Source organism: Cardiocondyla obscurior, linkage group LG11, assembly GCF_019399895.1.
Source record: "Cardiocondyla obscurior isolate alpha-2009 linkage group LG11, Cobs3.1, whole genome shotgun sequence".
NCBI classification, from domain to species: domain Eukaryota; kingdom Metazoa; phylum Arthropoda; class Insecta; order Hymenoptera; family Formicidae; genus Cardiocondyla; species Cardiocondyla obscurior.
The window spans coordinates 2,125,063-3,265,707 of NC_091874.1; the positions used below are offsets into that span (position 1 = coordinate 2,125,063).

The following is a 1,140,645-nucleotide window of genomic DNA, read 5'->3' on the forward strand; positions in this document are numbered from 1 at the left end:
CCGCGCGGCGAGCCCGAATCCGCGCAACGCGCGTCCCATTATTCGCGGCGTGACGTCGTATTAATTTTCACCCGTATAAATCTACTGATAAAAATTTCCCCGTTTGATATTTATGAATTACAACGTGGCCGCCAGTCATCCGCTCGCGCGCTTGTTTTTATTACAGGCTCGTTCGCGCGCGAACATTTGTCTCGCGACGTAACGTTACTCCGTCCGTCACGAACGGCGTCGGGCGGCGATCGAAATTTATTTATACGCCGGCATTATTCGCGGAACTAACGCGGGCGGAGGACGGATGCGTTTCCGTGCCGGCGCGAATTTAATTTATTTTCATACAGAAGAAATAAATACGCGGTCGTCTCTCCTTCGACAGAAAGCCCTCCGGGCACTTACGCCGTCCACCCTTCCCTCCCCGAGGACAATTAGCGAGATGGCGGAAGACGTTGAGTAATCTCGCGATATCATGCAGATAATAAAAGTAGCGCGAAGTACTATAAAAACTCCATCACTGTCCGCGGTAACGATGTTCAAGCCTTATACTTTGTCGGGGCGAATTATGATTTATGGACGGCGCGGCGGGGGTGACCGTGCCGGTACCTCGCCGCGCGTCAAACAAATCCCCTTCGGGATTCTCCATTTATTATTCCGCGTTATACGCCCGACCGCCGGGCTTGCCCCCGTTCTACACGTGTACTCGCGTTACCGTACGCAAAAAATCATGAGGACGCGTCGCGTCGCATGAATATATACGGCGGCATCTCCGCGCGCGGGCGAGAATCGCGGGGGGTAACCGAGACCGGTGGTACCGGCGGTCGCCTATTTGCGGCCCCGCTTTTCGCACGCAACCGGGATTATCGGCCTACGCGAGCGAGCCCTTAAAGGAACCTCCATCTTATTAAATTAGCCCTGACAAATAAATACCGGTAGTGACTTGTCTCGAGTGACAAAAGCCTCATTGCTTTCGATACTTGGAATAAACGTCGGTATTTTTTTTTCTCTTTTTCTTTTTTTGGCAGAGTTAATTTGGAAACTTTTCCCAAGCATCTGTATCGCGAAATGATTATATTTCGTGGGCGAAAGCGGCGTTTAATAGGCCCGACTGATCTTCGTCGAGAATACGGCACACGCGATAGATTTATTCCGCGCCGTTCCGAATCCGTGGATTTTACGTGAAATATTCAGGTGAATGTATGTGCGCTCGCGGACGGTCGACGTTAAATTCTTCCGCATCTGATCAAATAACACGAGCGATGTGTAAATAATTGTCGCTTCCGATGTGGCGGCTTCGAAACTATTTAAAAATTCCGGAGCTTAATGGTATCCGGCGGGACGGACGCCGAAATAATGTTGCGATGCGCGTTTTGCTTATCGTAACGCAGCGTTAATAAAACGCGAGCGTTTTGCATATTGCATACCCGCGTCAAAACGTCGCGTGCTTTTTACCGAAACGACTCGCGCTAACATCGAGAAATAACGTCGCGGTAATTTATAAGTGATAGATGTAATCGGAAGTGCGCGAGCAAGCTTCTATTTTCGCGCTAAATCATACTTTCCCGTATTTTTCTGTCCGTTTATTGGAAAATTCTCTTGAGGTGGCTTCATCTATTTTCCTGTCACCGATAAATTCAACCGGTTGTCCGTACTTCGGACGAAAGAGTGGAAACCGCCAAATGTGTTGGATCAAAGGACAGGGTTTCTTATCGATAACCCGGTGAATGTACTCCGAAAAGTGCAGTTTGAGGGAAGATATGCGAAGATTCGTCATTAGATTAACAAAAAAAAATAATAATAATAAAACGACCTAACGTCAAACCTTTCTTTTTTTATACTATCGCTGGGAGATTCGAACAAATCAGTTTTGAATAGAAAATATTTAACGCAAAACGAAAACTCCAGTAATAATTAAGGTAATTGAAAAATTAAAGAGACAGGTAAACGTAAAATACATTATATCTAACTGATCGCGATGAATCCTATCCTGACTTTGAGCAACCCGACATCGTGATTTAAGAATCAAATAACCAAAGACTCTCGCGGCGCAAGGGTGACAAAAATTCAAGGTGTGGCGTATCGCAGATCAAAGACCGCGTCTGCTACTCGGGCGCATAAGTCCGAATGAAAATCTTATTTAAAAATAACAGTTGTTGGCCGGAGCAGCGCCCACGCGAAGCTTCAAAGTCGGTCGTCGTGTATACACGTTGCTCTTTAGCCATTAAAGGGGAGGGAGGAAAAGAAGGAAAAAAAAAAAGGAAAGGGAATGCTTTTAAACCGACTCTTTGAAGGAGCGAAATGAGAATCTGGGCTTCGCGTTGCAAACCGCTTTTAGTATGCCGTTTATTTAGAACCTCTGCTTGCGTGTGTGGAAAATTCAATTCTCCGTCTATCATTCTTTCTCCACATCGCTCGGTCTCTCGTTCTGCCGCTTTGTCACTTTGTCCCGGTCGCGCGCGGAAAAAGACGTCTGATACGGACATTATCTCCCGGAAAATAAATTGCATTCGATGCTGTGGGTTTCGCCCGGTCCGTTTGAAAAGAGAGACGCTGGCGAGGGTCGCTTTCGCGCGACCTAAACAGTAACGAGCCGCGGAAAATCAGAAAAATGCCGCGTCTATACGAGCAACGCGTATCGCGCAGGGACGGAGAGGAAAAGCGAAAAATAACAATAAACCGGAGATACGAGAAATAATTCGAACAAACAATAAAAACGATATAAAAAAATAATAACGGAGAACTGTGGTTGTATTTTTTTTTCTTTTTTTTTCTTTTTAATGGAGCGAACATAATTTTGCTAATGAAATCATACCGCGCAAGTCGGCCGGATCATGTAATATGCTGTTAGACAATTCCGCACATATATACGAGTAGAAAGTTTTTTTATTGAGTTACTATGGTATCGCAATAGTTATGAACTAACGGGGAATTATAAGATCAAGTCATTACGCCAGCCATTGTCTGCCACAGAATTTAAACTTGTAATTTTAAGAAGCTCCAGAGCCACTGCGAATTCTCAGTCTAAAGCTTTCTTCATATAAATTAAAGAAAAAGAAAAAAAAAAAAAGAAAAAACAGTATAATTACTTTTGAACCCGCCCATAATTTCGCGATATTTCGAACGATAAATGCGATTGACTCGATTAGATTTGTATTTGACTAAATCATTTATTACTTAGAAGTATGAAGTTACGTCTAGGTATAAAAGTAAATTGTATTTCCTCACGGCGTAAGATCGTTCAAAGACGGTCGCGTAAAAAAGGGAAGTGAGAACAGCGAGATGTAAAACGCACCGGCATCGCCAGCTCGAACGATTTAATCGCATTATCATTAAATCGCGGATCATTAAATTCGCACGCCGACAATATTCGACGTAGCCGCAGCATCTTTCCGTAACACTTGTATCCCGCTCCGCTCCATTTAGACAATAAACTTCCGTAAGGGCGGATGAAGCTGGAAGTTTTACCCGCTCGAAAATTCTCTCATTAATCGAGAAGTGTGTTTATCGGGAAATTGGGAACTAATGCAGTTATCATCGCAACTATCTCGACGGGAATAAAACCTGGAACGGTTTTATTCCGAATAAATAAGTACCGTTTAAAACCGACGGGTTCTGATACGTCGCTTTATAAATGGACAAGACGGAATTCACAAGCAAGAATAGTGAAAGAAGTTTAACTGAATTCGTCAAAATCCAGAGGCGATCTCTCGTTTGACGAACGTTAAGAATAGCCCACGTATATTGGCAGCATCTGCAGCTGCTGTTAATTGATTGCGGCGCTTCGATGATTATTTTTATTCAAGTGTACATTCTTAATCGCGCTTATCTTTGCCCAACGTCTGTCCCGAACGTGCCAAGTTTGCGCCAAAAGTGCTCAACGTTTTCTAATCGTGCAAAAAAAAAAGAAAAAGAAAGAAAAAAAAATGTACGCAAAAGTGATGCCGCACGATTATCGATCTTGCATGTAATGCGAGATTTAACGGGTATACGTATAGGCCAGTTGACGAGCCCGTTGATTTTCGTACGCGAGATTCCTGCGCTCGATTCGAGAATGGAGCCCGCGTTGTTTGCCCGAAGCAACGACGTTTTGATCGAAGGGGAGTCGCGAGCGGAGAGAAACGCGATGCACTTATCACGCTGGCTGCTCGAACGTGTCCGCAATAACGCGCATAGTAACGCGCCCGCGTCTTCCTCTGTTTCTCGGCGATCGAGTTTGCCGGGGCAGGAAAACTCGTTCGGTGGAGTATTGGCAGGAAATTTTCGCCCGTTCCCTCTCGATCCCGTCTGAATATCGCGGACTAGGATGCACGCACGCGCGCAGATCGAATCTTTTCTCCGCGAGACACAGAGATTCGCGGAGAGCCGCCCGGGTCGAACTCAATCTCCATCATCGCGTCCCGCGACGAGAATGAAGAACCCCCGGGAAATTTTTTCGCAGATTATCATCAACGGTATCTGCGCTGAGAACTTTTTCCCGCCGCTTCGCGGCAAAACTTCGCCGGGAAGCGGGGCAAAAGTGCAGTCTGTTATATCTCAATAGAATAGCAATTCGAACGAAAAGGCTCTTCGAAAATTGAACACCAAACCTTTTCCCGATTGCGACCGAAAAGAGAGGAAAGAAAGAAAGAAAGAAAGAAAAAAAAGAAAAAAAGCCCGCCCGCGACTTATTTCCAGTTTATTGACTTTTTATTAATTAATTTCCCTGTATATCCGACGATTAATGTAACCTACGTTATTCATTGCTCGAATAATATGGTGTACACGTGAAACGGTCTGAATTCTTCGCGAAATATCGATTCGCATTTATAAATAAACGCGCGTTACACTTGGAAGAAAAAATCATTGAGAAGTCGATGTCTTAATGTTTAATGTTTCGAAATTAATTCCGAGCGTCGCGTATATTATATTCTCACATTCGCAGACTTTTATTATCCACCACGTCATAATGTAGTAATCCACGCAAATATATCGGGCATATGCATATATGTAAATGCATTACAACGTGCTTTCAATTCCGAGAACTTATTCATGACGGTTACCGCTGATATTTTATTGAGAGTGAATAATAAATATTGATGCAAGTGCTATTTCTAAAATGCAGCGCAATCTTGTTAATTTTAAAATAAAACATCCGAATATTTCGTAAAATCGTACACGGCGCGATAAGAAAGAAAACCAGTCGCTGTTTCATTTTTGACTTACCGCGGGATGTCTGCGACCTCTTTTTTAACTAATTACTTTGGATATTATCGAAATAAATATTACGTCTTGTAAAAATTAACACACTAGCGGGGAAAAAAAGAAAAAAAAAAATCCCGCGACGTACGTATTTCTAGCTTTACCGAAAAATACTTAAGTTTAAGAGTTAAGTAAAAAAAAAAATAAACAAAAAAAATAATGGCAAATTACAAACGTCCGCGGCGATATATTAATTATATATTAACAGACTACGAATTTATGTACTTCGAAACGTATATTTTTGCGATCATCTCGCGGCGCACTCCTCGTCCTCGTGCAAATTTTATCTCGCAGAAAAGAATTCATGTGGCACACGGAGGATTAATTTTGTAGAAAATTCGCATTCGCTGTTTACCTTGCGTATTTGTGCGTAAGCCAACTCCCGATATTTACCGGAATAAATTTCGAATCATTGGACGTGGTGGTTGGAATTTATTATTCACGAGCCCTGCTACCAAAAATTAACGTGCGCATTATTAAAATGCTATTTTGGAAAATGTTGATTTATCCGGAACTATTAGCAACAAATTTGTTTGCCATTAACATGTATATCGATTATTGTATCGCACGTACCTGATCGTCTCAATCTTTCTAATTCTTACATGGGACACTGTCTTAGTCTTTCTACTTTTTTTTATATTTTTTTTCTTTTTTTTTTATTTGAATTAAAAGTGCAAATTAAAAAGATCTTTTAAATTAATAAGCTACGAATTAAAAGAATATGTGTTAGAAATATTATTTTAAAGCGAATATAATTTTCTTAATATTAAACATTTACAAAATGTTATGAGTGACTGTAGTTCAGTGTTCCATATTATTAAGTATGAAAATATTTCATAAATATTAAATAGCAATAACTGTCTGAGATTCTTAAATATATTTTAATCTTTAAAGTGCGGTTTTCAAAATTATTCTTCTCCTTTTCAGCTTACCACTTTAAATAGTTTCAATTCTCGTTTATTTAATTAATTAAATACAAATTGGAAAGCGTTAAATAATCCCCAAATGTTAAAAGATGTAATATCCTTTTCTTTTTTTTTTCTTTTTTTACAAATACGTTTTATATGTTATGACCAAAATAAAATGCAGGAAACTAGTAATTTTCAAAAATAATTAAATCAAAAGTGTAAAATGAATCCCTAGCGATCGGTGGGCGATCGCGATTGTTCGAGATAAACTTCAGCGAGACGTGTTTTTCGCGATATAATTCAACCGAGTACACAGCCCAGCGATAACGATATCCAGCCAATTACTGCGCTGTCAATATTATCCGTCGAAAACGCCGATTTCATTAGCGGAATCAATGTAGTCGGCGGTGGCTCATTGAGCCGCGCTTAAATCCCGTAAATCACAGCGGACAAAATAACAGCGCGGCGGCCATTTTAGGAACGGTGCCTTTCGTTCCTCTCGCGAACGTGCCTGGATAAGCGCGGATCGAGTACCGATTTCGGGGGGAAGGGGGGGAGGGACCCGTAGTCTCCGACTATCATTCGCGCTTTTGTTTTCGACGTCTACTTCTTTTTGCCTCGTCATCGATCTCGCGAAACTTCGTGGGTTACGCGGCGAAAGGCGTCTCTACCGTGACTCATCGCGAAGACGCGCCGGATCTTGTATCGAAAAAATAGGGATCCACGTCAGAGTGGAGATGAGTGGAAAGCGTGGATCGCGCGGGCGAGCGCGAAAACAGCGACGGGAAATGAAAGGAAAACAGTTTACCTGAGAGCCGGTGAGAGTCCGCGGTGCCGAGTTGATACCCCACACACGAAACGCCGTACGCCAGCCTTCCGGGTCCGCAAATCAGTCTGCCCTCCGATCCCTCTGATTTTCGGCGCGGGACGTTCGATCGATGCGGTTTTTAATCCACCCAGATTAAAAGGATTGTCATCTCGTCGACGGCGACTCGAGGAGCAGTTCCAACTTCCAACCGACACGACGCCGCGTTCAAAAAGTACTGACCACTGTACTGCGCAAGCGTGCGACGCGCAATATGCACTCACTCACGTAAAACCGGCAACTAATGCCATCTCGCGCTTTCACCCGCGGTAATGGCTCGTCACCGTGACGCGTCACCGTACAGTAACGCCATTTCGCGCCGGAGCGGTGGAACTAACAGCGACCCAACCGCGCCAAAATTGACGGGCAATGTCCATTCCTGCCGTTTGTGCAAGTGCCGACTGTAAACATGCCGCTACGCGTGTAATTTAGCGTTCCTGGTCGACCGGTTTGTTCGCAACGACGTATTTTGCTGATTAAAACACAGTAACATAAATTGTATTTAACGAAGCCTGATGACTCGCTAACGCGATTCTATTTGCAGTTCTATATTGATATCCAAGTGCTGTGTGATACTAAATAATGGCGTCGGGGTTAGAAAGCTACGTGAATCGTATCCTTTTCGCATAATTCATCTTTCGATCTACTTGCAACGAGTACATTTCTGAATATATTAACCTTAATCACCGCTCAGATACAGTTTCTATTATCACGTCGGACGGGAGGAACTTTATTGTAAGTACGCAAGTTTCGCACAGTCACGAAAGCTTCGCTTTACATTCTCGTGCAATTTACAATTGAAGTCGTTTTGTACTTTATTCGCAGATATAACTGGAGTAAACGCAATAGAACATAACGCTGTATTTACTCTGTGACTTGAAATAATTAAATTTTAGTATCTTTTAAATTCAGAGTACCCAATTTTTTATACAGTTTGCTGATAAAAAGTCACTTAACAGTTTTTAGAATGTGGAAGTTATGAAAGATTAAATCAGATGTAAATTATGCAACGTATTCGATTGCTCTGGAGTTCTGTGATGCTTTACAAATTTTTTTTTTTTTAATTTAGCTCTATAAGCATTTCACAAACTGAACTAATGCTTCTAAAATATTTAAAACTATAGCTAGACATTTTGTTAACAAATCAAAATTTTATATCAATAGCTGCATCTTCTATGTCTATTGCATAATTTCGATCGTCATTTAACAAAATTTTATTTTTAGGGTACCCTGAAAGGGTTTGATCAAACCATCAATATAATTCTGGATGAATCACATGAACGAGTGTATAGCACAACGCAGGGAGTGGAACAGGTTGTCTTGGGGTTGCACATCATCAGAGGGGATAATGTGTCAGTACAATTTTCTAAGACAAAGCTCATACAAAGTAGTTTCAGTAATAATATTACAATATGATTCCTTTTATTATTACATCAGTATTTTGTATTTCTTTCACTAGAAAAATATAGAAAAATAATATTTACCTTGATCTAATATTATATGGAAATAAATATCTAACGTAAGTGTATTCGTGATGAAATACAGACATTACTTAATTATGGTATGTTTCCTTTTTAGAGCGATAGTGGGAGAACTGGATGACGAGATGGACGCGAGATTAGATCTGTCGACAATACGAGCTGACCCCTTAACTTCTATCTTACATTGATGAACATATGTAAATGTTGTAATTGGAATGGCCGCGTGTCCTCGTTCAAAGAAAAGCTATCGCCAACATTAGAAAAGAATAATACAATTTTTTATACAGGTTGTATATTGTACAAAAACCTTTCATTCCTCATATATATATACATATGTATATGTATATATATATTTATATAGACATTTACTATATAATTGTATTTTAAAAAGTGCACAGAGTTAATACAGCGGTATTTACATCATTGAAACAAACTAAAAACTTATGTTTGAATCAATAATTCTCATCTGTACAAAATTCTTGTTATATATATATATATGATATTAAACTTTACGTATGTAATTTCGCTCTAAATCTATATAATGTAGCAATAATAATAAACAAAATATATAGATTAACGTCAAGTAAAGTCTAATTCAGCAAAAATCTTATAATTCTTTATTTCTAAATTTAGCTTAACGATACGTAGAATTAGAAATTTCTGTTCTGTCGCAGAACGTTACTATTTCAATATAGACGATGGTTTAATTGTCGAAAAAATTGAGAGTGAAATAAACGAATAATTAACTTGGGATCGGAGATGTGCGAAAATACACAGTACTATATATTACCTCACATAATTTTCACGATATTATGAAAATCAAAAGGACACCGAAATCGACATACTCGCGTACTTTTCTTTCTTTTAAAGTGTAGAAAAGTACTTCGTTACATATTAATTTGCAAAATTGACGTATATCAATTTCTTTACAAATATTGCAGTTATCTTAGAATCCTACATCTCCGCGATACGTAAATGTTGCGCATGTCGATTTACGAATCGCAGATTTCAACATGTGTCTTATAAACTGTAGACAATTAGCATGTCACTTTCGTGGAAGACAACAAAATTATAAATTTATAATTATATTAATCGTCTCTATCATCTACAGCATCTTACATGCTTGATCGTTTCTGATTGATTACTTCGGCGAGACTTGCGTGTGCTAAGTGTCTTCGTAGAATCTATTATGAACGAATAAATATACATTTATTCTTTCCTGTGTATAAATACTTCTTATATTACAGACTTATATTACGAGTCTAGTTAATCTAATATCCTTGAAAATTACGTGATAAATTATAATCAATGTGATGGATCGGTACGTTCCAAATACTGGAACACGTTGGATTGTGATATTTCGAAAGAAAATTGCACGCATTATAAAGATTATTAAGTGATGTAGTTTTTTCATTATGCTTATTACAACTTAAGAGTTACGTACAATGGAGCTGCTCAGTAATTCTTACTTTTGTTGACTCCTGACGTATAATCAATCATCATCATTAAACGTGTTTAGTATTATATTATCAAATCTCTCAATTTAATCCTATATAACAAAATCCGCAATTCTAGATTTAATTTCATATAAACCAAATGTATACACATACATATGTAGATAGTTTTATAAAGAATATATATAAATATTTACATAGATACTTTTTATATAGTTAGTAAGGAAAAAAATCTACGTAAGAAAGTCTCATTATTATACCAAATAAACTGGAAAGACTTTAAAATATGCTTTTGTGAGTGCATTGCATCCATGCGTAAACGCACGCGCGAACTCCATCGCTCGTGAGAATTATCATCAGGTGCTCACCGTTTATTTTCTTTATACACATTTTAATTATTGGTCACCATATTGGTCCTGTTACGATTTCTCCGACGGATCCGGCCACCGCGCTGTCTACTACCCCAATCGTCACTTCCCATCGGACCGAAGTTAGGTCCGTTTGACCCGTTCGGACCGAATGGGTCACCTCCACTATTACCATGTCCAAAATTATTAAAATTACCACCGCAGGGATAAGGTGGTCCTCCTTCATAATTATCTGGACCGAAATTATTTGGACCAGGGCCTAATAATCCGGCTCCATTGTTACGCTGCGCGTTAAAACGCGGATCGAAGTTCATTTGATTCTGAGGTGGCATCGGAACGGGTCCGTTCATACCCATCGCTGGACCATGCGGCATTCCCATAGGTGGCATATTCTGCGGCGGTATCGGTCCAGGGCTCATCATAGGCCTCATCGGACCCATGCCGCCCATGCTCATCGGATGACTTGGACCCATCGGGCCCATCATACCTTGAGGCGGACCTGGCATGCCGCTAGGCATTGGCCCACCAGGCATACCAGGTCTTACCGGCATACCAGCAGGACCGAGACCCATGTTAGGACCCATTGCTTCCATCGGTGGCATGCCTTTGACCATCATTTGAGTGCCACTTTGCGAGGATTGTTGACTGGAAGCTGCCGCCTCGAGAGTTTTCCGTCGTGGGTCTGAGCGAACACAGTGCGGCGGTGATTTTGGTGTGTCTTGCTTGATTTGTGGTGGCGGTGACAATGGTGAGTCGGCCAGTTCAGGGCTGGATAAACGGAAGATTTTACGAAGACGTGGATCGTGCTTGACTTGTGGATCATTTTTCGTTAATTTTAAACCAGTGTAATCCGGTCTAGGTAGATCGACCACGTAAACCTTGTATGGCATTGGCGGATGTGACGCGATACTTGCATCGATTTCGGTGCACGGTATATGAGAAGGGGCCGGTTTAAACGGCAAGCTTAGTATCTGCCGCAAATCCACATCGGATTTTACGCGCAGATCCGTGTCACCAAAGTCACCGGATTGAAAACGCTGTCGGAAGTCCATGTCTCGTCTGAGATCTTGATCTGCTCTCGTACGAAGATCGGTATCCATGTTTGCGTCCACCGCGGTGATACCGGAACTATAGATGCTCGTTTCCAATCTGAGAGGTTTTTGTTCTCTCTTTATATCGGAAGATATACTAGGACTACTCGGCTTCTGCTCAATTTCTCGACGTTGCCTAGGATCTCGAGACATTCGTGGATCTCTGGATACAGATGAAGTTGCCGAAGTCGAACCCGGTGATCTTCTCGGACTCGATGATGTCTCGCTATCTGTCTTCGTATCATGTATCGATTTAACTTTCGACACATCTTGATTTGAATTTGTAGCTTGCTGTGTCTTATTGGTAGTAGAACTCTGAGCTTTCAAAGTGGAAAGCAACTTAGACACCTCAGCGCTGATGTCAATCTTGCTGAGGTCACCTAATTTGTCCACAATTGCAGCTGGTTGAGGTACCTGAGATGTGGACGTCGCGGACTGGAATTCTTCTTTGATAACGATGTTTTGAGCCTTCTCGACAGGCTCAACTTCGTCTTTTGAACTATCCACAATAGTAAGATTACCTTCCTCGTCGTCGTCATCATCATCTTCATCATCCGAATACCAATCTTCGATAATCTGATCAGTATTAGGTGCGTCGGAGTCATTATTCATGTTTTTCAAACTGTCTTGAGCTGCACGTTGTTGCTGTTGTATCCGCATAAACAATTCTTGCGCCTTTTTCGGTAAATGATGAGGCACTGTCTCATGATCCTCTATAGAAATATCTTGAGATTGTTCGCCTGTTAAACACAAATAATTATATGTTAATGATAAAAATATATAACAGGTTAAATAAACATTATTAATCATATTAAATACAGTTTAAGAAAGAAAATAGCAATAAAATTAATAGTTTTATTTTATTAATTACCATAAAGTTTTCCTTTTTCTTTATCTTCGTCTTCAGTTGGCACTTCGATAACGAGTTCTGATTCCTCATCATGATCACTCTCTTCATCAAGTTTATTTTTTGTGGCACCAGTTGTTCTGTCAGATGTACTACTGTAAAGAGGTGGCGATCTTTTTGAGTTCAATAATTGCCTTAAGTCAATATCCCTTCGCTTTTTCTGTAATCATAAATAATAATATAATTTTTATAATAATTGTACTGTTACATTTTTAAAATTCCATTTATAAGTTTGCTTTAATAATTACAATTATAATTTATTACAATAAATTTACGTAATATTATACCTCTTCTAAATCCTCTTCTTTTTCTACATTTTTCGTGAGATCTTCTTTCGTCGTGTCAGTTTTATTTGATTCTGTACTTCTTTCGCTGTAAAAATCTGCAGGCGGTGTAATTTGTGTTTGTTGCGTAGCTAAACCTAACGCAGCGTTTGGAAGTTGAAGACCAAGCTCGTTAGCCGATTGCAGTAACATAATTTGTTCGTAAGGAACTCTATCCTCGTCTGAACCCCATCGTGTCTTTTTTCCAGAAGGTTTTCTTTCCCTCATATTGGCTTTTTGTTGATTTGTTTGTTCTTCTATTAAAGTAATTATAATTTTAATTATCGCAATGTTTTATGGAAATATTAATTTCGATTTATTATTCAAAAAGAAAATTACCTTTCTCTTCTTTCTCATCGGTCTTTTCGCCAGGTACTGATAAATTTAATTCGAAAAGACTAGGAATCTTTTGATTCGATGCATCTTGACCTTGTGCAAGAGTACGTGCTGTATTATTTATCATTAACATAGCACCCTCTCTGCTCAATCTCGGAAAATCACCAAGAATTTCTTTCGGTGCAGTCTCCAAATGTTTCAAAAGAATTCCTTTTATCTGAAATATAAAGAATTATTATGGTAAGATTTTTTAAATAATAAATTTAGTTATTTTTTTATTATCTCCACATTTTTCTTTAGAATTTATATAATACTTTATTTTCAACTAGTATAAATTATAAAACTATGAAATTACAACGTACCTGTTCATTCAAAGGTTGATGAGAAAATTTACAATTGTCACCCTGATTGCACTTTAAACCTGTGTGGAAGAATTTGCAAGGGAAATCATGATGCATATAGAGGCACTTGTCTCGTTTCGCACAACAATCCATAAGATAAAACTTGCACAACTCCATTTTTCTAGGTGGCAATGCGTTGTGCGAGAATGGACAATCATCCCCTCTATGACACTTTCCTTGCATGTAATATACACAAATTGTGTCCACGTCTTGTCCATGGTCGTTGTTCTGAGGACGACGACCATTCCGGTCATTTCGAATTTGACCACGGGTCTTATTCTTACCACGCTCATTCTTGCCTCCACGACGTCCTATTAATATAAAAGAAAAAGCATTAGAAACAATTCAACAGTTATAATAGAGATAAACAATTACATCTTAATAATAATTAAAAAAAAAATTAAATCTCTGTACCTCCGCTTCCACCTCCTCCACCCCGTCCAGTATTGCGTTTGTTATCATTTTCTCTATGCCGAGTTACGGTAGGCGGCTTTTCCTCATAATCTGAGTTGTCAAAATTTTCGTGCTCGTTTGTACGCTTGGGAGAATTAGTCTCTAGAGAATCCTTCCTGACAGGTGAGGCTCCTCGTACAAACAGCATTTCATCTTCATCCTCATTCGCATTCTCGTCGTCGCTTAATTTTCGTTTCTGCAAAATATCACAAAAATTCAATTAGAAACACAGTGTAACTACAAATTAAAATTATCAACTATCATGCGTTTGCAATACCTTCTGATCTTTGGTACGATCCTCTTCTCTCTCTTCGCGTACTCTCTTCCGAGCTTTGTTTCTGTTGTTCTTGTTCTTTGCTTTTGATTCCTGGGTCTTCCCGCCATCTTCTTCCATTGCAGCTTTGATAGCCTTCTCCACATCTCCAGCCCAGTCCTCAGTTGGACCCTTGTACTTCAAGAATCGATCATGCTTGCTAGCCGTTGACAAAGTCTGCGGCTTTTTGTTCTTATTAAACTTTGCATCAAAATTTTTATTTTTCGCAGTGTCTGGCTTTGGTGCTGGCTTGGCAACCTCTGGTGCATCGTTTGCTGCTTGGGCGACTGGCTCGTCATCCTCGTCAGATGGAATTTCTCCATCTTCCAAATCGTTATCATTATCGTTGCTGCTGCACAATCAGAAAAAAATATTATGGTGAATATGAAGATAAGAATTTAAATTGCATCGTAGACATCTCAATTACTTTTGATACACAAGTTATTCTTCAAGTATTAATTTACAGCTTGAAAAGTAACTCTATATTTTTTACATATCTAGCTTGCTTTCAGATAAATATTTGTATACAATAATTGTCAGTTTAATACATGAAAAGTAACAAATGTATAGTTATATAATTATAAATCCCTTCAGCAAAGTGGCAAGATGCTGCAACTCATTATTGCAACGACGACTACCGTTCGGAGAAGTTCCTACTCGTAAAGTTTCTAAGCTTTACTCTTAATTTCACATTAGATAACGTGACATATATGTATATATACACAATCGTCTCTCCTTCGTGTGCGACAAGTAATAATTGAACAAACGTATGCGTAAAATCTAGCGACATAAAAGAAGTACGTTTTCATTTCGATTCGTCGGGAGTATCAATTCGCATTATTGCTCTACGAGATGATGATGATCAAGACCACGTTGTCTTTCGCAATACGTCTCGACGATGATGCATCGGACACAATGGCGAGACGCGTCTTGCCGGATATGTACAAAGTTCCTCCCCCCCCCCTCTCTCCGGCCGGTCTCGCCGGCCCATCGAATTTCTACGTGAAAAGAAAAAACGCATCTTTCGGTTTTACGTTATCACCTCATCGTTACTCATAATAGCCTCCGTCTCGCATTATATCACAAGTGTGTGGTGGTTGGTGGTGGTGGTGGGTGATGGTGATGGTGGACGTGTGCGTGCGTTTCGTGCATGCGGTGCGTGCCCGGCGGCGGGCTAAAAGTAACGCCGAGGCGAATTCACGAGGACGGACTCGCGATCGTCGCCAAGGCCAAATTGATAGCGCAAGCAGTCATTGAACAGCTGGGCGGACTATATACGTCGCGCGGAGGAGACACTCTTCCCCTGTCCCGCTTCCTCTCGCTCAGTCTCTTGTCCGTGGAGGCAGGCACGTTCGCATGGGTCTGTAAACGCTGTAACGTGGCGCCGTGGCTACTGGCCGTGCCAAAAACATCCGTTAGAGCGGTAGGAAAGCGGGACGCCGGGGAGCGGGGGCGAGAGGGGGGGAGGGAAGGGGAGGAGGCAGACGACGGCGTCACGACGCCGAAACGGGCACATACGACGTTGAGAACCGATCGATAGGCGCGAGATCCGGCGGGAAAACGAGCAGGTGCGCGTGTCTGAGAATCACGGCTTCGCGTCCACGCACCGGCGTAAACGGTGTTCCTCCGGCGGTCATAGCTCGCCGTCGCGTCGAGGAACAGCATTTCTGCTGGCGTATATACGTACACACACGCACACGTAGACACTCCGGCGTATGGGTGCCCTGCGAAAAGAAAACCGCAGCATGTTGTGTACGACACTTGGCACGAGAGTCAAGATACCCCGATGCGAAATAGCGATTCCCGATTTGCGGCGATACGCTGACGAGCATGAGGCGTGGATGGCGAACAGTAAAATATATGTTCTTTTTTTTTTTTTTCTTCTCCCACGTAATAATCGCGATAAAAGGTTGAATACCTTAGGTCTCAAGCTTTAAGAATCTACGAGAAAAGTATTCGAAATTAGCATGGACATAAATACGTTTACGGACTCTGTCAGAACAATTGTTTTCCCGTTTATCGTTACGCTGATATCCACCCGCTCATCCCCGCTCGCGATATAATTTTTTTTTTTTTTGCTTCCGGATTTAATACAATATTTATAACAATCGATCGTCGATATACATACGGGCGGGGTGGCTTCACGTACGAACATAAAAGATTGGAGTTGCCTTACCGCTCACATCGGGTTATCATCAATTCGCACTACATTATCATCATTATCATTGTCATCAGGTCATGATCATCATTCATCATCATTATGACGAGTCGTCATAATCATCATTATGGTAGCATAGCATCGTAGGAACCACCAAAAATGTCGTCGTCGTTGCAATGTCGTCGATTTAAGGCAGCGTTAAAGCCGATGACGCCGAAGGAGATATTACGCCCAAAAGCTCTTCGCGTGTCGATTCCCGTTCATTGAAGAGTTTCCCCGTCACCGCTGAACGTTGCGTGCGTGCGTATGTGCGTGTATGTCTTATGTGTAAGAGGGTAAAGACTAGGGAGTCTTCAATTGGATGCCCCAACGTGGAAAAGCATGTACGCTAAGTGGCTCGGATCGATCTATTTATTTATCCATCGTCTTTCGTTTCTGAATTCCGTAATCCTTCCCGCGACATAATTTTCCTTTCCTAATTTTACACAATTCTTCTAATCAAGCTTGGTTCTTCGCGACGCAAATTAAACGATCCCCCGACTGCGATCATGGCTCGTTTTCCTCGCCAATTAAGATTGGCTTTTAAAGAATCGATCAGAGCCGAAGAATGATGTGACTTTAATCAATTGTAGTCAAATTATTTTTCATTTGCATACGCGAAAGCAGCCCGAGACTCAAATTGAAATTTTCAACGTCTTCGATGATTGACGAATAAAATGTATAAAAATTATCTTTATAAAGATTCTACTTGTTAATTGATGTATTATTTAAAGAAAATATAAATCCTGCTATTTTAAATGGTCTTGGTGGTTTATATCGAAATTATCGACGCCGGTGTTCTCGTTAAAATAAAAATGAAAAAAGAAAGAAAAAAGATGATTTACTTTAAGTAGAAAAATTCGACGAAGACAGCAAAATGCGATACATCCGAGACACCTAGTACATGCGCGCAAAGGAGGAAGAATTAACGGATCTCTCTACTCGCATCGTCCTACTTACACACGCGTTGTACACGTGAATCAATTTTTCATAAGGAGGGGAAAAAAAAAAAGAAAAAAAAAAGACGGAGGGACTGTTAACCGGAAACGACCCGGAAGCGATCGATTCAAGATTGAACCTTATGGGTTCAAACTCGCTCAGAAAATCGAAAGAGTAAACGTTTTAACTCCCGAGTTTTTTGCGTCTCCATCGGCGATCTATTTTAAGATATTTATCTTATTTTTCCGCTGATAAAGTTGCCGCGCACGCGTTCGCGGACGAAAGACACTCCACCCTGATTCTACAATCGCACGTTCTATAAACAGAAAGAAGCCGCAGGCGACACAATTCTCTCCCCTTTTCCTGGTGTTTCTCTCTCGCGGCCCGATTCCAAAAATAATCCGCGGGATCGCGATCCGTCGCGTAGGCCAATTCTCGCTGCCCGTATTGGCAAGGATTGCGAGAACGGCCTTGACCCTTTACCTCGCTTTCCTGCATCGATTCGTCGTTCCGAGGAAGAATATAGAGCGCCTTTTTTTTTTTTTTTCTTTCTCCTTCGTAGGAAACGTTACGAGACAGGCATGTTAGAACGGGAGGCACAAGACGGGATCGCTCTTCTCCGTCGCTCTGCGGTGGAACTTGTCCAAGTGGAAGGAAGCGGCGGGGAGGAAGAAGCGAGAGGTGCGTCGGAAACGGGAGGGTGACGGAAAGACGGAGAAACTACGAAGGGATATGTGTGTGTGGCACGCCGGCATGTCCGTCGTGTGCTGTAAGTATATATGCGTGTACCAAGTGTACGTGAGCGGCGACGGTTGCACGGTCACTCGCGAAAATCGTTTTTTTCCCTCGTTGCCATTTCAGTACCCCACATTCTCGGCATTAGGACGAGAAAAAAATAGAAAAAAAAAAAAGAGAAAAAAAAACCGAGAGAATATCTAGCCGGATGAGTATATGGTAGTATATAGTTAGGAGGCAAACCTTTGGATCAGAGTCTCAGCCGCGGAAACACTCTCTACTGCCATTTTCGCTTTCGGGCCTCCGCAGATCGAGATCTGCGCGTACCGCGCCCGCTCGGTTGGGTGCCCCTTCGGCGAGGTGCCGGGACTTTCCTATATCAGCACTGCGGCCGGTCCGATCGGCCGGATCATACGATCGATTCGCCCGACCACACTCGACAGGTCTTTGCTCTGGCGGAATAATCGCGCCGGCCGAAGGCTGGCATTTGCGAGGGCTCAACAAGCTCTCCACGTACGGAGCGAACTCTGGAAAAGATTATTTACGTCTTTCTCTTTTTTCTCCCTGTGTCTCTATCTGTTCCTCTGCGTCGCGTCTCTACCTCTGTCGCTCTCTTTTTCCCTTGTTTTCCGAAAACCGACTACCCGAGAACGACTTTTCCCTCGAAAACTTACAGGTTCTCCTTTCTTTCTCTACGGGGGGATTCGCTACGATCTTTTCTCCTTCACGAGGACCTTTTCGCGGGCTACTGGCAGGCTCGGGATCCGCGCGTTTAGCCCAGAACTTTGTCCTGCGAACTGAATGAACGCGTTATACCGCGCACTTTTCTCGGCTGGCTTTTTTTACCCCGGTCTCTCTCTCTCTCTCTATCTATCTCTTTCTCGCGCGCGCGGTCTCGCCCAACGGGCAGGTCGACAGGTTCCCTGATTTTTCCTCTATTTTTCACTGGGGCGAACGTCGCCCTTTCGCGCCCAGCAGTGAACCGCGTGTGGAAAAGCCGGTCAAGTCGCGCGGTCCTCCTTTTCTCGCGAGAACGACGTCATTCTGGCTGACGTGGCATGACGGCCCCAGCGACAAACGCTCGCTTCGTGGGCGTCTCTCTCTTTCTTTCGATTATCTCTTTACCTACCCACCCTGTCTGCCTGGCCTGCTCGCTTGCTCGTGTTTGCCTGCCTTTGCCTGCCCCCCGCCGGTCGTCCGTTTACGTGTCTGTGAGTGTGACGTCGAAGTGACCTCGCGTGCGCGCGCGAAACGGAAGTGCGATGCGTTTTGGAAATGGGAATGCGCCCGCGCGCGTGCGCGCTTGTCGCCCGAAAAACCGTCGGAAAACGATGACCGAAAATAGGGGCGGGGGCAGAGGGAAGGGACGTAGACGTGAGCGCGCGCGCGCGCGATAAAAAGAGACGGAAAGAGAGATAGAGAGAAAAGTGGCTCCTTCTCTTTAGGCGAATCCTTACCCCCTTCCCCGCGGCCGAATACGACGATGCTTTCACTCCTGCGATTTTTACGGTGACACGATACGGATTTTTCGACAATGGCGCCGTTTCGTTCGTTCTTTCTTTCCTTTGCCCGAGATACGGCGAATGTTCGGTGCCCCCCGAGAACGACAGAGATAGGGAGGTGACGAGTTTTGCAATGCGCGCGACTCTTGCCGAGAGAACGTCGAGCGTCGGCGAGCGAACGAGTTCTTTGATGCGATATCGAAGCTGGACGGCCGAAGTCGGTCCGAGGTGTCACGGGCTCGCGTGGCTCCGACGTGCCGTCAGGATCGGCGGAGCGACGTTCGCCGTGACCAACGGCAAATGTCTTTTGTCTTTGTCTCCCGTTCGTTCGCGTCTCCGCGTCGCTCGGAGATCCCGATCTCTCGGCAAGGGCGTTAGAACAGCATGTGGATGCAGCGAGATAAACGAGCCGCAAAGCAAAGACGAAGAGTACGAAATCGGTCGGACAGATGCGTATTATTTACTCTCTCAGCAGACAGTATAAAAATGTAGCGGTTTATATGACGATGAGCGAGAACTTCGGAGATCGAAACTAAACATGGCCACATCTGGAACTATTCTGAGCCTCCCAGTCAGACGCCCGTCGCGGAAACCGTCGTCGCCGCACGGGGGCCGGGCGGGCTGGCGGTGGCGGAAACGAGCGAGCAGGAGCGGGTCAGGAGGGAAAGCACGGAGGCACGAGTTCTGCCAATCGCGTACCTCGGACACCGGTCACGTGACCGCGCCGCCGCTACCGCCCGCGTCCCCAAACCCACTCGAGGCCGCGCGTCTCGCGTCGCGCCCCGCATTCTCACGGTTCCGTGGCCCAAGGGGAATGGGAGAGAGGTGAAACCGATTTCTCGGCCGCTCGCGTGAGACGGGATTCCTGAATATCGCGCGCCGTTGCGTTGCCCCGCATACGGACTTATGCCGAGAGGCGCGACACGGCGCTACTACACGACCTGAAAATATCCGCTTTTCCATCGTGAACCCAGACGCGTGACTCGGCGCATCTTTCGTGCATGCGATCACGGGCCGACCAAGCGCGAGACACTGAAAATGACGATAAAGAATTGTATAATCCACATGCCCCGCTCGATATATTCTTTATTACACGCACGTTTGATTGCGCGCTCACGCTCGTTTTGCCATTAAACGAACACTGATTTCGCTTTTGTAAACATCCGTAAATTCGTTTGTTAGTAAACGATTATTTACTTTTTATATATTTTTTTAATTTGATAAGACGTCACATATGCTAAAAAGATAATAATATAGAACAAGCTGATAAGGAGGAGAAAGAAAATACGTAATCGTTAACTTTGTAGAAATAAAAACTGAAACATATAAATTGTAAATTCTTCCACTATCTTTCTGGTGGATCACATTTTAAAACTTAAATAGCGATAAATTAATTAACACGTCTTAAAAGTTATTTGTTTGTTTTACAAATAAGTTAAAATATTTTTATCAAATTTAGAAGAAAATTTATGTAATATATTTACTGTTGAAAAAGAAGGCACTATCAGATCACAAAGTTTTTCAACAGAGATAATTTTATACATTTTCTTATCAATATTCTAGCTTCTAAAGATTTTGAAATAAAATACTAATAAAGCGTCTTAAGAATTATTTTACTTGTTCGTGCGAACGATGATGGAAAACGAACGAAATACCGCTAGGCCAGCATTGTCGTAACGGTATGTCTGGTAAATTCCGTGGGTTATGCGAGTGTCGCCAATCCGATAGATCAGAATTGCAATCAGATTGCTCCGATGGTCCCTTTACCTCGATACCATTAACACAGCGTTTGCATTTAAACCTAAACAAAAAAAATGTAACATTATTTTTCATTTCTAACATATAAATAATTTTAAAATGTTACAACACAGTCTCGAAATAATTGCAACGTTTTCAACAATTACTTTGCATGCGTATCAGAAACTGTATTCTCCTCCAATTTGAATAAATCGCGCAGATCGTTTACAGTGAAATGTCTTGCTACATCGTCCTCCTGATCGACCACTGTAGAACTCAATGCTTTTTTATGAGCTTGTCTTTGAAATATTTTTTCTTCTATTGTTCCAGTCTGGAAATATACATTTGTTTCATATATGTGCTGTGTATGTATTTATATAAATATATTAATTTTTATATGAGAAATATTTTATATTAATAAAAAAAAAATTTCTTATTATTCAATAGAAATAGTGTTATTCTGATACTAACAGAAAGAAAACGATATACGAAACACGGCTTCTTTTGACCGTCTCTCCATACTCTGGCCATCGCCTGATCGTCGTTTGCAGGATTCCAATCTGGATCGAACATAACGAGACGATTTGCACCAATGAGATTCAAGCCGCATCCTCCGGCTTTTGAGCTGAGCATGAAAATAAAATCGCTGCTGTTCTCATTATTGAAATTATCGACCACTTTCGATCTCTTCTTAATCGTCATCGTGCCGTCAAGCCTCACGTAATTGTAGGAACGTTTGTGGCAGAGTTTCTCAAACAAATCAAGAGTCTGCGTATAATTAGATACTAATACTATCTTATCGTTTGTTGTGGTTTTAATAGACGCCAGTAAGCAATCCAAAACCATCAGTTTGCCTGATAATTCTGGTAACAGTTGTCTGAAACAAAAGTATTTCGTTTAGCAGGTGACATTTTATCACATAATATATTAATCTTACTTTGTTGAATAATTCGATGGTAACAATGATGCAGCTCTCTCAAATCCTTCTGTCTTTTCTATAATCTTGTCATATATTAAGTCGGGATGATTGCAAAGCTTTTTTAAGAGAGTTATGGCAGCTAAGGCGGAGAGAGTGCCTCCTTTTTTTGAATTATCCTTTTCTGTACGATATAAAAAAATTTTATGTATTATTCCTGTATTTTATTGTTAAATAAAATATTAATTTTTACTTTAAAAATTGTTTAAAAAATTATAATCATACCTTCCATAGATTTTTTAATACTATCACTCTGTATAAAGTTTTTATAAAGACGCGTTTGCAGCTCTCCCATTTTTATACATACTACAAGTTCGTGCTTTATTGGCAAATATTTCGAAAGCAGAGCGTTTGTACGTCTAATGAGACATTTATTAACAATAGATACTAAGTCAGTTAAACGTTCCTGAGCAACTTCACGTTCTGCGTCTGTCGCAGCAGCGTCTTGACCACGTAATATAGGTATCTCGTACTTTTTTCGAAATTCCTAGAAAATAATTTAAACAACATAAGTTGCAATATATAAATTACAATGAGTGATTTATTAGCATATATTTACCTGTGCAGTTCCTAATAATCCTTGATTAACAAAGTGCACAAGAGAAAAATATTCTAACAGATCGTTTTGAATGGGCGTTCCACTAAGCAATACTCTTCTTTTAGCTTTCAAACCCATTAAAGATTGATATGTTTGATTTTCAGAATTTTTTAAGCGGTGACCTTCGTCGCACAACACAAGGCCGACTTCGTCTTGTAAGGCGTGTGCGTGTAAGCGGAATGTTTCGTAACTTATAATAAGAATAGGAGTTACACATCTGCCATAAGTCTTCATGAAACGAGTGAGTTTCATATCGATGTCAGCTTTTTTTCCTCCGTCAATAGCAAGAATATTAACCATGTTATTTAACCATTTATTAATCTCATTGAACCAATTTTTTACCAAAGAACTGGGTGCAACTATAATTGCTTTCTCTATTATTGGCTTGGCTTCTGGTCCTACACATAAATACCTTTCCATTATAATCATTCTATTTTTTTTTTTTTTTTTTTTTTTTTTTAATAATAACTGTAGACATTTTACCTTGCTTTAACAATGTCCATAACAGAGTTATGCATTGTAATGTTTTACCAAGACCCATTTCATCTGCCATAATACAACCGTATGCATTTTCTATACGTTTGCCTGTTACACATTCATACATAAATTTTACACCTTCACGTTGATGTGGTCGTAATACATTGCATAATATGGGGTCTACAACCACATGTACTAGCTGCTTTGTTCTGTAAAAATTAAGTATATATCACATATCCATTGCTTGATTATAAAATATATTTTATGTATAAAAATATATTTAAAAACTACTATACATACGAATCAACTTTTATTCTATCATGTTCTGACAATTCTGGAGGTATGTAGACAATTAATGCATTTGGATCATTAGGATCATGTAATGGCCTACGTGGTCCTGGAAGACGTAAGCCAAGTACTCGCCCAGATAGTTGATATCCAGGTATTGGTATTTGAAAGGGTTTACTAAGAAGTCTTCTTACTCTTTCTTCCTATTTAACATAAATAAATCTCATACCAATTATATAGTAATAAAATTAATAAATAAAAAAAAGGTGATTTAAAAATAAACTTACATGTTCTGATACTATCTTCTGCATAACACAGACACTGTCATCAGAAAGAGGTACAGCTCTGCGTTCTGGTATCTGTATATCCATGATACTCTTGCAAGTTCGTTTTTTTGGCTTTTGTGTACATTTTTCAAACTGGCCTCTTTGGCTTAATTCCACAATATCCTGAGGTATATCCAGAAGCAAGGGACGCTTTCCCCGTTGACTAGGTGCAAATGATCGAATCTTACAAAAAAACAAAAAAAAAAACACATTATAGAAATATAAAACGCAAGTAAATCTACTTCATCCACTGTCATTCAATGATTCCTTTATAACATAAAAACAGACAAATTCAGTCAAATAAAGGGTAATGCAAACTACTGCAGTGGACGAAGCTTTATCCTTTTCCCTCATTCTACATTTAATATTTTATCAAAAACAAGATGTAAATATAACGATACCTAACCCTATTGCTAATACGCTGAATAAAAGTTTTCATAACACGTTAATAAGCAAAGAAGTTGAAAATATTCTGTGAATTATTACCATTTCAAGCGTTTTTAAGCACTCATTCTATTTAAAAACTGGCTTCGTTGTTTTGCAGTCCACTATTGTTAACAAAAGTAGCGCTAACCGGTAACCAAGACTCCTTTCAAATTTAATCAAACCTAAAAAGATAGGACGATTATTGGCCGCGCTAAAGCGAATATTGGGCACAAGGAACAATAGCGCTCCTTGCGGGAAAATAAACACCATCGTACAAATGTAATTTTTAAATGTTTAAAAATTATTAAAAACAGCGTAAAAGAAAATAAAATAAATGAGAAAAATAAAATATACAAATGCGTTTGAGTTTTACTTTCTTTTTTCTCTGTCGAGATAACGTTTCCTTTTTCTTTCTTTGTTTTAACCCGAGTATTCTATTATAACAATTCAATTAGGCATATTTATATTTTCTCAACTATAAGATTATTAATAATTTTAAAATGCGATGCTTTACTGCGTAAAATAATAATTACAAGAATTAAAATTCGAAATAGGAAACACTTGAAAATGTGAAATATACAAATGCTTTAAATCAACATATATATTTATCAAAATTAACAAAAAATATTGCATAGAATCAACAGAAAATAATTTCTAGTATAAATAACGTTTCATATCAATTCAACAACATTTTCAATAATAAAGAGATTGCCAATTAATAAATAAATACTTCGGAAAATCTAACGTTGCAGTATACTTGCAAAATATATATAAAGAAAAAAAAAATTATATATCTTGTACAAACAAGATATATTTTGTAAATATCCCAACAATTTCAAAATGAATGTTATTCTATTAATTTGGCAAATTTTTCATCCGTTTTTTGTCTTAACAAAAATTCATTATAAGTCATATGTTCAGCTCCCTTAACACCAGTTTTAAACTGTTCGTAATTCTGTTTCCGTGTGCATTTCTTCGTATCATTTTTCTTATTCTTTTTTCGACTTTTATTACCTTCAAATTCCTCCGGAGGACCCTCTACTGCATACAATTTATTTTTTGATGGATCTTTAAAGTTTAGTGTTCCGAAGATCATTGACATCCCCGGAGGAATTTCAAAGATCTTTTTAGGAATTTGGGGAAGAGTCTTGTAAAATTCTTTAACACTTTTTAAGTGTTTCAACGAATCGCAAGGGTTTTTCTTGTAATATTCATTTGGATGGTGCTCCTGACGAACATGAAGCAATTTTGGAGACTCTACAGAAATGTCCAAGTTTTGTTGTGAATTTTTTTCTTCCAAGGTGTCTGAAACAAGTAATGAAAAATTAAATTACTAGTAAAAATTTTATTTTAAGTAAAATACTTACCAAGAACTATAGCATTTTCAGCTGTCTTTACACTTGGCACTTCTCTTTGCAATTTCAAGTCAAATTTGTTTCTTTTATAGCTGGTATGAATCGGTGATACAATTCCATAAAGTGGAGATCTGACGCTCGGTATGTCTCTAGATATTTCTGGTGATTGTAAATGTACCTGGTGTGATGTACCTGGAACTGGTGATTCAAACAATATCATCTGATTATCGTTGTAAGAAACAGATGTTGGCAGACAGCTTGCTCTTATTAACTCCTCAAATTCAGTACTCCAAGAGTTGTCGATATTCTGATTAGGTGACGCCTTCTTTTTTTTAGCTGCATATTCCTCTTGAAATTGATACTTTCGTTTTTCTGTAACATAAACAGTATTAATTCTGTGCTTTATATCCTCTTTAGTATATGATACTTTAATATTTGAAAATTTAAAAGTACAAATATAAAAGATCATATACTTTCTTAATTATTAAACATTTTTTAATGTTACAAACTGCTTAAATTATCATCCACATGTTTTAGTTTAGCATTCTCTTCACTTTTCGAATCATTAGTGCTTCTTTTTGGGTCTTTATCTTTCGTCTTCTTTTCTTGCGTAGTTTTCTTTTTGTACTCTATTGGTAAATTTAAAACGAGTTATAAATTAATAAAATATACATATATTTTTTACAATTTAAATTAAGAGAAGTTGCTATTAAATATATAATAAATTCTTTACCTTTGTTACTTCGGTTCCCAGACGATTCTGAAGTAATATCGGACATCAATAAACTAAATTCATGATATTTAGATTTATTTGGCGTGCTTGATAAAATACGTGATTTCTTAACATTTTTATAAGTGTTCGTTCTCTTCATTTTAAATTAGATATAATCATTGAGTGGACGTAATTAATAAAGTATTTAATTTTTAGCAATAACTTCGACACCGAATTGAACTATTGCGTTCCGTCAGATTCGGCGTTCACTTAGCGAGTGAGCTGATGTACGAGAGAAATAAAAAAAAAATCTTCAGCTTGTTTACAAACCTTCTTACACTGGTATTCATAGTTAGTCTTATTTAATTTTGAACCAATCACAGAGCCTTATTATCGTTTTGAAACATTGCTTAAAATGACTTCGAAATAAAAACTGACTATGAATAGCAGCCTTATCACTTTCATTCTATTACGAAGTAAACTTATACATATAATACTGTGCGTAGCTGTTAATTAATTCGGATAGTTTTGTTTAATTAGAATAGAACTATAAAATTTGTAAAGAAAAAAAAAAATATATATATATATATATAAAGAAATAATCTAAATAGATATTTCATTGGTCGTAAAAATGTGAGTTTAATAATAATATAAAATAAATTAATAATATTCCAGGATAAATGGACCAAGCAGCATCAGTTAATGAAACGAAGCGCTTCAAAGACAACAATTCTCTTTTAATTCTCTATTTCTAACATATACAATTTGTCTTTCACAAGACGATATACGATGATGTTTTGCTCGGAACATTCTCTAGAGGTAACTGTACATATCGTATTCAAACGGTTCGTTCTCAAATTGGCTCAAACGCATAAAGAATCTTATATATGTGAATTTCGCAGTGGAATGTCGGGAATGCAGAAATACAATGGTTGTGGATTCTTCTATGCTTTTCATCTACGTTAATACTGAATGATATATTACACTTTACAATGATTGCTTGGCGTGTGTGAGCGCTGTCGCTCCAAAGCACGAAAGACACATGTTTCAAATATTGAAACAATATGTATATATATATATGTATATATATATGTATATATATTTAGCATTTATTATTTTCCATGATAGAGATAACATATAGAATAGGGGTTGCAGCTTGCACCCTTCGTAAAATTTCTCGGAATAAAATGTTTCTGATTTTTCAGTTTGCTTTACATATCAATATCGTTGTTACCCATTTTACACTTTCATTGCACAACATCAAGAAACGATATATGATTTTGTAAGCTTAACGTTAACATTTTTCAATAGCTTGCAACAAAAACGCGTAATTCCTTCGTCTTTCTATTTTTTCTTATTATTCGCAAGTGTATATACCGTTTAATTATTCTCTTTAATTGTTTTCTCGTCACGTTACATCGATCTTTCTTGCAAGTATGCAAAAACCGGCGTGTTTTATTTCAATTAATGCCAAAGGGAAAGTAAATCGCGCGAACATATGCGCGCAATTTCATTGAAATAAACTTACGCATGAGATGAGAAATAAAAGAGGGATTAATGACGAGAATCTCTCGGATAGAATTCCGCAAGGGTGCTGGCTGGGATTCGCTTAAGCATCTCTTTGGGAAAGATTCGCAGAAGCTGCCAGCCGATATCCAGTGATTCAAAGACGGTGCGGTTTTCGTAGCTGCCTTGTGAGATAAAGTTCTTCTCAAACTTCGACAAAAATTCCAAATACAGCAAATCGTCCGGCGTCAACGCCTCTTCTCCTACGACGGCCTTCATCGCCTGGACGTCTTTTCCAATGGCGTAACACGCATACTAAAAGATTAAATAAATATTGTAAAGCATAAATAGACTAATATATATTTTAAATAACTAAAAAAAAAAAGAACTGTGCAACGAAACGTTCTAATTGTAGTTCACAAAAACTTACCAACTGATTAGACACGTCGGAGTGATCCTTTCGCGTCATACCTTCGCCGATGGCGGACTTCATAAGACGCGACAAAGATGGCAATACATTTACAGGTGGGTAAATCTGCCTGTTATGCAGCTGACGGTCGACGTAAATCTGACCCTCGGTGATATATCCGGTAAGATCTGGAATCGGATGAGTAATGTCATCGTTTGGCATAGTGAGAATTGGGATCTGCGTGATAGAGCCGTTGCGTCCTTCTACACGGCCGGCGCGTTCGTAAATCGTGGCGAGATCGGTGTACATGTAACCGGGGAAACCACGTCTACCCGGTACTTCTTCACGAGCGGCTGACACCTCACGCAACGCCTCGGCATACGAGGACATGTCCGTAAGAATAACCAGCACGTGTTTCTCGCATTGATATGCCAGGAACTCAGCCGCCGTTAGAGCAAGACGAGGCGTGATGATTCTCTCAATCGTCGGATCATTGGCCAGATTCAGAAACAGGCACACATTTTCCATGGAGCCGTTCTCCTCAAAGTCCTGTTTGAAGAAACGCGCTGTCTCCATGTTAACACCCATAGCCGCGAACACGATGGCAAAGTTGTCTTCGTGAGAGTCGAGAACCGACTTGCCAGGCACTTTAACGAGACCAGCTTGACGACAGATCTGCGCGGCAATCTATAGAAAAAGAATAAAAAATTAGAATCTTGATTTAAAAAATATCAAAGATATAAAAATGCCGGCAGACTAAATTTAATTTTAAAAAATGTATACATTCCGTGTACTATTTAGCGGCGATAAAAAAAAGTTTACCTCATTATGCGGCAAACCAGCAGCAGAGAAAATGGGAATTTTTTGACCACGAGCAATAGAGTTCATAACGTCGATAGCTGATATTCCAGTTTGGATCATTTCTTCTGGATAGATACGAGACCAGGGATTGATAGGTTGTCCCTGAATGTCTAGATAATCCTCAGCGAGAATCGGAGGTCCCTTATCAATCGGTTTTCCCGAGCCGTTGAAGACACGGCCCAACATATCCTCAGACACCGGGGTCCGCAGAATGTCGCCGGTGAACTCGCAATGAGTGTTCTTTGCATCAATGCCAGATGTGCCTTCGAAAACCTGGACCACCGCCTTAGAGCCAGAAACCTCCAGAACCTGGCCAGAGCGCAGGGAACCATCGGCGAGTTTCAGCTGTACAATTTCGGCATACTTCGGAAATTTCACTTCATCCAATATTACCAATGGACCGTTCACTCCTGATACCGTCTTATAAGCTGGAAAAATACAACAGCACATTATTACCTAAACTTAATTATTTCTCTTTATTGCTCATTAAAACAAAATATAAAATTTACAATTAAAAATAAAAAAAATATTAAAAAATTAGATCGTATACAATTCATAGGAACAATCTAAAAAGGGAGGGGGGGGGAAAAACATCTGAATATATCAATCACTTTCAGTATGTCAAATTAAAACCTAGTATGCTTTAAAAACAATTTTCATATTAAAAGTTTCATTATCAATCATAACTTCGAAAATTAATATTACGTAATATTAATTTGGCATTTGTTAAACGCTTACATTCCTTTGTTGTATTATATCACAATTTTCTGAATACAATGTGGGTTACGCCCAGAGGCAAAGATAATATCTCGGGGTACAACGTTCGTGGACTAAGGAGGGCGATATTTCGAAGGAGTATCCTCGCAGGTGTCCACGATCGAAAAGGGCCGCTTCCAGATTTCACAGAAATCCGGAAAGGACCGGACAGAAGGCGGCGGCGGCGCGGCCACGAAGGCCACGCGAGTTGCCAGCTGCAGTCACATGACGTTGGGCAGCTCGCGTGAGCCGCGAGACAGCACGATTATCTCCGCGTTTCCCCGGGCAGATTTGTAGCACCCAGGAAGTGGCTCTTGTTCATCGGAACCGCCGAATTTTAGAAAATCGACGGCGGGGAATACTAAATACGGGATGCTCTGCGGGATCAGCTGACCCGCCGAGGGGATCGATCAGACGCGTTACGCCCAAACGGAGCGTCGTCTCCGGGTAAACTTACTGAGACGGGGCTGCGCGATGAAGTCTCGGGAGACGGCGAGCACGTGCTCCTTGTTCGCCTGGTGGTTGCCGATCGTCTTCGAATACATCTCGGAGAGGCGCCGTGAGATTACGTTCACCAGAGACACGTCTAGGTTCGCGCGTTATCCGTCACTACCCGCACTCGACAAACAGCAGAAGATACTATACCGTGGCGTTGACGGGGCGAGAGAGGGAGAGAGAAAGAGAGAACAAGAATCGACGAAAGAGAGGGGGAGAAAGGCTGAAAGATATGATGATGACGAGAGGAGGACTTGGAAGCGACCTCCTTGGGTCTCGAAATTAATCGCGTTCTTCAAAATAAAATTAAAAAGAAAAAAGAGAGACACCGAGAACGTGCGTTTTGAGAGAGAAGGAATAGTGGCAGCGGGGCTGCGGGGGACAAAAAAAAGATGGAAGATCAGGCACGTGCAATCACGTGGCTGGGACTAAGTAAATCGTTCCGCTGTCCTTTTGAAGATAATTTAATAAAAAGAACAGCGTTTGTTGGAGAATAATGCGTGTAAAATAAAGAAAAATATTGACGATATTATTCCTGATATTTAAAGACGAAAAGAGATGCGCTTAATTTTTGAACGATTTGTATCGTCGCGTGACTACAAATGGCGGTTCTTTTAACTCACGAGTAACAAATTATCTTTAACATTTTTTGAAAGAAATCTGTAATTTGACGATTTTGTATTTTTACGAATTATTTTGATAGATTTGCGTAATAATTCTCGAGACGCAATCGTTTATTACGAGAAATACGTGGTCTATTACGTAATTCTCGATTTAATATTCTAACATTTATTTGCATTATTCTTGCAATAATTGCACAAATAAGAGATTTATGATTGCAGTTGCGCTTCCTTTCTTTCCTCCATTCCATCGTCGTCGCGTCGACCCAAAAAGGTTCGCGAGACGCAATCGCTGCAAGTTGCAGCCTGCAACACACTCGAGAGTGTCGCGTGAGCGCACGTGACGCTGCGTTCACGTCGTCGACGATTTGGCGCTACATGCACGCATTTCCCCGGCGTGGATGTTTCACCGAGCCGCCAAGGTGCGCGTGGTAGCGGAGTAGTGGTCGTCACGTTTCCCACGGACGTGTGCGGGTAGAAGGGGCTTCTCTCGCCAGCTCGGAGGAGTCGGAGTACTCGGTCTCAGAGTCGTTATTCAGTCGAGTTCAGTGCGTCTGCGGGTACAGTGTGCTGTAAACGGTCGAACGGAGCGATGGCGGCTCTCAAGCGAATCACCAACTTGGCCCGGGCGCTCGCAACGACGACACCTGCATCGCGGGCCTGCCTCCAGCGGAAGACCTTCTTTACGTATGTGAACGAGCCGTCGATGCCGATTCCCGGCAAACAGCCTTGCTGGGTGAAGACCGCCGACGAGGCCATCGAACAGGCCGAACTTGATTCAGGTAACCGACGACGGTACTTTTTACTCTTTTCCGCCCTGGAAAACACGCTGTTGCAATGACCTCCTGCTCGGTCAATCGGGTATCATCACCGGGTTATTCCCCCCACCAGCCCTAAGCTGATTCCTTAATATTGACTTTCTTTGACGTTATCTATATAGGCGAGACTAGTAGAAAAGGAGACAACGATTGAATTTTATGCATGAAATGCTGGCGCAGCTCGGTATTAAAAATGTGACTGTCGATGACGTACAGCTTGATGGATTTGCATTAGTCATCTGCTTGCAGAGGGTTTAGAAATACCTAGATCTGAAGCTTATATCCGCAGATTGGTTCCTTAGGACTTTTGCTGTAAAATATTTACATTTAAATATTTATACCATAATACAGTAACAAAGTAACAAAGTACTTTGCCTTTACATTTTGACAGAATTATTTCTAGAATGTCAAATTTCTTGTTGCCTGCCTCGTATTATCTTCTCAAATATTCGCAAGCGAAATACAGCTTCGTACTTCTAGGTTGACAAGACGATCTAGGACTATCGAAATGCATACGCAGTTGATTGTCAATTTGCAAGAGTGGCCTATTGCGTATATTGGACTTCCTTCCTAACAAGCCTCCCGCGCGATTGGATTAAACTCTGGGATCGTATGCGTCAAGATAGGCGGAAAATCGACTGATAACATTGCTTTGTGCTTCACTTATCCATCAAGCAAACATTAGAATATGCAAAACTACTTTTAGGCAAACACACGGACAGATTATCTACGTGAATTTTTAAAACTTTCAATTGTTTCGCGTTTTTTTTTTTAACCGTACATCTAGGTATTTAAATACGACGGATGGATAAGCGAATGAGTAATGACTTTTGTTTCGTAATATTTGCGTGAGTGTGTTGAACGTACATTTGTTATTTTCTTGTAGAACTTGGCCGCTCGATACGTATTTGCGTTCGATCGAATTTTGCACCGCGTCAAGTTCCTACTTGTGAGATAATCGATTGCCAGTACTGACTCGAGATATATGCTCGGTATGTCGCCTTGGATTCACGGCATTATTTTCGGTACGACCTTCGCCTAGACAGTAATTTCGTGGATAACAAGCTCAAGCGCGAGCGTTCAAAATTAGCCAATCAAATTATTTACTTATTTTTTATTATTATCATCTTTTTTTATTCGTAATATATACTTTTATTCGCGTGCTTGTACTGCTTTCTAATTTTTTTCATTTTGTACATTGCATAAATTAAGATTAATATTTAAAATATGAATATGTTTATCTCGTATGCAAATTCTCATTTGATAACAGTTAAAAAAGGTTATTTTTTAAGCACTTGTGTTAATGATAATACTTCAGAATCACGTTATTTATTTATTTTTTTGGAAGATATTTGTTTAGATGAACGATAAGATATAGATTTAGATTGATAATTTAAATGAATAAATTTATGCAGAGAATTTAAAGTACTTAAGCAAGCGTTCGATAAAATCGATTCGATAAATGATCAACGGACATTTCTGTAATTTATGTTTGTCGATTATTCTGCTGATAAAGGAGACTCACGGCCACTTGAAGTTACACAGCTGTAAAAATTCCACATTAGCGTTGCTCACAATTCGGTTCAGGACACACTCGCGTACAATATTACGAAATTAATCTTTAATTTTTTTTTCCTTTTTTTTTTTTTTATAAATCGTAAATTATTTATATATCGTCTAACGTATGTACGTGAAACAGACTCACGCAAATATTGCGCAAATAATGTAAATATAAGTCACGCCGTGTTTTAAGACGTATATTTACGGCATACTAATTTTGTTTAATGTAATTCACGATTACTAAAGTGATGTCATTTTATAGTGATGTCCTTGGCATTCTCAGTGCCGTTTAACTTATCCTTGTTCAAGGTATAATGTTTATCAAATCATATTTTTTTTAATTGTTGATTTAATTGGCTCTTATCGATTTTGCTCGTTTGTCAGTTTTAAATGGAAAGAGTTCAATTCACCGACAGCTGTGCTATGACATTAGTTTTATTAGTCTATTGCACTCCAAGTAGTAAGCTGTATTAGTGGTGTGGGTACAATTGACGTTAGGAGTGCAAAGGGCTAGGAGATTGGATCTCTATCGCTAACATTGACCTCGACACGCATATGCAGATGTGCGTATATATGTACGTGAGTGAATATCAAAGTCTAACTCTCGCTTAAATATAGCCACCACCAACCAAGTTTTGCTGACCAAGCGTTTTGTAAATCAAGTTATTTCAAGTGGATGCACCCCGGTGTAAATATTCAACCCGCTTTTCTCCTAACGCTCGTTTTACAACACTGCGCTTATTTACAGTCTTAAATCTACTTTATAAATCTTTGAAATTATCAGCGGTGGGTTTTAATAAAAAAAAAAATTTTTTTTCCGGTAATTGAACCACTCCATGGCACATATATAAAATCTCTGATTCTCTAGCATATTGCTGGCGTGTATCTCTTTTGATAAGATCGAAGATAAAAGTACAATTTATAGAAAAATATAAAAACGTCCATCTGGAATAATCCTTACGTCAATTGACACTCCCAAATATGTCAAATAAAATGTTGATGCATAAATGATGCAGGAATTAAATTACTCTTAATGATAAATTAAAATTCCGATAAGATCGATGCGATAAGTACAAATATTCGCCTGTTATCAATATCATTTTCTTGCAGATAATAGCTGCTTTTTATTTACATGAAAGTTCAGACAAGTCTTATTTATGACGTCATTCTATCTCTCTCCAACATTTATTAAACAACAAAGACGGAACGACGTCATAAGTGGGAATTATCATGAGTGTAAATGAAAAGCAAATAATAACATTTTGCAAAAAGGAATTACGCATTGAATTGTCAGTTGTTTTCGTTGGACAAACAATTACAAAAATCGCTGCTAATGTATTTCACAGATTGTACTTTGATATGACAGTTACACAAGAGAACAAAATACAGTTTATTACTTAAAACTCCATTGACGGTGTTTGTGGTATTAATAGATGTGATACTCGCACTATAATCATATAAACATTAGGCCACATTTGTGATACAATCTGCGGCGCTTGGACGTGAGATTCCAAAGTACAAAAGTCCTCGAACGCTAGCATTCTATCAGCGCAGTGTGAAATCATCTCTGCATTAATCTTTGTAATTGAATGCGATTACACATAGCAATAACATTCGGTACATAATATACATATATATGATAATAACGCTGAGGAAGACTCTCGTTTATTATTTGATTCACAAAAAATCTCACCGATAAACTCTACAAATTACGATCAAAACCACGTACAAGAAAAAATTAGCTGCGTAGATGCAACCCGTTATCTGTCTGTAAATATTTTATTTTTATCGGCGTCTCAGATAACGTTAAAGTATAAGAAAAATGTCGAGAGACCGTCGTCACGGTAATGTAATATTTATTTTAAGACGGAAAAAGGTGTAAATCTTTTGGCGCGGAGATAAATTGGAAAATCTCGCTGTTTGAATTTAATAGCGATTTAAATCATGAGCATATTTTTTCTTCTTTTTTTTTATGGAGTTTAGAGATTTTTATTAATGGATGTGCCTTTAATTTTTTTTTTTTTTTTTATTTGCAGATCAATTGGTGTACGTTCAAGGTGCGGCCGCAACACCCGTCGAATTATTAAGAGCGATGACTGATTACGGAGTTCGCTGTGATGTGAGAAACGTCCGTTTGTATCACATGCATCTCGAGGGATCAGCACCGTTCGCTAAACCAGAGAACGCAAGTATGTAACTTCTTGCTTTTTTTTAAATAAGTATCTATATAACAACGCGGCGTATTATTTTGTTCTTACTTTACATACTTTGTAACATACTTAGCGCATTGTTTTGTTCTTCCTACTTCTTTATACTGCACATCTGGTTTCACACATTCAGCTTTTGTCTACTTTAACTGCGTTTTACATCATTTTCCACTCAGAAGAGCTTAAAGCGCCTAAAGCTTACTTGTTTAAAAATTGCTTTTGAAAATTGGAGACAAATACTTTTCTTATTCTTTTAAATAATTGTTATATTTTTTTAGAGCACTTTAGATCTGTCAGCTTGTTCATTGGTGGCAACGTGCGACCCGCGGTGAACGCGGGCACCGCTGACTGCATTCCCATTTTCCTGCACGAAATCCCGCGTCTCTTCAAGGAAGGTTATCTGAAGCCTGATATCGCGCTCGTTCACGTTTCCCCACCGGACGATAAGGGTTACTGTTCCTTTGGTACCAGCGTGGATTGCGCCCGTTCTGCCGTTAGTCATTCCAAACGTGTCGTAGGTAAATCTCGAAAATCTCGCACTTTATCTCTTTTTATTAATGAATAAAATTATAAAAGAAATTTATGTTTGCAGCCTTAGTCAATAAACACATGCCTAGAACCTTCGGTGACGCTCTCATTCACGAAAGCCATTTAGATTTCGCCGTGGAACATCATAAACCTCTTCCAGTTCATCCGGTGAAGGCACCCTCCAAGGCTGAGCAACAGATCGGCAAGCATATTGCCGAAAATCTCGTGGTGGATGGCGCTACGTTGCAGCTGGGCATCGGCAGTATACCCGACGCTGTGCTGTCACAGCTAGTTAATCACAAGGATCTGGGAATCCACAGTGAGATGTTCAGTGACGGTGTGGTGGATCTAGTAAATAAGGGCTGCATTACGAATAATCAGAAAACGATGCACCGGGGCCGAATCGTCGGTTCGTTTTGCGTGGGATCGGAAAAGCTCTACGATTTTATGGATAACAATCCCTTTATAGGTAAGCGCGTCTTTCATTTGAGACTTTTTATTAATTAGACAAGGCTCGATTCTTATTTAACAATTTTTTTATCTCGTGCAGAAATGCTGGTAGTGGATTACGTCAATGATCCTAGAATAGTTGCTAAACAGCCGAAGATGACTGCCATTAATTCATGTATCGAGGTGGACATCACTGGTCAGATCTGTTCGGATAGTATTGGCACAAGAATGTATTCTGGCTTCGGTGGACAACTAGATTTTATTACGGGCGCTGCAATGAGCGAGGATCTGCAAGGAAAGCCGATCATAGCACTTCAATCAGTCACCGCTAAGGGTCAAAGCAAAATACAGCCGGTTTTAACATCGGGTAAATAAGCAAATTACTTAAATAATCTTTATTTTTTTACAAGACAAATTTACAAAAAAAAAAAAAAATAAAATAAAATTGTATATTTTAAAATTTTTTAAATAAAATACTATTTAGGCTTTTAAATTTAAAATCCTAGAAAATATTAGAGAGGGAGAATTTTTTTATTTTTACTTAAAAAATTATACCATATTGATTTTAATATATTTCATCACATTTTCGTTGTGCTAATAGGTGCCGGAGTGGTTACCAATAGAGCGGTGGTGCGATACGTCGTGACGGAACAGGGAATTGCCAGTTTATTTGGCAAAAGTCTTCAGCAACGTGCGTACGCGTTAATCCAAGTGGCTCATCCTGATCATCGAGAAGCGCTCGAGAAATCAGCGTTTGAACGCCTAAAAATGATGCCTGCCCCGTAAACCGAAACCACATTCAACAGCATTTTACAACCGGTCATCCTTGTGTTTTAGCCACGCACAATGATCAGTCATCAACGTGTTGCGAAGTGTCTCCTTTCTGTACGACATTGTACACGCTCTCTTATTGGAAGATACTTCGTTAACCTCGAAAAATAAAAATGAGAAAAAGAGAGACAAAGAGAGAGAGAGATAGAAAGAATGTGTATGTGTACGTGTGAGAATAAAAGTGCAAAAAAAGAAGAACCATGCACTAAACTAAAAATTTAATGCGTTAAATTATATCATTATGTATGTAAGAATCTGTAATGTGAAATTGCACTCGTTTCCAATACATAAATATTAATTTAAGTCACATGTATTTTATATCGCAAGGAGAAATCGTATTGACGCCTTAGAATATGATTAAATGACATAAATCTTTGTCGATTTTTAGATGTAAACATTTTTTATATTAAATCTGTCAACGTTCCTTTATATAATTCATCGTGTTACCATTGTAATAACAACGTTAAAATAGTACTGTAAAGAAGAAATATATTAGTTGAGAACGCTGAAATTTTATTGCACTAGAAATTATAAATCGCGTGATTCGCACGTGTCCTTTCATAAAGAAAATTGTTTTACAATTAATAATTTTTGGCATCAAACTACGGATTTATATATCTTAAACTACGTAGAGGTATAATTTATGACTCCGACAATTCAATCTATCGTCGATTTGTACCATTATGTCTATAATTTGAAGGTAAAGTAAATTTTGTTAAAGTTAAAAAAATTATACGCAAAGAACATAAGCGTAATTAAAATGCACGAAATTCACACTAATAATTTGAAAATTGTCGCTGTTGAAAAATCGATTGTTGTCAAGTCAGATGTTTAAATAGCAATTTATAGAGATGACAAATTTGCTTTGCTAGACTGTTATGGCCAACGAAATCTTTTAGGATTATGTATTGTGTAAATTCTCATATGAACGTTGTATTGCCGCGTTATCAACGACAGTTGCTTGTGAATTTGGTTTCATCGGTTTTAAAGTAATAAAAAAAATGTTTCGAAACTTGAAACTGGCATTCGAAAAAATTAGACACGTAAAATCGTTTCAATTATGTGACCGACGATATTTGCAAAAGTTAAGAGAACCCTTTCAACCTTTAAAACGGTGTCCAAAATGGGTTTGCGTGGAAGATGCTGTAAAGCTCATAAATTCAGGTATTTAATTACGTTATAATTAATTAGATTATATTTTTTGCGAAAATAATTGTTCTTTCCCAAAAATATTTGTTAATAGAGTAAAATTAATAACAATTTCAAGAGTTATCTAATACTTATTTTGAATTACGTACATTATAATTGTTAATATAGATAAAAATAAAATTATTATATTTTTTAGAGCATTTAGTTTATATACAAGGTGGAGCCGGGACGCCAATGGAATTAGTACGTGCAATGACTGAACACGGAGTATGCAATAATTTACGTGGAGTCAGATTAGTGCACATGAATCTCGAAGGAGACACTCCGTTTAGCAATCCGGAGTATGAAAGTACGGTATTTGCGATTATTGATTCGTGTAGTGTTTTGATAATTAGAAAATAAATAATATTTGCAACAATGTTTAAGAGCACTTCAGATCCATCAGTCTATATGTGGGTGCCAATCTCAGAGAGGCAGTGAACGAAGGACGGGCGGATTACATTCCGGTGTTCTTGCATGAAACGCCGAAATTATTTTTTCAAAAAAAGATTATGCCGGACATTGCGTTGATTCATGTAAGCATGCCAGACGCACGTGGATTCTGCTCGCTCGGCGTAAACGCGGATTGCACCAGAGCCGTAATTTGTACTGCCAAAGTCCTTATTGGTTCGTGTAAAATTAATAACATTAATTAAAATAATCGCAATAGTTACAACAAGACAGAACTACATATGTAACTATAAATCTATTTAGAATTTAGATTTATATATTAACTGTATGATACTTTTAAAAAGTACTATTAAAAAGATCTTTTTAGCGCAAGTAAATGAGCACATGCCGAGATCATTCGGCGATACGTTAATCCATTCGAGTCATTTCGATTGGGCCGTGAGGTACGACTGCCCGTTGCCCTGTATCTCTTGTCCGCCATCCAACGACGTTGAGCAAGAGATCGGCAAGATCATCGCGCAGCGGCTGGTCGCAGACGGAGCAACATTGCAGCTCGGCATCGGTTGCATCCCCAATGCGGTGCTCTGCGCCTTAATCAATCATAAAAACCTGGGTGTACATTCTGAAATCATTTCCGATGTAATGGTGGATTTAGTTCAGAATGGCAATATTACAAATAAATGCAAGACGAGGCACAGAGGTCGCTTAGTGGGCTCTTTCGCCATCGGCACGAAAAAATTATATGACTTCTTGCATAATAATCCGGTCGTTGGTAATTATTAATTTACCTATGTTGAGCGGTTTAGAGAAAGCAGCTCTTGCCTTATCTTAAAATCATAATTATCGTGGCAGAGATGTTGGCGGTTAATTATGTAAACGATCCTCGAATAATTTCGATGCAACCGAAGATGACTTCCATTAATTCTTGCATCGAGATGGACCTCACTGGCCAAGTGTGCTCCGACAGCTTAGGCTGTAAAATATATTCCGGTTTCGGCGGTCAACTAGATTTCCTTCGAGGCGCAGCGATTAGTCAGGATGGTTTTGGAAAGGCCATCATTGCGTTCCCCTCAGTCACCAGTCAAGGAGAGAGTAAAATACAGCCGGTGCTGAAACTCGGTATGAAGTAAAAATTAAATTCGACGATCGAATGCCGCGAAAAGCAAATCTTTTTATTAATTCTTGTCATTTAATTATTTAATAAGTCTATAGCTGTGATGTGTTTTCCGCAGGAGCCGGAGTGGTCGCAACAAAAGCTCACGCACATTATATAGTCACAGAACATGGAGTAGCGGATCTTTTCGGTAAAACTTTACGACAAAGAGCGAATGCACTGATACAAATCGCACACCCCGATCACAGAGAATGCCTCGAAAAGGCCGCATTCGAACGTTTGAAGTCTAACCCGACGAAATACTTATAATATTTAATATATTTATATGTACAAATTGTGAGATAGTCCCATGCAAATAAATTTTAATAACAAGAATATAGCAATACGTATAATATATAAATATATATATATTGCTACATTCTTGCCGTATGCGTTATAAATTGATAAAATACAATCTCAAGGTCTAAAATATATGTGCTGCAGTAGTAGGAACGTTCACACTTGTTAAGCCGCCACATACTGATCTCCGCATATCACTTGTAAATGAAAAATAGTTTACACATAAAATAATAACAGAGTGTTAGAAGTCTATTCCTTCAGGTAAAGTTCCTTCATTTCTTCTCTTTTCCACATTTTCGTAATACTCCGAAAAATCTACGTAAGGCTTGATTCGAGCATTTCGCTCCGCCATTCTAGCGCCGGGCGGATACAAGTCCGATGTCGTTGATGTCTCGGTCGTCGACGTATCGACGTTGTCATCTGTGACGCCTGTGTTAATGCTCGACAGATCGTCGTCGTCCGGTATACTGATCGGCGCAGTTTGTACCACGGGATTGAATCTAACCGACTGGCTCGTCGGGCTCTTTAATGCATGCGGCAGCGGGAAATTAAAGTTTCGTACCAGGAGAGTTATGTCGTCACGTTTACCGGTAATCACAGTGTTTTGTGTGTTGCTCATATTCACGTCATGATGAATTCGCACGATCTTATCGACCACCGCTTGGGCGACTCCAGTTAAAGTCGATTGTACACGAAACTGCCACAGACATTTAAAAATAAATTTACAGAAATCGTTAAATAAAAGTTTGATCAAAATCTATTAAAATCAATTACCTGTTCGACTGCTATCAAAGCCAGCTCTTTATTGACTTGATCAGTGCCGGTTGCTTCCTCTAACGATTTATAGAGACCGCGAGACATAAGTAGTAGAAATCTACACGATTCATCCAGCTCTATACTTCCATGGATTTCGGGTTCGGCGATAATCGGCTCTGCCAAGGAAGCTGTTAGCTCCTCGAACTCTCTATATCCGCCTTTAACGAGGTAATTACCAAGGCAACGTGTGTTTTCCTGATTTCCAAGATGAGATCCTGTAACGTGTATTTTAATTAGTTAAAATTGTTATTTATCAAAATAATAATGATGTAAATAAAATTTATCAAACTTACCTTGTCTGATGGATTCAACTTCCAAGCCCAATTGAGATAATCGCAAGAGCTCATCCTCGTTTCGTAAATCATGATCTACACTTAATTGTACAACTCGTAAAACTTGATTACTATCGGTTTTGCATAGTAATGCTCTGCTATCTCCGACATTCGCAACGTACAGCCTCCCTCTGTAGACCAAGGCCACTACAGCACTAGTCCCAGCTGACAACTCACAATTTAGTGCATTTAACTTGTCAACCTGTAAAAAAAAAAAAAAATAAATTGCAATAATGCATTTAAAGAAGTAACTACAGAATTGTTTTAATATGTAACCTACCAAGTCTGGAAACTTTTGGTAGGTCTCATAAGAGGTCAGTCCATCAGGTATGTCAAACTGCAGACTAGCACGTTCTGCTAATAAATCACCAATTGATTCCAAATATCCTTTTTCAACTGCTATAAATGCTTGCCTAGAAAGCAAATATAAATATAATTTTTGCTTGTAACTATAATATACAAGTTTGTTCATCAATATGTTAAAATTATATGCAAATTTTGTTATTTAAATGTAAATTAAACATATCTATGAAATTCTTACCTGAGAACTTCTTTCACTTCTTCATCAGTTGACTTGCCATTTAATTGACCAAGTAAGATTTCTGCAGCCATCCTTTGCATAGCAAAGTTGGCTGCTTTGGTACCCTCATGACCATCAAATACAGCATACAGAAATGTAGAGTCATCATATCTACAGTGAAAGCTGCGATCCTCAAATGGATGCTCCTCTTGTCTATATCCATCTTCCCGATAAATTTGATTAGTAGAAAACCCCACTCCTATGGAATATTGTATAATATTTCTCTTTACATGTTAATAATCCTGTTAAAATATTTATCAAATAATATATTACTTCTTAATTAAATAACTTTTAATATAAGATATCAAAATATAAATCATAATAAAAAAAAACAAAAATATCGAGACTCATTTTGTTGATGATTAGTAGCATAATTGAATCATCATTATTATTCAGCAATTCTTTATATGTTAAAACTACTTGTTAAGAAATTATAATTTATTAAACTGAAAGATAAAAATGTTTTCTCGTAATTTCCTGCAGAAAATATAAAAGTTAACATTAAATATTCAATTAAAGTTAAAGTTAAACGAACCGGATTGTTTGCAAACTGGCAGGTCGTCCGTCCAATTGTACTGGCTGTCCTGAAAGGGCATCGAGGCCGGACGTTCCGCACCAGAAGACATTTCGATTTTCTCTGTCAGCTCATAATAATCCAAATGCGGTAAGAAATTATTTTACGAGCTTACACAAGAAAAACTGAGCCAAAGTAATAATTAACACGCATGACTTTAGCTGCCAAGTCTCGTCACTTGAGTTTTGTAAACTTTCTAGAATTACTCGTTCCACATTGCTTTTGTCCTCTGTGTTGCATTATCATATTCTAAAAATAATAGACAATTATACAAGTGGATGTCGAAAAGAAAAAAAAGAGAGGAGTTGTGAAGTTAAAAAGTTCAATTACGGAGAACAAATTTGAACGTAACCTCGCAAATATTCCAGTTTTGGGTGCAGAAATTGCAATAATCAGCAGTTATGTGGCATATAACAATACTGACACCACACACAGACGATACAGTACTTTATTTTCCCGCAAGTAACGCTACTGTTTCTTTGAGAACAGACCCATACTCTAAATTAGTGCAGGTAGTTCAGCTATAGAAAATAAACCGACGCTGGCCGAGGCTAACGAACGCACACGGACATGGCATTTTATTTCGTGTGCGTATGTTGATCAGTGTTAATTATTACTTTGGCTCAGTTTTTGCTGTGTAAATTTGCAAAATAATTTCTTGCCTCATCTGGATCATTATAGATATAATAATTATTATACATTTTTACAATGAATCAAAACAATCAGGACAACGAATTACCGAGAAAGGTTAGTTGAAAATTTATTTCCGTACATTTTTTATATCAAATGCATTAAATTATTTTTATTACAGAGATATAGAAAGGATGAAGAGGAAGAGGAGAACAGCTCTCTGGATACAGACGATGGTTATGAGCCATATACGTCTGTCAAGTACCGTAAAAAGCAGCTGCTTACAAAACTGGGTAAACTTGGACAGTTGAAGGAAGAAGCCAGCGGTGGTGTTGGGAGAAGCAGCAGTGAGAATGAGAAAGATGATGCCGATAACGATGACGGTCAAGTCTGGGGAAGAAAATCTAATATTTCTCTCCTTGATCAACATACAGAGTTGAAGAAATTAGCTGAAGGTATAGAATACTTTGAGGATAGAGATTTATTGAGAATTAATAATAAAATATTATAGATAAATTCATAAAACTTTTCTTGCAACAGCTAAGAAGGAGAGTGCTATGGAGAAACAATTGAAGGAGGAAGAAAAAATTCTAGAAAGTGTAGCTGAGAATAAAGCTTTGATGGGTGTAGCTGAATTAGCCAAGGGTATTCAATACAAGGATCCTATTAAGACCAGCTGGCAACCACCAAGGGTAATACTCAATTTGGGCGAAATACGTCATGAAAAAGTGCGTAGAAAGCTGAGAATTCTTGTGGAAGGTGACAAGGTACCACCACCTTTAAAAAGGTTCAATGAAATGAAATTTCATAAAGGAATTTTGTATGGATTGGAACAAAAGGGTATTATCAAGCCAACTCCAATTCAAGTTCAAGGAATACCTACCGTGTGAGTTGTCAATTACAGAGATATTGGCATTATGTCAATTAATGACTACATTGTAAAATATTACAAATTTTTTATATTTTCAGATTGTCTGGTCGTGATATGATCGGTATAGCTTCCACAGGCAGTGGTAAAACGTTAGTGTTCGTTTTACCTATCATTCAATTCTGTTTGGAACAAGAAATGGGTATGCCATTCATTAAAAAAGAGGGTCCTTATGGTAAATACATTTACAATAATGATTAATATTTAATTAATAAATACGTACGTTTATATTAATTATTTTTAATTTGTAGGTTTAATAATATGTCCTTCAAGGGAATTGGCTAAGCAAACTTATGACATAATCAGACATTACACCAACAGCTTGAGGCAAGTGGACTGTCCAGAAATACGTTGCTGTTTGGCGATTGGCGGTGTGCCGGTTTCAGAATCATTAGCTGTAATTAACAAGTTAGTATTTATTTTTATTAATATTATTAATGTTTTTTTATTTAACATATTAATTTAAATTAATTTCATGCATTATTTTAGAGGTGTACATATAATGGTAGCGACACCGGGACGATTGATGGATATGTTACATAAAAAAATGGTAACTTTGAGTGTGTGTCGTTATCTTTGCATGGACGAGGCAGATCGCATGATTGACATGGGATTTGAGGAAGATGTGAGAACAATATTCTCATTTTTTAGGGTAATTATTATTCTGCCTTTTTTCATGCGTCTAGCATAATGTATAAAAATTAAACATTTATTAGAAGGTTAGAAATCATAACTGTTGTGTGTTACAGGGTCAGAGACAAACATTATTGTTCTCTGCTACTATGCCGAAGAGAATTCAAAACTTTGCGCGTTCAGCACTGGTAAAACCCGTGACGATAAACGTTGGCCGTGCTGGTGCAGCATCGATGAATGTAATACAGGAAGTGGAGTACGTCAAACAAGAAGCCAAGATTGTTTATCTCTTGGAATGTTTGCAAAAGACTGCGCCGCCAGTCTTAATATTTGCAGAGAAAAAGCGTGACGTGGACGCCATCCACGAGTATCTACTCATAAAGGGTGTAGAAGCTGTTGCGATACATGGAGGAATAGGTATGCATTTTAAACAAATTATATTAATTTTTTAAAATTAAAATATGATTAAAATAAATTAAATATATTGATACACTTCGTTATACACTTTCAGATCAGGAGGAAAGATCACGTTCGGTAGAAGCGTTTCGCGGAGGTCGAAAAGATGTTCTCGTTGCAACAGATGTTGCATCGAAAGGTCTTGATTTTGCCGACGTACAACATGTTATTAATTATGACATGCCGGATGATGTAGAAAATTATGGTAACATATAGATATAATATATTAAGTGCAAAATGGTAATTTTGAAATAAATTGTTTAATTTATGTTTTTAATTTTTAGTGCACAGGATAGGACGTACTGGCCGTTCCGGACGTACCGGTATAGCGACGACTTTTATTAATAAGGCAAACGACGAATCAGTACTGCTTGATCTTAAACATTTACTAATGGAAGCGAAACAAAAAGTGCCACCGTTCTTGCTGGAACTTTGCTCGGAGAATGAAAAATATCTTAATCTGGGAGGTAAGAGAAATAATTTATACTTCTATAGTCTCCGTTACTTATAAAGAAATTTTGTTAATATTTTTCTTATTTTATTATAGATGAACGCGGCTGTAGTTACTGTGGTGGACTCGGACACAGGATTACAGAGTGTCCAAAGTTGGAGGCTGTGCAGAATAAACAAGCGTCCAATATTGGGCGTCGTGATTATTTGGCCAGCAATGCTGCCGATTATTAATTAACGTATTTTAAAAACGTTATATTTATTGTAAATATGCACATACAAAAATTTATTTGTATATAATAATTAAAAAACCTGCACAGTTTCCGCATTTCTACCAACTTCAGGGATAAGATTATTTCACAAAAGCGAAACAAAAGCTGTCGAATCTGTCATCAATAATTTTTTTTTTACACACTGAATCACAAACCTTTAGGCTTTTCATGCAAAATTCTTGCGTACAATGGCATATCAACCCTTAATTAAGCACTGGTTGTACTTACCCGGATGAACTGTTAACAAATTGCAAGCCGTCGCATCATGAAAAAGTACTGGTCATTATTTGAGCGCCAAGATAAATCGCCGCGCTAACTGAAAAAGTTCATTCATTGGAAGCTTCTAAAAATATAATTTTACAAGGTATTTTCTATTTTTTTTTAGTAATTATCTGGCCTAAGTCATGTATTTAAATTATTATTTGTTTTTATCAACGTTAAAGTATAAAGTGTCATAAAACGTTATAATATATTTTCTTTCAGAAATTACACCTGTATCAATTTAGTATAGAAAAGAATTATTATTAATATTCATTTAAAAAAATTAATAAAATAGTTCGGCTGAGAAATTTTTTGATAGCTAAATACATAGACATAGATAAGACACTTTTATATTGCTGTTATAATAAAATGTTATATTAAAATTGTATTATATATTAATCTGAATATCAAGAGTAAGTTAACATCGACAATAATCGACAATGGGGAGCCGAAAGCCACGATTTCAAGTTGGTCTCACGAAGACACAGGCATTACGACAGGCGAGGAGTTCTACTATAGTAAAAGAGTTTGAGGAGAAGCAGGAAACAACACGGCAACAAAAGCCAGTCTTGGCAGAACACGGTCGAAGACGGCCATATATTCCAGCCGAGCCAAAGAAAGTTGACTTTGCTAGACCGGGTATGACGAAGGCGATGGTAGCCCGAATGAAGCAAGCGCAAAAAAAAATTAGGCAGTACGAGGATAAACAGGAAGAATTCAAACCACAAAGAATGCCGAAAAGAACACCCGCGCCGGTCGGCGGTGATCCTAGGTGAAACTTAAAACAATATGTAAAGTAAAACACAGTTGTGTTTTACGCATTGCTTATTGAACCAATTATAATAAGATTTTTTTTTTCTTAATGAGCATTTTAAATATGTCCTACAATTTTTTATATTTCTAGATTCGGTAGAGAGAGACCTACTAGACGCATACCGTCTCCGTCAGCTTCACCTCCTAGACGAGCGAGAAGACCGGAGAGAAGGGCACCGGAACCGTTTCCTGTCATCCCGGAAAGAACTAAAGAATTGGCAAGGTCTATGAACGCCCAATTGATCCAGGCCGAGCCAGTCGGCGAGGGTCCGATTGACAGTATCGTGATACCACCAAGATCAGTAAACGGAAATCGCACCACTATCGTTAGCATCCCTCAGCCACCTACGGCTGGTGAGGCGATATCCGAAGTGGCGAACCGGTCGATTAGAGTGATCAGGTGACTTGATATCACAATAGGAAATGTATGTCTTTGAGGTGGAGGTTCAACAAAGATTACTTGGACTAAAAATACAATATGTCAATGATCTTTTAATTATTATTGAACAGCGAGACTCTAGATGAACAAGACGCTGCGGAAGCTACCACGGTACAGAATAAGTTGGAGGACTTGCAACAAGCAAGACGGGATTTTGTGATGGCTGTGGCGAATGTCGGCGGTAATGCTGTACAATTAGCGGAGGACGAGAGACGCAGATATATTTATAGGTAAAAAAAAGTTAAAGTTAAAAAATTGGTAAATTAAAACATCTAATAAATATTTGCGATCGAATTTTTATCGAATTTTGCGACAACCAATGTTTTAAAGACAGAAATAACTGATCTAGCCGCGTAAATAAAACTGAGAAGTAAAAGAAAATTTTTTATGATAAAGATCTCCGTCAAATTAATTGTCTATATTTAATACAGAGTTCCTGACATCGAGAGCGAGATGTTCCAAGTCGAATACGGCCGAGACCATCCAAGTGTCGTGGCAGCTCGTGAATTTGCTCAAAGAAGCATGGCCGGAATTAGGGCGCGCGAGACAGCACGTCTACAAGAGCGAGAATTCGAGAGAATAGCTCAAGAGCCGTTGCCGGAGGACTTGCAATTCGACATACCGTTCGAAGAGGAGTTTCTACGCGAGGGCGACTTATCTTGGGAAGAGAGGGAGGATCTGCCGATTCCGTCCAGAATAAAAACTACTATGCGCGACATACCAAGACGTCAGATGCACCACGAATACCCTCCCTTCGACCCAGAGGAGCTCGAGAGGTTCTTCGACGTAGAACAATACCCGCAGAGTCCGCAGCGTGGACCGCCACCAGGTCGTGAGCACCTGCCACCGGATCTCTGGGAGTTAGAAGACCCCTGGGCAGCGTGCGGCGTTTGTCCGAAGCAAGAAATATCCGATCTCATTCGCTTTGACAGTCCTTAATCTTTTGTCTACTGTACTAGAGTCTGATAGATTAATTTTTGTCTCCGAAACTTCGAGATATCCCGAAGGAAAGGTATGTTTCGACTTAAATCTCTGATTTCTATTTATTTTTTGTCGGCTTATTTTATTGTGTTAAAATAATTTGTAGAAGTATAACAAAAAAAAATCTAAAAGAAAAAAAAATTAAATTGACGGAGTACTGAACGCGAAGGAAATACGAGGAATCGTTACCCGTTAGTAACATGTTCTATATTTATCCAAGAAACTGTCTTGTACGACCTTAAAATTTCTCTCGTGTTTAAAACTAACAGCAAAATATTCTAGTGAGAGGACGTCACATAAATAAGGTATAAAAGAAACTCTAACACACATATCATTACTATTATAATCACCACTTGGTGTATCACGCAATCGTATGCTATTTGGAATTGAAAGTACTTGGTAAATTATACTTCATATAAAAAAAAGTGACGGTTTAGTCGAATACTTTAATGTGAACGAAATTACGAACTGACAATTCTAGACAATCTATAATTTCGTGTTATTCGTTCCACGACTTCCAACTGGGGAACGAATAATATAGTCTGCGTTTCGTGTGGCCTGTAGAGCTGCATGTAGTAAGTAGAGATACCCGCGCGAATAATCATGTTAGAGAATTTTTTACGCGAGTACAATAACAACCGGATATTGTTGTTGACCACAGGTCTCTGGCCGTACCAAAATAAACTTGTGAGAAGTTTATTATGGACGTTTTGCTTTTTACTCGAATTAAGTTACTATCCCTTCGAGGTACATCGGCGCATTTCCTCAAAATAAAAAAAAAAATATTTTTAGTCGAAATACATTTTTTTACAATTTTATTTTAAACTGCATATGATATAAATATTATATATTTTTAGATATTATTGTTATACGATCATTCGGATGATGCGCAATTGATTTTCGAAGGATGCTATCAGATTTTAATCTTAACTATTTTTCTCGTAAGACATTTGAAAGATTGTTTAAACCGTGGCAAGGTAAGCTTTGAACATTTTTATTTTAAAAATATAAATATAGTAAATTAAAAGTTATTCTTTGATTTTTTAATCAGATGCGCTGGATATATGAAGCTATTGATAGGCACTGGAGTATATTTACAGATGATATAGAAGTACGGATCATGGAAGAATACTCTATTCTGTCACGAAAACTTGTGACATATTACACGAGTAAGTATATTTTTACATTAAAAATTGTATGTAATTTTTTATTACGAAGAGAAAATAAAATTCAACAGAATTTTTCACGAATTTTTTTTTTATATATTCGCTTAAACAAATCAAACAGCGGCTTTAACTTTTTTATAAATTAATATTATTAAAAAAAAAAAATAAATAAAACAGCAATCATTATGTTGTAGTAATTATTTGTGGTACATTATTGGTGATTATAATATTACCATTAACACCGATATTCTTAGATATAATAGTGCCACTTAACGAATCACGCCCGCGTCTCTTTGCGGTTGAAATCGAGTTCAGGGTAAATAAAACCGACTACTATTTCCCAATTTACTGTTACATCTCCGCTGTAATCATAGTGGGATCAATTATTACGTTAGGCACCGACACAATGCATATTATATGTGCTTCTCATGCGTGCAGCTTGTTTGCGGCTGTTAGGTAAGCAAACCGTAAAATATGCAATTATATTAATAAGTCATATACTTTTTTGTTTAATTACCACCACATTTATTTTGCAGTAAGCAGATCGAAAATGTGACGTTGAAAGTAAACGATGATAATGGTGATATTAAAGAAAATAAGCATGGTATAAATAAGAATGTTGATTTGTGTGTGTCCCAAGAAGAGATGATATACCAGAAATACATAATATGCTTAAAGAAACATCAACTTGCTATAGAGTACAGATTTTTTTAACCATTTTTCGCTGTTTTTGTAATATTAATATAACATTTTTATTTGTACGATATCGATATTCTACAGATTTGTGGACATGCTAAATTCATCATACAAGGAGTGTTCTTTGGCCATATTAATAATATTGCTGGGAGTTTTAACTTTGTCTGGACTTCGAGTATGTATTATAACTGTGCATATAAAATACGCAAGTATACATATATTGAAAATTTTAATAACTCGATGAGAATTATATTTATTTCTACACATTATAAAATTAATGTTAATTGTTTTACTTAAAAAAAAAGTAAATGTATATTACTAATGTCACATAATATAACTATTAATTAATTTTCTTAATTTATTATAGATTATTTATGTATTAAATCAATTTAGAATATTGATAAAATTTTTGCTCGTACTTATAACAACATTATTTGCTCTGATAGTCGTGTGTTACTCTGGTCAGAGAATAATGGATGAAAGCCAGAAGATATTTTACGAAGCGTAATAATTATTTAATATTTTAATGTATTACTTTTTACAAAATTCCCTCTTAAACAGTTATAAAATAATTTTTCCATAAATATGCATAAAGTCTTTTGAGTTTCAAATATGTTTTTGAAAAAAATATTTTAATTTTGCACCAATTTTTCTTTAAATATTACCGCTAATTATTGCTAATTTTTATTGATTGCAGATACACCGCGGAATGGTACAGATTCTCACCTCGATTAAAATCATTATTGAGAATAATTCTTTACAGAAGTAGTGTACCGTGCAAACTGAGAGCGGGAAATATAATTCCATTGTCCATTGCCACCTATGCTACGGTAACAAAGTTATTTTCTTTTTATTGCTGTGCATAATTAATTAATAAATAAATAATTTATAATAAAACTGTCCTATTTACTTCAAGGTAATACGAATGTCCATGTCTTACTACACAACGTTATTATCAATACAAGACTGATTACTGTTCCGACTGATTACTGAATGTCCAATGAGTGTTTCATTGTATGCATCTTATGTCAATAAATTGTACTGAAGTTTAAGCTACCAGTTTCCTGGAAAATATGCAAACGGGAGATAAAGAAGCTAGTGCGCCCGTTCATTGTTACACCCACCCCTCAATTTCTTCCTGTACTACATAATAACGGAACACTATGCACGTCACGTTATACATGCGAAAGGGTCTAATAAATGATATCTTAAATAGAAAGGACAGTTACAGTGTCAGAAATACCCTGACATCGGCAAGCAGATAGTGACAACCGTGGACACCCTGCAATTTTATGTTATTCGCCCTACGACTTGTGCCCCGGAAAATCGATAATCGTGCGTGGCACGTGTTATTCTGCTACAACCATTCAAAGGGAAACTAAGACGAATAATCATGTTAGAGAACTTTTTGCGAGAGTACAATGCTAACCGGGTATTCCTGTCGATCACCGGCCTCTGGCCGTTTCAAAATAGATACTTGAGAAATATCTTAAAAACTTTCTTCTTTCTACTTGAAATAAGTTACTGCCCATTCGAGGTAATATACACTCGAGCTAACATATTCTTTCGAATTTACTTTGGTAGTTTCAAAAATTTTTTTTTTTTATTTTATTTTACCTAATTTAATTTTATTAATTTTTTTTATTTTTTAATTATGTAACACACGGATTAATATCTAATTAAACACAAAAGAACAGTAGGTTCTATTTAATTAATCGCGTATAACTATTTTCCTATATTTACAACATATTTTACGAACGATTATTCAATGTTAAACTCAGTTAATGTTGCTGTACTATCACTGGGATAATCCGCAGATGGTTTTTGAGGGTAGCTATCAGCTTGCCATGTCAATGTCTTTTATTGGGAGGCAAATAAACATGTTCTGGAATGACACTAAGGTGAGCCTTCGACAAGTACGACGCGTTGTACTCGGTGATTCGTTCTACATTGTTTATTGCGGAACAACTACTTTCAGACCTAACATGTTAAATCGTTTCCATGTCTATGGCGATCAGTTGCAACGACTGTACCAAACTATTGACGAGCATTGGAACATATTCACGAACGACACAGAAGTGGAGGTCATGAAGAATTATTCCACGCTTTCACGAAAGTTTACAAAGTATTACTCGAGTATGTATATCATGTTGTAATCTAAAACAGGTCCAGATTATCAGTAGTAATATCTTTTGAAACTGGCAACAACCATAAAAGAAAACAAAAATTTTTTTCTAAAGCCCTACACTTTTAAATATTTTATAATAATTTAATATTTATTAAATATATTACAATAATTTTATTTTATTATTTTTTTTTATGTTACAGTGCTGATGTTTAGCACAATGTTAATATTCATGATAATACCGCTAACACCGATTCTGTTAGACATTGTAGTGCCTCTTAACGAATCGCGTCCGCGATTCTTTGCGGTCGAACTTGAATTAAAAGTGAATAAAGATGATTATTTTATTCCAATTTTATGTTACACCACCATTGTGGTTCTGGTGGGTGCAACCGTTGTGATGAGTGTTGATGCGATGCACATTGCGTGCACCGCTCATGCATGCAGTTTATTTGCCGCTATCAGGTATATTCATTTATAATAAAATGATAACTTGAATACGTATAAGATATATGTACGTTTTGTATATTTTTATAGACACGTATTTTATGTAATTTTTAATACATTTATAGTAAGCAGCTTGAAAATATAAATTTAAAAGCTAATAACGAACTCAAGGAACCTGGAGATTACATGAAATTTAATCGATTAAATGAGGAAATAATATACCGGGAATACATAATATGTTTAAAGAAACATCAACTTGCAATAAAGTAATTAGTTCTTGTCAAAGTGTTTCTCTTCTCTTCTTTAGTTTAATGTGGTATGCACACATTATTAATGCAATATTAATTTTATGTAACTTTACCTAATTTCTATTTCAGATTTGTTAATACATTAGACTCAACGTATCAAGGGCTTTCATTACTTTTGTTAGTTTTACTTGTTGGAACAATAAGTTTGATTTCAGTTCGAGTAAGCTTTAAAAACTATTCACATAAAATTTTATATAAAATGTTCGTAAAAAAACAATTTAAAATAAAATTATAAAACACTTGTGCATTGTAAAGCTTTCCTATGTTTTCCTAAAAATTTTGTTTTCGTGAATTAAAAAAAGAAAGAAAAAAATTTATTTAAAAATAATATTTAACAATATACGATATTTGGAAAAATAACGCAATATTATTAATTTGTTAGATCATTTACGTACTAAACGAAGTGCGGCAAGTAATAAAGTACACATTTGCATTGACAGCATGTCTGGTGACTCTGATGATTGTATGCTATTCTAGTCAGAGATTAATGGATGAAAGTCAGAGTATATTCTACCGAGCGTAATAGTTATTTCTTATCTTAACGTTTATTAATAGTTACAACGACTCTTTCATATAACATTAAAAATAATTTAACTGTCAATATTGTTAAGATTTAATTAAAAAATGTAATTAAAACCTGTTACTAATTTGTGCTTGCAGATATGCTGCAGAGTGGTATAAATTTTCGTCTAGACTAAAGTCTTTATTGATAATAACTCTTTACAGAAGTAATGTACCGTCCGGATTGAAGGCGGGTAATATGATTCCATTATCTATCGCGACCTATGCGGCAGTAAGTAAAATGCGTAGAATTGTTAAACATTTTATATAATATTACGTACACGAAAAATAAATTACGCCTTTTCTATGTTTTATTTAAGGTAGTACGAATCGCCATGTCATACTTTACAGCGTTTACATCAATAAAAGAGTGATTACTGAAGTTTTAATTAACTCTTCATCGACATGTTTTCATATGTTTGGTATACTGTGATATCTGCCACAAACTATCAATCAATAAATTGTATTTCGATGATATATTTATCTTCGATAATTTTTAAACTCAATATTATCTATTGTTTTTTCTTTTTTTTCTTCATAATTTTCTCTATTTAAAAAAAAATTATTACGTCTATTGTATTTATATTTTAAACTTACTCGACTTCACTTTGTTTCATTGTTCTTAATTTTGAAGTTACTCGACTCTATTGAAGTAGCTAGAAACGACTAAAAGACGTTCCGTCAAAGAAGAATTTTTAATGCAATCAAAAGTCAAAAGTTAATACTGCCGTAAACTATTATTTTCATCTTCAATTATCTTGTCACGTTATGTGCTGCGCTACTATATACTTATGCCTATACCTATACCTCGGTTATTACGTGTCACATCGGAAAGAATATCCAATAAAAGAACATTTTCGAACAGTGAAAGACAGGTGTGCCTTGTTATTGGAGAAATAAAATAGTCAATTATAAACATGGTGCAATATGTGTGACGTTTCTTGCGTTAGTTCAGAAATCGATAGCGTACGCTTGGCACGTATTACTTTGTCCTAGCACGTTGGAGAGTGTATATTAGACATGCTATCGAATTTTGTACGCGAGTACAATATAAACCGAGTATTTTTATCGTTTTCAGGCCTCTGGCCCTTTCAAGATAGACTCGTAAAAAATGTATTACGAACTTTCTGCGTGCTATTGGAAATAAGTTCTTATGCGCCTGAGGTAACGCACATCAATTACAATACATTCAGCTCGGCAAAGTACATACCGTAGCTTTTACAATGCCCAGAAATATATTAAAGTTTACCACAAAGTATATGCAAAAATAAATTAACGCGCACGAACATTTATTTAATTACTAAACAGATTATTTTAATTATTCCTAATTGTTGCACATAGATATTACTGCTGTGCGATCACTGGGACAATTCGCAGATGATTTTTGATGCTGGCTATCAATTCATATTCACGACTTCTTTTGTTGGGAGGGGTTTGCATAACATTTGGAATCAAGACAGAGTAAATTCACACAGCTATATTGCAATGCCGTGCGTGTAATAATGTGTCTATTTACTTATGTGTTAAATTGTTTCTATGTTTGTTACAATCAGTTACAACAGTTATGCATAGCCATTGACAATCATTGGGACATATTTACGGACGACTTAGAAGTTCAAGTGATGAAAAATTACTCTTCACTATCACGAAAATTTACGAAACTTTTCGCAGGTTAGTACGTTATTATAATATTTGCTACATTAAAATCTGCATATTGTGAAAGAGCGTTATTAAATAAAATTTTCAATTAAAAAAATTTTTCTTTTAAGTATTTCTCAATTTTAAATTAATTTTATGATATAAATATATTTTTCTTTCTAACATTGCAGGATTATTGATCGTTATGTTATTAACATTTGTAGCAATACCTTTAGCGCCAGTATTGCTAGACGTGATAATGCCTATTAACGAATCACGCCCGCGGATTTTTGCAGTTGAAGTGGAATTCAGATTGAATAAAGAAGATTATTTTATATTCATTTTTGGTTACACCACCGCTATAATTCTAGTGGGTATAAACATCGTAATGGGAGTTGATGCGATGCATATCATGTGCACAGCTCATGCTTGTAGTTTATTCGCGGCCGTCAGGTAACGTTAAAAATTATTAAAATAATTGGACTGCTTATCGTTGAAAATATTACAAGATACAATTTTCGCATACGAGATATAATTTCCACGTACCGTTTAATATAACTAGAAGTCATGTGCGCGCACTATTTTTTAAGCGACTTCAATTACTAACAACGAAAAAAAAATCATGCGACTTACCGATCTGCATGAGCTTCGGCGGAGTTGAAAGTTCTGCCGGTGACTGTAACATAAAAAAGAAAATAATATAAACATGTTAGTTAAATAATAAGATTAATAAAAAAAAGATTTGTTTTTTTTTTTTTAATTTATACTTACTTAAAAGTTGCTCCGCCGATGCAGGATACCCGTCCCGGGCCTGCTCCTCCTCTCAGATGGGACGTGTCGAGTCATCCTTCCGCGCACAAGTCACTCGCGAACACCCCGACCGTGATTTTATAATCGCGTAAATTATCGACGCGTTCCTGTCGGCACTCGCGTTTAGAATAAAGCCCTACTAAAAAAACTACGCCCGAATACTCAGCGGAAATCGCGGAACGACCGACGAACCGGCTGCGGTTCGTATAATTATTAATCGGCGGTGACGACACTTTTGTAGACGACGGTGGATGCAACTGCGTCGATCTGTAACAAAAAGAAATATAAAATTTAATCGTAGAGATGCAAATTAATAATTAAAAATAACATTTTTCTTACCTCTGGCGTTGCTGCGTTGATGCACGTGTCTTTCCGAGGCCTCCTCCTCCTCTCATAATATATTAGACTTCCTCTAGAGTCCTCCAGCTTCCTCTTAGATCATTTGAACCTCGTCCCTCGCACTAGTTACCTGCAAACAAGCCCGGATAATTAATTAACATTACGCGAGTCTGTACAATACTTCTAAAATAGATAGGTCACCTCAGAGAGATGAGCACATAAGTAAGGACGTAGCTTACGTTAAAGAAAGAAAACGTGGCCACAAGCGCTCCTCACACGGAGAATGGGGAGAAGATTGTTATCGCGCCGGCAGGGTTTCGTTCAACGCAATTACGTATTACGTTCGGCACGAGCACGCGGTTGCTGTGAGTGCGTAGTACGTAACATGTGCTTCGCGCGACCGCTGGAGAAGGACAAAGCGAGAGTGGGAGTAGTGGGGGAACATACCTAGCTCGCGGCACGTAGGCTCGCGCTCGCTCTCACCCCGTCCCACCCCGCCTCCCCCCGACCCCCCCGCGCTTATCTATTCGTTACTCTCGTTCGATTTAATTGTAATATTTAATTAGTATGTCCAGACAAAGACGGTACTTTCACCAGATCGTCCTCGATCTCGAAGACCGTCTTTGCCTAGATATATTAATTAAATATTAAAATTAAACCGAACCACAAAATCGCCGACGTTGACTCTCGCTTGGCGTTAAGCAAGCCAAGCGAGAGAGAATTAATCAACGTCGGTTTAAAACGGTAGTAATTAACGCGTCACACGAATTTTTTAAGATATGATAAGACTTACGTTCGTAATTTTTATAAGACAAGTTCACGTTTGCAGCAAACAAATTGAGAATATTATTTCAAAGGCGAATAATAATAAACTTAACAAATGTGGATATTTGATCCTTGATTCGGTGAACGAGGAAATAATATATCAAGAATATATAATATGTTTAAAAAAGCATCAGCTGGCAATAGAGTAAGCAGCTTAATTTTATTATAATTGTATCTTAAATATCGAGGCACCTATTTAGCTCAGTGAGTATGCACGCCTCTGTCTTTTTACAAAATAACACTGCTTATAAATTAATATATTACTGCTTATACAATTTGCTAATGTGACTTCAGGTTTGTTAATATATTAGAATCATCTTTTCAAGGACTCTCATTACTTTTATTACTATTACTTCTTGCAAATATAAGTCTAATTGGAGTTCGAGTAAGTTTTAATGATTTATTCTTAAAAAATATTCCATGTAAGTACAATATAAATTTTTTTTTTCAATATACGTAATACTTTTAATTTGTTGTAGATCCTTTATGTATTACAAATCGAGGAGCTAATAAAATTTGGACTTATGTTCATATTACTGCTCAGTGACTTGCTGATCGTATGTTACTCTGGTCAGAGATTAATAGACGAAAGCCAGAACGTATTTTATAGAGCGTAATAATTATTGCATACCTCATTAATAATTTGTATATAAGTATTTGTGAAGACGCATTGAGCAAAGTTATAATAAATTTTAAAGTGTAACTTGTATACTTTTAATACAATACAATTAAAATTTTTAATTAATGTACAAAATATTTGTATTTTAATTAACTTTCTAGTTATTTTGAATTAATTTTTAATAAAGTCTCTTACAAAGATATAATTAAAAGCAGCTACTGATTATGTTTACAGTTATGCTGCGGAATGGTACAACTTCTCGCCTAGATTGAAATCTTTATTGATAATGACTCTTTACAGAAGTAATATACCGTGCGGATTAAAAGCCGGAAATATGATTCCTTTATGTATCGCAACTTATGCAGCGGTAAGTAAAATAAAAAAAAATGTAAAGATGCTTTTTCAACAATAATATTACACACAAATGTGTGACACACTTCATATTCTTTCAATTTAAGGTTGTACGAATCGCCATGTCTTATTTTACAGCGTTTAAATCGTTCAAAGATTAATTACTGAATTTTTGTATCGTACGTATATAATATTCTTTTATTTTAACGGTAATAAATTGTATTTCGATGATTTCAAAACTTCTCAAATTTAATTTTACATCTTCCTTTTCTTTTTTTTATTACATTATTTTAGGGGACTATATTTGGATTTTAAACTCATTCGATTTTATTTTCTGCTTTTAAAAATGCTAAAAATAAATAAAAAAAAAAGTCTAGACTGTCCAGACAAGAATATTTAAAATTAACAAAAAATGTTTAACTTAAAATTCAAGTTGGAACTCAAGAAACAATTCAGTCTGTTATTATTGTCACTCAATTATCTAGCTTGTGCTGTACACTCTATTCTTAATTACAATGGAGCTTGGACTTGTGTTACAGTGAAAGTGATGGTTTGCAGCCCTATTTTAACTATAATATTAATGACTGTCAGTATTGCGTGCGTTACATTGTCATTGCAAAGATGTGATGTATTATTAAAGTATATAATAACAATGTGGCTATAACGACACCGTTAAACAGAAGCCTATAGACATACAAACATGCTCTACCATCAAAAAAAGGACTTTGACACTGACAGATATTGATGTACCGAGATATGTAAATATTTCTTGTGCCCTAATTAGTATATTCAGAAATCGATGGCACAGCTGACAAGTATCATTTCCTCTTACATTAGCTCGTCGGTGAGCGAATATTAATCATGCTAAAGAATTTTTTACGGTAGTACAACTTGAATTGAGTGCTTTTATCAGCTACAGGTCTCTGGCCTTTTCAAAGTAAGCTTGTGAGGTATTTTCTCTTTACGAAGCTACTCAAATTTATTATATTTCAAAACAGTACTCACCGAAACAGCAGCCTGGTCGTTTCAGTTTACTTTCCATCCTTCCACACTAAGCTTTTTTCTCACGCGACGTGGAGGCTGGAGACCAAACACGCGTACGTACACTTCTCAGTTGTATTCGGAGAAGAAAAAGGAATTAAGAGGAATGAAACCGTGGAGAAGAGCATCGAAGAGAATGAGACCGTGAAGAGCCGAGAACGTCGAAGTCAACGGAAGCGCGATGAACCAAGAGAAGCCCGCCTAAGAGCTCTAACTGGAGGGAAGGGAGGGAAAAGTGCAGCGAGTGGCCGCACTGGCGGCAAAGCGAATCACGTGTTACTCGTCCGTGTTATCCGCGCATGCGTGCGTATTGTTAATGGCGGCTGCGAGTCGCGGAGTCGTGGGTCGTGGGTCCGTTCGTGCGTGCACGAGCTGACAGCAGCAGCGATTTCCTTCTGGCCGATCCCCCCGGAGTCCAGGTCGCCGCGTCCATCCGCGTGCGAGTAGGCACGACAGCCGCGACGGCAGCGAAGGTCTTTCGTCGAGAACGTGCGACAATCAACCGGCAAGACGAAGCTCAAAATGCCACTGGTGAGTGTTTCTGTGCGTGTTTCCTCTCTCTCTCTCTCTTGCTCTCTCTCGCTCTAGAGCGTCCGACTGTCATCGCTTGGTCACTCAGCCTCGCGATCTTCCCTTCGCGGAAAACAGTTCTTTTTGTGCCTGTCGAACGATGAGAGGATCGCACCTGTGAAACGAACAATAAATAAACGATGACGATCCTGTAGCTCCTCGCGAGTCTTCGGGATTGGGTGCGGTTTTTTTTTCTTTTTTTTTTTGGTTATCTCCGAGCACGAGAAGGGTTACGTGAGCTCTTAGGATAAATCCAGGCAATTTGAAAAAAAATAATTTATTTATTTGCAAATATGTAATACGAACCGATCAGTGTTCTTATGCATGTGCTCGTGCATATTTACAAACTTGTTTGGATAGATCCTTAAAGGCAAGTTATTTGAACTTATGGACAACTTAATCTGTCAGATAAATGTGCATCTGTTTTTATTTTTCTTTCTCAGTGAATAAAAGCATATAATGTATTACTTGTAATGGTAAGGATACCAAGAGGTTGAAACAATTAACTCTAAAAGAGAAGTCAAGACTGCAAGCATTAGTGTCAAATTTTTATTTGTTTGTGATAAAGTTTCAAGTGTTTATCTGAAATATATTTTAAAGGGAACAGTAATGAAAGATGAATGTGTCAAAAATATGTCAATGTACCATAATTTTCTGTTATTGCTATACAACTGTTTCCAGTAGTAAATAGTGTACTTGGTTGTAATGTTTGTTCATTGCTGCAAGTAATATTAAAATGTATATGTTCTATTTGCAAAAAGAGTGGGCAGAAATAACAGAATCTTTTTAACAAGTCTATAAATGATTGTATAATGTTACATTTTATTTTGCAGAGCTCAAAGTTGAAGAAATTGTTATATGTACTATTTGAAATAATTTTAGACGAAAGAAAAGTATGTTATGGTACACAAGTTTGATATTTGTGTTGTTATTAGCATAAACAATAATATGCCACATTGAAACAAAAATTTACTGTTAATGTGTGCAGAAGTGTTTTATGTTATAATAGAAAAGATGTAATTGTGTAATCACATATAGGTATTAAAAAGAAATAAAGATTTAATAGTAATAATGATATTGTGTATTTTTAGGGCAATCATGCTGCCCTCACGCCGTTGGAAGACATGTCAGCGGGAGGGCAGGCAGGTGGGGGGCCTCCTCAAAATTGTCAGAAAGTTTTTATACAACGTGACTACAGCGAAGGTACTATGGTCAAGTTCCAAACGCGGTTCCCTACAGAACTGGAAAGTAGAGTGAGTATCGAGAGAAAGAATCTCTAATCTGTGCAATACACAGTTTGAAGCAGATTAATATGTTTGCTAAATGTATTTAGGAAGTATATTTATTATAAAATGTTTCCTTTTTTTTTATTTAGTTGGACAGACAATTGTTCGAATATACGATCAATCAGTTGAACAACTACTTTGCTGAGGCAGAACGTGCCAGTTGTTCTACGTATTGCGAGAGCTGCCTATACTGTCTCACAGGTTATCTGATAAGTATATGTACCGAAACTCACTACGAAAAGTGTCTGCGTAAGGTCGCCAAGTTTGTCTGCGAGCAGAACGATCGGGTGTACAAGCCACGCGGCCTCTTGTTAACAGATCCAACTACTCGCGGGCTTAGGCTAATAGAGATCTCGGTACTGGATAGACCTGCGTCGTGACTGCATATTAGCCGATCCAGGGAGTTCTTCATGTGACCCTCCGAGCAGCACTTTAGACATTATTTCGCCAGAATCATGGACACGCACGCGTTTGTGAGTGCCTATCGGCACAATTACGGAGCGTACCGGCTGGTTTGAGTCATTTTCGCAAAATGCAGAAATGCTGCAAGGCTTAAAGGAACACGAATATTCACCAACGATGTCCCGTGGGCCGCAAGTTGTTCAAATGCACTTGTACGTTTTATCTTGCCGAATATGTGTAATGAGCTGAAACTCTTTTGTCGTCTGGTCACGCCTTGCATATCATTTCAAAAGATAAATACCGATTGGATAAATTAATAGTATATGGAAAAACTCACGAGAATATGCGTTAATTAATTTAGATTTGTGAAGATTTTTCTTCTAATTTTAGACATTAATTGTGACGAAGTTTATACAAGGTTGACTCAGTCGTTGCAAGAGAGTGTCGCGTTTATTCGCATTTGTGATTTTTCGATCTTAAGTGGCAACTGCTGCGTTTTCGAGGGGAGGGAAGGGGCGTGCATCAAAGTGCGTGGATGTGTAACGAAGCCGTGGCACTTCTATAAGTTCAATTTTCTATATGCGTACATGTAACATACAACATACGAAAGTATATGGAGTATATAGGGCGAATCAGGGTGTGGTAGAGGAGTGCAAGTCGTGTTCGTACGCGCGCTGAACGATGCGAATTAGCTTACCACGAGCCGCCACGTTGATTTGTCACGTATACGACGGGGTCTACATATTTTTTTACTGTTTATTTATGACTTTTACGGTATCACTTGCATTTAATTAATGAGACGTGAATGAGATGCGTGTCTGCGTGAATTATTTTGCGAAGGGATGACATTCGACGTTGACGTTTGTAGCGCATTTCGTTCAGGTTCCTCGCTCTAATTAAGAACCACGATTGCGAACGAGTCTCGTTTACGACGGACGCTGACGAACAAATTTCCGAGTTCTTATCTTCCGCGATATATCTTCCATTCTGTTTGTGTATCTGCGTATAAAAGCGTAAAAAAATCTTCTAGCATACGTACATACATTGGATGAGGTATTCAGCTTGTCGCGTCATAAAGAAATCCGAGGATTGGCTAAGGAAAGTGATGAAAAATTGTATAAAAAGCGGAGGGGCGATGTAAAAAAAAAAATAAGTTACACCATAAAATTGATTGGCATTGTGATCAAGGTGGAACCGTTTACGATGCAACTTTCGCTTTAATCCGTTCTCGTAATCGAAGCTGGCCACTCGTTACGACGCTGAATGCTTTTCGCGTTCCGTTCTTGAACTATTGTAAATAATAATCTCAAACGATACAACGACGCAACACCATGTCTACTTTTATTTTTTTTCTTACCCGCTTGGGAGCCTAAAGTAATTGTAATACAAGTGATGCAGCGCCAAATTTTTCGGGCACGATCGCTTCAGTTAGGAGTGCATCTCGAACCGGTCTACGCTGTCGATTGACTCGATTTCTGATGCATCTTGCACGAAAAATATGACGAGTACATGTAGGAGTTTCACGGTGACGTCGGAACTCGGGGTCCGTCGAGGCCTTTCATCGGTTTGAAAATCTCAAATTAGGCGCTTGCTACAGACTGCATTGCGTACAACGGTATGACGATACCTTGTTCTTGATCACAATGCTCGCGGAGCCTGTTCGATGTTGCAACGCGATGTTGCCTGCTAAAGGATCTTGCCAAATAAGCGTGTCACTGCCTCGGCCGCCGAGGCTCGGCGCACAGGAAAATGACCGCGAAATCTCCGAGATCGTATAAGACGTCGAAAGAGAAGAAGAAGAAGAAAAGGGAATCCGGAGAAAATTTTTTGGGAAATTACGAGATGTTTCTTGTTAACCATTGTTTTCTCTTTTTTTTTTTCTTTTTTTTTTATCTTGGACGTCGCAATATCACGTGCATAAGGGCTCTGACTTCATGTGCGCGAGCGCATATGTTTGAATATAATGTATATAAAGCGGATTATAATCGTCGACAGAAGATATAGAGATATGGAAGGAAGCGAAAAGAGAAAAAAAAGGAACCGTTTGTTATACTTAATTTAATTTAGTAGGACCAATATTGGATTGAGATGATCCGTAAACTGTAAAGGACACCATCGTACGAGTGTAATTTCTAAATGTTTTAATATTAAAAACAGCATAAAAAAAAAAAGAAAATAAATGAGAAAAATAAAAAATACGAGTGCATTAAAGATTCACTTTCTTTTTTTTATTGAGATAACGTTTTCTTTTTCTTTTTTTGTTTTAATCCGAGTGTTACATTATAACAATTTAATCAAGCATATTTATATCTTCTCAATGATATATATATTTATAAAAATTAACAAAAATTATTACATAGAATCAACAGAAAATAATTTCTAGTATAAATAACAATTGTATATCGATTCAATAACATTTTAAATGATAAAGAGATTGCCAATTAATAAATTAATATTTTTGAAAATCTAACGTTGCAGTATACTTGCAAAATATGTATAAAGAAAATAAATTTATATATCTTGTACTAACAAGATATATTTTGTCAATATTTCAATAATTTCAAAATGAATGTTATTCTAACATTTTGGCAAATTCTTTAATTGTTTTTGTCTTAACACAAATTCTTTATAAGTCATTTTTCCATCGTTCTTGCCACCAGTTTCAAACTCTTTGTCAAACTCTTCACGTCTGTCATATACATCGCAATTCTGTGTACTTGTGCATCTTTCCGTACCTTTTTTTATATTTTTTACTTTACGTTTATTATCTTTAAACTCCTTTGAAGGACCTTCTGTAGTATACAATTTATTTTTTGACGGATTTTTAAAGTCAGTTTTTCTGGAGGTGTGTTTCGTTTCCCACAAACTTTTAGTGATATCCTCCTTAACTTGCTTGTAAAGATTCTTGTAATATTCTTCAACAGTTGGAATGAATTTAAACGTAGCCCGAATAATTTTGTTGAAAAATTTACCGACGTTCTGCTCTAGATTCACATGTTGTGGTCCTACAAAAATGTTCAAGTTTTGTTATAAACTTTTTTTTGTAGTTTTGTCTGAAACGAGTGATGAAATTTCCAGTAAAAATTTGATTTTAGGCAAAATACTTACTAAATTTGTTTTTTTTTTTATTCAATGTTATCGGTGGTAGATTTATACGAAAATGAAATCTGACAGATTTCTTTGGTAATTGTAAGTGTGATGTACTTGGAACAGAAGAGTCAAACAGTTTTTTCTGATTATCGTTGTTAGAAACAGATTTTGGCGAAGAGTTTGCACTTGTTAACTTCTCAAATTCAGTTCTCCAAGAGCTGTCGGTATTCTGATTAAGTAACACTTTCTTTTTTTTGGCTGCATATTCCTTTCGAAATTGATACTTTCGTTTTTCTGTAACATAAACAGTATTAATTCTGTGCTTTTTATTCTCTTTAGTATATGATACTTTAATATTTGAAAATTTAAAAGTACAAATATAAAAGATCATATACTTTTTTAATTATTAAACATTTTTTAATGTTACAAACTGTTTAAATTATTATCCACGTGTTTTAATTTGGTATTCTCTTCACTTTTCGAATCATTAGTGCTGCTTTTTAGGTCTTTATCTTTCGTCTTCTTTTTCTGCGTAGTTTTCCTTTTGTACTCTATTGGTAAATCTAAAACAAGTTATAAATTAATAAAACATACATATATTTTTTACAATTTAAATTAAGAGAAGTTGCTATTAAATATATAATAATTCTTTACCTTTGTTACTTCGGTTCTCAGACGATTCTGAAGTAAATTCGGACATCAATAAACTAGATTCATAATATTTAGATTTATTTGGCGTGCTTGATAAAATACGTGATTTCTTAACATTTTCACAGATGTTCCTTCTCTTCATTTTATATTAGATATAATCACTTAGTGGACGTAATTAGTAAAGTATTAAATTCTTAGCAATAATTTCGACACCGAATTAAACTGTCGCGTTCCTTCAGATTCGGCGTTCACTTAGCGAGTGAGCTGATGTACGAGAGAAATCGAAAAAAGAAATTCCTCAGCTTGTTTATAAACCTTTTGGTATTCATAGTCAGTCTTATTTAGTTTGGAACCAATTACAGAGCCGAATTATTGTTTTGAAACATTGCTTGAAATGACTTTGAAATAAGAACTGACTATGAATAGCAGCCTTGCCGCCTTCGTTCTATTACGAGGTAAACTTATACATATAATACTGTGCGTGACTGCTAATTAATTCGGATAGTTTTGTTTAATGAGAAGGCGCCATGAAAACTCTTTTATCCTATTCTTTAAAAAGCGTTTTATTAAAAATATAATAAAGCTGATAGTGGTTCAGACTTGTAAGGTATAGTTAAAAAGTTTATATGTATTTATTCATAAGTATGTATTTAAATTTTAAAGTAAGGGAGGGCAACCGACTGTAGTTTAATTACCGCTAGTGGATTGGCATCACTGTCGCTGGTGAGCTTCTTTACGTCAGTTCGTAACGCGAAAGACGTTAACCGTTCGAAGTGGCGAATCGTCGCGTACAAGATTCGAGAATTCGCGATCGTCTCGCGTTCGTGATCGCGAAATTAAGTCTCACCGGCATACATATGCATATCCCGCGTTTTATTAGTACGCGTGCTAATTGTCATCGCGCATCGGCGATCGGGATTTCTTGCGGGAACGAGCTCGGTTGAACGAAATCACTGTACTTTGAACTACTCTTTGGTGTCGGGATCGAGATGGTTGAGACACGATCATCGTTAGGTGCGTACTTGCCGTACAATTAACTGCGTTAATTTTGTTTCTCGCGATTAAGTATCGTCATTGAAACCGAAAAAGATGCGAAATTTCATTCGGATCGTTGCATACTTTTGTGACTTTTCTTAATCGTCTGTTGCATTATTTCAGCGTCAGGATCTGGTTTTGGAAGATCATATCGGAACTTTGGCTCGAGTTTACTTTCTCAGTCAGGACGCGGCTACAACGAAGACGCGGAGTCTGGAGGATTGTTGCTAAGTACATCATTGTAAGGCAGATATGGCATTTGCTGCGACGAGCGGCGAGAGGGAGATACAGCAGCTGGCGTACGTGACTTCCCCCTCTCTCGGCCGCCGAGTGCGGGGAGGTGTAGTAGGCCGCGTTCTCCCTCAGTCCTCTGTGACCGGTGCTCCGCAACATATCTACGCGCGTGCTTCGTGTGAGATTCGACGCACACCACGCCATCACGTACGCTAGCCGCCGTCGCAACACCACGGACACCATTCCTGACGGTGAATATAAGTGTGTAAGTAATCATTTAATTTTTATGAATCATAAGAAACGTGAAGATTAATCAACATTGAGAAGCGTGAATAATTAATTCTCTACATTTTTTTTTCTAAAATAGATTGTGCGACTTCATCATCAGCGTCTGCTTTTGAAGATCCGAGTCGGGATTTTGGCTTGATTATATTCTCTCATCCAGGATGCGGCTACAACGAAGGCGCGGAAGCTGCAGGATCGTTGCCAGGTACATATTTTTTAATTATATAATTGTCTTTAGATAAAGAGGAAGCGAGATGCCTAATCAGTATTAAGAAGTAGCACAATTAAACCTATTTGATTTTATTTTAAAGTAGTATTTATTTTACTTTAAATTATTATAAATAGCTCAATTATTATTATAATTAGCAAGCATTTTTGAGTGTTTCGTAATTCTTTCGCTAAAGTAAAACTTTTTTAATTCGTATCGAAGAATAAAATTAAATTCAAACGCTTGATTTTAATTTTATTAAGAATCTTAAACCGTACATAATTAAAAGACCGCGTAATGACTTTTCAACGATACTGATGTGAATGAGAGATCTATATGAGAGAAGATCGTAATCAGGGTGCTTGAAATAAATTCGGCACGTTCATCTGTTTGAGCACATCCAGATTTTATTTAACCATGTGCAACAATTTCTGATAGGCATAATTGATTCGCAGCTATATCAAAAGACTAGAAACCAGTCTCACTCTCGTGTTGCTTAACTCTCTCAGACTCACACTCGGAAAACGTAACGGCGTTTGGGAAAAGCTTCGCGGAAATAATAAGAGCGCTCTCCGACGCGATTGACTTACCACGAGGTCGGATTTCGCGATTTGATCGGGCGTGAAAAAAAAAAAAGGAAGATGCTAGATCACAGCGGGTCTTGAGATCCGCTCAAAAGTCGGTGTCTGCTCAGATCCGGAGTGATCGCGGAACGTAGGTGGGTTTTGCTGCGAGTAATGTAGTTAACGTGTGGCTCGCCGATCTCCCGAATGTGCTCGGTGATCCGGCAAAACTCGAGCTGCGGAAATAATCGGTGGACTCGCGATCCATGCCTGTATTCGTAGATTACGAGCGTTGCGTGCACGATTTAAGACAAGTTGCTCCAGCTTTCTGGCAAATTTATCTGTGGAACGAGCATATATCTGTCTTTATCTTTCTTTTTAAATGGATAAAGATGGACATACGTTTGTCTGAGATACATTTGTCGTAAAGCTAGAACAGCCGGCCTTTTACATATCGTTGCCTCCACTTGCGAGACTTCGATGTGACGTGAGAGGACCATCGCTCGCCATCCGCTCACTTTGCATACATGTAACTTTGCACACTTTGTAACGAGATCGAAGGATAAACACTCCTAAATCTACGCGATTGTGTCAGCGACTCTACGAGTTTAGCGTTGCGCCCCTCGAAAGTAAAATCTCACTTCGTACGGGAATAACTTCTGCCGCGTGAAGTTGCAGAAATGCGCCCCGTCTCGAAAGTATTCGTTTACAAAATTTAAACTCGCTGAAACGTTTTTATTTACAATCTCAAAACGCAATAAATTCATTTGCTTAACGTGTGCACCGCTTCGCCTCGCGGAATTCAAAATTTTACATCGTTAGGAATAAAACATTCTTCAAGTATCTACTTACAGTTCTATGCCCATAGAACCTATGAAATATATTGTGAACTTATGTAGTCACTTTATGAAAAATTTTCGGAAAGATTTAACTATTTAAAAATGAAGAAACCGACTTGAGGAGCAGCGCTTCTTCTAGCCTCGGTCGCAGGCCGCGCGTCCCTTCCTTTCCTCGGTGTCGCGGAGATCGCTCTTGAGGGGAAAAAGTCTGAGACGAGAAAACAATTAAGCCACGTGTCGTTTCCGCATCCGCGGCGCGGCGGCGTGTCCGCGCGAGTCTCCGGTTTGCACGTCTTCGATTCAGCAAAGCTTCGTCGTCGTCGGTCCCCTCTGCACGCCGAACTGTATAGCCTAGAACATCGTCGTGATGTGATACAAAAAGATTGTCAGAATTAATTCATCGTCGTCTGCCCGACACATTCACACGTAACACAGCACGCTTCTTCACGTTCTACGGGATTGCGATTGTGAGCAGGGTCGTCGCGAGACGCGACGACCAGTCGTCGAGTTCTCTAGTTACCTAGCCACTGACTAAGCATATGTTGTTAATTTACGTTATACCGTTGTTCTACGCGCTATCACTTTAAATCTACGAGCAACAGTCTTCTCGGGATCCGACGAATGCCCTCGCGCGATATACGCCTCGTGAGATCACCTACTCCCGTTTTTTTCTCTTTTTTTTTTTTTTTTTTTTTTTTTATTATTCGATCATATCCTGTTCCTCTCTTCGGGGCTGCGTGATTCATCGTCTTTGTCCTACGAAAATCCACCGTCTCGTTAATTACTTCGGTATTTTGATTCGTCGTTTTCTACGTCTGGCAATGAAGAGAGCGGAAAATGCGCCGGAATCATCTGTAACTCTTTTCTTTTTTTTTTGAGCGTATTTTCCTTTCCGATAATATTTTCCAAAAGTTACGTAAATATTCGTTTGTCTGGTTCTACAATCTTCTCGCTCGCACTAAGTGTTACACGACGCCAAATCTTGAGTACTTTGATTCGAATTCGTGTCTAATTTAATTGAACAATATCGAAACTCTTATTTCCATTTATTTTCCTTTGCTTGAAATAAAATGAGCAGTGACGAGTGTATTATAACGAACTTTTCGATAATTAATTCAGCTTCTTGAAATGTAAATTATCACATGTCCGTTTTCTTTCGTTCTTTCGCATTGGCAATTACTCTTACTCGAACGTCATTTCTTTTTGCTGTCGATATTGTCAGTTTTCTCAGATCTATAATTAAATGCGTTTTCTGAAACAAATATTTAGCTTACACAAAATTGCTAAATTTATCGTTACCTTGCATTGCTTACTCTTTTCTGTCTTTTTTTCTTATTTCGGTTAATCTTAAATCTGATAAAATGCGATCTCGATTAAAAGATCATGTGTAATTAATTTTTTTGCAAGTGTCAATAAATATTTCTCTCTTTTAAGAATTCTTCTAAAAGATTCCGTATCCCGTAAGTGTTTCGCTGCAATTAAAAGCAGCCGCGGTAGGGCTTCCTTGAGACGATCCGTTTGGTATGATTTTATCCTTCGAAAGTAATCTGATTTAGTTATTCTTCTAGGAGTGATTTCTAGGTTTTCCCTAAAGCTTTCCTTTCGACGACAGAATCCGTCAAACTTCAGCCGCCAGGCAATTTCAACGTTAAAGATTCCATCTTCCACGGCCTGCGAGCTGTAACGTGTTTCATATCGTTGCCAAGTATAGTCGTTCGTTGGCCATCACTCGGGGATGCTCTCGAGCGTTGTCGAAGTTAGCCGTCAAATGAGCAGGCAGAGCTTGTTGCGATTCTTTCTCTCCGGCAGCAATGCCTTCGACTTGCCTGCGTCCTCCGAGCTGCTTCTAGCGTAGAGAGACCTGCTGATGCGATGCCGCATCCCCTTGCCCAGCGTGCGCCCGCCTTTCCTTAGCGAGGCGAATCTACCAAGCGACGATCTGTCCGGCATTTGTTCCTTCTTGTCGGCGTGGGCGCAGTTGAGGGTCGTGACCGTAAACTCGATGTCTTTAGGCTCGTAAGAAACGAATTCTTCCACCGGTTCTTCGATCGTGTCGCGATCGATCCACGTCAGTCCCATTTCGACTTTCTCCGCCAAGTCTTGCCAGTGCTTTCGGTTCTCCGTAGTGCCCTCGTAGAGAGGCATTATCCACGGGAAGGTTTCCGAGAGGACCTTGTAGAGCGGCAGGCAGATCACGTCGATGAAGCCGACCTGCATCTGCGGCAGTTCGTCCCGCCTCTCGCGATCCATCATCGCCACTGGCTGTTGGTTCAGCTGAAGACGTTCCAGGTCGCCTTGGTCGAAGAACTCGTCGGCTACCAGCTTCGCAACGCGATGCTGCACGTCCCAGGGCTTCGCTATCGCGCTTACGTCGCACGCTGTCATCATCATACCGCATAGCACTGCGAAAAAAAAAAGAGAAAAACAAAATTAATTACTCGTTCCGTAGTTCGAGCTCGGCGTTATGAAAAATTATCGAAGAATTACATTCTTTTTTTTCCTCGCTTTGCCAGTCGAACTCGCCCTCGTCGATTACCTCCATGAAGCGGTTTCTTTTCTTGAAATACATTGCCAAGTCGGTCGACAGAATCGCGCTCTCCACAACCTTCATCACGCGCCTGTAGTCCTCCATCGATAGGTTCTGGAAAATGTTGTTGCTGTCGGAATTCAATATCATGACGCATTGATCGAAGTGATGATGTTCCATCGTGCTGGTCGAGTAAAGTATCGCCAGCGGCGATTCCGTCTTGGTCTGGAACGCGTTGTTGGTGCCGCGGTGGTCCAGATCGTGACAGAGGCAGGCTACTAAGAGCCCGAGGATCTCCAGATCGGTCATGAACTGTTCCATCTTGCCGGTCTTCAGCATCGCGAACATCGTTTGCGCGACGTTCAGCGCATGTCGCCAGTTGTGGTACTTGACTGGTCTGGGAGGAGCAATTAAATCGCGAGTTTAATATTGTTAGATTCGTCGTGGAGTAAAATTAATAAAAAATATCGTAATGTCCACCTGTAGTTCTTCTTCACGCTGAGGATCCATCTGCATAAGACGTCGTACGGTATGTGGAATTTCTGTATGAGGTCGCACTGCTTGAACATCCGGATGGTAGCGCGGCACGTGTCGTCATCGGTGAGATCGAAGTCGATGAACGTGAAGCTGTAAAGATTGTACGTTTCCGCAGACGGTATGTGGTCGGAGACGAGCCGCAAGGCATCCTCGTTGTTGGCGGTCGCGTGATAGCTCAGGCATTCGAGGGCCACTTTCTGCTTCGCCATCAGTTTGCACGCAGATTCGTACATCTGCGTGTTGTGAATGCCGAGGCCGCAGAAAATAGCGAACGCCTCGAATATCGACACGTCCGAGTCGGTAAAAGATGTGCCATTGTCCTGTAAGAAATTCGTTTTGCAATTAACAAACGTGATCTTAATAATTTCGTGCCGCGATTATAGAGAAAAAATTATTTTATTTTATATAGTTACAGGAATATATATATATATATATATTTTTTTTTTTTTATTACGACGCAGGTTAGATTATCTTTTTTTATTGTTACGCGATAAATTTTATTACAACACAGTAGCATTGCTTGGCACACAATCTATTCTCAAGCAACGTATAGTTAAAAAAATCAATAGCGTAAAAGTCGCATGGTATATTCTACACACATGCGGATTATTAACGGATTATTAGCGACTGAATGCAAGGTATATCTAAATGCAAATGCGACGTATCAATAACAGATTAGCAATAAATAATGCAGCATTCTTGCGGATTACTGCGGATTACGATTAAAAAATTGAAAATGAGATTTTATCGGTTCGAACCTTGTTGATCAATTGAGCAACTCCGATGACGGTTCTTTGCCCGTTGACGATCGGCATGCACAGGATACTTCTGATGGGCTCCCTACCGCTCTCCATCACACCTTTTTTTAGCCACGTGGCCACGTCGCCGATGTTGAGAATTTGACCCGTCGCGGCGACGTACCTCGCAATTTGACCCAGGGAACTCGACAGATTATTGTTGCTTGGTCGGTAGACCCGTGCCTCCTGCGTTTCGTTTTCCATTTCGAACACCATGGTGAACTTGCTGCCTTCGTTCGCCGCCTGAAAGACGCAGACGAGTTTGAGTATCGTTTGAAAATCGTAGAGCAAAGGGGCTAGCTAGAAAAATTTCGTAGAGTTTCAATGCGTCGATTAGTATTTACAGAAATTTTACAGTAAAGAAATGCACGTTCGCTTCGTCGAGTAGCTGAAAAATCGCATGCTTTCGTACATTTACGTATATTCGGTTTATGAAACCGGGGCCACTTACGTGCTGTTGAATAATGTCCTCCATGTCGATGTTATTGCTCTGAGCCGCCAGGAAAGAGAAAAAGATCATCAGATATACAATTTCGAGTAACACGTTGCGGTGTCACTCACCTCTCTCCTCGACAACGGCTGCCTGCTCTCTTGCACCGACTTCCCGGGCCGCTCGACGATTTTCTCGAGATGCCCCTAGAACGAGATCCGGCGTTTCGTGTCGTGTCATTAAAACGTCACTCGGGCTAATTAGTTAACGGGTCTAATTTTCAATTAATTAATTAATTTCGGTAAACCATCAGTTCGTCTCGCAGGTAATATTATAAATTCTTCGAAAATATTTTCTACATTTTCCGCGACTTTATTACGCGAAGTTCAAGTATTTGCGTTGATAATAAATCATACAAAAGTTAAAGGTCTCGCGATATGGAAGATACACTCACTGCCTCGCCGCAGTCCAGGTCCAGCAGGTAAACGGCGCATCTCTCGCACTTGAGCAGTTCCTTCGCCTCGGTCATGATCTTTGTGACGAGGCATTCGAGGTTGTTCTGCTCCTCGAATATGTTCCGCGCGAGATTGAGGAGTATCTGATTGCGCCGGTATTCTTGCACGGACAGCTCGAACAGCTGCGCGTTCTGTATCCCGATGCCGCAGAATGTGAGGTATCTGCGATAATCGATGCCGTCGTAAAATTAGACGCGCGATCGTATTAATAAACCCATCGATCGCGCGCGGCGCCGATTATAATTGCGCGTAACACGGCAATCACGCAGTCTTGTAACCGGCCTTGCGCCATTATGCAATCAATTAATGTAAGTACACCCTAACGCCCGGGCAAGCGTCACCCAACCATTACGCGCAATTACGTCGGGCTATAAATTTTCGGAACGCACCCTGCGCAATTTTCCCGTACCTCTGAAACACCTCGACGTCTCTGTCCGTGAACTCGTTGCTGCCGTTCGTCTTGTTGATTATCTGGGCGACCCCGATGACGTCGCCCTCGTAATTGCAAATCGGCATCGACAGGATCAGAGTCGTCTTGTATCCGGTCCGCATGTCGATGGCGCTGTTGAATCTCGGATCCTAAACGTTAAATACGGAAATAATTATCATTATTTTCTCGACGATTAATTACAGTTAGTTATAGAGAGTTGTAATAATTTCTTTGTCGTTGCGACGTTACTGCGAGATCGAATGGAAGTTTCAGTTAATCATATCGATTTAATTTTTGAGAAACATAAGCCGAAACCTTATAGGCGTCCTTGATATTGATGATTTCTTTAGTTTGCGCCACGTAACCGGCGATACCGACTCCGAACGGTATTCTGATTTCCTCGTTTTTAGCCCGCTGAACGGCTTCCTCCAGCTCGGTTTCCTGCGTGACGTCGAATAGCTTTGCCACCAGGTATCGATCTTCCAAGGGTCCCTTCGCCAAGAACAAGCTGCCGCGATCGGCGTGGGTGAGTAGGCCAACGTTCACCAGGATCTTGTGGCAGAGGACGTTGATGTCCAACTCGTTCGCCACGTCCCGTATCAGCTCCATAAACAGGTCGCTCTCGTCAAGTCTACCGAGCTCTTCGCGACGATCCATCAGCGTGCTATAAGTTCTGAAAGATTTAGTACTCGTGCTAGCAAAATACGAAGCAAGTTCGGCTTGACATTTAATAAGTTCGTTTTAGATTAATTAATTCGTTTTAGATTAATTAATATTAATCGATCAATTGAGATTTAATCGCGGTTGCGTTTTGACTACGTTGAGGTACGTCGCGGGGCTGCTTCGTCATCGTTATTACCTGTTAGGGCTCCTGCTGCGCTTCGCGGGCGAACTCGAGGCCAGCCAGGTCTGGAAGAGATCGGACGTGACGCTGTTGCGCTTGCTTCGGTTGAGCAGGTTCTCTTCCTGGTGCACGCCCGGCGCGCTCGGAGCTATCGTTTGTACCACACACGTGTTTTGTAATCTCTGCCGAAGCTGGAGACTCGCTTTCTCCCGCAACCACGTTTCGGCAAGGGTAGGATGAGCCTCTAGATATCTACGTAATAAAAAAATAGATTATCGGATTCTACAAATGCTCGTCATTATTCGAGAATATTAATTGAATGTTCAAATACCTGCCGACTCTGTCCATAGTGAGGCTGTCGTCCTCGTCGTATTCGTGTATAATGTCCTGGCAGCTGACTCTCTTGCCTCTGCAGAGCCTAGCGATCTCGATCTCTTTCACGTCAGTCTTTGTGCTTGTACTTAGGTGTACTTTTGATTCTGGTCGCGAGGACGTTTTCAATTTTTCGGGACTGTCGTCGGCGGAACCGACAATTTCCGATTGCTCGAGATTGGACGAGCGTACTAAGGGACAGTCGTCCTTCTCCGGTGTCATCTCGGACACCGGCTTCGCGGAGATCTTCATCGTTTCGAAGTTCTCGAGGTTGTTGTTGTGATTCGCCTGCGAAAAGTATCGCAAGTCAAAGGGATCGTATTTCGTTTCGACAGAACTCCGTCGTTTTCACTATCTCCGATACTACGTCGCTTTGAGTGGAGGAAAGGAAAACAAATTGTGAGAGCGAAAAGAAAAATAAGTCTCGGTAAACCGAATACACTTTGCCAAAAGAACAATCTTTGAAACGTATGTCATGTCAATAATATTACATTTTCTCAAATTGTCTGAATAATTATTATCGTTTCTGTGGGCGTAATTTTTAGAATACACTGCGAATTAGAATTTTTTCTTTTTATTTTTTTATTCTTTTTAGAAGTTTGCTAAAACGTAAAGAACAATCGTGGATAAATGCGCGATATTAATTTAAATCACTAGATTACTTTAATATATATAAAAACTTACGGTACTAAAATTTCTTATTTTCTTTTTACGTTAATTTTGAATAACTTTAAAATGATTAATATCCAGGTCGTGAAATGTCTTTGATTTGCTTAACTATCGCAATATATCGCAACCGTACGGTTATAACGACAAAAGCATTAATGCAAACTGTTTAATTACTTCCGTGTCGACGGCCTCCGACAACTCATCATCCACTTCGTCTTCTGCTTCCATATCACCTTGAGCTTAATGTAACGTGCATCGAGCGCAATAGAAGTGTTCAGTTATGCGACGAAAGCCATGCGAATAAGAGGAGGGCTTCATATTCCGTCGGTTTTTCGCTTCCCGGTGTTTACGCACGTCTTCGTAAGGCCCGAAAATACGAATCTGAAAAACATTTTACGGGTTCTTCGTGACGCGAAAATGCCTTGCTCTCGTCAATTTATCCTTACGCTCTATCGGCGATTGCCAAACTATTGGCCATCGGCTTACGTCTCGCCAGCTCGCAAAAATAATTCATCAAGGAAACGCTAATTAAACTTGAATAAATTAATTAAACGAGCGGGCTCGTTTAATCTCTCGTTCCGTCGGACACGTCGATAGAAGCCCGACGGAATTGTTGTTGCGGCGCCGCCTTATTTATAAATAAGCGCTCTTCAATAATTCGTATCGACTCCACCACCTGTAAATACGTACACCTGCAATATGTACAACTTTTTATTCCGCCGCCTCTCCGCAAACGCGACTCGTGCTGACGTAATTTACGACTTTCTCGGCCGTCATTCTCGGAATAATCGGGGAGGATCTCGTGTGACTTACGGGCGCGCTTTAAAATTTTATCATCCGATCTAGATGCCCGGGGCGGTTATCTGCGAATGTCAAGGCTCGGCAGCGAAGCCCATGAATTTTATATTCCGCCGATATGAGTGGCCCGCGTAACTCGCGTATGCCTACGTTTCCTCTTCAGCTAGTTCTTTTCGCGCGGGGGCCTCCCTCCCTCCCTCCCCCTGCCGCCCTTTCGTTCCCTCTCCTCGTCGAAGGGTCGAAGGCAACGACCCACCGGGGAAATCCACGTCTAATCACTGAATTATGAAATTACGCAATTCAATATTCATGAAGAAGGCCGCCCGGCCGCCGCCGGCGTCTGCAATTCTCAACGAGAATAACCCGCTTCGCATTAAGTCCCTTGTTAATACGTTTCCTGTCGATGATTATCCCCGCGCGCGCTTTCCCCCCCTCCTCCTCCTCCTCCTTCGTTCTTATAACTCTGACATTTTATCCGCTAAATTGGAATAGAGACCGCGGATAATTGGAACGTCATGATTATTGAAGCGACGCGAGCGGACGCGGGCTCGGCGATCAGCTTTTGCAAATTCTCCGTTGTACTGAAATCGCGGGGTGGATTATTTTTACCGCCGGGGCATCGTGGCGCATGTAATTTCGACCGCAAGTAAATTTATTTATAGTTTTTTTTTTTTTTATTCGCGGAAAATTATTATGCCTGAAAACATTCGAGCGAAAGTATCAGCTTACTGCGCTTTTTAACGTGGCCTTTCAGATCCGTGCATTTTCTATCGCATTCATTTGCATTTTTTAAATTTATATATAACCCCGTAAAAGTCTTTTAATATAATTCACAGACCGCGACGACGTTGCCGAGAGTAAGAAAGTTTGCGAAGGTTAATAAAGCTATGCTGCATCTTTTTTCTTTTTTTTTTCTCCTTTAATTCTTGCGTGTCATAAAGCTTCGTCGTAATATTTACTCCTACTTTTGATTTATTCGAGCTCGTTAATACAAATTACGATCGTATTTAGAGAGATTTCGAAGGAGATCTCGATGTAATTACTCTTTCGCTCAGGTTTTTTTTTTTCCGAAAGACGCGAGGATACCTGTATCTTTCGCATTACGTAATTATAGAATTCGCGACTTATAATTATCGAAGACGGGGCCTATAATTAATTACCTACGTAAGGGATCTAAAAGTCGAGAGCTCGCGAGGCTAAAGATCCTCTCGGCTGTGCCGTTTTCTCGGCGCACGAGTGCTGGCGCTTATAATAGCTGGATGCACGAAGACGTGCTCGGGTATATGCCACGGCGTATATATATATATATCTACATAAACCCGCCGTAAACATAGCCACCTGCATTGCTCACCTGCAGCGAACCATTCGCGAGGAATGTCCCGTAAGTGTAGCGTAGCCGCGTGTCCGGCCCGAAATAGCCATCACTCCAGCGAAATGTCATTCGCGATTTCCTGCGGCACGTGAACGCACGGCTTCGCGCACAATCGAGTCCTTCGTGGACGACCACGTCGAACGCGCGTCATTTCAACCGATCGCAACGTTCCCCGACGTCGTCTCCGTCGCGCGCCGTAATCGCATTCTCCCTTTCGTTTCACCCGCGACTTCCGCGCGGAAAAAAAAAAAATAAACGCCGCGTCACCCCCTACCTACCGTCGCGCCGATATCTCGTCTTCGATTCGGGCATGACAAGGATAAGCTCGATCCACCGGGTTCTCGCTGATCACCCCGAAGACGCGCCGCGAGGACTCAGCCGCGATCGGCCGGACGGTACCGATTGCTCGTCGAAAAGCGCGGCCGTTGCGCGATCACGCAGACGCATCTCGCGTATTTGTTTTTTTTTCCTTTTTTTTCTTTTGTTTTTTTTGTTTTTTTTTTTCTTTCACGTTCAAGTTCGTCGCCGTTCGATATATCCGTCGTTATCATCTGCCAGGCCGCCGCATCACTTGGCCTTTTCCGCCTCGAGGCTGGAAGTAGCTTGAGCTTCGCCTCCGTCGAAGTTGAACTCAACCACGACTTCCCCGAGGTTTCCTTCTTCAACTATTCTCCTGGTTCATAGATTCCTTTTTTTTTTGTTTTTTGTGTGTTGATTTATGTGGAGAACGCGTGTTGATGGGTGCTATTTAGCGACGGACCCGTCGCAAACAACGTGAGCTTTAGATGGCGAGATCTTCAGCCTCCTCCGAAGGCGAGATCATCGCCTTCTTCGTACGCGGTTTCGATCGTTCCTCGCGTCGTCGCCTGGAAGAAGTTCGGGCTCCTCTCGCGAGCTAGTTATTGGCAAGTTCTTCAGCCTCACGCGGGCAAGATCAGCGCGCAACCTACGGACACGCGATCTCGAAGCCGCATCGACCGGCACGTCCTCGCGAGCTCCTCTTTCTCGTCCTCATCCTTTCGCCGGCATGATCGTCGTGCTAAAGGGACGGTGCCGCTGAACCTTGCCAATCGGCGTGCGTTTAGTAGCAGCGATCTGGTTTTAGATGAAGCTGATCCGGTAGCTTGTCACTCATCTCCGCGGCGCTATCCTCCGAAGAATCACTCGGTCCCGCCAGTGTCATATCTCGTGGCCAGCTCGCTTTTCGCGGCTTTCGCTCGCACGCGGTGCCCCGGTTTTCGTTCCGGTCTCGGGGATCGACGGGGGGGAATCTCGCGTGCCCGGGACGATCGCTGGACCGGTGATCGCGTAGCACGGGCGCGTTTACGCGCCGGGACGCGGCGGCTGATAACGACGCTGACGCTACGAACCGGCCGAAAGCTCCGAGCTTACTGAAGTCTCCCCCTCGGGTCAGGCGGGCGCTCGAGGAGAGCGGCGCGGAGCGGAGCTCGGCTGGTTACGCGTCTCCGAGCCTCCCACGGCTGGCTCCTCCGCTCCGCGCGTGTCTCGTACGCGCGGCTATCGTCTCAGGGTGCCGCTATCTAAAACGCACTTTTCCGAAAGGCCGCCCGCCTCTCTTCGGTACGTACGAGTTCGACTGGCGCACGATAAGCATCGTTCTCTCGCGAGAACTATTCCGCGGGCATCGGTACCTCGCGCCTGTGTGCGCGGCGAGACTCGCGGGCGCTTATCATCTTCGTAAGGTAGCCGCGCTCGGTGTGCGCGTGTGCGCGGGCTTACACGGATGCTTATCGTCCGGGATGGTGTGGGCAAAGGGGCCGCCGTGTGAGGCGGCGTGCTGGTGTACGTGCTCTCTGCACGTATACGTGGGTGCGCACGTGCGGCAGGGATGCCGAGGAGACGTCTTCTCTCTCTCGCGCGCGCCTCTCGCCGTGCTCCGGGGAAGATCGATAGCGGCCGGCGGAGAGAGAGTGTCCCGGACCGCAGGCAGGCAGGCGGGTAGATGGGCAGGCAGGCAGGCAGGCAGGCAGGCAGGCGAACAGACAGCATCCCCTGTCCGCGAGATTTTCGGCATCGAAATTTCACGAGCGCCGGCCGGCGTCGATATCCGATGACGATGCCGCGCTCGATCGATCGACCCCCGCTCGTCGCGCCCTATTCCTTCGCACGCGTTTTGCGGCGGCTAACGAGCTCAGCGGCACCATTAATCGAACACCTGTGCCTAATGCGTTTCGAGAGATTTAACTATCGGCGTCGTTATCAGCGCGAGGCCGTCGCACGGGCGCGCGGCGCCGCGACGCCGAATTTTCGACCCTCCGATCGCGCCGCCACGACGCCGAATTTCCAACCCTTCAACCGCGACGCCACGACGCCGAACTTTCCAGCCCTTCAGGCCCTTCGCTCGCGAGATCCTCGCGAGCTCTTTAGCTTCGCGCGACATTATAAAGGGAAAGCCGCCGCGCGACGTGTCTATCGTTATCCGGGTGTCGAAATAAATGAGATTACTTTTTCCCCACGTGTGTGGCCTTTGATATTCGATATAATTGAGATATCAACTGCGTGAAAGCAGAAAGAGGAGTGGAGACAAGAGCGAATGGGGAAGAGGGAGGCTGACAGCGCTTAAGGGTTTAATCCATCGTTCTCTAACATAATGAGGAACGATCCTGCCGGTGATTCTTCTTTTTTACACGCGAAGGGCGTCAATTTTATCGCTCTCGCGCGGATAAATATCAAGCAGCGGATTTCTAATTTGTAAGCTGCCGCCGCGACTCCGGCGTTTGAAATAATTTCGCGAAATGGCCTTTCCTTTGTGATTTTAATTCATTTCGAGTATCATAATAGGGTAAGCGGTATGTTCTCTCGCAAACAAGACTCGCGCTGGCTAACGAGGGGCCACGTCTTCTTCGCTCTCGGTGCCGCTTAATCACTCGGTGTTGTGCATAAGCTCTTATCAATGCTAATTAGCGAGCGCTTTCGTGCTACCGTTCCTCGGTTTGTTATGCAACGTGCACACGTGCGCACACGCGGCTTTGACGTGCGTCCATTACGCGGAAATCGGATTACACTCGTGTCCACGCACACAATGTGACGCGCAGTTTTCTAAAATCTCCAAAATTTCAATCGTCGCTTTTCTCCCCTCCTCCGTCTCCCTTATGCTTCAATTTGAATCGAGATCAGCACGATACTTTAACTTCTGAGAAGGTACACTTTGATACTTGAACTTTAAATTAATTTTCCATGAAATCGAGGATAGATGAGACGCTTAATCTTCACGAAAATCAATAAAGTTTTCGATGTTAAATATTTATACGTTTTAAATATTGTATCTGGATAATTGTATAGTTTAACTCTTATCGAACTTTAGCCGAAGCGTTATCGATTGGGTGGGTCAAGGCACTATCGATAGATCGTAAGAAATCTGTTTATTAAGAAAAAAATTAATTAATTAATTAATTAATAAAACATGCACGTTTAGGAATTAGGAATGCTTTGTATATTCAGGTGTCACGTTTCGATCTTAAAATTCTTTGTTCTCTGTGTGTTAATATATACTGAGAACATGTGTTCTTTCTCGAAGTCGTCTTGAATATTTGAAGATTGTACGGCTGAAGTGATGCTTGTTTGGTACCGTTATTATTGCAACTAATATAATTATTATCTACTTAGTTTACAGTTTTATTTCCTCGTTCGACAGAAATATCACATTGCTTATTTTCGACAGCAGATTGATTGAACGGTAATTAGTATTTCATGGGCTTCCGCCCGTGCAATTTCGCCTGCGGATATAAATTGGGGTATTTACGTGTTAAGAAATTAGATTACGCATCTCGGGGACCTTCATTTTTGGGGGATTTGCTTTAATCGGCAATTAGCCATTCCGATTTAGAGCGGATAACAGGCGAAACGCCCGCGGTCATTTAGCCAAGTTGTCTCACGGTTCTGTTTCTTCGTTTGTGTTTTTTCTCTTCTCGTCTCGTTATCTGGCTCGAGGCTTGTCCGCTAATTCTGACGGAGATTAACGCGATGGGAGTGAATTGTGCTCCTTGCCGTGTCGCAGGAACAAATCGCGCGTTTAGTAGCGCGTTTCTTTATGAGAGACCTCCGCGAGGTCTCATCTTTATTTGCAAAGTGAGTATTTTTTTTTTTTTTTTTTTAATAGATTTGAACACTTTTGTAAAAACGTTTCGCTTTCGTTTTGGTAGATATAGAGAGCATTTTGTGTCCTTTTTACCTATCTTTTCCCCGACAATGTTGAGATATGCGGGGGATTAAGGTAATTTGAAATCCCGGGATCTGCTTCGATTTTCACGTATCGGGCAGTCGAGCTTTGCGAGGCGTACGATAAAATAAATGCGACACAGTCGATTGGACAGATTGCCAAGGACCCCGATATCGCCGCGGACGGTATCCCGTTTCGTTGGATTTCGGCCAGGGTTACGGATTTGAAAATGGGATAACGGGAGGTTGGGAAGGGCGAAGGGAAGAGAAAGTATCGAGGGAGTCATCGGGACTTGACGGGCGGGTGAGTCATTAGCGATGACGAGAGCAATCGGAATTCGCGTTGGCTGGCTTCAATCAGACCTTCTCGATAATGTTTCGTCGGGATTTTTCATGCATGCCGGCTGCCGATGTCTACCTCGCCGTGGCATGTAATAGTTAAGAATTCGGCCGGAATTGGCGTATAAAGGTGGAAAAACCGGCCAGAATTGGGGCAGTGCGAGCGACTAGTGCGGATGTTTAAAAGATGAAAAGGTTTCTTCGCTTAAGAGAAGAGTAATAAAGATATCATAAAGGTCAAACGCGCGACACGTGCTAAGAATGGAGACACTTCGAGAGGACGCATGAAAATCGCGCTTTTTAATACAACACAGTGCTTTTAATTAGACAATACGAACACGTAAATTTTGCGTTCAAAATTTACATAAATTTTAATACACACTGACACATATAAAAATTTTTTTAAATTAAAATTTTAACTTTTTATTATTTTATTTTTATTATTTTTACTTTTTTTTTATTTTAATTTTAAATTTAAGTTTTAAAAAAGCCACACAAACGCAGAAGAAACTTTTCCGCGAAAGGCAAATTATTTCATAATGGTCCCGCGATATATGCGGGCTTAAAAAATTCACAGAAGGAGCTCTCATTTCGTCGTCATCTCCGTCTCCCGTTTACCGCGATCGTTATTGCTTCGCGCATCTCATATATTTACCTTATCGCGTTATCGTTGCTCCTAAGCTTCGCGTCATCAAACCAGGCCATCAACGTCTCGCCGCGCAGTCGAAAATCACTGGACCATCTTGTTCCTCCGTGAAATATACACGCGAGCCTCTTTCGCCCATTCAGCCGTCGACTTTTTTTCTCTGCCGTCGTTTGCGTTTTATCATGACTCCCTTTGCCAGCTAACGACGCGGCCGTGGGCTTTTATGCAACAAACTTTGCGCAGCACGTTTTATTTCGTGCGGAATTAAAGTCGCGCGGGCTCCACACACATATCGATTTCCTATTTATAGGATATAATTTAACCAGCTTTAATTATTGACTCGCTGCGGAGTATTGAACAGAATTGACCTCTTCAGCTAATTAAAGACGTATGCGAAATGACGGGGAAGGAAAAACGGTCGCATGCTTCTTGGGAACTGCGGAATTAAATGAGTCGATAAATAAAATAATCGCTTTGCCAATTATTTAAAAAAAAACTTTTACCTTTTTTTTGTTTTATTAATCTTATTAACGAATATATTAATATACATGTCTACATTAATATTTTCTTTTTATGTTACAGTCACCGGCAGAACCTTACAACTCCGCTGAAGTCCATGCAAATTGGTAAGTTGCATAATTCTTTTTTGCGTAGTTTATAATCGAGTCTCTTGAACCGATAAAACGTCGTCGACCGTAGATTACTCAATAATAATCACGCGCGCGAATTAGGGGACTTTTAAAAAATAGCGCACGCTAAGCGTGAGCATGATTTATTCCAGTTTGCATATAAAATAATTCACTGCAAAAGGAAGAAAATTTTAGTCAATTTATTGTGTCGGTTTTACAATGGAATCAGTGCACTCTACAGAACGTTGAGTAGGGTAGCGGACAGATATACAATGTCGATTCGAGAGGGCAATATTAAATAGAGCGGTACAATTCCGTGATAAAACTCGGTGCGTCGGTTGATTAATCAACGGCGTTAATTCTATTATTAATTCAGCGTTAAACTGTAATAACGCACCGGCGTTGAATTGATACATAAAATCATTTTCCCCGAGAGGGGGGGAAGGGGGGAGGACGGCGTATTTTTAGAAAGCTGTCCACGCATGTCGTCCATGGGGCTGCACTCGCAATTAGCTCTCCTCTCGTGACGGCGGCGTGATTAGTTTAACACCCTTGCTAATGACGATCGGCGCTGTTCACCGAATAAACCCCGGGGTGCAAAGTCACGCCCTATTTCGCATCCACTTGCTCCGCAAATTCCTCGAGCACCGAGCGTTCTGTTTACGTTACGCCTTCGACCTCTGCGAAGGAAAATAGCCCGGCTTTATCTATGCGCTTGAATTTTCCTATGATCAATATTTGCGCCGTCCGGGACGGACAAGTCGAAATCATAGACCGCCCGGGGCCGTGCGAGGGAACAATGCGACTCGAACTTTGGCGCGTGTGTGTCGTCGAAGACGCCAGAATTCTTTTCGGAATTTTTGCCGCTTATATTTTATCGGTTGTGCAATAGTGATGTAATGAAAGCGGTAAAAATACAGAAATTAAATTAAATAAAGTGTAATATGTCTTTATTCGTATTCTAAGAATTGTAAAAATTTAGAAAAAAAAAAAATAGACGCATTTTGGAAACTCGGTGCTTGAGTTCCTCGCAGGATTTAATTTTGCACGTAAACCGATCAAAAAGCGCGATCGACCGAATGCGTTGTACGCGTAGAGCGATCTGTGGAAGCTGGTGACGAATGAATGCTGGCAGCAGATGATGGGACTGTTAATTTAACGTAAAAAAATTTCGCTGTAGACCGAGTGCATTGATAAGCCTTTGGTGCCACCGGTCCACGCCGGCCGATTAATCGCCGTCATTTTTCGCTATCAGAAGCGCGCGTTTCTTGCCTTCCGCATGCTGCCTTCGTGAGAATTCAGTGGATTCTTGCTCGCCGAGCCGAGAAACGTCGTCGTGCCACGGATGACAGCCTCGGGGATGTCGCTCGGCCAATAATTCACTTCGGTTACCAATTACGACGAAGATCCGGTTCTGCATAGCACACTTAATTGGGGACACAATGTCATTATACACTACCGGGCGTCCGAAAGCAGATTTAGTGGCATTCAGCATTGCGACATTGTTCGCTAAAACGGTAACAGTGCCTCGCAAAAAAAAAAAAAATTACGACAACTAGAAAATCTCAAAAGCGCGATGACCACGTGGCGTAATTTTTCAAAATAGAAAAATAAAAATGTATATAAAAATAAGTAGCGGCGTACAGAGTTTTTGCAGGACTAACTAGCGCGATATTTAATTCATTAAGTTGTACAGTATTGTTAAATGAATCTTTACTGTCAAAGATCCTCGTCGGAGTCGTGAAATCGTTCGTAGGACGCGGTGGGTGTTTGAAACGTGTCGTAGTCCTTCCTCTCCTCCTTCGTCGTCAGCAGCTTCCTTCGTTCCAGCGTGAGATATACCATCAACGGGCAGTACGCCATGTTTACGATGCCCACGACTCGCATGACCCACGGGAATCCAATAGCTTTGACCATTTCGCCGCCCGTGATAGGACCTTGAAAAAAAAAAAGGGAAGTTACGCGATAAATATCTTTTGCGACATCTCCAGATTTTCGGCAGTAAACTGCCCCAGTTGTTTGCCGAAGAGCTTAAGTTTTTCTTTTTTTATCGAGCATTTTTACTGTCACAGAAAATCCATTCTCTCCCGTTTCATTTATACAACCGGTTTTACTTCTTTGGTCGGCTTTACCTAAAGAGTAAGCTAAGCTGACGGCCACTTGTTGGATCGAGTAAACGGGCCCGTAGTTGCCATTCCTGTCCACTAAGCTAGCCAGCAACGGCACTAGGGCTGCATCTGCGACACCGATGCCCAGACCCATTCCCAGATGTGGGAATATCAGCTGCGTCATTGTGCTTGCCGTGGGGATTAGAATGGCGCTAACGCCGACCACGAGCATAGCCAGGATCGCCACTTTGCTGCGTCCGTAACGATACGCTATCACGCCGAAGAAGTTGGTCCCGATCAAGTAGCCTACGCTGTCCGGTATAAATACCGTACCCAGCTGCCATTTCTGCAAGGGAAGTTAATCAAAAGCGACGGCGCTTCATTACATTTTTTTTTTTTTATTAAATCGAAAGTATAATTAGCCCCCCAGGTGTTATTTAGACGACTAAACTTAGCTTCTGATTTCTCGCGTTTAGTTTTATCGACGCTAATTAATATTGAAATTAATTATTTATTAGAGCGGATTTAACGGTGAAGTTTACTGAAATCTATCATTGACGTTTCTCTATTTTGAAGTGAGAACTTTACGTACCTTAGGTTTTATGTGAGTCCGTAGCCAAATCGGTAAGCAAGGCTCTAGTATCGCCATCGGTGATGTCGAGCACCAAATCGCACCGGAGATGATGAGAATGTGTGGATTAGACAATAAGTGCAGCCAAGTAGTCTGCTGCTCGCTTGGCTGACACGCGTAAAGTAGCAAAAATTGATTGACCAATTGGATTAAATTAATTTAAATTAATAAAGATTAAAATTACGTGCTTCTATTAAAGCACGAAAAACGAATTCACTATTTCTTTAAGTATTTGAAATAATATAATCAATTACTAAAAGTCAATTTTAATTAATTAATTTAATAAATTTTAATTAATACAAGTACCTTGGTGTTTGTTTCGACGTCTAACGTCATAATTTGCAGACCTGCGAAAACAAAAGCGCGTTTTAATAACTCTGTTATTTCCACGCCGGGGAAACATATTATTTTCAACGAAAGATTAATTACAAATTACTACGACGATGAGACTGGACACTAATAAAAATGGTGCCATTTTCCCCTCGAGATCGTAAAGCACGGAGCCGATCGGGTAGCCGAGGAGGACGCCTAGGGCGATGCTGCCGAGAACAAACCCCATGATTTTCGATCTTTCGTCTTCCTCGGAGTACTGAGAGGCGACTAGCGACATGCCGGAAACTGCTATGCACGCCGAAGCTATACCTTGAACACTCCGCGCCAAGAACAGTATCTCGTACGTTTGTCCGAAGGCGAACACTGCGACAACAACGCAAGTTTGAGCTTACAAAAGGACGCTTTCCTTCCTCGGAAATTTCCATTTAAATTAACAAATGACAAATTTTTGCGAGAAATCAATTCAAACTCTTTGCGAGCAAGTGAAAGGGTTATTTTAATCGGGCTTTTAGCGTTGTACTTTTATTTTTGTTAAACAAACTTCTTGACGAAGTCGAGAGATGAATCTCGAGCGGTAGCGGATGAAGTTTCATTTATCGGAAAAGCGCGGGCGAAAACATTGTGCATAACTTACGCGAGGCGGCCAACAGGAGGCTGAGATTTCCCAGGAACAATGGTCGAGCGTAACCCAGAATGCCGGTGAGAGTGCCCACGGCAGGATTCAAAATTAATTGGACCAGAGCCTTTGAGCTCAACAGTAATCCCACTCGACCGTTTTCGTCCTCTTCGGCGCTCGCGGTCGTATTCGCGTCGAGCGTGCACAGATAATCAGGGATAATCGGCACTGCAACATTCCCGAATCAGCGAATTATTTTGCGACTAGTCCCCGACCCTCTTTTCTTTTTTTTTTTTTCGAAATCGATTATAATTACCGACTACCGTCAACAGGACATTATCCAGAAAGAGGCTGAGATAAACCACCGTGACGGTGATCATACGACCGTTCATCAGGCTGCCAAATCTCATCTTTGACCATTGATCTCGATATAAAATAAAAAGGAATTCAACGTACCGAGATTCGCCGCGTCCGCACAGAGAATTTAGACAAACTAGAAATCTCGATCTCCTTTCGACGGAAATTCTGCGCGAAGTAATCTTTTAAATCGCAGCAAATCCGCCGGCAACGATTCGATGAATGATTTTATTGAAATAACACACAAACGTAAAATAAAAATTAAATGGTTTATTAAATCTTTAATACAATTGGTCCGAAAGAAAAGGAAAGCGAGAAGTGAGCTGGTTAGGACCTCCCTTCGTTGACTTTACGAGCACTTGATAAGCAATTTAAATAGCTTCCCTCGAGTTTCTATTATTTCCCTCTTTTTTTTCTTTTTTTTTCTTTTTTTTTCTTTTTCTTTTTCTTTTTTTTGTCACTTGAAAGACTGTTCTGAACGTGACTGGAAAGCGGGCGAGTTTCCTGCGGGCTTTTATAGCCGCTGCAACTTGTCCTTGCGCAGAAGCTTTTTCATGGGGGGCAACGCGAAGGTTGGTCCAGACTTCGTACCGTTTCACGAGCCGATGCACTTTTCGATTTATCTCCATTATACCGACTTATCGGTCGTCGCCAGCCGTTCTGATTTTCGCGGTTTTCACGGTGGTCTTATGACGTGGAAATAAACCTTGACGTATGTAGTCGTAAACCGTAAATGAAAACGGTCGCTAGAACGACGAAGCGACTACGCGCGCTGAAGAGAATTTTCGGAGGGTCGGCGCGTATCTTCCTTTTTCCTGCGGTCAGTTAAAAATTTAGCAGCTAAAGAAGCTTATCAACATATTTTCCGTTATTAAATTCGGATTACTCGACATGTTTTATTTTTATTCATTTCTTTTCAATTTCGTTCTAGACAAACATTTTAAATGTTAATGCGTATTATTCATTATTTTAGTTTATTATTTTAAATAACGAACTTTAATCCCGAAGTTAAATTAATTCAAAACTGAAATAAAATATTTCTACAATTTTTTAATTTAATTAATTGTAGAATCTACACTCTCGTGTATTTTTATTATGATTTTAAGATTATTATTTCAGCGCTGTAAAAAAGAAAAAAAAAACATGTCACAAGTTCGGAAGTAATTTGTTAAAATTCCAGGTTTTAATACACATACAATTCCATAGTCGCTCAATTTTAATTAAGGTATTGCGAATTAAGCGTCAATTGAAAAAAAAAAAAAGTGGTGAAAAGCGTCGGCGCGTAAATGACGAATTGTCCTCTCATACGTCGCACTGCGGTGAGCGCAAACTTCATTTTCGCGGGTCCCTTTGTCGTGCGCCCGCTACCCTCGCTATCTCGTCATCGATATTCCTGCGGAGCGCACACCTGTGCCCTGCTTGCGAAATTACGATCGACCATAATGCAATTTCGACGCTGAGGTACATGCCAAATTGATTCTGCGCCGCGCACGGTGCAGCTTTCCGCTCGCGTCCTCCTCGGTTAATGTAGCAAGGTGGCCGCGACGCCGAACCGGTCAATGAGCTTGTCAATAATTAGGGGGAGTTCGTTGTTGCACCCGTGGAAGTTCGTAACTTCGTCCCGTGCCTGCTGCAATATATTACGGTTTACGATAATGGACAGTGAACGCGGTGTACTCGGCGATGCTTGCGCAAACCTAACTAAAGGGCTCGTAGCTTCGCGCGAAATAACACGCGAATTGTACCGGTTACTTAGTAAGAGTAATAGATTACGTTGCTTGTGTATTGATTACTACTTTATAAACCGGCAGAAACGTTTAAAATGCATTTTTATTTTTTCAGGACGCGTCAGTGCGCGCCGGTGGAGCTCGTCAATCTTTCGCGTTCGCTCACACACTGCGGGACCACCGTGATTTCATCCTCCCGGCGAGATTCGTAGTCGTCAGGTTAGCGCCTCGCGTGTAATTATTGCCGGGAGTACCGTGTAAAGCACGGGCGATAATTTTATTACGGTGATTAACGCGCGCGGTTGTAATTAATCGTGTTTTCGCGAGCGAAGTGAGTGTTGTGCGTGAACGAGGAACGACGGAGTTTACGAGGAGGATTTCTCGGCGCAGCATCGAGTGGAGCGGGAGCAGCCGTAAAGTGAGTACATTTTTATTTCTCTTATATTATTTATTATTGTAAAAGTAATTGCTTCACGCGCAGATGCTAACTATAAGGAATTCTATTTTAAATCCATTTAATGAAAAACTCCGCGAGGATAAATGGCATTGAAAATTGTACATTAGATCGATAGCGTAATTTATCAAAAACGGGTGACTCTGCTAGAACAATCGTCCTCCCGAATTTTTCCGTTTTCTTCCTCCTCCATGTCTTCGTTCGCTTCGTCTTCTTCTTCCTCGTCGAATACTCGCTTTCTCGACAGGTTATTCGGACTGGTGTATCTCATGGGATACATTTCGACATGCAGTCTGGGGCTAGGTGACGAATTATCTTTATTCCGAATGACCTGCGCACTGCTTTTTTCTCCCAGAACTACCCTTTGAGATTTATAGACCTTCGGCTGCGCGTAAATGACTTCGTTTGTCGCTAAAGACTAGAAATTAAAAAGAAAAATAATAATAATTTTTTATTAAGACACGCACGACGGATTTTTATGCGACCTCTTAGTGTCATAGAAAAATCGTGACTTTGTCGGTGTTTTTTTATGAAAAATATGCGTTTGATTTATTTATCTTAATGATAAATGTTCACCTTCGTATTTTCTATGCACAATCGCGGTGTGACATAGTCACCGTCGATCTCCCTTATATCCGCGTGGCGTTCGTAGTTGTTAAACATGGATATCTCGTATCGATTCGGACTTATATCCCTCTGATATTTCGCGTTTGGGCTCGAACTGCCATAGTAATTCGGATTGGCCGCTGGCACTTGTAATGTTTGACTGTCTCGAGCGGGATAGACGTAATTATGGGGGGAACACGACTGCAACCGAATTGTTTCATTATTAATTTTACGTTATGAACAAGAAAAACTGAACGCAGTTAATGATAATTACGTGATTGTTAAAAATTAATTATTTTGTTTACATTGCTTTTGATAATTAATCGATAACGAGTAGTGGTTGTGTTCTGACCTGCTTGACGATCGTGTTGACAATCGAACTGGTCGATGGATTAACGAAGTCAAACTTCCGATCAGGATTCTTTCTGCTGGGTGTGTGCACGACCATGAAATAAATCCTTGGTACTAAGACACTGAAAATAATTAGGTAGGCCGTGGCAATTATGCTAAAGAGAACGATCGCGTCGCGACTTTTCGGCTGCATCAGCGCGAAGCACATGATCCACATCGCCCAAATTATTGACAAACCAACGGCAGCCGCTAAGAAGCAGTTTCCCTCGTAATAATTTCGTTGCGTTCGAAAAATGAAGTAGCAGGCGACGAGTAGTCCAATTAATAAAAATATATCATATCCTGGAAATATTGAAATTTCAATTACTCTGTAGTGGCGCTGTAATTAAAATCGTGCATCGATGAAAAAGAAAAGATTTAATATCAATATCAGAATCAAACAAATTTCAAAGCAAAGCAAATAAAATTGTTCAAGATAAAAAAAAATTTATTTTAAATAATTCGAAAATTTAATATTACTTTTATGATTATCTAAATCACAAATTCGGTAAAGAACTGAATCGATATATGTACGTACCTAATAACGCGATGAAAGTGAGGCTTCTGGCGGTTATCGCCGAGCTCGTTGGATTTAGAGAAAAGTACATGGTCGACATGGCGACTTGCACGGCGAACATGAAGAACGCCATGAGGCTCTGCAGATATCCGTTGATGTGAACGATGAACACGCCGTCTCTCGATAAAACCAGGAATAGAGCTCTTGAGAGCATGATCGAAAGAGTGAGGCCGAATGCGAGTGTGGTGAGGAGGATCTTCCAAGCGTTCAGGTTATCCGCGCCGAAATAATCGTCCCCCATACAGAAAGGGATCGCCGCAAGTAGGGTGAACAGGTCGGCCAGAACGAGGCCGATCGTGAGCGCGGGATTGCCGTCGAGGATTTTCCCGTTCACCAGACAGTGAGCTATGAAAGTCACCATCGCGCAGCACGCGAGAGCACCGCACACGACAGCGGTCAGGAAAACGGTGACGTAGATATTGCCTTTCAAGAAATCCCCGTCTACGACGTCCACTGAAAAGTCAAAACATTTAACGCATCGAAAACAGGCGTTGTAATTTACATCCGCGATATTACAACCGCGGCGATTTTACCTTTCGCAACGTCGTTAGGATGATCCTGAAAATTCGTGCAGTTCTCGCAGTTCTTAACGAGGTGGTCCAAACAAAGTCGCGGCTTCTCAGGTATCGTTTCCTTCGGCAGGATACGTAGCTCGGGCATCGAGATCTCATAGAGCGCGACATTGACGAGACCATGCGGCGTCTTTAAAGCGACGACGTATCTCACCGAGGTCGATTGCGGCTGCACGCGCAGTGTCTCGTAGACATCGGAATCGCGAATCTCCCGCCGTGTTTTCGAGATCCGCGTCGCGACGTCGGTCCCATCGCTTTCGATGTCGCAGCTTCGCTCGCGAACGTCTCGGAAGACCTCCGCCAGTCCGATTACGGCTTTTCCAATATCGAGGAAATACGGAGAGCGAGACGCCGAGTCGTCGGAGTTGTTAAAAAATTCGTCCGAGAACTCGGCGTCGAACCGAGGAACTTCTGACTTAACGACGTACGATCCGGGTGGCATGAGATCTGGAAAGTTAACGGTTGTTCGCTAAATTTAGATCGTATTCATACTATAAGGCCATCGCGGAAACACAATCGACTATCGAAACTGAAGTTTTTTGAGAAAGAGATCCACAAACGGAGCGTCGCCTCGATTTTATACACGCGTTGGCATCCTCACTGTATTCCTCGCGCAAGTGAATTTATTTAATGATTCCGGCAACGCGATTAACTTTTAATTGCAGTTTAAACGTCCTGTTGTCTCGTTTTAGCTTTAATTCCGGACAGAAACAAAGGGCCGCTCAAACTGAGATTAAAGTTAAACGGCGTCGCTGAAACTGTCTCTTAACTTTCATCAACTGCCACGACTGAACTCGGATAATGTAATTGCTGTTGCAGGAACAACTTGGCGTCAATATTTAGTGTAATAGTTGGCATTAATGACAATTAACATTCCTGTATTCGCAACAAGTCGTCTGGAAATCGCGATAACATTGCACAAGTAACAATCATTTAATAATTAAAAAAAATAAAAATAAAAGAAAAAGGAAAAACATATAATTTTATAAATTAAATCAAAAATTAAAATTATAAAAACTTGTTACCGCGAAATCCCGTCGCTCGATGCTACTTAAACCTACCCGAGTGGGAATTGAGCCTGACTATGTAGCTCGCGCTGGACAGTGGCTAAACGGATACGGCGATCTAGGCAGTAATTGCAAAATCAGAATAGCTTATAGATGAATTTCCACTCGGGTACTTACCGTCGATGTCCGATTCGTCAAGCGGCAGCAGGAGCCAGGTTTCTTTAAAGGCCTTCGATTCCGCGTTCTTCAACCATCGTAGCACGTCGTCTTTCTCGCCGATTCCGACCACCACCGCGATCGTCTCCGTAAAGTTCGCGTCGCTGACGTGCTTGTCGATCTTCTTCACGCAGACACCGGCGTCCTTGGTAGAGTTCAGGAAACGGCTGAGAACGGGCTCCGCGTTGGCGTGCACCAAATCGACGACCTCGTACCTGGTGCTTATGTAATGCGCCAGAACGTCGATCGCGGGTGTCGCGAGGTCCCGCGCCTCGTAGACACCGATCGCGAAACTCCCGTGATCGCGCAGGTGATCCATCATGCGCCCGTACCGCGAAGGCAGCAGCACGCCCATCTCGTAATCCGGCGCGTAACTTTGCTCGACCAGCGCCCGCAAAACTTGCCTAAACACCGTAATCCCGTCGTGACACGTGTCGAAGATCCTTAGTCCTGTATGACGTACATGATAATTATTCACGAGGCCGCGAAACTTTTTGGGTGTATCTTGAGATTTATTATATTGATCCGAAACGTGGTAAAATAACGTACAGATGTGAAATTAAAAAATTTAAATTAATAAAATATTTTTACAACAAAAAGAAAGAAAGAAAAAAAAAATCTTTGATTAATCGTAGATTTTGTGTTACTCTTATTTCATACTTTTTGTATGACTGCGGTATTAATTAATAGACGCAAAAATAGTCTAATTACGTACCTAATTTCACGCCTGGCAGATAGTCGTGTTTGTTCATGGTTCGCACTACGTGTAATATCGTTGAGATTTGCTGGAGACCTTTGGATGACGACACGTTGCAGTATTGTCCGTAATTAGCATCCACTAAGACTGATTAAACGTCGACAATTGTCAATTGCCAGAAGATAAAATAAAAATATAATAATAATAATAAATATAAATACAAGAATTTGTTAAAATTTCCCTTGCTTGATTAAAAAATATTTATGGAGAAAAAAAAATTCTTTTATTCGTGTGATTATAAATTATTACATTATTATACGGTTACGTACACATTACATTTTTAGATTTAAAACCGATTGAGTATATTATTACTGAATGTTGCTTACCAGTTAAAATAACGTCGCCTGTAGTTTCCAATAATGTCATGTTTTCAGAACATAACATTTGTTCGCTCGCACTCAAACATAACAAAACGATACTTAGCTTAATGAGCTTATTATTTGCCATCGTTGAATTTATTATTAAGACACAAATAATTTATGCAAGCTCCAATAAATGAAATATCGAGCGTTTGTTCATTATTCTGATTATCTACTAATAGCTGTAAATTAATTTGCGAAGCTCTCAGAATTTATATCTCCCGCATTTCGTTATCATTTATTTGTTTCATGAAGTAACATTAAAACAAGCAGGGGAAAGACAAATTATGCAATAATTATATAACTGTTGACTGTTATTTTACATTATTTCATATATTATTATTATTTTTTTTTCTATTATTACGTAATAAGCGTAAAGATCAGTGTTTAACAGTTCTGATTTTAGACGACGTTATATAGGTCGAAGACTTATTTAGCACGAAAAGCGTTCTTCACGAGAGTCCCGTCCGTTCTCCCGAGCATTAATTTCGATGGCATTTATTAAATCGCGTGACGAACGCCACTTCGTCGTTAAGCGTACACACAATCGGTACGAAACACACGCCACCGGCTTTGTTGCTCCAATTTTTGCGATTGCCACGAACGTGAGGGTCTCCTTCAGGCTCAGACTTAGAGCTCGGGGACTCCAGCTTCGATATCGATCTTCTCCCCCTCCCTCTTCCCCCCCGTCTCGCGATATAGTCTTGCCGCTCGGAAAAATTCTACTTCGCGAATATCATTTCCGCCGGGATGCATCCGGCTGACTGCCCCGCATCGAGAAGTTTCCGCTCCTTGGAAAGTTTCATCACTTCGAAGCTCACTTTCCCGGCGTTTGATAAATTATTGTTGACGATTCGGCCGCGTCGAGGAATTCTTTTTCTTTTTTTTTTCCTTTTTTTTATTCAACGATCGCGGTCCCCAAGGTGTGACAATTGTCGCCAAGTGTTCCCTTTTTCGCCGCGACGTGCGAGACAAAAGTCGTCGCGATTCCTACTGCGCAACACTCGACGTTTTCCACGGAAGCCGTACAGCTCTCGGGCTGCCCCTATGATTTTTTTTAAATGAATTATGCGATCGATCACGTTGCCGTTAGAAGCGATACGTAAGTAATTGTCAGTCGACTTTTAATGCCGTTGCATAAGGAGATTAAAATGCGAATTGGATGAAGTTCGCTGTGTCATTAAGCTCGCAGCTCGCACTTCGAAAAGGCGTCGTTAAAGTTGTAAAGTTCAAATTACAGAACGACACTCGCGAGAACAATATTCCGTACAATTAAAAAAGAATTTTATTTTTACGCATTCCGGCTTAATGAAATATAAAAATACCCTTTAGAATATTCGTTCTTTAACGAACTTGCCACGATACCTTTGTGCATACATCATTCAGAACACTCGGATAATCCCAAGTTTATGAAAGAAACTTTTAGGAGTCTTCCAATAAAAAATTCAAATGTTATCTCCATTAATTTTTTTTTAATATATAAATCCGTAGTCTACGAGGCTGTTCAATTAGCGATAGTTCTTAATGAGCTCGTCGAATTTTGTAACAAGCAATGTCGTGGCACTCGGGAATAATGTGCGCACGAATGCGAGAGCATATAGTTATCCCGGTAGATACATCCGCGCGGGAACACCTGCCAGGTAGCGAGCAGCCAATGGTGGCATAGTGTTCGAGCGTGACGTAACACGCCTCTATCCTAGACCCGGCCTGGGGCGAGTTGTATCTCCGATGCGGCCGAGATAGTCATTTTCCCAGGAGCCGTAATTAACGTAGCCGAGCACGCGAGATTGGACGACCCCTCGGGAGAAGAGAGCGCTATCGTGAACGTCCGTTTCGGGCTCTTATTGAACGCGGCGACGTCTCTCGCCCATTGTTCCGCTAGGTCCCGTCTTTCCTCCGCTCCGGGATGAGACCGGCGGACGGATCTAGAGCAGTTCGACAGTCAAGGGACGTCTATAAATTCAGTCCTAGACTCCGAAACGTGAGACTCCGTACACGGCCAGCATGCCGGCCGAGGAAGTGGCAGCTTCGATCCGCACCGCTGGCTGCCGCTCGCCAGGCGCTTACAGGCCTAGATACCTACATAGCCACGCTAGTAATTACCCGGGTAGAGGGTCGCGGCGCTCTGTAATTACCCGAAAAATCGCGTGAATAAAGGCGACGGGGTTGGGAAGGCCGCTGGCGGAGACCGGCTATTTCGCGGATACGAAAGACGAGTTCTTTAAAAAGCTGTCATCACCTGCGCCCGGTATTAACCGGGGAAATAGACGAAAAAGATTGCGCGCTGTAGCGAAAATGTGGGACAAAGATTCGAGATCTTTTGGCCAGAAACAATGGAAATTAAGGCTGAGCCTCAAAAATGTTTTTTTTTTCTTTTTCTTTTTTTTTATCTCAACTTCGCGTTGAGTTTTTAATTTTATCGAAATACTCGCGAAAGTACGGAGCCAACTCCCGACTTTATTTTTTTTAATATTTATTTTCACGACTGCCACTTGAGTTTCGTGCCGCGTTTTGCGTCCGTTTCAAAGTTCTGCCCCTAAAAGTCACCCGCGGATCTCTGGATCTCGCGAGATCGCGGTACGTTGCTTCCAGCCAACGTCAACATCTCTCATCCCCGTGGACCGGCCAGAAAAATCTCGCGACCGTACAGCGTCACGGACGTCCCATCGTACAGCTGTGGACAGTCGCGAAAGTTTCCGTGTAAAGTAGAGTGCAGACCGCGGCGTTGTTATCGAACGACATCTCCCCGACTTTGAATTCGGGATTCACCGCGACCTGAAAACAAAAGGTACCTCGTAGCTGCGACATTCTCTCTCGCCCGCGAGCGCTCTTCCTGAGGATATCTCGCGCTCGATATTTACGGAGGTGGCTTTGTTACGGCCGTACCTTGAGCGTGTAATGTCCCGGCTCGAGCTCGGAAATGTCCACCCACTGGCAGTCGATATTGTGCTTGTAAATGTCACTGCAATTAACGGAAATACCCTGATCTCCGTAATTGGCGCATTTGTATCTGAAACGATAATGACGCCTCGCGTTACGAGCGTGGATTAATACGCGGATTCAATCGCGATAGTAAACACGAAGAGGAGCGAACGGTAGAATCACGTGTCTCCTATCCGCGAGGGACCCGCGGCTGTTAATACGCGTTATCGGGACTCCTTACCTAGGCTGGACCTCGGGCATGCATTGATTGTCCTCGAGGCAGAAGGACGCCTTGTGACCTTCGGCGACTTTATTGCCGGCCGAATCGATCACGTCGAAGGTGGCAAACACCTCCATCGAGTGGTAATGCCTGCGAATGGAAAGCACTCTCGGTCAAACATTGCGTTTCGAATAATTTAGTGCAGAGCGTACTCGAAGGTTCTCTATATAACTCGTCTATTTCGGACATTTATTTGTCAATGGGTGAGTGCTCGTGCACCGAGAACGCCCACGTCGACTTGTAATCGAAACGGAGGTGATTACGACTTGCCGTTGGCGCTCGGCCGCCCGATCCATTAATCGGTTAATTGACTCACATGTGGCACATGTGCCATTCCCAGAGGTGCTTCGGCACGGACGGCCGGAAATCCGCGGTGCCCGCGTTCAAGATCCGCGCGGTGAAGCGCAGCAGTCGCCTGGTCTCCAGATGCCAATCCTCGGACTCGCGCTGCGTCTTGTAGGCCTGCGAGGCCACGCAGTTCTCCTCCATCGCGCACTGCAGCCAGTAGAGCTGGCGGTCCTCCAGGTGCGCCGTGCGCATCAGCTCGATGTGGTCGAACACGAGATCGGCCATTTCTCGAAGGCACACCACCCCCGCTACGTTCTCCGCCGAGCCTACAATCACGGGAAAATCACCGCGATGCGATAAGCGCCCAAAAGTTCTGGGTTTATTTTTTAAGACAAGCTTCGTGCCTCGTCTTCTCGTCGCGTTTTATTATTTCGTTCGTTATATGAATATCGTGGCTAAATATTCTAAAAAGCGCGAGGACTACCTGGGCAATCTGCAACCGCGTCATGTAAACACTCCGCCAGATTCCCTTCGTTTCCGTCGCACTGCACCCCGCTGACTGACATGGGGATCGTTTCCCCATCGCTAAAGAAATTAGTCTGCACCGCGTCGGAGGCATAACCGAGGCCCAATTGACGGCAAACCACGGCGGCTTCGAGGATGGACCAGCCGTCACCGCAAATAACACCCCAATCTAAAACCGAGTGAGTTTCGCACGTCGGGCTCGAGTCACAATTTTTCTTCACCGACATTTAAATAATAAAAATTATAATATTTGATTAAAAATTAAACTGTTCAATTAAATATTCATAGAAATTAATCGAATATATAGATAAATTTACTTTTGGACGATTTAAATAGCGCACGGTGAGCCGCTAAGAAAATTAAAAGAATTAATTTCAACTTTTTGCACATCTAATACTTAATTATTAATTTTATCGACAATTTTCGAGATAGAAATTATTTTCCTACCTGCGCCACCCAGTTTGATTTCCACCCGGCCTTCGGTGCGCACACGTCCCCCGGACAGTCGCAAGGCCGTGCCCTGGCGATGCGTGTCCTTTATCCTGGCCCTCGGCGGTTTCTCTTGCGGCGGGGATGCTCTCGTTGTTCCATCGTGCGAGCAAATAACGCCCGCAGCTTCGTTGCCGCCGCAGTCGGAGATACCCCATCCGTCGAAGCGGCACTCCGCGAGCTCGGCCTCGGACCCATCGCAATAAACGTTATCCATCCAGTACCTTCCTTTGAGGTAGTTTTTAATATAAAACGTCGCGCGATACTTTGTATTTCAATTTTACGTGCCGAACGATAAAACAATACCCGCGCATGCTTGGACAAACCGGTGGCTTCGCGCGAAATAGAACGTGATAAAGTGACGACGTCCGCGATGTCGTTGCCGCGAATTTTTCAGGGATAAAAGTCAACGCTAAAAATATAACACGTGCCCGCCGATAAATTGGAATAAACGAACGGCTTGTTACGGACGATCTCGATCGTCTCAGAGGCATCACGCAACTCGGCCGCGAAAGCCGGGCGATTTCAGATGGAAAGGCAATAAATATCTCGTCTCTCACTTCTCGCCTGGCCGAAGTGGCCATAAGTCGTCGCTTTAATTGCACCGCTAAAGCCTAATTGCTTGCAAACCACGCTGGCCTCCAAGTCGTCCCATTCGTCGTCGCACACGCTGCCCCACTTGCCGTTGTGAAGTATTTCCACGTTTCCTGCGCATACAGCAATAAAATCTCGTGCTTACGTATTTCTTTTCCTGTCGCGGAATCGATTTGGCGCGATAAGAAGAACGCGGCCGATTTTTCAAACTCTCGGTCTCGCTCGAATGACCGTTGCTTAAAAAAAAAAAAAAAAAAAGAGAAAAAAAAAGAGCGTTGAAACATTTACCGTACACGTAAAGATTTCTTTCACGTTTATACATATATATGAGTTTCAAATCCGTGAGATAAACTTATGAAACAAAATATACTCAATTTTCAATTACGAGGAATAATCGGAGGAAAATGATTAAAATCTTCTGCCACATTTTTACGATTAAAAATTGATTTTTAAATTAAAAAGCTTGAAATCTTTAAGCTTCGTTCTTCAGCTGAGCCTGTCCTCGTTCGGTCCCCGTACAGAGGCGGAAGGAAAATCGCGTGGTCCAGTGGCCTTTTCATGCCACGAGCCGGCCGGCATCGTCACCGGGGATCGTGACCTTATAACGCGGTCCGATTTTACGACCACGCTGGCCGGCAATTCCTGGTACACACATGACGTACTGGAGGCTGCGACACGTGGCCGCTGGACCTTCCGCGAGTTGACCCCTTTTAATCGTCATCATGCGGGAAGCGGGATTTGCGACTCGCTCTTTATTCTCGCGAAACGGAGCGGGTAAACGGGAGGAAAGAAGAAACGCGAGGGAAACGAACGGCGAGGGGGAGGAGAAGATTTATAACCCGTTTATGTTGCCGGAGCCGCGCTTTATCGCGGGGAAAATATCAACCCCCGAGCGAGTCGCGCGTGTACGCGCCTTCATTCCTGCCGGTTTTACGAGGAGACGGAGCCGCGCCTCGTCGCGCGCACACGTTTCGTCAGCGTTGCACAATCGATACGCCGCCGCTCGGTCGCGGTAAGAAAATCGAGAGGATGCGTCCGTAATTGATTGCCCCGCCAATTGATCCGACTGAGCGGCGGAGTTCCTTTGTTCCGCGTACGTCACGGCGCTTCCTCGACAATTCCGCGCGGCGCGCATCATCCCGGAATAAAGCGAGATAAAACTCGCGAACAAGAGAATTCCGTTTATTACCGTTTCATTTATTATCCGTTATTCACGACAAGCCCCGAGCCCCGGCGACTTGAAAGCCATTCTTCCCTTTTGACGACGCTTTTTCCGAATGAAACTGTCGCTTCCGGTTTTTTTTTTTTTTAAATTGTCGGCGGATATTTAAAAATTAAATAATCTGCGCGAAATGTATAAAGTTTCGGCACCTTCGTGCTCGCCGTTTTCGCCTCCTATCAGCTTCACTGCTCCCTCCTGCTTCTTCAGCTTACGGAAATCTTTCCTCAGCTTCCTCGCAACGCGCGTCCTCTTGTCACTGCTGATCCAGGTAGCGTTGTTGCTCGTGCAAAATTCAAATATGGGTAATAGCGCTATCAAGGTAAACGCGACTCCCGCTCGTTGCAGCGGCAATTTCATTTTTTTTCTCTCGGGTTCGGGCAGCTTTAATGGGAATTATTATTAAAATCTAAGCACAGCTCGCGCGACTTGTATTCGGCATACCGTTGCATGCGCTTCATTCGCCGGAAAGCAAAATTCTCGTAGGAAAACTCGTCTGTGTGCGAATAATTAACCAAGGCAGATAGATAATTAGCAAGCACCGTAATACGATATATCTTTGCGCTCAATCGATCTAAGTGTCGCGTGACAGAATTTATAATTACAATTTTTTTTAATCAGTGCGCTGATAAGTACGATTATAAAATGAACTTTCGATAGATTTTACAATCACAATTAATCTCGATAGAAACGCCACGTGCGACGATCGATATTCCAAGTACGAAAATCAAGTTATATTTAATTTGAATATATTTTGCGGCACTCGGAAATTGTTTTTTTTTCTTTTTTCGCGCAATTTGTCCGCGACGTTCTCACCCGAGGGAAGTTTCGACGAGCACTCGCGATTCGATCGCGCGGATTCTTTCGCTCGGTGAACACGCAGGAAAAATCGCCGTCTCGAAATCGTGCACGCACATTTCGCACACGATTTCCGCGGGCTACTGATCACGCAACACTCACGCAACGCGTTCGCTCCCCGTATGCCGGCTTATAAAGATCATCGCACGAGATGGCGGATCGCCTCTTTTCTCGCGTCGATCTCTTCCTGAACGATTAGTCGTAGCCCCGATGACCCGTTTAAGTCAACGCCGACGCGTTTAGAATAGCTATGACTACCCCAGTCCTTGACGGACGATTTCGAGAGGAAGAGACGCCACGCTTCTCTCGATCAGGGCCTCCTCCGACAATTATTCCGTCCTTCTCGATTATCAGGGTTTCAAATGTAATCTAAAGCTCGTCATGCCGCTCTACTGCTTCAATTTAAAACGAATTACCGTCGCGTTACTTCGCAAATTGTAAAATAAATACAGTACTACAGAGGAAATACACACTTTTTCGTGCGAACAGATACCTTAAGTGATAACTGAGGAAATCTTTTTAGGCATCGGATAGAGCTCGACTGAGACTCGATGAAGGGGTTTAGTTCAAAGCGTAGAAATTATTTTCTTTTTTTTCTTGTTTTTTTTTCTTCGCGCTATGAATCAATTCTATTTTAAGATGAAAAGTCCGAACTGATGCTCGTTATCCTTCCTAGCGTCAGTCGGTTCGGCTCGACATTTGTTCGCGCGGACGGAAGCTGAGGTCCACTTCCGGCAGACCAATTTTCTCGATTTCGTTAGCGAATGCGACCTGGTGTGACGGATTCGAGTCGCGTTTATAGCGTCTCCGAGATCTTGTAGCGTCGCGGAAATGCGCGGCGCATTGCTTCGTCATGCACGTAGACGAGAGCGAACCAGTTTAACTCTCAATTACTACGGTTGAATTTCGGTAATCCTGATGAGGTCGCATTGCGACCTCAACGGCACATTACGTTAACAGCACGTGGAGAGCAATTTAGATTTTCATTACGCGCACCCGCGCGCGAAGGGAGCCGTGGCACCTTTACGCGAAAGCCTAATGGCACAAAGAAACGGATAAATAAAATAATAAGGCTCGAGCGTGCGCTTTGATAATCTACGCGAAATATCTTGAGAGGCGGGCTTGACCTCGTTACAGTATTCGAAAGCGGCACGTCTTCGTATATCTATATCGCGGCGGCTTTTCAAGATCGGATGTTTCATATACCGCAATTTATCATCGCCTCACGTTGGAGAGCATTAAATTCGAATAGACAGGGAATAAAAACGGAACAGATAAGACAGAACGGACGCAATAATCTACGAAGTGGCGGGGCGGGACTCATAATTTAGTTCTGACAATTTTGAATTTTTTTTAAAGTTTACTTCGTAAAACATATCGTTAAATCTAAGTGTCGGGAGTCATTAAATTTCGTAGTAATTATTAAATCCCGTACGTGTTCGATAGAATTGCGTGTCGTTACTATTCATTGTTTTAATGATTGATTTATTTAATAATTATTAATTCAATAATTAGTAATAATTATTTTTTATTTATTTATATTAGTAAAAAAAACAAGAAAAAACTTTTCTAGTTATATTCAAATAGCGTGTCTAATTTCATGAGTCTGAAACTGCTGCCGAGTGTCCTTATCGCGTGCAGATGCGTCACGTTCTATCTCGTGCCTTTTTTACTATCAGCGGGTTGTCTCGATAATATATGTGTCCCGAGAAAGTGAGTAAGTGCACTAGCGTGTTTTCTCCTCTCTGACAGATTGGACATGAATTCGGATGTCATCATCCACCGCCAAGAGGGGAATAGGCAGCTGAATCTAAAAGAAAAAAAAAAAAGTTTAGAAAGCCCTGAGTAAAACACGGTTTTCATCATTCAATACTCAACGTTCGTAATGATTGCGCAATCACCGTAAGAGATCACCGGCTTATGCCACGCTAAATGGGAACGTCGATGAAAGAAACGAGTATGCTATCGAACTAGTTTTTTTTAATTATTTTTTTTTAGCATTAAATATTTTGAATAATTTCTTCTGAAGTTTATTATAAATTTTGAGCGGTCGAATTAATAATTTAATATTGAATAAACCGAAGGGAGATGGAGTATTTTGGCTTTGTAAATTTACATTCTAATTATTATTTAATCTTTCGTGAATTTATGAATTTTATTATAGTCTTATATATTTTAATTTATTTATAAATAAAAGAAATACAATACCGGATGATTTAAAAGCGCGAATTAATTGGAGGGTTTTTTTTTCTTTGGCTCTGCTTTTTAATTTATTCTCTTTTTCATTATCGTTGCCTCGGTGATACCGCTATTAGAAAAAGTTCGTATAATTCGTATGACGGCCCTCACTTTCAACTCGTTTTATTCCGCCTAATCGCGCGAGTAAACGCGTGGCCAAGCAATTATTGTGTGCCGTTAGCAAAAACAGCCCACAGCTAAATCCTCGACATACTTAGATCACGAGGCGCTTCTAATATCGGGGGATGAAGGGACGAGGGGGTGATGTTTGACGCGTAAACGATTTCTGGCACGCGACTAAAAAAAGGCACTTTCCAGGTTTTTTTTTCTTTTTTTTTCTCCTCTTCCCTCACGCACGAGAGAGGCTTTCCGCGAACTGATAAACGATCCTTTCACGTCTGTTTCTTCATTCTTCATTGAAGATCGCTCGTTTGGCAGCGCTCTTTCATCCTCGCATGTGGATATTCGGAGTTTTGATGCTCGAGATATACGGCGCCGGGCGCAGAAAAACGCGCGGCAAATAAAATCAATAGGGTTTAATGACGATGGGAATAATATGAAAAATAAATTTGATCGATGAAGTTCGTGCCTCCGCTGATCGCGCGCATAATTTTCTCGTTTTTCTCACCCGCGCCGGAACACGCTCGGGTATAATTGCGACTTATCGCTCGGTGGGTCAAAGACGGTTGAAAAAGTGTCACGTCGATGAATAAATAAGAGTTTACTATCAGTGCTCTCGCCCGACTGAATTATTAATGCCCAATCGATACCGGCACGCAGCCTATTTGGAAGCTGTTGACGGTGCGCGCGCGTCCGCGTCGTATATACGAGGATGATTGCCGTGAGTAGCCGGCCACTACAAAGACATAGAGAAGCGAAAGTGGAGCGCTTTTTTTGCGCCCGTGATGACGACGGGCGTCATGAATCGTGCAGGGGGATGCTGCAGGTGCAGAGACTGACGTTCGCCGTCTGATCGCAGGCGCACGTTTCGCCCGATTAAGCACGCAACATCGCCGAGCGGCTCCAATCTCTCCGCTCGATAAGTTTGATTCGATAATCGCACTTTCGTCACGTTATACTGTCGGCGGAAGTGCAGCCTTTAAGGGAGATAAAAATTAATAAAGACAGCGTGTCAATCAAACAAGAATAAAGAAAAAAAAAAAGGGAAACAAAAAAAAAAGAAAGAAATGAAATAAATGCTTTCTGCGGTATTTGAAAATTTGTGAACGCAGCTACTATTTTCCGCTTACACTAAAATAGCTTTTAGTTAATAAAAAGCGATCTCGTGGTTACAGCAAAAATTGTTTGTGAAAAATTAACGGAGGTGGATATCTAATTTGAATAATTAATTTAATAACTTAAATAACAGCGAACGCTGTAACGTCGCATATTTTTTGCACTCAATCAGTCTAAGTGACACGGGCAGAATTTATAATTACAATTTATGCCGCTGTAAATTCTCCGTGCGACGGTCTATATTCCAGCAAATGCGAAAATCAACGATAAATTTTCGTTCGCGGCGGTTAAAAATTTCTTTGCGTGACTGATCATTTAAATTTATGTGGAAAATTTACAAGAGGAGGAAAAAAAGAGTCCCGATTATTCAAGTTTTGCGATAACTACTTGGAATTTTAAACTCTATTCGTTATATACGCGAAAGTGACCCACATGGACCTCCACGCGGGCGAATTTTAAACTGAACACGCGCAAGTTAAAGAGTTGTTTAGCAATTGGATTTCGAAATAATCGATCTCGGGCTCGGAACTTCGAGTAATTTATTTCGCTCTATGAATTTCCCTTCGCGTTCGCGTGAGGAGCGAGTGTGCGTGTAATATACAATGTTTAGTGTCCGTCGAGAGCTTTCAAGAAGAAGCGTATCATTTTTATACGTCATGTTATTTTTATTTGTCGAACGTTTACACACCAAAAAAAAAACCCCCAGTCTAGACGCTGATATAATATTTAATATGCATCTATCGAATCATCCATAATCATATGTTGAACTACACCAGTCTATCTTTTAGGAAAATTTCCTTGTATCGTCGCTCGAAATTCATTGAAAGAATCGGTTGACAGTAAGAAAAATCTTGATTTCTTCCGGACATTCCAGGCGTTCTGTTTATCTCGCAAACATTCCCGGCTCTACATTTCTTGCATATCGCTTGCGCCCGCCGACTGCTATTAGAACGGCCTGCTTCAATGCTTTCAATAAATATGTGTCGTAACATAATCGATATTTCGAAATTACTATTAGTTCGTCAAATGTCTGGCGTGAATAAACTTTGAATAATTACATTATCGATTTTAATAATAACCAACATTATCGATACGATGGAAATTAAATAAAATTTTTATTAACATTATTTAAAAATCAACATCGCTGTGTAATAATAAATAATATTACATTAAAAAATTGAAGGATTCGTTTGGAAATTTCGCGCCGACAGGGATTCGATTAAAAAACAAGTGCGCTTCACGTAGCAATAAATCTAAATTTAATGTCTCGTGTCACTTTTGTCTTCCGCGCGCGTTCAAAACTTGCGCGCTGGTCAGCGTCGAGCAATGGCGGTGGCGGTCGATACACGAGTGAGTCTAGGGACTCCACCACGCCCAATCGCGATCGTCGACGCGCGCACGCCCGAGCTTACCTCAACCTCCCGCTTCCACCATTTCGTTCCTACGTTCGCACCCTCGCCGCCCGCCGCTCGCCGCCGCCGCCGTCGCGCGGCAGTTGCGGGCGTCGCGGCACGCCAGTCAGTCGCTACTTGTCCCTTGCGTAGAACGGTGCGTGGCACGCTCGGTGCCGCGAGACGAGCGACCGGACGAGCTCTCCTTCCGCGATCGGGGCGCGCAATCGGTGACGGAAAATCGTTCGGGTTCGAGAGACAGTGGTCCTTTCGCGACGACGGCCGCCCCCGTGTCGGGCGCGCGCTGCCGAGCAATAGTGAGAAAGAGAGGAACAGAAGAAGACGACAGACAGGCCGCGTTTCTCGCTCCTTCCAAGGGGCTAAGGGGGGGAGGGGGGGAAGAAGCGCGCCTCGTGGGCCCGCGCGGCGGATCGTGACCGCGAGAGGCGCGAGACCGGAGGCGCGCGCGGTCGGCCATTGTGCTCTTTTCGTGTACGGCGCAGACGGCCGCGTTATCTGTCAGCCCGAGTGCGCTCAGTCTGTCAGTGTTGGTGTCGGCCCCGCCGCCGGGTGAACGCCGCAAGAGGGACCGTGCAAGCTGCGCCGCCGGCGACTCGGGGAGATCCACACGCGTCACCGTCATCACAACCGGCGCCTTCACCTGTGGCCAGCCAGCGCAGGAGGTAAGCGATAGGCACGCGAGGACGAGAGCCGCTCGTTCATAATCGCGAGACGCGCCGCTCTGTCGGTAACGCCGTACCTTTTCCCCGCGCGGATGATGCGCTCCGTTCTGGCCGTCGGGCCGTCGCGTCTTCGCCCGACTTCACTTCGAATCGCAGCCTCCGGGCGTCTCCTCGGCCGTCTCTCTCTTCTCTCCTTCTTCCTTTCTCCTTCGCGAGAGCTAGCGTGACAGATTCCGTGCCGGCGTCGAGGTGAGGCGAGGGGTGGAAACAAGAAGGGGGTAGGGGGGCGGGAAGGGCGAGAGGTTGACGTTTCGGTCTCACGTACGCTCCCACGTTTCCCGCACGCATTCACGCACGCACGGAGGCACGACCTCCCAAGTTCCAAGTTCACGGCTGTCGCGGGCAGGTGCTGGCCTTCAAGAAGCCGTACGCGTTTCCCTCCTCCTCCCCCCCGCGTGTTGATCCTTCGGACATCAAGGACGCGCTCGAGCGTTTGCCGTCGCCTCGAGTGCCCCGGAAGCCGCGGTAGCTTACTTGAATATCGTCCGGCGAGTATCCGGTTTCCACGTCGCAGCCCGCAGGAAGAAAAGAAAGGCGTTCTTAAATCGAGACCGAGATTCTCGCGCGCGAGTGAGACGATAATTGCAGTAGCACGAATATTTCTTTCAATCTGAAACTAATTTTTCTCGGTTTAACAAGGATTCAAGCTGAATGCTTACATTACGTTCAAATTAACGCGATGGCTGTTTTACTTTTGGTAAAGTGGCTAAGAATACGTTTTTATCGGCGCAATAATAACGTAATTAATTTATTTGAATCGCTGCGAAAATTGGAAAAACTTATCCTGGCGACTTAATTATTTTTCTCCCTCGGATCGTATCGATTTATTGAAGTTTAAATCGCCCGAGAGTTCCATTTCAAGTTTAAATCGGCGATTCGGCGTTTAAATGCGAAGGAAATTTCGTCGAATTTGTTATCTCGATCGTTTCTGGAGAAACGTTATGCGCGAAGTGCTCCACTTATTGGATATCATTCTTTTGATTTTCAGCTTTCCTCTGATAAATTTAAAATTCCATTCTTTGCCGGAGGTACAAGAGCAGTTACTTTCCTTTCTCTTTTCGTTCTCTATTTAACGTATTTAATATATTTGACGACCGATGATATAAAATTTCCGGGAAAGCAAATTCTTTTTTCTTTTTTTTTTAATTATTAAAAAGGATATTAATAAGATATTAATAAGAAGAATAATAATTTATTCGAACATTAAATAATGATGAACGTCTTGATTCGCTCGCGAAAGTTTCAGATACTTTAACCTCGTAATTGCCCTCCCTCCTCTTTTATTCCTCAAGCCAGCGAGACTTTAATAACGCAAAGAATACGAATTTTTTATACAAATATTAAATCGCTGAGTATAATTTCAGATTCGCTCGCGACAGCCTCGGATACTTTTACCCTTATAATTGCTCCCAGTTTGTTCTACCAGGCAAGCCGAATTTTTTTCCTCTCAAAGTTCGCTCGAAGTTAAACGTCAAGTTAAAAATTACTCAGCGGTTTATTTTCCCGTCCGAGGTCTTAACTCGCCCGGAAGTCTGACGGGTTTTGATCGTTAATTGCCGGTAATCCGGCGAGAAGCTGCGAGATTCCGAATCAGACGGGGGTCCAGAGACACGTGCTCGATAAATACTTGTCGAGCGACTTCGGAGCTCCTTTCGCTCCAAGGGTGAAGGAGGGGGAGGGGCTTAAAGTACGCTCGCGGGGTTTTCTTCTTCTATTTGCCGCCGACGAGGGCAAATAGGAAGATAGCATTAAACCGTCGTCGCTAGACGCGATTGCTCGAGCGTGTTTGCTCGGCAAAGAGTGAATCCCGGTCGGGCCTTTGGAACTGGGCGAAACACTCAGCCCCGCCGGTTGATAGCTTTATTATCAACCGTAAACGCGCGATTAATTCGTTTTCCACCCCGTCCAGCCTAACGCTTATCTATCCGCTACGCCGAGCGTGAACTCGCGCGCGCTAATTCGCATTGAGACGCGACGCGGAGCTGGAAACGTCACCGTCGCAAGTTTTCCGCGTTCTCGCTTAGGTTCCTGTGAGAGGATCGTCGTTTCGCCGTGACGAATGTCCGGTTCGAAGGTTTTGCGTGGCTGGAAAAATTCCCTCCGGGCCTGACGTGACGTTTCGCCGTCGCTCGCACGACGAACGTGACGCTCGTTAATGCAGGAGCACGAAGAACCGGGCAGAGAACTGTGCCGGCCGATTAGCGCGAAAGTTTGGCTTTTGTCCGGAGAAGAAAGAGAAAACGAGCCACAGGATGCGGTTTAGGCCTCGGCGGAAAAGCAGAAATTAGAATGGCAGAAACGGATCGATGGTCAACAGGTTGATATTCGTCTCCTTTTTTTTTCGTTTTTTTTTTTTAAGTATATGCTCTTCCGTCAAGGCGGTTGCGCCTCCAGGGTCGTCAGATAAAACTCCTACGGCAAAAATATACGTATATGCGTATGAGATTAAAAATTATATTGAAGTTTAACGAATCGGAACGAAGTTTCTTTACCAATTGATTAAATTCCGATTTTTTTTTTTAAATTTGAACTTTGATGCGCGCCTCGTTTGACGCGGCCGGCGCGTCAACTGAAACTCGTGATATATTCATTTGCATCCCAAAGTCTGGCCCGCCGCGAGTAACACAGGAAAAGCGTCCTTCCGCGTGCACGTGCCGGCCGGCCGGTAGTCGGCCGAAGTGCTTGCTCTTCCACTGCAAACGTTAACACGTCGTCGGAGCGCATGAATAAATATGAAGCAAATCTCGCTGTCGAGCCCTCTTCACGGCGGTAGCTCGCCGACAGGAAACCTTGATTCTCCCTGGTGTACCTGCGCGAGGTGGGAGACTCGCTCGCTAGATCGAACTCGCGCAATCTGCTCGATTTCCCTCGTTCTCGAGAAGGATATGATAATTTTAGGAGCCCAGCCACCAATTTTATTTATGCCATCTCTAACGATGAATGTGATTGACTCAATTATAAACGTAACGAAGTCAGTCATATTTATCGTTAGGAATATCAGAAAATCGTAGCTTGGTCCGAAAGCAGACGTTTCTCTCAGGATGACTTGGTAATATATTGCTGACGAGGTTGTCTTAATGATGAAGTCCACGTTGAACGGCGGATTATGAATCGCGAACCGGAATTCGAGATCGCGGTGCGGAATTCGAGACCGCCGCGTGATCGAAACTGAACGCGGATTATCGCGCGAAATTCGACACCCCTTTCTGGGTATTGCTAACTAACTAATATCGTGGGTAAAATATCGATGTCAAAGGTATCCATTACCGCACTTTAAATACAGTATCTCGACACCGACGGGGTGGTCGCCAACGTTCCCCCTCGTGGAATAAAACAGACGGCAGATTTTCGCGAACTCCTCAATAAAAAAAAAAAAAAAAGAACGATTTTATATCAAAAGAAAAATTAACGGAAATTAATGAAGAATTTTGCATGATTTTTTTGCACTTTATTTAAGCGACAGGGACAATTTAATTATAATTCATGCTGAACATTTGTGCGACAGTCAATGTTTCGATAAATAATACGAAGATTAATCAGCGGGAAATTCTTCGCGCTGCTGCGACTTTATTTTTTATGAATAGAAACGGAATAACGAGGTAGTTTTATGAATTGCGTTTAAATCGTTAAACCCCCGATTAATTTCGCACGTCGCGACGCCTTATACTTCTCGAGACGGAAGCATTCAGATTGAATTCAGGAAACAAGGGGGGGGGGAGAAAATTGCCATTTAATTACGTTCCTTTCGCACGTAACGAGAGCGAAATACAATGCGCCTCACTTGGTCCGACCGTTGTCGTTCTCGCAACTTTTGTCTGGTTTAAACTAATTTCGCATCCGCTCGCTCTCGGGAACTTGTCAGCCGAAAATAAAGCAAGCTCTGCGTCCTGCGTGCACCGGCGCATTTCAAGGTTACCTTATTATTGCACTAGACGCTCTTCTAACAATCCACACGAACTGCGACTATTATTATAACTATTCCATACGGAGGCTTTTAATTTAAATTTTTTTTACGCGGCTATTATTTGCGTTTCATTAACGCCTTGCGGACTCCTCGCGTTTTCTTTCAATTGTGAAAAATAATTGTCAATTAGAATTATATTAATTAAATGCGCGATCTGTCGAACGCGCGTATGTGTAAAGAAACGTTGGGGGGAAACAAAGGTGGGTTCAGGCTAAGCAAACGTAACTCTTTTTTTTTTTTTCTGAAAACGATGAAACCGGAGCACTTGCGCTCGAAAGTTAGACCGCTCTTTTACGCACGAGTGTGATTAATGCGGGATGCTGCAACGCAGCTTTAAGCGTCGGCAATTTTTTCCTACTCTCTCTCTCTCTCTTTCTCTCTCCTTTTTCATCTGCCTGCACACGTGTACACGATTGTAGTTTCTCCCGGATAAATTTCAAGAACCCGCGCCGACAATCTATCTTGCTGAAAGCTCCCCCCTGTCCGCGAAAAATTCCGGGGAGAGCTCGTCTCCCGTGCCGCGTCGCGAATTATCCCGCACGGCGACGACGGCGATCCATAATCCGGGACGTGGAAAAAGGGGCCGTCGGATATTGAAATATCGCGGCGGGTTAAGGGCCGGATTGTAAAAGGGAACGTTCCAATTTGGTGCTCGCCGATCGTAAACGTTTATTATTATCGTCTTCTGCGGAGAACGCGCGGCGTGCCTTCCTGTCGGCCAATAGCCATTTGCGCTGATACGACGGAATTGGCTTTTCCCATCCCTTCCCCCCTCCGCCCTCCTTTTCCCTCCGCACGTACGCGTGTGTCGTGCATCCGTGGCGCGGTATCGCGGACGCGTGGTGCATATATGGTGTCTCGGATCGACGCTGCTTTTTCGACCGCGCAATTTCGACTCCGCGGGAATCAGTTCCCGGGTTAAAAAAAAAAATTTATATCGCCGTGTCACTTCCCAAGTTTTTCAATATCCCGCGTATCGTACGAGCGAGCTCGACTCGAGCCGAGCGAAAAAAGACCGGCCCGCTTGCGGCAAGTTCGCAAATTCGTATCTGCTTTCCGCGGCGATCCCGCGAACGGAAAAAAGTTCGACTTGATGGGAAATCGTCCGCGGAGAAAAAAGAGCTCGGCGCGGGAACGCCATATGTACCGCGTCTCGCCGTCTGCAATACCGCCAGTCACGTATAAACTGCATTACTGATTGACACAATGCGAACGTCTTTAATGCATATCAACGTCAGCGGCGTGCATTGTGCCGCCGTGCCGTTATTGGCAATTTCTACCTCGCGTACATCGCGATCAGCGAGGGGAAACCGTGCACGCAACTCGCTCTCGGTTTTAGCTCTCGAGGATTTCAAAGGCGGGCGACTCGTGTCTCTTTGTTTGTTTGTTTTTTTTTTCTTTTTTTTTTTTTTTAATTTTCCACATCATTCTCCCTTTTCCTACGTTGAATTGCAGTTGAATCTCGTTCGAATCGCGCTTTATCACAGTCGCTGTGGCGTTTGAATTGATTCACGTCGATCCGCACGCGTTTCGACGGGCGAAATTGGTTCGCTCGTGTTTTCCTTTTGTTTCTCGTTCTCATTTGACAAAACGTGCGCGGTTACGCAGGATAATAAAAGAATTCGACGGCGACGAAGCTCGCGGGGGGAAACGGGATCGTGAATAGCGCGAGGGGATCTTGGAAAATGTGGGAAAGGCGGATCCCGGAGTATCCCGGCCGTTGTCTCGCTCGAAGAGCAAATATTAGAGCCGCGATGGAATTATGTTTGAAAAGGCAATTAAACGGAATTGCGACGCGAATTAAACGGCCGCGCGAGTGGGAATGCGATCGCAATTAATAGCGGGGGGATACTCTGTTAGCGTGCTCGGGAATCCAGACACGCTCGACACGTCGCGCGCCGTCGTGTCGTCAATTTACAGTCGCGTATCGCCGTATCTCGAACAATAGCACGGAAACCGCGCCGCATTCCAGAGCGCGCGCGACACGGTGCATCACAAATGGTTAACACTCTTCGCCATTCAGAAACCCGCCCGCCGCGATATCATATTTTCCCAGAGGAGAAAGAAAAAAAAATTCGTAGGACAAATGTCGAGGGAAAGCGTGAAGCACCGAGCGCATCCCGCACGGCTTTATGACGTAACGTTATTTCTACAATGCACTGCACATAAATAACATTTTTTTTTTTTTTTTTTAAGAAAATTAATAGAGACAGTTTCAAATATAAAATGGTATAATTTTTTTATTAAAAAATAAGAATACATAAAAATGAATATAAGATACGTATTTTTAATACTATAAAAATACAGGAACGTGTGGTTAGATTGTGGTTCGCGAAAAAGATATAGCTTTGTGGTCAGTCGTTGCCGTGAAAAGTCCCAGTCCCGATGCGCCGCGTCGCTTTAACGCTCGTTCGACTTCGAGCGATCCGTTACGCGGAATTAATCGAGTCGACTTCTGTCTGGTCGGGCGCGCGACATCGGGGAAATTAAAGGAAAAGAGCGTCCCGCCCGCTGGAGATAATTGGAAAAGCCGCGGCGGCGAGCCCGATTCGGGAAAATTCATCTGGCACCGCCGGCTCCCCGAGGCCGCTCGATAAATTTCTGCGTTGCTCGAAAATCTTTTGCGCCTCCTCGATATTTTCCGCGCCGTTCAAAATTGTTTCGCAGTCGCTGAAAAATTCTTTTTAACACGACCGAAACTTTTCCGCCGGTTTCACCGCGGCCGAATTTAAGTTCGTGTCGGCGCGTACGAGTCGCATTAAAAAGCCGCGTCCGGATGCGAATGCGTGGAAATAGGCGTGCATTCCGCGGCGCTTATTAGATTACCGTCGTCGTCAACACGGCGCGTTAGCCGCATCGTTATCTTTATCTGTCGACTCCACCTCTGGTCCCGCGGTTCCCCCGTTTCCTCGATGCACCTGTTCGACGCGTCGCCATTCATACGCACGCACATGTGCGCCGCGGCGAACGAGTCCGCACTTCGGCCCGCGTGGCCGAGGAATTCGTTTAGGCGCTTCTACACATTGAGGAAATATTTGCGCGGAACACGATGATCCGCGGTGCTGTTACGCGACCCCGTTGACGCGCCCAGCTCGAAAATGCTAATGAGAGTTATCAGTGATGAAATACGCGCGAAACTGGCCAACGTATCTTCCTACTCAGCATTTTAATGTATTCCCCGTTTCGCAAATATCCCCGTCGTAAATAACTTGTTTATTTTAATCGACGGTTTAACATTTCGCGAGTAGAGTAATATTTCGCAGTAACGAAACTACGTGGAGAAGGAGTTTCTTATTTCCGAGATAAAGCAGCGATACGATAATGAGGACACGAACATAATGAGCGATTAGCGCTCCGGTAACCCGTGTCGATTTAAATTCCCCGGCGCCGTCGTTCGCGTTCGATAGTCCGGAAATTCTCACGGGCGTAGTAATGCGAGCCAAAACCGTGGTTTGTGTTTCAGAATGCGCGGGAGCGAGTCTGCGAGGTGGTGCGCGCCGGTAAACGCGCGGAGAGATGAAATGCGCGAGGAGAGCCCTTAGGAATCCGCTGTTCCCGACGAATGTCATTCACCCTGCGCGTGCACCGTAAGAAGAAAAAAAAAGGGGGAGGCAGAGGGGAAAGAGAGACAGCATCGAGGAGGACCCAGGCGAGGTGAGTGAGCTCGAGATTCGGGATCGCGTCTCGGATTCTTCGCTCATCACGGAGATTGGTCGTCGCGGGCCTTTTGTCGATCCGAGATCTCTCACCGAGAAGAAAGTACAGTTACTTCTGGGTCCGGCCGTAATTTCGTGACACTTCTAATGACAAACGTGACTTAGTCAATTAGATGTATAATTTGGAATATAAAAATTAGATACGTCGTTCGAAGATATCAAAATTATGGTTGGCTCCGAAAGTAGCTTATGTTCTCCTCTCACCGCGATCCGCCGGAGCCGAGGAGAGTGAAAGGCAGCACTTGGCGAACCCGCGCGTTATTTTCGCGAGGTCACGCGCTCTTTCTTCGCCCGTTAACGCTTCGATGCTCGACGCGTGATGCGCCACTTCGCACGCGTATTCTGTACAGTGTACTTCGTACAATGCGTTGGTATTCTGAATAACGAAAGCTGGCTTTGCCGGCGCTGGCTGCTCCGCGACGCGAATTCGAGCGCGCCGTTCGAGCCCCGCATTCGGTCGAGAAGATAAATTCTACTCGGAACGAGTTGAACGTCCTCGTCGGCAAATAAATTGGTGGAGTTCTCGGTTGCGAAAGAGCCGGCGAAGTACTTCGCGGCGATCGACGAATCGTCGGCCGCGACTCAGTTGCGAAAACGATCGCGGAGAATTCGACGACTTTGATACGAGCAGCGGGGGAAGCTTCTCTTCTAATATACGCGCGCTCGGCCGTTAATTTCGCCCATTAAGATAAAAGAGGCTCCAGCCTGATGGAATTATCCCTCGATTAATAAAAGCTCTCCGTTCGCGATCTAGCTTCTTTTGATACTCGCTTCAATTAGCTTAATTGCGAACGGCTTCGAAATTGCTCAGCGCTGCTCTCTCTTTTTCTCTCTCTCTTCCAACTCTTCTAAAAGCGGACCCTGTTTTTCCTTTCAAGAAGCACCATCGAGAAGGAAAAGGAGCGATATTCGAGGCATCTCTCCTGGCAGTCGAATTGATGCGTCAAATGAGTTCAGCTCGCCCACTAATCGAACGGGGAATCGTCTGACGCAGCATCCGAGCTTCTCCGGCCGCGGCGGCTCCGGTCTCGAAACTCGCTGGGGAAGGCACGCGGAATCCCTCGGCTGATCCTCGAAGGAAAGGAGATCGATCTGGACCTCGGCGGTGCCCGTGGGGACGCAGATGGGAGTTTGCCTGATCGCAGCCCCGTCTCTCCCCTGCGACAAAAATCGCCCGCGCTTATCCACGCCGATCGACGTCGCCGACGTCGGCCACGAGGCTTCTCCCACCCGATTCGGCCGCACAAATCCGATCAAGCTGGAATTGATGGAGTTGGAGAACATCGTGGCGAACACCGTGTACCTGAAAGCAAGAGAAGGTAAGTCACTTCTTTCTAAATCCGAAACCCGGTGAGAACGATTTACGGTTTACGTCGATTTTTACGTATCGACGGATGTTTTACGTTGTCGTTAATTCAACGATTGAATTAGGAAAATATTACGTTGGCAAAATTCGACGCGCTAAGTGCGAACGATTACGTAATGAAACTTCAGCGAGTCGCGGCGAAAGAGTCCGCGCGGATTTTACAGAAATACATTCGCGAGAGTGATCGCCCGTGATGTAATGATTAACGCTGCGAGTGTCACTTTCGAGAGCAGCGGCGTGATCGCGGGAGAAAATTCGCACGGCGGGGGTTGTTGCTTCATGACGCGTAATAATTGCGCGCCGGTAGTAACACGTGTCAAGAGCAGTTATCGAGTTCGGTCGATTAGCACGCGCTGAATGTACATACAACTCCAGCATTGTGCGTCTCCGTGTATAACGGCCTTCCCGGCCAGAGCCTTCGTCACCGAGAGGAGCTCGAAAAGCGACATTTATCGTGGATTTCCAACCGCGAGATTGAACGGTTGTAGCGTGCGATATGCACGTCGCTTTCGCGTTTAACGCTTCACAATTATGCTGCATGCTGTCTGAGAGAACTAGGATCTTTGGACGCGTAGGGTCGGTTTATAGTAAAGACGGCAGGCTTGTCTAACAAAAAAAAAATCGTGTTTATTTTTTATTTTATTTTATTTTATTTTTTTTATTTTATTTTATTTTTTTTTTATTTGATTTCTCTCTCTTGATATAAAGATAGACACACGTTTTTCATGTAACGGATAAATTTATCAGGAAGGCAAAGGAATTAGTTCTAAGTAGAGTAAGCCTTAAGCCTGAAAGAAATAGACCGCAGCAAAACTTGAAGAGATTAATTAAATATAATTGGTTAATTTCCTACGTTTCAAAGTTTATTACGGTAGGATCCGGCCCAACTTCTTCAATTCGGGACGATTATTTCCACAAGCCGCGACTGTTCCTTTTCCGCGGAGATGCAGTCGTCGTTTACGACAGAAGACCGAGAGAAGGGTTCTCCTTTCAGAAATGCTCGCGAGAACTCGCGGCGGTTTTAAGGAGCTACGGAACCGTGGCGGGCGATAAAGCGGCGTGGAAAACTTAACGTTTCTCAGTTTTATCGATGCGAAATACTCGCCGGGGACGTTTATAGACAATTAAAGGGCTGCGATTCTGCGTACGTTGCCGCACACGCGTGTACCCGGCGATCAGTACTTATCGGGCGCGCGTTAAAGCGTTTACGATGGGTTGTTGTAGGTGTTCGTGTTTTAACGCGCGCGTAAAACGCTCGTGATGTCCCCGCCGACAGCTTAAGCGCTGTAACGCGAGCGATAGTTCGAGGCAAAAAGTCTTTACGGCGAGAACCTTTTTCCCCTGCCGATTCGAGGCGCGTTTTCGCGCACCTATCGCCACGGGCGCCAGCGGAACTCGAGAGTGAGACGAGCCGGCTGGTAGCCGTCGCGCCTTGGGCGCACTTCAACCAAACTTTGATTGATTTAACCGCGGATATATTTAATGGAAGAGGAGTTTCATTTTCTATTGATTTTCTATTGAATTTACCCCTCCTCCCCGATTTGCCCTGAAGCGGTCCAAGCTCTTCTACTTTATGTTTCGTTTTACTTATCTTTGGACCTAAGCAAAAATTTTAAAGCCTTTTCGTCAGTGCATCAAAAATAATAGAAAAAGAATATGTTAGGAATATTTAAAAAAGAAACAAAGAGAATGCAAACCTTCAAATAATTGTACTCGCTTCGCAGCTGCGAAACAAGTTTCCTTCACTTTGATCGCCGGTGGGACAGTCGATAAATTATAGATTTAAAATAATATTTAAAAATTACGCAATAACAAATGAGAGATTAAAAGGATTCGATGAAGCAGCGCGAGCTCCTCGGCTTCAGCTCGGTCGTTATTTAATCGCGCGATCTGCGTCCGTAATTAGCCGCTTTGCATAAAGTGTGAACCTTTCTTCGAGCGGTCAGTACGGCCGGACGGTTCTTGCGATTTCGTGAGAAACGCTACGCGCTGACGAAAATAACACCTCGCCCGCGCGTCTCGGGCTCGCCAAAAAATAGGGAACCTCGTGGGATTTTTGCAGGGACAAACGCCCGATTCAATACCGCTTTTCCCGTCCCGCCTGGCCGTCTATTTTTAGCCTCGTTACAGAGTACAATGAACCGCGCGCGCTGACAGGAAAACGTGACGTTTTACTTCTCGTTATGCTTTGCGACGCATCCCTACGAGGCGCGCAATTTTTCCACGTTTCCCCCTTCCCTTCCCCTCTTGAAAGAATTCATCGTCGATTCAAGCGTTTCAGCGAAATTTTCAAAAACGAATCTTTGATCGGAAAATAGAAAATTTGACTCCTTACGAAAAAGGAAAAAAAAAGAGGGATGGAACTTTTGTGTTAAATTATTATTTTTTCTTTTTTTTTCCGGGGATTCTAAAAAAAAAGTTTTTCTGAATTTAAAAGAGGTTTTTTTTAGTCAGTAAATATTAAGCGTTATTTTTTTTTTTTTTTCAAGATTAAAAATAAAATGTCGCTTCGATTCGCCAATGTGAGATAAATTATTTCGAGCCGGGCTTGAAAAATACATATTCAGATGTAAGCGGAATATATCGTTTCGCCGTTGCGAAGTGGACTTTAACGAAGTTTGAAAGACGGCGGGGAACCTGTTTCGGGGAGAATCGTCGCGTTGAGATTTGCATGGAAATCGCGGAGATTACGTTCCCCCGCAAGCTTCGAGGGGTCGAGTTTTGTTGATCGCTGCGAATTACGACGGTCCGCCGGCAATTGATCCAGGGGGAGGGGGGGGAGGATCACCCACCGGGCCGGCATTCAATTAGCGCATTACGAACGACGTCCTGTCGAAGAGTGCGGGCGTGTTGACGGTTGTAGAAAGTAGGTAAATGGGCTCGCGTGATAGCGGACCACGTCAATGGCCTTGTAATCGCGTCGCCTTGATAAACCTCATAAATGAAAGCCCCGTGCGCCGGAGATCTGGCCGCAAATTACGTAAGTACACAGGACACCCAGCGGTTACAGGGATAACGGGTTAATTAGCGGTCTCCCGGCGCTTGGCCGTAGCGCGGCGACGTAATTAGCGGCCGCTCGATCGGGAAATGACTGTAATCAATTTGCCGGCGCGGCGAAAAACTTTCCCACTTGCGAAATTCCAATTTATCACGACCGGTTATTTTCTGTCGCCGCGGTAGCGCGGGGAAACGCGGTCCTTAATCCCGGATTACGTCCGGATCAGCCCTGGATGCGGCTAATTTCGCGCAGTTGCAACCCCAACAGTGGGGAGCTCGATAGCTCGTAATCAATTGCAGTTTCAGTTTCCCTTCGGAGTGGATTCGGAGATTAAATCGCCGCAAAGTCATATTTGGAAGACTTCATTGAATTCCTAACTCATTTGACGTCAAATTATAATTTTTTAAAGGACGTTTGTACTTTTATTTTATTTTATTTTATTTTCTTACAAGTTCGTCTTTTTGACGAAGCTCCCAACTTATCTCTCGTTGATTTCGAAAACCGTCTCGGGGGGGACCTTTGACTCGATGAAGTCGCAGTTTACGATGTGATAGGCGCGCTTCCAGGATTTATAAAAATGTATTTATGCTGTGACGTCAAATGAAATAACGATGCAATAATACTACCGTGATGCGTTACGTCGTGGTACTGTCCTCGCGCGCCGGAGATGCATTTCGCGGGATCGACGTACGTGCACGTGTTCGCGTAATCGCGCTTTGCCGTACCGCGGGAACTTCAATTATCATAATGACGGCGATGAAGATTCGCGCGTGTGCAATTATCGTGAAACGAAGCCGCGGGAGTCGTGCTCGCCGATATAATTACGCCGATGACGAGGAGGCGTGAGAAAATTCCACGGCCGCGGGAATGCGAACCGCTGCGAATAAAGTTTCCACGCTCGAGATAACAATAATTATTTTAAATGATACACTTAACGATACAAATCGCGGAGGCTGCCGCGGCGGCTTCGCAGCGTGCGGACAAAAAGTCCGCGTCGTTTATCAAACGAAACGTGGGCTTTAAATGGACCCGCGGTTCTGCTCATTGTTGTCAATTAGGACTCAAACGGGGCAGTGGGTTATAGGAATCCAAGACAATTTCTAAATTGTGAGATTTTTAAGAACTTTTTTTTTGGTTCTTTAATTATTCCTAATTCTTTTTCAATGCTTGACGTATTAATTAAAAAAAGTAATAATAAATTTTAAATTAGTTATTTGTTTAAAGTGCATTGTATCCCGAGATACGAACTAGCGGAAATAGAGTGAAATAGTGAGAGGCTTTGACATAAAGAAGAATGGCTGTTTATGCTCGAGTTGACAAATTCGGAATAAGTCGATTGTTCGCGAGGGCCAGCTCAAATACAAATCACTTCACTCCGATTTCGAAGCTTCGAGCTTCTCCACTCTTCATTTTCGCTTGTATGATTTCAAATGCTTTTTTTTTTTTTCTTTTTTTCTCTTTTTTTTTCTCTCTTCTATTTTTTTTCCCATCACTTTCCGAGATTGAACAAGATGCGCGCGAGTGGTTGTGTGGCTCGTTTTATCTCCCGCGTGATTCACTGAGCTGAGCGCAGTTTTTCATTTCGCAGCATCACGACTGCACAGTCGATTGAAAGGGATCGGCTGCGCAGGGTAGCCCGCCGCAAGTAAAACGGCCAGAGCTCGCTCGCGAAAAAGATCCGAGGGAGAATAGCTGACTTCTGCGCGAATCCCGCGTTATTCTTCGCCCAATATGATATTTAACCCTCGAACGAAACACTATCCCGGAGCTCTTTATATTCGAAATTAAACGAAAGGAAATTTTTAGAAACTCTAACTTTCGAAAATTGTCTCGGGTTACTTTAACTCGGTGTTCTATTTGGGAGTCAAGTTCCGCTGTTTTTTTTAACATTTAAATATCCAACGAAATCAGATTTCCGTCAAGAAGGCTCTTGCTGCGATCGTTCTACCGCTGAATCGAAGTTTACTTCCGCCTTGATTACTGTACGAAACGAAAGGTAGGAAGCGGATAAATTTAATGATGAATGTATCATGCTTTCGTATTTTGGGACTGTGCGCTTTTCACCTTCGACAACCAGTCGTTAGATACGGCGAAATTTGCCGGGCTGGGATGCAGTGTGCATGGGACAGATTCTCGCTATGCAATTCATACGCAATGAGGCCTCTTTCCTCTCGTTTTCTCCTCTCTCTCCCCCCTCGTCGATGTGGGAGAAAAGGTGGAGCTTGCACGCGACCCTCGACTTCCTGTCGTTGGGGATCGAACGAGCGGACCCATGCGCACGTCGACGAGGTACAGGGTGTCCCCGAAGCGATCTCAACCTAGCACTGAACCACATTTGGGTTCCGTAGAGTCTGTCCAGATAAAACTGCAACAAACAAGTCGATCGATCCATCGGAAACCACGTAAAAAAAAAAGAAAAAAAAGTAAATTAATAAATCAATTTTGACTTCGACTTCGCTTAAAATTCAGCGTTCGACTAACATTCTTTTCTCCGAACAATCCGCTTAATTTCTGTCGATATAGACTCCGCGTCGATGAGAAAAAAATGCGATCTCGCTCCGGATTGTTTTGCGTCCGTCGACGTCTCGCGCGGACAATGAAAGTAAACCAGACCGCGCTGAACTTACTTTATTCGGCCCCCATTGTTCGAATTTTCTGGACCCGTTTGACAACTCTATTCAGCGTTCGTCAGAGTTGTCGCACCCAAACGCGCCGGCCGAGTACGGAAAGTTCTTTATCTTGATGTATGGTTCTCCATCTCGAAATCGACTTTCCGTCAGATAATCTATTACATCTCGGTACGGCCGCTTTTCTGAAGCGACCGGCACGACGAGAACACCCCGTCCACGGAGGCGGGAAACTGGGACCGTGGACCGCGCTCGTCTCGCGCGTCTCCCACTCGCTATTCCGTGCGTTTTTCCGCGCGATCGATACCCGTCGTCGCGAAGGATTCCTCGACGAGGAAAAGGCCTCTTCTGTACAACCGGAATTTGCTTAATGCGAACAAAGCGAACGAAAACTTCATTTCGCGATTCATGCCGTGAATTTTTGAAAATTTGCCTTTCAGTTTTGAATTTTTTTTTAATTTTCCTTATAATTCTTAAAATTAATATTCCGGCGAGAGTCTTTGGAATAAATTTTTGAGATCTCTCGGTCGTTTATATAAGATAAGATGTTGTGATTAGTATATTTAAATACTTCTTTGCGAGATATAAATTAGTGTCGCGGTAACAAAAAAAAAAAAAAAAAAAAGAATTCCGTGGATACGAGAAAGAGTAAAGGATTTCAAACACTCCGCGGGTCGTTGTTTCCATGATTATGTTACCGGCGATAAATCGCTAAGGCTGTTTTTCTTCTTGCCTCTATATTATTAAACAACGGGATTATTTAGTTTATTAAGAAGTCTCGTAATAACTACTAACACGCCGTAAATCATTATCGCCGTCTATCAACGCGCGTCATCGCGCGGAATGTGCATTGTAACGCGACGCGCGTTTTTTTTTTTTTTTTTTTTTCTTTGCAACGCGTTATCTAATGTTGTGACGTGCGCCTCGAAGATATTAATAAATTTCTGTTGGCGTGTACGCGATAAAACTTTTCTCTGTCGGGATTTGTTTGCCGCGGCGTGCAGCGTCTTGCATATGAAATAATTCACGTGTCGCCGAGCCCTGCGATCGAACGGGAATAAATCTTGGTAAGAGCTCGCTCGCTTAGTTTGCGGAAGGTCTCGTGATTCCTGGGCGTTGAATGCCTTCGACGTAAGACACATCGTCGCTTTAAACTGATTGGTTAAAAGTCATTTAATCAATTATTATTATTAGGATATGTATACACGAGTATAATAATTAATGATAAAAATAATTTATTAATTATTGTTTTATCAATTTGCGAGCACAATTTTTATTTTATTTTAATTGTTTCGATTCGTCGATCGTAAGATACTTTTTTTATTTCTTAATTAAAAAATGCAATTATTTATATTATTGTATTACATTATTGAGACTTGGAAGCGACCGGGTTGTTGAAGTTGACTTGGACCACCGGATTTTTATGCGGCGAAGAGGGAGCTGGGTATTTTCGGAAAAAGAGGGAATATCGAACGGCAGAATATCGCGTATATTTCCCGCGGTGAGTAACGAGCGGCAAGGGGGTGGAATAAACTCCTTTCTTCTCGTTCGGCTTCCATCGCGACGGATTTTTCGACGTCGTTCGGAGTTCCGCGAAGCGCCGGAATAAATCCCATAACGCTGATCCAATATCTACCGTTATCCCCGTTTGAGTGAATTCCGTAACTTCCGGCCGTAACTTTTCAATTTAGTATTTTATCCTGTCCGTCTGCTCTCGCTAAGACGCCCGCGACGTATCCGCGGCAAGCAGACAATACATCCACCTAAACTTTACATTGAAAAAAAAAAAAAAAATTTTTTAATAACTACTTATTTTAATATATTAATTATTTTAATCTAGTCGTTAAATGATAAAATACCTGGTCACGATAATTTAAATTATTTATTTTAATATGCGCAAGTCATTAACTGATAATTAATATTCTTCATAATTCGAGGCCACTCTTGTACAATTTTTGACGCGTGCCGCGTAAAATTCAAGAACGTTTAAACTGTTACGTTCCCTAGGCCGCATTTTGCGGCTTGTTTCCTAAACGCGCGATTTTAGCGTATATCGCTCTTTTTATTGGATATAAAAAAATATTACATCGACAGCAAATGAAATAAGTTTTATCGCATTTTTCATCTACCTTTTGACGCAGGCACTGCCGCGCGTTGAACCGCGGCACGAATTTCATTCGCTCGCTAATTAATGGTCATCAAACACAGGAAAAGCACACGTGTATTCGTTTTTAATCAACGTACACCGTCACGGTGAAAATTGGAGTATCCTGCCGTTCGTTTGCCCGGCGATAAAATTCCCAGCGATAAAAAATTTGAAACAACTCTCGCTACACCTCGGCAGCGCGAATAAAGTGAATAATAAAGTGTAACGGACGGGGGACAGGGCTCTTAAAAATCTTTTCGAACGTACAGCGAGTCTTCTCTCTTTCGTCGTTTTTATTTTCTTTTTCCTTTTTTTTTTTGTAATTTCTTTCAACAATTCCCGTCTTTTTGTTTTTCTGAACAGGTGGTGGTGACAGCAACAAAGGAAAGAGCAAAAAATGGCGGAAGATACTGCAGTTTCCACACATTTCTCAGTGCATCGGCCTAAAAGATAAACTAGGTGAGTCGGAATAACAATTCGAGATTTTTATAATTGAGATTTTACGCGAATAATAATATTTAACTACGTGCGCCGCTCGCGTAACACAGCCGCTAATAAAGAAAATTCGCGCGGCTGTTGAATCACGATTTGCAATACGCGACGCATATTGTGCAATGTTAAAAATAAAAAGAGCTGGGGGCGGAGAAACGAGACAGTGTTCACCGCGTGTCCCGTTAACCTACTCTGATAACGCTCTTCCCTCGATTTGAAGTAATCAAAAGTTGCGAATAAACGTGACTTTTTTTATACTCGCGAGCGAGCCGGTATCGTGAAACATTCGAGCAATTATTGCTTTAATGTAGTAAGTAATGTAGGATTTTAATAAGCGATAAATTACTGAATTTCTTATTTTGCTGTTAAATGATTTATTTAAGCACAAGAGTATGAAGTAGTTAATTTTTTCAATTTAGATTGTATTTGAATAAAATAAATGTAACGATATTTAAAAAAAAAGTTTAAAAAAAAAAGATTATTATTAAATTTTACACTAAAAAAGAGAATTAAATTTATATTGAAAGTATATATTTGCATGTGTGACGTGTGAACTGGAGAAATTAAAATAATAAAATGAGAATAAAAAGAAAAATTAATGTATTAATAAAAATAAAATAAACGATATAATTTGCGGTATCGGACAGACATTAGATATGGCTACGTAGTGGATCAGCAGCCGATCGGGCGGCTGCTCTTCCGGCAGTTCTGCCAAGACAAGAAGCCGGCCTACCATCGCTACAACCTTTTCCTGGACGCGATCGAGAAATACGAGATCGAGCTGGACGAGAACCGCATCGACCTCGCGAAAGAGTTGTTCGAGCAGTACCTGAAGCGAGAAGGTTCCGAGGTGGTTGACATTCTGAACGACTCCCTGATCTCACAATGCGAGGAGCGTCTCAGTACCGGCGGCAAGGAACTCTTCACCGAGGTTGCCCAGACGGTGAAGAATTTCTTGGCCGGCGAGCCGTTTTCATCTTTCCTCAGCAGCTTTTACTTCTACAGGTAATTCTAGCGTGGACGTTATGTTTACTTATTTTTTTAAATTTTATTCCTTTATAATATCGACGACGAAAGATCAATGTCGAATAACCAAGTAACTTTTGTCGATTCGTCAGGTATCTTCAATGGAAATGGTTGGAGGCACAACCGGTGACGTACAAGACCTTCCGCATGTACCGGGTGTTGGGCAAGGGCGGCTTCGGCGAGGTCTGCGCCTGCCAGGTGCGCGCCACTGGTAAGATGTACGCGTGTAAAAAGCTGGAGAAGAAGCGCATCAAGAAGCGGAAGGGCGAGTCGATGGTGCTGATCGAGAAGAACATCCTGCAAAAAATTAATTCCAAGTTCGTCGTCTCGCTGGCGTACGCGTACGAGACGAAGGACGCGCTCTGCCTCGTGTTGACGATTATGAACGGCGGCGACCTCAAGTTCCACATTTACAATATGGGCTGTGAGCCAGGTTTCGACATAAATCGCGCTCGGTTTTACGCGGCCGAAGTCGTGTGCGGTCTCGAACATCTTCACCTTCAGGGTATCGTCTACAGGGACTGCAAACCGGAGAACATATTGTTAGACGATCACGGCCACGTAAGGATATCCGATCTCGGTCTTGCGGTGGAGATCACGGAAGGCGACATGGTACGCGGTAGAGTCGGCACAGTGGGCTACATGGCGCCTGAGGTGATCGACAACGAGAAGTACACCTTCTCGCCGGACTGGTTCAGCTTCGGTTGCCTACTGTATGAGATGATCGAGGGCCAGGCACCGTTCCGCGCTCGCAAGGAAAAGGTCAAGCGCGAGGAAGTCGACAGGCGCGTTAAGGAGGATCAGGAAAGGTACTCGCCGAAGTTCAGCGAGGACGCCAAGAGCCTGTGCCAGCAGCTGTTGAAAAAGAGCCCGAAAAACAGGCTCGGTTGCAAATGCGGTCGGCACGGAGCGAGGGAGGTGAAGCTCCACGGCTTCTTTCAATGTCTGAACTGGAAGAGGGTCGAGGCCGGTATGTGGGAACCGCCGTTTGTGCCGGATGTAAGTAGGTGTCGTTTGATGATCGATCGTCTTACATCAAGACTTCGTATTTCCCTTTTTCCGCTTTATCCTCGCTTTACGTTCAGTGTTATCTATACTTGTATATTTTTGATAAATATGAGATTGACTTTACGCGCAAATTACAAGAAGTTTTAGCGTTATAATATATTTTTTTTTTAGGTTCTTATAACAATAAATTATCGTTGTTTGCATAAATTAGTATGTAAAAACTACTGGGCCAAGGATAAAAGTTTTATTAATCGTTGACACGTGTCGTTGCAGCCTCGTGCGGTTTACGCTAAAGATGTTCTGGACATTGAGCAGTTCTCCACAGTGAAAGGTGTCAATTTGGACGCCACGGACGATACCTTCTACAGCAAGTTCAATACCGGCAGTGTGTCCATTCCATGGCAAAATGAGGTAAGACACCCGTATACGTCACACATCCGTATCGTAATCACCGATTGTAAAACACGTTGCGCCTCGAAGAGAAGGCCTTTGACCCTTCCCATAAAAATAATATTGTTGCTACGTGGCAGCCAGACGATCACTTAACAAGATCTTTATAACGTGAATATAAATCGTATTCATCGACCGCCCACGCGTCTCGCGCGCTCAAATTGATTTTAATAAGACCAAAATTTACGTAATTAAAATAATGTAAAATAATACTGAAATTGAAGTCTTTTTTTAAAAAAAAAAAAAAAACAGCACGTAAAAAAACAATTTTTATTTTAATCGTAAAATCTTGCTTATGCGTTAAAATAAAATTTCAAAAAATTAAACGAGCTTTTTATAACGTTCAATTCTCCCGTATATTTTATTTCAATATTTTAACAAAATTATCAACCTAATATTAGAGGCAAGCTATTACTCGTGCAATATTCTCGCGAGATTCAGCATTAGCTGCGATAAATGTTCGAGATAAAACTCGCGAGAAAGTAAAATTCAATTTGCAGCACGGTACGAGTCAACAATAAAGTCCTGCTAATTGCACTTTAAAGGTTTTTGCTTCGTTTCGCTTTTCTAAAAAAATATTGGATTATACGTGCATCCGGTACATCTGGAGCACGGCACTTAGATTGAAAAATATGGAGCTCGCGCAAAGTGCTTTCCTACGTCAGAAGCGGCGCGAGAGGCCTCGTTATCACTGGCGTTATTCGGGCAGATGTATTTAAAGCCGCGATGCTGCGTAAGGCGCATTACGCGCGTGCCACCTTTAGCTTCTGCTTTCGATTTCGTGCGATCTTACTACGCACCTCGCGGAAATTATCGCGTTACACTCTAACGCGATGTATTTCTTCTGTTTGCAGATGATAGAGACTGAGTGTTTTAAGGAACTGAATGTGTTAGGTCCTAATAACACGCCCACCCCAGACCTATTAATAAACCATACACCACCTAACAATGACGACAGGGGTTGCTTTCCCTTTCGAAGAAAGGTAACATAGTTCATGAACCTTACGAGATTAACGAAAATATTGAAAATGTAATTTCGAACGAGGATAAGCCCGGAGAAGTTAAGAGAAAAAAAAAAGAAAAGCATCTAAAAATATCAAGAGAAATTAAATTGTATTTCAGATACTTTAAAGCATCTACGTCTTAAGAGGTTTTTGAAGAGCTTGAAAAACTATTTAAAGAATACTTAGGAGAGGTACTTAAAAAATATTTTAAAAACCAAGATGTTTTTTTTTTAAATTTGATTTGTAGAATGCTCTGTCTTTTATAAATTTATTTCGCGCTTACTGGAAGAAAGATGGTGGAGTCCATTGTATTGCAATTCCAGAGAAAGCAGAGCGATCGCACAAGGGAGATCCCACTATCGGAGTGCCATTTGCTAGAACTGTCGCAAACGCAGAGCACAGAGATGCCAGCCAGCTGATCCACGGTGAACAGGAATAACAGTCTGAACCGATTGACATCGTCGCCATTTCGACGTTTTTCTCGCCATCCTGACATCGCTGACGGCGCGCGACCGGGTGCCGCCGGCTGCGGCTTTTGCGTTAAGAGCAAGCCGATTTCGTTCTCCCTCTCGGTGGCGTCCGAGTCAGCTGTCCCCGAAAACGGCTGTGCGGTTTGCGTAGCGAAAAACCGCATCGACTGCAGGCACGAGGCATCGTCTCAGGTTCACCGGGGTGAGATTAAGGATCTGCTCCAGGATAAGACGCGGGTGCGCGCGATTTTGCGCGCCCGCGTTCAGCTGCGTATACGCAGCAAACAAACGCGGCACGTGGAAGCCAAGCACATCGTATGCCTCTGTCAAATTCGAATGACACGTTCGTTACCAAATATATTTTCCTCGAGCTCGAACGCGGGAACGCTCGACATGCACTTTTGCACGTCCATCAACGTGTACCGGCGCGTATTATCGAGCCTCGATGTGTTCCGATTCATGAGCCGTGGACGAGAGAAAATTTAGAACGATATGTAGATAGACGACTGTGTCACTCACTGCGCGATTACGTGGCACACGCAGTCCTCTGTGCACGACGGAAATTCGATTTTCAGTATGTGTAGCCCCGGCGTTGGCGGCATTTTATTTCTCGTTAACTGCGAAATGGCGCATGAGAATCTTTAATCCTCGAAATCTGGCCTCGTTTTTAAGCTTAGACAAGTAAGTACATTTACATGCAACGGATGTGCAATCATTCGCGAATACTCCGATGTACTTACGAATTGTTTCCTTTTTTTTTCTTTTTTTTTTTTTTTAAATTAACGAGTAGAAATTTCTAATTTATGTTAATTATCAGAAGGCATTTCTCTTGTGGTAGATGTTTATTTTACGTTGCGTTTATCTTAATGATCGAGGAGCTCGTAGTCACCCCATCGAATCAAAGAGAATCAATATTGGCACGCGGTCAAAAGACGTGAGAAATCGTGAGTGCCTCAACCTAATTCCGCTCAAATTGTTTCCAGTGCTTTTAAGCGCTTCCCAAGGATCTCGAAGCGATCGGCGTTCGCTCGCTTCGCCACCTTTCCGGCTACATTTATCATCGGCGGTCCCGATGTACGTGTTTGTCAGAGGCGGGCGGGCACCGGCGTGGCCAAGAACTTCGTAACCGCTGTTCGCGCTCCTCGTGATTTATGGACGCACGCGATAGGGTTCTAGGAGAGTCGCGCGAGCCGAAATAGAGTAGAGAGAGCATGTGAGCGGGCGATAACGAGCGCGCACGTGGAACGGACGGGTCGTAAAAGAGCACGTGAAGAGCACGGTGCGCCCGGTTGCCCGCTCATTCTCTCGTATCGCGATATAAAGCTGCCGGTAAACGGACACCCGATACTACCGCGGGGTAAATAAACACTCGCGTGCACTCGCGCATTTATAAACGCTAATCCGATACACATATCCGGAGGCTGCGGGGCACGTAGGTGCACGATGCGCGGCGTGTTGACGGCGCCGGGAAGACGCTGCGTCTAAGAATGCGATGAGTGAGTTAGGAGGGCAGAGTACGATCTTGCGTTACCAAACGAAGACATCAGATAAGTCCGATAAAGCGACGAATAATAGAATCGCGATTAAAATGCTCGTGGATATTTTACGACGATGCCACCGTGTGGTAACGTGTATTATTAATAGGTAAAATAATTTTCACTCGCGACGCCGTCAGCACGTTGTATAAGTCGAGTTTAATTGCGGCCTGGTGTCATGTCGTCTTGTAGCGCTTTCGACTCGAGCAAGCTTGAGCGATCTAAAGTTTTCTTTCTTTCTTTTTCTTTTTTTTTTGAGTTTTTTCTCTTGAAAAATGAAATGGCTACGTACATTCGATCGGTTCTAGAAGAAAGAAATCTCAGATTGATTAAACCCCGCGTTAGTCGAAAGCGCTATTAATATTAGGCAAGCATCCAGAAAATAAAAGAATAAAAAAAAGCAGCATGTGAGAATTTTACACCTGTCGATCGTTTATTATTTCGGGAATCCGTGCTACGCTCAAATGTTACGTTTATACATCGCATCCTTCATAACAGTGTTTTTCAAAATGTAAGTTTTATATTAGCTTTGCAAATTCCGTTCTACGATAAATTAGTTTAGCGCCGAATAAGATAACTTTGATTAAAAGAAGAAAAAGAAATCGAAAGTCTGCCAAAATGTAGATTTATTGAAAGAAAAAGGATCTATCGTTAAATTGAAGATTTTCTTTTTAGGTCTCATCTTGCTATTTGAGATCAGAGCTTCAATATTTCACTTTTATTATAAGACGTTTGAAATTTCAGCATTTTATTCCCTTGATTACGTGTCACGTTAAATCCCCGCACGTGCGTTTTGGGAAACACTGTTCTTGAAGCGAGCTTTTGCGAATCGGATTAACGAGCACGCTCAGACAGCTCGCGAGCAATTTGGCGATTCTCCAATTGCGAGTCGTGTGCCAACGATTCCGAGCTCTCGTCGCAGATCTCGGGCTCTGCCTTGGCAGACAGTTGTCGCCGTGTTGAAAACGTCACTTCCCTTCGATGCGTCTTCGTAAATCCCAAATGCGAACGTCGATGCAGCCGGGGATCTCGTGAATCTCTTGCAAAACTCGACCCCGCCGTCTAAAATAATATCTCACCGAAATCGATCGACGTCAGACAAAAATAATGAATAATGAAGGAAATTTTATTTTTATCTCAGCGCTCTCCGCGTTGTCTAGCGCGATAACGAATTTCCGTCATTTATGAAAGGATTTGTAGGGATTAATTCAACGACTGCTGTATCAAACGAGCAAGTTTGCGCGCAATTAATCTTGGAAGTTTGTTATCAGACAGTATAGTTTCTTGTCGTGGAGATACAAAGATGAGTAGACGAAATTATTCAATTAAAATAAATGTTTGAGAAGAGCCTCGTAGATTTATAAGCTCCGCTAGAAAGTGCGTAAATGATATCTCGTCTTTGTATGTCTTTTTTTTACTCGTGTAGAACCGATGTTAGAAAGAGAGACGCACAAATGATCGCAGAAACAGGTTTACGAACTTCTTTTTTTTTCTCACGATTCTGTATAACACTGTGAAAGGAATTATTTTTTATGATAATTATGCTGAAGTAATTAAGACTTTATTTACAAGGATTAAGAATCGTTAAAGAGTATCGGTCAAATGTCTTTTAAAAATAGGTGTCAGGAAGGTTTATCGCTTTTGAAATGTTTTGTACAATTTCTCTTTGATACACTAAACTCTTTTTTTTTTTTAATGAACGCTACAAATTATTAAATACGAATAAGAAATATTAGACGTTGACATATCATATTTTAAGAAAATATTTAGAAAAGTGGTTCTATTTCAGTTTTTGTACATACAGGAAACTTGATGCATAAATTAATGAACGATATTTTCAGTGGGATTTGAACATTTTCCCTTGTAACTAAGAATATCATTTCTGACACTTGACTGGCATTTGACGTTTATTGCTTAATATCCGAGTAATGTCGGACTTTCAAACAGGAAGATACGGAACGATGATTGACTGAATGATTTAAATTAACAGCTAATGAAACTTCCTCGACGTCGATGCGGCCTCAAAAACTATCGCACATTTATAGTACCTTGCGCATAATTTGTATGAACAACATTACTTTATACGCAATTGTACGAAATTAATATCGCTAAGAGGGGTGTAAAAAAAAATGTCGCTCTTGCGACGGTGAAAGAAGTTATTTTTCGCGGATAAATCGCGAGATACTGTTCGTAAATTGCGATTCTCCCGGTGCAAATGCGAAAGTATTACTATCAAAAAGGAAACCTTTAATTTCCTATAAAAAAAAATATTAAAAAAAAAATAAAAAAAAATGTAATCAACCTCGAAGACCAATATTTAATAATTAATTTACGATCCAAATAGCAAATCGTAAATTATTATTTCGCAAAGATGAATTTCTGCCAATTTATTTATCCTTGCGAAATCATTGAATGATAGATTGTTAGCGGAGTCAGCGAAGAACGTACAATTTACAATTTTTTAATGTACCATCGATTTATAGTTTAGTTAGTCTTTTTGTCGACAACGCACGAGTTCGCTCCTTGGTGTGAAGGTTCTGTCATAATCTTTTGACTGTGATTTTTGTTTTTTTTGTTTTTTGAAGTGTCCTGTTCAATCTCGCTAGTATGTCGCACTAGTTTCAGGAATATTTTTAAGGCGTTACTTCCTATTGTTTTACATTATTCTGTCGTAACGTTACATACCAATCGTTTTGCTTTATTTATACGGCGACGCGAGCAAGCGAGACACCCCGATGAGATTCGTCGCGAGGTACGTTTGTAAATAAACGACGTCCAACTACCATGTATTCGCAAGAAAACTACCAAACCGTTTAACAGGTTTTCTAAACATAAATGATCGCGCGACGCCCTCTTATTCTCGATAGAAATATACATATATTTTTCTCTGTGTATGTAGCGTAGTGAATAGATAGGTACGCATATGCGATAGACTGCTGAATACATTTTTGCAAATAGTATTCGTTTCTCTTGTACAATTTATATTTAAATTATTGGACCCGTGTAAGCATTTCATTTACGCGACTATATAAACGTATATCCAAATCCCGCGCGAGTGTCTGCGTATGCGTGAGCGAATGATGCGAGTAACACGCGTGAAGCCGGAGTTATTTAATGTGGATCCGAATACTCGAGGCGAAATCACGCGGGATATTTTTTCTTCACGGTCGAAGTCTCGTCGAAACCATTTCGGGATACATTGAATAGCTCTCGTTTCCCAGTCGCTGTGCAATTGTATCGAGTGCAAATTATCTCGCTGGTCCTCGATCTGAGGCCAGACCTAAGCGAGCGGCGGCCGTCGGCTATAAATCAATGGCTAATAATTAATAATATTAAATTAACGATTAAGGTGATGGGTACGTCCCCCGCGTTAATACTCGCCGTGTCGCGTTATTACAGTCATCGTTCGATAGTTATTCCTTCCATACACGTGTAACATTCTATCCTACCTTCCTGCCGCCTGCGAGGCGGTGGAAGACCCGAGAGAAGTAATTAGATGAAACTAAATATCCGAATAGACACGTTGCTCGTGTTCGTTAAACTCTGAGAAGGATATAGCTGCGTCTGGACCCAACGTAATTTCACGATACATCCAATGAGAAGTATGATACTTAATTAAAAATGTAATTAAGTCTATCATATTTGTTATTAAAAGTATCATAAGATTTTGGTTGGGTCCATGACCAGCTATATTTCTCTCAGTGCCAGGAAGAATTTCAAAGCGATCTCGCAAGACGCAGGTGAGCTAAATCTCGTCGTCTGACTGCGCAGCAATTGTTCCGGCGATAATTCCGAGTACCGTGCGGCCCTCAAATGTGCCAGTAATATTAGAATTGACATAAGTAGGCGAAGAAATAATGTACCGTCTCATTATCGTTTTGTATTATATTTCGCATATCCCATTCGCATATTATTTGTCTTTTCTGTTGGCGGACCGCTCGACCCGCGGTTTTGTCCGCATAGTAAACGCGACTCGTCGAACAGGAGATCGAGAACCGTCAGCGTGAAAATAACTCGCCAAGTTGACATCGCGGTCCCGGAGTCTGAGTTAGCGAACGGGTAACTTCGGCGATTTGTCGACTTCCCGTTTGTGTCATATGAGAAACTATGTAAGAGCCCGACTGCTCCAAGTAATATTAATCTTCCTGTGAACACGTCCGTAGCATTCGACCGAAGCAACATCTGTTCGTGATTCAGAACCCTTACAGATATTAATTATTATTTGATTTATTATAACATGATTAATTACAACCGACGAATACTTCGTTGATTTAAAAAAAAATATTTTAAGTACTAAATTGAGAAAAATAGCATGGGGGAAAAAATAGATCTGTGTTGAAGAGATGCCGCAAAAACGTGTTTACTGGAAAGATTAATATCAACAGGTACATATGGATCGTTTCATAAATTGAAAAGCGGTGCGTGAAGTTACACGTGCAACGAGTAAGTCGATAGAATTTACACGACGAGTAATGTTTCCATTGCAAGGTTCCACACTTGTTGCTCGTGTCATTGTACGTGCTATTTTTACAATTTACGACGGAGAAAGAGGCTGCGAAGCGCATTATCGCCGCGCGTGTCTATATATCTCGTCTGCCCGTTCATCTTTCGCTTCTCATCCTCTGCGTTCGTCGACACCTGTAATGAAAACCTCGGCGCTTCCGTTGTGATATCGTGTCCGCCGTGCCAAGACGACGCGGTAATTGATTGATATACGGCGGCGTTAACGCGCAACAGCTATAGTGTACATAATAACTTGAGAACCGTCGAAATAATTGTGACACCGCAACCGTTCGAAGACGCTGGAACTGTCGCTAGACTATTGAAAGGCGGCATTTGTTTTTAAATAATTGCTGTAAAATAATTTAAAGTTAACTTCTATTGAGTTTATTAAGATGTCAGATTTATTGTCATTCGCAGAATTTTCATTAATTTCATCCGAAGCGCTTGGGCCCTCATTAACAGGCTACCAAATCAATACGCCGCGCTGGTGCACAATTATCGCGGCGTCGTTCTAGATTACAGCGTGCGATATCTTAGCCGAGCGAGATTCGATAAACTTCTCTTTGTGCAAGGACGCGTTTGCGGGCGATCGGTTTACCACAAATCTTGCCGGAAATTCATTGCCGGAAGGGACATCCTGCGATAATCAAGACTCCAGTTTTGAATAATTAATTTAAAGCGCTTAATTAAACGAATCGACGCGCGATTGATCAATTATTATTTTTTTTTTTTTTTTTTTATATTTGCGGAAGTTTCGATTTTTCAGTAACCGATAGTGCGAACGATTAGTTATTTCCCAAGCGCTCAGTAAATTCTTAAGCGGGCGAACCTTGATTCGTTTCGTGAGTCAACACCTTGCAGAACAAACCCCGAATGTGAAGTAACGTTTAGTTCAACAGATGATGAAAAGTAAACCTTGTTCTTCCTTTTCTTTGCAATCTCGACATCTTGTGTTTCGAGATGAAGCGTTAACTCTGGGAAAACTGCTATAAATATTATATATATTATATATAATTATATATTTTATATATAATTACATATAATATATATACATATATATACATATATATACACATTATCCTATGTAAGTTATAAATACGCGGATGCCTACTGTATTTATAACTTATATGTTTATACATATGCAAATATAGACACGTATGTAATCAGATTAGAGTCGTAATCAGTATCTCTCCGCCTTTTTTCTCCTGGAAGGAAAATAATCGACGTGGGAAGATTCGCCGGCTGAACTTTTCTACGGCAAGGCCACCTTAATAAGCTGCTAATGAGGAGATTTAATCAGCACACGGAATTTTACACAATATAATATATATTGTCACATGTCGCTCTTTATACATATATATATATTTTTTCTTTTTCACTGTTTTTTTGTTTCTTTTTTTTTTTTTTTTTTTACGTGCTCAGATCCTAAGCTACAGCTCTCAATTCACATGATTGTTAATTTGTAATGCGAGAAAGTGATGCTTTGTTTTATTTATTCATCAATATATCGGTAGGTTAATCGCTCAAAACCGATTCGAACGCGCTCGCATTATCGGGCTTTAAATAAAAATTAATACAAAAGTAGTATTGATAACATTCGTTTTCATCGCTTTCTCTCTTTCGTTTTTCTTCGCACCTAATTTCGCTGTCAATTGATACACTGATGCCTTATTGTCACGATTCAGAATGCCTGCTGACGTTCTTTTACTACAAATAATATTTTATCTCGATTAAGTATTTAAGTTTCGTAAAATGCGTTCTTTCCATAAAACGTAATTTACATTTTAAATAACCAGCTAATGTCGCGCGGCAAATTTAATATTTTTTTTTTTTTTATTTTAAATAATCTCAAAACGCTACTTTATCGTCGCCGTCAGAACTTTGAGGTACTGATTCTTGTAATACATCAGGGGTATATGGGTTTACACTCGAAACTCCATCTCTTTATGTACCTTACTATACAATTTTTTTTCTAAATAAAATAATAAAATTAATAATAATTTGAGATAATAATAAGAGTCGACCACCATCGGCAAATCGAGCCGATCAAGGTAGTGATAGGAATCACTTGACATGAGTCACATTTACATGTTATACAAATTTACCAGTTTTAAATTCGTGATGATAATTGCAATTTATAAATTATAAAAATCAAGCAAATATTACTCTCGCTGTATAAAATGTGCCAAACGAAACGCAGATAGGCAGCAACAATGAAATCGGTTCAATCTAACATAGCTTTTTTAAGATAAAATAATTATAAGTTAATTAAAAAAATTTTTTAACTATCGATAACAACCACACAGAGTTTCGAATACTTCTATATTACATATATATGTATATTATAAAATTGTTAGTTTAGAATTTTGTAATGTGTAGCTTTGCATCTGCAGGCATCCTGAGGAGCTTTGATGACGATACATGATTCTCGAGACGTGTGTCGTAAAAATATAGCTAAGGTGATGAAGAACTATGAAATTATCACTGCGAGAGTGTAGCGTCGGCGATCCGCTTCTCGTTTATGATAAACTACGCCACCGGGCTTCGCGAAAAAGAAAAAAAGTTATTGTCTCACCGGTTGAATGTTATTGCGGTAAAAAAATGTCACTACGCCTGCTGGCTTAAGTATCTGTGATTTTTGAAAGGCGAAGAACGAACGGATAGCCGAGCTGCCTCTTGAATACGATACTGTGGTAACTAAAGCTATGAAATTAGGATCCTTTAATTAGGCGAGATCTCGTTTTACGTATACGCGGTAAAAAATACATCGGTTTGTCTTTCCCTTTTGGTCCTAGAACAATTCCGCTACGGATATGTGCAATGGCGCCATTAACTAAAACGCTTTTCTACCTTCCGCTTTTACGAGCGGAGCTCTTAGGAGCGCAAAGTACGCAGCGTCCGTAACATCGCTATCTTCGTTCGAATAAGAAACGATTTGTCGCCGGGATAATTAAGAGTGAGGGAGACATCGAGCGCTGTTATTCGTATACGAAAGAAAAATCTCGAGACTTAAATATAATCACATTCTGAGAGGCACAGACGCGCCCGCAGATCAAACGACATGCACACCATTTAATTCCGCCGCAAGAAATACATTTTCGCGGAAGAATATTTTTTTTTTACATCTTCCTGTCCTCGTTAGTTTCGATCAAGATTTTACAAATTAAATAGACACATTTTCTGTCAACTGTAATCGTACGTTTATAAGTTCATGCAGTCCTTAATATGGATAAGATAAAAAGATTGTACTGGAAGAGAAAGAACGAAGCGACAATTTGCCAAAGGAATGAAAAATATATACTGAATAATCGTGAAACTTTTGATGACTGAGTTGAAAAAGTAATCTTAGTCCGATACTTTAATCCTGTTTTATTATCAAAGTCCGAAGAACTTGCGCATGAACTTACAAACTCTCCTAAGCCTTATAATATTATTTTTCTTTTCAATTACGAAGCTGATATTTCATTTTTCTAAATTGCCTGTAAACATCACAATTTCTCTTTAACGAGATTCTGAAAATCGTTTTTCTTCTACTACTCCAGTCTTGGAGTCGCACATACATGCATGCAGTTTATCACCAGTGGCAGTAAAATATAAAAGTATTATGCGACGTTGACAGTCGAATGCCAGCGCGTAACAATGCACGTTTAGACCCTCGTTTCCAAGTTTCAAACGCGAGGAATAGTTAGTTAATCAAAATTAGAAGTCAATTGGTTTCACAACGTGAGTGAAAGACGGTGCGTTTGAAGGCGCTGGAACGAGGGGCTAAATCTCCGCACACACGTGCGCATAGATCTCTATTAGGGATGCAAGATATTAACGGCACGCCAAAATATTCTGTGTCCTCTCTCGAGGTACGGAGGCCACTTTGTAACGAACGTTGCGTGAAATCGTTTCGTGTAATACAAGAATGACTTTTCTTTTTTTATTTCTTTAATTCAACTACAAATCCATCGCGTTTCCAGACAAATTTCGAAGTCTGGAAATTTGCAAATTAATGTTGCCAAATAAAAATTAAAAATTACTTATCTTGAGAATTAAAAACATTATATTGTTCAGTATATGTTATAATACTCAAAGTAAACAATTCAGAGCTAGTGTTCTTCACGCGATGGATTAACCGATGAATTAAAAAACGCTCCATTTTTTTTCATAAACTACTTCAACCAGTTTTCTTTCTACACATTTCTTTTTACAGTTCTCACAAAATAGTGCTACGAAATCTCTACGGTCGCGGAGATTATGACGTTATCGGCGAAATCATAAAAATATGCGAGAGATAAAAATATACACGTTAGCGTCTATATTTAATCACAGTTTTTTTTTTTTTCGTCTTTCTTTCTTTAGTAATTTCCTAAAGTCTTTTCTCTCAAAACGAGTTTACGGCGCGCCTCGACTGCTCGGTAATGAAAACGTTAACGCAGTCTCCATGAAGAAAATGATGTACTTCTCGTAAATGCTACGGCGCGTCAAAGAGGGAATAACATTGTTTCCAGATATTTGCATCCCTAGTTTTAATCTAAAACGAAACGGATCGCGGATCGCGGGTGGAAAACGTAAAGAAGCGATACCATAAATGTGTACAAACGGAATGCTCGGCGGAGTGTATGCTGATAGAAAATGTGTAGTTACTTTTGGACCCAGCCACAATTTTATAATATTTTCAATAGTAAATATGATAGACTCCGTTATATTTATAATTGACCCGATCATATATATATATTGTTAGAAATATCATAAAACGATAGCTGGATCAAAAAGCAAGTACAAATTTCTTTCAATACACGGACGAATCTTGAGGCTCGATTACGAAAAGCATGTTTGCGTGCCGAAATCGCAAACAACGTTGAGACAACGAGGAACAAGAATACATACACAGCGAGCAATATCTATCGCACGCTACGGCTAATTAATAAGATTAACATGTTGAACTCGGCCTGATCACCTACAGCAATATTTTGATCGTCATATCAACCTTTCTGGCACGTCGACCAGATTCTATAATTAAAAATTTTTGCACTGACAAATCGTCACACAGAGAAAGATGCGGTAAAGAGAGAAATTGGGCCTCAATTGCAATTTTAAGGCATTTCTAATGATAAACATGGTCGATTTAACCGTTATGGTGATGGGAATGGTTAAGACGACTGTATTTACTCATTGAAAATATCCCAGATTCACCGTTGAGACCAAAGGTAACTGCATGTTTCTCTCAGCGTGTAATCATGACACATGTATTGCTTGTAGGCTATTTAAAGGTATACACATATGTCGAACACGCGATTTTGATTCATTTGGTATACAATGGAATCACGCAAAAATTTGTCGAGCTTTTTTCTGCACTCGGCAATTAACTCATCTCGAGGAAAGAGGCCTGTAGTTCGCACGGGTGCGTAAATTCCTCGTTTTAGGATCGATTAAACCTAGATTCTTAAGTTAATTGAAGTTTCTTACAACAACTTTTTATGACGCGTACTGCGCGTCGTTATTCTTAATCTTTATAGGCATAAATTAATCTTAATCTCGATGGAAAGAATTTTCACCGCAATGAAATGATATCTTGGTATCCGAATGCGCCAGATTTAGAAACTCGAAGTATTTGATACTTTAAACATTTTTATAGTGCTGCCAGTAAATTGTTTTTATCAGATAATTTAACTTTTAACATGTAGTTTATTTTGCAAGCATTTTTATAATTATATTTCGCATTCAAGCAAATTATTGAAGACTCACAAATACTCAGATGTTGCTTTAGAAAATACTGGCAGCACCAACATAAAATGAGAAAGGCTAATCGGAACAGTCGATCATCCTCATCCTGGCGAAATCGGAATAGCTCCGCACGCCAACTCTCAAGCGAAACTAATTCAGAAGCGCGTAGTCGTATTATCGCGTACATTTCTTCGCCGCAAAATCGAACGAGGGAGAATAGCCTCACTTCGAAATCTCGTGGTTAAGCAAGCAGGTCGCGACGAAAGTTCGCCGAGACCAAGATGCGAGTGTAGAAGACGAGCCGTTTCACTCTGATTTTTTTTCTGCGTCCCGACACGATATGGCTGCCTCTTGTTCCAGGACGCTCCTTCAATTTGGAGGGATCTGAAGAACAACGCAGTCAGATCTACTAAGCGATCGCTCTCAGTTGTACTTTCTTCTCGTTTTCATAGGAGATTGCGATCGTCAGCTGTAATTAAGATCAACGAGATTCCGCCGTGTCTTCTGATCCCGGAAAAGCCTCGTCTTCGCCACTTTGATCTCGATCCAGCTCGTCCTGAATGTTTACACCTGAGCGGGTTTTGCCTTGCCGACTACCAGCATTATCTTCTGCAGCAGCCTCGTTGTGCTTACTGCAACAGAACCGAGCTAGGTATTAGAAACGCGGTGGCGACCGGCCGAGATTATTAAATGTCTGTTAGTCGCCGATGTCAAAGTTATTAGGGCTCTTTAAAAGGATTAAATTCTGTGGGTGTTCGTGTGTCTGTAATGCCGGTGTGCATGATGTCAAAATTAAACTTCAACGATGCTGTGGTCAACTTAGGTGACTGGGGTGACTACTCGCGAGAGATTGAACTCCAAGTTCGAGAAAAATGCGTTAAACTTTTTAAATAATTGTAGAATAAATTCGAAATTGCGACGTGCGCTAAAAATACTAAAGAAATATGATGCGAGATGAACAGGCGTCGGATAAAAATTTAATTGATACTTTTTGAAAGCTTATATATATAAATATATAAAAATATGTAAAAATATAATACTGTTGTAATAAATAATGCAACATAAAATGGTTAAAAATTGATAAAAGTAGTGCGATAAATAGTAGGTGCATAAAGAAAAGAGAGATTGTGATAATGCAGTCGTGCGTGCGTAGATCGTCAACGATCTCGAAAGAGATGTTTGGTAGATGTTCAAATAAGACAAAAAAGAGGCAAAGAAAAGAGATGAGTGCTAAGCATGCGTGATATGATAAGAGTAAAATTGTTACGGTGTGTTCTGAACCTTTGACTTTTGCGGCCCCACGACTACCATCAGCTTCTGCAAAGTTTGGGTGACGGCGCCTGCGGGAATAAATCGGTTAAGCAAAATGAGAGAAACGAAAAAATCCCGCGTCCGCAAAAGTTTTCTTAAATTATAAATTAAAACTCTGGAACTATAACGGCTCGCCTTATTAAATTACTCGGCAATTTAAAATTTTTTTCTTTTTTTTTTTTTAAATAAATTTAAAAATTGCCTGAAGTATTCTTTCACTTTCCATATTCTTTTTAAACAAAACAATCAGCATAACGCTCAATGTATTAATATCCGATTAATGAATAATAATTAATATTTAACAAATAATAATTTATCTCGCGCGACGAATTAAAATTCACTCGTGAAGACTTACCGACTCCTATCTGGAAAAATTTCGGCTTGTTCTTCCACGCGATGAAAATGAGGTAGACAGGTATAGAGGAAAGTATCATCAAACAGCCGTATCCTAAAATAGAACCGTTTTCGTAAGACATTTTTTTTTATTTAATTGTGTCACGAGGCGTCGGACAGTAAGTGCTCACCAGTTTCAACGGGACTCGCGTACATCGGAACAATGGTGACGAACAGAGTGGCCAAAATGTAGAAGACCGGAAAGATGAGATTCACTTTGATCGGCCTTGACAAGTTCGGCTGGCTCCACCTGAGCCACGGCAGGCACAGCACGGATACACCTATACTGAGCTGCAATTTAAATTAAACTCGTAAATAATGCGCGGTAGATTACTTCTTATTAGAGAAGCTTTATGTACGATAATGCGATCGCCAACGGCGACCCAAAGACAATTGCGTCAAATGGTATTAGTCAATTGGAAAATTATTACTCTTTTAATCGAGCTGATTCTGAGGCAGGTACACGAGCTTCTAAGAAACAATTATCTAATTGATGACAGCCGCGTCGTAAGATCTTTACATCATTCATGTATTGATATCAGGGAGAAGACAGCTATCTCGCGTTAATTATTAAAAATATCCCAAGATATGATAATAAAACGGCTATTATCATAGAATAAAATTTAATTATTACGCGACACTCTATTCTCGTTGTAAGGAAACCCTTCTGAAAATTCCTAAATATTACAATGTTGAACAGCATTCAATATTTAAAATAAGTGAGTTTTAGTTGGCAGTGTTAATTTGAGAATTTTTTTAAAGAAAAGCGGTAATCGTACGCACCCAGGTGGCGAAGCCAACGTAGTTGATCAGCATGAAGATGTTGGAAGAGCACAGGTACAGCATAGACAGCAGGGCCTGGAGAAAAAGAAAATTGTCACATAACGTTTCCACTAGTGCCTTTAATTCCAACAAAGTATATTTGACCGCCGCGACAAGTTTAACAGCGAAAACAACCTGTCCGTTAGACATTGTGTCCCTGTGTTTGTCGACTCCGGCAGTAATCACGCTGGTAAACAAGCGGCAAGTGTCGCTCTGTACGTGAAAATTTGCGCACAATCGTCTCGCAATATTGGGACACATAAGGACAATCGAACCGACAACTTACACATCTATCAAGAATTAACCAATTAAAAAAGTTAGAAACAAATCACGCTTTAATAATTCAAATAATAATTCTTCACGAAGTGTCCGCCAACAAAATTTTATTATATTAAAACGATAAATGAGATCGGAGTCGATTAAATATTTGATCGTCAATTATATTTATCATTAGAAATATTATAAAATTATAATTGGGCTTCAAAGTAATTGTACTTTTCTTTCAGTGTACGACTTCAGTCTATGTTGCTGGCGAAGAGTTACTGCGTCATTGATCGGAGATTTGCATAATATAGTAATACGTAAAATAATCACCGATCAATATTTTATTAAGTAATTCGTATTTTCGTCGCGGTGGAAATAAACATGTAAATCGCAAAGAAGGGCGGCTCACCATGCAGATTACGGCCGGCGCAGGTGTCAGCCTGGAAATCTGGATCATCGTCAGTATCTCTGGCATCTGGCCTTCGCATGCGCCCGCATAGAAAAGCCGTGAAGACGTAAGCAGGATGCCGTTAACCGCGCCAAATGTAGACAGAGCCACGAAAACCGGTATCGTCCACGCCATCACGCCGAACAATCTATTTGCGTATGTCTGCGTACAATAAAAATGGTTTAGGAGCTCCGAAAGTGATCGTTCATCTGCGGTTTAAGAATTATTTAATTAATCACTTAAAAAAAATCAGCGATCCATTCTCGTACATGTCTTAACATAAAAAATTATTTATGCTGAGATAAAATTCAGCTTTACTTTTCTATCTTTCAATTCGAATATCTTTCAAGCTTTAAAATTACAAATCTTCTTTTTTTTTTATCTTAAAAAATTTCGCTTATATTTACCACTGCTACAGCTTCGCTGCCGAGCACTTCTACGGGGCTGAGAGTCGTGTAAAAGGCCATGTTCGTAAAAACGTAGACGACCGTAACGAGAGTGCACGAGATGCCGATGGCCCTCGGTAGGTTCCTAGATAAATGCACGGTAATGAGCGTGCGAAGGTAAGCGAAGTCCTACGACGACTATTGTCACCGAATTAACGTTCAATTGCGAACCACCTTCGAGATTCGCAATATCAATTTGTCGCACGACGGGCGTGAGTTTCTCACCTAACGGGATCCTTCAGTTCTTCGATTATGAAGTTCAAGTAGTTCCAACCGTTGTAGGCGAACAGGCCTGAGTAAAAGCTGAGGGCGATAGACGTGACTTCCGTGTTACTGTTGTCAAACGTAAAGTACTGCGTGTGTCCTGAAAAATTGAAACGCAAATGGTATTCCTGGCGTTAAAAAGTTGCCGAACGAAAATCAAAAATTGACTTTTAATCATGTTTCAAAAATATATTTCATTTATTAGAGATTTATTTTGTAAGGGGCTTATTTTCTAAGAGGGAAATATTAATTCTCGTTGCAATTGGGGTGCATATTTCAATAACAATCGATTTCGAGCGTCTCCTTCAATTTGTTTGCATTACGTAACGCGCGTGACTACGAAATGATCTTGTCAAGCCACATGTGATATCACTTGTCGCACGCGGCCTGGTAACGAGTTCCAGTTGACATTTCGATTATTTGCATTTCGATTAAGACGTTTTAATCACTCCTTTCGTGCAAAAGTGCATTTTTTAAACGAAATCGCCGGCAAAACGTGAGCGCGAAGGGCGCGAGATCGACGATAGGTTTCGTTAGAACTGAGATGATTGTCACACATCACGGTCAAGGAACTACTTGGTTCGCTGAATAGTCCAATTTAAGCGATTCCTTGCACGCACACCGACTACATCGCGTCGCCCGCGCACCTTTTTTGATTGGGCAAATTGTCTCGTCCGGCAGTTGTATTATACAGCGCTGAAAAAACTTCCAGCTTCCATTGGACATGGTCGATTCCTTCAAAATTTTTCCACAAGAAAGACAGAAGAAGTTTATTAACGCTTCGGTTTTCAATCAATGAAAAATTGATTTATTCACTTAATAATAACTTCAGTTATACGTCGGTATGCTTGCACGAATATATATTCCCAGAGCGATTATATTTGAACACTTTGTTTTATATTTATTTTATATTTTTGTACATGCTACGGAATCATTCACGTTCTTCGTCACGATAGAACGAATCGTGCCTGTCCAATCAGTTTTTTTACGTCCCTCGTGATTTTATCCTCGCCGACAATAAAAAAAAAAACGAAAGGAGCGGCGAACGATGCGATCGGCGTGACGAATAATGTCGAAACTACCGATCGATCGGACAAATCATTCGCGAGGAGAAAGTCTACCTGGTACGAGATCGTTTGAAATTGCACGAGAGCCTTGGCGTTTCGTGGAATCGTTCGCGATGAACGATAAACCAAACCGCGCGATTACGCGGCGCTGATTAGCATCACCTGAGATCGTTGCAGACCCCTGCGACCGCACGCGATCGGCGATGCCGTTGACCTTTCACGCCGTAAGGCGCACACGAAGCTTGTGCACTTTTATTAACCCTCGTATCGAAAACTACCCTGACAATTTCACTTCTTTTTTTTTTTTTTGCTATATCTCGAATTCTAATGCATCGATTTTTAAGCCTTTTTTTAACCGTTACATCAGACATAAAAAGAAAGAAAGTTGTAGAATAATTTATATAATGTTTAAGAACTGTTCTTGGTTTCCGTAACCAAGTATTTTATTTGAGAGTTAATTTATCGCGCTCATTTATTCAAAGGCGCTAGAATGATGTTCAGTTTCACCCTAGCGAGAGTAATTCACGAAGATGTTATTCTCTTACGAGTCACATCATTGTTCACGTTTTATGTAAAATACATTCACGATGATAAGCTTACCGGTGAAGAGCTGGTATGCCCCGGTGAAGATGATGACGAAGAGCGCGAGCAGCTTCGCGTACGTGAAGATGTCCTGCACCCTCGTCGCCCACTTTACGTCCCAGCAGTTTATGAACGCAAGGATACCTGAAACAATTGAGTCGAGCAGGTAATTATCGCGCAATCAAGGCGCCATTCAACTGCGATACAGCTTCTAAATATAGCAGTCTCTCCGAGAACGAGACCGAGGAGCTATCTCCGAGGACCGTGAAAGGTATCTCGGTGGTTCGCGAGTGATTAAATACCTTTTCACGCTTGATATATCACTTACGACAGGTGTGATGCATTAACCCGTTGCGACTCGCGCTCGCAATTATCAATCTAATCAACAACTATTAAATTTTAAATTAAAATCACGCTTGCGCGTGTCATTTATCCCACGTGCGTAGTTCGCGTTGAAATATCCACATTTCGCAATAATTTTGTGATGCCAAAAGTCATTACAAGCCGTGAGATAGCTTCGATTGAATTCATCGCGGGTGCAAATTCGTCGAATTAATTTTTGTGGTTTATCAACGCTAATTTCGGTCGCTTTGTCTCGTCGCGGTTTCCTCGCTCGAGCCTCTCCGCTTTATTGTTTCATTTCTGGAAGAGTAGCTTAATCAGGCGCGCCGTGAATCGTTCGATCTACATGAACGATGGCACATCAATTCGCTGATAAACTTCGTTCCTTTGTCGCGGAGCTCGTCGAGGAGATCCCATCTCTTCGTCGTCGCGACGTCACCCCGTCCTTGGCGGATTGAGAATAAAAGGAGGAAGAATGGGAACGATGGGAGACTGATGCAACATCTCGCAGAAATTTCGCGAGATCGTCACCCCTTTTGCTCTTTCCCCTTTGCGCCGTTCTTCCCCTTTTCTCCTCCCGGCCGGGGTCTCGCCTTTCCTTCCCTTCGCCTTCCTTTGCCGGGCCGTTATCCCCCCCCGCCGGCGAATTATGCTGTTGCGGCGGCCAGTTGTGACGTTATTAAATTACATTTGCCCACAATGAGGCGTGATTGCCGTCGGGCTTTTGACTCGCGAGCGGCCGCGAGCATCGACGTTTCCATTCGCCCGGCATCTTTCCATCAACGGTCCACGTGTCGTCAAGATTAACGCACGTAGTACGTTAAATCCGTCCCGTCGACAGAAATTTTTTTTTATTTCTTTTATCTTGCAGTTGAATATTAAATTTAATTAAAACAACCCGTCAAGATTTGGTGCTTAAAAGGGCGGAAACTTTGACCGAGGTCAGAGATCTCGTCATCTCGCGGAAGGCAAAAATCGCGTGGTGCTGCACGGCGGGACATTTCGTCGCCAGCTGTAGGTGTCAATTATGAATTAGAAATGGGGATTGACGGAATGGCTTGGCCGCGCGAATCATTGCACTTGGCGTGAACGAAGCGCGAGGATGCAGACGCGCGCTCGCTCTGGTCATTGATCTCTATCACTTGCTGGGGTGAAACGAAAACGGATCGCCGTTCGTTTGCGAGGAAGAAGTCGAAATTAAGTCGCTTCAAACGCGTGGAGGTAACGAGGGAACGAGCTATTTTTGTGCTGTACTTTATAATTTTTTTTTAATTACATCACTTTGTACACATTATGCAATAAGGTAGCAAGGCAAAGACATGCAAAGTAAAAAATTAAATGGCTATTTTAAAATCTAATATATTAAATGTTAATTAAAGGAATAACAGGGAAACATTTTTTTAGAAATAATTTGTGCGCATTATCACGAAGGCAGAATTCTATTATTAAGTTGTAATCTCTCTTTTAATGCTCTCATCATAAATATTGAAAATTCACTGCCATTTGTTTGCAAATGACATTCACGTCGTCCCGCGCTTCGTTTTCTATCACGGGAAAATCAATTTTCCACATTTGCCGAGCGATTTATCGGAAGAAATAAATGGAGTTCTACAAACCAAATTCATGCTTTCTTCGCGTATACGAGCGGCTCGTTTGTATCTCGCGTCGTTTCTCGCGATCAATTTTACGCGAAGTCAGTTCGATCCTGAATAACTGTAATTTCTTTTTTGCGAGAGAATCCGAGAGACGTGTATGCTTGTTCACTTGGCAATCTCCAGGCTTCACGCTCGCTCGATCGTATTCTTCAACAAGTGCAAAAGATTTCCGGCGCTCCGATTAAATACTCCGATAGAATAAATAAGAGCTGTGTTAAGTTTTTCGTTTAAAATTTTCATATTTTCCATCAAATATTTTTTTTTTACGTGAAATAAACTACGCTGTGCCTCGCACAAATATTTATAAGTTTCACTCGATCCCACTGTCTGGTAAATATTTATTGGGGGAATGCTTCGTTGACTATTTTCTGGAAGAAATGATTGAAATGCATTTGCGTCATTTGAAACGCGATCCGCGGGAGATGGGTGACACTGAGGTGGAAGAAATGCGTGGTCAAGCGGCCGCGAGGAACACGACACGCTTGCTCGAGGCTGCCCGCAGAATAAAATCGTTAAAAATGGCTTTTTTTCCCCCCCGCGCGTCGCGTATCTCGCATACATTATTCCACGGCTCGATCTCGTCTATAATTATAATTGAAACTGAAGGGAAACTGTTCGGACGCCCGGTCGCAAAGATGCGGAAAGGAGCGTGACGCGTGGAAAAAAAAATCGCGTGCGTCCTCGAATTTCCGCGAGGATATCACTTAATTCCGCCTGCAAATATTTTTTTTTTTTTCTCGTCGTTCATTCGATCGAGGTTGAAAGGGAATAAAAATCGCGCGGTCGCCTCGGTTTGCATCCGGGAGAAGGTATCATTACTCTCATCGGTGCAAAAAGCGAGAATTACAGCTCGTTTAATTTATGCGCTTAAAAATGTTAACTTGAATTTAATTACTGTTCACTCTGTCTCGTGAAGAATGCCGCTTCGCACGCGAACCGAACGAAAGCGGCGAGGAACTCGTAAATGAAAACTCCGTCATTAGATCTAAAAATCCGAGAAATTTCTATATTTGTGAAATCTAGAAATTACATTTTTTATTTTTTTTTGTTTTTTTTGTAATTTAATTTTGCCTCTTGTCTTTTCTTTATCGTCATATTACACTTCGGAAGATTCTTTCGAAGGTTGTGACGTCCTTTTTAAAGACTCTTACGTCTTGTAATTCAGCGTGTCGACGACGAATGGCGGATATCTTGTTTGCCGTACGGAAAGAATAACTGAATCCTTTCTGAGCGGAGCTCAAAAATGAGCGGAGGTAACAAAACATCAAGAGCAAAATGGGGAAACTCAAGGTTGTTAGAATATTGTAGATTCCGCTATGCCGAGGGAATTCCGCGTATACGCAGCTTCCTCGAGGTAGAGATAAGTAGTTTCGTCGGAAATTCTCAAGTAATACGATCGGCAAGTAGTCCGAGCTTGAATGCGAAGAAACTTTCGATAAATCATTTTTCCTTTCGTTGAAAACGACGTTTCTTTTTAATATTTTCTTGCGTTCGTCGCGAGAATTATTTTAACATTCGCTTTAAATTATTCTAATCAAATTAAAAACAGCTCCGCAGCTCTTTTACATTCCTATTTACTAATTAAAAAATATATCTTTGAATGGCAGTAGTACTGAATTTTGTAAATTTTTTTTGCTTATAAAAATGACGTTGATATATTTCTATTTAATTATATAGTTCGTTTTATAAATTCACCAGTTGTCATTATTTAGTAGTGTCAACTGTGCGAGCAAAAAACGACAATTTACATTTATCTATAGTAAATTATATGCATTACGTTTTGCTTTACAAACATTACGACGGGAATATAGTCATAAAATATTAAAAGTGATAAATAATGAAAAATTACATTTTGCAAACAACACTAAAAAAGTAATCACCAAATGACTAATGGTTTTCCTTATTTTGTCACTAAAAAAAGAAAAGAAAAATATCTTTATCCATAATCTATATGAATAAAAAGACACTGTAATTAAAAAGAAAAATAATAATAATAGATACCGCGAGACAGCTTTACGAGTCTAATTTGCAATCAGCGAGTCGAGCGACTTGAGCGAGATGATAAAATAAAAACTAAAATAAAAACTGTTATTTACTCGAATCAAGCTCGCTGAATATCCGCTCGCGATTTAATTTTTCAATCAAGCCGTCAGTTAAAATCAAGAGAAAGAGGAGGTAAGTTGACGTGGAAGGCGCGAAATCGAGATAAATAAATAGAAGGATGAATGATCAGGAAGGTGAATTAGAAGTAAATTAATTTAATCGGGCATTAGGTTTTGACGCGTGATAAATCACGGCATCTCGACCCGGCCTTCTCCTTCAGGACGGCGACGATACAAAGACGGGCTCTGAGAACGAGTTGAATCGAATGATGAACGCGGCGGTGCGGGAGGAAGAGCGGAGGATGGACGGGGCTCAAAGTCACCCCGGATGACGTTCCGCGCGGGCAAAGGGCACGATTGCTGTGAGAAAGACGAATTTTCTGCGGGCCCGTTGTTTGAAGTCGTTACCACTGAGGAACAAACGCGAGCCGGCAAAACCCCTATCGAAATCTCAAAATTAATACCGCCGATTAAACACTGAAAATTAATAGCTATCTCGAGTGCCAGCGCTGTCGCTCACTAATTAAATATTCAAACAAATAATTTCCAAGTGCCTTCGATACTTGAGATGAACGGCATTCGGTATTTATTTCGCGGTATTGAATTGATTTTTATAAGGGTAGCCGAGCCGCAGGTATTGCGTCGCGGTTGCTCGTCCGTTTCCGTTCTGATTACAATTGCGTGCAAAAGCCATGCGATGGCTAATTGTGACTTCACGTCGAACAAATTAATATGACAGAGTCGTTGGAGCAGAAAATCCTTCAACGCTGAGTCAATCTATTAATCTACGCTGCTTAGTTATAATTTTTATATTCACTTACATATGCAGCAGACGGCGAGTATCCTGACGGGCTCGTCGGGCGGCGTGCAGTCCGGGAAAAGCGGCTTGAGGACGTAGACGCTGAAAGTTAGAGCCACGATGGCCTGGCTGCAAGGGCGCACTATCATACATTCGACCCAGAGTCTGATGAATGCTAAGAAGGGCCCGAAGGTCTCCATAATATACGCATAGTCCGCCCCGGATTTCTTAATCATGCAGCCAAGCTCGGCGTAGCAGTAAGCCCCTATCTGTGACAAAAAAAACATAAGGATTTCATTCGCTAAATGTCCAATTAGTCGCACTAGTTAATAGTCTAGTCTAATACTAAAATTAATAAAAATTATTAATTTTGATATTAAAATACTCAACTACAATGCTTTTAAGACTCAAAGTGTTTGATATTTATTAGATAGTATTAATTTCTTAATTTTTTTTTTAAGTAACATATCGTAATTTAATCGAATAAATTCTATTTGCGAATGCAAGACGTTTGTAGCTATTGTAATTATGTTAATGTGTTCAGCGTTCAGATGGGAATTAATTAAAGAAAAATGGAGCGATAAAACAAGCTCGCTTTTCAGTAAAAAAGAGGAGAATGGATTTACCATGGAATAAATCCCAGATGCCGTCCAAACAAGAAGACTCGCATTCACACTTCCAGTGTACTTGAGCACGCCCGTAGGGCTGACAAAAATACCGGAACCGATGATGGAACCAACGATGACGGTAACACCGTTGAGAAGTGACATTTTCGCTTCCAGCTTGATCTCGTCGGTGGCCTTTTCGCTGGTAGGAACTGGATCGTAAGGTCCCTTCTCGCCATCTTTGATGCTCTCCGACTTCGACATTTTTTCTGAAACAGCAGACCGCGTTCTTTCAAACCCTCCCTTACAGAAATTTCCCAATTAACGCTGCCAAATAATTGCTAAAAATTAATTAATTTAAATATCAAAACCATCGCCTATATTTTAAAACTTAAAATAAGTGAGTTTTATTATTTGGGAGTATTAATTTGAAAATTTCTATAAAAATTATTCATCAAATGATTATGTTTAATTCTTTCATTAATATTTTTCTATTCTTATGTGTGAGTTGAGACGAGTGAACTAACCGGCGTCGCGGAAAAGTAGCAACAGTCGGGCAACAACGAAATCTCTTTTTCAAACAGGAATTCGTCCGATTCATTTTCGACCAAAATAACCCAACCATGAGGTGTAAAATTTATGATAATTTATGTTTATTGCGCGCGTTTTCGTTTCTACTCAACAGAATACAGTATCGCCGCTCGATTTTTCAGTCAGCAGTCTCTTCTTAAAGAGATCGTGCAGATAAAAATGTCGCAATTTGTTTGGGTATACATCGTATAACGTCTTACGTAACGAGTTGACAACCCCTCTGGTCCGATTATTCAACCACTGCAACAATAAATCGATGACCGCAAACGTACATCCCGTCACGCGAAACTCATAAACCACTTGTAGAATGGTTTCTTTTTCCACGAACGGGTTTTTTTTTTTTTTTTTTTTCTTTAATTCTCTACTCTCTGGAGTTCTCCACGCTCTCAAGGTTTATTTCGAAAGTGTATCGTGTCTTCTCGAAAGAAGGGATTTCCTTCTACGGCAATAGAAACTCTTTCGTTTTTCCTGTTTACAAGGCGGACCGACGGTTTCATTTCGTTACTATTTGCATTCCCCGCGGAGAAGATAACGCAACGTTATCTCTGTCATAAAAGCCAAAATAAACCGTAAAAATCCATCTTCCGCTTTTTTTCCTCATAAAAATTTCCGAATTAATACTGACAAGTAAATACTGGAAGTAACTTATTTCGAGTACTAAAAGCATTGCTGTTCAATGTTTTAATATTTAAGATAAATAATTTCCAGTGAACTTAATACTCGAAATAAATAAACTTCAATCCTTTTAGTACTCAAAATAAATAATTTTCAGCACTTTTAATACTCAAAATAAGTAATGTTTAATATTTGTTTTACCAGTATCAAATCGAGAATTTCTATTAGGGTTCTCTCATCGGCTCTAAGTAACGGAACGGAACACGAGCGCGTATATAAATCGCAATGCCGCGTTCGTTTCATGGTCGAAGTTCTCTCCCGAAGAACTTCTTCCTGAATAATGCATTCGACAATCGCGCGAAGCGAGACGACCGAGAACGTGATTTCTCGTAACGAACGGCCGTCAATTTATCTCGAGGAAAAATCAACGAAATTTCCGCGCGGTTGAAGAAGCTGGCTTTTCCTCTAGTCATTTGAAAAAAAAACCCGCGATTTCATAACACGCGACAGGCAACAGGTCCATTTCGCTCTGTGAAGTATAATAATTCGTCCTGCTACTCTTTCGTAGCGTGAACAACGAAACTTTTCAGACGTTAAATTCACATTTCGATCGCCTCAATATCGACATTAATAGAAAAAATTGTTGCACTTTGCAAGAATGAAACTTTGCGATCTTGTTTCACGCCAAGTGAGAGTCAACGTCGGCTGTTAAGTCGGCGATTTTCAGGTTTGATTTAATTTTAATATTAAATTAATATGTCCAGGCAAAGACGGTCTTCGCGATTTTCGAGATCGAGGACGATCTGGAGGAAGTACCGTCTTTGTCTGGACATACTAATTAAATATTACAATTAAATCGAACGAGAGTAAGGAATAGATAGCCGCGGGGGGGGGTCAGGGGGAGGCGGCAGGGACGGGGTGAGAGCGAGCGCGAGCATACGTACCGCGCGATAAGTATATTTCCCCACTACTCCCACTCTCGCTTTGTCCTTTTCCAGCAGTCGCGCGAAGCACACGTACATACTACGCAACGACCGCGTGTTCGGCCAAATTTGCGTTCAACGAAAACCTCGCGATACGAGAACTATCTTCTTTCCATTCTCCGTGTGAGGAGAGCACGTGTGATTACGTTTCCTTTCCTCAAAGTAAGTTATATCCTTACGCGTACATCTCTGCGAAATGATCTTTTTGTTTCAGAAGTGTTGCGTGGACTCGTGTAATTTTAATTAATTATCCAGGCTTGTTTGCAGGTAACCGGTGCGAGGACGAGGGTCAAACGGTCTAAGAGGAAGCTGGTTAACTCTGACAGGAGGTCTGAGAGGAGGAGGAGGCCTCGGAAAGGCATCGTGCATCAACGGAGCAACCCCAGATGTAAGAAAAATTTTATTTTTTATTATTAATTTGATATAACGTTTAGAAGCGCGTGCATTCTTTTGTAAAAATTAAATAGCATCTCTACAATTGAATTTTTTTTTTGTTACAGATCGACGCAGCCTGCATCCACCGTCGTCTACAAAAGTGTCGTCACCGCCGATTAATAATTATACGAACCGCAGCCGGTTCGTCGGTCGTTCCGCGAGTTCCGCTGAGTATTCGGGCGTAGTTTTTTAGTAGGGCTTTATTCTAAACGCGAGTGCCGACAGGAACGCGTCGATAATTTACGCGATTATAAAATCACGGTCGGGGTGTTCGCGAGTGACTTGTGCGCGGAAGGATGACTCGACACGTCCCATCTGAGAGGAGGAGCAGGCCCGGGACGGGCATCCTGCATCAGCGGAGCAACTTTTAAGTAAGTATAAATTAAAAAAAAAAAAACAAATCTTTTTTTTATTAATCTTATTATTTAACTAACATGTCTATATTATTTTCTTTTTTATGTTACAGTCACCGGCAGAACTTTCAACTCCGCTGAAGCTCATGCAGATTGGTAAGTCGCATGATTTTTTTTCTTTTTCGTAGTTTGCAATTGGGGTCTTTGAAAAAATAGCGCGCACGTAGCGCGCACTTGGTTTCTTCTAGTATAATTAAAAATTGTAATTGTGTCCCATAAAAAAAAAAAAAACAAAGCTGAAATATTAGTTGCTTTATTAATAAACGCGCTCGTGTTTCTTCTAGCAAACCACAATGATTTCCGTTTTGTTCTTATTATTAGTAATGTAATTTTCATCGTCACATTATGCTCTAAACACAATAAAAAAAAAGAAAATTAATATAATTAAATATTGATATATTGCATATAACAATTATTTTTTTCTAATTTTTAAACAAGAAGAAAATAAAATAATACATAAAACAATCTTTTCTTTTCGTTTTTTTTTCTTTTTTTTTATTCGTGCTGTTTGTTAATTTACTTATTATCTGCAATGCTTTTTTTTTTATTTTAATTTCAATTTTACTCACTTTCTCACGAGTTTATAAGTTTATAACCCTTCACTGCGTTAAAGAAAAAATTGGATATTATTCACGACTTTTGCACATAGTTCTGTGGTTTATTTGCGCGTTTTTCTCAACGCTACACGCTCTACTGACCGAGATCGACGTCGCGAGCGCGATCGCGATACTAGCAAGGAAAAGCGCGTTTTGGAGAACGCGTAATCGCGCGCGCGGTCGAAATTAATTAGGATTCTGCGTCGTTATCGGGCCAGATCGTGTCAACCAATCGTAGACGCGATCGTCGGCACACACCTTTGCTGTTCACCCGACAAACCTGCTTCAGCAAGGAAACCTGTTTCCTAGTGCAACATACTCACTCGCACGCTCGTTAATCGTGCTCATTAGTATGAAACGCAAACAAAACTTGCATTATTGACTATTTTAGCAATTGTCTAGTTCGCCGATAGGTGGGCGAGTCTGCAGTCTCACTGTCAATGTCGTTTCGTTACATCGACTTTATCAGTTCGTCGGTCCCCTGACTTTTTCCAGGCTTCTAAAATCGCCGCGAATGCAAAAATCCGTCAAACGTTAACTATATTTCATTAAAGATAATAAAGTAGATTTTGTTTTTTTGCAAAATAATCGTGGAAATAATTTACAAATACGAAAATAGCCTCGAAGAATAAATCTCAATTGTTATTCGAAGGTACGTTTTGTCGCGGAGCGAAAACTAGAACGACTAGAATTTTTACGACAGAAAAATAAGCGAGATTCGTTGAAGATGATAAAAACGGTCGAGAGAAGAATTGCGAGGCTTCCTTTTCCATGGATATCCAATAAAACAAATCCCAAGCGGTTCTTCACACTTTGTGTTCGCTGGAGCGTGCTTGGACTTGCTTAGAGGGTTCCCTACTTTTCAAAGAAGCGTTCACCGCGGAAAGTTGCTTTGCGACTGTTACAAAAATCGCGAATCTATTCTGTTAATTTAAGTCGAATCTGGGAGCATGTGCCAATTAAATTCGTAAGTTTCACAACAGTTGCGGAGCAGCTTCTTCTGCTAAACGCAACCGTGCCTCCTGCAAACATTTTTCTTTCCCCGTGTTTTTCTTTCCTTTTATTAATATTAATAAATTTGTAAGACAGTAATACTTCGTCGAACGATATTCGGTCGGAATGCGGAATGAATGTTAATGTCTCTCCGGCCCTAATCAGCTCCGTCGATCAGTCGTTAAAATACTTCTTTATTTCTATGCTTTTGTGTCGCCTCGCATCTCACCGTGACATGATACTCGCTGTCCCGCATCGAGTATCACGTAGCCACGTGTTGTAATCCAAACTCGTGGTGCATTCCGTGTGCTCTATATTTTTTTTCTCCGGAGAGAAAGATTTCTGCAGAAATGTAGGAAGTGAACGCGAGAACCAAGACTAGGAAACACGTCGCGATGATGAAAAACAACTATACGGACTACACGATGAAGCATTCTTCAATGCTTGCCCCTCCAAAAAAAAAAAAAAGAAAAAGAAAGACGATTCGCTGGATAGAATGCTCTCTTATAAAAATTCCCAAATAAATACTGAAAATACTTACTTTGGATATTAAAAATCTCGTTGTTTTATATTATAATAATAAAGAAAAAAAAAATATTTTTCAGTGCCTTTAATATTTCGGAATAATTTTCAGTGCTTATTTCGCGCTTTAATTTGGTAATTTTTATAAGGGCTCTCGCATGTCGTAATTTTAATACCGTGATTTGCCATGAGATTCTACCGTTGTGCCTCGCGCCTCGCAGATCCCCTTGATCCAAAGCCGTAATGTGTCAGGCCGGCACTCGTACTGCTTCAGCTGTTCGAGAAATACCCACACGCGACACGCGTGCAAAATCGCGTGTACGTACACTTGCTCGCCGGCTCTTCTTGTCCCGTTTCACGTCGGTGTGAATCTACGCGCGCGCGTGTCGCGTACGTGAAAGAACGTTCGAAAACGGCTTTGTCCAAGCCTTGGGTATTATCTAGGACCCTTGTTCCAATACCGGTTCCTCTCTCAAATGTTCGCTACTTTCGGCCAGACATCCCGCCCGTGTTCCACGAAGAAATAATTTTTTTTTCCTACGCCTTTCGTCAAGCTAACGGACTTTTGCGTGCAATTTGAGTATTATTGTTATTGCCATCTCGTAGCTACCTCTCGACCGTTTTTCCTCTGAATTTGAATGCGATCTATTTTCAATAAAATTATCAGTGAAATAAATTACCGTTGTAAAATTTAAAAGATTATTCCGAGATACATAAAAATAACGTTCGTCATTATTATACACATGATTTTTATTTAAAAAAAATCTATTTTATAATCTTGTAATTTAAATAACGGATGCGCGTAATTTTTTCAGCCAATCTAGAACGTCGGTATTGCTCTACTTTTTTGCAGTGTTTTCCTTTTATTTTATTTAAAAAAATTTGTATTATTTTTTTCTTTTTTCTCAACGCGCTATTAATAAATCGTCTCGGTTCGCGGTTTGGACATATGCTGAGTAAGGTCACGGCGTACCATAACATCCATGGGCTGAAAGTCTGAGCGAATATTGCATCATGGTTTTCTATCGATCCGAAACCGTCTACCGGCGTGCCGACCCGAACTGTAGTTAAACGTATGTGAGCAAAGAGTTGGGGTCATCGATTACTTTCCATGAAAAATAACAACGCGTCTTTTGCGACGCGAGAATGACAAATCGTTTCCTGTTAATTCATATTTTAGTTTTGCGTTAAGAGCCCAAAATAGCATAACCGGCGCGCGATCGATACGTCAACATTTAAACGCGTCTACCGCGAATAGAAGAAGCCTCCTATCATTAAATGCACTGAACTTTAACAAAAATTTTCGTAAACCGAGAAGAAAACGATTTGAAGACATTTCCACCTTTTTTAATTTAGAAAAAAAATATAAAGTCGAGCTCGTGGACTCGAAGGAAATACTTTTAGAACTTTACTTTGTTGTCGTGCGCATAAAACTTTTGTTCAAAACGATTGCAATTATTGCGAGACATTTTCACGTTATCTTCGAAAATTAATTATTATTCAAAGATACGTAAATGGATCTTTCCCATTAAGTTCTTTATAGATTATTGTCTTCCTGATGCGAGGATTTATTTCAACCTGTCTCGATACAAAAGGCAAGATTGTCATGGAAAAATATTCGGTGCTGCCTAGCATTGCGTAACATTATGCATAAAGGTGACGCAATCAGGACTTTCAAAATTAAGACTCTCGATGTCTCGTTAATAATAAATACATAAATTAACATTTTATATATATCACGAAAATTAAATTTCCATACTTAAAAAAAAAAAAAAAATTTTCTCGCGACGAAGTGCGTTATCTGCCTAAATGTATCTAAATTGCGGCATTACGGCGAACGTCGTAATTACGCGAAGAAGGAACAGTTTCCGGATGACACTCGGCGAAGATTTCGCGTCACGTGTGGCGTGGGCCGCGATCGTCATTGAGAAAATTACGCGCGCGAGGTATGGACGAGTCGCCGGTCCCGTTCGCGCGATTTAATAAGTCGTATTATGCAACGAATTTCCGACTCGTTTATCGCGCGTGCCTTCGAATGCCCTCGAGTGCCCTCGAGCCGCGCACTCTTTCGAGAGTGTCGACGTCGACCGGTGGCGAAAGGGCCGCCAGTTGATAACGACAGCAGCGGCGCTAGATATAAAAGGGATTGAGAGAGAGAAAGAGAGGAAGAGCGTCGAACGACGGGAAAATCAATAGACCACGTGGGTCGCAGACCGGGTTTTTCGAGTCCAATTTTCGCCCCTACGTCGCGAGATAATGATTTAATAGGTGAATCGACCGGATAGAAACGCGCGTTATCTACCTTCCTTTCTGGGAACGATATCGATAACAAATCTGGTAGTTGCAGGCTGATACGAGCACTCGGAAAAAAAAATAAGAACCCAAATTGTCGTAGAAGTAATTCATACTCTCGTCAAATAATATCAATGTCTTTTAGTAGAAAAAAAAAAGAAAAAAAATAACAGTTTGTGTCTATATTAATTTTATTTCAGTTCGTATTTGAATTCAATTTTGAAGTATGGCCCTTCTCGAATTTAAGATTCATTTCCTGGTGAAATTTAGCTTGCAAATTTGATTTAAAGGAGATAATTGTCTTTCACCTTCGTAATTAAATCTTTTGTTTCGTCATTTTGAATGTAATCGTTAAGAAAATCTGATTCGAGCACGGGAAAGGATCAAAAAACGATATGTAATATTTTATATCATTATTACAGCCTGTTGTTATTACTAAGTTCACTATTTATAAGACGCGATCGATATCAAGATACTGCGTATTTAGCACGTGCTCGAATCAGTTAGCAAAAGTGCATCATCTTAATCGCGAGATAACAAATTACCTTCCGAAATATATTAGCGCCAGAGCTGCAGCGTCTTTTATTATTTTATTAGTTATTATTTTCCTACTTTTTAATTTCACATTTCCCACCGCAAACAATTTTCAAGCAACATTTTCTAAAACAATCGTCAAGGTACTTCGCAATTAAAAAAAAAAAAAAAAAAAAAATAAGATTCTGTTTTAGAAAATAAAATTAAAAAATAAAAAAAAACAATAAGACGAAATTAATTCTCCTTGTAGTTCGACTTAAAATTACAAAATTGGTGACTCAATTGAAATAAATGTCCGCGACAAAAGGCGATTCCCTTTCAGGCGATTAAACAATAAGGCCGCGAGGTATCGGCGCAAATTGTGGCTCGCCTATGCCCACGGGAAGTTACAAAGGGTTCGTTCGCGTGACCCGGTGAATTTCACCCTCGGTGGCAGCCACCTTCCGAGGGGCGGCCATGCTGCGCGCAGCGCGAGGTTGCGAGGGCGCCAGAGACCGTCGCTGTGGCGCGTTCCCACGGTGTCCCGGAAGCGTCACGGGTTTACGTCGTGTGCCCCGTCGCCCGGGCGACGTCTACCCGCGTTGCCGCGGTATTCCGCGAGACTTTTCATTCAACATATCGCGGGCGAAGAGCGCGCGGCGCTCGCGACGTCCCTCTTCATTCGTCTCGCGCGGCCGTCGCCTCCTCGACGCAGCATCCCGCGGCGATCGCCCGGGCTCGGGGTTGGCCGCGAAATGAAACGAGGGGGAAAACTGGGCTTCGTAGCCATAGCGGAGATCGATCTCGGGGGGTTCGCGGACGCCGGCCATCGCGTGAATCTTACCTCCGGGTACGGTTACACTGTCCTTCTCCACCTTCTCCCTGCGCCGGCTTTCCTTCCGGGGTTCTCGTGTGGAAACTTCACCACGCGCACCGTTCGCGGTCGTCGGTACTCGACGTGCTCGTCGTCGCCCCTCGCGCGACTTCACCCGCTTCGCTACCTTCACCAGCGAGCGCGGAAACGGCGCGTGTTGCTCGCGCGCGATGTGCTGGTCGGGCTCTGAATGATCACCGCTCGGCTCCGATCTGCGGAGCCTCCGCTTCGCGCCGGGCACGCGCGCGCGCACGCGTTTCTCTAGGGACAACCGCGCCACCGTAAGCGAACCACCCCTCCCCCGCGAATACGCGGCGTATCGAGCGGTCTATCGGCGCGCCTTTCCAACTTCGAGGGGCAAATACGGGAAAACGAACGAGCGTAGGCGGCGGGATTAATCGCGCTGGTGAAATGGAAAACTGGACGACGTCCCATTACGATAATTAACCCTTAAGTGACGCACCGTCCTGACTCTGCTTCTTCCTTAGCGTCTCGCGACTTAGCGCGCCAAAATCAAATCCTCATCCTTTTCGTCGACGCGCGAAATATAAGGGGAAAAAAAATATGGAGGGATATTCGAATTGATATTTCAAAATGCGAACCAGCTGACTGTTGTCTCGGATCACTAAGTACAACTCAGTATTTTATTTGAGAATCGAATGGAGAACCGACTTGTTGTTAATATAAACGAGTATTTCTCTCTCTCTTTTTTTATTTTCTTTTTTTTTTTTAAACGCGTGCCTCGATAGAGCTGGACGCAATTTGGTTTGCATTGTTGAAAATTCGCGAAAGGAGGAACGGTCATTAGTCAAAAATGTAATTTAATAATAGCCAACGTTTAAAGAATTATATCTTTTAAAGAATTATCTTCTATGGTAATTAAAGTTATCTTCGCGGGGCGCGGGGGTGTATTTCGCCGATAGCGGCCTTGGAATCGCTTTGCCGAAGAAAAAAACGGGGGAAAGAGAAAAACGTTGTTCCGATAAACGTAATACGTATCTCGCGCGGAGGTAATGTGACATTCGCGATAGGCGTTTACTCGTAAATTATACGGCGAAAGTTTTCATACGGTACAAGAACCAACGCCCTTGACATACACGGTGCATCTATAAATCATGCTAACGCGAGGAAAAGTCGGCGCTGCCTTTAATTTAGCAGTCACAACGAGCAAAAATCGCTCGGTCGTGCAAAATTCGCCTTGATTACCTTTCCTCGTTTTTCACAAGAACAATCGTCCAAACTGCTGCTCGAAAGAGCGAAACGATACGTTTCTTTCGTTAAAAATTTTGCACCATTTGTTTAACGTGTCTGATTCGATTAGATTTGGGGAGAAATAAAAATTTTGGAAAAAGGGAGATTTTTTTTCCTTTCCTAATAAATCTTTGTTGCACCGATTTCGATTCTTTTTTCTTGATTATGTCATTGCAATTTAGTTCGTTTGAGTGATTGAATTCGATGGCGCGTTATTTCCGTCGCGACACGCCGAATGTTACCCCTCGACGTGTCTCGTATTATCGCTAAAGGAAAATAAAATGCGTAATCACCGCGTGGATTATGATAAACTTGCATTCGGCGCTCTTCCTTTCTTCTTACACTTCAAGTTGAAATATATTTGGCATTATTCGGGAACGTATTAATCGAGATCGCCCGCAGCAAAATGTAACGCGTGAAATAACAAGCGATAAACCGTATGAGAAATGCGTCTCGACTGCGGAAAAAAATGTTAGGACGGCTTTCTTATCTCGTTGAAATGAACATTTTGCTTCATTGTTTTTAATTAAGATGATTTTACTTCTGCAAAACACGCTTCCGCGACGTCGATAAGACGTATCGGCGTCGAAGCTCGTTGACCCTGTCGCGATGGAACATATTCCGAAAGAAATCGAGCCATCCTTTTGATATACTGCCTGAGTCATTGATAGGATGACTAGCTGATTGCCATTGGAAATTGTTCCTTTTTTTATCAGCTCGAACATCGGGACGGGAAGGATTAAGCGTCAGGAAGCTGGACTGAAAAGTTTCCAAAAGCTGGATAGTAAACAAAAGGGAAAACTTTGAAAGAGAAAAGTTGAAAGAAGAATTTACATAATTTTATTTCCTTCATAAGCAATCTTCTTCTATTTTTAAACCCCGATACGTTCCTTCGTTTTACGTCGTCTTTTATGAAACAATTACTTTCGCTTTTTCAAGTCTCTTAAATTCCAAATCCAGCTTCCAAAACACTTAAATCGGTGTTTATTAACATTTTTATATCCGAAATAAAATCTCCCGTTTCTTACTCTGCGAAGTCAATCGACTTAAAAACGCAGCTCAACTTCGGTTTTGTCAACGCTGTCTACGGTGCCGTTTTACGGCAATTAAATAAAATGTATTTTCGCAGAGGAACGTATTGCGGGATCGGATGATGAAATGTCATTCGGAGATCCGTAAGATGCGGAAATACGGTGAGCTACGAGATCGACAACGTCAGTAATAATAAACGTGAGAGCCGGACGTGGATCTGTTGGCACAGCGGTAAATATAATGTTTAATCGCGCGCGGCATATTATTATTGTGCTATTTTTGCCGGAGCCGAGACTGATCATCGAGCATGGAAATGCATAGGCGATGAAAGAAAAGAAATGCGATAATAAGCGGTCTTGGCACTTGTTATCGCGTAAACGTGATCTCGTCGCGTTGGCCGAGAGCATATTATTACCATGTGAATTCTTACATAGTTCAACCAATTGCGTAATGCGCGCCTTTCGGTATGGTAATATTGCGCTACTAAGCACACTGCAATTTACCGATGCCCGACCTTTAAAAGATATAAGCAAAGAACACACCGTCGAAGGATTTAAATTAAAAACATTTAAATCTAACGCGCACTAAATTCTATCAGAAACATTCAAATCTGTCGAAGGGTGTCCGAAAAAAAAAAAAAATAAAAAAAGGAAGCAGATATTTGGCTGACTGCTGTATACTTACAGAACCACGGACTCCTGTTACGTAAATGTTTCTCAATGACGTCAGAGAATCGATCCTGAAAGGCGGAGGAGAGACCCGCTTACGTCATCGTAATGATGCAGTTTCTATCTCTCGCTTTTTTCTTTTTTTCTGAATGTGAAAAAATAAAAAAAGAAAATTAGTTGAATGGAAATTGTGTTTCAAATGTAATTTCTCGAGGGATAAACAGATCTTTATCTTTCCAGAAAAGGAACGGGAGAGGTCTCCTCGTTGTTCCACACAACTTACACATTGTCTTAAAGTTACTTGCCTTTAATCGTGATGATTACTTCGTGCTTGCCAAGGATCGATGACGGAACAGATAAATACAGGCGAAACCCGCGCATTTCGTGATCCGATTTCGCAGCTGGCCGCGAAGGCAGATAAGACGAGCAGTCCATCATGCTTTATCACGACGTGAAGACATTTGCGTGGCCGTCGCTGGAATAAAAAAAAAGAAAATAAAATAAACAATCATTAAAACACATTGGAGATGAGTTGCACGGTCTAATGTTGGCACATTCATTACTTCTTAGAACGAAATTTAGACTCTTTCCAAATCTTTGAACGCTAATTTCTCTGTCGTTCTAACGCGTGTCGCGATATAGATAATGAATTCGTACAAGTTCTCTTTTTCGTTTGCTTATTAATAAAATAAGTAAGCGGCACGCTGCGAAGCAACTCGATCTCGAGCGGCACGAGCAATTTCCGCTCCTCTTCCACCGCGGGCAATCGCGGCAATTTTTCAATTCGCGGTAAAGGTTGCGCTCTCGCGAATGGATCCGGCGTCGCGATTAAGTCGTTGTCATCGAATTACAGGCGCGGCGCACGTCATCTATTCGCCGTTCGTGCAAAAGTTGAGAGAAAATAGAAAAAAAAAGTTTCTTGAAACTGTGCAAGCAATTTTTATAACTTTGCCCCTGCACCCGAAGGCGGGAAATCGAGAATCTGAATTAACGGGAAGTAATCTCGGGAGATGACGATCTTGCCTCGGCGTGATTGCCGCCCGTTCCTTTGAGAATTCATTTCCTCACGCCATTTGACGGTTACCCCAACGAAGGAATTATCGCTTGTTTGCGTGAATCTTCGCGCGCGTTATCGCCTCTGGCATAATTGAAAAATTCGGTCAGTTTATCGGCTCTGTTAGTGCGATTATTTTGTTATTGCGCCGGCGATTGCAATAGTATCGACGCTGATAAATTGTCTCGTGTGTATTCCGCTCGCGTTCGCATTACTAAAAATGTTTCCCGATTGATATTTCGCTTCTTATATTTTCTATACTATATATATACTACGTAAATATATGTTGATACCTTAAGGATGGACTTTCGACGGCTTATTAATAATTGATAAGCAAACGATGCAATCGGATCAGGTGATAATACAAGCGAAGGAACGGCCATACTAATATGCCCTAACTAATATTGCCTTTTGGTGCCATCTAACGATCGAAGTTGTACGACTTTAGTACGAACGACGTTAGATGACACTGCATGTGACTTAAGTCTCATCAGCTGATAATTCTCGCAAGAATAATCGACTTGTTGCGAATTATTTACGTTTAACAAACTCGTGGACCGGAGCTTGGTACATACATTGCGACATTCACATATCTTTACATATTACAGACAATTACAAATATATATGGTTTGATGACAAATTTAAGAAAATGGTGAAAATAATATATTAATCTATAATTATCTATTATTATAAATGTTAATTCATTTGAACAATAAAGTTAAAGAATAAAATGTAAATGGAGTAGAATAGTACAAGCCGATCTCATTTTCGTTTATATTTACGTGTAAATTAAAAGTAGAATTTTCGTCGATAATGAAATAACGTTCGTAAGTGATAAAGGAGATTATGTTTGAGGAATTTATAGGCAATTTCAAGACATATTTTTTTGTTATAATTCTCTCTTGTATACAATGTTAAACGTAGGCTAATTTATGGCTTTGTATAAGAGCAATTTGATCATAGTCGGCAGATTTTTGAACTCGATTCTTATCTTTATCCAGATACGCCTCAGATATCGAAATATAATTGTAAACGTCAAGTGAATGAGTTGGTTTTGCAATAACGGAATATTAATCATATTCAACTGTAACATTTAATCGTGCCAATAAGGAAATAATTTTAAATGTAGAATATAAAATAACGTTAAAGAGATAACAGACGAAGGTAGTAATCGCTTGAAAAAAATAATATTAATTTATGTGAAATAAAATTTCATTCAAACGGTGAACCTAATTGGCGTCGACACTTTCTTTCTTTGGTAGCATACTTTCTAGTTCGCCCGACTCGTTCATTTCTTTCACTATGTCCAGTCCACCAATTAATTCCCCGTTCAGATATAATTGCGGATACGTCGGCCAATTACTAAATTTTTTAAGTCCTTCCCTGACATCGTTGTCCTGCAGTATGTCGAACGATTTGTAATCCGTCTTGTAATTATCTAGGATGGAAACGATTGTTCTAGAGAAACCACACCGAGGATTCGCGGGACTCCCTTTCATGAACAGCATGCACGGCGCCTGGTTTACAAGCTTCTTCAGCCTGTCCTCGAGGGACTCCTTCGCCTTGGCGGCGTCGAGCAGCAGCGAGTCTTTGTTGCTCAGGTGATGCTTCACTTTCTCAGTCAACGCCGAAACGTCGGCACCGTCCACTCTGCCTATAACATTGCTGTTTCGTAACAAAAGTACGGTCGGAACAACAGCAACTCCAGATTTCAGAGACACCTCAGGAACATTTTCCGCCTCAATCTTGGCAAACTTAACCTCCTTGTTCTGCTCGAGTTTGCTCATCTCCCCGAGCACGTCGTCCACTTGGGAACATTGCTCGGCCCATGGTGCGAAGAAGTGTACGACTGAAAGTTCCTTGGACCTATAACAAAATATACTCATAAAATACATGAAACAAATCACAGAAGAATAGTAAGTATTTGTTACATAACTTACTGTATCTCTTTTGCAAAAACATACAGATAACATCTTTTCTTATCAATTTAAAAATAAAACTCATAAAATTAGGATTGCAATCAGATTTTAATTTTTTAGATTTAAATGTAATTAAAAAAAATATATCTTAGGAATAGAGTGGAGTTTCTAAGAATTTATTCGACGGTGATTCCGACGACAAATATCCAAGGGAAAAAAAGCAGAAGATCGCCGAGGACTTGCGGGAAGTGTTCAAGTATGTAAAGAGGTTATAAGGTTTTTGTTGATCGGCGGTATCACGAGTACTTACTTGACGAGGTCGTCAAACGCCTGCTCCGTTGTCAGCTCGATGACGGCCATCGCGTCATCCGCTTCTGGTTACCTGGCTCGCAAGGAGTATCGCTCGGGAGTTTTCCACTGGAACCCGATGCACAAAAATGCAAAAATCAGCTACGCGATCACCGGAGTCGCTCTCATGGCTGCGGACTTACATCTACTTACATCTCCGGCGCAATCGCGGCGAAACCAACGAAACTTCCGCCCGAAATCACCGCCGACCGATCGAACTTTTCGAGCGACAAAAGAAAGTAACAAAAGTACAGTATAATCAGCGTAACAAAAAATAAAAAGAACTTGATTTTAATATTGAAAATATTTGCAATAAAAAGGACTCTATTTAAATCGGAACTCATGAAAAATCGGATAACGTTTATTCTTAAAGATTACAAGCATTTCAAGCTTTAATTAATAATTAATAGATTTTGATATTTTATATAGTAATTAATTAATATTATTAGGAGATAGTTGTTTGTTCGTTTTCGTAGGAGTTGCATTTTAGATTAAAGTAGTACGTTTAATTTAATAGATAAGATATATAATTATAATTTGTGCAGAACGAAATTGTAAAATCGTAATGCACCGTGAAATTTTATTCATATGCGCGACGGTCATGTATAAAGATTAATTTCACGAGGACTTAATTAAAGTAAGTCGTGGTCTGATTAACTTGGTTCAAAAATCCTGAATCAAATCGCGTAGGTTTTCTCATTCGCGATCTTGTTTCCTGAGAACTGTGTTAAAAGCAACGATTGCGGAAATTTCGTTTCGCAACCGCGAAGGCGGATCACGAACTGTGTGACTCACTTTTCCTGCCTTTCTCTCTCAAAGAGGGATTTACCTCTTCGACAATTCATCGAGCAATCTTTTACTCATTTTATATCATTTATAAAAGTGTTCTTAATTTTTTTTTTTTTTTTAAAAAAGAATTCAGCAGATTAATCATTGAAGAGTCATCCGAATTGAAATCACGACAATTGTGTATCAAAAATGAACCAGGCGTGGGTCATTCATTAATTATTAATAAATATTAATACTTAATAATAATGTCGTAACAATATACATAATAATAATTAATATTTATTACAGCCAAAGACGCGGGGGAGTAGAGAGGCCTCTCGTTCGCCACGAGATGGCCCTAGCGACGCAGGTGTGCTACGGGAGTCGCGGGAAATTGACCAATCGCGCGAACGGCCACTGGCCAGAGTGGTCACGAGGTTCACTGACCATGGCCGTCGTGGAGAGAACGGGAGCGAGAGCGGTAAGGACAGTGGGAGAACTGGGAGGTAGAGAATCTGTCAGAAGTGTCAGTCAGACTGGTCAGACTGAGTCAGACGCAACCGACGCAGCCGACGCAGGTCGTGCGGCGAGCGCTAAAAGCCTGGATGCAGAGTCGCGGACGCCACCGGGCGGCGAACGTGAGCGCGGTCAACTTTTTTTTTTTTCTTTTTCCCCTCTATTCCGTTCCTCGCGCACGATGTCCGGGAAGCCGGCCGATGCCTTCGACGACATCTCCGCCTGGGACACGGAAAGGGTGCTGCGCCTGTTGCGCAAGGTGAGTGAAGTTCGCCGCGGAAGAATGAAAGAGAGAGAGAGAGAGGGAGGGAGGGAGAGAGCAAGACACGGGACACACGTGCGTGTCGGAGACACGGTAAATACGCGGGTATTTATAGCGACTCGATGGAGAGGAAAGCTCATCGAGCGCGACGCGCGGGTGGCCCGCCAGGATTCTCGGCCGATTTTCCAACAATTGGGCCGAGGTTGTCGACCCCCGTCAGTTTTCTCCTTCACTTGCGACTCTCACGACTTTTCACCTGTCTCTAGAAACGCATTATATTCGAGTCAGTAGCCACATGCCGGGAAATCTGATCCCGGTGTAAGGAAAAATAACGGATATTCGGGATCACTGCAAGAGAACTCTGTTCTCTTTAGGACGAGCGCTTTAGAAGAGAGCACTGATTTTTCGCGCATTAAGGACGCTTTTGAAGAACTCGAACCGGCGAAAAGGACGGACGCACTTAGCATTTTTTGTTTAGCGCCAGCGTGACTTTCACAGCATTCCTCACCGAAGCGTTTATTTGAGGAAATTATTGTACTCTTCTCTCGAGACTCGCTCAAAAAAATGCTACCGGACCCAGACGTCTTCCTTGCGGTCAACATACCGCATGGCAGAAAAGTACATTAACGTAAATGAATTTTTGAAAGAGAGGAGAAAGAAGAGGCGTTTAAAAAAAAATTCCAAAGAGGTCATTGAAAAGGAATAACAGCTCATGCGGCAGGAATGCAATAGAATAAATAGTCATTTTAGGAAGTGCATTATCTTATCTGTTTTAGAATTACTGTTAGCGGGGTAAAAACTTTATATTATATCTATAAGTAACTTTGATAACGTTAACTTTTTTTTATATATAATTAACATGTTACTTCCTTTCACTGCTTCCTCTGATTTTTTTTTTATCAATTTTATTTGTATTCTTTTTCTGCGTACAATTATCAATTTTTATATATCAGTGCATATATTTACATACATATTGACTCGTGCACACATAACGCATACAAATGTGTGAGTGTATAATAAATATCAATATCCTGTCAATGATTTTATCTTTTATAGAACGGGTTGGAGGAATGTTGCAAGGCTGTGATAAAACGACAGATCGACGGCGATGAGCTACTGGTAAGGAAATCATTGTACTACCAAGAGGCTATTTCGAACGCATTTCGTCTCATTCGCCGATCCACGCCTCGCCGGTGCTCCTGTCGATGACCCCCAAGTTACTCGAGTCTACAGGTTGCCTTAAAAAACGTCGCGTCTCATAATACGACTCTACGTTATTTAATAAACCGGGAAACATTATTTTCAACAGACACTGATAAATAAGTACATATCAATAATATTTAAAAAGTCTTGAGATTGCATACAATTGTTTTAACCTTGGAAACGAATAGATAGAATATAATATATTTTATAAAGACGAATTTAATTATAGTTCATAGAAAAAATTGTCCAGATTATAGCTACGCTTATCGTATCTTATCTTAATGGTTTATGTACCTTGCGGAATTTATGAACACGTACAACAGTTCTCGACGCAGGTTATCAATTTTCACCAATTTATTTTTGTTGTCTCGAAAATATTTTTTGTCGACCGAATGAATTTTTGTAATTGCTGGGTTAATGTAATTAGAGAGGCACGCGTGCCGTGCTCGTTTGCCCGTTTTCATCAATAATGCGCGAATGTGCTTTTTTTTTTTTTTCTGGTTGCGACGGAGCAACGTTTCGAGGCAGCCGACGACGGCGCGCGCGCTTTCTTAACCGGGCCTTAATTAATTGTAATTATTCCAGCACTTGACGGATGGGAAGCTGGCTCTTTGGAAGAGTGACCTCACTCGTCCACTGATAGGGTGAGAGAACGAAATCCAGCTTTACTTCTATCCGAGCAGCGTTCAATTTCGCTGCTCCTTTTTCCCTACTTCGCGGAATCGTGTCTCGCAATCTTCTTTCATAACGCGTTCTCTTTTAACGGTATCGAATTATTCAGCATGCAAACGGCTCGTCGCGTTAACATACCGTTTACAAGTGTTTGTACACTTAATATCAGAGAGTTCGGGCACAACCTGACTAGGTATTTCTTTAACGAAAAATGCCGCCTGTTTTACGGTTAATGGGTGGTTTTAATCTTGACTTGTTTTAAGATCTTTTTATTTTGCTATTTTAGGAACTATTTTTATCTTTCGTAAACTGAATTTTTGGTATCAAAAAATTGACTTACACAAAGTGGCAAGAAGTCGACTTGTTGTAAAGATAGTGTCGCGAACTGTTGGTAACGATACGTTTTGCGTGGCTGAATAATTCTTTGATGACTCCAAGTCGTGCATAAATGCATAATTTTACTGCGTGGGTTGTAGTCGATCATTTCACTCCACATTCGCGTCGATTTAATGTTTTGCACCATGTCCCCTTTTCGCTCAATTATTTTTTTTACTTTTTTTTTAAGATTTAATCTTATTGCAAAATATTAAAAGAATATCCTTTTTTCGTTAAATTTATTAGCTATTAAATAACAAAAATGATTAATATCGATTAAATTTTACACAGAAAATTATGGGAGTTTGTTCAAGAGCTGAACAAAAACCCCGAGAAATATCTGCTGGACAGAACTGTAGAAGCGCAACAAAACGATGATCACTTGAGCGACAGCGGTTCCTGGGGAACCGACTTCGAGGATGAAACGGCGGAGGAGAATAATTCTGTTGAGGATACGCAAGAAATTATAAAACCAAGTTTGGTCAAGAACAAGGTGTCTTTGCAGAATAATAGGATGTTTATTAACGAAGTATCATCGCAACCATCGTCGAAGGAAATAATAAAATCGGAGGAGGAAGAGACTTACGCTAATTGCGAACCTGCTCATAACGAGGAGCAGAATATCTATGCGAATTTTCAAGACACGAAGCCACCGCCCACAAGAAACGTTTCGAGGCTGCACAGTGAATTGGAAAAGACTCTAGCCGAAAAATTAAAGTTGGAGTTGGAGGAGTTGAAGCGGAAAAATGACACGACAAAGAAACCGGAGATCAGACCAAAACCAGAAACTCTACCATTGAGAAGAATTCCGATGACTGCTTCCGATAAAAAATCTCCACAGAAGTCTTTTCTGCACAACACTGTTAAAGCGCATGAACGCGTTTCTAATGAACAGAAGGCACAAAGTTAGTTCTCTTTAATTTAATTCTTTTGATCTTGACTTTTTTATATGGATAACTATATTAATAAATTATTGCATTATTTAATTTTTCAGAAAGAATGAGTGTGCCGCCGCCGCCAGAACCTAAGAAAAGCAAGGATTGCACATCCGTGGAAATTAAAAAAGAAGTCGACAAGGAGTTGTTGAAACCGCCGGTTATTTTAAGAAATTTTGATCTTGTTGCAAATTTGCCGACACAAACGGAAGAGAGCGACGATGACGTTAGAATGAGATACGAGCCATTAAAGTACATCATTGAGCAGGTTCAACAAAAAAACGAACTTGCGCGAGCCGATAGTAGGCAATCGTTGCACAGCGGTCGTCAAGGATCGGCTGAAAATGTATACAAGCCACCCAGCATTACGAGTAACGAGGAAGAAGACGATTGTGAGATCTACGAATGTATTACGGAAGCGGTAAGCCTTCAACGCTTCTCTCAAGATTATAAGTGCGAAATTTTATAAATTATTTATTATTTTATTGCATTAGCCAGAAGATAATGATTATCTGAGCTCTATTCAAAGGACGAATGATGCACAAGAACCGCCTCCTTTGCCGGCCAAACCATCGCCGCCTCAGCCACCTTCGACTTTTCCCAGCAGATCCAGGTTGAAGAAACAAACAGGTATGTCTACTTTTATAAAGAAATTGCGATTAAACCAGCAATTAAAAATATTACACAGAGGTATATAAAGTGTTATAAAATTTTAAGTGGATGTGCGGTATACATTTTATTGAACGAGAAAAAATAAGTACCGTAGAGTCGAGACACGAGACCAGCGCAGGTTCGCTCGTAAGAAATTCTCAGCATATGTTCGGCAAATGTTGCTTATCGTTGGTTCCCATGCAACTTGATGCACATCATCATTGCGATATTGCAGGCAGTCGTGTATCGGCCACTGCCATCAAGACCGGATCAACGTAAACCGTTCTCTCTTTGTGACAATCGCACGGCGTAGAATAGTGTGTTATTTTTGTTACAGTATGTCAACAACATTGTTGCAATTATTTGGAAGCTGCGGTACTTTTTGTATGCGAAAGTCGAGACCCTTGATCTTCAATATGAATAAAAGATTCCGGGCATCAGTCGGGACCAACGAAATAAATTACTACGGAGTGCTCAATTCGAACGTGAGGCGATAGTGCGACACATCGATTTTGTCAGTGAAATCCCGAGGCAGAGAGACTGCATTCTCACGTAGCCGGTACAACAGCAATATACGTGAAATTATTTGGAAAAGAAAGACAGCCATAACACACGGATAGAAAAATAAGATAAAATATAACGAACACTATCCTTATCACGTGCGAAGGTGTCTATTAAGAATCGCGATAAGCGTGCAGTAAAATTCGATACGAGAATCGAGAGGGTGAAACAACGGGTAATGGAATGTGTTCCTGTTTTTACTTGCGGCTGAGCAAACATCTTCTTGAAGGTCTAGGCACGCGCCTGGCTGATGAGGTTGCTGATATGATAGTGCGAATCAAGAGAGACCTGTCCACGTGTTGTTATTCACAACCACCCGAGCCGCCAGGTACACAGATCGGTTAAACAACGCATTCTTTAACGACGCAGCTCTATTTGCCGGTGTCGTATAATCACTTGTTTGCCAAATGGACTGTTTCCGTAAAAATAAAGTAAAGAAAATATGCTGAGCATTGATGTTAAGCGTCAATCAACTGCTTTGACATTAAATTAAAAAAAAAATTTTTAAAAACCCAAAAGGCGGAGTTAATTAAATTAGCTTATAAACGGCTCATATGATCGCGGTGCAATGTGAGAATGCTGCGCTAATAGAACATCTGTTCCCTCTTCATTCGCCGAAGGTCGTCGAACCTCAGCCGCCGGACGGAAATAGATTTTGATAATTAATCTTTCGCTTTCCGCATACATTATTTTTTTATATAATGTCATACATTGTTTGGCATTAAGTTTAATGTGTTTTTACAATATTGAGAAAAATTGTAATTAACATTTGCGATATCATTCATATTTGAAAGAAAAGATCAGATTTTCATTGTGATATCGATAAATAAATTTCTTAAATATGATAATCGCCAGAAATCTCGCGAGCTTTCAAAATAATGTAGATAAGCGTCATATTTATTCAGGTATATTTCGTCTCGTTTATTGAATCTGTAAAGTTCTTCAGTATAAGAATGACACGAGACCTTTTTTCTTATGTTTATTTCAACAGTCGGAATTCATTGCTGATCATTATCGCTTATATACACAGCTTTATAAAAATGTACTTGCAGATGGATACTTTGCTACTGAAAAGTCCATCTCGTTTTAAGAAAGACCACTTTTGACGGATTTTGCTTGCACTACTACTGCGTAGAATCGTTCTCCCGACTCGATTCACGGAAGATATTCTTGTACGTACTTCGGATACGTCTATGTCCCACGCTGAGAGACCAACGGAGATTGACCATCGCTTTTTTTTTGGGCGATGCTTTAAAAGGCTCGATCTCGAGTTAAATGTTAGTTTCACCGAGATTCCAGTGACGATCGTATCGCGTGTCAAGCGTGTTTCGCGGTGCATCTATAAAAGATACATCTTTAAATAATAGAAAAGCCTGCGATATTGTATTCATCACAGACATCTAAATGTAACTCGTGATTAGCTAAACGTGACGAATTTGCGACATAATGGCAACTATAATTAGCGATACGAAGCGAAATGTACCGCTCAATACGGCGTTACGCCGACAAACGAGTCTTTCGGATTGTTTGACACAGGAGACTCTTACACAAGCTCGGCTTAATTTAGCAAGTTAGTAACGTGATTGAGTTGTACTTTAGCGAGAAAGTTTAAATGTTATATATGTGAATAAGTGGCAATTATTATATTAATTTATATTTGTTTGTATATTAATGTTAATCTTCTTACATGTTTGCAGAGCGATCGCCGGATAAGAAATCAGCCACGTTACCTCTTAACTGCAGTAGCACTGCGCTGTTAACCGAGAGAGCCACGAGACCGTTACCACCGCCACCCGAAAGACAATCCATCGTGGACAAGCCATGGTTTCATAATATTACAAGGGAACAAGCAATTAATCTTATTAAAGATCGTATGTATTTAATTTTTTTTATTATATAAATTAAAATTCCGACAGCAGTAAAATATCTACATCTTTTTAAATAGGGAATATTGTTAATGGAAAATGTGTACATTAAATTATATATTTTCAGAAAACACTTATAGTAATCCGCAAGATGGATATTTTCTCTTGAGACCGTCGACGACAAATCCCGGCAATCCCTTGGCTTTAGTTCTCTGGTACAAGGATAGAGTTTACAATGTTCCGGTCAGAAAAAGAAATGATAATAGGTACAAACTTTGCTTATTAATTTTATTGGTTTGTTTTTTATTAAGATACCTTTCATCATTTAATCGGCATTATCTTTTACTCGACGTTCTAATTTTAATTCAATAACCTAATTTTTTATATGTTATGAGAAAAATTATGGTAATTGTATTAATATAATGAATAATTAAGCAAAATTTTTATACTCCACTTTACTTTATTTATTTGTTAGCAAAGGGGAGATATAAAAAATTTAATATACAACTTGCAAGCAACATCGTCAATATGTTTTTATTAATTTATTATTATAAATAAAATTTGTAATAATAATATAAAATAATTAAAAAAATTATTTAGATACGCATTGGGCTCCGCGAAAGTGAACGAGCCGTCTTTCTCGACGGTGGAAGAAATTGTGATGTTTTATATGAAAGAGGAACTGATGCTCCATAGTGGCGGCGTACCGACCGGAAGTACGAGATTGACTGATACTCCACCAAAGTGATTTTAGTTTGCTACATCCGTATCCACTTTAGGCAGAAAAAGAGGATCCTTAATGACAATCTTGTTGTATATAGAAGTTGTATACGACGAATATAGAAGACTGCCAAGCAAACATTTTTGCTAGAAATTTTGACGGTATGAAAAACAATTAAGATGATGAATAACGATTTAATTGGTGCCTTTATATATTTAGGCTAGATATGTGAATCAATGAATTGTACAATTATATTTTCAACAAAATGAATCGTGAAAATTTCAAGGACATTCACAAACAAGATTTAAACTTTACATAATTTTCATCCGTTTCAACATTTATATTTTTAAAATTTATCTCTGTAATTATGCGTGCCTTCGATAAAATGACGTAAGCGTGGTCGATTATTGAACAACAGATTTTTACAGCGGTAAATACGCACATATAATTATAATATAAATATATATTTATGACCGATATGTGTTTAAAGCAATAGATACTGTAAAGATAAATGTCATGTATTGTCTCGAGCGGGAAAGTAATATTGTATCGTTACATTTTTATCAATATTGCTTATATATTTTTATCTATGCATCGGTCACTTGTTTGATCTGTGGCTACTGCATGGTGATTGCTCACACGTGCGTACACTCTACTTTGACTCTCGAAGGGCCGAATGCAACGATGTGTACAGAGACACGATTAAATCTCTCTTAAAAAACTGTGGAGGCTTCTTCTCTATGTGTGCGCGGGATGGCCATTTGCTTATCCATGAATGAAAACGACGCAATATTACCTATCGCTCTTTCCCGAGACTGTTTACGTTTTCTCCTGCTCTTTTTCGCCCCCGTCGATCACGCGATCCAATTTTGTAAACGTGAATCATACGGGACGTGCACACACACGTTCGCAACCCCTGGCTGTGTCTCGGCGACGAGAATGCGTATGATAACGATAACGCAAGCCGTCGAGCGTATTGATAAACGATTCCGAAAGTCGTGGCCGTCAGTCGCGCGGTCAGTAGTGGAATTCCGTAGAGCAATGGGCGAATTCGATTTCCGCTCGTTGCAGAGAATAGTCTGCCGTCGTAGACTCTTGTAACGTTATCTCCTTCCCGCGTCCAGGCGGTTGTGTGCGTGTCCGTGAACTTTGAGCTAATAATAAGTTAATTGATAGAAGTAGAAGTGTCACGTTCGCCACGTTAACGCGGGTATCACGAGCCGATATATCTAACGGGATTATTTAAGGACTCTGCGACTTCGTAGACATTATAGGTAAATTAAATGGTATATTCTTTATTGAGTATGTAATAGATGATTCATGTGTCGCTAGAATTCGTAACATTCAAGCGCCTAAATGTTATCTGCTAATAATCTGTCTCCGATAATGTATGACGGGGTACACTGTCGATATTGTATCTGTTTATTCGTGCGCGAGACTCGCTTTAATTTTGATGAAAATCTTTAACATTAAAGCAACGTTTTAAGTAAACATTTAAAGTATTATCCAGAAAATTGTGCTAAAAAACTGCTGGGGCCTAAAGAACACGGTTTCATTAATTTCTTAAGCTGCTAAAAATTACCAAAATTGTCGCTTTTTGTTAGGTAAAAGGATTTTTGTAAAAAAAAAATGTTACAATTTTGCGCTTAAGACAAATTTAAAAGCAGGCGCGCGAGTGATCCGCGTCACGTGGCTGAGATCTAGTTACATTTCAGAAACGCGGCGTGGTAACCTCGGCCGCGAGAGAAGGAGCCGTAGGAAGAAGAGAGTAGAGGAGAGAGATATGGCGGGATGAAGGATGAAGAGATCAAGAAATCGTATGACGAATTCGTGCGCACCGCACCGTCTCGTTAACCGCCGACAAGTGGGAGCCATCAATTGAGCGCTTTATTTGACACGGTCACTTAAGGAGCTTTTGTAGGCGCGGATCCGAGACGCGCGCGCGCGCTCGGCGGCAGCGGGGGATGCGGTGGACGATGCCATCGTGGCGGTAAATAATCTCGACCTGGCCCCTGGACAGGCACTGCGACCACGATAAACAATGTGGACGTGAGTCAACGGCGCTCGGTGAGCGAGAGGACGGGACGCGACGAGGGCGGAAGAAGAGAAAAAAAGAGAGAGAGAGAGCGAGCGAGCGAGTGCCAGACCGGAGGAGCAATGCTGCCTGCGCGGGTGAGATAAGAAGTGCCAATCGCCAAGGAACGCCGCCCCAGGAGCAATGGACGATGAACAGCCGGCAAGGGAAGCCAATAAGATCTGCGGGGTTTGCGGCGACCGGGCGCTCGGCTACAATTTCAACGCCGTCTCCTGCGAGAGCTGCAAAGCCTTCTTCAGGAGGAACGCGTTGAAGAACAAGGTGAAGCCTCGGCCGGCCTGACGCTGCGTGGCTGGGTTAATCCGGAAGCTCGGAAGGACCTGGACCCTTGCGTCTTGCATCGGTTTTTGATATTGTTATTTTGAAAAGAAGTCAATTTCATCTGTTAGAGCTGGTCTTTGCGATGAGTTTCCTTCTCAAGCTCAAACTGAACTTCTGGATGTATTCTGTACATGTTGGATTTTTGGATTATTTAGTTACAAAGACTAATTCAGCATCTAATAGTTTTTGTGAATTTTTTGTGTTCAAAATTATAAACTAGAGTAGCTCTATTTTTTTTTTCGTTTATATCTCTTATATTGCACACGTGTTTTTTTTTTTTTTTTTTTTTTTTAATAAGATGATAAATGTGCATTGATTGAAAGTATCTTGTTTGACCTGCTGTAAGATTAGTAACAGATATATATGAAAGTTGTTAATCTTACAACATTTATACATTGAAATTTATTGACATTGGACCTGGGGACACTAGATAAGATGTATTTTCTTTCAGATTCTGATGTATCTCTGCATTTAAAACAACTTCCGTTTAGCTGCAGATTACTCTGATTATTAAAGTGAAAGATTGCTATTCATATTAGTAGGAGACTATCATGATTTATTTGTGAGATTGATTGCAAATGAATAGATGCAGATAATAGAGCTTTATGTTTGAGCTTTAATATTTTTAGAATTTATGTTTTATTATTTAATTTATAAAATAATACATTTTTTTATGCATTAGACTGAAATAAATTATTTATTGCAGGACTTTAAATGCCCCTTCACGGAAAACTGTAACATCACAACGATAACCAGACGATTTTGTCAAAAATGTCGTTTGGATAAATGCTTTAGTATTGGTATGCGCAAGGAGTACATCATGTCCGAGGAGGATAAGGTCCTGAAACGAAAAAAGATCGAGAAGAACCGTGCAAAGAAACGGACCCAGTCCGACAACGGCAAAACGTCGAAGATAAAAAAAGACTGCGTGGATGACTGTACGTTAGAAGACACGTCGATGTCAGTCACATCGGTCGCATCGGCCATGTCGGAGACGTACTTTTGGGAATCTGATAGAAAGTACACAGATCTGGACAGTAATAGGCAAAACATTGTCGAGAGTATGAGCCCAGTGACGGCGGCGAGCGTGCCGAGTCCTTCGAGCCCACCGGAAAATACAAATATCGCTGAAACGAAGACGCTGGACATGCTGAAAGAGTCTGTTCCTGGACCGAGGTCCAGCCTTGCTAGGTATGGTTTTGTCTGGTGTATAAAAAACTGCGCGGAAGTAAAATCAATAAAACTTAAATAGAAATTGTTTGTTTACAGCCGTGCGAGATTTACTGATCTCAATGTGGTGCCCCAGAGCGTAGAGACGGACAAGAGCTCTTCTACAAATTCAGGGAGATACGAGCAGAACTCGCTGCAGTTCAATTCTGAGTTTGTAGATATCAACCGCGAATCGACGAGTTATGATCCTACGTTCGAAGAGAATGCACCTAATTATTCTAAATTTGAACAAAGTTCTGAACAAGATTCTTCCGTCTATGTGAATCAGACGTCGCTTGACGAGACGAATCAATCCGACCCAAGCTCGTCATCGCAACTTACGAAAGAAGAAACTTCGATATGCCAAAAACCAAAGGAAATGTGTTCGAGCGGGAGTAACTTGGCCGCCAAATTCAAGCAGGATCCCAGCTTGCTGACAAAGTTCATCAGTAATCCAAATTTAGTTGCTAAGATATTTCAAGATCAAAGGGTTATAATGAAGATTATGGCGGATCCTGATATGGCCACTTGTTTGGCAGCGGATCCATCTATCACGCAATTTTTGGAGGAACAAGACACGATCGATACAGTGATCGCTGAACGTGACCGTGACACCAAAAAAGTTCAAGCAAAAGAGACTCCGGAAAGTAATAGCAACTCTGCTGCTTCTAGAAATACGCCCAAGCCCAAAGGGAGTCATGTGGAAAATCCGATCTTGACAGATTTAATTACAAATCGTAACACTGAGGAATGCAAGAATCAAAATGTGGAATCTAGTACAAATACAGATTGGAATAAAAATACAGCCGACGTTACTAGAGATGTTCTGCAAGATGTTCAGAGGTGACTAGATACATATAAAATATATTTTAACACGCCATAAAACTCGTTGCTAAAATTTAATATTTGTTTCAGGATACCAATTGCTGCTAATTCTATAGAGTCTATTTTATGCGAGGCCATCAAGTTAGAATATTCAGCGTTTTCTAGTTTCGGTGGTAACCAAAGTAGCAGGGAATTAAATGACGCCGAGAGAGCAAAACTGAACGAATTAATAGTTGCTAACAAAGCGTTATTAGCTCCGTTAGACGACGACATAACAAATTTGGTCGGCGATGAATGTAAATTTAAGGTGGACATATTTAAAATTTTGCTTTACTCACGCGAAATTTAAGAAAGATATACAATAAGTAAAAATATTTATTTGCAGAATAATTTTGGACAATCAGATCCAATGTTGCTAGACGTTATAAATTTAACGGCCATAGCGATTAGGCGTTTGATAAAAATGTCCAAGAAAATTAACGCCTTCAAAAATATGTGCCAAGAAGATCAGTTAGCTCTGTTGAAAGGGGGCTGTACAGAAATGATGATTCTAAGATCGGCTATTAATTACGACCCGGATAAAGACATGTGGAAGATACCTCATAGCCAAGAGAGTATGTCAAATATAAAGGTTGACGTTCTGAAAGAAGCAAAGGGAAACTTATACGCGGAGCACGCGAGATTCGTCAGAACATTTGACCCTCGTTGGCGGGATGAAAATATAATTTTGATTTTAAGTGCAATCGCCTTATTTACTCCCGATAGACCGAGAGTCGTGCACGGTGACGTTATTAAATTAGAGCAAGTAAGTCAAAACTTAAAATTTTGCAACATTTTATTATTTTAACGCTATTTTTTAAATTCTTGAAAGAAGTTCTATAGTTTAAAATAATTTACATAATGTCGGAGCAACGTAAAGTTATAGTTAGCTTACATGATTTTTTTTTATAGATTATTATTTTACTTATAATACAAAGATTTAGGAAAATTTATTGGGCAGCATTTTTATCAATTTCTTTCTTCCAGAATTCCTATTATTATCTCCTCAGACGATATCTGGAGAGTGTTTATCCTGGCTGCGAAGCTAAATCCACATTCCTCAAATTAATACAGAAGATTTCTGAGCTCCATAAACTAAATGATGAGGTTGTGGGTGTTTATTTGAACGTCAATCCATCCAGCGTAGAGCCGCTGCTTATAGAAATATTCGATTTAAAGCACTGATTATTAACTTGAAGTCATATGTTTTCACTTTATACGTGTAATGGGAAAATCGAATTAGTGAATTCAAATTCATTCGCCACGGTGTATTCCTAGTTATCTTCGAAACGGAGATATCACGCAATGGCTATCCGAATATTTATGAAAATATGAATAATGTAAGTAAAACTTCAATTCCATTGTTTTCTCGCATAAACGATATCGTCACAGCAATAGGTCTTTAAATATCTTTAAGTGATATTAAGAAGATATGTTTAAAATATTAAAATGGTTTAAGAAAAAATTAAAATGTATGGCGCGCGTAAAAATGACCACAAGTTAATTAATTTAGGATTTTGGACATTGACACAAACGGACACCATGTCTATTGCAATTTAGTAGCTCTCATTACAAATAAAATAACAAGCAATTCATGCTTTAGTTCAAAATAAATCTAATTAAATTAGGACACTAATGCTGGATGCACACCAGCGCGTTTTACGTTGCAAGCGACACGCGATATCCAATGAGAACTCTGTTTTCCTGTAGAAAGAAAAGTTTTATTGGATATCGCGTATCGCTCGCAACGTAAATTGCGCTGGTGTGCATCCAGCATAATGAGGTAAGACGCTGTAATAAACAATATTTTACTTCATAGCAAGCACATAGTGTATCATTAAATATTTCGCGAATTATCTTCTGAACTTGATATTCTTATTAAGTATCGGAGGATAAATATATGCGTACAACGACAGCATAATAATTCCTATGTGGCTGTTTCAATCATGTTTTTTTTTTGTCATAAAATAGGTATGTAATTATATATATTTTTTCGATATATAGATCGTTAAATTTTAAGCATATAAGTGTTATTTAATGCAACAAGGCCTGTGCTCACATATTATATGCACATATATAATATATGTGTATGTTATAGATTTATAATTGTATCGTTATAAAAATTGTTTTTAAGAAATGAGATTATAATGCAAATTTGATTATATAAATTGTGGTAGTTCAGCTTTAGCCAGAGTCTATATATGTAAATAAGAGAGAGGGATATTATACTTGTATATGTGTGTTGTTGCAATGTACAGGAGATAAATTGTGATATATCCTGACATAAATATATTTTTTAAACATACGTTGTCACGTAATTTTACGCCGATGATAAATTTTTTAAGACGCAAATAAAGCTTCTCTTGCGCTACGTGTTTATATTCAGTTGATAGTAATGATTATTTTGTTACATCACTTACAAGATACAACGTTTTCCGGTCCCTTAATCATCTTTGCTCGTTTGTTGGTAGGATGCCAAAAGCGTATAAAATGAGGATCACTATGGCTCCAATACAACCCGAAACGAATATAAAACTGAAGATAAACAAAATCAAATACAATAAGATTTTAATGATCAGACACAAAACCGACCATATACCGCCCCATGCCGTATTCCAAATGGCCTTCAATCCCAGCTGTCCCATGACTGCCTATGACCCATTCTTTTATCACTATGAAATTTGGTGCGTATAAAAAAAAAAAACAAAATTCATATTTCGATTGCGTTACAAAAAATGCTTCGTTAAATTATTTAATCGTATCTTTAGGAAGAACACACTGAAGTGCATCACATAACAATACATGTTCAATAAAACGTATTGTTGTCCATAAAAATTTATTTTAAATCGATATTTCTAGTTGTAATTTACAAATACAAATTTATTTTTCAGACTTGTATGTATATACATACAAATGCATACATCATGTATGCGTAGATCTATATGTGAGCTTTATAATCGTTTTAATTAAAAAATTGAATTTTTCCAGCCATTAATCATATGAGATAAAATTTTTTTTTACATATTTTTAGAATATTTCACCATAGACTTAACAAATTGTTAATATCTTTTTGAAACTATATTCGTTTATTTCTTATCGTGTACTTTTTTCGTTTGTAAACGCTGTTCAATCAAGTATATGACTATCTAATTCTAAGAATGTTCTATCTTCAGTATTTCTGGATAATGATCATGCTTGTAATGGAAAAAGACCTCGACGTTGCTATCGTACGGCTTGACAAAAAGGCAGTTAATCTTCTCTGCGGCCAGATAACAGGCGCCTAATGCCGCTGTTGCTGTCAAACGTAGTAAACTTAACTCATCTACAACATGATTGCTATGGATCTCGTTCACGAAACCATTTTTCATAAACTTCCACGATTTCCATACAGATCCAACACAGATCACCTTTAAACCACCGTAAGCCAGTTTGAGATCCTGAAAAAGAACGTAAATTTAAATTATTGATGATGTAATCGTATTGTTTTATCTTATTTATAGCTGATTAAACACTAACGTTATGAGCTTTCTTCGCAACGACATTGATATGCTTTGCCAAAAACTGTCCAGCTTCTTCGAAAACTTTTAAGCACAACGGATCACCTTTTTCGCAACCGATCGCGACTTCCTTGGCAAAACTGGCGAACGTAGTTTTGTTGAAGTTTGTGTACAAATATGGTAACAGGCCATTTCTATCAGTGATATTGAAGAAACTTCTCATCGCCGGCCAAATGTAACTTATTGATTCTGGTGCTTCCACTAAACCGTCGATGTCGTCAAATACGTATTTACAGGCACGATGAGCGATCCAATAAGCTTAAAACGTATTTATTAATTTTTGTTCTATTTTACATTTATTAATATAGTTAATTTTTAATTTAATTTTGAAATTAACTTTGTGTTACTATACAGTATAAACGTGTGTACCTCCTCCTTCGTCGCCCATCATGTGGCCCCATCCTCCGCAACTATAAGTCTTTCCGTCCGGATTAATCAGTAAAACGTTGCTACCAGTTCCGGCAATCAACACAATCCCACCGGATTGCAGACCGGTCCTGAGACTACCAAGAGTGTCTGATCCAACCACGTACTCCTTGGCAGATTGCGGATATTTATCCAATAAAGTTTTCACGAGTTGACGATTCGTAATCTCTTCTTTGCAACCGCTTAAAGTAAGTCCCTGTTAATCATAAAAAATTACTGATTTTTTTTTTTAGAATTAAAGTTAAATTTGTATAATTAAAAGTTTTGAAATTTTAAAATACCTCGATAAAATATCAAGATAAACTATTCTTTATCTTTTATCTTTTTTTTTTTATATTGTTTATCTTTTATTAATTTTTTTATGTAATAAATAATAGTAATATTAGATTTATACTTACTACGCATTCTAAGGGAACGCTTTCCGCTATGTTTAGCTGTTCTTTACCCTTCTCGATCATTGCACTGAGTCTGGCAGCCGTCTCGTCTATTCCAATTGTCTAGAAGCATATTAAATCTCTATACTTTTTTGTCTTCGGCTCGTAATGCAATTTAAATATAAGCTATTTATATATCATATCTGTTTAATTACCCAATGATTGGTTTGCGGTCCCTCAACTTTTGTTAACGTCACACCGTTTCCGTCGAGTATCACCAATGTGGATTGTGTTCCGCCTCTGAAAATTAATAGATTGATAATTAAATTTATTATATATATATTTTCACTTATTTTGTTACGTCTTTCCATTGTTTACGTTATGAATAAAGGTATATGTCACTTTGGCTACTCAGCGAGACATGCCTTGTCATAATTAAACTTGACTTAACGAATTACTGATAACTGTTATCAAGGCGGCGATACTATGTCTTTCCTTTTCTCTCATAAGAAATGTGAAAATCGTTCAATATACAATAAATTAAAATATCTGTAGGAAAAGAGAGAAAAGGAATCACATCGAATGTCATATATTAATAAAGCAATTTTTGTTTCAGACATGTGTCGGGTAATGAGATCTTTTACTGATTTTAAATCTTTCAGTTTCAGACGTACACACGAAATGTATATACTCCTACATCTTAATTTTGATTGAAATATAACTGCTTTTTTTTTTACAGCCTGCAAACTGGTGATTGCAATGAATTGTGCGCAAACCATCGCTCAGGACCTATTAAAGCCCGAAGATTTTTTACACTTATTCGCACGTAATAATATAATTTTGCGAATAACATACTTGCGTTTCTCTTTTGATCTTTCTGAAGGGAAACAAATTAGCTGTTTTAAATGTGCGTAAGCGCATCATGAGTATATATATCTTATAATATTTTGCTTGTATATAATAAATAAATGTTAATTATTTATTAAAAAAAAGTTTATTAATATAATTTACTTTGTTACAGGAGTTCAAATAATGATTTGATTAATTAGATATGTCTGAGAGAAAGACACTCACCCTTCTATACCACCGATCCTAATATCCTCGGAGTATTGTGGTTCCTGTTTGGGTTCCGTGGGCATCGTAGCTTCTACTTGCGCCAAGTCTGCAGTTTTTCTTATCTTTGTCTGCTCCCTCAAGTCCCTGCGTAACTGGTATTCGTTAACAAATTTTTTTTCCTGCTTTCTCGCTTTTTTACTCTTCTTTTTTCTGCCATTTTTCAAAATTACTCGTTCAAATTCTTGTAGCAAACTTTGAAGTTCGACATGGTCGCATTACGAAGTTTCGGCAGGATTTGGACGTGGCGGGATAGTGCAGGATAACGGGAGACAACGCAAAGTAAAAATTATTGAGACAATTGAAGTAATTAATGAATTAATCGAATCACAATTGTGTGTAACTGAAAAATTTTATGTATACAGTTATCTAAACTTGGAAAGATGGAAGATGATAACAGAAATAATTATTAATATTTTTCATCAAATCTTGCAAAATATCAATTCTCAGTTGTAACTTTACGATAATAATAGTATATTATTATTGTAAATTAATAATTGATTAATTGATAATTATTGTTTCTGTTATCTATGTTACGTTACGCCGCACTTCCTACAGTAGATCAGATAATCTTTAGTATTTTATTAACACAATATTAATAACACATTATTACTGTACGAAAACGAGAAAGACGACAGAAGCACGACCAATTTTTATAAATTTACTAGCATTTGCATTACAATGATACGTAATTAATATTGGAGAACTCGATATATGTATATTGACTTTATGCTAAAAGCAGCTTATCTCAATGGAACACAGGATTATGATGGGAGATAAGAACATATGCACGAAAACAGATTATTGTTGAAGTAACAGAGGAACATTTTATGCTGGTCCAGATGAGAGACAAAGAAGAAGCAAATCTTATACATCTTTAATACTTCGATAGTGGTGTTTATCAATTTATGCTCTTACGACCTCGTTTTTTGCGATTGTGAACGGTGTTAATTATGCTCATCATATTAGCATAGACAGTAAATTTCGGACGATACGTTTATTATTTGAATATTCTGAATTTCTTCTGTCTCTTTCTCGAGTGAAACACTGAAAACGCCTGCATTCTGATAAGCGCACTTTCCGCATACAATATACGTAATAATTAAATGCTAAAATGATAAACGGACGAAGTAAAACTTCAAAGCTAGTAAAAAATATGCATAAAACATATTATAGAACTGTTAAAAAATAATTCGTAACTTCCGTTCTAATATAATAATTTTTTTAAGAGTATATTTTAAATGTTTATAAAAAATGTGATGCCTGTATGAAAGATGATAATTAAGAACGAACTAAAGAATATGTATTAGCATAATTTCTAGTGGTTTTATTTAAATTTCAGATTTACTTCAAGAGAAACAATCGCATTGAACTGAATTCTCGTCTAAGAAAAAATTATGTATCTTTGCAATCGGTAAATCAATGACCCTGACCTCATCGATGGACATTTCAATTTTCCAAGAGCTCACGCTGACACTTACAGGATTCCCGCTCTCCTTCGACGTCAGGAACTGGAGTTGAAAAACAGGTTGATAGTGAAAGAGAGAGTTCAGTGTCTGATGTGCGTGCCAATGGTGAGAAATATTTTCTATTTTTTTTCCTCACACGAGCCTTTCAAAAATTAAATTTAAAAATATATCCGCAAGAGATCTAGCGTTTTACGAAAGATCTGACGAGGAATCGCTGTGATAGCGTGAACGAAAGTTGCCGATCGCTTTTCTCTGCCAGAGAAACGAAACACAATCGACCGCACCGCTTGATGTTACCCCTCGTTACTACCGGCTGTCGTCACTGTCGCTACGCTTTTACTTCCAATGCACTCGCCCCACCACGTGTTCCACACTTGCACAGCGCAACTGTCATCAGGCCTGATCAGGCGCATGTCTTTTACGAAAAGTAATCTCGGAGGAATTTTGATAAGGAAACTGTGCAAGCGATGTACAATGGATTTTTGGTAAGTAGATTATTAATTAAAAAAAAAAAAAACGGTCTTTAAACTTAAATTTTTTTAATTTATTAACTTCATAATTATTAATTGGTATGTTTCGAAAAATTTACAGTATTTTTTCTTATTAAATCGTGCTTTTGATACAGTAGACTTTAAATAAATAATTTTTATTATATATTCTTTGACAACTACCTGAAAATAATGCATAGCATTTAAAAATATTGGTTTTATTGGCATATACATGATATTGTTAATATATTCTATCTAATCCCTCCACTTCTTTCTTCTCGTCAATGTTCCCGTTTATATTTATGGAGTTAATTCGCAGCATTGTGTATTGTATTCTGTAAACTGAAAAATGAAGTGTGGAACACATTAATAAGGATGAAAGGAAGAGGGAAATAAGAATTTTTTTTTGTTTTTAGTAACTTACAGTTTATACGCCGATATTGCTTCCTCGGTATGAATCTAAAACGAGTTTTTGTGTGAGATAGAGTCTTCTGTATGACTATCGCATCGACTGACACTAATTCTCTGTTCACAATCGGTCTGCCTATGAGGGTAAAGTCTTTACTGCCAACTAATAACACTTTCTCCAGCTTCAGCTGATCGCCTATGTTCGGCGGCCAGTATCCCTCAATAATTATAATATCATTTTCCGTCACCTTGAATTGTTTTCCACATACTTGCACGACTGCAAACATGCGGCCAATTTTGTCGGTTGCAATCTGATTGTTGATTTCTCTTGTCACATCTGGAAATGAAATCTGTTAGAATTTTTAAAAAATAAGCAGTATTCACTTAGATTTACATGATATATATGCTGTTTCAGCAACCTGTGCATATTTTCTCCCTTTCTTCATCCCACTCCAATATTTCTGTTTGATGATTCGGAATTGTCTTCATCCATGGTAGTTTAGCTGTTCTATACTCTGCCACTGGTGTCTCCCACAATCTTAAAGCTAAAATAAAAATTTATTTTCAATATACACTTCATCTGAAATTAGATAACATATACTCCTAGAGTTTGTAATAAGTTGCTTGATAAAATTAATCTTTTGCCGTTAGTCTAGAAATCTCCTATCCATTTATTTTTTTTGATGTAGTTGAGGGATAGGATACTCCATTTTAAATGTTTAAGTATTTTATCAATGAATCTTACAAATTACCGGAATTATATTAAGTCCTCAAATTTTTATGTAACAAAATAACAGCAAGTGTCGATGTCATTTTATAAATTTTAAGAATTAAAATTCTTAAAAAAGCCGTAGAGCGCTCTAGGAGGAAAAGAGGTTACGTTTTCGCTCGAAGGAGAGGTTAAGTTTCCGCCGCACAATTTCCATGTGATTGTAACTCGAAGCTACATACCGGGATAATATTGCTTGCAAATTACGGCCGGCGTAATTCTTCTTATACAATTACTCGCCGTGCAACTAAGGAGTTTCGTGAATCCGAGTAGGGTCGCCATCACAACAAAGCGACGTGAGATCAAACTGGGTAAAAGTAAACGTGGAGTGAGACTAAAGTCAAATCAATTACTTGTTCCACGACTTCCACGCGAAATCAAAATTAATTGTAGAAATAGTTCTTTTATTATTAAACCGATCGTTTTCTTTAAATTGCATTTACGAACTATAAGACCTTTCAGCGGAAACAAGAGTTCGTTTTACAATTCTTTCCAGTGCAAAGTATAATTAATACTATCATTATTATTATATTATGTAATAATATTATTTTCAGCCGTTATTATTATTATATTATTACTTGACAAATAATAATAATAATTTTGTGTCGCGGATAAAATTAATTTCGGTGCATTTTTTAAGCATTCGCGCGATACCGGTTGGCGCGCGCGTTGCCACCGGTCCATTTCCGATTGTAGTGGACTCGTGCGGGAGCCGCGGGGAATCGAAGGGGAACGGCGAACCGGGGGACGGCGGAAGAGATCCGCGGAGCTCGCTGCGCTGGCAGAAATGTCGCGCGCGTGATACGCGACGGTTGCTTGTTATGTTCGACCGCACCGCTGTTGCTCGGAGCAATCACGGTGATAGTGCGTCGCATGGTAGTCGAGTCTTCGTCGAAGGTTTTCGTAGATCCCGCGTAAGCCCGGCCGACCCTGTCCTACAGCTCGCCTGCCTGGTGCCATCGTCGGCAGCCGCGGTTCGGTGACACGGCGTCCGTGCGACGCGCCCCCCTCCCCCGCTATGCAGTTCTACAAGGACCGGCTGCTGTCGCCCGGCCAGCTGAAGCGGCTCAGTGAGCACAAGTACAGTTGCACTAGCAACAGCCTCCTCGACGGCCTTCTACAGCCATGGTGGGACTGGCTGGTCAGCAAGGTGCCGCTCTGGCTCGCACCCAACCTCATCACCGTCCTCGGCCTCGTCGTCAATATCGCTACCACCCTGATCCTCGTCTACTACAGTCCGGACGCGAGAGCCGAGGTAAGCCCCGACTCCGGTAGCATTCAGTCCGCCTAACCTACCTCTTTAAGGAAGAGTCCATCGACGTGCTTCCTGGAAAGGTCCCCTCCTTTCTCCCAACGCTCGCGCGTTTTCGTGACGTATCTCTTCTTATCGCGAAAACAAAATTACTGCTTTTGCGCCTTCTTATTGTTTGGCACATCAATGATTATATTTAAAAATATTGCTTGCCCTGTGATAACTATGTTTTGATAATTGAGGCATCACCTAGTAATGTTGCATCATCTAAATCTTTCGTAAATAAAAATAATCTTTTGACTAGCTTGTAAAAAATAAAATCTCGCACATAAAGTTATGTAGGATTAAAATGTATATTCAGTGTTTTTCGAAACACTTCTGTTATTTCTTGCTTTTGCATTTGTCTAACTGCAGTATGTTTTTTGCAGTATTTAATAATATTAAATTGATTAGTTTGTTGAATTGTGAATCACAGATATACATTTTTTTTTTTATTCAACAGTGTTACTAGCAGGTATGCAAATTAAATGAATGTATAATGATTCATCAATTATTGGAGTAGCAGTGTTTTTCTGCTCTTATATAATTCTATTATCATTGTTATTATTATAAAACTAAAATTGGATGTTATCGATCCGTGTAATTATATTTTAATATACTTAGAATGTAAATAAATTTTTACGATAAACGATGGAATTTTTCCTTTAATAAATTAAAAATATTTTAGCTATAATAAAATTGCAAATTATTGTAGCTAAAAAAATTATTTTTTTAGGCACCGAGATGGGCATGTTTTTTGTGCGCACTTGGTTTGTTCGTGTATCAGAGTTTGGATGCTATTGACGGTAAACAAGCCAGAAGAACTGGAACATCTACACCACTAGGAGAATTGTTTGATCATGGATGCGACTCGATATCAACAGGTTAGTCGTCATATTGTCATTTATCTTATCTATTACAAATAACTTAATTAGTAATATTTATTCTACTTTCAGTGTTTGTAGCTTTATCCGCGTGTATAGCTGTACAATTAGGATACTACCCAACATGGATGTTTTTCCAGTGTTTCTGCGCAATGACGCTTTTCTACTGTGCTCATTGGCAGACCTACGTTTCAGGTACTTTTAATCACATATAAAAATAAAATAATACAACAAGAGGCGATTTATTTATCTAAAGCATTTTTTTAAATAGGTTCCTTAAGATTTGGTAAAGTGGATGTAACGGAGGCACAATTTACAATCATAGGTATTCATCTGATTTCTGCAATCTTCGGCCCAGAAATCTGGATGATGGAGGTTGTATTATTTTTAATTACGCTTACTATATTATATCATAAGAATATCTTGTGTAACACATTGATAGAACACATTTTATATAAAATTTGTTAGCTTTTTGCACGTCTGTAAAATTTAACGGAAAATGCATTTTGCTTTGCTTTTTTTTCTAAAGTATTATTGCAGAATTATTTTAAATTGATGTTAACGCAAGGTATTCGTTTAACTATACACACGCTATTATTCTGCTTTATACTACACAGTGTGATACAATTTTCTTTTACACAATTTGCTTACATAGCAATATTTTTGCCAAATTTAAAATTGAATAGCTTATCAATATTAAATTTTAAGAACTATAAAAAGTTGTAGAAATTTTGCTCACGTTACTATGAGTTTCACATTCGGCGGTAAGTAATTTAATAGCTCGGTTATATCATTTGCATTATTTATATCATAAAATTTATATTAAAAAGTAGTAAAACCTTTATATCAAAAAAATAATTTTCTCAAAGTAAATTATATTTTTTTATATACGCATATATATAACGGTTTAAACATTTCATTAAATCATTACAATAATTACTTCGCGCTGTTCAAAATTTATCTTAAAAGTTTTCTATTTTGACAGATTTAATCTCGATATAATATGACACATGTTAAAATGAATAGAACAATGTTACCGCATACAATGTCATTTAATAAAGGTATTTTTTACAGATACCATTCTTAGATGGTTTTATGTTTAAGTATTTATTAGGAGTAATGACAGTGGTGTGCGCACTGGCAAATTTGTATTCCATATTTTCGGTAATTTTCACCGGCGGAGTGGGCAAGAATGGTTCCACTGTGGCTGTAAGTCTGTTAACTAGAATCTTTTATTGAACATGCAGAGATGGGAGCAGCATGGCATGAGGAGCGGCGCTGAAATACTTTACTGCAAAATATTTACTGATTTTTAACACGTTTTACTTTCGTATACCTTACTAAATCGTATCGTACCTCCTCCATTCTTATTTGCAGTAATCCTACATCCTGCGATTCTCATAATAAGCTGTATGTACTATTATAGATATATATACATATATATATAATTGTACCTTATTTTATATATAAATTCGCATTTTTCGAATTTTCAGCAAATTTTTTTTTTTTTTTTTTTTTTAAGTACAGTAAACTGTAAAAACTTCTTTTCTGATATTAATTGATTCTTTTCAAGTGTAAAAATTAGACGTAATATTATGTGTGTCTTTTGATGTTGTATACATAATGAAAAATTTTGTGACTTGTCAGCTTTGTTACACGTAACAACATTCTTTTGAAACAATTTCAAATCGGGAAATTTTTTGAATAGTTTACAAACTCCACAAATTTAAATTACGTAGATAATTATTTAATATAATTGTACCATTCAATGACTCGAGGATGAATATACAATTAATAGAAATGTCGTTTTTGAACATAATAATTTTTTTGAAAAGGTAAAATATTTCTGTTAGATCGTTATATTTTAATTGTACATAAGAGTATTAACGTAGAAAGAATATTGGGAGATTACTTTCTTAATTATATGCAGCAAATGTACATTATACACTTTTTCACTCACATTATGCTTCTAAAAAAAATACATTAAGCTCATTTGTTTATAGATAGAACACAAAATCTGCACATTAGATATAACAAATCTAAAAAACTGGCTTTCACGTTGGTAATTAAGTTTTTGAAAAGCGAAGAAGTTTTTAACATTCGGCTCATCGGCATCATAAGCTGCTCCTTCGTGCCTTAGTCCTGCAGTTTTATTGCATTGATTAAGAGCTCTTCTTTTTATTTTTTTTTATACGCAGTAAATACGACCACAGATAGAACTAGCCCATTCAGAACGGTATTATTGCGACGTATCGGGAGACGTAATTGTAAGAGTTGTACATATATGTAGGTGTACATGCACACAAGAACGATCGTAACGAGCAATTCTCTAACGAACGAAGATCTTGTCGCTTTGTTTAGATTCCTGTGCTCGGTGTAGGCACGTTCAGTACCTACATGGCAATGGTCTTTTATGCAGGCTACATTCATGTGTTCCTTGAATTCTGTAAAGTCTTTGAATCTGGTGGGATTGGAAAAAATGGTTCCACAATTGCAGTAAGTCCCTTGAAGAACTGAGTTTCCTAATGCAAATACTCTCATATACTTTGCCACTCTGTACGGTAGAAATGTTATTTGTTTAATACAACTCTTCAGTTTTTCCTTTTTTGCTTGCTGTCTTCTCTATCGATCTCTTCTACTGGGAAACCTCGGGTGTTCGGTTGAAGTACTTAACATCTATGTATGGCCGTCTGCATATTAAACTATCAGAGTGACATATCTCGGTATCTCGCACAATTTACGTGAACGCTTCGTTGTCTAATATAGAGCCAAGCTTAATATAACACGTTCTTTGGATAATTTTTTATTAAAAAAAAAAAATTTATGCTTTTATTACTTCTGTTTACAGGGATTAAGTAATTGGTAGTTTGGAAAAAGAAAATAATTCTGTAGATTAAAAGAGATGTGTTAATAATACGTTATTAAGAGACGCGGTACTGACTCTCGTCAGATGTACGAACACCGCATATCATTTACGCGAGTGGTTCATATATATGAATTGAATGCCATGTTAAATTATGTAAAACGCGAAATCTTGGAAAAGTAGAAGTTGTTTATTTACTGTGCAGTTTTTAAACCTTTGTTTTAATAAACAGATACAAAATATCTGTTTGAAGGGATATTATTAGCACTTACGAAAACTCACTGTATGTAATTTGTTGTGGAATATGCCTGTGAGAAAAGTGATGTGTGTTATTTTATATGTGAAACAAGAAGGATTAACACATTTGTGTTATGACACATTTGTGAATGCTGCTTAGTAATAGCTTTAATTTTCTTAAGTCTCTTTTTCTCTCTCTCTCTCTCTCTCTTTTTTAGCTCAGACTTGGATGGACTCTTGCGTGCCACATATTGTGCACTTGTTTAATTACATAGTTGTGGTATTGCAGCAAGTTCTTTGTCTCGCACTTTTTAGATCAATTTATTCTTCTCCGAAAACTTTCCTTTATTTATTTATTTTTTTTAATTGCCAAGATTATGATAGCTCGCGCATAGGTTTAAAATACAAAGAAGAAGGAATTTTAAAGTTTTATTCGTGTAATTTTTTGTGCAGACTTTCCAAGTATAAGAAATAGAATAAAATCAAAAGACTCCTGTTGTAGTTGCAATACAATTAGAAACGAAATTTTGTAGAAAGAGTAAAAAATTGTTCAATGTTGCTGATTAACATGGTGTCACATGAAATTGTTTCAAAAGTAAAAGCAAGCAGGCGTGCTTTCTGACTTGTAATCTCGCGTTTATGTGACTAACATATCAGAAATACGGAGTATTAGGAAGTCTTCGACACGTGGGTGACTCCTTGATGACTAATCAAAAGATTTTTCGTGTCGCTCTTATACAGTTGCCATACACTGGCACAGAGGTGAAGGTGTTTCCGTTATGGGCTGCTGTGGGCATCGCTATTTTACTTGCACAAAGCAGCATATCCGTCATTCTTGCCGGTGGTGTCGGAAAAAATGGCTCCACCGTCGCAGTAAGTCAGCTAAAGCAAAAAAAAAAAAGAAAGAAAAAAAAAAAGTAGTGGGACCAATTGTGTAGTGCACAATATTCTGTTAAACTTTTTCTTTTAGTTCACGATTTAGGCCTATGCTTCTTGAACGCCACGTTTAAATGTAAAAAAAGAATTCCTTTGGAAGATCTTTATTGTTAAAGAATTAATGCGTTTTAATTGTTATCACTAATATATAAAATAATGTGATCCAAAAGCAAACAGTAGCAGTAACGAACTAATAGTCGAATTTTGTTGCTTTGGACACGACAGTGGGCCTAAATCTAACAGCGTCATATGAATTTATTTATCATTTTTATTGTTTTTTTTTTTTTCACTTGTGTTAATATTTCTTATATGCCACATACTTACCTCTACATAAATCCATGTATATCCCTTCACCTCTTGCTTCTTCCTCTTTATATTTTGCAGTTATAAAATATTTCTCCCTGATTTTGTTTCGAATTCCTACGAAGTCGGACTTTTGCACGCATGGTACGAGGTCGTAGAAAAATAGAAGTGTAAACTAATAGTTTAGTAATATGCAGTGTACCGCTTATATATTATAAATAACAATTTTGTACTGATCCCATGATGTTTCGAGTATTGTGAGAATTTAATTTTATATTATTTGTAGAATTGGTGCTTTTTATCTATACGTAGATATATAGCGTAGAATGTACTGCATGTATCAGACAAAATTAATACTTTATATTACGACAGTAATTGAAATTACGCTTTATAATGGCTTAATGATATTTTTTATGATGACTCAATATTTTATACATTTGGAATAATTGATTTATTGCATTGTAATTTAAATAGATATGTATAATTATTATTACGTACAATCGTGTAATGATCAGACTAGATAAAAATTGCTTAATATTTTTTTCCATTCTGTCAGTTTCTCAAATATGTAAATAACGTCGCGTTAAGTTTTTGCATTTAACATTTTTCTTCTCTTACAAATAGTGTACATCTATGTATGTAGATTTCCTGTAAGCCCTTTTTTCAGTGTCTCTGCATAAATCTGATTTTATTTCAGGGAACGTCCGTTTTATCGCCAATTATACCATTTAGCTTTGTGGTAGTGCCGGCTTTTATAATATATAGAAAAAGCGCCGAACACGTCTACGAAAACCATCCAGCTCTGTACATACTTTCGTTCGGAATGGTGGCGGCCAAAGTTACGAATAGACTAGTAGTACGTATCAACATTTAGAAATCTTTATTCGTCGTGACCACCGTTGATAGTTTCTTACAATAATTGATTTTTCAGGTTGCTCATATGACTAAAAATGAGATGCAGTATTTGGACAGTTCGCTAATTGGTCCAGCTATGCTGTTTCTCAATCAATATTTCAACTTTTTCATCAAAGAGTACTACGTTCTTTGGGTGTGCTTTGTAAGTTGCGTTTGAGTTTTTACGTTGCGATTCTCCGCGGTTTTGATAAGTAACAAAACACATATGTTTAGATCTGGGTCACTCTGGATCTCTTCCGGTATAGTGCCCAAGTGTGTCTTGAAATATGCGATCACATGAAGATCAAACTGTTCAGGATACCGTGCAACAACCACGCAGGCACTGTCCAGGCTAACGCCGCCGAGAGAAATGGTACTAATAGGTCACAACGTAACAGATTGCATAAGAAACATCATTAGGGTCGACTGGTGATAATGAATGTTCTGTATGATTCGTTTGTAAAAAAATCATGATGTAACAAAGTAAGAGCTGTTTGTAGAACAGTTTTTACTTTTTTTTTATGTACATACACGTTCGAATAGTACAGCTCATTTATTATCACGTTTATAACTTATAAACTGTCGTTTCAGGCTAAGAACTTAGAAGGTTTATAACTTGTGATTAAAGTCTTAGTTGAATTGATTAGTGATTATTACGAATTTTTAGTAAGACATACAAATACATCAAAGCAAGAGAGTGCCACTGGATAATGAAAATGGCACTGACTCCATACTTATAAGAAAACAGTGATAAATTATAATCCAAAATATTCGAGAAGAGAAACATATATATAGACACATACACATATATGTACATATACATCAAAGTTTGTATGAAGCTGTTATCAGTTTGATATTGACTGCATTAAATTTTTAAATATCTCTGCTTTCGGTAATGTCTGATTCCGATATATCTCGTTTGTTGTCATAGAACGTTTGTTATAATATAATATAAAAATAACACATCAAATGTGCAAGATCAAAAATCTCTTCATCGTAAAAAAGTAAGTTTTTCAAAATATATATAGAATTGCTTTCTAAATATTACATTAATAATTTAGATTTTTGAAACAAATTTATTTCTGCGTAATCTAGTAAAAATATGCAGGTAATAAGTATTTTTGAATAGTAATTTTAATTTTTGTTGTTTTTTTTTATAAGTTTAATTATTTCATTGAATTTGATATAGATTTATCTTGGTTAAAAGTATATAAAAGAAATTGAAGTTTAGCGACAAACTGTCTGACTTTCTCTTTAAAATTTATAAGCTTTCGATGATACGGAACTATGAACATTTTTCATTTTTGTTCTTATGCAAAAGGCCACGTGTTTAATAACAGGAAATCTTTTTAACGAGAATACAATAAGTTATTAATTTACTTAAATAAAAAAAAAATGTTAGACATGTTGGAACATAAAACGAGTTTCGGTTTTACTACATACATTTACTTACTTCTACGTCAATAGATACGACAATAGATACAATTAAGATAAACGCATCATTAAGAGAGTCTTTACATAAGTGTCACATACATTCTGTGAGAAACGTATTTTACATGAAACGTTACAAGCAAATGGCAGATACATGCTTAATTATTATTTGTATATCATATTAAATATGTAATTTTGCTAGTTTAATATTTCCTCTTAATAAATTACAAATAATTTTTATAATAATCGAATGATTTAGGTGCAAAGTTTTGATGTATGATAGGAAATGTTACTGTTTATAACTTTTCTATTGTATTACATATTTCTGAAGAATTGTTGTTTTAGAAAAATAATATATAACGGAAGGAATGTTTTCATATTGATTAGAATATCTCGACTCTTAACTGCGATAGCTTTTCTCTTAAATATGATAGATTGGAGTTTCTTTCATATTTCTATCGTATATTAACAATTCAGCAGTTAAAGAGAATTGATTACGTCACTATAAATAATATAAATGAACAAAGTAAATTAACTATATTTCTTTGAAGATAGTGGTGTACACGTAAATGTTCACACGAGGTAAAATGTAATTTTATAGAATTGTATACCTTAAATTTCATTTCAAAACTGTATTATATCTTTTGGATAATTAAGTTTATCATAGTGTTACTTTTTTAAAATTCTAACTTAACCGGTCTTGTCAGAAAAGTTTCTTTTGCTTAAAAATTAATTTTTTTCAAGTACTTTAGTAAATTTAAATATTGTGCTGTTTGTTATTTTGTAGTATCTAATAAAAATTATATTATTTAAAAGAACAGGATAAAAGATTTATGAAACAAAAATGTATTAACAATAAGAAATTTTGTATGTTGTTTATTCCATTTTCTCTTTGGAGAAAAATAGTTGATAACAATAAAAAGTTATTAAAAATATTACGCGAATGGTAATATGCATGTTTTCGCTTTGATTCGTCATGTAAAATTTGCTTGTAAAATGTAATGGGAAAGTATGATTGTGGTTACATGTAAGAGAAGGAACAGGGAATCTTTCTTGTCGAATTAATATGCTAGTACACTAATATTAATACGTACATTTATTGAAAATGCATCGTATAGTTATAAGAATATTTTTTTGTTACGTAATTGCTAATATTAATTACATTTTATGCATGTTATAAATTGTAAAACCGGCTTTTTGCATGTTCTTGGATTGTAATCTGCATGTGTGAATGAATTTGAAACAATTAATATATTTAAGTAGATCAATCCTTGTTCGGAAAAGAAAGAAAAGCTAATGAATCAAACATCAAATAATATCTGTTATATAACTTGAATAGCATTGATATTGTATGGATAATTATTATTCGCTCTTTTTCTTTATTTTTATATAATGTCATAACAAAACTATTTTGCATGTTTTTCTGCCTGCTGCTTGAATTTCGTCTTAAAATTAAAGTTTACCTTTGCGAGAAATATGAAAAATTCCGAATACATTATATATTACTTGTAATTGAATAGTAATACATGTTTATGTTTTTTTAGAGGGAATAAATGTTTAATTAGTAGAGAAGATGAAAAGACAATACGTAAGATTAATTAATTTAGATATATTAATTATGCTAAGCTAAAATTAAATAAAAATTAATAAGTTTAGCACATACAAAGAAATTAAACGATATTATATTTATCGCAGCACATATTTTTAACAGAAAACTTAGTAGGAATTTTCTATGTCTACATCATCTTCTTTCCTAATAGAAATAATAATGCATATAAAATCGAGAGAGTAAAAGTGTTTCGTTTCAGTACTTTAAAAAAATATTAATTATTTATCATTAAAAGGAACAAAAAGTATTTGGTGTAATTAAACTATTATTAAAAGTGGAAACAGAGAAGAGCGTGAGACTTCGATTTCGCTTCTACTCTCCGATTTCGTTGTGAATTTTTGTGGGTTTAAATACTCTGGGAGAAAAAAAACGGCTAAAACAATGGGAAACGCCGTCGAATGTGTCGTAGAGAGTATTAGAATATACGTGTCGTACGTTTGTATTCGTTGGTGTGCATGATAACGAGTTCTGTTCACAGTTCACATGATGCTGGAGGAAGAACCGCTATTAGACGACGAGTATCATCACGGATCTGACACCGCCGTCGACCTCTGATATATGTTAAAATTTAAGCTATTGGTATCCCGATCGGCCACGCGCTACCACAACTGGAAACGATTGCGATAACAGGATTGCGGAGTGATAAGTTACTTCGCGGGATGCCCGACGTTGTTTGGTACCTGAGAAGCTGCACAGCGCAACGATTGCCATAGGAAACAAGATTTGCGTGCGCGAGCTCACCGAGAGAGCTATCCCGCGTTTCCGTTTTGTATCGCGATGTTTTGTACGCGCGCCACATATGCATTTATATTGAATCCTTGACGGAACGAAGTTCGCTGTACAAAGAGCGAGCACCGACGATGCGGTCGAACCGAATATTGATTGTAGTCGCGGAGCGAAATCGCTTTTCTTTCTTGTTACGTGCGGGCGCATGTCAGATCGGCTACTCAAATAGCATTACTTAAGTGGATGTAGAGAGAACGAGAGGAGGCCGTTTTAATTCTTCACGGTATTCGTTCCGCGAGCTTGGACGTTTTGTAACTTAAATAGCGTAGAAAAGTCGAAGTCAACGAATCTTATTAGTCTCATTAAAAGGGATTCCGAAGGTCCCCGGTTAAACTGCTGAAACAATGTACTTTAGATGAAATTGTTAAAAGTATTACATTTCTATTGAACGTAAAAGCGTTGCTGCAAAGCTGTTGGCATTTTATAGTATAACGTAAGCGACCTAAGAAAGCCTACAAAAGATCGTTAAGTTTATAAGTTACGAACACTACAGTATTACGGATACTAATTGTAACTTACTGCGTTCTAATATGTCAATTACTTGCACGAAGTTCTTTTTATTTGCAGATTAAATCTATTCGCACAGTCGGGTCAAATGTGTTATTACGTTTCCGCGAGCACTAGTTTATCGTTTTTTATCCTGGATGATGGTGTGCTGGTCCACCTGATCTGTAGTGTTCACATAACGTAAGACAACCGCTGTAGATCTTACGTCACTCTTATCTTAAGAGAAAACCGCGTAATTTATTAATTATAAAATTCATATAGCATCTAATAAAATTTGTACAAGCGCGACGAGTTTTCTTTTCAAGATTCTCCTCAATTAGTCGAAGGTCAGTTGCCGTTTGCGGTTAAAAGAAAGATGTTTCTCATCAGCATATTAATCATCTTTCTTACGACGTCGTTACGCGCGAAAGCGTCCTTTATCGGCGGTATAGTTTTACGTTGAGAGAGCACCGAGTCTCTCCCTCGTCGCGCTTCTTACTCGACGAAACAGCGTGCTCGATTGTTAATATTGCCGTATTAGATTAATCGATGGACCATGCGTCTCCTTGTTATCGCGACGACCCGTGGTCACCACAAGCCGCCCTCCGTGCCGCCCGCGATCTTCCCGATAAATTCCCACGCGGGAATTTTGGGTGCAGCCCCCTTCTTCTCTCTTTGAGGGGGAGAGAAAAAGATGATGTCGTAGACGGCACCCTTGTCCTTCTACCAGTCGCTCGGGCGACCTAGTCGACGCCCCGCAAGGTTCTGGCCTCGTTCCCATCCTCGCGTGTGCGCGCCGCCCGTTTACCCCTCTCGCGTCCACCCCGGACATTCAGCTGAAGCTGACGAGGGCGTTATTGATCCGGTTGGTGACGACGCGCGAGTACGCCAACCGGGTCATGCAACGTGCCTCTGGACACGCAGGGCCGAGTTAAAGAGCTCTCACCTAAGTTTCTCGAAAAGGAGGGCTATCTTTTTTTTTTCTTTCTAAACAGAGGGACTTTCAAGATAAAAGTGTCATGTAACACTGATCTGCTTCTGGGTGTGCAGATATTTTGGAACGTAAAGATTACAGTTTTTTTATTTCTTTTTTTTTAAAGAGAGATAGGATTATACAATTTAAATGGATAGACTTAAAACTGGTTGGAATTAGGTTGTTGAGTGTAAATTGAATTTGATAGGAACTATCAATCTGAATATCTTAAAAATTGAATTGTCTCGTTAAATAATGAAGAAGTTAAATTATGATTCTGCAAGTTGTATTAAAAAGTTAAGTTGTCAATTAAGCTGCTGCTGCTTTTAAAATAATTAGAATAAACAGTTTGTACATTTGTTATGTAATATTGAACAGTTCAGATTAACGTAATTTTGTAATGGGTTATCCTTTAACTTTTTTAAAAATAATTAAGCAATTTTATTCGAACTTAACAAAACTGCATGCTGTTAACATAGTAAAATTGTTTCTGCTATCTGACACTGATTAACTTTATATTAAAAAAAAAAAAAAAAATTACATATTACGTGATCAATAACTACAAAATAATTATTGTTCGCGTATCTATTCTATATCACGGGTTCTGTCATGTACCAACAAAGATCAATACGTTCTACATTTCTTGCAAAGGATAACTATTCGTTTAATAAGATCACAAGTTAAAGTGGCGTATCTAAAATTATTTCACACATTAATGTGTGAGGTTAAGTGACAAATGCAGAATAAAATATATTAAAAAAAAAGATGGAAAAAAAACCTGACGAAAACTTAAGTCGAGTTAAAGTTGGAACATCTAGAGGAGGTCCTCTGCACCCGGCCCTCCCTGCGTTTGTCCTCAGGCTCGACGTTTCGCCCTAGGGCGAAACGCTACGGGAGGGAAAGGGAAAGAAAGGGCGGCCCGGTAAACGGCGGCCACGATGGGGTAATGGAAATTCACTTTTGGAGGCAGAATCGGGGCGGCTTGCGCCGTTACTGGAGGCAGTGGAGGCGCGTGCGGCGCTCGCGGACGCGCGCGCCTGCCTGGTACCGCTTCTGGCGAACGATCAGCGTCGCGGCGACGTTGGACGGCCCCTGCCAGTGCGATATTGCCGTCCGGCTGATACGGAGTACTGACGGCCTCCTGGTAGTTCGTATGGCGGCCGGGTGAGGATCGAACGCGGCCGTTCCCCGCGTCGACGCGCGTTTGTCAAACGTAAGTGCCTTTCGAGCGAGACCGGGGCTTCGGCGGCGCGGTGGGCGCGGAAGGGACCGTCTTAGGGATCGGCTTGGCGGGCTGGGGGGCTAACCTTGAGCCGCAGAGTCCCGAATCCTTGGTCTCGAGCTTAATTTTTGTCCCCCCTCCCCCTTCTTCTCTCCGTCGCGACTCGGTTAATCGAATCTCTCGCGAATCCGAGCGATGCTCCCCCGGGTGGACGTCGGGAAAGGCGATGCCGTCCTCTCCCGACGGGAGCTCGTTCGCGGGATCGATGCGGCGTAATTGCGGGAGTCCTCGCCGCTTCCGGTTCCGTCCACGCTTCTCGCGCGGCTGATAACGCCGATAAACGACGCTCGAGGATCGAGGTAACCTCGGGGTTCTTCACCGTCGCGACTCGCTCTTTCAGCTCGCCCGGAAGTTAGTTGGTTAAGTCGCGCGCGAAATCGTCGCCGTGGAAGACACGATCGAGCCAACGGTTACGACCGAAATCGCGGCGCAGAGTCGGCGAGGTCGGCTCGTTAACTGTCGCGTCTTATCAGTCGCCTAGCCGCCCGCAGGTGTGCCGCTTAATATCGCAGCTGCGGGCGCAAGCTTCACCGTACTCTTCCGGGTCTCGACGTTGCGTTCTCCCGCGTCTCAGGCGATGCCATTCGCGCCTTCGGACAAGGTGGGCCGAATAATTGATCGGCGGCGCACAAGATAAATTTGTTCCACGCGATTGTCCTCGCCGCGCGATGCGCCGCTGTATTTGATAAGGAGAGAATTGTCATCGATCCCGCGAAGCTCCGCACTCTGCGTTCGGGTCTTCTGAGAACTTTTTTGGCTGCAACCGTTCCTTAATCTCGCCACTTTATCTTTAAATTAATCAACTGGTGAAGTTGCACAGCTAGAAAATGAAGAACTTTGCGACAAATGTATGTTTAGGCTGCCACGCGTGAGAAATAATAATTCATTTTTTTACGATAATTAATTTTGTAGATAGCGTATAGAAATTTTTTTTATGGGAATAGCACATATGCAGGAGACTTCTTTAAGGTCGAAGAATTCAGTCTCATGATTCTCTTCATAAAAATTTTTTTATTAATACAGTTAAATAAATACGCAAGATTATTTATTGCCGTTTGATATTTTAATATATAAGGTAAATAATTTTTAGCGCTTTTGATAATTAAAATAAATAACTTGCGGCATTTATTTGGCAGTATTAGTTTGAGAGTTTTGTAAGAGAGTTGTGTAAGGGCTGTTCACTTGTGGGCTTGAGAGAAAATTGGTGTGCAAGTAGCTTCCTTAACTTCTAGATTGGTTCTCCCACGTTTGCCATTTAGTTCATCCATTTAAAATTAAAAGATTTGCCGTCAACAACGTCAGTGTTCTCTCGAGAACCTGAGAAATGACATTTAAATGTAATTTCCTCAGGTTTAACTTGAGCTTCAAATAGAGAAATACGGTTAAATGTCGCGCTGAACTTTTTAATCGACCTTCTCCGCTCAGAAAAGGAAAATCCATTAAAATATTATTAACCCTCAATTGGAACACTGGGTCATGATAATTCAAAAACGATTTTCAAACGTCGAAAGTTAGATCGAATCCTTTTGTTCCTTTTTTTTTTTTTTTTAATATTAATTTGACATTGCATTAGCCAAATTATAATCAATGTGCATATTAATTGATTAATGCTAAATTATTTTTGGTTACAAATTAAGCAAAGTGACGTTATTGATATTATTTTAGTTTTCTGTTCTTGATACTTCTTTTTTTTTGTCGGTTAAATCTGCTCCTTAAAGCCTTCAGAATCATTGATCTCCCGAAACCTCAGCCACCCTCCGGTTCGCGCTTATCCGCCCTTTGTGATCTCTTCGCTTTCTTTTTCATCGAGGAAATTAATTTTCCGACGCTCGCTTCTTCGTGTGATATTTATGATTTTACAGCGCAATCATTTTTTTTTTTTTTTACTCAAGTTTTTCATAACTTTGAAAAATTGAAGCTGTTAAATGTTTGACGAGTCCAACTCAAGGCAACAACGAGAAGAGGTCGACTGCAGTTTAATTAAAACTTGAGAAGAGCAGTTTTTCCTGAATATCGACCTGGCTGCGGATGATTTTAGCATAAAGGTTTAATTAAAAATGCATAATAATTGCCTGCGAAATGTGCTTTTTAGCATACTATTCTCGCGTTGGTCAAAGGGTACTCCATTAAGGATAACAAAGCACGGAGCGGAGGCTGCCACCTGTAAATTCTACCTGCCTCGCGCTTTCGAGGGCAATTACAAAGTTTAATTAATCGGCGCTGCTCGTAATGGAACAGGGAACGTTGTTAATCGTATTTTCACTTCATTTTCAGGTGGGACAAATAAGCGAGAGAATGGTACAATCATGACTCGAGCTGGAAACGATCCTGAGGAGAGTTCAGCAGCTCAGATGTCCTATATATACTGTATACAACGGTGACACAGCTGCACGCGCGTCAATCAACTATGGATATACAGAAGAAGTTCCTGTGTCCCCGACTGGTGGATTATCTCGCCATCGTGGGGTCCAGGATGCCCGCTGCCTCTCGTCAGCCCGTACAGGTACAACAATTAGGAACTCTGTAGCATATTCTTGTACAATTTTACATGGAGTTTTGCAGCAGATTTATTTAAGTCTATTTTAAAATCGGTTATTTAAGTTGCTAAGTCCGACTATAGATGAATTTTGTTTAAACAGGTACCGGAGCTGCTACGTAGATATCCGGTGGAGGATCACAAGGACTTTCCTCTGCCTTTGGATATGGTGTACTTCTGTCAGCCGGAAGGCTGCAGCAGCGTGGGACCGAAGCGTACGGCCTTACGAGAGGCGACGTCATTCACCTTCACCCTTACCGACAAGGATTCAGGTGTGTGTCCCGTCCATTTAAAATTCGCACGACACCGCCGACAGATATTAGAGTAACATTTTGCTAAACGTAGGAAAAACGCGTTATGGAATCTGCGTGAATTTCTATCGACCTACGGAGAGAGCGGGGGTCATGGCCAGCGGAAACATGTCGGTCAAAAGAGAGAAGTACAACACCACGTTTCGCAGGGAAAGCTGGAGGAAGAGCATGGAGAGAAGCACGGACTCCGCTTTTTCTAGGTGAAATGGCTTATAATTATTGGCTTTGAATTACTTGTTTGACACAGTTGTTATATTTTATACGCAAAGTAACGCAGCTTCTGTTCTTTAAACTGAACCCGCTCCCAACGGAGCGTCTCATTTATAAGACTGTATCTCTAGCCGTTCGTTATAGCGACTATAGGAGCAGTGCGGTGGGTCCGAGTGACTCTGAGAGAGATTGCTCCAGTAGCAGAAGGGACTCGGATACCCCGCAGGTACCTCACGCCCCGAGATTGGAGTTCATCGCACCGAGCGGAGACAGCGAAAGTGGCGGCAGTCATTCCCCTTCGCCACGCGCGTCTCGAAGACGTCAGGTTGATATCATTAATTAATATAATACACCTAGCACTTAAAGCAGTTTCCGTCACAACTAACTTTTCAGAATTTCTTAAGACTTAAAAACAATGCGCGCATACATTCATGAATTTATAACTCCATAATATATAGCGACATTAAAATTATATTAATTTTAACGATTTTGCAATATTCTTGCAGAGGGTTCGCAATCACACCTTAACTTCGTTATGCATCATTTCGCATCATCCGTTCTTTTCGATGTTCCGGGAGTGTCTTTTCGTTCTGAGGAAGATTATCGATGCGTGCAACGAGAGCTTTTCGCCGCAAAAGGTGGGAGCCTCTCGTCAGACCAACAGGTACGTTTGAAATTTATTAATTTTGTATATTTTGTAATTTATAAAAATAATCTGTGAAAACGTATAAAATTATTCTTTATTTATTAGTTATTTAATAAAATTCTTGGTACAGAGATACGGTATGGAGCGTGCTAACTGGTCAAGCTCTAGGCGATACACCGTCCATCGTGCTTCACGATGTTCGCGAGATCGAAACGTGGATATTGCGATTGCTCAGTAGCCCTGTGCCCGTTCCGGCGAAGACACGCGTTGAAGTTGAGATAATATCATCGAATATGCAGCCTCCACTGTGCTTTGCCCTGCCGGACCACACCAGGTTTACTCTAGTCGATTTTCCTTTGCATCTACCGCTGGAGCTCCTAGGCGTCGACATATGTCTAAAGGTCCTTACTCTCATCCTCTTAGAGAACAAGGTAAATAAGTATAAAATATTATTTAAAAAAAAAATTAAATAAAATGTATTTTTTATCGTTGTGTTTTTATTTTATTTTTAAACGTCTAAAGCTACGAGAGAAATTATTTCTTTTCAGATTGTACTTCAGTCACGCGATTACAACGCGTTGTCCATGTCGGTTATGGCGTTCGTCACGATGATTTATCCACTGGAGTACATGTTTCCGGCGATACCTTTGCTTCCCACATGCATGAGCTGCGCGGAACAGCTGTTGCTTGCCCCAACGCCCTTCGTGATCGGAATACCCGCGTCTTTCTTGCTGTACAAGAAGAACTTCAGGCTGCCCGACGATATCTGGCTGGTGGATTTGGATAGCAATAAGATTACGGCGCCTAGCGCTCTGAACGAGGATAGTTTACCGCCATTACCGGAGCCGGAGGGCACTATTCTAAAGAATCATCTAAAGCAGGTATTGCGACATAAGTCGAACGACAATGTGTATTATTATCTTATTACTGACTTTAGTTATAAATATTAAGCTAAATGATGACGAGCATTTAATAACTTCTTAACTTCATCGCAGGCAATGCAACTGATGGATCAAGTTGGCTCTAGTGTAAATATTTTACCAATTCTCAGTCCGCTTGGTGGCATACCCTTTATTTCGTAGCTAGTCGCATGCATGATTTATCACGTGTAGAGCCGTACGTGTCGAGTTCGGTCAATTATAGCCACACACGTTTATTAGGTTATAGAAATAGACGACAAATAGCAAATAGCAATAGCGTTAATGCAATTATTATTTAGACAGCATTACAAACGGATTAGTTTCTTCCTTTCCTCGAAGAGTGGGGGCTTAGTCGACGCTGAATAAAATAATTTTTTCGCAACATTTTTGCAATTTTTTATTTGTAGACTGATAATCTAGCCGAAGTAGAAGTAGCAGCGAAGTAGCAATGAGCAACGAACGTTAAGGTAAAGGATTAATAATTAATTTATTGTTTAACGAATTACAGGCGATGGCCAGTATGGCAGGCCCACCGTTGGCCCCGCAGGACGCGTCGCTGCGTATGTCCTTTCAAGCGCAGAGCAGAAGAGAAAGCACGGTCTCTCATCATTTCACCTTAAAGTATGATAATGTGATTTTGTTATATATATATTTTTTTTTTTGTTAAAGTAAAATTAAAAATTAATAAATTAATTTTGCAGCGTTGCTTCGACAAAGCACAGACCGAGCGTCGATCAGTTCACGCATTCTCACGCCCCATTAAATTCACCCGGCGCGAGCTCGTCGTCGAGCCCACCTCGTCGGCCGTCGATGTCACAGACAGTTGGACCCGGACCGGGCGGCCAGTTTTCGCCGAAGGCAACTGGACAAAACTCGACGGCGCCTTTCAACCCTTTCATCTACGGGAACGACGTGGACTCGGTGGATATCGCTACGCGGGTCGCCATGGTACGGTTCTTCAATTCGCAGAACCTGCTGGCCAACTTCACCGAGCACACGCGGACTTTGCGGCTGTACCCTCGGCCGGTGGTGGCCTTCCAGATCAACTCGTTTCTCCGCTCGCGGCCCAGGAAGAGCAGCTTCCTCAACAAGTTTGCGCGCACGCAGGCGGTCGAATTCCTGGCCGAATGGTCTTTAACACCGAGTAACGTGGCCTTCCTCCGAGTGCAAACCGGCGTGTTCGATCCCGCGCAGATCGGCGACAAGCCGCGCTGGTACGCGAGCAATCTCGAGCCGATCTACTTCCCTGTCTGGGATTCCGGTAGCTCGCTGGCGAACGCTTTGAAGGCGATGAAGGAGCACGAGACTCAGCCTACGGACGAGAGTGGGTCGGATTCCGAAGGTGCGGAGAGCACCAGTTCTTCTTATTCTTCCCTAAGCGACTTTGTCTCCGAGATGGCATCGTCTGATTTGTCACCAGGTAAGCATTTTATAAAAAATACATTTAAAAACGCAATAAATTTTTATAAAAAAAAATACATTTAAAAACGCAATAAAATATTTTTAATTTTATATAACTAGATATTATAGAGTGTTATTTACTCCTGCTAGATATACTATTATTAAATATATTGTTGATTTGTATTATTATATCTACAAGATAAATCATAATGGGTGGAAGTATATCGTTACCGACCGAGTGCTCCGTATATGTATAGTTGTATAGCATTACGCAGCGTTAACTAAAGTACAGTTGGTAACTGCTTCCATCTATTTTATGATTTTCTAACGTATTTTGTTTTCGCAGGTTACAACTGTCCGCAAGCGAGTCAGCCGCAACAAATGTCGCTTTCGGTAGACCCGAAGAACGTTTACAACCCACCGAGCTCTCTGCAATATCCGGGAGTGGAGGAGGATTCGCCAGTGCGTCCTGAGAGTCCGCCGAGCACGTCTTCTAGTCACAGCGATCTCAGCAGCCCGAGCTTGAACAGGGACTCTGAGCTCGAGTTAAATCCAAAAATTCACGAGGGCTCGCAGTCGGCTAACGTAAGTGATCGCAAACTTTCCTCGGAATCTATTTTCCCCATTTTTCTTTTCCTTTATTTCTTTATGCACTACTTTTTACATGCCAATTGATATTTTACATCTCTGTAATTATTACATCGTATGACATTAATCATGTCGCATGCACGACATCAGAATTCAAAAAAAAAAAAAAATTGAGAACGACGGAAGTCCTTGGTTTCACTTCACCGTGATAACGATGGAATTGAAAAGAAAAAAAGATTCACGGGCAACCTTGTCGGCTAAATCGGCGCGCAATAATGATTCGTGCATAAATACGATACCTGCGAAGTACTTATCTAGCGTAATGCGTAAATCTCGAAGTAGCATCTGCGGTGTGCGCTAACGAATAGCTTGATTATAGGATAAAGAGGAGGGTGGTAGCTTTGAGTCAGACTCCGCGTCGACAATAACACCGCGCACTATCCTGAGCGCACAAAGTTCGGTAGGACAGTTCACAGGGATAAGCATGGGAGCTTTAGGCACTCAGTCTTCGCTCAACGACACTGAACGTCCTGCCACACCTCACAGGACCTCGCGTATCAGTAGATATGTCACTCCTGTGAGTCATCTTCATATGTACCTATAATTCTGTCACTTTCAAATAGGAGCCATCTCGAGTGTCGTTCGGGGGTTGATGCATGAAACGAATAGAGCACCGAAGGGCACTCTCTTGGGAACGCGCGGCATGCCTTGCCTCCGTTTCTTTCTCTCATCTCTCCCTCTCATCCCTCTCCTCGTCCTCGCATCTCTCGTTGAAAATATCGTTTGAGGAGAATGTCAAGCTTCTCGTCTCTGATTTGCAATTCGTTTCGAAGGCGCGTCGATTTTTTTTTTTTTTTTTTTTTACGATTAATTCGACGGGCGTGCGTTTGAGATGCTCTAACGTTTGAACGTCCTTCGCATGCCTGACCCTCGGAACCGCATAGCCACTCCTATTCACGTCTTGTAGCTGGAATTGAATGTGATTTGCGTGAGCTCTGTATGTGATCTTCAATCTATCTCGCACCACTTCTTTTCTCTTCGCATGAAACAATGAAAACTTTTATTGCGACGCACAATACTTTGATTTTACTCTTTGAAGGTACGTTATTGCATATTGACGCTCACAATATTACGTTTCTTTTTCGTGCGATCGACATATATACACGAATCATACATACACAGACGCATCTGCAGTCTCTCCATCTTTTTGCCAACGCCACTCTACGAGTTTATGAGTTGTAACGAAAAATACGACCAGCCTTACAGTATATTACACACGTACCTGCACTATTATCGAGATGTGATGCAATACTTGAATTAAAATAAAGTTCCCGTAGTCACCACTTGTATTGTCGAGTACAACTTGTTTTATCTAGACTTATATCTATGCTACTTCAACGTGACGTCTTCTGCTGAAGCATGATTCTCTTACTTTATACTTTGAATCTTACACGGTAAAAGTATTTCGTGAGTTTTGTGTTAATTAATGTTTAATACTTTCAGAAATGGAAAACACTTTTTCTATTAAAATTATAGAGTTCCTTCTATCGTTGATCCCGCGTGTCTCGACGTTTTTGTATAGAATTCGCAACTTTTGCACTATCAGTATACTAACAGCAATCAACGTTGATACAAGCACTTGTCTAATTTCGAAAAAGAAAAAAAAAAGACTTGAGGATGCGCGGGATTAGAAACTTTTATTTCAATCGTTTTCCAATAAGACTGTCTGCGCTTCTTCGCGAAAATAAAGGACAATTGTGAACGTTCTTGTACTCTTTTTCAGGTACCGCCTACGGGACCGGGTTTGCAGCGCCAGCCGAGCGTCGGCAACGTCCTGGCGAGAGCTTCTAGTTTCAATACCGCCGGGCCACTTTTGCCGCGGCAGATAAGCGCGGTCAATACCGGCGAGCATCACCACGAGGCGACGCAGCTTCAGCGTCAGGCATCGGCTGGGCCGGTGATTATGCAGAAACAAGGCAACGACAACACGGTGCAACGACAAAACAGCGGTGGCAATGCTACCGGAAACGGTGTGCTTCGCCAGGGCTCGCAGGGTTCCTTGTTCGAGCAAATCGCCAGCCAGGCAAAGGACTTGATGCGGGAGACTACGAGACAAAGCAGCCAGGACGGGTTACTCGCGCACATGGACAAGGTAAGAAATGTGTGTTAATAAAGTATATGATTTAATTATTATTTCTTATAATTTTATTGGACGAATTTAATTATTAATTTTTTTTTTTTTTTGGACGCCGTAATAGTTATACGTTTATTGATTTTATTGTTGCAGCTGAAGCATCAGGCGAAAGAAAAAATTACGGAGGCAGGCGAGGATAGTTTATTTGCGCCACTGGAGCAAGTACGTTTATGCAAAGTGTTATATGTAAGATGTGTGTAAAGTTGCAATGTATTCTAAGTTCTGCTTTTTTTATTTTGAATTGATTAGTTGACGCAGCAGACGAAAAAGGCGATGGGCGAGGCCACAAAGTCGGTGCAGGAGGTATCAAAGACCGCGTTAGAAGCTAGTAAAACTGCAGCGGGTGTGAGTAAGAACACGTTGGATGATCTGACGTACGTCGGTAAAAGCACATTGGGAGACCTAACGAAAAGTGCCAAAGAAGTTGCCGCGAAAAAAGGATTGCTCAAGGTACGTGCACTTGAAAGTACATTGAAAAAATTACAAGCGTCGATCTTTGAAGCCGGTTTATCGAATCTGCGTTTCAGGGCCTTGGAGAGTCGCAACAATCACCGGTGCACAGTCCGCAGTCACCCGGCTCGCAGCGGAAAGATTCGATCAGCAATCAGTTGGTCGCATCTGACACGCGTGGTGGCGTCGGGCGAGACTTTTTCAGCAATATTAGCAGCGATTTAAACGGAATCGCAGCACAGACTAGTAGCATGTTTAGCGATTTATTCGGTAAGTAATCTCTCTGTAATCTCTAGTAATTATAAAATTGCGAAAACATTAATAATCTGCGAAATTTTGCATTTATGTAATTTAATTTCAGGTAGTAAAAATAATTCTAAGAGCAGCAGCTTTTTCCCACAAAATCAGAAATCGAAAGAGAAAAATCCTATTCTTGGACCATTTCCGAAAGGTATGTAATGCGTTTCTAATTTAATCAGTGCATTCAAAAATAAAATTAAGAACAAATTGATCGATAGTTGCAGCAAAAACCGGTTTGGTGGAACGGTCTTCGTTGATCAAACATTCTACACATAAAGTTAATCAAGAAGATGCGCAAAGATTACAAAACGCGGAACGCTCCAGCACAAATAGCGACAATCAAGCCTTTTTAAATGACGTAAGTACTTGTAAGCGGCTCATCTTGATTATTAAAAACGGTTAAAATAATCGAGTTTAATTTATAGGTGATAACGCAAGTGTTGGCTGGCGAAGGTGTTGGCTGGCTCAAATTAAATAGATTGAAGAAGCTAATGGAAGATGAAAATTATCGAGATTTAGTTGTGACCAAATTGAACAAAGGTCTTAATAGAAAGATTAGTCCCAATGATCATATTGACGATGTGGTAAATTTTGAATTTATTTTAATTTAGCACAAAATTATTTAAGGCCTATTAAGCTTATTTTTCTTAATATTTGGTTATACTTTACATTTGTTTTAATTTTTTACTAGGCCATATCGAAGCCCGTATATAAGGGAATGTTAAAGTGCCTTCAAGCAGTAACGCATGGTCTCGCACACACGTATAACAATTTTGGACTAGGCGGGATGGCTTCTGTCTTCCAACTGATGGAAATCGCTCACACGCATTACTGGAGCAAAGATCTGTCCGAAGGTAGTGGCTTCGACAGCTCTTTAATGTCGCAGGTATGATTCCTGACATATTTTGATGCAACACAGTTTGCAGTTCGTTTATTTTTAATATTAAATTAACATTTACGTTTTATGGAGTATACATATGTATATTTAGTGCTTGATAATTGAAGAAAGTACTTGTTTCGCAGGCGTCTAGCCCATTCGGTAGCAGGGAAAACCTGAAATCTCCGCAATCTCCGAATCAGTCAGATTTTATGGATGTTTCGCAAAGATCAGGTATGTCTTTAACCACACTGTTGTTAAAAAAATTTCCAATAATCACCCGAGAATCAATTATTATTTTGTATAAATTATATTAACGTAAAAGTAAAAATTAAATTATATATGTATATACGTAATTATAAAAAATAATTAATGATATTTTTATAAATATTAGACTTGCCGCAAGTGCATTTGGATGTGCCACAAGCACCACCGGCAGGAGATACCAGCCAGTCAACGACGGACATGTTTTTAGATATGTTCACGAAGAAGGGAAAATTTTTAAGCAAGCTCACTTCGTTCGACTCAGAGGTAAAAAGAATGTTTCTATTCAGTACTTCGATATCTTAAGCTCGAATTTCAAACTGGTTGCTGTAGTTTTATTTGCGTAATAGTCCTGCAGGTGTGATAATTGTTGAAAATGGTAAAAGTATATGTCCTCCCCCCGTCCTGAAGCAGAAAAGGCAAGAGAATTTTTTTTATTTCTTTCTCTCTCTCTCTCTCTCTTTTAATATATTCAATTTGGTTTTTTTTCTTGGCAATTTTTTAAAACTAGTTAAACGGGAAAAAAAAGAGAGACAAAACATTAAAGAAATGCTCAATTTTTTAATTATAACATGCAACGCACACGTGTTTTGTCATGTGTTTTTTAGAGTGGGCGGGGTGGTGGAACGGGGAGCAGCGAAGCTTTATCCACTGACGGAGGTAGCATTATCACTAATCCTGCTTTTCGGCAAGCGCACCAAGCTTCCTTTCGAAGCACCGTGTCTGATAGCGAGGTCGAGCAAGGCAATGTAAATTCTCTTGAATTAATATAATCTTAGTTGTTAGATACATTTTACAATTAGAGCGCAGCGCACACACGCTAGTAGCACATCGTCCATTCCCATCAAATTCCCTGACGACGCTTACTCCGTTTGTCAATAGCGCGCTAGGCAAATTTAAACGTTTAGAAGCGCGGTTTTTAGAAATGTAAAACAGCCAATTTGGACGTGTAGTTTCTATTTTTCGCGTGTCAGGAATTTTCCGTAACTTCCTGAACATTCGAGTCGCGCCGATACCTCGACGTTCATCAGACACGAATGGACGCTGACAGATTGCATAGAAAATCAAAGGGTAACGAGTTCCACAGCATTTCGAATTATTTGGTTAAATTAATTTATTGAGAAATAAATTAATTTTGTTTCCAATTAAGCTTTTTCTGTACATACGAGTTACCCTTTGATCTCAGAAACGACATCGCAGTTAGTTAGTTGGAATGCTCTTACCTCAACGGACGTAAATAGAATATGTAGTCTCAAATATTATATCGTTTCATTAAAATCTTTATTATTTCTCATCAAAGATTCTTACCCTCGAGTGCTATTAACTTTGTTCTTACGTGATTTTGTGATTTCAGTTTCCTCGGCAGGGCAAGCAGCGTTCTGGTAGCGTCTGGTCCAGTAAATCGTCCTTAAGCACCGGATTCCGATACCACGGCGGAAGTTTAATACCCACCACGGCGGTACCAAGTCCGGAGACTGCAAGAACGTATCTCTTCGAAGGTACAATAATAAGTTCTTAAATAAAGATATGATTGTTAATATTAATTATGCATTTTATACTTTTATTATTTTTAAATTTAGGTTTATTAGGAAAAGAAAGATCATCTTTGTGGGACGAAATGCAGTTCTGGGAAGATGCCTTCTTGGATGCTGTCTCGCAAGAACGCGATATGATGGGCATGGACCAAGGACCTGGAGAAATGGTGGAGAGGTAAAAGATGTTCGAAATATTTTGTGATTTAAAATAAAATCAAAATTATTAACAAAAATTATAATTTTTGTTAATATTTACGACCGTATATTTGTTGGTTTAAAATTAAAAATTGAACAATTATGTGAGATTAAATCAATCTATATAAATATAACGACAAAGTCGTTAATTGTTGCGTGCGCGATGCAGGTATAAAAGTTTAAGCGAGAGCGAAAGGCGACGGCTGGAGCACGAGGAGGACAGACTGTTGTGCACTCTGCTGCATAATCTCACCGCCGTTCTCGTGATGCTGAACGTCGACAAGAACGAACTGAAGCGCAAGGTGCGCCGGTTGTTGGGCAAGAGTCACATCGGTCTTATCTATAGTCAGGAACTGAACTTACTTCTTGACCAGATAAACAATCTCGTGAGTATCCTGGTCCGCAATCGGTTGGCAGTTACGCTAAAGACGCGGATCTTCTCTTTTTTTTTGTAGCATGGAAACGACATTGATCTGAAGCCCCTGACGTCCCGACAAATGCACCGCCAGTCGTTCACCGTGCACTCAGGAGTCGACGCCGAAGGTGATTTACGATTCCTCGAGGTTCGCCACGATGGTCTCGTGCTGAGATCGGTGAACGGTGTGATAGTCGAGCGCTGGTGGTACGAGCGGGTGGTTAACATGACCTATAGTCCGAAGAACAAGGTTCTCTGCTTGTGGAGGAGAAGCGGTGGAGATACTGAGTTACACAAATATTACACCAAAAAGGTAAAGCTGAAAAACTCAATTAAAAAAAATTAAACGTGTATGAGAGCGAGTGTTGCTCACAACAAATGCAAAAGTTTATTAAAAAGATAGAAAGTCTTAAGAATCTTACGTCGATTATTCTGCAAATGTAAATTAATTTTAATTTTATTTATTTTTTATCTCTAATTCTTAGAACTAGAACAAGGTAAAAAGTAAGTTAGTTAAAGTTAGCTTGTGAATTTTAAATATAAGATTTAAATCTTGTACGCGGAATAAAATAGTCATTTTTTTTCAGTGCAAGGACGTGTACTACTGCATTAAGGACGCCATGGAAAAGGCGGCAGCTCGCGGGCGAGGTGCGAACGCTGGCTACGAGCTCGGTGGCGAGTTTCCGGTGCAGGACATGCGAACGGGCGAAGGTGGGCTTCTACAAGTCTGCATGGAGGGCGTCGGTCTCTTATTCGCAAATAGCAAGGTATGACTTGTACTCGCGTGAAAGCCACACAATTCTACGTTGTTATCGGGAAGACTCGAGAGCTCAGCTCTCCTTCTCACTTTTTCTCTATTTCTTACTCTTTTTCTTTTTCTCTATCTCTCTCTTTCGAGGATTGCGCATATATCTATATATCTATATACCCCTCTTATATTCTACGTTAAATTGTTTGTGTCATGTTGGATCGTATATATTTATTGGGAACTTTGATTTGGAGATTATCACCTTTCGTTACGCCTTCGACCGTACTACGTTTCGGTTCTACAACGTTGCGTCTCCTTTCGCCCCCCTCTGGCTACCAATGCTGTATCGTTTTTTTAAATCTTTTTACCGATGTGTCAGTGCGTATAATAATGTCTTTATTTCAGCAATATCGAATATACGTTAAAGAATGTATTATGTCATCACGAGAACTGACTTTGTTTGCAAAAAGAAAGAAAAAAATATCCTTCGTCTCGGCTCAGTATTCGCGATCGTGGTCCGAGGTGACACTTGCAGCCTCGATACTCATTTCGTAACAACGCTCGACGCCAAATAAGCATTTAAAATTATGGGGTATAGATTAAATAAAAAGAAGGAAAAAAAAAAAAAAAGACGGCAGTGTAGAATTTGAATAGGATTGAAAATCTCGGCGTTGTTCAGTCATTGCGTTTTTTCCATTCATCTTCTTTCGATCATCGAATACTCTGTGTTTCGTTTTTTTTTCTTTTCTTTTCCCATTACTGCATTGATGCAAGGACCACTCAATATTATCTCCTACTGCTAGCCACTACGATCTGCTTAATTGATTTGTACCTTTGTGCGCGACTCATCGCGATTGCGTCCACGTGGTAGGTCAAAGTCGGAAAAGGACCCTGTGAGCCTAGATCTCTCTTACTCGTGCGTACTTATAAATTAATATTCGCGAAAACAGAACATGATAAAGAGAAATACAGTACAAATAGACCGAGGCTCTTCAAGAAAATTTACAATCCCGACGAACAAATTCTAAGAGTCGGGCAAGTACACGCACATACACACACGTATGACACGCACACATATACATGCAGTTCTTTAACGAGGAAAATAATCGTTTTGCTTATTGCCAATCGGGAGCAAACCGTTTAATCGTAATTCGTTCCGACGCGAAAACGTACTCCGGCACAGTTCTGTACGGCTCCGATATCCTCTCGGTTACTTTTACTGGATAACATTGTGTTCAGGCGTTATATTAATCAATGTTTTCTTGCATGGAAGCTCGATGTGCAGTTGCAGACTCTTTTATCTGTATTATATATAATATTATATATATATCACATATTTATATATATATCTATACATAGGAAATAAGGTATAGGGCGATATATATATATATACAGACTGTCTTTTAAACACTCTACTCCTATATCTTATCATTTGTATTGAATGTTGGATGCTATTATATTTTTTCCATAAGTCTAACTTCTTTCTCTGTCGTGGTCATGCGCGAGGAAAGTCTATTCGCGGCTCGCGGGAAGGGAGGAAATGAAAAGGACGTGGTGTAACGAGACCGCGGCACGAATCGCTGTTTACCGGTTACTCACTCTACCGCGACCGATAAACGCGCATTTCGTTAATGTATACGTTAACCAGAAGTAGTATCGCACGAATGACGAAACATGAGACCCGTGAGACCTCACGCCCGGGACGTATCTGATTCGGGTGCAGTCAGAGATGATAGACTTTTCTCAGCTTGGGGAACTTTTGAGATGGTCCTTGAACAATGAATATATATATATATATATATATATTTATATATATATACACCTTGCTGTCCACCGATTTGGCCATGGCGATTAGGTGATAAGGGCGTAGCTGTAATATCATCGTGTACAGCTGTATCTCTCTTCTATCTTTCTCTCTCTCTCTCTCCCTTTCTATATATTATATATATATATGCTATATATAATCTATAACTGAGTGGATAACTGCTGTTGAACCAAGGGTTTTAATTTTCTGTTTTTCTGTTTTCTGTTTTCTTGTCCCGTCCATCGACATTGCCCCTGCGGCTGGGCAATACAGGATTTCGAGGTATCAAATCAGAATAAGTCATTGTTTGTTATATAAATTCAGTATATGACTATATACTCAGTGTTGGCCGTGTTCCGGAGATGCTTATTTATTTTCACCATTACTTTTGGCCGTATATATTATTATTATATATACCATTATACTATATATATCTACCTACATTCTTAAATTGCATTCGAACTCACTGATCTGCTCTGTCTATCCTTACTGTTTTTTTCTACGATCGATCGGTGTTAGTTGTAATATATATATACATATGTATCTTTCCGTTACGATAATATATCGTGGAGCCGATACCTCTCCAGGTGTCCAGTAATGAACGATGAAATGCAGAACAGTGTTTGCCGCATTGATCGAAAGTCCGACACAATATACTTTATATATTGTATATCGTTTAGATGAGATATTTGTAAGTAGTGTTTAGTGCAACTTGTAGAGAGCGATGTTCGATGCACACACAATGCAACTATATATCTATATAGCCTAATCACTCGTACATAAAAGTCCGTACACTAAGCCATTTGCGTCACGATCATCATTTACAGCTTTCACGTTTTACACAACGCGTCTGTCGGTCGCGAACGACGAAGAAGCTTGTCGATATACTTGTTATATCGAAATTATCGTTATCAAATCGTTCGACGTGATTAAATTGTGGTCAAAAGAAAATTCTCAATTTTTATTTTATTTTATTTTTTTATTTTTTGTCTTCTGCTATATTTTTTTTTTTTTTTTATTTAGACTTTTAGTTGGGATTAAATGGAATGTAGCTCGTAATGCGTGGTGGTTCTTTTAATAATATGGAGATTTCTCGTGAACGTAAAGTTGGGGGTAATATTTCAAGAGAGGTATGCTTTGTAAAGGTATTAAAATTCACACAAATGAGAATTTATTGTGCAGGAAAAGGATGAGTTTGCGCAAGAAAATAATACGAAAAAAAATTAAGGGTTTAATAAATTAAGAAATATTTTTTTTTACTCAGTAATTTTTGCATAACTCTGCCCGATTACGAGCGAATCCGTTTTTTCGCAGCTCTGCAGAGAGAATAAGAACGGACAATTGTCGACGATCTGTTCGCGAAGTCGATTCTTTGAAACTTTCAGATCTTTAACTTAAATCTAATCTAATCTTTAATTAGGCTTTCTGGAAAGTCAGGCAACGAAATAAAACCCGCGAGCCACACACGTTCGCGACATACATCGCTCGGAATCCACTCATTTTACACTGGTAGTCGTGTAGTAGAGCAATAACTCCTCGTGCTGTGTCTAGTGATCGTCTAACGTGTTTATTGCGAGCAGGACTTCTCCCCCGACGAAAGAAGAAAGCGTGAAGACTTCTCGTCACGATATTACTACACTTCTCTGGCATGGCACCGCTACAACATAATGTTTCTTGTTTATGATAATGTACCGAGAGCCGATTGCTCTGACTTCTTAGTAGATCTTACCTGACAGGTATACTACGTGTCTTTATTTATCTGGGTCCGGTTGATCCAGCTCCTTGATGAATTTCCAAGTTAAGTAAACGTGTGATAATCTTTGTCTATTTAGGATTGATTGTTTCAGCTTTCTGATAAATTTGTTTATTAGATAATCATATGTCTGTCTTCTTTCTAAATAGATGAAGATGGACACTTGATTGCCTGGGGGAATTTACGTCAGGAAGTTAAAACAATCAGTCCTTAGACAGAAGAATATAGACCTGTGATTTGACCGATTTGCCAGAAAGTTGGAGCAACCTGGCCCTGGAAGAGAAAATAAAGACAGAAGGCGTTTTCACCTGACGGGTGAAGCTGCCAAGAAGCTAGAACGGTCCGACATCGCTCCGATTCATGATCCAAAAAGTGATACTTGTTACCGCCATACTCCCCTACCCCCCCATCTTTTCGATCTCTTTTTCTACCACCCCCCCGCACCCCCTCGATCGATACAGTATGTATATCATGAGCGTGCATCATTGTCGACCGTATCACGTCCGCCGGACTGTATTAGATGATACAATTGCACATTTTAGCAACTCTCTCCGGCTAAGCAATCAGTGACATTTTACAATTGAGTTTAGGCCATCTCCAGAGTTGCCTGCCGCTATTACGCTGCTATGTATCGCTGACATTGCTGCTGATGCTGCTGATGCCGCTGCCGATGTCGCCGCTGCTTGCCGCCGTCATCGTTAGATCTTGCTTTGAAAATACTGCGATTGTTGAATAGTGCATGGTAGACTTTAACCGTAGAAGTTCCTGGCGCAACCCGCTTGAGCGACGCTTCAGCTTTCAGGACTCCTCGCAGAGCTCAACAGCCAAAGAAGCGTTTCCTTATAGATGTTCTCGGTTTAATACCTCTCGAACGAATACCGATACTTATTTATATTGAGTATTGAAAGCACCGATTAGCAACGCTTTTAATATTCAAAATAAATAATTTATTACCACCTCTAAGTATTGAGTTTCTGTAAGGACTTTAAATTCTCCTTCGGGTTACTTTTACATACGGTGAAATTTATTCTTTGAAAATTAGCAGTCTTTTAAAATTTTTTTTTTTTATGTTAAGCAACGCTGCTGAGTTTACGATCGAATTTACGATGATCTTTAAGCGAGATTTGGCTTGCGAGATATTAAACGATCTGTCCTGGAAGGCCTGTGTATGCTGCATGCGGAAGTATCTGTAGATTTCACTTCTCCTGTTTATATGTCTTTGTACGCTCTTTGCACGTGTAATGGATACACTTCTATTTCAGCGCTACTTATTATATTCCGAAAGCTCGTCGCGAGATTATCTTCCGCGCTCTCTTTCTCAGTCGCTCGTAATAATGATACGCGAATGTTAAAATTATTTAAAGCTCAAATTTTTACATGGAAGATTAAGATCCGGGTCTCCGTTCGAACTGCTAGCCTCGCGCGCAGAGAGTATTATATTTTTAATAACAAAACTACAAATCTTTTAAATAGATACTTTAATTGAGCATGTACTTCTTACTACTTTCGAAAAAAAGAAAAAAAAAGAACAATTTAAAACCGAAAGAAACGTTTAATCGCAACAGTGTCAGCGTACAAGAGCATCGCTTCGCATCCGATCGAGTGTGAATTACATTTATTTATCGTGTAAACGGCATGTAACAACAACAGCGATTATTACGACTGTTAGAAACTTTATCGATGACTCTCTGCCCGATGCACGTCACGCGCGGTACCATCAACAAATTATCAATTAAAAATAACTTGCCAGTCTTACATCAAAAGTCTTAAAAACGACGCCAGCCATAAGTTGCAAAAATTATACGAGGAAACTGTATAGTTTTGCGATTAGTTGGCGTAGTTAATTTTAATTTCCTATACGGTGACGTGCATCGATTGAAACAAACAGATACACGAAATACTTTACGCAAAACTCGTCGAGCGCTTCTAGATTTTTCAATAATCGCAATGGTACCGAAAAATGTTGAATTGTAATAAGGAATTATTTCCTTTTGCATTTTGTGCGTTTGTCCGGGAATCGAAGTAATGACGATATATTGAAAATGGAATGATATAGAATTCTCAACAGAAATCTTAATGATTGAGGACAGTTAAGATGTAATTAAAAGTTGCTAATTGGTGAAAGATGCAACGGAGTTAGCGCTCGAAGGGTAGAAATAGACGCTTATCATTAGGCGAGCCTTACACTCTCACGCCTTTCTTAGAGACGCTGTTCGCACGCGTTAATCGATATACTGCTACATCGGCGTACGTGATAATGATAAGCATATAGAGAAGTCGTCGGGATCATGTGCATGACCGAGTAGATCCAGATCTACGATGCGCGATGCCGCAGACCACTAACGTAAACCGATTGTGTTATTTGCAGTTTTTTGTAAGACTCGATCATATCCGCAAGTGCTTTACTCAAAAGGATGGAATCTTTGTTTTGGAAGAATTCAGTAAGTGACCACACCGAATACTGCATCGATTACCATACGCTTCTACACGCTCGTAAAAGAAAAAAAAAAAGAAAAAAAAGAGAAAGATTAACTTATGATAATTCGACACTCTGCTTGCGCTGCAATTTAGCTTTCTTCTTGGTCTTTGAATATTGAAACGTTACCGAGCACTTTTCTGTTTCAGATCCTAAAACTAGACAAGTAATTCAACGTAAATATAAGTCTCAAATGGTAAGTAGACTTTTATTAATGTTCCTTGCTACCGGAATGAAATATGTTCGGCTGTAAGATGTGTAATATTTCTTTTGGAAGGAAGCAGTAAAATGTCTGTTTTACAGCCAAATAAAGTAGTTAATTTTAGTTAGTATCAAAGCTGCAGCTATTTTAATTTTTTTAATATATATTTCGTGTAAGGGATATATATTTTCATTAAACGGCCAGTGAATAAATGAGCAGAAGAGTGATAGACATTTTATTGCTTTCCATTTTCGTACTTATCATTTTTATAGCGACGTCTACTGTGTCACAGGCTGAAAAGGCGGTTTGCTGCTTACATAGAATATTTTCCGTCGCATTTACCCTTAATAAACTCCCGTTAGAGACTCAACGGAAACATAAACATGGAAATGATGAGGCTTACCTTTAAGTTTTTTTCTTTTCTTGTATCTGAGTAAGTTCTTTTTTGTTTTTTATACTTTTGTTTCACGTTTTCCGACATTACGTTGATTTTACGTTAATATTTATTTTAGTTTCTAATAAATATCAAAACTTTTAATAAATTAAAAAAAAAAGATTAACTTACACTTATAAATAAATATGTACTGAGTGAATAAAGTATCTCTTCGTGCGCAGGCATCTGACATCTGCTACGCTGTTCTCTGCGTATTTTCTTACGTGGCGGCTGGCACTGAAAAAGGGAAACAGCAACAACAGCCACCACAGCCTCAGCAGCACAGTTTGCAGCCGCATCATCAACGTCAGCATCAGCACCAACAACAGCAGCACCAGCACCAACAGCAGCAGCAGCAGCATCAACAGCAGCAGCACCAGCAGCAGCAGCATCAACAGCACCAGCAGCAACAGCAAAATTATCAGAGCCGACATCCTTATCAACAGCACAGACAAGAGCAATCGCAGCCGAGTAACCCGACTCCGCAAATGCATAAACCTACGCAGCTGGATCCTCATCCTCGTCAGCACTGACACAGACAACGACTTTCACTTCCCTTCGTTAGCGTCCAGGACAAGAATAGCTGCGCCCCTTACACTTGTCTACCCTGGGTATAAGCCTGCCCTCTCCTTCCCGGAAGGTAGTCCATTTCCGTTTTCAACTTTTTTTTTTCTATCTCCTTAAATTAATTGTTGTTCCTTCCCTTTCTAGCAGTAAAATTGTTGCGAAAAATTGCCTCAACTTTGAGAAAATTGATATATCTCTATCTTTAACTTAACGAATTCGTTAACGTTGGTCTTTCGCGGCGCGAGTTTTCGTTACATAGATCCGCGTCGATATGTGATAGCTGTGGTATTCTTGTATTCACCTGCGCCATTCGCGGGCACGTCACCTAAAGCAATTAAATACAATAATTACTACTCGTAATTGGCGGTGCGATTTTGTATGAGCGCGCTGCGACATGGGGAAAAAGAGATATTGTGATCGATCCGCGATTCGAAAAGATCAGTGTATTTTAGCGTGTGATTGACGAACGCCAAGCTGTGAGACCTGACCTTCAACTCCACGTCCATCTCTCACCCCTGTCGCCTCTTAATACGCTCGATCCTCTCTCGCAACATGAAGCGTAGCGGCAGATAGCTCTGTTCGTTTGCTGCTGCCTCTCTTTCCTCGGGGTCTGATTTTCACCCGTTTCGTTTATGTACAGTGTGAGATGTTAGCGAAAACTGTTGTGTAGGATGTATAGAGAAATGTACTATCTCGATGTCTCGGGCAGATACACTGACGAATCACTATTTTGTACAATTTCAAGTACGAGAGGAGAGAAAAAAGAATCTCAATAGCTCATAGAGCACTTGCTAGGGTACATGTAATGTTCCCCTTTAAAAAGAAAAAAAAAATACTTGGACACTTTACGTGTAACATAACTGTACATTATCAAGGCGCCGAAACGGCATCTCTAAAACACAAGTTTGATTTGGACGTACGTGGCGGTTGGGTTTCATTAAGCACGGAGGCAACGGAGTTACAGTGAGATCGCGGATTTAAAATGAACATCGCACTAAGTGTGAATCAATGTCTCTTGCAGAAATTGTTATTCGGTTAATTGTACTTCTCTTTGAGTAGTTCTCGATATCAGTCAACTTAAACGCGCGTAAAGTAGACGAGCAACAATAACCAGCTTGTGTAAAGCGAAGGCGGGAAAAATAGTCGCGAAATCGGCGCGCGGCGGACGTAGCGTATGTGTCTCCACACGAGAGAAGAAATAATATATTTTCTTGCGGTATAGATACTTGTAAAAAGAGAGAGGTATAGGACCTGTAAATATAATAGCCGGCGTAGCGAGCGGTATGTAAGAGGAAAGGCGCGAAGACATCCTTTTTTATTTCTCAACTTTGTACGACTATACATTTTTAGGGCTCGTTCGTTGATTAAGTTCGAGAGAGGTGTTTTTAAGAGTGAGAGGAAGCGAGGCGACACGTTTTCTTCTAAACATTTATGAAGGAGAAAGGAAACATACTGCGCGACTCTTCGTCCCAAGTTCGTCCGCCTAAATCCCGATGTTTAGAAGTTTAACACGTCGATCGGTTACTATCATTTCGAGATATATCACGCGGTAATGCGATAAAGGGAACTTTAGACCTCTAGGACAAAAATTATACCTCGCATTGTATAGTATTTCATCCATGTAGACGCCTCACGCCCAAAATATACTTGTAGCCAAGTCGAAGTTAAATAGCATTTAGATTTTTTTCCTCCACTGCGGTTTAATGTAAAATACCAAAAAGATATATATATTTTTTTTTTCAAGATCCAAGGCTATTATTGAGAATAAAGTTGTTGAATGATTCGTGAGGGACGCTTCACATTCTCTGTAAAATGTGACGCAACATTTCTGGCAAGAATATCACAAAATTCTCACTGTTCTCGGATATTTTATCGTCTTCTTTAAAAATTCTTGTGCAAATTTTTATTAACATTGTATAAAATATGCCCATTTAATTAATCTTTACTTTAATTAATAATATTTTGTTTCCGCGATAAATTAACGTCCGCAAGCACGAATCTTAACAGCAATGATACGCTTTATCTGTGAGCGAGCGTGGTGCTAGATTTTGAAGGGGAGAAGCACTTCTCTCGGCCGAAAATGCGCTGTAAACAAGTCGCAATATCGCGAGCGACGTGCAATATCCGCACGGGAATACATCATCTTCAGAAGACAACGAACTAGATGCAGATTGCGCGCGACCTCACGATCGAGGTCCAGGTCTTCAGAGCGCTATAAAAAGGTGTCAGGGATGAGGGATCCCGCAGAAGTCTCTCGTCGCAGCGAGCAACGATTTCCTTTTGTCTCGAGCTAGCGCGAAGCATTCAACATGAGTAATCTATCGAACAAAATTGCTCTAGTCACGGACGCCTGCTCCGAGCTCGGTACCGCGATCGTGGAGGAATTAGTATCGAAGGGACTCAAAATCGTCGGTCTCTCCAGTGATATAAACAAGCTCAAGGTACATTTAAGCTCGGCCGAGTTTATGAAAATTACAATTAATTTGTGTACAATTAATGAACTATTCAATAATAATTATGTGGATAAATTTTTATTTGTTAATAATCTTTTTAATTCTTGCAGGCACTCGTGGACGAGCTGAAAGGCAAACCCGGCAAGCTTTATCCCCTTCAATGCGACTTGAGCCTTCCGAACGAGATCGAGAGCGCATCGGAATGGATAGAGAAGAATCTGGGCAGCGTTGACATCCTGATAAACAATGCCAGCATTAATCTGAACTGGTCCAGCATCAACGGTGGTATACAGGAGCTCAAAAAGATTCTCGACGTCAACGTGCTCGGCTTATCGTTAATCACCAAAAAGGTTCTGCAATTATTGAAGAGCAAAGGTAGTACTTAAAGATTAAAAAAAAAAAATTAAAAAAGAGTATTTTTACGTCTAACAATGCTTGCAATTAATGTTCTAGGAATTGAGAATGGCTCCATCATTAACATTAATGACATATGCGGTCTGAAGTGGCTGCCTCTTGCTTCCGATCGGCCCATTTCCCCAGCATATGCTTGCAGCAAGTCCGCGCTAGCCGTGTTGACCGAGTGCCTTCGTCTGGAATTGGCTCAGAGTCAGTCCAGCATCAAAGTGATTGTAAGTAATTTCGCTTCGCTTCGCGTCGCAACGTTTTATCAAATAAATATATTTATCGCGTACGTTACAGCATACAATAAAGAAAGTAACATTTTTATTTAATTGTAACTACTTAGCATTCTACTTTATGGTCGCTGAAAATTTGGTTCTTCTTGAACTCTCGCGAAGTGACTTTCTTTTCGCTAACGTAATCTATTTTTTCGACAGAGCATCTCGCCGAATTTGGTGGAGGCCGAAATCACCCAGCAGTTACCGAAGGAAAATTCACGGTTGGCCCTGAAACCGAAAGACGTGGTCGACGCTCTTCTTTACTCGCTGCAGACTCCAGAGAACGTGCTCGTTAAAGATCTTGTTATTACGCCCATCCGGGAAATTATTTGAGCCAGCGTCGGACAAAGTCGTCTAGGATGAATGTTGTAGTATTTGCAACACATATTATGGCCCAAATCAAATAAAGTATTTGTAATGTCCAAGTAGCGTGCACGAGATTTTTCACATCGATCCTTTCCTCAGCAGATCGACTTAGTATACTTTCATTAACAACGTCAAATTTTAATGAACATCACTGCTTTAATATTTTTCTTTCAGATTATTCCGGCGTCTTTATTCCTATTTATTTGATACAAGTGTAATTTAAATCTTTCACATGGATGCGTGCTTAATTTTGTACCTTTGAACTACGAAAAAACGCACATTGTATGACAATAAGACGAGCGAATAATACAGAGTTTTAACAAGTATAATACTTACACGAGAAAGACGTAGTCACGATTTTCTTCATTTACAAGTCCAAGAAGACATTAATCCGTACGTGACACAACTTTAAATTTAATTTATTCGCAGGCGGTTCGAGGAGAAATTGTACAAAAAAACAATATCATGCTTGACATATTTATTTTTTTTTTTTCGTCATCCAGTGCACCAGTCCAGTAGTTCATAAGAACTTTAAGGGAAGTTTGTGTTAAGAAAAATAGTTTGCAAAAAAGCGGCACGTTAGGAGAATCCTATTTAATAAAAGTGTGAAGCAACTCGGTGTTATATTTAGTGCCTAGTTGTGGTGAAGCACATCCTGAAGTGTATGTTCTGTATAACGCAGAAAATACTTAGGTATGTACAACGCGCGGAATATTAAAATTATGCGATGATAAACTTGTATGTAATATATAACAAAATATTCGCAACAGAGGAACCGTCGCTATCAATTTTAACAATCATATTTTAAATATTTGCGGATAAAATACACATTAAGTGAGACCGTTGTAGATTCGACGCTTTTTATATTTCCTTATCGCTACACGTTTCTATAACAATTAATTGTAGAACAATATAGTTAATATGATAACACAGAAATGACACACAAAATATTAAAAACATACTTATCTGTGATGTTAATTAAATAAAAAAAAAAGCCAGAACTGTTATCAACTAGTTATTGCTGCGAGATCTGTCCCACAAGTTGCGCTCGACAAATTTCGTAGCAACAAGAATAAAGCTGAACACAGGAAGAGTCGATTATTAATGCAAGTTTTATGACTTTCGTCGAGGCAGGCTTTGTATTGTGTTACTAAGTTGCGTTTGTCTTATGGGTGACAAAAATAAATGTAAAAAAGAAAAAAAAAGAAAAAAAAAACGAATGTAAGAATATACTCGAAGAGAGCATGCAGAAATAAATACCGATAGAATTTCAGGTATAAACTGTATGCACAAATACCTTAACGGCAAGCGAGCGTCTCATCCACATTTTAGCTCATCCGTGAGAAAAATGATATCCAATTTATCTTGTCAATTGACTCCGCTAAACACAATTGATCCAAATCTCATACCTAGGAGATAAATCCGTGAACCCTATGAAGCGCGAACGATACCATGCCTCCAAATCCTTCTTCCACATCGCGTATCGTTCCCTCAATGAATCCGAGTGATCCGCTCGCACACGATCCGATGAATACGCAGCGCAGGCAATTTTTTATCCTTATCCAAAAATATCCGTCCATGCATACTAATTTTATCCCGTTTCCGAATCCTCCCAGCGTCCTAATCCAAATACATCCGAAGCGTCCTGTCCGCCGTAACGTTCGTACGGAGTTCCTCGAAAATCTATGAGGCCGGTTTCCCGTCAAGATGACAGACAGGCTTGCGTTATTCAAATGTACCATCCTCTTGTTTTATGTCAGTTAAATCCTGAAGATTTCCACTGTGGCTTACAACGTGCGCGAGAAAAAAATGCACTTTACGATCACGATCGGTCGAGAGAGCCAGCCGTAGTTATCGGAGGACACGGTTTCCCTTTACGACTGAATTTTTAAATCCCCGACGTTACCGAGTGTACGATTGTTAGGTATGCGACTGTCTTTCCGAAGAATCACTTCCACCTTTTAAGTTAACACTAAGCGTGAAACATATCGTACGTGTGACAGCTAACAAAATTGAGTGTAGTATTAATATTATCCGACAGTTGTATCAAGAAGGGAATGAACATGTCGAAAATCCGTCCTCAATGAGTGATCCGAGAAATTAATCTTCACTAAAGTTCAGGAAACTTCAGTTGCCAAACCAAATGCTTCCGACAAAATCCAGTTGTAGTTGACAATCCATTACTAGTTTGACTACATAAGAAATAAATTAATAAACGCGCGGAATGCTTTTTTTTTTACTCTCGTTTTAAATCGACACGCGAAAATAAAACTCAACTTGAAGCACTTTAATCCTGATAAGCACATAATGTAATGAAAGTGTTCCACTCTCGGATTTTTTTTTTTTTTTCTTTTTAAACAGCGACACACAAAAATCTTTAGTCTCGAACTAGGATTTTACTAGTTTCAAAAAGAAATATTATCTGTATGCATCGCCTCCTCGTAATGGACTTGCCAACGTTTCCTGATCCAGCAACAGAGAATCCTTTCTCCTGATCCTGAATTTTCCTCTTGAAATCCCGTTATCCCGTTTCGCTATTCTCATTTCTCTATGTCTTTTAATCCTCTTATAATTTATGCTCTCCATATCGCAAATCCTCCAAAACGCAATCCATCTCATTCCAACGCCAAGCGAATGTGTATTATATCCATCCAAGAAGTAAGATCGTGTTGATTTCAGTTTTTCATTCATTGTGTTACAATCCCAATATACAAAAGAAGAAAAAATACATTAGTTTCTTATGTAATGTAAAATAATATTATATATCTATTAATGCAAATGTAATACCCGTGATGTACAAAGATAGAAAATTGTGTTGTATAATACAAGACTGTACGACAGAGGATTTTAAATGCTGCATTTTTTTTTCGAAAGAAAATGCTTATACAACGAAAAACAAATTTAGATCACAGGGTTAATTTGCAAAAATAGTATAAAATACACGATATCCAATGTTTTCCTTTCAAACGTGTGTCAGTTCAAACGGGATATAATGAGAATTTATAAAAATGCATCTAATTACGTGACCGTTGCAAATATAAAAGAAAGGAAAACACATGAACAGAGAAATGCGAAAGATTAATGTCAATTAGCAGTTATTTCATTCAACGCATTTCGCTGAGTTTGTCGTGTATTAGTAAGATTTATTGTAATCTGGATATATTGCAAATGTTCAGATTATATATATATATATGTGTGTGTGTGTGTGTGTGTGTAAGAGAGAGAGAGAGAATGTGTGTGTTCGTGTGTGTGTGTGCGAGCACGTAATGCTCTATACTTTCACATCAAAAATGGTTAAAGACCTAAATAAGTTAAATACTTTATACTGAAACAACATCAAACGCAATCTGCAAAATCAGGATATGATCCGTGAAATATCGAAGGTTACCAAGGTCTATTGTCATATACAGTTGCGTGTTATTGTAAAGTGAATTAATCAGATTGTATGGAAGTGATAAAAAGAAAGTTTCTGTGCCAATATAATTATGTGTGTAGTGTATAATAAATATTACATATATTTCATTATACATATATGCGCGAAATATTGTCATCACTACTGATTCAGTTTGAAATTATTTCGATTTAATTGATAAGTTGTTTAAGTGATTCGTGTGAACAATCTTGAGGCATTTATCTTTATGTACATGTTATTCATTAAAGTTAATGTATTATCGTACTCTATACAAAAAGAAAAATATATATATATATATATATATATATACGTTTTGCAAGATGAATATACATACATAGCATGCTACTCTAAGCAGTTTATTCGATATTATCAAAGACGCATGTATACAGAATATATATTTTGGATATTGTGTATTAGTTTATAGTACTTTTCCTTAAATTACAGATTTTTTGACAAGAGTTTAGTAGTGGAAAATTGATGCTAAAAGCGTTAGGAAACTACGAACAATGCAGTAACGCATGACTTTTGACACACATGACGCACTGACAATAAATGTTCCACTTTAATTATGCAGTATATCATTTCGGGCAATGAGATATGCAGTATCTATTGTATTATAATGATAATTACTGCATGATACTTGAAAATTTATGACAAAAGCAAGGAATCTTAAGCTAAAGTAAGTATTAGTTTAAGCCTTGTTTTTTTTTATTCATTAATGTCTATAAAATGTGTATTTAAATGTGCTAGTACAAATATTCCCGTCTTTTTGTATGATAAAGTTTAATACTTTTATTAGAATATAAGATAAAATTGTCTTAAATATATAAATAATTATGAAAAAAATGTTAGTAAATTTATGTGACAATTAAGAAAGATTATCAAGAAGTAATTTTTGTTAGGCAAATTTAAAGTTTTATACTTTACTACCATGTAAAATATATTCAAATATAAATCAAGTTATAAGCATCAATATATCCAATAATGCATTGAAGTAGCCAGTACTTGTTATATAACAATACTGACAGAAATGTACATCTGTAAAAAATAATGAGTTATTGTCAATCGAACGTATTTATCGTAAGTATTGGCGAACTGGTTTGTTATTTACATTTAAGTTTAAAGCTAGAATAAATTGATAGCTAAGAATTGAAAATTTAGGTCTAATTTCTAGAAAGATTTAGCAATACTTCAAAATTGTTACACACTTCGTAAATGGTAGTGATGACAAAGGTTGGCAAATATGTAGAGGAATGTATTGTTTAAATGTAGAAAATTAGATCCAATAGTTTTGGATGAACAGTTACACATGATTTCGAGCACGATTTCATTTTTGAGGGCAAAATTCAACAAATATTATATTCCATATAACTGTCTCCATTAGTCCAATACTAGGAAACTTTTTTTTTTAGAATAACGATTAAAAATGAAATCGCTAAATTAATTTGCTTCTGGGTCGAATAATAAGATATGCTTACTTTGAAATGAAGGAACTTAAAGAATAATCGTGACATACGTACGAAATAAACCGTGCTCTAATTATAAATACATCAGAAATATACAATACAATCAATTAATCAATTATTAAATTCAAGCAAGATTAGGAAATTAATTTAAACCTTTTTATACAAATTCTGTCATTTTTTGGACTGGATTTGGAAATTTTTACCGAGTGAAATTTAAATCAGTAATAATGAAACATGGTAAAGAACAAATATTAATATAAACCTGTACTTATATTACCATGTGAAACACATACGTACATACTAGTCGTACGAACGAGATCTGGAACGAGATCTTGATCGCGAATAATTACGCCGTAACGGCGAGTAAGTGGGAGAGCCACGGCGCCGTGGACTGTAGCTTCGTGAACGGGTACGGCCCCTTTCTCGATCTTCGCTGCGTCCTCTATCACCACCACTGTGATCTTCCTTCACACGGATGTAAGCTACCTCACCCTAAATTAAACGACAATAAAATATTAAAGTGTATCGAAGCGTACTAAAGTAACAGATCCACGATGTGACTTGCAAGCACGTGAGCAACTGTATGCTCATTTACAGAACTCCATACCGAAATTAGCGCTACGTTTGCCGTCAGGACAATGAATCATACCTCGTGGGATCTAAATCTGGAATCGTCTAACTTCTTTACGGCGTATTTCATGTCGTCATGTCGCAGAAATTCCACGACGCCAGTTCCATCCTTGTAAACATCTGCAAAGCATACGTCACCAGCCTCGCGCATGTGATCCTTGAGGTCCTGCCAGCTGCCGGAGGGCGGCAGGCCGCTGACCAGCACACGATATTGCGATCGTCGTGCAGGCGGGCCGCGACCACGAGAGTTGCTCATTTCGCCACGGCCACCTCGGCCACTGTCCCCGGCTCCACGTCCACCACGAAAATTATTACTGGGCCCACCACCTCGCGGGAACTCGACTCTCAATCTGTAGCCATCGTAGTCGTAACCATCCCTCGCATGTACTGCATCTTCAGCGTCCCTGCGAAACAAAGAAGTTTATATATATGCTACTATGTTAATTTGCAATTACATTTACTTGTGAAGTATAACGACGAACCTGAAAGAATTTAAATATATTAAATACAAGTTAATAGATAATGTTGTTAAATGTTTATACAAAATGGATTCCATCTGGAATTCTGGAGAAATATATTTTACATTCAAGAAGCAACGAAAAGATTTGAAAAAAGTGTTTAATGTTATGCATTTCGGGATGCATATATATTTCCAATTTTTTTTTTAACTCTTTTTGACAAACGTTAAATGTCGGGAATTTTATAGAAAGAAAAATACTTTTATTTCTGCTTTTGTAAAAGCTGTTTTCATCATTTGTCGCAGGTAACGGTAATCGCTTCCTGCGTCGCCACTCGGATAAGATATTATTTTTTTTTTTTTTTTTAGATATCATCGCGCGCAGGGATTTGTCGTCCCCGTGCGATAAGCTAGCCCGACGTCGAGCCCAATTTCGGCGCAGCCGAGACTCGACGGCGAGCTGCGTGTGTGTATGCGTGAATGGAATAACTAAATAACGCGTGTAACGCTCGCGGTGGGTTTGGGCGAGCTCTTACCTTGGGTCGTCGAATTCAACGAAAGCGAAAGGCGGCCCCCGGCGGTTTTTCAGGTCAACGAAAGTAACTTTACCGAACTTGTAGAACAGATCTTGGATGTCCTTTGTGCGGATGTCAGGCGGCAGGTTGCCCACGTATATCCTGCACTCATTTCTACCGCCGTGTGACATGATACCTACCCGCCCTGGCTGATGCTCGCGCAGCGGAGAAGCTTAACGTACACGGCACGCGCGCGGTAACCAAACAAAAAAAAAAAAGAGGACGAGAGACGGCGACACCGGATAGCACCAGCGGACGAGCAACGGTGCGATTGGCGTGGATTGCGTGCGCGACGACTCCGAAGCAATCGAAGGATACGAAGGGTCCTCTCGGTTCACCGACGTTGCTCGAGGTCACCCGAGGTCGCCCGAGACTTTTGCAACCGGGCGGGTTTCCGTGGCGGCCTGCGTGACCTGAATTACGTCACGAGCGACGCGCGGTGTCCAATGAAACTATTGTTTCTACAGGAAAGCGAAGCTCTCATTGAACATCGCGTGTCGCTCGCGACTTGGGCTCCAATTAATTTCATTCAACCATAGGCCGAATAGAAAAGATGTTCCACGTGAAACAAGCTCCAATATTGGATTTTTTTATTGGACCTGACTTGCGCGTAAATTAATCGAAAGTTCGAAGATGCGAAAAATTAAATCGTATTCGATTGCTTGTAGAAAAATATAAAGAATTCTTATATTTTTATAGGCTATAGTAAAAGATTTTGTAATGATTGTAATTTATATTATGTTTTGTAATTAATATTATGAATAAACTGCCATATATTATATATATAAAGGTGTTTTTCACTGCCTTTGCGGGCTACACCCTATCAAAGCGTATCCCGTTCCCGACAATTCTTTGAGATTTCTCTGGCCTATAGCTCTGGCCTTTTCTTCTATCCGACGGTAGCTGAAGCGCTGGCTTCACACGGACACGGCCTCTGCATGTGTACGCGTGGAAGCCGCGATTCCAAATTGGGCTCTCTGAGTCCCGGACGACGCATCGAAACGCGCTCCAAGCTTTCGGGCGTAGACCGCTCTACAAGTGCCGCCGCCGATCGCGCGTCGGGTCCAACGGAAATAACGACGTCGGCGGGGCCGCTGGCGAGGAGGCCGGAGAGAGGCGAATCCGGCGAATGCCAACGGAGTGATACATCAAGCGCGGGTGACACAGCGCTGGCTCGGGCTTGTCGCGCTGCGTCCCGTTTGGTCCCGTTTCACGTGGCCGATCTCGCGCGAACACGCAGGTTTACTTTGGAGTAAGAACCTTGGAAACTTTTGGCAACTGTCCCCGTTGCCGTATACAGCGACCGCAGCCGCCGAGCGATCCGTTTTCGCTTCCCCGGAGCGTCGTTTTTGATACAGGTAGGCCGATGCTTCGCAACCACCTTTTTTTATCGCAGTACCTTTCCCCTTTCCCCATTTATGCGGAGGCATGCGACGTTCTCGACCGAAATGCTGCTGTCGAAGATAACGGCGAGGTTGTCGGTTAACGGATCCGTGTGCGGAAACGCGTTCTGTAACGTTGAGAGCTTCTGACGAGCTCACGAAGAGCAGCGTGGTATTTAAGCCTGACAGAACACCGCGTGACAGGAATATCTCACTAGCACGCACTCCGATAAGCTTTTTTTGTTTGCAGAGTGATCGATAGACTTACGGTTTCTGTAAAAATCAAGGAAACGTCAAGAACCCCATGGAATGTACGGAATATTGTGATTGAATGCATTTTATTCGATGCTTGTGTCGTTCTTTAATTACTTTTATTTCTATTGTTTGGAGAATGTTAAACGGGAATGCTTCTGTTAATTTAAACAACCGTTAATTGACTTCGTGATTATTTATTTAATTATTTGTATATTAATTTTTTTTTTCCTGTATATTTGATTGATAAAATAATAACGGATCGTGAACTAATTTAAAATAATAAAAAAAAAATTTTTTAATGATTTGAGTTCAGGATTAAAATGAGAGAAAGAGAGTTGATTTATAAGTTTTAAGTATAGAATTGCTTGTTAAATTTGATTGTTTTAAATTACAATGTTTCTTATTTGCACTTTTAGAATAAACACTGATAAAATCATTATGTCTGACCACTTTGGACCAATCACCTTAAAATGGGATCCCAAAAACTTAGAAATACGGACGATGTCTGTAGAAAAGACACTGGAGCCACTCGTGCTCCAGGTCACTACATTGGTGAACACAAAGGGTCCCAGCAAGAAGAAGAAGGGAAAATCAAAGAGAACAAGTGCACTTGTCGGAACTGTAGAGAAGGCAACTGCCAATTTTATTGAGAAGGGTGAAAAGATTGCTTATGAAAATCCAGATATTACGGCGGAAATGCTAAGTGCCGTAGAGGAAGTGAGGAAAACAGGAGCAGCAATGAGCATTGCAGCCAGGTACAATAATTTTTTTAATTTATGATTTAATTGTGTTACGTTGTTTCAGTCTAACGTTATACGTTAAATTATATAGAGAATTTTCTGAGGATCCATGCTCATCTTTAAAACGAGGGAACATGGTGCGTGCTGCAAGGAACTTACTGTCAGCGGTGACACGCTTGCTCATTTTGGCGGACATGGTGGATGTTCATCTGCTTTTAAAATCATTGTACGTCGTAGAGGATGATTTGAAGAAGCTAAAAAATGCTTCTTCGCAAGGGGAATTAATTCAGAATATCAAGGAGTTCGGCAGAAACGCCGCTGAATTAATTCATCAAGCGGCCAAGCGTCAGCACGAGCTGAAAGATCCTCAGCTTAGAGATGATTTAGCGGCCGCCCGGGCTGTCTTGAAGAAGCACTCCACCATGCTGCTCACCGCGTCAAAGGTGTTCGTGCAGCATCCCGATTTGGCGGCGGCCAAGGCAAATCGCGATTACGTACTGAAGCAAGTGTGCGAGGCGGTAAACACGATAAACGACGTTGCTCAAGGAAAAACACCACCCGACAGCCAGCATCCGTACGACGGTCCCGGTGAATTGGCCGCTGCATTGGACGACTTCGACGAAAGAATGGTGATGTCACCGCTCGCTTATAACGAAGTTCGTACGCGACCTAGCCTCGAGGAGAGACTCGAAAGTATCATCAGCGGTGCTGCATTAATGGCAGATTCGTCTTGCACTCGGGATGAACGTAGGGAACGCATTGTTGCTGAATGTAACGCAGTCAGACAGGCCCTTCAAGATCTCTTGAGTGAATACATGAACAACGTAAGTAGCACTGTGATTATAATATAATTATTGAAAAAAATACAACTGAATACAATAGTGTTTATATTACATCGAAAAGAAAAAAATGTAGATATCTATTTGATTTTTAATTAGATTTATATAAATCACAACGGTTTTTTCTAACATTGTTTTTTTTATCTTTAAAAATTTCGTTTTTTTACTCTACATTATACATAGAAAATTCTAGACAGCATACTATGCGATATATTCTTTTTATTACAACAATATTCATTCTATTGATTTCTTTTTATCGGTGATGGCCAGTTACAACGCGCTCGGGGTGGGAGACGGGTAAATATGCGAAGTAATTCTACATTTCCTATGGGTTGTGTTACGCATATATACGTTATCCTAGAACTTACACACACTACCAGTGCATACTTATTATTTAACGACTAGCATTAATTATTGATAGTTATATGCTTACAAATTGTTTTACTTTTTTTTTTAATTCCTTCACTTTTCTATGTAGATATTAAATAACTAATATTATAACTCACGTTGTAGATATGTAAAATAACAAAATATTTAAACGCAATAAACCTTGTAATAGACGGCTCATAGATTAGCATAATTGTAGAAAATACAAGCTATAGAATATAATTATGCACAATTTGTAGCATATAAATATATATAAAACTTGTAAATATATCGCTTTCTGCAATCGTGTTGCTAAAAATCCGAATTTAATATAAATAATATTTTATTCTTGTCTTCATATTATTAACATTACTTTGACAATTTAGTTTACATATCCCTTTTTTTCGTAATTTATACAGTACCTTATTGGAATTAATTTGGAGGTAAAGTAAATTTTCTTAAAAGTAAGAAAAAGTTCTTCGATTAAATATGATTCGAGATATACTACTGAAAAACGGGACCTCTGAATTGGCATCGATTGACTCTCGTTACTACCTCAATTTGCCGGTGGTGAGAGTAGTGGTCGAGCATACGCAATTATCGTACAAGATAATAAAAATTGAGCCGATATTCACTCTCGCGGCATAAATTAATTGATAAATATTTGTTAACAGATGGGTGTTAAGGAACAATCTGAAGGATTAGAGAGAGCGATAGATCATATGTGCAGGAAGACCCGCGATCTTCGCAGACAACTACGTAAAGCCGTAGTGGACCATGTGTCGGATAGTTTCCTCGAAACCAGCGCACCGTTACAGGCCCTGTATGAAGCCGCGGAAAAAGGTTGGGTTAAGGAAGTAGAAGAGTACGCGCTCATTTTTACAGAGCACGCAAATAAATTAGTGGAGGTAAAGAAATGTTATAAATTCTTACATAAATATAATATTTATCTGACTGCATTTATGATCACACGTTACTTGAATCGACGTTGTTTTTCAGAATAATCTCGTGTAACAAGATTAATTGTGCCTTTACTTTGAACAGGTGGCCAATTTGGTATGCAGTATGTCGAATAATGAAGATGGCGTGAAGATGGTACGCTATGCCGCATCGCAGATCGAAAGTTTATGCCCACAGGTGATTAATGCGGCGCGTGTGTGGGCCGCGCGAAACACGGACGTAGCGAAAGACAACATGAAGGTGTTTCGCCAGGCTTGGGAGAATCAAATGCGCGTTTTGACAGAGGCCGTGGACGACATTACTACGATCGATGATTTCCTGGCAGTCTCTGAAAATCATATTCTGGATGATGTTAACAAATGTGTTTTAGCATTGCAAGTGCGTCCCGGTGATGCTGATACTCTCGACCGACATGCGGGCGCGATACTTGGCCGTTCTGCCAGAGTATGCAACGTTGTGCAGGCTGAAATGGATAATTATGAGCCGTGCATCTACACCAAGCGAGTTCTCGAGGCGGTGAAGGTTCTGAGGAAACAGGTGATGCCTAATTTCGAGCAACGTGTAGAAGAAGCTGTAAATGCACTTCGCAGTAATCCAGCGCAGGAAGTGGATGAAAATGATTTTATTGACGCGTCGAGGCTTGTGTACGATGGCGTTCGTGAAATCAGGCGAGCTGTGCTCATGAATAGGGTAAGAGAATTTTATTCTGTATGTCTATCAAAATTTGTTAATTATTTTCTTTCTTATCGTATTTAATTTACTGTCATTTTTCAGGCCGACGAAGACTTGGACCCTGAAGATGTAGAATTGGACGAGCACTATACATTGGAAACGCGCAGCAAGTCCAGTGCTCAGACCGGCGAACACGGCGTGGACGAATATCCAGAGATTAGCGGCATTACAACTGCCCGCGAGGCGATGAGAAAAATGCCGGAGGAAGATAAGCAAAAAATCTTGCAGCAGGTCGAGTATTTCAGAAGCGAGAAGCTCAAGTTTGATAAAGAAGTGGCAAAGTGGGACGATGCCGGCAACGACATCATTGTTCTCGCTAAGCATATGTGCATGATCATGATGGAGATGACGGACTTTACCCGTGGCCGAGGTCCTTTAAAGACAACCATGGACGTTATAAATGCTGCAAAAAAGATTTCCGAAGCAGGCACAAAGTTGGATAAATTAACTAGACAGATCGCCGATCAATGTCCGGAAAGTTCTACGAAGAAGGATCTCCTTGCATACTTGCAACGCATAGCGCTTTATTGCCACCAGATGAATATCACGAGCAAAGTGAAGGCAGATGTGCAGAATATTAGTGGCGAGCTGATCGTTTCTGGCCTAGATAGCGCGACCTCTCTCATACAGGCTGCCAAAAATTTGATGAATGCCGTCGTGCTCACCGTCAAGGCTTCTTATGTCGCATCGACAAAGTATCCACGACAATCCACAGTAACGGTAAGTTTTATTGGCATTAATTCTGCAATAGTTAAATTTTTAATTTATTAATCAATTTGTTCTTTTTTAAAATCACCATTAAACTTTTACATTTACTGTCATTATATTAATACTAACGATAATTTATAAAATTTGAAAACTAATTATCTACCATATTTTTTATTACATTTTTTTGCCTTACATTAATATATGGATTTTTAGTATGTAAGTATGCATTAACATCGTACTCGTACGTAATATCATTAAGAATTTATTAAATATATAATATAATAATGCAAATTTATTATAATTTGATTTAGTCTCCTATCGTCATATGGAAGATGAAAGCCCCGGAGAAAAAACCGCTAGTGCGCCCCGAGAGACCCGAGGAAGTTAGAGCTAAAGTACGTAAAGGTTCGCAAAAGAAAGTACAGAATCCAATACATGCACTCTCAGAATTTCAAAGCCCCACCGAGAGCGTATAAATTCTTTAGATGTAAATAGATAATAACAAGAATAATATATTATCACATCTTTGTGTCGTGTTACATTTATTTGCAATAATGCAAGTTTAAGATTCGCTTTGTTCGAAATAAAAGGACAACATCTAAAGTCATCTGATAAATGCCAAATAGAACACGAGATGTTTGCGTGGATTTTTTATTTAGATATGATCTTTTACCTGAATTAATCTTGATGATTTTTTCGGAGCCCGTGGCTAGACTAGAGGAATTAGCAAATAAATATTGAAAGCAGAAAATATGAAGAAGTTTTAACAGTTTGCAAAATTGAGTCTTACAGCATGTTTTTTTATCTATTCAGAATTCAATTAATTCAGCTATTATTAAGATTCGATATTCGCAGCTGCTCACAATTCTGCGGGTTCTCTTATATCACTAACAGTTTTGTATATTCTGCTAATTTTTCTAGTTAAAACATGGGCTTTAATAGGTTAATCGAACACAGCGGATTACAAATGACAAGGCACAAAGATGTAATGCTGCAGAACATATTATTATAGCATCTCCTCTTTCATGGATTGTGAGGCCAAGATATTTTATTTTCGATGACATTTAAAATGTGATTATCTATTAATCATTATGAAATAAGGCGTGGTTTTACCGATGTATAATCGGTCAGTGCATCAGAATATTCTGACCCCTTCTTTTTTATCGCAAATATATTTTAGTTTTATAAGGAATTCATTAAAGAATTTAATGTTAAAAGCAAGGGGGTGCAGAGGTTGGTCTCGTTATGATTATCGTAAAAGGCTTTAAAGATTAATCTTAATGGCTACAATCACTTACGATTTACGTAGTTCGTCTTTAAGGTGAATGATAACGTTTTGGAAATCCATATTTTATTTACGTATTAATCACTTATGCTGTATTAAGCGTTCAAGTACGTGAGTTATTATTTAATTTTAACTCCAAGAACAATAATCGTAATATAAGCAGATATACATAATCCCGATAAATAATCGACGGAATTTTGAAAAATATTTCAGAGGAAGAGTACGAATTAAAAAAAAAAAAAAAAGGCTGACGCATAAATGTATTTCTCATCTTATAGAGAGACTTAAGAATTATGACTTTATGTTATAGTATAGACTATATTCGTTTATGAATTTACGCTGCATGATCGTCTTTATATTCGGGAATTTTTACTTTATAAAATTCCTAAAGGAAGATGCGCTTCTCAGGCGTTTTGTGGAATATGCGGGAACGACTCGAGAGAATATTAAAATCGATTGTTGCTTCTCTCTGTTCCAGATGTGTCTCAAAATTTTTTTTGAAACACTTACTATTAGAGAATCTCAACTGCGATTTTTTAATTTAATTTCTCGCGTGTTCCATAAAACACCTAAAACGAAGTGTCCTTTCTTGCTGTAAGGGTGATATCTTATCCAAACGGCAAATTGCGAAGCTTCTGAAATACTTCCCTTTTTTTTTTTATTAATTTTTCGAGGATAAAATGTCTTAAAAATTTTTTATATTACTTTACATTGTGTACATTAGTCATTTCTATTATATATATTTACTGAGATTTATTATTAATATTTATTCGAGCAATATGTTTTATGGTTAAAAATTCGTTTTTGTATATAAATTTTTTTTTCCGTGAGAAATCTTTTTTTTTCTTTTTTTTTTCTGTAACACAAAGCTCACAGAGTCGATGAAACTTAATCATGGATTGACACAGTATTGTATCGAAATAAAGAGACTGCAGATTATCAACTATTTAGTATATTAACTTGTATATAAGTACATACGCCTATTGTTTTTTAATTTTTATATAACTGAAACGGGGAAAAAAAATGAGGTATAAAAGGAAAGGTAACATTTCAATTTCCATTTAGTCCATATCGCAACGATAACGACCTTTTACTAACGATTTTACTAATAATCAGATGTGTATCAGAATTGACGTTATGCATTAAGTATTGTATTTCATGTAATATTTGCAATACTAGTAAGATTTCAATTATTAAAAGGCCAAATGAAACCTGGAGCAACGTTGCTTCATATATTAAGTAATAATTCTATATATACATTTCTATTTGTATTCTATACAAATATGTGCGGAATGTTCTTTCGTATTTTGTAATATACGAAGCTCTCAACTAACAGTAAGATATAGATATCGAGCATTGCGATTACATTCGAGTGGTTCCCTATCGTCTATAAATAAAGTTAATAGAGAGACAGCATCGTACACGCAAAAATTGTACGTCGTATATGTCTAAGATGCGATTTATTCGTTGTAATCTTGTTCACTGACAAGTGCAACAACTTGTAAGATTATTTCCTTTTATGCGCACGAATTATACGGTCATTTAATTCTTCAGATAAAATTGTATTGCACCAATTCGTGACGTTCGCGATTGTGAAAGATGCACACGTACAAGATTTATTAACTTCACCGATGTCAACTTATTAGCGTAAGGAATATACAATAATACCGTACTTCCGACTCATCTAGTAGGACGTATTATTTCAGTATTCCGATGCAGACGTATATTCTTATATTATTTAGACACTTTTATGTGAAATCGAATCGTCGATTGCCACACGAAGCGGATGCCAATACATTATGTAGTAAGCCAGCACCGTCGCCTTTTTTATTATAACAAAATAAGTATTACTTATACTGAAGTTACTTTTAAGATTGAGACATTGTAACCAATATGCCAAATATAGGGTGATGCATTTCTCATAATAATGATTTCTTTTTCATTTAGCACGGTACGGTCCGCTGAAAGTTTATTCATGCATGTAAACGATATTCGTACTGCGATGTGGGGATTAGAAAATAACGGAAACGGATTTTTATCTACATTTTAATACATATACCTCTATATTTCTCGCTTTACACGTATACGTTAAATGCTACCAAAAAAAGAAAAAAAAAAGAGAGAAAAAAAAAGATAAGGAGTATAGGCACGAAAAAAAAACCACAAATGCAAAAATTTACTCGAAGTGACGAAATACATTATAAGTTAAAGTAGTGTATATATAAAAGTACTTATCCTGAATTAATACATATTAATTATTTTACAATCCAATCTGCGTTGCATTGCACAAAGTATGATGCGACAAATATGTATCAACGGAGAAAGACAATTGCCATTCTTCCAGAAGTGTGACTTAAACATAAAACTTACATATTTTTTATGTCATTTTGCTTTTGTACTTTTTTTTCTTTTTGATTAACATAATCCTAAAAAGATACGGTTACTTTTTATTATTTTTTTTTTCTTTTTTTCCTTTTCTTTTCGCAAACACGCAAGTGGTCGAACTTTCTTACAACAGACTCGAGTTACAATATTAGTATTAGTTACTGCAGATACACATAATCAGTTATCACGATGATTTTACGATATTGTAGTGACTATCATTTACTGTAGTACTGCTTTCAATATTGTACTGTACGAGAAGATTATAGCTGCACATTTCTTAAGTCTATAAGAATAACCCTAATATGCTTAACGTTACATATAGAGATACCAATATATGCATGTGATTCAAAGGGGGGAGTAGTGTTGCAGTATTCGTCAAAAGTTCGAGACAATGATTGAAAAAGACGTAAGAAGTCCTAAGAAATTATGCGGCGTTTATAAGTATTACAAAAGTCTCAGTTCGCAAGTCCATTGTAACGTGATCTCTAATGTCACGCGTATAACGCATCAAGTCTTGACATCACGTAGGTGAAGTCAAATTTGTACAATGTGAACGATGATGAAGCGCTGAATACACATAATCACACTTATATATATAATATATATATAATTTTTTTTTTTTCACACATAACGGCTGTCTTATTTTACATAATTTGCAAATAAATTTTTTTTTTCTTTTTTATCTTTTTCCTCTGCGGGGTCAGTTTGTCTCGACGGTTCTAAGAGGTGAAGGTTCAAGACGCAAACGATAATCCTACATTAATTTTTTTCTAAATTAATAAAACTGATACAGACCAATAAAAAAAAAAAAAAAACCCAGCGTGTTTATCGATAATAGTACATTGATTATTGTGCAGTATAATATAATATTGCAAAATGATTTTCTCTATATTACACAGAATTTATATTGTAAATTAATAATAGGCAAACGATGGATTACGATTTAGTACGGGTATTAAAGCTGACGTAAAAATGGACGTGAAATCAGTCTCTATTTTACATTCGCATCGATTTGATTTCTTCTTTCCTTTTTGTTTTGTCTTTGAAGTATCGCGAAATTAGCAGTTTACTTGTGTTCCTTTTACAACATGAGATTGCTTCCGAAGTCGTGCGGTCGGTTTCTCACTTAATTTTTATTATGCCGACAATTTGGTTTATAACTGAGCGCGTATTATATAAGCTTAGTATCGAGACATAGGCGAAAAACAAATTTCATGTCAAATATACCGCAAGAGACTAACATACGATGTTTTACACTTGGATAATATTCAGTGAACTCAGTAACGCTGTTCCAATATAATCACAGTATCTACATCTCGTGTTAAAACCAGGTCGTGACTAACGTGCATTTTTATCATACATAAAGTATACAGAATGTCAACACAACAATATATAGATATCTCAATGTATAGGTCTTATTAAAATTCGTACTTATTTGTAATTATTAAAACGAATGGCAGATATCACCACAGGGAGAGGATTTAAGTAAGCACGAATGCGTTATAATCACCAGCAGAATCTTGGATCGCAAAAAGCTTGATTTCAATTTTATATCTAATTAAAACCGTTACTAAAGCAATTCTGGCGATAGGTCTATTTATTATGATTCTCGTGACCAGAGTGGATTTTATAAAAGAGAAATTGTAAATTTGCACCACAAAAATTATATCGCCTAATTAGTAAAGACGGACTTATCGCCAGCACCCCTTTAATAAAATAAAATTCATCATCAGGCAATGCAACTCTCAGAAATCATTTTTTGTTCAGTTTCTAATCTCTTGGACTGAAAAAAAATTGAACTGTCACCCGTGACGAATCCGTCTAAAACAACTGGAAGCTAGCTGCTGCTCGAAATTATTTCTGTACAATTTTTAATCACTTGTATTACAAAGTGATTGACCGATGCCCATGATAAGCTCCAAAATAATGGAAAGATAACAAATACCTCTCGGTTATTCCAGTCCAAGAGGTTAAATTAAAAAAAAAAGAAAAAAAATAGAAAGAGCTAAAAAAAGCAAGTTTTAAAAAGTAAACAGGTACTATCAAACATTCTATAAATATATGTGATATCTACTTTTATAAATACCGAGTATATTTTATATATAGGTATATTATGCTGCCTTAAGAGTCAAATCAACCTTCTTGCCATTCAAGCGGATTTGAAGTACATTCACCATTTACCTTACTTTCGTGTTTCTTTCGACGTGGTTACGTTCTACGATCTATGATTTTCTAAAATTTCGAAATGTCAACTTCGCGGAAGTGACGGTTTAAAAAAAAAAATATATAAAAAAAATAAGTAACCAATGTGTTCCGATTATCAGCGTCACTAGAAAAGAAAAATGAGTCGTAAAAAGAGTCCCTCACAGCCTAAGTAAGACTTTCACTTGAGATCTTAAGTTTTGTTGAATGAGCGCTGACAGGACTCTACGTCTCTCAGGTAAAATGTCCTTACGCAAATTTCTAAACAAGACGGTGCATTTGTACAAATAACATAACGCTTTAATTTTTCCCGGCAATGTATGTGCATGCGATTACGTTTCGTGCCGATTAACCTACTCGAAAGATTCGTTTAAAAAATAACGTGATGTTCTCGAGACTTTTTTTCGATCGTGTTTTACATGATCCGTGCGCAGTACTCGCATAAAGTGTGCCCTGCTAATAATTCTGTAGACATTTCATTATTCTCTACTATAAGTATTACAAAAGGAACTTTTAAGAAAAGTTTTCATTGGACAGAGGGATGTAAGCTGTAAAGCTTTCTCCCAGGCTATAAAAAGTTATCTCGTGTGCATGCGTGAAAGGCTTTACAGCTTGACAAAGAGTTAAATAGGTAAAATGGTTTACATACGCTTCAAGAATGATAAGATCTGATTGAGATATACATATATATGTATATGCATAATATATATATTATATAATATAAAATATATATTTTATATTACGGTTGACGTGTGCGTATATATATATTTTATATTACATATAAATATTATATATAATATAAAAATATATATGATTTTTACACAACGTAATATAAAATATACATTCTATATAAGATATAAACATAATTTACAGAATAATATATGCATATCTATGTTCTTGCTCATATACACATTTCATGAACTTATGAAAGTCCCTCTCTAAACCATTCAGTACACTCCCTCTATTCATCACGACGTTGAACAGCGGGTTCCTTCCGTAGATGTATAATGATATCAATTTATACAAATTATACAAAGGTTGAAAATGCTAAAAATATTTGCCTCTACGAGAAACGGTAGACTTCTCGGTGCAGATGGCAACGGACAAGAGGTACAAATTGCAAACTTGTTTTAACTAGTGATTTATAAACGCGATTGTTCGTGTTTCGGCGACAAAAAAAATCATACAAAAAAAAAGAAAAAGAAAAGAAACATGCAAGTTATCGCATAGCGATATCATGCTCGATGTTCCTTGTCTATAAAAATTTCGGGATACTGCCGTTTCCATTTCGAATCTACCCTAAGTGTAACTGATGCTTCGAACGACGCACAACTATCGCACTCTATCTCTCTCTCTTTTTTTTCTTTTTTTTTTTTTTTTTTTTTTTTTTTACTTTTGTACCTACAGTCACAGTCATTGAATATCTAACACGATGATCCGCTTAACACGACTGTCGGGTTGGAAATAGTAAACTCTAACCATTACGTATAGCCCGATTTCATACGTGACTTAAATGGAGAACGGACAGAAGGAGAAAAGATGCGCAAAAGATTTCTACGATGGCTCTGCGGTGGCTGTAGTCTCTGATGACGTACTTACGGATGGTGCCACAGTCGACTTGCACGCTGGAATAAACTCAGCTGCGTCTGGATTTAGTGTGCTCTAGAAATCCACAATCGATCGTTAACAGCGTGATTTAAACGCTTCACCTTTTGCTAAAAAAAAAAGTACACCTTTTGCTTTAACATTTTTAAATACCTGTTTGGCGAGATCATCTTGCATCCTCAGGCTGCTCAGCTGTTGACAGAGCTCAGCGGCATTGCTGTCAGGAGTGCCGGTAGCTGTGGACCAAGCGGTGGAAGTCATATTCCTCTGATGTTGCCTCTCCTCCTCCAGCATCGCCTCCAAACACTCCTCCATCAGCTCTTCTTCTTCCAGTTGTTGAAGCACCTGAAATGGAAGAAAAGGGCCGCGATTGAAGTAAAGAAAAAAAAATCATTATAAGAAAATCGATTGCGACAAAAAAAAGCACCTGTTTGTCAAACTCTTCCTCATTCTCCATCCATAGATACTCCGAGAAGTCTCCGTCGCCGATTGCTTGCACCTCGGCCTCGGTATCGCTGTTGCTATCAACGTAGGACGTAATGCCCGTCTCCTGCCCATAGTAAGTCCCGTTTCCAGGCCCGTTGTTGGGGATCTTCATTTTCATAGCCAGTGTATTGGACGGCGCGTTCGCTGATTACCTGCAAGTACCCGGTTATCAGTACCCAAAGATAAACGTCGGGACGGCGTTATCGCTGCATATTTTTTATCAAGGAGACAGGACACAACAAACAAGCAAACAGTCTAGATAGAATGTCGGAGCGGGATGTTCCAACAGACGGCGTTTGTAAACACCCTCGGGGCGGCCCTAAACAGTTCCTCCGTCGGGCTCTTCGGCGAGTAAGCGCCCAGGGCGGAAGCGCGGGGGACGTTGTGAGCTGGCGGGCCCCCTCGGCTCGTCGCGCATATGGGAACAGGGGCACCCGACCCCCAAGGACCCGCCGGGGGTTTACCTGGAATTTCGCGGTCGGGCGGTCGAGACAGTTCGGTGTCGCTTCCCGTCTCTTTTTCTATTTCGTGCGCGCGGTTCCCTTTTCTCCCTCGCTAAAGGCGCATAGCGCGAACGTTACGACGGCGAGACTCGTCCCCGTCACTTGACAGATGAGGTCGCGCAAGCGACCATCTTTGCGTATCGTGACTCGTGTATCGTATCGAAATCGGACGGCGTCTCCGTCCTCGCCCCCGCGCCCCTCACCCCGCGCTCTCCGTCTCGCTCGCTCCCTATTGTTTATCGAACGACGGTTGGCCCGGATTGCGCGGTCGGGGTCGGCGGAGCAGGAAGGGTACGTACCTCTCTCGCGGCGATAAAAGCACCCTTGGATCTCCGGCTGGACGTTCTCGTCCACCTGTCCCTCGTCGCACTCGCGGTTGGCAATTTACGCAGTTCCGCCGAAACGCGACGTGTCCGTGCCGTTCAACGCAAATTGGCCGAGGGGTCGCACAGTGCTGCCACCGGCGTTGTTGTCAAAAAGCGGCGGCGGCGGCGGCGGCGGCGACGGCGGCTGCGGGCGAAACTCCGAATTTCTGTCGGCGACCCGCCCGACATCGATCACCCGATTGCGCGCGAATTCACGTCGCGGAGAAATAGCGAAGAAACGCGGACGAGCTGAAAATGGACGAACGCGGTTCACCCACTTTTGAAACGGGTGTGTTATAAATTTGAAGCCAGTTCGGCTTCCGTTTTGAAGTATCAGCCGTATCCGAGGTACTGAAACTTTATTTGAGATATGTATCGATTTTATTTAGCTGAAATTAAATTAAATATTGGGACGTTCTTTATTTTTTATCAGATTATTCTGCTGTAAGTTGGATTAATAAGTATTCTTTTTTTTTTTTTTTTTTTTTTTATTTTTAAGTTTATTTTATATCGGTAATTAGGAAAATGCTTTACTACATTCTCTGCTTTACTTATAGCAGATAATAATTAGAATCTTTCTGGAATCTTTATAAACTTTATATCCCGCAGCCAACCGCTACGTCCGACAATGGATGCGTTCGGCAAACACAACCGCTCAGTGAGCTCTTGCGTTTGGTGGATAGTGATGGGATTCGACCGTCACCAAGTCAAACGTTCTATTTTTCACTGTATAACTCACTTCATTTAATCGACGTTTTGTTTAACTTTAATAAAATTTACTTTACCTTCAAATTATACACGTAACAATACGATAAACCAATGATAAAAGCACACCAAGATCCCTCGATGTGTCCAAACGAAGCCTTCTATTTCTGTGATTATTTTAGGTTATATTGAGAATCAAGAATATTTGTTTTACATTTAAATATTGATCTTACAATTTTGTTAAAACACAGTTATTTGATATTACAAGTAATAGGAACAAAGTTCAATCTAAATATATGCATCGTAGCATAATCGTATTAAAACATTCAGTAAAAGACAAGATTTATGAATAACGTAAAAGAGAGTGTAAGAGATTTGGATGATGCTACTTCATCAAAACAAGCTAATAGTACATCTTTTCAGAGTAAGTTATAATGTAACTCTATTAAATAAACGTTATTTGTAATTATTATTATTATTATGGAATTGTACAATTTAAATCTCTTACAAAGTAGTTTTTTTTTTAGCTGCTTTTAGTAACTTGAAGAAATCTGAGTTTTTCAAGGATATTTCAGCTTCTGAGAAGACAAAAACTGAAATTTCAGTGACATCAAACTCAGGCAGAACCCACACTGTTCTTGTTAGTCCAAAGCAGGTAATATCACTTGCAAAGTTTTTTTTTTTAATATTAAAGTACTAATAAAAGATTAAATTTATAAATTAAATAATTATAATTAATGAATTATATTTATAATATGCTTATCAATAATCTGTAGAACATTTAATAAAATAATAGTGCAGAAAATTACAACAAACCAATGTTTTCAGAAAGGTAATCCATTATTGAAATTTATAAATAATATACCATGGGAGTATTCCAACATTGTGCCAGATTATGTAATGGGAAAAACTACTTGCGCTCTTTTTTTATCAATTCGTTACCACCAATTGAATCCTGATTATATTCACGAAAGGCTGAAATTGCTGGGCAATGCTTACAACTTGAGAGTGCTCTTAGTGCAAGTATGTAACTGTGATATTTTTGTATTATTTTTATAACGTTTTTATATTCATGTTAGAATAGACATAAACATTTTTTCTTATCTTATTTCATTAGATCGACGTTGCTGATCCTCATCATGCTTTGAAACATTTAACAAGAATTTCCATTTTGGCAGATATGACAATAATGTTAGCATGGAGTCCAGAGGATGCAGGAAAAATTATTGAAATGTATAAAGTATATGAAAACAAACCCCCTGATGATATCATGGAGCGCAGTGATACAGCACCCCATCAAAAAGTGATTATATTTTTTAATGAATAAATCAGGTTTTTTTTTGTTTGTAAAAGTAGGTTATTGGCTATATAGTAATAGCTTTATTAAGACTGAACAATACATTAACGATGATTGCTTGGATAGAAAAGTTAAAAATATAATTCTAAAAAGCTGATCTATTCATTTAGATGTATTCTGTGACTAAACGATACATAAATGAATATAATTAATAAAAAAACTATGAATAATAAATTTCTTTTACAGTTAGTTAACGCTTTGACGGCAGTCAAGTCCATCAACAAAACCGATGCAACAACTCTTTTAACAACTTTTGGCACGTTATCTGATATTGTACGAGCACAACCCAATACTTTGGCCTTGTGTCCTGGATTCGGTTTGCATAAAGCTCAAAAGCTTCACAAAGTTTTGCATGAATCTTTTTTACGCTCGTCTAAATCCTCCACAAAATAAATTAAAAATCAGTTTAAAAATGAGAGTTTTGTACATATTATAAGTATTACGCCGGAATGAATTAATAATTACAAGTAAGACTTTAAAATTTACTCATGTTTAACCATCGATCTCTATTATCCGTTCTCGACATTAATAAATGAACCTAAGTGTACGGTTGTTAAGTATTTTATTATTCTGCGGTATTATTATATATTAGTTAATTATATACATACTTACATATATGCACATACGCATTTGGGTACATTAATTTGCCGTTATTTACACAATTTGTAAAAATACAACCTATATAATTACATAATTTTTATATACATACATAAAAATCGATTGTTTTATAATGTTATATACAATAAATTTCCAACTAATTATAATAAAAGTGTTATATGTTCATTCAATTCATTATTTCGTATTTGACAATACAAAATATAAGAAATATATTAAGAAAATTATTAATTTATGTTAGTATTTAAATGTAATATGTGTAGTAATCACGCTTTTATATATACATACATATATTTAGTTTAATCCTTTACTTTCTTTAGAATCTTAAACCTTAGGTATATAAAAGTACCACCAAACAGACAGTCTTACATATTTTTTAAAATTTTACGTATTAAATCCTGTCTATATATGTCGCAATATGGTAACCGCAAATTTTTTTAGGCCATTCATAAATTGTTTATAATAACTATCGTTTTACACAGAAGGTAATTTGGATAAAAAATTATCCTTCAATTTATTTCACTTTATCTTAAATTTATTTTCTCGACTGTATGAACGCGATATAAAAGTCATGTATATACATTTCTGCAGAATATAGTATTTTTGGTATTAATTACTTTATCCGTAAGATGTCAATGAAAAAGCAATGAATTGAACAAAGCCTTTGTGATTCTGCAATTATATTTTTAAATGTATAATCGAATACCCTGTGCTTTTGCAATGTTGTCTTTAAAATCATTACAGAAACAAGCAATTTACGTTTTGCATAAAAGTATATACTGTATTATAAAATGTTTTAAAAACAATTTAAAAAAAAAAAAAAAAAACGAAATAATAAATTGCAATCAGGGTTATTTATTTCTTATTTTTTTTTCCTTAAAATCATGAAGACATCAGTCGAACTTTACAGTCAGTTTAAACTTACCTATTGATTGTTTTATTAATGAAACAGAATGAAAATAGCCAGAAGTATCGGTAACAGGATAAGATTAATCGATGCACGGTCGACGAAATTGCCTGCAAATAGATTAGGATATGTATGTCCAAAAATATTTTCATGTAATAGACTTTTCATGTAATATACCACAAATGACAGATTTTTCAGGTCATGCGGGAATAAAAGTTTCGATATCAAGAGGTCCAAGCTAAAGAACTTTCAATTGAAAAATATTAAAAATTAATTACATTAAAATTTGATTAGATTGTCCAAAAATTGCCGTTCAAGAGAATATGTCGCGCAACGAAGCACACAAAATATTAATTTATTATTTAATATTTGATATTTACATGCTTTTATAATGTTGAAAATATTTCGTAGCGTTGTTTCATTCATCTGCTTTAATTAATCCATTCTGGAGACTGGTAACGTTAGAAGCAGGACAATTATTGTGAAATTAATGTCAGAATGAGACAAGCATGAAATTGTTAAAATTATTATATGACGTCCGTTGCAGATGTGCTTTTAGAATATTTGCAAATTAATGTGGATTGACTAGTGTTAATATATTAACTCTTTATCACAATTTTTAATTTTATTAAAGACATCACTGTCACTGTCACATATTTGATCGTAATATCTTAATATACTCTATCTAGTCAATTAAATATGATTATTGAGAATATTCTGTTTGGTTAGTTCAAAACGTTCTTTCTATTATAAGATTAATGCACTTTCAACATTTTCGTATTAAGATTTTAACGCGAAGTAACCTGAAAAATCTGCTAACTGCACTAACAAATTGTATTAAGTACGAATCTAAGATATTACGAATAAACGTTTTTTTTTTTTTTGTGTGAAAGTTTCACAATGTGTATAGTATATACAACTAAAAGTGTTTTTCGCGTTTAAACATTTTCGTAAAATTAATGGGGCCAATAATTGAGCGCGTTACAACGGCCGCGGGTGAGTTTCATAAATATGCATAACCATAATGAAGGCCACTTGAGCGGAATGCATATGCATTAATGCATAGACATTAGTATATGTATATGGGGGTGTTAATATTGTGAGGATAATTCTCCGCTGAAAGGTATAATACTAATGGGCTTTTGGCCGTTTTGACTTTCATTGGATAATACACGATATCCGATTATTAATATTCACGAATTCGTGAAACAAAAAGGAAGAGCGGCGTTATAATTTATTAAAGCGGCACAGCAAAGAAATAACGAAGAATGCATTCGCCGTTTTATATAGAACAGCTTACTTTGTGTTATCAGACGGAAAGTATTAACGAAGACAATTACCGATTTTCTCATTAAAATTCTCCCAAACAAAAACCGATAGAAACATTTACAATGAAAATACCTCGATCCCAATTGAATAACAAACTGATTACGAATTTTCGAAAAGAGAACGATAATAAAGAAATCTAAAAAGACAAAAGATTTGCTGGGAAATTATATAAAAATAATTTAAAAAAATTATATAAAGATTTTATATGTATGCATATGTATATTATCGATTAATTGCCGATCAATCGATAGCATACATAATTGGGTAATAAGAACTGATATAAATGTGCTTTAATGATAACAAAAAGAGCATGAAATGAATAAACAGGTTCTAATAAAATTTCGAAGGCCCTTGGTAGAAACAAAGAAATAAAATAAAATAAAATAAAATAAAATAAAATAAAATAAATAATGGTGATGGCTTTGTACACATAGCTGGCAATGATTCGACATTTACATACAGACACGATCAGTGAATTTTAAAATCTGAATGGTTTAATCTTACCACCACCATTACCGGGCTTTGAGCTGTCTAGGGCCTGGATATCCATTTTATGCTGCGGTATTGTAATAGATGAAGTAGCAGCTGTTCCTGCACAACATAAAAACCAAGCGAACATTTTTACGCATGCTCTAATATGAATACAGATGTTAATTAGGCGACTCGATAATTAAATGTTTCAGGGGTTCCAACGACTTCGGCGAAGCGACCGGGAAATGTCTCGACTGCTGAAAATGTTCTGTACTTCTGATAGAAGTAAAAAAAAAAAGAAAAAAAAAAGAAAAAAAAAATTATCGCGTCCTAAAAGTTCCCGTATTGTTTTTCCACGACAATGTAATTAGAATAATTGCGTCGCATCGTCGAAGTTGTTGCAATCGTACGAAATGAATCGACGAGTGATATAAGCAACGGGATATAAGCAAGTGTTCGAAGTTAATTAATCTACGTGAACAATATGAAATAAAAGGCAGCAGACTAACCGGAATAGTAAATGGTTTTCCGGGTCAAGCTGTGATTCGTTCTCGGGATGTCAAGATCGCATTTAAGCTCCGCAACTTCCGGTAATTCCTCATCTAGGTAGTCCACTCGTAACAAAACATTGTACAGTCCATCCTCAAGGGTAAATATCGGCTGTGAAGTTTTGTTGTCCGGTACATTTCTGGGGATATCAATTGCGATTCGTGTTATACATTCGTTAGATTAATAATAATTTTTAATAACTTCAAAAGCTGAAATTATTTAAATCAAACGCATTTACCGCCAGATATAGTCGATGAATTTATATAAAGCAATGATATTTCTATTCTAGAAGTATATTGTTAACTATTAATATAATCGTATTATATTTTAAGATAATTTCATCAGAATTCGCCATCCATGTATAATGGGATGTCTCACGCGCTGCATTATTTAATTTAAATAAAATATAAATTTTAGATAGACAGATTATAAGCAGCTGAAAATTTCGCGAGGGTGTAAAAGCTGTTCGGTTCTTCGAGGGATACTCACTTAACTGATATATTAAGAGTCGGTTTGGGATAAAGACCCTCCGCCCTACACGTCGCTTCCAGCCCATCCTTGTTGTCTATACTTTTCTTTCGGTACTCGAAGTCGAACTTTTTCTCTGTCGCTGCAACAAAGATCGCGTGTAAAACACAAGTGCAACATCGCGATGATTAATTTTGCAAAAACCTTCCGAGCTCACATTCGATCGTCATATCTTAAAATATTAATCGCATTAATGTAGAATGATTTTTTTGAAAAAAAAAAAAAAAAGAAAAAGAACTTCTTCCACGGTGCAATATTAATAATAACAATAACGTTTTCTACAAATCTGTCAAGTCTGAATTATGCAGCGCGTTTCTCCCGCAGAACGCGCGGGTGAAAAAAAAAGGGAAGAAAAATAAAAACAATTTCGGTCGTATAATTCTAATTCGAGTTATTGATTGAGTCTACCCAGAATTTTATCGGCTCTGCCGTTATTGAGATCCGATAATCTAATGGTCTCTCAATTTGTCGACGTAAATAAGAGCTACGGGCAACTTCGCCGTGGTGAACTTGGTTCAGCGCGTGAACTTGGTGCGAAACTATCGTGCTTTTTCAATATTGAGGTTTTATAATTTTTTTAAAATAACATTTTATTCGGCATTTATATATTTTTAATATGTTTCCGGAAGCCCGCACGATAGAGGGAACAAATAAAATTGTACAAGCAGTGCTCGGCACGTAATTTTTTCCATCCCACACGATCATGTAACATAATAATAATATTATTATTACAAAAATATGAATAATGATCAAAAAATAGTACATAGGGGAAAAAAGAAACCAAAAAAAAAAACAGGAATTAAACGTACGAGCGAATAAAAGTAAAGTGATCAAAAAAGATATTACTTAGGCAAAGTGAAAGGACGCGGGGTGGTGAAAAGAGCTGCGGGGGTGTTGAAGGAGAATTTAAGGATTGATGGAAAATGTAAAGAAGTGCCATAGAAGTATAGGACGCGGAGGACGCTTCTGTTTAGGACAGAGACGAATGGAGAAGAATTGTCGGTTAGGTCAACGTTCATGATAACCGAGAAGGTTATAAAAGCGATGATCCTGTATGATAACGTTAAAATATAATGACGCTAAAAGTATATTTAACATGATTTTGAATAATGTGAAAATTAAGGGCGATATTATCCTTCATTATTAATAAATTTAATCGCAATTTACTAACGACGTACTTGTCACAAAAAAATATAAAACGTACTAGTCATTATTTTCAAAAAAATTTAATAATTATTATTAATAATTATTTTATTAATAAAATTAGTAAGAATTAAATAAATTGATAAATATAAATTACACGTAATGTCCAAAATAAATGTATTTAAAATACATATTAAAAAAAAAAATACTTACAGTAAATCACCATAAAAGAGTTCGCCGCCCGTTCGTCCGCAAACGTCGATATCACACATTTATAATCACCAGTTAGATCGAATCCTGGCTTATCAAGCTTCATGGCTCGGTACTCGGTAAAAGGATCACCGCTAGCCTTATACGTTAAATCGACGTACTTCGCGGCCGGTTCATCAGCTGAGGGCCTCCTACCGTAGATCCACTGGTAGACCACTTGGGTGTCATTGAAAAACCATTTGACTACCAGCCCGCGGCTCGAAGTGTTTTCCAGAGCGTAGTCACAATCAAGGATCACGTAATCGACATCGCCAACTTTCACGGCGGAGGGGACGTTGATACTTCTGATAATGAGCTGCTGAGATTCTGCAAACGAGACATCGGAAAACGGTTACCCGACTCCGTTTCTTTTTTTTCTTTATCGTCTTGCAAATAAAACAGCGCAAAAAAAAAATACATTTACCGGTATTGGAAAAAAAAAAGAAAAAAAAACAGAGTGAATAATTTTCCATGAAAATGCAAAAAAAAAAATAATATTACGATTTTGTTATTCGTATCTAATTTGCTAGAAAAAACAATGTTACAAAATTGCGTTGGAGTTAAATTAAAATTTTTGCGCAACTCTTTCACCACCGTGTTCGTTGAAGCTTTCACTTGGTTAACAAAAAAGAAATAGGAAAAAAAAAAAAAAACCGCGCATTATCTGTGGAAAGGTTTCCACGGCTCGAATATACTTTTCGTCAGCTCCTCGGATATGGGTCAACGTCTCGTAAGGGCGCAATGACGCCCTACCGCGAGCTGTGCGCTCGTTGGTTCTGTTTCAGATAAGGAAACTGTTGATTCAGACCATTACGAATAAAAAAAAAAAAAAAGAAATCCAAGGAAGTTTCTTTGTACCTTAATAAAAAATAAAACCTAGCATTTCGAGTACAAAATTATCTCACCTAACGAATTCAAGACGCTACGTCGCGACGTATTTGTCGGCCACACGTGAATCTCTCGCGTCCGTTCTAATTTTAAAGGGAGGACAACTAGATGATCTCGCGCGGCTAATGGTGAATCCGGCGCACAGCGCGCGCACATTCTATAAAGTACAACGGATAAGTACAACGCGGCGATATCAAAACGAATCGTCGCTTCTCTATTAGTCCGTGCTAGCTCCGAACCGAGGTACCGAAACTTTCGCCATTAAACATCGCCGTAGTGTTTTCTGGTGATACTTGGACGAGCACTTACAATTCTAATAAAAGCGTCTAAAGCTGTATGACGCGATGTCATCATACTTGAAATATATGACTTCCATGTACCTCGGCGTGGTACCCTACCTCGAATTACTTCCAAACATATCCCCACGCACACGTGGACGTCACAAGTGCAATAAATGTTTGAAGGAAGCATGTCTTTTTTTTTCCCCCCAAGCGTTAAATTTCCAAAGTAAATTATTTGATTGCCGGCAAGATTGAAATGAGATTATTTCTGCGTAATCAGCATATAATTATAATTAATACCGTGCAGTGGCTGTACGATAAATGGCAATAAATGTGACATGAATGTCGTTATTACGGTAATAATACGATAATACGGTTTTGCGTTTCCTGGACAGAGTTTTGCCCGGTCAACACGGAGGGTGGACTGTGTATAACCGTGGGGTAAATCCGACCCCTGATATTACACGTGGACACGTGTATAGAGAAGTGCATACAACATCGGTAACGAGCGAATAGCGAATAAACATTGCGGGTATACAACGAGAGCGCTGTTAAATAATCACGTTAATTGTAGCGGATTCTCTGCTCCCTGTAATGCAACTGCAATAGCCTGCAATAGCCTGCAATAGTACGCCTGTTCTACTCTGTAAACGATATCGACCATGCCACTTAACGAAATTATCCAATTCTCGCATGCGATACCTAATTGATGAACTTATTTCTGAGTTATCTTAAAAATGCACTTTTCAAAAAAGATGATTAACCCCCCTGTCGCGAAGCTGACCACGAGTTTCGTAAAAAAAAAAGGAAAAGAAGAAAGAAAAATAAAGAGCAAAAAAAAAACATTGTTTCTTAACTTTAACATTTTTTGCAGTAATGACGACGAATTTATTATAAATGTTCGCGTTTGTCGAATTGGTCGGCCAGTTAACATTTAATCGCTGGTACAAGTGTACATGATACGAATATCATGCTCGTCAACTTAATTGCACATCCGCGGAATTCTCCTTTTTTTTTTCCTTTTTTTTTTATGATAGCAAGCGATATCTTCATTTGACGGGCAAGCTTTTTGTTTGGCGCCCGCGGAAATTTACGCTTTAAACTTTGACGCGAGACGCGAAAATATATACGCAGCTTTAAATACGCGTGTAAATTTCAGGAGGAAAAGGGAATAAAACGAGTGCTTTATGCGCAGAGTTTTAGAACCAAATAAGTAAGGAAAAACATGACCCAGTTTAAATCGCCTTTGTAGATTGGTTTTAAATGCAGCTTTACAACTTTCCATTTGAAGATTTTGCGACTTGTCAATTCGTCTTCCCCGGTTCAGAGTGCTCGGCAGCGCGTATTTTAATATTTAAGCTATTTATCTTTATGACGATAATTTATATGCACATATAAATATTACAAACTACGTATTTTACTATACGTGTATTAATGAAAAATTATTAATTCAACTCTCTGTATAATTATCACTTGTTCATGCATATTTTTATCGGCATAATTTCTGTTATTCCACATAGGTGTTTTTACAAGTAAGCAAATAAATCGAAATTATTTAACGTTTGAACAAAGTAATTATCAGTTACATTAATTGGCGCGATAACTTCTTTGTTCGCGTTTTGCAAAATAGCGTACAAAGTGCGCATTAATAATCACTCGGCCTATTTACAAAAGGCATTAAATCTATCGCAATTATTTAATTTTGCACGCACTTTCGCTAGTGGGAATATTTATTTTTATTAAAATCCACTCGCTACGCGCGTTTGCGCGTGCTTCCTGAAACTTATCCCTTTACAATTCAATTCTTGTTGCCTTTTATTTTATCCTTCGCGGCGGGCTAATAATTATGCCGTTCGCAATTATACCCTCGCTTCTAATGCCCGTCTTGCAGCGCGTTGAAAACAAAGTGCACTTCATTATGCAATAATATTTGAAGCCGAGCTTGTTAGCGATGTCGCAAAACAAACTCGGCAGGCAATCGGACAAAAGGAAGGCGCGGGAGAGTCGCGGGAAGGTGGAAAATCGCGAATCCCAGGCTAGATAAAGTCGCGACGCTGATAAGAACGAAAATTGGAAGGCAGAAGTAATCCTCTAAATTTAATTCGAACTTTTCAAGTTTCGATTATGAAGGGATTACGGCTGCTGCTAAGTTCAATAAACCTGTATTGCATATGAACCGCTCGGCATTCTAAAAACTTTGGCGTCATCCGTCGGATTAAAATAATGCAAAAAGGCATTATTGATAAAATTCAAAATTTTTAATCTCCTTCTCTCTCTTGCTTTTTTTTTTTTTTTAATTTTTATTATTTCTTTTAGTTACATAGAGTAGAATTATATTAAAAAAAATATTTAAAAAAAGAGGAAAAAAAAAAAGAGTACAAAACTAGAAAACTTATACAACATTACCGCATCGATTTCGACGTTGTACGCAAATCGGGATTGTTATTAAAACAAATCTCGATGTCCCGGAATTGGAATATTGCGAAAAATGTAATTTAAAGAGGATCGTCTGCGATCTATAAATGTGACTTCGCCGCGCGCATACTCCAATTTCGATCTGGTTAGCACGTGCGGCACACGTTGTAGAAAATTTTGAACGCAAAACGGGTCAGCTCTGACGAAAACCGATATTCTATTTTCAAATATGATTGGCTATTAAATAATAAAACATCCACCGAAATAAATTACTTACTTTTTCATGGGAAACACGATGAAAAAATATGTGGAAAAATTATCTTTTGCGGGCCGGCCGTTTACGAAACATATAAATAAATTACATTATAGGTATGCACGCGCGCGCGTGTGTGTGTGTGCGTTCACGAAGAGCATACGTATGATACATAAATGTACAAAACGTACAGAAAACAAAAAAAACAAAAAAAAAAAGAGAAAAAAAGACAGCAAAACATGTGCATGTAAAATACACACACGTGCAATAAGCCATTGCAAAAATTCAAATAATTATTGCCGTATTCAATATAAAATATTAATTGGATTTATTATTAACGAAGAGGCAGTTACACCATAAAGTGCGTAAGCATTATATTAAGCAAGCAAAACTACTGGGGTATAAATAGTGCAGGCATAGGCTTTCAGACATATGTATATAGCACAATTACGAACGAAACGCGAAAAGATCGAGGAATAAATGCATGCAACAAATAAGCTTTTTTTCGCTGGATTAAAGCAAGTAAAGGCTAAATGGCGAAGGACGAGAATTTCACCGGCGACAGAGATATAAATTATTTCAAAAAAAGTATCTGAAATTAACGCAGAACGTGCGAAGTAAGTTACATAAAATTCACGCCGAGACAAACCTGAAATGCATCCGAATATCAGCAATAATGACGCTAACAGCATCCAGCAATATTTCGTGGTCATCATCATCCATTCACAAAAATTAAGTTTACTCCGAAAATAGCACGGGGATCGTTTTCTGTTTTTCCAATGGTCGTTCTTTTACGAAGCGCACGAGTAATTCTTACGGCGTGAGGCTCTTCTTTTTGCAACGGAAAAATATACGGCGAAGATGAAACGGAAACTAGGCAAAGAAGGAAATTGGTGGTGGAGTATATCTCGGAAGGAGTTAATGTACATCAAGGGGATGCGAAGGGGTGACCTCGCATAAGATCGTGCACAAGCAAACTGAACCAGAAGTAACTCCCTCTCTGAGTTTCTATCAAGCTCCCCCACCAGCCGCCTTATACATAGGGTGTCCCGTTATCAGCTCAAAGATAAGCTGTTCGGTGCAGAAGAACAAATCGAAAATAAATGCAAGACTGTTTAAAAAATAATTACATTTGTCTTACATTAACTAAAAGAATCTGTAAAATATTTATATACGTAATTATGAGCGTTCGTTAGAATTGAATATCACAAAATAATAATTTAGAGTGGTTTATAAATTTATTTCAAAAGTCTAGTTGCGCTTAACTAATTTACGTGGCCTGCATATGTTGGTGCCTTTATTTTAAACTATCAATCTAAAACTTATTCTGATATGCAAATCAATTCTAGATGCAACAGTCGGTAATTAGTTTTCAATTTATAAATAATTCAATAATAAAATTTGGTTCTTAAAAATAAAATCAATAATGGAGAAACATGTAAATATCTTAAAAGTAATGAAATAATACATATTTGGAACGAAAATATAATATCACAGACGATCAATTGCATAAAATGCCAATAGAGAAAACATTTTGCAATACCATGTTTACCGTTCTTACGTACCTGTAATGTAAAAAAAAAATATATATAAATACTTTTGTTTTCCACTTCTAATATAATTGCGTCAATATTTTTTGTGTTTATTCAGTTTTCATAAAATAAACTTAGTTAAACAAAAACGAGATATACGAAATATTAAAAACTGTGCTACGCTGATATTAGTATTAAATCAAAAGTTAGAAAAATAATTTTTACAATTATTTAATTAGTGAGTGCTGAATTAAACAGAACGGAAAAGAAACAACATAAATAACGTACCTAAAACAGGTACATTTGAAAAACTGATTACAGAGTAAGATGTAACATTATAGTATTTTTCTCTGTATAGACATACATTTTATTCAGATGTATATAGGTCGGTACACAAAATATAAATCTCAAAAACTTTAACAAAAGTATTAAGTACTGTTTAAAATGCTAAATACGGCACATATACAGTTGTAATCCTGATGGAAACAATTTCGATTTATTTTATATCCATTTAATTTGCTCGTTCTTGTTAGATTTCACGGTATCCGAATTAACTTGAAACGTAAGAACGACATAAGGTTTATCGCAATATGGCGAATCTAAAGGAGGGTAATAATGTCTATAGCAGACGTATGTTATGCAGTAACCTATTACCGATCCTATTACCACGTCTGAAACAAATTCCGTATAAGATTGTAATGTAAAAGTCGTAATAGTGTGATTACTTCAGCTTGGAGATTTTTAATACAAAAAATACCTTGCCAGTGATGATGATAGTCGCACGTTCTGCTTAACGCGATAGTCAGAGCGATGCAAATCGGTAAAAAAAATGTGCACAATTTCCACGATTGTCCTTTTCCCGCCAGACTAAATGTGTGAAGTTTTCCAGCTAAGTATAAGGCGATGAAACCGAAACTCGCGAACGCAACTATAATAAAAATGACAATCTGATTACATCGTTCTCTGTAAATATATTACTTGTTACTATAACGATGAAGTTACAGTAATAATACTACTAATAAAATTTTGACACGTACACGAGGAATGTCCGCTTGGAAATGACTTTTTTCCATCCCTAACTACAACTGGATCTCCAGTACATTTAAATCCTGGATTCATTTGCCCATCTGGAAAACATCGCCAAAAAAAATCTGGCCTTGGGCGACCTAAAAGTGATAAGATGATTGATTAAAATTGCAAATTATATTAACTCATTAATTAGACACAAATTTGTTGTATAATAATGTTTCCATAATAACGTACCTACTATAAGTTTTAAAATATCTGTAATAAGACCGTTAAAACCTAGAGCTAATGTTACAGATAATACTGACTGCTGAAGATCAATTTTATCTTTGTACATCACAAAAAAGAAGCATATAACAACAATTGGCATCATAAACACAAGAGGCTGAAAAAAGAATTTTTATTAATTTATTAATTTAATATATTATTTACAAAAATTACCTCATGCTTATTTTTATCTTTTAATTTCATTACTTAATAATATTTCTTTCAACGGGTACACACCCATAATATTGTAGTCGAAACAAAAGATTCTGTTCTTGGATTCCTATATAACCATAACTCATCCTCATGAATTTTTCTTGTAAATGGTTCTGCTTTTTCCAGCTCCCTAAAAAACGTCAAATTAAACATTTTAATCTCAAATAATTATTTTAAAAAAAATTAAAAACGTAATATAAATCAATTTATAATAAAAGAAAATATATATATTATGTGTAAATTTTATTCATTAAAAAAAATTATATTAATATAGTTATTAATAAAAAAACATACAAAACTTACGTGTTTTAGAATGAGAAAATTAACACAAATTAAAGCCAGTTGTTATAAATTAATATTTAAACACGAAACTTAATAATGTACAGTTAAGCGTAACATTATTGATTGTTCAGCTGCGTAACTAAATGTCAACTTACACGAATAGCACCGCCAGAAAAACACGCAGAACAACATCAAACGCAAACGACAATGAGCGTCGGGATCCAAGTGCGCCAGACATCTCAGCACGTGGCGCAGTTAAACCGAGAGTAGATTACGCCTGGTTTTCTCGTGCAAAGAACGCGTAAAAATCGTCAATGATAAATTTAAAGAAGTCATCGTGCGAGAGACGGCGTCAACCCGCGGCTACATCGATCCGAGTAGGTTAGGGTTAGGTTAGATTTCCACTAGCGCGAGTTTCTAGGCTTCGAGAGGGCGTTTCATGCGTCGGGGGCCAAGCTGTGGCATTTAAATAAAAGCTGATAAAAGCCATTGCACGGTAGAACGTACTAAATAATTAATTAATTGCCTATAGTCTATAGCGATTCAAGTTTAGTTACCGGATTGTGGATCTATATTGTGGAGAACAGTAATATTCTGAAAGAGCAGAACAGTTTACGAATCGTCGTTTGTTAACATATGTATACAGAGCGAATCTAAAGTGAGTAAATCAACTTTTCATAATGTGAAATAAATTATCTGCCGAGATCTACCAAAAGTATATCAGTCTGCATCACGTGCACTGGAGATTTTAGATGGAAATATCCGCGGCTGCAGTCGGTGGGTCTATCTCTCATGGCAAAAGGCCGGTTCGTCACTTTGATCCACCCTGTACGTACGTATGTCTTGAAAGATATATCTCGAAAACTGGTCTTCAATTAATCGAATAAACTCAACGGTAATCTCGGACTCCGGTCTTCAATTCGCAATTTCAGATCTTCAGCGGACTGTTTGATACGGGCTTTAAGATAGCGTAGCCTTCAACGGTGAAGCGAAGCCCGAGAAGCTCAAAGATTAATGAGGCGAGCCAAAGTCACGAAGTTACGTTATCGTTGCTTCTAAACAATATTATGCAAGAACGTGCGCTTGAATCTCCCCGATGAAATCATCCCAATCTCTCTCTCTCTCTTTTTATCTCTCTCTCTCTCTCTCTCTTTCTCTTCCTCTTCCTGTTTCAGCATTCTCGAAATTGAATTACTTATGCCCCACGAAAATCAGCGAAGCGTCATAAATAATCCACGTCAATATTTCAAAAGCGCAGTAGAAACTATCGCGTGAGCGCAACCTAACCGTCTCATCCGCCTCTAAATGCCTTAGGAAGTCTCGCAAGTTCTCTATGTCATTAGCGGTTTACATGTATATACCTGGTATATAAATTCCAGATCCATCGTTCAACGATTCATTCCTCCGTGTGAAAGAACGGACAAGAAGCGTTCACCATGGTGGCGAACTTCAAGGTCTACAAGAAGAGTTCGCCCAACGGCAAGCTCGCCGTTTACTTGGGCAAGCGCGACTTCATCGACTACCTGTCGGGTACCGAGCCGATCGACGGAGTGGTCCTGGTCAGTCCGGAGTACGTGGACGACAGCAGGAAAGTCTGGTGCCAGCTGCTGTGCAGCTTCCGGTACGGCCGCGAGGAGGACGAGGTGATGGGGCTTAATTTCCAAAAGGACCTTTTCTTGGCGTCCGAGCAGATTTTCCCGCAGGTTACAAAGCCGGAGTCGAACCCGACCAAGTTGCAAGACAGGTAAGGAAGAAGTTAGTCGACATTTAACGACGTAGAAAATATTATCTGGTTTCTTTTAGTATTTCTATTTCTATTTTTACTATCGAAGAATTTTAAATGTGTATTATATGGCGATTAAAGTTACGTTTCTCACGTTTAACGAAGCTGATTTGTCGACGATGAATAGATTGTAGAATCGGTAATTTTTTTTTTTTAATAGATTGCTGAAGAAGCTGGGCACGAACGCGATACCTTTTACCTTCACGTTTCCGAAGAGCTCGCCGCCCAGCGTGACTCTACAACCCGGGCCCGAGGAAATCGGCGAGCCGTGCGGTGTGAGTTATTACGTGAAGGTGTACTGCGGCGAGACGGAAACCGACCTGACCCACAAGCGCAGCACCGTCCTGATGGGCATTCGCAAGATCCAGTACGCGCCCACGAAGGAGGGCCGCCAGCCGTGCACCGTGGTGCGCAAGGACTTCCTGATGAGCCCGGGTGAGCTCGAGCTCGAAGTCACTCTGGACAAGCAGCTGTACCAACACGGCGAGACGATCGCCGTCAACATGTCTATACGCAACAACAGCAACAAAGTCGTGAAAAAGATGAAGGCACTGGTGCAGCAGGGAATCGACGTGGTGATTTTCCAGAACGGTCAGTTTCGAACAGTCATAGACGCAATCGAGACGCAGGACGGCTGCCCGATCGACCCCGGCTCGAGCCTGCACAAGGTGCTCTACCTGAGGCCGACCTTGGAGAACAATAGGAACCGCCGCGGGGTCGCTCTCGACGGCGTAATGAAGCGAGAGGAGAGCGAGCTCGCGTCCAGCACCTTACTCACGTCGCCGGACGTGCGCGATTCCTTCAGCATCATCGTGTCCTACGCCGTTAAGGTGAAGCTCTACCTGGGCGCCCTGGGCGGCGAGCTGACGGCCGAGCTGCCGTTCATCTTGATGCGACCCAGGCCATCTGATCGAGTTAAACTGGTACCGACGGACAGTGTGCTGATCGAAGACATTCCGCACGAGAAGGCCGACGAGAAAGTCGGTTACTAGACCAACGCTACGTCCTGCGGAATTGTCGCCCTTGACTGTCGCAGCTCGACTTTCCGACTAGATTATCGAACGAGACGCTTAAAAGGCGTCTTCGCGTGCCAAATATTTTTCAGATGTTTCTCTAGATCTTGCCTAAATTACCGATATCTTTAATTGTAAACGCGTCGCAATTGTTATAATCGACACTAGTTAACGCAATGTAACTTTCTGTACCGAATCATTAAAGAAAAGTCAGGTAATTAATTTCGTTTATGCCGTTGTATACGTTTATGTAATCAGCCCTCCAGTCGCTCCTGTGTCTATAATTAAATCTTACGAATCCCTGTAATTAAATAACCCTGTCAAGACGTCCAGTTCCTTCGAAATACAAATAAACTTAATTACACCACTTCGTCGGGAAGTGCATACGTTCTAAGATTAATGAAAATGAAGAATGACGTGTTCGGGAAGAGTACGTTACTTAAATTCGCAACGCGGACTTTACTCTCGCGATTGTTAATTTTAAAAAGCCGTAGAGACCCGAAATCTCGCCGGCATCGGGCGTGTCTCCGGGCCGGAGAAGAGATCTCGGGGATCGGAGAGCGAGAAATCGCTCGCGCGCCACATACAGGGTGTCGTTCTGCCGGCGACTTTCTGCTAAGGAAGCTCGGGAGGTTCGCCCTTCGGGGCACCGGAGGAAAGGAAACCACCCGATACGTGCGACGGGCGCGTCGGCGGAGCGGCGGGGGCCAGATGAGGACGACCGAGAGAGACGCGATGACAGCGCGGCGGCGGATAAACGAGGATGGAAAGGTCGGAGGGAGAGGAGGTGAGAAAGAGAGAGAGAGAGCGAAGGGGTCGGCCGGCTGGTGCCGCGGTCCCAACTTCCCAAGCTCGCGGCCGAGTGTCAGTCAGGCTCGAGACACCCGCGCGAACGGATCGACAGACAGAGGTGGTGGTTTTCGTCCGGCTTAGCCTCCCCTACTTTGTGCGTTTCCTCGCGGATGCGACGCCCCCCCGCGGCGCCCTACACCCACTCAGGCGAGGAAGTAATCCCGCGGTCCGCGAGACCGTCGCGGAGCAGTGTCGCGCGGTGTGCCGCACGGGACAGGACCAAGGATACGCGTTTGAGGAGAGCGACCGGCGTCCACGTAGCGTAGCTCGCCTAATTTCACTTCGTAGCGTGCGCCGTATCTCCGCGTCTTCACTCTGTGAGACCGCCACGACGACGACGGGGCGGCGATTGTCGAGAACTACTCCGGAGGCCAAGTGTGTGAGTACATTCTACCTATTTAACTCTTTTAACTCTGTTTTCTTAAAAAAAAAGAAAAAAAAAAACACCCATAAAAAAAGAAACTAAATAAGAAAGAAAGAAAGAAAAAAAAAAGACGCGAGGTCGCCACGCAAGGTTCTTCGCTTGTCCGCTCCTCGCCGCCAGAAGAGGAGGCCGCGCTGAGCCGTGGAAACCTCCTCTCGTGGCCCCAGACGTCGGCATCGATTTCCTCGTGCCCCGCCATCACCGCCGCCACCGCCACCGCCGACAACAGCGAGCCCTCGCCCTTCTAGCGGCCGCTCACATGCTCTCTTTCTCTCCTCTCCCGGCTCGCTCTTAAATCCGCGATTTGTCTCGCGATCACCAGGAGTCCGCGAGACTCTGCCGTCGCCTTCAACGTCTCCCCTGACACTTTGGCGAGGGTGGCGCGGGGGTGCGAATGTTATCGACCGATCGGCGAACATCCGAGAATGGGGGTGTTGGATTTTCGAAGCAATTTGCCCAAAAGGAGGAAGGTCACGTTGGGCGCCTTCTTGGACGGAACGGGTGGACTTCCGTCACGCCCATTTGGATTCTTGTTCAGCTCGCGAATTCGATTTAATTGACAATGAAATTCATTCTCTGAACGCCGGGCGCTCTCGAGAAATGCAGATAAAAGTAACTTTCGAGAAATCGAAAACCGCGTGGTAAATGGATGTAAAAGCGTCGAGCGGTTGTTCATTGACGCGTACTTGCTGAGGAGTTAAAGGGTTAAACGCCCATGTGGGCGAAGGGGAGGAGGGTCGAACGGCCGCGTCGGGTACTTTAATGAATGATAGGTGCTCTTTAATCTCGCGGGAAGTGTTTGTCAGAGTTGTTTAAGAACATCAGCACCAGTGAGGATACGGTTCTCTTAATTCCAACTCCGAATCGGCTCCGGCTTGCCTTTCGAAACACGCACGCGTTTATTACGCGATATTGGTATCCGATATCGATTGCCGCAGCATTTTATTATAGCTGCTCTACAAAATAAAAATAAAACGGTTATTATTATATCGAAATGGGAGCGCATGAGAAAATTAATTTCGAAAATTATTAATTGCGAGATTAATCGTTCGAGGCAACGAAGAACGGTAGTGTTATTGGCATTTCGGGTCTCGTTTTCTACGCCGAGTTTCTTTTTTTTTTCCTTCTCTTTTATTTCTCGATTTCTTCGTGTCAAAGCGGCAGTAAAAGTTCGTCGGAACACCGCGATAAAATGAAAAGCCGTCGAAACTCTCGCGAGTAAACTTCCGACTGTTTCAATAAAAAGAAAAAAGAAAAGAATTACACGTAAACTGTTGGCTGCAACAAATGCAAAACTACACTCTAAAAATTCAGTAATTATTACAGAAATGATAACTGCATGAATCTCATTAACGATGGTGGATATAAAAAAAAAATGTGTATATTTACAAATTTTATACGTTTAGAATTACCCGAATTTTTTATCGGTGCAATTAATAAATTAATTCTCGCAACTGCTTATTTATGTAATATTTACTGAATTTTTGCAACGTAATTTCACGTCTATTAGTTGCCATTTTACGTACGACTTTTTTTTTATACGGCGAGTGGCAGAAGCCCGCGGGACAAAAATACCAACTATACGTTTATGCGTCGTCGAAGCGGATTCAGTTTCTTTTTTTTTTCTTCCCTGAATGATTAATAAAACACTATTTGTAAATACGGGAATGAATGAAAAACTGCGAGTAGAAACTTTCAGCGGGAGGCTCTTTCCCCGTGGCTAGGGACGGCACGTTTCTTGTTTATGGCGCTATAACGAGAGTGCTCGTACCCAACGACGCAATTCCTCGCGAAACGCAGCTCGGAAATCGGACTTCTATCTTCTAGCCCGTCGGAAGATGAAAGAGACTCCCGCGGGTCCAGATCGGCCGAGATCCCGCGCGCGAACCGAACGCTCGACTTTAAAGCGCTCGTCTCGGAGGAGCGCTCTTGAAAGTTCCCGGTGTGCCGTCACAATTTTTAATTGTTTTGTAAATGCGTTATCCCGCGCGAAGCTGCAATTAAGATAGCGATCGCGGGGCTTAAACTAACGGGCCGCCAATCGCAACGGTCTACAAATAATGGAATGTTATATGCTTCGGCGCGCACCGGAAGCGCATGCAAATCGATTTCCGTAGCAGGCGGCACGGCGATCGCCAATTTTTCCCTCGTTACCGTCCCCGCGTTTTACGGCGAGTCGTTTTCTCGCCTTGGGTACCACAGCAGCATCCGCCGTTCCAGACTCGCGAATCCGTTAATTATCTCGCCTCGGCGGATAAAATGTCTTTCCGAGTTTCGCGGCCCTTCCTGAATAAATTATATATTTCCCGTTGACGTCTTACAAATTCTGAACTTTACTTCGACGGGAATTGATCCCTATTTCAGATTCCTTCGCATCTTTTTAATTAATCTTTATGTTATTTTATGTTATTTTATTTTATTTACTTTAATTTTATTTTACTGAGACGAAGGCAGTCGAGATGCACCGGCACGCGTCGCGTTTCAAAGGAGAAATGCACCTTTCTCGGTAAAATAAAAAAAGTGAATTCAACGCCAGGAGGGGGAGGAAAGTTCGCTATGAATTCGCGACCTTTCGCATCCTTTGATCGATCGGAAACTCCCGCACGAAGCCGACCTCGTTGAAAGCGAGTCACCTTTATCGCCGCCCTAGTTACTCGCGTATGGCTTCTCGTGATACGATCGGAAATCGAGAAGTCGCCTTTCAACAACCGTGATTTACCACCCTTTCGTCTTCTTAACGTTGCTCTTCCGTCGAAACTTAGCGAGAGAACCAAGGGAGAACAGGAAACGCCATATTGACCAAATTGCGTCCAGAAACTAACGCGCGAAATTGTCATAATTTGGTCAATGACGTCTAATTGATATTACTTGGACTTTCTGTTCTCCCTGAGCTCCGCCCTTTAATCGCCCAGTTGGAGTCGATGAAATCCTTCACGTCTGCAGAAAATTTATTTCTTACTTTCTCCCTTTTTTGTTTTCTTGTTTTTTTTTTGTTTGGCTACTCGTTAATAATTAAATATCGCGAAACATCTAATTTAACGACAGGTTTAAAATTCACAAAAGAGCAGCGAGTTCTTCTTTCTAAATTATCCGAAGGGAGGGGGAAAAAATTAAATTAAAGGCAAAACGCAAAGAAAGCGACGCGTTGTACGGCCTCTCACGGCAGGAAATCCTTTTAAGCGTCTCGAGATTAAATCCGAGAAATCTGCAGGGACCGTATTGCGTCGTCGTACGTGCGCGTTATTTTATACATATATCCCGCGCATTTTATTTCCCTCGGCGTGCGTGCGCGTGAGGTGCCGGCCTTGCTTGCGACCCTTTACCTGGCGGTGAAATTTCGCCTCACGATTACTGCGCGTGCTGAAAACGTGCGGCCGATCCTCGGCGCCCTGTCCTGCGCCCTATCGCGTACGTGCACGGCGCGGTTTCGCCTCGCGCGCCTTTCCCTTTCGCGAGCCCTTCGTCCTACCGGCTCAAAGGACGCCGTCGCCAAACGTGACCGCGGAATCCTTCCTCACCACGCCAGGCTCCGGCGTCTCGAAGCCGGAACTCGCGTCAACTGCATTTTCGCTGCAAGCCGATCTCTAACTTCGCCGACTACCTCCGCGACCTTTTCCGCATCGAGCTCACCTCGATCAAACGGCAAGGGGGGCATTTTTCCGAATAGGCAAATTTATTTTCGTTAATTCAACACTCGCCGGTTTTCCCGGAGATCGATCGACAGCGGATTACTTCAGTTCCAGCGTCTTCGTATATTTATTTGGCTTCGATCACACAGACGCTGCGTGACTTTTTTGTGTAAGCGCGAATTATTATTCGGCTGTTTCCAAACAAGCGCGTTTCCCCACGTTAGACATGAAGGTACAACCCTAGCTGGTTTCCGGTTCACGTTTGACGGAAAGGAAAGTCGCGAAATGAGCTCGGGGCGAATTGGCAGGCTCTTCGGTAATTAGCAGACGAGAAGCCAGTCGTTCTCGCGAATGCACTTTCATTTTCCTCTCGGCGAGTCGCCGGAGAACCGCCGGGATCCGTCAGAGCCCCCGTCAAAGGGCTCTGCATCGACGTTCGGCATCAAGAAACGCGAAAGGGGAGGTGAGGGGGAGAAGAGATCGGGAAAGAGGAGGTGGGCAAGAATTCCCGAACAGAGATTCTTTTGTCCCGAATCAGGCCGTCGACCTGAAAAAGCGTTGAAATTCTAACGCCGGCGAGGATCTGGTCGTGATAATTAAATTATTAATGCGTCCACGATAATTCCGCGACAATACGGAACGCAATCGGACGTCGCCGTCGCGCCTGTTCCCACAATTGGTGCCGAAAGAGGTGCGAAGGGGCCAGCGTGCGGCCACGCAACCCTCCGACCGCAGACCTGCCGGTTAATTCGACGCGGTCGATTTTCTCTGGAAAGAACTGCGTGCGACGATCAGCATTTCAGAGGGTCCAAAAATCGACGATGGAGCATTCATTCGCCGCGCCTAGAAATTATTGACGCGGCAAAGTCGAACGTTCGGTGAAAGCTACGGGTATTTCGCAACTGCTTCACGTCGCGCGGGATCGCCGAAATTTGTCAACCGAAGCCTTCCGTCGACCGAATCGTCGGCTGGGCAACGACGGCAAATCGGTCGAGCGCAATATTATTTCTACGAATTAACCGCTCCCGCGTGTCGCGCCCGCGACGGCCGCGATTCCTGACGTGTCTTATTAAGCGGCCGAGGAGGAGAGGGAAAAGTTTCGCGGCGATGCCTCCTTTGTTCCACACGGCGCGACGCTGATCCGGCGTGAATCGATGCATTCGAGCGCACGGGACGGTCCCCGTCTCGGCGCATAAAAAATGCGGCGTTCCGCGGTGTAACGAACTCACCGTGAGTCATCGGCGCGAAAATAAATCGCGAGGCCTCGTGTGACCCCGGCCGATAGAAGGGCCCGGCGGGAACGAACGGCGTTGAGGAATGCGATTCGCGAAGAAATTATCGCTGCGCGGCCTCTCGGCGACTGCACAGTGTTCTAGCGACAAATTCCCGACGAAAAATACGGGGGAAAACGCGACGGAAACGAGCATTTAACGCGTAGTTTCTTTCGACAAGCCGCGGCGTGTTTCCGTCATTCCGACGACGCGATATCTGACGCGGATGTTGCGATATCTCGCCGCAGGATTATCTTTCCGAGTGCGCTCGGAGAGCTGCGTCTCGCTTCGAGAGTCGAGGAATTTACGGGAAAATTATTTACTTCGTAACATCATACATATATATAAAGAAGAGAAAAAAAAAACCGTTAGCGCAGCTAAAAAAGATTTACTCGTGAAACTTACAATTTTGTAATTAAAAGAAAAAAATGTATACAGCAGACTTTTTATTCATTAGATTGCCGGCTCAAATGAGTTTAACATCCGTGCTATCGGCGCGAAAAGAATATCTAGCACGTGGTCCTTATGCATATTCAAAGTACCGCGGGTTTCTTCGATCGCTCTTTTCTCGTAGGGAAAAGAAAGTAGAGCGCGCGATTGCCTTGTGCAATATGTCGCGCAAGTAAGGAAAAAAAAAAGAATAATAAAAAGGAAGCGATAGCAGCCGCGAGCACAATAACGCGCATTGTGATTAATCCGAGGAAGCCAAGCTATCATTATGCACGCTTGATAAGCAACTATTAAATGACGCACCTTATCGAACATTGCCTAACTAAATCCAACAGTAAAAGAAAAAGAAAAATAAATAAATAAAAAAAAAAAATTTTTTTTTAATCAAGAAAAGGAAAAACGGCAGGAAAGAGTTAATATGTTTCTTTTTTTGTTTTAATACGAGAAAGAGTTGGAATATTTTTGAAAATCGAATAACGTTTGGAAACACCTTCTTTTTACCTTCCGTTTTTATTTTTTTCCCTCCCTGTAATTCGCCGCGGTATTAATACGCCTCTTATTTGCGAGCCGCTACTTAAAACGCGAAGAAATGATTTAAGCGCGACTCATCGTAATTACCGGCGAAGCACATCTACGTTTTTCAGCGATTAAGTCGTGTCGACCGAGGTGCGTGAAAGTTCCGCGTTGAAGAGCAACCGTTTTTCCGACGAGCCGATCGGCACGGCAACGACTTTGCGCGATTTCATGTCGCGGTCGCCGTCACTTTCGAGAGCGGAATAAATTTCAAAATCGCTTTCGCAGCACGCGTATATAGATTTTCCGTGGCGCAAATAGACCTCACTCTCTCTATTTTTGGCCTGTCAACAGAAAAAGTTCGTGGTTACGCACTTAATAAACGCTCGAGACTGCCAGAAATTGTTCGCTAATAAATTCCGGCTGGAGTGAGAGGAACGAAAATATTCTCCTAAGAAACGACGCCAGGGCCTGCCTGTCACCCGCGAAAACAGACTTTGGCAATATTCTGGCGAGATTTATTCTCGTGCAGGGAGCAACAATGATCTCACGGGAGGAGGGAAATGCGGCGTATGCACAAATAGATGCCGGCGGCAGAGAAAGTGAGTGGGTGACACGCCGGGTTTTCTTCCGCGATTTTGCTATCCGTGCTATCTACGCCGATCGTTCCCGAGAGAAAAAATTAACAACTTCTTGTCAAGTAGACTTTCAGAAAAAATTATTATTACTGCATTAACACACTTAATACTTACAAAAAAAAAAGAAAAAAAAACGCAGTTGCCGCTAGGCGATTAAAGTGAAAAGGGCGACGACTCGCGGCGTCACAATGCGGGGAAAACGTTGGCAGTAAGCTTTCATCGTTCGTCAGATTGTTCACAGGAAGCAATCCGTTATCGGGAACGATTTCCAAGCCGGCTTCTCATTCCACGTCTGACTTGTGTGACTCACACGATTATGCCGCTGTTATTAGAACGCACGTATACGGGCGGCTATCAGGTTCGCGTTCCTACACGACGTTTCGAGCATCGCGAAGAATCGCGGATCGCGAACTGTAACGAGCGTGGAGCGGTAATGAGAAATTTACGCCTACCTTGCGTTCGTACCTATCAATTAACGGACTGTTAACTCGATTTTATTGGGGCCTCGGCTACGCCGAGGGAGAATCCACGTCGGCGAGGTAAACGCGCGGTAGAATTCCTCCGGAAATTTCTGCGCCCGACCCGGAGCTGGCGAAACGGCCTGATCTTTTTATACAAAGACCATCGCGGCACATGTTGGCGCCATAGCCCGGCACGTGGTCCATATCCTTTCGCAATGCAGCTCTGAATAATGTAAGAGATAAGTCGAACTTCGCTGGTGTTTATTTTTCTGAAAATAGCGCGAGCGCTGCGAGATTTCGTGAATTTTTGACATTTCGCATTATCGCCGTCAGTATCTAATTCGTTTATCATATTTGCCCACGCGCGTGAAAGTAAATCTTTCAGCTGGAGCGTAAAAAAAATTTAATTTAAATTTATAAGAATATTTTTTCAATGTATTTTTGAAATTTATAACTATATTATTTAATAATTAAAAAAAATTTTAATAATAAGTAATTTATTTTAAATATATATATAAATTAATATAAATTTTTTATTTACTTAACAATAGCAAAGGCACGTTTTTACTAAATGCTACAGAATATAAAAAGTATAAATAACTATTAGTAAGCGATACATTGAAAAAGTACGAACGTATACAAGACGTTGCGATAAAAGGACGTTGGTCATCACCATTTATCATCAATTATCTTATCTACCCGGCGTCTATTACATATTGCTACCGATAAATATTACATTACGCAGTCGCTTGCAACGGAACAGGTAGAAAAATACTTTCTGTGGGTCACAATTACGAGAAACGATCGCAGCGGAGATTACGTGTGCACTTAAATCACTCGCCGTCTGTGTTGCGCTCGGCGCGTTTCTTCGAAACGTGACTCTCGATTTCCAAATTTAATTTCCGAATAAATAAAGGCGAAGATTTTAAAAATATCCCCGTGTGTACGAATTCGAGCTGCGCTTTATAGGGCTTGCTCGCCGATGCAGGTCCGCCTGTAGTCTTCGGTTTAACTTCATTTTCGTCCCTTTTCGACGCCAGGCGTCAAAGCAGGGCGGAAAGCAGGTTAAACCAAGATTAGAGTTAATCCGCGCCGGTGGAACCGGGATAACGAGACGAACCGCGGGGTTATGTAAGGGATTTCCGAAATTCTCCGCGTACACCCGGTATATTTTCGTTGGCTTCGTCGAAGAGGGGATGCCTACGCGGAGAGTGCGCAGGGTGAATCAGCGTGCATGCATTTCGGCCGACGGAGTGGTCCTCGTCAAACGGAAGTGTTTCACGTTGACTCAACCGTGGAGACTATGGCGGTGTGACGGGCTAGCGTGCTCGCGTCGTTTTACCTCCGTCGGAACAGGTGCTTGCGAAAAACAATCGTATTACTGGCCATGCTGAGGAGTAGTGGCGTGACACGTGGTAAATATCGCAATTTCCTCTACTTTTTTTTTTCTTTTTTTCGTTTTTTATACAACGGAAATGCACGTTTCGAGAGAAACTTATCAGATATCTCGGAGTTGTGGGATTGCTTTCGATGGAGTGTCGCGTGGTGTGTGTGTGTGTGTTTTTTTTTCTTTTTTTTTAGCATTTAATAATGAGATAAAACTCGCGCGACCGACGGCCGGATTTCTAGGGACTAGGTGTTCTATTTCCGACCCGTCTCGAAACAGGGACAGGCCCGATCTCTGTCATCGCTTGACGCGGTCGCCGCTTGGTCCATTTCGCGAGCGTCGCGAAAAGTAACGGAGTCCAAAGTGTGGACCGAGAGGCTGCGGTATAAGCAACATGTTACATATTGCGCCTCGAAGTATCCGAAGTTGATAGTTTCGGTGGGAAAGGTGTTGGGTATAATTTAAGCGCGTGTCGAAATTCTTTTTTTTTTATATATATATATTTATATAAACGCGAAGATAATTCCATCGGATTAATTTAAAACATTGCACAACAAACCGGGAGCCAGATTATAATTTATTTCATAAGTTCTTTGTTGTTAAAAAATAGTTATTAAATGGTGAAACTTCCTTGGAGATATTCAAGTGCTCGAATCAGGATTTAATTTTTAGTTATGTTATCGTCGTACAAATTGGAAGCGCAGTTTAATAATGATTATAGAGCAATCTTGCCTTATTCTTGTCGTTCAATTATTGGCAAGCTAGAATCAATAGTTTAATCGCCCCAAAGACGGATTTCCTCCGCGAGATCGCTCTTTTCGCGTCGCAGGCTTCGAGGAATCACCGCAAAGGAGCTCTCGAGCCCGTTCTTCGTAGCTTATAGTTATTTTAAACGTTTGTTGCCCCGAGCGATCGCGCGGATTCGAGCTCGCGTTGCGAAAAGAAAAAACGCCGGCCGGCCGGCCGTTTTGCATGCCCGCGTAGATCGAAAGCGACTGTTCGCGCGGAAAGATTCACCGCCCAGATTAAATCATGGAAGATACAGTTCCTTGTCACGACGCTCGTTCGAATGGAAAGGCACCTCGCACGCTCGGGATTTTAGCTATTAGCTGCGAAGGACTCACGGTGGGCGATGCATTATACATGACGGCGGGCAGAGAGGAGTTTCCTGGTGTCATTTTATGTAACGGCGAAAGAGAAGACGAAACGAACGTCGGGAGCTGGTGCTCGTTGCAATTCAAACGCGAAATCAACGCTAAAGTACATCCGCCACGTAGATATTTCGCGGGCCGTGCGTCACGCAAAGAATTTCTGAATATCGTGACTGGAATTTATTAATTTTTTTTTATATTTTCTTTTTTTAGACTTTTGATTGTCGCACGTAGAAATCGTGCAGCGTGAATTATAATTACAAAATCTCCCTTCGTCACTTAATATTAGCTAATTGTCGTAATATCGAATTCTTTTAAACACTTGATCAATTTAATAGTTATTTATTAATTTTTCACTCTCAAAGAAAAATATTTGCCGAAGCTACGAGAACGTTATTTCAAAGGGTGATGACTTAGTGATGGAGAAATTAAATATATTCCAGCCTCTGGTTTTTTTTTTTTAAAGTTTGGGAGGGTTAATTATCAAGCTCTTCATTTGTTGTTTTTTCTTAAATCGACATTTTGTGCGCAACTCTCTATAAGACACCCTGTATAAATTCGGATAAATCCGTCAGAAACCCACGCGGATCTCGCGGAGTGACTCACAGCCTTCGCCGCGCTTTCGGCAGAATCTGGCCGTGACCAGATGGCAAGGCACCGCCGCGCGGAGCACCAACAAATAACGGAGCGAGAGAAGAAGCTGAGCCGCGCGACGACGACGACGTCGTTTATGGCGATCCGTTCGTTAGTCCGCGCGCGTCGCCGCAATTACATCCCATTCGAGCACCAGGCTCTTCGGGCTTCGATCGAGGCTGCCTCTCCCAACACGCTCGAGACGCCGACTAATCGCGAGAATCGCCCTGATTCACCCGCGACGACGCAATCGACGAGCATGGGCCTTAACCGACTCTTCCATTAACTTGGGGGAGAAAGAAAAGAAGAGAAGAAAAAAAAAATAGAAACGACCGACCCGTTTTAAAGAGGAAAACAAAAGAAATTACTGAAATTTATCAGAGCAGAAATGACTCGTGTCGTAGTTTCGATTTCGATTATCTTCGCGGGGAGAGAATTTCTCAGATAAACGAAATGAGTTTCTAACCGGATTGGCGAGGTAGAGAGCCGGATCCGGCGAGTTTCCACGCGCAATCGGGCGCCCGTTGTAATTCCGGCGAGCGCTTCCACGAATACGCCGGTAAACCGTTTTCCTCGCCTCCGCGGGCGTTTTCGAGAGAAACGCCGAAAACCGCCCTGGCTCACGTTCAACCTGCGTAAACGTGCCGCGCGGCACTTGTCCAGAATTCCGGATACGCGGATCTTACGGAGGCTGCGCGCGCGCCCGCTCCGCAGCCGCCGCGGGTAAATTTAGGCGCGGAATCGTAAACCTAAGCGCGCAAAATGCGTCGCTCCGCCTTCGCGTTCTTGCGAAGCGCGCGTACAAAGCCTACAAAACGATCGTTAACGAGTCGCGATCTAGCCGAGCGAAACCGCGAATCATTTTTACCAATAAATTAATGCGTTTTAAATAAGATAATCAATCCCCCATTAAAAAAAAAAAAAATTCAGGCTTCATCCTGCGATCTCGAGGCACAAGTCTCGAGAATCTAGGAAGTAAAAACAGGAACCGATGAGTTAACAAAACCGCTCGTAAAAGAAAGGCTCGCGGAGCACGGATAGGAATTTATCGGCTCGTAAACCTTTTTGTATGCGCTTTATTGGCCCGCGGGATCACGCGTCGGTCCTCTTCTGACACGCTCGTCCGTCGTTTCATCCCGACGTGTCACGATCGTCTCACGATCCTGACGGCGGCGACGAAACGCAGGGAGCCGTGCACGTTGAAGAGCCTACGTAACGGTGTATTGATTAAAGAAGTGTGTCGCAGACTGCAATTAAAAGCGACGCGTACAGGCAATCCCGCCCTCCCCCTCGACACATTCCGCGTGAATCTCCGCAGCATCGTCTTCCGCGCGTCGTCTCCGATGCGTTAAGTCGGCCTCTCTCAATTGTCGCGTCACTTTCCTCGAATTAATCGCTGAATCGATCATCCCAGCTATCCCCAATGCCGGTCAACGCCGTTTCTTTCTAGGAGATCACGTCAGATCGGCGGAAGCTTAATTAAAGCTAATTAGCCGCGCGGAATCGCAAAGCGATGTCTAACGATCAGTTCTTACCGCCTTGGAACGTCGCGTATGTTGCTTTTTTTTTTCTTTTTTTAATTTTCTATGATTCTTGCGCTATTACTTATGGCAGCGAAGTGATCGTGACTCATGTGGGCCGATAAATGTTTTATCTGACGCTTTCATGTAAACGCCGCCGAGCCGCAAAACGTTTCCACAGCCAATCTCCCGAGATCTAATCGATCATCTTAAGGTGTGCCCGCAGTAACGTGAACTCGGCACTCGAGTTAATACTGCGAACCCGCAGTTTTTAATTTTTCTTTTTTTATATTTTTTTTAAATTAATTTTCTTTAAAAAAAATTTTTTTTTCTTTTTCTTTGAATGGATGCGTTTACGAAATATCGCGCTGCTACTACTGCGTCGAAACGATTCAGTTGATTTCGTTTCAACACTTAAGGGAAATCAATCGCACGTTCCTACGTCTTTCTTTACGGTCAGCAATTATTTTCAACAGCATTAATTGTGATTATTAATGAGGATTAATTGTCTATCGTGGGCGAGTAAAGTGGGTCGATTTTAACGCGACGAAGCCGTCAATAAAACGTGGCGAAAAACGCGTCAATAACAATTACATTTTTTTTTTTCTACATGGATCGATAAAAAAATTCGCGCAAGAGTGGTCCTGCAAGCGGAGCCGCGTTTTATAAATTAGGATAACGGGGAGGGACAATAAGTGCGACACGAAGTAAAGTCCGGTGAAAGCGGTGTCTCTTTTACAACGTACTAATTGTTTCAAGGTGGGGACCCGTTTTCATCTTGCCGCGCTAATGCGAGGGTCCGAGCCGTAATCGCCGTATCAATTGCCGTTGATTTACAAAGATCTGCGTGCGCACGCTACTTTTTCGCGCCTCTGGGCCCGAGCACGAAGATCGTCGCAGCCGTTCACGGCGAAATCGCGAATTACAAGTTCGAAGACAGACCGACGTGCAACATAACTTTACGTAAACGCGAGCCGCACTATTAGCCCTTAAATATGCGCTTTTTTTTGCTTGAATTCTTTCTTCTAATTCTGCTCATCCATTTTTTTCCGTTTAAATCTTAAATCTAGATTCTTATAAAATCGTTACGCGTTGACTTATCACGACCCTCACAATTTGCGATTCTGTTGCAAAGGGCCACAATCACCGGACTCTTCGCGAAAGAAACTGCCGAAGGAGTAGCTCTCCTTCCTTGCGAGCGCAGCCGGTCGCTTTCAGGTATCGTTGATTGACTCGCGCCGGGTAATTAACCGCGTTCACGGCCGTGTAATGCCACGCCGGTGGAAAATTTATATCCATCCGGACAAAGAGGCTGCGGGAAAGACCGCGCTGCGATTGCGCAACCGCCGGGTCTTTAATTAAACTTATGTATAGCGCCGCCGTGCCAACGATCGTGCGGCTAATTTAAAACGGCGCGGCCGCGTTTGGGAGATGGGGCTAGCTCGGAAGTGTAGGTCTTTATTTAAAATTTATTTTTTTTTTGTACGGTTAAGGAAACTGTTCTTACTTTCCCGATAAGCTTTTCAACTCACAAGTACCTGCCTTCCTTTGTGCATACGAAACGAAAGATAAAAGTTTCTTAAGAAGTTCGAACAATCGGTCTCTTGAAAATTATCGGTGTACCTGAAAGATAACATTGATGTCTAGCTAGCAGTAAAATATAAAGTAAATCGATAGCGATTAGAGGAGATAAAATTTTCTTCAACTTCGGAACGCGCTGCACAAAGCTATTAAAGTTAATTACGATATTAAAAAAAAAAATATATATATATATTTATTGCATTTTATATTAAAGCATTAATTTTGTCTTACATTTTAACAATGCAAAATTATTTTATACTTAATTAACGTTGAATTTCTTTTTACTCGGAGACTCGACTTCTAACCCGATAAAGAGAAAGAAAAAGTCATCTCGATTCGTCTTGGTCGGGACCGAACCTTTCCCGCGTTATCCAATTTGCGTTTAATTAATCCAAGCGCCGAGGAAGACTGCCGAAAGATAACAATCATTGATGCGCCGGTATGCGTGTTACGTCAAGGAAGGCGGCCGTTTATTACGCGAATGTAGGCCTGCGGGAGCGCCAAGTAACGCAAAACCTGTTACGCGAATAATGTCGCGCGCAAGAATTGGCCGGGGAAAACGCCGGTTCATCCGCGAATCCGCCGCAGAAACGGAGCCGTTCTCGGCGACGACAATGCAATTCGCTGCGTTAACCTCGACGCTGGGAACGGCAACGGAGAAAAAAAAAAGGAGAATTGCCCGCGAGCACGTAGATACTGGTTCAGGAATCGAAACCGGTGCAGCCGGCGATTTCTATGTCGCCGACACGCTGCGGGAATTTTTAGTGTTTTGCCACGATTCGCACGTGGCACATATACTTTTTTATACCCTCCCCCGGTCCAGTTTCGAGATCGCTAGATCCGCGGCCGCGATGCGTGAAGCACCGGAAGCGAGAGCCGAGAAAGAATTTCAACGTCTCCGGCGGAGGCGACGCTACCTCGGCCGGCAGGTAGGAAGGATTCCGGATTACTCAGCGAATTGCTCAGCGAATCCGCGCAGCACACGCGGACCAGCAACCGCACGTCGCGTGAAATAGCGCCGAGCAAAAAGCGGAGCCGGCGAGTGGCTATTATTGTTACATAAAGACGCGGCGCACGTCACGACGGTACCTGCCTGACGAAATAATTCGTTCGAGAAGCGTATACGAATTAAACGGCGGGGCCTGTCGACGCCGGTTGCGAGACTCCGGTGGCACATCTGCGCCGCAAATGCGCGCGATTCTCGTCGCCGACGAAAGCTGGGGCTGCTTGAGGGCCGCGGTGAATTCGGCTCGCGCAAAATTTTCTCTCGCCGATACATCGCGCGCACTCCGCGCGCTCGAATGCGCGATAAACAGGTTTCTCCGGGACGCCGAGGTGTATATATCCGTCGGAGGAGAGGACCACTCGCAAGATACTCGCGAGATACTAGCCATCCTCGCGAAGGGTAGGATTTGTAGCCGCGATTAGCGCTTAGACGGCGCGGTGTATCGTAGGGAACGGATGGTCCGGCGCGCGAAACTCCAATTCGTTATTCGCGCGAGAGCGATATCGAGCTGCGCACAAGCCTCGTCGTGCTTCCGCCGTAGTTATCGCGTGTAACTATCGAAGCCAGTCGTGTTGAGCGTTCGAGAGATCACCGCGCCGACTTTCAGCTACGAGACTTTTACGCGAAATATCCCGAACAGTTAACTTCCTCGCGTACCAGAAAATCGGCCGGCTGGTCGAAAGTGCGAGTCTCGGGAACAAAGTGAGCGTTGTGCACGGGGAGGGAAACGTGGCTCGGGGAATCGTCGCGAATCGGTATCTTCGAGAATACCACACGAGCGCCCATTCCGGCGGATCGATCTTGGCCTCTACGTCGTAGTGAATGCAAGTTTTTCACGCCGCCGAGGCATTCGTCAATGCTGAATCAAGGCGCTATGTTAACCATCTGGCGGGTATTAAGTATCCCGGCATCCGGTTCATTTGCTCATCGAGAAATCGAGGACAAGCGTCTATTTATACGGGTGGGCTATTTGGCCCCGAACGCTTAAATCCACTCGGCTCTTAAGTTCGGTGGACTCGCGCGGTGGACCACTTGAACGTCGCTTCTCGTTTACGTGTCGCGTTGCGAAGGCTCCTTTGCCGATCGCATTTGTCGCTACCAAAAGTTCGTCAAAGCGAACAGTACAATTATTCGTTGTATTCACGAGAAGTTCCTCTTTCGCGTGCCTGTCTTTTTTTTCTCTCTCATTTAATTATTTATTTATTTATTTTTCGTTAATGCAAGGCGATTGACCATAATTAAGAGTGGAAAAAGCAGCGAACGTGTGAAACGCTCGCTTAAGGAAGCGACGGCGAACGGCAGCGAGGGTATTCTTTCTGGTCATAGGAAAAATGCGAGCGCCACCGACTACGAGATCGACTTTCTTTCGCGAGCGCCGCTCCTCTCGTCCGCGTTGCACGCTTCATTAACTCGCTCGTGGCATAACGATTCCGCGTCGCGCGTCACTGGGCGCTCGAGTCGTCCCCGGGTACGTTTCGCAACCTGCAGCCACCCGCATTCTTTCGCGTCGTCCGACGCTTTTTGCTGGGTTTCCTGTCACGTACGAGCGTCCGGCAAATTAGCCAGATCGCGAATAAAACGGCCGAGCCGGGTATCGATGCGTTATGCCCGTCGCACAATCGGATTTTGAGGAATCAGAGTATCGAAGGTTTTTTGCGTTTCAACGAAAAAGATTTCTGTTAATTAAAAAAAGAAAAAAAAGAAAATGTATTGGTCGCTATTAAATTTTTAATAATTCCCCAATTAATTCACAAGTTGGATCTACGATTTCTATTGAAATTTATTTAAAACAACGCGAATAATTGAATGGGAAAGGAGATGAATCTCCGCGCGGGGTGGACACTCGAAAGCATCGCCTCGTGAAACTTAATTAAATCTCGCGGAAGGTGTTGCGCCGGTGACGTGGCAGTTTTTAAATTTTGCAGCGTGCTACCCGCCTCTCGGAACGAGAACGCGTGTCGCGAGATGATGCGCGCAACGCATGCCTGCACGTCGGCCATGTGAAATGCAGCTGCGACGCGCAACACGTGGCGCGAAACCTGCGATCCTCGACGGAAACTGATATTTTTCCAAGTCATTCCCCGAGTTAATCCGCGAGTCCATTAGGCGTTCACAAACCACTCGGCAATTTAGATACGACGAGACGCAGCCTAATATTTTCCGAGACACGCGAGCGACTTTGACGAATTGAAAAATCTTCGGAGATGCAAGTTAATACGTACACTAAATATAATTGTTTTATTTTATGCTCGTAATTAAAAATATCGTGAAATTAAAATCGAGGTTGTAAGTAGCTATAACATTTCTCTCTCAGGGTGCAAATAATCGCGCGTCGATGCAGCTCGCCAAAGAAGGCCAATTAAAAAGGTCACCCAAAGCAAACTGGACCAATGTTTCCCTTCCGGTTGAACGATTCTCAGGATTCAACTCCGTTAACTGCGGCTCGCCGATTTTTCTCCCGCATTTTCCCCCCTGTTTACGGTATTGTTCGAGCCGGCCCGCGAATATCCGGTCGGGAGAGAAGCGGCGCGCGGCCCGCTTCCGGTGACCTTGGCGTCCCAGAGCGGAGAACGACGTTCTCGAGCCAGCGCACTGAGAAAGCGAGACGAGCGAGACTCTCATTCATTGTCCGCGATACGCGATCGCCGGTAATTGACGGGAGCGGGAGTGAGCGCGGCCCTCTCTCCGCTCGGTCATCTTCATTCGTTCCGCGGAATGCCGCGAATGCCGATTCCCCAAGCGGTCGTTCAACCCGCGCTCGTACCCGCTTCGGACCACTCCGCTCCGGATCGCGGAAAAGCTCGGGCGAGCGCGCGTCTCTCCAAAAAGCACCGAGAGGTCCAGCCGAAAGTTAGGGTTACCATCGAGAAACGTTTTATAATAATAATATTAATGTATGGTGATAAAATAAAAATTAACGAGTAATTGTCGTAATTTTGAATTTTTATCGAAATTAACTTTGTGTCTAATTTTCCTTTTTTTTTCTTCTTTTTTTCTTTTAAGATTTTAAAATTATACTTGGGTTTATTTACCGCCTTTGACTCTGTGAAAATCAATTGTTCGCCAATTGCCGTGACTCCGTCTAACGAATACCGTTGCGAGATCCGCTTTGCAAGTTAATTTCGAGACCCAATAAAATGCAGATGTAGCAATATTCTATTCTTCATGAAATATACATGCGAGATGTTTAAGTAGCCCGGCGAAAACAGCGTGGCGCGCGGATTGACACTGTTTGACTTCGCGCACTTCTTTTCATTAACACGTAATTGAGAAATGAGCAGCGCTTCGGTAAATCCAGCCGGAGGCCGGAGGCGTGAAACTTAACTTGCCTCGACGCGTTCGCGTTTTAAAAATCGTGGCGTCAATTGGACAACGATCCTTGTCCATCGAAACGACTTGGAAACCGTCTGCTTCGTAATTTTATTATTCTGCGCGTTACTTTTATTAATATTATATACCGCGGGATCGCCGGGTGATTGATTTGCGAGGCTTCGATCAGTGATGCTTTTCGCGGTTTCTGCACGCGACCCGTGTGATTTCGCGGTTGAACAACCGCGCAGCACTGCGACTGTCAATTTCGCGGCTATTTTCGAAACAAAGCGATTGACAGCCGCGAGAGAGAAAGAGAGAGAGAGGAGGCTCGATCTTCGCTTCAGGGCGTGCCGCTTCGTTCTCATTAATGCATATAATTAGCGCGTGTTGAGCGCGATCCCTCACAAAAGTCTCCAAATTAACGCTGCCAAATAAATCACTTATATCGAGTATTAAAAGCTGAAAATTGTTTTACGGCTGCGAATTCGTTACGACAGATAATAAAAGAGTCGCGGCCAGTTTAGCTGCGTTAATTGACGCGAAGTCGTCTCGAACGACAGAGGGCTGCGTGACTTCTTTGCAGCGGAACAGCTGCGACGACACTTCCGAGGGCCAAAAGTGTCGTCCCAGAATTTTTTCGCCGCCACTACGTTGCCGAAACGTTGCGATAATAATTTTACTGCGGTAATACTGGACAAACGCCGTCGATTGGAGCTAACGACAACGTTACTCCGCAATCGTTTTAGAGCATTGTGCGTTACTTGGGATGGGCGAGAGAATGTCGTGCACCGACACGCGAGTCCGCATACTCAGCACGTCTGCCAGCTCAATTGTCGGACGACGCTCGTTCGCGTTGAAAAGTCGCGTTTCCTGGTGCTCAACGCGCGGGCTCTCCGGCCTGGGGATCGATCGCGGCGATTTGTATGCATTATTAACTGCCGGGAATTAACGAACTACGCGACAGCCTCGTCCAAAACGCCGTTACGCGATCGTTCATCGGATTTAGAGAGAGAAAGAGAGAGAGAGAGAGAGAGAGAGAGCAACGCCGGCGAGGCGACGAGACGGCGATATCTGATTAATGCAGCTGCATTCCTGGCGCGCTGAGAATTACGGCGAGAACCGACGTGAATAATAGTGAATCGTGGCAAAAGAATAGTTGCTTTGTAAGATTTTTGCGAAATTAAAACGTTTTAATTTTATCTAAAATAGAATAGAATATATTTCATATTTTTTTTTTTTTTAAATTAATAATTTTTAGAGACTTGACCTTCGTAAGCTTGGTAAAAAAAAAAGCGAGCCCGAGGACTTGATTTGCAAAATTTGTGAAGAATATTTGTCGCGGAAGTTTTCGCAAAATGCAAAAAAGTGCATAGAGGAATACGGGTAAGGCCGGATAAGCGTACGTATAATACACACGCGCGGTAAAAGTGCGTCGGCCGTTTAATTTCGGCTTTCCTCGCGCCGAAAATATTCGCGCCCGCCACACTTTCCCGCCGCGGCATAGCTTGACGGCTAACAGGGATTCCTGCGGCTGCGGCTGCCCGGTGTCGGTTACCTAATTATAGTTGCGCATAGAAATCTGTAAGGGGACACCGCGTGCACATCCGTGACAGAAAGAGAGCGAGGAAAGAGAGGAGAAAGGAAGGAAAAAAAAAAAAACAGACCGAAACCGCACCTTATGCATTCGGCTTGTGCAATGAAAGCGAACATCGCGCGTGAGACACGCGGAAGGCCGCGCACGTCACGTTTCTGCGGGCTTATGCTTTTCGAGAATGAGATTCGAGAGCAATGGGAAACACAATGGACCGTTCCCGACAAAAGCACCTTTAAAGCCGAGATTATATTTCATTTTTTAATTTAATTTTTTTATTCCCTTATTCACCGTTTTATCGCGTTTTATCGGAGGATTTATTGCCTGCGTTGCGATGAAATCAAGTGCTCAATGTCGTATACATAAAATTTATTCAAAGAGCGAGAAGTCACCCGCTGATTGAGTCGTTGAAGCGTGAGTTTTTGATCGAACCGGAGAAATCGAAAGCGGCCGTCACGGAAAAAGCGCGCAGGTGGCTCATTCCGCGGCTCGGCGCGTTTTAATTCGGCACGGATATGCAAAACAGTACGGCGCCAAGTCTTAGGTACGACGTTATCCCGGCAAGACGTTATCGTGGATTGGAGGCCTATCGCGACGACCGGTCCGGGCGTAGGAGGGTTTGCATTATTCATTACTTTCTGGACGGAGCGCCGAGGTAAAATTTCCATTATCGATCACCGCCGAGCAGGCTTATTACATCCTCGCGGGACCACGGGGTCGTAGTCACGACACGGCGACTCCTCTGCGGAATTGCAGAGCTCGCTGTGGCGCCGTGTACTCCTTAAATCACACCTCGCAGATTGATCGCCGCTATTTTCACTTGGTACCTCGCGCGAATTCCCATTACACCGACTTAGCGAATTCAAATGGCTAACAATAAGACGAGCCCGCGACGCCTTTGAACTCTGGCCTTTCATCCGTCTCTCGTTAGCGAAATATCGAATTTGTACGTAACGACCGTTGTCCTCGCATTATCTCGAAAGATTTCGAAACTGGGTGCGTTGTGGAGTTCCCTGTTTGCCGAGTGTGCCGACTGGTACCTTACCGAAAGTAATCTCGCTCATTATCTCGATGACCGCGCTCGGTATTTGAGCGGCGGACTCGCGGTACCGTTCGAGAATTTAATTCCGCGGCAGGCGCACGAAGCATACTTGAGAATCTCTCGCGTACGTGCGGAACGCCGGGCTGCCAACGGGCCTCGCTACGCACGCCGTGCGTTGTAAAACAATTAGATGCAAATCACCGACTGTAATAGACGTAGAATTACTCTGTAAAAATAAATTTACAGAAATAATAGTTGCAAGAATGTTATTATTAATTGCTCAACGATTCTGCGACGTTATCGAAATCACGTATAAAGTTGCACGATTTTTTTTTATTCGCACAATAATAATAATGACAACCAGTAACGCAGGAAACTATATTATTTCTCAAGTTCGCTGAATATTTTTACGGTGTGGTTTTCGTAGCGGACTATTTACATGGAATTTTTTTTACAGTTCGTACAACGCGATCTGCGATATTTTTAATGGCCGTGAAAAGGGAGAACGGTATACGCGAATGCATCCTCGCGTGAGTTCGTCGGCTCGTGTCGGATCCACGAGGCCGCGATTCGAGATTCAGCTGCGTGGACCTCGCGGGCTTAACGACGTCGAGGCGCATTTTTCCTGATGGAACTTAATTGCGTAAACAAGGCTCTATTTATTACGGTAATTCGCGCCGCTGCACGGCCGCGCTCGTCGAGGAATACCCTCGTAATTCGATCGCGTGATCAATTATCTTTCATTAACGCGACGCTACACAAAGTTCTTACGATTTTTACGGACACGGGGGAAAGAGCCTAAAGTTGCACCTGAGGTGGGAGCGTGGCTTCGTACGTAGCCAATTTTTTTTTTCCATCTTCAACGTTCGACAAGCCGTTTCGAAATGATTTCGTTATCGAACGGTGACCTCGAGATTTTCCGTTCGTGGCTTACTTTAGAATGTATCACCTATCTCTGAGTGTTTTCTCTACCCTTTTAAGCCCCGTTTATTTTCACCTCACGATTCGCTCCGGCGATCTCTCTCGGCTTCACGTTTCTGCAATTGCACGAGGGTTACGGCCCGACCGTACCGCGCGGCGGGGTGCACATTGTGTACACCTGTCGCTTGATCCAACAAAGGAAAAAAAAAAAAACGCTCTTCCCTTTCTGTCTCTCTCTATCTCTCTCTTTGTCTACCACTTCCATAACGTTCACTCTCGCTTACCGCATTTGGGCAGAACATTTTCCGTGGACGAGCACGACGGCGTCCAGCGCGTGCATCTCTGAATCGCGGTAGTGTGTCATTCTAAAAATAGAAAGAGGTTGAAACGAGAGGAAAGCTAAGGCGCGCAAGAGAGGAAGAGAGAAAGAGAAGAGAAGAGAAAGAGAGCGAGCGAGCGATGGTAGGACGAGAGCGAAGCCACGAAGAAGCAGAAGAAGAGAAAGAGACGCTAAAAGAGGAGAAAGAGGAACGGAAAGGGTACCTCCGTAGTCTCGGTCGTGAACCCGAGGAACGACCTCGGTGAAACGTCGGGTGGAGAGAAACGAACGAGAGAGGAAAAAGAGAGAAAGAGAAAGCAAGAGAGAGAGAGAAAGAAAGAAAGAGCGGGTTAGACGAGAACGTGAAGAGGAGAAGAGGCGAGATGAAATCGCGAGAGGAACGACGCGGCCGAGATGAGAGATCAAATTAAACGGGAAAGGGAGCCGATCTTGTGGACGCACCGGCGACGACCTTAAAAATCACCCTCGCGATCGCGGCCACCGCCGCCGTCCCGAAAACGGGAAGAGACTCGAGAAGCGGCGAATATGCCGCGGAGATCGCTCGTCACTTTCTAATTTTGAACCCTCTCCGCGTTGGTTTACGACATCGCGCTGGTTTACGACGCGATCGGAGCCCGCCGCACCCCTCTGTTTATAAGATCTCGAAGAAAGCTGGGAGATGAGCGCACGCGGCGCTGGAATTTGTCAAATTAGCGGAGGAACCCGCGGCTTTCCCGCGGCCGCGCGATGTACAGGAATACGTTCGGCAGAAACCGAACTGCCGTAAATGAAGCGCCGTATTGCTTTCTATTTTTAGCTCGCGTAAACGCGCGGCTTGAATTAACGTAAATAATCATAATCGCAAAGCGACAGTCTGTGGATAAATGGCAGAACTGTTATATCCACGCTCGTATTTGATAAAGCCTCGCGTAAGGTCCCTAGCCTGTTTATCGAAATATTCAACGCCGGATGTAAAAGCTAAACGACGACTTTCCGCCGCTGGGTGTTCTTTAACAGTTTTGGATTTCATATTTTCAAAGTGCATTCCGCCGCAGAAACTTAAAGCGCGACGCTGCGGAATGGCTAATAATAGGAGGGCTGGCTTGCCGGCCAACAGCACCGGCCCGCAGTCACGACCGAGTTCTGCACAGGCGTAACTTCCGTTAATATAGCGACGGTCTTGGTACTCCTGGACGCGTCTCGGTGCCCGCACATCCGCGTATGAGAATATTAAGACGGCACGCCGCATTCCACGGCGGTTTCCGCGATTTCGTAAGCGACACCGAGGGACTTGCTCCGCGCGAAAGGCGCGCTAAATGTAGCAACGAAGCTCCGAAAATACGACGCTCCCGGAGAACATGATACCATTATTTAAAGAGACACTACTTATTATTTAAGAAATAAAAGTAAAAAGAAAAAAAAAAGAAAGAAATATTTTACAAATATCTATAAAAGCAAATTACAAAAATTTGACGTTTTTTTAATTTACTTCTTTAACAAAATAAATTACTTCTTTTATTTAATTAATGTAAATTGGCGCAATAAAAAAATAAAAAAAATAAAAAAATGTACGGCATTCACGCAAACACTGCTTCTCCGCTGAATAATGCATTTTCCGTGGCTCTAACGATACGTGCCGTCGCTCGAAGAATTAACAAACATTGTCTCGAGCCTCGTCGAACCAATCAGAAGTTGCTCAACAGGCATGTTACGCGTCCGATCGCTCGTGATCTTGCGCGACCACTTGCGCGGGCTACATTTTTTCATAGCCATAAACCGATGCTGTTTCGCCGAGTGGCAGATGGCCGGCTACGTGCGCACCCGTTAAGCTTTCTTTACGCGCCGATATAGAGAAAGTTAAGTACGCTGGTCGAGGAGATTACATTCGCGTGCTTACGTTACATCTCGAGTGGATTACGCTGAAATGTAAATAACGATCGATCGGAAAAATCGCAAGCGCGATAGCTTTCGCGGAGGAAAATCGCGCTTTTTAATTTAATTAATTAAATAATTAAATGTATATTACATTGTTTTTATATTATTAGAAGACACTATGCGCGCGCTATTTTTTAAGACCCCACAAACTACGAAAAAAAAATCATGCGACTCACCGATCAGCATGAGCTTCAGCGGAGTTGAAGATTTCTGCCGGTGACTGTAACATAAAATACAAAATATTAATGTAGAAATGCTGGTATATTAATTAATAAAGTTAATAAAAAAGGTACATTTTTTTGTTAATTAAAAATTTTATTAAAAAAATTTATATTCACCTAAAAGTTGCTCCGCCGATGTATGATGCCCTTCCCGAGCCTGCTCCTCCTCTCAGATGGGACGTGTCGAGTCATCCTTCCACGCACAAGTCACCCGCGAACACCCCGACCGTGATTTTATAATCGCGACAATTATAGATCACTTTCGTGTGTCTTTGTTCGGCAACTCGCGTTTCGAATAAAGCCGAAAAAACTACGCCCGAATACTCAACGAACTCCCGGAACGACCGACGAACCGGCTACGGTTCGTATGATTCTTAATATCGGCGGTAACGACACTTTCGTTGTACGACGGCGGATGCAGCTGCGTCGATCTGTAACAAAAAGAAATATAAAATTAAATTGTAGAGATGCTACAAGTATTTAGTAATCGCACGTGCTCTACTCACACGGAGAATCACCACGTGCTCTCCTCACACGGAGTATCACACGTGCTTTCCTCACACGGAGAATGGAGAGGAGAGGATTGTTCTCGTATCGCGAGGTTTTCGTTGAACGCAAATTCGGCACGAACACGCGGTCGTTGCGTAGTGCGTACGTGTGCTTCGCGCGACCGCTGGAGAAGGACAAAGCGAGAGTGGGAGTAGTGGGGGAATATACTTATCGCGCGGCACTGTAGGCTCGCGCTCGCTATCACTCCGCTCCCCCCCGCCCCCTCGCCACCCCGCGGCTATCTATTCGTTACTTTTGTTCGATTTAATTGTAATATTTAATTAGTATGTCCAGACAAAGACGATACTTCCACTAAGTCGTTCTCAATCTCGAAAATCGCGAAGACCGTCTTTGCCTGGATATTTTAATTAAATATTAAAATTAAATCAAACCTCAAAATCGCCGATGTTAACTCTCGCTTGGCGTAAAGCAAGCCAAGCGAGAGAGAACTAATCAGCGTCGGTTTTAAACGGTATCAATTAACAACTAATTTACGCGTAAGATAGGATTTTGCACATTTAATTTTTATATTATAATTATGAATTATGAAATTTATTTATATAAACATATAATTTTCTACTTTTGCGGCCTCGAAACTCGTCCTTTGGAAAACCATCCTTAACGAAGTACTTAATGTAATTTATTTTCAACGAGAAAACGATCACGCCGCACATTTCTGTGCTCTACTGTATACGGAAAACGCTGTTTCATCGAAGTAAACGTCGCTTTCATTGCGTTGATTAAAACGTTAATTTATTTTATTACGTCGCTTAAGACGTTAATTTGACACGCGGTTTCTTGCAATTTTTATTTTTATTTTTTTTCGCTCCGCAGTAGCGCCGGGATATTTTTATCTCATCCTGCACTTTCTAGCTCGAAATTACATAGGGAAACCGGTTATCCGTAAGTGTTATTTATCGATCCTACATTTCGCGTTCCCGTTGCCCAGTTTCATCTCCGTATTAATTCGTAATTGCCTATAAGCTCGCGCGAGAAAGGGAAAAGACAGAGAGATGGAGAAAGAGAGAGAAGCAGCTTATTTTTTTTTTATTATTCTAATCTGCTTCTCGCAAAAATATTAAAACGTCGAGATGTAAAAGAAAATAATAGGCGTTCTAAATCTATTCTAGGTGTCCACGGCGTGATCGCGCGAGGAACCACGATGGCAGAGGTGGCGACGAAGAAGTCGATCAATGTAGTAAGTAGCAAGAAGAGCGAGGTGTGCGGTGTTCAGTCTAACAACGGCTTGATTGATTTGGATGATCTAACCGCGAGTAACGCCCAACTAATCACGCTGTGCGACGATGACGACGAAGACGATCTCGTGCTCGCGAACAACACGCGCAACGAGCTCGAGAGTGACGACAAGAGCCTGCAAGAACTGATAGAGAGCGAACTGGCGCTCAGGATCTGCGCCGGAAAGGGCGACGACGAAGCCGAGGAGCCGGAGAGCGAAGCCGGCCAGCCGGAGACGATCAGGAGAATCGTTCTGGACCACCGGCAGGACGCCGGTGACGTAAACGCGGACCTCATTGCCGCCGAGAGCGAACATTGCGCCTTGATCGAGGAACCGTACGGCCACCGAAACGGCCATGTGTCCCCGCGCGTCGATTTGGAAGTCGGAAAACTGGATTCGGCGCATTTCCACGACGAGGAGGAGAACCAGGCGCTCGTCAGACAGCCGGAAGCCGACGTCGCCCCGATAATCGTTCAGAAGTCGAGCGAGGTTGACGACCAAGAACCGAGTCGCGACGAGGTGGACGTTAACGGTGGTGAACGCCAACCGGTCGTCAAGGAAGTCGCGCCCGCCGCGGAAGACAATCCGAACGTTACGAGCGACCTCGTGGACGGCTCCTATCCGATCCGCGCGAGCTGTCCAGTGAACAAGTACGAGCAGGAGGAAGAATTGGTACCGAAGGCGTCAGATGACGCGGATCTCCCGCGAGCCGACTTCGAGAAGAACAGAAGGAGCGCGGACGTCGACATTCCGGACACATGGATCAACCAGCCGCCACTCTTGGACGGCCAGCAGGCCGCTCGGCTGGGCGGCGACTTCGACGAGGAGCGGAATGAAGAGTCTTCCATGAACGAGCATATCGGTACACTTAATGATTCCCGCGAGGACAAATCGTCGCCCACGGAGGCCGATTCGAAGCTGGAGGACGAATGCCGATTCTCCGACGTCGGCCAGATGTCCGAGATATCCGCGGAGTCGGCTAGCACGCAGGAGTTCCTCGACATGGAGCGCCGGGTGCTGAACGAGGAGGCCAACCAAGAAACGCCGGAAATCGCGGTGTCATTGGCCGTTGAAGGCGAGTCGCCGGAGTGCCTGGTCCACATCGAGGATGTGCAGCATCCGGACGAGTCCTCGAGCGAGTTTTCGGCGTCGGACTCGACCTTCATCGAGAAGACCGAGGTGGTCGTGTCGGACGCGGGGGTGATGGTCTTTTCGGAGACGAGGCGGCTCGTCGCCGAGCGGCCCGGTGGCCCGGACTCGTGGACCACGGTCGAGGAGGCCACGAGGTCACCCGGGGAGCGGGGAGACGCACCGGTACACGACGTTAACGACACGGCGAAGGGTGATAATGAGGGAAAGCAAGATGATTGCCTCGCCCCTTCGTCCCCTCGCGCACCCCTGGCCACGCCGGACGAGACGGAGACGAGTGATGTTTCTAACGCCTGCGACGTAAGTGTGCTGTTTTTTTTTTTCTTTTTTTCTTGGCGAATTAACTCGACGTCTGCTTGAGGAAACGGCCCGAAGGAAAGACTCGCCTCGCTTCTCGCGTGAATCGAAACTCTGCACTCGCGACTGTTTTCACGGCAAAATTAATGAAATGACGTGTCACTGACATCGACTTCTTGACGATGACGTGCGGCGTTCCTCGCGAATGAGAGCGCTTTCCTTCGAGCCGCCACGCTGATCGTACGTGCAGGTAGGATTAATCAATTGTGCTTGCGATTAAGTGCTTGGTTTTGTCTGCGAGAGTGATCCTCCCGAAAGCGATCGCTTCTTGTGTGGTGTTGCTCGGAATTGCCGATTTAATCTCGCGTGTAATCGCGAATAAATTGCGTAATTTATATGCCTCGATATTCCTTACAGAAATTATTACAAAAATTATTATAGAAACTCCCGAATCGATACTGCCAAATAAATACTAAAAATTAATAATTTTTATTATTAAAAGGCATTGTTCAACATTTTCTTATATTAAAAACTATATAATAAATTAATGCTAAATAAATAATTTCTATTTATTTGACGGTATTAATTTCGAAAGTTTCTGCAAGAGACATCGATAAGGGTTGTCTTGCCAACCCTTCGCGCTGCTGCGAACGTTCGCGTCCCGGGCGCTCATAATTCCGCGGGTTGCGCAAGAGATAAATCCCGCGAGCGTATTGTGCATTTGATCCTCCCAGCAATTTCTGCAAGACTAATTGCGCCATCGCTCCGCCGCAACTCCTACGCGTGTTTTTACACGTCGGGCCGATTAATCTCGTTTATCCTTCTTTTTTCTTTTTTTTTTTTTTCTTTTTTTTCCAGCAGCTGCAGCCTCCAGGTAAGAGATCTTAGCGAACGTACGTGGACTCGCATAATCCTCTGCCTCCCTCTTCTTCCCTGCGGTGTCGATGCGCTAAGTTTAGTGAATTTATATCTCCTTTGCTATTTATAGTAGCGCGAGTCGCCGAAGGAGTACCCGCGTGCTGTCGATTTATTACTCGAATTTCTCGACCTTTCCGTCTTAAATAATCAGGGACGAGCGTGAATAAGAGTTAACGATCGATTCTCTTCTTTCCTACGATCACACGCCTATTTTCGTACGATCGTAGTTTCTCGACGTGCCCTTTTCGCAACGAGTCGTTACTCGCAGAGAGTGCGCTATTCACTTTTATCACCTCGATACCCTCGGCGGTGCACCCTTCCACGATTCAGCGGCGCGTGACGATCGCTCACGCCACAAATCTTATGCAAATGCGAGGTGCCGTGGTCACAACGGAAGCCGGCTTATCGCCGGCGAGTCTCGCGTCCGTAACGCGCCGGCTTCGGATTTCGACCGGGCCAAAAGACGGGTTACTATTATTCGAGATACATTATTTCTTTTTTTAATTCATCGAATTCTAAGAGCAAAATTGTCTAGTCACTTTGTTTCTCTTCGCTTATATCTCGGGACCTAGCGTATAAATTTTAAAACATATTTTTCAATCAACACGCTAAATATTAAATAAAAAAGAATACGTTAGGCGTATTAAAAAAACAAAAAAGAAAAATAAAGTAAAAATAAGATAAATTAATACGGGAATTTTTTTCTGAAAAATGCTAACGTTTGAAAATTAGTGGGTCATCGCGACCTACGCTGAGGAAAAAAAAAAATCTGGCTCAATGTCGAGGGTTGAGGGCTGGACGGGATAAAAAGGCCGCGTCGAAGTCGATCGCGCGGCGGCCTCTTAACGGCTCCTCTTCGGCCAGGCTTTTCCCCCTGGAACATTCCTCTCTCCTCGGCCTCTCGGTTCTGCTCGGCGAGCAGCAGCAACGCCGAGCGGCTCTCTCACCTCGGCCAACCGGCTCCACGTGTCCGGTGGAAGCGGCCAATCGTCGGCCCACCGCGTGCCACGCTTTGAAGAGCATCGAGTTTCCTGAACCCGTTACGGGACGCACGCTCACCTCAGCGGGAGGAGAAAGAGAGGACGCGGAGTCCTCAGACATCTCCGTGGTATCGCGCAGCGCGGTTCTCCGTTTTCGCGTCCCGAGGAGCGACTCCCGAGGATGATCGTCGATCAGGTACGACCTGGACCACCGCGGTGAACTTGAACGTGCGGGAGGTGCGCGCACCAGACGACACGGTCGTTGAGCAGGAACATTTGCCCTTTTTTTTTCTTTTCTTTTTTTTTTCTTTTTTTTCTCTTCGGTCTCTCCTTGGGCTCTCCTCGCTTCTTTCTCCTTAACCGCTGTCCGTCCTTCTTTCTCTCTTTCTCTCCACGTAGTTCCCACTCTCGCTTTGCTCGCCGACCGTCTCGTTCGCGCTCGCAACCTCCGGCTCTAGCCTTCTCTTTCTGCGTCGGCTTTCGTCGACCCCGTTGCCAAGGTGGACGCGCGCGTTCGTCATTCTGAGTGCGTGGCCGATGCCGGTGCTAGAAGCTGCCTCGGACCCAGCCGGATAAACTAAGAGAAGAAGGTCCAGACTGCGCAGTGCGCGCCCGGAGTGATACAAGCTGCTGGTGACGCGACCAAGATCGCTTTCACGAGAAAGTCTCCTCGACAAGACGCGTAGGAACCGTCGGCCCGCCTCTCCCGAGCTCTCGGGACGAGTGCAATCGAAGTACCCGTAGACTTGGAACTTCGTGCTTCAAACGGACAGTGCTAAAGTGCAGGTGGAGCACCGTAAATCGCCGCTTGCCGCGAGGAAGTTGTTGCGAACTTTGATCGCGCGGTAGAATCGCGAGATGACTGCCAAGTGCGCCAAGATTGCCCTGAAATTGCGATTCGCGAAGCGGGCTACGTGCGATTTCTCCCAAAATTGTTCCCTGGCTCTTCGTTATTAATTAAGAAAATTGTCCCGCCGACTCGTCGCGCTCATCTTTTTTCGCTAAACAAAAATTCATCGCAGACAATTATTTAAAAAACAAAATCTAATTACAATTTTTTTTTTTCTATATTAAAATATTTTACTTTGACATTTTTTCGCCTAATTACCGTTCGTATTTCGAAGTGACGCAGTTGCGGCTATCAGTTGCTCGAGGCTGAATAATTAATAGTCAAACGTCGCGGCCGAGATTGCGTCGGTGCGCATTATGTCGCGCCTTCCTCGCGCGGCTCTTATTCCATTCCGGAATATTGCTTTCCGCGCGGCTTATCAGAAATCTTCCTTGTCGGACGGTCGTGCCTATCGAACAATTACGCCATCGCGTATAAATCGTTGGGGCCGTGAAAACACGACGCTCTTATCAGTCGTCCGTGATACCCGCGTTCGAAACGCGCCGTTGCTTTCGCGCTCCGTGCGAACCGAGGCCGAGTTGTGACTCGAGAAAATAAAAAACTGAATTTCTTCTAATAAAAGAAAGTAAAAAAAATGAAAAAAAAATAAAATAAAAGAACTTGAGGAACATAGAAGGGAAGCGTTTTTTTGGTTTTCCGAATCTCGATTTTTTTTATGAGCTCCACGCCGTTTACGTTTTCGCACCATTCGCTCGATAATTATTCCGTTACCTCGTATCGCTTCGTCATAAACGCGGGGCATAGATTATTGCCTGCCGGACGACAATTACGAGCCTGGCCGAGAATCACGTAGGCGAACGACGTTTTAATTGCAGCGCGCGTTATCGGGCTAGTTTCGCTCGTGGATGAAGCCGTGCGATTAGGCGGGTATTCGGCTCGGAATCTCGCCGTTCGAGCGCACGGATGGTCGGCATTATGCACGCTCACGTGCGCCCCGGACAACGAGAATGAGTCCGGTCGTTGGGAACGAAACGGAGACCGAAGTGCGGGACCCGCCGGGACATTTCTCGGAGCCACAGTTCGTTTCGCAGCGCGAAAAACGCGCTCGAGTTTTACTCCACTTGCGAAATTCGTCGGCTACGCAATTAGTGAAAATTAATTTTAATTTATTCGACGCTTCTCTGTGGGCTTCCGACGTTTTCCGGGAATTTGGTTAATTGTAATATTAATAATAAGTGGCAATTGTTATCGTTAATATGATTATGAATAGAATTAAAAATACAATAATATAAAAAATTAATAAATAAAATCACGCGCTCTTGCACTCGGTGGGAATATCGCGTTGCGACATCGTGAAACCGATATTATTGCTCGCAAATCGTGTTTGTTAGGCGAACGCGAACTTCCGCGTCGACCCGCGGAGACTGCGTTTCACTTAGTCCGGTGCGCGCAATAAAGACCATTGAATCCCGACTGTACAATGCACTGAATCCAGTTTCGCCCGCGTGCCTTTCTTGCAGACCGTGCGCTCGCCCACAACTCGCGAAGGAGACACTTGGGCCCACCTCAACAAACCTCCGATTAATTTGATCAGAAGATCTGATATCTGATCAAAGAGAAATTTCATGTGAAACAAATATTCTAATTAATTAATTTTCTTTTTCTTTATCTTCGTTTAAATTAATCGAGACTCGGTCCAGGTGGCCTTCAATAAAAAAAAAACTACCCGCGCGGACGTTCGAATTCTCGACAAGGCAGTAGCTTTAAACGCCGGCGGAGGAGAATTTCTCAAATGCAACTTAATAAATGTCTTTTTTTTCTGCTTTTATCGCAGAGCGAAAGCCGCGAGGAAACGGTGACCACGAGCTCCGCCACGGTGACCTCGAAGGGTGGGACCAAAACGAAGAAGAAGAGAATCGAGGGCGTCGCCGGCAACGATGCCACCTCGCCGAGCCTCACGCCGCGTACAAAGAAGACCAAGAAGAGCAAGAAGAACGATCTCGAGAAGGAGAACATCTCCGTGGTGAGTTGTAAATCGTTTTGATAGACGCGCACGTGTGCGCGGGATGTCCCGCAGCCATCCTTTCACCGGTACGTGCTCTATAACCGTCAAGTCTCTGCCGAGACCGGCGAAGCACTGAGACCCACTTCCACCAGGCTCCGATCGGTTTAATCGGAAATCTGATACGCGGTAGAAGAAAATTTCCATGCGACACATATAGTCTTTAATATGCCTTTTTATTGAGCCTAATGTTCGGTTAACTTAATCGGAGCTCGGTCCAAATGGGACCCACGGACAGCTTCGTCGTCTCGGATCAACAAAGATCGATTGTTACTCGAGCGACTCCCAGATGCGCGTAGCTTCAAATGGACCGTAGAGCGGATTACATAAACTTCCTCGACTCTTCTTAACTGAGCGATTCAAATGGCGGTGTCCGTTTGAAACTGTGCGCGTTTGGGAGTTTTTTTTTCTTTTTTTTTCTTTAAAAAAATTTTTTTTACTTTTTTTCTTTTTGTCGAGCGACGTAATCGAGGACGATTTTTTGACGTGCGCGTGAAACCGTTATTGCTAATTATTACGACGTAAAAGCTCTCGGGGCTATTTTCGCCAGCACGGATTAACTCCAATCTCGATTTAACCTGCCATTTATCTTGTTCCAATTCTTAGGATTAGAAAGAGATAAAAAGCGAATTAAGTCGAGATTGAAGTCGATTTGCATTGGCAGAGGTGGTTCCTCGGTGAAAACCGGAAGCTCGCGCTTTCGATGCCTCGGCTGCGGACCCGTCGGTCTTTCCGGATTTCCTCGGCACAGATAGGAGCGAGTTCGCTCCTCGTGGAATCGATGTGATACGTCGATCGCGACCGATATCGGAACGGTATTAAGTGGAGCGCGGGCGATACCGATCGCAACGTTTTCTTTTCACGAGGACCGTCCCTCCGCGCGCAATTACGGTTAACGAGCCGCGGCGGAGTCTCCATTTTCCGTTCCGAGAGGTGTCCTTTACGATGCCGGCAAAAAAGTAATTAGATATTATTTTATTAAATAATATATTTAACATTCCAATTGGCCAGGCAAGAAAGAGAAAATACGTCATTACGTTATTACTATATTTCTCCGTTAACGCATTACACTTTTTTTTGTCCGTGTACCGAATTATATTAATATTCATACATAAAAAAAAAAATACAAAAAAATAAATAAAGAATAAAAAGGAAAAAGCGAAGCTTGGTACGTTCGCAAAATGTGTCGCGAGCGAAACGTGGAGCTCGGCCGTGGCGTAATTGTTTCCCCGCTTCTGATTGTCGTACGCGACTAACGGCACGGCGCAAGTTAGAGTAGACGCAGCTTATTAATCACTCGTGCGGCTGCATGCTCAGTGTGTTTGTGTTTCTTTTGTTTTCGCCCATCAGAACTGTAGCTTACGAGACGCAAGCATGCACACGGGCACACGGCGCTCGCACCCGGAGACGATCGACTTTTCCAACGAGGACGATCTGTCGAACGTCAACGTTAAATCGCTGGTAAGTCAAGCCGAATATTAGCGCTAAATACTATCGCTTTATTAAGAAATTTCAGTTACCTGCGCTGTTCAATTAAGCTCGCCGTCGAAATTGCGCTGTCGCTAAACGTTAAAATCGTAAATTTTTTTTTTAGCTAATTAAGTATATATCGTAAATTGATACGAGACACGTTTCGAGTCTTTTGCGAGACAAAATGTTTTTATTATTTTTTTTTTTTCTCTCTCTAAGTAAGTTAAATTTTGAAATGCCGAGTTACAGCGGCATTTATTCGACATTAATGTCTAATTAAATAAAATTAACGTCTGGCATTAATATTACTTTAACAATATACATAAAATTAAACAAAAATAATGTAACTAGTTTATAATTTATTTATATAATTTATCCTCGTAATAATGAAACTAAGAAATTAACGATTAATTAATTAGTCTCGTTATTACTAGGTAAAACATACGAATTAATTACAATTAATAATAATATAACTAACCGAATGGAATAAATTATAATTTCGCGCAAAGCCGCTTGAAAGCTCGCCTGCGTTGTTGCATGCGTACTGACCCGCCTGCATTTTTTGTCCTTCTTTCTGCGCATGCAGACACAGAACTACGTCTCGGAGACGAGTCGCAGCGACCAGGAGAAGCTGGCCAGGGAGCGGATCGCCACCGGCGTGTCCATCAAACAATTAGTAAGTAACAGGCGACGTACGATCACGTTCGCGGCGAGGCGAGGCGATCACGAGGACGCGAGAGCGCGCGTCCGAGTAGTGTCGTCGAATTATTCGCCAGCCGCGGTACAGCCGCGTGGAGGCTGCGCCTCGTCCCTTCTCGGTCGACGGGACCTTAACGCGCGTTTTACCGCCGGAAAAAAGAAAAAAAAATCCGCTTTCATTAACAGACACACTCGTCAGATACATGTCCTTTTTGTCCCAACTAACAGTGTCGCAGCTTCGGCGACATCTCGAACATGAGTGACGGCGATCAGGCGGCCTTCGGGAGAGCGGCCCACGCGATGGAAACCGAGGAGGTTTGTATGCCGTACCGATTCGGTCGAAGAGACATACACCCGCATCGCGAATATCTCGTCTTTATCTATCATTGCCTTGATCAATGTGTGCGTATGCGTGTGTGTAGTTAATCGTTACGTAACAATCGTGCATGTTTGGCTATCGTTTGTTCTTAATTTGAATTAAAAATCTTTTTTCTCTGCGCTATTTACGAAGGATAATAATCTTAAAAATATGTTTTAAATGATTTGATTGATTTAACGATGAGATGTTTTTTAATTTGGAAGAACAAAAGCATTTTCTCGATTAATATGCAGGAGTTAAGCTTCCATTTATTTCTCGCGATATTTTGCAAATTTTTTAATTAACATTATTACTCTTATTTTATTATTTTATTACTATTTATACTCCTTTGCAATTTCTTTCGCGGCAATGAAGTAAATGAGAAGGCCGATCGCCGTTGCCTAGGCAAAGTCTGCAGGCATGCGAATGCTTATTAACGGCGTTGCAAATTAATTTCCGGTGTACGATAGGAATGAAGAAACGCATCGTGCAACCTTTGTTACTGCATGAGCCACTTTCGATATTCGCTTTACAGCGTCGCGGCGATATTACATAAATTCCAAGGCAGATAAACGTCCATAGTGTACTAATCGCATAATCTGGAGTGCGAGCTCTGTGACATTAATTTCTAATGACAGTTCAATCATTTTCCGCGGAAAATAATTTTATTTCTCTACGAAATAAAATTCGCTTTCAACAAAGTTTCGATTATTTCGATCGCATTTCTCGCGCGATTATTTCTGCAATTTTAACGACGAGAAAGCGCGACAAGTCGCGTGAAAATTTTAACGAATCGTTCGGCGCGTATAATAATTTTCGCCGGCTACAAAAGAATTCGCGGCGAGTTCTCTCTTGATAAGAGACGGTTCCCCGTTATCGCGTGCATCACAGAGCTCGCGTCTCTCAACACGATTCAACGTTAATCTGTATTCTCGTTGACCCTCTCGCCCCGATCGCAGAAGGCGAGGTCGATGGGCGATCTGAGAGTGTGCGAGAGGGGTTACTCGCGATTCAGCAGGGACGCGCTCGTCTTCGCCAGGGTGTCGGTCAAGGCCCTCGTAAGTACCTCACTCGCGAGCAGACGGGCAACATTCGAAGCCAGCCGAGCGCGAGCGGATAAAGCGCGCCTAACGAAACCGGAGCCTTATCGGGGCTCGCGATCGACGATCCGCCACTCGGGAGTAACGATCTACGATGCCTCTCGCGGCGGGCGTGTAATTGTTCTATCCTACGGTACCTGGCGGCGGTCTATTACGCATTTACCGTGCTCGCATTAATCGCGAGCGCGAGGCGAGCGAAGGGAGCGCGCGAGCGTCGGCTCGGCACCACATGATGTCAGCTTCGATCGCTTCGCGCCGGAGGTGCCGGCTATTTTCGGACGTTCAACGGAAATCCGCGGGTACGATCCTAACAGAAGCGATCGGAGGCGTTCTCCGGAATGAGCGCTCGGGTCAAGTACACCGCCACGTCGCTTCGCGAAGCCGCATGCCGGAGCAGCTCGCCGTCACGCCGCGAATGCCGTCTCTCCATTTATGGAAGGGCCGACTTGATAATGAGAGACTACTTATTTGCCCTACTTCGGCCGAATACGAGGAAATACGGGCTCCGGATGTCGATCGCGCGATCGCGAGTTTTTCTCTCTTTTTCTCTGCCCTGTGTTTTTATCGGTCACGCGATTGTCGGGATTTCGACACAGCCTCCCGCTGGGAAAAGAAGCGGGCATCCCGGATCGCTTCGAGACGCGTGCGCTCCCGTTGGAATTTCGCGTTTTTTTTCCTTTTTTTTTGCGCTTAAACATTCGAGAGTGCAAATATGGAGAGAAAAGCGGGAAAAGCGGGTCGAGTTTCTTCGTGATTTGCGAGCGACGTCGATGCGGCACCTGCTAAATGTCGCAAGCTGCCTAAGCTTTTATTTCAAATAGAAAAAAAAAATCTGATAATGGACGATAGAAATTGACTAAAATTAATTAATTTATATTAAATGGTATTGATAACTGATAAAATATTAATTAATTGCTCCGAAATCAGTCATTCAAAATGCATGACTCCATGGCTGCTTCCAATGTTGTCTTTCGCCGTTCGTTTTGCTCCTCTTTCCCGACGCAGCAGTTGGCACAGCTTCGATTATCAAAACGCCTTTTACGTATTAAAAAAAAAAAAAAAAGAAAAAAAAAAAAAAAAAAAAAAGAACCGTCTTACTTTTATTCTCGCCGCGTTAAAGAAAAAAATTTCTTTTTTCGAAGCTTCTTTAAACAGCTGCGAATAATTCGACTTTTGCGGCGTAAAATTAAAAATAGCAACCAACGATCCTGCAAATAAAATCCTCTTTCTCTACCGCGTACTCGCGACGAGAGCATAATGCACGTGTGTCGTAGAGTGTTGCACGGTGGGACGCGAGCTGGCTTCGGAAAAAAGGGACAAATTGATACTCTCGGAAGCAAATATTAGCTCGAGGTGCCATCGCCTTCGCGAGAAACGTCTCTGCTACTGCAAATTCGAAGCTCGTTTCTGTCGAGAGTTGGCTAACTGCTGCGCGAACAATTATCTGCCCATGTGCTCGTTTTTAATTGCCAAGCCGTACTAACCTGCGACCTGTTTCTTCTCGTTGTTGCGCGACGCTACCCTCTCCCGGCATGCGACCCTTAAAACTGACACTCGTGAATGAAACCGACCCTCGGGGGGACAGAGGGCTTCCTACTGTAGTTTGGCAAGCTTAACGGACGAGGGTAAGGACAAGGATCAGGCATGCGAGAGGCCGAGGTTCGAGGTAAGACTCCGAGGTGGACCTTTGACTTGAGTCATACGAGTTTTTTTCTCGTTTTATTATTATCACTTTTTTTTTTTTTTTTTTAATCGCTTTTGCCGCTCTTAGAAAGAGATAAATTGCGCTTCGCTTTTTTTACTCTGCGACTGATTTCACCCTTTCGAATTTCTGTGTACGATCTCTCTTCGAAAAGTTATTACCGCCCCTCGTGTAAGTCGGAAAACGCAAAAGTGGAGTTTAGAACAATTTATGCATTTTGCAGCGTTTTATTTTTCCTCGACGAAAGTTTCTGAATTTGCGAGTGGAATACTTTCGATCAGACATAGTCGACAACCTTCGGTAACTTAATCATTTTGCGTTCTCCGTTCGTGCACAACGGCGACTTCGTACTCGTCTACTTCTCCCTTTTATTTCCGCCTGCATCTTATTTCGATAGTAAAGAACTGTCGAGAAATACAATTTCCTTCTCGTTCGTGGATAATGCTAGAAAAATGTTTGCCTGCGGAACGTACTCTTTCGCACCTGTCTTTCCCCCTGTCTCCCTCTTTTCTCAGCCACTCGATTCACGCCGCCCGTTATCTGACGTTCCCATCGTTTGTACTTACAGAAATCGAGCTTCAACAAGTTTGACGCTCTTACCAAGAAGACGGTTTTGCACGTTCGCTCGGTCGACGCGGGGAAGGTCCAGCAGCAACTAAACGCCGTAAGTCTCCTTCATTTCACGCAAACCTCATTAAAGTACTTATCGCGCAACATTTCTCCGACGATCGTAAATCGTAACAAAAAAAAAAAAAAATCTACAAAATATCTTTTTTATTTAAATTAAATTTTTAAATAAACCATTTTTATTTTTTATAATTTTCTTTTTCTTTCTTTTTTTTTTTTTGAACTCGCGGTTTAAGTTAAAATTTTTTGAGCAATAAATCTCTTTCTTAAATTCGAAGTCACGTAACGCGTTTAACCGGGATTGATCCGGAGTGCGTCGTCCGTTCGCTTCCCCGTCGCGAGGAGGTGAAAGTCGCGAGGGTGCCAATTAATCGGTGCACTGGTGCGTTGCAGGTGGGCCAGAATGCCGACGCGAACGCGAATTGTCGCAGCTGCGGCAAGGTCGTGTTCCAAATGGAGCAGACGAAGGCCGAGGGTCTGGTCTGGCACAAGAATTGCTTCCGGTGCGTGCAGTGCAGCAAGCAGCTCAACGTCGACAATTACGAGAGCCACGAGAGCACGCTCTACTGCAAGCCGCACTTCAAGGAGCTCTTCCAACCGAAACCGGTCGAGGAGTCCGACCAGCCCGGTAAGGCGATCGCCATTTCGCGCGGTAATCCGCTTAAAAGGATCGTCTTCGCGGATCCGCTCATTAAACCTCGCCTCGGACGCTCAAATTCACCGTCGGCTCCATCTCGCCTCTAATCTCGGTTGAGACTTTGCGCGGAGAATTATGCGAGCACCACGAGGCGCAGAAATATTAATGTTCCTCAAGGGAAAAGTTGGAAAAGATAGAACTCGCTCACGCGGTCAGCGGCAGATCAATTCCGGTCGCGTTTGTCGCGGAATGTAATGTATGTACATATTTCCGTCTGTAGCGGATCTCGTCTTGTCTTAAGAGCGCGATGCGTGTACCGGAGGACGATCGCGTCGAGTCGTGGACAATTAGAGAAGATTGATCGCCCGGTGAGAAGATAATGATAAGAAATTATAAGAAATACGACTCTATTTTCGACGTGATACAGACAATGGCGTAGAAAATTTAGATACGACGCGCTTAACGTTGTTTTAATGCGCTGGCACGATTCAGAAGGCCCGAGTGTCAACGGTGGGCGAGAGACCCAAGTTTGTTAGGCTCTTTAACGCGGTGGCTGGAATTGCGATTCTCATCTCGTTTCTTTTCCCGTGTAAATTGCGCGCGAACGAACGAGGGGTATCGTTAATGCGACAAAGAATTGTCTTGTGAACTCCGCAGTGCGACCTCGAAAGCCGGAGCTGATCATACGGGAGAACGAGCCGAAAGAGCTGCCGCCCGACGTGGTCAGAGGTAACGAACAGCAACGTCAACGTTTGACGGGGTGTGTGTGTGTGATAGTGGCGTGGAACAAAAGTTGCCAGATTGGGCTGCTTTTAAAATCGAACATTTCCAAATCCAAATTTTAATTTTATAAATTAAATTACATTTAATTAGAAAAAAAAAAAAAAAATTTCTTTTATAAAATTAAATTTTATTAATTTAAAAAAATGTAAAAGCGAATGTCCGCATTCTGAATTATTTCGAGTAGTCAAAAACCTGCTTTTGAAGAATTTATATTGTGAAAGATATTATTTTTTTTTTTAGATAATTTTAATTTACGGAAAATAGCCCAGTTTGGTAACCCTGACGCCGGTTTTGCCGAGTGGCTTTTTAACCGATGACTGGCCGCCGAATCGAAAATTTATCTGCGCGTCAAATCGCGTCCCGATTGGCGTGCCGATTAATAAAGCGAGTCGCGCCTCGTTATTGGCGCCGGGCGTTTCATTAGTCGGCATATTTTTCTCGAGACCCGCGAGCCACTGGCGCATTCCGCCGAATTACGATGTGGCTCGCACCAGCCTCGCTGTCAGTGTTAAAATTAACTTTCCGGCTGCATGGGAAAAATAATGTCGTTCGACTGGCGATGATGCTTTTAATGATCCACGCGCTGCTCGCGTGCGAAATGCTAGTCGCGTATTTTAACGCATCGCACGATTGTCAGTGTGTCCCCTTCACGTTTCTCAGCCTTGAAGAATGTCGCTAACGTGTGGAAGTCGTGCAACTAATTTGCAAACTTACCGATGAATTATTGGAGAAATAATCCTGCAACATTCCCGTTCACAATGAAACATCTCTCGGCGTCGGCTCCGCTTGGAAGCGGAACATCGCGGTATCGCGGTGTCGCACGAAGAAAGCGAGGTGCTCGCAAGAGCCTTGACCCGAGATCGATCGCATCAAGGCCCGATCCTTTCTTCCCGACTCAGGTCCTTTCAGCCAGACTCATTTTTCAGAGTTTTCGTACTCGCCTCTTCCATGAATCGTCAATCTCGAGTATCTAACCAGTTTCCTTGCCGCGGCGAAAGAGAAAGGGTGTCGAAATGTTTGAACACCGAGTGCGCTCCCCGCGGAGAAGAGGTGGAAAAAGAGGGACGTGAGTAAAAAGATCTCTTTCTGAATTTCAGCTTCCGATAAACCTGATCTCGGACTCGAGGAACTCTCGAGCCTGAACGTCAAGTCGCGCTTCCAAGTCTTCGAGAAGGCCAGCACGGAGAACGCCAATGAGATCGAACGCTCGCCGTCGCAGATCGCCGTCAAGAGATCGCCGAGTATTCTCAGCAAATTGGCCAAGTGAGTGGGTGACGTAATTTTCGGGAGGTGCTCTTTGCAGTTTCGAACACCGCGCGCGGCGAAAAGGGAGTCTTTGCGTTACGTGTAAAATTAATTTTGTGTACATTTCGTTACAATCGATTGCACCGTGCGATTTTATTACGTGAACTTTTATTATATTTAATATTAATTAAAAAAATATATATCGCTTTTAGAAATCTTGACATTTGCGATTATTATATGTATAGATGAAACTGTCGCTGAGTTCATTAAATCGTCCACGAGTGACGTGTAACCAACACGGATGACGTTTTCGCGGTATTCAATAGTCAGCGGTTTTCTTTGCGTAATTCGAAGTTTAAAAAAACACGGTGTAAATTATTACAACAAATGTATTAAATCCGTCCGCGATGACGCGAAGTACCCGTGAATACCTTTTCTCGTTCAGATTTCAGGCGAAAGGCATGGACATCGGCGTGGCGGATGAATCTCTCAATGGTATACCGTACGAAGAGTCCAGCGAAAGCGAAGACGAGGTGGAAACGGAGGAGACCGAAGGTGAGATTGATAAAAAACCTATCAAAAATCTGTAGACTCTTTAGACCTTTCGAGTACGAATTTTTCAGCCTAACTAAAGTCCTTTTAAATCGCACCGAGTAATAAAGACACTTAAACTTAACAGAATAAATCTTCATTAAGAGAAAAGAACCTAAGTATATGATTAACGCTAGATTAATAAAGCTACTATCAATAATAATAATTCTTTTTAACGTACATTACGTTTTTTAATTAATTTCTTCCGCTGGTAAAAACTTCTCGTTTTCGTTATAATTTTATAATTTTTAATTTTTTTTTAAATTTTTTTTTATTTTAGAACTGGATACCGAAATCATAAAGTCAAAACGCAGCACGCGCGAGCGACCGATCAGCTTCTCGAAGATGGACGACATTAAGAGCCGCTGGGAATCAACCAGTCAGCAGGGAAGGCGCGAGGTTCAGCGCGAAGCCAGAAAGGAGGAGATCGCGGGAATCCGATCGCGATTGTTCTTGGTAATTTCTTTCGCCCTGTAGACCCGCGTGGAAAATTATCGGGATGAATCCATAAGTATCGTCGTCATTATTTCGCGGTGAATCACATTTTACAGCGGGCGCGAATAAAAAGCCGCGCGGCTCCGTTGTAACGGTCTCAACATTTACGTAGTCGTTCTTTTTTTACGTTATTATCGCGCGCGTGACGCGTCGTAAAAGTGTAAATTGAGCCGTTGAAAGACAGCTGCGCGCATTTCTTTCGCGACTTTTATCCCAACCGGCTTCTCTTTTTTTTTTCCACGCGGAAGCCCGCTCCTCAAATGCGACAGATAATTCTGCCGTCGCGTCGCACTTCTCACCGGCAGCAAACCATTAATCTCTCTCTCTTCTTCCTCCGGTTTGCAGGGCAAACAGGGTAAAATGAAGGAGATGTATCAACAGGCGGTAGCCGGAAGCGATCGCGTCACAAAAATAAACGCAGCGGAAGAGATCCAGCATTCGACCACCCACGCTCGGTCTCTCAAAGAAAGATTCGAGCGCGGCGAGCCGATCGCGGCCTCGGACGATGAAGCCGACAGTAAACCGAAACCGGAGAAGGCCGACGAGGAGGTGATCGCCGCAGGTAGGAAAGGGGGTTTTCGACGATCGATTACCCGGGAAAATTGGAAAATTACGAAAAGCCGAAACGCCGAGGTGGTAACTTAAAATAGGTCTGAAATAGACCGGCGAAATGTTTGATCGAACATTTCTGCCGCATTATGACTGCATAGGAATAGAAGAGGAAGTATGTGATAATTCTGAAAATACGCGCGAGTGATTCAGAAGCTATAAATAAATTATCCACGATTGTCGACGAACAAAAGGATTTAATATTAACGTGAGAAAACTCTCGAGTACAAAGCCATCGTTATTTTATTTCTTTTTAATTAAAGTTTTTTTCTTTTTTTTTTTTTAATTTTCCATTGATAAAGATTTCTCGTTTGCTTAATTGTGTTGTAAACGCGTTTGCTTCCTACTTGATAATTTTAATATTAATATTCACCTTCATCTTATGCAGTCACTGTGCATCTTCAATGAAAACTCGAAAGAAAGCAGCCTAGTATCTACAAAATAGAAGATTGTGTTAAGAGGTCATATCGCTATTCAGCGGCTTTGTGCGAGAAATTAATTTTTCTTCCGAGCAAAAGTAGACCGTTATGAGTCGTCGATTCGATGCAAAGTTACCACCTGCTAATTGACAGTTTACGGGTGATTTATGGCTAATCTATGTTGGTCGTGCCGCGCAGGAATTAGCAGGAAGTCGCGGTCGCTCTTTTTGGAGCTGGATGCCACCGCGGCGAAAACAGGACGTTCGGTGACGCCAGTCCTTCCGAAAACGCCGACCGAGACCTCACGACGTGCACGAGATGTAAGTCCGATTTCCTTTATCTATTATACATGCGTATTTAATTAGCCTGAATTCGCGCGCCGTCTTTCAAGTCGTTGAAACGTCAATTCGCCTTAAAACAACCAAGTTAGAACTTCTATTTGTACTCCAACATATATTTCCTCGAATAATTAAAATATTAATTTAATATTTCAAAACGTAGTTTCTACTCGAAGTGAGATTATCGAAAATGATTTTTATTCGAAATTATTTTATTATTTATTATGTGATATTGTTCGTTGTTAAAAGTAATACAGCGTCAAGGAAAGTATTTCTTTTATTTTTTTTTTTATTTCTTTTTTCTTCTTCTTAAAATGAGAACTGCGTGAGATTTTTCACGAAACGCGCACGCAGCGTCAATGACGTTTGGTAATGATAATTTCCGAAAACGTTTGTGCGAAAAAGGCGTTTATGGCTCGTCAAGTCTCGGACGACGTGGTGCGCAGCTCAGACACGACCGAGGAGGTCCACGTGGAAACGTCGGAAATTACAAACAAGTTCAAATTCTTCGAAACCTATAAGGAACCGGAGAAACAGCGGAAGCAATTTCGCATTACGCCGCCCCGCGACGGTCAAGTCAAGGTTCGGTCTTTTGGGCCTCATTGTCGTTGATTAATTGACTCACACTTTTGTGTCGATTTTCTCTAACAATTATATGCGTGCTGACTAATAAAATCGCCGCAATTCGCTGGACTGTTCCACGGCGAATGTGACGTTTGCTTATAAATCGCGGAAGACACCGGGAGAACATTTTAAATTCTATAATTTTTCTTTTTTTTTTTTTATTATATTATAAAATTTAATTATATAATATTAAATAATATTTTAATTTAATTAACTGTTTATTTAATGACGCGAGTGTAATTAATTTAACTCTTTGTTTCTGCACCGTTATATTTCGCACGGTTGTAAATTATTCCCTTCAATTGAAATAATTATCACTGACATTGTTATCGACTTGAGCGTGAAGACTTTCAAATTATCGATGACGAAGGATGTAAAGATATCTTAAAACACGTTTAGCGTTATTATTGAGGGGGAGAGATAAATTTCGCAATGCGGCGCGTGATATCGGTTTCCTCAGAAACTGCGTGATCTCATTTTCAATTAAGATAGGAGAAATGTTTGCGCTCGTGCGCGTTTGACCATTTCAAATTGCATCACGCTTTTAATCGTCTGCATTTTCATGAGTGTTTTACTTTTTTTTTGTTTTTTTTTCTTTTTCTTTCTTGTTTGATACTAACGCGATTTTGCATTACTTTCTCCGATCATATAGCTCTTCGCGTTAAGTAACATTTATTATTGCTTGATGCTTTATTTAACAGAACGTTAGCTCTTAATTAAAAGAAAAAAGAAATTATTATTATTATTAAAATTAAAGTCGATCACGTCGATCACGTTGTACAAGTTATTAAAAGTAAACCTCGAGCTACTTTTTTTAAAATTATGAGAAAGTCCAGGCCACCCAAGATCAAGCAGCAGTCACGTTCTCCTTAACTTCCCCCTCGCAATATTTATTTCTCACACATTTTCATATCTTAAAACAGTTTCGTAAAATAATGAGAAAAGCAATTAAATTATTTTTATTTAAATATTTTCCTTCAAAGTGAAATATATATGTATATCTGTAACTCACGAGCAATAAAAAAAAGAAAAAAAAAAAAAAGAAAAGTCGTTAACTCGCGCGAACAACCCCCTCGAGTTTATTTCCACCTGTCGGAGGGTGCATCCCCGGCGCGAACCGGCGGGCTTATCAATAATTATCGAGACGCGATAAGGAATCCTGCGGCAGTTTTCGCGAAACGCGACTCGTAATAAAGGGGGGCCTCGCGCATCTCTCGGAGGACCGGCGCGAGTCGGTTCCAGCAAACCGAGCTGTCCTTGAACCCCCTCCCGGAGTGGTCAGCAGCCATACTTTTACCGTTAGTATTCCTACATCCTTCCATTCGTGAGGAGCGGGTAATACAAGCGGATCGGGCACCGGGGCCCGGGAGAGCCTCGGTCGAGGGAAGGCGCGACGGGGCCCCTCGCAGTAACTCTTTCTCACACACACATACGCACACGCACACCAGCACGCACGTGCGGATGTTCCGAGGGGAGGAGGACACACACCGGCGGTCCCCTATCCTCCTGCGAACGGCATAGCAACCGGCTGTCGCCGCACGAACTTCTCACGAGCCCGAGGGAAGGAGAGCCTCCCTCGAGAAGCGCGCCGGAGTCGAACGACGACGCTCAGTCTCGCGCCGTTCGCCAAAGAGGGTCCCAAAAATCACGGAAAGGTAACCGCCGGTCCAGGTTAAATCTCGGTTACGTCTACCGGAGAAAAGATCCGTTTTCCGTTTCTCGAGGGAAAAGTTCAGCCTTTAACTTTGGAGTATTTTAAAATATTTTTAAGGAATAAATAGAGTTCATTCAACGACGTTGGGTAAAAGTGATCGAATCGAGTGTGTTTAAGTCGGAAATATTATAAAATTGAAGTTGGGCTCGTTTTTTTTCCCCCCTCGGTGTACCTTTCGCGGCCGAGTGACGCTACGATTTAGCTAATGACCCGCGAGACGGTCGATTTGCACGCTCTTCCTCGGGGTCGGCACGAAACCGGTACTTCGTATCGATAATTTTTGGTTAATTAGAGTTTCAGTGCTCATCAGTGGTGTATTTAATTGTAAAAGAAGATTTTCTGAGAGGCGATCCGTTAATTCTCTGTGATCGAGAAACGTTTTTTCGGGATACCGTTTGAGGAGACCTCGCGGAGAAATATCGCGTTCCACTTCCCACAAAAATCGCACACCGCGTACGCACGAAGGTTTCACTCGAAGCTAACATTATCGTGCGACTCAATTCTTTCTAGCGACGCGTGTTGAACGTCCGATTTTTCCTCGCATTCTTTTTTTTGTTAATTGCATAGAAAAGTAATTAATTACATTCTCGCTCGATTTATATACCGATCCAAAGCCTAAATTACATCCTTTTTTTCTTTCCACGTCATCCGTGCGCTGAATGCAAGATCGCGATCGTAAATCGTTCTACATCGAGCGACACATCCCGACGTGATTGCAGACGCGTGGAAGTTGCGTGAGACTTTCATATGAAAGTTTCAACTACATATTTAGAGCGCGCAATTAATATGCGCGGCCGTGTTTTCATCAAATTACTGCCAATCGCTCGCAATTAATTAACAGTTCGAGATTTCCTTTCCGCGCGATCTCGAGCTGCATTTTCGTCGACGATAAAGAGTTCGGGGAGAAAGAAAAAAAAACAAACAAAAAAAAAACATAATTTTGAATCTAACCATGGTTTTATGATTTTTTTCTAACGATATAAATACGATCGACTTGATTAAACGTACAGTTGCGCATTTATTATAAGTATTTATCGTTGAAAATGTCATAAAATTATGGCTGGGTTCTATATTCTTCTCTCGGCGCGGCTTCGTTTGCCACTTGACGTGCCGAGGGATACCGTGTGATCAAATATCCTTTCTGGACTGGTGGCTTTGTGGAATTCCGCTGGAAGTACTCTCCCGTAGATCCTCCCGACTCCATTACCGCAACAGAGTCGAGATCTCTGATCAAGAATCGCGATACCAAGACATTGCCACGTTTTTTTTTTTTTCTCCCCTCCTCCTACTTTTTTTTTCTGACTCCGTCGTAATCAAAAACTGTCAAATGAGATTAGACGTATCGCTTAATTTAACTTCAGCTATTTTAATTGCGCGCTTCGAGTATAATAACGTGTCTGTACGAAGGTCTCGGGGATTTTGTTCTCGGGTCGGCGCTTTTTTTTTTGCCGGACTCGCCGACGTGAGCGAGAAACGAAGCGACCAGATCGTCGTAAGTGACGGCAATTGGCCGCCGGCGGAGTGCGTGGTACCGCTCTCTTGAACCTGTCAATTGATCGCCATTAAACGTCAACCTTGCCGCGTTACCGCAACCCCCTTTCGTCCGATCAAAAAACCGGCGTCTCGTCACAAGTCTCGGCGCGAACCGGTGCGAGGGTGGCCTTTTCGAAGTGTCGCGGCACTACGAGTCACCTTCGATCGGTGATCAGGTTCTCGATTTACCTGACCCACCTAGGCTCAGGTATAAACGTTCACGGGCCAGTCTAAGCCTCAAGAAGAGCCCGAACCCTCGTGTCTCGAGAAGAATAAGTCCTTTTTTTTTTTTTTTTTTTTTTTTTTGAATAACAGAAATTCTTGTCACGCTTTTAATGCTGCAGTTGAAATCTCGAAGCATGCAAGTGTTCATTTATTTAGTTCTGTTGCACGACTTCTCTGTTTTTAATGATTTTTTTTTTTTTTTTTAAAAGCACGTTAATTTTTAATTTTTTTTTTTTTTTATTATTAATTTCGTTTATATTATTTGAGTGTAATCGTGCTCCTTCGATATTTTATGTAAAATTTTCGGAAATATGTATATTGAGCTTAGATCTGTCTTTACGGTATATAATATTTTTTGATTAAAAAAACAAGTCTGTGTCTCTACCGAAGATTTGTGTAGTCGCGCCACCCACGTTTGAGACCCTTCGCGTTGACTCATGCCGGATACGGTTAGGTAAAAAGAAACATTTCGGTCGTCGATCTCGATTTTATCTGAATCCGCCGGCGATGCATCACGGCCGAAATATTCGGTTCAAAATTATCGAGCGGTAAACAACGCACGCGAGGTCCGTTCTTTTTCGCCCGTCTGTCCTTGCCGGCTTAGCTCTTCACGAATTTTAGATTAGCAATTACGCAGAAGATAAAATATACAGCGAAGTTACATTTAAAATAAATTCCGGATTAACGACCTCGAAACGAGGTAGATTTGTATAAATAATCCAATTGCAGTTATTAATGCTTAATAAATAAAAGTAATTATTAAAATAAGCTTGATAATACTCGATAAGTAAAGTATTATTTCATATTTTTAATTAAAAGACTGTTTTATTTAAAAACGCGTTACGCGAAAAGTTTTATTAACATTGAGATTGGGTTCACTGAAATTAGATCGAGTTATAAATTTTTACGTATTTTATTACGTATTAACGAATGTGAATTTTTTTTTCGCAGATGAACTCACCGGATCGCGAGATTTACCGCGATCCAGATGTGGTCCGAGCCGACGACAGAGTAGACGAGGTGGTACACACGGACACAGCGAGAAAGATGCTGTCTATTTTCCGGCAAATGGAGGAAAACGCGTGCAAGGAGGAGCTGCCGGAGGGCCCGAAGCCCTTGAAACGTTTCACGCCACCGCCCGAGGACAAATTCGCTAAAGCGACGGCCTCGGACTCGGACGAGGGAGAAGACGAAGACGGCGAGGAATCCGACGGTGACGAAAGCGCCGAAGACAGGGATCCCAACTACGTTCGCGCCTCCGACAAGGTTCGTATCCCGCGCGAATGACCCTTTCGTTGGTCTCTCTTTAATTCCTATTTGAAAAGTCTTCGCGCCTCAAGCGCGTAATTTCCGGCGGCCTAATTAGCGAACAAATAAGACCCGGAGTTTCGAAAGGAAACCTAAAAGCGGCGTGTCTCTCTTATAGAAATTTCCAAATTAGTACTGCCAAGTATTGTAGATACAAAAAATTTCCACGTCTAAGTATTCGAAGCATTGCTGTGAACTACTGTATTACTTCGGCAGTATTAATTTACGATTTTCAAGGGTTAATAAAAAGTCGGCGCGAATCCGCGCCGGGGTCGTTGCGCCCGCGCGCGAATTTCGGGTAAAGCGGACCCTTCAACGCGGCCCTTCAACGCGGCTACACCCGACAATTAACAGAATTCCTCCGCTCGTTATGGGGCTCAGGTGGAAGACGAGTTCCTGAAGCAGGCGCAAAACGCGGCGCGCGCCAAGACCCTGCGCGCCAAGTTCGAGCACTGGGAGGAGACCGACGGCAAGGTGAGCAGTCACCACGTTGCCGAAATGGAGATGGCCCAGGGCGAGCAGTCCAGCATAGAGTCCGCGAGCAGCCTCAGGGCCCGTTTCGAGTCCCTGGGTTCGCAGGCGAACGAGTCGCCGCGCGCGGCGAAGGTCAAAGTCAACCGATTTGTGGTAAGTACGTCTTTTCGGTTCGCACAACCGTCGTTTATCTAATTTTTACCCTTTTCTCTGCATCCAATTGGCCACCCCGTGTCACCATTTTTTTTTTAAATTTTCCATTACGCACTGATTACATATTGGAAAACACACATTTCTTTTTTTTATTTCTTTTATCGTAACAATCGCTTCTGTGATTTGACACGTTTGTTCGTATTAATCGGGAATTTGAAGGATCGCCTTTCCCGACGAATATCCCCCTTGTGTTTATGAATGATTCGCATTGTAAAGTACGTGCATGGAGTGATTTTTCATCGTTGTGTGCTTCCGTTTTAAACTTGTAAGTGTATTTTATTCGTCGGCGGCGGCGTTTGCATTGCGTCAGAAATTTCAAAACGAACGATAAACTATAATATTGTATGTAATGTTTTTCATAATATAATTAATATTTTATTTTAATTAATAAATTTCATTATTCCATTCAACGTCTCAACGCGATTCAAACGCCGCTTGAAAAAATGCACGACCGAGATTTTATTGTATTTTACTTTATTTTATACGGCTCGCTTTTAACTAGGATTTATTTTTACGAAAGCGACATTTGTTGCTTGTGTAATTTAATGCGTCAATTTTTCGTTTCGTGGATTTTACGTTTAATGAAGTCGACGAATACAAATTCATATTCAATCTATATTATGATAATTATTTACACGCCGTTCTTTTTTTTTTTTTTTTTTTAATTAATCGTTAAAAATATATTATTACAATTTTCCACGGAACTAATTAAATCCTACGTGCAAGCGCTGATACTTTTAGTTATTTTTATTCCTGATTATTATGTTATTTTATTAATTTTTACTAATACTGATTATATTATTATTATTATTATTATTATTATTATTATAAGCATGATTAATGTGATTACATACGCATATATATTCTTTTCTTATTATTATTTTTTTTTTAATTGTGGTGTCACTGTTTTAAGACATTAATTCTTTCTTTCTCCTCGTTTGAAATCTGCCTGCGACATTTTGGCCGAAGTCCCGCTTGTGTCGTGTAATAACGTAAAGTGGCAGTAACAAAAATTAAGTCTTCTTTTTGTGACGCGAAGCAGTAAAGGAGAAAGAGAAAGAGAGAGAAAAAGAGAGAGACGGAGGAGGTGCACCTGGATTAATTCGATTACGAGGACGGGAGGAGAGAAGAGGAGAAGACGGCAAAGGAAGAGCGCCATTGGGACGTCCATGATGAAAGGTTTTTCTTCGATCCCACGTGCGTTGGACAACGGCGATAAAGTAATTCGGTTATTGCGTCGATTGCTGTAACGAACTTGCGTTTTTTCTTGGGGGATAAACTCCGAACATCTCCGGCGTTTCGCGGGTACTCGACTGTATCATACGTTACGCGTTAATATATCACTGCATCGTGAGGATTCGCGCGATCGCCGGAGCCGTCGAGCGTTTCGCGCGATTGCCAATTAGAAAGGAAGACGTGTGCCGAGAGAAAGAGAGAGAGGAAAAAGAAGAAAAAAAAAAAGAAAAAAAAAAGATCAGTTCCAGACAGATGGCGAAGTCCCGTTGACCGCGACATGCTGAGTCACGAGGGAAAAAAGCCGCGCGGGGAATTTAATACACATATTGATCCGCGGATTACGAAAGCTTTGGAAAAAAAATAGAAAAAAAAAAAAAAGAAATGCTCATCTGTCAATCGTTACTTTTCACAAAGCTCCGCGTGGAGAAATAATTCGGGAAAGTTTCACTGCACGAGAGTCGTGCTTGATCGTAGAGCCGCGGTTCTGGCATTCGTCGCGCTGAAACGCTCGACTTGCTCTTATAATTGTAACGATATATTTGTAACAAAACAGAGAGAGAATTTTATTATCTGCTAATTTACTTTGTCTATAAAAGACGTCCGTCTTTGCGTCGCGCGTACGTTAGGTTTCTTGCCACGAGGGCTTCTTCGGTCATGAGAAACGAGACTCTTCCGCCAGCGTACGCGCGACGACGTTGGGATCTGTAAAACGCAAGATGGACTCGCATTCGAGCAGCGAAATTCGTAACGATGCGCATTTAATCCTTCGTAATTTAATTAGGATTAAATTGGATTGCCAGGTACACCAGCTATTTGAGTAGTTCAAGGATGCGAGACTAAATAGCCGGATGATAAAATATCTCGAGTGATCTAGGCGATAAATTATTTTGATATTCTTAGCTCCGAATTTTATGCCATTATCTATGATACATTATCATTTGTTGATTAATTAAAAATTCTAATATTGTTGAATAAGCGCGATTGGGCATTATGGTATTATAGATTTTTATCGAAGATCGTTGCGAGCGATTACTAATGACTATGTAGGGTGCTGAACTTTATTGGATTCGATTCGAACGGACCCGAGAGACTTCGCGATCGATGCAATCCCTACGTATCTTTATTTTCTTTTTTATATGTGTAAGTGATACGTTTTGTTTTGTCTTTTTTTTTCTTTTTTTAATACTCTGAATAATTATTAAAAATTAAAACAAGGATGATCACAAATCTAATATAAATTATTGAATTTTGATTGTGTATAAAAAAATGTTAAGCGAATGTGAAATTAATAGAAAATGATGAACAATTTTGTTTTATTGATATCGACGCACGCGTGTGAAGTAATAGGATAAGATTATAACTTTTATATAAATTTCAGACGAGATTAGAACTTGTGTATTAAATTAAAAAAAAAAAAGAATTTTCTTTAATAGCAGATTAATTTAGAAATTGTATAAATTTCAATAACAGATGTAATTAGAGATAAGAACTTCTGTTCGTTCGCATCGTTACGAATTTTCCTCTAGAACCTTAGAGTCTTTAAACCTCTAATTTTCGTAAGTGCCAAGCTTTTCGTTGTGAATGAGGCGAGAGACAGAATAAGAGCGCGAAAGAGAAGTAAGTGCGTGAGAGTGGTAAGTGATAAGCGAAAGGTGACTCCTCGAGTTTCACGTGAGGGATGAGGACCTGAGGAAATCATTTGAACGAAGCGAAAGGAAGCGTAGGGCACTGTCGAGGTGTCCTCGGGCCGATTAGCGGCTAGGACCACAGCTATTTCGATCGCTTTTACAAATTTCGAGTCTTTTTACAGCTTAGCGCGATGGCGCGGTAGATTTTTATACTCCCGTGAAGAAAAAGATAATTAAAAATAAAAATAAAAGCGACAGATTCGTTCTCGTGTCGTCGCGTTCGAGCTCCCGCATTTGTACTCAAACGACTAAGGCACTTCGCGAACGCGCGAATGTATCGTGTATTTGAATACCTAAGCATCTGTGCAATACGAAAAAAAAAAAAACAACTACGTATTTGTTATTTTACAATGAAAAATGAAAGTGCAAGTATAATGTTGAGCTTGATTGTATCATAAATCTCGACACACTGCGCGTTGTTTCTTGTGAGTAAAATGTTCTCTCGTCGGTGGCCTTATCGTTTTTCGTTCCGTCGCGTTTATTTCAATTTTTTTTTTCTTCAATATTTTTCGTACGAAATATCGCGTTTTTGTACGAGCAGCACGGAGACGCGAGGGACTTCGCTGAAGCGTCAGAGTCGAAGTCGAAGGGTCCACATTTGGGGAGAGAGCATCGTACGAACTTTTCGGACGCGTCCGAGTCCAAAGCCCGCGTCGGACTGGAGATTAAGATTGAAACTGGACCGGTGTTCGACGTGTCGAGGTAAAATACCGAACCGAATGTTAATTTTCTCTCCTCCGACCGGTCGGACACCAGGTCAGTTTCAGTCCCGAGCGAGATTGGGGAAAGATCGAAAATTTATATTCTCGACAGCGAACAATTCTTCCCGTCTTCCGTATTTTTTTTTCTTTTTTTTTCTTTTTTTTTTCACTTTGTGCAATAAATAGCTTCCGTTGCGAATACGAATTGCAAACTTGTTTGAGTGATTCAGCGCGATCTGTAACGCCGAGCTGATTCTAAGTTTGCGGGAGATCCGCTCCGCCGACCAGGACGTCGGCGTGATCCCGCGTGACACAAATTGCGAGTCCTCGTTAACGGCCTCTCGAGTTCTTCTGATTTGTATAGCGTAGGTAGATAATACTAGTTTTACCGCGTCCCTCGGCGCGTAATTTCTATTGGTGTATAACGATCTTGTTCTGTTTACCTTTCACGTGTAACATTTATTACGATAATACACAAGTGATGAAATGAAGCGGTGCCGAGTCTGACTCGCTTTTCTAACGAAGGGCGAAGAGACCTCCTGGTGCATGGCCGCCCTCGTGGAAGTTCTCAAATTAGTCCCGTCAAAGGAATCTCAAAAATCACTTATTTCGAACATTAAAACACACAACGCCTTTAATACTCGAAATAAGTAATTTTTCAAGCTGTACTCGGCCGTGTTAATTTGGCAACTTCAACAAGGGCTCTTTCTCAATTCACACTCCTTTCGAAGCGTCTCTCCTCACACACAGCCAGTCACACGTTCGGCAAATCGCGAGTCTTTGACGGTAATCGCGGCGCGTTTGTCATATCATTTTCTTTTCTGACGCAACAATCGTGCAGGAGATCCAGACGACCTGCGCGGAGGTCTGCGAAAGCTGCGAGAAGAAGGTCTACCCTCTGGAGAAGGTCGAGACGAATAACAAAATTTTCCACAAGCAGTGCTTCCGGTGTCTTCAGTGCAATTGTATTTTAAGGTAACGAGAAAAGATATCCGTTTACGAGCTTTTACATCAATGACTCCGCGTAAAAATAAAGATTCAAGAGTTACAGTCGCTATCTACTTTCCATGAGCTTCTTAATTTTCGTTTTACGAAAGCGGGAAAATTATTTTTTTTTTTTCTTTCTTTAATTTAGTACTCATGAAATAATTGTTTTAACAGGATGGACTCCTTCACCTTGAACAACGGCAAGCTGTACTGCATCCCGCACTTCAAGCAGCTTTTCATCACGCGGGGCAACTACGACGAGGGCTTCGGCGTCGACCCGCACAAGAACAAGTGGGCGACAACGAACTCGAGCAACTCGACGAGCCCGTCACCGATCGCGGTCGTCTCGAACGGCGATCTTTGATTCCCCAGGTCTCCCCCTTCGGTCCCTCTCTCGCTATACATCGCTGTCAAATCTTAGTTGAATTCACGGACAGATCTGGGACCGAGAACCCGAAGAGAGTCCCTCTCGCAAGTACGTCATGGGGTGGATGTCAATTACCAACAGGGCACGATATCCTTCGCGATCGCGAGCCTTACGAAAGTTCTTAAATCGATACTGCCAAGTGAACGGCGAAAAATCACTTACTCCGAGCATTGAAATAATTATCGTATGGTATTTTAATACTCAAAATAAATTTCTCAAGTACTTTTAACACTCGAAGTAAGCGATTTTCAGGATTAATTTGGCGCTTTTAATTTGGGAACTTCTGTAAGGGGATTCCCCCTCGTGAACAGCAGGTCGGAACGCGATGATTACAACAAATTGTATATTTTTATTACGTTGCTCTCGCGTAATTGTATATTTAACGGTAATTGGAATTTATCGTGTTGATCGGAGACTCGTGGAAACGGTCTCTGCACGCGGAAATAACTTCGCGTTTGTACGAATCTGCCTTTTTTCTTCTCTTTCTTATTATTATTATTTTTTTTGTTTTCTTAAATCTTGCCACGCCGAACAAATTGATTAAAATGGGCAAACGGACGCGCTGTAATTTTTTTCCCCCTGGCTGCTCGCAGATCGCGAATGCAAATACGATTTAAGTTAAATTGCGCCGAAGTACATTCCAAAATTAATAATGAAACGCTGAAGAGTCGTGGAGATTCTGACACCGCGATGTGTGCTACGGAATATCGTCTCAATTCGAAATCCCATTCGCCGATTTCCAAATTCGCTTGATATTTGTTACTATTATTATTTTATTGATTTTATTATTATTATTATATTATAATTATTATTAATATTATTTGCGTGCGCCGCACTTGGTATTATTTTATTATATATGTTGTATAATACAATATTGCATTACGCTTCATGAATCTTGTATCCGAACCTGTCCCTCAATAAATAAGAATTTTATACGTCCACATTTATTATGTAATCCTATATAAATTTCCATTAGTCGGCTAGAAACGTGACTTGCATTACTAAAGCCGGAAGCCTCGCAATAACATTTATATCAATACCAATTAAATTATTACCGACTCGACTAACTATAAATATGATAATCGCCAACTAAAAAAAAAAAAAGGAAAAAATATTTTTCACGCCTAGCTTTATTTTTAGCTACTGTAAAAAAAAATAAATAAAAAAAAAAAAAAAAAGAGTTGACAGCTAATTAGCTTTGAATTCTTTGTTTCCGTCGCAATAATGTTAAATCAGTAGATATAACGAGGCTGTTTGCAGTTATTATTATCGCAGATATCGTTATCATCGCGCGTCGCGAGAATGTGATATAGATGGCGAGACTCACGCTAAACATTCCAGAAGCATCGGGCAACCATATTTAATGCCGAGGTCGTCTCTCGGTGGAGTGTCGCGTGGGTCTGGCAAATATCTGTCGAGCGGTTGCATTTCATATGTATACTTTAATGCATATGTGTACGGAATTTTATCGTCGGGCAACCTTTAACTAGTTAAAACTAAGAATATATGAATGAGAGTAAAATAATACGCGGAGCACTGCTGGTGTGCAGCAATCTACAATACAAAGAAACCACTTCAAGATATATCGAAGCTGAATTAATTACGCTGATCAGAGGCAAGTTAATTTTTTTATTCGTTACAATTATCCGTAAAGTAAAAAAAATATTATTAGTCTATAAATAATTCCTATTTCCTTCAGTCGATAATCAGTTTGGGAAACTTTGTCATATACTGTTTTGTCAGCACACGATGTAACTTTTAAGTATAAATAATTTTCCACAAATTACGGTATTAACTTTATGGAAAATTTTATTTCAATTTTTTTTAGAGACAAAAGCATTAGTTAAAATAGAGATATTTTACTTTCTTTATTTATTTATAGATGGAAATCTGTATCGATTCTATAGAATCGGCTAGAAACGCGGTGGACGGCGGCGCCAGCAGGCTGGAAGTTTGCTCGGCGTTATCAGAGGGTGGTTTAACGCCCAGCCCCGGTCTGATTAATCAAATACAAACCTTCGCGACAATTCCGCTCTACGCCATGATCCGCGTTCGATCTGGCGACTTCGTCTACAGTACCGAGGAAATTAATGCCATGGAACTCGATTTAAAGATTCTCAAGGATCATCGCGTCGATGGGTTCGTCTTCGGCGCGTTGACGCCCGACGACGAGATCGACGTCGCTGCGTGCAAGAGAATACTTGCCGCCGCTCATCCATTACCGGTTACGTTTCATCGCGCCTTCGATCTGACGACCTACCCCCTCAAGTCAATGGACCTTCTCGACGACCTCGGCTTCGCGCGAATTCTGACGTCGGGACAAAGGAGCAGCGCCGCGGAGGGATTGGAGCTGATAAGAACCCTGGTTCTGAGAACCCGGAAGCTGACGATCATGCCTGGAGCTGGTATCACGAGGGACAACATTCGCGAGATTATTAAGTCCGGCGCTAAAGAATTCCACGCGTCGGCGAAGAAGAAGAAAATGACGGCGCGAAACGCGAACAGAATCAGGATGGGCGCTAATGAAGACGACTTTGTTAACGTAACCGACAAGGAGCTCGTGAGGGAGTTAGTTGAAATCGTTAAGAAAGAATGTGCCACCTCGTAGGCAATAAATTAGTATACGTTAGTAACTTAAAAAAAAAAAAAAAATATTTACATATTAACATATTCACAATAAAAAAAAGATATTAATTGTTTTTATTAGCAATTATTTTTTTATACTTCCATATTGCGTGAAAAAAAAACTTGATAAATTTCATAATGCAGGTATCTTTGCTGTTTTAATAAATTTATCAATCTCGCGGAGATTTCGTCGCGTGAAGATTTCGACGATGGGCAACGAAACGAGCTCCGGCCATTATGAAACAGACGCAATACACGACGATTATTCCTCAATGACGCGAAAAGTAAGGCTCTCTTACGCTTTGCACAACTGAATTCCATCGAAATATTATATAATTACGGTAACGATTTAATAAAAATAAAAAAACATAATAATAATAAAAAAAAACAACGGCAGTCGCGTTACGTCACGTCGGATCTCACGGACAATTAATCGCGAGCCTTGCTTCGTTCGAGAAGAAATGTTAAAACTGCAAATCCTTTTCTTTTCACGCAAGGGGTCTATTTTATTTTGTCAATTACGTAAGCCGCATAGTGCCGCGAGAGTTGAATCGGGACTCTCAACAATATACTTATGATAATTGCTATAATTATTTCGCCGCGGCAGGAATTACTTTGCACACTGAGATTTGCATCGCGTTTACGTAATTTCGATCTCGCTGAAATCGCGACGCGTATAGGCACGATACGTGAACCAAATCGATAAGCGGCTCGTGTGCCAGTAGTGAGACGCAGTAACGAGACGTCGAGAAGATTGCGGGCACATCACGACAGGATTTATTTAAAAGATCCACGCCGATTCCGCCGCCGCCGTTTTTCTAAACGACTTTTGCGACCAGGGATTACTTGCATTTTCGATTAACGAGCGTTTACTAACGAGCGAATTCGCTGACGAACGTGGTCTCGGGTATTTATTTCGTGGGCCATACCGAGAGAGAGAAGTGTGTCAAGTTTAACGGCATCTCGGGCATCGTCGAGGAGAAAAAAAAAAATAATTGATTGACGTTTCTGGAATTTTTCTCGTATCACCTTCTTCCTTCTTCCCACTCGAGATGCCGAAGATAAAGCGCGTCACGCATGACATTCCGTAGAGGCGTTAGCATCAAGATGCGGGGAAAGCGGCGAGTCGAGCACTTAAAGAACCATTTTGAAACGTAAGTGAATTTATACATTTTTTTTTTTGTTTTTTCTTATTTTTTTTTTTCAAGCTTAAAGTTTGCTGCTCACGTTTCTTTGTACGCGGTGCTCGCGGTGGTTCCAGCCGGTGCGGAATGGCGGCGCAAGCGGAAGATCGCGGGGCACAGGTCCGCGCCGAGTGCACTTTCGTTTACGACACACATCCTCGGAATGCGTGTGTGCGGCGTCACCGATTCGAACGAAAGCGGCCGACGTTGACGGTGCACGTGCACGTCGGGGAGCAGGTTTCACGCACACGAGCGAGGGATACCTCAGGTGCCGCGTACGAATGGAAACCGGTCGCTCTCGCGTGTGTTTAGGCCACCGTGTACGTGTGGACGACGAGATTTCCCACCGCGTTACACACGTTCGCAGTGACATACACGATTCCGTATGCAAACGTGACATTTGATTTTTCAAAGATCGTGCACATTTTTCGATCCGCCCGAACGCGTCCCTTTCGAATCGCCCGGATTCTCCCGTTTCTTTTTATAGTAATGATCCCAGATTTATGATTCTTCGACGGACTGTGTAAAAAATCCTTAAAATGCGATATTTAATTAATTATTTTTTTTTAAACCATAATAATTTGTAAAATAAAATTAAAGCATTTAATTAAAAAAAAATAAATAAAAAAAAATTTGAAAGTCCTACAATTTGAATGGAAATTTTATTTTAATGGCAGCGTTCGAGTGTTTATGATATTTCTTATTTAAAATAACCGCACAGAGTCTTTTATATAAATGCGTATCGCTGCAAGAAACGGCCGCTTGATATAAGCGGATCAAAGATCGCTCTTATTAGTTACTACGCGTCATGTGGACAGACCGCGTATATAATTAAATATACAATTTACCTAGAAATCATGAATAAATCATACATAAATGAAATGCGTGCAGTATGCGGCAATTACGATACTTGTTATTAATGCAAATAAAAGTGCTTATATAATGCAACTGCGGTTCGAGATGCACTTATCTGGGTTAAACGTTCATCCTTGGATGTGTTTCTAGCGATGCCGCGGCTAGCTCCAGCTGGATTATCTCGAAACAATGTGCAACGTGCACGCCGGCGCTTAATCGAATTTCAGCCGAGTTAATTAAGAAATTAATTTAATTAAAAAGATCCGCAGAAAACACGCGGCGACGTCCGGCGATAAGAATTTCGCAACCGCGGCCGCTGATAATTGCAAGATGTGCCAAAAACGTCGGGCGGTCCTCTACGATTATCATTACTATCATTATTCCCTCCCCCACCCCCTCGGTGGAAAAATTTTTCTCGCGTACTTCGCGACTACGGGAACCTCCTACTTCGCGCACGAAGGAGAAAGCGAGAGCGAAGGATCCAGAGATTTAAGTTTGCAGCATCCGAGATCCGAAGACGCGACTACTTCACCCGCGTGTGTCCTTATCGATGCTATTGGATGGGCGCGAAATCGAAAACGCGAGCTCGCACAGGCGAAAGCGGAAGCTAAGGGGGCCTCTTTCTGGTATGCAAAAACCTCCCTCCTCCCTCCCCCCGGTCTCCTCCGGCAAGGTCGCCTATCTCACGTCGATATCTTCCGATTACGGCGTGCCGGGCTCTCCGAGACGAATCTTTTAATGCGCGATGCACTTGCCTGAGAGCCGGTTCGCTTCATTACGTCGGGCCGAGCGGGCAGGTAGACCGATGTCGGTCTACACCTTTCCTGCGTGTACGCGTGTCTCGAGAGAGCGTGTGTTGGAGAGGGACAACGCGCGCGCCTCCAGTCCTCCGTGTCCGTTGCTCAACCGGACTCCGCGGCGGACTCAGTGTGAGAAATACGTTCAAACCGATCGGTTGTACCGCACATCCGCGTGCCGCGCGCTGAGCTCCGGAACCCAAGCTCCTCCAGAACTGTGCGAGGCCGCGCCGAAGGAATTCCCGCGCGAGCTGACGGCAAACGGAGCTCCGAAGGGCCGCCGCGTCGAAGGGAACGAGAGTGCAACACGTCCGCCGCGGAAAGGTGCGAAAATCGGGAAAATTAGTGATAGGTCACTTCTCCGATCGCGCGGAGATTCTTAACGCACGAAAAACCTGATTTGTCCGCGTATTCGCGAAGGAAATCGCGCCCCGTCTCGCCGAAAAGGTCAAAAAGTAATTGCCCACGTTTCCGGAACTAATTGCCAAAATATTAACGCCTCCACGGTGGGATTAATATTAATAATAAAGAGAGGAATTGAGCGCGAGTCGGCGAAGTGAAGCAAGATGCTCGAAAACTGGGAATACGCGGGGAACTGAAAACACGTGAAACAAACTCGGGAGAAAGTGTACGTGCAATTTGAAATCGTGTCTACATGCTCGATACCGCGTGTTTTATTTTTGTCGGTTAATGTTAATTAATAAGTTCATCGAGGAAAAACGCGCCGGCGTAAATAAAGCATTAGGCGAAATTTTGCAAACCCGAGACGCTGGTGGTTCTATTTTCTTTTTGTTTTTTTTTTTGTTAAATTTGATCGATCGGCTTACTTTGCATATGAGAAACGAAGCGCCTCCACACATGTCCGCGCATCCGCGATATGTTTTCACGCAGAAACATATGCTGGATATTAATATCTTTGATATCTGAGAGCGCTGTCTTTAGTAAGAGCTCTGATCTCAATTCGAATGCATTACACCGCACTTTCCTACTTTCATCGCTAACCGAAAGATATTAATCTTGAGAAGACGTCTCGAAGCGAAAGGGATAACGAACCTGTTCGAAAAGTTGAGCGGAGGGAACATTTCCGACGATATTAACAAATGGATGAAGCGTAATTGAGTTAAATAATTGAAACAAACATTGAGAAAAAAAAAAAAAAAAAAAATTTTTATAAATTTTATATTCCAATAATATCAAAAAATAATTTTAAAAAATATCTACGTAAAAAGATGAATAAACTAGACTCCAGAGATTATTTTCGGCATTTAGGTGCGAACAGCTCGTAAACGCATCATTGTTCAAAATCTGCTGAGTAATGTAATTAAATATTTCTTGTGGAATTTTATTTAAGTACGGTATGTTGCGACATCGTAGATTACGTGCTTACGTATAGCTATTGGATAATGTAAATAGAAGCCCTGCGGGTATCGGGCTAATGAGTCGACGACCGCCATGATATGTTTAATCATGTACTAAGGATCGGATTATGCATCGTAAGATTGTATTTTTAATTTCTTTTTTTTTTCTTTTTCTTTTTTTTCCTTTCTTAATTCTCGCTTTTCGCGAACATTTTCAAGATCGTTGATAAAATCTCTTTTTCACGACCTATGTCTTATATCCAACGTTTTTCTGAGATTCTGGTAAATTATCAGATACTAGATAAAACACGTTTATATAACGTTAATCGTTACATTATTTTAATTAGTGCATATAATTATTAATATTAATGAATAGCATATAAATGCTCGAGATCGTAATAAAAACTGATGTCTTCTGCAAACAACAAACGTTTTTAGAGAACCAAGGCGAACAAAGAGAATTAAAATAATGTCCACTTGACGTCATGTTGACCGAGAAGTGACGTAAACTTGTTTAACGTCACGTCAGTTTATACAGAAATTTAACATTCCAAGGTAATAATAAATAATTTACAGTTTGATTATTGAAAGTACTGCTGTTTGATGTTTTTAATATTCGAACAAACTAACTATCAGTATTAATTAAGAAATACTAAATTCTCTTATTTTAAACATTAAAAGCGCGCCAAATAATTAATTATAACTATTAAATTAAATTTTTTACAGAAGAAACCGACAAGCACGGCAGTTTTTTTATTGTTCTCCATGTTAGCGTTAATCAACAAACTGCATATAAAAAGACAAATAATTTTGATTTACTTGCGCGTGTATATAAAGTCTTATGCATGTTTTGAGAGAAAATATTGAATGACAACGTTCGACTGAATCGTCGAAGTTCGAAGTCGAATTTAATAACGCGTGCTTATTTTTCTTCCGCGATGATTTCCGCGCGATTTGCTTGATAATAGCGCACTAATAGATCGTCGTCTAATTGTTCGCGATGATCTTACACGCCGTGTCGCGTGAGGAGAATAATGCATTCGCTTTGGTAGCACGTGCGAGTATTTTCTCGGGTTGCACACGCTGTGTCCCCCGCTTGAGCGATAAGAACAATCGCAAAAGGAATCGCGCGTTTCCCTGTCGCTAATTGTATTTAAAAACATCATACGCAACAAGAAACATCGATAAATCAAACATTAATTATTTTGCAAAATTTTGTTTGAAATTAAATTGCTTTTTATCGCAAAAAGAAAAAGAAAGAAGAGAAAAAAAAATGTCCATTATTTTGCGGTTTAACTGACCTCAAAATCTAGAAAGTTATTTTAATTCTCATAAATTCTCTTTTATGGATAAAAATTGTGAGTCAACTGACGACGATCGTCGCATTCGCGCGCGATTAAAGTTCCCATTCGCTATAAATATCCATTGTGTTGTGTGGTTTGCGGCGAGGATTTCATATCCCGTGAAACTACTCTCCACTTAATCGTACGCAGACGTTCGCCGTGTATCCGCAGCCATTAGTAATATCGTACATTAATTAACCGAGCGATCGAGGCTCAGGAATGTCGCGCGGCCTTTTTGATCGGTGACCTAAAATTTTGCTTTCATGAAAGTAAGGTGTACGCCGTCACACGTGAACAATCGCGAAGATTAGTCTCATATAATAAACAAATATGACCATCGGCTAAATACATAATTGCAGCGTCTCATCAAAGTAATTATAACGTTAGCATTATAATGTTGTTAACTAAACGGACTTTTAAACGTTTTAAGAAACAATTTGAGTTAAATAGAATTACCACTTAAACTTTTAGTCAGAAATTTATCAGCTAATATTATAATAATTGTACGATAAAAAAAAATAATAATAATTTCATATAAGTAAAAAAATAATGACGAATAAAGTTTTCTGAATAAAAATAGAATCCGATTTTTGTAGCGAAATACCTAATGCCGTTCGCGGGTTATAGAAAATTTAGGTCAGACTTTTTGAAACTTTACGTTTAACACTGTGTCGACTCGATGGCTCTCCGCAATCTCGAAGAAAGGATTGACCGAAATCAGGCTTACACGCGCGAGAGTGTCTCTTATCTCGAGAGGTGGCCGGTATTTCCCGGCGCTTTCACAAAAACGTCTGGGACATTTTTCAAGCAGAAGTTGAGGCCCAGTAATATCTGGCTTCGTGCATACATACGATTCCGCCATTCAGGAGAAACGTCGATTTGTCAAGGTGAACGCGGTGCAAAGTCCTACAAAATTCCTGCGACGTTAAGTCTCTAACCGCGCAGCAGGGAGTCAATTCTCTTTCTCTCTCTTTCTGTTTTTATTCTTCTTTTTTATTATTTATCTTTTTCTCGCCACTCGCCCTCATATTTCTTTGCAATAACATCCGCCAGTAATATTTGCAAGCGGCTTGTTACGAGGACATGTTACTTAAAAATTCCCTACATGTTCATAGCTATTGCGCTGCATTGGGATAAGAACCCTGGATCTTTCGTCTCTCTCTCTCTCTTTCTCTTTTCTCAGGCTGGTTTTCCTTACGCGATTCCGCAGAGTGCAATAACATATAAAAACAAGCGAATACCAATGTAACCGCTAATGGCGAGTACATTAACGAATGAATCATTAGAAAAAATTGAGTCACTGAACACATGTCGGCGCGAAACGTAGCCATGTGCCACTAATGTGGGAGGAATCTTTGCTCTGCAGAGTCGAATGATCAAAGATCCAGCTTTGTAGGTTTTTTATATATAAAAAAAAAAAAAATACTTAATGTATTTAATTGTAAAAAAAAAATTTGCTGCGGTGATTACCGCTCGACCATTATTTAACGTCAACGTAAAGTTTTTCGCGTCGATATTCAGCGGTCTTCGGCGACCGGGTGTTTTCTGTACGCCGAGATTAAGTAACATCCATAAATGAACTGGATCAGCGCGCTCGCGATCTCTTACTTTCAATCGCCGTATCCTCCGTGACGCTCGCAGTCTCCTAACAAGCCGAGGAAAATGATCGCCGTTTCCAGCGACGGCCGCATTTTCTATTCCAGTGGCACCGACAGATCGTTATATATCACGCTTTCTTCCTAATGACCTCGAGCGTGCGCACTTCGCTCGGCCGCGATAAAGTTGCGTTTAAAGTTTCACTTTCCGTTATTGTCATGAATGAGCGTGCTCGTTAAAGCGATTGTAACCCCCACAACAAGAAAAAAAAACTTGAGATTTTTTTTTTCTAAAGTCATTAAAAAAAAAAAAAAAAAAAATTAAAAAATTATATTTTGAAAAAAGGAGAACGCAGAAAATTTGCAAAAGCGAGACTTTAGACGCAAATCAACTCCGTCTAGTATTAATTTATTTTTAAATACCTACGACGAAATAAGTAATATTTAAAAACAAATTGGAATAAAATTTTTGCCGGAGAAAGATAAACCCGAACTTTGTCGTGGCGAAAAACAAAAAAAAGAAAAGAAAAAAACAATGACGTTATTCCGAATGCACGGTGCGGTGCCGGGAATATATTATATTTAATTAGTCCGAGCGTCTTATCGAGATGCGCCACCAGCGAGCGATCTCTAATTATTCATTTAACTTTCAGCGTAACGCACGTGCCGGGTGATGTGATTTTTAACGTGGAAACAAAAGATGCACCGTCGCCGTTGAATAGAGTAGCTGAACTTTCGTGCGTGAGTTCTCGCGGATAATTCTCATCCCGCCTCAAGGCCGCCCGTGAAGTGAAACAATAGTGGAGACATTCGCCATGGATAATAAGGGATTTCAAGCCGACGATCAGATGCAGCGGGAGAAGATCAGGAAGATGTTCAGCTGGACCGACGGGCTTACCAGGTAAGTTACGCGGCGAGAGCTTGCGCGAACTCGAAAAGAGCGAAGAAAATAGGCTTCGCAAATATATTACGCCATTTTAGACATTAAAAAAAAAAATCATTATTTATGTAATCAAGTAATACTACTTAAATTATATCGCGTAAACAATTTTTTTATAACTTGTAGTTTATAAAAATTACAGATTTGCATAGGTGAGATTTCTGCTTACGAAATTTGAGTGCAATTTAAATGTTCATATTTCTTAAATATTAACATATTATTATGAGATATACATTTTTTAATACGAATGTTGAATTGAAAAATGACGCTACGAGTTGTACCGTTTGAATTGAATTTAACTTGTTGGCAGATATTTTTTTTTTTTTAATATACCTACAATACGCAAGACAGAGATCTCGCGCACGCAGACATTCGGAATTTCATTTCACAAGATCGGCTGATTACACATCGAAATTCATGTATACACACCGAGCATATTTTACGGTCCAGCGGAACTTTCTTCGGCGCGGATTTCTAAGAAAGCTCGCGGTGTTTGCGTACGCATAATCATCAAGAATCGCCGATCGTGCGATATTGCAATCTCAGTTAGGTTACGCGACACGCCAGGCGGTTCGCGGGACCGAAATCCGCGATTTCCGCAAAATTTCGCAATACGCTGCAGAAGGCATCGACGCCATGGAGGAAGTCGCGAATTCGCTTTGAATGCAAACGATCGGTTTATGATAAACAGGGTGGAGCACGTCGGCGAACATCGGTCGAAAATAAAAGAATTTCGATTTCGTGGACTTGGATTTTTTTTTTCTTGCAAACAATTTCCGTGACCTCACGCATTTATTTGTCAATTCACCGGCGAGATTCGATCGAATCCTGATTAATTTAATCGAAGATTTAATCGGGGATTAATTTAAACTCAACGGAATGTAAAGGAAGATTCCATAACAGTTTGTTTCGCACGAAACTTTTTTTTTCATCGAGTCTTCAATTAAATTAATCAAAACTCAATGTTTGAATCCGCCGATAAATGTCTTTCGAATGATTTGAAGGTGGAGCACGCCTCGAGAGCTCGCGATTAATCGAAGCGCGAGAACTCGGTTCCACGCGCGAGGTGCTCGCGAAATTCCTTTTCAGGATTTCTTCTTTTTTTCCTCTGTCTTTTTTTTTCCCCACTTTAGTTCTCGGTGTAGGAACTCACGACGAGTCCTGCGCTACTCGCTTCGTCGGCACCGAGCTCGCAATCGCGCGTGAAAGTGACCGGCAAGTGCAGCGAGAGACCGGGCCGCCGCGCTTTACCCGACTGCGGCATTGTAGTGAAAGGACAAACGCGGTCGAACGCATGCACGGTCATTACATGTAACGCATCCTCGACGTTTTTCTAGCAATCGAGAGGTTAACTTATAATATTTATCGTTAAAATTACACATCTAAAAAAAAATAAAAAAAAAACAATTTAAAAAAAAACGCGAGGAAAGTAACGTGGAGAAAAAAATTATAAACCCAAAGAAATCAAAACCGAGAGTGAATTAAATAAGAAAGGACATAACATTCAATTAAAATTTTAATTACTTCAAAGAAATTAAAATTACAAAGTTCTTTTTTTTTTTTTTTTTTGTTTAAGTAAGTTCTCATTTATTCGAGTTAATGATGAATAATAACTTGTAATAGTTAAAATATACCTCTTTTCCTAACAGTCACGTTTTTATATTGTTTCATACGTTACGCTGCGGAGATTGAGAGAGATATGTCCAGGAAGCTATTAGATGTGAGATCGGTGCGAGCAGTCTTTGTTTGACTCGGAGCTCGCGGAGCATTCTCGCTTATCTCGCCGCCTTTTAACGCATACCGGGGATCGGTTCTCTCTTATATCGCGACGGTAACGCGCGCGGAGATTCAGGAAGGTTTTAAGAGACAACACGTCGCCGGGCACGAAACGCGCCGTTGCGCAATCCGACAATGCGCGGATTATGTGACTAGGAAGTGTGAAACTCGAAACGCGCGATTTGTTCATTATTCGACCGCGGTCGCACGCAACAGATGCTGCCATTTCGAGTGTCATCCGAGGCATAAAATTGCCGCGCATTTTCACCGGCGATTGTTATGCGCCGAGCGTGATGCCTTGGCGTGACGGCAATTTTCAGCAATTATTCACCCGATAACGTAAGGTTAGCTATGGAAATTTCATGCCGCGTGTTTCTATATAAAAAGGAGAAAAGGAGCATTTCTTTCGCACATATCTCGAAGACTTTTTATCTATTTAAATCGACCCCTGAACATTGTAATCTATAAAGCTTCAAAGAGTCTCTATAAGTTTCTCTTTTTGCTGCGTGCGCGTTTATTTCCTTTCATTCTTATTCAGAAACGAATGGCGTCAACGAGAGAAGACTGTCTAGCTCAAACAACTCGTACTACAAATTTAAAAATAAAAAAAATAAAAAAGGGACTAAAAAATTAATGCGCAGCAATCGTCTTTAATGATCGACGTAAGTCGTGAAGGTTTATCCGCAAGTGTATCCTCAAAGATCGAGGGTATCTGCTAAGTAATTCTTCCAAGAGATGGCACCACAACTTCACCTTCTTGAAAAGATATTAAGACTTGAATTAGCATACGCAATTTTTTTTCCTTCTCGCGTTTCGCAAATCCCTTGTAACGTCACTCGCCGACCTGTTTGTCGCCGTCGTAACGAGCGTTATTTTAATAATACTTCTATTTCGCGATTTTCCTTTCCTTTGAAATCGCCGATAATTAATCGATAAGATATTTTAATAAACTCGCATAGCTTTTTTTTTTAAAGATTAAATTTTATATATTTTTAAATTTAATTTATTCATAATAATATATGTAAGCATATAAAATATTAGATCTAAATTTTATAAATGTTATGATTCTGTTAATTAACTTAAAAATATATTGTGTTAAAGTTTTTAATTTATTCGTAAATTTTACGCGAGACGCCTTTTGCGTCTTTTGAAATAGAATAAGATATTACATTCCCTTTAATCTTTCTTCATAATGATCAGATGGGTAATTTAAAATGTAAGTAATTGTCTTAATTGCACAAAGACGCGTACAGTATTTTTTTTTTTTTCTTTACGTAGATGAAAACAACTCGAAGGCCGTGATCTTTTAAATTTCATAAGTGTCTTAATTTTTTATGATACACGAATAATTACCGTGGATAATTATTTCTACGAGTGTGTGCGCGGCGTGTTTACTTATTCATCGCTCGGCACTTTCAAGGTATCTTTTTAGCAAGCATCGCTACCATTTTCAATGTAATCTACAATATTTCTTGTCACGTCTAATGTCGGCGAGGTAAAAACCTATGAAAATACGCCGATTAATTGCTTCGCGCAATTAGGATCGCATGCTCCCGTGCAAGTTAAAGCGGGTCAATTTGGCTCTGGAAAGTGTCGGAATGACTCGGAAATGTTTATTGAAATTTATTTTCGTCAAACAAGAGTCGCTAAATTTTCTTCCCCCCCTTCTTCTTGCTAACACATTTGTTGAACGTTAAACAAGACTTTTGGTGCCGTTAATGAGCACGTCCACGATAGCTGACGTTAAAAACATCACGATCGTTTCGATTTCCTTTCTAGATTTTGCATTTTGATAAGAATCGACAAAAACGCGTCGCAAAAACATCGGAATTTTTGCACTTTGGAGAATAATTTATTCATCTTGTGTGACAATGATAAATAATGGAATGTTTTAAGGGTTTGTCGCGTAACATTAAGCGTCAGCAAATGAAAAATAACAACGACATGATTAATGGGATATAATGTGTTATTCTCGTTTCATTAATCACTTGCCAATTACACATGATTATGATACACAATGCAGAAGAGAAAGAAAAAAGTAATAACGCGTTAAATCTTGGTTAATAATTATTTAAAAAAATGTTTACTAGCCGACCCAGTAATAACAAATTTACTTAGTAAGATTTATCAAACTTGGTAAAATAAATCAAAATTAATTTACATTTTAATTAATTACAAAAATATCAAAGGCATTCAATAATATTTTTAACAAAAAATCTATGATTTTGATATCAAGTTGCAAAATGTACGCAAACATATTTTCAAATGTCAAGATCAATTCATTAGCTTATTCAATTGATTAATTAGTCACAATAATATAGATACGGCGATAAAGACGCGAGGTACGCTCTGTCGATTATTATCAATGCAATTTTTCACGCTTCAATTTGTTTAACAAACATCGACACGTCATTCGCATTTTACAAGCGCGGGTCTATCGGTGAATCAGATTAGAAAGATTACCTATCACGGCTTCGCGCTCCCGTCACGTTTCCCGAAAGTTTTCGGAACACCGGCGCGTATCGCGCGTCGCTCACGATTGCGAAACGATGAGGAGGCACGTTTTCCACCTTTCCATCTTTCTCGTTGCTCGTAAAAAAAAGATGAAAGAAAAAGTTACGAGCCACTAGAAATGCAGATGCACCCAGTGCCGAGTGCAAATGGTTTTCTTCGCGCGATCGGCGATAATCGGCGATTCAGAGAGTTCGCATCTTTACGGCCGCGTTTAATGGGGAGACGCATCTCGCTCAAGGTGATCCGCCGCGGCAGTTTAGAAGGCACCTCGCGGAGTCGGGAAAAGATATTTACGATCGAAAGATCCCGGCGCGCAGCACGAACTTTTTTTTTTCGAGGAGCGCGCCGCGCCGCCTTGGGAATCGCGCGATTTTGTTTAATTACGGACGCGCCCATTAGGTAAGTTATTACGTGAGTGAGCCCGCGGTAAGTTTCTCCTGCTCCGTTATGTCACGTATCGTTAATACTTGGTCACCGAGAAGGGAAGGTGGCATGAGGTCTCCTCAGGCCGTCCCGAGCGTCGGATCCTGAAATTTCGCACGTGGGAGAAACAGAATTCACGTATGCCCGAATATCGATGTCGCGCATCGACACGCGTACCCCTCGCCAGACGTTTGATCGCTCTTCCTGGGATTTACGTAATCCGGCGGCAGCTGGACTGACCGCTTTCACATCTACACCATGTCTTCGGCGCGTTTAGCGACCCGGTTCGCTGATAATGCCCTGACATTTTCTTATTCGCGGACATCGTCCGTTTTATCAACGCTTGTCGATCATAACTGAATCAATCGCGAAGGAAGAGAGAAAAAAAAAAAGAAAAAGAAAGGGGGAACCATCGTAGAATTAAAATTTACTTTACCAACGACAGGCCGCGTAGAAAGTCACGCCAAGGTAGATGGAAACTCACGGGTAACGTGTGATAATAAATAAGTGGACGTTAATTTTGCACGTGGAATATAAAAATACGAGAAATAGACCGCTCGCGAAAATTAAGGAAACAGGTCAAGGCTGCTCGACGCAGCGCTAAGAGCGGATGGGACGTAACACGTGCGTCGTATCGGTCTTGGGAAGACCGATCCTAGGTCTCCCAAGTAATGAGGATCGCGTGCTGTCGCTTGACCCGATAGCGATCGTGCACGCGCACCGAAGCGAGGACTTTCGCTTTTGCGCGAACGTATCTGCGAAGATGTACATACGCGGACTGGCGACACGGCTACGAACACAAGTGTACTTTGCGCGAATAGATCCGGCGAATACTTTCTTGTCAAACTTGTATTAATTGAATTTAAATTAATAACTTAATAATACTCAACTAGCCGATCAAAATAAAAGAGTTATCTGAATAAATTATTTTTGATTAGATCGGCGTTTTGTGCCGCGAGGAGATTTTTAGAAACTTAGAATATATTATTTTCCGCGGATATATCACGGAGTTTGTCATCTTATAAAATATTTATAATTCCTCTTAATGTTTCATATATTAATAATCGATCGCGATACGTGACGCGCGTGTCTACGTCTGCGTACGCGAATTGTGCACGTTCACTTTCAGAACGGCCTCAAGCGTCGTTCGTCTTTTTAACTGACGGCTTTCGATTAAAAAGAAAAAAAAACAAAAAGAAACGAGAAAACTTATGATACATTTTTAGTTCGCAGCTGTCTTTGAGTGTCGAGTTCGCGAGATGCTTCATCGAAACTCCCGCGTATTAAAAAAAGGAAGAAATAAAGAAAAAATTACGCCGCCGAATTCGAACACGTTTAACTCGCGAGTCACGTACGAAATGCGACGGTGCTTGCGGTTTTACTTTCGATCGACTCTTCACGCAGCTGCAGAAAATCGTGCACCCATAGTTCGCCACGTAATAGCTTTTCTTACCGCACGTTTTATCGTTCTAGAACTTAATTCGAAATTAATTCAAACTTTCGTGAATTCAAACTTTCGTTAGTCTATTCCTTTAATTTTTTTTTTCTTTTTCTTTTTAATAAAATTTTAATTCAAATGCTAGTGCAAGCTAAATCGAGGAAGAGAACAAACTCCTCCAGGAAATGTATGCGAATTTATTTCACTTTCTAGTGAAACGTGATAAATATACATAACTCGGGAGATTCGATTTCCAAAGTTCCTCTCTCGAAAAAGCCGCGCAGGTTCAAGGTTGCCTCTCGGCGGAGACCGGACTTTCGCTCGTACCGTCTACCTCGCCGGCTGATTATCGCATCCGCGCGGTCAGCAATCGAAATCGGCCAATTATCGCGAACAGCATCGTCAGCGATCGCGTCGAGCGGCGATATAAACGGAGAAAACGACATCGGGCCGACGTTGACAAGATGGAAATCCCGCTACGGACGATCGCGATCGATAAAAAGAAAGGGTGGACGCGTTAAAATTAGCGATATCGCGGCTCGCGCACGCTCCAAGGTCGGAAGATATCGAAACAGCTTCCCGTGTGAACGCTTTCACTTTTTCGGTTCGGCGTTAAACAAAAATCCCGCCGGGCAGCATCCGCCTGCGTGTGGACTTACTTTCGGCTTCGCACAAATAGCGAGCGTACAATGTAAGAAAAAAAAAAAAAAAAAAAAAATTATGTAATATGTAGAATATGTAAATTCGATCGGTAATAATATATGTATAATTGCACCGTAAAAACTTAGTAAATTTACACAAACGACAGTTCTGAAATTAGTATTATTAATTATGCAAAGACATGTAAAATCATCGTATAATTTGAAGTGTTTTTTTTTCTTCTCTTTGTTTTCTTTTCCATTCGCGCAATTAATAATGCAAATTTTTAAATTACTATTTGCTAAATTTTTTACAAATTTTTTGCCGCGAGTCACTTTTATCAGTAAAGCGATACAGTTTTATTCGTGCGAAGCGCGAATTACGTGTGGTCCAGCAGGCGGCGATTCGGCCTTCGCAATGCTTTAAGCCGGCTCGCGCAACCGGAAGTCGCGCTTTACAAAATCTCTCGCTGCCGGCCAGCCAGCCGCGGACGATCCGTTGCGACTTCCATTCGTCGCAGTCTCCGGAGCACGTTAATCCGTGTAATTTCACGTCGAGGACCTGGAAATCCATGGCGATATCCGGAGATCGATACGTCCTTGCGCGCGCATAATCATTAATGACCGTCTTCGCGAAAAATGTTACAGGAGAACGACCCCGTCGGCGATCTTTTAACCGGCATTAGCGCGAGCTCGCGCTATCGAATCAATTTTTCATACGTTTCTCCTCTACGGTTTTTCAAAACCATAAATTAACCAAGCGTAGTTTTTGTCAAAGGAATCACCCGCGCCTCGTTACAGAATTTATTTACACGAAGTACGGAATTGCGTGAGGCAAGAAAACCGCGCTGTCGATTTCTAATATTTATGCGAGGTCAAATTCAAACTTTATATAAGGCATAACGGCAATTATGTACATTTCCCAGCGCGGCACAATGGTTATCGAAATTATTTGAGGGTAACGCCGAGCCGGCCCGATCATTTCCTCGAACCGGGCTGAATAATTACAGACGTCACGTGTGGAAGCGTCGCTCTCGAATATGGATCGTGACACGCGTAGTCCAATTTTCGACGGAAAAAGGGGAAGGATTCATAATTCCCTGTTATTTAATCAGGTTCACATTACGTCAGGTGCCGTAGCCGCGGTTGCGCAATGCTCGGGGAAAGTGCAGGCCGTCTTGACCACCGTTATGGTCGCCACTTCTTGACCTGAAATAAAACTGCCGACTGCCGCGGGAACAATTGCATTCGAGTGCCCGCAGAACGGATGGAGATATCGACGCTCGAAGAAGACGTGTCACCCACCCTCAAAAAAATCTTTTTAAGTTGATACCAACCGAATGGACACTGAAAGTTATCTACTTTGAATAACTAAAATACCGACAATTGATTGTTGCAAATATTAAAAACAGCAATGCTTTCAATACCCAAATAAGTTTACTTTCAATTAAAAATAAAACTAAACTTGGAAACTAATGCGCCGAGTCTGAATGTCTGAGTAATTTAATTATTTTGTAACGTAGTTCGCCGATTCTTTAAGAAGATTCGCCTCGCTAAAAATCGTACTTACGACTCTTCGGAGTTCAGATCTCTCCCGGCGAGAGGACGCGGAGGAATTTTTAATGCGAGATTTCCGAGCGTGATACACGTGTTGTACGTAAAATAAATATGGCGCGACGAAGAAACGCGTGTACGTAACGTTTACAAATTGGTTTCCCCGCGACATTTTCACCTTTAACGCAAAAATTAAAGAGACCCTGAATTGCGACACTAATTTTTTTTTCTTTTTCACACACCTCGTCGCGACAATCGATGAAAAGTTCACCGCGAGACGAGCGGTGGCAATTAATTTATGTCCCTCTTTTTGTTGACGCCATTTCACTCGCTGTACCTTAATATTAATTTTTCACGGCTGCCGACAGCCATATGAGAATTGAGAATCTGCACAATTTGCATACGTTAAACGTGGCCGAGAAACCACAATGACCTTTACGCGAGGCGTCGCAGTGAAAAGGAAAGGATAAAAGAGCGTTCCCCGCGCTATTTTGCACGATCGTCTCGCGCATTTCTCTAGCATTCCAGAAAGATCGCTTGAATCTTTTCACGATATTTTTCTGAACGGCTCAATTGCGACAAAAAGCCCAAAAGCGAGCGAGCAGAAACTGTCAAATACTTCGCGGGTGAGTCACGTTGATAAAAAGAAATAAAAAAAAAAAATCGCGACAAGATGACGAAGACAATAGCAAACATCGACGAAGTTGCCAGTCATCGAAAACACGCTGTAGCATCAATGCAAATAAAACGGAACAATAGTTGTTAAAATTAAATCGCGTCATTTCGCATAAACCGCCTGTCGTAAAAAAAAAATCACTGTAAGATACGAAGTGTAAAGAAAAAAAAATAAAAATCGAATGCAAAACTATTCAAGAGGTAGTTAATATGCCGCGTCTAGTCGTATCTCGCGCTGTTAATTATTAATGGTGATATTGGACGAGGCAGGTTTGACGACAATTTGCAGCTGCGTTCGATGAGCAACACGTTGTCCTTATAAAAAAGATATTTCCTCATAGAAATAAATTCTATAAACTACACGTTTTGAATTAATTAAAAGCACTGGAAATTATTTATTTGAAATATTAAAATGCTAAAAAGCAGGACAGTTTTAATACTCAAAATAAATAATGTTTAATTATTATCTAGCGGTATTAATTTGGAAATTTCTATAAAGACAACTGCCGGTGAGAAGAGTGCACTTGCACTTCGACAAAATATTTCAACGACAGATTTCACGATGCTGCTTCGTTATCCGGGCTGTAACTAAGCCAGCGGTACCCGCAAGCGAGCACAATCACAGGATTTAAGTGATTTCCACGGTCGTTAACCCGCCGTGTTTTCTCGTTCGCTGTTAAATGAACGAAGAGAGAAAGGGAAAAAGCATTTTTCGCGTCAACGGAAAGAAAATTGGACTCCGTCTATTCATTAACCTTAATTCATCTTATCGCGCGCTACATAGACCGTCTTGGATTACTTAATCCGAAGTAATTCGCGCGCGCACGAGAACGGTTCTACATTTCCTGCAAATTAAAGCTGTCATAAAAACTTCTTATAATTTAAAATATCAAACTAAATTGATTAATATTTTTTAAATATTAAATTTTATTAATGTTATATTTTTGAAGTATTAAGTTTTTTAAGTATTAATATTTTTATATAATGTAATTTTTTTTTATTTAATAAGCGCCCGGTAGAAAAAAAAAAGAGAATAGAGGCACACTTTTCTCACAACAATGCTCGTTTAGCGTGCGCTTTGTGCGCGCCGAGCATAAACGAGCCGCGACATCGGGAGAATCTTCAGTGTCTTATTATCGGTGACGACAATGGCGCGGCGAGGTACTCCACCAAATTAACTACCGGAAGCGGCCAAGTTGCGCGTGAACCGGCGCAGGAAGTCGCCGACTTGTGCCCTTGCTATTCGCAATTTGCTCGCTAATGCTACGCACTAAGCGCGAGGATCACGCGTCGATTAAATTGTCCGCTTGAGAAGGCGCCGAAATGGGAAATTGCCGGATGAGAATCGTGGCACACAAAAATTACTCAAGCAGCAGAACTTAAGACACGAGATTTCGATCGTACGGAACTTTCAGCCTGTCTACGTTAAAAAGAAAAAAAAGCCCGCCTGCTCAAGTACTCGATTGCAAAATCGGTCCCTTTTCCTGCGTCTTCAGTTCTGCTGCTTAAGCACTTTTGTGTGCCGCGGCGCGGAGAAAACCCTGGCTTCGAAAATAAACCGTAGAATAAATATGCGCATTAGCGCCGGCCAATTTACAATCGTGGCCAGAAAACCGTTGATTGGCGATCAAAGAAAAAAAAAATTGCAGGATGTATGCACATGTTTTGACGGAGGAAAATTGAGAGCGGATATTGAGCAAGCGGATAAAACGAGTTGCGAGCGCGTTGTGCGCGAATTGCGAAGAAATAATCGTCGACAAGCGGTGTTTCTCAAGCGTGATGTACGCTTCAAAGTAACGACGGGCTAAAATCGAACGAAGGGCGTCAGAAGATAAAATAAGAACCGTCGAAAGGGAAAAAGAAATTAGAGCCGCGGCATGCAAAAGTATAATACTCGAGCAGCGAAACCGAGGACTTAAAAAAAGTAATCAATCGCGACTGAGAGCTCCCGGCAGCTATTACGAAACCTAAAATTCCGTCGGCTTGAAGTCGTAAGTCCAAATTTTGCGCGCCGAGGCCCTTAGACTCGGACGTCGCGAACGCTAACGCAAAAGGAGCGGAGAAAGCGATTCCGCGATGTCAAAACGGAATTTCGAATCAGCGAGGAACGGCCTTTCGCGATGGAACATCAGGCAATGGGAAGAAGTAGCCGCGACGGCGAGATAAGCGAAAGCGTTCCTCCGCCTCGCTCGGAGGCGGAATCGGCTCTACCGCGCGATCGCGAATAACGCTAAGTGGACGAGCAAAATCGCCGCGGCGAGAAAAAGAACGTCCGCGCATTTCTTGATGATCCGAGCGTGACTGAGCACTATTCAGAACAAGCGGCACTCAGCTAATCTTTTCATTTTCATTTACGCATTAAAAAGAAAAAAAATAATAATTTCGACATTCCCAAAGTGGTGGCCCTCTCGCGAAAATAACAAACCTTCCCGATATATATTTTTTAAATTTTTATTTGATATATTCATCATGTTCGTTATCATTTGATGTAATGACGCTCACAAAACTGACCGCACGCCGACATGTTGAAACGGAGGGAGGTACGGCGATTAGTAGGGAAAGACCCGCGATCTAGTGACATGGAAATCCCGGTTCGGAGGAAGGAATTGACGTGGCGGCCGCGGAATCGGCGGCGTTGAAGGCAAGGACGGACGTGGGTCCGAGAGGAAGCAGCAGGTGGAAGGGAAGGTTGCGCTGGCCGCGGAGGGAAAGCACTTGGTTGGAAAGAGAGTGCCCCGGGCGGAAGAGAGAGGCGCGTTATCGAGTGTCGTGGGCCAAGTTGCGAGTCGATCCTCAGTCGCGCGCCAGGACTCGAAAGTCGTGGAGGAGGACAGCGATCGAACAATCGATCGGTCCCTCGGCTGTCCACTCGCGATCAGGCCGATCTGCCTGCCGCCGAACGTCTCGCGCTCGATCAGTCACGTTTCGTCGCGATGCCAGTTTCGCGGAGTTAAGCCTAGTGTGTGAGCGCGTTAACGTCACTTGGTGAACACCCCAGATGCTGCCGGTCACTTGGTACCCGATTCTTTTAACTTGCGGTCAGAATTACACGTGAGTTCGGCGAGATCTCGAGGAACGCGCTTCTGATCATTGCAGTTGCCAAAGGTAAGAATCGGCCCGCGAAGCTATGTTCTTTTTCGCGACGTGGAAAACGTAGATTCCGACGTTCCTCAAGATGAGAACGTAAGCGAGAGATTAATAAAGACACGCACTCGGGTGTCTGTTTGTTATCTTAAAAGCTGGTAATTTAATAACCGTCAGCGGTGCGATTTATTAATCTCAATTAGGATGATTAATCTTTAAGCAGGAATAATTGCTACCGGCATGCTCGTCTGACTCGTCAGGGTCTGTCGAATAATTTATCAAACAAGATTGCTATTTTAATCAAATCTGAATTCACGAGCTTGTCTCCGACAACGTAAGTTAATTAAAAAAAAATAAAATAAAAAATAAAATAAAGCCACGATAAATCGCAAATTCGTCAAACAATTTAACTTCGTGCAAGAAAGTGCAAGAAAGTTAAAATATCTCGGTTTATCACTGTTAATTAAAGATTCAAAGAATATGATTTTTCATCCGATAGCGTGTCCATTAATCACGCGACAAGGACCAGAGGAATTATTTAGAAACGAAAATATATGAGCTTTCTTACCAAATAAACAATTTGCATAGTAAAATGAAAATAAATATTCTAAGATGAAGGCTTCTCTATACAAAGCTCATAATTTCTCATAATTAATTAATTTTTGATATTATCTTAAAAATTCCTTCGAGCAACTGCGTTCACCGGTGCGTCACTTTATTTTCGATTTCAAAACTTCCGACGGATAATTCTGTTGATCCCGGCAATTTTAATATTCACGTTACAAAAGTCGGAAAGAGAGCCGTCCAATTTTTCTTACTCGTCTAATATATTTTCACTCTCGCTTTCGTGCCTTGTAAAAGTAGACTCCGCGAGTCAATGAAACTTCTTTGACTCCGTGTGACATGACGCGCGTATCCTTCCTCATTGCCATTATTATTGCGATCTAAGTGAAATTCCCCCCCGGATTGGCTCGACTTTTCAGTGCGCGATGTGAGAAAGTGGCGAATCGTGGGAAAATTCGCGTCTCGTGTCGACGTATTGATCAACGCCGCTGCGGGAATAATCGGGGAACCCAAAATCGTTCGACAGAAACGGGAGAAGACAATGATATTTTAATTGCGTTTAATATGACGAAATTGAGAATCGCGCGGGGAATACGACGCAATTCTCGGCGCATCTCTGTCGATTCTCCTGCTTTCTCACGCATTTCGCAGTCGAAGTGTCAATCTTTCGTTCTCATCTTCAAAATTCATAATATAATAATAGCGGCGTCGTTCGCCGCAAAGAATGCATTATTATTTTAACCGCTATTCCTATTCTCATGGAAACGAGATGTTAATCGCCTCGTTCAACTAACGTATTGCAATATCAGGCGTACGCACGGCGATAATTTATCGGTCTCGGTAATCACTTGTCGCGTTGTTAAAAATATATACGTGATTTTATTGACTGTTTTTTTTTTCTTTTAATTTTTTTATTTAAATTCGAGTTGTAATGTTTTTTGAATAAAAAAGAGGAGCGTTGGTACCAAGAAGTTTGTTGAGCGGGACAAGTGTTTGAGACACGTGGAGCTCTTTCGAGGATTCGCGGAATATTCGCGTCGGTCTCACGTAATACGAGACACACGAGTCGCTCTGACGATACCGGAACACACGTCGCAGTGAAATCGAACGTAATGAGGCGGACGACCGTCTTCGAGCACATCTCCGCACACGCATTAACATTTCCAATCTCTCACTTCTAGGAAGCCCGATTCGCAAGACCGACCGCCGCGCAAATTAGCCTCGATGCAATGGCACTTCCCTTCCGATCTAGAACCTTTCATTAAAAATTACTGGGCAAAGGTTAATTACTCGGCATCATCGATTTCTCGAATCTTTGTATTAATTTATGAACTATGAATAAATTATTAAATAGTATTTTTCTTTCTTTCAATATTTGTTTGGTATTTAAAAAATTAAATTTTTGAAAACTTATAGGTTTTAAAAGGATAAAAAATTATTCAAGACTTAAAAACCGAAGAGGTTAGTAACTTTAAAATTTCGAAAATCAAAAAACTTAACGATAAAATTCTCAAACGGAGCCTCAACAATAACTTTTAATAATTGACATTTTCACAACAATTCCGTGTTACATAAACGGCTCGGAGGAAAGCTCGTTGAGTACATCGTGCGTTTAAATCACCATAAAACTCTTGACGGATTAATTAATCAGTTTTATGATCCGAGAATAAACCAGCGAGAGAGCACCGTCGCGTAATAACACGTCTTAAAGAAATCCCGATATCGAGCCGATGTGAAAGACCGAGAGAAGTGTACTTTCTCGGGAAGAAGCTGCGAGTTAAATGCACCCGCGGCAGGAGCTACGAGCATTGTTTCGCCGCGGCGCATCTCGCTAAGGTCAAAGCTACATGTGCCCGCCGTGTACTTTCATCCGGCGCTTGTCCGCGCGCGGAAAACGCACGGTCGGCTTGATTTCGTTCGCGTGCCTTCGCGTAAACCGAGCCCGATCACCCGTCGTGAAAGCCCGAGGTTTATTATCGCGGCAAAAATCGAATCTATCGAATTACGCAACGTTCGACACGTAACGTCGGAGGGGCGCCGAACAAATTGCAGCGTTACATCCCGCCGGAGGGGGAGGTAAGGGCGAGACTTTCGTCAATTTCGGCGGCGATCCGGTTCCGATCGGCGCGGACAACGATCGGCGTGCCGCCCGGTTGCGCAACCGCGCGATCGGGGAAGGAAAAAAAAAAAAAAAGCGCGCTCCAATTTGCCGCGTGGGTTGCGAAACGCTCGTGAAATTAACTAGCGGGCGTTAATGTGCGCGGATGAATGCACGGCGACGTCTGACAAACGCTCGCTGACGAGAGAGAGACGAGACGGAACGGAACGCCCCGCGCTTGCTGGCGCGTCGTTCGCACGCTTTCTCGAAAAAAAAAAGAACCTCCGAGGATTACCCAAGTCCGTCGCTTCCTCGTTTTGCGATTTTCAGCGAGCACGCGCGCGCGTCTTCGCCTGTCGACGGGAAAACGCAGGGAACTTCTCTGCCGCGATGGATTTATGTACGCGAGATGAGCAAAAATTGCGTGTCGCGCGTGTAAAAAATCGTAGGCAACTTAACTTTTCTTGGTTTCGTTTCTTAGTAGTTTTACCCCCACTTTTAATAATTATTAAGCTCTTTTCATTTTGTATGGAAAATTGCGCGTTTATATTTAATTTCTTTCATTGAGAACTAACAATGGAAAACGAAAGGGTTATCGAACTAAAGACACTTGTAGCGGGAAAATCTCCGCCGAGACCACCTGAGCGTTCGAGAGAAAGCTGGTCATCTATCTCTCAAGAAAAGGAAACGTTCGATTGATGAGTAGATAGGCAAGTGTTGCGCGGGACAGAATCCTCGGAATTTAAATAGAATTATAGGTATGTCTCCTCGTTATCGAAGTAAATAAATTTTCTTAATTACGAAACGAATTATAAGGGCGTTGCATTAATTATTAAATAATAACTTAAATCGTTAAACAACATATTTTGCTGTCAGATAAAAAAAAAAACGACAATTATTCAGCATCACGAATAATATAATTGTGTCGGATAGATAAGCTTCGTTTGCATAATTACTAGCTATAAAAATTGCAAATTATTATTTATTACGTTAATAAGTGTTACACATACGTCACGGTTACGAATAAAAAATTATGCAGATTTAATAATTGATTGGATTAAATCTTAATGTATCATCAATAAACAGAATTAATCTTGAGTATTTGGTCGCCTCATTTATACGATTACGTTATATTATTATTAATACTTTTTAAACTGGTATTTACAATTACTTGTGTCAGGTTACTTAATTTCCGAAGGCAATAATTATCAATAACTTTTCGATAATTATTGTGCTTTACGATTAAAAAAAAAATAAAACTCAGAATTAATATAATTAACTAAAGTAACAAATAATATAACTGGCAGTGAGTAAAGCTTCTTCGTGTGTCGACAAGAATTTCAAATCTTCGAAAAAAAAAAAAAAAAAATAACGATAAAAAAAAACATCCGCGTCATCGAACGCAATGAACACACCGATAAATAATTCGCACGTCCATTGGTAAGGGTAAGACGCATATGTTTAAAAAAAAAAAGTGTTTTTAATCCGCTGACTTGCTTGATAAAACGACATTGGCGTAACGACTCGCTCAACGGCGTTCGGAATAATTTTCAATTCCATAGACACTCATAAATGAAGTTCCCACCATAATGACGTGTGCAATATTTTCGAGCAATAATTCTTTTTTCCTACTAATGCGCCTTTACGATATTTACGATTTTCCTAAATTCCGATCTGGCTTCTAAAAGGCAAGTCCTCACGATCTCGATAAGGCGTTACGAAATTTATCAGATTCCGAGAGTTTGTCGTCGACAATCCACAAAGCAATCAGATGACAACCGACACCTCGCAGCACCCGAGATCTCGCGTGCAGATCCGACGAGACTCGCGTGTGCCGCGGAAAAACACCGCGGTTCAAAGTACAAGACGGATAAGTTTCCCCGAGTGTTGCGGGATGTGTAATAGACGCGATCACGGGAAGGAGATTACGCGTGAATTACAATCAACGGCGACAAAAAGAGTCCGTCCGCGGCAAAAAGAAGTGAGCGCATCGTAAGAAAAATGCGCGCGTTACGCAACGAAAATCGTAAAGACTCGACGTATCGGACATTAGATGAAAACGCTTGAAATTCTTACATCAGATTGGAGATTAAGATCGAGATTAAATTGGATTAAATTAAAATTTCACCGATCGAAGAAAACCGACCGGCCGGTTTCGTAAGTTCCGCTTGAAATTCGTCAAGTTTAAATCTAATCTCAGTCTTAATCCGACGTGGGTTTAAAAAGGATTCACGTACTACTCCTCGTTTTCACACAAAATAAACCACCGAAATTTACCACCGAAAGAAAAATCGCGGTGAATAAACGCTCGCGAGACGACCGATCGCGGAAGATAATCGCGAGCGTGAACGGTGCCTTCGGTACTTTTCGATTCGCGTTACGCAAAAGAACCATCGTCGCAGTCGCCGAGAGAAGAGGCGCAACGGAATCGCGACGGGACGAAGAAATCGACCCGACGAAGGTCGCCGCGGCATCGCGATCATCTCGCTCGTCATTCGTGTCACGCTCAAAAATCCGCGCGCGCGGCCAGCGATATCGCGATCGCGCCGGGAAATGTGCCAAGGTCGGTCACGGATGTCGGATTTTATAGCGAAAGTGGTGCAACACGGCCGTCCGTTGCGCGGACGTGTTCTCCAAACTTCGCGGCGCTCTCCCTCGACTCCTTCGACCGCGCGAAATGTAACCGCTTATGTAAGAGCACAAGATCATGTGTAACGTGAGCGTATCGAAGTAAAAAAGAATCGTTAAAATGTCTATAAGCAAGGCTTCACGGATATTCGGGGGGCAAAATCGCTCGCGAAGTCATAGGAATTTCTTTCGCGCGTCTGTCACTGCCAAAAAAAAAAAAAAAGAAAAAAGTGATGCTGAACGAAAATCTTTTACGAGTGAATTCATTAACTGAGATAGATGGCAATCAGCAAGCGCCGCGATACTGCGCGTGTTACGCTTAATTAACGACATATAATTTAAAATTTAGAAGTTTAATTTAATTTATGCGCCGCGAATTTTATGCGTAACTAGAACCAACCATGCGCACGCCTCGCGTGCGCTATTTTTCGGCAGGTCCCAATTCGTGCGACGATTGTTTCGTGCTACTCATTATAATTGAGTAATCTTTGGTCGACTACGTGTTATCGGTTCAAGAGACCCGATTACAAGCTACGAAAAAAAAGCCATGCGACTTACCGATCTGCTTCAGCGGAGTTGTTGAATTCTGCCGGTGACTGTAACATAAAATTAAACAATATTAATTTAGACGTGCTGAAAATAGTTAATGTTTAAACAAAAAAAATTACGCGTATGAATTTGATTCTTTAATTAAAATAGATAAAAATAATGTTAATAAAATGACAAATTTAAAAAAAAGAATTAATTCTTACCTAAAAGTTGCTCCGCCGACGCATGATGCCCGTCCCGGGCCTCCTCCTCCTCTCAGAATATCTGTGGGACGTCGGGTTGGTCCTTTTTCACTAGTAGAGTATTATCTGAAACAAAGATTTAAGTTAATATTCTGTTCTGTTCAATGTATTATTCAGCGCGTATTGTTTATATTTTACCGCGCGCGTGTTTTGATACCGGGTGGCCGGACACACATTCCAGCGCTAGCTAGCGCGCACCGTCACCTTTACTCCCCATGCTCCCCGCGCCATAAACCGAACCTCAAATTTCTGATTAGATAGCTGACGTTAACTCTCGCTTGGCACGAAGCATAAGATAGAACAAGCGATATTCTGGCAAATGCGAAAATTCAAGATCTGGTTCTGATTATTATGACACTTTAATATTTTGACGTGCGATTATTGCACATTTGATTAAAAGAATCTTTACAAGGACGCGATTTATCGATTAATTATTTACTTAAGCGCGCGTCTCGATCTTCTTTAACGTCATAAATCAAGACCGGCGTCGGTGAATTATGTCACCCCGTGGAGTTTCATCTGAATCGAATTCAGGTCGCCGATTCATTTCCTTGTGAGGTATCTCCCTATAAAGGCGATTATGTAGCCGACGGAATGGACGACTCTCACGTTGAAAAATAAGTCATCGTTACATTATAATTATATAAGCGTCATGAATGCACATACGGTGAAGTTATAAAATCCATTTAAGCGGGGAAGGCGAGCTCGCGCAACGCGTTTTGCTCGAGCGCGAAAGAATTACGCAATATTTACCCGCGTGAACGTTATGAATTTCTCGGACGTATTAATTCCGTATGAACGGGAATTTATTAAAATCGGAAATAGAAGCGCCGCGAGTGACATTGTCTGTATTTGTCAATTCCTAAAACTCCAAAAACTCGAATAATTTCAAAACTAAAAGTTTACTTTATTTAACATAAATTTTTTTTTCTCAGCGTAGCACTTTTGCTAAACGCAGCCATCGTCTCGATGCACGCGCACGGTTCCCTATTGTCTGATAAGGTCGGGGAGCCTTAAAATTTCAGCCCGACGGAATTCCCAACGCTACTCAGGGTTCAAGAGGACTCTTTCGAATTCTCGATCGCGATCGGCCGCTTTTCCCCCAAGTCTCCCGCTTTTACTCTTCGAGCGCTTTTGTGTGCCACGGCTATTAACGTCGCTCGATTCGTGTCGTAAGAACGTTAGCGATCGCTGACGCTCGCAGAAATTTTCGGCGCGAGTTGAATACCTGTTGCAAGGCCCATCAAGGTCATCTCACGTGTGGGCGCATGATTAAAAGCACAGCACGTGTCTCTGTGCACGGGACGTAACGGATTGCTGGTGACGCACACGATCGAACGACGCGCTGTATCTTACAATTATGCCGACGTCGGTTTGCGTTGTAAATTTAAATTGACGATAATATAGAATTATCAATTTTGTTTTGCTCCCCCCTGACTCTTATCGAAATACGAGCAACGAGAAGGCAATGATAGACCGAACGAAGAGCTCTCGTCGCCGAGAGTCTCGATCCAAATAAAGTAATTAAGCAACTCCTTTCATCCCACGTAATGGATATTAAAATTGGAAACAATGAATTACAGCGTGCGACAAATAGGCGCGCCAGTGAGACGCATGACTCACGATGCATTTCCAAAGTGGCTTCACCGTCAACTGAAAATACCTCGGCGCACATCATGATTCAAACTGCGGTTATTCTTTCAAAAAAAATTTCATGTTTTGCGCAATTCTATTCGACACTACGAAATTATTATTATTTTTTTTTACAGATTTTTAATAGTTGTAAAATTTTATTATTTCTCTATCTACCATCTTCGAAGTAAATGTTTTTAAATTGATATACCTGCGACATTAATTAACTCAGAAAAAATTAATTTTCATCGCAAGTGCATTTCTGAAACTTCATTAAAAAGAAAAGGCATTCAAGATGCGACTGTGAAGAAAGCGCGCAAGGTGGAAGTGTTTCCGCTGTTCCGCCCTTCGTAAACGGGAATAAAAGCGCAGGAAAAAGCAGCGCGGGAGTGATTCTTTCTTCGCATTAATTGTCATTGGATTCGTGTTTCGACCATGGCCCACAAAACGGAGGCGTCGATCTTTCCACACGCGCGTCCTCGCGCCACGTTTTCGCGCGGAATGCCGCGTTGTGCAATGCGCCTGCACTTCGATTTTCGAATACTAAGCGTTCGTTACGCAGACGAACGGCGGTCCCATTGACATTAACAAATCCCCGGCTGCGTTTAGCGAATTACCCTTGCAACGGATCCGCGTGGGACAGCCTGACCGAGATCGCCTGACCGAATCGCGCGCCTTAACTACTTAATACAGTGACGTCAATCGATACGACGTACGGATGTGGCATTACGCACGGATGACTTGTAGATATCGTTGCGTTTTTAATTTGTCATTGTCGTAACGACTGCTGCAACGTCATAGAAATTTTTTTTTCCCCGTAGACGAATAATCAACTGAATCATCCGGGTCCTGACTTTCAAACTGTATTTAAACTAGAATTTTTTAAAACTGTTTTTCACTCTTTTAAAATATCCCTAACATAAGATTTATTTATTCCTTATTCTTTAGTATCTAATGTACCAATAAAAAAAAAAACAAAAGTCTTAAACATGATACGTTAAGTCTCTAGGAAGAAATAAAAAGAATTTGACTACTCTATTTCGTTTTACTTCTCTTCGAGAGCCGCCGGAATAACGCCCCGAGCCGTTCGAGGGCTAAAAGCGACGGACTGTTTGCCACTTTGCTAACTCGACTGAAATTATCACAATTAACTCGTCGAGCAGTCGCAACAACATCGCGATGGCCGTACGGCGCATAAATTTAATGAAAGAAGAACATTAATAAAAGAAATAATTTCAACGATTAAAAATTGATGCCCGCGTAACAACGGTAGGGGTATAACTCTGATAAACGAGGGGCCGGCTCGTGCTCGCATCCCTAATGGCCGTATTTGCGCGATCGATCGACGCCGCATTTATGACTGGCGTGTAGGCTTTAGTATCGTTTCAGTATCGCGAACGGCGGGCACACGCTCGCCTCGGTCATTCATCGCGGCCTAACGGCCGCGATCGTAATCGCGTCGATTGATTGCAACGGTAATTACGCACGCGTCACGGTGGAATAAACCGCAGCGGTGACGAGTGGTCAGGTAATCCGCGGAATCGATCGGGATTGTGGAAAGTTCGCGGACGCCACGGAATTCGCCGCGCTTAACGTGACGCTCCCCTACCGCCGTGACTAACGCGAAGATTATTTCAATTAGCAGCCGCGCGAGATGAATCTGTCGTCTCGTAACGCGTCATACGCGTCACGATGCGCCTTTGAAACTCGCGCCTTTCACGCGGTAACCCGTGAAATCGCTCTAATTGCAGTATAGTACAGAAGTATTACGGAATATTACGTATTACAATAGAAAAGTGTGTAAAAAAATTTAGTAAATTTTACACAAATGATAATAGTTGGAGAAACTACATTAAATGTGGGGAAAAAAAAGAAATACATCGTGTAATTTTATGAAACTTATGTAGAAAATGAAGTTACTGTTAATCTTTTTAAAATCGTGTGACATTTTTTTTATGCTCGTGTGATTAATAATGAAATTTTCGCAATTGTTACTTATGTAAATTTGTCGAATTTTTTTCGAACGTCTTACATCGACTATCGCGGGTAATTTACATGTAAATTCTTTTTTTCTTTTTATGCACTGAGCAATAGGACCGATCCGTTGAGCGTTTACTCACGAGGCATAATAGCCAATCAACGCAGTTCTCGATAATATAATTAACGAGAAGAGATTAATATTTACCGCGGGCACTTTTTGTCTGGAATTTATGCGCGTTTTGTACGATCGCATTTGTTCCGCTCGCGCAAATACGAAAAAGAAATGGACATAACGTGTCTTATAAATATGAAAATTATTACATAATGACATAACTGGTTAAATAAGATCGTTACGTCACGTCTTAATGACGTCTGAATAATTCAGAGTTTCGCTGTGCGTGTGCGTGCTCCAAAACGCTACTAAAAACAGGTCATTTATGTAATGATAGATTTAACGACGCGCCGCGAAGCGTTCGAAAAACGCGATGTATTAAACAATATTTGCTCGGCAACGTGTTTTCCCGGCTCGGCACATTTTCAGGAGTAAATCGAATACCAACGCCGAGCGACGCGTAAGCTATTGGCTAACAAAGAAACATTCACAGGTTGCTCTGCTCGATGGTTGCAAGCGCCCTAACAAATATTGCAAACAAACAAAAAAAAAAGAATAGCACGCAGCGAATTTAATTCACGTAAATCGTCGTAAAAAAAAAAAAAAAAAAAAAACGCGAAATACATATGTGTATATATTATTTTCGACACAAAATAATGATAATGAAAGCGTGATTCGTGTCTGGTTAAAGAAGCCACGGGATCCCTCACCGGGACGGCTCGTCGGATGAACAATTGGTCTTTATGCGACCGTGACCATATCGTCTTAGGCTCATACAGTATTAAGTGTTACCAGCTGCGACGGTGAACCCCGATATCAACCGCCGTCGCATACGCAGAAATACGCAATCGGTTGCGACACGTATAGTTTTCGCGGTCAACCTTCGATGTCACTTCGGTATGACGGTTCACACGTTCGTACGAGCCCGGGAATGCAGTTCGACGGTTGTTTGGCGAAACGTTTAAAGCGGGCCTGGGCGCTTCTTTACTCTCGTTCCCACCGTTACGTCGCGGCACACAATATTCATAATTTATTTCGATATGTTTTATCCCGCTGCGCAGCACGAAAAACATAATCATATAATTGGTTTTGGAGCCGCAAGTGTGCACGTCGTTTGTATCAACCGTCGTAGTTATAGATTTTTTTTTTTTCTTTTTTTTTGTAGATGGTAAGAAGCGCTCGTTAGTTAACGATCCTGTTTTGCGGTCTTTGTTTGCTGAATTCTATGAGCGATTTTAGCATAACGATTTAATAAGAGAAAACGCGTGGATCGATGGAGATGTATGTCTAACGGCAAATGGGAATAAAGACAACCTTGATAAATCTCAAGCAATCGATTTGTCAAGCGGGGCTTACCTCGTTCTAAAGCACGGTAGCATATTTATGAACAATCGGAAACTAATATTTTCTTCTTACTTTTCACGGTCTTTTTCAGAAGCTGAATACATTAAAAATAGTCTATGCTACTGTAAAGAAACGTACTTTTATTTTATATTAACCGTAGGTGTATATCAGAAAGATTTTTAATTGATCGTACTGAGAGACAGATGATGATGTGCATGTCAATATCAAACCTTTATAGAAATGTTTTAATTAATACTTGCCAAATAAATGCTGAAAATCACTCAATTTGAATGAGTATTAAAATATTAAATAGTAACGCTTTTAATACGCAAAATAACTTTTTTTTTATTATTATAATTAATTTTCAGTATTTATTCAGCAGTATTAATTTGAGAATTTTTATAAGCTTAATTTGAGAAATTTCATAAGGGATTAATAAAGAAATTTCTATAAAGGAATCCAATTATATCGACAGAAGTCTTGCTTCTCTTCTCGCAAACCAAACGCAACAATGGGACGTAAGCGGGACGTTAAATCGTGCCCGCCCACAACCAACGCCAGACCTAAATTCTTATCACGGACGTTCGATACCCGGTAACGATAATTGCGTCAATTGCATTAACCTTCGCATATCCCGTTAAAATATACCCAATGCGAAAAGCCGAGAAACACTCTTGAAAAAGAAAAAAATATATATATATATTTATATTGCCCGTTAAACTGTCCATGCAATAATTGCGTATCCATTATTTTTAATTGGCGCGAAGATCAGGTCGCTGCGTGCCCTCCGCGCGCTGCAGCTCGATGACAAAGCGAGCCAACGTAGCAGAAAATTAAGTTATTTGTCAATCTTATTGAGGAAATGCGAAGGTTAATCGCATTAGGATAATTGTTTGCCATAACGACGTATAACTTTCTTCTTCCGTAGACGCGAGACGCGGCGTAAACGGCGCGACAAGTTGTCCACAAAGTTGCAATTACCTGAGATCGAACTCACGCAGCGAGTGCAATACGATCGGTAAACGAATTTTGTCTTATTCGCAATTTCATAGCGATGGCTTCGGAGAAAAGTTTAATCCAATTTACGGCAGACGCGTTATTATTGCCGGCACGATCAAGTTGAGTCATTCTCGAAATTATGTGCAATGTAATAACAATCTAACTGTCTTCTTATTATTATTTTTAATTATTATATTATACATTAAATTTTTAACACCGCAAACTCGAGTTCGTTAATAAAATAGAATTTAATAAAATTGATTGGGAAATTTTTATCGCGTTTTTAATTACGTTGTTTTTTCTTTCTTTTTAAATGAATCCATCGCTAATTGTGGCGTAATGTGTGACGTAATCGTGGTGTAATAATCGTGACGTGCGTGGCCGTATATCTGACAGACGGTATTAATTTATTTCATATCTAGAGTAAGAAACGTTAGACGACATGCGGCTCGTGTCGGCGACATGCCATCCAACTCCGAGTCGGCTGCTGAAATCACGTCGCAGGAAGCCGACCACCAAAGGTTGCCTCTAATTCACATTCTCAATTGGACGTGTTCTGTTCGTTGTTTGTTACACGTGTGACTCTTCAAGGAGAACAAAAATTCAAAATGACATCGAGCTGACGTCGCGTGGACTAAATTGTGACAATTTTATTTCGCTTTCTGCATAAACAAATGGATTTGACGCTGAAATTGATATTACTTTGACATTTTTGTTCTCTTTAAAATTGAACGTCGTGATCTTCTGTCGCATTGTTAATCGACAAGCCACGGAATTTCGCGCTGATCGTTTGTGTTTCCGGAACAATGAGTGTCGCTTTGCACCGCGAAGACCCGATTTTACGGTGGTCCGTTCTATCGAGTTCGGATCGTACAGAGATTAAAATCGGGATTAAACTGAAATTTGACGAATCGAAGAAAAGCTCGCTGAAGAAGAAGTTGGCTCTTTCCCTTTTAATCGGCTTAATTTCTAATTTAGTCTTACGATCGCGCATCGCAATTGACATGCAGATGTCAGAGGATGTGCACACCGGCCCCTCGAGACGCGTCGTTCTCTCGCAATGTCGTGTTTTATGGCCGCAACCGCATTTCTTGCCAATGCACGCATGCACGCACGCACCCAATTGTGCAAATTCGCCCGCACTTGCATTGCTGGCCGCGTATACGGCTCTTTTCTTACAATTTCACGTGTGTCATGTGCCTGCCTCGAGATTTAACGTTACGCACTCTGAGCTCGCGATTATCTCATCCGTCTTACACACCGCGGAAACCTAATTGAATCACATCTTACAAGAATTCCCAAGTCGACACCGTCGAATTAATACTGAAAATTAATTTCCGAAAATAAAAGCATCGCGCAGTATTTTAATAATAAAAATTAATGAATTTCAGTATTTATATGCCAGTGCTAATTCATTCGGAGTTTTTCCAAATGAATACTGCCGAATAATTATTAAGAATAATTTTTTTTTAATTATTATTGTAAAGCATTGTTCAGCATTTTAATATACAAAATAAGTAATGTTTATCTAACAGTACTAGTTTGAAAATTTCTGTAACGGATTGCCCGTGGCAGCCCTTAATCGGACCGGGCACGATCGCCGATCGCAAGGATCGCGTGCGACCGGCAGCCGCATTATTAGCGTATCCGGAAGCGTTTTCGTCCCGGCGTTCGTTTCTACGACGTTGAATTAGCCGCAAAAGTTGCGCAATGTCGCGGCCTTTTCCTTTTCCCTCTCGTAATACGCGCGCTGCGTGTCCGGTATTGTAACCCATTCGCGGCGATGCATCGCGACCGAGTCGCGGAATTTTTGTGCGGTGTATAAAAAAAAAAGCGTTATTATTCGCCGCGACCTAGATAAATAGATTAGTCCATTCGCATATTTCCCGCGGTGCAATTTATTTATAATTATCAAACGTTGCATACACTAGTGTAAAAAGAAAAAAAAATATCTTTATAATAAGATTCAATACGCGTAACATTTTTTTTTTTTTTTTTTTTTTTTTACATTATTACATGAGCTACTTTTAGATATTATTTATCAGTTTTTATATAAAGTGTTACTATTCTCCGTTGAGTAACATATTTATGCGCGGTGTAATACACGGGGAATTACGAAACAGTGTGTTTTTCTTACGTATTATCAATAATTAATATCTTATTAGGATATATAGTTTCTATTAAAACTGAAGAAAATATACATATGAATACGCAATGCAATTCAAGGAAGCAAGCCGCTATTTATAATGTTATAGCGCACAGCGCCGATGAAATCGCAAGTTACCATACACAGTTAGCGTTAATTGCATGATGAAACGTCGAAACGTTGCGGCGTGCTTTAATTAACAAGCTCCGCACAATTGTCAGTCATCGGTTCTCTCATTTACTGTGTGATTATTGCGCGCACGAATATAGGTGTCGACAAAAGCGGTAATTAAGAAAAACATTCAGTCCTCTTTCTCTCTTTATATCTGCAAATCACGTACTTATTAGAACATGAACGGTGAGCTCGCTTCATTGAACTGTTTCTTCACTTATATGTAAAGTATTTTTTTTTTTAATTCTTTGGAATCAATTACTGTTGCTCTTAAATTAAAAAAAAAAAAAATATATATATATATACCGCATAAGCGATAGCATCGATTAAAAGATCAAAAACGGTAAATGGAATTGATTTCGATGATTATCTTTATTGATTCCAATCGCGCTCGGCGCGGAAACTCGGACAATTAATAACAAATCCGCCATGCTTTCTACAATTTAATTCAATGTTATGACGTTTCGATTTTGCAGGCGTTTAAAACGCGGTACGATTAGCGACGTAATCGACGTCAATAAAGGCGCGGAATGAGTTCTTCGCGCGATTTCCGCGACGCCGCGATACGGTTTTTTTGCCCGGGACGACATATATGCCGGCGGCTGCAACTTCGAGTAATTACGGTACGGCAAAACGTTGCTAAATCCTTCCCCTCCACCCTTCGCGTGTGCCAACGCGTGGTAATCCGGTGAATATAATATACGTGAAAACTTCAGAAAACGCGGGGAGTTTTACAACACGACGCGTCCTCGATTCTGTTACCTCCTTATTTATCGAAGGCATACGTGATTATATATGAACCGCCTACGTGTGCAAAGTGAAAAATTAATCGCTAAGTGTCCGATGAAATTTAAACAGCGGACTCATAACGCTTTATCGGTATGTCGCCGGTGATTACTAAATTTTAATGTTCCTCCCGACACAATTAATAACCTTTTTCTGCTCCTGTCGGCAACTTTAGTGTTAACGATCTCCTCTCTTTCGGGCCGATTGCAAGGCGAGTTGCGCCTAAATTTGCGCAACGAATAGTAACGGTAAAACGCAGGAAAGCCGCGCAGTTTCCAATTAAACACGAGCAAAAAGGGAAGAGGTCTGTCGACATTTCGATTCTCGGCGGAGGTAGACGCTTTCCCGAGGCGTGATTGAAGCGAGATATGGCCTTTTGTCAGCCGATAAAAGAGATACTAAAAATCAATATAGCATTGTAACGGTGTGAATCATCTTGGAATTGTAAGATTAAATGCCATAGCAGATAATGGTGAACCATTTGATTTTACAATCCCTCGATGGTCCACAATTATCGTGACACCGCAGTAATAATTTTTAACGTCAAATGTTCTCTACGCGCGCAATCGTTTTAATCTCCACGGATAAGAATCAATATTTGCGAGTCCGAGGGCCGTCGCCCTCGGAAAGGGAAATCGCTGGACTCTGCTCGCGAGAAAATTCGCGCTCGCGCGCGGGCCATCGTTACGTGTTTTGTATTTCTATACGTATAACGTCCACATGTGTGAGCGTGTCCACGTATTGCCCAATGAATCGCCACGCGTAAGCGAAAAGAAAGCCGCCGGCGGTTACGCAATCAACTCTTTCTACACGCGTGCCGCGCAATTCGCGCCGAGGATTTGCAGAATCGTTCCTCGCCGTTTCTTTCTGCAATTTCGCGCGATTTCCGTGGCTCTTTCGGGAGATCAAGGGTCGCGAGAAACATTTAGACAGCAAAAACCGAAGCGACCGAATGCAATCGAGACCTTCAGCATCTAATTTGAGAGATGTAAGCAGCGCTAAGTGTTCCGTATGGTTGAAAGTTTGAGTCTTGATTTATATTATTTAAATGTGACGGCCTGGGCCGTCAAATAAATCACTGGGTTGAGAATCAAGATTGAGATCGGAATTTGATTAATTCAAAGCGAGAAAAACTCAAAATATCTAGTTACCAAACGTTGCTTTGATTCATCAGATGTTACTTTAATTTCAATTTAATTTTAATCCAATTTCAATCTTAATTCATTATTGTCGAATTGTTTAGCACCCTAAGTTTCAAGAAAATTGTCCTTTTACCTTTATAAAAATTCGTAAGACAAGTGCTTAAAAGGAATTAACTAACTTTTAATTTACTTCATAAATGACATTTGTAATTAGAAAAAAATTGTCTACACACATTCTTACTTTTTAGTCCCGCTCTATTTTTTAATCATACTTCGGCACGGTGTTTTATTCTAAGTTACGAACGTCGCAATGAAAACGATAAACGACCGCCTGCCTCCTTATTACTCTAATAAGACGTTGGAAAAGCGCTTGTCTTCGTTTTCAACGGATTGGGAAATGAGAGAAATTTGCGCGATTCGTTTTCCAACTTAATTATATCGTTGTTACGTGTCCCCTTCCACTCGCGGAGGCGACGCTACCGTCGCTCTGTTTTTCTTAAAGCACGCTGTAATTAATGCCTTGTGTGTGACGTCGCGATATTCTGAATCGCAGTTTCGTACGACGCCGCGCGAAAGGAAGATCTATGTCGGATCGCGAATCGTACGAGGCCGCGATGCCGAAATAATCACCGGTCGTGATTACTTTCCCGTTGTAACAGTTCACGTTTCGTCATTCGCAGCGACAGTGGTGCGGACGCCGCGGACACGATGATAATGCAGACGAACAACGCGGACAGCGGAATGGACCTGACAACGGTGACCACGAGCAGCCCCGCAATGGCCACGCCGGGGATAAACAACCCCACGTGGAATCGCCAGCAGGCGGTCAGCGTCCGGCACGCGTTCAAGATCTACGGTAGCAGCAAGAATCCGAACCACGTCATACAGAATCTCAGCATGACAGTGGCAAAGGGCTCGATGTAAGTACAGCGATTATTTCCATACATTTATAAATTTCAAAATTATTCGTTGTATTTTTATATTATTTTTATTACACTTTAATTATCTTTATTTATTAAAATACGTAATATTGAAATCCGACGTGTCGAAATTTTTTAATCGATTTAACGAGCTAATTTATCAATAGAATGGCAATGATCTGAATGATGCAATTTTCCTTGCTTCCCCATTACATGCATTTACTGCTGCTATAAATTCGTTGCCGCTGCCAGATTGCTTAACTTCCCGATCTCGATCCTTCTCCCCTCACGTAATATCAATCGGAATGACGAAAAATCTGTATTTTTCCTTCTCGGCCTAAGCGCGAGAAAGCGCCGCGGGAGATTTATTTTCCGTATCAACAATCCATTTATCGTAGCGACCAATTCTACGGCGCGTAATTAATTAACGGGATCTTTCATCCGTGATAATCGTGGCTCAAATCGCCGGGAGATCCCGATAAGGATCTACCACGACGGCCGTTTCGTAATGATGCGAGAGTAACAATACGCTCGACGCGGGGCTACCAGGAAATTAAATCACTTAAAACAGTGATTTTCATCGTGTTCGCGTTCGATACGCGTTTCGTAATCGCTGTACGATCGCGATACCCCTCGCGTTAAACGCCATGAAAGTGTAACAACGATTTAGTGCAAATTGCGCGCCTCGAGCGTCTCTTCTTTCGGTTCTTTCGTACAAGATTGCGAAATCAGAATTATATACGTATTATTTAATGCGAAGCTAAAGCTAAGGACGTAATAACAGCCTTGCGTGCCTGAGAACTGGCCCGAAACGCAATGTTTATCGTGACTTAATAACGGCCGACATTAATTGTCCACAATGTGCTGACAATCGCATGTGGAACATTCGAATATTGCGCCTATGCAAAAATTCCACTCCGCGTTACCTTTTCTTAATTTTCACGATCAACATTTTACTTTCCAACTACGATCAATTTCGACTGAAAACTGACGAAGTTTAACAGAACTTTTCAAACTAGGTATGAAATTATTCATACTTATTAATATATTTAAATAATTTTTTTTTCGTTTTACAACACCGTATTACGTATCCTTAAAAAAAAAAAGAAAAAAAAAATTGAGGACCTCTCGACCTTCTCGCAGTTACAAAGATTATTTGAATGCCACTTGTAAATGAGGATATTTTTTTATGTACGATGTCGCAAGAATATAATACTTTTTTTTTCCTCTCTTACATTCTTCTATTTTACGATTGAATTCAATCATCAGTTTGTTTCATAGTTAGGAATGAATTTAATATAAATCGTAATTACGAGACAGTGCTGTTTGAAAAAGTCGGACGTTTACATAAGGTTTCAACCTGTTTTGCGCGACAATCGATAATAAACAACCGCAAATTGATTATTAATTGTGGCTTTCCATATAGTACAATAACATCGAAAATGATTACGTTGTTTTGATCTCGTAGGAAATGTTCTGATTCTCCTTGTAAGAAAAAAATATCGCACGTTATAATTAACTATTACGTAAATCAAATCCGATCTAATTTTATAAAATTTCCAGACGAACAAGAAACGTTAGAATAATCCAATCAAAGCTAGTCTAATTAATTTCATCCTCAATTAAAATAAAAACTTTAATTATGCTGAATTTTTCTTTTTTTTTTTTTATTTATTATAACAGATAAAAATGTAAAAGCCTGTTAAACTTCTGTTCGAATAATCACTTCTGTTCGTTGACTTTTATTAATTAAGAGCAAATCAAAGCCTACATTACGACATTCTGTTGCGAGCAGACAAGCAGCAAAAATATTATGTATTAAGATATAAAAAATAATCAATAACAATTTCTTCGCGACTGGACTTCGACGAAGACGACCGTGGTTTCAATGTCTTACCGCGAGTTACATCACGCGTTCGCGTCCGGCCTTCATCTCACCCCGCTGTTGTAACTCGAATTTGATTATTCGATCAATTCTGCCGTCAAGAATTTTCGTAACGTGACGTGACGTGACGTGACGAGACGTGCACGCCTCGTGGTAAAAATAAAAGAAAATAAAAAAAAAAATAAGTACATGTAAATTATCTACAATAATAGATGTAAAATTACACCGTGAAAACTTCAGTAAATTTACGCAAATAGTAGTTGTGAAAATTTCATTTTTAATAGTGTGAGTATTAAAGAAAAAAATCATGTAATTTTATAAATAATTTCCTGTGCAAAATTACATGAAATTTTTTTTATATTCGCGTGATGACTGAGAAAATTTTCGCAGCTATTATCTGTGAAAATCTACTGCAATTTTTACGGTGTAACTTTACATTTATTACAGCGGGTAATATTTTTTTTTTGCGGCGCATAGAACGTTTGTCTCGTCCGGCTCGCGAGAAACTTTCTCACTTATCAGTCATGCAAACAATTGTCCCATCCGATTTCCGGCAGGTATTACGGCTATGAATAATCTCCGAGAATTCGTATTTACCCGCGGGGCTTCAAGGACCGCGAACCTTTCAAGCCGGCCACGCTTTCGTTAGCATTCCGATGAAAATTGCAAATGTAAATGACGCTCTTCTCTACGAAGAGGTCGATTTGTCCGCGTCTCGAAGCAATCCCGAAGGCTGAAGCCTCTGAAATACATCCGCAAACACTTTTCATCCTCTAACACGTTTTATGTTCGTTTTTTATACAAGGTGCCCCGACAATGGCACTGCAACGCATGTAATTATCAAAGTTTTTAAACATCGAGGTTTCTTAAAATCTTCATTAATTAAATTCCTTTACTTCACAGCCTTTTGTTACATTGTTTAAAACCGGATAAACGAATGATTCTTGTTTCTCGCGTTTTCTCGCCGAGTTTCGTTCAAGTCGACTATATTAATTTAATAATATTAATTTACGCTAATATTAATTTACGCTTAAAAACCTTTTTTTTTCTTTAGGATTTTACGTTAATTTGAAATTAATTGCAATTTTGCGTTTAGATACGGACTGCTGGGCGCCAGCGGATGTGGTAAGACCACCCTACTGTCCTGCATCGTCGGCCGGAGGAGGCTGAACTCGGGCGAGATTTGGGTGCTGGGTGGCAAGCCCGGTACGAAGGGATCCGGCGTGCCGGGAAAAAGGGTCGGATACATGCCGCAGGAGATCGCCCTTTACGGCGAGTTCACTATCCGCGAGACTATGATGTACTTCGGATGGATATTCGGAATGTGCACCGCCGAAATCGTTGAGAGGCTGCGCTTCTTGCTGCAGTTCCTCGATCTACCTTCGCAGAACCGCTTGGTGAAGAATCTCAGGTACGCGTTTTTCGCGACTCGCGCAAGCGGAACGTTTCCTTTCGGCCCGACTTCCGGCCGATTCGCGGCAAGAACGGTAACGAGATCCTCGAGCCGCAGACGTATTTATAAAACTTGTCGCCGGGCAATCTCGTCGCGGACGAGCACCTTCGAGGAAAAAGAATCTCGCGCGAATCCGTTTCTCAAAATCGCCTTTTATCGAACGAGATGACGTCTGATTTGCATGTTCGCGCTCGCTACCTGACAACCTAGCAGCTCTCTCGGTAGAATAATCGCAAAGGTATAAATATTAACGATTTATTTCTAAAGACGCGCAACTATTCTCGTCACGCTCATAAAAGGATATAACTTTACGAAAAATACAATCTTTACACGAGGACGTAGCGCGTCTCCCGATTCCGCTAAAAAGTGGGTAATAAAGTTCTTCTCGTTATTAATTAACGTCGGATGGCTTTTTACAGTGGCGGTCAACAAAGACGAGTATCTTTCGCAGTGGCTCTAATGCACGACCCGGAATTGTTGATCTTGGACGAACCAACCGTAGGCGTCGATCCATTGTTAAGGCAAAGGTGAGTTTCTTTTACATTTTATTATACTCTTTTTTTTTTTAATTTAATTTAATTTTTATTTGTTTTATTTTATTATTAATTAAATATATTTTAATGATAAGAAATAAATTGCGTTTGTAGCTACTACGGTGTCGTTTGATGAACGTTAGCAGGCTTATAACTTTTACAAACACAATAATTTTTTTTCCACGATTTTGCTATAATTATTCTCGATCAACGCAAGAAATAAGGAAGGAAGGAGTGAAGGTTTTTTTTCAAAATATCGAGCATTCTCGCTGAAAATCTATGTCGTGATTAAGTCGCGCGTGGCGGCAAACCCGTGACTAATGCGCTCAATCTATAAGTCACGCTTTAAGCTTGACTTTAAGTGAAAGTGCTCGCTTGTGTGAACAACAAATGGCGAAAAGTAAAAAAGAAATAAAAAAAATTAAAAAATAAACAAATAAAACTTGTCAAATAAACTTGTCAAGACCTCTTGTAGGTTTTTGCGCGAGCTCACTCTAACAAGTCACTTTGGATTCGCGTGTAAAATACCAAAAGCTTGTCTAATCGTTTACGATAGATTTAAACTAAATAAAAAAAATCCTGTAAATATTCTTTTATTTGCAAAGAATCTTCATTAAAACGTCAAAACTTGTCTCTGGATATTCTAAAATAGTTCTAACCAGACTTCTAAAATAATATCGACTGAACATTTTTATAACGACTCTCACTCGCCGTGAGTTTTTATTTTTATCATTTAATCTATCTCGTTAGACAAAAATTATAATAAATAATTTCATTTAAAGGTTTTGAAATACAAGTGCATTTACATAAAAGTGAGGATTACCGAGCAATATGTCAAGCAACAGCTACGCAAGGTTGCTCATGAATAATTAAATAGTGTCAAATGTAAACACGTAACGAGTGTAAAAAAAGAATTGAAACATAAAAAAAAATGTTTTCGAAGAGAAAACCAAAAAAGGAAGAAAAGAAAAAAACACGTAAACCACGTCGAAATCTAAAACTCAAACAGATTAATTTCGAATCTTAATTGTCGTCTGAATAACACTTGTGAAATTCTATGTTAACGTTATGTTTTCAATTGTGAGAAAAAATGGGGTTCCCTGCACGTAGAAAAAAAATTATCGCTTTCGTTCGCGAAACAAATGAAGCAAATAATTAACTTGCGAGATGCTTTCCACAATAACGTCCTGCTTTTCCAGCGGAAAATCAAGTACTGTAATTACCACGTTGTTGTCATCTTTTACGTTTCGCTTCCGGCGTGGAAATCTCGCGACGCGTTTGCACGCGAACGAGATAAAATCGAAATAAATTTCGCAATGAAATACGCAAACGTTCGGGAACGCACGACAGGCATTCATAAACGTCGGATTAACAGGCGTTTTATAACGCAATATCTTTGATTTATTTTGTAGTATAAGGATCGAGTGGCCTCCGCGGATTCTGCGAAGACGGTTAAATTTCGTCCGCGAGAAAAGCGTGAAAACAATATTATTTAAATGGAATCGAAGCGCGAGCTTTAATTACTTGAGAAAGTTTGCAGCTTCCTTACGACCGTTTATATCTCAACTCGCTTTTCTCGCTCCCCGGCCGTGTGCAATTGTCTCGCGAGGCATTTATAAACCCGATTACTTTCCAGAAGAATATTGCTAAGAAAGTCGTGACTCACTTTCGACTTAATCGCATTTCGACGCTTTTGAAATGTATCGCGATTAAGTAATTATCAGCTATTTCGCTTTCCTGATCGGCTGCTCGTTATTACGTTAACCGCGTGGTGCAGTGATTATTATTTTTTTTTACAATTCGTTAACTCCCCGTCCGGTTTCGCAATATAATTTTTACAAAAATGAGAACGTTGGTGCCTATACTAATAAGTTATAACGACATATATAAAAATAAAAAAAAAACGTGTGGCAAAATTAATTAGAATTTGTCTCAAATCGTCGATAATGACGCGCGGTGATTTATATAAACGTTGTCCCTGCATTAAGTATAACGACTTTCGACTTTTACTTTGTTACGGTCTAGTTTTGCAAATCGACGACCGATCTCGTCGCGTTTATTGCCGCAAGTTAACTCGAAAAATTTGCTCGCGATAATTCGCGAAGAAGGAATCCTCGTGTTTGAATGCGATATGTTTCTTCGAGCGCGCGTCATGTTTCTCCGCGCTCTTTTGCGCGCTAACACATCCTTCGTCTCGTGAATATGAAAAAGTCCTATCGACGTCGTTTTTTTTTTAGCCCGGTGTTATAAGGTTCAAGGTGTCAGAGAAGCCGAGAAGTCCGCGGTAAGAATATCGCTGCAGCGGAGATACTGCATAAATAATACATGAGCTCTGTGTACGTACATGCACACGTGCGTACGCGACGCACACGAACGCGCGTGGCACATACCGATCGCCTTGCGAATAACGATTGCATGAATAATCAGGATCTCCAATCGTAGAAATAAAATAATCGAGAACAGCGGCTCGGAATCTGTCGCGAGAACGACTATTCTACAAAAACCCTTATTCTTGTTTCGCACATTTTATTACGCGCTTCAACTCTGCATTTTTATTTCGTTTTTAATCGAACGGTTATGTAACTTTATATATATGTTTTTTTTTATCTTAGTTAAAAAAGGAAACGCAGATATTTAATTGTTGCCGCTTTTCAATAATGTTGATGAACTCTCGCTTGGCACACTTTGTGCCGCAAGAGTAAATGTCAGATGTCTAAAAGTTACAGATTGACAGCTTTATTAATCGACAAGATTGTCGTGACGCTTCGATAATATCGAAAGTACCGCGTTATTGATATTAATCGTTAAATTATTACGCGAATTACAAAACTTTTCTTTAACTAATATTATTTTATATTATATTAGTATTGTTCCGCATGTGGAACACAATCGGCCATCATGCAGACGATATAAAAAAAAATATATGGACTCACCTATTCGATGCGCAGCAGCGGAGTTTATACGGCAACGACGATCCTGTAACACAAATAAAAAGAATAAATTGTAGAGCTGCCCAAATAATCCACCGTTAAAAAAAAAAAAGAAATAGTTTCCACACGCTTCTAATTATTTTTTTAATTCGATAATTAATAAAAAAAAAGTTATTTATAATCCAAACGAGAAATCAAAGTAATTAAACCTTTCTAAAATTTAAAACATATTATTCTATTAATTATTAAACTGTTAGTTTTAATTGATGTCAAAACGATCGCGATAGATCATTAAAAACTGTTAATTTTATATAAAATAAAATCAAACCTCACCTCTGGGTTGCTCCGCCGAAGCATATGTTGTCCAGCACCATGCGAGAAGCAATTACAGGATACAGGAACGCAACACAAAAACACACACACTCGACCAGCGTGAGTCACGTACGCCGCGCGACCCTCCGACCTCTGCTCGTCGTTCGCCCAGCAGTGCCACGTTGCAGAAAGAATTCACGCACTGCGCCGAATATTGTTCCGAGCATCACCCTGGAAACATCACAAGCTTTTAATTGTCGAATATGTCGCAGTTCTCGTTACGCAATCGACCGAGATAACTGAATATAGTTCACACGTAAATGGGGATATAACTTACGGCAAAGGAAGGAAAGGTGATGATCGTCGGTGCTCTCCGCCTGTAGAGCATGGACGGGAAAGGGTATTTCGCACCGGGGTTGCTTCTTCGTCCTTCAAACAAGCGTAGTATTCTATCACGAACGAGGCGCCTTTCGTCTCGGTGTTGCTTGATAAGCAGCCGGCGAGGTGACCTCTGCTCGTCGTTCGCCCAGCAGTGCCACGTTGCAGAAAGAATTCACGCACTGCGCCGAATATTGTACCGAGCATCACCCTGGAAACGTTACGAGCTTTTAATTGTCGAATATGGCGCAGTTTTCGTTACGTGATCGACCGACATAAATGAATATAGTTCACACGTAAATGGGGATATCACTTACGGCAAAGGAAGGAAAGGTGATGATCGTCGGTGCTCTCCGCCTGTAGAGCATGGACGGGAAAGGGTATTCCGCACCGGGGTTGCTTCTTCGTCCTTCAAATAAGCGTAGAATTCCATCACGAACGAGGCGCCTTTCGATTCGGTGTTCCTCGCTGAACGGTCGGCGGGGGAAAGGAAGAGAGAGCGCCACCGGCCGGAGACGGCGCACCGCCGAGCATGCGCCGCTCGCACCTACAAGCTCGTCCTCTCGTATTCCAACGTTCACACTCACACAGGAACCTTACCCATCTCACTCGCTACGAAGTTTAAAGCGTCTCAATGATAACGCGGTAGCGCTCGGCAGCGAAGCACTGGCAATTTTGCTATTAAAAATCGATGCTTACCTCCAGGAGTCTTTGCTGATACATAGCGCCTCGTCTCCGAGGCCTCTCCTTTTCTCGAAACGTTCAAGATGTCGGGCGGCGCGTTCTCAAAAGTCTCTCAAGCATGCCCAATTACTTGCTTGGTACTTGCGCGGCAAACCGACGAGCCGGCTGCGGCTCGTATCTTTAATACGCGACGGAAGTGAGTCGTTTCCTCCGAACTTGCGCCTGCACAGAGAAAGAATTGATGTCAATCGGTCATCTCCGTGAGCTCACCCGCCGCGACGCGATCTTACTCATGCGGAGAAATAATTTATAAAACGAAATAAAAGCAAGCGGCGTACTGAAAGAACGCAGAGGACCGGACACACGGTGAATTACAACTGCGACGACGCAAGTGATGGCGCGTACCTTGCGCGAAATATTCGTCACGCAAATACCCTACGCGTAAAGAACACCGATCCGGGAAGCTAATTCGCGTTGAATTCATAGGAATAACCATGAAACGTACTTACGTTCTCAGCCGCGAATGACGAGAGCTTCGCCGTCCACCGCTAGCGTAGGGGGAATGGTACGGTCACCGCCATCTCTGAGCAAAGCGAAGTGAAGTCGGTTCGTTCTCGTACTCGAGTGCATCCGACCGTGTTCGAACCTTGCTTCTGTATTTCATCTCTGCGGAGCTTCAGCGAGCTGGAAAAATTTTACTTTGAATATCGTACCAAATAATATTCGACATGGAGAATAATTGTTTAACGTTTTACAAACGACACGAGGGTTAAATTTATAGGAATAACCATAAAACGTACTTGCTTCTTCGGCCGCGAATGACGAGAGCTTCGTCGTCCACCGCTAGCGTAGGGACAATGACGCGGTCAGTGCGGTCACCGCCATCTCTGAGCAAAGCGAAGTGAGTCAGCTCGTTCTCGTACCCGAGTGCATCCGACCGTGTCCGAACCTTGCTTGTGTATTTCATCCCTGCGAAGCTTCAGCGAGCTGGAGGAATTTTACTTTGAATATTACCGAATAATATCGAATATTCGACATGGAGAATAATTGTTTAACGTTTCACAAACGACACGAGTTTATAACTGCTGGATGCGACCCGGTATTTTTCCGATTAAGTTTCAATTACGTTACTCATGTAGTTCACATTATTACGTAATTAAGGTTATGAGATCGTAAGTATAAGTATAAGGTCGACTTGATATGTATATTCTCAATTAAGACACGGCCTTTTCTTTTTCTTATTCCGCAGCATATGGAACCACCTGGTCCAAATTACCAAAGATGGTAACAAGACGGTCATCATAACGACCCATTACATCGAAGAAGCCCGGCAGGCGCACACGGTAATCGCCGTTCAGTTATTTAATCATAGAATTACAATTTTGACTGTGTCAATTAATATCGATTTCAGGGCAGTGACGATTCTCCGCCCCCTCCCCAGAGATTAGAAGTAAAAGTGGCAGATAAATGAGTCCCGCGATTAAAATTGGGCAACGTTAGTGAAAGTATCCGGATCCGCGGACCCGGAGGAACGAATTAATAAATAAATCAACATAACGATCTCGGCCGACACAAATCGCGGCGCATTAATAACGAATCCGGCCAGCGATTGACGTCTGTTGGCCGATTGCATGTCATTACCGCCGTCACCGGCTAGTTATTCCGCTTACGTATTACGCCAGGGACAAATTATAGTGCAAGAAGGCTAATCTCGATTTTTTGCGGGCGAACCCGCGAGATGAATAACAGCAGAACGCCACGCAGCTTTCATCGCGATGAAAAGTTTCCTCTTTCGATTTGAGTCGCCGTTTTTGCCGAAACCGGAAATTCGGAATAATGCGCGAAACATTGAAATCCCTCGGATGAATTAAATGCCCCTCGTTGAAGTTTCCGACGTGCGCATTCAGACTCGGAATTTTTCTATCTTTTTTTTTTATTGACTTAATTGCGAGATCGATCAGGAAAATAATAACGAACGGAAATTGATTTTCTAACAGATTGGCTTGATGAGGAGCGGCCGATTGTTGGCCGAGGAGGCACCCAGGACTCTTTTGCAAATATACAACTGCGCCTCCCTCGAAGAGGTATTTTTAAAACTCTCCAGGAAGCAGGGACAGTACGCTCAGCCACCAACGGAGCTCAATATTTCGAACAACATTAGTCTGGTGAGAAAAGAAATTCAAAACGAGTGCTTTTTATTGTGGCACTCGTTACATATTGTTTTTCGCGCAAATTGAAGATCAACTAGTTTGGCATGTTGCACAAAATCAAACGCAATTGAATAGAATCGAATGAAAGTAATTTAGTTGTTGTCTCTACTGTGCAATAGTACTTGTCCTTTTATATGTATGGTACAATTTTTATGTATATTTGTTATATTGCATTTTTTAAACACTATCATGTTATTTAATTGAACATTTTTACCTCGTCTAATTATGGCATGATTGACATATACACTCAGAATGTACAAAAAAACTATTTATCCATTCTACAGCCGATTTTGCATTATCTTATTTGCATAAATTAAATATCACACAATTTATCGCCACCAGCCACGCTTTTTTTTCTTTTGCGCACAGGCTTCTTTAAACTGGGGAAAAAAAGACGAGTCGGTATGTGTGACAGAAGAGTCCGGCGTTGTCGGCCTTAACTTCCACCAAAGCAAAGAGGTCCTGATAAACGAGTCCACCAACGGAATAGCGAACCATTACGACGTAAGGGATTATTACGAGTCACTACCGATGCAAATCTCGCGGCAGAGATTTTTATAGAAATGTCCAATCTAATACTACCAAATAAATACTAAGAATTACTTATTTTTATTGTATAATAATATTAATAACTATTACTTTTTTTGATAATTATTTGAGTATTAAAATACTAAATGCTTTTAATAGTAATTTTCACAATTTATTTGGCAGAATTAATTTCGGATTTTCTATAAGGGTTAAACTTTTCGAGTCAGCAATGTAGTACACGTGCATTTATTCTTTCGTTTCTTTATCTCATATACGAATATTTATGTTGCAATTTATTAAATTCAGCACTACACTCAATGATCTCTGTATTTTAATGTACAAAGTGGATTAAAAATAATCGTTTACAATTTTTTTTTTTTACTAAGGTTGATATTGTTTCTGAAGGAGATATACTCGAATGATTAAGGAGTTAATTTAAAAAATTGTGTAACTCTGAAGCAAAGCGTCAAGTCTTATTATCTTAAAATTTTGTTGTTAATCTTACTCGCATAATTATAATGACAATGACGATTTCACGATACAGATAAACGGCAAGTCGCTGTCAGGCACGAAAGCTAACTCCATCTTAGACTGCGACGACTGCGGCGACTTCACGGATTGTTACAAGATCACTAGCTGGGGCAAGATTAAAGCCCTTTTGCAGAAGAACTTCTTGCGTATGTGGAGGAACATTGGGTACGTCTTTAATGAAATGATCTACGGCGCAGCAATTAATTTAGTGGTTTTTGTGCATGTTAATAGTATCGTTTCTGAATTTATTAAAACATTTCTAAGAAATAATATTAAATTCCCATGCGATAAATAACCGTTTTATGAATAAATAAATCAGCATAGATTAATAAAAAGTTGTTCGATTGTGCCACTTAAGAAAATTATGCTAATGTCTCATATAATAATTCACATCCGTGTAGCGTGATGCTGTTCATCTTCGCTCTGCCAGTGATGCAAGTGATCCTCTTCTGCCTGGCAATCGGCAGAGATCCCACGGGACTGAAGCTGGCCATAGTGAACCACGAAATGTCCTATGAGAACATGTCCTGTCCTGTCTCGACGAACTGTAGCTTTTCGTACCTCAGCTGCCGGTACCTCAACTTCTTGGATAACGAAACAATGATAAAGGTCTTAATTGCCGCATAATGTACACGATAATTACTAATTTAATTACTAAATTAATTTTTATTTTATCATTAAAGTAATCGTTAAAAAGTTTCTATATGAAGTACACGATATTACGTGTAATAAAATATACCAGAAGTGTTAAAAAGTGATCAATGTGATTTTAAATGGGTAGGAAAATCAATTTTAAGTAAATATAAACACGACTTTCTATTGCAGACGTACTATCCGGATCCGGAATCGGCAATGGAGGCTGTACGCAGAGGTAGCGCTTGGGGTACACTGTATTTCACGGAGAACTTTACGGACGCCCTTGTAGCGAGAATGGCTCTGGGAAGAGATTCCGACGAAGAGACTCTCGACCAGAGCGAGATCAGAGTTTGGCTGGATATGTCTAGTAATTATCTACTCACTGAACAAATAGTTAATAGCTCTTGAGAAATCATTAAAGCGTCAATCTAAATTGCATCGTTTTAATTTATCTTAAACGTATTACTCGCACTTTTTCGTAGAATATTTAATCTTGCAAAATTTTATTTCTTTTCCGCACGAGTGATTTTACGAAAGCATTTACTATTCGACGCACAAGTGTAATTTACAAGTTGAATTCTGTAGTTTTTGTATCCTCCGAACATGCACCGTAAAATCTCGCGACTTTAGATCAACAGGTGGGCCTAATGCTGGCAAGAAATCTTCAGTATTCGTACCGGGACTTCGCAAAGGATCTTTTATCGGCCTGTCAACAGAACACAAAACTGGCTGACGTGCCGATTCAATTCAAGGAGCCCATTTATGGCACCAACGAACCAAGTTTCACAGACTTCGTGGCGCCGGGTGTGATTCTTACGTAAGTCCATGAGTACTTAATTTATTTCGAAAACTTTATACATTAATTATTACTATCTATTTAATCCAATTTTCGATTTAATTTTATTATCTTTCTCGCTCACACTTCCTTTATTTAAAAAGGAGATGTAGATATTTTATTGTTGCATGATTGTTGCCGCTTTTCTGCGATGTCGATTTGTTCTCTCGTTTGGCAAAGCGCGTGCGCTTTAATATTTAATAATTAAAAAAAAAAAGGATTTTGACGTAAGAGAGCAGCTTTACAAAATTTGTTTTCGTTAACAGCATCGTCTTCTTCCTGGCGGTCGCGCTGACGTCATCAGCATTGATCATCGAGAGAATGGAAGGCTTACTGGACCGCAGCTGGGTAGCCGGCGTGTCACCAGGTGAAATTTTATTCTCGCACGTGGTGACGCAATTCGTAGTGATGTGCGGTCAGACGGCCCTCGTGTTAATTTTTATGATCCTGGTGTTCGGCGTCGAGTGCAAAGGCGATATCGGCTGGGTCATTATACTGACGATCCTGCAAGGGCTGTGCGGCATGTGCTTCGGTAAGAACAGAGATCAAAGGGTTACGGCCTTTCGCTCATTGTGATGTGTCTGTTAAAAATTATACTTGCGGTTTAATGACAATTTGCAATTTTCATAAATGGAAATTGTTTTTTTCCGCAGGGTTTGTGATCTCGGCGATTTGCGAACTCGAAAGGAATGCCATTCAGCTTGCCTTAGGCAGCTTCTACCCTACGCTTCTTCTCAGCGGTGTGTATAAAATTACAATATTTAATTAAAAAGAAAAAAATTGTTTGGAATATCTAGAAATTGTCATTATACATATAATTTGCGCGAGAATTGAAACGGACCTGCCTCGAGTCGTGCACTCGCTTTTATCGATTATATTTAATTAACGTTTTTAATATCGCATTATTTTAAAATCAGTTCCGTCGGTATCCAATAAGTTTAATCGAGGCCGTCGTTTAAGCGGCTGCTGGGATTTAAATATCATACGTAGAAATTCTTACTAAAAGTGAAAGTCGGCCAATACTCATGCGCGCCGTATTCTAATCGAATTGCTGCGCAAATTGTACATTAGACCGACTCTGTAGTACGTGGTCTGAAACGTAAATTAATAAGATCCGAAATAAAATCTAATTTTCTTTTAATGACTTTTGAGGAATTAATGAGTCTTTATTCGCAGTTCTCATACTTTTAGAGTTCTTCTTTGAATTTTCTTGAATTAAAATTTTTTTAAAGACGTTATCAATTTACGTTTGCCTCATGTTCATTTAATCTTTCCATTTCTCAGGTGTAATATGGCCTGTGGAGGGCATGCCAACGTTCCTGCGTTACATCTCGCAGGGCCTGCCGCTGACGATGGCGACGACCGCTTTGCGTTCCATGTTGACCCGCGGCTGGAGCATCACTGAGCCGAATGTCTACAACGGCTACATCTCGACCATTATCTGGATCGTCGTGTTCCTCACGATAAGTTTGCTGGTGCTAAAGTTCAAGCGCGGATAAGACCGACCCGCAACCGTTCCCAAACCCCGCGTCCAGACTGTGTACTCGACGTGCAGTGAATTCGCGTTCCGTGCCGGACAGACGAGAAGACTCCTAAATGGGGAGGGATTGGATGTTCCCCGAAGAAGAAGCGAACGATCGGGCGCGACTCGGGACTCGCGTTTCCCGAGGCAATCCTTCGGGGACAATCTTTTCCCTTCGCCAGCTGCAGCTGGGGTCGATATTAACGGAGCGTTAGTTAGAAACCGTATAGAATTAGTAGAGACTGCAGTAGCAGTTAGACGTCGGTGGTCAGTGGGAATGGAATATCACCAGAGGGCACCTGCACTTCCTCCTCGAGCCGCGTCCTCCGCGAAGAAGCTCTGCAACTCGAGAAGGATTATCGTTCACGCGAAGAGGGAAAAAAAACTGACTGCCAGCCGTTGATCGATGTCCGACGGCGAATGAAATATTCTTAGATTGGTGCAGCGGCTTTGAGTCCGAGTGTCAACGATCTTGCAGTATCCTCCACGGCGAACGAACCTCTGATACATGTGATGCTCCCGCGTACGCTTGACGTGCTTGTAAAGCTCACGTATCGCGTGTGTGTGTGTGTGTTCTGTGTTGTACATGTGTGTACACGTGCGTGCGTGCCTGTGCGTGCGTATGTGTGTGTAAGTGTATGTGTGTATGTATGTGAGAACTTTGAGTAAATGCATGATAATGATGATGATGTTGCGCGCGAGACTGCCGCGTTTTCTTTCGCGTTTCCATTTACAGAGACCACATTTTTATCCAGCATCTGTAGAAATTAGTTGCCCAGAGTTCTTCTCAAGGTTCGATCTTTTCTCAGATCGAGAGGACCAGCGTTTCTCGCGGACGCGGCGTCCCGAACGTCTCAAAAGCGCGATTATTAATTTATCTTCGCGGTAATAGCATAATTTGTTAATATAAACAGAGGTGAGAGTTGGTTTACTTTTTATGTATAAAGTATTTTATAAAAACGTGCCGCAAAGCGTTTCAACGTCACTACTCGCGATCGAACAAACGAACTCCGTCCCGCTCGTGCCTGACTCTTCTGTTTTTTTTTTGTTTTTTTTATCCCCCAAGAACCGTTCAAGTAATTCGTCAGGAACGAGAATTACCTTCGATCAGCCGCGTGAACCTTCGTCCCGAAATCCCGACGTTCGCGCCTTAATTAAGCACACCGTAATTAAGTACGTAGCCTTCACTGGCGATCACGGATCCGGTGTGGTAAAGGGGATCTGGACCATCGTCCCAGGATTAAAATGGGGGATCGTAGCTAGTAAGTCGTAAGTGAATAAGTAATAACTGGTTAATCATAGCGCGACTCTACTTGCCCATGACTTTAGGTGCGTATGTTTGTTATTTAACTCGCGGCGATGTCGAGCGCTGAAAGGAACAATAGTCGGCAGTACCGCGGCGTTGAAAAGTTGCAACACTTTTTATTTTATTAGTATTTAATACACCCTTTTCGACGCGTATACATATATGTACTTATACGTATGTATATAGAACGATTTGTGCGAAATGAGAATGCGACGCCGCGCCGAAAATCCTTATCGTTAATTTATGAAGACGTCAGCTCGTGAACTATGATAACACTTATTGTGAAGGAAAAATTAGCTCGCCACGCGTGACGGATAATTTTTTTCATTTTAGTGGCGTATAAATATAAATAATGTAACCACCTCAAAGAAAAAAAAAAAAAGATACGGATTTATATACGTGTATATTGTGTAAGAAATGCTTGACGATACTGTCGGGTAATCGATGTAATTAATGAATTGTAACATTGTGATCGTCTGCGAGGCGCAATTTTTGTGCGCTATTTGTGGCGCGGTATCGTCATTGGGAAACTGCACGTGTGTTATCGGACACTTGTCGTTAATGAAACAGACAAGATGTCAACGAGAACAAAATGTGCAACACAAAAAGAAACTCGAAACTAGCAAAAATGTATATTGTATTTTACTTATATATAAAAAGGGATATAAAACTCATGCGTATGCATGTATTTTTTATAAAAACCCAATGACGTCGCAATGATACATGATTTTCTTCGCTCACTCAGCATAGCTTTGTACACCGGCCGCGATTTACGTTTGTTTCTGAAATTATTTTATTATTTATATTGTTTTTCATAATCGATTTTCTTGATTTTTATATGTCTTCCTTTTGCTCGTCATCTTTTTCTACGCAAAGCTCAGAATTTACGTTTAGAAGTCGCGAAAATGTGTACAGCAAGTAATTAATAAGATTGGCGCTACATTCTTTGAAATTTCTGTAATCTTATTATCATGTCCGCGCGATAAATTGTTAAATAATAGATTCATGTGACAGATAGTGAATTCAATGATACAATAGATAAGCAATTTGCTGTAGCAAATCTATAAATAGTCACTGCGCGTTCATTAAAAAACGTAATAAACACTCAATAGAAAAGTTCTAATTATACACCTTTTATGTTATTAGTATCATAAATAAAATACATATAAATATAAAAATAATTTTTGCACAGGATAAATTAGCTGTATTATTTTCCTAGCTGTTATAATTATACGTTGATAATACGCATAAATTAAAATGCAGGAAAATAATAAATAAATAATTAAACAGATCAACATCTATAAAAAGAATATGTGACAATTAAAGTGATTAATTTTTTGCTAGAGGTTTTTATGCATGCATCCATTCTTATTGACGAATCTACTACTTTAAAGAGTCTTTGTCGTTTTCTTCGTCCAAAAGCCAGTCACGGTTTTCATTGATTATTTTCTTCCAATACTCTGCAAAAATTAAGTACTTGCATTGTATAAGCGTTAAATACCATTTAATTATAATCGTATAGACGTTTTAATATCTCGTGATTACCTGTTAATTCACGAAGAGTCTCGCCAGTGCCACCGAGCTCGACGGGCAGAATATCGGTTGGAATGTCCTTAAAGCAATTTTGTATCGTTCTGTGCGTGTAGACGTGCACCCTGTTCTTCATTTTCTCCGTCATGAAAGACCGGAAAATTCGTAAGACAACGTCTACATAATCAGGCGCGTTGATTATATTAATCGAGTGGATCCTGATGGGGTAGCAGTTCTGCCACGTTTGGACCAGATTCATTATCAAGTGAGGTCTTAGTTGTATAGCGTGACGCATCGTCGGGTTCGACACGTCTAAAAACACCGAGCAACCATATATCGACGTTGCGATATAATTCTTCGTTGCCATTTCCGTTAACATCACTCCGATCTGAAAAAATTAGTTACTGAGGAACAACAATTGAGAATGTAAAATATAAATATGCATATATATTTTTTTAAATATCTTTTTACCTTAAAAATATCAGATATTTTGTGTCTTCTAGGATCGTGCCGAGTACCGTGTACTATAATGACCAGTCTCCCTTGACTGTCCGGTTTCCGCAAAGGTAGAAAGATTCTAAATAAAGTAGGGACTCATTAGTTAAGAGACATAAAAGTATTTTTACAAAAGTAATCTTATTAATATTTAGAAATAACGATGTTTACCCCAAGTCAAGTAATTCCCGCAGTTCCGGTTGATGTGGATCCTTGTTCATGTACCACTCTGACAAGTGGGACCGCTGGTTGTAATAGTTTTGCATCCTGGTTTTAGTTTTCTCAAGATTGAACTTGCAGACTCTCAGAAACCGCAAGATAAGAAACTCATCTATAGGATTTTTTTTAATACAAAGCTATTTAAAGCAACGATAATTGTTAAGTCTTATCAAAGAATGTAAAGCAGCATAGTTTTAGAATTTTGCTAATTCTTTTAATAGAAAATATCAAAGGCCGGTTTTATTACGCAGTATTCCGAGAAGCCTAAAAAAATTTTATTCAACTGTGAATCGCATTGCGAAATTAAGTTCTATCTGACGGGCATAATTACGATTGTAATTACGTGATCTCTGCTCATTATAGGACAATTTTATTCAATTTTTTTTTGTTTGCGGAACTGGCACAATACCTTGACATATTGCTATTTGATCTTTCGACTCTAACTTAAGTTTCAAAACATATAACTCTAATACCTTCTGCAGCAATTTTTTCTGTAACTTATCTTATTATTTATGCCACACTTATATTTTATAATAGTATATTAAAAAAAATTTTTTGCCGCGTTACGCACTTTTTAAAAATAATTTTGTCATTGTTCCGAAGTAAAGGAACGCAAGGTTCCACCGACCGGTAATTTTAACACGTCTAAGGGCAGATTGTTCCAACTTTCCAATGTAAATTGATCTATCAAATAATGATATTTCTATCTTCATCTTTCATTATAAATAAATAAAGACAAACACGTGTATACCTGATAAGTAAATTTACTCAAAAGTTAAAACAACCTGCCATAAATAAAATTCATGTATTTTTTTTTACCGATTCGCGGGATCAGGTCGCCGTTTTCGTCAACCCAGCGTCTGATCTCGGCGACGGCGTTCTCTCTGGTCTCGTCGGTCTCGTTCAAGTGTGCCGCTGCGTAAGTCTGATCCTCACTGGACAGCTGTTGCTGAACATTATGCACGTCACTTTGAGTGCTTGCCATTATAATCGTTGATGAATGGAAAGGCTGATTTAGTGAGCTTCAGTCACTGAACTCCAGTCGTCAATGGTCCAGTAATATAATCTCGTCGATCGCGAAGGCCGACCGTGGCTCTCGACGCGCGAGACTACAATGAACTGGATCGACAATGAGATGCAGCAAATGCTCTAGAATATAAATGCTCTTTGGAATCATTTTTGCAACAAAGGAATATTCAGTGGGTACGCACGCGCGTCATTCGCGCGAACGGCGTCGTATCTGATGTGATAAAGTTAATCGACACTCACGATATACGCACCGATTCGTTACCTGGCCTGATGAGAAAAAAAATCCCACGCAGCCGTCAAATGCATAATGCATTTGAAACAAGTCACCTCTGTGATGTCGAACGGCGTCGCGTCTTTATCGGGCACCAACATGGCGGGCGAGTCTGAGCTGATCTCACTGATGTGTGATAATAACTTAATAAGCCGAGAGCACTTTCAGACACTGCAGTGATGTGATGTGATTAACGATTGATAATATTGATAACGCACTGCGTGATTTACACATATTGTATAATATTTGTTTTCTTTTTAATATAATTTAGCAGCAACTGAAATAATTTAATATAATAAATTTAAACTCATTAAAAAATTTATTAATAAATAAATATAAATATAAAAGTAATAAAATCAAGCATATGAACAAAACCACAGCGCAATCAAAATTAAATTAATTAAATTAAATAGAAAACAAAAATAATTTTTTATCCTTAAAAAAAAAATTAAAATTAATATAAAATATCAATTATTTATCTAATTGTAAGTTTTAATATTTATAATTATATATGTAACGTTGAATTAAAAATTACTACGTACCCATGTATAAATGCTGCGAAATAATACTTCACTCCTAATTCTATCATTAGCAATCCTAAAAAGAAATTAATGAAACGATTTAAAAATTCGACGACGTTCTATGTAAATTATTTCTAAATTTACCTTCACCATGTTCGATAATGCTGTTCTCAAATCATACACACCAAAGCGTATGTTCATAACAAGTCTTCCACGTTTATCTGGTTTTAGCTGCATCAAACACATTCTAAAAAAAATATTTTATATGTCTTAAAAAAAATTCAGAACGTAAAAATAAATCGAAGTAAGATGAAACATTTCACGATCTGTATTAATATATATGTATATTATCTAAGTTAAATTAATTAATGTAGAATTATAAACCAAACCGTTAAAGATAATGTTCGTTACCCTAAATTAATCAGCTCCTGCAACTCTGGCAGGAATGGATCCTTATTCAAAAACCATTGTGGCAGCTTAGATCGTTGTTTATAACGGCTTCGCATTCTATTTTTAGTTTTCTCAATATCGAACTTGTAGACTCTCAAGAAACGCAAAATAAAAAAGTCATCTGTGCACAAATCAAAGATTTGCTTCAAATAAATAGTTATACATATATATAATTAAAACAATAATTGAAATTACCATAATTGAATGACGTAAGTTAAAAAAATACATGTGTCTACAATTTTAGAACAAATTTTAAATGAATTATTCTCTTCTCTGCCAGATAATATTAACGAATTTATTTCATCGTGTTATTCCAAAGTTTCTTATTTATAAATAGAAGATTAATTAATTTAAATTAAATTTCCTATCGCGTGCAATCAACGTGATAATACCAATTCGCGCGTCCAAGTCGTTCTGCTCTAACCAGCATCGAATCGTCTCAATGCAGTTTCTTTTCGCCTCGCCGGTCTCGTTTAATCATTTCGCTGCGTATCTCTTATCTTCGTCAGATAATTCTTGCAGCCAAATGTGGTCCAGCTCACAGTCGCTGCGTGTACGCGCGTTCGCCATCGTAGCACCATAAGAAACTGCTTCCACTACAGTTCTACTTCGCGAAAACTTGCCTTTGCAGTTTGCAGATGTGTACATACTAAAACGAACTGACACGCATTGCCATTCTGCTGTACCCACTCAACCCAGTGCTTTATCTCCGTGTCGGCGTGATCTCTAGTTTTGTCGGTCAAGCCGGTCTCAACTGGTCTCAATTAAATGTGTGAGTATGTATGTACACTGAAAGGCAGTTATGGCATTTGTGCGGCGATGGCGGTAGGCGTACGTGACTTCCCCCTCTCTCGGCCGCCGAGTGCGTGGGGGTGTAGGTGTAGTAGGCCGCGTTCCCCTTCAGTCCTCATTCCTCTGTGACCGATGCTTCGCGACATGTGTACGCCCGCGCTTCGTGTGAGATTCGACGCACACCACGCCAAGATCACGTACGCTGGTCGCCGTCGTTGCACCACGAACGCCATTCCTGACGGTGAGTGTACATCCATACATACGTAAACCTGGTCTTCACTAGTGAGCTGTTCCAATCACTGAATCCTAGAACGTTATTGTGTAAAGTGCACCCACGACTCTTGGCGCGCGCGAAATCACAATAAAGACGATTAGCAGACAATGCTGTGCACAAGCCCCGCGCTCTTTGGAATTCGAACACCCTGGCGAATTATTTTTGCGACAAAAAACAAGTGATTGTATTACTTCCAGCAGTTTCAGCTTGCTTTGAAACGCAAGCAAAAAAAGAAAGTTATTTTTAGTTCCGAAAAAACCCACTACGAACCGTTACCGGTCAATCGTGGCACCGCTGGCACCGGGAGCTGTTGACATTTTGTGATGTTTTGAGGTTATGAATGATTATATTAACATAGTGTAGATTATGGATAATTAAAAAAATTAATTTGAGTGCGTGAGGAAAATAAATTTTAAACTATTAGGTAAATTAATATCAAAATGTTATGTTTTATATTTCTGTCAACTAATATATATAAATATATTTTTACCGAGTTATTAAATCTAAATTATCCAGAGGTGTGTTTAATATTAATTTTTTTTTCTTTTTTTCTGTGAATTAGATGTTAGACTGCACGTCCATCGCTGTAACCTGTACATTAAATAAAAGAGAAAAATGATTTGCAATGGGCTGCAATATACGAAGAAGAGAGAATAGTTATTGGGATCTTTGGACTCCTGGTGTTGCTGAGATTATTTATATTCACGTTTATCCTGTACGTTTGTTGAGGTAAGTTATTGACAATTTGTAAAATATTTAATGTAAAGGTAGAAATTAAACTTTGTAGATTTTGGACTTATTTAAAGTAAATGCATTTAAAATAGAAATATACTGACGTACTTGAGTACCACATTGATTCTGATTAAACTTAAGTTGAAAAAGGTAAATAAAATATTACTTTTGAATAGAAAATGGTTGAGATGAAACGAAAATAACTAATAACAATTATGATATTTAAAAAATTAAAGAGATTGATAAACATAAAATATTATTGTCACATTGTAATACAAAGAAATTAATTATGTATATATTATATATATATATCTGCAAATTATATATATATCTACAAAAGATAATAAAAATATAACCCATGTAACATAACGATTTAACATCGCATGCAAAAATAACCATTTGCTAATTAATCTTACACTATAAAAATAATCGTTTGGTTATTTCTCTCCGTTCAAAATGTAGTCACGATTCTCCTCGGCCCTCCTCTTCCAAAACTCTGTGAAAAATTTGCAAAATTAAATTAACGTTTAATTAACTGTTAACATAATACGTACATCACTTTAGTCTCAAGTAAAAAAAATTAATTATTACTTTCAAGAGGGAAAAAGAATTAGATCAGTAAAAATTATTTATTTGTCAGACACGAATACGTATTAATTAAAAATTACCCGATAGTTCTTGTACCGTGCTGCCGGTACCGCCGTATTCGACGGGCAGTATTTCAGCCGGGACATCCTTCAAACCATTTTCCGTCGTAAAATCACTCCTGACGTGAAATCTGTTCCTTAACTTTTCGCTCATTAAAGATTTCAACATCGTCGCGGTTGCTTCAAATATTTTTGGAGCGTTAACAATGTTTATCGACCTCATTCTCATGGGATAATTTTGCCACACTTGGATTGAGTTTATTATCACGGAGGGCGTGTATTGAGTAATGTGACGTAGTGTTAAACCATCCATTATCAAGATTTGTATGATTCCATATACAGATGCTGCGGGATAATACTTTACCCCTAATTCCATCATTATCAAGCAAACCTAAAAAGAAATTAATGAAACGATTTAAAAATTCGATGACGTTGGACGTGAATTATTTCTATTTTTACCTTCGCAAAGTCCGCTATCGTCGTTGTTGTCGGATCATACAGACAAGGTTGTATGATCATAACGAGTCTTCCAAGTTTATCCGGTTTTAGCAGCATTAAACATATCCTAAAAAAAAGTATCTCGTCTGTTTTGAAGATTTGACACTTAAAAATAAACGAATGTAAAATGAAACGTTTTACGTTCTGTATTGATATACGTGCACGTAAATGTATGTATATTATCTAAGTTAAATTAATTAATGTAGAATTATAAACCCAACCGTTAAAGATAATGTACATTACCCTAAATCAAGTAGCTTTTGCAACTCTGGCAGGAATGGATCCTTATTCAGGAACCATTCTGGTAACTTGAATAGTTGTTTATAACGATTTTGCATCTTTTTTTTAGTTTTCTCGACGTCAAACTTGCTGACTCGTAGAAAACGCAAAATAATAAAGTCATCTGCGGACAAATAAAAGATTTGCTTCAAGTAAATAGTTATACATACAGTATATAACTAAAATAATGATTAAAATTACCGAAATTGGATGACGTAAATTTAAAAAAAAAAAAAAAACATATGTCCTACAATTTTAAAAACAAATTTTTTAATTATATTGAATTATTTATTCTCTTCTTTGCCAGAAAAATGATAACGAATTTATTTCATCGTGTTATCCCAAAGCTTCTTATTTTTAAATAGTAGATTAATTAATTTAAATTAAATTTCCTATCACGTGCTATCAGCGTGATACTACCAATTCGTGCGCCCAAGTCGTTCTGCTCTAACCAGCATCGAATCGTCTCTATGCCGTTTCTTTTCGTCTCGTCGGTTTCATTTAACCATTCCGCTGCGTATTTTTTATCTTCGTCAGATAACTCTTGCGAAATGTGGTCCTGGTCACAGTGCTCGCCGAGTGAACGCGCGTTCGCCATTGTCACGCAACAAAAAACTTTTCGAATTGGAAAACTCGCGTTTGTAGTTCAGGTATATATATATACTAATGCGCATCATCATTCTGCTCTTTGCTCTACCCACTCTACTAAACATTTTATCTCAATGATGGCTGTTTCAAAGTTTCCACTCCTCCCCTAGTCTCGGCTAGTCACTAGTCTTGATTAATCTTGTACGTTGGAACTGTTGACATTGAGACGTCTATTTTGAGGTTATGAACAATTTCGTTAACTTAGTGTGAATTGTAGATAGTTAAATATATTAATTTGAGTGCATGGAAGAAATAAATTTTAAACTATTAGGTAAATTAATATCTGTAAAATATATTAAAATGTTATGTTTTATATTTCTGTCAACTAATATAAATGAATATATTTTTACATATATTTTAATTTTTTTTTCTTTTTTTCTGTGAATTAGATGTTAGATTGCATGTCCATCGCTGTAACCTGTACATTAAATAAAAGAGAAAAATGATTTGCAACGGGCTGCAATATATGATGAAGAGAGAATAGTTATTGGGGATCTTTGAATTCCTGGTATTGCTGAGATTATTTATACTTACATTTATCCTGTATGTTTGTTGAGGTAAGTTATTGACAATTTGTAAAATATTAAATGTAAAAGTAGAAATTAAACTTGGTAGATTTTGGACTTATTTAAAGTAAATGCATTTAAAATAAAAATATATTGACATACTTAAGTGCTACATTGATTCTGATTAAACTTGAGTTGAAATAGACAAATAAAATATTACTTTTGAATAGAAAATGGTTGGAATGAAACAAAAACAACTAATAACAAATATGATATAAAAAAAATTAAAGAGATTGATAAATGTAAAACTTTATTGGCACATTGCATTACAAAGAAATTATTTTGTGCAGTAAAAAAAAGAACGAAAAAAATTCTGGATATTTCTACAAGATATAAAATAACCAAAATAGGACCCTTGTAACATAACAGTGGCATTTAATCATTCCGTAACTAATTCTAAATGTATTGTATAATATAACCATTTTATTATTTTTCTTCCTCTAAAATAACGTCACGATTTTTCTCTGCCGTCTTTTTCCAAAACTCTGCAAAAGAATTAAAAAATTAAATTAAAGTTTTGATAATTGCGCATATTATTTCAGTCTAAATTACAAAAAGTTAATTTCTTTTTTTTTTCAGGAATAAAAAAAAACTTGACTAATACTGAGTGATTATTTGCCACACGCGAATGCGTATGAATTAACAATTACTCGTTAGTTCTTGTATCGTGCCGCCGGTGCCGCCGTATTCAACGGGCAGTGTGTCAGTGGGGATATCCTTGAAATCGTCGGGCTTCATACTCGAAGACATATGAAACCTGTTCCTTAACTTCTCGCTCATGAAGGATCTCAAGATCATCGCGGTGGCCTCGAATATTGCTGGAACGTTAAATATGTTGATGGACAGGATTCTTATGGGATAATTTTGCCACATTTGAACCGCATTCATTAATAGGGAAGGCCTGTATTGAACGAGGTGACGTATTGTTATACCAGTCAAATCTACGATCATTACGTAGCCATATATAGATGCTGCGGGATAATACTTCACCGCAGTTTCCAGCAATATCAAATATAGCTAAAAGAAATTTCAAGAACTACTTAAAAATGAATTAAAAAATTCAACGACGTTTGACGTAACTCTGATATTATTTCAGCTTTACCTTCACCACGTTCGCTACGTCGGTTGTTCTCGGATCATACACCGCGGGGCGTATAATAATTACTAGTCTTCCTTGATTATCCGGTTTCAATAGCGGCAAGTATATGCTAAACGAAGTATTTTACATATTTTAAAAAAGACTGTGCTTAAAAATGGATAAAAGTGAAATGAAACTTTTCACGATCTATACCGATATCTAATTGAAATAAATTAATGCAGAATCGATGTTGTAAACCAAGCAGTTCGAGATTCGCGATTGCGTGGATAACGATAACGGTAAGGGAAAAATAATTTATCTGAATTGTAACGTTGTCTCTCTGTTTCGCTTTCTCTCTTTTAACAGTTATATAGCTGTTAAATACATATGTATGTCGGGCTAATTTGTACAAAAAAAATTAATTAACAAAATTAATAACGAAACCTTGTAAATATATTTTAGTAAATTTTCATAATTCTAATAATAATGTTCGTTACCCTAAATTAATCAGCTCCTGCAACTCTGGCAGGAATGGATCCTTATTCAAAAACCATTGTGGCAGCTTAGATCGTTGTTTATAACGGCTTCGCATTCTATTTTTAGTTTTTTTGACATCAAACTTACACACTCTCAAGAAACGCAAAATAAGGAAGTCATCTGTGCACAAATCAAAGATTCGCTTGAAACATAAGTTATTCATCTATGCAATTAAAACAACGATTGAATTGAAATCACCGAAACTGAGTGGCATAAGTTAAAAAAAAAAAATATATGTGCGGTGCAAATTAAAAAACATTTTATTTTATATGTATATATTTTTTTTTAATCCGAAAGCGTTAATGAATTTATTTTATTGTTTTATATGCCGAACTTTATTGCTTCTGAATTGAAAATTAACAAGTAAAATTGAATTTCCTATCTTAACATGCGCGTCACGTGCGATCGACGTGATTAATACCGATTCGTGCGTCCAAGCTGTTGTTCTGATCTAGCCAGCGTCGTATCATCTTAAAGCCGTTTCTTTTCCCCTCGTCAGTCTCGTTTAACCATTCCTCTGCGTATCTTTTATCTTCGTCAGATAACTTTTTCCAAACGTGGTCCTGCTCACGGTCGCTGCGTGTGTACACGTTCTCCATCGTAACGACGCAAGAAACTGTTTCGGAAAATTTGCGTTTGCAGTTTGTAAATATGTTCTTACACGCGCACGATCATCGCACAGAGTCAGCAGATAATGTAATAACAAATAACTTGCACGCGCTGTGTCATGGCTCTATTTATGTGTTATATAATCGTTACCGCGATGTTTCATTATGGCAAAGTCGCGCCACCTAGAAGTTTATACATTGCACTCATAAACTTAGGAAAAAATTATTATCTGAACAAGTAACGGTTTGAAATAAGCTAGTCTTTAAAACTTCAATTTTTTTACTTAATTTTTTTTTTATTAATATTCCAGTAACATAGAACGTAGACTGTTAATCGTTTCCTGTGAGAATTTTGTATTATACGTTGCTTCTTTTTATATTGCGAAAAGAGAAGAAAGATAACTTGCCTTGCAAAGCGCAAAAATATTTGTAAGAAAAGACGAACTCTCTAAAACAATCTCCAACGATTAAGATTAATGATTCGAAATAATAATCTGCTCGTTCTTTTCGCTTGTAAACCAGTCCCGATTTTTAACGATCAATTTCTTCCAGTGTTCTGAAAAAAGAAAAGAATATCAGTTTATGATAATATCAATTTAAATGCTTATTTAATACTTTACATATAATAACAATTCCTAGAAAGCTTTAGCTAATGTTCACGGTAGATTACAATGTAACTTTAAATTTATTAAAACACGTATTTTTCTTCGTTGAATACTTGTTTAACAAAAAAAAAAAAAAAAAAAAAAAAAACATCTGTCGATCACGTTAAACGCATTTTACATAAATTATTTTCAATTTATCGCAATTACTTGTTAATTTTCGAATCGTGCCGTCGGTGCCGCCGTATTCGACGGGCAAGATACTAGCTGGTACATCTCTGAAACATTCCTGCGTCGTTTCGCTCGACGAGTAGACGTGGAATCTAGTCTTCAGCTCCTCGGACATAAAAGACCTCAGAAGCTTCACAGTCGTTTTGAAGAACATCGGGACGTTAAATATGTTGATAGTTTGGAATATGAAAGGGAAGGAGTCCCACGAGTTGGCCATGTTCAGTAACACGTTCGGCCGATATTGAACAATGTGACGTATAGTTGCGCTACTCGAGTCTACGAACAATGAGCAACCGTACACAGATGCTGCGGGATAGTGTTTCATAGCTATCTCCAGCCCCATCAAACTGACCTGAGATGATCGTTCGTCGAAAGACATTGGATATCAAATTAATAAAAAAAAAAAGAAGAAATTTTTAAACAAGAAAATTAACAAAATAATATTATTAACATTGTTTCGTTTTTACCTTAGATACATCTGAAAATGCGTGCACGTTAGGATTGTGTTGAGCAGAGCGCATAATAACGACCAGTCTCCCTTGATCATCCGGCTTTCGAAGGGGTAAGATAACTCTAAAAGTGATCACATTTCGTTGGGTTAAATATATCGTTTAGTTCAACGGTGATATACGTCTAATGAGTTCTAAAATTGTCAAGTTAAATATACTTTTTTTTTATACAATTTAACGGTGAGAAAATATCACTTTGTTATTTACGTTTATAAGTCCTGGTTAACGTTAAAGTTTGTTAAATTCTTTGATAAAAAATTATCTCAATCTATAGGTTTTTACATACTCGACAATAATAATTACCCCAGATTGAGCAGCTCCTCCAGGCCAGGTTGAAGTGGATCCCAATTCGAGTACCACTCGGGCAATTTGATCAGCTGTTTATGATACTTTAGTATCTTGTTCTTGGTCTCCTCGAGATTGAACTTAGAGATTCTCAAAAATCTCAAGATAAGGAAGTCACCTGCGCGATTGAAAAATTTATCTTTAGAAAAAGAAAAGGAAAAGTCGCGATTGAAATCGATCTCGATGAGTTTGCCACTGTCGTTTTTACCAAAATGTTCGCACAGGTCGTCGCACTCCCCGATCCAACGTTTGATCTCGGCGACAGCATTGTCTCTAGTTTCTTCGGTCTCGTTTAAATGTGTCGCTGCGTATTTCTTCACATCACTCGACAATTCCTGCCAGCTCTTCTCTTCGGCTCCGTCGTCGCGGCCACGTGCGCTCGCCATCGTCACAGTAGGAAAAGTCCCGTCCACAACGCGAGCCGCGAGATGCTGTGACGTACTCACGATAAATCTCGTCAGCAAATGATAATGTACACAATTGGTTCTCTTTTTTTTTACATAATTTATTGCAAAAAATTTATTTCAATGACGAATCGATGATTACAAATCGCGCGTCGTGCGTAGAAGATACAGAATCCCGGCGTGACGAGAACTCGACGAGTACTTGACAACCGTTGTTTCACGGGATAAACCGTAACGAGGTATCAACTTCTAAACTGTTTGCACTGCGATCGTGTTGGAGAAAACTACTATGCGTATTTATTTTAAAACTAGCTGTGCGCGTTGCTGCGGCTCTAGGTATGACATCTATATGGATAGGTAATATAAAAACAAGCGCGTATTCGAATGCGACGTCGTGTGAAAAATTTTTAAGCAATCGGCGAAGAACTTTCGGTGACTTAAAATTTTGAACAAACGAACAATTACATTTTTAATTATATGTACCCTATTGCGTCGCCTTCTTGGTAAAGGTGCTCGCTATTCTCTTCGATGAACTTCTTCCAGTTCTCTGCTAAGCTGATGCTCGTCTCACGAACGTCGAAAATAATTGCGTCGTTTATTTATTGCGTTCGTTAGAATCCAATAAGAAACATCGTTGACACGAACGAGACTCGCGCGTAGGCCGAAATCCAGACTCGATTGAGAAAGAAAAATAATCGCTGATTACTTTCTGTATGACTCATCAATTGTTATAGCAGTTGAACACAATATGGAGGATTTACAAGACGTATTTTTATGTATATTTTCCGAATAAAGCTGAACCCAACGACGTGAAAAACTCATCAACGCCATCGCTACATACATAATATGATTATTATTATGCATATGACATACATACAATGTTACAAAATAATAGCGTGGAAAATACAAATCGAACATCATCACTGAAAATTAAATAACGCGACTTAACTAAAAATACAGAAAGAAAGGTCAGTGGATCTACATAAAATCATAGCGAGGGGTGTTATGCTATTGACCCTCGAGTAACGGAATATTTGCGATTAAATTTCTAATGTGCATTTAATTTTACCTATATGCACGAATACGGCTTATCTAACTCACTGACACAAGTAACGCGTTTTTTTAATCCGCCACATTCAATTAATGTCGATTTCTAAACTCGAAACCCAAAAGATTGCGTCGCAATTACGTTGCGATAGCGCTTGTGCATATTTCTAATAACTTAATGATTATTAGATCGTTCGATCTTCCTCCTCTCGTAAAGTACAAAATTGTGAACGTCCGTAAAACTCTCAAGCTCCTGTCGCTGAAAAAAGGTAGCACGCGTGCCACACATTCACAAAACGTTTTGCACACGGATTCGAGTTCTTTTCGAAAGCACACGCGGAGATAAAAAAAAAGTCTAATTAACGACGTAAGTAAATAAATATCAAGGTAAAAAGTTTCTATCTTATACGGTCATAGGTACAGCCAGTGATCACGAAGCGTTAAGTATTCATCGGTTTCGACCTCGAAACGTTTATAAATATGAAAAATTTAGCGAATAGTAGTCTAGCGTTTTATACAAGACTAAATTTTTTACACATATTCCTTTGGCGATGCTGGCAAAGTCAATTTTCTCGCAAACTTTTCGAAAGACTCGCTCGTTTGTTCGCTTTTACGAGATCACGCGAATACAGCCGGCAATACGTTTCTGTCCGGGCCGTTCCGAGTCGAAGATGTAAACGACGAGAAAACATTTGTTTGCGTGTGAATTCGTATGTGAATTTATTATAAGGAAATTACAAAACCGTAGATTAAGACGTCGTATAAGAAAACAAAAAAAAGCGCTGCCTCAAAGAAAAAAAGAACTCGCCGCTCGCAAACAAGTCCGTTCGCTCTTATGGTCCCCCTTCCGGCCGTAGTCGGCGTCGAGACGATGGGCATCAGCATCGGTATTTCCTTCGTAGGAACTCTACCGCCGTCTACCCGCTAAACCGCCACCGAAATGACGATCATCACAATCGCCGCGCATTATAATGAAAAATGAAACGACATCGCCTTATTATTAAATCGCATTTCAAATTTTCTGGACGCGACATGCACTTCCTTCTCGCTGCCGAATCACAATGTTCGAAATTCGCTCACTTGCAGTACAACAAGATTTCTATAACTCTCGTAAACAAGATGAGTTTACGCAACGCTCTGGGAATTGTTCTCATTGAATCTCGGTCCTCAGAAATCCTGATCCTTATCCGCCAATAAACTCTTATCTTGCTTCGCCGAAACACACGTCGATGCAACAAGTACTCTCTCTTTCTCTCTCGCTTACATTCTTTCTTTCTCTCTCTCAGGCTCACCTCTTTTCTTTCCGCCCTAACAATAAGTTTCTGATAAATACTATTCAAGCTATGCCTAAAAACTATTGCAGATAGAAACGCATTAGAAACAGTATAAAATGGACATGTTTCATTCATTTTTCCAGTTCCATTCAACAACTCTAAGTTACATGTAATAGATTCCTTTCTTCTGTTTTACTTAATCGCTTTTCTCTCTCTCTCTTTCTCTCTTAGCTTCCCTTTTTCCTAAGCATATAATGCATATCATTTATATTATCTGATATACGCAATTTCAGAGAAGTACACCGTATAGTAAAGGGTTCTTGGGGGAGAGTAAAAGTGCTAATATATAATACAAAGTGCTAATATTATAAATCGGGACAATCGAATTATGTGCTGCGTGTAACTGTTTTAGGCTCGATCGCCCACCGGCTTGATCAGTCTTTCTTGCATCTCCAGCCCACTATCCGCGCAGATTCAACCGTGACAATCCTGATGCTGACTCGGAGTCGAGCCCGTTCATTCAATGGCTACGCGGGACATCATCAAACCCCGCCTAGTCAGCAAAACGCTGCAACAAAATTAATTGATATTTATATCGTTGAATAACCAAAGAAGCACGGCAAATTTAATTGCGTCCTAGCGATCTAATGTTACAGGAGATTTAAAATTTATTGCCAATTAAAATTAATGGCAGTCCAATTAATGCCGATAATATGAAACAACGAAATGCAATGTGAAATAAAATTAATAATTTAAAATTTACATCTAAGAATTCGTTTAAAATGAAAAATTAAATTAATAATTGGTATATTACAAATGAGATCTTACCCTAGACCGGTCCCAATTAGTAGCGACAATAGATTCGTGAAGAATAGAGTATAAATGACCTCCTTGGAAAACAGTCCGTTCTTGCCGACCTTCGCAGTGCGGATGCTATACGTTTTCCTCTTGCCGCCCAGCGGGTGTTTGAACTTCCAGTCTCTGAAGTGCGATCGAACGCCGTTAGACACGTGTAAAAATATTATTCGCGAATGCTACGCCGCGGCGTGAAAGAGAGGCATTTTAAATGAACATAATGCGATAATACGTATGTATAAGAATATACATGTAGACTATTTTTCTTTTTTTTTTTTCCACGGATCAATGCACTTATCGATTTCAATTCCAACGAGAAGCAAAGATGCAGCAATTAAATTAAGTATAAAGTAATCTCATCTCGCTTCTCAGAACCGTCCTTCAATCGCTTAAGGCTAAAACGGAAAGTCTGGTTGCCGTACTTTGGAGGCGCCTGGTCCGGTCGAGAGCTCCACTCGTAGATCCAATCTGTGTTCTTTTCCAGAAACTCGCCCTCCTGCAAATCGAAACAAAGAACGTCTTTTAGAAAGCGTGGTCGGGGAGATAATTTACAATTGTGTCGCGTGGTGGAGAAACTTCGAATCAATCGCTGCGGTATGTACGCGATTATCGCGAGGGAAAAACAGATTGGCGCACCCGGGTGGGAAAGCGAGAAGGAGCTAATCGCCGCTCCCCGTATCTATGAATGGCCATCGCGCCGCGGAAAAAGTGAATGCTCAAGGATGACCTTTGGCGTGCCGCCAGCGCACACGCCTGATACACGCCGCGGTGTACCGGATCTTCGATATGCGCAGTACACCACGAATTGTACGCACAAACGTTATCAGATGTTGGACGAAGCTCGGCCGACAGCATCGTAATAATTTTCAAATCAATACCGCCGAGTTAGTTACTCAAAATTATTTGTTAAACATCAAAAGCATCGTACGGTACTTCAGCACTCGGGATAAATATAATTTTTAACGTCATCCGATATTCGAAATGGTTATCAATAGTTTATTGGAATTTTTTTTTTATGTGGTAATGGAGAAAAATAATCGCTCGCTGAATCGAGCATCAGGAAAACGGTAAGGATTCGATGTTCTTAAATAAAAGTGAGGCGTACAAAGTCGCGCTTTGTACTGTTATCTTCTTGCTCTGGAGCAAGCCAGAAGCTGTCGGTCGCGATGCAGCTTGTAGGACGCGAGACAAATGTTTGACCACCGTCCGGCAGATAGAAGCAATTTTCTTAACGACCACGCGGTCTTTATATTTAGACAAACATCAGCAATTTGCATTACGCTCGGCCAGTCGACCTGAATTACAATTCGTGTAAGAGGAAATATTCCGCTAATCGATAAATCGTCGGTACCAATTAAACGTCAGCAGATATTATATATTTTCAGCGCAAAGAAATATTATAATTTGTCGAAACTTGTTCGTCTTCTTTTTTTCTTTGATTAATTAATGCAAAACAATTTTTTTCCACAAAAAAAAAAAAAAAAAAGGATAAATAAAACATGTAAATCTTATACATACTTCGCGTTTCAAGCAGACACGATAATTGTTTTATTAATATGCTATTGCATTAACATAAACCGTAAAAAAAAAAAAAAACTGGTAAACTAACAAATAAATGAAAATAAATAAATTAATTTAATATTAATTAAAAGAAAAGAAATATTAATTAGAATTTAATTTTAATAAAAATTTTTTTTTTTTAATATTTTTATTTATTTGTGCTGATTTCGTGTAAGACTTACAATAATTATAAATTAAAGTATTCTAATAGGCGTGGTAATGTGAACAATTATCCTATTTCGCGTGTTTTGTGCTTGAAAATAACACCACTAATTTTACTTAAAACATCCACGTGTCATTGTTCGTCGCGTCGGTAGCAAAACAGTATTGTTTATGGCAAAATGCGCTTCATCACTGCCAAGATAAAGCTTAAATCCCCCGCGATGATTCACCTGACGATCTATCAACGTAAGATTGTGCGTCTAAACGCACGTTATCAGGCACGAGGTGCGCGACGCTCATAACTTCGTCGGAATCGTCGTAATTTTCCGATTATCGAGTGACGGTGATCGACTAACGGACTGGTGAAGGGCAGATTAATCTCTTATCGCCGAGAACCGCCTCTGCGAAATAATTGAATTATTGTTCTAGTTACGACCGTAGGGTATGAATGTATCGAAGAACCTATAAATTAAAGGTCCAGCATTATATCGGACGGTATCGATAAATCAGTCACTACTCCAAGGTAACATTAATAATCCGGTGAATTGTTATCGCGACTCCTCAGAGCGGCAATATTTATTTCCTCTGATTAAATTATTATTTATTAATTAAAAATATATAACAGTAAATAAATAAACTTTTCAGTAAGCGAGCGGAATCTCCGAGATTGCGAGACACGATGCAACAGAGTGTAACATTCGAATCTTGGGGCCAAGCCCTTCTTCCTACTTGTCTCGTCTCATCCGCCTTGGATGCAACATAGTTCTAGTGAACCCGCGGTTAATTTTAAATGCCCCGATTGATCCGTGCCCCCGTGCTCCGTAATTACGCCTCTGGTTTCTTTCGCGGCGCAGAACCGCGAGGAAAGTCAACCGAGGCGTCGTAGCGCGTCGACGGATCGAAAACGGCGCCCGAAAGGAGAATGGATTCACGACGACGGCGCCGACGTCGTGCATGGCGTGAGCTTGGTAACGACCGGCTATTGGCCAGCACGTACTACGACGTTACCAGAGAGTTGCCTTCGCCGCGTGTAGCGCCTTCCCCGACCCCGCGTTTTCTCGGCGACGAGTGGGGTCCACGACGTAGGAAGCGCGGCGACCGGTCTTGCGAGACGAGGCAACGCGACGCGACTTGACAGCTTAACAATCTCACAAACAAAGCAGCCCCGAAGCTGTTTTATCAGCTGCTACCTTTTCCCCCGGCTGGATCTTTTTATGCAACCAGTCCATTAAACGAACGTTCCTTGCAAGTCCCGTCACCTTTCCGCAGTCTATACATTACTTTAACGATAATTCTTGAAAAATACTTCGAGACCAAGACTGCGGGCTTTTACGTTTTGACAAATCCGATTCGTTCGATCGATCCCGAAACGTCGCGGCGCCTTTTATCTCGCGAGGTCCTCGTCGAGGCGCGCAGTTTTCCCACAATTTCCGCCAGGGAAAAAGGAAAGACAAGGGGGCTGTCCGTGAAAAGCCGGGCGCTTTCCTCTCGCGAAACGCCGATTCAATCGCGACGGGGAACGGCACGCGGCACTTCCCGCGGAATTAACTATTACATTGAACAATAGCCGAGAGCCGTTCCACTAGCGCGGGCGCTTTCGCGCATCTGCTGGCTCCTACCAGCCCGTATCGGGAGAATGTGGGAATGTGTTCCGCGGTATGTGGGCACTGTTCCGGATAGCCAGGCCACCAGATGCGTACAACGCTACGTCGGAACAGCACGAGCGCGAACGGGAATTTATTTAGAAAAGCGTTCAAAGGATGTTTCTTTGAAATTCCGATTATTTCTATCAGTCGAGATTAAACTGTAATCCCGGTTCAACCTTGCGTCCCTTTTCTATCGAGATCGGAAACCCGGACGAAGAGCTTTAAGACTCAGCCGAGATTACACCGGTAGAATAAAAATGACGGACTCGATTATATTTATTCTTAGAGAAGTCGTATTATTGGGTTTAAGAGCATCTATTTTTCTCGTTGCAGCACGCGCGCGGCGGCTATCAGCTTCCGCTGACGTTTAAAGAATGCCGTGACGATCAGCTATGACGCGATCAGCTGTCAATACCACGCACCGTTCAATGGCAACGTCGTGGCACCGTCGTATCTCGGTATACGAGAATGGAGTCTCAACAGTTTCGAGTTACGTCACGGTGCCGGTGCACCACGAAGACAATCCGTTACTCGCGATTACGCAATCGTACTTTCCTTCGGAAAGCATTTTGCAAAGACGCAGTAGAGACCAGCCAGAAGTTCTACCTCGCGACAAGGAGAAAAAAAAAAAAACTGGAATTTAATAAGCAAACCGGCGTGATAAGACTTTGAAAGAAATATCTTTATCCGGCGCTCGAATGATCATCGAGATAATTTTAAGTAAATCAAAAAGAAAGTTTCGATCGAATTAAAATTCAACCTGATACCTCGCGCCGAATAATTATATCGGAAGTATATTCCATCGAGATCGCGAGTGATTATTATTTCACTTCGGCGGAACGACCGCATCGGATGCGCTTTAATAACAACGATCTCCCACCGCGAATTCCGCATCCGCAGCATCCGCCTCGCCAGCGCAGCATCCCGCCGCATTCCGCGTAATGCGCCGCACGTTACTCCGCGGTATGGTATCCAGGGCGATCTGGACCGCGCTCTGCGCAAAATACCAGAGACTCGATTTGATGAACCGGCGAACATTGGACCGCGATAAAGTGCGCATCGACGTGGAAAAAAAATGAAAAAAAAATAAAAAATAAAAACGCGGCGTCATCTCGCAAATGGGCTTATTAATGCGCTCCGCTCGGCGATGCATTTCCGCCGCGCCGCGACGCGGTTTGGTGAATAGGATTAGCTATAAATACATGTAGATGTATACGCGCGTCAGATACAATACGGAACACGCAGCGCATTAACACGATCGCGCGAATGCGTTCCCGGCCCGAGAAGTGCGCAACAACCGGTTTGCGAGCCGATACGCCTAAAGAAGAGTAAAAGCGAGATCGCGCTGCGCTTGATTCTCCCGAACCGATTTTCCTCGTTTCGTGTCACATATTGCCGCGAACTTTCGATCAGCGGCGTTCATCGACTCCGATCCAAGAATCCCTTTAATAATTCCCGCCGTGGAGAGATTAATCTCTTCCGATTCGCTTGAGAGACCCGTTGTCTGGGATCTTCTTGTTGATCTTATTCGAAAAATAGTTGACGTAATGATGAATGAAAGTTCGGAAACGACGAGTATGAAAGTGCGGCGTTATTTATTTGTTTAATTTTTTTTTTCCCTTCTTTTGCATTTATCGCGTGGTAACTCGAGGGAAGGAAAGTGAAAGGTGTAATTAATTAAAATATTCCGAGCTGCGAAAGAGAGAGAAAGAGCGAGGAAATCTTGATTAACAGAAAAGAGTCGAGGTTCCATATCGCGCACTTGCACATGCGAACGATTCCGCTAATAAACACGTCATGTCTAAAAATGTTTCCAGATACGCAATTCTAATGAGTGCTCGTAAACAAACAACTCCTACCTCTGCAAGCGGCTTCGGCGTGAAAATCAAAATACAAAGAAAAATACGAGGTGCGGCTGAAGTCACGGTGACTAAAACGCGGTTAAAAAATATTTTCTTAGAAGCGCGAGTCTTATTTTTAATTTTAGGCGCGCAACGGCAAGCGGATCGTTAGTAGATTCGTGTAATTCGTGCAGAGATAAAATTAAAGAAAGAAAGAAAGAGGGAAAAAAAGGGAAAAAAAATAAAAATAGAAGAAAAAAGAAAGAGCATTAGGGAGGCGACGAGTTTCAGTGACAGCGGTGCCTTTCCACGCAACACAAAGGCCAACGAGGGCGAGTGACTCATGGAAGAAAAACCTTACACGACTCCTCGGCTCCGCTTGTTATCGTCATTACTCATACCCGATAGTCTTTGTCGACTATTTCCGTTCGTCCCAAAAGAACAAAAGCTCCGGCGTTATCGGGAATTCATTAGATGCGAACGAATCTCGGGCAGCTTTGCCATCCGCAAGGACATTACGTATTGCCCGGAGAAGCTCGTCAATTTCGATAACAATATTTGCACCGAAGATAAAAAGTGCGCAAACAGGAGAGATTATTGATCGTGAAAGCTGATTTAGAAACGTGAAAAGAAGAAAGAAAGAAAAAAAAGAAAGAAAAATCCGCCACGAAATACGCTAATAACTGTATTATTTGATTGCGTTTGCAAATTCATATCTTAAAAAATTGGTATGACGCGTAAATTAGCTGTTAATCGTTACCGCTTAAAACCGACGCTGATTAGTTCTCTCTCGTTTGGCTTGCCTCACGCCAAGCGAGAGTCAATGTCGGCTATCAAGTCAGCAATTTTGAGGTTTGATTTAATTTTAATATTTAATTAATATGTCCAGGCAAAGACGGCCTTCGAGATCGAGGACGACCTGGTGGAAGTACCGTCTTTGTCTGGACATACTAATTAAATATTACAATTAAATCGAACGAGAGTAACGAATAGATAAGCGCGGGGGGTCGGGGGAGGCGGGGGGACGGGGTGAGAGCGAGCGCGAGCCTACGTGCCGCGCGCTAGGTATATTCCCCCACTACTCCCACCCTCGCTTTGTCCTTCTCTAGCGGTCGCGCGAAGCACACGTACGTACAACGCACTCACAGCAACCGCGTGCTCGTGCCGAAATTAATACGTAGTTCCGTTTAACGAAATCCGCCCGGCACGTGAACTATCTTCTCCTCCTTATTTTCCGTGTGAGGAGAATACGTGCGATACTCCGTCCGAGAAGCACGTGTGATTTTCCGTGTGAGGAGAGCACGTGCGATTCTCCGTCATGAGAAGAGCACGTGTCGCAGCCGGTTCCGGGAGTTTCGTAAAATATTCGGGCGTCTTTATCACGATTATCTTTTTACGGGAGTGCGTTCGCGTGTGTTTAGTGCGCGGAAGGATGGCTCGTCACGTCCCATCTGAGAGGAGGAGCAGGCTCGGGACGGGCATCCTGCATCGGCGGAGCAACTTTTAGGTAAGCATTAATTTCTCTAATGAAATCTTTATTAAAAGAAAAGTCTTAATTTTTTTTTATTAATTTTTTAAACTAATATATGTATATGTCTACATTAATATATTTCTTTTTATGTTACAGCCACCGGCAGAAATCTACAACTCCGCTGAAGCTCATGCAGATTGGTGAGTCGCATGATTTTATTTTTGTAGTTTATAATACGAGTCTCTTAAAAAGTAGCGAGCGCGTAGCGCACGCAAGATTTCTTCTAGTATTATAAAATGCTCAAGTATGTCCCTTTTCGATTCCGCACAAGTTGATAATAAATGGCCGAATAAATAGACGTAATAATGAACTTTATGCGTGATAAGACTCGGCGAAGCACACGATCCACGCGATTTTACTTCCTTCGTGCACGAACGGAAAAATAAATAAAGCCGCGGGGGGGAAAAAGAAAAAGGGAAAAAGTCACGTCAGATTTATGGAGAAACTGAATTAATTCAGGCAACGCGGAGGGTAATTAAGAGATCGCTTAAAGATTATTGTGTTTGAGAACAAACGTACGGTCGCATGCGAAGTTATCAAGATTGCCGGACGCGAAGACGTCAGGTCTGCTAGAGTCATGAGCGATTTGGAAATGATTATCTTACAATTTCTGCAGAACGAAATTCTACTTCGATTTCATCGAAAATCCGAAGTTAATTGGAAGTCTGAGACTTTAATTTATTTGCAAGATTAAGTCTGTTAAGTTGGGAGAACGAATCTAACCGGTGCGATTGACTTCTTGAAAAATCAGCTCGTTCTTCTCGTTTTCCCGTAAAACGATTTACGACGTTCCTCGCAATTCCGCGAAAATAATGGATTCTATCGCGCGACTTTCCGACGTCTTCTGAGAGATCGCGAGAGAGGAAAAAAAAGTACGTCGACAATTATCTACCGTGACACACGTAGATGCGCAAATATGTCGTCGAGACTCTCGCCAGCTTGGCGAATGTATAGCCAACGTCGTATTTGCATGCAAATTGTCTTACTCGCAGCAATTCAAGCGTCTATACGCGACATAAAAATGTTGTGACACGCGTCGTTCTTTCGATGACTATATCTGAGCCAACGCTCGCTCTCGATTTTGAACGCGACCGAGCCGCAGGAATCGATTGAAGCGTAAGTGTCCCCGTGAATGATTAATTTATCGGCATTATTAAAATTGTTTCCGCGAGTGCACCGACCGTACGAATATAATTCAAGTAATCCGGCATAAATTCGAGCGAGCACGAAAGCCCCGAGTAAATTAAATTTTGAGAGGCCAGAACGTATACAGAAATAACGCAGCTAAATTGTGCACGCGAGATCCTCCGATTTAGATCGTACGTGCTGCGTCGAGTAGGCAACGGTCCCGACTTAGAACCGCGTTGCGCAATATCGAAGATCATCGTTCCGACCGAGGGAGCGAACGGGAATCTGTGCCGAGAGGTACGGCGTAGCTGCTGCAACGCGATTTCGTTCGTCCCCAAGTAACTGGGACACAGCGAAAGGAGGCGGCGGAGATCGCAGTGGCGGCCGTTGAGTGGCTTTGTGTCGCTTGGTGCACGTGGCAATTTCGCGACGGCTGCGAGGGAGCACGACGCTAATGGAGTCAGTGATCCGGAGACCTTGCACGCGAGAAAACGGTCCCGGTTCGATAAAACCAGTTGCGCGCAACTTCTACGGGCAAATACGGTATCGAGCGCGCCGTAAAAAGTATATCACTCTGTAATAGTAAATTGTAAAATTGCGTGGCCGTACGTTTAGTAAATTCCCACGAAACAGGTAGAAGTTGCACCGTTAACTGTGCGAATATAGAAAAAAAAAATCATGTAACTTTATAAGATTTAACTTTGTAAAATTATATGATTTTTTATTTAAAATGCTGCGAGTACTATTTATAAAAATTTACTAATTTTTGTCCACGTCGTTGAAATAGAAAAGTCTGCGAAGGAAAGATAAGTTTTTAATACCCCGGCATTGATATTTGTTTTCTCTAATGATCGTCGAGTCTTTTTTGTTCAATGGCTAGAAACCGAGTGGCTCTTTACAGAGCCAGTTATCGAAAAGAGCCAGCCCGTAAAAGGGATCGACGAATAAATATTCAACGAAAAGAAATTGAAAATACAGGCTTGTCGTCATATTTGCAATAAGTAGGTACTTCGAATCAAAGCCGAGGAATGTATAATGAATCGCCGAGCTATCGTTCCGAAAGGTTGTAATTTTCAAATTAAACTTCGCCAACTTTGCGCGACAGTTTGAAACTTCGTCCCCGTTTGTAGCGTAACGTTTGTTTGTTTTATCGAGCGCCGGAGCAGCGTATCAAAGTATATTAAAGATAAAGCGATACGTAACACGCGGCGGTGTGACGGATACTTTCCAGGAGAGAATCCGATCGCGAGCTTCTAGGACAATTCGATCGGTGCTGAGGCACTCTGTCATACACGTACAGTCGCGCGATATGCGACGCAATGAGCACGATTGTAATTTTGCCGCGCATAGAGAAACGCCGGCACAATTGCTCTCCTATAGCCAGGTCGGCGGGCATAAAAATTACGCGTCGACGAATCGATCGCATGGAACTGACCTTGTTGCAGCCGTAATTAATGTAGACCCCTTTGAGCTCGTCTTCAGTCGAAAGTTCCGTGTTCGGGCTGTTTGGCGGACTCTTGGGGCTGCAATCAACGAAACGATACGTTAAAGTTTATCGATATTACTCTTACGGTCGCGAAGTTTAAAACTCTAGACTTCTTTCCTTGCGCAAGTGGTACCTACAACGCTGACCCCATGACCAGCATTGTAAATAAATTAACTTATATTTTTACTAACTGGATCGTAAATATCGTTAATTAATTGGATCATAAATGATTAACTTATCTTGGGATTTATGTGCGCGATAAATCTGATTAAAAAGAAAAAAAAAATATATATATATATATACATATATCATATACATCCTTTATTGTGTCGTCGCGTCTGAAACGTAGAATAGACACTTCGGTTTCGCTTAGTACGAACTGATTTGCGCAATGCCGCAAAGTGTCGTCGGGCTTATCGCCGATTCGTTACGGTCGCGCGATAAGAAGCCGCGCTAAAAAGTCGTCGCGATAATGCGTGCCGTCTTGGGTATCTCGGAACTCGTCTTGAAAGATTCGCGTGACCTCCCGCGCATTGTGCGTAATCTGTCAGTGCGTCGCGACCGAACCGGGGACTATTGCGACCACAATGCGACCGATTGTAGTTATCCTTGCTCTGGCGTATCGATATCACGAGGAAAAGGCGACGCGATCATTATCGGGGGCTCGTAATCGTATCGGTACGTCTTAAAACAGGTCGCGATAAGCACGTTCATCGCGATATCGGCTCTTTCGCTTTGATTTTCCGTACAACGCTGGATGTTCAACTCTGCGACGGCTTTTAACGATAAGGTATCTGAAATAACGTAATTTATTGCCGCGAAGGTATAATAGATTGATGAAAATTAATAACAAACCGGTTCTGCGAAATTGGAGGAGAAACAAATTAATTAAATTTAATTGTAACGCGAAACTACGCGCAGAGTTTTACGGTTTGATGGAAAATAATATAGGTATGAGAATTTTTTTTTTTTTTTTTTTGCCAGGTGATGAATTTAACGTTTGTCGTGTGCTAGATAACGTACAGAAATTAAAAAAAAATATGTTATTGTTGTATTTTAAAAATGAAAACTGAAGGTGAAACATTTATCGATATTATTAAAAAATAATATCTGCCTGCAAGTAAAAAAAAAAAAAAATTAGCAGAATAAAACTTTCTGCACGTTTTTCTGGTTTTTTAAAATTAAAATTAATTAATTCATTCAGATGTCAGGCATAAAAACTATAAAATTAATTTTTCTTAGAAACGTTGCGTAACGCATGTCGGTTTGTTCTCATCAAATGTTTACTGATCGTGCACGTGTTGTTTGCCGAAGCAGTTAAACGTGCAAACCTGCAGCCACTAAAATTTTTCACCGCCCGCAAAGGCACCGAGAGGCTGATAATGCCGAATACACAGACAGATCTCTGAAAGTCGATCTTTTGACGGCAGAGATTTCGCGCGGCGCTCCGATATTTTTAATAAACCGCGGTAGTTAGCTCTAGGCATAAAGGCACTCACTTTGTTAGCGAGTCGCACAAAGACGCGTCAGTTATTCTCCGCGCCAAGATAGTCAATGGCGCTATTTTAACCGCGTTAAGAGCCACGTGTTAATTTTACTGTCCGAACACCGCGAGTACAAACATAAATACTTATTTCGTTACACGCGCGCGGCGCAGAAGTATTATCGGAACGTGATTGCGGTCGAGGATCGTCTTCATCCACCGCGAATAAAAGTTGCGCTCGAGTGGATATAGGTACAAAGTTGAATGGCCAGCTTTAATTGTCGACGGAGCCTCGGACCACCCTGAGAAAAGTACTCGCTATACGTTTGTTATAAGTAACTTTCGAAATCTCTTGGCTCGGCCGCACGTGCGAGAACTTTGATTGGAACCGTCCAAGCGTCGGCGAAACCTCAATCGAGTTCGCGCAAATCGATGAGATTTTCCAAACGTCACGACCGTTTCTAGGAGTTTCTCATCGAAAGATCGCTCCGGAAAGATAAAGAAGTTTGGGAGGGTAAAAAGAGTTTACCTGTCTCTCGGGGTGTCCCGACGTGAGGACGCCAGGGAGTGCCTCGCAGACGAGTGCGTGGAATCCTTCTGTGCCTCCCTGAGAAGTCGCAGGTACTCGCGTTCGCTGGTGATGCTGAACGGCGTCGGTGTTATTCGAGCTGCCAGCGGCGGGTCCGGTACCAGATCCACCCAGGATTCTGAACAATTAAAAATAAAAAAATAATTAAATCTATTATTTCGGGCGCTCGACTCGGTTGCGCAAAGCTGTCGCGACAAATTTTGAGTACTTTTTGCTATTTTTCTTCCCATTAATGTCTTCTCGTATTAACTAAGGTTGTTTAAACTTTAAAAATATGAATTACTAAAATTTATATTTTTCAAGTCTAGCTCTCATCTGGTAATACGATGATAACGTTATTGTTATCATAAGCGGGAACAATTTTATTTCACGAGAGAAACGAGATGGAGTCTGCAACAATTACGAGTATCAACGCAGGTGAAATAGAGATCAATTTCCCCCCCGAGCTCCTTTTAAAAATAATAGCGCTCGTTGTCGCAGGAAATATAGGTTTAAAAAGTTTTACTCTTGTAATTCCCGAGGGTGTCTTTGTTGAATTTAAAATCCACGTCTCTTGGAAATTCAGGTCATCACACGTCGCAGTCCACTTTATATTAAATTTCATTCCCGAAGTGCTTTTAAAATTTAATACGCCGATATTGTCCGGTATATCGCGACGCGTGAGGAACGAATGTCGATGAACGGCGCGCTGTAACACATCTTTAAAAATAGCTGTATCGATCATGGCAACCTCACGAGGTCAAGTTGAACGGAAATTTCATATTCTTTTCTCGACGCAATTAATTCAATTCCCGCGGTATCAGTTTTCCTCTTGCAATTTTTACAAAACAGAACCGTCAAACGTGTGGCTTCGACTAAGCCGATGAATGAAATTATGATAAGCCGCATTCGAAGAAAACTTCCTTCGCAAATGAGCCATTAATATCGCGTTCTTTGTGCTGCGTTTCACAATAATTTATATACACATTCCTATGTCTTTTTTTTTTTTCTGCCCGGTCTCGTTCGTAATGCGGCTCGCTCGCAAATAAAAATGTAGCTCGGCACATTGTGTTTGAATAACGAGTTTTCAAGGACGATCCCCGCCTTTTTCTAGCAAATAACGTGATATGCAAATAAGGCAAATTAGTAAATCGACAGATTGACGCCAAAGCGATCGTTTTAGGGGAGGCAGTTCGTTCCATCGGCTGTATTGAGTGCCAGGAAAACGCTCGTCAAGTTAATTTCGCTGCAAAATCCGATCGACGGCGGATATTTTTTTTACTCGTCGTGTATTCAACAAAAGTAAATGTTGAAATTGAATTTTAAATTAAATGTTCGAATTAAGTGTTAAAATTAAATATCCACGTTAAATAAATGAAGGAATCGATGGAGTTAACGGAACTTTGCCGGCCACGTAAACAAACACATGCGTCATCTAAAAACTGATAGGGCAGAACGGGTGATTATGGCAAGCTCACCGATCGAAGACAATCGGCTTATCACCCACGATAAATTACCGTCACGTGTGACGCACGTGCAACGTTAGCGTCGCGCTTCCGCTCCTCTAACCGCGCGAATCATCCGGTTGCCGAGGCTTACTTCGAGTTCGTTCACCTACGGCAAACCGCCGCCAGTCACGTTCGTACTTTCGCCCGATTTGACGTGTCGACATTGCAGCTAGAAAAAAAGAAAAAAAAAAGAAAAAAAAAAAGATAAGCCTTATTTTGGGATTGCTCCAGGCGGTTTCTCGGAAACAAAATATACGCTAGAATAACATTTATCGACTACTCGCGCGGGATTAGCGCTTCGTTTTTACGTAATTTTTTGTTTTATCGAACGACAAATCCTTAAAGCGCGAGCTTTCCCAAAAATCACGTACGTACGAGGGATTTGTCACGCAACGCTTGCCCGGGACGAGTTAACAATTCGACTGATTAATACCCGCAAAGATGCGAGTTGTAGAAATTGATGGCCACCGAGCTATTTATTCCGGGTTATTATTAATGTGTCAGAACTGCGAATCAAATCGCCGAGAATCACCCAAGGAGAACGCAGAAGCGACGCGACGTCGGAACGGATTAATTATCCATTGTTCCGCGTCTTGCCGATTACAATGAGCGTTGTTCCCGAAGTATTTTCAGGAGGAAAAACACAGTACACCCGCCGGTTTCCGCCGACGTCTTGTCGCTTCGATAAATACGGAACGTTGCAAACGCAATATTGACTCGTAAACGTAGCGAAACGGTTTCGCTGACAGGTCGAACACGCATTACGTCAATTCACATTGTCAGCCGCTCACCGGAGATGCGCGATAACGCCATAAAATGCGACGCCAGATCGAGCGAGGTCGGCGGAAAATGGAAAACGCGAGGAACGGTTCGACGATGAATTCCTCTGAAAACAATTACCTCGTAATTGCGGCAAAAATTGTCTGGCCGTGAAAAATTTAACGAAGGCAGATAAATAACTCGTAAATACCTCAATATTTCACATATTTTGCACTTTAATTTAAATAACGAAGGTAAAAGTATATAATTTTAATTATTGTTACTAAAAGTTCAATGTGGGATAATCGATACTTTAACGAACGCAAAAGTTCCCGACGAATTTACCTCGGAGCGCCTAGAAAAAATTTCTTTTTTTACGTAACTTCGCATTTCGCTGAATATTTACAGAATCGGAAATTTAAAACCGTGCACGTTGCTGGGCGTTTTGTTTCAATTTTACAGCCCGGAGTGAATTCGACGAGGACGAGTCGCTGCTAAAAATGAATGCGAGATGCTCCTGGCGACTTCGCCAAGGACGCGAGGATTAATTCAAGCGTGGAAAAAAAAAAAAAAGAGAAAAAAAAGGGAATTATCTTCTAATCTTAAAAAACAACACGCAACGTTATTATTGCGTTGGTTTAAAAATACGGGAGTTGTATAACACAATGCGCGGGAAGACAGAATTTGTGAATAAATTAAACATATAAATCCTGCGCTTACAAGAAAAATATACGTGGCACTGTAGCATCCACTAATTGCCGATCTGTCTCAGTTAATTTTTCGCGCAAATGTTGCTGCAGCTGCGGAATCATTTTAATCCACGATATCATGATCGTACTTCGCGCACAAAAATCCGCGCGTTAATAATTCGTTACGTTGCATCAGGTCTGGCTGCTTTAATCAGCGTTGTTGAAAAGCGCCGCGGACGATTTCCAAAGATATCCTACTACTTCGAGGCTCCGATCTCCGCTTGCATTATCCGTCAATTACCCGTCCGTGATAAATTAACTTACGATAACTGTCGCTTAACCTTTATTAACTCGACCCTGAGCTATCAATCGGCGAGGCGGACGCTTTACTTTCGATCGCGCCGTTTCGAGGCGACTCGAGCGGAAAATAGTGAAGATATTTTGCCTAGAACCGCGGAAACGGAACGGACGATAATTCCAATTGCGCTTCAGACGGCACAATTTGTGTTATCAGCCGGTTGACTGGCCGCTAAGTTAAAACGGCTGATAACGCACTTATGAAGAACTGAACTCGTTTATTTAATTTACGAAACCATCGCGATATTCCACTCGAGGCATCGGGCAAAAAAGTTTTGCGACGAAAGCTAGTTAATTAATTTAATTATTGCATTCGGTGGAATAATAATTGTCGCGCGCAGAATTTGTCGCGACGGCGAATCGAAATTACATATCCTGTCTCCGTTATTTAAGTTGGTTAAGTGATGGATAAGTAGCTATCTATCTTTTTCGCTAGAGCCGCAAAAATCGTGGATGCTTTTCCAATATTTACGAGAAACTTGAAGCGGTTGCGGGCGATAGAATCGGCAGGTGAGAAGCCAGGTGGAGAGAAAAACGATGCCGGTCGTAAGTTGTCAGTGCAAACACGTGCCCGATCAAGGCTGCACGTGTTGGCACTACGCGAGCATTATGACACCGCGGGATGCAAGCCGATCTTCGCGACGTCTTTGTTACTTCTTGCGCAAACGTGTCCCCGCAAAACAATTCCCATTGTATCGATAACAAGCCGCAAGTTTAAAGCCGCGGCCGTAACACGGAGGTTTAACGCGGCCTGTTACTTGAAATAAAAGATTTGTACAATTTGCGAGATGCAAGCGAGCATTGTTCGAGCTAGAAATCAGTTGTCCCCGACGTTCGGAGCGGCTCGTGAAAGAATAAATTTTCTTTCTTCTTTTAAAAAAAAAAAAAAAAAACAGATTATTGCCAAGTAATTTTGAGGGAACGTTTGTTAAGATGGTAATAGTTAATTATCAAACAAACGCATTCTCGCGAGGCCGCGTAATGTTCGTCGATTGGGTCTCACGAGGAATATTCCGCGGAACCGCATAGCGAGCTCTTCTGACAAGAGAGACGGAATTTACCACGTGCCGCGTCTGTGAAACCGCCACTGAATAGCTTCAATCAATCGGATTAAGGACCGACGGCGGAGCTTGTAGCTAAAAATAGACACCTTCCCCCCGTTTTTTCGACGGCCCATTTCGATTAATACGAGCCCGTGGGTGTGCACGCAACCGATAATCGCTCACGCACCGCTTATCAGCACCTTGAAATAAATATGTTCTGCAGCCGACAGTGATAAAGATGCAAACGGCGAGCCGTTTCACGCTGACGTCTCGTAAGAAGCGTGAAATTCATAATTATGTTCGGGATTGACGCTTTTATTTCAACCAACAACATTATTCCGGCCACTCTACTTGTTTTCACTCTAAATCCCTAAACTCAGTTAAATTCTTTTCTTTTTTAATTCTACTAATTTAAAAATATTCAAGTTTAAATTAAACAAAAAAAATCTAATTAATATAGCCGATATTAAAAAAAAATTATACGTTAAAAATAAAAAAAGAATTTTTATTTAATTCAAACGTGCTAGGATTACATTCGGTTATTACTCGTCTGTTTGTCGAGAGTCGGAGCGAGCGATTTACAGCGGGAATGCGATGTTCATCGGCGAGTAGACCTTCCATCGCGAGTTTGGCGAACCGAGAATCTGCGAGACGAGAGAAACGTGCCCGAGTACACACGTGAGCCGAGTCACGTAGGCTCCTGGAGCTCGTTCTCGACACGATTCCGAGTCCGAGGCTCCTGCGGACGATCACGTAGACTCCGTTAAAGCTATCGTGCGTGTGAACGATCGCGCGTGTCACGCTAACCGCGAAAGGGAACGAAACCGGCGAAGATGACTCACGGAGGTAATCTAGAACGGTCGTTTCCATCTCCTTAACACGGCCGCTAATTTCACGATGATGGATCTTCGCTCGTCGATACAACGCGCTTGACACTGAAAGATACTCTCGATAATCGTCTGGATGCAAATAATTAACTGAGGCAGATAACTAATCAGCGAACACCGTAATATCACGGTTCTCTTTTACGCTCAATCGATCTAAGATAAAAAGATTATAACTGCAACTTGTGCTACGAAGACAATCGATACTCCAGCAAATACGCGATATTATCCTCTTGGTTCGCGGAACCTCGAGATGTTTTTTGCGCGTAATTCAAGCGAAGTGGAAAGAGAAAAAGGAAGGGCGGTTCTTTTATCTCTCGAGATCGATCGGAAGTTCGATCCTTGCGAAACAATTTTCTTTTTTTTTTCTTTTTTTTTCGAATCGATTATTTTATTGCGCGGCATTAGAATTATCAATATTGACGCGATAGCTTAGGTGCTTTAGACGATAACGAGTCATCGCGACATCGTTCTTCGATCAGAAGTGACACTGGCAGTTTTTTTCCTCGTGTTCAATTGCCACATATTATTAGCTCCGTCGCGCAACGTTTAACAATGCGATTTTGATTAATGACCAGAGATTTGACACGATGACGCGAGTACTGAGAAACCCGCGGCCATGATCTTGACCGAGCGTCGTGCTCATTAGGGCTCCAATTTAAATAGAATACTCGGGCTAGACAACGAGTTTGCAGGGCACTGACCCAGTTCTACCCGCGTCGATGACCCGAACATTTGCACAGCGCGAAATAAACGGCTGTACATCGATGCCTTTTAATCTTAAAAAAAAGAACACACAAAAAAAAGAAAAAAAAATGAATAAAGTCCAGAAATAAATTCTATTCAGGACGTTTTATACATATATCACTCCTGACATTTTCATTTTTCTCAATTTCTGTTTTTGAATAACTGGCTATTTATTTCGATTTGAGAATCATTCGGCTGCCACCTAAAGTCGTATACCTTGCCGCATTAATGGATCGGCGTTCTATGCACGTGTGATTCATGACCGATTTCCGGGAACCGAGATGCACGAACATAAATCACGTTGCGAGGAACCCGTAGACGTTTACGCGAATAACTGTCGAATGCGTGCATACGTAGGAAAAAGGAAAAGTACTTATAAAAAGATAAAAAAAAAAAAAAAAAAAGCGAGAACTACAATGCATCGGAGATCCAGACGGAACTTAATATCTCGCCGTGCACGGCAAGGAAACTAGAGGCTGGTAACCCGAGCCGCGGGTAAATTTAGCGTCGCACGTTTCTCGGACGTGAAATATCGTTTTTCACCTGGCGACAAATTAGCGTCGCGGAACTAACATCGGCATTGCATTGTCTTGAAGACGTGAAGTTCGTATAAATTCAAGAGAGAGAGAGAGAGAACAAGACGCGTGGCGGCGGCGAGGAAAAAGAGCTCTGAATCGCGACGCGGCTGAGATGAAAAAACAACAGATGCACGCTCCTCTCTTTCGGGATTATCGGAAGCCACCTCGCACGAAATAAAAAAAAAAAAAACAGAGATACAGCGGCGGAATTATACACGTGTGATTCAAGTAACCTCCGCGTGTGATCAACGCGTGAAATAAAAACCGTGGGATGAGAAAATAATATATATTTAATGCAAAGTAATATAAAAAAATTAATTAATATTTAAACGGAATTAATAAATCCAAAGAAATGGACAGAAAATATTCAAAGACATTCCTTCTGCGTGGATTGATGTCTCTCGACGTAATTAAACCACAGGTGCGGATAAAATTTAATTAAGAAATGGATTTTATTACCGCGTAACGTTCTTTCGCCACGAGATTTCGTCAGCACGGCCGAACAATGGGCGCATAAATAAAAAAAAAAAACCGTTTTTGGCGCGTTGGTAACGGTAATTATTGCTGCAAAAGCGACGGAATCGCTTACGAAATTTGTCAGAACATTGCCGGCGAATGCCATGAATTATTAATGGACCGTCCGACCTCTCGTTCGCCATAAAAGGAAAACCATGGTCTTCCTCGTAGCTCAAAGCTTGGCGGGAAAATTATGACTGCATTAAGCGCTTATGAAATATTTTTTTTACGTCTCCGCTGCCTTCGGAAAATCAATAAAAGCAGAATAATTCAACACCTCGTGATCGAGCTCCTCCCTTTTCGTTTTTAATCAAATTAAGGGACTGGAAGCGTGCCGCGGAACTTTTTACGCACTCGCCTGACAGTGCTCTCCCATTATTGATAAGAGGATCGCTGATAACTCGCGGCCAAGTTTGCGATTGTCAACGGCCCCGACTCCTTGGGCGCGTGTTGACGCCGGCAATTCTTATCTCGTCTTATCGCGCACACGTGACGTATACCAGGAAACGGAAGGGGAAATAAACGGAAATAATTTCCACTTGCGCGCAGAAGTAATTCGATCGGTATTATTGACCAGCGCGGTATTTTATGGTAAAAAAAAAAAAAAAGATTGAACCGCCAACGAACGCTTTATCTGTGGCTTATCAGAGGCGAAAATATTCCTGCGCCCGTTCGTTCGAAATCGAAATCAGCCGGGCAATGCGTTTCGCTGATTCTTTCCGAAAAGAAAGTCGAGCTACTAAAATCGACGAAAATCAGGAGAAGAAAAGAAATCAAAGGGAACCAAGTTCTGACAATAACAAGACGTTTTTTCATGCGGGGCGCAAAAGAATTCGATAAAATCGCGAAAGATCGATGCATCCACGGGGAGAGATGCAACAGCATCGCTGCGCCGGAATTTGCGCGGCCCCGGCCGTGTCCCCCTCGCCGCCCTCAATACTTCGCGCGAAGAGAGGCGAAGCTCCGGGCCGGGCGAAGTTATCGATTCGCGCGCGCGACATCAAAAATTGAATCGTCGGTCGGACGCGACGCCGCGCGTTGAAACTGCCTCGAAATGGCGCCAAAACTACTGCGCCGCGGCGATTCCTCCTCGGCGGGGAACGACGCCGCTCCGATTTTCGCGGACGCGCGCATCGGACAGCCGGACGGCAAGCCGAGCATCGCGGCGAGGGGGAGGGAGGGAAGGAAGGAGCGTCGCTCTCGGGATGTCGTTGAACGAGGCGTCGCGACCCAGGGCCGAAACCCCATCGACGCCGAGAGGTGAACAAGCGAGAGAGAGAGAAAAAAAGAGAGTGGAGGTGCGTTTGTTTACGCTCACGCTAAGAGAGAGAGTGAGAGAGAAAGATGGAGGGGAAGAAGGAGGGCGGGCAGTAGACGCCATGCGAAATGGCTGTCGCGGATTTTTACGACTTTTACGTTCTTCACTTACCGCTCAGCTGCTCGTCCGATGTGCACCTCACGGTGGACGACATCGTCGCCGCGATGCGTCGTACGTGTCACTCGCGTGAGAGGGAAGAAGCTACCCTGCAGTGAGGACGAGGGTGAGCGAGAAAGACGCCGGACGAAAGACGCAGAAACGATGCACGTAAAACGAGCCGTGTGTGTGCGCGCGACGACGCTGATGACGCTTGTGAGCGACAACGGCGGCGAGCAGCGCGACAACCTGCCGCCACGAAGAATCGCGATGAAATGCTGTCCCGAGAGCAGCGCTGTCGTGCTTTGTTTTGACGTAACTCCACTCGACAAGCGCACGCGGCGCAAGTGTCGGCCAATCAACGCCCGCCGCGGTGTAAATAGACTGCACGACTCGATGCACCGACTGCACGCTAACTACGCGCCTCAATAAAGCCTTTACCGTGGAGGTAAGAATACCAGAAGACTGGTGGCGAGACTGGCGAGTGTGGCGGAACTGGTTCTGTTGCGCATTGTTTGTCCGTTATTCCCCAGACAGCAGAGCAGACGACAAGGAAAGCAAGATCTATCAGATAGAACGAGAATTGTCGTGGAGAGAGGAGATAATTACATGTATTATCACTGTTTGATTAAAACGCAGTGGATGATCAAGAATCTGTGAATTATTTAGAAATTGCTCCGATAGATATGATAGAGAACCTCGCGGCGAAATTATGCCTGCTACTGTCGGAAAACGCCAACACAGGTAATTGTCGAGGGAGACCATTAATTTATTATATGGTAAATTTGATATTAGAATAGTTTATTTGTTCGGCTTATCTGCTTGAAAATATTTTGCACATCATCTGTATGATAATAACGACAGGCGATTATGTAAGATATTTATAGTGCAGTAGATAATTATAGTGATCAATAAACTGCAATGTCAAGATATTGTTTATCAGGCAAACAGTGACAGATAATTTACTTTATTTCCCCAGCCGAGCAATGGAAGCTACTTGGACAAGAGAGAGACGGCTCAATATTGATTGGATGGGTGGAGGAGTCAGAGAAAAATTCACATACTGTAATTGGCCGTTATGGCCAGATTAACAATAAATTGCAGGTGAAAATCATTGTAGAAATTTAAGCTCTTTCTTTGTAGAGCACTCAGGTATCTTTAATGTTAATTGGACTTGTATCTTAGGTATTGCACCGCTTCTCAGATGTGTTGAACATAGTTCAAGCTACAGTCAATCAAAGTCACACATTAATGGGATATGTGACAAAACAGAAAAATCATTTACAAACATCAGATGTTGCAAGTCCTCACTGCTCAGATCACCAGCATGAGTTTCATAATGAATTCTATAGAGTATTTGTTGTAGAGTTGACAACTGATGACACCAAAGTGCATGATTTAGAGATAGAGAGATTTAAACAAGTCAGGATACAATTTCTGTACAAGGAAAAAGAGCAGCAGGGTGTGGACAAGTTTCTGGTATTGATACATCACGAATGTGAGTAGAATCTGATTATATTATTTGTAATTATTTACACATTATTATAAATTATGCGTTATTTTTAGGTATTCAGATATTTACTGCTCAATTTGACACATCTGATAGTGACTTGAGACCAGTAAAGGAACTCAAATCCGAAATACTCGTAAAAACGTTTATATGGGCACAGTGGGATATGATTAATCAAGTGCTTTACCATATACATCATCGGCGAATCCCCGCGAGCGTAGTTACTGAAGGTAACGACGAAAATAATTCCAAGTCTTCAAAGCCAACCCTTAGTGGTCTTCAATTTCATGACGAATTGCCTCATGAAACAGTGGTGAGTATTCATTGACAAGAACAACAGAAATATGTATCATTTATTTAAACAATGAATTTGTAATCGTTACTTTGACAATAAGTACTTGTGATTGTTACTAACATTCTGTAGAGCTGATTAATATGCCAAATAATATTAGTATATTTTACTCGCTTGCTAATTAAATTTTGAAGCAAAGCGCATGGTATTAGCATAAAATTTATTGTATCTTTTTAGCTGAATATTCCATTAAACTTACCGTTACTGTCGCCGTCCTCTAGTTGCGGGACTTATGAAGATGATGTGATACCCTTACGAGTCCATGATTGTTCCCTAGATCTTATAGTGGTATCGGATACTAAGGGAATGGTTTGCGTTTGTCACTACTATCTTTACCGACCCGTACAACCGCCGCAGCATGTACTTAACTCACTAAACGAATCCAACACGGTGCATTTTGCATACTCTGTGACATTACTGCATCACAGTTGCGTGATCCATTGCGTTATACCGGGTATATCGTGGTCGCGCGCTAAACTGATGAGGCCGACTTTCGCGATCTATGAGAATCATCATATGATTGTGTTCGTGCCAGGATTATTTGCTCATCTCCTCGAGATCGGCGTGAACCACGAGCCCTGCTGCCACATTTTATGCGGTCCGCCACCATCGATTCCATCACGAGTTTCTTATTTGGTGCCATTACTCGACTTAGATAATGCTAATAAAGGAACAAGAAGAAACTCGCATCACAATTTAGATAGCAAAAATGGCAGTTCAGATGGAAATAATTCTAGCACGAATATACTAACGATTGATTTGCCCACTTTGGACCTTGTACAGTTGACGATTCCCTCGGACTTTCTTATTGAGGTTTTTCGCAAAGAGACCTCGGTGGAAGTTCGCTTAGGGATACTTCATTATTTTCTCTGCCATAAAAATGATATGGAAATAATCGCGGAGCTAATGTCCATCATTGCGGAAAAGCCGCGCACGTTAGATATTCCGCGCTTTATGCAAGAAATCTTGATAGGCAATTCTTATGCTTTAGTGCAAAAGAATCTTCTCGCAGATACTGTACCTTTACTTTCTCTATTGCCCGTTACTACTATAGGAGATTATATGACATTTGATATAAAAATGAATGACTTGGATATCACGTTGAGTCACGAAAAACTTTGGAATACATCGGTAATGTTACTCTCGCCACAACAAAGGCTCGTTCCTTATCGTAGTGATTTATGGACCAGATTATGGGATCAGTTGAGTAAAAATGGTAGTGACAAACTGAGATTCAAACCTAGTCAAATCGCAGAGAAACTATTAGTTTCTTTAGCTTGTTATCAGCCAGAAGCATTATCCAGATGCAGTACTCCAATGTCTCCAAGTGGAGGGTAATAACATTTCTTATTATAATTCTGTGTAACTAAACGCATGCACTTATTAACGTAAAAGTAATTTAAGTTTGATTCGCTCCATTAGTTTTTTTGTAGTCGAAATAAAAAATGTACATATTTGTTTTCTTTGTAATATTAACACGAACGCTTTTTTTTTTATTGTTTTCTACAGAAATATTAAAATTTTTATAATAAATAATAAATTACGACATACAGATTTGTAACACTGCCGCTTGGAGACTTCATGGGCAATCGAAATATCAAGCTGGATTCAGGCTTACCGTTTAACGAGACGGAAAGTTGTACCGCCTCGAAACAAGAGCACATTGTATCTGTTAGTTTGCGAGAACTGTCGATGTATCTTCTAAAGAATGGCACGCATACATCGACTATGCACACACGAGGTTCTTGTACTCCATTGCACGTTCATGCCATGGCTACGAGATACGTGGCTGCGCAATTGGAAGCTTCACGGATATTGTGCCAAATACTTTGCAGAGCAGCCGGTGTTGATCCGAGAATTGAACAGGAACGAGGCTTTAGTCTCATGTAAGATAATCCGTATCTTAATGCAATTATATGCATGCTCTATTTATTTTTACATTAATTACAACTCGTAACTAATTAATGTAAATAATTTGTAGAGAGCATTTTAAATTATTAGATTATATTTAAAATAAAACTTTTTTAAGCATTTATTTTGTATTATATCATATATTGTAACAAAATGTTAATTTTTTTTGCAGAGATCAATTGGACGAAGCAAGACGATGGCTATTGTTCATGCTTTTACAGCGATATAGATATGCTATAGAGAGTATCGCTTATCCAGCGCCGCAAGGATTTGCATCGTTTTTTACTTATCTCGGTTATCGTACTCTCAAATACTCAATGTTTCTGCAATATGTTGAACGTTCAGTATTCGAACTTCAAGTCGACGTCACTAAAATTATTTTAGCTGGTACATATGCAACAAAAAATTATTTTATCTATACGTATACGCTATAATTTTTTAAGTGTAATTTAAGTACGAGATGTAAACAGACGTTTTAACTTTTTTTTTTAATTTCAGATATTAGCGATACAAAAGAAAATGTCGTTCAGAAATTAAAATTGTTGTCCTTATTGCCAAGGTCTCGTGCAAAAAGACTCTTAAATCAATGGCTGCATCCAGTTAGCTTAATGCTACGAGCCAGAGAACACGCTGCTAATATTCTGTGTGGTGAGGTGTCGCAGAGTCGAAGCGGTAGTCGGACTCTGCAGCATCGTAATCATCATAACAGTAAGTACAGAGTATATAATTGCAATACATATTAAGAAATACATATTAAGAATAATTGCAATACATATTATATAAGATCCTTGCTATTCTTGCTAATGTGTGCAAATCGTTTGCAGGTTTAGCGGCGTTTCCTTCAGCAGATCGTTTATCACCATTAGATACATTTTTAGATTTACTTACTGCAAAAGGTAATATTAAATTACACAATTAACATTTTTAAAGCCATCGATTACATTACTTTAAAAGCACTTACGAAGTATAACTTTTATTTTGCAGCTAGTCTTACAGAATTGGATTTTGGATTGTTGATAGAAGCGACAGTAACATCTACCGAGGATTTTCTCTAATAGAAATTAAGTTTACTGCTTGTGATAAATGAGAAATGTCTTTTAATTATTAGATGGCAAATTTATATTGGATTTCTATACATTTAAGATCCAATTTAAAACTTTTGTACATATAATTTTTAAATGTTATACCTGTATTAAAAGGTAATTATTTAAAAGAAAAGTACTTATAATTATAAATAATATTTATTTCAACAAAAATCTACAGAGTAGCAGGTGCCATTGTAATTACTATTAGCAATTACAACATTTAGTGTCTATAAATAAACGTAACAATTTAATTAGTAAACTTTATTAAATGCTGTATATTGTAGATATTTATTATATAGATAATATCTATATGTAGATATTATCACAATAGTTTTTTTGTTATTTTTAAATTATATGTATTAATTTCGAATTTATCCTTTTTATGTATCTTCAGAATCGACATGTTTAGATTTCATGAATTCTGTTTTACTAGCGCGTATGCATGCTATAGTCGCTTTTTAGTTATCCAATATTAATAGAAATATATTTTTAAAATAACTAGATACTTCAAAGCATGCGATTCGTGCGTATTATTTATTAATTTTAATAGAAACGTTATTTATATAACATTTTTTTCAAGTTGGATGACATTTTTACGATCATTAGATAATTTTTGGGGCTTGGCTATCGATTTTGGGAGCTCGGAATAGCGAAGAAACATGTTCGAGCATCGAAATCGTTTCGCTTTTATTTTAGGGGACGAGTCTCGAGCTCGACGAGTGCATAAAAACAACGTAAACAGATCAACTCGGCGTCGAGCTCGGCATTTCCAAGAACTCCGTGCGAGAAGGACAACGGTCAACAGATGATCGAGTCTATCGTCTGTCTCGCTCTTTCTTTATGGTTGTCTCTTTTTCTCCAAGGGTCAAAATCTCTAACGGTCACTTCAGTCTGGTTGCGGAGGTCGAAGCGTTAAGACGTGCCGCGAATCGCTCCGCAACTACGTGCATTTTCGACCGCGGATAGGAAGTGTTGCGTACGAAAAGTGTCGACGTCGTCGACTCGGGAGCGGACAATCATTTTTTCGTATTCCTGTGTTATTCTCTCATCATTTTGTGCTTTGAAAAAAGTGCTACGGGAAGAGATGGTTATGTCGGGGACGAAGCGCACGGAGCGTCCGGCATGAAGAGTGGCGCGTCCGGTATTTCCGACCCACTTCACTCGTCATCTCCTTCAGCGACGTTCAGCGGGTTCCGGCGGCCGCCATTGTCTCGACGTGAGATCTGCATCTCTCGCCCGTCTTCGTCGCGACCCAGACTCTCGTCCCGCTTCGAACACGTAATTTTTATTTAAGAAGATAAAGTGCGCGGGAAACATTCCGTATCGCGGCACGTCTCATTCGCCGCGTGGCATATGTTCTCGGCTTCGTTCATTTCGCCGACGCGGATTGAAAAGAAGAATGTGATCTCGCTTTACGTTCCGCAGCCAGTTCCTCGTGTCGAGATCGAGAATAATTCCAACGAAAACTCGGGGGAAGTAAGCAACGTGACGGATATCGTGAGTGGAAGTTCGTGCAACAGCTGATCGTTCGTCGCGCTTCGTAATTTTAATCGCAAAAAATCGCCGCGAAAATCCACCGTCATTTTTTCGGTCGTTCGTCTCCAGAGTGATTATAAAAAAAAGACAGAGCAGTGTAATATAGTTTCGAGTGATTTAAAGTGCTGCAATACGTCAAGATAATTTAGAATACTGCCACAGAAAGAAGGAAGGAAGGAAGGAAGGAAGGATGGAAGGAAGGATGGAAGGATGGAAGGAAGGATGAACGGACGGACGGACAGAAAGATGGAAAATAACCTAACCCAACCGGAAGATACAAAGGTAAGTAAATTGGCAACACGTCGTCGGTCGTGTATCACTTAATTCTAATTATTATAAAAAAATTATAATTAACTAACGTCTTCGAAATATAATAACGCACGCGAATTGGTTTCTTTTGAAAAACTGTGCGCGCGAAGCGCGCGCGCATGGTTTCTTATAGTAAAATAAAGAGTATGTGATAATTAAAAAAAAAAAGAAAGAAAAATTTAAAGAAAACAGTACAATAAGTACATTTTTTCCCAAATCTATTGATGGTAACTGTTCTATTTTATTACAATGCCTGCATTCAGCTCAAGGGCTACAAGTGCAACTGTTGTAAAAATCACACACCGATCGAACTTACAAATTATACAACAGTTGCAAAGGTAGATGAGCGCAGGACTATTATCTTCTCACATGAATATATAAATAAATATATAAATAAATTACCATAAAATAATGAAACGTGATATATGAGGGAAAAGAATTCGTAGATTTGAAACTTTCGAAAAAGTTCGAACATCGGTTTTTAAATTAAACATAAATTCGCAGTAATGTTTAATCGTACGAAAAAAAAACTTAGTATAAATTTTCTACGTTCTGCCCGGTCTAATCAAATTTTGTTATTAATATTTGAAAATCTGGACAAAGACGAAGATGGTATATTATTTGCGAATGCCATTGCCGTCAATCGTGTGACGTCCGACAGTCGGAAATTAAATGGCACATGCGAAAATATCAAAATATAATTGAAAATACTTATGTAGGTGCGATAACATCACTTCTGGCATATGATTGATAAGATTATAATAAATAGTACGCGTCTACATACCCATTGTTGAAGGAAACCAATTTAAAATTATTAAACTTCTCTAACGAGACAATAAGACCCGCGTTTAAAAATTACGTATTTCGTTTTATATCAGCTTATTGCTTTGCAACTAATTAACGATACAGGAAAAAGAAAAATAGTTTATTCCGTCGCTCGCTTACGTTTAAATTTAACAAACTCGATGCTAAATTTCGAGAAAAAAAAAATCTTGAAAGACGAGAGATATTGCTCGTCTACCTGGGCGAATTATGCTTAACGCGAAGCCGTTAGCTTCCGTGAAAGAGGATTATCCGGCTTCAAGGATGACATCGGCTACGGTGGCGCAATGAAATGGTACTTCATTTTAAGAGTTCCGTCGCCACTGTGTGGAGTCTCTTAATAATTGTCGAATTCCAATTAAATTCCCCGAGTACCGTTTGTCTCATTAGCATAGCGGGGGTCGCTCGGTAACTGAAATTATTCTATTCAAGAATCCCTGAAGGGAATGAGGTGTACGGATCACCTTGCGAAGACCCGGACGGAGGCGGTAACACGTGCACGTGCACAATTACAGACGAACGGAAGTACGTTACTGATGAAACTCTCCCCGGGGTGTTCTCCATTAATCAATATCGATTAGGCATATTTAAATCGCGCGAAATCGCCGATATGAAAAAAAATAAAAAATAAAAAGACAGAAAAATGCGAGCACTAAATTTCGTTACGAGAAACACATACTTATTCACATTTTGCTTTCCCGTCTTTTGCGAAACATACTCGAAATATCATCTGAATTGTTTCCGGGAAGTAATGTAAAATCAAATAACGCGGTGCGTCGCCTCGCGCAGAATTGCCGTAAAACGTCGGTTCGAACCACTTTCCTTATTCGCACGGACAAGCTGATGGATACTCGGGGACGGTATTTACATGGATATTGAGTATCACCGAAAGAATACGTCGCGCGACGAGCATCGGAACGGTGGCGGGGAAACTCCCGATAAAATCCTGGTGTAAGGGAAACGCGTTACGAATAATCAATAATCACGGGGGCAACGGCGAACGTATCTGCTTTCACGTACTTAAATGCGCGAGGCATCTCTCAATACGTATTACATTTTGTATACCGTATCGTCGATTTCACCCTTTGAAGCGTCATACACTTATATAACGTGTCCTCGTTATTATTATTATTATTATTATCAATTCACCCGTTGAACGCACCCGCATAATTAGCGGGATTAACGGAGTCTCGTGAAAAAGCCGCGACCTTCGATCGCCGAACTCGCGGTTGCGTTTTTAATTTTTCCCTCCCCCCCTCGCCCTATCCCTCCCCCTCGATAACGGATTACACCCTCGGCCGACGGCACATCTGCGCCGAACGCACGGATCAGTGATTCCGATCGATTTATCACCATCGAAACCGCGTTTGGTCCCGCGGAAATACGGTCGTCTTAAATTGAAGTCGTCGCCGGGGCCGACTTCGCGAGAAGTTTCGTGTACTCCTTCGCTACGGGACGGAACTTTATCGACACGCGTGAGATGTGACATCCATCCTGTATTCTTATTTTTTTTCCTCGAATTTTTCTTTTCTTTTTTTTTTTTTTTCTTTTTTTTCGTGGACCTTCTTGATGCCCTTTTTATTGACGGGTGGCTTTCGAGTACTTTTCTTAGAAATACAACGTGTAAGATGCAACGACGCGATAATACGGATTTCTATTTCTATATTCCGCGAACGCGCATTACGTGAATCAATTATATTAATGCCGTTTACCGCACCTGCAGCTCTATACGATATTTTAATGATGAAATATCCGCTTAATGCATAAATGTGATTTAGCTGTTGCGCCTGGAATATAATAACTGTTAAGGCGAGAATTTATCGTTGAATATTATCATAAAAATATATCAGCTAAAGAGATTGTCTTAAATCAAAAGAATAATTGTTGAGGTCTAAATAAAAACCCGTCGGGCTTAATTTCTCGGTTATATATAATTAATTTTTGCAAATCAAGTGCGCTTTAAGTATTATAGATTTAACAAAAGAAAAAAAAAAGAAAAAAGGGAATACATTTATTTTTATACGTAAATGTTCTTGAAATAATACGTCTTGTGTTTGAATATATCAATTAAAATTTTATTTATACGTTTAGCTGATTAATTAGAACGTTTTTCTGTGTTTTAATGTATCAATTAAAATTTTATTTATACGTTCAGCTGATTAATTAGAACGTTTTTCTCGCTTATTTATTTAATTCAACAAAGTAGAGAAAATAAAACCTTAAAGAGTTTTCTTCCCTTTCCGATTTCACCTTTCGGAAAGAGTCCGTATTTTTCTATTCGTAACTCAGACCGAGATTCTAGAAGTTCAGAGGGTAGACGAGTGAAAGGAAGGTGATAAATTCCACGGGCGCCAACAGGCGAATGGAAACTGCAAAAGAGAACGTCAGGAACTAGAAAAGTTTTGAAGTGCCGATCATGCGAAAGTAAATTCCGTTCTTGTAACATTCTGCTTTCTCATCCCATTTATAATGTACATTTGCGGCATTTATTTCTAATCGAAAAAAAAAAAGAATTATATATATTAACTCCCTGTCATGAAAATATTTACAAAGTAGGAAAGTATGCGAGATTTATTATAGAGAAGCTGTTTAAAACTTTTTACTTCGTGCTCTCGTTTTTATCCCTCGCGAAATACATTTATTTTATTTAACCAGAATCAATGTTGAGAATATTTTAACCGCAGTACGCTCGACGTACTATAAAATCAATTTAAAGATTATAAAAATGAGGACGACCGGCGGTGAAGTTTTACCGCAGGGACTTTTCGAAGTTTCCGCCGCGTGTAGGAGCGCGAGGCTTTTCTTCGGTCTGGCCCTTAAGAATTTTCAAATTCTTTAGATCGCGTCAAACGGGAGGTCGATACGTCGATACGTACGACTTTAGCGGATACGCGCCGCGAACGTTAGGGCGAACCGAAAGAAACAGGAACAGGGGAAACGTGAGCCTCGTCCCTTTCCTCCGCACATGCTTGAGATACCCGGCACGTGCGATTCTTGCATGCACGTGCGGGCTCTCCGCAGACATTTTACGGTCACGCGTGTTGAAAAGCAGCCATGTGAAATTCAAACTGGATTCCGTATACCGTAGTACATAAATATACCTGCCACTTCCTCGCTTCGCGGTGGACGAATGGCGATTTCTTCTCCTTGCCGGACAAGGCTGTCTTTTTACGTACCCCGTATACCGAACGTGACAGAATTGGCGAACAAATAGACGCTGCGAAATAACTTTTATATCGAACGAGCAAGATTAAAGAAGAAAAAAAAAGGGAGGAGGGGGAGGAGGAAAAACTTTTCTTTACGCGAAATAGAAGAAATAAAAATTTGGAATAAATTAATTAATTATGAATCGAATTTAATCGTTAAATTGAACTAATCCACGCTGATGGATATTCGGATCAATATACGTTTTTCTAGACCGTTTTCTTTTACCGTATTTGCTTTCCTTCGGGTGGTTTTCTTCCCCGGGAAAGCACGCCTCGAGGAATCGCCGCCTCATCGTACGCGATATGCCGAAAAAGTCTGGGAACTCTAAAAGAAAAGTGGTGTTTTTTTGTAATAAACGCTACTGGTGTAAAAGAATACAGTGACAGGTGTTGTTAATACGCTGTTGCGAATGTAAATCGCGTAGAGTCGTTTTTTATTTAGGGTAAAAAAAAAAATTAAGGCACAAAGTAGAAGAACGGAGTGTTTATTATCATCTTTATTAGATTATACAATTTTTTTTTTTTTAATCTGCGCACTTACCTTTTAGGATTTTCACTCAATAACGTCTCGAGTTCGATCACAAGTGATATTAATCGATACCATTGTTACATGCGCACGTTAATTTATTGCCCACAATTTTACAAATTGTCACTTCAATTCTTTTCTCGCGGAGCGAAGGGCTCTGTTCTGTTCGTCTTCATTTGGTAACATTACTAAGACGATCTCATTGTTCTGTATACATTTAATTCCATTACAATCATAGACTGCGAAAGGAATTCGCGTCGAATTTCATTTGCGATTTCGTAACGTCGTCACACGATTGTGGCTTTCATGCAAGCTTTCAAGCCGTTAGTCGTTTTTGCGCCATTATTCCCGCGACACTTCCGTCGACCTAACGAACGAATGCAGTGTCATAAAGTAGATGTCCGAGAGAAACCGCGCACTGCTTATTGCGGTAAAAATAAAAAGACCAAAAAAATAAAATAAAAAATAAATTAAAAAAAAGAAAAATATATACGCGGTTTCTGCATTATTATAGTTCGTCTGCGCGCGACGCGTTGCACGTCACGAACGCCCCGCGCCGCGAGTTATGAAATATCGCGAAATCTCAGCGGATGGCGAGGGTCGAAGGAGGGTGAGAAGGGCGCCGAAAATAGTAGGTCAGCGTCGGCTGACTACTACACGGCCAAGTCCGCAAGCGCGACCGTAAAAGGGCGAGAAAATCTACCTCGAAATTTTGGCCGGGCGGACTTTACGGTCGACGTGTCGCGAAGAGACGTTTCCCATTCTTCTTGCCGTCCTCATGAGTTATTATCTCGTCGCCTGCGTCGTTGCACGAGCTCCTTCGCGGTCGCGCGAACCTTTTTTCGCGCCTTCTCCGCTATCGATAGGGCCGGAAATTGAAGAAATCTGGAGACGCCGGGGATGGAAATTAAAACTCGCGGGCGAACACGACGGCGAGCATCTTCAACTCCCAGAGTTTCAATCGATCGCGCCTCTCCCTCGTTCCCTCTCTTTCTTCTCCTCCTTTTTCCTCTCCACTTTCTTTCTTCTTTTTACAAACTTGCAGTTTTGAATACTATTTTCGAATGCCGTTCGTTTACATTGGCGGAAACGATAGCAAGATTGCGCTTCAGTTGCGTAAACGACGCACATATCATTCTCTTGTAAATTCTTTTATCCGGTGTAACTTAATATCGAATACATAAATAATTAAAGATTCTTATTTTATTAATTACTAATAATAGCTTCTCCATCTTTTCACAATTGTAAAAATATCGGGAGGAAAAAATAAAAAATTAAACGAAGTGCAACGATATTATAGCAAAGGGCTAATCTTCTATTTCAAAGATTATTTAGCGAAACGAATTTCCATGAAATCCTCTTAATTTCAAGCGCCCTATATATCTTGCTGCGGTCATTTTCGCCCGACCGACGGGATGAGATGCTGTGTTTACTCTACTTTAATACCACCAACGGCGAAGTGAACGTAGCGGCCGATCGGAGGGATTTAAGGGGTAGGCACTTCTTATTCGGCTATATATCGAGGATATCTCCGTCCAATTAATCCCGTCAATTAATCCTTCGGGGATACCGGATGAAGTTCCGCGGGGCTCGTACAATTTTGTAAATGTGTTTGATAAGCCGCGAGGTAAGCAGAGGAAATTTTGTAATTGCCGGAAGTATTAGCGTAGGCGTATTAGCATATTGAAATACGCGAGGGAGGATTACTCTTCAGCGTCGTCGTCGCGTGTCGATCATTGTTCGTTGGAACTTATCGTATTTCGGGACTATTTTCACTACGAGAGCAAAATTAAAATCAATGTCCTTCCGTCGTAAGTAAAGTAATAGTTTTGGTAAGCCTCAAGCGGAAAAGAACTCCGTTATTTCGATATTATGACAGTCGAACGACGGATCAAAATTCACTTCGGATCTGTGCCTCCTCGTTTCGCTTCTGAATGCAAATTACGCGCGAGGTGTCGTCTTTGATCGGGTATTTTTGCTCGCGAGAACTCCACCTGCGGTCGATCGGCTTGTAGTAAATTGATACCGCCTTGATGCGGAATGTTATTTCGCACGGTAGAGCTCGGACCACGAGGTAGAAAAGATCAGAAATCCCAGAGATATACGAGGACGCGTTAACGAGGTACATTACTTCGACGTCTACGAGGAAAAGAAGACGACCGAAGGGCCGCCGCTTTTACCTTACCTCACGGACGGAAAACGATATTTTATATCGGACCAGTAACTGGCACCTGACTCTCGCGCCTTTTCCTCCTTAGATGGGTGGGACGAGCAAGCGGGGAGAAAAAGGCTGGCGAGATGGAGATAAGAAACGGGGAAACGATAGAGAAAGAGAGACGATGAGATTCCGGAAATATCGAAAAGAAAGAAAGGGATATACGGTGAGAATTAACTCGAGGTCACATCGAGATGCTCTCTTCTATATTCGCTGTCTTGTTCGCCAGCCTTTAAGGGCGCGACGTAGGATTGTGCGTATAGAAAGGCCGGTGCCGGCGTCTCCGATTGTTTTTCGATATCTCGTGACCGTTCCCCGAGTCCAACGCGGGCATAACTCGGGTTATCAATTGCCTAAGATCGAAGTAAAAAAATAACAAGTGTCCGACGGGAGTAGGTATAACGTGTAATCGGTAATTCGTTTCAAGGTTTGTCTCGCCTTTTCAAGCCCGCGCGTAGCTTCGTTATTGCTAGGACAAAAAAATACGAAGTGAGTTAATATTTAAAAAGATATTCTGGTAAAGTTGCGTTTGGATAAAATAGTTATCGACGCGTGTAAAATTTAGTTCAGATTTACAGATTCTATTAATTTAACTTGTATTTATCAATTATATTAATTTTATTTCTTTTTTTTTTTTTTTAATATAATTTATATTATTAGATATACTTACACATATTATGTAATACGATATGTCCAGTTTCCATAAATCTTATATAATATTGTTAATATATTTTGTTCCTGTACAAAAGAGTAACAGCTGAAACGTCGTTATATCATAATGCAGGTATACCTCTGCATTATGATTCTTTCTTATCTCTGCTCTCAGGGGTTTGCTGATACACGCGCGCGTGTACATAGACACGCGCGCGCGCGCACACACATAGGCGCATATCAGGATAAATTGTAGTATACGGGGGAAGAAGAATATTTTCCAACGTTCGCACTTTTGCGCGTCTCGCAGACTTGAGACTCTTACCCTAATCCAAGTAGTGCGTTGATCTCGTAAACGGTGCTGTACGACCGCACCAAATTTGCATTTCGGGGCGCAATCCTCTTGCCCTCTTTCCTCCGTCCTTCCAGCAGCCATCTCGATGAAATAAACCGCTCGATAGTCACCTTGCGTACCGATCCCACTCACGAATTCGTGGCACGCCTCGCTCGCGATAGGGGATGAGAATCGTGCAATTTGTCGCGGAGCAGATACAAAGCGGCGCGTATTAATTAAACAGGTGGGTTCACTTGGCGACAAACAAATTCATATTTCTGCATATTACGTATTCTAAAATCCGCGTAAACAGAAATTGTAATATATCGTCAATCAGGTTGATAAATTGATTGGCGACTGATTACATAACGTCACAGGTGTTCTTTGCTGAAATTTTACTACCCGCGTACAACAACGTACGGTTCTGTGATTTAATTCTTGAATTTATATTGCGATTTAACGATTTAAATAGTGCACGTATTCGTAAATGGTAGAATCCAAACCATTATGCTAAATCCTTAAATGCAAGAATCATTAGCGAGATCATATCTTATGCAGTTACTCCCGTCGACGTGTTCCGTGGATACGAATGTCCTTAATGGCCAAAAATATTAATGTCACTGTATACGAATTATAGCGTAACGGTATTTTATAAGATATTAATTTTCTTATTTAGTAGTTTTATTTCTTATTAATTTAATTTAATCGGTTATTAGTTATTATTAGATTTGAATAATAAAACAAGCTGCACGTATTGCACAGTTATTTCTAAAAATTTCGCGCGAAGACGAATTATTATATAAAATTTTTATTCATAAAATAAAATAATGTAATATAATTACCAACTCAAACGGTTATTAATATTATGTTCGTAAACGTATCAAGTGAAGTAAAGGTTAATAAAATTAAACGATGAATAAAAAGGTCCATTAAACACTATTTTTTTTATTTTTAGAGAAAAATGACGTTGTAATACATTATATGTATATTTTTAATATTACTGTTTAAAATGTTGAAAAAAGAAAAAATTACCGCGCACAAAAATGCATCAAGATTGTGGCAATAAATGTTAATTTAATGTCACTAAAGTGAAATATTATTAAATCAAGGTTGTTAAATATGTAGCAAAACGCGTTAAATTTAGATGTTTAATTTGAATCTTCATAGATATGGCCACCTGTTGCACGAAAATATCTCTGTATTGTATACGCAAACTACTACTACTTCCATATACTCTCTTACCTCAGATCGAGTAATCTTTACTTATGTTACACTTAATTCTCGAAATGCGAAATAAAATAACGTACTAGTTACGTGTAACATTGCAAATATTTAACGCGTTTATCACACACAGTGTCTGTTCATAAAATAAATATGCATATAATGTTATTATAATATGTAAAATAATAATTAAAAACACTAAAGAATAAAAATATACATATAAAAGAAAATATATTTCATATAATTAAAAAAGAAAAAAAATCTTTGTAATATACAGAACATGTATGCAGTTAAAAAAAATTCATTTAAAAATTATTTAAAAGTAACGAATAAAAAATCAATTATCTTGAACAATTAATTAAATTGTAATAAACTTCTTAAATTAAAGATTTTTTATCGTTATCAATAAAAACGTTTTTGCGACGAGAGAAGAAAATTTGTTGAAGTTGCAACGGTTTTTTTTTATTTTTTTTTTATTTTATCTCGTTTATATGTCTGTCGAGTTTGAGCCACGTACATTCTTTATTCAATTTCGACGTTTCATGAATATTTTACTTCATCAGAAAAGAATAATCTGTTCAAAACAATCTCTAAATCAAATAAAAAAAAAAAAAAAAAAAAAAGCTGATCAGCTCCGAAAATCAAATATAATAGTATACAACAATTTTTAGTTAACTTAGTTTCCGTAGCCGAATCTTCGAGTAACATTGATGCGCGAAATAAAAAGGGTTCGGTTTTTCTGATAGATTTTAGTTGGATTTATAGCCATTCGGAATACAAAAGCGAATTATCTCTTTCAACTTCGGATACGCGGAGTTAGTTGACGAGTTCTGATATATACGCGTACGTCCAGGTATATCTATAGATGGAAGTGAGCGTAGGTGATACGATCTAGGGAGAAAAATCACCGTCCGATCTCGCCCCCATCAAGTTTTAATCTGTCCTCGAAGAGGGCGAATGAGCGCTGAAAATAGAAAGAGAATGAAAGGTAATTTCAAATATTTTACCGATTCTCTATGAGAATTCATTCCGCGCGCAGCTTGCTGACAGTACGATTATTTTCTGGAGAGGAATTCAATTATTCTTTTTGTTTGTATAAGCTTTAAAGTTATCGGAAAATCGTGGAAGACGGATAGTATTTCAGCGCGGAACAAATCACCGACCGGAAATCCGGGAGCTATTTTGTTGAATTAAAAAAAAAAGGCCTTAGGCGAGTCGCCGCATTCATTGCGGATAATCGCCTAATTGCACTGTCGATAAACGGTTGAAAATGACTTTCTTTTTCAAATTCTATCGATTGGCATGTAACACGTATATAGTGCGTCACTATTAATTATTGTCAATTAAAAAAAAGAAATATTTTTCAAATTTTTGCGAGTTACAACTGGAACGTTTGAACTGCAACGTAGAGAAACAAGTAAATCTCTAAACGTACCTCTACATTGCACTGGGTGTTCGTTTTTTTTTTTTTTTTTTTTCTTTTTTTTTTTTAATTTACAAACCAGATATCATTCTTTTCCTCTCTGATTTTATTTTACGCACAAAAATGCTCGCGAAAACAATTCGGGCGAAACGATACTCCGGATTTCTTTCAGTGTTAGTGTCGTAACACCCAGAGGATATGCTTTTGCGGTAAGGAAGGTGAGCTTTCCCCTGAATAGAGTCCGACGTCGTTTGGACGATCCGTATAAATGTGGGGAGTAACCGATATACACGCGCCGCTGGGTTTAATGCGGCGGAATCAGTCGCCAATAATGGAATTTACATCGGTTAGAGGGGACGGGGGTGGACGAGCGAATGAAGGGAATGAAACTGCCTCTCTTTCCGCTGTACAACATAACGCGATGTAATCTGGTATCGCGCGATGGACGCGAGGCCGCTGGTCCATGCACCCATTTGTGCCGGCACCGTGGATTTGGATGAATCGATATCTCTACGACTCGGCGCTCTTTCTCTCTCTCTCTCTCTCTCTCTCTCCTCCCCTTTATCTCTATTTCTCTCTGTCTCTCTTTATCTCTGTCTCTCTTTCTCCCTCACATCGAGCCGCCTCGGTGCGCCGATAATCCCAACCCCTGCTCCACTTCGTCACTTCGTCTGCGTTGTCCCCTTTCAGTGGTAACGGCCAGACTATCGGAGCCAGGGCGCCGGCTAGTCTAGTCAAATAAAAGTTGGAAGTCGTCTAGCCCCCGTTGAATAACGGGCGGACCGTCCACTCGATCAATTGGGGGGATGCCAAAGACGATGGCACTGTTATACAAAGCCAATATTTTCGCTATTGCCTTGATATTCGACTCGGCATTAAATATCTTCGGCATTTGTAGCTGCTGCTTCTGGTTACCGTATACAACGTCGATACACAAGCTGGATAAAATCAGAGCGGATAGAATCGAGAGAGGCGGCGCGATCGAAACGTTGAATAAAAAGTTGTATCGAGAGTCGAGAAGGTTTGATAAGATCCTCGAGAGTCACGTGGAGTTTCCTCGGTAGTATTAGAACTAAAATGTAACACGTAATCGAGGGTGGCTGCGTAACGGGCCTTTTAAAATGCGCCGAGGCTTCCGGTGGTAGTATCCCAGCTTTCGGGCCTATTTGTCGCGCGGCGAACATTTATTTCGCTCTCTCAGCTTTGTAAATCTTACTCGGGAGCGAGCCGTCCGTCTTCGGTCCTTTTTGCGCTGCTCTCTACGTCGTTCTCCCGCTTTTCGTTTCGCCCACCGTCTTACCTTATCCCTTTATTATACCACGGCTTTTTTTATTTTTTTTTCTTCTTTTTCGACGACTCTCTTAGTGAAGAAACCTCCGGTCTTGCAACGAGATTTATTACTCCCAATCAATCATCTGAGCTGAGATTGTCTTAGGCGCGGAACATTGAACCGTGTCCAATTATGGGGGGAGTTAATTTTTCATGCGAGGATAGTGATCTCGATCGTTACGCTGGCGCTGATTTTTTAGAAATGACGTAATTGTGTTCTTACATGCGGTTTAGAACAACAACGTTATGTATGATGTATGTTAAAAAATGTATTTAGAAAAAAAAAAAAAAAAAAGGGATTTATGTGTCTTAACTTTATAAGAGTTTTCAAGTTCGCTCCCGTCATCGCGCCCGTTTAAATGCAGAAGTTTCGCAACTTTTCTTATAACACTTTTAATTCTTGTAACTCTTGTTGCAGATACATGTATTTGGTGACCTTGCCGATGACGTATATCAGCTCTCGCGCCAGTTGGACGAGGAAGGAGCGCGCGTTTGTACACCGCGTGTTTAAGATCGAATCGAACGTCGGTCGGGTAAGTAAAGAAACCAAGAAGTTCTGTGATTTACAAGAGCCATATGGACGTAATAGACTACAGCTTAATAGAACGCGAAATTCCAGCCGCGCAGAAATGACCCAGATTTCGTTTCCACAATATTCCACGCCTTGTTATAGCGGTGTATCAACATTTTTTGGTTCGCATTCACGGCGGCTGGCGCCGTGGAAGTTAAACAGTCACGCTCGCGATCGGGTAATCGATTCATCAAGCGATATTTTCTTAAATTACCTCGCACTCGTAAATTAAATTCCGCATCTATCAGCGTGTCCGATCGACTGTCGACGTTGTCAAGAAGAACGAAGAGCCCGGAATCTCGTCGATAAGCCTTATCGTTGGCTACTTGTAAATGATCCCTTTCGCCAGCGGTTTTTTCAATAAAATATTATAAAAAATCCGTGACAATCGTTCACCTTGGCGATCGAAGAACCTCCAGGAAATACAAAAGGAAGACGCGTTCGAAGGTTAGCGAGAGATTTTCGAAATAAAAAATTGCGATTTTGTCCTGATAAGCTTGTCGATCGTTTTGACAATAGTGCCTCCCGATGAAGGATACGAGGGCGCGAAAAATCCTCGCTGGAACTTTAAATCTCAGCGAAGAGACTGTAAATGTTGTTGAATTATGCTCGCTGTGAATGTAAGACTACTCGTGGTAGTAGAAACGACATCTTGTCGTCAGTATAATTTTTTAAACAGCAATTCCCAATGCCGCACATATAAATGCTTGCGCTTTTGATCTAATACTATTTACGGACGTTATACCGGCTTCCTTTTCATACAAGACATTTAATCATTTATTATTTCATTCTAATTAGACTTAATTGCAAGGAGTTCTTATGCTTAACTAATTTGCTTTAATTGTTGTGCCCTCAAGGCATCTCGAGCTATTCTTTCATTCCTTTCATCTTTTCTTTTTCTGTTTTTTTTTCTTTCTATTTTAAATGATTATTATGAGTTTGAAAAGTGGAATATCCTTTGGTATTATATGAGAAGAACATCAAAATGATAGAAACAATGCAACTGCTGAGAGAAGAAGCAAAATAATCGCAGTATTATCTATAAAAGAGAGGCTTGGAAGAGATTACAAAGAAGGATTTATTCTTCAAACGCTGTTTCATCCCTTTTCAATATGATAACGTTGATCAGAAAATACTTATTCATATGTTGCTTATTAGAAATACAGTTAAGCGGGATAGTTGCAAATATTGAAAAAGTTCATACGCCGGCAAACAATTTATATTTATTTCTTTTGCGTTTCGTAATCTAGTCCATTAATTTTGCCATCGAATTTATTAACATTAAATTTAATTTAATTCCCTCCATTTGGTTCTCGTTTCTTAAAAAGACTGTTTACGAAATGTTTCTCGTTTTACGACCCCGTTGTCGGGAAAGAATCAGCTTGAAACTTGGAATTGATTTTAAAGGGTAAACGAAAAGTGCCGCGGTGAATCTGTGACACCCCGTGTGACAAACCGCCGTTGTCCCGACGGGCGTTTTACCTCTCTCTAAAAGGACAGTCGAGCGAAACCGTCTGCAAGCGATATAAATCCAATGAGTGAAAGAAATTGTCGCGAGCGTTATTGTTAGCGGAGAAAGAAGCGAAACGGCAGGAACAGAGTTCGCGATGAAGCGAATAGAGGCGAAACTTGCTTTTTACCAAGAGAGAAAGAGAGGGAAGGCGAAGGAAAAAAAAAAAAAAAAAAGAAAAAGAAAAAAAAAATAGATAGAGGGTGAAACGCGAAAGGGAAAGAGGGAGAGAGGAGACTGCCTGTGCGCGAGTCCTGGGTGGTAAAACGGGGAGACGAAGAGGGTCGTAGAGGACCTGGAAGGGTGCCTAGGATACGATGCGGTGGGGGTGGGTCGGGATTGGCTTTTCGCGAACGTGAAACTCAGTAGTACGCTACCACCCACGCACGTAGTACGCACGTTCGCTCCACGTGTGCTCTAGAAATTATCTTCGTACTTCACACCTTGTACCGCGTGCCAATAACGAGAGTTTTTTTTTCCCCTCCGAGCGATTCCTCTTGCGCGTCTTAGTGGTGGAGCAATTTGTAAGTATCATCCGGCTGAAAGCGATCGTGCTTGTCGCCTCGAAAATAGAGAAGATTGTCGGAGGATCGAACTCGTCGAAGATAAACAGCCGATGAAAGGTCTGCGACTGTTAATTTCTAATACATCTGGGATCGTCAAAAATGTTACGTAAAGAAGAAACGGAGCGAACGGTTGGTGTTTTCGCGACAATTACGAGTACCATCGTCGCGACGTGGGGCGAATGAGGGATTTCTTATCAAGGAAAACACGCACGAGGACATCGGCGAGACTAAGTTAAAGCACCGGGTGAATGCCACGAGGCTCAGCGAAATAGAAATCGGGCACACCGCAGAGAAATGCGCCCTCAACAACGTAATTATCTATTTCACATATCGGACGCGTGACTTGGCGGCTCGATATTAATTTTCGGTCGATTAACGAAGATGTAATTGAAAGCCGCGGCAATATGTTCGTGCTAAGAAATATTCAAAGCAACAAATCCACGCGGAACAGAGAATTTCTCGCATCGACAATAGCAAGACCGCAAATTTCCTAGGACGCGACGGATGCAGGCCTAAAAAAGTAGAAAATAAGATCGAGGACTGTGATCGTCCACGGTACAAGGTATGTTTTTGAAAAGATTAAGATTGCTTTAAAAAAAAAGGAGGGGGGAAAAGATACTGTCAAACTATTACATTCCAAAATTCGTTAAAATAAATTTCTGACTTTCTAGTATATAAATTAAAAAAATATTTTTTTCTGCATAATTTTATATATTTATTATAAAATCTTTTAATTTGTGTGATGCAGCGCATATTTTTATATGATTCAATATCATTGTGATTTTAAAATCGACACCGAATGTGGGAATAAATCCATCTTTTCTAAAAAATATGATTTATCGGAGCTTCGGCGTTCAATGAATAGTGGCTTATCAATTGATTTAAATATTAAGCGTATCTGGCATTTATTTGAAAAATATTATAAAAAATATTGAATGTATATATCTAAACTTTATTGCGTTGGTAATTATCTCGATTGCAGGCTATACGTAACTGTAATAATTTTTTTTTTATTATTGTTACAACGTTCGCAACTTATTATATAAAGTATACGTTTTATTAGATAATTTTAAATTTGTTTTATAATATTCTTTTAACTATTAATAATCGTGAACATTACATTGCTTCGATTTAATGCTTTTTTTCCTTTCTTTTTTTTTTTTTTTTTTTATTAAATCAAGCACTTTATCCCTAAAAACAAATAATTGGCTTAACGTCGTGACTCTCGAACGGAAATTTCATTTATCACATTTTCGTGATAATATATTGCACGAAATGAAAATATAAGGAGCATAAAATGGATATTACTCACGTCTTAGTCCATCCCTCATCTTTTTCGGCAAGCTCTTCTGACACGGTTATAATGAAATAGGAGATTTTACCCTTAATTACGAACCTAGTTTACAGCAAATTGTTTTCATAAAAAATTGTAATTGGCAGAAATATGTCTCTTACGGTTTAATAATAAATGAGTAAGGCAATTAATAATCAACTTTAATACATTGCTGTTACATTGCATCGCTTGAAATGCAGCTTCAATGACAAACATCTTTGTATGAAAAGAACTTTCCTATGTGCGTATCACACGTAGGTAGATTCAATTTTGCAAGTAACTAGATAACGTTTGCGGTTATCCCAACGCTGCTTGAGCGTTCGTCTTCATTAAATGCAAAGGCGCTAATTGAATATTCCCAAGAAACGGGACACCGTTACCTCGCAAAGTGGAAAATAAGCGTAAAAGCCACGCGAAATTTCCAAATAAAATCTTATAAGTCTTACGGTTCTTTTTTTTTTTTTTTTAATGTTTATTAAGCTAAAGATTGCAAAGATATCAAAATAAATCGTAACGTAATAAATACTTTATATGCTAATTAACAAACATATATATATATTTTTTTTAAATGAAATAACTGAAAAAGCCATTTTTAAGTAATTAATGTTAATAATTAATTAAGAATGTTATCACATTTTTATGACATTGTGAAAATATCCCTGACATTCTCACGGCGATGTAAATAAATCATTCTTGCCTCAAAAGTAAAACCACGATACAGTTACTTCCACGGGCCCGTTTGTCTTCGTTGAAGCTATTTCGAGATTCCGCGTCGCTTAAGGCAGACGCGCGGCCGTAGAGCTTTTCGCGATGGGCATTTCTCTCGCTAGAAAGAGCACGTAATCGAAGAGCGACGTGGCTCTCTCTCCGCGGTAAGAAAATCAATGTTATCAAGAGGGTTTCTGGCCGAGAAGAGGAATTAAGTGTCGAGTGCTCCGTGCGACCTTACTTGAAAACGATTTAATAAAAGAGCTGTTTGATTCGGTTGCTCGCGTATTCTGTGATTTCCGTAGCTGGACCGCCGTTTCAAATCTTTCTCTCTCTTTCTCTCTCTCTTTCTATATATATATACTATATGTATATCTCTTCCTTCCCCGCTTTTCTTTTCTAACGGACGATGAACATCCGACGTCAAGTTTCCGCCGTGCATGATTTAAGCGAAATGGGTTATCACACACGATGTGCCTGGACTGCGTTTTCGCGCACGACCGACAGTCATGTATAGATGCACACGCTATAAATACTAAAATAACAGATTGATTTATGATCTCACGTATCTCCCTCACGTATCTCTCTCTCTCTCTCTCTCTTTTTTTCCCCTTTTTTTTTTCCTTTTAATTTTCAGAACATCGAGGTGATATTCCGTAACGCAGTTTGCTCCGTCCGCGAATGAAATATACGCGCGTGTTTTTCCCTTTGCCGATAAATTAAAATTTTTCGTTGACACGTTTACAGAATATCTGATGTGAAATTGATATTTCGTATGCAAGAGCCCGATACGTTTGCATTAATAATTATTGTAATTTTCTCCCTGATATTCCTCGCTCTCTCTACCTCCATCTGCCGTAGTAACGATTATCATATTTATTTAATTAAGAACCCGCGCGGGAACAAAACGACAAGTACGTTTTAGTAATTTCTCAATCGGCTAAGTTAAAATTTTTTTTTCTTTTTTTTTTCGCGAAGCACAACGTTGTCACGCACGTTGAAGCCCGAATTGGAAGACGTTTAATTTTTCTCCGGCGCTGGCTCGCTCAATAACTTCAGCTCGATCGTCTCGACGTTATACGCGATAGCCATTACGTGCCATTATCTCCGAATGTGGGCGAAGGACCGAAGGATTTGAGGATTTTCTCGTCCGGCGTTGTCCCGCTATGTACACAATACCGGTGAAAAGGATTCTTACATATGTAAAGAAATTGTGAAAGAGAGGAAGCGCCGTGAAAGAGAGAGATAGAGAAAAAAAAAAAAAAAGAAAGAGAGTGAGAGAGCGGACGAAAAAGTGGATCCGCGAGGAAAAACGGGAAGGCCGACGGCAAGAACGAGATATTTTGCAGACGCGAAAGCGAACGCGTTCAATACGCCGGATTTTTACACATATGCATGCACGCGCTTACGCGCGTCGCATTTGCCCGCGCGGACCGAATCCCGAACGGCTGAATGAATTTTGAATGCGGCTAAATACGGCAGTGATATATCTACGAAATCGATAGCGGCGTGTTTTCGCGAGAAATGGACAAGCGTATAAACGGATATGCAGATGGCTATCGGACGTTCGAAATTTCCGGCGATGGTAGCTCGCTCGATTGGTAGCCAGTAGGGCTTCACCGGCCGCTCCGATGGGCTCTTCTCTTGGATAAATTCGCGATAAAGCCGAGGGATTGCCGCGATATTTTGGGCTTCAGACGTCCGTTCAGCGTCGCGAAAGCATCGCCGCGTTGAACACGTCGGAAACACGAGTTGAATTTAAGACCCGTAATTAATATGACGTAACTGTGATGTGTATACATATATACTTTAAACGCTAAACAAGAGCGTCAGGGGGAGAGATGATCGGAGTACGAGTATATTTGTATTCCTCTTGTATACACGTCATTTCGGATATATTCATGGCGTACCGATTGGAGCGTATCGCAAGCTATTTGTTTCCGCTGCACGCTACTTGATTCATTTGTAAGCGTTTGCACGAACCTCACAAGCGCTTCATCAGGTGTATCTTCATCTATTGAAAATGGGACGGTGATTTGCATATTGAACCGCAGAAGGAAAAGTCGAAAATGTATACGTTGCTTTGGGATTTAGCGGTGGAATAAAAGCATTATTCTCTTAATTATATTTCGAGATAATTTCCGTTCAACGCGTAAAAGTCAATATTACTACGTTCTCATAATGTTCTTAATATTAATATTGATAATAATTTTTTTTTTCTTTTTCTTTAATAATTTTGTTATTAAAATTATTTTAAATTAGTTCATTTAAAATTAAATGACAAGGCTTTTTAAATTTTAATTTCTATGATTTTAATATAATTTAATATTTTTATGTGATCTCTCTCTCTCTTAATTTTTATTGTGTTTTTTTTTTTTTTAATTATGCTATTAACTTTATTTCGCAGAATATTATAAAATTTTCAATATTTTAAATATTTAACTTATTTTTCACTTTTTAATTCAGACATTGATAAATTACAAGATTTTTTTCGCCGCTAGAAAATTTTTTGAAAAGATTGCGAACGTTATTCTATCAAACCGAGTGAATTAATTGAGTTTGTGAGAAAGTCCGAGAGAAGCTTTGCACAATATTGTCAACGATATAAATTGATTCAATCTACAAGATAGGAAGAAACGGCACTAAGACGGCTTCCATTGTACGATATGATTGCGCCAAGTCCTGGTTCAGAACACACTTTTCTCTGATTTGATATTACATTCTGTTTGTACAAAATCAGTCTTGAATTTTTACACAAAAATGTCTCGTACTACAATTTATTTCTCTACGTAATTAGTTCTCTAAATTATTTTCAGCTAAGCTCGTGTAATATTTTTATATTATCTTAATCATATCACTTTGTACTTTACATTTTATGTTAAAGATGCAGAGGATACATGTAAATTGGCAGATATTGCGCTATCGGGTTCATCTTGCAAATCGATAAGAGAATTATCTTCATAGTAGACATTACGTACACGAGACGCGAAAGACACGTAAGAGAGATGTGAATTAAACGGAGATACGTTAGAGAGAGGTGAATTTCTAATTAGAGCAACTGTCCCTTTAAGTGAGATTTACTGTGAGTGCCGCGTATTAATTAGCTGCTACTAGTGCTAATTAAACGAATTGTTTGCCGATTCCCTATTGTCGAGGGATTTCCTTTGACGACGATAAGGCGCATGATAATGTACACGCTACATGCCTCGCGATATACATATTTTTTTTTCTTTCTTTTTTTGGGATCTACGTGCCTTTTTACTTAGAGATTATTTGATTATTCGCGTTGCAATCGGACGCGACCGGTAATTTCATCAAAATGCAAGCCCCAATGTAAATACAGTTAAACATCAAACACAGACATTCGTCCACTCGTTGATAACGTAAAATTAAATTTGCAAGAACGATATTTGGCTACAGCATATCGCTTCACTTTTGAAAGTACGGAACTGCGTTATCGGTTATTTGATATTAAATGTAGAATTTATGTTTCTATTTAATATTCAATATTGCACGTGCTATATTGATTGTGAATTACGGGGTTTTAATGGGAAATTGAAATACATTGTAACAGTGAGATTTGATGTGTTTACGTGCGTCTTTAAAAGAAAATGATAAAGATGGGAAACGCCGGAATGCATCAATCGCTGCGCTTTTTCGTTCTGCAAGAATTTAAAAAAAAAAAAGAAAAAGAAAAAAAAAAGAACAGCTGGCACGAAAGGAACAATTCGAATCCGGCGTGTTTCCATTATCTTTAAATTTTAGCACTTGATATTTCTTAGCGTCCTAAATAAAAATTAAAACAATGAAAGTAGTACAGTGATTAAAAAAAAAAAAAAAATTACAGCGCGACTGACTTATATTTCTACTCGTAGCAAAAACTGTGTCCCGGCTTGTTTCGCGAGCGGTAAAACGAAACTTATGTGACAGATGATTAAATTTGAAACGGAAGCGTATGTAGGATGGTGTAAATCGATCCCGGTTGCAGATTGAGGACCGGATAGAACCGAGTCTCTCGATCAAGTATGAAGGACTTATGTATGCACACTGAGATATACGGACATGAAAGGAAATTGAATATCGCTTTCACTTGACACACGGGGAGGTAAAGCCGAAGCTCTGTCATCGTTTACAAACCGACCATTTGGTTAAAGGGCCAATCTTGTCGATCAAAGCAGCCACGTGCGCATGATGTCGCATTTATATCGATTTGAAACCGCATATCACGTAACCGATATGCCGGCGCATACGATTGGACTCGTTCGTCACGCTAAGCGATGCCCGTAAAAGCCATTTGACGAACAAAAACTGATTGAACGAAGTGCGTCGCCATTAAAATAATAAACATTTATTAAAAAAAATGTTAATTATTAATACAAGTATACGTTATCTAAAATTTTATTTGGAATTCATCAATCATGTTTATTGAGAGCAAAATTTAATAAATAGTTTAAACTGTAATAAAAGTTGCATAAATATTATACGCAATTAACGCGCTGTAATATATGATTGACAATTTTAATCTTGACGTAATTACGTAAAAGTGAAATTTTTCTTTAATTATATATATGTTTTATTTTATAAATCATGCTTGTGACGTATTCAAAAGGTTAAATTATATGTATAAATAATCTAATAAATATTTCTTTTTAATGCATCTTTTTTTTTATTTCTTTTTGTTTCAGAAATCAACATGTCTGGCACGGAATCATGCGATAACAACGCGAGCCCAACATGCCGGCCAAGGTAAGAGAGTTTTGACGTAACTGCACTAATCTAACACCGATCCGCGCACCTTTAAAAATTCCAAATAGCTCTACTTGCATTTTACTCACGTTAAAGTGAGACGCGTGGAGCTTTAATTCGTTTTGCCGTCCATTTCTCGCCGGCAATTTCGGCTTATGCCTTGATAATGAGAGTGCCATGAATTTTGTGGAAAGTATAACTCTTACGCGGCACGTCAGTAATTAATTTAGCGTAAGCACAGCGGGATATTTAATCAGACGAGGCGAGTTAGCGGTTCGTCTCCTTCTCTCTCTCTCTCTCTCTCTCTCTCTTTCTCTTTGTCCTAATTAAATAACAACTCGCAGAGCATTAATTATAATAATACAATTATCCGAACTTAGTGCGCGAGAACTGTGGGCAGTTACGAGCGTGTGGATGATGTACGAAATAATGTATATTTTCACTGGAGGGACAAACTTCGCGATAGTTATTGCGCGGTAACGAATGCCGTATTATGTCACGCCACTAGGAAAACCTGTCACGGTTATAATATTCCCGCTAAACCGATTCAACCCGCGAAAAGCGGTAATGAACCCGTCAGCTGCCAAAATAGAAATGCAAGTCCGGGTTACACAAAAATCAATTTTTTTTTAATTTTTAATGGAATTTTTTTTATTCATCTCACGAAACGTGAGGATTCAAATGTGATATTTCTGGAGCCAGGCGTGTTGTATGCGACTAACGTTACGCATGTCTTAACTTGTAACAAGTTTAGTCTGTGTATTCACAAAAATTAAGTAAAAGGTACAGTTTGTTATTTACTTATTTTTATTTAAACGTGTTTTTTTTTTTTCTTTTGTCAAACATAAAGCAATTAGAATTCAATAATAATTATAAACCTGTTTGCGCATGTTACGTTTTACAAAAGTACGCAGAACGTTTTATCATTTAAAACGTGGAATATTTTCGCGTGGCAAACATATTGTAATCGTATCGAATATTGCACGCTATGAAAAGTTGTAATTTCTCGAGACTGTGCAGCGTTTCCCACATTAACAGTATGCTCGAAGTCAATAACAAAGCTTCGACCGAACCTGAGGTATTAGCTTCTATGCCATAGCTTTTGCTAATCCGGACTCATGGACGGAATTTGCAGTTGACCCGAATCCTCTTGTGGAAACAAAAAGAAAACCGAAGTTAAAAACAAAAATAAACGAAAACAAAAATCTGACAGGGAATGAGAAAATGAATAGATGAATTATTTAAAGGAGCACTCACTTCGGTTTAGCAAAGAAATTAAATGCCAATTAATGGCCTTTCAAATTTATTGTACACATTTTATTATCTTAATTAAGTCGTTTCTAATCATTTGTATATGTCACAGCATAATGGATGCGTTCAGGAGGAAGAGCTGCTTGTTGCTTGCAACGGTTGTAAAAATCATGAATCTAATTAACGTATTCTTTTAATCTTGGCCGAGTTTAAAGCCACCAATCAGATCCGCAAGTTTTATAACAGCTGCAAAAGTAGCACTTCTGCCGAACGCGGCCAATGTTAAATATGCATTTGCACGTGCACAACATAAATACCAAAAAAATGTTTGCCGTATTTTAAAATTATTTCTAAATATGTTTGAGGCACTAAACAACAAAACTATGAAAAAACAGCTAAAAATATAATTTATAATAATTTATTTAATACTTTAGGGAAAGCAGAATTCATAGCATTGATTTGCCAACCAGAACTTCTCTACTTCCGCAACCACCACGCATCGGAAATGATATACCACCGCCAATACCACGTCGACATTCTGCCACGCCGGCGGTAACGAATTTTATTTGTTTTTAATTATCTTTGCGAATTAGAATTCTATTTAAGTTTGAAAGTAATATTTTTTTAAATTTTTTCTAGTGTTATAAACTGTTTTTTTTTTAATCAAACGTAACATTTAACAAATTTTCTAACATCTATTTAGTGACATTCCGAATAAAACATCTTACTCGACATTCGAACAACGCTAATTATACATACACATATTTATTCCGTAAACTATCATAATACAAAGTTATATACGTTAAAAATTGAGAGATATCGAAGAGAAAATTGCAAAAACAGCCAATGGAGAAAAGGAGATGACGAAGCAGAAGATTCTAAAAGGATTTTCGAACTTGGTATCTCCTCTTCTCCTCCTACACAGGTAAGTTTGGAAAGTTACCACATGGTCGGCAGCCCAGCCACATAATCTCGACACCTTAAATCACTGCCGACTAAAGCCCGGTAGTTAGTGGTGCGCCGCTACTTTGCAAATTAATATTAGTGGATGAGAAGAATGTTCAACAAAATTGGAATTCCGGGCCAAAAGGCTCGTATGGAAAACGGTCGTTGAAAACACACTAAAGTATTTTATTTTCTTCTTTTTTTTTCTTGCAATAATTGAATGTGTACGATAGCTTTAAAACATTTTAAATTTACAGAGAATATTATGCGCAAGAGTTTGAATTAATTTTCTTTTACTTGTATTTATCCGATAAAAAGTGCAGTATAATTTGAAATTTTTTAATCATTATTGATTTGGCAGAAAAGAAAAAGTCAAAGATCGAAATTCGACCCTGCGATAAGTACATACACACGTGACATCTTCCACACACACTGGGAACACACAGCACGAGATTCACTGACACCGCAAGTATTAATTAGTATTTTTATAAGCTTGTTCTGTTTAATTTTTCAAGAAAGGATTAATGTGCAATATTGCAGTGTATTAGTCGAAGCTTTGTCATTTTTTTTTTAAATAAATTTTAAAGTTATGAAGATACTCAGAATTAATTTTAAAAGTTCAGCTACAATCATTTAAAGTACTCGGGATATTAAAGTCTGAATCACATGGAGAGAGGTTGCCGACGATGAATGCTGTTTGAAGCTAATGAACTTACTTTACGTGTGTCAGCAAGGCAGTTAAACTTGATGTTTATCTTCGAGCGATGATAAGCGTTGTAACTTTGCGCGTAACTTTCACGTCAATTTACACAAATCATATAGCTCGTTGCCACTGAGAATTCTCATTACGAAGCGATATAGTGTTTACCCATCAAATTACAGATTTGTTTGTTCAATGTAAGTATAAAACTTTTTGTCTACAGCAAAATCTAACCGAAAGCTGTATGTCTGTTGAGTAAAAAATACGCAAAAATAAAGAAATAATACGTACGCACACACATCCACAAATACACACATGCGCGCATATACACGCACACAGCTGCGATAATTATAAATTATCGATAATAATTTATTTATTAATTTTCAGTGTATTTTATTATATTTCCTAATTTATGCTAATGCAATTCTTGTACGACAAGCGAGACTGACAATCCGTAATATATTTCGTTATATATTTAGACGTCTACTTTTTCTTAAATAACAAAGCCTTGAAATCTTGTTTGCGCAGTCTTGCGATTAAAATAAAAGTACAAAAAAAAAATAGAATAAAATAAAACGTGCTTTTGTTCTTGGCGCAGGTTGCACCACCTCCAATCCCGCTGAGACCGCCGGCGATACCGAAACGAAGTAAGAACGAAAAACCCATTCCACTGCAACTTACAACCAGGCAAAGTAATCAAGTGATTTCTCGTAAGACGAATGATCCCTCGTCCGCTCCGTCATCAGGAATGCCCGCCACGTGGACTAACGTGGACTCGACGAAAAAGCTTATAAACTTGGACCCCTTCAGAAACCAGAATCAGGCATCGCAGGTTTTATATAAATTCTCTTATTATTTTTATTTAAAATTGATTGATTTAAAGCTTGTACATTAAAAATAATGTAATCATCAATATCTCTGATTAAGCCGATTTAATTAAAAATTGATTTAATGCTAAAGCAAATTAAAAAAAAAAACAAAATTAAACATTTACATGAATATATTACGAGTTTATTTATTAAATATAAAAGAATAAACACGAGAGGTACCGTATACGTTATGCCAAAATGATTTTATTCGACATAAAACTTAATTGTATGTATGAATTTTCGATGAATTACTTGTGCAGGATTACTTGTTGAATTATGGCGGAAAGGATTCGCGGGAAACGGAAAGAAATAACGATTTTGTGGCTAATTTCGAGCAAGCGAATTTCCAGGAAGAACGTAAGCTCGCGCAAAACTCAAGCTTCGAGGAATTGCAAAAGGTCTCTATGGATCTCGAAAAACGGCTTCATGAAAGAATAATTAAAAGTGCCGAAGCAAAATTTAAGGATTCAAATGATCACCAACGACAACAAGATACAGTCTCACAGCACAACAGGTAAGAATATACAATTATTATTGTCTTTGTGTCTCTTAATGTCTTTAAAATCTTCCTCAAGAAAATAATTCTCTAATAATTAAAAAAAAAAAAAAAAAAAATGTTCTCAACGAAATTTTCTCTCTCATTCTCTCGCGCAGACACGAAGTATCCATATTTCCGAAAGAGAATGATAACTGCGAGCAAAGAGAATCGCCCGAGAGTAAACCCAGGGAGGATATGACGTTGTCGCAGAGAGAGATCTTTCAAAAAGACGAATTAAAGTACACAACGATTTTGACTTCCGGCCGCGAGCGACGATCGAAGTTCGAGGAGTTGCAGGCGGCTTCGAGAAACCTGGAGAGGCGTTTGCACGAGGACGACGATTATCGTCGACGTCAAGAGATGGAGAGACGAATAAGCAAGGACAAGCCACTCAGGTACAACGTGCCTTCGTGCAGCTTCCTCCTTTAACATCGTCGAATGTCGATTCACAGAATTTCGTAATTCGTGCGTTTGAAAGTGCTCGTAAACGAATTAATTATTAGCTCTCGCCGGAAATATAATTGTACGACTCGTTGCACATAGGTATGAGGACTTGGAAGGTATTCCACATGACTTCGATAAACGTCACGGCGAACAAAAAGCTTTGGAACAGCAACAGCAGCATCCAGTAATGCGGAGCAAATATGAAAGCGACATGGAGAGAGCGCGGAACATTCTTCAGCATAATCTGAGAAAGGAGCGAGTCGTCGGCAGCAGCGGCGGCGAGAAACTCGAGAAATTGCCGAAAGCAACGCAAACGAATCTACCACCTCCCTTGAGCACCATTTGTCAGAGTCCGGTACCAAAACCTATCAGCGTCCGGCAGGACAGCAACGTTTCCTCAGACAGTTTCAGTCAAACCAGCTCGCCCAGCTACACTAGCAAGACAATGGAAGCTCCCCTTCTGCCGCACAAGCATGGAAAACTCCCAGGTATGTTCAAACTTCAGCCAAGCTTATCGGACACCTTATGAGAAATGTTACTACTAATGAAAAGTCAGTGAGAGCTAAAAAATAGTTTATTGATCACGTCATCTGTTTTACGTTAAATATTAAAAATAAATCGGATATATGTATAAGAAAAATAACTTTCGCGAATAGTGATGCGGTTTCTCTAATGAATTTTTCTAGTAGACGTATTCAGTTATATTCGTTTTCGGTTTTAATTAAAAAATTGTTTTTTAAGCTCTCGCGTATCTGCCTGTGACGAGATAGGTAGGACACATAATTTTTCTTTTACTTTGAAGCAATATTTCAAACAATACTGCATAATTCTTTAAATATTTAACGCAATTTATAATTATAATTAAAAATTTATCTCTGGGTTTTATTGAAGTTCCATCGTATAAATGATGATAATGTTAAAATAAAAATGTGACACTTTTTCTTTCTCTTTCTCTCTCTCTCTCTCTCTGTCTATTAATGTCGGTTTATCTTTGAAAATTAAATCAGATTGCAAGAGATCAAAATATAAGTAAGGTGTGTTTTGTGACGTGTTTCACGATAACGGGATGCGTTTCACAAATTGAAATTTCTTCTTTATATTCTGTTTCTCTCGCGAAGCTCAAGGTATTTTCTTGAGAACGACAAATAAACGCCAAGGCAAAACGCGACAACTGAGACGAGAAAGCTTTTTCTGTCCCAGCGTCATCTTGCATTTTCTTTTTCTTTCTCCCTCTCGTCACTGTGCTAAAGTAGTTTGTTCGAGAGAAACAGGAAGTGGGAAATTTTCCACCGTGAAATTCATAAAAAGTTCCGTTCGCGAGCACTCCGTTTCTCTATCTCCGATTTCCAAAACTCGTGTCACGGAAGACAGTCGCCCGGACAAAGTTACAACAAAAAGGGTCGATAATTGGCTTTTGACACTTTTCAGACAGAGCCTTGGTGTCGGAGCCTGATAGCTCATCCGGCAGGCCGATAACGAAGTCGACGAGCACGCCGGCCAGTTTGCAGACCATCGTCAGGATGCACGGGAATAACAGTTCCTTGCATCACAAAGTAAGCGCTTAAACGTAACGTCATTTATCCCAGCACTTAAATGCGAAGATATGCCACTGTTTCTATTTCCCGTGTCATAAAAAAAAATATATACATTTGAATTTCGTACGTGTAAACGCAAAACTTTGCGTCGTACACGCCGTTACTTCTTGCAGCGTATATTTTTGTTAAAATCATGTATTCTTTTATGTACGATATGTCTGCTTAGATAATCAGAGACATGACCGGCAGCCACTACGTGACAACGGGAAGATTACGTTTCAGATTCGTCCAGGTGCTACTTAACGCCGTCGCTCTTTTGGCCATCGCCGGCGGGTTAGCCGCATACTTCAGAAGTGAGTGTAGCATTTTTCTCGATCAATTCTTCAATTATAATTGATATGTTTTCGATGGTACGCGACCCAATATCGGCAGCCGACATTTATTTCGATTCACTTAATCCGACGTTATCGAAGTTTAAAGAGTTAAAGCTCTTAATAACGTTGAAACACGCCGGCGTCAAAAAATGTGGCCGCTTATTTTTTTCGGCCCGATATAAATAATGTAGGTGAAGCTGAAAAATATCGCAGTGCAAATAACGAGGTGTGGTATTTGACCGGAATAAACACGCTTGTTAAACGGACGCTTTAATATGCGTGCATGTGCAACAACGAGAGCTTCGCGAGACCGAAAAATCAATAGCGCCATGAATTCTAGTAATCCGACTGATTTCAAATGTCAACGTTATCTCAGTAACAAACAAGATATGTGCCGCGGGGAGCTCTTTCTGTTTGCGAGATTTAGAATCTCGCACCTTTTATTTTTATATTGAACAAGTATTATATCACACGATGCGGTTAGTCGAGCAAGGTACAGTAATATCTGTGTTAACGGAACGATTACATCGTGGTTTAAACCGTGAATGCCGAGGTAATTTTAACAATTATGTATCGCGCATACTTTCATTTTTACGAGAACGCGCGATACTAAAAATCTTTACCTCAGTAATGTTGGGCAATATTTCAAATATTGGTAAAACTGGAAGCTATCACAACACGCGCCCAGTTTTTCAATAATACTGATATTATATCAGCATTACCTATCATTATGTTGCTGAATTCCGATATTAATAAATCAATTAGATTCTGAGAACTCTCGATGTACATTTCACGAAAGAGATTACAGAAGAGAAAGAACGTACGTAATTAATTAACGCAAATAGGATGATTAATTGAAATAATTAATTTGAGTTTGGAATTTGTGTACCTACTCTTGTACGTTCGTTAATTTCCTTTTTATAATATACGTGCATGTTACGAATTCCTTTATAAAAGATAAAAGCTGTTTGACGTATTAATGTTTCTAGTAGCGTAGATAAGTAGCCAATTATTTTTATTTCTGATTGATTATTATGTCAATTATTAAAAGAAACTCGCAAGAAGATATCGGTAACAATTTTTCACCTTTTTAATATTTAATTTAAATTACGGGATGATATTATTAAGTAATATCACGATACCTCGCGCGTCTGCGTTTGACATGTTAATAATTGCAGACGTTCGTAATGTACATATTCCGTTCACATTTTTTTCTTTAGACACTCGGATTTTTAACAAAAAAAAATATATATGTGCATATATTAATATTTCTTGATTCAAATGTGACAGACTTGTAAAGATTAATATGATGAATAATTCAATTTATGTTTCTTGATAATTTAATCGACGATAAGCAAATTAATTACAAATATACTTTCACCGATAGTATTAACTAGCTATTTGTGGTGATTTTTCGTCTTATCAATATTCATATTTTTTTTTTTTTCATTAACCAGCACATCCTGAAAACGACCTCGCACTTAACAGAAGCATGTACACGGCTGTGATCCCGATACCTGAAAGTACGAACTTTGTGATCGAAGACAAAAATCCGGAACCGGGGGTGTGTCTGCCCATTATTGTGAAGTTCTGCAAGCAGCACAAGGTAATAATTGCAACCCCTATTCGTCGCAAAGGGGAAAAGAGCTCGTTCATTCTGCCATTCACGCAAATCCGCGTCCTCGAAGCGTTCGAGCATTATAGCGATTTACGTAACGGAAAGCCGCTTATTCACGATGATACATATTACGCTTTTCTCGAAAGAGGCACAGTCACCTTCCAAGAATTTAAAATAATTTTATACGCGGAATGTGCACATTGGAATTCGCCCCGGTATGCAGCATTGTAATCGTGACACTTGTGTCCCTCGGCGCCGGCATACCGACGAATAAGAGTGACAACGTTACTTTCTCCCTTCTGCGGCGAGGCGTCCTCGTGGGCATTAGAAGCACCCGTCGGGGGTCGTAATTCCGATGCTTTCGCACCCCCTGAATACATTTTCCACTAACCGTTTCTTTTCTATCCCGACGGCCTGCGCGACGAACGGCGGTACGTTTTAAAATTCATAAGGCATTCGCCGTGCAGCCGTGCGTTCTGAATTTTTCCGAGTACACGTGTGTCGGTACCCACACATGAAATTGAACGGTACGCGACGATAAAGACATTATTAATCGTCATTAAAGAATTTAATGGAACGGTCGTAACGTCATAATGGCTCGCGTGATCAAACATATATTGCGAATTATTAAAAATTCACTCGAAATTTCGGCGTTATGATTTAACATCGGAGACGCCGCATTTGTAGCTTTGTATATTGATTCGAAGCCGCTCGAGATACAATTAAAAAAATTATTTTTCGTCAATTAATTTATTATTCCGTTGCACTTCTACGTTTATTCAATAATCTTGGATTTTGAGTTCAGATTTTCGTTTAATTCGCAGATTCCGTACAACTACACTGTGTTTCCAAATTACATGGGCAATTTTGGACAGCGGGAGGCCCAGCGCGAGCTGGATCTTTACGACTCAGTCGTTGACGTCAGATGTTACGAATTGGCTCCTCTATTCTTGTGCAGCGTTTTCGTACCGAAATGTGGTCTTCGAGGTCGCGTAGTACGTCCATGTCGCAGTCTTTGCTTTCGTAAGTATAAATTACTTGTCGCTCATTATTCAATTAGAGTACGTCTCATTATTTAAATAGAGTACGTCTTATAAGTGATGATTTTAATTTAACAATCATATCTAGCATTCTGCAATGCTAATACACGTTCAAGTCTCCTTATCGCTTTTATCTAGTATAATTTGTTTCCGTTGAAATTTGAGGCAATACGTAATATGTCGTTATTGTTTAACAAGCCGTAAATTGTAAGGCCTAATAGATGCATTAATGGTAATATTGGTTAATACGCGTGACTTAATAGCGTTTGATTGCACTATTCAACGTGTAAACTGTTCAATGTGTAGTACAGCAAAATCCATATATTGGATTGTGCGCCGCTGAACCGTCATATTTCCCTAAGCCTCGAATAACGCAAGCTAGTTGGTATTCCAGTCTTAATCGGATGACAAATTTTTTTTTCCCTTCCCCCCCGTGATCAATTACAGAAACCAAAAGGCGGTGCGGGTTTTTCCTAAAAGTTTTCGGCCTGACTCTCCCGGATTATTTGGAGTGCGACCTCTTCCCGGAGAATCCGAATTCCGACGAGTGTATCGGACACCATGAGGTGATCGAGGTGTCAAGAAAAGCCGAGAAACCGGGTAAGTGATATTAAATTCGACATCTTTACCATTTAAATTATATTTTATATCATTGCCGCGCAGCTTACTTTATTGCGATTTTTTCTTTCTTTTTTTTTCTTCTTTTTTTTTCTTATTTTATTTTTAATGTGTCTGTCACTTTTCTAATATTATTATTATTAAACATATAAAGCTACGAAACAATTTCAGATTAAAATTAATAAGACGTGAATAGGTATTTTATATTAAAATAAATTCTTATTATTATTAAATTTATCTTGCTCGGAATGCCGACGAAATTAAATGGCGTTTATCATTATGCACCAACGTTGAGATTCCGTAGTACAATACGGTTTTGTGCACCGCGCCGACTTTACGCGAAATATCGCGGGGCGCAATATTATTTATGAGTTTTCTGTCCTTTTGTTCTACACCGAAATATAGGAAGTGACCACAAAACGGAACTAATTGTTGATTAACTTGATGTCCATTGTTCATCTTTCCTTTGGTATCTCGGACTCCGATGCTTGGTATTTCTCTTCCTTTGTCTTTCTCTCGCGTTTATATTCTATTTCCTATTATCGTTTGACTTTCTCTCATGAAATTTCCTGAACCCAATCGATCGCCGGTCTGCCCTTCGAAACTTTCCCTCCTCTGAACGTTTAATATTATTTTGGGCTATCGGTATTACAACAGAATCTGTCACTTATTAAAACCAGAAATCAATTAAGACAAGTAATTTAAGATATAATTAAAATGTTTTATAGATAATTATAATGAATACAGTATTTTATCCTTATTCATTTTTTAAATTAATAACTACGTAAAGGGATTATATACACATCAATTTTTTTTTTCTTTTTTCTTTTTTTTTTATATTTGAAGTTTAATATAACACAACGAAAGGGATATACGAAGAAGCTCTTTTAAGTAATATTACTAATAATAAATAAGGACGATAATGCGATTACTCGCAACGATTAATTTCACTGCGAGCAGCAAGCTGTCTGCGATAAAAAGAGAATTTAAATAGGCGTTATTATTTCTTTATTTCTATAAAGTAGTTTGACTTTTTTTTTTTTTTACGAATAACGTGGCGCGAGTATTTGATAACTGGCATAAAGACGAGAGTACCTATTATAGAAGGTGAATTTAAAAGATAGTCACGTGCACGTCATATGCATAACGAATGCGACAACGACGTTTAAAATCTCGTGAAATGGTTCGCGCGCCGAGAGAAGAGAGAATTAAACGACCGTGCACGCGCGCGCTGCAATTTCCAAAGCAAATATTACGTAAATCGCGGCGACAGGCGCGGTGACAGGATTGATCGGAAGTACTCATCCCACGTCTCGCGAATTTAATTCGCGACTGGGCGGGATCGCGCCGGCCGATAAAGAGAGGGAAAAGAGAGAGGATCCATTCGCGTCCACGGTTAATTAAGATTGAATTGCGCTGTAATTACAAAGTCCACTCGATCGGTCGAATTTCAACGCTACTCGCGTAGATTTCGAGGACGAAATTTTCCCCACGATTTCCCCGGTCCGCATTTTTCTTCCAACGCCTCGGCCGGGCTCTGCCTTACGACGACTCTCGGCTCGATTTTCCTCCCGATTTTGTTAACACCCCCCCCCGAGCGTAATTCCATTAGCGATCCGGGCGCGTTGCCGATCGCGCTCGCGCAGCATCGGAGGCTTCGCCGGTTTAATGAAGTTTAGCAATATTCGGCTGCGGAATCTCTCAAATATGCCAGTCGCAAGCGAACGCCGGGATTCTTGAGATTATTCGGACGTGAGCTCGGTGGTATCGATGTTCACCGAACGGAGACGTAGCCTTCGCCGTGAAGGAGTTTTCGTACGATCGTCCGGGACCGCCACGTAGAGAATCGAAAGGCCCAGCGCATCCCGCGCAGCGGTTTAATTACGAAAGGGCCTTAGGTGCGCCGGCACCCTAGTATGTACGCGTACGTGTTCGCACGCGCTGAGCTATATCGCGACTTTGTGTACCCGGGCTATCGCATGTGTCGCCGCTGATGGAATCTTAATTGCAAAATCCATATTAAACTATCGTACGACGGGCCATCTGCGGCGGCGAGCGGCTTTATTGAGTCGCGCTTGATGCACGTGTACATATCGCGCCGAGCTCATACATGTGCGAAAGTATCGAGCCGCGAGAGAGGGATCGATTCCTGTCTATCGTCGGGGAAAGCGTATTATGAAAGATAGGACGTCACGACGGAGAATGCCGATGACGTTAATATCCGCGGTGAACGCAATACGTCTTTACAATTTCTGACGTTATCTGCCGATCGGGATATTGCTATCGTACATTTTCATGTTTCTTTCTCGGAGTAGGGTAATCGTTGAGGATCGGTTGTTTTAGTTTCTTGATAAATTTGTCGATCAGGCGAACACGCGTTTGTTTCTATTTATTAATATAGATGGAAATTTAGATGGAGAGATAACGATATAGACGCAAGATTGCCTGACGGATAAATTTGCCAAAAAGTCGGAAGAATTTTTTCTGATTGAAGGAAATAATTAATTATAATTAAGGATATGCAGCATACATTGCGAAAATAATATATATGAAATTATGTGAACAACAATGTGGGCAAATTTATAATTAAGTTTACAAGCCTACATTTGCTGTTGACACAATTTGATATATCACTTTATTTTCCAGTGTAGATTATATTACGTCAATTGCTAGAAAGCATGTGATCTCCATTCTGCTATGATTCGTTTATACAGTGTGCACCAGTGGTTTTCAGTGCGATGGCACAAGGTGCATTCCGTTCGATTGGCGATGCGACGGTCATCTCGATTGCTCGGATCACAGCGACGAGATCGGATGCGGCAACTGCAATTCCAGCACGCTCTCCTCGATGTCCGAATCGGTGTCCTCTGTGTTCGGCAAGATAATTAAGGGCCCGTCGACCAAAAGTATCCTTTCCACCAAGTCCTCGTTGCACTGCGGCGAAAGAAGATGCATGTCGGCTAGTCATATCTGCGACGGAGTCATGGATTGTCCTTGGGGACAGGACGAGCGATATTGCCGTAAGTAATTAATTCGAAGCACGGAAATATTTATATTAACAAGAATAATAGGAGTTTATTTAAGAGAATATTAATTTTGTCGATTTAATAACAGTGTTAACAAAACGGCATCTTTAAGAAAAAAGGTATGCGATACATTCGTTTTATTGCAACTTGTCTTTTAGTGAAATTGAGCCAGAGGAACGGTGACATCGGCGAGGGTCGTTTAGAAGTTTATCATGCTGAAATGGGTAAATTTATGCCGGCATGTATCTCACATTGGAATTCAACGTCGTCGCGAGAGGTTTGCGCAATGTTGGGATATACGTAAGTTATCTTTCCTGACACGCTGTTTGAATCTTTATTTTTTTTTCTTTAATGCGTAAAATATAAATGTTGCCTGTAATGGTCAAAGCGCTTATAAGTATCGAACTGACATGATTCGATTTTCAGAGCCTCGAGCGGATATAAGTTGATCAATAACAACTTGACAGGAAGTGAGCCAAGAAATACCACCATACCGCCGGGATACCATAACGAAAGTCTTAATTTGCTAAAACAATTTCAAACATGTATCAAGGATCGAGAAGTTTATCCCACGGTTAAACTTACTTGCGTCGAATATGGTAAATTATCGGAAAAGTAGATAAGAGAACTCGTGGATTACAAATTTCTAAAGTTTTCTCAAAGTTTCTCTACGATGCGTGATGATCGATTCTGTTACAGATTGTGGCCGCAGAGGTTCCGCACACGAAAACGTGAGAGTAAAGCGAATAGTGGGTGGCGTGGAGTCAACCCCTGGTGATTGGCCGTTTCTTGCAGCCCTTCTCGGCGGTCCAGAACAAATTTTTTACTGCGCTGGAGTCCTTATTGCTGATCAATGGGTGTTGACCGCGTCTCATTGCGTTGGGAAGTAAGTAATTCGCGGGGAATTTTGCAAATTTTTAATATTCATAAATTTCTTACATTTATTACACGCAAATGGATTATTAATAGAAATACCTTTTGAGCAAGGAATTGTTATGAATCATTAATTAATTAATTAGCAACATTTAATAAAAAATTTTTTGTGTAAATTATTTATGTGCACGTTGACATTTTCAGTCATTCAGATGTGTCCGGTTGGACAATACAACTTGGCATTACCAGGAGACTTTCTCACACTTATCTCGGTCAAAAAATGAAAGTGAAAAGAGTCATACCTCACCCGTATTACAATTTGGGTGCTGCTTATGACAACGATGTCGCATTGTTTCAAGTAAATACATTTTTATATTGATTATATTATTGTGCAAAACATTTGAATATCCAGTGATTTATATTGCGATAACATTAAAGTTTTTGTTTAAATTTGTTTAAACATAACGATTGAAACTTATCTCTTTATGCATTATTATTATTTTATACTTGTAATGCAGCTTGAGAGGCGAGTTCAGTACCACGAACATCTTAGACCAGTCTGCTTACCAACTGCTGACACTAATCTTGAACCCAATACTAATTGTACCATTATTGGATGGGGCAAGAAAAACGACAGCGAGTGTAAGCATTAATCATATATGAAAAAAAAGTTACTTTCAAGTATTTACTGCTAACATTAATTCGTAACATGCGCAAATAAATCACAATACTTAAGGCCGGTTGATTCAAGTTGTTGGTAACTTTACTTGTGAGATAATATTTTATATGTCTTAATTTATTTGGAAAAAGAAATAAAGATAGACGCAAGTTTGCACAAAAATTGTTGATATACATATAATTATATAAAATGGTTTATCAAGATCTTTGTTATCAAAAGTATGAAAAGTAATGAAAAATATATCTTTTTTTTTTGCATAATATTGTGTGATTATTATCTTGTTGCTTAATTGCAGCCTCTGAATATGAGCCAGCCGTGAATGAAGTTGTAGTTCCTATTGTGCCTCGACAACTTTGCAATCTGTGGCTTATAGGACATAAAGATTTGAACGTAACCGATGGGATGATCTGCGCTGGCTACGAGAGCGGAGGAAAGGATTCATGCCAAGTAAACTATTCATTTTTTATTTATCTTGAACATTGCGTTTACAAGATATCATTAATAATAAAATACTAAATTTATCTTTGAAAAATACATTGAACTTTTTGCTACTGTAATTCTTTATTATGGAAGTAAAAATTTAAAACGGACATGTATCATTAATTTATCTTTAAGGGCGATTCTGGAGGACCTCTACTGTGTCAGAACAAAGATAACAGATGGTTTGTCGGAGGAATTGTTAGCTGGGGCATATATTGTGCTCATCCAAAACTGCCTGGAGTCTACGCTTACGTACCTAAATATGTAACGTGGATTCATAAAGAAATGTCTAAGTACTCCGAGTATAACGACAGAAATAATGGAAAAACGTAAGCTACCAAATTGAACAATATATTCGATGTGAAATCTGATAACATCGAAGCAAATTGACCGAAAATGAAAGATACAACACGAAGTAACATGAAAAGTAGGTTCGGATTTTCGCACTTTTATCTAACAATACATATTCGAAGAACAAGAAATTGATATCGAAGACAATAATGAGTTCCCGATTTGCTGATACGCGCTTAGCGAGTCCTGTATGCTCAATCAAAGGATAGTATTTTATATATACTTTGTGCGGCTTTGAACAAAGAAAAGAAGGCTGAGAGTATTAATACAGATCGTTGATCCCATTCTTTGAGATTAGCAGACACAGGAAAACGGCACAAGATGACAAAAGTTACTGATAATCATAGACATTCGCTGAGAGATGCTGGATGACGAATACTAACGTAATTGAATCTTTCCTCAAACGATAAGATTAATCCAATTAAGTCTACTGATCGCAGGAAAACTATTTTTTCTCACATTACGAACAGATAATTGTAGAAAAATCGGATGCCATCGTAATTTTTAGTCATAGTTTGTTCAGACAATATAAAATTTCATCACTGCACGATTTTTCGTAAAAAAGTTTTACGATAAGCCATTCAAACAAGGAAACTGTGAGATAATCGGAAACATATAAGATATTTTACTTTATAAATGAAGCTATATACGAATGCCGAGGATATTTACGATACATAAGTTCAAATAATATGCCATTTTCTAGGAAATTACTAGGTAAAAGGGACGACAAAAATGCTGATGTATGTACTTTTGGTACTTACTGAAATAGGAAGAATTGACGATTAATGCACAAAACGAAAATCCACGCATGTGATGCGATAAAAAATATTTTATATGAGCCACTAAGTGGTTGAAACCCTTGATCTATAGGGTGTGCGTTTAACGGCTTTTAATGATGTGAGCCATTTGCGTGGGAAAGTATGTACTTTAAACGTTTTGTTAACACACTTTATCAAGGCGAAACAACTTAATAAGATATTTTTTTTATGTAATATTTATTACATTTTAGTGAATAGAAATTAATTATAATATTTATTACATATTTTGTTAAAACGCGAATAATTTGGCTTACACTTTTTGTATTACTATTCTGCTCAAATAACTTATACATTTGTATGTACATTAAGAAGCAGATATGGCATTTGCCGCGGCGAGCGGCGACGGCGGCTGGCGTATGTGATTTCCCCCTCTCTCGGCCGCCGAGTGCGGGGAGGTGTAGTACGCCGCGTTCTCCCTCAGTCCTCTGTGACCGGTGCTCCGCAACACATCTACGCGCGCGCTTCGTGTGAGATTCGACGCACATCACGCCAAGATCACGTACGCTAGCCGTCGTCGCAGCACCACGAACGCCATTCCTGACGGTGAGTGTACATACAGCAATCATAGAAAATCTGTGATTTACAAACCTCATACAAATCTTTATACAAATAGAGAAGGATTATAAACGTTTGTTTTTTTTTTTTTAATAGTCTTTTCGTTAATATATCGTACATTTCTATTAAAATTTAAAGAAATCAAATGCTTTCCGATGGTTTGTGATATGCACAGTGCTACACAGAGATCTTAATATTATCAGAAGTTATATAATTTATCACGTACTATTAAGACAAAGAAAACGTATGTGCTAAAGGAAGCACATTATATATACATATAATTGATAAACGGTATTTTTGTAAAAGAAAGTTAAGCGCACACCCGCGATATAAAATATCGTACACGTACTGCATAAAATGCATTAGTGTACCGTCGCGTGAATATTTTAAATAATGCGCATACAAAGAGACAATATATCCTAAGAAATAAAAGAAATGTCTATATGCTTGTCGATGTAAATGCATTCAGAGTATCTACTGTAATAGCCACGCTTGTTGTAAAGGCGGGTGCTAAGCAAGGTTACGTTAGAGATCTTTCAATGAGTTTCGGCAATCGAATATCAAATTTCAATTGTCTCAACATTTGTGATCCTTTCAGTACATTTCGGACACCTGCTCATCTTTTTGAAAAATTAAAAAGAAAAAAAAAGATTACTACAAAAGAGACGAGTTTGATTAAGTTTTTCATTGAAGTTTTAAAGTCGAGTCAGAGTTGGAAACTTAGTCCAAAGAATTTCCGAGCGTTTAGCAATCGATTGTGTCTCTTGAACAGAACAACTTAGTATAAATGTCGTATAAATATTGTAATCTCATCGGTCAAGCTTAATCTTTATTGGCGCGACTCTTATTGAAGGATCTCAAAGCTACATAATTGCATGTATAAACGTAGACGTAACCGGGATGTCGTTGTATATTGTATATTTTTTTTATCGTGGTGACGTGATAAATTCTGGAATCACACAACTCGACACCGTGAATGTACATTCACGCGTGTGAACACTCGAAATCTAGTATTATGACGAGAATATTGATGTACGTACGAATTGAAGATGACAGAACTGCCACGACAAATGTAGCAACGTGTATCTTTATTCTATGTGTCACTGCAAACGCTACTCGAAAAACAGCATTGCAGTCTAAACTCAATTTATCATTGGCATTTACGTAATTTTATCTTTTAGGTTTATCGTTTAATTAGTGTCGTTTATTTCACAGAAATATCCGATGTTGAAGAATCGTCAATGCTAGGCTGAGCTAACGAAAAGCTAACGAATTAAATAAGAAAATTAATCTTGCTTTCCTTGCTATATATTCTTTGAACACAACGCGTTTAATGTGTAGTAGAAATTCTTTCTGTATACAACGTACAGAACTAGAATTGTTAATATTAATGCAATCTGTTAACAAAATTAACGAGATATATGCTGAGTTTATTATGAACAATATTAATGTTGTAAACGTTTTTTAATTGGCTATTGTTGCCAATTTTGTGAACGAAACGTAAATTAAGATTAAAAGAATTTAACATGAATACATGCTCAGCCTGCTGTATTTCAATCAAAGTATTCGTACGTACATCAGGTATAAATACTATGTGTAAGTTGTTATACATACGCAATATGATGTTTACAGTGTAAAGTATTTAAAAGATAGAAGCTTGTAGAATAAGGTGTTCGTAGCGCTGTTACTTGATAGACGTAAGAAACATGTTGACTGAATTCTAGGGACAATACTCTGCACCAGCACTTTTTTGACCTGCACTAAGGAAATCGTTTTTCAATGAGTATACTTTGTACGAGGTATATCGTTTAGAAGCCTTACTAATTGACTTAGACTTTTTCTAAGCAGTAAGACGAACAGTATTGTTGGCCACGACAGCTCGTATTTTTCTGGCTCAATTTGTTTGCAAGTGATCTTTTTTCCCTTCGCTTCTTTCTATCTATTTTTCCTCCGAAACTTCCTTCATCATTTACGATAAAAACGAACGCAACGTATTTTTTCCACCGCGTTTTAATAAAATAATTAAGATTCTGCGTATATTGTTTATAAAACACGTAAAATAAATAATATTTGATAATTATGTTTCTAAATAAAAAGAGAATATTTTTTGTGACGCATAAAAATTTATGCGAGAATAGAAAATTTATATTTATTAAACTTAAAAGTAATTTTCAAATATTATTTAAAGATAAAGCTACTCGTTTATTGCTGTGTCTCAATCATCTCAAAATGACTATCTCTCAGGCAGAAATTTTCAGACAATAAGAAAAGGAACTTGGACAATAATGGTCTTCCTTAGTATCCAGACAACAGTTTAGTTGTAAAAATGGATTATATATATTTAATTAACCGACAATACTGTGTGAGCAGACAATAAATAGAATTAGGAAATGTTCCACGATGGACAATAAACTATTTATTAAGGATTACGTTAAGGAATTACGTATAAATTTAGGATATACGAAAGTGATTAGCTAATAAATAGGATGTATGTAATTAAATAGTAAATTAATATTATATCTCTTATAATGTAATAGTGTATTACAATCGAGAACTTTATTATTTCTTGCAGTATAAAGAGTATTTCTTTACGCGTTTCGCATTTACATTATAAAGTATTTTGACATGGTAGATATATACATATTATATACATTATACATACATATATATTGCTTTCACATATATATTCGAAAACAATTAAGAATTAGACAATCAGGAATGGTGGTACATTATTTTTATAATCGTCTGTTGTATCTTATTAAGTAGTAAATAAGCTTTTTGCAATCATTTCCGTTACATTATCGCGCTAAGTTGAAAGACAGTAACTGCCAAGTAAAACGTCTCCAATATTTTTATACTATATTTAGACTTACATAGATTCGTTCTTTATTTTTGTTACATCTTAACTCGATAATTACTATTTTTATCTTATTGCATTGCACAAAGTATATCGTTTTTTATTGTATTATATATGTACATTATCTTATTGTTAAATTGTTAAACTTATTTCGTTTATATATCGTGAGCAATTATGTTTTTTGTATGTACTATGTTGCGTTATTAGCGTTTTATAGAGACATAAATTTTTCTTTAACCGCAGACGCGTGAACAGAATATTGTGATGAAATATAAAGTCAATGGTTTACATAGGTGTATACAGATACAGTCAGATAATAATAAAATAAGTGTATAGTAATTATTGTACGTAATTGAAGGAAAAATTAGCATAAGATTTTATAGTTACATATTAATATTTTAACAAAACAAAAAGAAATTAAATTTGACTATAAAAATTTAATTAGGTATTAAATATAAAATATTATTTTTATCATTTATGTTTTAGTGCCAAATTAAATATAGCAGAAATTTAATTCAGACGGTTTCTAAATAACGACATATTTAAATTACGATTAAATCTTATCTTATTGTTAAAATGATGTTAAAATTTACGTGCAATATTTGTTACATTTGTTTTATATACTGTTTTCGAGTAAGTTGTATCACGTAATGAAAGTAAGTTCGCGCAAAGTATCACGGTTATAATTAGCGAGCTTTTCAACGATTACTTTTGCACTTCTCTCGTTTGCCGAGAAGATGTACGTAGTTTCCTAAAATAGAAAAGAAAATCTTCTATACTTCTTCACATGCTTGAGTAAATTGATTCTAAAAACCAATTCTTTGCTCGTACTTGAGATTTAAAGGAGGGTTGCGCACAAAATACAGGTATCTTTTGCTCTTTCGCGCGAGAACGTATTCTTAAAAAAAAAGAAAAAAAAAGAAAAAGAGAAAAAAAATACTATACGAAGATAACTACTCCTGTGAAGTCAATGTTGAATAGTAAGATAGTGTAAAAGATATACGTACTGTATACATAAATCGTCGCAAGTTGTTGCACAAAAATTAGTATTAATACGGAGGTCACACGCGCTCCGTTACTTGTCATAAGTGCGTTCCCAGCAAATATAAAATATTTCTGCGATATTCTGTGTTTGCAGAGTTTCCATTAAGCTTGATTACTTTTTAATTGAACGAATCGGAAACGAAACAAATGTGCGTGATTAATGAGAGAAGCATGTTGCCTCAGTGTCGAGTGAAAAAGTACAGATATATTAATTAGTAAGTAATCGAATGAGCACGTTGTCAAGTAAATGCATTCAAGTGCTTGGGCTTGCTGTCTCTGTGTCTGTGTTTCCGATTCGACTATTATTGGCTTTAGAAAATCGTTTTAGATAAGGAAGAAAGAAAGTCAAAAGCCTATACGTATACAAATGTCGTATGTATGGAGTTGCAGGGAACTTTGGCTGATAAAGTCACGTTGTACTTCATATTTTCTGTGAAAAATGGATATCCGACCTTTTGCGTTGTGATAAAAAAGAAAAATGCATTTAGGAATACTTTACGTTTAATTGAATATTTTAAGATTTCGGTAAATAGTAGCTTTATTTCAACTTACGCTTGGCACAAGTTATTTTTATAAAGAACTGTTTCGTCATTACATTTTTCACTACTACTAATAAAGCATACGATATTTTTTACAAATACATGCGATTGATATAAATAATTGTTAAGTATTTAAAATCTAATACTTAGCTGTTATATATTGTCGCATAAAATATAATCATTAAAGTGTTATATATACATATATGTATTACGAAGTGCTCCTAAAATGCTATTCATATAGCAAAGTGTTATTCTTAAAGGCACGTTAGCATTATAGCAACGTAATTAACTTTACGTAAATACTTTTACGCTGTTTCGCCCCACGTTTTATTCAATCAAATCAAAAGGTATTACGCGTGTAATTTAAATCTTTGCATCTATGCATTTTTAAATCTTAAAAGACATAAACAAGAAAAGGATGCAAAAGAGAGAGACAGATATAATAAAACTGAAATATTGTACAGATAAAAAAAAAAGAAGTTTCTATAATTAATTTTTGCAAGCTCAAATATTTTAACTTTAGCTTGCTTCGATTAAATGACTCAAGGCAGATGACAAAGCGAATACAACGTGGGGATCTTGAATGTGATCGCTTGTTTGTGCTCGGCACAAATCCTAATTGTACAATCAGTGGTCGACGATACGTGTAATTACACGCGTGGTGGTTGCGCGCACACAAATACACGTAAATACATTACATTAAAACACGCGCTGACGCATGCGAGATTAATATAGCGGATGAAGAAAGGGTATTTGCACACTCCGTCGTTATTCGGTGTGATTTTATACAGAGAAAGAAGGAAACGTTACCTCTTTACTATGCGCTGACAATATAGCAGCTGCGTCCCGGCAAACGCAAAATATTCCAGCGATATTCTGCGTTTGCTGGGATGATATAAGACACTTCGATAAAAGTACTTTGCGACGATTTTCGACGCCCGTATAAATTACTATCGCGTAACGTTGTCGTTAAGAACAGGCGGGTTGTGCAACTCATTTCTGTTTGTTCGCTCGTAATCAACCATTGTGCGCAACTAGTTCTATACATAGCGAACGTTGCGTGTAGCGTTAAATAACTAAGCTGATATTTGTATGTTGAATATATACCTGACGTCGGCTATAAATGTAGGTACGTTTACACGTCGTATATCGCTGTGATTAATATATAGACCTAGGTGGTGTTGTACGTTAGACTAATTAATGTGAAACAAGAAGGGCAGCATTGTCGATTGTTGCACGTGCACACGCAACTGCATTTTCCTCCGGAGGGCAGCATCCGTAGTCGTACGTTTGCAATTTTACATTTTCAACGAGACATTCCAAACATGTAAAACTTAAAGCTATTCGGAAGGTCCGTTCTTTCTGCAATACTATCATCGACGCCCTCCGATTACACAACAATGATTGTTATTCAGTAAAGGTTTCATTGATTCACGAGCTTCGCAAGCGCTGTATACAATGATCGTAAGCTCGCAGTCCGCAAATTTTCTCCTTTTACACATCAGCCGGTAATAATTTTCCGTAACCAACGCATTTGTTGTAATTCGCCATCAATGTTCACTGATGTTTCACTGCGCGCGATCAACTTAACGCTAAAATGTACTGTAAGAGATAACGATATTGTCTCGAAGTTATTTTTGAATTGCTGATTATTTAGATGTAATTTTAATTGGTTTGTACGAGATGAATCATTATTTATTAGAGACTGCTCGCTGGAGGAATACAAGTATTACGATCTTCGATAGAAAATTTATTGATTTATCTTTTACGTCGTATGTGTTATTAATTATGTTACTTTTATAAAGTTAGTCGTCTCGTTTCTTTTTTTTTTTTATTAATTTGATACAAAACAATATTGAACGTCAAGATGACTTCGAGATAATAGTAGAATCAACGCTTGCACTGCCTTTCCTATTCATTAGTGTAATATCAAATATGAAGGTCTCTCTAGCATGGTCACTATGAAATATTATTGCGTACACGTGCATATCGCTGTTAATTATTTGTGATTTTTGAGAGAGAGAGAAAGATAGAGAGATTAAAGAAAAGATGATGTTAGTTGAACTCACTCTTGCTGGTCGAGAGTTGTAGTCTAGCAGGATATTCAACAAGGCATATACAACAAGTTATCCAGGTAATATCGTGATTATTATAAAGGGAACTTACAGGATCATATTTATAGCAGCGCGCAAGTAAATTTAAAAATTAATTTCTTTCTTTATGCATTTATTTGATACTTAAACTAACGTAACCAATCGTTAGTGTTTTTTATTAATATTTTATTTGTAAGTTTTGATTATATGTTACTTTTGTTTTAAATTACTAAAAAAAAAAATCTAATATACTTATATTTTATATTAAAAATAAAAAAAACTGATTAAAAATATTTATTACTGCAATATTATGTATAATCATCAAAATTGCGCGACTACATAAGTGCATATGCCTGTTTGTTCACATATTTTTGCAGATTGGCTAAAAACAGAATATTTTCGATATAGAGGATATAAATAAAAGAGTACAAAATAATAATTATCAGCAATAATATTAACGTTGAAAGACATATCTGGTCATATCTACAAAAGATAATAATTAATTTTCCGAAACCGATGAGACGTTGGTATTTTATAATTTAAAAGGTTTTGATAGCTCTCGATGAATGATAAAGCATTTTTTCGAGTGCAATCTGCAAAAATAAAGAAAAACACATAGAGCATCGTTTTGTGCACGAGAATTATATTGTGAGTTCATAAATGCAAGTCGGATTGGTACAAAAATATTGTATGAAAAAGTCTATAAATATTATACGAAGTACACTCACATACACACACATTTGTACACATTAATAATTAATAGTGTGTTGTAAGATGATATTATTATATACGCAGCCAGAAGATATATGATGAATATTGATATATGATATATTTATGGACAATTCGTGTTGGCAAATAAATTATGTATTAACAGTATATATGTGTATACCTCACTATTTAACATTTTTTAATTTTTTATTTATATATTATACTTGAAACGTTAGCCATGAAATGTTTAATTAATTATTAAATAAAACAGAATACTGATGTATGTACGCATATATAATTTATTGTGCATTTTGAAAACGTAATTAATATTTAACATAATCATTTATATTTTATCTTTTGAAATATGTACATTATTATTTAAACTAATTCTTGATAATGTTTTACTTTTTATTGCAGCCTTTCTTTTAATTCTTCGGTCATCAGGTTTATTTCAGCTTTATTTTATGACGAATGCAGTTATTATCCAGCCTTAAATATAATATTTTCATTAATATTTTCATACTGATAGCATTTTTTAATTTTATACTCATGTTAATACTTACAATAAGGCCAGCTACTTTACCTGCTGCTTTCTTAATCTAAAAATAGACGTTGTTTTTTTTATATTTCGAAAAAAGTCTTATTAAACATTTAATTATATAAAGTTAATTAACTGACGCTTACCCAGCTCCAAAAATTTGCTTCAGCTTCAGCCATTGCCTCGGCATCGGCTTCAGCATTAGCTTCAGCTACCGCTGTATTCATCATCGCCGTAATAAAAATTACAGCAAAAAGTAATATTGAATATGATACCTTCATCTTAAAGCTTAAAAAGTATGTATCAATTTGTATACTTACGATTTTTCATTATTTGAGGCGTTTATATAGCGCAAGAACACTATTAAAATTGTTTTTATAGTTCTAGTATCAAATACTTAAATTTTTTATAGTAATTCATAGATATATTTAACATGTAAACATAAACAATTTCATAAAAAAAAAGTTATCAAAATGTTTCTGATTATATGCTATGTTCAACAAATGATAAAATAATCGCCACGTACATTGAAGATTAAACTATATTTTCGAAAGATAAACTTATATGAGTAAAAGTGACATAAATTTGAATGTTGAAACCGAAATGTTCTTAAAGATTAAATGAACATTTTCTTTTGCTGGTGAATGTTGAATACGAATTAAAATTTCATTGTATCGTATAATTAGTATAAATACAATTATTTAGAAGATAGCAATTATCACAAATCATAATATAAAGGTAACGTATTTAGAAATGATGCAGAAGTACCACGAGTGTACTCTGTTTTTTTTCTGCATGTGTATCTCCGAACTCGTAATTAATTACATTAATTTATTATTATCTATACACTAATCTTTGATAAGAATACGATACCGGAAGAAAATCAAGATAACAGCCATTGGCACGATGAATTTCTTAGCTACCGACGTGGCACAAAGTAGCAACTACACTTATGATTGCAAATTATTTATTTTTTCGATTTGTGTTACCGTCTATCGTCCGATTCGTCTGACAATGTAATGTGTTACATTTAATAATCAATTTGTTATTTAATGAGCATTAAATTTTGGACGAAAGATATATTAAAAAATATAATATACTGGAGAAAACATAAAACGATAGATTGCAGAAACCGTAACATTTAGAGAATTATTCGTCATTATAATTAACACTCCCGCGGAAAATGTGACAACTGGGATGTATTTATTATTAATCAATTAATTAATATTAATAATATTAATAACAAATAAAGCTTACGATGCGAACGACCGCTTTCCACAGACACAAATCGAATACACTGCATACAAGCGCATCACATCGGAAGTTCGAATTAAATTGAATTTAACAGTCGGAGGATTAAATATTTTTTATATGTTTCTCGGCAAAATGCAGTTATCAACATTTGATTTAATAAAAAATATTTCGTACGTAAAGTCTATAATAAAAGTTGTTTTAACGAGTACGAATAAGAATGGAAGAAATTAAATTGTAATAAAAATATACATATCTTACCATTGTCGTGAGCTCTCGCAGAAAAAATGCGACAAATAATAAATGAAAACGGATGAGATAGATCAGGTGTAATGCAAGACAGACATAGTTTCAATGTCTAAAGTTTTAATTGACAATATGAAATAATGTATAACCAGATCAAATTATACGAATTTCAAACTTAAGTCGAACGAATTTCCTATATACGGAAAGAATTATTTCAATTTCAATAATAATGATAAAGAACCGCAAGTTTACTTTGTAAGGAAAGCGCCGTTACTCTGCACACGAGTTTAAGAGTGAATACCATACCATACCATATACATATATGTTACGTTACGAGCACTAACTGTAATTATTGATACATTAACAATAATATTATCATTATTATCACTTGAATTAGAATTAATTATTTTGGCAACTTACGGTTCGATGGAAATTTAATATACATTTTACATTACCGCGACGTGTACGTACGGCTTCAATTGTTCTCACCGCAATATCATATCGAGTCGTATGCAGTCCATTCTCAATCTTAGTTGAGACATTTTATAAGATTGTTGCATGTGTCCCGTCTTTTGACGTTGTAAAAAAATTTATTTATACATATATATATTTATGAAAGTAAGAAAATATGAAACGACACACTAAGGAATTGTTATTGAGAGAGATAAAAGTAAACATATCATTTTAAATTACAAGCTCCGTTCAAAAGGGGCTCAGGATCTTTCTTGAGCGTGGGAAGGTCAGGGGAGAGTTAAGATTTTTTATAAGAACTATTAATATTAAGGTAATAATCATACAGAGATGATACTTTTTTGCTTTATGTATACGTGTAAATTAATTTTCTTTAGCTGTTTATTATGTAAAAGGTGGATTGCGTGTGTATCTCCTTTATGTTCTTCGTCTCGATGGGTTCGGATCGTACGTCAGTGGCGGTGATTTAATAAACATGATAGAGCAGCGTGAGTTTTTCTCTCGCGTTCACACACGCTCTGTCTTGCTTTCTCTCTCTGCATAAGGATGGGTCAGGCTTATTCCGTTTTTAGTGGCACTGTTATCCGTTAGCTTTATGCTGAGCATCGGTATCTTTCTTACAGTGCTTACGGCTTCCCTAAATTAACGTAACGAATAAATGAGTTGTTCATAATTTTGCTATTTTTTCATCAATGCGGTTAATATACAATACGAGATAAATTTAACAATTATTTTTTACCAACTTACCAGAATTAAATAAGTCTTTCCATTTGAATATTTGTTCATCCCCTACAAACACTCTTCTTGGCTTTTTCTCACGCACCTCGCCACCTTTCTTTTAAATTCCGTATAACTTTCTCTCCACTCTTTCTATAATACAAAGGAAAAAAAGAAAATAAATTATTAAAGTAAAGAAGAATGAGATACAGACAACAGAAACGTATGCAAAAATATATTTTCTATGATGCAAACACTTACGGCAGCATCCACATTAGCAGGGCTTTCATCGTTAGGATCTGCGAGCATACTAATAACACTTATCAGGATAGTTTCGACTGTGTGAACTGGTAACCACCGCTCGGACGCTTTCTCATATCCCCATTTGTCATCACCGGGTTCATGTAATATCGATATACACACATCTCCATTTTTGTCGATGTTTGGATGCCATATTTCAGTTATAAATTTCATTCGTGGTGGCCTAAGTGGATATTCTTTTGGAAACTGTAAATGTGCTTTGAAGAAACCACCTTCGTATAATGTATCCGGAGGTCCAATAATGAGTACTTCCCACCGATATATGTCATTGTCGTCTATGAGGCCTGCAGAAAACCCTTCTACCGGGTTTTTATTTAATTCTGCAAAAAAAAAAGAACGTAAAATAATTAGAGATAAAAATTAAATTGACCGAAGAAAAATACTGTTAGCCCATCCCCTCCAGAAAAAACATCCCCTAGACTCATTAATTAATTTAATCGAGACTTAAGAAAAACTTAAAAAACGAGTACCGTTCGGTTTCAAGCAAATAAAAATAATCAATTTAATCAATAATTAATTTAACCAATAATTACGATAAAACTGTCAAATATTTGCGACTAAGCAGCAGGTGAAATAGAAGATTAGTCACATCATCAAAGTCTAGGTTATGTTTCCCATCGAGTAGTGTAACGCTTATAATTAAAAAAAAAAAAAAAAAAAAATTAAAAAAAGGGGGAAAAGAGCAGGTCGGCTCCGCGTGCGAGGACGGTCGCGCGCGTGTGTGCACGTGCTCGCGGCATGTGTATGTATCGATTCAGCGGGGACGAAGATGGAACGGACGCGCGGCGTATAGGTTAAGGTTCGCCCATGCGAGATCGCCGCCGCACAGAAGCCGTGCGGTGAGTCAGCGCGACGTGCTCCAAGCGAAGGAGACGAGGCACGAGGTTACTGGACGCGACGGTCTTCTCTTTCTCTCTCTTTCTCTCGCGCGCGCACGCAGCGCGACTCCGTCCTACGTCGCACAAAGAGAAGCGAAACTGCGAGTATTTCTCGTGGCGTCGATCTCGTCTGGAACAGGGGAGCATGGCCCGAAGGCGGGTGACCTTCGATGGTCGTTGCACGGAGCGCTTTTGCCTCGCTCCTTCATTCTCTCCTCTTTCTCTTTCTTTCCTGCCTCCTCTCGCATTCTCTATCTTTCTCTCTCGCTCGCGCTCGTCCCTATCTGCGCGCCGTCTCTCCCGTTTTCCTTCTTTTTTTTTACAATTTCTCTTTTATTTGCCCTCTGACGCGCCTCCGCGCGATGGCTTTTTTTTTTTAATTTTATTTTTTTTTTATTATTCATCCCGTTGCTCGCTCGCGACAACGTGCACGAGCAGTACGCAGCAGTGACGCGCGTACGCTATAAATAACAAGGCCTGCAATTATTTTCGGGCACGAGGCGAGAGTGGCCTTCGCTCCCGACACCGACGTCGTCCTCGCGGAAGAACGGACCGCGTGCGACGGACCGGCACGTCTACGACGACGGGAAGGGACGAGATTGGGAACCGGCGCGAGGGGGAGCGGGAGGGAGAGGGAAAGAAGGGACAGAGAGACAAGTGGAGGTCGGTTTGGGGATTGCAGCGTGCCGCGGACGACGAGAGGGCGATGTAACGTCTCCGCCACCGCCGCCGTCGTCGCCGCCGCCGCCGCCGCATAGGTTAACGTTATTCACGGCGCGGCGTACACAGACTCCGCGGGCGAGAGAGCGTATTGATTTTCACGCCCCGTGCGCGCGGTCACCGGCTAAGACGACGAGTCCGGTACGACGAGGGTCGCCGCGATTCAGCGGCACCGTTACCGCCGACGGGGAAGGCCGCGATGCGGCCGAGGACGGCCGTCGGGTCTGCCGAGACACCACAGCGGCGAGTCCTTCGAAGAGCGCGAGTCACACGACTCGGATTCCTCGCACGGGTCCCGCGCTTCACGCCTCCGTCAAACGCACTTAACACTCGCACCGCGCTCACAATCTACCTGCTAATTGTTTCCGTAATAACAGCGCGGACTGTGGCTCTGACATTAATAAAAGTTCAATTAAATAAGACTAAGACTGAAAACAATCACTTTTGCTTGACTGGAAAGATGGCTAGGTACGGTCGCGGAAGCGGTCACTACGCATGCGCCACTGGCTAAACATATGTTCTTCCGTCTCGAGCGCTGCGCCGGTCTGATAAACCGTGCCAACGGTGCTGCGCCGAACGATAACCGCTGTAAGCTTCAAGTAGACGGGCTACGAATAAAGTCAATTACCGACGTTACCCACGGACAGGCTAGAAACGAACTATACGGTGAAAGGTAGATATGGCCACGGCAGCTAACGAACGCGACTTTAGCATCGTGCGCGTCGAGTTTAACATGTACCGCATGTATATACCGCGCCGGCCGGATTGCCGATGACTGATTTCTCTCCGTTCTCTCATCCCCTGCCTCTGCCGCCCAGGATTACGTACGCAAGCTGCTATCGCCGCAGAAAACGCCATATCTGATTTTCAACGTACTCGCGCGTCTTCTCCGTCGCGGCTCAAATTTTTAATCCGTTACGAGCGAGTGATTTTTTAAGAACTCGAAGATAAAGTGCGCGGGGAACATTTTATATCGCGACCCGTCTCATTCGCCGCTTACCGTAAATTCTTGGCGTCGTTCACTCCGCCGACGAGAATCGAAAGGTGAATTCGCTTTACGCTTCAGTCAGTTTTCTGCGTCGAGATCGTGAATTTAACGGACGGGAGTGTCGTGGACTATCTCGCGAGTGACTTGTGCGCGGAAGGATGGCTCGTCACGTCCCATCTGAGAGGATGAGCAGGCCCACCAGGAGGCATCATGCATCGGCGGAGCAACTCTTAGGTGAGAATTAATTCTTTAAATAAAATCTTTAATTAAAAAAAAAATTTACTTTTTTTCATTAACTTTATTAATTGATACACCGGCATCTCTACATTAATGTGTTTTATTTTATGTTACAGTCACCAGCAGAACTTTACAACTCCGCTGAAGCTCATGCAGATTGGTAAGTCGCATGACTTTTTTTCTTTGTAATTTGCAATCGGGTTTCTTGAACCGGCAACACATCGACGTAGATAGATCACTCAATTATAATGACGCGCACGAATTTAGACCTTTTAGAAAAAAAAAATACCGTACACGAAGCGTGCGCATGGGTTTGTTCCAGTAAAGAATAAAAATGCAGGAGGATCGACGGTTATGCATCTTTGCCTTCTCGGCAATTTCGCGCGGTTACATTCGAGGATTTATAGCCCGATTTCGATTCCATTTCGCGCCGCGGTTTGTTTACTTATTGGCATCCAGAATATGTGCACGGGCTGATGTTACGTCCAGGCTTGTATTGCTCGGATGCTATCATCTAGATTTATCTATTGTGCTATTGAGACGAGACGGCGAAATGGAGATGATCACGCAATGTGAAATTTAGACGTCTTTCCATAAATTAACATCAGCTAAAATATTCGAGAGTAATTACGATAATTTGTAAACTCTTTTTGCACCAATATATATTTTTATTGCATTTCGAGCTATATTTTTTAATAAATTAAATAGGTCATTAAAAGAAAAAAAAAAAAAAAGAATTAACTAGATCAAGTATCGTGAGGTTATTTAATTCGGCGAAATTACTATTGCATTAATTACAAAGTCGCTTCTGTTTCTCCAACGATTTAATTTATCGTTACGATACATCTTACCAATCAAGCGTGCATGAAAATTGTTATACAGTATCTTTCACCGGCAGGAACATTTCTATTACCATTATCGTTGCCTCTTAATTATTCCGACCGGCATTAGTATTTATCGCGCGCGATTAGGCCTTATATCGAATAATACAAAATTACGGTGATAAAAGATGGAAATCATTTTCAATCCCGTTGTATCACTGGATCGATAGGTCTGGCATATTGGCTTTATAAATTCAGTCCTGTCCGCATTGCAAACTGTAATTGCAGAATGTATTTGCCCCAGGAAATCACCTTTGTGTTAAAGCAAGTAATATTATCGCGTAATTTCACAAGCATAGCACATAAATAATTAAATAAATATATATATATATATAGCCGCTATAGATCGCTATAAGTCGGCAATTTTAATGTTTGAAATGTACGATAAATGTATGATAAAATATTTATCATATTCATGCTCTTGACTTTTCAAATCTCCACGTGGCACTTTTTGTTTTTCACTCGAAAAGAGTTTTACAAATTCTTCGCCTTCCGAGTACGTTTGTTATTAGAGCGGTATTGGGTTGGCGGTAAGATTACGTATGTACGAGTGAACGAATGGAACGAATGGAAGATTAACGATTAGACACAGATCGTTACGCCGACGTATAATATTGCCGAAGATGGAAAGGTTGATTAGTTTATTTCTACGCGTACAACATTAAAATTAATCAAGCGAAGTTTTATCATGGCGGATACATATACGTATAACGAAAGAACCACTGGGAAATTAATATTTTAAAGGAACTTATACGTCGTGTATATTGTAAAAAAAAAAGGAAAAGGAAAAAGAAAATTGCGATACAGTGACGCGTATGGAATCAAGACGGGATAGAGATCTCTGATTTTTTTTTGATAAGTCTTCTTTATTATCTCCTATCGTAGGATACATTGCTTGACAAATGATTATACAGACGTACAATATTCAGCAAATCGTTCACTTCGTATTTTTTACAATTTCGTCGGCCAATGCTCCACACCTCGTTCGCTCTCGCTAACTATTGTATTTACAGAATACGAGTTTAGTTCGATATACAAATCTGAGAGACGATAGTATGTTCGTCGTATGTATACGCCGTTCTTCGACATCACTTCCATGTATTTCGGACATTATTTAATTAATCGTTTCCTTCGCAAAATAATTTTTAACGTGGTAAAAATTATACGCTACTTTTAATACCGTCAGATCTGATTGAAACAGAAATTTCGAACTTTGTTTCGGATACTTGTGTATCTTTCAAGAACGTATGATCGTTGAAAAAAAAGAAAGAAGAAAAAAAAAATTGAGTTTATAAGCGAACCTCGGAAAACTTTAACTATGATTAATTCGCGGACACAGCAGGTCGCTATAAGCGTATAGAAAACTTTGTTTTGATCGACGACGCGCGCGAAGTTCAGCGAATCAGACATTTATTAAGATTTCCTCCGCCCGCGTAAAGAATTATTGAGATGATTTACGAGCGGAGCGTGGTAAGGATTACTGTCGTATTGTATGTTACTTAGCAAACATCTTACGTTTCTGCCTTCCAAAAATTCTAACAGTCTAGTTTAGAAAATTCGAAATTATTTATTATACTTAAAGCTTTCGATAAGTCATTGATCGTCGTTAATTTTTTTTCTCGCCCAAGAAAACGATTACTTCTTGCAATATATATATATATATATATATATATTTTTTTTTATTTCGACAAACGAAGACTCGACTGTTTTTTTTTCTGATTGCGTGCTTTTGATACACCTTATTTAAAAAAATAATTGTAATACATTTTCGTAAAGCTTTGTTACATTTTTAAGACCATAGTAAGAAATAAATTAATACTTTTTTTTTTAGTAACGGAGTTTTAATCGTATGTATAAAATCAATTCGAATCGAATCGCGGCAGTTTCCTGCACGTTTGCAGAATTTAGTTTATTTCTTATATTAACAAAATTAATTGATATCAACCGGTAGTACGATAATGGGAAATTTTCCTAGTTAATTCTTGTGGTTCAGTGACGAGATTTAACAAGATTTTTCCACATCCACGTCTATTACATTCTAGGATAATATCGTATTTACAACCATGAGCTTCGGTGAAAGCGATCGACGAGCGAGTCGTAACGAGTACGACTCCGAAATAGCTGGACTTGACATTCTAACAATAAATGCTAATGTAACATTATCGTACAGTCACATATCAATGCTATGTACAATATTTTATTAACGTCATCGGTATATATTAATATACTCATTTCACGAACAAAGGCTTGCAGATTCGGTCAAGTTATGCGGTATCTTGTTAAAAAGTGCACAATTAAGAATGTAATATTGAACATTTACTTTTTTCTTTTACTTCAATTATGACTGCAACGTACACAATCGCACATTTGTTTTAATAAAACGGAGAAATAACGAATCAGAAACGTAAACGAATGATGTGCTTAATTGTATTTAATATCAATTTATGTTAAAATATTTTATTACCGAGACACGGCGCGTTATTTTTATTTTTTTTTATTTTATATTTTTTTTTTTGTAAGACTTGGAATGCAGAAGGACGGCAGAGGCGAATCTCGTTAATTCATTAATTACGAAAATTGAATTATCGCGAGAATATTGTTGCAACTTAGATACTTATAAATGAGATTTCGTTGCTGGGATATCTCTTCGGAGATTTCCTCTTCCGCAATTTTCCTTCGATGTTTCACTTCAGTAGTAACGTTAATGATTTCCCCGACTGGCAAACATTTATCCGATGCTTGTTTCGAGCTAAATAAATAATTATCTTATTTTTCAAGAGAAATATCATTAGCGGGCGATCTTTCTTCGTAACATAACTTAACAACAAGTTCATTGATCACAGGTATATTGTTAACTTTGCGCAAAGTGGGCTGGTTTTAATTTAATAACACTTCACTCGAACCTTATGAAATGATAGTAGGCAAAAGTGGCAGGGACCCTAATTGCCCTCGATAGAAGTGCAATTGAGTATCAAGAAAACATAGATTCGACTTTCTGAAGTTTTCGTAAACTCGACTGCTCGCAGACTGATTCGTTCGCAAAATGAATATGTAAGGCGACAGCAGAAAACCATTAATTCCATTAAGTCGGTTGTTGGAAGGTCGGGCTGGCTTTGCTTTCTTCCTTTATTTTTTTTTTTTTTTTTTTTTTATTTCCTCCCCTCCCACTCCAAGGTTGAAACGCACCGATGAGGCTGAATCCCGTGGCGTTTGACTTTCATTGGATATTTCTCGTGCAAAATTGTCGCGCTAAAGTTTCGTGTCGACCATCGAGAGCTTTGAACTCGGTTATATTTCCCTAGAGTACGACAGAGGAAACCGGAACGTAAGGGCGAAAGATGAGGAGCTACGTAGGAAAGAAAATCCTGTGAAAGGAGAGAAGGCGGCGGCCTGGACTTTTGCCGCGTTGGGACCTCGTCCTGAGCTTAGAGACGGCGTTATGTGTGAACGCAAAAAAATTACTACCCGCAATCTATTATACATGTAATTATCATGCAGGGAAGAAATAAGAACGTTTAGTTTTTCTTCAGCGCTTGTAAGATAATACACTCTCCAGAATTAAAACCTTAGAAAGAAAATAATTAACTGGTACTAATTAAAAAAAAGAAATTATTATTTACATACGTATATACTCTGCTCGTAATTCTTTTTTTTTTTAATCTTTTTCTTTTTCGAGGCGCAAAGTCACGATACGATACGACGCGATATATATATGTTTCCTTGCTGCAGCCAAATTCACTTACATTTAACGAATTCAATATCCGCGTGAAAAGTTACGTCAAACTTTAATTCGCTTCACAAGTTCACCTTGTAAATGAGTCTATTATCTCGCAGGAAAACTTCGTGAAAGAATTAAAAGTGATCTAAAACAGCACGACTAAAAGGAAACGTGAGTCCTAGGTACCATGCAAGAATATCGATTAATAAAACTTTAATCGGAGCGTTATGCGAAATATCGATTCGCGCGGGGATATCGCTTTTATCTTCCCGTCTCTTTTTCTTTTGCCGCGATACTCTATCTTTAACCAAGGAATGCGGCGGCCAACTTTGAAGCATTTTTCCCCGGCATTCGCAATCGCGACACGCCGGCGGTTATTGCGCGATTCCTCGCGTACACGGGGACGTATATGGAAAGTTGTAAATAGATTCTCGCAACAAATCGCCGTAGCGCCAGCTTGGAGCGAGCTCCCGCTCCGGCCCGAACTCGAGTGTGAGGAAGTTTGTACGGGCGGGTAGGTTGGATCGATGGCTGGATGGCTTGGTACGAGCACCAAAGTAAAGTTTGTCTTGGCTGCCGGCCACGACCCTCCATCGAATCACCGACGGAGTGATAACGATAACTCTAGCAACTGCTCAAGCCAGTATCGATTGTCATTAGATACCGTACGAAATTCTCTCGCCTGCAAGCTGCACGGTGGGCCTTCTCAGCGATTCGCCCGGCGCTTTTAATATCGGGTCGACGTACGTACGATCGTTCGTAAGTGAAGAGACGGCCGACAAAATCCCTTACACCGTATGATATGTTACAGAAAACAGAAGAAGGGAGACCCTTTAAATCGCCTCGGGATTATTTAAATCCTCCGCTGCTTGTGCGTTACCAGATTTCGCTCCAGTTAGGCGCAACTCTTTATCTTTGGGTTTCTTTCTTTTTTTCTTTTTTCCTTTTTCTTTACGTTACATTCGCAAAAAAAAGAAAAAAAATGTATCTAGCGTAAAAAAGTACAAGTTTGGAATTTAACGTATATTTTTATTCTAACTTTATATTAGACTTTTTTTTTTAAATTATAGTATTTATATCTGCGTAAAGATATGTAAAGAATATTTAACGTGGCAATGTAAGTGTGGCTGTGCTTGTAATATTAATTACCACGCATAGAGGTTGCCCCATACGCAACGGAAATCATCACTTTACAGCTAATTCACAGTTACGCTTTGTTTACGCACTTTTCGCAAGTAGACTATTCGAGTATCAATATGAAAGAGCGAAGATAGTCGTCCTAGACGCAGTATCCTTATGGATTAATGCCTATCCGTAAATACCTTAGTTATTGTTCTTGAGCACAGAATTTGATTTCATTCATTCATTTTTCAGCGTCCAGCTGATGGCAGTATAACAAATAACACGTTACTAACTATCGTTACAATATTACAAGACCCCACGATTGTCGCTGAACAAACGAGCATTTTCTAATTCGCTCCCCCGAGTTAACGTCACAGTTACGCCGATCGTAAGATGTAAAATATTTCGTAGTCCCTTCCGTTTCGTATGTCGCTCAGTCTCGGTGAACGTGGGATCCTTGTTCAGCGACAATCGGGGCTGCTAGTTTCGCAGTTCTTCACGGCAGTGTGATCGAAATTACAACATACTTGGTAGAATCGCGAGGACGTAGGAAAAGTGACAGGTTGATCGACAAACGCGCGCGAGTTTCTGCGACACGTTTAAATCTCCAATCTGCTTTGCGCTAGAAGGATCGATAGCTTAATTACGTTAGAGACGAGAATCGCGCTTGCTTCGCGAAGCGCTCAAGTACGGAAATATAAAAAATCCTTACGTATCCCTATCTAAATAGGCGCGTGGTAACGCGAAGTTCCGGTGCCCGTTCGCAAGCTAGGACGTCCTCGAAATCTCATTGAATATTTAACGGATGAGTCCCGCTGAAATCCGCGGGAACATTTAGATCAATTTCGCCCGAACGACTCCGCCTGCGTCTCGCGATCGCCAAGGAATCGACGTCGATGATAAATCCGACGTTATTGGAAATTAATTTCACGAATAAAGTTCTATAAAAGTGAACAAGTTTCCTTTACGATTTGCCGTGAAATTATGACACTATCGTTCAACGGGATATGTTAATTTGGCCGAAAGCTCTTGCCAGGTCTACTGCTTTGTGAATTGGGCTCTCTCGAAAATGAATTGTAAAACTGCGTGAGCACCTCCGCCGTAACTGTATCGAAAGAGGGTCGCGACAAATCTTGAAAGTTCACGTTTAGAGATGCATATACATTTTTATGTGCACGTGTTCTTCATTCATATAAAATTATTCTCAGAATTTTATCGCGGTACTTTATTTTTTTTTTTTTCCCCGTTAAGTAGAGATGTAAAACATTCTTAAAACACTTTTTTTTTTTTTTTAAGGCGTTGTTTATATTGAAGAAATATCAATTTTTCAGTCGATTCCATGGCTTTCTTAGGAAACAGCGGCGGTACGTGACGGGAATAAAGAAGATAGGGAAATAAAAGAGAAGTTTCAACATTTCCGCTCACGAGCGGCATACCGGCCGCGAATGAAATGCGCCATTGCCCCTTGGGAAATTATTTTATGCCGGTCATTTGCTCTATTCATTTTATCGACGACGTAAACGTAATTTCCCGCTGTTAATGTCGGTACGCGAACGTCTGAGTCGTAATGGATAATTACTCATGGCTTTAGCTTCTGGAATTTTATACTCTTCGTGATTTCTTCAATTAATCCGTATTACTTTGAGCTACACGACGGAAAGCGACTGCACTTACGGGTAACGACTCCGAACGGTTCATCCGTATCTGGGACGCGATATATATCTTTAATTATAATTCGTGCCCTTTAATCAGCGTAAACTAAACTTCGGCAATACCATTCGCATTTACTCTTTCGGTAACGTAACGTCCTGTTTTTGTGAAGGCGGTAACTTCGCATTCTGGAAATATTCGGCAAACATTCATTAAAGATATTTCAAAATTAGCTCGGCAACTTGTAGCGGGAGTTTGAGAAATTTCAAACGATATTTGCGAGACTCCGCTTATCTTGGCATCTCTCACTTGAAACTTGTATAATGTACTGCATTCATCAAAAGCACACACGGTGTGCAGTTATCGAGAATGTTACCTTTTAATTTTACAAAAGCAATCAGTTTTATATTCAAGCGAAAGGATATAAAAAAAAAAAGAGTATAACATCGTTATCGCGTTATTAAAAGTTTTATTTTGATTGTGATTGCGATGTAAATTTTTCAAAATAAATGGCACAAAAAATTTTTAATTAAATAATATAAATATAAAGTTATAAAATGTTTATTCTTTAATTTATTTATTATCTTTATGATATATGAGTAAATGCGATGAAATGAGATTCTGCACCGATTTTATAAAGGATGTCCTACTTGCGTCAACGGTTTAAGCACTTATTTTGGAATGTTTTAACGTTTCGCATACGTTCATTTACTCGCGTACTCATTAGTATTATTACTAATGAATGCGTATTAACGACTCTACCATTAATCGTTGAATTTACACACGTAAAATATCGCACTAAGGTAGTATAAAAAATGTAATATAAAAAACATTGCGTTCAATCTTTTTTTTTTTTTTATTTATCACACATTGCGAAAGAAGTGACGTACGTAACTTCAATGAAATTACTAATCATAATCTTTCGAATTCACATCGGAAAATTCTACAACGCTATATTCTATGTTCCTAAAAGAATATAGATAGAAAAGAAAAAACGAACTTAATTTTAACGATCATTTTCGTGATTTAATTGAAGTGGTTGACGTGCTTAAACTACAAATCCAACGTTAATAATAGACTTGACGAAAATGGTTGCTCGGCGCGACCTGGCAACACGATTATAGCATATATAACGCGTTACATATACCTAACCATCTGGGTTACGAACCGTAAAAACGCTGCTAGGTAATCTCCAGTTGATCGAGCCCGATCGCCGGACTGTCAATCTCCGGATATCCGCGTCCAAGTTTCACATCTCCGTATTTTCCTCGGCCTCCTCGTCGACCTTGGGCAACATATAGACGGCAGAGATCGGCGGGACGTGATCCTCGAGTTTCAGGATCGGCTTGCAATCTCTGGTAACGTCCACTTGATTAAAGGTGTCTTTAAGGATGTTGATCTCGTTCTCGTGCGCGAATATGTTGGTAGGTGGTTCCGTGCCACATATAGTGTTCTCGTCGGTGCCGTTCCTGTGGCACAGATTGCCCGACGGAAATTGTCACGAGGTCAGCGCGAACGGGTCCGTCGATAGCTCGTCTACGGACGGGCTCGGCTTCACCGGCTCCGGCTTATCCGTTTGGTGACTCAGCCGATGGACAATCTCGTCGTGGAGGATGTTAAAGCACATCGCCGTCAGGGCCATCCCCGACATTATGTAGCAAGAGCAGAACCAAACCGTCACGTTTCTCGAATTGGCGAGAGTGTGACGGGGATAAGAACCGGGTACCATGTCGCCGAAGCCGATCGTGCTCAGGCTCATGAAGCAGAAGTAGCTCGCGTCTGGACATGAAAGAAGCGCCAGCCGTTAACTCTCAGAAAGCTTTATATTCGAATATATCGTATTTACGTGTATCTGCCCCGCGTATATCGCGACATAGAATTTATGCCAATCTGATACGAGCTCGGGGAAAATATAGCCGCGTTAATTTTTTTTTTTTTGTTTTTTTCAAGCGCTTTGAAGTCCACCGAGATATATTTATATCGGAAACGACTGAAATCCGCGCGGAGAAAAGTAAACGCAACGATGGGCATGAGGTTTATGAGAATATATATATATATTTTTTTTTTGTTACTATTTTTTCCAAACACGAACTTACCTACGAATGACCAGCCGTCCAATTTGTGCAAGGTGAATGCTCCAGCAACGATGTAGCACAGCATCGCGCCGAGACATATGCTGATAGGCGCGAGTATAGTAACGTTCGGTCTGTCGCCCGAGCCGAGGCTCGAAACCTCATCCTTCGGGCTGGCCTTAATTTCCACCGTGCTCGTGAACGTCGATGCATTTGCGCGAACGTAAAAGGGCTCCTGCAATTGTAGTTGCTGCTGCTGTTGCTGCGCCAATTCCTCCTGTTGCCGTTTCTTTCTCATCCGTCGCTCTTTCTCCTGTACGTGCCAAAAAAAAAACAAAAAAAAAATATACCCGAAAATAGAAAATCCGTTCATATCTGCATGTCGACATGAATGACTATTCTACGCGTGTGCCAATTACATTCGCGTTACACGGCAACACTTTCGAGTGAACGCCAACATCGTTTACACCCTTGTGTTTCGAGTGCCGGGGTTTTCGAAGGCTGATCCAATTTTATCTGAATAGCGCTCTAACAATAACCAATCAATACTACGGTAGCGATTAATCCTTATCGATTGTACAGGACACGCGTATCCTGCCGACACAGGCGGTGCATATGTCGATCTGGTGCGACATATGCATCTCCGATCGCATACACGCGCGGTCTGTTCGGCGCGAGAAAGACCGTATCGCTAACAGCCTACGATTGAATTTTTTATCGGCTAACGGTGCAACGATTTTTGATAAAACACACGATTCGCTTACCTGCATCCGCCTCTCGTCGTAGCAACAGTAGCCGCAATTCGAGCAGAGGCAGCAACAAAGAGCGCGCGTGAAAACTCCTCTGGCGCATCTTGATAGAAGTCCTCCGGCGCTGGACAGATAGACCAAGGTCAAGGGAATCCCGAGACTTGCGTACCCCATCGTAGCAACTTTGCCCCAAGTTGACTTCGGCGCGATACTTCCGCAGCCTGTGAACAAGGAACAGGCAAGGCACTTGCAATTAGTTTGTCAGAGAACTCGATATCAATAAGGGATACCCGCAGTTACTTCGATAAAAAGAATTGTTCTATTGTAACAATACCCCGATAGTATTACGGAGAAATAAAAACGGAGATGAAGTCGAGGGAATTAGTTTCTCGCAATGTTAACCTTCTGGATACTTAAAAGATAATGCGCGCGGTAGTTTACTCGCGCTAATTAATCACCGCGGTAATAAGAACTTTGTGTAACGTGGGATCACGAGTAAATTGATTTGTGTAAATATATGTGCTCCATGCGGATACGCGTGCGTACGCATATAATACGTGTAAGTATTATGCGTCAACGAGCGTCTGAGATAAGTTTATATAAGGTATAACGTAGGAAATATTATTAGTTGGTTTCGAGATGATTTCTGTTGGTGAATTTAAAATCTTGATAGAACGAAAAAGAAAAAGAAAGAAAAAAAAAAAATAGAAAATTAAATTTATCATTTATCCTAACAATTTCGCTCAGGATATATCGTTCCTGAGCAAGTTTTCCCGTTACAATTCATATTCCCGCGAGGAATCAAAATTGATTAAGTCTCGCGAAATCGGTATCTGGGTCAACCCTTGCACGAGAAGTTGAAACATAAAGCGTAAAATTCGTAGAATTTTCTTCGGTATCGTAAAAGCTTAAAGTTTCAGCAAACGTCGATCAATCGTAATCTCCAAAAGCGGTTCTCGCGATCGAGCGGTGGAATTTATAGTGCAGCAGAAGCGTCCAATCGGCCCGCCGTTCGGCCGATGAATAAAAATATCCACGGCGAAAAACTTAACTAGAGTTTTTTTTCAATTTCGCGAAACAATCAAAAGCGTTGTTTAATCAAGATACGGTGCTCTAAAAAATTTTCACCGGTATCACGGCGACACAGGAAAAGAGGCGGGCTACATTAAAAGACTATTTTTTTCCCCGCTGTTGATTTATAACGTAAAATTTGTCCGGTGACAGCTAATCGTTATCCGGACAAGTCCGTATGTATAAACAACGATATTTGTACAATGTATTGCCAGAGAGGAGTGTCAATACTGATGACATCTATCATTATCTCAATTTAATTGTCGTAAAATTTTTTATGATATTGATCATCGAAAGTTTCTCGCGGAACAGATTAATAAAACGATTGACGCATTTTTCCTCGTGAAAAAAAATACTGTCACCTACAAAACGTATATTGCGGAATAATATATTTAATGTTAATCTCATGCCACGTAGGTACAGTAATATCCCTTTTTTTTATTAATAAAAAAATGCATGTTGATCAAAAGTTACGTAACTTTCGTACAACATTCATCTTATAAAATATTTTAATTATTAGAAATTTATGCACATATTTTCTATGCACATAGTTGTGTATCGTTCGAAGTATATACGTTCTAAGCTGTTCACATTAATTTCTTCACCGCGACGTGAAATCTTCGCGAAAGCAGAGCAATAGTAGCAGCTTTAAAGCTCTATATTTTACGTGCAATCCTGATTATACTCGATCCCCCCCCATTTTTCCAAACAGAATAATACGTTAAGTATCGCGGAGCTATTTTATCGCCGACAAACAGCGTCATTAATCTTCGCGGGATAAATTGAAGCTCGTTCTTTCGCGGGGAAATGCGAGAGAAACGGTACCTTTCCAAAAATGCGCGAGCTTTTAGCCTGCGCGCGTAACTGTCGTATTTGCGTAGCATCGTTCAATCCGAATTCCGACAGGTCGGACTTTACGGGGCCGAAGCTCGCGATGGGAGCAACACAGAAGCGCAATATGCAGTTGCGTACTCGTTTCGCGGGGTCAATCAAAAAAAATTATACGCTCGCCCGAAATAAAAGGGATAGAAAGGGATCGCCCGCCCGAAGGTCCTGCCGGGACCTGGAAATGCGCTCGACCGAGATGCAGCGCGAATCGATCGCTCGTTGCCGCTTAAGATAATGGATCGCCTATCGGAATTGCTTCCCGGTACGTATATGATAGTGGCAGCTGGCTGCATCGCCGATGGAATTGCAGCCGCGGAAGCTCCGCGGAACGATCGCTAGGGCCTATTCGTCACTGTCCTGCCACCTTATCGTTCACGACGGCGCGACCCTTTCGGTCGCCCGTTATCTGTTGTCATTTGTTAGGGGACACAGTAGATTGTCAGCTTCGGTTTTATTGGCCGGCCGAGTAAAAATATACTGCGCTCAATCAGGAAAGCGGTGGTGCGCTTTGTCGCTGGTGTGGTTACACGTTGAGTTCTGCTCCAGGCTGTACGTCTATGTCCGCGGAAAGACCCGCGAAATGACTTGGAACAAATAAGTATGAGACATCAATTTGAACGCCGGACTTGTACGAGCGTTCGCTTGAATTATGGCGTTTTCTAATTACAATAAGCTCCTACGACGGTGAATATTAATACGAACATAGCGACTAATCTTCCAACGCGATAATAAGAACCTCATGCACCGTATCATATAAATAAATTGATTCGTGCGAATATATATGCGTCTGTGCATGCGTCGATTGATATAACTGTGAGATCAGCTCGATCGATTTGCTTTGGAAATGGAAGATAATCTTCTCAAATTTTTTTCTTTTTTCTTTTTAATATTTATATTAATAGAAAAAATTTTCACTGCAATCGCCGGTGCGTGGAATTATGCCGCAAGAAAGCAATCACTTCAAAAAGAGATTAAAAACAATCCGTGATATAACGAAGAAAGAAACGAAAATTTGACGCGCCAGTGACAATTCTACGAAGCGCAAATATTTTGATGAGCGAGTTTTTCAAACAGGCTGATCCAGTTTTTTTTTTTTTTTTTTAATTTTATTTTTGCAGTATTCGTATTTATTCTGTGTGTTTCTCGCATGAGTTATTTATATTGTGTCTCACGCACTCGTACACAGCGATTAATTTTTAATCCCGCAAGATCGAACTGGACGAATAATATCCCCTTTTTATGCGCATCACAAAGGCGATACAATTCGCATTCGCAAATGTGTAGTTTTTATTCACGTCCAATTGTTTGCCAAGTTTTTGCCGCGTGGAAATTATATATTTTTCGCAATTAAATCGAATGATGATCTTAAACTTCGCAATAGAAAACTCGACGTCGGAACAATCTCTTTGCGACGTAAAGGTAATACAGCATCTGGTCGTTTAAAGATGGTATCAAGAATAATAAATCAAACTGGCCGTATCTCATCTCGCTCGATGTCCAAGCCGGCCGAGTCGAAGGATTCGATGGAAGGGGAATGCCGGCGAATGGAACAATAAAATTTAATTATCAGTTAGCAATAACATGCGCTTGCTGAGTTACTCATTCTCAGCCGGCGGTCGCGTACACGCACCTACATAATTCTAACCACGGCAATTCGATTGTTGTTCCATATAAAGGCACCGCCCTCGTTAAAGCTCACCTCAGTCTTTGTGATGCGCTGCGGGACACAGCGATTTTTAAGTACGGCAGGATATTATGTAATGTGAAAGGTTTTTACGTTTATATATATATATGTATATATATACATAAATAGCAATTGAAAATTTTATTCCATTTGGCTTCGTTCAGCTGTAACTTTCTGCAAAATGATAGTGAAAAATATAATAATTATTATCTTCGTCGTCACAACTGGAACGGAACTCGTGCGATGTGCAGTTGCGACAGTAAGTTTATTTTGCCGACACAAACTGCTAACAGTTTGATAAATATCTTGTGTAACTAAAAATAATATAGTGGTTACTGTTAATTAAATACGTACATTATAATTTGAATAGTCCGTATAAATGGCAAAAGTGGAGAACGCTTAATTGGCTTTTAAAACCAAATTACGTACTACGTTTTGTTGAATGAAATAATTTTTTAGAGAAAGTTACATTCGATTTCTTTTTATTTTCAGACCAAACACCGTCCGAAATTAAAAAAAGAAGTAAGTGTAAAAGTACATAGCCTCTTCCAACGTAATGCAATAAACGAGATAGCGTAACAAAGTTGAGTTTTGTTTTCCGTAAATTATTTTAATAATTAAAGATATTTTTAATTAAAGGGAATTAAGCACGAATCAGATAATGACGATTCGGTACGTGCTCTTTCGGACTTCGGTGTCGTACGAAGATCTTTGAACCCGGTGCTGTTTGAACAACATTCGAGTGGCAGCATTCAATATCTGAAAGACGAGCGAAATGTCTCAAACGTCGAAAGTAAGAAGAACATAATAATAGAGAAATTAAAATTGTCAGTGACGTTCCGTGATAACATGCTCTACGTCTTTTCGTATTTGCTTCACGGTCGTGAAAACGGATTGACGGAAGAACAATATGCATCCTTGCAGATGCTTCACGATTTTCTAAAGAAAAAGACGGTTTATATATATAATTTATTACCAAATTTATCGAAATTAAATAACGCGGATAAGAATCGGCAGACAAGCGTCGTACTCTCATCGCTGACGAAAAATCTACCGCCTTACATTCAGTGCACAGCGAAATACTTGAGTAATGAAATAGAAATGAAGAGAATTGATTTCAACAAATTAATACAGCCAACGGAATTCGAGACATTTAATTATCTCGCCAACATCGATTTAACTACGATCTCGAAGGGTAAAATTAAAAACGAAGAAATGACGGGATATAATAATTACTCGAACATCACTCAAAAGGCTCTCGGCCCGGTTTTCGTAAAGCTTCTTCATGATGTACGAGCAAAAAAGATACCTCTGTCGCAAGAGCTATTCGGCTTGATATTAATAAATTTACCAAATCTCAGTAACGATCCTGTGCTGGAAGAAAACGTCAGATTTTTATACGATTTAACTGAAAATAATGTCATCGATCGTAATGATTGGAACACGATCACGAAGGATCTCGTTGTCGATGACGCTTATACGCTTGTCTTTTTTATTTTAACTAGAATTCTCGATTCAAACGTACCGACGATTATACGAGATACCGCGTCTTACGTGTATCATCATTTAAAGATGGTAACAGTTCCGTCCTACGTTAATTCAAATTTAAAGTACATACGCCATTTGATCGAGAAAGACATCGATATAGGAATGCTACTCTCTGCAATTAATCCCCAGGACTTTGATTCGGATGCGATTCGCATGAAAAATATTTTGCTAACGTACTTCATGCACAACTATAGAAACGAGGACATGAATAAAATTCTCAAAGGGTTTAACAAATTTGCCTACGGCGATCCTTTGGATCTTCTCTTGGCATTTATAACGAGACTTACAAATCGCGTTCCTAGCTTTCCGAATACTAATTCACTGGAACAGCCGGCTAGGGCTCTGCTACCAGCATTGATCGTGCAAAAATATTTCAGAGTTTTTACGCCGTTTGTGTCGCCTGAAATTGACATACTGATACTTTTGGATTCTTTAAAGATCCCCGACGCGGGCTCGGCACTTCGGTCAACAGTGGATTCGATAAAGCTGGAATTAATTGCCCAGCCGCAAGTAGCCGTGCTCCTAAGTACCTTAATACCGACGGAAAAAAGTAAATGCCCGGGGCCTAAACAGTGTTTGATAAATACGTTCCAGCAAGTGTCGAAATTACAAAATAATATATCGCTGACGTTGACGAAAAATATTCAAAATGTGCTATATACCTTGAAAGCAACATTACAGCCTCAGCAGCAATTGCAACCCTTCGTCGCGCAATATTCCATAAAACCAATAGACGTGAATGTTTATTTAAACAAAGTAAAGCCAGCAGCGGTGGAAATCGAAACAGATAGTACGTATGCGAATAACGATGTTTTAAGCAGTATTTACGAGGGCGTGTACGTATGGAACATAGATAAATATGTTGGCAAAATCGGTCCTGCCGTATCAAATGAAGTACAGGTTGAAACTTTAGAATCGACGGAAGAATCAGGAGCGCCTGGAATTTTAGATTCCGTAGAGACAAAGGTGGGAACGCCACTTTACAATACACGGCCTACTGTAAGAAACGAAGCACGAGTAACCGAGGCAGAAATTACCAAGACAAAAATTACCGAACCAAAAGTCACCGAAGCACAATTTACCGAATATATATCCCGAGAAGTTACGACAGAACGACCGTCGACTACAAAATCTGTGTTAACGACGTTAATGTTTGGTACACCTTCCTTGACCACTTACAGTTTAACGCAGAACGGACGAAGAAAGCATCCTCAACGTATAGCATTGTCCACTACGGCAACTACTGTCGAACAATATAATTCCGATATAGAATCTGTCGAGCGTACTTCAGAATTAGAATTTCATGACAAAGAAATATCAGGTCAATCGAGTACGAGCGAGGAGGTCGAGGAAACATCTCCACCGAAAGACGTGCCTAAAAAAGTCACGACGAAGCAATTGATCGAGGTGTCAACGACAAAGCGTACTCCAAAGCACACCGAATTAGAAACTTCGCAGGAAGTTGAAGAGAAAATTGAACAGAGTAGTGAAAAAGTATCAAGCGCAGTAGTATTACCTCCGTCCATACAAACTGATCAACTTCTTAAAGTGCAATTATCCAATAGTGGCGTCCCAGTCGTGACTACGGACGACGATTATAACGCGACAGAGCCTGAAGTTATATTGCCAGAAATTAAAGAGCTTTTAAAAACGCCAGAAGTAAATAATTTCATGCAAGACGACGAGTCGCCGATAGTAACTCAAGTATTGCAACCACTGTCTGCGATATTTGGTAAAAATTATATTAAAAAGATCGTAAAAGATTTAGACGCCAAAAATTATCCAACGAATATCGCGCTGCTATCGACGATACTTAAGAAAGCCGTAGTCCATCCGGAAGTGTCGAAGAATTTGCGTCTGGTAGGCGTGATTCATAAATATATTACTAGCATCGAGTATGTCAGCCCAACGATACTATTACCTATTGTAGCTTCGTCAAAAAAATTGGCATCAAACGTCGTATATTCCACATTTAATCCGAGTGACTTAAGTTACAGTACGATCGAAGAGAATCCGCCAGATAAACAATTATCTGACAGTATCACTGTACCTCTCGTCAATCCTAAGCTATTGTTGCAGTCTATAAATTCATCTAACCCTTACGACGATTTACTGCCTACCTTAGACGAGGAGGATACGAGCTCGATAGCAATACAGCCTCTTAAAATGATATTAACGTCTACAAAAATCGTGGAGTTACTCGGCCGAGATTTCCAGCCACTCGCGTATCCGAATAAAGGCGCGCTTTTGATAACGCTCTTGCACAAACTGCTGAAAACCAAAATGGTTCAATCGAACGCAAAACTGAAATATTTAATCGACGTGTACATACAAGCTATCGAAGTACCGTCGATGAGCGTTCAAATATCTGAAGATAATCTCGTGAAAATGATGTCGGAAACTACAGGTCAGTGGCAGCCGGAACTAACAAGTTTGATCGCCGCTCTTCCAACAGCCAAAAGTGACGTCGAAACTGCTGCGATAGAAGAGCTTAAGCAATTCCTCGCTAATCCAGTGCTTTTGGAAAAATTGCAAATAGATAAGCCACCGGTAACGATGACTCGCGGCGACCTTTTGCAGAAAATTATTTTAAGCGCGCTGTCTGGAAAAGTAAGTCTCGAGAAACGACTTTTAAAGGCGCTTAAATACTACAAAGATAAAGTTGATTTTGTTAACATGGGCGCATTGCCCATCATATGGATGTGGGTGGAAACGCACGTAGTTAAAGCCGAAATACAGCTAGGCGATATGATTCAGGAGACGATAAATTTCAATGAATTATCCTACAAGAAGAAAATAGCATATAACGAGCTAATAACATATCTGGCTCAAAATCCGAATCTTCTCCAAGACAACGAAGACTTCGATTTTGAGAAGTACAAGACGCAGGGGCAATTTATTAAAGGTTTGTTCAAGTATCTGTTGAAAAAACCGGAGGTTAATGATAACATTCAAACGGACATTCAAATGTTACTCTCGCATGTATCGCAAACTGGAGCGGGCGCAGTTTTGATGCCGAGTTTCTCTGGATTTTAAAAAATCGACAGATTTAGAAATTAAAATTTAATTCGCCAATTAAAGTGCTCTAATAAGACGATATTTTATTTAAATTTACAAGAAATAGAAAATAAATGCTGAAACGTCTGAATACAAGTATATGTTTAATAATAAAGAATCGACCCGTGATATTTTTTCATTTTAATCTCAGGCAACTTGCCACATTAACGTGCTGTCTTGTAGAATTTTTTAGATTACATATTACGCATAAATTTGATATAATTGAAGATTAAAAAAAAAACAACGCGCGAGCTTGTGCGTACATAAAAGAAATTAAAAGTGTTCTTTATATTCTGTAAAAATACAGTAGCAGATTAATTCGTTTATATTGAAATGCATCATGACGTTCGAAAACAAATAAATATTCGATTAATTCAATAAATTCGTACACCGAATTTCAGTCGATGTTAACCTAAGCGTTTAAATTAATTGTTTTCTATTCAAACTATGGTGTATGCATTAACAATATAGCGCAGATATTCTCTCGTAACAAATACATTTCGCAGCTGCCGTACGCAACATCGTTTTCACAATACATTCTAAGTAGTTGCAATAATACGGCAAGTAAAGTGTGTTACGTAAGAGAAAGCATTGCGCAAAAGTCTTATTCGCGTTTATTCATTGATAGCATCGGAGAACTTTCAACTAAACCGTCTTGAAGTAACCCAGTAACGATCTAAACGTCTTGAAGCACTGCGGTGTGTTAAAATAGTCGAATATCCATTTGCAAATGACTGTAAAAGTCGTAAAAATAATTAACAGACGCGGCAAATCCTATATCGCGAGCGTAGAATATTTAATTTCTTCTTTTATTTCCCTCAACTTTTATTTCGTGCTTTCAAAATATTACGAGTATTATAATTTCTACGGTCTAATGAAATTTCTGCGCGTCGCATTATGTATTCAAAAAATGGAATGGCACAGAGGTGTAGCACAATTAAAAAAATGAAAAGAAAAAAAAAAAAAAAAAAAGACGGTACGCGAGTCGATGTAACGAGGTGGCTTCGGTGTGTAATAAAAATGGAACAGACACGTGACACGCGAAGCGGAACGAAACGAGAAACGGAAACGACGGTAGGGATTATTTATTTTGCACGGCGACCGCAATCCGCGGGGATATTTTCCGCGAGACGCTCGGCCAAACTGTCTGGAAAACGAGGAAAAATTACATCGGTGAAAAATAATAGAGCGCGATCTGGCTCTGGTTGAAAGGCTGTAAAAGGTATGTACCTGTTCCAAGAAACGGCAAAGATAAAGATAAGGACTGACGACGCCGCAAACGTGACGGATCGATCGCGCGTCACGATATCGTCGCAATCGGATGACAAATCATTTAACATTAAAAGAAAAAAAAATTTTATTGGTATGTTTTTAAGCTGTATATACTAATTAATTTAATTAAAAAATTAATACGGCAAGTGCGAACGTTCCGCACGACGAGGATCACCGAAACTCTGTTTTCCCGTTACGTGATATACTTTAGTCCCGTCGCGACTTTTGGCGGCAACGGCAGCTTAAATCGAAGCAAATATATCCCGATATCGTTGTTCTTATCTCGCAAAAAGCGCAGCGCTTTCGAAGCTGTGGCTGAACCGGCCGCGCCGCGTCTACGTCAATGTTAACAAATTTAAACACCCGAGCTGTCACCCTAAAACATCCTAAAACGGAGATATTTCTTAAGGCAATACTGTTCGCGCGAACTTATCGCGTAACGCCGTTTCACCTGTTTAATTTAGCGCCCGGGATAATTTACATACGGCAGGACGAGAGGGATGGGCCACACTCGCGCAATAACATCTCGAAGATGAGCCGTGTGCTGCGCCGGGCGGATGCATCGTACGTGCAGACATGTATCCCGGCGAGGGTTGCACGCCCCATCTCTGACGGTACGTCTCAGTATCCGACGACGTTCCTACCGGAGGGTTCGCAGGATCCGACATAACCCCCGAGGTCGTAACGGTAAGTCTCTCGGCGTGAGGACCCGAAATTAATAACGCGACCCGGCGCAAATACGGCGCACATAATTAAAGCGATATTACGATCTGGAGCAGCCGCAGTATCGTCTAACGGTGCTGCCTGCGTCGAAGATGTTATTTAGCCGCGCTCTCCGAATTTGGGCGATGAAAGCACAGGTATTACGTTCTGATTCGCAACTTGCCTCGCGGCTCATCAAGAACATGATTAGGCGGCGCGTGTAAGACAACACAATGCGTCACTTGGACGCACGGAGTAAATTAGAGGATGTTTCACGCGAGAAGATATAAATTTGGTGGAAGGGCCGCAAGTACGCGGATCAATAGTTCGCCAATGTTAACATCCTGTGAATAAGATGCTTTATATTAAGTACGTACTGTTTATAACTAAAAGTTTTACAAGATCGATACATCTCCGTCAGCTCCGTCAGCACGCGTGAAATAAATTGAAGTATTTTATTGGAATATTAACGAGATTAATTTTGAACTTCGCTGATAAAAGTAAGTTTTGTTAATTTTAATCGAGTTTTCGTGGTGACAAAATACAGTCGTAAAGGAGAACTGTATCTTTAGACATGTAGGATGTGTGTGACAGTAATCGCAAAGACGACAGACTCGGTAAGCCTCACTAGAGTAAAGTAGGTCAGAGTATGAATGGCACGTTTAGAGTAAATAAAACAAAAAAAAAAAAGAAATGAAATAAACAAGAAAAATTAAATAAAAGAAGCGAGAAAAACGACGGAGAAATCTTAGAATAGAGAGAAAGAGAAAGAGCGCGATGGCTTTCAAGTTTTATCTTTCGGAGCTTTTTTTTTACTACTAGCAGGAAGATTTTAAAGTTTTACGGAATGCAGATGAAGGTTTATATATCTTTTTATGCGAGTCGTATTAAAGTCAACGAAATACATATTTAAGTTAGAATTGCGGAAAAAATTCCAAATATAATTTTTCTCTCCCTTTTCTTTTGTTTTTTTTTTAACGAAATGCAAGAGAATACGTGAATAAAAATAATAATTTTAGATGATCAATCATGTCACGTCATTTTCTTCGCGGATTACGTGTATTTCTTATTCAAAGACGCTGTCGCTTTCATTGAGAGTCGCTGCTAAGAGACAGGGTGCAACCTTGATGTATGGGATACTCCTCCGCGAGTGTTTCTACACGGCGGCACCGTCAGGGAAATGTTACCCCATAAAATATATCTCGAGCGTTGGCTTATGCCGCGCGAAACCCAGCAAGATGTTTCTATTTCATAGAAACGCTCGTCTTCCGGCTTAGCGCGGCACGTGAAGGGTAGCATGACGAAAGGCCAGGACGTTGATAGGGCCAGACTGTAAATCACACGGGAGCTATTCGATGTCTAGCTACGTCCCGCAATTCCGTCCAACGAGTTTGCTAGCACTGCTCAACGTTATCGCACAGATTTTGTCGAAGGTGGAGCGGGCCGTTCACGCGACACAAAATTTAACCGAGTAAATCCTTCGCTGTGGGCAACGTCAGACCTTTTTTTTCTCCCCTTTTTTTTTCCAATATATTTAAAGCAGCTTTAGAAACAATGAATATACACGTTATATAATTTTTTCTTTTTCAACATTGTGGAATTATTATTATAAAAAAGATATTTAATTAAAGCGTGATATACAAGAGGGATAAGTATGCAAAATTTATAAATATAAATATGAAAGTATGAGACTTTTAATTTAATTTAAATATTCCGTTTGATTATGCGCCGCATCAATAATTTTAAGAAATCTGTGCAGGGAAAAGCACGTTATATCCGCGTCATAGAGATGTATGTAAGCCGACTGGTTGCACAGGGACAACGAGGTGAGGGAATAAGGGCGCGATAGAGACGGATCATAAATCACGAACCAACCATTCAATGTGGCGTGCCTATATTGTACGCCACCTTCGGGAGTTATCGTTATCATAGTCATTCTCGCGACGAGAGAGAACAGTGTCTTGGATGCGTCAAATAGACCCGGCAAAATAAACCGATAATTTCTACAGAAATAGTCGTGTCAAGAAAATGGCGTGTAATTTCATTATTTATTCGATTTTCATCTATCTTTATGTTTAAAATTATCGCAGCCACGTAACACGTCGCGAGCGAATAAAATTCAAGTAATAAACGTTGTTTGAGAGCGTAAGCATTTGAAATAAAGATTGACACAATAATTCGGGCCAAATGTAAAATCTTGAACGTCGCTGTTACTTATTTCTCTTCTTTCTCGTAAGAAGCTTATTTCTCCACGGGTCCATCATCCCGTGATAACGTTTCGCCGTATTCTTAACGCCTCGCAGTATGAAGCGACGTGGAACGTCGGCGAGGATCCTGTAAAGTGCACGAAAATTCCACGGAATCCTGGAAAAATTTATGGTCCGGATGTTTACCAACATGGAATTCTCCCAGGCAGTGTGGGATAGTATAAAGCCACCTTCTTTCATCCCCGCTGCTCGAGGGATGGCTATTAGTAGTAATTACTGAAGCAATAAGTCTCTGCCTAATACTTCTCTCCCTCAGCCTTACATCTTTGCTCCTAGGCGATATTCTCCGCTTTTGTCGTCTTCCCGGAATATGAACTATCCCTCTTTATCTCCGCATAAACTTCTTTTTACTCTCCCTTTGAATTATTTGACATAAAATATGAATAAAGCGAAGAATTCTTGAAGAATTATGTGAATCTAGTATGAATTCTTAATTTTAAGAGCACAATGTGCGGCTGAATGACTAATGTAAAAAAATTTTTTATGGAAAATATTTTAATTTTGCGCGCGGGATATCATATCGCGAGTGTACGCAGAATGTCTAACGTAAAAATTAAAAGCAAAGATATACTTAATTTAATAAGTATTATTTATTGTAAATAATTAAACACATAAGTATAAGCGCAACTGGAAAGTTTAATGCGCGGGTATTTTTAAAGACGTATTTTAGTTATGTCCACAGGTTAACTAGAACAAGTGACGAAAAATCATCTTTTTGTCAGAAACATTAGAATGAAGGGAGTTAATTGCTTTGTGAGGAAAATCGCCCTACATGCTACTGCACAATGTACTTCATTAACGTTTATAACTGGTAAAGAACATTGCGCTCTGGCCGTGCGAGTGCTGCGCGTAAAACTGCTTAAAAAGCTGCTGGGAAGAGAACGGGATGTTATGGGTTTCTCCACACAAAACTATACTTTTTAATTACATCCTTTTTAATGAGATTCTTTTTCTTTTTCTTTACACTTTTAGTTTTTTTTTTTCCTCCGTAACGCAGCAAAGACGAAATTTGAGTTTCGTGACTCGCTCCGTTCTCCGAGAATGGAAATAATGCGCGGCCTTTCCCTCCCCCCGGCTCTTGTTTCAGCTGTACTATACTCACCACCTTGAAAACCAGCATGGATGAGAGATTTACATATTTGATCTCTCTGCGGCAGGCTTTATTAACGTTTCATATTTTCATTTGTGACCTTACGTAAAATTTATGACGTCAGCGGTATACGCGCACAATGGATTACTAATGTTGCCACGTGTGAAAATTTTCGCCAACTCATACGCACCTAGCAGGCCGTTGATAATGATTTATCATTACAAAACGCACGTTGGTAATTTGTTTAAAAAAAAATAAGTTTAATTATAAAATTTTCCAAAGGAACGTAAAAATTCTCACGTAATAAATAGCATTCTCTATCGCCATTTATCGCGAGGAATGATATATTTAGATGTATTATTACAGAAACCTGAAGTTAAGAAAAATTTAATAGCTTAGGTGCTCTTATTAAAAATAATAATTAAAATCGATTGAAACTGATAATATTCTTCTCAAGTTTCACCGAGCGCCTTCGTCATTATCTCTTTTCGATACCTAAAGCTCACGTCAACCCTTTTCTTCTTTATCTTTCTTGGCAGCCTTTCACCTCCCGGTTCTTTCTTGTAATTCATTAGTCTTCATCAAGAGTTATCCGCAGCTGTGCTAGGTGTCTGTATTATTAACCCTTTATATTTGGAAATATGTTACGTCAAAGCTACTTTTTTTTATAAAATACACGATGAAAAGTGTCGGCAAATCATGAAAATTACGTATATGTATTGCGTGAAATTAATAATTTAACGCAATGCAACTTTTGGACTTAGAAATCCTTTCAAATTAAAAAAAAATATATATTTCACCATAAATAAAATATCCGAAAAAACAAGCTAACTAATATATAACGCTATTTTTTCCTTCGATACTATGTTTTTGGGCAACAAAATGTATAATTGGCAATTATAACCAAGCGTATCGTAATTAGTAGCGAGCGTCATACGTTTCGTTACTGCTTTAGTGCAGTAAAATCAATACTTCTATCTCCCTATGTAACCGATGGAAAACACGCGATAAAATAGTAGTATATTACATATCCACGCGTGTATTTTTAACGCATAAAAACGTAGCATCCTTCCGCGAAATACAAATATCGTCTATATATCCAGGAGAAATTTCAAGTGTCTCTGGATAATCTCGGATTGCTCAGTCTAATTAATGACATGCACGTATGCGCGCGTACACATGCGTGGATGAGGATAGTATTTACTACATTAGTCGTCGGGCAAGAACGCAACGTAGGTACATACGCGATCGATAAGCGTCTGTGATAGTATCTCGAATACATCTCTGCACCTTCAGCTTTATCTTGGATAACGATTTTCTTTAGCAGATCACGTTAGGTCAGGTCGATAAAGGCTCAATATTTGCTTTGTGTTCAGCGCTGTATATGCGCGAGCTCCTCGTTATCGGGATTGTGTACACAATCGGTTAGAAACTCCTCGGACGTAGTAAGAGCCCGGTGAGACCATAGGGAGAACTGGCTTGAGAACGGGAGCACGTCGTGAGGAGTCGATAGCATTACCGTACGCACACACAAGGAAAGTAACATTTTCGTTCGATTATCTTCTGAAAGAAACCGATGTCGATCGACGGCGGCCTGTCCCGAAGACTGTACTTATGTTAGTAAAGGCCGACCATCGCGAGAGAATACCGCAATTATGAAGACTACATCGGACGTTGGTACTTCTCACAGTCTCTTAACTTTGCTGGTTGGTTTGCGAGACAAACACGAACATTCTTTAAACGCAAACGGAGCAAGGAAGCACTCGTTCCATTTATCTCAATCGTTACCACTGATTTTCAATCGTTTTAAATTACTCAGTTACTGTAATATAAATTTATTTTTATTACGTCAAGTGTATCGATGCTAATAATTTTTAAATTAATATTGATATAAGTCGAATAAATTGCATAAATATTTTTTTAATTAAAAAAAAAATTCGCGATTTATGCGCACGAATTAATCGCAAGCAATTCCCGATAATTGCAATCTACTTCAAATAATCGTTTTACATATCAACTAGCAATTGGCGTACTACTACAGCGGCGGTAAATACACTCTGAGAGGTAGCAACGATCGTTTGTCGGCCTACTGCGATTTCTAAGCCCATAAATATCCTCCCCAAACATCCCAATGTGGGTAATCGTTGGATCCAAATCGCTCTAACCCTCGGATCCCTTCTCTAGTGGTCGTCATTCGGGAATTATCGAGGGAAGTTATTTAGCGTTGCCCGTATATTACGCATATTTTATTGGCACGTCTATGAAAAGTTGCCGCCAGCCCGCTTTCCCGCCGTAATCAAATCGCGTGACGGAAAATTTATTGCGTTCTATGATTTGATATAATGCACTTCTGCTTCAGCAGTTATGCCCGCAATAGCATAATTGTCTCAATTAAATCAGCTTACATCTCTTTCACTGTTCTGCGATGAACTTTTTCACTACGATATTACAAAATTAAAAAACTCACGTATGTTTTTCTTTTTCTTTTTTTTTTCTCTTTAAATAAACGTCTATTAGATTTAAATATTTTAATATTAGAAGCGATAAGTATCCCTTGCACTTTGATTTTATACGTAATGTTAATCTGCAAATGTGCCGCTGCAATAAAACAACGGAACGCAAAATCACCCACGATGAGAAGCGTCCGCGCAGAAAATACGAAAGTCGTCCCGCGCTGCCCGGTAGTCGCCGTGGATTTGATACCACGTAGGATTACTTGAGTACGGCTGTAAATGCACTTTGCAAAAGCGTCACTTCGCTAGCAGTCGGTGCGCAAAACTGCTATTGCAATTGCGCGGGCATATGCTCGCGAATTAACTTTCTTTTTTTTTTTTTTTGTTTTCTTTCCAAGTGACCACTTTTTTTTCTGGCTGACTGCATAATAACGAATAATTAAAAGACGATTATGAAACAAAGAAAAGATAACGCATTATTGCGACGGAGAAATAACACGGCAGATTGAAGTAATTAGTATACAACGAGCTTTTGCAAACAAATATATCGGGAGGTTGTTGTGTTATAGTTTCGCGTTGGTTCTCATTCGTGATATATACGGTTTGAGCTAATAATACAGCTATAATGATAAATTTTATGTTAGCGTAGCGACCTAATTGCGATGCCGTGCAGCCTCTCTGTAAAAAATTAACGATGATCACGAGAGGGAATTTATATCTCGCGTAAATTCACGCTCGCGCGCCGAGAATCGGGTTTAATCACGCCCGCGATAAGCGATGTATCTTTAATATTCGGACAGGCATGATTAGCCGAAACATTTTTATTGTTACTCGATTATTCAATTATTGTTCGCCGTTTGGAATTCAGTTTTAAATCAATTAGGTATGCATGCGAATCGGGGTAATTTATAAATTTTGTGTAGCATGTTCGTCCCGCGCATAATTCGACGCGCGGGAAATTTGCATCGCGGATCGCTTCGGAATCTCCATATTTACAAATTTGCATGCTGTGTCGCTTTTTGCATAGATTCCCGTCCGTTCGATATCTAACGCCCTGCAGGTCCCTACACCCTAGCCGGGTGTTTCGCGCGAAAGAACAGGTACACGAAAACAATTTGCCTGCCGGTCGTGCCAGGGTGAGCTGTTCACCCTCGGCGCGCTTTCAGCATCTTTTTTCTGTTGGCGGCGTGCTACGCTGTCGGTGCATTTAATGCAAGTACCATCTGCATAATATCCAGTCGTAAATCCAGAAAAGCCCGACACCGGCGCCACCACCCTGTTCACGCAGGACGTCCTTGCCCGGATAATCCTCCGGATTTTATTTCTGGACATCCCCGGGGAACGTGATAACGTTGCAAGACGGGGGGGGATGGCTACTTGAGATACAGTTTCAATGAGAGATATAACGCGCGCGTGCTTAATTACCTTATGACCAAATGTTGTTCAAATTTGTCAAGCGTTCGTCTTTAATCTCTATTGTAATACGCGTTTAATGAGCTTACGAGATCGCCGTCGCGTTTGCGCATTTTTAAATGTCTAAAAGAATCCCGGCTAATGATTAATAATTATTTGAAACCAATCCGTGGTTGATTTCGACAATCGCCGCTTGATACGGGAATTAAATTAGTTCCGGAACAGACTCTTTAGATTTTTTGCGCGAACAGGAAGACACGGACACCGTAGGTAAACTATGTGGTGCGGATCGATACTTGAAAGTTGGCCGAAGTGTCGGCAGCTAAGGGATAATACGGATACATGGATAGATTCTCCTTCGGCTTTCCTCGAACTAACTCGCCTTTATTCAACCCCTTGTCGAATCACGTGGCGGCAGCCACCTTTCTTCTTCTACCAAAGTTTCCTGGCTTTCCGCTCTCCTGGGATAAATCGAAACGTGTTCCAAGAGGAAAGTATTGAGCTGCTGGTAGAACAAGTTTGGATTTGAGGGATTTAAATTCTCGCCGGCGACAAATCAAGTTGTATAAATGACTCGATATAAAAATTATAGTCAGCGCGACTTCGCGCCGTATACATATAATATCCGGCTTCGTAAATATCTCACGATTGAAATTATTTAACATTACGTATATAATTTCGCGTATTGCGATGCGATCGTGCTTTGTCTCAGTTTTATCTTTATAATTGAAATGAATTCTTTCTTGACCTCGATGCTTTGCTCGTAGACAAGCGACTTCTTTTTTCTTCTTTTTTCTTTCTTTATTCTCTCTCTCTCTCTCTCTTTTTTTTTTTTTTTTTTTTTAATGAAAAAGGCTCTTTGCTCGAGAATTATCTGAACGTTCTACCATATGAAACTGCCGCTATAAAAATATTACCCATTACGAGTTTCTCTCATGGAAAAAATTACTGAGGCGAGACATATTAAAAGAACCCTTTGTACTCATGTATATTCATTCTTTGTAAGCTCACCAAAAGCTAGCACGACTAATGCGTCGGAAGTCCTCTTTCTCTTGGTTTCTGCGTAGATCAGGTTATGCATTCTGATTTATTACGATAAAATTTAATTTAAGACGTCACGCGTAATGAGATCAGTCGACGTTACTGCCTCTGACTGGTCCCGATGAAGAAGGGTATTAAGAAATGTGTTCTTATATCGCGCATTATTCCGGTTCAAATGCATTAAGAAATTATGAGGACATCCGACATTCGCTTACAATTAGATTAATTACTCTTAATGGCCGGTATCAAATACCGTTTGAAATTGGTAAATGTCTATCAACGTAGATAATTAACAGAGATAGTTAGCATAAAGTAATTAACACAGATAATAATAAAACGTGAGAAAATGCATTTTTCAATTAAAACGTCATTAAAGAATAAATATTTTTGTGGTTTATGCGGGTGGGAAGAGCAGTAATTTTAAATCGCGTCACTTCTCGTTTACCTTCTGCTTTATTAACATTTCATGTAAACGACAACAATAATTAGACGCAAGTGCTTAAACGCACGCTCGTACATTATAGTCGGCATCGGGTTAAAACAAGAATATACATATGCTTGCTTACGTCGATTCAAATAAAGGGTCGCTCATTAAATAAAAATCAATTCTATTTTGCAAAACAAACGAGATTACTCTCATAAATTTTTACGAAATCATGCCGTTCGCCGAGTATGAATAGCGCGGTGCACTTTCAACAAATAAGCGGAATTTAATTAAGGATGTCATCTAATTTGTGACGCGAGCCGCGCAATTGGCGAATGATATCGATATGTGCCAGCGTAAATTCGCGAGCACGCTGGAAAACGGCTGATGAGAGGAGAGGCACAAACGACGTGCCGATCTAATTACTCTCATCTGCAAATTATCAGGTAAACGTGGCAACCAAATTATTCGCATATTAGCCGATAATTGAGAGAAAGATATTGTTTGCAGTAATTATTATGCAATTTATATTTGACAAAAGCAAATAGTTTTCAATGGTGATTGCGAGAGTATGGATTTTAAATCGCTATTTTTTTTTTCTTATTTTTTTTTTAATGTCGACGATACATTATCTATGCATTTTTCTCCGTGCATTATCGACGATGTTATCATGCACTTTCCGCGTACTTTTCGCAAGGCGCTCAGGTGTTTGGGAAGTTCTATGCAATTTCCACACGTAGGCCACATAGTTGGCGTATATTTACGAAGAGCGGTAATAAATTAACTGCGGGAAAGGGGGTCGGGGAACGAAGAAGTTGATAGAAGTACGCTCGATCATGCGGGAGCATCATCGCGGCGACGCGAATCATTTTCAGCAGATACGATATTCGATTTGGCCAATGTTTTTTTATCGACTATCTCTCACGTGTACACCATGTATATGCTGATGGTATTTCACATTGGTTGAAAAACGTGCGGCAAGCGTTCCGAATTTTCCAATCTGCCTCGGCACATTCGGGCTGCCATTTAATTCGTTGCGTCGAGTGCATCCGAGTACCGGACGCATTTTTCTTTTTTTTTTTATTTCGCCGGCCGGGATTACCGTCAACCGCCAAGTTTATAAACGAGCGAACGCGACATCGGGATAATATACATATATATTTTTTTTTCAGAACATAGAAGTGGTTGATAATAACATAGCACAGAAGCACTTTTATAATAACTCATATAATTTGTTTCGTAAATTTATAACGAGCTAGAAGCATATATCTGCTGTACGCTATCGTGCATTACCATACCATCGTGTCAATATGATTTAATCATTATTTAGCGTCAACCATCGCTTCTCTTGGAAGCTTTCAAAGTATCGAATCAATACTACAATCAGCCGATTAAATTACGAGCATGTTAATTTGCATAATTCTCATGTAACTTAAGTACGACTCCGAAAGTAAATCTTTTTTCGCGCGGGACGAACGATGATTCCGCAGATTCCTTACGTGCGAATCAATTTTTCATGTAGGCGGAACATTTGGGAAAAATCGCGAGGAAAGGTGAGAGCGCGGGAGATGGACGTCGGCACCTCGAATGCCTTTCCCAAAGCAATTCCGAATCTGACAGTGCCGACTATCGTTTCGCCGATCGACGGGAGACACGGAGCGCGGGTGTACGTCGCGTCACGTCTTGTCGCGGCCACGTTGTAGGTAGGTAAAGCTCAGAATCTCGACGTCAAGCCCGAGGAAAGGCGGATAGAAGGCCCGGTACGTTACAGGACAATCCAATATCCCAGAGCCCAGAAACGCCTCGCAGACTGACGGCTCTAGCTGGTTTAGAGGCGGTAGCTTCGCATCTCTTTCGCCGACTGCCGCGGCGTTGTCCTCTGTATCTTTATCCTTTCGCCTGGCTTCGGCATCGATAACACATGCGTAAAAAAGGTGTCGACTTTCACCGTCGGCGAGTGCCGTGCTTCCAACTTTCCAACAAATTTGTCTATCGGATAATCACATGGCTATCTTTATTTTTTTTCTCTTCGAATAGATAGACGCATGTTTATCTGCTGGGTAAATTTTTCATAAAGCTCTGAAACGACCGGTCTTAAATTTCTTGGAGTGTGAATTACTTGAAAAAAAAGGAAAAAGAAAAAAAAAATGAGCGACTGGTCGAGTCACTTGATTAGCGTAACTTTTCACTCATATGGTGGAAATAATTTTCACTCTTTGTCACAGAATGCATTTTTTATTTCGTATAAAATGAAGTGATTTGTATACGTTCTTTTGTGGCGCGAATAATTTCACTCTATTTAATTTAAAGCGATTACTTTCATTCGTAAAGAGTGACTGCGGCATATTAACGCGTGCGTGAGAAAAACATACGCTCGCTTCGATTTGGAGTGAAGCACGTTTGCTTTTGTGAAAAGTAAATTTTTCACTCTTTCAGAGTGGCTGGAATTTCATTATCGTTCGAAGTGAATATCCATTCGTTCAGAGTTAGAATTTGCTCTAAGAAATTTAGAGAGTGCAACTTTATCCTGGTGACTGATCGTCACGATTACGCGCCACTTGCGGACTAGCGGCGAGTAATTATAAGAGTAATTATATGAGCTGATAAATATCGAAATAAGCCAGTGGCGCGTTCTGATAAACGGTCTTTACATTTTATGACGGTTCGGCGATTCATTAAGAGCGATGTCGAAAGAGAAAAATACAAATTAATTGGCGGAACGAGAATAAAGCTGAAAGAATGAACGTGAAATTCAGAACGCTACGCGTCCCGGCTGCAATTTTTACAATGATTGTAAGTGCATTCGCCGCGCATAACCGACGTTCGCACTTTTTTTTTTCCGTATTACCCGTCGTAACGGCCGGGCATTTTCATTATCAGCGCGTTATTTGCGTACGTTCGGGATTCAGCGGTGGCAAGCGCTGGGAGGATGGAGAACGCGGGGAATGAAAACGGCGCGTGTTAGCGACGGCTGACCCGTTCCTCTTCCGTTCCGGCTCCGGTTTTCCAGCAGCTCGCACGAATGCGGGAGACGGTACGTTGTATCGAGAGAAGCGGTGGACTCGAAGACGGGATTTCTTTGTCTCGATCGAGCATGAGCCTCGCACACGCGACATTCATGTCGCGATACATTAAAGCGAATATTAGGTATAGCGTATAATTCATAATTCTTTTTACAGCGCGCTCGGAGTGCGTAAGAGTGAGATAGAGAAAGAAAGAGAGAGACAGACAAGGTCGAGTCGTGCGTGGTGGTGCCGCAAGATGACGCTAGCGGACGGTGGCTATTTTACTTCACTTCCGGTACCCGGTGTTCGGGCAGCTCAGCCGCGCGCGGGAGACGCTCCGTCCGTATCAAAGGAATTTTGCGTAATCAAAGGATTAGGAGACTTAATCCGGCGCGAGAACTCTCCCATCCAACCTCCGCACGCAGAGAGCATCCGCAACCACATCTTTTTTCTCTCAAGTAAGTTATATTCTCATTTACGCGGACGGATAATTTTCGCATCTCTTTGTCAAGCAATCGGAGCTCGGTGAAAGTAAGACGTTGCGAATGAGAATCGCGACGTAGTTAGTATCCGTACATTTGTGATGGATTCGGTGTAATACCGAAAGAATATTCGCCGTAAAATCTTACAGCGCGGTATTAGCGTACGTACGAAATTCAGCGGCAGTAGGAGCTGGGAGAGGGGAGCGCGGGGAGAGGAAACGGTGCGCGCTAGGCGGCTAGCAGCGGCTAGCAGCGGCCCGATCCCCTTCCATTCCGTCTCCGGCAGTCGCGCAGTTCACACTTTCGTAAGAGACTCTCCGTTCTATCGAAGGAATCGGTGGTCTCAAAAACGGAATTTCGTTGTCCAGCTCAGGTACGAGCTTCGCACAAGCGACTTTTATATGTTTGCGATACATTAACGTTAATATTAAATTAACGTTTGATTTATAATTCTTTTTACAGTACGTTCAGTTGCGGGAAAGTGAGAGAGAGGAGAAAAGAAAAGAACAGAGAACATCGGGTGGTGCGGGGTCGCGCGGGGGCAGGTGGCGCGAGAGGTCGCCGGCCATGTTATCTCACTTCCGCTTGCCGGTCATTTTACTCTACTTCCTGTTGCCGATATCCGAACAGTTCACCCGCACGCAGGAGACGATCCATCCGGATCAAAGGAATTTCGCATAACCGATGGACCAGGAGGCGTAATCCAACGCAAGAATCCTCTCCCAACCATCTTCCGCAGAGGGCATCCGTAACCCACATCTTTTTCCTCCCAAGTAAGTAATATCCTCATTTACGCGGATATAATTTTCGCGTCTCTTTGTCGTACAATCAGGGCTCGATGAAAGTGAGATATTGCGAACAAGATTGCGGCGTAATCTGTACTCTTACATAAGATTCAGTGTAATAACGAAAATACATTTGGCTTTAAACAGTTTCAGCGTAAAATCGTACAACGAGCTATCAGCGGACGTTCGAGATTCAGCGGCGGTAGGTGATCGGTGAGGGGAGTACGGGGAGAGGGAAGGGTGCTGCGCGCTAGCGACAACTGGCCCGTTCTCCTTCCAGCGGTCGAGCAGCGTACACACACGGCGGCGAGCGGTGTATACAGTGCTAACGTTGGAATATGCTGCCACCACCGGGTACCGAAACAAGCACGAGGTCATTGGTAAAAAGTACGCACCGAATAATACTTTAAGCGGAATAGAAATATTAACTGCGATTTCGTCTTTGCGATTAATAATGTATACATGTAGAGTATATGCGAAGCGAAATACTTATTGCGAATATTACGCTTTATGCATACGATCTCGTCACGATAAGTGGCTCAATAATCTGTAAAGCTAATCTAGTTAAATTCTTTTTTGTTTCAGATGGAGATCCAGAAGAGGACCGGCGAAGGAAGATCAGCCCGACAACTTACGGACATTCTGAGAGGAGGAGCAGGCCCGGGACGGGTTTCAGGCATCGGCAGAGCAACTTTTAGGTGAGTGTCATTTTTTATTTCTATAAAAATATTTATTTAAATGTTCGCTGTTCATTACTTTGTCATTTAATTAATAATATTTTTTAATTTTATGTTACAGCCACCGGCAGTATCTTCAACTCTGCTGGTATCATGCAGTGGGGTGAGTCACAAAAATACTCTATAATATTTATAACATTTTTTTGTAATGTTTGGGGAGGGAATATCTTAAGCAAAAATATAATGTCAGTTCACACGCAGTGAAAAGCGGAATTAAATTAAAAAGAATTTTTTCTCACGTTGGGCGGGGAAATGGTTTGGGCGGGTAAGTTTACTTGTTGGAGTATTCATGTTCCTTCGAGACAAAGTAGGGCTAGACATAAAAAAAAGAAAGCAATAGCGCGCTATGTGATATTCGTAAGTACCTAACATTTAAAATGTTTGAATGAGTGACCGTGCAAGGCAACTTTTATCGAATAACAACAGACAGGAATTTTTAAAAAGGGTTTCCATTACGTGTAGCACCTCGCGGAGATTGGACTGCATCTTTTATTATCGGCTCGTAAATATTTCAAGTTCTGCAGTGGCAATACAGTCGAATATATTTAAAGCGAGGAAATTTTGAATAGGTTGGATTAGAGATATTGAAATAAAATAAAACACAAATAGATTACATTTTCAGAAAATATAATCAATAAATTCTGACATAATATAATAGTACTATTTTTAATCATTTAACCATTTGTTTTTCAATTTCATGAATTGAAAGAAAGTTCAGTAATTGTGAGATCTTAAGAAAAATAAAATTTTAATAATCCATATGCATATCACTGTCAGCATTAAATTTAATTTTTCTGCACAATAATAATGATAGTATCTAAATCTGTTACAATAATATTTAATAGTTTTCATTGATTCTTTCTTCTTTTGCTCTTGCACTTTGATATCGTGTAATAATTCAGTTGCAACATCATTTCGCAGTTCTTTTTTTTCTGTTTAAAATAATATAAGCATGTACAGATAAAAATATGTCTTAAACAAATTTCAAACAAGACAAAAAATTGAGTAATTCAATCTTACTTTGTTCCGTAATTAATTTAATAGTATTTTCCATAATTGTCACGTTTCTGTAAATAAAAGTAATTTAATCAATATTTCATAACGTTTACTTAAAAAAAAAAAGAAGGGAGCTTTAAAAGAGAAGTAAAATATAGCAAAAAAATAAAGTGGCACTTTATTAATCCAAACGCAATAATATTATATTTCTTTTTGTAAGTCGCGTATCTAAGCGTTTTCACGTTGCAGAGATTTATTGTATAAATATTTAATTCATTAGTTTGCTTGATTTTAATAACGTCGGAATTTAGTGACCACAAATTTTATAGTACATTAATGCGTAATGATAAAATGAAAAATTGATGGTAACTGAATTACACGAAGTGCATAAAAATTAAACGACTAGGACCTTTCGTTCGTAATCGTGGAAAGAAGTTTTTTGTAATAGTCTAAAACTTTGGGTCGTAAGAGAGCTTTGCGCTTTGAATGAACCAATACCGAACGGTGAACTGCGACGCAAAACTTCCAAATAGCGAATGGTATATATCGAACTTTTCATTTAATGATAAACTTAAAATCGTGCGAGCCGTTCGTAGATACATATGTACACGTACACAACTTGCACATATAAAAGGTGTCTGGTAGTTATTGAATTACATCTCATGAACGTACTCAAAGTAATTTAAATTACCGAGTAACTAAACTGAAAATGTTTTACTCTTTCGTGTTCCTTTTTACTGAGAAATCAATGAAAAAGAATCTGGAAATTAATATGCGACCGTGCGATTCGAAATAACTTAATCTGATAATTATTTCGTTATTAGATCCGCGGAAGCTCAGTTATCCATTGTTTTCGCAGTGTTGTTAACAGCGTTCTTCTTTCAAACGTGTTATTTAGAAACACAATGAGCACTGGACTGCTTTTCTCGAATTGCACGAATGCTTACTAATTTCCGAATCTTTCTTAAATAATTATTTTTTTTATAACTCACTAAAAAAAAAATCTTGCGAAGCAATAGAAGATTTATATTCGGTATTACCTTTTTTTTTTTCTCTCTTTATGAAGCCTGATCTAGTAATCACTAGACGCCCGGTATGTGTAATATATACGTGCAAGTTTTCCAACGATGTTTACCGTGAACACGATCGGCACGAAATGACAACGTAAAGCACGTAACGCAGTTGTTAAGCACTACTTTATGCTTCGGAGATAGCGCAGAGTATCGTTATATCGCTATTTCGTGTTAGCCAAGCTCATGTGTCCCGTAAAGGACGCTCGTATAAGACATCGATGTAATCGAAGTACTTTCCGGAGGGTAAAAGCGATATACGAGTTTCTGGCAGAGAGTTAAATTTAGACTTTAATTAACGTTAACAAATTGCATAGAGAAAATGTAAGAGACTTCGTCGCGTTAATTTAGAAAAAAAACGGTCTAATATCTGGGTTTTTTTTTTTTTCTTCGCAAGAATTGTCTAAAATAAAGCTATTGATGTCCGCCGGAAAATATTACGCGTATGTTTGTTAAGTATATTGTATTTTGTTATAAACTAAAATATAACGCGAGTACAAGAGAGAGTGTAGCGAATTAGTGAAATCTGTGTTCCCAATTAATTCTTGTTTGGGAAAGCAGGTGGCCGAGAATCGATTCACAGCTAACCTGAGTAGCGTGAAACATTTCGAAACTCAACGACAAAGCTAACTCACGGTAAATGAAAATTGGAACAGCTCTTTAATGTTCGCTTCGCAAAGAGACGTCGAGAGCTTGTGTAGTAGCTTGGGAATTATGTTTTCGGGGAAATGATATTTATTATTCCTACTGAGAAACAATGGTCAGTATGCGCTTGGATTTGCTGCGCCGTTATAGAGAACCGTACTTTCGATAGTTCACCAGAGATTTCAAAGGTGAATTGGATCTTGAATTTTTCACAGGAGCCGTATTACTCAGACGGTCTTAATAGTTGAAACCATTTCCTTATTCGCATAGTACGTGTGTTCTTCGATTGCTTTATTTATACGAGCTAGAATAAAAAAAAAAAAAAAAAAAAAACCTGTAGGATGTTTCTTGGCACGTATGTTAATATCGACATACATACATACGTCGAAATTGTTGAAATATCATTGATGTCAAATGTATCAGTTAACTCGTTCAATATTGGTTATTTATTTTGTCGCGTTACGTTGTAAATTATTTCGAGAGTTATCAGAAGTTTTTCGTGACGCAGTGTCATCTAATATCAAATATTCCGCAAATATGAAACAGGTAATTTGTTTCGCATATAAACACATGTTAGTACGATAAAATTATTGCACGACTGTACTGCAAAGTAACTATATATTTCCAGTTTATCTGCTACGTCCGAAAAGCTAACAAAGCTCGAAATGGTTTCTGATTTTAACGATATGCGTTTAGCATACGTTAGCGTTGAAATATGTTCTTTAACTTTAAAAACACCTCGCACGTTGAGCCTCGGTATGTTGATTACTGCAAAAGATTACTCCGAAAGTTTAAATAGTTTCTGTAGTATAATTTTTGTCCCTGCTACTTGCCGAGTCTTTATCATATATTTTGCGTACGTTGCCGTCCTTCGCTGATGATAAAAGAATATTTTTGGAGAAAAAAAATCAGATTAAATAATGTGAAATAAAATATAAATTCTAGCGAATGCGCGTGGAAATTAATGTCAATTCGCGGGGCTCGTTTCGGCAATCCCCCCGGCGAGGTGTTCGCTTTAATTCTCGACGGTGCAAGACGGTGCAATCACACGAAATGAGAACGAGTCCTTTGAACTTATATAAACGCCGCCCGCCATTTTCTCCGCATCTCATGAATTAATTTCGGTCGAACCCGGGTGACGTCCCAAGCTCGAACTTCCGAATATTAAACGCACGATGTAATACGCTCGAAAAATTCAGTTTTAAAAGTCAATATTTGTGCTTCGCTGTTTCACGTGTATACGTTGATGTATGCGAATGCGTTAATTTTCGTCGAAATGGCTGATTATCGCGACCGATCGAGCACGGATTTTCGCGTCACGGCGAAGAGTTATCTCGCGAAAAAAAAAAAAAAAGAAATACTGCATGCGTAAACTCTGATGTCACAACTTTTATTTCGCGTACGGAAAATGTTAAATTATGTAATGTTAAAGAATTCGAAATGCGAAATATAAAAAATTCCCCGCGTGCACCGCGAATTATGCTTACCTCGCGGGTAGCTCGTTATGCCCGGCGCATTTTTCTGATGTGGTTTACTTGAATATCGCCTCGCGACCGAAATACGTGGACGGCGCGCGTGTTCAAAGGCGCAATGTTTGCAGCGGTGACATGCACTACCGTCTCGTCTCTTTTGTACCGCGTCACGTCGTCGGGCGTGTAAGTGCTTGTGCTCGACACGTTAACGCACAAGAGAGGAGCACGTGTGCATCGAAAAGGGCTGATCCAAGTCAATAACTCTCGCGTGCGTGAAATTCCCCGTAAGTGATTTGTAGCGATCGCAAAGTTCTAAGTTCCTACATCAGTCAAAGTATTCCTGTGTACCAGAGCCAAAATCGAGCTCAACCGTTATTTAACGACTAGCTTATCAATCCGTGATTTATCTCGTGGCTGTCTAGCAGAACTATTCCGTACTGAGCCAGAAATGTAACGCTTAAAACTTCTAGATACGAGGCAATTGTTTCTAGTTAATAACGTGTTAAAAAATCTAGAAGTTTAAACGTTTTTTTCTCCGCGTACTTGTTTACTGTTGTTGTTCTAACCTTACGCAACGCTCGCTCGACTGCCGAAATCGCCGGGCAAGCCGGTTCTCGCCGCCCGCCGTCCGCGCGTCCTCCACCTTGCGAACTTGGAATGCGAGGACCTGCAAGCCGACGTAAACACACGCATGTACTAACACTATCGCGGCGGTCGACTGCCGAATCCGTCGAGGCAACCGGTTCTTGCCGTTCGCCGCCCGCGCGTCCTCCACCTTGCGAACTTGGAATGCGAGGGACCTGCAGGCCGACGTAAACACACGCACGTACTAGCACTACCGCGGCGGTCAGCGGGCCCGGTGCCGAGCTGTCTCGGCAGTCAAGTGCGCGTAGGAATAGGTCAGTACACAACAGTAGAGTAGTACGCGATAAAAAACGTTTAGATATCTAGCTTTCCTAGCTTGTTATTAGCTGGAAATAATAGTCTCGCTACACTTCCAGCGCTGGACAGTGGTTAGACGAATACTATAGATAGATTTCTTTTTAAATCACAACTTAAATAATTTTAATAACACAATAAATACAAGATATTAAATTGTTTATGATAATTTAATTATTTAAAATAATTAATAATATATTTATTTTATTTCTATAAACAATTAATATTCACGAGTTCATAATAAGAGAAATCAAGCAATTCTTTAATTTTTTTTTCTTTAATTAAGAGGACTTTTTCATAATTCCCACTTAAGCGCAATACTATTGTAATAATGAGATTATTTTGAAATTTAATAGAACTTAATCTTACGAAATATGAAAACGGTCTACTTGAACGCTATAATGCCCAAGGTGCATTACGATACAATATCGCGGGTTATCAATCTGTCTTGTTACCTGCGACGTGGGAATATAAGACGCTCTTGTTTAAATCTCCCAGCGGAGAATAATCCTTCATATGGTAACTGCGCCTTTAATCAGACGTGTACATACGTAATACGTCTTTATAATATAGAATAATCTCTTATTAACACTTCACAATTATTATTCGTGCAGCGAAATAAAATGCAAAAAAGTATCTTATTGGTTCTGACTTTATTATAAATTTTTTTTTTTTTACGTAATAAAAAGTCGCGTCACAAGCAAATGAAGAGGACAATGTAAAGAATAGATTACACTCGTGAAATAGGAATATTCAAGAGCACGCAGTTAATGTTGGTAAAGAACATTAGCTATGCCGTTTGAAATCTTCTCCGCTATTGCGATAAAATGCATTATATAAAACGTTAAACAATGTTCGGGAAGCTTATCTTGGAAATTACCTTCCGGCAGCGCGGTGTTATCTGCGACGAAAGTACAAGACTAAGTATTGCCGCATAAAGAAGGGAAGGGCATCGCAATAAAAAATGGGCGATAAAAGACGACAAAATGGTCTCCGCAACAGGAGAAAAACAAGACTCAATTATTTCCCTTCGCTAAAGCCGTCGTGGAACAACGAGATTTCTATTGTTCTCGAAAATAAAGAAAACTTTTCTCTTTTTTTTTCTTTTTTTTTTCTTTCGCGGTCGTGTTCGTGCGCTTTTAATATGTCTTAATGAGAAAACTCTATTAATTTATTCAACGCGCTCACAGTCGTCTAATTTGAGGTAGATAATCGTTTGCGATTATTTATGTGATAAAATTTAAGGAAGGCATTGTTTTAAACCATTGTTTCATCACCAAAAGCACCGTCATCGATTTTTCCTGCCAGGTTTTTTTTTTCTCTTTTCACTTTTTGCAGCCACACGTTAGAGAGTATATAAATAGTAAAGTATATAGTATAAGCATGCAGACATTTTTATTGATATTTTTTCCGCTGTCTTCCTGTTTTTAACTAAACCTAGATTTTTCAACTCTTCGCTGCGCGTTAGAGGGTATTTTATTGAAGAACGATACATGGTAGATAGTAGGTATACGTGTGGTACAGACGGAGTAAATGACGCTGTCTCTATATCCACGCTCCAACAATTCGAAAATCCTACGTCCATTCCCACGAACTCTTTTATTCCAGGGATTGACACAAAGCTCTCCAAACACCAAACTATCCACGTGAAAAATTGTCTTCGACTGTCTTCCGCTTGTATTGAGCTGTTGTTTCTCTATTGTTGTTCCGATATTTTTTTTTTTCTCTCCCATAACTATTTGCGTCGTCGCGTCAGATATTCGTCATATGGCGTTCTGCAAAAATGTTTGCAGCCTCGCGTGATACTTACACGCGAACAGGGACAACTAGATAAAGCATCAAACGTTTTTTTTTTTTTTTCCCCGGAAGGCATTTTAAATTGACGGTAGAAAAAAGGTAGTTGGAAAATGTCGACGAGACGGTTGATAGAACGTCTTCTTCGTAACACCGGGTGTAGCTTTGCGTAGCGTAGCGGCTCTCAATGGTCGAAGTGCGCCCGGGAGCGCGCGACGCTAAAACTGTCTGACTATGTGTACGCCTTAATCCCTTACGGGCTGCTTAATTCCAGGACGATTACCTTTACGCCTGGGCCCACCAGATTTTCCACTCACGTACGCTTATGATCCCGGCGTCGCAGTCCACTTTGCTCGGTTCTCGCGCTTCCGCATATGCTCGCGCATAGAAACACCCGAGACGCACACGAGCGAAGTCTATCTATCTCGCGCGTTCGATATCAAACCACCACGAAATCCCCCACGTACGCGCGCATATTTCTAAATAATCGCGACAATACGCTGCACTTCGATACGCCCAGTCATATCGAACGCACACAGCCCACCCCTTCGTATACAGACACAAGTGGAATACGCCACTGTCGGCGCTAACGGGGATTGTAATCTGCTTTGGGGCGTTTTTGTCGCTTTCTGGCACGCCGGCCTGTAATCTTTCGACAGCCCGTGTGTCGTCATTGGTTCTCTGCTCTTTTGGTATACTAACGACATCCTCTCATGGCGGGGTTAAAAAAAAAAACGCTGCGCGAGCAAATTATACAAACGAATACCGATTCTCCGTACGTGTAATAAAGTTCAACGAGATTAACCAATTAATTTTTGTCCCTCGCGACGTGACATTTGCTTCGATCATCCGCACAAATATTTGCAGAAAATGCATCTTCGTTGTACATTTACTTGAGTGCGAAGAGTGCTTCGTTAATTTTTTTTTTTTATAGATACGTGAGAAAAATCAATTTTTATAAATAGCCGGAGAACGATTAATCGCATTCGAGAACACATCTTTCTGTCATTTGTACCGCGTGGCGACTGAAGAAATGATTTATAAAATAAATATACATATATCGCGCGTATACGCGTCCGCGCGGTGGGACCGAAATGTATTTTGCGTGATCGATGATTAACGCGTAACGCATTCGGCGCGTGATTTGTGATCCAATCGGCACTCGGCGAATTTGTAAAAGATGCGATTGTGTAGTATGTAAATCGTTCCGTGATCTACCGCTCTCAGATGGAAATTTTAATCGTCACGCACTGTGTCATCGCGATGGTGCGTTAAGCATATGCCGTTTCGAATCGGGCGATTTATATTTTGACGACACGCGCGATTCCGCACGGCACGCGGTTATCCTCTTATCGTTACTTCGTGTCATAAATCCACGTTAAAACTTTTTGCATTTTTTCCCCTGCATATATCCATAACGGTACACAAGTGCCGTACATATGTATTTGATAAATACAGCCTATCTATACAACTTCCATCGTGCGCGTAAAGAATTACTTTCCTGGGGACGATTTTCAATTTTTCGTAGAGAGCAAAGGAATCGACGGGGAGAATTCTCCGGGCGTGCATTCGCAAACATCTTTTCATCGCGCAGCACGCATCGTCTTTTCGTATTTTTCCTGCAAATGTCTAGAATTCTCGTAGGTACTCTGTTCGATTTCTCGTAGAAATGGTGATTCTCCGACGACGACGTCGATCATTTCCATTTCTTAATAGATTCCGCGAGGGATGATTGGATCGAGAAACCCGATCGGAAACAATTTGACATAGTTGACGAATGCAATCATCGTACACATACATAAATTTCAACGAATATAGAATTTCAATACGGTACATACCGTTATTAGTGACTTTGTATCGATTAAAAAATATCAGTAAAGAATAGGATAAACGTTTATTCTCCACAAAACGCGCGTTAAAAAAATAAAAAAAAATAAAACAAATTACGTTAGATCCCATTAATAAAATATATTAATTCTAAACCGAATAAAATCGCATCACTGGCGTATTGTTAATTATACAATATTGACATTAGCAAAGTATATTGTGTTGTTGAGAAGTAGTATCATACTACGGAAGTAAATGATTAGATTAGTTTATTTAGATACCGAGCGCACTTGGGGAAGCATAATTATTCGCTCGCGGCGGCTTCTACAAATAGTATTCAGCGTATATTAATTATTGCTCATCTCCTAGCTTGTCTCACGCACGTAGACAGCTTGATAGTATATGTACATAAATTTCAGTCTCTCATAATGACCTCATACTCCCTGCGATTCAATGCAAGTGACTTATCGTTACGTTCGAGGGACGTTGGGTATTAGCGGAATCATTCATCGATCGCTTGCACCCACAGTGCACGAATACGTTGGCAAGAATGATGTACCTAATGATAAGTGATAATGATAAAAGTGTCGCTTTGCACCAACATTAAACTATAATTGTTTATGTACGAAATTCAGCCCGAATATTAATTTACACGAATTCGAGAGAATGCACTACAATTAATTTCTCTTTAGACGTGCTATAATTTGTGTCAGGATTCAAAATTGGATTCCGCTCGTAGCTATATGCTGCATAATACGATTGGAGAGCGAATCGGTAACAGAAATATAATATAAAAATGTAGAATATATTATATTAAAATATTTACATATATCAATTTGCATGTCAATACATGCGTGTAAAATTGTAAACAGGATTGCATTTTGAAATCTGACGCGAATTATAAATTGTCTAAAATGAGCTTTACATTGATCGTTATATTATATCATATTATATGAGACATTTTGTAAACGTCATTATTTTTGTAGGATCTGTATCTCCTTTCTTTTTTCGAGTAACGTGAACATTCGGGATATTCGTTTTGCGTATAATTATTCTGTGTTAATCACACAGCATGAAATGCTTATAAATTTATGAATATTTAAGTAGGTCAATTTAAAATTTATGCAACGCTGCTATTGCCGAGCGACAAAGAAGCCGTTACACGAGTGCGACGGAATTACAATTATTTTGCTCAAACGTTTAACAACAAGTCGACGAATGTTTTTGGTAATCGAACTAGTTTAAACGAGCGGGTCCTAAGCAAACTTGTTTGCGCGAAAATTTGTTTAAACGAGCTCCGCGCTGTTTTCTGTCCGGCGGTAATCTGTCAAAGAGCCCCTGCCGGTTTTTCAATTTTGCCGATGTCGTTTATCGCGCGATATATTAGCGCCATAAATAATCACGAAATGGCGATGTAGCCGCGCAATAAAAAAAAAAAAAAAAGGAGGAGGCTCGGTTTTTGTCATGAACATTTAATCCCCATTCAATCGTGTACGTGTTATACTCTCATCGTGCATAACGAACACGTGCAGCAAACACATGCAAGCCGGCTCGACGCTTTAATCGCCGCTGCATTGTTTCCTACAGCAATAAAGGGGAGGATTCGGGAAGCGGCGTCGAAGAAAAGGTCCGCGAATTAGTCCGTATGAAGGTCTCTCTCTTCCTTTCTGTTTTTTTTTTTTTTTTTTTTTTTTTTGCGGTCGCTCGTTTTTCTATCTGTCGCGCGGGTGGCCCCGTAAATAAAAGTCGGAACCGGAAGCGGTCAGACCGCGGAGCGCGTACAACTTTGCCGCTGAGATAATGGACCGGGGATAATTAACGGTTCTCCACTCGCGTGCGCATCGACCGAGTGATTTTAATTTCTGAATCTATCTCGACTGTCACGCGAGTGATTCGCTCGTTAGCGCTCGTTTTGCATTCCGCCGTGATCACCAGACGCCAAATGAAGAATGTAAATACGACGTTGATTAAATTTGAGAAGCTGTATCTATCACAAAGTAATAGAAGTAAAATATTTTTTTTTTATCGATATTTTTATCGATATAAACGGAGCCACTTTATAGCTGTTAAAATTGACCTTTTACGAAAATTACAAAAATTTCATTAAAAACATTTGTAGATAGATCGCATATGTAAAATACTTTTTTTTTTTCTTTTTTTTTTTTTTAACACATCGAGTACCGCGTGACGTCACGAGAGGGGTGAGGTGGGGCTTTCTGTCTGAACTGCTTTTGCATTTCTTGCTGGAACTACTTCAGAAGAATACCTACGGTTATTTCACATAATTTCACATGCGCGACGTGTCTCTTGAAAATATTCTCTACAAATATTTCGCATTTTTACACATTGTACGTACGACAATATTCGGCTTTCGAGTGTCACGAAATAAAGATGGTAGCACTCTGCCTGGCTTTACCCCTCTTTTACGTCGTATCTCAACAGAATCCTTCGACATAACGACACGCCAAGGACTTGCAGGATATTTGCTCGCGGCAAACATGCCATTGCAACTGCAACTACGGTGATTTTCGGCACACTGTCTCCTGGCTGAGGCTTTATGGCAATGGCGAGGCTCAGCAAGCGTTATTAAACCTCGAAGGACGATGCAAGGAATTTTCTCTGTTCGTGTTAGTCTCTGATAGCAGACTTACGCAGGTTCTTGTATATATGCGTGTACACATATATCCAAGATATAATTACACCGCGAAAAAGATAAGATTATTATATTCTTAATCCTGGCAAGAAGTTGCATCGACATTTTTCATTTATTATCATTATAAGAAATATTATTAAAAAATAAGATTATATCGTGTGCAAATGAATGAATTGGCCAAACATCCCTCGAACACCATTAGATAATTATCGTTCATTGAACAAAATATCGAATATCAATTGAATCGCTGGTTCGAACGAGATATTTGATTTCAAAATGCATTTCAATATTTATATGTGTTGATATAAAGTAAATTTTAATAATAATTAATGAAAATGGTTCAAAACAAATTACAATTTACTAATTATCCAACTGTTCTTTTGATTATCAAAATATCGTTGTCACTACAAAACGTCATACGAAATCATAAATGCAGGATAAAGTTTTAACGATAAATCACATCTGTCACTGAGAATAATTAGAAAAAATTTTCACCGATCCGATTTATGTACTATTAATCCGATAAAATTATTTAGGACTAATCAAGAGGTGAGCAAATTCTATATTTAATCATTTTATCGAGCTTGATTATTTTGATATTAATTATTTCTGCAAGTTAATATCTGGAAGGCTTCGCATAATTTTAGCTTTAAAAGACGAGACTATCGATCACGCGCAACCCTCGATGTTAGATAGAACCCTATCAGTAGAAGGTTAAATTGATTGTGAAATTCGTTTTAAAACTTCGGAAAAAGTTTTCTCTCTGAATGTGTACTTTTTCCAGGATCATTGCTTCCGGAAATGTACATTTGAAATTGTACATCGTTATACGATTGCTCGTATATTTTCAATTTATTTCATTTGCTGCATTACGATATTGTTTTTCAATCACATTTTCAATATTTTATATTCAATTAGGTTTGAAATTCAAATTTCTGTAGGGGATCGGAAAAAAAAAAAAGAAATAATGAAAGCCTGCGGTGGTATTTATTTATTTCTGCTTTTGATAAAGTTGCAATTAATATCTTATCTCGAATATTTAACGTCAGCAAGATCGAGAAGGCGAAGCGAGATAACACGAGTAAGTTTTATCGCGTAATTAACTGCCGACGAAACGCACGATTATTGGCACGGCGCGCGCATATCGAAAGTATCGCGCGGCTTCTCTGTTTTCGCCAGGCGGCACTTAGCGCTATCAATCTTTCGAATCCAACACTTCGGTAATCTTCGCGGCAAGAAATATGGTGGATCGTAAAAGCAGCGTGCACGGGTGTCGGAATAATAAATTGCAGCTCCGTCCTCCTGTTTTCCCTACGCGCGCCGGTCCGGCCGCGTTTTCGATCACGTTTCCTTCTCTCGCCAGTCCTTCTTTGACATCGATTTTGTATCGGACAGGTAATTACGGGATCCGAGTTATCCCCGCGAATCCATCGGCGAAACGTGCCTCGAATTATTCGCGTCTATGGAGTTCATATCTACTTGCCCCGTCGGCGCTTTCTCTCTCTCTCTCTCTTTCTCTCTCGCCCTCTTGCACCTACTGCGTCATTTGTACTTCCTCCCTCACCCTTTCGCGCTGGTTTCCGTCTCACGTATCGAGGGATGTAACCCGTACGGCGTCGCGCGATCACGCAGCGCCGTTCCCATTTCTATTTGTGGCAGACCATTCTGTTGAATTCGGTGGGTAAAAACGGCCACATAAGTGGCATGGCTGTGGCGCGAGGGGTGGAAATGACGGCCACTTGGGGGGGTAAAAAGAGTATTATCCGGAGGCTACTGCGACTTGCGAAAAAGGGGTTGAGTTTACTTCCAACTGAGCTGCGATATAACTTCCAGCGGTCGCTGTACCTCCGCATTAAGGAAGCGTTTCGCGGAACTTTATCGGCTCCACTGGCCGCATTCGATTTTCCCCCTATCGGCGGCGTCGCCCTGACACTTCTGTCGATTGTTGTGGCCGGGAAATGAATTGGGAGTAAACACAGCGTGGCGAAAGCCGTGGGCCGCATCTGTCCGCTCAACCGCGAGGATCAATGAAAACGTTTAAAGTCGTCTTGTATTGAAGAGAACCTTCCGAACAAAGCGACGTTTTTAACTGACCATTGTGCAGAAAACAGTCCTCGTAATATGCTCGAACATCTTTTTTATCGTAACTAAGTTCTATTGCAACTAGTGTTATAAAATTAGAGAATTAAATTTTTAACAAATATCATTAATAATCACGAATATTTATCATACCGGTAATATTCTTCTATTTTTTTTTTTTTTTTTTTTTTCGAGTTAATAAAATTTTATAACTATTACGTAAACGTTCAAATGGAACGTAGGTGGATGCCGCACTTGACCGCATCTGCACTAAAAGCGGCGCGTGTATGTAAGCCCGGGCTGTTTGATGAACCAGATGCCGTCCCTCCGATACGCCGATCGTATAGAATAAATTTTTATCGATGTACCGTGAGCGTCGTCGAAAGCGCGGAATTATTTCAGATCCCGACGCGCACCGTTCTCGCGGGCGGTAATGCACTTCCCGTCAGGTGTGTTCCACGAGCGCGCATAAACCGCCGATGGAACGCTAATAAAAGTGAGCTTTTTAATCGTCGAAACGACCAACGGCAGGGGAATACAAGAACGGCTGCTCATTCCGTGAGCTCGTTAACTCCTCTTTTTTTTTTCCTCTCTTTCTCTCTTTTTTTTTATTTTTTTTATTTTTTTAATGCTCGTCGTGCATCAACGTTGTCGTGTCATTGGTGGATTGGCTCATTTGGAGCGTGGCTACGCGGTTCGTGAACGAGCGCAACCAATTTTCGCGCGATTCGCTGGACAGGAAGATCTACACGATATACGTGAATACATACACGCGCGCATTTCATGCCAGCGGTCAGGTACATAGCATAAACGAAGTCGAATTACTAAATGAATTAATGAATAACTTGGAAACCACATAATATAAGCAACACGAAGTTCGAGTACGTTTCAATAAACAATGTTCCTATTTGTCGACTGCTATCCTAGATAAAACATTCTTTACGACATTGAGGACGTGATCGCCAAGTTCTCGACAACTCGGACGAACAAGAAGTAGCAACCAACGGTACGCTGTTGATTTGCAAACCGCGTACAAAGTTTCACTTAGCACATCAGCACGTTATGCGGTATACGACGCAAAACACAGACCTACAACGTATTTCATAGAGACACGTTCGCATTGCGGAGCTTGTAAAATCGTTATAACAAACTATGTTTTTTATATATTTTTTTTGCGAGGCCAATCTTTTCGCCCAAACACGAACCTTCTTTTTAACTAGTTGATTACCGTCGGCAAATTTCAGATTGAATAAACGATAATAATTTCTCGAGGTGATGCAAAATATGCGTGCCATCGGCGCGAAACTATTCGAGCTCCAATCATTCATTTTTGTCCCTTTTTTTCTTCTTCTTCTTTTTTTTTTTTGTTTTATTTTACAATGACACGGGATGAGATCGAGTACGGAAAAACTTTACTTAGTCGACAGGCTACCACGTGCATAGTAGCGATAGCGCGTTATTGTCTTATATCCAACATCGATTATAATCAGTTCAAAATGGAACAATGAACTTTGTGCAATCTCATTACCGCCCTATAACGGAGATATACCGGTATACAGGGTGAGTCACTTAACTTGATGATCCCTAAATTACTCGTGGGCTATTTGTTTCTTAAAAAAATTATTTCCAAGAGTTGTATCAAATAATTTATTCTCCTTCACATAATTTTCTGTTTTTTTTTTCTTTATGCGCTCTTATCTAGTATTTTTCTTTTATAATTAAATCCATTTGTACATACACGTGACTTTTTTTTTTCTTTCGTAAAAAATAAATTTATTAGCTTATTAAATTTTTCCGACAAATGAATATTATTCAAGGTACTTTATATCTCACGTTAAAATGTCTATCAAAAAAGTATTAAATATCTCATTTTATATTATTAACTTTTTAATAAATTTACTCTAATACGCGGAATAATTAAAGGAATTATGTCATATTTTCCAAATTATATTATATTATTTAAAAAATAGCGGTAACTTTTATCTCCATAAAAAAGCAGGAATATAAAAAATTAAATTAATATACGTTCCATTAAATAACGTGTAACTATTGTTTGAAATAACGTTTCATGAAATAAATAGTTTACAAGTGATTTAGGATGATCAAATTAAATGACCCACCCTATATTATTGTGAGCAGTACCTGTATTATACGCTTCCACCGTTTTATCGTGTAGCTAATAAATTACGACGCGGCGCACTTTATATGTCGAGAATTTTATGATTATTTAAGCTGATTGTATGTATGTATGCGCGACCATACTCTTTCGGTTTATGTCGAGCCTGCCTATAATCGATACGAGGATTTGCACGTATATCGCGCGAAAATTTACCCCGACGCAGTAAGATAAAACTAATTTTGTTATGTACGAGCGCGCACCATTATTAATTCACATATCATGCGTATTTCCGATCCTGCAGTAATTATCGCGGTCTATCCATCTTTTTACCTCATTAATAAGTTATTTGCGAGAGGAATTAATGTCATTTCCAATATATGAATGTTTTAATGTCGATCGTGGAATTGCGCGAACCTTGACGTTACGTCGGTTAATAATTCGTTTGCTCGATGTAATTGTAATATACGTGCACAATCGATGTACACGGAAAAGCTCGCTCGTATCTCGTTTATAAACTGGGAAGTGGCAAGCTCTGCTCCCCGCGACGCAGAATGATTTTCCGGGACGGAGAGATTACGCTTAATGTATTCCCCTTGGTATACAACTTCTTCGTCCTCGACGGCCGTCGTCAGGAACAAAGTTGCCGGTCGACCGTGCAACCAGGACCACCGTAACAACCGCCATTGCCATGTTAATGGGCCGCGGCCCGACGTTACATCGCCGCGGCCTTTTCGGCTTCTTCAGGTGGCCGGATTAAGCCGCGTATAAATAACCCTTCCCCGCCTTATCCGTACCTCTTCGAGATCCCGCGGAGGCGAGGCGAAGAGAAATAAATGAAATGCAAATACGACGGGATACGTGCTAACTCGTCGAATGATCTCGGGCTGTCCCCAAGTCTGCGCCGACGGGAAATTAACTTGTTGAAGAGACGCACTCTACTGCGAATTATGTAAAGTAGGACATATCGTACTGATAACAAAACTGGGGAAGTGCGATTAATGGGAGGATGTTGTCATTACTCGGAATTTACGTCTTTTCGCGAAAGTTTTCGCGTAAAATTCTCTTGCCCGTAAACGAGAGTGCTCGCGTGCGAGGGTAATGACCAGCGCGAACGAAAAATTGAGTCGCCCGGGCGTTCGTCAACCCTCGACAAACGTATACGTATTGTAATTCTATGCGACCTGCTGCAACAAAAGGACGACGTGACCGTGCACATACGGAGACGGTAACATTTCCACGGCATTACCGCGGGTTGTGCGCGCACCGCCGTCCTATCATTTTTCGTAGCGATTCAGAGCACGGCGTTGCTTTAACTCGCCTCGCTATCTCGGTCGAAAATCCCAACAACAAATGAATGGAAACTCGGGCTCGCAGTCGCACGCAATGCGGATCGTTAACGACTTTCGCTTTAGTCGCCGAGCGCGTCCACCGAGGTTGGATGCGAGCGCGTTGTTAACAACTTCGAGGAGATATTTCCCACCGATATTCCTTGATATCTTACGGCGCGGCGATACGCCGGGTGGAAATGGAAATACGACCGCGGCGGCGACGTCGACCCCGAAGGAGCCCGGCGCGTAGAGAGCGAAGGTGGATCTCGTTTTAATTCCGAGCGTCTCGTGCATATTCAGAAGTTTTGCGCCGAATGTCAGGACGTTGTTATGCTAAGACCGCGAGCGTTCTTGGTTAGCTCTTAGCATATTTCGGCGATATTTCCGGCAGTGCCGCAGCCGCGCGAAGAGCGCCGCGCTAACGTTCACGGGGGAGAAAGGCAATGCCGACGCCTTGCCCGGAACGCTTTCCACCTCCGCTTCCGTTCGCCGACCTCTCCTCCCCGCGCTATCCATTTGCATTAGCGGCTTTAATTACTCCTAGGTACGTTCTATTTTCAACTGCTTGGAGACGACCGTCGGCACCCGAATGCCTGTCTCGTGTTTCAACTTCGGACTCGAGAGTTTCGAGAGGCGACACTCGCGAAGACTCGCCCGCCAGTTGGTAGAGCTAACACCCGAGCGCCCGCCGTTCGTACACTTTACGTTTGAAATCGCTTCCAAAGTGGTTTCGAGGCGAGTAAGCAGAGCGGGTCGTGTTTCTTGGAGTTGCCTAGCGCGGCGTAATCAGACCGTGTCGCGCGGCCAAGAAGATGAGTGATTGCAGCGGCATTCCGGATAACGGTCTTGATTGACTGCGACGATGATAACGTCAAGTAGAACGTATTTATTCGCAACAGCCTCCATCACACCGCGTTGTCACCGCCCGCGACCAGGTGACGAAGGCTGGATAATTAAAGGCAACAATCGCGCAATTAAAATCGTCTGACGGCGTGTCCTTGCTGCAGGCGACAAGCGACGAAATTAGGACTTGCCGAGGCGCGTTAACGTGCGTTGTAAGGTGTCGCGGCCACGCTCGTGTGCAATATTATTAAATACCACGACCGCGCGACGTGAAAGCGAACTCAAAGTACCCGAAGACAGGCGCTTGGTTGCAAAAGTATCCCGAAAATATATATTTACGCCGCGAACAATAACCAACCAAACGGTGGAAGCCAGCGAGGGAAGCTCACCCGCGTGCAAACGAATATGTTTGCGTATTTCGTTATCGCGCAGGCTCCAATCCGAGTCTTTAATCCGCTAACGTAACAGGTACGATCGAATTATTAATACCCCATCCCGATTCAAGGTTTATATCTAATAATAATTTATCTGATATTTCTTCGTGCCGCCTGCCACAATGGATTTCGCGTGATTGATTATGCAATCCATACATAAATGTCGAGTAAATTTGTGACTGGCCGCGAGACCGGACAGGAAGCCCTTGATATTTTTATCCGCGTTGCCGCACGGAGCAGGTAGAACATGAAAAATCCATTTTTGTCCGCTACTTAATGCCCGAAATTTTCATCCGCATAGCACGCTATCTCTCTCAAGCGTCAGCTTTAGATTTATAGTTACTACGTAGTCGTGTCTTTGTAAGCAGCGCGGCGGGAAACGTATGCAAGCGCGTGCTGGGTCCGCGCTTCTGCTTTCTGTCGTTCCGCTTCGCTCCTATCTCGCTCAGCGTATTTCCTCATTATTTATGAATTTATGCGGCTGCGTCGTCGTAAATGGATTTAAAAAGGATTAACACGAGCCATCGTAGGCTGCAAGATACGTTCACGCGAGTTATACACCAAGGATTACGCGGTGAGGTTTTTATTGAGAAGATTATTCTGAAACGTAGAGCGAATAAAAGAATATGTAATATGCCCGCGGTAGCACGTGTATGCTCGTTTCAAACGCGATTAGAATTTTTAGGGTTAGCTACATGCCTCATACACGAATTTTTCTCATTTTATATTAAGAACGTGGCGAAAATACTATACACGGTATGCTTAACGTGGCACTCATAAAAGGTCACTAAAAGGGTTATTATCGCAAAAGTAATTATATCTCTTTTAAAATTAAAGTAATTAAATTAAAATAATTAGGGCTGAAATTAAAAAGTGATTTTAGCAAATTAACTTTGAAGGTACCGATTCGGAACTAAATTTGGGCGTTGAAACATGAAAAAAAAAATAATAATAATAAAAAGGGGGAAGACTGCACTGTAAAGTGTTAACTGTAATTAATTTATTGCCGTACGATATTCATGAGTTCTTCGTTCGTGGACGGCTGCGTTATTTGATGCGTTACGGGGAGAAAAAAAAAAGAAAAAAGGACGTTGCGAGAAACGAGCGTATAATCTTGAAGACAAATGCCACCTTACGGGGCCCGTGCGATAGCTCGAAAGTCGTTCTCGCTCGTGCAACTCGGACATTAATAATAACAGCGTAACTGGGTCGTTACTTTTCGAGGGGAAAAATAATTTCCAAGTGTAATTAGATATTCGCTTCGCGCCCGAGGAAGCTGCGGAGGCTGCGTCTGCGCGGCTTCCCTGTTTTCCCGTTAAAGGCGTGACGCATTAATCAGCCGCGAGTTTTCTCGCTTTCCGCCTTCTTTCTATCGTTCTTGCGAATTTCTCGGTGCTTCTTTATACGAACACAGTGTATATATTAAAGTCGGAATGGATAATTGGATAATTGCGTCTCTCGGGCCTTTTATAAAACCTTCTCTCATCCTGAAGGAACAAAGTTTTAAAAATGATTGAAAGAAACGAGAAAGAAAATCGATCATTAAACTGTCTATATTCCATGAAATTGAATAGATAAGAGAGAGAGAAAGACAGAGAGAGAAAGAGAGGGTAGATATATCTTCTTTGATATATTACATCAAAATATACATAAAGATCATTTATAAAGTTATCTCTCATCCATTCGCGCCGTAAATAAAAAAAGAAAAAAAAAAACGAAGCAACGAAGAAAGATTAAAATATCTTCAGCTGGTAGCGCCGTCTTGTTGATACGCCCCGGAAACGGTACGAGGCAATACGATAATAAATGATGTCAAGAAATAAATGATTAAGCAAAACTTGAGATTTACTTCCTACGTAAGACGCGACGACGGTCGAGATCCGCTTTTATTCGCGGAGCTATTTTCCCTTCGTAATTTCCTATATACAATCTCGACTCCGCAGCCCTCCAGTTTACGAGTCGTCGCGAAAAGATGTAAATACAATCGAAACGTTATCCGCGATCGTAGGTGGAGAGAAAAAGAGCGAGCGCCACCGGTCCGCAAGAGGATTAAAAAAATATATCCGAAAGACGTGCCCGATTCCACTCCAGCGACGATCGATCATTCGTATATATTACCATTTCCGCGGCGGAGTTCGGCGCGCGGAGAGAAAAAGAGGATATCCATCTTCCCGTGGCATTCGACGTCGACGTCTGGGGGGGTGTTCGCTATCGTTGCCATTGCTATGTAAGAGCACCGCCGTTATTTCTCTCGGGGAGAATGCGATGGGAAATAAAAGTGACAACATACCCTCCCTCGCGCGCCGGCGGCTAGCCCTATCTCTCGTTATTTTCCCTTCTCACTTCGGTCAATGACGAGCTATCGGATTCGCGATAATGAGCTGCAGTTTCCTCGGCAAGTCGGCTTTCGAGATCCGCGTTCTCTCGCTGATAAAATAAGTCTTACGTTAACTTTCGAGTTTCACAATACCGTCTACGCCATCGAGCACGAGGTATCTTCGATAACTTTCAGTAAAATAAACCGATATTGTTTTCATCTCGAAAATGCCAAAAGTAAGATCGTTTAACAAAAAAAAAAAAAAAAAAAAAAAAAGTAGAGTTTGATGTTTAATTTGCTGGGAGTTGTAGTTGGAAATTAAACGCTTCAGTTGCATCCTGTCTGATTTCCTCCTGTGCAACGTACCCTAAACTGAGCGCGTTGTTATTAAATTATACGTTATTATTATACGTTACGTCATTACATGAATTGGGATATTAATTATAACAATGTATTGTGCAAATGTATGATAACAGCGCTTCGCATAAACAAAATGGAAACGTTACATGTTAATCGTCCGCGTTGTGTATTTATTAATACAATTACTTAACGAAATAGAACGTACGAGGTGGTGCAAGTAGAGAAGCTTGCCGACAGCGGTCGTGATTCGATCGGTTCGTTTGCGAAAGCAACGGTGAAAATAGAAAATGAAAATAGCAATTTCACGGCGTAGTGGCGAAGGAGGTAAAGAAGACGATGGGAGATGTCTGAAAGAAGGTTGACGTGCCCGAAAGACGAAAGACGAAACGAGTAGCGCGCCAAGAAGGAAGAGAAAAATACGGGAGAAAACGAGGGAGAAGACAGGCGTGATTCGAATCTCGTACGACGCGAGGACGTGGTGGTAGGTGCGCCTTTTACCACTCCGGGACTTCCTTACTACTTTTTCGAACTCCACGCGCACGTTCCGCCTCTTCACTCCACCTGTTCTTATCCCCGGTTTCGATTAATTCTTACGTTTACAAGTTTAAAGCCTGTAATAATGGCGGCGAGCTCGATTGAGCATCGTTATTCGTCGGAAGGAGAATTATTTTAACATATCTCTCTACTTGCTCTCTCTCTCTCTCTCTTATTCGGCAGAAAAAAAAATTGCAAACTTTCATTGCGAAAAATATTACCTCGGTCAGGATTGTTGCTTGCACTTCTCGCATTTTGACGTAACGCGACGGAAAGTAAATAACATCAATAAAATAACGACAATAGGAGAAGTAAACTGATGAGAAATTAATTCGAGTTTAGATTATAAACACAGCAAGCTACGCCAATTGAGTGGGCAGCGCTACCGAAACGAGCGACAAATTGTGATTAGTCGGAGTCCCTTCGCGCCTGGCAATCCATTAGGGCGACGGGGATCTCTGATTAAAATTCACCACCTCCTTCATTCCACCGTCATTAAGACGGTCGCAAAATCGTGTCTGCTCTTCCCGGTCCACCCAAAGTTGCGACTACTCCGAACGGGAAGATAAAGAGGATGCGCATGAGAAAAAGATAGTGGCATGAAACCGGCGACGCAGAGAGCACCGTGTCGTTATGAAATGAAACTTAGTCTTGTGCACTGCAACGAGAACACATACATACATATATACACTCTCGTGGCGCACGCTTGAAAACATCGGGGAATGTTGCGAAAATAATTTGAGATGATTAATGAAACTTTCACCAGTATTACTGCAGATAAATAAATGCAAATCTCAATAACAAAAAAAAAAGAATATAAAAGTATTTTATATTCAAATTTTTATTTTTAATTCGTATCTTTGCAATCGTATTAACGTGAATTAAGCAAATCGGTGTAGCATTTTTATATTTACGAGAAGCTCCGGAGTCTTAAAATTCATCTCCTCTTAAAATTTCATTTTGTACTACTGATCTGAATAACACATCAATGGAAGTAGGTACCTCTTGCAGATATTTGAATCGAAGTAGACAAACACACACGTTATCTTACATCGTATTCCCTGGGTTTCGCAACGGGAATCGATTCGCCATAAATGACAAGCATCGTTGCAAGTCAAGCGGGAAGCGAACGCGCCGGGAAGACGGGCAATACGTAAATTCGTACTGAGGATATCGCGGATTAGGATACGTAAGTAGATAAAGCGAATAGTGTCTTTATAGGATATAGTCCAGTTCCTGGAGAGTCGCGTCGCGTCTTGGTCCCCGTCCAGCGGGTGCTTCAACTATTTTCTGAATACGTAACTTTTGCCTGCGGAGAGGCAGCCGGCCAAATATTCATGCGACCTCATATCGTGAAATGCAAACGGATGATTCGTCTCTTGCGATACGTAAACTGGATTATGCGCCGCTGAGGTAGGACGTAGTCGCAACGAAAGGTGTACGGCGGATAAAGTAGAAGAGCGGAGGCGCCCTACGAGCCGTCTAACGCAGACTCGAAGAATATAAAATCAAAGAGAGTTAAGGTTCTCTAAAACATTGAATGTCTGCGCAAGTTTGTTACTTCCGCATAGCAGTTATGTCTTTCGAGGGCATCTCGAAAGTGAATTTAAAATAAGTAATTCTTCTTAGTTCTTGTTCGCATAATTTGCTCGTTTTATTTTCATAATGATATGCATATTGTGAATTTGTAAACGTCATTTATTTGCAGATTTACGTATGTAATAAGAAAATTTTGCAATCGCGATGGTAGCACTGTACAATTTGTGTATGCGTAAAAAAGCTTGTATAAAACTTTTTTTTTTATTAGATAAAAGTACAATTAAAAAGTAAATATAATACGCGGTGATAATTTGGTAAAAAAAGAACAAAAAAAATTTTTTTTTTGAAAACATCAGCCTCCTGCAAATTTACAATTTCAAAGATACGATTTTAAAACAGCGTTAAAATTTAATAAATTTTCATTGTAATACTTTTTGCGTGAAGTCATTTTCCAAATATTGGAACGTAACGACGCATTGTTTTAATTAATAATCACAACAATTTTCTGTTTTCAGTTACCGTGTCATAAAAAACCAATAAAACGTAAAATGCATAGGTATGTAATTGCCTCCTCGTTTCCAATTTTCCATCTACAAATTTTCCGCGTTTTATTTTAACTTCTATTAAATCAATTAATTTTCAAGAACTACCGTAACTAATAATGGACATTATTTTTCCTTGCTTAAAAGTTTATCGAACACTTTAGGAACGATAAAAATTGGCAAAAATTTAATCGTAATTTAAACGATAGTCAACCAAACATGATCAATAAATGAGAGAAAGTTTTATTTCTAAAAAACAAGGACTTCGTTTTGCCGAGAGTTGTTTACTCATCCCCGTGATGTGTTTGCGTATTTTCAACAGAACATCGTTGTTTTGTTAATAATTCCTTTCCTTTCTCGATAGGAAGCGAATGCGTTCAAAAATTTCACTTTTTACAAACAAAACCAATTTTTTTTTTCAATAAATCGAAATAAAATAAAAAATGAAGCGCGTAGAATTTTTTTTCTGGTAATTTCAAAAGCAGTTCAATTAACGGGGCTAGGAATAATTAAAGCGTAAGTAGATCACACATAATGATCGAATTACCCTTATACGGAATATAGAAAAACGTTAATTAGTCTGCTAAAGCCTTATTTTAATGATTATACGCTCCAATTAAAACTTCATTCGAGTTGATTTTACAACTCCTGGTCAAATACGCGTAGATATATATACACAGCGACAAAAAAATTCTCTCATTTCTCCAGTTGATATGTTTGCTTGTTTTTTGTTCGTAGAAAGTTACGAACAATATTATCCGCTTAGTATTATGCCGGTACGAAGTTTTTTGACTGCCGGCATGTGGTTGACTCGCCGAACAATATTTTCGTTTTTGGACAAGCCGATAAAAAGTACCAAGCTACTTCCCGTTATTAACCGATGTACGACGTTAGAAAAGTCCTGAAAAAGGGAAGCCGCGCCAACGACAGTAATAGTATATTCGTGTCCGAAAAAAAAGTAGGTACTAAGTCCGGAAAAAAAAAAAGAAAAAAAAGCAACGGGGGCGATAAATGTTTTATTTAGAGGGTCGCAACGCGAGCGAGGTAGAAACGGCCAGTTTAAAGTAAAGACGGGAGCGAACTTGGCCAGATCAGATTAATTTTCCATGCCATTTTCCTGCTGGAAACTGTTCCATTATCGATCCCGTTGCTGACGACGGCGACGCCGGAAGTCGTCGGTGTAACGTTGCGCGAGGGTCAGAGATGTGCAACAAATTGTGATAGGAAACACCTCGACACCTTAGCTAGATTAAACGAGCCCGTACGCCCCGTATAGGAAATGACGCAATTTTTGAATCCGTGTAATAATTGTAAAAATTGATCTCTCGCTGTAATAACGAGGGTCACGACGATGGGCCGGCGCTCCCCATTTGCCGTAGGTGATAGACCAAAAATACGCTCGATGAAATTTATATTAAAATTCATGGGACATGCGTGTTCCCCGCTATACGATTACATCTCCGTATGTGGATGCGGGTATTACGTCTGTTCTATATACATCGCCGACGAAAATTGCGAATGCTATATCACGCGACCCACGGGATTTTACGTATTTCGTGGCCGACGATCAATCGCCTTCTGCCTATAAACACGGGAGGGGGCCGATGTGAGTTACAAAATATTAATTTCCGCGAGCCTGCCCGTGGTGCGGAGCATATGATTAAACGTCCTAGGAAAAAAGGGTGTCTGCGGAGTTCTGTAGCCATTGAATGTTTTGTGCATGTGCACAGAAAGCGTGAAATTAAAGGGAGTTTGCGACGGGTGGCAAATTCAAGTGGATCAAGGGGAGGACAAAAATTGTCAAAAAAATAACAAACTATATATATTTTAGGATAATTTTTAAACTTGAAGTATTTCGGGTACTCGCGTTCTTTTATTAGCGTTCACATTATTTTCATTGCATCTTACGTTATGTTTTACGAAAGACGTTTATAATACTTTAAGGCGTATAAAAAATACAGAGATACATTTCTCTTTTAGATCTACGTATAATACGTTTTTTTTAGTTACTTTTAAACTATTTATTCTCACGGAGCAGTCGTGTGAAAAAAATGTAGGGAAAACAAACCATGATCAGAAATGAACTCGGACATAATAAATGGTACACGTAGCAGTAATATCGAAAGCCATTTCGAGAAATCTACCGAAGTAGTTAAGGGCATTAAAAAAGGTATAAGTATATATCGTATCGATAATTCGATAAGCTGCTCGATATACCCGGCCATTGCTTCCTTCCCTTTTTAAATATCCACCGACTCATGAAGTACCAATCTGTTTCCGTAATAACTAAAGTAAACGACTGGACGTGACGTCACTCGTTTCCAGCGCTACTAAGTTGAAAGCGATGAAATTGTCGACGAACGGAAGGAATTGATATTTCCAAAGTGGACAAGAGATTTGCAATTGCGTCGCGGGGACCATTACATTACGTCAACGTCGTATTTTTGTTCGTTTCCAAAATAAATGCTCGTACTATCGTCTTTATTTTATGTTTCCCTTTCGTAAATGATAATTTCAAATCGTGGAGTGCTCGATCAATGCCACTTTGCTTCAGCTAAGGAGGGTCATTTAATTACGGAGTGTTTCTTTTGGTTTATTTATGACGTGTAATGCAATTGCGTTTTTAAAAAGTTTTAACTTTTTTTTTTTAATGTATCTCTTTCCGCGAGTAAGAAGTAATTGAAGGACTAATAATTCCTTGTACAAAAAAAAAATTAAACTTTATCATTGAAAGTATGAAATTTTTATAAAACACTTTAATAAAATGTAAAAAACTATTTAGCGTAACTGCAGCTATGTGCTATTAATGCCAGCATTGTTCTCTAACTAACATCGCGGGCTAATTGACGTAGTATTTGATTAAACTAATTATCCGTCTGTGTGCCAATGTCTTTTCGGCGCTTGTCTCTGTTTCTCCGAGCCTACTAATTATGTACAAATATTCTGCTGCGCCGGCACTCCTTTCGTGCAAACTTATGCCTTCGTACATGTGTACAGTGCTCGTGCAGATGGGAAATCGCACAAGTTCAAGTAGAGGAACAAATATCATCTGCGCACTTTGTAGTTTCAGCGCGTATGCTTGCTGATACTGATTGTGTACCGTTGTTTATCGTGTCATTACTGCGATTCACATAGATATACTGTCATTTACAAATTACACATTTCCAGTTAGTATATTATTATTTTAGCAAAATTAATTTTTTGCCTTGGATTACGGGAGTATTTCATTAACACGCCAATTCTGTTTGACTCTAATTTAACATACAAATTTAATTAGTAAAAAGAAAAAAAAAACATGCCACTTCACGTTTTTTATCGGAATATTACCAGTCTAACGAAAACATTTCTATAAAATTTCTATATTCTCTACAATTCTAGTAAACTGCGTTGCCGATTATTTAATCTTAAAACAATTTCAAATTTAATCCCGCTTTACTTTCGCAAATGAATTAAAAATTTATTATTACGTTACAGAGTTGAAAGCACAAAGTGCAAATAAGAAAGCCGTGAATTCCTTTTGCAGTCTCCGTTGACACGTGGGAACCGCGTTTTATAGTAGTTTCCGGTCTGCTGGAATCTCTCATTACATTTACAAGAATGCGACAGAAGGCGTCGCGCTAAAGGGTGGGCGACCTCGGTGCATGCGACGTGATAATTAATTAATTGCGTCTAAAACTTACCAATTGTGGTGAGCACCGTCAGAGAATAGAGGAACGCCTTCGCGAAGTTCCATTCGTACTCCGGCACACGACGTTCCGTTACAGTTTCGCTGGTGGAGCTGCCGGTGTACGTTCCGGCAGCCTGGCTCGCCATCATGTCCTCCGTGATCCTTTTCACTAGTTGGTCCTGAAATCGCGCGATCTCCTGGTCGGCCAATTTCGTCCAGTTCTCACGGTAGAGAACGTTCAAATGCTCCGTGATTATCCATATGTTCTCCACGGTCTTCGTCCGGGCCTCGTGATTCAGCTTCGTCACACACCGAAAGTTATTAATTAGGCAGCGTTTGAAATATCGTCAGACACTGTGTCTACATACGTCTTAGGATTATACAACTGACATACTGTCGATTAAATTAAACTCGCGCGCGCTCGTTAATTAACGCACGTCAAGCGGATATGAAAGCAGCGCGTTTCGTAACTCGCGTCCCGTGACAAACGGCGAATTTTCGGTGATCGCTTTAACATTCGACCGTGCGTCGTAAAACCTCGGAATTTCGCTCACGGAAATGGCAAGTCGATAAAACGTAAGAGAAGACCGTTGCTATTCAGCGGCGTACCATTAACGTCAAAGGAATTATTTATTAAAAAAAAAAAGAAAGAAAACTAGACAAATAAAAAAAAAAAATAAAAAAAAATAAAAAAAAAAGAATAGAAATAAAATACGAATACTGAATCGTTTGTCGATGAGCGATTGCTATCGAGAAAACAATCCGTTGTCGCTATTATTGGCCGGAAGCAACAGACAGCAGCCTTTGTGTCGGTGTCCTCGGGGAATACGCTTTTCCTGTAAAGCGTAAGGATAGCGGAAAGGAAGCACGATCGATAAAACTTCGTTGAAACGAGCGCTCGCGCCAGAACGCACCGATAATTCGATTGACTTCGGGTTCACTGAGGTCACCTCAGGTAGAAAAGCGGAATGAAACCGGAGACGTGACGATAAATCGAGAACTGGTGCCGCCGGAACTGTTTGCTCCTCCTCAAGGGAAAGAAAAGCAAAAACAAGTTCGTGGCTTACGGGCGCGACAACGGTGACGACAACTGCGATGCACTCATAGTATCAACAAATCTGTTTACTCTCTTTTCTCCTATTATTCTTACTCTTACCGCATTTGTTCGTACGTTGCGTGCGTACAACGTAGTTATTACAAAATATATTTACGACTTTTCAAGCCCGAGAACAGTTATATCATACGTCTTCGTTGCCCGGCTATATAACTTTTTATAGTTTATGATTTAATGCTACATTTAAGCGTAATGAGGATACTTCTTGGAAAGGAAACTGTGCATAATTTAGAAATATGTTGCACAATATCTTTCACTCGTGCTAAAAATGCAGCGATGCTTTTCGAAGTAGAGATAACGGAATTATTTATTAGCTTACCGACTTTATTTACTACTAAAATAAAAAAGGAAAAAAAAAAGAAAAAAAAAAAGAAAGAGGAAAAAGCATAAATCTAGCTACGACAAAAATGTATAGCGCAATATTTCTCACCTGCTTTATCCAAGCGCTGGTGTTCCTTCTGGTATGCTGATTTCCGGCTATCGTCGTGGCGAGGGTCCTTTGTTGTAGGCCAACGCCGTCGATGGTCCCGCTTTCGATGGCCAGAAAGATGAAGCTGCCCAGAAGGGTGTAGGCCACGAGAAGCGCGCATATCCCGAGGTTTATGATAAACCCCTTCAAGAAAGAATGCTGGCTGGCTTTGTCGGGCACGCCGCCGAAGCACAAACATCTCACTTGTCGAGAAGGATGCGTCTTCGAGCGTTCCGACGTCGATCTTTTCAAAGACGAGGTATTGCCGTTGTTTGCCGGCTTAAAGCCCTCGTAAGCTCTATAATGTCTAACGTTGTCTTTCTCCATTCTCTTTTTCTTTCCCATCTGAAAAATCACCGGGTCCTGTCGTTGGAAATATCGCCGCGCGCACACATTTGCCACTCACAACTTTATTATCAGCGACGAACGGAATTGATTGCCAAAGACGAGAGACTCGTCGGCTTCAGCGATAATCCGTGACTCACGGTAGCATGCCAAAGATTCCAGCACTTCGTTATTTATCTTCAGTTTAGCGCGCACGCTAATTCGCTCGCTATTTGCTTATTCGTTCCCGAGGGCGCGTGCAATTATCTCGGATTACCGTACTTCGCGATAGCGTAAAGCGAAGCCCGAGGCTGAAATCGAGTTTTGTAACAGGGTTTTCTTCGTACGCGCGTCCTCGTTGAATCCCGTAGACCCAACCGCCACAGCCGCATGACTGGAGTTTCGCGCCGACTATAATCTAGGGGACGGAATCTTTCTTCGCAATTCTTCGATCACCACTCAGACTCGCCGACGTCATCCGGCCAGATGTCACTTTGATCTTCGTCACTGTCGATTTTTTATTACGACGCGCGGTCGAAATCGCCCGACTGAATGATGTCCTGGAAGGATCCTCTGACAGCAAAGGGACGCTCGATCGCACGTAGCGCGGACACTTCCGTCATTTTTCCATAGAATCTTACTGGCTGGAATGTGGATTGGAATTCTATAGCAAAAATTGATGTCCGAAATATGTTCGGCGATATTAGTTACCTCTCAGAGTTACCCTTTGTTGCGAAATTTGATGGCTAATATTATAAAAGTGTTCCCAAAGAGAAAGATATTTTCAAGACCGATTTATAAATTTATTACTTTTGTATTATTATTGCAATTAGTTTTAGACAACGGAGTTAGCAGTAATTAATAGTGTTACGAAAGATAAAATATCACACGCGTAATATAGAAAATTTTACTTAATTAATAACGCCTCGCTCGATTTCTCATAGAACAAAATAAAAAAAGAGTAAGCGGGTGGGAGAAAAAGAAAAAAAAGGGAGTGAAAATGTCACGGAACAATGACATTATAAGAATAATTATTCATTATTCGCCGAGTTCGTACAGAGCGACATAAACTTGCGGCGTTAAGAGTCTGAGTTATATGAGTTAATTTAAGTTAGTAAATGAATCGGGATACAAGTGTTACTTTATGCCGACTAGTGCATTACTGCACAGCACGTGGAAAATGGATGAAAAATAACGCCTTCGAGAAACTGTAGGTACTAATCTTTTCTCCCTTCGTCTCCCTCTCGTTCCTCCAGTGAGAAAACAGAAACTTGGAGAACGGCACGAAGGAAATTTTCGAAAGAGTCTCTATGAGTCACTTAAACTTTCCCCTTACCGTCTGAATGCGAAGCCGCTCGGTTTTCCGTTCTCCCATCTTTCCTTCGAGTCCGAGTGGCGAAAAAATAAAAGGAAAAAAAAAAAGAAAAAAAAAACCAATGGCAACGGAAGAAGGTGAAGCACGGTTCGTCGACAAGCGATAGAAACTTCAAAGCCTCATTCTAACAAACTGGATTTCCGTAATAAGCAAGTCCGATGCACGTCCGCCGGTTCACGCCGGTTCGCGCTCGCTGAATGTTTTAGCGAAGCTTTTTCCTTATTTTATCTCTTCGTCCTCGACGAATTTCCGCGTCGTTTTAATGCACCGTCGGGCAGTTGCGAACGGTCTCTATAGAGAATTGGACTTTCCGCAGGCTGGAAAAGCCGATTAGTACACCCGAAGTCGAACCAGTAATTTACTTGCGTCTTTCATGCGCTACAAGCGGAGGGTGCTCGCGTTCGCCGCATGTAAATAAATCGCACGTTGTCTTCCGGGTCTGCTTGAAGCTCAAGAACGTTGCCACTTTCATGCTCCGCTGGCCTCTGAAAGTATAAAAAGAGATTCGATTACTTACACTGCTTTCCTCGAGAGAACGTTAAATAATTAACGTTAAGATACTCGAGAACATTAACCCAGCGTCTCGAAATAACTGTTTAATGCCCGCCGCGCGAGAAAACGAACACGTCGAATTATTTATACGTCACTCACACTTTCTTTTTTTTTTTTTTTACGGGTGACGCTCATGCTTTCGTAATATCGGGGAATTCAATGCACTCGAGCGAATTTTATTTCCAGCCGGAATTCGTGAGAATCCCGACATTGCTCGCCCGTGACTGTTTCGACGTCCTAAGAAAGACGGTTGAATTCCAGAAGGACTTTCGACGTAGAATTATTCGAGGGCCCTGGGGGAAATCGCGGGAAACTTTCGAGCTACGTGTTTTCCTGTGTACTTGCACTCGGTCACCTGGAGCTTTCCAACGGGGACAATAATCGACGGTCATGGTAGACTCCGCCATTATGGGAAGTACGGAAAAAGAAGAAGAGGAGACGAATCGAGAGGCGAGCGATAGACGGAATGGAAGCCCGCGGATCGAGAGGAATGACGATGGATTCCGCGCGGAAAATATTGCTTTCTTCGTACGTTCGGCATCCATAAATGCATAGCAAGATCAACCGATCCCGCGACACTGTCTCCTTTATTCTCCGCCGTGATTTAAGACTCGAGTCCGTAGGATACGCTCGGCTCTGAAACTTTCATGAAAAAGTGATTTGCATAATGCGTAAGTCGGCGGATGATCCGCGCCCAGCAGCGCGCCGCAATATTTCTAATACATTGAAAATCATATACGTGAAGTGATATCGCGGCTCGAGTCACTTCAGCCGACGCAAACATCTTCCTCGTAATTAGGCAGAATCTTCTAATTATATATCTGGGAATTAATTCCAGCCTGAGCGGTCGTAACAATAGTGCCGCCGTGGAGCTTAGTAATAGCGGAAGAAAGTCAGATTCGGTGCTCGCTCGCTTGCTCGCTCGCGTAATAGCGGAGCATCTGCCCAAAATGCACCCTTTACTGGCCGTTCGCATTCATAGCCGTCTAAATATGCATAATATACACGGTTCCGTACGACGAAACCACTTCTCGGCAATTACATTCGCGCGAGTACGGTTGAAGTAAGCGCGGATACTAACTCGACGCTAATTTATCGTTTGCCGTGATCAATCGTTGCGCTCGATCGGCTCTCGTTCTCCACGGCGAAGAAACGATCCCGCCGCAGAACAAACTGCCAAGCCACGCCGCTGATCGTAAATCGGATCTGATCTCCCCTTCTCTCGTCTCGATTCGCAACCCTCCACCCCTGTTTTTTACGACTTATTTACGAGCCCGCGTCTCTGACAAGCGTTCTATCACGATCGTTAATATTCCACCGTTAGTGCACATTTATTATTTATCTCTCGGTAATAATTATCGCTATTCCGTTCGAGCTAGCACATCGTGAGAGCGCCGCTGGAAGATTACATGATCATTGGCGTGTAACAAACGCCGCTCACCTTTATTCTGAAGACGATAGAAGCGTGTCTCGAGAAAGTTAACCTCGATTTTTTTTTTTTTATAAAGTTAACGTTTATTGATCAGATATATTTAAATAGAATGTTTTTTTTTTTTTAATACAAAATTGGCAATAATATGTGTAGCTTAAATTAATAAATAAAAAAAAAGAAAAGAACAATGCGGAGGAAAAATTAGGCTGAATAAAAATAAATCCAAATGTACATATTCCACAGCGTTTATCCCGGATTTTGCTCGACGTACCGTATTGCATACTACCTTTTCATGAAATTTTGTGGAATTTCATGGAATTTCGTTAGAATTTCGTCAAATTTAAAACTGCACATCTCATGTTGAAACGTTATTTCACAGAGATTGCATCGCAGCTGGCTCGCGCATTAGCATTTATAACCAATTCAAAGCGAGAATCGAAGGATAACCGGCACAAAAGTCGATTACATCGCTGACGGTTTCGTCGCCCGCGAAGGTGGAGATTATGGGGTGGTTCTCACGGCGCGAAAAGCGGGAGTGGACAGAGGAGAGATAAAAAAAAAACGAATAAGAGAGAGAGAGAGAGAGAAAGTGAGAGGGAAGGGTAAGGGGGTGACGAAGCGAAAAATGTGCAAGGGAGAGACGAGACGTGAAGAGACGAGGGGTAAGAAGGGAAAGCGAAATGCAATTTTTCCGTTCGGCGCTTTTTCCAGCGGCAGGGGAACCACCTGTGCTCGTCTCAGCGACTTTTAAATTCGTACCATTGTCGGCTCTATTTGCTGAAAAATGTTTATTCAATTTCGTTTACCGGCACTGCAAGATATTTACCCGGTCGCTTTTGCTCGAATAGTTCTCGCACCACCGCGAACGACGGGAATTGGATGACGCAGGGATACGAACGGCGAACGGGAGGAAGGGTGAAAACGACCGGGTAAGTTCACGATGTGCATAAGACCACACTTTCTCGTGCTTCTAGGAGAGCTGCGTCGCGAAGATATAAAGAATAGATAATATCCCGGCTCGTGTGAGACGTGCATGTTTTCGGATCGATGACGTTCGGACAGATTGTGCAAGGCGCGGTGTTTAAAGTAACGCTTGAGATTTATCGCGCGATCGAAATTTCGAGACAAATTGTAGGGAATTGTACAAAGAATTGTATAGAAATCGCGAGTCACGTAGAACATTCAAAAGCTTTTCCCCGAGCGACGTACGATTGCATTTCGCGCGGATATAAATCCATAGAATAAATCGGGCGATCTTAATCATTGCGACGAAAATAGGGTCGTACATGCGGGCTGAATTACGATGAGTCGAGAATGAAGTTACGAGTATTCTCTCTCGACTCCGCGTCGACTTTGTCCGGTTTTGTGTATCAGCGAACGAGATCGCTGTCGGCGATGGAAATTTATAGCAGAGTCGAAACCCTCGAAAATTTCATTAAGCCGTCTGTATAGCGATATTGAGCATCGACGGCGAACCGATCGAGAATGGAAGTTGCTATCACGGTACAATGTATTTGACGTGATCGCCTAGGCTGCGCGTAAAAAGTGAGTTTTTGAGGTTGCATTCGCATATACGCCAATTAATCACCGGAAGTGGCAAGTATTTCATAAGCGTGTTAAAACGCGAGAAGTGCTACGTTCAATTAAAAATTCGCGTACATAGAATTATTATTGAAAATATTACAAGACAAAGAAACATGCAAAATATTAATTTAAATTAACATTAAATTACATCACATTAAATTACAAAACGTATCCAAATTTTTTTTTTTTTTTCTAGCAATGTCAAGCAATTTTTTTTTTCTTTTTAAAAAAAAAACAGAAAAGATAAGTATCTTTAACTTTTCGATGATCACATCCGATATAAAACATTTAAGATAGTTAAGTTCGCTCGTATCGGTTCGACCAAGAAACTTGGTCGGGAAAGAAAACCTTCTGCTTAGTAAGTTCTCTTAGCGTCCCACACGGATTACGGCCTTATGTGTTTCTAACTTTTTCTTTAAGGCCGTTCGGGTTAGCCGCACGGTCTTATCTTCGCAAATTGAGCACACCGAGTGCAGCGGGGCGACTGCGACCTAACCGCGGGTGCGGGTGGAAAGTACCGAGGAACAAATAACGGCGATACATTTTCGTACAGCTGTTTCGGTAAGCTTCACCACGCCGTGCCATTGTCCGATGACGACTACTTACACGCCCCAGCGTGGTTAATGGTTCGGTAATGTCGCCGTGTAACAAGCTGTATCGGGAACTTTCTGAAGTGCGGTTTTATCTACGCTATACGTTCGAGTACGTTGATATATAACTTGCGTCGCCGAAACCATTTGAAATAAATTCCCGCGATTCGGCTGCTTAGAGATCTTAGCTGCCTTCGGTGATACTCGCCTTGGTTTTCCAGATTTTGCTCCCGAGCGTATCGGGATTGCCGCTACGCTCGAATTTCCCGTCGCGGAAACTTGCCACGCGTATTTCCACCCGCGCGTCCCCACCCTCCCGCCAAAGTTTCTCGTTAAAGACAGGCCGGTTTCGAGACGCGAATGAGCAACTTGTCGATAACCGCGACGTACTCGCGATTGCGATCCGATTCCCGCATAAACTCCTCGTCGTCATGTTGCGTCAATATTTCCGACCTCGCCGCATAACCGAGCGCTTCACTTTGAAGCGCCTTCACCTTTCGCCACCGAGTAATCCGCTACGGGAGATTGAACAAGTTTTTGCCGGTTTCCGCTGCGCAGCGGTTATCCTTGATAGTTTCTCTAATCATATTTATGCGGATGCCGGAGATTGACATTCCCAGAGCTCGGGCACATATTATATATGTTGCATATAATTTCACGGATTAACAACTTATAATCCAGCGAGAATTTAAACAGCCAGACTATAAGGGTATGAGGTTACTTTAATATTTGATTTATGTATTACGGCGGACTTACGGAATATGAAACTCCCGCGCGTCATTGTATACTTTGCGCGAGTTATCGCGTTGAAGCTATTGAAACGTATACCGACGAGTTGCGAAAGAGCGAGCCGTCGAACGGATTAGAAGTCGGAATTTCATAAAGTTTGACGTATATAATTTGCGGGGCTTAACGCGTTCATTTAGCGCGCGCATTCGCCCCGACGAAGCCGCGAGATAAATATGTCAATGTAAAAAATCGAACGGGCATCCGAATATCGCGGCAGCGTCACGAGGGACGCGACTTTATTTCGCGTAATATCAACGTATCGGAAAGTTCATTATGCGCGCGTGTACCGATCCCAATTCCCGGGTTACACCATCAGGTAAGTGACGTAACGTCGAAGCAACGAAGTTTCTCCAATAAAGCTTTAAACGCGTCTCGCTGATCCATAAATTAACTTCGGCAATAGCAGTTCGTCGCGCGCGCGCGACAGAACCCGTGTTATTATCGAATAAACTTTCCAGCTTAGCCGTGACCCGATGCGATTACTTCCTGTCCGCGTGCGGCTGCGGGTCTATTCGAGTTCGGCATTAATTTCTGGCGTAAATGTTATACCAGTTACTGCAAACTGGCTGATGCGCCGTTTCCGGCGGGGCGTTGCTCCCTCCTTTCCCCCCTTCCCTCCCCCCCTCTCCACCCCGGTAGTCGCCGTTGTAATTGCCTCGACCCGAAGCCACCCGCGAAGAGTCGGCGATCCGAATGCGGTTTATTAGGTGGCTGTGTTCAATTATCGCCGGTACGACAATAATTTGCTCCTGTTTGTGCGGACCGCGGCCGAATCACCGCCGCGCGAGATTGACTAAATGAATTCAAGTCTCACATCGCACCCTGCGCTCGCGATCGATCCGCCAGAGGATGCCGGGTTACGTCGCGTCAACCGGTATTATTCGTAGTTTCGATATTGGGCATCTACGTTACTGGTATTTATACGCCTTCGGCATTTCTTTCGTTAGCAAAAGTAAACCGGAATTATGCGTCCCGACGCGAACGGAGCACGACAATTGTCGCGCCCGCGTTCTCTACTCACTTAGAATGGAATTAATTTCACGTGACATTAATTCGATGAATGTAACAAACGCATTAAGCGACATTGATAAACCGATAGCACCTGGAGATTGTTGCACAGTACACACGCCTCTGGGTGCTTTAACATCTCTATGTAGATTTTATCCTCATTAACCGCGTCAGTGATTGTAGCATGACTGATTGATGACACCGTAAATTCATAAATAATCATGGGCCAAACACCTGCTTAGTGCTTATTCTATTAATTTATTCGTACGTAGTGCAGTATTATAGTGGCGTTAAAATGAGTAATAGTAGCGTGACAATTAGCTCTCGACATTCTTTAATTCTAATTAGAGTATTTGCGAAGGAACGGAGAGTGGAACAATTCGAACTATAATATTTAGTAGCGTAAACAAGAATGGAAGCAATAATCAAGTTAGAAAGTGCACATCCTGTTACAACTCCAGCCTGTTTTGCCTATCCCTGTCTTACCGTATCGTAATTTATGATACCGAGCTTCGGACTTTACGCGCGTCGGACATTTCGCAGCATAGCTTAAATTCAATGGATGGGCGAAATTGTTTCATTGTAAAAGGAGATATCAATGCTGCGCGCTTCTATTAATCTCGTCGTGGGCATTCATCCTTCAAGATTAACATAATATTTCATTCATATCCATATCCATATGCAAACGAAAGGTTATCGTAATTGATAACGTATTAATAAGTAAATTATTTATGCAAATGAATTTAATATATCGATACGGCTGATTATTCAAATTAATATACATGAATATAAATTGATTACAACTAGAAAATAATATTATGTTTAATTAAGCTAAACAATTTCTCTGCATCAGAAACCTATACAATTTTATGTAACAAAAATAGTAGAAAAACAAGTAAAAATTAGATTCAATATTCGTTTTTTTTTTTTTTTTTTTTTGCCGAAATATTATGGATTATAAAGAAAAAGAAATTTAATTTGATAAAAAAAAAAAGTTTAGCGTGTATGAGGGTGTGCACCGCACGAATATTCCGACGCAAAATAAGCGCAAGACAAGAAAATTATGTTTATGCACGCAAACAGTTACGGTAAATATAAATTAATTTAATAATTTATTTGTCTTACGTAAAACTTCGTAATAGTAATTAATACTGAAAGTTTTCAACCTTCTTAACCTCGTCTTTTCATTAGATTCTTTAACGCATTGAAAATTGAAATGCAGAAAAATATGCTGCAAGATTTTATCGCCAGAGAACAAAAATCGCTAATAATACCGTTCGTAATCGAAGAATTGAAAAATTCGGCTCACAGTAACGTTCTAGCGAATGTAATCGAGCGTTGCTTTAACAATTTTGCAGAAAGCCGGCAATATATTCGTGATTGTAAGGAAACACGGTAAAAATGCGCGCCGCCCTGCAAGCCAACACTCACAACGCGGAAAAACACATTTCCATAAATTCTCGAACTCAAACTCTGAAATCTCCTTCTCTTTCCCCTCGTCCCTTCTTCTCAGCCCTGACATTCTGCTATTCGTACGGTATACCGCGCTGATCGTTTTCTGCATTTTACATCGAATGCATTCGCAGTCAACAGTGGAAACGGCGGGAATCGATCTTGCGCGTACGCCGTGGGACGACAGCCGAATACTTCGGAATAAAAAGAAATTCACTTCCTCAGTTCGCTAAACCGAGCCCGCCGATTCATCGGGAAGTTACAGAGACCACTGTCAACACACCCGTTCTCTCCGTATCGCCTCTCTTTTTTCTATCCGGTCTTAAGAAATTCTCATAGATTTTATTGAGAATTTCACGCTTAATGCAAAGAGGATAACGGGCCACGGAAAATAACGGAGAAGCACCGTACTCGCCGCGTATGAAGCACTCAGATAAGTACAACGGAATATGAAAAACGTGTTGCGGGAAGATGAGAGAAGCACTTCACTCAAACCTGCAGACGTGTATTCAGATCGAAAAGTCTGACTTATCCGTCTTCGAATTTTTGAAGCGCGAATAATTTTCCACCTAAATTTCTATACAAACAATTCCCTCAAGTGAAATTAGATTTTCGTGAAAACGGTAAGAAAAATATGTAGCTTAATTCAATGCTAATTAATTAATTAAATATTATTATTTTGTGCGCATGTAGGGAAAGTAAGGAGAAAATGAATTAATAATAACTTTTTGTGACGTGTGCACTTATTAAACTATAAATTATTAAGAAAAAATTATTTAAAACTCGCGCATTTTCGCATGAAGAAATATTTTGCCGTTTCCGAGTTTGCCTGCAGAGGTACTCGCTATTGAAAGTGACGAATCTCTGCACGTACCTACTTTTTTTTCTCTTCGCCGCACATTTTTTTTTTTTCCTCGATTTTCCTGTAGTCTATGTCGGCGGAACGGCGAAATAAAAGTTTCCGAGCGAGGGAAACCGTTCATGTGCCGCGGATAGCGCTTTTCGCGCTTCGAACTAACGGAAAGAGTGCCGATAAAGTTTCGAGGTATTCCGAAATTTTCTTCGCCATCGACATGGATGGCGACAGCAATGTGTATCGCGGAAAGAGATTCTCTTTCCTTTGAACTAAAAAGTATCGAAGCTTTTCCAAAGACGAATGATGAGGGCAGAATTCAATATACAAGAACTTTTCATTATATTTCTCTATCTTTCACAATCTTGCAATTCAAGTTCGAATATCGTTATCTGGATATGATAAAAAATAAATAAGCAAAGTAATATAAGATTTACTAAAATAGTAAAAAAAAAAAAAAATAAAAAAAAAGTAAAAAGAAAGAAAAAAAGAAAAAGTAATATAAAACTTTGGTAAATTTTACATTTATACTTCAAACGGACAGGTATGAAAGAAAGTAAAAGCCTTCATCTCTCCGAATTTATTGAAAAGTCAGAAGTAATAGAAGAGAGTCTCTATATAAAGTGAGCGTATTATAAAAACAGAAAGAAAGTCTCGCTGTAATTTTTACGTCGGTGGAATTTACTGTGAGCACAATAACCGGCATTTCTCATTACATGCACGCAAATATTAAGAGCTTCCCGTAAATACAAGGGTGCTTTACAGAAACTAGCCGGTGGTTGTTGCTGCACGCGCGGCGCAACAGCAAATTCGATGACCAGTGGACAGTCGCATGCAAATTGTCGCGACACGAAATGACAAATTAACGGCAGCGGGCCATTCATACCGACACTGATTAATTGCCATTTACTTGCAAATTTCCAGGGCGCGCGCGTTTACACATCGCGTAGCTAACTCACGTTTCTGTCCTGCCCCTCGGCGACGTTCAATGCCAAAATGTAACTATACGTAGCGCTCTGTTGCAGCTCGCACGTCTCGTTGTTTGTATTTTCACTGCGAGCAGTGTTACACAATAATTGTCCCGTGACGTCATTATATTCTAAGATCGATGGGCGCTCGTCGCATATGCGTTGAAACGCGACAATGACCGAAAGGGCCCAGGCTTCTCTCTTTCCGCCTTTTGTCCGGCCTCGCGTCGAAGTCTGCAGTGAAATTATGACTTGGACGTGCTTTTATTAAATAGGGTACAGCGATAAAGCGCTGCCAACACCTGCCCATCGCCACCCTCTGCTGTTCTAATGTTTACGTTGCCGTCTATAGGCATCTCGTTTATGACATGACGACGTAGAAAGTGCCTATCGCGGAGGAACTATCTACTCGTCAATCCTGGCGAGGTGCCGTATCCCAGGCGGAACTACTTCGGTCCTCCGATTCGTTCGCGCGCGCGGGCGCGTAGATGTAAGTCTATTAGATGGTTCGACGATCTAGGAACACGATCCAACAGCGGCACGGAAAGTTCGCCGAAAGTTCTCTGACATCGGCAAAACTTTCCCCGCGACAAAGCCGTGGCCCTTCGCGCGAGTTTCGGGGTGCATTCATGTAGGAACGCCGACAGCGGTGGAGCCGAGGCAGCGCCCGAGCTTGTTTGCCCAAGTGGTAATAAAATATCGCAGCGCGCGCTCGTTCGCTCGCTCGCTCGCGGTAAAATCGGAGTCGCGGTACCGTTAAAAATTATTGCCCCGCCGTGCCGCGCCGATCGACTTCATACCGGATTTAATCTCGTCCGACCGTTGTTGCGCTCCGTCCCGACAAGCGTATCCACCCAAAAAGCGTTGCACATCGAGACGCGAATAAAGACGGAACTCCGGATACAAACGGGCTAAAGCTTATTTGGATCGCGTGCGTCGTTTGATTACGTTTTTTTCCAATACATACTGCCTCTGTAACCGAGATATTATCGGATGTTGCCGTTAGTTTCCAGCAGCTTATTGAGTTCGAAAAATATATTGCGTTTCTATAAGCCGACGTTGAAAAAAAAAAGTTATAAAATTATTCCTGATACGTATTAGATGCAAATAATTTTTAATTTAAAAGTTGTTCTGTGGTTTGCTAAACTGAAGGTAAGGGCGCTTAATTGTGGCATTGAAATTAACAGACAGATGAAACGCATGTTCTACTGAAATCATTATATGAGATAAGTATTTTTCAAAGCTATTATGTGTTATTTTAAAAGTGTCTTACACTTTGGGATCAAGGTAACAAACTTTTATACAAGATAGAAAGATAGAAAGATAGCAGCGCTTCTCCTTTATCTTTTCCCCCTCATTAGCATTCTTAACATGAACTTTTTAGCTGATCCTTCTAGTACTGCCTTTTCTTTTCATGCCCTCTTTTTAATAATCTCGTCTACGACCCAATTAAAAAATATTATCATTCAAACTCGTACATTTTGCTTTCTTTATAAAAACAAATTAAACTGTATAATGATAAAAATAAAACGAAATATATGCTAAGTGCTAGGTTTTTAAGTTTAATTAGTGATCTATCTTGAGAAATAATACGCTTGTGTTATAATCACGGGAAATATTTCATACAAAAGTAGAAAATAAACCAACATAAATTTTCCTCAAAAAACCAGTTTTTCAGATTATTAGCGTTTAATTAAAAAAAATTTTTTTTAATATAACTCTTTAGTTATTTTTTTCTGTAATAATGCTACAGAATTATCAAAAAGCGCACATTTTGAAAAAATATTTTATTCTAACATATTTCAACAACAAAATATTTGCGAATAAAATGATTTTTTTCTTTCCTTCAATTCGCAGAGTAAAATTTAAAAAGAAATAAAAGAGGATTAAAAAAAATAAGAGAAATTTTTCAATTCTTCACATCATATTGCATAAAAATAGAGAGTTTGTCGAATTTTACATTTAATATATTATTAGGAAAATTGGTTCAACTAGTCTGTATGCTTGTAATCTAAATAAATGTAGATTTCTATAAAATAGCTTAACTAGGGAAACTAATAGCTATTAACTTTAATGTGATTGTTTCTTGAAGAATAATAGTGATATTATTCGTCAATGAGAGACATGATTCTCATTCGAATCGATTTTTCAGTTTAATCGTATCTTTCTCTTCCGCATACAAACGCGCTCCTCAGGTCTCGAATACGATGGACGATTCGGTGAAATCCCATTTTGGGCCGAATGCCTCGATTAAACGAGAGGTAATCAAATAAACGGGATTTGAACGTCGTCGTTGATCCTCTTGCGTACAGCAAGGGCGATCAATGACAAAAAACTATTCCTGATCTGTTTAAATTGTAAAGAGTCCAAATTTCTGTTTGAATAAATTCGTTGAAAATTCGTTTAAACTCTCAAATTAACTAAAATAGAATCAAATTACATATAGATGTATTAGAAAAAGAAAAAGTAACTTTAAAGCTTAAAGAAAAATCTTTAATTAGACGTTAATTAAGGAAAGATTACCACACATTCCGCTTCGTGGCGTCATTCAGCGAAATGGTGAATAACACGATAATTTGATTATCCGGTTATCTGACGAACAATAGGGTAACTGCTGGTAGTTGCTGCTGTTACTGGCACAAAGGATCAAATGATAGAAGGCAAGAGCATGCTATGGTTTCTACTGACGTATAACTCGTTCTGAGAATTTGTAATGGCGAATACCAATTTCACTCAAAGGTATTAATTCGCGCACGTTATAGAGAAATAGAGTTTGCTTTGATTTACAAATCCATACTTGCAATTAATAATGCGCATTTTTGCACGATTTAATGACGTAAATTGTTCGCGATGTACGTACAGCGCGTAGAATTATCTGACCCTGATAAGATAACCGATGTAGCCTGTGTTTGAATTAGAACGTTGTATATAGCTTCTAGTTTAGAGGTATCGCTGCACCGCGAAAAAGGAACAACGTGCATCGCGGAAAAAGGTAGCGCAGAGAAAGTTAACTAGATTTAGCAGCTGCCGCGTTCAAACGTAATGCCATAAACTATTTATTGCCACGGTGACAGTTTAGCTCCGGTGGGTCTGGCGCTCTTTGAATTCCTGCTGAGGTCAAAACTCGTCAGGGAAACGTTACGAAATCATTAATTTGCGAAGTTTGACAATATAGATTAATCACGGATAATAGCGGCGAGCGTTAGGAATACGTATAAACTAGCTAGCTCCACGTAAAGGCATTTATTTATAAAAATGCGCACGCCTACAAATTTCATTATTTATTTATAAGATGTATTTTTTAATATGTTCGTATTCGCTTAACATTCACACGCGTAACTTAATTATCATATATTAATCATCCGTTATTGCAATAAAAAAGTTTCAAGCACAAAGCACAAAGATTCAAGAATATTAAATTTCTACGTGGCTCGTAAAATTAATGTTTATTCATTTTATATCTTTTATGCAGGCGGAAATAAATCAAAGATTAATAAATTATTATAGTTTAAATTTTTAATTTTATTATTACGCACAGTTCTCGAATATAAATCACGTAAGTATTTTTTTACGCATTTGCGAATTAACGTGACTTAAATTAAAATTGCCGAACCACTTTCTCATGTAAATTAATTGAAACTTTATATATATATTCCTATACGTACATCGATTACTTTTAACCGAGAGAATAAAAGAGATAAGGTTAAAAAAGAATATTTAAAGTAGAAAGAATAATTACGCTCTTACCAAGTAGAGATAATTACTAACTGTCCTATATAGAAAAGTGTCTCCTAGAGACACTTCCTGCGCGACAAAGAACTCGGACCGCTTTCTTTCCTTCACAGACATTTGCTCTGTTCATTCCTCGTCATGCGTCAACTAGCTAATAACGTAGCAATTCTTGCGAGGCACTACATTATGCGCGGCAAGCCGTTCGAGCATTAATGCGAATTCATCTAGAAAATCAATTCCCGTACAATCGATTACTTCGATAAACGTCGAGGAATTATGATCAAGCGAAAAAATAATAACAAATATTCTCATCGGCATTTCTGGTTCGTTACAAAAGAATTAATCTTTATTATCAATTTATAATGCACGTTAATAATTTAACATAAAACAAATTTTGCAATTAACGTCGTATAAACGTGTGACGTTCGGTCAAGCGTAATATCGAAGCATTGAATTATATAATCAAACCTGATATCGCATACATTTAGGCTAATATCTCGCATTGATTAGCCTAATAAATTTACGTTCACGTTGTACTACAACATATCACAGATATACATGTTTCAGGCACTTCGAAATCTTTCTTATCCGACATACGCGTTTAATATTCTATGATGTTCTAGCTCACGGCTGAATGAAATATATTTAACTCTCGGGGAAAATTTTGTTCCTAACTTTATAATTACTTCTTAAACCGTTTCAATCGCCATACTTTGTGTTCCCTCTTAAGTAGCGCCTCGGTAGCTTATTCAAGATTATATTTTATTTCTAGTACGTGACTTCTTACGCATGGCACCTTGCTTCTATGTACCAAGGCTCTACGTATATTCGTCTTCGGGCGTAATACCGCTTTCATTTTACATACGTATATAACGTAAAATTATTATGTATTGAAGTTAAAAATGATGTAGCACGTTGTTGTTTTTGCACACTATATGTAATAATAACCCAAAAAAACATCAAATAAATTCAATTGTGTTAAAATGCAGTATATGCCTCCGGATATTTACTGCTCAAACAAATATAAATTTAATCAAAACGTATAACATATATGTATATATATATATATATATATATATACATATACTAGACAAATGAACGCAGAGCCTATTACGAATGTATACGTTGCGATAAAATTTACGCTGCTTTTTAATAGAATTTCGTATTACATCGCCATTCCATATTTAATATCGCTCTGGGGAAAAAGAGAAAATAAATATCAGTTTTGTTAATATTATTCTATATACAAAAAAATTCATTTGCATTATATATTATTTTTGAAAAATGTATAAAATTTAATTCTTTCTTTTTTTTCTTTTTTTTTTTTTTTTTTTTTATTCAAGCAGCGCATTGTTGTATAAAAGTTGATAATTCTATTCTTTCCTTCTGTACAAGGAAGTGTAATTTGCTCAAACAAAACCGAATTGTTGCTCATGTTTATGCACCTCTCGTTTTCAAAGCTTTTGAAACAAAAGTTGTAACATTTATAAAAAGGAGAAATGAATAAGAACGTCATAATTATGCCTGTAAGACTTTAACGAAATTTTACGCACTGAACGTCTAACGTTTTCCATTTTCAAATTATTTTCCTTATCGTCTCTACCGGGAGAAATTTATTTTCTCCCGAACAGTATCATTACGTGATGAGACCTGTAATATTTACTCTAATGAGAAATTGCGCGAGTCCTGAAAGAAGAGTATATCGCAGATGAAGTTTGCGTTCGCAAAAACGTTAATAGAACAGGGCGTATCCTCTTGATCCTCAGGATCAACGGTTTCCATTCTTTAACGCCAGAGTGTACTTTCGTGCGTTCTAATCCTGACTTTAAGCTTGATGATGCAAGGGGTTGAAAGACAATGCAGAGAAAGAAAGGGAGAAAGAGAAAGAGTGAGACAGAGATGAGGGAAGAGAGAAGAAAGAGAAATGGAAAAGATAAGAAACATAGGGAATGCAGAAAAGGACGTTGGATTTAAAGAAGTAAAAGGAATTATGCCACGTTACGTACAAAAGTAGCAATTTTAAGACTCATAATTGCCATAAAAATATTAATAAATAAGTGAAAGAAGAGAAAAAGAGAAAAATTATAATTATATGGTTTTCTAAATTATTTAGAATATTATTCCGTATTTAAATATCGCTGTCTTCTCTTCGATCAAGAAACATGTTGAAGCTCGCGATACACATTTAAGTTAAATGTTTAATTCATATTATTATAGTTACACGTTGCAAAAATATTTTTGTTCTTTACAACCAGCGTAGAGATACTCGTTCGCTTTTACGTTGGAATTCAATAATGTTCAATTTCGAAAAAAGACGGAAACGTAAAATGATAAAAATGAGAAAGAACATTTGTGAAGTGTCAGAATATGCATTACAAAAATGTAGACGCTTGAAGTCACTGACTCAGCAAGAGTGAGGAAACGTAGCGAGTCTCTTATAAATATCTTCGTTTCGTTATAAATTTTTTCTTTTAAAGAGGAACCGTTTTCAAAAAATAGTTATGCTATTAAATAAGAAAATCTGACTTTATCAAATAATTATTGTAGAATCAAATTGTTTAAATGCGTCGTTTTTAATATTCTCCTCTCGCGCCAATCTGTATTACTTTGTACGAACTAACGATCTCCGAGTTTAGTTGATAATAATATACATACGAATGAAAAAAAAAAGAACGAGCGAGGACACGAAAAGAGATAAATGGGTAACGAGATGGTTGGAAAAGAGAACCCAAATCGTCGGATTGTAACCCGCTGCCGGTGCTCGGCCATACAAAAGAGTGTAATATAATGTCGGCTAGAATACGTGGCGGGCAATAAAAATAGCACGACTCCACCCGTTACTCCTAATATCGTGCCCAACCGTTCTTGTCATTCTTTTATCTTTTTCCTTACTTTCATATTCCCAGGTATTTCCACTGGTAAAAGAAAAAGTGGTCATTTGAGCAGAAACAATTTTGAATTTAAAAGAAATTTAAGAAAAGATATTGAATCAATTTTTTTATTTTTTTATTTTCTTATCTTTTTTTTTATTTTTTATTTTATTTTTTTTTATGAGAATTAATCAATAATGAAATAAAGAAATGGTAGGATGGACGGAAGTTCGTCGCATCTCGACGATTTTATCGTAATTCGAACATCTCACGCCTCCTTTAATATGCTAAATCCTTAATTATGCTTAGTCAGAATGTCGGATCGATAGGGAAAGAGGAGAAAGATTTAGATTGCGCGCAGGTCAACCGGTTCTCTTTGAAAAATTCAAGCGATAACAAGCCGGGGCATCGTTGACATTTTAACCGGATTTCAATTTCAAATTTCCTTCGCCCGGGGTATCTTCGGCGCGGTTCCGCTGGTCGAATCAATCTACGTAATATCTGCTTTAATCGATCTCGCGCGTATTCCGGTCCGTATAACCCACGCGCACACGTCGACGTTACTCCGGATTTTATTTTCCCGTTTCGGCGTGCTTTGTTAAAATTCTGATTAAACCATGTCCGGCCTGTCAGTAGGATTTTACTATTTAATTTTCTTCCTTGCAGCGGCAGAGAATATTACTTCCGAGTGCAACATTTTACGATCGAAGCCGTAATCGGCGAAATGATGAGTCCAGTACATTTATGAAATGATAAATCTTTATTACACACATACGCGTTCACACTAAAGAGATAAATAAGAGAAAGAGGAAATGTGAGAAGGACTTTTAATTATTAAAAAAAAAAAAAAACGTAGTTATTTGCCTGTAATTATTAATTACGTTAAATTAATAATGAGCACATGTCGTCGCAACGTTAACGACGGCGTACACGCTAAATTTGAAATAAATCCAAGCGTCCGTAATAGAGAATATCTTAAAATATTCTGTAACTCGCGGCTTCCAAACGGTCCAAGTTAATGTTTATGATGTTGCTTTTTAAAGAGTTGCTGCATGAGGTTTGTTTGGGCGCAGCTTTCGGGCACTTAAAAGTTCCGTGGCTTGTATTTTGATTTATCTATGAATGCGGGTGGGTTCTCTTGCTTTTCGAGTAAGTTTTCGTGAAAATAGATAAACAGAATCCAGCCGTTTTCTCTCTGATATATAGTGACCTTACGATCCGCACATTATGTTGGTTGCCTTACGCTATCGACATATGTCCAACGGCATACATTTGGTCTTTGTTCGCCTCGAAAAAGTCGCGTTCTTCGCGATCTTATGATAATCGTGCCGCAAAGTAAAAAATAACAAATGGATATTTCATTTAAAATATTTCATCCGCCTTACTATTCTAAATTACATTTGCGTCCGAACGATGTGTCCATAAAAATAAATCAAAGCAGCATGAATTTTCTAATCGAGAACAAATTTATATTAAAAAACTGACCGTGCGTGTCACCGATAAATGTAATCTCGCATCTTTACGAAATTTATTTCAAATGTACATTTGACGATATGAATCACTCAAGTGTTACAAACTTAAATAGGAAATAGAGCAAGCAGTCTCCTTACAGCGAGAAAACTTCGTTTTGGGCCAATAAGAATAGATGCTCAAGTATGGAGTATACTTTGCAAAGGTTGCGTATGAAAGACTGGGAAACGAAAACGGAGGCGGAATACAGGAAGAAAGGGATTGCTGGGAACGCTCCGAAAGAAGAAAATGCAGATAGAAGCAGGAAAATTAGCATGAAAGTGGAGAAGTGCTGTGTGTAACCGACTTTATGCTTGTGCCTGAATAGTCAGCGAAAGAAAGCCTAGAATTGCGCAAAATTCTTTGGAAAGAGACAACCGTAGACCGGAGATATCAGTCGACTCGGAAAATATATGAAAAAGAAACAATATAGATATATGGAAATAAAAGATAAGTTATTTCCTTTCTATTTATTACTAGACGTTACAGAGCGCGAGCGTCGTCTACTTTTGTTTTCTCTACGTTCTAAAGTTGATTCACAGCTATTATTATCCAATTTTATTTATTTTAAACTTACAGTCATTTTAAGAACACGGAATATATATCGCGGAATCGTAGAACTCGACTTGGGAAATAATGGCCAATTCGTTAAGTTGTTGCCAGTTAGCGTAGCGTAAAAAGTCATTGGATAAAAATTGAGAAAGAAGCAGAAGAAAGCGGGAACACGGAATGGGCGGATTAAGTAAAGATCTCGTCGGGAGAGGAGAGGGAATTTTATTAAAATATTTAAGTGCCGAATTGCATTAGGGAAATGACGACGCTATTGTTCATCCGAAATCTCATTATGGCCGGAGCTCTCAAACCGCGCGTCAGAACCTCCGCGTACAAACTTTTCTGTGAACCTCGGAAAAGAACGTAAGTCGCATGTAAGTGGCGATAGAGAAGGAAAATAAAATCAGGGTCGGTACGTCGGGATTTTTCGAAGGACCGCGCGGCGCGCTTCATAATTTCGCTACGGGCACTTAATGCGCTTCTCGTGTTTCTCGTCGACAGGAAATTTCTAATTTCTATAACGCGGCGCGCGGTAAAAAAGTTTTCAGTCGGCGCGTTCTCGAGGTCGAGATTTTCCAACGACACGTGTATTATTTCTATTTAAATATTCCGCGCGCTAAAGCGAAACGAAATGGTTTGGATTATCGCAGATGGTTGTATCGCCGAGATAACGCGTGCATAAAATAAACTTATCTACCTGTACATAATTGTTGTAGGAAAATGATAGCCGGCGCGTGAGCGCGTTTACGTAATACTAGAACGGAGATGTCAGCTATCATTTAACCTTTCCATCTCTGACAGGAGCACTCCTGCTCGCATTACGATACGCCACGCGGTATTTCGATACACGAGACTGCAGGTCGACGGAGGGATAAACGGCAACGACAAAGGGCGCGAGCGTTATCTCGGCAAGGCACGCTTCAAATCGCCAAAACTTGATAGTGGTGATCACATGACGGATCTTGATTCGCCGAGCATATACTCACCCGTCTCTCTGAATAATTCTGAATCCAATCGGACGAATTTAGCTGTCGCGGTGCTAGATGCACTTCGCCAACGGTAGATTGCGTGCTGGATCTACCATACGCTTTACGCAAACACATGCACGCACCGCGGGCCTATTCCTGGCGAACGGACAGTATCCGCATATTTCATGGTCCATGATGCTATGTAACGAATGTTCGTCGCATTGTGATTTATGCTTTGTTGCGAGAACCGCCGGTACCGCGTCATGAGCTGCACCCGGAGGATTATGTACTTCGGTTCTTGATTATCAATGCGTTGCCAACTTCCCATACCCGTGAGGTTGCAGATTTTGAATTGCGCTGACCCGATCGTAAGCTTTTTCCAGTGAACGCTCGTAAACAGATAGCGAGAGCGATAACGACCTGCTGCAAACTGTCTCGGAACACAAACGACGTCGTGAATGAGGCTGCGCAACAAAGCCACGGTAGTTAAACCGCGATAAAAGAGACAAAACCGAAATTACGCAACGTTCTATAATAGAACTTAATGAAAGTAACTACATCGGCTCTGTATATCTAGCATATTTGGAATATCGAAACGTACGACAAAAGATATACGCGAAGTATGATAATTACTTCTGTGTATAACACGTAACAATGTGAAAATAGTTGAAACCTAAAGTGGAAGCCATAAGAAAGAAAAAATAAAAGTAGCAAATCAAAATATATCGATTAAAAAAAAAAAAAAATAAAGTTGATGCAGAAAACGTAATAATATTCGATATTTAGATATAAAAATATAATTTCCTTATTAATTAATAGAATAGCTTTTATCGCAAAGACTTATACCTTACAAACTTAATTTGATTGAAGCTGGTTGAAAAAACCTGGCGAAATATATGGGAATAGACATTCTCTTTTATTGTTTAGGAAAATAAAATTTTTGCAGGCGAAATAAAGAGGATGTCTTTTGATATACGACACATTATTTCGACGGATCTTGTTACTGTTTGTAGCTTATGGTCTTGTTATCCCCAAATATCCAACATTCGCACATATGAGATACATTTGTGGAGAAGGGTGTCTGCAAACTGAGCTACGGGCCAAGAAAGTCCAGATAAGAAGTCGACGATTTATTAAATCATATCTCAGCTTTCGAGATTGATTGCGCTTCGTTATCTGTGATATATGTATATGACGTAAATTCTATATATATTCAATGAAACCGTAACAACGTCCATACGGAACAGCTTCTATTTTTCACAGTATAACAATATTCAATGCTTATGAGAGATCACCTGGTAAAAGGTTATTAAATTTAACAATATGTACGTATGAAATTAGTTTCGTAAAATCACGTACCGATGATTAAAATTTTAATAACGAAAAAACGTGTATAAGCACAAATTACACAAAATTATTTTAGCATCGCAATGGTGCTGTTCAATAAAAATTTAATAAAAGGTATTTATTAATGCCGTATACTAAAATTCTATCTATACTACACTTGTACAGGAAGAAACATGAGTTATCAAACATTTTTAATGTTTAAATTTAAATATATATATATAAGTTACGAGTAGCTTATTAAATTTAGCAACTAAAATGTAAAATATTGAATATAAAAAAAAATACGGAACATTGCGATAACGGGATAAGTATAGACTTTTAGCTTAAAGAATTTTACGCAATCTACGAAACGTTACAAATGTTAAAACATATTTATCAATGAACAAAAAAAAAGGTTCGATGTATGCCGTCGAAATTGGCGCGACTCCAGAGATCTCATTTCGATCACGCTTAGGAAAAGTTCAGCAGGTTCATACACTATATCGCCGCGAAACGTACACGGAAATCGTGGTAAATTCCAAGAGGTAATTTTCCTTGAGGTGACCAGGTTCAAGCACGTACGGCCGCATACAATCGTCCGCACGTACACGTTCACTGCGGGGGCACATATCGGTCCTCTGCATGATCGTCCACCACCAGCGGTACCATTCATGGGTGGCCACTAACAGAAATCTCATCTTGCGGATAGAACTCATCGCGAATTCGCCGAGATTTTCAATTATTTAATTCACTTCTAGATACGTCGCACTGTTCGTTTTTATCATCTCAGCAAGATATATCCCTGTGAGCTCTTTTAATTTTCGCAAAGCAGAATAATGTGGAATGCAGGAGAAATTCAGAAAGATAATACAAGCTTACAATGTGTAGGTACGGAAGAAAATAAAAGAAGATTACGATTTGCCCGTGAAAGACGAAAAGCAAATTATGCGTGGTTAGCTTAGTATCGTTTTAATTATAAAGTCTTCTTTGTTCTCGGTAATTGTTAAAAGCGGTAGTCTTTAGAAGAAAATATAGCAGCAGTGAAATAAAATAATAAAAAATTAAGATATTATTATGTAGAAAAATAATTTTTATTCATGAACAAATACAGATGCACACGTTACATTATAATATTATATTTATTTGATATAAATTAAATTGATAAAGGGTAACCGTAAGAAAAAGATCAATTTCATTGTTAATCTCATTGCACGAGTTGGCAATCATGTTTATGGCCAAGAAATGAGAGAAATAAAATTACCGAAATAACACAGATCGGGCCGATACAGCAAAGAATTTGGACGACAATGAGAAAACACCAAATTCAAGATTCCGAGATATCTAAGAACCTTTGCGAACTGTCTCTGTGTAATTGAATTTGGTACGTGCTCGTGACATTGCGGATTAATCCTTTTATTCCATGTATTTGTGCGGAGAATCAGAGAATGGAGACCAGGAGTTCAGGTTGCGATAAGCGCCGGTATTCTAATTATTTTTGTGTTGCCTAAAAATATACGAATAATGAATAACAGGAAAATTTTGAGAGAATAGCCGTAAAAAAAATAAAAAAATAAAATAAAATAAAAATACAAAAATCGAAAAAATATGCACCGGTCGTATGTTACAAATTTTATGTAACAGAATAATATTTAAAACTACAAAAGAGAAACGTTGAAACTAAAAAATGTTTAATACTTGTAACATAAAAGAATATATATCAGGCATTACGCTATAGATCGTTATCATATTACAGAATTTCCTACATACGTTCCTATAAAAAAAAAACTAATTAAAATATAAAATAAAAATAAAAAATTAAAAAATAAATGTAATGTAGAATAATAACGATCGAACTTCTCCACTCGTAGGAATTTTTAAAATTCCATCTGTCATATGTAGGAAATTGCCACAAAATTCAACAGCCGCACTCGTTCCCCAACTATCTCCTTGAATATCGCTCATCGTCCTCCAAATAATCCCGACAATCTCTCAAATTTTTTGTCGCGATTCTTTCCCGGTGACAAGGACAAATCGTCGGGCATCTCCTCAGCCGGAATAAAATCCCGGTACGATTTTGAAGTCTTTGACAAGAACAACTGGTTCTTGCCGCGGTGCTCGGAAGATTTAGATGCCGCTAAAATAAAAATAGAATAGGTCGTGCCGCCAGAATTTAAAGCGAACGGGAAAATGGACTTTCGTTAGCCTTTGTTCGATCCGCCAAGACTAACGGGAAATATTTGAATATGCCGAGCTTATCGCCGAGCTTTCTGCATCGGGCATGTGCCACCGGCTGCGAAGGTGCCGAGGAGGCAAAGGCGGACAAATTTATGACAAACGATTTGCCCGGAGAAAGTTCTTCGTTTCTTGGCACGGCTATTCAGCCCATCCTTAATGGACGCGTTTTGAAGTAAACGAACAAACAAACTCGAGAATGCATTTGTTCTCGCAAGCATCGCCGCTCACTTTAAACCCGCGACAATCGGGTACGTCCGACGGAACGCGTCGCTATAAATTTTACCAAAGGAGTCGCAAGAAATGAAGATGCAGCGGGATTATGCGAAGATCTCGTAAGAGGCTGTAGAATGTTACACGAGTTTATAAGATTCGTCTAGACGCTCGTGACAATGGGATAGTAAGCTCCGTGGAATTTCAGCGACAATGTAACGAGCTCGTGAGTAATCCATATATCCGTGCAATGCTTCAGTCCTAAGGCGTTTAGCACTCTAACATGTGTGCATTATACAGAATTCGAGTAGACAACAATAACAGAATATACTCGAGTTAGTATCTAAGTTGTGAAAATGTGTGCGCGCGTATGTAAAACTAAATGTCGAAATATATTAAATATATAAAGCGCACCTATAAAATGCACTCGTAAAAGATTAAGAAAGAAAATTTAAAAACTGCCACTACTTTTTCTTATCATTAATATTATGATTTTATTTTATTTTTTTTTTCTTGAGTATAAATGATTTATCTCGACATGAAATTTTGATGCATTTCACGCGTTGTAATCTACGGATAAACATAGATTAGGTTAACCAGGAAATTGTGTCTGGCGTTGCAGACAGGTACTTCCTGCTGAGCTCCGACGTCTCTCCTGATCTGTAATCGCATTCTCGACGGTTTCCTATTAAGTTTATGGATTGTAACCTTCGTTCGATATCGACTTTATATAAAACTCGTGGCAGTCGAAACTTTTTCAGCTCACGATAACTGGCAATCGATACTGTATTTGTTTCGTATACCGCGCGAAGGATACTTTTTCCTAACGATTTTTGTAGAACCTATATCGCGAGAGCTATGTACGAATACGCCGTGTACGTTTTTGCCATTATGTACACCGCGATCTTCGTTTGATTAAATTTCATACTCACTGACGAAGCTCATCTCCCGTTTTTCAAGATGAGCATAAAATACTTGTTTACTCGCCATACCGCTTTGCACAACTTCGTTCACTCTCCGGCAACGAGAGGTCTCGAAGAGCAAATTGCGTTATACCACCAGCCGCAGGCCCTACAAATACTTACAGTACAAGTTTAAATAGGAGTCTTCATTTTTGCTATATTTTCTTTTACTCTATCCGACTTCGTTTGCACTAATTTTACGTTAAAATAAAATAACGTTTTTGCAAGCACGCGAAAAAAATCGCGCGAACCGAGAACGTACGTTTTATTTTTACACATTTCGAAATTACCCCGTATCCGTCTGCATTTATATTTAGATACGTCGAGCGTCAGAAACGGAAGAATAAATTACGCGAGATTTGTCCCCGTAGTTGATCGATCGTTCACCCTTACTACTTGATACCACTCTGTACTAGTAGCAGCGAAGTGAAATATTCGTGTTCAACGTTACTTTTCTTTTCCCTCCTCTCTCCCTGAACTTTTTACGCTTCTTTCGTTAGTTGAGCAACTATATTTTGCATTATATCTGTCGACTGAGCTGTTCAAATCTCGAACGAATGTACACTTGACTGGTCGTTCTATTGCGAGGCGGTACGTGCGGGATTATAGAGGCGGAATAGTTAATTAAGTTTCTGACGGTCACGGGGGAGAAGCGACCGCTCGGTGAATCATGCCAGGTGGATCATAGAGTCAAGGGGCGGATAGTAGAGAGGTGAGAGGGACACCGGCTTCTGCCAGTGCGTTGCAGGGATGTATGAGATACGTGCAGCTCGTAATTACGATCCGCCACCTTCACCGCTATCGGGCTTAACCGTTGATAAATAAAATCGCCGATGGAAACCGTGAACATCGAGTGTCCGCGTTCTTTGTGTGCCTACCATTTACCGTGAGGCTTTACGTCGACACGATTTTTTTTTTTTTCGGACACGCATGCCACATTCGCGCGAAAAATCGTATCGGTTTTCACTACCGGTTAAAAGATCGAAATGCACATCTGGCGACAAACGAACAATTTCGTTCGCGTTAACGAATAAACGAGCCGACGTGCAGTTAAAGAAATTATAAAGATTTATTTTCACGTTACGATAAAGACGATCGCGGGAGAGCACGAGCGTGTCTATAGTCCTTCCGTGAATAAGTGCGCTTTTCGCGGATAGTGCGTAAGTAAAAATAAAAAAAATTAAAAGAAATAAGAAAAAAAAAATAAAGAAAATTGTGGAGGCCGCGGAACGTAACAGTGCCAAGATAAATATCGGAATATTGACTTTAGAATTGTTAATTACGCGGAAGAGTGGCTTTTCGTCTTGTAGAAAGTCGAAGATCAGAGTTTCGCCGAGTCAAAGAAACATAAAGGACAGTGAAATTAAATCGCGGCTAGAATTGCTCCGATTGACTTTACAGATTTCATAGTTAAACCTCGTCTACCTCTCGAACCAAATTAGAGAACTGGGCCGCATGAATAAATTCAACGCCGAGACTCGTACGAATTTAACAGTCATCGCCTCGAATAATCTCAATGAGGGAGCTTTCCAGACCAACCGGCACGGCATTGAAGCGACAAGCTCTCATTACTATTCCGTAAGTACGCGTTGAGACGGCGCTAAGCGAGTCCAATTAAGTTCAATCGAGTATGCGCCATGACCATTGGTATACATCGGATTAAATGTTTTCTCGGAATATTATGTGGAAATCTCGAGAATACAATGGGCGGAGAAGCATTAGTCGCGATACTTTCATTGACTCGACACTCGAATGCTCCTTTATTGGAATATTGCTCATACCGAGCTTTTATAATTCAGATATATCTGACATTATCATTGATATTCATATTGAACGTAGTCGAATGCATATGTATATATCGTGCTCTTCCGCATAATGAGAATAGAAAACCGTGAGCAGTTTTCAGCACAGAAGTCTCGTCCGTAGCGTAGATACACGGTGTTACAGATAAAAACGTTTTACGTACCCCAGTCTGAGTGTAAATAACAACTCTGTTAACGTCGGCCGCGTTCAGTAGAAACGGTTATCCCGTTGTGGCAAATAAAAAAATTAATAAAATCGACTTCTCGCTGCCAGTAACTGCATCATATTTCCATTGGCGGAGCTTAATCTTTAATGAGATTATCCCGGAAGTCAATACGTGTAATTTAAATCAACGCAATTATGTTATGTATAAATGTCATCGATGCTTGATATGTTTGCCAACGGCAAGCGGCTACGTCGCCATAGAATATTCAGCGAAAAGCCGGCGATATTAATAGCTATTGTAATTGCACTCGGCACACGTGATAAACCGAAGATAAGAATGTGCGATCGGCAGCCGGAGGCTAAACCAGATTATCATATCTCAAGTATTCCTAGTAAGTCGCTTACATCTCGTGGTGCCTTTGTCAGCCTAAGTAGCCATAACTCAGCCCGTAGACCATATCAGTCGGCAATATCCCGGTAATAAATTAAATCAACGAAGATAATCCAGATGGAGTCTACTCTATACCCATAGGGTTGCTCGAGAGCCGATATCATAATGGATCATATAGTACCGCCCGTGTATCCTATAACCTTCTATTAACCCCTTTTCTCCATTCGCAGCTTACTGTACGCGTATAATTTAATATATATGTATGTGCACATATCGTGGACGATGCAAAAAGACATCGGGTCAATAGCTGAAAATACAGTTTGTCGTAAGATAGAGAAAACCCTCTTTACTCGGCGCAAAAAAAAAAGAGAAAAGAAAAAAAAACAAAGCCTCACCGAAATTTCCTATAGAAATTTTCTCGCGTATTGTTTATTGTTCAAAATTTCTCGCTCGCGTGGGGAAAGCCCGTGGAAATGTCTACTCCCGCAATCTTTTCATTTTTATATAACCAAAAAAAAGTCATCGCGCAATGCGAGACATGCGTTTTTTCTTTTTTTTTTTTATTTTGCTTGCATAATGCCGCGATGTTATTTTGCAATTGCGTCGGAATTGTCATTCGACTTGGCGCACCCTCTTCCATGCCGATTTCCAAGCACAATGGCGAAATAACTCGCTACTGTTTTACGGGATGCACGTCTCGCGTCTCGAGAGTAATGGACTCGTCTTACCAGTAAACATTTACTTGCACATTTTCGTAGATCTCAACATAATGCATGCTCAATATAAATCAGTATCTATACTACACGTCAGTCGGACGTTTCTCGTGATAAATTGACGCGTTGATATCATCTTTGTTTGCGAAAGATAAGGCAGCTAAAAGTCGCAATGCCAAGAATTGGAATGAAGCGAAAGAATCGTGAAGTACATTAGTACGCGATTGAGTTACGCTGCGAGAGGTGATCTTAGAAAGGCCGAGGAGGAAAATGTAACGATATGCACAAGAGCTTCCGTTACGACACTAAAGGGTATTAAAAATTAATTTATTTAAACATTTTCAAATATTTGATTCGATCGAACCTGTTTTATATAAATACAAATAAAATTCGCGTAAAGAATTGAAAAAAAAAATATATATATATATTTTGTAGATTTAGAATTGATTGTCGATAAAATTGCATGATAATTTACACTTTGCAACTGGAAATGGCACCAGAGCAAGAATGAGAGAGCGACTGGGAAACTTTCTCTCGTACGAGGACGAATTAAAAAGTTCCCGAACGACGGTGGGCTCGGAGATTGGAGACGAGAGGGACGAGAGCCCTTTTTACGCGGAATGAAACGGGTCTTATATACAGCAGATGGAGAGCGGTTTCGCGAGAAAGTTTTTATTGGACGCAGTAGCGAGATACGGTACGGTAGTTATCTCTAGCATACGGTGCCTTACAAAGGCTACCTTGGCTCTCCGTCGTGTTCGATATCTTTTTATTTATGTAGTAATCGAGACCGTGATATATTATGCGCGAGATTTTACATGTTCAACATACATTTCTAATTCATTCGAAATACACACGAATAAAAATGGAAGGTACACGCGAAAGTTAAACGTTCTTTGAAAAAAATTCTGAAAAGTTATCTTTTGTTCTGATAAATTATTAATAATTCATGTGCAAGCGATTGCATTCACCTTTCAATCGCAATCGTCATTAAGATTGCTTTCAGTGAAATGAGCGACGCTCGCAGAGAAAAGAATCACGATACCAAATTCAACCCTTCTATTTTTTTTCATTTTTTTTTATAAACGTCGGCACGTAGTACCTTTATGAAATAGAAGAGCTTTTAACTCGAAGATACGATGCAAAGAGAAAAAGGAAGGACGGCATACGACGGCATTAAAATCGCATTCATTTAGAGAAGTCTCTGAAATCAACATCTTTTCTTTCACTAAAGACTCGGGTATCGTGAAAACAGTACTATTTCTATTCATGTACACGCGCAGGCATAAAGAAATTTAATTGAAAGTTCTACTACATTAGTCTTTATAAATGCGATTTTAATTTGTTAACAAAATATTGAATTGTACTATTCTTAATATTGCGCTTGGATATACGCTCTGAATTCTAAGAGTTTTTTTTTTTTATTGCCAAGCGTTAATTAATGGCTATTTATCACAATTTTTAGATTTTATGAGAGAAAATTCAAAGGAACAACGCGACCTAAAAAGACATTTTAAAGCGAGGAAGCATGTAGGATATGTATATTGCGTACTAAATAATCAACGCGACTAGAACTGTAAAAGATATATAAAATTAATATACATATTTGACGAATATAAGGGCTTGAAGAACACGGAATCGTTTCGATTACGCAAATAATACAATACACTTGTACATTTATAGGCAGAATATGATATCCTCCTTAGATGTCACGCAGTTCCGCGGTAGTAATATGCATTCAGAATAATTTTCGACTTTGCCATGATATCTCCATCAGTATGAGAGACAAAGGATGTCCGCGGGCATTGTTTGACCAATTACATGAGAATGGAAATGGGACATCTCCCACCGGTAAATGTAACTTCAGTAATGACTCGCGTTTGAAGTACAGTAAGCAGCAGACCAATTACTCTACCTAATAAATCCCACGCATACACATTGTATTCGTCGCATATAGTATTTCACGCACACATGCACACGCGAATCTACTTTTCAGTAATAAAAATGAATATGTTGCCGTATATATAAATTTTTTTTTTTTTTTTTTGTATTTCTCTATATTTAATTTTTACAAAATTTGTTTAAATCAACTTAATAACGTAAAACAAAAATGCGTAAATACGCGTGTAATAAATATATAAATGAAAGTAATTATCTAAAATAATTATTTCCTTATTACGGTTTTACTAAAATCTATGATTAATTCTTCGTCGTTTTCGTCTTACCTTTTTCTTTCTTATTTTACGAATACTCGCGATACAAATAATTATGTAAGGACGTCATTATGTTAACTTGAGAACATTAAGTGAGCTATAATTGCGTCAGACAACCTACATATAACAGAGATTATTATTTTCCGGTGTTGTTTTTACTTTAAGGTGTGTACGCCGGCGCGGCGTAGCGTAATGTTTCACGTTGCATTATGTCCTGTTAATTTTCGGGGTTAATGCGGTATAACGTAATTCTACTTACTGGTTAAATTTAAGACGCATGTGTAGCGTAGTGGCGAATAATTGTTTTAAGCAAAAAAAAAAAAAAAAAAAAAAAAGAGGAAGAAAAAGAAAGAGAGATCAAAATTCCATTAAAATTAATCTTACTTCTCTGCGTAATATTCAAACAAGAAAAATGCCCTGATTTATTTATTTCTGTCGTAATTTTAACGCAGCATTGATTTCAATATTTATTCTAAAGTTCCGTTGTTAAAAATTTACACAATTATAGCGACAATACTTCTCGACAGCGTTTAACTTAAACGTTCTAATTGGCCGACATTGTCAGTTTTTAAGTACATTAAAATTTTCATCATAAATACACGAAATGCTCGCGTCACGAACAAAAAGCTGAAATACAAATGCAGTAAACAATTATGCATTAGGGAATTATGTAAAGCGTTAAATCGGTACAATGTGTTTGCGATGTCTGATATGATAACATATGTCTGTTTATCAAATATACATCTCGCGCAAACAAGAGCACGTTAAAATAGAAACTAAAATATTCATAGCGCCATCAAATCGCCGTATAGTCATTTCCTATTTAGATAAACTATTTTTGCGACCTGAAACTCCATCGGAAATCAACAGTTGACCGCCAGTCTGTAATTTTATCACGGTTATAACACACGATTCTGTACCTGAAACCGACGAGCTCCAGTAAATCCTGGCATTAGCGTCATGGAATAATCTTTTGAGCCATGCAGCATTGCCTAACCAACCGGTTCTAATTTGTTCAGGTTCACTAGTCGCGCATACACGATTGTTTTTTTAATCTCAAAAATAAAATGTGCTTGTTAACAAGCAAATTTTTATTAACTTCAGATTAAAAATCGAAAAACAAAAAAAAATAATTTTTAGGTAGTTAAATGTGCAATAAAATAGCTTTATAAATAATGAATATCCCGAGTGGAAATTTATCTAGCTAATCTGATTTTGCAGCTAGTGGTTAGATCGCGCAGATTAAATATATTTTTCAACTAGTGACTAGCTTGGTACTAGTCATAAATTATAGGAAAGTATTTATTATTTGTTTAGATATCTGGCTTTTTTGGCTCGTCGTTATTAGAAAGTAATAATTGATTAGTATCTAGACGCTTTGAACATTACGTTTCTGGCTCACTGCTGGACAGTTTTGCTAGACAGCCACGAGATGAACCACGAATCAGCTAGCTAATTATTAGGTAACGGTGGGAATCAATTTCCACTCGGGATGTATTTTAGACGTGAACGCGATTGAATTTTGAGTAATAAGAACATTTATCATCAGTCGCTTTGCTCTACGCGGAAATAATGCTCTCTTGGAATGAGCAGAATTTGTATTTTGTATAAACACTTGCACTCATTTTCAAACTGAAGTTTATGCAAATAACTAGCTTTAGCGGAAAATACTTGAACGCTCGCGCTTTCAGGCGGGCCTGAAAATTCAGCGCGCATTATTCAAATACCGTGCGAGGTAGGGGCGCTCGGGCGGACGAAGACGAAGAGGCGATCACGACAAGTTAAGAGAAATTTGTTGGGAATGAGTCACGAAATAGCTGTCGACCACAGTTACCGTCGTAATTTTCCCTGCGGCCGTGATAAAGTTTATCGAGCGTAATCCTGAAAGATTCATGAACGACTCGTTCGGCACTTGCTTGCTTATATTATGTACAAGCATGACTTTCGATTTCCGTCCCGAAGAAACGCATCGGTAGTCCGTTCGCGTGTTTTTCAAAAATAATGTTCCTTCTTAGTTAAGTTTGAATTACACCGCGGGATATAATTTATCGAAATTTCATAATTATGATTCCCGTCACCCTGCAAGATCGGTGCTTGATCGTGCGTAAATTTCGCGGGCAAACATTTTTAAGAACCTCCTCGCGGAGTAGTCGCCTCGGTGTGCCACCAGATGCACATTCAGTAAATACAAAAATTATTATTCATATGATACGTGAAACTGATGGCGGTAACGGGTCATGCATTTTTGCATTTGCACCTGGGTGTCTCGGTTTGGTCTGCTTTCGCGCTTTCCCCGCGATACGGGGAAAAAACGGTGTGTACGAGAGGAAACTGACAAAGCGGCAGGCGGAGAAATTTTATTCGTTCCCGAAGCTACACCAATCTCGATCGCAGCTTCCTGCAAGCACGCGGCAGCCGTTCCTCGTGAATATATAAATTTCGAGTGCAGTAGAAATTGCTCCTCTGTCCGCTTCGAGTCCCGCCTTTCCGTCTTTCTTGTTTCAGTACTTCGTTCAAAGCGTGACAAAAATGACAATAAGATGTACTTTGTATAATCGCGGGCTGTGCGACCAGCGTGTGCCGACATGAGCTGATTAAAATGGCACGCCTCGTTAGGCCGTGCCAGATTTTTCTCTTTCCGCGGGTGAAGTAACGAGAAGAAATACCGAGTTGTGCGTGGTGTATTAAAATTTCGTTACTGTACCTCGGCCGCTCAGGGAGCTGGACTTTTTAATCATGGCCCATCAACGGGAAGTGGAGCAAACGGAGTAAAGCGGTAACATCCTGCGCGGTATGTAATTTAATAAACTACAGTACGAATACGATAAAAGTCCAAGACGATATACATTCGCGAGCATGTAAACGTTAATGTGAGCCAGTTACGCTTCTAAAATCGGACTTAATCAGTAGAGACGATATATTATATAATTACGATTACGATCTCGACTCGATGAGAACTCATAAGAGCGGATAAATGCCAGAAATCACAGATAAACGTCAGACGTTGCCGGTAGGTATCCCTAGAAATGCGCATATTTTGTTACGAACTACTGAGTTACGTAATTTGGCAACTTACTAGTCGGGCTAACATGTCGGTACGTCGGTCGGAATATTAACGACATGTGAAGTAAAACAGTTTACAGTGCCCGGCATGCATATAATTACGACACCGTCTAGTTTACCGTCGCACTCGCGGGCAACAACGATGAGCAACTAATTAGTAACTTTGCTGGACGGCCCTATCTGCGTACAAGAGGGGGTGAAAAGCGGCGACGCGTCGAGTGCGTGATCGCTTAAAGCGGTATGTGTGCCCTCCAGCCACGCGCAAACATTCGTTTACAATAGAAGACGTAAATCACGGCTCGATTAAGTTAACACCGCGCACGTTTAAATAACATTCATTGCTGCGCACCTCGCGCAATATCAATTGTTGCAATTAGATAAAATTGATCCGCGACAGAAATATCACGTTTCCCGTTCGGTTTGAGAAGAAGAAGGCAACGCGCGGTACAAAGCGCCTTCGACCACCGGCAAAAAGCAAAAAGCGATATTTTCTAAGAATTCGTTTCGCGAATATGGACTTTCAAAACACGGATACAAACGTGAACAAACTTGGCGCGGCCGAAATGATATTTTTTCAAATATTTCGCGAGATGTAAAGTGAAAAATACACACGGAGAAAGAATACGCGACACGGCAATCGATGTCCCACTCGATCGGGCGGCTTCAAGTGTTCAAGATAGAAAAAGTAGACATCGATAGTCGATAGCCGACTATTCGAAACTCGTGGAAAGTTGCTACCGCACGGAGATACTCTCAGACAAGCCGAAAAGACAGTTTGAGGGCAGTTGTTACCTGGCTCGCCTGACCGCCCCGCGCGAGAAAGCGAGGAGTCAAAGCGGCAATGCGAGTAAAGGGGAGGGTAGGTAACAGTTCCGCAGAATAGCCTCGCATTTGGTTACCCAGGCTGGGACCATGAATATCTATCGGGTAGATTCGGCGTTCCTTGCTGGATGCATGTAGCTAGGTATCAGGATCTCGAGTACGTATTAGAATGGTATTCAGTTTGCACCCCGCTCGTTCACGTACAATACCCTCAATTGTCGGTCGAATTTCGCGCGCTCCTATTTTCAAGGCTCGGAGATATCGAACGGGGAAGTGAAAGAAAACGAGAAGGAGCGCGTACTACAACTAGGAGCAGTTTGTCGATATTCAAGGAAACGCTCTCTCTCACTACATCGATAAAGGAACTGTGTTCCTCGCCGATATTTTATTTGGTTTTATGTGTAATACGATCGTAGCGTCGGAGTCGTCCGGGTCGAAGAGAAATCGGAAAATTTTTGGATGACGGAATTGTCAGTCGTTACGCGTAACGCGCTTGTTCCGCAATTTTCCGGAGAAAGAGAGAGCGAAATATTGTTTAGAAATTGAGACGGTTTGAAATAAGCGGTCTTTTTTTTTTTTTTTTTTTTAAGATGGTCTTAACGACCGAGTGACCAAATAAATGGCTCCGGTGAACAAAAGGCTCGAATTTATTCCACTCAACGAAGCGTGCGCGTACAGCTTGTCCCACTTTGAAAAGACTCGATTCACTTTGTTTCAACAGTCAATAAGCGATCACACGAGCTGTGATCAACCTACCGAACGAGTCAATAAAAATAAATTTATCTTACGAAATGTACAGCTTACAGCTTAACGATTTGTTAAGTACAACAAACGTTTAGAATACATTCAGTTTGGCTTATATTTTATCAACCAGATCGATCGTTCTTATTATTAGTCGATATGCTTCTTCATGTATTTTAAATTGACAAGCGTAGACTCACTTCGCGGCTGCTTTTTAAAAAAGCAGCTTTCAAAAATATCTGCGGTTTCCAGGATAATGCAATACCGTAGTCCGGCGATTCTCGTTATACCGGCAATACCCAAAGTTATTTTTCGAAAGATCCTACCCTGTCCGTTCATGCTCAAGAAGAATACGGCGCGGAATTTGTTGTCTTTCAGCTTGCTCCTGATATACGCAATAACTCCTGCAATAAAAACACAGAGAATAACTCGGCCACGCTGCCAGTGCGCGGCACGGGTGAAAAGCTGAGAATGGAAAGAGAATGAAAATTCAGAAAATGGGGTAAGGAGTTAGAAAGAGAACAAGCAAGGATAGATGGCGGAAAGAAAAAGAGGGAGAGAGAGAGAGAGAGAGCTGGGAAGGCAGGGTGGCATGAAGTTTCGCGCTATTTGAGACAGGAAATCGAAAGAAAGGATAAATGGAGGAAGAATGGCGGCGACGAGAAGGGAGATGCGAGAGTCGGCATGCCGGTGGCAGATACGAAAGTCAAGACAAGGGCTTTCATACCGCCATTGAGGCAGATTTCGAGGAGCGTGAGTCGGCTGGCTGAAACGATAAGAATTTAATATGGACGTACCTCTCCGCTTTTATCAGGCTCTAACGTAATTACCTCGGAATATAGCCAGCATTACTCGAACAACCTTTAATGCGATTCGGCCGGGTATGCTCTTTATTATTTGTCACCGTCGCTCGTTAAGATAGCAAATTCAATATTTTACGATCTACAAATATATCGATAGACATTACACAGGAAAAGAAAAAAGAAATTTGCCGGTTACGGGTTTTCAAATTTTTCAATAAAGTGCTCCGTAATATCACATAATATCGTCCGAGTTCTGATTTATTCGTAGCGATATCAAATGCACGGCTTCTCTCTTAAGAAAGACAACCTGTATATTGAATTCTGACAATGACTTCTTGGTCGCCGTCCTTTCTTCCTCATTAAATTCATTAAAAAAAATTTTTTTTTATTAAAGAAGTTATTAAGATCACCAACGGTTTATCTATTTCAATTGTAGTATGCTTGTATTTCAAAGTAAGTCGATGCGAAGTAGTTAAAATTTGTTCGACGCTTAGACAATATTTTGACAAAAAAATGCAAACGAGTTTGTGCTTTTTACTATATTAATATTCTAACAACCCTTATATACACATGAGGATGATGTGTCGGTTAATATGCTGCCAGCCGAGTAACGCATAATAAACGCATTAGTTTGAAATTTTTGCCAACAAGATGCAGTCTGATGTAGACACCATTAATTTAATATTCGTGCTGCATAATTTGCCCCGATTTAATATCGTTTATTTATGCCAATCCAACAGCCTCACTAACATCGCTCACATATTGACTTAAAAAATATACAAAAAAAAATAGTGAAGTAAGATGTACAAGTATTATTGTTTTATTTAAAAAATCGTAATAATTTTAATAAAAGTAATATATTAATTATTTCATTAACTGACTTTCATGACAACTTTAATTAAAATACAATTTTTTTTACAAACATTGAGTTTTTTTTAAAAAGAAATTTATATAATTTTTATTTTATTTTATTCTTATAACTGTATACTTTGACCAAGTGTCGATTATATTATTTTTTACGGCTGGAATGACATGTACCATTAGTATTATGTTTCACATGTCATAAATTTTAACTAGCGGTTAGCTCTTTTTCCTTCATATCCCTAGGTAATTTTGACGGTCGGACGACAAAAGCGTGGAAAGAATATGGCAGAATACGAAATGAAATTTTCCTCTTTCCGCCGTGCTCTTATATGACACACTCCATCGTTCCAAGATGCTCTATCGTAAACGAGACTGCAGATGAAGCCAGTTTGGTCACGCTTTGATGCAACCGTGAGCATTGCCATTACCTTCTTTTTACATCCCGATTTTTAGCTTACACCAAAATGTGAAGAATAATAAAGGAATTGTTACGTGAGAAATAATTAATAAACAGGAATGACGTTTAACGTAACAGCACGTAGCTTGGTAAGTTTTTAATTTTTACTGTCTGCAAGGCAAGAGAAACTTTTTACGCGGGGGTAGTTAAATTTTTATGAGCGCCGGTAATTAAGCATGGTTTGTTGTATCCGCGTCGTCCAGTTGAGTATTTCACGTGAGCGTATGCTATATGTTTATAGCCTTCCCCTTGCAACGTTTCGCCATTTGAGAATAATAGAGATTAATTCGACTATGAACAGTAAGTTCCAATATAAATGTATATTTAATTTGAGTGAATAAAACTCAGCTATATTTGACTTGGCAAGTTTTGTTAAATAAAGCTGGACTTTACTTCGGAATCTATACATAATTTTCATTCAATATTAATAAAGAAGTGACGATTTTTTCTAACATCAAGTGGGTTGTTTATGGATAAGCGGCGGGAGTAAATTTCCTCGGAGATTAAGTGGAACATATCGCTGCCGAGCGCGCCTGTTATTAAGCGGAGAGAATGTGAAATGTTGCGACGGGTCTATAAAGCGTTGTAAGAAGAATTTGTCACTCGATCTTGTTTAAATTCTATGAAATACATTTATAAGAGACAATTTACGACCGCCATCTTTTATGAGGAGATACTTTGGACCATAAATTGCGGATTCATACAGCCGGTAGTAATGGGAGAATATTTTTCCCAATGCTCATATTAGGTGCACTGTGGCAGTAAGAAAAATATTATGCTGTTACGTCTTAGGGGATTGCATTGCCTAAAATACTGTGTCATTAACGCGACAAGTGCTTCGACGAAATCCCGTGGCGCATCGCGAAATTATTTATTCCGGTATATTGAATACGGCAAGTGCCCGTACAGACGCTTAGAATACCTAAGGTAAATACCAAACTATAAATTACGCAGCGTTACCACAACATCTTTCTGTTAAATCCAACATGATACATTGCGCTTGCGAAAATGTTTCCAAGATTCAAAAGCAAACATAGTGAAAGAGAGAAAGAGAAAAAGAGAAAGAGAAAAAGAAAGAATTTCATAAATAATTCACAAAATTAAATATAAGTCCGCTATTTTAATTGCAAAAAATTGCGTGTGCAATTAAAAAGGAAATTAATCGAAACTGTAATCGCACACGTGCTCGAAATAAAGGTAGTTAACCGCGGGTAACGGGTCGGCGGATCACTGCAGTCCAGACAGATCATCTGCCACCTCCGAAAGGGAGACGCAGGTCTCCATGGAACTAGGACTGATTGTCCCCGGCAAAACTTCCTTAATTATCCCGCAGCTTCGAGGAATAATTCGAGCGATTCGAACAGCGTGATTTACGAAGCCGGTCCAACATCTCCACGACAAACAAACCAGGACACGATGAGGAACGGGGCAGGAGGGAACGTCAGAGAAAGTGGCAAAGGCGTATTCACGAAGTAATGTCTGCGAGTTTGAAGATGCGTTTTCTAAAAGTTCAATCCCATCCCAGCCACTGTGATTCGTCTCGATCGCCCGTATAAACTTTTCTCACAATGAAAATCGCTCAGAAATTTGATCAGTCCTTTGAAACCACGCGGGAAGTAATTTAGAATCTTTGCAATCATGTCAGAGGGGCCGAACGGGTCGGCTAGAACAGCCAAGTCGTCGGGCAAAATTTTATTTTTCTCTTTCACCAGCGTGGCGCTTTCACATTAGCGCCAATAGCGCCATTAAACGTAATCAATCAATAAATGTCACCCCAAGTTTACGCAATGTGCATACGCGCGAGTATCGGAGAGCCTGTACGTACTTAATTCAGCGTGGCGATTAAATTGCATCAACATTTTCGAGAAAGTCACGATGACTTTTTTTACAAGAGCGAGCGTCACACGTCGTCACCCGGGAGAGTGTCTGGACCGGAAAATGGCGTTTACTCGGCGTACGTTCATAAATAATAAGGCCATAATAATAAGAGTAGTGATTGAAAGCGAATATGCCCAAAGGGGTTGCAACGTACGACAAATCGAAGGCCGGTATCTTTGAAGACATATCTTTAGATACTTGGACCTTCGTGTCTCTAGGGACGTAATACCTAAGAGCGCTTATCTCGATGCTCGGAGGAAGGCACTTTGAGCGAAGAAGCTTAGTAGTTGAAGTTTCTTGCCGAGCACTTCTTGTCTGATGCGAGCTTACGCTGGTTCATCGCTGTACCTCACTGTTCTTCGTGTCGTTCGATACAAAACACACCAATGCTTAAAATCCCTCCGACGAGCAACGACGAGATATGTATGGTTTATTTGTTCCTATAAGTCAAATCTTCCGTTAAAGAAACATCCTTTTTAGATGCAACGCCTCACTTTATAAAAGTAAAAACTTCGGTGCGCTTACAAATAGCTTTATTCGGTAAAGAAATAAACTTTTCACAAAACGTGCCTTGGAATTTAAGAACATACAGTATAAAATATTATTTTCTAATTATAAAGTCGGACATCAAGCTCGTTTATCAGTAATTTATCAAAAATTAATAATTTATTTATTAATAACTTTTTTTATCACAAAAATTTCCTAATAAATTTTTGCAGTAACTTTGTTGGACTAAACTACGCCGGAAAATATATTTCACGTGTATCGCGACGAAAATGTAGAACTATGAAGGGACGATAATATTCGTTGAAAATTCTGACCAAGTGTCGCCGTAGCTGTCGTACCACAATCATTCTATAATTCTTTTAACCGTCTGCGCCAGCACTCGCGTTGTGCAAACGACCGCTTGTTTCGACTACAGAAACTTGAGACTTGACCGTCGGAAAACGAATATAAAAATCGGAAGAGCCGCCGCGTTCCGGTGTAACGTGCCGTGTCAAACGGCCATGTTCAAAGATTCTGTAAATTTTCACACTTGAATATCGAGGCTCTTAAGTGCCTAAAGCGAGGTGAGATAAGGCTGGAGTAAGACGCGAAGCGAGCACGTGGTTCGGATCGTGTTCCATCCCAGAGATGCTTTGGAAAGTAAGCCCAAGGGTGTGAGACGTACGTGCCGTCGATGTGACGATGCTAACGATACTTGGAATGAACGAGCCAAGTCTATGGCGACGGTCCGTCCCCGTAAACGACCCAAGTGAGAAATGCAACTGCTACGAAGAGCTTGCACGTTGGCACGCGGCCCATTCTGCCAACCTTTAAGCTGTGTGCTCGTAGTGACGTTTATAGCGCGACGCGTCACGCCGCCTTTGACCGCCGCAACATGTGCGACGTTACGAACGAGTTAGATAGTTTGACGCTTCGAGTGCCAAAAGTTGAATCGATTCGAATAAGCGGAATTTTCGGGGGCTCGGCATGAGTTAATTCGTACGATTTAGATTAATAATTATCTATGCGATCAAAGCAGATTATTTAGAAATACCCAATTTCGATTATTCCAATTTCGTCGCAATGCAATCATACATGTATGTTAATATTTACACATATATATCAGTACACACGGTTATGAATAAAATAGTCGAAAATGATGAACTGAAATCAATCGTGCAGATAGGCCGGATTAACGATTTAGAGAATTGTAAAACACACAAGGGCGATATGTATAGTGAGAATGTATATAAATTAAATACTAGTCATCTTTTTTTTTTTTTTTTTCTTAATAAAAACAAAATGTTTAAAAAATATTTTTTATAAAAACTTAAAACAAGCTGGACATTTTGTACAAATTTAAGTTCAGTATAGATCTAGTATAGATTTAGTCGAGATCCGAACCATTCTAATCTCAAAGATCCGAGCCTCACGTCAGGAGCATATTAATTTTCAAGTACTCAAGGGCCGTCTTCGGCTTCTTCGAGATCTCATGAGAGATTCATGCCAAATATGGGATTAACCCTCCGGCCTTTTACCTCGATTTAACCTTAAGTGGAAAATTCCTTCGTAATGTCAAATTTAATATTCATATCAGCGTCGCGCGGAGGCACGACCCGTGAATCCATTACCTACTTTCGCAGCGGCGATTAGTAAGGACACCCGGATTTCAGGTCTCGCCATCAGCCACGCGTTAGCAAAAAGACCGCGTCCGCAGGCATGTCCCGGCGAAGGGAATACTAAACGTTCAAAGATAACACCGAAGATAGGCAGGGACTTTTGCAAAGAAGTCTCGAGTGCGCTGAGCCGAGAATGAACAAGCCGAGGGTAAAAGCCGGGAAAGACACAAAAGAATAAATGGGTGCTTGTCTATTCAAGGATTTAAAATGCTCAAGTAAGCGCTAAAATCTACCGCAGCTTCGTGCCTCGTGAGGTGACTCGACTCCAGGCTCGGCCTGGCTCCGGACTTGAGTTAAAGCACCGAGCGGATACCGCCAGAGAGTACTCTTTCCCGGCCTTTCCGTTCACCGCGTGCGCGCGCATGGCATATTTTATTCAGATCTTATTCTTAACGACGTGTTGCCTGGGAGAGAAGATTGAATCCCACGGGTAACCGTGCCGCAGATCGGAATAATCCGTAAACGACGCGACCATCCATCAAGAGAGGGGGAGGAGATCGAGGAGTGCAAAGGGAAAATCATTGAAATGGTCACGAACGAGTTTTTGATTTTTCTCACGAGGTCAATCTACTCAGACGAATACGTGCCGAAGTGTGGATCTTGGAGCTCGAGTTCTCTCGTAAGCGATGCCACTCCTGAGACTTCTACCATTGGTAACGACTTACGACAAACCGCCTTGAAAGATTTCATTGTTGTTTTTCCAATTGACTAACCAATAAACTGGACTTGTAGTTAATAAATTTTTTTATCGAAATTACTTTACGCGCATCGCGCTAACTTCTGTGCGTACTTCGAAATAATACGTTCTTTGAAATCAAAAGTAAAACGAATTAAATATTAATCGTTAAAAATGCTTTATACTTTCGACTAGTTTGTTATAAAAATATGAACGAAGCACACGCGCGGGACCGTCGCAGATTCATCCAAGCTCTGTATTTACGAGCTTTCAGGAGTTAACTTCGTTTCCTGCTCGAGGACAGTCTCGACAAGCGAATTTCTCCTCTGTTGTTAGGGCCTGTTTGCGGCTGGTGTTGCAGCTATGAAAATAACGAAATTTCTCGGAACAAGGAAACGCAATGCATAAATTCCAGTCTAGATACTTTGTCCGCCTTTCTTCTCAGTCATAAAATTTTCACGACAACGTGCAACATTGCAAAACTATTTACCGTGTGTGCATTCCATAAAGTGATTATTATTACGGAAAACAGAATCATTCTGTTGACTATTACGTCTTCGCGCATTGATTTATGCAATAATACCGGACGCAATAATAAAATATCAATGACATAAAAATGAAATAAGCGAGTATCGAATGATACAAATAATAATTTCCGAAATCGAGAAATTCAATTACATTAGACCAATTACATTAATTTGTCTTCCGCGTTTTCTGTACCGTCAAAAAAAAAAAAAAAAAATTTGCAATCGTAAATTGAATACTAACCACTGATCATAACAGCAGAGGCAATCTCACGCTTGACAGACCGTCGATCTTCGATCAGAAAAAGAATGGAAGCAATCTACATCGATACGTCAATTCAGCCGTATGCGCAGTTATGTGCCACAAATAAATAATCTACTACCAGTTGTCCAGGGAAAAGAGAGTGATGGTGGCACTGAGAACGCATGACTTGGAAAGGGTTGTCCGCCGTTCATTCTCGTCACGTTGGCCTACAAAAAAAAAAAAAAAGGAAAAAAAAAGAAAGAAAGGAAAAAAAAGAAAAAAGAGAGAAAGAGAGAGAAGGAAAATTGTGAGAAAAAAAGGCATAACAGGCTCGCGTAATTCTCTTGCTACCTCTATACATCCCATTGGGTGGTATATGTATGTCCGTTGGAAAGGGCTTCAGGAATTCAGCATTGCAGGGATGAGGACGGAGGGTGTGGCGAAGGAATCTCTTGTCCACGAACGGTCACGCCGGCGATGCGGCATATCGATTTTATTTTTATCCCCGGTCGCCTTTCCCGTCGGGTTCGCGAAAGAGGTCCCGGTTTTAAGGGAACGCTTTCACCCTCCTCTCGCACCACCCCCCCCCGACGTCAATTTCGAGTGAAAACGAGACAGAGATCCGCGTTGCGAATTGAACGAAAGTTTTGCCCAACCGAGAAATTCATTACGACGCCTCCCCATCTGCCTTCGGGCTTAAGAGAACGTCTCGAGACAAAACATAATTCTTCAATTATATAATCTTTACAAGGATCTTTTTACCGAGCGATCGGCGCAGCAAAAATTACAAAGGTGAATATATATTATTCAATAAATGAATATTACTTTTCAAGTTATTAACGAGAATTCATGGAGCTAGCTGAAATACGTGCACAAGTATCCACAGTTACTGAATAGCTAATCACATGTCGATCATAGGCGCTGCACGTTCCGCGAGCTTCCAAGTAATTACATCAGACATTGGTATCGATCGTAAAAGGACTCGGATTACGCTTTTGAGAACTTTGAAAGACGCGAGAATTTCCCCTTTCAATAGTACCGACGTATGAAAGCTGGATCAGTAGATGATTAGAAATTGGCTTTAAAGGGCAAATCATATCATACGATTCTCACGAGCATTATTCGAATTAGATTCAGCTTTTCTTTAATTTACCATTGAATGTACAATAAAGTATGTTTAAATATTTTTATAATTAAATAACTGTAATTGTACAAGCATTGAAACGTATTAACAATTATTTTCCTCGCATAGCGTATAATAATATTATGTAAATAACAATAAAAACAATTTTTTAAATACATTAAAATAGTAATTTAATGAACAAGTTTCGCTTGCTTTCATATTTTATGATTTGCGGAAAATAAATGATAATTTTATTTAATATATCGTATTACACGTTGTTACGTTTTCCCAAACATTGTTAAATGTGTAATAAATACGTTTCGTAGGAAAAACCAATCAATTATTCGAGTCGATATGCAAGCATTAAAGCACATACCACGAGCGTGTACGGAGGAAAATTGAAATTGTACGTGCGCGTATTATTGCACCCATGGTGTTACGCAACGGGTGTACCGCCACCTTTTCCCCATCTCTTCCTCGCTCAAGGCTCACCTTCATCTCCCGTTCGTATATCTACCTATCTCTCTTCGGCTGGGTTATTCTAGACGCGGGGCTCGCGTACGCACGCACGCGAAACGCTCTTCGCGGTCGCTCCAAATTCCGAATGCGAGGCGCACGGTGGTCCCCTCGCCTCCGCGTTTGCTCATATACAACGGCGTGCATTTACACGAGTTACATAATAACTCCCGACGGTGCATCGACGAGCCGTACATTGGGCAAGGCGCCCCACGACTCTCTGTATTTACTCAATACTGACTATAATGTTTCCCCGGTGTATACGTATATGTATATATGTATACGATATATATGTATATACGTGAACGCTACCCTCCCGTCGTTGAAGGAAACGTATTCTGAAGGTCCATTTACGACGCCTCATATGGCCGAAACGCGGCGAAGTTGGTTTGCACAACAAGGCATAGCTCGGCAACGACTCTCCGCGCACGTCTAGGTGCATGATACCCGTGGAAAATATTACGCGATGAAAAAAAGTCGCTTTCGAAAGAAGAATACCGTTTTTTTTATAAATAATTTAGTGAAAAAGAATTAAATTTGTTTTTTTCATATTTTTTTTATGTAACGTAAAGTGTAAAGTGAATCAGAACATACCTTTTGGAAAGTAAAAAAAAAAAAAAGCGTTTATTTTCCATTGGATATCAAATGCAGAATTTAACACGAGTGAAATCTGTCTCGCAGATTTCCTTCGGACTTTCTTGTTAATGGAAAATTGCAATGAAAGTATAACATTGTAATACGACAATCACCGCGAGAGCGTTCCCAGTTCTCATTCGACGACCCGGTGCGACGTGGTTTTCGTTTGCACATTGAAGAGCTCATCAAAATTACGAGCTTTGGTCAAGAGAGGTTCGTTACACGCGACAAGTGACCAATAGAAATTTTCTCGTTTCAGAAACCCGCCCGTGAAACGGCCACGTTTGAAATCCATTTCGCACTTACCGCACGATCTGTACGATCGCGAACAAAAGGCAGCTTCGCACTCGCTGTCGAGGGCACGTCGCATCACTCGCGTAACCAGCCCTATAAGCTTCGCAATTAATTTGCATCCGGTGCAGTCGCGCTATCGCGTTCTCGCTCGCGTTGCCGATCGTTGCAGAGTGAACCCGACGTTTCCTTCGCGGTTTCTTCGTTACACCTCCGTTGGCTCTTCATCCACTTATTTGGCATAAGACTCGAATTCCACACCGACTATTCTCGCTTCTTCTCATGCATGCATGTAGATTTATGTACACATGCTACATTTCTAGCGCACACTTTCTATACGACGCACATACGAGCAAAAAATTGCTTATCCTATCGCGTTTTCGTTATATATCCCGCTTTATCTACTTCTCAGAATTCAGCGCAATCCTTTTTCTTTGTCACCGTGCGTTATAGATGCGTTTTTCAAAGAGTTGAAAGAATCGCGTTCGATGCTTTATGGAAATCGGCCTTCGTGCCAAGATTGAACGCGGGAAAAGCTTTCCTTCGCCTTCGCGTGCCTTTGACGAAAAAAATTTTTTCTCCTTTTTTTTTTATCCGTCGATATTATATGTCGCATATACGTAACCTCGTATGACCAGAATCCACGCGCCGGATCTGTGGTATTAATTATAATGGATCGTTCGTATTGCGGACCGTACGTTGCCGGTGGAACCAGCTCCATTCCGCACCGGGACGAATTATCAATTTATTACTCTCCATGATCGTTTCTTGGGATTAATAACCGGAGCTTACTTCGAATTGGGAATCCCGCGATAACGTTATAAATTAACCTTTAAAGGTTAAATATGAAAATTGGTGTTAAATGTTAGATTTTACGAGAGGTAATCTTCAGCGTAAAATGGTAAATAAAGTACATTAAATAATCATTGCGAAAAGTATAACTCATCGCTCTATCGTTCTTAAAGTTTTCTGCGTAATTTATTTAAACACTACTTATACTTTTAAAATATATTGTTATCAGTTTATATTACTTGGTATAATCTCGTAAAAAATATTAATTTCTTTGTTATTAACTTTCTGTAACTATTATATTTTTAAAGCCTAATATCATTTAATTATAGGCAATTTGTGCAAATAAATTTACGTTCTGAAACTTAAATTTATTTCGATATTACTTTCTCTCTAAAATTTACTTTCTCAAATATTTAACATTTATTTTCGCATTTTCAAATGCCGACTTTCATTACGTTCGTGTAAAAAAACTCTCTCGAAAAGTATTCACTGTTTGCTTTAATATGTACAGATCGCGTACTGTTGACTTTACTTTTAAATCTAAAAATGGTATTGATTCGGGCAAGTTAAAAAAAAAAAAAAAGAAGAAGAAAACTTTTTTTTAAGTTAAAGTAATATAAATAAGCTCTAACATTATAAATAAAATGAAACCAGAAAATTCAGTTTGCAAAGTAACACACATTACGGATAATTAATTAATTTGTAATACTTTTCCCATAACATTTAAATGCTCACAATCTCTAACGGGATCGCGGGGCAAAGATTTTTCCTAAAGCAGTCTTTAGCGTGGCGGTGTCCTGTACAGTCGACCTCCGTGAAACCGAGGCGGTCCCTCGGGAGCCCACGGAATATTAAGCAAGATTCTAACATCCCTCGGCGACCCCGCAAAGAGAGAGCGAGCGAGAGAGAAGCGAGCCATCGGGCATGCTGTAAATTTCACTTTGCGGAACTTAAGAGAGGTCTGGTCTGGGGTTAGCTGGCCCAAGTTCCGCAAGAGACAGTGCACGACGAGGACGGCGAGGTTGCACGGGGTGGCCGACTAGACGGAACGAAGAGAAGGTTATCCTGCGGGGAGGATAGGAAGACGTTACGATGCAGCAGACGCCGCTATACCGGGATCTCCTTCTGCGGCGGTAGACAGTTTGCTGCACTAATATTAGCACGAGGGATAAGGGACCTCACGCTCGATACCGGCTGCCATCGCAGGAGCCGGGCGGGCGCGAGACGGGACAGAAAGCGAGACGTAAGCCGTGGATTTCTCGGCGCTCCTCCCGAAGACGCCGACGGTTTGTCTTTTCTCGGTTAACCTCATCCGCGACCTCCTCAACCGCGATTCGCTTAAGACCCGGATGATTCACTTCGGCCTGCTACGCCGTGAGGCATACGCGTGCAGGAAGGTATAGATTGCCGGCTCGATATGTTACCCGCCGCCTGTCGTCATTGATCTTTAACGTATTACACCGCGCAATAATTAATTACTACGGTTGAACGATAATCCGGGTATTTGATCGGATAGAAAAGGAATGCGTGCTTAATTTTTCTTCGCTGGTCGTTCAATTAGATAGGTTGGGTAAATTAGACGAGAAGGTACAAGTCTTCGTCACAGCGTGGATTAAATATATTAAAAAAAAAAAAAAAAAAAAAAAGAAAGTAAAATGTTCTTTTTTTTTTAAATACCGTATATCAAGTCGGACATACGCTTAAAATTATACGTAATTGTTAATGTTAACGTAATATGATATAAAAGATATATCTTTCGTTTCGTTTAATTTTAATCTAGTGTGTGTCTGACACACAATCTTCTTTTAATAAGTATATTCGTTAAGCTCTCTCTGACACTCGCAATACCGAGCTGCGAAAACGATAATACGAAGTTCTTTACGAGCTAGGTTTTCTCTCTTTACTCGTCTAGATTTCCTTCTCGCTTTCTCGTTTCGTTTCCGTTTCATGAAATTTTCCTCCTCATCCTTCGTTTTCTTTCTCTCTATCTCTCCTTTGAATTCTCTTCCTCATTCAACTTAAATAACTCGTTTGGCAGACCGCTGCACAAGATCTCTAATAAGATCGCCGGCACGATATTCGTTCGTTCTTCGTTTCTCATTCCTTCTCTTTTCGCTATTCCACCTCCGTCTGCCTGTCTGTCTGTTTGTCCGTCCGTCTGTCTGTCTACAGCCGTCGACTTTCTCACCCTCGACTTTTCGACTTATCTGACCTCAAGCTACTTCGGCTCGCCATTATCGCGAGCTTTCGGTTAGTCAAAGCTCGATTAATTTCTTCGGTCTACAATCCGCACCGTAGCAGGCGTGAAGAAGTATCTGGCACTCCTTACGTCACAAAAGATAAAGAAATCCCGATGTAGCTAACGAGAAAAGTATCGAGTGTCTTCGCGAAAATATCTTCCCGCGGGCAGAAATCTTATAAACTGCGACTTAGCGACGCGACTGTAAATCAAGACGAGACCGACGGATTAACCTGACGTCCTGCAGCAAAGAGATGTATGTGCATTTAAGGCACATCTGCGCAAGAGAAGTGCGGATAGAATGCTTCGCTGGCAATATTAACGGCGGCGTCCGAACGTTGAACTTTATAAGGAACCTCATCGCTTGGCATCAATACAAGCTGACGATCAAATTTTCCAGACACCTCTTGCGAGAACGTGCCGCTCAAGGAAATCATCGAATCGCGTAACCGGTTGTTAATCATCGCGAATAAAATTCACGACGATAAATAAATCGTATTATCTAGGAGAGGGAGATTGATTCGCGAAGCGTTGATGCGAAGTAAATTTAATATTCCCGCGGGCCGTTTGTTGTATGAATAATTAGTTGCGCATTCATCGAAAGCTAATCATCATAAATTTGTCAGCGCGGGATGCAGACGTTCATCACATCCGGTACGGACACCCGACCAAAAATTGACGTGATCGTATGTCGATGCGCATTTCAACAAATGTACCTTTCAGACGCACCCTTCGTGCGAGAAGAGTGACGGTGGCACTTGTGACAGTAGATGCGGCTGTAATGATCTGCGGCGGACTAATTTTCGGGCAATCGACAGAGACATGCTCGTGACGTGATATAATCTCGCGCACCGAAACGAAGATCGCCAATACAATAGCGGAGATCCGCATGTCCCGAAAATTTCAATATTTGACGACAATATATGGGCATTTGTCATTATTAAAAAAAAAATTCGGTTTACGACAGTCTGTCGTGTCACATAATTTTGCCAAAAACTCAAGCTTTTCACGGGGCTATAATTAATGACGCGATCAAAAGTTAATATCATTATTCCAAATTACGCAAATTTTGTTCGTTTTAATATCCAGTAATACATAATAATCTCAATTTAAATTACACTTTAGAATGCAATGAGATTACTTGTTAAAAGTATTAATATATTTTAATTTATTTTAATCAATTCACAAAGCGATTCTCCGTAACGATTCGTGTAACCGCATTTACAGAGCTCAATTTGCACGTTTAGTTAAAGGAAAACCAGAATAGTATGCCGGATTTGGTTTCCAATTTTCTAAGAAAATACTTGGATGTCTCTGTGCGTGTTCGATACCTTTTCGATTGCAAAAGTGTGGAGAATCCAGCTCTGACTTTTCTTTACTAACTTTTCTTTTGGTGCCACCGGTAGCGGAAAAGTCGAGAAATATATAAATGGCACAGAAAATTGTCTCTCATTAACGGTTCGCGTTAATTATCCGAATGACTTTTTGCCTCAATGGAGCTAGTTCACCGAGATTCTACTTTATCAACTCTCAACAAACGATCCCGCAAGTATATGTCATACTGAATTTTTTATCTCTTTACACCGATAGTACCGGACAAGAAATAGAAGGTGTCCGAGTAGACGAAAGATTGCGAGGGCAAAGACGCGGAAGAAGAGCGAAGAAGAATGCCTGGCGCCAATTGTGCAGCACTGTAGCGCAATTGAGCAACGACATCACTGCTTTGTTAGAATCAGTCGAGGCGTAATTACTTTTCCTTCCTGGAACCTCGATCGCTAATTACGGCATGAGTCGTTCTCATGTGTATCACCTTGGAAACTTTCCTAAATTTTTTGTTCACTCGCCGTATCTCTCAATAGCCCTTCCACGGTTCTTTCTTCCCGCGTTACTTTGTTCCCGTAACGCGAACAAATTTATTTTACAAAAAAATAAAAAAAAAAAAGAAACCTATAGATGAAACTCTCGAGAATCGAAATTTTCCGAGACGAAACATTGTGACAGTTATTTAGTTTCCGAATCGAGATCTATCACGCGTGACACGCTTAAAGCGGAACAATTTTGCGATTCACGTCGCCGAGCGTGACATTGCGACCTACTATTTCGAATACAGCTAACTTTGTGACATAACTTCTTATAATATGCAATCTCATATATATGTGGTACGTACAGTATCGAGAAAGGGTCACAAAGTTCGAAAGTTTCAAAGATGAAAACTGTCTGGCATTTTGCTCGAGATAGAAGTTACCGTGACATACGTTTCTACAAGATTTATTTGAATAGCATGCTTTTACTCTCTTTGCGATAATATTCAGGAACTATCTGAACGTGTCGCTGAGGAATTTTACCGTCGTGAAACATCGCCTTTCTACTCGACACTTTTTTTTTCGTCGATTCCCTGACATTTATCGATATAACGCAATTTATCAAATACGTTTCGATAACACTGTCTTATAAGTCACAATTTGTCAAACAAAAATATATTTCACCATTTGTTTCGCATTTAAATGTTATTAGGATGGATATCAAATTTTAATAATCTTATCACGAGTGCTCGAAAGACAATTGTTCAGTTGATTAGAAGCTCATTGTAAAATTACGTTACACTCGATTTATCACACATTATTCTTCGACTTTGCTGAGAAAGGATTAATTAAATCACGATAAAGACCAACTTAATGCGTTTGAAATCGCAATCGCTATAAATCTAGGCGACCGAATTAATGACAAACTCGAAGTTCGTGAGGGGGGAAGAGGGGATCCGTTATCGTAAATCACGCTGTAAACTTTACGGAATCCAAATATATGCGCGGATGAATGTCGGCGCGACTTATCAAGATGTGCATTCGGATGAGAAGCCGGTGTCAGCGTTTGATAGGGGTTGACGCTAAGAGTTGGCACGTTGCATTTCGTAAAACGAAAATCTTGGCACTTTCTTCTACACCGCTCACCGGTGGCTCCGGTGACTTTCGGAAGAAGTTTGCAGCTCGCGTCGCGCGAATTTGAGACAGTATAAATTCAAAGAATGATGAAACTCGCTCGCACCGCCTCGTATAAAATAACACGCGGCATCTTGTTTCATTGTACAGATATTTAGTTTTTGATCAAATGCATTAAATATATATGTACGTATGTAGCTGATTTACTTTAAAATAGAGAAAAGAAATTAATTCTCTTTCGAATCCAGACATTTAGCGCATTGCGTTGCCAAAAAAAGGCAACTATAAATGATTCGAGAAATGCAATTTGGTCAAATGTGTGTCTGCGTCTTAGTATAGGTTTTGGACCACGTACCATTCTTACTTTTCTCTTTCAGCCTCGTTGATTTCGAAGTAGGGTGCGCGAAGTAATGGCTGACCCTTTCTAGGGGTTTGATTACAGAAGAAATTGACCGTGGAGTAAAGCTAAAGGAACAATGTTTCTACTGAACGGTCTCGTAATTCGACGCGTAGGATAACGTGTTGATCTTCGGTATTTGCTCGGTCTCCTATTACCTGAGAAAAGAGTTAACAGGCTTGATTCGCTTCCTTTTGCATAAGTGCTTTCTACCAGTTTTGTACTTCAAAGCCTTAAACTAGTTTGGCGCATCCAAACAAGAAAATTATGCGATAAAGGAGTAATGCTGCACAAAGTTAACCGACACGCAATTACAAGTTATAAACAAACTACGAATAATTAATTAAAATTTTCCTAAGGAAAAAAAGTTAATTAACCTATTTCACATTTCCGTAAATATCAAACGTTCAGATTTTAAATCCTTTGAAAATTATTATACTCCTTGAAACACGGTACTAAGTGCGCACACGTAAAGGATAAGAAAATAAAAAAAAAAAAAAATAATTACGCTTTATCGCAGAGAGAAGATGTATGAAAATGCAAAAGTCCGAGATCTGCAAGAATTTTACATTACCTAGCTGCTATTATTCTACATTGCGTAGCTAAACCTATTAAAAAATTCAGAGTAAATACGAGAAACTAAGAAAATATGACCAGCAAACGTACCGATTAATTCGCCGATGGCGGCATCGACAAGTACATATTCTAATGTTCTGACGGATCGTATATTTAACTCCGATAAACTCTCAGCGATATTTCGAAGGAAAGGGGGGCCTGGAAGTGCGCGAGGATTCCGGGGACCGAACATCCTTCTCGTGAGAATTATGGTCCGTTCCGTCGGCGAAGCTTACCCAACAACCGGCACCTGTCGCTTCCGGAATAGCTTGGAAGCCTCGGCCATCGCAACGATGAATAGCAACGCGGCAGAATCTCCAGCCACCGGCCGGTTAAATGGACGAGGAGAACCGACCAGGCCACCGCGTAATTCCTTTAATCAGCCGCGGAATTCGTGCTCTATCCGCCGACGTTCGTTCGCGTCAGGTCGTTACGTGCTACGACATCGTGTTTTCCTAGGTGCGAAATCGCGCCACTTGTTGTCCCGCATTTGCATTTAGCTTTTAACGATTTCACTGTCGCAAATGCGTCAGGGAATTTTGTCGCACGTAAACTCTTCCGGTGTCTTCCAAATATTGATTCAAGCCTGACATTTTATTTCATATATAACTACAATCTATTCATTGTACATCAATTTGCAACTGAAATTTTTTTCTTTTCAGAGCTGGATTTTTGCAAAAATATCGTTAAAAGAGAAATTGCGAGGAAAGCTCGTGTAAAATTTAAGCGAACGGTCAAACTGGATGAAAAAAAGACCTCAAAGTGAAAAGCAATTGGTGAACAAAAATGAATAATAGAAGGTAATGCGCGGAAGTCATTTTCACCCGCAAACGTTTTGACGTACGTCACGTCGAAACAGAAGCAGCAAAACGATAAAACGGTGACCAGACCGTGTCGAAGAGCCGGGCATGAGTTTATAAATGTGTTTTTCGAGAAGTTAGTTGGAAAGTTCGAAAAGAAACCTTATTCGCCTTTTCCGCGCGGCGGGCGTGCACGACTGCGCCATGGTTCCTTTTGGGATAGGCTACGGTAAGTACTTCTAACGGGGCGCATCGTTATTACGGATTTAGCAAACGATAGGACGGGGCAAAGGGTTGGAGAGGGTAAGGACGCCGGATCCAAAAATAAACGCCCGAGAAATCGTTCCGGCTGCGCCAGCAAAACTTTCTGCTGCAACGCCCCTACAGGATAGTATTCGTGCTTGTGGAAAGAGGAGCATGAGTAGGAGAGAAGAAAATGTAAACGGAAGAAGTGGAGGAGACGAGGGTAGAGAGAAGAAGAGAAAGATATGACGATGGAGACTGGCGGTACAAGAGTCGTTTCTATCTTCATCGCGGAATTCCTTAGGAGGTTAGTTAAGATGTATTTTACTTTGAGGACAAATTTTTTTTTTTTTATCTCACCAGTAAACCCTTTCGTTACAGAATACATCGCAGCTTCTTTGCAAGAAATAAATCTAATAATTCTGACAGTTACACGACTGCATATATAAAATAGAATATTGAAAAAGAAAAGGAAATAATTACAAAATTAAATAATTACATAAATGTGTGTATGTACATTATTATATTAATTTGACGTAAAATCTTTCGCGTTATTTGCGTAGATTCAGGATCCAGTGGTCGCGCGCGCGGGGAGCGAGAACGGAGCGCGCTGGCGGCGGCTGGCCCGATCCATTTCTATTTCTTCGCCGGAGTTCATTCACCTTACGCGTACGCTACTCCGCTTTGCCGTAGATCCGGAACACGGCGGTCTAGTGCGCGGAAGGATGGCTAGACACGTCCCAATTGAGAGGAGGAGCAGGCCCGAGAATGGGCATCTTCCGTGCGACTTTTAGATAAGTATTAATTTTATTTATTTAATGAACGAATTAATTAAATACGCGTAACTTTTTTTTTCAAACATTGGAAATTTTTGTATCATCTATATTAATATTTTTTTTATTTTATGTTGAGAGCACCGATTGTATCTGTAACTCCGTTGAAGTTCATGAAAATATCTTGCATTACAGGCAGAAAAATAATAATGACACTATAATATAAAATATATCGTGGAATCAATTACGCGTATAATGTATTTCGGGCGATTAATCGTGGCGCGGTTTTTATGATAGAACCTATTAATTAAACGCGATGAGTTCAGTAGTTTATTTATTGTTCATAAAAAGCCGTTTTCAAGTCGATCGCATATATTGAGTTATGGAATAACGAATTTAATGCAAAAGTGCATAAATTTAATAAATAAATCAACAATTTATTGAATGTACATATTCTTTGTAGGTTTTTTTTAAAATCTTTTTTTAATCACTCATATTGCGCTCATATTACAATACAAATAAATAGACAAATGTTTTAAACATGCAGATCAATTATATGATAAAAGCACAAATTCTAAGCAATTATTAAAATTACAAAACTCGCGTGTTCAACTAAAATTCTTGTAAGACCTCACATTGTAGGCAGAAGTAAGGAGGAGTCTTCCCAATTTTTAGAATTCTAATTCGAGACAGAGTCATTGCCACGTCTGAATAAGACATAGGAAAAGCGTCTGAAGTAATCAGTTCGAGCGTAGTGTAATACACTTGCATGCGTATTTCGTAAAATATTCACGAGGCTACATCGCGGCAATCGAGGCAAAAGCCGGAGGCGCGGATGAAAGGTCGTTGTTCAACGGCGACGGCGATGGTAGCAACGGCAACGGCCCCGGGTAAAAGGAACGTAAGAGTGTAATTAATGCTCGGAATGCCGGATGAGGCGTTTACACGGGAGGGAAAAACGAGAGGGAGCGATTCCCGGCTGACCTGATTAGCTTCACGGACTATCCTCTAGGCGACGGCGTACGCCGCCGCTCAACGACACGGAAACGTTCTGTTTGTTCAAGTTACTTCGTCCGCCCCGCCGCAGTCTCTCTTCTCTTCCCTCTTCAGCTTCTTTTCCTCGCGCGCGCCCGTATATCTGTCGGAAAGCCTCCTTTACAGTTAGAATTAAGAAGGAATCGCAGCAAACTCGCTGTTCAAAACGATTCCCTTTGGGCGCACGCCTCATCAACCGCGTATTCATCCGTGACGACACGCGACAATCTGATCTGCGCGAGTAAGTTGATAGTCGAAGACTTCCTCTTTTCTCGAGAGGCGGCTCGTAACAAGTTTTAATTGTTCGATTCCGGCGTAAATAAGGTTAGCAGCGCGAAATTGAGAATTTTGTGATACGTGGAAAAAGACGGCGAAGGGAACAATAGCTCTCTCTCCCTCTCACTCTGCTATATTTTATACATTGTTCGCGAAATAACCGCTGACGTACATTTTCATGTCATAATATCTATATTTTGTTTGGAGTTCTCTCGTCTCGCCGCGGATATTTAATATACGATTTCATAATGACGAATATTCGAGCACATACGGAGAATGTTGACCATAGAACGTACATGAGTTAATAATATATTTTATGTTTCGTCTAATGTCCCTATATGGTCTAGTACATTGAAATTATATATGAAACGAGAGCAGCGGGTGCAAATTTCGTAATTGCATTATGCGGAATGAGCGTGGCGTGAAAGCCAACAATGCGCAACAAGCTTTTTTGCCAAGTTTCGTCTGAACGAGGCGCGCGACGGGATTACTTCTTTCGTAGATATTAATTATAAGCGCAACGTACATGTCCCGTTAAAAAGGGACAATTAATCTAGAATCTCGCGCGGCGCCGCAAAACTCGCGCTCAACTTTCATGGAAAATCCGCGCCCTCATTACGCCATATTGCGGGAAGGGGTATTTTCGCCACCGGAACAGCCATTAACTTTTTCTGCCGTCATTACGCATCACGTCTTTTGTTCTTTCCTTTTAATCGCGCTGTCTAATCTAAATACGACCTTTCGAGCAAAATGCACACGAGTATTCGGAGAATGTAAATTTAAGTATCATTCTCCGCGAGAAAATAACGTAACTGCGTACAATCGCGTTTTCTCCCTTTTAAAATGATATACACCGTATGTGTGTTTTGCAAAATCAAGGAGAGAAAAAATCTTTTTTTTTTTTTACAGGAAATTTTCTTCGAGCGGATTAAACGTTACTCTGTGGAACTGTCAATAACATCCGTATCGGAAACGAGCACGTGAGCTTGATTACTACGAGGATTACTACAAAGGTAATAGTGATCACGTTTCTAATATCACCGTCATTATGTAAACGCTTATTGCGTTTTCCATAAACGTTCGATGGTCCCTCTGGTTTGTTCAACGTCGCGTTTACTCGGGGGAATAGAGATTTCTATTAAAGCAGTCCAGCTACCTTGGCAGCTACGTGAAAGCACTCTCAGCTGACAGCGATAAGGTCGTACGAAATTATTCGGTTATTACATCCGAGACTCGAATACCTGTAATAACTTTGTCAGAGATTGTTTTGCGGGAACAAACGCCGTACGAATACAAATCTATCGGACGTAGACAATTGCGGAGATGAAAGGCTTATGGAAATGGCGTTCTACTGGCGTATCAAAATATAGGCGGTCCATAGAAAGGCCGGATAAAGCAGCAGACGCGACGTCGCCGGGATAACGGCGGATTGTGCCCGACTATATGGCTTTATCCTAACGAAGGAAACCCGTCTGATTTACGAGAAGGAAATTTGCCATGTAAATAATATTTTCTTCGAGAAAAAAAAAAAAAAAAGAAAAATTAACCATGCGAGAATGTCATTTGTTGTTAACCGATAACAACCCTGATAACAGCTTTAATTACGCGGCTTTATTACTTGTGCCCCGCTTCAAAGTTGCGACCCAGCTGTTGTACGTCGCATGCAATTTCATCAAAATTTTCATCAAATATTCGGATTCGCATCGACATACTTGTCACGCCGGCCGCTCCTCGCGTTGACCCGACGCGTGCTTACGGCGCGGCAAGTGTTTACGCGATTAAATGCACGCGCTCGACATTCCACGGGGACGTAAACCACCGTAAAACGCGGGCACGTTTAAAATTAAATTTCCACGTGAGATGTACGCGCGCGCCTTCCCCGACTACTTCTGTCTACTTCATCGCCCGGGAATAATTCCGCAGTCGATCACGATCCAATCTCCGCGGAACGTAGTGTCCACAGCGCCATACGTAATGCACGTCCGAAGAAGTATAGCCGTAATAAAACGGCCGTTTGAAAGCGACGCGAGAATTCCCGCGGAATATGGATTTAATATACAGCCCGATAGCCACGGGCTGAAATCTAATATCCCGCGAAGGAGTCGATAGTTTCATCGGGATGAACCGTGGATTCGCGTGGAACGAACGAAAAAGAACGGCAAGGAGGGTAGTAACGGCGCGCAGCGGACGCGCGTGCATAAGGGAGGACGGTAATTCCTATCGAAATTCCACGGGAGTTTTACGACCGCTCCACTAACCGTTCGACGCTCGTGAATTTGCGAAATGTCGTGCCTAAAGTAAAATGCTGCCTCGGATGCTCCCGTGCCCGCCGGCAACGGGAATCGGCACCGTAATATCCGCTGACGAAAGACATCATCGCGCCACGGAGATAAATCGAGAGCACGAAGTTGCAAGCGGATTAATCCCGCTTTCCGCGGCACCGGTCTTCTTCGTCGGATTAAATGCGCCCGCGTTTTCATACGGACGCGATGTCGCATCCGCGGGATCGCTATTGTGGCAACCAAACGCTACGTGTTTCCGGCATTATCTAGTGTCGATGCTGCCGCCCAAGTCGTGGTAAACGTCGGCGATAAGGTAAATCTTAAAATGCCACATTGTGCGACACAAAGGGGATTTCCGGGCAAGACTGAATCCCGTTATTGCTTTTCTCATTCCACGAGATTGTTTACGAAATCGTTAAATCACAAATTTGGCCCGTGGGATTTACGCTCGCGATATTGTGATAGACGTGATACGTACAGCGTGGGTCGATTCTACAAGAATACTTCGGACGGAAGAATATATAGTGAGCTTTTCAATACCTTGTAAATAATTTATAGAAATCGTATATATTGCGCAGGACGTTGAATCTATCACAAAATGTATCTATATATATATGTATATTAAAGAAAAAAAAAATGATAGCGAATATTATAACGAAATAGCGTGTGCTATTTTATTAAAATAAATCAGATCGGTAGTTTCGAAGAAAAATTTTGAGAATGATGATAAAAGTTTCTTCGTGCCCATTTATCAGGATCGAAGGTAAGAATAAATAATGAGAATCATTGCATCGCGTCCTGAGATGCAAAGCGAATAATTCGGCTCCTATTATTCTCACGTTTCCATTGGCCGTTTTCTGCGAAAAGCGCTAACAGGGCAAAATAGACACAATCGACAGGAAAATTGCTGTTAAAACAAAGAGATTAAATGCCGAGGAATGTACAAAAGCTTCTGCCATTTTAGTTCTCCTTCGACTTTTACTATTCTTCCGGCGCGGCTTATGGTCCCTTCAATCCAAATGGAAAACCAGCTGCAGAAACGTTGTTACCGCCGCGCCGGTGCGAGCCATCTTTTGGAAAAGAAGATTGTTGCGTTAAATTCGTAAATAAAAGAATAGACACGGAGCTGTCGCGAAATGTCCGCCGCCGTTAAGTAAAATCTCCAGGAAAACGGTACACAACTTGTCTCGCGTGTGCGAAGCCCAGGGAAAAGAGACGAGAACCACGAGCAGCGACAACTCGATTATTCTGTGGTTTTCACGACTTTCTTTCACGACCGCTAACTCGGGTGCAAAAGCAAGAAGAACCAAAGGCACGATGCGCATTGCGCACCGGGAGACATTAGACTCTAAAAGTGCCATCCGCTTGTTCCGACAGACACGGAGAAATTCGCGTATACGATGGCTGTTCGCGTAGTTAAATTTTTGTTTCTCTCCGTTTAAGCCGAAGGGAAGTTTTCGTGTGCAATGAGACGCGCGACCTGTCGTTCAGCAGTTCAAAAAGTTGTTTTCGAGCAGAAAAACGTAAATCAAATTGTTCCTTTGCATTTGTCTCTGCGTAAAGGTAATTTTATTATTTTGAATGTAATTAAAAACTGTCTCTAATGATCGTCAAATAAAGCTCATAAATAATCATTTAAAATAGAGTCAATATATCATACTGTGTCAAATAGTATCTTGTCTATCATGGTGACCGTGTTGAGACGAAGTGAATGTAAGAACCACCCCGTATAGAAAGATTGTTGAACTGCCTCCCATGACTGGCGAATGCCGGCCATGGTTAATGAATCCCCCAGAGTTTCTCTTGGAAGATTAACGACGTAAGGAACACCAACAGCTGGTGGGCGACGAAAAGGGGTTGGAAAATCTTTTAATGCTGTGTATCCGACTTGGATAATGTTCTGTGCACGAGTCTATTTTTTTTTTTTTTTCTAACAAAGAGAGATTTATAGAGACGCGTATGCTTGAGAATTTACTTTTCTTGTAATTTCCCGTACTTTAATAAGATCAGACGTTTTATATTCCTTTCAATTTCATGATGCTTCAATTTCCTATCTTCTTTTACGTCATTTTGCATGCGTTAATGCATTTCCAATAGTCGCTTTTTCTATCTTTCTTTTTTTTTTCTTTTTTTTTATGATTCTTTGTGAATGATTCGTTATGCAGTTAAACATTAATATCGTGATTACCATCGGTAATTACATTCGGGCTGAGTTCCAGCAATTTGACGAGTAAGCGCCAGACATAAAAGTAATGGAGCTATAATTAGTTAATTAGCGTAACACAAATCGTCCCGAATGAATATACTAGTCGGTCGATAAACAAATACAAGCCGATCCTGCATTAACGAAATCCATTCAATAAAGGTTAATGGAAACGATTCGCAAGAAATGTAATTATGGAGAGAGTTTCCAACGCATCCGTCGATATGTATCGAGATTATTCATACGTTTAAACCGCATGATCAAACTGAGGGCCTTCGGGCCGGAATAATTACAAGATACAATGAAATTGAATCACGCTGTAACATAGGGAAATAGAGTGATAATGCAGCGAACGTATTATTCTGCCGGCTACGTTAATTTCTTTTGCAAATAATGTATTAAAATTCTCTAACGTGTACTCGACTCTAATATGTATTTCCGACGAAAGGTCGCGATCTGACAATGATATCGAAGAGCTCTCGCGTTCTTTAAACGGTTCCAAGCCGCCGATAACTCGTCGCTCAATTTTGCTCAATGCCGTCGACGCATTAACGTGCTCGTCATCGAGGGCAAGAGACGCGACAACAGACCCATGTGTCTCTCCGCTTAAACACCCTGCCCGTACGTTATCGCGCTCCAAGAACACCCGGTACAACGGTAGCTGGTGCGCGCCGCAGCACGCATATAACATGCAGAATTTCACGAGCAATAAACAACTGCCACCGTAATCGTGGCAGTAATATATGCGGGCGACGTCGGAATCGTTTTCGGTAAAGAGGAGAGGAGTGCCGGCGCCGTCCGAAGTCTCCTCCGGCGTATCCGGCCGGCGTGCATGAACTCGCGCGTCCACGTACGTGCTGTTCGCGCAGGTGTTTCACTTTACAAAACTACCGTGCCTTCCGTCGCGAGCCGTGTTTTGCGCCGCCGACTGTGGAGAGAAAAGAAACGGCCCGGCGCCGGAGCCAGAGAGGTGGCTGGCACAGGTGCCTGTGTTCAGACAGCCGGATACGTACCTGTCCAAATGTCTCCGCGCGGAGCTCGTATTACAGTAACATATGAGGACGGGAATACTTATTCCCCCGTGCGCACCGTCTAACTTTGCTCGTTATGAGACTTTTATTTCCGCCCCACGGTTACTTGCTCCGCCGAAGGGAAAAAAGGGTATCGCGCGCCCTCCGCCCTAAAGCTTTACAAAGGGGTATGTTTTCTTTTGTGATTCCTACGAGAGGTTCTATTCGACAGCGTTTGCGTATATTTGCTTGTACAAATTGTCGGTAATTTCGAGGATAATCAAATAGTTAAAAAGTTTTAATAAACGTTAAATAATGAAATGTAACTGTCAAGATTTTTTTTCTTTCTTTTTTTTTTTCTTTTTTAATTAGTACACAGATATTTAGATATTGCAACATAAAGATTTATCTATTTGCAGCCGTGTAACGTTTATATAAAAAAACCGTGTCACAAGATATTTAATGCGCCTGCGATGTACGCATATATATGCGATTGAAAACATTCTAGATAAATTTATTTGGAATTCTCACGAATGGTCGAGCACGTTACATCAAACGCGCGAAAACGTGTACGGTAGAAAATGCATAAAACAAATTTGTCGGGTATCACGCGCAGAGTGCCGCGCTGCTTTTTTCATCCTGCACGTAGAACATTAATCACATTATTCGCGTGGAAACTCGCGTGATAACGTCGTGCAACAGACCTAAAAAGCCGAATGTGTTAGTTTAATTTCAACTCAAACGGCACCTCGACGATCATTTGTTCCTGCGTAACTATTCATTTATAGCTGGCGATATCGCTAATTGGACCATGCCAATTTGGCGTATACACAAAAATTCGAAAAAGTGCATTCAATAATATTGCTGATTTGCTCCCTACAAACTGAAAATTCCAAGCGATCTCAAATTTGTTATGTTTTGTATTGAAACTCACCAGATGGTGGAATAGGTGGTTAATTAACGAGAGAGACGTGGGTTAAATTATTATTAAAAAACACCTCGTGCCCGATCTCCGAACGAATCAACTAATTGCATTGGTTAGACTCGTTAAATTCCATCACCGCGTAATAAATAAAGTTGTGTGAAATTAAATGCATACCATAATAATGAAATTTATTACTACAATGCATATACGAATAGCAACCAAAAAGACCAGAAAATAATGTACTTCGTGCTAAACAATATCAGTTGCCAACAATCAAAGTAAAACTACGTAGAAAATTAATTTACCTATAAACTTTTAATTTCCATCCTAATATTTTAATAAAATTTCTTCAATTTTAATTGCAATATTTGAGAATTATATTTATTCATTTTATATCATTAATTAATGATAGTCTTTAAACTATGTTAAGTCATATATGCATTATTTTTCGTACTAAAGTATGCACGTCACGTCTTGTAAACTTTTTATCTTAAATAGACGCAAGTTTTGCGAACAGCGAATTTACATTCAATTTAGACGTGTATAAACACAAAAATTTAAAGATAGAAGCTTATGGTAAAAAAAAAATCTCTTTAGAATTTTAAGTTTGCATATTCTGTGTAATTTTTACGAAAATTTATGTTGCATGATTTAAGTATGCGTTATTCTACTAAAATTATTGACCAGCTTCCGCCTTAAATCCGATTATTCAAAGACAGTTATTAAGCGAGAGTTGTATATCCTATGCTACCATCGCAGTCGTTAAATATATCATTTTTCAGACCGTCGTTTTAAATCGTGTTTTAATCCGATCGTTAATATTTTATTTTCACCCACAGCTTCCACGTATTCATTTAATATATATCATTGGATAATATAAGTGTTTTCTTTTACTTTTCACATGAAACATAAATAAGTTGATTTATGTCATTATTCGTGCTGCCACATCGTCGCCGTTATAAAACTCCTATTATTAATAAAAGATTTTATCGATAATCGCCGTGAGATAATGCAAATTTTGTAAATCTAGGAACGTTTACTTTGAACGCTCAAGAATATAAAGAAGGAACTTGGTGAAGAGACGATCGTATTTCAACGGAGGGCTTCCTCGTGATCTCGCGACAAGGTTTCCTAGCAGCTGCCGCGACACAATAAAGCCGCAACAAATAAATCTTCCTTGAGGAACACTTCCGAATTTGAATTTCCACGGTTGGGGGCTCAGAGTAAAATTATCCGCGTTTCCAGGAGTGAATTTGCTAACTTCGCTCCGCGGCGACACCGAACTTTCGAAGGCTCCGCTATTTTACCACGCAAAGTTTTGAATGTGACCGAAGAAGGGTACAGTTACCTTTTACGTAATCGCGACCTTTGAAGTATTTAAATTGCAAAAATAATTTAATGCTCGGTGAATCACCGATTCGCATCAATAACATAAAAATGACGACGGAAGTTTCGGTAGCTTACAAAATTATTCGTTTTACGTAATTGATTTACTTTTTATAACTGTGTAATCTGTAACATACTATTCTTGTATATCGCATCATCGACGTGTCCGAAAAGAAAAAGAAAAAAAAACGAGAAAGTGCAAGTAAAAAATATTTATCTTCTTAGAACGAACTATTGAATCATTTAGTTTTTAATCACTTAATGTCTCGATCAAGCGATCAATTATTTCTCTGAAATACAAGCTCTAATGCAAATATACTCTCACCTCGCGTCCGTCGTCGTTCGCGACGTTATAAATTGCGAAGTTCGCGTTACAACGACCCACATACGACCAGGGAGCGACCCTACGCGGCGTGGCAGGGTGAAAAATGACTGGACCTCGTATTAATCGTAGCTACTTTAACGTTACGTCCAGTATGTTCGCGAAGCTAAAGTTTGCCGCGCACCTGCGGTGGCACGGCCGAGAACGTCGATGCCGATGGATTCGTTACACGGAAACTCGGTTTGCGGTCGTGTGTATACTTACGAGAGCACGCGTAAACTCCGTCGTCTGTCAAAACTTCAAGAGGCTATTAAAACAAATTGCAACCGGAATGGACTGGCCAACTCGCATGTGAAAGTAGTTAAGTCTTTGATGCGACATATTCATATAGGAATTATGGCGAAAACTTTCTTACTCTCGTCAAATGCCACATGATAAGCTCATTGATTAAATAAGCTGATGATGCGATTATGTGTAATAAAGAGAGAGAGAACAATTTGGAACTGTCATACTACAAAGTTCAAATAAAAGATACGAAAAAAAAACTGAAAAGACTGACAGAGATAGTTTCTTGCAGTTAAAAAAAAATTTATACGATTTTATGTGTAAGAGACATTCACAGGAAAGCTCCGAAAAGGTATTACGAGGACGTGACGCTGCTGAAATTTTTTTTTCCTTTATTGTCCTGTGCGCCGGAATCAGAAAGTAACGGAAATGTATTTGAGCTGAGTCTTCGCACCATAATAAAAAGAAAAAAAGAAAAAAAAAATTGAATAAAAGGCAAAGGCGAGGAGAAGAGGCGGGGGACCGTTGGAATGAATAGTAAAATCAATCGAACGTCTAACGAGCGTGACCTACTTCGCCGATGAAAACTGATCTTAAGCCCTTTTCGAATTCATTGTGTCCTCGGGTGTAGGTAATCTTTCGGACGGCTTATAACTGCCCCCAGGGATATAAACTGGATAAAAACTTTTAGTTAGGAATGTTATTTGCGTCAGTAACATAATCGTAATTCCAACAAAGTTCCCTTCTCTCACAGTGACACGTCGAAATAATGATCTTTCAGAGCGTCAATAACAATGTAACTCGAATTAAATTGGATTGCTGCATTTTATAGAAATAAATAGAATGCTTGTTGAATATCTGCGCTTAATAGAGTTCGCACAAAACCTACTTAATCATTTGTAATTGTAAAAATCAATAGATTTTCTTTTAAAAATTATAAATTTACTAAACTCAAATCAATATATATATGTATATTAAAAAAAAAAAAAAAAAAAAAACAGGCCGGATTAATTATTTTCTACATCTTCTTTTTATTACATTAATCCTGTATATAATTCCAATTACCTAGTAATAGTTTTATTAATAATTACAAGAGGAAAAAGATATTAATGTTGCAATATTGATTATTGGAGGATGCACCTCGCGCAAAGACCAGTAATCTTTTAGGTCTCAATGAGAGAAGAGTTACTATGTGCAATGTAATTTAATAGCACTGCCATTTCCTCTCTGACTTCGCTTTTCAGCGATTATGTCGAGTATATCTCCACGGGACCTCTTTCCTCAACAACCGTCTGATTGCGAAATGTTCGTACCTCGGAAAATGTCAACTGGATGTTATCGACAAACTCTTTTCCTTTCACTAAAAAACGAAGTGAGTAAAGAGAAATTATGTAGAATCGCGACGGTGAATTATTTCTTATTTCTGCCAGTTGATTACATTCCACTTTCGGCCGTAAAGCGCGCGTCTCTCGTTGAAACACTGAGTTACTGCATTACAAGGTTTTAGATTCCTTTTGTTACCGGTCCTTCTTTTACCAGCTGTTTCGTTTACACGAAACGTCAACCTGTAGAATCCGCCCGGTACCAGTTCACGTAGAAGAAACCATTAGTTCCTCTTTTCTTTCCCTCCCGTTTTCGAGCCGTGCCTTCGCGCTCTGCCTTCGTTGCTTTCTCATTTATTCTGAAAAATGCGATAAAGTAGGATTTGACCTGACGTTGGATGGGAAGGAGCAAGAGCAAAAAAGATAAAGAACGGGCGGCTAGCAACTTGGTTGCAGAATGGCGCAAGGGTTGTGGGCCAGCTAGCGTGTAACGGAAGAAAAAAAAAAAAATACTTGGTCGTAACATAGCGTTGTAAATAATACGCGAAAGTCTTGGCCACACCGGGCAAAATCCGTCCCCGGCGGACGCTTTTACTTCTCACTCTTGTTTCTCGCGGATTATAATGTTGTTATTTACGAGCGATGGAGTGCCTTTCAACTAAAGCTTTATATAGTGTAACGCTGAGTTTCCAGTCGCCGAAGAGCCTGAATAATAGCGTAAAATTTCTTTGCACATCGCAAGACAGGATTCCCCTCTGCTAAATAAGTCTCAATCGTATTTTTAATTACAGCCGGTCTTGCACGTAATTTACCTTGTATAAAATGTATCGCGCGTACAGCTTCTTGCAAAGAAAAAATAATAAAATAATTTACAGCTTAATCTTTCTCTCTCTCTCTCTCTCTTTCTCTTCGTTTCCCATCGGTATCTCTTAGAATCTCGTTAACGACCATTTATTTTACCCGACAATTTATTTACCAAGTTTATATCTTTGAGTTTTATTACGCTATTTGCCAGTAAGAACGTTGCAATTAAATAAAAAAGGATTTTCTTCGTGATATTTAAATACCTTGTCTACCTTCAATTAGATCAAGGGCCACTCGAATGCGTATATTAACGTTACATTCAGCGAGCAGGCGGCGTGCATAGAATTTTCTCAGCCTTTTGTGTGCACGTAGCAAATGTTGCAGCCGCATCAGTTCCGTCACGTCAGGAGAGATTAAGCGGCAAGCGCATCAACGTCCGAAAAGTATCGAAAATTTAAAGAACGTCGAGCGGTAGCTTCTATCGACAGCTTCCTCGGCTCTCAAGTCACGTTTCGAATCGCGGTGATCGTTTCACAGGGACGTGCCTTCGTCAGGACGGAGTTCCGAGTCGGTGAATCCGCGCTCGGTCCGGTGAGCCCCAGGCTCGCGAGTGCCAACGAATCGCGTTTACAAAGCTCAACTTGATCCGCACTTTCCATACTCTCGTGATAGGTTTTTTTTTCTTTTTTTTTACACCTCGATATCGCAGCAGCGATCGAGAAGCTAGTTCCCATTCTGTACCCAGGCGCGCTCGTTTACGTTCAAAAACCTAATTAAAATAACAATCGGCCGCGGACAATGGTGTCGAAGCGCGGCCGTATGTTATGTGCACTTGTACGTACGTGCTTGGATTCCGAAAGCGAGGAAGACAGTGCTTTTATATTGATCGACGGAGATTGACTAATACCCTACCTGCGCGAAACGCGCACGTACATTTACGTATTATTGTATAATGACATTTCCTGACAATAAACTGATATTTTTCGGGCACTACGTAACGGCGCTGTGTAAGGCTGTTATTTAATAACGCTCGGGGAAGAAATGCGATAAATGAAAATGTCAAATTGATCAATCTTTGGAGTGGATTCGGGTAATATCACGGCAATTCCGGCCAATTGTGCCCGGTAATACGACAGGACGAAATTGCACGACAAACAAATTGTCGGCGACGAAATCGCTCGGCGAATAATTCTAGAGCGCAACGTTTCACTTCGAGCGCATCACACAGAATTGTGGAAGCGCCGGAATGCGCGTCGCGGAAAATTAAATGTCAAATTAATGCGGACGATAAATTCGCCGGGCGAACGAGCGTCGCGCGGACGTACGGCAAGGCCAGCAAATTTACAGCGCATTATCTAGAATTTAATTCGACGACATATAAATGCGTGAAGTACGGGCCGATAAGACTACGGAGGAGAAGTGGCCTCTCGAAAGCGTGAGATAACAAAATTGGTTGCATTTATTTCACGAGTCCGAGCGAGAATAAAATCGCTCGTACTTATTCACCGATAAATTCTCTGACACTCCGTCAAGTTCTTTCGCCCTTTTTAGCGTTTCTATTACAAAAGAGATCAGGTATCACACTTCCGATACCAGATAATAATACTATACTGAACCTCGCGTCGTTATCAACGTGAAAAATCGCGTTGCATTTTAATATGGTATCCGTATCTTTTTTTTTATTTTGTCGTTATAGAAAAGCGAGGCGATGAAAGCCAAGCCGATCTCGGCGACGACGAAACCTTTTCGAAGACAGCTTTGTCATTCGAGATGTCTAGCCGTGATCCGTCTTGACAACTAGAGGTATAAGGAAAATTTATCATTTAATTATAATGATAAAAACTGCTCGATATTATATTTTGAAGTAATTATATTAATATTAAATCAATTTTTCAATTAAAGCAACGATAAACTTTATTCTTTACGTTTTAATTTAACACGAGACGTTTTTTTCTTTTTTTTTCTTTGCAAAGTAATATATATTAAAATTTTATTATAAAAATATTAATTAATTATAGAAATAAATAATTGGAAAAAATTTCTAATATTAATTTTTCCTAAAATGATTGAGCGTTTTGCATTTCTGTGCAACTTTAATACTTAATGCCATACTACAAATTAATTCTTTAATTATGCAAACTGACAAAATGGAATATTAAACCCAGTGGTGTTTTCAGATTAAACTTTCGTGTCGGGATAATGAAACATCTAAACTCAGAGTTTCTCATTTTCTAAATTCGAGGTGGGCAAATTTATTAGAAGTTTATAATAATGCAATAATTGGTAGCTAATTTGTTACGCAGAAGTACGTAAATTCACTTGTTATTGCATTAGTTTCAGATTTGGTCTGCGATATATTTTGCACAGCACAATGAAATAAAGTTGTATATTTTAGAACGCGTCTCGCGCTGCATATAAAGCAAGATTTTATCAAACGACCAATATATCGCAAGAATGCATTTAATATTTTGATACAATTTCGGGATATAACTTATATGTTCCATTCGTATCGACCATATTTCTTTTTTTTTACTTTTTTTTTTTGAGAATTACAATATATTCAATGCACATGCTCTAATATTGCTAAGCAATGATTTATGCATCTTTGGATAAAAGATGAATTGACAACTTATCTACTTAAAGTGTCAAACTTTCGAGAATTTCGAAGAAACATTTTGAGTATCCACGAAACTTTTCTAAAATGTATGTATAAACTCAGGGCAAACAAAACTCGCGACATTTTAAATCAAACTTTAAACTTTGCGTCAAAAGATCGGGTTAACTAAACATTTAACGTGCAAGTGTAATGAATACGCTAAAATCCGGATCAATTATACCACGATTTACGTTATTACGACCCGGCGAATACGGCACATTTTGATTCTGTGGGCAAGTACTCAGCAAATCATTTCGCCTGGCGCACTTCCCTAAAACATGGTCGACTGAATTCAAAGCAGAATTTCACCTCCAGAAGCATATCGATCGATCAGTAAAATATTCGCTAAGAAATCGTTCTAGCCAACCGACCGTAACTGTTCACGCGATGTCTGAAACTGCATAAGCAAGGAAGCGAGGAATTATCGAATAGCGAGGAAAAAAAGGGGAAGAGAAAGAGAAAGAAAGAGAGAGAAAGAGAGAAAGTCATGGGCAACTGAACACAAATACAATCGAAAGAGAAATAGCGGGAAAACAGTGAAAGAGAAAGACGTGGAGGAAATAGAGAAGAAAAAGCCAAGGGTGCAGTGGCGGGTGCAGCCACGGTGGTGGATCGATGTGGCCGTTGCATCCAGTCAACAAGGAGGATTGTTGAGACATATAGGTCAGCCCGCGCTGTACCAAGTATGGTGACGACATACTGACGTAACGACGAATGAAACGACGGGAGAGAACTGAGAGGCAAAGACGGACAAAGCGAGGAAGCTAGCAGCTGTAAAAGCAAGGTGCCATAATACAAATGGCAGGAAGATTCGAAACTACAAGAGACCGTTGTCAACACCTTAAGGTCTAAAAGGCGTGACCCGTCGGCTTTAACATTTTGCCGGAAGCTAAATGACCAGTTTGAGGATTCTCGTTAAGGATAACGTCTTAACCCTTGTAATTGCGTAACTGTATGCAATTTGAACTGCTATTCCCTTGCCGGGAGTTCCGACGCGATGCGTCGTGTAATGAAGGGACCACGTCTGTAATCTTTAATTAAAAGTAATCGCGAAGAAAATAGGATTTTTGATAAAAATCATCTTCGAAAAGAATGGTTTATTTAGCGCGAACGTGATTAGTAGCTTTCGATAAGAATTAACGAGGAATTATCGAAAATGTCGATAATATTTTAAAAAATATTTACGGAAGAGACGTCGGCGTCCGTATCCATCTATACAATCAATAAAATTCAATTGTAGTAGTTTTATTTTCTCCTCAAAATAGATATTGATGTTTGCGTCAATTTTACGAGAACGTAAAATTTAAGGTACATGTACGTTCGGTCTCGAGGGAAGTTCGTGCCATTAATGGCAGGCGATTGATAATTTGGTCCATTGGTGCCATTTGGGAATAGCAAACGCGAGATACGACTGTGTCAACAGCATGAGTTGAAGATCCAGACACGTTGAATCCGCTATTTCGAATTTCTAATATACTATATGTGTTCGCGAACGAAAGGGACGTGTTATCCTTATCGCGCCAGGTCGCTGTACAATTTGAAATTGCGCACTCTCAGCAGTGTCAAAATGTTTACGCAAACTTGCATATCATCGTTGATACAGGTTGCATTAATTCGCTAACATGCTAGTTTGCGAGTATTACATCGTTCCTAAATGAAACGCCCATCGATAAAATATTAATCTACAAAATGCGTTGGCGCGATGAATTCATTTTCACGTTGCGAATAAGCATATTACGCCACCTATTAAATGCTACATTTTCCGGAAAAATTCCTTCTCTCTCCGCGCGCATATATATACATGTACATATCCATAAAAAAAAAAAAATATATATATATATATATATTATATATATACACGTGCATTTTTTTTTTATATATAAAAGAATAATTCATTTGCGGAAACAATATGAATACCAAGTGTGCACATTTAAATGAGTCTTAGCAGCAAAAACACAAGCTTTTACAGTTTTTCAGAAAAAAAATTTCCAAAATTACCGGTTTTTTTTAGTCTGCGAAGTAGAATGACCCCTTAAAGGAGCAGAAGCAGGTGGAATAAATTTCCCAACGGTTCGTGAATCCCTCAAAGAAAATTCTGCGACGCGGCGATACTGTCTTAAATGAAGTCCTGAATATATTTCCCGAATTATGCTTGGACAAATATTATTATCATCGTTGCAACAAAGGGCCGGTCTTCATTGTGCACCTTCATCCTACGCAGACGCGAAAGTTCTTTCAGGAGGTCACGAACAATTTCCTCTTTGCTCTCTCTAACTCGCGAACAAAAAAGCGATTTGCATCGTATAAAAGGGTGTCTGATGAAGGTGCGAGGATCGAGGCTATTAGTGATAATGAAAACAACATAGTTTGCTCGGAGGAATAGGAAATATAGAAATCGTATGAATGAAAATATACTGCAACAATTAGTCGATTACGAAACGGTAATTGTTTCGCGGCCGGTCACGTTAAAAGCGTTTCTCATCGTCGCCGCATGCGTACGTACGGTTTGCTTTTTTTTATCCCCAAAATCTCGATGAAGTACGACGGCAAATGATATATTTTTATCGGCCGCAAGTTCTGCCGCCGGAATAATCGGAAATTTCGCAGGCAAGTCACGTGCGCAAGGATTTGTGATTTTGATCCTAATGTGGCCTACTCTTGGGTGTAATAACTTCTGTCTCGTACAACTTGTCTGGCCCTTGGCGCAATACAACGGTCTCGTTTCAGTAACATTGCTAGACATTGGTCATGCATCTATTTCTGCCAAGTTTTAGAACTCCCGCAACTTTCTGAGCTGTAGTTTGTCTTCTTTCGCTATAACAAGTTTGCCCGCTTCATTCCTCGAATCGCGCCTCAGCCACCATCGTTCTCTTTTATCGCTCTTGAATCATAAATCTTTCGTCTTTTCAATAATATCATATTTCTATTCTTAACTTTACGAAGTAATTTTATTAAAATTAGATTTACTCTCGTTTACTCCTCGGCGGTCACGAATATCGTTTATATCTTAAATGTTGCGACGCGTATATTTTATTTTATTATATTCCCACCGGCCAAGTTTGAAAGCAATGATAAATATTTAATTATTTGTTACAATCAATCAAGTCAGTTTACGTACGGTAAATTAATAAACGTTGCAAATGTTTGTACAGTGTCAGTGTTGAAGGGAATATATGGCGTAAAGGAAAGCAAATTATAATAAATGACGATGCACTAATTGCGTTTTGCTAATTGCTTTCTTCATTGGGATGAATTATCGGAGTTCGTTCCTTCGATGGGCATTTTTCTCTGTCCGGTGATCGAGCTGTGCGCGCTGGAAGAAAAATCCTCACGAAATACCTCGTCAGCTTCTGAATAAATTTCTTATCGCATCCCTCGCGCCGTGAATTAAGTTCTAAGTTGAAAAAAGTTCCCGATGAATTCTGTGCCTCAGTGGACATGGTGATTTCGTGCGATTGACTGAGCGATTCATTACGGACGCAGTATGGCGATTATGTCATTATTAGTAAAATTCCCCTCGTTTCTCTGCCGAGAGAAATCCTCGTGCATTCGGCGATCGGCGTTCGCTGAAAGTTCCATTTACGAACGAAATACTCCGCAATTCTAATGATAGAAGTTTCTTCTATTGAATAAACCCACATGCGCTCATCGATATGTGGGAGCCCGAACCGTCATTATAACAAATCAAATTGGTTTCATTTGGCGTACATTGCATTTCATTATTTCATTTCCATCAGTTTACAGACGTGAATTACCTTCGTCATTCTGGAATTTCTATCATTTAGCGAAAACTTTTGAAAACACACGAGTTATTTGTTACACGTTATGCGCGTCGCAATGCCCTTAAAAAATTATTTTTTAAAGTAAGTATATTCTTAAAGAAATCGAGATTCTTAGATAATTATTTAGATAAAGCTCTTTTCAGATTAAAATTCATCGAACGATCGGTCGTACAGGGGAACGCACGGTGTTGGCTGACTCTATGCATGTATACCATTCAGATCGTTCTGTATGTGTCTGACTATAACCGCCTCTTTGCTACTTGAAAGTCTGACATATACAGCACCGTTCTCCTAACTATGAAAAACGGTTCAAACTTGCATACCTCTTTAAAGTTTCGTGAAAGCAATTGAGAATTTTCAGGAAACTCTCAAGACGTGTACGAGGATGTATATAATTTTCGATTCCGCGAGTGAGGCGAAATTTTCTTATTGAATTCAGAATATAACGCGTCCACTGTATGAATTGTCGATACCCTCGCATTAAATTTTGTACGATTAAAAGACGACGAGTAATTTCGAATTAATAAATAGATTGTAGGGAAACTTGATCAGCCTTTAATTATTCATTTTTTTGTTTGTAATCGGTTGCTAGTAATATACTAGCTTTTCGTTCTGTTATTGGGAAATTAATTCTTTTGAATCGGAACAGGGAATAAATTCCTTGCTCCACTGAGAAATGTTCCCGCAAATAGATTGCTATAATTTTTCTCAATGAGCGGAGTTACTCCATTTCATCAGTTATTTTGCATCAAACTTTCGTTTCCACGCCTATTCTCGTTGTACCGAATGAGATAAAAAAGAAACAAGAATAAAATACTTTCCCTTTCGCGTAAGCAGCCAACATTTTATCGAGTTGCACCGCGTATAATTAAACACGGCAGCACGTAAAATGTATCTATAACTTTTAATCGCGCAGTGGAATTACATGCGATGAATTATATAATATAATTGGAAGCAAGATTAAATTTATCAATGCCAATTAATCCATATATATTCGTAACAATAAGAAACAGATATTTCAATTGTCCGATATAATTAGCTCTCGGAACAGAGTTCACGATTGAAATGTTATACTTGGAAATACAAAACTCGACAGGCTAGTTAACCGAGCTTCATAAAATTATCGTGCGATCGTGTTAAGTTCATTATCGATAGTCCGTGATATGTTGGCAACAAAATACCGACACTTTAGCAGGAGTAAAAATCAGGCGCACGGTTGGCTTCTGACGCATGACGGTTCAAATAGCGCGTTCGACAAAGTGCGAAAATCGATTTTCCAGGCTCGCGCGAATGAAAACTTCCGGTCTTTAAAGAGGCTCATTATTTCTCTGCCAGGAACGATCGGTCGTAGAACGACCGGCCTTTCCTCCTCGCCCTCGCCGTTCCGCCGGCGTGCGAGCTAGAGAATAGGATTTGGGGTGAAATCGGGGTGGACAAGATTGATAAATTATCGACTTGAAAAATGCAAAACCGATGCGCGCACACCCATGATTTCACCGACGCGCGCTCGCATACACGCTCGCCGGCTGGTATTGGTGTGACATATCGCACGAGTAAGCCCTTATACGATGAATTCAAGCGGATGCATGTTCTCCACATAAATTCCGACACGAAGCTACGTCGCCTGTCATACAGAATGCACGGAAAAACTGCAGCCTGCGCTGAGAGTGTGTTCCTCACTTTCATACCTCGTTGCGACGCGCTTCACGCTTTAATCGCCTAATTAAATTTATCGTCTCATTTCTATAGGCGGCCAATTACCGCAGAACGAATATATGTTAATTCCGGTAATTCTCATCCCCGACCGCTTATTTATTTATCTTATAAAAGTGGTTTGCTGCAAACTGCGTTCAAAATACATCGCTATCAAACAATTTAAAATAATAAACCTTTCGGTAAATTACAAATTCTGCAATAAATACGTTTATTATTATAAGTAGCCGTAACAAGGCCGATTAATTACTAACTAAATGTTTTTATTGTTTCAAATGGGAGATACGAGTATCGTCGTGCATCTATTCATAAAGTGAGTATACGCAAATTGTTGAAATTAAGTTTATGTAATTATTATCTGAGGTGTGCAGCACGTTTTATTTTGCTCTCCTATACTTTTACTTGCTTTACATTTTGTTGCAAATAATATTATAAATATTATCTTTTGAATACGATACGCGCGGCGTATTAGGAAAATTAGAGAGCATCGTCTACTTGATCAATTTCGCAACAGCATTTTAAAAAAATATATATATAATACACTTGGCATTCAAAATGAACAACAAAACGTTGCTGGATATATATTCGCCATGAGATTTTGATGCCTCGGGATTTGTGCGTGACGCAATTTTTTTTTACGCCCAATTTTTTGTCGAACAATTCTCCAGGAGATATATGAAGCGATGTAATTCAATTTGCTGTGTGGCGCTTTTTTTTTCGTGATTTGAATGTCGCGATGAATTTTCTCCCTTGGCAGGCTTGGGTAATTCGCTTGTGAATTACGTATCGTAATGAGATTGGATGCGCGTTTGATCGGCCGTACTATCAATATATTAGTGATGAGCGAGAGAAAGAGAACGGGGGGAGGAGGAGTGAAGAGAACGAAGAGAGATGGAAAGCTGTTATAGTGGCTTGTAATTATTAATAGAGAATTATATATGACGACAAAGAGATAAATGCACTTGCAATATTAATGTGCACCTGTTCCGCGCATATATTTATATTCATACCACCGTGAATAATTACTAAATTATTTCTTCTGAGAAACTAATACTATCTATTATTAATTAATAATTATTTATATTATCGTAACTCTTTCTTGAGTGTAAAAATATAAATTGCGAGGCAATAGAAAATTAATTTTCAATTTTTGTTTAACATTATGATGTTATTTTAACAAATATTTTTCTCACTGCTTGGTCAATTAAATTAAAGTTCATTGTACATTATCTAGGTGTATGTTTTTAAGAAAACGGAATTAACTTCATAAAGCCATCTAAGTTTTTAATTTTATCCCGTGTGAAAATAACTTGCGTAGAATTACGCGATTTAACTTTAAGTAGAGATATAATCGTAAGTAACGCTAACGTAATGTTAGAATCTTGATAGCAAAACATTAAAAAAAAAAAAGCACACTATCTTTGCACAATTAATGCAACAGAAAGAAAAATTTACATAAAAACTTGCGTTTGTTCTTTTCTGATAAAAGCTAAAACAAATATCACGATAAATAATTATTAATTATTTTTTATCGTTCATGATTAACGACATCATTTCGTGATTGCAAGCAAAGCCACGCATACTTGTAAAAATATGAGATCAAAGGTATAATAAATTTACTAAACGATTTATATACCAAAGTAAAATAGTGTCTGTAAAATGTACAGGAATTTATAACTATTACACTTCCATAGGCAATATCTCTGTTTACATAATAAAAAAAACAGCTATTTTGAAATTTACGATATTTTTGGTGCATACGTAATAGTATTTGTTGCAATATGTTATTAATTAAAATAAAATTGTATATAAATTACTTAATCCGTTTGAAAAGATATTATACGTGAATAAGAGCGTGCACGTAGGTATTTTAAAATAAAATAATACAGCAATATTTTATTAGCATTAATTGTAAAATTATATTTGTATCTTCAGTGATAAAAACAACTTTTCAATATTTATACGTAACTAAATTTATTTAAATAAATACCTTTTTATGTTCTTTTGTTACCGTATATTTTACCGACACGTTTTACCTTTTTTTTCTTTTCGCATATTTAATAAATAAGATATAAAATGAATATATGTGACCCACGAAATCGCTGGTAGTACAACCAGTTTTATTTATCTTCCAAACTCCCGCTGTTTCGTATTATCTCGGCCGAAACTGTGACACTTTGTTAAAGATGCACGAAAATTGTAATTTACATCCAGCAGTCGGGACTTTTTAAGTAGGTTAATTCCTAGACAGTTTCGTATGCCACGAGTTTACTTCTTTCCTTCGAGCACATTAGGCTCTTTGTCGAACTTTTTATTCTCGTTCCGTTAATGACGTCGGAGATGCATTTTAAGGGAAATTTAGAAACGCGACTCCGTTAATGAGATTGTAATTTCTAACGCGTATCATGAAAATAAATTACGGGGATACGTCGGAGAGTAAGATAAATTCCTTGGTAACTGACATATTTAAGGCTACTTCAAAAGTACGAGTGTAAGCGTAAGTTGACGTCGGTGGAATTTTAAATAACTTCCAAACGACGCGCACATAATGTAATTAAATTTACGGTAAAAGCAAGATAGCATACAACCGTGCGTTAATATATGAGAAATCTATACGCAACGTGGAGAATGTCAAAGCCAAAAGCGTTGCGAAAGACGTGAAAGATTTTTAACACGTGAGAACGCCAAGAGTTATTATTCTCGTCAAAGTTTGCTTCGCCCCAGCAGTTGCAAAAGTCATATTTTACGAAACTATAATACGTAAAATTTAATAACACAGTTCAAAGGTTTTACGGAGTTATGCGCGTCATGCCCATCGAAAAATGCTCCCGCGCGGCCTTAAATACTCCACAATGTATGTAATTCGTTCGAGATACGCAGCGACTCGAAACCACTTTAATACTCTCGTTAAAGTTCTAGGCGCGGTTGAGAGAAGACCTTTATAAATTACGGCCTCGTTATGCTCGTGAAATTAAAAATCGTGCGTACACTCACCTCTCGACGAGTTTCACGGGAGGTATCCGCTCCGTTCCCACGAGTCTGTTCGTCACCACCTGTTCCAAAAAAAAGAAAAAGAAAAATTAGAACGAGAGAGAAAAAGAGAGAGAGAGAAAAGTTAACAGGAGAGATAGAGATAGCACGGTGGCATGAAAAAAGGATCAACCGTAAGGTAAGCTTATCCGGCGGCTTCGTTCACTGCGCCAGACTTTAATGTCTGATACGATATCGTCGACGTCTCGCATAAAAAAGTTTCTGTAATTTATCGGATTCTAAAATTTTCTCGGGTTTAAGAAAGAGAAGGCTACTTCAAATACTGGAAAAATATTTATGCAGGCTCTGAACATAAATATCGAATACGCCTTTTTTAACGTACTTAGGCGCATTTATCGCACGATTTTAATTATTATATTACGTTAAATTACATAAACTAAAAGAATTTGTGCAATACATGACAGTGATAAAACAGACGCATGTATGAAATATATTCATACCGTACCAAAAATAAAAGAGCACGCGGCGTAAAATTATTTTGACATCTAGATTCGTGTTACAATGCGAGAGAGACGTAGATTGGCGCGTAGTTGCGTCACGTATAACGCGCCTGTGGTAATTTCTCTTGCATTCAGCGAAAAATTAACCCCCGCTGCGTGGCGAGTTACGGAACCGACGAAAGAAAGAAAGAAAGGAACAAAAAAGGTTAAAAAAAAAAAGAAAAAAAAAAGAAGAAAAAAAAAACGAGACTAGTAGGCGGAAGAAAGTTACAATAGTTTTCCGGGAACGATCCGATTACGTTCGCTCGCGGCAGCGATGTGTGAATGTGAATTTAACTGGCGTTTGCATGCGTAATACCGGGCGTCGGATACGACTTAATTACACGGAGTGCCATAAACTCGCGTTGAATCATTGTCACAATCTTCTCGATTCGCGCCGGCCGGCGCGACGAGCGATGGTTTACCGGCCGTTTCTATCGCATGATTTACGCCCGAATGTACTTTGCATTCCATTTACGGGGAAAGGGTGCGTGCGGCTTGCGCAGGGGATAATCCCCGGGTCCGCGGCCTCACAGTAAGCCCCATACATTACGCCTTATTTACACGCGTGTGACAAGTTTCTCGCCCTCCCGTTCCCGTACCTCGATGCATTAGCGTTGCATGCGTTGCATGGAATTCGTCAGCATGGCCCGTTCTCTATTGCGTTACGTTGCAATTAATATGCATAACTATGACCGTGTTTCGCCGTTCGATAACGCGCGCCCGACTGCGCGTAATCGCCGTACTTTCTCACACGCGACAAAATCTAGCTTCGCAAGGCTACCTTGGATAGTTCTTTACGTTCTCAATAATGGAGTATCGCTTAATTTATATGCACATATATGAATGGTATATTATTACCTCCAAGTTACGCTGAGCCAGCAGATATAAACCCTACTACACATGCAGCGGTAATAATTTATTTTTACGGCGACCTGCAACCGCGCGATAATTTTTTTTTTTTCTTTTTTTTTTGTCACGTCGTATCAAAGGTAGAAAAAATAAATAGTAAAACGAGCACGTAACTACTTTAATTGACGTTGGGCATGCATAGCTCATATAATAAATTGTGTTCTAATATGATTGCGAAATGCACCCGAAATTATAAAACTCGGATATGCGAGCTAATTGCTTAGTTAACAAAGTTGCGTATTTTTACAGCACAAGGATTAAACCAAAGTTGTGACACACTATTAATTTCTCGAACTTTAGCGCCATAATATCGTGCTGCAACAGTGTGCCACGTTTGTAACGTTACATGGCTAAATAATGCTCCGCAATGTTGCAACGCACCGTGAAATAGTGTAGCAGAGTATAACAAAAGCCTCTTTGTTTAAAACCATCTTAATTCACATTACATGGCGCGAACGCGGCCATACACATTATTAGCTTCATTATTCGGAAGGTTATAACGTTTGCTAGGCTTCGTCAATACATCGATCAGTTTTCCACTGACAAAAATGTCAATGCTGAGAAAAGTAAGTTAAAAAGTAAGTTAAAAAGAAGCTACTTTCTATCATTATCTCTTTACATTCGAGCACTATTTTCTCAATAAACGTAAGAATGCATCTTTTCTTCTCTCAACGTCTTAGCTGAACTTCAATTTTCTTACTCTGCCGTTTATCTTGACGTTCCAGTCATTATTTTACTAGGTACAATTCGTTTGAAAAGTATTCTTTATCGGGGAAAAAAAAACTGAAATATTCTGCATACATTTGTTTAACTTAACTTTTTTTAAATTTGACTTTATATTATCTTGTCAAACAAAATGCGTTCTTTAAAAATCCCACAGTATATACCTAACATTATCTCTCAAATTAAAAGTCATCACTGAAAAAACAATACGCGATATACAATAATAAAAAATAATTCTCTTCGTCGATTTTTATTATTATATTATTTAAATAAAAGTTAAAATAGTACAGTAACATTTTATCATTTGATACGTTTCATAAATATTCTTTTTACGAATATTCAATGTATATTCCACGCTTTAATATTTCATAGCATGCTCCTTTTAATAGAACTTGCCGCACTTCTTGCTTCGTGTTTTTTGATGCGAGGTTTAGTTAAGACGATATTTCACACGGATCACACGGATTATTCCTCAACATATAACCTTAATAGTAATTAGAACTTCCTACGCTGGATAATCTTCCTGTAAAGGATCACGGTTTGACGCCTACCACGTACTGAACTTGAAGGGTGGATCAAATTTGCACACGTACGCAGGCACGTGCGAGGGCAGCCCGTTTGTGTAACTCACGTTTTCATACATACACATAGCAAACGGAATTTGTACACCTAAATCCGTAGTTCGCAGGATTAAACGGTCGAGAGCCACGTACGCACGCAGTAACGAAATTTTGACAATTAAACGTCTACTGGCTATTGAATATGATAAAAAAATTTTCAGTGAATTATGATTGAAAAATACATTCTTTCGAATTAAAATTCTCATTTACAGAAGTAGAACGTGCTAAAATAAACCGTAACACGTGCTGTAATAAATTCCCGTCTACATATATATGTATATTTAAAAAATTGAGAGTGCATTCAGTGAATTATTAGATAACTGGCACGTCAAAGTATTTTCTAAACTGAAAAAAAAAGAAATCGTCAATACCTAATTTTCAAGAGTAACAAAAATTGTAAATTATTGCTGAGTGATCGGGAAATAATATTCGCACCGAGACTTAGACGTTTCTGAGGTTGAAGTATTTAACAAAATCCTCGAAAATACCTTGTTAAAAGAGCCGCAATGAGTTGAACGAATAGAGAGAAGAGAAACTCTCAAATCTTTTTCAGAGGAAAGTTTGTAAATCATTAAAGAGGTTACGCACTGCATAAAACCAACGGCTTTACTCTGTTTAGTTACATAATTTCTATGGAGATATTTGTGCGGATTAATTTCTTCGTATCAGCAAATCTAGATTACAGTTCAGCATTTAGATTGCCGTTATTATATAATTATTGTCCATGTACGGGCAAAGATTTCTATAATGACCGGGGATTTTAGGTTTAAATCTATATATCTATCATTTATATAGGCGATCTATTTGTAAACTCATATATTAATTATCTCGATATTAATAGCATAACCGATACGTATATCTCATAGGTGACAACTAATTCCCAATGACCGAAGTCACATTGTGGCGAGAATGGCCGCACGATAGATAAATAAATCGCGCGATAGATAACATTGATCTAACTATAAATTATATATACATGCACACTTGTACGTGTAATTTTCATGCCAGCCAGTTAATCGCGCCACAAGTGTGATCACATTGGATAAAATCCCGCGTATCTATAATTACTGTCGAATATCCCGTCAACATATCACTAAATCGTTGTCTAAATTATTATAAAATAGCTCACATCGCCTATACTAATATTTCGAACCATTTTATCCGTTAATTATTAAAAGCCCGTGTCTTTTATAATTTAATAATAAATTTGTAATAATTTAATTATAAAAAGCAATTACAAAAGCAGCTGCGGCATATAAAATTATTATATTCATATTGCATGAGATCGCATACGTGGACAAAATTGGAATCGTGTTTACCGCGTAAGGTTTGTTAAAACAGCGTATCTGTGCTTGCGTCACCTCGTAAACCGCTAATGTGACAAAACTCGTAGCGTTTGCCTTCACAAAGAGGAGATAGCTATGTGGTAGATCTGGCTCGTTGATAACGGTGACGGTATCCGGAAATTGCAGGTGAAGACGAGCTGAGACGCGGACGTGACACTCTCCCGAGATGCCCTCGAGTGCTGCAGACAACTGCAAGTGGTCACGACGCTCTGTGCCACTTTGTTTGCGCGGTTTCGTCAACGCGACATTTCACAACATCGTTTTCAAAACGCGATCTTTCAGCTTTGCGTGCATTTGAGAATAAAAATTCGTCGCATCTATTTATAAAAACGAGCGCTCACTCGCGAATGCCTTAATATTTTCGATAGTCTTGAATTACGCGCGTTCGCTGATATTTTCTACGCGTTTCTGTTAGCAATATTATCGTATAATAATATAGGATAACAGCAACGAAAAATATCTTTGAGACGTTTCTTGAATAAATTTCGTGCACCTAGATGACGAGAATCAAACGACATTGTTCATCTCGCGATGTTCGCGTCTGCAAGTGTCCGGGAAACCGTTGACCTCTATCACTGAGCGTTAAGACTACATTATCGTATAATTGCAGATTCCGGTATTCATTCGAAATTTAAATACTTGGAAACTTTTGCGGCTGTAACGAGCACCCTCCACAATCTGGCATAAGAGCCCATCAACGAGGCTGACGTAATATAGCTCGCAGCTGCAGTTACGCTAAACTTCCTAGATGATATCCACCCGTTATTATCAACCGTCCCACCGACGGAGCTGATGTACAATAGAACGTGTTACTTTAGAGCATCCTGGACCTAGCCGCTTCTTAATAGAGCTTAACTATTTTAATGAGGGACCGTGCCGGAGATGGTTTTGGAGGGTAGAATATCTACATTTTCGGCGACCCCGTCGTCCGTCCGCTTCTCTATCCCTTTATGAGAATACTCAATTTGAGGAGGCAGTTCCGCGTGGCTGCGTGGCGTCAAATTAAGACGACACGCAAGATGAATAATACTTGACGAGGGCTTTATTTAGGAGATACGGTATCACCTTTGCGCAGTATCGCTTTACTATATTTTATTAACAAGCTCAATATTGTTTAATATATATAATTAATATATATATATATATAAAAAAAAAAGAAAAAATTCTTTACGTATCACGACAAGATCAGCAAACTATATTACACACGCCGTGAGAATTGCTAAATCTAATTTCGTATATGTACTAAAGTTGGTGCTCTAATATGCTATCTCGAGAGTCATAAGCATCAGCTTAATGGAGATGACTGTAGCGTGTATGCTGCATAGCGCGTATGTATTATTAGAGAGGGAAGGGCATCGGAGGAAAATCGAATCATGCAATTAGGCCTGATTCATTTGCAAACCTGTAGCGTGTGTGCGCTAATTGCACAAACGGATTCAGCATCGATGTTCAGGCTCGCCTTTTTTTAAGATACAAGGATTCTGCACAACGCTTAACAAAAGGTGATCGTTAAAAAAAACAACTGCAGAATAAAATAATAGAACAATAAAGAATCGTATTCGTCCGCGTATTTAGAACTAGCTCACGTATTCTCCCGTTTTCCAATATTCATGGGAGAGACAGATCGAATTACCGCGTTAGCGCGTTTAACTCGTCAATTGTAGATTGACGCACGTAATATAGCAGCCATAACTCACAGTAATTGCCGAATACAAGAAAAAAAAAAAATTTTATTCACACGTAACGTCTTTGCGATATAATTTTATCTATCTAATGAAAAGAAAAGGAAATTTAAGATACGAGAATTTGCAAGATAGTAATTTGAAAATACCGTAATCTAAAATATTCTGAAACCTTTTTAATAACTTTTGATTAAACCTGTATTTAATATTTTATCAAACTCTGAATAGAAAGGTAATATATTACAAAATGAATTTAGTATTAGAGTAATTTTTCTTATAATAAAGATATTTCATAAAAATATAATGAAATAATTAAAGTTACATTATTTTTTATCGACAACACACGTAAAAAAAACTAAAATAGTAAAATATTTTCTGTGCAAATTAAAAATGTAAAAAATATGAAATATAATCACTTAAAAACTCTGTTAATTAACTATAAAAACTATATTAACACGACAAAAACTTTAACCATTTTAACTTTTTCGTGATAAATTTTTTAACATTCTTTTTTTCTTTTAATTTTATTCCTCTCGTTTTAGCTCGACGATGGCGCGTAAAAGAGGACTTAAGCCAGATCAGCACTTATCAAGGCAGCGCTGCAGCGTAATGCATATTAAATGAATGCCTCATCGAAACCAGCGCACCACGGTACGTTGAGAGCAATGTGCAATGGCTTGTTGTTTACAATAACAATAAAAATTCGCGATATTGAATTCGTCGGCTAAAACGCATCTTCCGCTCTGTATCAATATTACCTTTTATGACGAACAAAAAAATATTCGATACTGGCACTTCTATTATTTGCATACGTCAAAGCATCGAATATATTTAACCAATATTCAAAATTGAAAAACTATTACGTGATGTTAATAGTAATATGTATTATTATTAATTAAACGATGATAAATATGAAAGAAAATGGGAAGCCAAGTAGCTACAAATTTTACAATAAGTTGGAGATAATATTCGATGTAATATTCAGTAAAATATTCTTCAAAAACCACATCGGTAAAGTGTATTTTTATATTAATGTAAGAAGGAAGTCAAGGCTCTTCGTATAAGCTGTAAACTAATAAATTGCCAGTCATTATTCTTTAAGACGCTATTCTAACCCGGCACGGCACTGTCATTTTTCTGTTCTGTCAGTTTTCTTGCTATTCCCTAAACGATATTCTCCAGACGTTCATATCGATGTGAACATTTGTCACCGGACGCGCCAAGTCTGACAAATTATCATTGTCAAACTGTACTTTAATCAAAGTCGTTGTCCACTGCAATATTTTTATTCGAGATTCCTTTCTTTCCTTCCTCACCAAAATATACGAGAAAGGGAAACGTCATATTAAAACAGATGGTCAACACAGGTTAAAAAACTTGGGTTGATTTAAGTTCTATATACTTCTAGTATCGATATTAATTCAATTTCCGTTAAAGTGAGAGAGTTTCGAACATCTTAAAGTTTTCCAATATTATATAACAGGCGCGAGTAAAACAGCATTAGCAGCGAGTAAAAATTAAATAATCTCAAATTATCTTAAATAAATATATCGCAATAAAATTTGTCACAGGTGTAAAAAAAAAAAGGGACGTGCCCAACATAAGGGAAAATATGTAAAACTGTTTCGATATTCAATTTCAAAATTCATCGTTAAAATTTAATTATAAACTATAACGAATGAACTTATTTAAAGGAAGGGAAAACGAGATTGATGAGACACGAAGCAAAAGATAAAAACGACGACAAGCGGTGAGAGAAACTGGCGTGGTCGTGCATCAATGAGAAAATTGAATACCCCATCGATGTACACAACGGACACAAATTTATGGGACGTTCCACTTTTAGAAACGACAACTAGACACCAACACGCGCAACCGTTAATCGATCGCTATGATTGCATCAGGAAAAAAAGAGCTATCAAACGACCATTAACCGCGTTTTCTATTACCAAAGCCGGTTTCCCTTTTACCTGTCGTCATTTCACCCTTTTGTCCTTTTACGCGTAGCGAGAATAAAATTCTGATATTACACAATTCATCTGAAATTCTCTGCGATTAGATATAATTGCGTATTATTATATACTGTCTACCGAAAGTATCTTTTTCTTTAAATGGTAAAAAAAAAAATTTATTAGAAAAAAATTACTTAAAATAATTGTAATATATATTACATTACTGCATGCATATAATAAATTACAATAATCTAAAAGCTCGGCAGCACTTGTGGCGCATATTAAATTAAAAAAAAAAGATTATTCCTAGCATAAGACTTTTTTCATTGGCAAAAATTAGGGTGGAGAAGCTAGTAGTTGGTATAAGTACCATCTGGTCTTGACGTTTCGTCAATGTACAATAAGTAAAAGAGAGAAAGAGAGAGAGAGAGAGAGAGAAATAGAAAAGGTAAGAGGAGGAGTAGAAGCTTAAATTAGGTCTTCTCAGGCTCGGTTAGTAATGGCGATGTCAGAAGGAGAGAAAAGGAAGAGAAAGAGAGAGAGAGAGAGAAAAGGAGAGAAGGTGAGAAGGAGAAATATCAACCACCTACTAAGTTAAGACATGCAGAGATTGTAGAAACGCACCAGCGAGATTTCCTGGCTTCCATTACAATTGAAGTTGTCGCGTGATTTATATGAAAATGATTTCGTGTTTACCGGTACAAGTAATCGCGCGATGATTGCCGTTTGTAATTGATTAGCGATTGCCCATGTCACTTAATCCCTCCATCTTGTTGCGAAAGTGATGGTCCGATTGTTAGCAACATTATCGATATCTCTCGGGTGATGCATCAATCAAAATCGAGATGAGGGTGCGGATGAACGATCAAAATAATGCCTCGTTGATAAATCGTTTCCCAGCTTTTGAAAACAATGATTTGCCGTAATATACTAGTTTTAATGTCATTTATAACGGCGGTGCTGTTATAAGTTTGCATATTTATATTTTAAATTATATGCATAAGTTATATATATGAAAGTTATATTTATAAGTATTGCATTGATTTATCGCGCAATAAAGAAAATTGGCAGGAATTATTTCGAAAGCCGCAGTTATTTCTAAAGTATAACGCATATGGGAGAATCCACTGCGATCCGCAAACGACTTTAAAAATTGTTCCGTAAATACATTACACCGAGTTGTTCCTTTTGGAACATTTCCCGCGTGCATTTAGATGAAATACATCACACTTTCCATGATCGATGTGCATATATATGCCCGTAGTTATGCCGACAAGCGGCGTTTCTTGGAAGCAATCTTCGTAGCCTGATTTTATATCGCGAGAAGTGCTCCAATACAGTTTCATGCAATCCCCGATACGTTCGACATTTTGAATCCGTAGATGAACACTGGCGCGATCGCGGCAACGTGTTACCGCGGAACAATGAAAGCGATTTACGGTGCTATCGCCGCAAGGTGCTGCAACGCGATAGAAGTATTGATACGGCAAGTGAAAGAGTATAAGCTGGCTCAGACATGTGCAATTTCGGGATCAAAGTGACGAACGTAGAAGACCTCGAAACTCTCCTTTCTATACGTGCGTGTTAAACGATTATTGACACATGATAGCCAATACAAGTTTAAAAAAAAAAAAAAGAAAAAAAGAAAGGGATTATTGGAATAGTTTCCTTTTTCCTGGCTCCTAATATTTTTCTCCGCACATCGTCTGCGCGATTTTATACATGTATCTTTATAAATTTTTCCTGCTTAAAATATATTTGTATTTATTTTTTAATAAATTAATAACTTACACCCCAAATCATAACTTTAATGAAATTGACATTAACGTAAAAAAAATTTAACGAAAAACCGCAAACAACTGTATTTTTTAATATCAGTATATTAAATTAATAATCATATTTTGCCCAAAATTAAACTTTTATCAGGTTATCGAGCTGCGACAAAAGAAAAACACACATTTTTGCGTAAAAATAAAAAATAACGAGCAAGGTAGCGCATTTTGTGCGGTGTTATCCCCTTAGAAGAAGTTCCCGGCATTATCCCACTCATAATTTCGTAGGCAGCTTACACAAGCTTAACTCAACCCCTATCTCACCTCTGTCCACCCTCCAGCCGCCGCCGCCGCCGCCACCCACGGTTTCTCCAACATTTCCGAGCTTGCAAGCTCGCAAGCTGCCCCCTCATAAACTTAACATAAGGGTTAAGTCTTGGTAGTGCCCTCAGCTTTGCTCCTTTCCTTCCTTTTGTACCCTATCTACCTCATACTCCCTTACCTACATCAAAGGGTAAACTTTTAACTTGTTATCTAAAACTGCTCAGAAGCCCATGTGTAATTACCTCTTTGAATATATATACACATATATACACACACACATATATGTATATATATATATAAATTTTTTTTTTTTTAAGTCTAGTCGATTATGCGCTGTTCTCGAATTATTTTACGCTTTCCTTGAAATTGAAATTATCTTCACAGTAAAGAAAGTCTAAAATAAATTAAAGTCATACAATATTATAATAAAAATTACTTTGATTCAGATCGATTTTTCATTTAAAGCAATAATATGTAACTAAAGAACAAGAATTTCTTAATACACTTAAATATAAATATTCAATTACAAGCAATATAAAAACTAAAAAAAAAGACACTACAAAGTAATAAAAATAGAATTGCAACCGAAAATTGAAACGACCGTGATTATGCGCATTTAATTATCGTTGAAGATAATGACAGCTATAAATCCGTCTGATGAGAAAAAGGCGAGCAGAAGGGTGTGCAGCTCGCACGTTCTTTAAACTGAAAGTCGCGCGACATACAAGCCACTCAACGAAATTGCCACGTGGCCGAGTTCCTCAACAAGGCGCGAAGAAACATGAGAATCCTCGAAAGGACTGCGTCATACCGCGAGAAGACTTTGATGCACGAGCGCGGACGACCAAAAGAACAAGGGGAGAGGTCAGAAGCGAAACATTATTTTTCCGCTGTCACAACAGAAGTAGGATTTGCCGTTAACGTGCGTATGTGTGAGAGCGCAAAGGCGTCGCGTGCGCGTGTTATTACGTACTATACAATTGCGCAAAACTTCGTTTCGTCTAAACGAGATTTCAGATCCATTTACGTTCCTTGACACAATTGAAATGATTGTCGGGCTAAACATCTGTCTGATTCGGTAATTTCGACTATCAAGCGCGATGAGAAATTTAAAAGATATATTCCGAAAGAAGCTTACTAATCCCGGACACAATTATTGATTAATTTCTGTTGCGCATATGAAAAGATCACATATATCAAAGTGGAAAATACGTACAGCCAGAGAGAAGATTTTCGTAACTTCAAAGTGAAAGAAAGTAACGCGAGAAATGATGCTGGTACACACGAGCTTGGTAAATGAGCGTTACGTTCATCACTGACTGTCAAGGGCGGTCTGCTGCGCGGGGATTTCATCGCCGCAATATTCCCGGGCGATCGTTAATTCGACAAATTATTCATCGTCGCGGAAATGAAACGCCGAGTCGAATCGACACAACTTCGCTAATAAGTTAACTAGCAATCGCTCAACCGCCTCTCGCGCCGGTGAAGTTCTAATTGGATCACTTGTACCTGTCATCGTCGCGAGAAGTCTCGACGGCGCGCGGGGGCGATTCTCTGCCCCCCCGACGCGATCGGAAACGACGTTTTCAGGGAATTTTCCGACTGAAGATGCGCGTCAGAGCCGTACAGCAGCCGCCTGTTGTTTTCCCAGAGAGAAACGCCACGTACATATATCTGCGCTCGCGCCCCGCGGGCTCGGCCCCGTGCGCGCATTCACGTTGATATAATACACGCCGCGCGCGCGCGCGCTCCAATGTAGAAAGGCACCGCACCGGAAGAGACGGCGCAGGGAGAAGAGGGACCATAGGTGAATCCCGCAAAATTGCAATTCCAGACGAAATGGAGTTCTGGTATTTTATCCGCCGTATGCACCTTGTGAATTCGAACGGCAAGCGCACGCGTGGTATGCGCGCTCGTCCGTCCATCACCCGTGAAAGGCTTGCACGCATATACGCGGATATATCCGGCAAGATTGTAAATAACGGCACTCAGGTGTCGCCGTCCGACGCGTATAAACGTCTCGTTTTAACGTCGCGGGAAAAGTCCCGCTTAAATTGGCAGTTAATATTTTATTCATCCCGTCTTCCTCCACGCGCGTCACGTAAGCGCGAACACGAAATGCTCGGCGCATCGTGTATGCCTTATACTTAAATATTAAAAAATTTCGTACGGCGGATGTGCGCGCAAATGCATTTAGCGTTTAGTTTTTTCTTTTTTTCTTTTTTTTTAATCTTTTTTAACTTGAATATGACTAACGAGAAAGTTGAAAGAAAGAATTAACGCAAAAATTAATTGATTAATTGCAAAATTATTCTTAAAAGGCTTGCCACTACGTCTCATGAATAAGTATCCCGATGGATTTATAACGTAATAACTAATTTAAATATTTATATCGCTCATTTACATGCTCAAGCGTGCCCAATGTTCTTATCTGCGTTAGATTTCTTTATAATATACGCAGGAACACGCAGAAATATGATATTCACAAACGTGACCTTTAGGCAAATCGCATATAGGTTGATCGCATGCCTTCAAACACGCCCATATCCTCCTCGTTTGGACCCTCGAGGCTTTGCCATAGCTGGGATCGTAATTGCTCGAGGAGGGATTCGCTACACCCTCTCGTGGTAAGGGGCTCTATCCCGCGCAATGGGCTAAACGTAACCATGATTTACGACTCTGTGGTCGATAAGGACCGCTATGAATGCGAGAACATTGGCGGTATAATGTTTTCCACGCTGATGGTACTCCAGTACGGAAAATCATTTATCGCTCTTGTATCTACAAGATTCTCCGCGAGAACATGTACGTACAAGCTGACTCACAGGTGACAAAATGTTCCCTCGAAAGTCGCGCACGAAGCTCAAAATGCTATACCGATCTCAATCGTTACCAATTTTTCAATAGCTGGTTATTTAAGCTGTTATTCAACGATATATACATATATACATATTTCGTATTTACGTCGTATTTGTCATACATGCATCCGAGCAAATTTATATACGCCACGTCGGGGCTTCGTTATGCGCTTTATTTCACAATGGAAAAAGCCACAAATGTCTTTACGTAAGTGGCAATTTACATAAGCGGACATTCCCGGTGTACTCTCGTTCGTTCTCCCACGAGCTACAAGATTTGTCATCCCCGATAGCTCACGCCGACTTTCCAGCGACGTGATAATGCTGCATTACTGACGCGGCCGGAATTCGGGAGTAATTCTCGAACGTATGCGCTCCATCTCGCTACACGTATCCACGAGAATGCATCCCGATGCACTTCTCAAGATGGGAATTTGACGCGTTTTAGATGCGTGCGATGTGATGGATGGTCGTTTATGGGTATTTTCCTCTAAAGGACGATTAAGAGACGCTTAGAGGTTCGTGCAAATTCTCGCTTGCACGGGAACTGTAACTACAGTCGAAGTGCCAAGTCGGAATTATGATGGATATTTATTCCGCTTCGCGAGGACTGCTGAGAAAGAAACAAAGATGTTGCTGCGAGAGCCGAACGAAAACCTCGCTTTCATTACGTTCTCGAAATTCTAACTATTTATAATTCTTAAACTTCCACATCGTCGCAATAATCATTTCACATTTATTTCGCTAGTTTCATATAATTCTCATTTTAAAAATGATTTAAACATTAAAGTGGCTTTAAATTTTTGTGCAATTATGTGTAGCAACAGTCTCGGGAAGAATCGTAAAGAATTGCTCTCGTAACTTTTACGACGAATATTCCATGGAAATCGAAGCGCAACGGAAGTTAATAAGGCGCGAAACGATTTGGTCGAGAGAAGACAGAGCACTGTGTGGTTGATTTGGGTCGTTGACGAATGCCATATACGTGACTTTCTGTTATCTTATCCGCCGTCGCTCTTTACATTTACAAATCCCGGCACTTTGACTGCCTAAACAACGGAAATTACATTCAGTTCCGAGCCTCAACGTGGCTGGCGCGCTTTCGTTCTTTACTCGATTAAATAACCATAATACGAATTTGCTACGGTAATTTAGAGAACGTCGTCAGCCTACATAAGCTTCAGATTAAATTAAGAATAATTAATCGCCGACGTTATTCACATTCGTTATATGTGTACACACACGCGCGCGCATAATGCGGGATGTTAAATCGTCGTATATATGCAATTACATTTCCTGAATGTTCAAAAATATTCAAAGCTGCAGCAAGACGGTATGAGGAACGTCTGTGACAATCGCTCTCTCGAATAAAGGAAATAATATCGGAGCGAGTTATCTCGGAAGTGGCTCAGAGAGCGTTTAAAGGATTGGGTCTCGGAGCAATAATTGAATCTCTCCGCTCGTTCTCGTATCTGGCAAGGTATCATGAGATCGGGAGGACGATGAGATAAGAATCGCTATGTCAGTAGGAAAAGAAAATGAGGGGCGCGCACCGGCGTATCTGCCAACCCGGCACCGCCCTTCGTTCAAATACGGCCGCGCGACCAGTTAAGAATATTTTATCGTCGAATATTCGCGCGCGAAAATCGGTAGGGCCCAGCTCACCGGCAGGAAATCTCCTGACATAGCAGATTTTCGCAAGGGTGCGCCCGTGCCGACTGCGTGAGCATTTTTCTTTCTTATCTTTCGGCTTCTTTTTGCCGCTGTACTTCCGCGACAGACACGTGCCAAGTCAAATGAAGGAATAAAAATTCAGAACGGCTCGCGGAAGATTAATCTTTAACCATCGAGACAGTGGATATTAGCAATTGAAAAATTTCTAGCTGAGCACCGACGGATTCCACGCGTATGTAACGTTTCATTAAAGTTTTACTTATCAGTAATTAATTCGCGAACGACGAAGGAGCGAAAGGTTGCACTCGCAACGGGAAAATATCTTTAAATAAAATAACAATAAGGTAAAATAAAAAAATTATCTAAAAATTGCACGACACTGTAAAGATTTTCCAATTTAGTTCATGTAACAACGTACTCGAGTATTTTAAGCATCATCGAAATCCGAAAGCAGGTCAAACGGAGCAATCCTAAGAATGCATTCATCAGCGGCCAATTATTTTCATACAATTCACTGAAAAATCAAACGCTGCTTAAAGTGCACTTCTATCAGATTAATGTGTCTATCGTGTAAATTCATATTTCAACAATGAAAATTGTTACAACCTGCTTTGCCTGCTTTAAATTTTCGAGACCCGGGTCGCGAGGCAACATAAAATAACTTTTCCTCTCACACATGCACGCTTATATGCCCGTGTTTTTTAAACGTCTTTAAATAACACGGAGTGATAGAAACTTGTGCACAACAGGCGAGCGTCAATGTCTCACACTGCTAACCAACGACTGCTGTCGGTTTCAAAAGTCTCGAGCTTCGATCTATACTCGGCCATCGATCTTACTCTAATAGATGAGCAAGGACGGAAAGTCGATTTGTTCGGTCGAGTAGCGGCGTGTTTTATTTGTCGCGGTGAGACGTCGTCGGGCCGGGGAAATGTAGAGTTATTACATCCCGACGGAGGAAGAGGACCGTTTTCAGGCCAGGCGACGAAGACCGGACGAAAAATGGAGCGAACGGAAGCAACGACTGACGAATGCGATTCGCCACGGGAAGCGGCACACTCGTTTTCGGAGAAGTTATATCGCTAACTGCAACTCCAGGGAAAACATCGCCTCGGCCTATCTCTTATGTTGCAGCAGCGTGAGAATGCAATGTTCCCTTGCATGGTGATGCGAATAAAATTATGGAGACAGAAGATCAACAAATTTGTCTCACTCATTTGCAAGTACAGCTACATTTTACAAGTGTATAGATAATCAAGTGAATAGATAATCAATAAAGTATTGCATAATGCATTGCAAAAACGCGGATTTTTGAAAGAAGTAAATAATCTTACGTTTGACATTGTATCATTAGCATATGTATCTAAATATATATGAGGAACCGAAACTTTCATTCACTGAATTTATTTTACTTCTTATAATGCTACTGTTTTACTCTTTTTTTTTTTAATATTTCTATTTCGCGAAATATTGCGGTTTAAAGTAAAGATAACTCCGTTCCTGAAGCTTCACATTTATCATCTCCTATTTTCGTTTGCTATTTTTCTGTCGTCCGTAGTGCGTGAAATATAGGTGCTATTATTTGTTGAATTATTTGTTCTATATGTCTGTATAGGTATTTTTAGTTCTAATATCTATCATATTTTTATTCCTCCGTTTTTCGCCGATATTTTTTTACATGTTTTAATTATCCAACGCTTTAATATCTTAGCTTGTCATTTATACGAAAAAAATCTAATTATTTGTTTGAAAAAGAAAATGATATACAACATATTGTGATACATAAATTAGCATTCAACAATTATATTTCATTGAATTTATCGCTCGGAATAGGTTTCACTTCGTTGCCAAACTGTGTGTGCGTGTGTGTAAAATATATTGATGTCTCGTAGCTTAGGCAATATATAAAATTACGAGGTCACTCGGCGAATAACTCATTTTTTTACTATTTCTTACAAGCTTGGCATAAAATTCTGCACAGACATATTTCAGCACTTTGCAAGACTCTTAAATTTATGAACAGTTAACGTACAAAAAAAGTCGAGATAGTTAACCTCCGTACAAAACTTGAGATTTAAAAATTAATTTTTAATAAAACCGTCGGAAAGTATCCACGTTAAAGAAATAGAGCTTTTAAAATCTCTTATAAAATATTTAAACATTATTAATATTTGATCCTGAATATCAGAGAGATTTTGAAATAAATCCGAAAGAAAATTTAAATCAAATCACCGACCGATGAAATAAACGTAGCCGTTTGTATTTTCAATGTACACAAGATAGATAAAATCCAGGAGCAAAGAGTAATATTTAGCGTTGATTTTGTATGAATACGGGCCGATGTTTTTTTACCGATTCAACCGTTTAAATCTTTATGGAGACACGGTGACTGATGGTTCATAAAAATTCATTTGCTCACCATACACGTGATCGCGGAATAAATCACGAAGAAACATCGTGTACCAAACCCACCGCAAAATCCACAGGGTATTATCAAATCAGAGAGTTCTTCCTCGGTCTTCCCTTTTTCACTCAACAGGCTTAAGAGAATTTAGGAGGCGGGCGCCTTTTCCCGGTGCGAGCGCGGAACTATATATTACACGATGTGCCGTAATCGAACGCGTTGTTTCTCTCCCTTTCCTTCTTAGGTGATCTTTCGCGTGTATTTGCGGTACATCGTTTCGCGCGAACGTGTCTCGACAGTTGCACACTAATATAAGAAAACGCTACTAGTATATGTATATATTTAAGATTTGACACGCGCTTTCATTAGAAATTTCGAAGACAAGAAAACAATTTAGTCTCTCTTTAATATTTACGATAAAGTTTTGATTGTTACGTCAAAGTTACCCCGAAGTTACCGAAAGGTGAAACAATTTCAACTTTACCAAGGGCAACTTTCATGCAGGCTCCGATTTGTACTGCACCCCGTACGAAGAATGTCTCTCCGACCAGATCCATTTACCCACTATACCATCCTCAACGAGCACGCATTGTACTACCCCGTATTCTGTGTTCGTACCCTTTTAGTGAATACGCTATTTTATCGAGGTATATGTGTGGAGATCCATGATCACCTACGCGTTCGCGTGTGGTCGTCGGGAGGGATGTGAGAGAAAGGGACGCACGGCGACAGTGCTAACCAGTGTTCAGGGTGGAACGTGGCCATTGGCGGTTCAGGGTGCAACGGGGGAGATGAAGGTGGTTTGGGTCGAAAGGACGTGCCTGCTCTTCCACCTTTTTCTACCTCCGGCTTTATTTTTCTCCGTTTCGCCGCGACACTGTCTTTGTCCTCTAGCGAGCTTCCTCCCGGCGGACTAAAGGGGAAATGCGGAAATGTGCCGAGACCTTAACTTCATTATTCTGAAACACTTTAATTTCGGTAGACCATCTCGCGCTGGAAGGAAAAACAAGAGGTATCGGGAGTGCCCAGAGTAAACAACCGAAATACGAATGAAATATGTAGGTAAGTATTAAAATTCTGAAATACAAGTTAAATAAGAATTACGAGTTCTTTACTGTTAAGAAATAAAAAAAATTCATTTTTTTTTTTCTTTTTTTTGCATTAAAGATTATTAAAGTAAGATTTTAATACCGTGAATATAAAAAAAAATCACAAATAGAACATAAAAATAAATGAACAGAAGCAAACGCACCTTTGTAGTCTATGTGACGACATTTTATAAAATATGCAACGCTTGTCCAGTAAATTCGACGGAGCTTTCTGCCGCTTCGTGAAACTGTCAAATCGTTGAAACATTTACGCGACCAAAATTTTTCATCATGCATTATAAATGCAATGAAATGCATCCAGTTTGTTCTCGCATCAAATGATGAATTCGTCGCAACAAGAAGAAGAACAATATTAATAAGAAATTTAATAATAATTATTATTATTAATTATTATTATTATACCAACAAGCAAGCATTCCGTCCGGAATATTGAGAATATTTTCAGAGCGATGGGCTTTCGTTTTGCCGAGACAAACTACATACAGCTATATATAGTAATAGTAAAAGCTGCGAGACCTGATAGACCGGCTATAGTTTTCAAGGATAACACCAACACTATCCATGTTCAGCTAAGAGGCGATATACGTAACGGTAAAGCCGTGTATTCTTTATTGACGCTTCTCGATTATCTTGTTTGCACGCGGAGAGTGAGAAAATATTGAGCCGTAGATTGCGTGCTGCATCCACGCCTGCATAATCACGCCGCTGTATAACATACAAGCACCAGTGACATTTTAAAAATGTTCGCTTGAGTGATGTAAATATCACTTTATTTCGGCGGTATCACTTCGGTATACGTATATCGCGCTTACGTGCGCCAATATAATTCTCTGGAACGCGATGAAATAATTTGCTACCGCAAACTTGAAGAATTTACCCGTTCTCACGCACGCCGCGCACGCGATATGGAACTGTGGATACGTGAAAATGCGTTCCGCCTGATGCCTGCTCGTTCGATTTGTGTTGGAAATAGAATAATTATGTCGTATACGGTGCATGCTAATCGCTCAAATAATTCATATCAACGAACCGAAGAAACGTTATCCAAATATTGTAAATTAAACGCAACGACGATTGAAGCTTGTATTAATCGCGCTGGAGTTCTCTCGCCGGTGGAATGAGGCTCGGAACTTACCGAATATTCCGGAATATTTGCACGTCTTGCTTTACTGTTTACTCGCCTTACTTTACGACCTGCTTCACACGCTTGCACGTTTCTCATCGCGCGAACGAGCGCGTTCTAAAGCACACTTCATTGTTATCGCTGCTTTCGTTTGCTCTTCGCCGTACTTGCTCTATATTAGCACTTTACATCTCATGCTTATTCGAGATACCTGCCGCCAATACGGCGGTATAATTACGTCAGCGAGCAAAAAACCATCAACGACCCTTGGCTAAATAATCACCACTTCACAGCATTCTTTACCCACAGAGAATAATTAACTCTTTCAATGTATCACTTGTAGACACGTGGAAGGGCGCGAATAAGACTTGCAAATGTAATACTTGTGTCGATGACGCAGAAATTAATACAATATATTATACAACGGTACTTGTTTTACACGATATCGCGATGAGAAGCTTTTTGTACCTTATAAAAATGTTCGAAATACTCGAAAAGAGGAGCATTTTTGCATATATTACAAATATCTTTATGCAAAATCCGTTTAATTCTCACGATCTCACGATGTAAAATACGAAAAGTATTATACTATCGCTGGCACTGTTTGCACAAATTTTAATTTAATTTAACGCAAATATTAGATATCTTAAAATCTTCCACGCATCCATAGCGATATTATACGACGGTTGAAAAGAAATAATAGCTTTGCCGCTTGCATGCATTTGAATATATATGCATATAGAGGATTGCCATTGACAGTAGGTAGTACCCACAAAAGGCATCATGGATCGTAGAAACGTCATGCATTCCGTTTGGCCAGCTTACTGCTCCAAAGGCTCGTTTCGCACACGAGGTGCACAGTGACCCTTTGGTCTCCAACCGTCTTCTGCTTGATGTATTCCCCAGGGAATCGATTAATACGCGCGATTGCGGATGCAACGAGCCGCTTCCAAGACCCCGCATACCGTAATGGTCAAACGGCAGGACTTCCACACCCTTTCAGCTTGGATGCTTATATTATTTGCAGACGTGAAATTATCGGAGGAACGAGTAGGAATATAATTAAGAAAGAATATGCATGTAATATAATAGATTTGTTGGAACGTAACGTAATTATACCCATTGTTGCGCATTTTGTTGTCGAGAATCTAATTGCAGTCAATGTTTCTTCTAGCATACAAATATTAATTAACGAACAGGATAACTATGTTAAACCTACCAATTTGAGATAATTATGCGTATTTCTCTTAAATGACATCGGCGTCCATTAAAATCATTAGTGCATTCGGTAGCGTAATAGGTAACGAGACCCCGGGTACACCGTGGATAAATCATTAATTAGTTCAATTATAGCGCAGTTACCGAGGTACTGATTCATTTCTAATCAAGAGAAAGTCTCCTTTCATTCTGTCGCGCGGACACAACGGTGCAAGGCAATCGTGTCCCACGTGCAATACAAGTTATTACGTTGCTTCCGCCATGCAATCGCAACTCCGAAGATGCCAACATCTCTGTAACTCGAACTAATACCTTGTACGACTTCAGGCGGAAATTGTGAGCAGAGCGAGCTATTACGTCGGCTGTGCGTTCATTACCGCTAGTATGAAATTCTAATCTCGCGATAATTCACGAATAAAAATTTCCGACATTTACAAAGCTATTTTGTATCTCAACGATACGACCAATACAATTTCCAATATTACATAATATAATATAAAATGTGTTTTTTTTTTTTTAATTATAGATATCTATAAATATTTAATTACAAAAATTAAACAATAAGTTAAAATATTTTTGTAAATAAATTGAATAAAATTAAAATTATTGTACTCTTCTAATTCTTCATTTTATTCTAAACACAACGAGCCATTGAATTAAAGTGCAGTTTTGTGGTCAAGTATGTTGCGGCGATAATCCGACTATTCTGCTAATATTTGAGAGCTACGAGCGTATGAAACCATTCTTGCGCGTCTATGTGCGCAACAGAATTTCAAACAATCAGCATTCGCGCTTGCTCCAATAATATAATTGTTAATCTGAATATAATTTTATATAATTCAAAAGACTAGCGGAACCTTCAAATTCCGTAATTACGTTCACGCTGGTGTAACAAGAAAAAAAGCAAGAATAAATCGAAGTTTCAAAATTAGGTTTACATAAAATCTATTTGAACAAAATCGTTCAATAATATACTTTGCAATTAGATTTCACGGCCTGCCGATTAATTCAATTCAATACGGCTTGCCAGCCAGGTCACAAAAAAAAAAAGAAAAAAAAAGATTTCGTAATCAAGCGCGACAGGTTATTTCGGTCTGGACACATAAGCTATGAATCCATCGGCTGCGTCTCGTTCGTATGCAATGACCGGCGCAAACAATCTACCGCTTACGGATGACTATCACGTAAACATGTCGAGCGGAGCCCAATGAATTTGAACTATCGTCGACGCAAAAGTTTGCTTTGATACCGCTCACTTCTATCACGTCCCGTAAGCTTCCGCGAGCTCCATGAGAATGAGACACGAATGCCTCATGCATGTGGCTTCTGCATGGATTATCACGATTATGTCATTCAACAAGATTAATGCCGCGTTGCAGGATTTACACTTTAACGTGGCAACAATCTTTTACGGTTATAAAACGTATTTCGCCATAAAAAACAGCACTGTATATTTCCCTGGATATTATTTTACTGTCAGTTTCGTGTCAACCGGCAAAAAGTTGCTCGGCCACGCGGATTAATACAGACGTAACCTTAGATGAAGTAATCGAGTGATTGGTAACGCACGAGGGCGCGGAGGGTTATTAAAACGTAATTCCAGATTGACTGTGCATTCAAACAAGTTCCGTTAACGTTGCGATGGAATTTCATTTGTGTTTCACGGAGCAACGAACAATCCCAGAATAAACACGTTATCGAGAAAAACGATTAAATCGAGCAATCGACGGTGTAGCTCGGTACTTTAAAGACCGAGTACCCTCGCAGTCCGCCGCAACCGTTTTCGTCTCGTTCTCCGATTTCCCAAATGCAAAGGAATGACATCGTCCTCTCCTCTCTCTCCCTGTTTCTCTCGCGAGTAATAGCACCGGCTATGCCAGCAGGGGTCAGTCGGGATCGTATTGCTCGACAAGAGCCACGCAATTGCAGTTGCGGAACCGCGAAGCTCGGCGGAATTCGAACTAACGGCATTCACCCGGACTCCTTGATACGACCGAGTCGCGAACTTACAATTATACCGTATACACGATAAAGTCCCATCGCTTTCCACGCGGACACGCATCCTCTCCCGGGAAAACTCAATCTCTCGGCTACGTAGCCGCAATCGCCACGCATTCCCCGCCGCGACCGTCGCGTAAGCGAAATTCGGTAATAGCTTCGTATCCCCATCGAGTTTCAAAGGAATGCACGCTAATTGAATTATTGATATTCTGTTTCTACTCGCGCAAACTAACCGCGCGCCCTTAATCACTTTTCCCCAACGAAATTATTTCGAATTTCAATGTTAATTATGTATAAATTATTATTATAATTATATATATATATATATATGTATTTATTTTATATATATTACTTTAATTATGTAATTATCAAGTTTAAATATTAAGTTTGTTTTTGAGCAGCACAAAATTCGATATCCTGGGCGTTAAAAGTATAAAGGCACTATTAAATTGTAAGTATATTAAATATATAAATAATAGATTCCGATCTGATCTTCGTATACGAGGAAAGGAAAACTCTGCTGAATTTATTTCAATTAAAATATAAGATACTCGTGCAAAATACTTTTATGTTGAAAATTATATGTGTAAACTAGTCCGCAAAGAAACACATATGCACGCGATTCGTCCTCGGTTTATCCGACATTGCCTATTCAGTTTGGTCGTTACACGGGCCACTACCAATATCGCGAGAGGTTTAGGTGCCAACTAGCTTTTCAAATTATCATTTAAACGGATTCGAATTGTCCCATGATACCCGTTGTTCATAGCTAGACTATGCTTTCGAGATTATAGGCCGTCGGGACTAAAACCATTTCTCTCACGGAATTTAATCGGATCCCGACGGAATTCCAGACCAGTCGTCTCGAAACAAATTCACGAAACACCAACTGTATTCCAGTTTGCTTCCGAAATTCCAAGTAAACCAATATAACTCGCGTAAACTCCGCAAAAATAAAAAAAAAAAGAAAAAAAAGAGAAAGAGAGAGAGAGAGGGGGGAGAAGGTACCCCTTGCAAAAATTCGCACGCGTAAATAAAATAATGCGACAAAAAAATAACTATTTCGGTTTTTATTTATCGCATTCCTGACATTGCTTAATTCGTTAAATTATCGCGAATGCTATATTACCGTAACTCAAACACTCTTGCTCTTATCTATATTTAAAGTATAAAACTTATTTTAATAACAGTTTTAATACCAGTTTCAGCATGTAAAATTTCACCTATAAAGTTTAATTAGGTATGAAAAAAAACGTGAGTACCCTGCAATATGAAAAGATTCTTCAAGCAAACGATGTGCTTCGTCATTTTCTGCGCGAACGTAATTATGCGGCTATTTGATCCTGGCATCAAATTAATCCAGGTATTATCGGGTAGCCGTAGCGTGCGTAACATCATACTGCGACGTGCGAAGTTATCGATCGTAATTACCAGATTTTCTATTCAATACACTGTATCGATCGGCACTGCATTATGCGCATCTATACCGAAAGATATAATTCGTACCTTTTACGACTCATATTGCTTTTTCTCGCATAGTCATGGGGACCATAACTTACACAACCTGCCGTTAAATCCACCGTCAAGGCGCCGTAAATATGTTTTATCGAAGATATTGCAGTATAAGACGCGTATACGTAAAGGTGGGCGAGAAAGAGAGATGCACGACGGAGAGTGAGAACAAAATTATTTCGCGGGCGTAATGGCGCGGATGTATCCAATAAAACAAGAAAGAACAAGTAGCGAGCGATCGATCCCAAGGAAACAGAGGCGCACAAAATTTTCTCCTCAGCATGCCAAACCCCGTAAATTTCTGAAGCTATTAAGTTTATCGGCCCGGGTAAGAAGCTCCTAACTTTTATAAATGGTCGTCTTGCCTCCGGTGCAATTTAGGAAAAAAACCTCGTTCCTCATTTCACTTAATTCTGCCACAGCGCGGACGAGCGGAAGCGGTGGTACGTCAGCTCGGGTAAATCGATATACCGTTGTAATAGAAAACGATTGATTCGTCTCCCAAAATTGATCGTTCCTAAGACTGTCGTTCATCCCACTCTGCTAAATGATATTAAAATCTCACTAATAATGGAACTTTACCTCGAACATAATTATTCCACATCTTAATATTATTTTAATAATTTATCAACGAATTAATGGTATAATTTACTATCTTTAGACTCGTTGCGGTTAATATATCGAAGGACATTTTAAATAAATTTATTTAGCCACGAGTACAATGGGATATTTAATTTACGTCAATCAATTGATTGCCAACGGAAAAGCAAATTACTTACAAACGTACACACGTTATTCAATAGGACCAAGAGAAAAGACGCGAAACAGGATTTCAATATCGTATCACGCGGGAAAAAGCTTTTCCCAAAGCTGTACAACCTGCTAAATAATTTCACTCAGTCACGGACGCAACGTCACTGGCAATTTCGTCCGTCAAACTTGGAATGGTTGAGACAGCAGGGGTGCAGGGTTTTCCAACTTTTTTACTCTTTCGCTTTCCATTATCAATACCTCGAGGTCTCTTGCTGTCTTTCATTTTGAGTGAGGAATTGGTTTTCGACCTGGCGAGCGTTGACGAGGACGCCGGCAATCTCGCGAATCGCGCGGCGATGCGATTCGCGCGATCCAACTCGTCGCCAGTGGGAAGGAAATAATGACCTTGATATCTTTGCAAAATACCGTACTCTACACCTCGCTTCAAAGCGGTCTTCACCTAAAATATCGCGAATTTTTTAATAATCGAACTCGAGCTCAAAATAAAGAGAAGTGCAAAAGCGCAACGAGCCGAGTGTGATCGTTGAGGTTTGAAATAATGCGATTGCACAGTCTTTGATTTCTCAATTTCAAACGAAAGTTACCGCGACGAAAATTCGATTCTCTTTCATTAAAATATCGTTATTTAAAACGATTTACGGAATTGACACGAACTTGGCACTCGTACACCCTTTACATACGCATGTCTGCGACAGTGATTGACACGTAAAAATAGAAAAAAATGCAAAAAAAAAAAAAAAAAACAGAAAAAAAAGATTGCCGACACTGATTTCAACGTTATCGTTTTTTACTTGAAAGGATGGCATTGCATCAACGGTGTGAATATTAAGGTATCTACAACTCCCGGCCACCCAAAATTGCAAACATTGTCGTATATGCATATAATAAGCGTATAAGTATACATATAATATATTTATATGTCCGCTACACGTCGCAAACACGAAAAAATATAATTATTTTATTACTAAAGCAATTTTTTTAATTTTATCCAAAGATAAAACTTTGTTTGCGTATTCACAAATGTGCTCACTTGTTGTTTAACACGTTTTTCGGGCGTGCTCGAGGTGTAACTAATATATCCTGCAATGTTTTTAGCTGTACAGCCTTTAGTTTCGCGAAGATCTCGTATAGCGGAGACAACTAAAGCAGCGATTTTCATAGGTTTCATTTTTCTTTCTTTCCTTCCAGTTTTTCCTTCCTTTCTCGCCATGATAATTTCGTAATAATCGTCGGAGTGTATACAAATTACACCTACAATTTAAAGTCAATATTATTTCTTCAATATCCGCACAAAGAATTTGCTCAGCGATTACTGTCAAAGAACCGATTACTATCGATTGTATAATATCATTTGTTCTATTATCGAGACAAAAGTCATTTGTTTTTGTAACATAACCGCATATTTAAATAACCTAATAAATTTCCTTTTTTTTAATCGTGCATTCTCATCAAGCTTGTATCCGCATCTAAATTTACTCGCGCGGAAAGGAACACTAAATGGCAGAATAGGCGAAACGTGAAAAAGTGCCATAACTACTAACAGCGTGTTGCAGGATTTAAAAAAAAAAAAAAAAAAGCAATGTCAGACCGTTACATTACAACTGTGACTACGTAATGTATAAAAGTAAGGCATGCAAATGATCTTTTTCTCTTTTTTCATATTTTACCCGCGTTTTATCGGTGCGTTCTCGCTGCGTGTTTTCGCCCACCTTGTCTCGTAATCAGTCAACTTTACGATAGGCATTACTTTCTTGGGGAAAGAAAAAAGGCAACTGTTGAATAATACATCGGTACAGACCGGATGCACTCGCATCGGATATCAACCCCTAGAGGGTAAAACCGCCTTTTTTACAACTCCAGTTGAAGTAGAGCGAATTAGTCATCGCGCAAAAGGAAAAAGGACAGCAACGGTGCGCGTATGCGTTACCACCGTGATTGATCGTTAAACTGTTATCAGCTTACAAACGAAAGTACACAGAGTGCAATGAGCTCTGAAAAGTCGGAATCGTTATGCAATCATACGTGCTCTGATAAGCCGCGCTGCTAATAACAGTGAACGATACGTTGTACCAAGAAATTCGCACGCGATCGCAAGAGTCTGATGATATCCGCATGCAAGCACCACATTTGCATTAAAAAAAAAGGAGGAAGGAAAATAATAATATAATAAAAAGATTACAATTACTGGCCGCGTACGACCACGTTGGCCGCTACTCGAGAGCGTATTTTTAGCTGTAATCGGCCGGTATTAATCTCCGCGAAACCACTTAATTTCACGCCGCGTTGAATCGCGCCAGTTTTTCACTTCGACCATGGTAGAATGCATAATTTCAAGATTTTTAACCTCACGCGGTCGTTTCGTTTTTTAATTGACTACACAAAAATTACTGACGATTTCAGCAGAGCACGGCATTACTACTTTTATTCTGTTTGCCTGCAATACGTATCAAAATTTGATATGCATAAAATTATGCAGAAAAAAAAATTATATTTTGTATTTCAACGATAAAGCAGTAGTATGTCAATAAAATATAAAATTAAAATGTTTTTATAAATGTTTCTTTCAATAGAATAAAAGCAACGTGATTCTCGTACTCGAAATTAATTCCTGTACCAATTGTTTGTTGATTTTACGTGATTGGAAATGAAACACCACGTATCTCAATGTAAGTTGATCCCTTCGCTCGCTCTATCCAAATGCGGTTGCGTTCTCTCGCTCTCGAATGCCGTAAACGAAACGAATCCTGAACCACGCAGTCGATTGTCGAATATTGAATATTTGGGTATTAAAAATGCGGCAGCAGAAATGACCGGTAGCATGCGTAATACCATGCCGACGGTTTAAATTTGCAGCGGTAATAAACTAGATTCGGATGTTGCAAAATGGCAACAAATTTGCAATACATTTAACGACAGTGGGATGAATCGGTTTCGAAATGCCATTTAAAAAGCAATAATATGCGGACGTTGTCAAACATTTGTAATACCACGAACGCATGTGCAATCGCAGTTCACACTGTGCGTTACGACCAGTTTGTTGCCAATTGGAAGTTTCATCGCGGACAAACCATATAAAATGTAACAACGTCAGACTTATTAAACGTGAAACCGCGTTAACAGAGCTGTACATGCATACACACATGTCGCAACACAGTGCTTCAATATATCCTTTTTGTACATAAATACATATGTATTCCATATGTGTAATGCATAAAAGATATAACGTAAGGATAATAAAACTTGTACTTAAAATGTATAATGATAAAGATCGACACTAAGAGAACTAACATTCTCTTTCTCTCTCTCTTTTTTTACACCCTCGTAAAATACTCGAGCATTAAAAGTAGATTTTGATATTTGATTTAAATTGCTTAATTTTGTAAACGAAGACCGTGGAGCATATCAGATGACGATTTATGATGCTGTTTAATTCGTCCCTGTAGACGATTCTGAAGCTCTCTCGTTTTACGTGGAAAACACCTTTACGAAGCGGGGCATCATAAATTAATCGTGGCATATCAAGCATGATCTAGTACATTCCCTGCAGCTCTACTCCCTTCTCTCCTTTCTTCCGGCTCATGAGCGTCGATTATTATCCGCGCAATTACGTCGGCAGCTCGCGGTTAGGAAAATACCGATTCCAAGCTACTCACGACATGCAAAGAGAAATTTATTAACAGGCATACGTGATCGCTTATGCACGCACGTAATAAGGTTTAAGCGACGCACAGAGCGAATTAAACGAGCTGAACGGCTATCGGCGCCGACAATGCGTTCGACCAAGCTTTATCGTTTAATATTCTAAGTGATCGTATAATCAAATGACGTTACCACACTCATAAAATGCAACGAAGCGAGCTAATTACGAACGGGTTACGTTATGCACATAGATTTTACCGACCGTTCGCCGCTCGCCGGCAAATCCACGAAATACTTTATGCCGCATCCGCCAGCGTAATGTAACTAAGGGTGAAACGATATCGAAATGTGTTAAAGCTCATCATACGAGGAAATCTGTTCCTAACGTTACCTCGCCGTTCATTAACGTTAAGAGCTTACGCCAGACTTTAAATGGATAATTGTTAGTGGGAGTGCTGCTACGATACGCTCTTCTTTCGGTTTAATGAAACTTTATACAAGTGACGAAATATTTAATTTGTACTCGTTAATCCCGTTTCCGCGTTGCCGACTAATCTCTTCACGAAATAATCAGTGCAGAATAAGAGGTTCTTCACTTTAAATCAATATTCCGCAAACCTGTTAAGATTATATCGTTGTATCGACTTTCCTTCAACGTTTAGATGTTTATCGGTTTCCTGATAGTTCTGCCGATTTCCCCGTCTCTCTTTCTCTCACTCTTTTTCTCAATATCAATATCGACTACGCTGAGAATCTCTGATATAAAGCAAAGTAACACGGCTACGAAGTTTCGCTGCGAAGGCAGTTAAGATAAAGAAGGTCAATTAATCTTTCGTTCTTCGACGGTTGTTGCCAACAAGACGAGAATCGACTGCGAAGCCATGGAATTTCTGCCGTTAAAGTTGGAATCAGGAAGCGCTGCGTGTATATGCGAAATAATAAGAGAATGTGGAAATTCGTGAGCTGTTTTAACGAACGCCGCGCGAAGCGTGATGCCAGAGGCGTTTCGCACCGTGACTTCACGTATCTCTTCGAAAAATGACAATACCCCGAAGAAATTTAAACCGCAGTTCGCATTTCATTACCGTCCCCCCCACCTCCCACCCCCTTTATTTCTCCTGGCGCTTGTGTAATCACGGTTATCGCGAAACCTCTCGCGAAGAAGATACGATCCTTATTACACGACCGGCGCATAAACAGCTTTAAAGAAATTTCCTCGCGGCGATATTCCGGCTGCGTAATATTGTCGTCATGCTACGCAAATACGTTATTCAATTACTTTGCAGCGATTACGCGATAAATCTGAAAATTGACAAAAGTCCAATGTGGGAGCTTGCGTAGAGCTCTGTGAGATATAGCCGTACCGAGTCTCCCGGACACACGGTCGTAACCAGCGAACGAATGTAATTTGCGAGCGAAATGATTAATGGCCGTCACAGGTACTAGGTAAACTACTAGCGATGTTCTTCGGCTTTCCCATGAATGGATTACGTATATAAGCGATCGCGATAGGGGGAATGAGTTTTAGAGCTCGCGTTAGGAAAGTTTCGAGGGCCATTGCGTTAAATGAGATTTTCTATGACAGGTTATGCGTAATATGCGGCCGCTATCAGACGTAGGCCCACACGTAAGCCGCAGAGTTCGAAATGATCGATCCAGAAACAAGCAGATCGGAGGAAAGCCGGGCAGACTTGCAGACCGAACACTTTAGTCAGTATGCGGAGTGGAATGGCGGATGGCGCATCGTGGAAATTACCGGCGTTCCGATGCATCATTGCAGGATTGTGCAGTTTCCGCACAGAGCTGTAACCGCCGATCGGACCTCCCCGAATGCAATTGATCCATAACCAATGGCTCTACTCACGCTAATACCGTAACACTCGTACGTCACTAACGTCTGCAACTCCGGTACCGATTATGCACCGATTTCAGCCGCGCCCGCGCATCGATTTATTTGCAATTATTCAACTTTCCAAGTCCTCGCGCTAGAAATACATATATTAGTCTAAATTCCCGTCCCCGCGCCGTCTACAAAACCTGTTATCTTCGTTCCACGTTATTAAACGCTACGCCGACGTTATCGTATTTCTATAACTATTTTGTTGTAATTCCGTGCGCAAATAATACCAAGTCGCCGATCTGTCGTTTGAGGGACATCAAAAATTTCGATAGAACGTTATCAATTCGAAATGCAGATAAGCCATGCGCTGCTAGACAGCTTTACGGCTGGTTTCCTGGGATCTGCAACGCCATCGGACTTCATGAAGAATTCAGCCCGGCTAGCGGATACATTCTGGACGACGTTCGAGCCACGAAACTTGTTGTTGCGCTAGCAGTATCTTGCTTGAAATGGGCTCCACGGGGAGCGGCGTGCCTCGTTAATACTTTAATTTCGTGTAGCAGCTTTCTGTAATACTGCCACGACCCGACAAACGTAGCCTGACAGCATACGAAGTTTCTACGAGCCAAGGCTTAATTGTTTGCTTACTGAATTGTTGTTAGTTAAAGTGGAAAGTTGCTGATAACTCGACTGCAACAGAGATAGCAAGAATAACAGGAGAAGGAAGAAAGACAAAAAGGGGCGGAGATAAGAAGAGCGAGAGAGACGAGAATAATATGAGAAACGGTGTGAGAGAAGAGAAGAGAAAGAGAAAGATTGAGAACTGGGAGACCGAAAGGAAGAGGAATTACGTATTACCGGGATTTGTCTGCCGCATTAAGTAAGTAGGTTCTTTTAACTGGCTAAAATCTCCATAGACAAAAGTGGCGCGCCTATTCAAGCCATGAAGGCCCTGTCTAAATTATATTGTTACCTAACCAAATTTATTACGTAATAATTATATCTGTTTCTTTAATATTTACACAAGCGCTGAAAATAAAACTGCACCGATCAAGGTAGATAGTAATAAAGACGCAATTTATTTTTAAAATAATGTCGGGAGATTGATGAGATGCACAATTGTACCAAGCGCAAGAAAATTCCAGCGACTTCGTTATTGAACGCTGAAAAAGCGCCAAGAAATTGCGTTTGCATTTGATGGATTGACAATTAAATTTTCCATTATTGCTCGTGGCTTTCCAAGCTTATCGCTCAAAGGTATTTTCTCAGTTTATTAAAAATACTCAATAAACAAAGCTATAAATAATTTATGTCGTTTATAAAAGTGTCAGAAATATTTTAAACTTGATATAATATAAAATCGTTATTAAAAAAAAAAGAAAAAGAAACAAATTGCATTAGTTAATTATTATTTTTTCAATAACGGTAAATTAATTTGCTTTATAAATTACCTGAAACGATCTATGGAACGTTCGTAAAGTCACGAAGCTTCTGAAAAATCTAAGTTATATTCCAGAAAGTTTCCAAAGGATTTTAATGTAATAGCAACTAGCATAATGACGGAAAAATTTTCTTCAAAAAAAAAAAAAAAAAAAAAAAGAACAGATTTAACGCTTAACATAAAAAAGAAGAATATTAGCGAGTTTCGTGTTTTTCAAACAAGTTTTGTAGGAAATTACTGCAATTTTTAAATTGCGAAACCGGAGTAGCAAACAACACTTTGCAAAAATATAAAAATGGGCTATAAAAATCAGACCCCATTATCGTTATGTACATATCCTTGTGGGCTCGAAGCCAGATCAAAGGCACTAAAACTCTTTCAACGTTACACCGTAATTCCACATCCCTTACTCTGACCAGCCTTAACCACGATCAATTTCACCTTTAACCCCAAAACGTCCACTTGAACGCATGCCAGAACATATAATATGGTTACTAGCGCCTCTTATAACATTACATAGGTCACGGACGAGCCATACTATGATGAGAATGATAATGAAGGGGCTAACTATTATAATACCGGGATAGAATACGATATAGATTAAATAGGTAACGCGGAGCATAATTGCACGATGCAAGAAAATGCGCAGAATGCGAAATGAAAATTCTCTCCTATCGAAACAACGCAATACCTTGGCTCAATTTAATACCGGGCAAAGGAACCACGTTAAATTGCAACTCGTTAGTCGATATAGCAAGGGTGCGAATGACGGCTTCGCCACCATACGGTTTCGAATAATCCCGAATTCGGTCGTTCGAGCGGCTTAGAATAAAATATAAACGATAGTCTGGCGCGCCTGATTTCGCTCTCTTTCGCGCCGCTGACGTCAACAATTCGCTAAACAATCTCGCGTAGCCGAGCGCTAATGCAATGCCGACACTAGTCGAATACGTTTGCAAGCATAAGCCAAACTCCGCTTCTCCATGGTACTTCGATCAAACATCAGAGGAATGATGGACGCGATTCCCGCGCTCGCTATCACGAACGCGGAGAAATACTAACAGTGATCGACTCGCGGGGTGCACGACCCCTGCATCACGAGGGGATGCGGATTCCTCGCAGTCGGGGACGAATGCGGCCAGGCGCCGTCGATCGGGAAAGTTCGGGCAATGCGCACGGATATTGTTGACCGCGGTATCGAGCACGAAACTGCCAAGTTTATTGTAGATAGAGGAACGATGTGCGCGTGTAAAATATGACGATTACGATCGCGACGAAATTGGATTACGCCGCTTTTTCACTGCATGATAAAAAAAATATATATATATATTTATATGTACACGGCCGCGTAAAGAAAATGTATTTATGTATTAATACCGTATGTATACTTATATGCCATTTAAACGTATAATTAAATCGCTGTAATTAAATATTTAGAAAAAACTTATTAACTGCAGTAATAAGTTTGTTCTGTTCGTTGCGTACGATTAATTTAACGAAATCCGAATCCGACTTACGAGAAATAACTTACCACGCGCATTATGCTCTCTAAATTTGGTGCAGATTTTATAAAGCAAATATGACGAGAGCTTTGTTGTATACTTGGCATATGTGCAAATATAATACGAGTTCTGACACGTTAAATAAACGTATATTTATAAAATTCACCATTAAATGAATTAACTAAAAAAAATATATGTATTGTACGTAACGTGCGAATCTTCTTAACGCATTAAAATAGTTATTTTTTTAATAAAGAATTCTTAATGCTAGTTTAAATTCGCATGTTACACAATCGCAATGGTAAAAATATATTACACGTGTAAAAATGAGTTTAGTACGGAAATTTTAATTAAAGATTATATTTAAAGAGTATAAAATAAAAAAAAAAAAAATTTTTTCTCATAATTATGCTCGTATGTCTGCGCTTCTTTCCATTAATTATCGCGTATATACTTCCGCCAGTGCATTATGTATTTAGTTTTTAGTCCGAATAAAGTCCAGAGACCGTAACACATTCGTATTCGTCAATGCATTCGCAGCCGCGAAAAACGTGCGTGCTGACATGCGTGCATGTGCATCCCCGATTTTGATAGAACCAGTGAACCGAGATTTCAACGAAAAACCGTATATTTGAAACACGTGTTACACGAGAATTTACAGCCCTACTATCTTCCACAGCATGAAGCTACTAGTTCAAAGGAGTATTAAAAAAAAAAAAAAAAAAATGCGTACTGTCAAAACAACGCGGATATTTGTACAACCACTGACGTTTTTAACTGTACGATTAACAAACGTGAAATTGTAGAAATGCCACAAAAGAATTTTCTCAAATTTTAGAACCTTTATCGCCGTACGAGAAGAAAAGAAAAGTAACGCCCGAAGTTTATTGAATCGTGATATTTTTTATTCAAATAAAGAATGTCGGCAGAATGAATCTTAATCTGATGCACAGTATTCAGAGGTACCGATAAGGTCATTGATCAAAACGAATTTATCTGCAGGTACAAAAAAGTTTCTTCATTTGTCGGAAATTCCTTACACTTCGATCCAAGTCCGAGGTAAAGAGAAGCGAAGTTTCGTAGATCTTGTCGGTAACACGTGTCCGGCAACTCAAACTTCTTTCCGACCCATAGAAACGCGAGAAATAGTCGAAGTCGCTGATCGAGACTCGCGCCGCCGGCTCATATCCTAGCGCTCTATCGAAACTTGGATTTTTTTCCATCGCCGAGTAATATCCCGGTGCGCGACGTCTTCCGTCACCATTCCCGTCGCCATTCAAAGGGGAAAAAGCGGAGCAGGAAGGCATACGAGCGCGTTGATGGAGTATGTCATCTGGGAGTGAACATATCTCCGCCAAGTTTTTGCGTGTCAGAAGAAGTACGAGAAGTACGTAAGAAAATACAAAGATTTTTATCGTCAAGCACTGTATATACAATTTAAAGAGAAGAACTGCGCTTGCAAATAAATAGTAAATTTAAATGTATATTTCATTCAGTTGCATTAATAAATAATTAAAAGAATGCATACGGAATAGATAAAAAAAACGGACTAGAAACTATGAAAATTTAATCGTAATGATAATCGTGAATATGATTAAAAAGCAGAGTGATAATTCCTACTATCTTAAAACAAACGTTTCTTGATAAAGACGAGACATTTGCAGTCTTTAAAGATTATCCCATGTAAAAAGGAACCCAGCAAAAGATTCGGAATGTCATTGAGATCTGAGAAAGAAAATCTACCAGCAAGTGAGGAGACAATTAAGCGCTGCGCAAGCGAAGGAAACCGAAAAGGAGAATGATAGAGGTAGGTGAGAAGACCGAAGGAAATTAAATCTACCCGTCCTGCTGTCTTCATTCGCCCTCATTACAATGGCAAAGCGTAAGATCTCACCGAGAGAGAGAGAGAGAGAAAGAGAGAGAAAGAGAGAGAGTGAATGAGAGAGGGAGAGAAATGTTGTTCTATGAAACAAGCAAACAGGAAATTTGCGGCACTTCCGATACATATACCGTCGCTTGGTGTACATACGATGTACCTATATCCCTGCTTACACTTCCTCGAGCCGCGTGTAAAGACTACAAATGCGTTTTCCGTACGATTTCCATCTAATTTGCGAACATAAAAATTAAAATTATCGTCGTTCCGTAAGAAATAAATAATAGGAACGTTCTTTATAAATCCGAAACAATTTTTGTAAATAAATCGCGCGAGCGAGACGGCGTGCGTAGCTTCTAAAATTAACTCGATATCGTATGTAAGACGTTCGTGATTAGAGCTGTCGAACTATTCGCGATCTACGATCATTATCAATGTTGAATGTCGCTTCGCTGATAGAGATAGTAATCTGATTTCAGCCTCGGAAAGTGGCTTGACAATTCAGGACACTGTACTCGTGATTAGGTTTATTTGCGGGCTACCACCGAGAGCTACGTCCAACATCCTGAAAATCAATGGTTCCTGTACTGTCGACAAGGACAAGGGGACAAGATAGAAACATAGGAACTAGATTATCAAACGGACAAGATTGAAACTGGTCAAACAATAGCTTTAGACACGTGAATAACCAATGTAATCAACATAATTGGAAATGATTCGCGATTCTGATAACGCATCAACTCTGAGAAAACTGACGTTTCGGCACGATTTCTACATGTAGATATAAATACACACGGAATTCATATGCAAATCCGACGTGCTGTTAAATTTGGCAACTTTCATTTCCCGCAGCGTTTATAATGTTATCGCGAATGTGTTTGAAATATCGGGCACGACACTTATTGGAACGACAGAATTTCGTCCCTGCGGAGAATTATTGTCTATAGATTTAGGATTTAATGTATCGCGTGTGCTTTTTCTACGTGGCTCTCGGGAATATGCAGTATCGGTGCTTATCAAGTGCAATCACGATTTATTCTATATCTTTTGCGTTCGTGTGCGCATGTAAAAAAAAACTCCCATCGAATTTTATGTCGAAACTGAAATTTTAAATACGTAATCCGCTTTAAATAACACGTCCCGCTAATGTGTCGAGCCGTGAATGTAATATTGCGAAAATACAATGAAACCGAATGGCAAATTCAAATCATTACAATATTACAATTTTAATTCAACAAGAAATTTATGAGTGTGAAATACCAATTGTAAAAATTTTACGTTAATGGACATCTAGTTAAGCCAATTGTTCAATTCAATTTTCTTTCGTCCGCAGGGCTACGCGAATAAATAACCGGAACGTTTATTATCCCGCTAAGGAAGACTGATACGCACATTTAATCTGAAAACAGCAATGTTCTTTAATAAATGTTCTCTTTCTCTAACATGTTTAAGTGATGGAATACTTGCTGCTCGCGCGTCTACATTCGAACGCTTTAGAAATCTCGTTTCATCTTATTATCAGGCAAACGGCGTTTTATCATATGAGAAAAGAACTGATGCAAAAGATGATACCAACATCGCACGAGGGACATCAAGGAGCAACCCCTCGAGGCAGGAAGATAACTGGTGAATTTTAGTACACTGCTAGTCGTCAAGAATTTCGAATTTCTTCGTCTCTCGCTCTTATGTTAACCCTCTCTCTTCATCTATTTGCCGCTTGCTGATAGTACGAGGGTACTAGAATTTTTAAGTCTTCTGCCTCACAAAGCTGAGAACGTCCGTCGAAGGAAGGCGCTTAAGTTCGTAATACCCGTCCCATAACCGTCCTCAGAGGCAGTTCTCATTTGGTCAGATAGGTCTTCTCCGTATGGGTGTCCATTCTAAGTGTCTTCGAGCATGAAGGAAAAACGTCTTCCGAGATCAACAGACCGAATACTTAATGCGGATAATTTAGCTTCGCTGGTTATCTGAACCGACGTCCAATCGAGAGGAGATACAAAATGGATAACGTAATACTATAGCGCCGCTATTTCCGTTTCTCCAGCAAGACGGTCAATTTAGAAATAATTCAGAACGTTAAACGTACAATTTTCATCGCGTCCTACGCTTTCCACTGGGATTCTGATCTCAACGTTAAATATATCCCACGCATTCTGTGTATTAATCAGCTTGGTTTAAATCGATTATACATTCAATTAAATGGTCTAATTAGATCCGCCACGCGTGCGATCCTGTAAAATAGTAAAACTGGCGGTTCGTCATTTACAGGCAATCTGACGCTAATCGGCATACCGCTGACGCCATCATTTTATCGATCGTTGAAAATATAATTGCTCGCTCGGGTGCACGGTTGTTAGCATCTGCGTTGGATCGAGAAATCGCGTGCCGTGCGGTCGTGTGCCAGCAAGTCAACGCGCGTTCGGCCACAAAAACAGCGCGCCGCCATACAAAGTAACGACTACCGGCAAAAACGATGCTCCGCGTAATGCCAGACACGATCGCGTGCCGCGTGCATTGTTATTCTCTCCTTACTATATCACGCGATTATTCTTCTATTACAACAAAGTCGATTTTTGCCTCAATACATTCGATTTACGTCGCGTTATCGTGCTTCCTCCCAATGTACAGTTTTTAAGTATTCATACCTTAATCTCGAAACCGCGAGTATTGCACACAAATATTAAGGTAACGTGGCTTGTACCGTTTACCATTTTTCCGACAACGATGGATTCTTAAAACGGCCGTGTAACATAAAATTCTTTTACGTATATGCTTCAAGCTATTTTACGTAAATCACATATAACAGAAAGCAAGTAAGAACTACCTCAAGTTTTCTTTTTGATTTTATAATATGTCCGTCAATCGATCTAAACACGAAACGCAAAGTGTTTCGTTCTGCGCACAGTTTTTCGGATAATAAATTAATCAAAGCACGGATTATATCGATGCAGTAGAATTATAAACGCTTAGCGGGATTATTTAACTTTTATCTCGAACAGAGGTAACAGCAAAACAGTCAGAAGCAGAATAGTGAGAAAAAGAAGTTTGCTTGAATGAAGAAAAGAGAAATGAGCAAAAGTAGGAAATGGAGAAAAGTGCATAACAGAGAGACAGAGCGAAGAAATATATATATATATCTCTCTCTTTCTCTCTTCTTGGCAATTTGCCGATCAGATAAATCCAATCAGCTTACTCATCTACCTACGTGTAGTACGTGGGTGTCTACTAATGATCCTTAAATCCAACCAATCTCAATCGAGGCCTTTTATATCCTGATTGCACCGACTAGACGCAGAATGCGCTTTGCTTTGGAAAAGAAATCTCATCAGGAGCGCAATTACTCTTCTTATTTTAAATATACCAAAGTAACAGTCACAAATCAATTCACGTTCGTTTTGCGCACGAAATAATAGAAAAAAAAAGAAACAGTTAATTAACGTATACGCTTTTCTTTCTTTTTGTTAAAAATGATAATATTATCCATAGGTAATGAACGTAACAAAAAGAATTTACATAAAATTTCGTACTAAAATCATATGCGCTGAAAAGTGTGTCTATTATTCAATTCTGACGTACGAACACTTTTGTATTTTACATTTGATTTAATTCAGCGTGTATATTAACACGGTGTCAGAGAAAAGATCGACAGGTTGGATACGAAGTCGAATGTTTAATTGTACTTCCACCTACCGCTGATCGTTATTTCTATAATATTAATCAAATCGTGAGTAAATGCAGGAAAATTTGTTGCGTGTTCACAAAAACGAATGTTAAAGTGATTTGGCAGGAGGGCATTGATATCAGTCGTTATTCAATATCAAACCGGATGAGTGCAAATATGCGAGTTGTACACGCTCAGCACACATGATTTTTCATTCAAATTTCATTGTCATCCCTCTCGCGGTGGACATGAAATTTTGAACGCGACATATAAAGCCTGAAACGTTAGTGAATAAAAACGAACGGGAGTAAAAGTAAATGAACATTTATGCAGCTTTCAATATTTGTGTCCCGCAGTCCAAATAAAAATCCTAATTATAGATAGTTAAGGTTAAACATTTATTGTAGCGAAACTACACAATTCAATAAATCGAATAGGTCTATTTCCATCAATCACATCTTTTTGCATTTTTGATTAAACTCTGTTAGAATACAATATTAATATTTTATTCCGCATAATTTCTTCAGCGTAATCTCTCCGTTGTAAAAACGTTTTAATAAACCGAAACAAAATAATAATAATAATAAACAGATAAACGACCAAAAGGATAAAAAAGGAGTCATTTAATTTTTTAATTTTAATGGAGTTATTTTGTTCTCCGCGGCAAACACTGCTTATAATTAAATACACACATCACAGTGTGAAAGTCGACATAAATATTACAACAAGCCAGCAGCTACGTGAGAGATATAATAGTTCCCTAACACTAATTGTAAGTAAAAGTACCTCACTTTCTACCGCCGCAGTAGTATATCTCCGAGACAATGTGAACGTAGAGCGCTATCATTTTCAAGATACTCGTATTTCTTTTTTTTTTTTTTTTTTACCGTTGCTTATTAGCATTTTCATCAATAAATTAAATAATAGGAAAAGGAAATACAATAAGAAAATCACACCGAAATTCCTTTCTAGATATCACGTCATTCGTGGAGACAGCTCGCTGTCGTCCTGCCACTGATACGCAGAATTTATCGCTCGGATATCAGCGAGAGACGTGGCTTGTCGAGGACATCTACAAGCCCGTATATAAGATCACGTTAGAAGCTTACGAGGTATGACCGGACAACTCTATGGAGATGGCCTACCGCGGTCGTAATGCCTCTCGCAGAATGTCATCGCCCCATAAACGTCACGCGCACATACGCGACAGGCCGAGCGCGGGAGAACTGCTCCGATTTTGGACCTAGCGCGAAACAAGAGGCGCTGCGCTCGTTTGCATTGTATTGAAAACCCACGGTCCATTCGTCCCGAGATCGAGCATACCGGATTAGAGAATTGTGCGGGGAAATCGTACTGATTAACGTTCCTTGGCCGCGGATGCGAACGCACCGTCGATCTGTATGGGCCGTTCCGTTTGACGACCGAGCACCTCTAGTACACTAGCGGATGATGCACGCACCTGCATCTAAGCGACGATAGGAGAGAGAACATTATGCCGAAGCGGATTCAGCTGTCACTGGATTCGTGGATTTGACGGTGCATAGGTGGCATTACGGGGCCACGGATACGGTGCATTTACGCGTAATTTAGCCACGCAGGTCACGCCGAGGGAGGACCGAGTTATGAGGACTGTTAACAGAAGCTTCGATACATAAGCCGCTAGGCTGCTGCGCCGTTTACACGCGTCGCCGTTCATATGGAAAATTAGATGTCATGCAATACAATAACTATGCGATAAAATGTATTAATTAAAATTACAACGATCTACACGCCAATTAAGTATAGTTATGCTGTTTGATTTTGTACGAATTTACTATTTTTTGATACAATAATAAAAATTCAACTGAGAGGCTATACACACATAAGCTTTTTTTATTTCTTACCTACCCGAGTAATATATTAATTAAACGTATGAAGTAAATGTAAAAATAATTTTTACTTATTAAAGGAATATTTAACTGCATATCTTTAAAAATCTAATCAGTTATGTTAAATAAAAGTTTTTGCATAGGTAACTCTTCGACAAAGCAGCTACGTTTGAATTTTAAAACGTAGTGGAAAAATAAAAAAGAAGAAGAAAAAACACGAAAACGAGTCTCCCTTAGGGAATGACATACAGTCTAGTCTGAAAGTTATCTCAGTTTAAAAAAAAAGTGATAATCACCGCGGAGAAGAGTAATGACGCTGTAAATGCAAAGAAGCTGATGAAGCTCAAACAATCCAAATTTTTCAACGCAAAAAGGAAACGATGCAAATAGCTCACATTTTTTTTTAAGTATGTAAAGTATTGATCCCAGGGTGCAGATATTTTACGTTCAGCTTGTCCTAACTTTCGAAATTAGAGTCGAATCAGACGATTAATCCTTATGCAAAATTGTTCCAGAACTTTTTTTCATTTATCTCTTGCTCTCTCTCTCTCTCTCTTTTTCTCTTAAAAAACTTTATAAAATTTATAAAAAAAGAAAAAAAATTCTAATCTAGGAAAATGCAAGATGATAAATACTTGTAAGTATTCACTTTTCGCCCTGCTATACGAATTCTATCTTTGACGACTCAACTTACGACAAATATATATTCACGAAGTTGGAAATTGTCCCAATGTGAGAAAAACTTTCTTTTCTTATACTTCCATTTCTCCTTGATCAGGAGAAATGTTATCGTGATAAGTACATGCCAAACACAAGCAAACTCTGTCTATACAAAAAGAGAATCACAATTTCACAAAAGAACTTCATCTAAGAGCCAGCACGCGATCCAATCTCCAGGGAGAAAAAGAAATCTTGGAGAGACCGTATTTTGATTTTATCATGATACACCGATGGCACAGTAAAAAGTATTTTTATTCATAATATATGCATTTTAATCGTTGTTAAAAAAAAAAAAAAAACCCCACGCAAGTATTAATTATGTTTCAATACAGTATATATTAAATTTAATTAATAGCAGAGGCTATTATTGAAAAACAAAATTATTAAAAATTATTTTCAAACATTGTATGTTCATAAATTCGTTGTGATGTCTTATTAAAATGTCCGCCAAGTTAGTAGGCCAACATTTTATTAGATACCAAACTTCAACTAAACGAATAGGTTGGACCGAGTTCTAAAAAATGGCCATGAATGTAGCAGGAGAATAGCGCTTCTCGACTGCACGACCGATGGTATGTTTTTCTCCGCTTCTCTCATTCTACAAACCCGCGCTTACGTATGTATGTTGGTGCGTGTAGGACACCTGGTTCGGTGGTGGTAAAGCCTGGTGACAGATGCGAGACATTTAGCAACGGTCCTGCTGGCGCGCACCAGCCTGTCTGACGCTTAATCAACCTAAGGTGCCGGAACATATTACGAGCAGAAAGCTACAGAGCTTTTATTACGTGCAAATCCTCGAACTTAGGACACCCTTACGCGTATAATACCCTATAGTAACCGAAGAACGACCTGCATGAGAGACTTAAATTATGGCTGGAGACGAACATATATTAGATCGTTTCAAGTTTGATACAGATCGTAGAAGAAAACAGGAATGGAGCTAAAAGATTCGTGTAGTAATTGTCGTGTAATATAAAAGCACGTTAAAATAATAAATAAATTAATACGTATTGTTACGACATATTATTATTATAAGCGGAAATAATTATACTTATTATAATGCGTACACAGAGTATTGCTATATTATTAAAAAATAGAAAAACGTGATGAATTCTAATACGGGAAGAGTTCCGTGTAACAGGATTAAATTTTTTAACATGCAATTAACATAGTCGAGTTATGTTACAACCAATTTTCGAGATAATCTCTTCCCCGGAGAATCACTCGCGGATACACCTGCGCGAGCGGCCTGGAAATTCTCGTATTCTAGCACAAGTCTCGAGGTACTCGGTTCACAATGTAAAATATGACGGTGGCCATTATGCATCCAGGAAGTTCAAAAAGAGCGGGTTTGCACTCTATTCTGCGGGATTTCAGCATAAAGCGGCAATAATCCTTACGAATCTGAATGCAATACCGAATAGATGAAAATAATAGAATAATTTACTCAGAGTGAGATGTACGCACGCGTAACAACATTGTTATAAAGAAACCTCGAAATGACGACATCAAAAGAGACATATGAGAATCACAAAAGTACTCGTTACCATTATTCGACGGGGGAAAGGATGGGAGCATCAAACATCTGAGACATCGTACTCGGAATATCTTTCTCTTTCGAGGCGCTCTTTTCGTCAACGGAGCCGCCCCTCGGAAACAAATTTGCGCGACGTTTCGTTCCGAGTTTTAACCTCATTTCGCTGAATTCCGTCTGTTGCAAATTCGTTTCTTACATAACGATAACGAATGAAGTACACAGCCTGAGTCTCTGTATTGAGTCAAATTGAGATACTTATTGCTACCAAAGTGACAGTAATTTTAAGAGAACACGCCCTAACGAACCATTCGACGAATGTTGTAATTGCTCATACAGCACTTTCGTACAAATCCTAATCTATTTTATATAAAACGAGAACCTTGGTGTTATTAAAAAATGAAAATTTATTAACCTTAAAATGTATTAACTTTCCACACAAATTACTCATTATCGGATATATAAAACAATTTTCTACAAAAGGAAAAGGTCTTTAAAAGACTGTCGACCACTGTATTTTTGCGAATCAACAGATAATACGGTCTCACACGCCGACACGCGGACGCCTAACGAAATCGTTAATATTTCACCCAAAATGCATTTGAAATGCATACCTTTGCAGTATAAGTATCGGTATAAAACGTTAGTTTATCCAATGTATCATGCATTTTTTATCAATCATTTCACACGTCTAAATAGAAACTTTCTAGCGAACATTCTATTGCGTCAGTTAAATCTACAACAAAAGGTAAAACTCTCAACTTCAAGAGTTGAATTGGCGAGAAAGAGAGAGAAGGGGAGAGAGGCAAGAGAGACAGAGAGAGAGTGAGACGCGGGCGCGAGATAGACGGTATTCGAGTTAGTTGGAAGCTCCACAGAAATGAATTGAATAATTTAGCGAGTCAGGATGAAGGGATAAAGCGAGTAAGCTCGAACGTGTCCTCTGGAAAGCCTCCGAAAATTCCATGGATGAGATAGCCTCGGAAGCATTCCAGCTCGTACCACGTCTTTCCGCGAATGCTTCAAGCATTTTCGTCACACGTGCTAGATTCGGAGGGCCCATCGTCGGGAAATAATTTGCGAACCGACGTTACAGGAATGCTTACTGGAATAAAAAGAAATTTCTCCCGCGCGAATCGTGGAAAACCTAATCCTTTTATGTCTATTTTACTAGAAATCCCGGTATTCGATTCTCATGTTTCCTAAATTCGATTCATTTAAATCCGCACCAATTTTTCCGCCAGTTTTTTGAAAGTTACTTTTTTTTCCTTTTTCAGAAAAAAAAAAATTCCAACGTTCAGTTCTTGTCGCGTTGCATTTGGTACTTGACAATCTATTCAGTGCAAAACTTTTATAATTAAAATTATTAAAAAAAATTTTTTAACTTTATCGAAATTGCAATGCATCATTGATTTAAGCCATTTAGATGAGCCGCTTTCTAACATACGTTTACTAAGAATTGTTTACATTCGTGATACAAAATCCTTATTGTCGCGCTGGACATTTCGACAATAGCCGAGTCGACTTACCACGAGGTACGGTCGCATCTGAATTATGTATTTCGTTATCCTGAAACCACAAGCACCGTCGCGGTAACAATTTGTCAGCGGGAGATCCTGAAAGCTCTATACCCGCTTATATAAGTGCACGCGTATTCGCACATACACAAATGCATATATTATATAGAAGGGCTGAGGAGGAGAGTTAGACTTTCGTCCTCAACGGCTCGAAACTTCGAAGCAAGCACGAATCGTAGTAATAGTTTCAGCGAGTATAATTATGCTTCCTTTTCAGGATTAATATGCAGATAAAGCGGTCGTGATGGTGCCACAAGCTGGGTCTTACAAAGCTAGTATTGTCGATGATTCAATCGCGAGAATCCTATTTAGCTACCAATCAAATAAATAAGCTCATTGTTGAAGATAAAGATAAAAATAAAATAATTAATAATACAAAAGATGTAATTTTCTCTGTTGCAAAGGCATTCTATATTTTCCCGATTAAATATTCGAGCTATCGATCGTGTAAAAACTTTAAAGATTGAAAGAAAATGTTATAACAATAAAAAATAAATATCTGAAAGTTATGTAAAAAAAATATTGTAATTCCATGTAAGAAATAAGATGAATAATTGTGGCCGACGGCAATATTCTGACGCGAGTTCTAAATAAACGGCTATAAAACGATTAAATGCGCGATATAAAGACCGATATAAAAATATTTAACGACTAGTTACGCAGAAGCAAAGCTGATTTCGTTCACAACGATACAATTCCTTGCGTGTCGAATGCAGTTATATGAAGGTACGATATACGACTAAAATTTTTATAGTCGTTCTTAGAAACCAATGAGAGAATGCATGCTAGATTATATTTATCCGTATAATTCTCTTCTTATTGTTATTTATGATAACTTTATTATATTTCATTTAATTATATTTTAAAAGTGTCAAGCGTATTCAAAATCAATAGAGAATAAATAATGTTAAAAAGTATAACCTTACAAAAATTAATTAAAAAATAACAAAGAAATCATTGAGAAGTGGTAAAGAAGCAGACGACGTTGCGACACGCAAAGCATTGGCGGCTTAAAAATTGGCATCGAAGTCGATAGTAGACGATAAAACTTTAGCTCGAGGCAAGTACTGACGGAACTTCGCACCATTAGAGATACTCTTGCAGTTCGAACAATAGATAGAAGAAGGGCTTCCATACACCAACTACTCTTTTCTTTTCTCGCATCCCCCGATCTTTCCTTCGCTGTCTTGCGTCTTATGAAGTACTTTGTCCCTTGCGAACGCCGATAGCATTGGCTGCGCTCTCTTTATTTATTTTCACCCTCCACGCCTTCGCTCTTTCTTTCTCCTCTCCTTCTTTCCTATTCATTTTTTTTCATTTTTTAGCTACATTTTATATACCTTTTTCTCTTATTTCTCAAAGCTACCGCAATCACCATATATAATACAAGCTCCATATCTATTCGTAATAAAGTACATTTATCAGCGTAGCATAACTTTTTCAGTATACTTAACTTGAAAATAAGTTTGCCTACAATTTGATATGATTTTATTTATTTTTCGTCAATTACGCCACAGACGTACACGTGTAAACGCAATTTGTCTTTTTTTTTTATCGTCATAAATGTACTTATCTTTTCACATTATAAATATTCTTGTAAATTATCGTTAACTATCAAATTTACTGAGTTTAATTGTACCCTTATCCAAATTGCACAAGCAAATTTATAAACAAGTAATATTTAATTTACAGATTCACGTATCCCCCGTTTCCCCGAGCACATCTCATTTTATATGCTATATAACGTGGTAGTCTAGAACATTAATAAATGTCCATCGCTCTCGCATTCTATATACATGTATGCAAGTGTGTGTGTAGTTTTCTGCCACGCATTGATCCTACATCCTTTATCCCCTTCAATTCTCCCTGCCGTTTTATAGAGTATCTTTCTTTTTCTCCGCTTCTCGCTCCCTTTCTTCAACTACCATCCAGTACGTACTATCGTCTTCCACCATCGAGGTAGGTCACGTCTCTATTTTGTATTCCATCAAGCTCGCATCCATTCCGACGCCAAACAATGAAAAGCGTCCACGTCTGCCTCGCTATCACTCTCTCTTTTGGGCTCTCTTACACCCTGATGCGTCTCCATAGGTCTCCTCCGCGAAGATCTCGGCGAATTCCTGAACGGAGTATAGTCGAAAAGCTCTCCACGTTTTCACCCTATATAGTCTTTCTTCCACCTCTCCTCCTTTCTCTCTCACTCTCTCTTTCTCTCTCTCTATCTCTACTTTTCTTCATTTCTGCGATCTTCTTTCTATCACTACCTCGCATGGCGCAAAGCCCAAGAAAACGGGTGTTTTGAAATGGTACCAAAACGCGGCGGCCTTTTATTCGTCGGCTCATCTCGATTTCAAATGCAAATGCGTGCTGCGACGAAAGACGCGACTGAAGGGCCGGGAAGGAATATATACCGCGAAGGGGAGACTACGCCGCGCCACGTTTCGCTACTTCGCATCCAATCTACCCTCCAGGCTGTTTCGAGCCGTCGAATGTTTCGCGTTATCGCGGAGTTCGATTCCCTGCTCCGGACGCATCGCGTTCGCGTACAACGTACTGCTGAATAAGGAAAACTTTCATTAACCTTTCAAACGTAACACGCAGCTGTACGGAATATATTATACAATCGATACGTGCAAGAATTTCCAACGTTACGGGAAATTAAATTGCAGGTGAGTTCTGACAAATATATCGTCGCCGGAGTAAATGAATAGAAAGGCATGGCTAATTGTAATTCAGAGAAACAAAATAGTAACAGTAAATTACGAAGTGTACGCCGAAACGGTGCACCCTTTTTTTTTTACATTCGCCTCAGAGTTATTTCTCAGCGCGGAAGGTATCGATGTTACGAAATAAAGCGAGCTCGATTTTAAATCGTTACGAGATAAATCATGCTACTGTTAGCATCTCGCGAGATTTTATAGTTCCTCCGCAGCATTCAGCTATAACGTCCTTTCCGCCCGCGGCACCTAACTTTTAACTGCTTCGACAAACTTCTCTTTCCGGTTAATCCTCGCGATAACGCCGCGGAATCGTTACCTGCTACTTTCAACTTTTAGGTACTAATAACCTCATCTCTATCTCTATAGAACGTCATCATCGAGAGCTATGATCTTTACCGTTGAAACAGAAAATTTCTAAATGATTTTAACTGCAATATTCTTTCGTCAAATTGCTCGCCGCTTATTTATTAATCGTATCGCGATTCGTTTTCATTAATCAACTCTCGAAAGAAATATAAATGCTGTTGATTGGGAAATAAAAGAAAAACCGTAATGCGCGACGTACATAAGCGAGAGGGAAGGCAAGAGACCGTATTTATCGTAGCAATAAAATTCTTCCATTTTTATCGCCGTCAGTTGCTCTTTCCGATGGCGAGCAAGCTGCGCGATTCGCCAACCTCGTTCTTCCTCTCCTACAAGTTCTTCTTTACCTCAGCCGTACCTACTCCTGTACGAAATATCGCAACCAGTCCCCGCTACGAGGAAGGATCCGGTAACCGCCGGTATGCAACGGTAAATGTATGCTGTATGTAAATGTTATCCGAGGCCAACGGTAATCTGGAATTTGCTTCGCAGACGTGTACATTTCGTGGTGGTTCGAGGGTAGCCGCGACGTCGGCGATGGAGGTTTACGAAGGGCAATCGACGGTCACGAACAGAAATTGCAAATGGAGATGGATGGCAGGCATGACAGAAATAGTAATCCTATCGATATTATCATTCGAATTAGTCGCAAGCTAAGAATCAATCTTTCCTAACTGTTTTTTAATTGTTCAAGAAGCCACGATACCGAAATACCTCTCTCATTCGTTTACGCAATCTCTCTAAAATTTCTCTCTCTACATCAATATTGAAAAAACAGACGTTTACGCGTTGATAAGATTAATTTCGATGCGTGAGCAAAATTAAAAAGTATAGAAAATATTATTTCAAAAATAATTGATAAGAAATTAAAATGAAACCGTAAAGGGGGGGAAAAAATATGCAGATAAACTTATCGACCTTCGAGGAACAGGAAAGTTAACAATACAAGTTTTCTGGGTGCACCAAGCATAGAAGAAAATTTTTCTCGCATGGTTGCTTCAACAAAGAGTAAGAAACGACAGAAATAGGAGAAGAGTTGAGAATCGCTGGGACGTGGAATCGGAAAAATTGTGCCGAGTGCGCAAAGAGGGAAGACTTCTTTGACCCCACCTCTCTTCCCAGTTTGAGGTCGGCAAGCCCTTGATTGCCCGCGAGGACCCTTCAAGTTTTCTCGACTATATTAAAAAATAGACTCCAGTCAGAGTCAATTTAATGTTCTTAAAAAATGATCTATATATATACGTATAAATAATAAAAAATAAATATATATTTAGAGCGCGATATTAACAATAAATAACAAATTATTAATTAAAAAAAAGATCTAGGCGCGATTGAAACGCGAATGCAATATATTGATTTCTTCGATAAACAATAGTATAGGGCAACATCAACTACAAGCAGATTACTAACAGTGTGCTTAACAAATTTCGATCGTCAATTGCCATTAGGTCCGCTATTTATTGGGCGCGATTACGCGAAGATAGGCGTAGCTCTAATCGCCATTGAAAAGTACATTAGCGCGTAACGAGAGACACCGTACGCGTGGATGCAATTTCGATGCTGCTGCAATGCGACTAACGCGAAATCATGCACATATATCGCTCCGCTTTAGAACACTCGCTAAAATTGCGGTCGAACCGTAATAAAGTTACGAGAACCTACGTGTGCGGCACGGCGTAATTGAAAAGTTCTCTATCTAGACGTAAACAGAGCCACAAAACATTCCGTTGCACACACGAGTGCAAAAGTATTTTCGTTCATTGTAACTTACGACTTTTATACTTTTATTACTGTTGGCGCGCGGCACAAGACAAAATCCCGTAAAAAAAAGAAATAAAAATAGAAAAGAAAAGAAACTGCGACCGCACATATTGTTATTCGTTAATGAGTGAACCGTCGAAATAAAACGTCGGGCTTCGATCCGCGAAGAGGCGAAGTGAAATCTCGATTGCATGAGTGCGTCGGGAGAAATTGTCGAATTTACATTAAGGGTCGCGTGCGCAGGAGGTTGATACGATATTCGGCTAAACCGTCATCCATTACAAACTTCTAATGAGCCGCTGTTTCAGTGATACAACTGTCAATATTGGAGCGCATTAACGTAACGTAGGCCGCGATACGACCGATACCGTGAACGCGCGTATGCGCCAGAAGTAAACTTAGAGCAAACGTATGACACATGTAATACGCACGAACGCAATCGTATACTGCGGCTCGTTATTGCGTAGGTGTATCTAACCCAGTTGCCAATCCGTGCACAGTTCCGCATTCATTCGCCGGCATTGCGTATCGCGTTACTCCGCGAAATACGTCCGGCATACAAATAAAGTTTCCGGGCACCGAGCTCCTCAATTTGCAGGCATTCGAAGTCAAACACGAGCGGCAGCTTTAATAATATTCCTCGAGAACGAACCGCGCGCAGCTTTTGCGGCGCGGATAAGCAAAGAAAAGTTTTCGGAATACCACGAGACAGTCCGAACGCGAGACAATGCTATCGCTGGATAACTCGCTGAAATTGAGAGAGAATTCCGCGGCGCGTCTGAAGGCCGCGCCTCTTCTTTGCAACAACCCCTTATGCCCTCGACGACGAGGAATTTATTTTCGCGCAATTCCAACTTATCTACTTGCCGCGAAGAGGATTACCAGATCTAAGACGAATACGTCGTGCACAAAGTGAGACTCGGATTTTGACAAAAAACGAGCTTACGTTGGTATCTGATAATAATATTGTATGCTACAAAGGGATTATATTGAAATCGCTGACAAAGCTTCTCTCCGACGATGTTTTCACCAATATTATTTCGCTCAACGCCGCCCGAATTTGATGGTATGCATTCATCGTCATGCACGCTCACCGATTTTTGTCATCGACAATATAAGTATTATATTTTCATTCAGTCACCACAAGTGTTACTTTCATACACGCGTTAGTTATTGTACACATACTATCTGATGAAACGAGTTACAACTTGTTAGCCTACGTACGCGACGGAATAATTTAATATTTTTTTGCAAAAAATTTTGCTCTTTATTGTAAAAAGATGAATTATTTTTTGTTGAGCTTACCGAATCTATAAATATGTATAAATACGTTATAAATTTGATATCTGCCGGACTCAGTGTTGACGGAATAACGTCGATTACTGCAATGAAATCTTGATTGACAATTTCAACGAGGAACAAAGATCAATAAAGAAAATATCTTTTGAAAAAATATTACAAAATATCGTCGTGGAAAATCGATATAAAATGTTCGATTATACGTGAAAAGGCAATAACAGATAAACTAAATCTAACGAGTCAAGTTGAATATACTGATTCGCCTGAATAAATATTTTTTATTTTACACGTATAGTAAAAATTAAAAAATAACATAGTGGAAATGTAATCCGAAAGATCTTATTTGTGCAAAATAACACATTGAATTATGAAAAGTGTTATCTTTTGGTTCCCAATATATGCACGAAAGACTCAGGCTGCTACATTAGATATTCGATTTCATTTCTTACTATTCGAAAGCGTACTCAATTTTCCCGATGCGACGCGCTGCGAATATGAAGTGTTCTTACTCTGCTAGTTTACGACTAGAATAAGCGCGTGTGTAGAACGTATATAACGCATAGCAATTCGATTAAATTTATATGCACACGTCATTATTCATATGTGACATTAAACTATCTTCTTTGGAAATAAAATGAAGCTTTCATTTACCGTACGAACGTTCGTAAAAATATTCAACAATGTCGAATTGAAACAACGTTTAATTACGTCTTAGAGATTTAATTAATTCATCCATCCAATAAAAGGCATTTAAAAAAAATATTTGCAATTTTAATATATTATTATACATACATATAACAATTACGTGAAAAGAGAATAAATGTTAATGAATCGTGGCTTTGATTGTAACGTTCATCAGCGATAATTAAATACGAGAGTAAATTTTACCTTTTATACGCATATCGTTAATTGCGTATCAATGAAAAAGAAACGTAAGAACAGAGATAAACAATTTGTCGTTATATTAATGAGACAAAAATGTACGAGAGTGCCTAAATAAAATGTAATTTTGCTTATTAACGCGACACGTGGTAATTCTAATTTGTCTTCAGGCATTGAAAATGATAAGAGGAAGAAAACGTTCTCTTTTGCCACACGATGATAGGGCGATTTGAAAACTTAACTCCTACTAAAGTTAAGAAGCAGTAATGAATCACTTCGAGAAACTACCAAGGTCTTGATCCACGGAACTAAATCTCCGTTACGAGTTTTCGAGTCACGAGATCTCCCAATAACTGACAGCACGAAAAGTAAAGTAGGAAAAACGGAAGAGCGAGCAAGTGAATGTAAGGCCCGTCTTGCCGGAGAAGAAATCATTTGACGAGCGAACAAATATACTTCTCAGTGCGCGGAGAGGCTGCTCGCTAACAGAAAATAAAAAAAAAAAAAAGAAAATCGCACGCTTGCACTTTTTTAATTAAATTTGCCGTCGGTCACCCTTTCCGACAAACGCGCGCGAAAATCGCCATCGTGGCCACGCGGTGTACTTGCGAACTTTTCCGAATTTAATTCAAGTCTGTGTATCCCAAGCAACCTTTTCGGGGTTAAAAAAAAAATTAATCAATAAAAATTGCCACTACAAATACGCAAAGTTTGAGATAAACCAGAAACTGCAAGTAAAAAAAAATTGGGTAACATTTTTCGTCAGATTTTTCTATATTTCGCTTATTAGTAATTAACGATATTACTTAACATGGCTAAAAGGTTTAAATACGCAGTTGGTCGAATGCTGTTGAGACTAAACGATAAGTTAACGCGAGAAATATCATAAAATGTAGTTCGATCAGATTCATCGCAAAGTACTAAAGAGCTTTAGGTGCATGTGAAGACGATTCCGGCATTAGACAGTTCTCTCGAAGATAAACGAAAGAGAGGATAGGAGGGAAAAGTGATGCCTCGCCGTAGTATAGCGATGAAAGTCGGCAAGTTAAGCGTCTTATGGGATTCTACGAGTTCGAGGTGTTTCGTGGGAAAAGTGCCTTCTATGCCGACGTGCCTCGTGTGCGGAGATGCGCGAAAATGCGCCATTGATTTTTATCCGTGAGAAGTAGGCTTCCGTGAACGACCACGAAAGGTGGATGGAGAGGCGGAGGAATATCGCGATAGGTAAGCAGGTGCACATTCTGACGCAAAGATGGCGAGAATAAGGGCATAATAAAGGAAAAACCGTCTGAAATTTTTTCGCCTCCTCGCGAAGGCAAGCACTCGCTGTAAATAATTCAATCACGTGTACGTTCGCGTTATTTTGTAAAAAAATTATATATATTTCGTGCCTGTTTTTCAATATTTATCGTAAAAACCAATCGAAACGGCGCGGACAGTAAGTATTTGAATGCAAACGATAGTTTGAATATTCCATGGTAGTTCTTCCGTGTGAAAAATGATTTCGATAGTGAGTTATTTATCACAAAATTGTTGTGGGTAGCTGCGCGTACACTTTTGTGTTTTCTATATGGATTTCACGGATAACATCCGACGTACGACCAAACGGAATCACACGTATCAGCTATTTTTTTTTATTTTATATATTTTTTTTTTCTTTTTTTTTTTGTATTGACCATTACTCGAAAGTTCGGTCACGAGATTCTCTACAAACAGTATCGCGAAATATTTTACGTGGTCAAGCACGTGGCACATGTACGTTTCGGTCACTCGTTTGAAAAAAAAAAGTTTGTTTTAAAAATGACTAGACGTATACAACTACACGATACATGACCACTAACCCCATGCTCTTACGCAACTCATCTCGTTAAAATTTTTTTTTTTTTTCCTTTTTTTTTTATTTACCCGCTACCCGTTGTTTTGACCTCCTCGTTTCATGGCGTTCACTTATTCCGCGCGAACAGCTCGCTCGGGACAACGTGATCGGAATGCTCATTGGTAATTCAGATCTGTCGCGGGGCGGACGTGTTCTTAAGAGTGTGTGACGGGAGGGAATAAAGATAGTAGATATTCGGAAGTTCTATAAAGGCATACTCCGAGAGTCATTTTTGCGACAGAACGGGCATAAAGGGTCAAGACGAGGAGCGGTCGCCTACTTCTCACGTGCTGGCTAGATTAAACTAAAGAAACTATTGTCTTAATACTCACAAACTCCTGCGCCAAAAATTATTTCGCTCCTACAATAAATAAATATTGTCCTGCAAACAAATATTTTCTTTTATTCTACTATTGCTTTCACGAAAAAGAGTAAATTTTGATTGCTAATGTATTACTATTGGTACCCGAGCATGTAAAAGTAAACGTATAAATCTATTTTTTCGTGAGATAATTCAAATACCGCTTTTCTCATTGTATTTCCCTAAAGTTTATTCGTTCAATTCGTGTTTTCAACGACTTAACATTTTTCTCGCATGCAATGTACACATTCGGTAACAGTTTCAACACAAAAATCCGACAAAAATCGCAAAATAAGCGTGACTCGCGGCGAAAATATTCACGCACGGTGGCGATTCGACGATAGAGGGAAACGCCACGTGGTAAAATTGGAAGTGGCATCAATATTTTCTCTTCTTCTCTCGGGATCAGCCTATAGATTTACAATTCGGAAACTCGGGACATCTGGTATTTTATATTAAAAGTCTCCATCCCGTATCACCCCAGTATATCCTTATGCCACCGTGGCATTTTTGCTCGAATATGGTTGCGTGAGGGATGCCGCGTTATATGTACCAAGAACTTCTCCGGAAATCTGATTCACTTCCCGAAGCTCTCCAAACGCGAGAAATATGCGTGCCACACGTGCACACGTCATTAGATTGATATTTATGGGACTTCATAATTGTTTCCGAAATATCTGTCATCTAAATTGACATTCAATCTCGCGATTCTCGCATTCCCTACGGCTAATAAACGAAGTTTATTACAGAGAGAGAGAAAGAGAAGGAGAGCAAGAGAGAAAGAGAGAGATGTTCATGTACGTGTACACTGTATATAAACCTACGCATAACTGAAATCCAAACATATTTAGAATCGCGTTTCCATTTCCCGAAAAATTAAAATTTACGAACAAAATTCCCACAGATGTGATATTCCATATACGTAAAGCAATTACTTGCGCAGAAAATATTACGAGATAAGCGGAAATATATATTTCGCATGAGAAAAAGATCTCTTGATTGCTATAGCATTCAAGCATAAAAACGTGTCTCTAATACAAGTCTCTAGGTACCTGTTCCAAATATTTCTCATTAATGATAAACGAATTAAAGATCGCATTATCCTCGTATAGCTTTGATATATTGGAATCGCATTGGAATCGCGCGATAATCGGAGTTAAACTCTAGATATGGCGGAAATAGGCTATACCATATTCGGAAAGCTCAAATCTGGAGAGCAAAGCACTTGGTGGTCGTGCTTGCAGACGCCATTCTCCGTCGTATGGAACGGCGTGGAAATTCAAAAGCGCATGTTTGTCGTCCACTCGGCGAACCCTTCTGGAAATTGGCCCGGTGTCACCGGAGAATTTCAGTACCCTCTCTTGTGTGGTCCTGTCCACGCGGGGTGCAAGAGAATCCAGTAAAATTAAATCAAGGGGCTTTCGTCCTCTTGCTCGTCGGAAAGCCGCGGGACAGCTATTACACTACGTACTTTGTAGTAGTGCATATACATATACATATATTCATGTAAAACCACCAAGCAATAACTGGCATTTAAATGTTATCGATATTCCAAAAACCACGGTACATGCCCCGCCCAATTTCGATAAACGTGGCACATTTACAAAAATACATATATATATGTATATATCTCTCTACGTTAATTTCTTATGTTGTATAATGCATAAGGGTAATTTAAATATAAAGCGAATTATTCCACGTAAATGTTTGTTCTACACGAATCTCATGTAAATGCAATAGACCCGAAAAATATATTTATTATTTCTTCCCACCCGATACTTTAAAAAAAAATTTTTTCAAAAATTTGCTTACAATGCTCGAGCGCTCGTGCGCTCAGCGTAAAAATTGTAAGTCTTTGGAATCTAGGCTTCTTTAACATCGTTTTATTTTCAGGAAATGCTGGAATGGATAGCGTAAGGTACATCCGTTGGATAGCTTCCAGTACGCGGTAGCAGCAGCTTTAGGGTCGAAATATCGCGACGGTTGTGGGGTTAGTATTACTGATATTAGCGTCGCCAGTAACTCTTTCGAAATAGCCTTGGCACATACCAAGCCTGTGTTAACTTCTTCCTTTTCTTCAATCACGCCTTGTACGTATTACGGTTTCCATTCTCGACCTACGTTTCTTAACGGTACTATCGTTGCGGTTAAGTTTGATCGATTACATATTTCGCGGCTGGACAAATACTCGCGTAAATATTATTCTATTTCTATTGCCTATTATATTTCTGTTGCATTGAAAACCTTCTATTAATTAACCATATTGTTCTTGGCGAAAGACAATAAACACCAATTAAAACACAAAATTCACCTAAAAATTTGATAAAAGATTTTTGAAACAATGATGTGTGACTGATATACGAAATAGTGGAGTTAATAGATCTTCGGAAAACATCGAAAATAAAGTTTTTCTGTATCTCACCGAATAGACAAATTAAAAAAAAAAATTGACGTCGACGTACATGCCGTCGATCTTTTTTCCGTTTTGCCACATCGCACACCAACAGAAGAGAAATTGGAGATGAATACCATTGAGTTTGATTCTGCGCTTCTACGTTTTTTTTTGTGTGTTTTTTTTATTTACTTTATTTTTTGTTCAGAAGATGATTTCTCTAGTTCAGAAATATGCTTTTTCTTTATTTTTTTCGTACAACGAGATACTTGATATTTCACAAAATAATGTATAAAAGTCTAAAAATTTTATTATATTATATTATCAACGTCATATTTCGTAATATATTCATCGTAAATGTATGCACGCGTAATTGTAAAAAACAAATAATACATAAGAGCGCAAAATCAATTTTCACGTTGAATGTGAATAAACTTACTAACCGTCGAAGTCTGCAAATCGAGTTGCCGGAATTACGAATGCATCTGGCAGTTTTATTAGCGGCACCGCTTCGAAACTATCTTGAGGTTTGAAAAGGTGACGTGTTTTCGTCAATTAACAATCCTGGGAACGTAACGGTATGCAAATAAGCTGCTCCACGCACTTTACACTGACACGATGTCACTAGCACACTGTCTTGCTGGCGAAACTTAGCACGTTCATTTTCACATTTCCATCACAATTTCGTTATAACATTTTATATCGTATAGCGTTCATTCTCGTATCGATTATTAATAGCACGTAAGATTTTCTCGAATGAGCCTCAAGCGTTCATGTGTATATAACTTCAATTGAATTTGGATGAAAAGTATTCCTAAAATGGTGAATATAAAAAAATTGATATACCCGTAAATTTTAATAACGTAAAACTTCCGTTAAAAATTAATATTACATTACTGATATTATTTCCTTACTGCCCACAATTAATTTTCTTGAATATAACCCAAATTCTATGTACCTAATATTGATCGACATCGACTAACGCACCGCTTAGCAACGTTTAGCAACAATTTAGCTGTAAATATATCTCTTACTTTGCCGGGTTAATTTTTTTTAACAAATTTAATTAATGTCACCGAGAGACTGAATATATCTCACTGAAATAAAATTTGTTAAATTATAAAACGCGACGCTTTAGTGCCATTCACGCAAAGACAGTGTTTATGTTGTAACGTTCGCATTGAGAGATCCAGATTACCTCTGTAATATTACCGTCCAATATAATGAACCGTTACAATCGTTAAGCTTCCAGCTACCTATAAACGTACGTAAGCTCTTTTTATTGGTTATCGGCCGCGGTCTCTTTCGCGCTTACGCGCGAACCCATTCACTGTGTAACAATGTCGGGTAGACGGTTTAATTGCGAATTATCGAGCCATTGCGAAATTCAATTGCCGTGTAGGCTCTGCTCACGAGTCTCGCCCGCACGCGTCGCACACAAGTGAAATCGTGCGTGCAAAACGCCTCGCCGATGCCCAACGCGTGTTCATATGATCTTTTGCATTTTCATGATGGAATTTCGCTTAATAAACATACATTTTATCATTACTCACGGATACACATTACGTTCAGTTTACACGACATAAAACACTGGAGATGTGTATGAACATTGTTATTTCGCGCTGCAATAAAGCTTTCATGTTACACGTTTAAAGTCTCACAAACGCTAAAGTAATCAAGATATTTGGCTCAGGAAAGTATTTAATTAACAAGTGACGATTTGTAGTAATAAATATTAATTTGTTCGTATTAATTTATAAACTGTCGATTATCTCATCTTACTAATAATACGGTAATAACGATATTTATAATATTATACTAATAATGCCAACTTTTTAAAACAATATCTCGTTAATTTACCAATTTGTGAATTATATTTTAATTTTAACTTAATAATACTTGGTTTTGTAAAAAATAAAATTTTCAAATTATTATGAAATTATTTAGAATGAGTTTCTGATTTTTGTAAGTAGAAAATAAAAAGCCGTACGAAACATGCCAAGTAAAAGCATTTTCTTTTAAATTATATATTTAAAAGAATATTAAATTAAATGACAGAAAGACATTTTCAATAAATTGTTTCAATAAATCAATTTTCTTTTCCTTTACCGCAAAGCTTTTGAAATATTTTATAATTCGTCATTTAAAAAATAACGCAAAAATAAATACTTAATACGCGCTTTGTATTTATAATAGTTTGGCCACTATGTTGGCCACTACAAAGACTATCATTTTACTTCGATTATGATTACAGTAACGGTTTTAAATAATATAATTTTTCCCATTCAATATTAATTAAAATAAATTTTACAATAATTTACAGTCATAATAAATTAAAATATTAAACTGTTAAAATTCAAATATGAAAACTCAATATTCAAATAATTAAAAAAAAATGTAGACGATTTTAAAATACGGTTTAGTACGACTGATTAAAGTGAAAAATTAACACACTAAATAAATTATTATCATTATCCAATTATATCTAACCTTTTATCTAAAAAAAAAAAAGGGATATATATTTCAAAACTGTAAATCAATGTCAAATGCGACGAAAGTTCTTATAAAAGATCAAGCCCTTATTAATTTCACGTACACTGCACACATATATATACAATATAGGTATATATATGCCGTGCATTGCCCTAGAAGCAACGACCTCTAATCTCGGATGATTAATTAACAACAAGGCATTAACCTCATAGGATCAAATAACTTCGATCTTGCTAAATTTCAACAACTAAACGTATAAACAATTAAAATAGATTAAATCCGAGCATTTTCTGCTACGTTCGCACGAATTAATAAAAGCACTTTTCAGTTCTTTATTATCTCATTTCTCGTTTTATAGCGTATGAAATACGGCAGTAAAAATAATTGACAAACCCGAATCCCAAGAAACGCTTCAACACTGTCTAATCGTCACGAAAAAGCTACGGGAGAAAGCGACGATGATCAACAGGCTTCGAAAATTTCGTATATAAATATGCGATATCTCGGTCGATCGCAACCGTTCACTCGTCAATCTCGCGGAAAAGGTTGCTACATGAGTCGATTGCTGCACGATCACGCGACAATATACCACATGCGTCCGTTAGAAATACACGCACTACCGCGAACTCGCAAAGTGCTCGCGAGCAACGCAAAAGGACGAATGAGCAGAAGCTCCGCACTCGAAAGCTCGCAAGCCCCACCGCCCTTTCAGCGCTTGCGGACTGGAGCAAATTTGACCGATCGCAAACGACTAACACCGGAGGTGCACGAAGACCAGTGGGTGCAGGGGGGAGGGTTTGACATATCGCTGCAAGATAATTAATCGGTGGAAATATAATGCTTGATCAAGAATGCAAAGTTCTTGTCTATCTTTTTTTTTCCTTCGCATAGCGTGCGAGTCTGTTACATTGGCAAATTTGAAAAAAAACATTTTTTTGTAACAAAACATAACTCACGATGATGTATGATGGCGACATTAAGTCATTAAAAAAAATTATTAAATTCCATATGAATTTACTTAATTTTCGTTCGTGTTTTTTTTCTTTTATATGTATATATTCGCTTTATTAAAACGTTATTTTCTTTTTAAATTATTTAAAAGTTATAAGCAAGAAATATTATATTCCCTCGTACTCTTAAAAATATTTCAAACTGTGCTCTACAAATAATTCATATTTAGAATATTTATACAATATGCTAAACTCTTCAAATCTCTTTGAATTCTATTTAAATCCACTTCGTCGCCATTCTGTTACAATATCGCGCGATCCGTTTAAGATACGGGCTTTTACTTTTCGCGCAGCAATAAAAGGAGACTACCGTTGGATCGATAAAGCGGAGCGACAATGAGATAACGTTTACGTGTCCGCTGGAATCTACAGGCAGCATCCAAAAGCTTCGATTCCCCAAGCATACTACCAAGCAGGCAATTGGTCGGTAACCAATTTACGACTAGCGCCAACCAGCGATCGGTGGACGGTATTTTACGCCTCGTAAAAAAAAAAGAAAGAAAGAAAAAAAAAAAAAAGAAAAAGGAAGCCGCGAGTAGACAGACGAAAGGTGAGAGCAAAAAAAAAGATGGCCCGCTCCAATCGAATTCATTTCCATCCGTGCACAAGTACCGAATCTGCCGGCTTGGACGAGCGATTTCCTCGTGCGTAAAATTCATTGTCGATACCCTTCCAGTTGATCGTGATAGCGAAGCACGAACAACCAAAAGCGAGAACAAAGAAGCTTACGTCGAAAGCGAACGGAGCGGTATCATCCAACCCTTCACTGTGAATTTTTTAGTTAATCTCCCGCAGGGTGATGCGCCGGATGCAATTGACAGAAAGCAAACTGCAGAAAAAGGGATTGAAATAGATATTTAAGTTTATTTAGAGGCACCATCCATATTGGAAAGAGTTTAGAAATTGCGAAAGACGCGCGGGGGAAAATGGGGCAAATAAGCTTCGGCGGGAGCTTCACCGTTGATGAATACGTTCTTCCGCGGTCGGATGATTAAATACCGAACGTTTGTACAGGCTTTGATCCTTCCAATCAGTACGTTGCAACATATTCCGCTAAAGTACGCGGCCCCTGTGCGCTTCAAAGTCCCCCGCGCTTTCACGGAACAAATTGAAACACACTTTGAATGTTTAATGCTCAGACACCTATCCTCGCCCACGAGAGCATACCGCTTTTTTTTTTTTTTATCGCGTTCAGCCTGCAAGAATTTTCCTCAGCATGCAAGCGCATTTTAAAGTTCGCTAGAATTTTGCTACAACAGACAATCGTGACAGTGCAAAGCGCCACTGTAATTAAATCAAGTAATATCTTGTCGTAAAAAAAGAGAAAAGGATAGGTACTATCTACAGTTTTCCATAAAAAGTTTCACGACAGCGCGACGTTCAACTACTTTTTAATTATATCACTAAAGCAATTTCTTAATATAATAGATTACATTTCTCGTAGATTTCAATATCTCATATTAAAAATGGCATAAAAGAAAAATTGAATAAATAATTTCATCGCAGGCTTAAAATATGACGAAATTAAATTACTTTTATTTCCTTATACGAAAGAGTGAGGTTTGATCAAATCGACGAAACGTGTCGGATTAATTTGTAGCGCGTGCAATACGGATTTCTTGTCTTTATTATTTGTTTGGTTTTTTTTCCTTTTTTTTTCCTTTTCTTACGCCGGTCATCTAATGCCTTTTAATTTTACGAAGTAACACATGAACGTGCGTTTGAGGCGGAACGAGGCCGAGGCCGGCGGCGATGCGCTTCGCTCATCAAGACCGGTATAACCGTGATACTAGAGTTACTCGTCAAATATTTACCCCGAGTGATGCTGGCGCCAGGCAAGTGGTATCCCAGCTGATCCACCTTCGGCAAAGCGAGAATATGTCCGCGTGAAAAATGTTCTATTTAATTGCTGGTAGATAGGTGCCGCGGATCTTTTTCCGTAATTGAATAATGTCTTTACGTTCAAACGCAATAGCCGTTCCGCGAAACGTTCGATTATTATCGTTTCAGCTTTAACATCGTTTACCGTGAAAGCACTCGCCGAAGAAATCTGACGCTATGGCAGCCGAGATAAAAAGTCAAAACTTATTACAGAAAACGACGGAAGAGCGTTCATAAAAAGATATGTATTTCTGAGTGGAAATTCCGTTGACTTGGCGTAATACATATTTCTGTCGGTTAACAAAGTAAATTTTGTGTAAAATATTTAAAGAAGAGAAATATAAGAATGTATCAATAAGGCGTATTTAATATGTATCTTGTTAGTATCCGACAAATTAAAAGTTGTATAATATATTTTTATTATTAATTCGCGATACCGTTCAGTTATTGTAACGTGCGGAAAAACACGCGACGAGCTTTCCAATTAGCATTAATTATAAATAAGCTAATAGTCAGTAAAATTACAAGCAAGTAATCAGCAGTCTCTAATTAATTGTTTCCCTATTGATTGGTTTTGCTGTATCTTTGCTAGTACATGTATACCCCATTTTCGCTTGTTATACCTTGTAATTAGTGAAATGAGTATTAACGCTGCAGATACGTTTAGCAAAAAAAACAAAAATATATATATATATATGTATACAATATAATATATATATAAATTTAACTGAGGTACGCATAAATGTTTAAAGCAATATTTGTTAAGATATATGCAGTAAAAAATATTAATATTATTGACTTTGTCTATTAAAAACACAGCGTTAACACAATTCACATATTACCAGTCAACTTGTCTTTTAGAAATGTAATGTAACAAAAACGATAAAGGGAATAGAGAAGAGCTTGCGATAAGCGACCAACCCATAGAAACTCAGTTTAACCGCAAGAATAATAATTAATAGATATGACTTTCTAGCCAAAGCATTGGGACGCTCAACTGGCAAGACCTCGTTAAGGGAATTAAATTTGGTGATGCAGGCTGGATTATAGCGGTTTCCAATTGGACACTAAATTAATGCCTAAGATTAACGGTCGAATCTCACGATGGCAATCTACAGCACTTCTGGTAAACGATATAAATTTCACCTTTGCTCTGCGAAATGTGAATCATTAAAAATGGCCCGCAAACATTAAACGTCTCTCGGCATTAAATTTTTTTCTAAAAACGATCGGTTTTATCACACATACTTGCGTGCAAATGTAAAATATAGCAAATCAAATATTTCGTTAATGAAAGGTTATGATAGGCATATGACGAGTAATACGCGGTTTCGAGAATAATTGTCTGTTTTTAGTTAATTTGCATTCGTGTAGCTTGATATTCGTATTTAGTATCGAATGGAATGGTAATAGAGAATGGCTTTAGTTAACGACCGTTTAAGGGATGGTAGTAGAGGATAGTTTCCGTGACTGAGAAGGGACGTATGGCCTCGAGGGTTAATAGATGGCCAATGTCCTTGCAAACTGAGGTCAGACACTATGTCACCCTCTCCCTCGTCATTACGAATGCAGATTGGACCTCCCGTCATTATCTTGTTCCCTATCTAATCGTCGTCGCAAATGTCTACGAAACTTCTCACGCGTGTAAAAAAAAAAAAAAAGAAAAAAAATTTAGTCTACCAGCCGGCTTTCTGTCTCCATTTGACCCAATACATCGACTAACGCTACCATGGAAAGCCGAATTTGTCGCGCCTCATAGATTGACGACGCGCGTTAAAAGCTCGTTCTCCTGAATCCCGTGATCCCGCGGAATGAGAAACGATAGAAGGATGACTGACGAGGAAGCTGCTAGATGATGCGTTTTTAAAATTGGATAGAGTGACAATTTCAAATTGGTCTCTGTCCTACTCTCTACTTTTTCTCTCTTTATTTCCTTCTTTTTTTTTTTTTTTTTTTTTTTTTGACACAACAATAAAGGGAAATTGAGCAAAAATTCAACCAGCTGTTTTAATCGGTGATTAAATTATTCTTTAAAAAAAAACAATTTATTAAGTTATTAAGTAATTGAGAATAAGTAAAAATATTTATGGATATCTCATGTATGATAATAATTTGATTGTATTATTGCACCTGTATCAGTACGTATAACTGGGAAAAATAATTCCTAAACTTTTTCTAATAACCGCATTGTATTGTATGTAATTGACCTTTTAATTTGTAACAAAGATGAGCGTAAAATTGTTAATTATATTTGCATTTCGTGACAAAAAAGTGTAACGCGAAAGCTGTGAAAAGCAGCAATTTTTCGGCCGAGTGAATGTAAAAAATAATCACTAGCAACAATGAGCGAGCACGGGTGCGGAGGCGTGTACGTAGGTTGTTATACAATACATGTACCAACCAATGAACGTGACAGATGCATCGTATCGACAAGACTCGAATACTCAATGGTTGACGAGCTACTCAATCGAGCTCTCGATACGCTTGATATTCCGAGTAATTAGCGATAGCCGTTACAAGTGGAAGGCTTATCTATATATTTATTGTATACACGTACTTTGATGTTTCTGAAAATACTTGTTCGCAAAACGCCCTTAATAAATAAAACATATATCGCAATTTTTTTATTCGTTTTATCATTACATTCCGAATATTTCACGATGCATCTTTAGATAAAATGATATATCGGCGATGTGTATTCATGACGATCTAAAGACGATCCCTACACATTCAGTTTTTCGATTCAAATCTATCTAAACCGAGCAAAATTTCACGAAGCCTCTGGAATAGAAAATGATGCAAGGAAATATGCGCTGCAAGGCGAAGATTCGCACGCAGCGACATTTACGCTCAAATGCGTAATAGATGACTAGAAACATGAATATGTAGATAGAATTTAAGACGTCAACGATTCGGTATATACATTGTAAGTATTAAAACATTAAATGAAAAGTACCGAGAAATCACTAGGTATTCTAAATATAAATAAATCTTGTGAGATTATATATAGTTTCGTGATAATCGTCGTGTAAAGAAGACGCGGATTTTACAAATAAGTAGCAATAGCAAAAAAAGAAATAAAAAAAAAAAAAAGAGAGAATCAGACTGAGTAAAGTATATCGATTTCATTTCGGTATAGTCAGCATGCAGCTCGTTTAGCATACATTTTTATATCTGCATAATTTATACAGTTTTTCATTATGACCATATCCTATTTTTGCTAATAAAATTCCTTCTGCCAATCCAATCCCTTCCATTCTCATTGAAACCGTGACCGCGCACTACCTATCCATCCTATTTCCCGTTTTCTTCTTACCAACATTATAAATGGATTTTTCCATGCAATTTCTATTAGCATAGTTTTTACATAATTGCACGCGGTACTGCAACCAGGCCCGATGCCCGTGCATAGTTATTTTACAAGGAAATAAATTGCTCTAGCACATACATGACAGGGTTGCAGGTGAAAACTAAGCGAGGCAGCACGAGGAAGCGAGAAAATAAGAGGAAGAAATAAGAAGCGTAAAAATAATAACGAGCAACTATGAAACAACCCGCCGGACATCAGTAAAGTAAGGTACTCTTATTCCTTTTCTACGTGGTTTTTCATAGATGTTTATTAGCTCAAGTTAATATAACTTGTCCTGCATTACTCGCATAATTTCAATAAAATTTAAAAAAAAGCAAATAAATTGTAAAAAGTTTGAATTAAATTTAAATTATATGCAAACATACATATTAATGTTATAGCGAGTGCTCTAGTCTAAGGAAATTAAAGTTCGCAGCTGAACTGTAACTAAAGAGAATACAAGGATTGATGACACTTAATTTATTAGCAAAGAACACAGTAGTGTTACGAAGTTGAAAACGACGATATCTAATCACGACGACGAAACAAAAATTAAAGAGAACGAATTAAAACTTTATACATCCCCATAAGCTGACCGTACTATCAAGTTTCACGCGATGTTCATTATACCGACGAAATTATTATGTATAATGTCGACTTCATAATGCCAAGAATAATTTTGGTTTGAACGTGAGACACCATTCAGCCGATCCAACAGCAGCGAATCGAAATTTTCGGTTTGCCTATCTCTCTCATTTCCTTTCTTTCTTCGCATAAGTCTAAAAATGCAACTCTTTCTCTCCTGTATGCTATTATCGATAATGAGATAGAAACGAGATACCACCTATCGTTTCCCTTTATTGCGACTCCACTTTTCCCCCAGCAACACGTATCTCGAGAAAAAGCTGAAGTCAAAGATTTTCGTAAAACAGGATAGAAAAGAAAACTGTATGAAATTATCGGGGTTTGTTTTTCCACGAATTCTTAATACAACCGAATCAAGAATTTAGGTACCTACGTACATCTTAAATAAAACGGAGTTGGAACTCAAGAATTTATTTATAAAAATATTTTATATATTATCTCGTCAACAAATTGTCATGAATGCTAGACAAATGTTCGACAAAAGACGATCAAACAGGACTATCGATGCCTTCGACGATATTTCGACACCGAGACAAGAGCAGCATTGTCGAGAGTGAAAGGGGATTGTGTGTTATAGGTGTGTTCAAGTCCTGAGGGAGCAGACAGTGAGGTCAGAAGCACGATAATGGGGATAATAAATGGCCTTAGCCCGCCCTTTGCAATTCACCCTTGGCCCGCGTGAAACCCTTCGACGAAAGACACGCACCGTAGTGAAACCGCAATTTCCGTGTATCGAATTTTATTAGCATACGACAATATTATTTTTAAACGTTGAAATAAGAAGGGAGCATAATGTAATTGCACGATTTAACCTAACCGAGTATAATAACACGCTGAAGTGAGAAATATCTAGTTGAATGTACAGATTATTTATATCTTTATGATTGTCTGTATCTTTTATCATACTAGAAGAAACGATGGACGAGCCACGCGCGCGTTATTTTTTAGGAGACCCCAATTGCTAACTACGAAAAAAAAATTATGCGACTTCATGCGAATTCATGCGTAACTCTAATTTTTTTATATAGGAATAGGATTGCATATTAACATAAAATTTTGCATTTAGATTCGTCATTATAAGAAAGCATAATTTTATACATAAATAAATTATCCGCAGATTTGTATAATGCAATACATTTACATGAAGTGTAGTTATCTGACAGATGATTAAAACACATTTATGCTAAGCGATTCAGAAGTAAAATTGATTCATAAAGTATTATCGTAATCCAATTACATATGCATATTTTATATATGCATATCTCTGATACTTAATTAATCTTAGCGTGTACAGCACGAGCTTTTAGAAATCTGGCGATATATGCATTGTATTGCATCTCCACGATTTCCTATTCCTTTTCCGAAATGCACATAAATCTAAATAACTCTTTTTTTTTTTAATCTCAAGTTACAATTAATTTGCAAAGTCCTTTGGTTTAAATCCGTATTCTTACATTAGGATCTTACAATAAAACAATAGCAGTAGCGTTCTATTATTTCGAATTAATAGGCAGTAACTAGCGGTTATTTTGTCCCTGTAAAGCACCGCCTGGTACACAAAAGGCAAGGAATACTTCGCGAATCGGCTAGAGAAAGTCAGATTATCACACAATCTGTAGTTACTTATTTCCAATTTACTACAGAAGAAAGTGCTAGGAGTTGTCCTTATCCCGCGCCAATCCGCGAAGACTTACACCGGCTCTGTGGGTATCGCAAAATCTCTCTAAATGGAAATTCGCTGTAGCGAAGTTTCCTCGCTTTCCTATATGCCTCAACACGTTGTCCTCGGTAGACTGATGAGCATGCACATGGAAACGATTCCGCTTGCTGCTTGTCGCTGCGTAGCGAGGGATCGAGATAATTCCTGAGAATTTCACACATTGCTATGTCGAATTAAAACGGTCGTTTGTTAAGATAATACCGAAACATACTGTGCGTCACCCGGTATTACACAAGGCTGTAAATAAATGACACGACCCTTTGTGAGCTTTGCGAAAAGGCTTGCTAAATTACGCTCATATTAAACAATACGTTTTAAGGATATACTTGTATCAAAATGCAAAGCTAAAGCATATTGTGCAGTTTAAATGTACAGCAAATTGAAATTTAATGGCAATTGAATGTTACGTTAAAAATTTTTACAATTAAAATATTAATTATTTAATTTCATTGCTTTTTTTTATTTACATATCAATAAAAATAAGACTTGTAAAAATTGCCTTGTAACAATTAAAAAAACAATTTAAATGTAAATTTTTTTTTTACTTGCTGAATACGTTATTTAATTGTGATAATATTTTTCATATTCATAATATTATACTTGTAATAATATTGACGTAATAAAACCAAAGTTTTTATTATGCTGGCGAATGACAAAACTTTGAGACGCGCTTCAAATGAAAAGATTTGCATGTCAGCAAGGACAGAAAATGTCGTAATAAACTTGTAATATACATATACATATATCTATATATATATATACACACACATAAATATATATGTATATATATAAACGAAGATATTTTTATAGGTTGCTATAACATTCTTTCGTGACTCAGAACATCGGTATAAAGAATAGACAAAGAGAAATCAGTGATGCATACTATTTTTAAAAGATTCGTCAGACGTTAGACCTTATCGTCAAAATAGAAGATCCATTATTCATCGGAAACTTCGTAAAATTTTTCTCGTGCAAGCCTTCGGACATTTTGGTAAGTGAATTTTACTATGCAGACGAAACTGCACCAAGGAGGGAAATAGCATACGGAATATTCACCTACAATGCACTGCACTTTTACGACAGCTAGCAACGTCTACGAAGTATTCCTTTCTTATCCGGCACACGGACACTAGTAATTGCTTTTCTTTCGCATTCTCTCTATTCCACGTAGGCCTTTGTTAATTATCTGAAGATACGCACTATCTTGCGTTGATAAAAAAAAACTGATTTAATTAGAGCGACGGTTACGGAATCGATAAATATTAATATCCGCTGCGAAATAAGTTAATTCAATGAAAACTTACGATTCGATCTAAATAGCTCGTAAAATTTATCTCTTTTACTGCGAATGAATATTACGTTTACATTGCACCTGACTTGAATAAACGAAGTACCGATTTCATGGAAACAATGTAATAATTATGTTCGCCGAGACATACAAGTCTTACACGTTTAATTATAAAACTTTTAATTATCCCTAATTTACTTAGTTTATCTACATTTTACGGAAAACATAACATAACGATGGGAATAAATGTGATATCGAAGCCTTTTATCCGAAATATCTCTCCAATTCGTATCTGCCCGGCGATACCGCTTCGTGTGAAACATGATCGTTCGCTAACAAAGCTTAGCTGGCAAAGGTGAAATCGATAAATTCCAATTGGCACTGTATAGCCGAGTTGGCACGCGCCTGCGTCGAAAGGGATTTAAAAATCACCCCGGAGAAAATTCGCCGCATGGATAAAGTTGTTCCCGGCCGGTCAATCACGCTCGTACTTGGAATATAGCTCCGTCCGTTCATCTCGGTCACACGAATGCACCGGTATACGAACCACGTACGATGGCGTGTACGGCACACGTGGCGAACGACCGACGGTGAATCGCTCTGGAAAACCGCGCGGTGGATGGCGAGACCGCCGTGACAGGAGTACCGCCGGAGTAGGTGGGACATAATTCAGTTTTACGAGCCGCTGCTACCGCCTCTTCGTCTGTGTTATTTATATAAAAGTGCCGCGGAAACTCGCCGAATCGCGAGCTGAATCCATCGTTCTATTTATTATCGTCTACCTCGTTGTTGCCCGTACCTTTGGCTCGCTCGCTCCTTCCGCGCGGCCGTTCGGCCGCGTCTACGGGTCTCTTTACTTGCACATATCGAGACGGTCGTTCTTTTTCCTCGTGTCTTTTGCTCGCCATTGCGCGGCAAGTCGGGGACGGCTTAACAAGGAATTATTTATTGGACAAGTTTCTTCGGGGGAAACTTCCGCCGCCGCAGCAGCGGAACATGTGAAAATCCACCCCTTCCCTACCTCCGTATACATATATGTGTTATATATCTATATGTATATGCGTCGGTTCGATTAAGTGGTCAGCGAACGATCATGTATACGTATGTATATGTGGCACACGAACGATTTTGAGTGGTTTGTTTGCTAACTCTTTATTTATAGCATCGTCTCGTAATGGTTTAAATTGTTGTTGCTTTCTTGTTTTTCACTGACGTGGCCGCAACGCCACTTATTGAAGTCATGGTAATGCAAAACGCGAAAAAGGTATACGTTCGTAAACGAGAATTAAATAAACGTTCGCGCAGCGTGAACGGCGTGTTTAAATGCGAACTAGATTATAACTTGGCGATTATGTCGAATATATAATTCTATTTCGATTCCGAAAGCATAAATGTTATTTACGCGGTTAGAAATAATACCAGTGGAGGGCTATGCGTTCGCCAATGACGCTGCTCATTCTATTGTGCTCTATATAGCTCTATGAATATAATATCAGAATGTTTCTATTGGCCGAGCAATCATTTCGAATTTTGATGTAACCGCATGAATGCGCACCGTTAGGAAATTCTATTATCCTTTCTCACGTAATAATGATCCATTTATACAAAGCGTATACCGTCAATTGCTAGTTATTAACATATCTAATAATAAAACTATAATTTAAATACGATATGGCTCACTATCTGCAAAAAGACGATAGCGCGAGTTACTCAAGCGTCTTTGGAATTAACATCTCTTTGAGAGTCCTGATAAAATGTCCGTATTAATATAATCTTTAATTCGTTAATAATAATCGATTATTCAATATAATTTTAAGTGAACAATTACGTATTATATTATGAAATGTAAAAGAAAGGCGAACAATAGGTTCATGGATCAGTAACTTAAAACAATCCCGGCACTTAATTAATACTGCTACTCCAGCTAAAGCCATGCTTCACTTCTAATTTCTTCGCCAGATGTAACAGCGGCCCTTATTACGCCATAAAAACTTAATACTTTGCTTGAATAACGTAGAGCTCAAAGATACGTGCAAAACTAATGGCAAATAACGAATGCAATTTAAAAAACGTAATATGGTAACCGCCCATTTTAAGTTTAATTCAAATTTAAATATTTGCATTACCCGAAATTATACGCGTTATTAAAATCCAGATTAGTGATAAAAATCCTTGTCTTAAAATGTACTTGTTTTTGCGTGAGAATTTAATTATATTGTTAAATTAAAAAGAAACCTTGCGCGAACTTAAACTTACTTATCAATTAAAGCTAAAGAAAATTATACGTATACGTCTCGTTCTCGCAAAAAAAAAATGTAACATTAACTGATTTATTAAATGTTGCAGTAATATCTTTCTATTCTATTAAAATCACAAATTTTCTCATTCTATCGTTCTCGGTATACTTGCGTTAATGGATGCAACAACGTATGTATATGATAAAGCTTATTTTCGTTACGAATTCTGACAGGAAGACGGTAACGTAGGTCAAGCTACTTGAGCTCAACAACTATGCTAAAACTTCATCTTAAATCAATGAAGTGATGGCAGGTAATGACGCTCGACGGAGTTCGGCTCTTCATTGCTAGCAGCACCTATCCTCTTCTGTTTAGAGCGCAGTCCATCCTCCGTCGACCTCACCATGAAATCCACTTTGACGCCATTGCTGGAGCTAAGTACCATCCTCGGTTCGAACCGACGCGTCTCAGATATTGACGAACCAATTTCTACAATTTCGAGCTCGTTGTCCACCGGATAAACGAAAATAGATATTACACGATTCTTAAACAATTGCCTTAAAAAGACCGTTCTATGCGATAATTAATACGTTATAATTGTTAAGTATTAATAAAAAGTGTGCGCGAGACGTGACACTTTGTTTTATATTTGAGGAAATGATTATACTTCCAATCATTTTTCTATACCGTCACCTTAACTCAAGCATTAGCGCTTCCCCTCTATTGTTCGATGATGATAAAGACAAGCCATTATTATCTTTCTTTGTCACCTATCGATCGACACGATTCAGTCAGCGAAATCGACTTCCACCTCGTTTGTCTAGATAAAAATATACAGATAACAAAACTTGATTAAGGAAAAAAGTTGGGCTTCGACTTTTCTTTCTATTCTTTCTATTTGCTTTCTTCTTTGTATTCTTAGCAACGTATACAAGATGTGTGAAGATCGTAATAACGCTTAAAAGCAGATCTTTTTCATTACATTAACGTTTCCATGTTTCACGTTATATTTAAATAATTAAAAGATTTATTTATATCAAAAACGAGAAAGCGACAACAATTTAAAGTGGCAACCACTTCGAATGAAGAATTCGTAAAATAAAATTGTTCTTGCGTTATTGTCCGTACGCGCGTTGCTCATATTACATATAAAGTTAGAATACAATTTTTCAGATAAATAACTAATTTCCAAATCTCATTTCTGAATGTGCTAGGAAACATTTACTATTATCAAGCAAACTATAGCGCTTGCATATTCTACAAAATATCGACTTCGCGTAGCTTTTTTACTGACCATCGTGCATGCATGCAGACAGCGAGAAAGGGTTGGACGATAACGAGCACGCGTAACATGAATGCTTTTTTTTTTTTATTTTTAAAACTTTTTCCACCCCCAGCAACATATGCGGAACGAAGAATGTACTATACATCGAGGTTTTGCACAATGCAGTCGTTTGAAGCAAGTTATTATGCTTTTTATTTGCATTTTCTTTATTCTCTGCGGGCATTTTAAGCTCGCTTTTAATAATTTTACTGATGGTTCTAGATAGATCCGGACGATTTTTAATGAATGTTTTTGCAAGAGTGCAAACAGGAAATCGAAGCGCAATCTTTCAAAAAAAGATGATAAAACGTCTGTTTCGGCTATCGACGATAATAGTATTGTGTAGCTCTCGTAAATACTGATTTAAATTTTACACCCTTTTAAAGTAACATTTACTTTTCAATATTTGCGTAATATATATGATTTAATTTTCCGCGGATTAAATAGATACAAACAATCAATCTTACACACACGGTACACGCCATAAAGCGTCAATAAATAAATATTTTGCATCTATAAAAAATATCAAATTTCAATAGATTGATTTAATGTTATTAAAATTGAGTTCTAATGTAATATGGCGTGATTTTCTAAAAGGTTTAAATTACTCAAATAGTTAATAGCACTGCGATAGGTTTCAGCATTTTCGGTCTGTGCACGAGTTTCTTAGCCATCCCGGTCGTTATCATGCAAATTAATTCCAGCGATCAAACCATCGCGCTGTACTATCCACGAGCAAGCAAAAAATAGATCACTTAACTTAGCAAATTGGCCATTTAGCTACTTTTAAATTAGCCGATAAATTACATTAATGATTTGTGCTTTTATTTCACATTCATCTTGCATGAAATACATTAATTCTTTAATGTCTTTAAAAAATTACAACACAATGCGGTCGGAAAAAAAAATCACAACTGCTAGAATTGTAACTTGCTGTTGTATTAACGCTACGAAAATGAATATTAAATAAAATAAATATCAATAATAAACATCTAATACTAAAAACAAGACGCTTATTTTTTTTGTAAAATACGCCTTCTAATAAATGGAAATTTATGCAAAAAATCTGCTAACTAATCAGGTTACACTGGTAACGTTGGTGATTATGTTCACGAAATCCGGACATGCACGTCACGTTAATCGACAAGAAAATCCTACTTCAATTTGACCCCGCACTCCGACGAAAGGGATGCTCTGGTAAAAGTTGCAATTAATCACGAGTTACGCGCTGATCTTTCTAGCGAGGACATAAATTAGCGCCGACACGGCGATTTAAGCGGCTTAATTGCTGCCTAGCCAATAAAAAATGCAAGCTGTCTGCCTCGCTACGATAGACTACCCGACCCGGAATATACGTGCGAAAATTTTCTCATATTTTTCCACGCTCTCTACTTTTATTAATATTTTTACTGATATACAAAAAGTAATTTTGTTAAAATTAAAATTTTTTGTTAGTATTTTATACGATTTAATTAGCAATATTTTCTAAGAAAATTCCATCAATGTCTTCTTTTTTTATTAAAAATAAAAGTACAAAAAAATCTAAATTATATTTATATGTATAAATTTATAATTAATATCATTAAATATTAAAATTACAGAGAGCATATGTTACTTCTGAGATTTTTTGTTTCTCGAAAAAAAAAAATAAAAAAACTGAAAAGTGATATAGAAAGATAATATGTTGATAATTTCTCTTTCGTTAGTACACACACCAAGATGCATACCGCAAGTCCTAAGACTTCAAATACTGGTCAATGTCGATCCTAAAAGGACACCTTCCGTCAGTGCAAACATCTCGTCATGCTTTCAGGTCAAGGACCTTCATCTCTATTACCTAAGATCGAACCTACGAACGATGTCCAAATATAAAATAAAAAAGAGAAATAATGTTCCCTTAGAAGCTGCGCGTAAAGAAATTGTGAAAGTTACAAAATAATTCATAATTTGAAAAACAACGATATTGTATCTACTCAAATATTCGAAACGTAAAATATGAAAATATGATTGTCTATTTATTGCGATCAATTTTAAAACATTTTGTGAGATCACGTACAACTCGTAGTGGTTCGGAAAACTTTGATTTTTCCGATTAAAAGGACAATAGAGACAATATCTTGAGTAGCGCTCCCGTGGGCAGCGAAGGGGAGAAAACGTGCAGGTTCTTCTATCCTCCTTCGTCCTTTCTGATCGACCGTTTCCGGTTTCGGAATATAATGCAAGTCGCGTACCGTCCGGAAAATGAGCCCGCCTTCCTCTGATTGGAAAACTACGAATTGCTTCCTGCGGACAATGAATGCCCGCGACAAAACTAAGGCAGAGACGAAAATACGTCCGTGAAAAAATTGAGAAAGACGTGTCACATGCTTCAAATAAAAAAACTATCTTCAACGTACGTTTGCCAAATCAAATAATTAAAATAAATCCCATTAGATATTAAGCAAGTATAATTCGTAATACATTTATTTATCAAGGTTTAAAAACGCGTTCGTAAGAATTTTTGAGATTCATATATTTACAGTACTCGTTTTGATACAGTCGTATAATCCTAAGAACATCGAACCGCATCGAATCCGAACATTACGCCGATATGCTCAGAACGTTTGGATCGAGAATCACGGGCTAACGATACCGTCCGCCTTAAATCACAAGACCGCTCGTCCGTATCGAACCCTTTAGGAGTTTCCTTAGCCGTATCGAGTACGAAGTATCGAACGATCCGAGTTATGACCTGCCTCGGCGTAAGGCTACTTTTCCGCGAGTTTCTTTTTTTTTTCTTTTCATTGGCGAGAACTTTTATACTTGACCTTATCGCCAGCCCCGGAAATAAAAAGTGGTTGAAAAAACGGCTTATGGAACCAGAAGAATAGGTTCTAATGATGACACGCGAGATCATTAAATTACAGCACAATATATATACATGATTTTCTTGCATTGATTAGGTATGCATCAACACCGAACTTTGTTACGAAGTTACACGTAGCTACCTGCCTCTCGTTGCTAATACACACGTCTAAGCGTAATACACACGTAAATGCTGCTTTGTTTTTACTACTCGAACTTTATCGACAATTATTCAAACGCGCCAACAAGAAACGCGGAAGAGTGATTCGAGATCTACAATGAAAAGTAGATACGTAACTCTAATGTCGTACGTACTCCTTTGAGTACATGCCGCAGAAAAAGAGATCTTTAGCGCAATGTCGTGGAAGTAATGCCCGACTCTTTCTCGTACAAAATTCGTTTTCTCCTTACCTGCCTTATCTACCTTCGTCTTTTATATCGAGTACTCTTTACAATCTATCGAAGACCTTTTTAACTTTCTCCCTTCCCCTTTGTATCGCCACTTCCCTTCATACTCGCCTCTCGTAATACCTAGCGCACCTTACCTCGAAGGTTCTTTGATACCTCTCACTCACCTAACAAAATGAAAGCATACCCTTGTTCCACGGTTGATGAAATCGACTTTCGCGATGAAATCACGATCACGGCGGAGTCGACGCGGGTCTCTTTTTGAGCGGAGATTCCGTAGGCAAATAAGATTACCGCGACAGGACTTCAGACAACTCTCCACTTCAGGCGAAGCGCGAAATGTGGAGTGACACGGTTGTCAGTAGTCAAATAATTACATTATTCTTTACTTCGATCGCGTCACATTCAATGCTGTTTTCTCCTCTCTCCTTTTGGGGGTAAGATAAATAATAGGCATTTTATTTCAATGTTGAAAAAGTGAATTTTTACGACAAAAAAAGAAAACGATAATATTTTAATATTATTAATTATATATATCCTAAATGTATCGTAAAATAAAAAAAATTATCTATTGACATTTCATTACTAACTCCACGATTTGTGTAAAGAAAAATTAATTTATCTCTAAATTTAATATTTTAATAATCAACTGAAGTCATTGGATAATTTTTAATCCCGAGAATAATTTTTACCACGCACGCACCCGAATCTCTACGGATATAGTCTCATTTCACGAAGGGTAAGACTCCTATTCCTGATTCGACATTCGGTATCCTCATTGATCCTGGTCAATCCTTCATTCAGATACGCAATCCCGATACGCTGAGATATCTAGGATGCCTTATGGACAGACTGATCCTGACACACGATGCACATTACACAAGAGAATCGCACGAGTTGATCTGCACCCTCTATATGGTCTTCATCGACATCGCGCTCTTTCAACGCGAAATGTCACTTTAAAAGTCGTCTAAAGAACGTTCAATCTCGGTAAAGTCGTTATAACATTGCCGAACAAATGCGCCAGCTTTTTACCAACAAAATTCAAATACTTACGTACGTTTTAATTAATTCGCGTAAAATTAAAAAAAAAAAATAAATAAGAAATTTCTATTAGGAAATATTTTGTATGTTATTAAAAGTCATTTTCGAGTAATACAAAATTGCTTCGCGGCAAAATTACGGCGAGAAGAAAATTGCGAAGCACGTGTAGAAAATCAATAAATGGATACGAGAGTTTCATCGCTGTTGTACATTTAGCCCAAACGAAGTACCCGGGTCACGAGTATTACCACGCGTAACACGCCGTCGCGCGTTTCGCAAATTTAGGAAACTCTTTCACGTTCGAAGTTCGAGGTTACTGTTTTTGCTACCGTAACCGCAGCCTCCGGCCTATGAAAAGCTTTAGCTTCTGAAACCACTCATTCTACGAGCTTGTTTCTTGCCATCGTACAAACACAGTCATGGTTGTGTTTCGCGGATATAAAAGCGAAAGAATTGGTTTTTACGAGCGGAACACTTCTGGAATACTTGAGCGGAATAACCCCGAAGCTCCGCCATAATACTTATGCATCTGTCGCACGTTCATTACCCGACCAAGTCTCTTCTACGCATTGTGACTATTAACAATTATACGACGTTAAAGAACTTTTATAAAGACAAATTAGCGAATGTGCAAATCCCGAGTATAATAAGGTAAAATAATAAAAGTCGTCTTGTGGTGATAATAAACTTGCGAAATAATTATTTTTCAAGTACTGCTGAAATTTCTCAACTCAATCTCGGACCCGCAAAGTTCAAAATATTATCGCAGTCTTGAACTCTAATAGAAAATGAAATTCTACAAAGTATCGATTTTATCTCAATCTCATGATTCGCTTCTTGTCACTAGATAGCCGGGACTAAACGCTTCCACTACCAATAGAATGAAATCGTGCTCATTTGTATCGATCCTGTGAACAATCGTTCGTTGCAAGGACAAAGCGTATCTCGCTTTAATCGAACAAAGTACTGCCACGATTTCCTTGCTATCAGTATCAGATCTTTGGCGAACTTCGATGTAACTACGTAAAACAAACGACAGACTCCGAACGGAACGAATCGTTATGCAGATGTATAAATCGAAAAGATTGTTGTATTAATGTACAAATGCACTTTGTAATTATTAAATCAAAAGTGGTGATCCGTTATTCAATTAATTTCAAATAATTCATATTATTTTTAATATATCAATAATTATTTTTCTTCGTTTTAATTAAAAAAAAAATAAGTTCAAAACTTTATTGTCGTTATAATAATCCTTCCTCAAATATGTTCCATATCAATAAGAAAAATTTTACCGTCAAGTTATTTGTCAAAACGTAATATTATTCCCGGTAAAAAGTACAACTTGAAGATACCGACGTAATTCTAGAATACACCTTTTTAAATGCCGGCATTGGCGCAGAACCGGCAGTTCTAAGAACGATAGTGATGTCGAGGTAAACTAAGGAGAAGATAAGCCGTTAATCCATTACCGGTTAATTGAAGTGAATGCAGAGGATTCCCGTCCCATCATTCCTTCTACGACTACATTTGCGGCGGATACAAGAAGGCTAGAGTTAATTTCTAAAACAATGAGCAAGTATTATTATTATCGCAGCAGCGGGTAAACAGGAACGAGAACCTCAGAGGTGACAGAGCTTTGAAGGGTGGCCGTAAATGTAGAAAAGAGAGGACAAGATCTCCAATTGCTGTCTGTTTCTCCTCCAATTAAAACTTATAAACTCCCGCGGTCTCTCGGTGGCGATACTCGTTTTGTTTTTTCTTTTCCAGTCTGCATTCGCCTACTCTTTTTCCGCTCAGCGAAATAGTCCTCGTGACTCGCGAATGAACCTAACGCTCAGCCTACCAAGCTCGTTATAGTTGTTTAACTTTAATTGCGCGGCTGATAGGACAGCACGATAGCAAGCCCGCTTCGACTACTTTTATTTATGGAAAAACAATATGCAATTAAGGATAAAGGGAGTCAGATCGAGAGCAAACTAGCTACGAATAGGAATACCGCGGCACTCGAATCTTTATTCGAATAGCGATTAACGATTATCAAGAGAGACTGAAAGTTGATTTTATCCCCAGTAAATAACTTAACGATTTACTCACGATCGATATAAGCTGCATGGCTACGCAAGCATGCAATTGTAAAATTGCAATCGCGATAAGCAGTCTCAAGAAGTCAATTTCAAATCGAACGCCGGAACTCTACTACAAGTTTAATAAAAATCGGTCTGTGAGTTTGCAAAATATTTATAAAAAGATTACGTTTAAGTTTACGTCGTGGTGCACAAGAGTAAGAGATTATTCTGTTTAAAAAAAAAGATTATGAATTTTATTCCTTAACGACCCTTTTTCCTCTTTTGCAAATATCTATGACAGAGGCATTCCCATGGTCGTCATAAAATACTCTTTACTGCTCGCTCATTGCTGTTTAGGTTGGAAGAACGATACTCGGTAGTCACGGCACGTCATGAACGTTACCTTCCTGCTTCAACTATCCCCTTTATCACCGGTTTCTCAACCCCATCCCGTTCTTATGAAACAATATGTAACTTTGTGCAATGCACCACCTCTCACTAGTATATTTATGATCCGCGGATTTAACCTGATTCACGAAGGAGAATAAAGTCGAAAGAAAAAACTAAAATATTGGATCTATTTCTTTTCCTTCGATCATTTTTTTCATTAAAAAATTTCTACTTGTTTATTATAAAAAATTAAAAAATACCATTAAAATTAATTAATATTCAAAACAATTTCTTTCCGTTCAGCAATATTTTAACAAGTACTAAAATGTTAAAAATTAAATTTATTAATAATTTTTTTTTTTTTTTTGTAGATTGCGTACTTTTTATCAATCTCTGTTAACTAGTTAACCCTTTATTCTAAATGCAAAAAAGTTTTCTGCTACTATCAATTTCAAAATGTTGTAAAAAGTTTGATTTATAGTCGTGTAATTAGCAAAAAGATAAATAACAGGTTGAGCTGCTCTATTAATTCGAACGCCTGAAAGACAATCTTCTATCCATGCAACGCGTTGGAGTAATTGTTAGTAGTAACGATATATCTCAGCTTCAGGTATGTGAGAATAACAGCGTCTACGTGCATCTAGCCAGGGGGACGCTTAATTAAACGTTCGTGTTAATTGCTGGGACTGCGCGTCAACCCTCGACCCGCGCAATTCCAGCGCTATGCAGGAAGAACTTCCGGTTTCCATCGGTGCTAAATGGAGCGGCGCACGTACAGTCACACCTTGTCGCGTATATCACGGTGCACCTTACATTATTTTCAGAAAATGCAAGCACCATGATTTAATGCTTAATTAAAGCATCCCTTATTGTCGTACACTAGTAAAGTATGACTTATCGTACTTTTTATATCGCAATTTATATTGTCTTTTGCGGAAAACTAACCCAAGTAAAAAAAAAAAAAAAGAAACAAAACTGAGTTTGTTAAATCAGGAAAATGTAATAAATTCAGGCAGAGAATAAAATTTTACAATATTGAATATCAAGTACTGAACTAAACAATTTTAATTAACTGTCCTCATGATTTTAAATATAACGAAAAAAATAGTAATATTACTTTTTACAATAAAGTATTAATGTTATGGTTAAAGTAAGAGATTAGTAGAATCGTGTAATACGGGTAGTAAATGTAATATTCAAATATTTGATCGCCGGCTATAATCGCGTAATTCAGTTTCATCCGATCTGCCATAAATTGCGTTAAAGCTCAGATTGAAATTTTTTAAGTTAAAACATAAAGCACGATTTATAAAACGTCTGGAGCTTATATTCGTATAGTTTATACGACTGCAAAAATATGCGATAAAAAATAGAGACAAACTTTATAATAAAAACCCCCGCGAGTGTGTAGTGCGCAAAAAAAAAATTCTATTAGTATCGCTTATGATTATTTAAGATTTTAATCGACGGTAACATGAAATCAACACTTCCACGGAATACCCCGTCATCATCTGAATGTTTGGAGATTAGCAGTATTCCGTGATTAAACAATCGTCTATGTTCTCACGTGCATTCGTAGACGCGTGCATAGTAGACGCAGATACGTGCATGTGACTAGATGAGAGGGAGACAAAGTCCGTAGCCAAATAGTGCAAGCATTGGGCGAAACGACAATAAATTAAGCTCAGCCAGAACTCGAAATTGAATCAAACGCGGTAATCTCTAATGCAATTGATTTCAGCATGCAAACACCCCAGCGAGGACGACATCGGGGAATGGTCATCAAGGATAAGAGAACGAAGGGATTAAGAGGATAGAAATATGCATTTCTGTCAATATCTATAGTCAATATCTATATAGTCGGTAATAATTATATTGATAATATAGATTCTATAATCTCCACGTATCTGGATTGTGTTTCATCACTGTCTATCTCGCTGCCCTTTATTAATTGCTCGTTAATAGATAGCTGTTATTGCATGTCGACAACGATAACGATTAATTTATCATTAAATCCTCGCAAAACGTGATACTATTAATAGTTCATTCTTGTGGCACAGATGTGCAGGAAGCTACTCTTCAGCGATTCAAAATTAATAAAATTTTTATTCGACTGTTTAATCGCTGTATTTTAAAGACAGGTCCCCTCCGTTACTCCTCTCTTTTCCTCTAAAAAAAAAGTACTCCTAACACATATGTGTTCTCCATTTAATCGAAAACGTACAAGCCTCGGAAGTAACGATAATTAATGGCTCGGCCACAGAATAATTTCGAGGTAACAGATTAGCGAAATTTTTGTGACGGACGCGTACGAACTACAGGTATTTCCTAGGTAGATGCCGACGACGCTCCAACACAATGTGGTTAACAAGTATGTGATTAACGAGCTACCTCGTTAAATGACTCGCTGTTTATACTGTATACTACTGTCGCGGCACTAAATCGGTTGCACCGTTTAAATATCGGCCATAGTGAATTCGGGAAACGAGCGCGATTTGCCAGGATCTGCTAGATTTACTAAGCAATGGCCTGGATAATCCGTCGCGTTTACTGCCGTATCTACCACCCTATTCGATATACCGGGACGTAGTACCCACGTCACATTATAAATACCATCTATACCTTATTGTGTCATTTGCAGTATAAAATTATACGTCGGTTTAGATTATTTTACTAAAAATATCTGATATAACATTATTTTATTAAAATATAATAAGTAAATATGAAAAGTAATAAAAATTGTAAAAATTAAAAAAAAAAGTATATATTAGGTTTTCTTGTTTTACGATTGAAACTAATTAAGTTAAAAAATAAAGGCAGATGATAAAAATGGACAAAATTAATTTGCAAGTTTACGTTCTTAAAAATAAATTTCGTCAATAACATATTTTTACATTGTATTAAATGCTATCTGTAATAGAAAATTTGTTGGTTTTAGTGCAGTCTTATCAGTGCGATTCGCATCACTACATCTTTTACAATTCGTTCTCAGCTGTGTTACCTAATTGATTTCTGATTCGCGCGCGTTTAAACTAAACTGTCGTATCGAGACATGTCGTATAATCGCCTGAACGCGACAAGGACAATTAACCTTCCGCAGTAACGCGAATGCCACGCCGACTTTCCACTATCATCATTTACACAGTCCTTCCGGATCCTATCTCGGGCGGAGCGCAGCTGCGACCACTCGACTAGAGGGTATTCATTCGTGGACATGCGGTGAGGCATCATGGCGCAATGCGAGATACCTCTCTTTACTTTTCGTCAGAACCTCTCGTCAGCCGAGCGCGACGCAACGGCATACCGGCAATTAGAGTTTAATTACGAGCATCTACGAGAACGTAAAAGCGCGTCAGGAAACGCACGAAGGCACTGACGTTGAAGAGAAAAATAAAATAAGCAAAGTACGAAGAAAGACAAAAATTTATATTCTGTACGCGGGTAAAAAAAAACAAGAATTTTGAAATATCCGAACATAGCAAAAAAAAAAAAAATATAAAAGTGAATTAACGCATATACAGAATGTTTTAGTTTATAATTACATATAACTTATAAACTCATAGTTTATACTCATATGTGCTCATCTTTATATGAAATTATTACAGAAAGATTTTGTGTCTATTATCTGGTAGAATATTTCTAATAAATTCAAATATAATGTAATATGCAAGATAATGTGAACACAAGGGAAACATCTTTCGTTAGAAAATAATCACTTTACGAAGAAGATTAATAATTTCTGCGCACCGTAATCTCGTTACGCACGGCGCGATGCTCCCACTTTTGCTATGGTCGTTAAAAGGTGCAAATAAACGAGAGATAGAAAGAGAAAGTAAGACGAAAAAATTTTTAGATCTAAATGTACCAAAATACATATCTAAATACGGTCAACGTGCGTTGCCAAAATAAGAGTCAACAAGTTTTAAATGATACAATCAGAGGATGCAATTACACGGAGATAATAGATGTAATTAATTTTAATATCGACAATCGAGGATTATTCTCCTATTCTACACCTTTTTTTACTTCTAAATATTCCTCCACATAAATATATTCAATATTACAAAAAGAAAATGTGTTAACGAGAAAGATAAACGTACGAAAACAGCCCCATTGAAATATCTCCTTAATTTAGATTCGCTGATAAAACAACATTAACATACGAAGTAGTGAAAATGGCAGTAATATAATCCACGCCTTTAAAGCCATGCGAAACTATTACACGCGAAAAGCGCGCAATCTCGCGTGTGCGAATTGCATCAAATGCTGCACTAACGCTTTACGACGAGCCGATATACATGGAGTTTCTCGGAGAATTCCTAGAGCGTCGTGCCCTAAGCTCAGCCGCGTGTTTTGTTACTTACCGAAGATTACCGGCTTACAAGAAACCCAACGGCGGTAGAAGCGATCCGCCACCCTACAACCCTCGAGTATCCCCCGTCCTCGTTCTCCACCCACAACGCTATTCCGCCTTCTCTACGGCCTTATCACACCCGGTTTCGCCGGCGTTCTCGTGGAACAGGGGGGTTATAAGGGGGCAATACAGGGCTACGGGCGAGGTGGCGGGAGAGAGAGAGCGAGAGAGATATAGAATAACGCCCCTAAGTGTACTTACTGCAAAGACCCGAAATTGGAGAACGATGTAAATCACTTACGAGATACACTGGCGCGAGCGCGCACGAAGAAAAGCAAGACGCGCCGCCATTTATCGTTGGTGCGATAATTCGCGCGGCTTCGTGCCGGAGTTTCCTGTCTTGCGGGGCTGTATCGGCGCTAAGTCTGGAAAGGGAGGAAAACGGAATTCGGATGGTAAGGAGCGGGCGAATGTCGACCGAGAAAGAACGTCTCTAAGTAAGACAACACATTTCTGCGAAATTAAAAATAGAATAGCGACATGTGTGTTTCGTTACAGCAAGCTGATCTCTCAAACTCGACAACAGATTTTAATATTATATAATTACGTGACGTTCAATTTTGCTTTAAATCGTTAAATACCCGAATGGAAATTTATCTATCTATTCTAATTTTGTGTTATAGAAAAAGAAAAGAAAAAAAATAATTTCGTTATAGCATTCGTCTAGCAACTGTCCAGCGCGGATTTATTTAACGCATACTAAATATTATAAACGTTATAGGAAACGTGGTATTTTTTAATTTAAGTTCTTTTTGTACTTTGTTCGCATTTTATTACCGTCTAATTATTACCGCACAAAAAGCGAATTTGTAATACGGAGTTATATCCATAAGCTTAATAGCTGGCATTGTATCGCTTTAACGATTCTATATCGCTCTCACAATGACACTTTTCTGATTCGAAAATCGGAAACAATAGAATGGGCGAATCAGCCGTGGAATAGACGGTGAGAGAGCTATCGATTCCGAAAAGCTCCCTCGAGTCGATTTGAGGCAATGAACGGTCGTACGTGGTAAAAAGCGACAGGTATTAAATCATCGTTGTTACTCTCCTTTTTCAATTATATCTTCGATAAATCTAAGTACTATGTCGATGCGTCGCATCCCGTCCGATCGCATGCGCGAGAAACTACTGGCTATCACGATTTGATTTACCTAATGGAAAATGTTGCCAAAACGGACTACATATAACTCAAAAACGTTGGATATATTAAAATATATTTCTTTTATTTGATATATTCATTTTTCGTATATGTATGCGTTGTGAATTCAAATATATGCATATAAGTTTTTTTTTTTTTTTTTACTAGACGTCACAGATCGTCACGCCATTTACTTTTGCTTTCTTAATTGAGGATCCTATTGATTTCTCGATTTTACTATAATTTCACGTTAAAATTGGAATTAAGTACTAATTTTAAAAATCAGCTTTACGCTTTACGAGAAAATCCGAAGAATTTCTTAGACTGCTTTCTCTTTCTCGATATGCTAGGTGAACTCTGAAAGTCCGTGCGATAGGAGGAAGAAAGAACTTAATCCAAATTGAAGAATAATATCGTTGGTTAATCTTCATAAGAAAAGAAGAAAAAAAAAAAAAAAAAGATCGTGAAAGATAGAAAGTCTCTGAGAATACGGCAGCAGGATAGAGTGAGTTCGCATTTAAATATTTCGAATGAAGCCTTGTTCGGGAACGCAAAAGAAGAATGAAAGTGGTCGAAGTGGCAATAAGAATTTTCTCGTATTTCTTTTTATAACGTGCTCTCGCTCTTTCATTGTTAATTCATTTGTTCATTCATGCGATATACGAGGTCTCATTGAACAATCCCACAAAAAAAAAAAAAAAAAATATAGAAAATGATATTATTAATAATGTGCTCACGATACATTACACTTAGCTTTCCATAAATTATTTGATCCGTCGATTCACTCGTTAACTGCTTAATAGCACATTTTTATCTTTCATCTTCTTTCTCTACGTCATATCAAAGAAATAATATTTCAAAGTATTTTATGAAAAGATATTTGCAAAAGAGAAATCACTTCTCTTTATGATCGTTTTATAAAGCCAGGCTTTTGTAATATCGTCTCTAGATTGTGCTTACTGTCGCTGTACATTATCATATGTATACTAGAATCACAGACATACGCATAAGTACGAACTAACAAAATTGAATCGTTCAACCTGAGTTCGATCTATGAGCGCGTAATATGTAATTACGAATAATAATCCCAATAATAATCAACTAGTTCAAGTTAGTTCGAATATAGAAGGACAAGCTAATTTCTACTCGATGAAGTACAAATCTGATTAAATTCATGCAACGCGGTGCTGCCTTGTCGTCGGGACACTTTGTGCGTAAAATTACATTCACGGTATTAAAGCCCATGATCGACCTTCAAGGAAACGTGGGTTTATCCTGCAAGGCCTGATTTCACATCGATTAACTTTGGTCTACCAGTCTAACTGATTCTTTATCTCTTTACTGTTCTAGTTTCAGACAGGAACAAAGAGTCAGTTAAGTCGAGACTAAAGTTAATTAAGAAAGTTAACCGCTTCAAAGTAGCCATCGGTAGAACAGTGTAGTGTGTTACTTGTAAAAAATTAAAACACATTAAATACACTTGATGATTCGTTTCTTTCAATAATTTTTTTTTTCTATTATATATATGTCTTAAATGAAAAATAAATTAATATATCTTTATTATACATTTAAATTTCAAATAAAATGGCAAAAATTGTTTATGTTTGACATAAAAAAAAAAAATTTTATACGAAGATACAAAATGCAAGGCGTGATAAATTTTATTCTCTGATTATTAGGCTTTATACTCGTCTTTGACATAGAGACACGCTTCAAGGCCTTAATTCAAGTTCGAATTTAACTTTGTCGCGCATTACAGTACCGTCGGAAGTTAAATTACTAGTAGAATCGAACAGACGAATGGAATTGTATCATGCTTTAACGAGAAATACTCATTCAAGAAACGGAAGTACAGAGATTACATATTACAAACAGTCATAAAGTAATATATCGTGCAAGTAGATATTTTATTAAAACCAACTTCGACACGAAACTCCACTAAGAATAATGTGAAAGTTTATTTCAATGAAAAATCTTAACATCGTAGATAACTATTATTTCTTCAACATAATAAAATATCTAAAAGTAATATCAATAAATTTAGAATACTTATCGAAAGTCGCGAAGGAATTTTGCCTTTTATTAAGATTATTGGAAATTAATAAGAAAGACAAGAGTTTCCCCGTATCAGAAAAAAAATCTCTTCCCGATTTTCACTTTTCTTTTTATTTGATTCATACTCACTGAATCAACCCATCGACATCATTAGCCGATGTCATTCGAGATACCGGTATCGATTTCGAATCATACTACCAAGCGAATGGAGAAATTTAATTGGGGGCCACGTAATTCCCAGCTCAATTCGAGTGCTTGCCTGTCACGAAAAAAATACCTGCTGGCGTTGAGCTCGCGAGGAGTCAGAATTGCTAGTAAAATCGCTCGAGGGAAAAATTTTTCCGTTAAAGCGGCGGCTTTCAAGATCGCTCGTGTCGATCGTTGCGTTGATTACAAACACACTTTTTAATTACTTTTTAAAATGTGAACGTCTCGCGGAATTTCAGTTCAATCTAATCCGACTATTTTCCTGATATTTTATTGCGAGAGATAAACCACTTCCTCAAGTAGCAAAGTAGGCATCGTCATTAAAACGTCATTTTTCTACATTCCGTCGTACGACTGACGTTAAAATAAAAAATTACTTTCTCGCGTACTGTTATAACATGGCGCGAAACGATTCAATTAACAATCGTATTTTAAATAAATTAGTATTCAAGGTTTCCGCTATTCTTTATTTTTCTGAGGTTGAACGCAAAGTAAGTGCGGAAAGAGATCATTAAATATTACGGACAAAGTACACCCGTTTACTTTTGCCAATGCGGAGGTTCTAAGCACGGAGAGCTGAAAGGAGGAAGAGAGGAATGGATGGTAGAGGTGAAATTGTAGGAATTGCAGGGCTCGAAATCGTCAAACGGAACGCTAAGGAAGCTCTTATCGGATTTTTCCGCGGCAAATCCCTTCGAACTATTTAAATCGCACTGCCAAGTATAGCACATAGCCACGTAATTCGCCGGAACTATGCGGAAAGTATTCCGAGCGGAAACGAGGGAGCGAACTATTTTGCGTTCTATACGCAGCCGGGAGATCCGCCGACCGAGGAAAAGCCACAGTAACTCTCCGCGGCAACCTCGAACGAATTGAGACGAAATTGCTACGGCGGGAACGACGGCTTTATTCGAAATAGGATATTCCTAGAGCTTCCCGGTTAGATATACGAAAAAGCACTTGATCACGCAATTAATTATTTAGTCGATAAAGTTATATCTACTTGAATACGAGTACATCTGCTTTCCATTTAATATCGTAAAACCTACCACATAATTTTTTTTTTTTTTTTTTTTCAATAATTGTCATTAATTTTGATTATCTACGCGTGAAGTATTTGCCTGTTGATTAATATTGTTAATGACAGTGAATGTGTATACGTCAATTCACTTGACATTTATCATTATTATTATTGTCTGTAATAAATTAGGTATTTAAATTAAACTAATAAATTAAATTATTTAATATTTAAGTTCGGTGGTATCTGTTGTAACTTTGCAATATCTAGTAAACGTATTAAATTACTTAAATTATTAAAAACAAAGTAAATAAAAATATACGTGGTTACATAAATCGAAACTTTGCGGCATTTATAACTTCATTGAAAACTGATTCGCGTTTACAACATTGCGCTTCAAATTGGGAAACATTTTATTAAAACTATTGTTATTTTAATTAAATAATTTGCATAATAAATTTGTAAGTATAAACAATTTACGACGTTACATTAGTTTTGTAATATTTATGTCTATAAATTCTCATTTTGCTTCTCTTTCTTTTACACAGATTTTCACGGTATTGCATTCTATCAATATTTTTACATTACAACCTACTATACCATTTATATATATTTATATATATATATATATATATATAATTTAAAACCAATTTTGATTTATTCACTTAAACTTCAATACCTCAGACAAAACCCCTTACCCAAGCTTCGAAGATTTCTTTAAGACTCTTTCATTGCCTGAGAAATTGCACGTCTTTAAAACTCTGCAACTTCTCACGGTAATTAAATCGCGACTCCCGGCTCGTTTAAATTATCCAACCGAAGTAATAATTTCCAAGTATCCACAGATAATCGATGTGACACGTCGAGTGTATACGTGACTCTGCTCTTATATGTTACTCTAGAATTTTTCCAGCTCGAACGGGATTAAAATAAAAATGTCAGCCAGCATTTTCGTCACGTACTTCACTTAATAGCGCGAATTTTTTTTTTTCACGCATCTATTCAGCCCTATTCGAATAGTGACAAGCAACAATATTGTACTACGTCGTCCGCAACCGACCATGACTGTTTTAAAAAGTAGCAATCTGTGTTACGTAACTGGCGTGCGGTAACAAAAAACCAGCCGATGCAGACACTCGCGACAAGTGCCAGAAACGAAAATAATGAATATCACCGAAATATAAACGAGAAATCAAGAAATAAGGATAAAACAGACTATCCGTGTGCGATCATTGACTGACGAGTGCTCGTTATCGCTACCATCGGACTTTTATTGGATGCCCCAGTTATAGCTAATAGTAGCGTACAGCTCACTTCTCTTGCTGTGTGATTCTCTCAAAAATGCCTGCCACCTGGCTGCCAATAACTACGATCGCAGGTATACGATTTGCGTTTGAACGAATATGTCACGTCAATCTCAATCAAAAAGTCTGAAAATAACGAAAACTCCACGATTGCTTCAACGGATACGTACCGACCGAATGTGCTCTATCAAACAGAGAGAAAGAGAGAGAACTCGCACGTTTCCCCTTTCCCTTCCCTAATAAATAAATTCGATATTTGCGATCCGTAACCGGTGTTACATATCAAAATCACGCGTATACAAATATATGTATCCAAATACAAAGCCGATGACTCCACGAGATACCGCACAATCAATTGTCATTTTCATCGATTCACACGCATTAGCATTTTTAATTAAATATTAACATTATCATTCCCCGTGGAAGTACAACGCGAATGCTATTTATTTTAGATATTGACACGTATATAACACATTAAATAACAAATAAACTAAAGTTAATATTGCATATTACCTTTAATGTCTTAATAAAATGTTGATATATGTATAAATACGTATAATATGCAAAAAGAAGGTAATCAGTTTTTCGTAGTTGTAATTATTGCAGCTGCAATTGATTGTGAAGATACCTCGCTTTCGTCTAGTTGATCTTATCTACAATATATCGCTTTCACGCTCATAGCGCAGATCCAGATGTATTTATCATTTAGCATGCGGTGCGCTTGCATGCTCACTCCCGCCAGAGATCGACCATGTGAAAACAAATGTCCCGGACATATATATTCGTCGGTGGACACGTTGGACCGGATCGACGTCCCAGTGTATCATTTTGATCATGACGCATTAAACGAACGAGAGAGGGAGAAAGAGAGAGAGAGTTATCGAAATCACCAGATATAAAAAGTGGACTGAGCGAAACTAAAAAACGGAAAGAAATTCCGAAACTTTCTGTAAAGCGATCCTTCCTATCGCATCCAAGGCACGTGCCATCGACGAAATCTACAGTTTTTCGCGAACTCTCGTGCGTCGCGATAAGCCTTAAACTTTCAACGAAATATCAGCACTATGTTATAGTCGAGTTTTTTTGCCACGGTACAAGAAACATTACCTTGTTCCCATATATGAGTATCGTTTAAACAGTTTATTGCTGAATTGTGTTTATACGACGCGTTTTCCCCAAGTTTATAGTTGTATAAGCGAAATAGATAGACATCGATATTAAATCGTGTGTGGTATAGCAAAGTTGCAAAACGACGTAAAACTGTGCAATATATATATTTACTAGAATTTATATTTTATTTTTTAACATTTTTCCAGTTGGTTTTCGAAGAAGAAATCGAAAAACACACATACATATTCAAAATTTCCTCGCTTTAGATATATTCAACTGTATTGCCGCTGCGGAACTTAAAATATTTACGAGCCGATAATGAAAGATGCAATCCAATCTCCGCGAGGTGCTACACGTAATGGAAACCCTTTTTAAAAATTCCTGTCTGTTGTTATCCGATAAAAGTTGCCTTGCACGGTCACTCATTCAAACATTTTAAATGTTAAGTACTTACGAATATCATATAGCGCGCTATTGCTTTTTTTTGTCTAGCCCTAATTTGTCTCGAAGGAAAATGAATACTCCAACAAGTAAACTTTCCCGCCCAAACCATTTTTCCACCCAACATGAGAAAATTTTTTTTTTAATTTAATTCTGCTTTTCACTGCATGTGAACTGACATTATATACTTTTGCTTAAGATGTTCCCTCCCCAAACATTACAAAAAAATGTTATAAATATTATAGAGTATTTTTGTGACTCACCCCACTGCATGATACCAGCAGAGTTGAAGATACTGCCGGTGGCTGTAACATAAAATTAAAAAATATTATTAATTAAATGACAAAGTAATGAACAGCGAACATTTAAATAAATATTTTTATAGAAATAAAAAATGACACTCACCTAAAAGTTGCTCTGCCGATGCCTGATGCCCGTCCCGGGCCTGCTCCTCCTCTCAGAATGTTCGTAAGTTGTCGGGCTGATCTTCCTTCGCCGGTCCTCTTCTGGATCTCCATCTGAAACAAAAAAGAATTTAACTAGATTAGCTTTACAGATTATTGAGCCACTTAGCGTGACGAGATCGTATGCATAAAGCGTAATATTCGCAATAAGTATTTCGCTTCGCATATACTCTACATGTATACATTATTAATCGCAAAGACGAAATCGCAGTTAATATTTCTATTCCGCTTAAAGTATTATTCGGTGCGTACTTTTTATCATTGACTTCGTGCTTGTTTGGTGCCCGGTGGTGGCAGCATATTCCAACGTTAGCACTGTATACACCGCTCGCCGCCGTGTGTGTACACTGCTCGACCGCTGGAAGGAGAACGGGCCAGTTGTCGCTAGCGCGCAGCACCCTTCCCTCTCCCCGTGCTCCCCTCTCCGATCACCTACCGCCGCTGAATCTCGAACGTCCGCTGATAGCTCGTTGTACGATTTTACGCTGAAACTGTTAAGGCCAAATGTATTTTCGCTATTACACTGAATCTTATGTACGAGTACAGATTACGCTGCAATCTTGTTCGCAATATCTCACTTTCATCGAGCTCTGATTGTACGACAAAGAGACGCGAAAATTATATCCGCGTAAATGAGGATATTACTTACTTAAGAGGAAAAAGATGTGGGTTACGGATGCCTTCTGCGGAAGATGGATGGGAGAGAATTCTTGCGCTGGATTACGCCTCCTGGTCCATCGGTTATGCGAAATTCCTCCGATCCGGATGGAGCGTCTCCTGCGTGCGGATGAACTGTTCGGATATCGGCAACCGGAAGTAGAGTAAAATGGCCGGCAAGCGGAAGTGAGGTAACATGGCTGGCAATCTCTCGCGTCACCTGCCCCCGCACGACCCCGCACCATCCGATGTTCTCCGTCCTTCTCTTTTCTCCTCTTTCTCACTTTCCCACAACTGAACGTACTGTAAAAAGAATTATAAATCAAATGTTAATTTAATATTAACGTTAATGTATCGCAAATATATTAAAGTCGCTTGTGCGAGGCTCGTACCTGAGCTAGACAACAAAATTTCGTTTTTGAAACCACTGATTCCTTCGATAGAACGGAGCGTCTCTTACGAAAGTGTGAACTGCGCGACTGCCGGAGACGGAATGGAAGGGGATCGGGCCGCTGCTAGCCGCCTAGCGCGCACCGTTTCCTCTCCCCGCGCTCCCCTCTCCCAGCTCCTACTGCCGCTGAATTTCTGTACGTACGCTAATAACGCGCTGTAAGATTTTACGGCGAATATTCTTTCGGTATTACACCGAATCTGTCACGAATGTACGGATACTAACTATGCCGCGGTTCTCGTTCGCAACGTCTTACTTTCACTGAGCTCCGATTGCTTGACAAAGAGACGCGAAAATTATCTGTCCGCGTAAATGAGAATATAACTTACTTGAGAGAAAAAAAGATGTGGTTGCGGATGCTCTCTGCGTGCGGAGATTGAATGGGAGAGTTCTCGCGCCGGATTACGTCTCCTAGTCCACCGATTACGCGAAATTCTTCGGTTACGGATGAAGCGTCCCCGCGCACGTCTGAATGCTTGAACTCCCGGAGCAGGAAAGGAAGAGGAAACGGACGCCGTCCGTGTGCGCCCTCCCGCCGCCCGCGTCGCCCGCGCGAACTACTCCGTCTCTAATATAAAATTTAAATTGTAAAAGAAATTACAATCCGAGTATTTTATCCAATAATAATTGAATATTAATTTGTATCGCAAGTATATAATGTTGCGATATTCACCGATTAAGTAAGTCGTTTGTAGCTTGCGTAATCAACGTAGAGAAATAATTATAAATGTATAAAACGTATGTAATATATGTAATAGTATATAAAACAACGCTCTAATTGTTTTGTGCTAAACCGTGTACTCGGCCGATCTTAATAAATACATTTGTGAAATGTTAGAGAATGCTATAAAATGTTAAAAAAAAAGAACTTTATATTTAAGATTCAAGATTTAACATTGCTTTACGTTGCAGCTATGAATCTATGTAGCATGTGAGATGATCTTGAATGTAAGATTGTCTTATGAATATCGTCTTATGACGGACCAACGCTGTAATCTGGAATAAATGATAGTCGCAGCCTTTACGTAAAAAAGGTACGTCAAGACTGGATGGAGGCTAGCATGTAACAAAACGAATTCCTCTCGTGGAGGCTGGGTCCACAAAATCGTATCTACCGTAGACATATGTATTTTATGCCGAGCGTTATGGCCTCGTGGTTGATACTTGCATTATATCGTACATAGAAATATCTTTCATATAGTAAATGCAACAGCAAGCGACCTATTTTTCCTTCGGGAAACATTCGGGAAGAGACAAAATGTGAAGCCATATATTTTTCTTGGATGATTCTCGCGTTTAAAACGTTAAACTGTTGAACGCATTGTAATGATGTCTCCTCATTTATGCTCTCCATTGAAACTTTCATAATTTTGAAACTTGAAGTCAGATTACATTACATACGAAAATAATTCTTTTCCGTTTACACTGATTAAATAAAATAATTGTATAAAGATCGTTAGAAAAATATTGATAAACAGTAAATTGAATATATATATGAAAATCATTAAACGATATTAAACAACACGTTAATTGCATATATTTATATACCAGCAATAAGTAGCGGTGACATGTAAATTGGATTATTGCGTACATTTACATGTATTAACTCTGGTACACACAATAATAGATAAATTATGACTGACAAAACAATGAGACGCTTAATTAATATCTCGGACGCTTTTATGCACACGCACACACTGGCAGAGATAAAATTATTATTTGATCTGAGTTTATCGAAATATTAATTGTAAATTTTAATTGTGAAGTAGTGTAAATTCTTTGCTAGTATATTAGACAAGATAACAAACTCAAATTAGTAAACATCAGTAAAGAAAATAGCAATCTGTACATTAACCAGACAGAATTTTAAATGGAATTAGCAAAATTATAATATAACTATATTATTTGCTCATTATAATGCTTTCTCTTGATACGTATGCAATAAAAGTTAAGGTTGCTCTCTAAGTTACTGCACAATAATTTTATATAAAACAAAACGTATTTTCTTGTGCAAATGCAAATAAAATTAATATAATATTTTTATGAAAATAAATTAAGTTATTATAATATTGAAATCAAATGCTTACAATGTAATGCAAATGTATGTTTTCACCAGAAATCTTTGTACGGCTAATCTATAGAATGTGCATATTATATCGTACAACATTAAAATATAATATTGGAATAATGCAAATCAAATATACAAGTATCTCGGTCTGGTTAACGCATTTTATAGCTTTGCATACATTCGTACAAAAATTTAAACGCACCCACGTCGCCTGCAGCCGTCAGCATCGCTAGTATACCCGTCCCCCCACCGACATGATAATTTATCAGGATCATTCCGGTGGTCACAGAACGCGAGCGTGAACAGGACACTCGGCGGATTTATGATAACGATAACATTGAATAATTCGTGACAACGATTGATCGCCTGGTCACGATGAGATTCACGACCGATGCGACGTTTCAGTAAAATTGCTTGAGCAATTAAGAATTAATGTACGACTAGACATTTCAATAAACAGGAAATTTCATTAACGATGACTTAATCGAAAGGTTACAGAGCGTTTTAAAGTAATGATAAATGACTGATTTTACTAAACTAAAATTTTTTAAGTAGAATTTATAAATCCGTAACTTACATACATATAAAAATCAAAATGTAGATTCAAAATCCAAGAGGATAGGTTTGATAAAAAATATAATTTAATTTTTATTCGTTATTAATTATAAAAATAAATAAATTATCGATGTGTTTACTCGTGTAAAATTTAGAATATTTGCTCGTTTCGTTAATGATAAAGATAATTGAGAAAAGAAAAGCTCTCAACATTTCAAAAGTCGTTATTACGATTCGCAGACATTAAAGTTACAAACGGCACGTCAGCCCTCACGACTCGATTTCCACGTATATAACGACGGCATATATCACGCGAAAGCTGGTCTCTACGTGGGAGGAGACGTGAAAGTAACTTCCGAAAGGCCGATAATCTTTGTCTTAATTGAATAGCGAGGGCAGAAACAATGATTCAAATGTTTGCGACGCACCCCATTTCACGCTTTGTAGAAACTATCTAGAAGATAACGAAGGAAAAAATGAAAAAAGAGCAGGAAAGTCAGAACACCTCCGCAAACATAGTAGAGTAACAAGATAAAGCAAAAAAAAAAAAAAAAAAAAAAAAAAGAGAGACTACTGTAAATCCACAATACCGCGTCGCAACAATTTGCAATTGTACTACCAGTAATTACGCATCACCAAACGTGGAGAAGTTTTGCATTTTATCTGATCCCATGTTATTACCTTGTGACTCTTAATCACTGTTACATTTCACAAAGAGAAATCAACGTCTCGTTAAAATCGAGAGATCCCCGAAACAATCAACTACAATTTGCTACCATCCTGATTGCATTTAAAAAAATAAATGTTAACTATACATAAAATCTACGAATAATATACGTATATGTATACCTGTGACTAAACTGCTCAAGCCTGAGATTCACCAAATTAAGTTGAAAATTAGATCGTATTCATTTTGAGGTCCTACGATTCGATGGAACAGGTGACAGAAGAAAAAGAGGTCAGGAGTTTAAGAATGAAGTGGTGTAAAGGCGGTTGAAAGAAGAACGACGGAACCGGAGCCACTTAAGAGCGAAAATTTTCTACTAAAGTCGTCGAATAAATAATTCCTGAACGAGGCATTTCCGTAGAGGAAGGATCCACCCTTCTCTGGTATGAGCCTAACCCACCTCTCCGTTCTTCTTTCGAATTGTGTAGGATGCAGGGGGTGACTTTTCCCTTCCTATGGGACAGTCGCCCTTATCACCCATTGATTTACATCTCCAGTTGTTCCTACGGGAATCCGCCTACCTGTCCCACTCTTCCTCCTGCTGCCCTGTTTTTCCTCGGCGATGCGCCGCACCGTGCGTCGCACCGTCTGATTCTCAGTTTTATTTTCTCTTTCGCCAGCCCCAGAGGTACCCTCACCCTCGTTTCCACGAAAAGCCGTCCAGGATTTTCCGGATACAGAGAGTTCGCGGTGCACTTTATTATCACGTTAGACGGGAATAAATTAAGCAAACGATGCGCGCTCGCTTGCAATCCTGGCGTTCGTACAAGATATTTTGCTTGTTTTTCTGACGCCGTACATAAATCGTACGAATATGCTAAATCAAGCCAAAAATAGCAACAAAATAGTCGAAAGTCAAAAATATAGATACGCATCATATAATACTATTTAAAAAAAAATACTACTTTTAATATAATTTGGCACTAAACATTTTATCATTGCGTTACGCGTATTAGAAATTCGTAATAAAGAGATCTTAAGAAAATGAGTTTTGTTAAAGAAATGTTGCATTAAGAAATTGCTTTAACCACAGAGCTCTAAACTGGTGTGGGAGAGCGCGAAGTGAGTAGGTATCTCATTTAGGATAATTAATACTTCTTACACGATGAGGTGGAACGACCATCCACATAATGATAAAGCGTTATTATTCTTCTCACATACGTCTATAAGAGAGAAATATATATTGCGTAATATAGTGTGCTCGGTTAAATAAACAAAGTGCTACAAAGAGCATTAATATTGATCTACGGAAAATAACTTTAGACCTTGTCTTTTACTATATTCGATATTCTAGACATATGACAAATTGAGGGCGGCAAAGCGGCGAGTATGTGTAATGGAGATGAGACAAGGCGAGACATTCTGATATTACGATGACAGCGTAACGCTTCAACACTTTGAGTTATATGAGCGATGAGTGATGTTCACAAGCTTTGCATTAAAGTATCTTCGATCATACTATGCATAGTTTGATAAACGATGTACCACGTTTTCTTAATCAGTGTGCTAAGGTTATTGGCTTTTTCATTTTAATTTAAAAAAAAAAAAACAAAAAAAAAGAACAAAAAAAGAAAACTTAAATTATTAACTCTCCTATTAATTTTATATTAATATTGCATATCTTTACGTTACTAACTCAATCATATTTTTATCATCTCTTATTCTTATGTTGTGTTTATTTTATTCACAAAATATCTTTTCGTAAATAGAATCTCAAAGTATTATTATTGCATAAAATTGCGTCGAAAATGCAAAACTATTTATCTGAGAAAGCGAGTACTCTTTCTCAAATGATGCTCTTTATTTATCGTAGCCAAAATGCACCACGGCAAATTGCATCAGTCTGCGACTTCAGAATGCAACGAGAGAAACGGTACTTTATCCTAATGCCGAGGCTACTTCGTTATTTCCGTTTACGGTCGCGCTCTTCCAGGTGGTCAACCAAATTCGATTTTCTCGTTGCCTTCGACATTTTAGCTGCCCGTACTATTCATTCCCATTTCTCGCGCTTTACCAGCGACCCACCGCCATTGTACAATTACGAACACCGCGTTGAAAAAGAAAAAAAGAGAGAATACAATACCGTGCCACATTTAAAAGGGGCGACAAAGAGCATTTCAATTAAATTTTATTTCAATTGTTTGACGTCGCATGCTGCGTCACATGCGTCGATGAGAACGTTCACCCGTACGTCATTTTCCACGAAATCCTATAACTTAATACGTGCAGAATACGGTTCCGACAGACATTTAATCTATTATCTAATGCCCGTTTATATGCAATTAAAGAAAACCAAACGAAGCATATTAATATATTAATAATCTCAACATCGAATAAAATAAAACGGTGAAAGACATTAAGGAGAGTTTACTGTATTATATCATATCAGCAATAATATTATCTCCGGATAAAAGAAGTAATTGTTTCATCTGTTCGACCGCACGTAAGTCATGAACCTTTTTCCGATATTAAAACTGTTCTCAGTTCGGTCTTATTATTACTAAATTGCACATATGTGCCGTGCGTGATTGCACACGTATGTACATACAGCTGTACAGTCGTACAGAGAACAACCTATAGATGTCCGTTGGAGTGACCAAAGGAAAAAACAACCAAATAAAAGATACGTGGAAAACAAAGAGCAACGCCGCTGAGAATACACCGTGGCACGTGTTACATGCGCGCGGCCACATGATCGTTTCCCGATTCTCCTTGAACCCTGGAGTCTATCCGGGTCGGCGCAACGTTAACAACTTCCGCGAGTGGAAAGGCATTTTCCCAAGAAGCAGTCTAAAGTCCGGAGCTTTTATACCGTAATAGACAACTCGCGGCGTTACGACGGCGGATCGAATCCTGATTCGATCGAAAATTGTATACGCGACTTGCAAGGTAACGAGTACAAATTAATAAATTCAACATAAAATTTTCTTCTTGAGCCATCGACGCGAAATTCCAAGTAGATCCCTAAGTTTCGAAGGGTAATTAAGTACATAACCGGGAAGCAAAAGTACGAAAATTTTAAATGCACAAAACATGCGAAAGTTCTTCGATTGTGACGATTACAAATTGTGACGTCGTAATTATCTATTGCACCAAAGTCGGAGGTTTATTAATATTATTTCCACGTGGCGTGCGAGTCGGAACAGTATTTTATTCCAAGCGTGATGAAACGCCCGCGAACAAAACAGGCGATACTAGCTGCAGCATTTGGCTCCAAAGGATTTAAATGAAACAACGAAAACAGTGAATTCTTAATGTTACTTACAACAGAAATTAATACCTTGACGTAATTCCGCTTGCACTTAATGAATCATGTTGAAAAGCCGCGAGGTACGAGCTATGTAGAATCGTGGCGCAGTGTGGAAACGCGGTACAAAAGATGAAGAATTTGAGAGGATAGTCGCGGTAAAATATTTATTACTCGCGTGTAAGCGCTTCATATAGTTCATACTGCAGAAGTTCTTCAAAGTTCCTTGAGCGAGCTAGCATGCGAGATGCAATCCCCGCATGATCGTACTGAAGAAAAGTTATCAAGAAAACGAAGGGAGGCGCGTTGCGTTCGACAGTAAACGACGTGTCCTTTCCTATCGCCGTGCCGATTTCGTTTGTTGTTTCAGTTACGTAACTTACGAATTATTTATACATGCAAGCTGCAATCTTCGCGTAAGATTCCAATCGGAGCAGAAGTTTATTTCGCAGCGAAGAGAGAATGCAGTATAACGGGACTTACAAGATAAAACGTGAGTTACAACTTTTTAACACGTAGGCGCCTCCCGTAAAATTCAGTTACGACCTTGGTTCCATTTAACAATAAGTTTTATGCGGCGCTTTTTTCTCTCTCTTTTTTTTTCATTTTTTACACCTTCCTTTATAATCGCCGTATACTTTAATTTTATTTTACATCTTTTTTTTTTTCTTTTGCTATGTTTGAAATAATTTTTAAAAATATGTGTATATTTCAGCGAGCGAATAGTGTGTTTCGAAATTGTAAAGTATTCCCGATTATATATCACCGATCCATTTTAACTGTTGAGTAACAACATATGCGACAGTGATATTTTCATACTTTTCATTAATTTTTGAAATTAAAAATATTACAATATTTCGCAGTATTTATGGAATATGCTGTGCATGTGCGTACGACGCCGCAATGGAATATCTACTCGCTCGTTATTGTTTAATCGCCACTGTCATTTATCACCGCGCATTTATCCGAATAACAAAAAGTAGAAAGAGCTCGGCACGAGGTCCCGAATTTTGTGCAGATTTCGGATCGCTAACCAAGCGGTAGGTCGAAATAAAATACTGTTCTGTCTGTTCAACCGGCGGAAATGCGCCGAGAATAATTAAGCGTCCATCATACCGCGGTCGCGTGCGCCGCAATGAATCCTTACAAATAAATACATAATTACGCGGGCAAGCGTGATAAATGGATTTACTCACCGATCCGTATCACCGCATCGGCGTCATCGACGATGCGCCTCTGGGGTCACTCTCGCCCGATCGGTGTCAAACGCCATGGACATGTAATTCTGTACCGTATCAATTTTCGTCCAGAACGGGCCAGCACAGCCAATGTCACAAACGCGCGTCGAGAAAAACGCGGACTAATCACAGTTACCCGATATTCTATCCGGCACTCCTATCGCTCGCGCGTAAACTCGCGTACTTCGAATCTAACATATCCTAATCGTCGAATGGCACAGCGTCGAGAGCGGTAGCGACAAGTGGCGTCCGCCCGGCGAATTGAAACCTATCTGAACCGTGGCACGAATCGACGCGAAACGCAATCGTGCACTCGAGCACCCGTAACGATGAAAGCGCCGAAATTACTCGACATACACGTACGTACTTCGCCACGACGGTCAACTGGACATACTTCCCGTTTACGAGCACTAGGTACTGATACGCGCTCTCGATCACGCGCGCGATTCAGCGATCGAACGACGCAAAGTGCGCGTCACGAGGTTATGACAAAGTGAAGTTAACTCATCCGAGTCTGAGAACGGATCACAATCGATCGACTGTAGCAAGGCTCACTTCTTGACAGGTTCAACATTCTTTTTCGTTAAATTTTAACCGCTCGACTCCTCCTTTGTAAGATATATGAAGCGCGAGAGACACGCACGAACTTCTCCGTTCAACAGACACGACGCGACTTATACTGATTCACATTGGCGTTCCGGTCTCACGTCTCTGCGCATGCGACTAGCGATCTTTGATATTTTGAATTTATATCGACGTAACAAATGTACTTTTTATTTGTGTAAAAATGATAAATGTTTATAAAGAATTAAACCGCTTGAAATATTTAATTGACCATAGTCTTAGGATCTGTTCTGAATATTCGTTTTAATCGAATAACAAATTAAACAAGAACGCTCATTGAAATAAAACCACACAAACAGATGACTCTTCGAATCAATACTTATAATTATATGTTAAATCTTTGTTCTTGAAATACTACTTAATAAAAGAAAAACATGGTGTGTAATTTGGTTACTTAATTTTTCATAGTTCTATTCCGCAATCTTATTGTCTTCAAATTCCGGGATGCTATACACATAAGGGATATTGCTTCTTTCGATATTCCAACTGCGACTTTCTTTTTCTTCTCACCCTTTGCCTACTGTCTCCGCGGATGCCCCCTTTATTTTGTCGTTCTCTTTCCTCGTCGTTACGCAGTCGCGAAGTTAGACGAAACTCGTTATCGGATAGAACGGGCGATTACCGCCCCGTCTCGAGTTGGCGCTCGACTTTTAACGCGATTATACGTCGCTGAAAGACTAAATTGCACGGTGCAACGAGAGTTAACGCCCGCGAAAACTGCAAGTTTGAACGATGCGCCTCGGGGAGGAGTGACGAAAAATAATCGACAAAGCGACAGGAATTACACACAAAAAAAAAAGGAGAAAACTAGTGTCGCGTTTCCTCAGTACCTTAGCGCACGATCGTAAGACCTTCGAAGAATTTTGCAACAAGTCGAATCTACCGCGGCAGAGATATTAAACTAGTCTATAGATATAATAAAAAGATCTGGTTATGATCCAGATTGCTTCTTGCGCATTGCAGGTAATAATATTTTTCTGTTACTTATGCATTTTAAATTAATGTCACAAATAATCTCTTTAAAATATTCGTGAAATAAATAAATAATAAAAAAAAAGAATAGAAAAGACAAAGCTTGAAAATAAGGACCAGTGAGACTAATACAAACCAAACGTCCCGAAAAATCCCTCGTGTTTCATAAAACTATTTCCGCAGCTCAATGTGCTTTATACGGCTCCGAGCCGCAAATAGACCGAAGAAAAGCCAAAGGCAGAAACGAGAGAGGTAAACGGAAGTCTGATAGCTCGAGCCAATCGCTCACCTGCTCAACCAATCGCACACCTGTACTCGCCCTCCACGAAGCTAAACCAATCGGGCCTCCGTACGTCTCGTTGTTTGGTCAGTTTACGAGCTCCCGCGCTCTACGGATATCGATTACCGATTGCCTCGGCGGCTATCGCTTCCTTCTAATACTGAAAAATGGACCAAAGCCTTTGCGCGGGATCGCCTGTGAAGTAAAGCGAACGCGAAGCGCAGCTATCGCTGTGGAATTCTCTCGATGTGCCCGACGAGATCCGATGGAGGACCTCGAAAAGAATGCTCAAAGTTTCCGTCCGCTTCCGGTCCGCCGGCTTTCGCTGATGGCTGCAATTAGACCGCTGGCCATCCTTTTGTGGCACACGTGCACGCACACAACGTACAGCTCCAAGAAGAACGACCATCACTAGAAGAGTAGACTATGTGCGAGAATATGCTCTCTAATTGAAAGCGACTTTAAATTTTAAAAAAGTTAATGAATTAGAAAAGCGAATGGAACAGACATATTTGTCCCCTTCCTCTTCCGTTTTTCCCATATCGTGAGCTTATAATTCTAGTTGCCATCACGTCTGGTGTAATATAATAAATGGAATTTTTTTAGTAATTACGCTTGAAAATATAATCGATAGTTTTAATAAAACTGAAATCATAAAGAAAAAATATTAAAAATAAAATTAATTACCATAAATGTTAAAATTATAATATTCATAATTATACATACTATATATTTCACTGACTGAACTTTTATACCTCTGCTTACAAATTTCCTTTTTACGTTTCGTCTTTTAAATCGTTACAACAGACAACTCTATTCCCATGCAGCGGTTCATTGTAAAAGACGTATTGTATTATCAAGCACAGAGCAAGTTCAAAGTCCCGTGACTCGTAGCAGCTATTCCACTAGAAGCAATTTCGTTAAAGATACCATGTAACAAAGGTCTGTTTACATTCGAAATATCGTGACAAATTTTCGTAGAGCGATCGCCAGATCGCTATCAGATGAAAGGACAAGGAAATAAAAAAAGCTCTGGCAGAGAATAACGTATTAATGATCTGCAAATAAAAAAATACTTTGTAATCATTTATTTAAAACAAAAAAAAACAAAACAATGTATATATATATGTGTATATAGCAAAATTATAACTTATTTGAAGAACCGATGGAAATTGCTCTTTCCTCCTTTATAATATATTGCTCCAAAAGTTGTTGCAATGGAAATCTAAAACGTTTTTTTGCTTTGTAAATAAAACTTATCATATTTAATAGCACAATTGATAAGCACCTTTGATTTCTTCTTGTTTAGCAAATTTAACCGTTTGTTATACTGCTTCGTTTTCTACAGTTGGAATGGTTCCTCTAACAATGCTTCCATACAATTTTTGAATCACCTAACATAATATAGTATAATGCTGTAATTGTAGAAAGTATTTTTTTACTTATGTACTTTAACATATAAGAGAATATACTTTTTGAGTTATATTTTGGTATATTAATTAGCAATTATATATAAAATAAAACTAATATAATTAAAAAAATAAAAATTTTTTTTACCAGTTATAGCTATATATATTAGAAAAGTTAGCTCTTGTACTTACATTAATTCTATTGTTCAATAGAATTTTTATAACTTCTTGTCTTTGGTTTATCCCAGCAGCTTATAGCACTTTCTAATTTAATGCCTGAAGTTTACATCAATGAGTGCAGTCTATGCAGCTATATATTAGAACATATAACAGATTATTACTTAATATTCTAAATATACATATAGATATACATTTTTTTTAACCAAGTAAATCCTTGAGGAAATTTTATTATAAAAAATATATAATAATAAAAATTGTATGCATATAGAGTAAAATTGTAATAATTTCGTATATTATTACGAAACTTACCTGTTTTTTTTTTTTTTTATTGTAACACATTAGCCTATTTGAACAGCATGAGAAAAACTTTTCCCCTGCAAAAAATATCAAGATTTAAACTTGAGGTCTTACGTATATTTCTATATTTATAATCACACATACCTTTACAATGGAACGCATCACAAAAGACTGCTAAAAAATATTTCAAGATGTTTATAACCATTTTATCCCATCTGTCCGATATTTACGATTCACAGGCATAGTTAATCTGTTAGATAGAATAGAATGTTTCAAACGAAAGAAGTGAAAGTGGAGGCATCTTTACGGTGGCGACTCGTAGCGAATTTTATAGGTACGATGAAACGTGTTCGGCCATTCCGTTTACCGACCAATCCCGTTGAGCTTCATAATTACGCACGCGGACGCACTTTTGAGAGGTAATGGCTAACGACGCTCTCTCGGCCGTGCGTCCATTTTCCGAACACACACAAAGCTCGGGGGGAAGCGAATGCGACGAACGCAAATGATGGAGTGTGCGTCTTTCGGTTGACTCGCCCGTAAACTCGCGATCCTCGCGTGCGATGTACGTCGCGACGTCGCGAGTCATACGTTTCCCGCTCGATGAAACGCTGTGCCTTACGTGTCTCTGACGTCCCGCGCGTCCAGGTTCGAGATACTCCGGAGGCTCCGGAGTTTTGATGTTTCCCGCGAATGGGGGAGGGGGGACACGTAGTCTCTCACGGTCCTCCCGTAAATGAGACGCGCCGCTCGAGGAACCCAAAGTGACGTTTCCGCAAAAATGCCAGGCCCTGCTGCGAGAGGACTGTGACACCTCCGGTGCTCGTGAGACTATCGCAGTACACCACAACACAAGTGTCACTTCGATTGAGGTTAGACCCCTCGCGGTGCTTCGAATGTAAACCCTTGTCTCACGTCTTTATTATCCCGTTTGCGTCGAACGTTGAACTAAATCAAATCGAACTCCACCACCGACCTCCCGTCTTGCGTGCCGGAAAAATCGCACAACACAGACTGCTGGGAAAGCTGTGATTGTTGTACGATTGTGGTGATACATTCCAGTGCCGCGTCCATGCATTAATGTGTGTACATACCGTTTGTGTGTTATGTTCCCGTCTCGGTGAATAGGGACCGTAGAATCATGTAAGTGCTTATCCACTTAAGTAGCAACTAACTGTAGAAATTGTGATTTGTCTTCTGTATAGAGAAAAAAAAATTAGAAATAATATAGTAAGAAATAACACTTGCAATGATATTACTTGTAATGGCGTATGTTCTTTACAGGGCAGATCGTGATTATGATATGGGTTCTGCAACGGAAATGATGGTAAATGATTTTGATGACGAACGAACGTTGGACGAGGAAGAAGCCTTAGAGGGTAGCGAGGATTCTCACAACGAGTTGTCCAACTTACAAAAGGTACATCTTCATGTTATCTGATATCGGCACTTTGCACATGTCGTATACACATCTGTCACTTTGTAACAAAATTCTGATCCCAACTATTCTAGGATCAAGCCTGAGAAATGAAAAAATCAAGCCCATAATTAATTACAATTATGATAAGTTTCCGCAACACTTTGGACTCAAAGTGCGTTCTCGTAGTGAGATTCCATGTTTAACCTCTAAAGTACGCTCGATGTAATAACAATATATTTCTGTCTCTTTGAGCAAGGAAGGTGATATGCCACTGAAAGATCTTCTTGCCATGTATGGATACGGTGATCCTTCGACGGAGAATTCGAACAGTTCCGATCACATGCTGCTGCCGTCTGGGAGTGGTGATCCCGAGACCGAAGAGCGTTATTCGGACAAGGGCGACAACGACGCGGATGACGATGACGATGACGACGAGGCTGACGCGACCAGTAACGAGCCAGACCTTAAACAATTCTACACAGAAATGCTGGTAAAAGGAAAAGACAAGACATCATTGCCGGGATCAACAATAAAAAGCAGTAGCAGCATTGGAGTGGGCAGTAGGGATAACAGGAAACGTAGAATCGATGACGACGAAGACGATGACGAAGACGTCGAAACTGAAGAATGTTCGCTAACGGGCACTCGAAGCGGAAGCGGAAAGAAAACCAGAGCGTCGCCTACAACAGGAAGTGCTAACGCTGTTGTGTGCGGTAGTATAGTTAATTTAGGAGGACCCAGTGCTACTGATAGCACTATCGAAGAAGGCAGCGCCAGTGCAATTGATGGTCCAGAAGATAGGATAGTCAGTGCAGGAATAGGTAGTGGCAGTTCGAGACTGTTACGGAGTGTTTCAAGGCCGCAAAGTGAAGAGGAAGAGGACGATTGTGATTATAGTCCAGACGAGGAAGAATGGAAAAAAACAATCATGGTTGGTACTGACTATCAAGCAGCGATACCGGAAGGCTTGTGTCGTTATGACGACGCGTTGCCGTACGAAAATGAAGATAAAATGTTATGGGATCCCAGCCACATTTCCGCAGAAGATACGGAGGAATTTTTAGAACGCGCGCAACTTCCAGCTGTAAAGGGTGGTTCGTTACCAGCTGGTTCACATATTAGAGACGACGAGCAAGCTTTATATCTTCTACTGCAGTGCGGCTACAATCTCGAAGAAGCATTACGAAGACGTCGAATGAATGTACTTCCTCCTACGGATGCAGTAAGCCTATGGTCAGAAGAGGAATGTCATAATTTTGAATCTGGATTGCGCACTTATGGAAAAGATTTTCATCTTATACAGAAAAATAAAGTATGTAATTATGTATTAAATTCTAAATTATTAAAAACTAAAAAATGAATACTGAAAATATAGATTGCATTACGAAAATATTATTCAATTTTTTCACAATCACGTAAAAAGTATTAACGTACGGTATAATAAACATTGCAAAATAAATTTTTGTGGTCGAGTTAAAATACTTTAAGTTTAATACGCTACTTATTTAATAAAATAAAAAAAATAAAAAATTGATTTATTTAGACAATAATTATATTGCGCGTTGTATTATGGATTACTAATAATAAAAAGTTTTATAGCGAAATTTTGTTCACTTCGTAGGTAAGGACAAGATCGGTCGGAGAATTAGTACAATTTTATTATCTATGGAAAAAAACGGAGCGTCACGACATATTTACGTACAAAGCACGACTAGAAAAGAAAAAATATGCGTTGCATCCCGGTATCACGTGAGTATTTTATCTATCTCAATTTTTATCTAATTTTGCATTTAAAAATAAATTTTGAAACGTATCACATACAGTTAATTAAAAAAAAAAAAAAAAAAAATTAATTTTAATTTTAATTTCATCATATTATTTTCATCCTGTTAATATATTTTATATACAAGTGCAATTGCTTTTGTTAATATAATTATTGCAAGCGTGAATGACAGAACCATTAAATTGCAAGCAGGGACTATATGGACCGATTTCTCGAGGAGCAAGAGGGAGTGCGAGATCGTAGCAGTTCGCCGAACGTTCACTGCTTGCTATACGGCGATACGAAGCGGCAAAGATCGAGCACCAGCGTGACCAACAATGATGAATCTAAATCAACAGATGCTTGGGATGGAAATGCGGTTGATGCATTGGCGGATGTTAATGGCCCAACGGCACCGCCACCGCCACCGCCTCCACCACCACCGCCGTTGGTAACGTCAGCTGCGACTACCATATCTTCATCAATATGCAATTCCAATGCTTTGACCACACCAACATATTGTTCGCCATCGACTCGTCATTCGGATTGTCCCTCGTCCGAATCGAGTTGTGTAAATTCTCTAGCATGGAGTGGTGTAGTGTCTCGAAGTCAACCTACCTCTTCAGTCATTACAACAATAACAATAAATACCACTACAGCCACGACGTCTACAGCAATAGTTACAGCTCTTGGTTCGACGAACACAGTTACCACTAGTTCCACCGCTCCTGCCGCTACCGTTGCCGCCACTGCTGTCTCTAATAACTATTATCACCAACGTGTAACATCTAGAAGCAATGATTCTCACGACACACCCTCGCCCGAGAACATTTTACCTCATCTGCCCCCTTAGCGTCTAACCCGACCTTCAGGTGTTCATCCTGAAAGGCGACGGATGTCATTGCGCGGTGTGCTTAATTCGGCACTCGCGCCATCGCTATTGTCGTAACGCATAATATTCGTTAATATCAAGGATTATATTTTTATACTGTATCGCGCGTAATATAATTATTAATCGTCCTTAGCGCAAGTGCGCAACGTTGTATAGTAATGCGGAAAAAGAAGAGACGCGTTTTTGCGTGAAAAATTAGAGCATATATTCTATGTAAGATTAAATTAAAGATAAACGCGGCAAAAACGAGCGAGGGTCACTGTAGCTTTCTCTATTTTTCTTCTCTTTATGAATATAGAGATATTCCATTTAAAAAGAAAGACACGTTTTGAAAGAGACTCGTTGAAAAGCGTTAGTATTTGACAGAGACGTGAAATAGTATTATATACATTGCGATTGTAAATTTTCATGGATAAATCATTGTATCATTACGTAATTAACATGTAATTGATTATAATTCAATTTATCCGAAGTAGATTTGTCTTCGGATTGGCAATAAATTTGTAAAAAATGTATGGTATGGAATTCTGCAGAATGGATCTATCAGTATGATAAAATCGAATCTGATAAATATTGAAATGATGAATTTAAAATGAAAGTCAATAGAGACATGGTCATCGTTATTTTTATGTAAAGAATGCACGTAAATAGTACACCTGAAAATAATTCGTTTCCCTCGTTAAGTAGTTGGCTGTGTATAAAATCATATAGTTTGTATTTTCACGTTTTCCTAGCAAACTATTTAAGATTCACAAAATATTTCTAATTTACTGAATACGCATTATATTACGTTTAATCATTTATAAATAGTGTTGATATAAAAAAAAAAGCACAGGCTAAATTAGAAACATTGAATATATTTTTTAAATTCCTGTTATCCTTTTTACTCCACTTAAATGTTTCATTATTCCTATATATATTCTTAATTATAATACGCAACGTGTGAAAAATTGATAATATGTTTCTTATCGATAGACGTTTTCTAACTTTTTGTAAAATAACTTATTCGTAAGTGCTTAATTATATCATACATTTTCAGTTGTTAAATTGTTTACTTACAATTATGTCAAAAAGAGGGTAACGTTTAATGTACATACAAAAACGTAGCTTTTAATGTATTCATCGTTTATATTCACCATTCCAGAATGTACAGATTTTTCTTTTTGAATGATGAATTATATATTAAGAACTACGTTTAAAATAAAAATACTGTTTATCGAAATTGTGCCGAATCTAATGACTCAACAACTGTCTTAAGTAATTTTCCCATTAACGGTAAGAATTGTACGCTACTTACATTTGTTTTAAAAACGCCAGTAGTGAGGACATTATCGTCAAGTCTTTTCTCTTGTGTTTGAACTTTGTTAATATCCGTACTTGAAGAATTTTCAAGATCGGGCGAGCACACCGGTGGCTTATCAATAGTACTGCCTCTTTGAAGTCTCGCCGGTAAATTTGTTTGCGTCGGATCACTCGTGTCCTGAATCGTTCTGGAACTTCTCGTATCTGCATCTATCAAGGAACCTTTTACCTGCCAGATATCGGGAGTACCACGATGTTCAAGAAAGTCGAAGAAGATTCCTAGCTCGGTAGCGGTCTCTCGTGCTATAAGTTGACGATCTCGTAAAGCGAGCCTGGGGCTTTTCACCCCTTCTAGAGCTTGTGATAATATCAGAATAAGATTAATTTCTAATGCTAATCGCGTATTGTTCTCATCCATGGACTCGAACCATGGATCACTGAATCTATGATTTCTTGCTATGATTGGACTACCATTGCCAGGAGCACCGGCAGTTCCGCTGCCGCTACTCTTCGCCACGTGCCTGCCGGTTGCCAAAGCGGTTGCTCTCGAGAGAATGGTATTTTCACATATCAACGGATCGTACGGTCGACGGACGAGTCTAGGACTACTGAGTAACGATACTGTAACATCTAGACCACTGACGTAGCCTAAAAATTCTCCGCTAATATTAGATGACGTTCTGGAGGTAGAAGCAGAGGCCGCATGAATGATTCGTCGTAAATCTTTACTCGTATGCATACGCCGAAGATTTTCTGGTGCGGCACGTTCCCATTCTTTCTTCGCAGAATCCGTTTTATCATCGCGACTAGACTGCGGCGTTGAAGATAGAGGTAGTGAAACAGCAACGGGCTGCGAACGAGAATGAAGAGCTTGAGTGAACAGCTGCGTTGAGCTAATAATCGTGCCATAAGTAAGTTGAGGACCGGAGCTCATGCTCATCTGCGGAGGTCCGAAATTCATTTCGGCCATCGGCGTATACCAATAATCTTGTGTGTATATCGTATCCACCAAAGTATTTAATTTTGGCGAAAAGTGAACGAAACTTAGTGCGCAGGTTGTATTTATAACAATTAATTTATTTACCAGCAGTTTCAACTCGCCGCTAGGCAATCGATTATCGCAGGACTCGAGCTCTTCAGCGCTCTCCACACTAATACCGTCAATAATAAATTTGAGTATTCGCGGTCTCAGTAATAAATTCACTGTGCTATCGTACGCCAAATACATGCACTTGATAAGAGTTTCGCGAATACTTGGCTGAATCGTGTTCCAAACGTATGTTTGCGTGGCTATTGCATGTATAAGAGCAACCAGTGATTGTATAAGGTCGGCGGCCAGTAGATCGGCGGTGTGTCTCAATAACGTAGATACCACCATTAATTGATGTTCATGAGAATTTAAAAAAACAACTACATGATTAACAAACATCATATGCGTCTCGCTGCTGACTAAGCCTATTAAAAATTCCAAGCCTAATGTGTACAACGACCACCAATCCTGGCAACGCCATTGACCATTCGCTGAATCGTTGTATAGCGAGTCGAGCATACTGTTCGATATGTCTTTTGGTGGAATCAAACTAAGCCAGAGTTTCGCTACGTCATTATCGTTGATAGGATATGGGCAGTACGGTGAGCGTGATATAACGCCCAATAAGCTCAATGCCGCTGCGCTGAATTTTAGATACGGATATTTCTGAAGCGTACATCCGACGCACACCATTAACTCGGGTATCATTTGACGAAGCTGTACACAACTGGCTCTTAGACGATGTTTGAAATTTGCATTCCGTTCGACGTACGATCGTAACAATTGCGTCACCATGCTGATAGCTAAAGTTGCCGGTAGACTTTCTCGTATACCGCGGAGCGTCTCCGCGCTGTGACAGTCAGTTTTCTTTCCTATACTTTTATCGTCAGCCTTGTGATCGACAGAAGATTGCTGTTTTCGGCGTTCTAATTGTAAAGCGGCTTCCTTTAATTCCTCTAGTTCGTAAATAGCAATCGTACATGAGTGAGCTAAAAGATATTCCAGGCTTGCTGAATCTTCAGCCAAGGTACTTTTCACTAGTTGCACGCATCCAAGCAGCAGCGAAACCATTGTCTGTCGTAGAGCTTTTCCAAAGCCGCGATAAGTCTGCGCTATTTCTTGTGTAAGTTGCGACAGTCTGGTTTTAAATATCCTCGAGTCACCAACGCACATTTGTTTCCAAGAGGTAATACATCTCAGGGATAAAGAAGCCAATAGCATCGGAATCTTGCCACTGCTAGTATCGTTAGGTTCTTTCACTCGTTCTAACAGAGAATCCAAGGCCAACTGCGTTAAAAGATGTGCCTGTGTCACGTTAATTGGATAATTTTTCGCTGTTCGATCATCCGTGAGCATAACGATAAAGTGATACCAAGATTCTAAATTAATTTCGTACAGTGGTTCTATAAGTTTATCTTGCTTTGAATGTAACTCTTCATTATTTTCGCCTTCACCGTTTGCAGAAACATCTAAAACATACATAGCTAATTTTTTCCAATGATCTTTAGATTTGTCTAACAGTTCTTTTAAACTTTTTGAAAAATTATTCTCTAATAATGGGCTTTTGTATAATTCTAATGTAATAACATCTAATAATTGAGAATAACCCTTTGCACCCGCCACTAAAGTTTTAAAAAGTGGGGTGAATAAGTAGGTCCAGAATTTTTCTCGTTTCCGGAAGAAATTGACAAGAATCTCATTTCTGTGATACCACATGGCGCGCAATACTGTCATAGTGCTGTCGTACAATTTATCGCACACAATATCGTCTTCTTTGTACATTCGTTCTAAATATGATTCCAAGAATTGACTGCAGCCCTCAGTAAGAAATTCATCGGCCGGACGTGGAAAAATTCTCTTGCGTTCTGCTTGATGCATAATGTTGAATAAAGCTTCCGTCAAGCCAGGCTGTTTTTCCAGACATACGGCAACTAATTCCAAAATAGCGACTTTAACTTCAATCGCGCATGTCGGTAGAGTTAATCGAAATGCAAACGTTTCTCGTATAGATGTTCCGTCCATTCCCATACAAACGAGCAAAGACATGGAGAATTCTTCCGCAAATTTTTTCAATAGTCTTACAGCCATTTTTTGCAGCGAAGGACTAAACCAAACATACAAATAATTAACAATAGTCGGTACTATAAGAAGTCCATTGGGTACTCTCGGTGAGGAGTACAAAGCAATTTCAAGAGGCGACCTGTCGTTTAAATCCAGATTCAAAGATTTTCTAAACATTAACAATCGATTCACTATCGACAGAGCTAGTTCGACACTTTTGATAATTTTAAATCCTTTTCCATTGATCCAATTTGTCTCCGAGATCATTTTATTGTGTAATGTACGTTCTCCCGTTCGAAGTAATTTCAATAATGCGTGACGTGGGTCTAAATAGAGCAAACTATACACGACAACATGTTGCAATTCATTGCGAATGTCGTTTTTAGGTAAAGTTGAATCCAGAGATCGATGAATGCAAAACATACTCTTCAGCCATAAGTCGATTCTTTCTGCATTTGATTCAAAATACCACGAGTCTAGTTTTGGTAACACAGCTTGTAGCAGAAATACCATACCCGGTATTTCAATGGTATACATGGCTTCTTTACTGTGCTTGGTGATTAAATAATTATATAATGTATCTAGAAATGCACGTAGAATGGGATATGTATGTTCGATAGTTTCTATACCTGAAAGCCATGATGCGATAAGACCACCATCGAAAGAAATTGCTTCTGCAAAGTCAACTGGCTTTTGATACCAATTATTAAATTTTGGATAAACTCCAGATCGCATTCGTGAGAGAATATCTTCGGGATATCTCAAAACCAATTTTGATGAAATGCTAATGCAGACGGCGACGATTCTGTATAAATTTGGTGGTAATATTGGATATGAAAACCGATTAATAATTTCAAAAATTAATTCCGTAGGAACAACCATGTTCGATGGTATCTCAATATCTGCAGCCAGAAATGCTTCCAACAATTTTAAGCCTTGATAAACATTTTCTGGTAAATCAGTATTCACAGCGCTAATATTTGTAATTCCGCCACTTGCTTGAGAAAATAATTGTTCTATCTTGTAATGTAAAGCATCCCAATAACTTGCTTTTGTACGGAATAAAACTACTTCTTTCTCGTTAGACAACACTGCGATATTCTCGTGCGCACAGTTGCTGGGTATAGTAAAAGAATTTTTTTGGATTATACAATCTGCTTCATATGGCTGTAATGGCTTATTGTAATCTCTTTGACGAGGAATTTCTATAGTCACTGATTGTAGATTATCCAACTCCGACATGAGCTAAATTAAAAATAGTAAATTATATATAATATATAAATATTACATACATGATGAATTTAACATATAATCTATGCATTTATTACCTTTTTAGCACTCGTAATTGTTGTAGATGCCAAACCAATAGCTATACTAGTCAGTGGTTCAAATTTGTAAGGATATAATTCTTTTGCAACTTTATATATCGACCATATATCGCATGGTTCATCCCAAAATCTAGCTGCGCATTCTGGAAACTTTACTATGGCAGCTAAAGCATCAAAAATACCATTTAAAACACTTAATCGATCTTCATCGACAAAAACACACATTAAAGAAAGAAGATTGTAAACACTGTTTCGCACAACTTCAGCGTAAAAAGTTTCTTCTTGAAACATTTCACAGTTTATCAAATCTCGCAAATATTGGAATACATCGAGCTGTATAGCTTTGATGCCAAATGGTCTGAAACGATTCAATGTGTCTAAGTTGTCCGGATCAATCGCATAATTTGCTAGCATCCATGATAGGAGTAATGGTCCATCATGTATCGAATTTTCGCGAATACATTTGTGCTCCAAAATCTCTTGCATATTACTTTTAACACCATTTATCCAATCTTCCATGCCATTACTAAAAAAAAAAAAAAGACATCAAATAAAACATAAATTAAATTATTTTAATACAAATCATAATTACGGAAAAAAATTATTAACTAACTGTTTTTCTACATCTAACGTTACTAGTAATAATGCTATTTGACTGTATTGTATTTCTTCAAGCTTCTTAGTAATAGCTTCCTTGTCTTCATGGCTTTTTGTACTCACTAATCGTCTAGGTTCACCCTAAAAAATATTAGATACATGAGTAAAACTATTAATTCATCATTCTAATAATATAAAAAAAGTTTAAAATATATCTTACCCCAATACTACCATAAAACTTGGCAAATTTGTTACTAGAAACATGTATATCATGTACTATTACTGTCAATATATGAAGCAGCTCCCGCATTTCAGTTAAAGTGCTATTATATAATTGATGTAAGTGATCTTCTGTACAGAATTGGGACCGTGTAGGAGGACTTACAAACTTCAATGCTTCTATTTGCTTTTGTACAGATTCGAGTAAATTTCCCATTAAAATCTCATTAAAAAATTTTGCAAATTCTTTGTGATGAGGATGCCTTTCATTATTTTTGTACTCAACCATTAGTTTAAGGCATTTTATCAAGGTTACTCTCTCAGAATAATAAAAGTTCCAAATATCATCAATTAATGTTCTTATAGCAGTAAGATCAGAAAGCTGTGATGCAAAAGTTTCTGCACAATTTCTGTACTCATATGAAACAAAATTACATACTAAATCCCAAGTAATTGTGGCATCCAAATTCTAGCAAAAATTAAAAAATACAATTATTACAATTAAGTTATGATTAATCTTATTAAAATAATTTTTGTTTGTAAGTGTAAATATACTTACAAGGAGTGGAGCAAGTTTGCTAATTAAATCATACATTTGCTGCAAAGGGGGTGGATCTCTTTTAGAAATGCTTTGCAGCGAGGCATCTGTATATGGCTTAAAAAACTGAAGTCCATTTTTTAATAAATCAGTGGCATTTTTTATTTCTTCCTCAACAGTTTCTTTGGCACAACAACATGTTGTACCAGATATAATAGACCACAAATCCTTGCTGCAACTACTCATAAAGTGTTAAATATTATTCTTATGTCACTCTTACAGACAATAATGCTATTCATGTAAGATGTAATGTAACAAAAAAATATATTAACATTAAAATAAAAATCTATATATCGGCATTTTTGTTTTTTTCTTATTTCTAAAATAAAATCCCTCATTTTCAGCGAGATCAAATACAAAACATAAAATATAAAAATATACACATGTACTTACGGCAAGTTGCCCATTGGAGCTACTTCCATGCTGATATATCTCTGTACTTAAAACTGTATTCACAATTTTTACTCTATATAAAGGCAAAAAAATAAATCTTTCACGTATGGTCGTAAGAAAATAGTTAATATTCTATGATTTTAATTATATGCTTTAAATACTTGTAAACATTAAATATCTTATAACCTCACTTCTAATGGTTGGCACTTGGCGGGCTACACGTAACGATAAGATAGACACATACATACATGCACGCCACTAAAAGACCGCTGAAATGCCACGCATGCGTAGAATAAAAGCCTACTGCCTCTCGCTTTACTTTCACACGCATAAAAAAATTTAGTTAATAATAAATCTACGTGCAAGTCATTTTTAATTATGCTCCCGCGACATGTCATTAACAAAAGCTCATTATAGTTCTTAATCTTTCACATTTAAACCAAGACTCGATCTTCAAAAGAGGTTTGATTCGAGCGGGGTAAAGTAACGCAACACTCCAAACAGAGATGTCGCCATCGAACAAAAATCCGATTCAAACCGCGTTCTCTAGAAGTTTTTGGCTAATTTTATTTCAGTCCGTGTTCGCGCCGCGTCACAACGGATGGTTGTGAAAATCGTAATCGTGATCGCGATCGTGTGCTGATGAGTCCCGCTCTTCGTTTAATGAGGTAAGTCCATCGCATGCAACTTCTAAATGCTCGCAACGTTTCCGGCACGCCGAAATCCGAGCGGACGCAACAAGCGGGTAGCACCGACATGAATATTCGGAATCGGTCCGTTAGTTTTTACATTGCCATCTTACTTCAATGCATCGGGACGATAAAAGATCGCGAATTCGTGAAAATCATCGGCGAAATGGCCAAAACCCGGTGAAGTAATCGCGAAACGCCAATTATACCACGGAATTGAGGAGAGAAATACTGTAATCGCGCGCTGTTAGCGTTGCTTGAATAGGAAACTGTCTAGCTTGGTAGATTCGCGATTCTCGCCGCTTTCGAGCGAGGTATCCGCAAGAAGTGCATTGCGAACGGCTGAGTTATTCGGGAAGATGAGTAAAGATTCGGTGAAAGTATTATGAGCGAATTAGCCCCTTGTCTCGATAAGGCGGTTTTTCTCTCGCGCGGATGGGACGCTCCCTCCGCTATTAATATTCTTCAAGATACGCGGGGGGTGGGACCCGGCAAGGAAGAAGCGCGCTGTATATATCATTTCGAGCAACACGAAACTTCGCGAGGGCGATTATTCTTACCCGCTTGAAAATTCCGTTTCGCATTGCTTCGTGGAACAACGTCGTAATCGAGTAATCGAGCGGACATACATCTTGCAAATCCGCTGCGCGCTCTTTATCACACGTATTTAGACATCATTAAATATTGCTAATTATTAAAGAAAGAAAAATTTTTTATAAGCACAATGTTGACCGAGATACGGGAGATACGGCGACGGCGAAGCCGTTATCAACATTAATTCAAGATCGGACCGAATTACGAGGGATCCGCTTCTTTCCCGTAATTTGTCGGAAAAGATTAATAGTACGTTCAACTTTGCAGCATTATGTTTTAACGATAAACACCCCGGTTATCTTGAAATTAGTTTTCTTCTCTCGCGTAACGGGTTTCACGGACGGTAGATATTAGATTCGGCAACGTTAATGAAACCCGTACGGCAATTAAACGGCGATTGATCCGGGGTGCACTTGACGTCGCTAATTAACCGTTGGAATTTCATTTCGCGTTGCACGCTCGATACGGTCCGGGCGGCTATTTTGAAGAAGATTCCGATGATCAATAGTCGCTTAATCCCGCAGGTATCAAGGCGCAGGCACAACGCGCTCCAGAGAAAAATTGTTCGCGAGAGAGAGCGCCAGGTGAGAAGAGGCCGAATACCGAGCTCGCCGGACATTTATCACACTTAGGATCCGCGACCGGCCTAGAAGAACGTTGACGAGCGATCTTGGCAAAATTGCAGCAGAGTGATGCCGCTTAACGTGCGACACGGGCATGCAACGCCGTTTTACTACCTCCTTCTTGAACGATAACCTCTGGCCAAGCGCTTGCGAAGCTTCAGGTAAAATTGCTACCACCATAAAACATTATTTTCCGTCGCTTTATCGTTTATAATTGCATTTGTAACAACACGAAGGGATTATTCTCAGCCTTTTGTTCGATATCGATAAATTATTTTCAAATCCGATTTTAACTTGCAATTAAAAACGAAAAAAAAATATATATATATTAAAAAAGCAGTACATTGCAATTTCCAGAAACAACTTTAATGCACCGTTATTTAAATTGTTATCGCGTGTCTCTCTTGTCAATGAATGAATTAGAGCATTGTTGTAAAAAGAGCGATTTAATATTTACGTAAAGCGGCTGCTGGTTTCGCCGTTTACTAGCCGCGGTACTATTGTTACACCGGCACCGGTCCGAGTTGGTATTATAACGGCGATATATCGGGTATAGCCGTAACGGCAAATAAATCCCCCTCCCTCCCCCCTCGCGCAGCGTTGCGTTAATTAACTCTTTACAATGCCGCCAATTAAAAATCATAAACTGGATACGCGAGTTGGCGAAACGGGGAGAGTTCGCCCGCGGGTAAGAGGCGACAGTAGTCGCGTATCAGGGCGCCGACGCGGGTCGCGCGTCGCGGCGCCGGGTGCCGCTTCGTAGATGCTGTTCGTCGCCGCGGCCAGTGCACGTTCGCCTTGAACGCGGAGCGCTTCGCGCATTCGTAGCCTTCTCCGCCGAGTGATTCTCTTCCGTCGGGTGACACCGTGTGCACGATGCCAGGGCGACGCGCGTGACGAGGCGGCCGAGCGAGGCAGAAGATCGCGCCGCGTCGCGATTACTATGCGAGCCGTCGAAGCGGAAGTACCCGCAGATCGATCGTACGGCCCTTCCGCTCTTCGATGCCGGCGACAATCTTGATCTCCCTTTTTCCATTCCCTTGACATCGTTTCGCGTCGATTGCGCGCCGCGAACTCTCGCTCTTGCCTTCAGCGCGCGTCTCCGCACGCGGGACTCGAATTCGCGCCGATGATCGACGATACGCCGATTGCACGAGCGTTCGACTTATAATGCAATTCTGTAACAGGTGATACGCCGTCTCCTTATAAGTGCAGTAGTTCCGAGTTCGCGTATCCGCGAGCCAGCTTCGCGAGACGGTGCGGATGCCGCTCCGGCGACTTGAATTCGAATTTTCAAAAGTGTCGAGAGAAATTTGATCGTGTCTGACAAGATAACGAATGTTCCCCCTGACATCCCGTCGCTTTACAAATTCTCTCCGTTCCTCGCACTTGTTGCTAATTCATTTTCTTGTCTCCTTAATGGAGAAGAAAGATTTTCCTCCAACGCCTCTGAGATGCGAGACACATCACACCCACCTGACCAGCGATTTTGAATTTCCATCGTACTCGTCCTTGACTTAACATTTTTTTTTATAGTCGACATTTTGTCGTAAAACACGCGAGAAACTTTCATTCCCTCTGTATACATAATTCAAGACGAAAGTGTCTAATGCCCGCGTCGCGGCTGTACACGATGCGGATGTATCTCCTGGCTAAAATGCATGTGTAATTTGAGTACGCGGCGAAGTTCGACTGTCGATCCTCAACAACCTTTTGACGAGTTTCCACTTCATAGTGTGCAATCGCGGATAAACTATTCTCTATTCAGGATTGATATATGCAATTCCTATTACAGAGTGCAACCCTTGAGCGGGCTGTTCTCTGTGTCCAGAAATTGGTATAGATCGGATCGTTTCCACCGTTTTCGTCGTCAAAAATAGCCTGACGTACGGTTATACATCTTCTAAAATAAGAGTCGCTTTATTTTTTTGCTTTGATACGTTATACATTTTTTATTCAAACTGTAAAAATAAAAAATTTTTTTTTTTTTTTTTTTAATATCCGATAATTGTATCTGGGGCAGATATCCTATTCAAGTTTTAACAATCTGGAGATTTGGTTATTTAATCTTCGTTCATTTTACGATTTTGCAACAGATACGCGTGTGTATTTGATTGTTTTATTTTTCCTTTGCAAATCAGTTTTCAAATAACGTATCGCAAAATGCTCGTCTTTGAGACGCGAGATATGCAATTACGAATAGATTTCCTTTGTTCGCTACAACGCCGTTAAACAATTCGCCATAGAATCCCGATACTTCAATATTTTTCTCGTTTCGTTATTTCTACTTCTCGTACATAATTAATCGTCTGAAATCTTGAATCCTTTTATCATTAGCGAAAGATTTTTGACGATATATATACCTCCGTTGTTATCGTAATATCGCGTATACGAAATATCACGTTATCCTTTCCATTCGGACGGCATTTTGTTCGATAAAATGGGTGAACGCGATATTTCAGCGAGATGTGAGCGGTAAAATGTAGATCGATGCATAGCCGCGTATCACGACTGCTTTTCTTTCCTGATAAACAATTCCTTACGACATATAGAGAGGAAAAAGGGAAGGCCCGATATCGTGCGCGTGTGACAAATCGATGATCGAGCGTGACGTGGCGTGAAACGTTTCGGAACGAACTAAAGGCAATGGACAGCCTCGTGTTTGTTTCGTAATTAGTGTCGGGGAGATACAAAATAAGAGAATAGAGAGAACACCAGGGGAATCGACGACGGGGCGGCCGTCGAGATCGAGAGGGACAAAATGAGGGCCCCGTTGCTCCTCTTAGGCGGCATTGTTGTACTGTCGCTCGCAGTAGCGAGGGCTCTCTCGTGTGTGTGCTCGCCGCTGGAGTGCGACGTTCTCACCGACGAGGACTGTCCTGGAGGCCTCACCTGGGACCCCTGCAGGTACGCGACGTTTACCTTCAACGCCTAGAGAGATCCTCAAAGCTTCGCTTTGGCTCGGCACCGGAATACCAACGAGTCGGAATGTGCCCGTCTGCGCGTTTTCCACTCCCCTCGGTTAAGAGAACCTCGCTTTCAGGATATTTCGCGAGTTTATTATTTTTTATCTTATTTTTATTTTTTTTATTTTTTTTTCTTATCGGAATTGTGGACAGAAACGTTTCTAATCATTCGCAATAATATACGAAAAAACAGCGAGCGTGAGAAATATGCGCGATGGAAGGTATTTTAATATACCTCGATAATCAAAAAAGGAAAGCTGTAGATGTGTAGAGTTTTATATGTCCGTCGTGTAAATTCTCGACGCATCGCGTATGATATTTATACGCAAATTATTATTACGTCTTCTCTGTTGCAAAGATGTATATAATGCGCAGAAGCATAATTTTCAATTTGAAACTCTCTAGAGTCGGACTTTTTACGTTCCGTTGTAACAATTGTGTTCTGCTACGCGTTGTAATTAGTTCCGAGCGCAGCGTGCAATTAAAACGCGCGCTACAATAAGGCCCGCCGTGCTTGTGTGAAATTTTTTTTTTTCTTTCTACAAGCAGCGAGAAAACGCCATCCTTTGTTTGTTCATCCACCTTTGTCGCCGCCCCCTCGTGTGCGAATTACGTTTTCACATTAGCGACTCATTTGCGGGAAATAAACGAAGGTGGTATTACCCCATAAAAGTAAACCGCGCGTCAAGGAAAGCTCTCGCATGCGCTAAGGGTGGTGCAGTCGCGAAATGTTATACGATAGCGTTTATCATCGGCGTGTTCGATATCCATGTGGCCAACACGCGAGATCCACATGCCCTTGGGTCTATTTTCATCCACCCACGCACACAAGCATGTGCGGAACATTGTTACGCCATAGTATGCACACCGTATATTACACACCATATATATTCAAGCACGGAAGGTGGGGTATGCACCTGAGTTTTAGGTGTGCACTTGTGTTTTACGGCCCGTACAAACAACCTGATGAGGAACAGGTTCTCGCGTTAGTAAATAGGGAAACGTTAAGAATAATGTATAATGCAGATAATTAATAACACCCGCCGCGGAGGAATCGAAAAATCGTGCGGTTCGGGAAAACAATACGGTGCATTAACAGTGATAATTATCGTTGCGTCATTTGCTACAATTTTACATCCTCGTAATTTATATTTATCTCGCGAATTGCATTCGTGTATGCGACAAAATAACGCCGTCATCAATCGTTAGTAAAATATAAGACAGATTATTCAATTCAAGTGCCGCAATGTATCGCGATGTGCAATCGTATTACGCGATAAAGCACGCTGCAAACCGCAATCTTGTGAATATTACAGGCTTTTTAGTGTAAGAGCGAATATGCAGGTTACATCCCCTTTAACAAATATTTGCGAGGAAAGTACCAAGATAAATTCCACTTCGCGCGAGCGAGTATGAGGCACGATCGATCGCGGCGTCATGTAAGTCGGCGATAACGGTGCATTACAAAATCAGATTAATGCGCGTACTAATGCGTAAGACGTCCAGCGAGTATTTATACATGTAGGACAAAAGGAAAAAAAAAATAGCCCGGCTAACGCGATTGTTTGCACGATTAACTCATTTGCTGCGCGAAATAATATTGGAGGAGTTGCGGGAGCTGCGTACGCGTGTGTGTGTGTGAACTGGATTTTTCACCTCGTGATAAGTTGTATAAAAATGAATATTGTACCGTGCAATATATACGTACACCCGGAAAGATTAGATTCTTTTGAGCACTTAACTTACGTGTAGCTAAAGCTTCAACGCTGCGAAAGATTCGTATCGTAAAAGCGATAGTATCTTTACTCAAAGATATTCCATGTAGGTCAATCTTGATTAGATATCTCTGTTAGATATTTATATATATGGTTGCAGGGCAAGGTGGGTGACTCACAACCGTTTTAGCCACTTTGGCCAGGTACATTACACAATACGCAATTAGAAAGCCTTTCATCTGTTCTATATTCACGAGCAGAGGGCGGATAAGACGGCTTTTCAAACCGCGGCTTCTCTCACAGCTACTCGAAGCGTTAGAAATGTGCGGTTGAGATTGAGATTTCTCCTCTTCCTTTTTTCTTCTGGCTCTTTACGATCGGGAAAGTTACTCGTAAGATGAACAATTTCAGCGTAATTGCTTTTCAAGTGCGAGACAAAGATTGATGCTTGCGCGAGAATCGAATAAGAATCGCTCCGGATCGGGAACTGCGGATTGAGATCGAGCTGTGATTTATGCGTTAGATTAAATCTTGGAATAAGAGATGCGAATTTTTCGCTAAAGAGAATATGGCCGGATATTCGTACCGTTGGCAAATCTTCGACGTCTTTACGGCGTTTTACTCGTATTCCCTCGCGATACTCGTATCACAAAGATGAATTCTTTACGAAATTCATACGTGATCACGGTAAATCTTTCTTGTGCAATTCAAAAGCTTATCCACCAAGCACATTCTGCTTCTCAACCACCCACCTGGTTTTATCTCGCCCTGCGTATTTCCTCGATATTTCAGCATGTGCACGATAATACAGTCGCGCGCGTCGATACGTACAATATGCTGATTCGAGAACGTCGGAATTGAATTTCAAAAGGAGCGACACGCGTGCGCGGAAATAGAGGAAGAATCTCTCGGAGTGGTCTCGGGCAGTTATACCATCTTTCCCGAAGGACCTCTGCGAATTCAATAGGTGTACCTAACGTTTATTGCGCCTTGGAATTTCCGGAAGTTCTTGCAAAAGTCTCGCGATTTAGAAGGACAGGCGAAAGACCGTTACGGCGATGGCGACGACAGCCATCGAACCGTTCGATGTGATATCGAAAGATAGCCAAGTAGTCTCAATGACGACGAGGTAGTTTCCAGAAAGAAAAGTTTTACGCGTTGAGTTGTACGTACAGCAAAAGTATCGTTTCATGCAAATTTATCGGTGTCAACAAGACGTAGCGATTCTACCAACAAACCGTATTGCGGATCGCGTCTGTGATACGCTAGTGAATTGTTATTAAAGACAACATCCGTATTATATTGCCTTTTTATGCGCGTACGTATACTCCAACATCATTTTGTTTATACACTATCTTGATATCGCAATACAGGAGGAGTATAATTTCACAAATGCAACTGGCTGTCCACGCCGAGCTGTTCGCGCGTATATTTCGATGAAATTTCTCTTGCTCTTCGTAAACACCTAAACGGTATAACGTTAAATATCGGTTTCAGATTGTTTGGAATCTGAAGCTTGTAGCGTTGTCTCGATTACGGCCTCGGCCGGTTCAACGGACGATTGGATGTCGCGAAACAGATTCACAAATTTTATCGAACGCAATCTCATCATTTCATATTGATAAGAGTCACATCATTGTAGATTATATTGCTATAAAAATGTTCACCTTTTCTCTCTCTTCTCTCTCTCTCTTTCGCCTTCTCTCTGTCGTTATAGAAAAAAAACCAATTGCATTCTCAACTCGAATCAATCAAATGATACAATATTTTTCGAATATAACGCGATTTTTTGTTATGCGTTTTACAAAGTTTTTCTATTGTAAAGAATTATATTATTACTGTTATTGTTACAAGCATGATTAATTTTTTTATTCTACATTCTAACAATTCTTATTCTTTTTATTGATCGTGATTTTTTAATTTCAAATGCAATAGAATTCAATATATTTATGGCTATCAATTAATATAATTAAAATTGCAATTATTATCTAATTTACACGTCACTGACTATTCGAAGGCAGTCGTGTATAATTGCATTTTATCGGAAATTAAATTTTTTCGTGCTTATTATATATTCTATTTTTCTCACGAGTTACATTCTTGCGTCTTATAAGAATGTGCAAGACTGAACGTATAGTAGAGGTAGATTGTTTCATGAGAAGCGGATAAGGAACATAGAAAGAGAAGATACCCCTCGTCTTCATTGCTGCTGTTGGGACGGCGTAATAAAATTCCTGGTTACAGTTGACAATTTTCCGCGAGATTATTTTCCGTGTGGTGCGCCGCAGGCTGCGCCTTGATATTTCTCCCTCATTTTTTCCCTTCAGAACTTTGTAAGACTATGCTCCATACTGCTGAGCGTACCGCGCGCGAAAGTGATATGCACCTGCATAATACGTAGAAGCTTCTCAATTTCTTACATCTTGATTCAAGTCAAGTTTCTTCAGAATAAAAATGCAAATGTCACCGCACTTGCGCGAAGATTTACAGACCGGATTGCGGACCTCGCAATCTCGTGACAATGTGATTTCTTGAAACGCTGAACGGATTTCATCGATGATATCGTGACAATTATTGAAAATGTTGAATATATCAATTATAAAAATATTGAAATTATTTTAAGAAATTCGTTTGAAGTCTACATTGCTTTATAACCATTTTATTATATTTCTAAAACTGTTTACCGAACTGTTGCGCGATCTTTATTTTCCAACAAATGTAACGATAAACTTATATCACTTTGAAACCGAGCTCGCGCCGTTATCTTAACATCTAGCCGCTTTTAAAAAAAGGACGCGGACCGTATTTTTTCGTTTTCCGAGTTTAAGGAAGATGTAAGACTGTTATAAGGAGCGCTTTATATCTTTAAAACGTTTGTATCTCTTTGTTTGTCGCCCGCAGGATTTCTCGCGAGAAAACAAATGGACGTACGTTCGAATCGAAGTAAACTGGTTAGCTGCGATCCGCATGTAACCGCGGGTTGTTCGTTTCATCTATCTCATCGTTTTATACGTTGGCATCAATTTTCCGTTATTTGTTCTTTGTCGATAAAATAAAAAAAAAAAAAGAGCTAGACTGAGCCTCAGTGATTCTAAGGCCAAGCATTCCGAGAGCTGCGTATATTTCCAATACGTTACTGGCGAACAACAATAGCAACGAGAGCTAATAATACTATTTGTTTATATTGCGTGGGAACAACTTTCCTCATTTCTGTTCTCGTATGCAAAATGCGTATAGCGTCGAGAATTAATTAAAAATCTCTATTTTTTTCTCTTTTTTTTTAACACATTAATCTTTAATTTCGAACTAAAGATAAACGTATGAGACAACGGATATATGAATAATCTTGTTTCCACGCAAAAATGCATGTGACACGAAGTGGTCTAATTATAACTTTCCGCTCGAGTTATTTTATAAGCTTGAAGCTGTCTGTCGCGCGTAAACTGACTTGATTTGTGTGCCGAGCGTGTCTCGCACGATATAGCCTCCTCCCTGTATACATATATAAAACGATTGATCGAGTTTTATGTGTCTGCAGGTGTTGCAAAGTATGCGCGCGTGTGGAAGGCGAGCCTTGCGGCGGCCTCTTCGGTTTTTCGGGAACCTGCGCCGTCGGTCTGCAATGCGTAATCATGAATCTGCTAACTCGCAGCCGGGAAATGGACGAGGGCGTCTGCACGAGTGAGTATTTACGAGAAAATATTTAAATAAAGATTTCCGAGCAATAGAAAGAATTCTATTAGAATCACATACAGTTACTTGTGCCTCGGACTGCGTGCGTCTCGAATTCTTACGCGGTACAATGTCGTTGCAAATGGAAGTAAAAACCATCCTCGACGACACTGTCCTTTTGCAATTGAACTGACAATGAAATGTACATATCATTCGCTATCCACACATTTTTATATTAGAAATTTCTTATTTCTCACTTTAAAAACTAATTGGTATTGGAACAGCTGGACATTTGCAATGCTCCATTTTCATAAAATTTTTATTAAATTTCAAGCATGTTTTAAATGTCGATGCCATACGATTTCAAATATTTATTCTTTTAATGACATGTGTGCTGGTTTTATTATAACCTTCGGGACATTTCTATCTCGCGGTACATGTTCGCGATAAATGTACAGAAATAATATTATGATTATTTTCACGAGTAGAATGTAACGCTGTCCGCATTTAATAAGCACAAAATCGACAATAAATCTCTGTATAAAAGGTTTTTGCGCGCGTGTGTGGGTTGATACGATTATATCGCGTATGTTGTTTCATCATCCCCTCGGTTGGTGTACACTATCGCGAAGCTATACGGTATTCATGAAGATAATTGGATAGCTTGATACGGGAGAAACTAATCGTGGATGACGAATGATGATTATGCAGTTACTATTTTACGATTTTAATCCGTGTAACAAGTACTGTAATGTGCTATTGCAAAAACGATAGGAAATACCTCCGTCTTGTTTTATAGTATATTATTTTCTTCTTTCGTATGATAGTATCGTTTTTTCTAGAAACACGTACATCACGTCCACTTTATCTTTTCCAATACGCGGCAAGGTCAGATAAAACAATCCAGGCCGTTAGCTATATGGCACGATATAACGATAAAATCAATAATTATCAATTTTCTGAACAATTAGAAAACTCGATACTCGCTTAATGTAATTGCTATAGTCTACGAAGTTGATGCCACTAATATCAATCCAACGCGAGTTCCAAACTTGGAAATTTCGTGCCGTTAATATTCTGCCGTATGTAAACCCCGTTTATAATTTATATGAAACAACAGTTGTATGTGAGTAATATTCCGCACGGTGTATTAGACAACATCGTAGATACTCCTCCTACCGAGCTCGGACACATTAAACCACTTCAAATCGATGATGTCGTTTTTATTCATACAACTTTCATCGTTCGCTCGAATGAAAAAAATGTTACAGTGGTCGAGGCCATAGAGAAAAAGATCGTGTCGCAGTTTCTGAAACTTTCGGATAGGGCTTCCCCAAATGGAAAAGTTAGTTTAGGCAAAGTCATGTTTGCGCGAATACATTACTTTTCACTTAGAAATTTTTCACTGCACCTCGTATGTGCAAAATGTCGGACTCTACTTCCTCATATTTATGAACTAGAATATTTAAAAGTATTAATTTATTGATATTCGCGCATATTTCGTATTCTACGTATAATTTCTTTCTTTTCGTAATTTTAATAAAATGTTTAATGCTTTTGCATTAAATATGAGTGTAAGCAGAACGATGTTTTACAATTCTTTGATTCGATCTGTGCATTATCGATAATTACTCTGAAAAAGGATGCTTACTTTCATTTTCCAATTCATTGAATAATCGAATCGCAGATGTGCATTTTTCAGGCATTCAGTTTTATCGTGAGTCCGGCGTATTTCCTCTTTTCCCCGATCTTTTTCATCGACTCGATGTCCTTTGGCTCCTTTGAAAGTTCTTAACGCTTTGAATAGAATCGTGTTGGTGAATCTAGAAGTGAACGATCCCGCACCGGTCGCGAATCTAATTGAGCGATTTTTGAACTTGTTATAACTCGGATTTTCCAAACTTCCAAGTCAAACGACGATTTTAGAGACTGGAAAAGGAAGTAATTAAGGGCCGCGAAATACTTCTATGAAAAATGTTCTGTATTCTCTCAAAGGCTCAACTTTGCAGTGTAATAACTTACCCGTAAAGAAAGGCTTAATTATTACAGGAATTCAAACATAAACTGCTCTTACTTGCATTTTACAATTATTTGTTAAATAGTAGTGTAATTTAAAATAAACAAGTCGCAGCAGCACCAATCTCTATGTCGGTACACAATAATAACATACGTATATGATATTAATGATAACAAGTTTAACAAAATAATATTATTACAACAATAACGTTAATTATAAGTTATAAATTGAAATTGATATCGCCAATTTATACAATTATAGCATGTTTCTGAACAAGTTAATATTAATTTCGATGTCGCGCATGTACGTGCATAATGTCTAGATGCAATTGTTATAATTCCACGTTGAAATTTGTGCAAATAATTTCTATGGCGTTCGGCGACAATTGCGATAATTGTCAGAAACGAAAAGTGACTGGGAAGGGAATACCGATATGCTTATAGTTTTGGATTTTATTAACAGACTCGGTAGCATGAGCGATTCGCGTCGAATATGCCATCGCCCGATGGCGACGTGCCAATTCGGCCGCGCGTAACAATCATACGAATTTTCGCTTCACTAGAATCACATCAGCGATCCTTTAAACGGACGGTCGGCACGGAAATACGAAATCGTCAATATTTGACCTGCATTAACAACGTGCGGGTGGCATATCGCTTTTGCGTGATGCGCTTTGCGATATCGCGCGTCCAGCTCGATCGCACGCATAACATGCGTTCGATCGTAATACGACGACATGCCTAGATTTATTTCCTCGAAACAAAAATAGCCCTTTAATAAGGAATTTGACCTGGAAACGATTCTGAAAAAAAAAATGTTACGTCGCGTTTGCGTTTAAACGTGTTTTTATTTTTTTTTTTTTTTGCCGTGAAAATGATGAAGCTTTTGTGTCGCTATCCGTGGAGACGGATGCGAGGTAATTCGTTTTGTGGCGTTTACACTTCAATGGCGGGCCAAACACGCAAAAATGGATGTACTTGTTTCGAAAGCGACATATACCTGACATTTATAATACTTCACGTTTAGTATTTGCATCAAGTGCTACAATATCTCGCAGCTATTAATTATATTTATTTAATGTTTCCGTTTCAACGTAAAATTGTTATTTAAATGACCGGCGCGTAAAAGTTATCTAAATTGTCATTTCAGTTTTAATAATTTTGTGTCGGATACATTTTGAGAGAAGTCTCGTGTCACGATTCTGCCGGGCTCGCGAAATCTTCGTGATATCATCGAAATTATTTAATTATTTATTTATTATGCGTTATTTATTCATTTCAAGATACCTTGATTCAGATATTCCGAAAACAACGGGCACGATATATTTTGTCTGTATTAATATTGAAATTTATTTGCAATTACCTGTCATTAAGCAAATTTTGGAAGTAACGTATAACAGTATATGTATAGACATAGCACTTCTATTATGGTTGATGCGTAATTCCGCGGATGATGTCCCTTGTAACACTTGATGGATGTTCGCACAGAATCAGGACTGTAAAATTAGTCGCACTGTTCTCTTGTCTCAAAGCGGAGAAACTATCCCTGTTTCATATGCAGAAAGGCAGTAAAGGGTCGCGCTAGTCGCGGAACTCAAACTCGAAACTGTCTTCAACTCGACACTTCCGATGAACTTTGACACTGGCATTTTGGAACGCTTCAATAATAACTGCTCTTGTGAATTATCTTCTCATTATTATCTTAAAGCAGACGGTAATTGAGTTAACCCGATTCGATCTTCCGTGTACCTTATACGAGATACTTCCACTTCTTCCTCTCTCCATCTCTCTCTTTCTCTTTTGTTTCTGGACGAAAAGTTTTCCAATTTGTGTTATATTTCAACACCTTGGTTCTATTATTAGTGCTACTTTGCTTTACTGAATGACGGAAAAGATAATAAATTCTCGAGGAAATCTAAATAAAATTATTAACTTCGTAAACGGCCGGATCTTATTGTGCTCATTTGAATTGCGCTGAAAACTTGCCTACCATTTTTACGTTAATCATTGAGATTGCGCAGAGAATGAGGTCGTAGTTTTTCAACCGGGAAAGAGAATCACGGATTCTGGCGAAGTCCCTGTTCTTATTTGGCGCCTCTCACGAACAGGACACGCTTTCGCACTCAAATTTTGTGCACGTCGCGAACGCGAGCTGCAGCGACGGTCTGCTTTAAGGACGAACTCGTGTACGTGTCTTTGGAAAATGAAATTGCTTCCGATTTCGCTCTCGCTTCTCGTGATTTCGCGCCGCGAGAATGGATTAGCCGACTTGGGCCTGCTAGTGAGTTTCGCATGCAGCGAAATCGGCTTAAGTCACTGTAGTAACAGCCGATCTCGCCTGGAAATTGCTTTAGATTTTGCAAAATAAATGGCAGGTGAAAACGATGACGTAGGAATTGTCCATTTTCACTTACAATCTGTTATGTGGATATTCATTTTTTTTTTTAATCTGCATTTATATGACGTCGCGTTGTTTACTTTATTAGTTATTCATTGGCCGGCAATTTTTTAAACAAGAACAGGCAGTAATTCTGCCGTTGAGTTATTCGCGTCGTGATTTTTGTTTTTTAAATAATTACGTCTGCTTGCCTTCGATGTTTGTAATCCCGGCACTCATTAATGTTACTTAATTTAAAGAATTAAAAAGCAATTGGCAATTAAATTTTTTTCTAATTTAAAATTGAAATTGATTCGATCACAATTTAGTCACCGTCATCGAATAAGCAACAAAATGTTTTACTAGAACGGAAAAGAATTTACATCTAAAAAAAAAAAAATTGCTTTGTAACAACAAGTGGAATGCAGGGAATAACTTCGTTACGCTGCAGCCTTGCGCAGTTATGCGGGATGTACATGTAATGCGACTGAAGAATCGCAGTTGATTCAGCCGCGTGACTCGTTACACGCGAGTCAACCGGCGGAAAAAAAAGAAGAAAGGAAAAAAAAAGAGCGTTATCACGGGCGTTCCGCCCGCGTGTACTGTATACGTGCAATCGGCGAATCAACCGGGCTACGAGATTTCAAAAACGGACGTCAATCAGCTAGGTCGGCACACTGTCGCCGGGGTTAACATGATTCTGCAGTGACGGGTGCCGTCGGTTGTTGTAACGCCGGTGATCGATTTCTTCGTGCATCGACGATGTGCGCATTTAGGCGAGTAACCCCTATGCACGCAGGCACGAAAAATATACTCCCTAAAAGGAGAGAGAGAGAGAGAGAGAGAGAGAGAGAGAGAGAGAGAGAGAGAGAGAGAGAGAGAGAGAGAGAGCGGGAGGAAATAATCAATTCGCTTTGATACGCCTTTCCTTAGAACTTTCATGCAGAAATGGACTCGGCGATACGGTATATCATCCGAGCGTTACAGCCGCATGGCAAATTGCGAAGTGACTTTCCCGATTCGACGTAACGTGCGATAAAGCATTGAGGACATAAAGGGACATTACGCGATTTCGATGGAGATACATTGACGTCATTTTGAATATAGATTGGACATTCGTCGATCCGCTTACGAGATATATCGCATGTGCGTATTAGATGTACCAAGATCATCGATGTCTATTTCGTACGTAATGTTTGATAAAGCAGTCGTAATTTTTTTTCTTTTTTTTTTTTCTATTAAATTGTTAAAACTTATTATCTGTAACCCTGGCATGGAAAATATTATATGACAGATTCACGTTTACGCCGAGGTATAGTTTTATAGGCCACGAAACTCGGTCATTCGTAGTTTTATGAACGTAAAAACATATTCTTTTACAACTAAAGTAATTTTTTTTTTTTTTTAAGTGTATGTAGATATATAAATTTATATAACTTTTTTCATTACGCTTAAAATACCTGAGTCTGTTACTACACTATTAACATTATAATTATATTATGTATGGAAAGTTAATTTTTGTACATATTAAACATTATGCGAGATATTTGCAATACCGCGCTAATTACATTATTAAAATTTAAATTTTGATAGCAAAAAGGTTAACAGATGAATAAAAAGGGAATACTCTTTTATGCGGCGTAAGCGTAATCTTGATATCGCGTAAGCTCGTTCCACTGATTGCAAACTCGCTGCGCGCGGGCTGATAGCCAAAGGATTTTTAATTAATTTTCATCTGCAGTCGTTTAAGCGTGTTATCTTGAAAGCGATTTGGCATTTAAGGAAAGAACTATGTACGCATGTAGGGTTGCAGGTGCGCACATACTCCCCTATACATTCGCCGGTTCTACCTAAGCCGATGCATATGCACAGTGGTTGCTCGATGTTAGAAGCCAGGACGCTCAGTATTCATGGAATATCGTTGCTCGAACGTGGGGAGTTGGTAGGGTACAAATTAGTTTAGCCCCCTTCGTATTTGCGTTGCATCCCCGTCATGGCGGCGGCGGCAGTAGCTGCAACAGCAACAGCAGCAACCTCACCCATGGCGGCGTGTAAAAATATTCCCGCATGTATCGAAAGTTTCCACGTCGTTTCATACGTCAGGCGCACCGAACGCGAATATCTTCGGCGCATTTTAACTCGACAGCTGTACCATCCTTTTGCCGTCATGCAGTCGTCGTGTACGTAGAAATTTTCGACGTTGCTTAAGAAATTTCGCGCCGCCGTTGAAACGAAGACGAAGAACGTGTCACGACAAATTTCATCGATAATAATTCGTTTGTTGTAATGTGGGAGATTCCGTAGGCTTTCGTCTATATATTTTCGTAATTAATATTTTCGACGAGTCCTGAAACGTGACACGTTTATCGAGATAAAAAGCGAGAGAGAGAGAGAGGAAAAGAGAGAAAATGTAAATTCTATTTTATACGAACTGTTTGTAAATATAATTCATTCATTTTCATTTGGAATATAGCGCTTTACTGAAAATTTGACTCTGCCGGCAGTTAATAAATTACCGTAACATGTTGAACCCTTTGTGTGTGTGTCCGTGCGCTTCGTATGGACGCATACGAAGAAATTAAATGCAATGCCTGCGAACGGAGGCGTATCATTTAATATGTATTTCATAATTATCATAGGGCAGAAGTAGGTTGTTTGACTTGCATACGTGTGTCGGATTCATTATACAATTGTAAATATGCCTAGCGCGTCGTTTGACATACCGCATAAACAAGATTATTGTGGAATATTTTCCGCGAGAACAATTAATGAAACGCCACGCGAATACCAAAATGTACGAATTGGCATTGACAATATCTGCACGATTAATATGGGTTCAACGTGACTTCATAATTTTTGCTATAAATATGATTGGCGTTGCATAATATTGCTTTATTAGTCAACGTTAGCAATGCATTGTTAAGTTATGGAATTTAATTGATTATTGATATATTATTCAACAGATATACGAGAGACCCGCTAGATAGACGCAATTATCGGCAGAAAGAGATTAATTGTTTAATCACATCTCGATGTTTCAAAGTCGTAACAGGCCGAATCGAGTTAAAGAATCAAATCAATCTAATAATTAATCTTTATCTTTTTTCATTCCTTATATTCTTTTTCAAAATCGCACGTGCATTCTGTTTCTGTCGGATTTATTTTTATCTCCACGTGCAGGTCGCACCGAGATACCCGCTTATACTTATAGATTGCTCAATATTAGGTCGCTGCGCGTACGACATGTCACCGTCCGTTTCTGGTATGAATCAACGTTTATTACATCGATTTATATATAATTCGCATCTCAATTAAAGCGTAATTTATTTTAATTGCTCTTGGCGATTAAATAATATTTACCACGCACAAAAATTTCACGCATGAATTCAAACGTCGACCACAAATCCGCCCAAGAAGAAAAAAAATAAATAAATAAATAAAATAAGAGAAATTCAAAGTGTTCATCGTTGTTAACGACTGCATTCATCGTCGCTATTTATCAGAAATTATTATCCTACGAAAATGCACGAGAAAATTCATTGAAATGAGGCTCTTAAGCTATTGTCAGAAAACAGGAGAAAGGAAGATACGAGGGAAAAGAGAGAGGAAGAGAAGGGAAAGGGTGATAGCCTAAACGGAGGTATCTGAACATTTACGGGCCATTTCCTCACCCGCCTCCTCATAATGACATTATTGCCTTCTTGGGCTGAATAGTGGCTGGCGTTGCCGGAGAGCTCTATCTTGAAGTCGCTAACCACGGTCATTATTGGTTTTCGCTTGGTACACTAGGCATGTAAATTCACGGGAGTCAACATCGTGGTAAATGTCGCGATCTGTTTTACATCTTTTCGAGCAGTAATCGTGACAAATACGATAATCGGCTCGACGGTGCTTTTTACCGCATCGACAAATTTGTGGCTGAACGAATTTTTATTTCTGAAAACCTGAGAGAAAACATTTTCTACGAATAAAACACATTATTCAAGTAATAGATTAATTTTTCTATTCGTAATTTCTTGGCATTATAGTAGAGATTAAATTATTTTGCTTCAAATTTAGAGATGCTTGTATCTTTTTTAATTTAAATTTGATATCTCCTTTTGAGACATACTCTTCTAGAACAAGAAATATTATAGTTTTTTTTTTTTTTTTTTTTTAAAAGACAATTTTTAGTGAATAGCATTTTCAAGGGAAATTAAGAAAATTGATGTTATAAGACCTTACTTCAAACCTCAACCTCACTTCTGCTCGTTATGTTAAACTGCAACGATTAAAACGACTCAGAATTGTTCTTCTTCGCTCATTTTATAATTTTGAAAGTACAAAACACTTTGAAATTTCCATTACTATGAGGTTTACTGACATTCATGATATAAGCAACATTTTTACGTTCATGGAAGAAAAAAAAAATAAAAAATAAAAAATAAAAAAATAAGCGTGACAGAAAAATTGAGCTATTTCGATATCTAAACTTTTAAACGGTTTTGCTTCCCAATTACTTTCCAAACTTATTAAATCTCGATAGCACATATTGCTATTGCTATACGTATAATAAAATTCAAGTGAATAGCACGGTCGTTTATTCGTTCTTTAAAAAATAGGTCAGACAGTTCTTTTTTCGATATGCGTTATCTGTGTGCGAGTTCGGGAGCGCGTTTTATTTTTTAGCATCAATATTTATTCAATATTGAAAAAAGTTAAAGTTTTGTAAATCTCGCCTCCTCTCTTTCGTTTTTTATTTATTAATACTTAAAAGAAACGTTTCCAAAGACATTTTTATTTCAATCGGAATAAAAGTTTACTTTAATACAGATCACAAATCATTCATAAAGTGTGGTCTGAATTTTTTATAGCATAAATGCATACTGCTTTCTACATAAATTTGCATTCGACTAACTTTCGAATGACAATACTTTGAGACAATTCTCTGTGCACATTTATATTTGTCATTCAGTGCATTTCGCATGACTTTTACTGTGCGACCGTCAAGATAAAAAATCAAATTGGGCCATTTCGAAACAGAAGACGCGGATAGACGTACGTTTTCTATTTACTTGCACACAGAATGTAACTAGTAGTTCGTGATTCTTTGACGGTTGCGGATTAAAAATGAAATTATGCATGACCGGGTGGAGTTTTAACTGTGAAATATCGACGTAGCGGCGCTATCTCGGCCGGCCACACGTATCGCTCGTGCACGGTGTACATGTACGCATCGTTTATCGAGGAACCATGTGATAACGAGTAGCCAAAGCGAGCGCATCGATTTATAAGTAGCGCCAGTTCTCGAATGCACGTTCTTGTGCAGCAAATATCGGTCGCATAACGAACTAATAACGGCCGTTACGGAGCCGCAGTGCATTGTAATATTTGCGCGGCTGTCACAATATTTTTCAGTTCACCGGTTGTGAATTTTCTGCCGCATGCAGATTCAGTGAAGTGGATTATCCTGGGTAGGAAAATGTACCAACTTTTACTTAGGCGTTAAACGGTCCTAATGCAAATCGCTAGGATACAGGAAATGTGTGTAAAAGCTCGACGGCGCTATGGGCGGTCGTATTTTCCCTCTTTACGCGCAGTTTTATCTGGATGATATGAAAAAAGTTAGTGCTCGTGCACTTTTTTTTTGCTTTTAGATACTTTCAGCTCAGTGTCGGTACTTCTAACTCGGTGGAGTTCGTAATAATTTTCATCTATGCATTTATTATATATCTTATCTGTTGAAAACAATTTATAGGAGAGATAGAGGGTGAGAGGGATAATTAGATTCATCTCCTTGCTGAATACGTACGTATCACCGCGGTACACACAATACAGTCTGCAAATTTGACAGAGCATGAAAAGTCGAGAGGGGGATGACATTCAATTCCTTCGCGATGACGGACGAGCTCTCGCGCAGCAAATTATGAGGGGTAAAAGAAAGGAAAAGAAAAAAAAGTTTTAGTTTAGTGCTTTCTCTTTTGTGACAGATATTAAACAGGATTGCAAGAAGTAAACTCGATTTTACCCGGCGAAAGAATCGCGTCACGCGAGACTATCCATTCGCGGTATGAGAAGAGGCAGGTCAGACAACGACGATCGCGTTCAGGGTAGAAGCGCAAATTCGTAACTTTTCCCATTAAATTGTATCTCGCGTGGAACTGATTGTGAGAGAGCTAATGGTGTGACGTCACGGCACTCGGTAATATGGAACTTCAGAGAGCGAGTTTAATCGTCTAATGTCATGTAAGAAGAAGCTGTACATTTGCGTGATAAGACGCAAGGCAAACAAAATATCCGAGTCATAAAGTTCTCTCACAATCACAATGCATTAACGATACCGTGTAAAACATAAACAGCGAAAAAGTCTTATCTCCTTTATATGCAACATTGCACAGGGATTATTAATAAGAGAATTGCCGTGGTGTTATACTTGGCGTTTCCGCTGAAACGCGGAGTGCTCTTCAAACGGGCTATTACAATCAATGCACTATCTTATCAAAAACGTCGAATCGCGGAGGATTGTTCGGTGAATTCGCGCGTTAAAACGTAATGATAATCTTTTCGTCATTATCATTAACGTACCGTCGATCGAAGCACCGAAAAGCCCGCGAAAGCGTTGTATTCTCATGAGTAGCCGCGGCGAGTTGTTATATCAGTAGAAGATGCTGACCTAAAAACCGAAAGGGCTCATAACGGGTAAATACCAATTTTGTGTTAAAGAAACCATCAGGGCTCCGTGTAATAAACGCGCCAACATTCGCGAATGCAATGTATCCGCGTATACTCGCGCGCGACTCGTAAAACAGAAACGTCTAGCCATTCTCTTCTTCTCTGCGAACCATTGTGGCTTCGTACTTTTGTACCGAGAGAAAGATCTTTTTTTTTTTTTACTCTCTCTCTTTTTCCTTTTTTTTTATACATCCGGCGGTAATTGTCATGTGCGACAGAAAAGCCGCGCTCGGTCGCTTTCACACGCATTGCCTTATCGTAATCTCGCTATTTCCCATCTCGAAGTAAATTCGCGAGAAAAAATCCCGGCCACTAGCACAAAGAAAAAAAAAAAAGATCAATGCATGTGTATGCGCGTATCATGATAGAAGGGTGCAAACATTCCGTATATTGCTTTTACACTCCGTATACATCCGTACTTTGTCGCTTTTATTTAATCACGTTTATTTATAAAGTAAAGACAAGTTTCTTTAGTGTATATTATTTTTAAAGATCGCGTTAAATTAAACATAATTAATATTGATAACTATTTAAATATACTTTATAGAGATACGCTTCTTCCGATTTATTACACAGATTTATTGAATAGATTTAAATAGATAAATAGCATTAGTCGTATGGCATAATAGCTGCAGACTTTGTAGTACTTTGCTAGTCTTGCATTAGTGCAATATTCAATTGGCGGATCACATACGTTTGTGGTATCGGACAATGCGCTTTGCTGAAATATTCATAAATAAAGCGATAGCTTGTGGTAAATCGGTTCGGCGTGTATCTCGATATGCCGCGGAGTTTATCGTCGTTTCCACAATTGGTGAGGATTGTTACGGTTCATAGGAAAATGTATTAATTAATTAACCGGGTGCATGCTAATTGATTGGCGAATGGTGTCGAGCTGTTTTTAAAATATAATGCCATATATGCTAATTAGTCATTTTCGCTTGTTATAGTTTCGTATAAATTAACTTAATTTAATAACTAAACTCCCGTCGTCGAAATTTGATAACGAGTGCAACTTTTCTTCGAGATTTCACGATAGCGATAAAAAGAAAAGAGAGATAATTTGTAAAAAAAAATAATTATACGCCAAAGTCAATGCTTTCTTTGGTAACTTGCGACCGTTCTACTTAAAACTTCGCGTTTAATTGTGAATAAATTTTATTTTATACGTGCTCTAATTACTCGTAGAGCATATACATTCAATCGCGCAATCAAACATTTTCATGCATTTCTCCACATGCTCGTAGCGATTGCGGAAACTCAAAGTTGTATTCTGTGCTCTCTAAAAAGGAAATAAAAAGAGAAACAAGAAGGAATCGTAAAGGGTGAAATAACACGAGAAGAAACCGCTAACTACGGTTTCACGCGTATTGCCTCGGCGCAAACCGGTGTTAGAGTTTTATTTGCGCTGTCGAGCGCGCAACGCGCGATAACATTAAGCGCGGCCAATTTCAAGCATGCTCGCGATACACAAAACGATATATACATAAGGCCGTTTCAATCGCTGAACGCACAATACGAACATCCGGCTTAATTGGCGACGTAGAAATAGTCGTAAACTGACGTCGACGCTCTTCGAACTCACAATGTGCGCACACGGCCATGCCGGATATTCGATTTCCTTCACGCGGGGCAGTAAAATCCGCGAAGGCGTCCAGTTATTTCCGCGAGCGGGAAAGCTCACTTTGAAAATCAAATAAACCGGCGACGAGAGCCGGGTTCGAAGCGGCGAATGTATTTTCGCGTGTCGTGGGATACGTGTGATAGAGGCTAGTATAAACAACAGGTTCCGCCGGGTGATCCCTTGTATGAAGACCGACCTCATGTGAAGATACAACGCCCGTCGTATGGTATTAATCTCATGAATCGTATAAAGCTACACGCGTCCGATGTCGGACATCGTATACGTGGCCGAGCATGAGAGAAGGGCACGGCACGTGTAAAACGTGGAAACGACCGTCACGTGCCGGCGGGCGATGTTTTCTCGTTGTCGAGTACATCCTTTATTTTCTCTTTCGCAACTTCATCGAACTTTCGCTCGGGGAAAGATTGACTCCGTGAATACGTGGACGAGGCAATCCCGAAAGAAGATTTGTTTCCGCCGGTAAGATCATTTCGAGGGAACGTTTGCGCAAGACCCACGTCGCTATTCGAGCTCGAATTACGGTACGGAGCCCGACGAGATCTTAAATCCCAGCTCCGGCCTATCGCGGGAGGGATTAACGCGAATACGTGACTCGGGCGCGATCGACTCTCGGCGAAGGTGGAGGTCTCGCGTAGGTTACGTGTGGTATGGGCTGCATATTTCCCGGTGGGCGATTGTTGCCGCGAGAACTGTCGACCCGGCGCATTGGCACGAGGGGGTTATATACACTATTACCAGTCGCGAACGCTACTTTCTCAATGTCAAGCAACAAATCTCGAGAACCGCTCTCGCCGGCTAGGTGAGCCGGGAGCAGGGAGCTGCACGGCGTTCATTCGCAGCGCTGCTAAACAGCTTGTAGCCGTACCGTACGTGCACATGCACGCGCGCACAGATATACAAATCCCATAGATCACCGTACGGTTTCCAGTTCGCTCAATACGAGGAACTGTTAGAGGCTCGCTACACCACCGTCGATAAACCAAATAGGTAGATCGAACCGGCATTTCGAGAGAAGGCGGAGGGCGCGGTGGACGGAGGCGTAAAGCGACCTTATTTCATGTTACAAGACCACCGGCGGGAAATATACGGTTGGGGGCCGTCGGAGCTCATTATCGTCGTACGCCGTCTCCGTCCTAAAGATCCGGTAAACGAGTCCGGTAAATGCCGCCGCGGTAAATAGCCGAGCGGTTCTATACGCCATGAGGAAAACGCTCCTTCCGCGGTTGTGTGTCGCGAATAAATAAGTCGGCGGAGATGAGCTGGATCGCGGCGGCCGCGAACGTACGATAAGGCGCGCGGATTGAAAAATTGGCCCGACGGGAAAGCACGTAAATTCGGAAGCGCGCAACAACTTTCCGGCGCCGTGCGCACGAGAATAATATATTCACGTAGCGAGTTGATGTATCGTGAAATAGACGTCGTAACGTCGCGGAAAACTATGGTCGCCGCCGACGACGTGACGTACTTTTAATTTACAATTGCACGCGAATGTGCAACAACTAATTAGCGAATTCAATATCACGCGTGCACAGACGATATAAACGTTTAATCGGTAAAGCTTCCGTGCTCGCAATAACGAGCACCACGCGCGCTTTAAGGTAAATAGTCACGTTCTTGACGTATGTGGCGCGAGATAAAAGCGATTTAGGATATAAAACGGAGCTGGCCGGAGCTCCGGCGGTTTATTTTGCCGGTGCACAATCGCGAAATACCAGACCACTAACGCCAGTATATTATACCATATTCTGTAGGACGATACCGGCGGGACGGACGGTTGGAAAGTCTATAAATGCGTTGCGGACTTGCACGTATCGCGGTGCTTAAGCCAAGGATTCGCTTTACATCCCGTAGGCGGGCGGCGAGTGTACGCGATGTATAAAATATATATATCTCTTAGCGGCGGAGAAAGAGATTTTCCTTTAATTAAGTCCCTACTGTTTGGCAACGGAAACGGGTGAACGCGATCATTTGTACGTCGAGACTTTCAAACGAATCACGCCGAACTTCTGGAAAGACATCCTTGAATATACTGTACGCAACGTACAGTCCCGCCGTTAAATCAGAGAATGTTAATTAAAACATTTTATTATTCTCGCAGGAACGTGTTCACGGCTCGACAATTGCCGCTGCATATTTTTAATGAAACGCTCGACCCTTTTACAAATTGCTTTTTCACGTCGCGGAGAAAACGGCGCTCGCACATTTAATCGCTTTTAGTTTCTAAAGTTTACGATTAATGGGAGGAATAATATTATGCGGTTCGTCGGTGGGAAAAGCTTTAAAGTGCGCATTGCGAAAGTATCAATATTCATTCCGTCTCTTAAATAGTTTAATTACCGCTCTCTAAAAACATAAGTATTATTTAACTTATGATTCTCTCGTGAAACCCGAACAGCCCGATGGTTTCCTTCGATTTCGAGGGACATGTGATGTTGACACGTCGACGTTATAACTCGTTGTAAAATTCGATCGTTAATTCTGTCTGCATTAAAAAAAAAAAAATGTTTAATATTTCTTCATCCTTTAAGTCGATTTAATTTAAATCATTAGATTCGTCAAGTCATGAATTCGACGTACTACACATATACTGATCCAGAGTCAGCTTATACAATAATATCGCTTATATAATATCAACTTATTGGTTTTTGCGTACGCGTATGCGTGTGTGCAATCGATTGGCTGTTTTATTTTACACGAATCGTTGGAGCTCCACCAAACTCCGCCGTATTATGCATTGACCTGTATTACGTTTTTGCGCGCTCGTGTGCGCCCGTGTGATAGTTACTTGGTTCGTGAGCTGGCAAGAGACACGAGATGCGACGTGACACATACGGGATGCTACGGCAACGACGTGTGCTCGGGGGAGGCAGGGAAAGAGGAATAGCTTGCATGTGCATCCGGATGGATTGCCGGGATTTTAAATCTGATAGGACGCTGATAGGTCAGCGGCAAAACGGGACGAACTGCAATTTTTGTTACGTCGTAAAAAACGTACGGGATTCGCAGCCAGTGCGATCAGAGATGAAAAAAAAAAAGGGAAAAAAAAGAGAAACGCGGAAAATCTACGACGTATCACCGTTCATTTAGTAAGAACGGCATTTGGAAATTATAACAAATAATATAATTTGATTTTAATAATAATCTTATCTGTTTTAAAAATTATATGCATCTTTAATATAAACAACGATCGTATGTGCGTTATATGCCGTTAAAATGTTAGAGGGTGAAACGTGGAACGTGATTAAAAATAAATTACATACGCAAGCTGCATTCTCCAGCAAAATAAGCCGTGAAAAAATTCATCGTGTCGGGTATACGGTGTCAGAATTGGTGATGTGCTATAATAAGGTAACTTTAAAAAAAGAGAAAAGAGGGAACGTAAAACGATGTGAAATAGTTTGAAAAGCGCCAGACTTCATTATTAAAGGATACATTAAAAAACAGAGGCTTGTAATCACGTGTAATTCAAGAAATGAAGTAGTGGCATCACTGTCTGTCGCGCATATAACTTTGTAACAAATTGCACGCGACCCATTTTGCAAAATAATTATATCAGATATCTCACGCCACATTAGTTCCGATTACAAACGCCTCGTTACATAATTTATCGTTTTATACTAGCATATTAAATATCATTGTTTTTAATTTAACGACAATTATTGTAATAATTGGCGATTGAAACTCTTGTAACAGGTGGATAAATGTAACCCCTACAAACGGTTTATTACGGGTTGTTAATTATAGCTGAATATGAATCGGATGTCTTGCAGTACTTTTTGCTATATGTACTGCATTGTTTGACTATATGATAATGAAAGTCCCATGAAACTCGATAGAAATCGCTGAAATCTGATAATCTCGGAAAATTGATGGATGCCCATAATGACAGGGATTAGCGCGGATAGTTACTGTTTAATGACGATTTTGCGATGGTCGAATCTCGCATAACCACGCCAGCGGGTGAGCCTCGATTCCAGCCAGTTAATTAGGACGCAACGCAGCAGTTTCCCCGAGAGGATCTCGACGCCCGCATCCGTGAAAATCAAGCGGAAGGTTGATATCCGAACGGGCATCAATTTGTTGGAATGCTTCACACTTTCCGATAATAAACCAAATATTTATTACTTATTAAAATTTCCTTATATGAAAAAGAATACCGTGGAAGAGACTTGGTACCGCCTTTATTTTTATAACCACTAACATATACGTCACTAGATACATTGAATAATTCCATGAAAATAATCTATAATGTCTATCTATAATATTACTCATTTTTAAATAATTTATATTTCGAAGTTTAAAAACACGAAAAAAGTAAAACGTGCTTTTTTTTTATTTTAATGCTTTGTTCATTTTTATCTCTATCAAAACATCATGAATTATTCAATTGTTTTTAAATGCTTTTATAGTGTTGGCATAAAATGTTGAAAAATATTTTGCTTCAAAAAGAAGCGCTATACTCAATATTATGGGTATTATGTTGGAACGAAACGAAAATCTACAAAAAATGCATTCGCAAAGTGTGAACGTGTGCGGCGGTGTACAGAGGTAAAAGCGTTTCTGCGCACTGGGGGCTCGCACGAAATTCTATTGACAGGGATACCTATGGAATTATGTGGAAGAAGACAATCACGAATGCAAATACGAATATGCTGAAATATAAAATTCTGGTGTTTGTTTATTTTCGCGAATGTAATTCGCTTTCCTGGTGGCGCTATATATTGCTTTATAAAGTTACATAGAACTATTCGCGGATCGCGCAATCCACGATTGTACGAAACCGAAATTAGAAATATGCAAGGACGCGCGATTTTCTAAAATTGCCTTTATAATTAATGCCACGTGATACGCTATTGTTTTCGTCATTACGATCAAATAACCGAAACGATGTTTCAATTGTACGATGGAACAATAATTATGACGCTAATATGTTTAATCCTTATATCATATTATAACTACAATATATGAACATATACGGACCCCCTTTCCACGCGTTTTCCCAACAATATTTTTAATAGTACATTAACACTTAAGCTAGCACAGATTCAGCGGATTGATTCACTTTATAAAAGCATGCACTTCCATTCGCTATAGAGTTGTCCTCGCTTGCTTTTGTAAACCAATTCGATACGCTGAAAGTACGCTTATGTAGTATTATCTGTCTATTCTATCGGGCAAATAATTCTGCAAATATTGATCACTCGACGCAACGCGCGGAGCAATGATGCCTATCATTTGCATTTGAGAGAAAATGAAACCGCGCGCGTGTATGTGTGTGTATTCGCGGATACTCGCGGGTGCTCGAAAGCGCGGGCACAGTCAAAGGTATACGAGAGATATACCGTTTTCATTGACGTTACTGCGTCACAACGAGGTCGCGTCGTATTCATTAAACATACCATAATTTTCTCGAGTATCATACATTACGTATACTGCAGAAACAACTGCCATCTGCACGAACTTGTCCCTTTTTTTTTGTTTTTTATTATATTTTCGCGAGCGCTGGGAAAAACAGATTTCGTTTTTTCAAGCTGAAATATCTGTACGCGACATTATTAGGAGATTTATTTTCATTATCCACAGAGAGTGCCTTGTTAAAATGGCAGGATCAATTGTCAGTGTTTTTTATACATCGAACCGTTGTGGCAGAAAACTTTATTATTCGCGCAAGTGATCAGATTGATACGTGTAAATGAACATACGCGCTCGTGCGGAAAAATAAATTGTTGTCGCGCGAAAGGTCCATTTTGATGCATCGTCCTTCCGCGTTACGAATGCAAATGGAGCTTGCAGGGGGAAAAAAAAAAAGAAAAAAAAAGTCTAGCGGTAAACTTCTTCCGCTCTCAGTTTCGCATTTCTACGACGGCGCATGATTCTTTACCGCCGTCTTTAATACACTCGCGTCGGTTGATTAAGTTGCTCCTCATTTCTCTTTGCCAAGTTACTTACCTAGGCTGGGTGGAGCACCGTTATTTTTCACAACTTCGTTTACTTTGGTTACCGGAAATCTGCATTTCGCCAAGCGTAACATAAAACGACGTCGTATCCCGCATGGTTCACGATATGGCCGTATATACTCTCACGTGGTATAGTAACGAGAGTGTAAAACATTTCATTATCGTATGCGTGTGTGGCAGCGATATTTTAACGATGGGATTACAGCGACTTAACATTGGCTAAAGTAATTATACATTACTATTACCAAAAAGGTAATGGGCAGGATAAATCTAAATGAAATGTGCATTTATTTATGATAATATCTTTATCTCTTCTCAAAATTACATTTAATTAAATTATATTTACATTAGATTTAATAAGTAAATATTAATTTAATTAAAACTTCAGCGTATTTATTTATTAATATGTTGATTATTTTACGATTTGATCTGGAGTTGTTGTAAAAAAGTTTTAGCGTACACTCGGATATTTTATTAACGCGTATTGCGATGATAATAATGCATTTCCATGCATGCTGTGTATTATTTATTTAAAGTATTATTATTAATACAATTTTAAAAAGTTTTTAAGTTAACAAAAATTTATGTGCTCATGTTTTTTTTTTAATTATTTAATTTAAGTAAAACAAAATTAATTTAACGTCAATTTATTAAGATGATTTACGTGCACACGAAAATATTTTACGTAATCTTTTTTTATAAATCTGAAATCCCACCGTTTTAAGGAAAGCTTGTGAGAGAGGTGTAAGCAAGTGTCGACACATTAGGGAAGTGGCTACTGACGATTTAACGGATTACCGACACTGGAACAAGAGACCAAATGCACCTCCAAGTAAGCCGATTGCACAGTCCACAACTGTAAGTGCAGTCTGACTTCTCGAGTTTCGTGTCGCTACTCCAGAAAGATCGACGGCGTAATATACGTAAAAGCAGAAATGTGTATTCTAAGCGGTTGTGGTTAATTGATGACCGTGCGTACGGTCCATTAACTTAAAATCAATTTGCATTAAAACTGGCAGCTTTGACATTTTTCAAGATCGCGTTTATCACGGCGACACGTCGTGTCGTAACAATGCATTAATTATGGTGCAACGAAATGCTATAAGATCGATATAACGATTTCTTTCTTCGTTATCTTATACACATACAAAACAATGTATGTAACGTAATGAAACCAGTCTTATAAAAATTACACGACATTCGAAATCGTAAAATGCAACTTTCAATTCGAATGGTTAAAACGAATTTTTTGACGGCTACGAAAGCATGTCGGCGACATTGAAAATATTATTTCGAGATAATTATCGGAAAGATGTAATTCCGCGGTATGTAAATTTGAACGCAAAAGCAGTTTGACTGCTTGTGCGACCTGTTCTTGGAGCACTTTCCTGCATAGTATCTTCGATTTTCTTAATCGAAAACCGCCGCAATTCGGTTGCATTCGGATATCGCATATCTGGTTGGTTCATGGGCAATTAGACAGAAGCGCATTCCCAGCCATTAGCTCGAAATGAATTCGCATTTAGGAGGCCCGGAGGGCTGATGGGCAAACCGATCGGCAAATTCGATTTTCTCCGCGTAGCCCATCTGTGGATTATTAAACTTATCGATTGAAACGCGGGGCGATTGAAGGCAGGAAAGGGACGAAGGAGGGTCAGCGTATGCCACGGGTCCAGGATATCGCGGCAAACTGTAACCACCTTTCGTCTCAAACAACGGACCGCTTTAGTCAATTTATTGTCCGGTTCATCACTTCGTTGCTATTTCTCTCTCCCTCTCTCTCTTTCTCTCTCTCTCTCTTTTATTCTATTTATACCTTTGTGTCTCGTACAGATTTATTTGCGAATAGCGTAAACTAATTGGCATTTTTCTTTCTTTGAAATACCGATGGCGACGCTTTAAGTCCCTTTCCCTCTTTCCCGCGCTTCTCGGTCAGCGACTAGTGAACGCAATTGAATTGGAATTTGTCGTCTGGGTACACACCGCGTCTCATTAGGCGACCACATTATATACTCCCTTGGGGTACTAACGTAGTACTCAGTCCTCGTCCGATGACGAGGAACGGTGTATGCAGTAAGCAGTGCCTGGCGATATTGACGGTTTTGTAATTGCACGGTTACCGATGTTCGATTTACTCCGCCGACAGATTCGTCACGGATGCGTGATCGTGAATTTTTTTTCGACGGCGCAATCTCTCGCTTGCATAACACTACATCGCGCTGCTCCTTTTACAGTACGTGGAATTTTTTTTTTTTCTTAATAATGCACCCGCATAATAATCCAGATCATTACAAGTACAAACGTCATTATCGATCGCGGCTGATTGAAATGCGAATATAGTACGCGTGTTATAATGTAGGGGAATATTTTTTAACGGAAGACATACGAGTTCTCATTCCATTCCAGATATTATGCAAATATTTCGAATATTATTCATTTTCCCATTGCGCGATCGCAATCGATTTTTCAATTTCTCCGCTACATGCATAATAATAATTTATTATCGATAACAGTGTCGTTATCGCGATGCGAAATTAATTTGATTATCTGATGTTTTTCGATAAATGTGCACATACGTTTGAACGTACCGATACCACCGTGTATGTGCCCTAAACATAAACACTTGTAAATTACACGCACCAAAAACCGCACTCGCTCCTGTGGAGCCAATCGTATGCGAGAGAAGAAGCAGATGGCTTGCGGTCGATGAATAATAAAGTTACACAATCTCCGCTGCATGCTGAATAATAGAGCCAGTTTAGCCGACAAAACGATCGCGCGTGTTCTATCCGTCGATTTCTCTGATCCCGAATTCGATCACTATGCCGCTATCAATTGTTCGCGAACGACATGATATAAAAGAATCGGAGGCATACATTCGCCAAACGTGATGCCATACATTTTTTTTTACGATACAATTTTAATTTTATTTTTATTTTACTTTTATTTTCTTTTAATTTTAATTTTTCTTTTTTTTATTTCTTTAAATAAGTTTTTTTTTTATAATATATTTTTAAAATAAATGCAAAGTTCTGCACGTACTTAGGGAACATTCGATTTGCATTTTCCAGAAATACCAGGCAGATGGAGGAGACATTGTCCGCACGGGCCGATGATGTCGGGTTCTGGCTGCAACCTGGTCGGCGAGGGAGTCGCAGCCGAAAACGGAAACGCGGCGGCCGCCGGCAAATGCGTTTGCGGTCCGTCGGTGCCCTGGTGCCCGGGTGAGCCGCGGCCCTACATGTACATGACACGGCACGAGTGTCGGCTCAATTTGGAAGCGAAAATTGCTTACGGTAGGACGCATTCATTCTATATGCGAGCGCGCCGTGATGTACGGCGGTGCCACGCGAGATCTGCGTGCTTTGCTGCGGCGGTACGATAATGCGCGTCAAAGTGCACTAATGGCGAAATTAATTTCACGCTCGATTCGTCAAATGGCGCGAGTTACATTCGTCTATCGTTAGGGGAATCGGACGTAATACGCGTTACATGGAACTATCAATTTTAATTATCCGTTCGTCAGAGCCAGCGGAAAACTTGTCTAATCGATGAAAGTTCGTACGCGCTTAATGCGTGTAACCATTTGTTCCGATTCATTGCGTCTCTTTGGAAACGTAGCCAACGATCGATGATGACTGAAATTAAATTAATCCAGAACAAACGAATATTCAATGTTAGACTTTAACGTTGCAACATTATTGTCTCTTTAATTATCAAGAGAAAAAAAAATGAAACAAAAATGTAAAGATCTGTTGACTGTTTGTTACGTTTTTAAGTATCTGTCTCCGATTACATAAACTTTGCGATGAATGGACAGCATTCATAATCGGATCAATAAGTTCACGAATCGAAATATCTTTTTAGTACATCGTTTTGTGAGTTGCTCCTAACGTCAATAAAGAAAAGAAAAATTTGATCAAGATTGGAATCGATTGAGAACGATGGAACTAATAACTGACAGTCGTCATTCGAGCTGTAGTCTTATTGCCTGATATTAGTTGTTTTTTCATCATCGATCGTTACTCAGAAGAACGCGCCTCTTCGACTGTGCCTCAACTCGCCGGCGTAGCCGACGTTTAAATGTGGAGGAAAAAGCGAAACAGTAGCAAAGTGAATGAAATACGTGGGTGTACGAAAGGTGAGACGTTAATGAAAAGAAAACACAAATAGTGTCAGAGGTGAGGACGACGGCTAAGAAAAACGGAAAGCCAAACTGAAGGGGATACAGATGGTGTACCGGTAATCAGAAAAAGACACAGCTACGGACCACATTCGCGGCACAGCGTTCGTACGTTCGTTATCGGTTTCGCCGTTTCTGATTAAAACGTACAAAAACAATCGTCGCGTAAAGGAGAAGATTGTGTTATCCCGCTAAAACTTGAAATGACTTTTTATAGATTTCCCAATTATCCAGCATGATTTCCGACACACTGTAGTCGTCTCTGTAAGAATTAATTTAACTTAGCGCGTCACGACGACGCCTCTTTTATTAAATTACGTTAATCAAAATGTCGTTTCAAAAAATATTCGCAATTCCTTGAAGCGATAATTTCATCATCGAAAAGAATTAATATCCTCGACTTATCTAATAATAGAAAATCAAGTGGTCACCTCTATGCTTTTCTTTCATTGAAATCGCACTTGCATTTCGGAGATTCAGACTTTTTATATACATTTATACAATTTCATTAACACACAGAGCACGTACGGTACGTTCGACTCCTCCTGCCGATTCGATTCTTTCTGCGCTCAACTCCAATAATTGTTCATGTCGAAAGAAATAACTGCGTGTGAAAGACACCATAACAGTTATGATTAGAGTCCTCATCCAGAGTTGCTCAGAATCAATAGTTAACTCGTTCTCTTTTCGAGTGCAACTTCCAGAAGTCCATCTCGACATAGTGCGGTGTTCAACGTGTAACGAGGTTGTTGGTGAACGAGTAACAAAAGTAGTTACCCCGGACGGTGCGGAAAGTTAAATTCGATTCGTTGAGAAAAGTTTAATCGCGTACGTTCTATAAAGGTAGAAGGCAGACGGATTGTTCTTTTGCCAGCGAGCTAAGTACACGAGTAAAATCTCTAAGTCCGAAAGAGGAGTAAAGGAACCAACTGAATCCGTTTCGGTGAATCGAGACACTTCTGGTGTACTCGAAGGCACTTCATTATATTACGTTTGTCTTTTAGATGTAAACGGATATTAAACCGAGATAAATAATTGCCAATTACAATTATCGTGTTTTGAATACTTTCTATCGATTGATTAACACTTTCCTACATTGAAATAATTCACGCCTTTATTCTGCATCAGAGATATTGTTTATTTTCACGGATATTTTTATTATGCTCGGTGACAATAAATGAATATTTTCAGAATAGATATCGTTTAAAGCAGTAAATTGATTTGAATAGAAATATTTCTTGGATTAATCTTAGACAGTTATTTAAATAAATTATAAACTATAAATTTTTACTGTCATATTAATAATATATTTCTATAAATGATTAATAGATTTTATTTATATTGAATAATTCGCAAATACTTACTTATATTTATTGAGAATAATGGACTAATATTGAAATTTGTATATATATATATATATATATATTATTCCAATTAATCATTATGACGACCAACCTGTCGTTAGCAGAAATTAATTCATTTAATAACGTGTGCGACGCGAATTTATACTCAACTAGAAGTTTGAAAACCGAAATCGACTTCGCAACACCTTTAATTTGAGTCTACGTTAGGCTATTATGCTCTTATTCATTTTATGTCACGGCTTAATAACTAGTCATATGTTCATAGAAAACTTATTCGACACGCTAATTCAATAGGATATGAAAGGAATTACGTGTTATATTATGGAAACTAATAAAACTTTCGTGACGCTCAGCGAATTTAAATATCGTATATCGAGGATTCGTTCAAGTGGGTTTTTAATCCGTAATTGATAATGTATATGCGAAAAACATTTGGTGAATAATTTAAATCTCTAATTACCCCAACAGAAAGCATTATTCGTTCTTTGAAACGAAAATGTCTCTATCAATTTTTTCCACGTTATTAACGTCACTTAAATAACGGCAAATTGTTACGATTGTTCCACTCGGATTGTGTTGTACCGGAGAGTTAATACATTTTTCTTTTCATGATAAGAAGAGTGTATTTTTTTCTTTCTCTCTATCTTTCTCTTTTTTTCTTTTCTTCTCCTTTCACTCGCTTCTATTTCGATTGGTGATACGATTGATTATTTTAAAACTTTATTCAAAGAAAACAGAATTAAGTTTCTTTTTTTTTTAACACGGCAGAAGACGAAGGTGCGCTTTGCGTCGCTGCTTCGTTTCTGGATTCAGAATATATTTTGACCCATGATGCCACATGTCAAAGAACGTAACATCGAACGAAAGCGTTTATGAAACATTCCGGGACGTCCCTCGATCCTTTATATCGTTGGCAATTTCTTGTTCGTTCATAGATACTCCTCTCACGTCCCAGATCCAATCGCTTTTTACTCTCATAGTATAGCGAAACAACGTAAAGTCATATTGTGTCAGAAGTGCTGGCTCGGCAAGGTCTTAAGAAAACCTTTGGATCTTCACTTTACTGCATGCAGAATTTCGAAGGTTGCGCGAACGCTCTTTGAGAGAGCCTGGTACGGTCAATTTTGCTCGTAAATTCCTTCTTGCGTATGCAAAATGATCTTTGCAATATTTGGATTGACAACCAAAGATAGTGCGAAGGCGGATATAAAAAATCGATATAAATTTTGAAATGTAAATGTTATAAATCCCGTAATAAAGTGAATTAAGTATACAAAATACGATAAGATGTACATAAAATTAGTTTCAGCCGAAAGAGAACGGAAATTGCAGTTCTTACAGATTAATCGAATTGTAATAACGAAATAACTTTCTGAGAAAGTTAACCCTCCTTTTGTTATAAATTCATGAGTGTCTAATCTGATATGTCAGTGCATTAAAAGTGGAGTGAAATTGGAATACCTATTATTAGATATCTTTTATATCTCTCAGGAATCTATCTTTGTTCGGCTGAGTTTTAGGTCAGGGTATTGCGACACCGTGAGAAAATAATTCTCGAATGTTGATTCTAGTTTGATTTAGGCATTAGATTACGCAATTACGTTGACATAAACACGCGGTCGGAGCGTAAACGATCGACGTGCACCGCTAACTGTTTACGTATGCAATCAGAGCCAATCTAAAAATGTCTGATGTCCGACGATCTAATTGCGAGGGACGAGAATGCGGGAACGTGGCATTACGGCTACCAATTTGGTCGTGCTGGTGCCTTACGGTCTCGCACACTTCAGCGGCCAATAACTTAATAATTGGGTCGTTACACGAACGCTTTTTATTGATCGTTAGATTCAACTTAATCTCCGGAGATCTTCGGGTGCAGTTACTGAGGATAAATTATAAAGTTATCCTTGGAACAGAAACGAAACCATTAATTTCGTCGAAAGCTGTCTATTTATAAATTAATGACTCGCACAAGGGTGTACAAGATTAGCACGTGATATAAATATAATAGTAACATCGGCGCGTGTGGAAAAAGTTATAGAAAGTTATACAATATTAGTAGATTCATATTCGATAATTAATTAAAATAAACCAGGATAAATAAAAAATGTATGAGCTAAAGGTAGCATTATTTTCTAACATAAACTTTTAGAATAATTCAAAATTATTATTGTAATAATTAAGCAGATTAAATATTACAACCTAATTATATTAAGAATAATTTACCTCTCAAAATTTATATGTATGGTTAACAAAATATCAAATATTTATGATAGTAGAATCGTCATTTTATATTATTAACTTTGATATTTTATATCAATAATTGATATAAAAAAAAAAAATATTGGATTGCACTTGTCTGAAAACTTATTAGTGGAAGTTTAATATTTACCACGAGCATTAGACTTTGATGGCTGATTGGAAGGAAAGTGAAAGGTAGTTGCTACTGGGCAAATATTAATAGTAAATATCGCAGCATTCGTCCGAGAAAGAGAACTCCGCGGATTTGTACTTTCGAATAATCCGATATTTGCCCGGAACTCGCGTCGATGTTGCGTAAAATTTACTCACTATATTAAACGTCCGGCGGCGATCCATTCGGATATTTGTATAATAAACGTTCGTGGCTGTGCAAAATATTGAATTGTTCACCCCTAAGCAAATTCATAATCTATAACGCGTTAGTGCCCACAATGGCGGTGATATTTAATAAGACCGGGACATTTATAGAGCTAACCGTGTCGTTTATCGCGCGTAAATACGGCTGAGAAAAAAAAAAGAAAAAAGCCGACTGGCATATTTTTCGTAAAAGGTCTTTAAGTTTTTTAATATCTGCGTAAATTCTTAAAATCACTTTTCATCGATTTAATATTGAGAAATGCAACAGCGTCCGTAACGGCAGAAGTGTGTGCACTTTGAAATTAATCTAAATACGTAATCTAGACTTCAATAATAAACTTGTTAATGATCTTATCCTATTTTTGTATTCTCTTCTCGCACACTCTAACTTTTTTCTTCCGCCTTCCATTCCGTTACTTTTCACATTGCCCATTATCAATTCCGACTAATGCAGTCGTCTTTGTGAATTCATTCTTTAATCAATGCCAATTACTTCGCTGGATGACACGCGATTTGGTATTTTAATGGAGCTAAATTGCATTTACGGCGCTGGTCATTACGGAGACGTAATTATCGAAGACTGAATTACTTTACTTGTTAGCAGTTCTCGATCGAATCGAGTCGCTTGGGCACCCCTCCCCCCCCCCTTCTGATCGCGAAATAATGGAGGCGCCCGAGAATGCTATCTAAGTTTAATCTAATGAAGTGTTTCGCAAGTACTCGTTAATTAATTCATGCCCAATATCCGTCTACCGAGAAGTACCACCGCAGCCGATAAACTTCTAACTTCTGTTTCAGATGACCTCTATAATTCTGGCGACATGCCGAGCAGCACCGCCATCGAGGGTAAGTTACTTTCAACCAATTCCAAAAGTTTTCGCGAACGGTTGGCTTTAATTGAGTATGTTTAGTATTCATCCGCTATCGTGTTTAAGGGATTAAAGGAAAATTATACGAGCTCGCGTTCCGACAGTAAACTACGCGCTACTCTTCCTTTGACACCGTATCGCACGGTAGTATTTAACTCTCGGCATTAATATATGTGTCGTTAACAAGCGTTACTAGATCGGAATTTTCAAGTAATAACATTTTTTTTTTTTTACTAGGCTGATGTGTCGCGCCACTCTGTTGGCCGACAAAGAATATTAAAAAAAATTCTTCAAACAAAGATTACGTACGCTATTAATTTTGATTTACCTTTAATGAAACAAAATATAAAATTGCGTTATTTATTTCTCGCTCGATATAAATATAGCGCGGGCATTACATCTCCATTAATATAGTTTTACGTTGATCGGATTTTCTCGACATCATTTTTCATACCAATAATTCGCTACTTTATTCAACCGCGTTATGGAAAATGCAATTACTAATAAAAATGTTTTACAAAGTTAATCAGCGCAACGTAATCTTATTTGATTGACAATTATTTAGTATTTACCGATATTCATTTTACACATTATGCGAACCACCACAAAATTCTCTTCTTCTAACCAGGCATAATTGCCAATTATTTTTACGTGGCTTAATAATTCGCCCATCTACTTCCGTGAAGTAATTATGTACACTTCAATCAAAACATCTTGAAAATCTATTCGTCTCGATTAAAGCCGTATAGGTAATAAATCTATAAAATATTGCAAAAAATGATAAACAACTTTACTAACGCGACGTTAAAATAATATGATACTTAATTATGGTTGACAAGTTTTGTCGTCTTAAATATACTATAAATTATGCATTTTCTTGAAGCAGAGAGGCATGTTAGGATAGTATTATTTAAATGATATTGCATACAACTAGAAATTTGTCTTCGCAACTTTCTGTGATATCAGTATCACTCGTACTACTTTTAATTACATTTCTTATCGGTGTTACGCATCTACCACGCTTTTTTGGGACCGTGCTAGATACACAAGCGGATAACGACGTCAATATAACAGTTAAACGATCTCATAACATTCGCAAATTGAATTATTTCGCTAAGATCGAGGGAAAGATTCGTAAGGGTCAAGTAGTCAGAATTTAAGGCGCACGAAATGAGAAGGTTAATTTAATTTGGTAGGCGAAAACGCTGTTCTTCCACCCATTGCCCGCCCCTTCATCTTTCCTCTCCGTCTATCGCAAAATAAGAAGAAAGCAGCGAAGATAAGAACTTCCCTTTTTGGACGACCACAGTTAGCCCATTTCGCGCGGTTCGTAACAAGGGCGAACTTTGGCGATGCGCCGAAGGCCGTAACAAAGAAGGGACCCGCGTATATCGCGGCACATTTGCGGCAAAGCTTTTCACAGGGAATTTCCAACGCGGCCGGGCGTGTTAAAAAATTACACTTTTGCGTGTGTACCGTGAAATTAAAGTGGCAAGGTTGTTTTACGTTTTTTTACTTGGAGCTCGTATCACATCGGTACGAGTCAGTTTCGCATTACACTTTCGAGCTGCTACTTGCCGTTGGAATTACATACAGGGAGCTCTATCGATCGCACATCCAAATTTCAAGAGACAAGCACATTGCACAACAATCGGGTAACAATCGAGAGAAAAAAAAAAGACCTGATTTCTATCACTCGTGCCGTGTAAAATACATGTCAATGTAATTTATTCTTAAAAATTATTACGTGCAACAGTTTTTTTTTTTTTTAACGCAGAGAAAGTAGAAGTAAATGGCGTCTTGTAATGTTTAGTTAATATTAAAATTAAGGCGTTATGGTATTAATTGCGAAATACAATAATGAAAATAAATTACATAAATAAAATCGAGTAAAAATTAGTTCCGTAAGCGTTCCAGTTTCAATATATTAAAGGTACAATGTAACAAACGAGAAGATATAAACGGTCTTTTCTAAATGTCTAAGCCGCTTCATGCACTTCATCTTGTTGAAAGTCTTCTTTGAATGGAGTGTCGATCTGCTTTGTAATACCGGCATATCACTCTCCTCTTCCTTACCTCTGGACAATGCGCTTCCCATAATAGCTTCTCGCGAAGCCATCGAGTTCTACGGCGTTACGGAAGACATTCTTCTCGAATATCTAGTCGTTAAGTTTTTTTCAATACCGGGCTCTGTTACATCGAAATTTATTTCGAACAATATATAACAGAAACAGCTTTATGATATTTTTGGAAAATTTTTCTTATTTTTTTCTTATTTTTTTTTTTTTTTTGCGGAAGATGTGGATTTATCTTCGTTTAAACGAAATTGTATATTAGAGGTCTACCGTAAACTGCTGTTTTGACGAAGGATGCTACCCCGAATGGCTTAGCGTGCGAAGTGAAAACGTGACGAAATCCGCTGCTTTCGAACAATCAAACTCGCAAGCGCGTGTATCCTTCGTTTTCTCAAATTACAAAAGTCTATAGGATGTGCCTTTCACGAACTTTCTCGAGGGTCTCGGATATCTTTGAGCGGCAACCTACCTCGGTAGTTTCCTTTTGATTCTATCCTACCAGCTTCTATCCGAAGCGTTATTTTGAAGCGCCTCTTTCTCCCGCGATCCCCCTTTTTTTTACCCCTGGATGCTACTCTACGTGTTATTAAATAAACTTGCCCGCTGTCTCTCTTCCGAGAAGGGATTTCTCCGGCAAATATGGCGCTATGACGCGCTAGCGTCGTGCAAACATTGGCAAACTTTAATATCGTCCGAGCGCGGGCATAATATAACATATTTTATTAAAGTACACTGGAAACACTATCGTCGTAATGCAAAGCCGTTTCGTAATCCGTAGTTTAAATTCGCTTTTTCAAAGTCATTCCGAACCACAAAAATATTGTGACGCAACTCAAGTTGCTATGGCATCGAAGTTTAACATTGCAGTTATATCGCGACGATGTTCTTTATTAACCGCGAATAGGATTTTCAATTTTATTATCGACGCGGTTTGAAGTGGTTAACTTCAAATTTACATTTAATCAAAAGCGGATGACGGTAATTATAACTTTAATTGTGTTTGCTTTCGGTGACAATGGAATATAACGTAAATCGAATGTAATAAGAGCCGCGGTGTAAGGGTATAATGTTCATAGTACTCTCACAGACCATTCCCGGGATTTATGTTTTCCCCATAGCGGCAACGACGAGAGCGGGTAATCCGCAAGAGGCACGGGAAGGAAGAGACGCGGGCAGAAAATGGTATTCGCGCGTACGGATCCTGAGCATATTTGCTTCGATAAAACAGATAGGTTGTCTCGAGTTCGCGGTGACGATGCTGTTTATTCGAGGCAGCTATGGTTATAGAGGAAAAAGCGGATAAAACTCGGGTAAAATGCAAAGGATACAAGGAGAAAGAGAGAGAAAGAGAAGGAGACTCGATATCCACCTAGATGTAGGGAAATAGAAATTGAACGAAGTAACAAGACGCCGGGGGCCACGCCATCGCCGTCGTCGTTGTTCCCCGGAACAGAAAACGCTGCGTTCGCTTTTGGGTTTCTTTATGAAAAGCGAACGGCGTCGCCAGATGGTGGTTTATCAAAATGATATCCTTCCCACCCCCTATCGCGATTCCTAAGGGTGAGATTAAGCCGCCTCGTTCGACGCGCGCCAAATAAAATCTGTCAGGAATAAGAATCCTATTGAAATATAATGTTCCGCGTTTCAACGTCGAAATATCGTCTTGTTGACAGCTGCGTGTAGTAGGCGCGTCCGTAATAAATACGAACCGATAAGAGGATAAAGAATGCCTCAGGTTTATTGCCCTCGCGAAAATTTTATTTCGACACGGGATGATAAAAATTAATCACGTCGAAAATTTAACTCAACGCGGTCGCTTTTTCGTCCTTACGAAATACCTGAGCAAGCGGCGCTTCTTAATTTCGCGGAAACGCTTACGAATATAGAAATGCGGAGTCAAAGACGTGCATGTGCCTCTCGCGTAACGATGTTATATAATACGTCAATTAATTAAGAATCTTGACGGATCACATTTCGTATCCGTCGGTTTACAATGAAAGGTTCTCTAATAAGGCGGCTGTGTAATTCAGTAGAATTAATTTTTTTCTATTACGAGCTTGTTACGGGCCTAAGTGGATCGTGAAACTCCACCCGACGTTCTGAAGAGTAATCCGAGGGTGTGGTCGGGTCGAGATTAAACGTGGATTAATTTATTGTTCCCCTCTTCTAATAGAACTATTTTCTTACAAGAACTGATTTCATTAGAGTCTTGCTGTTGGCGTAAACGGATTGTTAAAATTTATGGCGATTTAAGGAACACGCAGAACGTCGCAGACTGTACATTAATTTACTGCTTATATAAAAATTGCTTTCGTGAAAGAATTAATTTTACTTTAACTTGAAATTTTCTTCGAGGTTAAACGATTTCACAAAGGTGAGATTGAATCGATATAGTCGCTCGTGCTCGAAATCCCACCTTCATTTTCACGAAAAACCTTATAGAGCGCTTGGTTGCGATTTCAATAATATAATCGTTTACTTAGATAGTATGTCAAGATATATAAAAATGCTACTCATAATTTACCTTAAAATTTGTGTTAAAAAAATTATTTTTAATAAATAGTAATAATAACACCTGCAAAGTCGTATTTCCATGCGATAAAATGTTACAGATAAATAGAGTTTTATTCCAAACTTATCCAAATTGAAACTTATGTAATTTATTCGAGTTCTGCCAAGTTGAAAATAATCTAAGAAGCGCGCTTAATGGCGGTATCGTGTCATTACGAGCGTCTCGAGGGAAATTCGTGTTTCCTGGAGAAACCTCGATTGTTCAAGGAGACAATTGGCGTCGTAAGGCGAGCGCAATGGAAGTATCAAACAAATATGTTTCTTATTAATTTTTTTTTTTTTATCAAAACTCGTTGTTCAGTTTTCTAAATGTGTTCGTCGATTATAGCCAAACAATATGTTACGAAAGATGATTAGTTTTATATTTCACGACGCGTCTTCGTGATGTTTTAATCCTCGATAAGAAATAATGGCGTTCGCGAAATTCGCAAAAGTACCGAAGAATACATCCAACGTGAGAAAGGTAAATCGTTGCGCATCGCAGTCGTCGAAGTACTATCATGCTACTTAAAGTGGCGATTAAATCCCGAAGAGGGATTAAGATTTCAGTGTAGTTTCAACGCCCGTATACTTCGCCGAGCTATTTTTATCGAATGTGTATCTGCTTGTTTTAACATCGGAACATGTTGATAAATACGACAAATTGAGAATTAATCGCGAGACAGATGAATTAACGATCGAGTTTGTATTATATTATTAAGACATTAATAATGACGACGTCGTGCGATAGGAAACTTCCATAGACCGTCGACAATATACGTATTTAGTCCCTTATCGTGTACTGCGAAACGTGCGTATCTATAATCACGATACTTATCGTGGTACTATTAACTTCTGAACACCCGCATTATTTTATCTATATTATGTAAATTACAACCGAATATCCACAGAGAAAACGTTAAATGGTATTGAGGAGTGAATCTCGTACAGCGATACTTGGAAATTTTCACGGTTTGAATTCTGAAATATATTCGTCGACAAATCCGCGTCGTTTTCTTTTTACGAGCAGATTCCGGTTCTTTTAACATTATTCTGCGTTCGCTCTTCTATCTCTATCATCTCTTGGTCTGTTCCTGCTTCTAACGTGATTTGCGAGTAATAGCCAGAAGCGACGAGACTATCTCGTCTGTAACTTCAGAGCAAACGTAAAATTATACGCATGGGTGTCCGTTCCCTGCTTCTCCTGGTTTGGATGGCTAGCCGGCTGGTTGACCCAAGTTCTCGTCGTTTTCATTAAGCATAGATAGCAAACGTTGCGCCAACTGTTGTAATAATTTCAAGTTATGGTCACCTTGTCTTCGTGCCTGACGCGGCTTTTATGGCACTTTGTGAAAAATAATCGCAAAAAATGTTGCAAAGTGTCGCCTTCGTCGAGATTTCATTACAGCCTGTCTCTGACTACAATTTTTTTGCGGGTCATAATGCGAATCGCTATTTCGTCGACAAACATTCGTTAACTTTTATTGTAATTGTAAGAAAAAAAATTTCTTATTCAGATTAAATTGTTCTTATAATATGCTGTAATTTAATCGATAGTGAGATGCAATATTTTACGTTTTGTTTATATTCAGCGATTTTGGTATTAAGCTTAATTTTGCCGTGTCTGATAAAATTAAAATTTCTTAAAAATGTATGAAATTCGTACTGCTGAACTAGTTTGCACGTTCTACTTTCTTACGGTTCCGATACTGGCATTAAATTCCAAAGTTCGTTTCTGATGTAAATACGTTAAAGAAAGTTTGGTGTGCATCGTTTAACGTTGCCGATAATTTAATTAATTGATTCATTTAATAGCAGACGGTGCTTTGCTACTAAGCGCATCGAATTAGCATGCATATTTGTCCCACGCTTTTAATAGAATTACAATCTCGTGAAACGCTTGGCCAATGTACCGTTATGAATATCTAATTCTCACAGATATTTAATTAAAAAATTTATTGCTCCAAAATGGAACTCTGCCTTTGACAGAATTATAGATATATACATATATATTCGAAGCATTTTAATTAGAATAGAATTGTAAGCTGCATTTTGAGTTTTCTGCAAACTGCAGAAAGAAAAAAAAATTTTCAGTATTATACTAAGTACAGATTTTTTTTTTAATGAAAACTGGAGCTAAAAGTTAAGGAATGTGGAATCCGTGGAAGATGAAATTTCATGGAAGAATCTACCGAGTAATCTTGGCAGTAATGCGAGTAAAAAAAGTCTGGGATCTGCGGCACGTTTCTCTAATTACGACACTTTTGCGAAACGATCTCCAATACCCAATCGTTTTACGTCATTAACGATCGTAAGAGAATCGGGTTGCAAAAGAGAATCCAAGTTAGATGGGAATGCGGAATTCGATCTTAGGAGCGTTTTCCTGCATTTGATCAGTCGTAAATTTACCGTAGGGCGTGGAGAAAGCTCAAGCGGTTACTTTTAAAATTAGTACAATGAATTAGGAATAGAATCGCGTTAATAATAAAGTACGAATTGTTACTCAAATTTTTTCCGATTAAATCGAAGGAATCCGGGACCACTAATTAAATTATTATAAATTATTTTTATTACACGTAACGAACGTCGGTGACGCGGCTCAAATTCTAACGAAATTATTCGCGAGCAGCGATCACCGCCAGCTTTTTCTTTCTTTCTTCGTCACATCTGGCTAAAACGGGAATGTAATGACTTAAATCTCACGTTAGAACCGGTGGCATTGACGATTGAAAAGAAATAAACCCGTGAAGCGAACGAAATCAAAGCTGCTGGATAGAATAGAATTTGATCACAAGTCACGAAACGCGACCCTTCTAGCGAGATCTGTAGTTCGTCCTTGAGTCAGTGAGGGATAAAAGAGCAATCAATCTGACCTCCGATGGGTGCCTCTTTCTCTACCCTTCCTCCCGTTTCTTTTTCACATGCGTGCTCGTGGATCCGAGGCAGTTTCCGCGATTTCTTGAAAATCTCAGTAAAAGTCTCGAAAAGACGAGTCGCTCTTCAAGTTGCCCAACACGTCGCGCGAACAAATTTTTATTGTATATCGACAATGGCTTCGGCGGGCCGTACGTCGCAGACATAAATAACGAAGAAGCCAGCCGGGGAATTCGCAGACACTGCGCGCCCTTCTTCCATATTCGGAAATTCAATTTTGATAACGTTTGCCAGAAGGTAAGACTTGGGATAGCCGATTTATATCTTTCCTTCTGGTCGCCCTCTATTACAAGTCTTTTGCCCTCTTTTCTGCAGTTTGTTTCCTCACCCTTTTACTCATCCCACACGTTTTTTTCCCTACTGTCACATTTCTCTCGTATAATCGCCGATGATTTGCGGCTCAAAAGATCCGATATGCGGTATGTTGAAAGCTATTATATCCACGTTCATGCTACTATAAGCTGGGGTTAACGAAATTGAACCATTCAATAGCCGTGTGAATAAAAAAAAAAGGGGGGAGAATACTAACTCTCGTGTGTGATTTAATAAAATATGAAATCGTTCTTCCAGATTAACATTCTAGTTTTATACCCTTTTTATAGAGAGGTTAGTACTTTGAGCATTAAAAAGTTAATACTACAAATTCCTAAAGATTTAAGAACGTCACTTTGTGTAATATAGAATATTATCAAGATGCTAGTATTCTTATCAAACGACTGCAATATTAAATTCACAATCCTCTTGAAGGATCTTCTTCAAGAAGCTTTTACGCATTTTCGTTACTTCCTTCTCGCCTTGTCTTTCGTTCTTTTAAGTAACCTTCTTCGATTTCTCGTTTACGCTTAGCGGAGAAAATTGACAATTTGCCGAGAGCTCAGGGATCTCAGAAGTAAAGGTTGATGTATTAACTCTGAAGAAACGCGTGGCAAAATTTACCGCGACACGCCGCGTTTGATAGCGGTTGGACAAGCCGACGTCGATAAAATTTGTTTCTCGCCGTTAATCCAGGTAAAGAGTTACGCCGATTTCTTTGGCATCGATAGATCCGTTTGGATTTACGGATGGGAACATTTCACGGCTGTAATTGAAAAATATTGTCGTAGCGTGCGCGCCCCACGTGAAATTCAAGGGCGGCCGACCAACATTTTTCGTGTGCGCGCGAGAAATAGGACGTTTTTATCGATTCCAACTCGATGGAGAGCAAAAAAATACGAGAGGGCGAACCGGAAAATTGCCACAGGGGTTACATTTGAATAACGATACCTAAGCGTTTCTCGAGCTCTCGACGAATGCTATCGAATTCGATCCGCAAAATAATGAACGGTCGTTATTTTTAGAGGCCTATAATAGAAATTAAATTTGCTCGAAACGAAAAACGCGCTTGAACGCGATAGAACGTGGACGGCTATATGTAAAATAAAATTAATAAATATTCCTGCCTTGTACGTAATAACTGCTTCAAATTAATTAAAAAAATTTAAGGTTTTATATGATTTATTAGGGATGAAATATTTCTTAAAGGCGAAAAGTGAAAGTAAATAACCACCGGACAAATCGTGCAGACCGCGTGTGGCCGGACGCGCTTCGTAAAAATACCACGCGTAATTTCGGCACTCGTTCGGTCGGCTTCATGAATGTTGCATCGAACGATTACGCGCTGAATCAACGTACGTAACTGTATGCCGTCCGAATTTAATTCGTCGGTACAGTTTAACCAGCCGAATCGGAGAGGACGGCGCCACCCGGCATGACAAACGGCGGACCACAAATCACGTATATACTCATTACCGCGACGTAATACCCGACACTTTCGATATAACACCGTTGCCGTTCTACCGTAGCGTCGTCGTAGTGCACATCGCGAGTATACGCGACAGACGTCCGAATGTACAATGAAGAGCGATATCGGTTGACAAACGCGATCAATGTGATTAATATTCCCCCGGGTGCTGTTTGTTTGTGTTTTTTTTTTTTTTTTTTGGCGCGCGCGCGTTTTGACCGAGCAATCGTTTTATTTAACGCCGTTTGTTGAACGTGGCCGATCAACGGATTCGGCGGAACACCCAGTTACATAGTTACATGCACGCCCGCTATCGCGAATTTAATTCTAAATATTCGCCCACTCGTAAATCGTAAATGAGACCCGGTAACGCGGCTATACATACGTCATCGATAAATGCAAAGCGGACAATAAGGTGCTATTCAGGTCGGCCGATAAAGCTGCAGCTATTGGTTTAAGCTCGGTGGATCGCAGTGATGAAACACGAAGTCGCACGCAATTCGGTCAATGTATCTTCAGTTTTCCCACCCGAAAAGCGTGTCAAGTGCAACGCGCGAATCTCGGGCATTTCGTCGTTCGCGTTTGCAGCGGCATGAATAAAGCTCGTTACGCGCAGATTAATCCCGTTGGCGGTATTTACAACCGTTTATAATAAAGACAGTGATTACGTTTCGTAAATCGTATCTAAAAATAGCGCAGGACATTAGTATTCCGCTGCTTGTTGCTCGTTTGTCATTTAACGAGGGTAACGCATATATCGGCGTGGCCGCGGCTAAAAAGCCAGATCCCGACGACGGATAGCGAGAATCGTTAAAAACGAGGACGCAGCCGCCGCCGCCGCCGCTGCGGCGGCAAATCTCGTCGGTGCGTATCTCGTCTTGCGTAAACGTTTGGTGTTAATGCACCGTGCTGTGCGTTTGCCTTCGGTGTGAGGATAGATGTATCGCAGGAAGTGCTTCCACTTCATCTTTTCTTATGTACATCTCATCTGTTCGCTTATTCTATGCAACATCCGCAGCGTATATTTGACTTGCTTTGAAAAACATTAGATCGTTCCCTAAAGATAATTATATCCTCTCCATAAGTAGTAGGATGTTTAAAATTAAGATTGAAGTATATTTGCAACGTGTTGCACTAATGAAATAAAAATTAATTCTGTCCAAAGCATAGGGAGACATCGTTCGATATTTTAATGATATTAGGTTCCACCGAAATATTATATTGCTTTTTTACAATCAATTCAGTGCACTTTTAATTGATATTTAATCAAAATGTCAATATTGAATTTGTATTAAGATGGAATTTCATATTTTACACATATATTAATATACTATGATATCGGGTTCGCGTGTATGTATACATATAACGAGTATAAAAATAGTTCTACGCATACTGTACGCGATAGACATTTTTAATGCGTTATCTACGCCCTAGCTCGCTCTTTCTCTCTCTTTCTCTCCCTCGCTCCGGAATTTTTAGATCTGCGAATTAATATCCGATTGAAATATATCTCCTATTCATAGCGGTTCGTGGCAAAAGGGCAAAAAAAAAAAAGTTTCGAACAATGTAATAACAGAGTCACGCCGTTGGGTGTCTTTTACCTCGTTGAATTTACATCGCGGGCTTTCCCGGATTCTCGAATATGAATAATAATTCACTGGCGCGGACTGTCGGCTAGATTTCTGTCCGCCTTTTTTCGAATTTTCTCGCAAGGGCATCCGCGAGCTTACGCAGACTCGAGCAAGAGTGTGTTTGTGAGGATATTTAATCGTCCATCATGTAAATAACGTCGTAGTCGCGGAACGATGCAGCGCCACTGTAAAAGACGGTTTTGCATTTTAGCATTCAACCCTGCGCGTTTATCTCTCTCGTTCTCTTTTTAGTTTTTTTTTAATTCTTTTTACTTCTATTTTATCTTTTTATTTTCTGTCTTCATTTATAACACGCATTAACCGGGAAAATATATATTTATGATTAAACAGGCTCACAAAAGTGATTGGAAAACTTGTTTGATGATAACCGTATTCCAATTAAATTAATATTTATTAACGTCGAATATATTAATTTTTTGTACTTTTATCTCAAATTAAATGTAAATATTCTTTTTTTTTTTTAATCAGAAATATTGTTTTACACGGGCGTGTTGCTTCGCACGTATAAACTTTTTATTAAAAAAAAAAAAACTTTTGTCAATATCCATAAATTAATTGTATTGTGCAACATTGTGTGAAATAATTTATTTTAAAAAATTGCAAGATAATATTTTTATCGTGCTTGAAAGAAGTCAGTTTCATCAACTCGCTTTGTTCCAAACCCGCTTCTTTCGCGATCTTTTCACTTCATTCTATTACGAAAATATATTCTCCATTTTCTGATTCCGCTCACCCAAATTGCCGCAAGTTTCCGCATACGTTCGCGCGAATTTTCATTTGAATAGTTAAACGCCGGCGCTCGGTCATTTAGCTGCGAGAGGTTCATCGCGGCATAAACCGCCGTGATTTAAGCGCGATCAGGACGGGCAGATATGTTACGCCAATTTAAACGGCACAAGAGTAGTAGAGGTGGATCGTGAGACGGGCTGGTAGCGGAAAATTAAATGTGAGTATGATTTTAGGTGGGCAATTTATATGTAAATGACATCGCGCTTTCGTCTCACCCCCGACTCGCGTTTCCATTTAGTATCTCCCGCGGCCTCGCGCCGCGGCGCACCATCTACGCCGAATATTTAATAATGCCCATTGTTTCGCCGGTAACGTGCACCGAACGCGGGCCAGCCTCCTCCCGGATATCCCGCGAGGCCTGCCGAGGCATTCAAAGCGCGAGATTTCGCCCGGATTTTCCGCGAGAGCGTAAATGGTGCCGACCTTTACCCGCCGGCAGGATCCGGTTCCCGGAGACAGGCGCGAGAGTCTTGCGCCTGGGGGCTGCTGAAATAGCGAATAAAGGACTCGCGGAGGCTTTGATTTCGCGCCACTGGGCACCTATCCAGATGCGGAAGAATAGCAGCGCGCTAGATCCGCCGCGCTTACACACCGTACGTTACGTTGCCTTTGTTAATCCCGGGCCGGGGCGAAGCATCGGTCAAAATCCGTGGATAATAGAGTGATTTCCCGCCGCTAGTTTTCGATGGTATGAGCCGCGTATTGTTTTTTCAGACGCAACTTTGTGCGATTAGTGAATTATTTTTTGTCGTTTGTATAACAATGCGACATTGAAATAAGTAGAACGAGAGGAGTGTAAGAAAGAAAATGAAGCAAGTGATTATCGCTTAATTGAATCGCCATTTATGCATCAAATAGGAATTATTGACGATTATCGTCGTCAATCTGTTTACTCGTATATATTATCTGTAAAGCTTAATTTTGAACCGGTTGTCATTAGCCGGCAAATGATTTAGGACATTAATTAACAAGAATATGTGTGAATATCAATAGTCTGAAATTCAAACTCTTTCTTTTTTTTTTTTTTTGATGCGTATTATAACGCTAAAATAAGCGAGCACATCCCGATAAACATTTGTTCGTGCTCCGATGCGTGTAAAATATCTTGTAATCAATCGTCGCGTGTATTAAAATTAGAGTCAGATTACGACTTCATTCCAGTGTTTGTTCAGTAAACTTTGCTCACCGGCCAGATGCGGAATGTAATTATGACCGCCGAATAGAGGGGGAGAGAGAAAGAGGGACGTAGAGGCAATTAATTGCACTCGTATTAATGTCGGAATCGTGTACGAAGCTCTGTGCGCTTTCGATAAATGTAAAGACGAGTTTATGAGACAGAAGCGGCCGGTTAGGAAACTAACGCCGTAGGTTTTCTGTTAATGAGATACCTGGCGCGGCGGGAACGTGTTATTAATCCGTGATCGCGCACGACAACTGAATTTATCATCAGCCGCTTTAATTCGATACGCAAAGGAACTAGCGCTATATAATACGCCGTAGAAAAATTCAGCGGAACCCGATACATTATTGCTGTCGTGGTATACGCGATATCATAGAGCGAACGCGAAAAGGAACCGTAATATCCTGCGAGTGTGAACGCGGTGCTCTCACATAAAACTACTTGCTTTTAAAAATATAATCGAGGTATTGAGAGAAGCATACTTATATATATTCACTCCCACGTAATGCAAGGTAATTTCCAACGAGAATGTATTTGCAAAAAAACGGTATTAAATTACTATCGTAGACAAATTTCGACGTATGGTTAAATATTTGCGAGTAGAAATTCTTTGCTTAAAAAAATCTGACATTATTTTATTAGCCCTCATAGAGATTTGCTCTTGATTTATCGTATAATGTTTGTGAATCACATATTCGGAAATTATTGCTATACGCGTTACGCCGGCGGCGGCAGCGACGGTGTGGTTGGCCGGTGGGGTTTTATCTGTACGCCCGCAGCTGAAATTAATTGCATTCGCGGAAGTTGATTATGTCCATTTAAATAGCTGCGATCGCGAGCGAGGGAGCGCGCGTGAACGGAGGTGCGCGGCATTTCCGCGATATCGCAAAAACACCGAGCCGGTTCAAAGACTCGTGGTTTCCCATTAATTCTACACCTGTGCCGCGTCGTAACTAGTGTAAAATTACATTTCGCTCGCGTGCGTGTCGCGCCCGCGTGTTTGTTTACTTCTCAATCGTTTTACTTTGTTTTAATCGCGAAACAGCAGATATTAATTCCGCGCCGAGCGCGCCTGCGGTTTTACTACGGCTTTGAAAAGCGCTATTCCATATACTTCCGCGCAACACAAATTGAAATCTGCGCGATTACGAAAAGGCTACGGTGCAACGTGCAACGACCGTCTCTATGCTCATCGAATTTAATAATAGATTATCAATATAGCGACAAATTAGGGTAATTGTAATGTCCCGCGTGAATGTTACACGAGAACACTTTTCAATGATAAATTACACATCCTTTAAATATATCATTAATTACACTAAAAATGATGCAAAATTAATTAGTTTTTGCGAAATTGTGCTCGTATGCCGCTGGACATGATAAAAAATTCTATTTATACGCCGCGTTACTAATTTTCAACAATCTACGTTCTATGTGCTTTTTCTCATGATATGGTCTTTCGTTAAAAAAAAAAAAAAAAGTAAAGATACAAACGTGTTATTTTTAATTATTTCTTTTGCTCATTTTTTTGATATAAAATGATATTATTATAAAACGAGTTGTACTGTGAAACGGCAGATAATAATACACACAGTAAATAAAAAATGCTATACATGACAAATTTTTAATAAAGCTTATTTTTTTAAATGAACGTCTATATGTGTTTTATACGCAAATATATTTTTTCTCTTTATAAATTTTATTTTAAAGTAGAAAATTAGAACATATGATGAAAATGTATTGTGTAAAATTAAACTCGATAATTTGAATTAAATTATTACTCAAAGATTATCAAATTGAAATGCACATAAGACAAAAATATTTCATCGTTCTATCTCACGATAATCGAGCCTAATGAGCATCTTTCGTTCAATTAAATTAATTTTTAATTTTATTTTACTTTCACACGATTTGTCTTATTTAATAAAAAATTCTGTATGGTCAGTTTGCGTTACATCACTTAACGACGTGTACACGAATGCGTTGGATATTCGAAAGTGTATCTGTATCGAGCGCTCTTGTCGTCACGCTTTTAAGAGATATATCGGTGACAGATAGAGGAACAAAGGGTGGAAGGTGAAGGGACAGAGGTAAAAACGACGGAGATGGAAAAAAGACGAGGGGAGGACGCAACCTGCCTTTGAAAATCCCCCTATAATTAAATTGTCTTTTATATTCAGACGGGAGCTGAAAATGAAGCTGGTTCGGGATAAACCTGCGGAGCCGTTCCGCCGGTTCTGCCTCTTTTCTCTTCGCGTCTCCGTGCTTCGATACGTCTCTCCTCGGTATTTTCTCTTCCCTGCGATACTCTTTTTCTACGATCCGCCTCGATCTTCTCCATCCGCTCAACTTTTCCTCCCCCGTCCCGGCTTCTTTCTCGACGCCACTTTTCCCTTTCTTGCGGATCCAGAGGGCAATGACACATTGTCTTCGATGGCTGCCTTCGTTTTCTATACTCCATTACACCCTTCTCATGCAAAATGACGCCCTGTCATTCCGCTATCGATCTCTTGGTCTCATCGCGACATTCTTTCGGCTTTCGAAACTCGCTCGGGCACTACTAGAGTCGGGCAAATCGCGTTTAGATTTCTCGCTCACTTCCGTCTTTCATCGAGTCTTTCATGTAAGTTCCAGCCCATTATTTTATATATATATATATATAAGTATGTATGTATATATACATGTATGTACACCTTATATGTATATATATATATATTTCCACCATCTTGTCGACTACCTCGTTTGACTTGCAAATGTAATCACTAAGAGCACCCATTCGACCTGATCCTATTTCTATGACCTGGGGACCGCACTTGCTAACCTCGTTCCTAGATCCCGATGAGAAATGTGTGCAGGGCATCGAGTTGGCAAAGTACCGAGTTCCTTGATCAACCGATGTCTCATAAACATCAGCTTTTATTTTTTTTTTTAAAAAAGCTCCCCTTTGATTAAAATTCAACAAGCTACAAATTTATTGAAAAACTTAATAGGATGTTAAAAAAATGATAAAAAGGAAAAGACTTTAATATACGAGTTTCTGCGCGCGAGTAACAATTGCAAGCTGATTTCGCCCGGAGCGTCGTATAAATTTCTATTTTCATGTAACTTGCTAAATAATAATCATCCATTTCTGTTACCACATACGCTCGCATAGCGTAGAGCGTGCTCCATTTTGATTTCGAATTATTACGTTTCGTCATACGACTCCGCGCGTATTGTGACAATAATATGAGAGTATGTTCGTGCGCCCGCGAGCCACTATCTGAATTAAAAAACTGCTCGTTGATTAGCATGAACTAATTACATGCAATTAATTAATTACAGCTACGCGCGACGTGGCGACAGCCGCCACGGGACACGACTATTGAATTTAGACTCGCGGCGTACATTCGCGTTACATTCGTGCACGTTTCTGGGTCTGGAAAGGAAAGGAACTTTTGTGGCCGTTAGTCCACCGCGCGGTTATCTTTATTACCCCGGCTAATGCCGGTGGTGCTCTCACGATTGTCCAAAAGGGACGCAGACGCGAGAGTAACGTTCGCGAGCAGCGGCGACGTTGAGATTCATCCGGCGCGCGTACGGCGGGCTTTGTTTACCGATGTCGTGCAAGTGTTTCGCGAGCAAACGTCCTTATCTCCCTGCGCCGCTTGTGCACGCCAGACGTAAATATTTTAGATTCTTCTTGCACCGCGGATTCTTCGTTTCTTCCCGGTTGAAGCGACCGGCCGGGTACGTAAGTCGTAAATAACAGGATATATGTGCACGCGTACGCCTTTATCCTTTACATCTAAGAGTATACTCGGCTGGTACCTGAGAAGCCCGCCCGATGATGGGTTTGTCTGGACGTAAGGGAGTACTTTCGCCATTACCACTCGAGAGTTAAATTTATTGTTGCCCGCGAATGCTCGAAATCGTTCTCGAGAGTCATTTGACCGTGCTCTAACGATTTCCACCGCGTTGTAAAATCTAAGTGGTCATTTACGCCGTTAGAGATACGCTGGTCATTTAGAACGCTTGACAAACTGAAAGCATTTTAAAAGCGCCTTTTAACTGACGAGTCAACAATCACTTACGAAAGCGTAACTCGTAAACGAGCACAGCGTTTTGGTTTGAGCGGGAGTGCATTATTCGAATCAATTAAATTTCTTGCGCCCGAATATAAGAGCGTCAATCAATCGACGCGGTCTAACGGGCGAATATTTTCCGCGTCATAGACTTAGACTACATCCCATCAGAAAAACGCGTTAGTTAGAGAGATTGAAGCTGGCAAGAGTAATGGTTTCTCCGGTCCACGAGGATGGGCTATCGCTATTGTTGACTGAAAAAAAAAAAAGGGGCAGGCAGCGCGATGACCGGTCCGGAACCGACAGCTCCATCGGGCACCCGTGCTACGCAATCGCGTCCGGCAAATGGGAACAACCAGAAGGACGAGTGACGAATAGCCTGTGCTCGACTACTTTGGACGCGGTCCATTGCCGGAGCTACCGCGCTTGTTAAACCGCTTCGAACTGCACTTTGCGTGCCTTCGTATAGTTTCACGCCCTGTTACGAACACCTTCGAGCTTGACTGCGACCGCCAATTCGTCGTAGCATTACGATGCTCCTTCGTATAAACGGTCCGCATCGCAGACAAGATGGAAATTTCAACAACTCGCGAAATGTAATTCCGCTCTTTGGCCGAGTGTCCGCTGTATGTCCCTCCCCCCCACTCCCCCTCCCCCCGTTCGATTTCGTTGCTACCGCGTATCGGGAATCCTGCCGAAAGATACGTGGACAAAACAACAGGCAGAAATGTCGATCCTACTCGGGAAACTGAACTCGTTTGCAATGCGCTATTTTTTGCTGAATTAAAATAGTTTCTCTTTCTACATTAAAAAAAAATGTATTCTTGAATTAAAATTATATATGAATTATAATATAATTTTATCACGTAATTAAATCATTAAAATAATATAAATTTAGAAAAGTAGATTTAGAAGATATAAATGTTAATTTTTTTTTTCTTTTAATTTTAGCGACGTTGAAAAGAAAAAGTAGCCTATTGCGCGGAAAACGTGGAACATTCGGTAAACTGTGTCGCGAACAGAGCTTGCGAATTCGATATAATTTCTTTTTCTTTTTGCCATTTCCTGATGGCTTAACGCTCTCGACCGGAACATGACGAGCTGCAATATGCTTGCGTGATAGCGGCTAGTCCATTATGCACGTTTATGAATGCAAATGGGTTAAAGATGGCCATGAACGCGCCCGAAGGACGTAAAAGGTGAATATACGCATACGCGCCTCTGAACATTTTAGCAGCAAATTCTCGGGCATTTCTGCGGGTCTAATAGCACAGATGATAAATGTGCACGTAAATTGTGCAGTATGCATTTCATAGCTAAAATTTTGGAACGACGGTAACCACGAAAATCGTACATAATACGCTTTGTTTCAGACATAGCTAAGGTAGACGACGTACTTTCGTCTTGTACCCAGCATTATTGACGTAATTTTTAATACTAAACGCATACACGCGCTCGCTACGAACGAATCGTTTTGAAAATGTTACATGCACGAAATTCCCTTCGTTTAATCGAGTGACACAACGGTTCGGAATTATTCTGAATTCTCCGAGCAGTCGACAATGTAAATTTCACAATGAAGTTTCAACGAGGGTATTATCGAGAACCGCTTCGGTACGTTCACAAACATAATACCAACAGTCGTAATGCATTCGAAGCCTGCGCGGCGTGTTATTACAAAATAAATATTTGCATCGCCCGTTTCGCTGTCGTTTCGTAGCTAGTATTTTTCCCCGGCTCGAATAAATCCGGTCAGTACTAGTGGATTTACGCATGGCGGACTCGTCACCGACAAGGTAACGCTCTTTCGTATCTCTGTTCTTCGCCGGGGCGTCATGTCGATGAATCGGGAGCGATACGTTATACGTACGCGCCGGGAACTGGGTTCGGAGTCTCTCGCTGATCCGGAAAACAAGACAATCCACTCGGAAGTTTTTACCGCGGAGTAAAGGAAGGACCGTGCGGGCGCGATATCCATTCCCGGTTCCTGCCGCGAGCGCGGATCCCACGAATCCCCGGGATCCAAGACTCACGGTCGATCGCGTTTGTCACGTGCCGTGGAAATCAATGAGTCCTACGTACGACGTCTCCGTAGGAATGCGAAAGAGAGAAGAGCCGTGTGCCGTAACTACTTTTCCGTCGCGAGTCCACGCCCCGACGTGCATCGTATTTCCGCGAGTAAAAATTAATTTCTCTTAATTTAATTTATGTAGTTTTTTCAGTCTCGCTCAACTCTTTGACGTTGAGAACTCGTTTGAAATTAGTTCGTTTTCGTTTAATTTTTATCCATCTTTCCCGTTCTTTTCCTGTCGCGAGTACTTTGCTATTCTTTATCATCGTAATTTGTTTTATTCTGTTACTCGCGTATATACGCGCGTCCGTCAGACATACATATTCGCGGTGTAAGTCTTTCTCTTGGTTTTATTGCAGCAAGATGCTCAGATAAATCTAGCTCGGAAACGGTAGCTTCGCCTAAGAGAATGTTCCGCGTGAGATGTACGCTCGCTAGAATATGTTGCAATTGCCTCGTGTACTTATTTAAGAAATAGTCCCTATTCCGGGAAATGCGCCCTACAGAAATTTTCGGTCGACATCGCCGAAAGTGTTATTCCCTGTTGTACGATTTAAAAAACCTTGCTAGAAAAAACGATGCACATTTACCGCACTTTTAATTTATACTAAATGCAAACCGCATTTATTTTGCATAATTTTTTAAACAAACAATATGTAGCGTGAAGTGTTAATAAATAACAGTTAGTGCTTCAATAAATTGGGATATACAAGTAAAATACTTGGCGATATTGGCAATGCAAATATAGATGTATATTAACAAGTGTTACAAATCGATTTAAATAAAAATCATATATAATCATATTAAAAAAAAATGAAACAGGAACTGGCATTTTATCAAAATTTTTAGTTTGTTTCGTTGAAATCGAAACAATATACATATACGTTTACGTATTTTAAGTATTGAGTGCCAATATTAAGTATAATTAGTCGTATCACTGATTAAATTACTTGGCTGTATTTTAACGAGTATTCTGAAATTCTAGTGGAAATTTTTATTCAATAGACAAATAATATTTCATCGGTGTAATATTAGTGGATGACATTTTTCATAAAATCCTATTTTTTTCTATACCGTCATCAAGAGTGAGATAAATAGAGGCAGACTAGTATCGAATGCGAAAAACGCGGATAACGCGGTAACTAACACCGTGGAGTAACAGATTCGCGAATACATTCGATAACGTTTCAGCGCGCGAAACAAAGGAAAAAAAGGGCGTTAAATCGAAAATAATATCTCGAAACAAAATGACAATCGCAAATTTTTTTTTTCTTTTTTTTTTTCACCGAGCTCGTGATGTCTGTCGCACGCCGAGAAAATCTTTCATCTCTGCGCGACATGCTCTCGTCGAGTATAAATGAACGCTACGAGTATTTCTTTTGTTCGGATATTACGTGTATGAGATAGACGGCGAGAGCAGCACTCGCGAATTGTCTCGCTTGTACGTTCGCGCAAATAGTTTAACGTCGCGGGAGGGGAGGGGAAAGAGTCGCGCCGGCTGCGGTTTTAGAAATCGCAAAGTGAAATACCAACCACCGCACCACCCGGCTTCGGCTTTGTAAATCGACGCTCGATTCGCGAGCATCCTTTTGCGTCACGATGCAACCACACATCGACGGATTTCGACAGCCCCGACCAACAGCTTTGAATTTCCGACACGCGCGCGTTGCGTAAGTGGAATACAAACTTTTGTGGTCGGGATACCGCACATTTACATGCGATATCTTGTGTACGGTTCAGGGAGGACTGAAAGTGTGTATCGTCGGTTTCTAGGAATCAAACGTGTCCTTTCTACCGTCCGTATTCGTTGGCAACATTCCGGAAAGAGTACTCCGCGCGATTACTCTTTATCAAAATGTCGTAATTAAATTTGCATTTTGATACCGCTACGCGGATTAACCGCGTTACTCGGAATATATATTTATAGCGGGATCTCGATAAACCGTCAATTTTTTTTTACCTAATTTATATCGCGGAACAACGGTTTTGCGCAACGGCGATAATTGGACGTTGCCCCGAGACGAATTCGCCGTGATTTGCCGTTTACGCTAAAATTATTATCCGGAATTCAATAAACGTGAGAGATCGATACTGCATTACAGATTGTTGCCGCGCGGATTGAAACTTGTTTCGGCCCGTGATATCGTGGCCGCGGCCTTTGCAAGCGGAATCGCGCGCGATCACGCAAACAAATGTATTCTAATCAGCATGCACATCACCGGCACGTAAATTGCACAGCGTAGATCAATTAGCTCTCAATTAGCAATTGTGCGTACCTCGACACCATTCACCTGACGTTTGATACTGCTGCGGTTTGAGCTGCGAAATTTCATTCGAGGGAGATTTTTAAGGCGCCGCGCTGAATTTCTTTTTGCTCATTCTTTTCGATAACGGTGACGCTTAAAATTGACGTTAGAACTCAGTTTGGGACCTTTCTTTCCATCGATTCGCGTCGCGATCGCATTCACCTTTCCTTTTCTCTTCTCTTCCTCCGATACTTTCGTTCTTCGAACAGTGCGCAGCTTTGGACTTAGCAAAGCTTAGTTGCAACATCCGAGAACACGGTTCAATTGTTCTTGTAAATTTGAATACGGATTGATAGCGGATTATCATAAATTGCAAACACTCTCGTAAACTCTTTATCGCGTCGTATATTTATGTGTTTCCGGTTTTACGTACGCGTCATTCAATTTATCCGTACAAATGCTTCACCGGGGCGCATCAGCGTGTCCTCATTTCGCTTTTCCTTCGAAAATTGAATTGCTAAATTATTTAATTAGGAGACTCTTAATTTTGCGAAATTACGGTCACGCGACGTGTTTTCTTCAGAACGCGTGGGTTCACGAGACCGTCGCACGTGACATAGTGAAATGTATAATTTAACAAAACTGACGGATCTATTTTTATCTTCTTTCGGTATCGACGGGCGACGAATTGCTTATTCATTGGTTAAATTAATGTTTCTTTTCTTTCCTTTTTACATTATTGGCCGAAAAAAAATACGAGACCGGGCATATTTAATGTCGAGGACCTCAATAAATTACCGCGAAACTGCGTATAAAACGTGAAACTTAGAAGTGTTTCAGATAAGCGATTTATTACCTTCCGACGGGTTTACGTCACTTATAGCGAGTGCGATAACCTCGAGGTAACGTTAAGCGCGATACGGCATGAGCGTTCCTCCGCCTCCGTGTATACGTTAATTGACCATGCACGATTGCCAGACCGGCAGAACTCCAAAATAATAATATGTTTTAAGAAACCGTCGGCCGTCGTGTTTCTCGGACGGTCTATCTGGTCCATCATTAGCGAGGGACATCCGGCACCGCCGCCGGGACACTCGATAAAGAAATCGATTGCTTCATTCAGACGGAGATTCGTCCCGAGTCGCGATCGGATCGATAGTAGGTAGTTATTTATTCTTTGGAGCAGCGTAGGTTGGCCTCCTTTTGCGTTACTACGTGCCACTCCGCGGTTCCACGTGGATCGCGTCGAGATCAGGCGGAGGAAAACGTGTTTCGGATGAATACGAATCGCATTGTCCGAGTATATGGCGTGGCTCGAATGCGCTTTGTCGATACAAATAGATCGGAGTAACGATCGTGAATTATTAGATTTATTCCCACCCTAGTCCGCGCCACCTTACATTCTTTACATTTGAAATAAAAATAAGTGTGTATTCGCGCGAGTTCTGTCGGATGAGAAAAAGATAGCCGCACGATGCGGATGAAACGTAGCTGAGAGAAATAGACGCGTTGGGAAATAAATGCCTTCAACATTTCTTGATTTGGCTGCGCTTTTGACACACGTTAGTTATTATTAAAATGAACAGAAAATTGATAAAACTGGAGCAAACCGTGCGCGCGCTTTGCGTGCGCTGTCTATATTATTTTGTTATTTTTCTCTTAGAAATAATCAAAAGAGATGGTAGGAAAATTTGGGAATATTTGTTCCGCAAGATCTCGAGACAATACGTTCATTAGTCTGACTCGAAGAGAGGCAGAGAGAGTTGGGTGTTCGACGAAATACGAGTCCTGCCTGACTCTCATAGTAATATCACGTCGACGTGCTCGTATCGTGTAACATGTTACGTTCCGTCGCGTAATACGCGGACGAGTTGCATTATGCGTTCAAGCGCCGTGCGCGCATACACCAACCGCGGAGAGTTTGCGGTAGCGTTGCAATATGCCATGAATCCTCAGATAAGTAAATCCTCCCTCTCTCTTTCTCTCTCCCGCCCCCTACGCCCCTTACGATAGAATCGACGAAAATTTGCGAAACGTCCTTTAATCTACTTTAATATCTTTATTAAAAGAGCTTTCGTTATCTTGCCGCGCGGAGGAGGAATAATTAATAGTGTTCTCGTAATAATTATAAATCTGATTATAAAGTTTAAGACCGAGCTATCACAAAATAGAAAAAGAGCAAAAAATAATTCCCTTTTTAGTTTAGTACCTAGAAGAAACCATGCGCACGCTTCGCGTGCGCTGTTTTTCGAAAGGTTCCTTTTTGTGCGCGTCATTATAATTGAGGGTATTAATTAATTATCAATTCTATTTGATAATTACGATTGGGTGGACTATGATCGACGGCGGGTTGCTGGTTCAAGAAATCCCAATTAAAAACTACGAAAATAAAAGCATGCGACTCACCAATCTGCATGAGCTTCAGCGGAGTTGTAGAATTCTGCCGGTGACTGTAACATAAAATAAAACATTAATGTAGACATGTAAATTAGTTTATAAAATTAATAAAAAAAAAAATAAAAATTTTTTTTTAATAAAGATTTTATAAAATAAATTTATGCTTACCTAAAAGTTGCTCCGCCGATGCAGGATGCCCGTCCTGAGCCTGCTCCTCCTCTCAGATGGGACGTGTCGAGTCATCCTTCCGCGCACTGGACACTCGCGAGATAGTCCAAGAGTCACCTTTTGATTCTCCGGTCAATTTTCGTCGGCGGAATGAAACATCGAGGGCTTGCGTCAAGCGGCAAATGAAACGGGCCACGATGTTCCCCGCGCACTTTATCTTCTTCAAGTTCCTAAAACAAAAAAAAAACACTTTATTAAAACGGGATGAAAATTTTGGCCGCGACGAAGAAGGGTTGCGGGTGAAACTCGGGAAAATGTATACGTTTAATTGTACGCGTATATATCCCTGTACGTGTGTATTAAATTTAAATAAAGGTGCGACGTGTTATTTTACGCGGAAATGTAAAAAGTCGTTTCTTTCTTTTTTTTTATCCTTTCTCCGTAACGTCTTAATGCACTTGGGCCGGCTAGGAGGCGCAAACTCCCAGAACGGTGTAATTATGACACGCTCAAATATGTATTTAACTGTATTCCCTTCGGAGTGATTCAAAGCGCGTCGCAAAGCCGAGCGCCGGCGTTTTCTCGCGGCGTTTGTCGTTCGGTGCGTCGGAGTTTGGGAAATTCGACGATCGCACGATCTCTCGTTGGTTAAATAGGCGTTGCTTCTCGCTCGCAAATGTACATGATCCACGCTCTGGCAAATTTTAGAGCTCTCGCGCTCTTTCTCTCGCTCTATCTGACTTTCCCTGCTACACGTCGAAGCAATTTTCCACGAGCAAACGTCGGGTCTTTAGAAGATTCTGACGCGCGTTACTATACGAACAGCGCCCGAGGTAGGCGGTTAGATCATTCCATGGATCTGGCGGTGGCAGGATCTTTCCGCGTGTGTCAGCACGTGAATACGGATTCGAATATTTCTTACTGCGGCGACTCCTCATAAATGTCGTAGCAACGTAATAAGGATATCTTTTAATAAAGGTGCACCGTCGAGCTTTCCTTTTTTTGTTTTACAGAGTCGGTCATTCCAACTAAATTTTTTTTGTCTCTTTCGATTATGTACTTAGAGTTAAAAAAAAATTATAGTTTTGCCGGAAAGGAATTTTAGTTGTAAATTCATGTAAGTTGTATGAAAGTATTTTGACATACGTTTAGTTACGGACATTGACGGCATTGAGTATATAATTTACTTAATTTTCTCTCGATGAAGTTACTCAGTGGAGAACTAATAAAATATTACGAAGAGCCATTGCGATACTTGAAACGCGTCACTTGAATTTTATTTCAATCATTTTTATCTCTCTTTAAAGTATAATTTTTTTTTCTTTCTTGTACGAAAACAAGTATCTCGCCGATGAGGAAGGTGGCGAGAGGTGATACGGAAGATAGCTCGGGAGGGTCAAGTGGAGCATACTTCTAGTTTCTTGCCGGAAATTGTTCCGATCTTCACGGTCCGACCGACTATTGAAACCTTGTAACAATATCAATAAGGCGGTGGATTGTTGTGTCAGGTGGTCTTTCGAAGTGGCGATCGTTTCTTGTTGACGTTTACATCATGTGGAAGGTAGGTAAACAAATCGGTGGAAGGAACGAAATCAATCGTGAGTTCGTTGACTCTTAACTTGACCGTCGCTTTTGTCGATATAACATTTTCTGATATTCTTTCTCGAAGGAAGGACGCGTGGGTATTCGTAATACTTTCGGTCGAATAGAAACAGCTTAATGGGAATCTAAACGGCAGTGAATCGTTTTAACAATGGCAAAAAAAAATAATAAAAAAAAATAATAAAAAGGAAGAAAAAGAAAACGTGCGATGGCGAAAGAAGAATGGCTGAAGTTGGAATCTGATGAGACGGAAGCGCAAATATATCGCGACATTGACCGCAAAGTGAGGCTTGCCAAATTTCACACTCGTGGCGAAGTCGCGAAGCACGCGGCAAAGCGGAAATAGGATTATTATACGAACTACCACGGTCGCCGGGCTCGTAAATGCACCTGATAGCGTGCGAATGAGTCACGCGGGCGGCACGTGCGAAGTTTCGTCTCCCGTTGCTAACTCCCGCGCGTAATTTACGCATCGCGTTCGCACGCGCGGCAGGATTTCACGTGCTAATGGGACACTGATGCCCTGCGCCGGCCAGGAAAGTTCGCGTATTAGTAAGTTAATAAGTATCAAAGGGAATGAATAATAGGAGATGATTAATAACTTTGAAAAGGTGCCGGGCGCAAAGTTTCGTCGGCCGATATTTTACCACGATATCGATATCCCGCTGCAGCGAGTGACTCATAATGCAGCGGCTATCCCTATTCATGAGGATATAAGATCCTGGGGCTCGTGCTCCGAGAATGATGAAGAGCGTAGATAAAAGAGTGTTTTACTTGCCCACGCGGGAAGAATTAGATGGATCCTTTTCGAGTTACGTAATGTTAAAATTGCTTTTATCCTCCCGGAACTGCTATCGAACGGACAGACTTGTTCGTGCGTTCGCGGCATGTAAAAAGATACGAATAACAATGTCGTAACAAAGTTTCAATAATTGAATAGCTTAAAAAGCAAAACACGATTATATATATTCTGCGTATTTTCAGATTCAATTTAAAGGTGATTAAAAAAAAAAATGTTTGAAATATATTATTTTTTTTATACAATTTACATGTTGGACGTAATGAAACTTTAAAAGAAATGCTTTCGAACGAGCGAATCGTTCGTACGGCAATAAATAAATTACGTAGAAATGAATAAATAAATAAAATAAAAAGTGCAATCCGTTTCTATGAAAATATTAACCATCATTTATAATACTTAATTTTAAAGAGTCCTCTATATTGTAAAAAAAAAAAATTGCTGTTACGCGTGAATTAACAATTTATTGTTACCGCTTTTCCGCGACGCCGATTGGTTCTCTAGCTTGGCCTGCTTCATGCCAAGCAAAAGTAAACGTCTACTGCCGATGTTATTGCGTGTGATTAAAAACAAGTGAATTTTTTAAAAAACAGAAAAATATCCGGACTGTCAGACTACTTTTGGGGCTTGGTGAAACGCGAGAGTTTTATATCGACGAACGATCTGTGTGCGCGAGAGTAACAGTTGGTTTCGAGATTCGCGAAAAAAAAAAATCATGCTCCAGTGTCGAGCGCGACGTTCTGTTGTTTTGGGGAGAGACGCCTCGAGCTCGCCGAGCGCATAAAAATAGACGTAAACGAACGACGGCATCGAGCTCGGTGCTTCGACAACATCGCTCGGTCTCTTTCCTTCGCGAGAAGGACAGCGTCCAAACGACGATCGAGCCTATCGCTGTCTCACTCCGCTTACGCGGTTCTCTCTTTCTATCGAAGGGCCGAAATCTCTAACGGTCACTTCAGTCTAGTTGCGGAGCCACGGTCGTGAAGACGCGTTGCTAATCGCTCCTCAATTACGCGTATTTTCGGCCGCGGCTAGGAAAGCGTCGCATGCGAATAAGTATCGACGTGATTTACTCGGAAACGAACGATCATTTTCCGCATCCCAATGCTATTCCGCTCATCGTTTTGGGCTTCGTTCCGCGCCTCGAAAAAGTGCTCCGGAAAGAAAAGGTTATACCGCGAATGGAGCGCTCGACGTGAACGGCGCCGCGCTCAGCGTTGCCACCTCGTCTCACCCGCCATCTCCTTCAACGGCATTCAGGGTATTGCGACGGCCGCCATTGTCAGGACGCGAGATCCGCAACCTAGCCCGTCTTCTTCGTCGCGACCGAGGTTCTCATCCCGGACAGACGATTCTTGAGCAGCTTGAGGAAGATAAAGTGCGCGAAGAACATTACGTGTCGCGGCTCGTCTCTCTCGTTCGTCGACTAGCGAAAGTTCATTCTGCCGACGAGATTCGATCGAAGAATCAAAAGGACCAAAAAGCCAGTCTCTCGTGTCGAAATCGGGGACGACTCGAGCGAAGATTGAAGACCCGGCGCGAGGGAAGTAAGCAACGCTACGAATATCGGGAGTGCGAAGTTCTATGACAAATGATCGTTCGTCGCGCTTCTTAATTTAAATCGTAATAAAAAAATCGCCGCGATAATATACCGTCATTCTTACGGTCGTTCGTCTCTCGAGTGAGTGTTAGTGTTTAGTGATAGTGATTGTAAAAAAAAGCAGAGCAGTGTAATATACATATAGTGTTAAGTGAATTGAAGTGTTACAACATGTCAGGATAATCCAGGATACCACCACGAAAAGAAGGAAGGAAGGAAGGAAGGAAGGAAGGAAGGAGGGAAGGACGGACGGACGGAAGGATGGAAACTGATCTGACCTAACCTAACTGAAAGATAAAAATGTAAGTAAACCGATAAGACGCCGTTGGCTGTAGATTACTTAATTGTAATTATACAATATATATTGCAAATTAAATAATGTCCCCGAATGTAATGACGCGCGCGAAGATCTTGTAGAAAAAACAGAGCGTAATAAATTTTTATGTAAAAAATTCACGCTTCCGTAACTCTAACTCTCGCATTTTGAACAAACTGGATTAACTTCCTACTAAAATAATCAACAAAACGTAACGAGTAGCCGTGTACCATCCCCGCCGCGGTATATTTAAAATATTTACAAAACTAACGAATGCGAAATTACCGGAAATGTGGCACGGAATTACAATTTGGCATCAAAGTGTACATAAATATTCTCAAAAATTGGCACGGCGTTCGCCGCAAACGATTTATTCTGGACCGCTTCAAAGATCGAGATCGCATCATCCGTCGCGGAGGCGTGTAAACAAAGTCTCGTTCCGGTGTCTCGGCGGTGTTTTCGCACGAGTCGTCTTGCGTTTTCTACGCAATTGCCCGCGGATCCGGGATAAGCGTAGGAAGAGAGGCGGAAAGCGTTTGTTACGTTAGAACGTTGTGGGTTCAAAAAAAAATAAAATAAAAAAAAAAATAAAAAAATAATAATAATTACAGAATGTAGATTAGCAAAATTGCAAAAAAAAATTTCGGTACGTCTTGGCGATCGGCGAGGCGGCGCGGCCAGGTAGCGTACGGCCGGTGGCTGCTCTTCCGACCGCGTATGCATCCGTCGTGTGCCGCCGGGGGAAACCAGTCACTCGCATAAAACCGACGGGCTAGTCGCGCCTCGAGTCAGTCCCCGGCTCGCGCCTCCGCGTGAGTGTTGCGATTGCTCGTCGCGCGCGAGCGATCGAGCGAACGAACAAGCGTACCCGATAAGTGTGGAAAGAAGATACCGTGTCTCGCGATTGACGTTCGTCCTGCCCGGCGTGCGTAACGTGAACGTTGGTACCGTGTTAAATAATCGCCGGCCGAAGAACTGCGGAGAAGCGAGCGCCTTGGCGCTTTGCCTCGCCGAAGGCTCGCCGAAAAAAAAGGGCCGCCCGAAGGAACAAAGAGCCGAGTTCGGGACTCACAGGTGAGGCTCTCGCCGCCACCCTGCATCGTTGGAATAAAAATATCGGACGGAAGGGGGGAGAGAAAAAAAAAAAAGAGCGACGGCTGCCCTTGCCGACGGAGGTTCCCGCCGGTGAAAACGGCGCGTAGTAAGTATCGGCGTAAACACGCGACGATATTGCCGGTGCCGAAATTTGCGACGCGACACGTACACGCGTCCCCGTCGTCATATCTTGACGTTTTACGCGGCTGTTGACAGTCGTGCGGTATGCGCAGTCAGTTGTGCGGCAATTTGCCTGATGTCGAAGTGATAAAAATGCGATGAACGACCCGGAGTTTTGTCCGCTCCGTCGCGCTACGTTTTATTTACATTCGCATTTTCTAACGAAACGTCAACGTCGACGAATTCTCAGTGTTATTCTGTGGCGAAATTTTCGACGCCGCAGGAAACGTTGTTTTCAGAAATAATATTCCCCCGTTGTACGACACGTCGTACGTCGGATGGCCAGTACGAAGTGAAAGCCCGTAGAACGCAGTTTTCCAAAAATATTAATACGTAATGCTTGCGCGTTTGTAACTCCGCTCGCAAATCGTGCGTCAGACGGTTATTTCGTGCGGCGTTTTCCGTCGGCGGTCTTCGCCCGACGCGGTGAAGAACGGCGAGAGAACGCTACTTTATATATTCGAGTCCCGGCGGTCGCGTATCGATCAGTTTTCTGAAATAAAACTAAATAAAGAACGGGAATTTTTTTAAGGCCGCAAACATCGCGTTCTAAGGTGATAAAAAAAAAAAATTTAGAGCAAATAAAGTTTATTCGATCCTTTTTGCTTCGACAGGCCACGCGTGTCGTTTTGCGTACACGGCGTTTTTGTGACTCTCGGCGTGTTACGTTGGCATTCCGTCGGTTTATCGCCACGTGTTGTTGATCGCGCTCGGTTTCACGTTATTAGTTCGCTCGTGTGGATAGCTCTGGTAGCGTTTTGGCTGACAGGGTCGGTGCCTGTCTGTTAGTCCGCTGTCAGACGCGGGAGATCGATTGAGTTGTCGTTGCCGTCGACACCGGACGAAAATAAAATAATTGTAACGTGATCCCGAGATAACGAGCTCGCGCGCGCCCGCGCGAGATACAGCTGATCTTTTCGAAATCTCGTTACGCGACGTTCGGTGTGCAAAATGAAAGGTGAATGGTAATCGAGAAATTGCCAATCATATAGCTCGTTTATTATTATTCGGCGCTTATCTCGAGAGCTCGAGAGGAAATTTCCTCGTCGACTTCTGTCTGAAATTCTTTCGGGCCGATTTACTCGATTAAGCGCGACGTGACGTACGTAACGCGTATCAATTGTCCATCTCGCGATCGCATTGTCGTGAGTCATCGTATTATCTTTGAAACGTTATAATTATTTGGACGGACGGGTGCGACGAATAGCTATTTAGAAAGCGCGGTGAAATTAATTGCGAGTATCGCGAAATAGTTCGGCGGGAGGGAGGGGAGAGGGACTTTTCGGGTCCCCGCACTGTATCGGCGATCCGAAACGGAACTGGAATTTCAGAGACGACCTTGGAGACCGTCCGCTCCGCTTATCGCGTCCCCGGCGCGATGTTTATTTTTCACGAGGTGTTAACTGTGGGTGAGCGGAGGCGCCGTGCGCGTCGCACCGCTCGCCTATCTCATCTGAACGCATGTGCGCGCGCGTGTCGTGGCACGCGGTTTTCGAAGGCGGTCGACGACGCTAGGAATTCGTGGTGGCCGTGAAAGACGGCGCGCGCGAAAGCTACAGGTGGCGGTCAGAATCGACTGACGCGGAAGAGAGCACCGCGCGCGGGGTCCGGACCGGCTCTCTCGGCCCGTTCACGGGTGCGCGAATAGGGCAATAATATCTCCATTTTTATACGGGCGCGCAAAATTTACGATCCGCTAAATTTACCGCCGTGACACGCGCGTGGGTACTCTCGAAACGCGACCACGCAACGTGAGATCCGCGATCGCGAGACCGTGAAATTTGCGGGACCGAGAGCGACGTCCTCTCCTTCGAAGCGTTAGAAATATACACGCGGCCCGTATCTATTTTCGTTGGTAAACCCCACCACTCTCGTCGCACTTTGCGCGAAACTTACGCGAAGTCACGAAGATCGATGTCACGATAAAACCCACACCCTTTAGAACGACGCGAGGCTATCGATGATACTCGGGCAAATTAAATCGCGCGAAATAATTAATTACGCGCGATGTAACGAGAGCGCGTGTTATTAGAGATACGTGCTCGCACGCGTACACGGGTGAAGATTAAGTTGACTGTGTTACAAAAGCAAATGAAACGGCGGATAAAGGGTACGCGCGTAAACCATTAATAATACGACTTGGTGCGCGAGAGGAAAGAACTGAGCAACCGCGGAATCAAAATTTCGCGAAACAGCGCGGTTGTTTCCAGTCGTTATAATTAAGCGTAACGCGAAATGAAAATATCGGCGGAGTGCGGCTGCGAGCGAAACTGAAATACATAGTATATCGTTATCAAATTCGTCACACAGTCGGCGCGTGGTGTGCGTGCATTTAATTTTGCCCTCCGATCATCGTCCGCAACAAACATCGAGATTATCTAAATGTACGCAGGAGTCGCAGAAAGTTCGCGGAAATCGTTTATCTCGTTTTATTTTATCGCGATTATTAAAACCGCCGGCTTGCACTCGATAGCTGCGATGCATCGTAACGCCGAGTACTTTCGCGTCGGAATTTGTAACGTGGGAAATGACAATGCGCGGATCGGTGCTCCTTCCGTTTGTTTTCTCATCTTCGAACCGACGACTGATGAATCTGTTACCAGCGCATAAGGCGCCATTGTGCGACGCGCTCGCGTGTGCGCGCGTGTGTGAGCCGGCTGACAGTGAACGAGTTATTTGCTATCGTGTTCTCGGAACTTCGCGAAACAATTAGAACGTCGATGCTGATGTAATTTTAATAACGGCTGCGAGCTGACGAAGCTACGAGGAATGTTCTTCGGAGAGAGCAACGAGGTACCGTCCCTTTCGGTCTCATGAAATTTTCAACGCAAACGTTCTCGAGTTTCGCTTTTATTATTCGCGATTACAGCGGTGCCGAATAATATTGCGCTCGTTTTCTCGTTGAACAACCGTTTCCTCTTGTAATTCGATTTACGTACCTATTCGCTTAATTATAATTCATAAACCGGATACTGTATTATCGAGAAATATCAAAGAGCTTCACGCGTGGCCGATAAAGAGACCCCCCCCCTCTCCCCGCTTTACACAATAGATCACGCGAATGCTCAACGTGGAAACAAAACGCGGATTATGTCTCTTTTACGTTGCCCCCGGGCATCGATCGTTATCAAATTTATGACGCGGTGCAGTGAATTCAATCGTTTATTAACGACGAGGGTGCCTTGTGGGTTTTCCTTATTTACATTAACTGAAAATAGCTTCCCGCTTTGAGCGTTTATCGGGCATCAAGGTGCGAAAGAGAGGAAGAGCTGGGTGGAGGAGAGAAGAGACGCGATGGACAGATGGAGAGAGATTCCCTCCCTTACCCTTTCTCACCCGCCTCCCCCCTCGGGCTTATCGCGGTCCCTTTCTGTAGGCATCCGTGGACAAAGCGTCGGTCATACATAGAGAATGGTCGGGGAGCTCCAGTGAGCGGTGATAATTGGAGCGTTTATGCTAGGTGCCTTCTCGAAATAGTAAAGGTCGATCGTCGCGATGGCGCTGCAACTCGCGATGCGGTATCGCGACCGACACCACTCGTTAACGTTAGCTTAGGTCGGGTTACGTGGGTGGCATTTAGCTAAGTCCACGACGTGGATTTATGGGCGGTACGAGCCGCGTGCTCCGCGCCTTTCGTTCACCGACAACGAACGAATTACTCCAGCTGTTTGCACGTCGGCGCTCGCGCTGCGACGATCGCCGCGACAGCGGCTCGAACGAGACGAGAAAATAATTCGCGCCGGCCCTAAAGGCTCATCTCCCCCTTTCGAGAATGAGGAATAATAAAAGGTCAATTAAATTTCCGGGGCGTAGGTACGCTTTTATCTCGGGAGTGATTTTTGTTGGAAATTAAACTCGGCACGTTCGTGCGGTCTGGCCGCTATATTTATATCTGCCGTAACGCGATATGATATCAACGGTTGGAATAACGATTGAAATAGTTCTACGTGATGTAACTTATCGCCGGCCTTGAATTCCATCTTAGGTGAGATGTTAATGTCGAACCCGGAGAGACCGAGGAAGGGAGGGCGGGTCCGGCTTCTATTACTCGATTCAGGTTTCCATTACGTAAAAGTTAACTCACGATTTTGCGCATGATTTCCATCATACGCGATTAGATTTTTACATTTATATTGTAAATCCGTAATCGCGCTGGCATTCGGTGGCTAATCGGTGGGCAGGCGAGATTTCTGATACATCGAGTATCTTATCAGCTCCCGACGCGCTTTCGCGAATAGGCCTTATCGCGATTCGCATTATCGCGATACGTATTGACTGGTGGCAGTGCAATACGCAATCGCCGTGAAAGTTTTTTTTTTTTTATTTTATGTTCTTTTTTATCGCTCAAATGCATTCTCGTGAACTGCCAAGTTCGACAACCTGCGACGCGACAGTTGGTTAGTGTCCAAGCTAGTGAGAAATTTATAAGCAAACATGTGACTTTGCTCATGGACGGTTGCATTAAAAATGAACACGATATTTCGCGGAGTTATTTAATGAGAATTATAATTTAACGAGGTAAATTCTTATGTGAATATTTCTCTTTAATATTTATATCTCTCTTAAATTTAATTAAAATATTATATGTATATTACAACTAATATTTTATTTCTGAAATTCTCGCGATAAAAGTAAAAATCAAATTCAGAAATTTTTAAACACAGACTGCTATTTGATGGTTAGATTTTTTTTTTTTTTTTTTTTAATTTAGTCAATCGACTGCACTTTTATCTTCGGAGGCATTGCTCGGCGCAAATTTAATTAATAGAGTCAGTTATAATAAAAATATGCATATTTCTTAAGAATGTCGAGTAGCGAGATGAAGGAAGGAACAAGTCAGACGTGCCGGTTCGCAAGTTTACACGCAGCTTCTGCGAGTGCTTTAAAAACCTACAAATATAAAAAGAGAAAAAGAGAGAGAGAGAGAGGAGTAGAAAAAACGTTTGTACAGAGATAGAAAGTATCGACGTGTTTGCATTTCCGACTCTCGTATTCATAACTCACGTTTTGCCAGCTCCTCGTGGCGCGACGCGCAGCTAGTTTCGCTGCTCGCGAGATCCGAAAAATAAAAACCAGGAAGAAGTGGTACCCGTACTCTCTATATTCCCCGTGCAAACGCATGCATGATATCGGGAATTCCTGATAATCCGTGCTGCAGACGTGATCGACGATACTTCCGATACGGTATTGGTAAGGACGTGAAAGATGCATACGCGCGTCGTGGAACCTGACACGAATGACGATTACAAAACGCGTCGTTTAATTTATTCTTGCCATGAAATGAAGTATACGTACTTTTAATTATTACGGAAGTTACATGAAAGTAAGAGATAATTACCATCAATTTATAAAAAGCCTCTCATTCAAATATTTTGATGATAAATTATTAATTTTTTTTACTCTTTTTTTGTTTTTTTTTTAATCAAAACGCTAGGTGCATATAATTTCGATATTCATGTTTCAACTTGGGTTAAGTTTCCCAGACGATGGAATTTTAATTGAAAGGTTTTGATATCACTACAATTATTGCATTCTAATTCCACGTACAATTTATAAAACCTCCCGAAAGAAGAGAAAAAAAAAAAATTAAAAAATAAAAAAAAATAAATAAAAATCAATGTCCATCATTGTTTAACGTCCGCTTCGAATTCAATGAATGATCCGCGGATGAGGGACGGGCGATATCTCGGGCATGCCGCGTACATTCCGGAAATAGACCGTTCATAAATCGCAAGGCGGAGGCGTTGAGCTTCGTTTTATCTGTCTGTCGGCGATATTTCCGTGCCAGTAGGTTTTTTTCATCAAACGAGTGAGTGCGTCGGGGAGAAAAGGGGAAGAGGAAGGGAGGGAGGGAGAGAAAGAGTGAGAGCGAGAGAAAGAGAATCCGTGCATTTGATTGTGCTCGCCTCAATTCGAAACAAATTAGGGGGCAGCGGCGATAAAGCCATCCTGACGATACGCGTCGGATACCGATTGACATGAACGCACCCGATGTTATTCGACCTTTGACGGCAGGCGTCCGCCGTGGAAATGGCGCAATTTTTTCCGCCACTTTCTTGCGCGAGGTAAACAGATCACGTTTCGCAGTTGGTATTTGGCCTCGGTCCGCGATCCCGCGGTTGGACGCATCCGTATTCGGATTTCGTTAAACAAGGAAGCCATTTGGCTTTTGGTCCTCTTGCATTGCGAACTTCTCTCTTTCACCCGGCGGAGTTTTATCCCGTTTGTTTTGTCTCTCTTTCGCGAACGCGCGCGTATAATACATAAAATGTGCATTAGTTTGGAGGAAATTTTCTACGCTGCGAAGTCCGATTTGGTTGCCGGCGGCTCGATTAATATGCGAGCGGCGTCGCGCCATTTAAGCATCCTTTGAACTCTGAATTTCGCTGTTCTCGCGAAAAGGTTATTCGAGCCGAAAATTTGATTTACGAAAGTTTGAATCATGAAATTTATATTCCTTCACACGATTTTTATACGCTACATTTTGTTTTATTTTTATCCCTAATTACTATAAAATATGGTAAAAATATGCACGCGTATATATTTATAACGAGGATTTATTTATTATTTAAAGTGATGGATATTCGATAATTATAAATACACGACACGTTTGATAAGTGTGACGTTGCGTAATCGTTCACGCAGCGCTGATTTTAAGCTGAAAATTGTGCAGAACGTAATGGATTGCGATCGAGGCTTTTACGTAAATCCTGTAAGTGCATAGCTAACTGAAATGAACAAATTGGGTTATTGCTTTTTTTTTTTTTTTCCTCCTCCCCCGCCAGCGGAGGGACGAGATAAAAAAATTTTCACAAACGCACCAGCGTTCGCGTTCGCGTTCGCGGGCTTGTCGTTTGGTCTTTGGGTGGCAATCAACGGTCTGTCACGCGCAGAGGTATTTTCAATGACAGGCCGGAGCCAAACAGTCGCGGCGTGGCGCGCACAGTGATATCGGGCGAAGTTCGGTGTTCAGTAATGCGGATTTGTTAGGCGTCCCAAACGTGAAATGCGAAACTCGGTGGCTCGCTACACGCCCGGAAGCGCAACCGACATACACGCGGTCACTTTATCGCGGGTCTGATACCGAACGCGTAACGCACTCGCGCGCGTAGATAACGATCACGGCGAATCGGCGATTCAAGCGTGACAGGCCATGCGTGGGCAATTGAAATTTTTTCCCCCTCCTTCCCCTCCCTCCTTCATATTTTGCGTAACAAGAGAATCGCTAGGAAGCCTTTGTCGGGTCGCAGTATCGTGAAAAATTCAGAGCTCGCCGAGAAAAATCACGCCAATTGAGCTGACGGGCGTGAAACGAGCTCAGCTCGGCAATCGCGTTATTCGCGGGAGCAAGACAACTGGAAAAGAACACGCTAATAGCCGTCTCGAAACCGAGGTATTTCCTTTAAAGGTCGGTTTTGTGAAATTTTGTATCATGCAATATAAAAAGCGTGTAATAGGATAATTATATTTGCGTGTTGTCCGCGATGAATCTTTTTAAAACAATTTTGTTTTATTTTTTTTTTTTTATCTCACGATGAAAGAACGCACGGCTGTCCGTTAAACACGTTTGAAGTATTTATATTATAAATAGAATAAATAGAATAAATAGAATTTAATGTTAATTTATCGAAAATATTGTGCTCGTCATGAAATTAATATCACCGGGCCGTTCACGCGAAAGCTGGACGGTCATAAATTGGACTTTGCCACGTACGGCGGTTTTAAATTATGATTCTCTCTTAAGGAGTGGTTTGCGCCGGTTTCAAACACGCGCGCAAATCCGACCGCAAAAGCGCGACGCTTATACAAAAGCTAATGCTTCTGCATCCCGTGCTGATGCGGCCGCGGGGATTAACCGGATGAAATGGATCAGCCGCGCGGAGATGTGTCCGCGATCGTGCTTTAAAGAGTCCTCTTATGTAGATTATAACGCGGGTCGAGAAGCAAGTCCACGCGAAGATTTGTTACCGCACTTAGGCGTCGATTACCTTTTTATTCATGACGCCGCGAGGTCGCGCCCTAAAGAAAAGGCTGGAAAGGGCCACGGCGAGCGCAAGAGGGAGGTACTTGAGATTTCAGATATCGCGGGGATAATCCGAAAAAAATCGCACAGTGAAATTTCACTCGAAAAAAAAAAAAAATTCAGAGAGCACTTCAGCAATTTATAATGCGGCGTTTTATATGCGAATATTGAATGGGAATCTTTTTAATGCGAGCGCGTTAAAACTGCGGAAGATCTTTTTACGTGCAACGGAACCGTGTAAACAATAATTGCGTTAATCGTTGTAAATATTACCGCGCTTTATTTCTAACGAAGTTGGTTACCGTGCGAGGGGAGAATTTTTCATTTGCAATTAATGTATTTAATTCGAGGCGAGAGACATCATTCTATAAGTCATTCTTGGCTGCCACGGAACGGTCACACGTCGGATGCTCTTTAGTTCGCGCCCGATAAGCCCGATTTTTCTCTTCGACGATAAGAGTCCCTGCTCCGCCAATGGCGCCTCGTGTATTCGAACTGCGAAATTAGCTTCGTTTTTGCTAGCGCATAACATACTTTCATGGCAAGTCGGGGCGAGCCGGATGTACCGTGAAAAAGAACGTCGCGCGGGCCTTAAGATTTATTTCGACGACATCATGCCTGATAACACGGACGAGGAAGAATCTTCGCGCTCGGGTGCATTCCATTTCTTTCGCCTCCTTCCTTTTTTCCCTTCTCTCTCCCAGCTCTCTTCCCCGCGCCCTCTCTTTTCTCTCGCGCCCGTTTCGTTCTATCGCTCGCTCTTTTCATCCGCGGTGGGTGGGCCGGTCACTTTTTCGTCTTCCCGCGAAATAAGTAGAATGCATCCGATATTTCTTTTTGATTAAGACGAATACGTGACCTTCGCGTCGAACGTTACCGGCTTTTCACCTTTTAACGAGAACTCTTCCGACGCTTGTCGACCAACGACAGTTGTAATGCGCTACGCGGCGTAACTTATCGTCGGCATTTAATATCTACCGTAGATTACAGCTTCGTACTCTCTTTCTCTCTCTCTTTCTTTTTCCTCATCTCCCTTTTGTCCTCCGCGTTTCTTAATTCCACCGACGAAATTCGGCAATTACGATCGCGGTCGAACAGGTCTGGCCGCGCGCGATGATGCACGGCCGAATTCTTCACGGTACGAGACCGCCAATGGCGCCGTATGCGCCTCGTATCTTTCATCGGCTTAGCTCGCCTGCGGCTTTTATCGCGGTGCCACCGATAGCAATGCATCGAGACTAACGTGCGGTTTTATCAGTCACTGTTGAAAGCGCGGTATCATGCTAATGCGCCGTGTTATAATACATATAGATCCCGGCCGAGCGATTATTCTCCTCTTCTTTTTTTTTTTTTTTTCTTTCTTTCTGCGTAACAAAACTTTGGCGAAAAGTTCCGTGTTATTCTTCATCGCGCGGTGAAAAATGTCGGTGATGCACTCTCTCGAGTTTGAAACTGTAACAGCGGTATAATTCGAAATAGAACGGCGGCGCTGTCAGTGGATTACGATAGCGGCCGAAATAGCGTCGGGAGTCGGTGTCTATTGGTTACGCAGCGACACTGGCATGCGCAAAATTTGATATTGGAATTTAATATTTCACCATCAGATACACGCCTCATAATTCCCATTCTTCGCCGTTGGAAATGTGGAGCGGCGTGATGCACCCGCAGTATTACCAAATATATTGAATTAATTTCGGATAATATCGGATATTAGATATAATATACGATGGCGGGACTCGCGCGCGCGTGTAGATCTACTTTCGTAATATAATTCGTATTTGGTAGTCCAATCGTGGAACAGCGCGATAAATTTCCATGAAGATTGTGACATCGCTTATCTTCGGAATACGATTATCTTTTTCGCCGATGCTTGTTATCGCTGAGAGAAAAAAAAAAAAATAACGAAATTCCCACCGTATGCGGAACTTTCGTGTCGCGATCGCTTCACGATTCGTATTTTGATCTCAATCTCGACTGGACGGTAATTGTGATCAATTAGTGCGTCACGCTGCGCGATATAAGAGCTCAAGGACATAGTTTCGCCGGTCCGATCAATTCGTCGAAGCATAATATGCGAGCGGTCGTCGATTGCTCCTCGATCGTTGAAGCTGACTTCGAGCTGCCTGCTGACGAAGGCAGTCGATCGCGCAGGATTCTCAGGACGAAGCAGGAAATCGCGACAATGAGTTTAATCGACGGGACCATTGTCGACAGTAGAGTCAATGCGTTGATTCCGATCGCCAGAGCTCACCCGAGAACGCGGCGGCTAATCGTCGACTCGTCGAAGCGACAAACGATTTCATGGCTCGTTCGTATGGCATGTTAGCTTCCAATCGGACGGACTGACTCGATTAATGTTAAGTGCATATGCATTCCCCTGGCGTATGCTAGCTGCGCATCCCGATCTCTCGACGCGTATACGAATGGCGATTTATCGCGCAACCCGGAGCACTGGAAATTCGTGAAAAATTCACGCCCGTATTTGCATTTTTCGAGCGCTTCCGCTTTAATGCAACGGATTAATATTGAGATTTATTTAAGATGGATAAATGATCCATGAATATTAATTATCAAAAATTGTGAGCGGAATTTCTTGAAGTTGAATATATTGATTAAAATTATTGAAAAAGTTGAAGTTATAATTTATTAATTGTTTGTAAAAGTAGCCTGAGATGTAATAGGTTTTTTTTTAAACTAATTAAAAATTTAATTCTGAGTGCTGAGGGCAAACCAACAACTTTCAGAGTTATGGACGATTTTAATTTTCACACGATTTGATTATGTTATTTTAATGACGCTTTTTATAGGCCGTTCAGTAATTTGATTTAAATTTAAATTTAATTTAATGATCAATTCGCGAAAGGAAATAGCCAAGCGCAAATACCCATGAATAGATTGTGTTTAAGCCGGCTGCCCGGCTTGATCATCCATTTTCAAATAAGGTAACATTAATCGTTGATAATGAGGGATGATGCATTCGGCCAATTTATTCAAATTGATATATTATTTCCAAGATTTATATTATTATGTTCGAATTAATCTTTAAATGTATTAAAATAATAATTCATTAATACGATAAACAAAAAAAAATTTCAAGAAATTACTCACACGTGAAATACCAAAGTGTACCTATTAATTTCATATACGCAAAAATTGCAAAATGTGTCGAAGTCAAAGTATTAGACGAATACTGTTAAAAGCTACACCCGCCATCGTTCTGAGTGCATATCAGCTTCGTGAGACTTCGAGGTGGGCCGTGGAGTGTCTATGGAGCGTAACGAGGTCGTTTAATCCCGCCGAGACTTCGCGATTGTGTCGACTAAGATACCAATCTATACCTATGTAGATACGATTATCTAAATTTCCAATTAGCGCTCGAGCCTGTCGTCGTGCGTGCGACTGTGTGAGAGCCACTACGGCGGCACAATCAAAATTCAATGAGGCCCGTGATCAGCGTGATGCGGAAGACTCGTTTCACATTAACGATACGGACGATACAAGCGGCGCTGTTCTCTAAGAAATTCTCCCTCGTGCGCGAGAAACGAGGGTTCGGGTGTTCGTTATATCGCGGAACATACTTCCACTTCGGAGGTTTCCGTGCGAGGAGGGTGGGGCCGTATTTTACAAAGCTCGGTAAAGGCAAGACGATACCGCGAAGAGGGTTACCGGTGCGATATAAATTCATACGGATGAATATCTTATATAATCCGCCGGGCGTAGTCGGAATTTATTTCGCGGTTTACATGCGCGCGGTACCACGGATGCGAAGGCGTGCGAATTCTAAACAATGAGCAGGTCGTTTGCGGCGATTTCCACATCGTTTTATTCAAAGACGAAGCGCTTTATCGCGGCAAAGTCCTTCGAAAATTGCACTCGCGATTCGATCAAAATTGTTCAAAAAGCGGAGAAGTAACGGCAGTGGCCGGTCAATTAAATTTTAATTATACGCGTAAGAAAACGTATGCGCAATTCATACGTCTTTAATCATTAAAAAAAAATAAAAAAAAAAAAAAACAAAACGCGGCAGTACATCACACATTTATTTTCTCTTGAAAAATAGTAGGATGGGAAGCGGGGAAGTAAAGTAAATCGTCGCTTGATCGTTCAAACACTGTCTTTTAAGGACGGGAGATGATTTTGCGCGTGCAGAACGCAATTTCAACAATTGCTTCCGCCCCGATCCTCCCCGCCTTTGAGATGGATACCCGTTATATCGTAGGTTATATCCACTCCCGAGGCGGTAAGAGGGCGAGACTGTATCCTGCAGTCCCGACGGTCACGAGTTCGTACCCCCAAGTGCCATAAGTATCTCCTATCTGGCGAACGTATCTAGCTGTTTAGCGGACGTGCGCTTTAGACGCCTATCCTAGCACAGCACGCTTAGCGAGCGAGAGGATCGTCCCGGGGATATCTCCCTTCTCTAAGAATTGATAGCACATAATCTTGATTCCGCCTTTTTTTTTTTTTTCTTTTCCTAGCTCTCTCGCCTTCTCTGCGTCCTCCTTCCCTCCACTCTTTATTATGAATCATCCGGATAAACTGTCTGCCGTCTGTTGCTACGCCGTGCCTTGCACGGCCAATTCGTTTGTAAATTGCAACGCACGCGGCGCGATACGATTGAAATAATATTTGGTTTAGGAAAATTGTCCCACCCTCCTCGCTTCGCGATAATATCGCGCACCCGAGGCGTGCATCGTTAGCGAACGTTACGCCATTCTAAATAATATACGTCGGTTGCCGGTTTTTATCACTCGTGAATATTTCCTGATTTTTATGGCGATCAAGTTGTTATGGAAAATCTTTTTTTTTTTTTCTTTTTACGTTAAAATTAAAAAGTTTTATAAAGATATGAGCTTTTGCTTCTCGTGCACAATATCCGTAAATATGCGTTATGTAAAGTGCAAATGACGACATCGTGAACAATACCTGTTTCGATGCGCACTCGAGATTCGTCGGTTTTGCATGTGCCAGTTAATTTTTACAATCGGCCGAAGTGTTGGCTGTGCAAATTGACTCGCGTCGACGCGACGTAGGCAACGGCCGCGTTTACCTGTCGGAAATAGAATTTGCATGCAACGGACACGCCGGGAACATCTCGTTGTCGATTCCCTCTTATCTCGGTCTCCGCCTGTCGGTGGAGTTTAACGACTCACGCTGTCTCTCTCTCTCTCTTTTTTTTTTTTTTTTTTTTTTCCTACGCGGAGATCAGAGAAGAGATTGGATCTTTCGCACTCTTTTTTCCCCCCTTCGATTCTCTCTGTCGCGAGAGCGAGTCGCGCCGCGTGTAACATATGCACGTTAAAAATGCACGCGTCGCGTATTCGTGCTACGTTGCGTGTAAACTCGCGTGCACGCGCACGCGTGTGTGTGTATGCGAATGCATTCGCCGAGCGTGCGAGCGTGTGCGGAGCATTTACGTAGGCCAATGTAATACGAGTGGTGATGTCAGCGAACTGGTCGCCGTCTAGGTGGCCTCACCGTTCGTTTACTTGATTTCGAATGCCTCTTGCGCCGCATGCGGAGAGCCTATTGCCGTTTTGGTAAAAACGTTACGCGTTGGTGCTTGCGGGCCCGTATGTCGGAACGGTCCTGTGAAACGGTCGGATTTGCGTGCACGCGGAATACGCGGAATCACGCATATCAGTCGCCCCATGTGTTGCGGATCATAGACACGATCAGAAGCGAAAATAGACCTCAGGCGTATATTTTCGATGCTCGGCAAGTCTATCGCTCTTTCCCTTTCATTTCGGCAAAAGATAACAGTGAGAAACTTGTAACTTGACATCAAACGAGATTGATGGAAAAAAAAAAACAAAAAAAAACTTTTTTTTTTCCCTCTATTTTAAATATTTTATTTTGAGGGATAGGACACTTTTTACGGTTGATTTAAATTATTGATAGCGAAACAAAGTTACGCTGCATTGGTAAAACTTGTCTCGAATTGTTTTTAAATTTTATAGATAGTATTTTTTTCTCAACATGTATATCGTTTATATCAGTGAGAGTAAAGCTCTTTGCAATATTAAAGCGCTTCAAAAATAATAGAATATTAATGGGGTATTATCGTATTTCACTTTTGTTTTGATTTATTAAATTTTTTAATCAAAGCCCATGCATTTAAATGACTATTGTGTGTTGATGGGATATAATAAAATATTCCATATCCGGTATTCGTATTCGAAAAATTAGATACGTATTAATAAATTTATTGTATATATAAATATACGTTATATACGTAGCTGTAAACCCACTTTTTAAATCTCTGTGTAAATGCACAACATGCAATTGGATGCATCACGTCATTTATCTATTTTACATGAAATGGAATCGATACTTGGTGCAGATTTGTTCAATATTTAACTAAAAAAAGCGGAAGCGTTTACCTTCGCACACGAAAGTCTCGCGCGTTAACGTGAAGACGCGAAATGAAAGGGAGAGAATACGGTTACAACTTTCTTGCATGCATCCCAAAAGATATATTGCGCTCGACGGCACTTTATAAATGCGTGGACTCGCGTCAGCGATATGCGTGACGGTCGGCGGTGCGTTTCAATAATTTTCTCACGGGAGTAAATTTTCGCGCGCGAAAGCTGTCTTTATTCAGTCGCTGGCGACTTGCTCGGCCGCTTTCAGATTTATAAATCTTGCGTCGGCTTCAAACATGCAGCGTAACAAATTCGTGAAGCAAGCAATTGTTCTCTTTTTTATTTTTATTTTTTTTATTTTTGAAAATAATTTTAGTGTAGCAATTAGTTGCTCTAAAAGCGGAGATAAAACGCGTCTTCGCAATTGACGTAAATAATGTGCTTTCGAAAGACAATTATTTTCGGGAAAGAATTTCGAGACTCTCTCGATTCGCGCGTTCCTCTCGTGATCGCGTCGCCGAGAGCGGTCCAGCGGCGGCTCTTACATAATCGATCGCGACCTGTCGATTTTCCACGGAATGTCGATACGACAAGAGTCTCGGCATTCGTGCGGTCGTCCCTAATCTCGGGATGCTGAACGGGCGCACGTACACTGGGATATCTTGCCGGGACAACAACGGCAATCCGTTGCGGATCTTCCTGCGGGGAAGCTCTCTAAAATGTACACAGTAGGTCCACCCTACCGCCTCGTCTAATGGTTGTCTCAAACCTCACGTGGAAACTCAGCCGGAACTCGACGAATTTCGAAACAGTTGGACGTGCCGCGGCGTACTGCGCGTCGCTCTTCGACTTTCCGCCAGACTCCGAGACTTCCGTTCCGCGACCGGAGCCGTAATTGTCTTGCGGTTCTCGCGCAGTAGCTCGCAACGTTTAACATTTCGCGTCATCGTGAACAATCCCGCGAACGGAATTAACGGACAGTGACACCTGGGGTGACTGAAACGTCGCGGGGAACGATTCTTCTCGGCATTGATCTTGCGGATCAAGTTAATCCCGTGTTCCATAAGTATCGTAGGTACACTGAGAGACGGATATGGCATTTGCCGCGACGAAGGCGGTTAGCGTACGACACTATCGCGATGTGTGTCGATCCTCACGCGAAACTCATAGTTATACGCTACAGTCATACGTTAACCGCCGTCGCCGCGGCAAATACCGTATCTGCCTCTCAGTGTACATCGATAATCTCGATTGAACGGTTTGGCAAGCTGCCGGGATACAGAAACTGAAAAACGACGCCGGCTTAACTCGAAAGACGTCGCGCTCGAACAATAGATTTTTTTTACCTATAAAACTTGACGAGAATGTAAGATTTTCAGGTCGCCGCGTCTATCGCGTATTCTCGAACGTGATCTTCATTATCGCGATATGTGAACGAACGCGACTCATTTGCATCGGGAGTTGATTAATGGACCGCACGTGGTACACGTCTACTTTGCAAGCAAGCTCGTACGATAGCTTCAAAGGCGCCGCGCGCAGAAGTTGCATTATGTGCCAGATTAGCACGGTACGTTTTCACCTACGCGCCTATCCGTTCCATCGAATTAGCACGCGGGCAACCATTTTTTGTTCTCTACGTCGCGTGGCGGTTGTTAGGCCCGGCATGCGCTATCACCTTTCGAACACACGTCTCTATCGTGGAACGAGAGAAAGAGAGAGACAGAGAAGGGGGAACTACCGCGTAGATAAATCGCGAGTGGAATCGCTTAGCCAGAAAAAAAATCTGCCCGACTGACACTAATGCGAATTAATCGCTTTAACGGGAGTTCTCTGCTCGCCGCCGTCGGGGGAAAATATCGCTCGCCTGTATTTTATATTTCTGCTCAGCAGTGACCCGGCGATTATTCGCCGACATTTAAATGCCGTAAAATCCATAATAAAACTCATCAACGTGTTAATAAGTGTTAACGCGCTGTCAACAAACGGCGGCGACAAAATCTTGTCCGTCGGTGTTAACGCCCTGCCAGGTGTGCTTCGGCGATCGTAAATAATTCGAGGGATCTTTTTACGGGCCGCCTCTGCGCGCGGACTGATATACGCGACCTAATTTCAGGTGTTACACGATAAGGCGTTCGCGTTCAAAGGGTGCACCTGAATCACAAAGTGGACGCTTGCTCGAGGCGGCGCCGTGTATCGTTTCGCGCGATAAAGCACGTTTAAAGAGTTATAAAGATAAACTGCAGATATAAAGATAGAGAGCGGGTTTCCGCCTTCCCCCTCACGCGTTTATTTCCGCCGCGCTGGATAAGAGAGAAGCGGGAATGCGACAATGAAATCCGTCTTGGATACCGCGGCCGATTGCGACTCGAGCACCCCGCGAGATAACGTTATAGGCCGGCGTCGGAGGAGGTATAATTACGATGATTTATCGATTGGCGTGCGGGCCATTCGTACCGCGCGAGTCGAGCACGACGTGCGGGATGTCTTGTATTAATCATAGAATACAAAAGGTCTTACGGCAACTTCGCGAAAGAGTTTACCTAGGAGCGACTGGCGGCAGGCAACTTGTCTCTAACTTTGTTTCCTCGGCTCGTATTGTTGGCGCGACGAAGAGAGGAAGGCTCGGCGCTTCCTCGTATTATATCTTATAATTTTTTTTTTTTTTTTTTTTTCTTGAGCACAGATAATTTGTTTCAAACTGCGGTCTGACAAACGTATTAATAGTTTCGAGCATCTGATTGCTGAACATCGAAGACGTGATTTGATTTGAAAATTTTCGAGATTACGTATGAGCATGGAAATTGTCGTTTTATCATAAAATTTATGGAAACTTTCAAGTGTAAGAGTATAAGAGAAATTCTCGCTGCCACGGGCTCGCAAATTTTGTGAAATAATCCGTTGCCTTCCGCATCGCGATACGAAAGGTTTGCATCAGTTTTCTTTTTTTTTTTCTTTCTTTTTTTTTAACGCGCGACATTTGCTGTCGCGTTACGCAAAGCCCGCGGATAATAATACGATCTCGGACACGTCGAGGATTTTTGAAGGTAAAAAGCGGAAAAATCCTTCGCGCGCGTAACAGCATATTTTACAGATTATCCGCGGGCACACGAAGATATCCGATTGAGTCGATAAAATTTCCAATCGTGAGCCGTTATACGACTTGCCTTTCATCACGGCGATTGTAGCGTAGATTAAATCGAATCCCCGCATGGTCTATTCTGGTACCGTAAAGCTCGGTCGAAGTAGGTTCGCTTTGCTTGCGATGAATAGCAGAAAATATATTCGATCATTGCGCACGAACGCCAGCGTCCATAAAAGGATCGATCTTTCGTCTCTGACCGGCCGGCCGGTGAAAAGTATTCAACTTCCGTGTAGAGTTTAATGTCAGTTACAAATAGCGACGGAGCGGACGATACTGGAATGCCCCACGTGATAAAACTCGTTTGCATTTTTCGATTTATTTAACCGGCTTGCATAAAAGGTCGACGTAGCATTAATTTAGCTGTGAGAAAAATTGCTGCGTTTTCTTTCGAGCGGCGCGCACAAAGACTTGGATGTTATATTTTCGAAATGTTTTAATCGTCGAAAATTGAAAAGTCAATACTTCCGGAACGTTCAGGCGTGACGATTCGCTTAAGATTTGATTGGACACGACTTCGCGACCGTGATACGGCACGAAGAGAACGTATAATATCTAGAACTCGCGATCTCCCGGACAGGTTTAGTAGTTCTCGATCTCGAGATAGCAGTTGCAGTTTAGAAGCTTCGGGTCGTCTAATCGGACGCTTCTGTAGCCTTGTAACTCAGGCACCGGCAATATCGTCGCCACGTAAGGCACCCCGGCGTGTCTATTTATTAGATCGTACTCGAACTTTGTTAGGCAACAACAACGCTGGATGCTAAACGGAGAAGCCGGCTGCACGGCGGGAGGTAGAAAGGACGAATTGGAGAAGTGGGAAGGACGAGCGAAGAAAGACCGGCGGCAAATCCAGGTTACGTCGAACAAAATTACCGGTTATCGGGTATCTTAATTACCTGCAGAATAAACGGCGCTGCGCGATAATTTCGTTCGTTAAGGTCTTCGGGCCGGAGAAGAACCGTCGTTTAATTTCTGCGGAGGCCAGGCAATCAACAAAAGCCGTCGCGAGCTTCGTCTTCTGTCATCATCGCGGGACAATAGATGATCGTCGAGCGTTATAATCACTGTTGAACAGTTAATATATACCGGAAGTCCTAAGTTTTGATTGTCTGGGCGACAAAAGGACTTCGTTTCCCGTTCCTCAACTGATCGGCGAATGCCTAACGAACCGAAAGTAACGAGCCGACGGGCGTAGATACTTCGCGCTACTTTGTGACGGTTATCGTCAAGCTGGTACGGTGACAAACGAGTCCTGGCGGCGGTAGGTCATTAATGCCGGTCTCGCCGACGGAGGGGACGCATAATTAGTAGCGAACCGTCTCGCATTGTTAAGCGGAGGAGGAAGGTCACTCTTTTGCACGCTCCTTTGAAAGGAATAACTGTTCTTTCGCGCGTCCTGTCTCCTCGTATTTATCATCAAGCGACTCTGGCACACGATAGCGAAGAATTCGACGTTTTCGCGAACGAGAACCCGATCTCGCCTTTCACAGCGGAATTTTATCTCGGCGAGCGACGAGCTTAAAACGGAGGCAAGAAGGAAACGAAAAGTGCAGAATTCGAATGTCGCGCGTATCAAATTCCACCTCGTCCGCAGAGGAGAAGAGAGTTCGTCGTTCAATTGTGAGTGCGTGAGCTCGCGGCCGTCGATTCGCGTAATCTGCGTCGCGCCGGTAGCGCGAGCGAAATAGACTCGTAACGAGACGCATTGCGTCGATCGTGCCTGCACTTTTGTCATCCCGATGTTTTTCACTGTCGCGACAGTGTCGTCGTAACCGATCGCGTGAACGCGTCAGAAAGTGAGCGAGAGATAAAGGGAGAACGAGCCAGCGGAGGAAGGGATAACAAAACGCGCGTATATTTTGCCTCCGCGTATAGCGCCGGTGTAAAGGAGTGCTAAATACCGACGTCGCTGACGGCGATCGTATAATGGAAGTTTATTGAGAGACCCACGGAGAGGAACTAAGAGAGATAGAGACCGGGGGGGAAGGTCGCGTTGTCCGACTTCGCTTCGAGACACCGGTTATGACGTGACGTGGGGAAAAGTCCGGTAAATGTATGTGTGTATGTGCTACACGTGCGCGTGATTCCAAGCGAAGGAGGCACTATGAGGTCGTTACGAGTAATGGTTTTGCTGCTCTTCTGCTGCATCATCGGTAAGTCGATCATTCTGTTGTTTATTACTGATCGATCGGCGGATCGATCGTGTCTTATCACCGCGCCGACCGACGACGTGTCTGTCGGCCGGCGCTACGCGTTTTGCTCGTTGCCGAACGATACCGTTGAGCGATTACTTCTTCATCCGTTATTACTAGATTAATTGAATTGGTTATCTGGAGGCGATAATGGAAATTAAATTTTGCGCGCAATGAGAAAACTGTTCGTTTCAGAGGGAGAGAGAGAAAGAGCAGAAAGTTCAATTTTATCAGACAAATAAAACACATTGATTGTCTCGAATTAGCGACAATATCCTGGAAATGTTTTCGAAACTACGTTGAGAAATTCATACGTTCTCTGCTAATGGCACACGGCGGTCCGAAAAACGCGTCTGAGTTTCGCCTCCCAGGCAGCTATTTGCGAGCGAATAAATTAAATAGATATCTCGATACGACGACGATACGCGCATGCGGTTTTTCCGCACAAAGACGACCCACCGGGCAAGATTAATTGCACGTTTGCAGTGCATCGCGACCGCGAGTGCTTTTTAAAAAATTAACTCGTGATTTATGTCCCACGCTCCGCCGATCTCCTGAGCGTCACAATTCTTTTACGGTTTTTCCATCGGCGTCGCGTGCACTTTCTTGCCGAAGAGATGGGACCGCAGGAATCTGCCGTTGATACTTTTATAAAGAATTTACCTTTATTCCCGCCCAGACTCATAACAACGTTATCACGAATTGAAAGTTTCTTCGAGATCGATACGGATCTGTTTGAGATGGCATTGCTGCCCGTGGCCAAAACCATTAAAGCGTACCTTCAACCTGCGTTCTAGCACGTCGTATAATCAGTATTACTTGCACGCTCAGCTCCTCTCGCGATTATGTCAGTTACACTAGCCGTTAGCTGGACTTTACGAGCATAATTCTCTGGCCGATACAGCGCAATGTAACTCAAAAAGTGTCGTACACTTTGACCTTTTCTCGGCCATTTCTGCTCTTAACCAATTTCGCGCGTATTAAGCGGTACTACTTTACTGAATTACTTACAATTTATCGGATCGTTAAAAAAAATAAACCAATTTACAAACGATAAATTTAATATTTAACGAGCAACTCGATCAAGTATTAACGACAGTATATACAGTTGAATTATATTAATCCGCGATATATATGCGTAATAGCATTTTCAGAGACAAATATCTTAATTGAGTGAAATATTAAATAAAGCTTATTTACATGATAACATGACAGAAAAGAGAAATTGGATTGCAGAAGACAAATTGCGTTAATTGTCTTTAAAAATAAACAGAAGTGTATCAAACGTCAAAAATGACCAGCTGACTTTGCGCGATGATTGCAGGGACAGACATTTTCCTCGTTATCTCGGACTGTTTCGTAACTATCGGGTTGAGTAAAATAGGTCACGATGATCCGAACGGAACACACATTCGTAACGAGAGCATTACACGGACCCGGATCTTGTATCTTTTTCCGACTTTCGACTTGATACCCCTTTTTTTCGATTTGAGCCACGTATTTTTGTTACATGTGAGAATTACTCGTGTGACGAAAGAAAGAGCTTAACGAGGACTTTATAAAATCCAGTCGTTCGCGCTTATCTTTCATCCCCTTTCGCGGCTTTATAGCCTCGCGTTCTTCGCTTTACGCGCGATTTGATAGGATTAAAAAAAAAAAAGGGAGAGAAAAAAAGAGAAGGAGGAGGAAGAAAAACAACGATCAGCTAGTTCGCCTTTTGAGCGCGAGGAGGTCCATGAGAAGCTTCGAAATACGAAACGCAATACTCGGCGAGTATATCGCTAATTAACAGCGCGAAGCACGCGGAGGTTCTTTCCCTTTCTCTCCGTTGATCTTTCTGTCTGTCCCTTTTTAGCTTGTTGCTTGTATACATATATATCTCGTTGATTCCGGTATCGAATGCACCGATAGCTGATTCTCGAAGCACAGGGGCGTGAAAGAAAAAAAAAAAAAAAAAAAGGGAAAAGAAGAGGAGAAAAAAAAGATATTAAAAAGTCTTTTGGGGCGCGTTTCTCGCTGCAGAGCGTTATTTCACCGCTCTTTGAGGCGTGAGGGCACAACGCCTTTCTGCATTTGCTTAAAAGGAAAGTTTCTGCCGAGAGAAATACGTTAGCTCCTCGACTCGTTAAATACGGCCAAGGTCTGCCCGGGCAGAGAGACGTCCGTGTTTCTTGTCTGTCCTCTTTCTCAACGTTATACGTGCAGGAGAAAAATGGATATTTCAGTATGAAGCAAAGGTGATTTAATTTTAATATTTTCTTTTGTATTTCGGCTCTAAGTGACACGAGAGAATAAATCGCGAGACTCGCGACACATCTGCGACACGCTGTTCTCATTCATTTTCGAGACTTCGCGATCGTTATTACGTTTATAATTTTACGAAAGTTACTTCGATAATTATCACGTAGTGCATTTTTTTTTTAATCTCGATATCTCATGTAACTTTATTTTTTACTTGAATATTTCGGTTCGCATTAGGTATATTTATGAACTTACATCTTGCCCCGTTACACTCGCCGTCTCGGCCGGTATCGTCTCCGCGGAACGTATAATGGAATTAACATGTTAATACTAATACTGACTTCTGCATTCCTTTGTCCGCGATTCCCGTCTAAGTCTTTGTGCGTCTTTGAGCTTACGGTTTCGCGCCCGCCACCGCGCTCGTCCCTGAAAACGAAGCCCGTACCTCGCAGAACGGGAACAAAGTCCTCGGTGTACAATGACGTGTGACGTACGCGCGACTTGATAACGCCGAGCGAGCGGACCGCTCTCGGATTTCGCTTTCGTTTGCAGGGGCCCGAGAGATGGAAACGGGAGAGCAGCGCGAAGAGAACGCTGAGATGCCAAAATTTAATCAGGGAACGCTTCAAATCTCAAGAGATTCCCCGCGTTGTAAACAGCGATGCAGTTGCGTTCAGATCCTTCGTGCGATTCGCTTCTCGATACGTTGAATTAAACCGATTTGTATCATCGTTCTCTCGTCGGTCGAAAACGGTGAGAGGCGGGAGTCGGATTTATTCGAACGCAACAACATCGCTGATCGTTACGATGGAGTTATCCCGCGATAACGTGCTTCACTTTGGGGCAATTTGATACCGAAACGAACGAAAATAAGTGACGCTGCTTTTTTTTTTTTTTATCTGGCTAAAGTATCATTTGCGCGACATTATTTGTTCCAAACGAGTCATTTACGAATTAAAAATGCATGATATAAATTTATCTTGAAAGCTCGCATAGAGAGGCACTTGAAAGGAAAAGCAAGACTTACGGACTCCGAATAAGGACGTTTATAATTTTTAGAGACGCGCGCGTTGAATTAATCCGGTCACGTCTTCATCTAGTGGCGATCTTAATTATTAAAAAGAGAAGCATCCGATCCTTACATTATGTATATGTATACACTGCGTAAAAGTAATGCGTGGCGCGTGAACTACGTCGAAACAACGCGATGAAACGCGAGAATAATCCGAGATAATGTATGCATAAACGCCAAAATAACATGTAAATTACGAGACGCGAAACACGCGCAACATCTTGGCGCACCGAGCGAATTTAAATACACCGCTGCATCGAGATGCCGTTTAATATGTCTGGTAGTTATAGGCGCGCCGCTATTAAACGTGAAAACCTCGCGAATGCTAAATGCGTTCGCGAGATTATCCTTCCTGCCTCTTGAATGCCGAATATCGCGAGATAAGTCGAAATTATGAACGAGACAAGGCTAAAGTTATTTGCTTGAGAGTTAAGCACGCGTTGAAAAGACTTTTAGCTTTATTCTCACAATCTAATAGCGACCGCCAACTTTTCCGTTCTTATTTCGTGACATTTTATCTTTTATACGTAGAAAAAAAATTTCGTATTTTTTTTTTTTTTTATAAAGAGGAAATAATATAATTTATAATATCGCGAGCTTTGTTTTAAAAAAGTGCGCTAGGAGAATGAGAAATGACATTTATTCCCAAATGTAGTTGGAGATTGAGATTCGTATTCGACGGGGAATCCGGATCGTAGCCAACGACTTACATACACGTATAATAATTCAAGTATGGCGAAAGTTTCACAGTGTGTCCGTGTGGATAGCCCCGTGTCGGGGGCCGTGAATCAATTTACGATGAGAATAAAAGGATATCGCGGCGGGGGGTTCGGGACCGAGGAAGAAGAATGGACCATGGGTGATGGTAGTGGGCGGCCGCCGTCGCTGCTGCTGCCTGCAGAAACGTGCCAAGTCGATCCGCTTTTCGAGGGCGGTGAAACTTTCTCAAGTGAAGAATATCGGCGCCTCGGCAAGCGGACGTAGCTCATGAGAAATCGCGTAAAATCGTACAAGAAGAAAAGTCCGATCATTCTACACCGCGATGGATTTCACTCGTCCGCGCTACAATTCGGCTACGATCCACGGGCAAATTCTTTTTCTCTCTTGAGCGCGCGAAGAAAAAAAAAGAAAAAAGAAGTTCGCGGAACTTTTCGAAACTGCAATTATTTTATATTTGACTTCTAATGATTTATAATTAAATATTTGCATTTATTACAACAATTGCGTTCTGCACGTGGGAGAAAATAAAATATATCTTTATAATAATTTTAATTGTGTAGGAAGAGCGACGAGATCAAATTTACACGATTAAATTGTCTAGATATTTATTTTTTACTCATGGATCTCTTCGATCGTTCAAGCCATTTTTCTCGATTTAATAAATAAAAAGTTCTATTTAAAAAAGTCACGAACAATGCTGTTTGTGTTATTGGATGTTGTTTAAAATCTCAAACGCGTGTAACAAGTACGTGCGGGGCTCACTATAAAATTTTAATATACTATCGCATAGGAAAGGTAGTGTAGGAATTATGGTCGTATATCTCCAAGTTGGCAGTCGTTCTTATTGTCAAGTATGATACGGTAATTAGCGGATAAGCGCGAATCGGATTAATGCGCGTCGCGTTTATACAATGGCGAATCTTGGTTGAACTCGGTATCTTAATAGCTTCGAGTGTCAGGCGCAGCATTAGTATGAAGTTTCGTGTACTGTAGTGCATGCTGTTGCATTATGTTTGCGAGGCCGTTTAATTGTCGTGGTTTCGAGTTTCTCTATTCATGCCGCGAAATAAACCGTGATGCGATCGAACATTTACAGCGCGTGTCTATATATGCGATGGGGGTGATGGCAATTTTAATAATACTAGAAGAAACCATGCGCGCGCGTAGCGCACGCTATTTTTTAATCCCACCCGAATGCAAATTACAAAAAAAAATTGATGCGACTTACCAAACTGCATGAGCTTCAGCGGAGTTGAAGATTTCTGCCGGTGACTGTAACATAAAAAGAAATATATCAATGTAGATACGTATATTAGTTTCAAAAATTAATGAAAAAAAAGTTAAAGCTTTTATTTAATAAATATTTTATTTTAAAAAATTAATGCTTACCTAAAAGTTGCTCCGCCGATGCAGGATGCCCCCCGGGCCTGCTCCTCCTCTCAGATGGGACGTGACGAGCCATCCTTCCGCGCACAAGTAACTCGCGAACGCGTCCGGGTGAAGCTACAATCGCGAAAATTAATTAACAAATTTTTCGACACTCCCGAATTTAAAAGAATCGTTAAAAAAACGCCCGGTAACTATCGGCAGCCCCGAACGACCGACGAACTGGCTGCTGTTCGTATAATTTCGAATTGGCGTGCGGCACTATTTTAATCTTGAGCGATGCGACGCAGCGGAGTTTCTCTTGAATCTGTAACAGAAAAGTATAAAAATTATTTTGTAACAATTACATCTAATTGAATAAAATAATGAAAAAATATTATCAAAAATCTAAAGCATTTTGTACTAAAGAAAAATTTATAATTACCCTGGGGTTGCTCCGCCGGGGCAGGATACCCTTCCTGGGCCTCCTCCTCCTCTCAGGATGTCTGCGGGATGTCAAGACGGTTCTTTTTCAATGATAGAATATTATCTGAAACAGAAAAAATTACAGTTAAAACTCTGTTCTGTGCAATGGATTATTCAGCGCGTATTCTTGTTATCTTACCGCGCGCGTGTTTTGGTTGCGGGTGACCGGACGCACATTCCAGCGCTAGCATGCTAGCGCCCACCGTCCCCCCCCACTCCCCCCCCACTCCCCGCGTTCCCCGCGCCTACAGTCCTTGGATCCCGAACCTACACAATACGTATGAGAAATGAGCCGGCTGACTGCCGCTAGCGAGCACCCATCCCCTTTCCCCGTACCCTTAGGTGCTCCACCGCGCGCGTGACCGACCAACCTCTACTTTCGATCACTGCGCAGCCATAAAAATACGTTCGCGAAAAGATTTTTCTGGCCTCACATTCCTACCTCACGAATGAAAATCTTCCGAATCTATCGCGAACACGTCGATTAAAACCCTCTTTCCTCGAGCCCGACTGTACTCGTCTACGCTTCGTTAACGACAAGGAGACACGAGTTTAATATACGCATGCACGTGGTTTTAACTCACTTTGTATCGAAAAGATGTAGCCGCCGGTACGTACAGTTAACACGAGAAGGTAGTTCACGCCAGATAACGTGCCCCTGGCCCGTCGATTATACGTATTTCTTTAATACGCACGGAGCACGTGCTGCGTACGTACGTCTTGCTCGATCGCTAGTGAAGGACAGAGTGAGAGTGGGAGTGGTGGGGGAATATACCTAGCGCGCGGCACGTATGCTCGCGCTCGTTCTCTCTCCCTCGCCTCTACCACCCCGCGCCTATCTATTCGTTATTCTTGTTCGATTTAATTGTAATATTTTGGATCGACTGAAGAATTTTTTAAGATAGGATCACTATACGTGTAATTGATTTTGAATTGCTGTTTATCGTAATATTGTTCTAATAGTTATTTCTCTACGATAGTCTTATTATCTTTTATAATACAGGAATGCTGAGATAGGATATTTAATTTTTTTTCTTTTTTTCTTTTTAATCCTTTTTTTAAACTGTATTGTGATATACGAAAAACATTTTTTAGCTCTGCAAATAATGCAGTATTTTATGAATCATATAGATTACAAGCTGCATTTTCATTAAAGTTGAGTAAATATTTTATTATCATTTTGACGATTGGATATGTAGGTATACTTTTAGGTATTCTGTATGTTTCAAAAGGCATTATTGATCACTGTGCCAATATCTTAAAAACTTAATAAGCGACAACTGCAAAATGTTGCAAATTTATTTACGTCGGTTAACGCGATGGTTTAATAACCAACCGTGCGATATTTTTCATATTTCAGTTTGATTGCTCTGATTTTAGTTGATGAGAAAGCAAACAAGTTATTTAAATCTAATTAATGATCGTAAAGTGTTTTATTTATATTAGATTGAATAAGGCAAAATATCTAACATGAGATATCACGCCGAGAGTGTCGTTAAATTTAGATATTGCAGCTACTTATTTTTTTTTCTTTTCTTTTTATTAATGCTATCTTTTTTTCTTTAATACAAAGGCGGTGCTTATTTTATTTTCATTATTCGAATTTTTGCTGTTACTGTAAAGTTTATTCTAAAGTAAAATCACACCGCAAAAATTCGTGAAAAATTTCCGGCGACAGCAAACTTCTTCAAGCAATTAAAGAAAGAAAAAAAAAAGAAAGAAAATTAGTTTGGCGTTTATTTCATTTCACTCACACGTCGCTGGAATTTCTTCTCGATTGTCAAACGGAAACGTCTCCTAACTTTAAAAGCTTCTTCGGATCGGTTCGCGATCGGACGTCACATTCGCAGCTTTGCGGCGAACTTGCGACCGGCAGTATTGTGACCGTGCCTCGAAAGATCGCGAAAACCAGCCGAGTTTCTCAAGTTAATTTCGTTCGCGGACACGACGCGAGGGCGAGAGTTACAGCGCGATTGAGTAACTCGATCAGCGTTAAATCGTCGAAGTGCGACACAGCTCGTATCTCTTGATTAAGCGGTCGTAAAAAAAAAAAAAAATCGTCGGCTCGTACAGATCTGACGAAGCGGGACGCGCGACGATGCGTGCGCGTTACGTAAACGTCCCGTAATATCGTGCACGGTGCATTTAAATGCCCGCTCTCGTCACAGGCGTTTTTAAATTCTTGCAACGCCGTTCTCTTCATTATCGTCTCCGCGGCATACGCGGATTCGGGATTGATCGCGCGCGACGGGAATATGTGATCGCATTACGAAAAGACACGTGTTCCAAATAGATCGAACATCTTTATTCGCGACACCAACATTTGGCGTGAACTGTAACGTTCAAAGCCTATTTTATTGATAAATTTCAATCACGAGAAATTATAGAATTATCTTGGCTGTTATTTTTCCACGACGCCGCAGAGTACACTAATTTTTTTACGTGATTTATTAAAAAACGCAGATCTTGTGGATTTGAGCCTGAATATCGCAAAAAGGTGCTTAATTAAATTTCGCCCTCCCGAAACGATGTTAAATTAGAATTTATCTAGGCATTTAGCACTGACAGTTACAAAGTTGAGGAGCAGTTGTAGCCCTCGAATCTTTACTTTTCAAAGAATCTGTGGCTGAGGGAAATTGCAATAGTTTGGATTAGTTTCCACCTGAGTCGCGTGTAACTAACCATGCGACTTCCTACGAGAACGACGAATCCGCAGATGCTTCTAATTATCCGAATCTGTGTCATCGGTGGATATTACGATAGGGTGAAGAGGCAGCTCGGTGACGGGGTTATACATTTAATTCACATTCGGGACCGCGGAAGTCTGTCATCTGCGAAAACGATGTTCCGTTTTCCTTCCCGTGTCACGTGGCTGCATTTAATGCGCGTTTAAATGTACGTCAGCGGGTACGACCATTAAATCTGACTTGCTTGTTAGCAACGGGCGGTTGGCTGCTACTGTTGTTACTATCGTTGCACTGTCGGTTGCCAGCGTCGCTCACGTAAACCCACCGTTGCTGGCCTAGCGTGCCGCGAAAATCGCATTTTGTAGATCTTTTACGAGTGCATAAACGCGGAATATGTGTATCATACCGTCGCGCCTGTGCATGACTTAAACAGCCAAGTCTGCTTGCCTCGCGGCAGCAGAGAGGCGCCTGCGAATTCCTGCGGCTTCAGTAAGAACCTCTTTTAAATGTACACCTTTATCTTAGCCAGCACCTTTTTTTTTTTTTTTTTGAGCACAAACGTTTGAAATAGACTCCACGAGATAATGACGCGAGGCATTATATTCTGAAAGAATCTGGTTTTGTTCGGAGTTTCAAAGTATAAAAATATGAAGTTAAAATATTTATAATTTCGAAAATAGTTTAATATAAAAAATATAGATACGTATTTTTTAGATACACATATTTATTTTTGGGAAGGAATAAATATGTATACTAGGTATATTCATAAAAATTAAAATTTGTAAAATATTATAAAATAGTTACGTTTTGAAAATGCTCATTGAAAAAGTTATGGAATATATAAAAGCGTTCAACGCACTCGCTGACGTTTCAGTGGCCATCAGTTTTCTCATAACGAGGCCAATTGCAAATTCTTAAGTAATCGATTGATTGATCGCTCTTGCACGCGGTCGGCTACCGTTTGATCTCCATCGCCGTTTCAATCGTACCGAATAAAATTTTCACAGCGCAGTAACATATGTGCAAAAATGCGGTCATTCTTACGCGCCGTCGATTTAAAAATCTATTTTTGCGGGCGACTTTCGATAGCGATTTCTAATACAAAAAAAAATATATCTCATGGGCAATCATATCCGCGCGAACATGTGCACCATTCGCAATATGGAAAACTTCGCGAGTGAATACGCGCATAAGTGGGCACCGCATATACGATTGCGGAACGTCGGTTTTATTGCAAGCACTCGGTGGAAGATAAAAACAGCCGGTGGAAAATGCGAAAAGTTTCGCAATGCCGAGATGCGCCGTGATGCACAGGGAAAATGGCCGCGAATTTTCGTTATCCGTGCTAGGCACGGCGGCCGGGATAACATATACATTCCGTCGACGTATGCCGCCGTCTTTCCGCCGGAACAACAATACACGCGGTGTAATAAAATCGTCCGACCGAGCTCGAATCAGTCTCATAATTCCGGACTGTCGGTGTGTTCTGTCAAACCGCGGTTGAATCCGCGAAATTGCATGAGTCGTTTGTTTCGAAAGTAATGCAATATCAGGTTTACATCACTGACATTTATTGCATAATACCGGTTGTGCAGTCCGACAGCGCGGTAGGAGATGTAATGTAATATAATATATCCTCCCAGAGGAATTCTTCAGCCTTTACGTTACGTTCTTGGTAAAGTCTGACAGAAGAGCATGACGCAATAAATGTCAAATGCAAATTTGTCATAAGTCTGTTCCGCGACGCGCCGCAGTTTGTATTTACTCTTATTGAAACTCGTCGCATCTCGGAATTAATATTCATTAATCAGCAGGTACATCCCGTAATATTTGCAGCAAAACACCCTACGCCGTGCCTTCGATAATTAGCTTTAATTATTGATTAAATACATAATATGTATAACATTAAACGGGCCGCGTTTAGATATGTGTTTAGGACGAAAAGTATGCCATTACGGGGTAAACAGAATTGATGACTTCCATAAATTGAATTACAGAGCAAACGGTGATTAAGCAAATAAAATTTTAATAACGTTTTCAATCCCTTATATTATTATCAACGGTATGATCGTATGTCACACACGGCTCAATTAGTTGTGTTTACTAATTGCGCGGAATTGGGTTTCGTCATGCTCGGATGTGTATTATATGTTAACATTCGTCGTGTTCAGCCTTTCGCATTTGTTTATCGAAATTTGCATATCGCGCGCATTCGCTTGCGATATACCTATTATTACGATTCTAGCCCCGATCAATTGTCGTACGTAAACGAAATGTGCTCGTTACGGCCGCGAAGGGATTTCAATTAGGATTCGCACGGCGAATGCATTCCCCGCCGCTGTTAACACCTGCGGTCTTAATCAAGTGCCGTGCGCTTCGCACGCCATTAGAATCGCTTTGTCGATCGCGGTTGAGAGGAAACGAAAGTGAAATGCCGGCGGCTCTTCGAGCATGCTTCGCACGACGGGCAAGATCTCTGTGATCTCGTCGTGCCTCCTCGACAAATACCGCGCAAGGAAACTCGCAGTTATGCCATCTCGATCCCGGAATGCGGACGACTCTGCTGGAAGCCGATTACGCGATCCCGTTTTCTCCTAACTTTTCATCTCTCTCGGTGACGCGAGTCGAAGCTCAGCCATAATTCGCGACTCGATCGATCAAATCGCTCGTGCAACGCGTGTATTATTTGAAACAATTTGAAAAGATATTACGTAATATGGACTTTGGTATTTTAATATGACTGCAGTCTTGCATTGTGCGTGCGAAGCAAAAACTTTAAAAAATAAAAGAGAGAGAGCTAACGCGATCAAAAACTTTCATATTTAAAAGTATATTTTTAATAACGTGTATATTACTTATTCGTTCACTTTAATTTCAACGTAAAATAAAGCATCCTTTCAGGTGGTGGCTGTATTGCAAATAAACGCGCAAACTCCGATATCTCGCTCATTACGTTTGTATTCAGTTAATTTACGCTTTTGCCTCCGCTCGAGTGAGATCAGCGCGAAATGAAAGTTGGCGCATTTCCGGTTCATTAAAATATTTCATTACTTCTTGCGGACCAGGGTGACATTTATTAAAATCTTAATTGATAGCTCGCAATGAATAAACGAACGAGGCGCGCCACTTAATGTAGTTTCCTTATATTAGAAGTAAAAGGCCAATCTTCTAAAAATACATTTAAATGCGCTTTTTCGAATTCGCGATACGAATAACAGATTGCAGTATTTTGCCATCTTGAACACTTGCACCGAATAATATTGGAAGCGGCTGCTTATTATTTTGCTACGTAAACAATAAAAATCGCAGTATTTGGTCGGAAAATTTTCATCGCGAAGCGCGCTAATCTAATTCAATAACTAATAATGGCGAATATGAGATCTGACAGGTTTGAAATTAATTTCCACGAGGATAAAATTCTAACAATAAGCGACACGATAATTAAATCATGGAAACACTTTTTCCTAAAATATACTTTCCGTTATCCCTCCCAGTTATGAATAGAATGAACACGATTAAAGCAAGGATAAGCATTTTTTTTATTCTCCACATGTTAATCGTTAATATGTGCATAATATGTTGGAGGAAGAGAGCGAGAGAGAGATAGAGAGATGAGGGTGGAAAGAAGGGGGGTACAAAGTAACTGCCCTTGTTAGCGTGTTCGCGCTGCGTATTAAGCTGTAAATGTACCTGTTTCACTCCTATCGCATGTTTGCATTGACTACAAATTCCATGTTAGGTAAATACAATTCCGAATCCGACTGTCACGTTTACGGCTAAACGCGGCGCCGAAATCCAGGTGTAGCGGGAGCACAAATTTTACATGCATGCAAATCTCTCCGAAATATCTGCGTAAACGCTGGAAGAATATTATCTGTTAACGAATATTCCCGAAGCGTAACAAGATTTAGATCGGAGAAAGGATTTTGCGCATGCACAACTCTGTTAATGCCGCGGCGCTAAAGGCTTAACTACTAATTAGACTGGGAGCTTAAGACCTGATTATCGCGCTCGTTGATGAGTAATCCATGCGTCGTTTTCGAGGATAACGCGCGCCCGGGTATGTATACGAGAAAACGCCATCGCATCTCGCGCACTTCGATTAAAACGCAATTGCCAAGACATCAAAGAGAGCGATATCCGCCGGTCATGTATCGCCGTGTACATATAAATTGGCTTTGTTTGCCTATCACGCGGAATAGCCGCAGAATGAACGCGCGGATAAGCATCCTCGAGTTTTTAGCAGAACCTGAGACTTTATTAACCGGCGTTTCTGGAAGTGTAAGGACTTTATAACGTAACGAACTTGTTTGTTGAACAAAGCAGATGTAAAACATTGTAAAATTACGAGATACAGTTTTTTATATTCTTATTCTAACGTACGACGACCGGTGGCGGTGTATCTTTGTCGAGAAATGTAACGGGAACATAAAGTCCGTGGTAAAGGCGCAACAATCCGTTTACTGAATAAGTTGAATAGGAAACGAAGGGCGGAGACGCGCGAATGTAAGCGTGAGATACGCGCTACACGCACGACGAACAAACATACGCACACGAGCACACACGGTAGGCGCAAATCCTCGACACCGGTGGATGTCTCTACGCGCATAAATAAACCTCAGCCTTGACACCTGATTCTCTCGCGGACATCGTTCCGTCAGTTACGGTGAAACGGTCTATCATACGTGCGAGCATGCGAATACAAAGGAAATAAGTCGTGGCTTTAAATACTATTATCCGTCGGAATAATCGCGTTCGAGTCAAATTTTCCGCCCGAACGCCACTTAGATATCGCGAGAGAAGACAATTTCCACGTTAAAGAAAAACGATTTTAACAGAGAGAACCGTAGGATAGGATCAAGAGAAGGCGCAAAAAGGGGCGGATAGACACGAGTATGACTTAACGACCGAAAAGAACGATAGGCGGTGCCGTCTGCCATCTCTCGTATGAGAATTGGTTTCTCATTCTTCCATTTCCTGATGCGAACCGATGGCATCTTGGCAGCGGAGATCACATCTACTCGTCATCTTTGTCACCGGTCTGTCCGCTTTTTCTGTCCCCGTATCCATTAATCGATTACCTTCGGCTTGCCAGTCGCACGCGATTTCTCAGCGCCGCGCTACGTGACTCGAGAAATCGCGGTATTTGTCGAATATGAAAAATTTTCTTATTTAATTTTAGAATAAAATTTCTTTCCATCAAATATCTAGCTCGCAATACGCGGACGAATAATTTTAACATCTTAGATCTTTATTGATGCTGAGCCGAGTGGGATTGTAGCCGCGTATAACTCATCATTCATCGCTTGATATGCTTCTCTATACAAAATGCACCGGTGCTATTTGTACTACGTCGTTCACCGAGGTATCATTCGCTACCCGCTCATTCGCTTGCCGAGTTAAAGGTTAATGCCGATCGATTTATTGCGCTAAGTAAACGTCAAGGCGCACTACCGTGTCGTACGAAGATAAATGCACGAAAGCGACTTATTTAACAGTAAACGCACCGCGGCACCGTACAAACCGCGACGGTACAAGCGAAAGGATTAGGGAAAGAGCGACGTTAAAGAGCATTCGCAACGCGTATCGAGAGGGAAAATACAAGCCAAATAAAATAAGACGGGAGAGACGACGAACGCGGTCGTGAAGATAAATCGAAGGGGGTGAGCTTAACGAGAAGGAAGATCGGCTCGTCTCTCAACGACAGTTGCTGAATCCGACGGTACCACGTTCGTGCTGTTCTATCGAGATAGACGCGTCCGACAATAGAGATATCATCTTCCTCGTCTCTGACGCTAGTCAGTCAACGGGATCTCGGGCAGTAAATTCACGCGCGCAACAAACTGCCTCGTCTCCGATTCGAGTGTCACGATAAAGCTCGAGCTTACGCCCGCCCGCGCACCGCGTTCGATCTCTCTCTGTCTCTCTTTCTCTTTCTCTCTCTCTCTTCATCTCGTCTCGCGAGAAATGTCCCACCCGCAGCATCCCCCGCGTCCGTTTCTCCGCCGTCTCTGCGCTTCGCACAAACCGCTTCGCCGGCGCGCTGCTATCGACGTTTCGTACACGTCGGTCCCGGCACTTTTCGGCTATCGCTGATATCCGGCTCGGTCAATTCTCTCGATGTCGTTCCCATTGAAACTCGGCGCACACGTAATCTCACGACGGCACAATTACGTGTGACATCGCGCCCGCGTTATATCGCTTAGCGAGCGAAGGGTGAAATACAGGTCTTCGGAGAGAGTTCCGTTAAAAGAACCGCATTGACATTTGATAAAAATGACAGAATCAATACGTGCAATTTGAAATAAAGGATGAAAAATGTACTAAACATCTGATAAATGTATGTTCCCAATATTGTACATTTTATCGCGGAATTGATGAGTATTTTTATTTATAATTGTGATATAACTTAGCGAAATTTGTTGAACTATCACGTTACGTTTGTTTCATCTTGCGCTAGAAAAATTATGAAACGTTTTCCGGACAAAAAGTTTAACGGACCATGACGAATGCTAAATTTGGCGTATTTTGCGCAAAATCGCGGATTTCTCGGACAGTTGATTGCCGGATCGCGTCTGTCCTTTTCTTACTTTTTCTGTCGAGCACTCTCGACGAGCAACTCTTGACAGTTCCCGCTATTTCGCTTCGCGCGCGTTCACTATTCGATCGACCTTTTGTTGGCGTGGGAGCGAGCGAGAAAACGACGACGACGACGACGTCGCTGGTTCTCTCACGTGAATAGAGATACTACGACAGAAAGAGAGAGGTTACACGGAGAGGTAAAACGGCGGGATTTCGAGGTCAGGCGAATGGAACGCATATTGAATATCGCGGAAGCGAGGCGAAGGAATGTCGATAGCAGTCCAGTATCTATCGCCGCTGCGACCGCAGATGCTGACCACGGTGGCGCCGGAAACGGAATATCGATGCCGCGATCGCGCGTGCAATTACTCTTTCGCGAATCTCGAGTATCGCGTTCCGGAATAATCGTCCGCGACAAACGTGCGGGGAATTTCGCCGACCCGGAGGCGCGTCGAAGTATATAGGATTCGATCGCGCGAATCTCTTCCTCGAGGATTTTACGGGATCGTCACCGCAGACGCGTGATGCTTCCGAGTTCAAGATTCGATTCGCGGTTCGCCACATTGACGTTTAATCGAGATTAGAAAAATTTTCTCGGAGAGTTACTTGGAGTTTTCCAGCCGATCGTATCAAAAGTCCGCGCATTTTATTATACGGATACAATAAAAAGTATGACGTTAGAAAAATATCGCGGACTCCTATCCGGCAGTTTTTGAAAGGGAAGAATGATTTATCGTGCGCATATGGGTGGGCGCGGCATGACACGGCGAAATTCGGTAGCCGCGGATCGGCAGCGCGATAAAAGCCACCTGTATTTTTGCAGCGGGCGATTTGACTCAAATTTTGCTTATTTCCGCATATTAATTCGATAAAGGTTTGAGGGGGGTTCGCGTTCGCCGTCAATATCGAATATAATTCAATTATCGAGTTGTGATGCACCGGCCAAACCGCGCGCAGCCTTCTTGCTTCGTTGCGTTTTAACCGTACGCATATTACCCCTTTCAATTGATAGCAACGGAGAAACGAGTTGATATGTAATATTGATTTTTTTTTTTTTGCCCCACCGCACGACCCAAATCTAATTAATAAAATTGAAAAACAACGAAGAACGAAGCGTCTCGATTAATTAACTATGACGAGCGACAACACATTGGTTCGACTAATCGAATTATCTTCTCTGACGGCTTTACACTAATTGTAGTAATTACACGCGTAACAAGTTGCCATTGGTATTTTCTCGCGTGCAAACATATAATTACGAACCGTAGACGTCGGAAATTATACGAACATCATTATACATACCATTACAAATTATACGCGTTACATAAAGCTCGGGGTAATCGTAATGCAGTGGATAGATTACTGATCAATTATTTTTGCCATTTAGAATGGCCGACTGTTCGGAAGCGAGTATTCAGTGCCCAGCGCGTAAACAACTCTCTCCAAAGACCGAATCAAATTGATTAAGTAAATATACGCGCGCATTGTCCGGTTTAATCCACGACATAAATCACGATAATTGTCGCGCTTTGGTTGGCCCTGGCAAATTCATTTTCCGGACGAATAACACAGCGGCCGCCGTAAATTTCTTCGGCTATCGACCGGCAAGCTGCACGGCGATGGCGATCGCGAGAGCCGGGACGGTGTCCGACAGCCGGATGAATTTTTACGCGTCTTTCGGTAACCAGAGAAACAACGAGGGCATTAGTCGACGTCCCGACACGCGATATCTTTCACTAGAAATGGCGAGAATGTGTTGTACCGGAGGCAACTCTCCGTAGATACAACTCCGGCAAAGTTCTCTTCTCGCATTACCATTTTGCAGACGGTTGTGTACACACGGTACGCACACGTACGCAAATCCACGAACACACGCTTGGATTTATACACCTGACAAGCATACGCGTTTTGCTCGCGCCCGCGCGGTCGTACGTTATAGACCTCGCTGGATTCGCTTCATATACACGATAAATGCAATTTCAGAGACGTACTCTTCCATTTCCGCAACGTCGCGGTCAGTTGTGATGGACTTCTAAACGCTCGTTACCGCCGTCGAATACGATGCACACGAGTCGTCCGCAATGCGGCTGAAACCTATTATTTTTTTTTTTTTTTTTTTTTTTTTTATATTACACGGTTGTATGAATGATCTTGCATATTGTTTTCGTACGAAATATTTCAATATCGCGAGCGTCCCCATTCAAACGTTGAATTAAACGTTTTTTTTTTCTATTACTTTTAATATTAAAAGGGTAACGTTAAGACAATTTACATTTTAACTCGTACACCTTCTCTCGAATTTATCACGAGTCTTTTATTATATTTTATTGCAATTCATTATTTGACCTATGCTCGCGATTCGCTATCCAAGTTAGTAATAATCGGATCCTTGATATTACTAACTCCGTTGTATTAATTTATGTGCGAGTTTCAGCCAAGTTTGACTAAACTTACTTAGCTGCCAGATTTGTCTCGGCACGAATGATAATGCACCACCCAAATCTCTACGGCGAATGCGGTTTGCGAATAAATTAGAGATAAATGCTATGCGGCACACGGAGTATAAAGAGCACAAAATTAGCTCGGCTTCTTTGAGATTATCCACTTTTAATTTATCCGACTTTCAATATCGCACAGCTATTTTACAACGTGCAGCGATGGAAAAAAATAGGAATAGATTAAAATACCGATATTACTTTTCGTTCAACTTTCGCGCTACCACATTGCGTGTTTTGTCCGCAATTTATTAACCGTCTATTTATTGATTTTCATCATTATCAGGATTATGGACCTCGGCCGTGATGTATCGACGTTAATAATGCAGATCGCCGATAGTGACCACGTTCGATGGCTACGCTCACGACCCGAAAAGTAATCGCGTTAGCGCGGCTTAACAAAATATATCGCCAGAACGAGTCATCGAACGTGAACGAGATAAAGCCGGATAGACCCGGCTATTGTCAAAAGGGTATACTAATTCATTGCGTTGCACTTGATTTTCTACTCTGCTTGCGCTAGAAAATTCGTTTCACCGTTCGTGTACCAACGTTGGAATGTCGGAAAGATGAACACGCGGTGGAATACAATAATAAAACTAGATAGAAATATGGTTAGTACCGAATCTGTAAAAACCCAATCGTGCAGATTTCTCTTTGCGCGCTGTATATCGTGTTACGTATGTGTTTAGAAACACAAACGCGTTAGTTCGCGAGGTATATCGCGTGTCAAGTTACATCGGAGATATTAATCTTTCAATAATGCTCGATTTCTTCGTTATTCTTTCATATACGTATCGAGAAAAATAAAAATCCTTGGCCCCGGCTAATCAATTTGAGCGCAGGGGTTAAGAGCCTCGATGCGCGCGAGTTAAGCAGTGATAAAAACTAAAATACCATATCGTTTGTCAATTAGCGACAGCCGTGAGTACACTGACCATAGTACAATACAGACGAAGGCGCACGTGTGGCAGCCTGAATTAAAATTGACACTTGTCTTCGAATTAGTGGGTCAAGGCTTGTGCTCTCTGCATCGCACTAGAGTCGTCGAGTTCAAGCGTCCATCAGCCAACGCTTGAAAATAATAAAACGCGCAATCATAGTCGAAACGTACGTTAATTACGTACGATGATACCAATTATACTTAATAGGTAAATAATAGTTAATCAAAATCAGTTGCTTTCCTGAATTAGGTTTACGTAAAAGATACATGCTTTAAAAAGAAAAAAAAAAAGAGAGAGAAAAATTTCTGAAATTTACTGATGTAAAATCGACGACTCTGTTTCGACTCTGACGTAGACAATATCAAAATACGACGGATGCTATACGAGTGCAGAAAATGTTAACGCTTGCGTACACATATACTTGATGTGAAAATACCGGAAAAACGCATGTAGTTGCAAAACTCACGAGTATTTTGAATAGTTGCGCGATATTTCATATCGATTTGCGTTTTATGCGCCTTTATTTTAAGATAAAAGTCGGGGATTTAGTACAGATGAAGGATTACGTGCGCGATGTATACCTCAGGTAATATGTTCTGTATTATACCACCTTCCAAGCTTACTTCGTGTTTGATTTACTTTAACAGCGTCCCTTTCTCGTACCGAAAATTAGATCATCTGTAGAAAAGTTTTATTTCCTTAAGTCAAGTAATTCAAGCGCGACTATCCACGATTGTTTTCGCGTAGCGCTTACATTTCCGTCACGGTAGTTGCATACGAACATCAACTTGACTTTCATGAGTCCGAGTCGTTTCACGAACGTTAAATTTTCCATTTTAACTTTTCTATATAAGTTCTCTCGGCGGAACCTTTGCGCAATCGGACTTTGCATTCTCTTCAAAACAGTTTCGTGTTTCTCTATACAATTTGCACGTTTCACTTCTTATATACGTATTATACATGTATTTTCTATTTCTCAAATTGTTTAGTTGTCTGCTTATAAAACTTTTCAAATTATACATTTAAACTTTAAACAATTACACATGATTACGTATGTGGAATAACGTAGCCTTGTTACTACATAAGTATTTTAGTATTAAATATTAATTTCAGACTTTGATTACATGATTAATCTAATCGTTCTATTCAATAAAAAAAAAATAAAAAAAAAATAAAAAAATAGTAATTTGTGCACACCTATTATTTTATTTTTATCTTTCTTTTTTACAAATCGAAATTGGTTATTTCACGGTTTAGATTGTTAAGTGGATTATCAGAACGGGATAGAATTTTGAATTTCTTTCGCTACGCGGTGCATTAGCGACCAGTATATTCCAACGTTCTTCATGAAATACAACCCGTGTTTAACCCGCGAGAGGTACCCGTCCCAGATTCCCACGAGAGCTGGCATACGAACTTTACTACCTCATTCAGTTCTACCGCGTGCGCGCACCGAAATTTACAGATATTCATAAATATTCGTTATTTGCAATAGTACAACATTTCTGAATTATCACCAAAATATGAAAAGATATATTCTCCTGTACGTTAAAGAGAGAGAGACAATCTTTGCCCGTTGCACTATAAAATTTACTATCACTCTATTTTTACCGGACTCTGCTTGTATTAACGTTAGAAACTACTTTCATTGAAAATATTTTCTCGATAGAATAAAATCTGCGTGCGCGGAAAGTTTTACAAAGGACTTGTTTTTCACAAAACCAAACTTGTCTGTCAACATTACAATTTCAATTTCTCGGTAAATCTCAGTTTTGCGAATTCAAACGAACGTAATAATAATCGCGAACAGACGATAATTGCGCAGTTTGATTAAGCATGTATGAGTAATCGAACAAGTCGCGTTTGGGTTGATTGTTAATGTATGAAAATCATAATGGGGCGGGACACGCCATCCTGCCGTGGGGTTAACGTCGGCACGGCTGCAGTGCCATTAAGCCGTAGGTGTGCGACACGAACGCGCCCGCCGCGCGCGGCTCGAAAACGCGACCGAGACTGCTGCATTATGCATCGCGTGTGCGTTCCGTCGCCGCCGCCGTCGTCGTCGTAACGGCGCATTAGGCCAAGGGAATACGGATAATACCGAGCGTCGGGACGCCGCACCTCCGTTGTTCGTCGACGAATTTTCCGCGGCGTTTGAGGTGACACCTGTTGTCGCCGATTTTTCCCGCTTCCAAGCCGTCCGCAAGATTCGACATATAACGCGCGAGTCGAATCGCTCGCGCGTACTCGCCGTTCAAGTTTGATTCAGTTTCCGGCGACGGCGGAGTAGTTCGCGAAGAAGCAAAAGTTCACTCCGCTTGCGAAAGGTCGCGGGGGGCGAGCGAACGAGGAAATATGACGACTTCGGTTAACCGGCGCTGAAGTAAAAAGCCAGAGGAGTAGGAGAAGAACGGGGAAGAGGTGAAAAAGGGCGCATAATCGCCGTGGGAAAACTCGCGAAAAGCCGTGCGCACTTGATTTCACGATTAGCTGAACTCCTTCAACTAGTTAGAATACCTCTTCCGGCCTGCGTGAATCTTTTCTCCGTATTGGCTGTAATACGTAGCAGTAATTTCTAATTTTTCCCCTCCGATGAACGTATCGCGTAGGATAATATCGAATTTATTATTTTTAACTACGAGACATGAGTTCGCGGATTAATATTATAATGGAAAAACATACTTTATTAAGCGATGCTTTTCTATAAACATTTACTTTTGCTTTATAAAAAAAAAAAAATTATTATTCGTCTCTCTATTGTTCGTAAAACTTTGGAAAAGTTGGTTAATTTCGAAGCGGAGTTTTGAAAACGTTTTTTTTTTTTTTTACGGCTCTCGCAAAAACGTGGAAGGCGGGCGGCGTAACGTGCGCCAAGTTCTCGACAGTGATTTTCGCCACGGATTTCAAATTTCATGTAGGTTCTGTTTTACTAATTGACCCCGTTTCATCGGTACCTTTCGGTGCGGTCGTGAGGGAAAGACGGGAGGGCATATCGCGCCGACGTCAAGCTTCGCAGCCGGCTTCTCATTACATCAGTCCATTATCCCATTGCAGCGTTCGCTTCTCTAATCGGATCCGAGCCGTGTCGCAGTCGAGACTATTCGCGATTGTCCCGCTTAAAGGATAGATATATCTACCTATCATCATCGACTTGCTAATCGCGGCCTGGTGGGAAATACTTGCGACGTGTCGTCGTCAATTTTCCGGCGGCTACTCACGAAATCGTCGAGCTAACTATTCTATTTGTCGAATCGGCGAATATTCACAAAATTATCAGTCGAAATTCGCTCGAGAAATCAGTATATGAATTATATGTATATAAAATTTTGTTCTTTTCTTTTTTTTTTTAATTGCTTGTTCTGTTATTAATTTCTTCGCTGCGTTGTATCTTCCTCGGCATTCATTTATCTTGTCCGTTCGCGTTACATCGCTCATTTCACGTTTAAAAACTATTTTGCGGACTAGAGAGTGAAATGCGCGTGATCAATAAAACAGAATTTAGTTTATATAGGTCAAGCCGTAAGTGATAATCTGAAACTTTCTGCTCAGCGGTACAGAACGCTCCATTGCATTTTGTCATATTCAATGTTATCGGGTGATGGGCATTACAATTGCTCGATAAAGTTTCTGTATGCGCGCTTGTATACAGTTCCCTTTATCCGCGACAATCGTAAAAGGAGATTAATTCGCAAAAATTCGGGCGCTGTGTTTTTCATTGGCGCGTAACGAAATATCCGTGTAATTCCGTGTGACACGCGATGGAAGGAGAGAGAGAAAGAGATAAAAGACAGATAATATCCAACGTGTGCACGTCTGGCGTTGCGGTGCGCGGAGGTGACTCGGCTGCCGCAATAATTTTCCCGACCTGGGTCTGTACGAACGGCGGTAAACATGAAAGTAAGATTTATTATGCCGTTGCGGACTTACTTTTTCAAAAAAATTTCGATTCAACTTTTGTTACGTCATTCGTCGACGCCTTTTCTTCGCGACAGTATTTTATCACGTTCTCTCCTTCGAGGAATATACACAGCACCGATTTTTAATTTTGAGAAAATGTGAGCGTGGAAATTGCGCGATAGGTATTTGACGTTTGATAGGGCAATATTGTGCAAATTTTATCGAATACATGCTATTACTATTTCTACGCTATTATACAATTACCCGGGTAGAATATTGAATTTCCAAAATTCTGAATATATCGATTTAATAAAAAATTCAATATAAATTTATCAATTTATAAATAACGTACTGTGTGATTTTTGAAAATCAGAACGGATGAAGGAATATACCCGTACTAAATATGCACATCTATCATTTAATCGCATTTTGAAAATGCACAACAAAAACCCAACTTGGAAAAATATAAAAATAACACAATTTTTCGTAACTACATTGTTTGTCATAATAGAAATTTTTCTGGTTTTAAATTTAAAATAGTTCTGTTAAAAATTAATATTAAGTGCGCTTGCCAATAATATATTTGTCAATAAATTTGATAATTTTTATTGTTTAAATTAATACGACCGAAAGTATCGCGCCGAAGATTCGTTGTTTAAAATCATCGAAATTGAACGCGCTGATATTTATCGTGCAAACACTTCTTCGCGAATACCGCGAATTGTTAAAGCGAGATTTTTCCTGAAATAAATAATCCAATGCCGAGCATTTCGTGTGAAACCAGTGGCTAACGCAACCTCCGTTTGACAATACTTTAGCAGCCTCGCACGCGCATTTCAGCAAGGGGTTCGAACGCGAAAGTGCCGCCGTGAAGGCTCGTCAAATATTCCGCTTGCAATGGGATTTTTGGCAAGCAGCCTACGTCGAATTTCTCCCCAATGCTTGCCATGCCGCGTTTCGTTCCCACGAAATGCAAAAGCATCACCTTTGTTGCTGCCGCATGGATTTTCCATTAGAAATTGCTAAGATAAAATCTTCGAGAGTAAGTCAGTATCCGCGCGCGTATTTCTGCTTTCGCTGGTAAATGGATAATCCCAAGAGGCAAGCATGTTAAAAATGCGTTACGTCGACATAGACAAAATTATTATATTTTATTTTTATTATATTTATTATTTTTTTATTTCTTTATATATTATATTATTATTTTTATTATATTTATTATATTTATTTTTTATTATAAATTGGAAGAAACCGTGTGCGCGCTATTTTTCAAAAGACCGGAATTACAAACTACGAAAATAAAAATCAAGCGACTTACCAATCTGCATGAGCTTCAGCGGAGTTGTAAAGTTCTGCCGGTGACTGTAACATAAAATAAAACATATTAATGTAGACACGTTAGTATTTAAATTAATGTAAACCTAAAGCTTTTTTTTTTTTTTTTGATTTTCTAAAAAGGAAAAAAAATTATATTTACCTATAAGTTGCTCCGCCGATGTATGATGCCCCCCGGGCCTGCTCCTCCTCTCAGATGGGACGTGTCGAGTCATCCTTCCGCGCACAAGTCACCCGCGAACACCCCGACCGTGACTTTACAATCGCGAAAATTATCGGTCACGTTCGCGCGTTTCTATCCGGTACTCGCGATTAGACAAAACCGTCCGAATACTGTACGGAACTCCCGGAACGCCCGACGAACCGACTGCGGTTCATATGATTAATAATATCGGCGGTGACGACATTTTCGTTGAACAGCAGTGGCTGCAGCTGCGTCGATCTGTAACAAAAAAGAAATATATAATTTAATAAACGGCAACAATAGAATCGATTAATTAGCTTCTGAAATAAAAGATTACTTTGGGGAGATGTACGCGTAAGGATATAACTTACTTTAAGGAAAGGAGACGTAGTCACACGTGCTCTTCTCACACGGAAAATAAGGAGGAGAAGATAGCTCTCGTGCCGGACGGTTTTCGTTAAACGCAAATGCGAATTACTTCCGATACGGAGACACGTGCTTGCTGTGCCGTGCGTAGTACGTGTGTGCTCGCGCGACCGCTAGAGAAGGACAACGCGAGAGTGGGAGTAGTGGGGGAATATACCTAGCGCGCGGCACGTAGGCCCGCGCTCGCTCTCACCCCGTCTCCCCCCCCCCCTGGCCCCGCCCTCCCCCCCGCGGTTATCTATTCGTTACTCTCGTTCGTTTAAGCGGTAACAATTAACAGCTAATTTACGCGTCACACCAATTTTTTAAGATGGGAATTATTTTAATTATTGAGATAATGAACGCCACGTATATACGTAAAGGCGTTGAATGTATCCAAAACTGGTCCATTTATTTTAATATTTCTGTTATCGGAACGAGAAGAAATGTATTGTAACAATCCTATAATTTTCAAGATGATTGCCGATTGTGAGAAGAGAATAAAATCGGACTGGAAACGTCGTTCCGAGACGCCACTTGTGAGGTATCGCGTGCAACGTTTCACGATGCCCGGAATTTCTTTCGCGTGCGGTGAAGAACGCGGTGGAAATGTCGGGTTCCGTTGTGTCGAGGAGAAGAGGGAAAGAGAGTGGGAGCTTCCAGTAGGTGGCCACGCGATGGCATAATCCGCGAAGGATTTTTCCGGACGTGTTTCCCCGCGTTTATTTTTTAGCCTCCCGTTGACACGATAAGCGGCGGCCGTCGGACGTGCGGCGAGGTTCGCCACGTTGACGGCGAGGAAATGGGCACGTCAAAAACGGGAAATTAAACAGAAGACGGATAAACAGCCGCGGCCCAAGATTAATGCCTTGTACGTGCGCCGTGTAGGGAGCACTTCCGCTCTGATGAAAGAACGGCCCGCGTTCTATATGTGCGCACGCGTGACGACGCTGGGACATTTGCGAATGACTCGCGGGGAGATTGGACTTCGGGCGTGAAAAATCCCGCAGGAGCGATTGTTCGTCCTGTGAAGAGAACGATATGCGTATGCGTAGTTAGGTAGAGCCCCGAATGCAAACACATGGTATTACTGGATACGTGAGGTGGAGGGTTATAATATAATTTTATTTTATTTTATTTTTTTTTGAAAGCACGAATAATTAATTTTTTAAAAATGACGATCTGTTGAAATATAGGATTTAATATTTAACGCTATTCGAAAATGATTAGTTGAGAGTTGGTATTAAAATGAACGTGCAATAGTGCCGAGATATTAAAACACGCAGTTACGCACGATATAAAAATGAACGAGGAAGAATAGGTCTGGGATCATGGAGAACTAACGGCGACTCGGCAGGATTGAATTTGCAAGGAGTTCTCTGTGGGCCAAGCGCATAATTCATTCTTCACTCTCGGGAAGAAAAATTTTGCAGTCTTGAACTTAGCTGTTAAGAAACTTTCAGCCGCTAGTATTATTTCGTGTTCACCAGATGGTCCGTGTTATCTTCACTTTTTAGTTACTGCGGCCGCAATGACGGCGCAAAAGGGGTTGAAAAAGAGAAAGAGAAAAAAAGAAAAATAGGGTGAGATAGGGGAGAAAGAAAGAAAAGAAAAATAGATTTTGCAGCAAATAAATATTCCGCCAAAAAGAGCACGACTTTCTCGCAAAAAATGCTGGTGTAAAAATTGAACGCGGTACTAAGAATATTATATCTAATATCGCAGCGGAGTGATCTCATATTTCAAGCTGCAAAATTTTTCAACTATTTTTTTGGCTTCGGTATAATGCTGTCGAATACAAATCTAATTACGGTTTAATTAAAGTTTCCTGAATGAAAGTCTGAACGCCTGCGATAAAGAAAGAAAAAGTCATTCATTTCGGTATATCACGTCAAAGGTTTGTGAAACTTTCTCGCGGCATTCAGATCGATACTTCGATCATCGCTAACGCTCGCTCTCGCCGCTGAAAATATTCAACTGTCGCGTAAGCAAGAAACGATGGGACATGCACGGGACAGACGGGGGCGATCAAACGATTCGACGACGCCGCCGATGATTAATATCCGATGCGCGGCGCACGTGAGGAACCAAACGTGCCTTCGTTGCCGCACGTGCAGCAAGAAAGGATCTCGTAAGGTTGCGACGTGTTTCGTCGTCGCGAAGTCGAGGTCGCGGTTAGCGGTTTTCGTTCGGCCGGCAACCGGTTTTACCGCAGCGGCCACCTCGACGTGACGTCACCCTACCTGCGAGCGATTTTAAGGATATCGAAGGACGAGCTGGCGGCAGGTGAAAACTCGGCGGGTTACACCCAGTCCCTCAGCGTAAACACGGAAACTTTCTCTCTTTGATATCGGCAATAGGAGATGCGCGACAAACCTCTCGCAATCACGGCACACCTCTGGCTCGCCACAAACGACGAATGCAAACAGCGTACTCAGCTCGCGCGCACGATCGCGGTATTTGTGTCATTTATTTCGGCCTTGGCGCCGCACGTGTGATGTATTGGATCTTTTTTAGTCCGGGTATGGTAATGCGAGTATTTATAATGCAAATCGTAACATGAGACTGTCACGTCTGACGGTTTTGTACCAGAAAATTGAAGATATGATGTATACTGCGAGACTTTAGTGGAATGTCGTGACAGCGCCGATAAAGTGACAAAAATAATAATTTCAAATCTGTTACAAGCATGTCACTAATAAATATCAAAATGCATATGCAATAAATTTTGAGATTTTAAATTTGCAGTATTCGCAGTTCGCGTTTAGCTGGGATTAATTACCGGTGATTTGAAAATTTTTGGTACAAAGGATACATCTTGCCCGACTCGGTTGTATCTTATGTCGTTTGTGTTAACAAGATCCCCGCTGAAAACTCGGTGTATTCAAATTCGATGTTTTATGCATTATTTATTCAATGCCGTTCTATCGACTACGCCGATGGGGATGGTGGTCAAGGTAGAACATCGATTTCGCGTAGACCAACTTTTCTCGTCGAGGGATTCGAAGATACTGTGAAAGTTCCCCGACGGGACTTCAATATACCCTCGTATACGTGAACTTCGTCAATCTCCATCGGTATCGATAGCGCGATATTGATATTGCTCCATGTCCGGCGTATGTTCATTCGAAATTTTTATTTATAGAGAAGTATAAAGTATTTCGCGCAGGAGAACCGGGTAAATCCGTATTTTGTACGGTGCATAAACGGGCGTTTTATCGCGGCGATAGCTTAATCTGCTTTTTAATTGATTGAACGTTCTTCTTGCGATGCGCGGAATATCTTTATATCACGGTATCCGAGAGGTCGATTTATTAGTTGTCGCGCGCCGTTTGTTAGCGATTTGCAATCTTGTCCGGACGACGCATCCGGTTGCGTATTGGCTCTCATGATCGTTCAAGTGGATAGAATGCCGCCACGCTACTGCTGCCGACAAGCCTGACTGAGCATCCGTGTAAAAAATATAAGACGCGGTATGTACGTACGTCAGGTAGCTAGAGACCGATCCGATCGATGATGCCTCGTTCCGCGGAAAGTGGATTGAGATTACGGGGCTCCGACTCGATGCTCATACCCGGCTATATACCTACTTAGCTAATAACACGCTTAACATTCATATTAAGGGCCGATATCGCTTGGCTACCGAGTTAAATAAAAGGCAGCTGTATATGAGACGTCGGCAATCACGCGAGTAGTTGTTTCGCTTTTTTTTCTGTCGGCGCACGAAATAATGCCGTGGAACACACTGATCTATGTTTCTGGGAAAGACGATGAAAGTACCACCCAGATTAAACCTGCTCTTGCTTTGTTCGTTATGAGACATTAAATGACGGGAGAGAATAACGCAAAGCGTAAAGACGGAATTTATAATAATTTGCGTAGTAATTGTTCATGTTACTGAAGTTAACGTAATTTCAAATTAAAATAATTTATTCAAAAATCAAAAATTTAACTTCTTTTTTTCTTTCTTTATTTACATTTGGATTTTGATAGGTATATATTATCGTAAAAAAATCCATTGCTCTGTAAACATTTAATGATATAAACGTATAATTAACGTAAGCGAGTAAATAAAAATCGAACATAATTATAATTATATAAATAATAAATATCAAACTTTGTTTGCCAAAAGAGTTATGTACGTATGAGCGCCATATGAATTAAATAAAATTCTTTCGTAATAACCAATTTCGGCGGCTCGTGCAGCAAATAAAATTTATGTATTTTAAAATTATAAAATTTTAATAACATCTGGTATTACCGGTTGACATAGTACGTAATTAATACTACTCAAAAAAAAAAAAAAAAATATATATATATATATAAAATAATAAAAATAGAAGCGTATTTCGTATTAAATTTTTGTTATTTAATTACGTACCGAATTTATGAACGTACCTAATGTAATGTGATATAATTTTCGGAAAATAGTTGCGAAATATTATAATCGAAGATGTTCTTGTAAACGTGATCGCGTGTACGAGACTTAATCAGGTCATGGGTTTTCGTCATATTCGTTGTTCGTTCGTCGAGCGTTAATTAACGGCGCAACGAAGTGTATTTCCGCCGAAATCAATCATCCGTCCGCATGCGTAACGATTAACAGCCTAATTAAAACGAACCGGTTGCGTGCTATCGTTGCGGAAATCTCGTGGCCTCGCTCCTCGCTCCTTAACGTCCTCCCGCGGCGTGAACTTATTCGGCCCGACTATCCATTAATTACGCGCGCTTAAAGTGCATCGGAAGATAAATGAGAGTCACGAAAGAGACGGTAGCAGTTGAGAGGACATACGCAGCTGCTTGCGCGCTTAAGACCACGGAGATATCGAATCGGAGATTCGCGTTGTCTCGTATTCGCAACGAACGGCCGAACAGAATTTCGATGGACCGTTCAAAACAGTACGATAAGAGAGGGCGTCGAAAATATATTTAGAGCGAGAGAAAGAGAACGTGGAAGCGTTTAAATGAGAGGAAAAGTGGAGAACAAACGAGAAACGGTGTGAAGAAATATTCCAACAACGAGGCATTAATTACGGGCCAGCATCAATTACGAATTATTAATTACAACGTAGATCCAATTACAAGGTTTTAATTACACGCTAATTAATGCGTCTGATATAGCCGCGAAAATTTAACCGCTTGTGGTGGGCCAAACTCGCGGAAAATTCGATTGGGCACTTCTGTCCGATCTGCCGGCCCGCAGAAAGTTAACGAGAGAATTACGAGGGAGAATGAAATACGAGAGTAATTAGTCGCGCTCGTCACTGACCGCAGCGAGAGGCGCGCCCGACGTTCTTACGTTACATCGTGCAAGTTTAATATTAAGCAGACTTCGTCCCGCGAGGAGCGTGCGCGCGAGAAGGAAAAACGACGGGAGTGAAACGACGACGGCGACAACGGCGACGTCGACAAGGACTAGAGACTGTGTAACAAGGATTCCTGAAATTCCAGTACCCCTTAAGGTCGACGCCCAAAATGAATTTTCTAATTAAGATTCGCGTTGCGCACGGTGGTTTGCGCCACCCTGCGCCCGCGCGGCGCCCTTTATGACATAATACTCCCCCGGCCGTTTTCTAATGGGAGTAAATTATGTCTGACCTGCCGGCGCATTAATAGGTACTGTACGCGTGCACGTTTACCGTCAAATTTAATGGTCCGCAAACTGCTCGATCAAGTTTCGATATACGGATCAAATAGCAGTTCGATAATGCTCTCCAAGACAAAGTATGCATTTCCGACGGGAATATTTTTTAGTGAGCATGCCATACACAGTTAAAATGTATTGACTTATGTATTTATTACATTGAAAACCAATAACCCTCTTTATTAAAATATTATTTTGTTAATCATTGAATTTTATAATACCTTCTTTGAAATATTTTATATTTTTATGAGCTTTTTTTTTGTTATGACGTAATTTTGTACTTTGTACAGTTTCCGGTAGCGTTGAATAAAATAAATTTTAACAAAAATGTCCACGGGGAAAAATCGATGGGTATTTTCCATGTCGCGATATTTATGCGTCCATATCGGTAGTCGGCGTAATAAAAAAAGAGGAAAAAAAATTAAATTAAATAAAACGAATTATATATCGCACGTTTCTTTATTTAAATCACCGTAATGGCATCTCGCTGGTAAGAACCGAAGTTATTTATTGTATAATCGCGACTTGTAATTAGAACGATTTATTTGATTAATTAGTCACACTTCCGGACGTGAGTTTACAGCGTTTTGCATTCACTAGATTAATGTACAAGCACTGGATTTCTTTCTTCTAGCCATTCTTGTACGTATAAATAACATTTAATTGCCGGACACAGGTGCGACTGCGAGATTAAAATGAACTGACAGGAGACATATACGGACGCATTGCTTACTACCACATTCTCGGCAGAAGGAAATAGCAGTAAATATTGAAGAAATGAAACCGACGTACCTCATTCGCACTGACGAGCGACTCTTGTCTTTTGTCCTCTTTACTGTTACTTTGACTACAATTTCTCTAATTATACTTGGGGAAAATACTTCTTTGTTTGCATCGGGCAAACGTTTGTAAAATCACTGGAAAAGTGATCAACGTTATTTTGCTGCCTCGCGATAAGAAAAAATAGCCAGATTCTAAATATTCGTGCATTTTTCAAGAAGCGTTATTAAAAATGACACTCGTAATAAATATATCTCATGCCAGCTTAGTGGTTATTCCTTGCTCGGTATTTTCGAGTTAAACGAACAGTCAATTTAAAGAAATTTATAAAAAAAAAAAAAACCCACTAACTACATATCACAGCGAGAGCATATTGGTCGGATGAGAGAATGAAAGCTGCGGGACAGACAAATTTGAGCCATAAGCTCACAGTGCAGGCGAAAGGCAGTATTTTATCGTGCCTTTTTTTCCGGGTCCAGCTTAATCTCCGTCCTGAATACGCATAATCTCTAACGAACGTTATACGGTCATTCGCTTTTAAGACCGCAACATCGGAACGCGATCGGAGCCGGCCGCATTGTTTGCGCGAACGCGGCTTGTCGTTTTGTACCAATTACTCGGTGGTTAAATATTTATTTGCAATAGAACGAGAGAGAGAAAGAGAGAGAGAGAAACAGAAGAGGTGAAGAGGATCGCGTTAATATGTTCGTTAAACGTGGGAAACCTACGATGACAGCCTGCGCATCCAATCCGCCGTCATTGTAATTGACGTTATTGATGCGCGCGACGGGCCGTTTATTTTTGAGCGCCGATTGATCGACGATTGGGGACCGGCGGGCGGAACTATCGTTCCTGTTAACGAAGCTAATGTACAGACGGATTATCGCCCGTTATCGCGAGCAGTAACACCGTCCCGTTAATAGTGTCAGAGAAAAGTTGATTAACCCTATCGATTCGCGTCGCGCGGTAGCAGAATTCCGTTGCCGGTGGTTTTGCACGTCGACCGCATACGGAAGATAAATTGGCTCGATCGAAATGTTGTAAAACTATTTGAGATTGTTATGCGCCGGTCGCTTTTATTGCATCCAATTTTCGTTATAATATTCAAAGTAAGAATAAATAGAACTACGGCGAATACAGACGAGAGCAAAATGCAGAAAATGTAACAACGAATTACGCGAAACTTTTCACGATTTTGTTATTAACGATCGCGACAAATTTATACCTCCGAATCATCTTTTTTTTTTTTAAAAATATTTTTATAACCAACACGTGAAAATGTAATCGCGATATTCACTGCAGAAATTCGATCATCTGCAAAAGATAGATTTTTACCTCGTCTTTCTCTCTATGTTTTTTAATGTCCCTGATCGTGCATTTAATTCTCTTTGTTGTCATTAATGTTGTAACATTCTATTTGCAGCGAGGGAATAATGTAGAATGTAATACCGCGTAAAAATAAGCATTAGAGAGTTTTATCGTATTTCGAAAAGGCTCTCTGCAGGGATGAATGCAATAATGGCACCGGCTCATCTGTTCCTCTCGTGCGAGAAACGTGCGTTTCTCATTCTAGCCCCCGACTAATCTCGGCTTTTCTACAGGGCCGCTTCTTTCCTTCTTGCTTGGCGCGCGCGATTCGTGGATGAGAAAAGAGGACGATAGGGTGGCTCAGACGAGATTATTCTCATCGATGGTTACGGCTTATGTATGCCAGACGCCATTAGCCCCCCTCGCACAAAAAGCGCGCTGCCGCGCAGCTAATACCGAATTCTGCCCGTCTCCTTACGGATCCTCGGGCCGCTACGTTACTTCGATGGAGCGAAACTCTCGCCGTTAAAGTCACCGTTGATTCATGCTCCTTTTTCATATCTCCTGCCCCGGGTCTTACGAACTTTACAAGTGTCTTGTAAATAATGCTGTAGAATATTACGCTACATATCGCTTTTTACGGTTTACCGGCACCGCGCGGCGGATTAAAAGCAAAATCGTGAATAATTTACAATTTGACGTGCAACTTTGCTTGCGAAATAAAGAAAACGTCGGTTATCAGAAATGGACGTGGAAAGCGTAGCTGTCCTTTACATCGATTAATCCAGAGTTTCCCAACGGCGATGCAGTTTTCCTTACGCGTATAAACTTAATTAAAGAGCCAATAGGATCGCACTATCTATCTAATGTCTGGATAGTCTAGATACGCCGTGGGATTACGAAGTCTCGTGTAATTTCGCGCGCGTCAGACTAATCCGAAAGTAATTCCATGACAGTCTAATAACTGCGTTGCACGGCCACGCTAATGGATTCCTCTTCGATAATTGTAAATCTGTTATACAGTGCGGGAGCGCTCAAAGTAACACTCATCGCATTGCCCGACAAGAGTCGTGCGGCCGATCGATCGTCTCGATCAAATTTACCGACTCGCGGCAGCAATTCAAATTCGATGCGCGTAACTCCGCCAATCTAACTTAGCGTCGCTCCCCTCGTCTATCTAAACATTGATTCGATTATGGCATCGCGGACGAGCGTCTCTTGCGACGCTGAGCCTTTTTCTTAAGTGGGTACACGAGGTAAAATACTAGACGATCGCAGTCATTAAATGTCAAGGAAAATTCAAGGCGAATAAATTTTAAATATTACTGATATGCAATTTTATTTTTACAATTATCGCGGTAGAAATCGAATTAAATAAGAGCCGATATGCGCGAACAGATAAATGAAATAATTATCATATATCTGAGAATAAATTTTAATCGCGTGTATTTTCTAATTCAAATATTGGGTTCTTTTTTTTTTCTTCTTTTAATTTTTTAATGTTTCTGCATGCAATATCGAAATTGAAGTTTAAATAAAACATAAACATTGATCAGCCGTACGTTACAAGTTTTAATATTTTTGTGCTGAGGCCGTCTATGATAAAAAACCGGTCGGGCAAAATAGTGACGCTTGAAAATGTGGCCGCGGTCTTTTGCAAGGTAAAATCTGGCCCAGCTGATCTGCCCGGAGCACTTGTGGCGTACGTAACGTATGTACCGCGGTGTCTATTAATGGCCACGCGATTAAAACGGGTGGTTACGCGAGCATGCTGGGCAAAAATAGACGTGAAGCAAAACGTGCAAACCTATATCCCCCACTGTGTCCTCCCTGTTTGCGTTTATCCCTCTGTGAGAGACCGACCGTGGACTGCGTCAGCGCGTGCCAATTATTCTTCGCTGCATGTCGGAATTACGTTTCATAACGTATGTACTTTGTATATTTTCAATTTACCAACCGGAAAGGGCCGATATGTTTTTTTTATTGCTAGAAAGAATAAACACGGGATCTCGAAAGGAAATAACCTGCGGTCTATATACACGCGCGCATTCCTCTTTGTTAAATGTTGTAATAACAAAAATATTTTTTATCTCTACAGAACGGCCATCGTAAATTAGTTATATTTTAAATGACGTATTATCGAAATTAAATTACATTTAACTAGCGAGCTTTGGCTCGCTCTCGAAAGCAGCTGGCTGGCTCGAAAAGCGTAAAAGAATTTTTTCGGAGAGGATCGCACCGTCGCGTTACAACGAGTGACCTCTGGTATATGGCAACTAAAGTAATGTAATACTACAAATTGTTTTGAGAAAGGAGTATGAGAGATGTGTTAATGTACGAACAAATAAATACGTCTGTCATTTCCGATACGACGCTCGTAACGCGTCCGCGTTGTCATATATCCCTTGTGCTCGTTAAAGTCACGTAGTTTTATTTTTACATTCGAACAAGCCACCATCAGCCTCCATCACCATTTTCCAGTGTCTCCCGGGCGCGCTTTCGGTGGCAACCTAATCAATTAAATCACAGTTGCCCCCTCGCCAATTCCCGAATTAGGTAGTTTTTTTTTTTTTTTTACACAATGACAGATCTCTCTACGCGAAAAACTAGTTTTAAAACGGTCAACGCGCCTGGGCACTCTCGTTTTATCCGATTATTGGCACCGCTTGACGTCATTGAGCTTAATTAGCCGAAATCCAACAGTTTTTTTTATTCGTTTGTGATTGTACCTTGTTGTTGTCTTTGGCGTTTTACTCGTCTTCTTTAAAAAGATATCTATATATTTTTTTTAGTCAATTTTGTTCTGGTTTTTTTTTTTTTTTCGACGTAGCAACAAAATTATTTTTATGATATTAAACGTTAACTAGATATCGTACCATTTTAAGTTTTTTTTAAATACATTTGCGTTTTAATTATTAAGCACGTTGACGTACGAACGTGTCCCTTCTAACTGCCCTACAAAAATCAATCGAGACCTGATAACTTATTGATCAGAAAATTTGCTGTATTTCACAATTTCGAAATGTTCATCACATGCTTTAAAACTTTCCCGATAGCACGAACGGGAATCAGAAACGGGGATGAAAAGTCCAAAGCGGAAATTCAATAGTTTCGCATTAATAAAAGACCGGACAAACTTGGGCGAGAGTAAGGAGGATGCATGGCGTAAGAGCGGAGAACTGATCCGGGTTTAACGAGCCTGTCCCGAGGAGTCTCGTCGGTTCCTCGGAATCGACGTCGCGAAAGTTTTATCCCTTCGTCGAAAGCCACTCTTCGGACTTCCGCGGAGAAATCCGAGACTCGAGTCTTCCGGAAAGACATCTCCGCGCTTCCACCGTTATATATCTGGTTTCCGCGAAAAATTCGATTTAGGCTTCTTTCTTCAGAATCACCAGTATCGACAACGTTATTGCCAGGCAAGGCAAATCTGTTACTCCTGTGTCAGGATAAATCGGAGATTAGGCAGCCCCGGTAGAGAGGATGGGAAAAATTCGGTTCGATATAACGTAGGCATGATGCGATAAGAAGGAAAGAACGGCAGAGAGCAATTTTAAACTCGCGGATTACGGATTACTTTGGCGAGATAAAATTTGCGCAATTTTTTCCGAATGCGTATTCCGTATATTTCTCTTTATATTAAATAGTTGAACATATTATATGCAAATTATGTGAATTAAAATTATCTGGACACGGAGGCTAATTGTATTTCTCATGAAACGCACAGTGAGCGCCATTCACTGTTCGATTTACAATTCTTGCACTTCATTCGTTTACTTTTCAGTACTACTTCTTTTTCCACGCCTATAAAGAACCGACTGCCTATAATTCCGTAAACGAGTTCGTTTTACCATCAACTAACTTTACTCTGGAACGAATTCGATTTTTTTTTTTTTTTTATTTCTCCAGGCTTTCAAACAGTTTCTTCTTTTTCTTTTTTCTTTTTTCAAACAAAATGTTTGCGCAACGATGCAACGAGCTAACTAGATACCTTTCAGATGGTAAAAAGGCTTTGAAAGGTAGGATGTCGCACGGGTACGGAAAACGGAAATAAAAGACATTCCCCCGCATTGTAAAATATTACTGACAGCGTTCACGAGCATTGTATTTTTCTTTCAGCGCTCTTATTACTCATTACGCACAAGTAACTTCTTCGACGCATGTTGCATTTCGCGTCAGTTTGCGTGAAGGTAAACCTACAAAAGATTCGCTCTCCCCATCTCAGAACCGATTACAAAAGCCAAACGTGTAAGAGACACCGCAATCACGAAGAAAATAATTGAGGCGACGATTTATCAAGTTTTTTTTGTTTATTTGCGGGAGTTCCTTTTAACCTATTACCTCGCTGCGAAACTTTTCCAATTAGTATAATGACGCTGCCGCGCGATTTAAAAAAATCTTAATCGCGTGAGATAAATAAATCATTTTTTCCGCGTTAGTTTTTACGTCGATGGTATTTTATAATCTATCGCGAAGCTCGTTGAAACAAACGCATTGTCGGGCGCTCGGCTTGACGCTGAGACTCACGATTGCGCCTTCAGCTTGTTTGTTCATAATTTCTCGCTCTGCATTATGACCGCGCGGGATGCGAGCTTGCGCGATGTTACTAATTCTATTATATTTCCAATACGGCCGCGCGGTACTTCATAAGACCACATATTTCAACGTTCAAACTTGGGGGAGTTGTAATTGCAGTTCGTGGAAATTACTTGCAGTCATAAATATGACTCGCCGGAATGTAGCGAAGCTGCGCCGTATTAGCTATGCGGCTCGGCATTTACCAAGCAAAACTTCAACCGATTATCACTGAAGATGCAATTACTGTTTTCAAACTCGCCGCAAATCTTTCGGGAAAGTTAGAAAATCTTTCTTCCGTCGCATCGCGGCGCGCATTTCGTTTATTCGCGAAAGGACGAATCACACATTGGAAGGGAAACTCAATTATCTCGTATCCGATTTATTAATTTTTTTTTTTTTCCTTTTTCACAGTCACATTGTACGAAAGTAAATGAGCTTTTAAAATTTAATTATCGCGCAATGAAAATTTTATCTAATTTGTGAAAGAAAGCTCTTCATATAAATATGATTTTTTTTTAACGTACTACATTTTTGAAAATAATTGTGGATTATTAAATCATAACGTCGTTTATAAAATCACTTTGGCCCAATTTTAAATTTTGACGTAATGGAGCGGGTTATTGTGCCTTTGTGACCGTGCTTTGCCAGCTTCGAGCGTTACGTTATTACAATGTCGTTGTATACATATTATACGATTTATCAATTCTTGAGCCATTTATGGCTGTTGTTCGTCATTCGCTATATGCACAAGCATAAAGTGATCTGTCGCATGAGGCACAAACGCCGCAGTTAACTATAATGAAGGGACAGAGAATTCGTATTTGCGGCTGAAGTACCGCTCGCAATCATCGAAGCTCTAATTGGTCTGCGCGGATCAACGCTAACAAACTAGTATCCTTTTAAAGAGTGGAACGAAGAGAGACATGTTTATCACTTTCGTAGCATTTGTAAAATAAGATACCTTAAAAGCAAAGGACGTTATCCTAATACAGCCGTTTGCCGAGCTATAGAAGTTCTCACGAAATTCGAGAGAAGATAGAGATCGTAAAGCGAAGCGAGTATGCTAAAGTTATTTGCACCGGCAGACGAAAGTGCGGAACAAGACATCATCGAAGATGCGCGATAGTTCGAATGAGTCATAAACGTGTCACGACGAAATGGGGCAGTAGTAAATTTCGGCTTTTGCGACATCACGAGAGTGAAGGTTACCTAAACGTCTTCGACGAAAATTCCTCGCTCCTAAACTACGAATGTAAATGTACCTATATCCAGTTTTCACCCAAACAACTCGGTCGAATAAATAAAAGATCTAATTTAATTTTCAATAAACTTTTAAAAAATTATTGTTACCCGTATATTGTTTAGATTATTAAAAAAAAATTAACGCCGGCGTTGTAAAATAAATAGTTTTATAATTATTTTACAATTTCGTCTTTCGGTTTATTAATGGCAAGTATCAGGTTTACATTAAACGTGACCGATTGCAGGTGAATTAATATTGAACTAATACGAGAATTTTGACATTAAGTAGATCAAAGTGATCATTTCGCTCGCAAATTTTACATGTACGCTTTGTCGCACTATTGAACTCTAATATGTTATCGGTAATGATTTCGTGGTTAACTTTGATGGTAATGAATAGTAATATGCGATGTAGACTCGGCTACCTAAATTGGATTAGGAAATTAGTTACGAGAGGAATAATGATCCGCTAAATTTTCACAGACGAAATAACCGTCTTTATTAATTATTAATTTATTATCGCGCCGAAATAATTCCATGATTCTTATAAAGAATATTGATTGCGCATCGAGGTTCAGCATTTCCATATTTATGAATGCACTCTACGTGGGCACAAAGCGGTGTAATTAATTAACGCCAAGTCCGCGCGCGCGCGTACAGCGCTCCGAACGATATAAATGTTTACGACAGATACACCGCGGGCGCAAATCGAGGACCTAAACAGCACGCAATTAATTAAATTGTCGCCGCGGGCGGATTATTTTTACAAACGCGCGCGAGTAAAAAGAGTCGAGTCGGAATAAAGTATTTCGACGAGACGCGCCGCCGCGAAAGTCAATCGGAATTATTTAGCTGCAATTTTTTAATCTGCTTTCAATATCGGGATGGGTGCTGCTGACTACTTTTCGACAGGGTTCTTGAATAACCCAGCGGAGGCACGGTGGGGGAGGATTTAATCCATCTATCAAAAGCATTAACGAGCAATCGAGAGGAGAGGGAGGGGGGGAAGACCTCGTCCCCGTCGTCGTAATTAACTCGCGGATTGGTAGCTTTCCATCCGAGAAGCACACCGCCGTCGTTTTCCTCGCGATAATTGTGCGCCGCCGGTTAATTCGTCTCTAAGGCGGAGAATCGCCCTCTCTCGATCAGAGCAAGATTGACGTTCGCGCTCGCTTAGAAACTTCAATTAATACGATTTCGCGCAAGTTAGTCGCGTAATATCGCGAGCGGATATCAGCAAGTATCGCCTGCAACGCGACGCGAAACAGCTCGAGGTGATTGTCACGTTCGTACGTACAAAAAAATTCACACGTAAATTTATACACGCTTGAAAGGAGATTGCGCGATCGCAGCTAGCACGGGTAGATGCGGAATGCTTCGTGATTAACAAACAAATTGCATTTTTGATAAAATATTAGACTGGGAGCAACCATACGATGCACACGTCGGTGTCGTAACGCGTTAACGCGCCTTGTGTTGCCTTTTATACTCTCGTTCGTATTTTATTCGCGCTCGTCTAACAGGGCACACGTGTATGTACGTACATAACAAGCACGTAGAGAACAGTACTTTTAGCATGCATTTAAGGTGGCCTTTTAACTGACCGCAAATAGACGACGGTCCCGGTGAGAAACGAATTTGCTTCGACGCCGCTGTCTGTATCTCTCGTTCAATTTCAGGAGAAGGCACGTGGAAACTTGTACACGCTATAGAAAGTGTGTAACGAGCCTCGAGCGAAAAAGCCTCTCTCTATCCATAAAGATCCTATATATATATATATATTTTTTTTTTTTTAAGAAAATTGAAATATCCAAAGAAAATAGAATTACGCCGCGCGCAAGGTGTCTTTAATATATGTATTTCCGACCTAAGTAAAACCGGAATATACGGATAAATAAATTTTTTTTTAGATGCAAAAATATGTATACACGTAGCGATCGGATTCAAGTTAAGTTCTCGCAAGTGAAAGATTGACCGCGTCGTGATAGAGAAATAAAACTTATACCCGTGCGAAACGGACCTCCAACGACGGTTCCGTCATCTGTTATCTGTCGCATCGCGCGCACCGGGCTCGCAAAAATAATTTTACACGAAATTAATGTTCTCTTGATTATGCGCGTCCTCCTTAGCGGCGTGTGACGTGGACAATCAACCACACGAGAAGATACAACGGCGGCTTGATTTATGGGGACTGCCGTGTTCGATTAACGCGCTCAGCCGGAGCGTCATTTTTAATGTTGCCGGTGCTATCGTTCGTGGGAGGTGTATTATATTATGTTTAAGCGCAGGAGTGACGACGGCCGTTTAGACGGCAATCGATTTTCGATGCACCACCTTCTTTGAGCCCCGATACCCACGCCTACCTCGCTTTTAATGCCCCGGCCCTCTTCGACAAAGCCGAGCTTAATCCGACTATTAGATACTTAGGGAAACTGTCGGCTTCCCTCGGGCGGAAGTCAACCAAGCGATCGATAGATTTAGCTCTTTTGCTATTCCTTCTTCCACGAGCTCTCCCTCTTTTTTTGTTCATTTTTTTTTTTCTTTTAAATACTTTTTTTCGTCGAAGTTTCGTAATTGGCACATGTTTTAAGGTAGATCAATCGCTTTCTATAGAGAATTGTTTTAAAAACAAAAACGTTTCCCGTAACGCGAATTGGAATCCTTTTCTAATCTCTGCTAGATGGTTCCCGTTCCGTCCGTAAGCGTACCGCCATCTCAAATCCGATGTCGACGACTAATTGGAAAGTTCGATACGGCAACCGTATGTTCCCGTATTGCCAACAGTTTCGCATTGTCAACTTTTTTACGAGAAACGAAACACGTATCAATTTAAGGAAAAATGTACGGGACAAGTTGAAATTTTGTCGCGCTATATGTATACTATTTATGTATGATATATATTATCTTATTTTTTTACTTCATTGTTGTGTTTCTCGTAATAACTGATCGAAAAAGATAATCGGAGAGCGGGCGCTATTTAAATGCGCAAAATAGTACATCGATAATCGAAGTCGTCTGAACTGACGAGTAAAAATATCCGTATCGAAAAAGCGCCTTGCATCCGCGAACGGCATGAAAATTGCGATCGCATCCTGCGGAACGTACCCCGCGAATTCCTGCCGTGTTATGCAACCGCTACAGTTTTATCCTCTACCTATACGAACCTATCCGGGAACGAACTCGATGGAATCTCAATGATTTCGCCGGACGTCGTTGCGCGACATAACGATGCGCGGTTCCCCCGTTCATGGGGCAAATACTAGAAAAATGCCGTATCGAACGAGAGAAAGAAAGAAGCGTACTTGAAGCGTCTCGCGCAATCGCGATCATCGATTTCCGATTACACTAGCCCGGCAACGTGATTTTTTAATTAAATCAATCGCGTTATCGCGTCCGAAATACTTATTGTGCGCTTGAAGAAAAAAAAGAAATAATGAAAAAAAAAAGAAAAAAAAAGTAAGAGGAAGGAAAGACCCTATATACCTGCTGGCGGGTCGAAAATAAAGCGGAAATTCGTAAGCAGAAATAAAATTCGCTCGCAGCTGTTCGATCAGCAGGGCTGCGTCATTTTTAGAAGTAAAATAAAACCGAAGATTGTATTTAAAATATAATTCTGCATATTTACAAAAATATACGTATGTCTTTAATTAAAAAATGGTTTCTATTGTGTGATAATAACTTCTGGACCGTCACCGACTTTGCATTTTTACGATAGTCGATATCGCCGGTATTAAGTATGCGTAAAGTTGACCGCATAAAATATTGTAATAATAGAATAATATTGCTAATTAAGTTAACCGAAGTAAGATCGCGTTTGCTAAAACTTAAGATCGGAAATTCATAACAACTTCGTAACTGTGCCATGAAAACAAATATTGAAGCCCCAATAATTTCACCGCATTAGCGAAAAGTTACCCGGCCGCGTATGCCATTGCGGCGAAACGCATTTCTTTTCATAAAATAAAATTCAATTATGCGCTAAGTCGTCTGGTTATATTTATTCGGGAAGCGTGGCAGCGACACGGAACTTTATTTTTAACACGCTGGACACACTTTCGATGGGCGCGTTAAAGCCCGCTCGTTTATATGCGTTATATGCGCATTCTATTTTTAATTGCAACGCTGCGGACCGATTACGACATACCTCGTGATTTATACGCGCATTCGCGCCGCACGCACACGCACACGCACATTCCCCTACCCTCCGGGAAGCTGTGTTCAAAACCGGATTGCGCAACGTTACGCCGCAAGCATGAGGCGATTCGAATTCTTTTTCCAATTACCGAAGCTTTAGATGCCGCGGGCGATTAAGCGCCTCGATGCTCTTATCGCGTGACTCCGCGGCACTCCTGCGTGAAGCGAGAACGGATTGGACGGCCGGCAATCTGATGGAATAAGAACGGAAAGCTATATAAGCTCGAAATATATATGCGCTTTCGTGAATAAAACTTTTAATCTTCAACCGTGGGGCAAACATTGGGCTGCGACGAAATGACCTCAACTGCCTAAGCGGGTCTGCGCGAATTTTAGCCGCGCGGCTATTATTACTCGCTTATCGGTTTTTAACAAACTTCGCAGTGTACGATAATTACCCGGACTATATCGCAGGTCTGGTAACGCGATGCGAAATGCCACTGCCCTTCGAACCTATAATTTTATCCGCCGGTAGAAATTGCAGGCAATTTTGCAACGCAAAATTGTAAGCTAAACCATTAGAAAGAAAGCAGTAGGCGAGATTACATTTCATTCGAGAGTTTCGATAGCGGTGATCAAATATCACGGAATATATTTCACAACATGTTCATCGTATGATCAACGATGCCTGCAGTATTCCCGTTGAAACGTGTAAAAGGTCTGTCGCCTGGAAAGATATATATTCTTTGAACTATATCGCGCGCAAGAAAAATCAAAACCGGACTGTTCACAATTTTCCCTTCGGAATCACCGTCGCGAAATATGAGGTTCATTCCCGTGTGCAGATCGCCCTGTCGCGTACTGTGTTTGAAATGATATGTTGCTGGAAAATATCGGCGAAAGTATCCAAACAGAAGATAGACCTGTGTCTCGAAAAGATTTTATACTTTTTTCTTATGATAAATTTTTACGGGTAGTTTTAAGAAAATGTTTTTTAGTATTTGAATTTTATAATAAATTACATACGTTCGTTGTTTACGGAAAACTATTCGTGCCCATACATATAACTATAACATTCAAATCGCGACATTCCCGCGTTAAACGATAAATTATAACTATCACATTCTTTTTTTTTTTTTTGCATTTTCTAAGCCTTTGTCAAATTGCAGCAATTTGATTTCTCCGGACGTTTCGACGAAAAGCCACGACGGGAATAGTTTTAGGCGGACTGGCCTACGCACGGTGCATTGTAGAAATCTGCGTATTGAAAGTGTGAAAATTGAATTCTTGCGAGCACAAGAGCGAATTGCGCCGCTCTGGCAGACTGCCACTTTATTTTCTCGCCCGAATGAGAACCGTGTTCATTCGTTTCGCGTCGCCGTATGCAAACGCGGCGGAGCGTGGAACGCTCCTAAAAGGCGCGACGAGCCCTTCCACAAGAAGGTCGTAAAGTTGGACCATGAATTTTTACTACGCGATGGTACTATTAATTTGGAGAAGTGCTCTCGCGCCTTCTTAGTCATTCGTGAGAAACTCGAGCTTCCTGCGCGCGCGATCGACCTTTTAATTTCTTTATGATTTAATTATTTCCTCGTGCACGTCGCCCACGCGTCATATCGGACGCGTGCATGCCTCAAATAGCGTACCTATATCGCGATTATAAATTATCGCATTATCAAATCGTGTGACGTTGTTTTTTTTTTTTTTTTTAGTAGTGGTAAAGATATAATTTCGAGAGGTTAAACTTACGCGCGTTGTCAAATTCTTTTTTTGGTCGAGCACAGCGTCACTGCCAATACAAACTAACAAAAGTAACGCCCTACGCAAATACTGACGCGGTACAGTTGATCAACGGTTCAGCAATTGTTGCCGAAGCAAGCGTCGCGCAATCCGATGTTTGTTTTATGCTAGTTTTTAACCGATAAACCTGTCCGCTTCGCGTATAGTCCATTCATTCCGTAAACATCAAAATATCGCGCCCGTCGAACTTGACGTCTGACGCACGTGCTACGTCAGATAGAATTCGAACCGTCCAGCCGAAACTCCAACTTTGGCTTTTATTTCTCTCTTTTTTTTTTCTTTTTTTAATCCGCATCTAGTGGTCTTCCAAGTGGATCGTAGTTTATCAATCAACTACCTACATTGTGATACACTCTATATTATTTTGTTCCTTCTCGAGTGAGTATTCAACATGCATAAAAATTTGACAGAGTTGCATTTTAATGGATTGAACCCTTATTTATGCGCAATAGGAATTTCCTGTCGTGTACTTTGACGTATTATACAAAAGACAATTTACCTAGTTACGGTTATGCGTATTTTATTTTTATTTTATATAACGAAATTTTAGTTTCGCCAAGTGGTTGCCTGGCAACCAAATATTACGCGATTTATCGACGAATAGATAAAAACAGATTTGATCGCGACGCAAACGCCGGGCCACCTTTTTCCAAATTCAACCCCCTTCAAATTCACCTCGTTAATTGTACGTGTACGCGACGTGCAGCCGTTTTCACGGCGCTCGTTTCCGAGGTAATTCGGTTTAGCTACGTGCAAATGAAAATAAAGGAGAGACCTGTGCACGGCGTAGCAGCGAGACAGGTAGCAGTTGGCAAACGAAAAAACGAGGCGACGGGGAGCTAGTAGAAAAGCGAATAAAGCGCGCGAGAAACGATCGTACTGTTTCACGAATGCAGCACTATTCTATGCACACTTTTCCGCGAAGTAAGTTTCAAGGGGTTACAGAAACTTGCGGGATGCAAATTTCGATGATATCAAAAGATTTCGTAACGCTAAAAAAAAAGATTGGACATGGACCAAAAGTGAAGTTTTCGGTTTGAAAATAATTGTTAAAAATAAGTAAAAAAAAAAAAAAGTAAAATTAAATACGTTAGCGCAATATATGTATACATAGCATACATACATATTTATAGCTTTCTGCGACGTGAAGTTTAAAGAGGTCGAGATAAGGTGCCGTTTGTGAATTATTGCTCATCGAGAAATAAAATCAATTGGCAGTTTCTCCATTATTGATAATACGTGTGGCTACATGTTCTGGAAATACCCACGTGCCGGTTGAGAGTGAGAAACAAACATTACAGATAGCCGGCAAATCGCCGACACGTAATCGAGTACATAAGCGTGTCACGCAATCTATTGTTATCGGCGAGTAAAAAAAAAAAGTACTATATCCAAGGAATATCGGCGTGGCTGTAATCTTAAATCAAGACGGCATTTATTTCGCATTCCCCGTCGAATTTGCGTGGCAATTAAAATTCGCGTGAGACGACGCACGGTGAACGAACCGTGCCGGATGCGGTAAATTTTCTTTCTTTCTTTTTTTTTTAATTTTTTTTTCTGTAGACGGTGCACATCGTGCATTCCTCATGCGTTACCTGCGTGACGCATTCGCCGAAATACGCACTCGAGTCTCAGGTCCGCCCATTCAATTCCCGGCGTACGCACACGCGTGGCGCTCGCGCGCGCGCACACTTGTTCATTCATCGACCTGATAATACATTCGTGGCCGACGCAATAAGCGCGTTCTCTCGCGCGTGTAACGCACGCTTAGCGAAATCCGATCGCGATCCCATCGACGTGCGTCGATGGCGCACGCACCGCGAATAGATGTGCGCCCGAGCGCGACAGGTTGTCTCGCGCGAACGGAAGCTGCGGCGGCGATAAGTTGATTTATGAACGATCGGCCGGGCCGACTTGCCTTTTTTATCACGCGGCCACGTTCCCCGTGGACGCGTGCTCATTTACTTATCGTATCACTTTTTGCAAACCTGACGTCTTTATTTCAACATGAGAGCTCAGTCTGCGGATCAAGGCGCAGAAACGAAGCGGAATGACATTGAGATGATTTATCGTTTGCGTTTTAAGCGAAATTTTTCTCGGAGGGAAGACTTCGCCGAATCGCGTCGGCGGTTCAGTTTCTGCGGTGTTTGATTCGAGTTGAACAACTATCGAGAGGACCTTTCCAATTGAACAGGTAGCTTCCCTCGTCGTTCGTATAAATAGATCACCGGTAAGCCGATTCTTTTTTTTTTTTTTTTTATTTCTGTTCGAACGGTTTTTATTTCGGTCAATTCGCGAGTTGAGCTCTCCTGAATGCGCTTTCTGCGAAGAGGATATTGTTTTGTCAGCAATTGCGCTGATCGATGCACCGTGCAATATTGATGATTCCGGGGTTGTTCTTTGTTTAAGAGTTAATTTACGGAGCAAAACTAGATTGTTCGAGGCGCGCGGCCGTGAGGAAATATAGCGATCGAACAGGTTGGCGCGATTAAAATAGAATGGGGACAGCCATTGCGAACGAGGTTTGTCGAAGCCTATTATCCGAGATGAGATTGGGGATCGCGCGCGGTGCCAATTTCTGACACAACTCGGCTGATAATATTTAAGAATCGCAGATTAACGACGCGGGTGTCTGATAATGAGGAAAAATTAATTATGCGATCGGACATTCTTCTCGAATCGTTCGGAATTCGAAGTTCGGGAAGGTTAGCGAAACAATAGATTTTTAAATCGATTAAAGCAGACAAAGTAACGAAGTGGCTTATTTCCACTTCAAAGCTCGAGGAAAATTCTTACTAAAAAAAAATTTAAAAAATCCTCACCAATGGATTAGCCCGTTTCGTAGGAGATTTGCACCAACGAGTCTCCGCTGTCTTAAAATAGCTAAATCCGCCGAAATATTTTCAGCCGCCGCAGCTCTGGCAACTATCTCTCGTTAAAAACGAAATAGCGTCGATTGTCGCAACTCGCATTCTGCTTCGAAGATTTCAATACCTACGGCATCGGCCGAATTTAATTGTAACCGCGTTTCGAAACGTTTATTTTGTTTAAGTTGATGAAGTTGATGCGAATGAGCGCGAACGATCTTCCGTCTCGAGTAAAATCAGAAACCGGCCATCGGTGATGAGTTCTCGAAAATGAAGGCTGCCCCGAATGCCGGCGACAATCGGTTATTTCTGCTGACAGATGACAAACTTGACCCGTTGTTCAGCGATAATGAAATGGAGACGTTGTTCGCGAAGAATGGAAGATTAAGCCGTCGAGTCGAAGCGACCCGTGATCGCAAATGCGATTAAAGTAGATTATACATTGTACATTCGCGTTTCGTCACTTCTGGACAATATTACGTGCAAGTCCCAATATATAAATAACAAATTCTTTCACGTAATCAAGGGATTTTGTAAAAGTTAAATATATCGTTTATCACTCATATTATATGTTAATTATTTGTTGCATTTAATTGTAAAACGTACATGATGTATGATTGCTTTTATTAAATTTTGTCTATACGTATATTTCGAGTCAATTTATATTAGTTTCAATATTTTAATGCATTCGATTAATTATTAACGATACGCATTAATACAATGAAATCTCGGGAAATAAACGTTTCCATTTCTGAATGCCGTTCGCGACGAGCAATTTTGATATCCGATGACTTAAGGTGAGATTAATAGACGTATCGATTTTTCAATTTTCAATATCGATTGTCGTTACGCTATTATGTTATAATGCCGCGTTTTAAACGCTTATACGACTAGGGCGCTTGTAAATACGGAGCGGCCCCGATAATCGATTGTACGTTTATTGGTTGTGCCGATAATCCAGATTGCCCTTAATCCGTGTATTCGGATGTTCGGAAATACGCTCGCGAGAGGATCCCGATTGTAAGCAATATTTTACCGTAATCGCGGTTATCTCCTATCGTCGTCTATTTTCTGCCTGAAAACGCGGGGGCGTCCGCGGCTCAAAAATATAGGAAAGGTCACGGTACCTTGTTATCTCTCCGATTAATTGCGTCCGCAAAGAACAGAAAATTGAATTTTAGTTTAATCGTCGGCAAAGGTTGGCAAAAAAGGGCACTCATCACCGTCGCGTATCGCATCGCGAATTAACTCGAGTTGCGCAACGTTGGAAATATGAGATTAAATCTGTCGTTCTAATTTCCTCTTCTTTCACGTCACGTTGATACACGCGAAGTATTTAAACTTCGAATAAACGCTTTGCGGCGGGGAAAGGGGGGAATGGGTGGGTGGGGAGGCGAGCTCGTAAGTAAATTAAATCGCTTGAAAAAGGGAACTTGAATCGATAGGCCATCGTTGACTAATATCTTATCACGTTCAAAGATAAACGTTGACGAGATATAAAAATATATGAGGAGTATAAATAGCACGTTTGTTTGAACGCCGCGTTATTCCCATCGACACGCGCGGCTTATTGCAACGAGGCGCGAAGTGATTAAAGGAACGATTCTTCTTCAAATTTGTTCACGCCAAAATTTGAGCCGCGATCCCGGAGCGCCTCCCATTCCGACGCGCCGAGACTTTAACGACGTTAAAATTTATGGGCGCGTGGTATTTATTGTGTTTCCTCGCATACTTTTGCTTGTAGAACTAACTCGTTTATCTACTCAGCGCTCCGCCGTGCGAGTAAGCGACATTCGCCGCGCAAGACTTTGCATCGCGTTTAGGTACTTGCAACGACTGCGAATACATCTGCGCGCGAAGATGTATCGTACGAATTACGCGTAAATCACGGAAATGATGACACTATTTGTCGCGGCAAAATGAGCGTGGCGTCCGCGATGACTTTCCTCAAACCTTTGCGCCTCGCGCAAACTTGTATTTTATATTTTAATTTTATGTAATAATTTTGGAACCTCAGAGGTCGAAGGTTTGTCAAAAATTGGCAGTGCGGACGGATTTATATTTTAGATGGGCAAACATATTCTCTCTCTTTCTCTCTCTCTTTTTTTTTTCAGCGCCTCTCATACGTATACATATGTATGATCGCGTCTCGGTCATGTCGAAAACCCGCTCGTCGTTACGCGGTTTGCGATGGACATTCGTCGTTCGTAAACAGTCGTCGGCGCCAAAATTCACCGATGACTCGACGCGCCTCATCTCGCTCGCGCGTCCGTGCTAATCGGTTAAGCAAATACACAAGAAGCCACACTCGCTCTCGTACAGGCCGGCGTGATTCGCGCGGACTGGTATTTTAATTGACAGATTGACGGACCCCGCGGCGCGTCGGTGGCTATTCAAATCCCGTATCTCCTTATCTCGAGTCTCGAGCACTTTCTTCCCGAATAGACGCGGGTGAATCAGCACTCCGGCACGCGGCGGTGATGTCAATCTTTGCTCAGCTGACTGACGAGATTGGCCTCACCTCCTCGCCGGCGCATATACGGGACCGTTATTTTCCTCGGCCTCGCATTCTTTCGCGCCGGTGTTAAATGCTCGACTTCACGCCCGCTATATTGGCGAAGGGTGGTGACGATAAACGGTGCATCTTCTTTCACACGCAGCTCGCCACGTATATCGTACCGATGTTATCACGCGTCGCTCCGAATCTGTCCGCCGCGAAATCCTCCAAGATTTATAGCTATCAACTACCGGGCGTCAGCAACGATCTACTTTACTTCTTCGATGTTGATATTACGCTAGAATATCACCGGCGCTCGGCGCGATATTAATTCTTTTTATTCTTCCTCAATCTTTGTTTTGGACGATATTCGCCTGCGTTTATTTAAAAATTACGCGAGAAAATGATTTGACTTGGAAAATAATAGGTAACGTTACACGGATGTGAAACGCGATATATTTAGCGGTAAATAAAAGCTTATACGTTCATTGCCGTGGCAAATATTTAATTCGTTGCGTTTAATGTAACATCCACGTAAAAGAATCCGCATATTTTATTGGCGAAGAGTACGTCTTCTGCTTCTGGCTGCTCGTTTTGACGGTGAATGAAACGAATTTTCGTTTATTTCATTTTTCAACGCATTATTATTTGCACAAGCTGAGTTACGCTCATGTGATATTTCCTTCCGCGCTGCCAGCATCCATTTCCGCGAAACGGCGACGGCGACCCGGGCGTTTTCGCGTTACAATGTCGTGCGATCTCGTATCTTCGTTTATCGAATAAATAAATTCGCCGGCAGCCGGGTACTTTTTCTCGATAGAACGCGCAATGCTCTCGTACAGCGCAGCGTACGTATGTATATCATATAATTTTATGCATCCGATGTTGTGCCGCATTGCCGCCCCGTGACCGGCGAAATTCCGCGGCAGTTGAGTCATCGAAATGAAATATCGTCGATCGCCAATTGACGGTCGATCTCCATGACTCCATTAGCAAAGAAGATCCGTATTTTTATTTCGAAAGTCGTGACGCACCGATAATGAATTATACCCGCAGACGAACCATTACCGCGTGCATTTACAGGAATGCGATAACGCGAACCTTCGAGACGATTTCGACCAGCAGTGGGACTCTCGATTTTAATTCTTTAATACAATTTATATTATTTTACATAAAATTATTGGAAATTGCAAATAGTTCGAAGAGTTAAGAATTTTAATTCCCGTCTTTTTGCCACACCGCTGTTTGCTATCGTTGCGAAGTGTTCGATCGAGCTGTTTCAGGCGCGCCGTATTTTTCTCTCCGGCGCTGCAACAAAGTATCGAAGTAATAAAGTTACGACCACGTCGGGATTTAATATCCCACGTTCGTCGCAGCGGAGCGACGCTTTCGCAGTTGCGAGCAATCGGCAGCCGGTATTACACACGGTCGCGCGACGGCCGTTATCGCGAAATCGCTTGCGTAACGACGCTAAATCATTGCACCGCGATCGAACGCACGCACAGGTAGGCAGGGAAAAAAAAAGCGCGATCGGACGGGAGCGAAGAATAAAGCACCTCTCGGCCGCGGAGGAATGACTTGGGGGATCGAGAGGGATGAGGGGAACGTTGCATTAATTCTAGCTGGCTCTACCGCGTAGACGACGATAAATCTCGATCTCGTTCTATCCCCCTTCGTCCTGCCCCTGAGACGGAAATGCAGCCGGCGTGTACCTACGTCGCTCGATTCGAACTCGCTCTGACTGCACTCGCGGCGATTTAACACACGATATATTGTCCCTACGTGTTATTCTGTTACGCGGGCATCCATAAGGTACGCTGCGATGACGAATGAGTGTACCCTACGTACATACATACATACGCGAAGCCGGTGTCAATTGATATTGGGAACCCAAGACGAGGAGCGCTTTATCCCGTTCGCGAAATCGGCCGTTTTGAGAAGATTATTTTATAATACTCGTTCCTTACTGCATCTCGGTTTCACGTTAGAGTGATAAAAAAAAATCTTTGTCTTTCTTTGCCTCACAGTTCTTTGAATATGAATGTGTTTCTGCAAAATGCAGATTTATTCACGATGAATCGGTGGATTTTACAATTTTTTTTTTAGCTTTGACAACTGCTACCGGAATTATTTAATTTAAATAATAGCAACAAGCGTCCGCTCGCGCGGTATTCCTTTAAACGCAAATTTATAAAGCGTTTCGGACAAAAGCCACGCAAACGAAACACGGTTCTTTTGGCACACCCGGCAAGTCACGAAAATGTTTTGCGCTATACGTTTTTCGTAAGAGCCTATTATACGTATAAACGACGTGCACCGTGCCCACATCATAATTCCGAACAGGTCATATTCCGCTCTTGCGCTCCGCTTTATAATTATGTCAACTTTAAATGCCACCATTATGCGCCTTGAAAAGCAACGGCTGTTTTAACTAGAATTTAATTAGGATTTCCGCCTGCTTCTTTTTATATTGTACAGTACACATGTGTGTAAAATGAATGATTTCTCGCATCGAGACAAGGTTTGCAGATTACGCGAATTAAATATTAACATGTTAATACAATATCTTTTATTTATATATATATTTTTTATTCTGGAGAGAATATTTGCGTATGACGTTCTTAAGTGCCTGATCTACTTGGAAATTTTCTTTCAAACCTTTCACGAGCAGCGCTTACACGGCGCTGATAATAAATTTATCGCATTGCCACAGAGTCACGACAGGCAGCGCGAGTTAGAACTTTCGTTTTTTCCTTGGGGAAAGTTCATCCTCCGGCCGTAATTCAGTGGCCTGCTATCGAACGTAGCGGAGTCAGAATAATTCGCGTTTTCGTCTAATCGACAGTCCGCGGTCGAACATTCATTTAATTAAATCGCCGTCACGGTGGTTGCGCGCCCGCTTTTACGGAAACTTAAGCAATTAGGACGAAAAGCGCAAGGACAGATCGGAATACGATTAATAATTTATTCCAGGCACGTCGTTCGGCGAGCTGGCGACGCGGAGCGATCGAGAACAGGTGGGCGAGAGAAAAGAATCGAGACGGAACAGCGGCAGCGGCTGGAAGGACGACGAGAGGGCTACAAGGAGCACGCGGATCGCCAGCTGGACAGGTAAGAAAGTACCTGTTGAATTAACGTCAACCTCCCCCGGGCATTCCACTATTTCTACCGCGTCTAGTCTAATTTGCGTCAGGCGCATCCGATATAATAGTTATTAATTTTGACAAGTATGATGTCCAATGAAATAATGATTGGCGGATCAAAAACGAGCTCGCCGATATGCCGTATTATTCCGGCGGACTCGGGAATATTATTCGCGGGGTATTTCCCCATATAATTACCGTGTACGGCGATCACGCTGTTCGCGCACGTACGACGTTTCCGCCGATCAACGTGTCTGTCGTCCGTAATTGAAATTGATCGGGAATTAACGTCGCGCTTTAAACGATGGCTGTCTAAAGTAAAACTCTCGCTGATGCGCGACAGATGTAATGCGCGGGAGATAATCGGAAAAATTCTAAAAGAGATACATTTCGAAATTAATTAATCGCCGCGATAATCTGAATATTTGCCAATTTAATCGAGGTACTGTAATATTTTTTTTTTTTTTTTTTTTTTTTTATTTTAATCGCGAGGCAGCGCTGCAAGTTTAGAAAGAATGAGAGGGAAACGAACGAGTTTCACTGACGGTGTTTCTTTTTTAAGCACTATTATTAAAGATATGATTTTGCAACGCAAAATAATATTTGCCGTTTGATTTATCGAATTTAACGAGCACGCGACACGAAAGCGCGTAATCACAGCGGAAGTTTCGCCGGTGACGCGGTGCAATCTCTCGACGGAAAACAGAATATTCTGCTTCATTAATTTAATCAGCTATTTTAGGGAAGCCGCGAGCGCAGCCGTCTTCGAAATTTTCGACACTATCGGCAACTTCACGGGACGCCGCAAACTACAAGGCTTCCCTCCCGATATAAGCGCGAACAATGGTAACTTGTTTCGAAGTCGATAATACCCGTGGTGTATGGCGTAAGAATAGCTTCCCCGTCAAACGTGTATCTCACCATAGAATGCGCGGGTTGCACTGTCAGTGCGGTAGATTTATGCGGACTGAGCGTACAGTTATCGGACCTTGTCTTAGGTAGACCAACTAAAACTCTCAACACTATAATAAGTTAAGAGAACAACTTCTTATGGACGAAACTTTGCCGCGGAACATATTGGGAGACTATAACTTCATAAAACGTCTTCAATCAATAATATGCGCAGCCATAAATTGCGCGAGCTTTCGAAACAGCTTCGCTAATGATCAGGTTTTTTAAATCAATAAATCTAGCTCGGGTTACATTATTGCGCTGAAATTATTAGCGGCTCGAATAACGAGCATCGATACGATTATTAATATTTATTGTGCTCATTAATAAACTAATTGAAACGTATGTTTACATAATGTTACGAATATCAAAATGTGATAAATAACAATTGAATTGCCGTTGTCTAACGACACGCTAAAATCGTTCCGTTTTTTTCTTGCGAAATGGGGCATTTGGGTTTTTGGGAATATTTATAACTTCGCTAAGTGTTTAATATATAAATGAGCGGATAAGCAATCGGAAAGTAAAATATTCGGACGTAATTTGTTGAGCTGAGATGGCCGCGATATCGCGCGTAGTCGAGCTCTCTCAAGTTCTGCGCGTAACTTTAAAACGAGTTAAATCAACGGCACTCGAAAACTTTCGGAAAATTATTTAATTCGTATAGTCGCTATTTAATAACGATATTGGACTTGTCATGAATAAATAATTTAATAATTTTGGGTTAACTAATTGTAACTTTTTGGTTTTCTTTTCGTCATAATTGTTTTCAAACATATCGTCTGCACTTCAGCGTCGGTATTTTACTTTTTAACGATCGTTTCCCTCCACATCACGATGTCAAATTTTCAATTTATTAGCCGCGAAAGCGGATTGCCGCGCGGAATTGTACATTACATGATAAAAGAACCGATACGGAACGGAGAAAACGCTTCGACAAAATATATTTTACCTTACGAAAGAATATTACTCGCGAATTTATCGCACGGGGCCGACAACTTTTACGACGCCGTTGGCCCGGAAACGTTTAAGCGAGGGTGTTTCGTGGATGTCTCGCGTTTGCCCGTGGATTATCCAATTATGTTACCCGCCCGTTTTCCCAAACTCTTTTTTTCTCTCTTCCTCTTGCTTCCTATCATTTTCCTTGCTCTATTCTGCGGTTAGATCGTGATTTCCCGATGTATTCTGCATATATTTCTTTTATACGTTTTTTTTTTTTTTTTTTACTTTTCCCTCACGCGACATCACACCTTTTCGCCCCCGCGAGATAAGCGCTATCTTTTTGAGTGCGCGGAATGCTGATATGTACCTTCGCGGCTCAGCGCGATGGAATGCGACCTTATCGTGCCAACTAACAAATATTTCGTGCGCGACTAATGCGCGCGTATAGTCTCAATGCATACACGTACACACGTTCGAGGAGTAGGAATAGAGAGACGGGAAAACGAAGAATAGCGAGAGGAGATTGCTCGCTAAAACTACGCCGCGCAAATATTTACCGAAATGTACATTATTCTTTCCCTCCGCCTCGTCCGGCATTTGACATAGCTTCGGCAAATGGATTCCTCGACTGCGTTATGAAAACACGAGCGAGTACGGAAAGCGGAATGAAAAGACAAGAGAGAATCATAACGTCGACCCCGCAGTATCTCTTTATTAAACCTAGAGACGCACAGAGTTCGATCATTGAAGTAACGCTACCTTTTTACGGAACACTGTACGAGGATCGTTGCAAATTGTTGACGTTTGTGTAAATATAAGTACATGACGATGTTATGTGGCGCGGAACTGTGTTTGTTTGACCTGGGGTTTTAAAAAAGAAAGAGATGTCGCGAGAAAAAATATATTCTGTGTTTCTTAAAAAAAGGAAAAAATTAAAAAATGTATATATAAAAGAGACGATATAATTATTTGAAAAATTGTGTTCTATGGAGAATTATACGACTAAAAGATTATTAAAATTTATTTTTAAATTTTGGATACGGTTTCTACAAACGTTCGTATTTCGTTAATATGACGTTGATAATATTGTACGTACGTGCGACGTAGCATAGTTTCGCTTGTCTTTATCATTACTCGCCGAACTGCGCAAACAATGTTTTCAATGGATGTCGAAGTTCGTGTGTAACTTTCCGAAGGTATTCTGACCTAGCAATCTATTGCTGCTTCTTCATTTCACGGATACGCGACTGGCGAATTCCTTTGGTGCATTACGAAAATATGCGTTCGGGAAAATAGTTCAGTCGAAGTTATGCCGATCGCGAACTTTGTGCCTCCATTAAGACATACTTGCGATAAGACGTGCGAATTTATCATCAAATTGTGATTCATTGAACGCGAATGGTAGATCGCGAATAAATCGGGCCGTTGTTGGACGATTTCTAATGCGAAATACCGTAGTTTATTTTGCAATTAAGAAAAAGAGCCACGAAAGTAAAATTAAGTCGTGCACTAAATTAATTCAGCTGTTAAATGTTAAAATGATTCATCAATATACGTATCTAAATGCGAGCTTACGTAAGAATTTCAGATTCGATTTTTCCATACTAAGATATTAATCAGCCTCGGTAATAAACCAGCACGATTTCCACAAATAAATCCCCAAGGTTTTTTTTCAGGTCGGGCAAGCGCAGCGTACTTTCTCTTTTAATTTCGAAACTGTTTACCGAGTGTATATTTGCATCCTCATTCGCGATCCAGCGATATTTCAATTAAAGATGCCGATACTCATCGGCTTAACATTGCAAGCGGGCACGGACGAAAAATTGTCCGACCGACTTTTATACGCGCGCCATCGAATAAAAATGATAATTGACGTTAATTAATATCGAGGTCGCAGCCTTCTCACGGAGCGGTATCGCCATCGATATAAATTTCAATTATAATGCCAGGATATCGGGCGTTGCATCATATCTCGTATACGCGGGTTGTTTTTCGTCCTCGGATGGAACCGGCCGCCAATTAAATTTGTCTCCTTACGTCTCGATCGGTCATTAATCTCCCCGCGCATCGACATCTCAGGCGTGACATTAATCATTATTACTCTCCTTACGCCGGAAACTGTCGTAACACGCGAAAGTTGACGCGCGGTGATTTGTCTTAATTAACGATTATTTCATGGATTTGATTGCATTACCATGCCGAGCGTGACACTCGCTATTAAGACTGCTACCGGAATCGCGCTGTAATCCGTGCTCAAATTTGTTCGTGGAAATCGTGCAATTAGCCACGTTGAACGTGCCGCGTTTACGATCAACGCGTTTGTTTTCTCGTAGGAGCATCGCTCTCGAGAAACTTGAGTACGAGATCCGACATTACGTCTTTTAGTTCTTTTTTTTTTTTTTTTTTTTTTTTTTAAACGATTTAGTTTTCGCGGAATTTGGATATGTGGCATATCTTCGTAGCGATTCGCGATATCTCTAAACGTTTGACCGTGCAGCCGAGTTTCTTGGCAAACGAGCGTATCGCTTTCAAAGTGATTCACACTTCTGAGTTATGCACAGTCAATTTGTCATATTACACGGCTGATAATCGGTATGAAATTACATAAGTTCGCGAAAATTGTATTTACAATTTTCCTCGTGACTATAATTGCGCTCACATAACCCGCTTTGCTCGATAGTCAAAGTTATTATAAACTCAGGCGAGGATTATACGCACATGCAAATTCTCGAAATACAGGTTTTAAATCAATTCTACTCTGGTATAATAGATTATATAGAAATGTAAAAGCTGCTACGTAATGATATAACACCCGTTGAATCATCCGTGGAAGTAGCATTTTGTTTTGGATTATGATCAATGGAGGAAACACGAGGCAAACTTTTCTGACTGGCTTACGCTGTTCATATACGCGTGCATATGTATATGCAGGATGTATACATCTTCGAGATAAAACTCTGGCGAAAAGATAATTTTTAGCGGAAAAAAGTACCGTACGAATTTATCGAAGTGCGCTAGTTAAATTAAAATATTAGCAAAAAACTCAAAGACTAAAATAGTAAAAGTATTCAATTACTGAATAAACAATATAAACCGTTGAGTCATCAAACAAACAACGTTATTATTAATGGTGCATAAATTTTTTTTTTGCATTTTTAAAATTATTTCTTTTCCCAGACGAAAAATATATTAATAACTTTTAAAATTAAATTTTCCTCTGGTCAAACTTTTGAACTATATTTCATAGTCAGATTCTTATTTTTATTTTGCCACAAAAATATTTTTATATGCATGATGCTTCAGCAAAATGGGTCACTAAACAAAATCGTTATTTTTATTTATTTCAATACGTTCAAATATAAAAGTAAAAAAGAAAAAAAAATACCCGCGAATGTATAATTTTATCTCTTGGAGAACTATGTCTTTCCGTTGCGCACGCGAGTATTGTAACACACGGCATTGCGTTGTCATGTGCGAGGTCGCGTATCACGGGAGACGTGCACGTGAAAAGTTGTTGCGCATGTTATTAACCATACGGGACGTAAAACGCGGCTAGATCAGCCGGCCGTGCGATAAATGTCATAATACGTCTGCGACCATTGTGCGTTTACATTACGCTGGACAGGACAACAGCCGCGACGAGGCCGCAAAGGCGAAATATTACTCGCATCGTGCATAACAAATATTTAATATCCACCTTCTCTCCGAAATTTCTCTCGCTTTATTAAACGTGCGGCAAAGTGTAAGAAAAATTTGATAACTCAATGGCAAAATAAAAAAGCAATGAAAATAATATTAAACATAATAATTTAATGTTTTATTTTTTTTTAATTATTCGTCAATTAAACCGCGCTGTCTGAGCTCCGACCGTTCGTGAGACATTATTCTCGCGGCTTGCGAAGGATTCGGCTATTCTAATTTCGCGGCCGCAATTAGAAGCCGGGCCGGTGGAAACTTCGGGCCGACCAGAATCAAGGAAGTGGCGTCTTACCGCAAAAATAAACCGCCGTTAATTACGAGCTAATGAGAAGTTGTGGGCGGCAGGCGGAGGTGGGAAAAGTTCGGCCCGTTTCACGGAAGGTCGCCCACTTTCAACAATTTGCGATCTGAATTCGTCGACTTTTCCGACGTCTCGCTTCCCCACTCTCACGCCGACGAAATTACGTAGCAATAATCTCGAGTTTCTCGAGGTCGCCCGCTAATTGCGCTACTCGCCCCGAGTTTTATCGGCGATAATCTCCCGTTATCGGTACCGCAGAAGTAATCTAGTAACCCAGACGGATGTGAAATATTTATTACGTACGATAAGATAGCATGGTAATTTTAGTCACTTCCTTTTCTGATTTCTTTAATGTTTGACTTAAAAAAAAAATGGCAATTAAACCATTCTTACTAAAATAATGTCGAAAGTAAATTACAAGACTCGATTGCCCTCCATTGTTTTACAAGAAAGCTAAGATAAATCATAAAAGTGACATTTTAATAAGAGGCGAGTAGAGTCCGGTAAACACGAGATCAACAGGCTGATGAATGATGTTCTGTCGTCTACATATTTGAATATAAAAAAAGTCACATGGTAAATTTAAAAAATTAAAAAAAAAAATAAAAACTTTTTCTATCATTAATCAATTAATAAAAACTAGTTGTACGACAAAGCGTCAGGCATCAGGCTAGCAAAGCTGGCGACGCTGATTAACCAATCTCGTTATCGCCGTTTCATAAATCGCCTCGTTATGACTGCATCTGTAACCGTGATTATTGTCGGACACGTTCGCGTGTGTTAGCGAGCGAGAATCTTTGGGCGTGAGACAAACATCTATTAATAGGTGGACGTTGCAGCTCGTCTAATCCGAGTATGAATCAAGGATGCGTCGATAACAGCTAGTTCTCGAGAGAGAAAACGATAGACGGTACTACTGATGTGAGAGAGAAATAGAGAGAGAGAGCAAAAAAGAGAGAGAGGATTTATCTCGTGGAGTCTAAAAGAACCTAGCTGGTATTATCCGACATACTTTTTTTTGTCAGAAGTCTTGATTGAAAATACAATATCTATATTTTCCCCGTTTTTCCCACCCCCTGAAAATGAAGGCGCAGCATTTTACTGCAATTAGCAGCGATGGGTACCGGACGAGCTTCACCGCTTATTAAGAAATCTGCATTTACTTTTTGATGAAAGTAAATGCGCCCCTGAAGTTGACTCTCCGCGGGATAAAAGCTCTACGTCTGTTTACAGTGGCTCACTCTCATCTGCGTATTTTGCATTTCTGTATTAGGGAAATGAGAGATTAACAGGACGGTTAATATTCGATTCCGTTAGTTCAGCGAGCTCGACGAGACGCGCCTGTTATATTTTGATAAGCTTTTTATGTCAATTGCATTTTGTATTTTGAGATAAACCAACGCGAAGGTGCACTGACGCTCGTGTCCCGCAACAACTTGCGCCTACGCTTTCCAATGAAATCTCAGTGAATGGCATTTTTATCGCGGCACGTCGTGAAATAATTCTCTATGATTCACCGCATATATGTCTCTTTTAATATTGATCGAGAAAAAGCGACGAACGCGAGTATTATTACCAGTAGAAATGTTAACGTAACGTAACGCAACGTCGGTGTCGATGTATGTGCATCACGTTTATCCGTTTACCGCGTTTCAGTTGCAATTACAAGCACGACCGATTCCGTCCCAATTAAAAAAGCGTGACCTAGCGCGTTCGATTTCTTAATTAATTAATTAATTCGCGGAGCACGCTCGATTCAAGTTACAATTCGTGAAACGTTCTCTTAACGTTTTTTTTTTTTTTTTTTTTTTTTTTGCGTATTGACGGAAAACGTCGCCGTTTGCCCCATTTCAGAAATTCCACGTCGTCATTCCGCCGCAATCGCCACAGCCACTTTTGATCGCAGCCGAGTCTAAGGATCGCGGCACAGCCAGGCAAATATTTTACTAGAAAACGTTGCGCCGCCGGCGCTCAGAGATTTACATACATTATAATAAGCAAACAAACGCGAGTGTAACGCCGTTTGTATATTTTCGGCATAATTAGCGAATAGTAAAACCGAACGCCCCGCGTGAACCGTTAAAGCCTTCGTCGCCACTGCTAATTGAGAAATCACCTTTGACCTCGAGCGATCCGCTTCCTAGAAACATCTCGGATGATCAAAGAGACGCTGTACCTCCTCGAACTTGTGTCATCAATATTGATCCGCAGTGACGTATGCTTTATGACATTTTAAAATTCCGAAAAAAATTCCGATAGTTAAATGACGCGACGCAGTTTCTGTTTATGACAGTCTTACGGCCGAGAAAAAGTTCAGCGATCGGTGTCGCGCGTAAATTGCAATTAATATAGGAATAGTAACGTGATATGTGATTTTGCGTATTTCGTCTATAAATTCGTTATGCAGTTTGCGAAACAAGTAGCTTCGTCGTTCAACAAATTGCCCCGTCTAACACTCGACTGACTTTGTGCCGGCAGGTAAAGGGTCAAAGATCAAAACAAGGCGCAGACCCCTCCCGTTTTCGCTGATGGTGAAATGATTTACAGTGGATTGTTATGGCTCGCTTCTAGCGAGCGGTGATTAAACTTTCCTGCTGCGATACCAACTCGGTGACAAACGGCAAAGGATGAAAAGCTCGCGGCCCGTCGCGTCGCACCGGGACGACAACCTGACCCGTTCAGGCAGTAAAACACGGCGTCGACACGCGTCATTGTGCCTCGACTTGCGAGAAAATTAGCTGACACGTCTAGCTATGTAGCAGGCCTTTTGCACGCTTTGTTCTTTTTTGTTCGCGTTACACCCACGAAAGACGATCGGACGGTTCTATTCAAAGAGACGTTCGGACTACTTGAAGCGCTTTTTTTCTCTCTCATTATTTTTATTTTTTTTTTTTCTTTTTCCTTTTTTTTTTTTTCTCGTTGTCATCATACTTCGCTGGATTCGAGCTGTCAATATAATGCATGTAAGGTAAAAAGATGGATGCAAATTCCGTTCGTATGCCTTGCAAGCGAGGTAATCTCGTTCGCTTGCCAATAACAATTTATCGACATTGATATGAGTTCGTGCCTTTCGCGCTCGCGACGCTTTGCCGGTTCATTCGTCTGTTACAGTCTGCTTTTTTAATCGCGGTCTGCATTTTTATTTTCCGCGAAAGAGAGAGAGAGAGAAAAAAAACCGTTACGGTCGCTCGTGAATTGCCCTAAATGCGGGGAAGCGCCCTGTCATTTTTCATTACCGCGTCATGTCACGCACCATAAGTCGCGCGCTATTACGGGTGGTTAAACGTGGGGAATTATCATGGGATTGTTATGTCATTGATCGTTGCCGCTCGGGGAACATTAAAGGGACACGACTCGTTAGAACATGCCGCTCTTGGATCCGTTCATTAGCGGCTGATTAACTCATTAGCGTGCACGATAATTGTTACAGAAAGTTTTAAAATTTCTTCCTCGATAAATATTAATTTCATAATTATTCATTTAAAGCCGATGATTTTAACAATAATACGTTGCCCGAGCTTTAATATAAATTTTTTTTTTTATACTTCTACATTGTACATGCAAAATTTGAATTAAAAATATCTTTCAATTTATAGTGAAAATAAGTTACAATAACAGTTGTTGAAAGAATGATTAAACAGATGCGTTATTCTTAATGCGCGGGTCATTATTAAGAACACTGCAAACAACGAGCTGGATGTGTGGGAGAATGTATGTTTGGCGTCAGTTTATTTCGATTTAACCTGAAAAAAATGTCGAGCAAAGAACTTTTTAGTTATACTCGACAGTGACATACTTCACGAATCAAGTTACCGGCTAGATTTAAATCTTCTGCAAAAATAGTAGGGTGAATATTCCAATAACGATTAAAATTGATGGATTGCGACGGGAGGAATTTACGCGCTATGCGACAGACGGAACGTACAATAGTAAAGTAAATACATCTACTAGCGTATTGTAAAACACCCACACACCCGCACGCACTGTGAGATGCGAGATCGTTTTGAAGCCGGCAGATTTCTTACGTCTTTTCATCCGATATTATTATCGTTTATTAAAATTTCTCGTTTCCGTTGACGTAAAGGAAAGAAGCAAGAGAAAAGTGAGCGCAACGATTATTCACGTGCGTCTCATAGTCGAAATTTTTGCGAACCGCCGAAGTCGCCGCCGAGTCTCGATTAAAAGCGTTCCACCAGTTTATGAAGTGCATCGGGTTTCATGCTGAAATACGATTCTCGAGGGGTGGAAAAATGGACTACTTCTCTCACGACGTTTGCCGAAGAGTAATCGACCCGCCGCGGCGGGTTGGTTCCAATTCTTTTCCTCCGCTCGCCCTCGCGCTTTCGTAGACCGCGGTCGCGGAACCGTGAAATAGCCGTAATTAAAATAGATGTAATCACTCGGCCGCGGTAGCTACGTGGAAAAGTACACCGGTGGTGCTACGTGGGCATTATCCTAAGCGCGAAGCTTTGTCCGGCGCGCGCACACGCGCACACGGATGAGCTGTTAACACAAGACTCGAGAAACAATTTTGTTTTATCCATTTAAGCAGTTTCGTTGTTCACGGTCCATTGCTTTCGTATGCGCCGGGTAATATTTTAACGTCATTGCTCAAACGAAATTAAGCTCTTGTGTTATCGCTCAGAATTTCTTTTATATTGAATTTCTTTTACATTGGCTTTGTGCCGGTGAAATTAGCAGATGAATGCAAGACCGTTAACTGACCGCGAAGTAACGATTGATTTTACTTTGTTCGCTCGCGTGAACAATTTCTTATATTTTATATTAAATATTTTATATCTCGTTGTCGGATCCGTTATTTTCTCTGTCGGGAATGCTTATCTGTTACATTTTATGTATTCGATTATCCGACTGTTATGCACGCGTGGTGCATATGTAAACGTGCAATTGTGCTCTATTTTACAATAGCAACTTTCGGCGGGTTGGCTCCAAGAGTCGTATGCGAGACAGAAGGGAGAAGGTGAATTACTATGCAGGTACCTTCAAGGTGGCCGAGAATATTCTTTGTGATTTATTGGCGACGTAAATCCGTGGCAACGAAGGGTGCAAGGAGAACGCAAGGGAAAGACGGATTGTAAGAGTGAAATAGGAAAAAAGAAACGAGTTACGACGGGGGTGAGAGAACGGTATGGGCGGTCGACAGTTGAGGGGGAGGGAAGGTAGGAAATCTTTTACCGGAGGACCTGCTTCCTCTTTGCACTCGCTACAGAAAGAGACCATTATGAGGATCCACCGGGAAAAGGTTCACGATTGTCCCGCGAATATATTGTTAAAATGCAGGCGAATGCGCATTCGCGAAAAAAGAACGATGTAAAAGTTGGCAGGAAATAAGGAAACACGTTTTCTATATGTATCAAACTTGCGAAGACTCGCGTCTTCGAGACGTGAATAAAACCATTGATTGAAAAATCCTCCACTTACAATAAGACCGTGGTAATGTCTAAACGTGAAACGAAATAGAATTGTGTTCTAGAAATTTTTTTATAACGTTTTAATTATAGACTGCTTCTGATATTTAAAAAAATTAGATTAAAATAATCGTGATCGTGGGGCGGCGCTTAGATACAAATATATAGATGTTTTATGTAAATATTCGATCTTTCGACGTTGTTCGAAAAAATTGGCGACGGTTCATTAAGAATGTCATAATTCAGGATTTAAGAATTCGCGGTGGATTTTTTTTTGTGCCAAGTAGAAATGGCAGAGTTCGAAAAAGAATTATGTTCGGATTCTTCGCGGTTCTAAGAACATTGGACGAAAGACAGAGCTAACATCGTTGCCGTTGTAACATGGAGTGACTGAGAAGCTCGAGAAAGTAATCTGTCCCACTTTTCACCCTTAACCAGCCTAGTGACTAGGGTCTTCTGAAAAGGAATTTACGGAGCCTTCCTACACGTTCCACGTCTCGTAACTTGAGTGAAACCACATATATATCGAATAGTAAGCTAACTTTGATCCTTATCTTTATCCGATACCATAATATTTCTCGACAATAATTACGGAAAATTGTATCCTATTGTAAAAGGAAGACGTAGAAAAGAAAAAAAGAGCGACTTACCGATCGATGCGCAGCGGAGTTGATGACGCAACTACGATGATCTGTAACAAATAAATATAAATTGTTTTATTGTAGACATGTGAAAATCGCATTCAGATTAATTTAAAATCGCGAGAACTAATTATTGAACTAATTATTTTCGCGCATTGCTGTACGATACTCCCCCCGTTTGTATTTAATACTTGCATTTAATTATTTATTTTAATTTTTTCTAGTAAATAAAATTGTCACGCTTTTTCTTTTATTATTATTACTCACAAATCTCGCATCGTTTTTAGTAGAACATTTATATGTCAATGTCTGCGCTGCATAGTTAACTCTATAGCCACGGTTGGTTGTGTTTGAAAGCAGGATCCTTCGCATATCCGCTTATTATACCTTTACTAACCGAAGGCGCAGAAACGATAGTTCGCTGGAAATGACATGGGGATATTCCGTTTGCGTTTGCATTGGGTAATTTTTTCAAAAATTCAGATATCGCGAGGAAAAATATCACCGTAATCGACGTAACTCGAAATCGTGACAAAGAAAGAACTTTAGAAGCTTTCTTTTTACAACGCAAGTCATATTTGTCATACATGTTTTTCCTGGATGCTGTCTACAGTCTGACAAGCTTATATTGGGAACCTGTCTTATGCAAGTAACATCGGAGAAAATAACGTGGTCACATAGTCATAAGTATAGCGAATCGATTTAATAAGGGAGGAAGCGATGTTCTGCTTAATCGATTATTCATGGATCTTTAATGACATCGATTACCTTTTTGCGACATCTGAGACATATAATGCACTTCAGAACTGGTTTGTTTTTTTTCTCCCGAAGGATAAAATGCTGCAACTAAGCCGCGTATCGAATAACCATCGAAGATTATAACGCACGATACTTCCAACACGAAGCAAGAATGTCATTAAATAAATTACTAATAGAAATTATATATTACAACGCTATTGAAACGTTACACTTTAAATAGGATTAAGTAATGTCATAATTTAACTTAATCTTATATATAATATATATATATATATATTACGGTTTGCTGTTATCTGAATTTAATGTTCTAGTTTGATACGTGTTCTAACGTAATGTTCTAAATACATCGCTCTGTTTTGCGAACTTGTATCTGTCATTTGCGCGAAAACGTTTTATCTATATAAGACAAATTACAGATCGTTATATTCGTTAGCAATGAGAAGCGCAAGAATAAGTCGCTTCGTCGTGAATTTTTCACGCTCCATCGCGGCCCGGGTTGAACCGTTTCCTCGTCAGACGACTCTTAACGATAACAAGCTGCTCGGAAACAAGCGCGGTCATTCGCTCTAAGTAAGAAAAATCGAGCGAGGCTAAGTTCCTGCGCTACCTATATACAAACCGCCAGTTGCAATGTATCGTAAATGTAGCACATGTACCCGAGTAGAATCGACCGTATGCGCTCGCGCATACAAGCCGGAAAAAATTTGTAAGAATTATTTGATAATACTCGCAAACGTGCTCTGTAGCATTTTATAAAAATTTTCAATTCTGAAAAACATCTACGCAGAATAATTCCATTTCTTTTATATTCATAGAATTCTTTGCTTTCATAACAGCGTTAAATTCTCATAATGTCTTGCGCGACTGTTCGCGATGTTGCAAAACGTTTAACGAAGAATTGCGAGAAGAGCACCGCGTAGAACATTGTTCGCCAGAAACTTCACGATGTCTTCCCAGGGACGAGTTCCACGGGTTTGGCCAACTTCCGGCCACGATCGCCCGTGAGTCCTTGTTCATGCGGAATCCACTTCCGCCCATATTCTGCTAGATTCACGAGACCAGTGGGATATCACTGACAGCGCGAACGAGGTCACGGGGTTTAAGGATTTTCATGATAACGAATTAGTTACGGTACAGTTGTTAAATCCCAATGATAAGTTTATAACAGCCAGTCTGGTTTTTAAATTTTTAATTATATCTCAAATGCCCGCGGGACGGACTGTACCGAAATGTTGACTATTTAAATCAAGAATAAATGGAACGAAGAATTTAGAAAATACGTAACACTCGTGCATAAATTATTTACATTTTTTATCGATCAATTTTCCAAATATCGCAGATTTGCGCTGCAAATTCTAAATATTTTAAATGGATATGTTATAGACTTCTGTGATTACGTGTACAGCAAATAATGACAAGAGAGCTACAAATTGTTTTTGCAATTTAATTCAATTATGAATTAAGAGAAATTGAGGGAGGGAAAGATGGGGAGTTAAACCATCACTAATTCATACGACGTCGTAAACTCAATACGTAGTGGCGAGACACGTTGTTTCGACAGAACTGTTTACACCCACGACGTTTAGCTTCGCGTTTAGCTCAGGCGCATTCATGGGATGGTGAATGTAGCTATAAACCTTCGAGGCATATAATGACCCCGTTCTTAACCCGGTCGCAGAAAATTACCACCTTCGCCTGATAGGGCGATTTAACGAATGAAGACAAAGATGCACTTTGCAGAAAGCAACATGACGATGATAGGCCCTGTCTTACGATCAACTTAATACGGCCGTTAATTACACTTGTGTTTTGTATTTACAAATATATTTATTTGAAATTTAATAGGCGATTCTTTTTTTTTTACATGCAGTACGTGTCGGTGAAGCGATGAGCTGAACGTATTATAAATTCGAGCAAAATTTTATACTTTTAATCTTTTATATAATTTTTACGAAGAATTCTTACGAGCAATATTAATAATAATAATAATAATATTATATCTTTTTCGTTTGAAGAATAGGAACATTTTTGCTGTTCCAGCAAAAGACGCAATTTCCAATAAAAACAATAGAAATTATGCAACTGTCGGGTTAACTTTCGGTGACACGAGTCACCACTGACTGAGTGCTTTTCTCGGCAAATATAGAACGGTATAATGAGATTCATTCGGCGGGTCGGGCGTTTTGTAAACTTCGATTGAATATTTGATGAGGAGGAACGATCTAGAGCGGCGGTCGCATTGCGCCGCGATAAAGATGATTCACGCGATCGTGAATTCAATATCCCGGGAAGTCGGCGTCATCGTCGCGTCGTTGTCGTTTCTCGGCCGCGAAAATCCCACGGTTCTCCACTTCTCGAAAATTCATAGATTCCGACGAACCGACCGTCTGGCGTCGAGTTTTACTTTAGCGAAAATCTTTGCCGCTTAAAACGAGCTCCTTCCTGTAACGATCGACATGCCGATCTTCTAGTCGCCGATTCGCGAGCTTACAAAGATAAAAGTTATAACCCGCGAATCGAACTTTAACAGTTGCACAATGTGTCGCTGCTCGCCATTTGCTGTTATAAGAAATCTAAAGTCTGATAATTTTTTTTTTTTTTTAATAAATTATTTCAGATTTATTGTTGACGTTAAACATTTTAATTATAATTTCGAAGATTATGGATTGCATGTACGAAAAATTAAGGAATAACGACAGGCTGGTTTCAAAGTTACGCGGAATAATTTACAATAAGGCTCGCAATACGAGGCACCGTCTTAAGATTGTAAGAGAGTGAGAGGAAGTGCTGAGAGCAAGTTGATCGATTCTGGCGCAACTCAAATAAGAGAAGTACAGTTTATCGAAGTTCAAATCGTAAGTGGAATAGGGTTGATCTTCGCCGTGGCAGAACTTACGGTAGTTCGCTTGTCGGCCGGCATTAAGTAATCAATTTCGCCGCACAAGCGACGTCTTCTTTACGTCGATTGAGAAGCCTCTAATTAATTACCCAAACTTACCCGCTACGCATTCTCGCTCTCTCTTTCTCTCTTTCTCTTTTCCTTTCTCATTATCAAGCTGTGAAGCAATCGTATATTTTGCAAAGTTTATCCACTTGAATGCAAAGTGTTGTCGTTTCCCGATCATAATTGATTCACCGATGCTATTCGTGACTCTTATTCTATTTGACGTGAAATTTTCACATCGAAAAGTCCGATCGTGTCGGTGCGCCGCGAACTTCTCTTTAATTGTTTCGAAGCGCTTTACTGAGTAAATATTGAATTTAAGATAAGTAAGTGTGAGAGTCAACTCGATCGCAATATGCCTTTTTATTTTAATGTAAAATAATGCCTCGTTCTTACCGTTTTTACTTTTTTGTTAAACGTTTAGAAAACTCTTAACGCAAATGTTAGCCTAATTAATTCGGTTTAATTCATCCTAAATATTTATTAATTTATTATTTTATTTATTATTTCAAAAAATTTACGTAATAAAAAATAGCACTTTTATTGTAGCAGTAAATTTAAATAAGCAATTTTATTATATGTAAAAAAATATGATATTTGTTTTTTTTTATCGATCTATGTTTCGATGCGTGACTCTTTAAGCAATCTTATTCTGTCTGAATTCCTACTAATTTATATACATAAAGTAATTCGTCATATATATTTCTGACATAACACCGACCGTACCGAGTAGCATCTGCCTTGATTAATTCATTAATCTGCTTTCATACGCCGAACACATTCTGCGATATTGTAGAATTTCGTGGTTCAATTTGGGAGCTCAACTTCCGCAGGTGCGCGCGGAGGTTGAACGTGAAGGAGGAAGGTAGAACGGGATGAGAGAGTCAGCAGCAAGAACGGGAGACAGGATGGGTATATCGTCATTTGTTGGCTCGTAACATTACGGGCGCAAATGGGTTTGGAAAGCCCGGAGAGATGTGGGTGCCGCCAATGAAACGAAATTAAGGGAACAGAGGTCAGCAAGCCCTTTTATGTGCGGCGACCGACGAGAAAAGAGAGAAACATGCATCGGCCACGAGGACGACGCGAAATATTCTCCTCTTTGACGACTCACGACGAGAAGTCGTTCAGCCTCAGGAGGCGCATCATCGACAAGTTTAGTGGGCGACGGCAGTATGCGTCAGCATGATTTCACGATCTCTCTTAGGGAAGGGACCTCGTGGAGCTTTTTCTCTCTTTCTCTCCCCGTTTATTCATCTCTTTGCTCTAACCTTCTGTCCCAATTTGCAAGTTACTTTCGTTCCACCCGGCTATCCTTAACTCACGAAGCAGTTTTGACACTTGCGCGAAGGGTGAAATGAAGCACTCCGTGGTTTAGTACGGGCCGGATGTAGATAGACAGATAGATATGAAGATTGATTCGAAATCCTGGACACACAGTCCTAGCAGATGTTACGAAATTGACTGATTAATTGGAGCAACACTCTCGTGAGAGTACTCCCACAGCTGTTTCAATTCTCGATAGTAAACAGAGGATAGTAGATACTTTTTCAGGAAAAAAATAATGCAGCCACATCAAGGCGCACGTTATGAGATTGTTTCAACCGTAACTAAATGAGAAAGATATTGAATATGATAATTTATATTTAATGTTTTTAATTCAATTTTCTCATCGGATAAATTAGTTAAAGTATTTAAGAAAATCTGATAATTTTAAGAGTAGCTAATTATGAACTTTTCTAAGATGAAAACGAACGAAGTGAAAATCATCAATTCCCGGCTTCCTCAGCAACTCTGACAACTTGACCTGAATCTCGAGATCTCGAAATCGTCGAAGGAACCCGTATATCCCTGATCGACTGAAACGCTCGATTTTTCCCGAGACAAAGGACGAGGGGGCGTGTCGCGGATAAAGACGGAGATCGACGCATCGTGCGAGGGGGAAAGGTCGAAAAATTTAACATTACGATTCCTACCGTCGGCAATACCCGGGGATACAGGAGGTTAAGGGACGAAAGAACGGAGTAGAGAAGAGGCGCATTTCCATATATAAACGGCAGGATTCAACTGGGGTCCTTTTTCTCTCTCGGGTACTGGCTAAGCTTCAATGTGCTCGTGGGTGGCCGCTCTCGTGCGAGCCCGTCTATGTGTACGTGCATGTGGCGTACGCCGCGGGAACAACGCACCGTAGTCAGCAATTTGGACTATCCGCTTTTACTCTTCGTGAGGATATCGTATCCGCGCGCTGCGCGTTGCCGACCGTTTGTGTGCCCGTAATCATACATCGGCGGTTACACCGCCGAATCTACATCGCATGGATAGAGATGCATGGAAGGCGAAACGTGCCGACCCGCGGCTACGAATAGGAGAGCGCCAGTCCATTCGAAGCGCAAGGAAACCGAGGAGGCTCGCGGCGAAGAATGGAAGGCACGCGGGACGAGCTATTCCGGATGTAATTCGTGCATGCGAAGGCTGAATACTGGGACGAATATAGCGATCGGGAATGAAACAGCTCTCTTTCAGTATTTGCTATACCGTCGTTTTGCGCCTTTAGCTTTTTTTTTTTTTTTTTAACAAATTACGTTACACTGAAAGTATCTAGTGATGCCTCTTATTTCTGCGTTGCAATCAACGAGTAAATACAGTGATATATACATCGCTGTTAGTTGAGCGCATTACAATTGCACATATGCAGTATCGTATTTGAGTATCGTGTGTTTGAGATAGGCGAGATGCCACCTGCGGTAGGCTCACACTTACGTGGATGCAGGTGCGCTAATTAAACGATAAACTGCGATAAGCTTTGAACCGTAATGATATTGCAAAGCTGCATCTTGGTACGATATACCCATTGTATACGATTTTCATACATTTTCTCGCGGATTTTTAACATAATCATCATGCGGAGAGTAATATTTTTTGCGTTAAGATATTATATTTTTAATTAAAATAAAATTATATTTTTTGTCGTAGCTTTTTAATTTGAAACGTTAAGTCAAGTAATTTAAATCATACAACAAATTTAACTTTTATAATAAACTCCGAAATAATTTTTTAGATTTTATGGACTTAGAGTTTTTTTTTTTAATGTTACGAATATATTAAGACTTAATAATAATCTCTGTGAATTTCGTCGTTAACTCGCAGAAATATTAATTCACGTGAATTAACCATGGAAAGTAAACGCGCTTGTATCAAGTCTTCCCGCAACTGTGAAACGCGCCCTCGCACTATCGGTTAAATGCGACACTTAAACATTGACGACGACGTCGGTCGGCGCACTAATTAACGGATAAACCCCGATAACGCCGAAAGCGGCTTGCTTGACAGGGCATTCATGCCTGACCTGACGTGCATTCCATTTTGTGGTTCTGGACCACCTTACTCCCCAGAGTGCATGCTAATATCCGATCCCGTTTCCGTCGCTTATCATCGCTTGGCGATTATTAATTATCGTCAAGCCTCATTATCAAACAGGGCAGCTTGGGCTTTGCTGGACGAAAATGACAATTCTCGAGTCGGTGACAACAGATGCGGCAATTAACACCTTATATAGATAATCAACGCCTATGTTTTCGGTAATTGATAAGCTCCGGGCGATCGCGATAATGAAATTGGGGCGTTAGGAAATTACCGTACGTACTTATTAAACCAGACGTTGGGGAAACGGCAATATAATTATTGAATTATAATTAACAATAAATCTTGACACTCCGGCATCGCATTTACCGAGGAAGCGCATTTATCGTTGGCGACGTACACCGAGCGTGACGGACTCGGCAGCCAGTAGTGAAAGTCGATTTATCGTCGGCCTTGAGGGAACGTTTGGAGAGTAACAACTTATTTCGCGCCTGTCGCCGTCGCACTCGAAAATTCAAGTAAATTTCTAGCTGCCAGCACGTTATGAAATACCTACGTTAGCAAAGAAATTACGGATCTTTCTCGCGCGTAATCTGTCGCTTGGTTATCATTTCTCGACGGACAATATATGCCGACACACGTTCCGAAGTATTAAATAGAATAAATTTTAATAACCGAGATACATACATAATTACACGTTATTGCATACGAAATTATTAATTACAATTTTTTAAACGTAAAAATATATTTAATGACGTAAATTTTTCCTAATTTTATGGTAATTGTAAATATGTAAAAGAAACGAAAATTATATTTTCTCGCCAAATTATGAATAATTTTCATTTAAATGAAGGGAAAAAAACGATTCTAATTATCTTCATTCTTCTGTCTTTCTTTTTTTTTCGTATATAATCGATATATCGGAAAAAAGGCAGATCGGTTTTCATATAAATTTAACTCCGTAACTCGCGTTTATATGCAGAGCTTTAAAGATATCTCGAGCACAACAATTTCTTTCCGCCAGATTTTTATCGAGGCGATTTAACACCACGCCGCAATGGAAGTCGTCTTTTCTAGATGCATCCGCGACTTTGTGCAAATAATGCAACGGTATTTCCAAAGCACGTTTTATAACTCAAGTGTACACGACCGTTTAAATGTCATCGTTGGAGTTATATTTTGGAATAAAATCAAGCTATATACACTTATAACATGTACAATCATTACGGATTATTTCTGCTCCATTTCTTTCCGGGCGTAGGCTTTTTATATTACTCGCATTATTTCGAAAAAGCTCTTTACTGAAAGAACCTTTTTTAAGTCGACAATATTTACATTGAGATTTTTAAACGTGAAATGTACGAATTATGAACGCGAAAAGGATTTCTCTGCAAGTCGTTCTTGCTTGTATCAAAATAATTTTACGATTGAAAAATACGAATATTTACTTCAGCACCAAATCGATATTCTCGCCTTTATTATATTAAACAAGCACATTCTTCGCATCGACACGGCATATTAAATTAAATTATGTGAGGCAGGGACGGTGAGTTTATTAATTTTAGATTGTGGCGCGAATGTGTCTCCAGAGTGTAATTTATATCTAAGAATTTATACCACCAAATGCAATTCCATGGAAAATTGCGGCTTTTGCTCCGTTTACATTCGAATCCATTCTATATTAAAAGCAAATATTATATGTGCACACAAGTTTCAATTTATAGCATGCAGTGCGCTTCTTAGTGGTTTATTGATTTGAATATATAATTTTCATCATTGAAAGTGGGTAAAAACATGTAAAAAATTAATTTCGTATTGTTATCAATATCCTAATAATCGCTAATGCAATTAATTTAATGAAATGTCAGAAATGAACTTGATTTTGAACAAAAAATTTAAGGCTGCAATCAAATAGACGTTTACTTCGATCTAAATTAATCGAATAATTAAGGTTAACTGTTTAGTTAATAATTCTCTGACTTGATTTAACCGAATTCTACGCTGGTTTGATGCAAATCGAGTTCAAGTGAGCTTTCAGACATTTTATGTCTCATACATAGAAGTCATGTCGCTCTTGCAAATAGCCGATAAATAAAAATGATCGTGTTGATCATTCATGATACCGTGATACATGAAGATTAGTAGATATCAAGCTATATCTGCCACGCCATAAAATAATTATTATTTAATCTAGAATACGCGCAAAAAATGTTTTATTGCGAGAATAATGTATAAAGTTGTTTTGACTAAGATTTCTATGTAAAACGCTTTCTCTCTGAACGCGGCTTAGATGATGCGTTCATCTTGTTCTTTCATTGATTTTGATGCCAGTCACCTCGTTGAGTGCACTCGGCAATCCACCGCAACCGATCGTGCGTGCTCATAATAATAGCGATCCTGACATTTGCCTGCGATTTTATAATACGCGCACGTCTACGCGACGACTGCGGACTGCGATTTAAATGGGAAAACGTACGTGCACCTATTCGACGATAATAGTGTACGGATTGATGAGTTGAATGCGCTGCTCCAATTAATTCGTCGCGCCGCGCCGTTTCGACGGTCATTTAATTTGATAACGGATTGCGGTGCTTGGCAATTACAAGCGAGCCGCACGCATTTATTTTCGATGCGATCGACAGCGCAGCGGTGTCGAAAATGTTATAAAATATGAAAAACGTGAATCGAAATGGTTAACGCATTCGCTTGTAAATTATCAACAATTTATTTTCGTCACCTACGATAACCGACCGACTGTTATTTCCACCGTTCGCCGTTGTCGTCGCGAGAGTTTAGTTAGAATATATTCATCTGTTTGAATAAAAGAAAATAACTCTGACACGTTGTATTTTAGATGACATTTCTCACGAATTTTTCATGCTCTACGTTTTATTCGTACAGGATTCGTAAATATCATAGCACCTCGTCGTTTACTTAAAAGAAGAAATTATAAATCTGTGCGTCAGAATCGTTGTTATGTAGTAAAAAAATTAGCGCGTAAAATACACGTGTCGTATCTTTCGGGTAGAAATAATTTTGTTGGCCACTTTATACCGACGTATTGTACGGAGGGCATGTACGTAATCTACATAAAAACAGACGTGGTCACGACGGCGGATAATTTCGTTGGACGGCTGGCAAGCGCGTTGAAACCTCATTTTCGGAAAATTTGTGTGAAAAATAGCAAGTTCACTGACAAGCGCATACGACCGCAGAAATAATGGAGGTGGAAACCGCGTCATATAACCGTATGCCCACGTAAATGCTCATAAATATTATACGACACTATATGCGCGTCGCAAGAATTTTGATTAATACGTTTATTGCGAAATTCTCACGTGAAGCGTTAATGAATTAATTTGTGATTAATATTTCTACGACACGAGAAAATTTAATTGGAAAATAAATATTCTACGGTATATTAACACTTAATGTTATTGCGCTCGTATTGTTTTTTTTTTTCTTAATTAGAACATAATTACGATACATATTTACGTGTGCAGATAATTTCTCAGTCATAAAGAATCTCAAAGTGAACGATTCATTCTGGGCGAGTAATCGGTAAACGTCAATTAATAGCTAAACATAATAAATTTAACGGGAAATTTATTATGATGACATTGAATGCTGCATCCTTCGAATGCAGGAAGATCAGATAGATTGTATCATTTAATACTATAGAACTCGATAACTTATTAATATGGTTGACACATACCCGCATCCGCACATATTGGCTGCGCCTCGGCGAGCACTTAATGACATTTCTCAAGTTGCTCGGGGCAATTCTCCCGGCTGTGTCACGGAGGGTGTACGACACACCCTAATAGATGTAGGCTTAATACGTCTCCGGCGGCGGAATCGCCTTATCCGAGTATTATGCACGTCCGTGTATCAACAATCGCGTATATACACACGTGCATATTCCATCACGCAAGCAGATGCAAATATCTATGTCTGTTTGTTATACGGCCGCTGAACAATCTATGACACGTTACATCACGAGCGAGTGTACCAAGTTGTCATTACTGCCTGTTAATGCCGAACGCGTAGCGTGACAAAAGCACTCTTAAAATAGCACGAGGTAAAGATGCGCAATTTCAGATTTGTAAAAATAATACTTAAACATTCTGCGCTTGAGTGCGTAAAAAAAAAATATATAATAATAAACTTCTATTTTAAACCGATGATGATTTTGAACGGCGAAAAAGTCAGATATATAATAGCCGAACGTAGAAGCCAATTTAACCGAAATGTTTAACCGGAAACGATACGGCTGCAGTTTGCCGAGGGTAGTTAATAGATATCGGTTTAACATATCCCGGACTGGACTTGATTATACCATCTCTGTGCGACGCTCGCGCGGTACATGTCGATAGTATCATATACATGCGAAGATATCCCATATGTGCCATATTCGCGCACGGTAAATTCACGACGAGTCGAACTCTTGTTGAAAACGAACGGGATATCGACGAGTGGGCTCTAAATCCTACTCGCTTTGTGTCTCGCTACCTCAATCTTTTTTTTTTTTCTCGCCCCACAGGCGTTGATGTCCCTTTTTTTTCCCTATCTTTCTTTCCCCCCTTCTTTCTCTGCTTTTGGACGGTACAAGGCACCGGCTGGTTATAAGGCCAGTAATTAACAGCCGAGAGCCATAGAACGAGAGTTCCCTTGTGCCTCGGCCATCCCTCTCTCTTTCTCCCCGCTACGCCCGTTCTTTTTTCCCATGGTGTTTTTATTATTTTATTTTCCGAGTCCTTCCGTCCGCCGGTGGTGTAATCTGGGCGAAACCTCGTCCCCCCGTTTCTTTTGTTGTCGCGCACGGCGAGATGCATCTCCCTACGCGACTAGATTCCGCAATTACGCAGAGAAGTTATCACGCGGCTAACTTGTTTCCAAGAGAGAGGGATTATCATTAAACTATTATGATGCGCGCACTAACTGCGGTTACTTAATTATGCATATTAAATATTTCCTTAAAAAAAAAAAAAAAAAAAAAAATCGATACTGTATTAATATAACATTCTCTTCTAATGTGTCCTAGCTATTCTTATGTTCTTCGGCTATTCCGCGTATTAATAAGTAACAACCAGATCAGAAAGGACGAATTCTCGAATATCGGTTTTATGTTCGTCCCGTTGTCGATTTCGTTAAAATCACGCGACCGCCAGCGACTTTCCGTTCGCGTGTTACACCATCGCCGCGCGCTGGACGAACGACGCTTCTGTCCGGGATTTTACGAGTAACGTACATACGTGCGCGTGTGAGCAAGGATGTCCGTGGGTGTGCCGTAAACGGCGCCGATTTCTCGTAAACCACCCACGTGCAAAGCCGATCGGCGAATGGAGTCGTCCGAGGACGACGTCTCGTGTAACCGGCGTGTAAATTATCGGTTATCGATCTCCCTTGGCAAATTACCTGGTAAGCCGCTTAAGTGTCCGTGGAACTCAGGTAAGAAGACGATCGGCGGTCAGCCTCATCGGGAGGGAGGCTGCCTCAAGGACAGCGCTTCCAAGACTTTGCCGGCGTTATCGACCTGCCCGTGCTACAATCGTTCGAGCGCGGTCTCGCGACAATTGAAAGCGCGGCGATCTCGAGTTCATTTTCAACGGAATGGGATTAATACGACTGCTCGATAAACGATTTTTTTTTGCACTACGGTGGATGGAATTAACGTTTCAATTCGATATTACTTGTTTTATGCCGCATCACAGTGATAAGAGAACGCGCATTTATAACGCAGATATCTGTTTGCGGCGCTATTCAAGCGGCTGACGCGAACGCACTTTGATATTTCAAAACTCGCGACGGAAGATACGTACGACGGCCTTTGCAGATTGCGTATCGCGCGAGCGCCAAGAATGCACGTTCTACGGTGTTAAAATCGCGCGTGCCTTGATTGCGCACATGTGGATGCGGGGCATCTCGATTTATACGCTCGATCGGCGTACTCCAGATATAATCAACGTAATTACGTGAAATATATTACGAAGCCGTAAACCGTACAATTTGCTCATTTCTGCCGCGGCTTCGAGTCATTTCGCTTCTAGAGCGGAAGGATTTATTTAATCCAATAATCTTTGTGCGGGCGCAGATGGAATGAAAAGATATATATGCGGTCAGTGATCTCATCCGGTCAATTTATTCGAAATTGATAAGCCGCTTATTAAGACACTATCCATGCGACTTGGAGAGAAGCATTGATCATCGTTATTGCACAATCGAGATTTTTGTGTCACGCGCGACGAACCGCGGGTAATAATAGCAGCGGCAGCTGCAGATAGCTCGGTACATTCGATCGTGGGCGAGTGCGCGGCCACTTCAAAAAGAAGATCGAGGACAGTTATCGGACGTTGACTCCGCCTTAGCGGTAACTTCTAGACATTGGCTCTATTATGCGAAAGACGAGGTCACGAGATATGACATAATGTATGAGAATACCAGATTGGACATAAATTAATAACAAGTGACTAAGATGGAACTGTGAACATAAATCACATTTTCGGATGTGATTGATCTCAGTCGCGAAGTAACAATTGATTACGTTGTTTCTTGACATGTTTAGAACGTTTTTTTTTTCGTCTTCTTTTTTTTTTTTTTTTTAATTTGAACGACTTAAACGTTTTTCAATATTTCTTATCTGATAACGATAATGACGCTACTCGTGTATGATATGAGGGATAAAGAATACATTTTTTAAATAAAGCGTATTATGCATGTAAATTTTACGTAATAGATTGTTAAACGTTAACGAGGAATCAGCGGTGAAATATTTTGATTTGTAGAAACGATAGCATTCGCGACGTAGAAGACGGCATATTTTCTCTCGTCCGTAAACATAGATCAACGAGAGGTCATTCGCGTAAGAAGCTAGTTCTATTTTGCCCCCTCATTCGAAACGATCTGCGATGCACTCGGCCGTCAATTAGTAACAGATCCAGTTGCTCTAAATTGGCGGCACGTTTCGTCGGCGTTTACCAGTCCAGCGGTCGCCACTAATTGGCATGTCAATGGTTACGAGCATTGCGCAATATTCTCTGAACCAACATCTGGATTTGAGACCTACGTTGTACGCCGCTCTCGATGCGCACGTTCAAGTGAATTGGAGGGCAAAATTTCGGGATATTCGGATTTTTCGTTTCTTATTCTCTAACTGGCTTAGCACAGTGACAGAAATTTACATTTTCAAAAATTTCCTATTCCTGCTACATTCTGCTTATGTCCTGTCTACGGTTCGCCGAACAATCTGCATGCCGAGGCAAAATTGTCCATCGGAATTCACGACGTTATCACGTATGCGATATTCCAAGAATATTAGATTTCATTATATCGCGATTTTTTTTTAATTTTACGAGCTATTTGTCTACTTCACGTAATTTATTTACAAGTATGACGATAATGAGAAAAGCAAAGGAAATCGACTACGAAATTCGGAAAAGTCTTTGAAGAAAGGCGAAGAAAAAAAGACGAGAAAAGAAGGAAAGAGAGAGACGACACGAGAGAGATTTCTCCGAAGGTGGCTGGCAATATGCCAAAATCAGCTATTTCTTTTCCGACTGACCGGCGGCACACTGACCCTGGACACATCCGAATCCCAGTTCCGGGACTTCCCTCGACGGCTCACGATGAATGGACCCCGATCTGCCCTCAGGATGCCACCGTCGGAATGTTTTCTCCCTCGTGTCGCCCACATAGTGATAGGTCCGACTTGAAGTTCAATTTATCATTTTCTATGCCAATTTACAGCGCTCAAAGCGCTGAGTAGGTAGTTATTATTTGATTCTTTAATTCTAACTTTCGTGATCGTTAAATCAATACAACTTCCAAAGTATTATTATAAAATAATTGGATATTCGAGCATTTTTATATTTGTGTGAAACAATTTTACGTTTTATTTCCTACGAACTTATTTTTAAAGATTTAATTTTTATATAAAATTTATTATTTTCGTACTAATTGCATAAAAAAACCGTCCTATTTTCTCACATTAAATTTCAATAATTGAAAAAACATTCATGAATGCTTTTACTCTATACAGAAATTATTAATACGTTTCCAATTTTAAGTTTACTATGATTAAATACCTAAGTCGTGCTCGATGCCATCGCTAATCGTAAGGTGTCTCAATTCGCTAAACTCGTGTCGAAATAGTTCGCTTCTGCATTGTTTGATCTACATAGTTTCCGTGCTCTTATTGTACACGCATGCAACACGAATCAAGTACATGCCAAACTGATGAGTAACTTTGGAATGCATCATTGAGATTTATGTCTCGATTAACGTCTCGATTGCACTTAGTGATCTATTTTTGTAAGGAATTCTGTGCACGCGCTACCGTAGCAATGTAAGCAATCGCTGTACGAAAATAGCTTTTTAAAGGTAAACGTATTTTCAAGTTGGTGCATCGAGTTTTTGTTTTTTGTTAAAACTATAAGTTTCTTTACTTTCAAGCTTCGAATTTTTTTTAATTTTTTTTTTATTCGCGTCCTTGCATTATAGTCAGTTGAATGGACGCCAGACATTTCTCCGAAATTCCCTCGAACGTGAAGTACAACCCCGCTTTCGCGCACTCAAAAAGTTCTCCGCGCTCGGAATGATGCCAGTTAGTAGTTTGTTCGTAGACAAAATGTGCTTCTAAAGTTCTTGGTATGATTAAACAGCGTGATTTCGAGCACGTGTTACATCAGATGCGAGTGATATTTTCTATGTAAATTTAAGTTTTACGAATGCATTGCGCGTATCAATCACTTTAGAAACTCTCTTGTTTAACGCGTACATTAAATTTGTAGCGTATACTTTTTTTTTATATTTTTTTAACTTTTAATACTGAAACTTGCACCCGTGAAAATACGTCGACATAGGATTCTCAAACTTTTTCGATTTACATTTTAAATATCTTTTAATTAACTGTTCGGGGCAGCTCGCTCAAATACAGACGTTATACAACACATGTAAACGTTGATGTTCATTACGTTCGGAAGTCACATACAACTCGTTGGTGGATACGAGGTCGAGTTAGAGAATTCGAGGAGATTGTCTGCACGAGAGGAACATGGCCCGCGCGCATGTAAGAGAACAAGAGGGGCACCTTTTTGTACGCGCCAGCTCTCGCGGAGCTGCGGCGTTCGGAATCGAATCCGGAAATTCGCGGTATGACGGCCCCGCGGAAAGGTCGTGGACGTGTGGGAATGCACGACTTTACCGGGAATGCGCATACATCCGGCGCGAGCTGCCAAATTGCCGGTCATGTTGATCTTTTCCTACACGGTGATTATCGTTGTTACGATGCTGCCTCGTGAAATCGTTTCTAAACATCGCGACCGACATTTGTTCCCAACATTCTGGAAATTCCGATGAGCGCTCTGGTAATTTCTGCGTCATTATACGTGCCGGATGTCGAAAGCGAGTTTGAAGAGTTTAAACGAACGGCAAATCAACGTGAGGTATCGAATCTAAAACGGATCGCGCGGAAACGGAGATACGGAAATTAGTTCAAAACAAAAGTAAAGCACCGCGTTTGCCAATATCGAAGCAGCGTCCGTGAAATATATGAAAATTTCTCGTAAAGTGGATTCTCTTTAAAACAAATAACGATATCAGTTGTAATAATGCAATAAACCTCCGTGTAACTTATAACTTTATGTAAGCGATTGTCAAGCTTCTATATTTCTTTGAGTTATCTTTACGGGTCTTCACGAAGAATCTCGCACAATTGCGAGCAACGGTGCGCCGATAATCCTCGCGCCATCTTAAAAGGACATCTCGGTGCACCGAAGCAAAGTGAAACTTCCGACAAAGTATACTTCGACATTTACTTCGAACGCAGTTCAGAAAAGTATCTCTCATCTGCCTCGCCTCCCTCCGCGTTATATATATTTTTTTTTTTTTTCCTTTTTTTTCTGTTACCGAGAGAAGTTCTTCCGGTTTCGCGAAAAGTTCCGGGACGACAGCGACCGAGACACATAGAGGTCGAGAATGCTGCTGGTCTCCACTCGGATCGATTTTATCCCGGGCATTTCGAAGACAGAATTCAACCACTTAAAGCCTGCGTTCAAAGCAATTCTACCCCGTAGCCGTTCTACCTACCTACCTACCGGAAGAAAAATAGGGGCTGACTGAGCGGGCAAGTGGTCAAGTTCGTATCTGACCGGTTATCTTTCACTAGAGTAACATAAATAGGAATGAACGATGACTCGCGTAATTTGTCCCGAAATCGATATAAAAAAATTAATACCGTTAGAAGTCGTTTTGCATCGGCGCATACGTTTCATATATGTAATCTAATTACTTTTTCAACCATAAAACAAATATGATTACGAACAATTGAAACTTAGTGATACGGAACGTAGTTCTTTCTTACGTACGAGATAATACCGCCTTGGCTCTGCGAATTCATTTTCAATCGCTTTCCCATTCGACTACTCTAACATTCAGTTATACTGCAAAATGATCTATTGATTGATCCAGCTTTCGAGCAAAGGAAACTATTCTCTCCTCCCTTGTCCGTTGCGAATTCGTGGAAACGAGTGCTGCTTCGAATTTATATAAAAGGTATAGCGTAAAATGGGATGAGCGCAGATGCAATAAATATGAATGAGACGGGAGCGCGAGTAAATGAGGACGCGTAGAAGAGCGAGACGCGGAGGAGCGAAAGCTAAATAAGAGGAGGAGATACGGAATATTGGTCGGAACCGAGCAGTAGTACTGACCCCCGCGTGCGCACGGCATCCGGTCAGAATACAAACGCTTCCGTTGCACCGCATCGCGCCGCACCGCATCGCATCGTGCCGCACCGCACCGCATCGCGCGAGTTGCCGGTATTTTTCAGCCGACCGGAGGCATAAATTGCTGAAGAGCGATGGGCCAATTCTCCGGCGGAAGATTGACTGGCCTTGCTGGCTCCTATCTGCCCGCTTTCTCTCATATGCGTGGCTCGCTGTATAACCGCGACTCTTTCTCTTTCTTTCTCTCTCTATCTCTTTTTCTTTCTCGTTCGCGCCATTATGTATGCGAAAACATTCAATGCAACGAACAACGATAAAATTCCCGAGTCGAGCCGCGAATCCTTTCAGATTGATTACGATTTCATCTAATTTACCGCGCGTCGCCGTGCAGACAAGTACAGTTAAACGATCTCGCGGCAGAAAAATATTAAACTTTTAAATATAAAATATTGAATTAATATGTGGCTAAAAAGTTATATATTTGACGAATCCTATTAACGACGCTATTAACGTATCTAGTCTGTTTCTGCATTTTTATAAAGTGGTAAAAAAAAAAAAAAAATTAGCATTAAAAGTTAACATATAATTTATAATTTTTATTAAATGAATTAGTTTTTCTGAATAAAATAACTATCAATTTGATTTAGTACACATTTATGCATGAACAGTGTATAAATATTGAATAAAGTCATGTAAAAAGGAATAAAATAGAAATAAAATTAATTTTTTAACGGAATAAACCTTTTACAAGATTTTTTCGTGGTAGTATTATATTAATTTGTTATAATTATCATTATAATAGTAGCAATATGAGACTGAATTTATAGATGTATATAAATTATGTACAACGGTCGATAGTATATTTGCACACCGAGTAATAAATTCTTTTTTTTTTTCGCTCTCTTTCTCTTTCCTTCGTTTCCTTTCTTTTTTTTTTATTTTTTACTTTTTGTCCTCTTTCTACCTCTTATATCTCCAAAAGATTCCGAGACCGTAATTAACCAAATTAATTTACAGCAGACAGAACAACTAGTACTCCCGGTTAATTTTATTAGTGTTACTACGAATTTCATCCCGTTAGCCACAACCGTGTATAGAAAATTTAGAGCGATTCAACGCTCAACGAGATAAATATTGTAATGCAACATTTATTTGCGGCAATTCTTCAACGTCCTAACCGTTGGAGAAGTAGAAATTAAATTTGTACAATACGTTTTATAAAACCCAGCGAAGGTAATAAAAGCGTTCTAATTGCTATCTCTTGTTCGTGGGCTGTTGTTGGTTGTTAAAAATATTATGAGTTCTATGAGTAGTGATGTATCAATTGAAAAAGATATAGGTAAACTAAAATATTTAATACTACTTGCAAAATTGCACGCTCTTTTCGATGCCGCGTTATCAAAATGTATTTATCATTGCAATTGCAAAGACTTAAGCCGATCTAACTTGTCTCTCGAGACAAGCATGAGCGTGCAAAATGTTAAAGCATCAGACATCACGCGTATATTCGCCAGACGAGGCCGCCGCCAGACGAATTACTCCCTCGTGTGAAAAGATTGCACGAAAAAAGTAATAATCATCGGACATGCGAGCGTATAATCGATCGCCTCGGGGTGGAACTCGGGGCGAAGTGGCTTTCTAGGATGAAGCGATAAAACAACGAGGCGAGAAAGGGGTCGATTGAAGACTTTAACGGCGGCTGGCTAAAAGAATCCTGAGGACCTCAAAATGAACGACCCCCTTTTAGCTCGACCGAGTCGCGATTCAAAAAGGACGACGGCTACGACGGTATACCGTGACGATAATTTTTTTTTTTTTTTCTTTTTTGCTTCCTCTCCTTTCGTCGCCTACAGGGTACCGATTATGAAAAAAGTCGATGGAAAATCGTATTTTGAGCTGACGCGCAATAACTTACATCCTCGCGCTAATTTCATTCCGCATTTAATTCACTCGACAGGCGGCAATTGGAAAACAAGATAAATAATCTCACGGACGCGTTTTTATTTTTTTTTTCTTAGCACCGGTCCAGCACGCTTTATCTTATATCGACGGTCATCGTTTATACTAATATTCAATGTACAAGTACATAACGGCGAGCGTAGTATGACGAAATTCGAAACCTTGCTGGTAGGAGGCAAGCACGATCATCGACGTGGATCGTTCGCCACATCGCGCCAAATATGTATATCTCCGAGATAAATTCAACCGAAACGACCGTACGTGGCGTACACGTAACTGGAACCGACCGGGTCGAGGTTCTCTTTCGGTCAAAGACACAAAAGCGAATTTTTTTATTTTCTGTTCTTTTCTTTTTCTTTCGGCCTTTATCTCACTGACAGACCGTGCGGATTTGTTTGACGTACACTCCGCGCAGTCTTGCCTTCATATTTGCTTTGTCATTTCCGACCAGAATAAAGATAATTACTAATCGAATTCGATTTGGGAGACTTATTTTTGACAAGAGAAAGCTTACGATTATCGATTGGGAGAGGAACTATTCGCATAATAATATTCATATTAGAGGAACTTAACTTCAATCTCTGTAACTTTAAAAAATTGCGTCAAGCTACGTCGAAGTAAAATAATAAAAGACCTTAACGCTGCGTTTCCCATTTAACTTGGCATGCACATCACTTTTCGAGATGCCTCCGTAACGCGAACGCGACGCGCAATATTTCGTCGCGTCAACGACATTTATTCCGTTTTCGCGAGACGTTGCCGTACGAGACGCATCATCTCGCACGATGCGAGACTTGGCAGGGGATCTCACAGGATGCACCCGATATGTTCGATACGTCCGATAATCCAAACTACCACCAAGGGGATTGCGCATTAATCCCCTTGATTATGCATGTATATCGACGTGTTGCAGCTTCGATCGATATTCCTCGTGCGTTTATACACATGCATTGCACCCGCGATTCCGTTCGGATACGTGATCAGGAGTCAAGAAGTGAAACTGACGTATTATCTTTTGATGCCGATCTATACGGATACGTATTCGCAAATACGCTGATTTACGAAGTTATTTTTACAAAAATTATTTTATTTATGTGCATTTTATTCATACTAGAAAAAACCATGCACACGCAGAGAGTGCGCTATTTTTTAAAAGACCCTGATTCGTGCGCGTCCTTATAATTGAGTAATTTATGGTCGACGACGTGTTATCAGTTCAAAAGATTCGATTACAAAATCCCCCAAAAAAAGATTATGGGACTTACCAAACTGCATCAGCAGAGTTGAAGATTTCTGCCGGTGACTGTAACATAAAAAGAAATATATCAATGTAGATACGTATATTAGTTTCAAAAATTAATGAAAAAAAAAGTTAAAGCTTTTATTTAATAAATATTTTATTTTAAAAAATTAATGCTTACCTAAAAGTTGCTCCGCCGATGCAGGATGCCCCCCGGGCCTGCTCCTCCTCTCAGTTGCGACGTCGTGACGAGTCCTCCTTCCGCGCACAAGTCACTCGCGAACGCGTCCGGGTGAAGCTACAATCGCGAAAATTAATTAACAAATTTTTCGACACTCCCGAATTTAAAAGAATCGTTAAAAAAACGCCCGGTAACTATCGGCAGCCCCGAACGACCGACGAACCGGCTGCTGTTCGTATAATTTCGAATTGGCGTGCGGCACTATTTTAATCTTGAGCGATGCGACGCAGCGGAGTTTCTCTTGAATCTGTAACAGAAAAGTTTAAAAATTATTTTATAAATATTACATCTAATTGAATAAAATAATGAAAAAATATTATCAAAAATCTAAAGCATTTTGTACTAAAGAAAAATTTATAATTACCCTGGGGTTGCTCCGCCGGGGCAGGATACCCTTCCTGGGCCTCCTCCTCCTCTCAGGATGTCTGCGGGATGTCGGGACGGTCCTTTTTCAATGATAGAATATTATCTGAAACAGAAAATATTACAGTTAAAACTCTGTTCTGTTCAATGGATTATACAGCGCGTATTCTTGTTATCTTACCGCGCGCGTGTTTTGGTTGCGGGTGACCGGACGCACATACCAGCGCTAGCACGCTAGAGCCCACCGTCCCTCCCACTCCCCGCGCTCCCCGCGCCTGCAGCCGTAGAATCTCGAACCTACGCAATACGTATGGGAGTTGAGCCGACTGACTGCCACTAGCGAGCACCCATCCCCTTTCCCCGTGCCCTTGGATGCTCCACCGCGCGCGTGACCGACCGACATCTACACTCGATCACTGCGCAGCCATAAAAATACGTTCGCGAAAAGATTTTTCAAGCCTCACATTCCTATCTCACGAATAAAAATCTCCCGAATCTATCGCGAACACGTCGATTAAAACCCTCTTCCCTCGAGCCCGACTGTACTCGTCCACGCTTCGTTAACGGCACAGAGACGCGAATTGAATGTACACGTGCACGTGGCTTTAACTTACTTGATATCGAAAAGATGTAGTCGCCGGTACGCACGATTAATCCAGGAAGGAATATTACGCCAGATGACGTGCCCCTGGCCCGTCGATTGTTCGTGGATCTTTAATACGTACGGAGCACGTGCTGCGTACGTACGTTTCGCTCGACCGCTGAAGAAGGACAGAGCGAGAGTGGGAGTAGTGGGGGAATATACCTAGCGCGCGGCACGTAGGCTCGCGCTCGCGCTCGCTCTCACCCCAACCCCCGCCTCCCCTCGACCCCCTCGCCTCCTCTCGACCTCCTGCCTCCCCTCGCCCCCGCGCCTATCTATTCGTTATTCTTGTTCGATTTAATTGTAATATTTCGGATCGACTGAAGAATCAAAAAGACCTGGTACTAATTGAATAGGATTGTGATTGAAAAATATATCGACTTAATTTTTTAAGTGCTTAGTGCAAGCAAGAATTAATCGGTAAAAGTTTGAAAAGAAATCGTCCTCGCGTCGGAAGCTCGAGTCGCAAAAGTCATTTTTTTTCACTTTGTCACGAGGCAGCGGCTCATGCTAATTTTTATCGTAAATTTCAGTGAATCCAGAATTCGCTCGTACAACCGATTCTCGGTTGCTAACGGCGATCGGACGGGAAACGAGTAGCGAGCCCCCGATACAATATAGCAGCAATACAGCCGCGACGACTGCGAAAAGTGTCGATACAGTCCAATACAGGCGACCCCCTTTAATTTGCATGCAAAACGGTCCATTGAGCATATTGTTATTTTAATTGGCCGGGTCGACAACCACGCCCGGGACAACGGCGATTCGATTATATACGCATTCTCTCGCAATTTTCCCGATGCCAAGTCGCGAAGCGCGCGAAAGACAGGAAGATTTATTCGGCGCGTTTCGTCCTCGCCGTCACGCTGTCTGTTGCAATTTTATTGCGCAAAGTAATTTCTTTCTTTCTCCATCTCTTCTCCTTTTCCCTCCCTTCGCGTTTCCCCTGCTCTTTTTCATTTTGCGCTATCGTCCCGATCGATACCTGTTTCGACGATACGCGCCGACCGGCCTACGATTGCGCACGCGAAACGCGCGTGGGCGATATTCGGCGCGTTTGATCTCGCGCGATGGAGCCTCGCATAATGAATTATTACAATTTATGATAATCAACAGCGCCCGAGCGCGAGCGCCTAAATTAACATCTTAATAATGAAACCGCTCGTTTTCGTTGCCCGCCCGGACTAAAGATAAACAAAAAAAGGCAGCCGCCTCTCGAAAATAATCATATAAAAAACATCTATTTCAGTTCTACATTTTCATATTTCAACACCTTTAAAAGCGACGAAATCACACAGGTATATGCGCTCTTCAGTAACGTTATATATATATTTCTATGCGATTTCACGCGAGGTTGCATAATAAGTTGAACACTATGACACGCGTTTGGAGCGAAAGAAAACGTTAAATCGCGAGGCGATATTTCTTTCCGCTTTTCTTCATCAATCCTCGCGTAAGCGAGCAACGAGACGTATTTCGCGGTGACACGTCATGGTCGGATAAACTCCAGGCACTTTACCTGTTCGAATTTTGCCGTTCGGCGTGGCGCAATATTTACGACTTCGCGGCAAGTGACAGGAGAATGAAATAGAACGGAGATGCAGCACGCGCGCGTTCTTTCCGCGATCGAGTAAAAAAAATCCATGTCGCGGAGATACCGATCGTAAAGTACAACCATATTCCGATCCGCGTGGTGGCAAAACTTTGTATCGTGTCGTCACGAGGAAGATCGCGCACGTGTATGTGTGAATATAGGCAGACGATAGGCCATCGGGAAAAAAAAAAAAAAAAAAACGCGAGAACGTGCCGAGTGGTGTACACGTTGCGGTCCACCGACTTATTTGACGAGGCTATTCAAAAGCGGCCGATATACGTCTCCGTTTCTCCTGTTCCACTTTGTTCTCGTTTTTGCACGTAAAAAGCGTGCCATTTTAATTCCGAACGCGGTCAGAATAAACCGTCCGTTATTGATTTCGCCAAAGCGCGTATTGAGATTTTGTAATTGCCTCGATAATGTTTCTGCTGTAAGTACGTACAGATAAATTCGGCACCTCGCACTCAGACTTCACGCTCGATGTCCCTTCGCTAATGCGACGTCGTCTCGTAATCGAATAGAAATTTTAGAACGCGAATGTCAGACAAGTTTGCTGTGAGTGAACTTTATCAACATTTAAACAGCTGTATGGACGAGTTAATTATGAAATGTAATTATGCACGCATTTAACTTGAACTACGGGTGATATACATATGTATACGTGTAGATTTTTAGATATATATGTGCGTATAAAATGAATTGCCAGTCTCTTTTACACGTGTAGTATTAAAATTGAAAACGTACGTTCTGTTCAACGTTCATGAAGCGGAATCATTAATTATTGCTAACGCAACCGCCTTTGCTGCTAAAAATACGCCTTACTCGCGCGTCGAATAAATGTATAAAACACGCGATTATTAATACGCGTCACGAGGCGCGTACAAATCGCTCGCGTGCTAATGGACGCGATTCAACAAAAATAATCGAACGAGGGAGAGATTAATCGATCGGCCTTGTTGCGGTGGGCGCGACGAACGGCTTTCGCGAACGCCGATATTAACCCCGCACTCGCAGGTTCTCTTCGCCAAGTAAGACTGAACGTCCGCGAGAAACGACCGGAATAAGTTAGAGTTGCAACGGCAAAAGAACGGCCACCGCGATGTAAGATGATTTCCCAAGTGATTCTATCTACTCCTGCGGCCTTCATTCGGTCTCCATCTCCGGCATTTGCCGGCCCCTTGCTACGGATTACTCTGTCTAATTGAGATGATTCTAGGGGGTCGAGACATAAGGGCGCGTCGCAGGCGATACTGCCATTACAAGGACGTATACATGTCACGTTAATGAGCATGTAGCGAGCCGTGTTTCTAGTGCTATTCGCCCGAAGGTGTTTGGAATTACGAGGAAACTGTCAACAGCGAGCTGTCAATAGCATGTACGCGATTGATTGCAATTAATGGGGCTCGCAGTGAGGTTTAACGAGATACTTTTTAAAGATACACGGGAAGGCATTAATGAGAGATAGATTAATTGCGGTTAATAATTGTCACATGGTCTGCAGTACACTTGATATTATCGAAAAAGTTCAAATTTATCGTCATAAATATTAAACCCCGGGACACATATTAATTTTCGCTAAATAAGATTTAATCGTAAAGCAAAGCCGGAAATGTATCTATGATGGTCTCCGCTATTTCGCGAAATCTCTCAGTTTTCACTACGCGAACATTCGCCGGCCAACTCTGAAACGCGTTAAGAGATTATTCCCTAATTCTGCGAGAATTCCGGTAATTCGATAATCGAGTTTCTCGCGGTCGTCGGATAGCGGAAAATCGCCACCGCGGAAAGAGATGAAAGTAGCGAGATACTGACGGTCAGGCGGAAAAACTGTTAGAGCATTTTCTCCTGGTTCCATCTATCGAATTAAGCCATATAATTTAATCGATCTCGTTCGCATTAAAATTTATTATTGTAAGCTGTAATCACGAAAATTAATTACAAAAAAAAAAAAAAATAAAAAAAACATTACCGTCGAAACGTTTGCGAGGAGTTCGACGCGCGTTATAATTTCCATCCTGCCTCGCTATCTTCCACCATATTTTTTCTCTCTCCCCTTCGTCCTCCTCTGTTCCTTTTATATTTAAACGGGACTTTTACAACTGCTCTCGGCGGAAGAAAAACGATCTCTCGCATTATCAGTGGCGATGGAATTTTTCGCATAATGTTCGTTACACCTTCACGCTCTCTCGTAAATGTCGCATTCGTAACGGATCTCAGGTATTATTCGCGCGAGAGAGGTTTACGAGGGTAAATCAGATACGCGCGCGCCTCTTTTGCCACACGTCGGCTCTCTCGCAATCCGCTTTTATTGGCTTCACGAGGCTTTTCTCACAAACGACAGCAGACCCCCCGCGCTATCGTCGACCTCCCCCCGTGCGAGGGGGAATATACACAGATTTGCGTGCCATTCCTGCTGGATTATTCGCAGGTGTGTGTTTCGCGTAAACATCCCCTATAACCCTTCCCGCTAAGCGAAATACGCCGGGCATGGAACTGACGTTTCTCGTTAGGAACGAGCTCGTTATCGCGTTACATTGCGTACTTCCCGCGTGACGTGGTTACTGTCTGTTAATTATTCGTTTTTCCGGCGCAATGTTTATTCGGTCTCGAGTAACCATGTTTTGATGGAACTAAAGCTTCCGTTATCGCTGGTCGAATAAATTGAGGTAATTATTTTTCATTTATTTACTATCCACATTGACGCGCGAATCCTCCCTCTCTTTTTTTTTTCTCCCTTCAGCGAACTAAAATACACAGCTTCATATTCCCGCTTTAATGTACATTTATATCAACTTCCGCTATTCGAAAATGATGAAACTTGTTTTAGAAACCGGTACTATTTTTTAAGACCAATTAATTCAACCGTTATAATGGCCCGCGCTTCATAACAAACGTATTTTTTTTTGTTTCTTTTTTTATCATTATTAATTTAAAAAAGCTGAAATACTGAATCGCTCTCTCAAATACGTGGATAATACAACGACGTATCGTAATATATAACACGCTGTTTGCCTGTTTCTTTTTTATTAAGCAGAGTTTGTCGACGGCCGATATTAGGGGTTACGAGCATTTATAACTCGCGATCGTACTGCGTGAACGACCCGAAGCGCGTTCTTCAAGAAAAATGAAGAGTCTCCTGCGAGTTTCCGCGACTTGCTCGCGCAAAAGGCGACCTCGCGCTGCCGTTAAGAAACGCTACTGATAAAAAGTTTCTTGGCGAAAGTGCGGTGCAGCGGAGCGCACGTATTCCCCGAGGTGAAATATACAGAATCTCGAGAAGAAGATCCGTAGGATCGCGCGAGAACGACGCGAGCGAACGGACATTGTCCTTTTTCAGACTCGATTTTTCTCATTCCCGTCTGTCTTTCTTCCCCCGCCCTCCCCGTTGTCTTTTCAGACTGCCGCCTCCCGGTGATAATTACCGCTCCGCCGAATTTATTTCGAGAAATCTTCGCGCGACTCTCGTCAGAATTTTTCTCCGTAAAACGCCCGATAGCGTGACTTTTCAATTAAAATAAATTCCTCGAGAGATTAGTGTCTCGCAATGAAGATATTAAAATATTACGAATAATATAATCGTTAAGGTTATCGTGATGTTTCGATAGCATTCTCAAAGTACCGGGCAAATTATGTAATAATTATTATCAGTCATTAAATGTATTATGCGATTTTTTCCACGTTAATGTTATTTGTATTAATTATTTTATATCGTTTTACAGTTGTATTAATTTATTTTGGATAATGTATTATCATTTCTGTTTAATTGTATGATTTGTGAACAATTTTATTGCTCACAACGCAAATATCACAGCGCTGACATTAAAAAAAAAATATATATATCTTTCTAACTCACCGATTCGATGCGCAGCGGCGAAGTTATGCAGCAGCATAGCTATGACGACACTATAACAAATGAAAATAAAATTTAAATTGTAAAAAAACGATTTAAATAACATTTATTGTATTAAAAAAAAAGAAAAAAAAATTGCACGCGCCTCAAAGTTTTTCCATTAAACAATTAAAATTAAAGTTATCTGTTACATGAACATGACTTTTAACAGATTAAACTTTTTCAGAATAAAACCTTTTGTTCTTTACTGATTATTAAATTATATGGTTCGAACATTAAATCAATCTTGATAACACTAAACTGTTAGTTTTTTTGCAAATAAGAAAGTGATATTTACATGATACTTCTCCAAGGTCTTCTTCTCTCAAGTTGTCGGATACGGAGCCGGATTATCGACGACGAACGGGCGCGTTTTCTTCTTCCTCTCGACCCTTATCTGTTGACAAACAGAAGTCCCTCTTAATTAATTAAGTATATCGATATATTATTTATAAAAATGTATTTGTACATTGAAAGGGAGATATGGCCTTTGCTGCGGCTAGAGTACGTGACTCACCTTCACTCGATCTCCCCTTTTGGCCTCCGAGTACAGGGAAAGTAGTGGGGCGCGCTCTTCCTCAGTTCTCGGCGGCCAGTGTTCGACGACATACGTGATTTCGACGACATACGTGATGTCCACACATACGTGATGTCCACGCGCTACGACACTTCGTGTGTGACTTGACGTACACCACGCCAAGGTCACGTACGCTAGCCGCCGTTGCCAAAACAGATGATATACCTGCCTTGCAATGTATGTACGTGCGTATGTGTGCGTGGCGAATATTTGGCGCGCGAGAGGAGCCACTTGCTGCGTCAGCCATCTTGTGCGTAGCAATCGCCAAATCATGCGCACGAGTCGCGGACCCCGCTGAGAAGTTCGTCGTAGATCCGCGAGGCGTCAGTTGCGTAGTCGAATTGGTCAGTCGCCGGTAGAAGTGCGAGAGAGACGAAAAGTAGGTCACTAGGCAACCGGCGAAATAACAATGTCTTTACGGTACGTACATCCGAAGGCCCGGATCCTTCGGGCAGTGCGGAACTTCGTCGCTATCAGACTGCTTCGTGGCCGGCTGTCTGGGTCTGTGTAGTGCGCGCGCGAAGCTCGGGTAGAAACGGGTCTGTCTCATTCGTTCGCGGATTGAACTAATCGCCTCACGGACGCGAATATACTTAACGAAGAAACGGGAATATTGTGAGTGCTCTTCGTATACATATAATGGACAGATAGGAGGATAGTTCATGTCGGGTTATGTCTCTGTTCCGCGCGCGCGAACCGCGTATTCCGCCGAGAAGTTCGTCGTAGATCCGCGGGGTGTCAGCTGTATAATCGGACTGGTCAGTCGCCGGTGGAAGTGCGAGAGAGACAAAAAGTAGGTCACTAGAACATCCGGCGTAATAACAATGCCTTTACGGCACGTATATCCGAAGGCCCGGATTTTTCGGGCAGTGCGGGACTCGTCGCTATCAGACTGCTTCGTGGCCGGTTGTCTAGGTCTGTTTAGTACGCGCGCGAAGCTCGGGTCGAAACGGGCTTTTGTCACTCGTTCGCAGATTAAACGAATCGCCCCACGGACGCGAATATACTTAACGTAGAAACGAGAATATTTATTAACTTATTTTGAACGAAGAAAAAGTGGTTGTGAGTGCTCTCCGTATACATATATTGGATGGATAGGAGGATAGTTCACATCGGATTACGTCTCTGTTCGTCGGAAATGTCTATTCTTCTCGATAAGGACGGAACGTCTCCTGCGTGCTCGACCACTGGCGACGGAAAAACATTGGAGGTTATGTAACTCGCGCTCGCTGCCCGCGTCCCTCACCCCCCAACGCCTTCTCTTCTTCGTCTCACTGGTACGTACTTCAAGCTGTAAAAGAATTCATATATCGAATATTAATTAATATCAATGCATCATAATTTCTTACGTGGCAGATCGTACGATGCTGCACTCGCTGATTAAATCAATAATTTATATTTTATGTAATTAATTCAAAGAAATGAATATAATTCGGCAAACATAATATTACATGAAAACGTACATGATAGAAATTACAACTAACATGTACATACGTTACATGTAATATTGTGTTCGCTGAGAATTAATATCCGAATATATAAATTGCATTTAATGGAACAAGATGTGTTTAAAATTCCCAGTTGTATGATATGTACGTATATCTGTACGTATATCTGTAGTTCGTTATTGAAAATCATTGAATTTAAAACAGTTTTTTTTTAAACTTGGAAACAGATCGACACTCTTAAAAAAAAAAAAAAACGCAAACTAGCTGCGGTTCTTTTATTCAGTAGTATCGGCGACGACAAAACGTCAGAGTCTCCCGGACCTTATTTAAGTAGAACGAGAAAGGTAGCTCGGTTAACAAGAATTATACGGTTATAAATTCGAGGTTTCGCTTATAATTTTCAGACGTGGTGAATATCGATTCGTTCCCTCCGTCTTTTGCAATGCGGTTGCAAACGGAAGTATACATAACACATGCGCGAACGGAAGGAATACGATGTCCGTATGTCATTGCTATCCGAATGTCTCGTAATCCGATTTCGATGAAACATGTTTGGTTCGCCGACATCGTCTAGTACGTGGGAATCCTTTATTTCTCGGGATACATTCGAAATACTTGGATAAACTTGGGTGCCCGCGCGACACGGGTCTTTCTCCGATAACGGCAAATTTATACGAGATTATTTTCTCGTATTGATATCTCATTTTATCAGTATACATGTAATTGACGTAATCGTACATCGCGAAGGCAATATTCGATCGTACTGCTTTACGTTTCTGTGACGGCGCGGTATATCGATTGAACTTATCGACGACATAGGTTATAATCGGTGCAAGCTTTTTTTTTATTTGTTTTTTTTTTTAACAGCTTCGATTGCTGCACAATTGTTTTTCGTATGCGGATACTTTACCGGTTCGTCCATGTTCGTCCGCCTGCCGTGCCCTCGAAACATTTATTTCCGCGTTACTGGGCGATTCGTTATCGATCGTTGCAAATCGTAAAAATGCCACGGATACGCAATATAGAGAATCCCGTTTTTGAAACGGAGGTTCACGAAGCCGCTTAACGCGCGGCGTACCGTCACAAATCCATCGTCGGCATAATGCATCCTCGACCGATCCGGTCATCGAACTCGAAAGCCGCTTGCCAACGTAGCCAAGTGGACGGCGAGTGAACAGAAACCCTGGTTAACGGTGCAACTCGCGAACGTCGCGATTTCCCTTTTGGATTTCTGCTATCGGATCGCATCAGAAACGCATCGGGAATGAATCAGGAGCCGATGTGCAGATACGTAGCGAGAATTAACGATTGCGTTCCGACATGTTGAAATTTGTTTAAGAAAAAGTAAATGTGAGCCAAGATAATTAGTACCTAATGTAGAAGAAGAGAATTTGTCTGAATTAAATATTAATAATATTTTATGAAATATATAATTTAATAGTAATAATAAAATTTTTTTTTTTTTTTTTGTAAAAAACGGCTGTTATTTTTTTTCGTTTATGTAATATTTAATAGCCCAAACACAGGTACACTTACTTTTTCCTAAAACATATTTTCACGTGTATTGCAGCGCGTTCTTGTTGCTTTCACAATTTTCCATTTCGTGACAGACGGGCGGGCTCGATTCTTGATATTTCGCTTGATGGTCCCGGACCCTCTATATCTTGATCGTTCATGTAACGCGTGAGCTGTGTCTTGACAGGCCACCCATATCCGCAACCGTCAAAAGATTCGACGCGATATGCATTATCGAGAGAACGTACGACTGTCGCTCTTACTTTGCGGCTTTGGCGCCGTCAAGTGTGACGCGGTTGTGCACTTTTAACGGACCATTCCGCATCAATCCAACAACGCGCACATTTTATTCTCCATTCGCCCCGCGAAGCACCGGAAAGCGGTGACGCTTCGCGTATTTCATGACACTCGAAAAGCGCTTTTTGGCAGTTCGTTTTTTTTTAATTTTCTTTTTTTTTTTCTTTTGAAAGTGCAACGTTAGTTAATAGCCGAGCGCCACGCGATGGAAATTATCTGAACGTCGACAAACTCTAACCCTGAACAACTTTCGTATATCAAGACATTGAAAAATTATCGCGCGGCCAAAATTATGCAATAATAATGATATTCGCGCGGAAAACGAGTCGAATATATTTTTTTTATCGCTCGACCAGATTTATCGGGGTCCCGTTCGACTTGGGGCGCGTCCAGTTAAGAGGTCAACTTAATTATTCACAGGGTGTCAAGTGTCGCGAAGAAAAAACGTCTGCGCTAAAGCGAAAGCGGGGTGACGGGTGCCGTCGCGGCGACCGGAATTGATGACGTTCGACGCGGTACGATAAGCGCCGGACACGTAGGTAGCCGTGCACGTAATAGAAAACGTCAAATAATCCGATAATCGTTGCACGATGGCGGTGCCCGAAGCGGCAAGTAGAAATACAAATTAAATTCGCCGCTGGGAGGCTGTAACCGGCCGGTTAAAAGCGAAGGGGGAGGAAATTAGGTTAATGCCGTTCGGAAAGCCGACACCGTTTCACCATCGCGCCCGTGTCACAGGGTGTCTGTGTGCATACGCGCGGCTAAATGCAGATGCACACGCGACGAGGTACACGTACGGGAGGGAACAGTTGGGGGAGTCTTCACTCCAGAATGGCCGGACTCGACTGCCCTTACGATAATCGCCGAAAACACTGATGTAACTATTACAGTCCCGGAGTGCCGGAATCTTGCCTCCTCAAATCCACTTTATGCGACGCGCCGCATTGGTCGCGGAAAATACGCAGATTACATAGAGGAGCATAATGGTTAAGCTGTCGTTAATTAATTCGTTGCGCTCTCCGAAATTGCGTTCCTTTTTTCGCGGCGTTTTATTGAATTTTATTTGCGCGCAATCCATCATTGCAATTTATTCAACCGTTGTGGTCAATAATTGCGAACTCCTCTCTCTCTCTCTCTCTTTCTTTCTCTCTTTTTATCGGCAAGTTCTTTCGTGTACGCATGTGAAAACGATGGAAAACACCCCGGGCGCGTGAGGCAGATGACGTACTTACCAGCGGTGCGCGCGTTTCTCATCGCGGTGCTATTGTAGTCGGATTACCGCCGTTCCATAAATTCGTTTTGTATTGTGCGCCAGTTAACACTGCGCGCCTCGCTCAAAAACGTAATAAAAATAATGATCGCGCGAATGTATAATCCTCTTGTACATTGAAAGGCAGATATGGCGTCAGTACTATTTTTTTTCTTTGTTCCCGTCGAGAGAGGGTGGTAGCGAAGCTCGTTCTCTCGTGTGAGACTCGACGCACACCACCTTAAGGTCACGTACGGTAGTCGCCGTTACCGCAGCAAACGTTATATCTGTCTTTCAGTGTACGTGCCCGGTTTGATATATCCTGTATATGTGTCGGGAAACATTCGCAGCAAGCGCGATGATAAAATCATAAAAAAGTGGACTAGAATTCCTTTTTTTTGTTAAATCCGACGACCGAGTGAATGAAAGTAATATTTTTCTTACCGATTTGCGGGAATATCCCGCTTCGCGTTGTCACGGGCGCTCTTTCCACCGGTGAGGCTCACATTCGATTACCTTTATAAATTTCCGAGAGGATTTAGATAAGAAACTACAATTGATCGCCGCAATTTCTGTAATCACAAAACGAAACTACGTATGCCGTGTAATTTCCTTGACGTCCCGACGCGACGCGACAGTCCAGGAGTGCTTTCCCCGTCCGGGATATTGCAATTTACGCACACGACACGCTCGTACTTTCTGATTTATCCCCGTAATATGCGCGATCTAGTGTTGTTTATGGCATTAGCGGGAAACGGCAAGCGGCGGGTACCATCCGCGGAGAGCATTAGAGACGGGTCTCTCGACTGGCGATAATTATCAACTCAGCCGGTGGTATACTCGTCACGCGCCAAAGAGAGACGGGAAAACCACCTGGCGATGATTCTTCCCGTTCCCTGGATTTAATCTCGCCCATCCTCGCGTCTCGGAGATGCGAGCTTCAATACGCGTCCGCCTACGCGTCTCGAAATCTCTTGGATATACCCGGCGTTTCGCGAGGCTTCATTAAGGCGTGTAAATACGGCGGTATGAAGCCGCGAGTATATTTGTCGAGAAAGTAAATCGAAGACGGTACACGCGAGAGAAATATCCGTGATCTCTGACTTTCGCCCCCCGGCGACAATATCCTCTTCGACCGTTCCCTAAAAGATCCGTTTTCCTCCGTGAGAAAACTCTGTCCGGTATCGGCCACACAGACCCGGTGTACGTAGAATTGTATAAGCAGACACTACCGGAAAGTTAAAACGGATTAAAAGCTCTCGGAAGAAGTAGTGACGCGATCTCGAAAGGGTTTCATGTATGTACCGTCGCAAATAGACAAGTGAAACGCAACGTATAGCGATTGCTTTTTCTTCGCTTCTCCTTCCTATTTTTAATATGCCGCGAGCATCCCAAAACTATATTTTCGTTTATTCATTCTGATTATTTTAAATGAGGCGTCGATATCATGAGTTTTTTTTTTAATATAAATTATTATTGTCGTTATATATATTTTATTACGCGTGCGATTGTGCATAATATCGTCTTTGTAAAAATTATTACGATTACTTTGTCGCCGTCGCTAAGTACCTAACAAATTATCGCGGACTCGTACAAGAAACGCAGACGTGCGCCATCAAGCTTGGCGACTAAAAGGAATAAAAAGGCATCTTTAAAGGCGGCAATGAGAGTTTTGATGACATTGTGATGCAAGTAAACTCGCGCCACGTCGGGCTTTATAGTTACGCTTTATTTATCTCGGCGAGCATGGTTTCGTCATACTTCAACCGTAGGCATCTTCCTGTGAAAGGAGGATACGCGCAAAGGGAATTGCATGCGGAGAGGATGCATTAAGGATTCTAGGACACGGGGAAGAGATAAGGTACCGCCGCGCGCCGTCAACTCCGGGATATGCAGATATCGGTGCATGGCGCGCGCATAACGCACGCGGTCAATTATTTCCGCGCTATCGAGCAAAGGACTCGCGGAGAAAAAGCGGCGAGGGAAAAAATGGGCGAAAGAAACGAGCGGCAAAGCGAACGCGGAGAACGTTTGTCTTTAATAGGTTGATTTTTTAATACTTCGCTGAGCATACGCGGAATACGTGCCGACGAATAAGTAATCGGATGGGATTTCAGGGCACGACCGCGGAAGATAAAATCCTGCGGTACGGGCGGAGTATGGACGCGCGCAGCGTCGTGACCGCGTAACGCGGTCAGTTAATTATTTCGCTCGCTTGGCTCCACCAAAAAAAAAAAAAAAAAAAAAAAAAAAGAGAAAAAAATGAACAAAGAGAGGGATGAAACGTTTACGAAATGAAATTAAAAATTCCACTTCCGCAAAACTTATTCTAACCGCATTGCGAAGAAATTCCGCTCTCTAAACCGCAACTCATGCGTCGTACACCTCGTACATTTAAAGCGTTATTGCGACACAACGTCAATTTCTACGTGCCTTGTAGCTCTCGATTTTAATCGCGTTTCTCTCGCGCTTTGCATTTTCGTGCTATACTCGTCTTATTTTCTTTTCGACTCGACTGCGGACATGTCCGAAAAATTCTTTTCTGTTATTGTTATATCACAGGGAGATATTCTTTCTGCAACCTCTCGCTTTCCGTTTCGCAAAATCGCGGAGGTCGACATTCCTTTTACCAGAGGCGATATTTCGTCCACTTTGGAGACGACGACTCCCGCACAATCCGAGAAAATTCCGGGTCACGGTGGAAAAGAGGGAGAGGGACGGAAGGAGAGAGAGAGAGATAAGATGCGTGATGCAACGTCGACGGTATACGGATGCTGAAGCACATAATGCACACGGTTAATTATTTCCGCGATTTCGCGCCAAGCACAGTACTTCGGTAACTACCCCCGCTTTATGCCGCGCCATACTCGAACGTTTGTTGCCTATTCTACCGAAAGGCAACGGAGGATAATGGGAGGGACGACGAAGGGATGAGGTCCTGTGTTCCGATAACTTCCACGATTAAATCCCTTAATTACGGCACTCGTCGCCGTGTTCCCGTTAAACGACGTCCGACGACTCTCCAACGACCAAAATTGCGCGAAACTTCGTAGGGCCTTCAAAGGCGGACGTAATATCTGACTAGACCACGGTTATCACAATCAAATTTCTTTGAGAAAATGATAAATAATCCGCGCACGTAAACGTTACGTTACGTCACTCTGTCTTAATGATTTTAACGTTGTTCTTTTCGATGCAAAAGTAACTTTGTCGGAACGGTGAGCTTTTGCAAATCGGTCAACGAGAATATTTAGTGGCACTAATTCGCTATTAAGCTATGCGATATTATCGCGCAAGTTGCATCGGCCGCGGTGTGCAATTCTCGCGTGTAATACCCCGCTTAATCGAACTTCATTGGCACCTCCGCAGGGAGGAGAGCGGCTTAGGAAGGAGGCTCTAATATCGCGATAAATTGCTTCTAGGGTTAATTTCCTAACGACATTGCCCTCCAGCTAACGTGTTATTATATTAATTAACGACTCGTTAACGCGCGTAAAGTGATGTCATCTCCTCTCTCCTGCCCTTCCTTCGTCTCTCTCTCGCTCTGTCTCTTCTTTTCTTTCGTTCTCAGCGATTGTGCGAGTCTGGCATGAACATATATTGCACTTGTGATAAAACCGCGACAGGTTCTTCAGCAGTGCGAGTTGCCCTATTATATTTATATAATTCGGCCCTTTTGTCGCGCTAATTATTTCCCGTTTTAATTAAAATCGCTCCCGTCAAGGGATTCGTGTACGCGTGCACGTGTCAAGAGATCGCGTCGAGAACGGTCCGAAGGATATTGCATTAGATCCACGTTAATTAACGGCTCGTTAACGATATGCACGTCTCTCGGCGCAGCCGAGCGTCGGTAAACATTCGTACTTTATATCGCCGGCGTGTACGGCGCAGAGGGAAAAGAGATGCTAGCGCATACTCCCGTAATTTATAAAACGCCGCTCGTCAGATGACAAGTCGCGTTACTTTTCACCTCGTTAGTCGCGAAAGTTAACTCTTCATTACAGCATAATAAAAAAAATATTAATAACGCCGTGTTATGGCTTCTCGTTGGACAGATATTGAAAAGCGCAAATTTCCGAAAGATGATGGTTTGTGTTAAAAATTTATTTGAGCCACCGACGAAATAACGAGACTTTTTTTTTTTTTTTTGCGCACTTTCAGACTTTTTCACAATAATATCTCGCGTTTATTTGAATCTACGCGCAGCTTTACCGTTTAAATCATTATTTCACGCTGCATCCGAGAAGACGGGAATGATATTTATCGCTCGTTCTTTTACGTTGTACCTAAAACGAGAACACGGTCATTAACGTGGGATCTTCGTGAGAGACGCCCGGCAACAAACACGATATCGCTGATCGTATCAATCAGCCGCGATCGTTGAGTGCTTTTGGACGTTGGAAAAGTCGCGCGGTATTTCAACAAGGGCCTAATGTGTCTTGCGATACGCCGCAATTACTTCGTATTTTAATTAAAGTTCCGAGGCAACTCATCGGCGAGGACCCCGAGCGCGCACACTTGTGTGTACTTTACCAGAGTTGCAGCACGTCATCGGGGAACTTTGTACCCGGAGAAGCCCGCGGGGACGCTCCGTGTGTACGTAGGCACCTCCTCGGGCCGTGACGTACAAATTAAACGAGACTCGGAATGTTAATTACTCGATTACCGTGGCACACGTGCCACAGCTGCACGTGCGATTTATGACAGGAGCCCGGGAAGAGAGCGAAAGAGAGAGCGAAGCTCCGCGCGCGCGGTAATTGAGGCTTTAGCATCGCATTAATAGCCGCGAAAAGCAGAGCAGCGTCATTCGGCACCGGGCATTCGATACTAATTGAGAAGACTTTATTAAAACCCCTATCGTTATTATCAATCACTTAATAGCGCCGTTTAGCATCTCGAGATTCGTATCCAGCGCGCGATTCTTCTCTGCCAATCGCTACGTTCGCAATACTTCTCGGAAGGTTTCTTTATTCCAATTTGTAACAAATTATTTTTTATTTGAATCTTACACATTTAGCACTGCATAAAGATCCTTAAAAAAATAATTTTTTTACGATTATCGCGCGACAATTGAAAGCATCGCGTGGAGAAAATGGGGTTACCCCAACGGCGGAAGAAAACAAAAGATTCATGAAAATGTTACGTAGTTAAAAGTCAAATAGCACTACTGCACAATGAAACCACTACGTTTTGCGCCGCGTAATGGAAATACGGTTAATAATGGCGGGTAAAATTCACGAAATAAATGTCCTACTTTGCGGGCATTGTAACGGTGCGCCGAGGCGATATTTTGTAACAAACGCTTGCTTCCTCAGCGCTGCACGGGTTTTATTAACGCCGACTAAGTCAGTTGTAACGTTACATTGTAGCTTTGCATCACTGTAATCGTCCAAAATAGCGCGTTTAAACACGCACGCGCGCTCGCTACGCGCATAATTTTCCGTTTAATAGTACCCATCTTCTTGACTAATTTCCCTCAAACTCGACAGCGTTTGTTACGGACCACCTGCCCGAAACGGCCGTCTATAAACCCGAAAATTCGAATTTAGCTAGCGCCGCGTTCAATCCGATCGTTATCTCATTATATTGACAGATGCTGCGTGGCGAAATATTAATACGTACATTTTAATATTTTTATAAACAACAAATTCAACTGGCGATACATTCAAGTTCGATACCGAAGCTGCTTTATTATTTTTAAGAGAACTTCTCTCGTTTGTTATTAAAGTTTTATTTGGCTCACCTGAGCATATCTCACGTAGCGGAGAAGGAAATTGTTCCTCCACTTGAAGATAACGTTCTGTACCATTTTAATGTTTTCCTCTTTATCGGACTTTAATAGCGGACTTGGCGCTTTTACTGCCGTTTAGAGTTTATTTAACGATCGATCGCGTAATACGTCCGTAATAAAAGTTAATGAACAGCAAGATTAAGTTTCCGGCTGCACCTTTCTCGCGCTTCGCAAAAATTGCTAATCGCGAGCTAATAGCTCGTGTACGGTTGCGCGTAATATCCGCGAAGGCATCTGTTCGACAAGCAAAGAGCGCCGCTCGTGCGCGCTAATGGATAAACTTCGTCTGCGAGCCGCAAATTAGCTTTATCAGAATGTCGCATGCATTCGCGCCCCGTCTTTGCGAGACGGCGCGACTATTCGAATGCTAACTAACTACTTGCCGTAGCGGCTTACACGTGGATGCGGAGCGTAGAGGGGCAACATAATTACATCTGTACAGGCGCCGCGCGAATTCGCTTGCGTGCGCGACAGACGGTGCGCCCCCGTGTAAATTGGATTAAAGGATCGGGGATACGGTAATAAAATCTTTCGTCCGAATTAAGACATTGCCGAAACGTCCGACCGATAAGGAAAATAATGGCTCTCGGGGGCACGATTTCACGTGGAAACCGCCGGGCGTAGTATACGAAACTTGTTGGTATGATGCGTTATCGAACGATGCCCTTCCCCGCAATATGACAGGGGAGAATATCTCGAAACTTCCACCGTGAACTTCCAAGTCTCCGCTAAGTCACCTTAATACCGAAAGTCGCACTGTATCGCAGAAAGAAATCTAATTAAAATATTTTCCAACTTTTTACGCGATATCAATTCAACCGAGGAATCGAATATTTCTTTATTCCCACATGTATTCGACTTGAATTACCGTTAAATGTGCCGAGCTTGATAGCTATTACATACGCAGTTCGTGTTTTGTCTGCGGAGGATCGCGACTAGTGACGACTTTTCTTCGCTAGTCGCTTAATATTCGTCTAAGGATGCGCGAAAGAATGAAAATCGGTCGACGCGGTAATCGTTCTCGCATCGGCGGCGAGTCACCATTTATCACCGAAAGAATCCCGACGAAACACACAGCGGGGAAGGTGGCGCATTATCGCGCACGCACACACGCACCTTCACGTACTGACCCGTCTACGTGCCCGTCACTCTTCGGACCTCTTGATAGCCTCCGGAAGAACGGTCGGACCCTACGCTCGTCTCTGCAAACGAAACGAACGAGAGAATGAGAGAACGAGTCGCGAAATCACGGTCGGCATAAATCTTCGTCCACGTGTCCGCCGGGGCAAGGCGCAGATCATTCGGGAGAAAGTAAGAAAGAAAGAGAGAGAGAGAGAAAAAAAAAGCGTATGGGGGAAAAAAGACGAAGACGGACGGCGGAGCAAGGTTGGCGTGAGCCTTTGCCTCGTAGGACAATAGGATTAACGAGGGGCACCTGGCCGTGGCCTGCAAAAGTACGTACGTCTTGTCGCGCAGCTGTCACGGTTCCTTTCGAGATCGACGAATTACTTTTCGATTTGGCAGAAAGGATCGCCCTTCGAAAAGTACCGCTCGGAGCGTCACCCAAACTTACAGTCGTTCTATCTATAAAAAAAAAAAAGACTATGATTAACTCGCAGTTTTATATTTAATATTCGCGACGTGGCCGCTTTAATCACCCTCGTTTTTCACGATACTTTTGTTTTCCGTTCTATAATAGCGCCGCTTTCACACGCACGTTTGCACTTCTAACGGTTTGATTTCCGTCACAGTTCTCCTTCACTTATTGTTCGAGAGAATGGAAACGCGTATCAATTGTCCGGCGGCAGCATTCTTTGCGGTAGTTTCCCGACGAAAAATCTTTGAGAGCGTACACGCTCGTGATTCGTTTAAACATTTCGCTTCGCTTGCGGGCATTCTCGCGAGACTTTTCCCATCTCTGCGTCCCGAAACGACACACGTCGGCGTCGATTTGTTAAAAGCGTCGTAACTATAAATCGATCGGTGTAATTTGAATCGTAAAAACCGTAATTCTCGCGGTTTTATGTGCCTTCTTATGTGCTGCCACGACCCAGAAATTTTCTGCGGCTGGCACGTGACATTTTCCAAAGACTCGAAAAATGCTCGAGCGCGAAATGGTGCTATCCATTAAAAGAAATTCCACGGTGATCGCACATCGCTTGTTATGGCGACACGACGAAAGCAAAGTACCAATGGCGGAGTAAGCGCTTTGTCAGCCGTTTCCACCTTCTCCAGACCACATCGGCTCTTTCCGTCTTTCGCTGTCACGAGAACTTGGTTGTAATCTCCCTCTAATGGCTATGAGCTGCAGCATATCTATTGATTAGGTCATTAAGTGGGAAACGGATGTTTTATCTTCGCTCCTCCGTTGGGAAAACTCCGAGAAAAATACGCGCATGAAAAAGAGCATTGGCTTTATCTGCAATTCTTTAGATTTCTACTACAATTTCGAAGTATACGAAGACGTAACTGATCATTGAACAAATATCTCGTACATCTCTTATATTTTGTGTATTGTATATGTATTATATGAAAAGATAACTTTTACGTGGTTAAAAATTTTCTCTTCCGCTACGATCTGCTTTGCAACAGATTTTAGACAATATTGTTATTTTTATTTGCATTAAAAGAGAACCGAAATTAACGTAAAATAAATTACTTCGCAGCGTGCATATATTATGAGAATTTCGATAACAACTTCATCGCTGAAGTTGCTATTTAAATTTAATTTGCTGGTATTTATGTCGTGATTTGGGAAAATGTAACATATTGACATTTATGATTGCAGCCATTCATTAGAAATCGCGGAAAATTATGTAATGCGTTCGTGCATTCACCTTGTTAAGCAGCAAATCGATTCAATAGTCGCAGTGAAACATTTATGACAGTTTCGACACTGGAATTAAATGTTTAATTGTCAGTGATAATGTCTTTTACGAGCAAAATATAAGTAAAACAAACGCAAGTTTAACAATATGACTGAAATTTTAGAATATCGAGGCGTTATTTATCCGTGTAATACAATCGTGGTGTTAAACCTTGAAGGTGTTGACAATCTCTCTCACTTGCCACGGTTCCCTGACCTTCGTATCAGTCGCGCGTGATCTTGGAATATTTTAGTACCTTTGCATTCGTGACGTTTATTGTATTCGCTAATTCCACGCTTTCGAGCGTCAGGTTTCTGCTCTCTCTCTCTCTTTCTCTCTCTTCTCTTTGTCCATATTCCCTCGATCCTTTAACTCGCGCCCTACTTTTCGAGACATCGTCGAAACGACCGAGACGCTTAATTACTCGTCCCGTTATTTAGGTGTCGTCAAACACACAGCTTGTCGTTCAAACAAACGTTCCGTAAAATACGGGCCTCGGTCCTTTAATTCCCCGGCGGATTTTAATCGTTGGCGTGACTTTCTTGTGCCGAAGATTGCGCGTGGATTTCGAAAAAGTGGTGTTCGATGTCGCGTGTCGAAAGTATGGTATAAACTGTCTTTCAGGGCGCCGCGAAAATGGCGCAGCTCACTGCAATATCGTGTTCTTCTTCCGGTGAGTTTGATCTTTGACCTGAATTTCTTGTAAAGTCCCAAGGAGAAATTATACGATAGATAGTACGGAGCACGTGGCGTTTCCTTCTGAAAAAAACTTAGAAAATTTCCCATCTGCAGCCTTTATTCTTTTACATCGACAAATATTGCAATTACTGTTATCTTGACAATTAAAAATTTTCAACTTAACTGCAATCTTAAGTCTCGCAACAGTGATTAAAGATAATTAAAAGGAATTTTATTATTATCTATTTACCTTTTTTTTTTTTTAAGTGCGAACTTTTCTGTTTTCTCTGCCTGCTTTATTTTTCCTCCGCTCTATGGAAAACATCGCTTTTAAATGCTCGTAACATCTGGGATCCTAATTACCCTGCTCAACGTGACACGTAATATCGCATAAAGACTAGTGGAAGTGGCGGAATCTCGACGATTACGGTTGACGAGATTGCGAGAGCGTGGCTACGTATCAAGAACCTTTTTAACTTTTTTTTTTTTCCGCTTACGTTGCGCCGGAGTGTCGTAGTCTCGTTAAGATGGTTAACGCTCCTTGTAGGATTTCATTAACTTGCAAAGAATTTATAAAACCGCGGACATCGTCGCTTTTCTTTTAGGAACGCTGAAATGAGTATAATATAAAAAAGTAAGTCGGAGCAAGAGCTGCCGTTCTATTTCTTAAACAAATTTCAATGCTTATGAGCACCGACGCAAGAAACACTCTTCGCACGTCATTGTCAGATGCATTATTCGCCGTAACGTGGAGTAAGAAAAATACTTCTCCTCGAAGTCTATTCTTACATTTCGCGTAAAAGGCGGCAGAGCCATAAAAGTAAAAGGCAGCCGGTCGCGATAAGTACGTGCCCGATTCGCCTTCTTTCTCTGGTGCGGCGAGACGCAACAGTAAATCATTTCTTGCGAGACGCGACGCGCAACGGCTCTACGGAATATGCGGATCCGTCGGTAACGGCCGAAAGTGTACTCGGGAAGTGTGATGCACAAGAGGAAAAGCGTCGAAATAAATAGCACGGGGCATGAGACCGACCGTTGCGCGCGTAAACTAAATCATTGCGGCCCTCGACTACGGATGACCGATAAAATGTTTTATGCCGGACAACGTCTCCTTACGGCTGTAAATACCTCAGAATTACGGGCGATGCTCGATGTTGATGGCGACGTAAAAGATCCCTCGTGTTCAATATTTCGTAACGTCGATGCGACGAAACGGAGTAGCAAATATGCGGCGGCATTGTAAAATATTTCACGGGGCTTAAGAATCGCGGCTGGATATAGATCACGTTCTTTGACGTGCGCCAGTACAATTTCGCGAATTCACATATACATTTCGCCGCTTGAGCTTTTCGTGTCCCATTTTTTTTTTAATCGCTGTTTCCCGCCTGTGGTTTTTCGCTCGCACAAACAAACTCGGCTCGCGACTTCGAGTGGTAACACTTTGGTAGTACAACGCTGATCTACTTACTGTACAACCCGTGAACTTTGTCCGGAGCTACTTTCGGCATTACGCTGGCAACGCCAACATGATATTATAATACTGCATGTTTAATGACTTTGTTATTCAGTTTCTTTGTCGTTCCGGCGAGCTGCGACATGTTTTCTTTTTTTTTTTTTTACTTTCAATTTTTAGCTGTTTAATCTTTTTCTTTTTTCTTTCGCGAAAATGTATGAAAAATTTCGTAGAAGATAAACGCTAAGCATTTGAAATTTGACAGTATACAACTTATCACAAAGCGTATTTATTCTGTCGTATCACGTCTATTTCGAATTTCAACATATACGCGATGGCCGGACAGCCGTTCCGAAAGTATTTCACAGACGATTCCTTCATTGAACGTCCGCGATGTGGCAGCGTTTAAAACGTTTACCCCATTCGAACGTATCTCCTTCGGCCGAGGTAAAGCTTCCAGTCGTCGATCAGTAGCAAGAAAAGCGCGATTGAAATCGGGAAGGAAAGGTGGAGCAGAACGAATTGAAAACGGAGGGAAAGCTAATAACGGCGCCTTCTCTTTCCGCGTTCACGTCGGCGGCAATAATCGGCGCCTTAGCGCGCGCCGTTGATTTGAGGCCGTGCAAAATTGAGCTCTCGAGGTGAATTTATTCGGTTTTATTGAGCGAAAGAGAGAAAGAAAGAGAGAAAGAGAAAAAGCCGCGGAAAATCTAAATTCGCCTAAAGAGGCCTCGTGGCCTCAGTGGGGAGAAAGGGAAAACGAGAATGAGATAAGGCGAGAGAAAAATGCGACGTTCGCGATAAGAGTTTCGCGAGGCTCGAAGAAGCGGGAGGCTCGTAATGTAGATAATGGGTAAAAATTACAGGCGAGATAAATTTAATCGCAACTGCCAGTGCTAATGTGCCGTTGACGGCCGCTAGTTGATGCGCCCCATTAGCGATAAATATAATTGTCGGCAGTTTATATATACGATAAAAAGTATTCGTTGCGTGAAATTTCTTATTACGGATTTATCAAGATAATCGCGAGTTACTCGGGTAAAAGCCCGAAATCACGCGTGATTTACTCGACGAAATATTACGAATATTAAGATAAACTTCTCTCAGGCTTAAATTGCGGAAGACATTTGTGCAAATGTAGCACGTGCTGTATATACGTATAAAAGAAAATTCGGTGCGCAGTTCCTTTGTCTTTGAAATCTCGACGCGCGGCAAGAGAATTAGCTGGATAAAAATGACGAATCCGACGATTTATATCCCGCGGCATATTTATCGCGGAAGGCGGTCACGAGAGAAGATTTACATCGAACGTTACGCAAAACGGCCGTAATGTTGCCTCGAAGATTCAGGGTGGTGCGCCGGGGTGCGCGCCAGCGAGAGTCAATTTCGAGCTGTCGTACGTACGTACGGGGTGTGTCGCGCGCTCACACTACCCCTGCGTCCCTCTGCAGTATTTATCGCCGGCGTCGCGTGAAAAATCTACGCCGATGCGAATATTCAGCGCGCACACGGCAGTCGCATTTTTCCTTTACCGCGCCGGTTCGGGATTTACGGGGGCACTTTCGGCGGCCGGCATCCGGTGGGGGGGATCTAGCTTCGCCATGCGAAAGGACGTAATCCTGGAAGCGGTCGTTGGCGGAAGGGCTACATCGCGCGGCTTCGCGATGCGCGCGAGCTTTCACGGGCTTCTGACAATCGGCCGGCCATTGAGGAAAATTGCTACCGGTGCAAGCTACGGCACGGACCCCGGGCTTTCGCTCTACTTCCAAAATCCTTGCCTTAATACCTCACGACGGCATGCGGAACCCAGAGACGAACTCCGCGGACGCGCCGCGAGTGCTGAAACTGCCTGAAGTGTCGCCTCGACTCGTGGCATGGCAAACGGCGAATATAATCTCCGCTTATCTTTCCAGTGAAAAACGACGTATTGAATATCAGTCTCTCGCCTGGAGGGTGTATTTTGCGATTTTTAGCTTCCGATAATAAAATGTCTACAACACTAGTCTGTAGGGAGTCTACCGTGGAAAAAAAAAAGAAAAGAAAACAGAAATATTCTGTGCATAGAAAATAAATGCCCCAGTTTATACGCGATGTAAAAGTAAGTCGAAATGGCGAGACTAAGAATTAAAAGATGCAAAATAACCTTTAATACCATTTGGTAATAAAGCAAGGCACTTCGCAATGCAATTCTCTGCACATAACGGGTTCGTATATATGTCCTCCGCGAATTGGAGGAATAACCAGCCAAGTTAATACCAAGCCACGTCAAGCACGTTTGCCGCATAGTCAACTGCAAATAACCGCAGTCCAAAGTACATGGAATTACAGGTCTGGCTGGACTGACGCGTAACAGCGGGAAGGCGGAAAGTCCATCGAACAGCGCCGACCTACCTATCTACCTACCTACCTACCTACCTACCAACCTACCTACCTAGCTACCTACCTATCTACCCACGTACTCACCTGACGTGCTAGAGTTTAGTTCGAGCCAAACTGCCGGACATCTGTCGACCGGAATTCCGATGCGGCGCGTAAACCGCAGCCGTCTCTCGTTCGCTGCATCCACTAACGCATAACGGAACGCCGTCGCGAAATCGAAATAACCGCACGTCCCGCGTGCGATCCTTCTCCGTCCTCGTCTCCGCGACCGCGGACGTCACGTCCCGTTGACATCTTGCGGCACTCCGTAGTTTCGCGCAGACGGCGACGCGGAAATCTGGCAGGCGGAACACAATGCAAGCGCTTTCGCGTTTTCCGAGCGATTTTCCCGCTCGATCGATACCCGTCTTCGAAGCGAGCTCGCATCTTGCACCCACTCCGCGACTGTTTTACAGCACGAACACTCTCGATTGTCGGCTTCTCGACCTCGTCCCGCATTTGAATCGACGAAAATGACGCGTCCGATGATATTCCCCGAGTAAATTCGTATTAGTTTCCGCGGTTTTTTTTTTTTTTTTTTTTTTTTTTTAGTTAATCATGGTATATAGAAATATTTTATTATATTTAAATATAAGTTTATTAATATAGTGCATAATGAAGAAGTAATTTGAATATCGTTTTTCTTTTTTGTTATTTCGAAACGTACGGAGATAATAATACCGCATATCATTATTATGAGATAAATTGATATTCCGGGTACACAAAATTAAAAAATTTGCATTTTACTGCATGTAAAATAATTTTAAAACGCTCTTGCACGCACATAATTTATCGACGTGGCTAATAATAATAACCCCCTACGTCCGGATACAGGGTTAAATCTTTTATTTTACGTAACTAATTTTAAACAGAGATAATCATCCAAAAATTTATATTTGAAATTTGATTACACGTATATTTTTAAACGTATCGGACTTCCGACAACGCGTTGGCGATGCCTTTCCATCCCGGTATCTTCGCGATCTTCATGATAACTGTAACGACCGCGTGTGCAAGATCGTATAATGCTGGAACGTTTATTGAGCCACTCACGCGACACTTTATGGAATCTGGAAGGTACTTCCTACGAACGATCGCGCCGACTTCCGAGAAAGGAATAGTCGGAAGATAGACCATTCATTGAGTTTCCGTTGCCCGCGTTAGCTATCGGAGAATAGACGGCCAGCGATCGAGAAATCCGCCGGCAGTTCCGCCACCCTTGAGATATCGTGCTTCATTCGACGTTCGGGGCTCATTGAGAACTTCCGCGGGTATGGACGAATCACGACTTGGTACGGAATAAAAATAATATCGCGTTTCCTCCCTCGACAACGGTGCTTCGCAATTTTCGTCTTCAGAACGCAGTAAAGTAGGAACTCGGTAAAATAGACATTTTTCGTTTCATGGTATTGGATTCCTTTAACGAACCTGCGGTACGAATGTATCGCATGCTTGCGATCGTTGATGATACGCTATGGCATCGTAGAGATTCGGGAAGTGATTCGCACAAAAATTGGAAACTTTACCCACTCGTTACATCGCTATCACTGTGCGGGGTGCTCTGGAAAAATATAGAATTTTTTTTCCGTAAACGATCTAAGAGTATTATATTACTTGCAGTTCAATTTATCTTTTAATTTATTTTATTTTATTTTATTTTATTTTTTTTTTTTTATTTAAAACAAGTAATAATATATTTGTTTATTGCTCGCATACAAGTCTTTTACGACGGGAGAAGAAAAGAAATTGACGAGCAATTTGCACGCAGCTCAGTTTGAAATTGCGTCAACTATCTTCGTTGTCGAACACATCGATCGTTGCTTTCATGAACGTATTTGTCATGGATGATTGTGCCGCAGTGATACGATCGCTATTCTGCAGCGACGTGACAATAGCTTCTCGTTTACAATCGACAAGTGTATTTTAACGTTTTCGCACTCACTTAGCGCAACTGTTAAGATAATCGTAATCGAGAAAAGAAATATCCTTTTATTTTTACAGACGCATATGGTATGAGAGACTCGATCTTTTCACATTTACCTTCGAAATTCAATTTTATTTCACTTACAACGCGGTTGTTTCGTATTCCATTCGTATTCCTTTTACTCGATAATTCTAATCTAATGTTCAATATCATGTATCGAACTTCGCAGTCCTTTATAGTTACCGCACAACGTTTTATACGCTGATGTACATTTTCTACCTACCGATTCTGAACGAGTATCGGAAGTTAAAGCATCCCTTGAGGATTCTTCTCGTACGCCGTAGAAAATAATTTCCGATTTGACACAAGTTATATTAGGAATTGTTGCAAAGCTTGTAAAATGCATACTTCGTGAAACCAATACTGTAATTGAATTTAAATTATACACATATATTTTGTTTAAAAATATTTTTATACTCAATTGCTGAAGCATACAAAAATTCAAGCTATTAATTGAATAATTCATAAAATTAATTAAATATAAAGTTAATTAAAAAAAATCTTTGCAAAAGAGTAACATGCAATTAATTGTATATTTTTATTTCTAAAGTAATATCAATTTATGTCAACTGATTGGTAACATTTAAAATCATAATTTACGATATTTTCATGTATCTTCAATATTTCGTCAAAACCGTGTTTATCTCGACGTTCTTTCAATTGTTACTCGAGTGGAAATTGATTACCACAGTTACCTAATAATTAGCTTGCCGATTCGTGGTTCATCTCGTGACTGTCTAGCAAAACTTTCCAGCAATGGAGCCAGAAATGTAACGCTCAAATCGTCGCGTACTTGTCAACCGCGCGAGTTGATCTTACGCAACGATCGACTGCCGAGTCCGCTAGTGTAAGTACGTGCGTGTGTTTACATCTGACCGGCAGATCTTCGCGTTCCAAGAATCCTAGTTCGCAAGGTGGAGGAGGCGCGGGCAGGGAGCGGCGAGAACCGGCTTGCCCGGCGAATTCGGCAGTCGAGCGAGCGTTGCGTAAGGTTAGCTCAACAACAGTAAACAAGTACACGACGAAAAACGTTTAGATATATCTATTTGGATGCACGGTCCGCGCTGAACAGTGACAGACGACCGATACTGGACAGATTTTGTTTTTCCTTTTTTAAGTGACAGCTTTATTTTTTTTTGAAGATCACTAAGTAATAAATACTTTTTTATAATTTACGGCTAGTACCAAGCTAGTCACGAATTAAGAAATATATTTAATCTGCGCGATCTAACCACTGGCTGCAAAATCAGATTAGCCGGATAAATTTCCACTCGGGTATCGGCAACATGCGTGATCGTTACGGGCAAGTATCATTCATACACATCGCGTAATATACTATATAGCACGAATAAGAAGCTTTCCGCGCTGTTGGGCTTTTTATCCAGGGAGTAAAATCCACTTCGTCTCATCCGTTCATGTTTTCCTGCGATACGCTTCCGAGACTTTTTCTTTTCTCCTCGCTTCGCTTGGTATTCACGGAAGCTTCGCGGTGGCCAGTGTTCCACGGATGCAGCTGTTGCTACCAGGTTGCGTTTCAGATCCCCGGGTCCTTCCTCCTCCGAAAGTCGCGCTTTTAGATATTTATAAGGGAAATCACGACGAGCTTGTTATACAACGGGCACGCGACTAGTTCATCCGCGAGGCGAAACATCGCCCGGGATCAGGCAAACTCTGCCCCTCGCGGATTTAATATACGTGGGTTATCCGTTTTACGCTCGCGCAACTTTGAATGCAATTTTACTTGCTAATAATTTTGCCCCCACCCGAATATCCGTTAATATCACTATTTCGTATTTTAGACACGCTCCTTTAACGGAAACAATTTTAAAGCAATAAGCTGCGAAAGTAACGCGCGCCGCTTGTCCTTCCGCAGTCGCAGTTCAGAACCGAGGCTCGACGAAATAATTGTGCGACGTAAAAATAAATCCGCGAGTCGACAGGCGCAATCTTCTATTTCCTCTCTCTCTCTCTCTCTCTCTTTTAGATAATTCTGAACAAGTTCGAGCGGGTCAGAGGTAAAATGCAGGGTAGAAAAGGACGGGAAGGAAAGGGTGGAGAAGAAAGGCGCGCGCATCACGCGGCACTGTTTTAATCTAGAAACCCGCTCAGAGAGAGTCACGTCACGGCAAAGAGAAAGAGAGTGAGAGAGAGAAAGAGAGAGATAGAGAGAGGGTTGGTTATAGGAAACCGGTATGGATAAGAGCACGGACGCGCGCACGGTTTGGGCATATAGCGAAAGACATAAAGGCAACCTGACGCATTCCATTATAGTGATGTCTACGGCGTAGCTATCGCCGGTAACGGGCCAGCTGACGGTGGCGGCGACGGCGGTGGCGGTGGCGGTGCAACCCCGACCGCCGTAGTTTCGACGTAACTCCCGCTTCTCAGCCACCCCCTGAGCCCGTATATTACGCGGCTGGTGCGCCCGAGCGCGCGCATACATCCGTGACGGCACTCCGTATGTTCACAGGACGAGTACCGGGAGAGGGGAGGGGGGGGGTGCCTTCCATTACGACGGCGGAATTCCGATTTGCATTTTACAACTGACCGCAGGACTTCGCCGCGCCGCGCCATTTCCACTTTATACGTCATCTTGGAGCACGGCGGATGCATCCTCGATAAGGCTCCCATCGCGCGCCATCGGCGAATAACGAACCCGCTTCGATCCGCGGAAACTGGGCCGCATCGCAAATGCGCCACCGAACAAAAGTCCGAATAACCGTGTACGTGGTGCGGATAGATAAAAAAAATGTTCCTCCAATAGAGATATTATTTCAATATCACGGCGAGATTTGGACTTTTTTCTAGAGATTTCTTCCGGTTGATGTTATTCCGCTGATAACGGTTCCGCGCGAGTTTCGTCACGTTGCGTCGCTATCTGTTTTCCACCTCTGGATGGTAATTTCGTTATCTTCAAATGAAAATCCTTATCTTCAAACGAAGCTCGTTCAAATGAAGCATAGTTCAAATTGTATAGGGACGAGTTACGTCGTTGAAATTGTATATGGGCCAACCTCTTCAATGCCCAGTACTGTGAACGAATTTGCAACGATATCTACAATAAAGCTATACATTCAAGATACACGCGTGTTTATACGCGCGCACATGTGTGCGCATATGTCAATAGAGTTTTAATATTACACATTGGGAGAGCAAACCGGCGATCGTGCACTTTTGTTTTGTTACGCAAAACTGAACAACCGGATCAATTTCGAGAAATACATCGATAACTATTATTGTAAATAAATATCCAATAAATTTTCCGGTAGGCAGCGGAACGTAGACGTGCGTGGGACCGTTCTACAGCGATTATTGCTCGCGTCAATTACGAGAAGCAACGTGCCGATAAAGACAATCGATTGCGTTTCGATCATCGCGCTGCCAGCCATATCGATACACCGGCTCGGTTTTTGTCATTCTACTTTGTTTGCGTCATATGCAATAGTGTCGCACTTGCTCCACGAGCTACATGGATCTCGGCGATAATCGTCGTCCGTGCTGTGCAGAAAAATTGAGCGATAATCCGCGAAAATATCCACGCGCGAATATTTATTTCTATTTTCCCGTGTGAAAGCAATTTATTCGTTATTTCACCGAAGCATCCTTTTTTTTTTTTTTTTTTTTTTTGCCGTCTTGCTGGAAAAATCTCTTCTATGTTCGCACCAAAATAAACTTGGAAAAATCCGTAAACTTAATACAAAATAAATTTGCATTAGATATTGTACTAATTTCCTTTTATTTACATATCTTTTCAGTATAAAATGGATTTTTCAATAATACAGCAAAGATATTTTGCATTTCGGATTTTGTAAATTATAAACGATGAAAAATCGAGAAATAACGTTTTTAAAGTTAAAATAAATACTAAATGATATACCTTTTTAATGTTGTGAAAACTTTAGCGAAAATTTAAAATGTTTTGAAGATACTTCTACACTATTGAAATAAAAAAAAAATAAAAAAAAAAGGGAAAAAAGAAATAAGCCAGATGCCGGATTGCAATTTTATATTTAACTACTTTTATCCACATCCACGCGCAGGGATCTCTCACATATTTATCACGCGTCTGTCATAAATACAAATTAATCTTTATCTTTAGCTTCTTAGTCTTCGAGACAATCCTTCGTGATGGATCACGATATTCTTCAGTCTGACGCAAGATGCAGATCTTCGGTTAATCCCCCCCCTCCCTCTCTCTCCTCCGCCTGTATCCCGTTTTCTACAAAGCGTACGATAAATCCATCTCACACCCCGCACATTATTGCAATCTTCAGAACAATCCCCTTCGCCAGATCCGCCGTAATCCGCTAAGTATATCTTTCGCGGGCAGGTCAAATTGAGTTTACCGCGCGAAATAAGGCGGGCGGCCGAATGGATCCAACCGTATCTCGCAAGCGTCTTTCAAGTGCGCCTTTGTGGCGGCGTCTGCTAACTCGTCGTCGACGTAAATTCGACGGCTACAAAAGATCAAAGCGACCCCGGCTGCGTCGGGAGTCCACCCTCGCGCGCGCGCACGTCGCGGCGTCGCGCTCAATCGAGTGCACGGCGCACAGTGCTTTCCTCCAGCTCCAGCTGTGGTTTCGATGTTCGTGCACACCCTCTACGCTTAGCAGAGCCGAGACTTGCATTATTCATGTTCGGCGCTATCTCTCTCCCGTCTCTGTCCGTCTCCCCCTTTTCGCGTCTCTCTTTCTCGTGCTCTCGTTTGGGCGCGTGTTAGCCGTCGGTAGCTGCCCTCTTGCTTCAAGCTCCCGTCGTCGAGCCGCAACATCCGGTTTCGCCAACTACACTAAAGTGCCAACTTTCTCATTAAGCCTCACCCGGCCCGTAGCCAGCTACTCCCAGGGGATCTTCGCGATCGACCATCACGATTCTGCCGCGCTCTCGTCCGGTGATGTTGGAGATGCCCATTATCTGGCGCAGAGCGGCCGACCTGCCACCGCCGCCGCTTCGGTAAACGACGTCTGTTTTCTGAATTAGTTGGGACGCACTTAACCTCGATTGCGTTAGTTGCCTCCAAAGTCTGTTTCCGCGATCAAAGCTGCAAAGGTCGGTCCACCGGGGAGATCGCTTTCTCTGATTATATCCGGATTTTCAATTAGAGGTACGATGCTCTTCGGGAACGAGTCTCGGGCAAGAACGGTGGCCGTTAATTAAATCTTAAGGAAAGCGAAGAAATTCGTGCCAATAGTAGTTGCGCAACAATGAGTTACCTAATCGTCAGAGAGCGAACCCGATATTTCATTGCCTTTTTTTTGCATTGTGACGATTACATGAGGCGTATTAATTTGTGTGCAATTTTTCCTCTTCCTTTTTTTTTAACGCTATTTAATACAATGTGAGCGATTCTGCTGCGGAAGTGCAGTTCGACGTGCATTCGCGCACACAATTCTGCGCCGCTTGAGAAACGTCGCGAGTTTTATACACGTTGCTCCGTCTTGCGATACTAATTTAAAGTTTCCAAGTATGTCCAAGAAGGATTCCACTTTCGCGTCTCTCAATATCGACGATAGCGCAACTTTTATTTAACGATGCATCGAAACTCGGAGACGCGGTAAAAAGATAGAGATATGCTCCAAATAGCCGAACGAGGAAGCTGCTAGACGGTATTCGAGCAAAGCGATCGGCTTGACCACCGGACAGCATCGAATCCGCCTCTTACGAACGATAGTAAATATTTACTGACCAATTGAAGATATAGCGAGCTAAATCCGTCAGCGATAATATTATCCCCGTCGTTTCGAAACAAGATTTATTGTAAAAGCTTCAGGAAGGGTAATACTCTTTTAGTGCGCTGATCGTTTTGAAAATACCTTACTTTAATGTCTGTATTTACTCTTTCCCATATATGCTGTCGCGCCGCACATTAAACGAAAGTGCCATATTATAATATCATTCACCCTATAAAAATCGTATACATCTCGCGGATGTATATACTTTTCGTGAGCTTCCTCTGTTTCACGAATCACAAATACTAATCACTTTAATAATAATAATTTCTATAAACTCAGACGCGGATGAACACATAAAGGTATATATGATATAGTATAAAAGGATATTTGAATATTCCGAATAAATATCAGGTAGTTCAATAAAATATATACAAATATTACCATATAATATTATTTTGTCAAAAATACAACAAAAATATATTAAATATATATATATATACATATGATCTATAGATCTTTCGTGATATATACACGTGAATGTTGTACAAATATTAGACTAACTCGTGGCAAACGTAATATTAATTTCGCGTAAGTCACAAAAAAATTATCGCCGGCCGTTTGTCGAGCGTCGCTTTTTATTGCGAGAATATTTCTACTCGCGATCGCAAATTGGCTCATAAAATGACGCAATATCTCATACTCTTGCTCATCGTTCCCAACCGGTCCCAGAAATCAAATTCTCCCGTCCAATTTCATTTCGCTCGTTCGGCTACATCGATTAAAACGCGCCCTTGTGAAGTTGGGTACCTCATCTTGTAAATTATAAAGATTTTTTATACCGTTAGCATCCGCGAGAGTGCTATAGTTCTTGATAAATTTCACAAAGAATGTTGTTCATTAATTTTCTTAATATATAAAATTAGTCTTGCCTTAGAATCGAATTTATTATTGTTATTTCTTTTAGAAATGCATTTATATAAATTATTTCGAATCGTATTAAAAATAATGCGCATCGCTTTTGTAAGCGACGAAACTTAGTTGCCCGTTCAATCAATCACGCGACGCATCATTTCGCGTAAGTAAGCGCAGTAACATGCACATATACACACATACACATCCATCAACGTGGTTGGCATAACAATCAATTTGTTTCCCGCAATGGGAAATCCCGTTTAGCCTGAATTTCCTGACATAGATTATAGATATCTCAACTACTCATAACGACTGTGATATACCGATCGTTTCGTGTTTCACACTCCGGTCCACCCATGCCGAAGTTTCATTGTGCAACGGATGTAATTGAAGAAACTCCCGGGAAAAGAGAACGGACGGAGTTATAATTGACTTCGCTACTGCGGTATAGGTAAATAGGATCTTCGAATAGATCGTTATCTTTGGCAGGTAGAGAAAATTGACGCGGGCGGATGTGCAAACCGCGAAGCAAAACCGAGTCACAGTAGAAAAGAGATGGTCATCGAGTGAAAGAGAAAACAAAATTGGATAGGGAAAAGAAAAGGTATTCCGCGAGCCAATGCGACTCTCCAGCCGAATCGATATTCAATCTTTTTTATTTCTTTACCTTCGGCACACTTTTAATTCTGTTTGTCATTGTAAAATTTATATTTAGCTTTTAGAGAATAAGGTGACAGTAATGAAAAAAAAAAAAAAAGCTTAAACATTTTTATTTACATTACACCGACGCGAAATTAATTAATATGTTAAAAGACATTAAATTAACGCTTTATTCATTCTTTTAAATTCTATTTAAATCAATTTTCTATGCCGCGTCCTTCGAATTTCTTTCCTGATTATTTTTATTAAGCCTTCCCAGCCTCTCGCGCGCTCGATAATCTATCGCAGGCAAAAGTTCGACTTAAAAGCCCAAGCAGAGTTACGCGTGCTTCTTATTTTATCAGGTATTACATTTTTGCCGCTCCTCAATCTCCCTCAGCAATCTCTTATCCTGGATTACGATATTACATCATCAGACTCTTTCCTCTTGGGATGATCTTGGCGATATATTTTTGTGCGATATGTACATGTACACGGAACAAGAGTATATGTACATAAAGTAGATAACTAACCGCAAAAGAGAAAACAGAAAATTTTCCACTCTTTAATACTTGAAAAAGAAAAAGGGTGGGAAATGGGGAAAAACGAACGACAAAGAGTGGGTCATCTCAGTTATATGTATTTTGTACTGATCGAACTGTATTATATATAACAATCTAAACTTTATCCTTCGTCCAAGGATCCTTTCCCAAGAGTGTCATGAGAAAGAGAGCTCTTTCAGCCGTTGTTGTCGGTGGTTAAAGCATTAAAGAAACTCCACGGCATTAAAAGTGCACTTTGAGAAATTTTTCCGATTCTGATAACGGCAGAAATCCGTTATCATCTGCGAAATGATGAAATACTGTTCTCCGGTTCTCAGGCGGATCTTTACGCCTCTCGCGATTGATCCGTTTAAAATGGAAAAGTTCCTTTCGCTTCAGACGGCATACGCGGTTCCTCTAAATTTTTCAGTGAAAAAAAACACCTGGGAGAAATCTGCAGTGTACGAATTTTTTCCGGAAAAAGTATGCACAGCGCATCGCCAACCAATTTGATTACAAAAGCTTGCGCCAACCTGTAAATGGAATTTTTTACTTTCCGCGCTTTTGCAATTTCTTAAGCGTTGCTGGTAGACGCCTCTTGTATTTATTGGAAGCCTGAATTGAACAGATGAAACGAGTTTGCTGAATTAAGAGTTTATAACAATTTTTTCCTATTACATTGTAATTTGATGAAAAAATAAAAAAGGCTAGGTTCTCGTTTTTAAATATTCGAGATAAACAGCGCGATACAAAAGTGCTGTTGATCAAACAATTTTCAATTGCAAAATTAATTATTCGCATATCATTAGCACCAGCTTTTTAACTGTCGGAAGAGACGACTGATAAGCGTCTAATTCAGAAAAAACTTACTATATTTTTCCGCGAATGAAAATTAAGCGTGTCCTTCTTTAGTTAGAGGCTTTAGCGAATGTCAAGACTCAAGCGAAAAACCAGAGGGAAATTTCTCGCGCGCGAAATCAGTTTTGTGAAATGAGATACGCGCGACGATAATCAGCGACGCTCTTTGAAAAAGCCCCCGTAGCCTCGGAAAAGCGATTTTCTCGACTAACACGCGCCCGTGCGCGTAAGCGATAAGAGAATTCCGGGCCTGGCCGCATTTTCGAAATACCTTTCTCGCGATTTCTTTACACTCGAAGAGCTGTCTTCCCCGGCATTTCTCGTCTTTCTTTCACTCGTTTCTCTGTCTTTCTTCCCCCTCCCTCCCCGAAATTCTTAAGTAACGAAACTCGGAAGAAACTTCTTGCTCGGGGATGAATACGTTGCCAGGGATGCAAGAAGTAGGTGAAAATTCGTTTGTCCTCTTTCCTCTTGGCGCGCGTTGAATCGCTATCTCAGAAAGGAAAACGAAGGGGACGCAACCTGGCGTGTGCGGGAAAACTACGTGCGCGACTAAGAACCGTATAGGCAACTGCGAAAAGACGCTCTTTTTCTAGAGCAGGCGAAGAGTAGGTGAAGATAACGCGTCGCAGTTATTGAATCTTCCCCTAGCGCGTGTGTTGCCGCATAATGTAATCGGACCCAGTCTACGCGGAAGGAAGGAAGGAAAGAAGAGAGCATTCGCTATCTCTGATAAAGGCAGATCTCTTCGCGATCGATTTCCGTTAACCTTACGCGGCAAATATTAAACGCAGCTCATTTCCTGGTTTGTCGAACGTCGCGGGCGCTTCGCGAAAATAAACGAATCCCACGATAATGACGAGCTTTCCAGCTCGTAGTTTCTTATTCTTATATTATAAACTGTACCTTGCATTGTTTGAAAAATGAATGAGGAAACGGGAGGAGTTGAAAAATTCGTGAGGTGGCTTACCTCGATTTTTAAAAATTTATCTTCCATATTCGTATACCCGTCTTCTGAAATATATTACTTATCGCAATGTTTACCGACGTCATTAATTATTATAATTAATATTGATATAGCCGGGATTAATTTACCTCGCGCGATCGCAGAGGCTCAGCCACGCGATTACCGGTCCCTACCGTGTGATAAAAATTAAAGCGCGCACGGTGACGGTAAAACATGCAAACTTGAACGAAGGGTGGTCCACCGTGGCCGTTAATGCGTGTCTCATTATGCAAATCTAGTGGACTTCGTGATGCGGTTTTAAAATGCGCACGCGAAACTTTTTGATCGCGCCGAGATACAACTTTCGCTCGGTTGCTCGGACGGGGGGAGGGGAAGGCTGGCGGATGTTTTACGCGAGCAAATCCGCGGATCAAGAGCCATAAGAGGGTATCGAGCGTGTGTCCCGCTTTACTCCCGGCTCGGTGAAACTCTCCGCAGCCGGCGTCGCTGGTGCACGGGCGGAAAGTTGCACGCGGAAAGAAACGACCGCGGGTGCGGAACGTCGTCGTGTGGAACGCGAGCGCCGACGGTCCAGAAAATTGCGAAACTTTGATGCGCTGTAAATCCACAGCAGGACACCGGGCCAAACCCTCGCCGACAACGGTCGACGTTAAACAACGTTGACACGACTTCTTGACGCGACGTCCCGGCGACTGCAACCTCGAGTCGGCCCGAGAATTGCATTTGTTAGCGGCACATACGTGTTGGCGACAGTTTGTTCGTCGTTCTGAAACAGTTCGTGGTACGTAGAGCGGGATATCAGAAATGATATGCGAGAAGCAGCTAGCATCTCTCTTCCTCTCTCTCTCTATCTCGTAGAAATTCTATGAAAGAGATGTGTCTGCGGCCTGGTTGAATCAATCCGTAATGTATGTGCTCGTGAATATGAATAAATATGACGCGCGTTAAGTCTCGCTGTTAAGCATGCATGTGCGCGCTGAGGTGGCGACGAATACACCGCGCATTTTCATTGTACTCGTGATCGCGAATATTATAGTTATTAAATGTGTATACGTAGCTACATATATGCGTTTCCGCGCGCGCTTTTAAAGCGCGATACAACATCCGCGAAACGAGCCGGGATTTATCGCACAAGTCACAAATATACAATGACGAGCATGTATTTTTAAAGCGTATGTAAAAAGTTGAATTTGTCGATACACACGGGTAAAAATCGTCGGCCAGTACGCCTTACCTTCACGTGGCCATTTCCCATATTAGATCCCGCGCGCGTCAGCATCGCACGCGATGGAGCACTGTTTAAGCATGCTGCATAAGCGTCGCTGCGAGTAATGCCGGTGATACGTGAGCGACGAGCGTGAAACGCTAAGCCGCACCTGAACTCGCTGCAATACATCTGGGATCTAGTCCCACATTCAGCTTCAAGTTCGCGTTGAGAACACGCGCCGTTTTCCAGGAATTAGTTAATTAAGTTAATCCCTATCACGTGATTCGCGCCGCGTCCGAAAGGATTACCCGTCGCTGGGCGCGATGCGCGCTCCGATAAGGCGTTCGTGAAACGCATATAATGTAACGTAAATTAAAAGCTGCATCCTGTAAACATTGTAAACGCCGTGCAGTAATCTAAGTAATTCAATTGCCGCAGTGAGTGGCTGTCTCTACACGAAACGCTTCACGCGAAGGCGGGTCTTTCGCCCCGGAAAGGCGACGGATGTCGTGAACGTCTACGTTAATTTTTTACCGCAGGCCGGCGTATTGTGACGTGTCCCTCGCGGAGAGGAAAGCTCAATACTCTCTAATATTATTGATATCGCGCGGATAGCGGTGATACGTTCTCGTTGGCGATTTGCTGCCGCGTTGCGCGCCAGGTGAGCCGCGCGGCATCGGGAAATCAAATGAAATCGCAGTCATTAGGTTCATTTCACGCGCGTATGCAATTCCAATTAGGTTAATGATCTCCCGACATATTTCGTTCTGCGCGTCTGGCTCGCGCGAACGTATTCGCCGTTTTTAACAGCAGTATTTACGTGCGGGACGAAAGCATTGCACTTGGCGCGCGTATCCCGATGCGACTGCAGCACTTCATTAGACTGGATTCAATTTGCCGAAAGTTTTGTCGGATTTTCAATGCGCGCGCCACGCTTGAATACGCCTGATAGGCGTTCACTGTGAATTAACGTCGCCGCCGCTTTTTAAGCTGCGCGCTTTTAACGAAAACGAATCGAATTATCGATGTTACCGTCCGGGAAACGCTGTTTCCGATATTTACGCATCGCCGACGTTCGCATTCATTTTATATTCGAATTACTCTGACGGAATAAGCTTTGTACAATCAAATCCTATCCAGAAAAAGGATGTCGACGTGTGTCCATTAACGTTTAATATCATCGTTCTTCCGGAAAACAAGGGGGGCCTGATGATGAGTTTCGTTTCTCGATAGGAAACGTGACGGGAGATTGAAATAACTCGGCGAGTTGTGTAGATTGCCCGATTCTCCTCGATCTCTTTCTTTTAAATTAACAACAGTATGGGGTGATATAAAAATTATTTACCGCTATCGGTCATTATTCAGAAGCCTATCTCTGGCTTTCGTACATTTCAGGAACCTTTATCTCTAGGAACAAAGAATTTTTTTAATTTTAAGTAAATTGTGTTCTTTGATTTGTTACTTTGATACGTAATCCGATAAAAATTTCTTCGCCCTGAACGACACACCAAATCGTAATTCGTATCTTGCGTACATTCTATCTGGATATTCACCAATTTGATAATGAAATGCGCACTGCTGCACGTTGCTACGTGCTGCCAAGTAACAGCAGTAGCAGCTGTAACCGTAACAGCGCATCTTTTCACTTTATCATCACTTGAAACGCTTTCACGTAATTGTGAGGAAGCCCTCGACGTTGACGCAACGTGTCTATCCGCGTCTTCGTTCATTTTCTCACCTCGCTAACGAGAAAGCCCCTGCGCGCCATTCGTTTTCCGCGCTACTTATTGAAATGTAGATGTAGACGTGGGCCGCGACGCTGAAAACCGAGGTAGAAACAGAAAAGAGCCGTTTCGCGAAAAGAAAACGAGCACGACGGACGCGTCCGCGCGTTCTTGCGTGCACAACGTCCGCGCGATTGCAAAGTGCACATCGTTGGCCAACATCGCGGAAGAGAGGCCGTGATGTAACCCAGGAAATAGACAAAAGGGCGGAAAGAATTAATGACGATGCCAGCTCACGCCGTTCGCGGAACGTTGCACCGTATTCTTTTGGAACGCGCTTTTCCGCTATCGCCTGCATTTCAAATGACTCTGTCCTGTGTCTCGTTCCCTAGAAGAAAACTACAAATGAGTTATCACTTCGTTAACATTTCGAGAGAGAGAGAGAGAGAGAAAACAAAGATAAAAAAAGATGAGAAATGGAGATTAATCAGCCTTGCAGTCTTTCTTGACATCGCTCCGAGATATTTCTTGCGCTCGATCTTCGTTGAACAGGATGTGCAAAATTACATCCGGAAATGTTAAAATATTACCAATTCGTAGGTAGTCTTTTAATAAGAATATCGATTTTCACGTAAATAAAACGGATCTACGGTTAAACTTTTACGAATCCTACGAAGTCTTTACGAATTGACTCTAGGAAAGTCATAATCTCTATTTAGTAATAGTCCTTTCGTTTTATTCTCTTTTACGTTATCTATTTGCCGGCACTATTACAGTTGTTTTTTTTTCTTCTGCTCCTATTTGTTCAATACAGAGAAATCTCGGGGAGTTTCTGGGTTGACAAATAAATTACGATAAATGAGTTACGGAGTCCCGGGCACTTTGAACGGAAGGAAGATACAGCTTTCTGGAAAAAGAGGTGGGAAAAAGTACGTTGAAATGACGAAACAAAATTAAGCAATTTTACATGGTCAACTTGAAACCTGTTTTATTTTCTTTTAATATTTTTTTTTTTTTCTTTTTAACTTTTAAACTAAATACGGCACGATTAAACTAGTTCTCTGATTTTTATTTTTAATTGACATACATACTTATGTTGGAGGATGCGAAGAAAATAATGTGTATAATGTAACGTTATTTCCGATACAATATTGCCTTATTTGCATTATTAATTTTAAAAAATTTGCATAAAAATTAGGTCAATCTCAAACATAATGATCCTTAGAGAATATCGTCGCGGAAATAATAGATTAATTAACCAGCGTGTATATTCCGCAATCGATTAATTTACCTTTAATCTCGGCCGACAGGCTTGATTGGAGGTCGAAGTGGCATTGCGATCGATAGGTTCTAGGCATTTTCTGTCTATTTGAACAACCGAAGGGGAAGAAGACGGTACGAAGCTTAATAGAGGTGCTCTCTCATCAATCTCACGCTGCGAGAAAGAGCGTAGACTTCTTTTTTTTTCTTTTTTTTTTTCTTGCGGGATTGCGCCTCATTCATCGCAACGCAGACGAAACGATGACAAATTGCTTTCACTGCAAATTTTTCAATCTAGTGTAAATATTTAATTACGTTAAATAATTTATTTTACACGAAAACATTATATTTTCTTAACTCGCGCTTCTGTAATATTTTTTAAAACTGTTTGCGTGTAAAGGATCTGTCTACTGACTAGCTAGCCAATTGGTAATTTATTTCGTGGCTGTCTAGTAAAATTAGACCGTTATTACTGCTCAATAACGAGCCAGCAAAGCTAGAAATCTAAAGCGCGCATTAGCATAAGTTAGTACACGCACTAGGCAAGTACGCGGCGAAAAGCGTTTAGATATCTGCAATATTAGAGTAGCTAGATGAATTATTATTTTTTATTTTGCAAAATAAAATTAATGCAATTAATTAAGGGTGTAATATAAAATTTAGGATAATTTTGTTTAAATAATATGTATTATCTCTGCAAGTATCTTTGTCCATCGAATTTATATTATGTTTCTACAATTGCAAATACTGAACTAAATTAACATTTCTCTTTGCCGCATTTTTAATTTACAATGTAACACAGCTGGTCGTTCTACTTTCCGCTAGTACTCTTTCTCGAAAAACTCTAAAATCACGCGTATCTCTGTACTCGGTTCCATTTTCCGCGAAGAGGAAATCACCGTCTGTTAAACCGGATAAAGGTAAATTCGAAAAGCGTATGCGTTAGTGGGTTTTTTTTTTTTTTCGATTTTTCCTATTCGTATCGCTCGTTCAAAGATGCACTCGATTTCGAGTCACATTTCCGATGCCCAGACGAGAGACGACACGAACTGTTAGTAACAAGGAAATCTCGCTTGCTAATATGCACACGAAGATGGGATTACTCTATTTGGATTAAAAAGACTGAAGCGACCAGGCGGACTCGGTTTTTCAAATTAGTTTACAAAGTCGACAAAAACGTGTGCGGAATGGTCACATAAATTTAAATAACGTCGCGCCTCAATTTAATTTGCAGAAGCGTGATATGAAAATCATTCTTGCATTACGAATTACGACTCTTAAACTTGAAGCGAATCTTGAGAAACTATTGCTGTAAATCGCGACTTTCGACCCTCGAAAAGAAGAATGGCTTTCAGGCGTGATACTTTTTAAATTCTAGGCTGAAAGGTTGATGCGGCCCTTTTATTTTCCGGACGAGCCCGACGAGCCCCGTGAAGCGTTTCAACATTGAAACCAGATACGCGAAGTTACGAGATGAAAATCTTCACTTCCTTCATAAATACGGCGGAAACTTTTGACGTATTTAATACACATTTTCTTCTTGAACTTAGTGATACTTCGTAGATGTTTCTCATGTACTTCTCGTCTTCTCTCTCTCTCTCTTTCCCTCTCTCTCTCTCCAGTTTTTAAAGAAAAGAAATATAAATTCCGCGGATACAAGTTTAAAAAATATTCAATTGTTTTTTTTTAATTATGTACCGACTAGAAATCTTTTGGAAATAAAATAACATATTTATATGCGCTGGCAGCACTTGTTGCTTTTGGGATTGATTTGTTAAGTAAACAAATATCCCCGAGCATATTTTCTATTTCACATCTTTTTCGACTTGAGCTAGAGATTTCGGATTATTCAATTATAAAAATATTACGGATGAAGTTTTGATTATCGCAAGCATTATCGTATATATCCGAGCAATTATGAAAGTTATAACGATCGTTGTAACTCAGTCGTAAATAATTGCTACCGCGCAAAAAGTCGGAAAGGAAAAATCGTTGAAAAAGTCGCTTCTCAAAAAGTTCATGTAAAAAAGTTTATCTGTTATGGAACTGACGTTGCAAACGAATTCAGTCGAGGCAATGATACATTTTTACTTTTGCAAAATAAGAGATTGTAATTTCCGCCACGATATTTTTAACTTCTCAGGCGCAATGTTTAATTAACTTCGAATACGCTGGTTTTGCTCTATCTAGGTCGATTCTATAAATCTAACATTTATGTATCACTCAATACTGCAGCAACTTTACTTCATCTTTAAATACATATACATACATACTCTATGTATGTATTTATAACATAAATGTTCTCATATTTAAATACATTTTAAAAAATTAAGTGATTGTAAATTTTTTAATTCAAGACTACAATAACGCGCAGAACGCGTGCGTAAAAACAAATTATTTTATTATTTATGCAAAATGAATTAATTTTTACGGATACACTTCGCATAATCGCCACGAATAATCCCGTCAATTCATTCGCGGCGATTACTGGACGACAAATAGATTCATTACGCCGAAGAACGCCGGGGTGTAACGAGAGGGAGAGGGATTTAGACGGAGAAATATACATACTTGTGACAGCTTGTATATTGCGCTTTTCTCCTTTAATTTACGCGGAGTGCAGTCGAAGGCAGGAACTTGTCTGCATTGTTTGCTACCACCCTGCGTTCGCTTGTGCGTGAGCGAGAGCACGTGTTTGTTAATCTCTTCTGTGCCAACATCCACCTCTTTGCTCAATCTGCTCTCGCCGCCCATCGCCCGGGTTCTATTGCGTTGCCGCGGCGGGATCCTCATCTCCTGTCACTGTGCTTGCGGAAGATGTTTACCGTCCGAAAACAATAATCGGGTCGGCCGGCAAATCGGAGTCGGTCTACCTCGCGGGCCTGAATCGATTGATAACTCTATCGAATAACGATCGCACCGGCTGACGTCAGGCACGGCCACGCAAGGTCAATGTGCAGTTAACCCGCCGCAGTAGAAACGGGATTCGCAGTGGCGATGTAGGCTAACGAATTTATATTTTCCAAATGTCAAAGGTGGTCAAGCGCGGCCGAAGGGAACTACATAAATCTCGGGGAAATAGTGCTGTTCGATTCCCTCGCCTCCTTATGTGAATCACGTTCATTTGCGTTAATTCACTTCGCACATTCGTGAATCCAAAAATCATTTTCAATTACCTCGGACTCCGCAAAGTTTAATAAACCGTTTCGATCCTCGTAAAACGAAAGGAAGAGAATATTTGATAGAAATAAACAACATATCGCGTATGTAGCCTTCATTAAAAAAAATTTGTTTTTTTTTTTTTAATTAGAAACGTAATTTATCGTGCGATTTGATTCCACGGCGGAAGCTGATAGAAGATTTCGTGGTTACCGAATTGGTACCCTTTGAATAATAACCCGACATCCAAGGTAACCACTTCAAAGCATTCTCGAAGGTAGTTGGACATTTGGGTAGTTGCACATTCCCCTATTCAAGATCGCAGTAACTACTCCGCATTACCCAGTTTCTAGTTCGCTCACCTGTACATTTAGGTGACCTCAAATCACCATTTTCCTTCAAAGCGTACGTATTGTCGAAAACTTATCAAAATCGCTCGCATTATGTGTGCCTGCGGGAATCGACTAAAGAAATTAAATAACTTGTAAAGGTTTTCAATAAATATTAATTACGCGAATGCTTAATAACGACGGGATTTATTTACTATATTCAGCATATTAAATTTTTTTATGGATCAACCTTTGAAAGCCGGGATAGTTACGATCCAGAATTTTTTTCGCGGACGTGAAGGATGAATGTGTACGTATGTGTGCATACTGTGCGATTGTGTGCACGCGGCGTTTACCTGGCGTGCACCGTAACCGTTTACTTTGACGTCGCTGGCGTAGGGCGAGGGTTACCAGCAAAGCAAAGGGTGCGCTGTCACGTCGGACGTAAATTAGTAACTCGAGTGTGCATCTTGGTGCGGAGCCCGGGAGAATGGGCCCGACGTTAACGCGTTAACTGGTTGCGGCTGTAGCAGGCTGTTGTGGTAGTCGTCGTCGGTCGTTGCCTGCAACAGCGGCAGCGGCAGCAATGGCAGAGAGGAGGTCGACGGGGAAGACAAAGAGGAAGAGTGAGGACGAGAAGCCGAGCGCAAACGTTCTTCAGTTTTTCGCCTCTTCGCCAATTCTTCGCCATCTCTCGTACGGCTCGAGTGCGATTCGCGCCATTCGTTTTTGCGTCTCCACCTCGGCATAAAGACCACGACAGGTAGAAGGGTCGGGATAAGACGTAAAGAGCTGGCGGGATAAATACGAGACATTGATGGCGAACGAAGAGGCACGAACTTGCACTTTTATCGCGCACTTATTCCGAGCTTTGGCACGTCCGTTTAAGAAAAAAAAAAAAGAAAAAGGGGGAAAAGGAAAAGAATTACAACCACTATCGAGCTGTCTCCTATTCCCGTCCCGCAAAATATGAAAATACATTCATGTGATTCTTGTCGAGATAAACTATGAATTATTAAACAGAAGCCTCGTGCTTTTGCTTAGCTAGTTTCCTTTGTAACGTCGCTCTTACATAAGTGCCTCTGAGTGTCGATATTTCTGAAAGCGTCGCTACGCCAGGGATTTAATGAGAATGCGTGTCGCACTGTCACGACTGTCAGTGGACGTGGACATTACGCGATGCGAATCAGTCGCAAGATTAATACGACAATAACGCACAGTTTGCGAGACAGAAGTTTCACGAGCGCGGAAATCGATGACGAGAACGAGAAAAAGAGATGGATAAATAGTGAGAGAAAGAGAGGGCCGAACCTCGCTCGGAAATAAATTTTCATCGAGCTACGGGTAGAAAACTTTTCCAATAATAACAGAAATATAAATTACAGGGGTGAGGCGATAACGAAGGAGAAAATACATCAGGGCGCGTAACGAGAAACGAGAATACGATTGAATGGAACAAATAAACGTGCGCAGCCGCGATTGCCCGGCGCGAAAGTGCCAAATTAATACAATGATTAGTATTTCGCTGACGGTGCAACGTCGTGGCAAGAGATTAAAAAAAAAAAAAAAGAAAAAGAAATAGAAAAAAATAATAAAGAAAAGGAGCATCCGCGCGAACGGCGAATACGTTGGAGAAGCGCGTCAGGGATAAGACCGTTGACGTAAAATGCGCGAGAGAGCCGACGCTTTCAGCGAGCGGGCGTTTCGCATCGAGGGATATTGCATTAGCCCGCTTCTAGCCTGGACTCAGCCGCTAACTCTTGCATACCGAATGAACTTATTGTTAACGCGAGCAAGGCGCAGGCCGTCCGTAGCATATCAGCCGTGCGATTTCACCAAATGGTCCAGCGAGATCGGGCTCCGCATCTTCTACTGCATTGTTTTTAACGATGCAATTATTTAACCGGCATCTTCCGCCACGTTTTCGAATAACGGCACGTACCAATGTAACGTGTGCACGGACTGCATAAAAACCTTCCCGCGATCGGTCTGTCGTCGATTATGCTAAATTATTCGATGCATTTATATACGGCGTCTAAGCAAGTTTAATGTTATCTCGTTTGCATAACATTATACATAATCGAAAGTAATAAAATATTTCGTTTCGCGATGTTTTTTGTTGAAGAAGGAAATGACTCCGCGGTAGATCGATCAGTAAAAGTATTCTGCATGCGATTTGCGTTATCGCGATCCTTTTTCTTTGTGAGTGAGCCTTTCGTTTATTTCGTCTGCGCTCGATAGCACCCAACGATAACGTATGCCCAATCGAGAATACGCTTCCTGGAATCGAATCGCGTCCAGGGTGTGAGTGCGCGATTATTAATACAAAACGAACCTTCGTCAGTCATTCGTCACTGTCGAAGGAGCAGCGGGAGGGCGGCAATCAGGACTTCCTCTTCATAGCGCCTGGTCGTTTCGTGAGCGCCGCGCCGATGTTATTTTTCGCAGGAAATTATCCACTTTCCTCTTTTCATTCACCTCCGTCGTTTCACGAGGTGCATGCTGTACAATTGCGTGTACGCGTCGCTGAAATAAATCAGCTGACACGTCGATCGTATCGCAGCGCGAATCGCGATTCCGCCGGTATTCGACGTTACGTCGTTCATCGTCGAAACCGCTTTTTTTTTATTCTTTTTTTTTTTAACAAAAGCCTTAATTTTCGCCCGTTCTTTCTTCTCCGCCTTATCTTTCACTCATCAAGTTAATTTCGCTGGTTAGTTCCCGCGTTCCATCCAACCCCTCGATATCTTTACGACGCCGCTCGTCGATTTACGCGTGCCTTAGGCGTACGTTACCTACTTACCCAAGGACCTAAAGACGAACGCTCAAAGTACGGAAGAATACAGATAAGAACACATTGATCGATCCCATGATACTAAAATAAAAATAAATAGGGGAGTATGGTTAAACGGGAGGAAAAGCACTTGGTTCTGTCACGCGGCTTGATCCCTTCAAATCGCCTTTAAATAATAGCCTCGTTCCTGCGAGCATCGAAAATTTTTATCTGCATTTTCTTAAAGTTTACGAACAGATTTTGATCGGGGAAATATAAACCGTGACCTTTCCGCTTTAACCCTCGGGGGGGAATCTTTAATTAAACTTGATGTTTTAGCATATCTTGATCGCCCTGTAACTAAACTAAAAATAAATCAAATTTAATTAATCAAATAAGTAAAAAATGTAGAAATACATTTTTTTAACGAAAAAGATTTCAAGGCAATTAAACTGAAAATCGTGACTTCGAAACCAAGATGCAATAAAATCCAATAGATATCGCCTTCCGATCCCCGAGGGGAATATTACAGAGATTTTCGTGAACCGTAAAAGAAAGGGACGAAGGGAGAGAGAGGCCCTTCGCGGCTCTCTCGGTTAAAAGACTCTCCGCGCCGTAACCTTTGACCAATGTACCCTTCAGTTACGTCGAAAGCCGTCGAAAAACCGAAAGGCGCGTTTTATTCGTTTCTTCGTCGCCGTTTCTCGCCGGCGGCGGTAACGGAGAGCGAGCCTTATCCGGCTCCGAAATCTCCGGTGCGAAATCGCGAAAACCGGGCACAAAGAGACTGCGCGCAACCGGCGCCGAATGAGAAGAAGATCGTATCTTCCCGTTTCTGTCATGTCGCCGGTCGAAACGCGGAGGAACGAACGGTACGGCGGACTTTTAGTCGTGACGTGATGTGCGCTGTGAGTGCATCACGCATCGCGGGCGTTCTCGCCTGTTAAGTCATCGATCTCCTCTCGCCGAGTACAGCTGCGCGCGTTCCAGAAGATATGCAAACTCATCTGCTGGATGCGAGAATCGAAATCGCAATCGCCGGTTCCGACGGGACTTCCACCGTTGCGCGCGGAATAAGGGCTTGACGTTAAAAAGGACCGTTGAAACAGAGATTTTCATAAAGATGAAAGTACGAGCACCGGATGTATGTTCCGATGTATATTTTACAGACCACTCGAGCGCGAGACGTTCGACATAAAGCTTTCACGGACGGGATTAAGGTCCATTAGGCTACGCAAACGAAGTTTTAAGGGAATCCGCTTTCTTATATTTTAGAGGGAAAACTTTTAACGGTGAAAGCACTTCCTCTTTATTTCCTTAATAGCGACTGTTTTCGCCCTTCCTCCCTGTAAAAGAATTTCATACGCCGATCACATTTTTATACTGTCTTTTTTTTTCTTTTTTTTTTCTTTTTTTTAATTTTATTAATTATGGATAACGATATGTAAATTCTAGCTGCGCCAATTTTATTAGCCATGCAACTCGCTGAGCGTTCAAGATCAATCTGCGGTGAATACAATCTACAGGAAATTATCTCTATATGCAAACAAACACATTAAGTATGTATGAGACAACGATGACTCACGTTATGAACATTTGCCTGGTGTGATAGAGCTCCGAGAATTTACAGGCCATCTGGTAATTAAATGCGACGGTCTCTGAATACCTAACGTTAGACGGCTTTACGGTGTCTGCGAGACTTTTTCGTCGCTCGAATATATCTATTCCCGGGAACAAATAGAGGTGCGGTGCTTGCAAATAAATTGTTAGAAAATAATCCATTACCGTTCGTAGAACTGGCCAGGTTGCATATCGATACCGTGGATTCATCGCGATGTCTTTTTTTTTTTTTTATTCGCTTATCATTCTTTTATGCTCCAGCGCGTCACGTACCGCCGAGGTTTCCGTTTTAGCATCAATTAAGCCCGCAATTTTTTTTTATCTCTAGCACAACGGAATCTCGCTAACACAGTACAATACGCGTATGTTTCCTCCCGATCTGAATAATCTGCTGAATAAAATAATCGATTCTTCGCGCGTCTTTGACAAGGACATACTCTTTTCCTTACTCATTTGGGAATTTATATTAATGTCACTGGTACACGTCGTACAACTCGTGACACTGGACTGCAAAACGGTTCATCCGGAAGAGCCAACATCCTTTTCGCACGCACACGCCCGCCTGTCACATATATCAACATAATTACAGAGCACTTGCTATTATATCATTAATGGAAGAGAGTTTAAAAAATTCATCTGAAGTGGGAGCTCGAGGGAACAGCGCGCAAAATTTATTTTCAGAAAATTGCCACAGTCGTTATATTTATATTATTTCAAACGGGGGGAAAAAGGAACTTAGTCGCCGTCATTAACTCGAAGCTCAATTAAATGAATAATAAATAGAGATTGAACAGAGATTGAACATTCGAGAACAAATTTCCACTAATAACATACATATTTTCTTAGAACCCTTTACCTTGCTCGGCGAACATATATTACGCGTCGTCGATTAGAAATGAAAATAATTAACGCAACTGCTTCATATAAATCGTTTTAGAATTACGCCCCGGGACTCGAGCGCTATTTGTAGCTCGATACTTCCGCGGGCGGTAAATTTTCTTGATATCGGTCGAGCAATATACGAAAGTAAGGACCATAATTTCAGGCCATTCGTATGACAGCAAATTGGTGCGAAGTGCCATTGATAATAAAGTTGAATAGCCTGGCGCAATTTCCAGCGTTTCGAAAAAGAATCCCGGGATATCCGACAGCCCCGACGGAGATATCTTTCGACGTGGAGCACTTTAACGGCTCCCCGTCCTTCGTCGGACATATCGCGGACCGTCCCCGGGAATTCTGGTTCTGACGTTAATCTCGCCCGGCGATTTTTCTGTTTCAAGGAGCCGCGCGCGGCGTCGACGGCTGCCCACAGGATAGCGTGCCGAACGAGAATAGCAGCGGTTGCAAATGTGCGGATTGTCCGCCCCATAAGTGTCGACCGGGTCAGCAGGCGGTGCTGATAAGGGGGTCGTTTTCCAGGACTCCCGGTAGCTGCTGCCCGCGCTACAACTGCGTTCCCTCAGGTAATGGAATCCATAAAAGGGGCCGCGTTTCGCGGTGGAAAATAATGTTTACCGAGTGTAACGAATGGACTGTTGCGGAACCGAGAAAATGATACGGCGGCGTCGGTGTGCGAATGACGCTTTTTCTTTTATCAAACCGCGCCGACGTTCGAAGAGACGTGGGTCGACGACGATGTTGACTTCAAGCAATCACCCAGGGACACTTTAAAGAAAATACCCGCGATATTTACTGAAAATAAATAAAATCTCGGAAATAAACGTTTTATCGCTCTATTGACGTTGACTTAATAGCTCGTAAAATTAAAATGCAGTTCTCTATGTTCGAAATCCCGAACAATTTAAATACAAGTTCCATTTAATCGCCGCGCGCGCAATGAATGCGGGGAGTACAAAAATAGGATGGGCCTTTAATTTAACGAGTTAGTTGCGGAAATTTATACCGTCCAATTACGCCGGTTTTGCAGATCACCATCATCGGCTCGAGTCGTTCTGTCCTGAAGATAGCGTCCTGACGGACGATGGCATTTGCAAGTGCGTCCCGACGTGTCCGCCGCCCAAATGCCGATCTGGTCAACGGCCGGTCGAGGTGCGGGCGGCCAAACCCGAGACACCCGGTAGCTGTTGCCCTCTTCACGACTGCAGACCCTCAGGTAATTACGAAAGGTCGTAATCGAGGCCGGGCTCCTGTCAGGCTGATAGGAACGGCGCCTGGAATACGTCGTATATCGGATCGATATCTCAGGGATTTGCTTTTCTCCCTTTCTCTCTCTCTCTTCCTCTCTCTCTCTCTCTCTTCTCTCTCTACCTATCTCTATCTCTCTCCCGAGTATTGAGATCGTGCTCCACCACGTTCACCATCTCTCTCTCTCTTTCTCTCTCTCTGTTTCTATCTCTTTCTCTTGGATGTTCGAATTGCAATCTGGCGAGGCAAGCCAGCTCACCGAGCTTGTAGCCTCAATGTACTTCAGATATCGGCACGAAGGACTTCCTCGATCGTAATCAACGCATTTCCCGTGGACGCGCGGCATTCCATTATCGAAAGAGAACAACCAGAGAGGAGGGAAATAGAGTGCGCGTACATTAAACATGTGATAAGAATATACATATAATGAGGTGCTGAAATATTTCTCTAGATTCTCCTTTCTCTTTCTTTTTTTTATTCGAAATCCGCCAAAGAATTATCAAATCGATGACTCGGGTCACTCGTATGCGTATCTCTTAATTTGACAAGACCTTTCTCACCGATTTCAATTACGGGCTTTGTATAACGGGAAAGGGAACTATTTCGCGAATATTTTGCCTTTTTTTTTTTTCCTTTAACAAGACTACGTGGGAATAAAACGGTCTCCTAAATATCAACGGCGCCATTATTTTCTGAAATTTGTTCTAGAGCCCACCGGCATTATAAATGCTAGTCGCGCAGATTGTAAGCAGAGATAATGCTCAAATGCGATATTTCAGCGAGTGGCGGTTTTTAAGTTACGACGTTTAAAGTTACACCGTCGCCGCTCTTGCCGCGGAACTTTCGATCTACCTGTTGAATTTTAATGAAGTCATTCTTATCTTGTGAAATCGTTCCGTCTCTTTCTCTCGCCGCTCTGCCGCTGCCTTTATCTCTCTCTGTTAAAATTTAATAGTGTTCCGTTGCTGTTTTAAAATTTAATAACATTTCCACCACGAGCACGTTATGGAAGACTACAAATCATTACGCTAAAAACATTATTATCGCAGATAAGAAGTTATGCTTCCTGGTGCTCTTAATGAGATCGATTTATCGTGCTCGGTTATACTTCCAGCGGTGCGCTTCGTTTTTATATTTAAAAGCTATCCGGCGAGATGCGTGGGCTTCGATATATCACGCTCAATAAATCCTGAGTTTAAGCCGCTTTAGCGTACGGAATAATTAAAATATTATTCCATTGCGTTAGGGAGTGAAAAATAATATATGCGCGATATTTTAATATCGCGCTTGAATAATATCTCGATCGGGCTAAATGAATCACGGATATCGCGGGGCCTCTTTCGTCCGGATTTCTCGGCAATTAAATGTAATTTTACATCATACGGTAAATTCATTTTAGGTCCGTGTCGTACAGAACAGTGTTTAAACAGCAACGCGACAGTTAAACAGCGTTCTACCTTGTTAACAATATTCATTAGCCCGTAGTCCGCATTATCGGTCAAGCGTACATAGTTGATGCCTCGTTTAATTAATACGCTTTCGTCGAAAAGTACACGCGATAATAAATATTGACGTAAACCCTGATACCGCGTTGAGGTAAATAGCGATACAACCAGATTAAATTATACAGATAGACGTTCGCTCGTTCTGGTTTTCGCGGCCAAAGTATATATCTCGCATGTTAATTACAATTTATTATGTTAATTGCAAAAATAATTACTCGGCGAACGATTTGAGGCTCTAATCGAGGCTGTTAAACGACATTCACGATTGATTTCCCGCGAATGTTATCTCTAGACGAGCAATTACTTTCCGTTCAATCCGCTCGAGGGATTAATTCGAACGTGATTTTTCCTACATCCCCGCGATATTGAATCGGATATTCGTTTCGCAGCTCGTAGATCTTACAGTTCTTCACTTAACACACCTTTCTTTCTTCTCGGACTTCTATTCTCTTTGCCAGGGGAGATTATATCTTTAATATTTTCTACAAAAGCGCTTTTATTATTGCCCTCAATTTCGGCCGTCGATATCGTCCCCTCGCTGCAGTGCAGATCACAAAGAGTAATGAAACATCCCGAATAATGAAACGGAATAAAAAAAAAAAAGTTCTTCGCGCGCATAAAGGGAACACCCGCTTTTTCATATTTCTTACAAAAGCTCACGAATTTATCCCCTTTTTTTTCCCTCGACGGTGGTGTAAGCTGTATGTGAAACGGCGGGGAAAACGTATTACGCGAGAGACTACCTACAGCCAGTCAGTCAGCCGGGTCGGTTGGCGGGCGATGTGTCCGATGAAAAAAATTCGTGCAAATTTTTCCCCTTTCAACGCGAGCGCACGGGTATGTGCATGTATCGCGACAAGGAAATAATGGGAAGCTGCGAGCTCGCGAAAATTGTTTTCGCCTCTTTTGCGCCACCGGGCCGATTTTTCATTTTTTGGGGACGCGCCACTTTGGAGTTCTCCGCGCGTTATGAATGAACGTCCCGCAAATGAGACGACTGGAGATATAGAACGTAATACACACCCCCCGCATCTGCGGTCGTCCGCCTGACCTAGATGCTTCCCTCTTGCGACGTGGAAAATAGAGCCGTGCTAAAAATCGACGCCTGGCGCGTGGCGAAGTGACGATCGAAAATTTCACTGTCCGCGGCACGTGCATAAACAAAGATCGCGGGGGTATCGTCGGCGGCCTACACCCGCAATCGTCCAAGCTGCGAGGAAATTGAATTTTTCACAAGCCGGGGTAATGCGCTCGACAAATTCATCTCTTATCAGTGCCGACGTGGCGACTTAAAGCCTGGCATGCATATAGAATTGTCTCATGCAGAAAAGATCAGCGCCTCGAGGGTTTACTATCCGGCTCGAGTGTACTTGGCCATGTAAATTTCACGTACAGGCACTCGGCTTGTGTAAAGAGGGCAAGGTGGAGGGAAGAAGAGCGCATAAATAAAAGCGCTCTAAGCGAAATACGACGCTCGCGTGAATAGCGAAGTCGTCCGCGGGAAGCTTAATCGCGGTGTTTCACGTCGAGAACGCTCGACAGGCCTTTAATGGCAGCGACACCGTATTCCCCGATCGCCCGTATAACGAAATAATGTCGCGGATAATTAGATTTACGCGCGTTATTAACGACGACGACGAGAGAGCGTAAGACGGCTTTGTGCAAGCGCGTTAAGGGCGCTATGAATATTAAACGAGATTGCAAATCTTTATGACATTCCGCAATTTCCGGCGCTTTGACGATCACCGGACGAATGGCTCTTGCCGCTGGAAAATCGCCGAATAATGACTTGATCGTCGAAGAGGAGCGAGCGCGTGGCCGGCGATTATCTCTGCGCTCGTAATCTTGCATACATAATTAACCGGTTACCTCGCAAATAACGCTGCGATCCATCGAGATTGAAAGATTTACGAAAAACGCAAAAATCGCACGTCGCTCGCAGGACAAACGAGATCGCGTCAATGACGTGTTCAGCGCGGACGTTGAAAAATTCGTCGTAATAATTTTATGCAAGAGCCTCGCAAACTCCGGTCGAGTGTACCGAGGCACTCGCCAAAGTTTTCCCCGTTCGCTCACAAAACTACCGTATTTGGGTTAGCAACGCTTCCCGGCGGCAATACCCCCGTGAGTTATTTATAAACTGTCAGAAAATATTCCCTATATTTTTTAGCATATCGTTAAAATCTCAGCGCGGGGAAGTGATGCTGGAACGGCTCAACAGCTATGTCGAAAGATGTTCTTAAATATTTGTTTTTATTAAAGTAACATGCTAAACTGATGAATCTACGGAGTATATCCTACATTTTTTTCTTTTATAAGTTTGTACAAATTACTATTTTTTATTCCCCTCGGTGTTTGATGGAAAATTGCTTCAATTGCATTTTTTGTAAAAAAAAAAAAAAAGAAAGAATAATGTAAAGATTCTTACGTACATAAAATTGAAGCGTCAACGTGTCGTCGATTTATCTAACTTTCTTTTTGCACGTTGTCGCCACCAGATCCGATCTCCTGGGCAAAGGTCGAAGAGAAACCGCAAAACTGCATTCACGAGGGCGTCTCGAGAAAACTCGGTGAGGAATGGAAGCAGAACGACTGTATCACCTGCATCTGCAACGAGGATGGAAGCGCGTCCTGCCAAACGACCATGTGCAAGTCCTGCGAGAACGCGATACCACCCGACCCGGGCGAATGCTGCCCTCACTGTCCACCGTTGACGAATAGCACCTTCGATCACCGTCCTGACGAATCCTGTAAGATGTCCCAGGACGATTGCAAGATGAAATGCTACCACGGCTTTCGAACAGATAAGAATAACTGTCCGATCTGCGAGTGCGCCGACGACTCGGTAAGCATGTAGAAAAATTGAGGATAGCTTTGCATAGATGTAAAAATATCATCGATTGTTAAATAATTATTATTCAATATTCAAACGTTTTACATTTAATCGACATTTAACAAATTTAAATTTTAAATTAATAACGTAACGTTAATAAATTAAAATATTGCAATTTTGAATTAATAATGTAAACGTGTGGTATTCTGGATATTACAACGGAGACGCGAACCTATGTATAATCTAGAATACGGTATGACAAACAAGAAATTCTCAGGATTAGCTGACGATTACCCGCAACGCAATGTCTTCCGCGCAGCATCTCCCCGTTCACCACAGAACATTCTCTATCAACCCTTAGCTAAATATAACAACATCCGCCACGCGGATTTTCAGTCGTGACCCAGCTGAGATAGAGACGGTTTCTCTTATCTCCGAAACGTACATATACCCGCAGCTGAAGAAGCTTTCTTCTCGGAATCGTCGCGAGCGGGACGAACTTGGCGAATAAGAGGAATTCCGGTGGTTTCCTCGAGCTAGAGTTTCTATCTTGCGAACTGACGACTCTCGTCTTCTCCAGGAGGTCGACCTCGCGCCGGACGTGCTACCGGAAGATTACAAAGTTTGCCCGGAACTGCCGCACTGCGGACTGAACTGCGACCTCGTCAAGGACGAGGACGGCTGCTCGGTGTGCGCCTGTCAGACACCGTCGCGTTATCCGCCGCCGAATACCACCGCCTTGGACGCCGGGAACGACAAAAGGATTTGCCCCGAGGTGAAATGCGACCTTCACTGCGACCTCGTCATGGACGAGAACGATTGCACCTTCTGCGAGTGCAAGCCGCCCACTGTCGGCTGTCCGCCGCTCTTCGGATGCAGGAAGAAGTGTAGCTTCGGCTACAAGACGAACAAGCGCGGCTGCTCCGTGAGTTCCAACAGCCCGAATTTTCCTTCTCGTTGTTTTACGAGAAGATTAAATAAAAAAATATATATATTTATAATAAATTGGAAATAATGGAAATGCGCTAAAGTATGAAAAAAAAGCGTATATTTTTAAATGTTGGCGATGAAACATGTGAACATTTGACGCTTTCGTTTTAGATATGCCGCTGTCAGGCTTCGTGCATGGACCATTTGAACGAGACGCATCCGGAGGGATCGTCTTGGCATCCGAACAGCTGCACCACATGCACTTGCGAGTCCGGTGGACGACTTAATTGCAAAGAAACCATCTGCTCGGTGGCCTGCGGTAATCCGTTACCACCGAAACCAGGCACTTGTTGCCCCATATGTCCGATTACAGTGAGTTTTATGTCGCATTTCTCTTCTTTCTTAAATGCGCAATTTTTTCTAATATTCTACGTATCATTTTTAATAAGTAGTAATCACTTACAAATATTTAAAAAGTATTAAATTTTTTTATTATTGATTTATTTATTTATTTTTTTATTAATTGGCGGACAAACTTAGGAGATTAATAAAAAAAAATATTTAAAATATTCTTTTGACATCTTAGAGAACAGTGATGAAGTACATGCAGAGGAGACAGATGTGCAAACCTGCCCGTTTTGAGTTCAAACTTCATAAGAGTACTTGGAGAAGGAGAGTACACGGAGTATCGAAAAGTCGCTTTGCATACAAAATTGCGCACTTAAAGATTAATCCGTACTTGGCATCGCATTATATGATATTAATATAATGCATTAATTATTTAATGCGTTTTAACGTTAAGAGTGTAACTTTGAATTGTCCATTATTTAACAATATCGGCAGTATTTGCGAACGCTTGAATTTTTGCTCGAGTTGTGAAGAATAAACTTGTTGTCGAAAGGAAACAATCTAAGAATTGCTGTTACTACATTTGTTCCAGACGGTCAAGGAAAATGACATGATTAATCAGATCACCAGCCGGGGCTGGGGCACGGTACCGATTACGTTAATCGTGGTACTCGCGCTACTCTGTCTGCTACTGATAATTCACATCGTGCGCAGCCGATTCCGTGGCCGCCTGTCACCCTCGGAGGCGTCGTATGCGTCGTATCCACCGCAATACTACAAGTGTGTACCCGTGTACGATACTCCAGTACATCGGAACGAGAAGATCGTACCTCTGTAAAAGACTGTTGTTGATCCCCAAAGAGAGCGTGCGTCTGTCGACGAGCAATGTGGAAGAGCAAATCTTTCAGTTTGCCTGGACTGTTTTACACACCTTTGCCGATAAGATTTTAACAGAACTTAACGACGATCGTGGCTGCGCAACATTGATCGCTAACTCTTAAAAGAATTTTTTATTTATAAATCGAGATTGATTACTTATGGTTCGAAAAAAAATCTAACGACATATTTTGTATCATATCATGCATAAAAGAAAAATAATAGAAGCTTTTCCAAAAAACTTTATGAAGCTGTAAAGTTTATCAAGAGTAAGAGTTCTATTAAATTCAAGAATATATTAAATCTCTCTTTTTCTCGTGAAAAGAAAAATTCTTTCAAGTGTTAGCAGCAACATATAATTTGCAATTCGTTGATAATTTCTTACAAGGAAAATTCATCGCCAGTTATGCGCGAAACTACTGTTAATATCTCGCTAATTCGACGTTGAAGCGATTATTGGCATAAGTGACGAACATTGTGGAATGTTGCGCACAGTACTGCGTAAGGAAGTCTCTCTTTGGGTGCGGCTGAAAATACTTTGAGTAGATTCAGTATTATTTGTAAGCGGCAGCGAGTGTTATGAACTTTAAAAGGGAAAAGAGCAGCGAGAAAGAGGGATAACCGCCAATTTCGCACCAACCTTGTACTATGTTTTACCGAATCCTCTTGAATCCCTTAACTTAATATGACACATTGCGTAACACACCTGTAAATTATAACATAATTAAAAACGTAGCGTAATTACGATTAATTAATATAAGAATAAATGTATTAATGTTAACCTATCGTAGAATTTTAACTTAAATGAAAAATTATGAAAGAGACAGGTCTACACCGTAGTATTAGTTTCCTTGATCTCTGGACCATTATTATCTCGTATTAATGAATGTTTGTACGAAAGAAAAAGTATTCTTTTCTTTTTTTTTTCTTTTTTTTTGCACGCGATTTTTCGCAGTGTTTCGAATTAATTATTGGATAACATGTCGATTAAAAACGATCTTTTTATCTATTAGTATTTTTTTATTCTTATATTATTGAAAATTCTCATTTATTTTATTTCCGTGTATTCTTCCAAAATTTTATACCTTTGTTTTTTTTTTTTTTTTTAGGTTCTTCTACCTACCAAGTAATTTATAATTTATCTAAGATTTATTTAAATCGCCTTGCCGCGATGAGAACAAGTTTATAGACTTAATCGTAGATTAGTTGTTAACAACTGTGTTATTAGATTGTTCCTATATTATACATTTTTATTTTATTAATATAAATATTCGTTTTTACTTGTCGCGAATACAATGTGTAATATTTATATCTGACGAAAATTCCTGATTCAGTCATCGTAGAGATGAAGCCATCGCACCCGCGACCGTACTATTCGAAGAGAGAAGAAAGTGCATGTACATATATCGTAAAAGTTTTAGATTAAGGTGAAATTATAATGACGCGAGAACCCTCGGTTTCTTCGAAATTCAGTCGCAGCACGATCGACTGGCTTCAAGATTTGCATTCGGCACACGACAAGCGACGGCTATCCCGGTGCGCAAATCGCGATAACGTTACATGATACATGATTACGTTTTGTAACTTCTCGGTTGATTGTATGTACATTGATAGGCAGATATGGCATTTGCTGCGACGAGCGGCGAAGGCGGCTGGCGTACGTGACTCTCCCCCACTCTCGGCCGCCAAGTGTGGGGAGGTGTAGTAGGCCGCGTTCTCCCTCAGTCCTCTGTGACCGGTGCTCCGCAACACATCTACGCGCGCGCTTCGTGTGAGATTCGACGCACCCCACGCCAAGTTCACGTACGCTAGCCGCCGTCGCAGCACCACGAACGCCATTCCCGACGGTGAGTGCGCATACACCGGAAGTTCATTATCTCCGCGGCTTACGAATTCTCGTGGTAAATCCGAATTATTTTCGGATGCTAACAGCACGCTTAGATAGATGCACCTCTCCTGTTCGTACATATTTCACGTTGCGGTGGAACGTGTAGCAACAACAGTGATCGGTGATAAGATAATGTAATAGCGTAGAAACGCTTGCGAAAGCGTGTAGAGATAAAGGAAAGAAGGACGGAAGTAAGAAGATAAATTCTCGGGAGATAAAAACGGGATAAAGTATGAGAGCCGAAATAAGAACGACGTAAATGTAATTAAGATTTGAGAATTATATCAAAGCAGAGAAGTTACTTCAAAACCATGTCATTTTGCACGGCCGAACAATTGATTCCTTGCCACCGTTGACGAACCATACATATCCATGTGCTTATAAAAATGCACGTAGCTCGTCCTCTTCTTCCTTCCCCTACCCCCCCCTCCCCCGATTAAAACATACATATATTTTTTCAATGTGACTTGTCCTATATATCTCGTATGTATAACCGTATAGCCTATATTAGATTTATTTATACATACACGTGTCATCGTGTAACACACGTGCGCATACTATACGTTTATCGTCTATAAACTGCAGGCTGTATTTCGCACGTATGTATGTATTTGAGACAATATGTACGTAGTGTATATCGATGAGACACAGACCCGGATAGCATATATATCTGTAAGAATTATTTCTTTTGTTGTATCGTACGCAGGATGTTAACAATAATAATTACAGTAACAATAACAATTAATTAATGATAACAATAGTAGTAATTTAGCACACAGGCAGTCGTTCTTGGCGATGATCCCAAGCGGACAGTGCATACAATAAAATTTGTGATAAACGAGAATTGGACATTTGTCTGCGCTTTACAAAAAAAGAAAGATAAAAAAAAAATAATAGTAAAAGAGATTCGTGACTTTTGCGAGAAATTTTATAACGTATACGTGCCCACAGAATGTGTGGTCTAGTTGCAACGCCGGTTCAACGTATTCGATTTATCCCTGGCTTTCAGTTTTGGACCCACCGGGATGGGTAAATGACGCTATTTAATCAATCGTGCCGGGAAGGAGCGGATTAAACGTGGCTTGCTTTTTTGTCGATTACACCAGATAAAAAACGAGGCAAATCGCGGTCGTTTGTGGCGAAAAATTACGAGGAATACAAATGTCACGTTTGACGTCGACCGATTTCGTTCGTATTAAATCTGCCATTTTAACAAATTGAAATTTCCAATTATTTATATCATTGTTATCCGTATGACTGAACAGCAAAAATAAAATGTCCTTCGTAACAATTGAAGTACGCCATATTTATACATATAGAAAATTTTTATCTTAAGACATCACGAATGTACGATGGGAACATATTTTATATCCCGCGCTAGATATTCAATTGTTCGCATTAAAGAAAACGAAGTCTAATGCATAGGGCATCTTGAATAAAAACAGAATAATCGTTACAAGATCAAGATCTTTTTTAATTAGGTTGACGATAAAGCGAATACAATTTCTTCCGAGCGCAAAGGTTTATTATATTACTGCTAATGATTTGAATAATTTTTATTTCTGGATTCACTAGGCATTGAATATTTTATACGCACGATCAGATTTTTAATATTTATCGACGCGAAGTATATCAATACTTAAAGATCTGTTTCTTTTATTAAGAAAAGTAATAAAAAAATAAAAATAAAAATTATATTACTCGCGTACATTTCTTCGTGATTACATTAAAGGGGACATCAGGATTATTATCGTTGTAACGTGAAAAATAGGTAAAATAAATTTCTAAATTGAACGTTATGGCCGGTTTTTGAATACAGTTACGAACAAATCGAGTAGTTGTACTTGTGCGTTCTTTGTACAAATACCCCGTAACGTGATCATATCAATGTAACTTAGATTTACTTATAACATATACGTACATTATACAGCTATACATACTGGACGCGCAATGTTAAGAAACAGCTCTTGTATGTTAAATAAACCGAGATTCAATAAAATTGTTGATATGTGATGTTGTAATTGGAAATTCGATGCAAAATAGAAGGATTATCGACATATTCCTCTTTTTTTTTCTGCGGACGCATTAGAATTGTGTACATTGCCGTATTACAATAAAAATATACATAATACGGCTTTCATATCAAATATATTTTATTCATTTATTTACTTCTAATTTGTTAAACCACCAAAATTTCTTCTGTGTTATAACGTCTATTCAAATGTAAATTGTTGCTGAGATAATATTAAAACCTATGTAATAATATTTGATTTTTAATAAAAATTATTTTTTTCTGGATATTTTTAAGGGAAAGGGATGTTATCGGTTCCAGATTGTGAACTTCTCAACTACAAGTACAAGAGCTCTTGCTGAAGATAACTGCTGTTTCAACTGCTAGTATTCAGCTTTGTATTTACCAGGTAAGTTTTAACAGACAATCAATATAATACTGAATTTACCTTTACTGAAACACCTTTTAATAAATATTTTTACTATCGTAGATAAAATTATTATCATTATATAAAGTTTGAGAAAAATATATACTTCAGGTTTAATTAAAAAAAAAAATAGAGGTTTAAAAAAATGCTTAATGTGTTTGAAGGAATATGTATTTTACATAAAGCATTAAAGCATTATAACATATTTGTGTGTGTATATATATGTAATTTGATAATAATATAAAGCTCTTTGCATTTCTTATAAAATAAGTAGAGAAAAAGCAGCACTCGTGTATATGTCGTATGTGCATACGTGTTCATATGTATGTGTAGCGCAGGTTTATTTATTAAAAACCAGTAATCCATAATACATTGTTATTTTTATAGCAATATATACATTACATACATAATTCGTATAATATCTATATACAGTTAAAAAAGAAAATTAGGCAGCATAATTTTTCTCCGCGTTACACGCTAATTGCTTTTCCTCTGTTACTTTTCGCTATTTACCACAATCTGCCAGAAGCTTCATTACAGACGAATTCCGTGAGCTTATCGTAATAATTTACAATAGCATATGATACGTCTACATTGTACATGACGTCAAAAAATATCGTACACCTACAAAGTAAGTATCTTTCTTACATTCACATATTATTTTCACCCTCATGTCTGATGTTTTACAAAATAAAATAAAATAAAATAAAAGATTAAATTAAAACGAATTGAGAAATTCCATGAAATGATATTTAGTCCTATAAATAAAAGGTTGATAGGTATTTCACAATGAGTTATCGTACAATTTTCATTGAGATAACGATTACTCTGCGCCAACGCATAAAGGAAATATGTTACAAAAATTAGCATTACTACTAAAATTCTTTTATAATTATATCTTCAAATCTTTGGATTTACAAGCATTTAAACAATTAATTTTATTTTTTTGTAAAGCACAAAATTTAATTTTGCGCACGAATAAATCAAGTAATAAAAGTTTACGTGGCGAAATATTTCAGCACGAAAAGCTAGAGCACACCTTGAAGAAAAATATACAAAGTAAAATTAGTTTTTAAAGTTACTAAATTTTTTTACATTTATATCCTCGTCTTTTCATTGATTAACATTCGACCTATGACTTAGTGATATAACGATCAGTTGCATTAAAAAATTTACACGCATAACATTACTTTGTTACATAGATTATTTTCATTTTAAGACATATTTAGAACTGATATTAAAAGTGGAAAACGACGACGTTAATATAAATATCAATTTATGTTCCATTTCTTAATTATAATTTTATATTACTATATTATATGTAGATATGTATTAATATTGTATGTGCATGCGTTATTAATATATAACAATGCACACGACAATATTAATATTATTATAATATTATTGTAAAACTATCAATAAGTAATTGATATTAATTAATCCAAATTAATTAATAAACATTTTAAATCTCTTATTTAGTACATGCTTCGATTAAAAATTATCTGTTTTTAAATCTTGTTTTATTCCGTCAATAACCATACGAATATCTCAAAAAGATTACCAAAACAGTTAGCCGTTGTATCTTTCCATCTTTTAAAATCAATTCAGTATCGGTGAGACTTTTCGTGTTGCATAAGCAGAACAACTTACATCCGTTTGAATTATACACATGAAAATATATCGTTCATATGCGTGTAAAAAAAAAAAAGAAGATCGATATATTTTTTAAGTGAACGCTTTTCGAGCAAAAAAAATAGAAACACTTTTGTTATCCGCTTCGTGAAACAATTATTTCGCTTACACGTACATGTTATCTTTTTTTTTTCTTTTCTTTTTATTGCGTACAATTGGAATCGAGATAAAAGAAGAAGCGGAAAGATCAGGTGAAGGCGTGTATGCGTGACACTACGTCGTCGCTCTGTCCGTGAAGACATTGATTACTGCGGTCATCCTCGTAATCTGTTAGTCACATGGAAGGTGGTGGTAGCATGATCTCGTAACCGGCCGGCACGCTTTGCTGGTGATGATGATGATGATGGGAGCTGGACATCATCTGATGATGAGTCTGCTGGTAATACTGATGGTGCATACTGGAATGGCTGGAGTAGTAAACCGAGCTCTGCTCCACGTCTTTACCTTAGAAAAAGAATTAAAAGTTAAACCAATAAAAATTAAAAATAGAATAACTTGAAAGACTTGAATGCATATTAACGTTTCGTCGCTAATATCTTGCAGTCTTAACATAATTATTTTACGTGCAGTTGTATAGATTATTTTATTAAAAAAAAAGTTTATAACGACGACGATTTGGGAGCACGCAAGTGATGGTTGATCTCGGAATCGCGACAAAAAAACGCCTCGTTCTTTTTTCTTGTTTTAAGAAAAATCGCCTCGAACTTGCCTAGCGCGTCAAAAAGAGTTGAACAGATCAACTCGATATTGAATTCGGTGCCTCCGAGAACTCCGCGCGAGAACGACAATTGACGATTGACTCTATCGGCTGTCTCACTCTTTTTACGCGGTTGTCTCTTTTTTACCAAGGGCCGAAATCTCTAACGGTCCCACTTCAGTGCGGTTGCGGAAACACGGGCGCGAGAACGTCTTACTAATCACTCCGCAATTATGCGTATTTTCGACCGCGGATAGGAAGTGCCGTATACGAATAAGTTTCGACGTCGTCGGCTTCAGAACGGACAATCATTATTTATACTTTTATGTCAGTCTACTCATCGTTTTGTGCTTCGGAAAAGTGCTTCGGAAATGAAAGGTTATGTCGTGAGCGGAGCGCGCGGAGCGCTTCGACGTGAAATTCGCCGCGTCCGGCAATCTTGACCCGCTTCACTCGCCATCTCTCTCAGCGACATTCAGCGGGTTCCGACGATCGCCATCATGACGTGTGATTTGCACCTAGCCCGTCTTCTTCGTCGCGGCCGAGGTTCTCATCCCGTTTTTCGAACAGGTGACTAGAGGAACTTAAGGAACATGAAGCGCGCGAGGAACATTTAATTCGCTGCTCGGCACCAGTCGTCAGAGTTGTTCGTTCTGCTGACGAGAGTTAATCGAAGAATCGGAAGTAATCTCGCTTTATATCACAGCCAGTTCCTTCCGTTCGAGATCGGGGACGACTCGGGCGAAGATTGAAGACCCGGCACGGTGGAAGTAAGCAACGCGACGGGTATCGAGAGTGGAAATTCGTGCAACAGCTGATCGTTCGTCGCGGTTCTCAATTTCAATCGTAAAAAATCGCCGCGATAATCCACCGTCATTCTTTCGGTTGTTCGTCTCCGGAGTGATTATAAAAAAAAAGACAGAGCAGTGTAATATAGTTTCGAGTGATTTGAAGTGCTGCAACACGTCAGGATAATCGTTGGAGTACTGCCATGCACAGAAGGAAGGAAGGAAGGAAGGAAGGAAGGAAGGAAGGAAGGACGACAGGATGCAAAATAATCTAACCTAACCGGAAAATACAAGTAAGTGAACTGATAACACGCCATCGGCCGTAGATCGTACTCGATTGTAATTACGATAAAGAAATCATTATAATTAATATCCGAATATAACGACGCGCGCGCATGGTTTCTTCTAATTTAACGTTAAAAATTATAGCGCATAAAATACAATTTTATAAATATTTTCTTTAATTCGCGTAATATTAAAATTAACGTAAAGCTTAACTGAAAATATCCCTGATAACTTACCTGTGTCGTACACGCTGCGTCCGTAACACAATGACTTAACGTCATTCATGGGGCTCAAACCGCCGTTATGGGGATGCGCGGTATGAACGGATGCTGGAGTAACGGGAGTGGCATAGCCATGATGAGGGCCCATGGGACTCACTCCCATCGGGCTGCACGGATTCATAGTGACCGGCGACATTCCCATCGTTGACAGAGGTGACATTGCAAGGTTCGGGCTATCGGAATCAATACTCTGGAGAGATTGAATACTGCCGCCGTTGCTCACTGAGTTGCTAATCGTGCTGTTAGTCGTACTTTGACAGTTCAGCGGTAGCATGTCCCTGTAAATAAATTATATTTCTTAACGTTAAAAGATAGAACATATAAAGCCACAAAGTATTTCTCGTTGAGGAAACAAAAATAATTTTTATAGCAGATGTAGGAAAAAAATAAAGAGAAACGAAATATAAAGAACGCAGCGTCCAACGCGTTAAATTAATTTTATCTTTCGTTAAATTAAAATGCGCTAACAAACACTCCAATGAGGTTTTCAACGTAGTTAGTAAATGTCAACGGTCAGCCCTGCAAATAAAAATTAATTCCCCGGGAAACAAAAGGAACCCAAATTTCGGGTAGAAGGAATAAATATACAATAGTTGTGAAACGACCCTCGTAAAGATGCCTATAAATCACTGGTTTTATGCCTACATAAGAAGTATCGGCGTTTTCTTTTCTGGCGTGTCGCATATGTGTGCATTATTGTTTTAAGGGGCTGTAAAAAAAAAAAAAAAAAAATTCGGAAAGGCAAAGAGATCATTGACTTTTCGGACACGACGTGCATTAAAAGCAGTTAACATATTTTTCTCGTAACGTGCGACCGCGGGTACAAATGAAGGTACTAGCCGGGGCGGGAGAAAAGGCACGAAAGATCCCGGGGTCACGAAATGGTCCGCGTTATTCCGCCGGGTATTGTTCCACGACTTTTGCCGCTGTGGAAATGGACCGCGAAAGTCGCCGCGTGCGAGCGCGCGTGTGCGTGGACGCAACACGCACGGTGGTCCATGTGTGACCTCTCCGCCCATGACCATGGGTTTGGTTTGCCGCGCGTAACGCTTTCTCTCGCGACCAGCGTCCTCCGTCTAACGCGAACGTCGGACCACGCATTTTTATGGTCGCGCCTCAAGGTCCGGATTTAAAGGAATACGCCCTACGCGCACCCCAACGCCCTGCGTCTCGAGTCCCTTTCTCCGTCCTGACGAATGGCAGCCTGGACCGCGCGGACGAGAGAGAAGAGGGAGATTTTAGGACTCGTTTAAAGCTGGCCGATAATATTTCGAGGAGACTATTAACGTCGCCTACATCGCGATGTAATATGCGAAACTAGGAAGACTTGACTACTTTTATAATTAATCTTTAGCGGAGGAAATACATTTCTTTTTTCTCTTTCTTTCTTTTTTTTTTTTTTTAAATATAAATTCTATAAAAGTTTTATGACGTTAGCTCGAAGGATTAATTGAAACGTCGATAATTATGGTGACGTAAAACTTTAAATTAGATCGTCTTGCTGTAGGGGAAGAATCGAATCGTATATCGGCGCTTGGAGGGTATAATCGTATTTAGCGCTAACACCGCGGATTTGTCAATAGGTTTTCACTTCTCCTGGTAGCTGCCGCGTTCTTCTCGATCTAACGAGGAAGAAGGCGCGTCCTCGTTCTTGCGCGGCACACGCGAAGATAAATCGAGGTAGCGGCGGAGGGCCGGCCGTGGCCTTTATGTAGTAAACTATTGGTAGTGCGAACAGCTCAATGGTGAAACGGGAGATGTAACCGAAGCTGCGTCATAAAACGGTAATGGGGCGTCGCGTTTCCTTTTCCTAGAGCCTTCGGCGAGAGGCAGGAGAGCGTTAAGGACGAGAAAAGGGGAGGAAGTTCAACTTGGTCTTCTGCCACCAAGAAAAGAATTGTTTTCTCGAAAGCAAGGGAGAGAGGAGAGCTGGATGCTGCGGAAATCTTATCGAACAATCTCGCTCGAATCTAAAAATCATCCGTATAGTTCGAAATACGATGGGAAACGTGAGAAGTTATATTCGAGACCTTCTATATATTTAATTAATTTTTTTCAACAATTTTTCAAATCAATTTTTCATAAAAAAAAAAAAATAATAAATGAAAATGACAATTCAACTTGGAAAAAAATTCAAACGGAGATATTTTATTAATTAATATCGCTCGTTTTACATATTTAATATCACAGATCGAGTTAAACATTTTTTAAAGCCTGGAAACTTTATTCGTTTTCTTCGAAAATTAGATGTGTAAAAATTTCGTCTGTAAGAAAGTTGGCAGCGGTTTTTTTCTTCTTTCTTTTTTTTTTTCTTTTATTTTACCGACTTATTTTAATTAAAAATACTGCAGTTCAGATTACATGTAGAAAAAATAATTGAGAACAAGTTAAACTAATCGATCGATCGAGAATGACGCATGCAGCTTACAAGCTTGTTAGATTTGATCTCCGCGGAATATCTCTTAGCGCGGGAGCGATGGCGACGCCATGCGTGTACGCACGTATCCCTTGCGTGAGGGACGTGGTGTATGTGCTCTTGTGAATTTCTGGCGGCGAACGCTGCGCACGGTTTCTACATGCGCTCGAAGAAAGGAGCAGACCAGAAAGCGAACGCAGCGTTGTTATGGCTACGACGAAGTCGCGGTCACGGCTTGGTCTCTGGCGGGCCTTCCATTCTGCCGGGCCCATTCCGAAAAGCCCCGCGTTAATTTAGCCTCCCTCGTCACGAAACTTAAAAAAAATACACACGCCCCGGCATTTCAACTAATTGCTAATTAACGCAGGTCAATTTATGCATTATTTCGGAAGGTGTGCGTTAAGCAAACTATTTCTAAAAAGGAATTCTTTTGCATTAAACATCTTTTCGCAAAGTTTTTAAAAAAAAGCGTAATGTCTTTTATTCAGATAAGTATATTCTTTGTTAAAGAAGTAAAAAAAAATCTTGAGAAAGATATAATGATAGTTATGCCGCTTGCATGCACGTAAGCGTGCACGTGTGCGCGCGAACAATAAAACTCTATCTTTTATTTTCGTTCGCGTAACTCTCGAAATTTTTATGATAACATTATGTAGTGTTAAATAAACACTTTTTAACCCGACGGATCTTACACGTCGTTCTCAGAATTTTGCTTTCAATTCCGTGCGTTCTGATAAAGAGATTAAGTCTATGCTGCCCGATCTTATCGTAATTTGCGGCCCCTGTTATGTCAATAAACGGCTGAACACGCGTCCGGCATTATCTAAGCGTGACTCCATCTACATTTTTTTTTTCTACAACCCTCCCGTTGCTTTTATCCCGAGTATATCGTTTACCAATGAACCTCGCGCGTAACATAACAACCCCAGTGTTACGTAGAGCTGCGAGACCTTATCCCCCTACTCATAATCGTCACAAAGGACGTCAACACGATGCAGACATTAATTAGATAAGCACGCGGATTAGATAATCACCAGAGCGGAAAGGAGAACCAAACGACCATTGGCTCTCTAAAGAATATCTCACGATTATACAATCGTAATTTTATTACTTCGAAAGCAATAAACGTGACCGCGTATGCAAGATCAGAGAACTCGCATATTAAATTAAATAATTTTTTTTTCTATTTATATAAGGAGATTTAATTAATAGTTGAAGTACCGTCATTTTCTTAGTTCTCACGACTGCGAATTTCTTTTAGACTTGTAAGAGCTGGAAATCTCGGTTACGTTATTTCTGAACTAATGTTACCGACCTGCATTATTAGCATATAAAGATTTGGAGGCGTGAAATTTTGTGTAAAAGACAATAATACCGAAAAAGTCACTCGAAGCAGGTATAAGGTAAATGATTTATGCATCCGGACTAGAAAATTTGAAAAAGAACACATGTTGGAACACTTGTTGCTTTTCTAGGAAAGAATAGAGAAACCCCATATGCTCTTTTCATTCAGACAATATAATATATACTCTATAAATTGTTCGTTAATAGTAAAAGTCTGGAAGGTATCGTAAAAATATGTTAAGAACAAAACTAAGTAGGTTTGAAGAAATAATGATGATACTTTTGCGAAAGAAATAAAATTGAAGGCAATATATCTTGCCTGTTTTTAAATTAAAGATATTTGGTAAATGTCTTGTCAAATAAAAAAAATAAAAAAAAATAGAGGGAACGCGCAAATTAGAAAATTTAAGTTTTAGTAGAAAAAGTACCACTGCGAATGGCTTTTGCGTAAAATTAGAAATTATTATATTCAGTTAATTTGGTTAGTTCCAAATCTCAAAAAAAAATTTATTTTTTATTTTAGTCGTGTATTTCAATATATTTGCAATATAAATTCAAGTTGCTTTGGCATTCTCAAGAAGTTGTATAAATATTTTATATAAAGTAATGAACTGATTTTATGCTCACGTTCTCGTTTGCGGTGTGCGATCTCGTTGTCGGCGGTTCTTGAACCAATTGGACACCTGGGTCAACGTCAAGCCCGTTTTTTTTGCAAGATTTTTCTTCTCGTCCGGCGTAGGATATCGATTCCTCATGTAGCATTCCTTGAGTGCGTTTCTCGACCGTTCCTTGAAGCAGTAAACAGTTTCTTCGCCGTCCCAGATAGTTTTCGGCAGCGGATACTTTTTGCGCAGGCGATATTTGTCCACGGCGCCCAAGGGTCGGCCTCGAATTTTCTCAGCTTCGCGATAGTGCGATTTAAACCACATCTGCTGGAGCTCGGGGTGCCGGCGTGGTGAAAAGGGATGACTTTCCAGGATCGAGTAGAGCTCGTGATATGCTCCGCGATGGAAGGCAACGGCGGCACGCGCCATTAGCACGCTTTCACCACCGCGCAACAATTCTCCGGGTGGTAGGGACCAAAGGAATCTGTTGTGTTTTCGTAGGAATATATTTTTTAACCAATTTATAATAAAAATGCCTTTGTACAACTTTATAATTTTGTTACTTAAAATGAAAAGGAAAAGAACAAATTAAATTAAAAAAATATATATATTACGCGTGTATTTTTTTTTTTTTTTTTTATAAATAGAAAAGAAGGATGTTTAATAAAGCAAGGTACGATTTTTTTAAGTTACCTGGACAGTTTCTCAATGTCCTGACTTTGCGATAGCGCCTCGCACATGCAGGATATCTGTTCGGGCGTAAAGTTATTGGTACTGTTGTTGAGGGAGATGCCGCCAATGTTCCCGATATTGGTGTTCACGCTGGCGGTATTGCAAGAAGAGAGCTCTTGCGAATACTGGGGGCTGCCATTCGACGTCGGCGTCAGATTTTGTGGATGATGAGTTAGCCCGAGACTAGACATTGACGATGCGTTACTGTATTGCGCGGTTGCGTTACGATGCACGACGCCCATTTGGCTATTGCAATCGCTGTTCGGTGATGACAGCTGATCCGAGCTATCCGACATCCTTGATTTGTAGCTGCGTGTCTCTCATGAATCCAGGTGTTGGACGGGAAATAAAATTCCTCGCTCATTCGCCGATTCCAAGCGCAAGAAATGTTCTAAAGCGCAAACTTCTTTCGCGATTTTTTTTTATTTTATTTTTTTTATTTTTAAAGTTAACAACTCATCCACAATTGCGAACTGAATTGCAATTGTAAATCTCGAGCAACACGTCGTTATTGCGCAACTATTTTTTTTTTTTTTTTTTCGTGAAATTCTTAGCTTTTAGATTACAGCTAACGTTCTCGCGAGAAATTTACTTTCCGGTTTTTGTCGTTCGGCAAATTCGAAATGCCGTCGTAGGATCAATATGTCTTACTATTAACCGGATGAATAATCGATGACGAAAGTAAGCATCCGTTATTCGCACGTTCAAGTCGACGCGACGGTTGTTTAATCACGCGCGTTTCATTCATGTCGATGTCCGATTCCGTTTTCATTCATCGAGACTTACTCCAACAGAGTTCTGACATACTTTTTTAACCGCGACTACGAGAATTTTGTCGCACACTAATTTTTAAATAAACTAATTTTTTTTTATCGTACGGTAGTTACGCGCTGTCAAACAATTATTATACTTTTACGGTACATCCGACGGTCCACGCACTTCATTGCAGAATAGTAGCCTGAACGTGTAATTATTATTCAATCAGCCACGTGTAGGATCCACTGTTCAATTTTTAACGTTGAGTTCTCCTTTTACAATTACATTTTAATAGATACGCATAAACGGCAACTCATTTTCTACATTGGTAACGTAAATAATTTCCGACACGCGTGGAGTATTTATTTGTCCTTCAGAATCGCGTTTAATTACCGCACTGTAAGCAAATAACTTCGAGCTTAACTTTCCGTCGGCGTACGGAATCAAGTCCGGGCGCTTTGTATTCAGCTACGGCTCGTAATAAATTGCATAATCATAACGAGATAGTTGTCACATCCACAGTAATCCGTCGAGATGAGGCTCGGTTCTTTTCACGGGTATCAATTGTCCGTTCGATCGTCATCAGGTGCAAATCCCCCAGGCCTCGCTACCTGAAGTCTTAATCCTTGACTAATCACTAACGATTAACCACCCGCAGCGAGTGCATCAACCCACCGCGGGAAAAGAAGCGCGAGCGTGTACGCTCTTTGAACACACCACCGCGTAGCACCGGGGCACCACCGGGTCTCCTGCGCGGCCACCTTTCGTCTCGCGTGTCCACAGCCACCCCCGTTTTCTACATCAGGGTACGGTGATTTTAGGAACCGGGCCGGGATGAGCAGATCGCGCGAACAATCGATTGCGTAACCGATACTCCTGAGGAGGAGCGGCTTTGATCGCGGCAGACGCTCTCACTGAGTGACCAAGTCACCAAGTTAGTAAGGCGATCGCGCGTTCGCGGTGCGGCAGCCGTTGTCCCGCTGGCTTCCGTCGTTGAATTGTGGTCGTGCGGCCTCCTCCGACGACGGTTGTGGTGGTGCCCGGTGGCAATGCTGACGATGCCGATGCCGATATCGTTCCCTCGGTCGCTCTCTTTTTCTCTTCTCTACCCCTATCTCTCTCTTCGTCCTTCCTGCTCCCTCCTCGATCTCCCGCGCATTCTCCTCTTTTATTTCGGCGGCAGAATCGTGCGATGAGCGAGGAACGAGAACAGCCACCACCCGGTGATTGGTCGCCGTGCAACGTACCGTACCGTTCCATTGGTGGTGGACCTCGGGGGCGGTACGGTCTTCTACCCCCGTACCGGCCGTGAGCTTCGCGCTTCACCCCGTCCGAGTCGCCGTCGGCCCCGTGACGCTTCCGATTCCTCCGCGCGCGATGCTGAATTCTCACCTGGCGACCTCCGCGACAGACCGATTACCTGGATATATCGAATTTCAGCGATTCCTTCCTCGAGTTAGACTCGCGTAATTTCTTTTATTATGTAACTGAAGTGACGAATTATGGCATTGTGCATCTTTTCCCCTCTTGGTCTCGTTCACCTCTATATAGCAATTTACATACGTATACTTGCTTTCTTTTTTATTTTATATATCCTTAATAAAATCAGGTTCTTTATGGGTACTTCTGGGTAATTCTGAATGAAAAGAAAAAAAAAAATAGTTAAAGATAAATCTACGCGTTAATCAGAAACGTTGTTTTTCTATTATCTTAATTATTTTGTAAACTTTATTTAAAGTAAGAAGTTGGAGCGCGAAATAAAAATTCAGAATACGTAGATAATTAAAAGCAATTTGGCTTGTCGAAAGTTTTATTTTTTATTAATGCTTTTATTGCGATAGCTTTCAATTTATGGCATTCAGCAATTTTTGTGCAATTTCTTTCGTGCGATAGATGCTGTTTTCCACTATCGCGGAGCTATCGAGGAATCACGAAATACGCGTGTGACCAATAAACACCGGAAATGGAACGTGTCAACGTTACCGTACACCGTGTTGTGATTCCACGCAACGCTATCGCACCTTGTGTTTGATTAATTTCACAACAACCGGCAATAATCATTCATCCTCCGCCGCTAGATTTGACGAAAGGAAATCTGTTATAAATATATTTGCGGATCGCTCGAACGTTTTACATTTTAGATAAATCATACGGCTGATTTAATAATTGATGAAATAATAATTTGATACGCTAATTGCACAGTTTTGCTTTTGATTTCGGAACGTAAGATAACGTAACGAAGGAAGTGGGTGGAAAAGCACTTTTCTTTTTTAGAGCGTTTACTTTTTGCGATGAGATTTCCACCCCCTTGCGAAGGTCGCCGACTCATCTCCGGAGTCGTATTATGATACACATTTCTGCAAATATGATCCAACGACAAACGTAACTTTAGCTGCAGATCGGTCCGAATACGAACTCGTACACGCCCAAGGATCGATTTCGTTCATTCACGATCATTGCGTGTATCGTTTACCGCTACGTATCTCGTACACGTGTATTTCGATCATTTACCTCCACTTTATTACTAAATAAAGTTTATAAATGTCAAAGAGTGATCGTTAAAATATAAATAATAGTCTAAATTTTTTTTTTTTTTTACTTCTTTCTCGTCCATAAAAATTATAGTGACGTTATAATGCTTGTTATGTTATTTCGTTTATTATGTCGATAGTTCCTCCTTTGTAAAATATTTGAAAGTTAATTAAAAACGATAGCACCGATTTAGGATGTCACGTGCGACGGAAATCTGGCGGTTGAGAATATCGAAAAGCCCGGCGGTGTTATGTAGATCACAAGAGTACCGATGCATCGGTAGATGAGAGAAGACGTCTTTCCTCGGCACGCCTCGCCAATCCTTTGAATCTACTCCGCCTTTTCCGACTAATTGCCATTTGTACGTCACACGTACAAATGCGATGTAGGCGTAGCGTAACACATTTCGAAGTGGGCGACGTTCAAACGTTAAATAAAGATATTGAAAATTTTAGTTCAACGTTATTTAATCAGAAGGGATGAATATTGTTTTGTGTAATAAATCAACGAGTTAAATTCATAAAAATTAGTTTAAAAAAATTTTATTTTAGCAACTTTACAGCTCTAGATACATGAGTTGTTTTCTAAATAAATTTGTTACAATCCAACCGCATGAATACAACATAATTGATTTTAATTTTAATGCAAATTGAAGATAGAGTTTTTGGACGCGTGGAGAAGAATTAATTAAATTATAAGAAGGCGTTATGATAATTATTTTGATTGGGTTATGCACGAACTATGGACTCGAGGATGACACCGTGCCAAAGCCAAGACCCAATGATAAAGGGGCGGCGCCGCGCTTTGCGATGGCGTCTCCTTCGATTTGGTGTCGGATTTCCCTCTGGGCCGCCATTTTCTCTCCTCCTCTCTGTCTCTCTCACCCTCTTCCTCCGTACGTCCTCCCGTCCCAACCCTTGGGATAGGGATGATGCTCTTCCTTATCAAAACGATCCCGGGGACGACCGATTTCATCGTCCCTCCTTCATTCCTATTAAATCTAAAGGCGCACTCGACAATTTGATATTCGCTCGAGTGTGCGTCTACAGACAACTGGTTCTCGGAAATAAGCTGACTTAATTAAAATCTGGTCGCATCTGTTACTGCGAAAAAGGGACGAGGTTCCAAACGGTTCGTTACCCAGAAAATATAAATATAGCGCAATCTAAATATTCCTAGCGTATTCATTATACTGATTTAAACGCAGTTATTCAATTAATAAAAATGTCTGTAGGATAATTCTTTTCCGACGAATGTTTTCTAATCGTTATTAATTAAAATACGTCGCCGGCATTACGTGCGCTGAGCTTCCGTAGCAAGAGATTTTATTCGTCACGGCACACCTTTTTCTCGCATCGAGCAACAGAATAATGAATAGTAGAATAACGAATTTCCAACGAAGTGATTCTTAAATTAGATCCGCACGGCGTACGGTGCAGGCGCTTTGAGGGATGAAACGCATTTCGCCGGAGCAAAGACGCGCGAATCCACTTTGCGCCTCATCAGGACTCGTCCGTTCGGAAAACATCCCGTTTGCCGTATCCTGGGCACATCAGGGCATTCGGGGACGAGACAAAGAGCGCCGACAGGTGCCACGGGGGAGAAGGAAGAACGTGAGGAGAGACGAAGCATCGCGGAGGCGAGAGGCAGAGGCAAGAGCAACGGCAACAACAACAGCAACAGCATCAGCAGCGACGGCGGCGGTGGTGGCGGTGACGGCGGTGGCGGCGGCATCGTGTTTCACTGTACTGCGTTTAATTGCATTCCAAAATGGCTCTGTGCAAAATCCTCCCCTTCTCTCTCCATCCACTCTCGCAATTCTCCTCCTCCTGCCGGGCACAGACAGCGAGGCATCTTCAGTGCCGTAAATCCAGATAAATTAAACCAGCGCCGGCAGTTCTCTCTGCCTCTCTCTCTCTCTCTCTCTCTCTTCTCTCTTTCTCTCTTCTCTTTCTCTCTCTCTATTTCTCTCTCTCTTTCCACCCTTGGTTCTCGTCCTTTCTCTAGCTTTTCTCTTGCTCTCTCATAGATTTCAACGCGTCTCTCCTCGTTTACCTTCCACCTCGCTTCGGCTGTTTGTTCCGGGTCGTGCTGGGTCGTCCTCTCGCAGTCGTGGATGAATCTACGGTTTCACGTAAAGCGACGTGGCGATAAAGAGCCGGCGAGCCGTTTGTAATGACGGATTCGCAAGTGCCATGAAATCGCGCGCAAAGGACACCGGGGCGCGGGTGAGAAGAGTACCAGATGCATAAACTTTCCATGGAATAGCGACGTGAAATAGTATCCCGATGACATTTAGAAACGAATAACACTCGATTTTCCACACTTTTTATTCATTATTCGTTAGCAGCCAGAGTGTTCGTCTTTTTTTTTTTCCTCCGTGAATATATTTTTATCACATTTTAATTAAAAATGCGGAAGTACCATAACCAACCAAATCGTTACATCAAGTGATAATAAGAATAATTGAAAAAAATACGTAATAAAATTAATAAATTACATAATTGATTAGTCTCGATAGTGAAACGTAAGTTTAATCAAATACATTACGCGTAGAACAGCGCGCAGTTATTCGCGCGTTAAGGGCGCACAGAAATCCAAATTTTCCGTGGAAAGAGACGTAATTTAAAGAGTCGGTTTTTCATTACTCGAGCAATCCTGAGGCGACGCTGCATCGCAGGTGCTTCTCGTGTTCGCGGTGGTGTCATCGTCCGGCGTATCTACGCGCCGTTAAAATTAATATCGGCGAACAATAAGCCGGGTCGAGAGGTGACGAAAGGAGCTCTTCGTAACGACGGCATCGCGCGTCGTGTTGGTGGCCGGACATCGGACACCACCTCCGTCGCCGGTCAAGAGATAGCGGCTATCTTCGTGCGCACGTTACACACCACTCCGCTCGGTACCGTCCCCGGACTCTCTCACCGACAATCGGCCTGCAACCGTGTACTGCGTGCGACCAGATTTATTTTTAGCAGCCGACATACTCGGTGCACACCTGAAGAGACAAGAAAGCAACGTCTCGGATTGTCGGGACGGAAATACACGCGATAGACGCTTACCAATAATTTCGCGCTCGCACTTTCCTTCTAGTTTGTCTGTTTTTATTTTTTTTTTTATTCTTTTCTCGAAACTTAACGGCAGAAACTCGTGGATTTTTCAGCAGCTTACGGTGGAAACTGCGTAAAAAAAATATTTGAGCTGTCTTTAGCGGCGATGTCGTAAAGCTGTTGGGTTCGATAAGAGGTTTTAATGCGCGAGAGAACGATCCGCGCGCGATCCAAAAAATGAACGAGAACAAAATGCTCCGCACCTCGGTTGCATCCCCCTCGCGCCCAGCGCGACCGCATCGACGAGCGGATTAGGCGGCATAATCTGTCGGTTATTTTCCCATTAGCACCGCTGCTTGACGTAGATCGGCGCGAGAGATTTTTGTCCTATCCGAGTGAACGGTGCGCGAACAGGCGTGAACACAGGTAGCCATTCATGGACCCCACAAGGGTCCTCGGCCTAATACCCGAAAATATGCTCTTTATGTGTCACTGGCCACTTTATGCTGCGATTCACCATGTCGACGGGTCCATACGTAGATCTCGAGACGCGATAGCTTCTCCCTCCCGCGATACGTAAAAATTATTTATAGCTAGCGTCAGTATTATACGAAACAGGACTTGAACTTTTACGAAGGTAATATGCAAGACGGAATTCTTTTTCCGCAACGAATTAATTATCGATGAAAAACGCTGTATTTTCCTTGATATTTTTGAGTCGCTCGCTATTAATTTACTGGTCGGTGTAGACAAAAAAAATCTAAATTAGTAACTTGCGTTAATAATAATAATAATTAGGCTGCATAAGGTCAACCAACCATAAGGTCTGCACTTTATTAGGGACTGCATAGCACCCCAGGGCGTCGTAATAGGTCGAAATTGTCGATTACATGGCTGGTTAGATGCGCTTCGTGATTTGAGGGTAGCACACGAGCGACGTACTGTCATCATCTCTCCTGTAATTGTTTGTATGCGCATATCCTTATATTCTTTTAGAAATACGTTCCGCACGTCCACGTGTTTCCAAATTAAAGATGGGGGTGGAAAGAAAAAAAGTGCGCGAGCGTACAGCAGGTGAAACGATAGGCGATAGAAAGAATTATGATAAAGTCTTTGTAAAAATTTACAAAACCACGACTTTATTTTTTAATAATCAAAATATCAAAAGAGACGTTCGCTTGACGATATGTCTGTAAGAAAATTTAACTTTTAATTGCGAAAGGATATCAATTTAGAATATGAAAATCGTAAACTATGTAACGACGAACCGATGAATGCATGAAGGATCATATTGCATATTGCGCACGCCTATGCAACTGCATACGTCTGGTATGCGTGCGACGCGAAAGCTTCATATCGAAGATCGGTCAACTGGAAAATTTTATACTATATATTTGCAGACACATTTTTAAAAAGTACCCTGAGCATTTGCTAATCAATGCTTCATGAGCAAGGTATTAAATTATTGAAATTTAACACGCATTAAAATATTAATAAAATTGCTTAATTGCGCCGTCCAATTACCAGTTTAATATTATTTACGATTGACATTGTCAATAAAACGCGACTACGGAATGCCGCACTAAAATTTGCGTAAAAACTATTTTTCTTCCAGCTTTAAAAAAGACCTTAAAAAAAAAAAAACGTTTACCTCTGTAACAGCCGACATCGATAAGCCAATCAAGAACGCTCTTCGTGGCATTTTTTACAGGTTTTACTAGAACGCGAAGGTGAGAGAACTACATATAAACTCACCGTGTAATAAATAACGACGTATTCTGGTTTTGTGAAAAACGACAAGCAATGAACAACTCGATGTTTAATGATGTGGACTGCCCTGTGGTGACGAGATTTATAGCCGCGGCTAATTATTATCGGTACAGGATAGAAGAAGCGCGGCGTGTGCTCGGGTAAAGCGTAATGGCGTAACCCTTAAGATGAAGTTAGTGGACGAGAGTAGGGAGGTATGAATGTTACGCCAATTATAACGATCTCTGATAGATCTACTGAAGGGTGAAACGGTGATGCTTATTAAGCTCGACGCTCATATTGGCTAACAGATGCACATAGTGAGATTGCACATTGCACATACGGACTACACGTGCAAAAAAAAAATAAAAAAAAAATACTTGATACAAGATCGTTCGATTAATTTTGAAATAATTTTAAAATAACGCTTTACGGTGTAAATAACTCTAAAATACCTTTTAGTATAATTAAATCGGTAAAAGTTAATAATTCGTTGCCATTTGCGATAAATATTAATCTAATAAATCATACCTCTTTATTTTGAAGACATTACCAGTAATTCCTTAGAATCAGACTCTTAATATGCAACTATGCACTTTTTATGTTCTCTTATCAGTGGAACCTGTGTCAGGTTTTGTGGGAAAAAAAGCTAGACATAGTTTCGCGCGCCGGATCGTCTTACGCTAACTCGCACGATTTATCTGCAGGTACATCGCGACGCTCGAATCGTCGCGAAACGTTGCAGTACCGGCAAGGGAGGTTCTCACAATCACTTTACGTAATTCGATGATAATAAAAAAAAAGGAAAGGTGTCACGAACTCCAACAAAACGCGAAACGAGGTACTTTTCTATGAAATCGACCCTCTCTCGCTGGATCGGAAATTAGAGAAGTCGCGAGACCTTCGCTCTGAATTTTCTATAAAAGAACAAACCTAAAATTTCTTTTGTATTCTTCTTTCATTTACTAAAAAAGTTGAGAAAATTTTTCTGAAACCTTTTTTTTTTTCAGAATAACGTTTTAGTATTTTTCTTTCTTAATTTTTTTTTCTTTAACAAAGAGAAGTTTATGCCGTTACAAAGTTAACATTTTTAATTTTTCTTCGGCTTTATTATCTACTAAAATATGAAAAAAAGAGAACACTAATTTGAATATTAAGTTACAAATAACGTAGGTTTGCAACCCAAAATTAAATAATAAAATAAAATAAAAAAGTACAATAATAAAATAAATTAAAAAGTACAAGAAATAAACATAAAACATTTTACGACGGTCTTCACTAAGAGTTCCACGGTGACCACGTTGTTCTATTTTCTCAACTTCCGCCGAAAATATCCGCATCCCGCATTTCTTACGATATGCCTACACTCCCACAGTATAGTCCCAATGAAGGGCTTGACGCCATAATGCGGTGTCGTCGCTGTTGTATCGACAATATGTTCCGGATCCTTAATAACGACAGCGAAGCGGTATTAAGAGGCATTACAAAGCAGCGGACACTTGAATGCACGTCGAGGAGGGTTCGCACTCTTGAAAAGAGCATCTGAACACGAAAAACGCTGTTGGTCCCCCCCCCCTTCCTAGCCTCGGACGTTATTATGAATGCTCGTTTTTCTACCCCGTGTTACCACGTCTTCGTCCCACTCCTGTCACCTCCGGCGACACCTTTCTCTTCCTCTTCAGCTGAGACACCCCTATTTCCAAAACTATTCGATAAATAATTCGCACATATGTACATGCATTTATATTGCACTTTTTTTTTATTTTATAATTAAGAGAACGTGGGCCTATAAAATCACGCAGAATTTCAAATTTGTCGAGCAAACATTTTTATCTTACTTTATTAATTTAAAAAAATCATATTTCTATTTTGATCGTCGAATATATTTTCTGTTAATTTTTTTATGCACAATACAACTCGATGAACAGTTTCCTTTAACATGGAATTTATATTGTAAATATATTTAAAATTTACCGAGTCAATTTGTGAAGGAATGTAATATTTTATACTGCAAGCGTTGAAATTTGATACTCTTTGCTGAATTGAAACACGCGAAATAAAAATGCAATGTTAATATGAACGAATAAAGCTCTGAATTTACGTTTATGGCGGACAGAAAAAGAGGGGTGAGAAAAGTTTTGCAGGTTTCGCGTTACATCATTGTCATCCTGGAACACCCCAATAGGCAGCTTTACATACATAGGTAGGTGGCGAATGTACTCGCCGACCCCACGAAAATCCCTGTTTACGTGTCTGTGTCGTCATATTCTTTGTTAGAGGGTGGTTTTCAAACGATAAAATCGCCCCGGCCTCGCAATCGAGATTTATTCAATTAGAGTTATATGTTCCCTTTTAATTCTTTTTTCCTTCTGTACATTGAACTTAAACAAAAATATTTAATATAAAATATTTATGTTAACTAGAAAATATTGCGTAATGTTAACGAATTTTTCTAATCCACGCGTGGCAAGCAGCGGCAATATTAGTCGGCTAATTCTTCCACGCTACATGCGTACGAAGATGACGTTTTCACGAAGACGAAGACGAAACGCTGCCTACGACGATTCTTTCAGCTGACTATGCAGACCGTTGTCAAGGCCGCGTTGCTTTTTATCGTCTTATCAAGACGTTGATTGCACCGAGTTGCTCGTTCATACTGTGGGAACTAAAGAAATCCTCGCGTCATACATCCAGGAGGTATATTTATAGCGTCTCCAGGAAGGATCCTTCTCAACGGGTCCACGTGCGTGACTGATTATAACGCGAGAGTGCAGCGCAGGCTGTTGCTGCGACGTCTTTTTATTAATCAATAAACAGTTATTTCGCGATAAAATAAAAAAAAATACAACATTTAAAAAATTATTTTGTAATTAAGTTTGATTTTAATAAATTCTAAATTAAAAAAAAATAATAATAAAAAAAAGAGACAGACAAAGGGAGGGCAATTGAAATTATACGACAATAAATTGAAACAAATTTATTAATTTTGTCATATATTCAGAAACGATGTTAATACACAAAACACAATAGGTAAACGGCAAAATCTGAACGACGTCGTATTTTACATCTCAAGCTAACGAGTTCGAAGAACGTAATGCGGCGGTGGTGAGCGATTCGCTGCAACCATGGTCGTTTATTAACTCAACCCTCAGCGGTGAGATATCACGCGTGACATAACTTATGCTTGGACAGGGTTGCAAACTATACTACACATAGAGAACAAGGATTACCGTACATAACGACGCTACGGTTATGGTGTTACACGCGGATGGTGGAGCGGCACCGGTGTCCAGTGACTCCCATGTCGGCTTGTTATCCGGACCGCCCCGTCGTTATCTGCAATTACCCCAAAACAGCCCCTAGTTTATAAATTATAGGCCGTCCCCGTACCCCGCCGCCGCGCCGCCGTTACCCTTCTCCTCCCTCAACTCTTCACTCACCCTGCCGTACCCGGCTCTTCGCGCGCGAGCCATCTCTATCGAATCCAGCGGGTACATCTGTCATCAAACGTGGTCAATTACGTTCAATTATCTCGACCACCGTCGTCGTGTTATTGCCACGAGCACGTTATCGTTCGATGCGCGAAGAATAAATTTCCGGCCAATTAAGCGAAACTATGCCGCCGTAATTGCTAATTAGGCGTCCGTTGGTCAATTACAAGCGTGATTGAATCACGAACACGTTGGCGCCAAACTCTTGCCTCGCGATGGATCTTTTTCGCTCTGAAAATTTACGGTAGTTTGTAAATTGCACAAAAAATAAAGTCACGCTTACTATTTTCCTTTTGGCGCTCGTCTGCGCGAGCTCGTTTCTTTGAGCGTTCTTCATAGATTTGTTTAATTAGGTACTAAATTGGCGGAATAATCGTGCGCTGCTATAATCCGCGCTACAAGGGGTAATCCTTAGCGACAGGAGTGGCGATTTCTCCGATCGTAGACACCCGCAGGCGCAAAGGACCCGAGATGTTCTCGCAGACAACAATGCGATTGTCTTGTCGCGCACCATTGTTGCGAGAGATTTCAATGGACATTGCAACAATGAGTCGTTGACGACGGTGCGTCGCATTGCGCAAAGGGAACCGTGTGAGGACTCCCCACAGCTAGCATAAGCCTGCTTGACTGTACTTTTCACGCCCTTTCCACGACGCGAGATTATTATATCTCAGACCCTCTGCCCCGTGAACTCCAAATAGACATCTGCTTTCGAAAGGCGTAATAATGCCCATGTGTATAAAATAAAACACAATTACAAGATATATATATATTTTATTTTTTTTTTTATTTTTTTGCTGAGACACGATACGGAAAAGTGAAGATTGTTATTTTCGTAGGTATGACACACGAACGAGTGAACTTGTATAACAGCTTTTATTTTATCGATATGATACAATTTTAATAGACGTATGATACACTATGATACGTGAAACCGGAATCTATTTCCCCGTACTCGCGACTTTTGCAATAATTTATTATAATAATTGTTACAAGACTTAACGTTGCGGCTATAGGTCAAGCGATATGATTCATAATTTTATGCCATTCCATCGTAAAAACGTCGCGATTCAGCAGTTTAAGTTACTCCGCATTACTTTCATATGCGTATTTCCTATGTCGTTTTACAAAGAAAAAAAAGAAAAAAAAAAGGGGGAGGGATACTGCGCAAAATTTTTAAAAGAGACTCATAGAATGTCCCGCTTATTAATTCATCGTATTACTGTGAAATATAAACCGCTAAATCACGCCGCTAGCTCTCGTAATCGCTATTAACTTTTTAATAATTATAATTAATATTTATAAGATTGACTTTAGCACAAAAATACATTTTTATTATTAACAACTAGACCTTCGTCGTGTTAATATCACGACACCGCGGGCATGCATAATATTCATTTGATCTTTCCTTTTCTCTGTTTCAGACTATTTTTAAAAATTAAAAAAAAATTATACCGCAATAATGACAAGTGTAATAAACTGAATCGCGTGTATAACGTACTTCTTACGTGACAGTAAGCAAAGAATTTATCGCGATATATTTTTTTTAAATTAAGATAGACAATATTTGTCACGTTTAATGTTGCAGTATCGAAGAATTGATTAAAAATCATTTATAGAAATTCTACTTGAGATCTTGTAAATTGTCACGATACTCGGGCAATGCCGCCAGCTACATTTACGAATCGACGATTGACAAATCTTGGAAATACGATATACGATACTCGTAATATATTTACATACGAAATAACTTTAATATACACTTGGAAGACAGAGGTTTATATATTATATCGATAACTTAAGTTTTTGCTTCATGTACGTATACTATACATATATATCTTTAGGATATATATATATACATATATATACGCGCGTAAATATATATAATTCTTAATGAACGCATACGACGACGCATACGTTTTACATTTAGATATGTTAATTTGCTAATAATTATATTTATTATTCATTGCGCGCTATCGCCAGCGATCAGCTATTAGTGTATAACGCATAAATAAACTGCCTCTTATCGTAATCATTGCATCCATCGTACTTTTTAGAAATGATTAAAGTTCTTGATATCGTGACTACAAATAAAGCAGAAAAAGATCGAAAGAAGATTATATACAAGTAGGAATAAATGTTTGGAATACTCTTGCGTTTCTAAAATAAACGTTTTAAACGTAATACATAATCGGCTTTAGTGTTTACGCAGCATGTATTGCGCTCGTGTGCACCGGCACCGACAAAATTAACAGGCAAGTAAAAAATATGGTTATAGCATCTTCGTAATATCACTCTCTTATATAACAAAGTTCATTATTGTTATATTTCTTAAATTGACATATTATTTATAAATATTCTGATAAAGGTTTGACAAACTTATGCAGCAAGTATGCGTATTCATACATACGTGTGTATATGTGTGCATGCACATATACGTATACTTACGTGCGTATACATATATGCGTATACAATTTCTTACTTTATATATGTATATATATATAATGTTAAGTCAAGCGAATAATTAATTTAATATTATTGCAAACTAGATAATTTTTATTAAGACACAAACATTAAATAAGAAAAATAATGAACAAATAAATTTTATATGTACAGTTAAACACCGTGGATCCTTTAAACTCGCAAACCGGTAACTTACGAGACTACGTCATAGAGATTAAAGCATAATTAAATGGAGTACAGTTAGTGTAAAAAATGGGAAAGAATTTTCAAATTATGAACTGCTATGTACAAGATAATTAAGGCGTTACATCGAAATGTATTAACATTTTTAATACACTCTCTCATTAATTGTAATCTAGGTATACCCGTCTATCTAATATCGTTAGCTGCCAAGAGGGAACTTCTCACGTCTTCGAGTCGTCGAAATCTTATTTCGAAATCTTCGTATGAATTAACCAAACCTATCATATGCGTTATATTTGTTATTAATATACGTATATAGCTGTCACTTTTTCTATATACGTATAATAATATTGGAAAAAGATAAAAAACAAGAAAAAAATTAGTATAAAAAAAAATATAAAAGTGCTGAAATAAACAATTTAATTATGTTTTTATTCTGCAAGTATTTCGCGGGAGATTAATACACGTCTTTCGTGTACTTCCGAAAATTATTTTGCGATATGCAAACTGTATTAAAAAAAAAAAAATTCGTTATGTAACGTAAAACGCGTCGTAAAATATGCACGATTAACAAGTTTCTAAAATATTTGTCTCCAATGCTCATTTGACATAAATACGATGCGTAGACCAAAATCTACGAACTGCAAAGCCTATCGATACAACCATCCGAGTTTGCGATTGCGAATGTCACTTTTTTTTTAAATCTCAGGCGAATATATTGACATTCGATTTGATTGACAAACGTCGCGTATATACTAACAATAAAACTGCGTTACATCATTCGTCGACACTTTTGTAATGCTTACCACATAAACCATATCTAATTTCGCGTGTATATAATTAGTTGATACACGATTAACTGTTTGAATTATAAAATTGATAATTATAAATTAGTATAATTTATAAGAAAATGTGAAGCAAAGATTTTCTTTTTTTTTTAATAATTTGTAACAACAATTTTTCTTAATTATTTAGAAAATATATAAACTAAAAAGTAACAAAATTTTGCCGAAATTTAATAATAAAAATTAATGTTACTTTTATAACGTGTTTAGACCCTTACTTACTCTACGAGTAATAAAAAGAATTATTTTTAAATCTTTTACCTTTTAATGTTCGTGACAAAATATCTTGAAAATGTATTCAGATATATCTATTTAAAAGATTAAAATATGCGACATCATGTCTTACAGAGATCGCTCTAAGCTGATTTTAATTTATCCGTTTTAATCGACTCGCTAAGTCTTTAAAAATTATCGCGAAATTTTTTTTATAATTATACGTCGATATATGTCATGTCTAATTCATCTCCGATGAAAAACAAGTAGTTAAAAAATTTAAATTTGAAGAGATACATTTTTTTTCTTAAAATGACTAAGAAAATGATTTAAAAAAAATTATGTGTTGCTCACTCCCAGGCAACGTCAATTTTTGGCGATATGTGTTGCTTTGGCATCGACGTGACAGTGGGATTTCCCGTATTCTTTACTCCATCGTGTCGTACTGAACCTTCTTCACTTTGAAGTATCGGTAGGCCGCATAACCGGTAATCGTAAGAAGAACTGCAGCGGCCAACGTAGAACCAACTGCAACTGGAGCGGTTTCGTCTCTGTTGGCCCGTGCACTTAGCGAGGTGCACGAAAATTCGGCAGCAAACTCATTGTTCTTAAATTTGAACGGCTGCAACTTCATGTCTCTGAAATTTATCATATTTATGACAATATCTCTTCTCTTTGCGCAGTTAACAAAAATTAAAATTTGCCTAATATTATGCAGTTGTATCGCTAATTAATTTTTTTTTAATCTCTATTTTGTCTACGAAATATTCTACTCGATTCTGTATTTTACAAATCTGTATTTTAAATAAGAAATAACATATTATTTATTTTAGGTGAATTAAAAATTTTGCATTATACCCGATTTACTGTTTATAACTTAAAAAGACTTTAGTTGCTGAAATTAAATCGACAGTACCTCAATAGTACGCTAGCACGATTTTTGCCGTCGGTAAGCGGAATTTCGGTTTCTTCGGCACAAGAGTACGATTTTCCGACCGGTGTGGGAAACAGCATGAAACTGTGTTTCTGGCCGGTACTCAGTCGAATAGTTTTATCTAAAATATCAACAAATTAATTTACATTATTAGTTTAATACTTATAATTAGCACTATTTAATTTTTCTCGAGAACGTATGCCAGACATATTAATATACATATAATAATTTTTAACTTGTAATAAATTTAATTTAATGGCTTAGTATATTTTTAACATAAATTTCACACTTACTTGGCTCAGCAATATGTTTAAAGTGTTTGTCACTGGAGTTATAAGTCAGTTCAATTTTTTCGACATACCAACGTTCACCACCGGGAGTCTGGAAAGTAAAATTATATGTTTCATTAAGCAAAGAAAATGTTATAATGTCAATTGCTTATAATAAAAAAAAAAATTATTATATTGTGACAGGATGGTGTTAAAAGATTAAAAATAATATAAAATAATATGTTTCTAAAAATATAGTCTCGCTATATAAATGATATCAGTCATTCGCTACCTACGTTCATTTTAAAACGTTACTTTCAATTTATATTATTTTTATCCCACGTTTAATTATTTAAATCAAGGTGAAATATCGTGATAGCGTTGGCACGCAATCAGCGATGTAAAGGGAAAATCAAATAAACTATAATCTCGGTCACGTATCGATTTTTATAAAGAGCACCGTCGCGCCTAACGATTTAAATGATTCATCACATGTGCAATTGTGCCATAAGCAGAGAATTAATCTTTCAACTCAGTTATGGAAAGATTGAGACAGAATGTCGCATGTGAAAAATTACCTTAGCGAAACTCCAAGATAGCACAAAGGCTTCCCACTTCAACGACATTGTTACCGTGTTCTCGTTGTCGCAATTTCCGGTCACAATCGCATCATTAGGTACGTAGATATCCGCTTCCTAAAAAACGCAAATGTCAATTATCCATCGTGATGATTAAAGTTTTCCTTTATCTTTTGGAATTTATTTTTGATGTGCCATTTCTTACTTGATCCTCGTCGAGCTTTGTGCGATATTTGATAGTGATAAGAGCGTCCACTTGAAGAAGAATGCAAGCCTGCCCGTTGCTTCCGTCCAGCCGATACAACGGCTCCTCCGTGGAAAAGGGTTTGTGCGTGGAAGATGTGGTTGAGGGCACGATCGTGGTTGTTTTAAGTTCGGAATTAACTACCGGCTTGAAAAGAGAATAAAAGTTATTTATAAAACGAAATAATAAACTTTCATTTATTTTACTCACGAAAAGTATTATAAATATTATTCAATCAAATTTTGATTATAAAAAACAATTCTCTCTCTTAACACAATTTCCATTTACGTGTTTTTTATTACATTTTAAAAGGATAATTAACTCCCGCTAAAAGCTTGTGACCTTCTCATGGAAGGCTGCCCGTTATTGTAACGTTAAATACAGCGAGTTCTGCAATATTTTTTTTCTTTTTGTTGCAATAACAACTTTATGGATAACGAATTATTAATATAAAAATAGATAAAATAAATCAGCACGCACGTGTAAATTTACTATTACTAAACATTAAAAAGATAAAAAGAAAAAAAAAAGCACAAACGGAAGCAGAGGACAGTAGTAAACATCTTTACTAGAATGCCGCTATGTCTTTCCACAATGACGTCACATAATATCATCGAAATGTCAAGGAGTGCAATAAAAGCAGCTATCGGATGTTATAAAAACTTAACGCCAAAGAGGTTATCGCCAGAGATTACCGCCAAACAAATCTATTGTAAGTATCACATATACTGAGTCTAAGCGCAAATATGTGGAAAGAATTGAAAAAGCACATAAAAAAAATAAAGTCAGCTTTTAAGAAACTCAGGTTTGTGCTGTAGAAGAGATTTTCACAAACTCCTTTTTTTTTTTAAATAGACATATAATTGCGCCATATCGTATAACCGAATTAAAATAATCGAAACTACTTTTCTTGGCGGAGGAGGGAAGGAGGCATTAATTATCGGATCTTAAGCTCGGCTTAAATAACTGCTCGAGGAAAGCGATAATACGATTACACGCAGATTTAGTAATGCAGTTTGCGTATGTAGGAGCGGTTGCCACCCACTACTGTAAGGACGTTAGCATGTAGTCGTACACATATATGTATAACTGTACACGATTCAACGTGGAGTTTTTTCCCCCTTTGACTGCATTAGCACATTCCACGAATCCATTTAAATGATTACTCCTGCGTATAGGCGTATAAATCGTTATATTTCTAAAAGTGAGTATTAGTCGCTGAAAAAAAAAAAGAAAAAAGAAACTACCCCGTGCATTCGTTTGGAATCGTAAAAATCGAACGAACATTATAACTAACAAAAAGTGAAAGTATTGAATAAAGTATTCTTACCAAGGGTAATCTCGTTTTTGGAGTAGGATATTCTAGGAAGACTTTCGACATCCTACGTGTGGTATAAAGTTGCTCTTCTACTTGTCGCGGTTTCGGCGAGGAAACGGGAATACTAAACGCTATGCCCGAGACACACCCTGTCAAAAATTATTTCAATAAAATGATTGCGATATTAGTGCACATACATATTTTTATAAATAGTTTGTAAAATGCGTGTTAGAAAAAAAATGTATTATTAAATTCACAACGACCGAATGAAAATTGGAACGAATATTAATAAACGTTTGCAAAGTACGTGTTGAAAATGTATAAAATATAAGTTAGGTGTATTTCTGTAATCTTGGTCGTAAAAGAAATTTTCTTAGAATGATATTTATCACGTTAAAATATTTGAAAAGCAATAGTGATATTTATATAAACCTAAAATACAGAATTTAAAAATCGGAAGAGGATAATTCGAAACCTATTCGTTATAATTATTAATTTCATTGATACATATTGAAACGCGATATAACGTTCAATTGTATTACTCTCTTCTACAATAGATGACGTAAAACACAGTTTCAACGAGCTCTTTTACATATCGTTATCGACGTTTGGAACTTTCAGCTTTTTAACGTATCATGTAAATTAAAAAATAACATGTGTAATATCACTCTTCGTTTCCCATATACGTATCTTGCGCTACTTATTTCACAATGTAATTAGAGCAAATTGAATTATCGCGAGAAAACTCGTTCACGTAACAGCCCTGAATTATTTCCAGTCGAACGGCAACTTTTCCGAATCTAAGAATTAAATGGCGCGACTCGATAGTCACCCTCGGCGCAATCTTCGTTACCACGTAAAAGCACAAATTCGCTTGACGTAATCGCACAGGAAACGCGTATCGGTTTCCTGCTTCATTTTTTTTTTTTATTAGAAAGGTCACGCAACTTTCTCCCTTGCGGGGAAGCACTCACACAGTAGGAAAATCGCCTTGCAGTATTCACCCCGACGTGCCATAACGCTGCCGCTGCCGAGTCTACTTTCCAATCGCACTTTTTAACGATCAAGCAGAATAATCGGGATACGGTTACGCGAAAATGTATATAAAATCGCGCTTGACACGTATGCCAGGACGGTTGCTCGGTGGCGACGTTCGCGAGGCTTGTGAGGAGAACCGAGAGAAAGCCTCGAGGACGGATCGATAGCGGGGCGGTTTTCAGCATGCGCTACTACGCGGCTATTCCGCACAAGCCGGTGGAAAAAGCACTACTCCAACCACCGGTACCACCACCGCCGCCGTTTCCCTGCTGATGACGTCGTCGGCGTCGACGTCGGCGTCAGCCGTCTCCTCGTCAAAGGCTTCATTCATATTAAACGTGTGTCAAATCTACATCGCAACTTCGCGCCGTAATTTCTTGCAATCGCACGTACAACAAAACGCTTGCCTGAGAAATGAGTTTCTTAAGGGAGAATTTCTGTAAACTTCTCAAGCCGTTAATTTCCTCGCCGGGGCTTTCTCATATCGACAATAGAGAAGAAAATTACTTTACAACTTCTCCGAATTTCCTTTGCAAGTGGAAATTAAAGGATCCACTTTATTGTCTTTTTCTTCCATTTCTTTTTACTTTATTGTACAACAAATCTGTTGATTTATTTTTTTTTTTTAAGAAGCGAATCAAGAATATCAGATATCCATTTCAATGTAATAACTTTTATTTTTGCATACGCTTATTATTAAAAAAAAAGATTCGAGACTTGTATTTTTTTAAGGGAGATAAAAAAAATTAACAAGAGGAAAGAGTTAAAGACCTTTCGGATAATAGGAATTGCACTTTTATTCGCGTAGGTCTCCCGATCAAGAAGAAAAATGTAATTTCGTAGGATGGTAGGGTCATTTCGTGATATATATTATAACTTTTCTAATCATAAACACACGGGTATCGTATGATAACTCGTGTGCAAGCTCCGACAGAAACTTCCGCTACTTTTTCATTTTTACTGTGGGAAGGACGTGATGCGGTGAGATGTGGTGGTATAGCCAAGTTTCGCTACCAGCGAATACACATGTTGGATCGCGGCGATCATATTTCGGTGACCTGACGTGGGCGGCTCGTTATCCGAATGTTCAAAATGCCCTCGAACCGTCAATCGCTCCATCGAACTAGATAAATGCGCGAGTTTTGTTTTAAGAGGTCAATGCAGGTTAAAATTACGTGCAGCGTGATGCGTGTAATGAATTACATTGCATATCTATCAGCATATTTTAAACGTCATAATTACGCGATAACCTTTTTTTTTTTTTTCTCGTAATACTTTATTACATCAGCTATCTCATTTAAATAAAAAGAGTCACATAAATGGTGCATTTGAAGCAAATTATCATATAATGAAATATAACGTACAGGTATTTATAAAATATGTGGAGGAAAATGCTGGAAGAGAAAATTTTCATGAAAAATTGGGGTACATTTTTATATTCAGCCCTTGCAGCTATGAGTCGATTTCAAAACTGAGTAAGTCCCACGGAAACCTTTCACCTACTTTTCACGAAAAATTTCTTGGGATTTATCTCAGGATTTTTCCTGAAGAAAATATCCGGCACAGCAAGTGCAGAATGGCATTTACGTGACTATCGAGGGCATTTTGGTAGCCGGATGATAGGGTTAACGTCTCTGTGGCGTACGTTTTCACATAATAATAAAACGCCCACGACCAAGTACACCTACGCGAATCTCGATTCGGTCCAGCCCGATTCGTAATCGTGGTAACGTATTCTATCATTTGCGTTTATTGCAAGGCCAATAAATTGGACAGTATAATTTTACGCGATACAACTATGGTGATTTATTTCTGGTAAATATGCTGTTAATAAATTAACTCAATAACTTTGGTTTACAAATTTATTTACTATATGTACGATACATTTATTTCATTATACATACGCTGCAAGGCAGATCTAGGGACAGCGACTAGCGAACGTGACTTTATTATAGCGTCGTGTGCGTCGAGTTTCACATGCACCGCATGTATATACCGCGCCGGCCGGATTGCCGATGACTGATTTCTCTCCGTTCTCTCATCCCCTGCCTTTACCGTCTTTAAGATTACGTACGCTAGCCGCTGTCGCGGCAGAAAACGCCCATATCTGCTCTTCGGTGTACAATACAAATATACATTAATTAATTTCGTCGTTATACATTACGTTGACTTTCTTCCACTTTTTTTCATCGATCTCTGCAACGTAATTAATACAAGCGTATATTGCAAGTAAGGATACCAAGATTTTGTAGAAATTATTATTGTTTTTGCAATTAATGAAGATTGGTTACTTTGCCGGCGAGTAATTATCTCGCAAGAAGCTTTCAACTTTTTATTTCTAGATGACACTAGTCTATGCACAAAATGAAACGTAAAGTGCATTAAAATTGTCGTTAGATGGCGACTACTGTTCAATTCGTTTAATCGAGAGAACTGATAATAAGGTTATTGGTTATTGGTTTAATAGATAGTCAAAGTCAATTAATTGATTACATAATGATTTGATTTTTAGGGAGATTTGCTACTAACGGCGTGACTAATTAACTCATCTCTACTACTCCTAACACTTTACTGAATTAATTGCGCTTGCGCGAAAGAAACCGGCTGTCTCGCAACACCGACTAGACAACCTCGTCATTGTGATTGCGAGCAACGGAGAGCCTGCTTTCGCAGAGTTTTGTCGCGATAGACGGCAAAATTTGTGAGAACAGTGGCCATTTGGGGAAATAAACGTTCATGACCAACAGGATTTTTCGGAATAATTCCCGTTCGAGATTATGCTGGCTTTGAAAGTAAGGCGAAGAAGTGTACCTGGCACCGCGTGACTACTGAGATCCTCGAGAACGCTGCTTTTCGTTTCTAGGCGACCGTTGCTAGTTGCTCTTATCAAGGACGCGTTTGTATTCTTCGCAATTTGTTGAGAGGCAGCTCGGCCACTTCTGGAGAAAGAATGTCGTTCGAGGATGAGAAGCGTAAGGCACTTCTATTAATTGTTCGATCAAATGGAACAATCGACGATTGTATAGTATTCTAACATCTCTGTTATTTTTTTTTTAAATAGAAAAATTCTTGAGCATGTCGTCAGAGGAAAAGAGAAACTTCTACAAAGGGAAGGTAACGACTCTTGATCAGACTCCTACATGGTTGGAGTATTGGAACAAGAATAATTCAAATATCACCAGAACTGTTGAAAAAGTTGAGGAGGTTGATGAGGCTTTAGCTAAGAAGGTATCAATGTGGCAAGGAGACATTACTTCATTGGAGATAGATGCGATTGTTAACGCTGCTAATTCAAGCCTTTTGGGAGGGGGTGGAGGTATAGAATATTCTTATTTGAAAACTTTATTTATTTAAAAGACATATAATACATATAAAATGATAATAAATGTTTCAGTTGATGGAGCTATTCATCGAGCAGCAGGACCAAATTTGAGAAAGGAATGCGCAACGTTAGGAGGATGTAAAGTGGGCGAAGCAAAAATCACTGGAGGGTATATGTTGCCGGCTAAATGTGAATAATCCACAGAGTGCAACAGCTTAACTTTATACAACATGCAATTTATTAAAAATTAACGTTGGGTAATCTTGTTTCAGACATTATTCACACCGTTGGTCCACGAGGTGAGAAGCCAGATAAATTGAAAGAATGTTACGAGAATAGTCTCAGTATAGCTAAAGAAAATAGTCTGCGTACCATCGCATTTCCATGCATATCAACTGGAATTTATGGATATCCGCAAAGGCCAGCGGCCAAAGTAGCTATATCGACAGTTAAGAACTTTCTTCTCGATAATAAGGATGCTGTAAGATCATATACGTAATTAACGATGCATTTCTACATTTTGCAATTTAAATTATACGTCAAATTTTCATTATTTTCTAGGTGGATAGAATCATCTTTTGCCTATTTCTGGAGACTGATAAAGATATATACGAAGATCTCCTACAAAAATACTTTGCTCTCAACTAAATATTTTTTATTCATATTTACTACTGAAAACCCCTTTGCAACATTTAATAAAATCTTGTACATTTAAAGACAGATATGGGATTTGCTGCGACGAGCGGCGACGGCGGCTATCGTACGTGACTCTCCCTCGATCGTCGAGTACGGGTGAAGTACTTAGTGGGACGCATTTCCTCTCAGGCCTCAGCGACCGGCTCTTCGTGTGCTACTTGACGCATACCACGCTGTCACGTACCCTAGCCGTCGTCGTCGAAACAAATACCTTATCTCACTTTCAGTGTGCATTATACTTGAAAAATTCGTGTAGGATAATATAACGGTAAATATTTTAATTTCCTTGCTGATTTGATTTTCTAAAACCAAACCAACGACAGTAAACGTACGAAGCTACTTTCTTCGATGGCCAGTTGAATTCATTCGATAACGATCGAAGATTATTTTAATCTGGATCAGTTTAATCCGCGTCGTGAGACGAACCGGGACTCGAAAAACGCGCGTTCCGCCGAGTGATCGGCGCGCCACTTGGCTCGAGTAGGCTGAACTAGCGCATCGCCCGCCATTTTGGAAAATCCAAGTGCCGTGATTCCGTGCGTGGCAATAGGTGGGGGACGGTCGGTCGTTAACGCGGGGTACACGGGAACTCGGACACGGGAAATTTGTCAGAAATGGGCAAATATCCCTGAGCAACCCGGTCGCGGAATCGTCGAACACCACCCGCGCTCGTGAGACGCGGGACGCAGGAGCAGCCGGGTGCGCTTGCCTCGCGGCTCTTGGGATTCGTCGCTGCCGTCGCCGTGGCCGCCGCTCGCCGTCGTTGCCGCCGAGCACACCCAAGGAAGCCCCACAGTCGGTCGCTCTTCGCCGATCTGCCGCGACGAGGGTGGTGTGCACCGTGCGATCGCGATCGCGATCGCACGCCCAGTGAACGGAGTGAGTATAGTGTTCGCGTCGTGCGAGAGGAAGCGTGTGCCCGAGAGAGAAAGAGAGAGGGACAAAGAGCAGAGACAAGAGGGAGAGCACAGTGTCGATAGTGGAGCGGTGTGGTGTTGGCGATCGTGCGCGCCGGTCGGTATCGCGTTTTGGCTCTGAGCGAGCGTCGCGCACCCGAAGGCTGTGCGTGTCGTGTTCGTCCGCGTGGAAGAAGCTCGTTGCCGTCGTCGTCGTCGCAGCCCGCGCCTGCTCGGAGTCGAGTCGCGCCGTCGTGCAACGCGAGAACGTGCCGTAATGGGCGAACGGAACGTGCATGCGCTCGCGGCGTGAGCAGCATCGTCTTCGCGTTCGATCACGGACGCGCGCGCGGAACGCGAGCAAGAGGAACGTGGAGAAATCGCGCGTGAGTCCTCGTTGGGCAGCGAGAAGCACCGAAGAAGGTAGAACGGCAGAGGAAGAGAAAGAGAGAGGGAAAACGGAAGAGGCCCGCCGCTTGATTTCGACGAGAGGCGAGCGAGACGGACGTACGTGTACGCACGGACGAGCGGAGGTCCCGTAATCCTGAATGGCCGCCGCGGCCGCTTTCTAGGTTACTGACGGACGGGCAGGAGAGCGCGCGCGATCGAGGGAGAGAGAGAGAGAGAGAAGAGACGGCCGAGCGAAAGAAAAACGGCGGTCGGAAGAGGTGAAACCGTGTGGCAAGAAAGGAAGTGAGAGAACCTCGTGTGTGCGCGAGTGAAGGCTAAAGACAGTCCGAAGAAAGACGGACGGACGAGCGCATAAGGACGAGGGACGGGAAGAATAAGAGACAGAGCGAGAGAGACGGAGAGAGAGAGAGCGAGACCGTGAGCACGCGCGCGCGCGTCCGCGCGAGCGCACACCCGCACCTCGCCGAGGCTCCACCGTCGCCGCCTCCGATGTACGGCCATCGGGGAAGCAGCGCGCCAACTCCTGGACGCCGCTCCCGTGCTCGTCGGCGAGGTCTTGCCGCCCGCAAACCGGGAGTCTGAGCCGCACCGTCGCACCACCCATTTTCGCGCATCCCCGGTGTACTCGTCGACACACGCCGCCGCACCTCGTTGCTCGCGACCGCTACCACCGGCCACGACGACTCGAGACGCTGTCGTCACTCGGCGCCGCCGCCGCCGCCGACGTCGCCGCCTTCACCCTCGTGCATCCCCGTAACCGCCAACGTCGTCGCCGGGACTTCGCCCGCATGTATGCATCTCGACAGGTATGTAATTCTTATCAAAATGCACATAGAACGGAGAGAGAGAGAGAGGGGAGTTCTATATGTGTGCGTAGGTGAGTGCACGATGCCCTAAGTGTCCAAAAAAACAGCCAAAGGGGGGGAGGGAGGGGAACGGCCAGTCGAGCTTGCCGCGAGGAGTCATTTCGCTTTTCTTGTTGCTCTCTTTCTCTCTCTCCTCCCCCGTCCCTCTCGCCACCTCTCTCGATTTGGCTCCCAGGAGGCTCTGCCCCCGCTCTCTCTATTTCCGTCTCTTTCCGTTGCCTGGTTTCTCTTTTTCTTTCTGCACCTCCGCGTATTTTAACCGGCGCTCGCTTTCTTAATCCTGCATTTTCGTCCGTCACCGCTACTCGAAGCGGGAGGAAGGAAGATCCTCCTGCCGCCTGGGAGCGGCTTTCCCGACCCCGTCGCCACGGCGTGCCAATTCGCCCCGAGATCGATCCGCGGGCCGTGTATCCATATTTGTTAATTTCCTCTTTTCGCGAGTTACTCAATGAACGGTGGAAATCAATTTCCGAATTCCGAGTTTCAACGCCGGGTTTCGCAATGTCGTATTTATAATCCACAATTCCTCCTGCCTCGAAACTTGTTGTCCGATGCAAAACGCTAAATCGAGAGGCGGTTACGAACATAAAATTGATTTTTATTCGATAATAATTGAAACGTGAATCATCGGGCGTACTTAAGATTCAAAGGTAGACGTGTCAATGCATTGTTCTTCGTAAAAAAAAAATTGAAGCTTAAATAGAATTTAACGACGAATGTTAATCGAGACGGTAATTATTTATTCAACCTCGACGCGTGAAGTAATAATCGTGACGAAGGGTGCAAGCTATACCGCGGATTCACGTAACTTGTTTCTGTCGCAAGCGTGTCGATTCGTCCGATTTCTGGAATACCAGCGCGCGATTATCGAGCGTTTTTCGCATTTGAACTATAGTAGCGGCACGTCGTTCGGGGCGATGTCGGGGCACATGTGCTAAAAGCTCGTCAAATGTTATGAAAAATTCAATACGTCGCGCTTGGGCGTAAACGACTCGAATTTCGAACGGGAAGAACGAGAGCCGCGTAACTTATCTCGAATTTTAATGCAGTTTCTTTTTTTTTCTACATTTTTCGAATTAAATAGCTATTGAATAGAGCACCCATAAATTGCCTCGTCGCGATGCAATTTGCCCGTAAACTCCCGAGACATTTCTTGTGCGTGTCTTCGATAGGCATCTGCCATTTTTGCGATAATTGAAACGCCAATAATATAATTCAAAAGCAGTTTAGCGTTAACAAATGACGCCGATAACGTTCTATCGGAAAACGATTTAGCGACTCTTTTCTTTACAATTTGGAGTTAATTTTAATTTTAGCTGGAGAGAGCGCCGCGATTCTAAAATTAATGAACAAAATTTGAGCAAAAGCGTAAGTGAATCGAGCGATCGCCGGCTCGCCGTCAGAAACATAATGGGTAATTTGTTATAAAACGGATTTCTCCCATAGCGGAGGCGTCACGGCGTCAAAGCGTCATGGCGTTGTGCGTCGAAATGTGTCAACGATAAAGAATAAATAGCATCTGCTTTCCATAATTACGTAGAAAGCCGTGGTTCAGGCACTCCGCTTGCGCGCTATTGTTTACGCATTGACGCTCAACGATTTCATATTATCATATAATCGATGCGTGGTAAATGTAGCCTCGCAAAGTCGTGATGAAATAAAACCTCGTGCATTCACAAAGGCAGGCAAAATAGTAAGAATAACGAAAATTCACTCATCTCGCGAGTCGCTTTTAAGCGGGATAAAAGGTTCGTGCCAAATTTCCAGTTTTGCTCGCCAAAAATATTCGCGAAATGAGAATTTGCTTTCGATTACGATCTTTGTAATGACGTCAACTTGTTCTTGGTAAAATGCGAGTTGTCTTGCCGGCACCCGCGCTTGTTTCATCCGAAACTTCTCAAGCGTATTGACCGCTCGCCATCCACGTGTACCGACTTTGGTGTTTATTGTATCGGAAACGTGTTATTGCAAAAAGTTTCTATTGTGGCAACACGTCGCCGTCCCATTGAGTGGCTCGGAAACGCGTACATGACCGCCCATTTCCTTGTACTCGGGCGGCATCGGTCACTCTTGCCCATCGAAACAGTGTTTTTATTATTTGTCTGGCTCACTATCTATTCTTTCCTTTTTTCTCCGTCGAAAGAGTACGTTGACCTCATCAATTGATCGATTGATCGTAAAAAAAAAGAATATCCCATTTCGCAACACTTCAACCGATCGAACATTTAACCGTTTATCATTACCATTAGTTTCAAGATTTAATTTTTCAAAAAAATATAAAGTTTTATGAAAGAACTTATTCACCGCGACTGCCAGCAAATCGACCGTTTATTTCGTACAATTTGCAGTTGGCTGGCGTATTTTTCCTACTATAAATTTAATTTTAAAGAGAGGGCGATGACTCCGAAAGTCACTGCTTCTCGCGTAGCTGGAAGCTTCGTGTGTTAAGAGAGTAAGAAAACAAGCAGGAAAAAAAATAATACCGTAATTAGAAAAGTGGTATACGGTATGTACGCGGTGAGGATTTATCATCAGGAAATATCCCTTGCTCGTCTCGCACACTACGTTCTACTTTAATTGCTTTTTGTACTTTCACGATTCGCGTACACGCTGCAATCGGCATTTGATACGCGACGCCGCTCACGTTACGTCGTCATTGTTCCTCTAATGATACACCTAATGATAAACTAACTCGTCTCGCCGGGACAAGTCTTTAATGTCGTGTCCTCGTAGGTGTCGCGTCGCACGACACCACGATGTAATTATCACGTACTCGATACGGAGGGTTGTACGACACCCGCACACTCTCAGTTACCTAACTTCGATAATACCGCGTTCTAGATATAGTTACACCCAGCTGGAAGTGCCCAAAACGGTTCTTATCGTCGAACAGTTTTGTTTTCATTTATTCATTTATTAAATTTTTTTTTTCTATTGTTTTGTTCTTGCACTTCTCTGTGTTTTATCGCGAGGCCTGTTCATCGAAATAGAAGCCCGTATAATCTTCCAATTAATTGTCTTTTCATCCGTGTTTAGTCGATTCTTTATACAGTCGATTTATCCTCGTCAATTAAACGATTAAAATGCATTTTTAAAGGCGGCGTCCATAGAAACGGGGTGTGGGTCGAGAGTAATCTTCTTAGTGCGAGAGGACCCGTCGCCCAGCGGCGATTTATTCTTGGATTACGCTATGGAAACCGGGCTTCTGGCTTTATGTAATACCTTTCCTTGTTGTGCTATCGCAATTTTGCTCATTGGCAAAAAGCCGCGGGAATCACTCGAGAAAACGCACGCGCCATTCGGCAGCACAGCGGAACTAACGATGTATTGCCCCGATAACGGTACAACGGCATTTTGACACGTAGGTCTCTTCAAACAGTTCCGATTGGCAAGAACCTTTTATTGTGATCTACATTCGCGATAAAACGTTGATAGTATTCGCGTGATTTCCACGCAAAGTCGTTACTAATATCAATCCTTTTTCGCCGAGAATTAAAAAATATTTTAATAATAATTTTACGTGAAAAATGAAGTAAAATTAATAATCTCGTCTTTATTGCCAAAAAAAATTTAATTTTTGTCACGTGTAATTTGATCAATTAAATCGAAGATTAATTACGCAACTTATTTTCGGCAAGTATCAAAAATGTAATAGTTCACATTTCATTTGGTATTTGAAGGGGGAAAAGTAGGTTTACGTGAGCTTTGCTTGCGCTAGTTTCAATAGAATCAGCAACCGCCCCTGGCTGCAATGTCATATCTGCGCGTGTGCCGATGACCTAGTTCATAGGGATGGTGGTCTAGGACCTAATTTTGCGTGACTCCAAGTACACTGTAGATTTCTGCTTGCGCCCATCAGTATGTTATCTCAGTTTTGCAATTTGTACCTCGCACGGTTTTCCATCTGTTTTCAAACCGAGCAATACTTCCGTACCGCGAAACGATTAAGGTTGGCGCAATATCGATCACGGCGATTACGTAATTCCGTCATATCACGTTTGAACGTGAAATAATAGAAGAATTCAAATGGTTTTCCTCGATTGCGCGCACGCCGGTGCTTCGAAGCGGAAAGAGCCGCGTTCTTCTATCTATATTGCCTGTAATTTTTGGTACCGTTCAAATATTGAACAACGAGGACGGCACAATTTATTATGAATGTTACTTCACCGTTTCAGCCGTGACGTTATAATTACGCGTACGCTATTATATTACGTGGCTGGACGTAATTTCTCTTTATCGCGATAATTAGCATATTTTATAACGGCCGAGCTTCTCGCATAGATGCCTCAGGAATTACGTGCGTCTCGTCCGGGATTCATTTTCGGACGATTTCTAAACTCGCGCGTGTCCCGAAATTAAATAGATATCACTCTATAATTAGCGGGTAGGATTTCGCAGGTGGCTGCGGTGCGAAAGTTATATTCGAAACACCTGTTCGCGATAGAACAACGCGCGCCTCCGCCGCGCAAACGTTTTCTTAAGACCGCGACAAATCGTCCCGCGACGTCGTCCTGCAGCTGTTATCAGCCGACGTCGCCTATGGTCATCTATCAAACGCCCGTTTACGTCATCATTGCGTTGCACGCGCGCCGTACCCTGCGTGAGCACGCACTTCCGCATGCGTGCCGCGATTCTCATCGCGTAATCCTCGAGGTGGCCGGAATTCCTCTCGTTTAATCTTGAAGATACTCTAGCGCAACGGCATTCTTAATCGAGTACGTGAATTTCTCATTCACTCGCACGATTTTTTACTGCGGGTCTCGATAGGAAAAAAATAATTTGCTTAAATGATTTTTTTTTTTTTTAATACAACTTTAATCGAAAATACATTTAGTACAATAAATTTTTTAATGCCTTTTTTTTCTTTTTTCTTTTTTATTTCTTTGTTTTGCTGAACCGCGTGACTCATGTTTGGGCTGTCCAGCTTTTTGTTCGTTATTACGCGTTGTACGTGTAACGCTAAAAACTCGGCTGTTTGAATAGCTTTAGAGATAATTCGTGTTCAGTAGGAAGATAACGTCTCTGTGAAAAAAATGCGAAAAAAATAGAGCGGAATTGCAATCGGTGCTAAATATGGGCTAGGATTGCATAAAGTGTATTTTTAACTTTTTAAGTGGACGGCCGGTGAATAAAAGCGCAGACGTGTTGATATTACTTTTATAAGTGTCCGCATTAGAGATACGTATCGAAATTCGCACGTATTGAATAAAAGAATATAAAAGTGTACCGGCTAGTTTCGTAGGCGAAAGTATAGTTTTCATGTAACGTCACATAAATTAATACTTTTAATTAGGTTTTAATTAGGTTTAATTGTGAGGTAGCGTTCGTTTACTCGTAAAGAGGTGTTTATCTTGTCAACTTTACGATACGCCTTCAGCGGTCTGCTGGAATCGCTATCTCCACCGGCGTTTGCGGTTCGTGTCATTTCGTTGTTTCTCACCATTTATAGGCGTTTGATAAAAGCATTTTTTAAGTAAAACTATTATTTTATTTTATTTTTTCAAAATATATCTATAATTGAGGTTTGAATATGCATACTTTAATCGTTCAGTTTTAATCTTCTCACGGTGAATTTTGATTTTTATTATTTTAATAATTTAATAATTTTATCAAGTAATTTCAAATGAATATTTGGCCTCACGTTGGATAATACGTATAATTTTTTTTTTATGTTAGACAGAATAATTATTTTTTAATGTAATCGTTGTGCGATTCCCTCGGTCTTATAAAGAGAGCTCTTTCCGTAATTTCTTTTTTAATTCCTTGTTCCTGGTTACGTGTCGTTGCACAAAATGCGCATAAAACTTGAGAGAAGACTATTTCGCTTTCTCAAACACGTTAAATTTAATATTCATCAGTTTCTACACACGTGCGCAATTATTGTTTGCGCGAAATATGGAAAATGGAATTGCTCAAGTTTAAGTCTTCTTTGGCTATGATTTCTCAACATTGTTTAGCATATTGAAAACAAGGTGCTATGACGTTAAAAATGTGCTTGTCGCAAATTTTTTCGACATCGGAGAGCCGCTATTGCGCGATCTGCACGACTTTAATCGTGAAATGGACTGGATTTTAACAATATCGACTGTCCTCGTACGGTCACGTAGCGAAAGAGATAATGCTCACCGGGATTATTAATCTCAATGTTGAGGGACGACTTTCGCCAACCTTGTTTTACCCAACCAATCCCGTGAGATAAACTTCGCACGCACACTTGCGCTATCGAATGTATGTGCTGCATAGGGTGATCCACGTAACGTCACGTGCGATCTAGAGTTTCAGATTTAACAACGTTGAAAATTTTTTCAAGCGACACTATAATAAAAAAAAATGCGACAATAATACCTTATATTTATAACAGATTATATCTGCATTGTATATGTGGAGTTGGGAATTAAAAGTTTATTATTTGTTAATGCAGAAATTTACATAATCGATAAAAATTCTGTAGAGAGGACGTATTTTATTTTTATTTTATTTATTTTAATAAAATTGTTTTAATTTACTGGTATTATAAATTTGAAAAAAAGAACAGAATTATAAAAAGGTATTTCAGAAAAGGGATTCTGAATCTGCGACTATTTTTTCTTTTTTTATACATATTTCTAATATTGTAGAGATCTTTTCATGCAAACGTCTGATAACCATCATCGTGAGTAAACGCGGATCACCCGGTATGCACGTATCTTTTTCTTTGCGTTCGTTCTTTTTCTTTAGTCTGCCGACGTTTCTCCCTTTCAACCGTTTCCGCAGATTTCTTGTTCCGCTCGATTAGATAGAAACCTTAGGTAAAATCCAAACTAGAGAATGTCGTGGGATTATTGATTTTGCTCGTATCTTTTAATATAAGACCATAATATTTTTAATTAAATTTTTTTTTTTTTTTTTTTTTGAGCCCGCGATATTATTCGATATTGTATTGTAAATACTTACTCAATCATCAATGATAAAATAATCTTTTTATAAAAAGCTCCTTTTGTCTAAAGAAATATTTCCGACGAGGTAAACTTTCGAGTGATTTTTTTTATTCGTTTACTGGGGTCGGTTAAAGTGATATAATCACTCTACTATATCGGTGACGTCAATAAATTCAAAGCGATGAAATTATTTTTGTGAGTTTGAGATATTTTTTCCGCGATTATAGATATTTTCTGTAAAAATACCCTGTCGCAATTTGTCGTGACAGTTTTGGTAAATTTTCCCGTTCCCTCTGACATCATCGGCGCATACATCCCGCTCTCACGCTGTATTAAGATAAATCGTAAACGAATCGCACGACGGTGTGCCTAATGGTGCGTTGCGAAAGCGATTTTAACATGGTTAATTTTCCGACTCGCGGCCCAGAATATGGACATCGGTGGTGTATTTGCGCGGAAACGTGCTCGCACTTGTCGCGTATATATATAAATAGAATTGTAATATACGAACGTATCGCCTTGCCGTGGGTCAGCAGACATATAAGAGCCGAAGTTGGCCCGATGTTACATTCCGTCTGTATCCGTTGCTACGAGGCATGATTCACGCTCGCCTACTTGTGTAAGTAGGCTCGGCCTGTTTCGACGTGAAGGATCGTATCCTTTTTAGCCCTTTCCACTTCGCCGCAACCACACGCAGTCTAACGTAAAATTTAAAATTAAAAGAACAAGCAGGCGTTATATGTTGACCGGTCACCAAACACGTTTTATTTAGTACTTGTTGCAAAATTTAATAATTGGCTCTCCGCAAGCTCGTTTAAAATAAAAAAAAAATATATATATATATAAATTATATAGAATAAACGGTTTAAATACTTTATCAACGATAATATTAATCGAAGGATATTTGTGATTAGGATATACATACAAATGCGCGGTTTTAATAATAATCACGATACGTGCTGGCTTACTGCGTGATAATGACGCGAAACTCATTAGCGCGGATATTTTCGTTGCCCTTTGCCGCAAATGGCGTGTATTCGATCACTTGGTCTCTACACCGTCGTGCAAATATCGCCGTGTGATAGTGTCGTTTTGCGATTTGACCGACCGTGTACCGTACGTGTAACAATCGGATGATAGGTGTGCGTATGCCGGCACCGCACGCACCACACGAATGCCATCGGCGTGGTAATTGAAGCCCACGGTTTACCGTGCATACCAATTAATAAAGCACACTTTGTCAATCAGTGCGATTGCGTCGCTATATCGGGTGCCGTGTTCAGGCTAGATCGATCTTGCGCTCGGCTAAATTGGACGAAAATGAGATTATCGATCCGTCTAGTTAAGGACGGCTCTAATGCTGATAAATGTTGGTAATTACTGACCGAAGAATTGTTACAACGACGACAGTTGCAGAAGCAAATAGACTACTAAAATTTTAAGCGCGGTAAATACCATTACGCAGCAAAATTTATTACGCTTTAGATCATACGTATCCCCTTTTTTTTCCGTTTTTAATGCACCAGAAATGATCGGCGGGGTCTTTCTGGCGATTCTTGTAATCTTTTATGGAGTTGAAAATCACCTTGAACGTCCTTCCTTTATTCCAGTCGTGAGGAGAGAAGAGGGTGCATCGACACAGCGTCGGAGAAAGGTCTAAGGCTGGAGTGAAACTGGCTGGCCTACAATGTCCGCTAGCATGCGGAGCACCCTGCAAACCGTTCCGGAATCCGTGCCTGCCGACCACGTCACAAACTCCAAGGTAAGTTACCCAAAATCCGATTAACTACCGAATACTTCCTTCCGCAAACTATGACGGAGAGCTCATCGTCCTTTGTGCCTCGCATTCTCATCTCGAACGACCGGAAGCTCCCCCATCTCGGAGACAATGAGAGATTTCAGCTTGTTGCGCTTTACTTCTTCGAGTCCACAAATATTCCTGGCTTACGGAATTAAATTTATATTCCTCTTATACATATTTATATATTCACGCATTACTTTTAATGAAAAATATTAAGTCAATAATTGAAAAGAGCTACCTTAAAAATAAATTTTAAATTAAATCGAAAAGAACTTTTTAAAGATTCTTATGCGTAAAGCAAATTTAATATCCCGAGACTTTATCGCAAAATTTTATTTATTTTAATCACGTTGATAGCAGGCGAATAGAAATAACTCGTGTTAAAAATACTCGTAATTAGATACCTTTAAAAGTCAACTTTGATTTGTTAAAAACTTTGAGAAATGCAGCAGTTGAAAGCGGAGGTGAATGAGCTTAGTAAATTGGAAGAGAAGTTTGGAGGACACGATATCCTTTTCTTTTTTTTTTCTTTTTTTTTAAATATCGCGTGTTATATACGTGCTTGGTGGTGCCACTTGCAGACACTCCTCGACCTTTGAACCTTTCTTTAACCGAACGAACGAGGGTTGAAAATGTCACGAGTGCACCACTTTGCAAGTATATAACGTTTGCGATTGACCCTGGCTGATCGATTATATGCGCGATGACATAACACCACGGTTGATTTACTTGGCAAATTTAATTTGTCGACGATGAACGATCTTTTACGCGGTTTCACGACAATTTTTTTTTTTAATTACTAGGCATGTAACGCGATACACATCGATATGTTACACGGGCGGACGTACAGAGCTACGTTTCTAAATGAAGAACAACGAAAAGTTTCTGTAGAATTTATACAGGTTACAGCCGTAATCACGTTGCTAATCAAAGAAGTTATATGCTTTAATTCAAATTCGACTAATTTGCAATCACAACGATGTAATGTAAATCGCACGCGAAGCTCATTTATTCCGAGGCTGCTATTCACTGTAACTGCATAAAACATGCGTGCATATGGGGAGAATCGTTCGCGTAACGTTTATTATTGTTTAAACAATAGATAGACATCTTTTAGTTATTTTAGCAGAATAGTTGAAACACATGTTTCTTTAATTCTTTTACTGCATATCTTTGTTTAACGTGGTACGCCTTATTGTAGAAATGGTGCGTTTAATTATTAGTTGAGGCTCAAACGAGTGCGATATAAGTAAAGATTTTTATTGGATTCTCGCTTTGGATGGGACGAGTCCCTCAGACACGCGGAACCATCGTTCTATCACGCCTCATTGTCTCCGGGTCTGGAATGTTTCGCTGTCGTTCGTAGGTCGATCAACATGTGCCTCGTCACGCGTAATATGTTAAGCCTATGGGTCGACGCTCGCAGATGGAAGAAAGTGTTTGATAGAAATGACTGGGAGTCGCAGCGCGTTCCTCAAGGTTCGTCGAAAAGATTTTAGAGGCACAATACAGAGTTAATTGCATATAACTCTCGCAAACCGCTCTAGCAAACCTTCAATACCTAAGTTTGTTTTATAGTTTTGTTAAATTATTAAGACCGACCTTGCGACCTCCAAACACTTCGGGGGTACATTCTTCTACCTGCACCGCGTCCTTACGCCGCGCAAAAAAAAAGGCGAAAAGTTGCTTCCTTGCGATATAATACATATCGCGAAGTTGCTTCGTGTCGTCTTTGGTACAGGGTGTAACCGCTTATTATCAACATTAACTATTCTTCTGTATTAAAAAAAAGCCATCGTGCAAATTAGAAATTCGTGAAAACAATTTTTTGTTTTAGAATTGTAGCACGCGATTTTACGTATAATTCAAAAGAGGTCTTTAAACCTTTTTAGTTTTATTTTTTTTTTTAGTCTGAAGTATTTTACAATTAAATATGAAAATTTTATGCGTTCTTGTAAAAAGAGATACCTTTTATTCTCACTTAATCAAATTTCAATCTATTACTTTCGACACGTCATATGAAATCGAATATGACTCGGCGGAAAGGCACGTATCATAAATGGGTCAGCGAGTCTGGTAAATCGTTTTTTTTTTTAATTTTTATTTTATACGCGTCTAGCCAAGATTTCATCCCGAACGGAACAAAACAGGAATCGTAGCTGATGACTCGATCGAACAGGTTTTCACGTCCGACGGCTTTCGAATTTTCTCTTGGCAGTGGTCGTCGGTGCTTTATCGTCGTCACTAGCCAGGAAGCTTTCACGTTTTCACGCTCGTGAGATCGTCGCTGAGTTATCGAGCGAATTAATCCCTTACTCGTAATTAACGGTTCGGTTATAACTTTCGATTGCGCCAGTTTAACCGCCGCGAATATTAATGAACAGCTCACGTGAAATATCCACAACGTGTTGAATATAAAAAGAGCGATATAATCTCTCTTAAATAAAATATAAAGTGGAATTTAATCTCATTAAGTCGATATTAAGCGAAATTATCGTTGGGACGACTATAAATTACTTTTATTGCTACCAATTTCACCTTTACAATAATATATTATACCTAATCAATTCCCAGTGATTTTCTTAATCTAACGATTTTTTTTTTTTACGCTTTAGTCTTAATTGTCTCCGCGGTGGGTGTTCCTTTATTGTCTTTCGTAAACTGCTAAAAATTTCTCGCTTGCGCAAGATTATCTCTGCAAGCTCAATATGATCTCATCTTACTATCATATATATTAGATGCTGATTTATACCGTTAGCTAATGGATGATAACTGACTCATGGTGTCCCAATGACGTATCGCAGCGTATCCGCTCGACCATTGCATTTGTGTCACAGACAATCGTACGGTATATCGATGATAATTTAAGGAATCGCTGGACCTTGAATAGGGCTCGGCCACTAACCGCGGTTTCGACGGTCGATGACATTATACCTGTTCTCAACGACATTCAAAGTAATACTTGTTGAAAGGCATATCGCGGCTTCCGTTATGATTTCGTCACGAAAATCGATTGGATTTACGTCACGGAAATTTAGCCGTACACCACGTTATCGTAGGGATGCAGTTCGCTGTTCCAAGAAAACCACCGAATTAATGCACAAACTAATAGCGCGTGCGGAGTCTCATTGCTACGTATATATAGATCATTTATAAATACATTGATTTATTGATTAATGCGTAAACAGAGGGGAGGGATCTCGGAATATCCTCGACCGTAATTTTAATAATAGACTTGCCACTTTAATAACATACTCTTTATCTTTTGATGATAGATTATTTGCATTAATCTTAATTGCAAATCTCTTGAGCCTGTCTCATTTAAGACATTATTTACATTGTTCTGAAATCTACTTAGAAAATAGTTTGAACATTTGCGAAGTAGGATAGGATTATGAAAACTAATTATAAATCTTACGATACTAGCTGCAAATTGCGTTCTTTTGTTTAAAAAAGGGGAAAAAAAAGACTAGGTATAACAGCGAATCGTTGAGATTTGCTGCGTATTGCTTTATTATTACCATCCGCCGTTTGATTCGTTTTAGTGGCAAAGTTTTACGCTCTGTTGAGCACGCTTTGCCTTATTAATAATATAAATCGCGAAATCGATATCGAAGAGTTGCGTGGATATCCGGATTATGAAACATTAAAACCTCGTCTCTGACCCTGTACGACGTAACGGTACCAAAGTCGTATAGGATGACGTCGATAAGTTTAATTAACCCGGTTAACACTCGTGCGGAAGATGCAAGAATATCGGCGAAGTAAGCCGTCTATTTTTCTCGTACCAGTTTTCTTTCACTATATACTTTGCCAATAACAACTATCATCATTATTAATTATTGAATTATTATTTTGTATTTCAAGGGGATGAATTTACACATAATTTATTAAAGAAGGGTCATTCTTACATATATTTTTTTTTTTTTTTAATATTATTAAATTGAGAATATTATAGAAATAAATGTCACTAAATTAACACCATTTAAACGTCACTACATTGTGTGAAATAAGTGAAAATTAATTTCTCCAGACGAATTTTTTTTTCGGCAAATTTAATGACGCCAATTTATATTCACCAGCTAAGCTAAGCACGTGACTTGTTTATTAATGCGATTCACCATAATAAACTAAGACTAATCCGCTTTTTATGGATACGCTTTTTCTACACATTTGTCCGGCACTCGTTGATAATGATGATGATGATGGTGATTGTAAATCATGAATGCATTTGTAACTACATTTGTCCAATGTAACCTCGCGATTTCAAGTTTTTTGTATTCACGTTATTTATGAAATTAATATATCTTTTCAAGATATTTCTCTTTGTAATGGCACTTCGGTCCAATTGGCCTATTGCCGGTTTTATCGACTTGTGCATCTCAAAAAATGTTACATCGCGCGTACTCGAACGGATTATTATTTTGTTTGGAAAGCGCGAGGGTGTCTATTTTTCTTGCTATCTCGGATGTGGATTATCGGCCTCGTCACGGGACGCGCGTTCAATCGCGATCAATTAGACGCCGAGCGGAATAGCTTGGACGCTGAATCGTTTGCAAACTTGTCATGTATGTGCACACCCGCATTTAACCCATTCGCCGCTCTTTCTTTTTCCCTCCACCGTCTCTTTCTCTCTCTCTTCTGTTCTTTTCTCGTAGGCCATATGGCATCAGCGTGGACGGGCTTCGTTTTTACACTCTTACGCACACATCGTGATTGTTCATTGAGTTTAATTCCAATGTAAGATATTGAAGCCGAGATAACCGTTTAAGAATCAACACCATTTGGCAATGTATTCAAAAGATCGCTAGTTACTTTAAATATTATATATACAAAACTTGTTTCAATTCAGCTTTCAGACTCGGTTTCCGTCTTCATAATAATGTACGTTCATAACGATTTTATTTTGTACAGTAAATGAAAATTGACTATTGAATTAATTTCAAAATTTAATTAGGGTTTGATTCGAAGTATAATTTAAGCGTTACATTGTTTCGTTTATTCGCATTAATTTTTTTCTTGATAAAGAAATCAGAAACGTTTTGGCTAGGGAAAAAAAAAATTCCTTTCAATACCTTCATTTGGACTTAATTCAGCAACGAATCAAAGAACAGGCCCGTTTCTTCGCCCGTTCACCTTGCCCTGATCGCCTTCTCGGACGCTCTCGAAGCGGACATAATGATAATGCAGTCGTTCGTGACTGGTATCCAGTTTTCGCGCTGGGTGCTTGGATTATGATTGACCCAAATGTAGCAACGACCTTGCGGACCATGTATCCGTCAAGAGAAATGTGGATAAATATATGATCGCAGTTAATACTCGCGTTAGGCGCAAAGTCGCCACAGTTAGTGATAACCGTGCAAATTCAATTCTCAGTGAGCTGTCTTCGTCTAATTCGGGAGGGAAAGAAACGTCTAAGCAAGTTTATTTCTCGAAGAATGCGCGTAAAAACTTCGAGTCTACGAATCTGAATCACGTTAGACGCAGACACGTCTCCTTTCGATTTTTGTACGTTCGAATTTGTCGTCCTTAGTCGTAGCACATTTAAAAACGCTCGACTGTCACCGTCAGCAGCGGCGACGGCTCCTTTCGAGCGCGAAGCGGTAATAATCAGATCGATAGTCTAGTTTATTCAGATGGTAACGTAAAATTGTCTTTATAATGCGACGCTGGCGGGGTGTTTCTGTGGCGAAACGCGCAATCCGGTCACGTAATTGCACAGATGCCCATCGTGTCTGTCGTTAAACAAAACCGCGCTTAAAAGGCCGTCGCACTCTTCTTTTCAACACAGAAAATACACCTTGAGCCGTTCCACTTGCATGTCATTGATTTTCAATCGACGAAAGCACCAACCGATAGGCTGTTAACAGCTCGCGTTCTGGTATGCGCGTCGACGAGAAATAGGCTCAGATGTAATGTTTTGCAGGGTAGATGTATATAAATTAGATAAATGAGTCAAACGCAGCTTTAGCGTCAATTTTGCAATGACGTACGCATATACCCGTCGAAAAATCATACGCAGGCTGGCTGTTAAAGTGCAACGACGTCAACGCACCGCGTGCAGTTAATTGTGGTACCGTGGAAGATTTTTCAAGATCGTATCACGTTGCGACGTAGGAAATTTCTCTGTCACGAGAGTGCAAGACGCGTGCTGAGCATGCTAACGCACGTAATTAATAACCGCGTTAGCGATAAATATTAGCCCACGCGAGAAACGCATCGCGAGTATTACGTTTGCATCTTGTAAGAAGAAAAGCAACTAAACACGAATGATAAGAAATTCCGCTGTTATAAATTCTACCATCATAGATAGACCATTTTCATAATTTTATTTTCTAAATCAGAAACTTGAACTGCTGTATTATATTTTTTTCATAAAAATGAAAAAGAAAATAATGTGGTGCTTTGTGCAATACTTTTATTTATTTTAGATATATTTAAATATGCATATAATTTTTTTTTTTTTATATTAGAAATAAAAATTATGTTCTCTCTGAATTTATTAGAAAATTTGAAATATTTTTTTTGTTACTGTATTGTAGTAATTGATTGAAATGGTAGTTATTATTTTTGATTTACAAGGTGTGATATATTGCATGCTGTAATATTTTATACTTTGCTATCGATAGAGTTTCGCGATGGCTTCAAGCATTGCGAAAAAGTACGCCAGATGGCGATCACAGCCTTTCCATTCGACTTCACGTAACACGAGAAGGAAGACAAAGCTGTCCACATTATTTTATCAGTCGCGTGACACATTAGAAAACCGATACGTTCACCGGTTAAAATTAATCCTTCGTATCATCACCGCGATCAGTCGATCTTCCTGTCGTGCAGAAATATTTTGTTACAAAATAGAGAAGTTTATATCCTCAATTTTTTTCCACTTTTTTCCTTTCACGTCCCTTTTTTATTATACATTTATTAGCTATCAAGGTAATTTATAAAAAAAATTAATTTTTACGAAACAGAAAAATGTTCTGATTATTATATTATTTTTGGCGTTTGCTCGAACAGGAGTTTTATAAACGACGACGATTTGGTAGCTCGAAAGTAATGGTTGATCTCGGAATCGCGAAAAAAAAGCGCCTCGTTCTTTCTTTCTTGTTTTGAGAGAAAACGTCTCGAACTCGCCGAGCGTATAAAAAAAAAACTTAAACAGATCAACTCGACATTGAGTTCGCCTCCGAGAACTCCGCGCGAGGACAACGGTCAATTAACGATCGAACTTATTGGCTGTCTCACTTTCTTCGCGGTTGTCTCTTTTCTACCAAGGGCCGAAATCTCTAACGGCCATCTTAGTCTAGTTGCGGAGGCTCGGGCGCGAGAACGCGTTGCTAATCGCTCCGCAATTACGCGTATTTTCGACCGCGGTTAGGAAGTGCCGTATACGAACAAGTAGTCGACGTCGTCGACTCGGGAACGAACGATCATTTTTTGCACCCGTGTGCTATTCTACTCGTCGTTATTCGCTTCGTTCTGTGCCTAAAAAAAAGTGTTTCGGAAAAGTAAGGTTACGTAGCGAGCAAAGTGCACGAAACGTTCGACGTGCACTCTGCCTTGGCATTTCCGACCGGCTCTTATTAAAATTTTCCTCGGTAGATTCTGGCAACCGTCATTGTCAGAGCGCGAGAAGATATCCGCACGTCGCCCGTCTTCTTCGTCGCGGTCGAGATTCTCATCCCGTTTAGGCGAAGTAATTTTTGAGAAACTTGCGGAAAATAAAGTACGCGGGAAATATTCCACATCGCGACGAATATCGAGAATGTAAATTCATAAAACAGCTGATCGTTCGTCGCGCTTCTTAATTTAAATCGTAATAAAAAATCGCCGCGATAATCCACCGTCATTCTCTCGGTCGTTCGTCTCTCGAGTGAGTGTTTGTGATTAAAAAAAAAAAAGAAAAAAAAAGCAGAGCAGTGTAATATAGTGTCGAGTCTTTTGAAGTTCTACATCACGTCAGGATAATTTAGAATACTCCCACGGAAGGAAGGATGGAAGGAGGGATATCGAACCATCGTCGGCCTTAGGTTGGACACTCAATTGTAATTATCCTAAAGAAATTAATATAATTAGGTATTATTTCTGCACGACGGGTCTTTATCGATACGGAGATTAACGTTTCGAAATTAACATGCGGGAAGAACCCGTCCGCTCGTAGGAAACGGGAAACGTTCTATCGATACCGCGAAGCACCGAGCTGCCAATGCTTAACATGCGGCTTCTTATTCGTAAAATCGTGGCGAGATAGCCGCTCGAGGACAGGGACGACCGGCTGCCTCGCGGCGACGACGCCATAAATGGCATCCTCGATCGAAACCGGGGATCTATTGTCCTCCGCGCGCAACGTCGGCTTCGATCGCAGTCGAAGACTTAGGAGTCGATTGTTTCGAAGCCTCAACCGCCGTCGTTTCCACCTACGAGACGTGTCGCGGTCGATCTTAAGCCCCGTTCAAACGGGGCCTGCGTTTTACCGGCACTTATCCGCGAGAGACCGAAGTTTCACGGCGCGGCTGGGAAAACGTATTTATTTAATTTTCACTTCTCCCATTCGCACGAAAGAAAAAAAATTGTTGCTAGAAAATTGTGTTTTCACAGCTGCACTCTTCCCGAGCTGCAGTTACGCAATCACATACGCGCTATCGTTCTCCTTCATTCTCCCCAAGTTTACTGTCATCACGGTGAGATCACGCTAAAAGTGATGTCATATAGACAAATGGAAGATACCGACTCTTGACTAAGGATCAGTGATTACGTAAAAGACGATTATACTCGGCGATAAGGTGTGATGCGGAAGAAATAAGAAATAAATTTGCACTTCGCGATTAATTAACGTGTGAGAATTAAATCGATGATCGTATGCCGTTCGTCGCGGCTGCGGTAAACGGGAACGATTATCGTGGATTATGACGAGGATCAATTCACGTCGATTGTTGCTGCCGTAAATCCGTTTCGGGCCAATTCCATCCTCAAGGACATTTTCAGCCAATTTACAATTGCACGAGTTAGACGGATCAATAATTCGATGGCTGCCGATGAGACACGTGCGTGAACGTAACTTCGCTGTCGGTAAAGCCTATAATCGTACAGTAATTTCATTTCCTGCTATCAGATAAGAAAGGAACGGATTTACCTCTGCGAACCGCGCGGTATCATTCCATGTTGTAATAAAATTTTTTCAACGGTACATTCGGATTGAACAGACACGAAAATTTGAAATCGCGAACGAGAGATCTTGATCCATCAAGTTAAAGAACCAAGATTTTTTACCGACTATTTATATCCCGTAAAGAGACATTTTCTCAAATAAATTGTGTCCTAGAAAATTCTGGATATTTGCATATTAATGGAATACTCAGCGTAAAATACACTGTACGCTTGAAAGTTAAAAAGGAATATTGGTACAGAATTAATTAACCGATATACCTCCAGCCGGGGATGTTAATCACAGCCTGTCCAGTCCGCGTGTATTATACTTATTCGTACGGTAGTGCTGGCAACGATAATGCCAGCGATATTCTGGCTCGTGAATCATGACTCGCTCAGCCTTGCATAAGTTTTATTAGAATGCCAACGGCTTCGAAAGTTCTACGGAAAAAAGTTGAGTTAGCCAGCGCGTCTAGACTGTTCACCGCAACATGTGACTCACAATTGCGTCCGAAAGATTAGTCTGTCTGTAGGTTTATTAAATAATTATCTTTTATGAGAGAAACTAAAAACGTTTAGGTTCTTCCACCGACCCAGAATCGCGTTTAACGAATAAAAAAAAAAAAAAAAAAAAAAAAAAACAAAGAAATTATACGCGAGATATTTATGACTTTATGATTTATTAGAAATTAATAAGAAGCATTTTATATCATTTAAATGGTGATAAAAATAGCGTGCGAATTTTTAAAGAAATCTACACAACGCATAAATATTTGCATATTTTAAATTAAATATCTTTTTTAAATTTTTTTTTTGTATCTTAGAGCATATGTGAAATATGTATAATTATTCAGTATTTTTTTATACGCAATTTCCGTACACGAGGCGCTAATTACTAGACTATTGAGATCTCGACCTTACCTTTAACAACACCGCCTTTCATCTTTGACATTACGCAAAAATCCTTGCGTCGCGTGAAAACATTTTGCAATTCGTGTCATGCTCAGATTAAAGCATTTTTACTGTCGCGCTTTAAACATACCTGATTATATAATTATGTTCCCGGGTTAATTAGGTTACTCTTTACGTACTACAGGAGTAAAATCCAGAATTTCTTGCGTGTTGCGCTATATTTTTTTTTTCCCCTCTCCCTTAGTGTTCCGTTGTACTTGTTGCGCGATCGGCAAGTAAAGCTAGCCGAGGTTGAATATAATTTTAATTAATGTTCAAGCAATTATCGAGCATTAACTAGGTTGATTTTCTTCGTGGATATAAAAGGAAGATGTCAAGGATGTTTATGCGAGAATTTTAATCACAATCGATTGATTCATCTTTTCACTTGAGGTCCAATCGCTTTGACACTGGCTAAATTAATTCGAAATGTCAGCCTCGTCGAAATTTAATGAATATTAAATTTTCTTTAAGACCTTGTTAGAGTTATAGGCGAAAATTAATTAAATCGCAATAATGAGATTATAAATTCAAATTGAGGAAACAGTGAAATTGTCGATTACACGGTTCACACTTTATTGACAGCTGCTACGATAGATCGTTGATGGAAATGGATTAACGATCGTGAGCTTTCACGCAAGCGTCCAGCTTTTCCACATTAGATCTTTACCGGCGGCTAACGGTGCAATATCGTGTTATCGTGCCGGAACATATATATTTTCTCCTCAAATAACATCACTTTCTATCTGTGAAAAGATATATTCCGTTCATACACCGAGAAAGTTCTCAACTACCGAAGGCCTACGACCCGAACTTTCCACTTTAAACCCTCTTTGAAGGCCGCGTACCCTATCGATCACTGATATTTAAGTACGTCTATTGATCACTTTTAATTTAACTTCAAGCAAAATTTTAAATTCTTCAAAGACTCATAAATTAATTTTATTTAAAAAAAAAAAACAAAAAAAAACAAAGGAAGAAGTACTGTTAGCACGATATTTTGGCCGCTACGAAATGAAAGTAAAGGATTAGTTGCGGTGAGGTCCCAAGTGATATCGAGAACGACGCTTGTGAAATAAAACTCGTTCATCCGAGACTTAAAAATTTACAGGAGAGCCTCGTGAACGGCTCGTATAAAGGCTCGCCTCGCGTTAGATTACGTGCATCAATTCCCAAAGTCAATTAATTTAATGCATCCGTCCGCACGTTTCTCTGATCTTCTATCATCGGGTCTTTTCTGTCCACTTTGCTATCCGGAGTTCGTTTGCGCCTCTCTTCCTCTCTCTCGCTCTTTCTCTTTCTCTGGCTTTCTCTCTCTTGACTCGGTGCTTGCATTGTGCAACGAATGCATCTAGGAACAGTTGTGCGGTATGCTCAATTCTTATCCGCTCGATTCTGAGATTCGGTATGTAAACGCATGCGGAATTCACGCATAAATATGCGAACGCCTCCACACACGTCTTGTCCTCGATTGCACTAACACGAAGCGTTCAGTATTTGCCGTCGTCGCAATTGCATTCTTCACGGAGATAATAAAATTAAATACTCCGTTGAATTCTGAATTTTTCAAATTATAATAATTTCCGTATTTACATGCACGTGGATTATATATGATGTTTAATAATCATAATCGCATAATTACGCAGCGTCTACTCTAACCGTTCCTGTAAATTTTGCAAACGTCATAGTTCAGTAGTATTTTATTACTAGACATTATAGACTGCGCGTTATTTATTCTCGCTTCTTCTACGTAAAAAAAAAAAAAAAAAAAAAAAAACGCAGGCAACGAAACTTCAAAGTGACTCAAGCGAGGGAAGGAATTAGCATCGCGGAAAAACGGCGACAATTAGACCTATCTATTGTAAGTGGGCGTGTATTTATAGCTCGTGGACGAGTACACTCGTACGATTTCGGAAATTAATAATGTTTAAAAATTTGGGTTACTTGAAAGATTAAAAAGCGCCGCGATCATGGCGGCGATGAATCATCGCTTGAATTAAATAAGTAATAGGGAGAGAGCGCACACAATGGTACAATCGCCGTGGTATCTCTGGATTTCCCGTTATCCCCTGACACGTCTTCATCAGATATAACACTTTTGTAAAGTGTTACAGGAGCGACCACCGCGACCGTTATTTTACGCGACACACAACGCCCGGCTTGTAAAAGTACCGCGCAGTCGTATACTCTGAGAGATTTCTCGTGCACTTTCCGACCGGCAGACTTTGTAGGCAAAACTGTTCTAATTGACCAGGATTCGAATTCGTGAGAAATTGTCAATCCAGTTCCGCGTTTTCACCGGCGCGCGGAATTTTACCTGATCCATTTAATTGAAGCAAGTTTAATTCCGGATAACAATAATAAATTAAAATAAAAAATTGGAGATGCGATCTACGTTCCGACACTATCAATCACGCGCAACATCGAACGGTAAAAAAAAGAAAAAAAATACTCTCGATCAGTTTTTAAAAAGAATTCCGTAAATAAAAGCGTAACGTGACGTAAAATACATTGAGGGTGGGAGGGGGTTTCTTTTTTTATTTCGTGCCTGTTATTTTTGTCGTGCGTATGATTGCCATTGCGTTCTGCAGATGACCGACGGCAAATTGATGGGTTATCGCTACGCGTATGAGAGTCCTTTCATTCTCGATACGTAGGATAATTATCGTTATGACGACAGATAAAAAACGCTCGTACGAAAGATCGTTCAAACGAGAAACGACACAAATACACGTTCGCGTTTCCCATATACGCGATTGCGGCTTGAAACCGGTATAATATCGATGAGCTCTATTTTTGTATCTCTGTGAGAAAAAAAAAGTTGCGATAATTGGCACGGTAAGAGTAAAAAAAATACGAGAGTGACAAAAACTACATTTGCGATAAGAGCTAATTAAATATTAAAACACAAATATTGATATTTATTTGAAATCTCGTTGGCGTATTGCTCAATTTTTATTTCGAGCACTATTGCGACGTTATGCCATTATCGAGAGCGAACGCAGACTGTATTTTCACGCATCGAGATTTACGTATCGCGTATTTGTCGGTAAAAACTTCTCCCCTTTATCTTTCACGTCGCTCTCGCGTGGCTCTCTTCCAATAAAAATTCACCGTTTTATAGCGAAAATAAACCAGGGGTTGCGACACGCGAATATTCGTCGTATTTATTATTACTTCTTTTTTTTTCCGCTTCGAGGAAAAAATTGTGCGACATCGTGTATTGATTGATTACGCTCGTTGGAATTATCGGTTTAGACGGTATGTATCAATTTCACGCGTAAACGATTCGCGATCTCGCTGAAGCCCGATCGAAGAGGCTGGCGGCTGCATGCACGTGTGAGTGTAAGACGCACGCACGCACCCAGACACATGGTGCTGGACGAGCGAGAGACGGGCGGGCGGGTGGACGGGTGCAGCGCGTATCACGCTCACTGGCAAGATCCAGCAACGAAGAGAGCTCGCGTATCCCCGCTCGACACTCGACGCGCTCAGTTAGCACGAGACTCGCGATCGAGCAGCACGTTGATCCCGATTACCGGTGTGTACGTGGTGTCACGGCGCGATCGGGCTTTTTCTACTTCGATAGACGACACGGCGCGTCAACGCGAGACACGCCGTGGACCGACATTTCCGCGGCAGTCGCATACCTCCTTCTAACGGTATCGGTACACCCTTCGTCACCGTCAAACTTAGCGAACCCAAACGCGTATATCTCGCGACATCTCGCCCGACAGCGCGCACAGCACGGCGTTAATCGAGCGAAATGTCAAGGATGCGACTTCACCGTTCCCGCTTCGCGCGGAGCCGTACTTTTCCCTCCGACTATCCACATCCCCGATGATTAATTTCCGCATACTTCTCCTCCGCTTCGTCTCCGTTCCTATTCGACGCGCCGGCATGGCCGGCGCGAGGATGTAACGGGAGCGGAAACTCGCGATATATCGCCCCGTTTTTTTTCGCACGGAAAGTGAAAGGACGCTCGCAATCGCCCGCGATAAGGAAAAAAAATCAGTGAGCTTTATCTAGAAACGGTGCACTGTGAACGATTTTCTGCGCATCCGATGCTCCGCGCTCCGATAATACGGCTTGTTTGTTGCTCGTGCGTGTACGGGTATGCCGTAATCCGTGGTATATCTTGTTTTCGATAGCCGACGTGGCGAATAATATGTGTTGATCTCTCTGGAAAATTTACGCGCATGACGCGCGTATCCCCGGGGTGACGTCGCTGGTCACCGAGGGATAACACGTGCCGGCGTATTATTCCGTTGATATTAATACCACCGGTGTAAACATTGCTCCAACAATTGGCAAGCTCCGGTCTTAGACTGGACGGAGTGGCGGGGCCCCATCGTGGGCTCTCGGGCATTCGTTTTGCAAGTACAAAAGAGATTTAATGCCGCGGGCTTCAAGCTGACAATGAACAACGTCGTATTCGTCGAACGCAACTATTCATTCGACAAGCATCCACTTCCTCATTTAGGAAGTCAACTCAGAAAAGGAAAATGAGGCATAGGAATTTTATGCTCGGGCTAATTACGTATCGTAAGTGAAACCGGATTCAAGACGCTCTCATGACGAACGTGTTATATAAATATGAATACGACTCGCGCGATTGTTTGTCTAATGTGGAAAAAAAAAAAAAAAACATATAAATAGGTTTTCGAGAATGTCGAAGATATATCGATATATCAAGTTCAGACCTCGGAAAGTAATTTTAGGGAGTAGAATATATACGAAATAAATTCAATTTAAAAGAAAAAAAAAAGAGAGAGAAAGAGATAAATTGTACGAAAGTGGATATGCTTGCTCTTTTAAAATATCCTGCGCGGAACAGTAACTTCTTATTTCTCGTACGTGTTTCTGAAACAATAGCTTATTTAGAAAGACCTTCGCACGTTGTTTCATCAAGCTCTCGCGCGCGTCATAAAGACAATTGACTAGCCTCCTGCGATAGTATTGATCCATTCTCGCGTTCCATGCGGGTGTTTCGTTGCGAAAAAACCTAATTTCTGTCTTTCGTCGCGACGTGTGCACTTTTAGTTGTCGCTTCGACTCGTAATTTTTACACTAGTTGAAGCTGACTGCCAGAGGAGCGCAACGCCGGTTCGCCAAGACACGTGACACGCATAGGTGATGCATTGTGAGACAAGGCGATGCTTTTTAATTTGCACCTCGAGGGTGCAACAGGTCCATTCGGGGAACGGAAGGTTAGCACAACGTTGCGCGTACTACTAGGTGGGTGACTAAAGAGATCCATCGATCGATCTATCCAACAATCGGGATGCTTTTATGTGCACCGTCACGCCGCCTAGCTTCATTAACTCGCTCAATCGCCCATCAACGCAACCTATTTCTCTGCAAACAGCCGATGTCTTATTATAGCTGATGCACTTGTGGTAATTATACCATAAAATTGCATTGTTATTCCAGATAAGTTTTTTTTTTTTTTTTTTACCCGATAACGATTATTAGTTTTGTCTCAAGATCGAAACTATCACTTTTAGAAATTAATACTCGTCTTTAACTTTTCATGCTTATTTAACACTTAAAAGCTGGGAAATTTCAGCTAGTACAAAATATCATACACGTTAGATTTAATACATTGTACACTTTGGCCTGCTTTTAAATACAGCTCATCGGGACGTGTCAATGCCGCTGTACTTTTCCGATTTCCTCGCGGCTACATGTAAGAATAACGTTAACATGTTTACGTTAATAACATTAGGAAGTCGTGCGGTTTTCTGCATAAAACGCATTCGTGATCACTGCCGACTCGATTCGCGGCCGCATTTTTCTGGCGAAAAGTGCGTGTTCCGAGTACCGTTCGTCGTTCGAGATTTTTTACCATTTAGTAATGATATTAAAGCATATTGAATTGATAGATGTGGAAAAATAATAACATACAAGTGATAACTCATTCGGAAATTGTAGATTAGACTTGCATTACAAATTTTCTAAATTAATAATATTGCTCATCGCGTTTACGAAGGCTTCATCGTCGTGTCGAGCTACACTCTCAAATTTTATTTCCGTTTTTTTTATATTTTTTTTCCCCCGTTTATATATGTATGTATATATGCGATCTCAATTTGTTGACCTCGATGCAACTTGCATTTCGCATTGATGTTCTCTGCGATCTACACGAGTGCACAAGACTCCTGTTATACGGTGGGTGGTGACGGTGTGATGTTTCGCGGTTGACTCAACACGCCCATTGCATTAACACGCAATTCTATCAGTTGCTAGACGGTGAATGCGATCCACTGCAATTCTTGAAAGAACAAACGCTTGCGATAACTGTATAACTCTGTACCTAACAGAGCTTTTAACTTTTTATTTTTTTACATCTCGCGAGAAACGTGCATACATTCCCTCCCCTCGTACATTTACACATGCAAAGCTGAAATTAAAAAAACGTACAATTTATTAATAATAATTTTAAGAACTCGTGCGAAGGCACGTCGTGGGAAACTATCGCGTGACATCAAAAAAAAATTTTTATTACTTTCTTTTCGTTATTATCTGCACTTGATTACGTTATTCTATCAAAGCTTATTCGCTGCCTCGATGGATCGCGCAGATGCGAATTCTTCCGCGCTTTACACGGAAAAAAAAAAAAAAAAGCAATATTGTGGAATTCACCTTCGCCCCGCCCTGCTAGGCCGCGTAGGCAGCGAAAGAGAGTGCATCGGACAACGGAGATATGCACTACCGAGCTCAAGGAGACCCGCTCACACGCACGCGCGTACGCACACATGCCGTCCTTTGCGACGTCGCCTGGAACATCTACGAGAACGCGTTGTAACTTCTTGTCAGTGAAAAACATTCTTTCCTTAAGCTTCGTCGTCTTGAACACATATAAACAAGCGAAATTTCCGCTTTTTCTTGTATATTCAATATACTTTAAACTCGGTTTCTTTTCTTTTCTTTTTTTTTTCTTTTTTTTTCCAAGTATGCGTCGTGGATTTTTATAAGAGAGCTTATAAATTTTATAAAGCTAAACTTTTATTTATATTAATGATTATTTTAATCGTAATTGTACACATCACTAAAACGTAAAAAAATTTAGGGTAGTATTTCTCTTAGTTTTTGGTTGAATTTTATTATAATTATATCGCGTCGATAAAATATAAAACTGCAATGTTACTTCGTAGATTTATTCGCGTCGACGTAATATAAACTGCAGCCACGAATCGCGTGTGGAGTTCGCCGTTTCTAATTCGAACGTTTAGAGAAATCGTCAGTTGTTCGTGTTTACACAAAAAAAATATCGGTCTTGTCATGTCTTTCTATCGCAACGAATGATTCATGTTACGCGCTTAGGAATGCCGACCTCTTATGACTGCGCCCGAAGGAGAAGCTCGCTATTCGTTATTCATGACATGCCCGGATATCCGTTGTAATTCCGTCCGCACTATCCATCGACGAAGCGAAATTGTTCTGTTATCGAAAAATATTTATTTATAACTTTCAAATCTAGGTAACATGTAATTTAATTAAAAATGTTTTTAACAATTTGTTGCGACCAAACATTTTTCCATCGCACGCCGGAACGATAGCCTCGTTGAAAAACTTTACGAAACTTTCTGGTGTATATTTTACCTTGACCTTGCGAGCTTTTACATTAAACAGCGTTTTGTGCTTGATTACGATTGATTGTAGGTGATTAATTTAATTAAGTTGAATGTAAAGGGATGCGGGCGGGCTCGTCTTTTTCTTTTGAGATAATAGCTATTGTAGACTCGAATGAACTAACGTTATTGAAGAGCCTCTCATGTAATTTTCTATTTCTCTCTCTCTCTCTTTCTCTCTTTCTTCATCGTAAAGTGCACTTTCCACAGATCACGCGAGGTTACATAATTTTCGATTAGATGCCTCAATGTCTGATAGAAAAACGACCGCGCCAAGCCGAGGATCGATGATTGCTGGAACGTTTTAACGATATTGCGAATCCATGAATATTAATCTTCGCGATTTTCTTTCGCAATTTCGCGGGCGAACGCTCGAGCCGGCGAATTCAGTCCGCTTCGGCGCAACTTGGCGTAACAACGGTATCGCCTCGATAGACCATTAAATCATTTCGATGACCGTAATATCGACGTTGTCCAGTACGTAGTCCATTCTGCATCTAGCGAGCGTTACGAGCGGAGAGCGAGTGCGTAACCTTCGGACGTTCACGGGCGTGCCGGAAATAATAATGAGATCACGTCGTGTCTGCATTACTTGCATTTCTTACTTCGGATTGGAATCATTTACAGTGCCTTGCTTTAACGCTACGTGGAGATAGGTACCGCCGTAAAGACACGTCGCAGGACGTTTGTTGAAATGATTTTAATTTATCTCTGTTTAAAGAGCGCGAAATTCTGAACATCACTATATTATTTCTATGCGGAATATACGTATCTCTCGATATTCCGTTTCACAATAATCAACTCGAAGATTCCTTACTCGCTCTATATTTTTCGCGTAATTATTTTTAACAACGTGGAATAAAATTTAACGATCAAAATTACGTGAGGTTTTTATTAATTTTTGCAACACTTTTCACGTTCGCGGCCCAAGATGGTTTTCGCCGAGACGCTAAATTCGCTTTAGAACTCTAATTAGGGCTTGTGCGGAAAGTAGGTTTTGAATTCAGTCGGTACGGTTTAAAGAGTTTCCCTTCGCATGTTTCGTAGGCACATGAGCGAACGTTATCACGCCTCCTACGTGTGGAGCAAAGTGCACTAATTATTTCGCTTGTAGAAGTATCGCGCATTCTGCAAAGGCATCGTTACGTATTGCTTTAATAAAGATGTAATATAACGGCGCGTGCGTTATTCGCGACTGGATTTTCGGGCGGCGTGAATTAACATTTCAAAAGATGTTCTCGTACGAACAGATTCGGAAATAGAGATAGCTTCGCGCGGCTTTCGCTGTGATTTCCCGGAAAGGTTCATCGAGGACAGTGACCCTTGGTTAATTGCATCGGTGTGATGTTTCTCATCCATTCTCTATGCAACGAATTTTTTAGACTCGACATTAGAATAGGAAACTGATAAATGTGATAAGTGCATTCGTGATTCATACTCGAGTCTCGCGAAGCAAGAATTTTTTTTTTTTTTTTGGGTCAACCTTTTAATTTAACTCATTAAAAATTCTTATTTTTTTTTTAATATTTACAATTATAGAATTATTTTTAGATAATTCCGATGACGACCTCGTAATAAAATTAATAAAAAGAAGGCGCTCTCTTTCTCTCTTGAATTATTCTAGATTCTTTCACGATTTCTTTTTAAACGTCACAGTGCACAATCGTCTGCGAGATTTATTTTAACATTTTACCTTTCGAATCAACTTTCAATGTAGACGAAATTCCGCTCTCGGAAGAAGCTTGCTAATTATCTCAAAAATTAAGTCGCATTCGCCGTAAGTCGTTTAAATATTTGAGAATCGCAATAAAATGAAATTCACGTCACCCATCTGCCGCGAACGTCAACCTCGGCGGTACACCTGCGAGCGGCACGCCATTCGCGTCTATTCATCGTCGGTGCGAATTTGCGTAAACAAGTGGCGTGACGTTCGAAGCGACACCAATAGCGAAACATCGTCCGCAAATCTAATTAATTACCGGCGTTCTGCGTCGCGCTCGAAGGAGGAAACCGTACGTTTCGTTGTCGCGCCGCTACCGTGATTGCGACCGCGTCGTCGATCGAAGTAGCTCTCGCATCCTCTCGCTCGCAGCGTTACGATATCCGTGGCGGGGTCGATTTGCCCGAGACGCCGCGAGGATGTCGTATCGACCGAGATAACGTGAGAACTCGGGACGTTTGTCGAACTTCTGGATTCGTTTCCGCAGATAACGAAGTGCAAAGGTCGAGGAGAAGTGATCGTTGAATTTCGATGAAGACACGACGGAATGTTGGTGCGCGAAGAGCATTACTGTGCGATCGCCGCCGTGTTGTAAACTGGTTTTGAGAAGTGTCGGCACAATACGCGTAACCGCTACAATCCGCAAGGTCGCGATTAAACAAGTGGCAATTTCGCCACGCGACTGGAAAGTTTGGCTTTCCGGCTTGGACGCGGAACTCCCCGCCAGATGATTGCAACGGCAAACGAGTTGAACGACCAGGGAACCGAACGGGAAATTAAAAGGACGCATTAACGAGGGAAAAAAAGAGGACGCGTTCTGGAGAAAAGTGACCAAGACATCATTTCCTTGAAAAACCGCCGATGAAATCGAAGATTGATAAATTGATTTTAATCGATTAACCATGACTCGGTAGGAACGAACTGTACCGCTTTCTCCTTTCGAAACGTGCGGATTTTGCGTGGTCAGAAAGTGACTTAAGCGCGTGGAACGTGCAGAATTATCGGACGGTCCGCAACGGTGCTCGACATCCTGTCGCTTAAGAAATAAAAGCTACCGAGATCTTGCAGTAAGTGTTACAGGAGAAGCAGAGAACCGCGAGGAGTTCGTGAAAGGTACGAAAGATCGAAGGAACTTTCTCTCACCGTGGTAACAAAGATACTTAAAACTTCGCGATCGGAACGCGTTCTGATTCACAATACGATTTTAGCTTTCCGAGAAGGCACCTCGAAGCCGTATTACGCGCAGCGGTAGCCGAACGGAACGGTTACGACGAAAGCAAAACAGAATCATCGCCAAAAGATATTACGGCGAACGTTGCATCATTTATAAGGATAAAATTATTGAAAATAAAAAAACAACAAAATTTTTTTTTTTTTTAAACCAAAGTATAAAATATATTTTCTCAAAAACAAAAAAAAATATTAAAATTGCACGAGAAATTTAGCACGGTGAAACCAGCATAAGTACAATCTCTGTCGTCTCGTTTCGCATATGTAGAGGAGAGAAATTCCTTCTCACGGAAGAGGAACGTGTTCTTTATCAAATCGCATCTGGGGATCGGAATTCTGGTGCATAATATCGAACGAGAAGCCCGTTCACGGCGGAACATTCCGTTTCGTGACAGAAGGGAACGCGCCTCGGCCGATTGGAGACCGGTAGAAGCGGCCTTCGTTGTCGTCGCTCGTTCGGCCGGCCGTGCGGCGAAAAACCCAGCAGGATTGCTCCGCACGTGGACACGATGTACGTGATGGAAACGGGCGGCCACAAAGTGGCACCCGTGGCCGCGTCGACGCGAGTCAAGAAGGTGATCGATTACAACAAGACGATGAACCAGCACCACCACCATCATCGACATCACGAGGGTGGCGGTGGTGAACGCGGGGGTGGCGGCGGGACTCACATCGCTGCGACGGTGAAGAACACGGTGCGCCGGCTGTTGCGTCGCACCAAGAGCCATCGCGACACACCCTCGACGAACGCCTCGACGATGACATCCGCCGTCGCCAACGGGCATCCCATTGTTCCGCCGTCCACACGCGTATCCAGGAACGACTACGACGTGCCTCCTCCGATAAACGTCAACATTAAACGCTACTCCAGGCCGCGCGTGAGACTTCAGGTAAGAAAACACCGCTGAGAGCTACCATGCTTCCACCCTCGTCGCGAACATTTCTCGACGTCCGCCGCCGCGACCTTTTCGCGCGAGGTGCCAATGTCGTTTCTTACTTTATGATTGAGTTTATTGCGGGAACTTATTAAAAATTTATGTGATACATGTAAATCATGGTCCCCGACACTCTGTATATTTTTTGCGTGAGCTCGGAATCCGCTGAAAATACTCTGAAACCAGTTTGCCATCTGCGGATAGCATGATGACTCGGGAGGGAAAGAGGAAAAAAAAAAATCTGCGCGCTCGCACGAGCGAAGTTGGATAAAAGTGGCGATGGTATCGGTCGGTTTATTTATTTGCGGCAGGTGCATGGTGAATCCGCCATGTAGAGAGTAAGGTGCGTTAGGTCTTGCATCGAGTTTCAATCGACTATCGAGCTTAATATTAATTAGGAGTTAAAAATGATCAATAATACTTGCTTCAAAAAATTACGATCTCTCGTTTCTCGTGAAAACCATATAGTAAATACTTAATTATCACAAGCATTTTTAATAAAATGCCAAAATTTATTCTCGCACGAACAAAAGGAAATTAATTTCCCAAACAATCCACATTGCAATTACTAATTATATATCACGTTTTAATTCCATAGAAATATTTCTTTTTCTATTCTCGGGCGGTAAATGTTTCTTCGTTTCGTTCGCAGAGCTGCATTCTTCGCAGATCGTTGTAGGGCGTTAAGGCTGCGGCGAGCACACCGGAAACCTTGCATTATCATTATTATTATTATCGTATCTCAGTCTCAAGGGACAATGTGCCGAGTACTTTCCAGTATTACGAAAGCTACAAGTCTCTCCGCCTTCGCGACGGACGAACGAAGCAAAACCTGTACGAAGTAATCGGAGCCCGAGCCGAGCGCCTTGTCAACCGCGTAACGTTGCGTTTTCGCTGTTGGTTTCCTTTCACCGTCGCTGCCTGTGTACGTGCACGCGGCACACAAATACAGTCGGCGTAGGTATGCGTAACGTGCACGCAAGCTGCAACGCACCTTCGCAGCCTGCACAGGTGCACGGGCCTATATCGGTCCGGTTGCGAAGGCGAAGACTGCAGTTTGCACCTGACTAGCTTATTTGTCAACGCGAGCGTCAGTCAAGGTTCGAATATTTTAAACGCCGTCGGTAGTGGTCACCAGGAAATCTCGCAAATCTCTTTACTACATTCAGCCTTTCGCTTTGATTTTAATTCAAATACGAGTCCTTTGTCTTATCGGTTACGCTCTTAGACCCACCGTGTTATATATCTATTGTAATCCTGTCCGAGTTGAACCGGCGCCGAGTCCCAACCCTCGGCTTCCTGCGGCGAACCCTCCCGCGTCGAGACCCCGCTATTTTCGGAATACGGAAAATACAGGGGTTCGTTATCAGACAGCCAGCTCTCTGTTTTCCTTTCATTTCGAACAAGTGTCGCGAGAGACGTGACTTGCACGCTGCACATTTAACGCATCGTCTATTTCTGAAAAGATAAAACTGAAGTTCCATCGCGGAAAAATAGATGTCTGTTGCTTCCCATTAGATTACTGGCTGTGGCGTTACGAGTTACCTTTATCAAAATCCGTAAAATATTTTTATGTTAACGAGGATAAAATAATAGGGAATAACGAGGATAATATTATTATCGTACAAATTAAACAGTCACCGATCGCGTAAAGAACTCGCGTATTTGCAAGAAAGAATGAACAAACACGTTTCAGACATCTTAAATTTAAAAAGAAAAGAATTAAATTTTTTAATTGCATGTTATTTTTCTCTCTCTCCGACGTTATTGACGATAATTTATTAACGTTTCAATGCAAAAACAAGCATCGCTGAAATCGGTCGACTTTTGTAGAAAGCTCGTTACGAGGGCATTCAAGTCTATGAATAAGAAAATGACTTTTGCTACGAGTTGGAAGGATTCTCGAGAAGCTGCGAATCTTTTTCTCATGGGAGCAGAGATACATTTTTCAGCTTCGGCCATTAAACTTGCATAACGATTTACCCGGGAAGTAATAAACGAAAGATTATCGCGATTCACGTCGTGCAGCATGTTCCCCCGATTTTAAAGTATAATGTGACAACATTATAAAAATGTATGAAATGATGAAAGCATGCATGTTTGGTCATAGGTGACATGAAATTTCTTTCACGTATCGGCTTACGTAATATTCGTGCCGGGGCTCGATTTCAGGCGACGACTAGCCGCTTGCGTTCCGTAAAAATGCGAGAGTACAAATTTGAACGTCGTGAATTATTTTTAGATCATATTCCCTAAGGCCTCTAATAATAATATCAGTCATTGAAGGTTATCGATCCAATAAACGAGAAGCGGTCGTAAAAATAACTTGCGTGTATCGATCGTGGGTGGACGTATTGACTTTACACATTATATGTGTGGCAAACTTTTATGCTTTCTCATTGCGTCGGGTGTTTGTATCGGTCGCAGGATTGTGAGAAGGCCCGATGTACCTTGCCGCAGGCGAACGCGTCGTATAGATTTACTTACACGTGACGTTCGTAATTCAAACCACTTTATTTGCTCGAGAGATTAGACTCTGACGAGCACGCTGCAGCGCGACGGTAATTAATTTCATAATGAAATCGTCATTTGTCGCCAGGCTTCCGCATATTAAATTTTTTTCACGAAGTGTTTCGATGCAATTTCAAAACAACATTCGCAATGTCGCGCGAACGATTACATTTTTATTTGCAGAATAATTCGAACGTAATTGCCTTATCATATCCACGAGCACGCACGCACTTCCCTCGCATAATGGAAAATACCACGCCCGTTAACGTTTACTTGTGCGCGTGATATGCGGCGAGGAGGATGATTAATCGATTGAAATTTCATATCGCATTTCTTATTGCGTCAGAACGGATTCCAAGTTTTGAGAAACGGCTGTCTGGCTTTACGACGATAACGATAATGTTGCCGGGGCAAGGTGTGTTATGTAACGCGAATAAATTCGCGTTTCTCGTTCAATGAAATCAGCTGAAGTGGCTGAAAATCCGTCGACTTATGCGCGAAAAGTACTCGGCGGAAAATCAGGATCGGGTCAGTCACGGCGTACCGAGGCGGAACAATCTGCAACACGTGTGTGGTCTGCATGAGCTCGGCACGCGGGCTTCGCGCGGTCGAAAATAGATTGAAATTGGTGCACGCGTGACCTCGCGGCGTGTGAAGCAGTCGATTCGTATTTACAACCGATAAATCCGTAGCTGCACCGTATGCGCTAGCACGCTCACAGGTCTTTTCGTTTTGAAGATTTAACCGAAGTGTATCGTCGCGCCCGGAGCCGCCTGCTCGCGCAACGAGCGGCAAGATTTATCACGTCGACACAGCCGAACATCGAAGACGTCCGTGTGCAAAGCAGACTCTTGCGAAATCTTTTAAACGTCGATTGATTACGACGATCGTGACTTTGCCGAAATTCGTCTCTCTGAAAAAAACGCAAATCATTTCTTTCCGCGTAATGTTATTAACGATCTTAGCATTCTTTTTCCGCTATTAAACATTTCTGTCACGTCACATATGTTTTAAGGTATATTCAACTAGCTGTGTCAATTCGCGCGAGAGAGAAATAACGCACGGAATGGTTAGCGTTTTTCGGCCGGCTAAGCGCGAGACGAAGCTTTCGATGTTGAGAACATCTGATTTCGCGAAGTTGTAAACTATTTTTGGTTCAATCCGCAACGGTTCGCCACGTATCGTCACGCGGGTTTGCAAAGCTATAAACGCAGATAAAAGCATCTCGATATTTGCGTAGCAAACGCATTGCGCGATGCATCGTTAAGTAGCTGCCGGGGCGATGTCTGAATGGAAATTTTTTATTCGCCGACGCCGATTATGCGCTGCAGTCTGTCTGCATAATTAATCCCTACATGCGAAAAAAAAAGAAAAAAAAAATACACGAACGCATACGCGAATGTTTAGTAAAGTATTCCCTTCTTAAGCTTTTTTTTAACCCTCTCAAATAAATTCTGGGCGTAGCATTTAATTGTATTATTAATTAACTCAAAACGGTGCGTTTTCACTTAAAAAACTTTAGATCGTAACCAAGCGCTGTAGCAGAAATATTATTTTATTATTGTACCACACTACGAGCTTCTATATATATTTCCTGCAAAAAGCCTAATCAAGTTTTCCATTTTCTAAAGCGTAATATTACTCGCCGTTCCGTTTAAAGCAGAAGCCTCGGAAAAGTTTGGGAGATGTTAAAACCGGGGCGTTCTTAAAAAAGACTACGCTCGAAATAAAGATAGCATCGCACTTCTTTTCAATACCACACATATTCTCGTGTATTTTATTAACATCTCCGCCACCGAATATATCGTGTTATTTTTCTCTTTGCGTGCGTATCAAGTGGATATTTAAAAGCACGGATGCCGTTCTCGATCCGGCTGATAGTCCGGAAACAATTTACATTGCGCTTATTAGCTAAATGTTCTAACTCGACGTTAATTACACCGTTTACGTAGCATCTGCCTGCATCGACGGATAATTGTTTCGTTGGTGATGCGATGACAATTAGTGTACCGGAATGGCCATTGAGCCCAGAAGCCGCGGCTGCAACGAGAATAATTGTGTCGCCTAATAAGTATTCTTGTATTTCTTCAAGAAAGATATTTTATCTTCGCTTCTTTGCTATTACGTTACGTGCAGAGAAGAAGTTAAGTTAAATCGAACCTTTCGCAATCGAACAATTTTCAAAATCCTTGCTAAGACGCTTTATGACATTTATTTTACGATTATAATACAAAAATCGATGAAATCGGCTTTTCGTTAGATGAAATCGAAGTATAAATCACGGAATCTCGTTTCAAGAAAACGACTTCGGGACCTCGAAAGCGAGCGGTTTTAGCTGGAATATAGGTCGAAATTTATGTTGAGCTATACACAAACAATTTAATGTGATAAATACATTTATGAGTTGTAGCGATTATACATCTTCTCGGGTAATGAAAGTTTTGAGTTTCACGCTCTTATTGCGTGAACCTAACTCTTCAATTAAACCAACACGATTCTAATTCGTGCGTCTACGTATGCAAGTCGGAACGTGTGAGGCGCGGAGGTACCACGTGCATGCAAATATGTTGTGCGTGACTCTTCTTCGGACTCGTTAAAAAAAAAAAAAAAAATGAGAGATCGTTCTATGTAGCACACAACGCGCTCGAGAGATCCTTTTAGCGCTCTCGGGGCTTTTCTGCCGTTCATTATTAACAATGCCAACGCTAATCGTGTCTAACGTGTGGGAAAGCTGCATCCTCTGCGCGTGGGTCGAAACCGCGCCTTCGCGTGAAATTTTCTCGCTTCAAGAAGTCAGCCTCTAATAAGCGCGGCTATAAGAGTCGACGGATAATCCAAAGAGTCTTTGGGGATAACAACTTCTTTCACGTCGCAAAGACGTTCTCGTCGCGATATCGATCGCTACACTATTTCCAGTCTTTGTAACAAACGAGCCGATAATAGCGCACGGATACTTCGTCCCCATTAGACAGTTTTATCGAAAATGAGAATTCGTAAAAACACTTTAATATTTACTGTCCCTTCTCGTAACGTTTTGGGGAGGCTCTAATTTTGAAATTAGATTACGAGAGACTGACAATATCGTATCAAAAGTTAACTAGATGCCACTTATATTTATAGAAAAAGCAGTTTTGCTGAAGCGAAAATTGACGAAGCGAGAACCTCGAAGTTGTCGGTTAATGCGCTTTCGAAGCTCCCCGGGTCTTCGCGATGCCTGCTAATGAGATACAATAACGAGAGTATAAAATTCGATTACGTTCCTTTGCACTTTCTATCTTTCGCGTCCGCGTGGTTTTGCGAGAGAAAAAAAAAAGGTAGATGCATTTACCGTCGCTTATATAATTCTGTGATATGGGGAATTTTTTCAAGCGATACGAGGAACTTTCGCGTAAAATTCACAATAAATAAGTCTCTTATCGGGAATATCTGCGCGAGTGTAATTTTCCTCGCGTGAAATAAAGAAAGTAACAACAAGAAAGTATCTCGCGGGAAACTTTGAGTTTGCTGCACGTCGTTTCTTTTGTATTTCATTCATCGTCTGGTGCTCTCGAAAAGACAAAAGTCTATTGTTTGCAAATGCTTTGCAAGCGCTTGCATTACGCCTGAAAATTTGCGGGCGAGCTACTGTCGTGAATATTTTCGTCTTCCACGGTGTAAAATGTGGCTCTTTGTATTTTCACATGTCAGTATCAATTGAAATTAAACTTTTAATTAAACATGTAAACCGATTAATTGATATTGAATTACGTAACGAGATCAGTGGTTGAACGTATTACTCAGTATAATTACTTACAGTATCAGTCAAAAATATTATATCACATCTAACAATACTGCTAAAATATCGAAAAATATTGCTCAAAAATGTTTATTAAAGATTAGATCTAAGCATTTGTCGAAAAAAGAATTTAATTATTCAATTATTATTAAAAAAAAAAAAAGAACTTAACAGTCTAACGAATTAATCGGAAGGTTTTAATAAAAAATTTTATATTCTCGTTTAATTCTCAATTTTAATTTATTTTCTAATATTTGTATGCTTATTTTTACACCGTTTTTATTCATCTAAAAGTTTCGACATCGACGTATCGTTAGTATATTTCTATTCAGGGCAACGTCCAGAGATTATCTCTTTTTTTCTCTTTTTTTTTCTTTTTTTTTTGCTTTTCTTGTGATTCACTCGACGATACAGAATCGAAACCCGACCTCAGATGGAGATAATCGTGCCGCGTGAAACCCTTTGGATGCACCGAGACGTAAAACTCGTTTGCGGAGCGTGAACGGAAGTCAGAAAGGCGGCAGCACTGACCGAAGATCTCACGCAATCTTTTCCTATCGTCAGCTGTATCATAAAATAATCGTTCCCACGTTTCGCGAGATGGCTGATTCTAAACAATATGCATTACCGTACAATTTCGCGATGTTTCGGCTTGTTAACGAAAAAGGTTCACTTTTCGAAAGATTTAATTCCGATCGTTGCAGAAACAATTTCTCTCTTTATGATATTTTACAAAGATATCTAGAATAATGTTACAAAATTATTAGGACGTTGAATAAAATTCAATGTTAACGAGAGAAACGCAATAATTTTATAAACTACGCCCGTTGATTAAAAATAACTTTTAATTCGTTCCACAAGTGCTTTTGAAGCGAACAACTCGAGTCTAGAATCAGTTTATACCTGCGTACTATTCGACGCGGTTGCTTGGCCACTTGTGGCGTATGGTCCCTAGATTCCCCTCGGTTCTACAGACTGATCCCGGAGATTGCAGAAATGAGAGAGGTCCGTCGGTGTTAACGCTTCGCCTGCAATTTGCTGAGCGAGTCATTATTGAAGGGATCAAGTTTAACTTATTGTTAGTGGCGAAAATAAATTTGCGTGCGAATATCTCGCGCCGGTGTGTGCGTAGATATACCTGTATCTAAACTTCCATTTGTATCTTATCTCTTTCTTATCTTATTTACACTTTTATACCTTTTTTTTTCTTTTTTTTTTCTATCTCAACCGCACGTGTACGGTTTTCTCGCAGACGCAACAGCCACGTCTTCAAAATATTTCGCCGAAGGATATAATTATTCGAGAGAAAATTGTACCGGCTTTTCTTCTCCTTTCCGCGTCTTTTGAGGCGCGGTATCAACGGTTAAAAAAAAAAAAAAAGAAAAAGAAAAAATACGAACTTTGCGCTCCAATTGTTTCGACCTTAGTTACACTGGCCGATAAAAATGTCCGCAAAAAGTAAAGCGCTCGCTGGGAATTCTCTATTTGCCAACGACGAGTGACACGAACAGTTACCTACAAACCGGGGAAAGTATTTAACGTGGATTAAAATTTGCAATACGAAGCGTTAGCGAATAAAAAGTAAATCTTTTCAAATCAAATACTTCATTAGTAATAAAACTGTCTCTGTTGTTTGTATTTTAAAAGCACACACGTGCTTGGAGATGATAATAAGCAACCAATCGCAGAAGGTGACGAAAAATAAATCCCGCTTTAACGATTGTTTATATTGCACGGAGGATATCTCACCGACCTCTGCGTTTTGAATCCTCGTCGAGACGAGAGGAATGCACTCCGAGAGAGCTAATCAGCACGCATACCACGGGTGGTCCACCGCGGCGGAAAGGGCAATAAAAAGCTGGGATAACCGATAATTCTTGTAACCGTACGCTTCCGCTCTCTATCTTTTCAACAGCTGAGCGAACCGAGTTCGCTGGCTGCCGTAAATCTTATTACGCGTTTATCCGCGAAACTGTCGGCCCGCAGGAAGAGACGCGACGCGGCTGATTCCGTTCGGCTGAAATTAGGTCCTTGATTTCATATACATGAGACAACGATGGTATGCTTGACGTTAATCGATCGCCTCGCCGTGTTGTGACGAGAAATTCGCGCCGGCAAACATTAGATAACTGAGTCTAGCAATTAAAGTTTGTTCGCGACACTTTATCAGGCAGATATTCCTTTTTGTCGCTTTAACGTGCATTCGTGCTTCGTTCGGTGCTATTATCATGAATAAATTTACGCGCTGGAATTTTCTTTTTTTTTTTTTTTTTTTTATATCTCGACAAAGGTGGACTTTTCAAATATTCAGGCCATTTTTTTACGAGCTCGCCTCCTCTCGGTTTAATTCCAATCTGTATTACGTGTTAAGTGTCCTAGGATTCCTATTTCCAAGAGTAATCGCGTAATTTCCTTTGTGCAGATATTTAGAAATAATCTCTCGGAATCGAAGGGCCATTAAGATCGGCCGATAATGCGGCGGAGCGACGATTGAACCGCGCGAGGTAACGCGAAACGGGCATCGTTTTGCAATTATCCTTTTACCTTGCCCGTGCATTTGCCAGGATCAGCGATTCGTTCCGCGATCAGCACCCGTTCCAATCGATCGATCCCGGTGGAGAACACGAAGGTCGCGATCGCGCGCCGTAGTTGTCTGGATAACGCGGGGCGAGTTTCTAGTTCCTGCCCGATCGGTCTTCCGCCAGACACCGGACCCGAGACGAATAACGGTCGATCGTGCACGAATTAAAGCGCTCAGCCGCCGAGCGAATTTCAATCACGAGATCATTATCCACGCTTCTCCGCTTCGACTTTTCAATTCTCCGGCGAGGTATTTGACGCGTCTTTTTTTTTTTGCAACTGGCGTTCGTGCGATCATGAGCTTCGAATCGGACCGGAAAAATTGAATTCTCGCGAAGATAAGATTCCAAGATAAAAAAAAAAAATTCAAGAAAGATAATGCGTAAAAGTTTTCGGTGTAAAATAATTTTATACTTATAGTACGCGTTGATAAACTCGGTCGTCGTGGATGCAGTAAACGACACTGCACTTTGGCGCTGCGAGCGCCGAGCGGCCGGTACGCGCGCTGCGCGCACCGGCTGGTCGGCTCATGAGTCACGAACGCCGGCTGCGAGCTCGCTTTCGCCGGTCGCGTCACCGTCGTCGGGGACGGTATCAGTCCGGTTGCCGTCATCCGCGCGGGCTCTCCTCGCTCGAAGCCAGCTCCCGCTTCTCGTGCTCGCTCGACCGGACACACGGGGTACGTAACGACGCTCGCGCGCGCGGCGAGAGAACCAGCAACTCCACTTCGCCGAGCCGAGCCGAGCGGAGTCGAGCGGAGTCGAGCGAGAAGGAGAGCGCGCGCGCGCGCGAGCGCGTGCACGCATGCATCTCAGTGACGCGACGCCTCGCGTGTGCGTCACTGTGTGTCACGAGTGCGTGCACCGTGCTCCGCGCGAGAGAGCAGGTTTTTTTCCTCTCCTTTCCGGTGGCCACGGTTTTCGACACGCCACGCCGCGCGCCGAGCTTCAGACCGCGGAGATCGGCGATCACGCCCGAGCTCTTTATCAGCGGGAGACGATAATGCGCGGCCCGCTCCGCCGCCGAGGCTCTCGAACGAAGGAGTATCGGAAAAGTGTAGCCGCGCTCGGGAGTGCTTCGTAAAAATAGCGCGCCGATACGCGGCTCCTTCGCGCAGGAAGTCTCGCTTGCCTCTTCCCACGGTGGTGATCGCGCCGGGCTGTGATAACAGTGATAACGGAGGTGATTTCATTAATCGAGTGATCCCGGTCGATTGCGGGGCAAGGTGAATTAGACGTACGCGGTGGCACGGGCTTGGGGAACCTACACCACTCACCACACACTCCTCCTCGGTCTCCTAGTAACACGTAAAATCGTCGACCATTTTTAACCTCCATTCGGTCGAATTATCAAATTTATCGTCGAGTATCAAATATTTGACGGCAAAATAGATTTTGAGGTGAGTCCAACTGGCCGCTTAGCTCGGAAAGAGATGAAATTAGCGAGCGACTCTCGCTAATGCACCGAGCAAACGTGTCCTTAACAAGGTTAGGTTACGTGGCGAAACCGCTTCTCGCGTGTCGCCACGTCTCTTTCTCTCGAGCTAACGCGAAGAATAAACAAATTCCAACAGCGGCGTGCGCGATTTTGCGGCATTACGTCACGGGCGCTGCCATTTATTTGCGTAAACTCCGATCCGCGCATCCGCGACGCGAGGCACAAAGCCAGCGAGCGACTATTTATCGTTGGTAACGCCAATGATAATTACGCACCGTTCGCAAGGAGATTCACAGTTGCGTGGCGAGCTTGGCGAGCATGTATTTCATTTCCTCGCTGCGGCTAGATCTACATTTCCGACTCGCAGAACGCCGAGTTTACTTCACGAAACAATTAACGTTATCTCATAGAAACGTCTCGCGTTCCTTCCCGTTTTTTTTTAATATCGGCCGACTCGACTTTATTCCCCGTTGCTCTCCTTCACCACCGGGAGGAACAAGGAGTGGAAAAGCGCGTTTTAATTTACACCTGTCTCGGCGTTTAAGATAGAAAACCGGATTCGCGGGAGCTCGCCGAAAACGTTCCGCGTTATTAGTTACCGTAACGACTTTAAGCCGTCTTACGGCCGGGATAAACTTTTTTTTTTTCTTTCTTTGTTTTTTTTTCTTGTCCTTTTTCTCAGCACCCGGGTTCCGTGGCGCCCGACGAGTAGCGAGCATGTTGAAACCGAACGAAAACCGGCGAGAAAGAATGGACAAGGCGGAAGCGCCGAGCCCGCGTGGATAAGAATTAACGGTTTATATAACCGGCGGTATATAATTCCACGGTTTGCGCCTTGCGAGCGTAATTAGCACGGGACCGTGTTCTTTACCCTTCGCGATATCACGCGCGCGTTTCGGGTCACTCGGATGGCTCTTCCTCTGGTCTGGCCGTGACTCGGCTCTTTGTCATCTTAACAATCCGCCTTCTTCTGCAAAGGATAACGTCCAATCTAGATTAATAGCTTCTCGGAAAATGACGCGAACTTATCGCGCAGAAAGAACGCATCAAAGCGGATAATGCCTTACGCAAGACTGAATTACGCGAAGAATTTGCAAGCCTAAGAAACGTAGGAGTTGGAACAGCTTCTGATTCACGATTTTAGTTTTATTAAACGTCCATAATTGGCACCATTTTGTGTTACTTCGGTAAAACGTGAAAGAAAGAAAGTTAACAGCTTGAAATTATTTTTTGTTAAATGTTCAATTTTATTTATCAAACGTTTTAAGGAAAATATTATAAGAGAGCAGTTTCATTACTTTTTTATATTTTTTTTATCGTGTGTATTGTTATATTGAATATAATCGAGCTCGATGAACGTATCAAAGTCTAAATTGGCCTATTACATTCGAGCGATCGGACACCAATCGCTTGTTGAAAATCGTCATCGGAAGACCATTCGAGGATCCCTCGTGTTAATTGAAAATTATACTTTTTAGCCGGTTACTTACGCGCATCTTTCGCAACGATTCATTACTCGAGCCTGCATTCTCTCACGTAAAAAGCACCTTTTATCATTTGTACTTAGCGAAGCGTCGCTATCGCCCGTTAATTCAACAATGTTCGCGTAATCATAACGATTATGTTTCTCCGGGAGGAGCAAAAAGCGGACCAGCTGCGGGCTGTCCTCTGAGCACAACTGGTATCGCCTAATGCTAATCACAGCTCTGTGTGCACAAACCAACAGTACACCACGTTGATTTCTTCGGCACCAAGTCCAACGTGTTTAACATAAATTATCGTCATAAATTCCTTCGCGGAATTCCATAAATTTGAATTGCAGATCTGGATCGACGTGAAGGATCAGACTTTTATTTCACATTTTTCGATAGAATGTATATTACCATGCTCGTTTCTCCCAGGAAATTTAAATTCCTGGAAGACAAGTTTTTTTTTGTCTTTATTTCTTGGTACTTGTGATGTAGGATATAGATATTTTTTTTTTTTTTTTACGTTGTAAATGCAACGCGAAAAAAAATACCCTGTTTGCTATTATGAGAAGCGTTGATCAAATGATAGTCTTTGATACAATCGAGCTTGAGAAAGGTTCAGTCGAAATAATGAGTTACTCAGCGGCGAAAGAACGGCACATAAGGTCTTGAGTTTATCGCGCTCGTGGACGATCCCGACATGTATCAATAGCAGGTTTAATTGTGGATTTGACGGGGAAAGTTTGATTAAACGGCCATTATTCTGACAAGATAACACACAATCAGCGTTTTCCGTGTTGGTAGCAAGCGCAGCGCGAAACAAAGGAAGCTTATTTCTCGCTCGCGAATTATTACAGAATATTACAATAGTCATTATTATTAAAGACTTTACAGACGTAGAAATTTTTAATTTGTTTCTTTTTTTATATTTTTATTTTATTTTATAAGAGTATTATTTTATTTCGTGTTACTGCTTTTATTTTAACACACAAAAGTTTTTTTTTTAGAACCTTATTGTTGCGTCACAATTACCTGCTTTTTTTTATTTTATTCACCTAGGCTTTTTTTTCTCGGTTGAGAAAAGCAAATCGAAATACTCAAAATGCCATTTACATTTGTTACGCTTGACAATGGGATTCTTATGACGGTCGCGTTGTGCATTAAAAAAAAAGCTGACAATTAAGCTCTGTATGTCTTTTCCAATCATTCTCTCTGCCATTGCTTAATGTACCGAATACACAAAAAGACATGAAGTAACCAACTGCAATACTTAACGTTTGCTACGATTTATACATATAAATTGGGAGACTTCGATGAAACAATTATTCTGTATAAGTTACATAATTTCTGCGGAAGGAGATCTGCTGCAATAAAAATGTTGGCAGCTTCGCGTTGCAGTCGCACGTCGCGGTTTTTCCTGTCTCAGTCCAAGTGACATTTTGATTATCGCGCGAAATGCAACGAGGTAGATTTTTCTTATCACTTCTTATCAACGCGTATATCCGATGGGACCGTTGCGAGAACTTGCTTTACGCGTCGGGTTTTGCTTACATAATTTTTTACAATTTAAATATATTCAGCAAAACTTGTAAATATTTAGAAAAAAGAAAAAAAAAGGAATTACATGCAGAAAAATAATAGAAGCTAGCTTTCTCGATTCTTTCATATCTTGTGAGTATTCTCGCGACACGCTCCTAGAATATTTAGTGATGTAATGTTACTTTAATGCATAACAAATTGTCTTCTAAAATGCAACTTCATACTTTTATATTTCTCTAACGATTCCACGGAATTGGCGTTTTTTTCGAGTGAATCACTTCATGTCAATTTGTCTGGTACCTGGTACCTTGGTGCGCCTGCTCTTCGATAATACTTTCCCGTGATTACCGGTATTTGTTACGTCGAACAAAAGACCTCGCGTCGGCTATCGCGCTAATTGTGAGTCGCGCATCGCAGCACACGTGCACGCAACTTAATTGTATTTTTTTTTATATATATTTTTTTATTGCTTTTATTTTGAACGAATGTGGATTTATCGATGCGGTATTTATCGGCATTACATTTCATTCAACTAAATTAAATGAAGACTAAACCTTTTAAATTGACAAACGCGAAAAACCGTTCGAATAAATAAATACGCGGAGATTACTGTTAAAAGGCTGGGATTTTCTTAACATTTGTCCAATTAAAAATACTAATTCGCTACGTTCTGTTATCGAAATATGACGCAAACAGGGAGGAGCTACCGATTTCGAAATAAAACTGTTATTAGATGAGCGTGGTTGCGTAATCTGTTACAATTAGAAGATTCTTCTCTTGCCCCGATGTTCCTCGTTAACGAGATCGTGGTGCTCGCTTAGGGATTGATGGCCGGCCATTCTTTTATCCGTATATTTAGCCTTCGTGGACGCTTTTAGAGCTCGTTTCCTCCGCCTTGGTGGCTTGGCGGCAGCGCGCTACCGGAAATAAAGACGTTCCATCCGGGTTCTCTAACATAACCGAGTGCCGCGCGACGACGATGGATACACCTTGTCGAGTGTTACGTCTCGCTCCATAAAGGATACTGCCGAGAGGCGGTGGTTATCGCGAAAGAACGTAGGTGTTTCGAGGAAGTGCATCCTTCGCGTGTGTAAATGGACAACGCGATTCTTCCCTGCTTTCAGCGCACATTTTTCTTTTTTTTTTTTTTTTATCTGGTAACAAAAGAACGATCACTCGGATGTCCCGCGTGTTATTTCGTTTAACCATCGCGTTCTTCTGAGAAAGTAATCCATTAATTTTTCTTCGCCTTTCTTTTCCTAGTATACATTATCTCGACGACGTACAGCAATGTAAAAATATTGCACGGCAAATCGTAGTGGGTCCGGCAGTCTATCTGAAACTTTAAAGAATCAGGTTGGAAATAATCCCTCTCGTTTCCCATCGAAGGTGAATCTCGTCGATAAATTTTTAATATGCGACGTCCACGTTTTCGTCGCAACAATTTTTTTTTTTAATTATTCATGCACTTTACTGGAACGTATTCATTAATTTACATGACGAAGTTTGTCATCGGCGTATAAAGTACGTCTCGATCGTTCTTGACTCGCGCTCGACCGCGTCATACTCCTGCTTTCTCGACCGCAAATCCTCATTTGCTGACGAGGCCGATCGTTCCGACGGTTTTTCTGCAGCCCTCTAACGAAGTCCTTCGCCGGTATGCTACGGCGCGACAGCATGTCGGTGCATCGCGTGTCGCACGCAAAAGTTTCGAACAATGCGGTATCGCACCGACACGCCAGTACGTACGCGTACAATTTTTTTTTTTTATCGCACATGCACCGCAGTACTAGACAAATTTATCAATTAACACAGCAGCGGAGAAGACAACTGATAAACTGAAAAGAAAAAAAAAACACTTAAAATATAATTTTTTCACTGTGTTACCGAAACATGATCTTAAGATGTATCGCGACTCCGTTTTGCTGTTAATAATTTGAAATAAACCCGTGTGATTTTCTGCATTGACTGTAGCTTCATCGTATATCAAGTTCGGGATACACGCATGTTACGCAAATTAGAATTTATTTTTTTTTTTACGTGCTATTTTGGTAGCGTGTCCGTAAAAATGAGCGTCCTTAAGCGTTTCAGCAAGACAGAATAGTGCGGTTTCTACTTATCACGGGTCAGGCCATAATGTCATAATGCTGTCACCTAATGATTAATGACTTCTACTTTCTTACCTATTTGTTTATGACGTGGTGACACTGACATTACGTATCCCAACGAAAATCTGGCGGGCGCCCAAAATACTTCTAAACGTGCTTTACGACACGATTCGGAAACGCCAGGTTGCTGGTTTTACTCGCGAGATGGAACATATTATTTCATACACTAAATAGATTTCTTTTTATTTACGAAACGTTCGCAAATTAATGCTGAAGAATTTTTTATATATTTAGTATTGGAATAAACTCGTGAAACGTGAAATATAATATTTGTATATATTCGCAGATTTGCAGGCTGCGTCGAGTCTTAAAAGATTCTAAATGCTACGATTGTGGCGTAGCAGTAGTTACGAAACAAGTAAATGAAGTCGCGAAGAAGCACAAATTACGCGTATTTAATCTTATTAAGTAAACGAAGAACGTACGCGATTTAAGTGACTCGGTTAATCTGCACGCATCTATGCCTATTAAACGACGTGTATGTACATATATGTATATGCAAAGTTCACGTTTCTATTTCCCATTCCTTTTAACTCCATTTAAAGAGTTACGCAACGAATTTCGTTACGGCCGTGTCGGCAAGTGTTTTAAAGTAACACCGTAAGAAACGTCGATTTCCAAACAATAGAAAATGATTTATATGCAGTTCTCTTTAGGATTTTAAATTTATCATGAAACCGATGCGTATTATTTATTGCAACAACTTATCTTTGTTATTTCGTGACTTTATTTCGGGGACTTTTCTTTTTTAAAGATAAGGACACTTCTCAGTTGACAGTTAATCATTTCTGTAACGTGACGACTTGTTTCACTTGATTAAATTGGATTTTTTATAATTTCGATAACGTAGAAACGCTTCTGTATATAGAAACCGCGAAATTATTTACGTTTCACGATGTTGTCACTTGTCACTAACGCATATTTTGTGGTCTTGATAATTCGCAATGCCATCCGAAAAGTCGGTAATAATTTCCGCCACTTGTACACTTTAGTAAAACGTGCATCGCTCAGTATACTTTATCGTTTCACGATTTTGTGCGTACGATATTGAAAGATTTTCGATGGGACGATCATCAGAATGTTAGATAGACACGCTATCGCTTATCAGCATCTACCGCTGATAAACGATGTAACGAAGTCGAGTTTAGTCGACTCCAAGCTCTTATCATCGCCTTTCGAGAAATGGACCTAGTTAGTCATAGCCGGCCGTTGTCCACGCAGCCTTGACGCCGCCTTTCTTTCGCCTTTTCGCTTATTAATTTTTTTCTCCTTTCTTTCGAGATCAACGCTCAAGAGAAAGAATATAAAAAATCGAGTGAGTTTTTGTGTGTTACACTTGAACGAAAACCAATTCGCGTAGACGTAAATTCGTGTTGTGACGCGTGTGAACGACATTACACGTATGACATGCAATTGATAACGCGTATAATCGAAATTAGTGGAAAAATTTACATCCTATCGTTAAGCTAATTTTTGATCTCGAAAAAAAAATCCATTTCGTACTGCCGTGCATTATTGAATAAAAAAAAAAAGAACTACTTAATTATATATTTTTTACATAACCACTACGTAAACTGAATGATACAAGGATCTCGTGTGGGCGAGGGCTTGTCGAAAACTTCCATTTGCAATCACCCGGAAAAATCTTTATAATTCAATCGCCTTTTAATCGCGGGAAGAGAAATGATTGCTGTTACGAAGTTACTTCTGCGCAACAATGGGAATCTCGCATTATTATTGAACGTTCCTACGGCAATTAATAAGTACAAAGGCAGATTTACATCAGGCCTCTTTATTAAGAACACCTTTAGGTCGCGATGATTACACTGTATTTCAAACAATAATGCTTCGTCGGAACTCTCTCAACATTAATGGGGAAAAATTTTTTTTAAACTCCTTACGACACAAATCTACCGTAGAAATGTACAGGATTTCTCTACATATTCTCTCAATTCAGAAATTCTTTAATTGACATTCGGTAATATTACAATTTCTTAGGAAATAATATTGGTGATATTAAAATATTGATTTATTAGACGATAAATAGTAAAGAATTAAAGTTTATTAAGCATTTTTTGAGCTTCACCGATTGTTTTTAAACGAACAACAGTTTATAGAGCTTCCTACAGACTCGGAGAGCGACTGCGAGTGATCTGAGACACCCTATATAATCTCTCTGATCAATAAATCTTCTTAATCTCCGTACTCTATCTCGTTTGTTCACGATTTATGGCTCTATCGCCTCGTTGAAAAACAGTGTCGGTCTTTGGCGTCGATACGGTCATTCGACAAATTCTCTTCGACAAGTTTCCTTCGACATTTCTCGACGAATTGTTCGCGTATACTGTGATATCGCCTTGATGAGTAATCGGAAACTTCAGTTCTACGAAGCTAGTTGGTTCAATCAATACCTGTTGAAAGGAAATATAAATTTATCACACGTTATTTATTTTTTTATTAAATATTAGTTTTATTTTATTTTATTTTTTTTTTAATAAAACCCGTTTATCTTTAAATATCTGCAATCAAAAAGATATTGTTATCTCGTCTTTTAATCTTTTAATCTTCATCGCAGTGCGACATTTGTAAGTACATTATGAGTTAATAAAGATGACGGAAATTAATTCTCTCGTAAAATCTTCGCTTAGAATATTAAAGTTTTAACAATACAAGATTCATGAGGATCGATCGAAGTGTCAATTAGTCTAGTCTTTTGAAACAATTTTACCAACACAACTTATCACCGGCCGTTTTGTTATCGAATCTCTTCCAAATTGCCGTAAGTCTTTTATCGTGCAAATATTCGAAATAGCACGTTCAATTTTCCATTGGCAAAATTGCTTCCCTACTCTTCTATCTCTCGAGGGAGGTCACCCCTTTTTTAGACTTCGTCTCGTTTCAATCTCGGAACAAATTTCCGGCTGGCTGCTTCACCTAAGAGAACGAATCAAAGTACCGCACATAGAGCACAAAAATTGCTGGTTCGTTTATATTCGTTTATTTCTCTAGCTATTTTATTAAAAAATTAGGATAGAATGTAAAAAAGAAAACTGATAATTAATTAATTGTTCGTTCAGATATTAGTAGATCGTTAAAAAAAATTTTCGTCACAAACTATTAAATAATTCTCTAACATTTAAATATTTTTTACACAAAATGTATAATAACTTTCTGACGCTGACGCATTCGACTTGACGAATTAATTTCGCTCAGTCAAAAGCCATTATGTAATTATATATTTGAGTCATAGATAAGGACATACGCATGTTCACGGGTCTGCAAGCTTTATTCATTGTCTATTTACATTAAACTGCGGCAATTCCCGAAATTACGATTTTTCCCACGTATCCGCTTTATCGTGTACAACATTTCGATTGTAAAAATAGCCAATACAGTGCCGCCGTTCAATAAAGCTTTGTTCCTTCATCTACAAAAAAAAAAAGCCTATACCCGTGCCGCTTGTTCGCTTATTGATACATGTGATTGTGAATCGAATGGAAATAGCAGAGAGCGAGAGAGAGAGAGAGAATCGGCCGACTGGATCGTGATTCGTTATCAGGTTCTGGGTTCTGTGTAATGTGTTTGGTGATAATCGTCGCAGTGTTCGCCGACGTCACTCTTAAAAAAGAAAAACACGAGTCTTCTTCTTGACAGAGTCAGGCTAGGTTTGCTGTGCGGCGTCGTTGACCAGTTCGGCTATTGAATCGATGTTGAAGGTTTGTCAGCGGCCAATACGTTATCCAAAGATCGTCTCACGAAGACGAGATCGAGAGGAGACCGAGAAACGGCGAAACAGTACCCGGCTTCGTTTCCACGTGAGATCTCTCGATGATGGACGATCGAGAGAACCCGTTTGTACGAACGCAGGCCAGTAGAAGCCTGATTCGGACGCAGGTAGGTCCACGAAAGTTCCTGATGCCGTCGTCCGGGGAAAGGACAGTGCGCCAGGTGAATCGACAAGCGGCTAACGAATCGAACCCGATGGGCATGTCGAAACGATTATCGGCCCCGCTCGCGCCCTTGGAAGGTTTGAAACAATGGGAATTGGTGGAGGACGCCAAAGGTTTGCAAGTGGTTGAAAAGAGGGCCGGCGGTTTGAGTCCAGGCAGACCCAAGGAGATCGCTTCCACAAGTCCGATCTACGGCCGTACTCCCGTTACCGTAAAGAGGCTGCTCAGCGATACGAGCATGGACGCGAATCTGGAGGAGAAATTGAGAGCCTTCAACGAGTCGAAGATTATTCAACCACTCGGACTTCCGTCCGTTCATCAAAGGGCGGAACTGGCACCCTTTGGCCCGCTGTCAGCGGAGCCTAAGGCGCCGCTCAGTCTCGATTTGATTCTGAAGCAGCAGCGTACGGCATCGACGGGCGCGACGTCGATGGAGAGCACCGACATGCTGCAACGATTAGAGCAGCAAGTTAAAGCCATCGAGATGGGTACGATCGCCGCGAGGGCGCATCAATTGGAGATCAGCTCGGATTTTGGAGCGGAAGTCCAGCTACGATACAAGGAACACGAAGATTTGCTACGTAACGTCACCGACGATGAGGCCGAAGGGTAAAATACGCACTCTGTCCTACGTTATACATCAGTCATCCACATAATTCATACGCTCATTGACACTATCGTCGAAACTTCTCTCGCACCGAAGACACTATTCGCACGATCCGACCTTATGTCTTCTTTCCTTATTTCTTAATTTAAAGATAGCATCCGTGATGCATTATTAAAAAGATCTCTATTTGAAGAAATGCTCGCTAAATTAAACACCGCCTATTTAGATTTATCAATCAATCAAATATCATCAATTTTGCCGTGAAATAACAAAATTATCGATTCTGATAACGAATAAAATCAATTTACCTTCATTTCAATTAAAAAGATTAATTTAAAAAAAATTTAATGTCACTCACCCACGTATCATAATTTCAGCCTTCGTATTAATTGCCGTCGAAGTTTGATTGAGCCCATCGGTATTTCGATCAATCGAGTATCTGAGAACGCTTACACGTACGAATACTCGCGCATGTTCACACTTACACGACGACAGCCTTAGTGATAATTGAGGAAATCGCCGTCCTACCTCCTCTTAATCCTTCTCGTCTCTGGACCGATTACCCACATGCCTGATTCGCACAATTGCCTGTCCGTTTACACCCACGCGTGTCTCCCTTTCCTCGATACAATTGGTATTTAGTTTACGCAATGTCGCAATCGCCGCGTAGCGATTCACTCGGTGACTTCCCGTCGGCCGGTTTATCGTAATTACACACCTAACCGAGCGAGATCAGAGAAGTGGTACGTGTTCGCGACGACAGATGTTTCGACGAACAAATACACTGGGGGTGTGCCATTGTACACAGCTCACATACATCACGCACAGATCACGATAATTAATAATAACGTCTCGCGCGATCTCGCCCCGATAACAATACCGAGATAATATTTTTCTGAATTCCAAGCAATTAAACGTAAATGAATTCTCGCGAATTAAATCTGTCGCGTTAGAACTTATTATTAATTATCAGTTTAATCATTCATGATATACGGTACCGTGAAACATGGTACGGTTGCGAGGGAGGAGAAAATTATGACGAACGAATCGTAATGAAACGTCGACGAAAATAAAAAAAGGACCTCGATGCTGCACCGTGGGGATGCGACGCGGAACTCCACCGGAAACGCCGGTATCACGCCAAAGAAACCCACCGTTAAGTTGTCCAGGACCGCTTCGGATACGCGGCGCGGACAAGAGGCGGAGATGAGAGTGCAATCCAGGATGCCGCAAACGCACGCGATCGTCCGGCCGATAGTCGCTAAGAAGGATCATCAGCGTCATCAGTCACCGCAACAGCAGAACAACGCAACGTCCATCCCGCTCAAACCGTTGACAGACATGCAGAAGAGTATTCAGAGCGAGAAGGAGGTAGATATTTAACGTATATATATTTTATGTATAGGCGTCGATTGCAGCGGTACCACTCATGACGTCAGACAGGTTTATCGTTATCTTATCGACAAGATGATTTTCATCTGGTTTAAGAAGGAGAAAAAAAAAAGAGGATTATTTTTCGATGTCTATCGTAGAATAATTATACTGTATACGGTATTACGCAGTTGTAGCTTTGCCGAAGATTATCCGACGATAATTAGTGAAATTATTAAGAATCTAGGTGAAATATCGTTCAGAGTGCTGAATGTCTAAAAGGTGAACAAAGTCACGAACGTAAGCGCGAGATGGAAACATTGAAAATGACTTGCATTCGCGCGCAGAAACTTTACGATCGGCCATGCACGTGCACATATCGACGATGGTGACACCCTCGCTAATGAATCGAGCGCAAACGAGTGACAACGTAAATGCACTTCCATACTTACGTCACACGTACGACTCGTCCGCGGCTCATTCGTTCGACCTGAAATAATCCGAGTGATTTCCCCGCTTCGTCGAAGCGCCATTCGGTTGCCACGATCGCGCGAACCTGTCAATACTAATTAATTCCGCGTACTATTCCGCATTCAACGTGTCTTGGAAAAAATTTTTTTTTTATCTTTAAAAAATTATTTAGCAACGAAAAATGTGTACGAGCGAAAATAAAATATATAGAACTCTTTTTTTCAGCCGCAAACCGTGAAAGCTTGTTCGCGAGTATTTATTTGTTTTTAAATAAACGTTATAAATGGAATAAATTTAAGAGAACGTGTTCGATTAATATAATTTAACTACCGTGACAATTCGAACATGTTTCTCTTTCGTTCAATGGAAAGTATCGAAGATGGCAATAGATAATTTTCCCAATAGAGCTTCTTTATACATATACGTCAATATAAAACGGCGGATGTCATAGCTTTTAATATCATACGTCCTGGACTCGATGGCTCGGTAATATATCTGGAGCGGGACTTTATTTTACATCCATATCAACTTTTTGTGTCGCGCCGTAAAACAAATTTTAAATGTATCACGCGATAGCGGAAGTGTCGGCTTTGTTTCACGTCATGTAGCTCGCTATTTCACGTTTTCCTTGCCGTTTCGTGGAAATATAAATCATAATTTTCGAATTTCCTAGCGTCAGCAGTTTTCATTTATACAAACATTGTAAGTTTTATCGAAACCAACGGCTAATTTAAAACGGAAAAATCTTTCTCGGATAATTTCCAATTACAATGTGCAAATTAAAAATTCGGAATTTACGCGGTAATTACTCTGCTGACATTTTTTTTTTTTTATTTAACCGAACACTTAAACAGTGTTCCATAATTTATTAACTACTTCACGTGTGTGCGATTCTATTTTTCGACGAGAATTCGCGTCAACTTAGATCTATTCTTATCTACCTTTTGCGTGAAGTGGATGTCCGCAGCTCTTCCTCTCATCGTTACTTTCTCGGTCGATTGATCAGCTGATAGAAGCCGAAGCTCTCTTTCTGTCTCGCTGTTGCTTCTTTCAGAAATTTCGATTTTATTCCCTTCATACCGATTCTCGAACACCCTCGTCTAAGTATCTAACGGGAAAAGAAATCAATGCTCTCGCAGCACGAGAATAAGAAAATCGTTGTTTAATTGTTTATATAATTTTTTTTTTTTTTTTTTTGATTGCCGCAATATTAAGATCGATACTGTTCCAATCAAAAAAATACTTTTTAACTCTTTATAATTATGAACGTTTTTTAATATTAAATAAAAAGCTAGTGACGTAAGGTATTATATAATGATTTTGTCAACCTTATTTTAGCATATTATACTTCACAGTACCTGCATATAGCGTTGAACTTTGTTGCGATAATCTTCTCGGTGTTCGTACTAGTAGTTTAGTCGAGCAGCTGACGAGGCGAAAACTGGTTGCTAGGTAGGAGGATGATAAAGATAAAGATGTGGCATCCCACACTTTACATCCCACAGTTGTGTGCGTCATCGTCGCGATGCAGTATCTTAGAATTAAAGCATCTTTCTTCGATAGGTTTTTTCTTTTTTTTTTTTTTTTTATAAAATAATGTGCTAATTTTACTTCTTATCAAATGTTATGAATTTTTGTAGTTTCGAAAATTATAGGGAAATAGTTTTATATTTTTTAACCGATCTTAAGAATTTGAAGTACTTTCTCTAGGGACACGTCGATGCCTGCGCTGTGCGATATTCGATCCGATCAGCTGACCAGTCTGAAACTCTCTGTTATCTATAGTAGAACCCTCCACTAAAAGGGTAGAACACGGAACAAACATGTGTTGTTGGTTCCCACTTTCTGCCACGCATGCGTTCCTCCATCGAGGAGAGGGTGGCCGAAAGGGGTGGGTGAACGACGTCGAGGCTAGGCATTCAAGGGTGGTTCGCTCGCACGTTTCCACCAGGGGTGGCGGCGGCGCCGTGTATTGATTCTGCTTTCGCATCCCTCGGTTGTGTGGTCTCTTCTCCGAGGGTGGCTCGTTTCGAGGGTGGAAAAGGGAAAAGGCAGTCGCGTACGGTCGTTGTCGATGTGCAAAGCATTCGTTTCGCGCGTTTCTCCATTTTCTTATTGCAGTTTTTTTTTTTCCTTTTCTCACTTGCTTTTCTTCGTCAAGTACTGACATTTGATTGCAATAGGCGAGCAAGAGATTTCCGAACAGTGACATCGTCTCTGCCCTTGACATACGCTTTGAGAACTCTTAACGGAAGCAAATGAAGAGCCGTCGATTCGTCGCAAGGCATCGAAGCTTCTGTCGGATTCCTAATCTCGATAGTTTCTCAAGAAATTTCCCTGACGTGTACTTTATAACTAATTTGTGATTGTGCTTCGATTAATTGCCAGTGAGTTATCGCGATAAAATAAACCGATGGATCAATGTTAGACGAGAGGGAGGAATGGTGTCGCTGACGTTCTATCTACCTATCGTTCACCGAAAATTGACAAGATAGCGATTAGTTTAGTCAGTGACGTCTAAAAAAAAAAATAACGTACGTGGTGCGACCTGGCTTCGCTGAAATATTCTTGAATTTGATCGCGATCGAATTTGAAACTCATTAGCAAACATCAGAAGCGATCTGTGCATCCACATCTAAGCTGTTATTCATTCAAACGGAGCTTCTCAGAAGCTATTGTCACATTTCGCAAAGTTACGTCTCGCAGGAGAAACAAAGTTCTCCGAAGACAAATTTGAGAAATGCAGACCGCAGTAATAAAATACGAACATTATTTAAAGAGTAAATTCATAATTTACGATTATCAATATTAGTACAAGGGATGTCTAACGTGATTTGTTAATTGAAAAATGTAATCCAAGCGTCATCAATCTGTCTTTTTAAATCGCGAAGTTAAGGGATTATTCCTCATTTATTTTTCCAGCGATTAAAATGTTCGTCTAGCGACAAATGATATAATAGTTGACACGATGATCGGTTTATTTCGTCGTGATATAATGGTGATTTTTTACGACATCGTGTTTCGTTAAAATGAACCAGCGTGGTGATACGCTTCGCAGGTTGACTCATCGCTCGACTTTCCAAAACGATCGGCCACAGGAGCAGTGGTACTTGATCGCAGAAAATCACGGCCGTTAAACGAAATTTCAGGACTGAAAGTTAATCCGTTTGTCAATGAAACGGAGGATCGGAAGAAGGGATTGCGCGATTCGCAAATCGTGACGTCAACATGTGGAGTGAGGCGGCCACTGAAATATCAAAAGGCGAAACCGAAAAATCCGTGATCCATCCTTCCGCATCGGACCTTTTCTGTGCGTTCGTCCGACATCGGCGGACAGACAAATCGAACAATCTGCAGATCGTCTAAATCGCGTATACGCGAGGACGAGTAAGCGATTTATCGTCGGATCCGTCATCGATCCGCCGTGTATTAACTTGCTGGGACTAGCAAACAATCAAACTGGCGGCCTCTAAAGCAGCGACCACCGCCGTTTCGCGGAAGATGGTCACGCGTAGCCTTCTGCGGGTAAAAAATCAAAAATTCTGCAAATATAATTATTAATTTGTTATTTTATTTACTTTAATTTATTTTAAAACTCGTTATCTCGCTCGCTTTATATCATATATGTATATATATTTTTTTTAATTACAAATAAGTAATTTCTTTTATTCTAAATCCTTGATTGTTTTATAAAGGCATGTATCTGACTGGTCGTAAGCATTAATGCATTGAAATGACACTTCTGCATAAATGCTTGTCATGTTAATTCTGCTGTTTTTTTTTCTCTCTCTCTTTCCCTCTTACCTTTATTAGAGATACGTTGATAAGAAATTAAAAAATTGCACGCGCGCAGCGTCGACTTGGCGCAGCGGTTATCCTTGCGATTAATATAGGAGAGTCCGGTGTGGTTCAGTCGGAACAATCCGTATCTCGTGCACTTTAACGAGTTATAATTAATTCCATTGACAATGGCCGCCGTGCCTGGAAGAGTCAAGTGCGGCCGTGGAGGCATGTAGATATGCGTAAATAAATGCGGCATTGCGCGGGGAGGGAAAGATCCGCGATGTGGCATTCTCGAGGAATGCACGCCGAGCTCTTAACGAGCGTTTGCCCCGTATTTCCCCTGCCCCATTCCGCGACTTAAAACGCTGCGCTCTCAGAGATGCGGCCTAAGTTTCTGAAATAGTTGGCTATTTACGACGCAACTTTACACGGCGTTCTCTCGTTTCTTGAAATAAATTAGCATGCTCGGTACGTGTAGCGTTTGCAATATTTTCCACCGGCTATATCGAATTCATATTGTATTACGTAATCTGCTATATCTTTTAATTTAATTACGCGCTCTTGCTCGAAATCGTTTAGCAATGCCGGCGAAAATTATCGTAAGATTTAATAAAAATTAATACTCACGTTTTTTTTTTTTTTTTTTTTTACAGAACAAAAATGTATATTATTTTTTACGATTCAGAAATGGTTATTATGCGTATAGCAATTTAGCGACAGCGTTATATTTGTAGATTCGTGTAATTTATTTTTTTTTTTGCTCATTAATCGTAATTTTTATGTGTTACAGACGGGGGATGGCGTAGGGGTGTCGAGTAGCGGAGGTCGACTCTCCTCAAGGAGTCGAACCTCCGAGGAACCTCATATCGGCAAGTACAAATTACTGAAGACTATTGGCAAAGGCAACTTTGCCAAAGTAAAGCTTGCTAAGCATGTGCCCACGGGGAAGGAAGTAGCCATCAAGATCATCGATAAGACTCAATTGAATCCTGGTAGTCTTCAAAAGGTAATGCTACGTCGTTATTATATTATATTTTTTCATTATTAGTCATAAAGTCAAGACTTTAGTTGTATTAACTTTTCGTGCTAATGTTTTCATGAGAAAATTTATCATCGGTTGAGTCATTTAGCATTAACATACTTTAACAGAAAAAAAGAAAAATAACTTTAAATTATACCGTGCTTGTCATCAATGTAAATATGTTGATTCATGCTGATGCATCTGGTAAATTACAGCTATTCCGAGAAGTCAGGATAATGAAGATGCTTGACCATCCAAATATAGTGAAATTGTTCCAAGTGATCGAAACTGAAAAGACACTGTACCTAGTAATGGAGTACGCCAGTGGTGGCGAAGTCTTCGACTACCTGGTTCTGCACGGGCGGATGAAAGAGAAAGAGGCCAGAGCGAAGTTCAGGCAGATCGTTTCTGCTGTGCAATACTGCCATCAAAAGAAGATCATTCATAGAGACTTAAAAGCCGAAAATCTGTTGCTCGATAGTGAAATGAATATTAAGATCGCTGATTTCGGTTTTAGCAATGAATTTACACCCGGTAACAAGTTAGACACATTTTGTGGCTCACCGCCGTATGCCGCGCCAGAACTTTTTCAAGGTATTCTCTCGAAATAACTTGTGCGGGTTCGCAATGTCTGAGCTTCAAATTTATTTGTGCGATTTCTTGTTTACAGGAAAAAAGTACGATGGTCCGGAAGTAGACGTATGGTCGTTAGGTGTAATCCTGTACACATTGGTATCCGGCTCACTGCCTTTCGATGGTTCGACGTTAAGGGAATTGAGGGAAAGGGTATTAAGGGGAAAATATAGAATTCCGTTTTATATGTCTACGGACTGTGAAAATCTTCTTAAGAAATTCTTGGTGCTCAATCCAACGAAGAGAGCTTCATTAGAGGTACGTGACGATCAGATTTAAATTAAATTCTATTAAATTTTTTTTTGTCTTTTTATTAGTTAAAATATTAATTGTTATCGTATTACTGTTTAATTTTACGAGTCTTTTTAATTACACGTAAATTATGTTTGACAGAATTTAATAAAATTTATTATTTTAGAACATAATGAAGGATAAGTGGATGAATACGGGATACGAAGATGACGAATTAAAACCGTACTTAGAACCTGAACCTGATTACAGAGATCACAAGAGGATAGGTGAGTCTGCCAGTATGTACATAACACTTACTACTTACCGTTTTTATGTTTAATGTTACACTCCAAGATGTGAACATTCTACTCTACGCGAGATTAATAATAAAGATTAACTTCCACTTTCTCCAATATCTTGAAACTACTATGGTTTTGTAATGCTGTTTTAACATCCTGGAATTTTTATGTAGTTTTTTTTTTCTTTTTTTAAGAAGAATGTTCACATCTTGGAGTGTTTCTTTTAGCTAGAAAATTGTGCAATGTAATTACTAATAATATATTATCGAAATATATCAGACAGTCTTACTTAATATTACTTACAACACTGCATTACAGTTTTCAATTAGAAAACTGAATGTAGTCTTTAAGACATGTATAATTTGAGATAATGTTTTACTAAATTATATTAAGTAAGAGATTTGTAAGTGCACATTTTTTATGCACAGCGTGAAAACATTTTATAGCTTATTTTTAAAGTTCTTATTTAGTCTGATATATTTATAATTACGTGTATGTATTTGTTGTATTCTGCTTTCTGAAAAAAAAGGACGTATTGCATGCAAAAATAAGATTAATACTAATATTAATATTGAACTAAACTTACATTTCTTAAATGCATATTTTTAAGAGTGTTAAATGGAAACACCATAAAGATGATACAATCAAACTAAGGTCAAATTAAGAATATAATATTCTAATTTTTAAATGTTACATAATATCTATTATAATATGTAGTGCAGTTTTTTTTATTTTTTTTTTGTATTTGTAAAATTTAGAATCATGAGTGTTGTAAAAAAGTTGTTTTAACTTTAATGGATGTGACTATGCCGCCACGCATTTTTATTTCAGAGGCCTTAGCCAGTATGGGATATACTCGAAGCGAAATAGAGGATTCTTTAGGACAAGCGAAATATGACGATGTATTCGCCACTTATCTTCTATTAGGCAGAAAGACAACAGATGTAAGTACAATGCATAAAAATTAACGTAAGATTAAAACTAAGTAACATACAAATAATTTTCCTTTTATTTCCATTTTTTTTTTTTTTTTTTGTATAGCCTGAAAGCGACGGATCACGATCAGGTAGTTCATTGTCACTGCGTAACATTCCACCTCAAGTTAGTTCAGGTGGTGGAGGAGGAAGCAGTGGAGGAACAGGTGGTGCAGTACAGAGTCCATCTCACAGAGGTGTTCACAGAAGTATTTCCGCTAGTAATCCAAAACCCAGTAGACGAGCCTCGTCTGGTGGTGAAACTCTGCGTAAGTGTAAAATTTCTACTTGTTAAACTATAATTTTTAATGCAATGTGGCAGTTTAAATTTTATCGTCAAAAAAACAAGCGGATAAGGATAGTTACTAAAACTTGGGTAAGATATCTGTATTCTTTGTAATCAGGAATTGTGAATTTTATACAAGTTATATATTTTTTGTATTTCGAAGATAAATAACAGCTATTTTTTATGTATTTTAATGTAAATTTTGTATTTAAAGGTATTTTAAATGTAAAAATAGAGGATATGTGTTATATAATTTTTTTTTTTTTATTAGGAGGCGCACCCAGTCCAGGTAACGCAACGAATCACAATCACGCGACTGCAGTAACTGGCGCAACTGTGACTGGAAGTGGAGGTAGTAATTTTAAACGACAAAATACCGTAGACGCAGCCACGATCAAAGAAAATAGTGCTCGCGTTTCTGCAAGCCGGCCCTCAGCACCCAAAAATAGTCAACCACCTGGGCAATTAGATACTAGTGAGTTGTTATGCTTAATCCTTGAACAACGTTTTGTGATAAAAATTTATTTTACAAAATATTCGATTTTTTGTCGAGTTATATTTTTTTCATGATGCTTGAGCAAAGTCTTTGGATAAGGTTGCTTTGGATGAGGTTGCAGCAGTTTAATAATTAATTTATTGAATATACATTAGTTTCTAATGTGTGTTAATGGTGTTATTTGTATTATTTCGTATTTGCTCATAAATTTTATCATCACAATCATTATTAAAAATTCTAATAATACATTTCAATTTATTATGCGTATTTTCTCATATGTTTGTAACATTGAACGCATCATATTGTCATTAATTTTATTACTATCATGCACCTGTATCCCTAAACTCTGATCATTTATCATGGTTTTTATAATGTATTCATTTGTACGAGAAAGGGACAGTTGATTACATTATTCTATGTTTGTTCTTTAATATGGGAGCAGGTTAGACATTTCACGTGGCAGCTCAGTTTCAATCTGTTTCTGTTTGTTATAATTTAAAGTATGTTGCTTTTTGTTTTGTGTTGAACCATATCTAATAAAACTTGCAGTGACAATGTTCATTCTAGGCGTGGGCACAAGTCCTGGTGGTAAAGCAAGAGTAGGCAAGAGTAACACGATGAACGCAGGAGTAGGTGGTGGTCGGCCTCTTACCTCACCTGCTCCTGGTTCTGTTGGTCGACGTAGCACCATCTCCTATGATCAAGCGAAAACATCATCATCATCTACAGAAAGAACCAACGAAGTACCCAGGTATAGTAAATTCCAATTATTCTTATCCGGGACATGTGATCTATATTTGGATAAAAACAGGATACGAATATAATTAGAAAATAAATCTAGCGATACGAGGATTTCTGATATTCTACTTAAATCTTCCGACTACTCGATACATATTTTATATATGAGGTATTGGACATGTATTTAATTTTTATCCCTTGCGAATTACTTGAATTTTTCTATTATCAATTTATATTCGTAAATTAAATTATGGTCCAGTATCTCGTTAATTATATAAAGTTAGAGGTAAAATAGGAATATTAGTGCGTTTTGTGTGACGTTTTCTATCGACTTAACACTTTTACTTTCACTAACTGTAGACGACTGATTATTTACGTGTGCAAAGTACACTAAACCATTACTCGAGAAACGACTTAATAATAATTGAATGAGTAATAATGAAGTCTGTCATTAAAAATCGCGGGGAATTCATTTGTTTGTTGCATTGCTCTAGCATGCTGGCTGCTGCCTGCCAATCGTTCATTGCGATATCACTTTCTTTATAGCTTGACAGATGTATCGAACGAACAGTCCGATGTAACATGTACAGACGCTTGCTGAAATGATATCAGATCACAGTCGCATCTACGTGTATAACTCTGTTATCTTAATTATATATCTAGTCGAAAAGGTTTAGACACATACATTAACATCATCATACATTTTTTCATCCTTATGTTGTAGCGTCATATTCTGTTCTTTTATCATACGAATATTTCGCGAAGTTACATTAGCCGCAGCAGTTAGTGTTCTCATTCTCCTTTTCTATCCTTACGATTTCCTTTTAAATTCCTTATCAACGAATTTTTGTTAGAAAACGTACATTTCTATAAAGATATATGTGAGATATATACGTATGTATGTATGTTACACATATACATGTATTTCTTTATTTTTATTTTTTTAAATAATATTACAAGAATCAACTTGTTGAAAAACTAAATCGCATCGTGTATAGATACGTAATTAATTATCTTTAATATCTAGAACTTTATAAATCTTAAATCTCGCCTCGTTTTGTGTGATTCAAAAAAACATTTTCTGCTTCTTATTACATAAAAAAAAAAAAAAGAAGTAAATCGTGGAACATAAGATTCGGCAATTTGCTGATTAGTTTTGTGCACAGCCTGGGCGAGGGCACTAGACCAACGCGGGGTCACACCAAGTCTGCGAGCATCAGCGCAAGTCACCGTTCCTCAAGTGGTGTACCCCCCAGCGACCATTCACTACTGGACCCTCAACCACGCAACGCCCACAACTCCTTACTCGCCACTGCTGACCCCCTTAGGCAGAGGTACAGGCCCCCGATGCCTAATACAAAAACCGAAAGACCTGCATACATTCCTGCATACTATTTTTTAAATATATTTATACGTATATATATTATTTAAATATATATACATATACATATTTCCAGTACATTCGTTCTTTCATTTCGTTACTTCTTTCTTAGGCCACTAACTTTCTTAGGGTAATTAGGTCTCTTTTATAATCATAGGATTTTTTCATAAATTTAACTGGAGCGAATAATGAGAAGGCTCATTGCTCAAAAAGTCAAAAGTCACAGCGCATATCTTTTTGGACTTTTGAACTTCTTCATTTATTCAATTGTCGACGTAGGATTCTCTAGGATAGTTTCTGGTCATTCTCTCATTGCTTTTTAATTCTCTTCTCCTATTTCTTTCTTTTTTTTTTTTTATGCTCTTCTCTTTCTTTACTTTCTTCTTTGCGTTTGCATGATAAACTCTCAGGTTTCTGTAGTGGCTTTATTGCTTCTCATTTCATATATATAAAAATCATTAGGTTCCATCATAGTATAATCATCTCATTACGATTCATGATACAATTTCGACATGGTTACATTTCATTCACTTAGAGATTTTTATATGACTTTTGATTGATAAACTTAATACGTCGATGTTATAATAATACTATATTGTAGTATATAACAGCATGATATAATTCTTTTTATTAAAGAAACATTTTCTAATAATTATTTATATATGAACGAGATTTTTGATACTTTTCCGAAATCCGATTAACGTAATTTACAATCATAATTTTTTTTAATTACCGTACAATTCCTGTATCTCTTAAAAAAAAAACAATTAATGAAACAATTTAATTTTGATGCATATACAGTTTACAGTAGACTATGTCAAATTAAATAATAACATATTAAATACTTTTTATTAGTAATTAATTAATTTTTCTTATCAGTATCGCTTTATTAATTCCCCATTCATTACGCTTAATTTGTATGGCATTGCTTGCGCGTTGAATTTTTACAATATCTCCAGAAATATAGCAGTTAAGCAACTAATTTTATCTACTTAACATCCTCTTTACATCTCGATGCCAGCTTTACTTGATCTGGATGGGTGATAATTAATAATATACATAGATAGTATATGTATTTACTGCGAGCATATACTTTCCGCAATTCGTTATAGTGTGCTAAAAATGCTGATAAATTGGCCTCTATATTTATCATGTGACTGCAACCTGTATTAAAACAAATTGTTACCTGTTAATAGTTTGGGTGTATGCACAAGCAACAGACTGGCGACAACCACTACGCCAGCATTTCCACGGAATGTTCCGAGTCGCAGTACGTTCCATTCTGGCCAAAATAGAGCACAGCGAAATCACACTCAGGTGAGTACAATAATGTAATCGTAGGAATAAAAACAGTACCTTAGCATACCTCTCATTGCTTTAAAATATTTAATTATGCATTCGGACATCAATTGTATTCCTTTTTTTTCGGTTTTCAAGTTATTACTCTCGCGGCAACAAGTGAGCCAAACGAGAGAATGCGCGATCAGCTGAGCTGTTATAAAAAAAACCCTCGTTAGCGAGATTCGAGCCAAAACGTTCAAGAAGTAACAGAATGCATGAGTGAGCAAGGAGTTCGAAGTCAATAAGTTGCACATTACCCAATGGTAACAGAAATTATAAAACAGAGATCTTATCATCGGGTAATATGCAACTTTAGCTCCTGACTCGATCACAGATGGCACCTGCGGCAGTGCCACCTCGCATAGACATCGTTGAACTTTCCTCAACTGTACTCGTGTTACTTCACGAACGTTTGATCGGAATCTCGGCACGGAAAAACCTCCGGACTAATTAATATCACTTAATTTACTTTAACTTCCGAACCGTTCAAAAGAGTGCATGATTAAATCACCGTTTCATCTAATTTACATCGCGATAAAGCGGCAATAATAACGCGGCTTTTTAAAGATAAGACACGGTAATTATTAATTGTACATTACAATTAAAAAAAATTATTTATTTCATTAAAGATTAATACAAACGTGTTTTTAGGGTCACACACAAACGCAGGACACGAATGCAATTAGCCCATTAGCAAGACCGTCCTTCTTCTCGAAATTGTCCTCGAAGTTCTCCAAACGGTAAGTTTTAAAATTGATTGAATATATATTTAACGATACCGATATTTGACAGCATGCTAATAATTTGTATGATTGTAATATTACTACTATACATTTACGAATTTTTTTTGTTTTTTTTTTTTTACGTATTTTACAATATAAGCCAGTTATCTCTTCATATCTATGAGAAAGAAAATTTATGAATATTAAATATCTAATAACATTAAACGTAAAACAAAAATTTTTTATCTTTTCCATTATCTTAGTTTTATTTCATTATACATTCATATATGTGTATTAATTTATTTTACGTCATATATGTATATCAAGCAGTAAACATCTATTTAATAATTTCATGCCGCCGCGTTATCTAATTATCCGGTTACAAGTACAGACTGAGAGCTCTAGCATAAACATCACAGCTTTGCAGTGAATCCTCAGTGCATGCTTAGCATTTTAAGCATTTAAGTGTTGAGATTTTAATATATTTGAATATATCTCATATTGTGATCTAGTGTGATAAATTGTATTTATTATTTGCATGCAAATGACGTTTTTGTTTTTAAGGATGCACAATGACTATGTAATTCTGAAAATTCTATACGTCGATATATTTACATATTATAAAGAAATATGTGACGTCTATATTCATTACAAATTCGATGAGCCAGCAGCGACCATTATCAGTGAAAGCCGCAAAACATGTAGCTTATGCATTTTATTTCGTAGTTTTATTTATAATACCATTTTCATCCTCAAGCGTTATCGCGTATTTTCACCTATCTGTATTGATTGTATTTTTTAATTTTTTTTTCCCAAACATTGGCTTGACAGATTGTACCCCTTTTAGCTGAATTTTGAGTAGATATATTTTCGTTCTACATGCGTTCTGTATAATGAAAAAAAATATATATGCAGCATTTTATTTTTACTTATTTATTTATCACATAATAGATTAAATTTATATATATTGTAAAATATAGTGTTGTAAGATTCGCGCTTAAGAAACTGTCTTGACAGCCAATGAAAATAATACACACTGCTTGGCTTAACTCAGGCCACCTCGCATACTCATTGTGCATCCCTTTTTCTCACTCAAATGTAGCGAGGCATATCTTTGATTTATTATATATATATAAATATATATGTATCCATATATGTGCATACATATATGGGTATCGCACATTAAAATGCAAAATGACAGCGCATACACGTACATAAGTACTTGGAGCTGAGGATGGAAGACTGCAGAATAACGAGAGTATACAGATCATAGTAAACAATTGGTATAACATTCTTTCACTTTCATGATATGGTCACTGTACTCATCGTTCCGACATAGTACAGAATACAGAATAATTATACAGAAGTGTGCAAATTGACAGCATCCATAGCCATTGGTGCATCAGAATGATTCTGACATTCTATTATCAATTCATACTGGTATATATTATATGCTGCAGGCCATGAACCATATAAGCTTCATCTCTCGAGTACCGACAAGCGAAAGGCCATACAGACATGGGTTTTAACACAACCGATGTGCCGACGTGTCATGATACAGCACGCTCGATGCGTAACTAACGCATGTTGACTCGAGCTGGATAAAAAAGGAGATAAAGTCTATTTATTATTACTCAACTGCTCAATGGATATTGTGTGATGCGTACAATCTCAAACGAAAGAACTTTTAGCTCCGTTATTCTGTGGTTTTTCAAGATTGAGTGTAAATTACTTTTTTAAGAACTTTTACATGTCGATTATTGTGCGTCATCTTCGAGCATACATATGTACATGTGTATATGTATGCTCGGTAATATAATAATTAAATAGAACAAAATGTCTTCCTGAAATCATGAACCAGGAAATCGCCTTTACGCACTTAGATGTAGCACTGATCTGTGCCTTTCCTAATTCAGCCTGCCTGTAACCGCGTATGCATACTTTACGTCGTTCGTCTGAGGAAAAAATCCTGATATCTTCTTTATATTTTTGTACCACTTTTCACACCGCAAAAGCTATTTTAGCTTACTCGTCTTGCTTTCGGTATAAAGTAACGGTAAAGGATATATGTGAGAGCTATTTTACAAAGAGCAATGACAATTAACGGAAATCTTCCGACGTAAAGTATCTAACCATTTAAATGATAGGTGTGAACTTAGTAAGTGTCTTTCAAGCACTTATGTTTAAATGCTAAAATATTTTTATGTAACGACGGATCTACGTGCATAGATAGTATAGACAGGCATAGATTATTTTTTTATATTAAAGGTAGCAATTAATAATCTTGCAAATGTGATGATATGAGTTTTATTTGCAAATCAACGATACATATAAACCAGCACAGAAGACTTTTACTACTTCCAAATTGTTTGATTATTATTTTTTTTTTTTTTAAACTTTAATTAGTTATTCATATTTTATCAGAGTAAAACATTTATATACATGTTCCTTGTTTTTTTCTTTTTTTTAATATTATTCGTATTTGTTTTTTTCTCGCTGTACTATAATCTTTAAAGGATATAAGCGATCAGATGCTTGCTAACGTAAACGTGTATATTCGATCGTAATGATCGATTATGAGTGGTAGAAAATTCGAGTGTGAGGAAAATGTTATAGTTATACTAATACTAACGAACGAACTAGACGGTTTAACAAATAATAGAGTACATATGATTGTTCGTACTTTGACAGATTTTTTTAAGTGAAGAAGGAAGTCTCGCCTTGTTTCCCCCGAGCTGAAATGAGAGCGAGCCGCATGCAGATATATCGCGCCATGGCAATTACATCTTCCACGAACGTATTATTTTATTTCGTTTCGATTTCCTTTTCTTTTTTTTTTCTTTTTCTTAAATTACAATGAGGACTAGAATAATATCATATACCTTGTAACGTTATAGTTTACTTTTCTTTCCTTCTTTTTTTTTTTTTTTTTTCTCTTTTTTTTAGGAAAATATGTTGGATAACAATTACATTTAAAATTAAAACGGAAAAATTCTATTAAATCCAGTACTTGATACATTTTTTGTTATTATAAATGATTAAAGTATATCTTCTCTAATGTATATATTTTCATATTTTATAATTAATGTAATATTGTCCACCTATTATAATTAATACCTTTGACTAAATATAATTTGATGTAGTATGCTATACATACCATGTATATACAATATATATGTATGTATATCTGCGTATATATGTCACAGTGAAAGCGTAAATTTTTTTGTAATTGTATACATTTATTAATAACTTATATGAAAGTAGAAAAAGTAAAAGATAAAGATAAACCTGAGCTAAATATATTTATTTTAAATATGGCGTAGCAATATATTGATAAATCTAAATAAGAAATTAAAAAAAAAAAAAAACAATAAAAAAAAATTAATAAAGTAATTTTTCTTTGTATATGAAACATAGTAAGCTACATAGAGAAGTAACAATAATAATTTTTAATTGCATATTATATACGTGTACATTTTGGCTAAATTAGAATAATTAAGACATATGTTTTCTAGCAAAGGTATCAGTTATTCTTTTTATCAGTTTTAATAGTAAAGCTAGTACGTGTAAAAATTTATTAATAAGTGTATACGATTATTAATTTCATGCTTTTACTGTGTAACGTGTATACTGTTTTCTTCTTATACAATATCCAACATAGATTCCTTTTTCCAAAGATAGCGTGGAATAAGTGTCTGACTTTCTTGTAACATTTTAAAGAATTTTTAGCATTGGCTTCTTGTACTGATTCTTTCACGAAAGCGAATTTTAAGGAAGTATATCCTTTAAAATAAATGGATACATATATTATTATCATATACACTTGTATGTACAGATATCGACATAGCTACAACATTTTCTTCCATAAAGCGTTTTGTTTAACTTTACACCTTTTTTTTTTTTATTTATAGATAATTTTGAAGGTGTAATAACGTATTTCTTTACGAATATGAAAGAATCTAAATCGGCAAAGGAGCTAGTCCATTCTGTCTATTTGCAACATTTAATAAATAAAAAAAAACGAGTCTTAAAATTTAATATATTTTTACATTGTTTTTTTTTTTTAAATTAATTCTTATATTTGTTTTCTAATTAATATCAGTGTAATAATTGCATTTACATTTGAATATTATTAGCTGACTTAAATGTCAAAAACAAATATATTTCAATCAAAAATGGCAAACACGGCGATATGTAAAAAATATATCAGACATTCCACTTTATCTTTTTTTTTTTTTATTAAAATATTTGTCTTTTAATGCGATTAATTAAAACGTATAACTTATTTTTTATTAAACATTTTTTATTGTCGAAATTCTGTAAACAAATAGCAACTAGATTACACAAAAGTATTCATATGTTTAATTAATAAATCAGAACGATTCTTTATTTCTGTAAACTGGCAATTAAATATACTATTCCGACGTTGATCTCAGAGCTGACTAATATATTATGATTAGAATGCTATTTGATTGCAATGAATGGCAATTCAATTTTACCTATCTTGCTTTAATTTATTTTATTAATTTTTATTTGTATTGTATAAATTATCGAAAATACAATATTTAATCGAACATTATTTGAACAAAACAGGCCATAGTTAATTGGTACTTTATTTATTTGTATATTGATTAATGTATCTTACTCTATACCATTATATCATTATTTAATTATTAGAAATATGCAATATTGCAGCACGTATGTCTTTAATAATCTTTTCGTATAACAATATAAATAAATTATGCCGATTTCTTGAAGAGCGATGCTGTGCTTAGTACAATTTAATATTTAAAAAACCAATTATATTAACTATAATAACTTTAACCCAAATTTCCTCTTTAATGAATGTCGTCACAAAAGTACACATATTTTTTAATAGACATAGAAAATCCTATATCTATATATCATATTTTTGATGAAACGTACAGAAGTAAAGTCATGTGTAACCCTTTACAGTGTAAATGTAGCTGTTTAGAATGTCAATGTAAAGATTAAATGTAATCTGGTTTTATTTTAATACTAAGTACAGATATTGTCTTTGTGTATACTATCAATTTGGAAATTTTGGTCATACATTACCCCAATATCGCAGATACGTGCCTTTTCCTGTATAATATTGTGTATTTCAAATATCTTGTTACACGATAAATCAATGCACTAATTCTTTCACATCAGTCATTGCCAGTAGCATTTATTAATAATATCTGGTCAACGCAAATAGCATCTACATTTATGAAGCAAATAACTATTATTATACGTTTATTAACGAATCATGGCGTATCCTACAGAGTGGCGGCCTCGAGCTGTTTAAAATATGTTATCCTACTTGCAGCAAATCAGAGAAACCCTATCATCTCTGATCTTTTAAGATATTGATGGTCTCTTTTTTAATATTCTTTTGTATAAAGAATATTTAAAAAATCGTATATTTACTTCTATTGTATAATATGAGATATTTCCAATTAACTTTTTATTTACGTCTCGTAAGATTGCACAATTAATGTATCCCGATATATTAAGTATTTTGATATAGAGATTTCCAATAAATGTTTAAAATTGTCATTATTAGGGTTTATTTTATTTTATTTTTTTTTTTTTTAATTTCTCATGTTTATCGATATTTGGATACATAAGTGATATTAGAAAGTTATAAAATTAATAAAGTGTAATATCTAAGATCACCCAATAATCTAATGTACATGAATGAGAACAGCGAAAAAAGAGAAAAAAATTATTGAGCAATTAGAGAAGAGAATGAGAGAGGGAGAGTGTGAGAGAGAGAAAAAGAGAGACGATTATTAAATATATAAAAAAATAAAAATAAAAAAAAAGAAGTAAAAGATATTCGTTTGCAAATTATATATATATATCAAAAAAAAAAAAAAAAATATATATATAACATGTCTTTAAGTGATCACGCTCTTTGCTGCACTCCAACTACGTACCCGTCCAAGTGTCGAGAGTGGATCCTTAGGATATTTAATTCATTATAGTCAATCCATTATTTAAAAAAAAAAAAGAAAAAGAAAACCCTAACTTAGAAATTTTAATTTAGACTTACGTTATGGAGGGCAGTAAATAGCTTATAATATATAAACAAGATAGAAATATTATTTAATAATTTTAAGGAGCAATAATAGTAATAATTTCACATTAATAAATATGTCAAAAATGTCTTGTATATGTTGTATTAATTTATTTCTAAATCCTACATGAAGGGAACGATTTTGCCTGTGCGAGAATATGTCTTATAGCGTTCGTGGTGCATGTGACTCGATAGGAATGTGTTATGTGTGAATTGAGCCCTTTATATATATATATATTTATGCAACACAGCCATAATTTATCCCTTAACCGTACCAGGAATCAGAAATTAATTATTCTAGGAAAAGAGTCGTCGCATAAATCAATTTCTTCGAGAAATGATATCTTACTTCAGACAATAAACGCTTATATTTGTGAGGAGATTTCACAGCAACTTCACTGTTACACGACATTGTGTTTTGGTTTATTTTTATATATAGAAAAAAAAAACAATTTTATATGTAATTTAAAAAATATCAAATGCCATTTTCCATCAGAAAATTTTCTTAGTTCACCACATCATAACTTTCTGTGTCGTAATCAATGTGCAAAGGTGACAGGATGGTGATGGTTGTTATACATATGACAATTTGATTAATTTATCATGTTTAGTGTTTGTTAGCAACTGCCTTTGTTTTGTTATTTCAGCCCCATGGACCCATCCGTACCCCCCAAGCACCCAGTAGTGAGGTACGTTGCTACATACCATAATACCACTATCCGTATTCTAATTTCATTCATTTATTCCTTAATTATTCGTACATCCACTTTTCTGTTCGTCGCTCATTAATTATACGTGTAGCGCGTACTTACATTTGTTTGAATAGAACACGACATTTGATGCACGTCTACGACGATTTGTGTATAACATAACGTTCATATTTTATATTAAGGTGATTAAGAGATATTTTATTTTTTTGATTATTATAAAGTATCAGTTGTAAATGTAAGAATAAAATTCTAATCATTGTGAATTAAGAACAAGGATATCTGGAAAGAGATATTTCCAATTACGTTATATGTACAATTAACAGTGAAAAAGATAACATTGCGTGAAACACATGTCAGATCGATTCTCATCGTTTTTGCTTTATAAATTTAAATTCTCTTGTCATTTACGTGCTTTATTTGTCACTATAAACTGACAAACTATCCCAAGTCTTAATATCGTCACGATAGTAGTAATATAATACATTCGGTGTTGCACTGATTCACGTGTAACTTTTATCTACCGTACGACACATTTTTTAAATGTCTTTTACTATATAATTGTAAATATATGTATGGAGCACTAAAGTTGTAATTGAACAAATGACAAGATTATGACAAGTGATTTTGCATGTCACGCATGTATGTTATAACTCTTCATAGGATTTGATTTTGGATGAATTTATATTTTATATTATTTTACATCTACCGATAGCTTGCATCAAGGATTTTAGCACAAGGACTTTCGTCGCAGAATCTTTTTTTAATCGGGTTAAAAATTTACTTTTTATTTTTATTTTTTTTTACGCTGCAATCGCTTGAAGCTTCAACATATCATATTCTGCACAAGATCTACATTTTACATGACTCGATACATTTTTTAATTTTTAGTTCAATCCTGCATAATGAACATGTCATAATTTTTAATTACAAATAAAAATAATAAATTAAATCCGTGAAAGATATACCGATAAATTCGTAAGCCACTTTTATATTTGACAAAAACATGTATGTAAAGGCTAGCGTATTTTTTTCTCTTTCTTTTTTTCCTCAAACATATTTGAAATTTCGCTACATAACTTAGCGAGAAAGATTTTTTTTTTATTGCAGTTGGAATTAGCGCCGTATTAAATTTATTCGTAATTGTAAAATTCGTACCGCTTGAGTCGCTTTAGGTAATCGAGCAGATTTAAGATATCTTTTTGTTACAGCGGAGCTACCACTAATGACGAACAGGTCAAGCCGCGCAGTCTACGCTTCACGTGGAGTATGAAGACCACCAGTAGTCGAGATCCTAACGAAATAATGTCCGAGATCCGAAAGGTATTAAAAATAAAAGAAAAAATTAAAGCACGTTTGTGCGTAGCGAATTAAAAGTCAGCTACTTTGCCCATTTAAACATGTCTTGTAAAATAAATTAAGATTTATGACGCCAAGCTTGTACAAAAGAGAAGGCAAAATGCTAACGAATTGTTCTTGCAGGTGCTGGACGCCAACAAATGCCAGTACGAGCAACGTGAGCGATTTCTATTATTATGCGCGCATGGCGAAGCGGCGACAGATAGCCAAGTGCAGTGGGAGATCGAAGTCTGCAAGCTGCCGCGACTTTCCCTGAACGGGGTGCGGTTCAAGAGGATCTCCGGCACATCGATCGGTTTTAAGAATATTGCCAGCAAAATCGCAAACGAGCTCAAGCTGTGACTGTCGGCCACGGGCGCCCTAGCCGCCAATCGCGTCAACCCATAACAACCTCGTGAGCATAGCCACCAAGTGGCGGTGGTCACCGAGGAGTTTTACTCTTGTTTCTTCTTCTGGGACTCCGACTCCGATTTCGATACCCAAGAAATATTCGTTTAAATGCGATTCCTCCGTCCCAGTCGACGAACGTCATCGTCAGGTGAAAGGGAAAGGAGAGGAAGAAAAGAAAAATTAATGAAAGAAAAGAAGAAGAGAAATCTTCTCATGTCTTCGTCGTCTCCTCTGCGTTGGAGGTACCGCTGTTAACGATTCGTCGAAAAAAAAAAGAAAAAAAAAAACTTAAAAAAAAGTCGAAACTGTGATCCGTGACGGCTAATACGTATTCAAATACTCCCGAGTGCCAAAATGGAGAACTAGATCGGGTCTTCGTAAACGTTACGCGAACGAAAGAGAGAGATGAGAGAGACGGACCAGCTGACCTGATTAATCGTACAAAGAAAAGCTGGCATTAGACACAATAATCTATGTTACTAGTTTTAAATTTTCGTTATATCGATAACAAGAAAATGCATCAAAGCGAAAATTTGTCGTGCTTACAGGTCGATCTGCCTTTCCAATTTTCGAACGATCCATCATATTCATTATAAAGTATCGCTTCATTTTCAAACAGTATTAAGTTTTGTGTTATTCTTGACGTTGAGGGTATCTGCAATTAAATTCACAAATCTTTTCTCTAGAACGTTGAACATTTGTTTTACTATTTGAAGGATGCTGAATGATTTAAGGTAAAATTGATGCTATCGGATTGTTATTAAATGTGCCTAATAAAATATTTCTCATATCGATTTCGTTTTTCGTGATGATAGCATTCTTTGTATACAATAAAAATAACGCAACTCCGCGGAAGACAAAAGAAAGAGGCAGCGCATCTGAAACGTCAAGAGTTTTCTCTGTAACTTCCTGTTTTTCTCCGATCTTACATCGTGTATATGAAATTTTGCAAATGGAGGTTTTACCTGTAAATAATTTGATAAATTTACAGAACCGTAGAATATGTGTTGCGTTCTGTATCGACGAGTCCATCATCATTTGTAATTGTCGTATTAGCGTGGTAAACAAGTAATGAATTATTTTAATATTGTACATTGTGCAACCGTTTATTTTTTCGAACATTTTTATGATACTTTACTTTTTTATCTTTAGAATAAGTTTGAAAATACGCAGCACTATAGACATTAGCCAATTATGATTAAAACATGTAATAATAATTATTAATATTTTTATTTTTATCATAGACAAAAAAGTATATAAATATATACGTATATATACATATATACATATATATTTATATAATATATATATATATATATATAGTATACACAATGCTATAAAAGTAGAGGCAGAGAAATTATTAACATAATTTAGAAACATCGTCGAGTTATTACTCGTGTTTCATGTGAATAATACACACAGTTCGTCATTCTCAAAAATTGGAAGTATAAATCTAAACCGCATCAGTAATATCAAGATCTGTTATTTCTACAAGAAGTATGATAATATTAAATTTAAGTATTATAATTGGCTATATTGTACTATTTAACCCTTTCATTCAGAAATATTTGCAGTTGAATGAAATAAAATTAGAAATTATCGTAAACCGTAGACGCGAACTAGAGACTTGGTGTATATATAGTATATATTACGAAGGTACTAAAAAGATAAAAATTTAACGAGAAGAGAGGAAGAGGAAGAAAAAGAGAAAAAGAACTTCATACACCAAAATCATAAAATACACTTTGGAACTCAAGTATCGCAAACTTTTTATATTTGCCTAAGATTAATGAAGTATGTTATTAAAATAGGCAATGACTAATTTATTTACATACTATAAACTCAATGATTTTTCACATTTCTAACACTTGCTACACTGAGAAATACAGAGTAATTTCAGCGCGCCGGCACGACGTACGATTGCGATGCGTCGTGCTGCGGATCACGAAACGACTGATAGTAACTAAGTATCGGCGCCAATTGTCCGTTACCGAATATCTTGACAAAAATTCTAAGTAAATGATTAACGCAGCACTGGCATCGGGACTTACCTTCTTTATGCATAACCATACCAGTTTCATGTCATCGGATTACTTCATAAACTAATAAGCGAAGATGATGTAATATAACGATGTAGTAATAATTATCGATTTACAAGGATTTACAGACAAGTTAGGTGCAAATTCACTCCACCCTTCTGTGAAAGAGAGACCCAATCATTTTTAGCTAGTTAGAGAATAATGATTGTTTTAATTTTTCCATTTGTTCCTACGTCAATCAGAATTAGTGTCCTCAGTACAATATCGAATATCATTATCACCGTGTAAAATAAAAAGAAAAGGATTATAATTCAGAGCGGCCGTTGTAAATGATTATATAGAGATATATATAAATATATATATATATATATATATATATATATATATATATATATATATATACACACACCCACACACAGACACACATACACACCATAAATAGGGATTATTATGATTATTATTACTATGATTATGATTATTATTATTATTAATGTTAACGTAAGATCCTTCAGCATAGCTGATATGAATAATACACATCCTTGACATATAGACGAATTAATTATCGTAATCTATACATAAATCCACCCTTCGCCCGCTTGCTTTACGAAATAGATGTTAAATTAATGATCGATGCTTAAGTGAAAAAATGAAGATATAAATCTAAAAACATTCTTGATTTTAAATCGCCGTGAGAGGAGGATTTATCGAGAGACAATTAGGATCGCGGAGCTACACGGGCGACAGTAGAATCGAATTTACCGTAACACGTCGAGGGAGCTTACTTGTGATTACTTTATTATTTTTTTTTTCCTCCCTATTCTTTTTTTTTCTTTTTAGTATGTAAATGCCGCGCGAAAGTTATCATAGCACTCCCGCATTTTTGTCGCCCGCGTGGCTGCGCGCGACGACTACTCGACGCGCACATGGAACACACATACGTGAACCACGTAATACATACACACGTCGGTCTCTGTAGATAGGTACATATACAGCTTTGCTAAGTGTTTTCTGGTGATCGGTATCTAGCCAAAATGTAGCAAAACGTTTATAATAAAATGATAACATGCATTGTTTCCCAATTTAGATTCCTGTCAAACGCGCCGGGGCGAGCTCGCCACATGTCGGCATTATTTTTCTTTTCTCCGCTTTCAACTCGTCCGCAATCCGCGGTATACGAAAAGGTCGCGCATTAAATCTCGCGAGATTCCCCGCAGTGAAGGGAAAGGCGGTAAGGGAAGCGAGCGCATTTCTTTTTAACGCTGTCAATTAATGTGTATGCGTGCATATAAGTTGCAATGTACAGACACGGAGAATAGTTTCGCACGAAAGAAGCAGAAAACCGCCCGATGATTAATCGAAGTTAGGCGATTTCGTTGCGACGGGGCCGTCTAGTCTAGCGTAAAGTTTCGAATGCTGTAAGTTTCGCTTTCACGCTCGGGTTGAATTAATTACGAAAGTACAAAGGCCAAACGACGATTTACCGAAAGGAAGTTAATATTGTATCAAATCTTACAAAACGCTGCATGTGAAATAAAATTACATTCCATTGAACTCGAAGATGATTGCCTGCGAATGTAAGAGAACATATTTCGAGATTTATGTTCGTTGTATGTATTATATCTTCGTATGATTAATTTTTATTTGTACGGTATACGTCTCGTCGAAATTTTCACAGCGATCAGTTACGTTGAGTCTTACCGTTTGCTTCGATTACATAAATAATTTTCTTTCTATTCTGTAAACGGGTATAATTAATGCTGAATTAGTTTAAACATCGCTGTCATTTATAATAGCAATTGTGGATCGTAAAGATAGAGCGTCTCGCTACGTATGTTTCCTACGTTTCGATACTCTGCTCGCTTCGCTTTGATTGGTCGAGTTCCATATATTTCTCTGTATATTTCTAACACGCGCTCCCGTGCGGCTTTGATAGAAGTACGCGAGTATTTTGTTTGCACGCGAGTGATCACCGGTCGTCATGTCGGTACAGAGACGTGCCTGCGGTCTCGTGATTTTTCGCCGATTTCAAGGCGCCGTTCAGTATTTACTGATGCAGACGTCGTACGGAAATCATCACTGGACGCCACCCAAAGGTTAGCATACCCGACTGTGGCTCGCAAGCCGAACGTTGAACGTCGACAATTCCGACGTTCTTGACGAAAGAGCAGCTGCGACATCGCGCACTTCATTTTTCTGCCTTTAAATTTTTTCAATACTAAAAAAAAAAAAGAAAGAAAAAGAACGAACGCCGCGACGTAATATTCATGATTTCTTTTCTCCTGACAAATTTCATTACGATTAAAATTATCGTCGTAAAAAATTGTTTAACGAGACGAACTCGGAGGTAGTTAACGACGTACGTTACAGGGCACGTTGATCCGGGCGAAACCGACATGGAGACCGCTTTGCGCGAGACCGAGGAAGAGGCCGGCTTCCAGCCACGCGATCTCAAGATCTTTGAGGACGCGAGGCACGAGATGACTTACCTCGTAAAGGGAGCGCCGAAGATCGTGGTGTATTGGCTGGCAGAACTGCTCAACCCGGACAAGCCCGTGCGATTATCGAACGAGCACCAGGCGTTCAACTGGCTTCCTCTCCGCGAGGCGTGCGATCTCGCGGAATATGAAGAGATGCGACGAGCTCTGAACGAATTCGACGAGTACGTGTCGCGAAATCTCGCGTGAATCGGTCTCTGGTCGTTGAATCCGAACCCGACGATGTAAATTCGCGTAAACACTTTCGATGAGAACAGACCTTTCGATGTAAAGTTACTTAAAAATGGGTGCTGCCGACACGATCGACACGGTCAAAGGTTAAACATAGCTATTTAACTGTGTCGGCTGTGTCGCTTTGTGCGTAGTTAAAAATCATTTGGTCGTCCGGTGGGTTACATAACGTCGCCTGTGAACGTAGCTGGAAAGCACCCGATATCTAGATCATCTAGTGCTAGAAGTAAGCTCCGTATTCTATAAAAAAATATTAAACGTTAGACTGAAAACGTGTGCGATAAGCGAACCGAGGCAATCGTAGTCGAGAATTGCTAATTAACAGGGTGAATTTGTTTTAGCTCCCGGCTGTGACTGAAAGATTCGCTCACCGTTTTACATTTTATTGTACCGAAGTTGAGCAAAGTTTGGGCGACAATTAATCCTAATGAATAACGTCGTACGAAGTTTACGGTCTTTTCTGAAGTATTGGTACTTCCGATATACGCTCGTCACCGAGTTATACATGGTGGAAGAATGGGAAAGAAATTTTGTTAGTATCCTTTTTTGTTCGCCATTATCGTAACTTTTAAATTGTGATTTTTCTCCATTTAAGACGAGCTAGGTCAAAAGTTTAATGCGTCTTAACGTGCGATAATAAATCGTAACATTGGACGAGTCATTGCAACGTGATTGATAGATTAAATCTTGCGATTGCACGCGTAAAACCTTGTTTTGTCACAAAATGTATTTTTCTTATATTAACATAACAGATATCTTTCTTCTAGTACTGTTCGCTTTTTTCTTCGTTTTCAACTATAAAATACTGCTACCAGTTACGCAATATATTGTTGGGCATTAATCATTGTTGTAATTTGCAAAACTGATATTATTTTAACATTCCAAAAAACCTTATTTTATAAAATACAATTGGCGAATTTTAATTGTATGATTTCATGCAATATTATTCGCCGTTATGGATGGACAAGGTACTTCCCATAAAGTAGATTCGAATTCCATTTATAAATCTATTAAGCTAGAGCATGTGAGAAAAGCTGCTCCTACTCCTACTTATATATTAAATCGAAAGATAAGAAGAAGAAGAAGAAATAAGAAGAAGAAGCCAAAAGTTAATAATTATCCTGCTTGTACACGCTTTCGTTGTCGCGTTTGTTCAACGTTGAATTATACGAAATTATCCGATGATATTATCTTGAAGCTGGATAATCCTAAATATTTTAATTCTACCACTGAAGATGAACTTCTTAGATTCAAATTTAGATATTGTCTGGAACGTGAACATGATTTACATAAAGGCCCAAAGCCGAAATGGTTGACTAAAATAAGGTTATGTTCATCAGCACAAGAAGCGATATTAAGATCCTATACTCGTCCACCGGCAATTGTAATAAAGAAGTACAACGATTATGCCTCAGCTAATGGCCTACCATTATGTCCTGAAAATCATTCATTTGCACCTGAAATACGAAGATTCAAGATCTCTAAAAAGAAGCAGCGTGAAGAACTGGGTCTTGATGTACCCCGCGAACGCTAGACCACCTTGTAAAATAAAAAAAAAAAAGAAAAAAAAAGAAAAATAAAAAGACATGAAATATATTGTAATATTTAATTTAGTATAAAATTAGATACATAGGTATGCCACATAAGAATTTATAACTGAAACCTCTGCACCAATATCAGCATCGCAAAAAAGAGACAATGAATTCGATTCTAAGGTAACACCAATTTTATATATTTAGAGAAAAGATTAAATAAATTATATAGAATTATTTTCTCGTGATTGTCAAGATATTCTTTTATATAAAGAAAAAACACGTAATGTTGTATAATGGCTGTATTAGGAAAACGCAAGTAAAATATATATACACGTAATAAATATTAAATTTTTATTTTTTAATATGAAGTTCATTATACGAATAACCATTAACCAATACTTTTAACAATTTCTATATTATATATTTTGCAAATTTATCAATATTCAATTATTTGCATTGTTAAACTCCAGATTCAATTCACTACAATCTGATGTTAACTCCACATGTCGAAATTTAAAGACTTCACACAAATTCTAGATTTTCATACTTGGGGCAATGAGAAACATCAACACAGACAGTTTTTACCTAATGATATTTAACATTATAAATAGGCACAATAGGAGTAATACGAATCAGATTTTGCAATGACTCTTTCATCTTCTTCCTTCTTTTCGCTTTTTTTTATAGCTTTAACTATATATAAAGATTGAATTTGACATCATAGTTTTGTAATAGTAGACTAAATTGCCGCGCCTTTCAGGCATAAGTTTTGGTATCGTTCTATAAAAATTATCAATGTACAAACTGTTCCCGTAATATTTAATTAAGATTAAATTATACATATTCAAAATAATAATTAAAAAATAATGTAGTTAGGAATAAAATAAAGAAATAAGTATAGTAATAATAAGAACAATAGCAATGATATTGAAGTTTACATAATACACGATTTCGTAATACACTGTTGAGTGTACGTATGAAGCACTGCCTTTCTGATGTATTTACATATAGGATTATTAGACTTCGCCAAGTGAACACAGGCATTTGTGCCTATAATCACACAAGTTCTATCTTTTCTCTCATTTTTTAAATTATACTACACCACTCTCTTCAGTATCTATTATCGCTTAAGACGAATACAATGCGTTTATTGCTAATATTGCAATGATATTCTGTATAACTGTGTGGGTCGGAGTCATGATATTCCTGTTATTACAATGTATACATGTACCGCTCAGATTTGATACGGCGGCACAACTGTAAATATGGATAAAGAAACATAATTATGCAACATAGAATAAAGTTCTACTGAATATTAAATATGAAGAGATTCATATCGGTAAACATGATATGGATCTACAGTCCGTGTGTGAATCGGTTTCCATGTCTAACCGCCTGACTCGCACTCTTTGCTTATAGTGGTACTCTTTGAGATAGCTCTTAAGTGTCTTTGGCAACTGCAGCTTGTTTATACCATCGTATGTTGTTCGTGTGGTTATCACTGCTCTGCACAGGTGCTGCAGTGGAAAAGCGAAATTCCGATGTAACGGAATAGTGAGCATGGGCTCGAAAAACATGCAACACGAGGGATCTTTATAATGTTCAATTAAACCGCATACCTGTAAAACGAATACATTATAAGTCGATCATGAATTATACTGGTTAATGTACTGCTATGTGCACAACTAATGTATACTATTTTTCTATATATTATTTATTTTCTATATAATTATATATTTTCTATATGATAATTATGGATTATAAAAACATACTGTTTCGGAAGCGTAAACTCCTGGATCGTGCGAATCAAAACTAAACTTGTGATTCCATTGCTCGATCCGTGCATGTAATGAACGCCCATATTTACGGAAACTCACGGAAAACAAGAATTCTTCCTGTGCAGAATCTCGCAGCAAGAAAGTACCCTCTTGCTTTCCTTCTAATAAACGTTCTGCTTCATAACGATCCATCTTGCCCCAATAAAAAGAGCAAGCTGTAATTGATTGTAAATCCGGCACAAGACAATGAACGTAATCAACCTAGATAAATAAAAAAATAATGAATATATATATATAACATAATTTATAAATATATATTAATACTTTAAACAAAAAGATAAAAAGTATTTACAAAATTATTTAAAGGCAAAAAATGTTAATGTTTATTACACAAGATTATTATTAAATATATATTAAATTTAGTATTAAATTTTAAAAGTATTAAATATATATTAAATTTAAAAAAACACATAGAAACTTACTTGCGTGTGCGCGGGTCTTTCGATATTTGGAATTAACGTAAAGTCAATCTGCGATAAGGCTGTAAGAGCAGCAGCTTGAATACCAGCATGTGCTTGGAACAATGCTGCTAAACTGTCCACCGTTATTCCGTTAGGATGAACTTGTATTCCTGTAGGATAATTAGGCCTATAACCAGGAGGAGGTTCGATACCTTCCTCCATTTCTCGAGCACGCTGCATTCGAGCGCGTTCGTCGCAATCCTTTCAACACAAAAAAAAACCATTAATGTAGTAAAATCAAATTTTTTTTTTACTTTTAAAAGCAATTAAGAAATAAAAACGTACTTCCATAGGAAATTCTTCGGGATTAAATCGCGATAAATCAATTACGGGACTCGGTGGCAAAGGCCCCAGAATAGGACTTTGCGGAGCGGACCGACTATTAAACACGATACCCGCACCCATAGGATGCTCTTCGGTTCTCCTATAACCAGTGCAAATGCAATCCGAGTTACCATTCCCTTGACCGGGAATAATATCGGTATTCTTTGAGCTTTTGCTCTTGGCGCAATTAAATTTCAATACCCAGTTGCTACGTTTCTTTTTTGACGATAAAACGTGATTACATATCGGGCTTTGATCCTTGTTGCGCTGTTTATCTAACGTGAGCAAACAAATTTAAGTTATCATTAAGTTATCATTGCAAGTGACAAACAGCAAGAACATTTCGCTAAATATACGCTAGAAGTTAATTTAATACATACTTTTTCTTTTTCCAAACGACAATGTTTTCGATGATCTTCTTAAAGGTGGATTTACAGGACTATCTTCGGAACTGCTGCTGCTGTTACTACCGCCGGAACTACCGCAGCACGCTTCTTGTTGCTGTCTAAATGACGGCTCGCTAGCAACATTACCATTGTTACAAACTTGCTTTGAATCCTGAGTTTCGACAGGTTGACTATACAAAGATTCGAATCTAGTATTATGGTTGTCTACGTCTAAGTTTAAATGATCGTTGTCCAAACTTCCTTCTAATTTACATTCTGATCTGTTGGGCAGTATATTAGGATTCATTACAGGTACATTGCCATTAGTCTCGTTTTCAGGCAAACTTTCATTGCCATCTCGATTCACCATTTCCAAGGGCAACAGGTGACCAAGCGCACTAGCGCATATCTCGGTAGGCTGTCGTTCACCATCCATTCTAAACAGATCTCTGAGACTAGCAAAGTGCTGTCCCATTATTAATTTGCATGGCAGGCATTTTATTGCCTTAATAATCCTTGGTCTACACCATGATTGTAAAAACTATAAAAGACACATGTTGTAATCTCGGCCCAATGCAACCTCCAGCTTTTGTAGACTTTTTTATATCCACCTAGCCGCATGGAGGACGTTCCGTCAGAGAATGCAGCAAGCCTGTTGCATTTTCACCTGCAGCAACAAAAATTATCGTATAATATATCTGTATAATCTGTAAAAAAAAAAATATCGTATAATATATCCGCTTGAGAAATACGTATTCGTGAATATTTATAGTTTCCCGGTGCAGTGCGTAATGGAGACATCTATATCTATATTCAAACGTATGAGTCATATTTTTTACTGTCAAGATAAACTCGTGTTCTCGGCACATCTCCGTCGCATTATCGAGCAGAATATAAGCGCCACGTGTCGCGCATAATGATCTCGGATTAAAAAAGGCGATATCTCGGGCGAAAAAATGACGAGTCGAGTCTAAATTCGTTCGTCATTAACACTGTACGTCCTGCGTGTACGTCAATTACTCATCGTGCAATTAACCGTCTAATTAACCGTGCAATTCGCCACGCGCATAGATTTCGATATTAGCAAAATAAAAGGAGGAGATATTAGCTAGCTTCTCGAGACGGCGAGAAGTTACCTGCCCGATGGCAGGAGAATGTCGAGGTCGGAGCATGTTTAAGCGAGTTACTCACGGGGACGAGCGGACGAACGATCAGCGTTACACATGGGACGAGCGCATGGCTGGACTTTACATCACGACGGCACCGACGTTGGAAGAACCGCGGCAGCTGCGTTTCCCACTGCGATGTGATACCTCGCTGACATCGAGCTCGAGCGACCAGAATTGTCAAAACACACGTCCCGACGTATCGTCGGCCATTTTCCCCAATCGCGACGGGTCACGAAGTACGTTGTACACTGAAGAGCAAGCATGGCGTGGACTACGACGACGGCGACCTAGCGTACGTACGCGACTCCAGCGCGATGTGCGTTGAACCCCGCAAAAGTTACGGAACCTGTATACTTATGTTCTATGCTACAACGATTAGAACCACGAACCAGAGAGCCCAACTCGGAATCGCAGCATCCACGCGTACAGATGCAGAGGCTCGTCCGTGTGAAGCCTGATACTTCGGAGCCTTTGCGGCGAAAAATTTTCGACAATTTGCGGGAAAGGGATATGCTTTGATAGGATGTAGCCCGCAAGGGCAGTAAAAAAACAGCTTTATATATATAATATATGGAAATTTATTCATAATAAAAATTACAATCATTACAAAGTCTTTTTATTTTACTGTTAAGTTTAAGCATTATTCGCAATTGATCTCTTCGACTAGCGGATCTGCGATAACTGCCGGCGACGTCGCGAAAAAGTAGGACAGACAGTGTATAGCTCTGGCCTTTTCTTCTATCCGACGGCAGTCGAAACGCTGGCTTCACACGGACGAGCCTCTGCATCTGTACGCGTGGAAGCCGCGATTCCGAGTTGGCTCTCTGCCACGAACAGAATTCAGGATACGCTAGAACAGATGATAAGCTAAACAAAGCTTTGTCTGGTCGGAGGTGAAGATATTTCCAATTTAAAGATGAGTCGCGTGGATTTAAAAGTTGTCTTACTCGGCAACGCGATGGTAGGAAAGACAAGTCTTATGGAACGATATATACATGACTCATTTAATGGCAATAGACCATATCAAAATGTAAGTATTTGCTGGATTACGTACGTATGTATGTATGTATATACATGCAGGAACGTTCTCACGCTGTTCGACACATTTCCGCGCTTGACAGTTGCTTTCCTTAGTCCGCGACATTGTGGAAAGAAAATTATAAAGTAACATTATTAAAGTTTGCACTGAGAATCGTCTAAATGGAAGGCAGGGCGTCATATACCAATTAATGCAGTTGAAATTGTACCACAGACGATAGGCACTGTATTTGCGTCGAAGCGAGTGCAAGTAAACGATGTAACGCTCGTTATGGGAATATGGGACACTGCAGGGAGTGAAAAGTAAGTATGCAATCGCTATCATATTTTTCTTTGAAATCTTTCGAAATAAATTCGCATATGCTTTAATAAAATTTATTGTTAGGTATGATGCAATGACTAGGACATATTATCGTGGTGCTAAAGCTGCCATTGTGTGCTACGATATTACGAAGTCGAGTACATTTCAAAGAGCAAAGCACTGGGTGAGAGAGCTTAGAAGTATAGAGGAGAATTGTAAAGTATACCTATGTGCTACTAAAAAGGATTTGTATGACGAAGGCGTTGTATCAGATGATCCAGACATTCAAAGTACTGTAGAAAAATACACGAGTGGCACTCAGACCAAACTGTTTATTACATCTAGTAAAACTGGAGAGAATATAGGTAAGAAATTGTTGCATTTATTAGATATTACTTTGTACTTATTTTATTTGTAAAATATATTTATTATATCTATCATTTATAGCCGAGTTGTTTGACGAAATCATACGGGATTTCGTGTCTAATCCAGAAAATTTGCAGAAAGTAGAAGAAGCAATTGTCTTGAGCAAAAAATCTGGGGAAAGATATTGCTGCGCGACCTAAGAAAATTAATATTCATACTTATTGTATTCGGTAATACTTTTTTATACTAGATAATTTATCCTAGATAATAAACGTAATAAAAACCGATTTCAATTTATTAATAATGATAGATGCAGTATTATTTTGCTGAGTAATTAGCAAGACCTTAGAATTTTATATTAGATGTTTGACTTAATTATCCGTTCCTTAGTCTCGCATTTTCGTGGTGTATGTATGTATGTAGATCGCCAACTCGCATCTGAAAAGAAGTTACGAGGTTAGAATCCTTTAAGGCTCACGTCACAGCATACGTTACCGATGCAGATATATTATCAATCCTTGTCAGTCATTATCTAATTATTAGATAACTGAAATAGCGGATCAGAAATTCAGCGGAACGCGAAAAGCCGGCTCGACCGACTGGCTTGAATTCCAGTCCATGATTCAAGAGACGTCGCGCGGGCTTAAAGGTAGACATCCGTATTGATCAAACCCGCGCGATTTCCAACAATTTCCAAGGAGGAATTAGCCGCTCACCGCGGCAAAGACGGCGATTTCGATAGGCAGGTGCTGCAAGTCGCGCCGTCGGTCCAGCATAATCAAAAATATCGTGGCATCGTCGACGAAAACGAAGATCCGTGGCCCGAAAGTGGTTTAACGAGCTGCGGAAGGTGCCTCGAAACTCGCGGCTCGGATCGCGGAGTCTCGGATTGTTTTAACGCGCGCGCCGCCACGTTAAGTCGTCGCGACGTCCCCGTATCGCGACGGCCGCTCTTCTGTTCGCGCGAGAGGGAAGCGCTGCCTCGTCTCGGCCTCGCCACCTCCGCGGACGAAGAACGTCTCGCCGCGGGAGGAATCCGGTGAGCATCCGCCCGCTGCGTCGTCCCGCGAAACAGCCGCATCCGGAAGTCGCACCGTCGTCGAGCACGTCCACCCGTCGTCTGCGAACAGGTAATAGAGCTGCACCGTCGCCACCGTCTGCACCTGAAGCGAGACGGACACCGCGACCGTCGACGCGGCGAAAGGGAGACGAGCGAGAGAGTCTTGGCGAGTCGGCACAGCTCCTCCGGATGATACACGAGCCTCTAAGCTTTCTCGCGGCGAGATGCGCCTTTCTTTCTCTACTGTCTGCTCTGTAGAAAGTTTACCCCGCACTTTTTTTTCCAGCGGTCGAAAGTGACCTTATACCTTGCTCCGGGCACCGCTTCTGGCGTGATAGCGGTGGCAATTGCATGATTAAAGGCTGCAGCGGGAAAGGCACGCAGACGGTTTCAACGAACGAGTGTAATTTTAGCGAGTAAATTCGGCAGGCACTCGGGATCGTGATACTTCAACAAACTAGGTACAGTACAGTACTGTTCTGTATTTTAATTTAAAAAATGCTAGTCAGCTGGGAAGGTAGAAGAGACATAAGGAGTATCTTGTTCTGTTGACAGACAATTTGTTTTACTGGCAACTGTTAAACAATTGATTTGTCAGTTTTATCTTAGGATAGATACTAGTCAGGTACTACTTATTAATATTTTAATAAATTTAATCACATATGTTTAGAAATTCCAAAGAAAAACGAGGTACTGGTATCATTAACATTAAACTTTAGCATATCTAATTGTAGATTTTTGTTTCAGAATGGCTCGTGGACAACAGAAAATACAATCTCAAGCTAAGGCGGCAGAAAAAAGTGCAAAGCTGAAAAAACAACAAGGACATAGTGCAAATGACCAAAAAAAGGCAGCACAGAAAGCACTTGTGCATGTGTGTAGTGTATGCAAGGTGAGAATTTTGATCTCTGGATTATTGGATACTTATTAATATAAATTTACATACATTTTTTTCCTATTTGTAGGCTCAAATGCCAGATCCTAAAACTTACAAGCAACACTTTGAGAATAAACATCCCAAGAATGATCTGCCAGATGATTTGAAAAATGTATGAGGGTACGAACAGTCGTAAAGTGAGGACTGGGTGACAGAGCAAGGAAAATTTGCTGCAACTGACAAAGTGATATAGTTCAACATTCATCTGATCATTGCATAGTTTCAGAAAATGAATTAAATCTTGTTAGTGTTTTAACTAATCTATCGCACTCGACAGATTGTTGTGCACGAGTCAGAATGTTAAACGTAATTGATGATTTACTTATTGAAAAATCTTGATTTGTAAACATTTGTTCACGTCATACAATCAATAATTTTCACATAAGCGTTACATTTGGAGAGATTCTGTGTATATTTCTAAATAAAGTTCGTAAATTTGATGAAATTTTGAAGCACTTTAGTGCAAAAAAATGCAATACCGTTGACTTCTAATTTCTGTTAAGAAGAAAGATGATATATAAGAGTAATATAAATAATGAAATAGAATTTTTAATCATTGTACATTAAGAAAAGAACTCGTCAAAGTGTCAAGTTCTTTATAACACGTTATTACTTGAAATCGTTGATAGAAAAAAAAAAAAAAGAAAAGAGAATATTTGCACGTTATAGATTTTAGTTCCATAATTTTTTATCTTTATGATAAGAATATTTCCATCTCTAATTCGGTGGATTTAATTAATAGTTATAAAGGTTTATAAAAGCATTCTTTAAATTGCAAAAGATTAAATAATACATAACAATTTTTAACTACATGACTGCCAATTTATAATTGATTGTATTGTATGCTCTTTAAAATAAGAATTAACCTAATTAAAATAGATATATTGGAGAAGTCCTTCCCTTTACATTTGTAACATTTTATTTCTACTAACGATTTGTCATTTGTATTATACCGAGCTATCTGCAGACACGCTTAATTCCTCTTGATTATAAAATAATATTAATGCATTTTTATGCTCAAAATGTGTAGTACTTAAAATATTGTAATTAACTAAGAATAATTGATTCGTTCTACGTTATCACATATTTACGTCATTATAAGAAACCTAAGAATATGTTCTGTTGGCTTTAATAAAGAATCCATTATTCTTGGAATGTAATATTGTTAATATATTTTAGAACGCAATTTTTTTACATACGAAACATGCGTCGAACGTGTGTTTATTGCACGTCTACTTACACGTTTGCAATCTCGCCACACACATATTGCGTAAACGAAAATATACGTATTCAATCCGGTTACGATTATCTTTTACAGATACGATGTATTTGCCCGCCACAGATCGTTGACTTTTGCAAGTCACACATCACAAGTCGCTTGCGTTATATCGGAATTAATTTTCGCGAGAATAATGACGTTGTAAGATGTACCATGACGTAATAAATTCTATACTGTTGCAATGTTTCTCAGATGTGTAACGAAATATTATTAACGATGGTCGCGATATTAATTTGTAAAATTTATTCTACATTTTGTTATAAAAATCTATCGGTAATTACAATAATCGGTATATCAATTTTGAAGTTTTAATTTCTTATAGCTCGATTGTTTGCGAATGTATGTACTACATACGCAAATAGCGAGCATATCTCACTATTGGAAGAAAGAGAATAATTAATATAACAAATTAAAATTCTGCCAAAGATCCAAAAAATTCATAGTGCATAGACAAGAATAGTTAATTACACAATGATGACAGTATCTCTTACAGCGGCTTCTTACATTAAAAATAAAAGACCTATCTCTTTCGATAATTTCCGAAGCTTTCGAAACTGTTTTTTTTAATACATGCCTTGCGTCATCACAGTATTATTTATTAATCATCACGTACACATTTTTTTGCAGCTAATAAAAATCAGTAAAAATTCTAGCTGCGTAAAGAAAATTAATCGAGTTGCACACAAGACTGACTAGTGATATTTAATTGATAATCGAACAAAATAAAGACACTTGCTAATTGCTCGAATGCAATTAGTCACTTGCGATCGTAGGCTTGGTGCCCGGGATTGTCGAAAGTCAGAAGGTGTCACGATCATCGCGGTGGGTTGCAACCGTTTGCTTTTATCAAATGTTACTAAACCGAATCATCAATGTCACATGGAAACTTACATCACATTGAGAAGTAATCCAATAATAGTCATTAGCACGGCAGTGTATGAGTTTGCGCGATTCCGCGCACACTATCGCGATTCTTATATATCACGACGTATATAAACGCGACGATTGCTATGTCACGGGCAGTTTTCACTCATATAAAGAACGATTTTCGTAGCGATATTCAACGTCATACGAGAGCTGCGTAATTTTTTCATCATCAAGTTAAAGGTACAATATCTGGTAGAAGAAAAAATAACCAGTTTAAAACTAAAAAAATATCTTAAATTTAGATTTTAATTTTTCTAAATTATTAAAGTAATTCGAAAAGAAAAAAAAATTAATAAACTCTTTAAATACAAACGCTAGTAATAGCAGAAAATTAAAAATGTATTCTTCCACACCTTTATTCATTTCTAATTTTGACTCAAACGATTATTGTTTAAAAAATCGAGCTAACCGTACAATCTATTAATTAATAATAAAAAGAAATATTAGTGACATATGTTAAAACTGCGAGTGTATGATTTAATCATTTGATCAATTTCACGTGTTAATTATCAATAACGTTATATTGAATAATTAACTACCGGGCATTGTGTGAAAGTTATTATCGAGAGGCATTATTGTGTATTAATATCGGTTGTTATAATGAATCCTTCCGCTGTCATTGCTCGAGTTTCTCTGACGCAGAGTTGCATAATTAACACGTTTAATTAATCGCGTGATTACGCGGCTGCTTTCGTGTTTAATCTTGCACAAGATCGTCACCGGTGTTCAATCAGAGCGCATCGACGTCCTCGGGAGAAATAGAAAATGCTAGAGACGATGGAATTATTCCCGACGGGCGCATTGGTATCAGATAACGTGGATGGAGAGATCACCCTTCTCTTGTTAACCCTCTGTTAAACCCCAACGCGCGCTTGACTTGTGTCAGGAGTCCTCGATAACGTTACGCGAGATAACGATAATTTATACGAAACCCTGTAACGACGAAGCCACCTTGGCCGATCTCGCGGATAAAATTTTGTTCCACAATGCATGATTAAGCTTTCTTATTAAAATTAGACTTGTAAATTAAATCAAGATTATAAAAAGAACTTAATATATTAGCGGGAGATAAAACGCGAGGCGATACAAAGATAATCAGCTAGAAATTATGTGATCAATATATGAGATATTCTTTTCTTTTTTTTTTTTCCTTAATTTTATTGCCAAGTTTTATAATTTGGCTTTTATATTAATTACGTTTTTTCTAAGACTCGCGTTGTTTCCATAGCTCTGTTTCGCAAAGTTCTATTTCCGCGGGATGGTGGATTCCGTGTTTCGCACCCGTTCCTTTGGCACACCAGCCGAGGGTGTTAACGATCAATATGCGGACGGTAGAGCGGCAAAGGTCTGGGAGATATTCATCGGTGATAAAAAGCAACGCACCCAAAACTATCGGGATTTCCTGGTGGGCTTGCTACGACAGAAGGGATGCCGACGAATATTGGACGTAGCCTGCGGTACTGGCGTCGATTCCGTGATGCTCCTGGAGGAAGGTTTTGAAGTCGTCAGCGTCGATGCTTCCGACAAAATGCTCAAGCACGCGCTAAAATCCAGATGGGATCGAAGAAAGGAGCATGCCTTTGACAACTGGGGTGAGCAAGTTAAAACGTTTAGCTGAACGTCTCAGATTTAAAAAGATTTACGAGAAATTAAAGAAAAATGAAATGGCTAAGATTCTTTAAAGCGCAAATAGCATAGTAAGTAAGCGCTTTGAAATATGGAAACACGAAACAACATCTTGATGCAAGAGTTGTCTTTGTTTCGATTGAGAAATACGATAACGACGTAATTACAAAAATTTAAACATATTTCATCGACTTAAGATTGTAGATTCAACAATAAAACAAGTAAATAATATTCTTTCTGCGTGTCGATAAAAATTGTTATTAACGCACATACTAACGCACATTATGTTATACGTAGATACACATATTGTATGATTATTGAGAAATATCAAAACCAAATTTAGTATAGTTTAAAACACAGCCGTTATATAAGGCTTAAAAATGCTGGGTCACTTATCGTTACATTGGAATATTTTATCAGTAATAGAAGTATACTAAAAAAAGGGATTTTTATACTTATCAGCAAAGGTCAATCATGAACATTCGTTTTCTATTTGTTAGCCTTCGACCTCGTGATTTCAATCACGTTAAACTAAAAATAACTAATGCATATGCCAATAAAATTGACGTAAATTATATATCGATGCTATATGGAAAGCTATGCTAGTAATAATTGACAAATTTATATATTAATTATTAGCATTTTAAATATTTTTAATTTTTAAAATATTATTATGAAATGACATTCACGATAAAGCTCTGAGAATAAAGCAAAGAGATTTTTCTATTAATATCAATTTTTAGTCTCTTATAAATTTGTTAAGAAATGTACCTTTGTAATTATTTATTAATTAATTTTTTTATCGTGACAGTGATCGAAGAAGCGAATTGGCTAACTCTACCTAGTGATATTAGTCACCTTATCGGAGAGGGTTTCGATGCCGTTATATGTTTGGGAAACAGCTTCGCTCACATGCCCGATTCTTTCGACGATCAGAGAGAGCAAAGGTATTCATTATATTAAATTATTTTAAATCAATATTTTCTCTCGTTGATATTCGGAATATTGACTCTTGAATCGTGGATCGTAGAATTTAATTAAGCAAAAATAAATTAATAAAATTATTTGTAAAATTTTCTAGACAAGCCTTGGCAAATTTTGAACGTTGTGTAAAGCCGGGTGGTTTACTGCTCATCGATCACAGAAATTACGATTACATCATCACAACCGGCAGCACTCCTCCAAAATGCATATATTATAATGTAAGTATTATTAATAAAAATTATATAATTTTATTTAAAAAAATTTTATGTTAAAGTGTCAATTTTTTGTATCGCAGAGCAACCACATGACGGACATTAAGACATCGGTGCTATATGTAGCTGGAAAACCAAAGATTATCACTATGGATTACATGATCGCTCTAGATGAGGAAAATAACAAAGAAAATTCCGAATATATTAGTGAATTTAGGTTGTCGTATTATCCTCACAGATTGACAATTTTTAGCGACATGCTGACTGAAATATTCAGTCACAAAGCGAAACACACCATTTACGCTGATTTTAAATCGCTTAATCAAGTGAAAAATCCTGGGTTTTACATTCACGTCCTGGAAAAACATCGTTAAAGTGAGATATGGATAAAAATAGTTATTACAATTACTATTCATTATAATTAAATCATAAGTATCTACCTTCTATGTCAAATAATTTTTTTTTTTTTAATTAACAAGTCTATTTATTTTTATTGAGTTTTCTTTAGTTATATTAAATTTATTGAGTTATACAACTAAGAAATAATGTCTATGACTTATCGTTGATTCGTATTACAATATTCAATTCTTTTTTTGTAGTAAAATTGAGACAATAATGTCCTTTTCAGTGGTATAACTCAATATTAAGTAAACTCTTACTTTTAACCCTCAAATCTTTTTTACTATACTAAATTATTTAATTAGAATTACATAATAAATTTAATAATTGTAAAATTTTAACAAATATATTTTATGTATATAAATTTAATATAAAAGTTCTTAATTTATGTAAATAAAGAAAAATAAAAAAATACGAATAACTAATCACGTTCGCGAATATATTTCAGAAGGAAACACACGGAAGGTATAGGTTTTATTATTTTTATTATAAGTTTGAAAGCAGCTTTTTCATTGAGTATTCTAGCCAGGCTTCGTTCGATGCTACAATTTGATTTTTCAAGGAGATTCTTCGAGCGATCATTGAAGACGATTTGCTGAATATTTTGGACGTATATTTTTATATTTTCGTGCTTGTTCTTTTTCTTTCTCGCGTGGTTTTTACAGTCGACGCTTCGAGCAAATCTGCAAATTTACGGACAATAGGAAGACTAAATATCTGCTGAACGCAAATCCATTATCCTATACGACTTCTACTTTTACATATGTATAATTGATCGTAAATGTAACGATGCAATTTATACAAAAAGTACAATAAATCGTTGAATTAAATCATTCTCTCGTAACGTCATTGCTGCCGATTTCAGCATCACGTTTTCTTTCCACTCGGGAATTGGCATCGGAGTACATGAGATACATATCGTCGGTTCATATAATCAATCATCAATGATCGTTCCAACTTCGAATTATCGACGTAGAAGTTGTTCTCGCATATTGATATTTAGATTCACCCCCGAGATCGCTTTCTATTGAGCTCCATGAAGCTTTACAAGAATCCCACACGTGAAGAGTGGTCGCGGTATCGTAGAAATCGAACACCCGAAAGAGATTAATGATTTAGTAGGCAATTTTAAGAGAAAGGAACTGCGATGAGAAAGTGAGGGAGAACGAGGACTATGAAAGACGCGTGAATCAAGTTCAATTCAATTTGATTTCGTTCGATTTCTTCGGTTCACATAATTTCTACAGCATTGCGAGAACGCGGGGGATGATTTTCGTCGGAAAAGTGGCTGAAGAGGACGATAATTTACAAGGCCAAGGATTTGTGTTACGAGTGCAACGAACTGCCCATATAGAAAAATGGACGAAGTGTTATAGCAAAAATTTTTCCCCCCTTCTATCAATATATGTATATTATACGTATGTATGTATTTATATATTTATAATTTTTCTGTTCTCCATCATTTTTTCTTTTTCTTTTTTTTTATCCATGAAATTCGTATAATACCTATTATAGCTTTTTCGACGGTCGTTGCGAACACTCTAATTATCATCGTCGTATTGAATTTCCCTATATTTAAGGCTCTCAAGATCGCGTACAATGATTGTGACATGCTATTTAGCGTGTCGCAACTGTATACATAAAAAACATAATGGTAATATACGTAAATTATACCATTTTGAAATTTATTTTAATCAACGTCGCGTGAGACAAAAAAAATGTACTGAGATTCGAATCGCCGCTTTTTTTTATGATTCTTATTAAAATTAATTTATACCGAAAGATGTATGAATATCGCTAAAACCAGTTTTGATGATAAAATACGATACATTTAATTCTAACGCAGCTCTTTTTCGCTTAATCTAAAATGTAAAGCTTAATATAATAATATATATGATAATATGAGAATAATATATGTAACTTCGTGTTTTTTCTTTTCTTTTCTTTTTTTTTAATAATTAATGATCAAAGATAGTAAAGCTTTCGCAGCAACTTTCGAACGCGAATTTGTACATGCCGTATAGAGTAACTCTGTAACGAGTCGCGAGAATTGACTTGCTTCTTGAAACCTCGCTTCGAACGAATAAAAGCACGTAAGAAGGTAAGGTCAGAGACGACAATTGACAGTTATGACATTGTCGTTCGAATGATGATTGTTCGTATTATTGCAAAGTAGCTGATATAAAATATCGTATTGCATTTACACTCTCTCGTTTACGCCCAATAATGTTCTCATGGCTGCACAATGTGAATCACGAAAGATGTTCTCACAAAGAACACATATATATCGCATATAAATTTTGTGGCAAATTAATTTAATTAAAAAAAAAAACAAAAGAACTTTTCACAAATTCAAAATTTTTGCAAATGTTCGGAATAAGTAAAAATTATTATTGAACGATGACAGTGAGATTAAAATATTCTCGTCAAACGGAGGCAAATCGCAAACGAAGAGTATTACTTTTTTTATAATTGTACGCAGGCACATTTGTTCTTATACGCCGATTTTTGCTTCTCTCGCGCGACTTTTTCTACAAAATTGCGCAATATTTAACGAGCTTTTTTTTTTTTTGCTCAATTGTATACTCTTTATTTTTTTTAATGTGTGTAACAGATATAAAGTTACTTATATACTTGTATTTGCTCAAAGCTGTATCACGTTATACCTAATTAAAGATTAAGCAGATAATTCAATTAGCTTTGAACAAGCAAGAGTAACAAATTGGCAAAATTTGTATTTTATTACTAATTCTTTCAATTATATTCTTCGTTTAATTTTCATTTTCAGTTTCTTTTAATTTTTGTGTCGTACATTTGGTTTCAGATTTTAACTTAAACGTTAAGTTTTTTTCACTGTTCTGCTGGAGATGATACTGCACCATTAATATATATAAATTAATTGGATAACAAAATACAAACTTACGCATTTATAATCATAGCTGTACATTTAATCTGCTACTTGCACTTCGATGAATTAAAAGTATGTTGCTGCGTTTGACGATAACAAATAAAAATAGCGGATAACCTTTTTCAAATTAACTGGAATTACAACCATAAAGTAATTATTTAAACAATGAAGCGCTGATAACTTGAATATTGGGTTTTCATCGCGTGCGTTTCAATATTGCATTTTTAAGCTTTTTATTACTGTGAAGGAAGTTGTAAAAGGCAGTTGTAATTGACAAAATAGATTTTTATTTATTATTAACTTCCTTCATCGCGCTGTACAAATTGCGGATTGCATTTAAATATTTTGCAAGTTCTAATATTTATATATATGTATTGTATAAAATAGTAAAAATGCTCGATTTTGTGATAATCAATTATAATGTATAATAGTATTGTATTGAATTAAATGCGTCATAATTAATATATTTAGTTGCTTTTGAAATAAGTGGTTTATAGTTAATATAGGGAAAAATTGCCGATATTATATCGGCTCTTAAATTGTACCATTTTTATATTTTATACAATTTAAGAGCCGGTACAATATCGACGACTTTCCTCTATTTCAATTAATTGCCATTTAAAATAAATTTATACGTATATATCAGTCATTGAAACGCACGGATGTGATAATTTATATAATTGTAAATCGAATTTACATAAATGTAGTCTTATCGTTAAAACTGAGCGAAAATTGCAAAATTCGGGCATTTTAGCGTATAATAATCCGCGCGATATGATTAGTGCATGAAAAATTTCAGCGTACCGCTATTTAAATATCGAGGCGCGATAGATTCAATTGTTTACCATTGGCTTAATTACTACAATTTCAACAGTGTTAAATCTTTTTCTTTGCGTATAAGTATATAAACTATGATAGAGCCAGCTATATCGTTTCTGTCTCTACAATCTATTTAACAAAGTCCTCGAGTTTTCGATAATCCTTATTTTTCTCATAACATGAAATTATATATATCTCTATTTATATATATATTTTTTTTTCTTCTTTATCTCTTATACTATTTATATTTATATATATATGTACACGCGTAAATATATATGTATGTATATTTTACGTGTATGCACGCATTTGTGTCTATACTTTCGATTTAATCAAACGTTTTCGATGACGAGAATTGTGTCTTTGCTCTTCACAGTTATTTGGAATAGAAAAATACCAATTTCTCCTAATTGCATTGACTAGAAAGGGATTAAATCGTAGAAATTAAAAATAATAATGCAAAAGCACACCACTATTGATGCACGTCAAATGTGTCGTCTAGTCTTTACAAACAGCAATGGCAAGTAATTCAAATTTACTTAATTATGATAATTCAAACACAGTTCAATAAAAATTTGCAATAGATTGTGTGATTGTCAGCTCATATTATTAATATTTAGCAAAGACGCCATTCTTGTCTGCAGCAGTAGCACGCTTTTTACTGTATGGTCAATGATTATATGCAAATATATATACACGTCATATTACAAGATATATATACATCTAATATTGCTGTTTTGGCTTCGTATGTATACTATACGAGTTTGCGAACGTAACACCATTCTTGTATAATAATTACTATTTGCATGAGAGATTTCTCTTGATAAATTCCAATGATTATTTGTCGAGTACAATGAGACGATTATTTCAATTCGTATTTAATTTAATTTTTTTCGCTTTTCTGCTATAATTACTTCACTCTATTTGTTCGATATTATTCAATGCCGTTTAAATAAAAAGAGAAACAGATCTGAATATACATCTAATTAGAAAACTTTTAGATATTTTTTAATTAAAATAAAAATTCCTCTACTTATCAACTTGTCCAATCTATGTGTTAAAACGTTTGATTAATTTTTTCTTCAAAGGAAATTAATTTAATCAAGCTTTCGAGTTCAGGTACTTTGCTATTGCAATATTTTTTTATCTATAGGAAAATATATTTCAATACATGTGCTCTCAATCTGTTTTTTTTTCTTTTTTTTTTAAATAATTTAATTAATCGTGCAGAATAAATAAAAAATTAAAGTGCAGTATAAATACTTATATATGTTTAAAATTTCAATTATTAAAAATATGTATTTTAATTCATACTGTAAAAAAACAAAAAAATGTTCTTAAAACCATAATTGTAATTTTATTATTTTATAAATGTAAAATTTTAAGTGTTCTGTTTTATTGTTAGATTTTACTTTATACTTCTGTTACGTATTCTTAACAGCCCCGAGCCTAAAACAATTTATGATATTTGTTGAAAATTAATATACTTGGTCGGTTCTGATTATACTATCTTGATTGGTTAGACATCACCATTAAAAATTATATCACGAATCACATGTACGAATGCTTGGCTTAATAATTACAAAATGTCACGTTACCTCATTGAGAGTCACATTGGCTTGGTGTCGACACGAACCGTTCTTGTGGCCGGAGAGATGCTTAGAAATGTAGCGTAATTGCTATGATGCTACCGTAGATCTGTAATACGATGCATGTAAATTTATATATGTATATCTATGCGTAGAGTATATGTATGCGAGTGTGTGTCGTGTGTAAGTATACACTGGATACATTCCCTCAGAGAATTTCGATGTATCTCGAAAAAACTATCGCAAGCGAATATTTAAGACTGCATTATTTATACTGTTTCCTCCCTAATAGCGCTTTTGGCCATGTAAAATCACGCTGGCGTTTTATCGACACGAGATTTGTCTTATTTTTTCCTTTCACTCATTTTAAAAAGCAATTAACGAAAATGCAAAGCTTTTCTTCTTTAAATACGTATTATGTCTATCAGAGTCGATATATGGACTAATTATCGACACGTTATATTCGTTACTAACGACATTCGCTGTTCAAAAAGAAGCGGAGTCAACTTACTTAATATTTAATTGTGTCTCAATTGGAGAAATTCAGGCACACGTGAGGTGGCCGACAACTAAATTTTCCAGCTGCACTGATGAATCACTGTGTAACATGCCACCGTGCACGTACAAATATACAAACGAGAGAGTAATGAAATAGTAGCTATTGTTCGATGTATATACATGAACGTTTTAGAATAAGATAATCGCGAGCGCATTATTATACAGCGAATTCACGTCTTCATGGAAAGCTAAGCTATCAAGCGTATTGGATAATGAACCTTTTTTGACCGCGTCGCGGCAGATTGTCTCGAGAATAGGAAGAAAATAAATAACCGGCGCGAGAAAAACTTTCACAAATACTCCCTCGGTCTGGGCGGTGGTCTTTTACGATCGGATCTCTCGACACTCCTGTCCGTAACAGTCCTGTCAGCGGGACCACCGCTTGACTCACGATCGTCAGTACACTCGAGCATCTGCGTGGTTTCCGTGGCCTCTGAAGGACTCATTGGTTGCGTGGCGAGAGGGGCCAGCGGCGCAGCACCTTTGTTACGTGATTTACTGCGTCGCTTACGTAAAATAAGCGGCCCCAAAGCATTTGAGTCGTCACTGCGCGACGTGGAAGCCTGCGCTAATCGTTCCAACAGCTCCTTGTTGACATCCCGCGATGACGACGACTGATGGTGATGATGATGATGATGACGTTCCGTTGCCGTTGACTGTTCCCGATAACCCTCGCTCGGTGTCGTAGACGTCGACGTCGTAGCGATCGACGGTCTGTGCTCAGTGGTTTGAGTCGCGGACTGGACTAACGTTACGCCCGGGGTGACAGGCGACTGACTCTGGGCACCACTCAGGGTGAAGCTTGGAATCTTCTGCTGAGAACCGCCACTGCTACTGGACGATGATGTCCCGGTGACCGGCAATTTATTCATCAGCGCCTGCAGCATGTCTTCGAGTTTAGCCAACCGTTGATTTACTCTCTGAACTTCCAGCTTCAAATCCACCTTGACTTCCAGTACCGCAGCAAGAATCTCCCGCTCGTGACTCGGTTGCTGCGTAATCAAACCACCATCGTAACTCTCTAGACGTCGCAGCTGTAATTGCTTCGAGTCTACACTAAGAGTTGGTTGCTGTAGCGCTTGCTTTTGCTGTGCGTCCTTCTGATTTTCGTTGTCGCCGCCTTCTTCGATCGTGCCTCCCAATTTACCGAGCTTTGGGAAAACCTTGTTGGTACCGGTACTGGAACTCGGACGCGCATCTCTCGCGCTAAGAGAACGCTTGAATGTATCGCCGGCTGTGCCCGATTCACTACCGGTGTCTAAACTTGAACTACCTACAACGTTATAAAATTTTTTATCAAAATTGCGATTTTAAATGAAATTCTTTGATTATGCTTTAAACAATATTACATATTCTACTAATTTAATTACGCATTATCGTATTTAATTACGTAATCGTACAACATTCTAATTAATAGTAATTAATATTCCATTTTACCTAATAATCGACCCCACTTGCCGGGTCGTGTTTTTGTGATGGTTGTTCCACCTTCCTCGGTGGTAGACAACTTCTTAACATGCGACGTTTCGCCATCCTTGGCCTCCTTACCGTCGCCTTTTTCTACGTCGGCAGTGTGTTGTCTTTCGCGGCGAAACCTACATGAAATACAAAGAGAAAATGGTCACATAAATTTTTCTAGTACACAAGCATTTACAAAATATATTTACATACGAAGAGGAGAAGATACGATAAAGGCTGGTTATTCCCTAGATTTAAACCAGGGTAGCAAAGTATAAATGCAATGTAGAGGGGCAAGAGTGTAGGTGGCAAAAGGGGTGCTGGACAAAAGACCATTCTCACGTGAAAAATTTCATTTATCTATTGTTCTATATAAATTTATAGAGTTTTGTTCTGGCTTTCCGGCTCGATTAAATCTACGGTGCATCCCCGAACTAGTTCGAGGCCAAGCTAATCGAGTTATCATCATAGCGTAGAATACAGCCGCCTACTATCGAGAGCTAGAAAATGGGGAAATAACTCCGACTGGTTTGGCGATCGAGCGACTTACGATGTGACGTGCCTAGGATCCACGACGGTGGTAAACGACGTTGGCAAAATACATATATAAGAGGAAAACGGAAGAAAACGTTGGTAAATACTGATGGTGAATACCGGTTGATTTGTCGGGGAACATTTTTTACAAAGCACTTTCTACGAACAAGCTTTTTCAATCAGGATTCGTTTACCTCGCATTACCAATAACATCTAAGTCATCGAAGTTTCAATATTTCACGCTGATCACAAGTCTATTACGTACTACAAATTCTCAATTCGACTCGAATCGCAAGAATATATCTCGATTCAATATTTTCTTTAAAAAATTCTCAAGATGTGTATTTTTTATAGACTTCGTTGAATTGTATAAAAGAATTAATAAACCTTTAATAATAGATAAAGTAACAAATTGATTTTAAATTATTTAAGCTTAATATAAATTATATCGATAAATAATATTAAACTAGCTTTATTAAAAAGAAAAATTTATGACTCAGATCAGCGTCAACCAACGTTAATATTGGTATATTAATTTTTTTTATATATTACTTTTTAGAATAATAATAATATCGGGATGAGAAATTGCCTGACAAACTTTGGGAATGCCACTTTGTCGAACATAAACCCAGTGAATAGTTACGTAATTATTAATGCTGTCACAGCGCCTTTGTGAAAGAAGGTTCGCAGAGGCAGTGAAAAATATTATTAAAATTGCATTGCATGTGTCAAAGCACGCTCGTCCCTCCCAGATTTAATCAACGATTTATATATAATTTTTATTACTTTTTATTAAAGAAATACATTGACATAACGTTGATTAAAAAAAAAGTTTGATATTACCATGCATGTAAATTAAATGATGGCATTTATTATCAAACTGTAAGTCTTCTGATTATTATAAATTATTATAGAAATTACTGCAAAAAGTGAATATAAATAATTATTTATGCTATAAAGACAACTAGCATAGGACTGTCAAGAAAAAATTTTGGAAAAATAAGTAGCGATGTAAGCATATTGCATGTGAATTAGGCAGTTTTAAAATATAAATCATAGATGTATAAATTGCGAATAAGTGTATATAAAATCGTTGATAATTATATAATAAGAATTGAAAAAAAAGCAAAGTATTATAGCGATAAATCGTAAATGCAGCGTAATATTTGTTTTTTCTCTGGCATTCCAATAATTTCTCAGGCATCTGATAGTACTTTATATATGTTCGTACGTATATGCACTCTCATGAAGGTTCAATCCAATTACATAGAAGATAAAGAGAAATCTGAATACTAGAGTGTGTGCATTCGTCGCATGCACTTCACAGAAAAACCGAAGAAAATCAGATGCTCGTTAAAGCGTCATCAGGATTTCGGTAGTTTTTCTAGCTCGCCAACAGTACTGCGAGTTTGCGCGATTTTATCAATGATTAATAATTATATCCGTAGTCTTTAATCGTGCGATTGAGATATCGTTTGTTCGAAAAATATTAATTATTAATATTAAATTGAAATATATTGAATCGTATTGTACTCGACATTTTTTAATTTCGTTAACAAACCTTAAAAGAACTCTGAATGTTGCTATATTATTACAGCTACGTTATTTCGTTCTAGCGCTAAAGGAGAACAAAAACTGTACGAAATCCTGCAAATAGCGCTATGTGGTTCTGGCATTTAGTTATAAAATGTACATGATTATACGAAAAAATATGCATGACCTTGTGAAGCCATTATAATATACAGCACTCTAGCATTCATTAAAAATTGCAATGTAGTCATTAAAATATGATAATGATATTGATACGATGCCGTAAATAAAATGTATATTTCGTAAAATGCTGCTGAAAGGGCACCTAAAAACATTTTCATAATATATATATTGTATTAACATAAAATTGCGAACATTAAAAAAACATTTGCCAAAAATTATTCTTTAAATATTAATCAGTATCAAATAAAGCCTTTTAGCTAGTTCTTCTTTAATAAAATTTAAAATATATAATATAAAATATATAATGCTAGTATATTTAATGGGAACGAATGTAAAGGTTGAAGTGTTCGTGGCTACTGCCACTCTCAATTTTCTCGTGTTTCAGTATAGACGTGTGATGAAAATTTATCGCCATTTACTTTTAAGCGTATGTACACAAGTGCACGTACGTGATACCTTCCAGCTAGCATGTTACGGTATTTATTGCGTTCAGTGGATGTGGGAGTAATATTTAAACATGTGTGCAGGATGTTCTTGAATGACAATGACAAGTTCAGATGGAATCTTCGATTGATTTAGAAACGAAATATCTCTTTATGCTGTTTTAGACATCAAGATTGAAATTTCTAAAATGTAGCTAATTATAAAGATGAAACTAAACAAGATTTATTCAACACAAATTAAATAAAAAGTTAATTAAAAATTTGTTTTCCTTCTTGCAACGTGGCCAAAGATTAAATTAAATTTAGTTTGTCAATGTTACACAAAAACATTCTGCCCATATATATTTCCTCTGATTTAAAATACAATGCATGTTAATCCCACATTTGCATGATTATTATTAAAGATAAAAAGCAAATTTTACTTTAAATCTAAATTATTAATAAAAAGAATGTATTCTATTAACGATTCTTTTTAATGCATCTCTACTTAGACACTATATTAGAAACAAATTATTCTATTTTTCCTTCTATTATATTTTTTAAAATTGATAAGCAGCACTGGCTTACAGATGAAAGGATTAAAAATGGCAATAGCACGTTTAATTGATGAAACTGCGAATCATCAGAATACAAATGTGGGATTAATCCGCAGAGACACGTGCATCACGCGCCCTGTCGTGGTATATATTCATTGTATATACATATACATGTACACGAATATTGGAACAGGTATTCCGGTATTATATGCATAATGTACAGTATACATCGCGCGGTGGATATTAATAAAACTGCCACTGGTCATAACAACGGCAATCAGAATGATAAAAAATATAAATTTAATGATAAAGGATAATAATAATAATAACGTTAATAATAAAATGTGTACGTAGCGAGGAATAACGGCGAAAAAGAATTAGAGAAGAAATTAATACATAAGAAAAATAATGAAATTGCCTAAAACTTGGCCAAGGTGGCAGGACGTTCACGGTGAGCTCTTCGTCTGAATCCTGTTGAGACCGTCCGCTCACGGTCCTGGTCATGCCGATCTGGCCTTCCCCATCGGTCTTGAACCTTTTCGGAAAGAACAGGCCAGCCAAGCCGCACAATCAACAGTCACATTCAGCAACAGCCACGGAAGATACAAAAATCATTCGCGATAACTTCTCTGTACATATATCGCTCTATATTTCTCTCGTTCCTTTTCTCTTTCTCTCTTCCTTCCTCACGCATAGTCACGCAAAATGTTGCATGTGCACGCATATAAAGATGTGACAATCTATGTGTTAAAATGATCTACTGATATAACAAAGATAAATTTGAATTTTGTCAAATTTGTTTTAATTATACGCGTCTTCGCAATCTTTTAATTAATTCTTTATTTATATGTATATGATGAGCCGATTTATTAGCGCACGAAATTATTTCAGATAAAATCATGTGCTCGTTTTATTTTTAACAACAGCACGAACCTTCATTTAGAGACAAGATTAACAATTGCGTTAGATCACGGAAGATCGCGAATCATTGTACGCGTGCACACGCTTTAAATGAACTTATTGTGAATTAATATGCAAAACTTTTTTTATGATCTATCTATGTATCACGTGGGCAAATGCATTCGCTTATGTTTAGTCATGGTGTGGAAGAAATTTTTGATACAAAACTGCGCTCACTCGCATGCTCCAATAAAGTTCTTTACGATTGTCAAAACGAGTCGAAGCGGACACTTTCAAACGATTTAATCATCAGTGGCAATCAGAAGTCGTCAGCTACAAACTAATGCTTGCAATTGTAATTTTCTTGGAAAAAAAAAAAAAATCCATTCTGCGAAATTAAAATCTTCCATTTTAACGACGAAAGGAACGCTCGAAAAATTATCATGTCGTTGTATCTCGATCAGCTTGCGCTTTTCAATCTCCCAGAATGAATTCGTTTGTTACTCATATCTTTATTCCGAAAACAAGTGACTGACTTGAATTTCAGTGCATTTAATCGTATCGAACAAGTAATAGAATAAGATACACAAAAGTGTTTTTCCTACCTTGAAAAAATTTTGCGAACCAGATGATCCTGCGCTTGATCCAATTGAGGCTCATTTTTTCTCCTTTCGGCAAGCTCCTTTTCTCGACGGACATCGGCGACTTTTCGGAAGATAAGCTGCGCACAGAATTCAATTTTATTATTACACACGCCTGAAATAATGCCTGAAAAAAAAATTAGTTAATAACGATGTTATCGAAGAGAAGTGATAAAAAGAAAAATAGTTAATAAAATTAAATGTTGGTAATTATTTGTACACAATGCCATTGGCGTGTATCCTAATCTCATCCTTTACGGTACTATATATTATAATACAGTATATAATTTATTTTTTACGGTACTTAACAGAGAAGCGTTTTCGTGCTAGAGCAAAGATCGCATGGAAACAACCTGCGCTGTGTTTCGGCTTTGACGTTTTATGGACGCGCATCTCGAATGCACTCTGTGCATAGGCTAAATCATCTCATCTCATCTGCCGCTTGAAAATTGCACAGCTCGTGCAACGCGCCTATTCCCTTTGAGCGAACCGCGTCCCATCACCTTCCTCGTCCTTTCCATTCTCCATTTCAATCTGCTTTCACTCTTTCTAACTCTTTGCTTTCCACGTTCTCGCATTACGCAGAAGAAACGAACATTCGCGAGATAATCTATCGACAATTTTTTTAATAAATCATCCCCGTTTTCTTGCGCATGTGACGAACACGAAGGACGCGTGCGAGAGAAGAACTCGCCGGAACAATCGGTCGTGCTTAGACTGGATATTCGGTTTTCCTCGCTCTTTACCGATTCGTGCAACTTAAACAAATTACAAGCAATTAGATTTGCCGGCGCTGTTTGCGCTTAATAGGAAAATGCAAAGGTTTCTCATTACCTAAAAAAATCAAATAAAATAAAGAAATAAAGCCTTCTCTTATTCCGTTTTTCAGATCTCGAATTTGTACGCCGAGCGATTCGTCGGGTTCACTGGCTCGCAATCTCTTTGCGTTATCGGCAGGAGGATGTCATCTAGAGGAAAGCCCGGCGTTTCACCGTTAGTTTTTATTACTGAACAAAAGATGCACAGACGAGATGCAACGGCGGCTGACGGCGGAAGGCGGTAAGGTCGTTGGCGCAGACGCAGTGACGGAAGTCGATAGGTGCCGATGGAGTAAAAAGTACGTGGACGCAATCGTAGTAGCGAGCTGCCATCTCGCTCGCGCGTGTTGCACATAACCTTTAAATATCTCGGTGAGCGTGCTCGAGGCGGGTCGTCATCGTCGCCGTCGCCGTCGTCGTTGACGACGTGACGTGACGAGACGAGACGCGACGCGACGTGACGTAACGCAACGTAACGTGGACACTTGACGCGGCGTAGCTTCGAAAAAGGTGTATAGTAGTGCCTTCCTTTCGTCCTCGATACGTACAGGGCGACTGAATAGAAGACGAGGAAGGTGTATGAACAGTCGGGAAGGGCTACTCGCCGTACAAAAGGTTCATAATTTTTTCCACGATTTTAATTGATATCGCCCTTATCGATAGCGTAACGCGATAAAAGTCAAGTGATTTCTTTAAAGACTTTCACAATGAGTGGTCAAATGTATAGTATGTCCCGTGCAAAGTCTACAACATGTTCAAGAAAGAAAAAGACGGAATTAAATTGCATATTTGGAATTAATTGAATTAAAAGTGAGTAAAAATTAGTGGTGTTAGAATGATTGACAATACTGTTGTTTCAGATGGGTCATGGGTCAAGTCGTTCTGCTTCATCGGCAAACATACTTTCCACAGAGGAATTGACGCTAGTGGAGAACCTGTTTAAATCTATGTCCCGCAGCTCAGGTTCCATCAAACGCGAGGATATATTCAAACATTGGTCGATACATTTGGACGATACATTATTGCAGTTTGTGATCCGATTTCTCTGTCACGATCCAGGAAAGAAGGTCTCGGCTATCAACGGGGAAAATTTTGGCCGGCTTTATGTGTTTGCCGTACGCGGTAATCACGAAGAGCGTACCAATTTAATCTTTGACGGTTTTTCAGAGGAAGAGCAAAAGTACGAAATACCTACTACTTCGTTCCTTCAGTATATTCAAGCAACGATTAATTCCTATTTGAGACTACAAAAGAACTCGGGCAATGCACATTACCTCACTTGGAGCAGTATAGGCTGTACCGTTAATACGAGGCGTATAGGTATGCGTTCTCGCACTCTTTGCGAGGAATTGATTAAGTATGGAGACGTGTTAACCGTCGATCAAGTTGAAAATTGGTTTGTGACAGCTGCCACATTTAAGAATATTCAATCGCACGTTTTCCAGAATCTTTACTTAGTCTCTCAGAAGAAAAGTAGCGATAAGAATACAGGAGCGCGAGTTAACGATTTAAATCTTCTGCCATTATGCAAGGGTTTAGAAAATATACCGCATTTTCCAAGTATATTAGGCTTAGGAGACGTTTTGTTCCTAAATTTAAGTCTGCCGCACGAGTTACGTGACGAATGGCGATTTTTATTTTCGAGTCAAGTGCACGGTGAATCGTTTTCAACTATGTTAGGAAGGATCGTAATGCAAGGCGCTACGATCATTATACTTCAGGATATGGACGATCATGTGTTTGGTGGTTTTGCCTCGGACAGTTGGAAACTAGGACCGAACTTCATAGGAAATCAAACGTCATTCTTATTCAAGCTCGAACCGGAAATATTGACATTTTCGTCGACAAATTATAACAATCATTATCAGTATCTCAATCTCCATCAGCAAACGATGCCTAATGGCTTGCTTATGGGGGGACAGCTTACTTATCCCGCTCTTTGGTTGGACTGCGAATACGGCACCGGCAAATCGAGCCCAACGTGCACGACGTTTCAAAATTATATACAGCTTAGCGGTAAGGAAGATTTTAAAATCAAACACTGCGAAGTGTGGGGAGTGGGTCCAGTGCCAGACGCAGAGGAGGACGTGCGCGAAATGAAATCTGTGTTGGATCAAGATCCAACGTCAAAGGTCTTGCTAGAATTGTCAGGTCGTAAATTACATAGCGAGGGACTTCGCAAGGATCAAGAGTAATTGTGATAAATGTAAAGATTTTTATGAGAATTGGATAGACAGAGAAAAACAGGACGACGTAAAGAGAGATTATTAATTGTAAAGATATTTGCTGATATTTAAGATTGATTAACTACTCAGAGTAAAATCTATATGAATATTGTTATCAATTCTAATAATTATAATGGGATATATGCGGGTACAAGTAACGTATTTAAAATCTCATAATTATATACTGTTTACAATATGAAAAAGTCCTTCCGTTTTACCTGAGTGCGTATTTTTTGAAAGTTGAAACGAATTCACACGTGATAGCGATACGAGAAAACGCATTAACAGAAACGAATTATATTACGAAAATTGTTGTGGAAGTTCGAATGTAAAAGTTGTTTTATCCATCTGTTCGTATGAATGAATTCCGTATACATTTTTTACTGACTTACCTAAAACTATTTATTTGTAATTATTTGTCTTATGTATATTATTAGGACTTTTGTCCCTTTTTATAACGGCCTGATGTTTCTCGATTTTTGATTATTTTTCCGATCATTCGATCATACTTGTGCAATTTTATTATGTCGTGTATACGTGTATCTATGAATTCAGTACTATGATATTAAAGAATGCCGATCGTTGCGTGGCCTTGAATGCCTATCGTCTAGTGCCTGACGAGTCGTTATAATTGTTATAATTTATCGTTCTTTACGTATGTTAATTATTCATAAACGAATAAACGTGTGCCATACAAGTTGCTTTGGTTAACTAAGACTGTATAATCGTGATGTAAAGAATAAAGAGAACGTGTATACAGCCTGATGGTTTACAATTAAACAGTCAAAGGAAACCATTGCGCTAGTTAAGATCTATTAAAAGTTCAATAAACGATCAAAATCGATATTCTGTCACGTTTAATTTTACCACTATTTTTTTGCAATAAATATGTTTATCACGTTTATGAAAAGAAATTAATTTTTTATTTTATTTTAAAAGACTCACCCGATGGCTCAAGTTGTAAGTTAGGATCAGGTTCCTGGCGAAGGAGTTTGCGAAGGCTTGATAAAAATCCAACACTTCCAGTAGTCGATCTCGCTTAATTGTATGCAAATCGCAGTAAGTGAGCGCCCTAACATTCGCTGCACTCTGGCCGATCGTCGGATTTGTCCAAAAGCTATCGCCGAATACATCGCCTTTACCCAGTATCGCCACCACTTCGTCGTCTTGTATTACCTCAAGGCTGCCGGTCACGATAAAGCAAAGAGAATCGATGGATTCTCCTGTGTGATACAGGAGATCACCTGGTGCACTGTGCGACATCGTGAAGTGCATCGCCAAGGCACGCAGACACCCGTCGGACGCTAATCTAAATAGTAAACGCGCATAATTAATTAACAAAATTATATATCTTTTTATAAATATTATATTTATAGTTTAATATTATTTAATTTTTAAATCAAATTTTTAATTAAATTATTCAAAGGCACAAAGCGTCGATATATCATACAATTTACCTGAAGGCGGGATGCTCGTTGAAGACTTTTCGGTTGAGATGTACGCAAATGTCGGCCTTCATATCTTTAGGGCAGTAATTGAGAACTTTGTCCGTATCCAGACCTTTGGTCATCGCCCACGTGCTGACAACATAATCCATGACGCGCTCGCTAAGAGCTTTCGGCACTTCATGAAGCTTCATAAATTCTCTCACATTGTTCAACATATCATGATACTTGGCGGTAGCAGATGTCATTTGCTGGATGATTGTGGTGACATGACCGAAGATCGTGGCGTACAATAAAGCTAATCGAGAAATTGAGAGAAAAAAAAAATTATTTTTATCAAATAAAATATTTTTAAGTATTTTTTGTTTAGCTTAATCAAATGCGGACAATCGAAATATTTTTTTTATATATATCAGCTTGATTTGAGGATATTTATATTTAGAATAATATTAATATCCGTACCAGCGATGATCATCATGCAGATAGTGAAAATCTTCTCGTTGTCGGTTTCGGCTGCAACGTTTCCAAAGCCCACAGACGTCATGCAAGTCATTGTGAAGTAAAGAGCAGTAACATACATCGTGCGCCGTGATGGACCAGCTACAAGTTCGGGTGCAGTGCTGGCATTGGTCCACAAGTAGCTGTACGGCGACTGGGTAACATTGGCCAACTTCCACAACCACGAATATTGCACCCCATTGTCGGCGTCCGATCTTCCTATCGAATACCTTCAACGCAAGGAGGTTTCTTATAAGACCATATCAGATCCATTAAACAAATATTGCTACAGTATCAAGAGATTACATTCGAATGTGAGACACAACGCAATTTCTCTCAAATTCGCGCGAAGTGCCAGCTTCTTGTTTGTACATTTTATATATTTCTTTATCGGTACATTCACAAAATTAATATTTATATTAATAAAATATGGTCGACATTTATGATTTTTAATATAATAAAACGACAAAAAATAGAGAATTTGCAAGAAACGAGAAACTACTTTATAGTACAATAGCGATTATGATAATTCTCATTTCTGTGCATGTTTCTGTACATGGTACTGCATGTAATGATTGTATTGCGCGGTATAACCACCCCGAACGACGAGGTGTGTGTTACCTTGAATACGTGTGTGCACGTAGAGTAAAATCACCTTAATATGACGTACCAGATACAGGCCAGCCAGTGAGCAACCAACATGTAGAAACAGAGCAGAAGAATGAGCATCGCGGCACCGTACTCCAGATAACGATCTAACTTGCGTACAACTCTGCCGAGTCGTAGCAGCCGTACTACTTTCAAAGCCGAGAACAAGCTACCTATCCCGTCTTCATCGTGATCGAAGGCGTTAAATACGTCGTACGGTAAACAACTTAGTAGATCTATGAGGAACCAAGATTTTAAGTAGTTCATTCTGATTACCTGAAAGCAATCAATATGTTACGTTGTGAAAAAAAAGTATTTGATATAGCTGAAAATTATTATTAACAATTAACGATGTGTAATGCGGGTACAAATATTTTAGACACAATTAAATCGCTCATGAAAAATTTTAAGTAGAGTTAAAATTACCTTCGGATCAGATACCACTTCTCCACCAGCACCAACAAACGTTGTGTGAAAATTTAGTACAATGTCGATGAAGAATATTACGTCGACGATACTGTCTACAACTAACAGAGAGACGTCCTCGCTAGTCTTATTTTTAAACGCGACGTTATACGGCACCATAATGGCTGTGTAAAAAGTCAAACACAAGATGATCCAGTCCCAAATTGCTTTAAACGCACAATAATGTAATAAAATGTGTGGTGGCGTTTTCGGCGCTTCCTGTCTGTATTGTGGCATTACATCGCCACTCAGGGACATCATCTGGAAGAAAGAAAATATGTAATATCGAAATATGTCACGTGAAATAAATTCTTGTAAAATAAAATCATTATCAAGTTTCAAAATTAATTCGTTAAAGATTTATAACATAAAATTTATAACTCATATTTCTACCTCAAATTAATTTATGTTGAAAGTTATATGTCATAAATAAATCATTATCAAAAAGAACGAGTTATTTGCACCGTTTACATATCGATTTCTTATCCATCTATTTGATATCTCTTTCTTATAGCGAGCGTAACTCCATTAGCTTTTCACACTCCAAAGAGCTTTCGAATGTAAATAAATTTTCTAGGTTGATTTTGAAGAGAGATTCATGCAGATGTGTTCTCAGCTTTCCATTTCCCGGGGAAGTCGGCGTATTAAAAGTACATTTCTATTTCATCGATTTATAAATAAGATTTTGTATAACTCGGCTACTGTAGCCTGGCATTATCCACTTTATTAACTGCTTTGAAATTATTTTATAATTTATATGTACTTTAAAAAGCGATAAGGAAAGAGATATCGAGATACATATTTTAATAATAAATCGAAATATTATCTCAAAATGTAAAAATATAAAACAGCAAAGATGAGAGATGGCAAATTTTGATAAGATTACAAAGTGCCGGGATGACTTACATGACCTAGATGCGATTGTTTGGTGGTGGTCGGCACAGCTGTATCTTTCAGAGCCGGCAAATGGGAGCTGAACTGAGAAACTAGAACCGATCTCGATCTGGTGACTGATCTGGCGAGCTTGGCGAACTTGGAGAGACCACCTTTGGTGTCGTCCGTTTCGATGGGCTGCTTCAGGGCGGTGATGTCTCGAAATGTCAGCAGGAACAAGACCACGAGGTCCCGTTCGTTTTTTATGGGCGCTATTTGCAACAGCAGCCATAATGGTGTCTCTATAGATCGGAAAGAAAAGGGTAAGTACAACGTTGACATTATTAACAAAGAAGGGAACCGAATGGTCTAACGTTTCATTTATATCTTTTTCTCAAGCACTATATCAATCGCAGGAAGATTACGAGTTTCATATATCTAAATATTAGATTCGATTCAGCAAGTCAGCTGATTGCCAGCTCAGCTGCGAAAATTCAAAAGAATCTACACTACGTGTTAAGAAGTAAGCTCCAATAAAGTGCTTTGCTGTATACGATAATAAAATAAGCGACAGAGACAGAAAATTCATACGCAGATGAAATTTCGAGCCTAAGGGAATAAACGTTCGGTAATATTTTGCATCTACCTGTATGTAACAACTGGCTTAATTAAGCAAGCTTGTAAGCGACGGCAGCATACGAGCTACATATGAGAAGCGTCAACAAGGTACATCGACAACGGAAATGTCGACGACTATGTTTCCGAGGAATAATAAAAAAGTGTAAGTCACCAGGGTGAGAGCATAACGGCTTCAAGCTAACTTTAAGTAGAATAGAAGAGATTTTATAATTAATCGAGATAATTGTGACAGAGAAAATTTAACAATCAAATGTTTCTCGAAGAGACACAATATTTTTTTCCTTTTTTTTATTTTTATTTCAAACATTTCGTTAGATCGTCAATTTATCAATTGTAAAATATTAAGATAACACGTTTCTCGTACGTATCAAAATTATCTTGATTATTCCGACGTTAAACTTTACGCGAATACCAATCATATAGGTACTGGAATGTAAATGGCGTAATTATATAGCAACATGCGTTTATATTGTAGTAGAGAGTGTTACGCATTACTGCATTCGAAATAAACGGAAACAATATCAGAGAATAGAATATACGTTGTACTTATATCACATATAAAATAAAATTTGGTAATTAGAAAGAGGAATAACCGGTTGATTCGATTGATTAAAATGTTTTAATCTTATTAACAAGTGCCAATGTATGTAATAATTAACTGAAATTTGTTTGAGAATTTTTATATGTATATATAATTTAGAAAAAAAGTTGACGATATCATATTTAATTTAATTTTTTAATATAAATAAAGTTAACGATATTAATAAGCAGCTTCAATTTTAAAATATCATCGTTTTCTGTAATACGGTTCGTAACAATTAATTTGTCTCTCACAATTTTTCACGTGATTTATTCTTATAAGTTAATCAACCTTGCGAGTTGATAATCCTCAACGTGACGACTTTTTTTTTTTCTCTCACTTCGAAGAGAAAAATGAGCGTCATCGCATTTATCTGCTCGTCCTTTCCGACGATAAGAACTTAGTCGACCGTGATTTTCCCGACAAAAAGGTACTTAGACTCGCCAAATGAGCGGCGCAGAAATAATGTTTGCGATCTATTTTTACAACTATCGGCAAATGCTACTGTGGCAAGCGATAAACTCTCCGCTCTAGGTCTGATTACGAAAGAACGTGGCCATTTTCCACAATGTGGATGTTACAAAGAGAATATTAGAGAAAGCCTGAAACAGTTGTGAAATACTAACGATAATGGTAACAAGATTTAAATGCGCCCGGCTACTCATCGGTATAAAGGAGGAGTGACATGGGGTGATTTAATTTACTTTGTTAAAAAGTTGCTGGAATCAGAGTGGAGTCAAACATAATTAATTCCAATGCCAATTCAAGCTTATTATCGATGTGATAAAAAATTTGTTGTAAATGTCCTTCGCATAGGCTTTTAGATTCGTGGGTGACTTACTGGTGGAATTTGTGCGAGCACGCTTTTGCGAATCTGTGCTAGACATACCTCTTGGGCTACCTTTAAACAGAACGATCCTTCGTTACTACGTTTAATACGTTGTGCGTTAAGGAAGAGCGTTTTCCCTTCATGGAGAAAGTAATCTAACAACCTTCGAACTTTCAAGACGGAATTAATACGCGAGTGTCACAGCAACGACGATGCGACTTAATGACAATACGGCCAGCGAAACACGAAACTCATTGATGATGTATGCAGATAGTTACGTTCCGATATTCCATCAAATATTATGCATGCACATTGATACATCTCGTGCCTCGAGGCGTTTTCGCAAAACGAGAATCGACGGTTTCGCTATTAGCAATTGTTATTACAGACATTAATAACTGCGATACATAACATTTCATAACGCTATAAATCTACGATCAATTAGAAAGAAAAAGAAGAAAAAAAAAAAAGAAAAAAAAAAGTTCGTACTTTACTTCCCCGCATTTCCAGCATTGAGCGTATCCTAATTAACGCAACGACGCTGTTATGCTGGCAAAACGTCGGTTCCTCTACGTTAACCGGTGGCGTTTTGTTTTCCATTAAATACATAGACTCGGCTGATTGCCGGGTACCTCTAACGTTTCCGCACCGTGCACAATACATAAAATGCATGGTGGCGCAATAGGAAACTAGATGCCGGTCCGATAAACACGCGCATGCAAATTTCGTGCAATAACTTTCTGGCCGAGATTCCACGTGGAGTTTTTCTCTCCTCAATTCGAGCCACCTTTTTGCACGGCCATCCAATTATCCTGCGTGATAAACACATGAAGAAGAACGTACTCGGCATCGATTTCGTCGCGACGTGCGAACGCAAAAAATAGAAAAAAAAAAAAAAAAATTGCATTCCACGGTAATAACATCACGCGAGTAATTTATCCGGCTTAAATAAATCATCGGCGAATAATTTCTCACGTTCCGTGGAATTGTCCTACGTTTGCGATGGAACTGTTATTCTTTTTTGCATATCAAATGCCGAGAACGCTACGACGAAAACCGTCGATACTCGTAAAAAGCCACGAACGCCACATTTAAGCCCTTGCATGCGGAAGAGGGTATAGATAATGACTCACTGGTCTTCTTGTATAACAAGATCTCGAATTGATCGTGAATTTGACCCTCGAGGCACTCCTCAATTCTGGCGATCGTTTCCTTGTCCGTTAGCTCTCCATACATGAATCCGCAGCGGCATGACTTTTGCATAACCTGGAAAGTATAAAGAGGACACATGAAGTATTTACTACAGCTCATTGTTGCGGCGCTACGTTATCACACTACAGCCATGTAATTGTAAGGTGTACGCGCGGACATGATAAACGCGACACGATTTACGAATGATAAAAAAAAAAAGAGAAAAAGAAAAAAAAAGAGAAACAATCAATCGGGCAATATTGTAAACTGATAATGCGGGCAAATTGTATTTTCAAACTAAAACTTGTGTATGAAGACATATAATGCATAATGCAACACTTTCGATTGTATATTAAACGTTGTAAACAGAAGCAGACTTGTGAATAAAGTGTTTCTTTAAATAGCGATCTCGTGGATCGATAACGTCGATAAAAGTTGACCCGATACGTTATCAAATGCCGACGAAAGCGAGAAACAGCTTGTGCCACTCGTACAGGATATCGAACATAGGTGATACCGTGTTTTTCGACCTCGAAGCAGATTTATTAATCCCGTAGTGCTGACCTTTAAATCCCTGCGATTCGCAAACGCAACAGGAACGAAATATAACTTCAATTCCCGACGAAATCCGCAATCGCCACAAAGCGCGTACTTTTAATTGGACACGAAATCTTGCAAAAGGTACGGCATTCGAAAAAAAAAGGAATATCTGTTTGACATGTAAAGAAAAATTTATAACAGAAAAGTAGGAATCTTCTACGATTTTTTAACGTGCTGCCAATATCTTTTTTTTTTAAACTACACATGATTACTAAAAAGATTTATTTTAACGTTATCGAAATATATTTCGTTCGTATCTGACGTTTCAATATTTGTAGCATGCAGATGCGTGATAAAACGGTACGAAATAGTGCACATTTCCCGTATGCAACGACGGACCTATTGTGTTAGTTGCATTTTTTTATGTTTTCCGCACAATAAAAAGAAAGAAAAATATACACTTTTAAAAATGGACAGGCAGAAACACATGGACGTAATATTGTTGATTGACGTGAACACAGAAGCCCGCTTTTCGAAGCAGAACTTGAAAAAGCGGATTTTCCAAATAAAAAGAAGAATTTTATGATTGCCTGATTATATATTAACCCGATTACGCCTTTGAGGCTGTTAAAGGTAATAACTGTAATAAGATTAAAGTCATAATTTTCCTTGATAAAACTGCGTGGCTACGTGGGCAGAATTGAGACAGTTTACAAACGAAAGGTCACAAATGCAGCGGTTTTTTCTCTCCACATTATTAAGTAGAATTATTATTTTTTAACAAGAAGAGAAATCATTATAAAAAAAAGAAAAAAAAACTTGCCACTCTCCATTCAGTCGATCAAAGTTTTTGCATTTAAAATCATATGTTTCTTTAATGTAAAATAATAATTATATATATTCGTTGAAAAATATACATGGGCTCAAAAATGCGTAACATGACCATTCTTCGCCGTCAATCCGAGTGGAAATTCACTCGACTATTCTGATTTTACGGTTACCCGAGTGGAAATTGATTCCCACCGTTACCTAATAATTAGCTAGCCAACTCGTCGTTCATCTCGTGGATGTCTAGCAAAACTGTCGAGTACTAAGCCAGAAATGTAACACTCGAAACGTACTTGGCACTAGATAATTATTACTAACTAATAACGAGCTCGAAAAGCTTGATATCTAAACGTTTTGAGCGTCACATTTCTGGCTCTGTACTAGACAGTTTTGCTAGACAACCACGAGACAACAGTCACGGATTTGCTAGCTAGTTTTTAGACAACGGTCAGACTCAATTTTTCACTCGGGATTACTTTCATTTTTTCAGCTGTAAATAAATCACCGAAAATATCTTTGATCCGATTTTCAGTAATGGAGTTTGTGAAGCCCAGATCCATGTATCTTTTCAAACAATAGAATCGGAACACTGAGAGTCTTGCAGAAACGAGAGTGGTCAGTACTTCTGCTACGCTGGCACTTCGGTTGAGAGTTCAACTAGAGCTGAGTCACGTTCAGTCGAGTAAACGTCGAGAAATATTTCGGAATATTGGAAGAAAAATAAAACATTTACGAGATTATTAAAAGAAAACGAAAAAGCAAAAAACAAACCTAGAGAAACCAATACAATTATGCAACGACAAGTTCTGTTAATTCCATTTACGTGATAATAAAATTAAAAATAATTCAAAAGAAATGACGTTGCAAAATGGTATAAAATAATAATGTACAAAGTTAATACATAATAATAATTTTCAAATTCAAATTAATAAAGCTGTAAATTAATCAAGCTGAGAAGTAATACATTTGCTACCGATTATCCGCACAAAGCTTTGAGAGATGTATAATATCACCGGTATAAAACAAATTGATATAAGTAAAACGACGTATTTTTAATATAATTTAATAATTTTAGTATGTAAATTGTTGTACGATATTCTTATTTAAATGTTCAAGCTGCTGAAAAAGCATGACGCCCCGCATAACCCATGTTCAGATAATTGGCGGTTGAATAAAGTCTATGTATGCGTGTACGTAATAAATTAAATACATCTGTGACACTTGGCACAACATCTAATTAATTAATTAATTTAAAATAGTCAATGCGATGTGTTAATTTATGCGTGAAATGTACTTCGTGAGTTATGCGATTGCGTCGAGTAAATACAATTATACGAAAGTGCTATCATAGTGGTATCGCTGTAAAGAGGAAAGAACAAACCAAATATCAGTAATATCAAATAACGTACACGTACCTCGGCACGATTGTAACCGGAGATCTTGACGAAACTCTCGTTACAATAAACTATCGGGAAGTCGACGATCTGGGCGTTTGCTAGTAGGAAACTGCTGTCGGCTGTAAAAAAAAATACCATTTATTAAGAACATTATTTTTCTGCATAGCAATATAATTTATAAATATGAATTTTTTTCTTGCTTTAAAAAAAAAAGCATTATCGTCTTCGATTAGCTACTTATATCATACCATCTTTATATGAATTTATTTATTACATCTTTCTTTTCATTTGGATATAAATATATCTATAACTTGCAATTATACTAATGCACATATTTTCAGTATTAATATTGAACCGTTGCAAGATATTTCGCAGTAGAGTAGATCTGTCTTTTTGTTCCTTCTCCTCTCTTTCTCTCTGTCTCGTATAAATCTACATTACTTGGCTAATGGATGTCCCAATTTTTTTAACGTGCACCAGAGTTCATTTAAAGTTTCTCGATAAATTATAAGCGAAAATTAACAATGGAGATACAGCGTGTTTGGGCCCATAATAACGCAGTCTCGCGAAAAGAAAATAGAACGAAGAATTTAAACCAAGTCATGTTTTATCGTACTTATCCAATTAGTCGTCGTATTTAATTAGCGTTCAATTTGCTCGCCAATGACAATAGGTGCCCATAAATATATTTCATAAATGACGGGGGAGAAACGCACATTCTCCGTTCACATCATGCAAAATTAAATTAAAAAATCTTATTTTATTACATGTGAATAATAGAGCTATGACCTGCGGCGATCGAAATTAATTATCGCATCGAGATTTGCAGCACAATAATTTATAATAGCTTATTGCATCGTAATTACCGTTAAATCATTATTGTGGCTAATGTTAGTAATAATTGTATTCACATATTTATTATCGTGATAACAATAGGCGCGTTCAACGGAAAACAATTCTTTTACAAATCCCCAGTAAAGAATGTTGTGGGCGCTAACGATTAGGATATCCAAGTCTCGCAAACGTTTATTTAATGCGATAAAAATGTGCGAAGGACGTTTGTAAAATTTAAAAGCATCGTACGCCCGAGCGCCGTAATATCGCGACACAGGAATTCGAGAGCGCTGCAAGAAGAGTTGTGACAACAATAAGCGGAGGACGCGATCGTTATTTCACCGACTTCGTTTACCAAGTATCTCTTAAATCTTAAACGAAAACGATCGTCTAACAATCTAGCTATGGAGGGCACGAATAGGTACTCATTCGCTAACAATCGTTGAGATCGTCGCAATGGTACACGATAAACAATACTTGTGCTTCAATACGGCGAAAGTCTTATATTCGAACTTTATAATCGATAATAAGTATTGCATACTACGGCTCAAAATAATTTTAAAACAAGCCGATTAAGTGGTAGCTACATAAACTTATTGAAATGTTCTTTTTTTTTCTTTTTTTTTTTTTTTTTCGTTTAAAGCTACAGTTCTGTCTACCGTTACTATTCTCTCCGTAGTCTCTCACAGGGAGGCAGATGCACTTTTCTCAACACAGAATTTCTAAAGGAAATCCTGTTGCATTATATGCGTTTTAAAATAGTACGTGCTATTCTTCTGTGCACAAATGTGAGGCGTAGAATGTGAATGTGTGGATGAATGTAGGTGAATACGTGTAATCGTGTAATGTAGCAGGTATGCCTGCAACATCCGTAATATGAATTGGTCGAAGTTTTCAACGATTCTATGGAGTGCTTTCGAGAGGGTAAAAGTGCCTCCTCGATTAAAAGTGGCTCCTTGTAATATCAACGCTTTGCTCCTCTTCCTCTCGCCGCTACTCTGTTTCTTATTGAATTTAGTTGCGTTAACGTAGGCTTTAAATAATAATTATTAAACAATTTTTCAAAGGTTATTATTAAAGTTATCGCATAACTTTATTCATAAAGTAAATCCTGTTTCTAACAATGGTACTTCTTCTTTAAAATTTGCCCCTTTCAGTTAAAAAGTTTTACAATGAAACCCAAAGATCCCAATTTATTACCGTGAATTCTTTCAAAATAGCGGAAATAACCGTGGTTCATTGCAATTACGGACTACCGGTGATAGATCGCTTTTCGTCGTCGACTGATAATTAATTACCGCTAGTTACGTCGTTATGTTTTATTGTCGCGCAACAAATATTTTCTTTCGGCTTGCGAAAGCAAAGCTACAAGGCGATAGAACTTCTAGTTATGTATATTTAAGTCTAAATAATTTAACTAAAACATATGCACAAAAATATGCCTGAAGAAATTATACCTTTTTTTTAATTATATTCCCTCTTTTCTTTTCTCTCACTCTCTCTCCCTCTCTTTTTTAACATCGGCGAGTCCAATTATTTTTAACTACAATTTATAAACTGTATTTAAGCTTTTCCTTGATGGTACAAAAGACGCAATGCTATCTTATACAACTTCAGTTAAGTTTCTACTTAATCATCTTGTGTGATCGATAGTCGTGCCGTCGGTGAGCATGCGAATCATCATTACTTCAAAATAAAGGAAAAGGCAGATTCGGGATTATCGCAAAAGATTTGTTATGCATTAAACATGAGGACACATGTTCGCAGTTGTACGCGATAAATTTCGACATTGCAAACTCAGATCGCCATCAACGAGCAAATTTTTATTATTATTAATTACTCAAGAAATTGGCGTAACTTATCAAAGCATTAATATAAAATTTTACGTTGTTCCGCTTCGAATTATAAGTATTCGCGTTAACGAGCACTATGTTTAGATCGATCGAAATTTACTTTGAAAGACCTTCAAAAATGATGAAAAATATTCGTAATGGAACGAATGTGGTCTTTCCTTCTGCAGTTGTGACGTTGCGTCATCCACGTAAACGTCGACGCAAGTCACGGACGCGAATCGGGAATGCTTTTAATGGACTTTTCTACTTAGAGGCCAATGAAATGCAACCGACATTTCCTTTTTTCCGTAGAACCATATCTTTCGTTTAAACATTGAGTTAAGATGGAAAAAATAAAGGTGAAAGCAGAAAAAGCAAGAATTACATGTGTGTATAAATTAATACAATCATATAAATTTTTGTAATATTTTTCACGAGTATAAAGAAGATTTACACATTAAAAAAAAAAAAAAAATAAGAAATACACCAAATCAAATAAAACGATAAATCAAAAGGGTGGCATGTAATCTTACAATCGATCGATCAGATTCTCAACATAGTTATAATTGAACCTTACGATGGAAGTAACTTTCACGCGATATGATAAACGCAATTCAGCATTTATTAAATGCTTTGCATACGGAAAAATTATAAAATCTTATTAGTAAAATATAAGATAAAATACAATATCACTTTTTTCTATTTACAGCCGTATCGTATTTTATTTTCGGTACCAACAATTCTGTTTCAATTACATTCGACAAGGTGTAAAATTTTTAGTCCTTATCGTATCAAAACGTTTTATTTTCGGAAGAACGACAGAGAAAGGAAGAGAGAAAGAGAGAAACAAAGAGGAATGGAGCGCAGAAAAATTACGGAACTACGGCGGACGGTTTCAAACCAATTAATGCTGCTACGATCCCGGGAGGAAGTTAATTGAGACGAATGATACGCCGAAAAGAATTGAAGAGTTCGCTGTGAACCACTTCGGACCAGGCGGATCGATGAAACGCATTAAAAAGATTTAGATTACGGGCGGATAGTGGTTCAAAACTCCGACGCCGTCGCGTCGAGCAACTTTCTAGCACGAAATAAATTTCAGGACGAAGGAGTTTTCGAAGAATTAAAAAAGTAACGGCACAAGGGCGCGCTTCGAAGAGTCTATTGGCTTCGAGCAATGTGCTGTATGCCCGCGACCGATGATTTCCGTGATTTATTTAAATGACAAAAGAGAGTTTATCACGAGATCAATCTATTCTCGTAGAACTCGCTGTCTAAAAGTATTTGACTTCCAAGTTTCTTTCGCCGTTACTTGATAAATATAAGATAGAAATAGAGCGTTCTCCATAATTTTCCGAGATAATCACATAACAAGTAGAAAAATTTCCATACTGCGTGTTATTAATCTTTACTTGTATTAATTTACGACTTTCGGTGTAACCTTCTTGTAAATTTGAAGATGATTTATGTCCTGCGACAGCCCGTTACCCTGTTCAAATCTGAACACGCATATCTCGATAAAAACACACAAATTTTATTCCTTTTAAATAAGACGGCTTACTAAGGTGTTTTACTGAAACCGATTGCTACATTTGTTTTTCTTTTTTATTTTTCTGTACAACGTGGTGAAAAGAATATTCGTTTATGTAATATAACTAAATAAATATATTACAAAGTATTCATTTATAAAACATGCGGAGGAAATATTATCCGTTTTAATTAACGTGACAGAAAATAAATCGTAAAAAAAAAATAAAAGTAATGAAAGAAAAATATAAAAATTGCATGCACAAATTTGTCGGCACGATGACGTGTCGTAATACATATTGGATTTCACGAAAATAAATACTCTGCGAGCTTTAAGATGAATCCTAACAAAATCCCAGTAATAAGCCTGAAGTCAATCGAGCATTATAAGATCTAAAAAGTGAAGGAGACGTGCTTCGTGAGCCGCGAAAGTAGATATCAGCTTAATTTTTATTTTAATTTATAAATTTTCATTACTATTATTTTACAGCGTGTAATATACTTTTTCTCCGCGACGTATTGTCCCTTAGGAAATTCAGAAGAATCGGACAGTTAAACTTGTCATACAGTTTTTTCCCACGTGATTTCTTCGTACTTAACACATGGGATATTTATCGCGTAGAAATGTCGAGTGTTCTCGCGTAGGAAAAATGTCGAGCTTCGCTACTCACGAAAGCCTGATTTCATGTTTTCTATAACGGTAGCGTTATCACACTACCGTGATTTACTAACCAGATAATCTATCTATACTTTAAACAAACATAAAAAGCACCAACTTGCCAAACTAATCTCTCGATGGATTTACCTTTCTATTATAATTTTAACGCGGCACGTTATTCGAACTTTAAACTTCGGGACGTCTTATCCGAGAATAAATCAAGTTAATAAGTGAAACTGTCTTATATAAGCGTTATTTCAGTACAAATAAATATATAATCAATGTCGGGGGTATCAAAGAACCGTGCATGACTAAAAGTGTTGATCGTTTATAACATGCTTCTAAATTTAATACCCTGCAATCATTTAAAAAGTGCGTCAAACCGTTTCCGATTCTTTATTATGCAAAAAAAAAAATTTACGAGAGTCTCATTAGCTGATTAAGTTAAAAGAGACGGCAAATTCTACCCCTTCAGAAAACGATTACGCACGTGGTGATCGTGTCTGATGGTCGGCAGCAAGTAAGGTCAGGCCGACCTTACTTAATCTTGATTCGCACGCGAGTAACTCTCGCGACTCAAGTTAGATCGGGTCAAGGTGCAGCCAGTATACTTGCATGCGCTTACAGTTGGTCTTAACATACAACAGTCGAGTTTTTGCATTGAGCTGGACAAGCCACCGTCCGCGTCCGAGGTTCTCAAACACTAAAGTCTTTACGATTCCGGTATCAAGATGGACTTGACACAGTAATCGTGACACCTCCCGCAAATGAATTGTTCAATACCCGTAGGATATTGCGCGTGATAAAATTTTTATATATCCGAAAGGGTATTTTAACTATAAATGGAAAATTTTATTCATAAATAAATAATCTTAAGTCTATGAATAAATATCGACATTTTTATTCATCCGTATTTTTATTCGAAAGACCTTTGTCATGTACCGGAAATAAGTTTACCTGTATTTTAAAATATAATTATATACGAAATATCAATTTTCATGCACTTCTATTTATATGTATAGGCTTGTTAAACAATTTTTTTTTTTTTTATTATTATTACGTTTTGAGAATACGAAAAGTGGTTACGTTAAAACATGTTAGTGGCTTATTATCGCGTCCTCTCACAAACGCAATGCGTCATAATTGTACTTTCTATTAGCATAATGCGGATTTTGTAAAACATATTATTTTACGTATAGCATGTGTTTTACAAAGCAATCATATAGATTGTAGTGACACGCAAAATGTGTATTTTACTTTATTTCTTAAATTAAATGTGATATCATAAATATAAAAAGTTTTTTAATAATTTCCAACTCTACCTAGTTGTGTTTAATAAAAGAGTTCCGTAAGATGTAATGGAGAAAATTGTAGATAATAATGAAAGCAACATTTAACATTAGAGCGGATACATGACTGGTATGAAACATGATATCCTGTGATATATGTTGTTTAATTTGGAAAGTAACTATATATGTTCCTTGCATGAATTATTGTGCTCGAAACTTGGGGAACAGAGAAAACGGTGATATACTATATCACTGTGGCGGCGGATTATACATATTTGATGAGTATTAAGTCTTCCGCGAGATTATGAAATTAACCGACATTTTTGCCAGATTATTTCATTACGTACATATATTATACGTAATAAATGAATAATTAATTTTTCATGTATATGATCAGCCTTTAATACGTTCAATTGCCTCCCATAATTGCTCGGCGTCGATTCATATTATAATAATCGCAGTAAAACACTATTTCTTTACGTGTAATTATTTGTTAATAATTAATTCGTTAAAACCATATTTCGACATTTTCATAAAAGTAATAACGATGTTTGTATAAAACAGAAATTAGCTGTATGTAGGGAATTTAAAAAGCTTTACTCCAAGTACCACATTTTTCTCTGATTTATTAAGCTCTATATCCACCATCGCGACACAATTTTTCATCACGCGGAAAGGAATAGCTCAAAAATAAGAAGACATTAAGTCACGAGGTAAAAGTCGATCGCGCAGCGAGAAGCTCCAGCATCGAAAACTATGGTTACCACATTCTTTTGTGTCCAACACGTTATTACGACGACGGAGCCACACGTTTGTGAATTGTACGAGAATCGAGACGACGTTCCAATTCGAATGCAGTTCTTTTCTGCGCAGCAACGCTTGTACTCAATTTAATACATCGTGACCATAAAGGGGATACCGAAATCTACGTCGCCAGAGTCAAATAAATGTAGCATAAAATCGCCAAAACAGCAATCGCTCTACAAAATAAACCAGATTAAAAAAAAAATTCCTACTACGTGGAAATATATTGCTGCAACATTTTCGAGATAATAATTAGCGCGAGTAAATCTCATACGATTTTCGACCTTAAACACAAAGTCCAAGAATAAATTGTACATAAAAAAATTTTATATGTATCAGTTTCAACTTCCCTCGTGCCGCATTCCGCTCGATTTCGATCGGACCAACTATATCGCGGGCTTCTAAATTCGTCGCTTTTCATGGTACAGGAATTTTCGTCGCACGCGACGTCGTCCCCTCGCAAAGACTTTTCCCAAAGACTCCTTTATCGGGGACGGCACGCAGTACCTCTCCGCGGATACCTCCTGTCCCACCGCCGTAAAACTGCAACGATTACGAATGATTTATCGCCGGGACGCGCGGATCGCGTGTTGTCGCGTTTCTTAATGTGCGTCGAGACACGAATTCTCGTCAACGACGACCGCTGCCAAGGCTACTTCGAGAGGCACGTGGATACGGAAACTTGAAACCCGCACGGATCGTACTTAGTTGATAAGGCGCGATCGAAATCACGCGTTTGCGTAGATCCGTGGGTTCGATAGTAACGTAATACAGTCACCGATTGCTACAATTAAGCTCTCGCAACTAATGTAATTACGACACACGCCACCGATCGCGGCACACGATCCAGCTACTCTTCAGGGTCATACGCCGTGACCTTAAGAAAATTTTCTCCTCTAAAAGATATTCGTAACGGTTCATATTTATTTTCCTGTAAGAGATTTAACGCGCGGCGTCGTATACCGTACGTATTTTATGAAACTACCCGGGATAAGTATTGTTTTTAGAAGCCATTTTTTAAGAGATGTGCACTTCTTTCTTTTATTGGATAAAACTGGGATGGGCTAGCTGAAAATTTCATAGAGAAGGGTGCACTGGACCGATTTTACGATGCAACTACAGGAATGGCGTTACGTATGCGTCCGTCGTCTTTGCCGGAGTATCACCGGCTATTGCAACGAGTTCAAGGAAAAAGTACAGGGAAACGATTTCAATTTATGTTCGCTGCGGAGATACTGCGGTATCGCGTGTTGAAAAAAATATGATAATGTCGATAAAACGATAATTTGCAGATTAAATTTACCGATTTGTAGTTTCTTAACTGGATATTCAATACAACGTGTACACCTGCTTGCGCAAAAAAAAAAAAGAAAAAAAAAATCCCGCGAAGATTAAGCGTTTACCTCAAATACGTACGGTACCTACTTTGCAGAAACGTGGAATTTCTATTCAGTTAAACTCATCCAACGCTTTTGTGCGAGACTTCACGGACACAGTAGTTCTTTTAAATCGCGAGGATTTTATATTCCATCAATATTATAGTCGTATTTAGATTCTCGTCAAACATCATTTTTACTTTCAGCATCGCCCGTTTTCATTCATCCTCTCCGACTGTTATTCGCGCTTCGGCAGAATCAAAAATAGTACAAGCTCTATAGGAGAATTTATGTCAAGTTGGAGGATGATCGCCCCGACGATTTCAATAGAATGACGACATCACCGAACCATTGTCTCTTTTTTTTTTTTCTTTTTTTTCCTTCGGTCTTTTTTCGCTTATAAGTTTCGACGAAAAGACTTCTATATTTAGAAGTTTAAAAGTTGGCAGTGCGTTTTATGAATGTATTTAAATAATTAAAAAATTATTTTAATATAATTTAAGCGTACGTATGATATATGTGTAACGTTGGAAAATCTATAAAATGCAACAGAAAAGTACGTCACGGTGAAGATAAAATAGCGAAGCCGGATAATGTTATACACGTTCCGCTGTAAGCACCATCGCACTTTTCATGTCCGCTCGAGTTAATTGTAGGCATTTTTAGCTTCACTGTGTCGCAATTTAATTATTCAAAAAAAGTATCTTTAAAATAGAAATTTTGCGCCACCAAAGTTTTACAAGCGCACGTAATTGGCCGCTTTCAATTATCTCGGCACTTACTCGTGATTTATATTTTCTGTAAAGTTAATTTCGTTGAAAATTTGTTTAAAACTTTATTTTGGTATCGTTGCTCTATTTTTTTTTTAATTATTTTATAAATATAAGAACTTTTATTTTAATGTTAAAATTAAATTTCAAATCTAATTAGCAAACAAGTCTTAAAGCAGACAATTAAAAAAGATTTAATTGTAGTAAAAACTAAAAAAGATTGCAAAGTCGATCCAGAAATTAATTAAGACAATCTGATACGAATAGAAATATATGAAAAAAAAGCTATTTTAAGTTATGCGATTTTAATTTTATTTTTACGTGGAAGCTAATGTAAATTTATTTATGTAATGCATGCAGTAGGTATTGCACTTCCTTTACATAAGCACTACTTAAAAAATGTTGACTTTTTCTTTATGGGGGGGGAAAAAAACTAACTAAAAAGTAGTCTTATTATTTATGGTGCTTTACCTCGTTGAGTAACACTAAACGTAAAGTTATTGCAGACCGAGTTTTGCGAATTTACGTTCGCGTCAATTATTTACTCGAGTAGCCTAGGTTCGACGTCGCGCAAGATAGATTTTGTTCTCTTTTCAAGTATTCTTGATGCAAATTTAAACTTCCCCTTGCTGTTTCCTTGCACACATACAAACACACACACGTGAAAGGAACAGTGCGTCGTAAGTTCTTCTCACCTAGATTTTCGATGCGCGTCTTCCGCTTCGGTTTCTTTTACACACACATTTTTAAATATTTTACATCGAGTTCTTTCCGTTCGAGCGTTAATAAATTTTAGAACGTTCCCGTGTTAAAGAAATTTTAGTGCAGTAGTCATTTGCAGGCACGTAAATAAACCATTCTTTCAATTATATTTCAACCTTTGAATAAAATTTTAATTTAATTCAAAATTTAATCGAAATATTAAAATAGTTTTTCCTCTTCCTTTCACGTGCATATAAAAATCATTAACTAATTATACGTATAAACTAATGCCACGAGTATAAAAAAAATATATCTTACAGAAAATTCCTGAAATGTTCAACATTAAATGTATTCGAAGAATGGTGTTCCCTATATACCTACTAATGCAAAGTTTCCCGTGGTAAAACAAAGAAAAATTCACGGACTTGGAATAAAAACAGTTGGCTGGTGAATTGTGTACACGGACGATGCGTACAATTTCAATTGCTGCGAATATTCGTTGACCCAATGACCCAGCAGCATCGAAACGCAGCGGAAGTAACGGACGATAGCGAATCACTCTCCGGTATTCTCGCCAACTTGTTTCAGTCAAATTACTGCCAATATACCACTAACTTATCAAGATTACACGCTACCGACTATGCATGGATATGTGCGACTGTTAGGTTCAATCGAATTAATTTTTTCCCGACACAAATGGTCACGCTATGATCACATTTGACGAAAACTTATCTCTGTTCACCAAGATGCCAAGATAACACGTAACTAAATTCTATGCCTGATATTCGTGATTTTTCACAGTTAGCTGAGCTGTTACGATAATTAATTAAAATATATCTTTACATGCCGCGTACACATATATAACTGAGTAATCAGAGAACGCGAAATGTAATGTGACGAATATGCAAAGCGCTTCGTAGGCACGCACTATTATGTCATTTCGGTTATTATTATTTTAAATAAAAGAAAAGGGACATTAATTTTCTTAATTAAAAGCAACGATAAATCCTCAGTGAGAATAAGATTAAATCTTACCGAGAGCGAGAGAGGTGAAAATGGAGAAGATTAATAGTTTCCGTTTTAAATTTACAGAGAATGAGTGTAGAAACGTGTTAATTTTTCCCCATCATGATATAATTAAAAGAGTTGAAGAAATCTCGCTCAAGGGAAAGAGCCCCTGTTGCGCTCTGATTAAGTAAAATTGGTCATTTGGCTAATAAAATAATGACGGAGAAAAACATTAAATTTTGATTTCCTTCGGCCTTCTCTATCTTCCCTGTTTTTGAGGTCAAAGAGTCCATGTGCCGGACGAAAAATATGGAACCACGATATAAGAATCGTCTCGATATTTATCATTAACCATAAAACATTCAACATTTGCTGCCTACGGATAAGAATAACGAAATAAAAAGTCCCGCAACTAATCGCGGGACAAGAATCCACCGACTCTTGCTCCCATTCATTTAGCGCTTATGATTAATTCATTTAACCACGGCGGTGTTTAATCTGGATAATGAGATTCGTCCCGAAATTTCTGCACCGTTCGGAAGCCTGTCATGAAGCGATCAACGATTGACCCTGGGCGTTTTATACGGCGACAAGAATTGTCAATACTTAGATTGACAATAAATATCGATCGCCCGTTAGAGTCTTCGAGGGCCGTCGACTCGCGGCCCGCTCTGTACCCCTTTCATTCTTGTCGTCCGCCTGAACCTGCTCCTTTTCTTCCCCACCTTCGCATTCACCTTTTCATTCTCTGGTTTTCCTCGTGCTCGGGGCAGCTCTTTCTAAAAATAGACGCGCATCGAATAACGAGCTGGGGGTGGCGGCGGCGGTGGCGGCTAAGGTTGAAGTTTGCATTGTGAACGCGTATAACGGTGTAGCGTATATGACTGCTGGTACCCCTCGTGCGCGCCTTCTCCCTACTCTGTATGTAACCGTAGATTTGACCCAATGACCTAGCGGACGAGCCCGAAAAGCTGCGGAGGCGCCCGAATAGGTTTCATCCTCGACCCCGGTTCACCATGTCCTCACCCTTTCCCATCCCTCCCCCTCCCGCCCTCTCTTTTCAAAATCACCTCCGCTCCCTCGCATTCAATCCCTTTATTCTGATTTTCTACTCGGGTAGAAAAGTATCGCGCCCTCGCTGATGCTGATTGATTATGCACGCCGGGGGTGTTACAGGTATTCGGGTAGGCCGTGCTTCTGCGCGCGTCTAAACGTCCAATGGGCCGACGTGATACGCAATCATCGACGGGATGTATCGCTGTTATTTCGCCGATATCGCTCAATGATTAATCTTTGCGGTTGTTTTCGGGATAATTATACGCGGAAGCCACGTTATGCGAACGCGCCACCGACCTCGCATACCGGGATCCTCCAAGTCCGCCTATGAATTCTCAGGATATCTTCGATGCAATTAGGCGAATCCGTATGACTTGCTAACGACATCAAATTGAACTAATAAATCGAGGTGTATACATTCCAGCGTCTCGATTATTTAAGAATGCGCGAGTGCACGAAAGTACGATACGTTACATACGGACAAACGTAAGCGCAAATTTATAAAGGTGTGTGTTATATTCTAATCACGTCAATTTTTAAAAAGATTATTTGTAAAATACATTTTCGTACGTTAACTTTTTCTTCCTTTCAATAAATTGCATTTATGCAGTTTAAAGAACATAGCGGGGCTTACAGTATCTCGTGCCTGTCTGCTGCTTTATATTTCGTAAAACGGGTTTTTATGGTTACTTTATAATACAACAAGTAAACGTTCTTGCATGTAAACTTTCATCAAAGTGAACAAAGAAGGTTAACAAGTTAGATATACCAGTTTATTTCGCTGTCTGCTGAGACTATGTAAGCTGGCGCCACGTTTCTACAAATTTTATGTTCCTTCAACGTTAAATGTTTTATTAAAATTAAATAGATATTGATATATAAAATATATGTAAAATTTAAGGCACAGTGCGATCTTCACAGAAAGACTGTCGGACACCTTAAGATCTACATCACAAAAGCGATCAAGAACCAAAGCACGTAAAGCCCATACATCGATATAATCTAAATTCTCCTTTCCTTCACTTTATTTATCGCGAATATATATTATCAAGCGCGGAAGATTTACGCACTACTCACGTATCTTCTATTTTTTTATGTTCTTCGTGTTTCCTCGCTTAATTTTATCTATTTCTTCAAGAAATTTTTTTTTTTTTCTGCGGTTAAAAAAAATTTTATGCCGCGAATAAAATTGCATTTCGACTCTATCTGATATTTGTCGGCGCCGAAATCCCGCGGGTTCTCCTTCGGGCGAAATGGGATAATATTAATCCAAAGTATTACGCGCATGACGCGCACGATACGATACGCTCACACTGGCCCTGAGAGAAATGTGCTTTCAAGGCCGAAGAATAAAAAAACAGGTTGGCAAGTTATATCTTGGAATCGATGTTCGCGCGGGGGAGAGCGGTGTAACTAAAAGAAGTTATACTAGGTCAAGCATAAAACCGCAGTTCAAACACGATCATTAACTATTTCGACATTCGAAACGTGAAATAACATAATGCATATCGCGAGCACTTCGCATCGATACCGCGTTATAACAAAGCTAGCCTTCGATCTGTCGCGATAGTAAATCCGTTTTATTTACAGGTAAACCCACGACCGTAAAAACGGCGTCATAAACTCGTCACGCGGCTAACATATAGATGGTATATGGGACGCCTTTCTAACTTCCTCCGAGTATCAAAGCTGCGAAGCTTATAACAAGTAAAACATGCTAACTGAACTCTGTCGCAATCATTTCTCAAGGGGCATTTCCTCGCACATGCTTACCCGCAACTATATTTTATCTCACCGTAGGCGTATAACCAAATCTTGCCACCTTCCTTCGTGACTTGATAATTGTGCTTTTTGTCATCGTCACAAATTTTTATATCGCAATGTAAAAATTTTATATATTACATATAATAGAATTACTATTGTCACGGAAATTTTCAAACGCTTACTATTATAATTAATGAAATAATAAAACAGAACAGAATTTGCTTCGAAAAGGGCCGAGAAATAGCTTGGATAAATGATAGGATTAAGCGGTTGAATTAATTCATAATTAGTCGTCATCAATGTCGCGTCGACGTGCCGTGAATATTTTATGAAAATTACAAGTCCTCTGAGTATTAGCTAAAACTGATATTATAATGAGCGAGAGAGAGAGAAAGAAAGATAATACATAAAGTAAAATAAATCAGTATATAAATAATTTGTGCACAAAAAATTTTTTTTAACTTATTCAAGAAGTAAGCTTCAAAGTTTTTAATATTACTTTTAACATGCAAAAATAAAAAAAAAATCAGAACGTATAATGTGTAATAGAGAAAAACGTAAAGATTTTTTTCTAAAAAGATTAAAAATTTAAGAAGCTAATTTCGCGATTTCAGTAATGTAATACTTTTAAAAGCACTTCTCCCGAGAAAGGATAAACTTATTTCTAATATCTGCAAAAGAACTAGCCGAAAGAGGCTTTTCCACCGATCTAATATATAATACGCGACATACATATTGACACATCAGTCATCACCCTATGCTCTACGCGGTGGCACGTTTCGTACGGTTTATTGGCAGGTAGTTGGCATTGGTTTGACTAACGGGTGCACGGCAGACGGTTCCAAACCCCAGCTCGATTGTATATCACTAACGTAGACTACTATTTCTCTGATTGATGATTTTTAATCGCGATAATGCATCAAAGCGATGCGCGTGTCGTGCGCACGAGTGGTGCTATCGTTATTCGTCAATTTCTACACACCGACGTCATTGTATAATTCACTTCCGGGACGGTGGCTCGAAAATATGCACTATCGTTGTCACTAATAATTCCACCGTTACACTATTAATGCGGTGCGGTCCATTGCGCCGGTGGCTTTATATAGCTTTGTAACGATCTCTATGTGTAATTGCAGCTATTCAAAACTGAACGCTTGCTATGTTTCTATTTCGGCATAATGATATAAATTCTCCTCTCTTTCCCCGTTATATTTAATCTGATACAGTCATTTCTTTTTTATAGAAAGTAGAACGCGATGTTAATTACAGGGATATATATTTTCTTTTTTTAATAAAAAATAATATTAATCGGTAACGTTAAAATTTTTGTCAATAACGACTTCATATAATGATTGATTAGCCTGGCTAAATCTACACCGTTTTCCTTTTCAAGCATCGTTATGCAACGCGCAACCCGAAAGTAAGAATAAAAAGAAAGATATTGATATCATCCCCATGTGCGTGCGTAGCATCTGACGCTAAACAGAATTTATTATTCTTATAAAGACAGAGATTTCCATCTTTCATGTTGAACAAAATTTAGGAGACTCCGCGGTTTTCAATAAAAAGGCTTTCCCCAATACTTGGCGTAAACATGCCAAACACCGACAAAAGCTGTAAAAAAATATTGCCGGAAGAACTTTGAATAATGGATAACAAAGTTCTTTCCTTCTTACTTATAACACCCTAATTCTGATTCTAAAAGATAATTATTACCTCGTTATTATTGTATAATATTCATAACCTTTCACCATAATAGATTAAAACTGTTTCATTTAGCTGACTAATATAATTTTGAGATTTATTTTAATCCCAAAAATAATCCTACGCATATTCTATATAATCTTTTTATTACATATATAATTTTAAGCCGCTTTATCGGAAACTTAATTCTATCATTATATTGATAAAATTATGATAATGTCAAATGAGAAATTTAAATGTTTTTCACATATTTTGAAAATAAATAAGTTAGATTGTAAAATCAATATTATACACCCGGATAAATTCAAACTTCGTTTACTCGCTTGACGGCTGTTGCTATTTTCGAACACATATGAATATAGGAAATTTCTGCCGATTCCGGAAATGCAAGACATTCCAATTAAGAAAATCGATATTGAATTACATGCTTGATTTAACCCTTCCATAACTGTGAAAGCTTTATATGCATAAATTTCACTGCGGCAATACGAAACAATATTATTTATACTATAAATTTTGCACCGCAATGGTAAAATTATTATGTCAAATTCCAACGTGTAGAAAAATGTGGAGAATACTAATTTTTTTCTCTTTAATTATTGGTCTTGGCGAAACAATTATTTTTTAATATTTGAATAATAAAAGAAAAAAAAAGGAGAAAAACTCACGTTGACTGCTACTGCGCCTTATGATGTTCTCCAAGAATGTGTTTTGCGGGGCTACCAGGCCCCTACGCCCCCCTGGCATCCTTTCTTTGTTGAATGTTTCCGGATCCTGGTCGCTGCGGCAGCTATCAGGATCTCGGCCAGCCCGTACCGGCTAGGATGATTATAAGACGCCCGCGATACATGACGAAAATCCTTGGTACTTTCTCTTCTTCTTTCACTCACTGTCACTAGTAATTTACCTCAAGTACATCTCTTGATACGCGTATAACAAAATAACGATACACTCGACGCACTGACACTGGAATCGTTTGCGGCAACGCTTAAACGCGACGACTCACCGTTGTGACTCATTAGACTGGTATCGTACGACGTGCGCCAACTATTCAACGCCGGCAACACTTATCCGGAGAAAGTCTGGAATATGTTAAAACGATTTTAACACGATTTTATTTAATAACGTAACAAGTAATCCTCCGAAGCAAGCACTTAGTTTTTACGACGATTTTTGCAATCTCACGACCTCGAATGATCCCGTAACATTCCCGATAGAAAAAATGTTCGGCGTTTGGTTGGATTTATTTGGCGATCACTTGCAGCAAATCGATAAGAGCATTTATGTTATTCGTAGAATTTCTGAGCACGAGTTTTAATTCGATATTGGCGTTTTGCTTCGGCGTCGAGGGTGTCCACGATTTTTCGATCGATCAAAACTTTCGGAGTAAAATAACGGAAAAGACTGCGAATTGTTTCTCGTCGTGGAACCGCGGTGCCATTTATTATCCCATTAGGCGATCGAGCAGACATCTGCTGATGATTCTTCGATAAATAGTAGCAAGAAAATGGGAACGACTTCTTTCGTCACCTGAACGACATCCTCCTTCCTGACATCATCACGGCAGCTCGGGATGGCGTGGCTATATGAATCAACGATTTTCTCGATGGGCAGAAAGAAGGATGGATTGTTTCGTAGGAATCGATTGCCTCGATAACAGCCGGCTGGAAAAATTGATTTACCGACTCGTCCAATTTGTCGAGGAAAATTGACGCGCGTTTAACGCGTGTAATTGCTCGTTCGTTTGATAATCGACGGAGAACAAAAATCAATTGAACGATTATCAGAAATCCTTTCCCGAGATCGACGATTCTTTCGCGCCGATTGATCCTGGTATCCTGCAGCCGGGTCGATTTTACAAATCGGATCGGCGATCCAACCGGGAGGCCGACAATGCTCAAAAGGATTAGTATTGACCCGAAGGACCGCTCGACATCGGCGGCAACTGGCGCGTCGTTGGTCAATGGTTCACCTGGCCTTTCGAGGACCCTCAAGCGCGCTTCGAATTCGCCTATCGATTTGCACGTTCGGCACTCATTCGGAATTCCAGTCGCACGTGCTTGACCGCGCACGCCCGATTCAGCGAATACGCTTCTCGGGCCTCCTAGCTCTGTCTCGGAAACGCTGGACGTTATCAGCGGCCACAATGATCTGTCGATCGGTTGAGCGATCGGCCGTTCACAAACACGGCCGTGCGGAATAAGTATCGGCCGGAAATGCCTGACAATCGCGCTGTCACGAGAAAGGAAAAGGTGAAGGAGAAGGAGGAGGAGGAGGAGAAGGTAGACGATCGATCGGAGTACTATGCCGATCGATCCACCTGGCCGTCGTCCCTCGAGAATGATTACGTGTGTTGTCAGTGATCGCGGCGAGCGGGACAATGCCCTCTTCTTATCCGCGTGCCCAAGACATCGATGCGCGTAAGTCCTCGACGGTACTCCCGGAAGTGTCGTCGGACGATGGCAAACGATGCGCGACCGATGACCCATCTAACCGCAATCCTTCCAGGTGATCGCTCTCGCGGCGACGGTGACGAGTTCGCGACGACGACGGCTCCGACGACGACAGGTAACGTGACGACTGCGCCGTTGCACCCGCGACGTCGTTCTCCACATCCTCGGCGTCCTCCTCAGCATCCGTGCAGGCGGTATCCGCGGAGAAGGACATCCCTCGATAGAGACGCGAGATGTCAACTGCCGATAATCACATGATCACGTCGCATGGGTGGGCTATCTCCCGACGAAGAGCACCTCGGTCTTCGCAACGAGAAGCAATTCGATTCTCGTTCCCTCGACAATTTCAACCGAGCTCCTTTTGTCGCGCTCAATTTCTTGTTTTACAGAAAAATCCTCCGGCGATCGGCGAACGAACGGCAGTAATTGAAACCGCCCGAGTGACGATAGCGACGAAAGGCTGCAACAGAAAAGATTCTTTGTGTAATTACGGAAAGGTAATTACGTGTTTCACAAGTTTTCGACATTAGAGCTAAGGGTACGGTCTATTAATATAAATGTCGATATAGTACGACACGCGGGCGGATATTCTCAGATTACTGGATCGCGCCACGGCCGTCCGTCATGTGGCATTTGATTTTCTGGGTCTTTAAATCCGAGCGTTTTACTCGGGGGAGCACCTTGACTCGCGAAAATCGGCATCATCCAGTTTACAATTGTCCCAACTAATATAACTTCCTCGCGCAGGAAGAAATGTAGCAATCGCAGTTGAACTTTTAATGCTATTCGAAAACTTTCCGATTCGATGCTTCCGTCATTCGTGTGCAAGCACATCGGCGGCCGCGTCATTTATTCCGATTCTAAAACTGGCAACTTTCAATCGGTTATAAAATCGGTTATAAATTCGGCAAAGATATATTTGCAAATACATATATGTATGCAGCATGTTCTGCGGGCCTGGTAAACTCTGTTTCTATCGACATGCAGGGCGTGGTCGATCATATAGTAAAAAATATATAGAGAACTTGTTTGCCATATCGTAGTCTTTATGCAGCTTTGCAGATAAATCGAATGTTCCTAATAAGACCTTTACGGTATACGCGAATATTTCGTTGCTATTACAGCACGTTACGTCCCGTAAAATTTTACCCGATTATTTACAACAGTATTTTTTTTTATTTTTTTATGTTTATTATACGTTCGAATATTCTTGGTAAGTTTAAATAAAAATAATATTTGCTACTTTTTTATACAACGCGGTTTAATTACGCGATATCAAATTCGTTTAATAATTACGTACTTTTACATATTTTCAATTAATATTGACTGCCCGTATACATATATTCTATAAATATCGCGTCGAAAAATATTTAGAGCTGACTGACCTCTCACTATAGATAGAGATATATACATCAAAAATAAAACTACACGGCTGGTTAAGGTAGAGGCGACAAATGGGATCGCTCGATATAGACTCGCTGTTCGATTGAACACTACGATGTCATTTTAACTCGAGCCAGAAATATCATGATAAAGTCTATATTCTACGTAATTTACGAGCTGCACATATTTTCTTTCCGATTGCCTTGAAATAAATGATTAGTGTTGGAAAACAGTATCGTTCCAAGGTGGTATCAACTATCAAGAAAAACACTTATAAGCGTAATTGAGGATATAACGTGCATGCAGTAACACACGTGATAAAATTCCCGGAAATTTCATTTGCACTTGGTATCGTACAGAGTTACAGCCGCGATTATTATTGTATCACGACCAGCCGACTTTGATTACTGCTTTTCGCGCATATACCCGGTCTTTCATGTTTAATTCCAAATCGATTAAATGACGAAATAATACTTTGCACCGCCGGCGCAAAAGGTTTGATAACTGCGCGACGCCTTCGCCGCCGCCACGTGAAGTGCATTTAAAACTGTTTGTAAACGTCAAACTAATTGGATTTAAATCCTCCCGACCTCTTAAATTTTTCATCGCAATAACAACCATTCTCTCGGACTGGCTAACTTTTCTTAAAAATAAAGTCGTCCTTCTTTGTAACGCGCCTGCTTTTTTTTTTAATGTCAACGTAATGCAAGCACTTACGACAATGTTAAATCTACGTCTGAAGCAGGCATACTTTTTGCGAGTATTGCAATTCCTACGTATGTTGGTCATCGCAAATGCCAACAAAACCTTCGCTAATGTTTTTCATTACGCGATATACTGGTCAGCCGTTTTGTCATAAATACAAGATTGCGAAGTGCATGCATAGAAAACACAAATTTACATTATGTATTCCCGAGTATTATGAGCTCTAAAGTGTGTGTTAAGTAGCAGTTTATCACTTTATGTGAACCAAATAAGATTGAAACTAATGTTAACTAACATTTATATAATACATAACTACGTAATTATATTCATGTAAAATTGCATACAGTAATATTATTTAATTAAATAGCTAACTTAGAATGTAATAATAACTGTAGTTTCTACTTGGTTTTTAATTACTAATCATTATATGATTAATTACTGATAGTATCAAGTATTATTATAATCAAATCAATATTAAAATCAAAATTTGTCTAAATACGTACGTAAAATATTTATCTACACATGCTTTAAATAAAAAATAAACCAGAGCAGCTCAAAGTTTCCCATCTCTGTAAAGAGCAAAACTTCGCTTGATGCAAGACGTAAAGTTGGCGTTTGCCGCTTGATATTCGCGATAAGATGAGAGTGGCGATGCATCTCGACATTCATTAACTTACGAGTACTCGCTGTTGAGAAAACCGACGAAGAAAATTTCGAAGATATCTGAAAGAGAGTCTCTAAAAGATAGCTAATTCCTATGAATTAACGAAAATTCAAGAAAAACTGAGTTCTAAATTTTTTTAAATATATATCTTATTAATAAACTAATTACGAACATATGTTTTTTTATTACATTTAATTAATTACTGTATTTGCATTTACGAAAATACCTGCATACATTGATGCTGATCGATAAGTGAAAAATTGTTAGTTATCTAATGCACAGATCAATTTTATTTAAAAAATTTATAACATCTGTAAAACGAATGTTATGATACTATCTATGAAAGCGACGCATTGAAAGCTCTTAAAACAGCGCTTTTCAATCTACGTGGCACTTAAAGTATACTTCCAAGATGAAATGGAAAATATGCACAAGGCGGTGTAAATCTTTTAAAATTTGAAAGAGAAAGATTTTTTTTTTTTGTAAATACAAAATATAAATAATTAATTAATAACGATGCAATATTTAAACCCTCATATTTAGCGTTTTCTCGCGTTTAAAGGGTCTGAATTTATGTTATTTTTTAAAGAAATTAATGCGGAAGCAATCGAAAACGATATGTTTTTTTTTTTTTTTTTGCAACCTCGACATCATTGTCTCGATATCATCGTCAATGTCCTCGTCGTTATGTGACATTTCCAATTTGTCCCAGTTTACAGGATAAATGCACTTATGCCTCGCGTGCAGGCAAATGTTACCAATATTAGAAAAGAGAGGCCGAGTTTGCCCAGATTTACAAGAATTCTAATATCGCCTGAAGGTCGGCCTAAAGTGGAAAAGTAGTTCGTATACGATCGATTAACTTAGTTTCGCGTTAAAAAAGCTTGAAATCGCATAAGAACACAATGACCGATCGAAATTATCGAGACGCCAGCATTGCATAACGCGTAACGATCAAAGCGAAACGCCTTGTCTTTTTATAATACATTTAGATTCGTTGGTTTTATACGAGTCATTGGAAAATGTTTTATATTCGCGCGCTATAAGCGTTTCAGATTTTTAGGCGCGGCAATACTTGTTAATATTAATAAAAACTGTTCGATTTAATCAAGTAATTTAGTTTATATCTAGGGAGAAAGAGAGCAGTAAAGCGTCTTGCCAAGAAAAGCGCAAGTTATATATAACATACAAAATATCCATCGCCATTGGGACGTTTTTTGGCACTACGTACTACGACGCTTTACTACCCTTTTTCATCCTCCCTGGAGATCGCTCGATCTACGTCGCATTTTTCTTAATTCGTGGTGTACATCATCGTCTACGTAACCGTGAAATGGCTCCGATGAGACATATTGCGATCGTTGAGTAAGAACGTTACAACTTGTTAAGAACTAACAAATCTCACAACAAAGTGCAACACGAAAAAATTTCGTGAGCGTAAATAAATTTTGTCGAAGAAAAAATTCTTTCAATGCGGAAGAAATGCAATAAAATAATAAATGAATCTGTGCAATTTTATCTAACATTTTAAAACTATACAATTTTGTAAATTATACAAAAAAATAGTATTTGGCGAAATATAGGTTTTTTAATTAATTAACCAGATATGTTTCGCACGCCAGTTTATTATAAGACTGTCAACGAAAATAATGGAATATACGAGTGAGCAAAAATACATATACGGAAAAAGCATAAAGTTCCATGTCTCAAAGTATTTAAAAACCTCAATAAATTAGGAACAGGTGTTACACATATAGCTGATCTTATAATTTACTCATAAAAGGAGCACAAAGCGGAAAAGAAAAGGAAACTCTCCCCACGTTAAGCTAATAATTGCGCCATTAATAACTCGCGCAAACATTGGAAGTTATTCCTTTTATTCTATAACAAGATATTGAATCCAGTTACGCCGCAAATGCGATAATCGGAAATTTATTTCGATCTATAACTGAGCATATAATGGCGTACAGCTGTAAAATCACGTAAAATCGATTACGAACGATAGAAGTATGACTTTCAGTGTATCTTCTTTCGGCTTTTTTCTTTTTTTTTTTTTTTTTTTTTGACCTTTGAAAGACATGAATCTTCATTCACCTTGTAGGTTCGATTCACTACTGACATTACTTTAGCCAAACTATTTTGCTGATATGCTCGAGAAAGCGGCCTTTAATTTCAAAGGAGCATATATCGATCGACCTTTCTACATGAAGGTACGCCCTTCCTTATCTTGCACTAACTGCTAAAAGGAATTTGTCGAGCAAGGGCTCGAATAATGCTCGTTAAATCGCCTGTTGACATTCAGCGATCTCTTCAACTGCGTGAACACTAAGGAATCCACCAAGATTACACCCGATTCACAAGGAGTTCTAATAACCATAAATTGAGCGCTTGTCACATAATTCGTTATCATTTATGTAATATAATTAATATAATTATGCATAATATAAAGTTATCGTAACGCGTTTTTTATGTAACATAAAAAAATATTATTCTCAAATATAATTAAAAAGTTTTCTATCAGGCAAACGTTTGCATTGTTATGCCAATGTGTTTTGTGTCTGAATTCTACTGTATTTTTTTTTTCTTTTTTTTTTCGATACTTTGTAAGTTAACTCTCCAAGACTGCGGTTAAGCAGAAACTTTCGACAAAGCGTTCCACCCGATCGCCCGAATTAATGACTCTCAAGACTATCCTAAAGTTAGACGGTTGAAAGATTATAAGAATGGAATATATTTTGCTCCTCTGCTAATTGTGAATAAAGATCCAACCCAGTCAGGCTAGAACCAAAGGAGCTTTCTTAGCGTAGACAAAGAAATATGTTCAAAGATGTCACGAAATGAATTATGTCGATGACCAAAAAGAAACGAGAACTGCTGAGTTTGAATATGACATGTGCTATATATTATGTTGACGAACTTATAAAATCGAATCAATAGTGTGTAACGGATAATAAAGCGCGAAAGATAAAATTGAAGACGTTTCTTTGTGTAAAAAAAAAAAAAAAAGAGAGAGCTGATATCATAGCAAAAAATAAACGAAAACGTCGAGCAGAAAGCTTGTGAGGATTTTTCCCTCGTTTAATCAATCGATAAAAACTGAATAAAAAGATAGTGCGATGATTCCTTGTTGTATTTTGTTATTTAATCAATCGAATCAAATCAATTCCATTTTTACCAGGCTCTTTCACTTTTAAGTAGTTTACAGCAAGGGCAATTACATTTACGAATATAAAGTGCTTATACACGAGCCATGTGTATTTAATATAAATATAGCACGCGAAAATTTGCACGGATTTACTGATTCCACGTATCTTCGATTAAGTCACAAGTTCTTTTAATTTTTTATTTAAGAAATTGCACCGAATACTAATCTATCTCTCTCTTTCTTGACGCCCATGCGACTGCGGTCGAACAATTTATTGTATTTCTTTCTCATGATCGATATATAAAAAGAGAAATAATGCCAACAACATTTAACCAAACGCAATTAGAACAATACATTCTAAATTGAGAAGATTACATTTTTTTCAGAAAATGTGTTTCTTGACTCGAGTCCTTCTCCAGTAAACAAAAAATACATTTAATCATGTCGGAAACGTAGCTTAAAATTATATTAATCACAATGCATTAACATGTAAAGTACTTGTAACTCTCGATAAATTACAAACCACTATCGATTGATTTTACGGCTGTTAAGTTATCAGAGTTCAATTTGAACCACAGTCAAACAGTTCTAATTGATGAAACTTGGTGGATACCTTTGACTTCTGCATCTTAGTTTCCTTAGAAAGCAAGATTGAGAGACTTCCTATTCAAACGCAATTGACTGCGTTCCGATCCCTGCTAAGTTATCGTGCTCGGCAAGTAAAGGAAAACGAAGATTACAATGGCTTTTTACATTAGCGTACAAGTATGCTACTAACAACAGTGCCATTATCATTTTTCATTAAAAATATTTTGAGATTTATAGTACGATTTAATACATCCAAAAAGTCTAAGCTTAATCAATTATCGAATATAAACGGTACGCGGTTCATAATTAAATTACATCCGTTAATTAATTAAAAAAATTTTTATAACAATAAGTTTTATTTTTAAATATATATAGAAATGTCCGATTGTATTCAACAACAATAAAGAAATAAAAATGTATTGCTCAAAATGCGGGAATATTCACGAGCGTGTTCTTTATCTCGGGCAAAGTTGTCTTACAAATTGCAAGGTAGATTAGCAGACTTGTACGAGAAGCTCGTCTTTGTAAGAACCACCGCTGATCTCGAGACCTGTCGCATCCATGTGATGCTGTCAGTTATCGCGAAATAAAACCAAGATAACTCAATCGACGACGCTTTCGACAGACGACAGAATTCGCTGTTCCTTCGACGTCACTTGCAAGCAAGAAAACGTTGAGAATCAGAAGAAAGAAAATGCTCGAATTTTTCGCGCACTGTAGCACGTCTCATATATCTCGAGATTACGATTACGAATTAATTTGCTTTCCCCGTCCCTCCCGTTTTTATCTCCTATTCGCCAGTATACGTGTCTTTGTTAACAAAGCGTTATTTGTCGAGGTGTCCATCTTCCCAATTCGAAATCCCTTAATCTATAAATCACGAGTTCGGGCAAACGTTTACTTATATCTCCCTAGGATCATGATTACAGAACGCGTGATAAATTTTTGAGTCTTACGCAGCAGCTCGGGACCGAGCAAAAACGATCGTTTCGAGCTAGGTCACACACGCCACGCGGCGCGACCGTTATAGACCCGTTTCTCGATAAGCTTCGCTACGTCGAGCCGGCGCATCGAGAGCAAAATCGGAACGGTCCTGACGAATCGAGCTATCCGATCTTGTCACATAACCGATTATAACGTGTATTATCATTGCCTTGTCTTCGAATTCCATATTTGTTGTCTCGCAGAAGGGTGGCTCCGACCATCGCCACTCTGGATCGTATCGTATCCCGAGCCGATCGATCGTCTTGGGGTGCACGCGCGCTGACCGGTTGCGGTACCACGTTCCCTCACACAAATTCGACAAATTCTACCGATACCATATATCGACAGTGGAGCAAAGGTGCAAACAAAGGTCGCGGTCAAATAAAAAAAAATTATTCGTGTACCAGAAACCAACCTGTCTCTAAAAGCCAAATGGGCAGGAAAAAAAAAAACGAAAGTTGAGCGCGATTCCGTGTGAGAACGAGCGAGCGTACACGCGAATAAGTAAACTTCCACGAAACCACCCGTTCGGCAGGATGACCGAGTGGCGACTGAAACTCACCCTGCGTGATACCGTGGCGGCGCTGACTCTCTCTCTCTCCACCCCCGAAAGAAGAAACACCATATCCCTACTCGCGATAGCGCATCGCGGCGCGCAACCCCCCCGTTGTCTCACCCCTTTTTCTCTAATTCCAACCCGCCGCAACGCGTCATCTCTCTTTTAGCTGACCAGCGATGCTGAGGACAATACTAGAAAACGGATTAGCGGCAAGTCGAATAATACTGGGTCTGATTCGTTTTGTAATCTGATGACGGACCAACCATTGACTCGTTCTCGCAGTCAAAAGCCGGTCAGCGTAAGTGTGTCTGATGCAGCGATAGCCGCGAGCAATTTCTACGCCTGATGTAATCCTTTCACTGCCAAGGGGATGCACATGACCCGTTGACACATAAACGCGCGACATGAAACTCGGTAATACGCCTAAACTCGATTCGAGTGATCATTATCAAAATTAGCTCCGCATCGAAAGAAAATATTAGCTTAATTATTATTTTATTAATTACTATTATATTATTTTTCCGCGTCTAAGTTTTCTTAAATTTAATAAAAAAATTTAAATCCGTGTGAGACAAGAGAAATATATATACGAGACCCGAAAGTATTACAATTATCGAATCGTGCGTTAATGCACGATTATATTTAGCAAAAATAATCATTTTTACAAAAAATAACTATATTTCTATTGAAACAAGACACAACTATGCATTTATTTACAAAATTATCTGAGCTAAATTTATTCTTTAGATTTGTTAGCACTACTTTGCGAGGGATCTTCTTTGTTTAAGAGAGCACTGGTAATTCCAGCCTTCTTCAATTCTTCGACAAGCTCACCATTCTTATGCATTTCTAAGAGTATGTCACAGCCACCGACAAAGTCACCATTTATGAATACTTGAGGTATTGTCGGCCAATTAGAAAAATCTTTTATACCTAAGCAACAAACATTAACATTCAAAGCTATAAATATAAATTAATTACATAACTTTTACAATAACTATAACATCGTGTAACACTGTACCTTGTCTAAGTTCCTCATTTTTAAGAACATCATGAGCGTCATAAGTAACTCCGTGCATTCGCAATATTTGAACTACTGCATTGCTAAACCCACACCTTGGCTCTTCTGGAATTCCTTTCATAAAGACGACTACCTTATTTTTCTACAAGAAGTCATATGTAATAATAAATGTTACACGCGAGAGGCTACGATTTATAAGCAAGGATCTTTGACAATAACTTTCTTCAGTTCTTTTGTGTTTTTCACACAAAAAGATTATACAGATTTCTTACCTGCGTTGACTTGTTTTATCGTTATTTTTATGCAATGTATCATATATTTCTATCTTAGGATATATTTACGTGAGTATAAAAATGCCGCTATGCGTACATTTACTTACTTTAACAAGATCGCTGATTTCATTCAGCTTCGTACTAAAGTTTCTAGTACTGAGAAAAAGCTTGCCTCCAAAACGAAACATGTTTCGTTTATTTATTGCATTAAAAAACACTTTCACAATAAACGCGAATCTTTCGTTGCAACACGAAGTGCGTACGCAAATAGGTTATACGTATAACCTTACAGTCAGCTGTTTCGCATTTTTATCCGAGCCCTGAACCGTAAAGGAGTGAGTGGCGTCATCACGCGACACGCCAGCAAAACTCTTAGCCAACGTATTAATACAATAAAGCCAACAAAAAATATTGTTAAAAAAAAAAAATTACATTTTTTAATAAAAAAAATTTACTTTTGACTTGCAGAATTACATCAGCAAGATCGCAAAGTGCTGCAAATATTTTTCAGAGCAAAAAAAAATTGATTAAAAAAAATATATGTATACATAAATTTTATTAATTTTTATAATATATTACTAAGAAATTTTAATAATCAAAGAGTATATATTTGTCTTTTTAGATAGTGTCGATGTTGCTCGACAAAGTTAATAAGTTCAAGTCCGATTTATGACAAAAGTGCGCAAATTATTCAGATCGAGATCGATACGTTGCGCTTTGATGAAGAATTCTCGTACAAACATGCCTAATTCCTACTACTACATACATAGATAATTGAATAATTAATATGCTCACCGGTCGGTGCAACGCCGCCGTCTCTTTTTCCGTGCTTCATCATCTCCAGAAACCAAATGCACTCACACGAATAATACGAACCGTCGATCGTCAGTGACTAACTACAACCACCCGCGTCCAGATCGCATTACGATTATTAACGCAACTGAGCAACAAATCGTTTTCGGTCGCTACACATTCCCGAGACCCGGCACGTAATCCGACGTCTTCACTCGCGATTCTCCCAACGTACACTAAAGTGCGAGACAAATGAGTAACGACAATCTAGTGACCGCATCGGCCAATCACGCCGAGCGTCCTTTTTTTCTATGTCGTGGCAGCAACAATCGAGAATTTCGGAGGACGCGAAGACAACTTCAGTCGTCCCCCGCGATCTACTTGCGTT

At 39.9% G+C, this 1,140,645-nt stretch overlaps 65 protein-coding genes and 9 long non-coding RNA genes across 170 annotated transcripts; 40 read left to right on the forward strand and 34 right to left on the reverse strand.

The window, feature by feature from the left end:
- The first annotated feature begins 7,350 nt into the window (after positions 1–7,350).
- On the forward strand, positions 7,351–9,088 carry LOC139106756 (U6 snRNA-associated Sm-like protein LSm8). 4 transcript variants are annotated; one of them, XM_070663713.1, is made up of 5 exons: positions 7,351–7,450; positions 7,547–7,615; positions 7,697–7,737; positions 8,227–8,354; positions 8,581–9,088. In XM_070663713.1, the coding sequence occupies exons 2-5, from the start codon at positions 7,585–7,587 to the stop codon at positions 8,669–8,671; spliced, it is 291 nt and encodes a 96-aa protein (XP_070519814.1). In that variant the 5' UTR covers positions 7,351–7,450; positions 7,547–7,584; the 3' UTR covers positions 8,672–9,088. The 4 variants fall into 4 exon arrangements, with proteins under 4 accessions (XP_070519814.1, XP_070519815.1, XP_070519813.1 ...); XM_070663714.1 differs by having other exon boundaries at positions 7,362–7,488; XM_070663716.1 differs by having other exon boundaries at positions 7,376–7,466.
- On the reverse strand, positions 8,227–24,521 carry LOC139106752 (DNA repair and recombination protein RAD54-like). 11 transcript variants are annotated; one of them, XM_070663709.1, is made up of 11 exons: positions 24,391–24,520; positions 23,866–24,087; positions 23,591–23,781; positions 23,297–23,499; positions 22,775–23,211; positions 22,441–22,702; positions 22,177–22,339; positions 21,711–22,116; positions 21,407–21,570; positions 21,120–21,303; positions 14,336–14,481 (listed from the first exon to the last, which is right to left on the reverse strand). In XM_070663709.1, exons 1-11 carry the CDS (start codon positions 24,391–24,393, stop codon positions 14,470–14,472), a joined length of 2,247 nt encoding a protein of 748 aa, XP_070519810.1. In that variant the 5' UTR covers positions 24,394–24,520; the 3' UTR covers positions 14,336–14,469. The 11 variants fall into 11 exon arrangements, with proteins under 11 accessions (XP_070519801.1, XP_070519799.1, XP_070519800.1 ...); XM_070663708.1 differs by lacking the exon at positions 14,336–14,481 and adding an exon at positions 18,289–18,527 and having other exon boundaries at positions 24,391–24,521; XM_070663700.1 differs by lacking the exons at positions 21,120–21,303; positions 21,407–21,570; positions 21,711–22,116; ... (5 more) ...; positions 23,866–24,087; positions 24,391–24,520 and adding exons at positions 8,227–12,136; positions 12,268–12,463; positions 12,591–12,883; ... (3 more) ...; positions 18,244–18,527; positions 19,967–20,057 and having other exon boundaries at positions 14,094–14,478.
- A 120-nt stretch (positions 24,522–24,641) lies between these two features.
- On the reverse strand, positions 24,642–26,969 carry LOC139106755 (uncharacterized). The gene is made up of 4 exons (XM_070663711.1): positions 26,419–26,969; positions 26,195–26,314; positions 25,698–26,057; positions 24,642–25,635 (listed from the first exon to the last, which is right to left on the reverse strand). The coding sequence occupies exons 1-4, from the start codon at positions 26,555–26,557 to the stop codon at positions 25,178–25,180; spliced, it is 1,077 nt and encodes a 358-aa protein (XP_070519812.1). The 5' UTR covers positions 26,558–26,969; the 3' UTR covers positions 24,642–25,177.
- Positions 26,970–27,113: 144 nt separating this feature from the next.
- Vha55 (V-type proton ATPase subunit Vha55) lies at positions 27,114–30,712 on the reverse strand. The gene is made up of 4 exons (XM_070663710.1): positions 30,387–30,712; positions 29,135–29,601; positions 28,334–28,999; positions 27,114–28,218 (listed from the first exon to the last, which is right to left on the reverse strand). Exons 1-4 carry the CDS (start codon positions 30,472–30,474, stop codon positions 27,952–27,954), a joined length of 1,488 nt encoding a protein of 495 aa, XP_070519811.1. The 5' UTR covers positions 30,475–30,712; the 3' UTR covers positions 27,114–27,951.
- Positions 30,713–31,482: 770 nt separating this feature from the next.
- LOC139106720 (succinyl-CoA:acetate/propanoyl-CoA:succinate CoA transferase) lies at positions 31,483–37,949 on the forward strand. The gene is made up of 6 exons (XM_070663659.1): positions 31,483–31,826; positions 35,459–35,611; positions 35,908–36,147; positions 36,222–36,626; positions 36,708–36,974; positions 37,209–37,949. Exons 1-6 carry the CDS (start codon positions 31,637–31,639, stop codon positions 37,391–37,393), a joined length of 1,440 nt encoding a protein of 479 aa, XP_070519760.1. The 5' UTR covers positions 31,483–31,636; the 3' UTR covers positions 37,394–37,949.
- Positions 37,950–38,090: 141 nt separating this feature from the next.
- LOC139106727 (succinyl-CoA:acetate/propanoyl-CoA:succinate CoA transferase) lies at positions 38,091–40,729 on the forward strand. Its single transcript, XM_070663668.1, has 6 exons — positions 38,091–38,602; positions 38,784–38,936; positions 39,014–39,253; positions 39,405–39,809; positions 39,890–40,156; positions 40,270–40,729. The coding sequence occupies exons 1-6, from the start codon at positions 38,440–38,442 to the stop codon at positions 40,458–40,460; spliced, it is 1,419 nt and encodes a 472-aa protein (XP_070519769.1). The 5' UTR covers positions 38,091–38,439; the 3' UTR covers positions 40,461–40,729.
- On the reverse strand, positions 40,189–44,385 carry LOC139106721 (TGF-beta-activated kinase 1 and MAP3K7-binding protein 1). 2 transcript variants are annotated; one of them, XM_070663660.1, is made up of 7 exons: positions 44,306–44,385; positions 42,754–43,041; positions 42,180–42,417; positions 41,919–42,051; positions 41,600–41,840; positions 41,265–41,521; positions 40,189–41,187 (listed from the first exon to the last, which is right to left on the reverse strand). In XM_070663660.1, the coding sequence occupies exons 2-7, from the start codon at positions 42,842–42,844 to the stop codon at positions 40,732–40,734; spliced, it is 1,416 nt and encodes a 471-aa protein (XP_070519761.1). In that variant the 5' UTR covers positions 42,845–43,041; positions 44,306–44,385; the 3' UTR covers positions 40,189–40,731. The 2 variants fall into 2 exon arrangements, with proteins under 2 accessions (XP_070519761.1, XP_070519762.1); XM_070663661.1 differs by lacking the exon at positions 44,306–44,385 and adding an exon at positions 43,145–43,160.
- Positions 43,239–46,211, forward strand: Abs (ATP-dependent RNA helicase abstrakt). The gene is made up of 10 exons (XM_070663658.1): positions 43,239–43,539; positions 43,604–43,877; positions 43,963–44,308; positions 44,392–44,525; positions 44,602–44,758; positions 44,840–45,002; positions 45,100–45,400; positions 45,495–45,644; positions 45,724–45,906; positions 45,987–46,211. The coding sequence occupies exons 1-10, from the start codon at positions 43,501–43,503 to the stop codon at positions 46,121–46,123; spliced, it is 1,884 nt and encodes a 627-aa protein (XP_070519759.1). The 5' UTR covers positions 43,239–43,500; the 3' UTR covers positions 46,124–46,211.
- Positions 46,212–46,348: 137 nt separating this feature from the next.
- Positions 46,349–48,618, forward strand: LOC139106723 (uncharacterized). The gene is made up of 5 exons (XM_070663662.1): positions 46,349–46,525; positions 46,835–47,194; positions 47,327–47,635; positions 47,746–47,904; positions 48,106–48,618. The coding sequence occupies exons 2-5, from the start codon at positions 46,863–46,865 to the stop codon at positions 48,611–48,613; spliced, it is 1,308 nt and encodes a 435-aa protein (XP_070519763.1). The 5' UTR covers positions 46,349–46,525; positions 46,835–46,862; the 3' UTR covers positions 48,614–48,618.
- Positions 48,619–48,868: 250 nt separating this feature from the next.
- LOC139106725 (odorant receptor 67c-like) lies at positions 48,869–51,555 on the forward strand. 2 transcript variants are annotated; one of them, XM_070663664.1, is made up of 9 exons: positions 48,869–48,960; positions 49,513–49,632; positions 49,707–49,824; positions 50,016–50,277; positions 50,358–50,519; positions 50,602–50,692; positions 50,885–51,021; positions 51,215–51,347; positions 51,434–51,555. In XM_070663664.1, the coding sequence occupies exons 3-9, from the start codon at positions 49,707–49,709 to the stop codon at positions 51,485–51,487; spliced, it is 957 nt and encodes a 318-aa protein (XP_070519765.1). In that variant the 5' UTR covers positions 48,869–48,960; positions 49,513–49,632; the 3' UTR covers positions 51,488–51,555. The 2 variants fall into 2 exon arrangements, with proteins under 2 accessions (XP_070519765.1, XP_070519766.1); XM_070663665.1 differs by having other exon boundaries at positions 49,513–49,824; positions 50,076–50,277.
- Positions 51,556–51,895: 340 nt separating this feature from the next.
- LOC139106729 (putative odorant receptor 92a) lies at positions 51,896–54,878 on the forward strand. The gene is made up of 8 exons (XM_070663670.1): positions 51,896–52,054; positions 52,299–52,653; positions 52,846–53,107; positions 53,215–53,355; positions 53,467–53,557; positions 53,780–53,916; positions 54,058–54,190; positions 54,279–54,878. Exons 1-8 carry the CDS (start codon positions 51,911–51,913, stop codon positions 54,330–54,332), a joined length of 1,317 nt encoding a protein of 438 aa, XP_070519771.1. The 5' UTR covers positions 51,896–51,910; the 3' UTR covers positions 54,333–54,878.
- Positions 54,879–54,923: 45 nt separating this feature from the next.
- Positions 54,924–59,538, forward strand: LOC139106728 (odorant receptor 4-like). The gene is made up of 9 exons (XM_070663669.1): positions 54,924–55,122; positions 55,300–55,419; positions 55,512–55,629; positions 55,788–56,049; positions 57,575–57,715; positions 57,865–57,955; positions 58,050–58,183; positions 58,424–58,556; positions 58,648–59,538. The coding sequence occupies exons 1-9, from the start codon at positions 54,979–54,981 to the stop codon at positions 58,699–58,701; spliced, it is 1,197 nt and encodes a 398-aa protein (XP_070519770.1). The 5' UTR covers positions 54,924–54,978; the 3' UTR covers positions 58,702–59,538.
- Positions 59,539–59,880: 342 nt separating this feature from the next.
- On the forward strand, positions 59,881–63,166 carry LOC139106726 (golgin subfamily A member 7). Its single transcript, XM_070663667.1, has 3 exons — positions 59,881–60,112; positions 61,243–61,404; positions 61,527–63,166. The coding sequence occupies exons 1-3, from the start codon at positions 60,104–60,106 to the stop codon at positions 61,815–61,817; spliced, it is 462 nt and encodes a 153-aa protein (XP_070519768.1). The 5' UTR covers positions 59,881–60,103; the 3' UTR covers positions 61,818–63,166.
- Positions 63,167–64,045: 879 nt separating this feature from the next.
- Positions 64,046–65,859, reverse strand: LOC139106724 (myb-like protein U). Its single transcript, XM_070663663.1, has 4 exons — positions 65,584–65,859; positions 65,361–65,492; positions 64,948–65,223; positions 64,046–64,844 (listed from the first exon to the last, which is right to left on the reverse strand). Exons 1-4 carry the CDS (start codon positions 65,720–65,722, stop codon positions 64,417–64,419), a joined length of 975 nt encoding a protein of 324 aa, XP_070519764.1. The 5' UTR covers positions 65,723–65,859; the 3' UTR covers positions 64,046–64,416.
- An 886-nt stretch (positions 65,860–66,745) lies between these two features.
- LOC139106482 (uncharacterized) lies at positions 66,746–90,067 on the forward strand. The gene is made up of 4 exons (XR_011546364.1): positions 66,746–67,114; positions 67,217–67,339; positions 83,782–83,825; positions 89,716–90,067. It is a non-coding gene; the product is annotated as an uncharacterized lncRNA (long non-coding RNA).
- On the reverse strand, positions 67,728–79,449 carry Pde6 (phosphodiesterase 6). 4 transcript variants are annotated; one of them, XM_070663269.1, is made up of 13 exons: positions 78,015–79,447; positions 76,040–76,246; positions 75,156–75,484; positions 74,840–75,076; positions 74,296–74,644; positions 73,960–74,129; positions 73,490–73,712; positions 73,167–73,241; positions 73,057–73,095; positions 72,567–72,848; positions 71,752–72,128; positions 71,232–71,668; positions 67,728–71,146 (listed from the first exon to the last, which is right to left on the reverse strand). In XM_070663269.1, the coding sequence occupies exons 2-13, from the start codon at positions 76,091–76,093 to the stop codon at positions 70,509–70,511; spliced, it is 3,210 nt and encodes a 1,069-aa protein (XP_070519370.1). In that variant the 5' UTR covers positions 76,094–76,246; positions 78,015–79,447; the 3' UTR covers positions 67,728–70,508. The 4 variants fall into 4 exon arrangements, with proteins under 4 accessions (XP_070519370.1, XP_070519369.1, XP_070519368.1 ...); XM_070663268.1 differs by having other exon boundaries at positions 74,296–74,653; XM_070663267.1 differs by lacking the exon at positions 76,040–76,246 and having other exon boundaries at positions 78,015–79,449.
- On the reverse strand, positions 83,799–88,792 carry LOC139106473 (synaptic vesicular amine transporter). Its single transcript, XM_070663291.1, has 8 exons — positions 87,833–88,792; positions 87,535–87,744; positions 86,997–87,263; positions 86,874–86,914; positions 86,529–86,675; positions 85,961–86,282; positions 85,546–85,765; positions 83,799–84,508 (listed from the first exon to the last, which is right to left on the reverse strand). The coding sequence occupies exons 1-7, from the start codon at positions 87,924–87,926 to the stop codon at positions 85,548–85,550; spliced, it is 1,299 nt and encodes a 432-aa protein (XP_070519392.1). The 5' UTR covers positions 87,927–88,792; the 3' UTR covers positions 83,799–84,508; positions 85,546–85,547.
- Boss (bride of sevenless) lies at positions 90,056–95,689 on the reverse strand. Its single transcript, XM_070663271.1, has 8 exons — positions 94,506–95,689; positions 94,138–94,266; positions 93,384–93,872; positions 92,161–92,646; positions 91,589–92,080; positions 91,013–91,353; positions 90,631–90,861; positions 90,056–90,472 (listed from the first exon to the last, which is right to left on the reverse strand). The coding sequence occupies exons 1-8, from the start codon at positions 94,624–94,626 to the stop codon at positions 90,182–90,184; spliced, it is 2,580 nt and encodes an 859-aa protein (XP_070519372.1). The 5' UTR covers positions 94,627–95,689; the 3' UTR covers positions 90,056–90,181.
- A 5-nt stretch (positions 95,690–95,694) lies between these two features.
- LOC139106479 (lysyl oxidase homolog 3) lies at positions 95,695–101,310 on the reverse strand. Its single transcript, XM_070663298.1, has 8 exons — positions 101,008–101,310; positions 99,603–99,749; positions 99,001–99,270; positions 98,513–98,722; positions 98,057–98,354; positions 97,702–97,830; positions 97,425–97,548; positions 95,695–97,313 (listed from the first exon to the last, which is right to left on the reverse strand). The coding sequence occupies exons 1-8, from the start codon at positions 101,213–101,215 to the stop codon at positions 97,191–97,193; spliced, it is 1,509 nt and encodes a 502-aa protein (XP_070519399.1). The 5' UTR covers positions 101,216–101,310; the 3' UTR covers positions 95,695–97,190.
- A 5,747-nt stretch (positions 101,311–107,057) lies between these two features.
- Positions 107,058–133,081, forward strand: Gprk2 (G protein-coupled receptor kinase 2). Of its 3 annotated transcripts, none has more exons than XM_070663275.1 (9): positions 107,058–107,261; positions 114,749–114,939; positions 115,880–116,320; positions 124,502–124,597; positions 125,278–125,635; positions 125,749–126,655; positions 126,938–127,075; positions 127,969–128,097; positions 128,442–133,081. In XM_070663275.1, exons 3-9 carry the CDS (start codon positions 116,125–116,127, stop codon positions 128,535–128,537), a joined length of 1,920 nt encoding a protein of 639 aa, XP_070519376.1. In that variant the 5' UTR covers positions 107,058–107,261; positions 114,749–114,939; positions 115,880–116,124; the 3' UTR covers positions 128,538–133,081. The 3 variants fall into 3 exon arrangements, 2 of the variants coding, with proteins under 2 accessions (XP_070519376.1, XP_070519377.1); XR_011546360.1 differs by lacking the exon at positions 107,058–107,261 and adding an exon at positions 128,237–128,309 and having other exon boundaries at positions 114,750–114,939; positions 128,442–128,532; XM_070663276.1 differs by lacking the exon at positions 107,058–107,261 and having other exon boundaries at positions 114,750–114,939; positions 115,883–116,320.
- A 4,899-nt stretch (positions 133,082–137,980) lies between these two features.
- LOC139106471 (large neutral amino acids transporter small subunit 1) lies at positions 137,981–163,347 on the reverse strand. 7 transcript variants are annotated; one of them, XM_070663282.1, is made up of 12 exons: positions 160,236–160,456; positions 151,460–151,707; positions 150,856–151,102; positions 145,954–146,079; positions 144,248–144,386; positions 143,984–144,107; positions 143,538–143,738; positions 142,826–142,900; positions 142,174–142,333; positions 142,005–142,097; positions 141,620–141,678; positions 137,981–140,970 (listed from the first exon to the last, which is right to left on the reverse strand). In XM_070663282.1, exons 2-12 carry the CDS (start codon positions 151,700–151,702, stop codon positions 140,968–140,970), a joined length of 1,470 nt encoding a protein of 489 aa, XP_070519383.1. In that variant the 5' UTR covers positions 151,703–151,707; positions 160,236–160,456; the 3' UTR covers positions 137,981–140,967. The 7 variants fall into 7 exon arrangements, 6 of the variants coding, with proteins under 6 accessions (XP_070519383.1, XP_070519382.1, XP_070519381.1 ...); XR_011546361.1 differs by having other exon boundaries at positions 141,620–142,097; XM_070663281.1 differs by lacking the exon at positions 141,620–141,678.
- A 1,792-nt stretch (positions 163,348–165,139) lies between these two features.
- Grx3 (Glutaredoxin 3) lies at positions 165,140–166,703 on the reverse strand. The gene is made up of 2 exons (XM_070663296.1): positions 166,500–166,703; positions 165,140–166,136 (listed from the first exon to the last, which is right to left on the reverse strand). The coding sequence occupies exons 1-2, from the start codon at positions 166,547–166,549 to the stop codon at positions 165,500–165,502; spliced, it is 687 nt and encodes a 228-aa protein (XP_070519397.1). The 5' UTR covers positions 166,550–166,703; the 3' UTR covers positions 165,140–165,499.
- On the forward strand, positions 166,082–166,635 carry LOC139106483 (uncharacterized). Its single transcript, XR_011546365.1, has 2 exons — positions 166,082–166,186; positions 166,342–166,635. It is a non-coding gene; the product is annotated as an uncharacterized lncRNA (long non-coding RNA).
- Positions 166,704–167,612: 909 nt separating the features above from the next.
- Positions 167,613–175,876, forward strand: LOC139106469 (lymphocyte cytosolic protein 2). The gene is made up of 9 exons (XM_070663273.1): positions 167,613–168,080; positions 169,140–169,202; positions 169,872–169,930; positions 170,625–171,238; positions 171,328–171,689; positions 171,763–171,898; positions 174,178–174,351; positions 174,473–174,611; positions 174,946–175,876. Exons 1-9 carry the CDS (start codon positions 167,658–167,660, stop codon positions 175,091–175,093), a joined length of 2,118 nt encoding a protein of 705 aa, XP_070519374.1. The 5' UTR covers positions 167,613–167,657; the 3' UTR covers positions 175,094–175,876.
- Positions 175,877–176,212: 336 nt separating this feature from the next.
- Hr96 (Nuclear hormone receptor HR96) lies at positions 176,213–181,940 on the forward strand. The gene is made up of 7 exons (XM_070663272.1): positions 176,213–176,340; positions 176,782–177,422; positions 178,189–178,673; positions 178,752–179,534; positions 179,607–179,823; positions 179,902–180,321; positions 180,543–181,940. Exons 2-7 carry the CDS (start codon positions 177,285–177,287, stop codon positions 180,738–180,740), a joined length of 2,241 nt encoding a protein of 746 aa, XP_070519373.1. The 5' UTR covers positions 176,213–176,340; positions 176,782–177,284; the 3' UTR covers positions 180,741–181,940.
- A 276-nt stretch (positions 181,941–182,216) lies between these two features.
- Nagk (N-acetylglucosamine kinase) lies at positions 182,217–186,591 on the reverse strand. Its single transcript, XM_070663292.1, has 7 exons — positions 186,459–186,591; positions 184,987–185,178; positions 184,128–184,212; positions 183,937–184,035; positions 183,482–183,734; positions 183,072–183,370; positions 182,217–182,992 (listed from the first exon to the last, which is right to left on the reverse strand). The coding sequence occupies exons 1-7, from the start codon at positions 186,461–186,463 to the stop codon at positions 182,708–182,710; spliced, it is 1,218 nt and encodes a 405-aa protein (XP_070519393.1). The 5' UTR covers positions 186,464–186,591; the 3' UTR covers positions 182,217–182,707.
- On the forward strand, positions 183,240–185,032 carry LOC139106480 (uncharacterized). Its single transcript, XR_011546362.1, has 3 exons — positions 183,240–183,378; positions 183,467–184,819; positions 184,934–185,032. It is a non-coding gene; the product is annotated as an uncharacterized lncRNA (long non-coding RNA).
- LOC139106481 (uncharacterized) lies at positions 185,292–186,778 on the forward strand. Its single transcript, XR_011546363.1, has 3 exons — positions 185,292–185,919; positions 186,368–186,599; positions 186,672–186,778. It is a non-coding gene; the product is annotated as an uncharacterized lncRNA (long non-coding RNA).
- On the reverse strand, positions 186,507–188,499 carry Mrpl21 (mitochondrial ribosomal protein L21). The gene is made up of 4 exons (XM_070663297.1): positions 188,342–188,499; positions 187,810–187,935; positions 187,407–187,727; positions 186,507–187,324 (listed from the first exon to the last, which is right to left on the reverse strand). The coding sequence occupies exons 1-4, from the start codon at positions 188,439–188,441 to the stop codon at positions 187,224–187,226; spliced, it is 648 nt and encodes a 215-aa protein (XP_070519398.1). The 5' UTR covers positions 188,442–188,499; the 3' UTR covers positions 186,507–187,223.
- A 387-nt stretch (positions 188,500–188,886) lies between these two features.
- Bbc (choline/ethanolaminephosphotransferase 1 bbc) lies at positions 188,887–200,188 on the forward strand. Of its 7 annotated transcripts, XM_070663290.1 has the most exons (11): positions 188,887–189,414; positions 190,187–190,334; positions 190,407–190,529; positions 190,606–190,709; positions 191,409–191,543; positions 192,696–192,830; positions 194,176–194,307; positions 195,371–195,529; positions 195,605–195,730; positions 195,802–195,940; positions 199,086–200,188. In XM_070663290.1, exons 1-11 carry the CDS (start codon positions 189,178–189,180, stop codon positions 199,160–199,162), a joined length of 1,515 nt encoding a protein of 504 aa, XP_070519391.1. In that variant the 5' UTR covers positions 188,887–189,177; the 3' UTR covers positions 199,163–200,188. The 7 variants fall into 7 exon arrangements, with proteins under 7 accessions (XP_070519391.1, XP_070519386.1, XP_070519390.1 ...); XM_070663285.1 differs by lacking the exon at positions 191,409–191,543; XM_070663286.1 differs by lacking the exon at positions 192,696–192,830 and having other exon boundaries at positions 188,889–189,414; positions 196,235–200,188.
- Positions 200,189–201,902: 1,714 nt separating this feature from the next.
- Positions 201,903–224,628, forward strand: Rab3-gef (Rab3 GDP-GTP exchange factor). Of its 13 annotated transcripts, XM_070663261.1 has the most exons (34): positions 201,903–202,065; positions 204,409–204,637; positions 204,774–204,942; positions 205,016–205,181; positions 205,336–205,516; positions 205,698–205,855; positions 205,968–206,268; positions 206,386–206,718; positions 206,833–206,865; positions 207,266–207,378; positions 207,459–208,177; positions 208,505–208,743; positions 209,126–209,323; positions 210,530–210,898; positions 211,034–211,102; positions 211,190–211,390; positions 211,468–211,660; positions 211,752–211,841; positions 211,909–212,048; positions 212,116–212,274; positions 212,382–212,576; positions 212,714–212,801; positions 212,962–213,098; positions 213,440–213,580; positions 214,186–214,330; positions 214,412–214,541; positions 214,731–214,947; positions 215,017–215,289; positions 215,564–215,743; positions 217,802–217,810; positions 221,650–221,722; positions 221,907–221,953; positions 222,252–222,392; positions 222,575–222,710. In XM_070663261.1, exons 2-33 carry the CDS (start codon positions 204,542–204,544, stop codon positions 222,366–222,368), a joined length of 5,679 nt encoding a protein of 1,892 aa, XP_070519362.1. In that variant the 5' UTR covers positions 201,903–202,065; positions 204,409–204,541; the 3' UTR covers positions 222,369–222,392; positions 222,575–222,710. The 13 variants fall into 13 exon arrangements, with proteins under 13 accessions (XP_070519362.1, XP_070519364.1, XP_070519366.1 ...); XM_070663262.1 differs by lacking the exon at positions 217,802–217,810 and having other exon boundaries at positions 201,904–202,065; XM_070663252.1 differs by lacking the exon at positions 222,252–222,392 and having other exon boundaries at positions 201,906–202,065; positions 222,575–224,628.
- Positions 224,629–224,779: 151 nt separating this feature from the next.
- Positions 224,780–227,671, forward strand: LOC139106476 (farnesol dehydrogenase). Its single transcript, XM_070663295.1, has 4 exons — positions 224,780–225,400; positions 225,523–225,787; positions 225,866–226,041; positions 226,249–227,671. The coding sequence occupies exons 1-4, from the start codon at positions 225,269–225,271 to the stop codon at positions 226,420–226,422; spliced, it is 747 nt and encodes a 248-aa protein (XP_070519396.1). The 5' UTR covers positions 224,780–225,268; the 3' UTR covers positions 226,423–227,671.
- Positions 227,672–229,124: 1,453 nt separating this feature from the next.
- Sf2 (splicing factor 2) lies at positions 229,125–233,292 on the reverse strand. Its single transcript, XM_070663294.1, has 4 exons — positions 232,957–233,292; positions 231,983–232,367; positions 231,631–231,825; positions 229,125–230,905 (listed from the first exon to the last, which is right to left on the reverse strand). The coding sequence occupies exons 1-3, from the start codon at positions 233,124–233,126 to the stop codon at positions 231,634–231,636; spliced, it is 747 nt and encodes a 248-aa protein (XP_070519395.1). The 5' UTR covers positions 233,127–233,292; the 3' UTR covers positions 229,125–230,905; positions 231,631–231,633.
- Positions 233,293–234,090: 798 nt separating this feature from the next.
- Positions 234,091–242,190, forward strand: Alpha-cat (catenin alpha). Of its 3 annotated transcripts, none has more exons than XM_070663548.1 (7): positions 234,091–234,353; positions 235,049–235,387; positions 235,464–236,196; positions 237,252–237,485; positions 237,622–238,227; positions 238,312–238,989; positions 239,289–242,190. In XM_070663548.1, the coding sequence occupies exons 2-7, from the start codon at positions 235,071–235,073 to the stop codon at positions 239,451–239,453; spliced, it is 2,733 nt and encodes a 910-aa protein (XP_070519649.1). In that variant the 5' UTR covers positions 234,091–234,353; positions 235,049–235,070; the 3' UTR covers positions 239,454–242,190. The 3 variants fall into 3 exon arrangements, with proteins under 3 accessions (XP_070519649.1, XP_070519650.1, XP_070519648.1); XM_070663549.1 differs by lacking the exon at positions 234,091–234,353 and adding an exon at positions 234,383–234,688; XM_070663547.1 differs by lacking the exon at positions 234,091–234,353 and having other exon boundaries at positions 234,698–235,387.
- Positions 242,191–242,437: 247 nt separating this feature from the next.
- On the reverse strand, positions 242,438–247,900 carry Paip2 (polyA-binding protein interacting protein 2). 2 transcript variants are annotated; one of them, XM_070663564.1, is made up of 4 exons: positions 247,743–247,900; positions 246,882–247,092; positions 246,608–246,799; positions 242,438–246,511 (listed from the first exon to the last, which is right to left on the reverse strand). In XM_070663564.1, the coding sequence occupies exons 2-4, from the start codon at positions 247,056–247,058 to the stop codon at positions 246,404–246,406; spliced, it is 477 nt and encodes a 158-aa protein (XP_070519665.1). In that variant the 5' UTR covers positions 247,059–247,092; positions 247,743–247,900; the 3' UTR covers positions 242,438–246,403. The 2 variants fall into 2 exon arrangements, with proteins under 2 accessions (XP_070519665.1, XP_070519666.1); XM_070663565.1 differs by lacking the exon at positions 247,743–247,900 and adding an exon at positions 247,405–247,548.
- Positions 247,901–248,015: 115 nt separating this feature from the next.
- Positions 248,016–250,639, forward strand: Ercc1 (DNA excision repair protein Ercc1). Of its 2 annotated transcripts, none has more exons than XM_070663561.1 (6): positions 248,016–248,156; positions 248,418–248,937; positions 249,041–249,168; positions 249,342–249,536; positions 249,631–249,816; positions 250,057–250,639. In XM_070663561.1, the coding sequence occupies exons 2-6, from the start codon at positions 248,859–248,861 to the stop codon at positions 250,261–250,263; spliced, it is 795 nt and encodes a 264-aa protein (XP_070519662.1). In that variant the 5' UTR covers positions 248,016–248,156; positions 248,418–248,858; the 3' UTR covers positions 250,264–250,639. The 2 variants fall into 2 exon arrangements, with proteins under 2 accessions (XP_070519662.1, XP_070519663.1); XM_070663562.1 differs by lacking the exon at positions 248,016–248,156 and having other exon boundaries at positions 248,329–248,682; positions 248,765–248,937.
- A 100-nt stretch (positions 250,640–250,739) lies between these two features.
- LOC139106632 (uncharacterized) lies at positions 250,740–260,565 on the reverse strand. 3 transcript variants are annotated; one of them, XM_070663558.1, is made up of 7 exons: positions 260,148–260,559; positions 255,626–255,988; positions 254,231–254,351; positions 253,702–253,880; positions 253,226–253,312; positions 251,411–251,502; positions 250,740–251,157 (listed from the first exon to the last, which is right to left on the reverse strand). In XM_070663558.1, the coding sequence occupies exons 1-6, from the start codon at positions 260,215–260,217 to the stop codon at positions 251,426–251,428; spliced, it is 897 nt and encodes a 298-aa protein (XP_070519659.1). In that variant the 5' UTR covers positions 260,218–260,559; the 3' UTR covers positions 250,740–251,157; positions 251,411–251,425. The 3 variants fall into 3 exon arrangements, with proteins under 3 accessions (XP_070519659.1, XP_070519658.1, XP_070519660.1); XM_070663557.1 differs by having other exon boundaries at positions 250,740–251,502; XM_070663559.1 differs by lacking the exon at positions 253,226–253,312 and having other exon boundaries at positions 250,740–251,502; positions 260,148–260,565.
- Positions 260,566–261,365: 800 nt separating this feature from the next.
- On the reverse strand, positions 261,366–263,115 carry LOC139106633 (phospholipid phosphatase 5). The gene is made up of 6 exons (XM_070663560.1): positions 262,974–263,115; positions 262,561–262,666; positions 262,294–262,441; positions 262,068–262,196; positions 261,788–261,958; positions 261,366–261,701 (listed from the first exon to the last, which is right to left on the reverse strand). The coding sequence occupies exons 1-6, from the start codon at positions 263,054–263,056 to the stop codon at positions 261,532–261,534; spliced, it is 807 nt and encodes a 268-aa protein (XP_070519661.1). The 5' UTR covers positions 263,057–263,115; the 3' UTR covers positions 261,366–261,531.
- A 138-nt stretch (positions 263,116–263,253) lies between these two features.
- On the forward strand, positions 263,254–265,832 carry Arr1 (arrestin 1). Of its 6 annotated transcripts, none has more exons than XM_070663554.1 (4): positions 263,254–263,476; positions 263,543–263,650; positions 263,751–264,562; positions 264,762–265,832. In XM_070663554.1, exons 3-4 carry the CDS (start codon positions 264,255–264,257, stop codon positions 265,591–265,593), a joined length of 1,140 nt encoding a protein of 379 aa, XP_070519655.1. In that variant the 5' UTR covers positions 263,254–263,476; positions 263,543–263,650; positions 263,751–264,254; the 3' UTR covers positions 265,594–265,832. The 6 variants fall into 6 exon arrangements, with proteins under 6 accessions (XP_070519655.1, XP_070519657.1, XP_070519651.1 ...); XM_070663556.1 differs by having other exon boundaries at positions 263,543–263,646; XM_070663550.1 differs by having other exon boundaries at positions 263,564–263,650.
- Positions 265,833–266,383: 551 nt separating this feature from the next.
- LOC139106629 (uncharacterized) lies at positions 266,384–321,660 on the forward strand. 6 transcript variants are annotated; one of them, XM_070663544.1, is made up of 19 exons: positions 266,384–266,845; positions 292,151–293,706; positions 298,286–298,474; positions 299,864–299,974; positions 300,570–300,659; positions 300,911–300,997; positions 304,411–304,506; positions 304,863–305,097; positions 305,764–305,835; positions 306,987–307,152; positions 307,580–307,689; positions 308,006–308,181; positions 308,566–308,782; positions 309,447–309,568; positions 309,992–310,168; positions 314,634–314,948; positions 315,372–315,617; positions 320,144–320,277; positions 320,464–321,660. In XM_070663544.1, the coding sequence occupies exons 2-19, from the start codon at positions 292,183–292,185 to the stop codon at positions 320,651–320,653; spliced, it is 4,257 nt and encodes a 1,418-aa protein (XP_070519645.1). In that variant the 5' UTR covers positions 266,384–266,845; positions 292,151–292,182; the 3' UTR covers positions 320,654–321,660. The 6 variants fall into 6 exon arrangements, with proteins under 6 accessions (XP_070519645.1, XP_070519643.1, XP_070519642.1 ...); XM_070663542.1 differs by lacking the exon at positions 266,384–266,845 and adding an exon at positions 275,105–275,267; XM_070663541.1 differs by lacking the exons at positions 266,384–266,845; positions 309,992–310,168 and adding an exon at positions 275,225–275,267.
- Positions 321,661–321,795: 135 nt separating this feature from the next.
- Positions 321,796–323,636, forward strand: LOC139106636 (copper homeostasis protein cutC homolog). Its single transcript, XM_070663563.1, has one exon. The coding sequence runs from the start codon at positions 322,599–322,601 to the stop codon at positions 323,322–323,324; it is 726 nt and encodes a 241-aa protein (XP_070519664.1). The 5' UTR covers positions 321,796–322,598; the 3' UTR covers positions 323,325–323,636.
- Positions 323,637–326,205: 2,569 nt separating this feature from the next.
- Snu (ABC-type transporter snustorr) lies at positions 326,206–377,245 on the forward strand. 3 transcript variants are annotated; one of them, XM_070663460.1, is made up of 16 exons: positions 352,354–355,258; positions 355,593–355,682; positions 356,086–356,184; positions 360,589–360,828; positions 363,810–364,124; positions 364,586–364,693; positions 370,253–370,346; positions 371,001–371,168; positions 371,583–371,717; positions 372,286–372,437; positions 372,674–372,881; positions 373,098–373,275; positions 373,539–373,725; positions 374,010–374,275; positions 374,397–374,483; positions 375,028–377,245. In XM_070663460.1, exons 1-16 carry the CDS (start codon positions 355,176–355,178, stop codon positions 375,240–375,242), a joined length of 2,625 nt encoding a protein of 874 aa, XP_070519561.1. In that variant the 5' UTR covers positions 352,354–355,175; the 3' UTR covers positions 375,243–377,245. The 3 variants fall into 3 exon arrangements, with proteins under 3 accessions (XP_070519562.1, XP_070519563.1, XP_070519561.1); XM_070663461.1 differs by lacking the exons at positions 352,354–355,258; positions 355,593–355,682; positions 356,086–356,184 and adding exons at positions 326,206–326,501; positions 331,127–331,374; XM_070663462.1 differs by lacking the exons at positions 352,354–355,258; positions 355,593–355,682; positions 356,086–356,184 and adding an exon at positions 337,677–343,536.
- LOC139106583 (uncharacterized) lies at positions 367,384–368,364 on the reverse strand. Its single transcript, XR_011546395.1, has 3 exons — positions 368,279–368,364; positions 367,963–368,172; positions 367,384–367,675 (listed from the first exon to the last, which is right to left on the reverse strand). It is a non-coding gene; the product is annotated as an uncharacterized lncRNA (long non-coding RNA).
- An 87-nt stretch (positions 377,246–377,332) lies between the features above and the next one.
- On the reverse strand, positions 377,333–380,766 carry LOC139106576 (retinol-binding protein pinta). Of its 3 annotated transcripts, none has more exons than XM_070663465.1 (7): positions 380,658–380,766; positions 380,107–380,392; positions 379,635–379,964; positions 378,768–378,927; positions 378,573–378,678; positions 378,117–378,489; positions 377,333–378,031 (listed from the first exon to the last, which is right to left on the reverse strand). In XM_070663465.1, the coding sequence occupies exons 3-7, from the start codon at positions 379,798–379,800 to the stop codon at positions 377,955–377,957; spliced, it is 882 nt and encodes a 293-aa protein (XP_070519566.1). In that variant the 5' UTR covers positions 379,801–379,964; positions 380,107–380,392; positions 380,658–380,766; the 3' UTR covers positions 377,333–377,954. The 3 variants fall into 3 exon arrangements, with proteins under 3 accessions (XP_070519566.1, XP_070519565.1, XP_070519567.1); XM_070663464.1 differs by having other exon boundaries at positions 380,096–380,392; XM_070663466.1 differs by lacking the exons at positions 380,107–380,392; positions 380,658–380,766 and having other exon boundaries at positions 379,635–380,059.
- A 1,216-nt stretch (positions 380,767–381,982) lies between these two features.
- LOC139106581 (uncharacterized) lies at positions 381,983–387,043 on the forward strand. Of its 7 annotated transcripts, XR_011546394.1 has the most exons (6): positions 382,425–382,576; positions 382,715–382,881; positions 385,346–385,513; positions 386,102–386,437; positions 386,619–386,719; positions 386,843–387,043. It is a non-coding gene; the product is annotated as an uncharacterized lncRNA (long non-coding RNA). The 7 variants fall into 7 exon arrangements; XR_011546389.1 differs by lacking the exon at positions 382,425–382,576 and adding an exon at positions 381,983–382,119 and having other exon boundaries at positions 386,619–387,043; XR_011546388.1 differs by having other exon boundaries at positions 382,426–382,576; positions 386,619–387,043.
- Positions 383,124–384,906, reverse strand: LOC139106577 (retinol-binding protein pinta-like). Its single transcript, XM_070663468.1, has 5 exons — positions 384,729–384,906; positions 384,273–384,432; positions 383,991–384,096; positions 383,553–383,922; positions 383,124–383,380 (listed from the first exon to the last, which is right to left on the reverse strand). The coding sequence occupies exons 1-5, from the start codon at positions 384,904–384,906 to the stop codon at positions 383,322–383,324; spliced, it is 873 nt and encodes a 290-aa protein (XP_070519569.1). The 3' UTR covers positions 383,124–383,321.
- On the reverse strand, positions 385,756–387,736 carry LOC139106578 (retinol-binding protein pinta-like). Its single transcript, XM_070663469.1, has 5 exons — positions 387,559–387,736; positions 387,098–387,257; positions 386,625–386,730; positions 386,173–386,539; positions 385,756–386,007 (listed from the first exon to the last, which is right to left on the reverse strand). Exons 1-5 carry the CDS (start codon positions 387,734–387,736, stop codon positions 385,949–385,951), a joined length of 870 nt encoding a protein of 289 aa, XP_070519570.1. The 3' UTR covers positions 385,756–385,948.
- A 284-nt stretch (positions 387,737–388,020) lies between these two features.
- On the reverse strand, positions 388,021–390,442 carry LOC139106575 (retinol-binding protein pinta-like). The gene is made up of 5 exons (XM_070663463.1): positions 389,641–390,442; positions 389,391–389,550; positions 389,046–389,151; positions 388,558–388,930; positions 388,021–388,301 (listed from the first exon to the last, which is right to left on the reverse strand). The coding sequence occupies exons 1-5, from the start codon at positions 389,816–389,818 to the stop codon at positions 388,219–388,221; spliced, it is 900 nt and encodes a 299-aa protein (XP_070519564.1). The 5' UTR covers positions 389,819–390,442; the 3' UTR covers positions 388,021–388,218.
- A 228-nt stretch (positions 390,443–390,670) lies between these two features.
- On the reverse strand, positions 390,671–413,163 carry Bnip3 (BCL2 interacting protein 3). Its single transcript, XM_070663470.1, has 6 exons — positions 412,928–413,163; positions 404,379–404,556; positions 402,316–402,403; positions 393,435–393,508; positions 392,986–393,138; positions 390,671–392,725 (listed from the first exon to the last, which is right to left on the reverse strand). Exons 1-6 carry the CDS (start codon positions 412,968–412,970, stop codon positions 392,674–392,676), a joined length of 588 nt encoding a protein of 195 aa, XP_070519571.1. The 5' UTR covers positions 412,971–413,163; the 3' UTR covers positions 390,671–392,673.
- On the forward strand, positions 399,246–464,899 carry LOC139106572 (atrial natriuretic peptide-converting enzyme). Of its 4 annotated transcripts, none has more exons than XM_070663455.1 (21): positions 399,246–399,892; positions 431,761–431,875; positions 440,716–440,776; positions 442,462–442,579; positions 444,271–444,504; positions 444,802–445,055; positions 445,196–445,474; positions 445,623–446,011; positions 446,952–447,076; positions 447,285–447,411; positions 448,890–449,038; positions 449,875–450,073; positions 450,538–450,690; positions 453,423–453,728; positions 453,893–454,034; positions 454,161–454,333; positions 454,434–454,620; positions 454,812–454,965; positions 455,126–455,249; positions 455,582–455,733; positions 455,902–464,899. In XM_070663455.1, exons 3-21 carry the CDS (start codon positions 440,724–440,726, stop codon positions 456,097–456,099), a joined length of 3,516 nt encoding a protein of 1,171 aa, XP_070519556.1. In that variant the 5' UTR covers positions 399,246–399,892; positions 431,761–431,875; positions 440,716–440,723; the 3' UTR covers positions 456,100–464,899. The 4 variants fall into 4 exon arrangements, with proteins under 4 accessions (XP_070519556.1, XP_070519555.1, XP_070519557.1 ...); XM_070663454.1 differs by lacking the exon at positions 399,246–399,892 and adding an exon at positions 418,728–419,588; XM_070663456.1 differs by lacking the exons at positions 399,246–399,892; positions 431,761–431,875 and adding an exon at positions 433,774–434,551.
- On the forward strand, positions 413,228–418,046 carry Pigeon (protein pigeon). The gene is made up of 10 exons (XM_070663459.1): positions 413,228–413,656; positions 413,892–414,016; positions 414,098–414,410; positions 414,479–414,735; positions 414,952–416,108; positions 416,328–416,660; positions 416,858–417,072; positions 417,184–417,393; positions 417,510–417,581; positions 417,670–418,046. The coding sequence occupies exons 1-10, from the start codon at positions 413,599–413,601 to the stop codon at positions 417,738–417,740; spliced, it is 2,811 nt and encodes a 936-aa protein (XP_070519560.1). The 5' UTR covers positions 413,228–413,598; the 3' UTR covers positions 417,741–418,046.
- Positions 464,900–465,012: 113 nt separating the features above from the next.
- On the reverse strand, positions 465,013–470,382 carry Ube2g1 (ubiquitin-conjugating enzyme E2G 1 (UBC7 homolog, yeast)). The gene is made up of 6 exons (XM_070663471.1): positions 470,226–470,382; positions 468,216–468,595; positions 467,985–468,107; positions 465,416–467,874; positions 465,295–465,330; positions 465,013–465,220 (listed from the first exon to the last, which is right to left on the reverse strand). The coding sequence occupies exons 1-3, from the start codon at positions 470,269–470,271 to the stop codon at positions 468,027–468,029; spliced, it is 507 nt and encodes a 168-aa protein (XP_070519572.1). The 5' UTR covers positions 470,272–470,382; the 3' UTR covers positions 465,013–465,220; positions 465,295–465,330; positions 465,416–467,874; positions 467,985–468,026.
- Positions 470,383–475,108: 4,726 nt separating this feature from the next.
- LOC139106499 (TWiK family of potassium channels protein 7) lies at positions 475,109–702,074 on the reverse strand. 4 transcript variants are annotated; one of them, XM_070663332.1, is made up of 9 exons: positions 701,769–702,074; positions 701,627–701,668; positions 611,120–611,178; positions 535,611–536,134; positions 533,912–534,918; positions 532,381–532,666; positions 481,306–481,511; positions 480,566–480,854; positions 475,109–480,248 (listed from the first exon to the last, which is right to left on the reverse strand). In XM_070663332.1, the coding sequence occupies exons 5-9, from the start codon at positions 534,293–534,295 to the stop codon at positions 479,968–479,970; spliced, it is 1,446 nt and encodes a 481-aa protein (XP_070519433.1). In that variant the 5' UTR covers positions 534,296–534,918; positions 535,611–536,134; positions 611,120–611,178; positions 701,627–701,668; positions 701,769–702,074; the 3' UTR covers positions 475,109–479,967. The 4 variants fall into 4 exon arrangements, with proteins under 4 accessions (XP_070519433.1, XP_070519432.1, XP_070519431.1 ...); XM_070663331.1 differs by having other exon boundaries at positions 533,912–534,938; XM_070663330.1 differs by lacking the exons at positions 701,627–701,668; positions 701,769–702,074 and adding exons at positions 667,415–667,785; positions 669,858–670,976 and having other exon boundaries at positions 533,912–536,134.
- LOC139106500 (uncharacterized) lies at positions 483,751–490,326 on the forward strand. Its single transcript, XM_070663333.1, has 3 exons — positions 483,751–485,192; positions 485,426–485,455; positions 485,573–490,326. Exons 1-3 carry the CDS (start codon positions 485,115–485,117, stop codon positions 489,515–489,517), a joined length of 4,053 nt encoding a protein of 1,350 aa, XP_070519434.1. The 5' UTR covers positions 483,751–485,114; the 3' UTR covers positions 489,518–490,326.
- On the forward strand, positions 503,936–588,612 carry LOC139106502 (uncharacterized). Its single transcript, XR_011546368.1, has 5 exons — positions 503,936–504,460; positions 504,620–504,859; positions 505,058–505,170; positions 505,271–505,312; positions 586,971–588,612. It is a non-coding gene; the product is annotated as an uncharacterized lncRNA (long non-coding RNA).
- On the reverse strand, positions 634,281–638,425 carry LOC139106501 (uncharacterized). The gene is made up of 2 exons (XM_070663335.1): positions 636,690–638,425; positions 634,281–636,098 (listed from the first exon to the last, which is right to left on the reverse strand). The coding sequence occupies exons 1-2, from the start codon at positions 636,867–636,869 to the stop codon at positions 635,778–635,780; spliced, it is 501 nt and encodes a 166-aa protein (XP_070519436.1). The 5' UTR covers positions 636,870–638,425; the 3' UTR covers positions 634,281–635,777.
- Positions 702,075–702,085: 11 nt separating the features above from the next.
- On the reverse strand, positions 702,086–712,808 carry LOC139106504 (uncharacterized). The gene is made up of 4 exons (XR_011546371.1): positions 710,729–712,808; positions 703,265–703,503; positions 702,477–702,787; positions 702,086–702,318 (listed from the first exon to the last, which is right to left on the reverse strand). It is a non-coding gene; the product is annotated as an uncharacterized lncRNA (long non-coding RNA).
- A 911-nt stretch (positions 712,809–713,719) lies between these two features.
- On the reverse strand, positions 713,720–714,952 carry LOC139106503 (uncharacterized). 2 transcript variants are annotated; one of them, XR_011546370.1, is made up of 5 exons: positions 714,677–714,952; positions 714,545–714,609; positions 714,248–714,365; positions 713,935–714,040; positions 713,720–713,871 (listed from the first exon to the last, which is right to left on the reverse strand). It is a non-coding gene; the product is annotated as an uncharacterized lncRNA (long non-coding RNA). The 2 variants fall into 2 exon arrangements; XR_011546369.1 differs by having other exon boundaries at positions 713,935–714,061.
- A 275-nt stretch (positions 714,953–715,227) lies between these two features.
- LOC139106498 (mesoderm induction early response protein 1) lies at positions 715,228–719,828 on the forward strand. Of its 6 annotated transcripts, none has more exons than XM_070663326.1 (5): positions 715,228–715,404; positions 715,817–715,952; positions 716,209–717,264; positions 717,574–717,701; positions 717,925–719,828. In XM_070663326.1, the coding sequence occupies exons 2-5, from the start codon at positions 715,836–715,838 to the stop codon at positions 718,565–718,567; spliced, it is 1,944 nt and encodes a 647-aa protein (XP_070519427.1). In that variant the 5' UTR covers positions 715,228–715,404; positions 715,817–715,835; the 3' UTR covers positions 718,568–719,828. The 6 variants fall into 6 exon arrangements, with proteins under 6 accessions (XP_070519427.1, XP_070519426.1, XP_070519429.1 ...); XM_070663325.1 differs by having other exon boundaries at positions 715,229–715,675; XM_070663328.1 differs by having other exon boundaries at positions 715,230–715,675; positions 717,928–719,407.
- Nup188 (nuclear pore complex protein Nup188) lies at positions 719,446–726,427 on the reverse strand. 2 transcript variants are annotated; one of them, XM_070663320.1, is made up of 7 exons: positions 726,326–726,427; positions 726,135–726,207; positions 725,703–725,919; positions 725,145–725,612; positions 724,941–725,065; positions 724,328–724,853; positions 719,446–724,244 (listed from the first exon to the last, which is right to left on the reverse strand). In XM_070663320.1, exons 2-7 carry the CDS (start codon positions 726,161–726,163, stop codon positions 719,820–719,822), a joined length of 5,790 nt encoding a protein of 1,929 aa, XP_070519421.1. In that variant the 5' UTR covers positions 726,164–726,207; positions 726,326–726,427; the 3' UTR covers positions 719,446–719,819. The 2 variants fall into 2 exon arrangements, with proteins under 2 accessions (XP_070519421.1, XP_070519422.1); XM_070663321.1 differs by lacking the exon at positions 726,326–726,427 and adding an exon at positions 726,296–726,314.
- Positions 726,428–728,804: 2,377 nt separating this feature from the next.
- Cmpy (crimpy) lies at positions 728,805–960,162 on the forward strand. Of its 2 annotated transcripts, none has more exons than XM_070663251.1 (12): positions 728,805–729,227; positions 730,593–730,947; positions 736,260–736,402; positions 758,171–758,395; positions 764,064–764,111; positions 865,585–865,722; positions 948,653–948,835; positions 949,300–949,485; positions 953,521–953,867; positions 954,436–954,780; positions 954,957–955,157; positions 955,372–955,719. In XM_070663251.1, the coding sequence occupies exons 2-12, from the start codon at positions 730,802–730,804 to the stop codon at positions 955,552–955,554; spliced, it is 2,145 nt and encodes a 714-aa protein (XP_070519352.1). In that variant the 5' UTR covers positions 728,805–729,227; positions 730,593–730,801; the 3' UTR covers positions 955,555–955,719. The 2 variants fall into 2 exon arrangements, with proteins under 2 accessions (XP_070519352.1, XP_070519350.1); XM_070663249.1 differs by lacking the exon at positions 955,372–955,719 and adding an exon at positions 955,726–960,162 and having other exon boundaries at positions 728,806–729,227.
- A 216-nt stretch (positions 960,163–960,378) lies between these two features.
- On the reverse strand, positions 960,379–971,053 carry Six4 (homeobox protein six4). Its single transcript, XM_070663092.1, has 4 exons — positions 969,137–971,053; positions 968,466–968,927; positions 964,034–964,356; positions 960,379–962,471 (listed from the first exon to the last, which is right to left on the reverse strand). Exons 1-4 carry the CDS (start codon positions 969,469–969,471, stop codon positions 962,302–962,304), a joined length of 1,290 nt encoding a protein of 429 aa, XP_070519193.1. The 5' UTR covers positions 969,472–971,053; the 3' UTR covers positions 960,379–962,301.
- Positions 971,054–978,348: 7,295 nt separating this feature from the next.
- On the reverse strand, positions 978,349–989,053 carry LOC139106363 (lysosome-associated membrane glycoprotein 5). Its single transcript, XM_070663078.1, has 7 exons — positions 988,772–989,053; positions 987,810–987,946; positions 986,441–986,626; positions 986,236–986,352; positions 985,682–985,769; positions 985,371–985,509; positions 978,349–985,092 (listed from the first exon to the last, which is right to left on the reverse strand). The coding sequence occupies exons 1-7, from the start codon at positions 988,812–988,814 to the stop codon at positions 984,882–984,884; spliced, it is 921 nt and encodes a 306-aa protein (XP_070519179.1). The 5' UTR covers positions 988,815–989,053; the 3' UTR covers positions 978,349–984,881.
- Positions 989,054–991,288: 2,235 nt separating this feature from the next.
- Positions 991,289–992,879, forward strand: LOC139106446 (macro domain-containing protein PG1779). The gene is made up of 6 exons (XM_070663231.1): positions 991,289–991,627; positions 991,699–991,807; positions 991,897–992,151; positions 992,230–992,346; positions 992,430–992,638; positions 992,719–992,879. The coding sequence occupies exons 1-6, from the start codon at positions 991,613–991,615 to the stop codon at positions 992,803–992,805; spliced, it is 792 nt and encodes a 263-aa protein (XP_070519332.1). The 5' UTR covers positions 991,289–991,612; the 3' UTR covers positions 992,806–992,879.
- A 24,382-nt stretch (positions 992,880–1,017,261) lies between these two features.
- On the forward strand, positions 1,017,262–1,070,797 carry LOC139106426 (serine/threonine-protein kinase MARK2). Of its 9 annotated transcripts, none has more exons than XM_070663196.1 (16): positions 1,017,262–1,017,383; positions 1,023,684–1,025,316; positions 1,051,813–1,052,028; positions 1,052,259–1,052,637; positions 1,052,714–1,052,934; positions 1,053,095–1,053,206; positions 1,054,038–1,054,150; positions 1,054,248–1,054,449; positions 1,054,738–1,054,941; positions 1,055,512–1,055,713; positions 1,056,867–1,057,034; positions 1,058,278–1,058,398; positions 1,059,074–1,059,162; positions 1,065,877–1,065,918; positions 1,067,148–1,067,259; positions 1,067,419–1,070,797. In XM_070663196.1, the coding sequence occupies exons 2-16, from the start codon at positions 1,024,936–1,024,938 to the stop codon at positions 1,067,635–1,067,637; spliced, it is 2,781 nt and encodes a 926-aa protein (XP_070519297.1). In that variant the 5' UTR covers positions 1,017,262–1,017,383; positions 1,023,684–1,024,935; the 3' UTR covers positions 1,067,638–1,070,797. The 9 variants fall into 9 exon arrangements, with proteins under 9 accessions (XP_070519297.1, XP_070519296.1, XP_070519288.1 ...); XM_070663187.1 differs by lacking the exons at positions 1,017,262–1,017,383; positions 1,023,684–1,025,316 and adding exons at positions 1,041,063–1,045,399; positions 1,046,477–1,046,768; XM_070663188.1 differs by lacking the exons at positions 1,017,262–1,017,383; positions 1,023,684–1,025,316 and adding exons at positions 1,041,063–1,045,399; positions 1,046,477–1,046,768 and having other exon boundaries at positions 1,053,095–1,053,194.
- Positions 1,070,798–1,071,497: 700 nt separating this feature from the next.
- On the forward strand, positions 1,071,498–1,073,291 carry Apf (purine phosphoribosyltransferase family protein Apf). The gene is made up of 2 exons (XM_070663238.1): positions 1,071,498–1,071,817; positions 1,072,092–1,073,291. The coding sequence occupies exons 1-2, from the start codon at positions 1,071,703–1,071,705 to the stop codon at positions 1,072,406–1,072,408; spliced, it is 432 nt and encodes a 143-aa protein (XP_070519339.1). The 5' UTR covers positions 1,071,498–1,071,702; the 3' UTR covers positions 1,072,409–1,073,291.
- On the forward strand, positions 1,072,453–1,074,046 carry LOC139106457 (serine palmitoyltransferase small subunit B-like). 2 transcript variants are annotated; one of them, XM_070663244.1, is made up of 3 exons: positions 1,072,495–1,072,676; positions 1,072,792–1,072,986; positions 1,073,203–1,074,046. In XM_070663244.1, the coding sequence occupies exons 2-3, from the start codon at positions 1,072,878–1,072,880 to the stop codon at positions 1,073,289–1,073,291; spliced, it is 198 nt and encodes a 65-aa protein (XP_070519345.1). In that variant the 5' UTR covers positions 1,072,495–1,072,676; positions 1,072,792–1,072,877; the 3' UTR covers positions 1,073,292–1,074,046. The 2 variants fall into 2 exon arrangements, with proteins under 2 accessions (XP_070519347.1, XP_070519345.1); XM_070663246.1 differs by having other exon boundaries at positions 1,072,453–1,072,986.
- Positions 1,074,047–1,074,787: 741 nt separating this feature from the next.
- Socs36e (Suppressor of cytokine signaling at 36E) lies at positions 1,074,788–1,078,396 on the reverse strand. Its single transcript, XM_070663208.1, has 6 exons — positions 1,078,186–1,078,396; positions 1,076,989–1,077,661; positions 1,076,570–1,076,883; positions 1,076,246–1,076,485; positions 1,075,758–1,076,024; positions 1,074,788–1,075,604 (listed from the first exon to the last, which is right to left on the reverse strand). Exons 2-6 carry the CDS (start codon positions 1,077,467–1,077,469, stop codon positions 1,075,317–1,075,319), a joined length of 1,590 nt encoding a protein of 529 aa, XP_070519309.1. The 5' UTR covers positions 1,077,470–1,077,661; positions 1,078,186–1,078,396; the 3' UTR covers positions 1,074,788–1,075,316.
- Positions 1,078,397–1,078,968: 572 nt separating this feature from the next.
- Positions 1,078,969–1,080,172, forward strand: LOC139106448 (ras-related protein Rab-24). Its single transcript, XM_070663233.1, has 4 exons — positions 1,078,969–1,079,193; positions 1,079,416–1,079,504; positions 1,079,587–1,079,867; positions 1,079,950–1,080,172. Exons 1-4 carry the CDS (start codon positions 1,079,080–1,079,082, stop codon positions 1,080,066–1,080,068), a joined length of 603 nt encoding a protein of 200 aa, XP_070519334.1. The 5' UTR covers positions 1,078,969–1,079,079; the 3' UTR covers positions 1,080,069–1,080,172.
- A 1,075-nt stretch (positions 1,080,173–1,081,247) lies between these two features.
- Positions 1,081,248–1,083,020, forward strand: LOC139106456 (zinc finger protein 706). 2 transcript variants are annotated; one of them, XM_070663242.1, is made up of 3 exons: positions 1,081,248–1,081,389; positions 1,081,676–1,081,820; positions 1,081,894–1,083,020. In XM_070663242.1, exons 2-3 carry the CDS (start codon positions 1,081,677–1,081,679, stop codon positions 1,081,981–1,081,983), a joined length of 234 nt encoding a protein of 77 aa, XP_070519343.1. In that variant the 5' UTR covers positions 1,081,248–1,081,389; position 1,081,676; the 3' UTR covers positions 1,081,984–1,083,020. The 2 variants fall into 2 exon arrangements, with proteins under 2 accessions (XP_070519343.1, XP_070519344.1); XM_070663243.1 differs by lacking the exon at positions 1,081,248–1,081,389 and adding an exon at positions 1,081,399–1,081,553.
- Positions 1,083,021–1,084,141: 1,121 nt separating this feature from the next.
- Positions 1,084,142–1,087,439, forward strand: Gnmt (Glycine N-methyltransferase). Its single transcript, XM_070663227.1, has 5 exons — positions 1,084,142–1,084,251; positions 1,085,300–1,085,663; positions 1,086,509–1,086,644; positions 1,086,779–1,086,899; positions 1,086,977–1,087,439. The coding sequence occupies exons 2-5, from the start codon at positions 1,085,330–1,085,332 to the stop codon at positions 1,087,265–1,087,267; spliced, it is 882 nt and encodes a 293-aa protein (XP_070519328.1). The 5' UTR covers positions 1,084,142–1,084,251; positions 1,085,300–1,085,329; the 3' UTR covers positions 1,087,268–1,087,439.
- On the reverse strand, positions 1,087,344–1,138,703 carry Eag (ether a go-go). Of its 2 annotated transcripts, none has more exons than XM_070663198.1 (13): positions 1,138,029–1,138,703; positions 1,128,360–1,130,604; positions 1,112,386–1,112,486; positions 1,109,545–1,109,677; positions 1,106,397–1,106,665; positions 1,105,452–1,105,751; positions 1,105,048–1,105,301; positions 1,104,342–1,104,607; positions 1,103,892–1,104,177; positions 1,103,380–1,103,743; positions 1,099,356–1,099,471; positions 1,094,604–1,094,761; positions 1,087,344–1,094,439 (listed from the first exon to the last, which is right to left on the reverse strand). In XM_070663198.1, exons 2-13 carry the CDS (start codon positions 1,128,436–1,128,438, stop codon positions 1,093,457–1,093,459), a joined length of 3,309 nt encoding a protein of 1,102 aa, XP_070519299.1. In that variant the 5' UTR covers positions 1,128,439–1,130,604; positions 1,138,029–1,138,703; the 3' UTR covers positions 1,087,344–1,093,456. The 2 variants fall into 2 exon arrangements, with proteins under 2 accessions (XP_070519299.1, XP_070519298.1); XM_070663197.1 differs by having other exon boundaries at positions 1,105,033–1,105,301.
- Positions 1,100,514–1,103,278, forward strand: LOC139106436 (MTOR-associated protein MEAK7). Of its 2 annotated transcripts, none has more exons than XM_070663211.1 (2): positions 1,100,514–1,100,824; positions 1,101,070–1,103,278. In XM_070663211.1, the coding sequence occupies exons 1-2, from the start codon at positions 1,100,789–1,100,791 to the stop codon at positions 1,102,402–1,102,404; spliced, it is 1,371 nt and encodes a 456-aa protein (XP_070519312.1). In that variant the 5' UTR covers positions 1,100,514–1,100,788; the 3' UTR covers positions 1,102,405–1,103,278. The 2 variants fall into 2 exon arrangements, with proteins under 2 accessions (XP_070519312.1, XP_070519314.1); XM_070663213.1 differs by lacking the exon at positions 1,100,514–1,100,824 and adding an exon at positions 1,100,831–1,101,019.
- Positions 1,138,704–1,138,830: 127 nt separating the features above from the next.
- Grx5 (Glutaredoxin 5) lies at positions 1,138,831–1,139,847 on the reverse strand. Its single transcript, XM_070663239.1, has 3 exons — positions 1,139,573–1,139,847; positions 1,139,194–1,139,335; positions 1,138,831–1,139,105 (listed from the first exon to the last, which is right to left on the reverse strand). The coding sequence occupies exons 1-3, from the start codon at positions 1,139,651–1,139,653 to the stop codon at positions 1,138,909–1,138,911; spliced, it is 420 nt and encodes a 139-aa protein (XP_070519340.1). The 5' UTR covers positions 1,139,654–1,139,847; the 3' UTR covers positions 1,138,831–1,138,908.
- Positions 1,139,848–1,140,645: the final 798 nt, after the last annotated feature.

Excerpts from the sequence above, each read along its gene's own strand:
- LOC139106756 (XM_070663713.1), top strand. The coding sequence starts at position 7,585 with ATGGCGTCGGGGTTAGAAAGCTACGTGAATC. Across the intron at positions 7,738-8,226 it reads CGGACGGGAGGAACTTTATT|GGTACCCTGAAAGGGTTTGA; the intron begins GTAAGTACGCAA and ends TTTTATTTTTAG. Across the intron at positions 8,355-8,580 it reads ATCATCAGAGGGGATAATGT|AGCGATAGTGGGAGAACTGG; the intron begins GTCAGTACAATT and ends TTTCCTTTTTAG.
- LOC139106752 (XM_070663698.1), bottom strand. The coding sequence starts at position 18,287 with ATGGCAGTAGAGAGTGTTTCCGCGGCTGAGACTCTGATCCAAAG. Across the intron at positions 14,482-18,243 it reads GCTGAGACTCTGATCCAAAG|CAGCAACGATAATGATAACG; the intron begins GTTTGCCTCCTA and ends CTGATTGTGCAG. Across the intron at positions 14,013-14,093 it reads ATCGTACCAAAGATCAGAAG|AAACGAAAATTAAGCGACGA; the intron begins GTATTGCAAACG and ends GATATTTTGCAG.
- LOC139106755 (XM_070663711.1), bottom strand. The coding sequence starts at position 26,557 with ATGAAGAGAACGAACACTTATAAAAATGTTAAGAAATCACGTATTTTA. Across the intron at positions 26,058-26,194 it reads TGTGGATGATAATTTAAGCA|AAAAACGAAAGTATCAATTT; the intron begins GTTTGTAACATT and ends TTTATGTTACAG. Across the intron at positions 25,636-25,697 it reads TGAAAATGCTATAGTTCTTG|ACACCTTGGAAGAAAAAAAT; the intron begins GTAAGTATTTTA and ends TACTTGTTTCAG.
- Vha55 (XM_070663710.1), bottom strand. The coding sequence starts at position 30,474 with ATGTATTCGAAGACGATCGGCAACCACCAGGCGAACAAGGAGCACGTG. Across the intron at positions 29,000-29,134 it reads CTGGTTTGCCGCATAATGAG|ATTGCCGCGCAGATCTGTCG; the intron begins GTAAACTTTTTT and ends CTTTTTCTATAG. Across the intron at positions 28,219-28,333 it reads CCGACGTGTCTAATCAGTTG|TATGCGTGTTACGCCATTGG; the intron begins GTAAGTTTTTGT and ends TTAATCTTTTAG.
- LOC139106720 (XM_070663659.1), top strand. The coding sequence starts at position 31,637 with ATGGCGGCTCTCAAGCGAATCACCAACTTGGCCCGGGCGCTCGCAACG. Across the intron at positions 31,827-35,458 it reads ACAGGCCGAACTTGATTCAG|ATCAATTGGTGTACGTTCAA; the intron begins GTAACCGACGAC and ends TTTTATTTGCAG. Across the intron at positions 35,612-35,907 it reads CGCTAAACCAGAGAACGCAA|AGCACTTTAGATCTGTCAGC; the intron begins GTATGTAACTTC and ends ATATTTTTTTAG.
- LOC139106727 (XM_070663668.1), top strand. The coding sequence starts at position 38,440 with ATGTTTCGAAACTTGAAACTGGCATTCGAAAAAATTAGACACGTAAAA. Across the intron at positions 38,603-38,783 it reads TGTAAAGCTCATAAATTCAG|AGCATTTAGTTTATATACAA; the intron begins GTATTTAATTAC and ends TATATTTTTTAG. Across the intron at positions 39,254-39,404 it reads TACTGCCAAAGTCCTTATTG|CGCAAGTAAATGAGCACATG; the intron begins GTTCGTGTAAAA and ends AGATCTTTTTAG.
- LOC139106721 (XM_070663660.1), bottom strand. The coding sequence starts at position 42,844 with ATGTCTTCTGGTGCGGAACGTCCGGCCTCGATGCCCTTTCAGGACAGC. Across the intron at positions 42,052-42,179 it reads GAAGTGAAAGAAGTTCTCAG|GCAAGCATTTATAGCAGTTG; the intron begins GTAAGAATTTCA and ends TTTGCTTTCTAG. Across the intron at positions 41,522-41,599 it reads AGTTGAATCCATCAGACAAG|GATCTCATCTTGGAAATCAG; the intron begins GTAAGTTTGATA and ends TACACGTTACAG.
- Abs (XM_070663658.1), top strand. The coding sequence starts at position 43,501 with ATGAATCAAAACAATCAGGACAACGAATTACCGAGAAAG. Across the intron at positions 43,540-43,603 it reads ACAACGAATTACCGAGAAAG|AGATATAGAAAGGATGAAGA; the intron begins GTTAGTTGAAAA and ends TTTTTATTACAG. Across the intron at positions 45,003-45,099 it reads CAATATTCTCATTTTTTAGG|GGTCAGAGACAAACATTATT; the intron begins GTAATTATTATT and ends TGTGTGTTACAG.
- LOC139106723 (XM_070663662.1), top strand. The coding sequence starts at position 46,863 with ATGGGGAGCCGAAAGCCACGATTTCAAGTTGGTCTCACGAAGACACAG. Across the intron at positions 47,195-47,326 it reads CCGGTCGGCGGTGATCCTAG|ATTCGGTAGAGAGAGACCTA; the intron begins GTGAAACTTAAA and ends TTATATTTCTAG. Across the intron at positions 47,905-48,105 it reads AGACGCAGATATATTTATAG|AGTTCCTGACATCGAGAGCG; the intron begins GTAAAAAAAAGT and ends TATTTAATACAG.
- LOC139106725 (XM_070663664.1), top strand. The coding sequence starts at position 49,707 with ATGCGCTGGATATATGAAGCTATTGATAGGCACTGGAGTATATTTACA. Across the intron at positions 50,278-50,357 it reads AGCTTGTTTGCGGCTGTTAG|TAAGCAGATCGAAAATGTGA; the intron begins GTAAGCAAACCG and ends TTTATTTTGCAG. Across the intron at positions 51,022-51,214 it reads CAGAAGATATTTTACGAAGC|ATACACCGCGGAATGGTACA; the intron begins GTAATAATTATT and ends TATTGATTGCAG.
- LOC139106729 (XM_070663670.1), top strand. The coding sequence starts at position 51,911 with ATGTTAGAGAACTTTTTGCGAGAGTACAATGCTAACCGGGTATTCCTG. Across the intron at positions 52,654-52,845 it reads GTTTACAAAGTATTACTCGA|TGCTGATGTTTAGCACAATG; the intron begins GTATGTATATCA and ends TTTATGTTACAG. Across the intron at positions 53,558-53,779 it reads TAAGTTTGATTTCAGTTCGA|ATCATTTACGTACTAAACGA; the intron begins GTAAGCTTTAAA and ends TTAATTTGTTAG.
- LOC139106728 (XM_070663669.1), top strand. The coding sequence starts at position 54,979 with ATGCTATCGAATTTTGTACGCGAGTACAATATAAACCGAGTATTTTTA. Across the intron at positions 57,716-57,864 it reads AAGCATCAGCTGGCAATAGA|GTTTGTTAATATATTAGAAT; the intron begins GTAAGCAGCTTA and ends ATGTGACTTCAG. Across the intron at positions 58,184-58,423 it reads CAGAACGTATTTTATAGAGC|TTATGCTGCGGAATGGTACA; the intron begins GTAATAATTATT and ends TTATGTTTACAG.
- LOC139106726 (XM_070663667.1), top strand. Across the intron at positions 61,405-61,526 it reads CTACAGAACTGGAAAGTAGA|TTGGACAGACAATTGTTCGA; the intron begins GTGAGTATCGAG and ends TTTTTTATTTAG.
- LOC139106724 (XM_070663663.1), bottom strand. The coding sequence starts at position 65,722 with ATGAAGAGAAGGAACATCTGTGAAAATGTTAAGAAATCACGTATTTTA. Across the intron at positions 65,224-65,360 it reads CGTGGATAATAATTTAAACA|AAAAACGAAAGTATCAATTT; the intron begins GTTTGTAACATT and ends TTTATGTTACAG. Across the intron at positions 64,845-64,947 it reads TAAAAAAAAAAACAAATTTA|GACCACAACATGTGAATCTA; the intron begins GTAAGTATTTTG and ends ACATTTTTGTAG.
- Pde6 (XM_070663266.1), bottom strand. The coding sequence starts at position 78,104 with ATGACATTTCGCTGGAGTGATGGCTATTTCGGGCCGGACACGCGGCTA. Across the intron at positions 73,096-73,166 it reads AGCCGTTGTCGAGGAGAGAG|AGCAATAACATCGACATGGA; the intron begins GTGAGTGACACC and ends CTGGCGGCTCAG. Across the intron at positions 72,129-72,566 it reads TTGCTCAATTGATCAACAAG|GACAATGGCACATCTTTTAC; the intron begins GTTCGAACCGAT and ends AATTTCTTACAG.
- LOC139106473 (XM_070663291.1), bottom strand. The coding sequence starts at position 87,926 with ATGAGATTTGGCAGCCTGATGAACGGTCGTATGATCACCGTCACGGTG. Across the intron at positions 86,915-86,996 it reads TCTCATCGTCGTAGTAATTT|GTCTGCAAATTATGACGTTA; the intron begins GTAATTAATCTT and ends TTGTTTTCGCAG. Across the intron at positions 86,676-86,873 it reads ACGTCGAAACAAACACCAAG|CCAAGCGAGCAGCAGACTAC; the intron begins GTACTTGTATTA and ends TACGCGTGTCAG.
- Boss (XM_070663271.1), bottom strand. The coding sequence starts at position 94,626 with ATGGCAAATAATAAGCTCATTAAGCTAAGTATCGTTTTGTTATGTTTG. Across the intron at positions 93,873-94,137 it reads TCTGCCAGGCGTGAAATTAG|GACTAAGGATCTTCGACACG; the intron begins GTACGTAATTAG and ends TACGTCATACAG. Across the intron at positions 90,473-90,630 it reads TGTGCATAGAAAATACGAAG|TCTTTAGCGACAAACGAAGT; the intron begins GTGAACATTTAT and ends TTTAATTTCTAG.
- LOC139106479 (XM_070663298.1), bottom strand. The coding sequence starts at position 101,215 with ATGAAATTGCCGCTGCAACGAGCGGGAGTCGCGTTTACCTTGATAGCG. Across the intron at positions 98,355-98,512 it reads CGCGGTTGCAGATTGCCCAG|GCTCGGCGGAGAACGTAGCG; the intron begins GTAGTCCTCGCG and ends CCGTGATTGTAG. Across the intron at positions 97,831-98,056 it reads GAATGGCACATGTGCCACAT|GCATTACCACTCGATGGAGG; the intron begins GTGAGTCAATTA and ends TTCCATTCGCAG.
- Gprk2 (XM_070663275.1), top strand. The coding sequence starts at position 116,125 with ATGGGAGTTTGCCTGATCGCAGCCCCGTCTCTCCCCTGCGACAAAAAT. Across the intron at positions 126,656-126,937 it reads AACCGCCGTTTGTGCCGGAT|CCTCGTGCGGTTTACGCTAA; the intron begins GTAAGTAGGTGT and ends GTGTCGTTGCAG. Across the intron at positions 127,076-127,968 it reads CCATTCCATGGCAAAATGAG|ATGATAGAGACTGAGTGTTT; the intron begins GTAAGACACCCG and ends TTCTGTTTGCAG.
- LOC139106471 (XM_070663278.1), bottom strand. The coding sequence starts at position 151,702 with ATGTCGAAGTCGGAGAGCATCAAAGATGGCGAGAAGGGACCTTACGAT. Across the intron at positions 142,901-143,537 it reads CGCCGGCCGTAATCTGCATG|GCCCTGCTGTCTATGCTGTA; the intron begins GTGAGCCGCCCT and ends CTTTTTCTCCAG. Across the intron at positions 142,334-142,825 it reads ACGTTGGCTTCGCCACCTGG|CTCAGTATAGGTGTATCCGT; the intron begins GTGCGTACGATT and ends TTTAAATTGCAG.
- Grx3 (XM_070663296.1), bottom strand. The coding sequence starts at position 166,549 with ATGGCCGTCATCGAGCTGACAACGGAGCAGGCGTTTGACGACCTCGTC. Across the intron at positions 166,137-166,499 it reads GCGTTTGACGACCTCGTCAA|GTCCAAGGAACTTTCAGTCG; the intron begins GTAAGTACTCGT and ends ATTTTGTTATAG.
- LOC139106469 (XM_070663273.1), top strand. The coding sequence starts at position 167,658 with ATGGCCCTAGCGACGCAGGTGTGCTACGGGAGTCGCGGGAAATTGACC. Across the intron at positions 174,352-174,472 it reads AATTAATCTTATTAAAGATC|AAAACACTTATAGTAATCCG; the intron begins GTATGTATTTAA and ends ATATATTTTCAG. Across the intron at positions 174,612-174,945 it reads AGAAAAAGAAATGATAATAG|ATACGCATTGGGCTCCGCGA; the intron begins GTACAAACTTTG and ends AAAATTATTTAG.
- Hr96 (XM_070663272.1), top strand. The coding sequence starts at position 177,285 with ATGGACGATGAACAGCCGGCAAGGGAAGCCAATAAGATCTGCGGGGTT. Across the intron at positions 177,423-178,188 it reads GGAACGCGTTGAAGAACAAG|GACTTTAAATGCCCCTTCAC; the intron begins GTGAAGCCTCGG and ends TATTTATTGCAG. Across the intron at positions 178,674-178,751 it reads CCGAGGTCCAGCCTTGCTAG|CCGTGCGAGATTTACTGATC; the intron begins GTATGGTTTTGT and ends GTTTGTTTACAG.
- Nagk (XM_070663292.1), bottom strand. Across the intron at positions 184,213-184,986 it reads AGGATCGGTGGTATAGAAGG|AGGCGGAACACAATCCACAT; the intron begins GTGAGTGTCTTT and ends ATTAATTTTCAG. Across the intron at positions 183,371-183,481 it reads GATGGGCGACGAAGGAGGAG|CTTATTGGATCGCTCATCGT; the intron begins GTACACACGTTT and ends ATACGTTTTAAG.
- Mrpl21 (XM_070663297.1), bottom strand. The coding sequence starts at position 188,441 with ATGGCGACCCTACTCGGATTCACGAAACTCCTTAGTTGCACGGCGAGT. Across the intron at positions 187,936-188,341 it reads TTGCAAGCAATATTATCCCG|CTTTAAGATTGTGGGAGACA; the intron begins GTATGTAGCTTC and ends TTTTTATTTTAG. Across the intron at positions 187,325-187,406 it reads GCAATATCGGCGTATAAACT|TTTACAGAATACAATACACA; the intron begins GTAAGTTACTAA and ends TTCATTTTTCAG.
- Bbc (XM_070663290.1), top strand. The coding sequence starts at position 189,178 with ATGCAGTTCTACAAGGACCGGCTGCTGTCGCCCGGCCAGCTGAAGCGG. Across the intron at positions 191,544-192,695 it reads AGAATGGTTCCACTGTGGCT|ATTCCTGTGCTCGGTGTAGG; the intron begins GTAAGTCTGTTA and ends CGCTTTGTTTAG. Across the intron at positions 194,308-195,370 it reads AAAATGGCTCCACCGTCGCA|GGAACGTCCGTTTTATCGCC; the intron begins GTAAGTCAGCTA and ends ATTTTATTTCAG.
- Rab3-gef (XM_070663252.1), top strand. The coding sequence starts at position 204,542 with ATGGATATACAGAAGAAGTTCCTGTGTCCCCGACTGGTGGATTATCTC. Across the intron at positions 206,866-207,265 it reads TGGATCAAGTTGGCTCTAGT|GCGATGGCCAGTATGGCAGG; the intron begins GTAAATATTTTA and ends AACGAATTACAG. Across the intron at positions 213,581-214,185 it reads GCGAGGTCGAGCAAGGCAAT|TTTCCTCGGCAGGGCAAGCA; the intron begins GTAAATTCTCTT and ends TTGTGATTTCAG.
- LOC139106476 (XM_070663295.1), top strand. The coding sequence starts at position 225,269 with ATGAGTAATCTATCGAACAAAATTGCTCTAGTCACGGACGCCTGCTCC. Across the intron at positions 225,401-225,522 it reads GTGATATAAACAAGCTCAAG|GCACTCGTGGACGAGCTGAA; the intron begins GTACATTTAAGC and ends TAATTCTTGCAG. Across the intron at positions 226,042-226,248 it reads AGTCCAGCATCAAAGTGATT|AGCATCTCGCCGAATTTGGT; the intron begins GTAAGTAATTTC and ends TTTTTTCGACAG.
- Sf2 (XM_070663294.1), bottom strand. The coding sequence starts at position 233,126 with ATGTCACACGGCGGTAGAAATGAGTGCAGGATATACGTGGGCAACCTG. Across the intron at positions 232,368-232,956 it reads GTTGAATTCGACGACCCAAG|GGACGCTGAAGATGCAGTAC; the intron begins GTAAGAGCTCGC and ends TTTGTTTCGCAG. Across the intron at positions 231,826-231,982 it reads CCAGATTTAGATCCCACGAG|GGTGAGGTAGCTTACATCCG; the intron begins GTATGATTCATT and ends CGTTTAATTTAG.
- Alpha-cat (XM_070663547.1), top strand. The coding sequence starts at position 235,026 with ATGTTTCTTATTTGCACTTTTAGAATAAACACTGATAAAATCATTATG. Across the intron at positions 236,197-237,251 it reads TGAGTGAATACATGAACAAC|ATGGGTGTTAAGGAACAATC; the intron begins GTAAGTAGCACT and ends ATTTGTTAACAG. Across the intron at positions 238,228-238,311 it reads GAGCTGTGCTCATGAATAGG|GCCGACGAAGACTTGGACCC; the intron begins GTAAGAGAATTT and ends GTCATTTTTCAG.
- Paip2 (XM_070663564.1), bottom strand. The coding sequence starts at position 247,058 with ATGAAAATGAAGATCCCCAACAACGGGCCTGGAAACGGGACTTACTAT. Across the intron at positions 246,800-246,881 it reads AGGAAGAGTTTGACAAACAG|GTGCTTCAACAACTGGAAGA; the intron begins GTGCTTTTTTTT and ends CTTCCATTTCAG. Across the intron at positions 246,512-246,607 it reads AAGATGATCTCGCCAAACAG|AGCACACTAAATCCAGACGC; the intron begins GTATTTAAAAAT and ends GTGGATTTCTAG.
- Ercc1 (XM_070663561.1), top strand. The coding sequence starts at position 248,859 with ATGAATAACGTAAAAGAGAGTGTAAGAGATTTGGATGATGCTACTTCA. Across the intron at positions 249,169-249,341 it reads TTCTTGTTAGTCCAAAGCAG|AAAGGTAATCCATTATTGAA; the intron begins GTAATATCACTT and ends CAATGTTTTCAG. Across the intron at positions 249,537-249,630 it reads TGAGAGTGCTCTTAGTGCAA|ATCGACGTTGCTGATCCTCA; the intron begins GTATGTAACTGT and ends TTATTTCATTAG.
- LOC139106632 (XM_070663558.1), bottom strand. The coding sequence starts at position 260,217 with ATGATGATGACCACGAAATATTGCTGGATGCTGTTAGCGTCATTATTG. Across the intron at positions 255,989-260,147 it reads GATATTCGGATGCATTTCAG|AATCTCAGCAGCTCATTATC; the intron begins GTTTGTCTCGGC and ends TCTCGTTTGCAG. Across the intron at positions 254,352-255,625 it reads CTCTTTTATGGTGATTTACT|CGACAGAGAAAAAGTTCGAC; the intron begins GTAAGTATTTTT and ends TCTTTGTTGCAG.
- LOC139106633 (XM_070663560.1), bottom strand. The coding sequence starts at position 263,056 with ATGTCTGGCGCACTTGGATCCCGACGCTCATTGTCGTTTGCGTTTGAT. Across the intron at positions 262,667-262,973 it reads TTTCTGGCGGTGCTATTCGT|GGAGCTGGAAAAAGCAGAAC; the intron begins GTAAGTTGACAT and ends GACGTTTTTTAG. Across the intron at positions 261,702-261,787 it reads CTATCATCATCACTGGCAAG|ACGTGGTAATAGGATCGGTA; the intron begins GTATTTTTTGTA and ends AATTTGTTTCAG.
- Arr1 (XM_070663554.1), top strand. The coding sequence starts at position 264,255 with ATGGTGGCGAACTTCAAGGTCTACAAGAAGAGTTCGCCCAACGGCAAG. Across the intron at positions 264,563-264,761 it reads CCGACCAAGTTGCAAGACAG|ATTGCTGAAGAAGCTGGGCA; the intron begins GTAAGGAAGAAG and ends TTTTTTTAATAG.
- LOC139106629 (XM_070663542.1), top strand. The coding sequence starts at position 275,240 with ATGCTGAGGAGTAGTGGCGTGACACGTG. Across the intron at positions 298,475-299,863 it reads AGAAGGAGAACATCTCCGTG|AACTGTAGCTTACGAGACGC; the intron begins GTGAGTTGTAAA and ends TTCGCCCATCAG. Across the intron at positions 308,182-308,565 it reads TCCGATCGCGATTGTTCTTG|GGCAAACAGGGTAAAATGAA; the intron begins GTAATTTCTTTC and ends TCCGGTTTGCAG.
- LOC139106636 (XM_070663563.1), top strand. The coding sequence starts at position 322,599 with ATGGAAATCTGTATCGATTCTATAGAATCGGCTAGAAACGCGGTGGAC.
- Snu (XM_070663460.1), top strand. The coding sequence starts at position 355,176 with ATGGGACGTAAGCGGGACGTTAAATCGTGCCCGCCCACAACCAACGCC. Across the intron at positions 360,829-363,809 it reads ACAGTGGCAAAGGGCTCGAT|ATACGGACTGCTGGGCGCCA; the intron begins GTAAGTACAGCG and ends TTTTGCGTTTAG. Across the intron at positions 372,882-373,097 it reads ATAACGAAACAATGATAAAG|ACGTACTATCCGGATCCGGA; the intron begins GTCTTAATTGCC and ends TTTCTATTGCAG.
- LOC139106576 (XM_070663465.1), bottom strand. The coding sequence starts at position 379,800 with ATGGCAAGCACTCAAAGTGACGTGCATAATGTTCAGCAACAGCTGTCC. Across the intron at positions 378,928-379,634 it reads CGACCTGATCCCGCGAATCG|ATGAGTTTCTTATCTTGCGG; the intron begins GTAAAAAAAAAT and ends AAAATCCTATAG. Across the intron at positions 378,490-378,572 it reads AAATATCTGATATTTTTAAG|ATCGGAGTGATGTTAACGGA; the intron begins GTAAAAAGATAT and ends TAATTTTTTCAG.
- LOC139106577 (XM_070663468.1), bottom strand. The coding sequence starts at position 384,906 with ATGGCGAACGCGCGTTCACTCGGCGAGCACTGTGACCAGGACCACATT. Across the intron at positions 384,433-384,728 it reads CGACTTGGGCGCACGAATTG|ATGACTTTATTATTTTGCGT; the intron begins GTAGTATCACGC and ends ATTTGTCCGCAG. Across the intron at positions 384,097-384,272 it reads CAAAAGCTACTTGATTTAGG|GATATGTTTAATGCTGCTAA; the intron begins GTAATGTACATT and ends ACTTTTTTTTAG.
- LOC139106578 (XM_070663469.1), bottom strand. The coding sequence starts at position 387,736 with ATGGAGAACGTGTACACACGCAGCGACCGTGAGCAGGACCACGTTTGG. Across the intron at positions 387,258-387,558 it reads CAGCTTGGACGCACGAATCG|ATGACTTCCTTATTTTGCGT; the intron begins GTATTAATCACG and ends ATTTGTGCACAG. Across the intron at positions 386,540-386,624 it reads ACGTAGCGAACGTGGTGAAG|CTATATTTGATATTGCTGGA; the intron begins GTAAAGCTGAAA and ends AATTTCTTTTAG.
- LOC139106575 (XM_070663463.1), bottom strand. The coding sequence starts at position 389,818 with ATGGCGAGCGCACGTGGCCGCGACGACGGAGCCGAAGAGAAGAGCTGG. Across the intron at positions 389,152-389,390 it reads GAGGAGCTGCTCAATCTGGG|AGTTATCTTACCCCTTCGAA; the intron begins GTAATTATTATT and ends GATCACTTTTAG. Across the intron at positions 388,302-388,557 it reads CACGATTCGAAAATTAACAA|AACACTGGAAGAAATTGATC; the intron begins GTAATTGCGATA and ends TTCTTTTTTCAG.
- Bnip3 (XM_070663470.1), bottom strand. The coding sequence starts at position 412,970 with ATGTCGTCCACCGTGAGGTGCACATCGGACGAGCAGCTGAGCG. Across the intron at positions 393,509-402,315 it reads TTAATTACGGCTGCAACAAG|GAGGGCGAGTTTCTGGAAAA; the intron begins GTCAGTTCCATG and ends TTCGATTTGCAG. Across the intron at positions 393,139-393,434 it reads CCGGACCAGGCGCCTCCAAA|AGACTGGAAGTTCAAACACC; the intron begins GTACGGCAACCA and ends ATCGCACTTCAG.
- Pigeon (XM_070663459.1), top strand. The coding sequence starts at position 413,599 with ATGATAGAGAACCTCGCGGCGAAATTATGCCTGCTACTGTCGGAAAAC. Across the intron at positions 416,661-416,857 it reads GAACGAGGCTTTAGTCTCAT|AGATCAATTGGACGAAGCAA; the intron begins GTAAGATAATCC and ends TTTTTTTTGCAG. Across the intron at positions 417,073-417,183 it reads CACTAAAATTATTTTAGCTG|ATATTAGCGATACAAAAGAA; the intron begins GTACATATGCAA and ends TTTTAATTTCAG.
- LOC139106572 (XM_070663455.1), top strand. The coding sequence starts at position 440,724 with ATGTCTGGCACGGAATCATGCGATAACAACGCGAGCCCAACATGCCGG. Across the intron at positions 449,039-449,874 it reads AGTTCTGCAAGCAGCACAAG|ATTCCGTACAACTACACTGT; the intron begins GTAATAATTGCA and ends TTTAATTCGCAG. Across the intron at positions 455,734-455,901 it reads GAGGAAAGGATTCATGCCAA|GGCGATTCTGGAGGACCTCT; the intron begins GTAAACTATTCA and ends TTTATCTTTAAG.
- Ube2g1 (XM_070663471.1), bottom strand. The coding sequence starts at position 470,271 with ATGTCAGAGCCACAGTCCGCGCTGTTATTACGGAAACAATTAGCAG. Across the intron at positions 468,596-470,225 it reads ATTACGGAAACAATTAGCAG|AATTAAATAAAAACCCGGTA; the intron begins GTAGATTGTGAG and ends TTTTTTTTGCAG. Across the intron at positions 468,108-468,215 it reads CTGCTAATGTGGATGCTGCC|AAAGAGTGGAGAGAAAGTTA; the intron begins GTAAGTGTTTGC and ends TTTGTATTATAG.
- LOC139106500 (XM_070663333.1), top strand. The coding sequence starts at position 485,115 with ATGATAGTGAAAAATATAATAATTATTATCTTCGTCGTCACAACTGGA. Across the intron at positions 485,193-485,425 it reads TGCGATGTGCAGTTGCGACA|ACCAAACACCGTCCGAAATT; the intron begins GTAAGTTTATTT and ends TTTTATTTTCAG. Across the intron at positions 485,456-485,572 it reads GTCCGAAATTAAAAAAAGAA|GGAATTAAGCACGAATCAGA; the intron begins GTAAGTGTAAAA and ends TTTTAATTAAAG.
- LOC139106499 (XM_070663332.1), bottom strand. The coding sequence starts at position 534,295 with ATGGGAAAGAAAAAGAGAATGGAGAAAGACAACGTTAGACATTATAGA. Across the intron at positions 481,512-532,380 it reads GACGGTGCTCACCACAATTG|GCTGCGGAAGTATCGCGCCG; the intron begins GTAAGTTTTAGA and ends CCTTGTTCACAG. Across the intron at positions 480,855-481,305 it reads ACGACGAGAGGCGGATGCAG|GAGAAAGAGCGACGGATGAG; the intron begins GTAAGCGAATCG and ends TGGCACGTACAG.
- LOC139106501 (XM_070663335.1), bottom strand. The coding sequence starts at position 636,869 with ATGGCGAGAAAGGAAGGAAAAACTGGAAGGAAAGAAAGAAAAATGAAA. Across the intron at positions 636,099-636,689 it reads AAAAACGTGTTAAACAACAA|GTGAAGACCGCTTTGAAGCG; the intron begins GTGAGCACATTT and ends GCGATATTTTAG.
- LOC139106498 (XM_070663322.1), top strand. The coding sequence starts at position 715,963 with ATGTTATCTGATATCGGCACTTTGCACATGTCGTATACACATCTGTCA. Across the intron at positions 717,265-717,573 it reads ATCTTATACAGAAAAATAAA|GTAAGGACAAGATCGGTCGG; the intron begins GTATGTAATTAT and ends TTCACTTCGTAG. Across the intron at positions 717,702-717,924 it reads GCGTTGCATCCCGGTATCAC|CAGGGACTATATGGACCGAT; the intron begins GTGAGTATTTTA and ends TTAAATTGCAAG.
- Nup188 (XM_070663320.1), bottom strand. The coding sequence starts at position 726,163 with ATGGAAGTAGCTCCAATGGGCAACTTGCC. Across the intron at positions 725,066-725,144 it reads AGTTTTATGGTAGTATTGGG|GGTGAACCTAGACGATTAGT; the intron begins GTAAGATATATT and ends AATATTTTTTAG. Across the intron at positions 724,854-724,940 it reads ACGTTAGATGTAGAAAAACA|TAATGGCATGGAAGATTGGA; the intron begins GTTAGTTAATAA and ends TTTTTTTTTTAG.
- Cmpy (XM_070663249.1), top strand. The coding sequence starts at position 730,802 with ATGAGGGCCCCGTTGCTCCTCTTAGGCGGCATTGTTGTACTGTCGCTC. Across the intron at positions 865,723-948,652 it reads GCGGATCGCCAGCTGGACAG|GAGCCGCGCGCGGCGTCGAC; the intron begins GTAAGAAAGTAC and ends TTCTGTTTCAAG. Across the intron at positions 949,486-953,520 it reads TCACGACTGCAGACCCTCAG|ATCCGATCTCCTGGGCAAAG; the intron begins GTAATTACGAAA and ends TGTCGCCACCAG.
- Six4 (XM_070663092.1), bottom strand. The coding sequence starts at position 969,471 with ATGTCGGATAGCTCGGATCAGCTGTCATCACCGAACAGCGATTGCAAT. Across the intron at positions 968,928-969,136 it reads GACATTGAGAAACTGTCCAG|ATTCCTTTGGTCCCTACCAC; the intron begins GTAACTTAAAAA and ends AAAACACAACAG. Across the intron at positions 964,357-968,465 it reads CGCACACCGCAAACGAGAAC|GGACATGCTACCGCTGAACT; the intron begins GTGAGCATAAAA and ends ATTTATTTACAG.
- LOC139106363 (XM_070663078.1), bottom strand. The coding sequence starts at position 988,814 with ATGGCACGTCGGGGTGAATACTGCAAGGCGATTTTCCTACTGT. Across the intron at positions 987,947-988,771 it reads CAAGGCGATTTTCCTACTGT|GGTGTGTCTCGGGCATAGCG; the intron begins GTGAGTGCTTCC and ends AATTTTTGACAG. Across the intron at positions 985,093-985,370 it reads CGTGCTAGCGTACTATTGAG|AGACATGAAGTTGCAGCCGT; the intron begins GTACTGTCGATT and ends GATAAATTTCAG.
- LOC139106446 (XM_070663231.1), top strand. Across the intron at positions 991,808-991,896 it reads GTCGTTCGAGGATGAGAAGC|AAAAATTCTTGAGCATGTCG; the intron begins GTAAGGCACTTC and ends TTTTTTAAATAG. Across the intron at positions 992,347-992,429 it reads GTATATGTTGCCGGCTAAAT|ACATTATTCACACCGTTGGT; the intron begins GTGAATAATCCA and ends ATCTTGTTTCAG.
- LOC139106426 (XM_070663187.1), top strand. The coding sequence starts at position 1,044,669 with ATGATGGACGATCGAGAGAACCCGTTTGTACGAACGCAGGCCAGTAGA. Across the intron at positions 1,052,029-1,052,258 it reads ATCCTGGTAGTCTTCAAAAG|CTATTCCGAGAAGTCAGGAT; the intron begins GTAATGCTACGT and ends GGTAAATTACAG. Across the intron at positions 1,065,919-1,067,147 it reads CCCAAGCACCCAGTAGTGAG|CGGAGCTACCACTAATGACG; the intron begins GTACGTTGCTAC and ends TTTTTGTTACAG.
- Apf (XM_070663238.1), top strand. The coding sequence starts at position 1,071,703 with ATGTCGGTACAGAGACGTGCCTGCGGTCTCGTGATTTTTCGCCGATTT. Across the intron at positions 1,071,818-1,072,091 it reads TCACTGGACGCCACCCAAAG|GGCACGTTGATCCGGGCGAA; the intron begins GTTAGCATACCC and ends CGTACGTTACAG.
- LOC139106457 (XM_070663246.1), top strand. The coding sequence starts at position 1,072,878 with ATGAATAACGTCGTACGAAGTTTACGGTCTTTTCTGAAGTATTGGTAC. Across the intron at positions 1,072,987-1,073,202 it reads ATGGGAAAGAAATTTTGTTA|ATATCTTTCTTCTAGTACTG; the intron begins GTATCCTTTTTT and ends TTAACATAACAG.
- Socs36e (XM_070663208.1), bottom strand. The coding sequence starts at position 1,077,469 with ATGGGACAGCACTTTGCTAGTCTCAGAGATCTGTTTAGAATGGATGGT. Across the intron at positions 1,076,884-1,076,988 it reads GTCGTTTGGAAAAAGAAAAA|ATAAACAGCGCAACAAGGAT; the intron begins GTATGTATTAAA and ends TGCTCACGTTAG. Across the intron at positions 1,075,605-1,075,757 it reads GAGTTTACGCTTCCGAAACA|GTATGCGGTTTAATTGAACA; the intron begins GTATGTTTTTAT and ends TTCGTTTTACAG.
- LOC139106448 (XM_070663233.1), top strand. The coding sequence starts at position 1,079,080 with ATGAGTCGCGTGGATTTAAAAGTTGTCTTACTCGGCAACGCGATGGTA. Across the intron at positions 1,079,194-1,079,415 it reads GCAATAGACCATATCAAAAT|ACGATAGGCACTGTATTTGC; the intron begins GTAAGTATTTGC and ends ATTGTACCACAG. Across the intron at positions 1,079,868-1,079,949 it reads TAAAACTGGAGAGAATATAG|CCGAGTTGTTTGACGAAATC; the intron begins GTAAGAAATTGT and ends TATCATTTATAG.
- LOC139106456 (XM_070663242.1), top strand. The coding sequence starts at position 1,081,677 with ATGGCTCGTGGACAACAGAAAATACAATCTCAAGCTAAGGCGGCAGAA. Across the intron at positions 1,081,821-1,081,893 it reads ATGTGTGTAGTGTATGCAAG|GCTCAAATGCCAGATCCTAA; the intron begins GTGAGAATTTTG and ends TCCTATTTGTAG.
- Gnmt (XM_070663227.1), top strand. The coding sequence starts at position 1,085,330 with ATGGTGGATTCCGTGTTTCGCACCCGTTCCTTTGGCACACCAGCCGAG. Across the intron at positions 1,086,645-1,086,778 it reads GACGATCAGAGAGAGCAAAG|ACAAGCCTTGGCAAATTTTG; the intron begins GTATTCATTATA and ends AAAATTTTCTAG. Across the intron at positions 1,086,900-1,086,976 it reads CAAAATGCATATATTATAAT|AGCAACCACATGACGGACAT; the intron begins GTAAGTATTATT and ends TTTGTATCGCAG.
- LOC139106436 (XM_070663211.1), top strand. The coding sequence starts at position 1,100,789 with ATGAACAGTCGGGAAGGGCTACTCGCCGTACAAAAG. Across the intron at positions 1,100,825-1,101,069 it reads GGCTACTCGCCGTACAAAAG|ATGGGTCATGGGTCAAGTCG; the intron begins GTTCATAATTTT and ends CTGTTGTTTCAG.
- Eag (XM_070663197.1), bottom strand. The coding sequence starts at position 1,128,438 with ATGCCAGGGGGGCGTAGGGGCCTGGTAGCCCCGCAAAACACATTCTTG. Across the intron at positions 1,104,608-1,105,032 it reads ATCTGGTACGTCATATTAAG|GTATTCGATAGGAAGATCGG; the intron begins GTGATTTTACTC and ends CTTGCGTTGAAG. Across the intron at positions 1,104,178-1,104,341 it reads CTGCATGATGATCATCGCTG|CTTTATTGTACGCCACGATC; the intron begins GTACGGATATTA and ends TTTCTCGATTAG.
- Grx5 (XM_070663239.1), bottom strand. The coding sequence starts at position 1,139,653 with ATGTTTCGTTTTGGAGGCAAGCTTTTTCTCAGTACTAGAAACTTTAGT. Across the intron at positions 1,139,336-1,139,572 it reads AAATCAGCGATCTTGTTAAA|AAAAATAAGGTAGTCGTCTT; the intron begins GTAAGTAAATGT and ends GACTTCTTGTAG. Across the intron at positions 1,139,106-1,139,193 it reads AAATGAGGAACTTAGACAAG|GTATAAAAGATTTTTCTAAT; the intron begins GTACAGTGTTAC and ends TTTGTTGCTTAG.